Genomic DNA, 1,153,433 nt, shown 5'->3' on the forward strand with positions numbered 1-1,153,433 from the left:
AGGGGATTTCAAAGTAAACCTGGCCCGTATGTGTGTTTTGTCTTAACCATATGGCTCAGGATTCCTTGATCTTTATACTCCGCTGCTCCCAGCTTCCAGTTACTTTAGGCGCAGCAGATACTTAAAACTGGGTGGAAGCTCTTAACGATTACTTAGTGGATTATCCTTGATGAGGATACTTTGTCTAAGACAGACTTGTGTGGGAAGACATAATGTCTTAGGCGTGCAGTCTGCTGAGATGCTGATGAGGCTGGATGGGCGGTAGAAGAAAAACAGGATTAAGGGACAGGACGTTTAGTGGGAAAAGGATCCTAATCCTGGTCAGTTACAGGGTTTTACTGTAATGCTGCATCATAAACACACAGGTATCAAGACGGTAACATCTCAATTACTAAGTAGGAAAAACTCAAATAACGGTGTATGTAGTGGATAATGGTCCAGCCATCAGCAGGATTAATGAGTGCAGTGCAGCTTCGCAGCATAAAGTTATTCAGGATAGTTCTTCCAGATTGCAATGCGCATATATCAATTTTAATGTGTCTCACTCTGCTTGCCTAATGCAGGAAAGGGGAACGAGGACAAGTACAGAACTACCAATGGTGTATAATTTTCCACGTTGCTGCGGTTGCTATTTTTCTGTGCTGGAAAGGCGGCTGTGGGTGTGACGCCACCAGGAAACAACAGCAGGCCTGGCGGTAGGACTTTGAAAACACAGCTCTTATTTGGGATAGATGTCTGTTCTCTGGCCTCTGCTTTGTGTGTGTGTGTGTGTCAAAGACACACAGCAGTGAGATTAATTTTTCAGAAGAATCGCTTACCTCTTACTGAAAAGGTGAAACTTTCAGTGTCAACAATGTGATGTGAATGCACCCCAGAGCTATCCTCTTATTTTTTCTACTTCTACAATTGTATTTTTGTTTTTCCTTTTATAGACAGAACGTTAGAAAAATGTTTAGACCCGACACACCCTGTGTTTGCTGTAGTCATTCAGTTTCCAGTGTATTTAATTAAATAAGAAAGGTGCTTAGATGTTCTTGTTCATGGACTATACTTACTACTTTACATAAAAAGATCTGATCTGTGATCTTTATTTGTATTTGTTCACTTTGAATATTTTGGTTTCTAACAGTCGTAGTAATTCCCAGGAATAGGATCTGTCTGCACCTCTAGTCCGGAATAACTCTGAAATGTTACGTTTGAATATAGTACAACTGCATATCCATATTAAAATGTATTATTACTTCCAGTCTTAAACAAACATGCAGACATTCAAGCTGGAGTATGTTTTTTTTTACTTATATCTGGCAACGTTGCACTCAGAACTGCTATCAAGGCGTCAGGGTGAGGCTCCACAGATTTACTTTCACGAGCGGATAATTACGGCTTTCGCTGTGACGAACGACCCCAGAGAGCAGAGGGGTGGAAAGACCCCAGGCCTCTCTCCGCCCACTCAAATGTGGTGGTGCTGCAGAGTGCATTTAAAACAAAGGCCTTTCATGTGTGGTCCATTTGCTTTGGTCCTGATGTAATCCTCCTCACGGAAGTGCGCGCTACAAATCACGGAGTGGGACGACATACTGGTGTAATCTCTCCCCAAGCCCAGAAAACTGTTTTTCTGTGTAGGAAATCAATGGACGCAGTGTCCAGACAAACTGGAGTTTGAACAACAGCCACATACACAAGTAATTAACATATTTGAGTTTGTTGAATTCCCTGGACCTTAGCAGTGCAACAAAGTCGTTGGTTCTGCCTGGTTTCTATAAACACACACAAAGAGATAAAGGACAAAAAAAGTGTGTTTGAGTAGTGAAATAAACCCGTCTATAGAATCTTACTATGAATAAATAAATGAATAATAAAGAAAAAAAGCATATTTAACTTATGCTGGAGCAGGTATGCTTCAGCTGTCACTGGAACAGACTGCAGAAAATAAAATCCATGGAAACAAAAAGCTGAAGGCAAAGCAAGAGATCCATTTTTTTTCTACGTGTGTATGCGTTAATAATTTATTCCGCATTGAGCACTTTGCTACACAACAAACTTGCTGTAAACACAATCTTTTGTGACCGGCAGCGTCGGGCACGTTACTACGCTTTTGCATAAGGTAACTCTCTAAAGCTGCATTCAGCTCCGTGGCAGCAGAAACTCATTTGTCTCAGAATGCAAGAGAGAGATTTTCAGGTAGAATTTGAATCATTTAAAAGGTAAAGGGTAAAACGTTGCCTTGATATAATCTGTACTTCACTTTGTAAGACATAGCCGGCCTGTCAGATTCGCAGAGTGAAAAGGTTGTGGTTCAACATCCTTTCGGCTTCACATTAAAGCAGCAAAATGAGCCCGGAGACATCTTTAGTGCTTAACTGAACTTCATCCAACGTGTCTTTGTCTCTGTTACTGTACTTCGATATCAAGGGCACCTCAATTAGACCAACACATTGACGATTTAGTGTAATAAAAAAAAAGTGTCAGCTCTCTTCCAGACTTGGTGGTTAATTGGGCTCCTCTTAAAACCGGCCAAGTGCTGCCGCAGAAGCCAAGAGTGAAACATGAAAAGATTGATGGAGACAAAGCGAAAGGACTTTGTGCTAATATTCGTATGATCTGGAGATCCGCCGCTAAACGTGTGGAATGCGGTGTACGAAAGAAAAAAAGTGTCGGGATGTCAGACAAACAGTTGCCGCGGCGGACAAAATCTTCCCAACATAAAACAGAAAGCTTGATCAATGGGTCCCTCCGTCACCTCATTAATAAAGACCGGGGCTTTTATTAGACGCGGAGTCTTGCAATATTTAAACCATGAATATTTCAGAGACCCCGGCAGGAACCCAGACACGGAGCACAGCCGGCCTGTCGTCAAGACCGAGTCGCAGCTTTCCTCTCCGTTCAGACGAGAGCCGGAAAAAAGTCGAGGTCCTTCATCATGTTGTCTCGTTGCAGCGTTGGGGGAGATGAACTCTGAGGATTTCTTCAGTGGGCCGTGAGTTCCCACTCCGACACTGAAGACAAACACTTCATAGCACACACCATGCAGCATAAAGTTAGTAACTTTTTACAGCAAATGCTTGTCTGGTACGGTGGTAAACAAATGCTAAGCTATGAAAGGGATGGCTTGAATATTTTCAGTGGGATTCTACGAAAATATGAATTGATTTCAATCAGGTTGCTCTGGACTCTGACTAAAACAACACAACTCCTTTTAGCCATTTTTCTTTTTAGCCATCTAATGTTGCTGCCATTTGTTTTATTGTTCTGTTGCATGACTTTGCCTTCAGGAAGCAATCACAACATGGCCCCTTATTAAAAGTAGAGATGCTTTGTCACAATGCAGGGTGCCATGTTTAGCAAAAATCTGACAGTCTCAAAAAGAGCAGGAGTTTCTTAAAGAGACAGAGGCCCACTTTCAAGGCGGCAAGTCAAATTTCTTTCCAGTCATATTTGAAACATACAGCATTTTTAGGACAACTAAGGTAACGTCGTTACTCGATTGTGCTATAAAATGATGGCACTATGTGGCTGGAAAACACATGACACTGTTTCTTTCTTTATGAAATCTTGGAAATGGTCTTTAACTATTTCTGCTGGTCACTACTTTTAGATATCCACCTTGAAATTTTGGAAATGAAATGCAAATGAAGTTTTATTAAACATAATTTTCATGTCCTTTCAAGTTAAACTGTTTTCCTGAAAATGGCATATTTTACCATGTCTGTAACCAGTGTGGGAGTTTTCTAGACATGCTAAAAAAAAAGTATTTCTAGTCTGCAGGAAATAACAGTCAACACTTTGTTATAAATAAAAAAGAGGTGATGTCACCTGCTTTTGAAGCGGTTGTTTGGCAGTTTTCGCAAAGGTACACAGTGCAAGAGTTGCTGTTATTTTGTCAACCATGAAAAAGGATATGTTACATTAAAGCCTTAGTCATGTTGTCAAAGAGAAGTAAACATGAGGAGGAATTGAGAGCAATTCCTCCTCCCTGTTTATCTTTTTAGGTCGTACACACTGCAGTCTAATGTCAGCGTTACTCCATTTCAAATAAACTGCTGACAAGAGATGTTCTATTTTCTTCACTGTTTTTTTTTCACTTACAGAACTGGTTAGTAGTCTGTCTCCACTTAAACTGGCATGAATGTTCTGCCGATTGGAGGCTTTTTACTGGTGGGTTCAAGCTGCTCTTTTTCAGGTTGGACGGGTTATACGACACAGGTACACCGTCTTCCACACGACTGATTTCATTCCTTGAATAAGCCAAACATTCCTTGAATTTTGGGAGCAAATGTACTACAGAAAAGAGTCCCACTGTCAGTCTCTGACCGCTCCTTCACCTCCGCTTCATCAGCATTCGCTTCCTTACCTCTCCTCTTCTTTACTCTCTGCTGTCCTAACAACCGGAGAGGTTGACCGCTCCAGTCGGAGCCAAGTACTAAAACGGCCAGCCCCCATTTAAAACAACAGGGGCATTGCTTCAACTTAGTTCTTCCTTTATGTCCTCCCTTCCCGATTGCTCTTCATTAATCTTGTCTCTTGCTTTGTGGATTTCCTCGCACTTTCCGTCTTTGCCTATTTCAGTCATTTCACCTCTCCCTGCAGAGAGTTTCAGGCCCGCTTAGTTATGCATCATCAAGTACGAATGTGGAGATTTCAGAGGATTGATTGTTCCTCCCTCACCTTCATATCCACCTTTAACTCATCAGCGTAAAATTTCTACCCCAAAAAGCAGCTTCCAGGAATTTCTACCAGATTCCTCTGGAGTGTGACAGCCACTTCTGACATCCGTGACACCCTGACTTGTCTACATTCCCGCAGAGATGCGCTGAGGAGTGTGGGAACGCATGTGTGCTTTAGCTGCAGAGTGCCTTGTGACGGGTTTGTGCTTGAGTGTGTACGACAGAAACTCCGTAGGCGTGACAGTTTGTGCATTTTTGTGATCATCTTAATTAAAAAGCGCACGCATGTCTGCTTCTTTTTGGCCGGTAATGATATCCTAAACTTGTGCAGGCGTTGGACATCCTGGACAAGACATCTGCAGGGCAGGAGTTCATACAAATTCTTTGAAGATGTCGGTCTTATGTAGAGTTATATTCATGTGAAACACGTTACCAAAAAATACATTACAGATACATCAGAGGAATGAATTTTTAAAAGCATTAAGGAGGTATTTTCAAGAGAAACTGTACTCAATGGTTATTCTTAATCTTGTCTTATACTACTGACATGGTGGTTTTCCATACAAGCGCGTTGCAACGTGACGTTACATCCGGGAGATCCTGTAAAAATGGCTCGTCAACAATGACTGCCATTGGTACATTATTCAATGTACGCATGATGTATAAAAGAAAAAGGAAGACAGTGCTTTGCTGTGGCAACTAGAAAAGTTCCAAGAGTATCACATTTTGCACGTCAGAAAAAATCTTTGCTTCAAAAAGTATACTGCTCCGATGAGGGTCCCCGTTGTCAATCAGTGTTGCTTCCTAAGTGGACAGTTTGATTTCACAGAAGTTTGATTTACTTGGAGTTATATTGTGTTGTTTAAGTGTTCCCTTTATTTTTGAGCAGTGTATATATATAGAAATCGACAATCTCAACAAATAGATGTGCTGTAGAATTTGGCGTGCTTCAGTTAAGTAAAAAACAAAAAAATAAAGGCGACCCACACAACAACTCTGACATATCATCAGTAGAGCAGGTGTTTAAATTAGCTAATCAACCACCACTATGTTCAGGTAATCACTTATCAGCAATCGCAAAAGAAACATCAAGCCTGAAAATATGCTGTAAGAGATTAAGTGTTCAGTACTTTGTGTGGGAAATGTTTACATGTTTTTTGTTTTGTTGAAATCCGACATATTGGCATAGCTGTTGTCAATCAGTTGCTATGGCAACTGATTGATGTAGCATACCCGAAGCAGAGAGCAAGAAAAAGAGCATGAGTGGTTTAGAGTATTTCTTCAATGGTTTTTCTGCATTATTTTCCCTTTGCTGTGGTGCTAAATTAATAATCCCTACAGCTCCAGGTTTCATTTTGTTAAAGGAATCGTTCTACCGTGGCAACACAGCTACGGATGGCAAGTAAAAGAATTGTCTTTTTTCCCTCCAGTACTTATGCACAAAATTTCCGGATGTAAACAATAACATGCAATGTGTCTGTATGTGTTACTTGACATATTAACTTGGTTTTCATTATAATGTAACTGATTTGATTTTAACGATTTTCCTCTATTTTGTGTTTTTATCTTTTGAATTTGCTATATGATCTCAGTATGTTACGTAGTTTTAGTTATGTTGAAGAAGAGAACAGATGCAGGGAACTGCAACAGAAGGGGATCCAAATAATTAAAAAAAAATACTAATAAAGAATGTGAGCACTGCATTCATCCCTTTTCAGAAACATTGACCAATGGCTTTGTGGTTATTGTACAAACAGTCTTTTTGTTACATGGAAATAGTTTCTGCCTTGGAACAGATTAAGCCAAAGAGGCAAGGTGACTGTCTGAACAAGTACGGTAGCGGTACTGTCCGAATGCCTCGCATCTGTTTTTATTTAATAACATTTGAACACAACGCGCAAACCTGTGATTCTTAATTTACTGTGTGAAACACATTTGCATTATCTGCTACCCTCAGCCTCTAACTCATTTAATTACTGTGTGCAGGAGATAAAGGAACATTTATTTTTAAGAGCTCAAAAAGGAAAAGAAACACAAATTGGGCAAAAGAGCGTAACAGATGTACAATGCACAATGCATGCTATTATGTAAATGTATAATTGCAGCTTTCAGCAATTAATACCGCTTAAACCTTTTTATGCTGCATAATGTAGAAAGAAATGCAATTTAGGAGTAATTTTGGTTCCGGCCATAATTTTGTTTTGATTTGGACAATACTTTATTTATGAGAGAGATTAAGGAGTCGGCAAGAAATGTAATTAGAAAGATCAGCATTTTTGGAACTTAAGCCTTGAAGAGATTTTTGCTTTTTACTATTTGAGCTGAGCCCGATAGATTTATAAATGTTCGGCTTTGCCGTAGGGAAAGATTCAGATTTGCCGGGGCGTTAACGGTGCAGGAAGCTGCTCTCCCCAATTCAGACAGACTGTACGTTCGTTTTAGTTGTTGGTCCACCATCTGTGATTTAATGTCAGCCTCACACCAAGAAGCCCTGCTGTAGTTTTACTTACCAACTGGTTAACTATTATGGTTTTCTGGAAACAACTTGCAAACCTCTAGCAAAGGCTTGGCTGGTTCCTAACAAAAAAGATTGCTCCACCTTGTTTGCTTTTGTTTTTCAGGAATGACATTAAAAGTTAAAAAGAAACCATATTGCTTCTTGAATCTTTGTGCAAAAATTTCCCTAAACAACAGGGTTTGGTAACTGTCAAAGACTCATATCAAAACATCTTTTAGATATAAAAAGGCAGTATTATGTAAAATCAACTTTTGAACACATATTTATCGAAAATATACTTTTACTCATTTTGTCAGTAGCCAAGCAAACAACTGTTATATATCAAAGATCTCAAACTTTTTCACACATTGTTGTGATGGTGTATTTGTGTAGAATTTTAAAGAAAATACTTTAATTTCATACAAATCAGAATGAAGCTGTAACAACAAAATGTGGAAAAAGTGAAACAATGTGAACACTTTTAGCATTCTGCATGTTTTGATGTAAAACGACGGTTCTATGATTCACAATAACATTGTCCAATAATGCTCTGCAGAAGATTTTTGCATGAATATACATACTGTTATACCACCCTATTTGAGTCAAAATACTACCGTATTTTCTGCACTATAAGGTGCACCTAAAAATCTTCAGTTTCCTCAAAAGCCGACAGTGCGCCTTATAATCCTTATATATGGACCAATATTGAGCCACAACAGGTCTAGCAACTATGGTAAGCAGCTGCCGACTTCATTTTCGCCTGTAGAAGAAGAAGCGCGCAGTGCATGCTGGGATAGTTGTCTGAACATTGGTTTGTAATCTATTAATAAAGTTTGACTGACCTATCTACCTACTGACCGTCTAGAATCAGGTCGTCTGCAGGTCATTTAGCACCACGTTCTCCACCAACATGCTGTGCGAAAACGGAGAAGGGTGACCATTGTCCGGCCACGCCCCGGCCCAGTCGCAGAAGGCTCTCCTCACCGACCGGAGTCGGACTGTTTTGTTGACATTCTCTTTAGTGCAGCTCCATCTAGTGGATGCATAACGTAAATCCAGCCTCTGCTGTAGCGTCTATTCTATGCGCCTTATAATCCGGTGAGCCTTATAGTGCGAAAAATACGATAATCAAGGCATCCCCAAATGTCATCCTTTATATTTAGGGTAACAAACTTGTTTATGGAAAGTTTTGTCCCTTCAAAAATAAGTTTAAACCACTAAATAATTGTATACTCAGCATTTTCATGTCATTTTAGAAAACTTCGCAACTTTTTAAAAGAGAAGTCTAGTTGTGTTGCAGAGAAATCCATCACTTTCCTCTGTGTGCAGAGCAGAGAGGAAAGTAATGGACACACACCCCGTCTGGACGGCAGGCTGCCATGTGCGACTGCGACTGCATGCCTCCTGCTTATTTAGCGAGACTTCTCACAAGCAACACTTACTCACCAGCACGTTGACATGCAAACCATGTGTAAACGGATACATGCACACACTCAGTTCACGTCCAACCCTGTTTTTTTTTTGTGGTTTTTTTGCCCACAACCGGACCTTCGTAAAGTTATTATAGTTAACTAAAATTATTAAAGACAAACAAAAGCTGAAATTGTGAAAACATTTGTTAACTGGAATAATTGAAAATGTTAATTAATAGGGAAAACCTACAACTGGGACTATATTGTGAGTTAAAACTAAACAATCAGATACAATATCCATAGTTTTTGAGTTTATGAATAGATTTATTATCTTTGAACTGATGTTTACGTCAGCTGTCGGCAAATTACCATACTCCTCCTGGCAGTGCTTACGCTAGTCCACGAAATGGCAACAGCAAAAGTTTTCATTATAATGTAACTGATTTGATTTTAACGATTTTCCTCTATTTTGTGTTTTTATCTTTTGAATTTGCTATATGATCTCAGTATGTTACGTAGTTTTAGTTATGTTGAAGAAGAGAACAGATGCAGGGAACTGCAACAGAAGGGGATCCAAATAATTAAAAAAAAATACTAATAAAGAATGTGAGCACTGCATTCATCCCTTTTCAGAAACATTGACCAATGGCTTTGTGGTTATTGTACAAACAGTCTTTTTGTTACATGGAAATAGTTTCTGCCTTGGAACAGATTAAGCCAAAGAGGCAAGGTGACTGTCTGAACAAGTACGGTAGCGGTACTGTCCGAATGCCTCGCATCTGTTTTTATTATTGCAACAGCAAAAGTTGTTAGAAAACCCCAGAGTCAAGTTGGTTGTTCAACAATAATTGAATACACTATTTCTGTTGAGCATACGTTACCCAACCAACATATACATAATCACAGTACAACCTCCACCTTTTTGGTTACTACAAAACTAACCAACACTAAAATAAAAGTCCTCTACTAAAGCTAAAACAACATGCAAGTAATAACTACTAATAAAAACTAGCAAACACACTCTAAAAAACTAATTAAAACTAACTGAGTTAGAGCAAAAGTCAAACTAAACTATGATGAAAAACCCAAAACTATCTTAACTCTGGTCCTTAGTTGAACTGGGGAAGAACAGACCAGTAGATGTAATCCTTCTTTTAGGGGGAATACAAAACAAAACGGCAGAAATAGAAAAATATATCACATAAATCTTAAACCAGAGACGATTGCATCGTTTGGATTATGTATTCCATTTCAATTCTTACGTTTTTTTGTTGGGTTTTTTTAAGCAAGAGGCCTTTAAAAAAACACAATACATAACTACAAAGATGGCTTCCACCATTGACATGATATACCATGATTGCCTTGAGAAACTAAATCAATCATTTGAAATTGAAGTAGAACTCACGATGCCCTAAGAGGTTTTCTTTTCTTAAAAGATTAGGTTTTTTGAATGAATTGGTGGACTTGAGAAACACAGCAAGTTATTAGGGGCATGCCATAGCAATGCATAAGGAGAGCAGTACTGACTTGCGAAGCAAGTCAGTACTGCCTCCATGCATTGCATGGCAGGCACCTATTGTTCTACACCCAATAGAATGTCTGTATATTATTTATTATTCTTCCGTCACCGTTAATGCGGCTCGTACCGCTGCGTGCCCACCCACAAAAGTGGTATCAAATCGTGCGGCTCGATGCCGGCATTATCACTATTACTTTCATTGGGGATCGGAGTTAAAATGATTACATAAATTAATAAAAACGAAAAAATTTGAGATTTTGTGTCTCACAGAATCAGTAATCTTTCTCTATGAAACACACACACAGGACTGTTTATGGCTGACTCAAAAACCCTTTTTAAATCCCCCTCACAGGCATAAATATCGCCCTATTGGTCTGAAAGTTGGTCATAACATAGATACACATGCCTGCTCATGTACAATGTTTACAAAAATTTGCTAGGGCTTATGCTTTTTGTCAGGGTCCTTCAGACTGACGCCTGGTGTCTCCCAAGTATAGAAACTGTGTCTGAAGAGGATTTTCCCGCTCTTTGGCTCTCACAGCTGCAGGGGATTAATTACCATAGCAACAGAAGAGTGTCTGGAACTGCAGCTCCCCAGGACTGCACTGTAGGGTTTACTGGTATTTACAACTGCTTGTGTTTTCAGCATTATACTACTGATTCAAGACTATAACCATTACACATATGTCCCCCCATGTTAAAATCTGACATAAATAAGAATAAATAGTTGATTAAAAGTCTATGGACAGAAAATAACGTCGCTGCTCCTTTAAGGAACCAGCGGCACAGACGCAGCGCCTGCGATGCTACAGATCACAAACCTGACAGAGAGAGCAGAAGAGGATTCGTAGGAAAAGAGCGGTGATGCTCAGCAAGGCAGTTCATTAGCATTTGTACAAAAGTTAGCATTTCACTGTCTATGACTAGTGCACTAGCACTTTTACCTAAAGTTAGCTTTTACCTAATTTTCTCATTAATTAGACATGTTTAGTATACTGAATAGAGTAGTAAAATTAAAACAACATGGTCGTGTTGCTCCACATGCTACTGCCAGCATTTAAGCTAACATTAGCATATTGGCTAATTTTAGCTTATGCATCAATTCTAACATAATGAATGGTACAACTACAGTTTATTAAACATGCTTCTGCCTCTCCAAAGGTTATTGACTACGTTGCAGCTTTCTTTAGCATTAATGCTAATTTTTAACATCATAGCGCTGCGTCAAAGCCGACGGGCACACTTTGGCATGCCCCTTTAAAATTTCTGCAGGAATTTTCTAGTTTATGAATGTAACCCACATCTCTTCTCTCTGACTCCTGAACCCACAAATGCATTTTCCTTACAAATTAGGCCACATGTAAAGAAAATGCAGGCTCTCCACTAATGTTGTCTTCATTGCTAAGAAGCGTTGTTACTACAAAGACTTAACAGACAAATGTTGGTCGATTTTGCGTTCAGTATATTTTCTCTGATCAGAGCATGATTGAGTCAGGGTTCTTACAAATTGTTCAGGGTCTGCAAAGAGAATGAAAAATAACAGGCGGCAAAAAAAAAAAAAATCTCATGTTCTTCTAAATTATAAATTGTACCATGCATGTTGCAGAGCTTTCAGCCTAATAGAGAACTGGTTGTAGCAAAGTAACAATGTGACTCCTCAAAAGATGGTTATTATTAACGTGATTGGTCTATTTGCCAGGGTGGCTCTCAGACAGGCCTTAGAGACGAGCTGTGTGTTGCTGAATGATCTTATTTCCATAACGACCTCACCCCAGCGCTGTAGCCATTCATCTCTTCTTTCTTGTGTCTGGTGAAAGCCCACTTAAAGGAGCAGTATTATGTAAAAGTTAATTTTTTTTTATTTTTTACTTTACATCGTGTTATGATGTTATTCGCTTATCAAAAACATACCTGGAGTGTTGCTTTGATTCTTTCATTCATCCTTTAATCTCCCATGGCAACTGTTCAGCCGTCCAAAACGCCTGAATGGACCTAGCTCCGCCTTCGAGGATGAAGCTCCTCCTTCAACGTGCAGTTTCCAAGCTTCCCGGATCACAGAGCACCTCTCCCCCCACTCAGCTCATTCAGGAAGAGTGATGACTTCCTGAAGGTGGGGTTTCTTAAAGAGACAGAGGCTCAATTAGGAGGCATTAAATTACAAATTTCTATTAGGTCATATTTGATATATACAGCATGCTTATAGCAATATAAGATAACATAGTTACTTGATTGTGCTACAAAGTGAACTGAAAACACATGCTTCCCTTGTATAACTAAAGATTACTGTTTTGGGGGGGGGCAAGGATCCTGAGCTCACATCTCGTTGGAGAAGTAATCACAAGGCAGGTGAGGCGATAGAAATATCTCAGCAATATCTTGCGTGTAATGACAAGCTGACTTTTAAGGTGGAAGCTGTGTGCACAAAGGCCGCCCAGCCGGCACGTCTACTTTATCTTGGTTATTATATTGTCAATGTTGATTCCATTCTTATGAGAAAGCTTTCTTTCTGTTTTATGGAATCTGTGCTTTCCAGTTTATCTGCTGATATGAGGTCAAGCAACCTGAAAACAAACTGAGACTCCACCGTTTTGTCAGGCTGCGAAGTGAAACAGCAGAGACGGCTTTGGCTGATCTCTGTCAGGTTGGTTAAAACTCCGGAGGAGACGCTCTGTTTTGTGGACGCTCCACACCAACATCTGCTTTATGAGTTTGTGGCAGTTTTGCCGACAGATAACTCTGATCTGAAGGCAGCAGTTGATTGGATTTTTAACTGGATCAGATTTATGCAGTTGATGGTTTCAAAAGGACAAAATAAACGATCTTTGAGATTTGTAGCAAGATATAGGTAACGGAAAATTTCTTTAAATGTTATCTGTAGGATCAATCCATTGATACCTCAGGGCTGTGTACTAGACACACTGCATATTCTATAGTTTTTCATATTTTTATTTTTAGTTTTATAGGTGACCTTTTGTGTTACATTCTACATTAGTTATGTATTACAAGAGCTGTTATTATAATGCATGACATATTTTCAAACGTTTCATCTTTTTCATAAAGTATTTTTTGTCACAGGTCCTGGTTTGTGTAAATGAATTAACTGCACACTTGAGTGAGATTTGTCAACATCGTCACCAAAAGTAAGCATTTATTTCACAAAATTTCATAAAAATTTTGTAAATTGTCAGTTATGGAGTTGACACATCATGGTTGTGACGAACAACTTGGGAATAAAACGGAAGAAAAAACTAAAAAGAATAACATAAGCTAACCAGAGCTAACTAGCCCTACTAGCAAAGGAAGAGAAAGGAACCGGTCATGGGGTCCTCAGAAGTTCTGATGCCCCCCAAATAATGCCTGATTTTTTTTACCTTCTTTTTATATCTGACGGCGTTGACAAAAACTTGGGACAAATTTCACTTGAGTTGGAAAATATATAAAAATAATTTTTTAATTCAATTCATTGATGCTTTTATAATTATTTATCTGAATACTTCTACTTAGTTGTCATAATGTATTATCTTAGTATTCCTTTATGTGTTTTAAACTATTATAATGTGTTGAGTTCTGCTCAACGACAAGGGATTTTACAGACACCATCCACCTACTACAATGTTTAAAATAAAAAAATATTCAGCAAACACCAGGAAAATATACATTGTTGTGCTCACATGACCCAGGTTAGTTTAGTAAGATATTTGAAAAAAATTATATTTTGTGTATATTCCATTCAAATTCTGTACTTAATCCATAGGACCTGTTTTGTCCCTAATCTCAAGAATCACTGAAACACATTTAACAAACACGACTGATCAACTATTTCTTTCCTGTCCTTGCACTCCATGCACTGTACATTTCAACTTTGATTTTAATTGCTAAAATAGTATTTTGATGAGCATCTCTTAAATCATAACTGCTACCGTTGGTTGGTGTTTGGCTGTTTCTGTGTCAGTTTTATTAATAGAGTTGCTTAAACAAAGCCAGAGCACTAACAACAAACCACCTTATTTAAAGAACTGTGCAAAGAAGAGAGGTCAAATATCCACTCGGATTTATGCCAGGATTTTATTGATGGCTAAGAAAAGTGTGTGGTGGAGGCGTAACATGTCAAGAGTTATCTAAATATTAGGCGTGGTATTTGAAACTGTAGCTATAACTGTAGCCTAACGCAATGTTCACTCTTGAAAATGGTTAGAATAAATTCACTGTAAGTTGAAGCTATTTTATAAGGCTTTATAAGGCAGGTCACATCCTGAACAAAAAACATTTTAAATAAATCATTAAAAGCCCCAAAATGAATGGCATTCATGCTCATGAGTATGCAAACTAATTAAAGGGATACGTGATTCTTTTCCAACTTACAAACAAGCCCTGATGACATTTTTAACATTTCCTACAGTCCCACCAGGTCGTACTGCTGCTTTATGTTCTCTTCATGTGAAAAGTTCATCTTTTACTTGCTGCTAAGTCCCTCCAACTTATAAAGGATGAAATACAACCAGCTAAAGTTTCTCTTTGGTGGTTGCTTTGAATTCCAGCAGCACTTTCAGGTCAGCCTTAATATGACACGGCACATCTTTATTTCCGTGACTCGTCGTTTCCACGCTTCATCACTGCACAGCTTAGACTCCCACAACCATCCATAATTTTCAACTTATCTTTCCACACAGCCCAGACCCAAAGAGTTTTAAAAAAGTGTTTTAAAATGTATCTGTTTAAACCCATTTTTCCAAATTAAACACAGCAATATTTTTTTATTGCTCCAGTGATGCATCTTTTTCCATCGCATCACTTCAGTTATTCTGGCCCTTTTTTTATTGCACTGTTTTGAGTCTCTCCTGATTGCTCTGTAAAGGTCTTTATAAGCTTAGACTTTTATTTTCCTATCCAATTTCCTATAAGGTAGTTTTTCTTCATTTTGGTGGATTTAAGGTTTTTCTCCCTCTTTAAGCTATTGTGTCAGGTTGATGAAGGCGGTGCATGAATCTGTGATTATTATACAGAAGTAGACTGTTTTTAGAGCAGGAGGTTTGCCAGGGCTGGACAGTTTTTGAGACTGTTTGCAGGCAGCCTCGGGACACGAAAGGTAACGAGAAACAGGAAAATCTACAATATTGATAGCAACAATATAAAGAACATGAACATGTCTAACCATTATGGTGTCACTTCAGTGCACCTCATGGACAACATTTGAAGTTTCAATTCTTTATAAAAGACCTTGAAGGCAGTCAAAGAAATGGGAAGCTCTTCCTTGATTAGACCATTTGAAATATTATTTCACTCTACACTCTAAAGAAATATTGTCTTACAAACACTAATCCAGATGCATAAATTACTGTCAGAGTAACATGTTTGGCTCTGAAATAAAACTGACTTTTTTAAGGTGTCATTGGATTTAATTTTAAAGCTTAGTAGATGTTTGATTAAAGAAAAAACATTCAAAATTACATTTAGCTTGATTGTTTTTTGGTTGGAAACTCAAAAAACAAACGTGTTTCTAGTCAGTTTAGGGGCCTAATAATCCCTAATAAGATGGTTTATTAGGGCCATTGTAGGTAGAAAAAAAGCTAACTTCCACCAAAAAACTCAGAAATTTTCTTTCTTTTTTTTTTTAGAAAATATTTGAGAATCATTTTAAAGTTTTGAAGTCGTTTTCTAGCAAAATTACAACCTAACAATCTCAGAATTTGACTTTTCAGATCTTTTCTAGGAAGTTTTTTTTTTAGATTAATCTTAAAATGTTAGTTTTTATGTAGCAAATTCTTAGCCTTTAAAACTCTGAAATCTCTATATTTCTTTTTAGAAAATTTGAGAGATCTTTCCCAAAATGTCCAAGATTTTTGCCAGATCAATTTTTTTTTCTATCTACAATGGCCCTGATACACTGCCGTAAGTACAAATGAAGCCTAGGCGTAAATTCAAACAGGAAGACTTCATCTCACCTGCCCAAACAAAGATGTCGTCACACACCTCGATTCCAAACCTATCGGTGATGGTCTCCTCCTCCGATCGGGGTCGCTCCCTTGATAAGGTCCAGCTGTTCATCGGCTTCTGCTCGTTGGCTGAACTTCGACTTTCCTCCACCCCTCCTCCACTTTCAGTTCGTGGTTTCTTCAACGTCCATTCGGTCTTCACCATCCTCTCCACCACCAGTGTCTGGGCCCAAGGAGGGGAAGACGTCTCTATTCTTCATACACAGCGGCTCATTTTCTCTGACAGCGGTTACCAGAGCAATGTCTTCGTCCTAACGCCAAAGACTTTCATTTGTCAATTAAACTTTCTAATGCCACTCTCTCTGTGTGTATCAGTCTTTCCAGGTTGAATTGTTACCAGGTGTGAAAAACAACAACGCTCTTCGATGTGGATGATGTTATAACAGGAAGAAGAAGCGATTGTCAGTATCGGATAATGTTCAAAATTAAAATAGAAGAAACACAGATGTGTGAAAAACTTTGTAAAATGGAACTAAACCTGATGTAAAAGCATAATCCCAACCCCAGACAATTTTTTAAATGCCACCGAAGTGAGAGAAGCCGAGAGACACAGATGAGCATGGCCAAGTGTTGAGATGAAAGTAGACGGAGGTTTAGTTAAGACAGTTCAGTCATCCTGGCGATTAGATGAAATTTAAAACGTGAACAGGGTCAAGCAATTGTTTCTCAATCGCAGGGGGTCCAGATCCTCTACGAAGCAAAGCGTAGGACGAGGGGCTGGTTTTTCCCAGTCTAGTACTTCCCCTCTGAGAGTACGTTCCAGAAATGTCCATGAGCGCTGGACTCCAGCTGGACGTCTGCTTGTATCATCAAAATCTCATCTTCCACTTCAAAGGAGTTCAGGTGAAACAGCGTTGCAATTTTTGATGCAAGTGAGTCAACCTCAGCATCTTCTCAAAAAGCATAACACATAAATGTAGCAACTGGCAGTTCCCCACCAAACAGCTGGTGGCAGCTGTGACGATGTCAATACACACCTGTGTCTATTAATATAGAAAAGTTAATATGATCTGTCATTAGTGAATTATTTTGAAAAAGAAAAAGGACAGTGTGTTCCAGTGACTCTGGCGCTGATCAGTTGTCAGCCTGAGTCAGCACTGCCACTGATATGGAGCAGACAAGGAGGCTGCTGTTTTAGCTATGCTAGCCCTGCTATCGGCGTATTCTACATCTGATAACTGCAAAGTATTTTCACGCACATTCCTGGCCTTACGTAGTATATTAAGCTTCATTTTGGTTGGTGTATGCTTTCTATGCTTTCTGTTATCTGTGTATGAACCTATGTGTTTCTATGTTGCTGTTACACCGTAATATCTCCATTGTGGGCGAATAAAATGTAGTTTTATTCTGGTCTTATTTCATAATATAAAATCTGAAAGATCATTTAAAATGAAGAGAGAAAAATTAGAATGGACTAAAATCTGTAACACTTTGTCATGTGTTCAGGATTTAAATTTACCACCTACTAGAAAGCCACTTAAAAATAAAGATAATTTCTCATCATATTGTGTCACCCAACACGTGTCCATACATATCGAAGTACACATTTAAAATTTGCGTCATATTTTTTCATTTCATGCCCTTTACTTTGTTTTATTCCCAAATCTCTTATCCAATCAGGTCCACAGTGGAATGAATCGATTAATTGTCAGAAGAAATAGCACAATTAATCCATATAGGGCCCAGCGCCTGCTTGTCACGGCTCGATTTTGTGCTCAGGAGCCTCCAGAGAAAAGCGCGGAGATGTCTCTGAAATATAATAATGGTCAGAAAATAATACCTCCCGAGCCCCGAGAGAGACTCAATGTTTGTTCCACTGTTATTAGCCCCTCAGAATAAGACGAAGGTGGTATTTTTCTCTTCGTTTCATCCTTGTGAGGAGGAAAGGAAGAGGGTGATTATGTTGGTGAGGTGGACGCCGGCCGCACGGGACAAATTTGAAGGTGTTAAAAAAGTGATGGAATAATCTTGCGCTTGGTCTTCCTCATCCTCATCCTCATCCTCCCACTCACAGCTGCCGCCACTGCCGGAACAGAACATGTTGTGCCGAGGCTTGACATTTAAGATTTTCATCCTGACTGGTTTGACAACAGCAAAGTGCAGTTAACTTAATGAACATTAAGCCAACGTCTCAGACTACGTCGTTGTAGCTTCCATGACAATCGCTGGCTTTTACCATCTGACTTTATTTTCAGAGTCGCTGTGTTTTCCTTTCAGCCTGTGAATATATTTAAAATTAGGTTCGTTTTCTTCATCTTTCCACACATCAGTCTAATTTATCCTCTTCTGACTTTTCCCCTCTTTCTCCCACACCTCCTCCATCACCATCACAATGCCTCATCCTCCTCTTACCTCTCATTAACTTCACACAAATAACCACTTTCCTCTTATTCCCACTTAACCATTCACATTATGTTTCCTCCTCATCTCTTTATCGCTCTTCATCACTGTTGACCTCTGGCTGCGTTCCTTGTCTTCGGCATCCCAATCATCACCCTCATCATCTCCCTCGCAGTCCCCCCGCGGCGGAGTATTTATACGCGCCGGATAGACTGCACTCTATAAAAGCTGTATGCTAATGCAGCAGAAGGCTGCGGAGCATCACGACAAGTGGACCAATTTCAGGAGTGCTTGGCCACGTTTTATTACAGCTCATAAGCCCAAGGTCAGCTGCATAAGATTAAGAGGCGAGAGCGTCTCTTGCTGCAGTTGAATCATTTATCAGTCCGACACAGAGTAAGCTTCTTTTTCTTTTCTTTTTTTTAACCTCCTTTGTTTCCTCCCCTGTTTAAACGGGATCCACGTGCAATTCGGCACCTGTGCGGTAATTTATGTGTTTGACTTCTGCCCCCGTCATATTCTTTCTTTCGGTGTTTTTTTTCTTCTTATCTCTTTATCTTTGAATCTCAGTCTTTCTAACTTTTTCACACCACTAACCACACCTTCAGTGTTCCCTCCGCAGCTCTTTTTCAGGTCCCTGCCCAAATGTAATTATGCTACTGGCAGATTTTGACTTTAAAAATATGTCCATTCAACCTAGAAGTTTGGTTCTGACTGGAAATGAAGCAAGCATAAATCTTTATCAAAATCTTTGTTGCCGTGTTTATTGTTGAAGATTATTTATGCTCTTCCCAATAATTAATGGAAAAGACTTTATGCTCTTTTCCATTAATTATTGGGAAATCATATTGCTGCTATTATAGCAAACTTTTCTTACAGTTGCTTATGTGGGCACCCCAAAACATTAATATTACCAACCATCTTAATAAATATTCAGATGAAATATAGCAGTTACATTACTATAAACGATCATATTAATAATTTTGAGTTTTACTATAATATTCATAAGCTTTATGTTTTTTCTGTATTATTGTGCATTTCAGTGAACAACAGCTATGCTATAACTAGCTATGTAATATTTTAGAACTGCAACATTTGATGGCACAATACTATAAAGCTACGATATCTATTTCTCATCCAAGTAATGTCTTAAAACCACGTGACTTCTGCACTCACCACACGAAGGTGAGCACTTAAATCTTGACACTGTTGACCTTTGTCCAAGACTCGGCCAACCAAAGCTGATCTGGTCTTTCAGCTGGGAAATACTTTGTTACAAAACCACTAAGGACATTTTAAATTATTTGTTCGGGCAGCATTTTGGGTCACTGCTAGAAAAAGAAATGCTGACCGACGATGAGGAAAGACATAATACACTTGTTAACTGCTAGCGCTAACTTTAGCATGTGCTTCTTAGCATGGACAACTTCAGTAAATTTTTTAAAGCAACTAGAAAAAAATAAACTGGTTTGATCTGAAGACTATTTTCATTAGTTTTACCAGCGACGTTGCCAAACTCTTATTCTCATGAACACTTCACTGTGCATCATTTCATCTCGTAAGCTAGTCACACCAGTGACATGTCTGTATATCAGTTGATAACAGGGCTTACCTGCTCAGAAGTAATGACTAATTAACCAGCTAAAATTAGCTTGTTATACTCCCAGTGTTACAAGGAGCAAACAACAGGGATATTACTCCTGAATTTAGCTGGTCCTTTACATAACAGATTAAGTACTGTTCAGTACTTTAACTCAGGAAAGTCTAAACAACTTTTATTGACAACAGTTTTAATGTGCAAGACGATCAATGCCTTCTGTCTTTGACTTTTTAAGGTAGCAGGGAGTACAGTACACATATGGAAAACCACATCTATCCAACAAGCGTGTTGACAAAGTGGTGCCACCGACTAGTAATGAAGAACTTAAAATCCACAGTATTTCAGTTTATTTTTTGTTTATTTTTCTTCCCTTTTTTCTGGCAATGAGTATTGCTGTGCTCATGAGTTGAAGGTTTAGGTGTGGTTGATTTTAAAGTAAAGTATTAAAACTGTTTTGGTTACCCTTTTATTTTGGGGAAGCAGCCATTTGTGGGAGTTTGCCGTCTCTGTAAATATTAATTAGCTAAATCCACTATTTTAAGCACCTCTTTTGTTAAAGTCAAACCTTTGGTTGGTTTAACTATATTGATTCACATAAAAATCATAGCCAGCCATTCTCTAGTTCCGATACATAACATGATTTATCTGGTGTTTCAGGAAGGTAAAGTTGAACTGTGGTTGGGTTGTAATCAATATAAGCTATGGCCCATACCTTGATGGTAATAGGACAGGCATTTCCTGGATGAACTTCTGGAGTCTGGATATTTGCTTGGACTTGGACATGATGCCAGAAGCACAAGTGGAAATACATAACAATATTCAAAAGTGCTGAATGTGTAAATAAGCAACTCCTTGTCAACAAAGTTACTGAATCCACAGGAAAGATGTGAGTTTCACAGTTTCCTCAAGCTGTCAGGAGATGAGAAACAAAACCAGGTGTGGTTTATTGACAGAATTTTAGTGTTGTTTAAAGTGTTTTTGTACGTTTGCTAATATCCATCAATGTCTAAACATTATAATATTGTTTTGTAATGCGGTACCAGCTACATGTGAATGATTTGTTGGTGGGGGAAAAACTTTCCATATCAAGGGGCTGGGTGGCTGCTAGCCAAAAGCAAAATCATTGTTCATGCTTTAATATTCTTTCATTCATATTCCACAGTGAATACTCAGCATACATTACTCAAAATGTATGGCTCTTTTTTCCATTGCATTGTCTTCACATAATATTAACAGCAGTATCTTTTCTCCGTCTGTGATAAAGCCGATCTCCAAAGGAAGCCATCTCTAATCTTTTCATCTCTATTTGGTTGTCTTCCCTACCTAATTTACGCCTACTCTCCTTGTTCTACCTCTCTCTCTCTCTCTCTCTATCTTTGTGTCTCAGCAGGGGGTAGTTAGTGTGATGCAGCTCCTCTCCAACTACATCACAAGATGGAGAAAAAAAAATACTGTTCAAGATTACACTGTGTGCGGCTAAGAGCTCTCTTGTTTTTTGAGTCAGATCAGCGGGTCTGTGTGTCCGCAGAGGTGCAACATGGCGAGAAGATTGGAACTTTACCCATTTTGATTATTGTTTAGATTCTGCGCATATATGCAGTGTGTCCACTGGACTAGGTGTGGGTATGCGTGTCAGTACAGTGAGTAAAAGAAAAACAAATCCTCAGGTCCTTTTAGGAGCAGAAAATACTGTAAGATGTGTAAATGAGTGTCTGTGTACAAGTTGTCAAAAGTGACACAGTGAAAAGCTTGACATTGAAAGTGTGACAGAGACGAAAAAGGGTGAGAGAATCACCGAAGAGAAGCAGGGAGGACGGGGAGAAACACACATGGGAGGTGAGAGAAAAGCAGGAAAAAGAAGAGAGTGCTGACATGTTTTTTTGGCCACATGCCTCGTCTTTCATCAGGAGGTCGTTCAGAAGCTCATCTGCTAAATGGGTGCTTCAATTTAGTGTCCCAAGTCGTCTTATAATTACTATCATTGCCACAGCTGAAGCTCTGTCCTAATAGCTTGTAGCCTCTTCTGCTGAACGACTTAACACAGGTGAAAACATTTCAGAGTTTGACCCTCGCGACCTCGTCCCTGCTTTGTTGTGTTCATTGTGTCAGAGCTCTGGTCTAAAGAAATCACGATCTGAAATTAGTCTTTAATGGCAAAACTTTCTCAAAATAAATTGGTACGCACTTAAAAAGAAATCAGTTCTCTGTTCTAAACATACATAGCTTTGGTACTATGTAATGTTTGTTACTGGTTTCACAGTTGGTGACTGTACGATGTTATGTTTTTGCCGTTTTTATGATACGTTTCTATGACGTAAAGCACTTTGAACTTCTTTTGTTGCTGAAATGAGTTATTCAAATAAACTTTGACTGAATAATAGGCAGTCATAGAGGCAGAGAAATACCGTCTGTTCACTGTAGTTGGTTCATTATAATTTGGATTAACCCTCAAATTGTTAGGTTCTGGGGGTCTTTCTTAGCTTTGGGTTGCTGAGTTGTCTCCCCACCAGATGGTGTCCGAGAGGTGGTGGGCTGTGGGTTCCTGGATGACGTCATCCTCACATCTGTGGCGGATTACCTAATTGATGGCAGCATAAGAGGGGTGGAACGCCGGTACTTCGACGCCAGAGTGTCAACCGTAGATGGTACCTCCAGCTCCTCAGAGTTGTTGCTCCGAGTTTTGTTTTGCCTCGAAAATCTGCCAGTGATTCCCGCATCGTTTTTTCATTGTAAACCTTTTTTGCTCTCCACAGGATCCGCCCTGATCTGGTTGCCTGCTATGCCAGTTACCCAGCCACGACGCCTTGGGTAGCCTCCCCTATATGCCTGACAAACAAGACTCATCAGTTTCCGTAACTCCATTACCTCTCAGAAATTTCCGACCGGCCGTTCCCCCCTACTACCCGCCGCCTTCAGAGACAACCCTCCTGTCCGCCCCCCAACGCCACTTTCCAACCCACCACGCCTCACGCAGAGACGACCCATTCGTTTAAAGAGACCCCTGAACCTACCAGTCCCCCTCCAAGCCGTTTGAACGCACAGAGCCAGTAAGTTCACCCATTACACATTCTCAAACTCCCATTTCCCAGCACTTGAACTCACCACACTCCCCTTGTTTTCTCAGTACCCCGAGAGCAGCCGAGCAGTTCCCGGACCAGCTTCACTTTCTGTTTGCATCTGTAAAATAAACCTTTCATTTTTTCATACTCCGTCTCCTATGGTGTTCTTGCATGTGGGTAAGATCCGTTAAACCCATCATGACACAAATGGGGACCAGCCCGGCAGAAACCGATGTATACAATCTTTACCTGATCAGAAAGCAATGCCAGCTCACACTTACAACAACAACCTTCAGTGTGAAAGCGATTACTGAGTGAAGAAAGCGCAAAGTTAACTATTTTTATGCTGGTGCTAAAGGAGGAAATCAGAGCAGCAAGAAGCTGTTTAAAGCTCCCATGGTTTTAAAAGACAAGGTAATTTGGATCTCACAAGATTTTTGCCCTGTGTGAAGTCTGATGGAGTCACGTTTACAACTTTTTTTGTATGTGTGATGTGTGTGGTTTTGGGAAATGACGGTCTGACGGGACACCCTTTCCCGCTTCCCTGCTGTCTGACTGTGACATCTGCTGCACTCCTCCTGAGTCACTGTGGGTTGGTTAAAAGCAAACTGTTTTCTAAAAGACACCGAGACATGTTTGTGGTTCAATCAGGCAGGAAGACAATACATTTTCTATTGAAAACAAGAAGACTAGGAGGGTACAACAAAGTCAGCCAGTTTGGTGCTTTAAAACTATGTGATGAAACATTCTGCGTTTTGAAGTATTGGAATACCTTTAGAAATCTCTAAAGGTATTCATGATTCAGAACACAGGCAGATTTACCTATAAAGTAATACTTCAAAAATATGTTTCTTCTGAAAAAATTGGAAAGCTGCCATTGTATAAGTCTATCATTAGAGCTGTTTGCTTTATAAAATAGTGACTGAAATGAAGCAGACACTGAGCACAGTGATTGCTAAAATCTGAGACTAGTACGTGGAATGCACCGTTAGCAGTGAGCCTCTTTCTTTCCTACCTGCAATAACCAAGTAGTGCATCAGTCAAGATACATGAGCTGTGGTTATGCTGGAATCTGAAACAAAGAACAGTTTTTCATTTTTAAACTGATTGTGTTACCTAGACTTTGAAATGTGTCTTTTTTTGCTTCATGAAACTGTAAAAACCTCTAGTTTTTATTATTTTATTAGAATTCAACTAAAAGGGAACATCTTCAGCTTGAATTTCCTGCTCCGTCTTCAAGAGTTAACTCCAACAGTGTTTTGTATTCTTCTAAAATACACTTCTTTCTCTCAGTTTCTCCCAGCATGGGTGTGACAAGGAGGTGCAAAGGAAGAGACACAATATCTCCAAATCGTTATTCCCTCTGTGTCAATCTAAAGCAATGTCAAACAAAATGTTTCCCTTGTCCTCATTTCCTCCTGGTGCCGTTGTGAGGTAAAAAAAAAAAAAAAAGTCCTAGATATGGTGGAATGGGGGGAAAAGGAGGACATGTGAAAGCATAAGTTAGCTTAATGAAAAGCCCCCGCAGGTCTCTTTATTTCCTGCCTTCATCATTCTCTCCCATCACAAAGTTCTTGCTCTTATCTCAGCCCTGCTTTTTACATCCACTCAGGTATTGATTTCAGATTTATCCAGTCTGGAATATCAAGAGTTTTCAGATGAGTAAAAGCTTTGCGGTCAGCATATGGGTGACATGTCTACCTGCAGGCTGTTTCATTAGCAGTACGGGTGAAAATGCTGCGCATTCCCAGGTGACTGGAACAGCGTCCTTAGGAGCTTTCGAGGCTGAAATAATCGAAGACCAATATATTCAGCATGCAAAGTTGGCCTCAAAACAATAATTCAAACAAAGGAAAGCGGAGCGCTCTTCAAACAACGTCAAATATTTGAATGCTCAATGAGATGATGAATGCGAACCGCATGGATGTTGAGTCCATACAGTTTGAGGAACAAGATCAATAAACCTTCAAATTTGTCAAGGGGAGAAAAATTTGCAATGCGTTTTACTTTGAGGTTAACAGCAGACATAGAGTGTGGGTTGAGCTTCTTGACATCTGTGGATTTAGAACCTTGTTAAATGTGTTTGTTTCAGATTTCGGCTGAACAGCCCACTTATCTGCAGAAGCTCCTACTGTTTGCCGTCGTCAGATCTACAGGGAGATCTGCCAAACTCAGCACAAGCAGAAAGGGAGGTGAAAGCTCGAGCAAAAAGGTCTAAATAAATAAAGGACCTTGTAGAAACATTCAAATCCCCTGGACTCAGTAACTCCAGGGTATTTTCTGTGGAATTTCAATGTGATCGTTGCATATTTTTAAAATAGAAGGAAAAGAGTACATATTTTGTTTACATTTCTTATACAAAAACACATCTAAAAAGTGAGGGATGCGCTTCTTTCAGCTCCTTCACTGAGTCCAGTGCAAACAAGTTCCTTCAAAAGTCACTGAATCGGTATATACAATTCTAGCTTTACTGTGAAGGACTCAAAGGTGTTAGAGAATGAGTGAACAAAATGCATCAGCAAGCTAGAGGAACACAGGTCAGATAGGAAACACTGGAGAAGTTTTATAGAGAAGAGAATGGCAGAACTGCAAACCTACCAAGATAAGAATGTATTTATCTAGCCAGCCAGCCAACTATCCATCTAGCTATCTATCTGAAGGACTTACATAATAGTATGCAAATTATTAATTCATGTGAAGAAATTTAGTCTACATGCTTGAGCTCAGTTTAAGCAAAATTATTTATACTTGAAATAAATAAAACACCTGCCAAAAGATAACAAAGAGTGATGCTCTTAAACAGTGAAACTTTTTATAAAACAAAAAAAGTTTCACTGTTTAAGTTTCAGTGAAAAACATATTTGTTTTTTTTTTAACTGATTGTATAAATTCTGGTTCAGTATTTTTGTTTCAACTTTTATTATTGGACTTTATTTTGTGATGAATTTCATAGATTGTTCAGTGACCCTGAAATGTAAGACAGGAACGTTCTGTGTAAGTAAATGCAGCTGTGCACTGGTGCTAGCTAACAATGCTAACGTTAGCAAAGCTTCAGATTTGTATGTCAAAATCTGAAAATAATGGTCAAACTTGAACTGAATTATTGCTTTCAGATTTTTTTAAGGCACAATTTCAAATTTTTAAAATTAGAAATGTAACTAATTAGAAATGTAGTTTCTAATTAAACTAATAGTAGTTATTATGGCCATCTCAGTGCTGACTACAGATTCTAATATGGTGCTAAGGAAAAGCTCCATTTCATCCTTTTTTTTTTCACGTAAATCCAGACTACATTTTCTCAGAGAAATCTAATCTTGATGTTTTTAAAATCTTGTCTTGTTCTTATGAGCTGAATTCATTATTACTTCTTTCCCAAACCAATGAAAAGCTGAAATAAAGAACTCAGGAGGGTTTATTCTGCTTTGGGAGACTATGCAGCCTTACTTACTTAGCATACTCTCACCCTCTTGTTTCCTTATCATTTCCTCAGATTTTTTTTCTGTATATGGCCACACTCAAACTTTAAACATCTAATCCTATCCGGTCCTTTGTGGCAGCAGTGTCCGGTTCTTTTCTCTCTCTGTGTACCACACCTTGTCCTCCTTTTCTCTCATCTTTTTCAGCCCCCCTCAGAGACTTGAGCTCTCATTTTATATCACAGCTGGGGAGCCTTTGGGCTGGAGCACTGGAGTTCACACCGACGAATTCGGCCTATCTAGGCCACCATAAGCATGCACTCTTCATAAAGAGCTCTCTAATTAAAACCCAGTAATACTGTAGGTTTCCAGGCAAAAGAAGAGAGACGAGCTCAAAGAAAAGACATCTATAGATAGAACAAGAAAGTCTAATTAAGGACTCATTCTTATCCTAGTCTGATTGCATCGTGGCCCCCTCTTCGCCTTGCTCTCTTCAATTATGAAACCTGTGCTGGCCCTTTCTAGCGTACACGTAGGCTGGGGTTTCATCCTGCCAGCGCTGGGGTGTGAGGAGACTGACAACAATAAAGCTGCTGGAAGATCTGCAGGGCAGAATGTGGGGGCAGGTGAGAGGAGCATGTGTGTCAATATGCAGACCTATATTTCTAACTATAGCATGCTTGTCCTTTGTATATATGTCTGAGGTTTCCTTCATTTAAAACCACATATGAGTCTAAATAAAAAGAAACAAAGTTACAGTGCAGATCCCCGTAGACACATTGCATGTTATTGTTTACATCTGGAAATCTCGCACTTACGCATAATGCTGGAGGGCAAAAAGGCTATTATTTTACATGCCATCCATAGCTGCGCTGCTGTGGTGGAACAATTTTGTTAACTAAGTGAATCCTGGAGGTGGAGGTATTATTAATTTAGTGCAGTGAGCCAGAGCAAAGGGAAAAGTAACAGAAAAATCATTAAAGAAAAGCTCAAAAACAGTCTTTGTTACCTATGCTACACACAGACCTGTTGCTGTTGCAACTGTCTGACAACAGTTGCACTAGCATACCAGATTTCAACACCAAAAAACTTGCAAACATTTCTCACACAAAGACCTGAACATTTAGTGCTTTACGGTTTTCTATTTCAGTTTTGATGCTTATATTGCGATTATTACACAGGAGTGTTAAATAATTTTAACACCTGCTCTACTGATGATCTGTCAGAAAGTTGGCGTGTGGGTCACCCGTTTTTTATTTACAGAACCGAAACATATCGAATTCCACAGCACATCTATATGTTAAGGTTGTCAAAGTCAAGCTAGCATATCTGACCTGCTTCCCTCTCCCTCACTATTCTTATTTTTTTAATAAAGACTTTTCACTGACCTGTGATGTGGTACCCTTGGACCTTATTATCTAGTCGTTGACAAGTAGTAGCAAAGCACTGCGTCCCTTTCTTTTATACATCAGGTGTAGATTTAATATTAATGTGCTATGTGGACAACTTGACAACTAAACCCAATGTGGCGAGTAGTATTTTATGCATCTTGTACATTGCAACGTATCTATGGCTATGATTATGTCACCTAGCACACAGATGCTAATCTGATATTTACATAAATTGTATGAAAGACAAAAGTTTTTGCTTAAACGTTTGTTTAAGCAAAAACAAACGTTTAAACGTGTTATTCTCTAGATCAGCTTAATTTCATTTTTGTTTAAATGGCAGGTTTTTTTATTTGGTCTGAAAACTTCTATTTCTTTGGTGATCATCTGTTATGATAGTAAAAAGCATCATACTCCTTTAATTAGCTCTAAAGAGGATTGCAGTTGTATTTTTGCATAATTCCAGTGCAATGAATTAAACAACAATGCTATGGACAAGTTTCTACTTACTTAACTACATGACAGATTCACAACCTTAACTTCCTCATATGATGTAGGCATAAAAAAAAGGGAAAAACTGGAAACAAAATGATGTACTTACAATAAAAGAACAGAACTGGTGAGTTTTTGTCACCCTTCTCACACCTTTCTACAGCTGACCGTATGTATCAGCACTGGCAGCTCCTCATTGGCAGCAGAGGAGCTTTGCGTAAAAAATTCCAACTCAATGTTTATTTTATTTTTCCCATCTATTTATCCATTCACTTTCTTGCTTATGTTGCCACTATCCTGTCAGGTTTCATCTCATTCAGTTGTACAATGAAGTTGTGATGTTGTGCAAAAGAGCAAAGTGTCCAATGTAGGAAAAGACTGTCTGGATTTTCAGCCGCACAAAGTTCAAAATCCAGCATCTCTGATGGTATGGGGGTGTGTTAGTGCCCAAGACATGGGGAACTCTCACATCTGTCAAGGCACCATTAAAGCTGCTGTATGTAACTTTTGCAAAAATATGATTTTATACGTTTGTTAAGACTGTCACCGTGTTGTGACAGTATAATGTGAAGCACATCATCTGTAAACAGATCAAACTCTCCCACCTCTCCCCTGTGCTTGCTGTCTGAAGAAATGCACCGTTCACCAAACAGAGCCAGGAGGAAGGCCTGTCAATCAGGCTCATGTACAATGTGCTAATGGTGGAGAAACAACTTATCATTCCAGGAAAGCTGTTTATCTGCCGTCATCTGTCGCCTCAGCAGAATCTGCATCCATAGCAGACTCTGCTGTGGTGAAGCAGCTGTAGCCTGACAGAGAGCAAGGCTGAGGGTGACTGCATCACTACAACGTCCAAACTTCACTGGAATTGGGGTTGTAGGATCAATGTTATTGCAAAACATGTGAACAGTGGTCTTATCATTACTATACTTGACCGCATGCCAGTTTCTGTTTCCTGTAATTTTGTTTTACATGGATATATTTACACACACATGAGATATTTTCATAGACTGGACTCAAAAACTGCTATAAAGTATCTTAGCATGATCTAATGACTCAAGATTGGAGCAATAAAATTATGTTGATACAACTGTTGTCGCTTTAGCTTCAGGTACGTCTCGCAAGACAAATTGGCCCCTGGAATAGAGTCAGACTTTGGCTTCTGGGGCCACAGGAAGCAGCCTCTATGTGGACCCACCACCTGCAGAGAGGAACATGGGGGATTTGGTGCCATGCAAGTTGGGTGTCCTGCCAGGGCCTTGGCACGCCAAGTCACTGTGGCATTATAATCATAATCTTCAATGCATCAATTTAATTAGTTATTGGTTCTTATTTGTTCATTTTACTCTCTATATAGCGATGAATGTTGATATGGAAGAGTGAATGAGAACGTAGCGTCTTGTGCATCGGTACAACAGACTGGACCAGATATCCTAGAGGATGGCAAAGCATGCAGTGGGGCATGTGAAGCAAATATTTTGTTTTCACTGGAAATTAGATGCCTGAGGATCTCAAAGAAATACAAAGGGAAGCAGGGACACATGAATGAAATCAATGGCTCCAGGAAGGAGATACATAAAATGATGGGGCTTTGAAAAGCAGATGAGGGGAGAATCACGTTACTGCTAAACTATGCCGCTTATACGACGAGCCCATTGACCTTTACATGGAGGAACAACATACCATGACTAACTGAAAGGTATAATTACTGTAGTGGCATTACTACATGAAAGAGATGGCAGACATTTCTATTCAATAATGTGAAATAAGTAACTCTTAATGATTAAAACACATAAGAAAAGAAGGTTCAGTAAGGGGGCAAATAATTTTTGACAATAATGTTGCACTGAAGTGCATAAAATGAAAATCCATAATATAATGAGGGAAATGCTTGCAGGGATACAATGCTTATCAGGACACACTTCTATCACTCTAATGGGGGAACTGATGTCATCTCTAGACCTAATTGAAACATCTAAGTCCTCTGTGGCATCACTCATCTGAAAGATTCCCACTGACATCTGATAACATATCAAGCTAAGGCAGTTCAAACCACGGTCAGTCACTGCATCACTTCTGGGGTTAGTGAAGTCATTACCATGTGACAGGAAGTCATGGTGAAGTCATTACCGGTGGCTGAAGAACAATGGGGTTACAGTTTTCCTGAAAGCAATGCGAGTCTGAAATAGACTATGTCCCCTCCGCCCCCGTCCCGTTTGTCCGCTGCTCCTCGCACCTCGCTATCTTCTCTCCTCTGCTTCCGTTCAGATACTCCACAGCATCGGAACCAGCTGCCACAGAAAATAAGACGGAGCGCAAACGGACATTTCTTTCTTTCTTTTCTTTTTTTCCTTCTTCACGAAGCAGTGAGACAAGAGGAAAGGTGAAAGAGAGAGGGGTCAGGGCCGCAATCATTGGGCCTGCCTTTGACTTCATGAGACCAGCCGCGCGGCACCTCCCTCTCTTCCCCATCCTCAATCTTTGTTGCCTCCTTTCTGCTGAAAAAATACAGCAGGGCACATAGAAATAACACAAACACCTTCAAATAATTTTCTCTTGACCACCACTTGAGGTAGTACAGTGGACCTCGACACCAACTGGTAGGATAAAAGGCAGTGATCCTTGTCTCGCGAGTGGATTCCTCTTCACCAACAAGGTCTTATGGTCTGTCACAAGCAGGCATTGCTTGATCCTTGTCCCCACACCCTCCAGTGATTTAATTTATGCAGGATCCTGCAGTGCTGCTAAGCTTGAAAGCTGCCGCAACAAGAATTTGAATTCAGGAGCTGGAGGGTTAGTTTTCAGAGCCGATGTTCTTGGTTGTGCATGAGTGCATGGAGGATTCTGTTGCTGAGCAAAGAGCTTAGCTGCAGTAAATACACACTAAGGACTTCAATTGGGGTGCTTGGGGATGCACTTATTCCCCAATCTCAGCGCAGAAGAGCGACTTGGTTTGCTTATAGGTAGAGCACTGCCAATATCTTTCACCACAGCTTTAAAGACTTCAGCCAGCAACTCAGAGGAATAAGAATTACTGCCTCGTGGTATACTGTTTTTTAAAACTGGATTCACAACTTCCATCTTGTGTAAAGAACCTCTACGTCTCCCTCGCCACTTTCCTGTCTTATTTCTCCACCTCTCCTGTGTGATAGCAGAGCATGGTGTGCTTTCAAACGGTGCTTTGCTTCATGAGCTGTCAAGAAGGTGGACAGAAATGAGATGGGATGGAACAGAGGGGGAACGAGCTTGGCAATGATTGGGAAGCGTATGTGGGAATAAGGCGGGGAAAAAAGAAAGCTTAGCTGCAGTGGCGTCTTTTCAAAGAAGTTGGCGTCAAGACAGATTAATTAGGAAAACCTAAGCTAGAGTAAGACCTAAAACAAAGAAAAGGAGTCCCATCCCCCTCCTTTTACCTTCATTTCCAATCCCGTCTGGGTAAAAATCTTCCAGCTGCCACAACGATGCAAACGTGCGTTTTTTTTTTTTGTAGATTTTCTTTTTACATATTTTCATCAGGCATCCTCCAGACGAGGTTTATTTGACTTGATGAGCAAACAAATGGGGAGAAATCAGCTGGCGAGCATTATTCACAGAAAAACCCCATCCTCCATCGTTCATTACTTATGTGCATTCTCCGACGTGAGATTGTTTCCACGTAAAGAATTGGCACAGTTTCCCACTTGACTAATGACGGCAGAGATAACTCCACCAGCCACGGTGCCTGAGGAGGACAATGCTTAGGTGAATAATGTTATTCCACTGTCACTTCTGCTTAGATCTAATCATCAATCTCTTCGCCTCATAAAGATTGTGTGTTCACACAAAAGATGTGATGTGTTTGTTCTAAATTAGATTGAGCCTCTGTCATTTGTCAGGCCTCCTGCATACAGGGGCCACGGCGCAAAGCGTCACACCGCAGTGGGGTGTGACGGGTAACTTGGAGGATTTTCTCTTGGACTTGATTTGGTTGGTTTGCCGTACCCTCTGGTGTAAACGTAAATAGATTGAACTTATATAGTACATTTTGAGCACTCAAAACTCTTTACATTAGAGTCACATTCACAAACGCACACAGATATCCAGATCTGGTATATTTGGGGTTGAGTGCCTTGTCCAGGGGCACATCAGCATGTGGCAGGAGGAATCAAGACGACTACTCTACCCACAGAGCCACAGACACAAATGTCAGTTTTCACAACCATGCTTGTATCAAAGGAGAAGCTGTCTGGTGGGAAATCGTGTCCACATCGAACTGTTTTCAACCTGACGATTTTGAGAGTCTGTGCCGTCTTGTGGAAGAAACAGAGTCAACTTTTGAAGGCTGTCTGGTGGAAGAGATTAGAAAATATAGACATTTTAAAAACGTTTAAAGAACAAGAAATACATGGGAGGAAATAGATCTTGAGTAAGGATGAAGGTCTGTGTCAAGGTGTGTGGAATTGTGGGAAATGAAGGAATTTGCCATATGAAATGTAGGACCAGTAAGCTTGACTATGAAATCTCAATCATTTGTGGCTCAGTAGGAGCCAAGTATAAATGCCACACCGCTTGCTTAACGCAAACTTTCAAATGCACAAGCTTTCTAAAGCAAGACTATAAAGCAGCCTTCAGTTCTAAAATGTGAGGAAAAACTGAACAACTAAAAGGAAAACAATCCTTGTACTAAACTTAATGAGCACAAAGACTGGAAAAAAAGACCCATAACAACCTACAAAGCCTCTAAGCAACGTGTAATGAGAAAGAAAAAACAACAATTAGGAGGCATTTTACTATTAATATAGGCTCAGTTACTCTTGTTCACGCAATAAACCATTTAAAAACATGCGTCGCCATCATCCTCCAACCACTTCCTGTCGTCTTCTTTGTGGTTTGCTCCAATGGCAACATCTGGGTGTTCATCATGTAACTCATATAATACAAAAAAGTGTATCTATTGTATTGTTCTGAATTAAACCACATATGACCGGAAAAAAGCAGATTTTTTTTCAAATGCCAAATTACGCAATTATACAGTCAGTGGAAACTCTGCTACTGCTGCACACCTCAAACAATCCTGCTATTGCATCAAATCAGTCAAATGTTGAGCATTCAGTAGCCATTGTTTTTGTTTTGCTTAGTTTTTCCCCCACGAAGAAAAAAGAAAAAGCGCAACTATTAATCATTCACATGCTGTTAATGTCCCGGTCTAAACCCTCTACTCATTTCCACAGCCTCTGCCCCGCCACTGGAGACGAGGGCGGCGGCGTGTTCTCCCAGGGGCCGTTGAAACGGAGAAGGGGGCACGGCGGTTTTTTTTTATTTTTTTATTTTTTTTTTTTACGTGGCAAATTCAGCGGGCTGCTGTGCATAAAGATGCATAATTTAGGGTATCATTTAAATGCAAAGTACAGCTGCGCGTTCCCGTCATCCCTCTCGCTCCTACAAACAGCAAACAGAGAGAGCCATGGAAAACGAGGATCACCTCCGTGCATGGGCTCTGGCAATAAGACAGAGGGGAGCTTTGTCCCTCCGCCTCCTCCATGTATATCAGCACATCTCCAGCTCCGACTGCTTGGGGCGGGAAGGAGGAGTGAAACGAGTGAGTGTGGCTGTGTCTGCTGTCTTCATGCCCACGACTCTTGCGTGGAAAGCATCTGGAGAGTGCGCGGTCGTGCGTCACCGGTGGGGTCATGTGAATGACTCGGCGTGTCACCGACCTGAACTCTTCCACTGATTAGTCAGCCAAATACAAAACTTTCAAGCTCAGCAAATAGACATGGCAGGGGGGGGTGAAGCTACGCATCTGCTCACTGAAATGACTTTAAAGAGGGAATAATGGGAGCTGGCACAAGCAAAGCAGTTCATTAATGTGTGTGTGTGTGTGTGTGTGTGTCTCTAGAGGGGAGCAGTGCAAGCGATGACTATCAGCGAGGCAGTTTAGGTAGCTGCTTCCTGAGTGCTGATGTGGCCCCTGTGATTCAATTGGCTGAGCTGCTGAGTGACTCCAGGGCTGCCAGGCTTCTGGTTGGCCAGAAAGGCTCTGCTGCAGCACAGCAACGCCATCTTGTGGAGAAGAAGTGAAGTGAAGCTGGGAAAAGAAGTGACGCTGACCCTGTTATAGCTGCAAGAAGCAGACTGAGAGAGCCATGGTGTGTGTGTGTGTGTGTGTGTGTGTGTGTGTGTGTGTGTGTGTGTGTGTGTGTGTGTGTGTGTGTGTGTGTGTGTGTGTGTGTGTGTGTGTGGGATGGGACAAGGGGGGGTTGCTCTCCAAACATAACGCTACTGCCGACTCGATTTATTTGCTAGCAGATTTCCTCTTAGCTCATCCAAACTTTGGAGATTTTCACAAGAGATACTGTCTGTCTGAGTAGGATTCAGCCGTCCTTAGTGCAAGAAAGGAATATTTGATTTAATACCAGACACACAATAACATAGTGCTTATTTATTCCATTTATTCCAAGATTGGCTTTTCTCAACAGTATAACTAAAAACTATTCTTAAGTGAAATAGTAATAAAGGTGTAAAATAATAAAAATGATATCAACATATGCAAAATCAAACATATAAAGCAAAGAAATTTTAAAAACTGACAATTATAAACAGAAACATTAGATACGGTTACAATGCTGTTTTTGACATAGCCGGAGTTTTGTTTTGTTTTTTCAACATACTGAAGCTGGTTATAGACTCTAAATTAGCAGGGAGTGAGTTCCAAACTGTGGATCTCACTGACAAAGCTTCAACCCCATAAGTCCCAGATGAATTTCTCCCGCTAACTCTCACTGTAGATGGTGTTAAACATCTGAGTCAGGGACAATAAGAACCTCTCAGCAGGCTGGTCCATCCAGCACCGGAACCGCCTTCTGTTCCCTGAGAAGAAATAGAGATATTCTTTTGATCCCACTTTCACAGATGTAAAATGCCTCCTCTGAATCCTAATGCGGTAACAGCCACAAAGACAAAAAATGATTTCCTTTCTTCTGTATGGATGACAGTTTTTGAGGGACGCTCAAAAGAGACGTTGATAGGTTGTCAGCCGTTGCACCTACGACAGACTAATAATAGTGGAGAGGGATCGCACTGGGAGCTGCGTTGACCTGCAGCTGAGGGATCTGGTAGAAATGTAGCTGGCGTACAATTATTTTAGGAAAACAGATGGAAAACGGGCAACATTTACATCCAAATGAATACTTTAGCCTGTTTGCTGGTTTCTTGTTTTACCAAAGACGTTATGTGTGGCAATGGATGTGTTACTCATGTCCAGATTAATAATCAGATTTATTCAAAATGTCTCCACTGGTTGATAATAAACAGACATGTTAAGTAATTATTCATTTTTATCTGACCTTGCCTCGACGCTGGTTTTACAATTGTTTGTTGTCTAATTTGCTGAGTCGACACAGGCCAAGATAACATCTGAGAACAAAGTGGAGATAATTAGGACAAAAAACCGCTTTCGGACTTTGGACCAACAGGTAATTGCTGCATCATCTTATAGACGTTGGTATTGTTTGGGCTTTATTATACAATCTGGTGTGATAGTTTAGTCAGTTTTTCTTTTAAGGAATAGATTAATTTAGTCATAGAGGAAGATGTCCGATTGTATTTTATTGCGACTTCTCTGTTGCGAGGATGCTAGTTGACGGCAGAGATCGTAGTTCTACCCTTACGTTTATTCTGGTTTCTCACTGGGGTTATTGATAGTAGAAAGATCCACAAAAACACTTTTCAGTCTCTCTGGACTTTTAAAAAAATTAATCCACTCTTTAATTTAAACCGTAGCCTAATTACTGTCCCCCTCTGACCTCAGTGTTTGTAAGGCCCGTCTGCCGCAGCTGCAGCTCATTTTCTAACACAAACTCCAAAGCGCGAACAGATTTCCCCAGTGCCTGCTTCTGTGCAATGGTTTCTCGTTCATTATAGAGTGGATTTTAAAATATTGCCCTTGATATATATATATATAAAGGGCCCCATAAGTTATTGATCAGGTCATCCCTGGACGTCTTTATTTTTTGGTTTTTGCACATCTTTGTGGTACGAACGTTGGTATTTGTCTCAATTTTACGCAGCAAAATTGTTCTTAAATGTGGTTCAGAAGTGAACGTGAACTGAAAGACGTGAAAATGGAAAAACAGATTGTCATATTAGAAGTTACAGCACTGCAGATTTATTCTGTTTTCCCTGCATGTTTGACGACAGTCACATCGTAGCGCCCAACTGTCTGCAACACCCCAGTCAGCTACACTGATTGTGCTGTTTGACACAGACTTTATTGTTACTTGCTTTTAATTTGACAACCACACAGGCGGCACGCTGCTCACACTTCCTCCCATCTTGTCATTCTTCACCCATAATATCGTATTATGCTAATTTATCCGCACATGGATACTGCGGTGAAAGACGTCGGCGTTGTCGTTCTCTGAACTGACGGCTTAGCAACATGTTCTCCATGGGTTGTCGTCCCCTGCAACACTGACTCTTTTCACATGTTGCACTGTTTATGCATCACTCTGTCACACTCCAAAGCTGGCAATTGATGTCCATTCCCCCTGCAGCTGATGCACAGACACACACACACACATACACACACACGCACATGCCATGCTAGCTGAAAGCGACTACATAAAAAGAGAACTTTATTTTGTCATATTAAAATCGAGCTCGCTCTGGGAAAAAAAAAAAAAAAACACATTCAAACACCGTTAAGATGACAGCGACTCAGTTAAGTTTATAAATATATGCGTGACATGAGAGCTTCCATATCCAATACAAACTAAGTAGAGATACTAAGACTAACAGTAGGAAGACAGTCTGACTGCCACCTTCACTGCATTAGCTCAGACAAGTTTTTGTGAAAGATCATAAGAGATGAAATAAGTCAGAAGATAATAGACTGTAATAACATTTTCCTACCACAATCCCATCCATGTATTTCCATGGAGATACATGGAAACTTTGTTTTTTAAATTGCCATGTTTCCATCATCGATTATGATAAAACTCGTGTTATATCTTAATACACACTAAGATGTTATACTTAGCATAACATCTTAGTGCATATGTAAGGATATGCAGAAAAGACATATGGTTGTTTTTGTGAAACAAAGGCATTTCTGTTTAAAACGGACAGTATTATATATTTTCTAGGCACATGGGGTCATTTTATAGCACAATCAAGTTTTACCTTCAGTTGTTATAAACATGTTGTGTGTACCAAATATGACTTAAAAGGAATTTGACTTCATAATTTAACGCCTTGAGACTGGGTCTCTGTATCTTTAAAAGCCCCAGCTCTCTCTGAAGCTCCGCCTTCAGGAAGTCGTCACAGCGCCGTTCCTCTGTTAACCCTTTAACAATGTTTTAAGCCTCAAAGCACTTGACTCGGTTTTTAACATTAACAGAGTGGCATCAGCTACGAAGGATTACAATCTGTAATTTAAGGTTTCGAAATGCAGCATAACTTTTCCTACCCATACTGGTTAAAACAAACCTTGTTTTGTGCCACACCAGCACCACAAGCTGCACTGTTCACAACCGCCTGTGCAAGTATGAGTAGTGGAAAGTAGGGAAAATGTGTTAAGTTCAGAAAATGGTAAAGCGAATATATAATTTTGTTGCAGTGGTCCATAATACAGCATAGTTGATTTATGTCACCCTGAGGCTAAATAAGTTGATAACTATTTCATCTCCCGTTAGGATCATTTTTTTGATATACCCAGTCCTCTAAAAGACCTGTGAGCAATGGAAGGTGATTTTCACAGCTTTTCATCAGGCTTTTTTTCCTGCTCATTGTCTCGCTGATACCAGAGTCCGAATATTAAAATCTGACCTTCCCCTCGTCTACCATCGTGGCACACTGGATTTGCTTAAATTGATTCCAAAAGTTATAATCAGTCTCTGTCTTTTCTGACCCCAATTTCTCCAGATGGATCATGAACGCGCCATTCGACTCCCAATCACACTAAAGCAGCTACAGCTGAAAGTAGCAAAGCCCTTGTAAATAAAGATTAGCATTTATAACAGTGACAGGCTTCCTTCCCCTTGTTTGTAATTAGCCCTCCTTTTTCTTTTGTCTTTTTTAAGGAAATCATAAAAATTCAAATGAGCACTTCTTGGAAGCTGAAACAAATGGAATTTCCCAAACTTTAATCTGCCATAATTCCCGTCTGAAGTGAAAGCAGCATGTCCTCGGTGTGAATGCTGCCTCGCCTTCAGGAGCCGCTTCGTGGGCCCCGGCCAACCTGGCCGAGTCACTCTTCCCGAAAGTCTGTCACCACCAGCTGGAGTAATTATCACAGCTCCTCCCCACTGCAGGCCAGGGCCACTCCCCAATCGCTTCCTCGCCAGCCAACAGGGACAGATGGTCATTACAAGCCCGTTTCCTCCTTCCAATGTTATATCTATTAGTGATGAGGAACAGTCATACGGGCGCTTAGCTGTCTGCTTCCTGTTGTGATGTAGGTATTGCTTCATGCAGTAACAGGTGAGTGGGATCAACGTGTTTGGCAGATACCTGCTCTGCCAGTCTTGGTTTATGATTAACAGATAATAGCTGACTCTGAAACGCCGAGTCTCATTATTACGTGAAACCCATGAAAATGTCAGCCTGGTTCACTAATGATAACTAGAAAGCTGAGGCTTGTGGATTTATTTATTTTTGTCCTCACATCCAATATAGTGTCCTATTCGATTTTGGAGATGCCTCAATCTTCTGGATTGATTTGCAAACTGCAAGTCTCACATCAATGGGTGTTTGGGGAGGGTTTGTTTCTACAGAGAGGGATGTTTTTGTATCTCCTGTATCCTATTTAACAATCTTTTAAATAGATGTCTAAAGAAAATTACACATGAATAAGTTTGTTCACGTGAAACATCATTAAAAACCATGCTACTACTTCCTGTCTTCTTCTTCTTCATGGTTTGCACCACTGGAAACATCTGGTTGTTGATCATGTGACTTGTGTGATGCAAAAAAAAAACGTTTCCATTGAAGCCCGAGCATTTTAATACGGCCAACAATCCCCCTCGTCCTAACGGGGAAACATTTTAACGAGAAATAAGTTTGCTTGTTTTTTCAATTGCCATGTTTTCATTAGGCAGATTTGATTTTGAATTGTCAAATTGCACAATGATATGATCAATGAAAATTTCAGAGTTGCTGAGAGATTCTTTTTTGGTAAGATCATCTTTGGCCTAGTTTGTAGAGCAAATATCCTAGTACACTTGAAATAAGACAAAACTAACTTACAAGCAATTTTTCAGCAAGATATGAGAGCTTGTTTTGAGTTGATCAATCCTAAATATTGGAAAGGTACTAGTTCCACTTGTAGATCATTTCACTTACATCATGGGAAAACTGCCTTGTTATAGGTTAAATAATCTGGATGTGGACCTAATACTTCTTCATCAATATTAAGGAATTATTTACTGAGGATGAGCTCCTCTATCTTACCGAAAGGTTACATACAAATCACTTTTGCCTGTTTTCAAAGTGTACTAAGAAACTACACCAAGAATACTTGGTAAGATTTGTGTTTTTTGCAGTGCGGTGAGATGTTTGTTAAAGCGCTGCAGCCTGTCGTTGCCTTTCTCCATCGTCCTCCTGGTGACTGCTGGGTTTCATCCCGTTTGAGGGTTCGACAACACGAAGCCCCACTAGGAGTTACTGAAAAGGAGCAGTGAATGTAAAGCAAAAGCTTTAAAACAGGTCAGATAAAAGAAAACTCTGTCTATAAAGTCCAAAAAATGAGGTGGACAAACTCGGCACGACAGGACGCAGATGGATTCATGCAAAAAGTCTCAAGTTTTTTTTTACCCCCTCTGCCTGACACCTTTAGAGAAGATGAAAAACAGCACAGTTAGCAAGTAGGAACTCATGATGGTGTGGTACTTGAATTCCCATCAGCACTCATTCACTTTGACATCCATCTTCCAAACAAACCCCTTTATTAAAGCCGTTTTTCTTTTGTACATGACCGAACCGTCCATACACAAAGGCAGTAATGGCTCATTGTGGCGCCTTTTTTTTTTTTTTTTTTTTTACACAGCAGAGTGTATGTTCGAATCTGGCAACCCTCATTTGACTGAGGTGCTAGTTTACTGGCAGTAATTGCTGCTTTTTTGGCATCTTCTCAGCCCATCTGTTGCTGACGATTAGAGCATGCGGTCTGGTACAATCAGAATACACACATAGCTGCAAAAACAAGCCATACCCACAAACACGAGTGCACACAAATACATACAGCTTACATTCACCTAAATATATGAAACACAAACATGAGCACGCATGCCAAAAGAAATACGGGCCAACACACACGCACACACACACACGCACGCACACAAACACATCAGAAAACAGTCTACATGATTCGTTTTATATAAAAATGCTGCCGTATTTTTCCGCTTACAGATTTCTCGGCTTTCTGTCCGTAAAATCAAACTGTGGTCTCCAGATTACTGGTGGTTGGCATTGATATTTAATTAACCACTTTTTTTTTTTTTTTACACCCAAATGTATAGAATCATGTAGTCCATACTTTTGCAATATCAGTAAATAAGTGAGTTCTTTGTTATTTTTTTACATTTTCTTTTTAATTTAACCTTTCTCTGTGGGACTTTTGGATCAATCAGCATTACCCACTAAGAGGCTCTGAACTGCTTGAGTCTGTTGGATTTCTTTCTTCACGAGCATCTATACAGGTCTGCAACGTCAGGCTTTAATAAAAACAATAAAATAAAAGAATAGAATAAATAATCTTTTTTCTACTTATTGTCTTAGACTTCTTTTATCTTTTACTAATAATGCATTTTTTTAAATCCAGGTCATAATCAAGAAATTACTACTATTATCAAAAACCTGTTTGACAACATGAAGCAGAGCAAAAAACAACTAATCTTAAGAAATTCAACTACTGGTGAGGAACACAAGATTAATTCAAATAAATGAAGCTAATCTACTTGATTGTCTAATAGTTAATCTGATACATACTGTAATCTACTAGATCATCTATTTATATGAGGAACTCCAGAAGCATAAGGAAGACTCATCCAGGATTTCATAAAAGAACCTGAAACAACAGCTAAAGTACAGTTCAGTGTTCCTGGTGCAACAGTATTTGCTTTTTTATTGATCATAAAATTGCACAATTTGGAATTACAAAAAAAATATTTTTCCCAAAGGCAACACAGTAATTTAAATACAGCTATAGTTTTTGATAAAAAGTTGGGCTGTTTTTAATTTTTTGGCCTTATCGAAATTGGTTGATTTAGCAAAACTGCAACTGAAACACTTTATTTTGCGTCACACGAGTCATGTGATCAACGCCTGATGCTGCCACTGGTGCAAACCACGAAGAAGACGATGAGAGGAAGCAGTTTTAGGACGATGGCGAGGCGTGTTCATCTAGTGACTATTGAACGTGTTTTGTTTTAAATTGCTAAGGTTAACTTAAACAGCTGCCATGTGTAGCTGAGGATTTCTTTACTTTTCGACAAGCTAATGTAAAGTAACATAACATCTTAATATAACAGTTAAGGGAACAATTTCCAATAAAAACTGAACTAACTCTAAGTGGACTGTTTATGCTTGAAAGCCTAAGCAAAGATATTAAACAGCAGGCCAAAACTGAGCCTCAGTAAATTAAAAAACATAGCACAAGTTATCACAAACACAGGACATCAGTCGTTGCCACCAAGTGTTGCCCAGTTCAGCTACGTAGCTTTTTTCCCCCCCTGTCAATAAATGAAATCATTTGAAAATGACTTTGTATTCATCTACCCAGGTTATCTGTATTAAAATTTGTTTGATGACCTGAAACATTGAACTGTGACAGAAAAAGAGAGAAGAAATCTGGAAGGAGACAAACACTTTCCCATTGCTCTCTATGCTCCATATGAATCTTCATATAATTCGGCACATGAACTCATTTACTCTCTGCAAGCAAACATACAACACTCATGCACATTTCGTCCATTTCACAGCCCACTTGAACACACACACACACACGCACGCACGCACACGCACTGTAATCATTTTCCCAAAGATTCATTCACCGAAGAAAATAAACGTTTTTGAGAGAACGAGTACACACGTATATAATTACATACATGAATATGAATGCATCCATGCATAAACTGTCGCAGCAAAAGCCTATTCTGACTTTGATGAATGAACTTTGGATACTGAATCCTATTTTTTAAGTGGGGGAAGGAGTAAAGTAGAAACAGGGTGAGAGAGTCGCACACACGAAAACACACACACACGCACGCACGCACGCACACACACACACACGCAGCCCACGCCTCCCTGACGTGACAAGTCCAAAAATATCAACAGGGCACCATACGTCTTCTAGACCCGCATGTGTGTTTCCAGGGATGTCTGAACACACGATCCTGTGGACGTCCAGTCTTCCCTGTGATTAATAGCGGGTTGTGCGGCTCCCACTCGTTGCCTCGTACTATCTCCGCACTAAAGCTGGAAAAATAAGCAAGCAGTCAGCTAACATGACACTGACAAGAAAAACTCCCAGCTGAGCCGCCAGGCTGCATAAAGCGTAAGCAGCACAGAGCTCAGCATGCAGAGTTCTGGCTTAACAAGAAGCCGGGAACAAATAGGCGTTGGAGATTTGGCTCTAAAGGGGCAGTGTTATGTGAAATCAACTTATTTGAGCTTTAAATCATGTTATGCTGTTATTCCCCCAAAAGAAACATACCTGGAGTTTTGCATGGATTTTTCCAAGCCTGTTTGAGAAATCCTCTAATCACAACCAGTCAGCTGTTTAAAACCGTCTAGTTCAGTGTTCAGTGTCTAGTTCAACCCTGGTCCTCACCTCCCCCCCTGTCCTGCATGTTTTAGGTATTTTCCTTCTGCCTCAGACCTGAATTGTATCTCTGGGTGATTAACAGGCTTCTGCAGTACTTGATGGTCATGCAATCATTTGAATCAGCTGTTCTGGAATAGAGGCATGCAGCGCAGGGCGGCGGTGAGGACCAGGGTTGAGAAACACTGGTCTAAGTGGACCTAGCGCCACCATCAGGATGATGCCATTTTCAATCTTCTGAGCTTCTGCCTCATAGAGCAGCTCTCATCTGTGGCTCCCCCACTCAGCTCCTTCAGACTAGCCAGCAGCCATTAGCAAACACCTGGTGGAACTGAGCATCTGCTGAGCTCATTGTACGAGCCACTTCTCAGTGAAGCGCTGGTAAAAACTTTGGGTTTTTTTGTTGTTGTTTTTTTTCCAGCTATATCGAAATTAGTGTATTTCACAGAGCTGCAATGGGAACACTTTCTTCACATCACACTTGTCACGTGATCAACAACCGGATGTGATCACTGGCAGAAAAGACGAAGAAGACGACAAATCTGAGGAAGTGGTGGCAGGTTTTTTTTAATGAACTGATTCACACGTGATTTTAATCACGTGTGAATCAGTTTACAGAAGTGCTGCAATTGCAAAATTGTAGTTTTTTTTCCCACATTAGTGGGATATCGGGCACATTTGTTACGGAGACGCAGGGAAGCGTTGAGCTGGTAAGAAAGAAATATAGCTCAACTCAGATAATGTCCCTTCTAGCAAAAGGACACAAAAAACAGGTGAGGTTTAACTTCTATTAAAGAAAAAAACTTCCTTCAGTTGGCCAGCGGTCCGTATGAGAGTGTGAGATGCGGTGAGGTGGCAAAAGTAGTGGACGCTGCCTTCTGACACGAGCTTTTGTCCCATCGACTGACTGATGGGTTCACGGCCTCGGTTTCAGAGTGGACACACACACACACACACACACATGCACACGCAGATTCAAATCTTATCTTTTAGTCATTCACTGAGGTGCTACTGACCGCCTGTTGTAAAGGTCTGAAACCCGACCCTCCGTGGCCAGTTGAGCATCTGTCCGACTCAGCGATCAGAGACGGTCGGACCTAAAGGCATTTCTTCATTTACTCACATCATGTAGCTCAGCATTCAGAGCTGGAAGAAGCTTACAGAAGTGTAAGCGGCATTTAGTTTCCTGCTGCTGATGGAGAAGAAAGTGTTACCGGCTCACTTTCGTCAGCTTCTTCCTGCAAAACATTGAAAGTCAAACTGCTGCTGACCCTCCGTTCACACTCCCCTTGTGTTTATCACCTCCGGGCGAAAGGCCACAGCAATCTGAACTCTTGTCTGATAAAATGTCACCCGTCGACAGAGATTCCTCCTCACACAAATGCAAACGTCTGCTGTGACCTCAGAGAGGTTTTAGGTCCGGCGGCGGTATCGCGGCCGAGTCTGCGCGGTTTCTCCCTCCAGTCGCTGTCAGCCTTCTGTCGGGTGCCATCCATCATGCTCCGGCTATTTGGATCACCTGCAGCAGAATGAAGGAAGACAAGAGGGCCTGTAGGTCTGTCAGTCACTGAGTAATGACAGCGGGCTCCTGGTGACCTCCGGTGCCGGGGAGCAAAGCACCAGAGGTCTGCAGGAGAGCAGAGGAAAGTAAAGCTAAGTAACAGTTTGTTGAAAGGATTAGTGGTGTAAACGCTTTAGCTTTATCTGAGGAACCATTTAGTTGCATCACAAACCCCGGCTTTATAAGCATAAGGTTGGAATTTTGTGACAGATCAAACAGTAGTCCATAATTGCAAAGAGTTTTGTGTTTTATGTGTGTGTCAATATATTTAATAGATTTTTAGTTTTCGTACATCATAAATAAACTTGGGTATGCAAACTTACCCAAAACTTGGTTACCAAGTTTCTTCTCCTGCAACATCAGCATGAACAAATAAATAAGTAAAATAAAAGTGTAATAAAATAATTACACAAAATCATGTCTGCCATCTTGGACACAATTCAACCATTTTGACCGGTAGTTTTCAAAAACTATCCCTTGCACACTTAAGATTATCCTTTCCATCATGAAAACACCAGATATCTAATCAATCCACTCATTTATCTTATGAGTTTCCTTCTTAAACTGTTCCTGAATGTTTTGCTGCTACTGATAGTACTTCAGGTTACCTTTTTTTTAAGTTTTTTTTACCAGCTGTTTTGTATGAGGTTTAAAAAAAGACATAACTATCAAGTACGATAAAAAATTATCTTCTAAAAATGGCTGCGCGATGCTGCTTTCTGTCGAGTGTCTCCGTGAAATCATTTACCGCCTTCAGGACTGGGGTAGCTGTGTCGTGCTTCTTTTCAAACCCAGGCTGAGATTCGGACAAGATATTGAAAGACAAACATTGTTTGGGCTGATCAATTACGAGAGCCTCCGCTTTGAGCCAAGTGAGAAGAACGCTTTGGAAACGGATAAATAGATGGTAGCTGCTTTGTAATAAATCTTTCTTTAATGCTTGCTAAGCTTTCAGGTCGAGGCCCATCACAGGGATGCGCCCTATCAGACATTATGCTAATCGCCAACAATTAAAAGCTCAGCAGTAAAAGTTGATAAATGACTCTGCAGCTGGTAGAGTTTGATTGTTCCCTTTTTCCCCATTGTTAGTTGCCGGGGCTCTGTAAGGCAATAATCACTCAGTTACGGGTCTGTAACTTTAAACCGTGTGAGTGGATGTTCTTTTATCGCTTCACTGTGACGTGACATATAATTAGACTGAAGTAGGTAATGAACCTTTATTACGTTTGTAAAAGTTTCAGTCAATCTTTATTACATGTTAGATGTGTGACGTGTAGTTTAATCGCCGCGCCAGCCTGTGAGTGTGTGTGCGGTATTAATCAACGCATAAAATACAATGATGTGACAAGTACATGAAGCGGAGGGGGAAAAAAATTCACAGATGTGAACAAAACGCATGCTTGAAGCATTTATTCCCACCATGGAACCAGATTGTTATGTAATCAGCTGATGGAGAGCAGACTGAAGAACAAACCCAACGCTGACAATCAGTCAGACTCCCATCAGTGGCCCAATTTAACGCTTCATATTCATCTGTCAAAGTCTTGGCTCAGATTCTCAGTTTTATTCAGAGGCAAGTAGAACAAAAAAAAAAAAAAAACATAAGTAAAAGAAATTACTCAAGAGTAAAACAGTATTTAGTAAAGAGTCTACTGCGTAACTTATCAAAACCTCAATCATTTCACATCTAAAATTTACATCATCGGATAGACCAAAATATGAAGTTATGTGGAAATTTTTGGCATTTTAAGGTTCAAAATGAATCCAATTCATACAAGTAACACAATTACAAAATCAGGCAAAAGAAAACTTTCCAATGTGAAACTTCTGACAGTTTGACAAAAGGTGCAGGTGTTTGTGAATTTTTGGTTACAACATGTTTGTTCTCCATTCGGTGAAGTTACTCACAGTGAGTAGAGAATCCAGAAATTTTAGTCGAGTAAGAGTAGCGGCACTTCATCATAACGTTACTCAAGTAAAAGTAGCAAAATCTCTCTTAAAAGTACTTTTTTTTTTCCAAAAATGTTTGTCAAGTAACTGTAACTGGCTTGGTCTTTGACTAATCCATTCTAATATATGATTACACTTTGATCTAGTTGTCATAGCTCTAGCTGTTTTTCTTCCTTTGTGCATACAGGGACATTTTAACTTTTATAAAGTTTATAAAATTTTGTAAAGATTATGTAAGATATTTTTACATATTTGTTATAACTGTCACCATGTCGTGAGACAGATGATCTGTGAAATGATCGATCTCCCCCTCCTCCCTAAGCTACTATTCCTGTCTGAAGAAATGCAAACAACCAATCAGAGAAAGGAGGCGGGTCTTAGCGCTGTCTATCATCCTCATGTACTCGCTGTTAAATCTGCTAATGCCGATTAGCATTTCTTGTAACTTACCGTTACAGGAAAACCTTTTATCATTGGTGTCTATGCTAACTAACTTTAGCATTCACAACAGGCTTCGCTAGCTGCAGTGTAGTAGAAAGAATTGGAGGGGTGGGGGGGGATAAAAGTTACATTCTGCAGCTTTAACTCAAATAAAAGTGAGACATACACAAATGTATGTGGAGCAACAACCCACACTCTGAAACCTGATGAGAGCCAGGGGGAGACAAAGATGCTCAGCCAACAAAAAATCCTTCAGAAACTCAATGACTGTGAAGTGAAAGGAGCGTTTTGGCCAGGCTCCGGTAGCTTCTGTCAGTTTCTGCTCATTGCAGATAACCACTGCAGTGGCCTCTCCTTCACCTCCACCCTTCACTGTGCCACGATTCGATTACAGCCACGTTCAGTTTTACCCGGGAATTCTGACAAACGTACTGTCACCACTGTTGACAGGTATAAAGACAAACACACACACACACACACACGCAAGCACACACACGTTCTGCTTTCCCTCATGCAGTAAAAGAGCAGAAAAGACCCTCTCTGGAACCCCGTTGCTTCTATTCCCGTTTGGGTCCACCATTAGAGGTCCATCAGATGTGATTTACACCCCCGCTGTTAGCTTGATGGAATTGGACAGACAGATACCTCATGTCAGGGCAGCCTCTCAACCGTTGCTTCTGTCTTATTTATGAGGCCTGCGGATTTCAGCTCCGAAGCTGATCATTTTTCCATGCAGGAGGAGCCTTGTTTGTGGTTAGCGACAGTCGGCTTTACCAGGGGAACAAATAGGGAGCCGTAGTGTCAGGCAGAAGTAAAGGCTTTTGGCATACCCTGCAGTATACATATACATTTATTTTTTTTTTACATAGGATTGGTGTAAATCTTTGGGACTTTACAACATTCCTTGTGAATCCTCTACCTTTAAATGTCAGATGGTAGTGTGAAGTTCCCAATCTGCCTCTCGTGGAAAGGGACGTACAGAAGTACGTCTGGTTCTTGACTGTTTTTCAGATTTTGTTACAATTGCAAAAAGTAACGGATTTTGATCAATTAAACAACAAAAAGTGCATAATTGTGAAAGAAAAATAACAGACTTTTCTTTTAAATAAGCAGAATTTTACATCAAAAAGTTTGGTTTGAATTGAAAATTACAACTTCTTGTCCTGATACAAAAAAAGTCCAGTGTAAGGAGCTGGCTTTAGATGTCTCAGAATCATTAAGCAAAGTTCACCTGAGGGTAATTTGATCTCAGAATAAATCCAACTGTTCTTTGAAGGTCTCAGAGGTTTGATAGAGATCAATTGTAAATCTGTATTTATTTATGTATTAAAACTATTGATCTTTATGTTAACCAGCTCTGAACACAATCTGTGAGCGATCAAATAATTAGAAGTCGCATTAATCAAAAAGTGGGTCAGATGGAGGCCCTTTAAGAATTTAACATGAAGAGTTGAGTGGATTTTCATCAGCGCAGATGGAGCAACTGCAAGAGATCAAACAATGTAAACGCTGCAAAGTTTGAGTAGAAATTTGCTTCGATTTTTGTAGCAGTGCCATATGCAGTCATAAAAAACTTTGAACACAGTTAAATGTTAAGCTTTTTATTAAGAAATAGTTACCTAGCAACTTCAAATAGAAAAAATACATGTATGGAAAATAAATTACCTACAGCTAGAAAACAAAATGACCTTTTAATCATTCTTTTTTATTCATTGTTACATTCATATTAACCGTGTTTTTATTTTCACATGATTAGTACATTATACATCGGGGCTCTGATTCCGGACTCTCATGCCACAGATATTCTGTGATATGTCAACAAACTCTAAAACTAAAAACAATTTAAAAACAGGTTATTGCTAAATATAATCTTATTCTATCTAAATGGTTCTGACTCAAAGTTTTGCTGGGAAACAAAAGTTCCCTAAACTCACATAGTGACCAGATGACTGAGGCACAGAGGCCTGAGCTGGAGGGCGAAAGGACAAGGAACTTATTAAAGTGACTGGACGTGTTGGTTTGACAGTCCAACAGTATTCTGGTTTAATTAAAAAAAATAAAAATAAAAAATAAATAAATAAAATAGCAAATGCCAGAACTAATCTTGCATTCATGTACAGTTTTCAGGCTCTGCTAATATTTCCATTTCATAAACTTGAAATACCCATAACTGATACAAACATATTCACAGTTTTTGCCCCAAACGAACTGATACAAACACAGAAAAATACCTTTTGAGGGTTAAACCTAATTTTAACTCACAAGTAAGATTGTGGGTTTTATTTGATGCAGGCTGTGAAAGCGAAACGTTCTAAACGCAGCTTCAGCCGTCCTGCCGGTGCCTGGACCAGAAAAGGCCGACCCGTGGAGGAGTGGTGTTGTTAAACAAGACCCTCTCCTAAACATCCAGCTTATTATCTGATAGGAATCTCTGTGGCCGCATTCGATCGGCCCTCCCTCCCCCACTCACGAGTTAATCACAGCGTTCTCCCCTCATCTTCTGCCCAGATTATCCCCGTCCTGCAGCAGAATCAATTTGCCTGTCACTGACATGGGATGGAAAGCTCTTTGATGCAGGTTAAAGGAATTCAATTATGCCGCAGAGCAGAAATCACATCTGGAATGTGTATGAAAAGGGGGAATAAAGCGAAAGAGACGGACAAGAGTGCATCTTTTTCGCACACTCGTTACATCAGGCTTGATTTGACTCCGAGTTCCAAAATTCAACGTAAATTTTATATTTGTACTTAAAAAAAGGAAAAAAGAAAAAAAAGTCCTGATAGCTATTGATTAGTTGGATGTGCAGTTGCTCCCAGAAGTCTCTTAAAATTTGAACGAATGCCAGCTGAGGAGTTTTTAAAGCTCCAGGTTAGCTGGACATTACGTTGAGGCTGCCCAGGTGAAAAATTAGTGTACCAAGTATGTTCAATTTTAACATACTTAAGCATACGTTTAGTAGGACTAATCATGAGTATATTTCAAGTAAACTTAGAATTAGTATACTTAAAGTGTGACTTTTTGAAATACTAATTTGGTGCTTAGTGCAGTTAAGTAGTATTTAAGTAGTACTTAAGCACTACTAAAAGCTTATTAAGCATACTTCAACATATTTTTTTTGACAAACTTAAGTAGTACTTAGTGTACTTTAAGTGTACTGTTAAATGTACTAAAAACATACTTGATTAGCAATGGTGGGAAGTTACTTAACATAAGTACATTTTTCGTGTATCTGTACTTTACTTAAGTAGATTTAATAATGGATACTTTCTACTTTTACTGCACTACATTTTACAGTAAGTATCTGTACTATCTACTTCACTACATTTCTACAAAAGTGCCACGTTACTCATTACATCCAAGTCGTGTTGTGCTTTTTTTTCCATTAAAATGTGAAGTTTAGGGACTTAAGGTGGCGCCGTAAAATCCAAGCAATAACGTGACTTAGTGTCTGTTGTCACCCATCATCTCCCTCTTTACTCGCACGCGTAGCTCCAAGACATGCGCAGTGGTTTCCTCTGAGAGGGAGAAAATGTCCGTCTAATCATCAGTAATATAATAGCGCTGCATAAATCATAAGATATGACGACATGTAAAATAAGCAGCGCTTCGCTTTCACAGTCTGTGGGGACTTCGTCCAACTTTTAGCGTCACTTGGAAGGAAAGCTTAAAGAAAGGTAAGATCTGTGGACATGATGCTAGCAAAGCTAGCTGTACAGAGACACATATGTTGCATCTGCGATGAAAAATAAATTGTCACTCATGCGTTGAATTATTGTGTGGAGGTGTTGACTGAGGTGTCGCATTTATGGGACAACTCTATGACCAAAGTCTTCATTGATATGACATTCAGGAACGATCTGATTCTTCTGGACGGATCTTTACTGATTAAATTTATTTCAGATCTAAGTATTTAATATTTAGGTGTTTTATGGGAATGTGGATCTTTCAGATCAATTTGAGAAGCAATGTTGATAGGTAAAACTTAATTTTTTTTGTGTCACTTAGCGGGTGCTGGTCTTGGGTCGGTGGTCTTGACTACAACTCTGCTACTGGCTCCTCGGTTCCATGTCCTCCCCCACCCACCTTCGTTCCATCCCCTTTCTTTTGGATTTCTTTAAAAATAAATGCCACTAGTGGCAAAAAACAAGTGAAGTTCATGTTATGTTAGGACAGGAGACAAGATGTTTCCATCCCTGAAATTATGATGCATAGAATCACATATTTAAGTCTAAACTATGTTACAGAGTAAACACAATAAAAACATGCTTTATCTGTGGCATTGTTCATTAAAACAATGCCACAGATAAAGCATTGTTTTATCTGTGGCATAAAACAATGCCGCTGTACCCGCCGCTGCGCTGTACCCGCCGTGAAGCGGGCGCTGTACCGGTCCGTCGTGGTGAAGAGAGAGCTGAGTCAAACAGCGAAGCTCTCAATTTACCGGTCGATCTACGTTCCCACCCTCATCTATGGTCATGAGCTTTGGGTCATGACCGAAAGAACGAGTCCACGATACAAGCGGCCGAAATGGGTTTCCTCCGCAGGGTGGCTGGGCTCTCCCTTAGAGATAGGGTGAGAAGCTTGGTCATCCTGGAGGGACTCAGAGTAGAGCTACTGCTCCTCGATGTCGAGAGGAGCCAGTTGAGGTGGCTCGGGCATCTGGTCAGGATGCCTCCTGGACGCCTCCCTGGTAAGGTGTTCCGGGCACGTCCCACCGGGAGGAGGCCTCGGGGAAGACCCAGGACACGCTGGAGGGACTATGTCTCTCGGCTGGCCTGGGAACGGTTTGGGGTTCCCCCAGAGGAGCTGGAAGAAGTGGCTGGGGAGAGGGAAGTCTGGGCCTCCCTTCTGAAGCTGCTGCCCCCGCGACCCGACCCCAGATAAGCGGAAGAAAATGGATGGATGATTGCACTTTAAAAAGTAGGTAACTTTATGTCATTAATCCATAACAACTAAATAAAATGCTAAAAACCTCAAAGAAAAATCACAAAAACGTAATTCGGTTCATATTTTTTTTCAATATATTATAAATATAATAATTTCCTAATTTTATTTACCAAACTTGTCAATACAAAAAAGCTGCACAGAGGCCTTCTGAACCATAGAACTTGTATTTTGAGTTTTTGCAGAAGTTAGTTTTTCTCATTTGTAACATCTATCCAAAGCCAAAATAGAAATATGCGTCTGTCATATAGACTTTGTATATTGTGGCGGACATTTTACAATGTATACTATGTTTGCACTGTTGCCGTTTCTCAATAAAAATCTATTAAAAAAAACTAAAAAAAAACCTGTACAGCACACGTGGCTTCGTTTTGTACACCACTTCCTCTTACGTGTTGCACGTACGCTGTATACGTGGCACAATGTGTATGGTACAGCATTTTGTACCAGGAAATAAAGTCAGATGGGAAATGAAGTCCTGTGAAAATATCTCACGATATCTTATGCTGTCGACGTGAGAATGGGAGATCCAAACCAGGATGTGATTGCGCAGATCTAAAAACCATATAGATGGATACCGCGTATGGAATGGCCGTGCATGTTTGGTTCCACCGTTTACTATAAATCTGTGAAGTCGTAAGTGCAGCCATGCAGCGCTTCTGGGACATGTGGATTGTCGGAAAAGTAAGTAAAATTCTTACGGTTTTATATGCAAAAAAAATTATTGCTCTACCTTGCGTGGTTTGAATTCTATCGGCATTTGAAAAATATTTACATGCAACTCGGATCGCCGGCACTCTGGCCGTCCGTAAAGGAAAGGTAAATGAGCTGCAGCTCAACTTTTAGGGTGTGCTGCATTCAGGCTCAGCTTGGAACATGGAGTTGTTCAAGTATTGAACCAAAGAAAACAAACCCAAAAATAAATCCTGCCATCCATCGTCTTTCCGAGTTAAAGCAGATTTTGATCTATTGTACTTACCAAACAGTAACCACTGCATAACTGAATAACTGACATATATAAACTAGCGCACTGCACCTATAAGCTAGCTATAGCATTAACACACTACAGAAGAAAAATATATTAGGAAAACCTTAAAGATTCAGACCTCACCCTTTAGCTTAATTATAAATGTAAATATTAGGTTTGATGAGAGTTTCAGCTTTTCTTTTTTTAATTCTCAGTCATGTTCACATATTAGTTCTTTAAGTAACAACCACAAAACCTCTTCCAGGCACCTCCAGCTGACCTCTTTCTTACTACCAGTCAATTACCATTTTCAATAAAACACGCACACACACACACCGTTGACCCATCACCTGACCCACTCATGCATGGGGCAGTCGGGGTCGAATGCCAGACCAATAAATCTAAGCAGAAAAAAAAGCTTTGCTGAACCCCGTTTACTTTCAGAGAGCCTTTCTCTAACTCTCTCCTCAACGCTCCGTAGCCCCAGGCGTGAAGGATGATAGCAGCCTGGCAGAACAATGAGCACCTGTGTGTAATCGTGTGTGTGTGTGTGTGTGTGTGTGTGTGTGTGTGCACACAGAGTGCCTACTGTTGCAGAAAAAGTGACCTTGCCAATCCCGACTGTTCGGACTGTCCTTTGGCTTTTGTTCTGCACAGGCCTCCACTGGTCCGCTGTGGAGTAGAAGAGGACACGAGTTCCTTTTTACCTTTTCAAGATGTGAAGTCTAATTACACACCAGTCTCTCACATTCCCTTTGTGTTTTCATCAAAATCCTTGAAAACTTGTCTCTAAAATCACTTTTAGCCACTGTTGTGCTTTTACAGGAGCAGAGTAGTTTCATTTTTATCACTAGTAGCCTAACTTCGGCGTACCACACGAGAACAAGCGCTACCTGTGCTTCCAATGCCCAATGTTTGTCAAAACCCCCCACTATTTCATAATTGCGGTGTTTCCAATAAATAAGAAATGAAATGAAAATTGCACGTGAATAAGCTTGTTCACACGACAAGTCATATTTTATTTCATTTATAAAATTATTTTCTCTACTCATCTTCCTGCCTTATTATTTTCTACTTTTAGCTATTCTTTACACATGCTGTCGTGTTATAGACTTTGAATCACAATTGTTTTTAAAAGGGCTAATGAACATAAAGATGAGCTAAGTTACCCAGAAGACCTAAAACACCTGCAAAGGTTCTCTTCACATGTAATATTAATCAGATTCATGGTGGACATATTCTTAAAAGTTATGTCAAGATGGCTGGTGGAAACCAGTTCAAAGGAAATACACTGGATTTTTTTATTTATTTTTTTGCTAACCGATGAATATCTGTCACAGAGACGTTTAGCAAATACACCAAGGTGAAAGAACATCACATGGAAAAACATCAAAAACACTACAATGTCATCTGGATATCATCCCTTCAAAGTTGGTCTGAAACTGCTTACTGTGAGTTTTTAGGGAAAGTAGCGTTTTCAAAGTGAAGCAGGAAAAGTTCAGGCGGAGGTCGGAGAACGTCTAACGCTGCTCACAACGCGGCCACAGCAGAGGGCTGGATGAACAACAGTAAAGCAACCAGTCTTTTTGTTTGATGAACTCTATTGATGAAGGCAAAAAAAAAAAAGCTTTACAAATTGTCTGTTGGTTTGTAGTTTGATTGGTTTGCTTGGTTTTAGTGGGATCTGAATAATGAATTACCAACCTGGTTTTTCACCAAATCGAATCCATTAAATCCTAATTAATTACACCAACCTGTCCAGGGACTGATGCAGGTGGAAATTCAATTTTTCTTTTGCTCCAACCTGGTACCAAGCGTCTCTCCTTTTAAAAGGTTAATGAAACATTGTTGGTTTTTTCTGTGTAAATAAATAAACAGTACAAAACAATTATTTTGTCTGTGTACTGTGAGGACTTGAAGTCCATTTTCTTGTTTATGCATACAAGCTTGACCAATAAAGCTGATTCTGTCATGTCAAAATAAGAAAGAGAAACCCAAAACCTACAAATAGTGCTAGTTACTTATTTTTATCTTTAATCAAATATGGCCCACTGTGGCTATTCCTGTGAGTTTAGAGCGCTCTGGCCTCTAAACTCTAGAAATATAGAAATAGCACTTCAAGACACGAGTTGTGTGCTTAAATATTATTTTATCAGTCAAACCCAAAAGATTTTCTCCAACTCGCACAATTTAGAATAAAATAGAAACAGCCTTTATAGTCCTGCAAAGGGGAATTTCAGGCGTAACACTCAATCGAGTCTGCAACACACACAACTCTGATATTTTTCTGGAAAGATCTGGTGCTGACATCTTAAATACAATGGCACCACTGCAGCGCTCTGGCCTAGTTCAAACCTCGACAGGTCAGATGTGGCAATTAAGGAGGGACCAGCGCACTATCTAGCGTGATCAAAATGTTATGCCCTGTCAGTGAATGAGTAACAACCACACACCCGCATAAGGCTCTGCTCTCTGTGTGCAGCGATCGGCCGAACCGAGTGACTTTCTAGATACAAGAATCGTACATCTTGACATTAAGAGATGAAAAAACTGGTCATATGCGCACGCCTCCAGGCATGTGTCCTTTTGCTTTCCTTGGCCGTATCTTTGCTTGGGTTAAATGTAACTTCAGAAAGGCCAGAGCTTGCAAAGCTTCCCTGTCTCCAGTTCAGCCCACATCATTCTCCATGCATCATTACCACTGCAGAACCCTTGAGCCAATAAACAGCTCAGTGGCACTGGTCTTATTTAAAAGGAGTGTAGGGGAAATGGAAAAACCAGACACATGCACACACACACACACATACACACAACACAGCAAAACACTTAAACCGGCCGGCTTAGTGCACACACACTCTGATAACAGAGCTTAAAGTTCTGAAATCAAAAACACCCAACCCCTCCCCCCCCTCAACCCCTTCCAAACCCCCCCCCAAAAAACGACGCTAGCGTAAACACACCATCGCACACGCAGCTTCTAATTAAACTCCAAATTAGCTCAAAAAGCTGTAATTAATACCTGGAATACACACTTAGCGGTATTAAAATCTGTGCCTGAGGACGTCTCGCTGTTGTGGAAATTTCATATAATTAATATCTGCAATCAGATACATGGACAAGTCGCCCGCGTGTTTCTAAAGATAGATGTGTGTCTTGTTTTCCAGCCCCCCATCTCTACCCCCTTATCCCGAGACAATATTTGGCCCCGCAGAAGAAAGGAAATGAAGAATAAATAACAGAAGACATTGGCAGCGGCAGAATAATTATACGCTACTCTATCCAATCTACATAAATAAACGCTCGCGAGGCGAGAAAGGGAGAGAGACGAGAGAGAAAGGGAACGGCGCGCGCGGTTTTGTTTAAAATCATTTTTCAGGCCACGGCCCAGCACGTTCTGAAGCGTGTTTATGGCTGCGAGCTTGTTTTACATTGTAAGTGAAATATTTGGTTTGGGTTGGCCCGGCTGCGACCGGTGAGTCACCGCCCCAGAACCGATGCCGAGTGTGTATCCTAGTGTGACATTAACCATTCATCTCTGACCCTGCGGCGCGCAGCCCCAGAAACTCAATGAGGTCTCTGTGAAGCGTCGCTGGAGGATCCGTTTCCACCGCTGCGTGATTCTTGTTTTAAAAGACACAACTGGAGCGCAGGCTCTCTGACTCAACTTGGCCTCGATATTGAAACGGGCTCAGGATGTCAAACTGAGGGTTAGCTCCCGTACTGCTCAGCTGATGCACGTGGTATTTTCTTAAGAATACTAAATAGTTATCATCAAAACTGATCCTCTTTTTGCACTTTTTAAAAATATTTCCCATCAGAAACAAACTTCTTGGTTGAATATAATATGTTAATATGTTATACCTAAATATGATAGGGATATAATTCTTTCGATATTACAAAAAGATTTTTACTGGCCAAATGCTTGAAAAGATGAAAGAGTGGATTGTCTTTTTTGAAGAATCAGTTTTCAGATGGATGCTACGTACTGTATAGATATTTGCTAATTTATGCTGACTAGTCTGAAGGGGAGTCAGAAGCTCTTTAGCTTGGAAACCTGCAGCTCTGAGGAGGAGCCTCATCCTTGAAGCCGGGGCCAGGCCTCACCAGGCGTTTTACACAGCTGAGTGGTTGCCATGGGAGATTGAAGAATTTCTCAAACATGCATGAAAGACTCAAGGCAACACTCCAGGTGTGTTTTTGATGAAGGCATAACATTACAACATGATGTAAAGCTCAAAAGAGTGGATTTTACATAATACCGCCCCTTTAAGAGCAGTATCATGTAGAATCCGCTTTTTACCCTGTGTACACTTTTACAAAATGTTATGTGTGTGTGGTTATCTGAGTCTTGACAGGACAACATCAGCTCTCCCCACCGTTTAACCATGACAACTTATGGAATATTTCCGAACATCGCACTAAGACCGCGGGAGGGTTAAAACGTTACTGTACGAATAAAGACCGAGTATTTCATACGTTTGGGAGTGATTCCTGATATGGAAATCGGCATATTTAAACCAACAGGTTAAGAAACAAAGCTGGGACTTTTTGCTGCATTACCCTTCCTGCTTGTTCGACTCATCCAGGTTATCTGATAGGAAGCAATGAGTCATCGTCCTTGTTCACATCTGCTATCTGTTTGCTTGATCAAGACACTTGTTGCTTTTAGCTGTTTACACTCCGCCTGCCGCTCCAGCTCCAAGGATGTTTGGGGATGCTGGACTCCCCCCACGCTTCGCAGGGCCTTGATCAGATAGCACGGCAGTAAACATCTCCCCATACATATTTATACACACATGCAAAGGGAGCCTGCAGCCAGAAGACTGATATATATAATGCATAAACTGTCGCGTTTACACGTATGCATGGACACGGTAAACACACTGACGAATAGCTTCGGAGTAAAACATGTCGGTGAGCTCAGAGGCACAGCGACGCGACCCGCCGGATCAGCACCGGCATGCTTCGGTACACTTTGGAAGCGGCTTGGAATGGATTGGCTCGTCGACTCTGTGCCGTCTTGCTCCATCAGTTACTCCATCAGCGTGTTCATCTGTTCTGCTCGTCCGTATGTCACTGCAGATAAAAAAAAAAAACAAAAAACACAAACAAAATAAACTCTCCGGCCCGTCACTCTCGGCTCAGCTGTCAAACAGAACAAGGCTTTGCTTCGCTGCAGCACAACGGGAAGATGCTGCTCAACATCTTTCGAGGAGCGTTTAATTAGTCGTAAGATGAATCTATTCCATATGTTTAACCTGATCTTTTGTTAATTAACCAGGAATAGACAACGATCTAGTGGAGTGAACACAGTATGTTTAGATCAGTTCAACTAAAAGGAAATGTCATTCACTCCAGTTGCTACTTGCTAACTCATTCACTCAGTGCTATTCATCTGTTTGTAACATGAATATCAATGACATTTGGAGGGATGTTCATATGATAGACCAACACATAGTAGTGCTCAACTATGAAGCTGAGGAACATGATTAGGGATGCACAATATGTCTGTGTTGACTTCAGTATCAGTTCATTTTAGTCCATTTTTTTTTAACATGTATGCATCAGTCCCATACGTGTGACGGTGTGACATGTTTTAAAATGAAGCTAAGTCAACTGTAATTTCATTTTTCAAGGTGTCGAAAGGATATTGGCCCAAATTTTATATCGGCGCATCCCTAAACTCACACATGGTTTCAAAATAAATGTGATATCTCCAAAAACCAGAGCTTTATAAAAGCATCTTCACAACTATAACAGAGGTAAGTGTTTCTATGTATGTCACTACTTGTTGTAAATTTCGATGGATTGAAATGTTTGCTAAATCGTCTTTGCAGAAAAGCTTATAAAAATTCATTTTCATGCCATTCAACATATTCTCAACAGGATTCAAGTTTAAAATTTAAATATGACCATCGTGGCTTTGACTAAAGTTGAAACAGCTTTGGGTTTTTCAATAGTGTTTAATTTGATTTCATAGTGACTTTTTGTTTGTCTAATTCACTTGGTTTTAACTAGGTTTTAAAGTGTGTTTACTAGTTTTTATTAGTTATTACTAGTTAACTATTGTTTAGTTTTAGACCAGTTTTTATTAGCTATAATAGTAGTTTTAGTCTGTTCATACGTTGGTTAATTTTTAGGTGCAGAATTCAAAAAAGTCAGTGTTGAACTGCTTTTATGTATACATTGATTGAGTATTGAATACTTAACAGAAGATACCATTTTAACAAAATACAATAAAATAAAATACTGGCTCACCTACATTAACTGACCACACACACACACACACACACACACTTTTTTTTACTTTTTTACACTGAGGATCTGGGTTCAGGGTGATGTAGTTAGTTTTTCATCACGTCATAATTTCCATGTTTTCTTACAAGTTTAATTTGGTTCTCATCTGACTGTGTTCCAGGCAGTGGGTTGACTTCATTTACGGCTCTTGCATTCGTCACCGTCAACAAACAATGAAATAAACAATATAATAATTCCCAGTTTTTATTTATTAAAAAAAATTCTGAGAATCAAGAATTTACTTTCTTTTATTTTATGCACTAATTTGTATTGGTTGATTTATTTGGTCAAAATAAATCAAGATAAAGATAAACAAAAAAAATATGAGCTAGAGAAATTAAGTAGTTTAAGTTAAAGGCTACAAAATAAGAAAATTTGGTTATAATTATTAGTATATTTCACTGTTCAGAAGACTAAATAGGAATATTGTCCTTCATGCTCTAGATGTCCTTATTGTAATGACTGCATTAGATTCATAATGACTGCATTAGATTCATACGAAGCCAGCTGCGTGGCAGCTGGGAAACCACCGGGTTAGGCTTTAGAAGAGATGTTAAGTCAGTACCTTTTCTGACCAGAGGAGGGTGCAAGAGCCCCATGTGACTCCCTTATTTCTCCTCCATTGAGCCCACGCTCCCGCCCCACCCCCCCCATCTATAGAGGCATGTATATGAGCAGTGATGAAGGCAGGTACATGGGAGATGCCCTGCTGATGAACCTCAGCCTCTTGACCGACACCAGCAGCTTGCTCCGCTCGCCGGGACTCCAGGCGTCTCTCTGCTCAACTTTAAATTGCTGCGTTCCTCATTACAGCAGAAAACAGACAGATATTTGTTAATGAAGCCACATGCTTTAGTAACCACAGCTCCCCCCTGACCGGGGGTGTGGGGGGTGGGGGTGTTTGTGAAAGGGTGGGGAGAGCGTCCACCTCTACTCAGAAACTTCCTGACTTTGGGAAAACGTCAACAGCTTGGTCACATGGTTGGCGAATAAGAGCTAAAGAAATTCCTAGGTGTTGTTTTTAGTTTGTATTTGGGCTTCTCGGCGTAAAGTCATTTTTTACTGCTGCTGAGATGTGATAGCTGAACATTTCATTTAGCTTTTAATGTTGCTGAGAGCATCTGAAAGCATGAACTGACAATACATTGCAGACAAAACACTGTCCGATGGCTGACGTACACTGGTCCTCCAAGACGTGTATGCGAACCTCTGAACTGAAGCGAGGATATTGTTAAATAATAAGTCAGGTTTGTGTGGGTTTGCAGCTGCGTCAGGCAGCAGCTGACAATACACGGCCTAAAATCATCATATATTGGTCTAAAATAGTCCACTAATGGGAGGAGACTAGTTATTTTTGAAATGACTCTTGTACTACTTTACTCTTTCTATACCATAAAATAAAATACTTTGTAACCACTGCAGTAAGTAAAAACAGTAATTTGTCAATTTAGACCTGCAAAATACAATAATGGACAGTTATAGGTACAAACTGGAATAGATTAAAACCAAGTAAGTCACAGTAAGCTAAAACTAACCAGATTACAAAAAGTGAAATTGAGAAAATATTTTTGAAATAAACAGATTTTAATAAATGAAAACGGTAATTAATGGGGAAAAACTATATCTAACTGAAGCTATATCGTGCATTTATAAAACTAAAACAGACTGAGGTTATAGATATAATACCCTTCGTTTTTGTGTTTATAAATGTGTTTATTAGCCTTTTAAACTGATGTGAAATATGACTCTGATGTACCAGTTCAGACCAACCCTCTGAACTGTTGGGTTGCTGAGGCCAGAAGCTCTTTACCTGCTTCCATTGATGTAAGGTGCCAGGTTCGCTGTAGCCACAAAGGACCAACATTCAACTGGTGCAAGACTCCTGTAGGCTGAGATCCTCTTTTATGTAGACTTGCTTGCCCTCATATTTCAGCAAACATCACTTTTCAACCATCCGTACAAATAAGCAACTGTACTTGGTTTGAAACATCAGAAACAGATCATGGCTCCCGGTAGAATATTGTTTTTCCCAGTAAATCAATGGAGAGATTAGAAAAGAACGAAGCTGGCTTTGGGCGTACAGCTCTGTCTGCTTCAACCCTCAAGGCTGGAGATTGTATCTTTCATCTTCTCTTTGTCTTTGATTGTGGTTGTTTCCTGAGCGTCTAGGGCAGAGTAGCTCAATGAACCAAACTGTAATTTGTTGTCCACATTGGGCACTCTGGTCTGCAAACCATCAAGCTTCATGTTTATGGCAGCAAGTTTTTTTTTGTTGTTCTCAAATCTGACAGCTAGCAAGTCAGGTTTGCTATAAACTCAAATATTACGATAACTAGGGTAGTGTTGTCAGTGATAACACTATAAAGGTGCGATATGTTTGTACTCTGAAGGTAGATTTTTTGAGTTCCCAGTAGGAAATACAACAGAATTTCAAATGTCTCAGAGCATCTCAGAGTATATGGCTCTTACATAAGTAAAACATAGTGATAAATGCAGCTGAAAACTATTTAATAGCAACTTCTGCAGGTTTGTATTTCACTAAACCATAAGGATAGATCATGCTGCTGTATCTGTGGAGAGAAACATATTGTTAGTGTAATCTACACCAACCCCACTGACTCTCCGACTTGAAACTAGAACATCTCTGATTTCCAAGACAAATCCAGAAGGCATCATAATAAAAGGACGTAGCAGACTGGACACTGAACATTTCTTAGCTGTTTAAGCAGCTGAGGAAAGTCTAATTGCTAATAATATACTGATGCAGTGTTAGTCTGGTAAACACAGCTACTCCATTTTGCACTCCAGCCTGAACGCTTTAAAAGCCCCGCCGTGATAAAAGGTCCAGTCTGATCAGGGAACAGATGCAGGGGGAAATGATTTAAAGCAACATTAAAGTTTTAGATTGCAGTCCTGATAAATATTCATTAAAACCTGGGTTGCTACCTCTCTCTCTCTCTTACGGTTATATTTATTTGGAAGTTTTTGCTAAATATACAACATCTTGGTGACAAACCAGAAGCTGCTGAGCACAGTTGACCAACAAGAATCTAAAGGCTTACAAATTTCTACATGAAAAACAGAAAATGATAGAGCAGATAGTTCTTAGAAAGAGTTTTGGAAATATCTTTCATGTACGATAGCTTTTTGTTAGCATTAAGAGCACGACCTTTATATGTATTATTTTAAATTATCTTTTAATTGTATGTTATTTTTATTCATTGATTCAATAAAATGTTTTAATTTATTTAATATTGTGTAGAGATTTGGGGAAATAACTTTAGAACCAACCTAAATTATATTATGTTTTGCAAAACAAACAGTCAAAGGTTGTAAATCACCACACCAATGCTTTGTTTGGCCAGTGGGAAGTATTAAAGTTTGCTGACATAGTAAAATGTAAGACCACACCAAGATTATACAAAGCAAAATCATATTATACTCCCTAAAAATATTCAGAAATTGTTTAAGAAGAGATGGGAGGAAATGTAACTTAAAATAACCAAGTATAAAAGCAACATTATAAAGTATGTTGCGGGGGTTAAGCAGTGAGATAGCTAACCAGAAGGAAAACTGTGTTATTACTTAGCTTAAGCTAACAAAGTAATAACACAGTCAATTAACACAGTTAGCTTAAACTAAGTTATGCACTTACTTAATGTAAGCTAATTAAGTAATAACATAACACAGCTAATTAAAACAGTTAGCTTAAGCTAAATTATGCTATTACTTAATTTAAACTAAGTAATAGCATAATCTACTTTAAAAGGGTATGAAGCTATGAAGGTACTTGAGTATTTGAAATTGATTGCAATTTACTTAGTTTTTAATCTTTTTGTTTTTTTCTTCTCGTCTAGATTTAATTATTGATTGTGTGTATTCTGTTATTATTTGTCATACTAGAGCCATGAAGAGTGGAGGTGGTTTATTCCTGACAAACACATAAAAGGTTTGCTACAAATAAACAAGCTGAAAAGCTCCAGTCTGCACCTTTTCAATGTATATAGCACTTAGAAATTATGTTTGTTTCACTTTGTTTTGAATTTCTTTGATTGCAGCTGGAACGTTGATTGACTAACAACTATTATTATTATTATGTGTGCGTGTCTGTGTGTTTCAGCTCCAACAAACCTTACTTTGTCTATGTGATGTGAAATTATTTCCTACTTAAAAAAAAAAAAAAAGCTTCTTGTTCTTTCAGCACTCGAACAAAATGCTCCATAAATAAAACCCATTTTGTTCTGCCTTTGTTATTTTTTTCCCCCCTTTATTCTTCTGTTTTCAGTGTCACACAATGTCAACAAAACATCTGTGTTTATCGGTTCATGAGGGAATGGTTTTATTTTTGATCCCATGCTCTGCATGATGATGGTAACCTTTCCAGCAGCACCGGTCACTCGGCCTGGAAGAAACGTGCAGGAAAGGCCTTGGCTGAGGATAAGTCCGCTCATAAAAGGCTACTGTGTTGGTGCTGACTGACGTATCAAACCCTTGTGCCACCAGCAGCCCAACAAGCAGACAATGTTTTCCTTCTTCCCCTCCCCAGTGAGAATGCCCTGCAGCTTCCTGTAGGACACACTGACCTACAAGGACAAAGACGAAATAAGTCGAAAACTTTTGATCACGGGACCAATAAATTAAAGCCTGCTGTGCGAAGAATAACAGGAAACAACCCGAAGCAGTGCTACACACACAGTTTGTTCAATTCCTCTACTTGTTCTTTCGGTCTTTATTGCACAAAAGCTTAGAGGAGAGCTGATTTCAGAGAGCAGTTTTAATTACAAGTATTTGCACAAATCCAAACAGCGACACAGAAACATCAACAAGAGCGATGGGCCAACAGCAAAACGGGCTTCTGCACTGTAGCTGCGTGGCCGCTCCTAAACATCATTAGGTTTCTGCTCCGGAGACCCAGAGCGCTCACCCACAGCAGAACGTCCCTCTGATGCTGATGAGAGCAGATTGGAGCCGTTTCAGACACACACACACACACACACACACACACACACGCGCACACACACACACACACACACACACACACACACAAAGCTCCAAGGAAAGGCCAATGCAGCCAAGACAGGGAGAACAAAAAACACACAGCAACATATTTTATGTTTGGTATGTTAGCGTGATTTAGTCTTCAGAATATAGGCAGCTGGCGCTACCGTTAAAATGTGCAATGTGATTTGCGAGATCACATTCCACATTTTACCTCTGAAATAATATAATTTGGTGAACTAAGAGAGCCGGAGGTGTTGTATTGTTTGTTTTATGATCAGTGGAAACATTTTTGCAACGAGGGTTGTAGTCGCTTTGGGTTTTTTGTTATAGGTTAGTTTTATTTCATTGTGACTTTTTCTCAGTTTTAATTAGTTTTTAGAGCATGTTTTCTAGTTTTTATTTGTTATTATTAGCTAAATATTTAGTTTTTATTAGTTGTAATAGTAATTTTTCATACTTCGGTTAATTTTGAGGTGCAGAATTCAAAAAGGTCAAATTATGTAAGTATTGTGTGCTCTGCATGATGACGGTAGCCTTTCCATCATCATGATTGGGAAAGAAATACTTAACACAGGATGCCATTTTCAAAAAATGTATTGTATTATTTTTGAACAACCAACTGAGTCTGGCGTTTTTCCTACTATTTTGTGGATTAGCGTAAGTGCCACCAAGAGGAATATGGCGTGTCATTATTCTGCAGTTGACGTAAACTGCTATCAATTACACAAGACTAAAAGATTCGTAAACACAAAGTAGGATATTTTGTGAATAATATTACTGTTTTAGCTTGTTTTTATAAAAGATAAAAGTTATAGTACGACTAGAACTAGTAGTTCTAGTCGTACTATAACTTCCCCATTGATTACCGTTCTTATTTATTTCAGTTAACTAAAATGCACTGCAATAGTCTTTCACTTGCCATGTGGAACAGAATTAATGTTATTAAAAATGAAAAATAAAATACACATTATATATATATATATACATATATATATATAGGAGGTTGATGCTGGGTCTCATTTTCCTAAGCCATTAAAAAACAAACAAGGTAATAAAACTTGGCTTTGACTCCATACGTTTTAATATAACTGAAGCATCAAGTTTTCAATTTCCATAAGTGTCTAAGAGTAGGAGCCACAGACAGATTTTTTAAAACAATTAGATTAGGAAAAAATTATTAGATTAAAGTTAAGCCACTACAATAGCCATGTAAATTAAAGCAGTCTCGACCTTCTGTTTATTTATTACATCATAACTATAGTTCTAATGAAGCTCTATAAGAGATGGATGGCCCTATGAGATGATGGATCTTAATTAAAGGGCCAGCATCGCTCCAGCTTTCTCTTGGCTCTCTCCATCTTGCTCTCCTGGCAGAGATAATTTGTCTTGGAGGTGAACAGAGGTTGCAGTGGTCTGTACGAGGGAAGTTAGCCAGTTTGTCTTTGGTGCAGAAGGAAGGTGAGCCAGTGCTGTGGAGAGCCAAGCTCATCCATCCAGGTGGCTGCTGACGGGTCCAGATAAGCATCTCTCCCTGGGCAAAAATAACACAGTGTCCCATTGAGACCTGATAATTACACGGCCCCGCTGCCACACGGGGTCTGATGTATGGCCTCAGATAGCCATCTCACACCCAGTAAGCTGCCACACATTCACACACACACAAACTGGCTCTAACACTTGCATTTTACATGTAGGTTGAGAGAGCACAAACATTTCTAATCCATTACAAATTTGGAAAATGCTTCTGTGGCTAAACCCAGGTGTTACAGCACTGAGTCATGAGGTTTCGGTTTACTGAGCGTTGTTGAGCCAGTGGTGAGAAAAAGTGTTTTACAGGTGTTAAATGGTGTCACCAGTTCATAGGTGTGGAAGTACCTTTCAACAAGAACATTGGCAAGATAAGAAATATCACTCACACCTAGCATGACAGAGAGATGTTGGTGTGCTATCTTCTCTTGTCACCAAACATGCCACTTGGTGATGCTATGCACTCAGCAACCTGTTCAGAGCTTTTGTTCCAACAATCCAGGCGAGGAAGAGCAACTAGTAATCACATAACATCCGTCAAATGTCTTCTTTAATGTCGGTTATGGAGATTTGGATGTCATTCTTTGCAAACAGCTAGTTTTCTTTTTCCACTCTTTACTAGCCTTCTCACTTTGCATATTGGTATGTTTCGGGGCGCATGTTAGCTGTTCACCAAGAGAAATTACATCTACTATGGACAAGGTGTGACAAAACATATAGAAGAAAACAAATCAGTGACAAGAAGAACAAAACCAGGGGCAATGCTTGTTTTTAACAAATCCAGGCCTTAAGAAAAATTAATCTTTATGTTATGCCACAACTGTAATGAAACAGAACTGATGTAAACTTGCCAGGCACTTAAGAATCAAAAGTTGAAATAAAAAATGATGATTCAGTTACAGTTATTTTCATTTACTTCTTGGAGTGCCGTGTCTCTGGTGTAAATCTCTGCTATTACATTGAAGACGGGAAGAACACCTGTGGAGTAGCAGACCAGGGTGATGGCTCCAACTTTTTAGAAAAAGGACGGGAGAGAGTGTTCCAGCTATCAAGGGAGAAAAGTCCGCAGTGTCCTTAAAGTTTTTTCTAGGAGTCCCAGAGGAGTATGCGTCACCTGTGTGGCTTTTACGGGCGACCCGATCCTCATATGACCAAACCAAGGGCTGTGTCAACATTCTTGGCACAAAGTCGAGCTTGTTCCCAGTGTGAGTTGGACCTCGCCAATCCAGTCTGTGCTGTTCATGGACAGGATCTCAAGACATGCAGAAATGGATGTGAGATTTGAGAAGCTTAGGGTTTCATATTTGCTTTTGGCAGATTGTGAGGCTCTGTTGCTTCGGGCATGTACTTGAGCCATTAACAGCTGAGTGTGAGGCAACTGGGATGAGAATTAACTCCTTCAAGTCTGAGTCCATGGACAAAATAGAGCTGCGTCTGCTCAGCTAAGCTTCTTGAGACACAGAATTGGACTGAAACAATTGGACAAAAGTGCTGGCCTGAACTTTCTCCCTAGGGTGTCTCATAGACTGAGTGAGGAGTTTAGTTAGCTGAAAGCAGAGTAACTCTTCTTAAGCATTAAAAGGAATCAGTTGAGATGGTCCAGGGATCTGATCAGGATGCATCCTAGTGACCTCGCTTTGCAGGTTTTTTGAAAATTCCCCAGTGCCATAGAACATGCAAAAGACGTGGGTTATGGGATTGATTTTGTATCCCTCAAACTGAGTTGCAGTATGCTGGCTTTCTAGGTAGGTTTACCTCCTGTACCATTATCCTCTCAAGTGTTTGTCTGATTGTCAATGACAGTGGGAGAGGCTTAGTCAAATGCCCCTGGCCCAGGGCATAGAGAGGGTCCAGAACTGGACAAGAACACTTCCAATCCAAACACAAAAAGTTTGGCAACTAACACAACTTTACTGCTCTAGTACAGTAGAAGGTACTTGGTTGACTTCGATACAGTGCTACTAATCTTTACCACACTTCTAATGTTACCTGACTGGCCCATTCCAATGGTAACACCAATTAGCTTGAGGCCATGCCATGTCTCTGGCAGAAGCTGCTAGTAGGTACCAGCAGCGACGATCTTTCCACTCAGGAATGGGAGAGAACGCATGCTGAACACAGAAAATGCCCTAACTTCCCACCATCAAAAGTCCTTTTTAGAATTATTTTTTTCCAAAAGCAATACTGCTGTGTTAAAGTTCATTGATTTTCCTTTCCAACGATACCAGTTGTATGTATGTTGAAGTAAATAAAACACTTTAAATTTCCCAGTAATTTTCATAATTTTTTTGAAAAGCCGCATTATTTATGCTAATTCGAACGCCCCTCCTGAAAGGCGCTTAAACATTGTCCAAGAAAATCGGTTCGGGCACCACGAACACATGACCAAATGAGCCAACAGTGATATCATATTAAACCTTAAACTATAGGCTTTCTATACATACCTGGTTTGTCAAGGGTTATCTCTTTAGTTTTTTTGTAAATCATAAAAGTATCAAAACTTCGTCAAATAGCGAACAAATTATAAAAAATAAACCCTACAAATGGTTATCAAAATAAAGATCAATTTGTTAGCTTTAATATAATACTGGAACCACACTTGCAGAAACAATGTGCGTGACGTCCCACGCATATCAACACACGAACGGACCTCCTCTGAGTCGCCCCTTCCAGCTTTCGCTTTTTCTGTAAGCTAAATGTGCCTACGTGGTGAAGCTAGCTAAAAATGAATAACTGGAGTTAAGTTTCCGGTAGTTCTAAGAGCGGTAGAGTGAACCCCTCCTGAGCTTTATATTGTGTGCATGGTTCTACCGGGAACACTGGTTTAACAGATGTTTTGTGATTTTGCAAACTGAAAAGCGGACGGACCGCCCGGCTGGCTGATCATGACATCTATGCCGAGCTCCACAGCGTTCTAACGCGATCTACCTGAGCGCCGCACAAAGACTGCGGGAGGAGTTAAATCTAAAGTTAAATCTAGTTTAAACTTTTATAAAAGAGGAGAAAGTAAGCAAACATGGTCCCTTCACCTCCTCACCTGAACGTGGTAATTCATCCCCCTCCTCCTTCCCCTCCTCCTCTTCCACAGGTATGCTTTGCTTCCCTGTCCAAAGCTCAGAGGTCCAAGATGGCCACAAAGCAATCACTGATGACCTTGCAGAGGTCAGGCACCAAGCTCAGGATATCTACCAGATCATGCCGTGCCCAGGGCACGGCATGATTTATGAAAAACTGTACTTTCTTTGGCACTTTTTCAGATGGTCGGTAGTAGGGAATTTTCCATAAAGAAAGAAATCTAAAAAAACAATCTCTATTTTCTGCCAACAATATAGAAAAAACTACTAAAGATAGCCACAAATAAATGTTTTTATATGATGCTGCAGCCTAATTGACATCTAGGAAGGAAGTTTAAATAAAATGCATAAAAAATAAACATCTTGGTGCAAGTCAAAAATTCTCAAAAATTTTATTTTGTAAAAAACAAACAAATCCCTATTTCCTACCAGCAATATCAAGGAAACTATTAAAGATTGCCAGTAATGGATGCCTTTATGTTATTCAGCAGCCCAATTTATCAGTATTAGAGAAGTTTTATTAAAATCTGATGAAAAATACAAGTTTGGGGAGTGGTCAAAAAATACTTAATTTTGTCAATTTTTGAAAATATTTTCCGTCGGTCAAATTAGCTTTGGAAGAGTTGTGGCCTAATAAATCTTTATTTAACAGTCCCAGACCCCTACACAAAATTGAGCCTGTTAAGACCACATAGCAGGACAGGTAAAATAGCTTTTGGGGTTTGGTTTCAACATATATTTTTTAATATCGTATCCCAAACATGCCATCACTGCTGTCAGGGTAAATATTGAAATTTGTTTTAGTTTTAAAAATTACATATTTTAAAGAACCTTCATTTTAAAATTAAGCTATTTATACTGTACATATTCATGTTTTTCAATATAATTTATATATATTTAAAGGATGTCATTACAAATAAGTGTCATGTTTATTTATTTTTTAAGTAATCGGCTTTCAAAAACCCCATCTTTTTCTACTCAAAGGTGGGTTTGCGGCAAGGTACACCTACCCCCCAAAATATCGGAAACCGTTAGAGATAATGGGCTGAAATTTTTTCTGCTCTTTTCTGGTAATACACTTAATAGAAAAATGCATTCAGAGTACAAAAAATATAAAGGAAAAAAATTGATTGCCGGTACCCACTGCTAGGCTGGTTAATGCAATCAGAGCAGAGAACATGGAGATGAGAGCATTCTAATTGTAATGTGCAAGTTTACCTGGATTTGGGGTCAGGTAAACCTTCCCCCAAGTGCCCCAAATGTGCAGTTGACATTTGGGGTACCATGTCTTTCTAGATCAAAGTTATGTAGTGTCTGCCAGTTTCAGGCTGTATATTTTCCTATCAATACCTTTGGCTGTGCATGGATCAAATAAAGGAATCTATCTTTATCTTATCTGCCATGGGGGGACATCTAATATCATCTGTGACCAGGCAAGCTCATCAGCTGGCCTAAATTTTGTTTACTCAAATGATAATCTGTGTCTCAAGTCTGTCCGATTATTTTGTGGATCAGACGCTGAAAAGTTTGGGAACAGTTTGATTTGCAGCATCACCCCCCACAATCAAAGTGATCAACTTCCTGGTGGTGATTAAACCTTCATGCAAATTGATTACCCTGAAGAATAGACAGCTGTTACAGGGATTTTAACACCACTTTGTGCTCATTGCAGGCTCTCCACCCCTGCAGTATTTTACATAATCTATTGAGTGCAAAGCACAAGGTCAAGCTATTGTGTGATCGTGCAGGTGATCCATTCAGTTCTGACATTCCTATCCATCATGCGAGGCACTCTTGTGTGACTATGACAGCTAATATGAAACATTGTGCATCCAAATGGACTAATAACATCTGATAGAGGCACCTGGGAGCACGGAGAGTTTACAACATGTCTGGCATTGTGTGGTGGTCCAGGAGGGTTAAGTGCTTATGATTCATGGTGGGATACTGTCCTGTTGGGACACAGTGCTCTGGTGGCTCTAGGGAAAACAGTCAATCAGAGAAAGTTCTAACTAAGAATGTGTTTGGCATTCTGAATACATAAACAGTAATAAACACCATATCAGCAGTAAGATTAGTACTCCTGCAAATAGACACAAAGATATTAACTATGGACAACTGGGATATTCCTACAATAATCTTGTGAGTCATAACTGCATTTAAACTTTTTGGGTCTTTTACTAAGCAGGGCAGCTACCAGGCTGCTTCTTGGAAAGCCTTGTTTAGCCTTGGGGTGAGCCCAGTCATACTGTATAGCCACAAAATCAAGCCTCATTACTCTCAGCCAACCTGACAGGACCAGTGCAACTTCATAAATAGTCCTGGCCCACAAGAGATACTCTGCAGTAAAAGGTACAGCAATGCAACAGAGATGTACAATGTGTTAACAAATTTTATGAGACTGCGGATCCAAACATATCGCAGACACGCATATACACGCACACCCACACACGTTTGACTTTCTCGCCTATTTTCTCCTGAGTTTCCCAAACACATTAATTCCAAATAGATACATAATTGTTGCAGATGGTTTGCTTTTGCTCTCAGTTTAAAGGCTTAGAATATTTCTGTATTTCTAGGTAAACTTAACAAGAGTGTATTATAAGCCTGGCGGCCCGGCATGCTTTACTAGCCCCGCCGCCAGGCTAAGCGTTGCTTGTTTACGTTTCTAGGAAAAAAAAAAAAAAAAAGCCGGGCTGCAAGAGTCTGTTGCTCTGAGCATTTCACTAGCAGAGCAGATTTATTCCTAAATGATAGGTTTATAATAGATACGTTTATAGTTTATGCATTTAAAGTAGACAGCGCCTCTGCGCTTTGCCTTGCGAGCTGCCGCTGCTTCACCTCAGAGCAGATCGCGCGCGCCTCCTTTCACTCAAACTGGACACATGCTGACCTGTTTGGATATTTACATAAACCTACTGTGAGGAATTATGATCCTTTGGAGAACTCTAGGTAAGAGTTTAAAACCCGCCGTGCAGTGGTGGGAAGTAACGAAGTACAAGTACGTCGTTACTGTACTTAAGTACAATTTTCGTGTATCTGTACTTTACTTAAGTAGATTTAATAATGGATACTTTCTACTTTTACTCCACTACATTTTACAGTAAGTATCTGTACTTTCTACTTCACTACATTTCTACAAAACTGTCGCGTTACTCGTTACATCCAAGTCGCATTGTGTTTTTTTTTCCGTTAAAATGTGAAGTTCAGGGTCTTAAGGTGGCGCCGTAAAATCCGAGCAATAACGTGACTTAGTGTCTGTTGTCACCCATCGGCTCCACCTTTACTCGCACGCGGAGCTCCAAGACATGCGCAGTGGTTTCCTCTGAGCGTCAGTAATATAATAGTACTGAAGCGCTCCATAAATCATAAGATATGGCGACATGTAAAATCAGCAGCGCTTCCCTTTCGCAGACGGTGGGACTTTGTCCAATTTTAACGTCACTTGGAAGGAAAGCTTAAAGAAAGGTAAGCTCCGTGGACATGATGCTAGCAAAGTTAGCTGTATTGACTGAGACACATGTTGCATCTGCGATGACTGACATGTCGCAGATATGGGACAACGCTGTGACCAAAGTGCAATATTGTAATATAATAATAATAATAATACATTTTATTTCAAAGGCGCCTTTATGGCACTCAAGGACACCGTACAATAGTAAAAAAAAACTGTGACAGAAACAAATAAAATGTAACAAGTAAAAGTAGATAAAAATAAATAAAACAAAACAATGTATCTATATAAAAACTATGTAAAAGCTAATCGGATCGTCCATGACATTCATGGACGATCCGATTCTTCTGGACGGATCTTGACTAAGTCATATAGTACTGAAGCCTCACTGAGAGCCGTTCTTTGTTCTTGTAATGCTCTGCGTAGACTGCAGTAGCTATTTTATTTCATTAAAATATCTTTATATTTAATTGGTGAATAAATAAAACAAGAACGTAACACAGAACATGCTCATTGCTCTTTGTTTTCATCTCCTGTCATGGTGGCAGACGTTGCAGCAGGAGGGAGGATGAGAACAGTCACGGTGCTCCTCCAGCTTGGTTACTTCTTGTTTATTGGGCCTTGGACAGTGTTCATAGTTGAGCGTTGTTAATTGCTGTTTAATGGTGCAGACAATTATTATTTCTGACATTGGCAATATGGGCAACCGCACAGGGCGTTATTTTTTTAGGGATGGCAGGAGACCTCTGTGGATTGTGGCACAGAAATGAAAGCAAAACAGAATGAGGAAGAGTTTGAATTGATACTGGTTAAATTTATTTCAGCTCTAAGTATTTAATATCTAGGTGGGAAAGTGAATCTTTCAGATCAATTTGAGAAGCAGTTTTGATAGGTGCACTAAATTTTATTGTCATGTAGCACTGGGTGCTGGTTTTGATTTGGTCTTGGGTTCAGTGGTCCAGACTACAACTCTGCTACGTGGCTCCTTGGTTCCATGACCTCCTGTGCCAGTTGGATTTCTTTCAAAATAAATGTGTGGCAAAAAAAGTGAAGTTCATGTTATGTTAGGACAGGAGACCAGATGTTTCCATCCCTGAAATTATGATGCATAGAATCATATATCTAAGTCTAAACTATGTTACAGAGTAAACTCAATAAAAACATGTTTTATCTGTGGCATATGATCATATGATCGGTACACTTAATGATATTAGTGATTAGGCAATGCATTCAGCAAGTACTTTTACTTTTAATACTTAAGTATTTTCAAAAACCAGTACTTTTTTACTTTTACTTAAGTAAAATGTTAATGTGGTACTTTGACTTTTACTTGAGTACATTTTTGTCTGTGTATTTGTACTTTTACTTAAGTACATTTTTTGAGTACTTTCTCCACCACTGCCGCCGTGTTAGCTCTGGTTGCATAGCTCTATGTGAACCGCAGGAATAACTTGTAGCGAATTCAAAGGTGCGCATTGTGAAGTGGTGAGAAAGACTTTTCTTTGTGAACGAACAATTATATGCGCCGTTTACATCTCAACACGCTACCCAGCATGTGGCTCTGTGTCTGTCTTCCCTGTAAAGTATATGTCTGTGGCCGGAGCGTTTGTGGATAACGACCAGCGCTAACCTCATCATGCAGGTTCAGCCCGGTAAGGAGCTTTCGCGCCCTCTGGTCTGTAACGCATCACGCTGATTATATATATATATATTTCTTAATATTATTTTTACGGTTACACTTTGCGTCAAACCATTTCAAATGCGTTGTCTACTTAGAGTTAATGCGCGCGGCCGCACAGAGATCTGAGAAACTCGTCCAGAAACTCGACCAACCAAAATAGTTTCTGTGACGATTAAAAACTCAACAGACACGAAATGAAAGAGCTACTAAAGCCACATTAGCAGCATTGAATTAAATCTCTCGTTTGTTGCGCAGTGCAGCGGATTACCTCATCATGCAGGGCCGGTCCAAGGCTGTTTGAGGCCTTGAGCAGACTTTGACTTAGAGGCCCCTCTTGCTGCTAAAATCATTAGCACCTCCAACAGCTTCTGTGTTAAATTTAGTGAAATATAGGAGAAGGGAGTAGTTTAATTGTCCAGCCTAAAAAGCAATAATCGCAGTTTACTAATTTGTGTAAATTCAAAAATTAAACTCACCATACCAACAATCTGATGCTGTAACAAAACAATCTAACTATGAATATTGTTCTGTGAAGTTTTACAAAGTAAACTTGCCAGCTCCTTAAAATCTTAGATCTAAATGTTAAACAATTTAAAATCTTTTAATTTATGTATGCCTTAACAATTGAATCAAATTTAACAGCATTGATAATCTCAATAAACAAGTGTTACATTAAATGCATGTGTGGTCTGTTTTAAAATATTAGCGTTTATGGGGTCCCTGAAGCCCTGGGGACCTGATGGACCTGCTGACTTAAATGGGATTAAACAGAAGTACAAATTTGTTGTTTTTAGACTAGTTGTGGGTTTAAATAGCATTTCACTGGAGATGTTTTCCCATAACATATAATTACATTTCCTGTCAACTTAACATCTTTTAATACAAAAACACGGTAGACCGTCTGTGGACCGCCTCGACCACCAGGCTTAGCAAGTTTTCTGGGGCAAACCCTGAAATGTGATCATGACTATCAGCACTTTGCCATGAGTTATAATGCAGTGAACCCTCGCTATAACGCTGTTCACCTTTCACGGCCTCACTGCTTCGCAGATTTTTTTGTGCAGTTTTTTTTTCCCACAGTGCATTGTGTTCTGCGTCCTGATTGGCTAAACAGTCTCTGCTTCTTCTCTACCTGTGTGCCAATAAAGTTACGGTATTTAAAGATACATAATACAGCTCGGCAAATTTTGGCAAATATTTTTGCCCAGAAGAAAAAAAAAGCGACAACTACTGATAACTATGTTCTTCTCTCGAAAAAACACACCTGCACCACAGGCTTCAGAAGAAAGAGACACTAGAGAGTGGAGTCAGGCCACAGCGTCACAGTCAGAGGCACAGTGAAATACACGAGTCCTACTGTACTTCGTATTAATGATTAAAATTATTATTTTACTGTAGTTATTTGTAAGAGAGCGTTTTATTTGTTTAAAAAAATGCTTGGGTCTGAAAATAGGTTTTGTTCTTCGGTTTCAATGTAGAGTGTTTAATTATGCTGTATAATAATTGTAAAAAATAAAGCTAACTACTTCACGGATTTCGCCTATCACGGGTTCTTTTCGGAACGCAACCCCCGTGAAAAACGAGGGTTCACTGTATCTCTGTGACTCTAATGTTCTTGTACTGTTTTCTGAAAACTCTCAATACAGGTGAATGAGTGGAAGAGCAATGATTTTGTCTCCTGTGGTCATTTCTCTTACTATTTCCCTTTTTTAAGGGCTAACATTAGCACTTGAAGTTCATTCAATTTGTTTGCTAAAAATTTCATTTTACCCATTATAAATAATGAAAGGAACAGTTTAAATGTTCTCCTTCTCCGTGTTTCTGCTCTGCTACATTCATGACATCTTTTTTCAGCTTATCTGAGTATTCAAGGTTTAGAGGTATTTGAAATTTTGCGTCTAGTTAAGTCTGGTGCACAAAGCACAATTTTAGAATTGTCAGCCAATTTTCAAAACCTGAGAGACCACACACAAGCCGATGAAAAATTAGAAGTATAACAGGTTCAATCGGTTTGCAGTGTGTCCAGCCACATGGCAGGAGCAACACACACCCCACACAAACCAATTTCACTCAGGAACATTCAGATTCCAGCAAAATTTACAAAAAAAAAACGTAAAACCCGGCCATATGCATTAATTTAGAGTAACCAAATATGTCTGACGGTGTAGAAGCAATAGTGACTGTTTGTGGACTTATTTTAAACGATAAAAGATGTAACAAAAAGAGAAGCAATTGGATAAAAGAGTAGAGCACCGGCTCTATTTGCTGCACTATGAGATGGATCTGAGTTGTTTTGATCAAAAGTCACAATTCTGAGAAAAATGTCAGAATTGTGATTATTTTTCCCACAATTTTTACTTTTGATCTCAAAAGATTAATGCTAGTTGTTTTTTTTCCAATTGCCACAATCTTTTCCCATAGTTTTCATGTGTTTTACAAAGTGATATGTATCAACGTGAAATGATTTTCAGTATTATTTAACTTCAAGAAGCAGGGAAGAAACGTCCAATATTGTCGAAAACTTTCCCTGAGCCAGGCGCTTTGGTGGATCTGACATTTTTCAGGGACAATTTGGAAAACGATGGAGGTTCTGTGACAGAAAACCGAGATGATCAGGGAGGTTTGTGTAAGTATGCAAAGAAGTCATTTTGGAAAACGTTTCTCAAGTCAGACTCAGTTAGATCAAAATCTTTTTTGCTGCTGATATTAAAACGCAAGAGAGAGAAGGTGATCAGGTCTTTTCTAAGGTCTCCTTAGAAAAGAAGAGGTTTGCCAAGGACACTGTGAAATCTTTCCCCAATAAACCAAGCAGAGACGGACACCTCTGAAACTCAAAACTCTGGCAAAAATGCCAAAACTCTGGCATCACAAACTGTTTTCGAAATAAAAACAGAGAACCCCCAGACAGTTTTTGAGCAAAAGGAGACACAACTTGAAGCTTCCTCTGAAATGCTGAGGAAATCAAAAGGAAAAAACACTGAAGTTTAGTGAAGCAGAAATAAACTCTACAACCACAGAGAAATCCAGTCAGAAAGGGGAAGAATTACAATCTGAAAAACCTAGAAGTAGGAAGTCACCAAGGGAAAATCTCTCTGAGCCTCAAATAATCAACAATGTACAACTTTCAGGAGACGTAGATGAAATAGAAACGGTCTCTCCTCAGGGATCAGAAACACAAGTTATTGTCCAAGCTGAGCAGGACAACATCTCTGAAGAAGAGAATAACCCAGTAGAAAAGATTTCACTGTGGATGCATTTTTAAAAAAGCCATCACTCCATCACATCTGCGCCAGAATAAAGACAGAAGAGGAAAACAGCCACAGTAGACTTTAACATGGTCTCTGATATCTTAGATTTATCGGAGAGTTGGGAGTTAGTGAGGGAAGTCTGGGCCTCCATAATTAATCCTGGGTTTTTCATTGTAGTTTAGCTTTATTTAGTTGTGACTTTTTGTTTGTCCAGTTCAGGGCTGCACGGTGGCAGAGTTTCTCCGTGTATGCATGGGTTCCCTCCGGGTTCTCCGGCTTCCCCCATTCAGTCCATGTTCATCTGTTACAATCTTTATCTGTGATTCTAAAATTGCATCTATCTATCTATCTATCTATCTATCTATCTATCTATCTATCTATCTATCTATCTATCTATCTATCTATCTATCTATCTATCTATCTATCTATCTATCTATCTATCTATCTATCTATCTATCTATCTATCTATCTATCTATCTATCTATCTATCCCTTCTCACCCTCCGCGGGTGGTCTCTTTCATCCTCTGAGCTTGGGTCCTCTACCAGAAGCCTCGGAGCTTGAGGGTTCTGCGCAGTATCTTGGCTGTGCCTAGAAGTGCAAATTTCTGGACTGAGATGGCCTCCATAGTTAATCTTGGGTTTTTCATTATAGTTTAGCTTTATTTAGTTGTGACTTTTTGTTTGTCCAGTTCAGGTAGTTTTAATTAGTTTTTAGAGTGTATTTGCTCATTTTTATTAATTAAAATGAGTTGTTCCTGGGATCCGTTTTAGCCACTGCTCCAGTTTGGGGGTGACTGCCCCAAGGGCCCGATGACCACAGGCACCACTGTGGTCTTCACTTTCCAGGCTTTTTCCAGTTCCTCTCTGAGGCCCTGGTATTTCTCCAGTTTCTCGTGCTCCTATATATATATATATATATATATATATATATATATATATATATATATATATATATATATATATATGTTACAAATACATGTATGTATGTATGTGTGTATTTAGTTGTGACTTGTTTGTCTAATTCAGGTAGCTTTAATTAGTTGTTTAGCGTTCATTTGCTCCTTTTTATTAGTTAAATATTGCATAGTTTTATTTAATTTTTTATTAATTATTGTAGTGATTTCAGTTTTTTCATACTTCATTCTAAAAAAACCTAGGGCTGCACGGTGGCAAAAATTACCTGTTATTAAAGCATGGGTTCCTTCTGGGTTCCCCGGCTTCCCCCATTCATTATGTGTGTGTGTGTGTGTGAGTATATATGAATATACACAGATAATACACATATTCACGGGTTTACATTTCTACCACTATTAGATATTTGTATTGACTGCCATTCATTTTAGGAACTGCATTCATTTCCCCTAACTAATGCTAGTCTATTCCTAGCCTTAATCAAAACCTAATTCACACCATACCTCTAAACCTGACCTCGGATCCTAAACAAGGCGACCCACCGTATTAGAACCAGACGTTGGTCCCCATAAGGCACATCGGTCTTCAGAAGTTTAGTAAATATGCCAGGAGCACCCATATGATAGCCTAACCAGTACGTACACAAAACCTGTCCTGGGGATTTGTGATGCCTGTGAAATTATGCCTAGCAAAAAAAAAAAGAAAAAAAAAAAGAATGAAGTCTTCCACGTACAGTGGACTCCCACCTATTCATGATTCGGTATTCACAGAATTTTCTGTGGAATTTCACAAGTTATTAGCAGAAACCACAGCTATTCGCAGATTTTTTCATATCTAAACTATTCCAAGTAAAATTGCAGTTTGGGAACCTGAAATACCTCACAATGTTACTTACATGAGACTTACTATCTTACCTACTGCACTTAGTTAATTGTACTTGACACACTATTAGCAGGTGTTTGCAAAGCAGCCAATACAGGAGTGCCATTTATTTTCACTGGAGTTGAATGGTCATACCCCCAACATGAAAAAAATAAAGACTATAGATATTAGCTTCTGAGACGATTTCCACTGTTCATATTAATGTATATTTAGTGTGTGAACAATAAAAATAGGCAGTCCTAAGCATTTTTAGAGGGATGTTGAGTACGTTCAAGTATTCACGGGTGTCTGTGGTCCCTATCCCCCGCAAATACCAGGGGTCTACTGTATTATTATCACAAACTTCATTGCATTTTATTGCCATTTTTATGATGGACCAACACAAAGTAGTGCATGGTCCCCAAGAGGAAAGACAGGGATATGTGGATCCCTTTACTCTCATAGAATCCACGTGTGTAATTTCATCTCACTATAAATCTGGCTCTTCTGTAATGGCTTTAGAGGATTGTTGGAGAACATTTGAGAACAAACAACATCACTAAGACCAAGGTACACACCAGACATAAATTTGTTGCTAAGTTCAAAGAAGATTTTGACTGTAAATCAATATTTCAAGCTCGTAGCTCAGAGGGAACTGCAGCTTAGTCCATCTGGAATTAGGAAGACCATCCACCTAAACCGAGACTTGGCAACGTCATCAGTAATCAAAGTATCAACCAAGAGGCTCAGAGTAACGAGGGGAGGGGCTGCAGAGAGCCACGGTACAGACGGACAATCTTTTCAGTGGACAACCACTGACCAAGCTCGCCACGATTCCTGGAAAGAGAGGCACAAAGACAGCCACTTAATCACAGAAAGCCATAAGAAGTCCCATTTGCCACAAGACATGAAGAGAACACTGCAACCATAATGGCACCATACCCACATCAGAACATAGGTGGTAGCTTGACCATAACCAAAAGCCAGGCAATGCAGACAGATAAGGAGCTATATATAGCCAGCGCGCCTGAGTGTGGCCAACCGTCACCCCATCGCTCTGGCTACGTTAAACACGTAAACCTAGCCAAGCTCCTCTGATTTAATTTTGACTGTCAAACTTCTCCGTCCATTCTCAGCTCTGCAAATCCATGTGCCCAGGGTAGACTACTTCTTCTAGCATACCGGAGTTGAACAGGCAGTCTGTTTAATTTGAGCCGTTAAAACTGTTCCTGCCTGTGCGTCCCCCGCCCGCTCCTCCTTGTCCCCACCTCTCCTTTTCTCCCGCATATTTTTAAGTACATTATTAGTAAACAATAATAACAGCAAGATGGTAGAAAAAAATAATCCTTGCCTGATAAAATTTGGAGAAAATTGGGATTGCCATCGTAAATTCATGGCAAAGGGGACTTCAATCTCGGAAAGTGGCGGGCTCACTACTGTTGTCTTCGGATGAACATCCAGACTAATCCGGTATAAACTGGTTTTTCTTCTCGTGCAGTTTTATTGTTGCAATACTGCCCCCTTATGGTCAAGAGAGGTATCGTAGTGCTAATTTACTTTAAATTTTGTTGTGTTCACACGAAATAAAATTATTTCGTTAGGTTAAAATGTGACAAAACCCTGTTATCCTTACTAGAATTAATTAATTAAACACATCAAGCATATTTTTTATGTGTTAACTTAAAAAAAAATATTAACATAATGTGAACAACTGCCCTGTTTTACTTCTTTGAGGGTAGGCTGTGAAGACTTAAAGGGGCAGTGCTTACATCAAAAACATTCATGGAGTGTTGTTTTGATTATTTCATGCATATTTGAGAAATCATTTAATCTCCCATGGCAACCATTCCTCTTTCCAAAATGCCTGGGTGGACCTAGCCCAGCATTCAAGGTCAAAGCTCCTTGTCATAGTTGAGTTTTAAAAGCTTTCCGAGCTTCTGCCTCACAGAGCAGTAACTCCCCCCCACTCAGCTCCTTAAGACTAGTCACCAGAAATTAACAAACAGCTGGTGGAGCTGCACATACTGAGCTCATTATACAAACTACTTCAGTGCAACACTGGTAAAAAACGATGTTAAAGGTTTAATAGCAGAGCCATAGTGTGATGACTTTCTGAAGGCGGACTTTCAGAAACAGCAGGAGTTCGTTAAGGAGACAGAGGCCCAATTTCAAGGCATTAAATTACTAAATCAAATTTTGTTTGAGTCATATTTGATATATCTAAAATTTTTATAACAACTGAAGGTAACATAGTTACTTGATTGTGTTATAAAATGTCACTATGTGGCAGTAAAACACATGCCACTGCCCCTTTAATAAGCCTTGTGTGGAAATTTTGATTCACAAAGCTTATAAAGACATGAGGAACTTGTACTAATTCCAGTTAAAGGTGTTTTTGCAATTTATGAAGTCAGGGGAGCTGAATGCAGATGTGAGTCATGTGCTCATGTCTCCCACTGCAGAAATATGTAACACTGTATGTTTGATTATCACATAAAATCCCAATTAAAATACATTGCAGCTCACGGTTGCAATCTGACAAAATGTAGGAAAGGAAAGTTTAAGTATAATTGCCTTTAAGGCTCAGGTGTCATTAACATATATCAGTCTCATAACTGGATTGTGGTACACTGATGCCTAATTTATTCCACATTTCCTGCTGAGGATGTTTATCTTTCAGTAATGTGCAAACATTCCTCCGAGGCAAGTGACAAATTAAAACCCAGCACAGGTGTTACAGAAGCAGATGGCAAAGGGAGCCGTTCAGCATGGTCATTATGTGAGCAATCTGCCTTCCATATGTTGGCTAGATATAAATCTTAACCGCAGCGCATTTTGCTCTATTGATCACACGTCTGTTTCTTGTGTAGGATTCAGAGAAACATGTGTCACTGCACGGCAGGAAACAGACTAACATCATTTCAATCACAAATGGATATATGCCTCTTTTTTAAAGTATGACTTCTCATTTTTTTGATATCTCAATACTATGTTATTTCCTCAGTTTTCAAACTACAATAAATTTCATAATAATTGGTGAATGTTATTTAAGGCTTTCCACCTTGTTTTTGAAGACACATGCCGCTGCAGGATCTCCTGCTGTTTTTATTGTTCGTTATAAGTGACGGCAACAGAATTTCCCTACGCGAGAAGTCCTTCTCCCACTGTGTTTTCCTCATTTTACCAGCATATTGTTTCTCGTCAGTGCACTTTAGCAAAAGATTGTCTACAGGGGAGGATATTTGTAACTCTGATCCATGAAATTACCTAAGTAAAGTAACAATTACCTTTGGCTAAATCTCTAGAGAGAGCTCAGAGCCACACAGTATCGTCATCTTCTAACATTTCAGTTGCACTGATCGATAAACCCGTCTGTCAATTCATCAATTCCCACAGGCTGGTAACCAACCCTAAGACAGCAGTATACCCTTTTCCGATTGAAAAGAATGTCCCAACTCTTATCCAAGAGACTTCACAGTTGGTTGTTCCAGTGCAAAGGTGAAGGTGATGACTTGAAGACCCAACAGAACCATAACATCTGCAAAAAGCGAAGACAGAACCTTGCAGTTTCCAAACCATGCAGCTTCCTCTCTGTCTGAGTTGTCACAGGATGTTTGTAGTCCGACTTACCGTAAAAGACTTGTAAGAGAAAACACACTTGCTAAAAAATTAAGAATGCACAGATCCACTGTTTTCACTTCCGATACCGATAAAGATATCTGAGGTTTAGTATCGGCCAATACCGATCCGATACAGAAAGACAGCGCTGAATTGATTTAGAATCTTTCTTTCTTTTAAACAAACGTATAAATGTACTGAGTTCCACATTTGTTTGATAACTATACACAAATGCAGCACACTTAAATACACCAGTAGATTCACAAGTTTGGTCAAACATGTAAAAATAAACTGCAATAAACCTTCCTTCAAATGGCTCAGAAAGTGCAATTATGAATTCTAAATATAATGTAAAATAAATAATAAAGCATGATGTCACTCTAAGCATAATGAGACAAAGCACAGTCTCTTTATCACGATACTCAATCTAGAAGTTTTTTCAATATAGGAGCCGATGTAGATATTAACATCTCTAGTAAAAATACTTTGCATTTCACTCAATATTTTCTATTTTAAGAAGGTTTTTTAATATCAGTGAAAATCTGATTCAGTTGTTCCTTTGGTTTTCATCAGGAACCAGCGTACAGTTACAGTGTGCAGTTAGCTCCGACTGCAGCAGTGTTAGCTCTCCAGTAGCCTCCGTTCCTTTCTCATTGGATATTTTGCTAAATGACTGCAGAAAGCTGGAGTGTTTTTAATGGCAGAAGTCACAACCTCATACAGAGAAGTGCCAAAAAGTGCTGTTCATGGAGAACCTCAAAAGAAGTCGCTGAACCATGTTGGGCCCCAACAGGTCCGTGGCCCCTACCAGCTACTATCATTCACTCTGAGACAACTAAACGCCGGTAATGAACTTGTTTTCCAGACAGCCATGCTACCTTGGACCGCGGTTTCAAGTAAGGGTATGCACCCAGTGGGACCTGAAACCGAACCACCTGCTGCACTCCCCCACTCCCCTCCCGGACTCCCAGCCTTCTCCGTTTACCAAACATCAGTTTCTAGGAACACTCAGCCTACGCCGCTATTTGCCATTTGGCACGGAATGAGTGTGTTCGACTGGTGTGTGTTTTGTGTGTTGCCTGTGCGACTGACCATCTGTCCTTTCGGGAGGTTCTTATGTGTATAAATGCGTGTGAGACCATGTTATGAGGGGTGAAGAGACAAGCAGCTGAGGTCTAATGAGCTATAATGAACTCTAATAGTGGAAAACTCATCTAGGAGCCATGACCTTGGCATTATGACTGATATACACTACCATAACACATCTAAAAACAGCCTGGGAAACAAGCTAAAGCACGCCATCACCTCACATGGTGGTAAGTCGTTGTCCATATTTCATGGGAAGTGTTGAATTACTTCAGGGTTAGCAGCGATTACAGATTTGCAGTAAATCCACAAATTGGACTTAAGAGGCCTGATCTGATGCGAATACCACTGCAATAGGCGCATTTATGGAAATAACAGAGACAGGGAAACATGGAAATGATGTTAATGTTGACACTTTAGAAGGTGTTTTGCTCATAATATTCCAAATGTCTTTTGGTGTTGCTTTTACCAAAAGCATCTTACTTTACAGTGACTTGGTGTGGGTGGCCACTGTAGGACATAATTTCTTAGGGGTCGTTCTCTGTAATTTTTGGCTCCACATTCATATAATCAGGAAACATTTAATGGATTAATGAATAGAGGATTTATTGCAATGTGACAGGGAGCAAGTATGTGCATTAATTGTGGATTAACGGCATAAAGTCGCTGACTTTATGCCATTGATCATCCACCATGATTGTCTTTGGGTTTTTTCAGGTCTTTGGGCTTTTTGGACGTCTTCTGTTGTTTGATTGTTGTTTTGGTTTCCATGAATTTTGGTTCATGTTTTAATATGTCCATTATATGCCCTGTTCACACTAATCTAAAATCCTGGTCTTCCACTCCTTTTGCTATGTTCTGGAATATTAAAAAACAATGTGGTGGTGCTAGAGTAAAAGCACAACCCCTCCTGTTGTCCTCATTTTCTGTGTATAGGGAAAACACGTACAAATCTCGGTCATTTTGAACCGAGGACAACAAGAGGATTGCATTAGTCCTTCATGCAGACTTCACAGGTTTGATTCCTGGCCTGATGGCCTTCGCCCCTTTCTCATTATTCATTTACTGTCTAACAACTCTCAAATAAAGGCCGATGAAAACAGCAACAACAACAAAAAGACACCTTGGGCCATTTTGTACATGCCTACTTTGGATTTCTGTGCTCGAACCGATAACATCGAATATCATTTTCAATCTGCTTTCTTTTCATCCTACTTCCATTGAAATGCAAACTGTCATAGAACAAGCTTTTTAGAGAAGGTTCTGCACTCTACACTCCTTGTAGAGCTGTGTAGATGTTTTTGTGACTAGATATGCACAAAAAGTAAGTAATAACATTTACAATGAAGAAAATGTACAGTAAAAACATCACAATCCACTGTCCTCTACATATGGAGTTCAGTTTAAAACCTGATAATTCCGCCTCTAATGTTTGAGCCACAATTAACCATTGAGCTTAACCAAGGATTAACTTTTTTGACCATAACTCAACATTGAATAAGATCGTTTGCTACACCAAAACCGGCAATGTATGTCAAATCAACTTATATCCTCTAAGATTCCTGAGAAATTTGTCGAATGATGCACTTTGTGAGCTGTTTTCTTCTAATCATCTTGCTCTCAACCGTGTGTTTCGTGCTCCTATCCATCCTTGTTACCATGTTTCTCTGTTTCGGCTCTCAGGTAGCAGGAAGTTGAGCTGAAAGGCCATCTGGACCGCAGCTGATTTTCCAAGTGCGGGGTACACACTCAGATACACACTCCACCTTAATCACCTTTGAGTCCATACACTGTCGAAGCTGACAAGGTTATGCCTTTTATGGGGCGGCTAACACAAACAATTCACAGGCCATAAGTCCTTGTCTCAGTGTTTTCGTATGACCATAAATCACAGCCTAGAGCACCCTGGGGACCTCATTCAGTTATTCATTTAACAAGAAAGAAAGATATATATATATATATATATATATATATATATATATATATATATATATATATATATATATATATATATATATATATATTTCCCATAATTTAATGTCTCATTTATTTGCAAGATTATTCCAATTTTTTTCGAGTTTAGATTATTTTCTTGTATAAAATCTTAAAGTAGTCTTACTGCAGGGTCAGCCACCTAGTTAAAGGAATCCCTGTCACTCCTAATTGAATATTGCTAGAGGCATAAGTACCGGTTTAATACCCTGCTGGGACTTATTAAAGCTGTGAATGTGTGTCGTTCACTGCAGTGGTCGCTTAACAGCCTAAATTCAGCCCCCCTCCCATTTTTTTTACATGCATATTTGTACAAATATGGACCACTTGGATGTGACTCTACTCCCTGCTGTTTTATAGTTTGGTCAGAGAAGCCCAGGCATCAGACTCTGTGCTGAACAGGTCTGCTGAGAGCGAAGAGCTCCCGGTGCTTCGGGCCAGAGCACATTAGGTTAGACTGACAGCCGGTTGTTAGGAGGGCTCTCCTCGAGGTTTGAATGTGGGAAGCTAGCTGGGCGAATGTTGGCATCAAAGAAGTCTTTGGAGCAAATCAGTCAGGCTAACAGGAGGAATGTGGCTGCAGGATAAGAGTATGTTCACTTCCTGTTCATGTGAAATGGGCCTCTGGTGAGCCGAGAGCTACTCCATCAGAACATTTAAGTCTCTGTTGTGGTTCTGCCTCCTAGCAACAGTTTAACTACATATGTAAAAATTATTATTGTCTGTACAAACATTAAACAATTCAAACTTCTGTATAAGGGAATGGTCTACACTAAATTATCTTGATACATATGTTGTTAATTTAGCATTATTAGCATAAAAAATGTATCATTGTTACTGTTGTTAATACTGTTAGAGCTACTCGTAGTACTTATGGAAATATTGTAAGCATATTATTGCACTCTCTAAATAATTAGAGATCAGTTGTGATGTTGCAGGAGAAGTGGTGGGTTTTATTAAGTTTATTTGAACGTTTATCATGCATTGTATCACTGTCCTTTTCATTTGCAATTTCAAGCGTTCAATAAATATTGAAGACTTAAATAATTCAGCTTTTAACTACCCATCCATCCATTTTCTTGCTCCCTCGTCCCTCAGTGGGGTCGGGAGGGTTGCTGGTGCCGATCTCCGGCTGGCGTGCCAGGTAAGGGGTGGGGTCACCCTGGACAGGTTGCCAGTCTGTCGCAGGGCAACATAGAGATACACAGGACACACACACTCACTCACTCACTAGGAGCAATTTGGAGAGGCCAATTAACCTGACAGTCATGTTTTTGGACTGTGGGAGGAAACCGGAGTACCCGGAGAAAACCCACGCGTGCACAGGGAGAACATGCAAGCTCCATGCAGAAAGACCGGGAATCAAACCCAGAACCTTCTTGCTGCAATCCAACAGCTCTACCAACTGCGCCACTGTGCAGCCCGCTTTTAATTACCAAAATCTGGAAATATTACTGTGTTGAAGTAAATGCTTCTTTTTCTCTTCAATAGCAATTTCTAAATATAGCAACCGATTTCACAATTTTTGAGTATTTAGAGCTGATACTTGCTGATTCAGGCATGATGCTGCCGCCGCCATGTGAGGACGGCATTTTTAGAGTGAATTTTAGTTTGCAGTGTCTACTACACGGCTGATGGCAAACTGAGATCAGGACTTCACTTAGTGTGGTTCCTTTAACTTTCTTTTTGCCATTGTGTCATATGTGACTCTGCTTAATCTGCTGGGTGTCCTTAGACAGAAAACTTTTGAAGCTAATGAAGCACATTAATTAACATTTTAGGTAATTTTGTGCCAGAATTAGGTCTATTTTTTACCTGATTCCCCTGATCCATAGCTAGGAAAACGATTGGATCAAGGAAGTCTTTGGATCAGATTAGCCAACTCAGGTTGAATGAATTCCCTAATAAGGAAATGATTAAACTGCATACCAGAGTCATCAGAATAAATTCTATGTACAAACTTTTGAAAACCATGCATCATTTTCATCTCTCTTCATAATTATGCATTATTTTGTGTTAATTTGTTACATAAAATCCAGAAAAACTCATTGATGTTTTTGGCTGTAACATTACTGCTCTGCAAAAAAAATAAATAAATAGAAAATCTAATTCCTTTTATAAGTGCAGATTTAGGTCAATGAAGAAACAAAGAAGTAAATGTGAAATTAAACTGTGAGGCTATAATCAGATGTTTCATCTCTCCCTCTCTTTTTATTTTTTATGTGTTTTACAATGACCAGTCTCTTTTACACTCCATATAACATGACGGACGGTGCCCTGCGTTCTCAGAATAATGTTCTGACGGAACATCTCAGGAGGCTCCTAAATATTTCCGTCTGGCTCTCTGCGTGTTTGACCCCCAACCAAAGATGCCTCAAGTTTAATGTTTTGGAAAAACGGAGGAGGCAAAGTCCATATGAAGCTTTTCAATGGGAGTTTGGGATATAAACAAGTTTCGAAACAACTTTCTGATACTGTAGTGGGTTTCGTCTTTTCTCTGGCCTGATTGTCACTCTTCCAGAATTTGGGCCTCAGCGGTGTGGTTACTAGCAACACGGGGCCCAGACAGCCTGAGTGTGACCAACCTGTCGTCCTGTCTCCCAGTCCTGCAGATTGGACAGTTCAAGCTTCCCTTCTGCTCATTTTGGCCTCAGACACTGACTGAGATCCGTACAAACAGCGTTCCCTCTGTGGATGCAGGGTGTTTGATCCCAACGCTTTGATCTCGGGGAGATTCTTCGGTGTCGTTCTTTTGACATACTGAAGACAAACCACAGGTCTTCTAGCTCCTTAGATGTGACTGCGAACCCTAAAATAACCTCGGAGCTCGGTGTATCCTCTTACAAAGTGATAGTGTGGTGACTGAACCCACTGACTGGCACTTCATAACAATGTCTACTTTCTCTGTCAGGCAACACAGTCCTCATGTAAATCTTGTTTTGCAAAGTGAAAGAATGATAATTACATTCTATTTGCTTATTTTCTGACTTAGGTTTTAAAACTCGGAGTAGGATTGGCCCAAAAGTTGGAAGGTAGAGTCTGGACGTCAGGCTTCAGCTGGTGGTGTGGTTTTATTTTTATTTTCCCAGCACCTATACCAAACAGTTCAAGCAATAGTATGTTGTAAATTCTGTCTCTTCAATAATATTGCCTCTATTTTCAGTCAATAAGATCATTAAGTTCAGATTCTTCAGGTTGCACAGGGACCTCACAGACTGGCTCAAAGCAAACGATTGACTGTCTTCCTCAAGTCCACAAAACACATGCAAATGAGCCAATCTCCAATTGATTCATTCTACTTATAAACCAATTAGAGATGAAGTTGCTGGTGTACTTTAATTAGTAACACAAGACAGCTTTAAACTGATTGTTGGACATTCCCTTTCAGGACCTTTGCCAGACCTTTTTTAAACAAAATTTTAAAGATCAACATGGTTTATGGCTTCCGATGTTATTTGTCTCAGTCTCTTTAGGAGGCAGACTGCCTGTCAGACAGAAAATTGGCAGATTGAGATCAGAACCACGCCTCCACCCCACCTCCCCAATTACCTGTCTGTCCTCACCTCCGGCATCCCTGGATCCATGGAGATGGGGCCGATTCTCTGACCATGAATCAGACCTTCAGTGCCTCTTCATCTAAATGACTTCCTCAGGTCAGAGGTCAATGTCCCATCACTCACTAAGCCGTGGCTGATTAGCCGGGATGGTTGTTTGCTTTAAGGAATCTCCAAGTGCTTTGAGATTTCCTGTTTTCCTCACTGCATTCGGTGCCTGTTTGGTTGTCTATGAGTAATAAAGCTTTAATACACGTTATATAATCTTCACTTCAAGTTTTTAAGATTAACGGTATTTATTTTTTTTTATCCCTCTGGACAATATTATGGGTTTAAACTACACCATTGTGTCAAATTCAAACCTCTTCCGCGAATTTCTTTGCGTTTGGTTTTATTTCTCCAGTATGACTCACCATCGTGTTTCCTCCCGAGGCGCGTTTGACTGAGATATGAAAGACTCCCGATGACACATTTGTGTCAGGAAGCCGCCGTGGTCGCCGAATACTGTTCAGAAGCACAAAAGAATGGCAGAGGGCAATATTTACATCAACAGCACCGCTTAGGGGCCGCAACAATGCGGGCGTCAACAAAGCAACGCAGCAGCATCAATGTCTAAATCCCAAATTAATTTGTCCCCACAGACTCCGGCTGGTGGGACGAGAAGAAAGAGCGAGTGATTGTGTTTTTGTTTAATTTTTTATTTTTTTATCAGCTCCACAAACATGGTGGCACTAACAAAGTATCCTTTCTGTGCCGTTTCCTTCCACCCTGATTGGACTAATTGGGACCTGTTGACAGCGAATCCCATCCGCGCAGGAACAAGCCAATCAAATCTCAGCGTCTGTCATCCCTGGCACACGGAGCTTCCCTCCCCACCCCCACCCTCCATATAGGCCTTTGTCTCAGTGACCCAGCTGACCTGCAGCATTTTTTAATATGGAAAGCCTGATTAAGTCTCTCAAAACAGGACATGAGGCATTCTGCTGGAGAGCTTTTGGTTCAAAGGATAAATGCTGTGCTTTATGACATTTACAATCTTTCTAAGGGAAAACATGAATAGCACACATTGTCACCTTCCTAATATAATAACACAAGTGATTTTTTTGACAAAAGTTGAATTAGGCAACAACAACAACAACAAAAAAAACACACTTATGACAAAAAAGACTTTTCGGAAGGTGACGGTATCATATGGATAAAAGAAAATGTCTTATGATGTAAACTGACCAAAAAAAGCAGTTTTATTTCTGACTTCAATTACCTTGATTTTTTTATTCTCTTCATGCTGCTTGCCCCAGAAAACGTTGGATGAAATTTCACAGAAATGCTCTTTTTTATTATTATTATTTCACCTAAAGAGAAAAGAGAAAAGTTGAATTCATTTATGTCTGCATAAATGAATCCACTGATGTGGAACGTTTAACATCCGAGTACAAAAAAAAGATGTCAGTAGACACCCATCGCATGAACAGAAGGTGTGAAACTATACCTACTAGTTAATTTAATACCTTGCGATATTAGAATGACGCTGATGTCACTATTTGAAGCAAAGTGTGTCGTGAAGCGGTATCCAGTTACTGACGATGTGCGATTTTACCCGGTGAAGTAATTGTGAGCAGTTATGATTGGCCTTCAATAGAGACAGCTGGTTTCAGACTCTTATTTTGAAGTAAAAAAGGAAGTAGATGTTGAGTGTCCCTGTTGTGCTTAAAGATAAAGTATGTTAGAGAATCATCTTGGGAAGTAGAAACAAAAATCAGTCCCAGGTCGACAGATGAGACACAAACGATTGATTTCCATTGTAGCGGTGAAGCAGTCAACTCTTAAAATGCAAAAACTAGCATTTTCTTTGTTACTTTGCTGACTTGACTAGACTCCAATTACCTCTGAAATAAAACACAATTGGAGTCTTTTACGGTTTTTAATTAATCTGGACACAATATGATCAACTCTAGTCAGATTCCTTACAGCAGAGAGTGTTCTGATTTCCTCCATTTGTGATAACAAAAATGAGACGAGAGTGCAATGTGTCATCAATTTCAACAATTTCCACTTGCTGGAAAACATAAGCCTTTAAAATGTCTTGTATGCAATTGTGATTTTGTATAACATAAAAATTTGAGTTAACCTCTTTTTTAAAGAAATTAATGTGTACATATTTACCTCCTGCTTCTTTTCCTTAGAGTTGAAATCTATATATGACTAAAGATCCAAAACATAAAAACAGTCTTTGGATTGTTGCCTTACTAAAGGACAACAGAAAAAAAATAAAAAAATTGGGGTCATTAATTGTTTTCTATTTTGTTGTTTTCTGAGTTGTGGTCAGGGGGTGAACATAATCATTTCAAGGGGCACACTTTGGACACCCATAACATAAAGCAGCAACCAAGTAAATAAATACAAGAGTCTTATTGTGAAAAAAGACAAACTGGACATAACTAACTTGAGTATGAATGCCTGTAGTGTAGAGTTTCCTGTGGGGGTAAACTGGAGGTAGTTGAAGTGCACCACAGGGGAAACAGATACATCCTAAATGCTTTCGTATTTTGTTTCCTCTGCTTTAAAGATGTCCAAAGTGTCAGGACGCAACAGCACCTTTTGCTCCGGCAGTTAGCCGAGACAAATGACCATAGGAGGAGAGGGACCATAGCAGCTGAGAAAAAGCTCTCAGCTCCTTCCAGAATCTCTCACATCAACTTATCCTTCAGCGCCATTACGAACCACTCGTATCTTGGCCAGCACCTGTCTTTGGCGGGCCAGAACACCCCACCGCCCCCTGTTCACCAGAGACCCCTCCTCCCGTCACCTTCGTCCTTTGGAGTGGCAGAGGGGCCCTGGTGATCCTCATCCATCCTAAACGCTCTGCGGAGAAAAGGCAAGTCGTGATGAGAGAGGGAGAAGGAGAGGAGTTTGCGCCCATGTCCCCTTTGTGCTTTTAGCCGGGAGCCCTCTCGTCTGCCACGGTCATGTCCGCACAATGGCAGCCCTAACAGGAGCTGTCAGCGGACAACGCTACGCCGACGCTACAGGGGTTGGATCACCTTAGCTCTGTGTTTGTGCTGCACTGAAAGGCCGCTGGCTACAGCTGAAGCGTGTTTTGTGTTGTTTTCTAAGGACGTGTGTGGCACCTTTTAGCCCTGTGTTTACCGACACCAAACACCAAAGAAGAGGCGAGAGCGTCAGATCACTAGAGGAACGGAAAGGCCTTAAAGACGCAGTATTATGTAAAATCTATTTTTTTTTAGCTTCACGTCATGTTGTTGCGTCCTCATCAAAAACATGGCTGGAATGTTGCTTTGATTATTTTATGCATGTTTCAGCTCCTTCAGACTAGCCAGTAGCAATTAGCAAACACCTGGTGGAACTGCACATCTGCTGAGCTCGTCTACTTCTCAGTGAAACGCTGGTAAAAATGTTAAGGGGTTATTAGAGAAGTCATGTTTTGATGACTTTGTGAAGGCACAGTGAGGGAAAGAGCTAGAGATCCTTAAAGGGCCAGAAGCCCAATTTTAAGGTGTTAAATTATGGAATTATGCAATTACAAATATGCATAAAACTTTGTTGATATTCTGCTAATGTAAAGAAAACTCAATTTCGCAGTGTCAATTTAATAAACACAACTAAAATCACACATGAAAAAGTTTGTTCACGTAAGAAGTTGTTAAAAACATGCCACACCATCATCCTGCTGTCACTTCCTGTCATCTTCTTCGTCTTTTCCACCAGTAATAACATCTGATTACTGGTCACGACACAATGCTAAAAGAGTGTTCCAGTGCAGTTTAGCAAATTTTACTAATTTCGATAAAGCCGAAAATTAACCTCATATTAGAGGAAAAACTTTCTTTGAAAAGTGTGGGGAGGGGGGGTTGTTTTAAATTGACGTATTTTCATTAATCAAATGTATTTTCGTAATTTCAATTTCATCAATTTTAAAGTAAATGGAAACACAGCTGTAGTTAATTGATTGTTCTATAAAATTTCACCTGGAAAATGCCTGGAAAATACATAATACTGCCTATTTAAAATGCTTTGTTTTAAATATATAGACACATGTAAAAGGTGTCCAGTAGAGGCCTCCACTAAAATCCTGAAGTTGGATCAATATAGTGAGGTGATGACGTGTCATTTTGCCCTGGCGGAGCAGAGCGTCTCTGAATGGCAGCGCTGAGAGACGGCAGCAGGTGAATTGTCCAGACAGCAGATACAGTGTATCAATGTGCTGCTTTTAAGTGTGCGGTTAGGACTCAGTGTGTCCCTACATGCGGAGCTCTGTTTGGCCACCGCCTGTGAAAAGTGATACTTGTCGCCATCCTCATTGTGTGTTTGCTTTCGAGACTCTGCTTATGTGTTTATGAGTTATTGCCGAGTACACAGAGCCACGAGCCAGCTGCAGACTTTACTTGTTGGATACATGTAATTAATTCACAAAGGCCCTTAAGAGCTTTAGGCTCCGGATACAAAGGAGGTGGGCCGCTGCGACGAGTTCAGGTTGAATCGGCTCATGATTTTATTTGTTGGGAACCAATATTTAGGCAGGTGTCTCGGCTGAAAGGGATCAGGAATGCATATAGACACACACCTGAGGGAAAAGACAACACCGCTGTTTAGAGTATCCTGAGCCGATGGCTTTGGGTTTCACTAATGCAGTCTCTGACAAAAGCATTCATATAGTTCTACGTGTTTTATCATGTTATACTCAGAAATGTAAATTAATTTTAAAGGCTTTTTATGTGATGTACCAAGAAACAATAGTTTGAAATAGCACATTTCAGCAACAAGGCAGTTCGAAGTGCTTGGCATCATAAAGACATAGAAACATCATAAAAGCATCATTTAGTCAACAATTGTGAAAAACCAGTGACGGAAAGTATTTTGTCAAATACCATTGTTAAAATCGTCGTTACACATCAAATATGTTGGTTAATGTTCAATTTATTATGGTTCAAAAGCAACTCTAAACAGGCAGGGTTTGTCTCGTTCTAAAGGAACTTCGGCTGTTTTGCTGTTTTCTGGAAGTTTGTTCCAGATTTGTGGTGCATAGCAGCTGAACGCTGCTTCTCCATGTTTGGTTCTGGTTCTGGGGACGCAAAATCAGAACCAGAACCAAAACCAGAACCAGAACCAGAAGACCTGAGCGGTCTGGAAAGTTCATACAACAGCAGATCTTTACTGTATTTTGGTGCTTACAGACATTCAGTGATTTGTAGACTCGTGAAGTATTTTAAAGTGGGCAATTGTAAAATGGAACTAAAATAACACACAGTCATTTTTTTTCTTGTCGCTAAGAAGCGAACAAAAAAATTTTGGCACATTTAGCGGCATGATCCCCACTTCCCTCTAATGCCTTCAAATAAGAACCACAGTAACAATTACCTTCAAAATTCACCTAATTAGAAAATATCCAGTTAGTCCTTTGAAGGTTTCAAGTGTTTCTTAGAGAACATTAGTAAATAAACAGCATCATGAAAACCAAAGAGCACAACAGACGGCTGAGGGAGAAAGGCTTGTACCCACACGGACATGATTGCTTGCCTAGACAGCAAGGTTGTGTAAGAACACTAGTCGGAGAAGCAGCCAAGAGGTCAAAGGTAAATCAGGAAGAACTGCAGAGATCTACAGCTCAGGTGTGAGAATCTGTCAACATTAAAACTATTAGTCACGTTCACCAGAAACACAAACACAGTCTTTATAGAGGAGCGACAAGACAAAGGCCACTGTTCAGGGAACGGCAGAATAACACCTGGTCTCAGTTTGCCATGAGCCAAGCAGGAAGAAGCTCCTCTGTACAGATGAAACCAGAATTAAACGTTTTGACCTACATGTAGCACACTATGTGAGGAGGTGCACTCCGCCTTGAACACATCAGCATGTGAAGTTTTGTTTTTGTTTTTCTTCTGTTTCGTTTTGCTTTTTAAGCAGGGGCTTGGAAGGTGGTCAGAGTTGATGGATGGAGATAAATACATGACGAAACTGGAAGAAAACACAGAGGGTGTAAAACACTAGTAACATGAGACAGAGGTTCAGACTGAAGTACTTTATATTTATTATAGATTGGCCCAGTCAAAGTCTTAAATCCATTTGAGTCTCTGTGGCACTGCTTGAAAATTAATGTTTACAAAGAGCTCCGTTCAACCCAAGGATGCTAGAGTGATATTTTCATGAAGAGGCAACATTTTCAGTCTGTACACAAAAAAAGAGCTAGTCAAGAAATACTTGCAGCTGTAACTGCAGCAAAACGTGGTTCTATAACGTTCAGATTTTATCTGTAAAAAGAAATATGTTCCATTACTTTGAGCTAATATTAATAAAAATATTCATTTTTGTGGTATGAAACAGTCTAGTAGCAGAGTAAAAAGAAAACAGGGTTTATAATTCATATGCGGTTTTGTTGCTAGGTGACCATTAGATGGCAGTAATACATAGCTGAGCAGCTCCATCCACGGCCGTCGGGCTTCTATGTTCTTTGCTTTCTGGAAAAGACAAAACAAAACAGAAACGGTTTTGGATGAACCCTCATTCTTTGTGTAATTTAAACAAAGAATGAGTCAGCATAATTTAGATGCAATGGTCAAGCTGTGACTTCCTGCAGATCAGAAATAAGGAAAAGAAGTGGTTGTTGTCATACTACAAATAATATAAAAGTATAGTTTTTGAGAGCATCACTAAAAACACGTAAACACAGAATGTAAAGTGTCCATCTCTGGAAATGACTTGCCTCATAATTTTTTCAAAGTGACCTACTGTGGAGAGAAAATGCAGCACAAGAGAAAACCTGAACAGCTTTTTGCGCTTTGTCAACAGATCATCCGTACGCGTTGACTCGCACGTCTGATTTTAAAAAACGAGCAAAATACTGTCAAACAAAGAGCAGCGAGTTCTGACAGAGTAAAGAACTGCAGTAGCTGAGTGCTGGAGCTTTATTGTGGTCTCGCTTTTATCTGTAAGACAACACTGGGACAACTTCAGAGGGCCGGGGTGTGTGGATCAGACCGGCCTTATCTGCAGGCGTCGCCCACCTCTGTTTGCCTGACCTCAGCTTCCAGAGTTTCTCTCTGCAGTAAAGTTAGCCTGCTCGGTCTCTTGCTAAGGCTTAGCCCTGTATTTGTTCAAGACTGAGATTGTTTACAGTCTACAGATAGAATCAAAAAGTATCTCCTCCCAGTACATCAACTTGTTCTGAGACAAGATCTTTAGAATAAATATACATTGTCAAATTCTCACCCCCATGTTAACAGAAATGAAGCAGTAATTATTTTTTTCTTCTTGTCAGTCACACCCAAACCTGCTCAATCAAGATGTCACTTAAATAGAACGTGTTTGATGACATGAAGTGGGCTGAACGATCTCAAAAAGAAGCAGCTCATGTCCTCATCTAAATGTTTTTTGATTTTTTCAATTTCTATTTATTTATTTATTTCAAACATGATACAAGTATAAAATTACACACCTGAACAAAGAATGCAAAAGACACATATTTTTTGTACCACAATAATCTTAACATGCTCAAAAAGGAGAAGGAAGAAGTAATAAACTTATGAACTCCAACCCCATAAAGTCATTCTATATTTTCAGATGGACCTACATTATTAAATCAAATAATAATAAAAACATAGGTTAATTAGTTTTCCATTTTATCTGGGTTTACATATGTCTAAGTATATACATCCATGCATCCAGACAAACACACTCAAATTGCGTTAGCCTCAACTTGCATACACATATTAGTGCTATCTCTCTCACCCATGTTTCTATATCTTGTGAAAATGACCTCCTTATATTTTCTTTTAAATTGTATTAAATTTTGACTTTGTCTTAACTCCTCATTTAATTTGTTCCATAATTTTACCCCATGAATTGAAATACAAAAGCTCTTTCTTGTTGTCCGTAAACTACGAATCCTTAAGTTTGAGTAACCTCTTACGTTATATCCCCCTTCTTTCAAAAAACATGTTCTGCATGCGCTCAGGTAGCAGGTTATTTGATACCTTAAACATAATTTGAGCCATTTTAAATTCCACCAGATCTTAATGGGTTTGTGTGCTCATGAAAACTGGCATTATGGATGATTCTTTCTGTAGGATACAGTGGTTGTACAAAGTTTTTGTAATCAATTCCCCAGATCTCTGAACAAAATGAGGTAAAATCAGAGTTATGTAGAATATGAAGTGATTTGTTATTCAGAATATGTCCAGCTTTAGCCAGGACTGATATGCTTCTACAAAGTTTATTCTGTAAATGTTTACTATGAGGTTTCCAATTGACTTTGTCATCTATTATTACGCCGAGAAACTTATTAACATATAAGCTTTCTAGAGTTACACCCTCTGCCTGAACTTGAATTTGAACTTTTTTGTAACAATTTCCAAAAAACATGATTTTAGTCTTGTCCAAAATTAGTGATAATTTATTATCGTCAGACCATTTTTTAATTTACTGCTTTCTGAGGCGATAATGAAAAGAAGTTGTTGAAATAACACAAGTTTTAATACATTAGACACTTTCTTTATGTGGTGTATATACATATTAAATAAAACAGACCCTTGAGGTACGCCACACACAATCTGCAGACAATCAGATTCAATATCTCCCATCTTCACAAATTGTTTTCCGTTCTTTATATAGCTCCTCATCCAGTTCAAAACTCCTCCCACAATTCCATAATGCTTTAATTTTGTAATTAGGATGTCAGCAGACGCATAAATCCAACAACAGATGAGAAACAAAGTCTTTAATGTTTATCTATCTTCAAATGGCTGTCAAAGGCACATTTAAGGGTCTGAGACTCTATTGAACCAAAGTCATTGTCCCAGTTAGAAAAAACATGGACTGATGCTAAATTTCCTCAGAGTGACCGTTTTGCCAAAGTTAATCCTGACAACTTGTTCAGGAAGTCACAAATGAACCCAAGAAGGCGCTAATTGATGTAATAATCAATTGTCAGAAAGAAGAAAGAGAGAAAATGCTGGATCGCCGATTTGTGACCTTAAGTTTTCTACACCAAGACAATAGCTCTGAAGTAAACCAGGAAGTCCAGTTTGAGCCAGTTAGATGCTGCAGCATTACTGTTTTCTTGAACTCAACAGATATTTTTGCTCCAACAGGATTGTCTACACTTCAGTCTCCTGTTTTTGACACGCTGTCATGACATCAGAATGCGCAGCCTGTGCACTTTTGGAGCCAGAAATAACAATCAAACAAGCAAACAAGCAAAAACACAAATTTAGTGTATTTCAATGGCAAGATGGCCTTATCACAGTTGGAGCAATGTTCTCTGGTTTACAAAAAGTCTGGTATGATCATACGCCACTGAGATCAGACAGTGAAGTCATGCTGATGTTACCCTTGCAATGCCGATGTATGGCTTACTTTGGTCTGGCTGCCAAACTTAGTAGCTACCACACCCACATACACCTGGACTGGACCCAGGTCTGCCTTTTCCAAATCAACCTGTTTATCCACTGTCATAGTTAGCAGCATAACTCACTCTTGGCTCCAGTCCTCAGACACACGCGATTTCATAAAGACAAACGAAGAGTACAAGAAACCGTGTATCGTATTATTACAGAAAATTCACTCTGGTTAATTGAAATAAAAAAGACAAATGATTGTTTTAGATGGAGAGCTTCCAGTCAGTCTCGAGACAAGTAGGCTAAACATCAGTATGGATGAGAGAGACATGCCGTAGTGACTGACTGACATCCGCTGCCCTTTAGTGAAGAAGAAAAGCCCCACTTTTCTTTCTGTAAGCTGATGGCTGCCAAACACAGCAGTTTTCCTCCAAATGAACACGACTCTGAGCCCCAAACCTTCGGCTAAGTGCAGGAGCGGCATTAAGGGTCATGTCAAAACAGCTTACAGCCACACGGCTCACTCCAGAAGGTACGGGGTCTGTTCACAAAGTCATTCGAAGTGACAGCTCTCTGAGCCGCTCTCCCTCCGACGGCCCTGCGCGGCGGAGAGTGGAAGGCTGGTGCTCGGGTAACGCGAGGAAACATGGTTCACTTTGTTGTTAACTTTGGCAGCCCTGGCCCGGTTCTTGAAAGCAGCGTTCCTTTGAGAGAACAACTCAGCACATGTCGCTGCCAACCCTTATTGAGCCAGCTCAGCAGGCTGACCGTAGGGGAGTGATGGCTCTGGTTTTATTCTGGTGAAACTGTTTACTTGGATAGTCCACGGTTAAGTCTCCCAGTGAGATTAGAAAAACAGTTGCTCACCACATCCTCAAGTGCGGCACAGATGCTTATGGCTAACAAAGGAAAAATATAATCATCGTTGTCCTTGGTGCTTGGGTTGTTGAATGCAAGCCTCCTGTGTGTTTACGCCAAACTACGGGCTGTTTGCTAAAGAAATGCCCTGTGACACAGAACAGAGGAACCTGTCAGGGAAAGAGGGATTTTTTTAACTTCAGATTTTTCACTTAATGTGCAAAATAAGAAAGTTAGCCTAGATGTGAGACATAAATGAGCATAGATGTGTGATCTGAAACAGCAGATTGCAGGTCTTTTCTTGTAGGTGAGTTTGGTGCTCATTTAATCACTCTGAATGAGAACCAAATGGTCCAGTAGCAAAGACCAAATAAACAAAAGTTGAAATATTAAACTGAAACACTGCTGCTTATAGGGGTGTAAGGTAATCCAAAACTCACAAGACGAGACGAGACACGATAAGTTCACAAGAACGGGACGGGGAGAGATTTCAAAATTGTCCGTAAGAAAACTTCAAAGATTAAATTTATGCTTCACTCAACAAACTAATCTGTCTTTATCTGATTTCTTTTTATCTTTTCAAACTTTAGAAAAAATAAAACTATAATCTGCAACAAGTACAACATTTTCCAGTGACTATTAATACAGTATTGTGATTGTTAAATAGCTCAACATACCTGTAGACATCCATGCATTGGTTGTTATAGCGATACTTTTAGCCTCTTTCTGCAACTTGCAGTGCTTATATATTGCTTGTCACTATGTTGCCATTCATAGTTCCTGCCGGAAACCTAAAATGCTGCCAAACAAGCGTCGTTGTGGCATCTCTGAATACAATCACAAGACGGCAATCACCTCAACGAGAAGCATTGTGATTTCTTAATATCACAATGAGATCTTGCTACACCCCTAATTGTTTATCATTACTGAGATTTGAATGAGTAAGTTAAAAGTTTTCCAAATCACTCCCAGGACTTCTAGGTCCAAAGATGAGTCGGGAAGCCAAAAATCATACTGATCAAGAGTAGCACCACGTCAGCATATTTTACTCAAGCAAAAGTAAAAAGCTATCATCCAAAAATAAGAGAAAAGAGTATTTGATAAAAATAGGCAACTTAAGTACTGAGTACTTTAGTAGTACTGTTTAATATAATGAAATTTGTGAAATAATGTACAGTGGAGCCTCGGTGCTCAGAGGTTACCGCCCACGCCCGCCTCCGATTGGCTAAATGCTTGAAGCCTTTTCTAAAAACACTTACAACTACATATTTTAATAGTTAAGATACTAAATATACCTTAATATGCACAGTGGAAACCATTTGACCAGAACAGCAGAAGCTAATACCTACAGTCATACTTATTCCCAGTTTTGGGGTACAGCATGCAGGAAAATAAACAGTGCTCCTGGATTGGCTCTTTTGCCAACACCAACCAGAAGCATGTCAAGCAATATTATGGAAGTATTTCAGCTTAACAAACTGCATTTTCTTTCAAATACTTTACATATACTTTATGAAAAATCTACTCAGAGAAAAAAACAGTTTTTTTTCAAAGATTTTGAGTGTCAAATTATCCTTCTGCAATAAATATTAATTTTGAGACTTTCCTGACTGGAAATAGTTTTTATATTTTAGGGACCGGCTGGTAGTTTGCATAACTTCAAATATAATCCTAAAGATGTTTTACGTTACCACTGCTGCACTCTCTCCACTTTGAAATGATTTGAGTGCAAAGCGATGTACAATAATAAATTATATTGAATTATTATAGTTTAACTGAAATAAATGTATTTTGTTCATTGGTTTGGACACAAAACTTAATTATTGACTAGTTAACTAGTCATTTGCAATCCAGCAACAATCAGGTCAGTGCTGTGAGATTTGAGCTGCTCTGAAATATTCAGAGAAGTTTTTATCTGTCAGGATCCTGTGTGTTTGACATTTGACCTGCTTGGCTGCTTGTAATGTTGCTAAACAAGGTGTTGACACCTCACCCACGAGTGGCTCGACTTCTGCTGAATGACTGAACCGGGAAACAAAGGTTCACCTGACAAATAAGTTTCGGCCTGACACTGCTAGTATGTAAAGTAAAAAAAAAGAAAGAAAAAAAAAGGATCTAATAACACACTCTGCTGAGAAAGAGACAAATTGTCCTGGCAAGCTAAATAAACAGAAGATTAATCTGTGTTCTTACAAGAGCTGAAAAAGTCAGTCATGGATGAAATCGAGGCTTTTGAGAGGTTGTTGCTCAAGATGCAGCGCTGATATGGAGAACCTGAGAACCTGACTGAAATATGAAGAGACCAAAACAAAGATCTGGGGAGTTACATGAGGCAACAGTTTAAGTCAGGGCCAGTGACTGAGCAGCTCAATGTAATTCCGTGTCTGCTGCTTTGTGAGCTCATGTCCGCAGGTGAAGTGGTTGAAAGATAAAAAATAAAAACATCCCATGTTGCAGCAGGAAGCGTTGATCAGATAATTTCATCTACCTCCGATTTGGTCCCTGTGTCGGAGCTGCAGCAGGTGTCGGCGGAGCTGGGCGGGACCGGTTCAGCAGCCCGCTCGTCTTATCGCACAAAGCTCGATTCTGTCAGCACGGCACGCGTTGAGGCTGTGTCAAAACGCTGACATCGTCCAGACACCTGCAGGCTGAAAGGGAGTGAGTCTGTGAGCGTCCTGCGTGTTAGGAAACAGTCTGCTGTGAAGAAAGAATGCTGTCTGAGTTACTGAATGGGACTTTTCAGACATGCAAAGGGTTATGACAAGTCACCAAAGTATTCATAAAGCTTTCACCTTTTCTCTTTTTGTCAAATCTTGGCTACAGACCACAATGTACTTCAGTGGGATTTTATGATCAACATCAAATAATGCATTGTTGTAAAGTGAAAGTCAAGTAAGATGTGGTTTTCAAAATGCTGTGCTGCAATAAATCTGAAAAGTGTGGCATGCATTTGAAAAACCTTGCCATTGACCTGTTTTCTGATGCCCACAACCAAAATGCTTCCAACCACAAACCAACAAATAGTGAAATAACAAAAAAAGTATTATCAGATTGCCAGTCTTTCTTATGTACTTTTGAATCTACAAACAAAAATATTACCACATGCTCTTTAATGTTTCTGCTTTGCTCATGTTGATTTTTTTCTTCCGCTCCATGTCATTACTAAACTTCCAAATATAAAATAAAATCTAAAAATTAATAAAAAGAAAAACTTTTAAAGCCCTTCCACTGATCTGTCTCAGTTTTAAAAGATTATGAGGAAATCTGATTTCCTTCCGAACAACTTATTAGTAAGGTGCAGTAAAATAATAAATTACGACGTGAATTTAAACAATTGATTAAGCATGTGTTCAGTCAAAAACACCAATTAGTTGTGTTTCCATTGCAAATGTGCGCAAAACTTTGTCAATATTCTGTTAATTGCCGTGTTTATGAGAAGCAATAAAAATCACACGTTAATAAGTTTGTTCACACCACAAGTCATGAGGACACGCGCACCATAATCTCCAACTACTTCCTGTTGTTTTCTTCTTCGTCTTTTCCGCCAGTAACATCCGGTTGTTGATCAGGTGATTAGTGGTTTTAAAAATTATTTGCATTGCATTTTTGCAAACCAATTTTGATACGGCCAAAAAAAACACCTCATCCTAGCACCAAAACTTTATATTGACACTTCAATCTGGAGAGACTCAAACGGAGAAAGGGAGCGATTAAAAGAGTTTAATGACAAAATGAACATGAAAATAAACAAAGTCTTTGGCATTCAGGCCCCGGCCGGGGACGTTGAGCTGGACTTCGATAAGCTCGATGAACATTCCTGATGCAGCATAGGAATGTAGACCCCCCGGGGCCTGTACTGGTGGCGGCGGTCAGAGGAAGATGAGGCCTGAGCCGGGAGCGGATGGGGCGGAGGTGGGTCAATTGCAGCTGGTGAGCAGAGGAGGCCATGGGTGAAGCTCCTTTTGAACTGGAGCCCAAACGATGATTGGCTGGAGCGAGGCTTGGACCGGCGCCGATAGGTCCAGGTTGCAGAGAGGGAGGCGCTGATTGATGAGGCAGGTGCGACTAGAGTCTTCCAGACTGAACTTTTGTCAAGACTCCATATGACAGTTTTTATTTTCAAAATAGGTGTGTTACCATTAAGCTAATTTATTAGATGTTTATTTGTAAAATTATATGGCTGATGGAAACGCAGCTGCTGTCTCGTAAATGTGGACGGATGTAAATGTGAATGAAGTTCCACGCCATCGCTAATAAATGCATCCTTCTTAGCACACAGACCGAGCAGACACACACTCAGCAGGCATGTTGAGCTACACACAGCAAACATTTGCTCTTCGGGTTGTTCCACAAGTTTGACATTTGGAAAAAGCTCATTAAAAGCTCAATTCCTCCACACAGGAGGAGCTCATACACTATGCGGTGCACTGCGTCCTCCCCACCTGGTGTGCACGATTGCTGTAATAAGCGTATATGAGGAAGTGATTTTTCAGGTGTTCATCGGACGGACCTCTGCCCGTTCCCTGATGTTGAAGCAGATGGCCCCGGGGCAGCAGCAGCAGCAGACGTGGACATGCATCTTCATTGTTGGAGCGCTGTACAGTATCTGTTACAGCTCATTTTGGAAACATTTGATGTGATGGAGTACATGACAGCTGAGAGAAACCAGTGTACCAGAGTACTTGTTTCAGTATCAGGTTACTTATTCCTTTGTCACACCGAGCAAGGCCACTACAGAGCATGTTTTAAATCAGCCGCACTGTCCTGCGAATACTCGCTAGAGAAATCCTCAGTAGGTCATGACATTTTGGACCCTAATACGGCTGAGTTTCGTTAAACAGAAATCAAACAAAATCGTTTATTCATGTTACCAACATCTGCTGCGGAGACAACAATCCTTCTTTTTCTCTGACCACGTGGTAATAATTTGCTCCGAAAAATCCTGCTGCCACAAAAAAAAAAAAGAAAAGAAAAAAAAAACCCACATTTCATCTCTGCGTGATGATTTTCTTTCTATGCATGTTTTGGGTTTTGCTGAAGTCTTTTTGGTCAAGACCGTCTACGCACCGTCCAAAACACGATCGGCATCGCAGCTGATTCCTCCGTTTTAATGCGGATTCGGACGACAGCCAGATGTCAGTGTGTGTGTTTGTGGCTTTTCTGCTCAGTGTGAAAAGTGTTATAGTCAGTTTTTAAATTGTCTATAAAGAAGGAAAAGTTGTTGACAGGAAAATGAATTTTGACTTCAAAAGTCATGGGTTGCATTTGAAGTGGAAGGAGGAAATCCATTTAAAACTATTCAGACAAGAGCTGATGAGTTTTATGATATTTCTTTGGTGTGGTCTGTTGAAGTATTGAAATAAAAACCAAAGTCCTCTGTGTACGGTTGGATTTGGGGCTGAATATTTGGTCGAATTGGGATCAATACCATACAGCGTATAGCTCATCACACGTTTTGGTGCCAGAAAACCTTCAAACCCTTGCTATTGTTTTATTTATTTATATTTTAATAAATAAGAAATGCTTTAAAGCTGTTTGTACTTTTTTGGTGTCTTTATTTAGTGTAAATATAGATTATTTGCTCCCGGAGGCTAAAGATAATTGCTGGCCCACGAGGTCTCAAGACCAGAGCGGACTTCAACTCTCCCTAACTCTAATCTCAAAAACCATCACAGCTGTTTATGCATCGTTATGTTTTTCTTTTATGACGGCTGTTCAGACTGGAAGTGTTTTACATAAACATAACAGGATGATCATTTGTAAATAATCCACACCTTTTGTGTAAATAACTGTTTAACGTAAAGGTTTACAGGTTCGTCAAGTAGTGTTTGCATAAAGCGATATGAGATTTTTCAGATTGGAGTTGTTTGAAGGCGTTTTGATCTCGTTCTTGTTATGGCCTCAGGGTCCACTGTCAAGATGCCAAAAGAGTTAATCTACTGCAGGTTGGATGTTAACTGCACCCATGAGGGACATTTCACTCCCTTTAAAGAGTGAAATGTCCCTCTTGAAAGGGACATTTCACTTCACTGTCCCTTTAAAGAGGCAGAGCTTTACATTATGCTATAATGTGATCCCCACATCAAAAGCATACTTGGACTGTTGCTTTGACTCTTTCATGCATATTTGAGAAATCTTTTAATTTCCGGTGGCAACCATTCAGCTGTGCAAAAATACCTGGGTGGACCTAGCACCGCCTTTGAGAAGAAGCTCCTTCTCAGAGCTGCATTTTCTGAGCTTCTGCCTCACAGAGCAGCTCTCCCCCATCTATCCCTCCACGGATCCTTCAGACTAGTCAGCAGCAATTAGCAAACAACCAGATGGAACTGCGCATGCACTCAGTTCATTGTAGGATCTACTTCTCAGTGAAACGCTGGTAAAAATGTTGTTAAAGGGTTAATAGAGGAGCCAATGTTGTGAGGAGTGTCAGAAAGAGCAAGAGTTTCTTAAAGAGGCAGAGGCCCAATTTCAAGCTGTGATATTACAAAGTAACAATTTTTTTTGTTATATTTAAAACATTGTGTTTTGCAACTAAAAGTAACTGTGCTACAAAATGAAACAAAGTGGCTGGAAAACACGCAGTATTGTCCCTCTAACATAAGATAATGTGAGCAGTCATTCACTTTCAACACTTGTCTGAGGTTCCCCGTTGCTACGGCTGGCCAATGCCCTGTTCACTCTGACAAACCAGGACAGGTGGAAACAATGCTCTGTCTCCGTGCCCCCCGAACTCCCTCAACTCCACCCCAAACACCAAAATGAAACCGGATAAGGGAAGTCAAGTCATGCACCACAGTTCTTCATATCTCAGCGCTCTCCTTGCCTGAAACCCCATTGCCTGGCAACCAAATGTTTTGTAGTTGCACCTTTGATTTTGGCCTTTTTCCCTTAGTGCCCTACAAATCCTTCTCTCCACACAGATATTCATCCTACTTTAATTTATCCTACTTTCCCCTTCTTATCATTCATTTCTCTCCAGCATCTGCGTTTGCGATCTTCCCTCTAATCCTTCAAAGTTCCTCTGCCTCTTTCTTCAGCTTCATTTTCCTGCCTTCCTTCTCCCACTCGTCACCCTCGCCCCAACGATGCCAAAGGGTGGCCCGGCTGACCACATTGGCCGACTGACAGCCCTGTGAGATGTGGCTAACCAACAAAAGCGATGGCGCTCGGCCAGCGGGTGACAGTCTCAGAAGTTGGGCAGTCGGCGAGGCGAGAGGAAACCAGCTCAGTGAAAAACTCTCTTGGTCTGCAAATAGTGTAAAGCTGCCTCTTCAGTCGGGGGGTTTGCAACACAGCAGGCATGTCTCTGCTGTTAGAGATGAATATCTGAGGTGCCATCCCACACCATGCGTCAGAAGAAGCTAGCGGCGGGGCGGGCCTGCCGACGGCCCGCTCAGCTTTGTGGGGCGAAATCAAAAGAGCGGAGCAACGCTGAAATTCTATTCCAGAGAGCAAACCGCAGGCTGCCTTCCACTTGTGACAACAGCTCCTGTTTACTCAGCAGCACACACAGGTGGAGAGCTACGTGAGAAGAGCTCCTCTTCTTTTCTTTGGCCTCTCCTTCTCCACCAATCAATGGACCGGACTCGAGATGAATGCTCAACACACAAACACACACGCACACACACGCGCACATACACACACACTCATATACAAACATATGCTGACTTTAGCAGCTGCTGAAGGAGGAAATACTCCCAATTAGTCACTGCTGAGGTAACATTTTGAACTGAAGAGAGATCACAAAGGAGGAGGGTTTGGATGTCAACAACACGGCAAAAACTCACAAAACATTTATGGTGTAGTTTCTAGTGCAAGAATCTTAGTGCACTTGATATTTGACTAAACTGACTGACATGTAGGCCTGTGTCAATAACCGGTAAATCAATTAATCATGTGAGAAATTAGCAAAAAATTGTTTTTGAAGAACAATTTTATTTACAGACTTCATAATTCATTTTGTGTTGTTCTTTGTTTAGTTTGGATACTTGAAATGTTTTCCATTTTATTGATATTTGAGAATGTGTTCTTGCTTTTTTGTGCCATTACCATCACGTTACTTAAAAATGGTCTGAAAACAACAATATTATCATTTATAGCAATAACTTCTGGGACAATTTATTGTCCAGAAAAATTTGTTAAATATCTGACAGGCCTACTTACAAGTGACCTTTCAGACCTTGTTTTAAGTCAATAATTTCTTAATATTGATGGAAAATAACTATTTCCACTGGCATTATTTCACTTGTAACTTGCACTTTTCCATCAATATTAAAGAATTATTGACTTAAACAAGCTTCTAAATCTTGTTGAAAAGTTACTTGTAGTTAGTTTTGTCTTTCAAAGGTAATAAGACATTTGCACTAGAAACTAAACAAAAGTACTTAGTAAGATTTTGTATTTTTGCAGTGAAGGAACAAAAACTGGAAAAAAATTAGAAGAAAAAATACTGATTGTTCAACTTTTGTTGCAAACATTTATAAGGTTTAAGTGTAAAGCAGAACAAATCTCTCCGACAGTAACGCTGATACTTGCATCCACTTACGGAAAGCAGACTGGCATGCTGACAACATGACAAAGATTTCAAAAGAAGTATCAGCACAACAGATGCAGCTGATTCATCACCTCCTCACATCCTTTTCAGCAGCGTTTTGAACTGCTGCCACCAGGTGAAGAGCACCGCAACCTCAAAGGCAGAACAGCCAGACTGCTGCAGCGCCTCGCACAGATTTGCTTAATCATGTTGTGCAACAACAGCTTTGCTTTGGCTATGAATAACCATTATTATGTGTTAAAGGGAATTATTAATAAAATTAGTAATTTAGATCAAAATTGCAAGTTGGGGCACCACCTGGTTATCAAGAACAGCCAAAAAGTTCTCAGTCTCAGTTATTGTTTTGTGAATACTTGCCTGAGGAAGTTTGGTGTTAAATAACAACAGAGCAAGACAGCATGGACCTGCACACAAGGAATGAAAACAGAAAACTTCTCTCCAAAATATAAGTGAACAAAAATACTGCTACCTTCCGCTTGAAATACTTCAGTCAACACTAAGCTAGCAGTGCACGACCAAACTACAAAGTAAAAAACAAAGCAAGAAAACTAATAAACTATGAAACAGATGAGGCTGATTCATCACTTCCTCCAAAAGTACAAGAAACAAAAAAAATATGGAATCAATAACCAATAAAAAGATGCAATGATATCACTATGTCTGCTGGTTTTCCTTGGTCTTTATGTTGTTCTGTAAAATTCCTTAAGAAACCTCTGGTACCTTGATAGAAAGGCTGGATTTGTATTTGCTAATCAGTTGACTTCTTCAGTAACTGTATCTTATTTAGATTTATCACTCTTTGACCAAACGTTTTAAAAATAACATTAATCTAATTTGAATAACTTAGATTTGAGCAAAACTAATACAGTTAGCTATAGGAATTAGCATAATTTTCTTTTTTAGATGGTTCAAAGAAACATTTTCTTCAGTGCAGACATTTGATGTCATAATTTTCACTTATTCATTTGTAGCCTTTATCTTCCTTCCGATTCCCAACACTTTTTATACATTTCCATTGGTAATGTGATGGAATGTGGGAAAGTTCAGTGGTTATGGAGACTGTTGTTGCTCCCTTTCCATTGACTATAACACACAGATGCACTGAAACAGACTGAATATGCTGTAACTTGAGGCCTCATTTCCTTTGCAGGCTTTAGGTGGCCTGCTTACTGCAGCAAACATGGAGGATAATGGAGGTCTGTTTGTGGACGGAGGGGTGTCTGGATGTAGTGATGGAGGGATGTTGTTGTTGAACCGAGATGAAGTCAGAGGGAAGTGGATCCATCTATTAATGGCATAATGAGAGGCAGCAGCTGCATGCCACTGGGTCAGACAGCACACAGATGTAAAGGAACCAACAGAGCTCAGGGTCGGGGGGGGAAGGAGGAGGGGTCGCTGGAGATTCTGTGCCATGACCTCATCAACATGTTCAGGTCTGAGCGCCGCCTGGCCCTGTGACGGCTGACGACGAAGATCATACCATGGCCTCACCTGAGAAAACCTGAGCAGCTCCGGAACGTGTCGGAGCCGCATGCTGCTCGGTTCAACTTTGGCTGACCTGGAGAGACACGGCGTGCCAAACTCTGCTCTGCTACAGGCTGCAGCACCAGCTATTCGTGGGCAGGGTCTTTTTTTTGTAAGCTTCAGTAAAGTCTAATGGGACGTAGGGCAAAAAATTTAAAAGTCAACAGAATCACCACTTGGTATCGTTTTGACATTTTTCCAAGTTGAATATTATTTTCTGATTGCAGATCTAAATATGGAGAAAGGATGTTTGTATTGCTTTCTTCAGATTCTAAAACGCACATAATGCTTGGCCTTATACAATTTAAGAAACTTAATTTGAGACAACGCCTTAAGCGCTGCTGCCTTATGTGACATTATAAAATAATTAAACAAAATCATGAAGAGAATTAGGGGCCTTACCGATTCTGATTCAGTTTTGGGTACAATTTTAGATGTCTGAAGGAGCATCTGCAATTTCCTTAAATAGTTATATGAAATTAGAAAAACAAAGGAATGTCAAGACATCACTGTTTAGATAGGAGACGGGTTTTGTGTCCCAGACTTGAATGTGTTTTAATGCAAAATATGCATATAGCCCACGTGCTCAGATACTAGCTGAAGCTAGTAAGAAACTCAAATTGAGTTTTTAACTAAAGACTCATCTTCACTGGTGAGACTCCATCTCTATTTATATAAATAATTCATGGTTCTTGCACTAAGAGTGGTAAAAGCCAGACCTAGCTGGTTATTGCGCACAAGCGATTTGATTGTCAGCAGACCGCTGACATGAATCTATGTCACTGTAAGAGTGAAGGTGATGCTTTCAAAGTCCTGGAACAACAACATGCCAGCCACCATTTTCAATCTGTGTCAAGACCGTAGGAGTTGGCAAAAGATGCAAATCAATGATTCCATGATCAGATCTTTAGGTACAAACCTTTTTATCAATTGTGGCGGAAGAGAGCATACACCCTCAATTAGACAGAGTAAATTTTAATAAGCAGAAACACCTGACCACCCACAGGCACATATGCAAAATGACATCGCACTATCATTGGACTTGGCTGGAACTGAATAGATATCAACCAGCTAGGGTCAGACTTGACAAAAGGGAGGGGACTATAAAAGGCCAAAATACCAAGAGCTTCATTTCTGGTAACATGTCTTATCAACTGGTGTATCTAAAATTGAAGCATTTAGCCACCATGACTGTTGTTACACTTGGAGGAAAAACTGTTGTGGGGCAAGAGCAACAGGTGCTCTTCTAAAAATAGATGTTACTTTCAAGAAACATCTCAAGACATCAACCAGAAACTTAAAGACCAGGCTTAGACGTGTCTTCTAAACAGATAATGATCCTAAAAATATAGCTAAATTAGTTGTAAAATGGCTTTAGGCGTAATAGGGGTTCTAAGAGTGGCCCTGTCAAAGCCCTGTTGTCAGTCTCATCTGTAGGCTCAGAATCTAACTTGACTCAGTTACACCAGTTCTGTCAGGAGGAATGGGTCAAAATTACAAACTACAAAGATGTTTTACCCAAGTCATTGCATTTAAAGGTTACTCTATAAAATAATAGAACAAAACTGGTCTCTAAAAAACCCCCAAAATTTATTTGTTAGATTATTATTGAAATCATTTGAGTAATCGTGTAGCACCATGAAAATGGAAAAATTTTGTCTGATTTGATGTCGAACAACAAACGGGGGCAGTGTGTCTTTTTATACAGTGAATGTAAATACCAGGTTTCATCTGCAGACGGCATCGATTTCAGCGTAGAATCAGACGGGGACTCGGTGTCGGCTTCTCCCCCTTCCTGACTGCGACCTCCCTGAATGTCAGCGTCGCATCCTTCCCATTCTATTAAACTTTGATAAATTACCTTTAAGCTCTACCAAAGGTTACTTTGCGATTTTGAGATTTAATAAGACTACAAAACATCTTAGATTGTGATGATTACACTAAAGCAACTGTCAATGTTCTAATAATATCATAAAACAACTGCAGGTGATGATCTGCAAACACACGTTACTTCTGCAAGACCTGATTTATGCTCCCCGGCATAAATGTACATGTTACAGTGGCGACACACATTTCACACGCACACACACACACCGAAACAGCTACAGTCATTCCTGGAGGTGTTGACACATGCAGGCATTTCAGTTGATTGTTTGGCTGACAGTTTTTGGGAAGTTGAGCCTTGTTCCTTCTGTTGTTACAGGCCCTGGCAGTGTTTCTTTCCTTAAGACGATGACATCAAGCTTAGTCACTCAAGTGCTCCTGCTTTGTAATGCTTGTTCTCTTGTTCTCCAAACAGAAATAGAAGCTTTTCACTCTTACAGTCCTCAAACATAAATTAGTTTTCTGCCTCCCCCCCTCCCCGCCCACCTCTCTCCTCTTCCTGCAGTAGGTACTTTTTCTTCTACAGTCCTTTTGGGAACACAGACCACACGAGATCCTCGCAGAGGTTCCAAGACATGCATTTTGATCCCTACAAATTTACAATAAGTTCGGGCTTTTCAGCGCATTCAAAGCCACTCATGAATGAGAAAAGCATCTGATCCGGCGGGGCTTTTATGTCGAGAAAATTACTCAGGTGCACTGTTGCTGCAAGAGCGGGCTGTGCAGTTGCGTGGCAACATTACAATTCGCAGCGACACAAGCCAGAAACACAAGCTCATCTTAAAGAAACCCGCAGAGTTCTATTTGGGTCACTGAATACCTCTGTGTTTACCCTCAGCCTACTGTGGGATTGACGCGCCGATCCCCACCTCCTCCAGGGAGTTTTTTCCACTGTGACATGTGCGATGGGGAAACTTAAGCCTCGACACATCTTCCAAACAGGAATTTTCACTTCTCTTCTTTTTAATCCCGTAACCCCCATCGTCTTAAAACACACATCTGTGTTTGCGAGAGTGTGTGTGACAGGTCTAATACTTCTCCAAACATCAAATCAGTACAGCCCACTGCTCAGGTTAGTGCTGCCAACAATGAAGAGCAGGCAGCCAGCCAATCAGCACGAGGCTCGGCGATGACCTGACAAGCTTACTTGTGACCTCTACGGTGAATCACACAAAGACTGCTGAGTGTTTGCTGAGTGGAAATAGGAATGTGTCTGCATTGTTTCTTCTGGCTCATGATGAATGTTAAAGCTGTACACCAGACTTATATTTAAAATCAGTCAAACTTATTTTAGGAACAGTTTGACACGTCTAAAACATGCCATGATCACGTTTTCTATTTGTTTTGCTATTTCTTTGGAAATCATTCAATGAAAATAGCACTGACTCCTCCTGGTTTCTGGTGACATCACAGAAGGCATAAGGCAAATGATTGGAGATCATTTTTACATCTGCTTGAGTGTTTCTTAATAATTTCTTTTTGGTGAGCAGTGACTTTAATTAATTAATTTTGCTTAATCAATTGTATTGATTCTAAAATTAAAACTTTTAACGCAATTAATAATTTTTTATTTTTTTTTACATACAGAGGTTCTGGTATTCACGTGTTTCTGGTACACTCAGGAATCTGACGCACAAGCCACATCCTCAAACAGCAATGGATGACAAAGCTGCATCTCTTGGTTCACTGGGGGTTAGCTTTTGCTTCACAAAAACAATCTGTTGGGAAACTAGAAACGGCTTTTTGCATTGTACTATCAAATTCATTTGGAATGTTGCAGAATTTATATTTAAATTTCTTAAAAGTGCTCAGTAATAGCAACTGCAAAGGTTGATTGTTCTTTCTTACGATGTCATTGACCAAAATGCAGACAAAGTAATTTTTCATCAGTCTAATTGATAAAAAAAAATAAAAAAAGCATTTTGGTAAAATCCCACAGCAGAAATCCATATCACATTACCCAGCTGTTTCTGCTCTCAGGGTATAGTTGCTAATGTAAAAAAAAAATGCATCACTGAGTAGAAAGTTAAAGCAGAAATAATGTGGCACCGAAACACTGAAAACAACAGAGATCATAAGGTATTAAGATAAAAGCCAAACTAATCTCAAAAAGCTTAAGAAGTGCCTCCATTATTCTGCATTAAAAAGATCACTGGGTTGGTACATCCATCCATCCATCCATTTTCTTGCACCCTTGTCCCTCAGTGGGGTCGGGAGGGGTGCTGGTGCCCATCTCCAGCTAACGTTTCGGGCAAGAGGCGGGGTACACCCTGGACAGGTCGCCAGTCTGTCGCAGGGCAACACAGAAACACACAGGACAAACAATCATGCACACACACACTCACACCTAGGGGCAATTTGGAGAGGCCAATTAACCTGACAGTCATGTTTTTGGACTGTGGGAGGAAACCGGAGTACCCGGAGAAAACCCACGCATGCACAGGGAGAACATGCAAAAAGACCGGGGCCGGGAATCGAACCCAGAACCTTCTTGCTGCAAGGCAACAGCTTTACCAACTGCACCACTGTGCAGCCCATGAACAAACATATGAACATATAATAAACACACTTCACAAACATTCTTAAAGCCAAATCTCCTTGATGCAAACAAACTCTCAGTAGACTGTGCTGTTAAAAAGAAGAGCTGCAAGATGACATAGAGGAAATGACTTCTTTCTTCACACACACACACACACGCACGCACGCACACACGCACGCACACACGCACGCACAACCCCCCCCACACACACGCACACGCCTACACACGCCCACACACACACACACGCCCACGCCCACACACACACACACACACACACACACACACACACACACACACACACACACACACACGCGCGCACACACGCACACACACACATATACACCTTTTCACTGGTAAGCCGTCATGAGTTTGCTCACAACAACAAGTCCCTGTGCTGCACTTTTAGAATCAAGTCAACAGCAAAGAAGGGGCATCACCGACCCCTTTTTCTAGCTACGCACCATTGATATCAAATCACCATGTGGGATTTTAAAAACACGCTCTCCACCTGTTGCAGGAAGTGGAAATTACAGAGCAACGCAAAAGCAGCTTTAAGGTTGTGTGAGATGAATAACTGCTGACAGAAAGACACACTGTGCACCGAGATATGAAGCTACACGTCGGATCTCTGAGGCATGCACTTATGAGCTAATGAGGGAATTAAAAACAAAAGAAGAAATGAAGGAGTTTGATGTCAAACCTGTAAGATTTGGGTTTTTGCAATTCTATAAGGCAGTGGACTGGTTGACCTTTATTTCCTTTAAATGGTTAAATCTGACTCACTCATTGAAATTCCAGTGAGAATTCCAATGTGCCAACAAATTTTGTGTTGGCATGGAAATAAATACACGGCATAAGACCGCATTCTTCCAAAATGAATGTTTCTTTGTCATTGTTGATGTTGTGTGTCACACGCTCACTGAGGTCTTTTCAGCTGTTCCGTCGATTCTGCACAGATCAACCAATTATAATGTTAGGAAAGGACTTAACGGCTTTCGGGTCAAAAACAACACTTCCCACAGTGCCTCAGAGACGCTACCTGCAAAGAGGAATCCCGACCTGCCATTACAAAGGACATTACATGAAGTCTCTGATTCCTTAAAGCAGGGTGGAGAGGCTTTCATGCGAGGCTTCTTAAAAAATCAAACTCTGCTGTCAGATGGGCTTAAGAGGCAGTTTAAGCACCTACATGCCTGCATTTGCACCCAGGCCTATTTGGAAGACCAGAACCTGAACCGACCGTGCAGAGACATGGTTTTAAGTCAGACTTTAGTGTCATCATGACTCTAAATGAACTCCTGTTGTCTTTGGGGGATATTGAGACTTTCATGCTGAGGGGGCTGGGGATCAGTCGGTAAAGACTTCATGATCATACGAGTGTTAAACAGTATTTATGCAAACAAGACGAAAGGCCCAGGGAACTGCACCACACAAATCCAGGTACATTTATGAGCAGGGGGGAAAACTGCCAACTGTGTCATAAAAACAGAGGAAAGGAGCGTGTAAAGACAGAACCGAGGTGAACATGAAAACACTGTTAACACCAACATCCCTCTCTTTTTCTCTCTCTCTCTTTTGTACTCTCTCTCTTTCACTTCTGGATAATTGCTGTTTTGTCTTGACTGTGTCTGCTGTTATTTATTTGCACAGGAACTCAGACAGTTTCCTTGAGGGTGAGAGATGTTTTTTATGTTTTAGAGTGTTTGTAAAGCAAAAGCAAAAAAAAAAAAAAAAAAAGCATGTGGGTGAAGCAGTTGTATTTTATTTTAGTTTCCGACGTCTACAGCACTAAGCTACAACTGGAGAAAAGAGTAATGCTCCCTAAAATGTCATAAGGCCTTTTTCAGATTGGGATTGGTCATCGCTTGAACATGTATTAAAAATTTAAAAAGCAGCTAATGTTTGAATTTTGAATAAGCGTAGTGGGAAGAAATGGTGGACTGGCGACCTGCCCAGGTCCTCTTGCCTCTCGGCCAGAGAAGATAGACACCAGCACCCATGCGGCCCTGCAAGGATAAGTGGATATGGACAATGGATTATTGCATAATGTAAGGCTGGTAGAAAAACAAAAGGCTCGCAACTATAACCGCGAGCCTTTTGGGATATGTTCATATAAAAAGCGGTGTGAAGTATTTACCTGAATGGGGACGACTACAAACAGACGCAACAAGTTCTTACGTCTTCAAGATCTCACTTCCTGTCCTTATTTAAACTGGATGACAGTGGAGGAAACATAAAAGAGACAGAGAGAGCAAATGAGCAGCAGAGTTTAAAGGGAAGAGGAAGAGTTTTGGATTAGATCTGTCATCAATTAAAGCACCCAAAGATGTATTTTAAATAGCTGTTGATATGGCAGCCTGAAACAACACCAGAAACCAGTGGAGCAATAAAGTGAAAAATGAGACGGTGTCTGCGGACTATTAGCGCACATGATTGCGTAATGTGATATGTTTTATAACAGCAGGAAAATTCAGCTTCCAAACAATGTTACAATTCTCTCCATTCCTCCATCTCAGAGTATGAGCTGGAAGATGAATGAGACCAGTAATGGAGAATGTTTTTGGGGGGTGGAGGGAGTGGGGTTCTTCTGTGTTTCAGTCCCTGTGGTCCAGATATCAACTTCAGCTCCTACATAGTGAGTGTACCATTGGGTTATGTCTATTAGAGACTCTATTAAGCTGATCCAGGGGTTGCATAGGGAAATGGGTGTCTGATACAAGGGGCAGCAGTGTGTGACAGGACGACTACCTGGCGCTGGCTGTGTGTGAGGATGAACAGTGCAGGCAGATGGAACGGACCGCTGCGGCCCGGATCACAGTGGCCCACAATGTGAAACATTTCGCTGTGAAATATTACATAAATGTAGGAGGAATCTGTGTTTGTACAATGCTGTGGAATGTGTCTGTGTGAGTAAGAGAGTAACACTGAACTCCCGAATGCATGTGGGTGTAGTGAAGGAAGACATTTGTGAGGATATATTTCAAAAAGAAACGCCTCAGGTTGATTTTTGAAATATCTGTGTGGCACTTAGATGGATGTACGCTGATCTCAGAGGAAGAGCGAACGCCCAACATATAGCGGATCTTAAAGGGACAGTTCAGAATTTCTGAAGTGAGGGTTCTGTTCAAAGGTTAGACAAGTACATGATACAAATTTGAATATGATGAAAAAGTTTGATAGTTTTTGTGACTCATTTCAGAGTAACAGTCACATAGATTTATTATACAAAGTGAAGTATTTCAAGCCTTTTTTTCTGATCATTTTACAGAAAATGAAAACCAAAATCTAAAAAAATATTACCTTGAATATTACACTAAATAACATTTTAAACACAAATGGTGAACACATTGGTGAACTTGTAAAGTTAGATAATCCCTCAATGCAGTTATCACTTACTGAAAAATATTGAAAAATGGAGTAATTTTATCATTTGTTTCACAAACTCGTCTCGATAAAGTAGTTTTACATTTTATCACTTGTGCCACATTTATAGGCCCTTCTAGTGTCTTTGCAGTGGGAACATTTCATAGACTTGGTATATACAGAAAGGAACTTAACCATTCCTCTTTGGATAATCCAGGGGTGAAAGTAGCTTTAAATTCTTGGGGGTACTTGACAAAAAAAAAAAAAAAAAAAAAAAAACCACACAAACACATAAAAAAAAAAATTCCCTTCTCACCCTCCTCGGGTGGTCTGTTTCATCCTCTGAGCTCGGGTCCTCTACCAGAGGCCTGGGAGCTTGAGGGTTCTGCGCAGTATCTTGGCTGTGCCTAGAACTGCACATTTCTGGACTGAGATGTCTGATGTTGTTCCTGGGATCTGTTTAAGCCACTGCTCCAGTTTGGGGGTGACTGCCCCGAGGGCCCCGATTACCACAGGCACCACTGTGGTCTTCACCTTCCAGGTCTTTTCCAGTTCCTCCCTGAGGCCCTGGTACTTCTCCAATTTCTCATGCTCCTTTTTCCTGATGTTGTAATCACTTGGTATTGCTACATCCACCACAACGGCTTTCCTCTGTTCTTTATCCACCACCACAATGTCCGGTTGGTTCGCCATTACCATCTTGTCTGTCTGGATCTGGAAGTCCCACAGGATCTTAGCTCGGTCATTCTCCACCACTTTTGGGGGTGTTCCCCACTTTGATCTCGGGGCTTCCAGTCCATATTCTGCACAGATGTTCCTGTACACTATGCCTGCCACTTGGTTATGTCGTTCCATGTACGATTTCCCTGCCAGCATCTTGCACCCTGCTATTATGTGCTGGACTGTCTCAGGGGCCTCCTTGCACAACCTACACCTTGGGTCTTCTCTGGTGTGGTAGATCTGAGCCTCTATTGCTCTGGTGTTTAGGGCCTGTTCCTGGGCGGCCAGGATGAGAGCCTCTGTGCTGTCCTTGAGTCCAGCTTTCTCCAGCCATTGGTAGGTTTTCCTGACATCAGCCACTTCAGTTATTTGTCGGTGGTACATCCCATGTAGGGGCTTGTCCTCCCATGATGGTACTTCCAGCACCTTGTCTTCTGTTCCCCATTGCCTGAGACATTCGCTGAGCACATCGTCCGTTGAGGCTTTGTCCTTGATGTATTTATGGATCTTGGATGTTTCATCCTGGACAGTGGCTCTCACACTCACTAGTCCTCTGCCTCCTTCCTTACGGCTCGTGTACAGTCTCAGGGTGCTGGATTTGGGGTGGAATCCTCCATGCATGGTTAGTAGCTTCCTAGTCTTAACATCCGTGGCCTTCATCTCTTCCATTGGCCAGCTAATTATTCCGGCAGGGTATCTGATTACTGGTAAGGCATAGCTGTTTATTGCACGGATCTTGTTCTTGCCATTGAGCTGGCTTCTCAGGACTTGTCTTATTCGTTGGAGGTATTTGGCTGTGGCTCCTTTCCTTGTGACCTCATTGAGGTTGCCATTTGCTTGTGGTATTCCCAGGTACTTGTAGCTGTGCTCTATGTCTGCTATTGTTCCTTCTGGGAGTGAGACCCCTTCTGTGTGGGCGACCTTCCCTCTCTTTGTAACCATCCGACCACACTTCTCTAGTCCGAATGACATCCCAATGTCAGTGCTGTAGATCCTGGTGGTGTGGATCAGTGAGTCGATGTCTCGCTCGCTCTTGGCGTACAGCTTGATGTCATCCATGTAGAGGAGGTGACTGATCAGTCTTGTTGATGATTTGGCTGAGAGGGTTCAGGCCTATGCAGAACAGCAGTGGGGACAGAGCATCTCCTTGGTATATGCCACATTTGATGGACACTTGTGCAAGTGGTTTGCAGTTGGCTTCAAGGGTGGTTTTCCACAGCCCCATCGAGTTTGCAATGAAGGCTCTTAGAGTCCTATTGATGTTGTACATCTCTAAGCATTCAATGATCCAAGTGTGTGGCATTGAGTCATAGGCTTTCTTGTAATCAATCCAAGCGGTACACAGGTTGGTGTGTCGGGTTTTGCAGTCTCGGGCGACTGTGTGGTCTACAAGGAGTTGGTGTTTGGCTCCTCTGCTATTTATGCCTATGCCCTTCTGTGCCTTGCTCATGTATTTATCCATGTGCCCGCTTATCTTAGCCGCTATGATGCCTGACATGAGCTTCCATGTTGTAGAGAGACAGGTTATTGGCCGATAGTTGGATGGGACTGAACCCTTCGAGGGGTCCTTCTGTATCAGGATTGTGCGCCCTTCAGTTAACCATTCAGGGTGAGTCCCATTTTGTAGCAGCTGGTTCAGTTGAGCTGCCAGTCGCTCATGGAGGGCAGTGAGTTTCTTAAGCCAGTAGCCATGGATCATGTCAGGTCCTGGTGCTGTCCAGTTTTTCATACCCGAGACTCTGTCTTGGACATCTGCCACAGTGATGGTTACCGGGGCTTGTTCCGGGAGGTTGCTGTGGTCCTCTCGTAGAGAGGTTAGCCACTGTGCATTGCTGTTGTGGGACGCCTCCCTTTCCCATATGCCTTTCCAGTATTGTTCAGTCTCCAGCCTGGGTGGGTCTGCTCTGTTGTTATTACCCTGCCATTGAGAGTACACTTTGGCTGGTTGGGTGGCGAAGAGCCGGTTAATCCTCCTGGCTTCATTCTCTCTCGTGTATCTCTTTAGGCGGCTGGCCAAGGCTTGGAGCCTTTGTTTGGCAGTTTCGAGTGCTTCAGGTATGGGCATCTGGCTGTACTTCTTGGGTACTGATCTTTTCATTGCACCCCTTTGGAGCTCTGACAGTTGACTCACTTCCCTCCTTGTGATCTTGATCTTAGCCTCTAACCGTCTTTTCCATGGTGGGTATTGGGTCTCATGGTCTCATGGTTGCTCTTATAACCAAGCATCTCAAGGATCACTGATGCTGAGTTGTATATCAGCTCATTGGTTTCTGTTATGGTGTTGGTAGGGATCGTTCTCAATGCTGCATTCACATCTTCAATGAGACTTTCTGATGGTACTTCACTCAGCCGTTGTAATTGGCGTCGGGGTTGTCTGGTGTTCATTCGGGCCATGATTCTCTCTCTCAGGTCAGTTGCTGCCTCGTTCAGCTCAGATGGTTCGTTCATTACTGGGGCTACATACCCAGTCTCTGGGTGGGGAGTTGTAGTTGACTCCCTTCTGACCTGGCATCCTGGCTCCTTCCCGTAGCACTTGTGTCGTACCTCGTCAATCTCAAGTTGTGACAGCAGTTGCCGTTTGCGGATGTTGGAACACTGAGCTACTAGTTGTTTGGCAGTTAGTGTTGACTGGGGATGTCGAGCTAACCATTCCTCCCACAGTCTTTGCATGTAGCCCCTCTGACTAGGATTACTTGAGTAGTAGCATTCCAACAGATCCATGTTTTCACCTCTCGCCCATTTCCGTCTTGTTGGAACATATATATATATATATATATATATATATATATATATATATATATATATATATATATATATATATATATATATATATATATTGCTTCTTTGTGTGCTTTGGAGTTTCTGAGCTGATTAATTTTTTTGCGAAGCAATAAAAGCTGGTAGCTCTTGAGATGCTACAAAATAAAGCTGTATTTCCTTCAGCCCACTGGCTGCAATGTTGACACCTTGAGATGCCATGAGACCTAAATCCTGAACATCATGGCATGGAGTGCATCCCAGTTTTCCATGTCTGGCATATAACCATTCATTTTATCTTTTAAACTGGTTCTATTGATCCTGTGTCCAGACAGAGGGATAATCAGTATCATGACCTGTTTGTTCTGAAGATCCAGCAGCTTCCACTTCACTTCCTAACATGGCGCCTCCTCACCCTGACTCTCATACTGATAGGAGGAACCACAGAGCTCTGTTAGGTTAAAGCTCATCTTCTGAAGTTGGGATATTTTTCCTCCAACAGGTTCCAGAGGAATCACCTCAAACCAGATGTTGGACTGGATTTTATTTCACTGTCATTTGTGAATGTTAGAGCCTCATTTTCAACAGTGGAGCTATAAATGTTGAAAAAGATTATTATTTTGGAGAAAATCTCATCAACATCAATATTTCCACACAAAAAAAATTGTTTGATAAAGGAAAAGCCTCTCAGACTCTGAGCCCGACAGCACCAAACTATTTTTTTATATTAGACAATTAATTTAATTTCACATAATATTCGCGGTAGAAGCCATTTGTTTGTTAAATACTTAATGAAAAATATATACCGTGTTTTATGTTTGTTGTAAATGACGTATAGTCACAAAGAACGAGGTAATTAGTTCAAGTTTGTGTTTATTGAACGTTCAGAAACTACAGCGGCTGTGATGCACCAAGACAAAGGTAAAACAACCCGAACAGGTGATCAATTCAAAACCACTCGCACCATTTTACTCTCCGTCTCTCTGTCATTTAAGCACACCCGTTGCTGTGGCAACCTCCTGCGCTCCCCAAGCCAACCCGAGATTGCGTTAAAAATATAACATTTAGTCCGTTACGATATCAGGTTTTCAGGCTTGATGTTTTGCGATCATTAATATGCGCTCCCCTGAACACAGCGGTGGTTGATTAGTTCATTTTAAACTCCTGCTCTGCTAGTTATTTTGGTGATGGAACCAAAACGCACAGAATTGCGCAACAACTTGTTGAAACAATAATTACTGAGATTATTATTGTTGGGTCATTAATTTGAACATGTTTTGCTGATTTTGTTGTTGTTGTTCTTTCATAAAGTTATCAACGTTTTGATAAGGAGTCAGAGGAGGACGTGCTGCTCTCAGCATCCTGGCTGCGTTCAGTTTTTCACCTGATGCCGAGATCGACTCAAAACTTCCCGCGATCGACATATTGCAGCCCTGCTCTAGAAAAGCACGAACAGTTCAGAAACAATATGAAATGAGAAAAGAGGAAAATGAGAAAAAAACTATTAATTAACTGATTAAGTCGTGTTTTAGATTGTTCTTGAAAAACTAATCAGTCACGGCTGATTAGTGGGTGAACTCACGGCTGCACAGTGAACCCATTGATGTTTTACAGCAGACAGCCGCTCCTCTCTTGCAGGTACTTCGTACCCCCGCTAAATCTTTTAGGGGTACGCAGTACCCTGCCGTACCCCCTTACTTTCACCCCTGTGATAATCTCTTTAAATAATTTATCAAATAAAAAAGCATTTTATGTCTGTTGCATCCTTTCTGATTGTTTTTTTTTTTTTTTGTTCTTTTGAAAGAGCCAGGAATCACTTATTTTCAGTGACAGGGCATGTTTTTATATATATAATCTACATTCTCATATTTTAAGGAGTTTGTCACTAGGTTCCCAAAGGTTTGAAATAAAAACAGGCCCACATCATCTTAGATCCTCCACCACACTGATAGTGGGCAAAGATGACTTTCCAGATTTCCGTCCTTTGTTGATTCTCCTCAAGTGTTTCTTAAAAAATGTGGGTCATTTCACTAAAGTACACATATATGAAAATCCAAACAGAGGTGAGTGAACTCCATGTTGTTGTTTGAAGTTTTCGGTTATAAGCTCTGAAGTCTTTAAATTTGCAATAACCTTCATCTTCCCTATGCCTTTTTAAGTAACTTCACACATTTCAGTTAATATTTTCTTAGTAAATGACAAAGGACATCCATCCATCCATCCATCCATCCATCCATCCATCCATCCATCCATCCATCCATCCATCCATCCATCCATCCATCCATCCATCCATCCATCCATCCATCCATCCATCCATCCATCCAGTCTTCCTTTTGGTCTCCTCCTGGTGGGACGAGCCTGGAACATCTCACCAGAGAGACGTCCAGAAATCATCCAAGCCAAATGCTTGTGCCACTTTAACTGGCTCCTCTCAATGTGGCTCTACTCTGAGCTCCTCATTTATGATCAAGATTCCAAGATACTTAAACTCCTCCACTTGGGACACAACTTCATCCCTGACCTGGAGAAGGCGTTCTGCCTCTTTCTAGTTCAAGAAAAGAGTTCTGTCTCTGACTGAAAGGTGCTGATTCTCATGTTGGCCGCTTTACACTTGGCTGTGAAAACTGGAGATCAAGGTCTGACCAAGTCATCAGAACCACATCATCTCCAAAAAGCAGAGACCAAATATTGAGGCCACCCAAACAGATCCTCTTAACACCTTGGCTGTACTTACAAATTCATATTGCTGGTAATATCAACCAAGTTCTGACACCAATTAAACAAGGACCTACCAGCCTGAATCAAAGAGGGTTAGGGTACAAATCCAGAAGTAGGGTACCCCATACTTCTGGATTACCCCCCACAGGACTCCCTGGAGGACACGATCAAATGCCTTCTCCACAAAGTCAATAAAACACGTTGACTACTTTTAGAACCTCTAGAACCTTGCTGACGGTGTAGAGCTGGCCCAGTGTTCCACAACCAGGATGAAAACCACACTGCTTTTCCTGAGTCGGAGGTTCACCTATTTGGCAGACCGTCCTTTCAACGACCTCTGAAACGACCTTACTAGCAACACTTAGGAGTGTGATGCCTCAGTAGTTGAAACATATCCTGCAGTCCTCCTTTTTAATAGGGCCACCATCATCCTAGTCCATCCTCCCAATCCAGGGTATCTACCCCAGATGTCCATGTGACGTTGCAGAGCCACTTCAACCAACGCAGTCTTACAAGATCCAGAGACTTGAAGAACTCTGGCCGATTCTCATCTACTCCCAGAGCCCTGCCACCAAAGAGCTTTTTTAACTACCTTGGAGACTTCAGGACCAGAGCTCAGAAAGCCCATCCTGAAGTCTCCAAACGCATGCCGGTGGGTTTGAGGACGCCTTCGAAGTGCCAACTGCCCACTAACTCACGGCGTCCTGAACCGTGGTCAGCAGCACACCACCCCCGCCGTAGACAGAGACTCCAGATGGTGAACCAGAACTACCTCAAAGCCATATGGAAGTCGCTCCCCATGGCTTCACCAAATCCTCCCACGCCTGAATTTTTGCCTTGCCAAACACCCGAGCCTCAATCCGGTTGGACTGCCGGTACCCGTCGGCTGCTTCTGAAGTTCCACAGCCCAGAATGACCCAGCAGGACAAAACCATCTAACGAAACACAGACTTAAAGTTGTGACATAACTTTGAGTTGACTTGATGTTAAATATATTGAACTGGTAACTGAGATCTAATCAGGTGGAATTTTGTAAACTTCCATGTTTCGAGCTGCATTTGAATCAATCAGATCCTGCTCATATCAAGAGTTAAGTGAGTCTGTGAACCATTTGTATCAAGGGAAAACAAAGTAATCTAAACACAATCAACAAATAACAAATTTTACTTGCTTACCAAGTAAAATATGCTCAACATTACATTACATTACATTAAACTCACAAAATTTATCATCAATTTTTGCACGTCTCAAGCTGTTTTTAAGAATTTTTTAGTACAAAATACAAGACATTACAATTTTGAGTGTATGTGTGCAAAAATAAATGCACTCAGCAAAACAAGAAACCAAATCCAAGTGTAAATTCAGCGTTCAGAGGCTGCACATCTTAGCAGGATCAAGTAACACAAATCACTGAACAACATTTATTAATTTAGCACACCTCTGAGCACAGCTTGTTTAATTCTTCTGCATGATTTATCAACTTCACGGCTGCCCTGGGTAATGGTTTCGAATCAATAATTAGTTAGAACATTTTGTTACGCCTCTGTCGACGCTCCAGTCTCAACGGGGCCATTTTTCAATTAGGTGATTAGTTCCAGTGAACTGAGAAATTAGTACCTCCTGTGAAGATTTTCCACTAGTTTGGAAAATGTATCTAGAATTGTGATGTTTTATTTCAAAATAAAACCTTAAATCTTGATGAACACATTCCAGTAGTTATTTGTTATGTGGTGAGCAGGGGATAAATGAGGGCGGCTCCGTTGTAAATATGGATTACTTGTCATGTGTTTGATGGTGCTGGTAACTTAAAGTGCCGAGTTTGAGATAGAGCACCTGGGCCAAAGGTTTGTAACCAGAGAAGAGGTTTTCAGCAATGTTCACAAGCGTTTCAAATCTCCAAACTTCCACATGCAGCATTGCCAAGATACCAAATAAGAAATAATATAACTCATATGTAGCAATTAAGATGAGAGCTTCCACATGACCTCAGGGCTCAACCTGGAGTTAATTAACATGTACTATTTGAAGAAGAGCTATAAATTTAAATTAAAATAACTGACACAAGGTTATGGTAAAATCAAAATCAATCAAAATCAAGGCGCAGCAATACGCAGAGTTAACACAAGGCATGAGTTTTGTATCAGAAAAGTTTTATTTATTCTGAGCAAATCTAAATCCAGTATTAAATGTTGCATACGAGTATGCTGAAAAAAACAAAAAGACAAAAAACAAATGGACATGTAAGCTGGAACTGGTGAGAGCTCAGAATACTTGTCGTAATGCCCTGCAGGCAAACTGCTTCTGAGTTGTTAAAGTCAGCAGAAGCCATATCTTTGGCTCTTTTATGACTGTAATTTATTTCCATCACACCTAAGACTAAAGCGTAAAAAAAAAAATCTTTTTTTTTTTTTTTCCTAAAGTCATGTCGAGAGTATGATACTTCATCAACTAGACAAGTGAAAACACAGAGAAGTGTATGTTTCTTCACAATGCCTGGAGCTTTCAGTCTGACCTTGTCCCCTCTCCATCTCCCTCTCACCTTCTGCCTCCAACTCCTCCGCCCCGGGGCACCAATGGGTGGGCCTTTAGGAGAGATGAGCGAAAGGGGCCCTTGGCATCACCCATACCTAAGATGGAAAAGAAAAAAAAAAGAGGGAATTGAGGGGGGAAAAAAACCCAAAGGGTGATGTCGAGCCTTAACATTGTTGAGACAGTGTTGGGGTGAGGAGGAATGAGGTAAATATCAATGGCGGTGGTCTCATATAGCCCATTAGTCAATGTCTGCTGCTCCCTGTCTGAGCATCAGTGCAGAGCTGCCCCGGGGTTTGCACCACCAGCACCACTGTCTTCCTGCTGGATTGTACCAATGTGAAAATAAAGCAACCCGAGCCAGGCATAAATCATAAGGAACATTTGTTACCTCGGGTAATTGTGCTTCATCCATCTTTGGGCCCTTTTTTTTTCCATATGTCAACCCCTGGAGGCTGCTGGTGTCGGCTTTGCAGGTCTGCCGGTAGGTTAAGCTGGGCTGCGCCTAACTGGAACCAAACGGCAAAACCCAGGACGGGATCTCACACTGACGATACGGAGGGATGATGTTCTCACACGTTAGATATCGCAGGTAACAGTCAGAGGCTGCTGTGCTGATTGATCTGATCTGATCTGACTCACTGTGTATAAGATTTTACTTTCCAAACCCACCTTTAAACACATATCTACTAACTCTGACCAAGTTATGGAAGATCTAAAAATTATTACATCATGATCAGTAAACAAGACCTACAATAATGCTGTAATAGAGACAAACAAAAACAGTTGTACAACTAAATCTGATTCCAAAAGCAAGAAGCAGACTATTGCGCATGGCATTCTGGGTAAATAAAGTCAAAACAAACACGCGTTTAGTGTAGCGAGAGAAATGACTTGTGTTCTTTTGCTCAAAGACAAAAGAAAAATCTTACAACCACTATAATCTAACACCAGATCATTGGATCAATCTCCAATTATGGGTGATTGGAGACCGCAAACATCAATGGTGCGGAGAAGAACAAGTTAAAGTACAAATTCAGCATTTGCTCATAACATTGAATAGTATGGACAAGCACTATTAATTTGTTGAAAGGAGTTTTTCCATCTATCCACTTGGTGAGCTTCTCTGCTATAATGAAGTGCAACTCCTAGACTGGAGTTTCCATATTGTCAAATCTTTTCAGTCTCATTCAGAAATTCCTAAATAATAGCACTGCAATAAACTGGCAACCTGTTCAGAGTGTAGCTCTTTCTAGACAGACAGATGTCCAAGACCTTTAGGTGGAAAACTGTGTGCTATGCCTTTCTGGGAAAACAAACACCATCAGACTTCGGTTCAAGAAACCTTGAAGCAGTAAATGCCGCTTAAGAAACGAGTTCAGCTAAATTTAGCTTGTTACTAAGCAGAGAGTAAACTCAACAAGCAGGGGATGTATTGTGATCTGTTCTTTAACAAATCATCTCTTCACAGCATTTGTAACTTCAAATAGTCACAGAACCATGAATTCTGTCTGAGACTGTTAGCACCCTGCCACCTCCATTCACCGCTGTGACACACGTCTTTAACGCGCCGTTGTCTGGAACACACACACACACACACACACGCACAAGCAAACGCACACACACTCACTCTCATACAACATCTAGCAACACTAACAATAGGCAATTGTAGAGCCGATGATGTCTCTCTGGCTTTTTTCTTCTCAATGCTTCAATGCATCTGATTCTAACAGGAAGCAGCATAAAAAGAGGAGAACAGAAAAAACAGAGATGGAAGGTAGAAGAAATAAAAAGTATGAAAAATATGAAATGATACCAATCATTTTGAATCTAACTTAGATCAGCACGTTCTCAGTGAATAAATCAATCACATGTCAATCTAGAAACAAGCCACAATAGACAATAAAGTCTGGGGACAGAGAACTGAGAAAATAGTTAAGGGGGGAGATTTTGTGCATTTTTTATTTATCCAGCTCAGTTGTACATTCCTCTGGCTGGAGTATTTTTTTTACAACTACATGGTGTTTATGTTGAAATGTTGCCCATTATGTACATTATGTTTATTCTTTATTCAGTTTTTATATTTATTTTACATTCTACCTTCATGTCAGTTTATTTGCCGTTAACGTCTGTCACTTTGCTGCTGTTGCACAGAAATATCCCCATAAAGGATATTTCTATTTTATTGTAAATCTACATCGATATCGATTGATGACGCGATTAACTCTGATTGCTCTGACAGCTCGTCTCTGAACTCTCTCCAAGAGCTTTGTTCTCCGTGTAAGAGGTAATCTCCTCCCACGCCGTCTCGTCACACCCGACAGCTGACGTTAAGGAATGCACCCACTGCTACCCCTGCAGCTCCTAATCGGCCCCATCACCTGCAGATGTGAGCTCAGGGTTTTTGGCTTTCTGTTCACTTCGGTTCCTGAGGTCCAGCATTTCATCTCCGAATCTGAGTGCCAAATTACTGACCTAGTTTCTGTGTTAGCGAAAGCAGTGGCATCTCAGTGTGACTAGCTTGACACAGATGTAAGTAGTTCTGTGAACAAAAACGGCAGCGGAATCCTGCGACTCTGATCCACAGTGAGTGTGTGTGGTTATTAAACAGAGAAGCCGTCATATCTGTTTCCTCCAGTTGATTTTGTCATTTCATTTTCTGTACAATGACATCAAATGTAAGACGGACAGTGGTACAACCATTCAGACTGAGGAGACACTGGAAAAATGAATCAAGATACAGTTTTAATTTAGAACCATGTATAAAAGTGAACAGGTGAAAAAACTGTAACGTTTAGACTTATTTTAAAAAAAATTACACAGGTTGCACAGTGGACCATCTTTACATGCAGTTTAAAAATGAAAAGGTTTTCTTTCATGTTTGCCCTACACAGCATGATGCTGCCACTACAGTGTAGAAAAGTGTAGAAAGATGATTTGTAGTCTTAGTTTTCTGTTTTCACATGCAGGTCAGAAATTGAAGTTTAGTTCAAACCACCTTCTTCCTGAAGTTTGCCGTTTTCCTAAATGGGAAAACTGCCAATGGGGCTTCTTTTGGCTTTCTAAGCAGCTGCTTTGTTTGGTTTTACCTTGGGCCGGATTAAAATAATCAGAGGTAAAATAATGGGATTTATGAAGGAATTTTGTACCTGACTTTTTTTCAGTGTATTGTAGTAAAGGAAGCTGAAAACAAATGGCTGATATCCTTTTCAGATTGACCAAAAGGACAAAGTATCCTTCAACTTCCAAATATGCGTCACAATTATCCCTATAAACCAATGTAGTTTGTGGTTGCAATGATGCAAAACGTGCAAAAGTTTAAGGGGTGTGAATTCTTTTGCAAGGCATCGTGTTTTTATCGCCTTATACATGTTTGAATGAAACAGATTTATATCTAAGGCTTAAAACAAAAAGCATTAGATGTTGAATCTGTTCATTAATTCAGCAAATATGAGGAAAGTTTTGCAAGAAAAACTAGTTGTTTTCCAGTTTGAAGATCAGAAGCTAAAAATAGAACGATACACCACTGAGGGAATGTTTTTAACTCCTCCAAGTCACGAGTTACCGGGTGGCTGTTGACAAGAGAGGATGCCATTTATCAACAGGTGTGAGGAAACCAATGAAGATACGAGGACAGATAGCACAGCGTGGCAGCCAAGCCCTACCCAGGAAGAGAAGAGCACGAACAAGGAGGGGGGGGGGGGGAAACGGAGAAAACCCGCAGACGAGGTGTGGGCAAAACCACAGTCACATTCTCAGGCTGCAAACACCCTTTCACCACTCCAGGACCTCTCCTCCCCCACCCACACGCTTATCTTCCTCGGATCTAAAAGAAGGCGGATGCCCTGGAAAGCTACACGTTGTCAGCTCCAGCATAATTAGGAGAAAACATGCAGCTGGCCGTTGCTGAGGCTCACGTTCTGGTTCTAAAACTGAACTAGAACAATAAAAGTCCATTTGTCCAAACCACCAGATGCAATTATATGGCTACATCAGATTAAATTTAAAAAAAAAGTGGATACACCATGTGCTAAATGCCCGACTTTGTTAGTGCTAAAATAAAAGGCGATGCAGAGCCGCCGTCGCCCTTTTAATGTATTATCTGGTTATCTGTTTTGGTTTTGCGACTGGAAAAGGGTGGAGCGTGTTTATAATGCATGAGAAACAAACAAAACTAAACATGCAATAGAGATGAGCCATGTAGGCTTTTTGTTGTACTGAAAAAAAACAACAAAAAAAAAACGTGTTGGTTTCTCTGAAGGTTAAAGACAAACACGGGCAACCTAGCATGAAGAACGTACTGTATTACAAAGGTCGGGATGAATAGGTCGGGACGGAGAGAAAAGCTCCCTGTTCGGCCTGCCAGATGGGTACCTTTGCTTTTGTGAGAAGCCCAAGCTGGCTTCATCGCAGACAACAGGCGCGACAGCATTATCTGTCCCCGGAGAAACAGGGCTATCTGCTGGTGTTCAGGTAGAGGGGGGAGGTAAGACGCAGAGGGGGCCACTGGGGCCGGCATCCTGCTTCTAAACGTGGAAGAGGAAACTAATCCTAGGTCAAAAAGGGCCACTGTGTTGAGTGAGACTTCACATCGGGATGGGAGATTCAAAGTGTGTTCCTCTCTCTGTAATTCCGCCGTCCTTATTAAAAACCTGCACCTGGGCCCGGGACGGATCCTTGGGGAACCCCCTCATGGTCACCGCCAGTCAGGCCCCTAAATCTGTCCCCGGGTCTTTACTCACTCTCCACTTATCCCTCCTTCCTTCCTTATTTTGGTGCCACTTTGGGTCAAGCTCAGGGCCGCAGTATTGGGTAAACGTGTGCAGGAAAGGGGCAAAATAGGATCCGGGAGAAAAGAGCAAGAGGCATTGTTGGCAAAAGATCATTCACTATATTTACTTGTGACTCACACAGGTAATAAAGGGTTTGAGAACTTGTGCTGAACATCAGATCCCGGTTCACAGGTGTCATCAGCTGTTGATTGGATGAAACAGGAGTTAGCATAGAGAAAACCTTCTATTGGTTTGTAAGGAGGAATCGTTCTGAACAGGGTCAGAGAAACTCATACGGAAGTTTGCCCAACAAATTTACCTTCACAAGTGGAGCATTGCGGCTTTCACCAGGATGCTCCACCAAATTATTAGAAATGGTTTTGGATTTATTTCGAATGTAATGGACACAGATGAAATCTAATTAAAAAGGAAATTAGATTGGAGCAGATGAGAAAGAAGAAGCGTAGAGAGAACACAAGTCAACATCCTTGTAGTCTGCCTCTAGAGCTGCAAACAAAACCAAGAAACCACAATGAATGTGTCCTAAGAAGTTTTTTTTTTTTAACATCTTAGTGGTTCTAACAAATGTACAAAGATTTTTCATGGTCATTTTTACCTCCAAAAGCTTAGAAGAACTACGGAGGAATCTCTTTGGCAACTTAGTTATGTGACTGTTTTTTTTTTTCTGGTTTGTGTCAAATAAAAAGTTATCATTGAAGTGACATCCTTTTTGAACCCTTAAATTAATCAATCGGCAGTCGGCGCAGACGTGTGCCCCGCTGGAAGCGGAATGGAAAACATTCCTACATCTGAGGAACCAAAATTATTGTTGTGGCTTTACATGAAAGTGTTGGCTCCACCTGGCCCTCTCTGCGGCGGGTTTCACACAAGTATTTGTTGAAGTCGCGGTCTTTGAGCCAGCTCCCGTTATTAATTGCTGTTGAGTTTGCGGCGATATCCGATACCCCCGTACGACCGCGTCCAACGTCCGGATAAAAACGTCTGCGAATCAAACGCCTCTCAAGTCGTGCGTGTTTATCGTGAGGCAAAAATAACTCAGAGTTATTTGTGCTGTGAGGTGAATGTTATTTAACTGCCACTCTGCTAGGTTTTTTTTTTTTATGTCTTCAGGCCACTGCCACATGTCCCTCCAAGAGTCTGTTTACACCACGAACCTTTCGCTGCGAGTAAGTCTCAGCAGTCATCCAGACCAGAGGTGGCGTCATACAGCTCCTCCAGCTACAGCCTCAACTCAATCTGTGTTATTGTTACTAGTGGCATTACCATGCTTAAGCACGCCAACATAATTTGTAAGAATAAGAACAAATTAGTCGAAGGCCATGTGTGTGTGTGTGTGTGTGTGTAACGTGTGCTTAAAGCCTCTGCGGCTCTGGGCAGCACCTAAAACACATGTGAGCGCGCAGCCTCTCCACGGTTTTTTTTCTTTTCTTCTTCTCCTAAACACGAGCCGGGCTCGGATTTCAGGCCTTTGTGGTCTCCTAAATATATATCGAAAAACACATCAGGCTGCGTGTCAGCGTTGTTTACAGGAAAGTGATTTATGGGACTTTCGGAGGTAGAGGGGGAACGCCGATATGGTGTGAATAACTTTCAGAGAAACGCAGAGGAGAGGCAACCGTTCAATAATCACCAGACGGTTTTATTCGCGTCAAAAAGACGAGCGCGCCACGTCACAGTGACACGCAGGAGTCACGCAAGTTATGGAATTAGCGAGACGCGTTTAGGTTTTTAGTCGTATGGTTGCGGGACTTCTGCGCAGTGCCTTTGCAAATAAATGCTGGTAGTAAAGTAAACATGACTTGCATGTTGTCAAATAAAGCCACCATGCATTCCTCCATGCTGTCTTTGTATGACAGACGCTTTGTGTCAGACTTTGCAGGGCGCAACTAGTCAAACTGGTGTTGTAGGCCTCACTTTGTTTAGGCTAACTGTGTGCATCTGCTTGTGTGTGTGTGTGTGTGTGTCTGTGTGCGTGCGTGTGTGTGTGTGTGTGTGTGTCTGCGTGCGTGCGTGTGTGTGTGCGTGTGTGTGTGTGTGTGTGTGTGTGTGTGTGTGTGTGTGTGTGTGTGTGTGTGTGTGTGCGTTGGTAAATGTGGTTTAGCAGGACATTTCGTCAGAATACACACAACACTAGCAGGACATTTTGAATTAACGGGACAGGAGCGGTGTCCTGCTAATTTTGACAAAAATCTAAAAGCGTAGAAAGGTTTCTATTGGTCTAATAACCCCAAAAATGCAAAAAAAACGAGATGTCCGGTTAATACACATAAACCTGATTTTGTGTATAATCTGTGTATCACCACAGCGCCCCCTATGGCAGGTTTGTGTAATAGCAGGACCTCATGAATATTCACACAACCTCTCATTCTGATTGGTTGTCTGCCGGAAGGTCCTGCTAATTACTACAGTGTCTTTCTAATTCACGTGTCGCTGTTTACACACATGAATTGTGTGTAAATTGCCAACTCTTACACTGGGGATGAGATGGCAATATGATTACTCTGTGCTATAAGACTGAATATTTTATAAAGGTTAGTTGGATGCCTAAACCCAACCTTGGAATGTATGTGGCACCTAAAAATATACAGAAATTAATATATATTTTGATCAAATTTTGTTTAATTAAAATATTATGAATAATAAATGTGTGGAATAAGTGCATGGATAAAAATAAATATAAACCATAATAAAGCAATTTTTTCACCAAACTATTCCACTGCTAACAGTTTGTTGATTCTGGTCTGCTCTGCATCCCCAGAACCAAGCATTTTGAAGCAGAATTTAGCTTCAATGTACCACAAATCTTGAATAAACTTCCAGAAAACTGCAACACAGTTGAATTTCTTTAAATCAAGGCTAAAACCACACCAATTTACAGTTGTTTCTGAATCTTAATCATTGGTAGATGTATCAATATATTTTATGTATATGATTTTAATTTTGATTTTACTTTGAATTTAATTTCTTTGTTTTTCTTTTTATGGTAAATGTATGTTATTTTTATGACTTTTTAGTTCTTTAATGTAAAGCACTTTGGCCTTGTGGCTGAAATATGCTATACAAATAAAATTGACTTGTCAGCAGTTTTCAGATCTTGCCAAAGAATCTCTGCTGAGTTTATGTCTAGACTTTGATTTTGCCATTCTAACACATAAATATGTTTTTATTTAAACCATTACATTGTAGATCTGGCTTTATGTTTAGGGTAGTTGTCCTTCTGGAAGGTGAACCTCTGCCCCAGCCTCAAGTCTTTTGCAGACTCCAGGTTCAGGTGTGTTCAGGTTTTCTTCCAAGATTACCCTGTATTTGGCTTAGTCCATATTACAATCAACTCTAACAATTTTCCCTGTCCCTGAAGAAAAGAAGCACCCTTAGAGCAAGATGCTGGCACCACCATGTTTGTCAGTGGGGAAGGTGTGCTCAGATTGATGTGCAGTGTTTGTTCTCTACCACAAATAGTGCTTTGCATTTTTGCCAAAAAGTTCATTTTGGTCTTGTCTTATCATTTTTGCTGTATCCCAATATGGCTTTTGGCAAACTGCAACTTCTCATAGTTATAGGGACTTCTTATAGTTTTCTTTATACCATGGCTTTTCTATTGCCACTCTTCCATAAAACCACATTTTTGCAGTGCATGACTAATAGTTATACTGTGGACAGATTCCCCCACCTGAGGTGTGGATATCTCTGCATTTCATCCAGATCCACCATGAGCCTCTTGGCTGTATCTCTGATCAGTGCTCTTCTTGCTCAGCCTGTAAGTTTAGGTGGATGACCTTTTCTTGGTAGGTTCACAGCTGTGTGATTTGCTCTTTCCATTTCCAGATGATTAATGGAACAGTAGTCTGTGAGATGGCCTAAGCCTGCTTTAAGCTTCTCCACAACTTTATCCCTGTCCTGTCTGGTGTGTTCCTTGGACTTCATGCTGTTTGTTCCCCAATATTCTCTTAGCCAACTTTTGTGGCAGTCATAGAGGAGTTGAATTTTTTACCATTAGCAGTCAACTTCTGAAGACAATTGGTTGCATTCAGGGGACGGGGGCTGAATACTGGACTTTTAGCTTTTATTTTCCATAAAATTCTGTGAAAATATATTTGCAGTTGTGACAAAATATGGAAAAGTTCAAGGGCTATGGATACTTTTGCAAGCCACTGTACTTACAAATAGTAAGGCAAGTCCAATGACAGAAACAAGGTCCAGACAATCAACAGGTATGCACTGACAGCTCCATTTGACAAAGTCTTAGACTGAACCACAACACAGAGGCAGTATTCATGATGGCACATAAGCAGGTCCCTAGAACCAGAGCAATAACGACCCAGATTTGTAATACCAAGCAAGATATTCAGTGAATGCTATGCAATGAGTCCCCTGAGACAATCTAGTAGCTAACACCAGGATGCAAGATGGTAGCATGATAAGAATACATGGAACGCCACAACCAAGTACCCAGAATAGTGTGAAGAAACATCTGAAGGGAATATAACCTTGAACACACCTCTTTAAAATGGGAAATGCCACACAAGGTGGTAGAAAACGTACAAGCTAAGATTCTGTGGGCCTTCCATATACAGGAAGACAAAACAGGAAAAGCAAACCAACTGAACATGGTGATCATTGAGCAGCAGAGCAAAGCAGTTGTTATGATGTAGCTATCCTGAATGAACAGAAGGTACAGAAAAAAACTAGAGAAATACCAAAGACTAAAAAGAACCATCATCCTCCTAGAACCTGAGAAAAAATTTGTCCACATAAGTGGATGACTTATTTTGGACTGTCTAGTCCACAATACTAAATTTTGCTCTAGATGGGGTCTGGTGTCCACACGTTAGGCCATTATTTTATGACTTAGTGGTGGTGGAAGATTATAACACATTACAGGTTAGACTCAAGATGTTCAGTGTTTCTTTTGTTGTGTAAGTTTACAAAAGTTAGCAACTGTATAGCTTTACCATGGTGCTAAACATGGTGATTTAAAATGAATAAGTATTTTTCTGAGAAAAATGATGTCTAGGTTTCATATAAAAAGATAATTCTTTGTTTTTGCAATCATTAGGTCCCAATCAACCCAAATATCAGACGAATTAATAATGCATGCCATGCAAGAGTTTGGGTCTTAGGTGGTTACAAAGAATGTGGAAGTTGAAGTCAACAGTAGTGCCTGTGGTCACTGAAACCCTCAGGGTAATGACCCCTAAACTGGAAGAGTGATTCAAACAAATACCTGGAGATACATCAGACCTCTTGATACAGAGAAGCACACCTTTGGGAACTGCTAATATACTGTGAAAACCACTCACGCTCCAAGGCTTGTGGTAGAGGACCCAAGCTTTTTTTTTTTAATTTAATTTCCCTTTTAGGATCAATAAAGTATTTTTGAATTTGAAAGAAGGGATAACCAGTCATGGAGTAATACAGAATTACAAATATAAAAATAAAAAGCATTTATTTTAAAAATATTTAAAGTGCCAAAAATATCATGATTACTTATGTTACTGTTAGCACAAAACTTTTAAAATGTATATTTTGTCGTAATCTCAATGTCGCTACTCTGCATACATGTAGATTGTCTAGGTAGTCTAAATTGTCTATTGGCAGGTACATCAGCCAACCTTTTTCTGCAGGTGTTGTTTCTGCCATTAGACAACAGTTTATGTTGGATCTTTATCATAAAAACAGTTTGTTTTTATGATAGTGTTTGGAACTGCCCTGCTGCTGAAATGTGCTATACAAATAAACATGATTAATTGATTGAACAGAAATGATTAAAAGAAGTGACAACATTGCTGGTGGGAGATACCATCTAACTGTTGTCTCTTAAATAAAGAAAAATGTATGATAAACTATTTAACTTTGAAATATTGAATGAAAGTTACAAAATATTACTCAAATAATTTTTTCTTGTTCCTGGAAAAAAATCAGACCTTGTGTACTTCAGAAACAAAATGGAATTCTCCTTTTGTTGTATCCCTCCTCCTCTATCAACTTGGTACAATCCGACAAGTCCAGGTGCAAGCCATTAGTATTCATTTAACTTGTTTCATTTGTTTTGCGTGGAGAAAGAGGTAAGACTCATACAGAATCTCTTAAGACATTTAAGTACATATAGTTTAGTAATTTTGCAGAATGTTGTAGGTTACTTGATGCTTGGATACACCAAAGCATCTGATTTGCAGCAGTTTAGCTAGTAATTACCAACCATGTTAGCCAGTGTACCAGAGTTTAAAGGGAAGGTGGCTCACTCCAGAATTAGATAAAACTGTATTTGGTCATTTTCTGTACATCAGTGAGTGATATTGTTTCACAGGCACAAATTATCCTAGATAGTAATCATTAGTATTAAGATGATGTTTTAATTTTTTTATGATTTTGAGAACCTGTCAATAGAAAGTCAATTATGTAGAACTGTGTACTTCAGTACATCATTCTCGCATAAAATAACACCAAATCATATTATGTACAGCAGGGGTGTCAAACTCAAGGTCTTGAGGGCTGGTGTCCAGCAACATTTAGATGTGTTTCTGATGTCACATGGCTGGATCAGATGGGATGGTCATCAACTTGACTGCACTGAGAAGCTATTTCAGTAATATACTTAAGGTGTTTTAGACCAGACAGACATGTAAAAGTTGCAGTACACTGGCCCAGGAGGCCTGGAGTTTGACACCCCTGGTATACAGTATCATGTTACTCAGCAACACATTCTCTGATCGTTGCAGAAGATGTCAGCAAAGAGGTTTCAGAGAGCAAACATGATTCCAATTGTTATTGCTCCTTAGGTGAAGATAAAGAAGGATTTGATGTAAAATACTCCAATTCATTTAAAGGTGAGTTGTGACTTTATTATGCATAGGATTCCAGTGTTTATTAAAGGATTGTTTTTTCCTTTGTTTTGCTTTTTCACTTTTAAACTATTTTTATACTACACATTATTAGCATAGATCATGTTCAATGATCATTATAATCAGAATACCTTTCTTTTTCCAAAGGAGACAAGCAACTGCTCAAAATACAAAAGCTTATATTATATGCAGCATATATATATATATATATATATATATATATATATATATATATATATATATATATATATATATATATACACTACTCAAATAGTTTTTTCTTGTTCCTGGAAAAACAATGAACAAAAACAATAGGGAGGACTGAGTTTTGAAATTACAAGTACAAAATAATGAGTTGCATTCAGTTGACAAAAAATGTTTAAGTAACCACAGAAAGACATACAATTAGATCAATTGACTGATTTTAATTTCATTTGCTACTATTTGATATATCTGCATTGTTTAAAGTTTATCCTACTTATTATGTGTACCTACAGGTAGAGGTGTGTTCAGCTAAAGGTGCTTTGCTCATACAGTTGGTGGACTTTATTTATGGAATAATTCAGTGTACATCCCTTCATTTCAGATTTCCAAAGTTGAACCGTCAGGCTGGTGATGTGGACATGCGGATCCTGTTCAACCAACCCTCCAGAGGTAATTTTGGTCTCCAACGACCAACTTATTCTCTAAAATAAAGTAATTGAAATGATATTAAATATTGTTCAAACACACATGTGTTGTGTAATACTAGATATGTTAGCTGCATAAAAAGGAGGACTGAGTTTTGGAATGACAAGTATAGAAGAATGAAAATTACATTTAGAAGCGCACATACACACACAGGTCCTGTGTAATACTCAAAATGTAAGGTGCAGGAATAGGGAGGACTGTGTTTTGAAATTACAAGTATAGAAGAATGAAAGTTACATTGAGGAGCACACATACACACAGGTCCTGTGTAATACTCAAAATGTAAGGTGCAGGAATAGGGAGGACTGTTTTCTACATTGGGAACAAACTCACATATAGTGAGTGTTCTTTACATTTCAGATTTCTAAAGATGAACTGTGTCAGGCTGGTGACGTGGATGCATGCGGATTTTGTTCAACCAACCCTTGCAGAGGTAATTTTGGTCTCCATCGACCAACTTATTCTCTAAAATAAAGTAATTGAAATCATATTAAGTACTGTTCAAACTCATAGGTGTTGTGTAATACTAAATATGTTAGCTGGATTAAAAGGGAGGACTGAGTTTTGAAATTACAAGTATAGAAGAATGAAAATTACATTTAGAAGCACACATACACACAGGTCCTGTGTAATACTCAAAATGTAAGGTGCAGGAATAGGGAGGACTGAGTTTTGAAATTACAGGTACAGAAGAATGAAAGTTACATTGAGGAGCACACATACACACAGGTCCTGTGTAATACTCAAAATGTAAGGTGCAGGAATAGGGAGGACTGTTTTCTACATTGGGAACAAACTCACATTTAGTGAGTGTTCTTTACATTTCAGATTTCCAAAGATGAACTGTGTCAGGCTGATGACGTGGATTCATGCGGATTCTGTTCAACCAACCCTTGCAGAGGTAATTTTGGTCTCCATCGACCAACTTGTTCTTTAAAATAAAGTAATTGAAATGATATTAAGTACTGTTCAAATACATAGGTGTTGTGTAATACTAAATATGTTAGCTGGATTAAAAGGGAGGACTGAGTTTTGAAATTACTAGTATAGAAGAATGAAAATTACATTTAGAAGCACACATACACTCCTGATCAAAATCTTAAGACCAGTTAAAAAACTGCAAGAATTTACATTTCGCACTATTGGATCTTAAGAAGGTTCTAAGTAGAGCTTCACAATGTTAAAAGAAGAAATCAGCATAATAGACAAAAACTTTTGAGTGGGGATTTCATTGAAAACTGCATTTACACTCAAACATTTTTTCAGCTGATCAAAAGTTTAAAACCATAGCTCAAAAAAACCAGAGAAACCCCCCAAAACAGAAATCAGAGTGTCAAAAAAAGGACTCAGTAATGAGTAGCTCCACCATTCTTGTGGAGCTACAAGAATGGTAGCTCTTCAAGAATGATTGAAGTTGATGACTTCAACCATTTAGGCATGCTTGATGCCAATGTTTCCAGGAGGCTAGTGGAAACGTTGCTCCAAGTGTTGAAGATGGCTTCACGAAGGGCATTCACTGTCTGGAACTGATGTCCATTTTTGTAAACTTCCGTTGCCATCCATCCCCAAATGTTCTCAATTGGGTTTAGATCCGGGGAACATGCACGATGTTCAAAAAGAGTGATGTCATTCTCTTGGAAGAACTCCCTTGTCAGGCGGGCATTGTGAACTGCAGCATTGTCCTGTTGAAAAACCCAATCATTACCACACAGACAAGGGCCCTCAGTCATGAGGGATTCCCGCTGCAACATCTCCCCTTATGAACCTGCACAACCTGAAGCTCAATTGTTCCATTGAAGGAAAACGCACCCCAAATCATGATTGCGCCCCCACCACTGTGCCATGTAGAAAACATCTCAGGTGGGATCTCCTTGTCATGCCAATAACGTTGGAAGCCATCAGGACCATCAAGGTTAAATATTTTCTCATCAGAGAAGATAACTTTCTTGCACCTTTCAATGTCCCATGTTTGGCGCACCCTTGCAAAGTCCAAACGGGAAATTTTGTGGCGTTAAAGAAGACATGGCCTTTGAAGACGTTTTTTGTGTTTTGTTTCTGAAGCCCTTCTTTCTCTCGCAGATGCGGTCTGATGGTTATTGGGCTGCAGTCAGCACCAGTAATGGCCTTAATTTGGGTAGAGGATCGTCCCGTGTCTTGACGTACAGCCAATCGGATCCTGCGGCTCAGAGCTGGTGAAATTGTTTTGGGTCTACCACTTGACTTTTTTGTTCCATAACCCTCAGGATCATTTAAAAAATGGAAAATGACTTACTACATGATATGTCTTACTGCGTCTAACTTCAGCAGCGATGGCACATTGTGAGAGGCCTTGCTTATGCAGCTCAGCAATCCTACTACGTTCAAAGTCGGTGTGCTTTTTTGCTTTTGCCATCACGAGGTCTTGACAGTGTAAAGACTTGACAGAAAATGACATGGAATCCAGAGTTTGGCACATCTTTTGGCTTTTAAAGACTATGGTCTTAAACTTTTGATCAGCTGAAAAAAATCATGTTTGAGTGTAAATGCAGTTTTCAGAAAATTGCCTGCTCAAAAGTTCTTGTCTCTTGCACTGATTTTTTCCTTTAACATTGTGAAGCTCTAATTTGGACTTAAGATCCAATAGTGCAAAATGCAAATTCTTGCAATTTTTTGACTGGTCTTAAGATTTTGATCAGGAGTACTCACAGGTCTTGTGTAATACTCAAAATGTAAGGTGCAGGAATAGGGAGGACTGAGTTTCGAAATTACAAGTACAGAAGAATGAAAGTTACATTGAGAAGCACAAATACTCAGGTCCTGTGTAATACTCAAAATGTGAGGTGCAGGAATAAGGACTGTTTTCTACATTGGGAACAAACTCACATTTAGTGAGTGTTCTTTACATTTCAGATTTCCAAAGATGAACTGTGTCAGGGTGGTGACATGGATGCATGTGGATTCTGTTCAACCAATCCTACACAGGTAATTTTGGTCTCAATCGACCAACTTATTCTCTAAAATAAAGTAATTGAAATGATATTAAGTACTGTTAAAACACATAGGTGTTGTCTAATATTAAATATGTTGGCTGCATAAAAAGAGAGGACTGAGTTTTGAAATTACAAGTATAGAAAAATGAAAATTGCATTTAGAAGCGCACATACACACAAGTCCTGTGTAATACTCAAAATGTAAGGTGCAGGAATAGGGAGGACTGAGTTTCGAAATTACAAGTACAGAAGAATGAAAGTTACATTGAGAAGGACACATACTCACAGGTCCTGTGTAATACTCAAAATGTAAGGTGCAGGAATAGAGAGGACTGTTTTCTACATTGGGAACAAACTCACATTTAGTGAGTGTTCTTTACATTTCAGATTTCCAAAGATGAACTGTGTCAGGCTGGTGACGTGGATGCATGCGGATTCTGTTCAACCAACCTTGCAGAGGTAATTTTGGTCTCCATCGACCAACTTATTTTCTAAGATAAAGTCTTTGAAATGATATTAAGTACCAGTGGTCCCCATCCTTTTTATCACCGCGGACCGGTGAAGACTTGGCCATTTTTCTGTGGCTCGGGTTCTTCTTTTTTTACCCCGAATTTCTCCTTACAACAATCTTAGAACGTTGCTTGCGATAATCGTAACCGTTCATCCTGCCATCTATGGCATGCTAAGACTGATCACATCCAGTCGTTGGAACATTGGGACTGCTCCGATCTAATATCGGGCATATTCTCACAGCTTGTAGGGTTTTCCTTGATTGGGAGCTAGAACTCAACCTGTTCAATTTGACAGGCAGCCAATCAGAAAACGCTGTGACGTAGCTCATGGAGGGGAATCCCAAACAGCTGAGCTGACATGCCCAAAATGAGTCCGGTGGACATTGGAGATATCTAGAAACAGCATGAATGTTTATTCAGCATTTTGTACAAAGAATATCCACAGAAATGATGACGAGTGGAGTTGGAGCAAAATTGCTACCACAGTTGATAAACCTGGTAACTTTTCAGCTATCCATCATTAAATTAACGTGACACAAGGCTATTCATTCAGTCAAGGCTTGATGCTTACACTAGCTATATGCATTGCAGGTAGATTGTAGTTGTGACATCATTTTGTACTAAAGCCTGCTCACATGGCAAGATTTGCTCCTGTTATGTGGCTGGACACATAAACCTGTTGTACTTTTATCAGCTCTGTGGTCACAGAATTTGGAAAATCGTCTGACAATCCTAAAATCTTGCCGTGTGAACCAGACTTAAGACTTACAAGCTATACTCCTCTTTTCTCGTCTCGATCACTGCCATAATGCTCTCTGACTCTAGTCGCTATGCTAACGTTCACACATCCCTTCAATATAAGATTTGAAAATGCCACAAAAACGAATATTTATTTTCATGAAAATTTTAACTTACGACAATGACAAATTAATGGGAGTCCTGAGCTTGTTTCTCTGCAATGAGATGATCCGACCTTGGAAACGATGACACACAATGCAGAGGGTGTAATGGCAAAGCAGTTTGAAGCTCCATTGCCTCATTTGTAAGCCGGTACATATTATGCAGAGTGGGCTTGGAACATGGGAGTCACCTACAAGTCCAGGATAAATCCACTCTCCTGTCTCTGGTCCTTTTCCCCTTTTCCAAAGAAACTTTCCTAACATATCGCTTTCATACTCATTGTGGGCTCAATGTTGGTGAGCAAGACGTAACCGAGAGAATCCAGTTAAAGGGTTTTCAAAATAAACGATCCTCCATACTCAGACAATATGTAACACGAAAATATTTTTCTTGTGCGGCCCGGTACCAATTGGTTCACGGACTGGTACTGATCTGCGGCCTGTGGTTGGGGATGACTGTTAAGTACGGTTCAAACACACAGGTCTTGTGTAATACTTGATATGTAAGCTGCATAAAAAGGGAGGACTGAGTTTTGAAATTACATGTACAAAAGAATGAAAGTTACATTTAGAAGCGCACATACAGGGCCAGTGTAATACTCAAAATGTAAGGTGCCGGAATAAGGAGGACTACGTTTTGAAATTACAAGTACAGAAGAATGAAAGCTGTTTTAGAAGCGATCATACACACAGGTCCTGTGTAATACTCAAAATGTAAGGGGCAGGAATAGGGAGGACTGTTTTCTAAATTGGGAACAAACTCATATTCAGTGAGTGTTCTTTATATTTCAGATTTCCAAAGATGAACCGTGTCAGGCTGGTGACGTGGATTCAGGCGGGTCCTGTTCAATCAACCCTCCAGAGGTAATTTTGGTCTCCAACGACCAACTTATTTTCTAAATACAGTTTTTGATATGATGTTAAGTACTGTTCAAACACACAAGTCTTGCGTAACACTTGATATGTAAGCTGCATAAAAGGAGAGAACTGAGGTTTGAAATTACAAGTACAAAAGAATGAAAGCTACATTTAGAAGCGCACATACACGCAGGTCCTGTGTAATACTCAAAATATAAGGTGCAGGAATAGTGAGGACTGAGTATTGAAATTACAAGTACAGAAAAATGAAAGTCACATTTAGGAGTGCACATACACACTGGTCTTGTGTAATACTCATCATGTAAGTTGCAGAAATTTGGAAACCTGAATTTTGAAATTACAGGTAGAAAAGAATGAAAATGACATTTAGAAACGCACATACACACAGGTCCTGTGTAATACTCAAAATATAAGGTGCAGGAATAGTGAGGACTGAGTATTGAAATTACAAGTACAGAAAAATGAAAGTCACATTTAGGAGTGCACATACACACTGGTCTTGTGTAATACTCATCATGTAAGTTGCAGAAATTTGGAAACCTGAATTTTGAAATTACAGGTAGAAAAGAATGAAAATGACATTTAGAAACGCACATACACACAGGTCCTGTGTAATACTCAAAATATAAGGTGCAGGAATAGTGAGAACTGAGTATTGAAATTACAAGTACAGAAAAATGAAAGTCACATTTAGGAGTGCACATACACACTGGTCTTGTGTAATATTCATCATGTAAGTTGCAGAAATTTGGAAACCTGAATTTTGAAATTACAGGTAGAAAAGAATGAAAATGACATTTAGAAACACACATACACACAGGTCCTGTGTAATACTCAAAATATAAGGTGCAGGAATAGTGAGGACTGAGTATTGAAATTACAAGTACAGAAAAATGAAAGTCACATTTAGGAGTGCACATACACACTGGTCTTATGTAATACTCATCATGTAAGTTGCAGAAATTTGGAAACCTGAATTTTGAAATTACAGGTTGAAAAGAATGTAAATTACATTTAGAAACGCACATACACACGGGTCCTGTGTAGTACTCAAAATATAAGGTGCAGGAATAGGGAGGACTGAGTATTGAAATTACAAGTACAGAAGAATGAAAGTCACATTTAGGAGTGGACATACACATGGGTCCAGTGTAATACTCAAAATGTAAGGTGCAGGAATAGGGAGGACTGTTCTCTACATTGGCAACAAACTCACATTTAGTGAGTGTTCTTTACATTTCAGATTTCCAAAGATGAACTGTGTCAGGCTGGTGACGTGGATGTATGCGGATCCAGTTCAACCAACCCTCCAGAGGTATTTTTTGTCTCCGACAACCAACTTTGTTTCTTATATAAAGTCATTGAAATAATATTAAGTACTATTCAAACACACTGGTCTTGTGTAATACTCATCATGTAAGGTGCAGAAATTTGGAGGACTGAGTTTTGAAATTACATGTAGAAAAGAATGAAAGTTAAGTTCAGATGAGCACAGACACATGGATCCTCTGTAATAAACTGGATAGGTTCATACATTAGGTGGACATTGTTTTATTTTTAGAAACAATCATTCAGTGTTTATCCCTTCATTTTAGCTCTCCATAGAGATGCCTTGTCAGGCTGCTGAGTTGGATGCATGCAAATTATTTTCTGGCAACTCACCTGACATAAGTTTTATCTCAATGACCTTTTATTTTCAAAATTGTCATGAGAATACTAAGTACTGTTCAAACACATGGTTATTGCGATTCAAAACAATTAATCATAACAATTCATTGGTTTTGATACCTACACAAGTGTCAGGATCAAATTCTTATTTTAAGATTACACTTTTTTCGGTTAACGGTGGTTAACTGTGTGTGAGATCATGATATCATCCATGATGAAATGTCAAGTTTAGAAAAATGTTTTATTTGAAGGACTGTTTTCACCTCTGAAATGGAGTGGTGTGTGATGTAAAGGTAATTTTTTTGAGAATGGGAATTGGGTTCATCTTTTGAATATGATCTTCCATGTCTAGTTGTGCTGTATGTTGAAATTGAGTCATAGTGCAGCACTGACTTTTTAAATACTTATGCTACCTCCCTTTGTCAATTCTTACTTTTCTCTGTCTAGTTTGCAACCAGTCCCTGCACAAAATGTGTTATTGTAAATAAAAGGAGGACATCACTGGTAAGCTTTTAGTAGAAATATTCTTGCTGAAACGCTTTCAATGTATACAAAATATGTTTTTAATCAACAGGTCTGTCCAGAACAAAGTTCAAGTGAAGCGATATCATCAGAAGAGGAGTATGCTCCTGATTCCGTAGATGATTCAGACATCTCATGGGATGACAAATGCACTCCACAGAAATATGGACTAGTTATAGTCCATATTTCCATTTTTGGACTTCTTAATGCACATGAATTTTATGTTTTTTGTATGTGTATGCCATGGTCCTGATAAATAAAATTGGCCCTGACAATTACTGTTGGTGTCATGGGCGGAGCCAAGCACCTCATTATCGTTTGTCCTTTTAATACAGCATTGGGTCACATTCTTGTATTTTGAGTTCTGAAGTGTGTATCTAAATTTTTAAGTGAGATCTATGTTGTGTAACTCTAACAAGATTTTTGACAACTTACTACGTCTTTCTAGCATAAGTGGAAAGGGGTGTCCGTTTAGTGTTGCAAAAAACTGGTCTGAAAAAAGTGTCCTGCTAGTACACCAAAACCAGTATATGTGTGTGTGTGTGTGTGTGTGTGTGTGTGTGTGTGTCCAGTGGGGTAGCGGCTGCAGCCTCCTCACACATGCGTTAGTCTGCACAGGCAGCGGACCTTCTCCAGTCTGTAGCAGCGTGTTCCCAAAACACTGACGTCTTAGGAAAATATCCTGAGATGGAGGCATGGTGGTGTACTGTCACTGGCAAGAGGAAAGATAAAACAAAAAAGGAAAGAAAACCTCACCGCAGCTCAACAGACCTAGAGGCATGCGGTCCTTCTTGTGTGGAGGTAAAAAACGTCCCGATTTTGAAACAATGCAGAAAATGATAGAGAGATGGAGCGATTTCAGATTATTCATGCTCCTGAAACTGTTCCAATCTTGTCTTATTACAGCCGTAAACTTCAATTTTTTTGTTGCTAGACAACACAAAGTGAGCATAAATGAAACGTGGAAAGATACTGATTAATGGTTTTTGGGGAAAAAAAAATATCATATTGGTTAAAAATCTGAAAAGTGGAGAGTGTATTTGCAATCCACCGTTTCGTCCTCGGGTCAAAATGGCCGAGGTTTGTATGTGTTTTCCCTATACACAGAAAATGAGGACAACAGGAGGGTATACAACTCAGTGTAATTAGTAGCTTTATTAGCATAAGTAGTCATAGTGATAGTCACTTATACATGTAATTTAATCTCAATATCAATCCAGCTATTCTGTTAGCTAAATTAGAAAACATTAGTGAATAAACAGCATCATATTACCAGGAAACTGAAGTGAGCAGGGCGCAGATGAAAACCAACCATGTCCTACCTAATCAGCAATACTTAGAAACGCAAACAAGAAGCTTAGGACAATTTACAGTTCAGGTGGGACAGTGATTGGCTGTGTACTCCAAAGTGTTTAAAGACGAGTGGCAAGAAGAAAGGAATTCAAAGCTTACCATAAGCAACTCAGGGTACACAGAAAACATGTGGATGAATGTGGTCTGGTCAGTTGACACAAAAATTTAAGTCTTTTCTTCTGCAAGCAAAATTCTACCATACATCTTCAGAGTTGATGGGATGGAGCTAAATACAGGGCAGTCCTGGTAAAAAAATAAAATAAAATGAAAATGTTAGAGCCCACAGAAGACTTGAAAGCATGTCACCATCCAGCAGGAGAATGACACAAAACTTTATATTCAAAGCAACTATAGCGTGACATCAGAGTCTTTGACTTAAAAGAGCTCAACAAGGTGATGAAGAAGGATGACTGTGTTCCTCATTACAGGAAGAATACGACTGAGCATCCTCTTCATCAGAATGCCATACAGTATCAGAGTCTTCAGTGAGTTTTCTTGAGAGCCGCAGTAATACTGACTGCTACAGGAGACAGTTCCTGCCCACAATCGTCAGCATCTACAACAACTCTTAGAAGAAACTTGTATAATCTGAGCTAGATCATTTGATTATCTTTTAGGATTAGTAGTTTTAATTAATTAAATTGAAAACCCTTAGATTTAATTTCAGTGACTATTGACTTGGGGGTTGAATAAAAAGGCAGGACAAATATTTCAAAGTTGAATTTATCGAAAAAGAAAAAAAAATTAAAACCTATAATTTTCCTCCTACTTCACATTGCTGCACTGCTTTGTGTTCATCTATCATATAAAATCCCCGCAAACTTGACTTCAAAAGAGCTTGAGAGAGTGTCAAGTCGTGTTTTCTGTGGGTTTTTTTTTTTTTTTTTTTTTTAGAAACATAAACCAAACTGCTGAAGCCAAAACATCCGTTGTGTGTTTCCTTTCTTCTTTTATTTTATACTTTTGCAAGCTGTAATCAATAATATGAGAATTTCTTTTGATCCTTCACAAAAGTAAAAAGATCAAAGCTGTATATAGGGATGATCTATTGATCAGTTGACATGGAAAGTAACACATACATAACCCATGAGATCAGCGGTCCACTAAAAATGGGTCTGTGACGAACGTGGAGGAAACAACAGGCTGGAAGCTGGACTTGATGCACGCAACTATTTCTACTGACGCTCCTGAGCGACCTCGGGGATTTTTGAAAATCTGGCTGAAGCCGACTGCAGAGCTCTGGTTCTGCGATTTCAGATGACTGAATTGCTGGATGTGAAACACTGAAAGCAATCCAAATTGCAGGGCATCTGCACATTCTTAAAAAGTCTTATATTCATGGAGGCCTTAAAATTTCTTACATTCTTAAAAAAAAAAACGTAAGTTGGCCTTAAACAGATTCATCGCAGGTCTTAAATTTTGTCATTGCATGACTACTCGCAAATATTCTGTGTAATTTATCATTTCTGTTGGGACGTTTCTGTTAGGCAAAAGTTTGAGTCACACGCAGACATCTTCATTGCGTTCTGCAACTGGAGGCAGTTGAGGCTACTGCTAACTAGCAGCTAAGCTTTTTTCATCTATCATGGGTTAGGTGCAAATGTATTGCCCATTGGCTGGACAACATTTGTTTTTGCTATTGACACTTCTGTTGCCCCATATAAGGTTAGATGAATTGTGTGTAAAACTTAAAAAAAACACTGTTAAACTTGGCACTGGGGTTAAGGTTAAGGTTGCAGAGAGCCATATGCAGTGCGAGGAACACAAAGCTGCTGCCAAGAGCCACAAACAGACCATAGAAATGTCACTGTTTCTGCTATGATTGATTGTACAGCAGGAATACCCAACCATCCCAAAATTTATCAGGTACTTTTTGGTCTTAAATTTAGTTCAAGGTGGCATTAAAAGGCCTTAAAAATTGGATTGCAGGTACCCTGAACTATATGCCTCTCTTTCTTTCTTTCTTTTCCGTGTATTTTTGATAAAACAAACAGCAGTGAGTCTGGACGTTTCTAGGCAACGGTAATGCCATCGTTGCCAGTGGGACAAACTGGCTTCCATTTGTTCTGCTCGGGACTAACGCCAGTTTGATTCCGATAATGAGCTGGACCGGGGTCAAACGGCGAGCAGCGCATTATATGAGCCACATGTGCATCACAGTTTCAAACCACATGAAACGATAGGCGTGGGGGGGTGAGAGGAGGAACAGGAACAGCAGACCGGTCCAGATACAGGCAGATTCAAACATCCAGAGGAAGGTGGCCTGGTTCAAAGACCAAACAACGACCACCCCAAACTCTCAGCAAAGACGGATGGCCCACAGAGCCTCAGTGGCATCGCGAAGGAAAAAAAAAAAAGATCCAGACAAATGAAGAATAAACCAGCCTTACTCCAAGTTTAAGCTTGTGTTGTTAACATGAATGATGCATATTGCTGAGTATGCATGGAATTTCAACAAAGAAAGAAAAGAACTAAAGGGGGAAAGAGCTTGAGCCATGATGTCTTGTGTGTTTTGGCAGATCAAGAAACCTTTTTGTTTTTTCTCCGTCTTTTTGACAAAGACGGAGGTATAAGGTTGGGACTGTGGTGTTTATTGGTTTCTGCCAAGCCAGTCAGAGAAGCAAACAGAAGGAGAGTGAAACCCGATCGACTGGCACCGTGTCAGGACCAGGAGTGGCGCAGCATCGGGTGGAAAACACTGACAAACATCCACACACACAAGTCCAGGTTACAAAATGATCACAACATGAAGTTACAGCAGCATGAAAACCTTTAATACCAAACCTATTTATGATTAAACAGACATACATCATCCAGGATGAGCTGTAAGCATCTTCTTGGATTAGGGGAAATTTGCTAATTCCACTCTATTGATCCCATCCAGCCTTGCTCTTCCACACACCCTAAAACTCCTCACTACACACACACACACACACACACTTACTGTGGACCATCAGGGAAATCCCTCTGTGGCCAGACTGTTCTTTTTAACTTGATATGCTTGTGAATCACCCGTAGTGCTGCAGTGCTGCTCCACACAGGGCCCACAGCCGGAGCAGCCCGTGGCCCCGCTACGCTCCCCGATCATGCTGAAAAACAGGATCCAGCTGCCTGGGCATCCTGTCATTACAGACAGACCTGTCTCATCTTCTGACACGACCACATCTCATACCCGGCCATCAAGCCTCCTGCTGGGAACTCCGGTCCAGACTTAACCCCATAACCTGCCTTCATTTTCAACCCAACACCAGCTGTAGCAATGTTCAGCTCACGTTAAGAGGATTAGTTTGGATCTTTTTATAGAAACGTTCTGTGAAGTTATCAATAATGGTTCCCTTACCTGTGTTTAGTGCTTTATCCAAGAACATGAACATTTTCAGTTTTAGTTGTTTTAAGTTAACTAAATCATTAATATATAAATACCATATTTTCCAGACTATAAATTGTACTTTTTTTCTCATAATTTGGTTGTGACTTATAATAAGATGTGTCTTGTATGCGTTTTTTCCCCCTCTTCATAGGGTTAAGCATTTTTTGACTGATGGGATAAATATTAATTCATACTGACGAACACGAGACAAGGATTAAACATTATGTCTATCTGCCGATGCTACCTTTCCAAAATGCTAGCACCCCTGTTGAGACTTGTCAATGGGCAGTTACGTCTCCACACTCTGGTGGTTGCCAAGGAGATGAGGCGGAGATTGTTGGTGTCATGCTATGCTACTGGCTTTCTGTTTCCGCACATTTATACTACATGCGTCTCTGCACCACTGCGCACTTCGCCGGTGGAGCGGAGTCCTTCCTGAACACCTTAATTTAGAGTACAAATGTTGGTGCGTAAGCCAGCAGTCTTCCAAGACAAATTCAAAGCTTTCTCTGTGTTTGTTGAATAGCAGGAGCAAGAGGCAAAACAAATAAAGATCAAAAGTCCAAGACCACAGCATGCATCTGATGTTCGTATTATTTTCTGCCATGCATTCTCCCTTTTCCTGGGCCCCTGATAGCAAAAGACCAAAAAACGTTCTGTCTTTGGATAGTGCACGATTGCTCACTTAATCATGAAGTATCCAATGACAGATAATCAAAGGCCAGATACAAAGCTCACTCCAAAGGGTGGATTCAAAACATTCACCTGCACTGAGCTGGAGGGTTTGACGGATTGTCCAACACAGGCAGAGGAGGAAGCAAACAAAGCCATTGACTCTGTTGTGTTGATCATGCTTCCAAAAGTTGAGCAGTAAAAGTTGGAGGAAGAGGAATTTATGAGACATTTTATTGCTGACAAATATGTTGTTCAGCTTGACACTTCTCTCTTCACAGTGGAGGACGGATGTTTACAGCGCACGCAATTTCCAGTAAAGGGGGGCGGAGGGGGTTGGGGGAACGAGTGAGCGTCGCTCCCTCACCCTGACGTTCCTTCCCTCGTGTGGGGGGGGGGACGTTGATCTATGTTTTCGCATCCACCTGAATGATGTGTAGTTGCGCCACTGCCAAACGTTAGTGACTGGGTAAAATCAGATCAGATCGTTAAAAACTTCATCATTCCATGCCTCCAGCAAGCAATCGTTTTTCTGCAACCTTTGGTCCTGGCCTTCTGCTATTTATTTTTCTTTTGTTGTTGTTGTTGTTGTTTCTTTTACTGATATAAACAAAAAACTGTTTTTTGGAAAATGTCAAACATATCTGCTTTAAAAACATATTGCTCAGTACCTCAAAAAATAAAAAAGGTCTTAGTTATATAACCATTGAAAGGAGGTTAACTTCAACTTTAACATACACAGCACATTCTTTTGAACGTCAGGTTGAATCAATGAATATTAGTTCACTTGTCAATCTATGCAGTTCATGTCAAAAGTGCAAAAGAATCAATGACAGTCTTAGGTATTTATCTTTGTCAAACACAAAGTAAATATGAAGGTGCATGGGGAGGTGATGGGACTCGAGGTAATGGCAGAGTCTTATCTGATAAACTCAATAACACGGTTTGTTTCTTGGCAACAGCTTGCGGCTCAGGAAAACGGGACACGGATGCACGTAGAAGCGGTACGGCAGAGATTTAAGCTGGCGCAGATGCAGACAAAGGCACAGTCACTTGCACAAAGCTGATACCAGCATCAGGGTAGAGTGAAGCCATGTCTAATATGCTGAGTGAAAAGAAAACACGACACAGTGGCATCAGGGCTTCCCGCTTACTGAGAAACCGTCTGACTAGAAAACAAAGCAGGAGCTCAGGGACGGGGCTGTCTGCCTGTGAAACACAGAACCACACATGCTATTTTTTTCTAGCTAGCTGTCAATGACTGTGTTGTTGTGCTCCAGGCAATTTATATAAAACGGAATCTAAAGTAGACTTTCAAATGTTCTTGGAGATATTTATACCTCGTAGCTCAAAAAGCATCAAGATTAATAATGCTATTTAAAACGTATTTCCTCCTTCTTATCATGTTCATCAGAGTTTGAGGTGTAGACCCCCAAGCAGCCTACGTACACAGACTGGCATTCTCTCTTCATTTCCCTCCAGAGTGTTTGTAATTTTTAAATAATCCCAGTGGAGCTGTGTCTACTGATATCCCCCAAGTTCAACTTCTTGATGTGTCAAGAGCAAACACCTTCTGCCTTATTTTGACAATGAGACTGTGTGTGTGTGTGTGTGGCTGATTGGTGTTCAAGAGACTCCCCTGCTGGCTGTGTTGTAGACACAATAAAGGAACCATCAAGCGGACATTGCAGAAGGGGGTCTGAGTCTCCCCTTAACCCCAACACACATCCCAACACAGTCTCCTGAAAAGTCTCACAAATCATCTAAACAAATGTCCCTTTTTTCCTGCGCCCACTACAAAGAGAGCAGCGCTTTTGTTGTGGCCACGGAGACCCAAGGTGATTATGGAACATGTGAAAAATATTTGCAGCCATAAAGAAAGGCCAATTGGTATTAATGATGCGGCGGCCGGCAGGGGCCACAGGAAGTGTGTGTTCGAATGAGTGTAAGTTAGGAGTGTGTTTGGTCTGGGGTCAGTCAGACACACTTGTTTCCCACTAGGATGGATCTGACGGAGGCCACAGGGCAGGGAGCCCACCGATTCATCAGAGTCGTCATCCCCGGGGTGTCCGGTATCCCAGGGTGCAGCGGTGCAGCTGCCAGGGCCCAAAGTGGCACTTTTGATGGACTCCAGGTGGACACGCAGTCAGCTTCAGACGTTAGAATCTGAAATGGAAAGGATGGTTGAGTAAAAACACACAATTAAAGCACAAAAACACACAATTAAAGCACACATGATAAAAATATTTCAGTCTTTTTTATTAGGCAGTGAAGCAATTTAAATTAATTAGCATGTTACATACATAACTAAGCATTTACCAAGCATTTGGGCTAATGCTAATGTTGTTGTAGCTTAGCATGTTTTTAGTGCAGCTAAATTAAAGTGAAGGTATCATCAACAAACATTTTCATAGCACAAAGTTTTCATATTACTGTGAGTTTGTAAAAATGTAAAATACAGACTAATACAACCCTGTATCCTACACATATTTTTAGGTTGAGTTATTTCAAACTATTAATAAAAAAAATACTAGAATGCACAAGCTGGACTCAAAGTGTTGCTGATGCACTTGTACTCAGAGTAACACTAGCATTAGTAGTGCATGCGGTAGCAGAAACTTTGCATAAGTTGTGGAAAACTGCAGTTTGCTCTTGCCAATGAAAATCTGGTGCCGTTTTCCAGCTGAAACGCTGATGAGACGGAACCTCGTAGAATGGCTCTGTAACTTTCAGATTGTGTTTAATAGCTCTACCTACGGGGTCAGTCCCTTTACACCCTCTGCTGTGGCTTTTAATAATTATTACTTAAGAAAGACCAAATACTAAAGAAATAGGCAGTGTTTTGAAATGTAAAGGGAATTTAAAAACTGCTGACTTCAAGAAGTGTTTTTTTCTGACATTTTCTAGAAATTGTAATTGTCCCATTGAAGAAAATTAGATTGGTCTTTTATATGGGTGGCTTGGCAAAATGAACAAACAAAAAAAACAATCCGGACATATCGACATGTCTGCTATGCTCCAAGATGTTTGTAAAGACTTTGGTCCGCTCTGAGTCTGAGAGTCTGTTTGAATGCTGCAGTCACCTGGGTTTGCATTCAACCAGTTGTTCCTTTTACTTGTATGAGTTTCTCTTCAGGTTTGGCACAGAGACGACGACACAACTAAACAGTAACGGTGTAAAGTTTTCACCATCATTACAGCTTTTAACTGAAAAAAAGAGCAGTTTTCTCAAACAGCAACTTTATTGCTAAAGAGGAGTCCTTATGCTGCAGTTGGTGCAGTTTTCATGCAAGAAAGACACATATATTTCTGTAAATAACAGCATCATACAGCATTGCAACAATAACGCTGTCTGTAACCATTAATCCAAACTGCACACTAAGTTAGTCTAAAAAGTCAGCTTAATTGCAAATGCAACAAGTGTAAGTTCTTCTAATATTGATTGACTGCTTTATTGTTAACATAAGATTATTTATTTGGATAAAAGTTATTTGTGGTACAAAAAGGTAGAGTTTTGTTTGAGAGGAAACTTTTTTCTTTTATTGCTGTACATAAATCAATAGTTGCTGCAGGTTTTCACAAGTACTATAAATAATTATTTTTCTAATTCTAAAGACAATTTTGTAGAAAGTGTTTTGAAAATCCTGGAAACTTCTTCAAAATGACTGTCAAGCTAAAACCTGCAATTATTTAGTAAGTTATTCATCACATATTTTTCTATTTTTAGACTTTACCATGTTTTTAGACTAGCTGAGGGGGGAAACATACTTGTTAGCTTGTGTGCAGTGCAGGAATCTTTCTGAGATCCTTATCACAGATGTGAAAAATAACCCTTCTCAGTGGTTGCTCTTAATACATTTTTGTCTCTTTAAGAACCAGATGCCTCGTTAAATCCGGAAATTTGTGACAAGTTTGATTTAGGGCTGTTTGTAATGAAATAGCAGAAGTTCTTCTTGGCAATCCATCAACAAAACCTGAAAGCAGATATTTTTCTAACCTGTTGTCCAGGTATGAAGGCAAACCTCCAAATAAACCACAGCACACACCTTTAAGGCAACTTCCAGCGAAAAGCTTTCGCTGTTTACTTCACTAGAAAACAAATAAAGTAATAAGACATTGGGTGTTTTGATATTAAACAAAATGCTCAAATGGGAAATATAGTCAACACACTGATCCATAGGAGACATGGGAGAAGGTCATGAGGTCAAATAAGACCGAAACAGAACTTTTGGCATAAACTCCACTTGCCGTGTTTGGAGGAAGAAGAAGGACGAGACAATCTCTAGAAAACCGTCCCCACTGTGAACCATGATGGTGGAAACTTCATGCTGAAAGCTGAAAGATCTGGAGAAAATCTGTATTTGTTAAAAATCAGGTGATTTTCTGTTTTTTGTTTTGTTTTGTTTTTTCTGTCAGAGTCAAGGTCTATCTATGATGTAAAACACACACCCCTCCTTTCTTTAGAAAGGGATATATTGAGTCATATTCAATGAATTGTAATTTGCGGCATGATGAAGGTCATTTATCAGATTAAAAGCACCTTTTAGAAATAATCTTTAAGCAGTTATGCCTAATAACACAATATTTTTTGTGTAAAAAATATTTTAATCATGTTTTCATCAGGGGCTGCACAGTGGCGCAGTTGGTAGAGCTGTTGCCTTGCAGCAGGAAGGTTCTGGGTTCGATTCCCGGCCCAGGTCTTTCTGCATGGAGTTTGCATGTTCTCCCTGTGCATGCGTGGGTTTTCTCCGGGTACTCCGGTTTCCTCCCACAGTCCAAAAACATGACTGTCAGGTTAATTGGTCTGTCTAAATTGCCCCTAGGTGTGAGTGTGTGTGTGCATGGTTGTGTGTCCTGTGTGTCTCTGTGTTGCCCTGCGACAGACTGGCAACCTGAAACGTCAGCTGGAGATAGGCACCAGCAACCCTCCCGACCCCATTAAGGGACAAGGGTGAAAGAAAATGGATGGATGGATATTTTCATCAGCTGTAAGCATAAAATCATAATAAATATAAGTAAATGCTTGAAAACCTTAGTTTCTGTGTAATTAATCCATATACTGTAATGTTTCGAACAGATGCGGTAGACTCTACTTTCAGCCAAGCACTTTAAAATGTTGGTATGTACTGTAAAGCTCAATGTACAGAGTAATTTTATTTGGATAGGGCTGTAGTGTTTTTACTGTGTAATTTCAATTAACTGTTACATAAAATATGATATGGTGTCAGAATACGAAACGGTGCCAACATGGCGGCATGGCAAATGGCCAGAGACGGTGTATAATCTTCTGTGCAGGATGTGCAGAGGCTGGCACTTCCCCCAGCATGCGCTGAGAGATTAATTCTAGGGTATATAGTAACCACTACATATTACTGAATTATTAATGAATCAAATCAATCTCCAGAAAGAAACAGTAAAATCTAAATTTTGGATCAAAACAGAAAGAAAACGCTCCCCAAGTCCATTCAGTCTGAAAGGACTTTAACTGCGTTTCAATTTCTGGCATTTTTGTTGCAACCGTATTATTTTTCTGATGCACAGATTTGCACATTTACACAGATTTCTGAATGTACATCCTCTTTCACTCCTCACCTTAGATTTTCCAGGCAGTATTTTTTTTAGCTTTTCCCCAGTATTTCTGGGAGATCAGGTATAAATGTATCGTGCAGCAATTCTGAACAAATGTCCCACATGCAAAATATCTCATGACACCATTCTAATCAATATTTGTTGGATGCAGCAAACATTTGTTGACCAACAAGTAACAAAAACGTCAAAGTTATATTTTTTCTCCCTACTTTTTTCCAAATTTGTTGCCTTTTTACTAAGAAATTGGTGTGATGATTATGTAATTAGCAAGTTTTAGGTCGTTAACAGATCAATTCTTTCATGGTGACAGTGTTGTTTTCTCTTTGCCAAGTTGTCCACACATTGTTCAATCTAACACCTCCAGCTGAATTCACTGAGTCACTCATGGAGGGAACCTGAGCTGATTCCCATCTCTACTTCGGTCACTCAGTTGATAATTGTTACACACTGTTCCTTTTAGCAATGTGTAACTTGTGAAAAGCATGTGTTGTCAATACCAGAGCACCAAAGCTCATCTGCAGGTAGCCATGTTGTTTTTTCCCCCACTTTGTACATCAAGGCAAATGATAAATTCAGATATTGCACCTGCAATGTACACAAGACCTGAGCAATTAGTACAGATTAGTGCTAGCGACCAAAACTTCGGGAGCTGGAGCAAATTTTCGTATGTGTTGTATTTTCTTACAATATTAGAAAAGGAGGAAGGGGATGTCTCATTGTAAACATGAAGTTTATGTTGAGTTTTTAAATGCATTGAAACGGCAAAACGCTAATTGGTGAAAAAGCGTACAATTAAACGAGATCTTCCGGTCGTCTTTGCTAATCAAAATAGTGAAGTTGTGGATTGTTTACTCCTTTATTTGCAGTTCAGCTTTAATTTCCAGAGTAAGCTTGTTCATTCTGACCAGATGTACTGTAAACTGTTGACATCAGGATCTTTACATTTATATTACAGTTTCTAAAAAAAAAAAAAGACAAAAAATGAGTGAAGCAAAAGACAGAAGAAAATCCAACAGGTATAATGGATAATCACTGACCAATTAAGGTAAACCTGAGTGATGTTTTCCACTGTGACACATATCTGCAGATCCCAGTTGAGCCTGTTGGCAGGTGATTACAAATGAGGCTAACACTTTTACTGAATGGAGGGAAACGTGCTCCGACAAGTCACGATGCGCGCACAAATATAACGCTAATTCATCAACAGCTTATATTTCTCCCAACTATGGATCTGTAGATGAGCTTTCCTAACACAGAGCTGTGCGTGTGGGAGGAAATCCCCCACAAAAAAATAAACTGGGCGTGTGGGGATGGGGGTTGTGTTTGTGAGAGACGGAGCGGTTAGGAAAACGGGGGAGAGGTGGATCGACACAATCCCAAGTGTAATCTAAAACCTATGGGACAATGTGAGACTGTACAGTGCTGAGCCCCAGCAGGCCCTGAAAGTCCACCTCACATGTCGTCAAACCACAAGGAATTTATCACTAATGTTGATCAGCTGTAGCTGCCGGGGGCAGGGGCAGGTCTTTCCCACCACATGACAAGAGCAATCATTAATTATCTATGTCATCATGCTAGGTAGTTCTTAGCATGTCATCTGAGTCTGTCGCTGAAGCAGGACCTCCATCTCCACCGAGTCTTTTCGTCCAGATTGTTCACTTATAAAGCTTGTGGTTTGGCAGCTTTGACAGCCAGTGGTGTAAAGGATTGGAGGTAGAGCGGGCAGAACGAAGCAGACATGGCAGCAGCATGTGTGCTGTCGTCTGAGCATCACCCCCAGCATCGACCAAACGAGGAAGTGAGGGAGGAAAAAATCCCAACAAACTCCTTATAAATACAGGGAAAAAATAATGAGAAGTTAATTTATCTCAGTAGCAACCCTTTATTTATATTTAATGATTTTCCATGTACAGCTAATGAAAACACAGCATTTAGAATAAGACTGTCACATTTTTAAACAAAATCCTGGGCTAAATGAAATGCGTGTTTAATACCTGATTATAAGTTGTTATTTTCAAAAAGTGTTTTTAATCAGAACGCATGTCCAGATTTATTGAATGTCACGTTTATATGAATCAAACCAAGGTCTTTGAGACGTCAGAAGCTCCTCAGATGCATCAAACCTGACACGGTTGCTTGGATCGTGTTTGGACTACAAACTAGATATGTGCAGAGAAATCAGGTACGAAACTGATCATTGTTCAGCTCTGCCACCTCATCCTAGCACAAAAATGTTTTTTAATGACTTATTGTTTGATAAGTCACGTGTAATTTTAATTGCATTTTTATTTAATTGAAATACTGCAATTGGGAAATTGTAATTCTTTACATTAGCAGAATATTGACAGAGTTTTGCATGCATTGGTAATGGAAACACAGCAACTGACTTCACTCCTGCCTTATGGTAACAACATTGTAACATGTCACATAAACTTGTCGAGAGAGAAAAAGATTTTAAGCTGATAAGAAACTTGGTCTTAAAAAAACCTTTTATAATTTTAGCCACTGTCATGGAACATACTGTATATGGATATTGGAGCATCTTTGAAACCTCATTCTTGAGACAACACACAGTGTTGCGTACCTTTACAATAATGTATATTATATCTATGAGTTTGTACAAATTACAGTAAATGTCCTAAACAGTAGGCTGTTGTTGGGTTTATCCTTCTTTTGAAGCACATTGTGGCCACTGTCTATGAAACCATGCCACATAAATGAACTTTTAATTACTTACATGCATTTTATTAACATTGACTAGTGCCATCCAGATGACAAAATAGTTATAAATGTGTATTTTTAACAGTGCAAATTTACAAAACCAACCATCCATCGTAGCTACATCCTGTTTGGGAAACACAGTTTCTATAGCCAACCCAAACTGATATTGGGTGTGGTGGTCCCAGTTCAGTGCAAAGCTAACACAAGCATATAACCATCTAGTATTGAGACTCAGTGAATGTGGACTCACAGTTACCTGTACTGAAATGAAACAACCAGGTGTGTATTTCTGATGTAAGAGGAAACTGAACCATAATATTAAGGTACCATTATGAAAACCCCACATTTATAAAAAAAAAGAAAAAAGATTTAAACAGGTTTTTTTTTGTTTTTTTTTGCTTTGAGGTGACAATTCAAGCCACCACAATTCCCCACGTTGTCCACACTACCCTGAATATTCTTACATTTATTCACAAGGATCACCAGGGGAAGTTATGAGAGTCTGACAATTATCAGTTAAGCTGCAGAGAAAGGAAAGCAGGTAGAGCGTTTGGCTATCGTCCAAAAATGCTGAGTCACAGATCAGAGACAACAGATGGTATGATACTGTAGATCACTTCTTTGTTAACTTTGGCAGAGAACCACAGCATGCTTCAGTGGAACCCAACCCTCCACACTAAACAACGCCTGCTAGAGTTTGTCATAAACCTGTCATAAGCCAGAGGAAGGCTAAATAAATTTTATGGGTAAACAAGATATGTGAAACCATGGGAGGCTATTTTTCACTTTTGGTGTGTGTGTGTGTGAATGAATGCGTGTATGCGTGTGTGTGTGATATGCAAGTTGTTATTCTTCTTCATTATAACACAATATCAGTTAATCTCTTAACAATCAAAAAAAAAAAAGAAAAAAGTTTGACAAATGAGTCTGGAGAACTCAGCCAGGTTCTCTGCATCGTTGAATTGCTCTTACTTCTGGGATTAGTTTTACAAAATGGAAACACAGAGACGTACAGCAGCATTGTGGCTGCAGTTGAGTAATGCGCAGCTCTTTTTTTTCTTTACGTGACACCTCTGAAAGGTCTAGGGTAAAGACGAACCCAACAAAAAAATAATCACAGCGCTCAAGACCGACGCATTCCACTTCCAGACGACAAATAGCCATTACCAGCTACGTTATCCATCACACTGATACAGTGCACTGTCACTGGCCCTTTCATCCGCTGCAAATGACAGTCACAACTTTGACCTGACAAACCCCGTCAGCTTGAGCAACTTCCCCAATCAATCACAGCTGTCAGAGGCACAGCGCAGCTTTGTCCCGATTAATTACACCCTTGCTGCAAGGTGCTGTCAGTCATCCAAAACAGGCACCGCAGCCGTACTATCAAGTTTGTTGTGAATGAATGCAGGCAACGTGAGTCAAACAGTAAATATTCAATTGTATTTTAAGAAAAAGAGAGAGACAGAGAGCGAGAGAGAGAGAGAGAGAGAGAGAGAGAGAGAGAGAGAGACAAAACAAAACAAAACAAAGGAACCGTTTGGCTGCCTCAAGGCAAATGACTGCACGGTTTTCACCGTCCGGGACAGTAGAAAAAGTGCTACTACTGTCAGACGATCAGAGGCGTGGAATTAAAGTGACGAATGAATGCAATTTATCCGGAGAGAGATTAAATCATAATGATGTCAACGTCTTTTTGTACTCATAATACATTTCACCAAACCTGGAGGGGAGCTCTGAGCATGCGGCCGGCTAACAGTGATGTGTTTAACCTGGCAAGGCTCACAGTCAACCATGAGCTGACCTGAGAAACATTTCAAAGCTCATAAACTAAATACTTGTGTACGTACAGAACGGCTCATCTTGCCGAACCCGGACGAGGATCGTTTTTTTTTCTGTCTGTGTGCACTGATGAAGCAAAAGGGAATGTACAAACGTTAAACTGCAATTAGCGTGGTTTTGTATTCTTAATACTTGAGCACATAAAATAGTGTTTGCATGTTTACTTGGAAATACTTGAGTGACTGCGTTTGCACAGACATAACTAGTACTTCGCAGCATCTCCAGCTGAGCTTCCATAACAAATGTGTACAAAACTTTGTCGATATTTCACAAACTTTGCAATTGCGGTGTTTCCATTACACAAAAAAGTTTGCAATTAACATGTTTGTTTATTCTTGTACTACTTTCTGTCATCTTCTTCGTCTTTTCCGCCAGAAGCAACATCCTGTTGTTGATCACATGTTGCATTTCAAAGAAGTAACAATTTGCACCGACGTTTCTGATTAGAATTTGAAAAAAATAATCCTCATTTTGCATTCAGTTTGTTGGTTAAAATCGTGAAAAATACATGTACTCTTAGCCGCTCTTTTATCTGTTCATTCAGGTGACAAACCTCCAGGTGCCCAACAATATTTTTGTCATATGACATTTGTGGAAAATGTGCATAAACGTCAATGTATGATTGCTTTAATCTCCACTGCGTCATAATGCTCCTATCAATTCCCATATATTAATTCTAAATGATCCCTTCATCTTTTTCTAAAAAAAATCAATACCAGCAAATCTTACGAGGCTGCAAAATACACAAGTTTTTTGGTCTTTACTTATCAGTACAATGAAAGGTTGGAGGTAGGCCACCCTGGTGCAGAATCTGAACATTTCCAGAGTTAAAACACGTCTTAGGCCAACTGAAACGCTTTGGTGTGTGCTTGCATGTATTTGAGAATCATCAGGTTGTCTACATTTCTAACGTGGAAAGCTCCCGGTACCGTCCCTCCAGCTGATCCTTATCTAAGGAGCTTTAGTGTGCTCCGCTCGACATGCAAAACCTTTTTAGGGATTGACTCCTTTGTGATGGTGGAGAGCTCTGGAGCTGCTGGTGCTGCATTGCATTCTGTCTCTTCAGTGGACCAGCATTTGAAAATAACTTTCCAGCTGAGCAGTCCCAGCATTAACAAGTCGTTCTGTTTTTTTGATGAGCTCCATCTGCTAAAACCAAAACTGAGGAAAAAAAAAAAAAGGAGCTTTTGATCAGGGAAATAAAATAATATGTGTATTCTGTCACGCCTCACATCCTGTGGAGCAGAGCAAAATGTGGTGCGCATGAAGAAAAACAAATAATATGTCCTGGTGCATAGCTGTGTTTGTTTCTGTTGCTTTCGTTGGAATCGTTAGACATGAACAAACGTGCAAATGTGAGCTCAGAATTTGAATGTTGAGCTAAAAACTGTTGTTAGATGATTTATTTCTTTTACGGAGGTTTTGCAGGAATGCTTTGTCTTATCATCAGGAAGTCGTCCAGCCTGCTGCAGGGACGTGTCACAAGCCAAGATCGTTTTTACTCACAGCCCACTTTACTGCCTGCAGCTATATTCTCAACCTTGGGTGGTCACTTTACATTTTTTTCCACGTCTTTTATTCCACTCCCACTGTTTCAAACATTTCAACACATTGACAGACAATAGTCGTTTGCATCTTGATTTGACTGGCCCTTCTACATCAATCTTTGGTTCAAAGAACAACCCCTTCTTCCTACCACTTCCCACCCCCAGCTTCCCCTTTACACACCTCATACGCCCACAGTGACACACTGTATGACCAGAAGATACTTGCGAGATAAAATACCTCCCACTGCCCCACCCTGCCCATATTTTCACAGTTAAGTCAAGTTCTGGGAGGCTGAAGCAAACAGAGATGACTTCCATCTTGTCTCTTCCAAGACGCAGCAAATGAAAAACTTGAAAAACGAGCCTGCCACATACGAGGCTGATGGGTTCAGTTTGGGTTTCTAAAGACGTTTGCGCCTCTTGTTTCATCAGAGCGTGCCTGCATAGGTGTATGACTTGGCCAAAAGATTTTTTTTAATTGATTTAACTTGCTGTATTTGGAACTTTTCTCTTCAGCCCAAAGTCTGTGTCAAGTTCCATTAGAGTTTTATTGTTCGATAAAAAGACTGTCGGCTCCCTGCAGGAAGGTTTCTGCTCTGTTGGTGAGTACGACGTGCCAATAAGAGGGAAGCTAAGGATAGAGTCGTCAGGAATGAGAGACGACCCTGGGTTCATGGCGTGGCCCCCCTGCTGCTTGCCCCTTTCATCATGCAGCCCATTTGTTGGTTTAACTCTGGACCTTCTCAGCAAGTCTTGGCACATGGGGAAGAACCTGTAGCCAAAGAGAGCTCTGTCAGAGGAGGAGGGAAAGCTGCTTACCCTTAACAACAGACTTTCCAGCTTCAAGCACCACCTAAGTCCAATCATCCGTTCGTCCTGAATCCTTCCTATGCCTCAGAAACCGGCAAGGCTAGAACAAGAGATCTAGTCTAAATATGTCTTAATGCTAAGAAACAATGAATCTCTCAGGGATGTGTTGTTATGTGTTTAAGGATTCGTAAGAAAAAACATGTAAAATCCTTTACCTTAAATAAGTTATTGCAGCATTTATCTTATAGCGGCCAAAGAGATAATGACACACTTTACTGGAATGGAGGCGAATGCACAGTTTCCTCAGCGTGGGTGGTCCAGTCAGGACGGCTGCGTGGAGGAGAGTCCCACAGACAATTAACTTGTAAGCCAGACTCAGCATGTGTGATTTATTCATTAGGACATTACTCAATCGCAGCACAAGCACACTGGTGCTACAGTGTGTGTCTATGACCTCAAAAAAGAGAAAGTGACCTGTTTCTTGGCATTTGTGATGTATAGTTGGCAGTAGCAGCTTGCAAGCAGGATCTTCTCTGCCCCGATGGCCAAAGTGATTAACACAGTACACACACAGCAGAAAGCTGTTTGAATCAGCCGCCACTTGACCAGATTATGGAGATCTATTTTTAAATTAATCTGATGCAGAGCATCAGATAAGCATAAAACATTTTTAAATGGTTTTAAGCAATTAATGGAATCAACTTCAAGGAAATCTCACACATGTCAAAACTATTCATCAACAGTGACAGTAAAAGAGGAACTGTAGGATTGTAGGATTATCAATGTCAATGTTTTGTTTTATTTTTAATTAATGTTTTAAGTCTTTTATGTAAATTTAAAAGGGCTGTATGCGAGACAGCAGTGACAATTTCCATGAAGGAAAATTCCAAAGGGATTAATAAAGTTTTTATCCATCTGTCCATTCATCCGTTTGTCTATTTATTTAATATTTTTTACCAGGTGAGCATGATTAGTGACACCTGTCCCTGTGATCTTTGTCTTTCCACTAATAACTTCTGGCTGTGTTAGTCAGGAGAAACAAACAAACCTTATCTACCTCATAGGATTAACATTTAAGTATATGTTGATATTGTATTGGTAAATATGCAAACTGAACTGAAAGACCTGTGTGAAAAAGTATCTGCAAAAACAAAAACAAAGACATACTGTTCCACTCCTAAAAAAACATCCAAACTCTTCATCATACCGTCATGTACAGTATCTGACCTGCATTTTAAAATTGTACAATAACATACACATTTGATATTGTAGTGCATTAAAGTCAAGCTGCATCAGATGTTTTTGGCACGTTACAAAAATTACAGAGCATAAACATTGTGACTCTCAAACATCTGCTGAGGAAATTACATAAGTGATCATTTGTTGTCGCAGTAGTTGACCCAATAATACTATCACTTAATCTAAAGCTACACTATGCAGCCATTATCTACACTAGTAAATATTTACTTTACTTACCGTTCGAGTTACCATGCTCATATTGACATGAGCTCTTTACAGAAATCAGTTAAGTGTTAGCATGCTAATACTACAAAAGCTAATCAGGACTTTTATAAACTAGAAAGCATTTTGTCTCCTTAAAAAGGATAGCTGTGAGTGATCCAAGCAAACATAGAAATGTTTGAAAGATTTATTAAGTAGTGAAATTTTAACGTTTTGAAATAGTGTTCAGATGCTACAAACCGGCTTTGGCCTTGGCCCATTTCATGCTAACTGTTGGCTTCTGCCTCACGAACAAACTAACCTGAATTTATCCACTGCAGGTAAGATAAATGGTTGCAACACACAGGATGTTTCAGAAACCTGAAAACTTTCTGGTACCTTTAGTGTGTAGCAGGTCATAAGAAGGTAACATGTAAAGTCCAAAAAAACCCTGAACTGATGATGAACAGCTGGTCCAACATGTTATACGGTCTGTATTTCTAATAAGTTACAAAAAAAAGATATCTAATATTTTCTCACAAACTGTTTAAAATATGTTGTTTAGTCTTGAACGTAATGCCAAGTAAAACATATTACATGAGATCCTTCTGCCTGACAAAAGTGACAAAATCTGAACATTTTCTCAGTCACGTTCAAGTTTTAGCAGCTGCACGGTTTCCACAGTACAACTAAAACAAATATTATTCACAAATGGATCCCCTGTTGCTTTCTTGAAACAGAGACTGAAAAGAAAACCAAACAGCAGTGCAAAAATGATCTAGATTTCTGGCCGCAGCATGGGTCAAATGGATGCATAAATCCCCCTTGTGTGTGTGGCCATGCTGCTGGGAGATACCACATCATTCATCATCTTATTTAAAAAGCTTACAAAAGGGAAGAAAATGGATGGTCGGAGATATTTCCTACAGACATCATTGGATGCGATTCCCAAGTAGGAGGGACTCTGTGAGCTGGCGCAGCTCTTCATTGGCAGAGCGCCTTGTCTGCTGGCGATGGCAGCTGATCTCGTGGATTGTGCACGGTCAGGTGCAGCAGTCACTCAAAAGCCGGGGCAAGCTGGCAATCTGCCTCACAATGCTCACCCGAAGCCACAACAGAGATACCTGCAATTTGTCACCCCTATAAAGTAACATTCTCCATCTAAACCGCCATTTACGCGGGAGGGAGGAGTGGGGTTGTGTTCCGACACTTAACTCCAAATTCACGTTTCCTACAATGCTTTTTATTATGACCGAGATCCTGCCCTTTTCCACCCTCCGTCTCTCCCGATTCACAGCCTGGTGTTTTTCTTGCAGTTGGCACCGCCACAGGAAGGTTTTAAAGAAGACATGTAATCTTTCCTGGCAGTGAGGCTTTTCATTCTAGTCAAAGTCAATGATGGGCAGGAAAAGCCCGGAGGGGAGTGCATCAATTCTTTGTTCAATGACAGCGTTGGCAGGCGGCCAGCACTGTGCATGCCACAGCACACCTTGGGCTTAGGAGACAGAGAGACGTGGAAACACTGACAAATAAATCACGGTCTTAAGAGTTACCTCTTTCCATTTACAGATGCTGTCAATCTTTAAGACTATAATGAGTTCAGATGCAAACTCTAAACCAACTTGTTCCCATCTTTATATATATATATATATATATATATATATATATATATATATATATATATATATATATATATATATATATATATATATATATAAATATTCATGTTTCATGCTTCGAAGGGCTTTCAGCAGCATGTAACCTTGACAGCATAAATGTTTTAATAAAAGAAAACCCAGCTCTAAATTAATTTTGCATACCTAAGTTTACGAGCTAAAAGTCGTTAACTTAAATCCCGGCCTTGTTGACTCATTCACACTCATTCAGTGATTTTCATCGTACAGACTGCATCATTCATCTATCATCATATCATTTGCATCTGCATCATTACATAGTTTTTGCAGATATGCTCCGTTGCATTTTAATGTGACCAGACGGCCACAGCTGACAAAACAAAAATAAATTAAAGATAACTTGTACTGCTACTATGTTAGCTGGACTGAAACGTGCGAAGGCGAAATTGAAAATTTAGAAGTGACACAAAGCTTTAATTGGGAATTGTAATTGCTCTTTTAGCAGCTTTTGTTGAGTCGAATGTCATTTAATTAGTAAACCTGGGTTCACTAAAGCAAGTTTTAAAGTGTACATTACCAAATATTATTGTCTAAGGTCGCTAATTGTACAATTCTGTAGAAAAACTCTTGATCATTGAATATCAATGTCTAAGATGTAAAAAGTAACTTGCAAAGATTCCTTGACCAATTAAAAATTGACATTTGTTAAAAAAAAACAACTATAAATTTCCCCAGCCTCTGATACAAACAGGACCCAAAAGATAATAAAACACGTAAAAAATGATTCACTTTGGTTTATTGGTTTTTATTTAGATTTTAACCGGAATAAAATGGCAAATCAAAAATTATTAAAGTCATTCGGAAACATTTTTATGGTGCAATCCAATAGATATTACGCAGCTTTTTGCATGTTTTCACTGACATTTGGATGATTTCATTCAGGTTGGAAAGTCTCCATGCCATTACCCTAATCTTTATGTCACTCCAGATATTCTATTAACTTTATCTTCAGAAGAAAAAACTACATAAGGTCATAAATAATTCTGTCAGATAACATCTAAATAGCTTCAGTTATTCTGTGTTTGTCAAAAGCTTTGAAAGTGTCGAGTTACTAAAACTGTGTCAGCAGTGGGAGCAGCCAGGCTAGCTGCACTATAGCTGCATGTTGCTGCAGAGAGCCTGAGGGGAAAATGAAGATGTATCAATCATTCGCCACCTTCACTACTTTAAGGAAGCTCAGCTGTGTCACACAGGAGTGAATGAGTTTATAATTGTTTGTTATTCTGCTTAAGCAGGCGTTCAGGACAGTATCACACTTTGTTAAGGTGTTGAAGTGAACTGAAAGTGTGAGCAGAAGGGTTTCTCAAATAAATTACAGAGACAATTAGAGTCTAATAAGTACCAGCACTTGACAAATGAGTCATGACCACGCACATTTTGAATTTAAAGCTCCTGTGATCGGAACATGAGTTTCTCAGCTGTAAATAAACGTGGCACCAGCAAAGGATCACATTTCCTACTCTGGGGTTACAAATTCTGTCATTCCTCTCCAGGCGGGCTGCATTGCTGCTGCCAACACACACTCATAATTTGCTCCTCAGTCGGGCAAAATCAGTTGTTCAGTCTTTCATTTACAGCTTATGTCTTGAAAGGTGATGCTTTTAAGTGTTTAAAGCCCTAAAAGATACATTTAGATTCGCTTTTTCTCTCCGTGTTATAGAATTGCTGAATGTAATTTTTTTAATTCCAGAAATTTTGCACATGTGCACTGGAGGGCAAAAAAAACACTCTTTTATTTTGAACAGTTCCATTAACAAAATGAAACCTGGAGCTGTAGTGATTGATTCAGTGCAATGCGCCACAGCAAAAAGAAAATAATGCAGAAAAACCTTTGAACAATTCATGCTATTCTCCTTTTTTGCTCTGCTACACACAGACCCGTCGCTATAGAAACAGACTGATCCACTTATGTATCAGGATTTAAAACCAAAAAACACACAAACATTTCCCAAGCAAAGAACAGAACTTTGAGTCCGTTACTGTGTTTTCAGGCTTGATGTTTACTAAATTAATAAATGATCACTTGAACCCAGCAATGGTTGATTAGTGAATTTAAACACCTGATGGTCTGTCAGAGTTAGTGAGTGGGTCGCAGTAATTTTTATTTTTTTTACTGAACCGAAACACACAGAATTTCAAAGCACATCTACATGTTAAGATTGTCAAAGTCAAGCATAGCTGAACTACTTCCCTCTCTCTCACTATAAATTTTTTAATTAAAACTTTTTCCTGACCTTGATATCTAGTTGTTGTTGTGCTGACAATTAGTAGCAAAACACTGCATCCCTTTTTCTTTGTGTGATAATGGACAGACGGATGGATGGAAGGATGTTGTGCATTTAAGACTTAGCATGTTATATTGACAACTTGACAGCTAAAACTAGTGGTAGTCGTCATCATCATCAAGCAGCTTTTTGCCCTCCAGCAGGAATCTTGTGTGCGTGACGTCACACTGCAACGTATCTATGACGTCTGTTAACTTATTTGCCCTGTCAACAGACATTATGCACCAAAGTCACATTACTCTAGTACCCGTACACACACACATACACACATAACACATGCAAGTATTTGTCCATTAAAGGACAGCGAGTAGAAAGCTCAGTTAGGAACGACACCAATAGTATGAGACCTCTGGGTTGATTTGCCAAGTTTGTGCAGCGGTTTCAAGTATTTGATGTGCTGGAGGAACAGTTTGAACCTGTGTTTCTCTCTTTTATTTTTCTTCCCAACACAAGAGACGTTTTTGTTCGACATAATGAACTTGAACGGATGAGGTTATTGAATCCAAGAGAGCTGACATTTACAATTGTGCTCAAACTAAACATTTAATGTCGAGGGAGATTTCCAGATTTCTGTTAGTGTGCAATGACTGCCATATTCCTGGCTAATTCAGATGTCGTTAATGAATGGTTTACCTTTAGATAAATATTATGAATGCCCCCATCTCCTTGTTGCTCGGAGCCGAGGTTACATAGTTTCCTAGAGGTTGACATTTGTAGAAACTATTTCACTTTTTGGAGTAAGGAAGTCATCTTTGCCAACCTGATGGGCTGGTCAAAGTAGCACCCGAGTCACTTTAGGAGCAACATTTATCCCAACAATGGGAAATTACGACCGAAACACACCCACTTCCACCGCACATTTCTGTTTATCTTCTGTGTTCTAGTCCACTCTGAACCAAATCAGCATTTAGTTTTTATGCAATGAATTTCGAACAAACTTTCAGAAAACTTCAGTACAGCCGAAACACTGAGTTTTATTAGGGCTAAAACCTCCCCTGCTGATTGTTGCCTTTGATTAAAAACAAGTGGAACATTCATATATTTGATGATTATTCTTGATGATTTTGAAGACATTTGACAAAAGTTTGCTTCATAATTGATTATTGTGCTACGCTTTTGTTATATAAAGCTGTTTGAACTGACTTTTTGCTGAAATGTGTAACACAAATAAACTTGAATTGACTTATCTTGAGGAAAGATTTGTTTAATAACTCATTCATCTTTGTATTCCAAATTATCTATCTTACTTTTATTAGGACAGAAAAGCAATTATGTACTGTTGCCACTTGCTTGTACAGGAGGAGTCAATGACTCACTGCAATCTGCTGCATTTCCTTAAATATAAAACCTTTTAGACTCATTTGGAAAATGAAGTGAACTTATTGTTTCATTACTAGGACCAATCGGAATGTATGTGTGACTGAACTGAAATTACTTTTTTTGCAAAGTATCATGAGTTGGTGCTATCTATATAAACGAACTGAATTTAACTGAATTATTCTCCGAATTTGCTAGTAGACATTAAAAATCTGAACAGGAGCTGAAATAAAGTAAACATTTCTAATACTAATATTCAAGCTTTCCAGTTCCCAAGCCCTGGAAGCTGTGAGTCACTCCGTCCTGCCATGTTGGGATAGGTTCCTCTCACTGTTTTCAAAAACATCTTCAGAAAAAAAAAAGGAGGAATTTGTGATGTTTTCTTCTCCTTTAATGACACCATAATGTGCCGCTGAGTGTACAGTATCTGAGATTACTGAGCTGGGAACTGTCGAACACAAGAATGTGTACTCAGTAAATCTTCCTTTGATGAGCAGTGGTAAAGAAAACATATTTAAGTCCGTAGATATGAAGCAAATGTGTGCACAGGTGCAAACATACAACCACTGCAGTTGGATCTGAAAGAACTGATGCACCGAGATGACTTGTTGCTGTTTTAGATGTGGTGGACTAAAAGAAATGATGAGTAAATGGAGATTAACAGCTGTTTTACTCACACCATGTGTAATCCTTTGTTGAAAAAGAATAATAATAATAAATCTAACATGATAAATATTTACTGCAGCTTCACCACGCTGCTTATGCACACAGTCATTTTTATGAGGTAGACGAACACATATTGAGTGATAGTTAAGTTGAAGGAAAGTGATAGTTGTTAAGTCGTTTCACAAATAAAAATGTGAAAAGTTGTTTGTGAATTTGTATTTAGCCCCCTTTACTTGCTATTGTTCTCTGTTGAGTATTTGTCCCATTGAGCCTGATTTCCCAGGATGCATTTCATCTGAGCCGATCAGCAAACAGGTGCACTCTTAGAAATGGCTGTAAATTTACGGCGGAATTCCAGCAGTAACATACTGTTATTCCAAAATACGGTAGGATATTGTCAATTTGATGTCTTCTTCTCTTGATACAATCAAGACTGACGACTGGCAGTAAACTACCGCAAAATAATTGTACAATACAGTTTTTTCCTAGGCAAGACATTTTACTTGTATTTGCATCTTAGAAAACCAGCATTTAAAGACAATATTAAACTGAAAGAAAAAAACTACTTTCCATAATAAATCTTATAGGAAATGAATCAAAATCTACAGAGCATAATCAAAAGTGTTACATTACCAGTGTTGGTGTTGTATGTTAAAAATACAATGTTAATTAAACACTTGTTTAGTCAAATTCAAAGATAGGTTTTTCAGTTTTCCTAAAAAGATGGTGTTTGATAAAGAGTTGCTCCCACAATCGCAATGTATCTGTGACGTCACGTGTTTGCCCGGGAGACAGCAGTATGGCGTCTTGTCTGGAGCTTATCATAACCCAAATCTATTAAAACATGCTCTTTTTGTTCTCTCTTTAATGTATTTATGTAATGTAATGGTGATGTATTGTCTCAATCTTTGTAACTCCCTGGCAGACATTATACCACTATGTATGCTGCGTTTTACCGTTATGTATTCTGGATCTCAGTAAAGATCTATTAAAAAAAGTAAGTTTTATGTTAAGATAGTCATATTTTTTATTTTGATTATTTTTTATTAATGCATTAACTTTCTGTTTGCGCAAGAGTATTAACTTATGCTTAATGTAAGTTTATTTGTTTGGATATCGCGGTACGACTGTTCAGTACGGAGGTGCTCAAGTCCAGTCCTTGAGAGCTGCTATCCTGCAACTTTCAGATGTTTCCCTGCGCCAATAAACACACCTGAATCAAATGAAAGGCAGGTTAGCATGTCTGTTCAGAGCTGATCCGGGTCTGTTGGAGTAAAAATACGTCGAAAAGTTGCAGGACGGTAGCTCTCGAGGACTGGACGTGAGCACCCTTGGTTTATTATTTTTGTTAGCAGCTAAAGCTAGCCAAGCAGGTGTAGCACGGGGTGTCGGGTGGTTAAACGAACATTAAAACTGTCAGAAAGGCCGTTTGAGTTAACAGTATTTAGCTGCGGAGTCGTTTTCTTGAAGTTTTCGGCTATAGACGGCATAATGGGGAGAGTGGCTGTGCTGGACCGGTGGTTTGATCTATACGATCAAAGCTAAGCCAAAATGTTTTTGTCCTTATAAATAATAATGATAATAAATAATGACATATTGGCTGACTTTTTTTTTCTTCATTAGTATGTCATGTTGGTGACTGAAGCCTGTTATGATGACTTCAGCACATTTCTTCTGACAGGTTGGCAGAAGAAATGCTGTCCAGAATGTTTCTATAAGCTGACTAATTTTTATTATGCCTAATGTCTGAGTTGTGTTCATGGTAATTATTTCTGACATTTTTATGCTTTATGTTGTAGGTGGTAAAAAATGCTCTACAGGGTAAACCGGTTGGACAAAGTATTTTGGTGGGTCTGGTTAGTTTTGCTCACTTCTCTTTAAAATGTTTATTTATTATCCTATCCTGTGTCTGCTATTTATCCTGTTGTTCCTCCAGGCTGGGAAAACCAGGCATTCTTCTGTTGGTTCATGTGCTTCGTCCTACATCCAAAGGCCACAAGAAGAATCCAAAGTGGCTCATGTCAAACTGTGGACTATGTTTTCATATATGTGCAGGTATGTGGTTATTCTAATGATCCTACTTCTTTGTAGAAGCACTTTCTCATTGGCTTTGTTTGCTATCTGAATGTAGCTGTGCTGCTAAATATATTTAATAATTTTTATTATTCGTCTTCTTATCATTACGTCAAATAGATGCAAGATGCAAAGCCAGTGTTGAAGCCTTCCTCATTGCCGTGCAACCAGGACAGCCCTTCCTCCTGCATGTTGGTGAAAACGAGCAGCACCAAAGACACTTCACCATCAGTGATCACAAGATCATCCAAGGTAGCTTTTAATGAACTTTCAAAGCACACTTCACCTTCAGTGCAAACTTCTGTAAATTAATCCAGCTTGTTTTCAACATTGATGTGACTTGCACAACAATTGAGGAGTTTAAGATCCTTGCTTTTACTTTACTTGGCAGAGTGGACACTCTTTATTATGATGATCATTTAAATGCATACTGTATCAATGAGAGGATTTGTTTTATGTTCTTCCAATTAAGGACTTGGTTTATTACAGTCCCTGTGGCAAGCAGTTTTCTACATGGTCAGCATTGAAGGCCATATTGTCTTTGAGAGGGTCCAGCCGACATTCCCGACAGGTCAGCGTTGTCCATATTCTACATCTCCAATATCAACATGAGGCAGCCAAGACTTTAGAGTTCATTCAACGGTAAAACCATTCCTATGATTTTTTTACAATGAGCAAAATACAATGACATGGTTTAAACGTTTTAAAGCAAGTTATGATTGACATTTGACAAAGGTGGTGATGTTTTCTCTTTACGTAATTAAAAACAGCTTTATTTAAATATTGTACCCTCTGTATTCAGAATGGCACACTATGTATATTCTCAGGAATTTTCCCATTTTGATTTTGTTTTTTAGTTGCTTCATTGGGATTAACTCAGGAAGGGGCACAAAAGCCGGTCATAGGAAGATGGTATCCTAAAAGACTGGAAAGACCATTCAAAAGAAAAAGTGACAGTCAATGTTCAGGTTTCCACCCTCATCAAAAACCTGATGGACTTTGAGTGGCATCTCATTCAGGTTAGTTGTTGTCCTTTTCTTTTCTTTTCTTTTAAATATTTCTGTTTCCATTTTATTCAGGATCTAAATTGTATTGTCTTTTCTTTTTCCATGTTGGACGGTGCCTTCATCTGCATCTGATAAAGTAAGTGCCACTTGGACTCTTGAAAACCATTAATAGTTCACATTTTAAAACCCTGTTAATACTAGAATTCCACATTATTTCAGCCATGTTGAATTTTAGATTTTGGAAGTCCTTTTTCATTGATTTGCTTAGTGATGATCAAAGCATGGATATTTCTTTAAGAACTGTGTTTTTATGTTGATAAGATTGTAGAAATTAATGAGTTAAACCCAGTTTATGTCGTTGTAAACTGAAAGTCTTTGATTTTTATTCCAGTGTTAGTGAAACTATATATTGACAACAGTCATAAATATTCATGAAGGCTTATTCATGTTCATGACAGGTGTTATGTCATGTTTATGAAAGTGTCATGACAGTCTTATTCACCCCCTTCAAATAAAGTGTTACCGTTCAATTCTGTGATTATAAAATAAAAATTCAAGGTAGTAAGAATCATTTTGTAAGGCACTGTTGCTCAAAAAGACGGCATGCATGACAGATTCTGGATTAAATATGCTTCTGGTCATATGCTACTCAGTTTTGCCTTAATAATCATGATTTGTTTAGACTATAATTGTAATATTCGCATGTGTACTTCAGTGATGTGACATAGTTACTAAACTGAAGGCAGTTCCCAGTAAACCGTGTGGGGCTTTAAATCTGTTTATTGGTCTAACCTCAGAAGGTACTTTGTGGCACTTATGCAATGGAAAGACTCACGCAGTGCTGCAAGGGAAGAAGCAGACGATGATTGGCAGGGCCCTCTGGCCGGCTGGCCCTGAAGCCCCGAATAGTTTGGGGCTTTTGTTGTCTGCAGCTGGACAGGAGCGAGACACTGGGGTGAGGTGAAAGCTGTGAGCTAAGTTAAGAGCAGGGAGTCAGAAAGAGGCTTCCAGCAATTGGCTCTGCTGTTGCTTCGGGAGTCCTAATAAAGACATTCAGAAACTTGCTCCGTCCTTTGCAAACTTCCCAGTTCCTGTCAAGCTGGCCCAGCCTCACAGTGGAGGGTTAGGACTACCCAACACAGTTACTGCACCTCTTTTTGTTTGTACAACACAGCTCACTCAGATTTCTAAGAAAACCTGAGTCAGCAGAGAAACAGTTCAGATTCTCTTGAATGCCACTTGCCAATATTCTGTGTACTGCCCCTTTAATCTCTGACCTTTTCCTGGGATCAGTTCAGCTAAAGTTGATATCACAGCACTGTGGTAAAACTATAAACACGTCGCTGGTCCGTCCTTGGAGCCAATACGGAGCAAGTACAGATTGGGTGTCAGTAAATTGAGTGAAAGTTTGGGAAGAAAAAAAAAAAAGCTAAGAATCACAAGATCAGTGATCCAAACTTATTTTTTAAGCCCCTCATTTATCAACTTTTGAAGCCGGGCCTTTGGTTGCTTATCTGTACTGTACTACAGCTATGATTGTTATTCTTATCTTAATCTCTTAATGTTAAGTTCAAAGTAAGCATGCCTGAGGACGTGGTTGGATATGTCTTTAAATGTACTCTAACTCCTGCATGCCTTTAATAGTTTTTTTTTTGTTTTTTTTTTAGCCATGACTTAAAAACATATTTACAGTATCATGCAAAAATAATAACTTGCCCCTGTCACATACTACTGTTGAGATAAAAAAGGACAATTCAGATTGCTGAGGATGGGTGTGAATACTTTTCTAAGTGTCAGTTTAACAGGACAGAAACATGTGGAAAACCAGCTGGCACTCAGTAGTTTAAATAAAGATGACCAGCTGGGTCAGACCGGACAGGACTTCAGCAGATTATCTGCCTCTGCCCTCATGCACAAGCAGGTACACAGAACAGTGCTCAGATAATTTAATTGATAATGAGGTGAATCAATGGAGAATCCATTACAACAGCCACCAACTATGTCAAACTACTAATTATTTGCTGTGTTTCACTGACATATCCATGTAGGGCAGGAAATAACTATGGAACTAGGCACCATTTTTATCCATCTATACCGTATTTATAAGGTGTAAAACTAAGACGTTGCCTTTTCCACCCTGAAACTATTCCTTCATTCAACATGTAACCACCTGCCTTGAATCTTCAAAATAAAAGTTCACAGAGGATTCGCCACCCTCCCCCCCCCCAACTCACAAACGGTTTTGAAACTTAACACAACTACAAAACTTATACTGCTTTACGTTATTGGAATTTAATGCTATAAACCAACACAAAGAAGTAGAACCATCTTTTTTCACTGTTATTGCTGCAAGTCATTTGACAGATGTTGCTACCAGCTTTGCATCCAGAGCCAGAAATAAAATAAAAAAGAGAGAGAAATGAGAAAAGTAATTTGCAGCCTTTTCTCAGGATTGCCCAGTATTTATGTCCATCTATATTCCCATCAACTCAGAATAAGTTTCCTTCCCCACAGGGTGACGTCTGTCATGTTTCATGAGGTTGATGTGTTTGGTGCTCTGTACAGTATTATTTGGTTCTCAACTCTGTAGCCTTTCACACTTTCTAGTTGTCCTAAACTGACCTGTGCTCTCCTTACCCAGCCAGCTGGGTTATTCTGATGCCCGTCCTTTTTTCAGATGAATATTGCTTTAAACTATTCCACAACTTTCCCCCTGAAATGTTTACTGCCTTGCTTTGTCTTCATGATACTGTTTGTTCAGAAATGCTCTCTAGCAAACCTCTAAAGCCTGCCCATATCAGCTGTATTTAGACTGAGGTCGAGCAATACACAGGATGGACTTTATGTAGGTTATGACAATAAAGGGACTTGAATAGCAACGCATGTCACATATTTTTCTTCCATTTATAATTATGCATTACTTTGTGTTCTTTGTGTGAGATGTGCTTCCAACAAAACACACTGAAATTTGTGGCTGCAGCATCACAAAATACCAAAACAGTTCAAGGGGTATGAAAACTTTTACAAGGCACTGTAACCTCATGAACAACATGTGTCCCACACCCAGACACTGCAGCTGTCCACTCTCCCTCTGGGGGTCAAAGGGAACATCCCGGTACTCAGTGCCTCGTCAGGCTAACACCTGTTGGTTGTGTCTTAGCCTGGTCTTCGTAAAGTCAACAGAGAATTCAATAAGCGAGACTCGGAGCCAGCACAGCTCTTAACGACGGCAGACGTAGCGGCAGAAACACTGGTCAAACCGCAGTGGGTTCATAAGATTTTGTGAGGCTGAGAGCTGCTGCTAGGACATGCATCAGAGTGGAAAATGTAGCAGGGAAATTGGGAAACGGCTCATCTTCTTCAAATATGGGTCTTAGGGCTTGATTTGAAATTGCGATCACACAAAATGCTAACTTTTTTTTAAATACAAATTTAAAAAGCAGGCAAAACTAAGTGAGTTTTAGTAGCCACTGCCTAATATGAAACGGGGTTCATGAAAATTATGTATTGAACGACTATTATGAGCTACATTTTAATTACAAATGTGCGTAGAACTTTGTCAATATTCTGGTGATGTTGAAAAAACATAAATTTGCAACTGCGGCGTTTCCATGAAATCAAAAACTTAATTAAAATCACATGAATAAGTTTGTTCACGCGGTAAGTAATTTAGAAACATCCATTGTCCTTCTACCACTTTCTGCCGTCTTCTTCGTCTTTACCACTGGTAGTAACATTCGGTTGTTGATCAAATGACTCGTGTGATGCAACAAAAAAGTCTCTATTGTAGTTTTGTGAAAGATGCTAATTTTGATACAACCGAAAAACTCCCTCCTCCTAGAGCAAAAACTTGAGCAAAAAAGTATTTCTCAAAATTGGTGCGTTTCCACTAAGCAAATTTATTTTTGTAATTCAAATGTCCATAATTATATGGTCAATGAAGACGCAGCTGTCTCTGTATAGCACCAAGCATTCAATGTGCTTTTTGAAGCAGAGCCCCTCAGACAGTGTTAGTTTTTACATGAAAGTGCCCTCAGCTGTCCATGGGTGTAATTAGAGGGGAGGTGGATCCCACTGTTAAACCTGCCACACTGAAGCTGAAGGAAAATTGCCTGAATGTCTTTTTGACAATGTGAGATTTACCACTCTGATCCTCCCCTTCATTAGAGCAAATCCCTGGCACAAAGGCCAATGAAGATGAGATTTACTCTTGTCTGGGAGGTCCTCCTGGGAAAAAAAAAAAAAAAAAAAGGGCTAACGCAGCTACAAACTGGTGGATCCTGACAGTGACGGAGCTTTCCTTCTGTCAAGTCTCTGCATCGCCTCCTCTCGCTGTCGCTCACAGTCCAGCGCCCCCCTCTCTCCGCCTGCCTTATAATTAACTGCAGTTGTTAATGGGCTCAAGAGGAATTTAGTTTGTAAGCTGATCCTACAATTAGGGCTTGTTGACTTTGCATGAATGTCGGAGGCTGCCCTCCCTGGGGGCGAGGGGCAGAAGAAGGGCGTCTTTGAGGGGCTGCCAGCCTTGACCGGACCTCCTGAGAAGTTGGAGGAGGAAGTGGGATCTAAAACACACACAGATGATCTCCTTCCAGCAGCCTTCTCCCTGAATCCGTCAGGTCACTCGGGATATAGGGCCAACAACAGTAAAGGTAGATAAGGACCCGCCAATCAATGAGTCTCACACCACATCACACATCTACAGTCAATCTCTTTTCTTTTTACCTTGAACATAAAATTAAGCCTTTATCTCTGAATATGAATACTGAAATAAGAGGCCTGATTTATTTTCACCCATTGTTACCAAGGTCCCAAAAAACACGAAGGGTGCTCCAGATTTACGATTTCTTCTCAGTGTGTTCAAATCGTGTGTTTGTTGGTGGAGGAATTAAAGAAACCACACGACATATCTGTGGCTTTTCTACAGAAAACAAGCTCCGTAATTTCCTCTGTGGGATGCTGCAAGTTGCAACAGGTGACAAGTTTTATTCCTTTTTTTTCCCTTCCTTGTCGCTTTTCTTGCAGGTGATTCACCAGATTGTTCAACATTATGGTTTTTTTTATATATGTTGATTCACTGTTGTTTTATGACTTATGAAAGAAGAACCAAAAGCATTAAAAAGTGAGCACACAAACAGCAGAGAGTCGTAGCACACGTTATGATGATTCAGGATCAACGATGTCGTCGCCTCACCTTTGTGAATAACATGGCATTGAGGATAAGAGCAAAGCATGAAAATTGTCTGTGACATGGACTTTATTTTAGATTTATGATGGTTTTTATGACTGGTTGAGACCATATCAGAAAAAAACTGTGTGAATGACACCAAAATGTTAAATAAGTTTACAGTTTTATATTAAACTAGTTATTTTAGCTGCATTTACGAGGATTTTACAGTTTCACTTAGAAGACCCCAAATAACATGAGCAGAAATGTGCAAAGTTGAGTTTGCAAAACCAAAAGCTAATAGCGTTGGGCCAGACAGATCTTGTTTTTTAAGTGGATATCATTAAATTGTTCTTAAGAGTCTCATCAGGTGTTAACTCCGTTAACAGCGATGATTCACTCTTTCCTGATTCCATCATTTTAAACACCTCTCCCTGATGCTGGTTGTTGTTGCGACTGATTTATGAGCGTGGCTTTCACTGTAAAAGCATTGACAGGATTCGCCGAGTGTTGCAAAACTGCGTCTTTAAACATTTCAATTGTTCTCCAGATTGTCGTAAATTACTCTTTGTTGCATGCGCAGTGTTTGGCCTAAACTAGGAAGAAACAGCAACAGTGAGGAGACGAGTTGACTCAACTTGAAACGTTTAGTTTGTGGTGCTAAACAGCAGCAGCAGCCTCACAAAGATTGTGATCTTTCCCCTTTTGTTTGTTGCTCTTAATACATTCAGAAAAGAAATAAAGGTGAAACCAAACCTGTACTGACAGCTCGTGCAAATAGATGAAGATTTTTGTTTATCTCGTAAGTGACATCGGTTCAGTCGGTGTCAGGATTGATGAGATTGTCGAACTGGTTTTTTTGGTTCCTGTCTGTTTCTTCAGCAGGACACGAGCTAAGCCAGAAGTCAACTTTGTTTTCAGCTTCTTTGAAATTTATTAAAAGTCTGCTTCCTGGTTTTCCTGAAAACCTACAGGTGCGATAGAAAAGTAATTTTGATTCTCTTTTGCTGTGTATTATTCCATACTGTACAGATGTTCTCAATAGTTGATTGACAAGAGCATATTTTTACCATCATTGTTTCAGGTATTAAGATGGAACTTTTGAACTGTATAAACCAAAATAACTTTAATAAAATGAGGAACCAATTAAAGATGAAAATGCAGGACTACTTCAAAACAAGAAAGACCAAATAAGTAATGCTTATGCATCAAGAACAGAAGATGTGTCTTTATTTCAGTGGAGATAAAACTGTTGACGACAGTTACTTCCTGTTGACATGCAGCACATCGTTAGTCTGCTTCCCTGTTGTTTCCATCTGTCTAATTTTATTTTAAGTCAATCAAAGTGAATTTTGGTTGACATAGATGACTGCCAGCACATTATGTCTTACACAAAATGCATGACGTGTGATATTTAAAGGTTAACCCCACCAAAAACACACAACTTTCCTATGAACTGCTGTACAGTTTAGTTTTTACATTTACAGTAGCCTGCTGCACTGAAAGGGTTACACTGTGCTGGAGGAATTTTACATTTCCTGAAATAAGAACAGACTATTTATCTTTGCAGAAACTGTGTATTTTAATGATGTCACATTTTCTTCTCTCATTTTATGTGACTGATGTTCTGCTGAATGTTGTTCCTCTCAGGAACATCACTAATTGCCTCATATTTCTCTAAGAACATGTCGTCAGGCCTATTTCACGGCTAACACAAACTTATCACTGAACCGAGTGAAAGCCCTTGTCATAGTGATCCCAGCATTTTGGCCACCTCCATGAATTGCTTTGGGACGTTATGCCTTAACACGTGTATGGAAGACTGATGAGCAGTTAGTCCAGTCGCTATATCATATCTCCCAGAGAGACACATGTTTACAGGACACCAAAGGGCTCTAATGAAGTCATCACCAAGAAAAATGTTGGGATAGGCCCGCAGCGGGTATGTGGATCCGACGCCAAGTGCCTCTGTACAGTGATGAATGACTGCAGCCACATTTTGCTAATGATCATTTCGGAAAAGCAAATAGATGTATCCAGCATCGATATTTCTTAATTACTTTCGTTTCCTGTGGAATTCTCTGTTGACGAAAACGCAGTGAAACAATCAGTCAAACAGGCAACAGAGAGAAAGAAACTCTGGGAAGCAGGGAAATAAACCTCAGAGGGCGGATTTGATCATTTCTAGTGGATTCCCACTTTTTCGGTGTCTCAAGTGTGTGAGCAGCACACAGTTCGGAGATGTATGACAAGGGTTAACACTCGTATGTGTGGGAGCAAAGCCCTCGTGCTCTTTAAGCTCCCACGGATTGCATGCCTGTATAGCCTGCCGCTCATGCTGTTCATGGTGCCTTGTAAAAGCACTCATACCCTTCAATTGTGTGTAATGTTACAAAAAAAACTTAATTGTAGGATCAGCTTACAACTACTTTGTAACAGTAGTTACAAAGTAGTTGTGGGCAAGGCGTATGGAGTCACTTCCTGTTAGTTTTTGTACATAATGGAATCATTTACGCTCGGAAATTCTCTCGATTTTATAACAAATCTTATTTATTTTGTACCTAAGCATGTTAAAAACACTTGTTTTATGGAACTGTGCTTCACATTTGTTAACCAGTTGTGGTTCGCTCAATTTTTTCTAGTTAGCTTAGCATTACCTGTAGCCCTATGGCTACCCAGCTGTTCCACCCTATCGTTTCTTCTTCTCTGAGTCTCCTCCTTTATTCTCATCTGTCTGTCAAATGTTTATTGATCATCAAAATTGGAGACCCATCTCCATTGAAAAACCAGCATTTAGCCAAGAACTGTTATCCAATGTGGAGCCACCAAGGTTATAGCACTTCTACAGGAGAGACCGCCAGCCACTGCACTCAATCACATAAATCATGTGACAAAGTGGGAAAAAGTTTATAGGGTTATGAATATTTTTGGAAGCCAATGTATTTATCCATTTCTAGTGAAAATGCTGAACTTCTTTTTCAATTTTTATTTTTTTATTTATTTTTTTCAACCTTACTGGTTATGTAAAGTCACAAAAATTAAATTTAAGTAACTGAGCTACAAAAAAAAAACATTATCTGCACTTCACACTGCTACTTTAAATGTTAAAGTCTTGACATTGTAATAGAAAATATTTCAGTGTTTTTTCCAGTCCCCCTACAAGTGATTTCATAAAAGCACAGTCCAACTGCGTTTCTTATTCTGCCTCTTCCGTCCAAACCCACCCACCACGATTTCTGTTAACTAGACTCTCCAGAGTGAAAGGCCAGGATTAACCTTGGATTTGAGATACGCTCACCAATCCCTCAGTGGGACCCACCCTCATGAGCTCATCTCTATCTAATGAATGGCCCCTGTCACAGGTGAACACACACAGAGACGGAGACGCGCACAACAATAAAGGGCAAAAAGGCACAAACGGAGGAACATCCACACAATCAAAACATCGGCATATTAGCTCTCTTTCTTGCTGTGTGCAAGTTTCTTCAGCCAGATGTCATGGTATTGTTGCTCTGTCAAAGACGGCTCTTAGTTGGAAGCAGCCATTTTTAAGCCAACAACTCTGCTGACAGGAAACATGTCTTAACTTACACACACCTTTCTGAATTTAAAAGCAAATCTTTTTGATTGCTACATCTCTGAGAAAGAAGAGTCGCAGTCACACAGTTGAGACAACTGAGATTGTATTCTCAAAAACTTTACTGTTTTTGAGAATAAATGTCCTTATTAGCAGTATCCACAGATGTTTACAAGTCATCTTTTTCCAAGTCTCAAGTCGCCCCAGGTCAGAGTCTCAAGTTTCTAGCAAATGAAGTAACAATTAGGAGTCCAAACCTGCACTGTTTGCAGCTCATATTCGCACTTTCTTTTACCCTTCATTACATGAGATGAAAACTGTTACTGAGACTCGGTAGTCTCAGATCAAGAGTCCAAGTCATGTCTTAAATACAAAGAGCACAAGCCTAGATCAAGGCTGAAGTCTGTTTTTGTGACTTAAGTACAACTCCAGTCAGAGTTTCAAACTATTCATCTCTTTTTTTACACCTTTAAGTGTAAAAATGTAGGATGCAATAAAAACAGAAAGAGACAAAAGAAGGAGGAGGATGAACAGGTGAGTGGAGGTACCAGGTACAGGTGTCGAATGTGGTTTTGGGTTGGTGTTTCATCTTTCCTTAGGATTATATTAAACTTCTAAGATCACAGGATTGTGTTTCAAACTTTCGCTTTTCTGAAAACGATCTAAAATTTATTTATTTCCCTTCAAACATATTTAATCTTTCTCCTAATAGATTTGTAAATTAATTTTATCTAGAGTGGATCTTCTGCACTCTTTTACCTGATGATAGAGACTGATTTTAATCACTATAAAATCAGTAAGATCTACCTTTTTATCACAAACATGAAATCTCATTCTAATTTCCAATCTCTGTCATGAGAAATTTAAGTATATATTTGAAGGAAAATTTAGATTTTTTTATGTTCTCAGCTGTTAAAGAAAGGTAGTCTGTTCTCAAGAAATTAAGATGCCATCATCTATTTATTGTCATGTTGTTGAAATTTATGACGGTTTTCTTTTGGGGGGGGATTGATGATGTAAAAGACCAATATAACTATGGAAGTTATTCTTTGTTCCATAATATTTGGCTGATTTTATTTACTTATTGCCAAAATGTGTGTCATTAAATACACACACACAGTACTTTTGATTGCTGAAGAAAGTTAGTGTTTCCATTCCGTAAACATAGTTCCTTTGTTTTAAAATGTACGTTGTGCGGTTGAATAAAAGGCTTCTCCAAACCAAGGTCCTGGTTCAGACACAAAAACGGTCTATTTAAAGTTCACAGGAAGCTTGGTACATGTTGAGTTTGGGCTTTCTGCAGTATGGGTCACACAAGTTGTATGCTTTCAAATCAAGATCTGTGTCTGGTTAAGTTAAGCCATAATTAAAAACAAATGGGAAATTCTTAGATTACTGGTAGGCATGCTTTTTCTTTTAGAAGATTTAGGAATAGAAGAGGAAGAGTTGCACCGTAGTCTCGTCATCACGTTGGCACTCTTCGACCTCATGGTTTCACTTTGCATACCTTCTCACTGCGCAGCGATGCAGCTAGCTGTATGTTTTTATTGGGATTACATTTAAAATCAGTTCTGCTTTTCTCTGTTTCTTTTTCCTGTGTATACTGTTTTTAAGACACCACATTCTGGTTTACCCAAGCAAATCCCAACAGTTGTCCGTTAAATATTCTTACTTAAATCTTGTGTGACAAATGGAAATTTCTCATTTCCTTTCCTCCCCTTCCTATTCACCGTCTCCCACATGCACAGACAAGAGTCTTGTAGTGCTATCTGCTTGAGAGATAGTGCTTATTAGTGTCCTATAAATCTGTCCTGACTCCCAGTGGGGGAGTAATTTACAGCAGCACGTGCTGCGTTCACTCGGTGTGAAGATCTGCTTGTTGGTTGCATTCGGCAGAGAATCTTTGCGGGACGTCACAAATCCAGTAGTTACAGCTTGTGTAGTTAAATCTAAGCATCGCTGCTTGTAATTTATGCCTACAGTTGCCTCCTCGACAGGAGGCAGGAACGAGAGAAAGAAAAAAATGGGGGAGGCGAAGAGTAACAAGAAGAGGAAATAAGGGGAGATAAGGAGGAGAGAAGGTGGGGAAGAAATAAATCTCATCTCCTGTGCTCACTGAAGAGCTGCCAAGGTAGAAGCATGACATTTATGTGGAATGGTGTTGATCATAACTTTAATGTTGGCTTTGGAGCACAATCCTGTTTGTAATCTGAAAGTTTTTTTTTTAGAAAAAACTGACTCTTAGAGAGAAAAGGAACAATAAAGAGTCAGGAATAAGCCTGTAATCCCAGATGTAAGATTCACTTTCCCCGGCAAAAGCCAGCCCAGAGAATGAATGGAGCCTTTGTGTAGGCCGCAGTTAAAGAAGCTCATTTGCATGCAGTGATAAACGTTGTTTACACTGGACGTACAGCTCTGTGAAGTGGTAGGTAAACGCAGCAGGAATGATAGATTTACCACCTCACCTGGCAGCCAGACACACATACGTACACACACAGACCAATTCAAGCAACAGGTATGCAAACACACTCAGACGGATCATTTCATGCAACATAAATGCAACATACACAGGAGTTTAGACCCTCGTGCACCAAACGGTATCGGATCTCCGAATGATAAATGTCCTCCCTTCTTCCACCTGATCAGTCAACATCCTGCTCAAACAATGTTTATTTTTTCCCCCCGTGTAAGTCTGATCAAAACACAGATATGAGGGAGAGAGATGAAGAGGGTGTTGGGCAGCGTTGTTTATGCCCACTGCTTCGCCTCAGGTTGAGGGATCCTCTCTGTGAGCAGACGGGGCAAGGCAAGGCTATAAGGAGGGGCAGGGCTGGGGTTCAGGCGGTCTTTCTAACGGATCCGAAGGTGATTTGTCAGGCATGAGGTTAGCCGTGTGGTAGTGGAGAGAAGTGGAGGTGGAGCTGGGGGTCGGGGGGAGCAGGGGACAGCGATTTAAGGCACTAAATGGGTTACGGGTCACTGGCATCACACAGTGGACCAGTCACTCAGCTCCAGAACAGGACAGGGCAGAAGGAGTGAGGTTGTGTGCACCGTGTTGGGGGGTGGGAACGCTCCACCTCCCTCATATTGCCACAAAGCTGTCATATGAACTTCCTTCATATGGGTTGACAATATAGTAATAGTTTTTCCCAGCTTAAAGCTGCAGTATGTAACATTTGCACTAAACATATTTTTTATTTGTTAAAGCTGTTACAATGTTGTGAGACATATAATCTGTTGCATCATCTCATGTGGTGCTGTTCATCCTCTCTCCTAGGGCTAGAATTTCCTGCTATGAATGCTAATGCTAGTTAGCATAGCCACTTATGACGGCAGATAAACGGTTTCCCTGTAACATTAAGTTCTTTCTCCACCATTAGCACATTAAGCAGCGAGTAGGGTTGATTGACAGAATTAAGACCTGCCTTCTGGCTCTCATCGGTTGTTTTTGGTGCGTTTCTTAGTGGCTCAGGAGGAGGTGCAGGAAATTGATCTTTTAACAGATTAACGGTCTCATAAACTGTCACGACAGGGTGACAGTTTTAACAAATATGCAAAAATAACATTCTTCATAAAAGTTACATACTGCAGCTTCAACAGCAACTGGAGGGTGTTTGTTTTACAGTACTAGGTGGAGGGGATGTGTTTGACACGCCATTACACTGGAAGGATTATATTACATCACTTTAACTGAATTATTGAGCTAAACGTATTGTTCATTTATAAATACAGTAAGCATCACATAACAATGACAGGACGAATTAAATAAATACTTGTTTGTACTGTATGCGTATCACTGCTTATGTTGTCTATATATATATATATTCTTGATAGTTCCCTTTACCTTGTAAGGAGTTCAACATGGATTTTCTTCTATTCTATGACTTGAAATAAATCAATAAATTAAACAAATTGTGTTTTTTTAATCATTGCTGCCAGTGGGCTGCGGTGTGAATGCGAAGCTTGAACCCCTCTGCCAGTGCTCCCATGCCCTGGCGTTAAGCACGTCCCTCTGTAGGTGGGAGAAATAATACCGAGCTGCCCCTTTTCCCACAGAGCCTCGTATCGTAGGATTGGTTCGTGAAGCGGTCAGACATTTTTCTCACATGCTACCAGCCAGCTGCCGCATTTAGAGCTGAGAAATGAGATGAAGGTAAACACGCAGACAGTAGTGGAAGCAAAATTCAACAAAAAAAAACAAAGTTTGCTTCTGTAAAGAGCATGTTTGTTGGATAGTCAGGTCAGAGTTCAAGTACTACTCTATGATTATGCTAACAGGTTAGGTGGTTCCACTTTGGATGTGAAATGTAAACAGAAGAGGGATGCTCCAGAATACATTTAGCAGGAATACTAATCCACCATTACAGATTTGATCTAACATGTGTGTGTGTGTGTGTATGTGTATATATATATATATATTAAAAAAAAAAAAAAATTCCCTTCTCACCCTCCGCGGGTGGTCTGTTTCATCCTCTGAGCTCGGGTCCTCTACCAGAGGCCTGGGAGCTTGAGGGTTCTGCGCAGTTCTAGGCTGTGCCTAGAACTGCACATTTCTGGACTGAGATGTCTGATGTTGTTCCTGGGATCTGTTTGAGCCACTGCTCCAGTTTGGGGGTGACTGCCCCGAGGGCCCCGATGACCACAGGCACCACTGTGGTCTTCACCTTCCAGGTCTTTTCCAGTTGGGCTTTATCACGTTAAAGCCCAACTAAACAGGCCCTGGTATTTCTCCAATTTCTCATGCTCCTTTTTCCTGATGTTGTAGTCACTTGGTATTGCTACATCCACCACCACAATGTCCGGTTGGTTCGCCATTACCATCTTGTCTGTCTGGATCTGGAAGTCCCACAGGATCTTAGCTCGGTCATTCTCCACCACCTTTGGGGGTGTTCCCCACTTTGATCTCGGGGCTTCCAGTCCATATTCTACAGATGTTCCTGTACACTATGCCCGCCACTTGGTTATGTCGTTCCATGTACGCTTTCCCTGCCAGCATCTTGCACCCTGCTATTATGTGCTGGACTGTCTCAGGGGCCTCCTTGCACAACCTACACCTTGGGTCTTGTCTGGTGTGGTAGATCTGAGCCTCTATTGCTCTGGTGTTTAGGGCCTGTTCCTGGGCGGCCAGGATGAGAGCCTTTGTGCTGTCCTTGAGTCCAGCTTTCTCCAGCCATTGGTAGGTTTTCCTGACATCAGCCACTTCAGTTATTTGTCGGTGGTACATCCCATGTAGGGGCTTGTCCTCCCATGATGGTACCTCCAGCACCTTGTCTTCTGTTCCCCATTGCCTGAGACATTCGCTGAGCACATCGTCCATTGAGGCTTTGTCCTTGATGTATTTATGGATCTTGGATGTTTCATCCTGGACAGTGGCTCTCACACTCACTAGTCCTCTGCCTCCTTCCTCACAAGGAAAGGAGCCACAGCCAAATACCTCCAACGAATAAGGCAAGTCTTGAGAAGCCAGCTCAATGACAAGAACAAGATCCGTGCAATAAACAGCTATGCCTTACCAGTAATAGTAGTATATACTACCAGTAATATACTACTATATTACTGGTAGTATATATATATATATATATATATATATATATATATATATATATATATATATATATATATATATATATATATATATTTCCTCTCAAAGATCATCTGTGTGACCAAGCATTGTATTTTATTTAAACTGTATTAGCTGATGTAAATGTCACTGGTTTGCAATGAATTTATTAATTTAGATTAAAAGTATGTATGGAATGGGTATTATTCTAATTCACACAAACACTAGCAAGGTCAGCAAAATGTAAGAAATTGTAGATATCGATATAAGAATAGATTTAGCCTAACATTGCTTTATATTCTGAACTTATAACTCTGTATGAACCTGTTGAAATTAGAACGCAGCTCACAGTGCTTTGCAAAAAGTATTAATATTCCTTAGATTTGTTCAAAACCCTACAAACCCTCAGCAGCTTTTTGTTCCTCCTGAGGAAATGCATCTCCACAGCATGATACTGTCACCATCATGTTTCAGGGTGGTGGACAGTGTTAGCTTCATGCCTAATGTGGCGCTCCTATGCAGACGAAAAAAATAAAGAGCAGTTTGGTCTGATCTGATCAAAGTAACTTTCTTACAGGTTTCCTGTTTTTCTTACATGCACACTTTTTTATTATTTCAGATGTTCAGAGTTTTAGATATGTTGTGTTTGTTTATCACGTTAAAGCCCAACTAAACACACTGAGGTTTGTGGCTTAATATTTATTCAGACATCGTGATAATTTTTTAAGGAGAGTAGCTACAACCATAGTGAACATCTTGTACAGTAGAGTCAAAAATACTTAATCCAGTTGCTGATGCAGAGACAAGTTAAATATGAGAACTGACATTCAAGTTTGCAACATGTAGAGAAAAACATCTCGTCCATCTGCTGAGGGAACACACACAATCATGCCAGACTTATCTTGTTTTAGAAGGGTCTGACAGAGCCCTGATTGGTGTGTGTGTCTTTGGGTGGGCTGATTTAAAGTGTCCCTAAGGTCTCGTTCAAGGTAGAGAAATGGACAAGGGCCCAGAATCCACCGCCTGTCCTTCTGCCCACTCTTTCTGCGAGTCAAAGTGGATAAACCTTACACAAGCACATGCACACGCACACACATGCACACACACACATGCACACACGCGCACACACGCACACGCAAACTGTCAATCGTCTACAACACATTCACTGTTTCTCACACAGTCCTAAGCTTTTTTTGTCGCTGGTTTGCAGGGATGTTTTTCACCAGGCCTCCGGTCCCATCCTCAACAAGCCGCTGCACATTCCAGCAGCACCCGGACTTATTATTGGAGCAAATTTATAGGGCCATTTATTTAACTGGATCCAAAAGACATTGGTTCTGGATGAGTTGAGCTGGGGCAAACTCCCGAGCCATGTGGGCCAGGGAAAACATAGCAGGGGATAAATCAGTGAACTAGGGGGAGGTGGGAAACAGACTGAGAGTTGAGGAAATAGCAGAAATTTCAGGACAGAAGCCTGAGGCTCAAAACGAAAGGTGTTGCTAGAAGGCTAAACGATGAATGTTGTTGACCAACACTGGAGAAATGCAGATAATATTAGTATCAAAATTGACGTGATCACTCAGTTCACAGTATTTTTGTAGTGTTTACAATAGACAACCCCTGTTTGTTGTTCAGAATTTGAAGATTTATCCATTTGTTGATGTTTCTGTGGAGCATATGTAAAGATATTAGTGTTCAAGATAAGGTAGTTATTAGCTGTAGTGGTGCTAAGATGGTTTCCATTGTGCATATTAATACAAATTATGGTATATGTGGTGTTTGACTGTTGACATGGCAGTTATAAGCGTTTTTAGAAAAAGTCTACAATATTTATGTATTTTTAGCTAGTCGCTAAAATACAGTCAGTCCAGTGTTCTGTGGGTTTCCTATGAAGTCCAAAAAAGTACAGAATTTGAATTAAATATTTTGCAGGTCTGGAAAAGGACGTTAAAATGTGCACAGTTCCATACTAACCCAACCATCCATCTAACCCTTTGCCTATCAAATACTTCCTTTGTTAAAAACTGGCTGGCTGATGTAGAAATGTCTGCCATCCATTCCAAAATTTAATTTTAAATTAAGGATTATATCACTTTTTTTTCCACAAACACCACCACTGTATTTTTGCATGAAATAAGACAATTGGTCACCTGCGATGCGATCCAACACATCTCACAGTCAAACATTATCATCTGATAAATGTTGAATTTGAGTCTTTATTGCTGCTGCCAAATGTTTACAGCTATTTGTTAACTGGGTGCACGTAGGAACTTGTCCCTACTATCAGGTTTTTGGCAACACAAGAACACAAGCAAAAACACAACTAGAGGTGACATCAGCAAGAGCAAAGTTCCAGATCGGTTGGACATGAGCTAATCTGCTAATATGTAATAACTCAGGATCGTGTCTGGGAATCAGTGGGAAGATAAATGACAATTTGTACAGCCTGAAATCCCTTAATTCAAGTTTGTGGAGAAAAACAATAAAAACTGTGTGATAGGCTCGTGTGTGGGTGTAAAACGAAACCCTACATTTTCTAGCAGTGAAGGATGATTACTGTTTTTACTTATCAAAACCTATGCAGCGCTCTGAGTTTAATTTATGTTTGTGGAGTTTTCATGGCAACATTACCTAACCTTTCTTTGCAATCCTCTTTGACCAATGTGATCTCATCCTATCAAGTAATGTGCTACTTTCATCCGTGTGACATATTTCCTTATTTTATTTGGAAGAAATAATATTGTAGACACTTCAGAGGAAACTTGAAACCTGTTTATTCAGCCTACGCTAATGCACGCCATCCCACACACACACACACACACGCACACGCACACGCACACGCACACACACACACACACACACACACACACACACACACACACGCACACACGCACAAACACAACACACACACAGACCACTCAATGACTGACAGTGACGGCTGACACAAACTACTGGGGGAGTGACAGGGTGGAAGCAGTGCAGTGGTTAGCTGGGTGAGGGGCAGATAGCTCCTTTCCTCAGTAAAGATCAAGCTTCAAAGCAGCCACACCTCACATAACACACGCACACACGCACACACACCTAAAACACACACACATGCATGAGTTAGTCAAAAACCCTCTTGCATCTTGCTTACTCAAGCTCTTTTTTTTCTTTCTTTTTATTTTTTTGCAAAACTAGTGGATTTAATTTTTTTCAGTAGTTCACAAACTGGCCTAAAGGGGGTGCTAGAATATTTCAGTATAAGAGAGTCTAAGCTTTTAAATGAAATCAAATAGTCGACAGCATGTAATGTAATTATGCATTTCCTTTTTTTACTTGGAAATAGGAACATAAAAACATCTAAAAATGTTATTTTTATGATATAGAAATGTTACTAAAAGTTTCTATGAACTAGTTCTCTTCTTTGCAGCTGTGTATCGGCTTAATTTTTTTGGTTACACTAAACTAAACTTTTGTACATCATACAAACACACACACACACACACGCACACACGCACGCACGCACACACAAATATAACTGTAAATAGAAACCAGTCACTGGGAGTGTGTCATTCTCACACCTCTAAGAAGCTGCAGAGATCCGTGCTGATTGGCTGCTTTGCTCCTTACTGGTTTAACACACTCCTCTGTACGAAGCAGATTCCTGTTTCTCAGCTAAATTAGGATGCCTGTAATTAGAATGCAATGCACAGCTCAGCATCCTGTAATATAATATTGGCAACTTACAGTGAAACAATGTACTCAATGACAGAAATGAAAATGTACCAACATTGCATTTAACTAAAGATGTAAACGAGAAACTTGTTTTCCCTCGCTGAATTAAATATCACATTGTTTTTTTAGAATCAACGGCTTTCATAGGAACATAAGGACACGTCCTGAAGACCATCCTAAAGGGGTCCGTTTACATCGGCCTCCAGCGACCTGACACAGGACTGTCCACCTGATGAGATGGTCTGAAAGCATTCCTCCACTGTTTGGGTGTTGAGCAGAATGGACGGAGGAAGAAGAGCTGGACTGCCGTGTTGAAGAGGCAGGACCCACCACCCAGAAAGCCTGCCACGCTCTCTGCTCCTCCAAAGACTGCCAACCTGCTAATTTGTATCAGTAAACAAGCAGCCGACAACTTCAAAGCGTCAACACCAATGAGGCCTGACTCGGGAATGGAGTTGTGTGTGTGCTGTGAGCAAGTTTGTGTTTCCCCATTTATTTAATATTGTGCATACGTGTTTATTTCCTACTTCTTTAGGAATACCTTTAATTAATTGCAAAAAAAAAAATCATTATTTGTACCAATATGGTGCACAAAAATAAAAAAAAAATAAAAAATGGGTCAAGTTTAGAATTTGATAATGGTGGATGTGTTTTTTTTAAAAGCAAAAAATGACATATTTTTAGATATGAAAGTACAGAAAACTGTCAAGGGACCGTGACTTAACTTGGACCTAAACAACATCCATATCGACTTTCAAAACATAAATCAGTAAAGCCCTTGTGAGTGTATGCTAAAAAATCCATCATTGTGAACGTGTGTATACATGTTTCTTTAGATGGGCCACCACCCACCGAGACAAGTCAGGTAAATATTTGGAGGGTGGGGGGTCAATGAAGTGTCCAGTGTCCAGAGAGAGCTCATGCAATCTGAAAATACTCGACAGGGACACCTGATCCTGCTTCGGGCTCCTTCTGAAGCCGAGAAACATCCCAGCTAGCAACCAATGACAACATTTAAAAAAAAAAATGTTTCCCACCAAACGGGGAAAATGAGGAGCCTCCATGAGCATATTTGCTCATGTAAACACGAAAAGTCTTGTATGGATCTGCATGATGTGTGTGTATGAATATTGGCAGAATTGTTGTCATAACTGTGTCATGTAGTGAGAAAGCGTGATGATGGAGTTTTCTGGGTGTGGTCTCGACAAAGTGAACACAGGCTGAGGAACGAGCACATCCGAAAGAGAAGTGTGTGTTACCCGAATCGGCAAAGTTTTGCCTGATTTTGATCACACAGAACTATATCGAAGGTTACATTTGTACTTTTTAGTATCTCTGGGTTTTACATCCGGGTTCAGGGGTCTTCACCATGCTGCTTCACTCAGATCCAGATGCCCACCTTCCACCCTCCAGTGCCAGGTGTTCTTACAAGGGCAAACCACACAGGGGAGCTCCTGCTTTTTATGAAGCATGCAACACACACACACACAATCCGACACGCACCCCCACACACACACACACACACACACACACACACACACACACACACACACGCACGCACACACACCTATACACACACACACACACGCACACACACACACACACACACACACACACACACACACACACACACATACTTTCTCTCCATCCAGACCTTCCCCACAGTTAATCTGCTGTTGGGATCAGAACAGATCAGCAATGCAGCAGGAAGCAGCAACTGAACTCAAATGCTGTTAAAATAACATCATATATCTAACAGGTTTTGATTTGCAACAATGTATTATAATTACAGCTAAATGAATTGCAAAGATTCCTAGTTAAAAGAAATGCAGTGAGACTAACTATTAAACAAATCTGAGATAATTCAACAGCATTTACGGTACTGCTAAAATTACAGTGTGTTATGATTTTTGTTCGTATTAGTATTAGATTTTTTGAATTTATTATGCTTTTATGAAAAGTTGCTTTCACATCCGCAGCTTGCAACTATTATGTTTTGTAATCCAAGAATGAAATAAAATTATTTACTGTACCATTAAAATTACAACGTGTCATGATTTATGCTCCCTTCAGAATACTTTTTGCATTTTTTATACTTTTAAAGTTGCTTTCACATGCAGATTAACTGAAACAATTATAATTTATATAACAATTATATTTTCTGCAATGAAAGTTATTCAGCAAAAAGATTTTTCTGAAATTTTTAGATTAAAAAAAATAAAACAGGATAAAATGAATGTCAGCAGATCATGACAATTTGTCAAGCAAGAGAAATAAGAGGAAAATGATAAAGTGACGCCGTCGCCCTGAGTAAACACGACACAGTGAGCAGGAGGTGATGTCAGATAGTCAGAGAAATGCAGCAGGACAGGACATGTTCAAATAAATATCATTACATCCAAGATGGCTAAATGATGCCAGTCTGTGAGACACACTGTATGACCACAGTGAGGATTAATGAGCTGAGAAATCAGACCCAAACACAAGGGTGATTTTTTTTTTTTCCCCCTTCACGTTCGGTTCACCTCAGTGGCGAGGCCCTCTCACGGAGTCACATGGGAGGCTGCTTCAACACGTATGATGAGAAAGATTTCTGCCCATCCGTGTTGCCTCGTTTGTCTGTCAGTAGGCCGACCCACATTCTGCGAAGCGGGAGATGATGATAGCAGCCTATGGAATGCCTCTATGAAAGTATTATCCAGGTGAATAATTCAAGTGTAAATACAGCTGTTGAAAGGTGGTAAATAAATGGAACTCAATGATGATTTTTATTGATTTTTATTGTGAAGTATTTACAGAAGATGAAGCACTCGCGTTTTCTAAGTAGTTTGATTTATTCCAAAATGTTTTAACTCTACTCGTCTGCACCAGGAAGTCATTTCTATATTCCTTCATCATTATTTCAGATGGGATAAAATGTACTCTACATGTGTTTGCATTGGACGTTCTTTATCACTGCAGTAGAAATGTTATTTTATTTGAGAATAAAAATTCATTGATTTTGCAGACCTTTCATTGTAGACTAGATAAGGTGTTAAATATTTGGTATATATGATTCTTCCTCATATTTCTGTAGTTTGCAATATGAAAATTTATTTCATATTTTTCATTTTTGCTAAAACAATGAAAATATTTTTTAGATATTCGATATATATATATATATATATATATATATATATATATATATATATATATATATATATATATATATATATATACATGTATACACAATAACTAATACGCAATATTTTTGAAAAAACATTTTTCTGCTAAAAAATACATTTTCAGAGACATTAAAGTATCTTTTGCAAATTCCTGCCTAGTTCATATTAATGAGAATAAACAATGTGAAACATTTTGGACACAAATAAAAAACAGCAATAAACAGATTTCTAAAAAATCGGACTTACAAAGAACATGAATATGAAGATGAAAGCGTAATTATCCAAAATGTATTAAAAATTCTTTAAATGAGAGAACAGCTTTAATTACCCAGAGTCATGTAATCTCTGGACCTTTTGTTTTTTCTTTGCTTCTCAAATGTTCCTCGCCGCCACCAAAGCTGCCTAATGGATGCAGGAGGAGGAAGTGTTTGACATTACGGACACAGCAGTGCTTGTTTTAGAGAAGCTGCTCATGTGAGCGGCCCATACGGGCCACACAGTACCTCCTTAATGTGACCCAGACCCCCCAGCCCCACTCCAGGGGCTCCAGGAACTGTCCGCTCAGCGGGGACCGAGTGTCACTTTAGCCCCCTGGTGAACACAAGTCAACATGCCTTAATCCCCCCATCACCTAAAGTTACACTTTTGGGTCTGCAATTAGCACACCGGTTAAATCTTCCCCCCACCCCCTACTGAGCCTCCTATTTCCAAACTTCAACATGGAGTTCCGTGCCAGAAGGCCGCAGCCTGAGCGCAGAACCCCCAAGCTGGGACCCCGAGTGGCTGCCTGTGATGCTGGCTTTTTGTGGCACAGAGCCAGCCCCCCGCCACATGGTCCCTCATCTTTCACTGTCACTGTGCGGCAAAGGAAGAGATCAAAACAAACATGCGGTGGCAGGGAGAGCCTGACATGATGAATCGCTGTAATTAGCATCAGACTGCCGAGCGTTCGCAGCGATTGGTGGAGGCCACTTTTGACACATTCTGTGCGTGACTGGATGACAAGAGCCTCAGAGCGAGATCTGTGACCTGAAGACCTGAGATACAACCGATCCCAAGATACGCCACAACTGAGCAAAGAAAAAAAAATCCACAGGTCATTTTACACCAAGCTATGCTCAATGTAAACATTTTCTGGAAGGGGGAAAATTTGCGCAACACGGAGTTGGGTTGATGGAGGAAAAGGTCAATTATCAGCTGATCCGCAGTTATGCCAACAATACAGAACCCGCCTCAGCTGGCATTGGCTGTATGCAGTATGCTCTTTTCCTCCTCGTAATCCTTCATTGTCGAAAAAGAGCACAGAAAAAGCACAATTTTCTCCTTTGTATGCCATTGCAAAAACTGCACTATAACTTGTTTTCCTGTCTCCTCTGCTCAAGTGGAGTGCTATCGGCATTCCAGGAGGTCAAATCACGGCACGCCTCTTGATCCCCTAATTTTACTGTCTGGGGTTGACGTAGGGGTGTCTAATGGACACGTTATCCACTTCCTGCTCCCACTGAGAGGTCATCCTGATCCTGCTACAAGACAGACTGTAGAGTCAAATCCACACTAAACACCTTTAAGTTTTCAAATTTGAGACACGGTCTTGTCACCTCACCAGAACCAGGTTGTGCTCTTTGTTGATATGGGCTGATGGGTTTCTGCATCTGTATGGTGTATTTTCTAGCATTACGGGGTAGAAAACAAAGAGACTTAGGATGTTTTCACACCTGATAGTCCAGTAGACTCTGTTTGATTGGGAACCACAATTGCAACATTTGCCACATTGTCAACTGGTGGAGTTACTACAACTTGTTTACCCTCCTCACCGGTAGTGGCGCTGCACCAAAGACAACCAAAGAAAATTATACAAAAACCACCAAAGACACAGAGCACAGCTTCCTTCTTCACGAAATGTAAGAAGGAAGAAATGGTGTCAAATTTTAGCGCTTGTAAGATTTCTCTTTTGTTTTTTTAAGACATTTCCCCCGCTAATGCTAGACTATCACAACTATTTATGTTGTATTTACCGAGCAAGTCCTGCACTGTAGAGCGCATCCTGTTTTTGGAGAGGTTTCCAGTCCTCTTGGATCATGTTCATTCAAACCACACTAAAATTCCCTTCAACTGAACCAAGACTTAGATTTGCAGGCAGAGCAGAGCTCACTTTTTCGGTCTATTGCATGTTCATACCCAGTGGCGCAAAAAGTGGGTATGTAGCGCATGCAACGCGTAGGGGCGCAGTACCAGAGGGGGCGTCAAAACCCCGTCTGAAAGGAGCGTAAGGCGCGCCGATTATGTTTTCCCATACACTTCAGCACGCCTTACGCTCCTTCACCTCGCGCACATAACGAGGTAAATATAGCGAGTTTTACCCTTCCTGTATCATTGTCTGGGGGGGGGGCGGGGGGGGGTAGAGCGAGCGTATGTTTTCTACGCTCCTTCACCCTGATGTACCTTCCTTTGGGAGAGGGGGGGGGAGGGGGGGAGCGACTTATGTTTTCGCATCCACCTGAATAATGTGTAGTTGCGCCCCTGTTCATATCTCCCCAATTGAACCGGACTTTCTAGGCAAATGAATTAAAATGGACCAAACAAGGCTGGTGTGAATGCACCCTCTGACCACTTTAGCCTGGACATAAACTCCACAAGCAAAGTTATTAATTTCACCCTGAGAGGGCATGCCGTTATGCATGTATGCACTCAAACACCAATACGCTTGTGCATGTGCACAGTGGACCGGTCTGTAGGGGTCTTTTTGCAACAGACCTTTGGTTCAAGTTCACAAAATCAGCAGAAGCAAACCTGAAGAAGGACAGGGGATGGAAGATGCTTAGGGAATGAGGGGCATGAGGCGGTGGTTGTGGTTGAAGGGAAGGGAGGGGATGGAGGGTCACAGCCTCTAACCCCCTCTGCCAGAAACAACAAGCAGGCCTTCTCATATTTAAATAAATACTGAGCCTGTGGGGAGCAGCTAAGGAGGAGGCAAGGAGCGAGAGCCGGGTTGGAGGATCTACAGTGAAGCCTATTTAGGATCAGGGGCCAGGCTGGGAAGAGCCAAGCAGGCAGTGACAGATTTATAATGAGCACAGACTCTGCCCTCACGTTTAATACCTGGCTCAAGACGTATTAGGGAGACAAAGGCCGCGGATCCTCCTGCTTGGAGAGAAGAAAGGCCTTAATTAATTTGGACAGATCACGGAGGCCCCGGGTCCACATCATCGGTTCTTTGTGGCAGGAATGCCAGCTATTTACCAGAACTCCAATAGGACTGGGGAAGGGACGAGGGGGAGCCGAGGTGATGACGAGTGGGACCGCCACGCCACAGATAGGAAAAGGATACTTTTCAAAAGCTAAAAGCTTCCCAGTTTTAAAACAAAGACGGGAGGGGAAAAGAGACGAAGTGATTTTGAAAAGGATATGAGTCAGAGATCAGATCGCCCCCACCCACCCACACCCACACCCCTCTGATGTCCTGCACACATTCCAAATTGTTTTCTACTTTTTTTTAGCTCTGCAAAACCCGTCTCGATCATACCTAACCAGGAAGAGGTATTTTTGATTTGTATGCAATATGAGTTTACAAATCATGAGTTATTCAGTTCATTTTCTAATCAAATGAAAGAATATACTTTGTATTTTGTCAAGCCACAGATGATTGAAATACATCTTATAGTAACGTCCAGGTAGTTAGATGGTGTCTTCTTTAGAAAAGCATCAGAAACAGATCCCAGTCAGAGGGCAGTAGGACCCTGTGTGGGGATCTGTTGACCACCGTCAGGCCTGTGTTCATTGGTTCTGAAATGACATGTAGAGATCCCAAAATAAATAAATAGTAGAAGTGACACTCTGTAAAGGGGAGGGGGGTTAAAAGCAAAAAAATCGTTTTTCCTCTGTTCATTTTAAGATTTATATTACTTTGAATAAATAAAAGTTGGAAGTTCTTTTTAAAAGATTGTCTGGTTGGATATCTTTTTTCTCTAACAAAGGGACATCAACCATAAAAACTCAGCTGGCTAAGGAAGTATGAAATTTCACGGTAGGATTTTGCAAAAATAATAAATCCTGCTGTGATTGAAAAAATATCTTTAAAAAATTTTAAAAATAGACCTGATCAACTGACAAACTTTATAGCAGAAAAGTGACATTTGACATATTTCTACATAACTCCTGGGGCATTAGGGTTCAGTACCAGTCTGTCCATGTTTTACAAACTGCTTGTTGCCAAATGTTTCAGTGTTCAAATGTGTTGCTTCAGCTGTACACAAAACACACCTTCAAAGGAATTATCTGATTAGGTGCATGCAAATAAAGAGAACAAGAAGCTAGATCTAAATGAATGAATTAATGCACAAGAAACAATCCTGATCAGAAGTGTTTTATCAAAGTTTTTCATATTTACCAATTACTGTTTTGCAAATAAATAGCAAGACAATATATATAACCTGACCAGGCAAGCAGTGATTTACAGTCATTTCTGGGAAGTAGTTTAAATGCATTTACCTCATGCATGAGGTAAAGAAGGTTCTAAAAATAAAAACCTACATCCTCTTCCATTTTAAATAATAAATTTAAAAAACTCTATAGTTTGCTTAGCCTTTTTTATGTGTGGGAATTTTTTGAGGGACACTGCCTGAGTCTGACACAAGGGAATCATGTTTTTCACCTTTGGTCAGCTATTGTGCTCATGTCCATTGTGTTTTATGCATATGTACTTTTAATGATGACACACAGAAAAAAAACAAGAGAACAAGGCTGGAAAGGAAAACAACATTTATATGCCAAAAAGGAAATTAGCTGCTTTTTAATTAGTTTATTTTTCAATTATTAGTGGTTTTTGGGCTTTTTCTTTGCAAAGATTAAATATATTTTATCTCCTTAATCAAAAAACATTATTTTTATTTCTAAAACGAGAAATAAAAAAAATATCTAAATTTAAAAAAACTGGACTTTGTATGTAACCACTCCGAAATTCAGATTTTCTAGCGGCATATTTTCAGCTTTTGTTTTTGTGTCAGGACTGGACAAAGAGTCACGATGCTGTAATTGACTTCACGGGTCAGCAAAAAGTCACTAATGAGTGATTCAAATCTAAAAACACCTGTAATACAAGGTTAGCTCAGCGCGGACTGCGGTATTCAAATTCATTCAAATACAAGGTTCGCGCGCAAAAAACAAAAAGCGAATAAGGTTTTATTTATTATGCAAAAAAAACAAAGACCACAGAAAAAGTCTCGAAAATGTCGAAATGTGTTCAAATTATAGAAACGAAATTGAAAATAATAAAGGGTGAACACGTAAGGATAGACGTCGAAGAAGTCTTTTCGGGAAAGACGAGGGTGCGCGTGCGTGTAAACTAGAGAAGAGACTGAAGGCAGTCATTGACGAACTGGCCGACAATATGACACAACAAAGGATGCCTGCACCTGTTGAACTTATTCGCAACTGGAAAAATGTCACACTAGTTATAATTTATTAATAATAATAATAATAATAATAATAATAATAATAATAATAATAATAATAATAATAATAATAATAATAATATGTTGTACGAATACGTAAAAAGTAGTAAATAAATAAGAAGCTTGTCATGTGAGCTAAATTACATTATGAAAGGCCATATAAGATACTAAATCCCAGTGGTGTTTTGATTTCTCTTGACCACTTTAATCGCAGTGACAAAGAAATAAAATAACATTAATTTTGGAAATTAAATAAAACACATATAAAGTCACGTAATGCTCATTTGGCCTTATGTAATGTAAAGGAACGTCGCAGAACATTAGAATTTTGCATGCATTCTACATTTAATGCATTTTACATGAATTAAATCGCTCCTCAAAAATAATTAAAACAGATCCAAACGATTCAGTGAATAAGCCTATTACATCTTAAAAAATGTATTGAAGTTATAGCTTTCCCCTCCTCATACAATTCCCCCTGAGGAGCGTGGTACCTTGTGGAATATTTCCTTCTCTGTAGCTGCGCGCGTCTCTCCGCACATTCCCCGAGGCCCCGCAGGGAGACCGGACACCCCGGGCCCTCTCCTGTCAACGGTCAGCTTCCTCTCCTTCTTGAACCGAGATTTAGACTAATATTTAGACAGGATAGGGTTTTATAAGTGCAGCGCGCCGCACAGCCCAAGTCACGGGGCATGAATGTGAAATTGCTGATTTTATGATTACTTGAGTAAGCTGGGGCGTGTTGCTGTAATAACTTTATCAGCGTGTCTGTGATACAGAGTGGCTCGTTAAATTTAAGCCTGGACACATGGGCATCCTTCTCTGACTCCTGAAAAACATCAGGGAGGACATGCTGTTTTATTGCAGAAGAGGAGGAGAGTGGAGACGAAGCGCGCTCGCAGCTCGGGGCAGATACTACTCAGTCCCATCTCTGTTTACTAAAAGCAGAAAAAATGGCTGCCACCGAGCCTTGACGGCAGCTCATCTGTGCTAGTTTAATGAGGCAGGAGTTTTTGGTTTGATGGTGTGCCGTGTTACTACAACAGGACGCGCAGGACCACACAGGCGCCCAGTTCACAAGGACCAGAAGATTAAATAAGACAGCGGGAAAACTATCACCAGACCTGGAAAATATCCTGCACTGGGAGACGTAATTATAGGCTACACTTGTTAGAGGCTGTGCTTCAAAGATACACTTACAATCACACTGATTTATCTGTACAGTCATCAAGAAGAAAACATGCAGAGTGGTGCGTAAAAACGCGCAAAAATGCTGTCCATATGGCTGAATATGCATAAGCTTCGCGCTCTCTCACTCAAAATATATTATTATTATTATTATTATTATTATTATTATTATTATTATTATTATTATTATTATTATTATTATTATTATCTCATGAACCAGCATGATCAAACTCGTGTACTAAATTTCTACATTATTTTTACCCTCTATTTTCTAATCAAAAACTATCAAGCAGATTCACACTTCTCAAGATTTTCGGACATTTCATATGGCAACTAATGAAAAATCATTAATAATCTCCAAAATAGGTCAGGTTACTATGGTAAGCCATATTTGAAGCTGTCAACCCAGAAACGTCTATTATTGAGTCACTCCAACAGGCGAACACTGGATGGTCTGAAATTCTGTAATCAGTGCCAGTTTCTCCTCTCTTTGTTTTCAGGTTACATGCTGCGATTTTTTCCCCAGATACATTCATTGTTATTTGGACGTAATTTAAACGTGATAGCGCTTTACTATTATTTGTAGGAACAGTGTTAAATCGCTGTTTGATTTTTTTTGTTTGTGTTGTTTATCGAGAAGAGACCGTGTCTCAAAGCAAAGGAATGATTCAAATTAGACTGTAACTTTCAGAGCTAATTATCCATCTACAGTCCCTGTAGTGTAACTTATAAAAGACGTGTGACAGTCTGGATATATTTTATCTGGAAATATTTTTTGTCGACATTATGCTACTTTAACTGCTAAAAAAAGAAAACTCTTGTGTAAATTGATTAAAATCCAATCAGATTTTGATCATCTTTGAGGAGAAAAAAAGGGGAAAATAACAGATTTGTGATTAACGCACAAAACAGTAAAATATGAATAAACGGTTTAAATACGTCATAACAAGGTGACATGTAAACATTTCCTCTGATAACTACAGCTACGTCGTAGAGTGTAATTGATGATTGCCTCCGGGTAAGAGGCAAGTTTGATTTCATCATTTGCGCGAGCTAAACTGGGTAAAGCTGTATACACACCTTAATCCTTTCTCCAACACAGAACATTGATCTACAATAAGTCTCATGCCAGATTCAACTAAAGGTTCTACTACATATTTACATATTAATAAACTCATCACGTTTTCTCTGTCGGACACAGCGACTTTGATTACTTGATTGAAACGATATATTCAGTTAAAGTGTGATTGAAATATTCTCGATCTGTAATCAAAGTAAATCGGTTCATGTAATAAATTATTGATTATTTAAAATTACGTGTGCAAGCTAAGATTGATTAAAATCGTACTTTTAATGCTCTAAAAATGAGTTTTTATAACACTTTTTTGGTTTTTTTTACATCTATGCATACTCTTCAATATTTCATAGTGGTTATATCAGGGAACAAATGCAGACTACTGAAAACTTTACTTCTCTGTATTTTCTATGTACAGTTGAGCCTCTGCGGCGCTAAATGCCTTTACTACCCTGTCCGCTGCAGAGGCGGATTCCTGCGCGGTCGCGTCCCATTTCGGTTCGCCTCTGTCTTCTGTCTGTTAGCACCTGAGTGTTTACAAAGATGGCTTCCGACTTGGCATTGATGAAGTGAACTGGCACTGACTGAAAGAAAAAACTGTCTGTCTGTCTATCTAGCATGTGTCAGTAGTTTGTTTGTGCTCTCTGCCTCCCACTGAGCAACATCCAAAACAAATAGGGCTGAAATCCTCCGTCCGCTTCATCCCATTACTGGCTCCCTGTTGACCAGTAGAGTAAAATAAATGCTATCCGCTCCCATCGCTTCAACTTCTACAAATTAAATTCATCTTAAGCTGCCGCACATGTGGCTGAGCCCCGATAGAAGCAGCAGGAGGAGGATCGGGCCAGGAGGCGTAGAGGTCAAGTCCAGCTCAGGCCTGCAGAAACTCATTCAGTGTCTCAGTTTGTTCACTGACCAATGGTTGTTTTTGTTTTTCAGTAAAAATGCATCAGTCGGAATACAGCAGGTTGTGCAAAGAAATATTATCGCTGAAGAGATTATTTACAATATTGTTCCTTATGAGTAAAAAAATATCCCTGAGTTTAAAAAGTGTGTACTAAGTTCTCCAAATATCTAAAAGAAGTCCTTCAGAGAACGTTCAGTATCAGTAACGTCTCTTTGTTTCAACATCAAAAATCAGTTACATGTTCACAATAGAAGAAACGTATCTGCTGCTAAGGTTTCCGACTGAACTTAAACTGAACAACTAAGCTGTTCCAGCTTCACATGCAGCCTGTGATGTTCCAGAAAGGCTCGGTGCATGCTGGAGGCTCTGCTGAGCTCAGGTCGCTGAAACGCGCGCACTCACCTAAAGCAAGCCTTTACTGAGGGGGACTAAAGAGGCGCACAGGCGTTCAGTGACGTTGCTATTCAATTCAAATGAGTGACAAGAACTTAATGAAATAAAACATTGAGCGCAGAGCGCAGGACGCGTTTTTCCTGCAGTTGTGTAGGGGTTGGTGGGGTGGGGGTGGGGAGGCGTGGATCTGTCTCGCTCACTTTTGACATTCTCGTGGCAGCAGTGGATTCTCTTCGTAGCGCGGCTCAGACAACAACACCCTGTCGGTGATCGGAGGAGAAGAGAGGACAGATCACTCTTTACGGATGCACCACACTTCGATCCGCTCGGGAAACCCTTTGTACCTGGACTACTTTCAAGGGGAGCGCTTCAAGCCAAACTCTCGCACTACGCGGCGGCCGGTGGCGGAATGTGAGAAACTTCCCTTTTGGCGCATGTTCTTCTGCACAGCGCAGAGCCGCCTTCTTCTGCTTTCTGCGCGGCTGGAAAGCAGAGGAAGAGGTGGTGGTGGCGGCGGTGAAGTAGGAGGAGGAGGGTCGACTTATAACGACTCGGTCAATTGCCTATGGACGACATTGGTCCCCTCTCTCCAAAGGCGAATGCTTTCAGTATTGCCTCTCTGATTTCGGCTGCAGAGCGAGCAGGAAGCGCAGCGTTTGACAAACAAGGCACCGGTTTGGACAGCCGGAGTTACTGTAAAATGCACTACAGCACTGTCACCCGGGAAATGGAAGGTAAATCTGTGTAGATCAAGCAAAAAATATACAAAATAACTATAAAAAAACACTTTGGGGATGCGTGGAAGGGGATGAAAGAGAGGGCGGAAACTGCTGCAGTTGATCACCGTTGCACTGATTTCAGCAGGGAGAAAAATCTGCAGACAAAAGCTTCCAAATCCCCGCAGTGTTCAGAGTCAGCACTAATTCGCGAAGATCACGTCAAGGAAGAAGCCAATAGGAGGAGGGTTTACAGGGGCACCCCGTGCGTAATGGTAAAAACAGACCATAATAATCACCAGCCACCTAGGAGGGAGGGGGGGGGGGGGTGCGAGTGTAAATCCATCCCACTTGTGCATTTGTCCATAAACTAGGAGCGCGACAAGTCACCGGCAGCCTGTTTGTTTGTTCATGCAAATCAGTGTTTTTCTCGTACTCCTCTCTGCAGGCCAGATCAGCTTTTGTTTGTTAACGCGGGGCAAATGTGGGCGATACCCTTATCCAAAAAGTTCAATGGGTGCCGGAAAGGCCATTAAAGAAAAAAGAAGAAGGGGCGCACTTCGGTGTCAATCAGTCTCGTCCCAGGGCGAGGAAAAGGCACATTACCTGCAGTTCCTTATCTAAATAGAAATAAGAACCGGTTTTTATCGCGAAGGGGAGGCCCTCTGCGTCAGATAAGAGAGGAGACTGCGCTGCGGTGTTAACACACAACGCACAGCGTCAGAGCGCAATCGATCTGAAGGGGGGCAAAAAAAGCAATTCACACGCACTCGAAGCAGCGCGTATCTGAGAGCAGTTCAGCGACTCGACGTGGGTTCTCTCTCATTTTTTTCCTACTTTTTGGAAACCTTTCGTCACTTTTGGGAATTCTGCTGGTTTAGATCAGGAAGTTTTTAGTCAGGCTGAGCTCGCATTGGACGCAACTCAGAGGACTAAATGATCCGTTTTTGAGCAGAAAGGGCTGTCTTAAGCCTCCCACCTTTCATCGGAGAATTATTCGACTCTGCTTCTGGAATTTTTCTTTTCTTTTCTGTTTTTTTTTTACCGTTTGTGTTTTAGTCGACTTTTAAAGAGTAAAAGAGAAAAAAAAAGCCGTTTTCTGGGATGATTTCAGCCATATCCAGCCCGTGGCTGACGCAGCTGTCCCATTTTTGCGATGTTACAGCCTTCACGACCAGCAGTCTGAGCAGTCTCAACTCGCCGGGGGGCTACCACCTCTCTCAGTCCCCCGGGGACCCCTACAGCCAACATGAGTCCCACTTCGAGCCCTGCCCGGCCGCCCAGCACAACTACAACTACCCGGGCTCCAACCCGGGCCAGAGCCAGGGCCAGGCGAGCGACGGCGGGACTCCTAACTGCTCGTCGTCGTCCTCCAGCTCCACGCCGAACAGCAAGAGCATCGTGAAGAAAAACCCCAAGGTGGCCAACATTAGCGTCCAGCTGGAGATGAAGGCTTTGTGGGACGAGTTTAACCAGCTGGGCACGGAGATGATCGTTACCAAGGCGGGCAGGTGAGAGCGCGTTAAAGCTCCGACCTGAGAGAGAAAGGCAGCGAGGATCGGACATGTTTTACTGTAACAAGTCACCACAATAGTGCATGAACATCACGCGCCAGAGAACATTATTGTTATAACTATTATTATTAATAATAAAAAAAAAACTAACAAGAAAGTCATAACCACCATTCGTCACCACCGAATACGAATTCAGGTTTAATATTTTTTTTATTAGGCTTTCAAATAAATTACACATTAAATACATATATTTTTAAATATATATATTTTTTATATTTCGCTACTACTTCTTTAAACATCATATATGCAAATCCGCGATTGTGTAACTGAATTTTCTCCCAGAATTAGACAGCTTTAATAAAACATATCCGTTTTAGTTTATTTGAATTATAAAATAGCACATTTTCAGGTTTTCGTTTGGTGTAGTTTATGTCTGCAATAAATACCTCAAAACTGATGTTTTGAAAACTCACGATTTCTTCATCGTGAGCATCATTTTCACGCCATTATGTTGAATATTGTTGTTCTTTACGCGCCTCAAAGTGAAAATACAAAGTTGCTTCGTTATTTATTGTATTTCGTTGCTTTTTAGTTTTAAACTCTTCCTCCACAAAAAAGGGATAAATTATAACAAAAATAATTTAATGGTATTGGTAAAGTTGGCCCATTTTTTAAATTAAAAATAATAATAATCTGAAATATGAAACATAACACTGAATCAACTATAGGAAACACACTTACTGCAGACGGTTTATTATTATTATTATTATTATTATTATTATTATTATTATTATTATTATTATTATTAGAATGCAGAGGTAATAATAAGGGGAAATCAGCCTGCAGCCTGAATGGGAGGCTTGGGTTTCCTCTCTCCGTGCTGTCTGACAGGAGAAAGGAGATCTGCTGCAGAGCACTTTAAAAGCTCCTTCAGCCTCATCTAGCCACAACACTGACGTTAATTGAGCGTTGATTTTGGGATCCCTTTCACTGACTCGACTGGTGGATTACTCAACCTTCCTCTCGGATTCTTGAGCAACTTTTAGGGTGAAAACAAGCCTTACGGGGTGGAAAGAGGCTCAGCAAGAAAATAAAAAAACTAAAATCCTGCAGAATCGCAGCACACCTCCCGAAAGATATTACATAAATGTGTTTGTTTCAGGATGCGAGGATAATATTGTGCATTAAACGAATGTTTTATTAATATCCAACTGTTCCCTCTGGGTGCAAACAAAAAGTTCAGATTCAGAATCGACTAAGTAGTTACTACCCAGATTAGCACCCGGATGCGGGTGTGTATTTACATTTGCTCTAGCATGAAAATATCTGGGATTTGTCAAAAGGCAGTATTAGAAGTAGAAATATACTAAAGGGGAGAAAAAAAAGTCTAAGTGCAGCAGAAAATACATCATATACGTGGCAGCATTTGGAGGGACTTTGTCCAGTTACGCATGAAGTGGTTGCAGGATTTTTAATAATCACAGTTATGTTTTCTTGCCTGCAGTTCAGGCTAAATGGTGCCCTGAGCTCAACGTATCCCAGTAAAATGCCTGCGGGCATTTATACTTTGGCAAATATGCATTTTTTACCCTCCACAAAAGACGCAATTTAGTCAGCGACTAAAGCGCGCTAATAATCGGCCTGTGGGGAAACGGGGCCTTACGTCATATATTGTGAAGGAAATGCAAGTTGAAGATAAAGAATTAAACACTGAATCTGTGGTTTTCTTTTCCCTCTCAGGAGAATGTTTCCAACTTTCCAAGTAAAAATCTTTGGGATGGATCCCATGGCAGACTATATGCTGCTGATGGACTTCCTGCCTGTAGACGACAAGCGTTACAGGTAACGTCTTCCTCTTTCTTTCAACTGTTTTCTCTGTGAGTGTTTATTTTTGTTTTAGGGCGCGCGTTAAATTTAATCAGATAAGAAACAATTGATGCAAAGATAAAGGTACAAGTAACACTAAAAAAAAAGTTTCCATAATTAATGAGTTTAAATTCACCATATTTCTGGGATTACATAAATCACATTCATTTCAAATTTTCTTCGCCTTAGCGGAGTGATATTTTGCATAATGTTGCATAATGCTATTAATATACTTTTATTTTTAAATTACCCTTCCAGGTATGCTTTCCACAGCTCGTCGTGGCTGGTGGCGGGTAAAGCTGATCCTGCCACACCGGGGAGGGTGCATTACCATCCGGACTCTCCAGCCAAGGGCGCTCAGTGGATGAAGCAGATCGTCTCCTTCGATAAGCTCAAACTAACAAACAACCTGTTGGATGACAACGGACATGTAAGTACAGCCAGGAGAGGAAACGGAGCTGCGCCGAGGAACAAATCGGTGCTGTTGGTTCTGCGTCACGGTGATGAAGATAAAGTCAAATATCTCAGCAAAAAGCAATCAAACTCATCTTCACGGAGTTTAAAAATTAAGGAACATAATTTAGCACAGCACGGATAGTATTTGTGTGTTATCGTAAACTGAAAACATACCATCAGAGAGTTATTGAACATTATTTTCGACGTTAAAATAGTTTCCGATTAATAAACATGATATTTTGTATATTAGGGATGGATTCGTTGAAATGGCATTGCGGATAATTCTGCATCTTAAAACTAATTTTACTACTCTTGGGGCCTCTTAGAAATTAAATAATGAACTAAATTTGGCGTAAAAAGAATGGCTATGAACATGCAGGTTTAGCATAATATTTTCTTCATAGACGATAACTTATTGTTCATTTAGGCATATTCAACAATTTCTGAGTTGACCTGTGAACGGTGCAGACAAAATTGGAGTTTCTTTCAAAGAGTCATTGCAAACTTAATTGCGGAGGGGTTTTATATATATATATATACCTGTATATATATATTTTATAATTATTTTATTTTTTGTAAATTATTTCTAATATTGCATGTTTGGTTAAATATATATTTAATGTATTTTACAGATTTCCTTTTTTTTCTTTTTGTTTTTTGCTTATTCATACATTTTGCTCACAGCAGTTTGTTAGTTTTTACTACCGTCATTTAAAGTGCATTTGGAAGTCTTTGTAATATAGACCAAACTTAGTCTCCTTCTAACTTTGATGTTATTTTCCAGATCATCCTGAACTCCATGCACCGATACCAGCCCAGGTTCCATGTGGTTTATGTGGATCCCCGCAAGGACAGTGAGAAATACGCCGAGGAAAATTATAAAACGTTTGTTTTTGAAGAGACTCGCTTCACAGCGGTCACAGCGTACCAGAACCACCGGGTAAGAGATGTTTACCGCCCTGCCGAAAGTCTGTAGTGTAGTCAGCGCGCGGCGCATTGTGTTTACGCATTAAATGCATATTTACCGTCTTGCTAAAGTTAAACCAAGTGGTTCCAAATGTACGTATTTGCATTAAAAAAAAAAAAATAAATAATCTAAACTATGAACCATTCGTGTTTTTGGAGAGTGTTTGGTTCAGAACAACTACTGCCATCTTCTTTTACATCATCCGTCCTCTCCGATATTTAGAGTCATACGTCACTGTGTTTATTAGTTTTCTGAATAACAAATAATCTTTTTTTTTCTTACCAAAATTCAGTCAGAGTTCACCAAAAAAACAAAAACACAAAGGAACTACTTAATTTCAGTTAAAATTGTATGGATTTTCAGAAATGAGCAGCAAACTTGTTTTGTTTGTAACAAAAGCAAAAGCGAGAGCTGGAAAAGTTTCTACAACAATTTATGGAACTTTTATGAAAATGACAAGTCAATAATACAAATAAAGAGTTTAAAAATGATAGTAATATTAATAAATATAATTGTATTTTAATAGTTTTTCAAATCACTTTCTAAATTGAGAAGACGGAGTGTGAAGCATTGAGATTATTTTTGTGTTTTCTGTTGCTTTGCAGATCACACAGCTGAAGATCGCCAGTAATCCGTTTGCAAAGGGCTTCAGGGACTGTGACCCAGAGGACTGGTGAGCTTTATTATATTCAAGCATTACAGTCATTGTCATGTTTTCACAAGTCATAAAAACTGAATAAAAAAACTGTTTTGGGTGTAGAGGTGCTACATGGGTTTAGTTTTTATTTAGAAACTCATGAATTGCAGAAATCACAGGATATTGTTTGAAAGTCAATCAACTGTGTTTGTCTGTCACTGACAAATTGCTCGACTCCCAGTGTCTCAGATGAAAGAAATACAGACTTTTTTCAAAATATTTATTATTAAGTCGAGTTTTTATTTTTATTTTTAGAACACATTAATCAAAATCAGTAGTGTTTTGAATTATTTCTCTATTTTGGCTTACTTTATGCTTGTCTTTCTTCATCACATTCACTTTCTATTCCTCCACTGTAAAATGATCCTCACATACACACATCATTCCAGAAGATGAAAATGAGTTTTCATCCCCTTAACATCGGAAGAAACTGTGCCCTTGACAATCCTTAAGTGACTTTGAAACTGACTCCAATCTCCCGCTGCAGGCCCAGGAATCACAGACCAGGCTCCCTGCCAATAATGAGTGCCTTCGCCAGAACAAGAAACCCAATGTCATCTCCCCCTCAGCAGAACGGCACAGAAAAAGGTCTGCAGCTCGCTCTTTGTTTCACTTCAAGCTTCTTGCCAACGATCGAATATCCAGCAGAGGCTGGCTGAGCTCTTCTGTGTTTGTGGCGCTGTATTTCTGTCAGCTGTTGGGCTTTTTTTTCTTTACGTCTTTCCCTCGACTGAAGTGCAGTAGTGCATTTACTGTATCAGCCCATTGTTGGTTTTAAATTAAACATAAAAAAATCAGTCAGCCAATGTCATGCGCTGGCAACATAATAAAGGTTATGTTGCATAACCGACCACAGATTCAGAGCGCTACAAAAACTGGAAGGAAAATTAGATTTTGAAAAAAGAAACTGAAGTAATGAGTGATGTACTGATTAGCTGAGAATAAACTTCAAATATTTTTAAAATCCAAGAGTTTCATTGTAGCTGCCCCAATTATTTTTGTTTTTGTTTTTAATTCTGTATGTATGGTTAGTTTTGGAATTTATTCCAAAGATAAACAAAAAGCTTTAAAGTAAAATCCGTGATTTTATTTGTATTATCCACAAATAGTATCTAGACACAGAAAGTGTTTTCACTATACTGCTAATTTTGTAGAAATAAGCACAGGCATTTAAAATATATCTCATGGAACTTATTGTTAAGGCTTTTCCTATAAGCAATAAATTAATTGCATGCTAAATTAAAACAAGCTCAATAATTTCCATTTGCATGCTTATTTTTCTCATGTCTCTCTTTCTACCAATGAGTGGATGACAAAAGTCTTCAGTCTGGTGCTTTGGTCTCAACTGGCCTCTCTTTTGAAGGACAATTGTGTTTATTAAAACTTCAGCATCTATTTTATCTGTTGTGTTTTGTGCTTTTGTTTATTTATTTTGAATATGTTAAATCCATTCTAGTTCCAATGTTAAATGTTTGTTAGAAATGAAAGTTTATTGATATTTACTTGCATTATTACACCACAACCATTACATTACTTGAAAGTGATCTCAAAATAACAATATTCTTGTTTATCGCGATAACTTCTGGGACAATTTATTGTCCAGCAAAATTTGCGATAACGACAGGCCTACTTATTGTATTGTATTTCAGTCTGGTTTTCTCTAACTTCTTAATTTTTCTGAACCCTCACAGAAGATGCCAGACGGGAATATGAAGGAGACCCCAGCAGCACCCCAATTCACGCCGACCCGGCCCACCAGCTGATGTCTCGTGTCCTCAGCCCGGCTCTGCCCGTCCCAGGAGGCCTCCACGCCGTGCCGCTGACGAGCGGCCGACCGAGCCCTCCCCACGACCTCCGACCTGATCCCCACCCACTGCCCCCAGACACCCTGCATCACCACCCCTACAAGTACCCCACCGCTTACGAACACTACCTGGGAGCCAAGACCAGGCCTTCGCCTTACCCTTTACCGAGCATCAGAGGACACACGTACCATCACCACATGAATCCCGCCACAACTAACATGTACTCGGCAACCAGCGGCCCCTCTAACTACGACTACGGGCCCAGATAATGACTGCTGTCAGTCAAGGATAAAGCCGCACAGCACTGTGGGAAAACTAGGCAGACAGGAACAGCAACACGGTTCATTCAGGCGATGGTTTCTGCAACACGTGGGGTTTAATCAGAGGCTGAGACTTCCCTCTGCTGGATAAATCCTGTCATATTTATTTAAAGGAAATGCATCTAAGCATGGACACCTGTTCTAAGCCCTCAAATGGGTCCGCTTTGACCTTTGAACCCGAATGGAAAGAGCTCCAGCTCGAGCAGCGCAAGACGTTAAGCCGTCAGGCAGTGGCAAAAGGAGGACCCAGTTCCTTAAGACGGACAAGACTTTTGATCACAGACTGGGATTGATTGATTTTTTTCTCTTTTTGATGCACTTTTCGATTTGCTTTGTTTTTATTGCTTTAAAAAAAAAAGCCATACGTTATATATCACCCACAAACCTTCTAGGTTAGTAGACGAGATGTTTGCATGTTGAGCTCATCGGAGAGGATGTGAAAAATGCATCGAAATGGATATTTTTTTTTTGCTTTAAAGGAAAAGAAAAAAAAATGTTTAAAATTTATAAACATCTCGAGCCGCTCTGAGTAGCTTGTACCATGGCACTGACTTGCAGCAATTCTAAGTAAATAAAAACAAAGCAGGAAGAACTCTTCTGTATCTGTAAAATAAACATTAAATTCTTGTAATTCATCCAAACGAAAGGGTCTCTGTGCGAATCTTCCATTTGAAGTGCTCCCTGCACAAAAAAAGCAGGGAATGGTTTAAAGAAAAAAAAAAAGAAAGAAAAAAAAAAACAGGCTTGCCTCTCTGATGGTACTGTCCGACCGGATCTGCCCTGTTGAAGTCGGCTGAGGTGTCTGCTGCTTTTGCCGTTATTGGCAGGCAAGATTTGAAAGCTGTCTAAACATTGGAATGATTCAAATGGTGAAATATGCACCTGGTTTTAAAGAGACAGAGACACACACACACACACACACACACACACACACACACACACACACACACACACACACACACACACACACACACACACACACACACACGCACACACACACACACACACGCCCACACACGCACCACATTCACCTTTTAGCCAAACTGAACTGCTAAAGTGACTCTGGGTTTACTTCTTGCAATTATTATTTTAAATAAAGGATTTAGATTTCTCTCTCTTTTTTGAGTAAAACTATTTGAAACTTTAAAAGCAATAATTAATCATAATTACTTTGAGAATAGATTTAGCTTACCTGTTGGACATTTGAGCTTGCATCTTATGCAGTCTTTATTTTTAATTTCAATCCCAGCACCTCCCATTCTCCCCCCAGACAGATATCATCACTCATTTATAATGTGACACTCGGTGATATTTTGAGAATGTGACCCCTCTGCTTGTCTGTGCAGCCATTCCCAGTCATCTCATATCTGAAGTCCTATGAGGAATGCTTTGTTGTCAAGGTTAATCTCTTTGGGAGAAAAATTCGGCTTTGTGGCTGTCAAAGATTCAAAGGAAACCGTTACCTAATGATTCATCATGATATATATTTTTTTCTTCTTCTTTTCCTTTTGGCTCCCGTAGAGCTGAGAGGATGGAAAAATGATGCCGGGGGGCGCGTGACCTCTGACTGTTAAATGGCTTGTAAAGGTGTCAGAGGTTAAATAATGTTTCCACCCTTTCAAATCACGGCTAATTGGTTGTATCGTTTTTGTTTGGTTGTTTTTGTTGCACTGACCAAAAATATGGGCTAATGCTAACATTGCATTTTTTTATCCATATTTTTATAACGTGAACACGGTAGCGGTTATTATAGCCTAAGAAATGTAGGACTTAAAAGTTAGCCATTACGTTTTGTTCATTTTTAAAATTTCTTTAGTCGCTGTTTTAACAAAATGTACCAAATTTACTCATTGACATCAAAGTTTTCACAAAAATGACGGCTCGCTACAAAGAGAAATACTGTTTAAAAACGGCAATGACGCACTTTATTAAAGATAGTGAGATACAAAATTGTTCATTTTTGTTATTAAGGGCGTCATGAAACCTTATGCCCCGTACAAAAAAAAGTAACCAGTTTGTTTATTTATGTTTTAGCTTTTGTTTTAATTTACCTTTTTGTTTTTTACCTTCTGGTCGTACAGCGGCGCCCACGGAGACGTCAAGCCGAGCGATAAGCACCGACAGCCGGCCGCAGGTGTTGCAGAACAGCCTGATTGATGGGCGCGAGATCCAACGTGATGATGCAGTTTGTTGCGACACCGCTCGCGCTGTTGTTGGGTTTAGGAAGAGGACTTCAGTCGAGTGGGTGAAAAGGCTAATTACAGGTTTTACGGTACAGAGGACACATCAGTAGAACCCATACGCGTTGTTTTATAGAAAACTGTTCTAAATGAGAATAGAGATGTTGGTGAAAACTCGAGGACTCCGAAGAAGCTCCCAGTAACAATTTTGGTAAATTAGACAGACCAAAGCGGGTTAATCTCACTTGAACACGTTTGGGTTGTCATTTATTCTTGTATGAAGTGTTCGTAGCTAAAAATAACATTCAATAACTATATTTTAATTGAGTCAAAGCTCCACATTCTGGCCTACAATTGCTGTCTCTCTCATTTTTGCAAGAAAGTGAAAAAGAACAATTAATGAATTATAACAGCGACGTTTACATGGGGTTAGTTTTCAGCAGACCCGGTGTTCAAGATTATGTGTGGACCTCGACAGATTTTGATTTGGACTCAACCAGCTAAGCAAATCACTCAGTTATTGCTTCAAGGGAAACATGGAAAATTATTATTTGTTTGGCTGGTTGGTTGGGTGTGTGTGTGTATGAATATGACAGCAGCATAGAGAAAAGCAGCATGAATGATTAATGCAAGATGAGTTAGTTTTAAATTTTGACATGTGAGCTACATTTCCCTACATTACCCTTCGTCACTTAAGATTCCTAAAATATTAGCATTTTTAAAAGATTCTAGAATTTAGAAGTAGTTTGATTTGTCATAATCATATTTACAAAATGGAAAGTGCAAGTGTGCATTCTGTGTGAGAAGCCAAGCACTACAGGAGGCCCTGCTGGCATGGAGGCCTCAAGCAGCAAGTTAGTTTTTCTGCATAGTTATCAATGAAGCTTCAGTAGAAGTATAAAACTAAAAAAGTTGATTTGTTTTTCATACGTTAGTTTAGAGATGAAAAGTACTTCATAAAAACAATCATGAGTTTTGTAAATGCTAATTATAAGTCAAATTAAAGCATGTTCTGCACTTTAATAACATTTGTTAAAAGGGAAAAACAACTGAGAATAATATTCCATGACTTTATCTTAAATTTACTGGATGTGTAAAATGTGACAACCAATCCCAAAGGAACTCTTGAAAAGTTTGCAGACCGTTGCTTTGGCGTTGCCTGAAACTACTCTTCAGTTTACAGCAATTGTGTCCTTCTAATACCTGCTGATGCATGTTTCCCACATACACTGTTTCATATCGGAAGTATTTTGCAGTGTTCTAGCTGCTCGAGTTATTCCTGGTCTGTTGTGTTGTATTCAAATGAACAACCTCTGCTTAATTTAGCTGCAAGGGTTAAGTTGGATTAGCTACATACTACTACATAGCTTTGGCTTGCTAATAAAACATGACTCCAGCTATAGCAAGTGACTACCTTTAGCGCTTTAATAACTGTCTAATTTTTAAACTTATAATTTTGTGTGAGCATGAAAAAAACAATTTGATGTGAAAATCACAATAAAGGTAAATACCCTCTTGCCTCAAAGTGGGCTATTAAGAACTTTTGTGAAATCTATTCAAAAATTACAAACAAATCGTCATGTTTTCCAAAGTAACAGTGAGTTTAGTTCACTACCTGAAATAGCAGCATTAAACCATTTTATGTGGTCAAAAACATTACAGTCATTTAATAAATCATTCAAGATGTGTTGCAAAAGAGGGCAAAAATATGAACATAAGTAAGCAAGACAAGTTATCTAACAACAGCTTAGTGTCAGAATTGATAGGTAGCTTAATATAAAACCTTATATTTGTGGTTGATACAAAGATTTGAGCATATTACCCAAATATTCAGTCATGCATAGTAATGTATAAATGCAAAACACTGTAAGAATTAAAATGTAAGCGTACCGTAATATACCCAAAAAACAGGCTTTGCTATAATCCGCATGATAAACACTGAGTAGTTGTCAGTGATTTGGTATAAATTAGAGCAGCTCCAATTCGATGTGTTCCAGCTATAAACTTTGGAAATTGCGCCTGCTGGAGAACATGCAATGAACTGCACATCTGCATCTGCTAAATGCAATCAGCACAACTCCTCTGGAGAATATTCAACATGCAATAGCAGTTTTCACAGCCCTGCACATAGTTAGACCTTGTCAACAGTATTAGGTTGTTTTTACAAATACGTATGTGCACCAAAGGAAAAAGTCCAGCTACTTAAAACCTTATGTTTTTAATTCTCTGCTCCCGCAGATTAAAAAAAAAAGGGCCCAAATATTTGCCACTGAAGTACAAAGGAGGGAAGGACAGATGATAATGTGACCTGAAAGATCACTTGATGCTCCCCTGAATCATCTGTTGTGACAGGCCTATCGAGGGTTTGATGTACTCGCTTCAGCAAAGCATAAATCTCTGCTGATGAGCCTTTTTCCACAAACCACTGATAAAAACAAACCGGGTAAACCAAATTGACTCGACACCAATGGAACGCAGCCCAGCATCTCGGTACTTGAAGATTTGTTTGTTACAGAGGGGGAGAGTTTTATGGTGCTGTAATGCCAGTTGTGAGTCCCTTTTTGTTTTAACCTGCACCATGGCGCATATAGAGTCATGGATCTTTGACATTTCCTTTTTAAACAGTTTCTTTAAATTGTATCGAGTACTGGGTCTTCTCATCTTTCCAGGTCAGAAAGTTTCCCAAAGCAATTAGATCTGAAGAGTGAGATGGCTCTGGAAGGAGAGTGATTTGAAGTCCTGTCTGTGTCGATTTGACCATGTGTTTTAAATCGTCGTCCAAAGGGAGCTCCCAGTTTTCTGGTGGAGTCCATGTTGCCACACACCTCAGGATCTTTTGGAGGTAATATAGACACAAAGTATTACAGATCCTCCTTTATACTTATAACAGAAGGTGCGTTTCAAGCTTTGTGTCATTTTGTTTTATCAAAACCACCAGGAGTGTTCCTTGTCCCAGATGAAATTCTTATTGAGTTTATCAAATTTCACGTTTACATTTGTAATGGTAGGGCATTACATGTGCAGAAGAGGCTTTTTCTGAGTACGCCTTCTAAACAGCAACACGTAGCATGTAAAGATAGTTGCTATTTGTTGCAACAGAGACTTGGTAACCCAAGATGCCATTGTCTGCTGTATTTTCTGCAGTGAACATTGGATTTCTTTCACTTTCTTTATGGTCCTGCTCACTCTACTGTAGAAAGATAACCTAGTTGCTTCCTGGTCCAGTAGGCTGGTGTGTCCTGTCATATTTATTCATTAAGTGAACAGAAATGCTTGTATTACCAATTAGAAGTTAAAATTCTGATCGATCTAAAAAAAAACACACAAAAAAAAACACCCAAACATTTCAAAGAGAAAGTTTTGGTACCAGTAATTTGGCCTCCTGGGATTTTGAAAATCAAAAAATTCTAAAATTACATTTTTCTACTCACTGTGTGGATGTACTCAAATTAAAAGTTGGATTTTTTTCAGAGTGTGTTGGGAGAGGGGTGAGGGGATTGTTATGCTGCTCTAAACAAAGATTAATTTATTTTAATAAATTACAAGTCCTTCTTTACCAAAGGCGCCAACAAATTTATACACACACAGTCTTTTAAAAGCAAACAGTGTTTCATCCATTTTCTTTACACCCTTTTCCCTTAGTGGGGTCAGGAGGGTTGCTGGTGCCCATCTCCAGCTAACGTTCTGGGCAAGAGGCGGGGTCACCCTGGACAGGTTGCCAGTCTGTCGCAGGGCAACACAGAGACACACAGGACAAACAACCATGCACACACACACACTCACACCTAAGGGCAATTTAGAGAGGCCAATTAACCTGACAGTCATGTTTTTAGACTGTGGGAGGAAACTGGAGTACCCGGAGAAAACCCATGCATGCACAGGGAGAACAACTCCATGCAGAAAGACTGGGAATTGAACCTAGAACCTTCTTGCTGCAAGGCAACAGCTCTACCAACTGCGCCACTGTGCAGCCCAAACAGTGTTTCAGTTTAAGGTAAATTAGAAATTACTTACAACCATTTTAAATGAAACATTGCATATTTTTAATTTAAAAATAACTCCAGGGTCATTATTTTTCATTAATTCAGATTCAGTCAAACTTGCTGCCTCTAGTGGTAGTCACTGATAGTGACGTAGGGAGTGATCAGAGCAACATGTGCAGCCCACCAGATTATGTCCCAACCTAAAGCCAAGCTGACCTCTGACCTTAAAGGCCAGAGAAGACACACGTTAGGTGATAAGTGAAGCACAAGCCCCATTGTGCAGAAAAGTCCCCCTGTCCATTTATTGACTTCCTAAAGGATCCATTATGGAGGTGATTTACGAGATCTACGGCCGGCACCCCAGCAGGCGCTTCTGAGGCCGACGGCTCTCTGACTGCTCCATTCAGAGCACATCTGCGCCAATGGAGGCAGCATTTGATTTATCAGAGAATGGACGGAAGCTGGGCCACACCACCCCGAGTGTTTGTTCAAAGCCAACATGAATTTAGGAAGCAAACATGAATGCAAGGTGTCAGCAAAAGGGTCAGAGACAAAAGGTATAGACGAACTCCCTCACTGAGCATTGGCAACAAGTCACTAAGTCTTTGAAAATATACTCTCAGATGGGCAAAAGGGGCAGAATTTTACAAAAAAAGAGAGAAAACTTTTAGAATGTGAAACTCAATAAATTCTTAATTCTGCGTTGTATTTTCTGTGACAGTAGTGGCTCAACAAAATATCTCGTCTGCCAAATGATGTCGTCCTTCCTCTGTTTCCTGATGGTTTCTCACTGCACAGCAAAAACAGAATCTCACCAAGTGTTTTTGGTCTAGTAGTTCATAGTGCACACATCCCAGAGCCCTTGAAATAAGACAAAGCTAACTTTTCACTTCTAACATGGGAAAAATGTCTTGATATAAGTGAAATAATTTCCCAAAGGAACTCATACCTTTTCAACAATATTAAGGAATTACTGACTTAAAACAAGTTCATATATAGTCAAAAAAGTTATTTGTAAGTTAACTTTGTAGTACTTCAAGTGTACTTTGATATTTGTACTAGAAACACATATAGAACTGATTAAAATCACTAAACTGAACACATCAACTAGATTTAATGATATTTTCAAATGTATTGGTATTTATTGATCCTCTCACTGAACAAGAACTAAAATTATCCTGCCAATACAGACAGACAGTTTTTTAAAAACTAGTTGAAATTTATTGTGTCCTTTGGACCTTGTTCATTTATTTACTCCAGAAAAGACATCCACAGTTGGCCAACTTACATAAAAACCCCTCAGTCTGGTAGATCCATTACACTTAGTAGCGTTTCCTTTATCTACGCCTCGCAACAAAAGTAGATTTAACAAGTAGTTCGCTCTGAACTGATAACTGAGACACCCACTAAAGCAGCCCTCCCTCTGGCGAGCTTTGTTTGACTAATACAGCCCAGGTCAGGCTGGAAGCTGGAAGAATAACAACACAGGATTACAAAGCTGCTCAGGTGCGCCATACACCTCAAATTCATGTCCACTGGAGCAAAGCTTCCATCTGATAAGTCAACACAATCACATGCACAGCACCGAGTCAGGCTTCAGCAAATAGGAGGCTGAAGAGTGCGACTGCTGGTGAATTAAAACTTTGAGTTATGAAAACGCACTAAGATGCAACAGAAAAAGCAGCTCTTTAAACTGAAAGTGTTCAGAAAAAGGAAATGGATGAAAAACAAAAGGTTGGTTTTAGGAGTTCTTTAATCTGCACTTTGGTGTAAATATTACACCAGCGTTACAAACTGTTCTTTATTTCTTGTTTGATCATTTTGTCATTTTAGACTGACATACTTTTTTTCATCTTGTATGGAAAATTGGAAAAGCACGCTTTTTCCCTTTACAAAATCATAGTAAAGATTAACATAGAAACATAGAAACATAGCATTTATAATTCTAATGTAAAAAAATGCTAATGTAAACTTTTAAACGTAGCTCTGTGTCGTGTAAGCGGGCATGGGCCGGTCACTGGTATCAAAGTGTAAAAGTTTTAACAAGTTAAAAAGAGTTAATGGGATACAACAATTAGTCTTTTCTAGACCAAGACCAGTATCTGGTATTGTTAGGGATCTGACTGTTCAATTTGAATTTCTATCAATTTCAATGCTTCCTGTAATGCAGAAAAGATAAAAAAAATTGCAGGTGTTTTAATAAAGAAAAGTACATGAAACAATTAATAGAGATTATGATATTCATGCATTAAATTATGATCTTTCTTCTCAAAATTGAATCTATGGATCAAAAAATTGATTGTCACTTATACTATTAATGTGTTTACTCAACAGAAAAAATGCACAAAAAATTTAACAGTATTTGAACAAGTAATTACTGAATTATACAACTCCACTCTCATGGACCACAAATAGGTGCAGCTGTAATTTAAACACCTTTTAATGAGATAGCAGGAAACAGGAAGAAGCAACTTTAAGATTTGGAATGAACGACAGCAGATAGCCCTACTAATTAACCCAGTAATATCAATAACTAAATTTAGAAGGGATTAACTCAAAATATCCAGTTAAGGCTATGAACATAACTCTTTTTGTAGCTTTTTTTAAACAATATATTTGAGCAGAAGTAGGAATAATTGTTGCTTTTCTCATTTTAAAACAGAAGAACAAACTATGTTCTGTTTTTGTGTTCCTCTGAGTTCTCAAGCTGAGAGAATCTGACACCGGTCCACCCCAAGAGTCAAACTGGGTCACTATAAAACAGAGCAGAGGATATTTTGATTTCAGACTGCAGACTGAAACCCGCACAGCTCAGAAAGTCAGCATGTGTTGGCACTCTGGTTGTAAATGGACCACAGGCTGACGCGCTGGTCCTTGGACCCAGCAGCCAGCAGTCTTTGCCTGGGGTCCTGGTGATCAGAGAAGGCCACGCTGAGCACCATGTCTGTGTGGTACTGAAGGACCGCGAGCGGCCGCAGCTTCTTCCAGCCGAACACACGCACTCGGTGGTCCCAGCCTGCAGATGCCAGAAGCCGCCCATCGCCCCTGATGCGGAGCTGAGAAACGCCGGGATTGACCAGCGTCACGTAGTCCTGGAGCTGCAAAACCACAGAGACAAAGGCCTTCAGCAAACAGTTTGCCTGAATAGAATGAGAAATATTTGCATTTGCAGCACCTCGGTGTGTTTGAAGAGTACATTAACAAGTAGTTTCTCTGAGGAGACCGTCTGATGAGAATAAAACCAAACAAACCGAGAATTCGAGGACGAAAAGCAAAAGTAAATAGAAAACACACATTAGTAAGATAAAAATTAGGTCAATAAATCACTAAGTCACTTCGCTCCAGGGAAAGCGTGGCCAACGAAAACACACACACCAAGATGCTATCAGCTGATACGATGACGGAGGTCCAGGCGCGAGGGCTGAAGGTCTGTTGAACCTGGCCGTAAACTCCCAGGACTCAATCATCGGCCATAAAACATTACGGCGCGAGAGCCCCGAGGAAATCTCTCAGAGTCCCATTATTTGCTTTGGAGTTAGCGCCGCTGGGTTGGGGTGCAGGAGGGAACTGGGGGTGGGGAAACCAAGTTACCTGTGTGACTATGAAAAGAAAAGAAATAGTAGAGGACCTCTCGCTGAAAAACTCGTTTGCAGAAACTCAGCTGCTTCAAGCGTCTCTGATGAATTACGTTCTGGTCAGCAGGTGAAGACTGCTGATGAATACGCTGGTGTAGCTTCTGCCTGCTAAAGATTAGCCACAGCCCCCCCTCGTCTCCCCCGCCATCTCCCTGTGATCTACTGTCCCAAGGACTGTATCAATCTCTCTAAAAGGGCAACTTTCTGACATATTATAACGAATGGCTCGGATCGGTATCTGGAGGACCTGCTGCGGCAGGGCATTCCTGCAGAGAGAACGTGCTCTTTCTGCGGCGTGGGGATATCTGCCGAATCGCTACATGGACCGCGAACATCTGGACGTGGGAGCAGAAATCAAACTGGACAGCGTAAAATTGACTTCATAAGTTGCGTCTGGGGAGACTAATGGGCCTTGGATGGGAGGAGATGTTGGGAGAATGTATCTGCATGCACGCTCCCGTTCTGGGCAGGAACCCGTCCGCAAGCTGCATGTGGGAGATATAAGCCAGGTACAAGATGTGAATCAAGAGGAATGCGAGAGGGAGAGAGAGGGAGAGAGAGAGAACAGAGAGAGGAATGTCATTGATCATAGTAAAAAGAAAAAAAGAAAGAAGTTCAAAACAGTTAGTGGTGCCATTTTTCCTATTTTGTTTATGGTAATGAACCCTTCCCTGCTGGTATCAGTAGCGTAAAACAGTAGCTGTGTTTCTATTTACTGTAAAATTCCGTAAATTGGAAATACGAAAAAAAAAAAATCATCTTTAACAAAAACATGGCGATTTAAAAGAAAAAAAAGTTTTTTGATAACTTTTTGCACTAGCATGAAGTGGATTTTTGTCTTATCAAAATTAGTGTGTTTCGCAAAACTGAAATGCAGACACTTTTTATGCATCACAACCAGAAGTAAAGATGAAAAAGGCAACAGGAAGCGGTAGAAAGATGTTGGCGTGGAATATGTTTTTAATGACTTACCATGTGGAAAAACATATTTGCTTATTATAATTGTCTATTAACTGATGTTGACGCCGCAATCTGAGAAATTATGTTTTTTTTACATTAGCGGAATATCAAAAAAAGTTCTGCACATGTTTGTAATGAAAACAAGTGCGTGATCATCCAGGCAGAAAACCAGATCCTGAGAGAAGTATGGGAGTTACAGTCATGTGATCAACAACCAGCTCTTACTACAGACGGAGAAGACAACAGGAAGTATTAGGAGGATGTTTGGCATAGCATGTTTTTCAATGACTTATTGTGTGAACGAGCATATTGTGTGAATTTAGTAGCGTTTCTTATTCGACGGAAACACAGCACTTTGCAAAATTGTGTCCTAAGCGGAATATCAACAAAGTTTTGCACACATTTGTAATGAAAACTAGTGTGTGCCCATTCAGACAGAACAAGACGGGTAAACAGATCCAGAGAAAAGCAGGGGAGTTAGAGATTGTTCTGAGCTTTGTTATTACCTCAGGTATGTGGTATGCCCCTACCTCTCCCCATCTGGTCTGCATTAGAGGCCTGATAATGATGGGTTTAAGTGTCTGTTTTTGTTTGTTTTGCTTCCCATAGTTTGTGTCAGGAAAAGGCATTTGTTTCATTTAAGGGTCAACTGCAGGCGGTAAATGGCTAATGATTGCAGTAATGGTCAGTCAGCGAGGCCGCCTCGTTAATTGTTTTTACTTTCTATCCAAGAGAGAGAGAGAGAGAGCGAGCAGAGAGGAAAACTGCTACTCGGAAGAAAGGTCGTCCTGTGTCATTATTTAAAATGAAAGATGCCCGTGTGCAGCGGCGAATGCAGTCCCCCCCGGCTGCTGTGTCGCTGTTTATTGGGGGATTTCTTGTGGCAACAGTCCCTGGACTAAACATACGAGGGGAAAACAAGCATCTAAAAGATTAAGTTACTAAATAAATTAAATTAAATGCTTTACAAAATGAACTTATTAAAACAAAAAAACTAAACAGAAAAGGAAAAATGTGGGTTATTATACGCTTGCTGTATAAAAGCATTAGAAAAATTAACATCAATCCAACATCCTACTTTTTTTTTTCACATTGTATACCAGCCAGTAGAATTATGCTCTTAGAATAAGGCTCAACATATTATACATACCCTTCACATTTGGAAAAGATGTGTTTTACTGCAGTGGTATAATCCCACATCTGACAGATGTAGGGAAACCCCAAACTTTCATTTGACATTTTTTCAGTGAGTGAAAAAAAAGAAAATCACTGCTGACACAATTATTGTTCAGCTTTGCAATTTCTTTAAAATACATGTAAATAAAGATTTTTTTTGTTTTTACATTTCATATTTCACTTAGAAGGCAAATAGGCAAAAGGATTATAGGAATTTATTTAAGCCTAGAAGAGCAATAATTAGGAAGTTTAACACAACTGGAACTGAGACAAAGAAGGCTACACAAGTTTAGTGTCTAAACTTATTTTGAGACGGTTGTAAACATTTTCAGTTGACATTTAAGATTTCTAAATAAAAGCACAGAGCAGGAAAAGCCAAATCTAGCTATCAACTAATGTTTTTGATGTTATTTTTTATCATCTTATGCCTACTATTAGCTCCTTGGATATCCATCTTTTTTCTTAAATATTTAACAGACAAGCACTCTGTATATCTTTTTGCTGAGATAATTTCACTGTCTTATTTTTTTACCTTAGGGATTAAATCTGAGTATTGAAAAAGTGGAGTTGATTAACAACCAGGTCTCACTCTGTTGGGCCGAGTGGCTGTAACAGGGACAAACGAACATCTTACTTCGTACTTTGTACTGCGTGTGTCACAGGACGCAGACACACACGCACGAACGTCGCAAGTTTAACTGTCCACTTTCCCAGAGATCACTTTAACGTAACAGCTGGATCCACAACACTCACTGTGGGTCTACAAGCGTCCTGACACGAACTCACACTTCACCATCCTCTTTTGTCCCATTTCATCGGACTCGACGCACACTGAAGAAAGGGTGGCAGGTTTCAATCGCGCTCTGCTCCACTTCTCTTCCTTGTCTTGGCACACGTCTTGCTGTTAACGCAGAACCACTGAAACGTCCCGTCATCGCTCACTCACTCGCGCCTAGCGGCCAGGAAGCTTTTTCGCAGGTATTCCCGACACGCCCTGTCACTGAATCACACTTGGCGGAGAGGAGATTGCAGTCTTTTGTCGCCCTGTTGGTCGACTCTGGCTGACGTGATATGAATGGGTAAAACAGGTGACCGGAGGAGAGAAAAGGAAGTATTGGGAGAGGGAAAACAATTAATATTTTATTTTTTTATGAAAGCTGCTTTAGCAGAAGTGGGATAGGCCCTGTGAGGATGAGAACATCAAGACAACCATTCTATTTTGACAGAGAAACCATACAGGTGACCACTGGGTGGGAATATTGTTACAGTCCCATTAAAAGATGAGGAGCAGGACTCCCTGTGAAGAATTGTCATCAGTTAAAGCTAGCTGTCAGACACGACCGACTTTCTCTGGAAGTCTTCCTATTGCCTTTTACAGGCCACAGCCTGCATTTTTATCTCCTTCTCTCTCCTGAACAAACTCATCATTGCACTTGTCCATGCATTGAAGTGGGACAATTTGTTGCCATCTATTAAGATTAGTAGATAAAACAAGGCATCGGTCTCTTTAAGAAACTCCTGCTCTTTCTGAAGCTCCACATTTTAGTAATTCATCACAACACGGCTCCTCTATTTAACAACTGAGAAGTAGCTCCTTTAATGAGCTCAGCAGATGTGCAGTTCCACCAGGTGTTTGCTAATTGCTGCTGGCTAGTCTGAAGGAGCTGAATGAGGAAGACACAGTTGGAGGGCTGCTCTGTGAGACGGTTTTCTTCATTCAATAATAACAATAAAAATAATTAATCATCTTTTATAATTAAAAGATAACGGCGGTACTTGGGCCTCTTGGTGTTTAAGGTAAAGCTACTGTTTGAAACCTTGGGATAAGGTTGAAAATTGTGTCTTGTTTCATCTCTGTTCCTGGAATGGAAATCTTAATTCATGCTTTTATTTCATCTCATCTGAATTATTGGAATGCATTTACAAATCCAAACAAATCCACTCTTGGCCAGTTGCACTCTGTGCAAAATGCTGCTGATTTATTGTATTCTACAGGACTCGAGTGGTGGTGCCAATGTGTGACTTTGTAAAAAAAACTAAACTAAAATAAAATAAACATTTATTTGCTTCTAAAGTATTAATGATTATATTCAAATTATGCATTTTGTGGATTTGACAAGGAGTTAAATCCATGTATTTATATTATGTAATTTAACAGCTAGTAAACCCTCCCAACACCCAAACTGCCTCACAATCCCAAAAATGTCCAGTAGAAGGGAAACAGGGCTGAAGACGATGCTTCGTTACCACAAAACAATCTGAGGCCAGCAGGGTCACACGGCAGATAAAGGCTTCTGGGAGCCATGTGCAACACATTAACCTCCAGTCCTGTGCCCATCTGTCTTTATCTGGCCCAGATAAGCTCACTTCATAGACTCCAAGTGTCATTAAATCATAACTGCGCTGTTTTGTGTCAAATTCAGTTCCCTCCTGGATTTCACTAAAACCATCCATCTGCCTCGCCCAGCTAGCTCCACTGCACTCTGTTTGGGCTTTATTGCCGGGGTAATTTGTGGGAAGTGAGATGCTGTGGCACTTGCAGTCTCCCCGGTCTTTATTGCAGCCTCCCACCGTGAACTACTGTTCCCCTTACTGCAGATGTGTTTTTTGTTTGGCTTAGGGGCCTCCAAGGTTTTGATATTTTTATTACCTCTCGCAGGTCGTCCGTCAGAAGCCGTGGCCCGGACCTGCCACCCGGCAGGACCTCCACCCCGGCCACACAGAAAATACGTCTGTGGGAAGCGCTGAGGATAGCTGTCTGGACGTCACACTGAGCTGCACTTCGGAGTAATTTAAAAGCCCCAAATGAATCCTTCCCCTCTCCCCTTGTGCTTTTCCCCCCCTGTCATCCTCATCCTGGATTACACACTGAATCAATATTTTGTTGCTTTAGCAAAATAAACCCCAATAACTGCTCGCCTCCTGTTTATGGCATACCTACTGAAATCCTGCGCCGTGTTTGTCTAGACACACATTCAGGGTGAGAAAATGGGAGCTCTGCAAATATTTCTAATTCGAGCGTTCATTTGTAAAAAGCCCTGGAAAGAATAATACCCCTTTGCTGGAGCAGGAGCCCACTATATCAGCCGTAGGTTCCCCTTGGCGTTGATTCATGAGGTTTGACTGAAAAATAGGAGCATTCCTATTTGCTCATGAAATCAAGAGAAAATACAGCTTCCAAATGAGGCAGAAAGTCTCTGAAGCAGGAGCTGTTATGTACAATGAATTATGGTACGAAGGCTGATGTGATCTCTTTGAGTGTGGCAGGGGCGGGGGAGTGCAAATTTGGAACTCTCGCAAAAACACACGTCAGTGTGAGATGCTGCGACGTCTGCAGCATCCAAGTGTACGTACCAACAATTTCCTCCTATATTACTCTTAAAATATCAGTTGAAATTTCCAATTTTATTTGCTGCACAAAGAGATTCCTCAGAACAACAACTGCTATTTTTGAACATATTAACAAGGTCTATTGTGAGACTAGGTCTCAGAGTGTCTGTGGGTGGTTTGAGTCTAGAGTGACAGCCTCAGTCTGGCCCTTGGCCCCTAGTCCTGCCAACACTGTGTAACCAGCAGCTGATTTATGGCCCCCGGAGCCCCGCTGAGCCTCTTCCTCTTTGGGCCCTAATGTTTTCCAAGCAAGTCGGGCGAAAGCCAACACTCTCCTCTCCTCTGGCGCCATTTATTCCACTCCATGGGATTTAGATGACCACTGGGCGCAACAATCAGTTAGCAGGTAGTGAAGCTCAGCCTTACCTTCTCTGAGCAGTCATTGATTATTGATATTAGGAGCAGTGATGTCATGTGTGAGAGAACAAGTTGTAGTTAAACAGGATTTAACTCATATTTAGTGGATGGCACCACTAACTAAAAAGTTAGTTACACTAAAGCTCTAAACACAAATATTAGTTCTGCTAACGCTAAACTGCTACACCAACCTGGTATTTAACAATAGCTAATGCTAAAGAGCTAACTTTAATTCAAATATCTGCCCTTGAAAGACTATAATCATCAATCACCAACTTCATTTTGAGATTCTAATTTACATGTTCTACAATGTCCTTAGATATTTTGTTTGTGTTTATATTGTTTTCTTTACTGAGTTTTATTTTGTTCTTGTACATTTCTTGTTTGAAATAAAGTTATGAGGAGAAAATAATAGAGAAAGAGAGGGAGAGAGAATGTGAGGAGAGAAAAAAAGTAAAAAGTCTTCACTCTTTTCAAAATAAGAGCATGAATATAAATGTCCACTTGAAAAATTCTTAACTGTCCAAACAGATGTTAATCTTTATTCAACTGAAAGTTTACGAATCAGCAAAGTAAGTTAGTGCTTTATAATTCATCCAGAAAAGTTCAATTAGGGGAACTAAGCACGGAAACGGTTCCAAAGAAGCAAAAGTGCTAATCGAAAAATAAGTTCTACTATTAGCGCACTAGCGAAAGTATGCTCACCCATGTTAATATATTAAAACAAGCACAAACTCTTTATGGACTTCAGTTTGTTTGTTTTGTTTTACTTCCTAGCATGGCTAGCATTACTGCAGCAAACTTCATATTCTGACCTTCCTCCAAACATTTCCACTTCAAAAATGTCACCTGACTCGGAGTTTGAAAGCTCAGTTGGATAAAACAATCCTACTGTGATCTGTTGGAAGAGTTGCTCTACTGCAGCAAAATACAGTTTCAATTTCCTTACATCTGCTTACGTCCTTGGATTAAGATTTTAAGGAACTCACTAAAACTGAAAGTAACACAAGGGTCTTCTTCCCACAGTAACAACTTCCACACTGAGGAGAGCTTTTGTTGATACGACAAAATTGTTCCTGCTCGTCAGTCATTGTTTACGGTTGGAGGTGAGAAGTGAAAAATGTCCCGCTACTTGGTTTCTTTTTGCTTCTCTAATTCATAATATTAAAAAATAATTTAGCTAGCTGCAAGTAATGCATAAAGTTGATACCGAGACGTTGATGCTATACTGTGAATAAACAAGGATATCTATGATTAAAGACGAGAACCTGAAGGCTCAGAAACTGATGAAGGGAATAAAAATAAATGTATAGATGGTAACCGTTAGCTGTAAACGGTCAAAAATTACGAATAAAGAGATTGGATAAGTCAGAAAGTAGCAACACATCTTCAGGATCTCCAGAGCTGCAGCCTAATCAACAAACACGACCAGATCAGCCGGATAAGCCCTGAGCCTCCTAACCTGTATGTGGTTCTGGTCGTCCAGCATCCACGAAGAGAGCTGCTTCTCGCAGGAGCCCGATACGCCCCTCAGACGGCCGGGGTCAAAGGTCAGGCACATGACGGGCTCGGGGTGGGCTTTGACACGGCTCAGCTCAGACCTCTGGGTTACGTCCCACAGCAACAGGGAACCGTCCTCGTATCCAGCGAACAGGAGCGGTCCGAGACCCGAGTCGGGCTGCAAGAGAGGGGAGGAAGATGGGAGAGAGGGAGGAGGGGCAGCAGGAACGGAGGGAGAGCGACGCAAGTTAAGACGTGAGATGAGAACAGGGATTTAGAAAGCCATAAAAAAAAAAGAAAAAGGAAAAAAAAACTAGTGTGTTGCTGGGAGCTGAGAGGAGCAGAGGTTATCAGTCTGGAAGCTCCGGCTGACTCTCAGAGACGTTGTGGCCTCCATTCGCCAGCCAGTTGCTCTCTGCAGCACAACAGTATCATTTTATCCATCGTTTGACACTTTTTATTGTCTATCAATGCACAAAATGCAATTAGTATTTTAATCTGCCTTAGTCGGACTAAGATTTTGACATGGTCAAAATACGATAATTTGGATGTTTTTAAAGTGAATCCCAAAAAGCTTACAGCTATGACTACAGCAAAAGATTGATCTCCAGCCACACATTTCAGATTTTAATTACAAAAAATGGGCAATTTTGTGTTTGTCTGTGGCACAATGTCAAAAATATTTAAAAGACATGAGCGCCTTTTAATATTCCTTGTAGGGGTGGGCGATATGGACTTAAAGTTTTATCATGATATTTTGCGACTTCATGGCACAGTAATCAGAGTAATCATGGTCTCACAAAAGCTGCTCTTGAAAAACATCCCTACTTGTAACACGCTTCTTTAGACACCAGTCAGAAGTATATTTTGTATCACTGAAATGCACTACAAGAACATTTAATGATATTTTCAAATTTATTCACACACCTTTGTGGGGAGAAAAACAGCAAAAACAACAATCCTGATAATATGGACAGTTTTAGATTATTAAAAAAAAAACATTATTTAGAATTCATCGTGACAATGTTAAATCAAAATCTTATCACGATAAGGAATTTATCAAAATAAATAATAAACGATACGATAAATGCCCACCCCTAATTCCCTGGACAGTATATGACCTAAAGGAGAACAAGCATGAAGCACAACATGTATTTCTATTAAAAGGGTAAATCTTGTGCAGTAATAAACACATGGTAGAGTTGAGATGTTATCTAATATAAGTAAATAAAGTAAAGAGTAATTAACTGACACTGGGAGAAAAAGACTGAAACAGAAAGAGTGAAAAGAGGTTTAGGATTCATATAAACACCATCGTCTTTTTCTTGAGGTCCCAGTTTCTTATGAATAAACAGAAAATAAAAATAAAAACAACTTATTTTAAGTTTGAACACACCACAGCAAACACACACCTGGTTGGGCAACTGTCTGGACAAAGCCTTGAACTTTGTCGAGCCTTATGAAAGGTCAGCGCTAGATCCGGACTTCAGATGATCGAGGAATAAAGTCAGATACTCGGCGCTGCACTGGCTCTACCTTTTGCTTTTAAAATAACACCAGGCCTTAAGAAGAAGAAGAAGAAGAAGAAGAAAAAAAAAAAAAACACAGTACCACGCAGAAGCCAGGAGGGAAAAAATTTTTTCCATATGTGCACGGAGACCACGTCAGCCATTTTTCATCCATTTTCAAGTCCTCTCCTCTGTTAACGCTCCATATTTCTCCTCTTCCAGCTTGAAACAAATTATAGACAGAGTCGTGTACTCCTTCCAAACACATCAGCGGAGGACGAACACGGAGGGATTATGAAAACAAATAAAAACAAGTGAAAATCAGTGGCCCCCCGTCCCCTGCTTGCCGGCAGGGACCGGGCCAAGCGATCCAGATTGGGGGCCCAGCGTTTCACTTAAGCGAAGGACCTCCTTGATTGATGATGTCATGGGTCGGAGGTCGGGGAACCCTGGGTAGACACCTAATTCATTATATCCTCCACAGGCCTTTCTGCAAGAGAGCCCTCTCTGCTGGAGTGGGGCTGGGGCACTGGGTGGAGATTCATCACAGGAGAACAGCTGCAAAGAAAAAGAGAAGACGGACCAGAGGAAGGAGCCGCCTTTCCTAGAACGGCAGCGTGCCGGGGCGGCCGAAGTGGTCCAGATTTTATCCAGGGTTTCACTGGTTAAAATGAAATTAGATTACAACTCTTACAACAAGAGTAAGAAACTGCTGGTTTATTTTACATTAAAAAGAAATGTCTGAACTGCCAACTCAATGGGAATGTTTGAAGTATTATAATCGTTAGTTGCTCTGACGGTTAATCGGATAAGAGAAATTGGCACATTCTACAGATTTTTCATTTGACCACTTAAAGTCTTTTTAATTGTATATTACCAAATTCAAATGAACAAATACACCAGTTAATTTTTTAAATAAGAAAAATTGCGCTTTATACTTCATAAACTGCAATGACAGCGTAACGCCAGTGAATTTGAGCAGGGCGAAGCTAAAAGCTGTGCCCCGTTTTTATCTTTAGTGCAAAGCGTCTATGTATTTTGTACAGTTTTGGCTTAATTAATGCTTTCAGTGTTGTTTTGAAATATCCTGTCACTCAAAGTGATGCTAAGACATAAAACTAATCTTCTTCTTCAGTTTTTAAACAGACACCTCAACGTTCTGGGATAAAAAACAGGCCAGTGTATGGGACTGATCATCACTTTATCCATGTTTCCATGTATCCCTCTTGGCGTGATGTGTCTTTGGTGATGGCCAGTGTCGGTTGTGCCAAACATATCTTTCAGAATTGAGGCGCAAAAGTTTAAGTCTGGTTTCTTCAGATCATAACATTACTTTTAGAAGATCTTAGCCAGGCTTAGATATTTTCTTTGGAAGTGAAAGATTCTGTTACACCAGAGATGTGGAGAACACGGGATATTACTGACACATGTAGAACACATCCACCGTCTGACAGAAATTCCTGCAGCTCTTTCAGGGGTTGATGTCAGGCTATTGGAAGCCTCATTGACCAGCCTCCATTTATTTATTTATTTTTTTCATTATTTTTGAAAGGACATCCAGTTCTTCTAATGTTGCAGTTTAGGGTTTTTTATATATTTGGTTCAATTACTAAAGATGGTCTTGACTGCACTACATAAAGCTGTGGAAGTTTGTTTTCTCTCTTCCGTTGACTTATATCTTCTTACGACGAGATCATTTTGATCTTTCATAGCTTCTCTGCAAATGATGTCTCTGCCAGTGCTGGGTAGGACACTTTAAAAATGTGTACAGTTAGTAGTAATCAAGTTAGCAACTAACTATTAAAGTCACTTAAAGTAATGTATCTAATTACATTTTCTTCCCTTTTAATTACTGGATTTTGAGCATTTTTAAACCAGTCATGGCTGGTTACTGTTGTAAATTCAGGTTGCTATGTGATGCGAACAGATGTGATTCACAGCTGTTTGAAGGGAGCTGGATCTTGAAGATCTATTCAAGAACTGTTTTAATGAATTATTCAACAAAAAAAGAAAAAAAAGTATTTTTTAAAAATGTTTTTAAGCAGCTAATCTCTGGGAGATTTCAAATTGTTTATTTGAGAATCTGAAATCCTCTCAAAGCCTCTGATTACTCTAATATTGTCACACACACACGCACGCACGCACGCACGCACGCACGCACACACACACACACACACACACACACTGCTAGAGAAAGATGCTGTTCTCTCCTCTGACAGTATTTGGTTCTGGTTCTATTTGAGTCGTTTTAACAGAGAAGGCATCCTTGATAAATTAACTTCTTTTAATTCTTTCCCCCTCTCATTTAACCCTGCTAAATGGCTCTGAGAAAACAATCCTTCAGTTAACTGAATAAACAAACAGTATATTTTGTGCCACAGAGCTTTCCATAAAACTTTAGCGGAGCTTAGCCTTTACTGTCACCCTGGCATGTCTTTGCACACTGAATAAATGTGTGTATTTGTCTATCTGTTATGAAGTACAGATTATAGAGCAACATCCACCTTAAAAGGAGAAAACATCTGAAATGTCTTTATGTAAATGCGAAATTTGACCACACAACAGCTTATAAACGTATCGGTTTGTCACTAAATAATTTCCGTTTCATTTACTTACTGTAGCCAACTACTGTTTTCTTTGTTTTCGCACTAATCTCCTTTCTGTGCGGTAGAGTTCTGTTATTGTTCATACTTTGAAAGAAAGAAAAAAAAAAACATTTCCAAAAAATTATTTGAGGTAGTAAATGGTAACATTTAACATTATAATAGGTATTTCGTACTTCTCCAGCTCTGCTGGGACTTTTGATAGGCTATTTATTTACACGTCACAAGATTTAAAAAGTAGAAATGAATAAAACCACAAGAAGAAATAAGTAATGATAAACCTTGATGTAAATCGAATAAAACATGATATGTGTGTGTGTGTGTGTAACAACATTGGGACGACTGTGGCTCTGTGGGAAGAGTAGTCGTCTTGCAATCGGAAGATTGTAGGTTCGATTCCAGCTTCCTCCTGCCGCATGTCGATGTGCCCCTGGGCACCTAACCCCAAATTGCCTACCGAGCTGCGTATCTGTGTATAAATGTGTGAGCATTTGTGAGTGCGAATGGGTGAATGTGACTCTAGTGTAAAGCGCTTTGAGTGGTCAAAAATGATTGGATAAAGCGCTATATAAGTTCAGTCCATTTACCATATGAGGCAAGTAAAGAGATCTCAGTCATGATCACATTTTAAAGATTTGATCACCTAGGAAAGGGATAGCTGGATGAAAGATAAGTTGTAAGGAGTTACGTTATGATAAACATGAACATTTCTTTAAATTTAAAGCGATTAAAAAGGTTGTGCTGCAGAAGGGGACGCAAGCAAATGCTGGATGGAATAAAAATATGCTAATATGAAGGCAATTGTGTTATTTTTTTATTTTGTCTAAGGAGAACCAGAAATGTATTTTTTAGGTCCAAGTGAAAACGTAGTTCATTTTAACCCATGAACAAGCCTGAGTTGTTGATGTCGCGGCGCAGGCCTCGGGCGGGAGCTGCTTCCACATAAGGAACCAATCGTTTCCTGTGGTCGTCGTTCAGCTCCCGCCACCATGTGATGGCCACGAGGCAGCGAGGTGATGAGCTCAGAGTGATGGATATCTGTAAAAGGAACATTTCCTTTTTCCCAGCCGGCCTCCGCTCACATCAGAAGCCTCGCATGTCGTACATCACCACCGTCCCCGCGGCCAGGGCCCGGCGTCCTCGCGCCAGTCAAAGCCACATGTGGAGCCACTTTCGATTGTTCGCTCCATCAAAGCCGATTCTCCTGAGTCGCAGCCGATCAGATGGGAAGGGATAAAACGGCATACGCCTCGATTTTTAAGATAGAGTCCATTCCCTGGAGTTCTTTCTCATTTTGTGGACTTTAATGAGTCTTACTGGGATTTTAGGTAACAAGGTGAGAGGAATTGATGTACATGGGTGCTGCATTTTGCTACCACATATGGTTTACATACCGATCACTGATCTTCAAAAATGCTGACCTGCCGATAACGATTTATTTGTCTGAAAAAAAAACTTAAAATTGCTAAGGTGAGACTACTGTTAACCACTGACGTGCAAATGAGGTGGAAGGGTCTGTCTGTCTGTCCACTCCCACAGCAGAGCAACAGGCTTTTTCAAAGGCCTTTTGCTGGATATCTGTTTTTAATATAATTATCGGCCGATTGGTGATTTCCCAAAATTAAGGAAATCAGGGCCAACTTATCAGTGTAGCCCTATATTAAAGCATAGTCTTGTGTTGGGATGTCCTAATTAAAGGCCAATCTAAGTCTAATTGGGAATCTATGGAAAGACTTGACATTTAATCTGCTTCCAATGAGACTGATCTGCAAACAAACAGTCAAAAATGTAAGAATCTGGACTCTGCATGTGGGTTGATGTGAGCAAATACTTTATATTATAGAAACTTCTGCCAGATTTGATTTATTAAAGTATTTCTCTGGGCAGGTGGGAGGGGCTAAAATATTGTAAAATGCTCACTTTATATATTTTTGTAGATCTTGAAAATGGGAAAATACAAATTTTCCTTCAACATTTAGTGCACAATTATGCAGTAATATCATATTACTAGTAGTAATATAATACTCCAATGTAAAAAAAAAAAACCCAAAACCATATAATTTTATACTACGCTGTTAATCACGTTTATGGTTGTAAAGTTACAAAAAGTGAAAAATGTTCCAGGATTGTGAAGACTTTTGCCAGGGATTGCATCTCCAGCACTACAGTCGGATTTATTTTAAGAGAATAAAATAATAAAAAGTGAAACAGAACAATGTTGTTCAATGCTGCTTTGAATCAGTTCTGCTTCACAAAAGGTCTTGTAGGCTGACAGTAAAACTTCTTTTTTAGAAATAAGAAGGACCATCGCTATTAAATGACGAGAGCGGATGATGAGAGGAGCGACGGAGAGACGAGGTCATTGTGGGCGGGGCCACTGCCTCCAGCTTTGTGGGTCAAAGGAAGAAGTGGGCAGCTCATAAACATTTGATGTGGAGAGATGTTTCTTTCTTTTGACTTATTAAACGAGTGAGCTAGACAGAGAAGGAAGGATCTGTGTACAATCATAAAAGTATGTTTTACACTAAATAGGTGTAGCAGGGGGAGTAAGCGTGTGTCTCTTCAGGAATCCCCATAAAATGATTTAGAGTCACCTGAGCCTCTTTAGCTTTGAAGTCAGGCAGCTGCCTGTGCTGTATTACATTGATATTATATAATTTATAATCCTATAATTGATCATTTGGTTTCTTGGCACTCAGCGTGGAGGCAGCACTGGTTCATAAATCAGAAGACGAAAAGTAGGCGCAGCAAGCAGAATCAAAGCAAAACAAAGAAGATTTTGGAAACAAACTCGTCGACACGCTGTGAAACAGACCGTCACCCGTTTGTGTGTGTCTGTTTTTGTTGTTGTTTTTTTTATTTTAATAGTGCTCGGATTGAAAAGGCGCAGACCTCCCGGAAGCCTGCCCAGTCATAGTTTTAAACACGATAAGCAGGGTTTTCATTTCTGTTGCCTGTAAACTTTAACAAGCTCATACAATGCACACAAAAACAGGGAGTCTCTAACCATGGTCCCAAAACTGCAAAAAAAAAAAAAAAAAAGAAAGTCAATAATAACCGTGAAAATAACCATAGGATCACATTAATGAGAGGAAAATAAAACAGCTCGACGGTGTCCACAAAACAAAAACGTTTTGCTCAGATCAGATTGGATATACAGCTGCAGGCTGATATATGGATGTGAACCCACGGCCTTTCCAAACGCTCTAATTACAGTGTTGGGACTGGCTGCCAGCTGAGAAGCAATGCATGGAAAAATGGCCCGGGACGAGTCGTTGAGCCGTAAATCAGACCGCGTCTTCTGCGTGTGCGTTTTTTTTTATTTGTTGTTGTTGCTGATTTGTGTGTTACTGCAGCTTGTCGTGTGATTTGGAGCAATCGAAAGAAAGCAGGTTCAATGTAGATTTAAACAACCGGGAGAGAAAAGGTGTGATGGCGCCAGAACTAGCTTACCTTCCACAGTTGTAGGCACATGACCATTCCCAGCTTCGTGTCTGGTGTCAGCGTGCAGACCGGGTTCTTACTGGGCATCTCGATGATCTTTGTCTGTAGAGAACAGATAACCATAGGATCACATTAATGAGAGGTGGGATTTATGCCTGTGTGCTAAAGCTGTAAGGCTCGTTTTAATTTGTGACTCTGCATTTTTTTAAAGGATCGGTATTATGTAAGATATAGCTTTATCTTACAATGTTACTCCCTCATCAGAAACATACTTGGAGTGTTGCTTTGATTCTTTCATGCAGGTTTGAGAAATCCTTGAATCTCCCATGACAACCATTCCAGGGTGCTTAAACGCTCTTTCGCAAAGCGATATTTATTTCCACATAGCTCCACCTCGGAGGTGCAGTCTGCAGCTGAGCTCCTCCAGACTAGCAGCAGCAGCAATTAGCAAACACCTGGTGGAACTGCTGAAGTTACCATGCAAAGCACTTCTTACTCCAAGGCTCCTCACAACGGTTGTAAACGGGATGATGGAGGAGGACTGTTGTGAAAGACTAGGAGCTTCTTAAAGAGACAGAGGTCAGTTTCAAGGCATCAAACGGCAACTTAAAATTTATTTTAATTTCTGTTTGAGATATATATATATATATATATATATATATATATATATATATATATATATATATATATATATATATATATATATATATATATATGGTAATAGCGAACCAACCGGACATTGTGATGGTGGATAAAGAACAGAGGAAAGCCGTTGTGGTGGATGTAGCAATACCAAGTGATTACAACATCAGGAAAAGGAGCAGGAGAAACTGGAGAATTACCAGGGCCTCAGGGAGGAACTGGAAAAGACCTGGAAGGTGATGACCACAGTGGTGCCTGTGGTCATCGGGGCCCTCGGGGCAGTCACCCCCAAACTGGAGCAGTGGCTAAAACAGATCCCAGGAACAACATCAGACATCTCAGTCCAGAAATGTGCAGTTCTAGGCACATGCAAGATACTGCGCAGAACCCTCAAGCTCCCAGGCCTCTGGTAGAGAACTCGAGCTCAGAGGATGTAAGAAACCACTCGCGGAGGGTGAGAAGGGAATTTTTTTTTTTTTATACAGCATTTTTATAATAACTGAAGGTGACATAGTTTCTTGGTTGTGCTATATAATGTCGCTTTGTGCCTGGAAAATACACAACACCTCTCCTTTAAATACTTCAGTCCAAATTGTTGCATCCAGCTAAAAGACCTCAAAGTCTTTTTAAACTGCACAGTAAAATGTTCACATTTTCTCAGGTTAAAAACATAAACATTCATGTATTTCATTGCAAATTTCTTAGCTAGAACAACACAGTGGCGCATAATTGTGATGCAGAAGGTTAAAGATGCACGGGTTGGTGTTTGTGGTGTGAAGTTGTGTTCAGAACTAAATCTTACCAAATATTTTGGTGCACTTGAAATAAGACAAAGTTAACTTAGAAGTAACTTTTTAGCAAGAAACAGGAGCTTGTTTTAAGTCAACAATTGAGAAAAAGTGGCAGATTATTTCACGTATAAGCCGTTACTTTTTCATCAATATCAATAAATCATTAAAACAAGTGAAGCCGACATCAGAACACATTTGGTTGCACTGCATTTTATTTAGCAGTATTAAAGCATAGGGGATGGTAAATTCAAACAGAATTACAGTACGTGAAAAATAAATAAATTCAAAAAATATTTTCTAACGTTTCTTCTGCTTCACAATTGTACTAAATCGAGTGTTGGTCTATCACACACATTTCGAATACATTACTTTGAAGTTTGTGGTGTGGCAAAATATGAAAAGACTCAGGGGTGATAAAAACCTTTTATTTGCACTGTATTTAGCCTAATTAAATTCAAATTATTTTTGTATATTTACCTTAATGAATCTGTCTTCACGACTGGAGGAAGGCTACATATTTTGGGGGAAGCACACTTGCGGGTGCAATATCTGTTTACAAGCTGCAAGTTATAACCTGCCTGCAGATTTCAAACATCACAGCTGCAACCAGAATCATGTCATTATAATTACAGTTTTTTCTTTTTGTTTGTTTAGTTTTTTTTTTTTAGATTTCCACAGATCATTCTACCACCAGCTAGCACTTAGCTGTCTGTAATCCATCCAGCTACAGCCTGACCCGGTGACATGAGCCCCGTTTTCCCTGCACACGTTGGAATCGACTTCTAATAAAAACGATGGAGTGATAAAGTGTGCGCGTCTGTACCCACATTAGGGGCAAAACTAACTCCTCCGGCTTTCTCCCGGCCGACGATTCGCATATTCATCGTCATTAGGCCTCACGTTAAACAGCCCTTTAAGGGAGTGATCTGTATTTTATCACTAGGCCACATCTGTCCTCCATGTTTACCTCTGCGTGCCTGACAAAGGGAGCTTTTAAGGCTCCTCTGTGCCTCAGGTGATCTCTGTTCTTGTGTGGCATCGAACTGCCCCATAAATAAAACATTCATGCTATTAATTAATGGTTCTGCCACAGCAGTTATCTGCTGCTGGCAGGAATGTCAATGTGAGCAGTAAATAGAGAAAAAAAAAACCTCAGTAGGAACTTTTTGTTTTGTCTACTTTCAGTCATATATCCAAATACTGACCTGTTTTGGGTTTCTTTTTTTGCACATGGTAAATCACGCTATTGTGCGTGCTTATTGGCATGAGCCTGTGCATTGTTTCTGCAGAAATTCGTTAATGAGGGTGTTTTACTTGCACATGCATGATAAGCATCTGTCTTGGCCCGTTATGTCTGTGGAATGGGGTGGAGAAGCCAAATGACAAAATAAAAAAAATTTAAAAAAAGGAGGGCCGCAGTCCGTTTTGGTCTGCCTTTAATGGCTGCATAGGTGTGCCTCTGTCTGTGTCTGTTGGGACAATGGCATTATTGAGGTGCTGGGAGTCACAGGCGCCCCGCTGGCCGGGCATGCCGGACCTGGGGGTTAGCGGAGGCACGTCTGACCGGATCAGGTGACCGCCCCCGGCCCTTTCAAGTTGCGCGTAACATGAATCTGGAGGCAATAAAAGATGGCTGAATGAGCTTTTGGCTGCCTTCTCCCCATCCAGTCTCACCTCTCAGACAGTGGCTCCACACAAAAACCGTACAAGCTCGCGGGCGTCGTGAATTAACTACGAGACGGACAGAAGTGTGATCTCATTCCAAGTTAACTTCTTTCTTCTTTTTTTTTCTCCCTGTGGATTCAATGTGTAAAGCAGACGCCTGGATTATTTCATCAATCAAAACGGATTTCGTCATTCGTTACCGTCTGAAACTCACAATTTAGCTTACTCTCGTAGGATCGCTGAGGGCTATTAGGTGCTTTAGACAAGAGCATTCAATAAAAAGGAAAGTCACCAGACGCGACCGTAACCGACCAATATTTAGCTCCTGGTTCAGATTAAATTCTTCCACAGAGGTTTAATAAGGAAAACATTCTGATTATTGTTTGACAGTTCCTGGCCTAAAATATTAGATTTACAGTGTTGGCGAGAATTTATTTAGATAACAATCCCTTGGTAAATCGCAGAGAAGCCGCACACTTTTGGTAGCAGTCAACAAGCCTCTGGCGTGATTCTGGTTGGATGTTTAAGAACTTATATGAATTGGAGTTCATTTTAAATTGGTTGGTTTCCAGCACAGAAACCAATCAGTGTTCATATATTTTCAATAGGGTGGAAGTCCAGGTCACTCTAGAAGTCTAGTAGCTCGCCAGACCCCAGGATTATGCTACCACCACCATGCATGACATTTCGTCTTTTACTATGACTAAATTGGGTTATCTTGGACTCGTGAAACCATGAAACTAGTTTTGTAAAATTGCATTTAGGTTTACGCATCAGTTTTTATAGCTGCCGTTTCTGTTTTGGTTGACAGCCAGTTATTTAGTCATAATTTTACTGACAAAAAAATTACAACAGTTTTCAATAAAAAAAAAATAAAAAATTCCTTCCTGCAAAAGCACTAAATAAAATCAAATCCTGAAAGAGGCGAAGTGTGATATAAATGCTTGACAGTTTTGTTCGGTTTTAAAAAAAAAACAAATGAAAATGCTGCCTGAGACGTAATCCAGTCAGATTTAATATTTGTCAAATTGAAAAAGGAGAGTCAGAAGGAAGTAATGAACTGAAGTATTTAACATCGTAATTACAGTAAAACTGTTACACATTATATACATACACATAAAGTTGAGGTAAAACAGGCCAAATCTTAACGTGACATACCTTTAGATAATTAAATGTTTTAAATTTTTGAAATGTGTAAAGTTTTAGGTTGTTGCACTACTGGCATTGCCTTTACAATTTTTAATTTAAAGAAGAATTGTCTGTATATTTTGAGTACGAAACATTATATTAAGGATTTTTGGCTTTTAAAACGTAATAATATTTTTCAAAAGTTACATAGAGAGTTGTAAATGTTTTATGTCGGTGTAAAAATGGTGAAAGGACTGAATTTATGTAACGCTTTTCTAAAAGTACTTACAACTCAAGGAGCTTAAGATTAAAGATACTTTCACACATTGATACACAATTTAAGGCAAATCAACTTTAAACTATCAGATGCAATTCAAAAGGTGTAGATTGACATTTGTCTTTAAAGTTGATTGTGATATAACCAGTCCGTCCAGGAAAACAACGCTACAAATCCATTTATAAAATCTCCAGATTAATGACACTGTGTTTGGTATTAAGTTCATGCTCATCCCTGCTGTTTTTCTAATGATGTCATTCTGATTACTGTTTGACGGTTCTTGGCTGCAGATTTTATGTTTATGTATCATGTTAAGTCTTGACAAACTCGCTCGCAATCCTTGAGCGGATTCAGAAATAAGAAAGCAGCTCTTGCAACATAGAGTTATCCGTTAACATTGACAGACTAAAAGCCAAAATAAAAATAAAAAAAATAAATAAAACATTAGATTTCAATGTCAACAAAGAAACTGTTGACAATTCTTTTGCACTAGTGCACTGCTTATTACACTAGTAATAAAAGGATGCATGTTGCCTTCGGGTTGGCAACAGAAGTGAACCAGTGGCAAATACAAATGTTGTCTAGCCAACTACCGATAAATTAGCTCTAACCCGTAACAGATGCAAAAAAATTAGCTAGCTAGCTAGAAAGGCTATATTAGCAGCTAGTTACCGCTAGACTTAACCAACTCAAATTTTAGAAATACTCTTTGTGCCTGACCTCTCACCTCTTCGGTCTGCAGGCCAGCAAAGGCCAGCAGGTAGCTGGATGGGCTCATTTCCAGCACGGAGCACTGACAGAATCCAACACTGCCCGTCCACACGGAGTCCAGTGCCTCGCTGCGGCCTTCTGTCAGATCCCACAGGCAGACCCGCATGTCACGTCCCTGACTGTTCCATTTACAGAGAGAAGAAAAAGGGACAAAAGCTATATTTATTAAGATCCATACACAAATGTATAGTCAGCTTAAACGGTCACTCTGAGATTTAAAAACATTTATTGACAGTAGTCTATGCTTTACTAAATAAATCCTTACATTCTGTCTTCAGAGTCAGTGCAAGTCGACACCAAACAGTTCAAACACTCGGCTTTTTATGAACAGAGTCTTATTTTCCAACGTCACCGTTGAAAAAAAAACACAAAATATGCAAAGATGTCCAAACTGCACTGGAGTAAGAAGTGAGAGTGGCTCACTTTCTTTATGATGTTTGCCTCTAACCAAAGTAAAAAGTCCTAATGTGGTAAAACAATAGGAACAGACGAAGGTAAAGTTTTGCAGGTGGGTCCAGCAGCAGGTGTCTGCAGACCAACCAATAGGAGCGGATCTTGAGACTTACCTGATGAGAGTATCTCCTGTCTGCAGCGTGCTGACCCAGATGACTGAATTACCACCATGACCCTCCAGAACCCGCTCTGCCCTCCTGCTGTTCAGGTTCCAGACGTGGACGGCGCCTTTTGCAGACCTGCAAAATCGTGCAAACACCAGGTTATTTACAAAGTCTCTACTGCAAACGTACAAACAGCAGATTTGTTATTTGTTTTATTCTAAAAAATACAGAGGTTTTGTCAATAATCTACTGAGGTATAACATAAAACATTTTTTAACATTACTCAACTCACAGCTCTACCCATAAGTTATTAGATAAGTTTTTTTTTTCTTAAATGGAAAATGGATATAGATCTAATAGTTATTTAATTGCAGTTATTAATATGTTGCTCTCTCAGCAAATTACCTCTTTCAGTGTGTGTATAGTCCACTTAATGATTGGATTCCTGAATTAGTTGACAATTATCTCAACAATCAATTAATTGCGATTAATCGGATTAATCGTTTCAGCCCTAGTTGACTCACCCAGAAAACAGAAGGGGGGTGTCGCCTCTAGAGCAGCTGAAGTGGAGGGTGTTAAGAGGAGCGCCGGCCCCTCTTAAGGTATAAACGGGACATGGAGTTGGACGAGACATCGACCAATCAGGTGCAGGCCAAACACTGAAAGAAAAAATTACATTGGACTCCATTGAAAACATGCCTTGGTGACCGATAAAAACTGTGCTTCTGCAACTTCTGCAAAGCCCTCCAACAAAGAGATGAGATCAGCCAAGTCATTTAGTCAACAAACAACCAGCTACGACTTTGTTGTTGCACAAACCTCGAACAGAGGCAATCAGAGATTAGCTCCCTTTTGCCTTCAAGCTTTTGGTTTAACACAGGACTCGGTGTCTTCATTTCCTATGTTCTCTGTAAGTACAACCACCCTCCTACCTTTTTTTTATGATTTCATGTGATAACAACTCTCTTACTCAACGCATCATAAATCAAAAGTCGTGACACTTTAATTACAGTAAACACACAAGAGATTGGGGCTCGTCATTCCTCCCCCGATCAACAGCCGTTGTCCCAGAGGCAAAGGTAACATCTCAGACTTTCATGTCGGTTGTTGGCTGGGCAGGCGAGGAAACCGAATCAACCACAGACACGCTGTGAGGAAACGACTCTCCTACGTGAGACTCGGCTAATCTTCTCATGCGAGGAACTCTTCATGACTCTTGGTTAAATCTGATGTTTTTACAAATACCCGTTTAAGAAAAATCAAGGTGTTGCACGGATTTTAGAGGTTGCATTCCTTGAGATCTTACTCCATCCAGCGTATATTGCATCTGATCACGACTGAATGAACTCTTTGACGTCGTGAGTCAGCAACACAGGAACAGCTAAAGTAAATCCAAAAGTTTTCTAGAACATTTTGAAATACAAGAAACAATGTGAAATCATAAACTTAATGTAGCATTCAGGTGTGCTTGGCAGGTTAAAAAGCGGCGATCTGCCTTCCTGGTTTACTTTTACTCATCATGGCCCCCTGCAATCAGCAGACACTGAAACTGGAGCCTGAGGCATTCAGAAGCAGCTCATTTCAGGAGGTTAGTGGTTAAATTGTCCATGTCAACCTGTGAAGCAGAGAGACAGAGACCCCCGACAAGCCCGCCTAATTAAGCTCAAAGGACCGCAGTCACACAAGGACACAGTCGGTACGCCAGCTCCACAAGAACTGGTAAACAGTCTTCTTACGCTAGTTCCGATTTGTTCTTTTTGTCGCCTTTTGTTCGTTTTTTTGGGGGGGGGCGTTGAGGCGTTGCACGTCTGGACAATATTTTTTCCCTCTGGTTTTGGATGATGGGCAGCAGGAAATACTTTTATTCTTAATTTTGGACAGGTGTTATGATGCGCAACCGTGGCAACACGGTGATGTTTTTACAACTGGGAGCAACTGACTAGCATCCAAACAACTTAACTGATACCTGAATGTCGACGACCAAAAATCCCTGAAGTCTTAAAAAGGAGGTTTCATGGATGTAAGCAGTGAAAGGAAGAAGTTCAAACTCTCTTCCATCAATCAAAATCTATTCACACTAGAGCAAGCATCAGACATCTGACTCCCACATCTCTCTGCCCAACTATCCAGTCAAACACAGATTAAAAAAAAAAAAAAAAAAAAAAAACGAGTGGCTAAAGCAAGTGAGGAGGATTAGCAGTTTTTGCCAACAGATGATGCTGACATCCAAGATCTTCTATTGTGGAATATCGTCTCCAAATATTGAGTTGTCAGAATGTCATGATAGTCATTAGACTTTCATACAGTAACAGTCTTCAGTCAGAGTCCTGATTTGTTGCAAGACTGACTGCTACTGGAGACGAGTTACGACAACAATATTTAGTTTCTCTTTGGGGTGAATAAAGTATTCCTGTAGTTGAATGGACTTAAATTGAATGCACCCTTCCATTATTATTTTTAATTCTATAAATCCAAAAGTAATACATGCACAAAAATTATGACTGCTTGAGATATTAGTATTTATAAATGAGAACCAATCAGTCAGTCAGCGTTGGGAATTGGATGGTTTTACAAATATCTAGGAATCCTACACAATTTTCAAGGCAAAATTCTATTTAGACAATCCACGTATCCATCCGTCACACATGGCCGCACACAATAAGTCCAGATAATCTTTTATTTAAAAATCAGGGTAGTAAACCTACAGGGAACCATATTACATTCCAGACTTTTCTGGCCTGTGTACATCCCTGTTGATCAGGAGACCTGAACTTTCTTTTCTTTCTTTTTTTTGGATCACTAAATGAATCAAAACTGAAAAATCAAACTTTTTTTCCAGTATATAAACACAACAACAAACAGAGGTATCTTTGACTAACTCTGTCATGCAATCGGGATGTTCTTTGATCCCTTAATTTTCTGCTGGATTCAAAACGACTTTCTCAATCAAAGAACCAGCAGCACACGTTTAACTTCAAGGTCAATGTTTGTTACATAAAACAGCTGAATTAAAACAACATCTTAGAAAGACAAGAAGTGCAATTTCCTGAAATTGTAATAAGGCTTCCAAGAAAACTCCAAAACTAAGACAAGTCTGGAAAAACCTGATCAGGACACCGCTTGTATTTATACGCATCTACAAAGTAAACCAATAACTTTGTTTTGGTGTTGTATATGAAAGGGAAGGTAAAAAAGAAAAGAAAATCATTGAGTTTTTGTTAGGGGGGGTTTATCTGTTAAGCCGTTCCTCCAGTGAAAGGTGGGTATGGCTGCATTCCTGAGCAGGAGGCTCATCCTGATAACAGGTGGATTAAGCATCGCTTATTGTCCTCTTGCAGGAAGCTTGATGAAGCTCTGAGTCAGAGAAACAACAGCAGAAAACTGGCTCCTCTCATTGTCTAAAAAACCAAAAGCTGCAAATCTTTCCACCCATGTGTCATAACCAGCTGTCAGTCAAAGAAACAACTTCCCAGGCCAGGAACAAGGAGCAAATGAACTGGCTCCTCGGTGGCAGGTTTGGGAGAAAATGCAACAGTTTAGACATTTAAAGCAAGCAGAAAAACTACCTTCTAATTCAGAAGCTGGAAATGACTTTAAACCCGGAGTAACTCTGTTCAACTTCCAGATTTAAAATCCAGTGGAATTTGTTCCGTAATTTTCTCAGTGACCAAATTAACTCCTGTTAGCAACACGACCTAATAATGTATTTCTTCTTTTTTTGTTTTGTTTTCTTTTGCTACTTTCAAAGACTTGTAGAACCAAGTTTTAAAAAAGAGATTTGATGTTGTACAAATTATCAGGAGAACCAATCAGTCTTTTCCAAGCCAATGCCAATTTTAGGTTTACTTCAGATTTTATTTTATTTTTTCTTTTACTTGTCGGTTCAGATTTGGACCAATTTTGATTTTATTTAGGATAGCCAAAAATGTGCTGCAGGTTCACTGACAGAGAAAGACATTTTAAATATAATAGAACAAAAAGAAAACATGTATCTTAATTTATGTTGCAAAACATATCCTCCTATTTTTTTATTAAACTCAAAAAGGTTTAATGAAATCAAAGAACGTGATGTTGGTTAGTGTATTTATAGCAAGAAAATAGAAGTTCTTAGTCTTAACACATTCACTGATTAAGGGAAAAAATATATATAATTTCTCAGTATTAAACCTGCCAATCACAGATCAGAGCCAAAAGAAAAAAAGAAAATTGCACGGTTCAGATTATCCAGCTGATCAGTGCAAAAGGTTCATGTTATGAAATAGTGAGGTTTGGAAATGTATGTTTCTTGTTCCTTAATTGGTTGTCTGGTAAATATGTCAATGATTTCTTTGTTTATTTTCCACTTTACTATTCAGAAGTTCCAATATTTGCACAATATTTCATATATCTGTGGTTACAACATTTCTAAAGATAAATCAGGCAGTTTAACTAATTGGACTTGAGCAGCTTTTTCACCTAATTGTTTTTTTTTTACCCTTTACTTGGGTGATTTCTTGAATCTACACTTGGAAAACCTCATATTTACTTAGATGCTACTAGAACCAAAGCAACATATAAGTGCGTTTGCCACTTTATCCCCAAAACCACAAGTTCCTCCTGGGAGTGCTGCCACTCTTTTTGTTTTGTTTTTTCCAGGCAGCAGCCATTTCCAGTCCCTGAAACTGCCTCCAACAATGGCTCCTGTTGTTGTGGCTGCGAGTGGGTCACCCACAAACCCAAACACAAACACGCAGCGGCTCGGGAAAAGAGACAGATACTGCAAACAAACAAACCATCGGCGAGATGTCACTCAAACGGACCCTTAGAGCCTTGCTCGCCAACTGACGGAGGTGGCCAAGCAAACAGTCCGGCTGACTTTTGTCAAATTCTTTCTATTGAAATCTTGCAAGTGTGCGTTTTGCTTTCCAGTTTGGCTGTAGAAGATGGGACTTTTTTACAAACAGCCGACTAGATCCATCCCACACGCGTTCTGCATCGGTTTGCAGAGGGAAAACAGGTCAGCAGAACTACGCTTCACCCGGTTTACATCCTGGAGAAGGTTCTTTGACTTACAGAGAAGAGCAATGAAGATGCGTTATTAAACCCGGGTGCCACGGACCAGGCCGTAATAAATCAGGTTGACTGGTTAATATACAGGAGCCAGCAAGAAGAAGAGTACCAAGGCTCCTGCTGGCCTCCAAACAGATAAGACAGCTTGGGGGTAATCTGACTCTAAGACTGTGGATAAAGGCAGTTTGTCTCTTCTTGGGCTGTCAGTCCACACCTACCAGGTAATTAGGCCTAATTATGAGAGAAAGGTCTGCTTCCCCTTCATGTTATTAAATAAGAGCCAGCCTCGTCCGCCAAGGATCTCTCAACACCATCGAGGGGGCTGGCGACCTCCAGATCAAACAGTCACTATCTGTGCCCCCTCATGCCCCCACGACTGCAGCAAAGCCCCCCTCTCCTCATCTTCATCGCAGCGTGTGTCAAGCTTATTCGTTATGATATTCTGCATCAAAGTTTAGAGGCGAGAGAGGGATGCCTGTCCACATTCCTCGCTCTGTACAAAGTATCATGTGATCCCAGCAGCAGCTACCCACCTGAGTTGCCCCCTTTGTCAAAAATAAGATGTGCCATTCATAAATAAGAGCGAGCAGGAAGGGAGGGGCATGCCCATCACAAGGGTGTATTATAGGAGCTTTGTAATGGGCCCGCTTCACGGGAGCCAATACGGAGGATCCGGAGATGCGAGCTCCGATATCGGACCAGTCGAGCATGAGATGTGAGCCGAACGATGAAAACCCAAAACCGACACCTGGCGAAGAAGTTCCTGTTAGGCGTGGCTTGGCCGACAGTAAAACGTTACGGTCTCGAAACTACTACGATTTCTCAGACAAAGTAAAATAATTTCACAGACGCCAGAGAAAGCGACTGGACGTTTCAATTTACGTATGAAGCACAAAGTAGCAGCAACTCAATTCACCGCTTAACCAATCAAAACCCTCATTTTTTGCCCCACTTGGCGCCTTACGACCCATTTCACACAATGGTTTTTCATGTATTTTCATGAATTACACAAATGAGCAACCATAAAGCTATTTAAATCTACCGTATAATTTGATTCAATTGCATGTTATTTGCTGAAGAATTCATGCAACACATTATTTCCACTTCTTCTGGTTCCTATCCCTGGTTGGGTCAGTCAACTTTCAAAAATATTAATAAAACCAAACAATAGTAATCAACCTTTTATGGGAAGACGTTATTTATTGGAGGTAGGGTTGGGCGATATGGAGTTAAAAAGTTTTATCATGGGGTTTGGTGTACTATTATAGCAATAAAAATGACAATAACTATTCATTACTTGTTACTATGACACAGTGATCAAAACCTGACAAACACAAATGCTGCTTTTGGAAAACACCCATTTGGGTAACACTTTATTTGAAGGGGTGTGCATAAGACTGACATGACACTGTCATAAACATGACATAACACCTGTTATGAACATGAAGAAGTCTTTATGTTTATGACAGTTGTCATGAAGTGTCATTCAGTAAATAATTACACTTTTAATGCAAAGTTGCTCTAAAAGTTGCATTGAAAGTCCATTAAAAATGCCAACTTTGCATTAAAATGTCATTATATACAAAATTGTGCAAAGTTGGCACTTTTAATGGACTTTTAATGCAACTTTTAGAGCAACTTTGTATTGAAAGTGTCATTATTTACCGAATGACACTTCATGACAACTGTCATAAACATTCATAAAGACTCCTTCATGTTCATGACAGGTGTTATGTCATGTTTATGACAGTGTCATGTCAGTTTTATGCACACCCCTTCAAATAAAGTGTTACCCACATGGTAAACCCAGTTCTTTAGCATGCCATATGTATATCATATAAATGAATGTGATTTTTAAGCACTAAACTGTTCACACTAATTGCATTTAATCATATTTTACTGATATTTATTGATACTCTCATTGATAAAACAATGGAGAAAATACTAAAACTGACAATCCCCACAAAACTCATGGTTTTAGGGAATTTTAAATAGCATTAATTGGAACTTATTGTGACAACAACAAATCAAAATTCTTATAATAATAAATGAGAAACGATGCGATAAATGCCCACCCCTAATTTGAACCATAAAACATTTAAATACAGTAGACTGGATCTAGATTACTTTAAATCAGGGACGTCCAAAGTTAAATACAACACAGAGTATTTGTGTTTTATAACCAATCTTTTTTAGAAGTAAAACCATGTCTATGTCGACATAGACGTGGTTTTACTGGTTTTACCCAGGTCAGATTTGATGTAATTTATAAAACTTGGTGAAATATAGCAATCATTTTTGGAAGAAAGTCACTAAAATCTTTTTCTTATAACAGAATAAAAATTTTTAAAAAATCAAACAACTTTAATAGTTTTTTTTTATTGCAATCTTCCCAAATGTCTTTACCATTTTTTTTGCCCACAAGTTCTTTTAACTTGTTAATTTTGGCCCATGTGACAAAAAGTGTGGCCACCCCCACTTTAAATCATTGATCAATCTCAATGCACGGCCTAATCTTTGGCTAACCCATCGTATCTCATCTATTCAGAACCCTTATTTTAATGTTACTATTTTACTGTCTGAACCTAATGGTATTTTTACCTCGCGGGCTGGTCAGTAGGTGGTGAACTCACCATTAGTCAGCCCTTCTGTCCTGACCCTCCCCCTTCTAATGCAAGTCCTCCTGAGGAGGAAGCCAATGTGCCAAATAGAGAGCAAGCTCCATTACTGAGGTCCAGTTGGAAAAAACAGCAAGGGAAGCGTCACGCCCTTTATTGTGTCTTGGTGGGGGTATCGAGGCTGGACAAACAGACCAGTGTCAGATAGAGGCTGAAGTCAGACACAAGTGCACCAACACCCACTGTCAGTCACAGATCCAATGAGCGGGAAGCGGTAGCATTGTTCGCATGAATGGCGTGAATGCTAAGCAGGGGCCATGGCAGATAAGGGCTCAATGCCTTGTGGGTGTCGCTGAGCCAGTCACAGATGGAGCAGCATGTCAGGAAGACCTGATTTAAGAGGTTCTGACTGTGGTCAACAGGTACCAGGAGCCTTATCTGTTTGCATTATCAGCCATTTCCTCCGTGAGGTCATCTACCTGGGCACTACAGCACAAAGGGACACAAGAGGGTTGACAGCTCAAGTGTCATCGTACATCACCACGCATTTTTTTTTTTTTTGGGTGTGATGGGTCTTCTGGATATGGGGTGGATTTGGCTGTGAATACAGCTAACACATGAGAACAAGGAAGGACTTATTGTGCTGTAATCCCAATAATGCAACTAGAGATTAAGAGCAGGGGAGAAAAAAAAAACAAAAAAAAAAAACAGGAGTTACAGCATGTCAAACACGACACCCCTCACTGGTTCAGCTGTCAGTCATGTTTAGGGAGGTATGAGCAAGTTGGTGCACACCAAACTAAGAACAATTATTTTTTGGCAGAGTTTAACTATTAGTACATAGTGGAGATCTTCCAGAACTCAACCTTGTAAATATTTAATAAACCTGTCAAAGTAGTGCACTCTCACTACACCCCAGTTGAAAATGGATAAAAAGCCTTAAAACAACTTCATCTTGTATTGGAGCAGAATAATCTAACGCTGAAAAATGTTGACATTAACTGTTTTTATTCTAAGCATATTTATTCAGTGGCGAACAAGAGTCCATGCCGAGAAATAAGTGTTTTCAATAAAGTCGTCATCAGTGGTGCAATTATTGGATCCCCTGCTGCTTTGCAACAATCCATTTTGGCAACAGGACAATGCTCTGTGTTTTACTTTTTTTTTTTTTTTTTTTTACAACCCTCCACAGCTCTGGGTCCTCTTTTATGCTTTCATCTCTTCATCTTGTGACATACTTGATTTTGTTTTCAATCATCAGGTATTTCAAATATTGTAATTGATTTCAGACACTCTAACATGTTCCCATTGCCTTTGGAAAACCAAAAACAGAACAGCATCACAGATAACTCCACCGCACTAAGCAGTTGTCTTTTCCATCTGTCTCCACAACAAAACCTTCATTTGTGTTTTCTGCCTACAATCTCACCTTAGTCATAGGGTTCCAATTAAAGTACTTATGTTCATAAAACTCTACATGTGCACATTTATGATTGTAGGACAGAAATGCCTCACGAGGAGCCATTTGGCAGATTATCTTTAATGGTTCCTATGGAGACCAGGTGAAGACAAGATGATACCGACAGCTTTGGACATATTTTCCCATCTTACTGTGGTAACATAATTATGAGTCATTGTACCATCATGGAATGAGTGGATTAAAAAAACAGGGGCGTTGATGTCAGGTTTCATTTTTACCACAGAGAAACAGAAAGTCGTTGATTACCAACCAGAAGTTCCAAGATACTCAGATCAATTTTTAAAGGTTTTTTTTAAATGCTTCATTTAAATTCGTTTTGAATGGAGCAATAGGACGGACTGTACAGATGATGACTTTGTTAAAAATAAATATTTATTAACATTAGAATGTTTCTTTTCTGCAAGAATGTAATCAAATAATGATTTACTAATAGAAAAACCAATTGAGATCTCGAACACGTCTTATCCATGCAGCTAAAAAAAAAAACCCTGGGATTTAAAATAAGGATTGTCAAATAATCGTTGACATTTGTCTGCTTTTAAAGTAGCTCAGCACTCTGCGTTATTTGTAAAGACCATGTTTAGGTCTGTTTGGCACTGATTGCAGTATGAACGTATGCTAATCTGTTCTTTGAACGGAGCTTGATGCCATCTTCTCCAATGGTGTCCAATGACATTCTCCAGTCGGAAGATTAACCTAATTTTGAACCCAACCAGCTTACAAATCCACGAAACAATAGTTTCTTAATGTTTGAAAGACAGAAGCTGAGCAACAAACTGGCTAACTATAGCTAAACACTAGCAACAACCCACAGCTAGAACTACCAACACTGCACAGACAGTATAGTTACTTGGCGGCTGTTGTCAGCCTGCTTTCACCGTCAGTCTAGAGAGCAAAAAAAGAAACCCAACCCACTAAATGTTTAGAAAATAAGTACCAAATAAGTACCATGTCTGGAAGACGGCGGTGCTGTCAAGAGTTGCCAGGGAAACTGAATTTCAAAGAGGACCCCTTCCTTTAGGAGGAGCTGCCCATGTAAGTGCCTGATCAGAAACGTCACTCACTCGCGCTCTCTTTCACAAAAGCAGTTACACACACAGGAGCGCGCGTCTTTCCCTCTCTCTCCGTGTCCTTCTCACTCATCACTCTCACGTGAATAATACTTTGACTTCTATGAACAGTCGCAGATTCTCAATTAGGTTTAGCTCTATACTTGAGAGTATTTTAATATATCTGTACCATTATATTGAATCTGTGTTGCTAAAAGTGATTCTCCCCAGTCTTAAGTCTTTTGCAGTCTTTAGCCCCCCCCCCGCCCCCCCCGAGTAATATGAATTTTAATAATGGCCTAGTTAAAGCCCAGAGAAAAATTTTATTGAAAGATTGAAAGTGGCAAGACCAGAAAAATTGAGGGTCACAGTTGCTCTCAGTCCATTTTGACTGAGTTCAAACCATTCTGCGAAGGAGAACGAGTCTTTATGTGCACATCTGTTAGAGACATTTCCTTATGGTTCAAACCTTTCAGAGGGGTTGTTTCATATTTATCAATTACATTCTGAGATTATTTACCGTTGAGACATGTGATCATAGCATTTAGACGACTGAGGAAAAAGAAAGAAGTAAACAGAAACAAATATGAAACTTGTTCATCAGCACTATTTAGATCTAAAGCCTGATGGCATTTTGATGGCATGCTGGCCTGGAGAATAAAAGGAAAAGTTGGCTTTAGCTCACTCTGAATGTATCAAAGTAACACGTCACATTTTTCATTAAGAAGATCTACTTTCATAACTGCTCTTGTAATATAGCAAAATATATTATTTTGTAGTCTTGCATAAAACAAAGAAAAAGCTTTTGCAATAAACACAGACTGAGGCATCATCCATTTCAGTCTAATTGTGAAACGGAGACAGAAAACACTGGTCTCTAATCCACTGAGCACACAGGCCTCTTTCATAGGAGCGCTGGGAAAAACCTTTATTTGTCCATTCCTATCATGGAAAAAGCGACTTTCATGCCCGGCTAGGCCCGAGCTGGAAGATTAGCTGAAACTAGAGTGCTTTAAACCTCTTCTGTGGACTTGGATTAGAGTCAGTCAATCTTCCTGAACCCCCCCTGCCTCACCTCCCCAAAAAATGAAACAATAAAGAGTGCAGGTGGCTGAGCAGGAGAGAGAAAAGCAAGCAGAGTTTGAGACTAAGAAAATCAATCAAACTAAACATCAAAGTAACAGTATAACGTATAAACGTATAAGCGCTAAATGGAATGACCGACTTCAAACCAATTAGCGCTAATGGAAGTGCCAAGACAGTAAGCCCTCTGCAGGAGGGTGAGGAAGTGTCTCCTGCTCTGCCCAAACAGACAGCACTGCCGACATCATCATCAATTATTCCTGGCTTCTCACCTTACCCATAAGTTGGATGGTTGCAGAGGGATAATTGTCGGGGTGCCCTTGAGAGCAGGTGCCTTGGTCTCCCCGTGGGTCCAAGGGGGGACCGGGAGAGAGTGACAAGGGTGGTGGGGTGTGTGTCTGTGTGCCTTCTACGGTGTCACCCATCCCTGGAATCCCACTCCTGTTGCAACCCGGGGCAGGCAGGTCACTTTACAGCTCATCACCAAATTAGAAAGGCTGCGGGTCAGACTGGGCAACCAGCGGACCACGGTGGGATTGAAACGGATGAGAGATCTCTGAGGCTCCAGTCTGTTGGCATTCTGTCACCAGGCTATTCTCTTATCACAGAGAGGTACAAGTCTCTGGAAAAACTCATGAATAAACCTTAAAATTTGAACAACAACAAAAAAAATTTATATTTTGTTTTTCACATTTTTCTGGGATTTTACTGTGTGAATGTGAAGAAGAAGAAAAAGATTATATGAACGTTATTCTTGAAAGAAAGGCATGTAAAGTCTGGATTACCACACAACCACACAACAGGTAGAGGACACAGTAAGCCTAGTAGAAAACTGTGTACGGCAGAAAATGAACACTGTTGATTAACGTTAACATTTCATCCCTATACAAACACATGCTAAATGATACTGTGGGGACGCGCCTCTTCAGCAGTTTAGTAAAAGAGTGAATAGATGGAGCTAAATCACAGACAATTCTAGAAGAAAACATGGTGCAGGTTAAGTTTGTGTGGTTTTGGTGAGGTGAGTGGTCACGGTCAATTTACTGTGGTAAGAGTTTTTGAACACCTGCCTTCTGGCAAGTGTTCAAAGTGGTAGAACGCTTCATCTGTCTACCATGATTAGGTGGTGAAGCCATTGCTCCTTTAAAACTACAAAATATGCTTCTGATCTAATCGTCCAGGGTCTTTGCCATCTTATTGTCTGTATCCCTGAATGCTTTTGACAATTTTCTTGATGTTTCTAAAATAATTGATGTTACTGTCAACTGCCCAGTTGTTTGAATTGTTCTTTATTCAGCACACCTGATGCAACCAACGAAAGCCTTTTGTTCCATACCTGAGACCACACCTGATAAGTGAATGCAGTCCTTACATTTTGTATCTAGCTAGCTCCTGGGACATTTTGGATTTTGCCAATAAACTTAACTTGTTGTGGACACTGTACATTTCTAATTTCATTGTATTCCCGGAGAAATTGTTAAGTCCAGTGAAGTTCATGAAGACCCAATAACTTGCCACTTATGTACAAATGCAGATCCAGCAGTACAAATTAAATGGATGTATCAATTTCTCCAGAAAGCAGCTGTACATTTACAAAAAAAAAGGAGCAACCAAGCAATAACCAAGGCTGAAGCGTACCCTGGAACAGAAATGTTGCTGTCAATGGATAAGGAAGTTTAACACCAACATGGACTGAAAAGATGTCAACCAAGAAAGAAAAGTTCGTTCCAGACGGGAGCTAACTGGCCTACAGAGCAACTATGGAGTCAAGGTGAGGCCCATTAGTACCCGTCAAGCATGTAGGTGGAAGCATCAGGTTGTGGGTTTAGCTCCCAGTAGTACTGGTGCATAACACACTGTGAATTGAATAATGAAAGGAGGGCTACTTTAATGGACCCCTTTGGTAAAAACTAACTTGCAACACTACCAAACAAGTAAGAAACGGTCTAAAGTAGATCCAGAATTTCATATTTTATTGCCTGTTAGAGAGATTTTGTAGATGTACCAGAGCAGTACAAACCTCTATCAAATTACACTAAAATCACACCAAGGTATTTTTCTTAACTCTGAAATCAGTCAAGACTAGAACGTTGTAAGCACATGGATGAGCATCCATTAAGATGCATCTGTAGAGGAAGAAGATATGGTGCCTAGAAGTATGTGCCGGTATCATCACATGTGACGGTGAGGCCTTGCTGGCTCATGTTTTTCTTGGGCGTCTCTGCAGGTGAGAACGGAGGGAAGTCAGGGAGGGCGAGGAGTGACCGAGCTGGCTATCACTTTGAGGAGTGGAGCAAAATGCAGTTTTAATGCCACTATCAGCAACACCGAACCGTCCTCCCTTTGTGAAGTGAAAGGAGGAAACCCGGGTCTGGCTTAATGTTCTCATCAGTTCTTTTGTGAAACTCCCCATTTTTAAAGACGGAGCCGTTTCTCAAGGTCCTGTCCTCAAAAACGAGTAGAACAAGCAGAAATATAACCTTGCTGCTAAGCAGCAGAAACGGTGCTTAGCAGCAATCTTGAACGTACATGCCATGTAAATTCAAGATTTAATTGTCTTTATTTTATAGCGTTTAAGGGGTAACATTAAGCAAGTAGCAGTGTCATTGTGTAGGGAAGGAAGATGGACGGAGATGTAACTAAATACAAGGCAATCCTCAAAGATCTCTATCCGATCTGACTTGGAAAAAGTCATTTGCTCCCTTACATGTTTCCTCTGTTTTGGCCTTTTTGTTAGACTTAACAGTAAATGTATGTATCATCACAGCATTAAGTTTTTGGAAATGTATCCTACGGTATTTATCTAAGAAATTGATGTTTTAAAATGCTGACATTTTTTGAGTTATTTCTTCTTCCTCTTCCTCTTGTTATTATTGTGCATTTGTTATTCCAAAAAACATTACATTAAAATTGATGCTCTTATACAGTATTTTTTGGATGAACGTTTTACTGATGATATCTCTCTGATATCTACATCCATCCATTTTCTTTACACCCTTGTCCCTTGGTGGGGTCAGGGGGGTTGCTGGTGCCCATCTCCAGCTAACGTTCTGGGTGAGGGGCGGGGTCACCCTGGACAGGTCGCCAGTCTGTCGCAGGGCAACACAGAGACACACAGGACACACAACCATGCACACACACACTCACACCTAGGGACAATTTAGAGAGGCCAATTAACCTGACAATCATGTTTTTGGACTGTGGGAGGAAACCGGAGTACCTGGAGAAAACCTACGCATGCACAGGGAGAACATGCAAACTCCATGCAGAAAGACTGGGGCCGGGAATTGAACCCAGAACCTTCTTGCTGCAAGGCAACAGCTCTACTAACTGCGCCACTGTGCAGCCCATTTACATACATGTATAGTAGAATAATGTGTTATTTTTCTATCAATACTTTTGCCTTGGTAGTATTCAATGTCATTAATCCAGGCCACTATGATGTTTGGCAAAGTGTTGTCTGCAAACTTTCAATGATTCCAGCCAACATTCGGCAAACTCCAAAATGAATCATCATCATTGAACATTGGCTGGACGTTTGCCAGATGTTAACTGAACGTTTGCAGACAATGTCCATTAGAAAGTTAAAGGTGTTTTATTTTGACGTTCAGCGAACGTTGTCTGCAAGCGTTCATCAAACGTTCAAGACAACAAATGTGGACACAAGTAAATGCTGCACATGATTCTCTCCAGCTTGACCACACACGGTACAGCCACACTCCGTCTCATGCAAATACAGACCAGTGTCTTTCCTCAGATAAGCGCCAAAAAAATAAACCCAGTCGGCCATAACTACGTGCTTCTGAAGCACAGCTTACACAGCACATCCACAATTGAGTTCAGTGTTTATGTGAGAGCCTGATTCAATCACAAGCCACCCGCCGCTTTTATTAGCTAAACAGGACAGAATCTGTCAGACAGAAGCCACAAGGCGAGGTTGACGTGCAGTCTGTCTCCGCTACTCGACCCGTCTGCGACTTGTCCTAGTAGAAGGATGGCTGTAGCGTGGACATGACAATCCACGGGAGTTGTGATTTGTGCGCAGCTCAGGCCGAAGCAGTTTCTCCCATCTGCACCCAGATGTGCTGGCTGCAGTTTGGGGGAAGCAGTCAAGCAGTCATGGCAGTGGAAGACACTTTGATTTATGTGACGTGACTCAGAGTGATAACACCTGAGCCCTGAAGCGGACCCTGTCGGAGGGAAGCTGTCAGCTCGGTGCTGATGATTTCTCGGCTCTGCTGGTGTTCGGCGAATTCTGTCGGAAGCAAAAAGCAGTTTGTTAGGCAGCAGCTTGTAAAACGGATTAGCTCCTAAATTGTGTCAAGTTCAGATCAGAGAAGAAATGTGTCCTCTCTGGGCTGCTTAGGCTGATGTAACGCTGGATTTTTAAGATTTAGCTTCATTTCAAGATGTATTATCCAGACAGTTTAGGAAATGTTGACCTTGTGTTTTTTTTTTTTGGCAAGTTTAGAACAATTCAATAGCAGTAAAATATATTATATAAAAAGGGGTCTACCAAAGTCAGCAGTATTCATTGTCCTGCATCTATTGAACATTTTCACTAGTGAATGTATTGTGGTTGTGATTTTATGTGATATCACCTTATGCTGCTGTTACAGCAAAACGGCAGCCAAACCAGATTCAGTATAATTCGACTCTGCCTGCTTCGATCATTCAGGATTTGGAAATTTTCCATTCTTTTTTGTAAAATTTGCTGAAGTTCAGTAAAATTAGATAAAGAGCATCTGGGAACATCAGGTTTCACTGCTGGCGCCGATTTATTAATCGTACTTACATTTCTGTTTAGTTCTCTCCTTGCTTCCATGCATCTTCAGATTGTCATTGTGCACGATGATGATGATGATGATGATGATATGAAGGATTTTGGGTAGTGGTCAGTCCTGCAATGACTCTGAAAAGGGCTTTGATTGAGGGACGTTGTCATCTGTTGACTGTCATGAGATGCTCACAGCTCAATTTTCAGGCAGCAGACAATTTTCCACTGTAGCATGTCCTGGATGACCTCAGCTGTTGGCAAGCACCACTAATCCACCTCCTTTACTTTTATCAATGACATTGTTCTTTAGTTTTAATGGCCTGACTGAAGCCCCGCCAGACCAGCTTGCCCACTTAGGGCCCTACTGCTCATCTCAGGGCTGGTTCAGTAGTCAACAACAAATCAATTCGGTAATTAAATCGACATGACGACTGATGTAGGGAAGGAAACTGTATCCAATCCAGCAGACGGTGACTAAGAGGTTGTTTGAGTCAAAATAAAGAGAACAAGACGTGACGCGTCCTGTTTGGATCCAGACATTAAGAGAATGCGAAAGTGATTTGTTTTTGCATGCAAACAGCTCAGGTTTAAACCGACACGATTTGGCAGCCGAGCACGCTCTCGCGCACACACACGTACACACAAACGTGGCTCCTTTGTTGTGTGCTGTCATCAAACATGAGCTCAGTAAATCTTTGTGCTGCTTCCAGAGGTAATAAGACGGCTTCCTGTGTGACAGAAGACCTGACTAAATGATTTAGGAGCTGAGGTTACTGATTGGAATCACTCTCTAGATGACTTTTTGGGGATTACATGAACATAAAGCAAACATCTTACTCGCCTACAGATAGATACCATTGTCTTCTGCGTAAGACTATTTGCTTCTACAGTAGATCTCCTTTCCAAACTGCATCCCAGGACAAGCCACATGTATTGAATTTAGGCCATTCCTGAGGGTATCCTGTTCTTATCAGGGGTCAGATAAGCTCACTTCACAGGCCCTCCACCTCTGCTGGATTACCAAAATAAAAAAAATAAAAAAAAAAAGAAAAGCACCCTCACCTTGATCATCCTTTATCACTCTTACCTTTTCATCCAAATATGTCAAAAGAGGAAGCGAACGGTCAATGGGAGTTTTGCAGAGGGTACATTTGTTGCAAAAAGAGACTTGCTTACGTCAGAGCGAGGGAAAGAAATGAGACAACCTTGACATTATCAATTGGGAGTATGCAGCATGCAGATTGTGTTGGCACAGCACACGGGAGGGAAATGCTCTCGGCAGTGTGTGAAACTGTAATCTAAACATCAGGAAGAACCTTCGTTTTGGTTCTTCCTGATGTTTAGGGGTTGAGCACGACCCACCTAGGCCTTAGTCCTCAATGCGGCCATCACAGGTTCAATTGCTGGCCTGATGACCTTCCCCGTTCTCTCATTACCCACTTTTCTGTCAATTCACTATCAAATGAAGTCCATTAGGGCCAATAAACATTGAAAAAGGGGCAGAATTATGTAAAATAAATTTGTTTTAGCTTTACGTTGAGTTATAATGTTATTGACTCATCAAAAACATACCTGCAGTGTTGCTTTGATTCTTTCTCATGCATGTTTACGAAATCCTTGAATCTCCTGTGGCAACCATTCAGCTGTGCAAAGTGCTTGGTTGGCCTATGACGGCCCTCGAAATGGTTTCCAAGCTCTCAGGCTCCTCCACTCAGCTCCATCAGACTACCCAGCATCAATTAGCAAACACCTGGTGAAACTGTGTATCTGCTGAGCTCATCACATGAGCTTCTTCTCAGTGAAACGCTGATAAAAACATTGCTAAAAGGTTAATAGAGGAGCCATGTTGTGATGACTTCCTGGAGGTGAAGTTTCAGAAATAGCAGGAGTTTTTGAAGAGACACAGGCCTAACTTCAAGTCATATATAACATAGACAACATTTTTATAACAACTGAAGGCAGCATAGTTACTTGAACTGTGCTACAAAATTATGCAAAGTGGTTGGAAAACATAATACTGCTCTCCTTTAAACTCCTGCTTTGATGGATGGCTGTCAAGACTCCTGATGAGAATCCAGACACTTTAATCAAAGAGACCTCTTTGCACACTACTTGACTGAAATCTGTAGGTAAATCCAATCGAGTACCTTCTTCTTAGACACCAAGTTCCCAGAAGATCCTGTTAAGATCCTGTTTGCAGCTACTACACTCCATCCACGCCCTGCAGGCAGCTCAGCATGACGGCTCCTGAGCCAGATACCGCCAGGGTAACAACAGCGGCCAAAACCGCGCCATATTCATCTCTCAACCAGTAATCCTTGCTCTGGTTTATCCTCTCCCTCACGTTTAACACATGTTTACACAAGGTTTGGATCCGTTTCTCCACATCCCAAAGCCTTAGCTGTGACTACAGCGCATTGCGACTAGCAAGTGTGTTTTAACATGTTACCTGAGTTCTGCTTTTCTCCCCCTCACCCCGAAGCAGGTCTGCTGGAGCTCAAGAGCTAAAGTGACAAAGACCCCGTGAATATCTGACTCACAGACAACTGTCAGCGTTCAATGGGCTGGATTAAAACGGAGCATAGAGCAGAGCGCACCCTGACATGTTGACATGTTCTGCTAAGTGCATTTCAAGGTGGATTTAACCCGTTTGCTCCATTGTGGAGCAACACAGGAGACACAATTTGTAAAACGGGGGGCCGAGCATTCTTGAGAGAGCGGCTGAAACTGTCCTCCCACCGTCTTTCTTGAGCAGGACCGACACCGGCTCGGTGCGCAGGGTGAGCGAGGCTGCCGTGGATCTCGAGGAGGTTCAGGGGTTTCAGAGAGCTCTCTCCTTAACCAAACAAACACGATGGAATTTTCTGCTATTGTTGGTGCCCGGAGCTGAGTGACGGGGCCGCATAGCAGGGCCGGCTGTCAGCGGAGACAACCCGGGGTTCAAAGAGTGACCGTCGACTCTGACGGCGGTTGCCATCAAAACGTCTCGGATGGACAGGCGCATCAGCTGGGGGTGGAAATGTGCTGCATGATGTCTGCTGTCACACACTGTGCAAAAATAATATATACATTCTTATCATTTAGACTGGGGTGGGTTTTTTGGGTTTTCTTTTTTACTCAAAAAACATTTTCTTGATCAAATACAGCAGACTTATGAATTTCAGTAAATTGCTTTGGGTTCAGATGGCCTACACATTTAGCATTTAGCCACCCGGGTTAGTAGTATCTTACGTAACAAAACGTAGCATCATATTAAGCTTCATTATGATTTGAGTCATTTTGGCCCACAGTGAGTCGTATTAAAGCATTAAATTCAAGTTTTTCTTTTACTTCTTCCTCATCTGAAAGACTAAATTTAGCAAAACCAAGCAAATATACTGCACAAGTTTCTGAAATAACTGCATATTAATTCACCTATTTGACAATTGGAATTCAAGCTTCGCCATTTTTAGCCATGTACTTTCATTTTAGACATATAAGCTAAATTGATAATACAAGTGTACCTCCTTTTTTAGTTACAGATAAATTGCGTTGATAAAAGAAAAAATATATAAAAATGCATAAGTCTCATGATTAATTTTGGAAAATATAATATATTTGATTTCCACTTGTGGTTGTCATGCCTATTTAGCCTGGATAAAAATAACTATTATTGTGTGAACAGTACCTGTGTCAGATAAAAAAAAATCAGAATATTTTGCTTTATTTTTAACTAAGGTTAAATGTTTCAATAATCCAATGTGTTTTACAGATTAGTTTTATCTGCTCGGGTATTTTTTGTAACCTGCAGAAGTATGAAGTAGTGAATAATCACAGTTACTGATAAGTGTCAATATCTGGAGCAAATGATTGTCAAGGTAACAACAAAAATGGCTTTTTAGCTTAGCATGAAATGTGTGATTGAAGGAAATAAGAATTTTTGGCTAACTCTAAAGGACAAACATTAAAAAAAAAATCATAAAAGTCTGAATGTTAAAAACAAAACACCCAGACTTTTTGTTTTTAAAAGTATGGGTGTTCTGAATAAAAGCAACACCCATACAGTTCCCCCCTTATTTGTACAAAGCAAGATTAGCAGTTAATGCTAACCTAAGCTAATCTAATACTTCAGTCTAGCATTCACACATTAGCATGAGTTTCTTTCTCTTTACAAATAATTGGCATGCAAGCATCTTTCTTAATATTTAATGGGTATGTTTAAAGTACCTTTCACTTTGTCTTCTCTTTACAAATGGTTCTGTTTCATTTTTATCATATGCTCATGTTGGAACAGCAGCACCTTCAGACTTTGAATCATTTCTTTATCATCGACACGATTATCTGAGTGTGTTATCATTTTACATATAAATAACAGATCTCAAAGCATTATTGTAAAATTACATTTCTCGGTTTATTTACAGCTAGTTTGTGGCCAGGTGACATCAGGCCTGCACTCCCCAGGTTCTGGTTTTGAGTGCAGGTCATCATTAGCTGGCCGACCTGAAAGTTGAGCCCTGACCCCCACTCGCACAGCTGAAGCTCTGAGGGCAAGTATTTGACCTCTATATCAATACCAAACAGTGACATATCTCAGTAAAAGTTACAAGAAATAAGTCTTTCTGTGCGTGTTAACGGCTGGATAGAGTGGTAAATAGGAGAGAAGACGGGACCTGGTTAAAGAGGAGGTGAAGGGTAAAAAACAAACAGGTATTACAGTTTGGCAGACAGTCTCAATGACTTCCTTTGCGCTGCCTCGGGCCCACCTTGGCGGCCCCCTGAAGTGGCTCGTTAAGCACAGGAACATAGACTGAGTAACCCAGGGCACAGCTCGGTATTGTGTTGGTTGGTTTGGTCTGCTCCCTCGCTCATGCTGCCCACCCCTCTGTTCATCTCCTCCCCTCCACCCAGGCCCCTGCTGTGCTCTGCTACACCACATGAGCCCTCTGTGCTCCAAGTGATAGAGTCAAGCTGTTCCTGCTGAGCGGAGGTCAGGGTCCTTCAGTCAGCACCTCGGCCCTGAACAGAGCACACAGGAATCCCCCCTCTTTCCCTCCCCAACCGGGGCTGGTACTCAGCTCTCTCTCTCTCTTTCTGTCTCTGTCTCTCTCTCTCTCAAACAAACCTGGTAGCTTTCCTGCTCTTTTTTTTTCTCTCCCCCCACCCCCACCATCTCCTGACGGTCTGTCACTCCCTTCATCGAAATCATTAATCAGACGGGGCAGATTAAACTTCAAATAAAAACAAACTCCGATGTACTCGCCGGTTCTTCGATTTCTGCCCCATCGACTTTAACGAAGCCAAGATGTCGGACACAGGCGGCAGGTTGAACGGTCTCTGGCGGACGCGGGGCTCCTTTAATGCTTTATTGATATAAACAAGTCGCCTTATCTTCAGGGGTGATGACTCTCGAGGGCCAACCTGCCATCCGTGTAAATATACAGCCGATAGCCCTTATCAGCTTGGCACCAATAAAGTCAGACTTCTGCAGGCACGCATCTCTAATGGGGATTAAAGGGATTAAATGTGCAACCTGAATGCGTTCGGGTTCATGTTTTATACAGTGACTGTTTCATCCAGTCTTCCACTGTCGGCTCAGAAAGCATTACAGGAAACAGGAGGGCAACAGCGCCACCTTTGGGTGAGTGTGGGTAGAGCAGCTGAACTAAAATGAACTGGAGCTGTGTTAAGTCTTGGATTTTGCATTTGTGCGGCTTTTTGACAGAACATATTAGTATATTTGTCCATGCCTGTGGATGGAGTCGAGTAAACTCCTCGGTCCAGGCCTCTGCAGGCTGACTGACGGCAGCCCTGCTGACTATTTGTGTCCATGGGAAATGGAGCGGTGTCGCTGCGGCGACGGCCCTGGGGCCATCCATCAGTGTCACGTTTTGGGGGGCTAGGGGGGCCGTATGGTATGTGTCACTTCGAAGACTAATGGACAGGAAGTACAGCCAGAGAAACAACAATATTTGCAGAATGTATATTCAGAAGAAAATTCAGACCCGCTTCTTGTGAATTCTCAGCGAAAATCCTAAATGTGCGTTTCCATCCTGATTGATGAGCCGGGGCTATTTAAAAGCAGCTCATTCCACACCAGGGCCCTCTCGCCCTCGCTCTCTTTCTCATTAAATTATGTTCTTTCAAAGCACAAATCTGTGTGTAAGGGTCAATAACAGACCTGGCTAATAAATGGCATTAGCCGACAATGATAATCCGAATCGGTGGTTTGTGACCAGACCTTCCCGTGGAGGAGCTGCAGTGACCAGTCCCGGTAGGTAAAGTGAAACTGGGAAAACCCCTATAAGAGCCCTTCTAATCCCCACTACAGGGGCCCCGTGTGCTCACTGTGTTCAGAAACCGAGGGGCCTAACCTCAGCAGCCGGTGACCGTTGGGTCCAAACCAGAGCGCTTTGTGATGTGGATCTTGACCACCTCCTCAGCGCAGGTGGGGTGGATTCCTACGGTCTGCAGCAGGTGACGATATGTGGCTCCACACCTAAGAGGCAGCACAAAAATACAGTTATTACAAATACAGTTATTAATGCCAGATTTTATTCAGAAATAAAAGCTGATGAAATCTGACAGATCTGAGACATCAAATAGTCTGAAATGCAGAGAAAGGAGCTGGATTCTACATAGGTTTGATTATTTAGATATTTCATTACATTCCATATATTAGTATTGACACCAAAAAATTCAAACTAGGTCAAAGTTTGAAAAAAAAAAAAATCCCATCAGAACAAAAGAAAAAAAAAAGAATAATTCTCTTCTATATTATTAGAAAAAATGGCTGGTCTGAGATATGACATATTTTCACAAAACAAATCCAGAACCCAATAACTGCCTGACCATCATGTTTCTTAAATAACATTATATCAAATGTTTATAAAGTCACAATGTGTTTTCTCAGGTTATGTTTTTTATTACCAAATAACAGAAAAAAATAATTATTTAATTAACTTATAAGAAGTTTTATTACATTTATAGAATTCTCAAAGTGCTATAAACAATAAAATAGTTCAGAAAAATAAAAACAAAGGTAATAATAAAAGGTCCTTAATAATAGAAACAAAGGACCTTTAAATGCAGCATAAAGATTAACATTTAAAACAAGACATCACTTAGAAGGATTTAAAATTATTTAGTTGCTATGTTTATTACCATGGTAATAAAATAATAAATTTTCATGACAAAGATTTAGATTTAGTCCATAGCTTATTGAAGCTCTTGAATTTAATTTATTTCAGCAATTTTTCTTATAATAATATTCAAGTTATTCCTTGAGGGAAAAAATGTGTCATTTAAAAACAAAACAACTTGTAATTAACTCAAATATTCAGAAATTGTGAGTCTATAAATGTAAAAGTTCAGATCCCAACAGTGACTCTGACACCACTTTGTTGAACTGTGTGAAATATTTTTTTCTGTTTGCAAAATAACTCTTCAGTCACCTCCAAACAATACCTCTAATCCCATAAACAAGTCATTTTTTTATGGTCTATAGTTAATATTAAACACAAATGTAAACCCAGGATTATTCTGAACTTACTGCAAACTCATAGAGAATCCCTGAATGACCTCTCCAGCATTTGGACCAGTGAAATGCAGACCCAGAATCTTCTGGTCGCCTCCCCTCTCACATATAACCTGAAGATAAAAGGAGAAACAGCAGGATTAGCCCAATGCTAGCTAATGCAGACACAGTTACTACAAAGAACATTTACACACTTCTACAGACTCGAGATGTCCAAGTTTGTTGGTCGGTTTCCCAATGTTTTGAATAAATAAATTTACGTGTCGACAGATGCAATGAATCTGAACATTTTAATGCATTAATATTACATAACGCAGATTAATCAAACTACTATTTTGACTTAAAAGCCTCTCTCTCCCACGGAGAGTCACCCAGTTCACAGCAGCGTGTTACAGATGCGACACAAAGGCAGCGACAAACGACAGCAAAAGATGAAAGTTTTCCCAGACAGCAACAAAAGTTGAGCAGTTTTAAATTTTCTTGTGCTGCACCACCAGCCACGCGTGGATGTGGATTTTCGAGTTTGCACGTCTATGAGTGCAAACTCGAAAATCCACATCCACAAATTACAGCGGTCGGTTGGCTGGAGAAAGACAAGAGGCTGTCGTCTCATCGCAAAACAAAATGGCTTCCCTTAAACCTTCCTAAATATAAATACCTGGAAAACTGAGAATCTTCAGACACATCTGGTTTGAGATAATCAAACAGTTTTTGAAAACATGAATAAAGTGACAGTTTTAGATATGGGCTTTATGGGCAGTTGCCCTGGGCGGCATCAGAAAGATGTGGGGCACCCAAAAAATATTGGGTAAAATACATCTCATCTGTTCATTTGAACAAGTTTGGTCGTTCTTGCATGTGTGTTGAGTGAAATAAGTTTCCCTTATTTTTGGATTATGGCTACAAAAAACAAACAGATAATTACTTGCATTTTAACTGGTTGGAGTGAGGCAGGTGGTGATTACACTACTGCATGCATACAGAGTCAGGCATCGTGATTAATTTGATTACGCGTTTTTAATTGATTGACGGCACTAATATAAACACAATCAGCTGAATTAACATTTACACTACATGCTTTTACTGTAGTCAGGCCTTGTTATTCCAGCTGTTAGTCATTCAAAACTAAAGACAGGTAGAAGCGTTCCTCCGCTGTTTTCCTTATGAGTTTAGAAACGAGTACTGTCTCTATCCATCTCCAAACATCGGTTCATGAATAAGTTGCTTTGGCTGAATGGTAACCAAAGTCCGACATGTAATCTGTTTAGTCCAACTCGCTCAATATTAATATATTTAACTGGAGGGATGCAATGTCTGGAAACAGAAACTTTTTTCTCTAAACTCTTATCGTCTTTTTCCATATTTATGCAGAGTTGAAACGATCCTTATTTTTATTTCTTTTTTAGACTTAAAGATCATGAATGAACCCTGAGGATGATGGGATGCCCTTCTGGGGTTACCTTTATGTAACACTGGCTGGCATCGCGCTCTGCGACGGTGAATTCTAGTGGCTTGTAGAAGGCGTGGAAAACCTACAGACACAAACATTTCAGTTCACAGAGACTTCATAACATCTAGTCGAGCATCACAGAAAAAGGGTTGGTTAGATTTCAGCTGGTATTGTGTAAACCCATGAGGATGGCTATGACGAATTTGGTGAAATTTCACAAAACCAAAAGCTGACAGTATAAAAAAATAAAAAATAAAAAAAAGCAAGCTTAAAGGGATCATGATAACAACTCAAACAGATTAGCATCCAAATGAAAATGAAGATGTGTTGCCATGGAGGTAAAAAAAAAAAAAAAAAAGCTGCAAAGCTTCAATTGCCAAAACGTAAACAGCCCACTCTGTGTCAGTCCTCTCTGAGACGTACAGAGTTTGATTCTGCGAGCGAACGTGCCGACACAAGTTGAGAGAGCCGTGCAGCTGTCGGGTGGAGGGGAGGGGGGGTGGGGGGGCTCCTCCTCAGATCTCGGCGCGCCTGTCGTCACCTCACACACACCTCAATCAGACCTCCTGCTAGCCCGTCACTCAAAGGCAGGGGTCCGCGTTTATCGTCAGCCCTCTGCAGGTGTTGCTAGCATCTGGCAGGTAAACTCAAGAGCCGCTTGCTAATGTACTGCGTACTTGTGTGTTCTAGTGTGCGTGTGTGTGTCTATGTGTCAGTGTTTGTAAAGCTGTTGTTGGGGGGCATTGTACTTTCAATGATGACTAAATTAAATACAAATATTTACAAAAACAGACTGGTAAACAGAGGTAAAGCTTCCTGTGGGTTTTTACGCTGGAATCACAGGGTTCTGTTTAGAAGTAGGAGGCCTGAATATCATGTTAATTTGAAGCTTTTTATGATGCATTTGAACTATTTTTCCTCCCAAAGTTGAGTGACTGAAGCCAGTGTTCCAACCCGGTTTTTGTTTTGTGAACATCCACATTTTTCCAGATTCTACATTCCTTTGTGCTGAATTTAAAACCTAAAATGTAAAAGTTCCCCAATGAAGTTATGGCAAATATTTCTACAATGGGCAGGCATAAAGATAAGACCCAAAGTATTCATCTCCTGGTTGAAATAGTCTTAAATTAGCTTTTAATTTTTGCTGACATGTTTTTTCTGATTCTTCTGAAGTTGAAGTGGACCAGCCAGAGATCCAGTGGGAGAATGGGAAGCAAGAAAGAAGGAGAAAATAAAGACAAGGAGAGACGGAGTGGAAAGACACACAGAGAGATGCTGTCTGTCTATAAAAGATTATTTTGATTCTTCCCATAATTTGAAATATTTTCAGCAGTGCCCTCTTGGACCTCATCTGATCCAAACTGTCCAGGTCAGATGACATAAAGTTGGGCTGTACTCTTAGTGGTGACCAAGGTTGAATAAAATGTTAGTTACTGGAACACCAGAGTCACCTGTGTGTGTTAAGCAGTTATAACCTGGAATATAAGGATGGCAACAAAGAAAGACCATGAAACCAATAAATCAACTACTTCAGTGTCAACTGGACGAGGCCGCTGCCAAATGCCCTCTGGAAAACGTCTTAGCATCAGACAAGACAAAGACTGACCTGTCAGTCCATAAGGACAAGACAAATTAGTCCTTCTGTTTTATCTTCTGTCTTATATTTTCTAAAGCAGTTTGTGGTTTCTGACCTGTAAAATGTGCCATATAAGTAGAATTTACTTACTTACTAACTTAACTATGGCACCTTCAACCAAGGTGGTAGCATCATGCTAAGCGCCCATTTTATTGCCAGGAGTGGTTGTGGGAATAATAAAGTTCTGCCTCCAATTGTTTGTGTTTCAATGGTGAAATAATCCAAACCGATTCTGGAGAGGATGAAGCGACATTATGTTTTTTTAACGGAAGTTGATTTCTATTTAAAATGAACGAAACATACTGAAAAGCTGGATCTCACAGCTTGATAAGGGTGTTTAAACACTTAGGAAGGATGTTTATATATATATTTCAGACTATTTAAAATTTTGAGGCTTTTATGTTTTATGCATTGAAGTTTTTTATGGTGTTATTATTAAATAACTCTGGTAAAAAAAAAAAAAAAGTAAAAATCCATTATTCAATGCTCCAGACCAGGGCGGGATGAGAATGACTGATCCCACCTCTATCCCGTCTTTCCCACGTCTCCTCTCGGCCTCCTCCTCTGACAGGCCGACGCAGCCGTACTCCAGAGGGGTGAACACGGTGGTGGCCACCTGTCACACACAAACACAATTGGGAACGTTTACACTTTGCCAAAACGGCCCCGCTCATTTCTTTCGGGAAAATCCCACGCAGAGTCTAATTACAACACTGCCAAAACGTCGCGTGCAGGTGGAGACTGCCCATGTTCATTTCGATAACGACAGAAATGCTCCTTTGCTTAAAATATTTATATGTGAAGATGAATTTTAAGACAAATACTTCAACACACGCAGCTAAAACAAGCCTTTAATCTGTTTTGAACACAGGCGCTGTAATAAAACCTTCACTGCAACTCGCTGACAGACGAGTACGTATACCGAGAACGACGCAGGACGACGTCGTTGTGGAAAATGCTGGTACACTATGCAATGAATCATCCTAAAGAGAGGCTAGCAGTTAGATGGAGGGGAGGCTCAGATGAGAGACCAACCAAATAACAGCCTCACATTAGCAGAAAACGATAAACGTAAAAAGCCACACGCGCTTGAGGTGCGGAGAGATGAAGGCTTTTATTACCGTTAGTGTGTGAGTGTGTGTGTGTGTGTGTCTTACGTTGTCATAGTTCATAAGGTCGGTGCTCTGGCCGGCGAGCCTGTGGGCAAGTAGCTTTCCTGCCTTGATGGCAGTAGGGGTCAGCTCTGGACGACCCTGAAGCAAAGAGAAATGTGAAGTTACTCCAATCCATCTGTTGTTATATATATTAAACTTTTCATTCAGCATATGAATAAAAAGTAACAGCAGACCAATGCATAGTCACAGATGATGGCGGAGAAACGGTTTTCCTGTAAAGTTTTTTCTCCTCACATTTAGAAACGAGTACATGAGGATGATTGACAGCGCTAAGACCCTCCTTCTGGCACTGATTGGTTGCTTTTGATGCATTTTTTTTTTCAGACGGCAACTCAGGATCGGAGGTGGGGGAAATGGAGCTTTTCACAGATTATCTGCCTCAAACTCTCACGACATAGTGGCAGTTTTAACAAATATGTAAAAATCATATTATTTATAAAAGTTACACACTTCAGTTTTAATAATGCACACATTAGCAAAGGGTACAACTAATATACATCAAAAGTTTTCACAAGCCAACAACTTCATCATCCCAGACTGCATTAACACAACATACCCACAGAAAATGGCTTGTAATACATGTGTGACTATAGAAACTACGGAGTCTCAAAAGGTTCAATTTAGTTTGCCCGTCAGAAATGCAATAACGTTGATTTTGTTAAATTTTAATATCCTCTGTAAGTTTTGTTAAGATTTTCTGGACCATAAGTCTAATCAGTCAAAAAATGTGTCAGGTAGAGGGGAAAAAAAAATCTAACTAAAGAAAATGTATAGGTTTCTTTTTTTTTTCTTAGAAATGACCAACCTGAGTGGGACTTTGTTCATGCTGAGAACATGATCAGGTGACACTTTGTGTTCAGCTGCCTGATTTTAAACTGACTCACAGAATCTGTTGACCTTGGTTTGGAAATCTGCTGGCAGCTTCTGACACTCTGCTGTCAGTGCTCTGATGGCCTTGGTAATGTTTACTCTTTGGTTCATGTCCATCAGTATGAAGGAACATTTAACGCATCAGTCAAAAAACATGTCACAAAGAGAGGAAAATTAATAATAATAAAAGAAACATAAGGAAGGACCAGCCAAACTTTGAAAAAAAAGCGTCTTATAGTGCCAAATGTACAGCACGCCTATGATCGGCAGACAAAGTTGAAACAAAATGGGATAGGGTTTCTGAATTATTCCAGCTGAAGAATCTGAATGCATCTTGTAGTCCAGTGAGTCGGGTTTTTTGTAGAACCAGTTCTTCTTCTGGTTCTACATCCAGACACTGGAATGTCAGTGGAATCTCTGAAAATGATACTGGAATTCTTTCTGCAGAATTTTAAAAAGGCTTTGGTCTGGAATCTCTCCCACATGTTTGCAGAGTTTTCTCCATGGTCTGTGACAAAATCTTCCTTTGACTTTCCTCCTGATTTTTATTATTGGGGTGTCAGAGTAAAGGAGAATGGACATAGACAGCCTCATCTTCAGGTTGGATTTTGAAAAAAATGCTAAATTTTCACGCTACTTCATAATCATTCACCGTTTTTATGTTGCCGTATCAGATAAAAATCCAAGTAAAATGCGCTGAGCTCCGTGGATGATACGTGATAAAATGTGGAAATGTTCCAGGGACATGACACTGTGATCATTAGTAATAAAAAAAAAAAAAATCATACATTTGATGCATAAAACGATGTAAACACAATCTTTTCAGTAACTGCTTATTAATTCAAAGGGGTGAAATTATTTGGAAAATCTTTCCCTGTGTGTGTGTCTTTCTTTATTGTTTTGACTGCTTGCCAGCAGACAAACGCGTAGCCATGGAGACACACATCCAACTGTGGCGTTCAGGAAACAGCAGGGCTGCAGGGCAGTTTTAAAGACACGACTTCAACTTGTTAAATCAGCAACACATCCTGTTATCAGCAAACATCTCCAGCGCCTCCGCACGTACACGGCGGCACGCTGCAGCATTCCAACCGCCGTTTGCAAGCCGGTTAGAATGCGTCACCATATTGCATGGAAGGTAAAAAAAATAAAAAATACTATTCAACCAGTTTTTACCTGAAGAGGGAAAAAAATGCCTTTGCTGTTGGGAAAAAGCTGGAAGACAGATTGGAGAGAAGCTCATCAAAGCTAGCCGTCAATCAAAGCGGCTCAGAGAATGCGTGTGTGTGTGTGCGTGCGTGTGTGTATGTGTGTGTCATGAGACCTGGGAGGCAGGAAGGAAGCTCCCAGTTGGTCGTGGTAGAAAAAACAATGCTGACACGCAGCAGGTTTAACTTGTAATAACACAGTGCCAGCTCCAGAGCTTCTAACATCACATTATTAAAGTTATTCCAGGTGAGAAGAAAAAAAAAGTATTGTGAGTTTCTACACAAGTGATAATGAGCTTTGCTCACCCAGCTTTTACGGTCTTTTGTTATTTTTAACCAAAATTCCTTCTAATTTCATTTTTTTTTCCTTACAGCATGCTAGGATATTGTGAAAATTTGAACACTTAACTGTTTTTAAATCCCAGAAGGAGGTTAAGTGGCTTTTTCCCAGCTAGTTTTGATTGGTAAAACACATCAAGTAAAGCTACCACAGCCGGCCTAAACCATTTTACCTGCATGTTTGTATACAGCAAAATACTCCGCATGTCAGCATGAAGCTGGTAAGAAATGTAGCCAAAACTAAAGGCTTCAACAAACTTTTGAAAAGACGATCAAGTTTTCAGACTGACTGGACACTAAATGCTTTAAGAAGTTAAAAGTCTTCACAGCCTTTTCCTGTTTTCTGACAAGGAAACAGGAAACATCCATGTATTTTACTGCAATGTTTAAGGCTGCGACTACTGATTATTTTAGTAATCTATAATTCAATCGATTATTCTGATGATTAATCAGAGAAAAGAATTGGCACACACTGCAAATTTTTAATTTAGACACTCCAACCTTTTTTTTATACAATATAAGAAAGACATTAACAATCCAAACATTTAAATTCATTTTTAAATAAGAATGTTAACATTTTATTGCCTAAAACAACAGCACTCCTTTTTGTGAACAGACTGAAAATACTCTCCACTCTTTTTAGACAAACACGTCGGTCAGATGTGTTTAATAATATTTGTCTCCGGACTTCGACTGAATAAAACATTTCAGTAGCTCAAGCTTTATGTTTAGGAGTGTTGTCCTGCTGAAAGGTGAAACTCTGATTTCTGATTGTTTTCCTGCTCCTGTTGAAAGCAAACATCTTCTAAACATGATGCTGCCACCACCATGTTTCCTAGTGGGGACGGTGTGCTCCACTTGAAGTGCCATTTTAGTTTTTCATTTTTACCCGACACAAATTACTCTCCAAGCAGGAAAGAGATTAGTTTTTTCCTTCCAGGTTTGCTGCGTTCCCTACATGGCAAGCTGCCAACGATGCTTCTTCTGTTTGATAAATGGCAGATTTACAGAGTGCATGACTCAGCCATGTTGCCATCACTCACCATGGAGTCCTTTGATTTAATTATTTGAAAATACATTTCCTCTTCCTTCTACTTTCCAATTCAGCCAAACTTCTAGTTGGTCTGTTACGGAAAATGTCCGTAGAATGAAATTGAAGTTTGTGTTTTTAATGTTGCTGCACTAATAACACAGTGAGACACAACAGTTTTAACTATGAGAGCTATTTCCAGTTTTCTGGATGGGTGCGGCATGTCGTGGCATCTTGTTGTGTATTTTTTTCCCCGTCAAAATTAAAAGCAGTAATTATAGCGTGCTCCTTCTCTCCTCATTGTCATCGACATCATGTCTGCTGTCAGGCTGGTGCCTGTCGACGATGGCCTACCTCGCCGATGTCTCCGAAAGCATAGACGTTTGGCACCGAGGTGGATTCGTCTGGGCCAACGACTATTTTCCCCGTCTCTTGGTTGAGATGCACGCCCAGCTTGTCGAGTCCAAGGGTTTTGGTTTCGGGAGCCCTTCCTGAGGAGGAACCAGGAAAAGTGGAAATATGTCAAGAGCAGGAGGAGGAAAGTGTTAAATACAAATTTTTTTCTCAGGCTCATCTTGATTGTGCCCTCAGATTAAAAAGGTTTTATGTCCGTCCGTTAAATCGTTGACCAAACTATTGAACGTGTCGGCGATTGTGCTTGTAGATATGCGACAAGAGAAAGACGTGGACCTGACAAGATATTCCTAACGCTGTGAAACATCACAAGAGATGGTAACGGCGATTAAGCAACATCTGGCCAGCTGAGAAGCAGAAGGAGGGGGAGGGGGGGGCTGGGATCCGAAAGACCCCGCAGACGTCCCAGGGTGCAAATTCTGACACTTTCTGGGCAGATGACTGACGGATGCTGTCGACAGCAGGTCTCCATGGTGATGGAGCTTGGACCATGTGCTCCACCCTCCCGAACACGGCTCCTCACAACCTGTCTGGGCAGCATAATAAACAGCCGGGGCCCGAGGAACCCATGTAGATGCTATCGGACAGCAAAAACAACAAACCCCCGAGACCCCTCTTCCTGGCTGGAGCCGAAGAACAACGTCGACCCCCCACCGCCACCCCCGGTCTTCTCAGTCCTGGGCGGGTGAGGTGGGTGAGGGGAGGGCTTCGGGGAACTGTCTGGTTCTCTACGACGTGTGCGGGTGAATGGGACAGAACACACAGAGAGAGGAGAGAGGGGAAGTCGGCCAGTCAGGACCGATTCCCTAAGGCTGGACTTATAAATATTTTCCTGTCTTGTAAGAATAAAACACTGCAATGAATGGCCTCCTCTCACTGCACTGGTGTTGGTGAACTGATGTGGATTTAATGTTTATAGATCTTTATAAAAAATGTGTTTGTTATGAAAATGCATTTTTCTAAAGCTTTGATGAGCAACGACAAACAATTTAAAAATGTTGTGAGGTGAGATTTTTTTTAGCGCGTCCTCTCCAACAGTGTAGCAGTGTTGCTGCCTGAGTGCTAAGAACTATAACAAGTTTACTTTCACAAGATGAGAAGGGAAAGAATGAGACAGGAGTAGAAAAGAGAAAGAAGGATAAAGAGAATACAAGACAACACTGTAGAAGTTTGCTAATCCTGCAAGAGGGAAAAAAAAACTACAGAAACCACAGCGACAAACAACACAGGAGTGGGCATTTATCATATAGTTTATCATTTATTGTGATAAATTTCTTAAAAGAATTTTGACTCATTATTGTCATGATAAATTCCACTTAATGGAACCCACTAAAATTGTGCGTAGTGTCGGAATTGCTATTTCTCCACAGTTTGTTCAATAAGACATCAATAAATATGTAAAAAAAAAGAAAAGAAAATATGATTAAGTGTAGTTACTGTGTTGAGTTTAGCGATATAAATTTTTTGTGATACTGATTTTCTAAAAAAAAAAAAAAAAAAAAAAAAAAAAAAAAAAATTGCATTACAAACTGATATGGTTTTTAAGAGCTGATTGCTGTGCCATGCAGTCACGGTTACAGTAAATAGTTCTTGTCACTTTTATTGTTATCAGAATAGTACCACAAAATATAGTGATAAAACTTTTCATCCATGTCACCCACCCCGAAAACAACGTTACTGAAAAACACGATACCAATTAATACAGGATGTATTTAGTGGCACCTGCAGCCCCAACGCATCAGTGAAACACCTCAATCCAAACATTTGTGACTGGAGGACCACAGCAGGGACAACTGCAGTAAAAATTCAGTCAAAAGCTGACAATGTAATAACAAGGTCATAACATAGCATTTATTAGGCTGCGTTGCTGTTAAAAATATGCCAGCTGTAAGACTTTGGCGATTAAGGCTTTAACACTTTCAGACAATCCCATTGTTGCGACTCAGATTGTACTTTTATACCTCCGGCCAAGTAAGAGCGAAGTCCCGACTTCAGACTTGGCACGGCTACTGAGGCAGTCACACAAGCGGCCGAGTTGGCCAATCGGAATGAAGCCTGTTGTGACATTAAGAGGAAGCTAAACAGCCACAACAAATGTCTGCGAGAGCTGGAAGCTTATCTGATCAAACTAATGAACACAGACAAAAGGGAGAGCAGCGTGGCGGCAGCTTGTTATTGCTGGGGTGGAACGGATCGCGCGCACCGCCACAAGACGTGATGATGACGACGCGTTTCATTTCAAGCCAAAAAAGATTTTAAGAGGCAAAGTGATAAGAGGCTGCAGAGAAAAAAACTGTAGCATCTATGGATTGTAATTGGGATCAAGGAAAAGGGAGGCATCCTGGAAAGAACCGGGAAAGTAGCGTTGCAGAAAATTCAGTCAGCAGGTAGAAATGAGTCATGAGCCCGCTGGTACAGATAAGAGACGACCACAGCCAGTTGGGTATTGTTGAGGTATAAAACGTTTAAGAGGACAGGAGTATGTGGAATATGGAATATGTGGAAAACCAGCGTGGAAAACCTCAGTGGTTTAGATAAATACGACCAGCTGGGTCAGACTGGACAGAACTTCAGTAGCCAACTGGTTGGTTGTTTGGCGTTTGAGGACGCCTGCTGGTGTCCAGAGAAGATGGCTTCCTCAGTGCATATCTGTTCTGAACAGATATGCACTTCATTATGTACACCGATAATGAAGTGTGTCAACAGTGTGTCCATTTAGAACACCACCAATTATGTCATAAGCTATGCTTCAGTGATGCACAGCTGTATGTCTTTCATTGAAAACAAAACTTAATAAATGCTGTTGATACAGTCCAACACAAGGTGCTGAGATTCAGCCCAAACTTTATCAGCACAGTCAGTAAACGTGTGTTGGATTCACTGCCATCGACACAATGTAGCAGCTGCAGTCACCTTACTGTATGAAGACTGATTGCTTCTGAACACGGTTTTGTATCGAGTCTCTGTTGGTTCTTTCTCCACTGTTGGTTGGATCAGAACCAACCATGAATTTTGTTTTGCCCCCGGCCATCATCTGTGCCAGGACATTCTTGCAAACGAAATCATCGATGTGTCAAAAAGACATTTTCTAATGTGTAACTTAAATAAAGCATAAAAACAAGAGTGATGTCCCAGCAGGGTTTTATTGCGTACGGTTACTGTGAGGCGGACTGCGTTCTGGACCGAGTCCCAAGTGGCCATTTGGGAAGCTTTAGGAACTTCTACACAAACCTAATCTTTTTAGGAAGTCGACTCTAGTATAAAACAGAGAGGCAAATACCCTTTCAAAATAAGGAAATGGTGTTTAATGACATCCTTTGGCGGGGTAGAGGCCAGCGGGGGAGGAGACTGAAGTGTCCACCATCGTTACACAGACAGGAAAGCTTGGAAATGTTCTGTTTCCTGCCGTGTTTGTGTGGCCACACCTGGACGAGCGGGGAGCGGCCGCGGGGTCAGGAAGGAGCGGGGGGAAAGGTGGAGGGAGGCGCAGCCATTGAGAAGGATGTGGTAGACAGTGGTGATACTGTCCCCCGCTCCCCTCTGGCCTTTAATGGATCCACAGGGGCCCCGGGACCCCAGTCTGGCTCCTCGATGGAGGCCACAGAGAAGGGAAGTGGCCTTGTGCTCGCAACTCCTGCACATCAAAGACGCGCACGCCGCATTGTTGCCGGTTCTCACCGAGCCGTATGGGAACAAAAACCTCCACTTCACCACTTCATATAGATGTTGCCGAGTCAGAGGTCAGAGGAAGCTGCTGTGACGAAGTCTGTGAGCTTTTAGAACTGTAAAGCGGAACAAAGAAAAACTACTTTTACGTCCAACAGACAAAACAGAAAAATTTGTCTGTTTGATCGCCTGGAACCTACAAATAGGTTCATGACTATTGAACCTACTGTATGCAAGAAATGCAAAACGGCCTGGTTACTAAGTTAGCTGGTTGTAGCATCAGTGAGGCATTCAGTGACTGCGGGGGCATGTTGGATGTAACTGGTCTGCTTTGCCCTGAAAAGTCCCATTTCATCTTTCATGGAAGTTGCTGGATTGTAGGCAGTCTTCTGAAAATGTAAGGCAGCGATTCTATTAGTTATTTATATCTCCTAAAACAGGGCAGTCAAACTTGTTTTCATTTCAGGTCAAATTGTAGCACAATCTACTGATAAAAACAGCCTTAAAAGCTGCTGAAATATTACTCTGTATTCCACTTATCAAAATTAGATCACATTTAACATGATGCAATCTGGGAATATATAAATATGAACTGAACTGATTTGACTGATTAAATAATACTTAAGACACAACTATTATTTTGAAGTTCTAAACTCTAGAGCAGGGGTGTCCAAAGTGTGGAGTAGGGTCATTCTGACCCATAGACTGATTTATTTTTTGCGGCCCCACAAATGTAATTCAAGAAAGATACAAATTTGTCCCGTTCAGCACAGATAGTTGACGGAGATGGAGACATTTAATTTGTAATCAGTGTAAAATAATTACCAACATAATGTTCTTACAATGGAAGATGTTGAGTAAAACACAGTACCCTAAAGAAGTGTTGGTCTTTTTATAACCAAGCCTGTACAACAAATACAGCAAAGTTTATCCAGAGCAAAGCTGACTTTGCTGAACTCAAATGAGCTTTAATTTAATTTATTAAACTTGGTTTAATACAGTAAGTGTAAGTACATTCTAAATGTTGGGTTTCTCTGTGCTGTACGTACTGCAGGCTTATTAAAGAAGCCTGAGCTCAACAAGACCATCAAGCATTCCAGCCCGAACCCAGACAGAATTTCGGTTTCGGGTCGGGCTCGGGCCATAAACCTGAACCGTCTCTTACACCCTGCCTTACACAAATGCTCTAAAATAAAATAAAAGCCTCCCGGTCGAGTTTCGGGAAGTGTTGCTTTTAAACGGGTTCAACACAAACAAGCCTGACAGACGTTGCTTCCACTGTGAATCATTCTGCTGCCTGGAAAAAGGAGAAATGACAGGACAACAGAAAACGGACAGACGAGAAAGAGGAAGACGGCCGCAGGTGACGGCGGGCAGAGGTGGCGCAGGCCCGGCGGGCAGTGACAGATGCGAGGCCGGTTTCCGCAGAGCTGGCACGGGGCAGGAAGGCGCAGAGCGAGAACAAAGAGGGGAACGCAGTGACCCGCGCCTGGGTGCATCCTGCTCCGTCCTGCCCCGCTCCAACCGGGGAGTCCGCAGTGAGCGAGCGACACTTCCCCTGCCCATTCCCATCACTCTGGCTTTATTACTTTGTTTTCACGCTTGATTTGTGCTGTACCCGCTGACACTGCACTTTGTAACGATGACAAAGGAGCTGGTGGAAGGGGACCAGAGTCACACTAATGTTTTATTGTAACATCAGTGGGAAATGATACAACGCGTTGTGAAAGTATCCATGCCCTGTTCATTTTTTCCCACATTTGCACAGATTAAAAACGACAACTTTCGACCTTCCACATTGGATCTTAGTAACCATCGCTTAAAAAGGTAAAGAACCAACTAATACTTTTCAATGTAGATATAAACAGATGTAGCTTCTATCAGTTTCTCATTTTTCACTTAATTTCGGCGACAGAATGACACCAACGTTTTCAGCTCTGTCTTTTAGCTCAAGTTTTCTTGTCATTTGGTTGAAAACATGTGCTCTTCAAACATAATTTTCTAAAAATATCAACATCTCATAAACCAAATAAAGAATGTTTGGCTTTCTTTATTTTAAAGCCAAACATTGAAATAAAATGGAACTTCTTAAAAAATTCCCCACGGTAGATAGATGTCAAAAAGTACTTTTTGTCTTTTTTTTTTAAAAGGTAATGTAACATTTTTGGCTGTAAATAACATATTTAGCTGAACTGAGAGCAGAAATGCCACTATAGCTTACAAAGATTGTAGATTCTTTGCTCCAGTGAAGTACGATGGTGGCAGCATCATGCTGTGGGGATGATTTTCTTAAGCAGCAGATGGTCTCATATCATACTGACACGACATAGTGACAGTTTCAACATATATGTATTTTAAATTTTTTTAAATAAAAGTTACATACTGCAGCTTTGAAGCCGTTATTAATCCTTTCGCTGCAAGGATGTGTAGAAAAAAAAGTCATCTTTAAACTGGTTTGGGATCATCATGCCACAAAGACATGTGTCAACGTTAAGATGAGCAGTTCTTGTGGAAAAGCGAGAAAGGATAGAAACATACAATCACAAACAGATTCAGTAAAAGCCTCCAACAGAAGGACTCACCCACTGCCCACAGCACCGAGTCGTAGGTGTCTTTGTGCTCCCTGCCGCTTTCGGTGTCGCTCCACGTCACCTGGAGGGTTCCCGATGGGAGCCTGTCCACTCTTTGGGGAACGGACCTCCAAACAAACCTGGTCCCATAAGCTTCCATGTAATCCGTCACAAGACCCGCCATTTGCTGCACAAAGTGAAACGGATCGTCTGCTTTTAAACCGGACGGAAAAAATACAAAAACAAAACTGCAGATCTTCAGAACAAGCAGGCTGTGAGAGACGTACCCGATCAAAACCCCGGAGGGCGACGCTACGAACCATCACCGTGGTGTCCAAGCCGATGCCTGTGAGGAAGCCGGCACACTCCAGAGCGACGTCTGGGTTCAGCCAAGTTGAGGATAGCAGTAATTATGTTTTTTTTTAAATAAAATGATCATATTTAAATGTGATGGGTGAGTGACAACATGGTTGCTCTTGTTTCAATTCTCCCGCTCTGACCTGCCTACCAGAAATAAGACCTGTCAGAGGAACGTCTATGTAAGGCTGTGATGAGCTACAGGAGGCCAGTTGAAGAAGGTTACAACCTTTGGTGTTATTTCTTTATAAAGGGAACATTTTCCCTTATGGGGTGTGAAAGATTGTTTTTATGACCAGAAAAAAATGCAATCAGTGCACCCCATCTAAATAACAATGCTTTGTCTACGGCCCTAAGTCGCTAATTCATCAAACTCTGTACGATTTGTCTGTTGACGTCTGGCAGGCCAAGCACAAGAGCTTCTTCCTCCCCCTGGGTAGACGAAGGATACAGCTGGCTCCAACCACGAGTCTGTAACACAAAGACGAAGAAGGTCTCAAAAGAATTACAAACACAACAAGATACATTTCCATTTCTCCTCGGTGCACTTTAGCCACATGAAAACAACAATAACCCCGACTCGCACAGGTCTTCTTCCAGATCCCGGAATTAGAGAGGTGATGAATTACAAAGCTTCCTAACCTCAGAGGCGTGAAGAAAATGGAGGACGGGGAAAAAAGCTAAAGGTTCATGTGTGTGGTCTGGGTGAATCACCGCTGTAATCCGGCAGTAAGATCAGCGACGCTGATCCCCGCAGACGACGTGTGTCATGTTCAGGGCTTAAACCCGCACGTCGGCCCGCTGAGTGAAGTCCGTCACTCAGTTGCTTTCAGCATAGCAAACCAGCCTCCCTGCCCTTCCTCCACCTCCTCGTAAAGCACCGCTTCAATTAGGACACATTGAGAAGTGGCTTAAGAAAAGACGAGGCAGAGAGCTTTACCGTGATCCGAAACTTTCATCACGCAGAAGACGCCTCACTCACCCACACCTTTTCTGGTTCAGTGTGGTTCGTTGTGTTTTATACAGCCGCAAAGCTGCGGCGCACACCCTTAGTGATGGATTTTTATACTTTGCAGGGTGGATGTGTATCTCTTTTGGTTCAGGTGTTTGTCAAAACGTAACGGACAAGATGCAATCAACCCTGGGATTCAAGGATTCTTGTTAACTTATTTTTATTATTCATTTATTTATTTGTCTAAAAGAGAGAACTAAAGTGAGTTCAACGTTGGCCTGAAGTCACCCAAAAACTCCCAGACTGCTCCTCAGTGAGGGAGGTTTGTTCGGATCGGTGCTTCTCAGCCTTGGGCGGCTCTTCAAAAAGCCTCCATCACTGATAAGCACAACATGACATTCTTGTGTATCTGCCTGCGAAGTTAGGAGGCGGACATTGTTGCTGCAGTCTGAGGGCAGAATGAGGTCAACGATTTTTATCCCACAAATGAAAGGCTTTTATTTTTCCTCCTGCTGGTGAGAGATTCAAATAAATGGTGAAATACGCAGATCTCACTCTAAAAACTCAACTAATACCTGTGCTCTCTGTGTGCTGATCTGTGAATAAACACGGATCTTTGTCTTAAAAAGCACATAATAATCAGAAATCAGGGAAGGTATATTTTGCTTTGATTGCCAGGTCAAAGGGAAAAAATGTAGTAAGTGAAAGGTGACTTTTTTTCCCCCTGCTAACTAGTTTAATGGGGAATAAAGTAATTCTTTAAGTAGAAAAAAAGTGGAATGTGTGGCAAGTTATGAAACCATTTCATTTGCCCCAAAGACAAAGTTTCTCCAGCTTGGCTTTTTTTTTTCTTTTTTAGCTCATTTGCTCAGTTATATTGTATTGCTCACTTTATATTTGATGAGCATGTGTAGTTTTCTTTCATGCATAAATCTGCTAAAGGTTGGGGTTTGAAACCAAGCCGGTTGGTGTTCGACAGATTAAACACATTTAGTCTTTCAGTTCTTAGTCATTTTTTAACTTTTGTCTCTCCAACCAAATGGGCTGCTTACAGCAGCCTCCTGGTACAACCACTTCCTCCTGGCACACGCTTTGTGTTTTCTCCTGATAGCATGATGAAGGGAGTCAATTCTGGACCTCAGTGCCTGAGGCCAAATCTGTCATTTACCTGTGTGTGTGTGAACGCTTGAGGGATCATTAGACACCCATCCCTCACCTGTAACCTCACACACCCATCCTGCCTGCAGAAACAACTCCCTGGACCTCACCTGCATAGCTGATGATGGCTTGACAGACCAAAACAGCTTCAGTTTGAGCTTTGCCTCAGAGTTCGAGATCATTTCTGGAAGGATCCGCTGCTGAAACGCCGCCAAGAAGCGCCACTTCTGCCTGCAGGGGGGGCAGAGCGCTGCCCTGACCTCCACGCTTTTACATCAAAGCACTTCCTCTGCTCAAGTGCTCTCAAAAACGTCCTGACTAAGTGAAAGCTGCAGTGATGCTTGGATGTTTAGGAATTCATCGTATTTTAAACACTCAGCCCCTCTTTGGCTCTTCCATGTCTTGTTAGCTTAATTCCGCAAAGTTATGTTGTTTTTTTTAATCGGATTTTTATGTAATCACAAAGTTGTGATTAACCTGTTTGTCGCAAAAAGCAATAAATTAAAAACAAACTAATTTCCATTTGCATGATTTATTATTCCTCTGGACTGAATGACAGAGGTTTTCATTCTGATGTTTTGGTCTCAACTAGATGATTCTGTTTGCCGTCTTCATAATTCATTTTATTTGTCGTTTTGCTTATTTATTGTGGATGTTTAAAATGTTCCAAATGTTAAAGTTTAGAATTTAAAGTTTATTGTTCTTTGAGAATTCAAAGATCTTGCATTATTATGCCATTACCATCATGTTATTTGAAAATGGTCTCAAAACAACAATATTATCATTTATCGCGATAACTTCTGGGACAATTTACTGTCCAGCAGAACTTGTTGTTTTGACAGGCCAACGTAAAGTTGAACTAAAACGAAACGTGGATTTAAAAATATTTCACAAACAAAAATCTGAAAAGTGTTCAGAAATGTAGTATTCCAATTCTTTTTTGTCATCTTCACTCATAATAACTCAATCTAAGTCAGATTAGGTGGAGAGTGAACAGTGAAATTCAAGTCTCGCCACAGATTCTCAGACGTTGACTGAGTTTTTCTGTCACATAAATATGTTCCGATTTCAGCGATGGCTCCATGTTTAGGGTCTTCCTGCCTCCAACTGGTTCTCTTCCAGCTCTACATGTTTAACTCTGGCCAGCTTCTCAGTTTGCCCTGAAGAAATGCATCCCCACAGCATGAGGTTGCCACTACCGTGTTCTCCTGTAGGATTTGTTCACTAATATTCTCTAATGAACCTGTGAGGCCTTCACAGAACAGCTGGATTTATACCGAGACTAAATTACAGCAGCAGATTGTACCACTAAGGTGAGTTGGGAATCAACCGTTACAACAAAAAAAAATTATTAAGGTGCACCAGAGTTCAAAGGGGCAGAATATAAAGCTGTACCCCACCTTTCAAATTCTGATTTGTAAAAACAAAATTGACAAATCAGTTCCCTTCTTCTGCACAATCATTTGCCACTTTATGTTGGTCTATTCCACGAAATCATAATATAATGCATGTGAAAGACGCTGAATGACTAAGAGCATAATTAAATTAGTGAAGATTTTCAATTAAACAAACTAAAGAATAGTTATTTAGCTGCCAAATTTCAAAGAGAAAAAAAAAACAAAAAAACAATCAGAATGTTTTGTGCTTCCTTGTCCTCAGGTGCAGACAAATTAGAAATACAAAGTGCTTAAATAGCAAAATGCTTATTTCCTGTTATCTCTCGTCGCGTCGCAAACAACCTCCGTAGCCCAGGTAACCCGCAGGCACCAGTCGCCGTGCGCGTGACGTGCCAAGAGGAAACGTCAGTGAAGGCCCAATTAACCAGGCGATGACAGCGGCTAAATGGCTGGATTAAAGGGCTTGTTCTGTAAAGGTCAGGATGCACGCAGCTAATCTGAATCATGAGGCGAAGACAGGCTGACAGGAAGGCAGAAAAACAAACTGCGCGTCCCTGATGAATGACGCCGCTGCACAACAGTGGGATGTGCAGCGTCAACTAGCAAAATGGTGCCGAGGGGTAGAAGGGAACGTCGAAAACCTCACGGTCAGATGGTCGGTTTTCTTAAGCACTCCAAAGCCGGGCCGTTAAATTAAGGCTACCTTAGCGGCTTGAGAGAAGCAGGCTTACGTTTTTCCAGGGGACTGCTTCAGCCAGAAGACGTCGTCGCTGGTGATGCCGTGCTCCACAGCTCCAGGGATCTGCAGGGACAAATAAAACTGTCCATAAAACTAATATAAGAGAAAGAACAGAGTTCCCTCCAAAACACGGTTATGGCAGCTTTTATCAGCTCAAACTTAAGGCTTTTTAAGACCATTGTGAATGAAATTTAAGACCTGTATCATGACAAATGTACAAAAGAACTTTTTGATGTTTATATAGTCGTAGTACCAAGGTTCTTTTGTCAGAATGCATGTAACACAGTACGAGTCGGCAACAGAAGTGAGTCAGTGGTGAAGACGAATGTCATCCAGCCAACTGGTAATAAACCTACACTTACCAATGATAGATGAAAAACGCTAGCCAGTTAGCAAAGGTATATTAGCAGCTGGTTAGCGGTAGCCTTGGGAAGCAATAAAAATGTCTGAACTCGACTCAAATGTTGGCTTGATGGAAAAGTAAATAAACAAGAGCTAATAGTCCTGCTGCAGCAAAATGTAAAGCCAGAGATTAACATATTTAAAGCCAACTCACATTTTTTAAAATTTATTTAAGGTCTCTGTTTCAGGTACATAAATTTAAGACTTTCTAAGGATGCACGGAGACCCTGTAAACGTCATGTTTTGGAAAAGTGTCCATCAGGCGACAGGAACAGTTTGTTTATTTACCTGAGTTGGGTACTTTGGTCGTCCACCTGTGGCGATCACAATGTTCTTGGCGGTCAGGACTGTCTGCAGGAAAGGAGAGGGAAATATGAGGTAATAGCTTTTGTTCGTATTCAGAAACAGCAAGGAAACGTCAAATAAAACTGAGCGGTCTCTACGGCGCTGTGTGGGAAGGCGGCGACGGAAAAACTGTGAAACCAGTCAAACAATGCAGACGGGGAGGCAGACGAGCGTCCTGGGATTCTGGTTTATGTTTTATTTCAAAGAAGGATCTGATGAAGAGGAAGAGAGGCTAAAAAGCGGTGAAGGGGGAAAAGTGGCAGAGATTTTTAGTTCCTTAGCTCTGCCGTGAAGCTGTTTATTTCTTTAAAATGAACTTTGGGAATTCAAAAAAAGCAGAGTTTAGTAAAATACACAATTTTAAGTGTATAGAAAGAAAACATTGATCTCAATGTGGCACTGAGAGAGAAATCTGTCACATTAATATCTTCTTGAGCCAATAAAACAAAGACTACACTCAGATGAGAATTCACTCAGGAAGATAGTTTGATGCAACTCATTTATTTTAGTGCTCAGCTTATCGTGGGCTTTAATGTTCCATCACATACTGTGTGAGTTGGTGGGTTTAAAATGCAGGATTGGTGCAGTTCACACATTTTCACTCAGTTTAGGCTTTTAAACCACAGAGCAAACTGGACTCTGAAGAACATGCTGATGGTTTTTTTTTTATCCGAGGAACTGGAGTAATCCATAGAATAATCTATTACTAAAATAATAATTGGTACCATAATTGGTTAGCCTTTCCTGTTTTTATGTGGGAAAACAACAACAACAAAAGAAAAACAGCCCACCTCCTTTCCTGCTTTGCTCAGACCTCTCACTGTGTGTTCGTCCAGCAGACTGCCTTTGAGGTTCAGATATTTGACTTTCCTGCAAAACACACAAAAATATCACTAGTAATTCATTAAACCATGAAGTGAGGCTAACGAGACATGCAAAAAAAAATTTTTTTTAACAAAAAAGTCTCAAAAAGCTGATTCCAAGTAAAGATCTCATTGGACGGAGGAGTTTGCCACCTGCTCGCCCTCCAGCAGCCACTCCATCAACATGTGGCTGCAGCCCCGCAGGTGTGTGTGAAACACACACATGTACGGCCTTGAAGAAGCTCAAGTGATGACAAAAACGGAAGAAAAAGATACAGAATCGCAGTTCCTTGAAAGGAAATCAACAACAAGTGAACACAAAGTTCCTGAGAAGCACGCCGTCCGTGGTGGAGGCATGAAAAGCACGCCGCATTTTGATGAGCGCCGACGTCATCAAAATCATCAATACATGTTGAATATTAATTATGGTTCATAAACAACTCTAAACAGGTGGGTTTTAGTCTTGATTTAAAGTTTGTTCCAGATTTGTGGTGCATAGAAGTTGAATGCTGCTTCTCCGTGTTTGGTTCTGGTTCTGGTATGAAGTGCCAGTCTGGATGACAGACATGCACCAAAAAACAGTAAAAAAAAAATCAGCTGGGAAAAGGAACCGGGCCGTTTCCAGTTTGATCGGAAATCAGTTGGAAACTCAATTTTCTGATCAATGAAAGAACCATCGCTAAGCGCTAACACGTTGTGCTAACCGCACCACCCCTCAGTGTGGACAGTGATACTTGACTGAAGCAGCTATTTTCAGTCTAAGCAGGGTGTTTAAAAAAAAACAAACAAAAAAAACAGCAGCATAAAGAAGATTGACAAAAAGTAACTGAATTTTTGACAAGTCAAGGCATGTCTGTGATTCATCCAGTTCAACATCCAGCTGGATTTATATCAGTGTCATCTATTCTTCTTTAGAGCTGCCAACTTGTGTCCAATCTCAAAGTTTTGGCATCTAAATATCACAAATTCTGTTTTGTTTGTTTTGCTTTTACAAAAACTTCTCTACCAACGTGATGTCACTCACAGGACAAAATAAACATTTTGAACGCAGCTCTTTCATCCAAAATTAGAGAAATGGGAGACTTCTAAAATCTGTACAGGCAGTTCAAAAAACATCAAGTAGTCCTGTGTAATTACAATTTTAGCCTCCTGCATTAAAACTGCAATTAAATACACCTTTCATCTCTAATTTACAGTAGATTGTTTTCCACATTTTGTGACAATAAACCGACTTATTTCATGCCATTTCGTCTCGCACATTAAATATGTTGTCTTATTCTGTGATTAACTCTTTTATTTCGGTTGGTTGACTAATTTAATTCAATTAAGCAATGAAGGAAAAGCCAACGGGTTCATTGGAAAGGAATTTAGAGTCTCTGTTGTCACTTACTTGTCTTGGAGCTGGACTCTGTGGCCCCAGTTTAAAGATCTGACATGATTCTGAACTGCCTCCGCCATGGTGGCCCTGGAAAACAAGAAGACATCACCTTACATCAAACACATCTTCAACTGGACTCGGTCGTTTTCTTGAAAAATTTAAATTATAACAAAACAATGTTATGTTGAATTTCCATTCAACAAAAAAAATTAAATTTCAGATGAAAAGAAGACAAAAAAAATGATAGTAGACTAACATTTTGCTGCAGTGGTGTTTTTCCCCACTTACACCACCAGATGGTGTTATTAGCTAACACAACAGTGAAGGATATTTAACAATCGTGCTCTAACAGACCTGATTCCAGTGAATAAAACACCTTATAGATCGTGAATTATCATGGTAAAAATCTACTAGTTGGACAGAAGTAATGGAAGATTTTTTTAAAGGTTAGTCAAAAAAAAAAAAAAAAATCACTAAAGACAAATAACACATATTTGCTAGACTCGGCTCACCAGTCATGGCGGAGTGTCTCTGGCATCTGCCAGCCGTACTTCTTCGCATCTTTGACTGCAGTACCAAGGAGAGCGGCCTGATGCATGAGCTTCTTAGGAATGCAGCCAACGTTGACACACGTGCCACCAAGACCCCATTTTGTTCCTGTTTGGAGACGAACTGGCTACATTTTAGAAAACAAACCCTCCATATTGGGGGGAAAGGGGGGTAAATGTTGTAGAATTTATTTCACCTTTAGCAGACGGTTCAACATAATCTAGAACGGCGACTTTCTGTCCCAGCTGTGCCGCTGTAGATTTAAAGATTTAGACAGGAAATGAGATCAGAAATCTGACAAATGATTGAATGCCTCAGAAAATGTGCTCAACAGTTTACCTTCTTTGGAGCAGGCCAGGCCTCCAGAACCTCCACCAATAACCACCAAGTCATAGTCATACCTCCCTGTCAGATGATACTGAATGATTACTACCAGAAGCTGTCGCATAACGGGAACCTTTTTCATATTTTTTCTCATGCTACGTCTGCAAGCATCAATACATTGTAATGGAACTTTATGCCCCAAGTCAGCACAAGTAAAACATGACACGGAGGTGGAAGAAAAATCACATGCGCTTCTTACTTATTACTTCTTTCACAATAGTGGTAAAAAAAAAGTTTGGGAAGTGTGGTGTGTGTGTGTGTGTGTGTGTGTGTGTGTGTGTGTGTGTGTGTGTGTGTGTGTGTGCACTCAGCCACATTTAATTCCTATTTAGTAAACATTACATCAGGTTTCAATCAACATCATATAAAAATGACAACTGCATAGATCAGCTTGTGAATCTTAAGCATCTAACACATTGCGTACAAGGTCTTTATCTAGACATTTGGATAGTGTGTAGCCATTCTTAAAATATAGACAAATCATAATGACATTTACTTCACAATAATATAACTGTTACTGCTATTTATTGTTTAGTTTTATTACTTTGTATTTTGATTACATTTGTTCTTGGTTTACTTTATACTTTGGGGTTATTTACAAGGTTTATTTGTACGTTAATAACTGGTTATTTTTTCTGTTTGTTTTTTTTTTTGTCTGCTTTTTTGTAAGATAAGGAAGGAAAAACTGCGGGGTCATTTTTCTAAAAGAAGCAGATTCCTTTTCTTCAAATTCACAGATGTGCATATACAAAAATAAATGCAACATGAAGGAAATGCAGACAAGTTCTTAAGAGTTTAGAACGAACGATATCACTATTAGATATGACCACAAGCTCAGACACCAAACTTGAATATTTTTTAAATTTTAACAATAAAAAAAATAAGTCTCTGTGGCCAGTCTCTCGGCTGGCCTGGGAACGCCTTGGAATTCCCTCGGAGGAGCTGGAAGAGGTGGCTGGTGAGAGGGAAGTCTGGACCTCCCTTCTGAAGCTGCTGCCCCCGCGACCCGACCCCGGATAAGCGGAAGAGAATGAATGAATGAAAAAAAAAACCTAATCTTGTACGACAATAAAGGTAATGACAATAAATATGCTAATAATACTACTACTGGTTTGCATACAGACAGGCGGTAAAGTAATGTAACGTTTGCACGAATCTAAAGCACTAAGCAGGTTAGTATCTTAGGAAAACTGGGTTTTTAAAACACTATTTTAGAAATATTAAAAAGGTCATAACGTAAAGGCAGCCGAAGTTATATTAAGCTCCCGAAGGATTTTACAATGCAAGAGTCCCTACGTAAACATCGACGGGGTCTAATTAGTCTAAACGAGAGCTTCTATTTAATAGAAGTTTCATTACCTGTAAGGTTTCTGGTGAAAACCTGCAGACATTTCAATCTTTTCCACCGGTGTCTAACTGTGCAGAGGGCAGCCATGATGTTATTATAGAAGGACCCCGGACCGGATATAGGTGTCTACAGAATTGCCTGGAATAAATTACTCTAAGAAAAAAGGTTTAAGATCTTGTTGTGTAACAGTCTCTCAATAATAATAATAATAATAATAATAATAATAATAATAATAATAATAATAAAAATTGCAATAATAAAATTATAATAGTCATTCGCTATTTCTACACAAATGAAAACAATTCCATGTCGCTGTTACAGGTCCATAGGACCTGTCCTATGGATAAAGCACAAAATTTGAATAAAATATAAACAAAATATAATTTTTTTCAAATATCTGACTAAACTAACCTGGGTCATGTGAGCACAACAATATATATTTTCCTGGTGTTTGCTGAATATTTTTTTTTATTTTAAACATTGTAGTCGGTGGATGATGCCTGTAAAATCCTTTATCCAGGAGCAGAACTCAACACATCATAATAGTTTAAAACAATTAAAGAAATACTAAAATTATATATAATGACAATTAAGTATAACTAGTCATATAAATAATTAGAAAAGTATCAATAAATTGAATAAAAAATAATTTTTATATATTTTCCAAAGGGCTGCACAGTAGCACAGTTGGTAGAGTTGTAGCCTTGTAGCAAGAAGGTTCTGGGTTCGATTCCCGGCCTGGGGTCTTTCTGCATGCGTGGGTTTTCTCCGGGTACTCCGGTCTCCTCCCACAGTCCAAAAACATGACAGATTAATTGTCTAAATTGTCCCTAGGTGTGAGTGTGTGTGCAAGGTTGTTTGTCCTGTCTGTCTCTATGTTGCCCTGCGACAGACTAGTGACCTGTCCAGAGTGTACCCTGCCTCTCACCCGAAATGTTAGCTGGAGATAGGCACCAGCAACCCTCCCAAACCCACCAAGGGACAAGGGTGTAAAGAAGATGGATGGATATTTTCCAACTCCATTGAAATTTGTCCCTAGTTTTTGTCAACACCGTCAGACATGAAAAGAATGTAAAAAAAAAAAAAAAATCAGGCATTATTGGGGGGCACCAGAACTCTTCCTTTCTCTTCCTTTGCTAAGAGGGCTAGTTAGCTTATGTTATTCTTTAGTTTTTTCTTTTTATTCCTAAGTTGTTTGCCACAACCATGATGTGTCAACTCCATAACTGACAATTTACAAAACTTTGATGACATTTTGTGAAATATAACCTTAATTTTGGAATATTGTAAAGATTTCATGGACTTGATGAGCTACAATATGGCCTCCTTCAGAATATCATATAAATTGAGGTAGTTTGGCATTTTGTCAACTCCGTCAGATGTCAACTCCATCAGAGTTTTTGTGACTCTTTCAGTGAAATTGTTGTCTAATCTCACTTAAATGTGCAATGAATTAATTTTAATGCATTTTACATAAATTGCATTACTTCACATGTATCAAGTTTTTCTTTTTACTCACTAGTTTGTCACCACCTTCAGTTCTGTGTCAACTCTGTCATGCACTGTCAACTCCGTCAGATGGACTTTTTGTTGTTTTTTGTTTTAATATTTTGTTTGTTGAGAAACATTTGTCTGTAAAATGAGTAAAAATATCACTAATAGGGTCATTAAAAATTATTTTATATTTATTTTTGTCAGATGGTGATGACAAAGCTCTAGGTCAGGTCAATTAAAATTTTTTTTTTTTTTTAAATGTTGCAACTGGGAGCCTGGACCTTAGCATCTTTACATTTCCAAAACATTATTTGTCATGTTTGCATACATAAGGTTGAGAAATAAAAATATATATATATGGGAAAATTAAAACCCATTTTGTCCCTATTCTCAAGAATCACTGAAATGTATTAGATTGTGGGTAACCCTAGATCTGTTGATTTCTAGATCATACCGTTTTTGTGACAAGTTTGCTGGAGGTTCACGGTATACACTAGTTGTCTTTCGGATTTTAACAAAACTTAAAAGGAAGGCCAAAACGTACAATTCACAAATTATTGACCACAACTACAGGTGCAAAAATTTGAAAGGCACAATTTATTTTTAGTAACTCAATTCACTAAATGAAACACATTGTGTATGAGACAGGCATTTATTACTATTAATTATGACGATGTTCTCCTTAAAGCTAAATGAGAACAGCACAGTTAAGACTATAGTACAATGCAGTTGTGGCTGTATTTTTAGGGTTGTTTTTAGAATTGTGGTCTCATCTTACTAAAACACCTTTTTCTGTGTCTACATCTCTTTGGACAAACTGCAAACCAGACTAAGTGTGTATTTCTTCTTGCAGCTCTTCCATAAAGGTCTGATATACTTTTAACCCGTTTGGCACCGAGTGAACCACCTTTTCGCTCATGCCGCCCTGGGCGGTTGTCCATTTTGCCAATATCGGAAACCGCCACTGCTTGGTGGAGCGAGTAGTTTTGCATTCGTGGCTAAATTAAGCCACATTCTCGACACCCAAGGAGACTTACCTGAAAAAATGTGAAGAAAAACCATAGGAGGAAGAAAACGCACTTTGCCCTACTTTAAAGGGGTAGTGTGTATTTTTCAGGCACTGCATATTCACAATAAATATGTTACCTTTATTTGTTATAAATAGGTTGTATATGTCAAACATGACTTAAAAGGAATTTGACTTTGTAATTTAACACCTGAAAATTGGGCCTCTCTCTCCTACTAGCTCTGAAAACTCCGCCTTCGGGAAGTCATCACGTCGTCGCTCCTCTGTTAACCCTTTAAGGTTTTTACTAGCGTTGCACTGGGAAGTAGCTCGTGTAACAAGCTCAGTAGATGCACAGTTTCACCAGGTGTTTGCTAGTCTGAAGGAGCAGAGTGGGGGAGTCATGGGAGGAGGGCTGCTCTGTGAGGCAGATCTGGAGAGGCTTGGAAGCCTCCACTTGAGTGGACCTAAGGTGGCGCTAGGTCCACTCAAGTGTTTTGCACAGCTGAATCGTTGCCATGGTAGATTAAGGGATTTCTCAAACATGGATGAAAGAATGAAGGCATCACTACAGGCTTGTTTTTGATGAAGGAATAACACGTGGCGTCAAGATCTAAAAAGTCGATTTTACACAACGCTGGCCCTTTAAAGTGATTGGCTTGGACTGTAAGCAAATAAGACACAAAACCAGACGACCCTTAATTTCCAGGCATGATTTATTGAAAACACACCAAATTTATACTCTACAAACCAGTATTTTTCCATTATGTTTAACAAGCGTAATATTTGCCTCTGGGTATTAGTAAAATTAACACATTACATTCTGTCACTGTGGCATCGCTCCTGCTCGCTACGAAAGCTTCGACGGCTTTACTTCTCTAGGAAATCAAACCCATTTGTCAAATGCTCTCTACCTCATTAAAAGTTTATATTACAATGTAAATCAAGGCAGCAACCCGCCAACAGTCTAAACTACTTAGGAGGGGGACAGTGAGGTCGAAGTTGGGCTAGAGGGGCCTGGATGGATGGATTGATGGATTGATGAGCTGAATGGTATGGGTCAGGAAGGGTCGGGGGTCTGACACTAGGGGTCAGACCCCCATTCCACAAAGGAAAGGGAATTTGTGGAATGGGAGTTATATAAAACACAGTTCTCTTTATCTAGCATGGAAAAGATTAAGGCACATGATAGGTACAAACACATCTGCTACTCAGTTACTTTAGTTTCACGGTCTTGAATCGGTTGCATCTACACAGGTAGGTTTGTCTCGATTCAGCACGTTTGTGTGTGTGTGTGTCCGTGGATTTTAAACGGCACAGTCGCGTGGCTCTGCGTTCTGCGAATGTACAACTGTTGGGAGCGGGCTGCACATTCACACAACCGAGAGCCCTTTATTACTTTAGAAATGATGAGCACAACTCCCGATCCTTTGGTTGTGGTAGTGCATTCGAGAAGGAGGAGACGGTCAACGTGGGACTTCGTCCGATGAAAGCACGCACGTCTGACGACACACAGGAGGGGTTGTTCGGGTTATGACGACATTTCTTTTTTTTTTTCCTTCTAGAAATCTGGGTTTTAACATACAGGAACGATTCTTTTTTTAAAACGCCATTGATTTTTTTTTTTAAACCACAACGTACACCTTTGTAAACACTGTAAAATATGCAAGCTTTACAAAGTCACATACGTCACAAACAAAAAAAAGAAAAGAAAAAAGGAATCAAAAATCAACTCGGACTTGAACGCAGGCACATGCCGTTCGCCTTGAGTGACAGACGCATGGAAACCAGATGGGGTTCGACTTCTCTGCAATGGCAACGACGATTCTGCATCTGGACTGTAAAAAATATATATATACTATAAGACCCCATCTTTAATTTACAGCGCTGTCCTTCTCGTCTCCAGCCGTCTTCCTGCACGAGCGGATTAAGTAACACCCAAATGACGCCACGAAGAAAAGAAAACTGGCACTTGGAAAAGGAAAGAATAGAATACAAACATCTTCATGCTCACGACTGAATCATTTCCTTTAAGATGCAGCAGATTAGGTGAGTTGGTGGCAATCGAATCACGTACAAACGCATGAGGAAGATAGATATATATATTTATATATACTTTTTCTAAAAATTTAAAATCATCTCTTGTTCCTGTTTTGAAGACACAGGAGCTGCCACAGAACATGGATCCAGATTCATTTTCCTTCCTGTAACCCTTTTCCCACAAATACAAAATATAAATAGGTGATCGCCGGTGCGGCTCGACGATGCTTTGACACACGTTTAAGTTTTGCAAGAGAGTTATTTCTTGTTTACAAACAACAGTGAACCTTCATCAAATGAAATGTGCTTTCCAAACAAGGTGATATTAATATACAGGTAAGAAATCAGATTTTTTTTTTTTTATCACAATTTTTCCTGTTTTTTTTTTTTTTTTTCAAGTTTTCCGTTTGTCTGACTCTAATATACATTTATATAAAATCCAACATAAATGATTTTAGACGAATCCTCATTATTATTATTGTTATTTTACAGTCTGCTTCTCCTCAGAAACACAGATTCATTTATAAACATAATGCCTTGAATCCTCTCCGATACACACCACTGACGGAACAGCGACCGTCTGGAAAACTCGCCGTGCCGCTACGCAACTTGAGAGTGTCACACGGGAAATGGCGGCTGCGTGAGCGAAGCCGTGAAGCTCGAACTGGACGAAAGAGACTCTCCTCCGATTTGGTTTAGGAACCGTTTGAGCTTTCCGTGTGAAGGATGAAACTCCAGTCTTGCTCAGAATGTCACTTGTCTTCTCCCCAGATCCCAACTTGCAAGTTCTTGACTACAAAACATGGACACCGATCACCTGATGCACAATTCTGAAGTAAAAGCAGTCCTGTTTTTTGGGGGGGGTTGTTTTTTGGTATTAAAAAAAAAAACAACAAAAAAAAAACACAGTGAACCCAGACAGATTTTTTTTTCTTATTATTTTTAGTTCATGAGGAAAGACTCTTTAATCTTTTCCTCTACAATGCTACGGCTCCTCTCAGGCTTGGTTATCTCCTTTTGTTTCTCTCTGCTCTCTTTCCCCAACTCTGATCACAACGACGTACCAAAATCAAACAAATCCATATTCTCCAAAACTCCCTTAACCACACCAAAAAGAAAAGGAGCGTCCTTTTCCCGTATCCTTTCATTGCACGTTCCTTTTCCCTCTGTTCCGCTTTACTTTTCCTCTTCTTCCCGTCGCGCTCCCGCCAGCCTCCATCGAAATTTACTCTCAGAGCAAGAGTCAACACTGGAAAATTCACATGATGTCGAGGAATGTAGATATGACAGAGTAGGAAGTGTCATTACTCTTTTATATATATATATATATATTTTTTTTTTCTTCTTCTGAAAAACTCGACTGCTACTGGGTAGTCTCTGTTATGGCCATATTCGTTTGAAATCCTCTTTTCTGTACAAAGTCCCTCTCCAAAAATGAGCTCCTGTGAAATGGCAGTGGTGATATAAGAGATCCTCTTGTAGCTGGGGATGTCACACTATTTGCTGTCTTAAGCCTAAAGCACACGGAGAAAGGAAAACAAATATTAGAACAATCCCAGCAGATGGAAAGAACAAGAAAATTTGAGTTTTCTTCCAAAATAAATTCAGGCCGCTTCATTTAAATTGTGTGGATAATGACGCATATATGCAACAGTAACTCAGATTACTTAAAGGGCAGATATCATCATATTTTGTCTTGTAGTGAGCACTTCAGACCGTTTTCTTGACAAAAAAAAAAAGATCTTAATATGTTGAATGGATGTAATGTATTACAAAGAAAAAGGAGTGAGCACTATTACTTTCCCAAAAGATTCTCCAGACTGCCCAGTCTGTCTAATATAATTTAGTGACCTTGTGTGACATATTTAGTCTTTCTGATGAGCCATAAATGCACAGTGACAACAGCTGCTCTTCTTCTATGAAGTTGTGAACAATCAGGAAAATGCTAAAAATAGTCGGAAAAGAACCGTTCCAGTTTGTCGATCGTCTCCGTTACGATTATTTTGAATTTTAAAAATAAGGTCGAACGAGGACAGTTTTACAACATGGTGACGGAGATATTCACGGGAAAGAATAGGAGCATGGAGTTCATACACAAATAAATGTATGTTTAGACCCAGGGTTCATTTTCAGTAAAGAGACTTCAACCAAAAGGAAAAAAAAAGATCTACGTTGACTTTATATTCAATATTTGTTCACTTCTCTTGCTCTCACATTGCTGAATAATATGAAACTGAATACAGCATAGTGTTTCAACTGAGATCAAAAATAAAATATCAAAATTTTAGATTTTGAATTCCTATATCCAACTAATGAACTGATTACATCAACTTGTCACAACTTTCAACCAAATTCTCCACTGACATTGTTTCCCATTTCCTCCCCAAATTGTTATCTATTTTACTCATTGAAATTAATATAACTAGAGCAAAATTAAAGCCACATTATCACTAAAATGTTGATATATGCCCTTTAAAAGTCATCACTGTTATTGATTCGGCCTCGGCAGTGCAGATGAGAGCCAAAGATGGCCGAACAGATGCTTCATGTTCTGGATGAAATCCTGCGAGAACACAACTTACCTTTCCATTTCATTTCATTTTTTCTAAGAAGAGGAACAAAATATAAAAACAAACAAACGACTTTACTGTGTGAGCTACTATGACCGCACAATGTATGGGAACAAACAACTGAATGAATGACGGCTGATAAGGGGACGAAAATCAGGATGAGGAGGCAGGAGGAGAGGCACGCTGCTGATGAAACAACGAGAAGAGCAGAGGTCAAACCTTGATCAGCTGGCAACCTTGAGAAACTCATTTTGCACCACTTTGAGTTTTCTTTTTTTTTTTGCAGACAGGCAGGGCTTCCTGCACATATCTGGATGGTTCTCCCAGGAGGCTTTCATTAAGAGCCACCTGAGTCCCCTGGAGGATCTCTACAGAAAGATGAAGAAGAAGAAGAATGACTCCCCTCTCTCTATCGCCGGTTCAGCAGAGGCCGTCAGGAGAGCGGAGACGCACATTTCAATGAGGGAGGTGGAGTCCAATTGTAGACAGAGACCAAACTCTGTCAATGCTCGGCGAGTGAAACAGAGAAGAGAGGCCTGCTGGAGTATTTACAAGACCGATGTTGGCCGTATTGCGCTGCGGGTTTTGGGATGTAGGAGAAGAAGAAGTCGATGTTTCTGACTGGACGAGTGACCAAAAAAAACAAAGAAAAACACAGCGTTTCTCAAGGACCGTGTCCGATTGGATGAACAAACTGAAGAGCGACGCGATTGGACGAGGATATCATCTCAAAAGCCACACTTGATTGGAAGAATTTAACCTCTGTTCGACGATTTCTGTTTTGAAATAACGCTAGCTTCTAAGATATTTGGGTGATACGAATAAAAAAAATTTGGACAAGTCATAAAATCATGAGAATAAAGTTATAATACTATGAGAGTAAACTTTTACACCTAAAAAAGTTATAATAAACACAATTTCGCAATAGAGGAGTTTCCGTTAAATAACAAATGCAGTAAAATTACACGTAAATTTAACTGCAAGTTTGTTCACACAATAAGTCATTAAAAAAACATCCTGCTCCATCAACCTTGTACCACTTCCTGTTGTCTTCTTCGTCTTTTCCCCCAGTAGTAAACATCCGGTTGTTGATCAAATGACTCGTGTGATGCGAAAAAAAAGTTTTCCCAAATAAACCATTTTAGATTAGCCAGAAAACCATGTCATGTTAGTGCAAAAACCATTTTACTGAATAAAGTTTTTTCAAAATTGCAGGGTTTCCCATTAAAGAAATTTATTTTCAGAATTCCAATTTGTGCAATTGAAAGGTGAATGGAAACACAAGTACTGTTGTTGTCTAGCAGTCTCATAAAGAGGATGCCCAGCTTTGTCTAGACGCATTTTCTTGATTTTTTCTCAAGAATCCTTCTCTGCACAATAATCTGCTGATGTTCCAGAGTCGTCTCCAGAACAGAACCAGGTGTTTAGCCTTTCTATGTCACTGGATCTGATCATTTTGAACTGATTCAGGGATTGCTGCTGTTTAATGGGTCTCATAAAAGTTGAGTGTCAGCTGATCTGGAGTCTGTTTTCAGTGAGCAGTGCAGAAGGATGTTTAAGCTAGCTGATCAAAGACAAAATTAATTATTCTACATGGTGCAGTGAGAAGTGAGGAAGGGGGGGAAAGGAATGAAATGATGAACTTGGTAGGATGAAAATGATGTAAGGATCAAATCTAGAAGGTGCAGCGTAATGTTTTAGTTTGTACTTTTGATTTTTCAGGGACCTACCATGCATGCACTTAGACCCAGGAGTCAACAGGCTGAGGTTTAACATCACAAGCGTCCACCAGACTGACTGCAGGCCTGTTACTCCTGATATAGTGTTTCCTATTTGTGTCATTCTGTCGCCACAGGGAGGACAAGTTAGGAAAAACAAAAAGCAAAAAAAACAACAAAAAAGAGGTCAGTACATTTTATATAAAGGCTTAAAAACAGACATGCATCACACATCCAGGGATAAGAGAAGCCAGAGTTAGTTTCCTGCCACAAGGAGAGCTTTGGAGAGAAAAAATCAGAAAACAGCAATACAAAACAGAAATCAACAGATAGAAGTTGAATTCAAAGCAGGTAGAAGACCAAGTCAAAGAACAAATTGCTTCTTTGTAAAGCAATTTTACGCCACAGAAATGACAAAAAAAAACAAACAAACTTTGCAACGTCTTGGAGAAACTGGTTTAAGCTTTTGGAGGAACATAGTTTTCTACAAACTGTAAAACGAAAATATATAAATATACATAGTCAGTGAAGCATATGGAGCTGTTTGGACACAGTAACAAGAAGAATGTTTGCAGGAGTCAAGGTGAAGCTCAACACTACCCAACAGCATGGCAGTGTGGGTGTCATGCTAAGGCCCCCCCACATCAAAACTGGTATTAGCATTGATAAAGAAGGAGGATTATATTTATTAAAAGTCTGGTCTGTGCCATAAAACCAACCAGTTTCGATGCAATCTATTATTTTTCATAAGACTAGATGTCAAACATGGCAGAGTTACGCCAGACGCTCGTTTATGTCTACAAAAATGCCTGATTTCTTTGGTGACTATAAGAAAAGGAGCGTTAAAGCACAAATTAAAGTGCATATATTTCAGTATTGAGAAGCTTTTGTTTACAAGCTTGAGCCTGGTGAATTATTGGAAATTACCACAGATATTGGTTGCGCAATCATTCCATCCTGCAATCAGTTTGAATGTGTCATTAAAACCTAAGATTGATTAGGTGACGTAGTTGCAAAAGGTCTACAGGACAACTGGAGACCCAGTGAGACCCTCAGTTATTTACACCCTCGCTTCTCTCTGCTCTCCTCTGTAGGTGAGCTACTGCTTCTGACTTCTTATTTGCTTTTATTTATAATCCATTCTCCACCCATACAACAATGTTTTCACAGTTTTTCACCCCTCATATAAAACCTCCCAATTCTGGGGCAAATGCACCACCATTCATTTTGTTTTAAGGCTATTTTTAGCTAACAGCTGAGTTTCAGTATAGTATGCACCTGTGAAATCACACACAAAAAAAAAGCCTCTAGTTTCTCACCATTCTAGTCTCAAAGTCTGTGAGAAGACAGATGCAGCTGCGCACGCTTGATGACGAGCCTTGATATGATGCCATGAGCTTTTGAACAATCAATGTAAACATCATATCTCACTGATAATCAAATCCAAAGCCCACTGTGGTGGAAGTAGATAGTTTTTCACAAGAGCGCATGTAAGATAAGTCATTTGAGGTCAGGCAGAACGGAAAAGGATGCCCGTTCTTTCTAAACCTCATAAAACATATATATTAATATCAATAAGCTCTCACCAAGACAATATAAAGCTCGCTTTTTTTTTTTTTTATAAACATGTGCAACTAACTTCTAATACGACTCAGAATTACCTAAAACCTTCCCTCAAAAGTAAATATAGGAACCTTAATTTATGTATAAGATGAACTGACGCAGGCAGACTTTTCACTTTCCCACAAGGCCAATCTCATCCATCACACACTTAACTAGATGAAAACTAAACAGCCAAAAAGTACTTGAAAGTCATCCGACATGTCGGCCGTCCTCCGCGGCCATAATCCTCTCGCTCTGACCGATAATAAACAAGCTCTGGCTGCATAATCAGCAGACGACCTCTCGACAGTTCGCCGGCGCGCTTGTTTCTGTAACAAGGCTCGTCTCCAGGACAGCGTGCTTGTTGGCGGTTCTTTTAATCAGCCCCAGATTAATTGCTTTATGGACTGCAAAAGCTTACGGGCAATTAACTGGTGTCTCAGAGATCTGAGGGCGTCCGCAGCGCTGAGCTGCGGTGGCAACGTTAACCGAGGATGACGACTTTCCAGCCTGTTTGAAGAGTCGATAGAATTAAGAGCTTCTAATGAGGACCACCGCAGAAAGAACAGAGAGACACACGGGCAGAGGACAAGGAGCGATATTTCTGATTGACATCATTGTTGGAGCAGAGAAGGAGGCTTGTGCGTACCTTTAATGGTTCCCTTTCTGTCAGGTCCGCCGACCCGTCGTCTGTTTTGTATTTGCAGTCCTTGTCCCTCTGGTCAATGGTGGAGTAGCCGTCTGATGAGATCAGAGAACCATGGTCAGCTCATTCCTCCGACTGGTGTCATTTGTTTAAAGATTTCCAAGAGACAAAGCTTTTTTTCCCCTTTACTTACTGGAAAGGTTTTCCAACATAAACAAGACGATTACACATGCGTCCGCACTCAGTTTGAGGTAATGGACCCATGAACACAAAACGGATGGTATGTCTGTGTTCGGAAAACACTCGGGCTATTCCGGGTCAAACTCTAATCAATTTTCCATAGTCGGATTTTGGCGTTCCAGTCAATAGTTTGTCAAATTGTTTTACACCAGTCATTTTTACACTGAAAACTAACAGAGTGCACACCAGGTTGTTTATGGAAAATCCATTTCTAGAGACAGATTGAGGAATCACCTGTTGACTCGAGTCGGATGCCTTTCAGCTTGATCAGCCCTCACCAGGGACCGATGTCGGAATGGCAAAAAATGTGATCTTTTTTATGATTCGTTAACACGACATACCCAGGTGCCACAAAATGGATCTGCTAACCACATAGCACTTTCATCTGGAAGTTGTTACTGAGCAAAGAGGACTCACAGTTGCATATTTTTTAAGGATTAGCAAAGTGCTTACAACATAGGAAGAACACAGACGTTTGAGATGATTTAATAAGAAATTGTGTTTTATGTAACATACCAAAACGTGTCTGCAGTTCATTAAGGGTATGAAAGCAAGGGAGAGCAAACCGTCAGCACACTAAACAAAGTAACCTCTGTTTGTTATGGAACATGGAGATTCAGAAATGTTAGCAACTTTTAGGTAGTCACAGCGTGAAGGTAAGGAGTTATATTTACTAAAGGAACACACAGACTGCTGTTTTCACCGTACCAGCTGTGCTAACCATTTGCTATAAGATGCTAAAGACAGTTAAAAAACAAAGATGTTTATGGTGAAAGAGAAAATATTCTGGTTGATGCATCTCCCCATCTGTCTGTCATTTGGTTTACTTTGGAGTCCTGAAATGCTAGATGAGTGTGGGAGAGCACAGCTGAAACACTCGTTAGGTTTTATCACATTCCATGCAAAACACAAAGCTCATGAAACAGAAGGATTACTTTTTGTAGAACTGTAATGAAGAACGATATTGTCGTAATACTATGGCGGATTTCTCAAAACGTATTCAACTGTGACTGCAACATATGTAAAACACAACAAACAGATTCATTTCCTAAACTCATCAAAGCGCGCTGTTCTTGAGGCTGCAGTATCGAGTATCGGACAATGTATCAATACCGGAAATATTGGATGCTGGAGAAAAATGAGTAGAAAGATAGTTCCCGTTTTGTCAGAGGGCTATCGTAATAACCTGGCTCTTACCTAGACCCAGCTTCTCTAAAAGTGTCCCGTCACCAGTGGAACAATGTGCACGGTGATGTGACACCTCTCAGATAAATGGTGTCTGAAAACAATTCGTGCCATTTGGAGCAAAGATGGAAACAAACAGAGCAGCAGAGGCAAAATGCTGGAGCTTTCCAGGGTGATGATGTTTGGCCACAAACCAAAGAATGCAAACAGAGAATGTGAAGACGCGAGTGTCACCGAATGGATGCAAAGAGAAAAACAGCAAGCTGCCAAAATGTGGGATGGTAATCTGTTGCTTTGCTACTGGCATTTCAATCAAAAATATGTTTTATTTATTTACAGGCAGGGCTGCCCGCTAACTGAGCTAAAGTAAATTACTCACATGGCATTTTGGCTCCTACAATATTCAGCAAAGCACAGAGTTAAAACATGATTCTTACAAGACCTTTTTAATCTTTCTTAAAAATATCCTTTTACTATGTGATTGAATTTGTAATTGTGGTTAAGCACAAACTCATTTTTTCAGTGAGCGAATAAGATTTTCTGATAATAGCAGAAAGAAAAGTTCAGTTTTGGCCTTAAAATTTACATTCTTCTCGAGAACATTTCCAATTCTTTCCACTAAAACCAACCTGAAGCTCCCTTTCCCCCACAAGTTTGTATTTCTACCCATATTAAGATTTTCTATCGACTTCCATTCATTTTAGTATTTGCTTTAATACGTAACAGAGACCTTTATCCCCAGCCCAACTAATACCTATCCATAACCTTAACCAAACCATAATTTCCTCCTTACCTTTTGACCCAAACGTCTGACCTATAACTCTGAACAAGATCATCTACAATACCAGAACGTGATTTTGGTCCCCATAAAGCCTGTCGGTCTTCAGAAGGTTAGTATGTCAGAAATGATCCAAAATAGTATAGCTAGACAACTACACACACGCACACACGCACGCACGCACGCACGCACACTCACTCACTCACGCACGCACGCACGCACGCACGCACGCACGCACGCACGCACGCTCACTCACTCACGCACGCACGCACGCACGAACACACGCACACACGCGCACACGCTCACGCTCACGCACACGCACACGCTCACGCACACACACACACACACACACACACACACACACACACACACACACACACACGTGCGCAGACAGACCTTGATTCTTCTCCATCAGTGGCAGAGTGGTGTCATCATAACCTGGTTTGCCGTTCTTGGTAGCTTTAGGTGTGGCCGTCACAGTGGGCTGAGTAAAAGAGACGAAGCAAGCAATGTCATGCTGCTTTTTAAGCAAATTTATGCAGATTTTAGCTTTGGAGAATGTACTAGTGATTATTCTATGAATTGAGGAGAGCAAGTAAAGTGCTAAAAATGTAATGTTGTGCTAAATAACTCTTTAGGTTAAGGATCTTGGCTGCTAAGATTGTAATCAGGTGTGGGCATCAATGATAGTGACAGCCAGCTCTATTAATGCCGAGCGTTAGTGATTCATCAGTCGGCCACGGATCACAATCCCAGTTTGATTTCCCGAGATCGGCTCTGATCAGTCACTGGCAGATAAAACACTGAAAGTTTAAAGTTTTTTTCCTACTGATTTGTTGGATCCAAACTAAATACTCAAAAGAAATTTTGTTGATAAAAGCATACATTACAGTCACTTTCATCTACTTCTACTGTGTGCAAGTAAAAATCAGATAACGCTCTTTAAGTTCAGTCCATTTACATTTTAAAGCTTAGGGACATATACAGTGTAGTCTCTTCATTTCTATTCGATCCAAAACCACTACTGCCATATAAGAAGTAGATATTTTTTCCTTTCTGTTTTTAAGTATCAATTGACTGATGTGAAAAATAGGGCAACTCTATTTTCTGTCATAACTTTTATACATCATTGAAGTCCTGAATAATGTATAAAGCATATGTATAGAAATTTACGTTACCCACATTAGGTTAGGTTTTGCTACCTAACAGCTAACTTTCTTCCAGTGCAGAGCAGGAAGTAAAACTTGCGGCAAAGTAAAGTTGGGTACCTGGAAGTGGCTCTTGTTCCAACCGTCCTTAGTCAAAGCGTTCCTCAGCTCCTTGTAGCTCCACACTGTCTGCAGGACGTGTGACGCCGCCTTTGTTTCGCGAGCCGATTGGCTGAGGGTGCGACAAATAAAAGCGGTGGACAAATGAGGAATTTACAACAGCAAGAAAACCGATCGAAACCCCCCTGTCTCCCCTGACAGTGACAGCTGCTGTGATGGATCCTGTGCGGCTGTGATCAATCTCTTTATTCAAAAGGCTCTGCCTCCGCGCCTGGCTTCGGGCTCTGCTTTTGTTTTTCATTCATAACCAGATGAGGGCACGTTTCCTTTCATTAGTTACCTCTGAGCCTGCGGTATTAATTAAAAAGTGGTTTGGAGGGTGGCTCGCATCAAAGAAAGCTGACCTCAGGAGGCCGAACAGAAACTCAAGCTTTATTGTTCCATGACAGAAAAATGTGTATTCGCGGTGGTTAGCAGCTGCCAATATGATCAATACGTCCTAACGCAATATTAGGTCTTTGAGCAGGGCTGGTAAAAGAAGAGGGCATCGTGGGGTAGGTCAGTCCTCTAGTGTTCAGAACCAGCCTGAAATCTGCAGATTCAAAGCTCCACCACCGAGAACTTTGCCTCCAGAGGTAAAAGCCTATTAAATAATTTGTGGTAGGTAAAAATGTGTGCAGGCTCACACTATCCACAGTGTGAAAGGCAGAGATATGTTATGTTATCCTCCATGAATGCTAATGAAAAGCTCCTGATGCAACTAGTTTTCAAGGCCCGGCTAGAATTATCACGCATCTGACGTCTCTTTCATACACAAACTCCTACGTGATTGGCTTAAATAAACACACTCTCTCCGAGTCTGGCTCAGTGTGATCGTCTGTGCCTTGCACAATACAAACACATGAAATCTTTTCAAGTATTCATGTCCGGTTTCCAGTGTAAATATCTCAGTGCGCTTGAAATAAGACAAACACAACTTTCAAGGGATTTTTTTTTTGCAAGATACAGAAGGCTGTTTTAAAACAATAATATTTTAATATGGATTAAAAGAAGCAATACTAGATCCACTTGTAACAAGACATTTTTCCCATAACGTAAGTGAAAAAAATGTGCCAGTGCAGCTGGTGATTTTTGGCTATAAACAAACTCCTATATTTTTTCTTAAAAGTTACTTGTAAGTTAGTTTTGTCTTATTTTCAACTGTTATTTGCACTAGAAACTAGAGGTGTGCCGATCGATCGGTCACCGATCATAATCGGCCAATTTTCGTGAAAAAGTGCATGTTCAGTGATCGGCAATCATTGGCTCTTGTAGCCGATACCGATCACCTGCATCTCATTTCGCAGCCTGTCTGTGCAGCTGGTCTCATCTTTCCTTCACACTGTGCAAACACGCAGCAACAAATCCTAAGCGATGTGGAACTATAACGCACTGAGTGAATCGGGAAGTTTGCGTGTCGCGGCGGAAAATTGAAGCACGTCAAAATGCATCAACACAACGAAGCTAATACGACATAAAAACAATGGCATACTTGACGGAGTTTGGCTACATCGAGGCTCACTGCAGTAAAGACATATGGAGGATCAGATAGCAGGTAAAGCAGCGCACAGCTACAAACACTCACCCGGATTAGCATGACGGTCAGAAAGCTAAACAAATAACCCGCAAAATTATTTAAGTCTTCGAGCTGCAATGTAAGACGCTGGTTCTGATCTCGCTATTGAACCACTGCTACGCGCTACAGGTAGTAATATTTCACAGACGGAGCACCGCTTCTGCTCCACCTGGTAGTGACTCTCACACCGAACCTCTGCTTAAAGCTGCAGCATCTAACCTAAAAAAATACATTTTATATACGTATTAAAACTTTCGCTGTCCTAACATGAGACAAATAATCTCTAAAAAAATAATCGATCTCCTCCCTGCTCTGCATAATTACTCCACTCAGTCAGAAGCAGCCAATCAGAACTAGCAGTAATCAGTTAGCCGCCATGCTATCAGGAAGTTTTCATTCAGTAACTCTGGATTGTTTATTGTAATGGATCCTGTATTTGCTTTTGAATGTTAAGTTTTATGCTTGAATTTGTTTGGCAATGTTGAGAGGTTTTATTTTGACTCATTGCATTAATTAGCCTCTTCAGAGCCTTCATATGTTATCAGTCTGTTAACGATAGTATTACTGATAGCAGTACAATTTGCAGAAGGCCTGTTTTGTTTAGTTTTCTTCTTGTAAAAAGTTATTAAAAACAAGTTTTTGTCTAAATTAAGGTGAATTCATGTTTCCTTTTTTCACATAATGTAACCGGTAGTGTTTATGATAAAAAAAATAAAAAAAATTATGTGATCGGTATCGGTGATCGGGCCTCATGGGTGATCGGTATCGGCATTGGCAGGAAAAAACCTGATCGGCACATCTCTATTAGAAACTAGACAAAAAATGCTAGGTAAGAATTTGCACTCTTACATTTGGTCACACATATCAGTGGATAATTATGAAGTGGACAAAAAACAACTCATGGTTTTGAAACAGTTTTACAGAAATAAAAAAGTGAAAAAAAATTGCACTGAGCTCCATTTACAACACGACAATATAGTTAGGGTTGGCACTTTAACACATTCATTTTGATAATTAACCTCACAGGCTTTAACGTGTTAAAAACTTTAATGCAATTTAAACCCTTTTTTTCCCCACACAGGAAAGTTCCAAGCGGAGCCGTTGGTATGTTTCTGGTATGTTTGTAAATCTGACGCAAAAGCAACATCTGCAAACAACAGCAATTGACGACAAAGGCGCTCGTCTTTGGGGTTAATTTTCACGTTAAAAAAAAACCCGACTATCTGATGGAACGCTGGGAAAGGCCATCAATGTGTGCAAGTCAAGATAAAAGGAGTTAGGCTATAACCAAAGTTATTCAAACACAAAATAGCATCTTGAGCCACATTGATGTGTTAAAACGACCCCGCAGTCCAGACTTAAATCAAACTAAGAAACTATGGGATAAGAACGACTGATTAAGACTAAGCCATTTCGTAAATAAAATGTTCTTCTTGCTAGCGTTTTGTAGAAGTACTTCTACAAAGTATTGTCCTATAAACACACAGCAACTTTACAGGTTCTTATTTGTGGAAGCTGCTATATCCCACTTTTCATTGTTCTCCCACTTCTCCACTGCTTTGCGCTGATCGGTTCCCAGCTTAGTATTTCGTAAATCTTTACCTGGTCCTGTTGATGGCGACCAGCTTCTCGATGGCCTGGGCCTGGATGAGGGAGCGAGCGTTTTCCGAGCTGTCCGTCACGATCTCGTGAATCGTGTTGAGGATGGCGACCACGGTGTCCTCCTCCAGGTTCTTGGCCGGTCGCTGCTGGCCGCTGGGCAGGTTGCTGACGAGGTCCCGCATGGCATAACTTCCTGTGAGGTAAAGGGGTTTTTGAAGCAAAACGGTGAAGTCGAATTCATTGCAAATCATGATTAAATCTTAAGGTGTGTCCAGCGTGGTCTTTCGATCTTAACATGATCTTAACAGTCTCAATGCACCTGACGCAACAAATCCTCCATACCTATCAGATCCTTGTTGCGTCGGTCGATGGAAAGGTTGCGCAAAGCGATGGCCACGGCTCGGACCACCTTGTCAGAGTCGGAGCGCAGCAGCTCCACCAGGATGGGGAGACCTTTCTCCTTCCGCACTGTGGCTCGGATGTAGTTGGACCACTGGAAGACATCGGAGGTATAATCTTTACACAAACACTCCACATCACTCACTCTGCAGCTGAAGTCTGGCTTCTCCTTCTGCTCAACTCGCCGCGCAGCAGGGCTCTGAAAGGACACGCGCTTTAATTTGTCTGAATTTAAACATCACTGGGTTTTACTTCTTGTTTTTTGTAGCATGAAACATTAACTCTGACATAAAAGGGGTCTTTGCTACCCCAAGAGATGCAATTAGGCAGAGAATGGGAATGCCTGAGCCACCAGGTGGCAGTAGCGAGCTGTGGAAAACATGAGGGAAAAGGAGGGAAATAAAGAAAAAAATCTGGGAATGAGTGTAGATGAAAATCTCTGATATTCTCTCAAGGGTCAGGATGTGTTGTGTTAACAACAGTGTGTCAGAGACTCCAACGTGCTATGAGAAAAAAACCAAACAAAAAACCCCCCAGCTATTATTGTGGTTAATTCAACAGGAAGAAAACGTAAATCTTAACTGCAAGTCAATACAAAATTGTCTCAAAACTGAGAACATTCCACAGGAACTTAAAGTTAAAATCCTGGAGAACTAGAGGAGTTTTTCGAGCTCCACGCAGCTCAAAGCGAAGGACGGAGGAAGGCAGTCTGCTGAAGAGAGGCAGTGTGGCGCTGACGCCCCGGCGGGCTGAGTGCGACCCGTCTGCCGAGGCGCGCAGGTGACCGCTCTCGCCTGAGGTGCTTAGCGTAACGTTCGACAGCCAGCCTTTCCACACTGATAATTTACTGCAACCTCTCGCTCAGCGGCTCCACAACCGCTCTGATTGGAGTGACTACCTGACTGCTGCTGGAGAGCCACTCTTCTCATCCAGCGCAGAAAGCCCTGGGAATGAGTGAGGGCTACGGCTGTTATCTAATCACATCACTTCAACCAGATGGGAGGTCCTGAGGTAGATTGCACCGTTTTATATATATATATATTTTCCTTTTCATAGACTGGGTCAGAAAAATATGATTTATTGTATGGTTTATTATTTATCATCATAAATGTCTTATCATGGTAAGAATTTGGATTTATTGTTGCTACTGTAAATTCCAAGTAGTGATACTCTGCCAAAACTGTTCATATTGTTGGGGCTGTTAGTTTTAGTATTTTATCCACAGTTTGTTCAATGATGGTATGAATGAATATCAATAAATTTGAACAAATGATTAAATACTGTGTGAAGTTTAGTGATACAAATCCCACTCATTATAAATGGTTATCATTTTAAATGTTTCTCAGGAGCAGTTTTTGTGTTTGTGGGGCTATTATTGCTTTTTTATGCCATCACAGCCATACAGTTACCTAAAATCATCATCACAACAGCACCACAAAATATCGTGATACAACTTTAATTTCATATCGCCTACAGCTGGTGCAAAAGTTGCCAATTTCACTACAATTATCTTTGATGGGAAATAAGTTAAATTTAATTTCCACTTTGATGAAATCCTCACAAAAATCTAAAGTTCCTACATGTTTTTTATGTCAGGATTTCAACAGTTTTTTCAGTTCTTTTAAATTCAACATAAAGGTTCTCTCTTCATTTATACAAAGTCAAGCCTCAGATATGACATCTCAAAAGAGCACAGGTAGGAAAGAGATTTGGATGCCTTATTTTGGTTTCTGATAGCTAGCTAGGCCTGGAAAATACTTCTGTCATATTCTATTGTTTTTCAGTCTGTGCAGGACCCCTGGGGATTTATTTTTTCTTTGATCAAAGTCCATTAACTTATCTTGTCCTTAAAGCCAGTCTCCTAGCTGTCTACCAGTCACCTTTATGGTAAAACGCACATCCATTTTAACATTTAGCTCAACTAGTGCTCTATCGTCCCTGTCCTCCGCTAAAGCGCAGTGGGATGCCATTTACCCCTAATTGGTGCTTCCAGCTGTAAAAGTTTCGCCACCGAAAGGCCACGACCAACATCAAAGTTTGCAGAAAGTGTGCAATTAGGCAAAAAGTCAGTTTGAACACAGCGTCTTGTCTTTGTACCACTCCCAACTCGAGGACTTACAGTCCACTGTCCAGCGCTGAGGTTCTGCAGAGCCCCTGCAGCCGCCTCCAGGGTATTGTAGTTCTGGCTCTCCGTCAGCAGAGAAAGGTAGAGCCTCACCACTTCGGGCTGGTACAGCAGCTCGAAGCCTGCAGGGGAACACAGAGGGACAAACTGGTAGGAACCACTGGCAGGGCAAAAGAGGCAGATGGGCTTTGTGGAGGAGCCAGCAAACGTATAACAAAAAGTTATCTCAGAGACCTTCTGCTCAACGAGAGAAAAGACGCTTGTGGTGGCCATGATGCACAACACCTGCAAATGCCTGAAAATTTGGGTTGAAGCGTTTTGTTTTCAGTAAAAGCTTCAAAAATACGAACATGAAGAGAATCTCTTGACAGAAAATGGCTGAAAGAAATTCCTTCCTTTCAGAAAGAATAGTCGAAAATGTTCCACTTTGCAACACGAGAGCAGCACCGCCGAAAAACACTCGAGCATTACAGGAGAACACAAGGAGAGATTATTGATCCGACTTTCAAGTTTGATCCCGAGTATTTGAGAGGGAGTTTTATCTCACCAACACACAAGACGTCCAGCCACAGTCGATCATTATTCCTCTCTCTGATGGAAACCTAATTACATTTATCAGCTATTAGAAAGAGCAGGCGCAGCGAGGGAGGGAGGCAGAGGCTTCTAATAAAAACTGAAATCAAATTCATCCATCAAAGGGCTTCCTTTTTTTTCTTTTTACTTCAAACAAATAGGCTCATCAGTGTTTCACAAAGAGCCAGAGCAATACAAAGCAGTACAATTATTATAGAGGTGACAAATGAACAACAAGGCCTTAAACTGTTCAAGTTTCCTGAAGGAAGTAGAGACAAACTGATACGACCAGGTGGTGAAAGGAATCGGACAAATTTGGGCTCAGAAAACTAAGATTTCAACCGTGGACGCGCCATAGCTAAATACAACCAGGTTGTGCTAACTGCAACACTCTGTGGTGTGGAAGACACTACTATTGAAAGAAGACTAGTTAGCAGTTGGAAATTAGCTGCCTCTTCCAGAAATTAAACTGTTTATTTTTGGAACAACACAAAGCTAAACATTCGCCTGTGAATAGCGAAAATCTGAAAATACTTAAGACGCTTTCTAAAAATGGCTATCACTTCCTATTTTCTCTTTTTAGTTCAAATAAACACCAACTATGTCATAATATGCATTAACATGGACAGAGGAAACCGTTTTAGCACACAGAGACTGTGAGCCAGTAATGCTAATCTTGCTAATGGTGCTAATCTTGCTAATCGCAAATTCCGCTGCGAATTTGTTTGTGTCACTTGCAAATCGTTTTTAATTTGTTGTAAATTATTAATTAAAAATATATCAATAATTAATGACAGCTCAGGTCAGAGAGGCTTGAAAAAAAAAGAAGAGAAAAATCAACTGCCACCACAATCTCAGAATGGGTTAGCTTTGCAATAAAAAAAAAAAAAATCCGATCTCAAGAAGGAAGATACATTTTATTCAAGAAAACACCACAACTGAAGAAAAATGAGCTCTGATTTTGATAACTAATCCTGGGGGGCAGGGGTAGAAAATCATTGTGTTTTTGTATTAAGATACAAGGAAAACAAAATGATCTTTACAAAATGATCTTTACAAATGTGCTTATGTAAAAAGATGAAAGGGTCAAATGTGTCACCTTTGAGTTAAGGAGTCTAAAACAAAACCAAAAAATGAAGATCTTGAGTTTTACAGATTAGCTATACTAAATAAAAGTCGAACCAAACTTCTCCTCACCATGCCTAAAGTTAGAAGATATGAACGTAGTGAGTAAAATAATCCTACATAAATACAACAGCCTATTTATCCTCGACCACAGCACATTTCAGATTCGTCTTCCAAAGCCTCCAGGCTCAAATGAAATGGAATGTAACTGTGTTTATTCATGTGTTCTGAGGCCAGCTTTAATATGAAAACCCTTCTGTTTATGTGGGCACCATTATATAGGAACCTTGTAGGAGAAACACACACAGACCAGCCAGGCTCGGAGAACATTTACTGTCATAAAACAACGCTTAGTGTAAGAATGAAAGTGGATGCTCCTCTTTTGGAACTGTTTATTATAGCAGAATAATAAAAAACAAAAAACAAAAAACAGAGGGGAGTGGGTGAGTTTTGTGCTTGAGAGGTAACGGAAACATAAAGTTAAACTTGTGTCCTTAAATTCATCTAAATCCACATCTCACACCCATCATTTGCAGAGAGCAGTGGCCTCGGCTCCCCTCTAAGATTGCCGCATTCAGACACGGCAACATGGTTGTTAACACTCGCAAACTGTGGTTTTCTTCCCCGTGGCGTTTCCCTTCAAGATCCCTCCACCAGAATGTGTGTGGGAGGAACTGCCAGATCGGGCGAAATTAACTGAAGGTGCTGTCTGAAAAACGTTGAGCTCATTTTCAAAGGCCTGCACTCCCTAAAAGCTTTAAGGCACAATCTTTTCAAGCAAAAAAAAAAAAACAAAAAAGAGAAGTGCCTTCATTTTCATACCTCTGTTATTTTGACCTGTAAAAACTCAAGGCGGCGCGCGAGCGTTCCTCGGGGAGCGTTCTATCGGAACGATTCTCGCCGAAGCAGCGCGACCAGGAGACGTCGGAGCACGGTTGTAACCGTGTGCTAAAAACACGAATCAGATGAAAAGGTTCGCTCAGGGGCAAAGCGGGAGAAGAGGGAGCCTGCAAACCCCTCCACTCAGCAACATTCTGCACTCGCCTCATATTTCTGGGCGTACTGGGTGCAAACTCAGCAGACTGGAGACTGGAGTCTGCCAGGCCTGTTGAAAGACATTTCATCTCCGGAGCAGATGCTATCTGAGGAAAAGCAAGTCAGGCATGTTGAACTCTTACAGTAGCATGTCCTCTATGCACAGTTTCTCCCCCGCAGTCTACATACAGTACATTGTACAAACGTTAAGCCATCCTCATTGTGCCTTCCTTAAAAGAAATGAGATGCTCACAAAATCTCTGAGTGTTCTGAAAGCCTTTCAAGGTTTTACTTAGGAATTTCATTGCTAAATTGTTCAGTCTTTGTACAGTAAGTAAGGCCTTCAAGAAACAACAACACACAAAAAAAAATACACCAAAGATGTTGTCTGGCCCGGTTCTGGAGATTTCTTATGCACCAGGCTGAAAGAGAATGAGAAAGCAGCTAACGTCCAAGAGAAAAGTTCTTCTGTGAATTCACAAAAGCCCTGTTTGGCCTGCTTTAACCAAACTCTAATCTGTCTAGAAAGTGAACCACACCCCCTGAAAATAACTATCAAGTGTGAAAACAGCCCAACACTATCTTTATCTAAGGCTACACAATCCATTTGTATCATTTATTTATTGGGTCATAAAATATCTCTGCCAAAATTTCTAATCATCTGCGAAGGCTTCATGTCACCACCTCAGGTTCGTCCTGATCAGCCCTCTGCCAGTTTGCATTCTTGGCTGCGGTGAATTGTGGTTGTTGTTGGTGCCGGCTGCCAGTTTGCTGGACAGAATTACAATCTGGACACGGAGATGAGCTGCGAGGCAGATGTGATCTACTACGGCTCTGTGACGGAAAACATGACGATGTTTCCTCCGTCAAGTTCTGGTTTGGAGTACATGCGAGTGACATTTTTAGGGAAATAAAAACTGTATTAGCACTGCCTATCGGAAGTGCAATATACCATAAGTGTAGACATTAAAAAGCAAATTCTGCCTCACGATGCAGTGTGCCGGCGTGACTTTATAAAGTCATTGCAAGCTATTATTATTAGAAATGAAGGTGTTTGCTTGATTCAATGTAGCATCTTCGTTTGAGGCTCTTATTTTGAAGTAAGAAAGGAAGTAGTTTTGTTTGTTGGGCTAGCCCATATTCTGTTATAAACAGCAGTAAGGAAGCATCCAGCTCTATTCTATTCTTTTTAATGCAGATCATGACAGGAAATAAAACCTTTGGCACAGAAGGTAGGGAAGCTTTCTGTGCATTTTGAAAACACTGAGACTAGCTAATTGTTAGCCAAAAATGGTGAAGTTAGCATGTGCTTGATATCTTCTTACCGCTGCTGGCCTAAAGGGCCATTTCAGAGTGTTTTAGCATTTGAACATTTCTACAGTAAGACCAATGGACCTGGATAAAACTGAATATTTCTACAAATTTTTTTAAAAGTTTAAAAGTTTTTAAAAACTTGTTTCATAAAATTATTATTCGATTGCACAAAACCAACAATGAAGTGTTTCCAATTGTTTTAATTTTTTGGGCATTATGCCCACTTTATAATTATACAACAATAATAAGAAGAAGAAAAAACTTGCATAACTACAGCCTGGCCTTTGAATTCTTTACTCTGTTAAAAAAATTATTAGGATTCCCTATAATATTGGCAAATTATTATTTTATCTTATGAATCCAACATTATGTACAGTTTCATCATATACTGTATATTACAGTGACTCCACTAGCAGATCTAAATAACTGTGCTGCAGCAGTGGCAGGCTGCTGTTTTTACTGTAATGGCTGTAATAACTCCAGCATACGCTGTTTGCTCCACACAAAATGACATCCAACTACCAACCAAAGATGAGCTTTTAGTTGCCATAGAGACTGAAAGTGTAAAATGACTTTGCTGCGTCATGGTGTAACAGGCACTAACAAGTATTCTGCTTTTTGTGTCGAAGTCATCAAAGAGTTACAGAACCATATATCTACACAGAGGTTTATATTTACAATGCTGGATTTCCACACTGGATTACCTATGATTACACGTTAAGATGCTAATCTTGCAACAGCTCAAAACCGGTATTCCTATTTTACAAGCTGTTATTTCCTGTAATATTTTGATTACATATTGATCACAATAAAACATAAGCCGCTGGCATTCTGCAGCCACGTCTCCACCACATGCCGAAAGCAAACGCTACAAAAATTATGCCATAAATAAAAACATTAAAGCGTAGCCAGCATCAGTGGCGGCTCCCTGCGAGCTCAGCCCTATGAGCCCATTTCCAACACTTGTATGTTGGTGGGGCACATCACACACAGCTGTGGCCTCCTTATGGAGCTCCTGCTGCGCTCCGAAATACAGCAGTGCATGCAAACACGCCCAGGAACTAAAGCTGGGCCACACAGCCATGGAGTTACAAACATGGAGTTACATGGCAGGAGAAAGAGCTTTAAACGAGGCGAGAGTGGGAGGAGCGGCAGGCTGTTTCTCCAAAGCAGAAGATGACGACGACGGCAACGACTCCCGCAAATCGAGGCGACGCTCAATTAGCGCCGGGGTCCCGAAGATAAGGAGCTTTTGTTGTGCTCTGGAGCATGAAAACTGGGTTAGAAACTAAGTTTGGTTTGAGTGATTGAGCGATGCCTGGTGAAGAGCTGCAGCAGTAATTGGGTTCAGGCGGCTCCGCTACTGCCTCGATGTATTCCTACTGCCTCGATGTATTCCACTGTGACAGAATGGTAAATAACAATGGATTCATTGATGTGCATGCAACGTATTAATGTATGTATGCAAACACCGCAAAGACTATTCAGTATTCCCGCACGGGGGGGAGAAGGTGGAGGGAGGGATGTAGGAAGGGGGGTGACAAACACCTCACATTCGCAAATCTTCAGGGCTTTCTGCTTTGCTCTCACATAGTCGAGTGCATTCGAGCAAAACCGGATACACGCCTCTGCAAACAGCTCCGTGTGCACACCTAAATCCATAAACACACCAAACACTTGGCGAGGCATGTCAAAAAGTGATGTCCATCGATTCTGTCTGCCTACATCCAGCTAGAGGTTCCGTCTTGAATTTACACCGACGCGCCGTTTATTTACACCTCCTATTTCCAGCATGGCACCTCCACAAAGCAGGGAAAACATGCTGTGTTTCCATTACAAATGTGCACAAAACTTTGTCAATATATAAAAGAAAAACTGCCTCGTTCTTGTGCCAAAATGTTTTGTAAAAAAATTTGAGGTTTTTTTTGGAATTAGTGTATTCTCATCAAGCAAATTTAACTGCGCAATTATATGGTCAACAGAAACGCAGCAAATAACACCACAGCGCTTTAAACAGTGACAAAATTTAGGCGTAGCGTTGGAACAACAGGTGACTTTTTATTATCCATATGGATCAGAGGTGGTAAAGTTTTAGTTTAAAGTGCGTCTACACTATGCTCACAACTCATGACTTTGTTATTTCTGACAGTTTTTTTTTTCTGGGCAGTCTTTCTATATTTCCAGTTGCAGTTCATAAATCTAGCTTTGAAAGCTGTGCTTAATTCAAGACTGAAGAATCCACACCATTTGTTGTATTAAAAAGCAACGGTACTATGCTAAGTATAGTACTTGAGTGGTTAAATTGTCTCCAATCTTTCACAAAAGCTGACTCTAGGACAGATAAACTTTTGGAACCTGTTTGATGGAGAAGCCTTGATTTAGAGCCTTTGTCTACAAATGGAGAAAAACCAGAGCAGTGATGATACTTCCCAGGAGTGGCTGGAAAATATTATGAGGACGGATGAGACAAAAATGTAATTATTTTGAATGCGATTGTCTCTGGCTGCTTTACAGCTCCATGACCCAAACAACTTGCCTTAACTGATGGAGCCATGCATTCTAGAAATCTTTATCTACAATTTCCAGCAATCAGTTTGTGATCTTGAACTCATGCACACCTGAGTTTATGTAGAAAATCAATGATCTAAAGCTGAGAAGCAATTTGGAGAGGCCTAGTCAAAGCCTGGTTTTAAATTTGAGAGGCTCTAAAATGGCATGAAAGGTGTTCATGCTTTAAAACCTTCCAGTGTGGCCAAGTCAAAACATTCAGGAAGAGAGGAACATAAATCCTCCACAGTGACGCAAACACCTGACTGCAGGTTTTCACAAATACTTGATGGAAACTGCTAAGGACAGTTTTAGGAAGAAGACGAAGTAAAAGACAAAAGAAAACTGTGCTTCCAGAGGAATGCTGGCAACAAGGCCACATTCTCCACCAGACAAAGACCACATAAATAAATGAAATCCTTCCAACGGGGGAAGCCTCCAGTTTCTAGTCTAGCTCCACATCTGAAACTCATGCAGGCTTAGCTCCACAAACCCCTCTTTTATGTCTGAGCGTCTTTATGCGAGCGCACGCAGCACATGGGACACCGCTGCAGTGCTAATGAAGTCTTTCTTGGGGCAGGAGTCACAGTGCCGTGATTGGCCAAACATCGCACATCATTAAAAAGTAACATGGCTGAGACGGAATAATGCTCTCGACCCTCTCGGGTTCATTAAAAAAAAAAAAAAAAAGGTGAGCGGTGGAACCACATAAACAAAACAAGTAAATTGGTGAGGTTCGCTGAGGCCTTCGCCGCGGCAACTCCGAGTTGTTCGGTGTTAGCAAATAACGGCGCTTTCATGTTGTTGTTTATTCTGCTTGGAGCAGAACCAGATGGCGGTTGTTAGCTGACATGTCAGCTTCGCACTACATGATAATTACTTTGAGTAGGACAGCACATAGAATGTTGGACACAGAGAGAATCTGTAAATACGAGCTGCGGTTCACTGCGTTTTTATTTAAACCGAGAAAATACGAACGCAACAGCGTCTACGGTGGCATACTTTTTACAAAACGCAGCGTTATCCTCGGAGGAGGTGGAGACAAAGACGTCTGAAGTATCAGCAAAGAAGGTGACGTGAGCTGACACCAGAATATCAGCTGCGGTAATTAGAAATCTGCACAGTATTTGTATGCTAAAGATGCCTGTTAATGTCAGCTGCGACTATAATTAGGCCCTGATTGGAGATGCATGTTAATGCTAGGTGTAAATCTCACTGAAGTACATCTAATTGACTTTCAAATTCCCTTCCCACGGCTCCCACTACTCCAATTTCTGTAGTGGCGAACCACTGTGAAAATCTGTTTTACTACAATCAAGGGAAAATCCTAAGTACACCCTATGTGCCTTTGGAGAATTTAACAAGTAAAACAGCAGTCAGGTGCTTTTAATGTGATACAATTAAATATCTGATCATTAGCAAGTGTGGCCACCAATATAAAAGCAGGAATATTAATAGTTTGCTGATCTGGAGTTGTGTGTTAGCACAATGTTAAGGTACCCGGTGTCTTGTAACTTTCAACCTCTCTTTGCTTCAGCACAACAAGCTCCAATATTAGCTCATCAGCTCTGCAGAGCTTGACTGCAGACAAGTGAGGAGTATTTAACTCAAGGATATGGGACATGGGACACATCTAAAAGTTACTGGAGACTCAATTTTGACTTCCCAACAATCGGAGAAGGGTAAGAAGTTAATTTTAAAACATTTTCAAGATATTACTTGAGGACAGTACCCTATCTTCTTAGGACGCCCTAGCAAATTTATCAATGGCACGCATTGTTCAGAGAAATGATAAAAACCAAAAGTTCTTAAGAGGACAATTAGAAAAAAGACAGAACATTAATGACTTGTTGTTAAGAGTGGTCAGGAGGAAACACATCTTTACTGTTGGAAGAATACAGCAGCACAGTTTTGCTTGAAAAACTTGCATCAAAATGAACAAAAAGAGTTTTGGTCAAATGTCCTGTAGCCAAATGAAACCAACGTAGAGAGGTCTCACCATAATTCATAGAGCCACATAAATAAAATAAGAAAACAGTGCATTGCCTAAAACAAAAACACGACCTATTAAGCAACATGTTGGAGGAGTGAATATTTTGGCTTGAGCACCAGTCAATGAGTCATGACACCATGAACTCCTCTGTACACCAACATGTTCTAGATTCAAATTGGAGGCAATCTCTCCACCCATGAGAAGCTAGAAACAAAGTGGCTCACCAACAGAGCGATGATCCCAAACATAAGAGCAAATCTACAAAGTCCCAGTCAAAGTCCAGATCTCAGTTTGATTGGAATCCTGAGGCAGAATCTCAAGAGAGCCTCAGTGAACTGAAGTAAGATTGTAAAGAAAGTGTGATCCAAAATCTCATACAACAGCAAAAAAGACCAATAGAAGTTACTGAAGCTAAAAGATGTTCTCCAACTGATCAAATCATGCGCTGTTGTTAGATTTTCTTATGACAGTGTCAACAGCAATGGAAACTTTTATGTTCCCATGATGATGTAAGAGAGATAAGAGATATTCCAACATCTCTTCTTTTGGTCTGACAGCAGTTGTTCGACCTCCAGTCATCCCTTCAGTTCACCGTAACCCCTCATAGTCAGTGGGCTCCAGCCACAGATTGGCATCTCTATGAGCAGCCCCAGGGCAGCACGCATTAGCATACCCACATGGTGGTTGGCCTTCATTTGGATGTTGACAAAGAGAGGCAATGGCCTCCATCTTGGACTGCTACCCGTCAGTTTTGTGCCACAAAATGTACGGGCGCGATGAAATGATTGAAAGGAGGGGAGAGGAAAAAGATACTCCAAAAGGCACAAAGGCTTGTGCCTCACTGACCCTTCTGTCACTACCTCCTTCATTCTTTGCCATCTCACAGCAGGCGTCTGCTCTGGCACCACCGTAAGTCTGGTCCATAAAAGCCGGAATCCTAACAATTAGCATAATGGGACCCTTAGCAGCAAGCTGTTTCTTCCGGTGCGAGGGGCTTCTTCCTCTTTCTTGTTCTCAAAGGCCAGAGGAGCCACGCTGTGCCTTTTTGGTAGAAAGAGTCGAGCACCGGTAGCGAAGACCTGCTGATGAACTGGACTGTCTGAAACGTCCTTGAATTTCTTTCACAAAGTTCATCGAAGATGTTCCATCTGTTTTTTCTTTTTTTTTTCCCACTGCAACCTTTGACTTCTGGATACGAACACAGACCCAGCAGTTCTGTCACTGCTGAAGAAAAAGCCAGTGTGTCTTTTTGTAGCTAATTCAAGAACGTGTCATGCATCATGTAACGTTTCCATCCAGTGTCCCTTCTCCTGATGGGAGCGGGTTTCAGGGCCTCCGATTAAATTATTGTGTCCGTTAGGTGCAGAAGTTATAATCCATTTGGATGAAAAGCAAATTAAGTACATCTGACTTTTTTTTCAGTGTTGGAGGATGTAACGCCTTTTTATGGCAATTGGACTGGGAAGTGAGATGAATGAGAATGCATACTGCTGACATTCAAGGTTTGCAGACACAATGTAAGCTCTGTTTTATGCAACAACTCATATTTCCATGAATACATTGCTGCTTACCTCTGGCAAAAACAGAACCAAGCTGTCATGCTTCCAGCTGCTTTAAAGTCAAAACAACAAGCCCTGCAATGAAACATGTCTGCCTTCAACAGTTTCCTAAGCATCATCTTGTGGAATATAACACAAACTTACAATATTTTCCAACGAGTCACTTTTCGTTTGATTCATCTATACTCACATTGATTTGTATTTGGTAATGATCAAATATCGATCCTTTTTTCTTAGTAGAGTCTAATCTAGTAGGGGAAAGACTAAGATGGTGAGAACCAAATGCTCAACTTAATACTTCCAAATCCCTCCAGCTACCAGGACAGTGTTTGGGAGTAACACAGAATCTTACATTTTAAACAATATATAAATTGTGTGCTTAATCTATAACATATCACAATTGTTCTGATATGCCTTACATTTCAATACTCGAGGAATTGAAGTAAGTGACACTGCCTTCTGTACAGTAAATAGCACTGTAGCATCACTGCCCTGCACATCTGATGCTGTAGCATGTTCTGATCGTTAGCCAAGCCAGGCTACAATAAATTTGTTGAAAATTCTTCAACTCCAACTCTAAATCACTACACATATCTGTCATTATGGTAACACTTTATTTGAAGGGGGGTGAATAAGACTGACATGACATTGTCATAAACATGACAACACCTGTCATGAACATGAACAAGCCTTCATGAATATTTATAACTGTTGTCATAAAGCGTCATTCGGTAAATTATCATCATTACCGATATAAATTTGTTATAAAATTATTACTGATTGCACTTTAAAAATTAGGTAACTTTATGTTATTAAAGGTAAGGTTTAAACAGTAATGATTTCTTGGTTAATATCAAATTGTCATAACAAAGACATTTTGAATAATGTCAACTTTGTATTAAAAGTGTCATAATTTACCGAATGACGCTTTATGACAGTCATAAATATTCATGAAGGCTTATTCATGTTCATGACATGTGTTATGTCATGTTTATGACGATGTCATGTCAGTCTTATTCACCCCTCTTCAAATAAAGTGTTACCATCATTACTGCAATACACAAGTTATACTCAAATGTCAAAGCAACAACCTGATAATACCATTATTATAGCGGTCTACACTAGTGCTGTCTGCTCTGATTGAGATTCCCACACTTTTATATGTTAAATGTCTGAAGTAGCTCCAGCTGACTGATGCGCCACCTACTTTTTGATTAATTGACGACTGATTGGAGAGATTCATAAAACAGTGAACGTTAGTCCTAGATGGTACATTTACTTACATATTGTCATCTTCCTAAAATAACAGCCTAATATTTTGCCTAGAGATTTTTTTGTTTGCCTAAATCATCTTTTTGCCAAAAAGAAGCATTGATCAGGAAAAAAAAATCACTTTTGTCAAAAAAAAGAAAAAGTATTTGGGCCATTATCTTAGGAAGGTGACAAAATGTTAAAAATAAATCAAACAAGACAGTAATGTCAGGAAAATGTAGCTTGTCCTGATGCAGTCAAACATAGAGTAAAACCAACCATTAGACGAGCAAAAACACACTTCACAAAAGCAGTGAGACGCACATTTCAAAGACAAGACAGGACTCGGTATTTCACAAAATAAGCTTCATGTGTCTAAGTATAGAGGTTTTTCAATATATGATGGGGTTTTAGCATAAATGCAACATAGTAAGTTGTGTGGAAATCAATGAATCAGGTCACAAATAGCAGGAAAAGGCAAATAACTCCCTGCAGAATAGTACATTCTGGTTATTTAGAAGATAAAACTTAAAACTATATAAAATGTTGAAATGTAGAACTTTGAATGAGATGTTTATCATTTCTAAATGTTACTCCAGTTGTGCAGGAACTGACCAAAGTTGTAGCAATTTAGAGCCTGAGACCTGCTTGTGGCCCGTGTACCAGTCTGTCAGACGCTCAGAGTGTTTCGGAGAGAGGAGACGTCTGCGTGCGCTTTCAAGTGTTTCAGTGTCTGTGAGAATGTTTCTATGGCTTAATAGTCTATCAGCATCACCTGGAGTGCCTGCTTGTCCTTACCCAGGCGAGTCACGTCCTTGCCCAGACACAAACCAAATTTAAACTCCTGCAACAACAAGAGGATGGGAAAAGGAATGTAAAAGAGAAGAGGAAAGAGGCTGGAGAGAGAGAGAGAGAACGAGAGAAGCGAGTCTCGGGGGGGGGGGAAAGAAGCAATGGAGGAACATGGATCTTCCACGGTTTCTTTTTTGGTTGCTCACTTGAGTGTAAATCATAAATATAAGCTTAAGTTGTCAAGGAGGAGCTGTGGCTCGACAAAAAATTCACAAGCGTTCTTATGTCCTATATATGTCTCTATATACATGAGGAGAAGACTGAGGGGGGATGAGAAAAACGGGAAACAATATATGTTGAGATATGTAAAGAAATTGGGAGTGAGTAAGAATGAAAAGGCAAAAGAAGCAAGTGACCAGAGAGAAGAGAAGAATAATTTGGTGGTTTTGGGAAAAGGAGGAAATGTGACTGGGACAAATGAGAGGAAAGTTGGAAAGAGAGCAAGGAGAAACTGTGGAGGCTGAGAAATGAATATTGCATGGTGGATGGGGGACAGCTGTCTGGTAAACAGGGAGCAGGTAAGAGTGGATCCCTTCAGCGCAGCAAGGAAATACAGTTATCCAAATGTAGAGTATGAAAAACTGACCAGCTTCAACAAAACATAAAATGTTGAAATGTAGAATTTTGAATGAGATGTTTATCATTTCTAAATGTTACTCCAGTTGTGCAGGAACTGACCAAAGTTCTAGCAATTAGAGCCTGAGACTGACAATGATTTTTAGAGATAATCATTGTCATCTTTTTTAACAAAAGAAAAACATTTAAAAAGCAGATGTGTACACCTCTCCTGGATGTTCATGTCATCCAGACTGAGACTGGATGACATGAACACTATTTTCAAGATGGTCAGGAAGAAACGCACTTTGTACGCACCCACTTAGTACATTCTGACACTCCACAGTGACTTGCAAAAGCATACAGAGCCTATGAACTTGTTAGCCTCTGATTTATCCTTTCGTGCTAGCTCCTGCTCATCTCTACTAGCTCTTAAGTGTTTTTCCTCTAGTAACGGTTACATGGTACAGGCCCCCCTATTTTTAAAAAAACTACTTCACAGGGGTTCTAAATGTTCAGAGTTGGGCTTAAAATGTAATGCCACAAGACAGTTAGCTACTGATTGGCTAAGGGTAAAGTCACCAGTTGCATTCATTACAGTAATCTGACCCAACATTTGTAAAAACTCACTACAGCGACTGAGCATTTCTGGAGTTTTTAAGACAGACTGAGCAGAGCGTTTGCCGTTGTCATGTTGCATATGCATCACCTTTTGGACTCTGGGACGTCCCAGCTGTACTCAGTTGCAACAGAAAACGACACAAACTGTTAAGAACAGAGTTGAGTCGAGTTGCGCTGGCAGGTGCTGGTGGAAAAGGGACGTAAATTTGAAAAGCCGGTGGAGGCATATCCAAGAAGATTTAGAGCTTTCATTTCAGCCAAAACCTGATTGTTCAAAGTATTGATTCAAAGGAAGACGCAACACTTCCGATTTTTTATTTGGAAAATGTTTCTGAGGAAGCCAGGAAAACAACCGGCTCAATCAGAGCTTTGGCATCAAGGCCATGCGGGGATTACCTGCGTCTGTGTCCGCGTCACAGACGTCTCGCTCCCTTCAGCTTCTCCGACACGGACACAGACGACCCACACTGAAATTTCCCTGGCAATATTTCCTCCCTCTCTAACCTCCTGGATAAACATCATCACCTCTAATAGCGACATAATATCACAGTTTGTGGTTGACGACCCCGAGCTTTGTTTGTGGGGCGTGTCTGTGTGTGTGCGAGCAGGACTCAGACTGAAAATATTTATGTGAGTAAACAACCTCCACGGCTGTTTGCAGACAGCCACAATAACTCAGACGAATCTGGATTTGTGTGTGCTGATAAGAGTCAAATAAAAGGCAGAGAGGATGAAATGGGTTCCCCCCCCTTGGCCCCCGCCGGCTTCAATGAACCCGTCATTGAATCAAATGTGTATTAAAATCTAAAAACCGTGGCAGTCACAGCCCAGACAAACAAAAGGGCTTTGAAAAGTGGGAAACGGTTACGTTGCTCTCTTCTCTGTAACTTGATTGCATCTTCTTTTTATTTTTTTACTATTATTTCTGAATATTCAGACAGATGACAATGCAATAAGACATTAGGTTATGAAAAGACACAGCTTTCCAAGCCATAAGATGAAAAACTATTAAAGTTGTGCTCTCTGAGCAGGTTTATGCTCCCTTTAGATCAGTTTCTTAATCAGATTTTTTTACATCATAAAATGGAGGAGCAGAAAGATAGGTTCACTATTCCAGTTTCCCTCTTGCTCCGTTTTACAGGCGTTTCTGCCGTTTTACACCCGAGTACGTTTTTGCAGACTTTCCTTTCCAATCACAGTAACAGTGAAATGACGCATCGTGGAGTTCTGGTTTTCTTCCCCTCCTGTGATGATCAGCAAAACTTTAATCTGCTTTTAACTGCACTAGAGCGTCCTTCGTAGAAACACTAAGCAGCCCTCCTCTGCCTCGACTAAGACAAAACTAAGAGTCGCTGCTTCTTTTTTTTCCCCAGTAATTCCCTGAAATCATGTTTGTTCCAATTATCACGTTCCTCCAACTCCTCGGGTCCAGGGAGACGGGAGCGGCAAACGACGAGGATAATCAGTTAAGAGATTGATGTTGCGGTCTCCTGGGGAAATCCCAGCATCATTTTCTGATTCTTTGAGGGAAAGCAGGAGGATGGGAGGGGTAGAGAGTGAAGTTTTGAGGGCGAGGATGGATGAAATAAATAAATGCCGCAGTGGGCTGAAGCATTGCCCACTGCGGTTGGGTCTGCTCACTGAAACGACGAGTCTCCTTTCCCAAAAATTTTTTTTTTTTTAAAACGCAGGTGGAGAAATGCTGTGATGATGCATCTGCAAGGACTTCACTCCGCTAATGATGTCTGGAGCAGCTTTTGACGAGCCCTCCTAGGAATAACATTGTTATGGAAACCTCTGTGTGTCTGCAACAAACACAAAGGTGGTCTACCTAAGTCAACTTCTCACATTCTGCTGTTTGCTTCTCGCTTTATAATTACGTCTTTTCATCACTGGCTACACGCTGGGACTCAAAAGGCAGGAACGGGGGGCTATAGAGGCGTATTAAACTTTTCCTCTTTTTCCATGTGTGAAACACTGCAAGGTTTTGTATATTAGTAATATTACAAATGGATATTGTTTAGTTTTTTGTTTTGTTTTTTACACCCATGAGATAAAGCACTTTCTCTGGCTTCTGTCTGTGTGTATCCCACTTTACTTTGACTCATCTTACTGTTGGTGGGGCATGGGAAACTTATAAGTCATTTATGATTCTTCACGATACACTGACCTCCTTTCTTTTAAAGAGCTGGAGAGGTGTAGCTTATGGTCATGATAGCATTCAGAGCAAAAATACCATACAACCCATTAAATATTTGGCAAAAGAAAGACGCAATGCCTGGGTAACTGCAATAAAAGACGCTACACAGATAAAGTAAGCGATGTAAGGAGCCAGACAGTCTGGAACCAACTATGTGGATGGATGCTATGTGTCAAAATAGCAAAGGAACCCAGGGTGAGAAGCACGGCGTGATTGTGCGTCAGCGTGTGCCGGTGTAAGCTTATACGCCCATGCGGAGGCCTTTTGTCGCTGCCTTGGACCTCAGCGCGTCTGGGTCAAGGGATCATGGTTTCCACCTTCACTCAGAGTACCACCTCACTGCAAAATGTGACAGGAACCAGCGAGGAAGAGGAGGTGGAGGGAAGGAGGCGAACTGAAACAACTGAGTGAAGTGTTCATTTAGGACATAAAGGGCAAGTTATTAGCCACGGCAGTCGACAGGTTGGCAGGAAGTAGAACGAGTTCAGCACACTGAACGCTGGAGTCAGCATTCGCTACGCGGGCGTTAGATTCCACAGGAAGGAAGCGCTTTATGCGACCTGCGCCACTTGGCGTTTATAATCCAGAGTTCTGCTTTTAGTTTGGGAACAAAGCAGAAACAGAAAGACTCCAGCATTTAGGAGATCTCGGACCGCAGTCGTTACAGAAGACATTTATGCTGGAAAATGAACCCGTTTCACCATATTTGCTCTCTGCAAACAGCATGGTAATAAAATCATTGGGACGATCATCTGCTGCCGCTCTCAACCAATGATGAAGCAGCATCGCAACAGTGCAAACAAACAAAGTCTGCTTGTTTGTACCAACCCAAACAATAAGAATAAAGCTCCATTTCTAAGAGAAAGATACTCTGGCATTTGTCCAAACACAGATTCAGTAGGCCGATACTGGACAGGGTTACACAATGCTTCACACACCGGCACTGCAGTCCAGACTGTCAAACAACAATACAAATTAAATACCTGGCTTCTAGGCAACGCAGAAGTCATCTCAGTAGATGTTGCAGTTTTGTGAATTGTGAGCAAAATAATCTGTAGGATGGAAGGAGAACTAAAAGGAGGCATCCAGGTCTTCTGCTTGGATGCTGAAGTACTTCTAACCTAATCTATAAATAATCTATAATCTATTAATAAATCTATAAATAAATCTCTCTTCGGTGAACCTTGGGTCTGCCCTGAAGCCTTCTGTGGCTCAGATTTGGCAAAAAAAAAAAAAAAAATTCTCACAATGGGGTTTTGGGAAGGCCTCTTACCAAATGCCTCAACCATCTGAACTTGCTCATTTACGATATGAAAGGTCAACAGGTCTACTCTTCCCTTTGTCCTTCAGGGTGGCAAACAGGGAGCGTAAGAGGGCAAACAAGAAAGCATTACACCATGAAGTGGCCCTTTTAGTCAACTATGTCTGGTTAATGGGGAAAAGAAAAAGTCCCACTGGACAAAGAGGTTGGCAACAAGTATGTATACAATAGCAAGAAATTAAGTCCAATTTTTTCCAAAACAAGACACCAGTTCAACAAAAAAGTAGGGTCAACATTTTTAATAGTTTTTTTTAATGTGAAAAGACCCTCAACATCTATCACTATTCCAGTCAACTCAGTGATCTGATGCCACATTTATTGGCAGAACTAATGAAAGACTCTTGGGTTTCCCTACGCTCAGGTTTCCTGAAGGATTTACGCTCGGACGGCAAAGGATGAGGTTGATGTTGTGTCTAATGAAGCATTTCTGTATATAGTGGCAACCCATTTTAAACTTACTGATAGAGTCATGCGTTTTTGTTTCTGGTAAGTCAGAGTTTATCATTTCGCGTACTCTAAAAGGTTTCTCGAGCCATTTCAAAGTGAACTGTCAGCCCAGTACGTCCGACCTCTGGTGTTTGCTACTGAAAGGCTCAATTTTAGTCTCATTTGACTAAAAACAAGGTTCCAATTAAAGTCTCAAGTCCCTTTAGAATTGAGTAAAGTTTAAGTATTTATGTTTTTGATGGTAGGACAGAAAAGGCTAATATTGAACGTACAAACACTTGTCATTTATATTGTGGTCAATGGTTGAGATCTGGTCACATTGGAGGAGAGTCGGTGTACAACCCAGACAGGGCAGAACAAATTCAGTTCATACAAACTCTTTAGGTTTCATTGATGTGTCACATACCACTTAACCTGCTTTCTGTTGTCTTCTTCATGTTGTTGAGTTCAGTCAAACTAGGAATTTGCTTCTTTTTATTGAACTGACAATGTTGGAATCTAGACGCACAAGAAACTGCCAGAGCAAAATTACTCCCGGCACATGAGATGCCACCTGTGATTAGGTTATCATAGCCAAACCGAAACAGCCCCAGAAAATGACCTGTCAAGCATTTACGTCTACAAGGATCCCAGCTTTCCTCCTCTCTTAATTTCAAAGGATCCTCATTTCACTTCCACAGAGGAGTAAACGCTTGTTTTTATGCGGTGCGTTTGCTGCGGTTCATTGAGAACACACACCCACACACTCAGAGGAGATGTGAGGCATTTTCCCCTCATCTGCACTCACCCGCGGCAGCACAGCGGAGCGATGCGAGTGTGAGGGAGGCCAGATGAGTGTGGAAAGGCAGAGATGGCTTCAGCGAAAAACGGGTGAAGGCTAATTAATCTGAGGCATACACAGACTTCCTTCCAGCGCAGCAAACAGCTAATCTGGTATTCTGTGCGCCTCCCTTCAGTCTGGGACACAGCTCAGGAGGAAGAAAAGAAAAGACAAAAAAAAAAGATGTTTAACAGGAGTTTATTTTCCTGCAAAGAAAGGAGTCGAGGTCTCCGTGTCAGGCGAGTTTCCACACGTGAAACCTTCGCCTTTCTTTATCCTTACTCAACTCGTCTCACAGATATATATTTTTTTTAATCTGAAAGTTAAATTATGTGGTTTCGATGAAGTGATGGGAAAGTATTTTATAATTTCAGTCCCTGCCACACAACCTGCTCTTTTTAACAGCCAATTACTTTGGTTACGCTGTTATTTTCAGTTCCTCAGGATCTACGACAGCATGAAAAATAAAAAAATCCATCCAATCTCCCCGGGCCAATTCAGTTCAAAAATACTGATTAATCCCAAAGGGAAACTGAATAATTAAACAATAATAATAATAATAAAGGAATGGTGAAACTAACACAGGGAATAGGGTAAGGTCAGACCAAAAATATATATTTGCAAATAAAATATAAAACAATTTAAAATATTTTTTGATTATTTTCACAGTGAAAAGAAAACAATACTCAAAAATATTTGCCTTGAATAGTTTTATTATTAACTATCAGCCTTTTTTTGTTTTGTTTTGTTTGTGGAAACCTAAAAACAAAATGTTTTCAGGTTGCAGTGCATCTACATATATTTCAGTGGACATTTTGTCCCAAACAGAAATCATCCTGAAGGGATTACTGGTCCTTACGGATAACTTTTCTCATATTCCTCTGAATTGACTTTTCTCCACTATAGGACTTCTACATGTTTGCTGCGGTCCCCCATCTTTCCAGAGTCCAATTTCCAGAACTTTCATTCTGATTTCTGGTTTTAGAAGTTTAGATTCACAAGTTTCCTATGAGTTTAAGGTTCTTATTTTTTATAGCACAAAGGATGGATTCAGTTCAAATAAAAAATACTTAATTTATCCCCAAAGGGAAATTAAATGATGTAATTTATATCATCCAAGTATCTTCAAAGAGTTATTGTGGATGGTGATGCTGATAGCAGTCAGTCTCACAACAAATCTGAAGAGGCTTCTGACTGAATGAAATGCTAATTGCTCAACATCCAGGCAGCAAAGTCTATGTTTCATAGCAATGTGTTCTGGATGACACCATGCAGCGCTGCTAATCGCCTCATTTGCTTTTGCCGCTACTCTTTAAGTCACTGCATGACTGTACGGTTAGAAACCTGGGAAAAGAGAGACGTTGGAGTCAGCAATATAATCCTTACCCCCATTGTGATGGATGGAAGAGATGATTTGAACTTCCTCCTCCTGCATCCAGGGAGCCTCCTTTATAACTCCACTGGGATTTGAGGTTTGCATTTGAGCTTCGATGCTAATCAGCCCAGTTGTAAAAACTACACCTTGCTTCCATGGTAACGAAGGGACAAATTACAATACAAACATTTTTCTATGCTGGTAGCAAGATGATTAAAAAATTTGCTGATGATGCTGGGTAAAAAAGAAATTGTAAAAAGAAAAAAGAAAATGAGGAGAATATTAATGTTAGTGTCCATATTTTGTGCTCTTTCCTTCTCCTTCCTCCTCCAACACACACGCACATACACACACACAGACACACACACATATCAAGATTAATCACTGGCCACTGCCACATCCAGTCTGCTCCATGCACTGACCTCCCTCTATCTAGCAACACATCAGGACTGGGATACACATGTAATCTCCCATATCTCCTTTAGCCATCGCCACAAAATGAGAGCTGCTGCCCCTGCAAAATCCTCACAGCTGACCGGTGGAAGCGGTGAGGAACGTAGGAGCCTGAACCACACACAGCGAGGTAAAAAAAACAACAAAAAAAAACAAAACAAGTAAGGCTCCCTGAAGGCTTCTGCAATCTTGCAGCACTGAGCACCTTTGAATCAGCAGCAGAGAGGAGAAAGTGGAAAAAAAAAGTGTTCTAAAGGTTAATGTGGATTTGGCTCTGGTTATTAAGCTTATGTACCTAGTTGCTGCTATGCATGTCAAGCTAATAAACATCAAATTGAACCAATTTTTCTGTCTGCAGGCGAAGAAATATATGGCTTGCTGTTTACAATAAAAAGCTGCGGCTGACATTTAGACCTGCCTGTAAAGGTAACTGCCATCCAAACTCAGAGGGGGTGTCGCTTCCATGCTGCCGAAGATAAATGCAACCCATGCTTCAACTACGGCGTCTCGGCTTGGCTTTCGTCCATAAACCCCAGCCAGCAGACAAAGTATTAATTATCATCCTTGGAGCTCATCTGCTATCCCTTATTTAAGGAGTGATAAAAAAAGGGCAAAATGGCCTCAACTTTGAAAAGCATGGCAATTAGCGGTGATCTAGTTAAAGAGAGCCCTCTTTGCTTTGTTAATGTAGGTGATTATGGCTCAAAACGGAAGTGATATAGACTTCGCCGAAGTGTTTGGGGAGAGCAGGCGAATTCCGCAGATGGAAGAAGACGGATGGGTGGCCTCTCTCTCTCTCTCTCTCTCTCTCACACACACTTTCACACCGGGTAAGGTAACATCCATCACACACACTGACCTGAATCTGATTGATTTTGGAGCGAGACGGAAAGGAGGCGTTCCAAGCTCAATGAGCTGGAGTCAACAAAAATACATCGTCAAAAATATTCTATTCAATTCAAAATATCTCCTGTAGCAGTCTGTATTACAACAAATTTGGAGGAGCTTCTGACTGAAGACCCTCTGTTCTATGACAGTCATGAAATGGATGGTCAGAGTTGTTTACATTTTTATGATTTTATGTAAAAAATAATGTAAAAATATCAGTGGAAGCATACAGAAAGCTGGTCGGCTGTTTTCCTAAGAGGTTGACTGATTTAATGCCAACAAAGGTTTTTCTACTGGTTATTTTTTCAAATGCAATGTAAATAAAAATAAATTTTTTTATTTACACTTTATTTTTTATCAAGGGCCGTTAATACCAAGTATCGGTATCAAAAATAAATGTCTTGGTTGATTGAAAATACTCTCAGATCACAATGGAAACGATGCACAGCTGAAACTATACGTTCACATACACCTAATAAAAAGACATGCATCTTTTTATTGTTGTTAAATCAAAGCAAACTTCTCTTGTGTTTGGAATTACCAAATTTATTTCCATTTGCGAAACGCCATCATTTAAGAGAAATCTCACAGATTCATTTGCTCGTATCTCAGAAATGAAAATTTTACAAACCTTTTCAGATCATTGGGGTTTTATGATAACCACACCAAAAATCAAAGTCTTTCAGCCACTAAGCTTGGTGTCATTGTCCATTAGATGTTGCTTCAATATTTCCACATCATCATCCTCATCCTATGTAATGAAGTGCACCAGTTCCTCCTGCTGCAAAACAGCCCCGCAACATGATGCTGCCACTACCGTACTCCACAGTTCAGGCGGTGTTCCCGCTCTGTCCTCAGAATGTAACGATGGCCACTAAGAATACTTAAAAAGGGGTTTAGTAGTATTTCTATATTACTGTAGTCAGTGAAGACTCCAGGAAAACTCTGGCTGTGGCCAAGAAGCGGCTTGGCTCCTAACTCAGCAGGAAATGGTGAACATGTCTGTAAGTAGGGGAAGGGCAGATAATCAGATGTACTTATACTGACAAAGTAGGCCAGAGACTTTTATCATCTAGGAGGAATGAGGACAGAAGAGGCTTGCTTGTTTGTTTGCTTGTAAAGCTTTCAGCCAAGATGAGACATCTGTAGCTTGTGTTCACAATCAGATTTAATATGTCTATTTTTTTTTCTTAACAACAATTAAATCACTAATTAGTATGTTAATAGGAGACCAATCCTAATGATCAAATACACATTACTGTTTGAAAAGATTAAATCAAGCAGGAGTACTTCAAATGCAGACTTCAAGAGCTCACTCTGAAATAAAGATCCTCTTCTTCTGCTCCAGCCAAAAAATACAAGTTAACTAATAATCAGCACTGGTGACACAAAAATAAAACAACTATTTTTTCTATCAAGAGCTTCCCACATTATTAATCACCTCCTAATCGTTTATCTGCTCTTTTTCCAGGGCCTCCATTAACAGAGGGAAGGACGTACCTTTGGAAGGCTCTGTACGTTTAGGTAGATCCAAAGTGTCGTAGTTTTTGTCATTTTCACCATTCTTTCTGCCTGTGTGGGAAGAATAAGGAGAGAAGAAGATGTTACCAGCAGAAACGTACATTTCTAAGGATGATGTAACAAACAAGAGACAAACACAGGTTTGGAGGGTTGATATCAGTGTTAATGGACCACTTGGACCCAAAATGGATTTTTCTATGACGGGCGGACTTCTGAAAGACATAACAATATGGGGATGGGTTATAAGTTGGAAAAATTCCAAATTAAACTAAACATAAATTAAGCCTGGGCTGCAACTGATGGGAACACATTCACCTACGTAGAAACAAGAGCGTTTGCATTTACCCAAGAAGCAGATAGATGGGAACGAACATCTGTTTTTTAGGGTTTAAAAAACCCTAAAAAACAACAAAACCACTTATGAAGACAGTTATAAATCTGACGTACAAGCAACATCCGCAAACAAATACAATTAAAAACAACAAATCTTTGTTGTTGATCTAATCTGTCTATTTATCCAAGAATTTAGCACCGAATTACAGATGTTGAAATTAACTTTGTCAGACATTTTATTCAAGTCAATTTTTACATTTACATATACATTTTTATGGGATTTTTTTTTACCAACATGGTGTAGTGCATATTTGTAAACTGGAATGAAATTCATGGGTTTTGAAATATTTCTACATATAATTTCTTACTATGTACAATTACATAAAGCAGATTCTAAATTAAGTAGAATTCATTGTTTTAATAAGCACAAACCAAACCTGCACATCCAACAAATAAGCTAAATATATTGAAATATGGGCATAATTCCAACCACTAGATGGCGACAAAGCGGTTCTGCTCCATTCTAGCTCTCGTTGTACAGTAAGGGTCATCTCGCTGAGGGAAGCTGAACATCCACCCAGACTGAAGTCGTTCAGAGCCTCCAACAAATCTCTAACTTCTCTAGTTCATCTCCAGAGCATAATGCTGCCAACACCATACTACACAGCAGGAATGGATTTATACAGGAAAGTTTGTCATCAACAAAATGCAGGGAAGTTAAATTGGGAATGACTATTTTCTCAAAGCTGTGTAGTTTCACTTTAATCTTTCAGGACTCATGTATCTTGTGGGTAACGTTGCTCACAAAACCCCGCATATCACATCAAATCAGATGGCAACAGCAGCACAGAGAAAGCCACAATCAATGTTAGAGCTAAAACGAAAGACAAATCTCAAAGTAATTTGTCCTCAATAAACATATAGGAAAGATGAACAGCCGATGATAAGAAGAGTTGCTCCGAGCCGGACTGGTCATGCGGCTGAAATAGAGCGATGCAAAGTTAGACTGATGTAGAAGGAACAGTAGCTGCCAGATGCGATAATGGCTAACGTTTGAGAATTACTTAAGATAACAGGTAGGACACGACTGAAGAAGAGAAGAAGAAGACACAGCGAATGACATCGTTGACAAGAACAGTCTGAACAGTTCAGTTGTGTGGAGATATGAAGTTCAATAAAAAAAAAAAAAGCAGTGTGCACATTAAGTCAAGCACATGCTTATTTCTATTTCCTAACTTTGTCTTAGAAAAGCAATATTTAAAGTGAGCTATACAAAGGAAGTATTTTGGGAATTTATATTCCAGTGTCAATTTTATTTATTTGACATCAACAAAAGAATACCTCCATTTTTGTTCTGTTCTCCTGTAACGCTTGGAGATTTTAGTTTAAATGAATCCTCTGTTGATCTTTCACAGGCTGCAGAGAGCAGCTGCATAATGTTCAATCGCCACGCTTTGAAATCTATTCATCTTCAATACAGACTCTAAAAAAGGCCATTTGCTGAAATAACAAAACAGCAATAATTATGCAAAAACTGTGCAAAAATACAAGCATTTTGCATTTAACAAAAACCTTCCTTGTCTGTAAAGATGTTCTACCCACAACTCCTCAAGGGACAGTTTTAGCTTCATCTGGTTCAAATTCTGTGAAAAAATAAATAAAGAAATAATAATAATAAGCAGCAGGTCAGTCCTGCACTCTATGGATGTTAAGTCCAGCAGAAAGAGCTGAACTTTTCACATACTGATGTTAGAAGTTTTTTTTATTATTTCAAATGCATCCATTGCTACAAATTAAGTGTATGCTAATGGAATGCTATGTTATTGCATCTTAGACAATAAACTTTTTTTTAAATTAAATTTGTTTTTTGCATCTTTTTATGTATTTCTAATATTGTATAAATAGGTTGACATGGTTAAATGAGAAATCTGCAGAATTTGTATCTAATTAATTGGGCTGCACAGTGGCGCAGTTGACAGAGCTGTTGCCTTGCAGCAAGAAGGTTCTGGGTTCGATTCCCGGCCCGGTCTTTCTGCATGGAGTTTGCATGTTCTCCCTGTGCATGCGTGGGTTTTCTCCGGGTACTCCGGTTTCCTCCCACAGTCCAAAAACATGACTGTCAGGTTAATTGGCCTCTCCAAATTGCCCGTAGGTGTGAGAGTATGTGTGCATGGTTGTGTGTCTCTGTGTTGCCCTGCGACAGACTGGTGACCTGTCCAGGATGTACCCCGCCTCTCGCCCAGAACGTTAGCTGGAGATGGGCTCCAGCAACTCTCCCGACCCCACTAAGGGACAAGGGTGAAAAGAAAATGGATGGATGGATGCATCCATTGCTACAAATTAAGTGTATGCTAATGGAATGCTATGTTATTGCATCTTAGACAATAAACTTTTTTTTAAATTAAATTTGTTTTTTGCATCTTTTTATGTATTTCTAATATTGTATAAATAGGTTGACATGGTTAAATGAGAAATCTGCAGAATTTGTATCTAATTAATTGATTAAACATCAGAATAATCAATAGAATACTTGATAACAAAATAAAAGTTAGTTGCAGCCCTTATCGCTACGGGATATTTTTCCACATCAAGTGAAGCTTTAATGCTCACAGCTACACAAATACAAACCAGTGACAAAAAAGTTCATAAGCATGTTTATATGAAGCAAAATTTAACAGCTAAACTAAAGGAGAAACACTTTAGAGAGCATTTCCTAAACCTTTTTTAAGAAATACAAATCAGATACTTCAGCTACAAAGTTTAAAACATCACAAAAAAAAAAAAGAAACGTTTGACTCTGAGCTGGGGTTGTTCGTTATGGCAAGGAAATACACATGGAATGAATACTACAATTTTCTGAAATCCTTGGAAGTTTCTCAGGGTCTTCTGGAGGACAACCAAAACTATTTCTAACTGCACTCTACAGCCGGGGGGGAGGGAGAAGAAGGAGAGGAGGAGGGATGAAGATGATGATGATGAGGAGGAGGGCTGAGAGGGTGGAGAGAATGGGAGGGGAGGGCACTCACCTTGATTAAACCATTCCTCTATAGTTATCCAAGGAAGCAGCAGCAATGCCAAAAAACACAAAGCAGGGAGAAGAGAGAATAGGCATGGTGAAAAAAAAGGCGTGCGTGTTTGCGCGTGTGTGTGAGTGTGTGTCTAGGAGGTGCAGTGTTACACACATCAACACAAAAATAAGTCATTATTTCCTGAAGGTGAATCACTGAAGGCCATAACAGTCGGTTAAGAAAGGGTGTGTTTCTGTGTGTGCAGGGGGATTGCAACGAGAACGGTGTAATACGGAGGATTTGGTGACGATACACTAATAGGCAAAAAAAAACTGATTCTACTATGAGGCTGTGAGGGAAGGTAGAAAGTCAAAGAGGGAATATGTTTAAAACTGGCATCAGATGTCAGAGTGTGAATAAGTCTTTTATCAGAACGGCTGAGTGGGAAGAGCAGGAGTAAGAGCCTGGAAACGTCAACGACTGGGTTTGAGCTGATCGCAAATCTGGATTTCAATCTCTATGTGACACTGTGGTTAGATCTAGTCTACGTTCATTTCAGCTCTACAGAAACTACTGTGTGTTATTTCTCCTTAGGAACTGTGTCTGTTGTTGAAGGCCTGATGTTCTTTTTCCAATAATGTTCCTGATGATATAAATTTGTATCTTCTTCTGGCGACAGAAAATATAATGTAACGTAGCAAACTGACAGCAGGACTTCATATTTACTAAACATAATCTGACAAAAACAATTGTCAAAAACAAGGACGACATGGCAGTTCATTGCATGTTTACACTATCATTTTTTTTTTTTACAAAATAAGGAAAAAACACTGAGTTTCTTTAAATGTAATAATATCCGCAATGTGAATAATAACATCTGTCTTCTAGAAATTAATATTCTATTACAATTATTTTTCAGCATTAGCTGAAATTTCGAAGTGTATCTCATATTTATTGGAGGAGTGAAGCCTGCTTACATCAGTGGACTGTACAAGAATGGCAACATAGGTGTTGAAATGAGTTGCCATAGAAACAAAAGCCACGCTTTTCAAAATAAAGGACCAGTTTTTTTCTTTGATTTGCTTGCAGAAATGTGTGTTGGATTTTGGGATTTTTACACAGGAGTTATCTCAAAGACTCCCAACGGGCCAGAAGGGCCATGTCTGCTCTAACATGTAAATACTCAGCGTGTTTATAGATAAATGATTTCAGTATAAATCTGTACATGTGCAAAGTTGGAGTGGGCTTGATGTCTGAACTGATGGTCAGAGTCTAAGGTCACTGTTTGGTTGCCACTTTTCATCAGCTGGTTCATTTCAGATATCATTGTTGGACAGGAGGAGGATAACAGTTTCGTCTTCCAGGCAGATTTATGACTCCTCTCTTTCCGTCCTCTCACCTTTGGCCTTCTTTCCCCCGAAGCAGCCAGCGTCATCCTTCTTTTTCCTTTGTGGCCCCGCAGATCCGGGGGCCTGCAGGGCCGACGGGTCCTGGAATCTCTCGGCGCCAGGCACCTCTTTGTGCACGTGATAGGAGAGGTTCCTCATGATGCAAACGCAGTTTTCCACGGACTGTGGAGAGAGGAGAGACGGCCGTAGCATCAGCTGCAGCTGCTGCGGCGCGCGCGCGGTGGAAGCCGGGTCGTTTCCTCACCTTGTTGTCCATGTCTTTCTTCCCCACGGCGGACTGCAGCGCGTGCAGCAGAGCGTCCACCAGGCCATCGCATTCCCTCAGTCTGCGCCGAGCCTCTGCCCCGTCTGAGCTCACGTTTCTGCAGGACGAAGAAAGCACAAGGAGTTAGCGTTTGCGCGCGTAGAAGAGGGAAGTCCTTGCATCTTAAATATACACATGCCAGGAATGTAGAAGGCAATCTACAACTGATTGTAGCTGGTTAGATGAGACCAAAATGAAACTTTTTTAAAACTAATCACCCTGAACACACAATGACACAAACACGGTGGTGGCAGCATCAAGCTGTGGGGATGCTTTGCTTTAACAGAGACTGGAAAGCTGTTCAAGCTGATTGGTTTGGAGCTGAATGCAGGGAACTCCTGAAAGAAAACTATTTAGAAAAACTAAATATGGTTTGGAAAACCATATTTTATGTATGACTGCATTCCTAAATTTATGATTTAGGAATGCAATAAATTGTAAGTTTATTGTGAAGAAGATGGAAGAAATTGACAATAAGCTTAAACACCCCTGATTTAAAGGTTAAAAAATAGGTCAGATCAGAGCAGAGACTTACACAATAAATAAACATAGAGGAAGAGTTACAATGGAGCAGGTCAGGTAAAAAGCATACCCAGTCAAAGTTCAGGCTTAAATTCAGTTAGGAATCTGAGGTAAGTGTTAAGAATGAATATTTACAAATCTCACTAAGTTAAAGCTGTTTAGTGAGCAGCTTTAGCGAAGATTCAAAGGCATACATTTTGATTAAATTAGTTGTATTGATGTTAAAATTTTTAACATCAACTCTTTAAAATGCAAAGGTTCCAGCTGGAACATTTGTACCTGAACGTTTCTGGTACGTCTATAAATCTGGCGCACAAGCGACATCCACAAACAACATCCTGTTTCTCTTGACCAACTTGTGGTTAATTTTTGCTTCAAAAAAACCATGTAATCTGAGGCTGTAAAAGACTGTTGTTGTGTTCAAGTTGTGCTAGAAGGAGTTAGCCTATCAGAATGAGTTATTCAAGTCTAAAATAGCATCTCAATGCTAAACTGGCTGCTTCAAGTCTTGACAGCCTTGGGGATGTCTTGACATCCCCAAGGCTAATGTTAGCATTCACAATCTACATTCGTTAAGCTGTATTTTTTCAAAGAAGCTACATGAATGATCAGGGGTTTCTGAAACTCTTTAAAGCTGTACAGCACTTCACACCAATTTGATGGTTGAATAATCTAAACAGTTTAAAAAACAATAAATATGTTTGTCGACTTTATGAGTCAATTCGCTAATTTAGCAACAAAAAATGTTTATACTCAATTAAAAATTTTAATCAAGTGCCAAACATTATAAAGAAAAAGAGTTAAATTATTAATATGAAATTGTTTTCTCCCCCTTGGCGTCTAGGGGGTGAAACGTGAAAAGCCATCCGTCTTACACAGTGAGCAGCCAGAGCACAGCTGGTTCAGCAGCAGCAGAGCTGGAGGAGTCTTAGTGTGGCTGTCTGACTGGCTGTGAAAGGCAAGGCTCTAAAGAGGGTTAAGGGATAGACAGGGCTCCCCGCTCCTCACCAGGGACTTCATTTATGATGGCTTCCAACCCACGTAATCCCATTAGCTGACCCTCAGTCACTTCTGTGGAGGCTGGCAGCCTTGCAGAGGTAAGCAGAACTTTTTTTTTTTTTCCTTTCACGCTTTTATTGCTGCATCAACATCCAACACGGCTGCAAATTAGGCTGGGTCCGAGCGCATTTACAGTAAATAACAGATTATTAGTTTTTACTTTATTTCCATTATTTTATTATTTTACGTTCATTGAGTGTAGAGAATCATAAATATGTGACAATGCTTGCAGCTGTAGGAAACTTTATCACACCTAAAGCCAGATCTAACACCAAACTGAACCTTTTGTATAGAGGAATGACTAAGGAATGACTAAAGATCCAAGTTTTTCACTTCTGATACCGATATCTGGGGTTTAGTATCGACCGATACCGATCTGATACAGACAAATAGCACTTAATTGAATAAAAATGTTCTTTCAAATGTTTGTTACATTCAAATGTTAGTTCAGAAAGTGTAATTAGGAACTCTAGATGTAATTTAAACATATCAAACTCACCACTAACCTGACTCAATTCACAAATATTAATAAAACATCCAAGTAGGAACTGTATGTACATATGTGTATGAGTTTATATGTACATATATTTGTGTATTTTGTGTTTAAAGAATGTAGAAAGAATAATTGCAATACGTTGCGTAAAGGGAAAGTGTAAATAACTGCTTTTTGTTTTATCAGAAAATGTAAAAAAAAATTTTACTCTTATGTAAATATAAAGGAATTTTAAAGAACAAACAAACAAATAGATTTGTTTATGTTCACCAATGAATTTACAAATGAGATGACAACCTATCAGCCATTTTTTAAACGTGCAATCTGCAAAGTAAAGCTGCTCTTCAGTGGAGACCTGGCCGGTGGTACGGTCATAGATCTAAACTCGTCCGTCAAAAACAAAAAAACAACAACTGCAAAAAAAGGCTAACCACCTCCTCTGTAAACACATCCAAAGCAACGTCTGCATCTGATTTATTTGACAGGGGTGAGTTTGGGGGGAATGCTGGCACAAACAAGGGTTTTATTGGCAGCTGTTTCATTTTCAGGAGCCTTTTGGGGGAGAGGGGCCAGACGTGGGAGGTGTGTGGACGTGCATCTGTTGGTGAAGACGGTCAGGGCGGTCAGGGAGGCAGTGGAGGAGGAGGCTGCTGCTGCTGTCTTCCGCTGAAATATTTAGTCTTTCAGATGGTTTATGACCTTTAAGTTTTGATGAGTATTGATCCGGAGCCGTCCTGGCATTTTACCATCTGCCAGAGTTTGCAACTTCATAAGAAGACTGGGAAAGCGATGAGGCCCAGTTCACTCTATTCAGAGTGACTCAGGCCCGCTCCGCGAGAACTTTGCATCAACTGCTGCCGTGACATTCACTGGCTCGTTGCTGCGTAACTCCGGGAAGTAGTGTTCGGTTACTATGACAACTGTAAGAGGAACATTCAAGTGGAGCTGTAGATTTTAAGTTTAGCTGACATTTTGGAGGCTTGTAGGTGACATCGGTCTGATTTTGTTTTGCGCTACCAAAAATAATAACCAACAATTTTCTCTTTTTTTTGTCCCTCTAACATCCATCCATCCATTTTCTTTACACCCTTGTCCCTTAATGGGGTTGGGAGGGTTGCTGCTGCCTATCTCCAGCTATCATTCCGGGCAAGAGGCAGGGTTACCCTGGACAGGTCACCAGTCTGTCACAGGGCTGTCCCTCTAACATTTATTGTTAAAATGTATCCAAAAGTTGATTGGACGAATGAACTCCAATATTAAACCACAAGGTGTTTCTACAACGTGTTGGTTTAAGAGTTCGCACAGCTGTGAAATCAGGTCACTGCAGTGTTTTTACTTTTTAAAGATTCAAAGGTTTTTATTCCCATCTAGGTCTTATTTGTACAGGATATCCATCACATTAAAGGTGGGGAAAAAGATATATAGTATGAATATTTTTAGGTGTTAAAAACCTGGAATTTGTAATGAGGGTGTATACAGGCTCCCCACATTAATATTTCATTATGCTGCCTTTAAATTGTATGATAGTTCACATCAGTTGTGGCGTATATATATATATATATATATATATATATATATATTCTTTTTTTTTTTTTTTTGTATAAATCTTTCCAAAAAACTACATTCAGGTATAAAAGATCATTTTGGCAGCATTTCCATGTCAAAAATAATGAAGATTTTGGGCTTTTCTGCACTGTGGCTCTAGTTCTGCCAGTCAATCCTTAAATAAATGAAAAATAAAATAGAGCAGAAACTAGACATACAACCTTTCACAGAAAGCAACTCAACTTTCATGCAACATTTTCTCGTATTTTGAGGGACTCGGAGAGCAAGTAGGTGTGCACTCAGAAAACCTGCAAGGACACTTTCAGGCCTTTCTAACACTTGATCTTGATGTGTCTACGGTGTCGGAGTCCTTTCAGATAAAGCGTGGGTGTAAAGGTCACGCAAAGCGGCTTGGTCATCAGAGGACAATGGAGCAGCTGGGAGGAACGGGCTGCAGCAGGACTGATGGAGATGGATGGAGACGCGGCTGCCCTCTGCTATCGGCCGGCAAGGTTAACAGCAGCATTGCGGGACCATATGCTCGCCCTCGGGTTAGGCTTTTACCACACCGTTCCCAACTCGGATTTAACTTATTGATTTTGCTTCTTATCTTGTTATTGGTCGGGTAGTTCTCACAACAGCCGGATAAATAAAGGGCAAAAAGCGAGAAAGTAAAGCCGAGGTGGCTGTCAGATCTGAAGTGCCAGAAGCGCACTTTATCGTCAGGTTTCATCACGTCGCTGTCAATGCAAGGATCTATTCAGAGATTACAGAGGATGGATTGACTGTGCTATTTTTGAACTTTAATTTGCACATTTTGTTAAACGTTTGCATATTTGTTGCAATCTGTACAGCTACGTCAGTCTGATGGGTCCTTAAAGTCAATTTTCTACCTTTTTAATTTCCACTAAGTTATTGGCCTGTTAAAGGTATCATTATAAACAACGATATGATCATTAATAGCTTCCAAACCAAACTGTTCCTAGGCCTGTCACAATAAGCAAATTAATTATATGATAAATTAAATAATTTATCATATGCTCAATAATTTCCATTTGAATGATTTATTGTGTTTCTCTTTTTTCTCTCTTTCCACCTAAAACTGGGTGATACATTTTTTTTTAATGATAATTTTATTGGAAGATTTTATGACTCATTTTATTTGTTGTCTGTTTTTATTGTAGATATTTAAAATGTCTTTCATTTCCAGTGTTTAAATGCTCATTATAATGTAAAAGTTTATTTCTTTCTTTGAGAATGTGTTCCTATTATTACACCATTACTGTTATATTACTTGAAAATGGTCACAAAACGCAAACAATATCATTTATTGCAATAACTTCTGGAGCAATTTATAATCCAGGAAAAATTATTCATGACAGGCCGAACTTACTGTTCCTGTGACTTAAAATCCTTTTTTATGGTTGTTTGGAGAGAATTGTGCAGTTGTTCCTGCACCCTGTTGATAAGCTGGCTGAAAGAGGGACAGTGTAGTCTCTCCCCTTGGATATAAAAACAGACACATTCAGATGTTAGGAAATATTTCTGTCTGCCAACAAAAACACAGGCAGTCATGGTGTAGGAACTAAAAGAAGACCATAATAAGGGTTTAAAAATACATTTATAAAGTGATCAACTGCAGACTGGAACTAATAACCCTGCTAAAATCAGCCAATAGTACTTGTGTTCCTTTATAGCAGTGATTTTCAAAATGTGGAGGACACTCCCTTTAATTCCAGCATGTTGAGTGTTGCAAGTGGAACTAATGTACAGTGGACCCTTGGTATCCTGGAGGTTTGGCCTGCAAATAGTTAAAATCTGTGAATACTTAAGACTGTCTGAAAACACCTCTTTTAATAGTTCACTCACCAAATGAGTGAACTACTAATATGCATTAATATGCACAGTGGAAAGCATTTTAGCGATGCCGCGGAAGGTAATTTCTTCCTTATTTATACTTTGTTTTACTTTTTCCTCATCAACACACCTCTTCCTACGTCCTGTGTGCATTTGAGTCAGAGTGTTTATTCCATATTTTTCTTTAGACTCCTACAACTGTATAAATATGTTTGATTTCCTGGAATGTGATTAGCTAAAATGAACTGATGAGTACATAATTCGTGTATGAAACATGTATTTGTTATTTTAAACAGAGAAACTTTCAACACTCACCTGAGTTTTGTCACTTTCTGTATGTGTGAGTGTATGTACTGAAATAAAATCTATATTTTGTCATTATGACTTTAATAAGTAGGTTATTGTTTTAGCTGCAGCAATATGTAATATTCTTGTGTAAATATCTGTATGTTTAATATCATATAGTCTCCATCTTCTTCTCGTCTATAACTGCACCTACAGATCTCCACGACACACAAAAGCAAATATTTGCATTTCAAAAGAAATGGAAAAGGTATTTAGTAATTTTTTTTGTGTGATTTGTAGACTGAGCTTTGGTTTTAAAGAGATGGGAAATGATCTTTCCTTTTACAGAAACTGAAAACCTTTCTAACCCAGCGACCACGCCTCTTCTGGACTCCACAGTAAAATCTGTCAACTCTGGCTGACAAAACATTTCAGATTCAGAACCACCTTACTATCAGTCACAACAAAACGCAAAAACATCCCCCCTGTTTCCTGTTTCAGCGACTACACTGCTGGCGTTGTTTACACAGGCAGGTCCTTATTGACGGAATAATAATAAAAAAAATGTAAAAAAAACTATTCCTGGCTTTGCCGAGGAGTAAGTGGGTCTCCGCCGGCGTCGGTAAACAGATTCTCCCTGGCATCAGCACTTCTCCCCCGTGCACAAACCCTGCGTCTAGGCAACTGTGGGGCTTAGCTACAGTTGCTATGGAGACGGAACTTCCTCAGCAGGACCAGCGTCTTGGGTCAAAAGGAGTGGAGGGGCTGATGGTTAGATTTAGTGATATGTGACAAAAATGAGCCAAGTACAAATCAAGAGTGTTAAAATGTTTGCAGCCTGAACTCACAAGAGGAGTGGATACGACAGATAAATAAAACCGTGAAACAAAGCGGCAGGAAATGACAACAGAGCGCCCTCTGAGGCCCTGATGTCAAATGCTACGACTTCTCCTGACTTCTCGCAGCTAGATCAAAAAACTTTCCCTCATTCCCTTCTGGTTTGCTGGTGTTGATATTCAGAGCAGAAGGTTCAGGAAGTAAAAAGAAAGTTTTCCTCACTCACTTAAGGCAGCCAGAGCGGCACGCTGTGTGTAACTGGTGCTGTGTGTAACTGGTGCTGCCTCTCAGCGATGCTGTTCTGGACATCGACCAGAATAGAAAGATGAGCCGTGTGGACTGCAGTCTAGACAGGCCTAGCTGGCCCAGGCAGGGCGGAGACAGCGCGGCCGGACATGAGCCACGGTAACACACGCACACACACACGCAGGCGCAGTTACACGTTATTACCATCTGTCACTCTGAGAGGAAGCCAGAAACACGGCCAGGGAAGGTAGACGGAAGTTCATTGATGGAAAATGGAAGCTGTTCTGATGGAAACAAGAGGAATATGAGACGAGGGAAATATGTGGTTTTATTTTATTATATTTGGATCAACATAACTTTTGGTTTCAAATAAATAAACATAAACACTTCTAAAAATGACATCCTCGCGATTTATCAATCAAGTGGCTTTTCACTGGAAAAACTGAATAAATAAAAATGTAGATCATAAATGAGATACCCAAGTTTTATGTTTTATAGTCGTTTTAATCATGATGGCACTTTTTTTTATGAACATTACTTATTCAGCTCTTCATATACAACAGTATGCAGCAAAAGCACAACATTTTACCAAGTTTTTTATCTAGTTTCTAGTACAAACACTTGACAGAAGAAAAAAAACTAACTTACAAGTAACTTTTGTGCAAGAAATAGGTGCTTCTTTAAATAAATAATTCCTTAACATTGATGAAAATGTACTAGCTCCACTGCCAGATAACTTCACTTTTAACTAATAGTTTTTCATCAGCCTTAAACTAAAATAAGCGCCTATATCTCGATTAGTAGTTACTTGTAAGTTCATTTTATCGAATTTAAAGTGCACCAAGATATTTGCACTAGAAACTGGACCAAAAATACTTGGTAAGATTTTGTGTTTTTGAAATGTCCACACTATAAGCTACATATCTGGAAACAACTTTACGTGTTCTCCTTTCTTAGAAAACAGAGTCCGAAATACCTGATAATTATTGCCACAAGGTCTAATTTCAGATTTTTAGTATTTTACATAAAATTTATGGGGATATTTTTATTTATAAGCCTGTTTATGTAATTATTACCAGCTGCCAACGTGCCATCACATGCTTAAAGGTTTGTTTGAACTTGTTACGGTAATGCTGGCATTAGTAAAATAGAAGTTTCATTAAAAAGGCTCAAAAGGCCTTTGGTTTCAGATTAACAAAAAAAAAAATCCTGTCCATTCAGTAACATAAGAACGACGCTTTCATAGTAGTAATGAGTTCTCTAGACGCTTCAGGGAAAGAAGACGACGTCCTCCTCAACATTTCCAATTTGAAGCAGAGTAACCTAAGTGATGAAGAAAACACTGACGACATCAGCTGAAACGTATTACAGAGTAAAAGTGATCAGAGTGTCGAGAAGGTAGAAGTGTCTGTCGGCGCCGGCCTGGAAGGAGGGCGTGCGTTAAACGGCTCCCTTGTGATCAACTGTTGAAGCAAAGCTTGTTGTAAAAGAGTCATGGGAGCAGCTGCTTCAGCTGAACACAGTCCTACCCAGATTAGTTCAAAGGTTCCTGGAAATATTAGGTTTAGGTTTCAGGTGTTTAGCGTTAACATCACAGTAACTCGGCTGAATTTAATTTGGCTCCCGGTGCAAGAGCTCACAAATTCAATAGTAAGATTGAAAGTGCGGTCCGTCCCATGAAGAGGCTGTCGGAATGACTTTGTTGTCGTTAAAGTGAAGGAAAGCCGTCAAACCCGTGTAGTTTGAGTTTGACCACCTTTTGTAACGATGCCTACGTGTCTTAAAGATTAAAATGCACCACAGTGGTTTGGTAGAAAGACTCAAACCCCCCACAGAAAACATTTTGCAAACGACGAGAGAGCAGGTGACTTCACTGATATATCCACCAATCAAGATGTGAACAAACATGACGCTGTTTCTGTGACACAACAACGGAAAACTGAAGTAATGCCATAAGATTTTTTTTTGCTAAACCAGAATTATTCTAAAATGGAATTCAGGTTAAAACTAAATTTATGCTCAACTTAATAGAATAACTTCTGCTTTAGCATAACCTCTGTTATGGCTTTTCACTGCTGTGTTTTGGCTTTTGCATTTTATTGACCCTTCTGGAACCCAGTACCAATCAGATTGTGGTGTGGTTGCAGTAAACGGAAAAACAGAAAGATTAGAGGTGAACTACTTCCCACAAAACAAGACACTGTAAAACCTCTTCAGAAGTGATGGCATGTTGCACGAGGACAAACAGAGGTCAGAGGTCCGCCACGAGATGCAGATGGGTTTAATGTTTTGTCAGACAAAAGTCGCCCAGTGATCCCAGTACAGACGACCCAGCATTCCTTACATACAGACACCCACAGGTCAGGATGGGAGGAACCCTGCATCTGCTGAGCCGTAAATCAATAAAGCACCTCATACCGGACCCTGACCCGCGGGCCACTAACAGTTTAATATACACCACACCTGTCTCACTTTGCAACTGGCATCTTAGTCACAACAAACATGAAGGGGCTGTGCTTTGTTTTTTTCCCCTTCCACTGTGTATATTAAAGTAATCCTCAGTTAAATCCAGGACAGTCACTTAAATGTGTGCACATGCTGGAAACTCTGAAAATTTAACTTGAATAAATGGACCATCTGGCTCCTCATTTGTGCCTGCTGTCTCTCTGTGTCTTTTCTTCTCCTAAAAACTGGTTTGGTCCAGAAGCTTTTAATCTGTCTGAGCTTTTAAAACATATTACTGGCTTTCTTTTTTTCTTTTTTCTTTCTTTCTTTTTTTTAAACCAAGACAAGTAAGTCAACACTGTATTTTTCTAAATTATCATTTCAAAATAATTTGGGAACATTCCCTGGAAGCCTTTTAAAATCTAATTTGTTTTTCTTTGTATGAAGCGGGAGACAGTCGGAGCGGGACTACAGCTAATTATCTTTCGTCCATCCAACATGAGCCAAATGCTGGTCCAAAACCAAAATATATACAGTTTTCAATCAGTCCTGAAACCGACAGAACAGCTCCACATTTAAATAAATGAGATTCCGCAAACTAATTTAGCAACAAAAAACATTTTTTTAAAACTAATATTTAAATACTTCCCTTTCACTCAAAATTTTTTTTTTTTTTACCTTTTGCATAAAAATCGATTATTTGCTCCCTCATCCACAGTGCCCCACAAAAGTCTTGAACTTTACCACATTTGGTGAATTTACAACTGAGAGCTTCTAAGTATTTTATGTGACAGAGCAACACCAATTGAGGGCATAATTGTACAGAGTGAAGGAAAGGAAAGATGGGATGAAATATGTCAGATGTAAACATCTGAGCAGCGCAGCTCACCACTGTGTTCAGGCCACTTTACTCTGAAATTGCTAAATGAAATCCAGGGCAAACCCACTCTATTAATAAACAGAAAACATCTGTCTGCACTTTAATCTCAGCATAAATCCAGCTGTTCTGTAAAGGCTCAGAAGTTTAATAGAAAATAACTATTAGTCTTTGTGCTTCACTGTTCATTTTCTTTTATCTTTTATAGAAAAGAAGCAATAACACAATGCTTAAAGGAAATACGGCCAACATGGGCGCGAACGAGCTCTGCTCAGATGAGACCAAAAGTTGAACTTTTCGGTCTGCATGCGAAACACTACAAGTGGCGGCATCATGCTGTGAGGGAAGTTTTCCTCCTGCAGGGAAAAGGAAACCTGGTTGATAGGAGGAGGGATGATAAATATGGTCCAATCCTGGAGGAAAACCTGTTACAATTGAGATTGAGGTGGATGTTTCATTTCTATCTAGGGTTGGACAATACGGTTGAAAAATGAGCATGAGGGTTTCATATCAGTCAATATAATTACTGATTAGGTTTTTGTTTTAAATATCTGGTGACGTGATCTTTCCTGTTTTATCCATCGTTTTCTTTCAAGCTGCTGATTCATTTTCTCCTTATTCTCCACAACATAGCTTTTTTTTAAATTATTTATAAGCAGTTTTGAGGCACTGTGGAAAACATGAGACTGCTGCTGTGCAAGTTACGCAACACGTTGTTGCTAGGCAACCAAAGAGTGAGTGAGTTAATTGACGCCACCCACAGTGAGAGGTTGAATGGCTAAAGTTTTTCCTCTGCCTACATCCCCCAGAATGCATCAGAGTTGATTGAAATGACTGAAAAGCCTATCTATTGGTATTGATTACTTTATATCTATTGCGACATATATTGCTATTGATTTATTGTCCAGTCCTACAACCAACAGAACAAAAACCTATATATATATATATATATCCTCTACCAGAGGACCCGAGCTCAGATATTATTATATAAATAAATAAAAAAATCACAATTGTGTTTTATTTTATGTTGAAATCCTAATAAAATAAATTAAGTCGGCATAGTCACATGAATACCGTTGTAAAGGACTGATTCAGGAACTTGTGCTGTGAGTAGGTGACCTGTAAATGTGTGCTACACACCGGACTGAGACGATTCATCCTGTTGTGTAGAACCGAGTTTGGTGCGGACCCTACCTGAGGCAGCCGGACGTGTTCTTGAAGACTGTGGTCCACTCCGCGTCCCGGGGCTTGGAGTCCTCGTTGGGTTCGTGCTCCCATCCCGAGTGGGGGATTATGACCTCGTTGGTCATGGTCTGCAGCCCGTGGTTGATGATCACCATCTTCAGGGGCTCGTAGGACGACAGATTCCAAAGGGTACCTGAGGGGGGCAGCAGAGAGGAGAAACAATACAGACATTATGTAAGAGCAAAGAGCTCAATTAGAAAAAGTATGATCGTGAGACAAAGGAAGAAGCCACTGAAGATATGTTCAATGGCATTTGACAAAAGGTGACGTTAGGGAGGATTAAGGTAGAAAAAATGGGGAAAATTATCTGAATGAAAAGTGCAAAAAGAGGTAAAGAACGAAAAAAGAGATGCCAGGCAGCCAGAAAGGAGGAGTGGAGAGAATCGTCGACAGAAAATGAAAGTGATGCAACGTAGTGAAAGCTTAGTAGCAGACAAAGACAAGTCGAGCAGACTTCACGACTGAAATCAAAAACACATTTAGTTCTGTCTTAAACCACCCACAAACTGGACTCACCAGAATGTCACATATATATATATATATATATAAAAAGAAAATCACTAGGTGAAAATTTCACTGAAAACATGTTCACTCTCGCACCGTTTTTTTTTCTTCTTCTTTTCTTTAACAGAGCTCATATATGTTAGCCAGCTTCACTACCTCGAGCACTACTGTAACCATTTGTTTTGTAGATGCTGCGTGCGTCCAGATTATTCTCACCCTATGAAATCGGCACCGAGAGAGATTTTATGCATCAGTCACCATACAAACAACACGAACAGAGAAGCAGTGGCTGCACATCTAATCACAGAAAAATAACCTCCAGCCTATTTTACAGGAAATAAAAACAGCAAAACAAAACAAAACAAAACAAAGGAGGGAGGAACAAAAGAAAAAACAGAGACATGCAGGAAACTAGATAGAGTTTGCTTTCCACCAGAGAAGCAGGAAGATAAAGCTGAGTGACAGAAGAAATATTTGCAAGTCGCAGAGACAAAATGTTCTGTTCCCCGGGGTTCTAACACGCGCTGCAGTGATAGGACCTCTAGTTTGGAAAACAATAACGTATATTAGATTCACACAAAGATATGAATTATGATTGGAAACAGGTGGGTACAGAGGAGTTGGAAGGTCAAAAATATTCTGGTCATCTTACAAGAGTGAATAGAGTTCATAAGCACTGCTGGGTAATGTCATTGTAACGCCCGATGCTGTCAAAGTAGTTACGGTGGGAAGAAATTAGCGTTTCTCAGCATCAGTGAGGTGTAAGCAGAGATGGAAGAAGCTTTTTAAAAGAGAACTGCATTTTCTACTTCATATTGAGATGATCAGACTGCGACATGGAGAGAGAGAGCTAAACTTCAGCAAGTACCAGGAAGACACTATGTTTCAAAGCAGAGCAGCTCTGTTTGAACGTTCAGTCTGTCCGTCTATATTCTAATAATCTGGATTTGAAAATATCAGCAGGTCAAAAAAATCAGTGGTTCAAAACAGGCCACATATCAAAGTTTAATATGAATGTTTTACAGAATATTCAAAAGCTTTTTCTGTCATTGTTTCCATTGTTTGTTTTACTTGTGCCATCAAATTCAGTCAATACTTTAACATACCTACAGTCATCACAGATAAGTTAGAATATCTGTTCTCATTTGTCAGATCAAAAGTCCCTTTTGAAAATATCCTAAAAGCTGGCATTAAACATACTTTACATTAAGCCAACACTTCTATATCAATATGTTTCTGATCTAAATAATCTGTTATGTCATGTTTTCATCAACTATATGTGAGAAATCATTATAATTAGCAGAAATTAAGGCTTTCAAATGTCCACCTGTAAAGTTTATCAATATAAGGTGTTTCTGAAATAAATGGATTTTTCAATAATACTCAAATTTATGCAGTGGTTCTGTATGTTGCAAATGAGATTTAGTGTCAAAACATATGACAGTACTGGCATTTAATCCATCTCTATTTTTCCCTTCATTGTATTACTTTAAAATGTGGGATGCAAACCTAAAGTATAAGGTTTCTACATATTAAAAAAAATTTTAAAAATTTGTCAGAAACTAAGGTATATTCTATTGTTTATAGGGAAAAAAACACAGTGCTTGCCTGTCTCTCTCTCTTTGCCCCCAAGCCTCATGCTTCAGAGAAATAACAGCTGGGAGCTCAAGTATTAAGATTAAACATAGATTCACACGCTTGTGCACATGCACATACAGCCGTGCTCAATGCGTGTGTGAACGCACGTCCACAGACGCCCGCGGTGTGTGGTTGTGTTGTGCAGTTGAACAGCGGACCATTAGCAGAGCGCTGAAGCTGTCGTACATTCTGGCATGGCTCTTTAATAAAGTTCCTGTACATTTTCCAGACGGTCAGTATTTCCTCTGTGCAGTCGTGCTCAGACACACACAAGTAAAAAAAATGAAAAAGAAGAAGCTGGACTAAAAATAACTCGGCGTGGTTGAGAGAGACTGTTTTATTTGCTAAAAGGTTTGTTGAATGAATGAATGCATACATATAGACAAGTTAGGATAAATACACATTTTTCTGTCATTTTTTGCGTCTTTACTCCAACTTTGTCATCAAGCTAAAGAACATATCTGTCTAAAAATAGACATATTCAACAAAACCCTAGTTATTTTTTGAGAAAACATATTAGCAAATGAATGGAGCAATTTCAGTAACCCTCGGGAATAAAAACTTAAATTACTGCCTGACGGACTGTATCCAGGGGCAAATTATTCCCAAAGCACAACACAAGCAAAGCTAAAGTAATTACATTGCTGAATAATTGTGTGCTTTGTTCATAGTAAATTTAATACCTCTATAGTTCAATATCGATTTATTTTTTACAGCACTTTAGTGGTATGTTTAACTTGAGCATATTGATATGCTTTCATCAGCATAATTAAAGCTTTATTTGGACGTAAAAACACCAGAACTGTGTTCATTTGTTGAATCTTTTAAAAGCACATATCTGTCCTGAATCCTTCTAATGTTGCAGTAACATTATAAACCTATTTGTAAAGTTGTAGAAATTATATTTATATTTTGATGACAAAATAAGATTTTATTCAAATTATTTACAGGAGCTAAGCTTTAAAACCATGAAACGTCTTCCAACACTCATTTAAAGTGGTAGAACAAAAACCATTTTTACTCTAACAAACCATTTAAAAACATGCATGACTGTTTCTGCTAAACTAATGCATTTGTTAGTCCCAGATGTTTTGCTTCAGTAATAATGCTACACAGATCCAATCAGTAAGATCAGTGTGAGACAGAAAGTACCACTGGGCTGCTGGGTACCAATTACTCAACCTTGACTTTTTTGCTTTTTTTTTTCCCCCAATCATGAAGCTTCACACCGCATATGTAATTAACAGAGTGATAGGTTTTCTAATCTTCCTGTTATATGTTCTCCCTTCCAATATCATGCAATTGCTACCCAAAGTGGAAAAGTAAAACAAAAAAGGAAGCTTGGATACCAACCTAGAATGAAATGATAATGAAAGATGGATGTTGTGTAGGAAAGGAACATGAGGAAAGAAAGTGGATTTAGCAGCATATCAAGGCCTGTCGCATCTTTGAAGCATGTGTAAGTCGTGGTTGACGCTCCCCCAGTTTGAATTATGTGTGCTTTTTTATATATATTTAAGGATTAACTGACAATCTGGGAATTAAATTTGAATGATGTATTAGTAAGCCCAATCAGAAATTAGCAAAGTTAAGCATAAAGTAGGTCATGTTGTCAGTTTCACTTTCAGTTTTAGACATCAAATATAACTCAGTGAGTAAATCACTATTAATACATAGAGTCACATGAGATTAAGTACCGTATCTTCCACACTATAAGGCGCACCGGATTATAAGGCGCACCTTCAATGAATGGCCTATTTTAAAACTTTTTTCACATATAAGGCGCACCGCATTATAAGGCGCATAGAATAGACGCTACAGTAGAGGCTAGAGTTATGTTATCCATCCACTAGATGGAGCTGCACTAAAGGATGAATGTCTAAAGCCACTTTGTTGACAAAGAATGTCAACAAAACAGTCTGACTCCGGTCGGCGAGGAGAGCCTTCTGCGACTGGGCCGGGGCGTGGCCGGACAATGGTCACCCTTCTCCGTTTGCGCACAGCATGTTCATCTAGAAAGTGGTGCTAAATGACCTGCAGACGACCTGATTCTAGATTGTCGGTAGGTAGATAGGTCAGTCAAACTTTATTAACAAACCAGCGTTCTGACAACTATCCCAGCATGCACCGCGGGCTGCTTATTCTACGGGCAAAAATGAAGTCGGCGGCTGCTTACCGTAGTTGCTAGACCTGTTGTGGCTCAATATTGGTCCATATATAAGGCGCACCGGATTATAAAGCGCACTGTCGACTTTTGAGGAAATTGAAGGTTTTAAGGTGTGCCGTATAGTGCAGAAAATACGGTAGTATTAATTAGTCATTGCTATGATATCTGATTATGTAAATTCTCCAGTAGTGAATCTACCTATGGGCTACATAGATCTGCTGTTGTTGTGTCAACCTTCCAGATCGCTCAGGTCTTCTGGTTCTGTTCTGATCTGCGTCTACAGAACCAAAATTAGAGAAGCAGCATTCAGCTTCTATGTTCCACAAATCTGGAAAAAAAAACTTCCAGAAAGCTGCAAAGTAACTGAAACACTGAGTTCCTTTAAAACAAAACTAAAAGCCCACCAGTTTCCAGTTGCCTTTGAACCATAATAAATGATACACTGACCAACAAATGTGATGTGTCATTGATTTTGATTATGGGACTTGATAAAAATGTAATTATTGTTCTCAAACTGGTGACTGCATGGTGCCATTGTGACTTTTTTGTTTTTGTGTTATGATGTGTACCACTTGCTGAACTGCCTTGTTGGTGAAATCTGCTGTACATAAAGAATTATTGAAACTTGATTGATACGACATGAGTGAACTGCAGAACTCATATTGTGTAATTTCTCCAGATGTACAAAAAGTCTGCGCCAACCTGGAGGTTGTCACATCAGTGAAATTGTATTATTAAGTGCAGACAAAGATGATGAAGTATGTTTACCTAAGGCCCTGTATTTTCTAATGTCTTTGACAAACAAGGCACAGACCCATTAATGTGATAAGGACAATAATGTTGGCCTTTTAGTCCAGCTAAAGTGTATTTACTCTCTTTCCATCAACAGAGAACTAGACATTTAGAAAGCGTAAAGTAAGATTTAGAATATTTGCTCCCACTCTTTTGGATTTTCTGATTGAATGAGCATAGACAACGTTGTGAAAGGTTCTCCAAGAACAACAAAGAGTCTAGTTTAGCCAGCCTGGTCACAATAATCACTGAATAGTCTGAAGCGTACACTGTGGGTGGCAATTCCCAATAAATCCAGGTTCCTACAACTCAAAAGCTACTTGCTGATTAATATGAAATTTTTGGATCATGGTCAAGAAACTATACATAAACCCCCCCCCAAAAAACCCAATGAGAACCTATTAAATAAACTTGATTTCATAGGAAAATACCTCAATATACCATAGAAACTAATTAAAGTGTGTGAAAAACTACATTTCTGCCCATCCCAAAACTTTCTCCTACAACTGCAGTTGACTACTTGGCATAGTCGTTGTCCTTTTTCATGTACCAACAGGAGGAGATCCAAATGCTATATTTCTATATTACCTAGACACACTGAACTGCTAACTGTGCAGCTGTACACATGGCTGAGTAAGCACCAGTCCAGAAACTGCCTCAAAGAGCCAGACAGCTTCACTTCAGCTTCTAATGTTAATTTAAACATTCCAGATGGAGGCTTAGAGCTGTGAGGCACACCGGCACCACACTAGACTGCTGTCTGTGCATCACTTTTATTCCTTAATGACAGAAAAACTATCGTGCATGATATAGTGAGGCTATACAGATCAAACAGCTTGAGTTATGAGCTCACTTTAGCTTGTGCTTTTTAAAGGTGCAGATGAGTATTAAAAAAGTATCTGTCTCTGCCAGAATAAACTCAAAGGATTCTGAGTCAAGACAATCAATAGCGATTTATTACGAATACTTAAGGTCTGAAGATCAACTCCTCAAAGTCTTTAATGACATAAAGGAACCTTATTCTTTTTTTTATTGGCCATTTGGATCTCACAGAACTCTCTAATATCCAAAGAAAGAAGCTTGAGGCACCATTTTCCAAAGACAGTCAGGGAAATCAACCAGGTCAAGTTGTTTTTTGTTTTGGCTTTAAGCAACTCATGACATTACAACAGTCTGGTCAATCAAAGTAATTGATAAAGGCTAAACCCCAGCATCTTGGTATGCTGCCGCCATAAGTTTTATGACAAGTTGAAAAAAAGTATACCTCCAAATCAATGTCACATATAAATGTTGATTTTAACATTTCTCAAAAGTATGTCAGTCTAATATTTAAGTATTGCCACTGCTCCTTTAATGCTTTACCTTATGATAATATACCAGGGTGCAATTTGCTTGCTCTGTTCAAAGCAAGCAGATCCATGTATTAGTAAGCCCAACTTTTAGAGTCTAACTTTTATTTGATGAATTAAGTATTCGGTATAATTAAGAACTTGTACTTACTCCTCCCTCCTTCCCAACAACCACTAATGCTGTTAACACATTCAAGGCATCTAAAGATGAAATGAACATGAAGTGTTCCTTTATGCCGATGATTCACTGGTGTTCATTTCCAATCCTCAAACTTCTTCATAACTGTGTTGTCTGTCTGTCCTTTTATTATCTTAAATAATCCCAAAATGCAAGCTTATAAGACAGCTGAATTTTATGAGGATAATAATGGGACATGTAAGAGAGTGAAACAGCTAAAATGACACCTTTGTATAATGAATCAATCCAAACTGAAATCCAGGTGATCTTTTCCTGTATTCATTGTAATATTCAGTCTGTTGCAGCATATATTTGGAATAGGTGAGGTTTTAAAACGAAAATAATTGTAGAAACATTATATATTATTATACAATATATTTAATTTTATGAAGACATTTTTGCCATTTATGAACTTACGAAAGGTGACATTAATGCTTCTGTCACACAAAAGTCCGACAGCCAATAGACAAAATAGGGAAAGATGAATACAATGACCATAAAAAAAGAATAATATTGAACTGATCACACAATGATGGTAAAAGTCTCATATTGTATGAAATTTTATGGCTTAGAAAAATAGACTAGTTTTAACAGACATTTTCAAGATTCTGTGCTATGCTGAGGTTAATTATACCAGAGTTTTGAGGCAGACACAGTGAAAGCATAGTTACCCCCACATTTTAATCTAGATTTCATCATATCCAAGAAAAAGTGTCATGTACACTAAAGGTAAAAAAAAAAAACGTCAGATGGAGCCATCCCAAGTCACACCATGAAATCCCACTAAATGTATCTGCTATTTTATTATTCTTATTTTATGCTATGGTATTTGACAAGTTTATGCTGGTATCTACCTAATTAAAAGGAAATATAAAAATCCAGGCAAGAATGTAACAACAATCAAACATTCATATGAGCTGGTATTGTGACAGATAGCAGAACATTCACGCCTGCCTGCCAGGCTGACAGCTTGATTACGTTGTGTCATTAGCATCAGATTGTGACAGGCAGTGTATTCAGTGTGCAGTCAAAACAGAGTGAGTGCAGCACCAGGATGATCTTTTTACACCATCATCCTGGTCACAAACTGTGCAGAAAATATCTAGTCCATATTTCCGCCACGGCGACATGCTCCATGTTTTCAGCGGATGAGCGATAAACAGCATGCCAGTAATCCGCAAGATACATCTTCATCATCTTCGCCGTTTGTTAATATATTCCACCCTACCATGAAATTAACTGCATGATGGTTTAATTAACTCAGTGCCAGAGTGGTCCTGTCTCAACAGTACGACGGCATCAGTTTCAACTACACGTATCGGATAGATTTTTTGAATTTGTCGATCTTTAAATCGTTGCTTTCAACAGCTCGGACGCGGATAAGGCAATTTGTAGAAACGAAAGAAAGCGATGAGTGAAAAGGTACCGGGAACCTATTTCTGCCAGAGAGGACGCATGAAGCGACACGCGGCCTCGCCAATTCTTTCCATCCCGGCTGGTTGGCTGTCACCTCCAGTGTTCCGGCTGAAATACTGCTCAGTCCGCTGGAATCAGTCACCTCTACGCTGATCACATAAGCCTAAGGGGAGGGAAAGACATGTCTTTGCCGTGGCGGCGATCCATCAAGTCCGACAGGCATACAGCCCACTGACAGAGCGTTATTCAGGTTGACAGAGCGCCGTGGAAGTGACGATCTCCATCCAGCGTCCTGTCGCTGTTTCAGGCCAGTGACTCTGGACCGGGTTTAGTCAGTTTGCTGTCCTCTGTCAGATTGTGAGAGACAGACGCCTGAGGGGAGTCCTGCTGTCTTCCAGGCACGGCTGAACCGGGGCAGAAACACCCGACCAAGCACCTGGTACAAGCGCACAACTTTGTAAATGTGTCTAATAGCTCACCTTAAACGCACCGCAAGATGAAAACTGTAGAGAGTGCCGAGGATGGCATTGCTTGTGAAAAATTCAGAGCTGCTGAATGATAGATAAAAGTGTTCAAACTGGTGTTGCAATTGCATAAATCATTACACCAACTGGGGTTTGGGAAAAGTGACCAAAAAGAAAAGAAGTAATTGACCTCTCAATGCTGATCTTAGATAAACGTTTTTTTTTTTTGTAAAATAGTCAGGATCTACAGTTTAAAAGACTTCACAAGCAACTTTGATAACCAAGTCAGACCACTTTCAAGGTCTGGAAGTGCTGTTCCTTTCTGATTTATTAATGCTGCTTATCTGTTTAGGAAACTTCTCAGGGGTAAACAGTCAAACCGGGTCGCACGGGTTTCCTTTCAAAACTAATTGAAAAACAACAAAGTCTTACTGGAAGCATGAAAACGGTGGTGTTGTGATTTCCAATTAAAAGGCCAAAATTCATCAAAGGAAGTCCGTTTGTCTTCAGAGTCTCAGTTCTTGCCTTGTTTTTTCCCTTTTACGTCCCGCCCTGGCTTTTTGTCTCTGATTGGACAGGCTGGAAGGACGAGTGGGACTGGGAACGGGACTGGAGCTGTAGCGGGGGCTAATTAAATTTTCCAGGCACCACTGGCAGACATGTTGCTCTTCAAGCAGAGCTATTAACTTAGTTCTGCCCATTACGGTTCTCCTCCTCTCCTTCTGCTCTTCACCCCTCCTGCCATCCATCAACGTCGCAGTGGCAATGAGAGCGGGGAGACGCAGTTTAGCAAAGGGGATTCAAAGTGCATAAAAACCGAACAAAGATGGAGACCTAAATATGCAGACTCACGCTATTGACCCATACACACTCATGCATAAATGTGTATAAAGAGATTTATAAAAAAAAGTCATTAAAATGTGACTGGAAGGATCACACAGAAACTGAAGTCTAGTGTGTCTCATGGATCACACCGAGGAACGTCAGTCGCTGCCTCCCTCAAAAACTGTCTTCTAGTGACGTCTCGATCAGATCCCCTGTACCAGTTTAGTGGCCTAATCAAAGTAGTTTATGCTTTAATATGTATTATTTTCTTATAATTCAATCTATTTTTGAAGTGCACGAGTCCCTCCTGGATCCAAACACCCACACAGCGTGATGCTGCCACTCCTGTACTTCATGGTTGAGGTGGTATTTCCACTTTCTTCCAACAAATGGAACGATGGCCAGCATTCCGGATTTAATTGCATCAGTCTCCAATAAAATCAAAAAATAAAAAATCTAAAAATCTAAAATGTATCTATAATTGAGTGAATTTTCAAAGTATAATCTGGCTTTTTAGGTCAAACCTTCCTCCTTTCTGAGTGGCATTTCAGCTCATGTTGGTTCAGGGTTATTTTCTCTACAGATAACGAGACTCTTAGCAGATTCTGCCACCATGCTCACAAGGTTTTAGATATTGCTCTAAAGTTGATTTGGAAGTTTCACACAAAAACAGTGTGAGTAAGAATAAACACGCATTCAATGTTATATATTTATAAAAAAAAAAAAGTCATCCAGGAAATAATCAAATAATCAAAACCACAGGAATTGGATGCGGCTTCACTAAAGAATGTCTTAATTAGCTCTCCTGGGACAATTTGACAAACTTATTACTGTGAAAGAGTTTTAGTGTTCATCACAATTCTAATAAAGGCGTATCAAGTTAGCAACAAGGTGATGAACAAGAGGAAGCTGAATCGTTATTTGATTGCAATTGTCTTTTTCTACTTTAATTTAAAGAATAGCTGAAAATTCAATTCAATTCGTTATTATTTTCATTCATTTAGTTTAAGATAAGTTGAAGTTGAACAACCTGAAGATGGCTATCAGGTCCAACTCAGACGTCCTCTATCTTCAGTTATTGATTTCTCATGTCACATTTTCTTGTTTGTAGCCTCATATGAGGAATAAAATCTGTGGAAAATGCAGCACCAATCTGCCTCATGATCTCACTTTTCACAAAGGAATTTGCTTGAGGCCACAAACAGCCCAGAGGCTGCTGAAACAGGAAAACAGAATTACTCTGAAAAGTAAAACGTTCTAAAAATATAAATGACTTGTCTGAATGTCTCGTGTGTGCATGCATGTGTGTGTGCGTGTGTGGACGTGTGTGTTGGAAAATGAAACCACTAGGTTCCTTCCACGTCACCCATTTCCACTAGGAGAAAACAGAGCTCTCTGAGCGGTTTTTGCACAGGGTTGCACATACTTCCACAGCAAAACCCTTAAACATATGAACTAAGAAAAGGAGCCCTGTAGTTAAAAAAAACAACAAAAAAAACAACAAAAAAAAAACTAAAACAAAACCTTGAATTATATTTAATTGCAGAAAAGCACAGCCAATTCCAGACAAGTGGCTGGGGACGCAAGCTGAAACTACATTGTGAGGAGCTGGTTTCCTGCGGGGCAATGGCCACCTAAAGCAGGATAAAGAGTAAACCAGCAAGAGAACGAAAATCACCGTCTGTAGATAATGAATGAAGGAGAGGGAAAGGAAAAAAAAAACAGAGACTGAGCGTGGGAGGGCTGAATAATGAGTAAGAGAGGGGGAGAAAAGCCTCCTTCCCTTCCGTCCTCCTTGTCTTGTGGTGAAGGGTTATTTTTAGCTTCAATAGGGAGCAACACGGTGCTGTAAAGGCAATCATTTCTGCAACAGCACCGCCATCGCTCACTGCTACATCTCTGTCAAAACAAAGGAGACTCACTTATGCAAACACTTAGGCATGCATGCCCACAACGGTTCGTAAAGCGCTGGGATTATAAAGACTGGCGTCAGCGTAAATAATAGCCTGTATGTTTGTAGTTTGGGGTGACAGTCGCACAGATATTCGTATTATAACGCCGAGCCAGAGCTGTTGTCAGTGCTGGAAACTTAACGTGACGACGACGTTCCTCCCCCTAAAGAGCATAAAAAGCAAATCCATTCCCCTCCTCCTTAAATTTCAGCATGCACTCAGTGTTTTCACTTGGCACCTACTTCACAAGGTCTGGGTATCTCACTTTAAAGTGTCTCATTTTTCACACAAGTGCACCGGGAAAAAAAAAAAAAGAAAAGAAAAATCTCTTCTCAGATGCCACAGTGTGTGAGCGTGTCAGGTTAAATCAGCTGGAATAAACTGAACACACACACGCACACACACACACACACATGCACGCGCACGCACGCACACGCGCACGCACACGCACACGTATTTCCCAGATGATTTCCACCGGAGCATCACTTCTGATTCAATAGCTTCTCCAAGAAGAATTAAAACGTCTTCGGTTATCTGATGCAGATTACAGACTTTTCTACAGGGATCAATACTTGTGTGACTTTGTTTTTTCCTGACGGGAGATCTTCTAGCTTCCAGTCTGTCTTTCTGCTTACAGTACAGAACACTGTGGCTAAAGTAATTAAATGTCACCTTATTTGTTTACACACACCAGCTCAGTTGGAGCATCTTGGAGTTTCTGTGATCAAATCTGCTTCCAAAACTCTGAGCTTCCTCGTAACGGTGCAGCTCAGGTCATTTACAGAAATGTGTCGGCTCCATGATTAGAAGAAAGAGTCATTTGCAGCTCTGCAGGGCTATATACGCACACCATCTCTTCCTAGCGACAAACTTTGATTCACATAGCTTAGTGCGAAAGAGAGAAGGAAAGAAAATATCAATCTCGCCTGCAACACAAACCAATCACAGAAAGTAAAAGGTCCAAGCAGATATATAGATGTCAACATTGCTGTATTCCTGTAACGTAACAAATTTGTATCAATAACTAGGAGCACAGTGCGGTGCAGAATATAAAAGATATGGCAGCCTACTGGAGAGAAATAGACAGGACTGCCAAACTAAAGAACTACTGCGTAGATGTAAGGCTTCAAAGAGTAGACAGGAAGGAAAATATGTAATTTCAGTGCCAGGCGACTACACACTGATTAATCGTGGGGTTTCTCTTTTCCAAATTTATTAAGACCTCTTTCGACTATTAGACCTGGACCCTTTTTGTTTTCACTTTGGACTCTGAAAAAAGGGCCCAGCAGTAACTCCTGCCGCTGGAGCAGAGTCAACCGAGTTCTCGCCAAGAAACCGAGAGCAAAAGAGAGAGTCTTTAACGTGCAATTAAAAGTTATGATTTTTAGCCTATTGGTTCTGTTGCAGCAATTTCACTTTGTAACGACTATGTGAGCTTCAAATGGCATGGTAATGTGCAGCTGTAGCAAACTGGAGAGAGATTTGCCAGACACACAATTCTGAACGCCTGTGAGAGGAGAGAAGAGCGAAGACGGATCCGGTGGGGAATAAAACCCCCTGTTCTCCGTAAACTGATGATCATGCTACAGCGTTTATGCTGTCAAATTGAATTATAATCGCAAAGAAGTTGGAGGAAATTTGTGACAGACACAGATTTTTGATGGATAAAATATGACTGTAGCAATTTCCTCCCCCTCTGAAAATAAGTTATTTAAAAACCAAAAACAAGACTGAAGACTTTACTCTATCTTCAGCAATAAGCAGATGTTAATTATTTAAAGAAGCAGTTTGTATTTTCCTGGCACATAGTGCCTTTTTATAGCACAATCAGATAACTGTTACCTTAACTTATGAAAATGCTTGTTATGACTTGAAAGCAATTGTACATCATAATTTAACGCCTTTAACTGAGCCTCTGTCTCTTTAAAAACTAGTGCTTCCTACATCGTTCCTCTATTAACCCTTGAACAATATTTTTACAGGTGTTGCACTGAGAAGCAGTTTGTAACAGTGATGACACAAATGTGCACTTGCACCAGGTGTTTGCTAATTGCTGCTGGCTAGTCTGAAGGAGCTGAGAGCTGGAGTTGCAGGCGCTAGGGCAGCCCAGGTGTTTTGTACAACTGAATGGTTGCCATGGAGATTAAAGGATTTCTCAAACATGCATAAATGAATCGAACTCCAGGTATGTCTTGATGAAAAAATAACATTATAGCACAATGTAAAGCTCGAAAAGTTTCATTTTTATGGGAAATGTTCCTCTTACCAGTAATGAGTTCTCGGACCTCCATGTCGTTGGTCTTCCTCAGCAGACGAATGAGGGCCGGAATGCCATCACAGTTCTTGATGGCCACCTTGTTTTCATTGTCCTTGCCGTAGGAGATGTTCCGAAGTGCGCCGCAGGCTTTGCGGTGCACTTCAGATTTGGGGTGATCCAAAAGGCTGACCAGAACGGGAATCCCCTTCAGCTGGCGCACATCCTTCTTAATTTTGTCATTCTCGTAGCAAAGGTGCTGCAGGTAGGCGGCGGCGTTGGACTTCACCGGGTCGATGGGGTGACCAAGCATGGCGATGACCTCGGGGAGATCGGGGTCCCGCCAGCGGGGGTCCTTGCGAATGCTGTCGATGGAAGGTGAACGCCGGCCAGCCATTCGGTCCAGACTGGCCATGCTGCCTCTCTCGGGCTGAGCAAGTGGTGCTGAATACATACCGTGGATGTAAGGGTGGCGCTCATCAATCAGCTCTGCCTCAATGGGGTCATCTGGGTACCCTCTGCAAGATAACAGAAGGGAGGACAGTCAAGACATGTTAGATGGAAGAGGTAAATGGAGGGCGACTTGAATTTGTCTGAGAAGAATCAGACAGCCAGGGGACAGGCTAGAAGAAAAGCCAACGGAGGTGAGACTCACTGACTAATGAGGGGAAAAGGTAGAGGAGAGGACAAGGTGATCCGATGTTTGGATCTGTTCTCATCAGGTTTGTCAGCGGGGCTCTGATGGCAGCCCTTTGCAATAAGCGAAATGATTTGCAGCATTCTGCTCCCTACTCCCTGTCAGCAGGCGTAACAAACATGTCAGACTTCAACAAACATCGGGTTGAAGAGAAAGCGACTAGGAGACAGGAAACGATTGCAAACCAACAGAGACAGAGCAACAACAAAAAAAGAAAAAGCTTTGAGGGAAAGACCTGTGAAGTCTTTTCTTTTTTTTTTTTTTTAAAGGAACCCAGAAAAAAGGATTTGATATCTCTTCCTCCAGGGGCAGAGAAAAGAGCCAAGCAGTTCCCCCAGGGAGGACTAGGAGCCCCTACAGTGCCTGCAGGGCTCCCTTTGCTCACAGCTCCAAACACTAGCATGCAGTCACTGAAATGTTAATGACCAACACTCTGGGATTTCTCTGCTAGCATTACCCTCATTAGCAGTTCTCCTATTAGTGTTGGGGACTTAAACAGTACTGAGCTCTAACTGCTTTTCTGGTGACAGAATTAAGGAGCAAAGTGGTCCACCGAGTGAAGGGGGTGGGGGGTTCCTTCACTGAGCCGACATTTCCAAAGTCCCTTGGAGTCTGTTCTCTACGGTCTTCCACTCCAAAGACACTGTCATACATTCTTCATAGGAACATGGGTGACTGTAATTGTTTGAATCCAGCGACAGGAGTGTTTGTCGGCTTTTTCTTAAAACTCTTCAGAAGGCTTCCCACTTCTGACATCACATACAAAGTTAGGGAATGTTTTAAATGTTTTGTTTTTCTCTCAAAAAGGCAGAAGAAGAAAAAACAAGCAGTGCTCTGTCATTAGGAGCAAAACTGTAGTGTTGTGTAGCTCCATGCAACATTTAGCATCCCTCCCCACCACCCATCCCCCAGACTGAGACTTGTTTACCCTCATTACATAATCCAGATGGTCTCCTCTCACCATCTTTCATGGTGGTTGGTGGTGTCCAAAGTCGGTTGCCGACGAGAATTTTCACATGGCGCTCCACGTTTAATGAGCTTTATGCTAATTATGTCGTTTTACAGCTTTCTCTGTGGCATTCAGTGAAAACTGGAAGGGGATCAATATGCCATCTTGCCTCGACTCTCGTGTATCCCTCTTTCAAAAAGCCACGCAGTAACATATTGGATTTTGTGGCATTTACTGTAGTTTGTGCATCTCTCTGCCATAGAAATCAATAAGAGATGAACTCCTTCCTGAACAATGTGTCAAAAATCCTAAATCCCTTTTCTGCTGGATGATAAAGAGATACAGTGCCTTGCAAAAACATTGCGGCATCAACGTTTCAAATCCAACGTTGGTGACATGTTGACATTTTTGAAAACGTTTTACAGCTACAACTCCAAACCACCTTTTGTTCCAGTTTCACCGTCTCGATCAGCTTCTATACATTTAAATTTCTGGGTGTGCTGGGGCGGCGCAGGGGTTAAGCACAACCCATGTATGGAGGCCTTAGTCCGCGACGCAGCCGTCGTAGGTTCAATTTCTGGTCTGGCGACCTTTGCTGCATGTCTTTCCCCATCTCTCATTACCAACTTTCCTGTCAATTAACTATCAAATAAAGGCCATGAGAGCCGATAAAACTTTTAAATAAAAAAACTTACATTTCGGATCATTCTTCACGACAAAATAGCCAAAGTTCAACCAAACTGATGGACGAGAACATGTAAAGATTAGTTTTTAACTCCTGTGGCAGACTCTTGTCTAGATGTAGCTCTGGACTTTGACTAGGCCATTCTAACATGTCAATATACTTTGATATGTTTAATCTGAACTGTTTTATTGTAGCTCCGATTGCATTTTAAAGGCATGTCCCACTACAACATAGACCTACGTAATAATGCAAGAACACGTTCTCAAAGATCAATAACTTTAAGTTCTAATCATCACTTAATACTGGACATGTTAAATTTCCAAAACAGATAAACAAAACAACAGAAAGAATAAATAAATGAACTATAAAGTCCATGTAAACAAAATTGTCCTTCAAAAAAATAACTAGCTGAGACAAAAGCACCAGACTGAAGACTTTTGTCATCCAGTCTTTGGTAGAAAGAGAGAAAGAAAAAAAAACAGTACATGATGTAAGTGGAAATCATTGTGCTCCTTTTAATTTATCATGCAATTAATTTATTGCATCAATAGATGCTCGCACAAAAGCTGCGGATCTCTGTGGCTCCTCATGAGTCACCGTGGATGTTTTGGTTACATCCTGCTTCATGTTCACCTCACCTAGATTGCCAGTTTCAGTAGATATGTTGTTGTGCCATACTCGTCCCTTTTCAGATTCCCAGAGCTCTGTGAGATGCTTAATGCTTGGGATATTATTTTATAACATATCACTGCTTTAATTTTTCCCACTACTTGGTCTCCTGTGTTTCTTTGTCTTGATGATTATCTGTTCGCTAATTTTCTCTGAAAAACCTCTGGGATCGTCACAGAACATCTGTACCTACGCTGAGAAACACAGAGGGACTCTTTTAATTAAGTAACCTTTAAAGGCCATTGTTGAAGCTAGATTATGTTTAGGAGTATTAGGAGTAAAAGAACCTGAAGGTAAATTCATGCCATGTTTTCAGTTTATTCTGCAGTTTAGTTTTTTTTTTTATGTGAAAGCTGCTTTGTCTTAGTCTATCTTATAAAATCTCTTAAACATATCTTGGTTGGTAGGGTTGTGAACATGTCAAGATGTGAATGAGTTCCAGAAATATGAAACATTTTGCAAGGTACTGGAGTTGGATCCAAAAGTTACAGAGACAGAATAGCTTTGGGGGTTGTGGACAACAACATTTGTCCAAATGCTTCATCCACTTCCACTTATATGAATAACTACAAACTTTGAAGAAAACAAAGCTAGCTTTAATTTAAATAGAGCTGGCATTCCGAATGCTAACTTTGGGAAGTTTTTTTTTTTTTTCTTGTTGAACAAGCTTGCCCCTGCAGCGTAGAAGGAGGGGCAAATCAAGATTCTGATTACAGAACATAATCTGGAGAGAGACCGGTGCTCTGAGGTTTGGCAAAAAAATCTGAGTGACATGATAGACTGCATGCAAAAAACACGAGAAAATTGCATGTGTGCGTACAGGCGCTGGTGGTTACTAAAGGCACCCATGCGTACACTCGCCACCCAAGCCATCACCCAGATTTTTTTTTTTTTTGTGCAGCAGAATATTGGACCTGACAAGGCAAAGAGAGGCAGGCATAACCCGCCAAAGGAAGAGCGTAGTTCACAATCTCAGACTCATCGCCATGAAGCAGACCTGCATACATAAACCACCACTGCTGTCACTTTTGTATCTCTATTTCTCTCCGGCTTTCTCTCTCATTATGCCCCACACTTATTTTTTTTTTATACGGGCTTTGTCACGCAGACACATCGGCACACAGATAATGTGTACAGTAGTGCAGATCGCGGCTCATTTAGATCCGGGACCGATGCGGCAGGGCTTTTGGTAAAGCAGGCTGAGTGACGGGAATGTCAGGATTTGCATTTATATTGGCGGCATTGTGCGAACCCGGATGGCTGTATTCAGGGGACGTGAAAGGGCCCCTCTGCAGCCAATACACTCTGCCTGATTACGGCAGATCACCCTCCTTGTGTTAATCGAGCTGCTTAACGTCCGTCCTGTTTGGGAGCATCCGGACGTTTATTTAGGGGGTCTGCGTGGCCGCATTCATTTTGAGTCTGGATGAAAGAGACAGTTGCACATCCTCGCTGTACTCTTTCACAGTTCTTTATGTTTTCTCGGCGACTTTCATCGTCTCGAGCCGTACGTGACCCTGCTCTTCTGCAGATCCATCAAAGGAGGTAAACTGAAAAGAATTACACACTCTGAAGATGTGTGCACCTCATGTCTATACACACACACACTCACACCCCTTTCTACTACATTTATGAGCTTTTCAACGATACTCCTTGGGGAATATATTGGTCATTCTGAGCTGTGAATGATATTGTGGAGATGAGTTTGCAAGAGAAAACATGAGAAAGAAGAAGAAGAAAAAAACCTCTTGGTTTTTAGATTAGATTTTCCCCAACATCAAAGTGAAGTCTCAGTGTTTCATTTATAATTTAGAGGAAAGGCTTGTGAGAAACCTCAAACATATAGAATGAGATTTAAACTTTAATATAAAGAAAACCTTGAAAAAGGGTCTGGGACTCAGGAGGGAGGTTAAACCTGGGTTTGAAAGTTGGGGTGACAGTGTAGACAGGATGGGAATGTCCAACTCTGTCCAAGAGTTGAGTGAACTTTGGTTCAAAATGTGCAGATGGACCCGTGAATAAAAGCTAAAGACCTTGTGAAGATGCTGCCTGAGGCTGGTAAGACAGTGTCACTAGCCACCATAAGGCGTGTCCTGTGCCAATATGGGCTGAAAGGCCACTCAGTGAGGAGGAAGCCATTACTAAAAAAAAAAAAAAAAAGAAGAAGAAGAAAAAGCCAGATTGTGATTTGAAAATCCACACAGGGACAAAGACTTTCATTTTTAGAGATGTGTCCTGTTGTCTGACAAAACTAAAGTGGAATTGTTTGGCCATATTGACCATCGTAACATTTGGAGGAAAAAGTAGGATGCTGGTAAGCCTTCAAACACCAACTGTGAAGCATAAGGGCTGGCAAAGAATGTTATGTTGACATATTGAAGAAACATCTAAAAACATAATCCAAGAAGTTAAAGCTTTGGTCTTCTAAATGTACTTACAGCCAAAGTAGTTACAAAGTGGCTTAAGGACAACAAAGTCGATGTTTTGGTGTGGTCATCATAAAGCCCAGATATCAGTCCTATTGAGAATATGTGGGCAAATCTTCCTCCTTTCTGTTGGGAGGAATGGATCAGAAGGCCAACAAACTACTCAGAGAAGCTGGCGGAAGGAAACACAAAACATTTGACCCAAGACAGAGAATTTTAGGTAATGCTACCAAGTTTATTAATGTTTGGGGACAATAATAAATAAATCTCTGACATATTGTTTTTGTCATTATAGTCGGAATTAGCAGAAGAAAATAATTTTGGTGATTCCGACTTCAGACAGTGAAGAAGAATGTGTGTTTTTATTCGATGTATGTAAACTTTTGGTTTCAGGAGGCTTGGAAGGAAAAAGGGTCCGAATGCACATCCATGCCACGTTTTTCTAACTTCCCTTTCTCTTCACAGTTATATACTACTTTGAGTTGGCCTGTCCCACAGAACCTCAATAAAATGCAATAAAGTGGCTGTAACATCACAAAACGTGAAAGAGATTTAGGAGTACAAATATTTTTTCAAGACACTGGATGTGAGCAGAAAGGAGGTGGATCAATTGGCCAGGGTCACATCTCTTTAATGGGCCACTCGGTATATAAACATCAGTGGATTAGATTAAAACACACCGACCCCTCTCAATTAAGTGATGAGCAGCTATGGTCATGGGTGCATGTGTTCATTTCCAAGTGTGTGTGTGTGTTTGTGTGACTTCTGGATACAGGTGGGCAGGTTGGAATGGAGTGGATTGCCCAAGGAGAGATGATCCATTAGAGATCGGCTTTAAGACGCCCCTGTGGTTTGTCACAGCTCCAAAGCGGCTATTAATCACACTGGCATGAAGACACCCACACTCACAGAGAGGTCCTCATAGACACAAACTCTGTGTCATAAAGGCTGTGTTAGAGTTGGAATGTAGCGGATGCACCGCTTGTCCAGACATAAAGGGAATAGAGATGCTCTCCTGCCACTTAGTGCTTATGTCATTATTATTACAGGCTAAATACAATAAAAGAAAATGTTATTTTGTCAGATTTTCACCACCGCCTTCATGCATTTATTATGTTTATTGTGGTTATCAACCAACACAAAGTAGAGCATCCAATCTTGTCCACCGATCTAGTTTACCTCACCAAGGGTCTGAAAATCATCAGTATTGGCCAAAACTGGAATCAGCAGGTCAGACTTTTCAAAGATCGGTGCACCCCTCATTTACTCCTTTTTATTCTCATATCCAAAAATAATTAATGACATGATAACAAAGAGATAATACATTTAATAAGTCATTGCTTCAGAGGTCACCTAATTGGTAAGTAGAGTCCACTTGTGAGTAATTTAATAAGAATACCTTTATTGGTCCTCCATTTCAGTAAAGTCCGTCCAAAAGAAAAAAAACAAACATAAGTCATGAGTAGACAGGTACCTAAGGCTGCAGCCACTGGAGGCGCTGCCCTCCAGTGGCTCAGTATAGATAAAGTTGCTATGTATTGATGTCACAGAAGGCATACTTTTCAAACCCAAAGCTTTCCTCATTAATACACTACATGTGTTGATAATTAAAACTGTACATGACCCGGAACAAAGCATCTTCCAAATGACATCATGCTTTTCTTCAGCTCGTCTGAGCTGACAGAACGATAGACGGAGCTAAATAAAAGGTAGTTCTGGAGGAAAACCTGCAAAAGTGTTGAGATTCAGGTGAAGATTAAACTTTCAACAGAAGAATTAACCAAAAAAGACAGAGCAAAAAAAAAGTGTCTCTACAAAATACTGACTAAAGAAGGGCTTGATAAATACATGATTTTTAGTTTGACAGAGACGTCGCTTAATGCCACCATGTCTCTACCTTAGAGAAGAGTTAAGGTCATAAAAACATTCCGGTTTACCATTACCAGCAGATGTTAAATATAAAAGTAAATGAGGCAAGGATCATAAATGCTCCATTATGGGCATGCTGAATGGCACACAGATCAAGCCAGAACATCACTGATAGCTTACTGAGTACTGAGCCTTTTTCTCATTTGCAATGCAAAGTATTCCAGCAAAAATATCAATGCTGCTTTGACACTGTCCACCAACACTCTGATTTCTGCAGAACAATCCCAAACCAGCTTGAGAATGGCTGAAGCAACATAAGAAAGTCCAATCTACACTCCTAGTTCACTGGCAAAAGTGGGACATGCTCCGTTTTAAATGGGTTGTCACAATAACAGACTGGTGTAGCCATTACCTCATTAGGACGGCAAGCAACACATGAATCTACTTGTGGCAGCGTTTAGAGGGCGCCGCTGGTCCGACTGCGCCACAGAGCAAAGTTAGAATTAACCCTAAAGTCTAAAAGCCAAGCGAACCCCAGCAACAAATCATCATTACCATCGGCGTGGCGACGCACAATGGAGTCCGCTGTGGCGACAAAACAAGCGCATGGCGCCGACACAGAAAGCCGCTTTGGTACTAAATATCACCATTTTTGTCTGTGCATAATTGAAGGCTTGCATGAAATGATAAGCTGTAATTAGAGCGCGTTAAATCTAAGATTCATTACAGCACTTCGGAGACGCTGGTCCCTTCTTGGAAGAATACTAATCACAGCCTCAGAGCTTAAGAGGCTGCGTGCTGCGGGGGGAGCTGATAGTAGCTGCTCTTAGACTGAAAAAAAGGAATTGTACCCAGGGAAGGAAATAAAGCAAATGCAAAGATAAGATTAGAAAATGTATGTTTTATTGTGTTGTTTAAATGAGCTAGATGCATGCTGGTGTTTGGGAATGCATATGAGCGACTGTGTGTCTATGCATGTGGCTATTAGAGATGTGTTGTGACACATGTAAGGCACGTTACAAATTGCCTGTCACAGCAAGCGTCTCTTGGAGGAGTGACTTGTTTTCTGAAGATGGGATTTTATTGAGTGTGTGTGTGTGTGTGCGTGTGCGCGTGTATTTGACAGAGGACAGTCACAAGTGTGTAATGACAGAGGCTCTGATTAGGCTTCTGCTCTTTTGCATCAATGTGGGAGCCTTTGAATCCAGTGCGTATGCTCAATTATTAAGAAGCTGGAAACCTGCGCACCGTTCTGTCCTTCATGGCGACTGAAACAAACACGCACACTCCAGCCTCGCTCTCTTTCTTGCTCTTCAGCCCTCTTGGAACTGGCGAGATGCCAAACATTTAACTTTCAGATTAGTGGAAAAGTGCAGAGAGCTTGAAAATATCCATCTGTTACAGATCAGTGATAAAAAAAAAAAGTCTAACACACTGACTCAGCTTCAATCCCATGGTCCAATTTACTTCAGTCTGGACGTTTTTCCCCAGGCTCTCTTATGGTTGACAACAGACTGACTGAGAGCTATTAGCAGACAACAGTTGGTTTTTAGGGTTTATTGTTAGTGGCCGACAGGTCTTTTCCTGTCCCATAAGGCGAGGAGTTGTGCTTCTGTCCTGAAAGTTTGTTTGAAATCCCGACACACTCCCCTATCTCCTTCCATCCTCCTCCTGTCTTGTCACATCTCAAGTCATTCCTGCCTCTTAACCTCTGACACAAACACGTGTTGACTGTTACAGGAAAAAGCCAATCCAAGGTAATTTGTTTTTACCAAGCTTCTTTTCTTAGCAATTTTTGTAGCAGTCTTTCCGATTCAAGAACAAGGCAATGAGACAAGCATTTAACAAGAGTTCGCTTTTTGTTGCAAAAAACAAACTTTGGTACGCGGTGTAATGGTTAGCAGTTCCTTCTTACCTGACCCTGTGCACATCGCGGAGAGGTTCCCTGTGAGTGCGGCCCCGGTTCGTCCCGGGCAGAGTCCGGCGGCTGGCAGTGGAGTAGTCGGGTTCCAGCTCGTACGGCTCCTCTTCTTCGGGCCCCAAGCTGCGACGGTCGTCCTCCAAACCATAAGGCTCGGGTTGGAATCGCTCAGGTTGCGAGCGGTTCAGATCCACTGTGCTGCTGCCCATGGGCACCTGGGGCTGCGCCACATGGCCGTAGTCGTCCTTTCTAATTGGCAGAGTGTAGCTGTTCTCTGGACGGTAGCTGTTGGGCATGTACGGGTAGCGTGGCGGCCGGAAGTTGACGCCACGCGACAGGCTACCGTAGTTGTCCGTCAAATCCGCGTAGCCTTCGTGGAGGCCATAGTGACGGATGTACTGGCTCTCTGGTGTCTCCACGTACGAGTCGTTGTAGGAGTTGTTGTAGGCGCGGGTCAGGGTAGAGGTTGCTTGGGGTGTGATGAAGCGTTCGCCTCCGTTCTTCATGTATCGTCGGTCGATGGAATCGGTGTAGCTGCTCAGAGGGGATGAGCCTTCAGGCAGAGGGAGGCCGTCTGGGCCCAGGGGGACCTGCCGAACTGTTCTGGTGGTCACCGTCTTCACCATCTTAGTCACCTGGAGATAGGGGAAGATGCATATGTCAGACAGTGATGCAGATTTAAAGCTCTTTGCATCAAACGAATAATACTGTGGCATTTTCTAATTCACCATATTAGCAACAAAACACCAGGTGCAGCAACTTTTGATACTTTCATTCTCACTATGAAAACATTAATTTTCCTAAAGCAGTGTCCAAGCTACTGTGATGCAATTTACCAGTACTTTAAGAGATTTGCACTGGGTAACCAAATGGTGACCAGCATTGGTCGACTTTCAGCTTGTTCTGATGTGAGCACATCCCACTGTTCTAACAGCTTATGAGATCAACAACAATCTTCAGTGTGGATGCTGTAACTAAGGAAAGAAGACTCAAAGTTAGCGATCTTCAGGATCAGTGAGGTGACGACAATAGGAAAGAGACGCGAGGAACGTAATGGGAAACTTTCATGCACAAGGTGTTATGCCATGTCTGTGGTTTATTTTGGCTAAGAAAGATTTCACTGCTAACAAGACAGAACAGAATACAGCTGCTTTTTTCGTTTTCTTTTGAGCTTTCAACATCTGTATGTTATGAAATATGCTGAATAAGAAAATAACAACACCCATTTTGAAATCTCTAACTAAAGGTAATGGCAACATTCTAAGTATACCCTAAAAAAGCTCCAGAAATGCCAGCGATGCATGCTGCATTTATCTCTAATATTAAATGCTGAGGGCAGTTAAAACTAAATCAATTCAGTTTTGTTTTGAATTACTAGTAAAATCCAGTTTTCTTCTGTGACGTACAAGCAGTGTGAAATCACCTCTGCTCCTACTATAAATATTTAATGACAAATGGTAGCATAATGATTAGGGAAAAAAAACACTATGCTGTTTTTATTTCTTCCATACATACAATATACGGCTAAACACAACAATTCAGATGAAACATTCAGATCAAGAATATTGCACACACACAGAATGAGAGCAGACTGAGTCTCTTAGAGTTTGATGTAACAAACATGTGAATGTTCAAATGCTGCTCCACCAGACTCTGCATCCTGTTAGCGCCCTAGGGAAAGTGTTAGCATCCCATCCTGTGGCTGGACGGGGAGACTACCAAACCAGAATGCATCCCTTTCTGAGGCCCACTCCCTTCTTTTAGCTTAATATCTTTATATCCTCTGCTGTAGGCTGTGTGAATAGCGACGACAAACAGCAAACACAGCTCTGTCTCCGGGCTCTCCGTTCATACAGAAAACAATTTAGGCGCCCAGTGAGTTCTCCTGTGGCCGATAATTGCCTATTTTGGCCGGGGTCATAAATTCATCTTCAAAATTAATGAGGCTGATGAAAATACATTATCGTCTGCGAATGTGCACAATTGGTGGAGTTCATGTTACCCCGGAAAAGGTGTTGGAGATAGGTTAATTTCCACTTGATAGGAGCAGACCCGAGCTGATTGGCTCGGAAAAAGCAAACAAAAATAGCAATAATAAAAAAAGTTCCCTTCTCATCCCGCTAATCAAGAGGTTTAATGTTGATCAACAGCCAAGGTAATTGTAAAGTGCTTTCTATACTATCAAATCAAATATATAATTTCATCTTTAATCAGCAGCGGGGACAGAGAGATGCAAGACATCAGACATTACCAGGAAAAATAAACCCATGCTACACAGGGGACGGGGTGCCAGGAGCAGAAGCGCAAACCACAGATTGGCTGTTTAACATAGTATCCTCATTAACTTAGCTGAAACAAATAGAAATTTACACTGGCCTCGTTTCTTGATTACACCCTGACTGAGCTACATAACAAAGCCCATTTCAGGAACATCAAGGTTCATTTCCATGTTCCAAGTAATTACAGAGTAGCTTGTTTTCGACGCCAGTCCGACTTGGCTTTGCACAGGTAAAGTTTAGAGCTCATTTGCTGGATTCAGGTCAGCTTTGAAACGGGACAAAAATCACAATGCTAGCTCCGTAATTCACCAACCAACTTTGGCTTTTAAGGCATCCATCCTGAGCTCTAACTGTAAGTACAGCTGAAACAGGTGATTTTTATACACCGAGTAAAAACATACAGGTAAATTAGAATCATCTAAATTAACTATTTGTTAAATGCATCAATAATGAAAAAGAGAGAATATCTCTCACTTGAGATTGATGTGGAGAACGACTAGTTCTCAAAGATTATTGCAAATTTACTTATCTTTACTTATTGACACCATTTAAACACATGGCTGTACTTGGTGATGGGCGATATGGACTTAAAGTTTTATTACAACACTTTATGGTGCTATTGTAGTAACAATAAAAGTGGCAATAACTATTCATTACTTCTTTTTTAGTTAAGTTCATAGCTCTGACTTTATGACGCAACAATCACAGCTCCACAAACTGCTCTTGAAAAACATTCCCATTCGTAAGAAGTGATTTGTATGACTAACCTGCACATTCACTGCATTTGATCACATTTTAAAATGTATTGATTTATTGATAGTAGGCCTGTCGCAATAAGCAATAAATCAACTAATCGCAGGATAAATTAAAACAATTTCAATAATTTCCATTTGTATGATTTGTTTTTCTCTTTTATCTCTTTCTACCAAAAACTGGATGACAAAAGTCTTCAGTCTGGTGTTTCACTTTTAACTAGCCCTCTATTTTTTTTTTTTTTTCAAGCACAATTTTGTTTACAGGGACTTCATAATTAATTGTATTTGTTGTTTTTGATGTCTTGTTTATTTATTTTTGGATATTTAAAAAGTCTTCCAGCCACAGTGTTAAATATTCAATAGAATTTAAAGTTTATTGATTTTTGAGAAACTGCTCTTGCATTGTTATGAAAATGGTCTCAAAACAATATTATCGCTTATCGCAATAACTTCTGGGTCAATTTATCATCGAGCGAAATTTGTTTTTGTGACAGGTCTAATTGATGCTCTCATTGAACTGAAGAAAATAGTAAAATTAATCCCATTATAGACAGTTAAAGTTTTTTTCAAACATTAACTGGAATTTATCTTGCCAACGATAAATTAAGATTCTCATCACAATAAGAAAGTATTGAGATAAATGATAAGCGATATGATCAATAATGTCCACTCCTACATGTGCTGCATTTTCCAGAGCAAGAAACTCCCAAAACTCCAAATTAATTAATATAAATACATTAATTTAATTAAGGTCGCTGCAAAGGTGTCTTTTTTCAAACTACATATGGCGTCTCCATTTTCACTTTATCTCACATTGTTGTGAATTTGTGCACATTTTGATTAGACCTAAACGTTTCTAAGACCAGATCATGTCATTGTGTTCCAGTACAGAAAAACTCAAACTAAAGGAGATCACACTTTTTAACAACGACTGTCCATTCACCAAAGCAATAAATGCAGTCTGTTTATGTTTATATTGACCTAAGAAGCAGTCATCGCTTATTCTATTTTATTACGGCTGTTAGAGGCTGAGGGGAGGGTTTGATGCTACAGCTTCCCTGTCTCGACATGCCCAGCTGGCATGTACTATTACAGCTTTGTAGGCAATCTGCAAGGGCTGCGAGCGGATCCATCACCCATTTTCAAACACCCTTTGATGTACGCCCAAGTTCACAAGATGTTAAACCATCACGCAAAGGGGAGACGAGGGACCTGGGTTTCAGAGGAACGACTGAGTTCTGCTGGAGTGGGGTAAACACACCTCAAAGGGAATTGCTGAATTGGTAGTGGGAGTGATTATCCACAAATGTAGCAACTCTACTGACATTATGTGGTTTAGAATACAAAAAATATATAACAAATTCACATTGGTAGGGAAAAAAGTTTGAAACAATCGCAGGCAGTTAGACGTAGTCCTTACTAGTTTGCCAGGCTGTTAAAAATGGGTGTAAAGTCAGAGAACATCCATTTAAAGCAATGTAAGATGTTTTATTACTGCTTTTTAACGGGAGAATCCATGTGCGTGGAGGCTGGGTAGCCGAGACAGGAGGAGGCAGTAAATCATGTTGCTAAGCAAGCTGTGATGATGAAGCCTGCCACTGATTTTCACGCAGGCTAGAAGAGCTTCTTACGAAGATGACTCAAACAGAAACCGCTCATTGCTTTGTTGAAAGAATAAACAGTTCTGACTTTAAAAGCCGATTATGATCATTTACTATTTTGAGCTGAACGTTTTAACTCGCCCCTACTTTACCTGCTCAAGTGTTGGCTAGCAAGCCCGTTCGGGGGCAGTAAAATGATTTTATTTGTTTAGGTGGTATACCGCAACTCTCATTAACTCATATCCAGAGGAGAGGAGAAGGAATGCGGCTTTTATTGGTCCAAGTCGAAAATGTCTGCTTCATGGAGACTCTCTGCCAGCAGGAAAGAGTGTCTGGATGCTGGCCAAGGGAAAGTATTTCACACTGGGGCAGCAGGATGAAAGTGGATATAATTGACTGTTTACATGCGCCCATAGACTCTACTACACATTGCGGGCCAATTGACCGTAAGCTGAATGAGCTGAGAACGTAGGGAGAATCTGTAGTTAATCTGCTTTAACAATTTAGACTGTGCATCCCCGCATGAAGAAAACTTGATCATTAAATTTGCAGATGATACCACAGTAGTGGGATTGGTTTAATGGGAATGGTACATCAGTGCAGCGGAAGTGAATCAACCAGCAATGAGAGATTGGACAAGAGGGAAGGGATGATTATCAACTCCCAGAGGTCAAGATCCGAAGCAGCGACTCTCAGCATCACCACCCATGTACCAGAGAGGGTGGATAAGTGTAAGTTCCTTCAAGTCCAGATTTATGATGGCCTCGCTTGATCAAGAAAAGAAAAAGAAAAAAGTCTAGTCATAAAACGATAACTACCACCAGCATCACTCCCTGCCAGAATCCTCCCAACATCCTTCAAAGCTGTGGGTCAGAGTGTGTTGACGTATTGCATCTCATCATGGTACTCAAGCTGATATATGGCAGTCAGCAGGGGACTGTAGGGAGAAAATATCAGGTTTCATTCTCAGGTCTGTTCATTCTCAGGTTGAACCCCTTTTAGTCAAAAAATTCCATACTTCCAGAAATTTTACGTCATCAAGCAACAACATCTAAACCGAACTATAACATTAACCGTACCCTGACCTAAAAGCCAACCCACTGTACATTTATTGGTGAAGTTGTACAACGAACCCCCACCTATTCGCAGTTCAGTTTGTGGATTTGCCAATTTGGTATTTTTTCCCGAGGATCGGAACGCGATAATTATTTGTGAACAATCCTATTTGTGGATTTTTTTTCGTACAGCATATCTAAGATATTTTAAAGAAAATGCAGCCTGGGAAGTTAAAATACCTAGGCACAATGCTGCTTGACACACTATTGGCTGGTGTTTGCAAAGCAACCAATCCAGGAGTGTTATTCGTTTACCTTGGCAATGACACCCTGGATCCCCCCGAATGCAGGAATAAGAAAGACCAAAGGTCGCAAGCTTCAGCAGCAGTAGCCAAGACAGGTTCCACTGTTAATTTTAATCCATATTAAGGTATATTTAGTGTGTGAACTATTATAAGCATTTGTAGAGGGGGAAGTACTCAAGTATTTGTGGATTTCAGCTATCTTTGCTGCTTGTGGTCGCTAAGGCCCATGAATGCAGTGGTTTCCCTTTGTATAGTTTACATTTACCCTGTTTAGTCACAAATCTGGAGAGAACATCAAGTATCTTGACTGAGAATTTTTGGAGGTTTTAGTTCAAACTCTGCCGATGAATCTCTGCCAACATATAGTTTATTGTCCTGCAAAGGATTGTGAGGGGAACTCACTATCCCCTCACTAGGATAGGCCATCGGACTTGCTGGGACTCTACTTTCTGTCCAGTATCTGCTTCCAGGATGTAGCTCTGAACAACGTCAGAAGCTTCTCACACCAACTTCAAACTTTTTAAACGTTTGTGATCTTTGTGGGGCAGTTTGCTTGATGGCAGACAAACAATATCTTGTTTTTTTGTAAGCCATTAGTTAAAAAAAACAGCAACATCTGTACTTGTCAGCTACGACTTACTCTGAATCAACTGCTGAACGCACCCCGTAGTCTATTTACAGCAGTTACTGCTTTTCGGTTCACTTCACAGTATTCTGCTTAAAGATTTTTGCTGATAGTTTATCGCAAAAACACATGGTTACCACAGAAGCAACTTTTCTGCTGGCAGATCAAGATGACGAGAGAAGCTTCTGCGTTTCATCTTCCAGCAGTTAGACGTGGGATAACCATCAAGGAACAGAATCGTGTTGGAATTACAGAGCACGGTTAGACGTTCGGTTCAAAAGAAACAGACATGCACAGAAATACATCTGAGCTGCTGACAAATGATTGGAGAGGTGGAAGAGAAAAGAGGTTAAAAAAACTAAACACGCGGAAGAGACGATGAGAGCACATATGGCACCTTAAGAGTTTGGATGCATTTGAAGTTCACCGTCAACATTAATCTGCTTTACTCTGCAAAGTAATTTCAAGAAAACACCAAACTCTTCCATTCAGTAGGGTGTCAGAGCCTTTAAAGTTGTGTCCTTCCTTCCCCTTGGTTTTCAGCAAAGCCTTTGATTAGTGTGATGTTTTGCTACACGCACTGGTGTGCATTATTCCTAACAAGTTATTTCCCCCCTCACCCTCCATTCAGTGCATAAAACATGCGAGTGTGAGAAAGAGTGTGAATATGGCCAATCCCCTCACAGTAAACAGGCTGGAGGGCAACGGGTCCTCCCTTATGAGGGATTAGAGCTGGCTTTTTAATTACAGCTTCACAGTCCCTGGACTAGAAGCTCCACACTGTGCTCTCTCCACTCATCTGATGCCCTACGGGGAATGACTTACTGCAGCGATGTTACCATCTGCATCCAAAACGCTGTACAGCAAGTTTTTAATCTATGGAGGTATGTCTGAAAATGTAGATAAAGTCCAGACTCATCTAAAGAGGGCATCTGGCACAGAGTCTTTGAGCGGTCTTGACAACTTAAAATGTATTTTTGTTATTTGATAACGAGTCACTGCCAGGAATGTTCTGTGAATACAGCCGACTGCCAGGGTTTAGCACAGCTTTTATGCAGTAGAGAAGAGACAAATACCAAATGTGAGTTTCCTGTTCAGCCAACCTTGTGCGAGATCCTTGAGTGAGAATCCTCAAAGGTAGCAAGTTGTGTAAATACGGTAACTTCATTTCAAAATGAGACATTTCTTCTTTTTCAGTGTGTGTGGACTTAAAACAGCAGAACTCTCCCCTCTTGGCAAACAAGCAGCTTGAATAGAAAAATATATCTCTTTTGTTGTATGAAAAAGTGAGCAACAAAAAGCTTCACACCCTGAATCTAGGTTTCAAACTCATATTCTGAAAGGAAGTAGTTCTAATTAAGATTAATAAATACTGCTCTGGCAAATAATAATAAAAAAAATATATAAAGAAGCCATCAGCACTTTTAAGTTGTTTGTACTGCAGTATTTTGAGTACACAGTAGAAATAAAATAATGGCAGAGTGTCAGAAAACATGAATGATTTGTAAGAACTGTGAGAACAACATCTGCAGCTAACAGTTAGCATACCGATGCTAAGCATAGCATCCATTTCAGAGCTTCCTATCCATAAACTAAACTAAAATGTTGTTTGTAGACTCGACTGCACTGGATAACGCTAAAGATTAAAATCTGAAATAATCAAACCAAGACTGGACAATAAAACACCAAACAGTTATTCTTTAAACACTGCTGGGGTTTATTAGTCACTTTTTTAGTTAGTGAAAACACAAATATGGAGATTTTGTGAATGTTTTTTGACAAAAAATGTCCAACAGAGATTATTTGTGGAAAAAACCCTCCAAGTATGTTTATAGATTCTTTCAATCAATCTGTAAAAGTCAAGAATCCTGCTGAAACCTCCCGTCTCATTCCTGTGAAACAAAAATCATCGACGGTCTTTTCTTTTGAGCCTGATGTATCAGTACAACTTCAGAAAATTATGACTAAAAATAAAATGTTTGACATTAACAAGTCACTTAGTGGGAAACACTAACACCAAGAAAAGACAGGCAGTGTGTTAAAGACTGAACAAGGACTTTCTTACCTCAAGATTCCTTTACGCATGACTTTTGATTCACAATGCTATCAGTTTGTTGTTGTCATCAACAGTGACCAGGCTATCAGGGAAAAGCATCAGTCTACAGCTCCTAAAATGAGGTCTTCCTTCTTATTATGCAATCAGGGCTGTTTATTCCTTAGACACTCATTTAAAGCACTGTTTTATAGTGGCAGTATTTGATGCATGTAAAATATCATGGAGAAGTCTGATGTCACTTAAAACCAATGAAAAGGAAAGGGAGCACCCCGCCCCTTCAGAATGAGTAGATGATAACCATAACTTGTTCTTTCCCTGATAAACTCTGAACCAGTTCACCAAAACGACAGGAGAATAACTTTCTACTCAAAACTGAAAGAATTTCTCTTCAGTCTGAGATTCCACAAAACGACGGGCACAGAATCCTCAGCTGATTTTATTTTTCCAAAACAAAACTTGACAGAAATTCTCCATTCTGTGTCTCCAGTGACTATTGCAGAAGTTTAAGCCCCATAAAGTGTGACTTTTTCCAAAAGAAAAAAAAGACATTTTATCTGAAGTCAATACACCTGGAAACACAAATATTATGAGGATGTACCTTTCCGATGCATGAAGAAGCTCGTGTGCTACATTTCACAACACATTTCAAACAGGAACACATTCAGTTAATGAGGGTATAATTTGTTGACACTTGTGGAAGTGGTGTGCAGCCTGTTAACACATTAGTCAGCATGTGGTTACAGATTATGGATGACAACTTGAACTTGTTTTCAACACTTGTGCATTTTAGGCATTCTCCAATACGTTATTGGAACACTAAAACACATATATATCTAATTGAATTTCAATTAATTGTCTGGATTTAACGTTACAATCATTATTAATAAATTATGCTGCATTTCCGCCCTAAAGGCGTTTTAGGCTAAGTGAGCAAAACATGCAGAAGACAGTATTACTGGGGATAGATTATCTCGAGAGGTGGAAGCGGCAAGCTGCGATTTAAAACATGGTCAATTGTGTTAGCTTGAAAAGCCACAGACTGTGCTGTGCACGGCTGCTGTACAGTGTATGGAGCAAACATCGGTGGCATGGTGACGGAAGCCGCAGTAATACGTAAAACCACACTCACCTTCACATTGGTTGACATGTCCTTTCAGGAGAACAACAAAACACAATAAAGGGAAAGTCAACAAAGGGGGTTTCTGAGAAGCACACAACTGGGAGAACGATCCAAAAACTGACTGATGATAAGAAGGAGAAATAAACAGAAATAAAGCTGCGAGCATGGGGGGAGGGCCCCGCTTTCGGGAGCAGGATTACGGGATTTAGACTCCCTAATAATGAAAATCTGGGATTGTGAGCAGAGTATGCTGCTGGATGGCATTCATTTTGACACTCTGAATTCATCTGGATCCATAGGCGACAACGACGGCCGCAAATGCTATTAGGCGTCACACCAAGTGGAGAGGGGAGGGAAGCAGCTGCACTTTTTTTTGTGCCACACTCCATAACTGCAAAATCTTACCAAGCAATTTTGGTCGACTTTCTAGTGCAAATATCCTAGCACACTTGAAATAAGATAAAACAAGTAACTTTTCACCAAGATACAGGATCGTTTTAATTAAATAATTCCTTAATATTGACACAAAAAAAAGCAATTATTCCATTAGCATATTATTTCTTATAACATGGGGAAAATGTGTTGTCATTTTCGCAATAAACAATAATATGGTTGCTCTGACATAATTTTCAAGCAATATATGGTAATGGCATCATGCCGGAACACATTCTCAAAGGTCAATAAACTTTAAATGCTTAGGAATATTTAACACTGGCACTGGGAGACATTTTAAATATCTGAAATAAATAAACAAATAAAATGAATTATGAAGTCTACATAAACAAAACTGTCCTTCAAAGTAAGAGCTAACTGAGACCAAATCACCAGACTCAAGACTTTTATCATCCAGGTTTTAGTAGAAAGAGAAAAGAGGAAAAATAATAAATTATGCAGATGGAAATTATTGAACTCAACTTTAATTTAATTGATTTATTGCTTATTGCAACAGGTCAGCTTGTTATTAGTAAAATAATCTACATAAGGAACAAGTACTTTTTAATCAGTATTAAGGAATTAATGACAAGCTTCTATGTCTTGCTGAAAAGTTACTTGTAAGATAGTTTTATTCATATAACTTTATGTAATAACTTTAATTTACTAAGATATTTAGTAGAGATGTGCCAATCAGGTTTTTTCCTGCCGATACCGATTCCGATCACCCATGAGGGCCGATCACCGATACCGATCACATAATTCACCTTAATTTAGACAAAAACTTGTTTTTAATAACTTTTTCCAAGAACTAAACAAAACAGGCATTCTGAAAATTGTCCTGCTATTGATAATACTATTTTTAACAGACTGATAACATATGAAGGCTCTGAAGAGGCTAAATAATGCAAAGAGCCAAAATAAAACCTCTCAACATTGCCAAAAAAAATTCAAGTATAAAACTTAACATTCAAAGGCAAATACAGGATCCATTACAATAAACAATCCAGAGTTACTGAGTGAAAATTTCCTGATAGCATGGCGGCTAGCTGATTACTGCTAGTTCTGATTGGTTGTTTCTGACTGAGCAGAGTAATTATGCAGAGCAGGGAGGATATGCAATTTTTTTTTTTTTTAGAGATTATCTGTCTCATGTTAGGACAGCGAAAGTTTTAATACGTATGTAAAATGTATTTTTTTAAGTTAGATGCTGCAGCTTTAAGCAAAGGTTCGGTGTGAGAGTCACTACCAGGTGGAGCAGAAGCTGCGCTCCGTCTGTGAAATATTACTACCTGTAACGCGGAGCAGCGGTTCAACAACGAGAACAGAACCACATTGCAGCTCGAAGACTTAAATAATTTTGCGGGTTATTTGTTTAGCTTTCTGACCGTCATGCTAATCCAGGTGAGTGTTTGCAGCTGTGCGCTGCTTTACCTGCTATCTGATCCTCCATATGTCTTTTTTATTGCAGTGAGCCTCGATGTAGCCAAACTCCGTCAAGTATGGCATTGTTTTTATACCATATTAAATTCGTCATGTTGATGCATTTTGACGTGGTTCAATTTTCTGCCGCAACACGCAAACTTCCCCATTCACTCAGTGCGTTATAGTTCCACATCGCTTAGGATTTGTTGCTGCGCGTTTGCGCAGTGTGAAGGAAAGACGAGACCAGCTGCACAGGCAGGCTGCAAAATGAGATGCAGGTGATCAGCAACAAGAGACCGCGATCGGCGATCACCGATCATGCACCGTTTCACGGAAATCGGCCGATTGTGATCGGTGGCCGATCGATTGGCACACCTCTAATATTTACAACTAGAAACTAGACCAAAAAAATTTGGTAAGATTTTGTGCAGTTTCAGGTTGAAAGTATATATATATATAAACACTATTCAATCGCCTCATCTATATCTAATTTCTGTCAAGGTGAAACAGAATTACCGCATTACCTTGGTCTCTGTGCGCCGCGTGGTTCCGTCGTCGGAAGTGACCACCGAGACGTGAGACGTGGGGGTGCCGGGGTCCTCCTCTATGGTGACCGTCTCCTCCACCACCTCCTGCGGCTCCTGCATCATAGCCAGGGATGTGGCGTTACTGGGGCTCTGCTCCTGGACAAAGAGGAGGAGGGAGGGATGAATCAAAGCAATAAGGGCTCAACAAGCAGATTTTCCTAATCGCCGTTGCACAGCATGGTGGGAAAACAACTTCTAGGTAATCATCTGTTAGACATACAGCAAGATAAACCTGCATCTGAGCTGCCACAGCAAGAAACCGCATTAAGATGCAGCAAAGGAGAGGAGCGTCGTGCGTTAAGTCGACTGAAAGTGAAGCGAATTAAACAACGCCTCTCGTGATTTGCAATACAACGCGTTTGCTTTAGGTAGACAGGATGTGTGGAAGAACGTGTAAATTAATATGAAAGAAATAAAAAGGTTTGATTACACTGAAACTGTGAGATAAATGACAATTGTGACGAAGAAAGAGAAAAAATTACTTTTGCATAAAATTAAAAACAACTAAAGCAACGACTTTACATTTTGAGCTGATACTATACTATTTGCATCCCTGCATTCTTATGGACAATATCAACTCCCAGCAAGACAACATTTCAGAATGTAGAATGCTCGGTACATTGGTACCGAGTTCAGGTGTAATAATATGTTCTATTGATTGTAAGGAAATTAGGACTTTAGCTGAAATTGAACTCTACAGCTCAGCAATTTTCCCAAAAGAAATTTCCAGGAAATTTCAAGCAAACTGTCAGACGGTTTGAGAAAACCCATACAGATTTTCTCAAAACCACTAAAAGCCCACAAAATGTTCCACCTCTAGTTGGATGAATTCAACAAAATAACCAAAATGGCTTTAGTCAAAGTTTTCTGCAATCAAACTGAGCACCTGGATTTCTAAATCCTCACAAGACTCAAGTTACATACATTTGTTGACCTAACAAACGTGTTGAAGTGTTCATCTAGAATCCAAGAGCACAAAAGAAGGAAAAGAGAAACAGCATTCTCCATAATGCAGACACAGTGAGTAGCAAACACCTCCCAACCCACCAATCACTGAAACTCTGTGAAAGTTGGAAGGACTATTTTTGATCCACTGGGAGGTCATGGATTTCAAAAAAAGTGTCTCTACGGGCGACAGTTGAAAGTGAGTATTGAGTTCTACATTTTCCACCTGACCTGATAAAAAAGAAAAAAAAGCTTTGAGAAAAATATGCTTCCTGCTGCATTTCTAGCTGATGGGGAAAAAATATATAAAAAAGAAACAATACAAAGCCAGTGTTTGGACGTGCAACGCCCTGGCGTGGACTGCTGGTGCACAAGAGTGGGACAAAATTACAGCTTTCATGATGGAGAGGGCAAGGAAGGCATTTGAGGCAATCACAGATAACCAAAACAGCACGGAGGCAAGAGAGCAAGAGCAAATCACGAGTACAGGGGAAGGTGGAGAGGCTGAAGGTGGAGAGAGGCAGAGTAGGGGAGTGAGTGGGAACTTTTTCTGATGACCTGGTAAGAGAGGAAACAGGGAGTTTGTGAACTTGTCGACCATACTGCTGAAGCTGACTTAAAGGAATTGCTTTTTAGAGATGCCTGTCACATTGATGTAATGTGCCCAACTCACTAATTTCAGGGTGCTTTCACACCTGACAGTCCTGGAGACTCAGTTCGATTGGGGACTAAAGTGGCAACATTTGTTACATTTCCAGCTGCTGGCGTTCGCTTTCACACTGCGCTCATGAAACGTGTTCCCCTCCTTGCATGAGGTGGCTTGGCACCAAGAACTACTGAAGGAAGCAACACAAAACATCAGAAGACAACACTGAGTAAAATTTCCTTCTTCACAAAATGTAAATAAAAAAGGAGTGGCGTCAGATTTTAGCGGTTGTAGGATTTCTCTTTTGGTCTTTGGTAAAAGACCACGAGTCAATTCTCCCAATAGTGCTACACTCGTGTTTGTTTTGGTATTATTTTGATAGAAAATGCCTCGCATTCTGGTGTCAGCGTTTCCTGCTTTTGGGGCGGTTTCCGGTCCGCTTGCATCCACATATGAAATCAAACTGTGCCACAGTTCACTTAAACCAAACTGAGACCTCAGCGTTTAGGCGGACCAGAGTTCGCTTTTTTGATTGCACACACACACCTTTCCAAACACACCAAACTTTACAGACAAATGAACTACACCTCAATTAACAACCAGAAATCTCATCTGAAATTTTCGTCATTTTACAAGTCCTCTGAAGCAATTAAGACACAAATCTAATCCAATGAGTCTTTTTCAATCAGCTACAAAAACCTGATGTGACGGATGGGGTGAGATCAAGGAGAAAGTTTCACAGTTGTTCCTCCCCTGCGTTTTGTCGAAGCTCTTCAGGTGACAGCTTGTCGAGAGAGACTCCCTGTTTTCTTCACGTCTTTGAAGACACTAATAAGTGAACAGCTCTTCATTGATTGGGCAGCTTTTTTTCCGGTTTCAAAGCCCCCAAAAAGTCCTCATTGATCTCCAGTCTTTCCTGCTCAGCCAAACGTTTGCACGTTTTAGGCTGAGGATCTCTCTGCCTAATCCCTTGGCCCTCTTACTTCTTCGCCCCAGATGGGAAAAAGACCAGAGCTGACATTTAAGGATAAATATCACCTCATAAAGGGCATGAAAACGGACACTGTGCACCTGCTCCACTTTATCCAGTAACTCAGAGTCAATTAGAAGTCAGTTTAGCCATTAGATGTGGAAAAAACGGTTCCAATGAGAGTTTTTTTAGTCATTAGAACCAATAATGGAACTAATGACCAATGGGCTATCTGCTCTACTGAAAGAGACACGTTTATTTAAGCAGTCAATAGCCAGCTGACGAAAAGATTTTTTTTTTTTTTAAACAGCTGACCTGAGGCTAAACAGCCTCGTTCTACAGGGAGAGACCTACAGAGAGAGAAAAGGTCAGAGCTGATTAGTTCCCTGCAATCAGTATGCCTGTAATGCTCCATTCTAAATGCGAATTACCCTCCTGACCGCATGCTGGAAACAAAAACAGCCTTATTTGAGGAGTCACAAATTGCAAAATAGAGAGTGCAGTGAAAGAAACACGAGTTAACTGTATAAAGCTCGCTTTAGGCACCGAAAGGTCAGGAATATATTCTGCTTTTCTGGATCTATTGGGATTCACTGGCATCCAGGCAGCAACAATCTCTCCTTGAAAATGTGTTTCGACAAAAATACGGAAAAGAATTACAGCACTTCGATGGTCAGAGTCAAACATCATGTTAACTCAACAGAGTAGTTGTTGTTTAATCTGCAGAATGTCCTGGGTGATTCTTGGCAAGTACTGATAATCCACCTCTTTTGCTTTTGTCACTTCTCAGGAGTCAGGAATATGATTATTTGCCATTTGAAGAGATTAATAATGTTTCCTTTTTAAAACACTCTAGGATTTGGGTCATAGTTCAGGTAAAATTTGAACTTTTTATATGCTAATCAGTTACTTCTGGTTGTGAAAACAACACTTTGATCTCACAGTTGCACATAACAACTGTAAGAGCAAAAATCTGTCCGGCTGCACAGCATTCAAAACCATATGGAATAATTTTTCATAAAAGCATAAACTAAAAAAATGCAATTGGGCTACTCCAACATGCTGCCACCACGAGCAGCAGAAATCTAGAAATATTAGTCATTAGCCAATATTTACTCTGAACATAACCTGATGCTGGTAATAATATTTCAAGGAACTTTAATGTAAATAGGTTAAGGTCAGAGAGTCTTTATTTTTAAGTGAGAATGTAGTTTTTGAGTAGTCCAGTTTTGTTGATAAGTCAGCTAATAAAAAACAAGAACACTATGTAACAAAATAAAGCTTCCACTAACTTAAATTCATTTGTCTACTAAAAATCAATAAACCGTGACAGAGTGACAGTCGAGATAAAAAGACTTGTAAACACTGCGACAATACTGCAACTAGCCAACTGCTAGCCGCTAGCAACCCTAAAACTGACATCCGTTTAATCGTTTTCAGTCATGAAAAGTTTTTTTTTGTATGTTTTTGTTGTTTTTTTAAATGGAGTCCAGATCATCTTTGGTTGATACTTTCCAACAAAATCTGATATATGAAAACTCTTTTAGAAAACACAGAAAATAAGGCTTTCATTCAGTGATCTGTTTGGCATTTGGACACCCAAAACTTTGACAAGTATGAAAACCAGGACTTGAATCGTCTCGATTGATTGACACTTGTGAAATTTTAACTTAAAAATTGGTTGTCAGTTTTCCCCAAAATATTGCTAAAACCCATCTTGTAAAATTCATACCGTCTACAATCTCATCCTGTGAACTGAATGCATCGCTATGGTAATTGACTAAAGGATTTATGTTGCTTTGGATAAGGATACTCTGGGTAAACTCTCCATATTCAATTACTGGGCTCCCCATTAATTAATTAGCTACATCCCTGTGACATTGAGGGTCTTTGTAGGCTCATTGTGCAAACCCAGAGGAGGTGCAATTCAAGCAGGAGCGCAACATTAAAGCAGTAGCATTCTACATTTATTTAAACCATTTAAAAGCACTGGATGGGAAGAGGTGAGGGGATCCTTGGAGGGTTAACTTGCTCGGTTCCCTCCCCCTCAACTCGGTGGGCATTAGGTGGGAGACTGAAGTTGAACGTGACATTACAACCCTTAAATAAATGATTAACAGGTGTCTGGCCATGGGCTAGCTCGGCTTCTTGCCAGTCACAGGGGAGAACTGGACTGATCGTGAGTCAAGGAGACTCAAGAAAGCAGTCAAGGGCAGGAGAGGTGGAGCACAGTGACTGATTTTGGAGAGAGGAGTGATAAAATGGTATAAAGAACATGGAGGGGGGAATGCGGTGATGGAAGGGGAAAAGGCTTAAGCGAATGTTGGAAAAATGGTTTGTATAACCAAAAAGAAACTTTAAGGCAAGATGAGCCACTTTTATATCAGCTACACTGTGACTTAAACATTCTCCACTGGTTACTGAGGAATGTCACCTCTTTCCTGCCCATCAAACACAGGATCTATCCCTATAGAAAGGCCACACTCATATGAAAATACTTGCTTCTTATGACATAAAAAATGGGATCATAAATATTTTCAAACACATTTTGTATACAAGTCAATTACATGGGCAAAAAGTAAAAACAGAAACGCAGTAATGACCTGATTGCAGAAGGATGCATAAGCTTAGATGTATATCATATTTTATAGAACTTTTTCTCCAATATTCAGCCTTTTTGGTTACAGACCTAAACTCAACGAAATAGAATCTAAATCAGCTAAAAACCTCGACTGCATAAGTAGGATTTTTTTCTGACATTTTCTCAACTTGATTCTTTCGCTAAATCTATAGTTTGCGGAGCATCTACAGAGGATTAAAAGGACTTTTAATCTATAAAAGCATCAGCCAGGGCAGGATTTAAAAAAAACACAGCATTTTTAATACTCTATTGCACAGTGAATATTGTGTTATCGATATGGTGCAACAGAGGTGCTACAGAAACAGAACATTTCTCCAAAACTGGAGAAACGACAAGATAGAACACAGGTAATTGAAGTAGCATCATGACCTAGTGTTAACGATTTTGTCAAAGAAGAAGGATGTGGAAAAAAAGATGTTCTATCGGACGGACGGACGGACGGACGGACGGACGGACGGACGGACGGACGGAAAACGTCATGGAGAACTTTTCCAAAGAAGAGCTTCTTTGGGGTTTTTCATACCTACTTCAAATTAGGTTTCTGTAATCTATTCATAGTTCTATGTAAGGAAATGTTGATATATGGTTATCTGACCCCAATGCAAAACATCCACCAGGAGAAGGAAGCTAAGAGAAGATAGTGAGTTTTGATCAGGATTTATATTTACTGGAGTCATCTAGCTCAAACCAAAATCAATGGAAACGGGATGTATTACACATTTTTCATCAAGTAATGTAAAGGTCATAAAATTAGGCAAGATTTAAACATTTTTTTCTGAAAGTCTATCACTGATAACAGTTAAATTACGTAGGAAAATTATTCTAAGATTCAATGGATACAAAATAAGGGTGAGATTTGGCAAAGGACTTAATTGACTGACAGATTCAGTCAAGTATGAGCATGCTGATATAAATCTACAGAGAAATATTATTAATATGTTGCATATAACCCAAGGCAGACCCTCCTTAACAAGGTGTACATACTCATAGCTCAACATCAGCCGCAGCAATCGATTCCCCAGAAGATATTGCCCTTGACAAGAGGCTCAGAACAATCTCCTGTGGGGTCCATATAATTACGATGGATCACGGACAGAAATTCAGCCCCTTCAAAGGAGCCAATATTAACAGTAATGGATTTCCAAGCAGATCAAAAAGGAAAAGGAGGATAACTAGGAATACAAAGGCAGGAGATTAAGTGATACAGTGGTGTCAATTAGCACCAACCAGCTATCTGCCATCAATCCAACCCCATTCATCATCTGTGTTCAATAAGATGACTGGATGTTGTCTGAGAGCAGAAAGAGCAGAGGAAGGGAGATAAGGAGCATCTGGGATGACGAGTCAAAGAAAAACTTTTGTTGAACTTGAGAATGAGCCATGATTGCAGGACAGGTTGAATTGTTTTAAGTTATGCTATCAAGCAAAGAAAGTTGGATGTTAATTAAAAGAAGCATATTGATATCTGGAAGTCAAATTTAGCCATTTAAAGCACTGTATCATCTCGATACATAAAAAAAATGAATGAAGCTCACTCTTACAACTATGACGTGAAAATTTTAATTTTGTTATATTTTACTGTATTACTGTATTTTTATTATTGCCGATGTAAAAGAAACTGTTTTGATTAATACTGACAGAATATGCATCAAGATTATTCCTGTTTATTCATGTGTCATAATCATCAAGTCAAGTTTGAAATGACAAATAAGTGGCATTTTAAAAATAAAACATTTTTTCCATATTTGAGAAATGGTCGTCACACATGGTGAGACTAAGAGCACTAATTGGCTGGACCTCTGTTAAGCCAGTCACTTTACAGGGGATGAATATTTACACAATCATTTATTGAATGTTAAATATTTAGATTTAATTGTCATTTTCTGGAAAACATTTTAAATTTTGACTTTTTCTTTAACAGGTTAGCGGGTGTACATGAGAGTCTGATTACACTCAGCAGAGCAACCACTACAACAATGACGATGAAAGCCTCCATTTATAGCGTCGTTGTGGCACGCCTTCACAATGAGCCTCACGTAGACAGTATACTGGTTTGCCAGCAGGTGTAGTACTACAGCTGCAATCAATGCTAATAATAATGGTGGTATTAATAATGGTAGCAAAGTCAAACTGTGATAAATTGAAAAATAAACCTGTTTATTTAAGGGTTCATATTTACATGTTGGCAACAGTGATTTTTACTTGAGTTTTTGTTTTATTCTGAAATTAAAATACATTGTGCTGTGTTGGACAAAGCAGTTTGAGATCCTGTACTCATGTCTTAAATATGGAAACATACACAACTTCAATTGCACTTAGCAGAAGTTGTCAAAATCATGAAAAAACATGATTAGAAACTCTTCATGCCCCAAGTTATGGTATGTTCTGTATTTTCCTTTTCTCTACATAAAATTATGTGTCAATCATGATGAAACTGATCATAGCTTGAATTTAAGAAAACTGTGATTTGATATTTGTGTCTTATAGCCCACCTCTAAATTAATCTTTTTTCTTTTTTTTTGTCCATCCTTTATCTTCCACTCAGTTGAGGATTAGGCCACCAGGGTAGAAAATGAGCAGAAAAGCCCAGACTTCCCTCTGTCCAACCACTTGGGACGGCTGTTTGGTGAAATTCAAAAATGTTCCCAGGCTAGTCGAGACACATCATCCCTCCAGTGTGCTCTGGGTCTTTTCCTTGGTCTCCTCCTGGCAGGATGTGCCTGAAACACCCCACCAAGGAGTCATCCAGGAAGCATCCTAACCAGATGCTAGAGTCACCTCAACTGGATCCTCTCAATGTGGAGACTGAGTGTCTCTACTCTGAGTCCCTCCTGGATGACTGAACTTTCCCCCCCATCTCTAAAGGAGAGTCCAAACACCCTGCAGAGGACACTCATTTTGTCCACTTGCATCCATGATCTTATTCTTTTAGTCACTGCCCGGAGCTTGTGACCACAGATAAACGTACGAACATAGCTCAACCGGTACATTGAGAGTACAGGCTGCACCAATGTGTCTATTGATTTCCCACTCCATGTTTCCGTCATCCGTGATCAAGACCCTGAGAAACTTGGCGCAGAACCTCATCTCAGACCCAGAGAAAGCAGTCTACCCTCTTAAAAGCTCAAGCATCATATATAGCATCATCGGATTTGGAGGTGTTGACTTTCTTCCCGGCCGCTTCGCTCTTCGCTACGAACTACTGCAGTGAAAGCTGGCGGTCATGGTCTGATGAAGCCAATGAAAACACATCATGTGTAAAAAGCAGTGACCCGATCCTGAGGGCAGCAAAACGGATTTCCTCAACACCTAGAAATTCTGTCCTTAATCATTTTCTTTTATTTTCTAAAATCAAATCCAAGGTGCATACTTATGCGAAAAGACCTTGACATATTTTTCTCCAGCAGATTTATTTAATATCCAACAATTACAGAAAAGGGATACAATTTCTTTTTCATTTTGCCATTCTAAATGGAAAACCATGGTGTGCTTTGTTAAAGCCTTGCTCCAAAAATGTCGTGTTAGGCGTATGAAGAAGCCAGATTTGTCATTTGGTGAGGAAAATTGCCATTTCTGAGACCTGAATAAATGTGTAAATTAGGATTCAAACTTGCCTTTAGAATATATCTGAGTTTTAAAAGCAGACCAATGAGACATGAAAATAAACTCTCATCAGAACCTTAAATCAGAAAAACAGACAATGTATCATTAATTATTTCTGATAAAAGAATAACTTAATAGGTGTAAAAATCATCGCCGCAGTTAAGAGAATATCACAACAATATTAAGGCTGCACAAAGAAAAACTACATTGAAAACTACATATAAACATTATCCTTAAGGTCTAAATTGAAGGAGACATATTGAGTCCAGTAAAATCAATCATCTGCAGAATATAGTTCCTATGAAGAGGGAACCATGTTTCCAATTGCAAACTACAGCAGACGTTTCCCACTCACTCCCACACGAGAGCAAAAATTAGATCTGTACGTCTCAGTCAGAACGCAGCAGGAGGGAGGCTCGGGTTCTTCGCTTTCAGACGGTACACTCTGTCAGATCACCACCTGGTCAACCATTCTGGTGTGATCAGTCACCTTCCTTCCTAACGCACACACATGCAACACGCTCAGGCTCAGTCTGACCCCTGCGCTGAGACTAACAGGATTTCACTCCGGAGCCACGCCAGCAATCATTACATGGCTCTTACACAATTAATCCTCAAGCAAAGATCGCCTAGCAAACCTCGGGTCGTCCAATTTCCCATCAGCTCCTTCTGCTTCAACCACCTGCCCTACCAGCAGCTCTCCATGGCAGAGGATAATGTGATAAAGTTCTAGCAAGAATGAAAGAGACAGAGGGAGAGCGTGAGAAGGCAGTGCACTGGGGTGAAAAAGCGAATGTGAACTGTGGCCGCGTGATCCAAGCACTCGAAACAAAGAAGGTTTGTGGGATAGAGCAGGGGTAGAGAGAAAGCCAAGAAAGTGGGTAGGGGAAACTAGCAAGGGTGATGATACGTGGCAGACACCCAATACAGTACGCTCTCCAAGGGTGAAAGTGGAGAAGGGGGCGGAATGCAGTTACATCCAAGGTCAATGACAGGTCCAATCTCAGTTACAGCTGGGGCAGAGGCCCCTAATACCTGGAGTAGTTCCACGTTCAGCTGGCACAGTGTTTAGGTGTACAGTGCTGACCTTTGTGTATTTATGCTTTGGCTTTCGGTCATTTTGTGCCTTCACCACTTCTGCCTTTGTAGATTTGTTCTTCAAATACAAAATATGCCAAAGCACCCTTTTCTCACCTGCTTCATTTTGTACCCAGCAGAGGGACATTTTGCGCTCACTATGACAGCTGAAGATTGAAGGTAATTTTCTATTTTCAGCTCAGTTTTCTCTAAGGAAAGATGGATTTGTTGATCTTAGAAATATTTACAACCATTAGTAACTCTGGCTGGATCATGGTTTCTTACCATATTTCAGAAGATTTTATGATCATGAAGTAGAACCAACAAGGGACGAAGTGGAAAGAGTATGAGGGCATGAGTTATTGTAGAGGTAAAGTGAGCCCTTGTGTTTTTAAGGGCATATTTCAATTATACAACAGCGAACTGAAAAAAACCAAAGAGGGAGGATGACGTCCTGGTGATACAACTAAGAATGATGGGAAGCTTAATCTCTCCTCCAATGACTGATCCTCGGCCAAATCCGGGCCTCTGTTTTCACCTCTTTCTCGTTTGGTCTTAGTTTCAGACGTTTGCTTTATTTCCCTCTCCCCACGTCTGATTCTTCCGCCTCTTCCCCCAAATCCCCCTCCTTTCTCCCCCGACCCATGCGTCACCCTCTGCTGATGTGCCCTTTTGTTCCTTTGCACCAGCGCTTAGAGACGGGACAAAACTTAGCCAGGCCTCGACAGACTCAGACGCGATTGCTTCCCGACAGGGCATCGCGAACGGCATTTCCCAACTCGGACTGGGCTATCTAGTGACAGACTGAAGCCCCCGTGGAACCCATGGCAACATTCGACACTACCTTAATCTCTAGAAAGACTAATATTCCCATGCAAATTGGCCAGGAGATGTTTTGAAACCTTGGATAATTTCTAACATATGCCCTCAATTACGCGCCATACACACAAGCATTCTTCCACACACGGAGTCACATACCACATGTGTTTTCCTCGTATTTTATGGCCAGGAGTCAGTTTGGGGAGTCAAAGATCCAGAGAGTCACTTTAACACGCAGCAATCACCAAATTGGAGCAATGGGTGCAGAAATAAGTTGTGCAGTTATTTAGTAAGTCGACAAGGAGACAAAGAGAAGAAGGCGGATAATGAAGGAAAACAAAGGAGGAGGAATCACTGTAGCTCATCGAGCAAACTAAATCAATGAGCGGCGGAGAGGGGTCAGCGCCCGCAGTCGAGGCTTGACTGTTTGGACAGCGGGTGCGGCCATGAGGAGCAGGTCAAAGAAGAATTCATCTGGCAAGGATGAAGACCAGCAGCAGCCTGGAGCGGTCGATGGGTGGTGGGCGGAGTGTGGGGTGAGGGGTGGGTTTGTCGCGATGGTGTAGAACCCATGGTGTAGTTCCCACAGGGTGGCTTGTTTGCAGCACCCCTCCTCTTAGCTTCTGGATCCCTGTCAGCATGATTTTGTCAGAAGACTGGTGACTGGAGGGGGTTGAGAGAGGTGGGGTGAGGGCCGGGGGGAGCGAGTGACAGGCCGAAACGTGAGGAGGCGGCAGTGAGACAAGGTCTGCCAGAAGCTCAGTTCACATGAGGTCCACAGGAGACAGAGAGAACTGGAAAGGGGACATATGCTTCACTTCCTGTCAGGCTACAAACGCAATGCTTATTGTCCCCCTGACACCCTTTTTGCAAAAACTGTCTGAGTGCAGCCCCAGGGTGTCCCGTTTAGTGAATATTTACCCCCTCCCTTTTCAACAATACAGGCTTACTTTCTGGGTCTCTTGTGTTAAAAGCAGTGAAGCTTGTCACAGATTTTATAGGCATGGCACTTATTTCTTTCTCTATTTAAGCTGCTGTGTTGGGTTATGGGAGTGGAGTCCATGGGCTTCTTTACAGAAACTTCACGGGTAGCAGAGTAAGTGTTATATTTGTTGATCACTAAAACAAATTTAAACATAGAATACTTTGCTTCAAATCTGTATAAGCACATCCTGTACCTTTACAAGCAACAGGTGCAACAGAAATATTACAGTGAATTCACCTTAATGCATCTAGAACACACTTTGCTCTGCTGAAGGAGTTCTGTGACCCTAAAGCTCAAAACCCTTCAGAGGACCCTAGAGTTAGGAGGGGAAAATGCTCAGATAATACCCAGAAGAACTAGTCCATCACATTAACTGCGACTGCTTTTCAAACATGCCATCGGTCAGATGAGATTAAAGCTTCTCCCAGGATATTTTTACAGCCTTGTGCCAACCGTCTGGTAAAAAATTAGGCTCATTTTGTGAGCAACAGCTTGGAGTCACAGCCACCAACTGCAAGAACCCTGCCTTTTGGAGAAATCCCAGCTGATTTACAGCTAACCTTCAACGGGTCAAGTGATAAGGTGAGGCTGGATGTATGTGTGTCTTATAAAGGAACCATTGTGCAGCTTGGTAAATCTATCAGGGGGCCTGAGCTATAGCCCAGTGACTTTTATTTATTATTTCTCTCCGTCAGATAAAAGAAATGTGATATTTCATCTGTTTTGCTCAGCTCTGCTCTATAGGCTTTATGGAGCACAAAGTAGGTAAAAATGTTGGTGTGAGAAAGCAATTCGTAGAAAGGACTGCTTCTAAGCCAAAGGGCAGCACATTTTACAACAGATGAGAAAAATATTCTTAGACCTAAAGGAACCCAGGACAATTCATCTGTATATTACCATACACTGAAGTTCCCAACTTAGGGAAAAATAAAAGAATATTTTTAAAATCCTTACTTGTAGATATAGTAACTAATTCAGTGGCTCAGTTTTTTGCAGTCAGTTGAGGTGGGCGTTGTCTATTAACATTTTCTAAACTTTTTCAAAACCTGCCACAAATTCTCAACAAGATCCGGGTCTGGTCGATGACTAGACCAATCAAACATACAAGATGCTTTGATGTGAACCATTTTTCTGTCACTCTGGCAGGATGTTTAGTGGCTTTCTTCCATTGTAAGGAGTACCTATGGCAAGTAGTTATTGGCAGCCTCCAACATGTTTTCTTATCTAGCCTGGTAAAAGCCGGCCACTGGTTCTATGCTTTCTTCGTGCTGAGGGTCTGGACCCTTGGCTATTGAGAAACGATTGCTTGCTGGAGGCATGGACTCTGTTGAACTTTTAAACGATTGGATCTGATTTTACCCAATTGCTAACGTTTGGCTACGGAAATTGCCGGAAATTGCGTGCGCTGTAAACAACCCCGTGGGGAGTAAGGCCACGACATCTTTGCCAGCTAATAAAATATTTTAAACATGACTTTGATTGCTCATTATGAATGGTTTTGTTCACTTCCTCCTCTGTCATTCCCAAACTATAACCCTATAATTCTACAGCAGAGCAGAAAATCAACATCAATGTTTCCAACTCCTTCTGTTCTCTAATCGGTCCGGTTGAAATTCAGCTCTTCTGCAGCTTGCTATGAATTTTCAAGGTTTTTTTTTTTTCCAATCATGATCTACTTATTGCTGCTCTTCCCTAAAAGTCAGATTTGTGGAGTTTGTGATTAATAAATATCAAGTCAGGTGATTCTCCCATTAGAGTTGTTGATCTCTGCATCTCCTCCAGATTTATCATTGACCTCTTGGCTGCATCTCTTACTAATGCTCTCCTTGTCTGGCCTTTGGATGGATGGCTGTGTCTTGTTGGTTGCAATATGCTCCTTCCATTTTGAGTGTTTAGTGATGTGTTCAAAGCTTGGGATACTTTTTAAAACCTAATTTAGTTTTAGACTGCCTGCATTGGTCCTTGGACTTTGAGACACTTAGCTAGCTTTTAGAGCCATCATAGAGTAGCCACATTTATATTGTGAAGAAACTACACATAAATGGGCTCTATTTAAAAATTAGATGACTTTTGAAGATTTCTAGCTGAAACTAATTGTAATTAATGGGTAGCATAGAATCGGCCTGTCAAGTTTTTACATTTTTCTTTTGGAAAGATAATTTTTTGAAAATTCTGACTTTCCACTTTAGAGTTATGATCTACTTCATCTTGGTTTGTCACAAAAATGTCTCCAAAAAACACATTGAGATTTGAGGCCATAAAGTGAAACAGTTATTGAAGGGGTATGAATACTTTTGCAAGGCTCTCCTATTCACATAGAAGAACAGAAGATAAAATAGATTTATTTAATTAATTAAAATATAACAACAAAGCCCATTGGATTATCTAAATGCTACTGCAGTCTCACTATCACAGCATTCTACATTTATTAAAAATGACACTATGAACCGTATTTGTGCTACACATCCCTAGTCCATTTCAAAGCAGAACGTTTTACGTTTTTTTCCTGAATGATAATGACAGCAGGCTGTAAAGATCAACTACGTCCCTCAGAGTCTGAGCAGTATGGAGCCAGAACTCACCGTGAAACGACCGCACATCTGATATCTGCGGGTCAACCAGAGTACGTAGACACGGTGCCCTCCTCATCACTCTGGAACAAAATCAGAGCTCCCTCTCATCTCGCCGAGTGGAAATCTACTCAAAGAGCATTTTTTATGACAAGGCTCCGAACGGCAAAAAACTCAGACGGAGACAACGGCACGGCAACAGTTTCATCTCCACTAAAAACACACACACACACACACACACCAAAAGACGGCTAAACTGAGCTATAGTAAAGTCTATATCGGTTTGTGAAAAATGACATTCATGCGATGCAGTTTTTCATTCAGAATTTGACGGAGCTGGAGGAAAGAAAGTCATTAAAAAGATTAAAAAGCCACAGAACTGGTTTCTGAGTGTTTGGTGTGTTTGAAGGTGCATGAGTTTGAGCGAGCAAAAGCGTCTTTTAAGCTAACTTTCAAAGCTACAACTAGGCGATGAATATTTAAAGCCAGGCAGACATCTAAAACTATGTTTTGGTAGCGGGCCTTTTTTTCCCCCTGCATGCGAAATCAGCCGATGGTACATCCTCAGAAGGAGGATGTTATGAAGGCAACGTTAGAACTGGCATCTTTGAAGCTAAGGGGGAATTCACTACGAGTGTGGCTTTCACCGCTACAATCTGCTGGATACACAGCAACGTATCAGGAGGAGAGGGAGACATTTTCAAAATTGCTCAGGAGAACATGCAATATGAACACAGCGAAAAGACTGTCGGCCTCATCTGAAAACTGAGGAGGTGGCTGCGCTGCTTCAAAGGAAGGACGGGTAATGTGGGGATTTATTTTATATTAATAAGTTGGGTTTGAGGGGTAACTTTTAATATCTCTAACAGAATCCCTCCAAAACTCTGAGGAGCTCCTAAAAGTGCTGGATACAAAAAAAAAGTTCCCCTTTTAAAAAAAAAAAAAAAAACACTAAAGTGTAAACGCTTCTCCAATTTTTATTTCGGTGTCATGCACTATTCATGCTCTGGGTCTGTGTTGTGAGGCTCTGCAGGTGGCTGGGAGGAAAAGGAGGGGGAATGGGATGGAGGGATGCAGATGAAATATGGATTATCTCCTCTCAGTGTCTGGCTAAGCCCCACTTCGCTGGCATTGCTGATTTTTTTTTATTTATTTTTTTACTGTGACTCCCCTCCCACAAAGCTAACCAGCTGCGGGCCTATAGCATCTGGCTGCTAAAGCACCCCCCATCCAGCCTTTAATCAACCAAACACACACACTAACATCTTTATCCATCTTCTCCCCTCGATGCAACAAACCCCCATCCCCCTCCACCACTCTTCTGTATTATCTGCCATCATTTTGGGGATTTTTTTCCCCCCCGTGCAACAGGAAATGCTGACTTCTGAAGATTTAGACATCCCGTAAACAGGATCTTCACCCGAAAACAGCTATCAGTTGGAAAGGGAGTGATGATTGGCCACAGGCTTCAAACTGTTCTAATAAGCGCTAGGTCAGGGTGCTTTGGATGAAAGACATCATCCAACCCTTGAAGAAACGGCTCCCAACAGGAAGGAAATTTCATTCCAACCCTTTAAAGTCCACTGGGACATCAGTGGGAGCTGCTTCTGATCGTTTTAGCTCCGATTTAGAAGTCTTGTTTGTTTACTTGGACCTGTAGATCTCAAGTTTCTGCCACTATTATATTTAGGGTCTGAACTAGAAAAGCTTATCAGCAAATAGGATGTTTCTAAAGTAATATGAGGCTCACCAGTTAATCAGGTGTAAAGCTTCTTCTTTACGCTTGATTGTGGAAAAGTGGATTGTAAAATAAGGTTCGCTTCACAAATACTTTTATTTTTTACATAAACAAAAGTTGGGGCACATCCTTCATACAGAGACACAGGACAAAAAGACATGAATACACAAACTCACTCACTCAACAAGGGCAATTAGGAAAAAATCCACATTTACACAAAAAAAAAATCTGTTGGCACAACAGCTATTAGCTCTGTACTCTAAAGTGTTAGACTTTAATTTTACTATTAAATAAATAGAGAGCCTATCAACACCTATCGGTTAAAAAAAATTAAAAGTCTACTATAGCTAACTGAATGCAACATTACCTTTTATCTATACCGTTCAAACTCCCAAAGACTCATCCTCTCCAAGCGTTCCTCCACTATAGATTAGCACCAAAACTATCTTAACCTGTATCTTATTTTAAGTGGGAACATGGATCATCTAAATGCAATAAGAAAAAGAACAACAGCCGTCATTAGCCACCGACTTCCTGGAACCTGAGGCTCGTATATGAGGATGCAAAGCCACAGCGCCTCAAAGTCTGCTGCTCTGATTATCAGAGACACTGAGGAGGTTGTGCGTTTCTGTCTCCGTCAGACAGAGGATGTCCGGTGTGTGCCAGCCATCTGATTACCCACAATTCTGATGCTAAATCAGTTTAGTCTCATCTCCCTTTCTTAATTGGGCAAAATAAAGGTACTTTCCAGCTCCGCGATGGGGGAGGACATTTAGCAAGCTCGATGACATCTGAAACGAGTCCATATTAGGATATTTGAATTAGCATATTTGCTTTCTAAATGGCACTGGAATTTGAGAAGCAGTACAAGTAAATCAATAAGATGTGCCAACTCCCCGCTAATGAAAGCAAAGTGAGGTCAAACCATTTCCTTGACCCCTTGAGTACTTGTTTATCTAATTGTAATGGGAAGAGGCATGTTGCTGGCACTGCGCTGGAAGACGGGGGGCAGCTGGGCATAGTAATCACAGACAGGAAATAGGGGTGCCTGCACCTTCCTGCTGTCTGTCCACTGAGGAATCCATCCCCACCCCCAAGCTGCCTGCCACTGCTACTGAATTGATGCTGTAGGATTACATCAGTGCTTAATCACCCAATGACTTAAGAAACGCAACATCGAAACGTCACCAGACACTTGTTTCAAATTTGGTCCGTCAGGCTTGGGTGATGACACAGATTTACAATTTTATGTTGTACTGTTTGAACAGATTAAAAAAAACAAAAATCAGAGACAATTTAATTTAGTTAAATTAATTAGTACACCTGATTTGTGTGTTTTGCATCTACAAAACAGTTGTTAGACACACCAGTACAGCTACTGCAAAAGGTTAGTCTAAAGCCTTTTATTGTGCTGTTCAAAAGAAAGCTTAGTAAGCTACTAGCGGTATGTATGTAAGGCATCTGATCGGTTTCTTGAGTCAGATTAATTAACCAGCTGAAATCAGATTATTATACTGCAGTGTTACTTGTTAAAAGACATAAGACTAAACATTGGTGATGTAGATTGGTGGACAGCTTAAAAACTACTACTAAGTTTTGTTGGTGTAAAAAAATAAATCTCTGATTAAGTCTAGAGCAGCACAATACACGAAACTGTAAAATCACTGCAATATCAAATGTTTCTATGTTTCAAAACACCAATCACAAAGAACTATTTGGATGCAATAGTGCATTGTATTTTATACTATATTAAATAAAATTACTTTATACTCTGTGTGTTAATTTACTTTTTCTCTTACAAATGAGTGTTTTGCAAACACTGTACTTTATATGAAACTAACAAGCAGTTTTAGGTGAGTTCTACTAATATTTTTGGATTTATAAGAATATAAACAATCATGTATTTGTAGTTATAGTAGATTTTTGGGGGGGAAAACATGGAGATATTGTCTAAACATCCCTCAGTTCATACCTGTTAACATATTCATGTTCTGCAAATTGCATTAGTAAAATTTATTTTTTGTAGTGGATAGGGAACCAAAACTGTGTCCATCCAGCCCAGGGGCCCGCATACTTACTGGCCCAAGACTAGAGTGGATCTGGCTAAAAATAGACCCTAAACAGTTCAGTGCAGTGACTTTGTGTACATCCTACGCCCCAGTGGGATTTCTCTGCCAAACACCTCGGCCCTCCTCTAAGAAAGCCGTGTTTAATGAGCATCCTCTGGGCTCCCAGCGTATCCTGGGCGGGGGTTGAGCACGACCTCGCTGTCTGGGAGGTTACCGCAGCTGCTACCTCTGCACCAGCTGGCGGGAGCTGCTCAGAGGTGCGTGTGTAAACGTCTGGAGCGAGGAGAAGCCAGTCCTCCGGCTCGCACAGACAGGACCGGGGTCCACTCAGGGTGCAGGAGCCTGTGAGCTCTGTCTAGAGGCTTTAAATAGAACGGTGGGAGTGAGGCGAGTCCGGCCACGCCGACAGTTGTGGAGAGGTTTCTACTCGCAGCGGCAGATTGTTGCCGTGAAACATATATTTAAACGTAAGGAGAAACACTCACTGCCGCCTTGGGAAATTCACAAAAGGGTCTAACAAAGCCAGAGTCACAAAATATACATTTAAGGATTGTTAGAAGCTCCTTGAAGCAGCTCCCAGACGCAGACTTCCATAGGCTGCTTTGTAAAATCGTGACACAGTGGAATAATTAGCAGAGAAAGACATGGGTTTTAACCGTTATTAGAAGAAAACTTTTAGAAGCTGTGGTCGCAAAGAATAGGCCGCCTGCTAAATGTTTAATAAAGGTCTAAATATATTGTTTCAAACATTCATGCTCTGTAATGCAGCATATTTTCCCAGTAGCAGCCAAACAGTAAGTCTACTGGAACATAGCTGGGCACTGAGGCACAGCACAACAGAGTTACACACACACGCGCACACACGCGACTAACACAAAACTTTTATTTTTGAGTTTAGAAGAAAAAAAAAAAATACTGGACAGTGACAGCCTTCTACAGTAATCCTCCATGACAAAGAGCTGTATGAAGAGAGAGAGAAAAAAAGAAGGCACACAATCGAAAGCAAATCTTTCATTGGGAGAACGTAACCACAGAGCTTTCTTTTTTTCTGTCAGCTTTTACATTGTGAGAAAAAGAGGCAGATATGCAAGTTTGGGTTTTTTTTCGCTTTTTGTTTTTTTTTTCAAAAGGTCTTCGTCAGCTTTTCACACAAGATTGCAGAGGTTACAAAAGCACTGCGTAGGAAACTGAATGAGAGAGCTGGACCAACACCAACAGCATTACCCATAATACTTGCTAATATCCAGTCCCTTTTGTGGCCGCAGCATTGTCCTCCTCCTTCCTGCTTCAGCGGGAATGTGGGCCTTCGTACACATAGGTGGTCTGCCGCCCGGTGCAGAGCGTACACAAAACCCCCTTATGCCGCTGGTCTAGGGTTGCTAACAATATGGCAGCGCGTGTGACGGCAGATTTGGAAAAGTATTCGCACCCGTTTGAACTCGAACTACAGGAAACGTCAGTGTATTTTCACTGGGATTTCATGTGAAAGATTTAGAAGCAAAAGAATAATTTAGGTCTGGACTTTGACTGGGCCATTCTAAGATGCTGTGGTATTGCTGGCTGAATACTTTGGATCATCGAGTTAAACTGAGAACCTATTTAACTCCATCCATCAACTGATCAGCCCAGTTTATTTATATGGCACATTTATAACAACCTCAGCTGACCAAAATGCTTCACAACAAACAATATGATGGGCAGATAAATTATAAAACAGAAAATAAAATTAAGCTTAGTAAAATTATAAAATTTTAGGACAATTATAAAATTGACAGAAAGCACACAAAATAATAATAATAATAACCAAATAACCAAAACAATGCTGAATTTCAGCTGTAGCAATTTTCCTCCCCCCTTTACCTTTTCTCTTTAGGTCTGGACTTTGTCTATCTTTTTTTTTTCTTTTTTCTTTTTTTGCTAAACTGCAAAACAAGACTTCAAGACTTCTACCAACTTTGTCAAAAAGGCCAAATTTGCTAAAGGCTTACCTTTGTCTGTCACAATATGCACTGAATCAATTTATTGCATGATAAATTTAAGCAAACTCAATAATTTCCATTTCTTTTTTAACATTATATGACCTGGAAATGGTCTCAAGACAGCAACATTATTGTTTCTCGCAATAACTTCTGGAATAATTTATAGTCCAGCAAAAATTGTTACTGTGAGAGATCTAGGGACAGCAAGTAGTTATGTCTGCAACCCTTCCAGAGTAACCAACATGACCGTTCAGACACTTTGAAAACTGTTGGATATGGATCTGAATTAGAACCACATAGGGAAGTGGCACGGATCAGAGAACATCGGAATTGTGCTGCTCAGACTGTTGTGGAAAAGTCAGATATAGGTCGCCTATCAACAAAAAAAGAAGAATTTGTGTTTGATTTGATGCATTTGGGTAGCATTTACTTGTTGTGTGAATGTAGCCCAAGTACCTCTCCAAGCTGAGCATCTGAAGGCGGCAGCCAGCACGGATATGGTCTACCACACATTCAGAAAAGACAACAAACAGACCTTGTGCAATAAGAAAACAAACACTAAATCTTATTTTCAGCCCCTTGTAGCACGCGTAGATGTGTTTTCCCCCTCAATCACAGCAGATTCTTATCCCACCACTAAAATGCTGCGATCAACAGATCAACTGCTTGCTGGAATGCCCCAGTCATGGTGAATATTTCATATGAACTCCATTGTTATCTGCCCCAGTAGGGCCTCAGCAAATGGCCCGAGAGAGGCGGGGGGAACACGGGGCTGTAATCCACAGACCAAAACCCATTAGTCCGAGGGCCTCAAGAAAAAGCCAGGCAATATCTCAAAATGGTGAAAACATATTTTTTTCGTCCGCAGCTAAATCGGTGAACAAAGTCTAAACACGGAGGATATCTGAGGACCTCGGCTAAACCTGTGGAATGTATGAAACAGGGAACGGCCTGTTTCAGATTATCACCAAGGGATGCAGGGAGAAACATCACGCAATACACTTCCATCTACTTCTACAGCCTGTTCAAAAATAAAATAAAAAAATAAGTTGATGAAAAATGCATGTTGCTTCGCCAGCAGATCCCCCCCACACACACCCCACACACCCCCTCTCCTCTCCACACCCTTCAAGCTTCAAAAATAACAGCAGGAACTTTATCTTCTGGATCTGATGCCCACACAAATAACATCTCACAGAGAGTGTGACGCTGTGTCATCCAAACTGTGGATTCTCACTTGTACAACTGAAGATGTGTCTGTCTGTCTGAGGGGAAAGCAAAATCTGCTATTTTCACCCAAAAAGGGGGGGAAAAATACAATATAAACTGGCAACTCACAAAGTCAGACAAACTAAATGAAACTGAATCAACTAAAAATGTGTAACTTGAAACTGATGATTAATGTGGTTCATTCTTATTCAAATCTCTTTTCGCCAGCTGGGCACAGTGCCATCAGTCAGTCTGGGAAGCAGACGGCTGTGAATCACCAGAAGCCGTTTAGCAAGTCGGCACCGGACCTCCATGAACAATAGCTGAGCCAGTGGGCTGCTTCATTGATCACAGGAATAAAGCTATTGTATCTCACACTACACTGCCTGACTTTATGACATGGATGCTGTGGATCTCCAGTGACGACCATGCGAGTTTCAGGACACACAGGTTTCGGATGTCAGTTTTACGTTGCGGAGGAAAAGAAAAAGACCACGTAGATAGAAGGCTGAAAAATCAATAAGGCCGTGAGGTTCGTAGCATGCTGCAGAGCTCTGAGGAATTTCAAACCTCATATGGTGACAAGGTACTCGCATCTCCGCCTGTCAGGGGGTTCGATTTCAACGCCAAAGGTTTTATCACTTCTTCCAAAACTTAAAAAGATTAAGGGACAGAAAAAGAACAGCAGTGTGGAACTGTTTGGTTTAGAGATTCACTGACTAGAGGTTTCTGATTTCAGTAACCTACCAATGTTCATTTTAGCCAATTCTGATTTCTTTAAGTATAAGCTTTAAAAATATTGCTTTCTTGCCTTTTTGTGGGCTGCACAGTGGCACAAGTTTGCAGCACTGTTACCTTGTGATGAGAAGGTGTTGGCTTCGAATCCCATCCTGGGGTCTTTTTATATGGAGTTTGTATTCTCCTGGTTCTCTCTGGGTACTCCAACTTCCTCCTACAGTCCAAAAACTTTACTGTTAGGTTAACGGGACTCTAACTTCATCTTAGGTATGAGTGCATGTGTAGTTGCTTGTCTTTGTGTTGCTCTTTGAGGGTGGCAACTTGTCCCTAGCCCAATGAATGTTGGCAACAGACATTGGCAGGTATAGACTATGGACGGATAGTCTTTCCATCCATCCATCCATCCATCCATTTTCTTCCGCTTATCCGGGGTCAGATCGCGGGGGCAGCAGCTTCAGAAGGGAGGCCCAGACTTCCCTCTCCCCAGCCACTTCTTCCAGCACCTCCTAAGGAATCCCAAGGCGTTCCCAGGCCAGCCGAGAGACATAGTCCCTCCAGCGTGTCCTGGGTCTTCCCCGAGGCCTCCTTCCGGTGGGACGTGCCCGGAACACCTCACCGGGGAGGCGTCCAGGAGGCATCCTGACCAGATGCCCGAGCCACCTCAACTGGCTCCTCTCGACGTGGAGGAGCAGCGGCTCTACTCTGAGTCCCTCCCGGATGACCGAGCTTCTCACCCTATCTCTAAGGGAGAGCCCAGCCACCCTGCGGAGGAAACCCATTTCGGCCGCATTTAGCCTGTTTCCTGCTCTAAGTTAATTCACTCAAGGTCAATTCAAAGGCAGGAACAAACCGAAGGCCTGTGGCAGACAGCCTCCTCTTGTATCCACAAAAGTCAGGGAGAAAACCGCAAGAATCCAAAATAACAAAGAAAGAAAACGACCTGAAACCACCCAAGTATTGCTCTCTGTTGTAGCAGTCAGAGTAAACGGCCAATGCGCATCCAATAACAATGTTTTCTTACAGACTGTGTTGCAGTGAAGCAGAAGTTGTTGGTCTTTGACACAGTCGTCTGGGGTTCAATTCCCAAGCTTGAAACCTCTGCTTCAAGCATCCGTCATTCGTTTTCTGCTAATTCTGTGCGATTACTGTGAATACAGGCCACAAATCCTTTAAAAAATCTTATAATTTTTCAACTTTTATCTGACTGAAAACTTGTTGGGAAGATCTAGTAACACTTGATTGACACTAATATTTCAAGATTGTTTTTGTGATTTAAAAAAAAAAATCAAGATCACTGATATTGTGATGCTACTATTTAAATATTTTATTTGTCATTAAGCCCTTTGCAAAATCTACACAGAAAAAAATGAGAAAAAAACAAGGAGATATATTGGACATATTCAGTCTTTAAAGAACTTAAACAGCTTGATTTTTGCTACTCGCCATATTGATCAAGGACTATCGCCTGACTTCAAGTAAGGCTGAGGCAGCAGTGTAGCAGAAGTCAGAAATACTGTCACCTGCAGGTGAGTGATAGCAGTCACTTAAACCTAATGTTTTTGACCATTTTTGCAGAAAATTTGTGAAAAAACTCACAATTATGAATCAGCGCAAAACAAAATGCTGGGACCTGTTCATTTTGCGGTAATCTCATAATGGCAAAAAACAAACAAAAAAAAAAAAGGAAAAAGGAGAGACTGTATAAATCATTAACTGATTAGAAACGGACTGGATTTTTGACAACATTTTGGAAGGTAGACAAGGACAGATGGAGGGGGGCTTGTCACATGGATCATGACTCAGCTGAGAACCCTGTCCTGGTTTACCAAATTGCCTCCACAGACTGGTGGGAATACTCCCATGATTCCTCCTCTGGAACCTTTCAATGGACGGTGGCATTCTCATTTTAATTCACAACTCCTGGAACAAGGATGGAGCTTACATTATGCAAATCTTTGAGGTATTATAGGAAAGCCTCTCCATGTCCAACATTGAAGAATGACCTTTCACCTGTGTGAGAGATCAGCCAAGTCCAAGTGAATTACCGGCCCCGGTTGAGCTGCTTTCCTGGAGTTCAGTGACGGCATCAACAGCACAAAGCTCTCTGTTGGCGTTTTCTCAGGAGTGAGATTTAAAAAGATTCCCTGCTCATTCACTCTGAATGACTGTAGGCTGCCACAGTCTGAGAAATTAGCATGCAGTTGTATGACTCACTGGTTGTCATATTTCATCAAATTTGTTACTATTCAAGCACAAGACCAGCATAGTGACACCCACAAACAGATATTACCATAACATCATCATCACTGCTGGATCCCGGTTTCACAGCAGACAGTCTGAGAGGCTTGGAAGAGAGATATTGTGTCTTCGGGGGCCACAGCCTCCTGCATGGCGATCGTTTCCGTCGTATCGTCACGGCATCTCGGCTTGTCGGAGAGGGGGTTATTAAAAGAGGGAGAGAGAACGCAGCGCTGACTGATTGGAACTCCAGCAGCTCTATTAGCGAGGCACGTTCCAGAGGCATGCAACAATTAAGGCAGCTCCGCCTGCCAGGGACGACAGAAAGATCCATGAGCAGCCAAACACTCATCAGTCAGCACAGCCGAGTTGTAACCACGAGCCAAGAGCAAGAAAAATCGCAGTGGAAACAAACCGCAAGTTTCAGTAAGGTATTGAAGACTGCTCCACAACTGGCTTCTGGTGGATCCGACCCGAAAATATTGATCTGATTCCACTAAGAGGGATGGCTGCACTCCAGCAAATTAGGGCGTTTTCTCACCTGATAGTACGGTAGATTCGGTTCGATTTGGGCCGAAAATTGCAACATTTGTAAAATTTTCAGCTTGTGCCGTTTTCTTTCACTAACCAAAAAACCTGTTCACAACTCGCCCATGGTGGCGCTGCACCAAGGTTTACTGAAGAAAATGACATGAAAACATCTGAAGCAAACATCGAGCGCAACTTCCTTCTTCACAAATTATAAGCAAAAATAGCATCATATTTTAGTGGTTGTAGGATTTGTCTTCTGTCTTTAATTAAACACCACAAGCCAATTCTCATTTTAGCGTGTTTGTTTTGGTTGTATTTATCCAGAATGCTCTGCGCTGTAGTCCACTTCCTGCTTTTGGAGTGATGTGGTCCATTTGGTATTCACATATCAAGTGGACAATTCACCAAGTGGACAATTCACAATTCACATTATTCAACTAACCTGCTACACTACAGTCTTTTTAAGTTTCTATATATTCCAGTAGGACAAAAATGGGTGAAGTCAAAGTCCTGATAAAAGCCTCTTGTGCAAAATGTCTCCTGGCCTAACCATCCTCCTATGAGAGAAAAACAGGAGTTTCAGCACTACAGAAGAGGGGGTGACCCACTTCACTAACTCGTTGCACAATACTGCAGTGCCGCTGTTCGCAAAGTTCACAAACGCTTCCAAATATATACAAGATTCTCTATGTAGCAGCAGCCCCTGTAACATCAGCATTCACTGCACACAAACAGAGTCGCTCAGTTGCAAATATCACGAAAAAAAGGCGAGCTTTAAGCACCATCCTGCAGATATCAGCTTCTCCCTGGAGAGGTGATGTCTGCAGCAGGAAGTTGCTCCAGGCTCTGCAGCCTGAAAGCCTTCAAAACCTGCTCAAGTCTGACTTCTAAATAAACTCCTGAGTGATCATGTGCAGTGAAGTGGCATTCAGATATCCACAATTTGAAGGAGCGCACACATTCTGGAAATAAGAAGGATTCAAAGCAAGAAGAAGGCATTTGGCCTAGAGGAGAAGTTAATAAGGTTTGTTGGAGGGGAAACAAAACAAGAGGCCTGCTTTGCCACAGAGAACAGCAGTGGCGGCGGCAGCTTGTGGAGTTGGCGGCTCGGCGCACGAGAGACATCACGCCAGCCCCACCGCCTGCAAACCTCTGATTTTACAGAATGGGTGAAGGGAACTGTCATTTCACATTGGCCTCTGTGCACGTTCCCAGTATGATTTCCACACCACAGCATGGCATGGCAGGAGGACACAATAACCTTCCCTTTGAAAGCAGTATCAAAGATTTGGTAGCCAACACACAGAGCTGATTCAGTGACCCCATTCCAGAAAGGTTGGTTGGAAAAACGGAAGACATTTCCATGTGATTTGTCTTTTTTTTTTAATATTTCAGCCCTTTTTTTTACGCATTATCATGGCAACATTATTATTATTATTTATTTATTTTACAAATAGGAGCAGTTAATTAGCATTTTTAAAGATTGAATGACACCTGAAAATGAACCTAAATTCCAGAAGAGTTAGAAATGCAGAGAAGGACCAAACAGCAGAGAGAAAAGGACGAAGTTCAAACCATCCTCCATGGTTTGAACTGGAGGATGGTTCAAACCATCCTCCATGGTTTGAACTGGAGGATGGTTCAAACCATCCTCCAGTTTGAACCATCGGGTTTGAACCATGACGGGCAAGGATCGATCCTTGCCCGTCATCGATCATAACGGGCAAGGATCATGTTCTCAACTCCAACGCCTTTCAGCCCCTCTTTCCAACCATTCAAGTAGACGTTAAAGAGGAGCGGCAAAAGCAAATGAGGTTATGAGACTGTCATCACCAACAGTGAGAGGCCTCTTTAGACTCACTGCTACTGAAGATTGTTCCAGCAACACAGCATCACCATCTAAGATTCTGGATGACAGAATTTCCCTTTGAAATGATAAAAAAAAGAAGAATGAATCGAGTTCAATTAATCAGATTTTTTATAAACAGCTACTTGATACATCATACTTTGGTACATCAGTATTACTATGGAAATGCAAAAATAAAAAAAAATAAAAAAACGGATTAAGTCCCATGGCTTTAGGAAAACTGTTTTTTGCATTTTGTGTCACAACCATGCAAGATCCAGTGTATTTTTGGTATTTTTTGTGATGAACCAACATAGTGAACCAACATAGTGTTGGTTGTGACAAACCAACATAGTGTGGTTTTTTATAAATCTGATGAGTGAGGCAAACTTTTATGTTCCATGTTTGTTCTCACGACTTCGCATTAGAGCCATTGTAGTGAGAACAGAAAAAAAGAGTAAATTCACACCAAGACATCTTTAAAATTTTCAGAAAATACTTAGAAACTTCCATTTCAAAAGCAGAAAATTTTAAACTATTGAAGCTCAGAAATTTTCTGTTTTTTCTGGAAAAGATTAATCTCAAAATCTATGATTTTTCTTTGCCGAAGATTTACTGCAATTTCCATCTACAATGGTCCGAACACGCTGTTTCTTTCATACCCCTAAATAAAATCTTGTGCAACCAAATGTCTTCAGAAACCTGTCAGAAAAATTATAGTAGAACAATGATACAGCCATCTCTTCATTATGGAAGAGTTGCCAGAAGAAAACTATGCTTAAAGAAAGCCAGAAGAAGGAAATTCAGGGGGAAAAAAAACCTTGAAGAATGATTTAGATCAAAGCATATCCATGTGTTAGAATGGCCCGATTAAAGTTCAGACCCAAATCCAACTGGGAATCGGTGACAGATGCTGTGCATCCAATCAAACTGACCTTTAGCAGTTTTGTTAAAAAAAAAAAAAATCAAAAAACACATGGCTCTTGATACCAAAGTGGTTCAACAAAGTACTGAGTCGAGGGGGTTAAATAAAGCTACACAACACACTTTTATGAAACCAAATCTCGTAAACCATCCATCATTTATCTCCTGATTAAAATGACATCTTTCCTTTAGTTGGTTTATTACATAAAATCCCAATAAATCTGAAATTCATTAAAAAAAAAAGGAGTTTGGGAACAGAAAATTAGCAAAAAAACAAAATTAACATTCAGCTTGGCAGTAAAGCTTTTGCATTAACTTGTTAATGTGCAGGGAAGCTTTTCGAATCTGTTTGATAATCTAGTTTCTCTGTTGACACCTGACAGCTAAAATGGGCTGATTTTGGAATTTGGACAAGCAGGTCTCTGACTTGCCAGCAGTTACACACACATTTTAATACATTTTAATTACAGCTTCTCCCCCAAACCGCTACGTGACCCTTCGCTTCTTTGTGAGGATCTGAGATCTCTGTGGGCAATTACCGCAGGCAGTAAAGCACCAATCTCGCACAATGCTTTCATCACCATTAGCAGTAAAAGATTTTAACAAGGCCGTGTCAAAGTCACAACACGAGCAACGTGACAACACGGTGGGTCAGGGGAAGGATTTGCGCTCAGATGGAGGGACCATCGTGACTTGTGGATTGCCAATAAGCGACGACTGAGCGCTGCACAACGAGGGACATCGATCAGCGTTCCTCTGACCCATCACCGACAGTCGCAATTAGCCACAGCGTTTCAGGGCCGAGGAGAAGCGGTACATGGAAAACAGCGGAGGTGAGTTAAAGCTGGGAGCTGGAATGCTTCAGTTCTAAAGTGCTCCCATCTGACAACGCGAGTCTGGAATGTAGCCGCTCGTGACCCCAAAACCACCCACCTCTGCCCTCCCCCACTAAAACCTTCGCCCACCTCCTTCACCGCTGCGTGCTCTGTTGAGGCCGGAAAAACACAGACTGCAGCTGGACGCGGAGTCACATTCAAAAGAGGCTGAGCACAAAACAGGCAGAGGATGGTTTTGATTGGATTAGGCCTTTCTTAACTGTACCAGAATATGATGGAAAGAATTCAGGAACTCAAGGAGGTCTGTGTCAACAGACTTTATTTGCTTAACTCCTGAGACTTTGCTGGGTTTATGGCACGTTTTTCCACACATCCCAAGTTTGGGGAGGTACAACAAAAAAGAAGAAATGAAAAAACAAAAGAAAAACACTGCACACCAATGATGTTGTTAAACTGAGCCCCCCTCCTTTAATCTCTAAAGAACCTAGGAAAGCGGCTTGGTAACCAACAGCAACCTAAAAGAGCCACAGGGAAATAAATACCTGTTGGAGTGTTACGGTGAGGTCCAGTCTTGTTCAGTTAAGAAAACATTGAGTGTGACGGACCTGAGTATGATTCAGAAACAACACATTTCAAGTTTATATCTCCACAAATGTCTTTTTTTTTTCAGTCTACAAAGACATGCTGACAGAACTCCAGAGGCTAAAGGGGATTGCTTTTCTTTTGTTGCTGTCTTTTTTGACATATACACCATACAAATGATGGAAAACAATGAGCGTTGGTAGTTCAATAGCTAACAGAGTTTCCTTATCTGACAATATCTGGTTAAAAGCTCATCAAAAAGGCAAAAGTGTAATTAAAGCCTCTACGTATCCAATATATCCCCTAGAATGAATTCTAATGTGACAAAAAGAAACGCAACTATTGCTCTCTCTTTGTTGGGTTTGCGTACCCTTGAGTGTGACTTCCACTAATCAAGCAAGGAATTATTACAGCAGAAATGAAGAGAGTTATTCCAACTGAAATGTAAATTAATTCTTCTACAACCTCTTCTTCCCATCTTTCACCATCTCCTCTTCAAAGAAAAAAATTTAAAAAAGACTACACCAACACCATGTTCTATTACTAAACTAAAAGCTTGCTTGGCTGGAGCACCAGGATGTTGGCAGCTCTTAAAGCAGACGCCACGGGGCCGAGGTTGTACACAGTCCAATCCAGCGCAATGAGTGCTAAGCCCGGCACCTTTCTACGGATGGCTGGCACCTGTCCCTCTGTATCCGCAGACCTGGCTGGCACAGACCAGTGTGGCAGCGCACTCCACTTCACAGCCCCATTGCTCATTCCAAACTAGTTCCAAACGAGGGAGGTAGCAATGGTATTTTCGTGAAGCCCCGGCAGCGAACAGCAGAGGTTCGTTTGACGGCTCAATAAAGCCTCATGGAATGCGAAAAGAGGCACATCACTTCGCTGTTCACCGGTGGCTCCTCTGGGAGCGCACTCAGCACATATCTGGAGTTTACGAGGTGTTGTGGGACACAATGACGAGCCCGCATCTTTAATGGTATGTGACAGTTAGAGAACAGTCTTAAGTGCTTCATTTGTAAAAAGAAAAAAAAAAATAGTATAAGCCGTCATAATGGAGAGACTGTAAAGCTGGAAATACCAGAAACTTGTTAACGTTTTTTGGGAGGTTCTTTTTCTGGTTTGGCTGAACTCCTGCCACAGGTCAGCACGATGTTTGTTTGTCGGCAGAGTTTTGGCTGGAGTTGAGGCCGCTATTCAGGGGCTGGGGGGCAGCAAAGGCTGATCAGTTTACAGTGGTTTGGACTTTCCCTCCATCCTTCTCGACCATTCGCTTTTATTCTTCCCGTTGAACTCAGACGGTTACAGCAGGGTCTGCATGTTGTGAGCTAAAGAGCAGCATTCTAATGAAGAGCTGGGGCCTCGTCAGTGCAACTGAAGAACCCATGGGTCAGTAACGGACAGATCTCACTTCAGACACCCACCAGGCATTTCAAATGAACTCTGAGTGAGCGTGACATACAGCCAAATGCACCCTGGTTTCTCATATTCTGGTTCTCATGAGATCCGGCTAAAAATAGAATGGAAACAATTCAAATTTCCTCACTGGTTGGAGCTGCTGGTGAAAATTATAGCAATAAAACAAATATGTGGTCAAAAATATGTTGATTTCAGTTAAAATCGCTAATGTAGCTTTTCAAATTTAGAGCAACAAGTAGAGATATCAAACTACTGGCAGCAAGTTATTGGTAAAGTGTTAGATATTATTATTAACTTTAAACTTGACACTTGAAACCTCACATCTCGTATGTTTGAGATTCTAATTGTGACCTAAGACAGGAAGTAGGTCTTTATTTGCCTTGGCATTTTTAGAAATCGCTTCCACATTTTAGTCATCCGTGGAGCAGCAGTTTGGGTACGCTGCCAAAGACTTTACCTATTAGCTGCTAGCGACTTTAAAGTTAGCAATCTCTGTGTACAAATTCAACAGATTGTTTCAGTTTTGATGACGTCTTGTTAAACATCTAAATGACGTGAATTATCCTGACTTAGATCATTTCATAATTTTGAAATCTATGAAAAATTTATTTTGATAAATTAAATAATTTTCAAGTCTTTGCTTGTGTCATTTTAAGATGGTCCCAATGACGACACAATCCAGTCCTGGTCAAACCTGGACTGGAACCAGTTAAGGAACTGGCTGTCAATCGTAAAAAAAAAAAAAAAAAAAGAGGGTTTCTTGAGTTTTGCAAAAATATTGCAAAAACTTGAGCTCATTCTCTTGATTCCCACATTGTGTATCATTTTACCTTGTTAAATGGATGTATCAGCTCATCATAGATTTGACTTTGACTCACATGAAAACCGTTTTAGATTTATGCCTGAAATTAAACGCAAAAAGCCTACGCAAAAAGCCTACATTCAAAATTGCAAATTCAAAGTCTTTGTTCTGCAGTTAGAAGACAGTATCAATAATTGTGTTATCTAGCATATTTTTGTGGAATATTGTCTCTGCTGCCCAGAAATTGAGCTGCTAGCATGTCATCAAAGTCATGAGTCATAGAACAACCCTCTTCAGTCAGTCCGTCACAGCCCCGTAATGACCGGAAAAGACAAGATAGCGGAAAAACTACAACGTAGTGACCCAATACATGGTTGACCCTGTCTGTCAAATTAGCAAATAAGTCATACAATGGGCTCTGATGCAGATAAGATATTGCCAACAACAACTTTACTTGTACTTAATGGTCACTAGCTCTAAGAGAAATGCTCAACACACATTCTATGTTATGAACAACAAGATGCTTGTTGTTTTGAAAAGCCTGTGATCAAGCTACATTAAGTTGATGTGGATAATCAAATAGTCCATAAAGGGAGGGATTTGTTGCTGCTTGTTGTCAACAACAAGCATCAGAATTAAGATGTAGACATCATTATAGAATAACGGGTGATGTATGCAAGTTGCATTTGAATGCTCCTCCGGTTTGGATGAATCCCTGCGGAAGAGCTGCTGGAGGGAATCAATAATCCCAAAAGGCATTCTGAGACAGATGGTACAATGATGGAGGATCAATGGTTCCTCTGCTCTCCTGCCTGCTTCCAGCCAAGTAACAGGATGTGGGCTAATCCCTCAAAAGAGGGTTCTAGACTAAACATGGAAGAGAAGGTTGAACCACCTCTGGCTTCCCCACACCCGCTCCATGTAGGACCAATAAGGTGCAGATGTTGTTAGATGGGGTTTGAAAAGAGAACGGGAGAAGTAGAGAAGGGCTTGTTCTTGCATTTCTGGTTGAGGAAAACTTTATGAACACTCCGATCCCCCCCCCCCCATCAGGGCCCCTCGAAAGGGTTCTCAGCTGCAGAACATAAAGGGTGGAGCCTTTATGAATCCTGTGCAAGTAAAGGAAAGCCCTGGTTCTTTTGAAAAGAAAAAAAGAATCCATCCGCTCTCTTGCTGAAGATCCTGAATAGCAGCTGCATTCCTAATGAGTAGCACAGGATGAAACAGAAAGGGGAAGGTAGATCCTTCACTCTTTATAGCTTCAACTCAATTAACTGATGGTCTCCATCCTAGTGTTTTTGTGTCTAAACCTGAATGTTTGTTTCATGTCATAACTCTGGTGTAATAATCACAAAATATCATCGCTACACCAATTACTGCATCAAAGCGGGCTTGAACAGGGCTTTTCAGAGAGAGCCTGATGAGTTCTGCTTCCCCAGTTTTCTGCTCCTCCTCCATCACAGTGACAGAGACATCCCTCGCTTTCTCCAGGCCAAGTGGCTTTCTTATCTACCCGATCGAGAACACGGCTGCCACTGCTGGCTTCCAGTATCAGAGATAGGAAGCTGTTTGTTGGACATAGTTAGGGGAATCGTGAATCCCGTTCCCACAGAAAAAACTGATTAAATAAGCTAAAGATTCAAACCTAGTTCCTTTTGGGGCTCCAGGTTGTGTGTGTGTGTGTGTGTGTGTGTGTGTGTGTGTGTGCGTGTGTGTGTGTGTGTGTTTGTTGTTGTGAGGATTGTCTGACACCTTATCTGCATATTCCTGTAAAGGATTTGCCATACTTGCCAAGGAAGGATGAAGTGCAAAAAAATTGCTCTTAAAGTGATGTCATTAATAATGGAGAGGGAAAACAGTTGTGGATGAAGTATAAATGTGTCCAGTCTCGATAGTATGCAACCTACAAGCAAATCTTAGCAGGTAAAGCCAAAACAGCCACTCAGGCAAGATAATAAGCTCCCATCTCATTAATGCACCTCTTCTTCTCCCCAGCGCTGTTTCCAAAGGTAGCAGTGTGAAGGTATCCATCTCCTGCAGCCCAAGCTCCAGCCTTCCAATTTACTGCCACTCACCTATTTTCTAATTCCATCAGCGTGATGATGAAAGCTGAGAGGGCATTACACTTCTTGCCAGTGGTTGGACAGTGAGGGAGGGAGTGCAGGGCCGCATCGGTCACACTGTCAGCCAGCCAAATGGGTTAGGATGGACAGAATGAGAGCCAAGGCAGAGGGGATGATGGAGCTCTGTGCTTCCAGTCGCTAAGAGGCAAAGACCTTTGCTCCTCCGGCAAACATAACCCGGAGGTAACATCCCAAAACCTCAGGGCATGTTCATTTGATCACAACAAAGCATACAGAGTCACACCTGTGAGGTTGTCCATCATGCGCATGTGGACTCCAGGCCAAATTTATTCATACCCCTGACTGATTTAGGCTTAAAGAAGTCTAGTAGTATTAACATTTTGGAGCAGGACAGTCAGGGTCTTGACTTGAATTTGATAGAGAATCTGTACAGAGAGCTAAAGATGAGGGTGATGACAAAAAGGCCTTCCGGCTTCAAACACTTGGTGGAAGATCCAATTCAAAATTGTTCCCGTTATTTACTACAGTTAAATAACGGCAAAAGTAGTCTTAAGTCTTTATGCAACATGGAAGTACGTGACCAGAGCTTTCAACATTACAATCCCAAAATACTTCTCATCAAAGACTGTGCTGCAAACCACTACTAGCTAGTAATGTGACCCCCAGACACAAAAGTAATTGCTTTAGGCTTGATTCAGTTAAACTCCAACTCAATTAAATGATTCTAAAGGGACATCAAATGCTGTTGTAACTCAAATCACCCAAGTACATTGAAAATATCTTTGTGGATGGTAATGCTGTGCGCAGGAACGGACTCTGGTAGTGGTTAGTCTTTCAACAAATCTGAAAAGGCATCTGACTAAAGATATTTTTACTATATGACAGCCTCGTAACTGTCATGACATGTTAGCAGATTAATATATAGAAATGATATTTCACAGTAACATGTCCTATATAACACCATCAGTTGTTGGCTAGCAGTGCTAATCCACCTCATGAGCTTTTGCTGTGCCTCTCTAAAGCTCTGACTGGCCGTAAGGTTTGAACGATAAGAAGAATTTTCTAAATTTCTAAGCCTGGGTACTCGGCAGAAAAAGAGAATGTGCAAACAATTTAGAAGAACTGTACAGCGCCTGGCTAACCATTAGCCTCCAACACATCTAGCTCTTCCCATCAGTGCTAAAAGGGGTGACAGTCATTTCCAAAGGGATTTGATCATCGTTGTCAGTTCTAGTCGCTATAAACATTAGGATTTGGATCTGCACTGTATTAGTCGGTTGGATCCTAGCTAAAGTTTCCAAAAACTGGGAAAAGTCTTAAATTCTGATGTACCACAAAATCCAACCTGAACTGGATATTTCTACACTGAACTTGAGTTCTCAAAATCACAGTTTAAGGCTTATAAAACTTTTTACACCATTTTTGAAATAATTTTTCACTTTTATTGCTCCTTCTTTGCATTAGCACTCCCTTAGATTGAGACAACCAGCGTTAGTCAATCTTGGGGTACATACTCCCCGTTGTCAGACGGGTGACAACAGCTTATTTACAACAGTTATTTGTGAAAAACAAACAACTGGAATTCTAAGTTTGCCCAAAAATAATTCAGAAATCTTGAAAATCCCTTATTGTGTAACATGCTGCTGATGTATGGGCATTGATGGCAGGTGGTCCTCCTGAGAATCTATGTAGATGGTGTCAGCTTGCTCCTAGTAAATTAAGTAAATAAACATCAAAAGCGGTATGTGGTGTGCATGAAGGGCGTGGTGGGAGATACTGTGACACGTCAAGCCACGGTATGGGAAACATGGGAAGCATAAAAAGGCTGTATGACGGGGTGCCATGCCATCTGGTATAACCAGTCACCGGGCCTTGCAGCACCATATGATCAAAACATTCTTGCCTCCAAAAGACCACAGCAACCACAGCTCCTGCAGACCCCCATCACCTACCCAGCCCCCAGTGCAATAATGGACTCTCTGCCGCCATTGAGCCCCTCATACGTTTCCGGTCAATGGCATCATTCTTGTGTGACCTCCCAATCCCAGAACGGCAGCACTCCTCATGCTCTACATGTCTTCAAATATTGATTCGTGCATCGTCTTCTTCAGTCACACAAGGGGCCCTAGGAAAGGAGTGGAAAAAGACAGGCGGGGACCTTTGAGCTGTCATGCAAAAACACCCCCGCAGAAAGAAGCGTGTGACAGCTTTTTAATTTCGGTAAGAAATCAAAAAGCGTCTGAGAGACGGGGTAGAACGCTCAGTGGCTGCATCTAAAACTCTCTGCTTGCTGTCAGGAATCTGGCAATACCCCGCCGCCTGTAGACAAGACCTCCTTTGGTCTTTGGCTGAATCACAGATGAATTATTTTGTTATTCAGACGGGTCCTTCTTGCTTGCGGAGAGAAAGTAAAGTCAGGTTTTGCAAAGGCCTTGGCAAGATGACGACTTCTGGATTATTCATAATGTTTTCCTCCCCCCACCATCTCTTCGCGACAAATCTGTTCTTCTATTTTTTATGAACTTGAGCCTCTGCAGCTGAATTCAGAGGATCCGGGGCCCTACCCTACCGGCACAGCTCTCAAATAAAGGCCACTTTATTTTTAACTCAGCCTAGCACTGGTTCCCCCACTTATTGTGGGCTATCCAGTAATCTTCAGCAGGCTAAAACTAATTTACTGTAAGCTCCGCAGCAGCATTAAGACAAGGTCAAGGCAGAGCGGTATTTGTCTCATTTCCCTTGCTGTCAATATTCCTCTGATGATAACGACTGATTTAGAGGCTGGAAATCTTGAGGGGGTAGTACAGCGCATCACCGCTATAAAGGGACCAACCGGAAGGAATCCAAATGAGCTCAGCTCCAGTTCCATGAAGGGGAACGACACCCAAAACAACAATGTGGACGTTGAGTTTGACGCATCTTGGGACATTTATAGGGTTTTGCAGACATATTAAAACCCCCTGAACTCTTGCAACTGTAAACATCAATGTGTTTTATTGGGAATTTGGGGTGATGGACCACAGCTAAGAAGTGCATAGCTGTATGATGGAAGGAAAATCATACATATCTTCTTACACAAAAAATAATTTTGGGAAGTAACTGAATTAGTACATAGAGTCAATCAGCGTGTAGTTGAATTCCAGTATAAATGTTGTTGGACTCCACAAATCTGTTCCTTCATGGAAAAGTGGCCAGAAGAAACGAAAGACAGCCGTACGAAGTCCAGATGTTCCACAAGCCATGTAGGAGACACAGGAAGTGTGACAGATTCCCATCACCCTGAACACATCCTCCACAACGGGAATATCCAAGTGGCGCATTTAACAAACACCAAAAATACTTCTGTAGTTTTTTTGTTGATTCAATAAAAGAGTCAACAAATATTCACTTGATTACATTTGAAATTCCTTGCAGTTTAGGAGTACAGCAGACTCCCTCCTATTTGCACATTAGTATTTGTGAATTCACTTATTCGCGGTGCTTTATGTGGATCTTGATTCCAAATGATTTGTGGAAAATCTGAACCTTCATGGATCTTTTCAGAAATATTGATAAGAAAAGGAAACAACTGAAACAACTTGATTACTACTATTACAACTACTATTGGCTGGCATCTGTAAAGCAGAAAATTCAGGAGTGCCATTTATTGTCCTTGATGCGAGTTGGCTATACCCAAAAGAATGGAGATAAAGAAGATTGATAAAATTAGCTTCTGTGGTAGCGCTAAAACTGTTTCCACTGTGAGAAATGATGGATATGATGGTATTTTTGGTGTTTTGAACTATAAAAATAGGCAGCTATAATTGTCTCTAGAGGGTGTTCCAAGGATTTATGAATGTGAGCTACTTGCAGCTGGTTTTGTGGGTGGAAATTCTGTATGCATGTCATCACAGCTGTAGACCTCCAATCTATCACCGAAATAGACTGAAATTATTTGTTAGATATTTGTTATTATTGTGGAGCTCAGAAATGCCTAAAAACAGGTATAATTTTGTTTTAGATTGCATGCTGATCATCCAATCTGATGGTTTGACTGGCCAAAAATGTTCAGTCTCCAGATGCTGCTGGAGACACGTTGACTCTGGGGATGATACCTACACTTTTCAAATGTATATTCATAAAACAAATATACATTTTTTTCAATTCACAATAATGCAGTAGTTTCACATGTTTTTCAAGTCAAAAAAAAAACTACAACACGTAAAATTGTGGGTCTGTAATGTGAAAAAGAGGAAAAAGTACAAAGAGTATTGAGGCCTTTCCAAGAGACTTTGGACTGCAGTTCTGGTCCAGCTGAAGAATGTACATTGGAGTTGAAAAGGTCACATCTCAAAGCTGCTCTGGGCCAGAAGCATGAATACAATCCGAGTCTTTGGGAGTGGAGGGTCACGGACACAGCCGGACCCGACCTGCTCCAGGACGCAGCTGAAGAGAACGCAGTCTCAGCTTACTGACATGCTTCTGGTCTCATTCATATGATCCGAGCCTGTGTCCCAACACAGCCCACCTTTTCCCACACCTTCAGTTCATTCTGCGCACACTCGAGCCCGGCCTTGAAACTTATCAAAATGCCCTGGAGGCGAAAAAGAACAAAGAGTTCGCGGGTGAGAAAAGGTCAGCTTATCCTCCAGCCATCAGGTAACACTCAACCACAGAAGCATCTGTTAAAGAGTCATTATCAGTGCAATGTGGCAAGCTGACAGAATGTTTTTATCTGTCAAACAGGAGCTCAGCATCTCCACCCCTCTCACCCCGTATGACAACTTGACCTTATTCAATCATAGTTTCTCTCCCTCTCTCCATTTCTTCTTTCTTTTACTTCAGAGTTGACTTCGCTGAGCGCTGCCAAGCTTGGCGGCAAAAGAGAAGAGTGAGATGGTGTAGGCAGCCTTGTGGATGCTCTTCAAACAGAGGAAACTGCTTCCAGTGATGTATGCACATCATGCCCTGGTATGCACACACCCACACACAGACATGGTAACAAACTCACTGTGGCAAGAAGAAGAAGAAAGAAAAAAAAAGCAAATTCCTGTGGTATCTGTGCAAGTGAGAGACAAAAAGAGTTCTCACACGTTTGGTACAACAGTCTATGAGCAATAAATCCCAAGCTGGGCTCATTCAGAGCCTTGCAGAAACTATTTTTCACGGCATGCCCCCATCCTTCTATAGGAGCCAATGACACATTTGAGCCTCTGAAGATGTCAGGGCACCCATAACTCACAGTAATCACACACACTGCTACTAAACATGTATGGGGATGGCTATTTATAGAATTATCCAAGCAAACAGTTTATTATAAAAAGACCAGCGCACACATATGTATGTTATGAATGCATGCTCAGTCGCTCTATACGAGTCCAAGCATTGCACTATGCATGCTGCTACCCCTGTAAGACATCCGCAAATTTCATTATCTCTCAGCTGTGGTGGTGTGTGAGGAGGGGGAAACGCATGAAAAAATAAATAATAATGGGAACTTGGAGACTGGAGGATAAAAACGTGAGCAGCCCCTGTACAGTCTAAACAATTAGAAGGAAAACAATTAGGCTGAAGGTACAATGAGAGCGGCAGACACAGTAACACTAACCTGTTTTACTTCAGCGGGCATGGTCCAAAATCCCCCGTTCGGCTTTTTTTTAAAGGTGTCTTTCAATGAAAAGATATAAAATAAAAACCTCCAGGGAAACAGCGTGAGAAATATGTCCTCCTCTCGAAAAAGTTCTCCTCTCCCTCCTCTCTTCTCTTCTCCGACTCGTCACGTTTTTCTTGTTTATTTACGCTGAGTTTTCCCTCTGTGAGCGCAGAGGCAGCAGCTCAGACGCAGGCAGCCATCCTCTGCTCAGCTGCGTGAAGCAGCCCGCTGTTAGCTGCACAGGCACAGGAAGTGAGGCGGTGCTCTTTCAAAATAAAAGTACGACGCGGGTTTATGACCGAGAACTTTGCGAATATGATGTGCCTAACCTAGAACAGGAGGCATAAATAAACGATCAGCATAGTACGAGAATTAATTTTCTTTTCTTTTTTTTTCCAATTTTCCATCCAAATGGATGGATGGCTATGTATCCATCCATCCATTTTCTTGCACCCTTGTCCCTCAGTGGGGTCGGGAGGGTTGCTGGTGCCCATCTCCAGCTAACGTTTCGGGTGAGAGGCGGGGTACACCCTGGACAGGTCGCCAGTCTGTCGCAGGGCAACACATAAAGTTCAATAGTGCTTTTGACATTTTGTACCTCAAGCGTCTGAATATTTTGGAAAGGGAAAAACCAAAGACATGATTTGACTCTTATGTCTCTCCTTTGAAAAAAGTTTAAGCATAATATTTGGGAATCACCTAGTGAAAGCTAAAAAAAAATCAAAAATCAAAAAATATAGAAAGCAAATTTTGATTTTGAAACAAAATCCTTGGGTCTGAGTTGAAATAGACCCACATAATTTATGCTAATGAAATGGTTTATAGCAAAACTTCTCAAAGTAATGGATTCTTTGAGGACAAGAATCACTTACTATTTTTGCATAATTCAAAAATTGTTCCCTATGTTTTCTTAATTACTGTGTTAAGGACCAGCAAAAATACTTAAAAGACCAGTATTAATGTTTTTTTTTACTGCAACAAAAAAAATTATACATATAATAATTCAAAACTCATACACAGTGTAATTCCACCCTTTTTTCAATTAAAACAATGCAAGTGTTGTAGTCACTAATCTGACGTGTGCTTTTAAATTAACTTTACCTTAATATAAATATACTAAAATAGATTTTTAATTGATTTATAATACTCAAATATTTTTTATAAGTATAAAACTAGTATAGCTAGATTTTATAAACAGGCGAAATTGCAAGCATTTACAAATAAAGGTCTGTTACAGATCAGAGCATCAAAATCTGCAAAAATAGTTGGTGTACTATAACACTAGAAACATACAGCTTACGAGAACGCTCTACATAATATGTGTGATATTTAATTCCTAAATATTAGTGCATTACATGAATTTACCCTATGCATTTTTGCTTTAATAAACATTTCTGCTGCGTCTTTCAGGCAACACCAAAAGTCTTTCAACTAAATACTTTTATTTTGAAAGAAAAATCTCCTTGCTCTCCAGTGTAATTCTGTCTGTGGCAGGTCAGACAGAGCTGAGGAAGAACAGGGATTTCTCATTTGACAGAGATGTTTTATTCATGTGTGAATTGATGAGACACCGAAGGCAGCGTATAAGAGCCTTTCCTTTTCCAACAAAAACGGGCTGGAGCTGGACCCGGACAGTTGGGCATGAAAGGAAGAAACACCTCTTAGGTTGGGAGAACAGAGAACTCCCAGAGAATGGGAATGTAGCAGCACTCTCTGATTGGATAAATGTCTTTCCCCTCTATCTCTGGCATCAAGTGGGGTGGGACCAGCTCCCACTCTTGCTCTCCAGTTGCCTCCATCTGTCAGACCTCCAACCCTTCCCCCTTGTTGGCACAAACAGAGAGAGAGGAGAAAAAAAAGAAGAGGGGGGGAGAGACTGGGGCTCGCACACAAAACAAAAGTTGCCCCTATTGAATCGAAGGCATCCCACGAGCTACTCTGCAAATTTTTACACCCTCCACACACACACAGCTCCTTTTCTCAACACCTCTTTGAGACGCTCTTCTCGCTGCACTTGATATAAGGGAGGGCTCGGATGTACGTGAAAGAATTCACATTCAAATAACTGCGCCTGTGACCGAGACCGAGCAGGAATGTTAATCTAATAATGCCGATGGAAGCTTAACTAAAGACAACTCTGAGGGGACGGTTGAAAAGACAGGAGAGCGAGCAAAAAGGATGACTGGTCTAAGACGAAAACAGAGAAAATGGCAAACAGAGGAGGGGGGGGGAAACGGCTGAGGTTTCACATTCCACGAGCTTGGCAGCACTGTTTTAGGTCCCAGGATGTTACTGCTTCATTTCTTCCTAATGAAAGCCCCGGCTCACCATGCACCATTACATTTAGATCTCTTTGCTTTCAACAACAGCAACAGGAATTCGACCAAGGGTACAGCAGAGGAGCATTTTAATAAAGCAACCCTCGTAGCCCTAGCTAAAGTCCTTTCTTTTATGTGATTTGCAGTATCACTTTCCATTTGCGCCACTTAAACACAGAGTGATTTTCATAACTCTGTTTAAAAATCCATTAAGTGCCCAGGGCAATACTGGTGAGAACAGATGCAAGGAGCGGCGTTGCTCTGTGGATTCCCTAATCTGCACATGTGTACTTTAGAAATGCCCATCTCCTTTTCTAAATGTTGGGTTTTGCAGTCTATTATTTTTTCATATGTAGACACTGGGCTCTTTGTATAGTTCTTTGAACTACGTGGCTGGTAGACGTTTGTACTACAAATATATTTTACTGTGTTTTTAGTGGTGTTGGTTGGTTTTCTAAGCCATTTGTTGTGACCTGAAGACTAGATCTGTAGATTGTCGTATGGACAGACCATTTCCTGCTACAGTTCCATTGACCTTTCCTGTGGCATCCATCCTTCTTTCCTTCCGTTTTTGAGGCTTTTACTTTTACAATACAAGTCTAATCTATGACTTCACAGAACCTTTTTCCTGAGTTGTGAGGGAAGTCTCTGTGTCTTTGTTGTAAAAGCTCCTCTACGCAGCACCACGTGCACACCAAGATTATGTTGCATTTTGTTATGAGGCGGACCTATCTGAACTAACTCGATGTCTTTTGAAGGTGACTGATGCTACCATGTAATGAATTAAGGGTTTGAAACCAAAGATAATGCACATAGTTTTTGGTGGAGTGATATTTAACTATTAAATCCCTGCTACATTCCAAAAAGCAGAGATATGGCCCTCAACTTACAAGCAGAAAAGTCAATGGGTCAACAGAGTCACCAGGATTCATCATCTGAAAACTCAAATTACATAAAGGAACGTTTCAAAAGAACGCTTCAAAGTTGCTGACTGATTGTTCTGCAATCAGTCAGCAGAAAGCTGTGATTGCGATCCACAGGGCCTCCAACAAATGAAGCTAAAACATCCTTAATAGTTTATGGAGGACTCTTAAGAGCTAAAATATTTACATATTATTTCTCTTGATATCAACGTGTTTTACATTGTTGTGATTCTTTTGATGATCTCTGTTCTCTTTTAGAGCACAGGCTTAAATCACAGGCTTGTTTGGTCTCATCTTTCCTCCAGGAAGCTTTTGTCAACACAGCCTGAATTTTCACTATATGAAGGGGCGGAGAGAAGACACTGAAAGCATACACACTATGTTAAGTCACACGAATCCTCAGCTCTTTATGTACAAGTGTAAAGAACGGGGTGAGAAACCCATCATGTAACCTCATGTACGAGTCCTTTTCTTCTTACGGGCAACATACGAATGTGCATCCTTATGTATATCCTTGCAAAAATATTTATAAGCCCAGTATTTTTTCATATTTTCTCATGCATGCAATATGTTTCTTTTGTTGCTTTGCTTGTACATTTCGAGTTTGGATAGAAGATCAACCTCTCTCCAAGTATCAAGTCTTTAAAAAGAAAAACACCTTATACTGCCGTCACTCAGTGTCTGTAAGACGTTGATTGGCCACTGCCTCTCTAACTGTGTTTGTTTATCAGTGAGGTGAAGTAGCTAGGTTGATAGATATGACAGGCGTCGAGCCAAAGTCGTTCTCCCCAGCATAATCTGTCTGAGCTGCTTCAGGAGCACACATTCAGCAGGAAGAGTAGCACATACTCACCCTAAAGGGCTTTGTGTTGTTTTTGTGGACGTAAGCATAATAAGTAAGTGATATTACTTGCAACCCCTGTGCTGCTAACACCGTCCTGTTGCCAGACGGTAAGAGCAACAGAAAGAATAAATGTATACAACTGGATGGAAGAGAGGAAGACGTCCGACATGATAAGGATGAAGATGAATTGGTTAAGGAAGGGCCAAAGAACTCAGCTGAGGATGAAAGCTCCCCACAGCTGAGTAAGACCAATCGCTCAGAAAACAGTTCTCACCCAAATGTACTCTAAGCTTTCAATCCCAGCATTTCCAGAAACTTCTGCGCAGCAGCATATAGCACAGAAGAGTACCTGCTATACCTGAGATAACTGATGGGGCCCATTCAGCCACCATCCAGATGGCCCACATCCCCCCTACGCTTTAGAAAAGCCTGCCATGCCACAGGAATCTGACACATGCAGGGCTTAGCATGTTGGCCGTAAAGTTACGTAAAGTTTGAGCTCATTTGACCGAAGCAACGTTCTTCCCACATGTTAGCCGTGTTCCCTATATGGTTTATGGCAATCAGGATTTTTTTTATGGGTCTTATCCAACAATGGGTTTCTACTTGGCAGACTTTCAGACAGGTCACAGTTTCTTCAGAGTTCTGACTTTTCTCTCATTGTTTTTCTCTTCATTCCAGTTTTCCCTTTGAATTATGACTTTAATCTCAGAATTAGGATTTTTGTCCTCAGAAATCTGACTTTAAGGCAGACGGACACCTGGGAGCAACCAGCTTCAGTGGCTGAGATGCGAGTTTGTGCAGGAGGAGAGCTTACTTTCTGGAAGAACCTGTCAGATTGAAGTGATTTATTTTGTATATGGTCAATTAAACTCAGATTTCAGAGAAAAATGGCAGACTTTTTTTTCCTTCTTTTTTTTTATTTTCAGTGGCCCAATCCTCTTTCATACCTTCCTTTTCATCTACTTCATGTTTGTTTACCACAGGAAATCCCTTAATATACATTGGAGTTTGTGGCTGGAATGTGACAGAGCGAGATACGAAAAAGCTCAAAAATATTTTCAAAGGCACTAATTGTATTTTAGTGCACTAAATTGAGCTGAAAAGAATGCTTAAATACACAGAGTGACTGAAGTAGATCGGTCTTACAGTTTCCGTTATTTAATCTGTTCCAGAAATTAGCAAGAGAGCAGGAACAGGAAGGAAAAAAAATATTATTTTGAGTCTTGCCCGGTAACAGAAGTAGTAAGTAAAGGGTGTATGAATGTTGCTGGAGCTGGAACGAAAGCCTTTGCAGTCTGCCGTACGCTGTCGAGATGTATGGTGTGAAACAGATGGTAGAAAGGTTAATGTTCAGCAACAAGGCGAGAGCTGACAGCCAGACACCTCCAGTGAAGCTACATCTGTTAACATCACGTTTTCCGCTTCCGTTAATGATGGCAGATGTGCAGAGGGATGGAGGAAAAGAAGTTTGAGAGGAAAAAGGATGTGCAGTGGACAAAAAAACAAAAACAAAAGCAGATTGTGCTGGCTACCACGTAAAACAACGTGGATATTGTAATCGGCCTCGACAGTGTAGTTTAATTCCAAATCACTTTCACTGCCGAGAAGGCACCGCTTATTCTGGCTGTTGAGGTCTAACCATCAGGTTAAAAAAATATCCGACCAAATACAAAGAAGGGTTCTGAAAAGGAAAGGCGACCACAACGCTGGCCTTTGCTGCTCCATTTTCTCTGAAACAATCACTGCACTGTGTTCAGGTCACAAGACCAGAATTATTTACAATTGCGAGTGCCTCCAGAGAAAGATTATCTGCTTTGACTGACTGCTTCTTATTCTAACAATGACACAGTCAGAGAGAAAGTAAGAAAGAAAGCCCTTATCTAATGACTTCTACCATCATGTTTTATTTTCCACTCGAAAAAAAACTGGCTCGTCAGCATGGCAGAGGATTGCGGTCCCATCTATTAGCGGCTTTTGTCTTCTGAAAAGGCAATTTTAGCTTAATTTCAGGGGATAAAACTCTATTTAAACGCCATCACTTCACATCAGTGGCGGCTCTGTTTTCAGTTTTTATGTTGCAAAAAATATATTCGCACATCAAGATTTGTCGTACACCCATAACAAGATTAGATTTTTCCCCCCTTGCGTAACAAGGATAAGCAGTGAGGCACAAACACACACAATGGGAGCTTATCTGACATTATGGCACACACATAATTTATTTTAGACACCTCTTGCTGTTATGGAGTCTCTATAATCTTGATGGATTACCACTGAAGGGTATGTTAAAATTATGCAAGTTAAACATTTGTTTTATGCCCTAAAGACCATGTTTCAGCAAGACTTTCGGACTAATTCCTCTTTCCAACTCAGCCTAAATCAGACTTTTCTAATGAATCAAGTTATTCCTTCATTGCTCGTAATCAGCAGCTGTGCTATGAATTTAAAACTGCTTCTAATTTGTGTCTTTATACCTGTTGTGCCTTTTCACATTTAGTCGCAGTAAAAGCACTAACTTTAACACGCTGAGTGCCTCTGCTAGACGGCTGTCCTGTGTTTAGCTGCTGTCGTCATGTTCTCATCAACTGTGATCAGATCCCCTGGATCCCCACAACATACCGCCGCTTCCATATGTTTGTTGTTTCCCTCACATAGTTTGTGTCAAACTGCAAACAGAACTTCTCATGGCTTTATTTCAACAGTTGCTTCCCCACTGCCACTCTTCCTTGGGAATCGGATTTGAGCACCACTGAAGGCTGTCCTGTCGAGATTCAACAGGCAATGGATTGTTTCATGGGTCTCGGAGTAAAGTGGGCCGAACACAATTTCACTTTTTGATTGTAAAAAAAAAAACAGTAAAAAAAGGAAAGGAAAATTACATACATGGTTAATGGACCAACATCTGCCACCAAAACCACCAATAAATAGGTTAAATTTGGTATGCAGAGGTTTAGGGGCAACAGACGTTTGATATAGCTGAAATTCCCGAGCACTTGAGACTGCCTCTACAAACACCTATACCTGCCTATAACTGCCAAAATGATCTCAATATGCATTAACACTCACAGTGGAAACCATCTTAAGCACTTCCACAAAAAGCTAACATCCACAGTCTTCCTCATCTCCAGTCTTTGCACTCCTGGATCGACTGCTTTGCAAACACCAGTCAACATCATGTCGATTAGCATCATGCCCAGGTATTTCAGCTTCCCTAGCTGTGTTTTCTTCCAAATCTTTTACACACACTCAATGAAAAAAGACCCTAGAATAGGCACGTTTTTTGCCAATACTTAACCATGAATAGGTGGTTGTCCACTGTATTTGGTCTTAAACTTGTATAATATTTAGAAAAGCTGTGTATATGTTTTTTTGTGTGTTTTTTTAGAAGTTTGAGCTGAGATTCAAAAGCCTTAGTGACAGATATTAAACTAAACTAGGTGGTCCAATCTCAACATTTTCACTACATGAGCTATTCACCAGGGTCACTGCCCGTAAGTACTGTACAAGTCAAAGACTTTTTACATGCATCAATCCTTGATTAATTGCCGTTATTATAACTACTGAAGACTTGTTTAATATTAAAAATAAAACTCCATTCCTTTCCATCCATCAGTATGGCACAAATAACTTCGAATGAAGAAAAATAAGTTTTGTCCCCCCACACTTTAACGCAATATCACGGTTAAAGAAGTATAAAATTAGTTATTCATGCTGATTTAAATAAAGCTCTCCTTTAGCTTCAGATTATGTATTTTCGCATGTTTCTCACTGAGTTTAGACCATTCTAATAGGAGGTCGTTTTGCTTGGTCTATGAATTGACCAAATCTGTACGGACTACAGAGGAAACCCAGCTTTTATAGCTAACTCTGGCATATTATGTGATGTGCATTGTCTCCTATGAACAACAATTATCTGTGTGTAAATCAGGACTTTGCATTGATGTAAGTCATTACTACTCATCCAATGTGTAGACGATCGGTCGCTAGATGATTAACTCAGTGGGTTAAGGCTTGTGATTGTAATGTAGAAAATATGCAAAAGTTTATGGGGTATGAATATTTCTGCATGGTGCTGTAGGTCCTTGTTTTTTCAGCAAAGATCTTATCTGAAGCTGTTTTTTTTAAGCACATTGCTCTTTCAAAATGTGCTAATCTATAAAGAAGACCCTACAACCTGGCTCGGCTTAAGACCAGCTGTGTGATTTTAAGATTGCATGTACGTGCAATACCTTTGGTATTTGTACCTTTGGTGTTACATAAAACACCAAAGGTCAGTTAATTCCAGGCTCTGCGATGCACAGCCTTTTAGCAAGCTGTCGAGATGCGCCTTGGCCTAAAACAAGTCCGGACCTCGACGTGGTCAGTCCCCCCCCCCAAGAGTCCGAAGCCAAGAGGTGCTTTGGTCTCTGCGTCTCCAATGTGAAAGCAAACAGCGGACCCCTGCTTCTGCATAAACACTTCTGCTGCTAAAAGCATGCAAGCTGATGATATCTTTACTGCACGCGGGCGGAGATGTGATAATTTACGAAAAGCAGCGAATCCCAAAAGGATCCTTTTTATTACCAATAAAAAGAGCCAAGAATGCGAGCTAATTCTGCTCAGAAATGATCGAGCAGAGAGTCAAGGTTGCCTCCGCTGAGGGTCTAGTGGGGATTTTTGTTTTCCATTAGTAGGTTTACCTGCCTGTTGGAAGTTTCTTAAATGAAGAATCTGGCCTCAGGCCTCCAAACAAACATCCATCCGTATTATCTAATTAGAACTGCTCCCTGGATAACATGACTGCTGGAATTTACCAGAAACTTGGATTTAAGGTGGTATTTGCTCCAAAATGAACTCTAGCAAAGTGAACACTGGGGTAAAATGAAAAACGTGTGTTTTTTATACATGTCTTGTTTGCTTTCTCAGAATCTGATATTACTGCTCAGTAGGTGCAAGTTTACCCGTGGAAATTAGAGCCAAAACAAGCCTGACTGATGCTTCTGTTTCTTATTCTGTTCACCGTTTACAGGCTTGTAATTCACGCAGTAAAAATGTCACACAGGTATGTTAAACTCATGGGGCTAATTAATACAGTGCTTTGAAGAACACCTCTAGCCCAACGACAAAAATGTGAGGCTGTTTTCAATTGACTTCGTTTTCTGCATCCAGACTTGTTTAGAGATCCTGAAAAGGGTCAGGTCACATTCCTCAGATGGCACTTGTGGGGTCTTGTGAGTGAGAAGGGCGTTATTTTTAACAGATGTGCTATAGTTTAAACCCAAACTATCAGAGCCATCCTTTAAAAACATTAGCAATCTTTCTTTTTGTTTGTAAGTTCTAGCTTGAGGCGATGCCCTGGGCCAGTTAAACACGACTGATTGTCTAGTTTGGTGCAGAAAGAGATTCTTGTAAAGGAAAAACATGCAGCTACTGGATACTGTTGCTAATGTTTTGAAAGATTATAATAGGTTTAAGCAGTTGTGACATAAACCAGCATTAGGACAAGACCTGATTTGATGGAGGAAGGTGTCTGGGCTTCTTTAGAGGATTATAAACAACAAAGAGGACACGAAGCCTTTCTTTCCATCTTCTCTTTCAATTTATGTTTTCCTGTTGCACTTGCCAGAGGTTTCCACCTGTTAAAAGGGAAAATTTCCATCCCACTGATGTTCTGTGCATGCTCAATATGAGGGATTGCTGTAAAGAGACAGTGGGCAAGCAATTGCCCAACATGCTAGTCCAGGTGTACTGAATGCTGCAAGTCAACAACTTGATCCAATCTGCTGGGCTTCTTCGGATAGAATGCTTTAACCAATTTAAGTACTAACCTGAACTTCACCACATCGTTTGATAACTTGGATCAACCAAAAATGTACTCATTTGACCTGGAATCTGTCTCCATCACTGACTTTAGTTCTTTGAAGCACCTTGCAGTAACATGTTGTAAATTGGTGGCTTAGAAATAAAATGAATTGAACTGAAGTTGAATCAGGGATGGGAAGTAAGCTATTGTCAGCCATTTTGCTTTTGTGTAGTTTTGGTGGGTTTGTGCACAACCTAAGGGATGCTTTGTCAAATTGGCCAAGAAGTAAATTGTCTTTGACGGGGGGTTTTAAACTGTGGGAGAACTACGCCCCTCACCTGCTTCATGTTAACTCATCCATGTTTCACTGATGTTGTGGGGTTCACCTGTTTTAGCTATGTGTAGCACCACATGATGTTCTTCAGCTGCCTTGTCATTTACAGTGCTAAAGTATGAACAACTTTCTAATGTGACTGCAGTTCATTTAGCTTTTGGTGAAAAACTGCCTGGGGTTTTGCAGACAACACTGTAGGAGTGGAGCATCTTCAGATCCAGTCCATGAAAGTTCCAACTTTAAATAATTATGGTGATACTTCCTTCTTTTTATTTTTGCTTGGCCCAGACTGGCTTCCTACTCAACATGGCTTTAGGTACTGAAAAACAAAACAAAACAAAAAAAAAATCGACCAGCTTTGCCTCCAGCATAGGGCATAAGGCTTGGCCAAGTTGGCTAAATTTTTGCAGTTTCTTTTTCTGGTTTATTTTTTTCCTCAAGTCTAAAAAAGCCCTGGCCAAGGAGGTACTGTCACTGCAAATTACACCATGTATAAGTGAGCTTTTAAGAACCACAAATTTATTGAGCTGAGGGAAGAATCTAGTCCACCAACGAATTAATAGACAAACCACCCTACAATAAAGCTTAGTTTTTCTCAGGTGTATCCGTCTTAGCAGACTAACACAAGTCTTTCATTGTTTAACGCTGCTTCCTAAGCGTTGTAGTAGGTTTGAACTATGGTGAGAAATAATTGGACACAACCAAGAGCAATAAGCAGCCTATTTTACTGCAAGAAACTGTTGGTGTGACTTCCACAGGCTGCTTTATAACAAGGGGAAAGTGTTGTTGGAGGGATATGGGAACAGTGAGCGACACAACAATAAACAAAGGGGACGCTTTCTTAACAATGTGATTAGGGGGGTTTATAGGAGGCAAGAAAGTTGTTGATGGAGAAGACAGGAGACGACTGAGGGAGAGGGAGGGGGTCAGCTAAAACCTAAAGCTCATTGTTAGGCAGGTGATTTACGAGGGTACAGCAGCTCCCAGGCCCTGGCATTGGAAGGACAGATCTTCTGTCGCTATAGCACCCGCAGCCTTTTGTATCCATTGTTCTTAGACAGGACTTTGCGGTGGGAGGGGAGTTGTTGTATGGATGGAAGTGGGTGGAGGGATGGAGGGAGGCTGGAGCGATTGCTGGTTGCCATTGCAGAGCCAAGGCTTGTACATCTTCAGCACAGATCAAAGGCTGCACTGTTCCCACTCTGTAAAGCTCAGAACCTTTGAAAACTTCTCATAACATTCGACCGAGGGTACAATGCGCCTCTACCAGCAGCCCATTAAACAGACCCTCAGAGACCAAGGCATCTACATTTTATGACACCCGTGAAGCGACAAATTATCCCCACGTTTTCTTTTCCATGAATCTCAAGATAGTATCTTTGTATGTCCTGGGCAGCAGCCACAGGCGGATAGATAAGCAGTCCAGCGTGTGGATTGAGGTCACCTTCTCATCTAGCGCCAAACAGACACCATTTTCTGAGTGCTGCCTGCTTTTGTCCAAACACGGTCACCAGTCAACACTTGACCTTTCAAAGCCTTGATCACAATGCTCCTTCTGGCTAAAATCAATTACTACGGGCAGAGTCATATTAAGCAACAAAAGGGCGCGATCTCTGTGTGTGAGTGATCACATGTTGGGGGGCGTCCATGGATTGAGATTCTAAGGCGTATTGTTCCATGTCACTGAGTCTACACAAGTAATTTCATCAGACACACTAATGGACTCTCCGACAGCATTGTCCTGATGATCCTTTTTGAATGGTGAAGAATAAACAGTAATTCTCCTCCTCGATGGGTATTCATAAAGTGTTGTGTCAAGGTGAATGAGGATCGGCGCTCTGCTAGAAACTGGAGCAGAAATCCATCACACTCTTTGGTACAGAGAAATTGTCGACACCTCTTAATTCCCTAATGAAATGAACTTATTCTGAAACCCAAATTCAGCATCAGATGGCAACACATCATTTCCACTTGACGCACTGCAAAAATACAACGTTGCGTAGAACTGTTACTGCCCCTTCAGTTTTTTCACATTTCATCATGTTACAACCAGAAACTACGGTTAACAAGATTTCATGGGTCACACCAACAGGAAGTAATGCACAATGGTGAATCAGAAAGAATCGCTGATTTTTTTTTTGTTAGATCTGGATTGGATTTTTAATTTGGGGTGTCAGAGTAAAGACAACTGAAAACACATTCACATTAAACTTTTTCAAATTTTTAAAACATTTATCACTCTCCTTTCCCATTGGAATTATACAGTAGTTTGTGTTGACCTGCCGCTTAATCCCTCCAAAATACTCTGTAAAAATACTTTTGAAAGACGTAAATGCTATACATCCCTGCTCACTCTGTGACAATGTCAGACCATCACAATATCATCTTTTGTATCATTAGAGTGCTGTGTAGTACTATGATTCAACAGAAACTATCCAGAATAGAGGAGAATGAAAATAAAAAATGTCTTGTGTTCAATGCAGTATGTAACAATATGCTGAAAGCCTCCATCCAACATGAGCTAAAGATAATTGGGCTCGTGTTTATTTGCTGCACACTCAGCCGCCTGTGTTAATGAGCTGATAATAATGATAAATTCAGATAAAAGTGTTCGCTGCCCAGCAATGTTTAGGCCTCGTCCTTTCAGAGCTCAGTGCCCTGTAGAGGAGTGCTATCTAGATCAGTGCCTTATCATGCTCATTAGTTGTCTACTTTCATCTCATTTTACTAATCAGACTTACTCCAGCCTTTTCCTCCATGACCCCAGCTTTAAGTAATGTTAGACCTCATTGAGTCTGGCACTGGGGTTGTGAATCTAAACCCTCAGTTAGCGATCCACGGTCGGCTTTAATCCATCATTCCGCCTCAGGATTGTGTGAGAGTGTGTGGTGAAAGCTGAGCGAGGAGAAAGCAGAGATGAAGGGAACAACCTGATGCATTTTTTATCCCCTCGTGCGTACTTCGAGTAGAACGGGTTCTCACGGCACGTATTGCCTCCTAGACACCCGCCGCCCACCTGCCTTGCAACCAAATTGGTTTCAAATTAGTTTCATTTCTGATCGAGACATTTCAGACGGAAGCAAGAACGAGTTTCATCAGTGATGCCAATTACACAAGTTGGCGTCCTAATTTACAAGTGGCGAGAGTCGAGAGATGTTTGTCAGTATACCACGTCTGTTGCGTTATGTGATGTTGCAGGGAATCGCAACATTCAAAGATGGCCGACATGGAAAATGATGATAAACTAACCAGGGGTGGTGGAGGGCTTCTTCCTGGTCTTGGGTTTGGTCTCAGAAGAACTGACTTTGACTCCATGCCTTGATTTGGCATCTTTATTGCTCTCATTGTTTGTTTTTTTTTTGTTTCTGTTTTTTATCATGCAACCATTATGAAATGTAAGCTGATGAATTCAGCTTAGAGATTGCATTTAGTGTGGCTGCATTTAATAACTTGAATATTAGCGCAATATGACATTTATGGCAGTGTACTAAAAAGTAGTTTTGCTTGAATAATTAATCGTTTTTCCATTACATTTTGCATTTTGTGGTGTACAATCAAAAAAACAATGTCATGAAATATTTGTTGAACTATAAACATTTAACCTTGGTGTTGGAAGGTCTTGGCCTCTGTCTCAGCAGAACTGGCCTTGACTCCAGGCCCTGACACCAACTAACCACAATGTCCCAGTAAGATCCTAACAAGTTCTAAACATACTTTACTTAAGTTCAAATGAATCAATTTGTGTTCATATTTCATCAACTAATTACCAACTCATTACCAAGCATTAGAAACCTACCTTATTATTTATCTTTGCTCGCTCAACATTGCTGAGACTTTTCTGTTAAAACATGTCTGTTAGTCATTCAGTAAAGCATCTAACGGTTGGTAGAGTCTCCAGACCTCCTCAAGTAAGAGCAGGATTACATAAAAATGTTAATATAATTGTGAAGGGCACTGGAACACAACCACATAGAAATCACACAAGAGAATCTCTCTTCTCTTTGCTTATTAAAAAGGCAAAACGTTGCCGAGCTGATGGGGAGAATGTCTGTACAACCACTGGGTTTCTTTCAAGAAATCAATATAATGTTGGAACAAGTCCTTCAAAAGAGGAAAAAAAAACTAGCAATGTTTGAGTTTAAGTTTGCTTATAATATAAATTGTTGGGAGGGATTGCTTTCAAGCAATTTCTGTTCAGTTAGATTTCTAAATGGTAATTGGCCTTAATTTGTATAGCGCATTAGCAAACCTAAGGACTCCAAAGCACCTTTCTTTGCATTTAATCATTCACACATTCACCTCTTGATGGCAGTAAGCTGCATTGTAGCCACGACAGACTGAAAGGAGGATACAAGCCCTGGTTCCACTCAAACGTTTTCAGCGGTCAGAAAAAAAGGCGACATCCACTACAGAGCACCACCAGGCAGCTTCTGAGACCGGTGGGCGAGAGGAGATAAGATGGGACGGCGAAGATTGGGGAGGTGAAGGGAGACAAAATGAGAGGTTGAATCTCATCAGCTCCCTTTTTAAAGATGAGTCACCACAGAGGAGATTATTGCACAACATCCAGGACAGCGGGTTCAGACAATGGGAACAAGTGTCCCAAATCACCGGGAAATTAAACAGAGATTACAGAATCCCTGCAATCATGAAAAAGTGATGACCACGAGCAAACAGGGAGAGGAGATGAGCTTGCTCAAATGGAAGAAGGGAGGAGGTGCGGCGAATGAGCACGAAACGCTGGTTTGAACGAGTCAAACGGAGCCGCGGGAGGCATTGGGGGGGAAGAAGCGTTGGCCACCATTGTTGGTGTCGTTTACCTGCATCACCACTTGCTGCCATGCCAGTGGCTGACTGATGGTGGGGTTGGGTGGCAGATTGGCCCGTTCGAGCTGCAGGTTGACGTTGCGGCGCTCCTCCTCTAGGGCTCGGGTTAGCTGCTCAAAACGCTCCTCCTGCTCCTTCACCGAGGCCAGGATGCTGGCGGCAGAGCGAACGTCATAGTCCTCCATGGGCAGAGTTGACGGAAGCTTCCATTACAGGCAGAGGGGGAAGAGAAAAAGGGAGGAAGGGGTACCAGGTCATTACAAAACACCCAGACCCAGCCGGCTGGATGAGTGGCATGAGGTTGAACATCGTTAAATGTGAGAGTTAATCACAAACCAGGTGAAGCCAATGACAATGATGATTCAGGATTTAGCAAAGCATCTTCTGAACAAAATTCTAGCATGATGGAAAAATATGGTTGACTGGAACACCGGCCTCGTTTAGTCCACTTTCATTGAACTCTAGTTAATTTGTCTTGAAAGTCTGGTTCATTTGGGGACGTTTGAATGTGCATTTTGTGAACAAGGAAGTTGTGCTCAGTGTCTTCCTCGGAGGTTACTGTGACATTTCTTTCAGTAGTTCTTGGTGCAGCGCCACCACAGGCGAAGGGCTGAACAAGTTCTTCAAAGGATTTGGATCATTTGATGTGTAATGTGAAACCGCACCAGCTGAAATGTAATAAATGTTGCAATTTTGGTCCCCAATCGAACCAACTCTACCGGACTTTCAGATGCGAAAACACCCTAAAGGGTCATAGGTCATGGGGCCCTTTCTCCCCAAATTTATTTGGCTACTTTAATGCCAAAGCCTTGAGGGCACATAATTAAATCCTTTTTCTCCATGCAGAACTACATGGAAGCCTCAAATCGAGGCCAGCAAGGCAAAGTCATTAATGAGGATGCACAGCTGGGTGCTGATATTGTGCATCAGAAGCTTTAGCCCATCACATCATTAAGACACTCTTACTCCTGATGAAATTCAGACAACAAAATGAAATGAAATGGCACATTATACACTCAGGAAAAGCAAGTATTCTTGTTTTTGGGCTGCAAAGAGGGATGAAAGGATTGATGTCACAGCTCCAAATGATCAATAACAGTCAGCGTGGAGGAGCGGCGCTCTATTGGTTACAGTCATGCACGTAGCCATTACCCTTTCCGACACGCAAGCACAGCTACAAGCCAAACGTCCAACTTATGCAAGATTCTCGTAGCCGTCATTTACAATCAGACACACATGCACACGCACATGCACGCGCACGCGCACACACACACACACGCACACACACACACACGCACGCACACACACACACACACGCACACACACACACACACACAAACACACACACACACACACACACAAACTGATATCCATTACTGATGGAGGCATGATATCAGGAAGCTGACAGCACGGCAACAAAGCAGGCTGGAAATACAAATCCACAACAGTATGGACCAAGGAGATAAGCTGGTGTTAGAAAACAGTCGGTCACCTCAGTTTTAATGGAGCACAGTGATGAACCAAAACCAAGAATGGAGAGCTGGTAGGAGGGGAGGGAGGAGAACAGAGAGAAAAGAGAAAAGGCAAGACATTTAAAAAATATCTGAAATGAAAATAATCAGACAGCATGTCTCCAACTGTCTTCTCTTTCACGTAGTTGAAAGTTGACATGAAAAGAACAAGTGACCCATTACCTGAGCAAAAAGAAGTTAAAAGATTTAAAGTTATGCAAATTAGACAAATTTGGTATATGTGTAAAGTTTATATTTTATAATACATGAAGTCACTTTGACAAAGTTGACAAAAATCCAATATATAATAATAATAATAATAAAGGTTACTGAAGGGTTTTAAGATTAATGCTTAACTTTTAAAAAAATTGTCAGTTTCTCCAGGGGATGAATACGGCATTACATCAAGGACTAATTTGTTTTAGTCCTCGATTCTTACAAAAGCCTCCTCAGTGCTATTTTAAGAAAAAAATATTTAATACTGTACTTCAGCAGGGCATATTGATAAACAAATACAAAATATTTGTTATTATACCAGATCATAGTCTAAAGCTAGTTTCCATCTGCTTATTGATGCCAAGATACACATATATGACACTAGCCGTATGAAGTGCCTCTGAAAATGCGCCCACAGAATTATGCATAACAATAATTGCCTGACTCATTTTTATAAAAAAAATATATATATCTATATTTGATCAGCAAAGTATAGACAGTATATCAATAATTGTGTCATTAGTGATTTTATAAACAATTATGAAAACTAAAGGTTAGATACGTTTTTTGTCAAGGATTATGCTAATGCTATATGAGACATATATTTAGCGACTTTTCACACACCTTTAAGAAATTTGTCTATGTCTTTGTATCTTTAAGGTTTTCACTGCTGCTAGTGATCAACAGAAGGTTCTCAATACTTTTGTTAGTACCAAATTCTTGAATAAAGGCCACTGTATCCCAGTTACTTGGAAGATCAACAAACTTAAAATGATGAAAAAAAACTTCACTTATCACCCAGCTCCACCTTCACCTCGGTCTTTATCGCATAAATGTTTTAACAGATGGAAATGTTATAACAGATGGGATTTCTAGAATTAAACACAACATAAACTCTAGAACCTCTTCTGTCCTTGTTTCTTTTTTTTTATTTTTTAAAAAGAACAATTTTACAAGAAGCACTCAACAGATCCGGCGTAAAAATCTCACGCAGTAAAGACGACGTTATGTGACGAGGCACATCGTATCAAAGCATACTGACCATGTCGCAGTCACAAAGACAGTGGACGGATGGCTCGGCTCAGCTGGGAGCGTCAACACAGGCGGAACGGTTTGAATTTTAAACAGGCCGGACTGTGGAAACGGGGTCCACGACGTGCCCGCCTAAGACTGTGTGCACATGAAAAGTAGTCATTCTTTACTACGGGACCTGCTGAGCACAAAGCCCTTATTCCCTTTGAAGCGCACAATCCCCCTTTGATGTTTGTTTCATGCTTATCATTTATTTATCCATTCTGCCTCTTCCATTCGGAGTGGTGTGCGCCAAGGAGACTGTGCTCCGAAAGTTAAACTCAAACATCCATCTGAATGTAAAAGATAGCTGCTTTTTTTTTCTGGTCGATCACACCAAACATTCCAGGTCGGTGTGTATTTTCAGCAGCCGGCCGGTATCTCGGCTTTGTAAGGAGAGCGCATAAGAATAGCCTGCTTGTCTGTATTGTAAGTCATCCCATACTTGAGATAAGTGACATCAGTGGAGTTTCCAGAAGCGAGGCTGATTGGACGTACTCAAACACGGGCTCTAATGATTCACACCCCTCCGGGTTGGAGGGGCGACAGAGCCATTGCTTCCTGAGTCATTGGGGGGAATATGGCAAGCATGTCAGCTACGCCCCACAGCTTATCATTAAACACCACCTCCTGGCCCTGCTTAAAATAGCCTGGAATGCAAGAGGAGGGGTATCTGAAGATTTCCCCTCCGCCCACGCGGTTCTTTTTATTTTATTTTTATTTTTAAAAGCCTCGACTCAACAGATGTTTGCCGAGAGCCTTGGTCAAAGGGGATAAAAACAAAGCCAAGGCTGTCTGCACGTTTAGCCCCCTTCTCGGTTACACATGCTTCAGTTAGTATTGACTTCAAGTGATGGAGAAGAAATAAAAATAAAAATCAGAGCTAACCTCCCAAACCAAAACTATCCTAAAGAATAAGAATTTCCTTCAGAAAAAGAGAAGATATTTAAGAGCAAAGAGGGAAAGTGAAAAATGGTTTATTAATTCCACAGTAACACATGGGTTGGATTTCAGCACCTCATGGCATAAGCATCTCTAATTAAAAAGAGGAGGGGGGGGGACTCATAATTCATGTGTGGAGCTTCACTTCTGTTGAAAGACTTTTTTTTTTTCCTCAGCAGTAAACACATCTCAGCATAAATGCTCAGCTCTAAAAATAGCCTAGCAGTAAAAAAAATAAACAGAGAAAGAAATAAAAAAGCAACCACACCAAACTGGAAAAGGGTTTGGTGAAAAATCTAGATATAAATCCCTGTTGCTGTGTCCATCTGTGTTCTATGAGAAATCTCCAAAAGAGATGGCTTTATGCCATCATGAACCTCTGTGGAAAATGTAGTTTTATGAGAAAGTGCAGGTAAAGGTTATGTTTTGATGAGAAGAATGTGGATTTTATTTGTGTGGGCAGGTTGAAATGAAAGGACTGTTTGTTTATGTTAAACATCTGCACAGTGTTCACACCTCTTGTAATTTTTCACATTTTGTCACATTCAGGCATTTTGGATTTTTCATTATAGTTTTATTTCGTTGACTTTTTTGGGGGGCAATTCAGTTAGTTTTTATTAGCTTTGAGTGCATTTGCTAGTTTTTATGGGTTAAATATTGCTCAGTTTTAGATTAGTTTCCATTAGCTATAGCAGTAGTTTTAGTTCTGTCAGGCTTTGCTTAATTTTTAGGCGCAGAATTCAAAAAGGTCAAAGTGTTGTATTGTGATTATGTACGCATCAATTTAATTATTGTTTTACAACCAAATGACGCTGGTGTTTTCTCCCAACATTTGCTGTCACCATTTTGTGGAGTACCCAAAGTGCTGCCAGGAGTTTTGAGTGCCGTGATTTGCCGACAGTTGACATGAACTGTTTTGTGTGGAGGAAATAGAATCTATTTAATATCAATTCGAAAGGGTAATAAGTAGACCAACACACACAAACACGAAGGATATTTTTTCTCTAACTCCAGTGTAAACACAATATTGTTCCAGTTAGTAATAGCTTTTCCCCATTAATGACCATTTTTATTTATTTCAGCAATGAAAATGTTCTCAGTTTCAGTTTTCATTATTATTATTATTTGTTAGCTTTAGTTTACTGTAATAACCTTGCCTACATCATAACTGTATGCAACAGACCAACAAACTAGTACATTATAGTGACGTGAAGGCAGGAAAATGACTTTCTAACTTTCTTACAAATTTACAAGAGTTTGAAAAGCGTTGCTTGCATTTCTAATGATTCCCTGAAACCAGCCACTGTCAGAAATCACTTCATCTACCAAACCCAATTTTCATCTCGCTATAAATCCAGCTATTATGTGAAGGTCTCAGTCGTTTGTTGGTGAACATTAGAGGACACAAAGCCTAAGTACGTCACCCAAGATCGTTCACTGGAAAATCAGGAGGGGAGAGTATAGCTAATAAATCACAAATGGAGGCCCCAAATTTGGACATTTACATATTCATAGTTTTTTTTTTAGCTGCACTAAAAATTATTTATTTTGCAAAACTGCAATGGAAACACTTTTTCGTTATCACATCAGTCACATGATCAACAATTGGTTGTTGCCACTGGTAGAAACCACGAAGAAGAAGACGACAGGAAATAGAGGATGTGTTGGGATCCAGAGGTTTTGTCCGCTTTTCTCCACTACAGGGAGCCTGAGACCTTCCTCCTGAGGGCGTGGGTCAGCGTGGAGGAGGCTGCTGACACTTCTCTGCCAGAGTGTTAGCCAGTTATGGCACAGGCTTACCTTGAGCTCACATCTGCCTAGATCTGTTCTAGGTGTTTTCTCTCATTACGTCCTGGCGTATTCAAGTGAAGTCAAGAAGTTTGGTTCCCTGACTCATTCTTCTGGACGTGTTGTCCACTAGAGGTATCATTTACACCATCCTCTTCAGCTGCAACTGGTCCTGGATCATCAGGCCTACCTCTGAGAAGGAATCCTCCCTGCTTCAAGTCTTACCTGTCCGTCCTCCAACGCCGCCGCTGACCTCTGCTCCCCAACCCGCTGACCAGCCTCAAGACTCCCAAAGTCCCCTTCCAGTCCAAAACCTCCCTGAACAGGTATTAAGTCATCAACTTTCCCCAAACTGCAAATTCCCAGAATCCTTAACTCATCAACTCTGTCCTCTCTAGCTGCCCCGAGATCTGGCCTGACGAACCTGGAGTCATATTCTCATTATTTGTGTTCATTCTAAATAAACCTAATTGTTGTATTCCCTGTCTCTGGAGCGTTTCTGCATGTGGGTTAGAAAACTCGACACCAACATGACAGGATGATGACGCGGCATGGTTTTTAATGACATCGCGTGAACAATCTTATTTGGTGTGATTTTAATTGCATTTCTTATTGAATAGGAACTCTGCACTTGCAAAATTGTGTCAATTTTCCGACATTATCGGAAAATTGACACAATTTTGCACACATTTGTAATGGAAACGCAGCTACCGACCACCCCGTAAGACGACCTAGTTCTTCTTAGGATAACTACCTGATGTGACTAGTCTCACCAACTCTCAGGAACTCTCAGGAATAGATCATCCTTGCTTCATACTGAATCCAACAGGTTTCAGTATGACAGGTTTCAGTAGCTCATGATTCTCATAACTGGAGAAAATAGAAATTCAGGTGCTGCTTAACGTCCACATTTTATTTAATCCTTTTTCATTGAACCTTCTCATTGAGTCTGGGATTTCAACATGAGGAATACGTGCAAACGCATCAAAACATACTTATAAATGCAAATTAATGTCTTTGTTTTTCTTAAAAGGGAGACAGCAGTTATCAAATACATATAGGTCAATAGGAAGCTATCGGTTTCAGAGGTTTTTCTCTTCTGTTTCAAATGCTAATACTGCTAATGAATTCAAACGCTTTACAGTAGGAAGAGATAAGTGGGTCAGGACTCAGGGAAGTGTATGTGTAATTTAGAGAAAATGGCAGTTTGTAAGTGGAGACAAATAAGTGAAGCCACAAGGAAGTCATTGTGTGAACAGTAAAAGCAATGAAACTACATCAGTCAGTATTTTAGCTACTGCTCATGCCATCTGTCTAACTTCTTATAAAACGAACTTCCAAGGCAGAGTCGTGCAAAAAAAAAAGGAAAAAAAGAGCAAGTGTCTCTGCAGCACAGAATAAATCTGAATTGCAATTAAGTTTCTCAAGTTGCAGCTAACTACAGGTGACAGACTTCAAACGTTCAATTACGCAGCTGAGTCTGTCTTTAGATATCCCGGACCAGAACAAATGCCCTCTGCCACTCTGCTCTAAAACACACTGTAATCTGTGAAAAGAAGAGAAAAAAAATCAGTTTCCCTCACCTGATTCAGAAGTGTGAATTATTAAAATTAGAGCGCACTCCCTAGAGGAAATTAAACTTTTAATGTATTGGGCGGGTGGGGGAAAGACAAATCCTACGAGGTGCTTCAGCATTAAGGAATAGCTCTCCCACGAAGAGATAAAGACAGAGAAGTCTTGAGCTGGCAAGACAAAGAAATTTTAAGAACAGTGGAGAAGAAAAAGAAGAAGAAAAAAAAGGAAATGTAATTACCTCAGTGATGAACTGAACAATGTGATTAAAGAAGGCATGAGGTGCAGAGAGAGAAAAAAGTGGGCTGTACCTTTGATGCGAGTCCCCTCAGACCACAGGCAGGCTGAGGACAGCTGGAGCTCTGCTGGAGTCAAGACGTTTGTTCGGTCTGCCGCGGGAGATCTGCAGATTAAACACAACAAAGAAAACATGGTAAAACTTTTCCGCCAGCCCACTGACAACGTATACTTAACATAAGGCTCTTGTGTATATGTGTATTTACTAGTTTTTGTAGACATCACACACTATGTCTATTGGGTTCCTGTCTAGTTCCACTGTGCTGTTCCAAAATTGTATATTTTTTGGCAATGGGCTAGGACAAAGTCAAAGAAGCCTTTTAGTCCATGTTGGCCATGTTTTCAAATATTGAGCAATTAAAATCAGACCAATAGGAATGTTTAAGACATTTTATTGCTGACAAACATGTTCATTTTGGCACTTCTCTTTTCTCTTTTTGCTGTTTTTTTACTGCGGGTGAAATCTCCGGTTAGCTCGATAGCATAGCTTCCTTCAAGTCATGGCTAAGCATTAGTGATTGTAAAATTTCAGACTTCAACAGAGAAATGATTGCTTGCAGCAATGACACTTGGTCATTTCTCAATAGCCAAGTGTCCAGACCCTTCTGACTGAAAGCATAGATCAAAGGGCTAGCTTTTACCAGGCTAACTGCTAGCTCTACCCAACTCCACTGGTAGTTTGTTACTACCATTCAAATGACAGTGATCAACAGACAGACAAAGTAGACCCGAAATTAAACAACTGGAAGAAGAAGAGAGACCAGAAGGATGGTTGTTCTGGGAAAATGTGAGAAAACTGCTACAACAAACATTTATCATTTAGATGGAAACAACTAGGTGGATGTTTGAACTTTAGATCCCTGATTGAGATGTTGAGAACCAAAAATTGTTTAAATATGCGAAAGTGGATGTTGGCAACATCCCATTGAAAGGCATGGAAAACGAACTATTGAATGTCTTGTGGACCATGTTCCGTTATGCGTTAAATGCTTTACTGAAAGCTGACAGTAGTTGCATTTCCATCCACTGTATAGTTGGGCAAATTGAAATTACGAAAATAAAGTTGCTTAATGGAAATATACCCATTGTATCAAAATTGGTAAATTTTGCAAATCTGCAATGTAAACATGTTTTTCACAATTCGTGAGTCATGTGATTAACAACTACATGTTACTACTGGAAAACACGAAGACGACAACAAGAAGTGGTAGGATGATGATGGAGGAGCATGTTTTTTAATTCTCGCGTGAATTAACTTATGACGTATGATTTTAAATGCATTTCTTATTTAATGGAGACACCGCAATTGCAAAATTGTGTTTCTTTATTTGCTTTTTTGGTTGTTGTTGCACTTTTGTAGTGGAAATGCAGCGACTGATGCAGGTTTATAAACATAGAGTTTGCATGAAGTACTATGAAACTCAGAGGCTGGACTCATTCTAATATGGCAGACATCCACTTTGGTTCTGATGAGCTTTTACTCTGACTGCCTACTGAGCTACACCTGCTGCTCATAACCTCACCAACAAGCCCTACATTAAATAATGAGTCATCCTTTCAACTCCACTTCACTTGCACCTCGACTAGAATTTAATCATTTTTGTGTCATTTCAACTAATGGATGTCTTTTTGACTCGGCGCATGGCCTGCAGCCACTGCAACATTCAGAGATGAGTCGGAAAATGAAATGGAAAAAAAGCAAATCTGAATGTACTGATCCGGCTTTTTTTACACATCTTTGTGGGGGGGCGACAATAAATGTGTGTGTGGGGGGCGGAGGTCAGGGGGTTGTTTTCAAAGTGGGGGCACCAGAGGGTGCTAGCAGGGGGCCTCAGAGATGGAGAAGATTGGCTTCCAGTCAAATTCATCAAGCTGCTTTGATTCTCAAGCTAGTATAGCATAGCACAAGCCAAATAGACAAGTTTCTGACAAGTAAAATACCAAAGGAACCATCCAGCTTTGGAGGACACTGCCGGAAAAAACCCCCTACAAACTTAAAATCAAAGGTATGAGGCAGTATTTATGATAAACAAATATAGAGTAAATAATGAATAATAATTAATCATTCCTCAGAATGCAAAATTTGGGTACCCTTGCTGTAGGCGACTGGTATCAGCTAATGAGAAACTTCATTTTTGAGAAAATAAACTTATTTGCCACCTTATTCACGAGTCTGCAACACGGGAATCATCACCACGACGCTGATGTCAGAAATAGTTTTTAATTATTTATACTTTATACAAATAGTCTCCACATAGGAACATCCCAAAAAGACAAGACAATAGCAAATAGTTCCTCACTGAATCAAAGAGCCGGAAGGTTCCCAGGCAGATATCTGATTGTTACTAAGGAGGCAACACTTACTCGATACACAAAGCAAACCAATTTGTCGGCCTGACCTTCACGTTCACACTGAAACACTTCAGAAATACAAACATCACCAACACAGGGAAAAGATAAAGGCCCTTACTCGGCAATGCGGGGCAAATTATGTTTGATGAATCATGCCAGGGGATGAATCTCTCTATCATCCAATCAGACCTGTCCACAGGCTCTACTCCCTTTGATGGCTGAGGAAGCACAAGGCCTGCCAGCTGAACTGCTGGACTGACCGCCCCCATGAAGATGTGACTGATGATGGCTTCAGACTCTCCTGTTCCCACTCTCCCTTGCAGCTCGGCGTTTGTTCATGCTTTCATTTTAATTGGACAAAACAGCTGCTTAAAATTTGCTTCACAGCTCAAGAATTGCTTCAAGCCGAGATGACGATCAAGTTCATCGGCAGTTCATCTTACAACGTTTGATGATGCGAGTAGAAGCGCATTGCGTAGTTTGTTAGTTCCTCAGACGTAATACACCCACTTTGGATTCCCTTTTGCCTTCAGAAGTGTCTTGATTCTTGCAACAAGGGTGATAAAAAGACTAATTTGCTGATTGCTTGAGTTTGTGATGCACTGATGAAAGGACGGTGCATCACATTGTATGCCATGATGGGTACGCCATGGTCATCATGGTCAGCAATGACACTCAGGTGGGCTGTGGGATTCAAATGCTGCTGATGGGTCCAAATGGGTCAATTTTACTGCTTTCGTTTTTAGACTACTATTTAATTAAGCAGTGTAGCTTATCCCATGTTTTTATTCCAGCTCTACTTTGTCGCTTGTTGTAACCGCAGAGTGAGTCAAGTGTAAATCATCTGAGATGTGTAATTGGTAGGATCCCATCATCATCATCATGAGCGAAGCAAGGCGGAACCACATGCAGTGCACTGATTGGTACACCTTACTGTATATATTTCTTCAACAGGTTAAACTATCTATTCCTGTATTTACACTATAGTAAGCAGGTTACCACAACTTAATATTCTGCATTCTGATGCAGAATATTCTGAATATTCTGCAGAATAATATGCAAAATATTCTGAATATTCTGCATCAGAATATTCTGCATTCTGATGCAGAATATTAATATTAATTAAATATTATGCACAATATTTGGTTTTCTCCGTGCTTCATGTGTTGCAGGCTTATTAAAAGCACCACAGAAGCCTGAGCCTGATCTGACCATCAAGCAAATAACTTTGGTCATAAATCTAAACTTTAGCAGCCGGTGTGATTGTCTGCTGTTGAAACCAATTTTGCTTCACATTTAAACGGTTAGACGTTTCGAGCTTACCTTGAAACTTCTTGTGATGAGTAGTTATTAGAGTTAATGTCAACTTTTTATAATTTCGGTCCAGTATGCCTTTTTCCCACCGTTTCTCATTGGACATGTTGTCTTTTTTTAAGTAATTTCTTATAGACTGGAGTGATGTCATGTGAAAATCCAAGTAGATCTGCAGTTTCTGAACCACTCAGACTGACATGAGCAACCAAAGAGTCAGAGTATAATCCACGTTTTGATGCTTGAATTTCAGAAAGTTGTCTTCACCACATCTAGTGGCAGCCATGTGACTGATTTGCTATTAGTATGATCAGTCTAATAAACTGGCTAGTGAACGTGAGTACAGTAGGTAATAGACAGGCACCTGGTGGCTTAGAGGTACAGCAGGTTCGTGACGCACAGTGTTTATTATTTCCCTCACTCCACATTCGTCACTGTAAGACATTTGACAAAAGGAGAAAAATCTTATTTTAAACTGCAGAAGCTTCGGCTGGAAACTAAAAGATGAACTACTTCACAGAGGTTTCACAAGAACATACTGCCTTTGTAAAATATACATTTCTGAATAATGAACCTGAAGAATATTTTGCTATCCTTGACCAGGAGCCTATCGTGATGAAAGGACAAAAAAGAGAGAGAAAATAGGCTGCATTAGCCATTGCTTGACTGTATCTGCAATTTGGATATTTTCTTTTCTCCATGGATTTTTTAAAATTTATTTATTTTTTATTTTTTTGGTGCGTTCACTTAAAGCCCAGATAGGCTGTGAGCAGCTCGGGTTTCTGCTGCAAACATCAAAGACGAAGCAAAACCCGGCGCTGTACGCGTTGTCTCTCTCTCTCCATCTCTGTGGATTCCTGCCGAGGCCTCGCATGACTCCTGAACAGAGATTATATTGACCCGCCGTCGCAGCCCACAGTATTACTCTGATTAGTTCCTGCTTAATTTCTATTTAAAGTGACGCTGTGGTTTTGTAATCGTCAGGTCAGCAAGCACAACAAAAGCCGGCCTGGGAATGAGAAGATTGATGGTCAGCGATGATAAATGAATAAACGATGCGTCTGCTGCCCTCGCTTGGCGCTGCTTAACCTCCCGCCTGATCCCGTGGCGCTGACCGGAGGTTAATAGCGGGAAATGGTGATTATTTGGGCAGCAGGGAGGGGTTTTGTGCGACTAAAGAGGTGTTGGGGAAAGGCCAGTTGTTACACGCTTTGCTTAAATACTGGAAGTTGAGATGGAACAAAGATCTGTATCTGAGGTGGAAACGTCGGCAACAAGGCTCTGTTTCAGGTTTCTGCGTTCAACAAAGTACTTTAATGGTAAACCAGGACACAGAAAAATAACTTAAATGCCTCAAATGGACAAAGATATTCCAAATACTCCCCTACAATCAGAATTACTTACACCGGCTTCTGGAAAACACCGGCACTCGCCACCGCAGCTGCTAAATCCGTCTCTGTAGTGTGACAGTGCGAAGCAGAACCCTCATGCAGTATTTGTGCTCCGTAGCAGCACCTGATACACCACCTGCTGTGTGCTACGCAGACAATTGCATAATTTATCCCACTTCAACTCCACACTGTTAGAGGAGGACCCCAGTGAAATTCTGTGATTAATAATGAATGCCGAGCGAGGCTACGCTAGCGAGCTGACGAACTGACTGAGCGTCTGGGGAACGCTGCACTGATCAAGGCCTCGTCTTGGCCGTCAGAGCCTCTTTGTATTCACAGAGAGAGAGAGAGAAAATATGCCATCATTCATACGGGTTTCTGACAGTTAGAATGAGCAAGATAGCTTGTTGTCAAAAGCTAATCGTTGGCATATTTTAGGGTCAGAAAAAACGCATGAGAGTTTGAAATCAAAATAAATTACAAACTGCATTCCCATCAGTTTTCAAAGCAGATAACTGCTTTAAAGTCCACTCATCTAGCCACCTCCCTTCAAAACTGAAAAAACATTTTTATAAATGGATGATGACGTGGCATCTGGAACCACAAAGGGAAATGTCCTATTGCTGTGATCAAAGGGTCCTGAATCTTGAATCTTTGTTTACAGGGAAGTAACAGCACATTTCTCCAACCGCAGATATCTCGAGCAGAGTCAGCAGCCATTCCATGTCATGTAAGAAATTACTTTATCATGTTTTATTTGTTTTTTTACATGTAATGTCCTCTCAGCACAAATCATCTGCTAAGAGGTGATGATTTGCACGGTTTATCCCACAACAACCAGCTGCAGCAGCAATTATGGTTTTCCTTAAAATAACCACGTGCATTGATTGCATAACATAATTTATTAATGCTAAATGACATGTTTTTGTGAGAAAACTAATAGCAGAAGCAACAGCTTGAGAGGTGTGAAAAATAGATGTCCTTGAAATACTTGTAATTTCATGGGAAATAAAAAAAACACAAAATTTGTCTGTCTTTCCCATTTCTATTCAGTGCTACTGTATTTTAAACATTCACTAGTATTGGACCTGCTTACTGTAAATACTGCTAGAATTTTTTGCTTTTTGAACAACAAAACTTGTCACAGGAAGTCATTATCCATCGTGCCGAATTAAATGCAAACTTGTATTTTCACAGAGAACTTTTAAATACCTCTGTGGGGTGGGTGTTTGTTAGGTCTTCATTCTCTCTTCAGATTTCCTCCTCAAGCACATAGAAAACTTTGCTAATGAAAGCACACATAGGTGACTGTGAGCTTAGTGGGAAATAAGTCAATAATTAGTTAACACGCTAATCAATTAGTAAAACAACAAAAAACTCCCAAACAATATATATATTAGTAGACTACATTAATAGTCTAAAATTTCACAAGAAGAATGTGGTACATTTGAAGACGTGTTATTCAGCTCGGTTTCTATGTGATGTTATTGACTACAATCAGTAACCCTATGGAGGTATTTTCGTTCTTTCTAAAAAATTTTTTATGTTTAAAATTAAATAAAAGCTTGCATTTACCTCACCGGACAGAGTCACACGGTGATAGCACTTCACTAAACCAACACATTTTATTCAAGTACACACTTATCAATAGTTAAAAACATTGGATGGAATGACCGACTCGTTTTCAGTGAATCATGTTCTCCATATATAAAACAGAACCTGTACTTTCCTGCAGCAGGTGTCGGACACGGCGTACCGACAGAATCCCCTGACGTCTCTGTGTTTCTCTGTAATTGTTTACCAGAAAGCGTAGCTAAGGCACATTGTGCTGATGTTCCTTATGTCTGCAGTGCGAATTGAGAATTCAAAAAAAAAAAAAAACAATTCATGTTTTGTCCGTCTTTGTAAAACAGGCCCGTCTTTATCATCGTCATCATCATCAGATGGGGTACGTGAGTTTTTAGGGATGCTCAAACGTCACAGGGAGTGTCGAGATGGAACAGGTAGCAACCCTATTCGCTTTGAGAGCAGGAAGAAATTGTTCTACCTCATCAGAACTCTGAGCCTCTGGAGATGTTAATGAAAAGCAAGTGATTGAAAAAAAGCCCTGGCACGGAGAGAAAGACTCCCTGCCAAGACGGAGTGAGCTCTCTGAGAAGTTTGAAGGGTAGAGGGAGTGAAGGAGGAGAAATTGATTGGCTTGTTTGTATTTTGGACCGTGCACGCTATTAGGCTCTCTCATGCACTACGGGGAGCGACTTTCAAAGGTAAATTTGTTACCGATTCATTACGGGGGAAACTCAAATCCACCAGCTGCACCGTCTGATGGTGTGTCTGCTGTAACAAAGTCAGAAGCGGGAGGAGAGTGATGGGGGATCATCCAGCTTTGGGGTTTTATCCGTCTATAATATCTGACCTTGGTACTCCAGAGGGTAGCAGACGCTCTGCAGAACAGAGGAGAGCATTGTTTTGTTTTCTCTCAGATTAATATCATCACAGTTCACAGGAATTTGTTTGCCAAGTCAGATGGAACTACATCATTTAAAATCGTATGAAACATGACTGATCTTAACCTGCTTATTAACACTTTCAAACAAATAATCCTTTGTAATGATTCATGAAAAAGGGAGACATGTAGAGGTTATGGGCAGATAGCAGTCTGCATTATGCAGCCTGCTGTTTATCTGTTACAACTCAAGAGTTTAAATATAAATCAATTAGTTACAAGGTTTCCAGTCTCCAGTTGATGGCGAGGATCTTACTTCCTGGTTATCCGTTTGTGTAATTTTTTTCGACATAATTAAGACAGACTATGTTCATACAAAAATAATCCTTAATGAAATAAATGGGACTGTTTCAACCAACACTGAGTAAGAACCCGTTTAGATTAGAGAAGAGGCCACATTCATTTAGAACTATGTTAGGATTTGCTCAGACTTTGCAGATTGTCTTCCATGAAATAAGAAATGGTAAAATGTTGAAATGATGCTGTATAATGATATTTATGTTACTGAGTTGTGTTCATGATCTTCACCTTAGAGAATATGTTTGGTAGTTTGAGCTGCAATAAACTGGCTAAACAGTTAGCCTATGCTAATGCTAGATATATTCAGTTACTCTTAGACAAAATGGTCCTTAAGTCAAAGTAAAAACTTACTTAGGCAACGTTAATCATATATCGAGTATGAAAATGTATTAGTTAAGTACTTTTCAAATCTGGTTAGTTTTAATTAGTTTTGCCTGTTGATCACTGTAGGCACCAGCCTTCTGCCTGGATGAAGATCATGACACCACAGGTATATGACATGAAAGGTCAGGGGTCAGGAGAGGACTAGCGCATCAATGCTTCTTGACCATGAGTGACTGAAAATGAGGAGACAGATTGGGCAATCTGGTCGCTTCATGAGGCTGCTGTTGTGAAGAAAGAAATTATGGAAAAAGTAAAGTAAAAAACAAACAAAAGATACGGTAATTAGCAACATGCTACGTTGCTAATAACATGTCAAACTCCAAGACGTCTGTCGTTTAGTTCTGTGTTGTTTGCCCTCTAAAATAAATATTTACAAATTTTTAAATTTTTCTCATTTAACTTAAAAATTAAGCTGCTCAACCTTGATTAAATAAACATCAAGGTTTCTGAAAATCATCAGCAGCTCAAATCCAAAACAAAAAATTTTTCTATTTAAAGTTACAAAGACCTTGAATGATAACCAAGTGACAAACCAGAGAATCTCCCCTTTCAGAACCATGAATAAAAACAGTTGGGTGATAATTGATTACAGCGCAGTGATCAGGTTAACATCAAATTGTTAAAAAAAAGACAGTAATCTACGTCTATTTATTCATGTAATCACAATTCACAACCAAAGTAATCTAAAACAACGGGGCGCAGTCTTTGGAATGCAAAACTTTCAATAGAGAATAAAAAAATAAAGCTTCAACTCATAGTAAGCCATTGAAGTGGAAAGTATTTCAAATCTATACAGATTTGCTAAAGTGATGCACAACATTCTGGTTAGTAACCATGAATTAAAGGTGACTGCGATGCCTCAAGCCGCCCGGCTTTATTGTATTTCTTTTGCAACGAGCCACAGCTCATTACACAAAAATAAACACTTTGTTTATGCCGATTACGGCGTAATTAAGAAGGACATTTTGTTAGCGCTAGCAAGCGGATAAAAACTCAGAGGGGGGGAGGAGAGGAGGAACAGATGATTAACCGTCGACAATCCCAAAGTCTAATTGCAGTTAAGTGGTGAAAAACAACACCATGGCACAGCCATTCATGCCAAATTGAAAGTGAACAAGATATGTCGGTGTGAGGGTGTGAGGGTGTGTGCCTCGGTGTGCTGGCTGGATGTGAAGGTCACTAGAAGCAGCAGCTCTCCTCACAGAGAGAGATTTCATTATTAGAAGAAAAATGTTCAAAATTCTGGCATCCACACTTACAGTAATAAAACCACAGAAACTCACAGCATGAAAAGCGCGCCGGCCAAGAGACCGAATGCGATTTATGAGATACAAAAAGTACATAAATGTGAAGCAGGAAGGGAATAATTCTTAGTTTTCAAATTTAATTATTCTGGAAATACAAATCTGAATAGTGCATCATGCATTTCTATTTGCTCTGTTACTCTGTTACCACCAAATAAACAAATAATACTAAATAAACAGAGTGGTGTCCAGAAATTCTCCTTTGTAATGATTTGTAATTATCCATTGTTTCACATTGTGGCTGATGTCTGCAGCTTCCCCAGGAAGGAGAGAAAAGACCGTTCCTCCTTCCGTTTGATCGGCATCACGTGACAAACCCAGATCTGAGCTGACAAACAACTGATCATTAAAAAGAGCTGAGGATCCAGAAGCAAAGAGAAGTCAATAATGGGAAGACAGCGAGAAGGCAACCTTAATTCCAGCTGCTGACATCCTGAGGCTTTGACGGGAAAGACCTGAGACGCTCCGTCGAGAAACTTCAGCGTGACTGAAATTCATCCTAAATTTTTAGAGTTGACAACAAATACGAGGAAAGACTTGAAGTAACGGGGGGAAAAAATAAATAAAAAAATCAGCTGAATGTCTGTCAGCGAAATTGATCAAAACGTATTCCTCTGCAATCTGGCATTACAGTGAGACTTATCAGTTGTAAAAAAAAACAAAAAAAAAAACGCTCGTCTCAACAATTCATTCGAAGAAGTGGCCAAAGCCCCGAAGCACAAGTCTACCTTGTTCAGAAAAGTTTCCAAGTGTCACTATGTGAAGGAATAAGGACAAACAAAGCTCCTTACTGGTAAACATAGACAGCTGGAAAATACCAAAATAAAAAGTCTATAGGACCAAAGCTCCCAGAGGAGGATTTAGGAATCTTTAGACCATTTTCTCTCCTCATTTCAAGGCAATGTCCTCTTAATCTGCACAAAGCCTGGAAGAATCTCACAGCACCACGTGAGTGATTAAGCAGCGCTTCCGCTGCAGGAATAGGATAGCAGTCGGCTTGATGTTTAGCTGCAATTAATATCTCAGACAGTGGAAGAGCACTAAAGCTCCACAGAAATAAAAACAGACACGTAATCTGTAAAAATGTTTGAAACGGTTTCCTAATGTCGGGGAAGTGCATTTCAGGATACATCTCAGATTAATTCCTGTAGTGACCAAACCTGTGACTGAACCTGTAGTTATCCATGCTAGTAACCTGTTAATATCTTACAGGTTCCCTAGCGGCTCCTGTGTACATCTTTAACCATACGTAACTGACTGGTTGCCTACGAGTCCTCCAGTCGGTCGGTCGCTGTAAGTATTTCAAGGGATGCAAACAATTAAAGGTTTATTAGATTAAAATGAGTTCCAATCAATCAATTAATAACGCCAGTTTAAACCTTCTTTTAGTGTTGTAGTTTGGCATCCCTTCGACGACCAGCAGCGGCCAAGAGGCCGCTGCTGGTCGTCCTTAGGCTGAGACGGTTGACACAGAAATAAAGATGGTGGGGCCATACCAGAAGGGAAAGAGTCCGGTGTGGAATGACAAATACACTTTATGCGGTTCAGTTTAGCAATATAAACTCAATAAAAGCTCCTTAAATTGTTTTGAAATATAAACATTTGGCGAGTTCCTTAAGTTATCACTTTAACGCTCGTCCAGCTGAGCTGCATGAAGTGAAGTGCTACGAAGGTGAGGATGTGACAGGAAACCACAACTTTCTTATTCACTCAGTATTTAATAATAGTAAAAAATGTTTTTTAAATTCTGCATATTATGAAAAATTAAACCTCACGGATATAAGAGAAAACTGAGATTTAAGAAAATTGACACTTAATTAGTCATTAGATCAAGATCAATCAACTTTAGATTAACTTAATTGATAACTTCCATTCCTAGACAACCTGAATGTACCCAACAGTAAATTATCTATTGGTTTTTACTTCATAGGCGTTGCTGTATTTTGTAGGTACCCCATTACAAAATTATCGTCACATTCAAGCTGTAAGTACCCACAGACACATAAGTGATCCACAAGTTCATGTTTTGCTATCAAAATAGTTTCTTTGCCTCAGTGTATGCAGGACTCAGCACTTTTCCATCAAACAATGTAGTACTCTGTTTAAAATGTACATGTGTATGCTTCTCCAAGAGCTTTTCTTAATTTCTTTCTGCTGTTTTTTGGGACCGTTTTTGTTCCAACACACATTTTTCAAGCAGACACACAATTAGAAATCTATAATAGTCATTCTCCTCACCGTAGCAGCTAATGACAGACAAGGAAACGTGAATGATTACTCAGAGAACAGAGTGGAGCGCTTAGCAGTTGAAGAGCCAATTATTTCCTCAAGGAACCAGAGAAAGTCAAAAGAGAGCGAGAGTATACTTCAACATTAAACCGCAACCTGCTTCCTGTTTTAGCATGGAAGCTAACAGTAACACTTTATTTGAAGGGGGGGTGAATAAGACTGTCATGACACTGTCATAAACATGACATAACACCTGTCATGAACATTAATAGGCCTTCATGAATATTTATGACTGTTGTCATAAAGTGTCATTCAGTAAATTCTGACACTTTTAATACAAAGTTGACATTATTCAAAATGTCTTTGTTATGACAACTTGACATTAACCAAGAAATCATTACTGATATAAATATGTTATAAAAGTATTACTGATTGTGCTTTAAAAATTAGGTAACTTTATATTATTAAAGGTAAAGTTTAAACAGTAATGATTTCTTGGTTAGTGTCAAGTTGTCATAACAAAGACATTTTGAATAATGTCAACTTTGTATTAAAAGTGTCAGAATTTACTGAATGACGCTTTATGACAACAGTCATAAATATTCATGAAGGCTTCTTCATGTTCATGACAAATGTTATGTCACGTTTATGACAGTGTCGTGACTGTCTTATTCACCCCCCTTCAAATAAAGTGTTACCAACCTAACTGTTCACTGACGGATGAAGGTAAACGCTGACATGTCATGGCGTAAACCAGAAGATATACAGTTACTCCAGGGCTCAACGGAAGCAGTTTGGGTTTTCATTTAAAGCTTTCACACAAAAAATCAGTTGTAGGATTAAGCTAAGCCTGACAAAAGTGTGAATAACACACATCATCCTTCATCATGTAAAGAACCCTTGTTCCTCTGAACCTCCTCCTCCTCTTTTGGTCCATGCACCTCTGATGTAGCATTACCCCCCTCTGCTTGGACACCTTCCTTCCCTTTTCCTCTGGAGATGTTGATGCCATCAGTAAGCGGCTCACCTGCACCTCATCTGTTTTATCATTTCAAACTTCATGAAGTACCCTGATCTACTATGCTGATGTAAGAAAACCTTGGTTTCTGAAAACAAATGATCGATTCTGATGCTTACATGTTTTACTGTCCGTAGCTAAATGTGCTATTGGACCACAGCTGTCTTTTGATGCCAGAGTAAAAAATCGATCGGGCGTCATAACGAACGGCTTTAATGATGCAGCCGCTGTCTTCTCTGCTTAATGCGATCGTTTGTTAAGCGGCCCGGGTGACACCAGGAGGAGAGTGGCGCTCTGATGAGCCGGCCTGAGCCCTGCTGCAGCGAGCGTGCTTGGCCACTGATAACAGGGCCCAAAGCTGCAAAGGAGAGAATCCCATTACAAATAGCTGCATTATGTCTGTCAGATTGTGCAGCTGAGGCGGTACATCTCCATTGACCCCACACTGCCACGGCGCCCCGGTGGGGTCAGAGCGCTGCCCCCCTTCTGGGATAAAATGGACCTCAGCACTTTTAAAGAGAAGGGGGGAGGACGGGTGCACTCAGGAGGCATGGACGTGAATACAAACACAAGCAGACACACACTAGGTAAATACTTTTAGTATATTGAGTCATCCTGTGAGATGCAATTTTGAAGACACACAAATTAATACACGAGCAAACCGATGTTGTTACACAATCAGCCAGGCTCCAAATACATTTAAGGAATCGTTCAGGTGAAGTGAGGTGGTGTTCTGTTGCATATCGTGTTACTGCTGTTGGTGTGCTCATATATCAATCCAGATCGTTCGATCCAGAGTAAAGCAATAAACATTAGATTTTGTCAAATGTCATCAAAATCACCAAGCAAATACACATCAAATGTTACACTTTCTACTGATCAAAGGCAGCTAGAAACAGGTTAGTTTTTAGCCTTTATTTAAAGCTGCTAACTTTTTATAATTTTTTTTATTTATTTTTTACGTATTTATTGAACCTGTCACTTTGTCACAAAGATATAATAGACAGATAATCTGAAAAAAATAAATAGGTAAATAAATAAATAAATAAAAAACAAAATCAAGCTACTCTCCCTTTTCCAGTGCCAACTAGAAACAACCAATCAGAGCCAGGAGGCGGGTCTTAGCGCTGTCAATCAACCTGACATGAATGCCAAAGATGGTTCAAAGTAACCATTTGATCTAAATTTGCAAAGATGCTAAATAACAAAAATGATTTTGTCTGAACGTCCATTAAGATACCAAACATCCTGACTGAAGGTCAAACATTAGGAGAGCTACAGCACTGTGGAAGACCAAGCAACGTTCACAATTTTTGATGGAAACCCGACCAGTTAATCTTGTGCATTTTGCTTAAAATCAATTAATTTTTAAAAACTATTTGATTCAATTCTTTTTTATTTAAATCTACATCACATGAAACTTTCATGAAAAAGCATTAAAGAGTTTCCCAAACAGTCTCTCAAGCAGCTTGAGTTAAAAATCACAAATTCGACATGCCTAAAGGTTCATCAATACTTTTCTTATTGACCAAAAGAAAGGTAATAAAATTATCTCAACAAACCAAATATTTCAAATTGTGCTCACACTGAATTAAAAATCCTGCTAACATCTGTTTTTACATGTTTAAAGTCAAATTAAGCTGCAAAAGTTTACTACTGGCTCACAAATCAGCTTTTTCTGGACTCTGCACTCTCCATTACAAATACAACTCCCAAACAAAATCCAATCTAAAGCTCCTTTAAGAACCGACAGGACTCTGGTCCAAGTCAATATCTCACATCTAGGTCCTGTTGTTCTCTGTACCTTTCAATCTGCGACTCATAATATTCCATCACTGTCGAACAAGACGTCAAGAAAGTCTTTTTGCATGAGCAGAGATGTAAAAAGAAGGAATTATGGAAAGAAAAAAATATATAACAATTTGACTGCGAGGAAAGTCATCTGGATGTGGTGAAGACAGCAGGTGACTGAGAATTGGTCCGGCCGCCTCGGTACATTCGGCCAAGAGGATGGAGCAAAATGAAAGGTAAGGATTTCATCACAAGATCTAGCTATCTCATCTAACGCATGCCGTCAAAGTGTGCGCATCGACAAGCAGAGAGATGTGCCGTGAATTATGTCCGCAAGGGAGGTGAGCCAAAAACAAAAAGAAAGTTTATGCTTTCCAAAAAAGAACTCTGAGCTGAAGCTCGCTGCAAATACAAAACCAGAACCTTTGGGAATAATAATGATGCTCCTCGGACCGACGAATCAAAGTTTGGCCACTTGTTGAATCCAGAACAAGCAGGAGACGGTCCATGAAGATGAATGATGCCGAGGGTCTTTGTTTGAGACATTTGGGGATTATATGTGGGTGCTGCTAATTATTCACTCAACCAGTAATCGTTACTGTAAATTTGTTCAAATTGACTTAGTGAAAACAGAAGGAAAGCATACTGTTTGATTTCAGTGAATATACGGGATTTTTTTCTGCAGCGAACACTTTCAGACTATTTACTCAACCCAAAGCAGCAAATTTCTATTATTTTCTTTCCCTGCTCAATGTTGTTTCTGCAGGACAAGTCGGTGTTTGCTGATTGCAAATTGCACCATCTCAAACATTTTTGTCATGAGCATCCTGGAGAAGAAGACATAGAAAAGCTGCGCTTTTGGAAAAATGTGTTCATGAATATATCTCACAAAAAAAAAATAAAAAATTAATAAAAAATTGAGATTCTATCCTTTGGTGTATTTCTTTCTTTGACAAATGTACACTGACAATAAATATGCCGATAGATAATGAAGTTTGGATTCCCACAGCAGGATTTTACTAAATTTTTGTTTTGTTGGTATTTGGGTTGATGGAATGACAGGAGAGAGGAATCGAGCTGATCTGCTGAAATTAGTAATTTCAGCCACATGAGCAACTTTTGGCAGATTTTGAGAGGCAGCTAATGTGCAGCTATTATGCGTCTTGACACAACTATGCTGATGACACATCAATCTGAGATTAATCTCAAAATTTTGGATTGTTTTTCTAGAAAATTTTTAACTTTTGAAGCTCAGAAATGTCATTGTTTAGTCAGAATTTCTGAATTTTGTGGTGGAAATTAACTCCTGTTTTTTTTTCCTATCTACAATGTTCCCAATATCTCAATGTAGTAAAGGGAATGTGTCAAACAGCAAAAAAATGTCTGACTCATTGCATGTCAGGTTTAAGCAGGAATTAGTCTAAAAAGCCCAACTGCAGCTAAAACAAAATGATTCCACATGTTTGCAACGCCGCCGTTTCTTCCACCTGCAGAATGAGAACGATGTTAACCGACAGAAGCTGCAGGGAGAGGAGGAGGAGGAAATGAGGCGCTGCATAAGTGGTATTGATTGAACTGGTCCTTGTCCACCCTCATTTATAAACAAGGCTAACCTGCCACATGTTTATGGAGGACCGGTCACCCTGACAGTACGCGATGCTGGTGTGAATCCCGGTGACACCAGTGAAATGCACTTAAACAAGGTCAGCACAAAACAGGAGCAAACAGAGCAAAAAAAAAACCAAAAAAAAACAGAGCAACATTGATTCCTAACTTCCTGTGAATGCTGGGATGTCTAATAAATTTATGTTATACATCTAATGTGAGGAAATTAAAAGGATTTTGTTATGTATCAAGTCCTTTATTGTCTTTTTTAGTCCAGCATGTATTTTGATTTTGAGTCACATGAATTCTGAATAGTGCATGTACATTAGGATCAAGTATGTGGAAAAATTCAAATGTTCTCCTGCATCATAGGGAAAATAAATGTTAATTTGAACTGAGATATCGGTGTTATTTTAGTTATTTTTTTCCGTACATGAAGACCGACTGTCCGGGATGAGTGATCTAGTTTATTTAAGTTACTAACCCAATTAATTGGTCAGAAAGGCAACTCACCTCCAGGTTCATATACCGTATTTTCCGCACTATAAGGCGCACCTAAAAACCTTCAATTTCCTCAAAAGCCGACAGTGCGTATTATAATCCGGTGCGCCTTATATATGGACCAATATTGAGCCACAACAGGTCTAACAACTACAGTAAGGAGCCGCCGACTTCATTTTCCCCCGTAGAAGAAGTGCGCGGTGCATGCTAGGATAGTTGTCAGAACGCTGGTTTGTTAATAAAGTTTGATAACACATGTAAAGCCAGGGGGGGCAGAGGGGCGGGTGAAGAGAGACGGAGACTGCGGCTGCGGCGTGTCGGTTGGTCTGTGTTACCCAGAAAGCAGTTGGGCACAATATCGCAACACCAACACCGTGAGTGAAACCATGACTGATGCAGCCTATTATATAAAGTACTCTGGGACCACTTTTTTACAAAATGTGAATGTGTAATAATAAAGTATGGAACAAATTGGCAACCCAAACTGAAGCGTCTATTCTATGCTCCTTATATATGAAAAAGTTTTAAAATAGGCCATTCATTGAAGGTGCGCTTTATAATCCGGTGCGCCTTATAGTGCGGAAAATACGGTACTTGCAAAAAACGTAAGGTATGGGTAAATAAAGAAATTATTGGGTTATTGCACTGCTTCAGTAGCTCTGTGGTGTACATAACATCTAATTCAGACATGTTAAAAAAATAAATACATTTACTGCGCTCTGGCTTAGCTGGAAATCAAATTATATAAATTGCCGTCTTGAATAAATAGAATTTTTACTGCTGTAACATTGAGGTGCTTAGTTGGCAAGGAAACACAGCACAGAATCATAAAGACTCCATTAAGCTCATTTTCATCTTTACCTGTGTTTTCACACACACGATGTACAGAATCCTCTTTGTGCTGCAAATGTCGGTGAAACGGCGCCGCCAGATTCAAGATTACGTGACATTCAATTCTCAAAGAGCAGACGGATCCGATCGCAGCAGCTGAATCCTATGTGCGATGACAAAGATAGAGTTCAAAGACAGATTTTTAAAAATGGATACGGGCTTTGATCTCTGTATTGAACTCAGCCTAATTAGAACAAAGATAGATATGCATCACGCTATCCAAAAACAGACACACAGCAAACTCAGAAATGTGCGATTATACTAAAAAGGGCAGGGGGGGGGGGGCAAATTCAGCATCGCAAGCCATCAGTTGTGCACAGATGCCCAGCAGGGCAACACAGGAGTCAAAGCAGCATTTTTTGGGGAAGGGCAATTAAATTCAAGGGAAAGAAAGCAAACAAGAACATGAACAAATGATCCGTGTTGAGTGTTCTTATCAGAGCCAGAACGGTTTGCTGCGGAGAGGCTCTTCAGCTGATGTGAAAAGCGGCAGCTGTGAGGTTTCACGAAAACAAGACGCAAATTAGGCTCCCATCTTCGGTGGGAAGAAGCGCCAGCGTGTTTGCTCAGACAGCAGGCCTCATTCAGAGCGCTTTGATCAAAGGACTGACAGTTAAAACTGTAACAGTCTTGTCAGGCTGAGCAAATCCCAAATGTGAGCCGATATAAACAAAGAACTCCTAATTAGCGTTAAGATTACAGAGGGTACGCCGAGCGACGGAGGTTGCACTCTTCTTCTCCTTCGACGTCTCGGCATCAGTCATGCAGGGATATATCTGGCAGTCACAAGTCTGAGTTATGCAGGCTCTTGTTTTCCACAATTGGGAATCTTATTTTGGCGGGGGGCGTCCTCCGGGGGCACAGCGGCGTGATGGATGACTTCAGTGAATCAGATTAAGCCCATTGATGTGCAGGCTGGTTCACGTAGGTCTGCTCACTCTGGCAGCGCTGAGGAGACGTCATGGAGGATGGGCTCTCACGGGACGGTTATTAAAGTTACACTGTAATACTACTGACAGAGTGTCTTAAAGATTTGTTTTCACTATCGAATAATAACAGGAGTTCATATGAATGTCTTCCACCTCCGTTATAGACAGGAGCTTGTTCTATTTTGTTGCAACAGTGTCTGTATAAGTTCTGGAATCGTTAAGATGCGGTGCCTTGTAGAGGGATTTTATGCGATAGACAAAGTCGTGGATAAATGAAACATCTTGAATCAATGTATAAAATAGCATGAAAGTTTCATCCACACAGTATTGTTATTGTCACATTCTTTCCAAATATGATTTTAAAGAATGCGAGCATATGGTATTTCATGCAAACATTTGTTTCATTTCTAAAGTTCTTCATAACATTGCTGCTCCACCCTTGAGAAAAGTTTTTCTCTCCGAGATCAGATAACGTGACTAGAGTCACAAGGGCGCCCTCCAGAGGCAAGTGCAACATCTCAAAATGCAGAGTTTCTCTTAATAAAACTGCCTTCTCTTTTACTGATGAATACACAGGGATAAAATTAAATTATAATTAAATTATAGAATGTCATAAAATGTTTTCACATTTGGCAAAAAAATCTGGCTGTTGAATAAGCAGATTATTGAACATGAAGAAATTGTTTCATGAACTGTCTGTTGGCTTGCAGTTTGTTTTGCTTGGTTTTAGTGAGATCCGAATAATGAATTATTCTGCAAATAATCTTAATTTTTATTCTGGTTTTTCACGATCTGTTAGATATGCTAATTTATTACGTCAACCTGTCCAGGAACTGCAAATGGAAATTAATTTTTTTTTTTTTTTGCTACCAAGCGTCTCTCCTTTTAAAAGGTTAATGAAATGTCTATGTGTAAATAAATGGACATTATAAGCAGTACAGTCTCAACTCTCTTATGAATGAATATGCTTGGTCTACACCATTCCTCCACAGTTCCACCTGTACGATCAGGGTTGATGTCCTGCTGGTAGCTGGACCTCCGTCCCAGTCTCAAGTCTTTCACAAAAATCCATCTTTCCATCTCTGACCAGCTTCTACTGAATAAATCCTCCCCACAGCATGATGCTAACTCCTCATGTTTCTCTATGGTGAAACATGGTGGTGTCCTGATACCGATATGAGGGGGAAGTACTCCTACTCCTAAAAGCAACCCGATACTCCGGATGGAAACCACTTTTGTGCTGGATTTTCCTCCTGGGCCAGGCTGCCCTGCAACTCAAAGGCTGGACCACACTCCATGTCAGATGGTGGTAATATAAGTTATTTTCTGATCTTCCAAAAAAAAAAAAATATATATATATATATATATATAACACAGAAGGATAAGAAGGAAAGAAAAATTACATGGCAGGAAGGGATGAAAATGTTCTTAGTTTGGAGATATTTCAAGGTAAACATGAATGACACTAAAGTTATTATTATTATTATTATTATTATTATTATTATTATTATTCCTACATTTGATAAATTTTAAATGAAAACTACAGTGTACGAATATCACGCTGTGGTTTTGACTTGTTAATACAGTCTGAGGGACGGTAGAGCTGTTAAAAAGAATCACCCTGAAAATAAAAAAAGTTCTAAATTTTATACATCACGAAAAAAAAAATTGTGATGTATAAGTACAAACCTATTATTAATAACTCTGTATGAGTACTTGGAAGAAGAAAGTACCTAAACTGAAGTACTGAGGCTGGAAAAACAATAACAAAAAATAAATAAAATAATTTGGACACTCATAGTTGAAATGTAAATTTTCTTATTCAGTTTGTACGTATTAAACGACTGGAATGTTGTTTTCTAATCTAATCCTAAGACTCTCCAAAACCTTCTCCCCAACTGTGTTCCTTGGTCTTTGTGATGTTTATGAGTCACAAATATTCATAAAAAATCTGCGAATCCCTTTTTTTATATTGAGATTAAGGTGAAATGACAAGACGACTGGAGACGATGCAGTGAATACAAATGCACATCACACTTTCTGGCTTAAAACATGTCAAAGTTCTGAAACATTTTGAGGAATGAAAACTTTTACAAGGCACTTCTGGTGTCCACTTTGCACAATGAAACTAGACTTTCTGGATAATAACAGAGTTCTATATGTCATATTGACAACTTTCCATTCAGAACAGGATTAGTGTCTAACAAGTTGGCTTTTCATATTATCTCCATTACTTCCTTCCCTCAGTCACACAAAAACCCTTTGCCCATTTTCCTTGTATAAGGACAGGAAATTGACATTTGCCCCAAATTCAAGGATTTCACATATTTCTAAAACAAGTTTCTTCAAACTACTTATCAAATAGTTCCTGATAAAGGAACAAATGCAGCACAAGACATTAAAAGATATACAGCCTTCACTTCCTGTTCAGAACAGAAGGGCTACGTAGGAGAGCAGAGCGGGCCAAATGTAAACGCCAGTCGAGTCTTCAAACTGAGTCTGAAAGTAACATCACAAAGTGCAGCAGACAAAGTACGCAGCGCTATGTGTAAGTATTCAGAAGTGTGTAAATCTTTTATCTCACAGGCCGCAGAGCTCGGGGTGCAAAAATAAGTTGCAACCTTGGCAGCCTCACATGTAGCTCTGCCTTTGTCTGAGTCCTTTGAGTGCCTGGTGGAACATAGGTTGCCGATAAAGTGTTTGCATCAATCCCCTTCAGTCTTGGCCCATCTGGATCCAGGCTACGCCGTGGCAGCGATTCCTCCCTTCGTGTCCCCTTTGGCTCGGCAAATCACCCCCAGCCAAATACTGACAAATTTTCGAAGAGGCCAGCGCATCCGTCTGCTCCGACAGCGACTTTGGCAGGTCACCAGTAACCCACTTAGATCTTTCTGTTGCTAGAAATCTCCTCGTTGGCAAACCGCTGACAGTTTTAGGTAGATTCTGAGGGCTGGCCTCTTTGCTCGACTCACATCTCTGACTCTCTTTGTTTAAGGTTATGTAATGGCGCTGTGTGAATAAACTTCAAAGACTGCACATTTTTGCAAGACCACGGGTATTGAATTAAATCAGAATCATTCACTCAATTTCAGCTTTGATCAGCAGTGATGATCGCCTCCTCTGAAATAATTGTCCTTCTTGGATGATTTGTATATATTACTTCACCCGATGTTATCCATCAGAAACAATTCAGTTATTCTAGTGTTTTGGCTTCTCATTGTTGTAGCCGTTCATGTAGCTGATTCTAAACCCACTTTGCCTTTATCATGGAGTTCTGGTGCTTCTATCCAATGGTCGGTGGGCGACAGAGGAACCAAAGGTCACCAGTCCATCACAGAGACACACAGAACAGACAGCAAGTACATGAACTCACATCTAAGGGACATTTTACAAACTTGGATATCACATTTATGAACCTAACAAGCAGATCTTTGGATGGAAGCTGGTGTGAAGACATGAACTCCACACAGAACTGGTCCAAGCTGGGATTTGAGAACCTTTTTTTGAGCGAGGCAACGATGCTAATAACGTCTGTGCCACCGTGCAGTCATGAATGACGGCATCTTCATATTTAACAAAGATTTTCATTGGCAAACAAGACAAGATGACTAACAGAATTCATTCATAGCATTTAATACTGTGTCAACTAGTTTCTCTGTTGATTTTGTGAGAAATTCCTTGGTCAGAGTGTGAAAAATGTGAATCTAGCTTAAACTACTGAGGAAGTAAAAAGATAACAAGAACATCTCAAGTAAATAAACTCGCAGTTAGAACTAAAATGCTGAAATTCAACCAAATGCAAGATTATTATATTGTAACGTCTGAGCAGACCATTAGTTCAAAACAATGGTCTGAGAAGAATCCTAGTGTCTTATGAACCAAGAAATTGGGCCACCAGTTTTAACTCGTTCTGATTAAAACTACACCGCCTCTGTCCCAGCAGCATAAACCTAGAATTGGGATAAAAAATTAAAAAAAAACTCAAAGATTTATGGTTTACATCACACAGTGATGACGTCATGTAACTAGATTACACTTGGATGTTGCACCTCAGACTCTCAGCTCTCATTGACGATGCCAGCTGCAACAACCCTGGCAGGTGTGCGTATAGATAAACAATGAAAATAAAAAAGCAGTTTAACGATGCACAGGAATGAGATACTTTTCTCAAAAACATTCAGGTCCTGCAATTTTCCTGATGCAAACAAACACCATTACCAGAGAACATGGAGATGCACAGTGTCAGATTGTGCTTGCAACATATGGAGCGTAGCATACAAACTCACATGGGGAGTCAAGAGATCAATCAGTTATAAACGGGAAGCTCGTGCTGAATATGGAGAAAGGTCATTCATAGACTATACGTACATTGTGTTAATGTACAAAGCAGGGAGATGGTGCTGATTCATCAGAGAAGGAAATCCAGTATTACAATGTGAACCTCAATGCATTGATTTGGGGTCTTTTACCATTTCAAAATCAACGGGAACTTCATTGCATTTTTATAAAACATTAGCCAGTAATGGTCAGGCAGTAAGAAATTATTTTTTAGTAACTTGGTTGCCCACAGCTTATGGCTAAGAGCAGCATTATGAGCAGAAGATGCTTCTAACCCACAGTGCATGGCTGCTTAACATCTCCTTATTGTTCTGCATTGAAAGCTGCTTCATAAAATCCTACATATAGCCATCTAGCTGCTAAATGGGGAAGAAAATTGTGCCACTGAATAAGCTATAAAAGAATATTGTGTTGTGTTGGATTGTTTAATGGACGTGGTTCGGCTGCTGTGGAGTAATGGAAGGATTATACAATCATACGAGAGCGAGTGAGCGCAGAGCGAAGGAGAATTCAGATCAGTTTATGGATGTTACGGTGAATATGATGATGTGTGGCAATGAAAAGAGCTGTCAAAGAAAAAATAAATAAAAACCTCAGCGGAATAAATATGCAGAAATTGTAACTGCACTTTGAATTTATGTGTATTGAAATTCAGCCAGGTGAAACAAGCTCCATTAGCGAGGAGCGGTGGATAATAATAAGCACGTATACTTCATAAAACAGTTTCTATGCAAAATACGAGTACCAAGAAGTAAGAGTCACATGAGTAGCTTAATTTTGGACAGGTTTCAGTTTTCTCACATTGCTTGTTGACTTAATGGACAAACATATTGAGCAACGACCCGGGTGAGACGACACTAAAGCTTGGATCAATTGCTGCCGTTTGTTCTGCCAATAATTTGCTAATCTCCTAATTGAGGAATTGACGATATTGGACATACTCTTGTTGGTTACTTTATTAGCAACTCCTTACTAGTACCAGTAACATTTGCCTTCAGAAATGCCCCAGTTCCTATTGAATTCAACAAAATGTTGGAAACGTCCCTCAGAGATTTTGGTCTACAGGTATATCAACACTATAGCATCACGAAGTTGCTGACACCATCGTCAATGACGTAAATCTTCTGTTCACATCTCAGTGGTGCTCAGTTGGATTGGCGTTAATAACTGTGGAGACAACCAGTAAGAGAGGAACTGATTTTTTGACAAGTTGCATTACTCTGGTAGAAGTAACCATCGGAAAACTGTAATAATTTTTAGACAGTTCTAAATAGTTCCAAGTGTCCCAAGAAAATATCCCTATGCCACTGTACTGCCACCAAAAGCCCGAATCGTTAGTAAGAGAGGATCTTTTTTAAACTTTCGTCTTCACCAAATTCCATCTCCTCTCTGAATGTTGCAGTGAAAATTGAGAATCATGGAACCACACAATACTTTTCCAATCAGTTACTGTCGAGGTTTTCTGATCTTAGAAGACAGTGGGATCAGTTTGGTCGTATGTTGCTGCAATCCGTCTGTTTCAAGGTTCAATGTGTTGTCCACTGTGAAATGATTAACAAATCATTCGTAACACTGCAGTCATTTTCTTACCTCAAATCAGTCTGGCAGTTTCTAGGTTTAAAGTCACATCATATTACTCATTTGATCCTCCTATGACCTGTGGTTCAGTTTTCCAACAAGGTTAGTGGCATCCACTGACTCATTTACTCCTTGATTAGATTTAGTGTGAAAAATACTTGGAATTAGAATAATATTAGGCCTGGGATTAGACAAACTTCTTAAAGGTGAAGTGCATATATAGCTGAAAAAGTTAGGCTTCATCTCTACCATATATTATGCATTCTAACTATGAAACAGCAAATCTATAATTTATAGCACTTTCTACATTTCTCTAGGTTATAATTACTGTGGCATTTTCCGTGCAGAAACAAAAATAAATAAATATAAAGAAAATAACAGCCTCAGACCAAAACCTGCAGGAGTTTTCTGAGACTCGTACTTTGCGAAAATATGTGCTTTCTATATTAAGTTTGTTCTCCACCAACTTTTTTTTAAATAACTAAAGGAAGTTAAACTCCTGGGCAGGAAAGTGGCTCGCTTCCCAGCTGGACTGTTTGTACCTGCGGAGATGTGCAAGTTAGCAACAGAGACATCATCACAAACACTGTCACTGCGGCAGCGTTTACCGGCACCCACGGCTGGAAGTGCTCATTTACAGGGAGGGAAGCAGGTTAATGAAACATTATTGATTTCCCCTCCTGCATCCCTGGAGATGAGCGAAAGCCACACCAACACTTCCAAACTTCGTCTGCTTCCTTCGTTAATGGTCAGCCCCCCTCAGTGGCAGTGCTGGGTCCGTGGGGACGGCCGAACAAGAGGAGGATCTGTATGAGCGCTTATATCGTTAGTGGCATTCAAGTGGAGCAGAAATGGAGGACGATGAACGCAACGGAGGGGACAGAGGGAGCCGTAAGCACCGGCCTGACTCTGCTTCCTGCATGCGGATAAAGGCAACCTGTTGTTGCTGAAATTTACTGTCCTTTCACTACAAAAACACTCATTTTTACCAAGAATTTTTCACTCTTGTTTTAGTGCAGATATCTTAGTTCACCTAAAGTAAGACAAAACTAACTCACAAATAACTTTCCAGCAAGCTGTGGGCGATTGTTTTGAGTGAGTGATTTTTAATATGGATGAAAATGTGCTAGTTCCATTTGAAGATTATTTTACTAATAATGTGGGTGAAATATCTTGTTACAATCTGCTCCTGGAGCTACCACTTTTTCATCAATATTAAAGAATTATTGACTTCAGGCAAACTTAGGCTTCTTGCAGAAAAGCTACTTGTAAGTCACTTTTGTCTTATTTCAAGTGTATGAAGATATTTGCTCAAAAAACCTGGTAAGATTTTGTGTTTTTGCAGTGTTTACACTTTGTTCCACATCAAAGCAGCAGATCTGAGCTTGACCACTTGTAGAAAAGTGCTGTAATATAATCCTAATGAAAACAATCATGGTGATACCATGATCACTTTTAAGCACAAAAAAACATGCATATCATCACTATCCTGACATAACGGCCCAAGTCAATTTTTGCTAAAAGTGATTTTCTTTTTTTTTCTGCTTAAATCATCTTTTTATCTAGGGAAGACAAAAAAAAAAAGGGAAAAAAGACAACATTTCATCGTGGTGCTGCTCAGTGGAGCAATGTACACCTTAGAATAGAGTTATTTATATATATATATATATATATATATATATATATATATATATATATATATATATATATATATATATATGGCTCAAGTACTGAGACTTGAGCCATCTTCCTCAGACTTTATGAATGCTTCACATAGCATATATATATATATATATATATATATATATATATATATATATATATATATATATATATATATATATATATATATATTCATAAAGTCTGCATTCATAAAGTCTGAGGAAGATGGCTCAAGTCTCAGTACCCAAAGCTTCTTCCCCGGACAGATTTGTCTCCGGTTGCAGGTTCTACGCCGTTCCTCCACATATGTGGCTTTGATTGGCAGCAGACTGCATCTGTTGATTGACCCATGGATTCTTTCTCAAACAACATCTCGACCGATCTACGATGTAACTGCAGTAGATGGTGAGCTGCAAGTGAATAATTTTATGGTCAAAACTTTAGGTCCAAACTTTTTTATCAATCGTGGCAGAAGAGGTCATACAGCGCCAAGTGGACAGGACAATTCATAATAAACAAATATACCAAGACATCTGGAAGAAACTGGCTGCCCAAGGGTACAAGCGCAAAACATCATCAGAGCGCTGACCACAGCTCCTGTGTACTTAAGATTCCCACTTTCCTGCCCATATATTCACTTCCACAAAGTGAGGAACACACTGCCAAAAACACACCTGACTTCGCTCAAATCACGCCAGATTAACTGGCTAACATGAGACTTGATGATGGATAAGGAGGCTTTAGTTTACTGGCTACAGATGAGGTTTGATATACAGCGGGCCCCTAATATTCACAGGGGTTTAGGGACCACTGCCGTCTGCCAATAATTAAAATTTACAAATGCTTCAGAGCCCCTCTAAAAAAACACTTGGAACTGTCTCTTAATAGTTCAAACATTAACGTATTTGTTAATACACACAGTGGAACCAGTCCTGGTTCTACCACAGAAGTTAATATCTACAGTCTTCCTTACTGCGGCTCTTGGGGGTACAGCCAACTATTTTTGTCAGTCTGTTTGCTGAAAATAATATAAAATAAATAACCTATCAGATATATAACCTGACCTGAAAAGTTGTATAAGCTGTACTTCCCAAATAACATGTCAGCTTCTTTCTTTTTTTTTCAGAAACAGCCAGAAAGCAGTTTATTTGGCTTGTTGGTACTCGTATGACATGTCTGACAGAAACGACAGAGATAAATGACAGGGACTGACACCAAGTCATGCTCCACCTCCCCTCCATGTGTGGTCTATCTGCAGCCAGAGGTCCTGCTGTGGGCCCATTCTGGGAATCGGCGAAGGGAGAAATCATCACCCATCAGCAATCAGATCAAATCAGCCTCCGTCTAAAAAAAAAAAAAAAACCTTCACAATGTTACATTTTCTTCCACTGCATTGTAGGCTCAGAGAAATGAAACGGACAGCTGGAGATGGGTGATAAATTTATACATCTGTCAACCAGATGCTCCCAGTCTGAGCACCTTGACTCCACTAACTGAATCGCTGCAACTGCGTTTACGAAACCTGTAATTTGGACCAGTGGGTTCTCAGAAGGGGAATGAGTGTAAAAAAACATCACCTACAGTAAAAAGATGTGCCAAGTGCATTGCATTGTTTCATATGTCTAATTTATTACAACAGTTTAATTCGTGTGGTTTATAGTTTGAACCGTGTTAGACCCTATTTACGATCAGCTACTGATCGTAAAGAATTGACAGTTTCTCACGATGTGGGCTTGAGGGTCAAAAACATTCAGCAGTGGGTCTGGAGACAGATTTTGTTGGGGAAGTTGATGCATAAAGTTTCTCTGTTGCTTTCAGAGTGCATTCAATACCAGCCCTGTTCAGTCCGCTTTGATTGAACTCTAGTTCGTTTGCCTAGAAAGTCCAGTTCCTTTGGGGAGGTGTGAATGTACAACCCTAACTCTGATGCGGAACCAAATAGAACAACATCCGGTCCGCCCAAAAACATAGGTTTAGGTTTGGCTGACGTGAACTCTGGTGCGGTTCGAATGCGTGTGTGAATGCAAAGCAGCCTGGAGATCGCTCCAAAGGGAGGAAGTGGACTATAGTGCAGGGTATTCTGGGTAAATACAACCAAAACAAACATGTTTCTCGGGCTAGCAGGAGAAAGGTCTTGTAGTTTTTTGCCAAAGACGAAAGAGAAATCCTACAGCCACAAAAATGATACTCCATTCTTGTTTACATTTTGTGAAGAAGGAAGTTGCTCTTATGTCTTCAGAGGTTTTAGTATCATTTTCTTCATTGTTTCTTGGTGCAGCACCCCCACAGGCGAAGGGAGGAACAGGTTTTTCAAAGGGTTGGGTTTCTTTGACATTGCAGTGTGAAAACAAACCACACAAGCTGAAAATGTAACAAATGTTGCAATTTTGTCCCCCAATCCAGATTATCAGGTCTTATAAATCCGCCACCTTAGAAAGAACTAAGAACTGGTTCCTCCACACGCTTTGAGTCTTCCTGTGAACCACCTCCCCGCTCTGTAATATTTCTGTTTTTCTATTTGCGCGGAGGCCACGGGGTGCGGAGTTGCGTGGGAGAGAGAAAAGGAGAGAGAGACAATCACCAACTTCCTCCCGCCCGTCTCCCGGGCTGAGGCGGTGGGACGTCCCAATCTCTGGTTTGTTTTGAACGTAGCCTTGCGCCTTATCGGCGAGGAAGCTGAAGCATCCCAATTAACATTCCGTTCTTTTGCAGAACTGGAGACTTTGGCTGCTCGCATCCTCATAACGCTCACATTCCCACAGCATGCAAGTAGCTCATTTAGAAACCCATTGCTGTGAATATGTAGGTACATATTTGTAAAAATGTATGTAGAAATGTTAGTATGAAATGATTAGATGCACCTCAAGGCCTACTCTTATGAAAAAAAGAAAACAAGAAAGCAGGAAAAAGAACATTAAGAATGACTCAAAAAGTACTTTTGGTAACACTTTGAAACCAGTGACGCCATTACATGAAATAATCGTGTATCAGGATGTTCGCTGAGCCGGGCAGAACAACACACATAAGAATAACAGTGTGATATGGAACTAGATTTTTGTTTTTCCTGAGGGATATATTCCTTAAAGAGCAAATCATCAAAAGGTAGCGTAGGGAACCAGTTTCAGACCATCTCCTCCCAGTCTGGATGTAGATTTCCCTGTCAGTTAAAAGCACTTAATTGCAACCCACATTGTAGATTTAATATTTACGAAATTATGGATTTTATCATTTCTTGCAAAAATACCTAACAGACATGTCAGGTATTACACATTTAGAAATAAGGATCCAAGATTTTCACACAATTGTCAAGCTTTTGTTTTCACATTTTGAAGTGAGGTAATGAGAAAACAAGATGGAAAAATAATCTCTTACTTACAGCAGCAGACTAGTTCATTATATAATATGAACTAACTAAAGGCTACACTGGGGGGAATAAAAGACCGAAGAAGATTCTAGCGTCTTAAAATAAAACTGGTGTAAAAATAGTTTTGGTGTTTGGTACAAATATCTTCAAAGTCTTTGCTACGTTTGCATTTGATCTATTTCCTGAAAGTGTTGAAGTTAATAAAATAACATTCACTTTAACTTCTACAGCATTGTACAGCATGCTTTTTAATCACACATTACATGAGCTGCTTTGGCAGATCAATGGTGACCCACTGACTCATTCCTTTGTTTTCCATATAAACAGGCAGTGATCAATTTCACAATCCATGGTGAAAAAAACCCCTTTAAGATTCATAAAATAAAATTAGCAAAAAAACACCAATGTTTTTCACACTGGACCCGATTTAAAATGCTAGAAGTTCATTTTGATCTTAATCCTTCTCAGACAAATTGTTTGAATCTAAACCCAGACTAGAAGCAATCACACCAACAAGGAAGTTACCTACTGCATAACTTGTGACAGAATCCCGTTTCAAAGGTTCTGTCCCTTTAATTACACATGGTAAGTGCTGAATATGCATCGACAGGCATTAGTGGTATGTACATACACGACTTTTGCGTGAAAGTTGCTTCAGTTAGTTTGGCTCTGTGGTTTTTCCTCTATCCAGATGCAGATGGTGAACCATAGGAGCACGGGGTTCACTGATGGATCTCAGACTGAAGCCATCAGAAAACAGACTACCAGCCTCTAGAGAGTCCTGCTTCTATCACTCAGTGGGCCTCAACATTACCGCCTTTGACGGAGCGCAGAGCCCTGGTGGAATGCATGCGGAAATCTGTGAGTGTTTGCTCCTGAAATAGTCAAGGAGCAAGACGTCTCAGCTGTAGTCACAACAGGTCAAAACACTACTGAACTTAAGGAGGCTACAGTCTCTTATCTGACTGACCGGTCTTGCTTTGTCAACTTGTACGGAAGAGATGGAGAGAGGCTCCTGAGAAACAACGCCACCAACTGGCAAAGGACAAGAATGACCAATGACAAGGTGGCAGGAAGGCAAGCAGTAATTACAATGATTGTCTGGAACATGACTGGTCTTCATTTACTAAACATTAGAGATATTGGTGAGCTCAAAGAGTCTGATCACTTTAACTCAAAGGCTAAAAACACACACACACGCACACGCACCCCCACACACACACACACACACACACACACACACACACACACACACACACACACACACACACACACACACACACACAGACACAGAGGCTGCTGTACCTGTCTGGGTTCAGGACTTCTGATGGTACATTTCCACAGTTGGTGTACATCAGTACAAGCATTTTTCCAAACAAATAAAATAATACACATTCAGTTTATGTGACATGTTACAGCATTCTGACAAAGATCTGAGTCTGATATAAGTTTTTGCTCATTTTTTTCGTTTTGGGTTTGTCTGTGTGTCTAATAAAACTGACTCCGGAAACAGATGCAGATAAAAATAAAAAATAAAGTCTTCTGCGTGATGGAAGTTTCAGCGACTGTTAACGTCAGAATAAAAAAAACACGGACAAGCACAAGACGGGTGAGAGTTAATCAGCCAATAGCGCCCCTCCCCTCCCTCACTGGAGCTGGAAAAGAACAAAGCAATCCCATTAACAAAGAGGCACTTCCAATTTCCCTGCTTTGGAGTTTGAACAGACAAGGCTTTTGGTCAATGTTCTCGTGCATCAGTTTTGTCATTTTCGTTCTCACAGGCGAAATGAAAACTGCCATATTAAAGCTGAATTAAGGTCTCTGAAGGGCCGTGGCTGTGATGGAGAATTCATTTAAAGTGAAGGCAGCGTAGTCAAAAAGGTCAAAGACTGGAATAATGAATCAAACGGAGGTTGTGTGGACAGAAAGCCTTGGAAAAGTATTCATGCTCTTTGAGCTAGACTTCTTTCGCCATGTTACAGTTTAAACTAGTTTAAAGGCACTTAGTGTGATGGACATGGACAAAGTGTGACGCACATATTTATTCGTCTTCCTGAACAGAATCATTTGTAGAACTGCAGTAACAGCTGCAGATCCTCCCTCTCTCCCAGGAAGAAAAGCATTCCCACATTATGATGCTGCCACCACCATGTTTTCACAATAGGGGTGGTATGTTCAGGGTGGATAAAATATAAACTGGGCTCTTTTTTTTTTAATGGTCAGACTTGAGGAGTGTGCAACTACTACTCGTGTCTCTCACACACAGCTTCTTCAGAGTAGCCAGCAGCAGAAATAACCTGATGGAGCTGCACATCTGCTGGGCCTAAAATAAGAAATACTTCTCCATCCGACAGTCCTGAGAATGGCTGTAAATGGCACAATGAGAAACCGTGTTGCAATGACGTCCAACAATGTCGGAATATCGGAAAGAGCAGGAGCTTCTTAAAGAGACAGAAGCCCAATTTCAAGATGTTAAATTTGAAGTCAAATTTCTTTTAAGTCATGTTTGGCGTGTACAGCATTTTTATAAGAACTGAATGTAACACAGGTACTTTATTGTGCTATAAAATGGCACTTTGTGACTGGAAAATACACAATACTGCCCCTTTAAGGTGTTCCTCACACCAGATTTTATTTCAGGGAAGCAAAGTAAAGCGGTGTGAATATGTACGCATTTTCAGATGAGTACTTCTGAAGAAAAAGTTCCGCTTCTTCATTTTCTCCTTAGGATTTGTGTTGCTCTACCGCATACATTTCCAGTTGGTGATTTTCTGCTCTCAAGGAACAACTTGAAACACATAAAACAAACAATTTTTCGCCAATCAGCAGTGCTGGTGGAGGCAAAAACACTGTACCCAGGAAGTAAATTTAAACAAGAGTTCAACAGTGGTCAGTCCGGAGTGAACTAGAGGAGCCAAAGACAGCATCAGCCTGCGGATGAAAAAGTAAAACTGCTCAACGTTTGTTTGCGACGCACAGAGCAGCAACAAAACCTCCCCGCCGCTCCATCGTCGTGTGAGGCCGCGCTCTCGTTCAGCGAGGGGCGAGGCGTGAAGGACGTCCAGCCGTACACACCGCACAGGAGATCCCTGGATTAGTCACGCTCGCCGAGTCTCTGCCGGTGCCGCTCTCCGCTGCAGCACCGCGGCGCATCCAAACACAGACTCTAAACGCAACACGGCAAAGGGCGTGATTGAACTCCCAGAGCTGAACCGCACACAGGGAGCTCTGTGCCAGCGAGCTAATTATGTTTGTGACAAACGCAGCGATCAGCGTGTGTGAAGCACGTAAGAAATGGTTGACAGAAATTCATCTAAAAATTAAGCAGAATTTTTTTTTATTTCGGTTTCAAATTCAAATTTAAACCTGTCCAACCATGTTGCTGCACATGTTTAGGTATTTTATTTGTACATGGGAGATTTTACCACACATAGCTGCTTTGTTTTGATGTCTTGTGTTACTTTGGGGTCATTGTGCTGCTGCTGTGTGAAAACTGTCGGTGTAAATATAAGCTTTCCACCAACCTCAGTCATGTCTGGACTCTGCAAACATAAGCATTTACTCCAACCACGCCTCCAGCTCCACACTTCATGCAATCGTCTAAGGAGCCTGAAAAGCCACATTTTCCCCTGTTAGGTGCTTTCCTAGGATGAAATGCTGGAAGCGGTACATTACGTGAAAGGTTGGACTCATTAATAAATTCGATGTGGATGTGAAGACTTTGTCATTGCAACATGTAATTTCCTAAAATGATCGCACGTTCGGCTGAGGACTGGAGCCAAAAGCCCATTTCGTTCTCCGTCTTATCCAATTCACGTTGACAGAGTGAGTGGAAGAAAAAAAAAAAAAAAGCTCCCCCTCTCTCGGTTTACATTAACTTAATAAAGTTCAGTAATATGTGTTCATTGCATGCAATTATTAACGGTACCTTCGGGCTTTTTCTGCCACTAAATAAGTAAAAGAAATGAATGATAAACAGTATTTGTTTACTTTCTGAAGAAAACCAATGGCTGTAATAATCACTGGGCCCTCAGGCAGAATGACTTGCATTTCATTTGGGCTTAAAATTCTCTTCATGAAGTAATAATTTTTCAAACACCATATTGTTTAACAAAAAAAAAGAGAGAAAGGTTTTTATACATCTTAAGTGACCGACTCTGGTTTCTCTAAAAACCGTTAGGATCATTGCAGCACGTCTGTAGATATGGCAAACTCCTGCTAAGAATCTCTCCCTCCGTACATTCAAAACTAATGAGAAAGTTGTCTCAACATTTTTTTCAAACACAATCATTTAGATTTAGATGATTCACATGGCAGAGCTGATCTGGTTTAGAATGTACCGGGACATTCAAAGAAGAAATAAGTCGTTTTCCTCACATTTTAGTGTATTAAATCAAATAAATTTTGATAGCAGCCAAAAAAAATAAAAAAATAATAATTGCTCCCCAAAGTTAATAGCTAGTTGGGCTGATCTTAGTGCCAATAATTTTGATCAAAATGAACTTTTATGTCACTTTTGAGGAATTTTGGCCCAACTCTTCTTTGTCAAAACAATACATACATCTCACGTTTTCTTAAAATTTCATTGGATCAGAGTATGACGCGTTAATTTTTCAGACAGGGTCTGTTGATGCTACAGGTCTGCATGTGGCAGGTAAAATTGAATCAATACTTAAGGCATAAAACATGATTTAACAAGCTAGGCTATCATGTTTTCACATAGTCACGTCGGTGCAGACATTGCTTTCCTGTTGATCTAAATATCAACCAATCGTTTAAAATCTGTATTTTGGATTTTTTTTTTATTCACCTTATGATCTGAAACATTTAATTGTGACCAAAAAAAAAGAAAAAAAAGCTAAAAAGAGAATAGATCTCGAAGGGAACAACAGATTGCAGAAATCAGATTGAATGGGACGGATTAGGCTTCATATTAGACACCGATGTGGGACCTTTTTATTTTTTACACTTAATTTCATTATAAAAGCCTTTATTCGTGTGGCTGAACAGCAGAGACCACCTGCTGTGTACCTCCGGCCATTACTAATCAGTTTTCACGGGGATGACTTCGGTGCTGCTACAGGGCAGGTGATGCCATCAACGGCTCTCTGCAGGTTTTCTGAACCAGCATGTGGAGGTTCTTCGGACTTCACAAACGTAACGTGCTCCAATTCACAGCAACATGTTTGCATTATTTGCCTCTGAAAATGCTTGTTATTCTTCCTTTGCTCACAATGTAACTTATTTCCTCCACGTTTCCCTCACAATTTCTGTCTTTTCCACTTTCTAACGTCATCGTCTTTGCCTCACGTTAAAAATTGTTTTAACGCTCTTGAGCATTTAAGTTCGGCACAGACACATTACTCTCCTACTGAGCAAGGTGGCCTCTTCGTTTCCCATTTTCAGTTACATGAAACCCGAGTGAGTTGAAATCCCCCGGCTCAGACCTTGAGGTCAAATTAGTTCTCACACTGTATGCTCACACGGTGACCGTCAACCATAATTGGCCCCTTGCCAGTAGATTAATAGGCATTCTCTTACTATTAAAAGGGTCTTTCCTAAGAGAGGCGTCAGAGAATTAATTAAACCGAAGACATTTTGGAGAGCTGAAGAGTTAAGAACAAGCCGACCTTGATATTAGAGGGAAGGCTTGCGGACGGATAACCGTTCTCTCACTACGTAGATGCACTTAACCCTCCACTGCACTGCATTTTACTCTGTGTCACAATTTGAAGCTGATGGCATTAAAACAGGAATTCTGAGCAGGCAAAAATGTGGTCTCCTATTAAGTGTTACACAGAAAGGTCAAGGTCAGCATATGGAAGAAAAAAAACGTAAAAATCTTGTTACAATCAAACATCAGAAGTCAAACTATTTTGTATGTTTATGAGTAGATACACCTTACACAGGAGAGCATCCAACATGCTAAAGGTCACAGAGAGAGGAGGAAGTAGATAAAAATAAGTGGAGAGAGGAAATTATAGATTTGTCTCGTATGTTTATTGTCCTCATTAATTTCACATCTTAATTTTTTTTAAATGTTGAGCAGCTCTACTAGAGACGCTCCATAAAATTTCTATTGATCTTTTTTTTGTACAGTGAAAGCACCACACACAAGCATTTCCAGGTTGCACTGACCACAACAACATCAGTGTGATCTAAAGAGTTGAAGTCAGCTCTTTTAATGAGTGAGCTGATTAAAAAAATATATAGGTGTAAAAATGAGCTAACAATTTCAACAACCAGCCCAGGAGTTGTTTCATCAAACTAGCCAAATGACAAATCGACCCCGAACCGTCAACAGGAAGTCTGAATCTTAATTCTTTCCATCCTCTGTCTATCATGAAACAAGTCGGGTGCATCGTCTGCCTTTTAGAAAACTCAAAGTTAAAGTGAAGGTCTATTTTCATCACCAGTTAACCCCCCCCCCCCCCCCCCCCCCCACAAAACGCATGTTTACAGCTGTAATGCTAATCCAGCTAATCGCTAAGATTGAGATGCTGAAGAGAGAAACTTTCTGCTGGAAAACAATGTTTGTGGGTAATTATTATTTTTGCTTTCCTTCATCTAAAACTAAGGAGGATTGCTGAGGACATTTTGATTAAGGAAAAAAAAATACTAAGGATACAATGAGATCATGCCTATATTCAGTGATAAATTCATAAATGCATGTGTTTCTAGTACTTTGCTGATAGATAAGTTGTTTTGTAGCATAGGTAGCAGATTAGACAGGTTTTGGCAGGTCAAATCAGGGCCAAACCTGCCAGAAACACGTGGCCATCAGTTGGCAACTTGCTCCAGTCTAAAGCAACCATAAAAAGAAGGATTTTCGGGAGACAAAACATGAAGTTTGTGGTGCCTAAACAAACAAAAATGTTGTGCAGATGAGAAGTGCAGTCTGTCGAGAAAAGGAAGGAATGAACCAATCATTAATTCAGTACCAATGACCAACCAGTTAAAAGTAGCTTCATATCTGATGCTAGTGCTGCTTCACATCAACCCCTCTGCGCCAATTTTTTATTTTTGCAAGTCTTTAAATCTTGTCAGGTTTTAAAGTGTGTGTCTGATCTGAGGCCAGGATGTAAATCCTGATTGAGGTGACGGGATGCAGCGCCGCTGATCTACTGCTCCTCCGAGAAAATCCAACACAGAGGCTTCAGTTCTTCTTAACAGAAAGCACCAAACTAAAACGGACACGGTTTGGAGTTCGGTCGAGTCTTCTCTTGGTGCCAAATCTTGGGAATGATTCGTTTTAACTGTCTGGAATGAGATTAACCCCGGCAGAAAAGGAATAATAAACCCTTGTTAGTCGGAGTTCAGTAAATCAGAGAGACAATGTGTCAAGGGATAGAAAAGGTTGTCCATTCTTTTTTCTCCCCCCCTACTTTTTATTTGACGTCCATAAATAGGTGCAACTTCAGTGTATGACTCCCTGGCAACCAGCATGAGAGTCTGAACTGTTTGTCAGGTAGGAGTGACTCTTTATCCCACTTCCCTAAAACAAGAACATTAGTAATTTGGAAAACAGTGGAAGGAAGGGGAACCCAAAGAACCGCTTTAGAAACACAGCGCTCACATAAAGACAAGACGTGTGGACAGGATGTAACAGAGCAGAGGAGACCGTCTAACGCACAGTAATCTATCGTTTTAGTCTCACTTACTGTCAGAAGACAGATTACAGTATTACCTGCTGTAATCAATTGAGTTTTTACTCCCGAAAACTGACACATAAATGACGAACCACATTTATTAGCAGCCCTGATAAATAAAAGAATTCTAGGCTTTCCAAACATCTTAACCAGAGAGGCCAATAATTATGGAGGGTGCTGTAAATCGCAGCAAAAAAGCCCCAAAGTCACCCCCAAAAATATCAAATTTAACATTAGAATGCAAGAATCGAACAGAAGTAGTCTAAACAACTACTTCTGTTCTCTGATTGGCCCTGTTGAAACTATCGGAGGGAATCCAAGTTAATGGAAGAAATCCCAGATCGAGCTGTGAAAAGAGATGAAAAGAGCAGAATTGCATGGGAAGGTATGGCCATTCTAGCACAACAGTATAAAAACAAAAATACATGAATGAAGTATTATATTTTATGGTCTGTGACCAAAAGTGAACATCAACTCTTGTGCTTTATTTAATTTAGTTTTTTTTATTTAGTTTTTAAATGAGCAGTTTATTTAATTGGTCTTTCTTCTCTTTGGTGGTAGCTGTTTTTTTTATTTTTTTGTTTGCTATTTTTAAAACATCAGTAGTTATTTTTCTATAAATGTATCTACATTTCAAAAATGACTCCTTAAGCTTTGGAGCATGTTGCAGATCTGTTTATTAACTATCCAAATATGTTTTCAAAAATATAGGAAATTTAGTTCAGGTTTCTCAGAATTTCCAATTAGACAACTTTTTGGTTTGCTCTGTCAGTGGTTAGCTGAAATGCTAACCAGGCGCACTACTGCTCACATTAGACTAATAAAGAATGGATAAATGATAAATGAGGACTATTTTCAGTTCACAACTTTACATAAGTAGGAAGTAGTGATGATATTACAAACTAAAGGCAGAAAAAGTGACTTTTTTACAGTTCAGAGTAACAAAACTGTCAATCTTAGTAATTTTTCTTGATAAAATTATTGAATGACAAGTAACTAATGAAACAAAATCCCAACATTTCCTATCTGAAGCTGAAAGTCTCCCACCCGACCCAGAGTCACAGCCATCAGAACCCAGTTTCACACATCCAGAATCCAAGCAGGTCATCAGTCATTCAGTCCTGTGAATGTTTTCATTTTTCAGCATCATTTTACCTGCCTAAACGAATGACTTGAGACGTTTAGCAAAAGGATGATCTTACCTTTGGTTGATGAGAACGACCCATGCAAATCTCAGAGCTGGTTGACATCCAGCAGGGTCACGACCTTTTTGAGCTGCTGGTCCTGCAAAAACAAAAGCATCTTTAAAAACATTGATTTTTTTATTTATTGTAACAAGCAAAAGGAATAAATGTTAAAACTAGAACAGATTTCCTAATGAATAAAGTATGTGCTTTATGGATGCAATGGGAAATGAATATTTTATTTGACAAAAAGCTATTAAAGGTTTTCAGTATCCATCTATATTCAAACATCAGCAGTAGGACGAGAGAAGACGTCTCAGTTTGTCTAATTTCTGACAAACTGAGGATAAACGAGAAATCAATTGGAGGAGTGCCGACAATGAAGGCTGTCGATGGATTTAATAGAAAAAAAAGAGAGGAAAAAACAGGAAAAAGAAGAGAAAACATCCGGAAACAGAACAGAAATCTAAACCTGAAGAAACCAAGGAGCTTTGATATTTTTAGGTCTGATTGTGACATGAAAACCAGTTGAGTGCAATCAACAGATTGAATGGCAGCCGAGCGGGGAGAAGACAATGGAGCTGGGGAGACAACAGGAGCGCGGGATAATTACAAATACAAGCAAAGACTAATTAAACAAAGTTAAATATCAACAAATACAGAAATTATTCAAAGTCCTGGACCTAAAAAGATAAAACAAAGAATTCAGACAAAAATTAATCCCAAAGGTCGTTGGATCGTGACATGGAAGAAATGTTTCAAAGTGTCTTTACTTTAACTGTGCAGACTGAATCTGCCAAACGTCCGGCCCTGCTGTGCAGACGGGTTGCATTAATCATAGCATTAATCCTGCTGTGGTCAGGACGACATGTCAGAGGTTGACTGCATCGATCACATCCTATCAGATTTATAATTTACAATCAACACCGACTGTCTTGGTGTGCCGCTGCACTGAGCAAGATGGCCGCTGCTGCACCTTTGGCTTGCACACACGGAGTAAAAGCAAAAAAAATTAAATAAATAGACGAGACGGTGACAGACTGACAGAGACGAAGCATGGCCTGCAGATAAGCAGGTGATGGAGCTCAGCCTCTCCCCCTTATCGCTCCGCACTCTGAGCTCCTCAAGCGCCCCGACCATCGCTGCTATTTTTCCGCCTGATTGTTGCACTCTGGAATATTAACTAGATGTAAACAGAATAGGTTTGTACACTTTGCAAAAAACCCCCCAAAAAAACTGATCACTCTAGGCCAGGGGTGTCAAACTCCAGTCCTGAAGGGCCGCTGTCCTGCAGTTTTTAGATGTGCCACAGGTACAAAACACCTGAATCAAATGGCTTAATTACCTCCTCAGTTCTCCAGAGCCTTGCTAATGACCTAATTATTCTATTCAGGTGTGGTGCAGCAGAGGCACTTCTAAAAGTTGCAGGACACCGGCCCTCGAGGACTGGAGTTTGACACCCCTGCTCTAGGCTATTTATATAAATCGCCGATCCTTATAGGTAATGTCACCACTTTTAGATCTTTTCTACATTAACAGCTTTTTCAGATTTTCCCCACTTGCCACACTGGTGCGTTTACGTTCGTCACAACTCCTACAGTAACGGTGCGTTCACACCAAATGCATCACACACGTCAAAAACGCATCTGGTTTACATTCAAAGTCTATGTGGAGGCGTGTCGAGGGTGCGTCAGAACCGCTCTGGGTGTCGTTTTCCTTTGCCGGCCTATTTGTCCGACGCGTTAAACGCTCAAAACGCTCAAAACACTCTGCTTCGAATCGCGCCGCGACAGGCCCTCAAACCCGATGCACGAAACGCGTTTGGTGTGTTCACGCCAATAAGTCCAACAAGTCATCCAAGTTTTTCTACAGCTCTTTCACCAGAATATTACATCAAATATTAATTATTTTGTCCTTTTTTGTTATTTTTGCCAAGTTTAAACGAAGCAGTAACACTCAAATGTACTTTGGGATCCCGTTCAACTTTCTCTTTCTCAGTCAGCATCAGGTTCCCTCCGCATAACCCAGCTCTCATCTGGACTCCTACATCTCCACGGCTACCTTTAGTCACGCAAAAACTAGCCTACATTCAAATGTCCCAAGAGGCGCATTATTAAGAAATCAATGCAGCTCAGAAATCACATCCGGCAGCCTCCTCCAGCAGCAGACTGATTAATATTTCACAGGTTTTAGAGCTCGGGTTGCATGTGATAGAACAGATAGAAGGAGATGGAGCTCAGAAGGCGATCACGTTACACAGTAACCCTGTAGTGTTTAAATCTGGGTGTGTGGGTTTTTGTTTTTCTTGCGTGCCTCTTTTGTTGTCTGAGGAACAGTTTGGGAAGCTCACATTTCACTACGTTCTTTAGAAAACAAAGCGCTACAAACATCTCCTGATTCCAATGCTGTGGTTGTAATGGGAATCCTTCAATGCACAAAAGCTGCGAGTCAGGAGTAGAAAATGTGATGACGGCATCACTGGGTGCAGGTCATCTATCGGCTGCCGTCTCACACACAGGAAACACACGTACAGGCCTGGAAACAGAAGGAGAAGCAGACTACTAGGTGCTGAGGGTGGATTTTAAAGGGGAGGATGATCAATTAAAAAGCAATTTGCTCTTCCCCCCTCTCTCCGCATAGAGTCTCCTCCATGTTCCCGTCACGCAGCCTCTACTCGGGGCCTCATTCACAGTCTGATGAGCAACTCAAACGCAACCGAGCAGAAAAATCCGATCAGCCCCTGCTGGTCACGGGGAAAAATCTACACCGTATTACAACAGAATCCAGGTTGGTGGAGTGAAACGCTGCAGCAGATCCTGAAGCCTGTACATGTAAAACGCAGAGTGCATGTGGACACTCATCAGTCTTCATCTTCTCAAGCCCCTACAGGTTAGACAACATGGTGGGTTCGCTGCTGCAACACTAATGGACCATGTGTTAGAACGTGGGCATCTTTAGGATGGAGCATTAGATCTATGTTAAATATTAAATATTTATTTTGACAGACAAGGTTTTTGTCACTCTTCAAATTCATCATTTTTAGCACATTTTACTCTGCCTTAATATATTTTTTAGTAAACCAAACGTGTCATAAAATTAACTTTACAGCCAGATTATGGAAGAACATAATAAGCTGGATTTTAGATTATAAAATAAAACTGAACTGAAATGGGAATACATTATGGTCTTGATCAAATGTATTTAGGTCAATTACTTTTCCACACAGGATCTTGTACAGTAAGTTTGGATTTTTTAAAAATCTATTAATAATAAATACTTATTTAAAAACTGTATTTTGTTGACTGGGTAATATTTAAATATGCTTGATGTTCAGAAACACTCAAGTGTGAAACATAAAAAAAAAATAGAAAACGAGGATGGGGGAAACACTACTTGACGTCACTGTAGAATATATTTTCATATTCAAATCATTAATTTAGCCATTAAAAACAAGAAAATTGTTGAAAAACATACTACATACCTGAAATTTGAACATTTACAGTGTAATAATGGCTACTTAAAACCCCTTTATTTACTTTGTGTCAGATCAATACCACGAACCCCCACTGAATGAATAAAGCTGAAAGTCTTCTGACCAGGTTTGAATGAAATCAAATCTATTTCAAATTAAGCTTCTTTGTTTTCCCACGTCTCGTCGCAGAAATGCTCAAACTGCTACATGTGATTCTTTCCCCCGTTAGCGGCTCCTGGTTAATGTACGGCTCAGCTGCAGACGTTTGTATGGAAGATTAATAGATGTTGACGGATGACCTAATGTGGAAGGCATTCAGAGAGCAACCTGGTTTCTTTATCAATGCCAGAGCTGCTCAGAAACACCAGAGAGGGAGAAAACAGGAGGGACTCTGTCCAGACGGGGTCACCAGGTCTAATGACTTAAAGCTCCGCTCATTGTCTAAGCTAAATATACCCATCAGTCCTGATGTAAACCGTTACTAACTAGCTTTTACCAACTTGAAAATAAAATCTACAATCTCTTCACCTTTTGCTTTCTAGCACACAACTAACAGCTTTGGGTTAGTTGGTGTGAAAATACAAGGCTTCATCTGGAGAAAATTAACTCCAGAATACGACACTGCAGACCCCGTGTTGCATTATGGGTATTGTGTTCTTCATCTTTTGGGACGGATGCCCAGCCATCTTTCCGTTTAGGAGATTCTAGCCAGGCTTGGACGTTCTCTTTGGAAGAAAAAATGATTTATATATAACTTAACATACAATATTGTATCTCCACACACACACACACACGTGTACAACGAGTCGCCTACAAATCAATAGGCAACTGTTGCCCTGAGGCAGATCGACATGCAACAGGAGGCGGCTATAATCCAACCTACAATCTTCTGATTGCAAGACAGCCACTAACTGAATCCCAGTATTTTTTCTGGAGTTTCTGGATTTGATTTGGTTTTGACAGCATACAGTCAGCGTCAGGGTAAAGCGCTGCGGTTCCTACACGGAAAGACGTAAATGAACAAAGGGAGAGAAAATTGTGTTCAAAACCTTCTCTGCTTGCTCAACTGAATTTGTACATCTGGATTGTGAAGCAGTTATCAAAGGCCTGCATCTCCAGTGGAAAGTAAGGCGCTATCTGATGTATTCAGTGAATAACCTGCTGACGTCACCTGGTTTATCAGAGGTGCAAAAGTTCAGGGCGGAACAAGCTGAATTAAAAATCTAGAACTGTCCGAAACTTTAGCTACTTTGGTAGTATTTTAGCAGATTTTCCTCTTTGCTTAATGGGAAAAAAAAGAAGAAAAAAAACAACACTTTTCACGTCCAGGCTTCAGACTGAGTTGTGAATAAAATTACCCCACATTGCCCACGTCTTTGCTACCTTTCATGTAGCAAAAGGATTCTCTGTGCTCTGCAGATCCAATCGTCACATTATGAAAGCTTTTATTCAGATGTGTTATTGTTTAACCTCTTGACCTACTGTCTCCAGAGTCATTTTCAGACACAAATTGTTCATTTACATTTTGTGCTCATATTAATGTCCATCATGAAGGGAAAAAAAAACAATACTAGTTTCGTTTATTTCCTTGTTTCTAGGAGTCCGACTCTGAATGTGAAAGTGCAACTCAAAGCACAGCGAGAGTCCAGCCGCTCGTCTCACTCCTAGTATATAGGAGATAAAAACGTTTCAGCTGGATGTGGCGTCAAAAGTCTCCTACTAAGGATTATGGATTTCCTGTCTCTCACATAAGAACACACACAGTCTGAAGTTGCAGGTTTGTTCACAAGCAATGTGTCGAGCAACTGCTGCAAAATGTGTTGAACGGGCAAAAGGTGGTAAAGGAAGCACTGTTATATTAACTGGAAAACAGAAATAATCTATCGCACCAAGGAATCGGTTTCCTGCCATACAGTCTAGTTTGTGGCACTCATACTGCTAACAATAATGCATTCACAAAAAAGTACGCATGGGAAACAATGTCTAAACGATGCATAAGACGGCATCATGCAGCAAAGATCTGCTCCTCAATATTTTTGCTAATTTAGTACCGCTTATGTAATTTACGTTTAAGTAAAAAAAATCAGTTCCCTGGAAGACTTCTTTTGATTTCCGTTTTATGTCAGATCAAGCTGCGTTTAATGTCAGGCAAAGACACCATGAGTAAGTACAAGATTACGATTTTCTTTGTTAAGGAAAAATAGCTGGACATTTTTTCCATAAAATTATACATGCAGCATCCTGGTCTGAGAGACTAACCTCAGCAGATCATGTCAATAAAGCCTGTCTGAAAAAAAAACTATTGCATCCTGATCACTGACATCAAACTGAAAAAGATTGTGAGGTTTTTTAGGCTTTGGGACACCAACAAATCCCAATAACAATCCTTATTCATAAATGTCAAAAATGTATACAAGTTTATAACTTTGCCCAGCCCAGAAAAATCATTCAAAGAGCGACTCAACGACTCAGTCAGGAGGTCAGAGAAGAACCAGAACAACATCTAACAGACGATTGACCTGTCAGTGTTCACGACCCATCAATTAGGGTCGAAGCAATCATCCAAAGAGCTTCGCAGAACAGAAAGAAAATAAAATATTTTACATTCTTACTTACAAGTGAACTTAATGCAAACAAACACTTAAAAGAACTCTAGTAAAGAAGCATGCACTAACATGTCAAATTTAAAAGGGAACGTTCAAAATTAAATCAGATTCTTATCTGCAATGTCACGCTTCAATACAAAAGAGATGGGCAAAAAAAAAAACAAAAAAAGGGAGAGTTCCGAGATGAAAACGATAAAAACAAACGCTGATCAAAAAGTTCAGGAAAATATTCTGTGGACTGATGAGGAAAAAGCGGAACTTTGAGGAAGGTGTGGGTCCCTTTTCAAAATATAACACCTATAGTTAAACACGGTGGTGGTAGCGTGATGATCTGGACCCACTTTGCTGCTTCTGGACCATAAGTGCAGCTCTCTAGATAACACTTAAGGAGAATGCCTGGCCATCAGTTTGTGATCTTAAGCTCAAGCACACTTCGTTATAAAGCAGGGAAATTATCCAAAGCACCCCAGCAAGTCCACCTCCGACTGGCTTTAAAAAGAAGTAACGAGATGACGGCTTCGCAGCGGCCTAGTCAAAGTCCACACTTAAATCGGCACCATTCTTTCATAGTGATGTGAAAGTTGTGTCTTATGTAAACAAAATAATAAGCGAGAACATCAACAAAAATATCATTCAAGGAGCATACATACTTTAACCTCTGCTTGTTTATACAGAAGCGCACATACAGGCCTTTCTGATATCGGTGCAACGCTGCACCCATTTATATATCTGAGTCTAGAGAGAGGAAGACATCCATGCAGCAGCAGCAGCAGCATATTTGTATTCAGCTCAGAGGTTTCTAAAGCTGAAGCCGGAAGTTTGGGCCAAACTATTACATAAAGGTAAAACGAAACACATCATACCAAATCATATCAGCTCTGTACTGCAGCAGGTGTGAAAACAGCCACCAGCTGCTCCTGCTCATACAGTGAAATAGTAATACCTTTTTTTATAATCATTATTATTTTTAGTTATTATTGTTTTTGTGGCAGAGCACAGGGAGTGAGCTGCAGAGGCCAAAAAAAAAGGTGTGTGAGAGAATAGAAGAACAAAAAAAAAAAAAAACATCTCAGTGACTATAAAGGTTTGGTCTGTCAGCAGCCTGTGTAGCATTTCCTTTGTGTCAGCCAATCAGTGGAGCTGTGAAAAGTAGCTGACAGACCTGTTACTGCCACACGTTTCCCAAAAATCGGAGGGTCTACCATGGATAATGAGGCTCATCATCCAGCACACAAACACACACCTAAAAAGTCTTGAAATAAAGTTTTTTTTGTTTGTTTTTTACTCGAGGACAAACTTGCTCTGAAAAATTGAAAGGAAAAACCTCCAGTACTGTTCAAAAATATCTGCTGACATACTAAACAGAACCTGCAGGAGCCACTAAAATAAACTTAATCGAGCCACTTTATTTTATTTATTTGAAAGGTCTACTTTAAATTAATCAAATTGTTCAGAATTTGGCAATTAGTAATCCATAACCTCCTGATGGCACAATGATCAATTCCTCTTAGTATTCAAAATAGGAAAGACAAAACATGCCATTTGAGGCAGATCTTTGAGAGAGCAACACAAAAAAGTGACTTGTCTATATTTGCCAAAACCCACATTTAACTAGTCACCACACACACTGAGTAGGGATGCAGAGTTAAAAAAAAGAAATCATGTAGCATCACGTCTTCCTCTCTTTCCTGTCCTGATGGAGTCTCTCCTCCTGCTTATCACTCATTGATTCTCAGGAAACCAGTCCAGATGTGAGAACAAGTTTTGATATTCATGTTGCTCCATAGTTCAGGAAGTTGACCCGGTTGAGCAAAACCAATGTGATTTTTGGATTCAGCTCATCAAAATGACCCTAAAACAGTTGAAAAACCCCAGACAATGTTTTGGGTTGTTGACCAGCCAGTGTAATGATTGACAACATCAGGCTAAATCAATGAACAAATGGTTTACCAGATTCAAAACAAAGTAATGACTGCTGCACCCTTTGGAAATGAACGAGTGAAAACTAAATGTTATCCTTTCAGCAAAATAATTTTGTACAAAGTAAATTGACAGCGAGGATACCAACAATTGTTCAACTTCTGGTTTTGTTCAAAACAATTACATGTAAGCGTTGGATCTCCTTCCCCTCCCACAGCATAAAAGGATACTAAAATTCAAGGTTTCATTCCTTTTCAGTTTGGGATTATGCTGCTGCAATAAAAAGATGAATTTAGTGCATTAACTACGCCACGGCGTCTGCCCGAGACCCAGAGAAATGAATGCATCATCACGTCTTCCACTTCGTGCCGCGGCTATACGAGCTGCATAAACTCCATCTAATTTCACGTGCAAGTGGCGCCTGCAAAATACAAGACAGAAGCTAATGTTCTAAAACAATGCCTGAGCAGGTGAAGGGTTGGAAATCAAGAAACGAACAAAGACTAAGGACGGGTCGGATATAAAATAAACATGTATAGAGGGTAGACGGAGGGATTTCAGAGGAGAACATCTCGTGGTTTGCAGCCTGAGGTTTTGGCTGACTGTCAGCGATGCTATCAAACAGCCTCGGCTCAGATGTGGCATGGGATTTTCTTCCCCCCCCCTTCCTGACAGTTACACAATGAGTTTGCAAAATACAACCATGCAGACAGTTAGGAGCTTTAATTTCCTAGACCAGTGCTTGGCGCGCGCCGAATTCCCAAAACAAATGTAAATTCTATCATCCCGTGAAAATATTCCTCTCGAACAGGGAGCCGCGCTTTATTTGCACACTTGCTGATCGCTGGGAATTTTTTGGAGCGTCACACATGAAAGGCGGTGATTGACAAGCCAGAGATGAAAACAAAATCCCCTTTTCCTGAAGGAGTGAAATTCGACTAACGAGTGCAGTCAACCAATCGAATGCGTCAAGCTGACACTTATCTGCGTTGAGCCCTCAGAAGGACGGGCGGAGTCCAAAACCCAAAGTGTGAGCGTGTCATCTACTTCCACATGTTGGAGCAGAGATGGAAGCAAAAGACATAAAGACACTCAAAAATGTACCAGATGCTAATCTCAAGCTGTAGGATCATTTATCTCACATATGGTTTATATGGCAATGAAGGCTAACAACATGATAGCGTAGCTTACTCGGTCCGTAACAATGGATGATGGATTTGATGCTGGCTGAAGCACCAGCACATTGACAGAAGCTGGCAAAAGAAAACTGAATCCTGAATTTAGTTTAGATTCTGTTTATTAATGCTTTTACAATAACATTTAAAAAACATGTTATTTCTGAACATTGCAATGAAAAGAAAATTACATATAAGGATAATATTTTGAGCTGGTTAACCCAGGTGCGCTTTAAGATTGGGTAAACTCTTTGTGTGACCAGAGCCTGATTAGTTTTAGAACATTTCAGTGTAGCAAAGGCTTTTCAGCTGAGAAATGAATTTAAATTCATCAACCATGTAAAACAAACTCACCTTATTTTCGTGGTTAGTTGAATTTTTGCCGACATTGTCTCAGAAATATTCTCAGCTTTTGTGCATCGACACCGCGAGCAATACAGGCAACCATTACCTTTGACTGAAGTTGCTCATCTAGTTCAGTCTTTGGTGTGAGACTAATTTCATAATCTTCAAGAAGAGACCTGCAGACGGTTACCTCCGCTCAGAAAACAAAGTGTCTGCGAGGGAAAGCAGATGTTGCAACTTATCAGAATCACCGGCTGATGTCTTAGATGCGTTACCGCTTCCGTACGGCTGATTTAAATTACTGAGTCATTATGTTGCCTTTGCTAAAATTATTAACAGCCTGAAAATGTCATAAAGCCATTTGAATCTGGTTTATGGAGGAAAGACAAACGTAAAATGTGCAGGACAGTCGGCTTTAATTATTGGCATTGGACACCTCTGTTCCTAATTGGATCTGCCGTAGCTATAGGAGATTACCAAACTTTTTGGAATGCCAAACCATCCAAACTCAACAGCAATGAGAATCTGATCACGTTTCAGGGCTGGGATACTTGTGTACAAGTTTGAAAAAAAATAAAATAAAAAAAATGAAGGTTGGTAAAAGTGATCTGGTCTAAAGCAGAGTCAATCATTTCATCCGCACCATGGAGAAAAGGTGAAGTGGAGACCTAAATAAAGGTGTCAGTGGATGTCTGTGATAGGCTGGCAGCTAAGCTATGGAGGGCTTCAACTGACAAGAGGCATATCAAGCACAGTACGCGCTGGCTCTATGGATGGATGAAACGTAGAGGCGGCTAGGTACACACATCATATTACATGCCCCACTTGCTGCCAACCTGCTGTTGTGACACTCTGCACTCTTTTCTCAAGAAGAAACCCTGAGTGAGTCATTGGATTCCTACAAGCTTGCCGTTCTGCGTCTTGACACTTTATGACTTTCATTGGGCCTAAAACCTTCTGTGAAACGGCATCACTTCAGAGCCGTGAGAGCAGAGCTGAGATTCAGAAAGGTCGCCGCCGTCACCCGCTCCCGATCAGCTAGAGTTGGCACTCGCAGCTACCGTCAGTGACAGATGTAGACACTGTGGGAGTTCAATGAAATGAACAGAGGAATGTGAGCCAGGGTTTCCTCTAGGATCTTCTTTAAACTGCGGTGGCCTTCAAAACATATCCAACACATTACACACTGAATGCCAAACTACATTAATGTCGTTCAAATACAACATACATTAACAATATGGTCATTTCCACATTCAACTTTTCCTTCCTTAGGTAACTTTCTTTCACCTTTTCTCAGCCTCTACTTTGGACTTCTGTCTCTAGTTTTTTTTTTTCACTCCTGAGAGCTGCTCAGGGCACACTAGCTAGCTTCTTAGCCAAACAGGCAGGAGCCAGGAGGGTTGGTTTTTGAAAATAAAGTGAACTTTAACGTCTCAAACTCTGATTATGCTGAATATATATGTACAGATATAGCCTACACACACACACACGCACGCATGCACACACACACACACACACACATCTCATAAGCTAAGAAATATTGTTGAGATTTTCAGTGACAGAATATCACAAAATAGGGTATAATAGTGCCATAGGACAAAAAAATATATATATTTTTGAGTGTTTCACCAAAAAAATCTGAAAAGTGTGTGGTACATTAGTATTCAGCCCTCCCTACTCTGATAGTCCTATACAAATACCTATAAGAAAACTGTAGAGGCGAAAGCCACGTTCACACAACGGGGAAATGTGACCCAAATCCGATTTATCAATATGCGACCAATATCCAGCTTTCACAGCAATCTGAATAGCCAACTAATACAAATACATTTCACAGCCACAGAATACACTGGGTCTATGATGAGAAAGGATGTTAAAAGAAGAAGAAAACAAATTCATGTCACGTCAAAAACAATCACATAAAGGGGAGAGAAAAAAAATACTAATGTTTCATCATTAATATTTTATATTTGATTCATTTTGAACCCTTGTACTGGGTTTCAGAGACAAATACCACCCTATGCGTAAAAGAAACAGAAATAAAGTTGCGTTATGCAGATCAATAACACAAAGTGTCCATCAGGTTCAGCAGGACAGAGAACAAAACGCAAGCTAATTAATTCATAACACAACTCAAATTAATGGGCGTTGAAAAGCCGAGTCGTATTTTTTTTAGTCATCCATGAGCCTCAGAATTATACAGTCAGCAGGGAGACATCAAGATCCTAACAGCAGTGTGTGTGTGTGTGTGTGTGTGTGTGTGTGTGTGTGTGTGTGTGTGTGTGTGTGTGTGTGGGTGTGTGCGCGTGTGTGTGTGTGTGTGTGTGTGTGTGAGTTCGGTCTGCCGGTCAGAGCCAGGCCCCATTAAAACTGGACCTTCAGTGTTAATGTGATATTGTTTGGTTTATTGCAGTCCAGCATCTGCCAAGACAGACTTGCGAGGGCTGATCTCATGCCAGCACTTCCTCTGCTCCATCCGTTGCTTTTCTTCTCCGCTGCGTCTGCTTCACCAAAACGTCTGCATGCGTCTTTCTGCCAAGTCAACCGCATCACTGGACAACAACTACAGCTGGAGAACCACTTGGTTATGATTCGTCAGCCTTTATTCTTTTTAGTGCTGCAGTAATCAGTGGTTAACGACCTACGATGTGAACTCAGCCAATTTGAAAGATCCTGACTGAGACTAAAAGAGAGAGAGAGGGACAAGTTGGAAGAGTTCAGCATTACTGGGTTTAAACATTGTGTGAGAAATGCCTGGCATCATTAAAAAAAAGAACAAAAAATGTATTTTGCCTGGAAACACACACGGCGCTGTTTGGTAACCTGTTGTGTGTTTTCCTCTCTGTGTGGGTCTGCTCCCTCTGTCAGAGTGGAGAGAGATTGAGAGAGCGCAGCTGCCCCCTATGGGTGGAAAACCAATGCAGAACAGCAGAGAGCGGCAGCTTCTGTTTGTTTGTTCTGCATCATGGCTGGAAAAGCCAGAGAGAGGTGCTGCTGCTGGACTGTAATTAGTCAGCCAATGTCACCAAACACCTGCAGCCGCAGAGTGGGGGGGCGGTGGGAACAAAGAAAAAAACAGTGGACTCTCCGTGCCGAAGAACGAATCCTGCCTGCTTGTTTTGAATGCCAAGCGTCTGAGGTGGCCTTACATAATTTCTCATGCCTGTAGAATAATGCTGTGAGGCTCTCAGAGCACCGAGCCGCACGCTGTTCCAGGGCTCTCTGCGTTCGAGGTTCTGGCTGTTTGCAGGCCGAGTTTAATATAGCAAAAACAAAATGTAGTGTTTTTCCTCACTGCTTTCTCATGTCAGGCTTACAAACCGCAAATAACGAGGTAGAAACACAAAACTCTGATCTACTAAAACGGGGACATACAGATCCAGAGAGCATGTTGTTCTACAGCGAGGGAGAAGAGAAGGAAAGAAATCAGTCGATTACCAGAAGCAGATATATAAATTTATTATGTTTGACTAGTTCTGATCCCCTTGATCAGTAGGTACAGAAAATAAAAAATCTCAATTTTTTCATACCATTCAGCATACAAGAACACCCTTCGGTGTAGATGCAGTTACACAGTTAAGACGACTAAAAACGAACACATTTAGATATCGTGTGTTTGCAACAATCTCTGAGGATGCACAAAAGTTGTTAGATGCTTTTTAAAATGAGACTGAGGAGAACAAGAATATTAAGTCTAAATGTGCTACAAAAATATAAACTCTGTTCAAAAACACAGATGTGGAAATATGAATGTGGAATACTCCTGAGATCTCAGAGTTCAGGTAAACAGCTACACTCTAGGAATAAACACAAAGACTGAGCTAATCACTGATATAAAATACTAATCACTGCTAAAATGTGCCCTATTATGCTTTGTTGAACCGGTTGGGATAGATCTATGGGCTTTACAAACCATGTTCATTACACGCCCCCCCAGGTTAACGTTTACACACAAAGGTGAAAATGGCTGCAAACAGATGCATAATTGTACAATGGTACATCTTTTAAAAGCAGCGGTGGGGCCTCCAGCATAACAAAACAAGGATGCAACAAATGGTTTCTGGATGGAACGTAAATAACAAAAGACTTGTTTTGTCCAGCAGCCATTGTACAGCACACACAGTGGGAAAACCAGCTGATCCAACATTCTGACCAAAACACAAGAGCTTATTTAACTTTTTTATAAGTGTTTGGCTGCTTTTAGAAGCAGCTGAATTGGAAGTACAAGAATGCAAAATGAGAATTTTGCATAATAGTTCCCGTTAAAACTTAAATGCCAAAAAAAAAAATGTAGTTTTTGAAAAATAAGTGAAAACCCTGTTTTACAAGAACTTCTCTCTTATCCCCACGGCGTCACATGTTTCTGCTCTCAATTTATTAATCACTGATAGTAGGAAGTCTGTAAAAAAAAGCATTTTGAATCATCATATTTTCCTTATCACTCTCAATAGGATTAGCTTAAAATCTGTATCAGCAGGTAAAAGCAAACAAAAAAACAAAACAAAAGAAAAATCAGACATAGTGATTGATGCGCTGTTAGTATAAATCCTCTCACTTGCAGGTTTTCCTTCAGATCAAACCCAACATGCTGTGAAGTGCACTCCAGCAAAGAACAGACGAGATGGGAAGAATATGTGAAAATTCCTGCTATGAGCAGATTTTCTGTCAAAAGCAAGACAAGTGGATGCTTTCAAAGAAAATACGCCTCAGATGGAAGTGTGCAGCGCTGCTGGTGTCAGTGGATTTGAGGGGAGAAGACAGAGGGCAGCTAGTTAGCTGCTGGATTTTACAACTGACACTCCAATCAGAATCGCTCTGCATTAATCCAGGACGCTGCCACATAGACATCACTTCATATCATTATACTCTGATGCCAGTGGAGGTGGGAGGAGGAACTCATTTATATGTATTGCTTATAGGAGATGCCGGTAATTGTAATAAACGGTGCAAACTGATGAGAATAAATCGTTTTAAAAATCTAATCTACATGTGCCATGTATCACCGAGGCGCTGTGAGGACGGCTGGATGACTTCCACCATCACAGCTGCAGAAGTCAGGTAGCGGAGCGCGGGGTCTGACCCGGAGGCCGGCTCCCCGTCAACCGGAGCAAAACCAGGAGCAGCGGAAAAGCCGAGGAGCTGTGAAGGGAGGAAGAAGAGCATGAACAGAGTTCACTGAGTTTTTTGGGGGGTTTTAAAGTGGTGAGGTTGCTGGCTGAGAGCAGAGCATCATCTTCCACAGTTGCACCAGTTACAGCAACGACTGCTCCATTATACTGGAACGCAGATGATTGGACTGTCAAGAAACATTAAACACGTTGCAGGAATACTCACTGTGGTGCTAAGAGAGGGAAAAAAAACAAAAACACGGCGCAACCATAATAATGAATCACCGACTCATTCAAACATTGGCTCGTCCGTTTAGTCGCCTACCCACACAACCGGATGAGTCGCTCACTCGCTCACTGAACTGCTCATTCATGAGATCGCTCCGTCTCGAAGTTGCTTTATGTTTGTTTCAGTTGATCCAGTCCACCAACACGCCATGAAAGATGCGCCAAATATCCCCAGAATACGTCACAGAAAGACCCGGGAAGCTGGAAACGCACTGACATGAATGTGTCTGCTGTGTTAAATGGTAGCACTTCATTTCTTTTGCATCTTTTCCTTTTGTTAAAGACATCCACTGGTGGGGTGCTGTGGTGGCACAGGGGCCAAACCCAACCCACGTATTGAGGCCTTAGTCCTCGTGGCAGTGGTCGCAGGTTCGATTCCCGGCCTGGTGACACTTGGTGCATGTCTTCCCCCTCTCTGATTATCCTCTTTCCTGTCAAACTACTTTCAAATAAAGGCCACTAGAGTCAACAAAACCTTTAAAAAATTTATCCACTGGTGTAGTTTTCTCTCATGGTCACATGTAATGACAGCAGAACACAGCTGAGTTGTGAAGTGCTTTTTCCCCAACAGAAGATTTTGAAAGAACCAAGATTTTTAGATTTGCACCAACTTAAATTCAAAGACACTCAATTGATATAAATTTATCTACATTTAAAAAAAAAATCTGATTTACTTATCAGATTTCCACATCAATTCTGAATGATTATATTTATTAGTATAGTTTGTGACACTCAGATGACCCTCAGGCCATGACGGATGCTGTTGTGAACTATTTGGCCAAATTTCCTAAAAGAAAATCTTCAATGTTTTGTTGCAGTCAAGCAGAAAATGAAAATCACATTTGAAGAAGAATCTTCCAACATGTAACAAAAGAAAAGTGAGAAACAAATGAAAGTGTAAATAAAATATAAACAAAATGCTTGTTCGCAGAACCAAATGGACATGTTGAATATTTGTAAAAATCTATACTTAAATGTAATTGATTTTAGCTTTGAAAACACTGACTAAACATCCTACATGCCGTCAAGAAATCAGAATTTAAGACAAAATGTCTCAAATTGGGCTCAGTAACAAATATCTTGCATTGTTATTAAGGGACATATCTTATGGTACATTTCAGCAGCATGACATATAAATACAATTATTGTAGAAATGAACAACAGAGTTCCTGTTTAGCAACAGCAACAACGTTTACCTTTTTTACATACTTTAGAAAAATCAAGAGAAATGTTTCATGTGTCTGGTTTTTGTCGCGGCAGGACACAGTCAGTGAAACCCTTATGAGAAAACTCGGCTATAAAATCGATTGCAATCAATGAGAGCACTGACAGGTTCTCCATTCACCGCTTCTTATCGTGATGCGTAAACAGCTGCTGTAAAATAAAGCTTCAAGGTGAACCGTCTGAAGGATCCACTTTCTAGGTTTTATTTTTCCTCAAGGACAATCAGGGAGATGGCTGTAACCGTTTTCACATCAGTGTAATATCCAAACCGGGACAATGGAAATGTACAAACTAGACTTGAGGGAGCTCTTCCACGTAAAAAACAAAAAAAAACAAAAGAAGAAAGAGTCAAAGCACAAAACAGTGACAGGATAGCCCACACACACACCCACACAGGAAGATTTAGGATAAGTTAAAAAAGAAACTTTCTTAAACCGTTTTCAGTGCAGACTGAGTGCAGCAGCAGCAAAGAGGTCATTTGTGGATTCTCATCAGTGCCATCCGAGCGAATTGAAAGTAGCAGAGAGAGAAAAGACGTTTTTCTGAACGGCCCTGACCACGAAGCAGTCCGTTTTAAATCAGTTGGGCATTGCTTAATGTAAGCACATCTCAACTCCCAGCCAGAATGTTAAATGCAATAGCCAGATTCCACAGCAGTCCCTACTGGCCCGCCATACATTATTTACGTCTTTAAGATTCTCAGAGCTATACGAGGGCCTTCTCTAAGTTCAATAATGAAAATGTATCCCAGCAGAATACCAGTGGCTAAAAAAAACTGTTTAAACAGTCAGTTTAAAGGGGTCATGCTATGAGAACACAGTCCATTTTTCTTTTTTTCTTTTTTTTCCCCATTTCATGTCATTGCAACTCCAGTAAAATACCAAAACTAAATGACATTTTAATCAAATCCTCGTCCAGCTGCTGAACTGAAGCTGCTCAGACATCATGGGCAACATTAAAGTCGTCCAGCGCGTAGAAGTTCAATCCCATTTTCAACACTTCTCGTTTTAATGAACTTCACACTCGGTCGCAAAAATGACATTTTAATCTGCGATATATTACAATCGTTACACGAATGAGCTCACTCACCGTCGTCACACATCTGCATCGTTACATGAGATTTTTCCGTCTAAACGATAAACTCCTGTCGCTTCAGTCCGGATCAGATCAGCGTCAGTTTTTCTTTTAAAAGTCCGACAATTTGATTTTAAAGAATGTCTGGTGGCAGATCAGGCTAATTGTGGTTTGCATTAATATCTGTCGATATAGGATTCAACCATTTTTTTAAATCAAATATTTAAGGAGCATTTGTGTTTAATTAGTAAATCTAATCTGAAGCAAATACTTGTTCAAAAGAGATTTAAAAAAATTAACTCAAAACTTGAAATTTGGGTCTGAACTCGGCGCAATAAATAAACCTCGCTGGATGATGAATATCATCTATGTTCTGCAAAGTGATTATTTTTTTGTTTATAGGTCTTCCTGTTACACTTATAGGCACTTTAAAAGTTCAACACTTTTTCTGTGCAGTTCCACATCACTGAGCATATCTGGGGTGGGGGACGGAGGGGCAATGTCTTGCCAGAGGACACTTCAACACGCGAGGGTCCTAAGCCTCGACAGCTGACCTTCTCATGGGAGTGTGTGACCACTCCGAGCCTCTTCTTTGCAGCATGCTGCTGCTTGCATTCATGTACATGAAATGCTTCAGTTGGAGGATCAAGACGTCGAGCGAAGATTCAAAGAAGAAATTCTGTCCTCATAACTTTAAGCTTTATAGATTACGTCTAATGAATTTAGTCTAGTTTCTTACTTTGCTGCATATGTCAGTGCTGTGTGTGTAGACAGTTATTTTTGCTGTGACATCACCATCTTGGTATTTCTTTAAAAAAAACAATTATTATTAATCAGAAGATAAACATGAAAGGCTGCGCTAGAACCATACAAGTTGAAGAATTATGAACTGAATCAGTTCAAGAATATGTTTGCACTTTTGCTACAGTATCAGAGGATTAAAATGGATATTAAATACTTAAAGGTGCATATTTGTATTAACAATGTAAAATCGAACAGTAATAGTTTGATGAGGGTGTAAGAATATTTGTACCAATTTTAGCACCTTTGAGAAACAAATATATTAAACAAATGGAATTCATTTTGTGGCAGATATAGTTGGAAAATGCTTATTTTTGGTCTAACTACTTAACCTGTAGTCGTCCCAATTGAAACATGCAACCAACTTTGTGGGAGCAAAATTAACTTGCTTTATTTGAAAGTGATGGTCATTTTTTTCCTGCTCATGTTACACTGATGTGCGTGGAGGCTGCTTGTCCTGTTTTTGACTTTGTACTCCTCTTATAAAAGGAATTGTGTGGTTTGCTTTGTATGTACGATATTAGAACAGTCTTAAATGATTGTGCAAGCTGTTAAAAACCAAATTAAATAAGGGGGCAGGACAGAATATTCCTTGCTAGAAGGCTTTTGTTGGGGATTTGCTTGAAAGAAATAAAATAAATATTATAGATTTTGCAGAGGAAAAACTGTACGTTTCACCCTCTCAAATAATGTAGCCACTTGTATTTGGATTTGTTCTGTTTTACTTTTTTCATATAAAAAAAGCATCCTTCATCTCTGGACCATAAACATTTCAATAGAAACGACTATAGGTTAAGCTCCAGAACATCGTTAAGACACCCGAATCAGAACTTAAAAATAATAACTCCTCATAAATGCCCAAACTGATGACCCTCACTTCTGACTATAAAACCCTCCAGATGGCAAATATTCCAAGAAAATCTCCAGCATTAATATTAATGATGGTTGACTGATTTACCGCCTGTCAGCCCATGCTGATCTTACGCAACACCCGAGCAAACTCGGGGTGGGCAACAAACCGAGACGACGCTCTACAGGATGGACTGTGGAAAGTTCAACGCGCGCGGCGTGCATCCGGCGCGCGTTCGAACCTGTTGAGTTCCCAGATGTCCTGAGTGGGCGCAGCAGAGCTCCGGTTTGTCGGTGTGTTCAGGAGCAGGTGGGGAGAGCAGATTGGGAGACAAGAAGAGTCAACAATAACTCTCATTATGATTCAATAATGGGCGAGTCAAAGCCCTGTGGATCACTTGTTCTGGATCTTATGTTGAACTGTTAAGGCACTTGAATTGAGCAAATAACCTGGCAGGCGCCTGTTGCACCAGGGTTTAAATCTAAATGAAGAAGCATTTATTAAAGCTTCTCCTTGAGCCAAACGTGAGCAGAATACTTAAAAGTGAAAATAGCTTCAAGTCTGTGACATTTGGTCTTTTAACGCGGCGAAGCAAACAAAAACATAACGGAGGAGTTAGGAGATATGATATATATAACATAGCAATTATATTTTCATTCATTTCAGGTCAATTATAGCAAAGTTTTACTCCATTTGCCTCATTAGTTCTGGTTAGAAGTTCATAGTGGAAGGATGCAAAAGGTTCATTTTTTATCTAATAAAAAATAAAGAAGATAAATGTAGAAATTTGAGTTTGCAATATGGCTGGTGCTCATTTTGTCTAAGTTTTAACTTTTTAAAATTTTTAACGCAATTAATCAAATGCTATTTTAGTTTATTTATCAATTTATTTATTTAGTTTTTAATATACAAAAAGGTTCCGACTCTTTCTGGTGTCCTGTAAATGTGAGGCACGAGTGACAACGCCCACGTGCCTGACGCTAACACTAGCATCCACAGTCCACATTTCTAAAGAATCACTTTTTAAAAGAAGTTCCATAAATGAAACGTTTGAAAAGACAAATGAGTACAATAGTATTTTATACCACTCTGGTGGTTGAAGAACCAAATAACAGATTAAAAGCAAAAAATCTACATTTGTTGTTGAGCTCACACACAAAAAAGGGTGAGAGGTTAAAAAAAATTAAATGTTGTTCATTTTGTCCATATATACTTTGATTAAAAGCAATTGTGATTAATTAGAAACACAACTCAATTAAACATTTTAACTGAGCCCCAACACCAGTTCCCAATAATAAAGTATGAGAAGCTGAGGCTCTTTTGCTAAACAATTATAAACATTCTTTATGAAAGCACACAGAATATATTAGTAGGGATTATGTACACACTGAAATAAGAAATCAGCTGGTTTCACAGCTCAATCTGCCAGCCTGTCACCTGCGACCCTGTTGCTGTCTCTGGCTAGAGTCGCTTCACTTTTCGGCACTGTGACGTTTGATCAGATATGCGGTGAAATTCTGGAACCGTGTGTTACAGATAAGGACTGCAGTGAAAATACCCAACTATTTTCTGCCAAAGCATTTAATCCAAATGATCTCTGCCAAGGATTTCCTATCAGTCCAACACCTGTCAGTTTGGCCCGGGCCCTCAGCCGAGCACTTCCATAAATTATCTGACCTGCACAAGCCAGGAAATGACTTGGGATTCAAAATGTTTCGGAAGAACTCGGGGATAAACAAATAAATCCCTACATTAAAAAGACATCACCCGACTCCATTCAAACAAAGCAGTCTCTGTACATGGTTGCAACAGCTTTCAAGAAGATTGAAATCTCTCCTGTAAAAGAAACACACGATGGAGAGAACGACGGAAAAGCGAGGGCGGCGGCATGAAATGGGGGAAGTAAGAAAATGAGGAGAACTGAGCTCGTCTCTACTGTAAAGGCGAGAAAATCCTCCGTCTTAAGAAGAAAATCCTTGTGCGGCGAGATTTCATCTCGGCGAGATAGTGAGCAATTTTAAATATGATCGGCTCCCGTGTGCTGGAAGCTCCTCAAAGGAGCGACGGCAAAGCCACAGCGACAGACGGGGGGAAAAAGGAGAGAGGGGTGAAGGACGGGGGAGGCAAGGGAGAGACAAGGAAACGGGGACAACGAGGCAGAGATTTCAGAGGTCTGAACCTCGTCTTTGCACGAACAATGTTCCTGAAAAACTGCATAAAGATACGCAGATATGTCAGATCAAAAATATTTCATTTAAATAAAATCTGGATAAGAAGGAAGCTGTAGTAGGGTAGGAAGTATCATAGTTAAAGATGAAAAACAATTACTGATATGCTTTGTGTCAAGGTCAGCGTTGATACTGTTCTGTCTCAATAAAAGATCTTCAGAATAACTAAATGAGCTCTACTCACATTTCATTCAATCCTTCGTTGACTTCAGTGACATGCAGAAGAATTCAGACACCTTGGATTTTGTTTTATACTGTAGCCACATTTTTGCAGCAAAATTTTGAATAAAATTGTATTTTATTAAACAGACTGACAAACTCTTTCAGTATAGTGTTATTGAAAAATATCATACCTTTTATACATCTGGAGACTGAAATTGTTGCAATTTTTTCGTACCAAAGTACATCAAACTGTGTGTGAATGAATAGATGAGCATCTTTCCACCAACTCTGACCAGCCTACTGATGAAAAGCATCGTAACGGCATGATACTGCCACCACCATGTTTCACCTTTTGGAGAGTGCATTTAGGGTGATGAGCATCAGCATGTTGGCTGCTTTTCTGGTTGAAGTTTTTCCTTGGCCAGCCTGTCAGTTCAGCTGATTTAAATGCAGGATGGTTTTCCTTGAACTGTGTCTATAATCTAGGAGACTCGATTCCATTGGGGACCAAAATTGCAACGTTTGTTACATTTTCAGTGGGTGCGGTTCGCTTTCACACTGCACTGTGTCAAACAATCCAAACTCTTTGGAAAAACCTGTTACCCTCCTCACCTGTGGAGGCGCTGCACCAAGAACTACTGAAGGAAACAACACAAAAACCCCTGAAGAAGACATCGAGCACAACTTCCTTCTTTAACAAAACTTAACAAAAGAACAGAGCGGTGTTATTTTAGCGGTTGAAGAATTTGTCTTGGGTAAAAAGACAATGGTTGCGTGTTTGTTTAGGTTGTTTTTATCCAGAATCCCCTGCATCTCCGTTTGGATTGCGTTCATATCTCCATAAACAAATCAGACTTTCCAGACAAATGAACTAGAGTTGGATTAAGGTGGATTAAACAGGGTTGGTGTGAATGCACGCTGATTATACTGGTTCACGAATGTTCTCCGAAAACACTAAGGCCTTCACAGAACACCTGAATTTATACAGAGATTATAACACATACAAATGCATAACATTCACTAAATATGTTCCTTGTTTAAACAGCTGAATACAAATACATGTCACATTTTCAGAAAGAAAATAGATGTATTTGTTTCCCTCATTTTTACATCTATTGTTTTTATGTTGGTTTGCAAAATTAAAATTCCAATAGTTTGTGGTTTAATAGACAAAATGTCAGAAAATTCAAGGGATGTGAAAACTTTTTGAAAGCATATTTTACTCCTGAATACTGGCATGTAATGCCTATAGTAGACAGTGCAGTGCACATGTGACATTATACACCAACAGAAATTCACACTGCAGCAGAAAGAAAAAGGATTATATCAGATTATTGTGTTCAAGCCTTTAAAAGAAGAGATTAGAGTCTCATTTTATACGAAGCTACACCTGAAAAAAAAAAAGAAAGAGATTTTCAATCATGACAAGAACTGATTTGTAACCTTTCGCAGAGGGATAGGAACCTGTCAGATAATGTTCCTCAAGGCCCACTAGTCAGAGTGTTCCCCTCTTTGCACCTGCGGAGAGGATGAACCTTTACGAACTTTACAACTGTCAAAGCATTTTTGTTTTCTTGCTAAGCTTCCAGCAGTGGTAAGATACATTGTTTTCTCACACAACATTTAAAAAGCTTGTATTTCCTGGACAAATGCTGAATTAAAATGAAGACTGAAATGTGAGAAATCTGAACATTGTGATTAGCTCAGATGATTGGTAAGGAAGGTCCTTGAAACCCTAGAATATGAATCTTAATTTTCCATCCTGAAGATTTTGTTTTCTCACACAATTTAAGATCTCCACTTATCGCTCCTTATAAAAAATATTAAAATAGTTAAAATTATCATGATGTCATGACAGTATAATACAAATATATCTGTCTTCTTTAATTGCTCCAAGTACTAGCTGCAGAAATAGACCAATCAGAAAGAACCAATCAAAACCAGAAGGAGGGTCATTCTTGAAGCTCCCCAGCCCCACTTACTCTTTGCCAAGTGACAGCTGGTTCACCACAACATAGCGTGCCACAAATGCTAAGCTAGTTATTCACTAGTTATTCATTTATCCGCCATAATGGCGCTTTCCTGTAACAGTAAGTTGTTTTTCCTACCATTAGCACATTTAGTGGTTTACAAGAAGTTGATTGACATCGCCCAGACCCTCCTCCTGGTTCTGATTGGTTGTTTTTGACAGGAAGCACTACATTTCTTTAGATGATAATAGTCAAAGGCAGTAAAGCACTTTGAACTGCCTTGTTACTGAAATGTCCTATATGAAAAAACTTGATTGATTTGCTTGATTAAGCTTGGAGGACACATCCAACGGTGATCCAGCAGATTCTCAGGTTATGAATTTTTTGGGGGTTGCTGACGCTTGGGCACCAATCCATCCTCTTTAAACGGTCAGAGTCCCTATCCTGCTGCTTCCCCAATCCATTTTTTCCATTTCCCAGGCCTGGCGTTTTAGGTGGACGCCTGTGCTTTGGCAGCTTTGCAGTTGTACCACACTAAGCTTAAAAGTTCTCCGTTACGTGATCAAAGTTGCACATTTTGAAGTTGCAGCAGGATTAAACAGGAAAAAGTCTTACGGTTCCTTTTGGGCTGAACAATGCTTTTAGGAAAGCAGCAAAGTAGCGCCATCCCAGGGGAGCTACGGCACCGTCGAAAGACTCCAACCCGAATGCAGCTGAAATTAAAATTCTAAGCTTGTTTTCAGATGTAGCAGATCAAAACAGTGCTCTCTGACACTGCAAAGCTGCTTTTTCACCGTGAAAGGCACAAGATACCAGATGGTGATGTCTTCTGCACCGACGTTCTCATCTTCCCCCCCCCTCCCAAAAAATACTTATCCACAAAAGATAAGAGCATTATGGTGACAATGCACTTTTCCTTCCCTATTCCTTAAATTATGAAGCAAGCATAGCATAAGCCTATTCTCTGAAATATAACTTGACAGCAGAAGCAGTGAGAAGACTTATCTGATTGATAGTTTTTGAAAAAAAAAAAGAGGCGTCTCTGCAAATGAAAAGTTGACGTTTTTTTAATCTTTAACATCGGCCTATAAAACTTTTGACAAATTCAGACGCTCATCCTTTGAGGCTGAATCAAACCGTTTCTGCGTTTGTCAGCATTTCTGTCTCATTCTTTGAGCCTCTAGTCTTGCTAAATTCATCATTGTGTAGTTTAATGTATGGACTGTAATCTCTTTCTCGCCAAGAGTAAAAAACCCAAAATGAGTCATATCTTAGATTTCCATAAAGAATTTTTTTCCCCCCAATCAATCACTTGCTATGAAGCAGGAACATCTTAAAAAGAAATCCTAAACTGTTTTAATGCAGTATTTCTAGGGAATTCCATAGGAGAAGGAAAAGTTTTCTAATTTGATTGGACATTGCCATTACAATGCCCAATGAATATGCAATAGGCACACAGCAAACACACAAAATAAGTTGGTACACTTGAAATTAAAAAAGTGATTTTTCAGCAGAGCTTGTTTTAAGCCAATAAGTCTTCAATATTGATGAAAAAGTAAAATTTCCACTGGCAGATTATTGCACTTGTAACATGGAAAAAATTTATTTTTATAAGTGAAATCATCTCCCAATGAAACAAATACTTTTTCATCAAGTATTTGTTTCAGTGGGAGAATTATTATTGACATAATAATTCTTTATTAGGTCAATAATAAAGAATTATTGACCTAAAACAAGCTCCTATATCTTGCAGAAAAGTTACTTGTAAGTTAGTTTTGTCTTATTTCAAATGCACCAAGATATCTGGACAATAAACTAAACCAAAAATACTCTACGGTCTTATGTTTTTACAGTGCCTCCATGCAACAATTTTTGCAAAAGGTAAGCTAGGTCACGAAGCTTTGCAACGAAACATGGAGTTGTGTCTTCTCCTCTCTGTAAAGTTTTTATTATTGGTAAACTGAAACATGATTGGGTTCGTAGGCAGCAGCAATGCTACGTAAACTATGTGTCAGCAAATATATCTACAGAACCAAAGTTGCTATAACTGAAGGAATAAAGCACTGCAGCCCTTTTTCCTCTCTTCACAAATTTAACTTTCACACATGTGTTAAACCGTGAGTTTCCTTGGCAGAAAGCGGCCAGAGCCCATAATCAGAACTGATTACGACCTCCGCTATGAAGTGGGAGGAACCACGAAGCTGACAAGGACAACTTGGAGTTCTTAATGCTCTCACATATTAAAACAGAGCAGCTTCTGATTTTAATAATGTTTCTGTCACAACAGTGGAATTATAATAAATGGCCGCTCTTTTGTGAGTCACATCCTACAATACCGGTTTCCTCTGCACTTTGCATTAATTTGCCTTATCAGGCCCAATTTCAGTGGGGTGCAGCAGAATGAAAAAGAATGAGCAAAGTCTGAGCAAAAATAAATAAATAAATTTGGGTTACTGGAGTTTAAAAGAAGAAAGAATTGATCTTTAATTTTCCAGTTGTGTTTTTGAACAAAGGAATCTTTTCACTTCTTTTAAAGCGTCTGGAGGTTTTGCATAAGCCAAGACGAAATGAGCTAAACTGCAGTAACTACATAGATACACAAGGTGTGACTAAGTTATGTATGACACTAATGCAGCGACGTAATTCTAAGCATTTATTTTCAAAACTAAATTCTAATTAAAATAGTATAGTTATTTATATTATGAAAATCTTTTAAGATTTTTTTTAAAAAAAGAATTGAAAGTTGTTCATTTTTACAAAGAAAATTCAAACCAATTTCCTTACTTTGCTACTTTAGAAATCCACATTTTACTGCAATTATAGCTCTACAGCTCCACCAGAGAGATTATAAATTTTCTGGAAAACAGCAGTTTTCAATTTCTGCTGTAGGTTCTCTAATGGATTTAAAGTCTGGGCTTTGACTAGGCCATCCAAAAGAAAAACATTTAAATATGAAACAGTTCAAGGGGTGTGAATGAGACATGCACCGATTGCCAATCTGTAAAAAGCAAGTAAGGAACAGTGGCTGATTTTCAGACCTGTGCAGAAGTATTAAAGACGGATCGATAAGATCGGTTTCACAGGTAAGTGTCAGTTAATCACCCAAACTTAAGGAAATTGGTGCTGATTTAACCATGTGAAAACTTTTAAAAGGAATCATACTTCTGCTTAAGCCAACCAGCTATGTGCTTTGGTTGCTTTGTGAGTGTCTCTTTAAACAAGAGATCTTTAATTTCTCATTAATAAATCCTGAAAGAGGCGAGTGGCCCGAAGTGTTGGAACCGAGCCTGAAAAGACACAGAGGCAGCAGCATTTTACTCCTGCCTCAGGCGGAAGCATGCGATAGTGGTGATTACACTTGTAAACCCACGCCATAAACCGCAGCGTACCGCTATCTGGCGCACAAATATAAACAGGGCTACACAGTTAAACTGCACGTGTATGACGCATCAAAGCCAGTTATAAAATATCAAAAATGCCAGTGGCAGTGCTGAGAAATTATAGATCGGTACTCTGAAAATCAAATGCAGTCAGCAGGACTGAGATGACACAAAAGGAAACATTTGGAGGTTGGGGGGAAAAAAAGTGGATCTGTGCAGCGTTTGAGTTATTTTACAGTGAACTGACCGGCTGCTGAATGGCCATGTAATCCTCCGCTGAAATCAAGACTCACTTCAGTTGTGGTAAAGCTTAAATTAAGAGCCAAGGGAGGCTTGCTCAGGGCCCAAATATAAAAATTACACACACACACCTGAAAGACATTCCGTATTAACTTAATGGCTGCACACTGTGAATAATCTACGAGCCATCCCTCTCAACGTTACCAGGGTTACGGCAGTCCTGACATTTTTATTTTTTTCTCCGCGCACTGCCGTAGTTTCCATTGTGTGCCGCTGAAGCTTTACACTGCAACAATTTCTAACAGGAAAAGAATGAATAGAGGTATATTGTTGGCTCATGACTGCAAAATTACAACTTTATATTGACTTTCAAGCTCAAGCTTTGCAGCTTTATGTGCAGAGAAGTCTGCATTGCTTTCAGCAAAGTACCTGGATGAAAGAGACAAAAAAAAAAGAGGAGAGTGTGGTGGAACTGTTGCTCTCCTGTTAACAGGTCTGCAGGCTTTCCCCAAACTGCAAGGTGAAATGCAGGTCATCTGCACTTTTTAATTTTGGCTGAGCATCACACATCGCAGACTATTAATTGCAAATGTGAGGTGACAAGAAATCTCCAGAGATTTCTCAGCTCCAGTGCATCTCAGAAAGAGAGCAGATGACTGCGTCTCAAGCCTCAACGGAAACAGCTGCCTGGTTCCGTGTGAAAGCTGAACTCTGGGGTTTGAACAAGTGGAATGACCTACATGTACCCGTGACTCAAACCGTTAGCCAAAGATCAGCAGGATACCTTCATTTTTGTTCATTTACAAATACGGTTGAGACCAACAGATAGATTGAATGTTATTTTCATTCAACCAAGAAGTTGTTTTCTCAGAGGAAATGACAGCCATCTAAAAAAAAAAAAAACTAAGAAAAATGTAGATGGGGAAACATTCAAGGAAGAAACTTGTATGAGTTGCAGTAACATTTATGTCACTAAGAGTAGCAATCACTAAATCACAGGGACTTGCTGGTCACAACTTCACTGTTCACATTTTTTGCAGGTTAGAACATCTTATTCTCTACTTTTGTTTGTTTTTTTGTGTTTTTTGGGTACAAAAAGTCCCCATCTTTCACCGGTACACCAATTTGTACCTTCCTTTGGATTTTTCCCCCCATTAAATTGCTGAAGGGACAAACTGAGTTGGTGAGTGAACTTCAGTAGTCACCAGGAGACTCAACATGTTACAGCAAAGTTCCTGTGTTTTATCCCTGTGAGCCTTTAACCTTGGTCTTTTATGGAACATGATGACCTTGGAAACGTTAATCTGTTTCATACTCACTTCTTAAGCTGTCGCAGTAAACGATCACGTAATTAAAATGATATGGGCAAGTTTTTAATAGAAACTTCAGAATCCATTTTATTTATGCTTGTGGATGTGTTTTTTTCCCCCTGCCATTTTTATTTATCATGTTTTATTTTGTATATTTAAAATATCTTTCGGTTCCAATTTCTGTACAAAACTAAAGTTAGTCTTTAAGAAGACAAACTGGCATCGTTAGATTTGTTGAAAACTGTCTCAAAAAGACAATGTATTTACATCACACTTAGGTGGATAGATATAAAATTTTAATCGCTTATGGTTATATTTGTACTAATGTTTAACACATTAACATAAATGTGCTCATTAGTTGAGTAGTTTGTCAACTACTAAGCCACTTCCCAATGAGGATCAATAAAGTATATTTTATAATTATCATTTATCGCATTAACTTCTGGGACAAATTATCATCCAGCATAACTGTCATAACAAGACAGAGGCAACGTCACACATATAGTGTGACGTTGCTAATGGTACAAATAACTAAGAACTGCTTATATTTGGTGAATTGATCTCCCGTGTCAGAAAATTACTACAAGTTAACATCTGCTGATCATGTTATATTAAATGCTTGTGAACTCTCGCCAAAAGAACTTGTTTGGGCTACACACACAAGGTTGGAAGTTGTTTTTGCTGCAGCTGCATCAGAACTAGACTGTTTCTCCCATGTTTTGGATTCCTTACCTTGGCATAAACCTATGTGTTGACTGCCTAGGGGAGCTTTTCATTTAGAACTTCTTCATTATTGACCTTCTTACAAGCTCTCTGTATTGTGCCCAATATATAAATAAACCTGACAGTGATTTCATCTAACAATGTTTGGTAATAGTTTTTTTTCCACAACACTCCACATGCATTAAAAAAAAAAAAAAACATCGTGCACCCAACTGCCAGCTGTTGAGATTTATTCCAACAAACATAATTGCTACCACTTGACTGCATATGAATTTAAAATGTTCTTGCAATGATGTAAGCTGAGCTACAGGCAATTGCAAAAAATAAAAAAACAAAATCAATAAGTCACATCTGCAAAAAGGTTCAAAGTAAAAAAAACACTGATTTCCTTCAGCTTTAAGAGTTTCAATCTTTTCTCTGTCATGAATACTGATGAGCTCAGTGTGCATGGAATCTGAAGAAGTCTGCATGGAGGTTGGCATGCAAAGGATCCCTAGCAGACAGTGCGTCTTTGCTCGCTTGGGGGAAAAAAAAAAAACACACACAGGGATCAAAAACACTTGTAGTGGCTAGAAGCAGCGAGCCGTGTGGGATTCATTCAGAGAGATGCAAGGACCGAATTAAAACACACGCGCACACAAACACACGCACGGAAACCAGTGTGTCCTCACCAGCTGTTGGAGAGGGAGAGCTTTAAGACGCCATAGGCTGAAATCCAAAAGAGCAGATTATGAGGAAACAGGAAGAAAGAGGTTATAAAAAGGAGTTGGAGAGGGGTTGCTTTCATTACCAAACTGGAACATGTTAAAAGCCTGGTGACGGCGGTGATTCCATGTCAATCCATCACACAGAACACGGGCCATTGCCTTCAACACAACACGCGTAAAAGTTGCTCTCTACGTGCGTCGTGTAGCAAATGGCATCATCAGAAGAGAATGCACTGCTGTGTTTGCAAAAGAACAGCTCCGAATGTTCATATCATCTCCCAAACAGCTGAATGCAGATTGCGGACCCAGCAGGAGCAGCTACACGGCGCGGCCCTGCGAGAGGACGGCGCCGCATTCGGAAGCTGAGTCAAACTGCACTCCCCTGCTGTCAAACGATTGCAGCAATATCCTTCTGAATCAGCGTTGCTTATACGTGGGCCGCTCGGCACAGACAGAGAGAGAGAAAAAAAAAACACATTAACATCCAGCGCTTTATTGGGACTGGAGATTATTTGAGGCAATTACAAGATGGAACTATTCTTGCCAAGAACATTTCGAGCAGACACAGCCCTAAGCTTTTCTCCACACAAGCAGTTGGCAGCGCCGTAATGTGGGGCAGTTAGCTTAATCTACAACACCCGGTAAACAAACTTTATTCATAGCAAGGCGATAAAAGAAACAAATAGGATAGAGGATTATTATTCTTTTTGATGTTCCTGATCAAATCTCAAGCTGGCATTTGAGTTTCTTGGATTTCTTTTCTGGCCATCTAAGACAGCTCATCTGTGGGGTGTTGTTCAACTAATCAAGGTATTTAAAGGAATTTTTTGCCTTTTTTGCAATTCAAACAGCTTAATGGAAATAAATACAGTGGAGTAAATGTTGGCGCTTGATTAGCTGAATGTCACAGGAGCTTGAATTAATACAATCCCCAAAGTCAACCGTGGTATGGCTTTTTGGCCGTTTAATATCTTGACTCAGCAAAGTCCAGAAAAGGTCAGAAACGTTGGATTAAAGCTGAGAAAAATGTTGTTGAGGAAGCATGACAAGAGTAAAGGGGGGGAGTGAAATGCAAAGTTTGGTTGCACTTTTAATAGTGACCTGGAGAGGAAATCAAGACAGGAAGGATAAATAAAGCAGCCAGTGAGATACAAAATGAAAAAGAAGCAGGTGGGCTGATTTGGGGTGAGAGTCCTATGCTCCTTTCAGATTATAATTCCACAAACATTACTGATCATCTTGTCTTTTGTCCGATGCGTTTCTCAAATCAGATCAAAACTGTTGCATCATGCGGTGCGTCCGGTCTGTGCGCAACCATCTTTTGCATCATGTCGCGTTACTCTGGTTCCACAACCCAGTTTTACTCCTTACAGTTCACAGTGGTTACAGGTTACTAATCTAAACAAAAAGGGAATAGAGTTGGATTTCAGCGGTTGTAGGATTTATCTTTTATCTTTGCAAATTTTCCTGCTAGTGCTAGATCCCCACATTTGTTTGAACAAACTGGACTTTCTAGGCAAACAGATTGAAACGGACTAAATAAGGGCTGGTGTGAACGCACCCCGAGTGTCTAATCATAATGCCATCCTGTGGAAATTTTCTTGGCATGTCTCACTCGGAGGGGACAGTGATCCAGTCAACTGAATCAGGATATATCTGGTAAGGCTCGTTTACCAGATCAAATGTACCTTTTGAAAACAACAACCTACACATGCTTTTCATTAAGCCCATATTTGTGTATTCAATTTTGTTTCATTGCCCTGCTATAATATTTTAATCTTAAATATGTTTGTTTGCTCCAAGCAAAATAAATATGTATATATATATACACACACACACAAGCCCGGAATACCTTGGTCTGCATGTATTTAACATGTTTCACTTAGTGAATTCAATTACTACAACAAATTAACTTTTCAATCATTCCTTTTTTTTTATGACTGCCAAGTCATTTCTGACCCAAAGTGAGGTGAAGGAAATTTCCCGGAAATGTCCACTATTTCCCGGAAATGGTGGACAGGGAGATCCTGATTAAAACTACCCGGATGTCAGACAACATCTGGGTCTTATTATGTGTCTCCACTTTATTTCCAAGCCCAAATGAGGAACTTCATGTTCAACAGTGGTGGGAAGTAACGAAGTACAAGTACGTCGTTACTGTACTTAAGTACAATTTTTGTGTACTTAAGTACTGGGGCACTGGTTTTGATTTGGTCTTGGGTTCAGTGGTCCAGACTACAACTCTGCTACGAGGCTCCTTGGTTCCATGTCCTCCTCTGCCAGTTGAATTTCTTTCAAAATAAATGTGTGGCAAAAAAAGTGAAGTTCAAGTTATGTTAGTTCAGGAGACGAGATGTTTCCATCCCTGAAATTATGATGCATAGAATCATATATCTAAGTCTAAACTATGTTACAGAGTAAACGCAATAAAAACATGCTTTATCAGTACACTTAATGATATTAGTGATTAGGCAATGCATTCAGCAAGTACTTTTACTTTTAATACTTAAGTATTTTTAAAAACCAGTACTTTTTTACTTTTACTTAAGTAAAATGTTAATGTGGTACTTTGACTTTTACTTGAGTACATTTTTGTCTGTGTATTTGTACTTTTACTTAAGTAAATTTTTTGAGTACTTTCTCCACCACTGATGTTCAAGAATGAGCCCAAAAAACCGCAACCCGCGACTCATTACGTTTGTAAGAGACGTTAGAAAAAAACAAGCCCAAAGTCACTTATAATAATCGGACTTGACAGAAACTCAAAATAGTTCTTGATTTTCCAGCAACAAAATGCGCATCTCCCTCCTCCCTCCAATGTTCATGTTTCTGATCAGCTGATAAATGTCGCGTAGAAACGGTGGTCGCTCCCCAAGACGCGCAGAGGAAATAAAATGACATTACTAAAGAAAATAGTAACGCAGTGATTTGGATAAGTAACTTTTATCTGATTGCTGGATTTGGAATAGTAACGCCTTAGATTACTCGTTACTGAAAAAGAAGTGGTCAGATAAGACAAAGTGATGAGGCAGCACAGATCGTCAGAACACTTGCAGGCCGATTACGTCATAGCTCTGCATGTATTTCTGTGCTGATGCGTCATAGTTTGTGATGTGACCAGCGCTTTGTTGTGTAACAGTATATAACCCCTGTTGGTAAAATTCTACCTCATTCCAAGTCAGTTCGAGGAGAAGAGGATCTGTGTTTAATCCAGTAAAAAGGCTCCGATGAACTCAATAAGAGGAGATCTCCAGGTCTTAGTGGACGACCTTGCAATTCCCGCGATTGAGGAATACTACCGACAAATCCCAGAGGAAGATTGGGAGGATTTGACTTTGGGATATGAGGGCATCAGAGAGAACACCAAATATCTCTTGAAATATCTGACCGATGTCTTTTCAGATGTGGTTTCAGACTTGGTTGAGAACTGGGGGTTCACATATCAGGACTTGAAAGCTGCATTTGAGAATATAGTTTCTCAGGCCTTCGCCCGGGCCATGGGTATTGAGGAGACTATAAAAGACGAGTGCACAGAGGTATGTAACATGCTTTTTATAAAGCATGTTATATCAATGGTGACATCTCCCTCAGATGACCAGGACCCCACCGAGTGGCTCAAGGTGGGGTTAGAATTCAGTTCTCTGGTGAATTCTGTCATCTGGTTCATCCAGGAACTGAGAACAATGAGGAAATCACTCGAGGAAGAGCGAAAAGATGCGGTACGACTTTTTGTACAGTTGTTGATGTCTCAAGGAATCAGGAAGTCTAAGACACGTTGGTGTCTTAGCTACCTGAGAGAGACACATGATCGCATTGTCGACCAAATCTGGGCTGAAATTGAGGGACGGCAATACGAAATCCAGCAGAAATGGATTCTTGCCCTGAGTAAAAAGGTTTTTAGTGATATCACCAAAACCTTCGGGTCTGCTGGAGGGGTGCTGTCCTTCATGGAGAACGAGGTGGTCGACGATGCGATCGTGTCGTGTCTAGAAAGTCACCTACAAAAGCACCAGAAAAAGAGAGCCAGCTTTGTTTCAAGGCTTTTTTCTGGTGCTGTTAATGCCGTGAGATGCTATTTCTCTAAGTTAGGGCCAATAGTGTCTTGCTTCTCTGGGCCTCCGTCAGTGATGGACCCATGATGCTTTTCTGTGCTTCCGTTGATTCCGGACCCAAGAAGCCTTCCCATGCCACTTCTGATTCCAGCAACAAGGTCTCTTAGTGCTCCACTAGTCCCAGGGCTTCCAGCTTGTGCAGTTCCAGCGAGCCAGAGTCTCCAATTGTTGAGCATTCAGTTGTCGAGCCTGACGCAAACTCAGATAAGCAAAAGACAATAGTTTGAAGGGCTGACTGGGATGAAAGTACTGGGAATTGTACATCATCTGAGTGATATTTTGTTTCACAATTTATCAAGTTAATATTGATTACTACTTTACTTATGATGTGATATCCTTCATAATTTTACATTAATTTGCTTTCTTGTCTTATTTATTATGTCTATTACAAGCAATCAGGTAAAAATGTCTGACAATAGCTTAAGGAATGATAATGAAGACATGCTTAAACTTATCTTCAGATGTTATTTTCACAACTCTTATAGACATATGTACCAGCCAATCTGCAAGCTGTCTCAGTGCTTCCTGCTTTCAGTGATGAGACTACAAATACTCCACATGCTTCTTATAGATTGTAAAAAAAAAAAATCTGATATGAAAACCAGCGAGCAAGACTCATAATTAGATAAGCATCATCAAGCATCTCTGCCAGAAATTTCAATTAAAGCAGCCAAACACTGCAAACATACTGCTAGCGTGGAGCTAGTGCAGTTCTGTCAACCAATAAGCCAAGTCTCACAATCCCTCAAGAGAGCCCTCCACATCGCTCTCCACTGCAAAATGCTCTGGGACAAACTGGGCCCCCGGGGGACGTTGATTTTGTCCTTCGAAAAAGGAACACAGAGGAATCACTTCCTGGGATGAGAGTCTGTTCCCCCAACTCCCTCTGGGAATCCTTCCTTCCCGTCCCCACATAGACCTGTCACTTCGTCTCCTTCCTCTATCAACTCAGTGATTTAAAAATCTACGGACAGCAGCTCAGAAAGGCAGAAGCAGCTAATCCATCAGCAAAAAGCTATATATCTATAAATAGATAAAACTGCAGAGCAAATTAAAAACTTACAGAGATTGCAGGACAACTACAACTCGGAGGCAGGGGTGAGAAATGGCAACAGAACCAGACAAGCTAATCAGAGGCAAATGGGGAACAGCTGGGGCAGAATGCAGGCAGAGGATAATCAGCTAATGGGCAACAGCTGTGAAGAAGAGCAAACTGGCAAACTGAGGAAAGGTGTGAGAAGACTTGAGAAACTCCAAAAATATAAAGGGAACAGGTCAGTAACCTAAGAGAAATAAGTACAAATGTACAAAGAAGAAAACAAGAATAAACCAAGAAACAAAATAAAAATAAATTAACCTTTATGGTTTTTTGTTACCTCGTGGGTGCGTCCTTTGTGGCAGCCATCTTGAGTCCTTTCTAAAAAGGAGGCCAGCCTCAAACCCGGTTGTTTTATAGAAAGTACGGTGGTAAGAGCTGGCGTTTGTTTGGTTGAAACAAAAAGTAATTAAAAGAATAAAATGACTTGAAAATTGTGCCTTTGCATACATTAGATGTTTTTCCCCTACTCTGGAAGGCTGAGGTGATTGGCCAATTTAAATTGAGAAGGCGGGGTTTGATCGGTGGACTATTTTTTATTTTTTTGCTTCCTCATAGGATAGATGAATGCAACTATTCAAGAATGTCCTGGTGAGGGGAGGTAAAGATGCACCACCCAATGCTCTTACGAAAGCTGCTTTTATAAGCACAATGCTTGTAAAACAACAGACTGTAGCTTGGATACTCAAACATTTAGGCTGGCTAACATACACTCCTGATCAAAATCTTAAGACCAGTTAAAAAACTGCAAGAATTTGCATTTTGCACTATTGGATCTTAAGAAGGTTCTAAGTAGAGCTTCACGATGTTAAAAGAAGAAATCAACGTAAGAGACAAAAACTTTTGAGTGGGGAATTAACTGAAAACTGCATTTACACTCAAACATGATTTTTTTTCAGCTGATCAAAAGTTTTAAGACTATAGCTCAAAAAAACCCGAAAACCCCCCAAAACAGAAATCGGTGTCAAAAAAAAGGACTCAGTAATGAGTAGCTCCACCCTTCTTGTTGATGACTTCAAACAATCGTTTAGGCATGCTTGATGCCAGTGTTTCCAGGAGGCTAGTGGGAACCTTGCTCCAAGTGTTGAAGATGGCTTCACAAAGGGCATCCACTGTCTGGAACTGATGTCCATTTTTGTAAACTTCCCTTGCCATCCATCCCCAAATGTTCGCAATTGGGAAGATGCAGGATGGTCCAAAAGAGTGATGTCATTCTCTTGGAAGAACTCCTTTGTCAGGCGGGCATTGTGAACTGCAGCATGGTCCTGTTGAAAAACCCAATCATTACCACACAGACGAGGGCCCTCAGTCATGAGGGATGGGGATCTCCACATAGCCAGCTGCTGTTTGACGCCCCTGCACAACCTGAAGCTCCATTGTTCCATTTAAGGAAAACGCACCCCAAATCATGATGGCGCCCCCACCACTGTGCCGTGTAGAAAACATCTCAGGTGGGATTCTCCTTGTCATGCCAGTAAAGTTGGAAGCCATCAGGACCATCAAGGTAAAAATTTTTCTCATCAGAGAAGACAACTTTCTTCCATCTTTCAATGTCCCATGTTTGGTGCACCCTTGCAAAGTCCAAACGGGCAATTTTGTGGCGTTGAAGACGTGGCCTTTGACGACGTTTTTTGTTTCTGAAGCCCTTTTCTTGCAGATTCCTTCTGATAGTTATTGGGCTGCAGTCAGCACCAGTAATGGCCTTAATTTGGGTAGAGGATTGTCCCGTGTCTTGACGGACAACCAATCGGATCCTGCGGCTCAGAGCTGGTGAATTTTTTTGGGTCTACCACTTGACTTTTTTGTTCCATAACCCTCAAGATCATTTAAAAAATGCAAAATGACTGTCTTACTGTGTCCAACCTCAGCAGCGATGGCACGTTGTGAGAGGCCTTGCATATGCAGCTCAACAATCCTACCACATTCAAAGTCAGTGAGCTTTTTGCCATCAGGAGGTCTTGACAGTGTAAAGACTTGACAGAAAATGACATGGAATCCAGATTTTTGCACAGCTTTTGCCTATTAAAGACTATGGTCTTAAACTTTTGATAAGCTGAAAAAATCATGTTTGAGTGTAAATGCAGTTTTCAGAAAATTCTCCGCTCAAAAGTTCTCGTCTCTTACACTGATTTTTTTCCTTTAACATCTACTTAGAACCTTCTTCAGATCCAATAGTGCAAAATGCAAATTCTTGCAATTTTTGACTGGTCTTAAGATTTTGATGTGTATTTCAGTTTCCAATGGTATACTGCTTAAGTTCATTGTGACAAAACTATAATATTTTCAGCAACTTTTATATTTACTTAAAAAAAAGTCAGGTGGTCATCCAATATTTTTTATATAATAAACCCACTCTTACCATGTGAAAAACATTTATGCAGCATTTATTCATTTAATTAAAAAATATCTTCAGCTGAAAGAAACTATTCATCCACTTACCTGATTTTATGTAATAGCTGGATGTGATTTTGAACTGTGCGACTATGAACGCACCATGTTTTTTGTCTTTTGATACATATTATTTATGCTTAAAAAGGCATCTCTTTTAAGTTCTTAACAATAATGTTCCCTAAAGTCAGAATTCCAGTTGGGAAAGTTAGTGATCACAGAGCAGACCTGAGTTTAGAATCCAATATTTGTGCGTGGAGTAAAAAAAACAAAAAAAAAACATAGTAAAAGTTGCACATTTAAACTTTTTATTGGCACAACAGACAGTTATCATAGTGGCACAAACAATCTCAGTGCTTCAATGTCTACATGGAAAAAATATATTTTCACTGACTTGTACTGCTAATAACGGTTAGCTCATCCACAATTAGCAAATTGCATTGCAAAATGTTACGCTGTATCCATTCTTGCATCAAAATAACAGTAAATAAATGTCACAGACATATGTTATGATTTCAACACGAGTTGAAAACACTTTTCTCCCAGTGAAAAAGTTTTCAGACGAACTTATACATAAGAAATGGGTGAAAGATTAAATCAATCCATGCTCCAGTAATGCCTTCTTCCTATCTGTTCATCTCTCCCTCTCTTGACTTCCTCGTGTAGAAATCTAAAGCTGTGAAATCACTCATCATTTACCCAGCAGGAACCACATGCAAGGGACTAGCACTAATATCGGGCTTGCAATTTTACACAGGCATGGACCCGCACACCTGCATTACACGTATCAATTCGCATCACTTCATAACTGTTAAGGCACTTGCGGGTTTCCGTGGTGACCTCTGGTTGTGAATGCAGCGAAGTCGCCTGAACGAGCAGAAGTAACTCAGACAGCACCCTGGCACAAACGGAGCACCACCCTGCAGCAGCAGCAGCTCAGACGGGGCCTGCTGGAAGTGAGGTTTTGAAGTGGGGCAACTACCAGAATAAGAGGATTACAGTGTTTAAGGCACATAAGATGAAGGGGAGTTTGCACAGATACCATAGCAACAACCAAGGACATGCATTTGAATTTACTCAGCAACACACTTGTCAAAGAAGGGATGGGAGAAAAAAAAAGGGGCTAAGGTTGTCTTTGTTTTTTGTTCATCAGCAGTCAAGTTTAACAGGATTATGTGGATTCTAATGCCGACTGAGCTTCAATTATTCTACAAACGACGCGCCGGGAGTCCTTGCAGTAATTACCTACATCCGTGTTTGCAAAAATCTACTGCAGTAGATGTCGGTCAGTGGCTGAGAAAAAAAATAAAAAACCTTCATAACCACTGCAGCGCTGCCCCCTGTGCTGCAAAGCTCTGCAGCAGCAGGAATTGATTTAATCACAATCACAAAAATTGAACAGTACATGAAGCACAGAACTTCGTATACGAGACGTCAATATAAAAACAGAGATCGCTCATGGACAGAAGATGGGCTCCGATTCTATATTACGCTCTTAAAAAACTCAATGGGTACGCTTCATTATCGTGGTCTGGGAACTTCTTGCCAAGAACATTTTGCAGTAGGAGGCAGGAAAAGCAGCCGGCGTCCACCGTCGCCCTGTCCCAGCTGGGCAGAGCTCCTGGCTTTCAGAGTCCACAGAAGACCTCTGCAGCGCAAGCCCTGCACATCAAAAACCGTCCCACACATAAAGCCTGGCATTGATGAATGAGCTGGCACCTCCTTCAGCACATTCATGTTGTGACAGTGTCCCTTTATTCCCACTGCCAGCTCTTAGGTAGGGGAGAAAAACATCTTCCTGTCTTCATTTGACAGGCCTCTTCATGAGGCCGTCTCACATGACCCCCTCCATAAATTAGGTGCTTGACCACAATTCGGAAGGAAGCGTTAATCATGCACGTTAGATTTTGATATTCGGTCATATTTGATGTGGGCTTTTTAAGGTTTTTTGCCAGGATCTTGGTTTGTCTGAGTTCTTTTGGGGTTTGTTTGTTTCTGTGTTACTTACGTTCTTATTTTTATTAGATCAGTGTTTCTTCTTTTTTTTTACTTTAGCTCAGCTTAGTGATTCTAGTTTATGTTTTTGTCTTGTGTCTAGTTATTCTTTCTTCCTCTAGTTTAATTATGATTCTTAAGTCTAGCTATTCCTTAATGTTAGATTTATTTCACTGTAGCTCCCCTGGTGTGACTCCATGACACCTTCAATTTGGCTCGTGTGGATTTGATTAAGAACTTTTGTCATTTCTGTACAGTAAAATTACTGACCTATAAATTCAATAAACAGGTGTATATAAAAATATCATCCATTTTTCTGTCCCATTTTTGTATGGCATTAAGAGGAGGACCAGTACTTGTGTTTTTCCATTTAGAGCGCTGGTTTACACAGTAAATGCCATGTGGGTGAAATTTAGCAGATGAAATTTAGCAAATGTCACGTTCTCCTGAATGCAGCACGGAGCTGCGTCACAAGAAGCTGACAGAAACACTGAAGAGTAGAAGAATTCAGATTGATACAGCTGCACTTGTATCCATGTTTAATGTGGCAGAGCACAGTTTTTGACGAGTAGTTCAAACTGGTGTTATACAAATCACTGGTTTTTCCTTTTGTTTGGATGTTTTTTTTGTTTGTTTTATTTTTTATTTTTGCAAGACTTAGCAACTATGATACAAGAAACAAAATGGCTGCTGTTATAATCAAAATTTGAATTGAAATTTTTCGCCATTCTGATTGGCTGCTGTTGGGTCGCCCAAATTTAAGTTGAATGATTGTCGTATTTGTCTTACACCTGTAAAACCTTCTGTTCACGTAGCTCTTTCTGTCCTGTGGGAAACTAATAATTCAGAGATGTGCAAAAATGACGATAAAATAATTTTTATCAAATGCAGCCTATACCTTATTTAATGTGGCAGGGAGGTATGGAACCTGAATACTGGATCGATAGGGGGCGCACTGGCCCAAAAATGGTTGACAACCACAGTTCTACACAACGGCTGCAATCCTATGAGGCAGTTTCATATGTTGACCAGGTTTGTTTGCATAAAGATCAAGAAAGTCTGACACCAAATAAAGGATTTCCATTGGAGTCTTGAGGAGACACATCGGGCTTGGTGAGAACAGAGCTGTCCACTTGCATCAACATCATCCAAAAATAATGACTAAAAACAGACATAAACTAAGTCTGTGCTGACAGACAGATTCTTTTTTTATATGAAGCACTTTATGCAAAGTTAAACTAAATGGCTGTACGCCTGTCATAACCAAAATTAAAATTAAACCAAGGATTTCTTTGAATGCTCTCCTCATAGCTCATTAAACTAAGAAAACAGTCAAAACATTGAGAAAGCCTGATCTCATTAATCCCTTATAGTCAAATTTATTAGGCTATTTGCTATGATTTTCTCACCTATAGCCTCTGAAATGACTGATGCTCTCTGCCACCTTTCTCGCCCAAATTGCGCCTCCTGTGAATGTCCGGGAAAAATGAATGGCGCAGCAGGAGAGCAAACATCAATGAAGCGAAGAGAAAGATCTTCAGTTTCTCTAATTAGGTTCGACATCCTGAATCCAAACACATTCACACCTAGAGGGAATTTTTATTTATTTTTTTATTTTTTTACTTTTTACATTTTATTCCAGTCAGTAAATGCTTGGACGCCTGCATCTCGGCATCATTATAAAATACGTGATTTAATTGTAAATATTTCCTGCTCTTTGAGGCACAGTATTTTTATCCCGTTAACAGATTTCGTGTCTTCTTTTCATCTTTGCTCATTTAGAAAGCTGAAGTAAACAGGCTGTTGAGATTTCCATCTTTGCTTTACCTGTGGCTTCAGATGAGTCATCCCTGTCAGCATCACATATCATCTGAGGGATTTCATTATCTTAAAAAGCGCCAATGCAGATGAATGGTTTCACTAATAATGCCGTTTTTGTTTTGCATTTTTATTTAATTCAGCAGGAGACCTTATTGTTTCCCGATGCGACAAGGTCTATTTTGGGAGCACTTCAGTTTCCTCAACCTTTTCGTTGAGTATCAGGGAAGTCAACACAAGACGGTGACAGCCAATAAATGTGACATAAACTTCCACATATGGAAAAAACAATCAACTATAAGTTTCTGCTTGTTGAAAGCAATAGTTTGTCAATTTTAAAGCTTTCCCAGTGTTTCACTTTTGTTGGAATCTTGGAACAACGTTAGCTTAATGTACCACAAATCTGGAACAAACTTCCATAAAATAGCAAAACAGCTGAAACACTGAGTTCTTTTAAATCAAGAATAAAAACCCACCTGTCTAGAGTCGCCTTTGAAGCATAATAAATGGAACATTGACCATTATATTTGATCTGTAATGATGATTTTATTATGTTGCTGATAACATGTACACTGTAAAAAAAAACAAGAAAAAGAGCTATAATTTACAGAAAAATACCGGCAGCTGTGGTTGCCTTCTGGTAACAGAGATCTTAGTATCTCTAAACAGACACTGCCTGCTCTACAGATGATGGAAGAGATTTCAAAACAAAAGGCAGACTTGACATTAAAACCTAGAGCATGAAGCAGGTCTTTAAAATCAAGTCGAATAAATCGAGAGGAAGAACAAATGTGGATTCCTTAAAAAATGAGAGAAACACAAACAGCAAATACCTCATGTTACCCTTCTTGATGGGGTTAGAAGGCATGGACCTCTGGAGATTGACTAGAGAAATCTCACTGCCTGTGCCACAGAGAAATATAAAAATATTCTTCTCTCCCAGTGAATTTTCTGTTTTTCTCTTCGAAACAATTACCGATTAAACCAGACAAATTGCACGTACCAGCCAGACGCTTTATGCAACCCCCCTACCCACCTCGACAGCGGAAAACCATTTGATGATGTGCCAACTTCATTTCACACTTTGAAGCTTCAGTGCAGAAATCCAATAGAAACAAAGCCACAAATTATCAGCAAGTAAGGTAGCAGCCACTTCAAGGAACTGAGGACTTCTTCAACTTTTGCATTAAAAAGAAACCAAAAATTAGGAAACCGAAAGATACAAAAGAGAGAGTTGTTGCTGGGAATCAGAAGAAACTGTCGGTGAAAGATGACAGGCTTGGTGCAGCGTCCTGTTAAAGACTTGCTCTAGGATCGTTACATCAGCCAACCAGAGGAGGACATAGAATAACGGTAAAGAAGAGCAGTGATGCAAAGAAGCATGTCCCAGGCACTGATTAAAAATAACCAGCACAAGACAACATCATTGGGTTTTTTCAGGCACAATAGGTCATTTACTCATGAAATTACACAATCTGCACAAGTAGCTCAAAATGAATGGAACTTTTGTTTGACCTTTGAGGCAAAATACCTCAGAGTAAAATGCTGGATCAGGATGACCAACATCGTTTCTGTAGGGAATCTTTACTTCACAATCTAACCTGATGGCCACTCAGAAGGCTATGAAGTGATCATAAATAGATTTTTTATGGAACATGATGCTAAATGACATTTGTTTTGACATTTTTTTTTTATTGTCTTTCTTCTCTTCATATGGTGCATCAGTGTGCACCCTGAGCTGATCTGTGCTCCACTGTTTACAGTGCTCTGGGCAGCTCCAGCGATTACAATTAAGCGGCTCTTATCCCTGGACATAATCAAGGCACACCAGAACGTAGCGGGCGGGGCTAATCCGTCAGTGACACAGAGACCCAAAGCTGCGGAGTGGAGCAGGGAGGTAAACTACAGCATATATGGAGAGCTAACAGTCGACAGACAACTATTTTCTGTTTACCGAAATCTCATTTGGAAGCAAACTAAAGAAAAAAAAATCCAATTACAACTCAGTCAAAGAGAATATTCAGTTAGCATGTGTTTGCGAATCTTACTTTTTAAATTTTTTTATTTAACTGAGATTTAAAGCTTTTTTCAATCCACCAAGGAAGGGGGTGAGGAGGTTGGGCGAGGTTTGGGAATAGTCAGGAGAGGAATTCAATCAGCGCTATCTGTTAATGCAGAGCCCTGACAAGGGGGGCGGCGTAAGAAAAGGGGAGTGGATTATCAGCGACTCAGCATGTTACAAAGCTCAGGCCGCTTGATGCTCTAATAACAACACAGACGGAGGTCCCAACAACTGGCCAGGGAGAATGATGCTGAGAAAATCTGATTTAAAACCAATTTTGAAACAAGCGTCACTATGTGTGCGTGCGTGTGTGTGACAGTAAGGGGACTGTCCGCTCTGACCCTGCAATTTAAGGACACAACCACTCACTGAGCAAAAAAAACAAAACAAATTTAATTAATAAAAAAAAAATTAATCCCGCTGAGAATGAGACTCACAATAGCAGCATCTGAGCATAGCCTAATAGTAACGCCACTGGTACGAGTTGGAATTAAGGAGGAACTCTCATGCAGTTCTGAGGTTAACATCGGTTTAATTTCACTTTCAATTTGTGGATTTTTGAAAACATTTATTATGGTTCTGATAAAAACAACAACAACAAAAAATCTGCACAGATATTCCACCTGCTTCAGTTCCCCTGTTGGCGCCTGAATCCAACTCAGCCAAAATTCCTGACGTAGGGACGATGTCAGTGCAGTTTTTAGAGGGTCTGAACTCCACTGGAATTAGATGAAACAAATAAAAATGGAATAAATGGACGAGTCAAACGTAGAGTGGATTTTTGAAAATATACATGGCGATGAACACACTAATCAACACCAGTAAATGATACATCTCAGAGAATATTCAATATACAGAACATTCACTGAACTCCGAATCAGAACCGCAGAGCATTCTGGGAGATTTAGGCAGAGGAAAAGCTTTGGCTGCTCAACCTATCACAGCTAGCTAAATAAGGTAGGTGGCATCGGTTAACTCACTCACTCTTTGGTCAGTTTTGTTTACTGAGACTTCATAATTTGCTTTATTTGGTGTTTCTGTTGTTTTGTTTATTTATTTGGATATTTAAAATGTCTTCCAGTTCCATTGTCAAATTCAAATTGAACAATTATTGATCTTTGAGAATGTGTTCTTGTATTATTATGCCCATAGCATTATATCACCTGAAAATGCTCTCAATATCACAATAATATTGATCATCACAGTAAATTCTGGGACAATTTATCATCCACCCAAATTTGTTATCATGAGAGGGCTAACCGGAGCACACCGTAAGAGTTAAAATATTTAACTTTTTCCTTTAATCATTGCTCCTGCCAAAGATTCTTACAACTGGGATCATCATCAGCACCAAACTTACTTCACTTCCTGTTCTTGTGACTAAAGTCATAATTCTGAACCAGAAAAAGATTCACCGAAATAAAAGTAACGCATTTTAGTTCACACTTTGTTTTACTGGTTCAAATAAACTTTAAAAAAAAAAAAAGCAAGGCTCTCTAAATCTCCACAATTGTTGGATTTTCACTAATTATTTTTTTGCTTATTCACAGAGAACAACAAGAAATCCGTTCTTTAGGTCCTACAAATGCATTTTAACCCAGCAGGCGCCTTTTTGTGCACACACCATTAAAACGAAAGCACACCAATCCAATCCAGTTCTTAATTAAACCAATAAAACAGTTAGCTGAGCAAATGAATGAAGATAAAAACTTGACTTGAACAAGAGGGGGAAAATAATTTAATGGACACCTGAACAAAGTTTTGCCGTCGCATTGCCTTGACTATCTAGACAAAGACGTGAGCTGTGGGGTTCGCAAAACCGGTGAGGCCGTGCAGGTGCCAAGTCAACGGAGCAGAGTCAGGATGGGTGGGCTTCGGGGCTGGAGAGAGGGGAGAGCGTGGAGTTTGGAGGTGAATGTTAATCACTTCTGGAGCAGAAGGCAGAGCGCTGCAGGTGCTTCCTCTACAAAGAACCATTGACTGGACTGGCTTTACCCCAAACCGCTTGCTAGTGCACGCCGGAACGCACAGGAACGCACTTCCCATGCACAATCCATCACAGCCAAGGAACCTCTGAATCACAGCCACTTCAGCTTTCACACACACATATCTGTCATAAATGTAACCTGTCAGAAAATATATTCGCTTTTTGTACTGTTAGATTTTTTTTGTTTGTTTGTTTGTTTGTTTGTTTGTTTGTTTGTTTGTTTGTTTAAACATAACGACGATTATGTAGATTTGACTTTTTTGACCTTTATATCATGTTATAATGTTATTCTTTCAACAAAACCATCCATGGACTGTTGCCTTGATTATTACATGGCAACAGTCCAGGGATGCTTGAGAAATCCTTTAATCTCCCTTGGCAACCATTCAGCTGGGTGAGCCTAGCTCTGCCTTCGAGGACGAAGCTCCACCTCTGAGCTGTAGTTTCCAAGCTTTCACCTTGCAGAGCTGCTCACCCCCACATCCTCCTCCTCAGCTCCTTCAGACTAGCCAGGACCAATTAGCAAACACATGGTGGATCTACACATCAGCTGAGCTCATTACAGGAGCTACTTCGCAGTGAAAAGCTGATGTAAACATTATTAAATGGTTAATAGAGGAGCCATGTTTTGATGACTTCCTGAAGGCGGAGCTTCAGAAAGAGCAGAAGTTTCTTAAAGAGACAGATGCCCAATTTTAAGGCTTTAAATTGTAATGTCACTTTTTTTTTTACAGTCATGCTTGATATTCACATCATTTTTATAGCAACTGAAGTTAGCATAGTTACTCGACAGTGCACCATGTGCCTGGAAAATACATAATACTGTCCCTTTAATAAATGGTCTGTGTGAATGAGAGGACAAATTTAAAAGTACCTTTCTTCAGTCTCAATACACAGATACTCAACTCATAAATGCTGCAGTCTTTAAGAAGAGTAAAGACAACAGAATAAATACATGGCACTGCAGTTGCTTCTAAAACATGATTCACATTTGGATATGAAATGCTACACTAACCATGCAACCACACTGAGATGGGTGCAGGGCTAATACAATTAAGAGAACATTTTATCTGTCTGCAGAACATAACTTGAAACATATCTACATTGAGATACACATGGTGGTATTAGGTAATTTCTTTTCTATTGATTACATTTATGAGATACACTGTAGGTCTTCTATAGCTCTAACCCACACACCAAAGTGTTATGCATTGCATTTCTCCTGAGGACTCCGTGTGTGTATAGTAGAAATACCCCAATGATTTTTTGATGTGATATTTACAATACAAGTCTCTCAGTTAGCTTAGACTGAGTTCGGACTAGTTCTCCCTTTTATTGGTAAATCAAATTTTGAAAATTATGCATTTTCATATTTTCTCTTTTGTTTTTTTTTTTAAACAACTAACACAGTGTAGGTTAGTGTAGTTGTTTTGAGTTTAATACGAAATGAGATAAATATATATTTTTGCTCTGATGCGTACCTGGGAAGATGCAATTCCTTGATTTTCTGTTGGATTAAAAGCTACTACTTCTATCAAAGAACCTGCAGAGCATTTAAAAAAATCTTTTTGAATAGACAAAAAATTGAATGGGTGAAAGCAAAATTGGTGGGTCAAAGTTCTAAGAAACTGAATTGGTTATCGGCAATATAGAGCCCGACTGGCACATCTACATTTAGCATTTCATAGTAGAAAAGGAAAAAAGGAAGGAAAGAGAAGTCTGATGTAATAAACAAAATGAAAAGGTCTTCATCCCAGCTAGCTAACCTGCACTGAACACTGACTGGAAAAAGGAAGGTATTCATCACATTGTGTATATGTGTAAGAGCCAGCAAGTATTATGTATATATTTTAAAGTTAGTATTCATGTTTAATCCTCCTCTTTACCAGAGCTTTGCTCACTTTTCAACAGTTATTGATTCTGGTCGTGTTCAGAAACTGATCTGAAAATATTTTATGCTGAGAACAATTTTCTCTCTGACTGCAAATGAGCACAAAATGCATCCTGTTAAAATTTCACTGTGCCAACATGTAATTTCATTTCAAGAGGCCGACTGATAAATAAAGATCACTGCTTACTAAGGACTGAGCCTATAGATACTGGGTAATAACCTCCAGACTATAACAACAACTAGAGTGAAATGAATAAATGAAAAAAAAAATCTTGGGTTGCCTCTGTTCTAATTTCCTCTAATTTCTCATTTGCCTTCGCAACCTGTTATTAGTATTCCTTAGCTATCTGTACAAAACTTTACAGTTAAAAAAAAAAGTTATATAAATAAAAAACCCACTTTTTGTTGACACTGTCCAGCAAATAGACAAGCAACACAAGTTGCCTTGAATTGTGCACTCAGAGCTTCACAATGTATCACAAAATATTGTGAAATCAGTTAAAAGAACACAATATTAATATCCCGTAGCACTGCTTGCAATTTAATATAGACCACAATGTTCCAGGCATCAGGAATTTATGTTTTACATGCTAACAATATATCAAACCCATTTAATCTTGCTGCTGTGTGTACCCACATCTGACACAGACAATGATGCCCAAGATCCCAAAGTGATGGAAGCAAAAATAAAGATGAGAAAGAGGGGAAATTATGAAATAATACAACAGATATGGGCTTTGCAATTATAATAATAATTTTAAAAAACTGTCAATTGATGATTTTCTAATATTTTTATCAGGATGTATTATTTCAGCAATATTGAAAATGACTGTAGGCAAATGTGTCTTTTAATTTATTGAGTAGCCAATATATATATATATATAAAAGACACTAATATCAACAACACAAAGTAAATATCTCAAATCTCGAGTTTCAAAGTGAATGTCCATGCTAGCAGTAAGTGCCTCCTCCAGCCTCCTGGGGCCTTTAGAGGCTATCGGGTGTGAAAAAGCTGACCAGAGCCAATTAAACTTTAATGAGAACTTTGTCTGAGGAGGTCGTTGCTGATGGTTGTTCTGAAACCTTCCCCCCAATCCAGCGTTTTACTACGTGCTAAAACAAGAACCCCATCCGTCAAACTGTTACATGGCCGCCCCTTCTCCAAATAAGGTGATTACAGGAGGGGGAAACCGGAAGACTCTCCATGGTAACTCCGTCTCTAACAGGAGGAGCAAAACAATGGACTACTAGAAAGATGATTGACAGCTCGTTGCGGCTAGCGCTCGTTCCAATTCACTGCATCCGTTACCAAGACGGGTCCAGGACTACAGCCACGAGCACAAAAATAACAACAATAATAATAAATAGATATATCCGTCAGCCTATTTTGCGCAGCTAACCCCTTATTAACATTAATATCCCCCTCAAGTCTCATTTTAACTAGATAAATGTAAACAAAGCAGATTCTTGCGTCCTATGCCGTCGTAACGTTTCATGAACTAATTCCTCCGTAAGGAAGCGTGCATCTTTCTCAGTGCTATCTGACCGCGTTACTACATGGCTGCTATTTAATTTTTTTTTTTTTTTTTTTGTCACACCCACCTCCTACTGAGCAGCAACGGCACGAGCCAAAAACTTGGCATTACAGCCACAGCACAGACAAGGGGAAGCGGTATTGCAACTGTACCTCAGTTTCTTCTCCTGGTCATCGTTGTCCTCGAAGGCGAAGTGACTCTGCCCCCTGTGAGGGAGCGGATCAGAACCGGAGCCTCAGATGAACGCCGTTATTTTGCATGCAATTAGCTGCTGCAGAGACTACTCTTTTTTTTTTTTTTTTTTTTTTTTTTTTAATTCACAAGCTCCAGAATCTCAGGTCGGACCTGCCAGCTTTGTGTGTCTCTTCGGTCGAGTGCCACATAAGAAAAACTAAAGTAATCCAACTGCTTGCAAAGTTGCATTCAAAGCGGTCATTATTAATAGTGAATTTAGCAACTGCGACGTTGAGTTGAATGAAAAGCAGGAGCAGGCGTTTGTCCCTCTCATCAACAAAAAGTGCTGGATGCTGTCGGTCACCGCGAGTCTGTCTCCGCCCCACCGCCACTTGTGCAGTACTGGAGGAAATTTCAGTAAGAAATTTATTAGAGTAAATATTTACTCTGACGACTTAAATAAATAACAACTTAAATAAATAAATCTATTGCGCAGATGTAAATACTTCATGTACGAAAATTGTATCAAAAATATATATATTCTTTTAAATGACCATTCTAAATTCCACAAAAAATAGTTAATGAGTATCAATACCCCTTATTTGTTTTTAGCTTACTTACCTATAGTCGCACTGAATAAATTACAATATCAAAAAGTGTATTTATTTCAGTACTAAATTCACAAGTGACACTTATAGATTCCTTGCACCGGACTGATGCTTGCAAGCTTTTATTTCCACTAATTATGGTGGTTTTCCGCTTGTAGTTCATGAAAACACAACATAAGATTAAAATATTACATCAGAACAATAAAAGACTTTTTAAGTGAGTTGAATGAAAAGTATATTTAAACGTTGTATTTTTCAAAAGGTACTTTTAATTTGACGTCTTATCGGAACACTTATTCTAAGTTACTGGATGTGATAATAATAATAATAATAATAATAATAATAATAATAATAATAATAATAATAATAATAATAATAATAATAATAATAATAATAATAATAATAATACAGGTTTTTTCTTACCTTTCCTTATTATACAACTTAATATAAAATAACATGGGAAAAATAATTAAGCTTATTTAGCATAAAAACAACGAAATTATTGTGGCATGGTAAGCTCATTGTTCCACCCCAATGTTTGTGTTATTATTTCTTGTCCCTCGTCGTATCGTCATTCGTAAATTCTTAATTGTGTATGTTCATATATTGTCTATTAAAATTGCTTTTGACGTAAACATTAGTTATTAATTAAAGTCTGTAAGCATGCCTTTCGTTGTTTATTATAGGCTAACCTGACACTCACAATATGGCGGACGCACTAACGTGTCATTTCTAAAGGACGACGAAGCCGATGCGTCGGTATTAATCCTTTTCCGTCAACCGGTGTGGGATTTGGGTGGAAGGGAGGCGTTTCAGGATTGAATGAATAGCAAAGTTATTGCTCTCAACCACGGATAGCAAAGTTATTGCTCTCAACCACGGACTGCGAGGCATATCAATTATTAGGTCAAAAGGTATTGATAATTTAATTTCAAAATATAGGGGGTGGGGGGAAACCCGACCAAGTTTACATGCTCATTAACACCCTATCTGGAATTAATGGTGTTAAGCAGACTTACTTTGACAAATACCAAGCAATATATTGATGTGAACATCATCCTTTCTATGTAACTTTCGGTTACTCAGTCATTGCATGTACATCTTTCTCCGCTTGCTACGGATATTATCAATGTTGATTAAAATGGAGCGAAAACTCCCTCTGCTCGCCGTGCCGCTTACCACGCAGGCGGGTAAATGGTGCGGAGCCACGAATTACATCCAACCTTTGAGCCCCTTTTGACATGCGTTCGTTTTGTTCATTTTATAAAGCTCAGAAAGGCGGGGTTTAATGGCGAATCAGACAAACGTCGTTGGTGTAGCGAAGCCCGACTCAATCGACAGAACAAATCGAGGCAACTCTTTGGAAGCGCTTCCTTTTAGTTGTCAACAAGGAATGTGAATGGATACTGAATAGTAGCTCTTAGCAGTAAATGGTGTTCAAGACGACTGGGAAACACTGCTGAACAAATAAACCCGTCTGTTCTGTAGTGTCACGTTGGTCAGGTAGGCAGCTGAACTTCACTTGCTGTGTTCTCGCTGAACCTGGTTAGTAGGCTAATGTTAGCTAGTTATTAACTAAGTTATGTTGAAAGTAACCTTTATTATCGATTGTTGTCGCAATTATGCTTGTTCATTTTGAAGAGCAACTCAGGCAAATGCATACCAATAGTCTGTCAATACCATTAGCTAACACAGTTGGACTTCCTTATATATTGTGAACAATAAAGTGTAATATACAGTCAAGGTCTCAGCTTTTATCCTTTTAGCTTGTTAGGTGCAACGCTTTGCTAAAAGTATTCATACCCCTTAAACTTCCTGGAATTTGGCTATGGCAAATCTCAATGTGTTTTATTTGTCCAATTTTGAAAAAAAAAAAAAAAAGTGTAGCCCCTTGTTTAAAAGACCTTCGGTGAAAGGTTGTTTTCCAAAGTATTGGCACTTATATTATTTTTATTTTCATGCCAAATTAATTTAATATGTGTTGATCTTGGTGACCTATTTAATAAAATTCCAGCAAAATCCATTGATGTGTTGGTGTGGTTGTACTATTTAAAAATGTGGGAAAGTTCAAACCATACGAATACTTTTGCTTTCGATAGCTGAAGAGGCATGTATGGCATGCATCAAACAAAAGTTTTGTCGTGTGTGACTGTACTTTTTAAAATATATATTTTTGCACCATAAAAAGGCCTTTATTTTGACTCAGAATGTCAGTGGTGGATATTGTGCACTTTGAAATAGTGGTATATTACATCCTTTCAACACTAAACTGTTGATCTGATTCTCTCTTTTTGCCTCAGACATACCTTTTAAATAAAGACAGATGTGGATTGAGTGATACTCCTGTCGCCAGGTCTCAGAATATCCATGTGTATAATCTTCTTAAAGTTTGATCCTCGGCCTGCGTCCAAAAATGCCTACAGGTAAGGCAAAATCATCCATGCTTTGATGTGAAAACTTCCTAAACAAACTTAAGGAAATAAGTGCTTTAAATTGATTTTTAGTAGGAAGACCAGGATGTTCTAAACTGTCATTATTAGTTAATCTAGATTTTAGGGGTCTGCAACATCTACAATCTAAAGAGCCATTTTTGCCCCCTCTCCAGTTCAGTAAAACTCATTTAGAGCCACAAACGTTACGAGACATGTAGGAAAAATGGCATGCATTTTGACTAGTAATCTAGAAGTTTTGGCATATTTATTTTCATTTCCATTTTTAGGTTTTGAACTAAAGAAAAACATTAGCAAAAAAAGAGAATTGATGCATTTTCTTCTGTGGAGTGTTGATCTTTGTGGAAGATTTTCTTTAAAAATGCCAACCTACTGACAAGAAAACTTGGTCCAAAAAATGATTGCTAGTACTTTTAACGTGATTTTGTTGTAGAAATTCAATGTAATTATGCCAAAAAAAAAGAAAATAAGAAAGCTTTAAGCTGCTAAACTATATATTTGTCTGTATTTATCCATATTTTACAAACATTAGTTTGCTCTTTACCTTTTTTGGTGATAGTCATTAAGAGCCATTGTGGAAGATTATGCCTTGATATTTTTCACATGAACATTTACAGAGATTATAATGACCGATCAAGTTCAGAATGTGCCCATTCATTTATAATGAAAGCTTTTCTACATTAACTATGAAAAAGTACAAAGTAAGGCAGCTTAAGTTTTATGTTTTAATGCTCTGGGGTGCAGTTCTCGATGCAGAGTATAACAGCCGGCCAGTTTTAGAAGATAAATTATAGAGCGTTTTGTTTATATCTGTTATTATGGAGTAAGATCCGTTTGAGTTTTACACAAACATTGTGCCATAAAGTCTAACTGGGTCGCATTTTTCACATGAGCATTTACAGAGATTAACTTTAAAATGTCTTCCATGATTTTTCTGCGTATTGGATCTGATTCGTCCTGCTGTGAAGTAGATGTGTAAGAGTTTCGTAAACACTGGCTGAATCGCCAGAAATATAGCTGAGGGAAGAATGTCACAACCCAGGTCACGCATCGGACGTCTTACGAAATGGAGATTTTACGTAAAATGTGTCATTATCACTTTTATAGTCGCAGCATGGATACATCAGAGTGGAGAACAGAAATGGACATATTTTGATCAATTGTGACACAGATAAATTGGGATGCTGCTCGAACCCTTGGTAAATGGCCGCTTGCGGGAACAACTCCAGAACAGGAAAGAAGAAAACAACAGATCAACAGATCAGCTGGGATACGCTTCGGTCGGCTTGCTCTTGTTTAGAAATGAGAGGCTCTGACGGCGTAAGAAGATCGAATGTGTTAGTTTCAAGTATCCCTGCCTCACAACCAGTTCCTTCCAGACTGTCAGTTGATCCGAAACGCAGTCGATGGAGCACAGCTGCTTAAACAGGACAAAAATCAGTGACAGTAAATAAGAGGCTCTTACAAGATGTGCGTCAGATGGCCTCAGAATTGCAACTTGTCGGAGGGTGCCGCTGCTTCTTCCAGAAATAATGAGAAAGGATGTTGCTGTCAGTAGTAGCAGAGGTTGAGTGGGGGAGGCACAAACAACAGAGTTGGGGCCAACAGAAAACAACCAGAAGGTTCCAGAGTGAGAACCAGCAAAATCACTAAAGGCAGACAAAACAAAAACAAATGACTAGGTACATTTTTTTTTTTTTGGGCGGGGGGGTGGGGGGCTTTTTGAGGTGCATCTATTCGCTTTATTCCATTACCTGATGTGTTTTGAAGTCTCTTATCACCCTGTGACATTCAATATGAAAATAAAAACACTTTGGTACTCTCCAGACAGTGGAACATTGGTACTTATAACACTGTAATCCTAACACTAAATTGTATGGGTATCTGAATTCGATACTAATATCGGAAATTTGTCTGACATCTGCCAAAAAAAACTCATATCTGATAAGATCGGCCTGCATCTAAAGCCGCCGTCGATAGAAGAACTGGACTCCAGCATTTAGTTCACCCCAATAGAAATTGTATCTGCAGACAGACCCACTGGTTAATAATAAATAGGTCAGCTATTCTCATGACTACTGTTATTGGCTATTTTTCTCTGACTACCATCACTTGATCAAGCCTTTCCTAACACTCCACCCTGCAAAATAAGTAATACAAGAATGTTTAATTTGTGCCATTGTCATATTGGGTCAATATTGGTATCGGCCAATGCTCAAAGCCGCAACATTGGCATCGTGTCAGAAGTGAAAAAGTTGTACTAATTGGTTTTACTTTAGTCTGGGTTGATTGTGTTGCTGACAGAGCTCTGAAGTGAGGGCATTTTATTTATTTGTATGTCTTTAGTGTTCATTTCTTCATGCGCCAATTGAAATAGTTGATCACATGATTTATTATTAAATATAACCTCAGTACATTCAGTTTGTTTTCAGTCAATTCAGCACTGTTTTCCCGTATCAGATATTTATTATCCGATACGAAATCTCAGACATTGGTATCTTATTGTAAGTGAAAAAGATGGATTGGTGCATTCCTGGTTTTCACTTCAGAGATTAGATAATCACTTCACAATAATTGTTAAAATGTAATCCCGACTTCCCCAGCAGTAGCCTTGTTTTACAGTCAGTTTTTAATCAATTTACTGTTTTGTTTTTTTATTTCCTGCGGTCTCCATGTCCCTTATCCGGCAGTAAATGGTAACTCCTTTCAGCTGGAAGTAAAGACTGGCGCGCTACACGCAGTCAGTGTGGGCTATACGGAGGTGTACGTCATTATATTCCCCCCGAGGTTGAGGGCAAACTCTCTGCCTGGCCGTAGCCCTGCTCTGACCTTCTCCAGCCCTGACCTTGCCTAAGGAGAGGACGACAGAGGTGTGTTATGAGTACTAAGTGGGACCTGGGGAGAGTTGAAATGTATTGTGTGCTGTTATATTTATCTGAAGTCTATTATGTAAAGTTGAAACCACAAGTTTACATACACATAATAAAATGACACGATTTTTTCCTCTCACTGTCGGAAGTTAAATCAGACCAAACCTTTCCTGTTTTTATGTCAGTTAGACTTATAAAAAGTATTTGCTTAATACCACAATAATGAAAGAATATATCAGAAAAGATTACATGCATTTTCTATGTGGGAACATGAAACTGTATGACTTGTGGTCAAATGTTTTGGGTTTCCTTCCACCAGCTTCTCACAGTAGGTCGTTGCTGCCTCTCTGCTACTCTGCAAGTAACACACAGTGTGTGTTTGTGTTTTTCTGTTAGCCAACCGCATCAGTAAATATGACAGACAAGCGAAGAAATGACACCCAATCATTTTTCAGTGCAGCAAAAAGGCCAAGTAAGTAAGAAACGCTGCACTTTGAAAGGGAAGTTAATAATACAATTTTCTAAAAAATAAAACAAAACAAATAAATGGCAGAAGTTTTTATGAAATTGTTTCATCATGGTGTTGTTAGGCAAAGCAACAGACAACAGAGCGGGACGTAGAGCGAGAGAGAGACAGAGAGAGGGACAGTCAGTCAGGGTCAAAGAGTCACAGGTAAGTGCAAGTTTATGCTGGCGAAGGTCCTCAGTCATCCAGGACAGGGCAAAAACAATAACTGTTTAACAATGTAGCAAAGTAATTACATAAACTCAAGTCCAGCTGTTTTTTCTTTTAAACTTTGTTTGGTTTTGTGCAAGTTAGATAAACTTGAGTTATTGTTGAGAAGAATCCTCTTTCATTTAAACATGTATTCAGGGTTATTTGATCAAGTTGAGGCAGAGGAAAGTCTTTTTCTGGTCTTTGTGCTGTAGTTAATATAGTTACTGTACCTGCCATTTAGTTTCATTTTACGTATGCAAATTATAATTTAAATAACGCAACTTGCACAGAGAGACACCACAATGAATCAGTGTTAATGAGGAATTATATTGTTTGATCAGGCGGGGTTACACTCTGAAGTATTTCTTCTGCTTGAACTTGAGATGAAATATTTGTAAAGATGTTGTAGCAGAGATTAGATCAGTGATATTGACCACAGGCATCTACAAACACAAGGCAAACTCAAGTTTAAATAACATTTAGATTTGAGTTTGGCTTCTCTGGGTCTCATCAGCTGTTTTATTGAGGACATCACCCATATGTGATGTGAAACTTGTCATTTTTGGTCCTGCAGACATAACACATTGAAGACCTTCCTCATAAGAGATATGAGACTAATGAGGGACATTATTGTAATAATTAATATTACTACTCCATACATTTTAGGCAGCCATTTCAGCCAATTATTCAGTAAACTCCAAGCAGCACTGATAAGGTTCTATTTGTATATTTTCCAGCCTTACGTTTGCAGAACCCGCCTTTTGATTTGGCGTATGTAAACTTCGGGTTTCTGCGGTGTTAAAAACAAATTTGCAACTTCATCAGGTGTAATTATTAAATTCACAAAACAAAATGACTGAAATGTTTCTGCGGGAGTTGGCTTCTTAATCAGCTTAGATGACTCAGTGATTACCCACATGCTGTTATTTCTCTATCTTGACGTCTAATTTCTGGTTTATATTGTCGTTTTCCTCCTTTTGCTAGTTTTCATAGCAAAACTTATTCCCCAAGCAGCTGAAGGGCATTGTAATGTGATTATGGCTTATATGTAGACACAGTAGAGTCGCATTTACAATAATGATGTAATTATGGTGTGTCCTCGTTCGGCTTGCTGGTTGGTTTCTGGTACAAATATTGCAATTAGTTCTAAAAACTGGTAAAATATGTATCAGATACTCATTTATTCAGCAAAGACTAAGTCAAAAAGCAGGTTAATTTATTTATGTAGTTTATTTCCCCTCTGCTTTGACTGGAGGCCTGTAGCTCTCCTTGTAGCTTGTTCTTTTTTCTTCCACATTCCTTTGTATTAGTATTTTATCACAATAGCTTTTTGTTCTTGATGCTTGATCCTTCACCATCCTTTGGTGGCGACTTTTAGTAAATACTAAGTTTTCCAACCATACTCATGAGACATTCTGAAATGGTAGTTGGCAAAATGTAGTTTTTTTTCCCCTCCCCGTTTGTTGACTTGTCATTGAATAAACAAAAAATCTAAACGAGTGAAGCGCCAATCAGTCGGCCAGAGATTAGCATTGACCACTATGATTTGCTGTGGTTGGTGATTTGTTGGCCAAATATTAGGGCCGCGACTTACTATTATTTTAGTAAATGAATATTCTTACGATTAATTGATTAATCAAATAAAAATGCTGATTTTGCAGAATTTTCTTTTAACCGCTTCAGCCTTTTTTCCATACAATGCTACAAATGCATTCAAAGATGCAAATGAGCAAATAATTTAATTACTTAAAAAAAATAAAAAATAAAACAAATGAAATGTGTATTTCCTAAAATGCAATAACATAGCATTAGTCTACTATCTATTTATGTCCTATAGCGCAGTTCATTTTACAACAACACACCAGCAATTAATATTTAACTAGCGGGTCTGGGGCTAAATTCCACAACTTCAACTAGTGGAGGTTAAAACCACAAAATCTATCAATCATAAAAACTGCCAGTAAGACCAAAAAGGTGATCAATAAATAAACCAATAAATCAATCATACTTATTTGTATTCTGCATTACTCTTCTAGTTGGACAGTAGAGGTAGGCAGAATTCCTCAGCAGTTTTTCCAGAACCACATAAATTGTTGCTTGAAACAATTAGCATAGCGCTTAGTTTTTAATGGCAGTGGTATTACTTGATTCATAAATAGTAATGTTTTTCCCACCATATGACTGGAGGCCTGTTGTTGATGTTCTGTTTTTTATCTTTTTACTCAGATCTTCAATAATCTTGCTCAAACTACACAAAATTTGTTTTGCAGTACAATCACCAACATCGTTTTTTATTCTTCATGATCTAATTTTTTTGTAAACATCTTTTATTCCCGGAGGACGGCTCCAACTTTACTAAACCTTCACCCTAATACCACACCATCCCACCCTTTCAGATTTGCACAAAAGATCACCGAGGTGACCCTCTGAATTTTCTATCCATTCACTAAGATTTGCCATTAAACATTGAAATAATGTTTTTCCAAGTTGCACAAAAACAACCAAACATTCAGGGTTATCTGTAAACACGAGCACATTCTAGAGTTTATTTCATAGGATTCATACATGAACCAGACGAATCATTAGGGGCAGACAGAAATTGTGAGGAACATTTCACATGAGTTCACTGCCTCTGTTTGCTGAACAAAAAAGAAATAAATGTCAGCTGAGTTCTGGTTTTGCTTTGATCCTTCTCCGCTTCCCAGCATGCCTTCAACACGATACAGCCGGCTGCCTGACACTGGAGATCGAGACGCTTGTATGGGATCTCTCCCTTAGGATCCAGCAACAGATGCTGTGCCCGGTGTAGCATCATTAGTGTTTGCTTTGTTTCCAGTTAACACTGGTGACTCACATAGTGCGGGCTGCAGGAGGCTGTCATTAGCCTTTAAAACACCCCAAGAGGACAGTTTAGTCTTGTGTTTTGGCGGCCATCTTGAAAGAATAATTGGTGGACCACGGCCAAGCTCGGGGGAAACATACAGATGGTGTTTAAATCAATACATTTTATTGTTAGTTTAAGTCCATGTACTTTGCAGAATTGTGATATTATGTTAATAAGATCCTATAAAATGGACTTTTGTTTGCGAATAAATGATGACAGACATTTAACTTTAAGGTAAAATGTTCATTTCGGTAGAAGAAAATCACAGCAGTTATCACAGTTGTAATTAGTATAATTAGTTTTCAGCAACACCAGTGGTTCATGTATCACGTGTACCACTGGTATACAAGTGTATAAAGACTTTAATGATAGACATTTTTAAACAGCAGTCAGGAGTTGGAGTTTTGCTATTTTACGATTAATAAAATGTTTAAGAGTTGCAAAAAATAAACGGGAGGATATCGTAAATTCTGAAACAGAAGTGGCAAAATCTGCTGCCATAATATTTAAAATATTGCAAAAGCTGCAGTGATAAACTGTTTATTTGTCGCCTTTGTTATACTGAGCATGTGGTCGTATTGAATTTACAAAGCAGAGAGATACTTTGTTATTGGCTTGTGTTGCTACGGGTAGTTAGCCTGGCTGTTGAGCGTGACAAGTAACAAAGCCGACGGATGCTCTAACGTTTTTTCAGTTTACTAGTAGAGCTTAGCAGGGTTATATTTATAATGTTATGATAGTTCGTAGGCTGCTGTAAAGTAGGGTTAGTTTTACCCTACTCATAATGTGTTATTGCAATAGTAATCCTGCTCAGGATTGGCAGTAATTACAGGTAATTACCACTCAGCATCAGATAAAAAGTTAAAGACATAAACATAATGGCAACGTTTCTCTCTCTGAAAAACTGAGTAACCCAGGTCAAAGTTCAGTTCTAGGATTAACCTACAGGCACACGATGTCAGTCCCATTCAAGGTTATAATTGTGTTGCAGTCATGATGTGTCAGTAAAATCCAATTGACACACCAGAATGGGGAAAGCATCAGGATTGGTTATTTACACAAGTGGAACCTTAAGTAATGTACAGTATCTGGTTATTTTAGTTTTCATAACCTTCACTCCCTTATTTTCGTGTTTCTCTATTTCAGTAGCAAGTTCTCTTTGTGTGCTGAGTCTTTGAATTTTGGAGAGTAAATTTGTGTGCATATAAAACTCTATCTTTGGTATTTAAATGGTAAAATTTTTAATAAATAAAAAAATCATTCTGGCTTTGTTTTAAACCTTGCCAAAAAAAGTAGGAAATTTTGAGTTTGGTAAAATTTTTTAGTTGTCTTAATGATAAATATTGTTGTTGGAAATTTTACCTATCTTACATTAAATGGTGTTGCATTCAAGCTTGAGAAATCCTCTCTTCCTGCGTGATGGTGTGGAGTGGAATCTATCTCAATGGGAAAATTAGGCTTATCGTTTTTACGAGTTGAAAATATGTCAAGGTCATATTCTGCAACCAGCAGCAATCCCATTTTTCCACTCTTAAGCCCTTTCTCCACAGGCTGACTGGGTTCTTTTCTGGCCAGATTCGTCTCAATTTGCAGATCCTGTGGTGTTCCTCCCTGTTTTTTGCAACCTGAGGGGTGGTGCAATCCGGACCTAGCCAGGGGTCGCTCTCAAGCGATTTGGTTTACAGCAGACTACTTTCGTCGGTGTAAACTCCTGGAACGACAACATCGCCACCAGCATTTTCAGTCCCACAACAACACCATAGTAGGTGGCGAGATAGCAAGCTTCAAATCGATAATTATTTTTTTTGAGGTCCAAATTGTTTTATCAATCATGGCAGGAGAGCATATGCAGCATCAACTGGATGGGTCACCAGACAGTCAAAAATGGGGCAGGATGTACCAAGCTCTAGTTCTAGTTCTTCCACGCAGTACTGACCTCCATGTTGAAGGGAATAAATTGTTTCCCTGCTAATGTGTCTTGTGTCTTTGAACATTAACCATCCGATCCAATAAGAGACACCAAACACAAGTGAGTGGCAGAATAAAATGTTTGGCTTTGGCAGAGAGAATTTGGGCACAACAGATCCTCAATGCATAAAAGTGGCATCCCTATAAATGTGGCACCATTTTCACCCTTGTGCGGTCTCAAGAGTCAGGGTGATTTGGATCCCATACGTTTTTTTTATCCTCTGCACGGTCCAGCAAGGTCGCACTGACAACGTGAGTTTTCACAAGTTTCGGGAACTAACAGTCTGACGGGACAACTCACCCGTTTCGCCGCTGTCCGACCGTGACATCTGCCACACTCCTCCTGAGCACCACACTAAGTATGCGGGAGGTTTAAGGGAAATCAATCGGTTTGAAATCAATGAAATAAGAAGCATCAATTACTTTTTTTGCACAGTTGAAAACTTTCAGTGTGAAAATGAATTCTGTGATTTATAAGGGGCAGGATATTATGAGATGTATCTTCTACCTGCTCCTTTTCAAACAGAAAATAGAAAATTGCATGTCACATGGGCAAAATAATTTGTTTGACATTTTATTTCTTAAGTTTGTCTCATTCTATTTTGTTTTCTTGTTCTTTTTCGACTGTTTTTAATGTCTGTTCGAAATAAATAAATAAATGAAATGAAATGAAATGAAATTTCAGTGCCTTTACAAACCAGTATGAAAAACTCACCTGTCTCCCAAAGGCTCAGTGACTTTGTGTTGTATGACCAAATCTAAAAAAAGAACTTCTTTGGCCTCTCTGTCAATCTCCTCAGGCTAATTTTGGCTGCAAATAGAGATGAGTTTTACAACAGACCGTCCAAAGCTGCCGACTTCTGGGGCACCAACGGTGAAATCCTCAGTGGTAAGTTGACTTTTTAGAGATATATCACTGCCTGATTGCCTTTTACATTCTTTGCTAACTGGCTTTTCAGTAATCAAGGTGGAATTACTTCTTTACTTCCCAATTTAGACTTTCTTCTAATACGTCACAGAACAACCCAACCCACAGTCAGCTGAATTACCATATCCAATTTTACAGGTGCCCGGTGCACATTTTAGCCAAACAGAGGAAATCAATCATTTGCTGTTTTTTATTTTCTTGCTATTTTCTTCCCGCGTAAGAAGGAAACACAGACATAACCTCGTTGTTCATCAATCTCCTCTCGCCACTTTAATAGAGGGGTCAGGACTCCACCAGCGGGTCCGTAATTGATGGCTGTTTTTATGCGATGTGACAAGAATAAATGGCCCTGCCTTATCTGTAGGGCTGGTGTGAGGGGAGTGGGGGGATGGCACGGGGGGCAGCAGCAGGACCCTGAAGGAGACGGACCATGAAGGGAAGTAAGCAATAGCTCCTGAGGGATCTGTGCAGCTATCTACCCTCCCACAGAGGAATGGGAGCATTTAGCTCTCGGTGGAGAGGACCTGTCCTAATTGATCACCGGGAAGCGCTGCTGACATACTCACCTTTTAATAGGACAATATAAGGGAGAGGAATCCAGAAAGAAAGCAGCTAATTAATGGATGGGCCGACTCTGTTTCATTTAACGCGACGCAACACGTTGAATTTGTCCGTCCTATGTATAAAAAAAAAATTATGTTAATAATTTTTGGTATTTTATGGTCCGTACTATACATACAAGCACACAGAATACAAGACATAATTAAAATACTTTTGAAAATGTTATGTTACACTGGATAATATGTACTTAGTTTAGTTAGTTCGGTAAAATAAAACAGAAGATTTATGGTATTGATTTTAATAAAAGGTATTTGTCAAAGTTTATAATAGTTCACATAGTCTATTTATATTTATATTTATTTATTTATTTCGGTCTAGCTCTCGGTGAGAGCTGTTGCCTTGCAGCAAGAAGGTTCTGGGTTCAAATCCCGGCCTGGGGTCTTTCTGCATGGAGTTTGCATGTTCTCCCTGTGCATGCGTGGGTTTTCTCCAGGTACTCCGGTTTCCTCCCACAATCCAAAAATATGACTGTTAGGTTAATTGGTCTGTCTAAATTGCCCCTAGGTGTGAGTGTGTGTGTGCATGGTTGTGTGTCCTGTGTGTCTCTGTGTTGCCCTGCGACAGACTGGCGACCTGTCCAGGGTGACCCCGCCTCTCGCCCGGAACGTTAGCTGGAGATAGGCACCAGCAACCCTCCCGACCCCACTGAGGGACAAGGGTGAAAGAAAATGGATGGATGGATGGATGGATAACTCTCGGTGAAGGCAGACACTTTTTTCCTCTGCTCCTCTCCCTACCCATTCTCACCCTGCTTACTCTGTTTCTGTGTTGCTTTTTTGGAGCACATCCTCTAAATCTACAAATTATGGATCTGGTCAACCGGTCTCTCAAGGCAATTGATAACATTTTCTCAACGAGAAGACGTCACCCAACAGGATGGATTCACCCTGGATTTATTTGGATTCATGATAACAGGATTTCTGCTGTTTGGAGTTTGTGCATGCCTGGCTTATCAAAAAATTTGTGACGGATTTGGCCACTCTTGTGAACACTCAAACTGTGATGTGAGTCTTGCTAAGACTTGCAGCCCAGCTGAGGACTCAAAACGCACTAACAGGATGGAATCGGTCTTGAGAAATTGCTAGTTTCGGTTCAGCGGAATGGCCAAACTCATTTGGATGATTGGGATGAACTATAAGAGATATAGGGTAGACTCTGGGACAGACAGAAATTTGAAGTCTGCCTGATCTAAAGAGAATTTGTTATTCTGAATCCTCCCTGTGGCTTTCTGGCTATCTCAAGTCTCCTGGAGTTTATGTAGACAAACTGTTCCTTCCCATCTCCTCACCCTCCTGAAGTCACCCTGGGAATCTTATGGCTGAACTCTCAAGGACTTGCTCTTGATTATTCCACCTTTATCAAAGACTTTATTTGGGAGAACAGGCTGTGAGAGACATGGTCTGATCTGCAAACACCTCATAGTTACAGACAAACACACACTCCTGATCCCAACGTCTCTCCCAGCATATCTTTGTTTTTGTCTTGCCATATGTGGCATATCCTACCCAATGTAGTCTTTTCACCCTACTTATCACTTAGTTTTTAGATTATTACTTGTTATAAACTGTGGAGTACTCACTTTTAACCCAGAAAAGGAATTAGAACAAACTTGGAATCCAGAGACTCTAATTTATTAGTCACTCTTTAGCTTATTTTTTTAGAAACTGTAGCGTTCTCACTATCTAGATTAATATTATACTTCTTAGGTTACTTTTTAGATTATTATGCAGAGAAACTCCTATTATTGAAATCCAGAAAAGGACATAGAATGAACTTAGAATCCAGAAATGCAAAAAACTTCCAGGACAGGAACATTTAGTTTTTATTATAACTTAGAAACTGTGGAGTACTCATTACTTTTACAAATTTAGAGCATATTTAGAAAGTCCAGAAAATACTTAGTTAGACTTCTTTAGCATCTCAGAACAAACTTAGGTTCCAGAAAAACTACTTTAGCAACTACTTTTTAGACTCCTATTCTTCCAACCCAGAAAAGGAATTAGACCAGATGATACTTGCTTAGACTTATCTAACCTGAATAGGAGTATCTAGTTTATTTACTTTAGATCAACGTTATTAGTTTCTTTTTCTTCTTTTGCTCTTTCCTTTGGTTTGTATTTTGTTTGTATTTCCTTTTAATTATGTAAAGCACTTTGAATTGCCTTGTTGCTGAAAAGGTGCTATATGAATAAAATTACCTTACCTTACCATACGGTTTACATTAAACTACATACTAACGCTTAGTAAACAGAGTTCACCGCTTACTCATTAAGTGACTTTTAAAAGCAGACGGTTGCAGCAAATTTTATTTAGGGGAATCAGAGTGAAGCGGGATGAAGACAAAATCACCTCATTTTTTGTTTTTGTTGTAGATTTTCATTCCACTTTATCGTTAGAGGCTACTTTGTTTTGGTCTATCACATAAAGTACAAGTCATGACATCACAGAATGCAAAATAATTTGAGGAATACCTTTCTGGATCAGTGCAGAAAGTCTCTTCAGTTTTTCCTAATTTTGCAGAAATTTACGCAAAATCGACAGATCCCTGCATTTTTTTCCGCACAATTGTGAGGTTATTGCAAAATTTCTGCAAAAATGATCAAAAACATTGGGCTTAAGTGACTGCCAACTCCCGCCTGCAGGTGGCCGTATTTCTTCCTTCTATTATACTGCTGCCTAAACCTTACTTCATGTCAAGTTAGGGTCCACGACCAAAATGGCAAGTCACCAAAATTGAGCTGTTTAGTTGTTACTTTGTTTCTCATTTTCTTTCTTCTACATGTAGATTTCGGGATGGGTTGAAAATATCGCCAAACTCCTCGCAAATATTTCTAAAGCTGCAGCACAAAATCAATGATTTTGATTGGAAAAAAATCACACAAAATGTTTTTTTGTTTTGTTTTTTTTTTTTTTATTCTGGAGGGACTGACAGATTAAATATTGCACCAATTTCTCTTTACCAGGTCTGGACCTAGAGTATGGCAAGGAAGGTGGATCATGGCTGGGAATCTGCAAGAGGGGCAACCTGGCCGCCATCACAAACTACATGGAAGGACATCCTAACCCGAACGCACAAGGAAGAGGTGAGCCTGCCACGTTCGGGTCATCACATCTGATCACATCTGGACCGCCACCCGTCCCACATGCCAGCGATGTTCACCGTTTCCCCGTTTACCGATCTGCAGGGTTCCTTGTATCGAACTACCTTATGGATAAGGATGTAGACAGCTACTCCTACCTGAAGAAGGTGTCTGCAGACGGCCACATGTACAACGGCTTCAATCTCATCACAGCTGAGTTCAAGTGAGTGAAAGGTGTTCTGACTTATGCCTTTGTTTTTGTTATTTGCCCTCCACTGACACAGACCTATGTGTTAGTAGGCCTCTCGTGATAAACTTTGCTGGACGGTAAGTTATTGCGATTACATGATGATATTGATGTTTTGAGACCATTTTCAAGTAACGTAATGGAAATGGCATAATGATGTAAGACCACATTCTAAAAGATCAATAAACCTTTAATTCTAACATATCACTGGAACTGGAACTGGAAACAACAAATAAAATAATTAAAAAGTCTCTGTAAACAAAATTGTCCTTCAAAAACGGGGCTAGTTGAGACCAAAACACCAGACTGAAGACTTTTACCAACCAGTTTTTAGTAGAAAGAAAAAGAAAAGAGAAGAAAAATAAATCCTTCAAATAAAAATTATTGTTTGTTTTAATTTATCACACAATTAATTGGTTTATTACTTATTGCGATAGGCCTATGTGTAAGCATGTTTAAAGTTGGAAAACAGAACAATTATCGTCTTGTACGCAATTTCATGCATCTTCTATATTCATGAAGAACAAAAACTCTTTAAATGCATTGTTACATTGTAATATTTAACTAAATAATCAGCTTTTTATTCTTAGGCTGTGTTCTGTTTGCACGTGTAACAGTAGCTGTGAAAACTGCTTCTCGATACGAGCAATTTTAAGCACAAAGAAAAAGGAAGTGATGCTGAACTGCACTGAAAATATAGGGCTGTCTTATTTTCTTATTTTGTCTTCACCAGCCTGAAGTTACTGAATCCCAGTGACCTGCTTAGGAAAGAGAATTCAAAATGGGTTCAGTGGAGGCTAAGATGCTAGCAAAGCAGGAAGTCCCTGAAGGCAGCTGACATGGAAACCTGCATCGCTGCCTGCCAGGGAGAGGTTGGAAGTTGGGTTCAAACACACCCAAATGAATTCCTGCAGGGGAAGAAAGGTGTGAGGGGAGGTATTTTTGGTGTCAGGAGGTGTGTATCCTGCTAACATGGCCTGTAGCTGGATCTTGAACCAGTGTAGTTCTTTTTAATTTATTTATTATTTTTAGCTTGTGCTTCCCTTTCATTGCTTTGTTTTATCAACATTTCTGTTCATTACTGTAACTCGTCTCTTTCCTGAAGCAAAAGCTCCGACGCAACAAAAAGCATCCGATTGTTTCACATTTCCTATATTTTTTACATATTTGCATGAATAGGAGCTAAGTTAAGAACACATTTTTCATTTTGTTTAAAAAAAAAACAATACCAAAAACTGCTTTCACTGTGGACAAGAGAGGAAACACAGAGAAAGAAATCCTTCATCTTCTAAATAAACACCGGCATTAGCAATTAATTTCCTCTCGGCTGTAGTGTGTCCCGCAGCGCTGAAGAAATAGGCTGCTTCTTCCCCAATCAATAACACATCAGGTGGATGGAGACGGCCACTGCTTTATATTGTAATTAGAGGATTTCTCACTCATTTGTCTGGAGCAGCTTTACTCCAAATGAAGCTGAAGATTAGGTCAAGGTGTTGCCTTCTTTTGTAATGGATTATTTGTCTTTACTGATTTGTTTTGGCAATGTGATCTGCTTAATGCTTTGAATAATAATTTCTAACCTTTAACTGATTGATTTTGTGATTCATTTTAGCAGTGGGTACCTTACAGTGGGTATTAAACCCCACAATAAAGAGGCTGAAATATACAAGCTTGTCCTTACTGTACTGTATATCCCATATATTTTTTTTAAATATAATTTTAGCACCTTTTGCTCCATCTACATGCCTCAATGTCGCTGTTGCACCTGAATTTCCCCCACAGCGAAACAATAAAGGATTATTCTATTCTATGTTCACCTACTGAGAATTTTACCTGCTTCCAGCTTGAGTGCAGCTGATTCAGAATCATAACTTCAGAAATTAGCCGAACCTTTTTGCCTAAAAGCACGAGTTGTGATGCTTGGCAGAACTTTGCTTGACCTTAGAAAGAAACATTGAGACGCTGTCAATAACACACATTACAACATAGCAGGGTTAGATAAACTGTAGTTGTTTTAAAGGAACATCTACTATGATTATTTTTAAAATAAAACATCATTAGTGGTTCTCAATTTTTTTAGAGAAACAAAGAAAGCTTTACTTTGTCCAGAATAAAAGTGTCACAGAATATTTTTTACATCCTCCGAGTGACTTCAAATAAAAAGAAAATTAGTGGTGGAGGAAAAAAAAAAGCACGACAAATATGAAGAAGAGAACATTTAGAAAATCAAACAGAAAATCTTAAAAACTTATACTGAGGTCATTATTGGATGAAGAGAAATTAAAGTGGGCCTTAAATCTTCCTGTTTATCTTTCTACAAAAGGGATTTTTTTTTTATCCAGTCATTATGTTTTTTAAGATATTCTTATTCATAAGATACCACAGAACACAACCAGAGGGGAAAAGTGATTGGTTCATTTAATTGCTTTTGCCATGGGCAACCGCTGCATTTCATACAGATTTATGGTACGTCAACAGATTCCAGAAATTACAGGTTAAAAAACTTTCTAAACGTAATTCTGAAAAGCCTTGCTGAATTACAGCAGAAGATGAAGTTAATGTGAAGCTGTAGTGGTTTGCAAAAGGATAAGTAAAAGGAGGAAGATCATTTTATGTTTTCATTTTTTAAAATAAAAACCTCATGAGTGTGACATGCATTTGTTTTCACCCCCTCCACTTAATACTTGGCCAAAATGTTTATTTTTTTTATTTTTTTACCACAATTACAGCATCAAGTCTTTCATATGTACAGACTGGTATATTTACCAATTTGTCTTTGTAAAAGGAAGTCAGATAGAGTGGAGAGCATCTTTGGACATAATTTTTCAAGCTTAGACTCTCAACTAGATTTTGGTCTTGACTTTGATCAAGACCAAAGGAGATTACTCTTTGATGGATATGTTCCCCCTATCCGTGGCTTTTACTGTGCATCCGTATTTATGGGTGCACTTAAAATTCTGGGCGATGAGTTTTCAGAGTGCTTGCCTAAAAGCCTGACCCACCATCGCCTATGCTGGAAGCTCATCCAGGCATCTCCAGGCAACTGCGCCACAGCTGGCGATGGGGAAGTTGCTCTACAGCGTCAACATAGAGGGCTCTTCATTTGAACCGCTCCCAGCCGGCATACTGATTACCTCTCTGCCTGAGATCTTAAAAAAAAAGCTTCTTCTTTTCTTTTTTTTTTTTAAAGAAAAAAACCCTCTTTCCTCTTTGCCGTCTCTCTTTTTATGCCCAGTGGCTCTGATCTCCTGCTGTTCCCTCATCTCTGCCCAAATCAACCCACAGCCCTGCTGATGGGAACCTCAATATTCCAGCTACTTTTATAAAGCAGAAATGGCCACTTTCTCTCTTCTTCTCTATCTCTCTCTCTTTCTCCACAAAATCCTCCACCTTGCTTCCTCCATGGTCAATTTGATCCACATCACCGACATGAGGGTTTTTAGTTCAGGCCACAATATCAAGAACAAAACTAATATTTCATGCTCTGTGCTTGGTTACTGTGCCTTACTAATTCTTTTATTTCCCTTCAGTTTACACTTCCATCTGCTTTCTTTCTTTTTTTTTTATTGAATGGCTAGCATCAGAGCTTGGTAGGAGCAGTGTCTGTTATCACTCCTGTCAACACCGTCTACTGCGGCTGTGCTGACTGTCACCATAGGGACGCAGACAGTGTTGTTGTTTATTTATGATGTTTAGCTGGCTCTGGGTACAAGAAACAATATTAAGGACGTGGAATTGCTGTTGTCGGAAGGATTTCGTAATGTCAGCTGGCAGCTTAGAGGATTGCTCTGTGTGTCTGGTGTTTCCTTCTTTAACACATATTTCCCTGCCTCTAGAACATGCTCTGCTCAAAAGTGTTAGATTTGTTTTTGTCAGACTACTCTTGTGTTTTTTTTCTCCTCGGTGTAGTGTGGTTTTGCTGATATTAAAGCGTATGGCTGGGTGTTTTTTTTTTTTTTTTTTTTTTTTTTTGGTTTTTCTTTTTTTTTTTTTTTTTTGCTCCCTTCTCAGTTTCGTACTTTTTAACAGTTTTGGTCTTGTTTGTGCTCAGAGTTTTTGTGGTACAAAAAAGGAACTGTCTGCCCCAGGACTTATCTGGCATGCGTCAGTCCGTACCCTCCTTAAGCATGGAGGGTATTTGGATATTTGTTAATGATTTAAGAGTATTCCATTAGAGTCTTATGTGACAATATTTAATGTAATTTATTGCTAATTTTCCATAGACACGACGCATGTGTGAGATCACGCCACCCAGCTCCCTGCTGGATGGCAAAAAACTGCTTGCTAACGATGACTACCATTGATTTTAGCTGTCAAGTTGTCAACATAATGCACTAAATCTTAAATGTATGCCTAATATATATTTAAGAAAAAGAGACATAGTGCTTTGCTACTAATTGTTAATGCTATGGCATCTAGACAATTCACAGGTGAGAACTAGTGGGGCTCTCGTCAGTCAGTAGATACAGCAACGGGTCTATGCATAACATAGCCAACAGAGAATGAGAAAATTGAAGATGTTCTTCACTGGGCTTTTTGTTGCGTTATTTTCCCTTTGCTGCGGCGCACTGCTCTAAATTAATAATAGCTACATCTCCAGGTTACATTTTGTTAACGGAAACATTCTACTCCGGCACCGCAACTATGGATGGCAAGTAAAAGAATCGTCTTTTTGCCCTCCAGTGTTGGGTTAACATATCTGTAGGATCTAGTGTTGAGACTCACCACACACTCAACCCATTTTGTCTGCATTTCACCATAGTGGCAAATGGCTATTTGTAAACAAAACTGTATTTCAAGCCACCAAAATTCTGCCTCCATGTTGCATGTTGAAATATTCTGATCAGCATTGGTATTCTGATGTGCACAACCAGGTACCACCAATATGTTCCAAAAACTTCTGGCTGAAATAGCCTGCTTTGTATCAGGGAGCTTGGCGCTGATTATGCATATTTCAGTTTTTTCCCACATAATCAGCCTGTGTTTTGCTTGCATTACTGAAATTTAGCAGCATTTAACTGCTAACAGCTAAACACTGCCATCTGCTGTCAAATCTTCTCTACTTCATTTGGCTCATACACAAAGAAAAAACCAGTATTGCTACTGCTAATTGTCACGGATACAAATACAGCACCTAACAGTTTTTAAATCTACTAAGTGCTGAATATGATTTACGTTTCATGGTTTCGATATTTGTAGATTTCATGACTCTAAAACATGGCGCTGTCCATTTTGCGGCCACAAACCAGGCAAGAGTCTCCAGCTCTTCTCTGAACAGCGTCCGAGTTCGATGTTGGAGCAATATTGCACCACATTTCAGATTGACTGATGCCACTGCTACGGCTGACATAAAACTGACATCAAAACGTTCACTGGCCTTCCAGTTCAAAGGATCTGGTCATAATTTATGATTCTCCCTGCTGTACTAAATCTGTGACAGATGCCCTTGATGTTGGATAGATTTCTCAGAATGAATTTACTCACCGCAACGAACCGGTTCGAAAGGAGATGTGGCACTATAGTTAAATGCTCTCTGCAGCATTGAATTGTACAATAAAAGCCGTCATTTTCCCCTGCAGTTCAGCACAATGTTCAATCCCGCAGTCTCTTCTTTGTCTTCTTTTTCTAGTTTCCAATACAAACAGTTTGCAGAAGTGATGTAAATGTATTAATTCCAATAATCTGAGACTGGTATGAAGTGAAACGTGCCCTTTTTCCCTGTTGAGTCATATTTGCTGTTCTTGTTTATTTTATCAGCACATATGCATTACTACTCTTGCCACTGCATTCTCACCTGGGCATAGATGTATGTAATTGTCTGTCTAATTTTCTATGACGTTGTGTCCCATCTAGAGCCAAACAAGACACTGTGTGTTACTATGGAAACAGAGGCAGCTCTGAACCCATCCGTCTGAATCCAGGTCTGTGTTTTTATTATGGTTGCTGTAGAAACCGTTCATTCCCCATCCACCTTTCCTCCTGGCCTCTGGCCCGTCTGCGTTTGCCTGGCATTTTCTGTCGGCGTTGCTCTCAGATTGTGTTGTTTGCTGAAGCTCAGGCCAAAAGGACACCCAGCAGAGATTGTGTAGACACATCTTTGTATCGTTCAAGTTGTCTCTCCTCAGCAGGGATCTACGGCTTAAGCAATTCGCTCCTGGATACTCCGTGGAAGAAACTTCTGAAAGGCAAGCAGCACTTTACCAACATCGTCGGCGACCAGTCGCTGTCCGGCGACGGATTGGTCCAAGAGCTTCTCCACGTCCTTAACAACGAGGAGCTGTGAGTGACTAACACTCACGCGAAAGCATGAAAAAACATACTCTGTTGTGATTTTTTTCTCAATCTGACACTTAAAAAACAGGTTTCAGAGAATTTTTTATTTTTTTAACTGTCCCAACTTCTATAAATGTGGCAGAAAAAATTTACCAATTGAATGCACATAAAGTATATTTACTAAAAGATTGTTCTTTTCTGTGTCCTTGCTTTCCTGTACAGGAACACACCTGACCCACTTCAAGAGCAGCTGGGTGAAGGATACAGCAAGTCTATGGTCCAGGCAATGTCAGCTGTATGCGTCCGCTCTCCTCATTATGGCACAAGGTCAGTGGCTCCCAACCTCGACAAATCTTTCCGTTTGTTCCTCCCGCCACCCTGCTGCGACAGGAAGGACTACCAGAAGATTTTTCAGGTCAGGGGTGCTCAAAGTGTGGCCCCTGCGCCTTCAGAGTAATTTTGGGCAGCCCACACCTGCAAGTCAAGAACAGTACAAATTTACCTGACCAGGACAAGCACTGAATTAGTCACAGGCAGCATTTATGAAGAAAAACTGACCCACATCCTGTTCTTGTGTTGAGAATAGCAATTGTTCCAAATTTTTCAGAAATGATGAATCAGACGGTTTTGTGTTTTTGGTAACACTTTGTTTGAAGGGGTGAAGGGGTATAAAACTGACATGACACTGTCATGAACATGACATATCACCTGTTGTGAGCATGAAGGAGTCTTAATGAATGTTTATGAGTCGTGAAGTGTCATTCGGTAAATAATGACACGTTTAATGCAAAGTTGCCACTTTTAATGAACTTTTCATGCAGCATTTAGAGCACCTTTGCATTATCAGTGTCATTATTTACCAAATGACACTTACTAATAATAACAGTCGTAAACACTTATAAAAGCTTCTCTTTCTCTCGGTGAAGGCGGACGCTTTTTTCCTCTGCTCCCTTCCTCCCCATGCTGGCCCTGCTTGCTCTGTTTTTGTCCTGTCTTTTTCTGTATTTTGTACAGGGCACTAATTCTGTATCACTGCCCTGTACTGTTCTTCATGAGTCCGAAAGACACCCTCTCTACTGTTCTTTCGTGTGATAAACAATCTCTTCCTCTCCCCCTATTCTTTGTACTTGGCCTAAAAGATGGTTGTCCTAGCGGTCCGAACAACTTACTATCTTAGCTCCAATTGCTTGTACTCAGCCAGAAAGACACCTATCTCCTGCTCTTTAGTGGTCTGCCCTATCTGCGTCTTCTCACCCCATTCTTTGTACTTGGTCCAAAAGATGGTTTCCCTAGTGGTCTAGGCGACTTGTCTCCTCAGCTCCCTTTGTCTGTACTGTTCTTGGTGAGTCTGAAAGACACCCCCCTACTGTTATTTTGCAGGATAAGCAATCTGCTTCTTCTCCCCCCCATTCTTTACGCTTTATCTAAAACATGGCTCTCCTAATGGTCTGAACGACTTGCTATCTTAGCTCCAATTGTTTGTACTCAGCCTGAACGATGCCTATCTCTTGCTCTTTAGTGATGTAAAACGACTTGCTACCTTAGCTCTGGTTGTTTGTACTCAGCCAGAAAGACAATGTTTTAGTTGCAGAGTTAGTTTAATCTTATCTAAGGATTTTTTTAAATTGTCATTTTAAATTTAATTTTAAACTTAAGAATCAAACATAAAAGTCCTAACTTTAGATGTACTCTAAAATATAAAAGCAGAGTTAGTTCTTACAGTTTGTACTGGCAGTATGTATTGAAATATTTACTACAAGTGATGTTTTGATGTGTGCACTTGGATTTTTATAGATTTATTGAATGATGGCCTGTGTAAATATTATCAAATTGAATGGCCATTTGGGTTTTTGTTTTTTTTTGTTATGTTTTGTTGTTTGTTGCACAAATTCAAATATAATTATATAATATAATTCAGTCAGTGAATCTGTGTTTTTTTTTCTGGAATACTCCCTCTCATGGAGACTTACTTACACCTTCTGACAACTAACCCGACTTATAATAACATTGACTAGGTTTGTTATTGGTACATTTTACTTATAAAAAAAAGAACAAAAAAGAACATAGTCACTACTCAACCATGCTCCAAGAGTTGCTCACAACATGGTGAATTGTTTTGTTACCTTTAAAATGATCTGCAGCAAGACCAGCAAGCAAGCAAAACATTCACAGAGTGGATGTAGTAGATACAGGTCAGAAGATTTGACTGAATCAAGACATTTTTCATAAGTCCAGATTGGGGAGCTAACTGGCAAATTGCTAGCTAAGCAGGAAAAATAGGTTGTATTTACTTCGATTTATGCAAACCAATTTTCTCAAAAGACTCATTTAATCACAAGTGAATAGTTTGAAGATATTTATTTTTTTTTAAAAACTATGTTGCTTTGTGTATTCAACAGAAAATGTGTTGAGCATTGGGTGCTGCTGTTACATTTTATTACAAAACAATTTTTTGTGTGCTTTTGATTGTCATGTCTAACATGAAATAAGGGGGGGCTTTAATATATCCACACACACCTCAAAAAATACGTTTTTGCGCCTTTGCGCAAAAACGTATTTTTTGCGCAAAGGCGCAAAAAATACGTTACAACAAAATACGGAAAGATTCAAAAGATGTGAATATTTTTGCTAGACATGTCTTTATTCAAACCTTGACATGCTGGTTGACCCTTTCTGATCACTATCAGGTGTTCTTCAAGATTTACCAATGTTGTTTCTGGGTTTTTTTGGCTTTTTTTCCCATTCAGGACCAACACAATAATCCTGATAGATGCAGAGGGGAATGTCACCTTCACAGAGCGCACAATGCTCGACGTTGACAGGAGCAAATGGAGCACCAATTCTTTCCAGTTCAACCTCCAGGCGTGAAGACGAGCTAGATGAGACCCACTCTGTGCCTTTCTGCAACCCTTTTCCCCTCCATCAGCCACTCTGCTGCAGCTGCTCTGCCCTCGTTGCACCACCAAGAGCAGAAAGACCTCTGTGCACTTTTTCTTCAGCTAGACGCCGTCTGTCTCATATACATGACCGACATGAATTCTCTGCCCTTGAGTTAAGTTCAGATGGCTTTTTTTTTTTTCTTTAATTGTCCTAAGTTAAACAAATCGCCAAAGGACAATTACATTTTTATGAATAAAAACGTTTTATCCACATGTCACAGAACACGCTTGCTGGGATGCTTGACAACGTCTAATCTGTTATTGTCCAGGCAACCAGAAAGTCCTCGTGATGCTGTCTAATGTTGTTGGAGTCAAACTTTCTACCTCTAAATTTATATTACCAACAAAAAATACATACTCAATACTCTTTCAGATTAGATCTTTTAAAGTCAAATTACCAACGTTTGAGGACAGAACAGCATATTATAGATGAAGGTAACCATTAGTGATTACTTTGACAGCACTTGGGTATTTCAGAAATGTTATGGTATTTATGACATCCTGTGTTGTCGAATAATGAATTTACAACTATTAGACATGGAATACAGCTTATTCAATCACGTTCTAAAAAAAATACATCATGGGAAAGTGAATATTTGAAGATTTTTATTTTTTTTGTTGACATTTTTAAACTACAGTTTCACGTCTACTCTAATTTTTATGATGACTTTATGTAAACTTCTGACTGCAACTGTAGGTGATTAAAGTCATTGGTGTTATTTGTGCCTAAATATGATAATGTATGAAGGCTTAAGCATGATTTTATTTGTTTAAAAACCCACCATCTTTTTCATACAAATAACAGATTTCAGTATGTTTTAATTATACAATTCAGTAATGTAGCTCATCTTACATCAGCATGCAAACAGCGACATCTTCTGGCCAACTGTACTGAAATAAAGCCTTTTCTTATTTCGTTGTCATAATCCTGGTTGAAGCAAAATTATCATGCCATGCAGTAGAGTAAATATTTAAATATAATAATAAAAAATAAACAATTGTGAAACCTAAAACTTCTGTAAGCTCTGAAGGTACCTATATTAGTTTGAGACCATAGTTTAACATGAAGAACTTGTTCATTGGCTGGATCCTGAATCTACGTAACAGCGGGAAAAGGCAGGGTTTGGCCCGACGACCAATCAATCATCAAAAAGCCGGTGCTAGTGGGCGGGGCGTGTAAAGATTGCCCGTTGTGTTTTCCCTCAAGATGGCGGTGCTGCTGCTGGAGCCGAATGGCAGCAGTTGGAAAATAAGATCATTTTAAAAGGTTGTGGAACCCTGTGAAGAGATTCATTTCGTATATCTCTCAGTGAGTACTTCCTCGGCGTTTTACTAAGCCGTTTACTGATTTGAAAGCAGTGTTTTCATGCGTCTGTGTTTGCTCGTTAGCACTTTAGCATCGTGAATATCGCTATCGTATAGGCCGAATGTGCAACTCCAGACTGAAGGGATGCTCACTCTCCATTTTAGGCTTCCACGAGTTTGTGTCTTTTACTCGTTTTTGTAATTTTGGTGGCCGTTTGTGAAGTTGCCGTGCGAACAGACGACAAAGTTGGTCCTGAATGTATTTTAATCTGATACCTATTCTCTGTGGTCATTTCCCCCCTTTTATCTCCTAGATGTCCGCAGCGGAGAATGATCAGTGCCTCTGTTCCAAAATAAGCTGAATGCATTGTGATTTCCAATAATTGAGACAGTGATTCTGAAGGCTGTCTACATTAATGAAAAGAGCAATGTAGTCAGCTTAGCATATTCAGCATCTGATACGTGGCCTATACAGGGATGATCTTCTGCATTGGAAATTTGTAAAGATTTCTTCATAGTTGTCAGCTAATATTAGATTTAGGTTTTAACTAAACCACACACACAAAAAAAGAAAACGTAAAAATAGTTTATTTTTAAACAATGGATACAGACGACGTTCTCCCCCCTCTCCCCTTGGAGCCACCTGATGATTTTAGCCTAGACCAGTGCAGAGCACCTCCACCACCTCCCCTGCAAACGTCCAGTGACGCAGAGGTAATGGACGTTAGCTCTGGTGGTGATGGACACACATACACCCCGGGGGATGGGGAAGCAAAGACGCAGGAGTGCATGAGCGAGAGCTCTCTGATTTTCTGTAGCCACCTTTCCAGTGAGGCCAGTCCCAACCCACAGTGCCCCAGAACGGCCCGCCACGCTCCTCAGGTCACCAAGTTTTTGCCGGACCTGAAGCAGCTAAGAAATGTTAAGATCAGGGTAAGCTTCTCTGAAAACAGCAGCAGCAGCAGCAGTACCAGTAACGTTAGCAGCGGCAAAGACAGGAAGGTTTTATACACAGGTGAGGGTCAGGAGGCAGGAAGTGAAGATGGCTTAGCTTGTCTGAATGGTGAAGTGGAAAACATGACGAACTTGCTGGAGGACGCTGAGGGTAGCAGTGGAACTGGGGACGCAGCAGGAGGGAAGTCGGAGGACAGCGAGGTAGACCTGGAGAATAAGGTAGAGTTTGCCGTCTTGGATGAGTTGGAGGACTACTACGAGAACCTCCTGGACCGGGATGATGGGGAGCAGGGCGGCTTTAAATCTGACGCCATAGTTCAGCAGGAGGAGGTGCAGGACGAGGCGTCGGCCTACGCCTATGAGGTACGTCTGAGCTCATTTTTGTTGCCTAGAGTTCAGCCGCTTTTAAAAGATAGTTAGAAAAAAAAAAAGATAAATTCTTCTCACCAATTCTTCTCACACCTTGCAAGATTGTGCATAAATTATTCAATTTAGAGAATGTCCTTTGGTGTTATCTTTTTTATACACCCTCATGAGTCTTTGTGTCTGCTGTGGTTTGGTCTGTTCTTCTCCAAGAGGAAGCAAGACTGTATTTCCGAGCCGTTTCCGTTTGCCGATCCTAACCGCTTCCTCTTCCAGGAGGGCTTCGATAACGATGTGGATGCTCTTCTGGAAGAGGGCATGCCAGTCCCAAAAAAGATGCGCCTAACGGAGGACAAGTATGCCGGGGACAGCGATCACCAGTCTGACGGAGAAGGCGAAGGGGGGGTGCAGCCGATGGTGACCAAAATCAAGACTGTGCTGAAAAGTGAGTGGTGGACTCGTTCTGACTGGTGTCTGGTCTGTTGGGCTCTGTCTTTTATGTTTCAGTAACAGATATCATTTTCTTTGCACCCCTACTAAAGATGTGTTTAACGTTCATATTGTAGCTGGTATTAAGTAAGACCTGTGAAGACACTGTTGCAGTAATCAGACTGATGATAGATGCATAAATTAGTTCCTCTAGATCTTGTTGGGACATTAGTCCTGGGCCTGTCGAAATAAATCAGTTAATCGCATTTAAACTTTAGGACAAAAGTCTTCTGTCTGATGCTTTGATCTCAACCAGTCCCTTTTTTTGGAAGGACAGTTTTGTTTCCAGAGACTTCATGATTCGTTCTATTTGTTGTTTCTGTTGTATTGTTTCTTTACTTTGGATATTTAAAATGTCTTCCATTTCCAGTGTTAAGTGTTCATTGGAATTGAAGTGCATCATGTTACCTAAAAATGATCTCAAAACAACAATATTATCATCGCAATAACTTCTGGTACAATTTATTGTCCAGCAAAATTTGTTATTGTGACATTCCTTTAATACTCAAAATGTTCTTCAAGCGATAGAAGGCTGACTTTGTAATTGTCTTTATGTGTCTCTGAAGGTTCCGGTCAGAGTTCATCACTGCACCTTGATTTCAAACCTGATCACTAGTTTTTATCCTTAATAACTCAAGCTGTGTGCTGACTCTGGATTGTTTCTCTTTAGGTCCAACGATTATAGCTTCAGTTTTGTTTGTGTTTTTTTCAGATGCTGATCACAATGCAGATTCAATGTTTCAATCTTATTTTATCGAAAAATATCAAACAATACAAACCGATTGATCTGTGCATCTTTAATTTAAAGATATTTTTTCTGTGTTCAGCAGGTGTGCAAACAAATGCTGTAAATATTTTGTTTTGGTTTTTTTATACTGGTTGTCAAGAAAATGGTTGCTGTGGAGATGTTGTATAAAGATTTTTATGACATGCATAAATAAAGTCACATGTATGCAGGTGTCGATCCTACAAATAAAAAGTACTGCACACAATAGTAAAGTATAGCATCATAAAAAAACAAATTTTCTGTATCTGATCTTTTTACAAGTTTAATTTCTTTTAAGTGTCTTCAGCTCATGATCTGCTTATCATCTGGCACACAGCAGCATTAACCCTATGTTAATGTTTTTTGTTTTTTTTTCGTGTGACAGGTCGAGGCCGTCCACCAACCGAGCCTCTTCCCGACGGTTGGATCATGACATTCCATAATTCAGGCATTCCAGTCTACCTGCACAGAGAGACCCGAGTGGTCACCTGGTCCAGGCCCTACTTCCTGGGAACAGGCAGCATCAGGGTGAGCTGCAGCAAAGGCTCGTGTCTTAACAATAGCTGTGTTTCCATTACAAATTAGCGTAAAATTTGTTGATATTCCGCTAATTTGGGGGGGAGGGGTGAAACCCACACAATTTGCCATATTTACAATAAAAAGAGAAACAGTTAAAATCACACATGGATAAGTTTGTTCACACAGTAACTAATTAAAAAACATGCCACACCGTCATCCTCCGTCCACTTCCTGTAGTCTTCTTTGTCTTTTCCGCAAGAAGTGATCAATTTATTTAAATGTGACGGCGCTTAAAGAACATACAATGTTACCAAAAATATACCGGATTTAGAAAAGTGCTCATTTCCATCTACTGATACATTAATACATTTAAAAAATAAGAACTGTATATAGCAGGAAAAAAGTTTACAAAACTACGTCTGCCTCTGAAATTAAACATCGAATTCCTCATAGGTGCCCATAGCTTATTACTAAGCTCCAATCTTTAAGCTGATTGGAGGAGCTCTCTCTTTTGGCGACAGGCAGTGTGTCCCAGCACGTCCATCCTTTAATGGGTAGAACATTCCGTGAAAACAAAGACTTTCTAAATCGTGAGTTTCAATTTGGAAGTTGAATCAGATTGAAAACTGGATGTTCAGTTCTGCAACATCCAAATACGGCGATTTCCATAGAGCCAGGAAGAAGCGCTACCCTCATCCTAGCACAGAAAAACTTTTTACTGAAAAACTCTGTCGAAATTTCCGTGTTTCCATCGAGCAGATTTATTTTTGGTAACTTCAATTTGCGCAATTTTTTAAACATTTTTTTTACGGTCAGTAGAAACACAGCCAGTACGCGTGTCGAAGGCGATATTCTCGGTTAGAAGATTTAATTGACAAACCCGAGACGTAATCCGGGTGTCGAAGCCCGCTTCTGAACTCTCGTGGCTTCTCGTTCAGAAACACGACCCGCCGACTAGCAGCATCCCCTGCTTACACTACAAGAAAATGAAGGACCAGGAGGAGAGGGAGCTCAACGGGGAGGTAAACTCTAACGAGGCTGCTGCGAAGGCCAGCGACATGGGGAAGGAGGACAAGTCGGCGGAGGACCAGGAGGAACACCCTTCGTCCACCGTCGGCGAAAACAGCCAAGACAGAGAGAGCGTGGACGAGAGCGGCACGCAGAGCAAAGAGGTGCAGGCGTACGACACGGCTCAAGGCGCCTTAGGGCAGGTCAAGGCCAAGGTGGAGGTGTGCAAGGACGAATCCGTAGGTAAGGAGTTTGATGTTAAGCGGACGGGACTCTGTTTTTGATATGAAACAGGATATCTCCTATTAAAAAAAATCCCTCGCAGAACTTGAAGAATTCCGTCTGTACCTGGAAAAATGCTTTGACTTCGAACAAGTCACCGTCAAGAAGTTCCGCACCTGGGCCGAGCGGCGGCAGTTCAACAGAGACATGAAGAGGAAGCAGGCGGAGTCAGAGAGGCCGATCCTTCCCGCCAACCAGAAGCTCATCACCCTGTCGGTCCAGGACGCTCCCACTAAGAAGGGTAACGAGTCCGGAGTCACGCGGCGCACGCCTGGAGGTTCTGTCACAGTCAGGAAGTTATCCTTGAAAATATTTATATATATATATTTCCCCCCCCCCCCCCCCTCCTCAGAGTTTGTCATCAATCCTAATGGGAAGTCTGAAGTTTGCATCTTGCATGAATACATGCAGCGGGTCCTGAAGGTTCGGCCTGTTTACAACTTTTTTGATTGTGGTAAGTTGTTTAGTAGTGACTGAAGTTACTGGAGGAATTTGAAGGTTTTACTAACCTGTAATATGAACCTTTTAGCAGCATCCAATATGGACTTTTCCTAGATTTGCATGTGAGCTAATGCTAACGCTAACATGTCTCCTCAATTTATTTGACTAATTCAATCTAAATATTCAAACTGAAAATGTATTACCTTGTCACCACGGAAGTATTTAGTTCTGCTCTATTGTCTATTTTTTTATTCTTTTTTGTCCTTTCCATGTTTTTTGAATGATTTTACAGCACTTTCTTGCAGCTGCTGTTGTCTTAAAATGCTTTATAAATAAAGTAGCAGTAGTAGTAGTTCAGTTTTTAGTTTTCTGGTGTTGTTTTATATGACTTGTGTGAAAACTCACAGCAGACTGTTTTTGTTCCCTTCAGAGAACTCAAGTGAACCCTTTGGTGCTTCGGTCATTATAGACGGAGTCACTTACGGCACGGGAACTGCGAGCAGTAAAAAACTTGCCAAAAACAAAGCTGGTAATTTTACCTTTTCATTTGCAGCTTTTGCACATTTTATATGGATCTGCTGCTAGATGCCAGTCGCATTAAAAAAAACACTATAATGTGTAATGCTAAAATGCACACGGTACCTGCATTTTATCATATTTTCAAATTGATATCTATTGACATTAACTATATTGAACGAACAGCGAAGAAAAATGGTTAACATACCGTAATCTGACAATATGGACAGTTTCAGATATTATCAATTGGAATTTATTGTGACAGTAATGAATCAAAATCTTATTGTGAAAAGAAAATTATCTCAATAAACGATAAAATAAATGTCCAGCCCCAAATATAAATACTTTTATATTTAAATGATGTTTTTAGTCTTTTATTTTGTAACAGTTTATCCGGACTGAGTGCATGTGCATTCAAGAATCAAAGAAAGGGACATTTCACAACTTTGGGATTAATTTTGTAGGATGAACTGATGAACTTCAAATGAAATCAGGGGAATGAATAACACAAAAAGTGTTATCTGCTGCTTCTTCTTCCCTTTTTTTTTATTTTGTTAAAAAATTTATTAAGCCTAGCAATCCTTATTCAACAGACAAGTTTAAAAGATGCAAGGAAACAAAATAGAAATGTGAACCTGGAAAATAATTCTTTATTGTTTTTTTTTTTTAAAGAAACTGTGATGGAACCCTGTTTAATTTTTAATTTTTTCACTTCCATGTGTTTGCATATTAACGTTGCACAGTGGAACGAGATAAAATGACAGCATGCCAACGAGGGCTTTTGCTAGCTAACGTGTAACAGAACTGAACTCGCTTGTTACTCCCTTCAGCCCGAGCCACACTGGAAATCCTCATCCCTGACTTTGTGAAGCAGACCTCCGAGGAGAAACCCGTCGAGGGCGACGAGCTGGAGGTACGCCGCACCCACTTTGGGAACCTTTGAATCGTTACCACAGAAATAACTTTCTCTCCTCTGCTGTTTTGTCCTGCAGTATTTTAATCATATCAGTATAGAAGACTCACGAGTGTACGAGCTGACCAACAAAGCAGGTCTACTTTCGCCATATCAGATTCTTCATGAGTGCCTTAAAAGGTAAATTAGATTGTTGTTTTATTTTATTTTTTTCCAGGTTACTGGGAGGAAAACGGTTTATATGGGGGTCTGTTACTGTCAAGAACATCTATAAGGCTAGCGGCTAAAAAGAGTTCTTGTCCTTGATTAGGAACTTTTTCAGTAACACCAACCGTATTCCAGTGTGACTGACAGGTTTCATATCACTTTCCTCCAAAAATAATCGACGAATCTTTTTTTTTTTTTTGTCAAAAAAAAAAAGGTTAAATGAAATCACCACCTCTCTCTTTCTAAAAGATGTTTAGGAAGGTGACAATATGTATCTGTGTCCGATTTTCATCCAACTAATGAAATATTTCTTGCATTGCGTACTTTAAAATGTTATAATTCAGTAGAGCTCAGAGTAGCACTGAGAAAGCCTAGAGGGTTTTTTCTGTTTTTACTTTAATAAAGGTCAGGACAGATATTAGAAATAATTGTTAAACAAGTGCAGTAAGGTTTGATTATGTTGATTAGACTTGGCTGGAATTCCTTGGAGATGTTTTCACAAATTGTACAGGAAAGGTCCGGCTATTTTGACTGACGGTGCTGTATGTATAAAAAGAAAAAGTGATTGTATTATAGGTTAGCTCTTTCTCGGTCTACACTTTGTGTTCTTGCCATTGATAGAAATGTAAATATGTATCTCTTTCTATACTAGTGCAATCTCTTTGTTGCTTTTTTATGTTTTTTCAGCATTTTTTTTTTTTACTTGTGTGTGGCAAGGTTAAAAATGACCTCGATAAATAAATGTTTTTTTGTCTCAGAAACCATGGAATGGGGGACACCAGCATTAAATTTGAGGTGATCCCAGGAAAGAACCAGAAGAGCGAATATGTCATGACGTGTGGGAAACACACGGTGCGAGGCTGGTGTAAGTAGAACCAAATTCTAAGTCTCGTCAATCTACGACTTTTTTTCCTTCCTTACCTTGCGGAACCACGCATGCAGAGTTTTCAAGAATTGTTTTGTTGCTTGGTTTTCTTTCCCAACCAGGCAAAAACAAGAGGGTCGGCAAACAACTAGCGTCCCAGAAGATCCTCCAGATGCTTCACCCCCATGTTAAGAACTGGGGCTCGCTGCTGCGCATGTACGGCAGAGAAAGCAACAAGATGGTCAAAAAGGTGAAGATCTGCATGTCTCACTGTTTCTGCCACTTTTTCCAGATGTGTAGAGCTGAATGCATGGCTCACGTAAGGCTTTTGTGCATCATTTTGCACAAAACAATCTTTTCTCAGGAGAGTTCAGACAAGAGCGTGATAGAGCTGCAGCAGTACGCCAAAAAGAACAAGCCAAACCTTCACATCTTGAACAAACTACAGGAGGAGATGAAGAAACTGGCAGCTCAGAGGGTGAGAGTCGATGACGTCCGATGTGTTGCTACACGTTTGGTGTTTAGTTCTTCTGGTCTGTATTTCTCTGTACGGAGCAGAAGAAAATAATCGTAGCTTTGTTGGATCCTGAGTCTCAGACTCAACAGGAAGGCAGTCTGAACACACACACCCTTTTTGTCCAACATGGCCATATTTTCTAGATCAGCTTCATAACTGGATGTAGAAACAGTGCAGAAACATGGTAGTACAGGAGTCCTTGGATTTTTTTTTTTATGCAATTGATCACAATATTGGTTGCATTTATTGAAATGTGTCTACAAATCTTTTTTTATTAGCAATTATTTTGACCATGAATCAAAGCCTGCTTCCTTTCTGAGCTTCAGAAACACAATTTCTCTATAAACAAAACAAATTTAAAACAAAAAGAAGTTCTAATCAAATATATTTGGCCAATATTCTCCTAGTTAATGACAGAATTACTAATTCCTATCGGAATACATTTTATTCTCTCCTCACAGTGTACAATTATTCCCCATTTCTATCAGGGCTAGTAATTATTCTAATAATGGATTATTCTATCGATTAATCTGACGATTAATTGATTAATCTGATTTTTAAGTAAATAGGCAGATTATTTATTTCACCACTTAAGCTTTTTAAAGTAATGTTAGAAATGCTTTAAACTAATGAAAATAAACAAACTCCTTTACTAAACAAATTATTTACTTGCCTTAAATGCCATAACAGCATTCTTTTAGTGAATATCAACAAGGTTAAGCTAAAACTATGGCATGAGAAATTCTGGGCAAAACATGTTTTAAGACAAACAATGCAAAACGTATATACTTTTTTTCTGCAAACGGTCTTTGTTGAGTCTGTGTAACGATTACTAAACTAGTTGACGATCATTCGAATAATCAATTTGTCACGATTAATCGTTTCAACCCTGACCCCTATATTTGAAGGCATATAGCTGTGATTCTATAACGTTAGTCCCATTCTAAATGTGTTTAGTCATCCGTTGTGGTTGCTTGCTCTTCTTTCCACATCAGGAGGAAACCAGGAAGAAGCCCAAGATGACCATAATGGAGTCGGCCCAGCCGGGCAGCGAGCCCCTCTGCACTGTCGACGTTTAAGTCTCGGAATCACTGACGAACCACGGCACTGAAACCCCAGTCACTGTCAAACATCACACCGCATCATGGCGTCCACAACAGAACGCATCACTTTGACATCCGGCGAGGAGCGTAAGCGTCACACTGATCAGACCGGCGGAGCCGCCGCTCGCTTCCCACGGCTCCGTCTGAAAAGGTTGAGCAAGAAAGAGTGTGAGGATTAGGACTGAGCGCACTTAGCGGGGCCTAGAGATATGGGGGGAAAAAGAAAAACAGTCTACCTCTCTAGATGCGTCCTAACCAACAAGAATATGAATTACATCAGAAGAGAAATGCATGCTTTTAACTGTAAAAAAAAAAAAAGCCAATCCAAACATTGGTTTTACTGTCAGTGTTATTTTTAAAAGTCAATCTTTTAGTGCTCGCACTTGGTTTGTTTTTTGTTTCTTTTTAGTGCTTGAAGTTTTCAAAAGGGACTACTAATGCTTGTATTTATACTAGTCAATTAATTGGAAAAAACAGTTTGTTTATGGATCCTTAAAATTTATATTTTAAGGATAGAGGAATAATAAAAAAAAAAAAGGGTACCATTTTTGTTAATCAGTCTGAAAAGTCATCGTGTTCGTTTGCATGACATGCGTCATGAAGTGACCGTTTGGGGAAAAACCGTCACCATGCACTCTCGTCTGATTGGATTTTACTTTTCGCTCGTCACGCTGTCGTTCGGAGAATAACCGTTTGTGGGGACGTGATGTTTTGAGTAGGACACAGTTACAGTCGCAGTAAACCCGACCCAGGGTTGGAAGTACCGCTAGCTTTGACATTTCTTTAACAATTAGCTTTTTAATCTACACTACTGCTAATTTCAGACTTTTGTCCTTTTTTTTGGTCCATTTTAAAAAAACAAAGTCAGCTACACGTTGCCTTAGTTAATTCATTTCATGAAGGGCTTAGACTCTAAAGAGGTCGGACCTAAAAAGCCCTTCAACAGGAAGTGGAAAGACCAACTCCCATTTACTTGATAAGGCATTTACTCCTTAGGCATTTGGTACGTTTTGAGTCGAGACGGGTTTTCAGAGTTGTCTTAATTGGTGTGTACTTTGTACGTTTGCCATCATCCTCACAGTAAATCATGCTAGCTATATAGTAAAAATAAACTCTGAAGGCAGCCTTGTAAAAGTTGGAACAGTGTATACCAAAGCTTACATCCAGTCTTATGCATTTTCTAGAAAGCTACATGTTGCAGGAAAAAAATAAAAATGAGGCTTAACTGTGGCATGAGCTGGAGCAAAAATGAATACAAACTGCTGTGCTTTTTCTACAAAAAAATAAAAACTTTTAGGAGGCATATGTTTCAGCAATGCTCTTGTGATTGTGTAGATTGCTTCAAGAATGTTTTTTTTGTTTTTTTTCTTCCCCTCCCCCTCATCTGTACGTGTCTTGACTCACCAAGTCGTGGTGTGAGGAGAGAAATAATATACTGGTTTTATGTGGCGTTGTATCAATAAAATGTTTGAAAAAGTTGCTGCCTAGAAACTGTGTTGCAACCTGAACTCGACTTCAGTGATGTTTGTTATGCAAAATAAAAATGTCTTTACTGACATCTAGAGGCCCTTTGGTTTATTCAGCCACACAGAAGAGGTAGAGAACTGTCTTTATTCTTCATATACACAGTTTGTGCGAATTCTTTACCAGAAATGCTGCGTATCAAACCAAAACTTTTCAAGACTTTGTTTTGTTACCAAAAAAAATAGAGCAAAAAATTACTAAGCGAGTTAAGTGTGTATACATTTTGAGAATAGAAAGCACTAAAGTTTAGCTGATCTGTTTCTGGTCGATGCTAAGTCTGCTGGGAGTTGTAGTCCACTCTTTCAAACAGAAGAAGAATCTCCACATGCTTGGTCTGTGGAAACAGATCCACGGCCATCGCTCGCACCGGACGGAATGGGGCGCCGTGAACTCTGTTGGAGGGAGCTCTGCACAAGCTGAGGAGGAAGACAAAAACATTGACCATTAATTTGAGAAATCATAGGCTTTTCTTTTATGATAGCTTGACCACCATCTAGACATGGGCTAGGTAAAAAAAAATGCCAAGGTCTAACCAAAGTGACCCAAGAAAAAACCCCAATCCATCCAAAATTTTAACCTGTTAAAAGATACATTTGGTATCCAGGCATCTAGTCAAGATGATATCTGGGACAGATGCTAGTGACCAGGAACCTTCATCAATAAGGCATTGTAGGGAACTCTGGTAGTGCCAAAAAGAATATATGTTGGTGGTTTTTAATTTTTTTATAAAATGTGACTACATTTTCTTTTACACTAGATAAAAAAAATTTCAATTGGAGTGAAATATAGAAGTTTATTATAATTGAATTAAAAAATAATAATTTTAGACATTTAAAAATAAGTTCAAGTTTAGTAAGTGTAAATAAATCCCCAGTTTTGTAATTTTTTTTTTACTAAAACCTTTAAATTTGCTTCATTTTACCAAGGCTGCATCTATAGTTTCTAAAAGTTTGTAGCCTTATTTATATTTCCAAAAAGTTCATATATTCTATAATGAAAAGAAAAAATGCTGGCAAGATACAAAAAAAATTCCAAATTATTTTATGTTGCATCTTAATGTTTTCTGAAACTAAAGCAGCTGCTATGGTTACACTTCTGATGGGAGTCTCCCAAGTGTTATCTTTAATTTTAATTTGGAATGGCTGATTTGGGTATATTATTTTAAACACTTCAGAAAACCCTGTGAGGCTTCTATTTAAAATGGAAAATAATTTTTCTCATGGGTGAAACAAGCTAAAAGTCCTCACTCGATAAAGTTGGTCATGGCCGCCTTGGCATTGCATGCCACGTAAACCAGCCTTTTCAGGTGTTCCGCTCTCCTGATGGCGAGGATGACCTTGGTGTCTGGTTAATTTAAAAAAAAGAAAAAAAAAAAAAACTCATCACCGCTCTTCAAAACAACCGCATTTCGCATTTGTCCGGGTTATCTACTCACGCAGGCCCGCCCTCGGTGGATCCACGATGGCCGTGACGTTGGGGGACACCAGAGCGTTCAGGATGTTGGGGAACACGTCCTCGGCTTTTCCGCAGTGAAACTCGACATTACTGAGATCTTCACACGCAAAGAAAAAATAAAAACGTGACTTCATGTTCGTGTCCGCGTGAGGAAACGGCTGTCGTACCGTTAAGCTTGGCGTTCATTTTGGCGTCCTCCACCGCTTCCTGACAGAGCTCGATGCCGATCACCTTTTTAACGCTCTAGAAAACAAAAAGGTTTGAAACTCCATGAACTTTCTTCAACATGCAGTTGCTGATATCTTCCTCAACAGTAGGATGTGTTCAATATAGCCTGGACAAACTTAATACACTTAAGGAACAATCCAGTTTATTCTGAAGACGTTTATACTGCCTACATGATTGTTGTCGTTACATAAAAAACACAAAAATCACTTTAGCCAGTGAGAGGCCGATGGTTCCCGTCCCACAGCAAACGTCCAGCACCGTGCTGTCTTTGTCGAGCTGAGCCCATTCCCCCACGGCCGAGTACAGCACCTCGGCAGCCCCCGTGTTCACCTGGAAACAAACACACAACACTCATCTTCAAGTACAACTACTCAAAAAGAATGAAATATGTGTACAGTCGCCTTGTGCACATCCGTTAAGTATGAGAATGATGCTAATTCTGCCATCACAAACATAAATGTGTTGGATCTAGAATGAGACTGAGCAAAACAACATCAGACTCTGTAGGAATACCTGTGTAAAACAAAAGAGATTGATATCTGGGAAAAGACACATTATGCATAAGGTGGAGGATCTGTGATGCTGTGGACTTGCTTGGAGAATTAAGAAAAAAATCTCTGATGTGCTACTGCAATAAAATAAATTATTTTGAGTCAAGTTTATTTGTATAGCACATCTCAGCAACAAGGCATATCAAAGAGTTTTACGTCATGAAAACACAATACAGTACATTTTGTCAAATGCCATCATCAAAATATATCCCTCAAATATATTGGATCAGTGTTCCAGTTATTATGAATCAAAGGGAACTCTAAAAAAGTGGAGGTTTTAGCCTTGATTTAAAGGAACTCTGTTTCAGCAATTTTGCAGTTTTCTGGAAGTTTGTTCCAGATTAGAGGAGCATAAAAACTCAACGCTGCTTCTCCGTGTTTGGTTCTGGTTCTGGGGATTTAAGGCGTCTGGCACACATTTGCCATGCATGACCATAAACATGGCCACCACTGTATCTGTCATCGATATTACTCCATAACACTAACCTAAATGAGGTTTTTACAAGATCAATTTGACTTTATTTCTAGGGAGATTGTGTTAACAAGTGGCCATAAATCTCCTGCTTGCCTGAAAGAAGGAGTGCGGGGATATTCTGAACTTTAGGCCGAGCAGCTCCTCGTGAATGCAGCTCTCTCCAGCCACGAGCTCGCAGGGCAGGTCCTCTAGGTTGGGAGATGTCCTTCAAATAAAGTCGAAAACGGGCGATTAACTCTGCTATCCAGATCACTCTGGGGACTGATTCAAGCTCATCTTCCTCACCTTTGACCCTCTCGGACAAAGTGCAGGGAGGTAATGCCGCTCTCTTTACCCTCTCCTTCGAGAAAATACATCTTCATGGAGTTCTTCAGGGCGCTGAGCTCCTCCTCTTCAAGTTTCTGTGAGAATATAGAACGGACTTCACAAGGGAAGAAATCAACAGTAAATGACATGCAGCTAAACTGACGATATATCTTCACCTGCGGGTTGAAGAAGATGATCGCCATAGCTTGCTTGGTCCTCGTAGTGCGTACGGTTAGCTGCTTCCAGTGCCCTTCGTACGTCTCAGGACTGTACACAGAGTACTTGGTAGTCCTGTTTCCAGAATTAGAGAGAAAAAAATACATGAATCAACAAGCTACTGACATTTTCCAAGCTTGGAATAAGAACTCCTACAATCATTTTTTTGGAAAATTTGAAAAGACAGCATCCTGTGGCGGCCGGTGGTATTCAGCGGTGGAAGCACCTGATAAACTTCTGGAACTCGTGGACCACCCTCTTGGCCTCGGCAGACACGTGGCAGGTCTCCGCCGGTCCCACCACGGCGCAAGAGCCTCCTTTGTACTTCCCCAAGCGGAAGCCGATGGTCTTATCCTCCCCGTCAGCCCCCACGGAGATGAGGAACTCACACTTGTTCCTGTACTCCGTCTAACCGAGACCCAGAAACACAAGCAGAAACGTTTACATATTGTACAAGACTCTTTGAATGAGAATACTTACTGGATTAGACATTTCAACACCAACACTTCATTTCTAAAAGACCTGGAGGAAGTGCTGATCCTCTTTTACAAACCTAAGCTACAGTCCAATGTTTAAGAGATGAGGCTACTTCCTGGCACTAACAAGCCATTCTTACGCAGTCTTTTAAATAGTTAAATATTGGAATGTGGGGTATTTACCTGCGTTGGAGAAGGTCGAATTGCTTCAAGAGGGCAACACATTTTGTTGAATTTTCCTTTCTGTGCAAAGAGCCACGGCAACATGGCCTTGTTGGTGCTGCCTATCTCCCTGAAGACCACAACATGATGGGTTAGTCGCAGTGAATCGTACAGAGCATGAAAGCAAAAGTCAGTAATAAACAATTCATCTGATATGGATCCAGATGAATGGGGCCACCTACTTGGCCAGTCTCTGCAGAATCTCCACCACCTCCTGCTCCTTGATCCTCAGCTGCTCCTCGTAAGGCACATTCCACAGGGGAGTCACGGCGTTGGCTATCTGAACGCTGAGCGGCTCCTCTTCTTCCTCATCACCCCTCTCTGTTCTCTTGGACGCCGGCTGCCCCTCTTCCTCCCCTTGCTTCCTTTTCCTCAGGATGGGGTCCGCTTTGGGTTTGGCCAGCCTGACGCTCAGGACTTGGCCCTTCCACTGCATGCCGTGCACCATCTTCATGGCCTTGTCGCGCTCCTCCTCGTTCTTAAAAGTAACAAAGGCGAACGTTTGCTTGCCAAAGAGCTTGATCTTGTGCGGGTTCAGGCCGTGCTTGGCCAGGAACTTCTTCAGGTCGTTGAATCCGACGAACTTGGGCAGGTTCCTGATCTCCACTTTGTAGATCTCTGAGGTGAAGAGGTCTTCTTTGATGTAACGGTACATGTTGGTGTCGGAGGTGGCCTCACTGCCTTCAGCTGGAGGATCAGGCTTGGGGGCATCAGTTTTGGAGAGTTGAGTGAGATCATCACCAGGTTTCTCTTCCTTTGAGGATGCAGCCTCTGGTGCTGCAACACCACTCAGATCCGCCATCACTCTTTTGGCTGTCATAATACAATCATAAGGCACTTACATGCATGTTAAAAACACTGTAAACAGTCTAGTGGTGCTTATCAGTTTTAGCAGATGAAATTAATCACACCAACTTCAATGTAGCAGTAACCTTTTAGTTTTTCACAGTTGCCCAATGTTAATATAAGGATTTCTAATAGGAGTGTTGGTTGTCCGAGGTTCTTAAATACATCTTCATCACTTGAGTTAGATTATAATGTTTAGATAAACATAGAAGTTACATATTGTTCAGAGGAGAACATTTCTGTACATTCAGAACTTCCCAGCTCATGTTTAACGGCATCAACCTCAACAGAGACTTAGTCCCATTAATATTCAGTGGATGTTTTCCACGCGCCTTACCTCCAGACGCCAATGTAACGTCGATTTCTCTTCCACCTAAGCTGAACAGGGCGTCGCCATGTTGGTCCAACCACGTGCAGCGTCAACCGTGAGTTTCTTAAAGCGATAGTGTCGCTTTCGCATTCGGACAAAGATAGAGACAGGCTGTGCAGAATGAGACCTGTGCGAAAGACGTAAGAGAACTGCAAAAACATGTGTATTTGATTTTTAACAAGACTAAAGAGGAACTTTTAAATATGTAAATCTAGTCATATGTGACGCTAAAGCGGCACAACTAAGCTTCAAGGGGAAAAATGGGAAAAAAAATAATCTCATGACTAAAAGTGGCAAGGACAACATTTTGAGCAGATCTCCCATCATTTTTGAAAGAAAAAAACAAAAAACGCTCGCTAGATTCAATTTATTTCATACTTTATTGCTACTGGGTTTTTACCTTACAGCAAAGGATAGCACCCAAATTTTGTGTCATATAATTACTCTCTTCATTTGACAGCACTCCAAGAGGAGCAAGGAACAAAATCTTGAATGCACATGCTCAAATATGATTTGAGAAAAGATGGGGTATTTTAAGATTTAGGACAATGCTAAGTTATTTAAGTATTGTTTTTGAATCCAACAGTCTCCTGGCTCCACCCGTCACTTCGTAGTACATAGTAAAATTAGAAAATTCAAATTGAAGTGATTTTATAGCTTTTACTTTTTGTGTGCCATCCAAGTGTGTAAAACGTGCTTTAGATCCCAAACTCGGAATAGGTAAGAAGTTAAAGGTTCTACTAGAAAATGCAAACAGTTTGCTGAGTATTTAAACCCATTTGAATTAATTTTCTTCTTCTTTTTTGTTAAAGGCAAAACTGATAGCTGCTTTGAATGGCTGTAGTCTCTGAAGAAATTATCCAACTTCTAGAAAAAATGTATTTAAGTCGTCACAAATAGTTTTTGATTAGTTTAATTTCTGAAAGTAGTCAATTATGTGCAAAGAGTTGATGAGACGTTTTAATTATTACTTCACCCCAGGGGTGAAAGTAAGGGGGTACGGAAGGGTACTGCGTACCCCTAAAAGATTTAGCGGGGGTACGCAGTACCTGCAAGAGAGGGGAGCGGCTGTCTGCTGTAAAGAATCAATGGATTCACTGTTCACTAAAACACGACTTAAATCAGTCGTGTTTTAGACACTCCCTACCACATCTAACGCAAGCGGTAACTTGCATATAATGACATAAACATTACCCCTGTGTCCTCTGACTGGACACAGGATCAATAGAACCAGTTTAAAAGCTAAAATGAATGGTTATATGCCACACATGGAAAACTGGGATGCACTCCAAGCCATGATGTTCAGGATTTAGGTCTCATGGCATCTCAACATTGCAGTCAGTGGGCTGACTGCAATGTAGCTCTTGAATTGTAGCTCTTGAATTGTAGCAATTCAAGAGCTACCCAGTTTTTATCGCTTTCGTAAAAAAATTTATCAGCACAGAAACTCCAAAGCACACAAAGAAGCAATATATATATATACTTTTGTCATAGTACCCCAAAGAATTTAAAACTACTTTCACCCCTGCTTCACCCTAAAACTTGAAATAAAATCAGAGTTTTCTATGTCTGAGTAGAAAGAGGCTGTTCCCTCGCGCGCTGTCATGCTGGCCGCGCAGGCATGCGCAGAGAATTCGGCGCGCGAAGCTCCAGCAGGAAGTGGGAGCAGCTGAACGCAAAGGGCGGCCAGTTTGGGATTTGAACCTCTCACACAACTTCCATAATCTGTTAACATCTGCTTTATTATGGCAGACACGAAGGTAAGGGCAGGCGTTTTAGGTTAGTTAATAAATACGCTTTAATTTAAAGCCAGAATTTTTTGATAGTAGTTATATTTTGTTGCGGAAATTTGACAAACCTAGGCAAGGAAAAAGAGAAGCCGACAAGTATGCCATTTAACTGTAGAAAATATATTTGGGAGGATTTTTCAGACATAATACAAAAGGAGAATCTATTTAGTTTCATGTAGAATCGTAAGAAGTGCTGAGTGACACATGAGATGCTTGATTTTCTTTAACATGTCGCTTTAGAGTTGAGGTTTACGAGCTCGAAGAAGTCCTGTGAAGTGTGCTGCCAGTCAGCATGTTAGCCTCCTTACTCTACTCACGAGCATCATTAAGCACTTTGCTATAATATATAAATATTATTATTTTTGTCAGCTAATTGAACCGAGTCAATGTGCCGCACAAAAATAACGGGTTCAGTAGCGTCACATACCTTTGTCTGCTTATTATGGTAGCTAACGTTAGCTTGCTAGTGTTAGCGTTAATGGCTGGGCGCTGAAGAAAGAAAGTCCGTTTGCTGTTGTATTTTAGCGTAACGTTATACGAGAGTCTGACTTGACTTAATGTTTATATCATTATATGCAAGTTACCGCTTGCGTTAGATGTGGTAGGGAGTGTCTAAATAGACTAATGGCTTAACAATTAGCTGTTAGCCTGCTAAGGTGGAGGCCTCTTTAATAAGCCGGGATAACTTTACAAGTTGACAGAAAATTAAAGTGAAACGGCAATTTGTTGGCTGGCGTCAAATTTAAATGAGATCACAACAACCTCTAGCTCCATATTTATTACCCACTAGCTAAACCAACAGCCGTGTCTTCAAGCTGGGTTCAAACCTTCATATTATTTAAAAAACATTCAGCTTTTAAAGTTGCAATAATTTGAAAATCTTTGTATTGGGTACTTCATAAAGAGTCATGTTATTTTCCTTAATTTTTTTTAATCACATAAAGCCAAATGGTATTCAGTAAGCTGGGGTCAGCAGCAGTCATGTACAAAAGGCTTTGTCTGCTCCCTCTGTCGCAAAAGCTATACATATAATCCTCCACCCCCCACCGCGCCCCCCTGGCCTCCATTGAACCATCGTCTGTTAGTGCCTTCACTGAAATCACTTTTGTTTTAGATTATTTTAATCCACATTGCACACCCCAGATTATAGGGGGTTTGCTTAGATGGGGCGCTTCTTTTCATTGTTATTGGAGAAACTAATTTCACTTTTTTCCCTAAAGGAGCAGGAAGACCATGAAACCCCTGGAGACGGAGCCGAGGACACTAATCATGATCCCCACTTTGAGCCCATTGTGTCTCTTCCTGAGCAGGATGTTAAAACATTAGAAGAGGACGAAGAGGTGCTCTTTAAAATGTAAGTTTTTGCCACATAAGTTTTCACATCTCAGTTTATATCTTATTGGATAAAAAAGCACAGCACTTTGTTGATTAGATATTTTAAAATCCAAGTATTCCTGAAGGTAACACGTATCCTCTCAATATGTGGTTGATATTTAAGTGTAGCGTAAGCCAAAGAAGTAGTTGTTCCAAAGACAAAACAAAAACTCTTTACCAGAGACTGTCACTTCAATTGTGTCTGCATCTTTGAAACAAAGTGTTGCTGTCTACTCAGGCGAGCCAAACTGTATCGCTTTGCCTCTGAGAACGACCCTCCAGAGTGGAAAGAGAGGGGCACGGGGGACGTGAAGCTGCTGAAACACAAAGAGAAGGGCACGATCCGCCTCCTGATGAGGAGAGACCGAACTTTGAAGATCTGTGCCAATCATCAGAGTGAGTCAGCTTCCCGAATGCTATCTAACTAGGCATCACTAGAATATTTCCCAGTTTAAAAAAAAAAAAAAAATGTTTCTGGTGCCACAACACACTGTCATGATCTGGAGACAAACTAAATCTATTCAGGGTGTCCCCCAGAAAACCTGCTAAGCCCGGTGTTAGGGGCGATGTCAGGTGGTCCACCAGCGGCCCACCGTGTTTTTGTGTTACAAAAGTTAGGTTACAAAAATTTGGAGGTGCACCAGCAGGCATCATCATTTTAAAATAATATCACATGAAGCCAACAGGCAGGTGTAGAGACGGTGCAGTTGGTTCACATCCACTTCAGTGTACCATCTGTAAACCTGGTGTAATTCGTCACTACTGTTAGCAGGGGGCTTTTTATGCTTGTTTCTTCACTATTTGAGATAAATAAACGACGCTTAGCCTGATGGGAGGTCATTTAAAGCCTGGCAGCCCACCTGGCTTACAATACCCTGAAGGAAACCTGGTTGTTTAGTTTTTTGTTTTGTTTTTCATTTTTTTAGGTGTAACTGTGACCATGTGCCACAGCATTCAGAGCCCCACAAACACAGATGTCACTCTTGACAAACATTCCCATTTCCAATGCGCTTCCTTAGGACACCAGTCACATAAAGAAGTGTGATTTGTATCACTAATCTGCAAGTTGCTAACAGTGTTTTCAAATTTATTGGTATTTATTGGTGCTTTTATTGAACAAACAGTGGAGAAAATAGAACTAACAATTCCAACAGTAAGGCCAGTATTGGGGGATTTTAAATGCCATTAATTGGAATTTGTCATGACAAAGATAAATCAAAAATAATCGTGATACAAAATGTATCAAGATTAGGGCTGAAACGATTCCTCGAGTGATTTGAGTACCTCGATTATTAAAATTCCTCGAGGAAAATTGACCTGCCTCGAAGCTTCGTTAATTTATGCTTTATCATTTAGCGCACCGTGTTTCAGCCGGAACATTATTTGCGTTGAGCAGAGCTCTGACTTCCGCCTCTGAGTTGTTGACGGAAGCTACGTGTTAGCGGCATAACGTCCAATCTTCAGGTTCGGCCCGCGGGGATTTTACTGATTGGTGATAATTCTGGGTTTTCATCGTTTTTGTGGGACCAATAAACATCCTTAAAATGACCGGCGCGATGCCGGGAGTTCGGCAGCCTTTCTGCTCCGGAGCTGATGGTTGAACGGCAGGAAGAAGCTGCGGAGGATTCCTACAGGTGAGCGGAGAGACTGAACACGATTCTTACAGGGTAAGAGCAGCTTTACGGACGAACCGCACAAAAACTTATATCAGCCCGGTCTGAACAAACGGGAGGCGGAACATGGCTGGTAGATGAGTTTCTGAACGGAGGAGCCGTAAATATCCCGTATTGCTCCCCCGGTCTACAAAAAAGTAACTGGTAGGAAAGCTCAAATGTGGAAAAAATAGACTGATGTTGATATCCGATAGTAACACTGGTGTTATGGAAGATTTACCAATATTTTATTTCATAATTGTTTTTATCCGATTACTCGATTAATTGTAAGAAAAATCTATAGATTACTCGATTACTAAAATAATCGTTTACAACAGCCCTAATCAAGATAATGCAATAAATTCTCACCCCCTACTTGTTAGCCAGAGAGAAAAGGTAAAGTAAATAATGTTGTTCTAGCACATTTAGGCAGTTCTGCTGGACTGAACTAACATTTCGCATCGATTTAAATCAACAGCCCTCATAAACTGTGAAGCGGTGTTGCCCTCAAGTAGACGCACTTCCAGTCGGTTCTCCCTTTGTAACAGTCTGACCTTCCTGTAACCTGCAGTCAGCCCGCTGATGGAGCTGAAGCCCAACTCTGGCAGTGACAGAGCATGGGTGTGGAACACACTAGCAGACTACGCTGACGAATGTCCCAAACCAGAGCTCCTGGCGATCCGCTTCTTAAACGCAGAAAGTGAGCAGTGTCCAGTATTTAAAGAAGGCCGTTGCTGTTTGCTCCAGCTAACAAACTGCGTTTTCCTTCAACAGACGCTCAGAAGTTCAAGGTGAAGTTTGACGAATGCAAAGAGGAAGTTAAAAAGCAACTAGAGGGATCAGGTACTTTTTCATTTTTAGATTTTCCTAGTTTATTTAGTACATTTCAGTGTGCTGGTTATTATTGTTGACACTTTTGAATAAAACAACAAGCATTAATTAATTCCAGGACCCCAGTTTATTTGGATGATGTTTGGTAGAATTATTTCTAACAAAAAATGAATTTTACCAAATGAACTGACATAAATAATAAAAACGCGTTATAAAATGTAAATACAATGCAGACACACTCTGTTCTTTGCTGCTTACTCCAGCTTTGGACTTTTTCTGTCTGCTACATAAACATGCATAATGTAACACGACTAGCTTTGCTTAAAGACTGCTGGTGTTGCATTTTTGCTACATTTCGGCTTCTTTTTAAATAGACTTCTACTCATTTTTGGTTAAGAGGCAGCTTTTTTCTTTCTTTTTTTTCTTTCTTTTAAATACTGTCATACATTTCCATCAATTTAAATATATGACAGCATTTTAGAGCCGTTGTAGATTAAAAAATAATAAAGAGGAGTAACTTTCCACCAAAAAAATTGCATTAATTTGAGTTTGAAAACAAGCAAATTTGCCAGGAAAAAAAAAACTCAGAATATTTTTATTATTTTATTACATAAAAAAAAGACATTTCTGATGATGTCCAAAAAGTCAAACTTTTTCAAATATTTGCAATTTCTCGAATTTCTGAGATGTCTGAGATGAATCTCAAAATTTCAGGAGGGGGGTTTTCTAGCAAATTTTTGACTTTTCAAACTTGGAAATTTCCTTGTTTCCGAGTTCTTTGTGCAGAAATGTATTCTTTGCATCTACAATGGCCTTAATATGTATTCGTAGAAATCAGAATACATTTTAAGACAATTGCTGAAAATGTTCATGGATCCTGTATCGTTTTGCCACAGGCAACACTGATGGTGCAAACACGGTGGCAGAGAAGCTGGAGGAGCTTTCAGTAAAAGATAAGACATCTGAGGGAAAGAAGGAAGAGGACAAAAAGGAAACCAAGAAGAATGAAGATGAGAAAAAGGAGGTGAAAGCTGAGAAGAATTAAGAACCAAGAACTTGCTTTGCTGATCTTCAGTTGTTTTTTTTTTTTGTTTTGTTTTTTTTTTTTTTTTTCAGTTTTCCTCTTTTTCTACAATAGACTATGAACTGAATTTGGACTCCTGCATATTAGTTTTTTGTTGTTTTTTTAAAATCTGTTTTGCCTCAAGATCACAAGTCCTTGAAGCCACTGGAGAAAATATCAAACAAAGTTAATAACAAATGTATATTTTTCTCTGACCCTGTTCCCATTTTGCTCGGTGGAAGCCCACACTTTTCCACCCTTACTTTTGAGAGTTCAACATTACTATTAACAAACTGTGAAAAGAGGCTTGTGATAGCGATGATTCCCACATTGGGGTATTTTTTGTTTTTTTGTTTTTGTTATTCTGAAGCAGAGTTCATTTGTAATGTAGCCTGCTCATTAGCAGCACCAGGTCAGGAACCAGGCACTATGGAGGCGCATTTTGAAGGTGAAAACCCACTGATGACTCTCTATGGGCCTGTGAGTCCTGTCCACACTTCCACTATTAGACGGCAAGGCGAAGACGTCTCTTTGAGGTGATTTATCCCTCGGTTTAGTCCAGTCGGAGGCAGAAAAAGGAGGAATTCACTGGACATTGGGGAGCATCAGATGAGTGTTTCGAAGTCACAGTGTCCACCACGAATCAGATGCACTTAGTTAAGAATCTTTTTTTTTCTCCCTCTCTTAAAAAGTCTTGAAAACTATTAAGTCCAAAGTGAAAACGGTTCATTAATTTGTGCAGCTTTTTTTTCTTTCTCCCCCCCCCCCTGTCTCATGTTTCTCATCAGGAGATAAGTTTGTATGTTTTTAGCTCTTAACATTCCCAGACTTCAAAGCATGTAAAGTGTATGTAACGGCGTGCGCCCCATCTTGGTTCTGTGTTCGCACCGCCTGCTCCTTTTTTCTTTCCATCAAATACGTTCTCTCTACCTTGACTCTTCAGTGCATCCAAGTGCCAGTGCATCTGTAAATACATGTATATGGATGAAATGTTGCTCTTCGTTTGCACTCAGATGATCTGAAATGTTGCTCTTCGTTTGCACTCAGATGATCTGAAATGTTTCCTCCACCTTCAAATAAAAGCTGGTAAAGATCACACGCTTTTGTATCCATGTTTGAAAAAACTGCATCTCGGTAAATGAAAAATCTAATCAGAAACATTATTTCACTAATTCATTTTAAAATTTGTAACTATAGCTTTGTTGTGGCTAGAATTAATGAAATCTCACTTTTCTAGTAGGAAACTTGAATATTATAAGGAAAATAAAAAGGATTTTTAGTACTGAAATGTCTCCCTACTAAAAATTCTGTCCATGTGCTTTACAACATGTTCACTTGGTTCTTAGTGATTCGTCTTGCATGCTTTAGTAACCATTGGTCATTTGAACAATGTAAGCCAATTTCAAATCCTGCTGGAAAACAAAAGCACCTCAATGAAGCTCGTCAGGAAACCCAATAAAATTTACTCTTGTGGGAAAAACTTCAGACCACTTGGTCTGGTTAACAATGCAACAGCTGCAGCTCATATAGTGAATAGGATTTCTTTTTCTTCTGGTGGCTCTTGACTAGTCTCGGTGCAAACATTTTGAATATATAATACAATTTTACTATTTCTGTAAATTATTCTAAAACTATAGGATATAAACTCTTTGTTTTTAGAAAAATTTATATTTTCAAAACTTAAAATGTCGAACAGCGCCACGTTTATTTACAAGCTTACGGCGATTCAGCAACACGAGACATGAAACCGGTATTGTGATATTCATCAACTCGAGCCCAGTTTAAAACGGTATCTACGCCCAGCCTAAATAACTAACTTTTGCGGCTTCATCTGAAATAGTCTCCGAGTTGACGGGGCTAAAACGCCTTAAACCACCTGCTGAGTGAGTCAGTAGGTTGCTGCAGCGCTATGTATTGAAATCCCTGTGTTTTACGTTGTTTTCTGAAACATTATTCGAAGTTTGAATTTTTTTTGTCCCTGATGGCGTTTTGGAAGCCATTTTTGTGTCTAAACGAAGCAGCAGACACGGACCAACCATGGCCTCTCAGCGGTGGTTTGTTTGGCTGCTTGCGTCCCTAAAACATCCGAGGAGAAAAAAAAAAGGGAAATGGAACCAGCAGCAGATCGACGATGGACACTGAAACGATCACTACGAGCAAGCTGAGGATCCACCCGACTCATCAAAGGTAGGTAAGGTCAAGCAACTGGCGGGTCCAGATGAAGTCTCAAAGTAAGAGCTGGTGCAGGTTTTGACCGTATTTACCATATTTTACTTTATCAGGTATTTATTCAAATACTCGATTGTCTGAATAATCGATAGATTACTAAAATAATTGTTTACAACAGCCTGTGATGCTGTGATGACGAATTCTGGTTGAGGTGTACAGTGATCATGATGCTGTCCAGAAGAGGGCAGTAGAGCTCAATTTGCTCCAATCACCACTAAAGTCTGTCTGACTGTGGTGATTGGAGCATATTGAGCTCTGGCGCCCTCTTCTGGACACAGTTCAAATAAAACATCAGTTCCTCTTGCAGGTGATTATCAAGAATGAATCAGATTCGCTCAGAGTTGGAAATTTTATTCTTTCAGGTCATGGGAATATTTCCTCTTCACAAAAATAGGAACACATATACAGCTATTGTGTATTCTCTATTATACATATATGTCTTTGAAACGAAATGGTTTGTCGTTGTCGACCGTCAGGAATGGGGCCCTGACCTGCAGTGATGTCCATCCTAGGAAAGGAACATTGGCGTAACGGCAGTCACCTTAGGGTGGAATGATGGTTGTTTGCATTCAGAGGCATGGTCAGACAAGGGTTTGATGTCATTACAAACAGGAGTTAAGTAAACAAAACAACCGTTCCGTTTTATTGGTTCACCCAACCATCACATTTGCCAAAATAGCCCTGTTGACCACAGCCTCACAAGAACGTTTTGTTTAAGGCAGGTGGGTGAGACCTTAAAGAGCAACCACATTGGTCAAACTGTTAGTAAAGGTTCAACCTTGGCAAATGACTACCACAGCCTCTGGTTTTTCTGCTTTGAACTTCAGAGAAATTTAAACCAACCAGATGAGAGGAACTGGGGTTTCCTAACTTGCACGTTCGAGTCGCCCCTGTTTTTTTTTTTTTTTGTTTTGCAGTTCAAAAGGTTCACCCAGCCCAAACTGCTCTCCAGAGTCACTTTCTGCTCAATCTGATTGACAGATTGCATTTCATTGTCTCTCAGCAGTGTTTCAGACACACTTAGCTGTGTAGGAAACAATTTCTTCACTAAAAAAGGCAACGGTGGCTTTTCTTGTAACGCAAACAAACCTGACATGTAGCTTGTATTAATTCCTGCCTTTCTCTTTTGAAAAGTCATCAGGATTTTACATCTCAACAGCAAAGAAAAACGTTGATGCGCTGTACCAGACAGCCTCTGCAAATAGTCCGATTACTTCCATTCTACTAAAGCGCAGATGTCACCCGTTTGCTGTGTTCGAGAAGTATGGCCACGTTTGGCATTGATAACTCAAGGCAGCTATAATGACATGCACATTCCTTGACCTGTAATGTTTGACCATAAGGACCATGTGACCGCTCACTAGTCATGTCACTTTAACGTTAATTTCCACAACACAAATCTATCAGTTACGATTTACCATAGACTTATTCTTGCACAGCAACGTAAAACAAGCAATATTTCAGTTTACTCATTGTCCATGATCTGATTCATCTAGTGAATTCATGGCAATGTTATATTTACAGACCTGGACACATTTACTGGCAACTCTGGTAAAGATGTGTTAAAAAATAAGCCTTAAAATAATTTTTTTTTTTTGCTATAGTAGCATAATTTGACAGTAATTTTTTGAGTACATTTATACAGATGAAGAATAAAAACATGTATTAAAGAAAATCATAAAGTGGCATATTTATTGGTACTCCTGTTATTAGTACTTTGCCTTCTACAGAACAACAAAGTTTGCATGTTTTATTTAAAATGTCCTGGTATGTAAGGGGGAAAAAAAATACCAATACAAGTTCCAAAACGCATTCCAGAAGAGAAAAAGGCCCCGTACCATCACAGATGCTGCACCGTATTTTAGTGGGTTTGAGTTGCTATTCCTCGTATTCATTCTTTATTACACACCAAACCTACCTGAGGTATTGCTGGAAAGCTCAATTTTAGTCTCATCTCACTTTCCAGCTATTCCACCAGAAAGACAGCAAATTCCATGTTTTTCTTTTGTGATGTTAGGAACAGAAAAACATTTTTACTTGCATCCCTTCCAAACAACCTGTTTTCAGGGACTTTGTGGCAGCAGGACTCGTCTTTGCGGTAGATCTCATCATAGTGAGCTTTGGAAATATTTTTACCATCTGCCTTGTCACCCTGCTCACTGTAGGGTGGCAAGATAAATATAGGTCCCCATCAAGCCTGGGTCTTTTAATGTCATAAATGTACTCCAAGAAATCAGTGCCGTGTATTAATACTCAGCAGTTCCTAGAAACTTTGATCAGCTTTACAGAGTCTAAATAAAACTTTTCTTTTAAAGTGATTGGTAGGAGTACCACTCATTGTGCCACATGTTTAAAAACTTTTATTTCTTTGAATACATTTTTTACCCCCAACTGAATAAATATACTCAAGTTAAAGGTTACATTTTTCAGAAAAATGAATCCGGTTTAGATTATGCTACTGCAAGCAAAGATGAAATCATTTCATAATTTTTAAGCATATCTACCAGGAGCGCCTCCCTCACTTTAAACATTAAAATTCAACCAAAATGTAGGTAAAAAAAATATGTATCAAACATGGTTTTTAAGAGATTGGGCATGTTAAAGGAAAAAAGAAAACTAAAATTGTATCAAAAAGACACCTTATTTGACACTCATTTTTAAATCACATATATATATTTTCCTTTATTTGATGAAACATGAGTTTTTCTTGGGACTGTGCAAGTCTTAACTTATCTGGAGTCTGTGAGAAATATTGTGATGAGGTATTCTAGGATTTCAGAATGCAAACATACCAGCCCAGCTCTTGTGTTGTAGGGTTGTCTCTGAAAAACAAGGGCACACAGCTCCACGCCGCCCTTTTGTGAAGGTAAAAGAGGGAAAGAAAGCCCTAAATAATCTGCAATAAACATCAAGGGAAAAAAAACACATTCATAATATATGAATTCATGTCAACTAGCATGTCTGCTGGTTGCATTAATTCCTGAGAAAAAATATTTTTAACAAACACAAAGTTATCTTTTCCTTTTTTCAATCAAAAGCAACTGAATTTGGAATGCAACCATCAGACGAGATGAGAAGACTAAAACCTTCTCTTTCCACTCCTGTTACGTATGTTTCCTAAACTTCCTGGCTGACTCTCAAAGCCTTTAAGATGTTCATCACAACACGCCCAAAGACGATGTGAACGGTACGGGAGGAGAAAAAGTAAAGCACCATGAATTCTTGTCACGTAGGACCCGAGCAGCAGTCTTCTTGCCGAGGTCCGGATGTCCAGAGCAGCTGGCTCACGACAGGCTGCCGGACTTCCTGTTCCACCAACCAAGATGGCGAGTCAGAATTATTGACGACAAAAGCCTTCACGCTCACACACACATCATTTCTTGAGGCGTTTTTTTTTTTGTTTTGTTTTTTTTTTTTCCTACTACTGTTCCCCTACTACTGTTCTCCATCAGCACAGATTCATACGGTATTGCTTTGACAGCCTCACACAATGAGTTCCTTTGATTGGACAGTTAAATCATATCACCAGGTAATAACGAGCCCCGATTGGACAAAAGACAATTTCTCCCCTCCACAGCGATGTTGTTGTGAACAAGCTGAGGGTGCTTTCCTCGCTCACACAGATATTTCGTACGTGGTGCCTCCGACGCCTGTCACCTTTTTGACGTTACCGTGGCGACTGGGGCTCAGGTGGCAGTCCATCTGCCCGTTAACTTTCATGGCCTCTCTAAGTGGAAAGAGGAGACAAAAACAAAGACGATTCAACACCAAAAGAAAAACGCTTCAACGCAGAACAAGGAGTGGAAACATGCAGGTTACCTGTTCGGATCTCAAAGAATGAAACAGCATGGATTGTTATTTTGGTGTGTTTCATTGGCGGAGAGAAAAGGAGATGGAAGACAAGTGGTCGAAACGAAGGCATGCACATGAAAACGAAACTGGGACTCAGATCATTTTATTAAACAGACAAATTGAGAAAGTTAAACAAAAGGTGTTTTCTAGAAGGCAATCAAACAGGACATGTGCAAAGTCACACCGACAGAACGAATGAATAAATGGAGAACAGAATGTCATAAACAAGACCAAGATGCTACAAGTTGCCTCAGTTAGGCATAACACATTAGAGGTGATGAACTGCTGGCTGTGATCACCAGAACAAGCAGAGCTTCCAGTGGAAAGTCCAACAGTTCCCACTCGATCGCTACAACGCATGCAGCCCCCTCAGAGGGGGGGAATGTCAGGATTCATACCTCTGGCCCCCTAACCGAGGGGAGTCTGTCCTGTCGTGAGCGCTGATGTAGGAAAATTTCTGGTGGGAGTAGGAGGGGGATCGGGGCATGGCCGGGGATCGGGGCTTGTGGGTGGGGGAGCGATAGGAGCCTTCGTGGCTGGGGGCCCTGCCCTGGCTGCTGTTAGAGCTGCTGTGGTCTGTGTGTAAGGAGGTGGATGAAGTCCTGGGGGCCCGGCCAAGAGTGGTACCAGCGTGACGCAATACGGGGGTTCTTTGGCCGTAGTTTACCAGCCCGACCCCCATCAGATTGTCCCTGGAGCCACCGTACGCTGGCGGTGTCGGGCCTCTAGAGCCGTGCCCACGAGGTCCATCTAGGAAGCCGGCGTTGGCGGGTGGGCCATAACCTGCGTCGAACACGCCAGAGTCCTGGGCGTAGATATGGGTCTGGGAGCGTCCGTGCAGCATCTGCCGCTTCTCCCTCTCCTCCTTCTCCTTCCTCTCCTGGATGGAGGCCATAATGGTTTGGGAGAGGTTATCATAGCGCACCGGAGATGGCTCTCTGTCCCTTAGGTGAGGGGATTGTCTGCCCAACCCTCTGGGAGGCATCACCGGACTGTAAGTTTGAGCAACCTGTTGTCTGTGGATCTCAGATTCCCGGATGTGGCACATTTTGGTGGGCAGGTAGGGTGAATGGAATCCCATGGATGGCATACCCCGGTGGGCCATGCACTCATTGGCACTGGCTGGAGAGATGCTGGGGTTGAGCAGACTGTCATAGGACAGACTGCCGTTACGGTTGGAGAGAGTGTTTGGAGAGAAAACACCCTTGTACGCAGTGGAAGCGACCGTCTGGGGCGGCAGCGCCTGCAGCTGGCCCTTCTCTGGCCGGCGGTGACCTTGCTTCAGGCTGAGTGTACGGGAGTTGGTGGGATCTGCATCCAGCTGGTGAGGTGAGGACTGGAAAGTGCGGTGGAGCGGAGCGTTGGCATACTCGGGCAGATCGAGGTTTGGCTCAGATCGGTAGTCGGATCGTACACCTTCTTCCAAGATGGCTGAGTTTTTTCGACCATCTGGCATAACGATCTGAGAAGCAAAGGAGCCCTCATAAACCTTGAAATAATAGTGCAGAGCCAAAAAAAGGAAAGATCTCTACTTACCTTCTCTCCAGCAGTGTGGTAGTGGACTTTTGGCATTGTGCCAAAGGATGGCTTGAATCTGTACATCGCTGGAGTGGAAGGGTGGGTTTTTCCAGAAAGAGAGCTTTCTATATAAACAAAACATACAAAAAAAACCCTTAGTAGTTGTTTTTTGCTTTTCTTTTTTATACAAGTGACATTCTCTGTGCTCTAATAATGAATAAAAAGAAGCATAAAAGGTAATAGAAAACAAGTGTGCTTACACGACAATTTGAAATAGTTGACAGTACTGTTGGTGTACCCCAAGGTTCTACACCGGGTACTCTGCTTTTTATTTCATTGAAATTTTACAGGCAATGCAGTAAGGATAAGCTTTCAACTGCAATGATTAAGATTTGACTGGTTCTGAAGTTCATTCTTGCATGTCATGTTGACAACTATCAAAGTATGGTATTCTAATGGTTTTAAAATAAACATCCAGACCCAGATGTTATAGTAGCGGGAAAAAAGATTGCTAGGATTGTTGGTAGTCCGCTGTTAACGCTGGATTCCCAACGCTGTTTTAACACAAAGGAAGATGAGTATATTTTCAGCTATTTTATTAGTGTTTAAATTTTTGCATGTTTTGTCCTCTCCCCCACTGAATTATATTCTGTCAGCAAAGTCAAAATTTGTCCATGAGAGCTGTAGCCAGCAGGGACTGTAGAATCACCCCTTTAATGAAAAATTAACAAAATGATTAGACCTTTTTCAACAGACACGCTTCAGAAACACCTGCAGCACTTTAAAGCACCACCAGATGGCAGTAGTGCTCTGTAGCTAATCAAAACGTGTTCCCTCCCTGACATAATGCAGCACAACACTGTGGATCTTCAGTAGCTAACCTGCTGTTTACGTTGCTTTATCCTTCTCTGACACTTCATGCTGATGAATGGGACTCTACCTACTCAGTAGCATTCACACCGATTTATGCAACCATTTTAGCTAAAGAAATCATTTTTGGACAACCCACAAAAGAAAGGGCAGTGATTCACTTCATTTCTTTCCATTTTTTTTCCGACAAATTTGCTGCTGATTCACTGTGCAGAGCTGGTCTCTTCAAAACAGATCAAGCCAGTTCCTTGGCTCAGACACTAAAACAAACAAAGATTGTTGGAACAAATATGAACTATCCAGAGCCAACTCCAAGAACTAGGACACTTGTGATCTACGGATGGAATTTGGGAAAGTTGTCTTTTGGTGCAACCCTACCAGAAAAGACGAACCAGGATCGGATCACGAGTAGTAGAAGTGCAAAGGAGTGTCGTACCTTCGCTGGACGTCAGCTGGCCTTTCAGCTGGTTGTACCTGTCAGCTTTGGGGGGCAGCGGCGGCTGGGTTTCTTTGCCGTCCAGGCCGTCGATGCTGCTTTTGGACTACGAGGAGGAGAGGGAGAGTTAAAGGCATCCAGAACAGGTGGGGGGGATTGGCACGTATAACTGAGAGGACCATCTGTTGTTGCTAAGGATGCACTAATAATGCAACTACCACAGACGGCTGCATGAAGCAATAACTCAAATGCATTCTTTTTTAAGTGGAAACTAATAAAGCATAAAAACATTTAGTTAATCAACCTTTATGCCTGCGTAGCTCTGTTAGGAGTGAAATCTACAGGGGTTACTGCTAGCCGCCAATGGAGGATCGAGCTGTTTGCCAGTCAGAGATGATAAGAGATGATTTGTGATTTAAAACAAAAATAACTATTTTATTAAATGAGTTACAACAACATTTAATTTCTCTTTTTGATCAGTAAACTATTTTTGAATTTAAATGTGAATATTTAAACCCGAGTGATGCATCAGTCTGTCAACATGATAGCCTATTAGCAGTCCGTTAGCAGCAGCCTGGTAAACGGTGGTTTGGTTCCTCTATGAATTACTGCTCCTCCTTAGGGAGCTAGCCATGTTTGGATGGAGCAGTTTGTGGGTGTTACATGACAACATTTTAGAAAAAGTTCAAGGCGTACAAATATTTTTGCAAATCCCATAAAGCTGTAGAAAAAATTGTATTTATGTATTTGTGTTATGAAACGACTTAAAAGCGGTGACATTTAAACAGATTCTCGGAACATGTTGTCTTTAAGAGCTCCTTTAATTGGCATCATTATGTGTCAGTAAATCTCCCTCCATGCTGTCGACCAACAAAAGCAAGATGTCTGACTGAGATACAAAACCATAAATTCAAAACGTTTGCCCCTTTTCTTTTCTTTTTTACTGTAACCACGCACTGAATCCAGACAAACAGAACAAAATTTCTGAGTCATTACTAATCAGATTCTTTGTCTCCTGTCTGAGTCACTTGTTTTTGAAGTCGAAGAGTCTAATGATGTCCTGAGGCAGCCACGTGGAAATGCTCTGATATAAAGGACTTGACTATTGTCTAAAAATGGGGAAGTATGGCAACGACGGAGGATGTGGAGTTAATAACTCAGTGATGGGATGACGAGGGTTTTGGAGGGGGGAGTTCAGTGGTAACTGCAAGCTGCTCACCTTGGAGTTCGTTATCGTGCTGTGCATGCCGTTGTCGCTGACCTTGATGGTGATCTGCCGGTCAGAGAGGTCCGGTCGGATAAACGGGGGCTGGATTTTGACGTGGGGCCTCTTCCTGGGGTCGAACACGTACCTGTACAAAATGGCGGCACGTGAACACAAAAAAAGCTCTTCATTCAGGACTCAGCTTTTCTGACATGTGCTGAGCTTTAGACACAACAAGCTCAAACGCAGTATGAATGCTACCGGTTGTACTGGAATTGTCGGTATCAAATACAAGCAAATACAAATACAAGATTACTAAATCATCATCCCTGACTGGCTACCAGATTTGTAAAAAAAAAAAAAAAAAAAGGAAGAAAAGAAAAGAAAAAAGTGTTTCCTGTACATATCAGACTAAACCTGATTTGAACCAGCGTTTGTGTAAATCCAAAAATTTCCAAGCAACATTTAAACAGCAGCTACAGATAACGGAGGGCATCTTAAGTGGATTTCAAATATCTGCTCACTTTAAGGACCTTCTGTTGGACGACAAATCATGCTAACTGCCTCTGCTTCCCTTTGGCCGTTTCTGTGCAGAGTGAGTGAAATCTCTCAGCCATCTGCCTTTCACCCCACAGGGTTCTGCTGGCTGCCGTCAGACAGAACCACATACATGCAGGACACCGCTGCAACCGGCTCAGTCCATGCACAGCCTGTATTTGTCACTGCAGTGACTGGGTGGGGCTGATCAGTCTGTGCAAACAGCATGGATGTCATGAGCTTTTCATCAGCCACAGCACATGCACGCATCTGGATTCGTGTGCTGACTCATGCTGCACACGGGTGTCCATGGGGAAGAGGGAAAAAAAGTTAAAATGCATGGACGTGTGTGTGTGTGTGTGTGTGTGTACGCTCACACGTTGGAGCATAGCATGTTACCTGGGCGCCAGCGGACTGCATAAGACGTACTCCACGTTGCCACAGCAACCCTTGGTGAATGGATTTACTCCCCCACGAAACTTGCCCGTCACCTGAGGAGGCACAATGCGTCATAAGGTCGCACAAAACACGCACGCGAATATTTACAGACGGAGGAGAACGATCAGAAGAACGAGCGTGTGTGGATTTCATTAAAAGGGCCGTTCATCAGCGCCCCTCACCTGTTCATTAGTCGTTCGACCCCGAGCTACGAGCACCATGTGGAAGCCCGTGAGGCCCATAACCGGGATGAAGAACAGCCCCGCTATGCACATCACCACCATGCTGGTGCGCACAAGTCAAGGCGAAACGTAGAAATTCTGCTCAGCGGCCGTTATCGATTTATATAGGAGGGGATTTTTTTAAAACTCTATATACTACAGTTTATCACTGCGGCAGTAAAAGGATACGTGACAGTGGTGTGAAGTCCTCCCAGCTTTTCTCTGTGGTGGAGGACAAATATGAGGCCGAAGGAGAAGACTCCCACCATGTGAACGCTCAACGACAGCAAGAAGAGGAAGAAGTAACGGTAGTTCCTCCGACCGATGCAGTTATTCACCCAGGGACAGTGATGGTCGAAATCCTGAGAAGAGCAGAGGAAGATACTGTAAGACGCTTGTAGAAATACACACAAAATATGCGACTCAAGTCAAAAGGCAACTCTGCCAAAATACTATTGAAATTTATGTAACTTCATAATCTTAAAGGAGCAGTAGGTTGTATTTTTCATGCATATAGTGTCATTTTATAGATCAGTCAAGGAACTATTTTACCTCCAATTGTTCTAAAAATTCAGTGTATTTTGAACATGTTTCTTTAAAACTCCGACTTCAGGAAGTCATCAAAGCGTCGCTCCTCTGTTAACCCTTTAAAGTTTTTACCAGCGTTTCACTGAGAAGTAGCTTCTATAATGAGCTCAGCAAATGCTCAGTTCCACCATTTGTTTGCTAATTACTGATGGCTAGTCTGAAGGACTGAGTGAGGGAATCATGAGGTAGGGCTGCTCTGTGAGGTGCTTGGAAACCGTAGCTTGGAGGAGGAGCTTGGTCCTTTAAGGTGGAGCTAGGTCCACCTAGGTGTTTTGCACAGCTGAATGGTTGCCAAGGGAGACGAAAGGATTTCTCAAACATGCATGAAAGAATCGAGGCAATGCTCCAGGTATGTTTTTGGTGAGAGAATAACTTGTCGTGACATAATACTTCCCCTTTAACAGATAAAAGAAAAGCCTCTCAAATCAAACAATTTAGCCATTTACTTCAATGTGAGACAGTGAGGAAAAATTATGTGTCAATCTATATAGTGTAAGTAAACATGTGGCTGGGACATTCTTTTGGCAAATATTCAAACATTTCTCTGAATTTAATGATTAGAAATTCCATCTACCAAACCCAAAAGAATGTGTGACGTTCTGATACGCTGAGTAGATGTGGATATCTCTCTGAATTTATTTATTTGGTGCAACAGCAAGATAGGATTTTAAAAGCAGATGCTGATAGCACCGTTATGTGGATGAAATGGCCAAGAGCTTCTATTCATGCCGGCAGCTATGGTCACTTACAGCTGCTCTCTTGCCAATTTCTTTGTGTTCTTGCGAGATAAACCAATCTCCAAACACGTTTTAGGTGAAAACAAGCGTTATGTTTCACAGGGCTGCTGAATCAGTCGTTTCTGATATTTGTGATACAAATGCTATTATTAGTCTAACTTCCAGTCTAACCTTGGCACACGTTTAGGCTGCACGTGTCCCCGCATACACACCTCCACACAGTTGTCGCAGACGCTGCAGTGTGAGCAGCGGGGCGGCCTGTAGAAGTGGCAGGTGGCGCACCACTTCATCCGGACCTGAATGCCTTTGATCTCCACGTTTTTGTAAAGCGGCGCCCGGAAATCGTCGTCCTTGTCCTCATCCTCGTCAGCTACGAGACACACACAAACACACACACACACACACACGCTATCAAGCGTTATCAAGAGTGTAGAGATGCCTGTGACGGATCAGGAGGAAAATCATTTAGCTCACTCATGTGTGACGAATGCAGACGTACGGAAAGACGCACGGTTTTGATTTATGATTCCATCTGACGGGGACAACGGGGAAGCACCTTAAATAAAGCTCGTCCCTGCTGTCGGCTGCCTCCGGCGAGCGCAAACACACCGAGAGAAGCGAACGTTTCTGTGGACGTGACCTATTCAGTCTGCTGCGAACATTAACACAGATTAATGGGAATGTTGTGACTCATGTACAAGAGTGAATAACTTGGCTTTATTTTTCTGCGTGCGAGTTCTCCACGAATTCGTTTCACTCTTTGCTGAGAATGGTAACTAAAACCTTCAATCGTTTTTTTATTGCATTTTTTTTTTTTTTTTGGTTCCGTTTATGTAAAACCTAACCTTGTGACTGAAAGCACAAAGTGTTTATTTTCTAGCTGCAGTAGAAAATAGGAAAAAAAAAAGTCTTTCACCTGATCAAAGGGTACATTCAACTGGAGCCTGAACTTGAGAAAATAATTTCACAGTACAAGGTTGGACAGTACAAGCTCTCCCCGCAGTTAAAAACTGCGGGGAGAGCTAGGTAGATTCTGTGGCAAAAAGCGGACCAAGGCAAGTAAAATAAAAGCGAGAGAGAGAGAGAGAGGGGAGGAGAGGGGAGGGGGGGAGCGAAACAAAAGCAGAGCACTGAAATAAGCAGCTCCACAGAAAGAGATTAGCTGTGTTATAATGGCTCTCAAGTCGATTTAAATAGATTTTAACAGGGAGAGAGCATCTTCTCTCTCTGCTTCTCTTCTACAAATTTTAATGCAAATAGGCAAAAATAATGGCCCATTTACATTTACAAAGACTTTACAGCGTTTTTTCAGTCAAACACAATGGAGTTTGCATGTTCTCCCTGTGCATGCGCGAGTTTCTCCAGGTACTCCGGTTTCCTCCCACAGTCCAAAAACATGACTGTCAGGTTAATTGGCCTGTCTAAATTGCCCCTAGGTGTGAGTGTGTGTGTGCATGGTTGTGTGTTCTGTGTGTCTCTGTGTTGCCCTGTGACAGACTGGCGACCTGTCCAGGGTGACCCCGCCTCTCGCCCGGAATGTTAGCTGGATATGGGCACCAGCAACCCTCCCGACCCCACTGAGGGACAAGGGTGTAAAGAAGATGGATGGATGGACAATATTTGGGGTTTCATAGTGCTTCGTTTTTTCCACCTTATTATGCAAAATGTGTTTATTTGTATAACTAAATTTTAAATATCATGAGTAACTGTCTTAATTTATCTAAACTGCATTTGCATACATGTAAAGTCTGAGCCTAACAACTACGAATTAGGTTCAGTGTATGGTTTAGGTTGTGCGTTTTTGAGGATTTTTAAGCAGCAGCCGATGAAATATTGCTCATGTGAATTTCAGCTGAAGCAGCAGCTTCAGTTGATTATCTCTGGAAAACATGAGTCAACTGACATGAAATGAGGTAAATTCATCCTCTTAAAAGATGACAAACCTATTAGCAACAAATAGCATCCTGTATGTATAAATGCTGTAATTTCCCTCTTTATCGCTTGTGTTGCACATTTGTTTGCTGTAGTTGGCTAGCAACTAGCTAGCCAACTACTGAGTAGCTAGTCAGTAAGCAGCTAGCTAGCCAACTAGCTAGCTCCTTACTGACAGAGCCTTTCCTATTTATTCGTAGCTCAGGGAGTTTATTAACAGTATCATTCATATTCCAATTATTCTGTCTCATTATTAAGCTTGTTATGTTGTTTAATTTTTATTTCATGTAGAAATTGTTTCTTCCCTAAGGTCTATGTTGGTTTTATTAGAAACTGCTTTGATAACAGAGAAGCTAAAAACACAAAATAGATTTCTGTTTTAAAAGTTAATTTTAGTAAAGAGTTAATTAATTCTTTCAGCTGATTCCCCTTCACAAACCTGAACCCTCATTTTGTACCCAACTGTTTGTTTTGTCTCCCAAATGCCAAGTAAAATGTAGTTTGAATGTATATTATTTGATGGAAACTTCATATTACACCTTATCTCAAATTAATGCGGGTCTGATTCTGGTGTGGGCCAGATGACTCACATCCAGAAACATTGATCTAACTAAAATAAGCAACTTCCTGTTAGTTTATTTACTGGATACAACTACACTTCCCAACACAGGAGCAAACTGCAAACAAATTATAGGGAAAAAAAAATCTAAATCACGGATTATCAAAGAAGGTACAAAATATCCCTCAGTGTATGAAATGATGCGTGGCTGGTAGTACATCTCCTGCGGGAGACAATTAAAAAAAAAAAGTCAGATTAAAATATATATTTTAATCTTTGCCAGGGCTTTTTGAGTAAAACACTAAATATTTCTGCTGTAACAGATGTACAACGAGCAGATATTTACTAGTTAATCAGCTATGCTGTAGCTAGGTAGCCTGCAGTTAGCTGTTTTAAAGACATGTGACTCATTGCTCATAACTCTGGCCTCGAGACAGTGTTACACTTTCACCAAAATGATTCACCGTTTTTCAGAAGGGGAAAAATGTAGAAACAGATGGATTTATCCGTCTTGTAAGCCAGACCTGCAGCTCACCAGCAGTAGGTGGGAATGAGGGAGCATGACGGTAAACTACGTGCTCTGCTCAGCGGAAGAATGAACAATCTTTTCTCTGGTGTCTGATTGAAAACATTAAAACAACAAGAATGGAAGCAGGGAACATTTGAGCTTTTTTGAAGCTGTGACTTTTCAAAACCTCGCTTTACCTTGATACCTATAACTGGCCAATGCTTAAGTAAAGCAGAGTTTTTACTTGAGCTTTATTTTAGGAGATATTCTGTATAAACATTTGCAAACGCTCTCTTGCCATTTACTGCCTGGTAACTTTGCCGTTTTTGCTGGGAGGATGCTGTGAGTGTAGCAGAGACATAAGGTTTTAAAAAAAAATAAAAAATAAAAAATGGATTGAATTCATACACAGATCTGAGGAAAGTTGTTGCTTTAACAACTGTTAATAAACATCTTTATATATACAATTTTATATGTCATTGCAACTTTACTTGAAACATTATCTTGAATTAAGTAGAAATACTTTTTCTTAATCACCACAGGGTGTAATAGAAACAGGCTATTACACCTGTTTCTATTACAGGTGTAATAGAAACAGGTGGCTGACTTTTCAGAAAAGGCTGACTTTTCTCATTTCTCAATTTAAATCAGAAAAGTCAGCCTTCATCTGAATGATTAACAAGAGTCGAAATAAATCTTTTCACACTGAAGCTATTTAAAGTGTCCTGGAAACCATTTTCAATCCAAAAGATGCTTTTCCCCCCAAAGGCAATAAAAATGCACAAAAAATAAAAAAGTTGAACATTTGGAAGACGCTCATGCTATCAAGCTTTCACACACACTTTGACAATGTAGACTAGATTTTTTTTTTGTTGAGAGTTTTACGTGCTAGCGTTTTAATTATTATGATTTAATTTGGGCTGCCAACAGAATGTGACAGGAAGAGACGGGAACAGCCTTTACAACCTGCTGATTATTCCCCCTTTGTGAAGAGGAAAATGATAACCTCCCCCTGAGAGGTCCTTATCATTTCTGAGCACATTGCCGTGATACACCGTGTACCGCGGCTCAGCGCTTTGATAAATGTGGCCCCCGATAAACTTTTCTCCTCAAGGACTAGCGGGGATGGAAACGCTCGTTTTCATCTGCAGCAGTGCAGGTGGCTATCGGAGATTTGAATGATGAATGTGGGAGGAAGTCAGGTCAGGTGTGTGAGTTAAGCACAAACCTCGGGGGTAAATACCAGGGTCCATGAAGGTTGCCATGCTGAAGTTGGCCAAGACGAAGAGGAAGACCAGGCCATTGTAGAGGGGCACAGCGGGAGAGATTACCTTCATCAACCAGGGACACCTGAAAACAAATAAAAACGACACTGTTGAACAAGAAGGCCCATAAATGTAAACGCTTTGAATTCAACATGTATTTAAATCTCAACGGGATTCGTGTGTATCATCTCTTTTACATTGATTCATGTGAATTAACATTCTTTAGCCAGGCTAAAGAAAAAAAAATATGTTGTAACCACCAGATTTTGTCAAAAGTTACATTTTTTGCACACAGTTTTATTAATGTCAAACTTGTAAAAAATATATTTTTTAAAACCCCACAAATGACATAATTTATTTCAGTTTGCTTATTGCTAACTCACAACAAATGTTATTTTAATGTACTCTGTGAGATGCACAAAGTACAAATCTAATTCAGTTCCATACTCCAGTTTACTTCTTATTATGGTAGAGAGGCATCATACATATAAATTACAAGGGAAGCATGCAACAGAATCGTTCTCTTCTGAAATCAATAACAAAACTTGGTAAATAGTAACAGCAAACTATTATCAGTAGTCATGTTTAGCCACGGTTGAGAGATTAACAAATCCTCCTGTAACTGTGCCATCCAAACTTCACACTGTGAGGACTTGCAATGAATTTGTCATCTTCTTTACTGAGAACATTCTGGTTTTGTACAGTCCGGTACCAAGTCTGGCGTCAATGCTGGTCTCAATCAATATACCAACCTAGAGAAAAATACCCAGTTCTACAAACCCGTTGATATGAAAATATGTCGTATCAACCTTCCAGACCACTCTGGTCTTCTGGTTCTGGTTCTGCTTCTGCATCCCCAGAGTCAGAACCAAACATGGAGAAGCAGCATTCAGCTTTTATGTTCTTTTAATCTAGAACAAACTTCCAGAAAGCTGCAAAAGTGCTGGAACGCTGAGTTCCTTTAAATCAAGGCTAAAAACCCTTTTGTTTAGCAGTACCTTTGATCAATAATAACTGAAACATCATTAATTGCAATCTTTATTGCAACCTTTAATTTAGTTCCTTTATTTTACCAGTGTTATGTAATGTTCTTGGCTTTTTTTAAAAATTGTTTTATGATTTCATCATGCTAAGCATTTTGAATCGTATTGTTGCTCAACTCGTCTTGCCTTCCCTAGTCATAATGCAACACTGTCAGGGTCGGCTTACTATCCCCGTTGGTAAAATGAAAAATCTTAAGTTAAATCCACCCAACTGCATTGTGTCAGACTCTGCATCTTGTGGCCTCAGCGAACGATAAATTGCATTGAGTTGTTGACTTTACAGCAATTGCTCTTAATGAGCAAACGAATATCACCTGAAATCAAATAATAACACAACCGGTGCCAAATGTGCTCCTGTCGGTAAAGTTAAATATTTGTGCTGTCATTCTAGACATATTAAACTAGACTAAAGCCAGACGCTCATAAAGACGTTGGTGTCGATAAAGGAAAAAGGGGCAGTATTCCACAAACAGACCCTTCTGCTTATTCTGCCATACATTTCAACACAATGACTCCAACCCTTATAGCACAAATCTTTGCCATGAGCTGAACCCTTTGAACATGCCACTCGAGGCAATTCTGACATCAAAAAAAGTGCATTTTCTGGTACTTGAGCCTTGAGTTTCATCTTCAACCCATAACTCCTCTTCTGCCCCAACAGTCCTCTTCTGCTCCGTTGAATTATTCAGAGCTGTGGCTCCAGAAAAGCCGCTAAAGCAGAATATAGAGAGCTGCTAAGAAGAGCCGACCTCTCTCTTGTCATCAACTGTGTGGCACCTGGTGGGAGGTTTCATTTGGCCGTATCACTGGCAGCAGTCACGGCTGACCTCCCTCAGGTGTCTCAGGACTGTTAATTTTCTTCCTGTCGCTGTTTGTGAGTTATCATACCCGAGACAGCTGGCAGTCACTGCGGCGTAGCTGTTATGAGCATAATCTAAGGTAGCTTAATTGCATATCTAAGATAACAAACAAAACTCTCTGAAGAGTACACACAGATGAAGCCTGTGGTTCATTAATGCCACAGCCCTGCTGACCGCACGTTTAATATGCTACAAAGACAAAAAAGTAAACTCTGCACTTATTTGGTTACACGCAAGTTGCCACAACGCATATGGCAGGAAAACTGATTACAACATAGTCTTACAATGTAGGCTGTTTTTAGTTGGCTGTTCTAAAAGACAATTCTGATTTATCCAAAACTAGTATTTACAGATCAAAAGTTTAAAAAAACTAGGGACTGAAAATCAGACAAAAAAATTCAGATGGATCTCTGCATAAAGGAGTTGTAAGACCTGTTGGTCATAAGGTTGTAAAAAAATTGAGAATTGTTTCTACATCCCATTATAAACATCGGTAACACTTTATTTGACAGGGTGTCAAATAAAGTGTTAGGACAGAGTCATGTTTAGGACATGACTCTGTCCTAAACATGACATGACACCTGTCATGAAGATGAAGGAGTTTTCATGAAGGTTTAAAACCATTGTCACGACGTGTCATTATGAATCCATTTATTAGAGCCTTTTGAGCTGATGTGAAATTTATCCCCTGCCCCCGCACACACACACATGCAGTTTACATCAATTGTTGTCAAATTATGGCACACCCATGCTCCTGCTGGTGGCGCTTACGCTAGTCCACAAAATGGCGACAGTGAAAATTGGGAGAAAACCCCAGTCAGTTGGTTGTTCAACAATTATACATTTTTTTTCCCGGTTGAGCATTCATTATTCAATAAATGTATATGATCACAATGTAATGCTTTGACCTTTTTGATTTCTGCATCTAAAAATAAACCAAAGTATGACGAAAACTACTTTAGCAAAAAAAATACTAAACTGAAACCAAACAATAATTATATAATACTAAAAACCAGCAAACACACTCTTCAAAACTAATTAAAACTTGTCGAATTAGATAAAACAAAAAGTTACGACAAAAAACTAAACTATAACAAAATAAAACAACTTTCTTTTTAACCCCGGTTGAATTTAGTCTATTCTGCATTCACTGAAATAAATGACAGCAGCAAGTAAGATTTAGGCTGCCTCTAAAATCAACTCGTGATTGAGACTCTTACGTCTCATTTAAGTCAGTCAAAGAGAATCGGCAAAAACACGAAACCACCCGACTCCTGGGCTGGAGTGTTTCAAAAGTCATCGTTACGTGCTCGCTCTCTCTAAACATGGCTTCAGTGACTCGTTTTGGGACAGATATCGCATTTACTTTCACAAGAAGCGAGATCAAAGCGGCTCTCTGTGGAGTTGCCTTCACTCGGCGGGCTCTCGTCATCGCAGCTTTGGCAACAAAGCAAGGCTCGTACAAATCGTTCAAAGCGTCTTCACAGAAACGCAACAGCAAACGGTCCCAACAACTTACAGAAACGATGTATTTACCTTCCAAAGGTTCATGTATTTTTACCCACAGTGGGAAGCTGCTGCAAAAAAATAAATAAATAAAAAAATGGAGTGCAGTTAATGGCTGCCAGTTCAGTCGCCTGGAAGTTGACAGTGTGGGTGGAAATGTCTAATTAAGGACACTCACTCCCTGGTTAATAGCGTAGGAGTAACAAGTAAATACTGAGTTCTTATAAACATTGTTTACTAGTCTATTTTACTCTGTGATAATTAAACAGAGGGAGAAAACCAATCAGCTATCCAATTTGCGGGCAGTCATTCATTAAGTAGCGCTCACTGCCAAAAGTGCAGGAATGTAACAACTTTGACCGAGTTGGGCTGTGTATTCTTGATGACAATCGAAATGCCCAAAGACAGAAAATGGAGATCTGAGCGAGCAGGCGCCCCTTCCAACCAATCAGCATCTAAAAGTGCCGGTGTGCAGCCTCTGAACATCAAACACAAAGTCACAACAGAGGCACGAAAACAGCCTTCAAAAGAATAGGAGGTGACAATATTCATTCCATCACATGACTGCGACCGAGAGGAAATCTAAAAACATGGTAGCAGCAGGTTGACGTAGCACTGTTATATTACTTCTGATTTGTTCTTTTTGTAGACTTTAGTTATTTTTTTTATATTTGTATGAGGCATGCCATGTCTGGATAATTACTCCCTCTGGTTTCGGATGCTCTGCAGCTTGGAGAATGTCTTCTCTTACTCTTTTTTTTAACCTTTGGACCGTTGTTATGATGTGTAACTGTGGCAACGAGGTGTTTTTAGAACTAGGACCAGCTGGTTAGCTTGAATAATACCTGAACTACGACCCCAAATCCCAGAAAAGTTGGAAACGAGGCTTCAGCATCTCTAACCATCCGGCCAGACAGATTTAAAGAGGAGCGGCAAAAGCAAATGAGCTGGATTAGCAGTTCTACCAACAACTGATGGTATCATCCAGGACAAGTTGCTGTAAAAATATTGCTAGCGTGACATAAGAGTCATGAGACTGTCAAATAGCAACAGTCTTCAGTCAGGAGCCTCTTCAGATTTGTTGAAACGTTGACTGCTACAGGAGATCCATCCTGCCCAGTGCGTCACCATCCACTACTCTTTGAAGAAATGTGAATAATGTGAGTTTTGACAACATTTCATTTCCCTTTTTGGGGATAAAGTATTTTTGAAATGAATTGAATTACTTATACTCAAAAACAGACTTTAGTGCAAACAGATCTGCTTTTGTCAAAAAATGGTGCGGAGGCTAACGGCCTGTCTTTGGTACACCAAATAGCTAAATGACTGACAGCAAAGTTGTTCTTTTTTTAATCATTTTGAGCTTCAGCTTTATGGAACATTCTGGTTTGGGTCTTTTGTCAGTGCCAATGATAAAGTAAAATCTACATTCTGGAGGGAATACACACAAAGACTGATATTGACTGTTGGTTATGCTAACCAGGCTAATCGCTAGTGTAACAGGCTAACGTCCTTTCAGAACTTCAGGCCATTTCTCGGGCGAGACTGAAAATAAGCTGTTAATGTCGGATCAGTGAATCCCAGTAGTACAACTTTTGATTTTTAAAACCGTAGAAAATAGCATATTATGATACAAACGCTAAAATAACATGGAAGACCCACAGTTACCCGACCCTTACGCAGAGTTAGCTGTTAACCTCTGTTACCAACCTTACAGGAGTCAGAAAAAACAATCATCTTACGTTCATGAGTTCAACACCAAAATCACTAAAGCAGACAGCTTAAGCGAAAACCGCAAAACTCACACAGGTGACATAATTTCAGAGACATGACCAAAAGGTCCTAAAAGAGTTAAACATATGCTTTGGCAAACTTTTCACTTTAAAAATCATTCGCAATGTTCTTTTTTCCCTGTTGACTTCAAGTCATATAACATTAATATAAAAGAAAACAATTTCTGTGACTCATTGACAAACAAACCTGTATGCTATTAAAATAATTAACATTTTATAGATGTTTCCTTAAGGAAAAAGTGTTTTAGAGCCAAATGTGGATTAGAGCCAAATGCTGAACCTGATAGGCACCTGTACCATCGAGCAATGCCACCAGGCCATTGGGAACAATTACAGTAATGTATTCAGCTCCCGATGAGCCATTCTATTGATTAGTTCATTAAGTCTAAACCCAGAAAGCATCGCAGGGGAGGCCTGTTCTCACACAGGTCTCCCGCTGACACTCACTGATCCAGAATCTGTTGCTAGGTCAGATCAGTTCGATCGTCAGAAAGGAGATTTTAATTATGACCAGGGTCTTTAGGGAAATCACAAAAAAAAAAAGATTTATAGACGTCAACTCCAAGGCCTAAGTGGAAGTATTTTTCATATTTACATCAGCGTCCTCATGAGTCCTTCACAGATTTTATCTACATTGGTCTCCGATGGACGTTTTTCCCCCCTTTCAAAAATCATCCCCACTCTCCAATTACGATACGGAAATGTCAGCATCGCTTATTCCATACTATCTCGGGACGTGCCGCTCTCCTGAAGCTCTGCGTCCCAGCACACAGTATTCAGTATTTCTCACATACATACATACATATAAACACACACACTCCCCCACACACGCACACACACACACTAGCGCAGAGACTGTTGTCAGAGGCGATAGAGGGGATGTTTTCTGATGGTGTGGAGCCGAGCAGTTCCAGGAAGGTCAGGCGAGGAGCAGACCTTTACAGCCTGAGAAGGCAAAATGAAATTCAGCTCCCAGTGTCATTCATAAAGGATATGTTTTTCCTGGACACCACAAAAGGTGGAGCGGATTTCAGAGTGAGCTCTAAACACAGAACATGTAACTGGATAACATTAAAAAAAGGTAAATAATGTCTTTATAGAGTTTTACTCTGAACTTTAGTCTTACTCACATGATGGGATGTTTACAGATACTTGTCCCAGCGTTTGAACCATTTCTTTTCTAGGGGTGTTCCAATACAACTTTTTCACTTCCGATATGATACAGATATCGCAGCTTTGTATACTGGCCGATACTAATACTGACCCGATACGATATCAGCACTAATCATTCGTGCTTGTATTACTTATTTTGTAGTGTGGAACATTTGAATAGGCTTCATCAAACATAGAATAACCATACAACAACAGGTATGAGAACTAATCCATGTATTCTGGGCATATATGTGGTCATCTGCCTTGGAGGTAAATTTTCCATAAATAATTCATGCATCATTAGCTATTTATAGTCTGTTGTGTTATTCCAAAGCAGGTTTTGTTGCATCTTTGAGAAGCAGAAGGTGATGAAAAGTTCATCTCTGTGGCCTAAGAAGGCAGCAAACAAAAAAAGTCTACACTGTCAAGCACGACAGCTACCAATGGGGACAAACCAAACACCTTGTCTTCTGAAAAAAAGTTTTACACCTAAATACCTGAACTAAAGAGGGCAAGAAAAACTGTCTGGATATGTCGAGGTATGAACTATCAGGTAAGTTTTAACAACTGAGCTGTTAAAAATTGGGCAGTCCAACAGGATATTTATCGCAGCCACAATGACTCCAGATGAACACCTAGACTGGTTTTGGAATGGCTAAAGCAAGATTACATCAATTCCTGGAGTGGCCTCAAACCAAACCCCGTTAAAAATGTGTGTTTGGAATCTGGGCCGACTCCATCAAACCAACCAATTTAACCGAGCTCTTTTGTTTCTGTTCAGTCAGAACTTTACTGCCAGCTGGCTGATGTCGACCCAAGTCGAGGTCCAACTTAAGGAGAAAATTAAGGAATAAAACAGGATATTAATGTAACACAAAAGATCCTTTGACTCATTTTTTAGCCCTGCAGGAGAATCATTGTTATTTTATATTAATAGTTTTTGGCATTGTTTTCTTTTTGAGTTTGATTTACTGACCAAGGCTGACTCTCACACACCAAGAAACCTGAGAAGCTGACGGGCGCAAGCTCATCTCCATGTGCATTTTTTGCTCACAGTCATTTGCATTTTAATAATAAGGAGGGCACATGAAAAGCAATGAAGTACTCTGCCCCCAAAGTCTGCCTTCACATATATTTACATATTTATCGACCCGCTGCCTGGTGAAGAAAACGTATTTTTCTGTTCCAGAAAAGCAGCTCGCACTCTTAACTTTAAAACAGGCGAGACGTTCGCTGCAAATTTCATTCGCAGTTAGTAATTTACCACCAGAGAGGATTATGTCGAGTCTTTTTGGGCCGTTGCCATGTATTTAAACTGACAAAATATAAGGGGTCATTAATAATTTGGTATATTGGTTTTTTTCATCAATATTATCTGGAACATTTTTTTCTCCCTGAATCTTTGATTTTACCAGATCCTTCAGTTGCCTGTGTTTATTTTATTTCCTGCAAGATTTTCACAACTTTGAACACAAGTAAGTATTAAAATACACGTAATACTGCCAGCCAGTTTATTAAATCCCAGCTTTAACAGTGGGAATATATGAAATTGTTTGCAAATACAATAATTAAACTCCTTTGAGTATGGCTGCTGTGATCTGGGGAAAAGAATTGCAGCACACTTAAATAAATCCAGAATGTGAGTCAAAAAAGAAGTCAAAATCAAAAACTATTGATTCAAACTCTGTGGAAATATGCAACTTCACTAAATTGCTCCATCTGGATATTTTATTGAGATAATTGGTGTTAGAAAACAACAACAAAAATCTGGGGGGGAAAAAATTCCCGCGATTTTCAGCAGCAGAACTAAAAACTAAAATCCTGTCACAGCAATTACACTGAATGTCTTACATAAAGTCACACAAAGCTCCAGGGAAAGGTAAAACTTTGACAAAGTTTTGGTGAGTTTCACCTTGTTTAGTCGATTGGCGTAGAAAAGAGAGTGTTCTGGTCGGGATTACAACCTGGGATTTTAGCAAAAAATACTCTGTGAAAATTAAATTCATTTCAAAGACTGAAGAAGTTTAGAATATTTATTTATTATTTAATTATTTTTTATATATATATATATATATATATATATATATATATATATATATTTAAAACCTGCATAATTGTGATCAGAAGGATAGCATCACTTCCTTTAAAACTGGTCCATGATTCTTTTATTCCAGGAAGGTTTTGGAATATAAATGCTGCGAAATATTCCAACGGCATACATTGAAATGTTGTCATTTGTATACCACTCAATTACACCTGTGGAATAATTTTAGATTAGTACAAAATAAAACATCAAGTGTAGTGGAGCATACATTGATAGATGACGGAAACATCCAGTAAGAAACTGAGCTGGCGTGGGAAAATACGAGGTTAAAGAAATATCAGTATTGGAGATTTTTAACATTGACCAACGAGTTCAGCTCAACATGGTTCTTTTCTAACTTGAGACATTTAGAAACTGTTTTTTTTTTTTTTCTCACTACGCTGGTAGGAGAGGCAGAATCAGGAAGGATAGAATAATAGACACAGATGTGACTGACAGACTAGAGGGCATGGAAATTCATTACAGAATGATTTATATTCCATTCAGCATCTGATTGCCAGATGAATTGGACTTGCCCTGATGCCGAGCGCGCCGTTCGGTTGTAAATATGAATTATAAATCCCTTCTAAATCAATGACCATAAAAAAATGATGCTCCGTACATAATGCCTTGAAAGCTTTTTTTTGGTCAATGTAGATAAACATTTGGGATGAGCAGATGGCTCTAACTGATCCCTCGAAATGTTTTCTTTGAGTGAGAGGAGTGAGTTGGCACATTAGCTCCCATTTTTATTTGTCTAACAAGACAATATCTGCCTAATCTCTCATTATCTTATTAGCAGTTTTAAACTGTATAAGAGGACAGAAGTCCACAGGATTCGGCCATCTTTGCTAACCACGACTCAATGAGAAATGCCTCTGACGTGGGGTGGCAAAAAGCTCAACAAATCACCATTCCCTGCTCTCGTAATCCAATAAAATAAACGTCAATTACTTTTCCTAATGAAAGACAGCTCAGGGAAACATTTGCCACCACAGAGGCACAGCAAACACACACTCTGAGCCACTGTGTGTTGTGCAAGGCAAGGGCAGAACTTCTCCCAAGGGGCAGAGGACATGTGTGTTGGCTATTTTTTTTCCACACAGACCCCGTGGGAAACTGAAAACCAGTACAGTACCATGGGTCAGCTGGTATAAATGAGGCTCAACGAGCTAAAACACACAGCAGCTTAGCAAGACAAGCGTAGTAAATATTTGTGGGTATTTGGACTGAAGCAGTTTTGGCTAGCACAACTGTTGTCCTTGTGTATATATGTGTGTACGTGTGGGTGTGTGTATGTGTGTGTCTGTATGTGCTTATGTGTTTGTGTCAAGTTTTTTGCTAATCTCAAATATGAAACTACACGTCCCTACGATGCGGACAGTGGCTTTCAAGGGAGTGGATACAAGAGAGTGGATTTAGTTAGCATGCCACCGCTAGCCTGCTACACCTCCAGTTGCTAGCACGTACAGAGTAAAAAGAAAGTTGGCTTTCCCTCTGTCACATTCCTCGGCCATCTTATTCTAGGCTCCAAGCACCACAACCCACATGTGCAGCCACTGTCAGGAGCGCCGAGAGTTACGACCGCTCGGGAGGCAACGAAGTCATTCGTTTTGGTCTGCTAGATGTTTTTAGGTAGCGGCGTGCTAGACGGTAGCTGTTCACAGTAGTTAAGTATAGTCATCATGGCAACAGGGAGGATGAATGGTGTTTACCTTATAAAACCTGTTGTAAAAGTGCCATAAAAAGCGGTTGGATTCTATCACAGATCTTTTTTGTTTAAGAAACAAATGTTTTAAACTTAATCAACAGTGAAAGCAGTCACACCAAAAAAAGTGCTCCAGTAGAATTTGTCGTCTTAAAATACACTCTGTGGTGCTGTGGTGGCGCAGGGGCAAAGCATGACCCACATATCAAGGCCTTAGTCCTCGAGCCGATGGTTGCAGGTTTGAGTCCCGACCTGGCAACATTTGCTGCATGTCTTCCCTGTTTCCTGTCAAACTACCTTCAAATAAAGGCCACTAGTGCCAACAAAACCTTTAAATACGCTCAGCTGTGAGTTCCTCATTTAGGACCTCTTCACTCCTCTGTCTGAAATTCACCTTCAGTTCAATATATGTGTTTATTTAGCACAGATTCAGAGCAAATGTCGCCTTAAGAAACGGAAAAAAATAAAATGGTTACATTTTTGGAGTTCCTAATCAGAAAAAAAAAATTCTTGAAATGGAAGTTCAAAGTTTAAATTTTCTAAATCGTAATGTTTTGGGGAATCATAAAGCCTCTTTAAATATGGCTGCTTCACATTTAAAACAGTTAATGTGGCAGGAATAAACTATTATTATTTGTCATAATCTAACAATTTGTATCTATTGAGAACAATGCCTACGTTCAAAGTATTATAGCACCGCTAAATTTTAAAAGATTTATAAGTGCAATGTACTTTTCTTCGTAACTTTCTTTTTTATCAATAGCTACAATACCCAAGTTGTATATCCATGGCAACCAAATTTGATTTTGAGGTTGCAGAGGGTTAAAAAAAAACTTGAACTTTTGATATCCTGTCAATTTGGGATATTCATTTTATTTTCCCACCTCTAACTTGGAAATTTTACCTTTTGAGTAATATTGGGACACAGAACTCAACCATATACATCAACCAGCTGAACAGAAATAATGAAAAAAACTTTTTTTTTCCTACAGCACAACACAACAAACTTGAGAATTTCAATTTCTGCTGTACTGCTATTCTAAGGTTGCATTCAGCACAGTGGTGATTTGAACATTTGGTATACACATTACCTGACAGCTGTAGACAAACGTAAGACTAGGTCTGATACATGCATTTTTTTATTTAGATTTAACCAGCTGGCGACAAAACAAAGCTATGATCCATCACCAGGCTTCCAAAGCTATTCCAAGAAAAAGCAAGGAGCACATAAGTGGAACTGAGCTGAAACCCGAGGAGGTAGTCCAAAATTACAGCAGCCGGCACAGAGACACACAGGCTGAGGAATAAATAGAGAGCAAAAGACATATGGAGACTGAAGGCGCTTGCATCAACCCAACACACTCAAGAGTTTTAGGAAGCAAGTCAAGAAGCTGTTGACCTAAATAGTTGTGTGCTGAATGCACAATGACCCTTCACTCTCTGGAACTGAGCCGCCCACGCTGTCACCTTGTCCAGCATAGCTGCCTCTATTACAGCAATCCATCTGCAAACCCAATCCAAAAGCTGCTCCATCCAATTCTCCTTTTGCTTTCTGAAGGGAACCGAGATTGGCTTTAGAGAGGTCGAGCCCCAAACCGACACACAAACACAAGCTGCTCTCCATAACACAGAACAGCCCTCATAGTCTGCAGCATTTCCCAAAAAGCCTGGCAGATCGTGTCCTCAAAGCTTATACTTGTCTGCAATAAAGGCAAAACTTTGTCTCACCGCACAGCCAACTTAAGCCATGCTTCCGCTGACCTGAAAATTGCGTAAATTCATTACGAAATTAGAATGGAAGCAAGGCAATTAAAAAAAAAAAAAATTGTTTTGATAAAAAGTGTTCCCGCAAGGATGAAGTGGTTGTATCAGAATTAATATATTTGGCAAAACTGCAAAGGAAACAATTCATTTGTATCACACAAGTCATGTGAACAACAAGAATTAGAACCAGCCTTTAAAATTTGTTTCACTACAGTCCATTGAAAGAACAAAGACAAATGAACAAAATAGAATATGGGTAGAGCAGGGCCTGACGTTATCGGATGCTACTGATGGAAAAGATGAAGAAGACAACAGGAAGTGGTAGAAGAAGATGACACAGCATGTTATGACTTATTACGTGAACAAACTTGTTTATGTATAATTTTAGTTGCATTTCTTTATTAATGGACTCATCACAATTGTGAAATTTAGTGGAATATTGACAATGTTGCGCACATTTGCAATGGAAAAGCAGCTTTAGTAATTATGAAAGGTTTGGGTTCATATTGACGATAATGCAATTCCCATTCGGATAATTGGAAAAGCTAAACCGGCAAAGTGGCCGGTGCCAAGCCTCAGCAAATTGTGCTTGGATGTTAATTCCAGCTTATTAGCCAATGTGGGTTTTTTTCTTCTGCCCCTGCAGAGCCCATCAGCCTAATAAGCTGTTTATCAATCAGTCTGATTCAAGCACAGGCTGATATGGAGGATGGCAGAGATGGACGACACCAGACTGGATCAGTTCTTTGAGTCTTTTATTTTTCACAGTTTAAAAAATAAACAAAAGTTTCATACCACTTTAGACTACAGGTCTGATTTGAGCCTCCTACCAAAGTCAAAGTCCACTTTTTCTTTTACAAAAAGCATAAGGTTTGCAGTCATTAGAGGACAACTAACAAAACTAACAAAACAACCTAAACCACCAGAAAAGTGATCTGAGTATTAGGTTTGCAAAAAAAAAAAAAAAGCCCAACTGCAACTGTAAGTATCAGCAGATTGCTAAAAATCGTGGCCCAGCGACCGGCTGACCGATCAATCGGTGCGCCTCTTTTACAAAGACTCTGAAAGTCAGGTGTTGCCAGATTGACCTGAACAGCAATTAAAGACTGTATAATATAAACACGTGTTTTAAAATACTTACTCAAATATTTGCTAGTTATATTTATTATATATTTCCATTACCGTTAGTCGCTCAGACTTCTTCCAACTTTACCCCCTGCTTTAACACATCCAAACAATAAATGAGACCTGCACGATATCGGCAAATATTGCAATGACAGCATCAGCTGCAAACTCTGCCTCTTTTCTTCTTTCTCATCTGTGCGTCCGTCACTCAAAAGGCCATCAGCAATCTGAAGAATCTCATTAGTGTCCAAGCTGCCATCAGACTGTCCAAATCGCTAAATATTACATTGCATTTGATTGGACTCATGTAAGCCAACAATCGTTGCAGTCCTGTGTAAATATGAATATTTCGATGATGTTTCTGCAGCTTCAAGAAATTGGTACAGTAGTGTGTCACAGTTCAATAAACACATTGCTCGTTTCCTACAGTCAAGAAATATTCTGCTTATTTGTCTTTCAGAAGTGTTGACTGTTTCATATGAACTCAGATGTTTTTGCAACCCTCCCTACACACAGTGTGTTTGATAAACGTATTGCCTTGGCTGTAATAGTGGGTAGAGCAGCCAAAAATGATACTAAACTAAAAACACAGCCACGTCTCCATAGTCAATCAACCAGCAGCGAAAAGATACCCCAAGCAAGAGTAAAAAGAGATTGCTTAATCGTAATGTTTAGTTTAACTCATTTTGCGAAATTGTGTGACACACCATAAAATTAGAGGTACATTCATGTAATAATAATTCAAATGAGAGTGTAAAATTTTGGCATTTTTTCAAAGGTGAAACAAATAAAAAAAACCACATCAATGGATGAGGTTTTCTATCTGCTGTATATTTACTTGACCTTAAATGGCACAACAGTGTCAGCAGATGAAAAACAAGTTTAGAAAAGGGCAGCTCGTATACATAAGAAGTCACTTTAACGTAAACTGTTTGGCTTTGTGTCTGTGAGTGTGTCTGGCTGGTTAAGCTGTTCCTGCTCTGCACTCAGTGAAACGACCCGCTGTGAGCAGCACAGAAACTGTGTTCAGCTAAGAGCAGCTTTTCTTCAAAACGGTTAAAAGAAGAAACCGCGGCGTAGTAAAACCACTCTTAGAAGTACATTTTCTTCAAAAACGTTAACTCAAGTTGAAATCACTATACCACCCACCTCAGCTTGGCTCAAATTTTGCCTTATAAAAGCAGGAGAAAAAAAAAGACGTAACTTGTTCTTTCAAAAAATGAAAAACCAAAATCAGAACATTCCTCCTCTTCATAATCCTGAAATACCCTTTTATCAGGCATCAACAATGTAAGGTCTCTGCTCAGCACAAGGGGCTCTTTGTTCAGTAAGCCAACACCTCAGTATTTTTAAAAGTGTGTGTTTTTAAAGCCCACAATGGAGTGTATGTGCTCTGTATGAAGTGCACCACCTTCATACTGAAGGGAGGTTTTTGTGGCGTGGTGGTGGGCGCCGGAACAGCCCCGCCTCCGTTGGGTGCTTACATGGCTGGGTGCGTTATGATAGAGTAGGCCCGGGACCAGACCTGCCCTCCCACCACAGCTGTCCAGATGTGCCTCTCTGTGCGTCTTCATCTCATGAATTGTCGATGTCACACATGAGCATTTAGCCATGCTACGTAAAAATGTTTGTATTTGTGAGGATAATTTTCACTGAGGATAAAAACTGAATCAAAGTAAGATAACACAAGTAGCAGAAGTAATAGAATTTGCCTGTGGCGCACTGTTGCCTTGCAACCAGAAAGTCCTGGGTTTAAGTCCCAGCGTGGTCAGCCTGTGGCTGTGTGGTTTCTCTCTGGGTACGCTGGCTTCTTCCAAAAGTCTAAAAACAAGACTATAAGGTCATGTGTTCATAGCTTGTGTCTCTGCAATGGATTGGTGACCTATCCAAAGTGTACCCTGTGTCTCAGTCGATAACTGTAGATAGGCACCAGCCCCTCTGCAACACACAATCCTATAGACGATGGATGAGTTGTTCCATGATACAGATCCATCCAAATTATTAATCCTGTGAACAAACATAGATTTGACACATTTTTGTCAAAGATTTTAGACGTTCGACTAGCTAATAATTACAGACAATATTGCATTACCCATGACCTGCAACACACAAGTTAACAGAACTGATACATCAGATATTTCTTGTGAATAAAAAGCATAACAATTTATATCTGCTGTTTCTGAGCCGTGTTGGTGCCCCGTAGTTCCAAGGTGGAAACGCTTCCCATTGTTTCGTCCGCATATTTTGAAACAGAAAAAAATCGCGAGAGATTCTGGTCCTTCTGGCCAATTTATTCAGTCTTTTCCTGTCTTTCAGACAGAGAATAACACAAAGAGCTTCTGAACCTTCAAAGAAATCAGAAACTGTCCTCCTTAAATACATAGACACAAAACAAATATCCTCACTCTTCCCAACAGATGAGACCTTTCACACTTTTTTTAGTTTGCTGTTGGTGTAAGCACCAAGGTACCTACAAAATGACCGAGCATGTTAGAGTAAAGTGATTTGTCTGGGAATCCTCGTCTTTGTGTGACACTGAGGTTTGGCTGTTAGGACAACATCACTCATTAAAACTGGGACTGATTTTCTTGTACCATAACTTGCTTCGTCTTGACCTATTCAATGATTGGCACACAATTTGGTTATGGGCCCATGTACAACAACAATTGACCAACTGATCAACCAACCAACCACATTTGTCCATAGGATCCATTTCATGGGTGGGATGGTATTCGGAAAACACAAACAAGATGCTTGATACAAAAGGCAATAAATGTTGGTGTGACACTTGGAAATGTCTTTTGTGATTGGATGAGGATGATCAAGAAAAGGGTATAAAATCCCCGTAATGCACTCCAAGACATCACACACCTGTAGTGAAGCCACATGTTCAGGTCTGTTTTAGTTTTGCCTGCGAACATCTAAATGATTTGGACAAGGTTTAACAGAAAGTTATTTGGCATGTGGTATGCTTGGGGACAAAGAGTTGAAGACTCTAAAGACGCCAATCCACAGAGATGGAAACCTCCTGCTATGCAAGAGTTTACGTAATGACATTATGGCATGAAGTAGCCAGCGAACAAGATTACGTAGAATTGATGGAGAACCTATCCCATGCCACTCACAGCAATGAAGACAACACACCCAAATAAAGGAAGGAGATTAGGGTTAGAAAGTAGCACTGCCGGTCTCTAGGCTTGGATCCTGAAGAAAATCAGTGGATGGATCTGAAACTTTGATTTGCCAGGTTTCAAGGTTTGATTCTTTCCATTAAAGAACAAGCAACACAAAAATCTGAGAGACTGCACCTTTTTTATGCAAGCGAGCAAACTTGCAAAGGATTCCCACACTGTGCACTCCACACCAATGCTTTCTGTAAAGCCGTGCACTCTGCTGTCAGCTGGAGAGGTACTTAATGACATAGACAGCAGACGATGATCAACTCTGGCTCCTTCCAGCTGAGCAGTGCTGGTTGGATAGCTGTGGAAGCAAAGAGGAAGTCTAAAGACCCGGTCCTCAGAGCATTCAGCAGATGTTGAAGCATTCAGTGCTGCAGGTAGACGACTGCATCCTGCACACTCACGCCTCAATGATCTGTGAACTGGTGTGAGTCAGTTCTCTGCTCGCCAGTGGTCGGAAGTAGCAGCTCAGTATAATCTCCTCTGTGACTGTCATTATGTTACATGTTAGGGCTATTGGTTTTTTGTTGTTTTTTGTATATGAAGGGTATTCTTTTATGTTCAAACACCATATATATATGTTCCTATTTAGATGTTGCAACAAGCAATAACTCAATTAAATGCATGATCAATTAAAACGAGTTCAATAATTTCTATTTGCATGATTTATTGTTTTTCTCTATAAAAAACTGGGTGACAGAAGTCTTCATGGTACTTTGGCCTTTTATTTTTATTTTTTTAGAGACAATTTTCTTTACAGAGACTTCATAATTCATTTAATGTTGTTTCTGTTTGTTTGTTTTGTTTTTTTTTTTGTTTATGCAAAATGTTTTCCAGTTCCAGTGTTAAATGTAAAGTAGAATTTAAAGTTTATTAATCTTTGAGAATGTTTTGTTGCCATTTCCATTATATTACTTGAAAATGGTCTCAAAACAACAGTATTGTCATGTACCGCAATGACTTCTGGGACAATTTATTGTCCAGCAAAGTTATCATGACAGGCCTGTTCAGATGACTAGACAGGGTTTAATCAAAAAAATCAATCCTGTGATGTTTTCACCAAACACAACTTCCTGACTTTGTACAGTGATCTACTGAGCACCAATCACAGTCAACTGGCACGCAAAGTAAAAATCTCAATGCAACCAGCCAATTTGGTTGCTCTTTTGTTATAACTTAAGGGAGATTTGGAAAAATGTAGCAATGATTTAATCATGCAAAAAAAATAAAATGCAAGAACCAATCTTGAAATTACACTGGCGTGTTATTTCCCAAACCTCAGGCCTCAGAGGTTTAGAAGACTTTAATGAGAGCTACTTTAGAGTTTCACATCAAATAAGCATTTAGCCTTAGGTGCTTTAAAAATAATAAATTCTCGAACACAAATGAACCCCATGTTTAGCACGGCCCTGTGATTTGCTCAGCCTTAAGGGAACCTTTTAGGACAAAATGTTCTTTGCTTTTGCTTTAGAATCAAAACCGCCTCCCTCTCTTCTCCCCTGCTCAGTTGCTTCTCTTCATCCATCACGAGTCCCAGAACCGAGGCAGGTGCTTTCGCTGAACCTCCCCAAAGATCGCCAGTTTCCACTCATTCTTTTCTCCTCCCTCCATTTCTGCCTGCACAACTTCCCACACGCACAGCTCTCTCCGGCAGAAGGAACTCATCTGCGATTGCCTCACATCTGTAGGAATCTTAATTGTGAATTGTCAAACAAGGATTTATCTTCCTCTCCATCCTGCAAAGGGAGCGTCGTTAAATCAACCGGAGGCACGGAAGGCCGGGCCGCTAAGCATGCAGACAAAAACACATCCACGAATGAACCGGTGGCTAAGACTTCATTCCAGTGTGGCTGAGAAAAGCAAAAAGAAAGAAAAAGCGTGGTGGGAATCCAATGGCAACTCTGATATAATTCCTGCATTTCTACTCTGGTTGGACTGAGATGTGACAAAGTGCTAGTTCTAAAGTGACACCCCCAAAAAAAGAAAGAAAAAAAATCTCCCCAAACTGCTGAGTCTACAATCAGCAAGCCGCAATCATGACACGTCTGTACGGGCCGGGCCTCGTCGTCCCGCATGCTGCATGGAGAACAAAGGGTCCCATTGATTTAACAGGCAGCAACAAAAAACACAATGATTCCATTTAGTAAAAAAAAAAAAAAAAAAAAAAAAAAGTGGCTGGCAGCGCTGGGCAGAATCCTATCTGTGTTCTCTGAGAACTTGGGAACAAAGAAAGGAACAGAAAGTGGGCGGCGAGGGTCAGTAAACTCTACTGACCCGCTTTCTGAACATGTAGCACGTTGTGAAGTAGAGTTACATGGCTGGACACACTCACCCCAAAAAGCAGCCTTTAAAAAAATAAATAAATAAAAAAAGGGGGTGGGGGATGTGTTAGCATGATACATCAACAAGTGCCAGTCTACACACCATTTCCCAGAGAGCTCTGCTTAGCTGGCAAGCAGGTTGCCAGAGAACAGCAGTAAATATAGGCCACTGACATTAAACCCACACAGCCTCTGTTACAGCATCCTGGCCCCACCAGCAACAAAATAAGCTTCTGCAGTAATGAATAGTAGATAGAACATCCATGTCTGCCAGCATGATGCTTTCATAAACCTGCACATCAAAGACATGATAGCGATTGGCGGCTGTGGCTTGGAAAAAAGCTGCCATTACCAAAGGATTTTGTAGCAGATTTTCAATTATCATGTTTTGTTTTGGGGTTGTTTTGTAAATAACAAGAAACAAGAACAGCATTCAGAATATGTTTTTGCTCCAGCCCTCACTACCGTATGCATTCATAAATTCTTTCGACGAGTAGAGTGTAAAACACAGTTTTACCGTTCTTTTAGATAGTGATTTGAAATGTCTTCCATTTGATTTTTTTTTACATATTTGCTAAAACTACCACTTTGTTGTGACGGTATAATATGAGACAGTTAATCTGTGAAAAGATTGATTTCCCTGAGCTACTATTGCTATCTGAAGAAATGCATCGCTCCCGATCAAAAACAACCAATCAGAGGCAGGAGGTGGGTTTAAAAGCTGCCAATCAACCTCATGTACTCGCTGTACCAATGTGCTATCGGTGGAGAAACAACATGCTGTTCCAGGAAAACCTTTTATCGGTGGCCGTGGTAACTAGCCTTCTCATTCATAACAGGCTCTGCTATCAGAAACAAGCTGCAGCAGTATCAGAGAGCAAGGAGGGAATGAGCAGCGTCACACAACAGGTGACTGACAGCGCAGAGACCCGCCTCCTCTCTCTGATTGGTTGTTTATAGTTAGCACTGAAAGAAGGCGGAGGAGATCGATCTTTTTTTCCTCATATTATGTCAAGACATAGTGATGATTTCAATAAATATGTTAGAATAAAAATTATTTTTAAATAGAATTACAAACTTCAGCTTTAAGTCAAGTTGCGGATGTTACCTTGTGATATTGTGTGTGGATAAATGGCGACGCTTCCATGTAAAACGTACAGACGCTGAAAAGGAAAGCAGCGTCCGATGGGGCAACGCTATAATTGACAACTTCGCAGGTCTTCACAGGCTCAGCAAAGGATGCTGTGGACATCGTATACGGGAAAAGGAGGCAGGAGGGAACTTTTAAATCGCCTGCTGCGGCTCACCTCCCTTATTACAGGAGTTCTCGCGGACGGCTCTTCCCCTGATCGCTTGGGTCTCACCATCTGCTCCGGAGTTTATTACTCCGCTGACAGCCCTGCGATTGCGGCCTCCCCACCGCCCCACCCCACCCCTGCCTCCACCCTAATGAAATTGTGAAGCAATATGTGAGGCCTGATCCGCTTAGAGGGCTTGTTGAGATCTTTCTCTGAAGCTGCTCTGCTGGGCTTTTTACAGTAACAACACATTCGCAGGAAGAAGAGTGTGGGATTTAATAACCGCATTGTGATTTCAAGCCATTTAACTTTGCATGGCTCACTACAGAACGGGGTGGGGGTGGGGGGGTGTCATTTGTGCAATATTACACAAATTCAAACACAGTCTGACAGTCTGAATCTCCTTTGCATGTCCATGTTGCAGATTTGTCGAGCTGCATTTAACTCTGGGTGAGGTTGACGCTAATGAGGGAGAGTGATAATGGCTGTTTACTGTGATTTGGGCCATTGAGCTGAACCAAGCTGAGTTTTTGCTTCATGGTCTTGGAGAAGAAAAAAAAAAAAAGAAAAGAACTCGGTCTATAAATACACACACTGACCTAATTATAGGTGGAGTAGAGTCATCTGTGATTTAGTTTGTTTGTAGTCAGCCAAAAAGAAAAAAAAAGAAAAAAATCCTCATGAGTTGGCTGGGTGGGACTGGGAGATCTTCTGAAAACAATTAGAGCTCGATATAACAAGATGAAAAGATAGCAGAAGATAAAAGATAAACTACAACAGCTTGATTTTTTTTTTTTAGCTGAGATTTGTGAGTGGATACATCTACGTGAATCAGAATGATTTAGTAAATTTAGCAGAATGTTAAGTCATACATGCCTAACTATAAAAACAAAGGGTCACTAAAACCACCTCTGCCTTTTCTAAACCTGAACCAGCATTCAGCTTCCACACACCACAAATCTGGAACAAACTTCCAGAAAACTGCAAAACAGCCAAAACACTGAGTTCCTTTAAATCTCGACTAAAGCCCCACCTGTTTAGAGTTAAATTTGATTCATAATAACTGGAACATTAATCAGCATATTTGATGTGTGTTTGCTGATAAAATGTAACATTTATGGCTTGTTTCATAACTGGTGACTGTGTGTATTTTATGGCGTAAAGCACTTTGAATTGCCTTGTTACTAATTAGTTAATACTAATGAACTTCACTTAAACATTTTAAACCTTCCCATCAGAATGAAAACCTGCATCTGAGAGAGCAATAAATAGTTCCTATGAAACAATAAATATTTTGCATTATTCCAAAACTAACTGAGATTTTATGTCTGAGGCATCCCCCCCCCCGACTATCAACTTCTCTCTCCCTGATGAAAAGCAGGATTCCCACAGCATGATGATGCCACTACCATGTTTCATTCAGGAGAATGTGCTCTGCTCATTTTCCATTACACATTATGTTTCATATTTAAGGTCAATTGTTGTTTATTTTTGTTGTTTTTCATTTCACAATTATGCAGTATACTCTGTGTCGGTCTATCATATAAATGTCATTCATAAAATAGTCATTTTAATGTGACAAAATGTAAAAAAAAAAAAAAAAAGTTCTGGAGGTATGATTACTTTACACTGTAATTTCAAGGATTCTGTTCACTTTAATGTCATACCAGCTCATATTTTCATATTTACATTTACGGTGTGAAATTGGAACTTAGGTCTCAGTTTAAGAGGCCTAACAATAAAGGAATAAATGATTTGCTCTCTAACACTTGCAGTAGAAAGAGGACAGCTTCCTCCAACCCGTGCAGACATCTGCACCAGTAACTTTCTGGTGTCGTGCCAGGACAGTGTGATTCAAACTCACCACAACCTCAAATTGGAGCGCCGCAGCTCGGCTTCGCACCCAGGCAGCCGTCGGGTCGCAGAGCGGGATTAGGAAACATCCATAGTGAACCAAAATAGAGCTCTGCTTTGTACTAATCCAAACCAAACAGGTGCTTCTATTTAAAGGACCAAATCCTCTCCAATCCACCCCATTGGTATCCCAGCCCTGTGCTTCCCCTTTCGCATCTTTAGGGTCTGTTTTCCAGTTAGGTTTTATTTCCCAATATTTTCTTGATTAGGGAAGGAAAACCCTTCCCTAATCCACGGTCTTGTATGCGCCGTGGAAATGTGCATGAGGAAAATCACTTAAGAAACTAAAGCTTTCATCACTTTTACTCCTGAAAGGATGTCCTGCGGAAGTGGTACATGATTTCTTTTCTGCTTGCTAGTTGCTAGGCAAAAATACGCTTCTAATCAATAACGCACCAACACATTGGAGCCATTGAAACACAGATTTTGACTTCTATTTTGGATGTTTTCTTACTTTTTTTTATCAACTCCACCGGTTTAATTCCAGCACAAACAATGTGGAGTAAAAACTAAATGCTGAACTTTAGAGGGCGAGGCAGCCGGCTCTGAATGAATACTAATGTTTGGATGAACTCACTGGAGAAAGTTGCATTCAGACATATTAAGTGAAGGCCATGTTGAAACTCAGAACGTACATCTTGCTCTTAAGTGTTGGCAAAAACATCCACACATGTTCTAATTTTTGCGTTGTTTATTTTATAAGGACTAAAGTGGAAAGAAAGATATACTTTTTATTTTATTTTCTTATTCACATTTTTCAGGTTTGTATTTATGGTGCATATTTATACACAGCCCCTCTAATATTCTACAGTACCGCTATTCACACAACAACCAGATAGATGCAAAGATTAACTTACACACAGAGGAACCACTAATTAAGTGACCCAATTAAATTCAAGAGATTTTATTTAGGGGTCTCAAACTAATGCAAATGCACACCCCACTTTTTAAATTCATGCATTTATTTAATTCCTCTTTACAATTTTATGCTACTTTGTGATAATCTATCACATAAAACTCTAAATAAATAAATAGCTATGAGTTTGTGAGTGTTGTTCGGGGTGCACTTAAAGTTTTATTTAGTGGTTCTATTGTGATAAGTAGAAAAGTGATGATGAAACTACGTATTACCTCTTTCTCAGGTGACTGTATAACAATAACAGCTGCATCCATGTTAAATATGGCTATTTAGACAGCAGTCAAATAAAAAAGTGTGATTTGTATTACTAACTGCACACAGTAACTGCATTTAACCATATTTTCAAATTAATTGACATTTATTGATTCTCTCATTTAACAAGTGCAGAAATTGTTCAAAATGATGCCAACAATACAGACAGTTTTGGGGGTTTAAATATTAATTTGAATTTATCGTGACGATAAGTCAAAAATCACGTCATGATAAGAAAAGTATCACGATAACTGATAAACGATACGATAAATGCAGCTGTAATGTCAAAATGTAAAAAGAATGGGTGCTTTCGAAAGCCACTGTAAGACCGAGGATGAATAAGTCAAAACCGATGACACAAAAATGTTGTATAAACTCGAACATCAGTTGATACAACCTCTTACTTTTACACAATTTAGCTCCTGACTGCAAAGAAGAGAGTTTGTGTAGACAGATGACAAAGCATCGAAGCAGAAGAAATAAAGGAGAAGGGGAAAAGAGGGAAGAGGTGTTGCTTCACACTTTGCTGTGTTTCCTCCAACGCTTAGGGACGAGTTGGGAGGCACAACACTTGCTGGACATCAAGTGACGGGTCAACATGGTGCGAGTCCGGCTTCAGCAGCAGCCACCAGATGGACTGATCACACCCTTCTGGTGCAGAGTTATCATCGCACTGCTGGAGCGCCATTAATCAAAAGCTCCCACTAAACAGGAGTGGCTCCCACATTGTCTCAGCTTTCAATCCCACCAAGCCTTCTCCATCAGCCTGACAGAACACCTCAGGGTGGCGTTTGGAAAACTAACAAAAGCGTTTCCTCCAAGATCTACATTCAGCCTCAAAAAGCGCAGAAATCACAATCCCTCCTCTTATATCCATACAAGTGCTGGGAGGAGGTGGCGAGCAAGCAGACGAGGATTTTATTGCAGCAGTCTGACTCTGTTACGATCCAAGGAGCGGAATATGGTTGACAGGCCCCGGGGCCAGTCTTTGGAGCCACACTATTCACACAAGCACAATCGCGACCTTTCTAAATATGAATTTGGTTGCAGCCGGGGCAGTCTTGGCTTTTGTTGCAAACGCAATGTGACATCCATGGGCCGCAGCAGCTCAGCGGCAAACAAAGGGAGGTAAAAGGCCGGGGGTGTCGTGGAGCGGGACGGAGTTGCTTACTTCAAAAACCTCCTTTACTTCTGTTTTTAAAAACGTGGGTGAGATGAGTTCAGCATGAACCCCCCCCCCCCGAAACCAATCAGTCTTATACAAATAAATGTATTTATTCCGATTGCGATGTCTAAGCCTGTCACGGTAGCAAATTCTGCTGGACGATAAATCGTCCCTGAAATTATTGCGATAAACGATAATATTGTTGTTTTGAGACCATTTTCAACCAAATTAATGGTAATGGCATAATTATACAAGAACACATTCTCAAAGATCAATAGACTTTAAATTATAAGGAAAATTTAACACTTAAAATATCCCAAACAAAAATCAACAAAACAACAGAAACAACAAATTAAACGTATTATGAAGTCTCTGTAAACAAAACTGTCCTTTGAAGAAAGGGGGTTGTTGAGACCAGAGCACCAGACTGAAGACTTTAGTCATTCGGTTCTTGATAAAAAGAGAAAGAAAAAAGAAAAACAATAAATCATGTAAATGGAAATTATTGAGTTTGTTTTAATTTATCATGTGATTAATTGATTAATTGATTTATTGCTTATTGCGACAGGGCTAGCAATGTCTTTACATTTACTTCTCAAGTTGAAGTCTGCTATATCGCAATTATTTTTCAAATTTTCTATTTTTATTGTCATTAAGCATTCACAGACATATTTACCTTGTGCGGCTTGCTAAACTGAAAACCTGCTCACACAAAACGAACAAAGATATTCACAAAGTCACCACAGTTTGTCTCACTGGCTGCATTTCCGTTACATATGTATGCAAAACTTTGTTAATATTCCGCTAAAGTCGAAAAACCAATTTTTTTTTCCATTTTCCATTTTTTCCATTTTAGTTGTTTTTTGCAACTAAATCCACACGTGAATACTTTTGTTCACACGATAAGTAATTAAAAAACATGCCACGCCATCATCGTACAGCCACTTCCTGTTGTCTTCCTGACGGTTTGCGCCAGTAGCAGCATCTGTTTGTTGGTGTGTAATTTGAAAAAAAGTGTTTCCATTGCAGTTTTGCACAAAACACCAGCTGATCTTCTTATCAAAGGAACAAGTTCCAACAGAGATGAACAATGATCAAATGTTTTACTGATGCAGAACTTTTCTTCCCTCAACTCTGAGTTACCCAACACATTTTTGTACACAATACATTTTTTTATCCATTAAAGTTGATTTTACAAAGTTCCTCTTATTCATCATCTTCAAGAGTAAAAAAAATAATTTGCTAAACTTACAACAGAGGACAGCAGCAGCCATCAAAAGCTTTAGCCGTGTTGAGCTTAAAGGTGTTCACGGTTCAATAAGAAGCAGGAATAAAAATGTCTTTTTAAAAATGCCTGAAAGTTTAAAGGAACATCTGTGGAGTGGAAAATTGGACCTTACCCAAAAGAAAAACTCATCCCTCGGGTTGAAGATTCACTCTAAGATTTAGAAGAAAAAAAATAAAAATCTGCCTCTCATCTGCAACAATGAGTGGCCTGCTGGCGGAAAACCATTTAACCCTCCAAGTCGCAGCAATGAATCTGAGTCACACGGAGGCCGGCGGAACGTCCATTGAGAGAAGACAGAAAGAAAGACCGAACGAAATGGACAAAGCTCTGACCTCGTTGGCTCGGCGTTCTAGGTGGGGATATGGAAGAATGGAAACTCTGTCAACCACTATCGAGGGGTGCGGTGACTCTTCTCCCACCAGAGCGAGGAATAAAAACGGTGTACTGGCTCACACTCTGCCTTCGAGTTGAACCAGTCTGCAGTTCTTCATTCTTCTCACAACTGACTCAATTGTTGCATTTTTTTTAATGGAGTTACCGACACACAAAGGCGTTAAGTTTCCAGTGATGTAAAAAATTCTGGAGTTTCAAGAATTTTTGCACCAAAATTGGGGCTGACTGGCTTTTGTGTTTGGGAACGGCTGGAAAAGAAATCAGGTCCACAACAGGATCGCTACGATTCGTTTTCGTTTGTTTCACATGACTTCATGGTTTTCAACTCCCTGACGTTTTTTTTTTCCCTCCCCATGTGGTCACATGTTCCTCAGTGCGCAACCTGCCTCTGTTTACATTTACAGGGTTTGAGATGGGAGACAATGAGTGGCAAACTGAGAAAAAGACTCAAGACTTCATCAGGTTTTAACACTGCCTTAAAGAGGCCGTGTTACATAAAATCGACTTTCTTTGAGCTTTATATTACGTTGTAATGATATTCTTTCATCAAAAACACACCTGGAGTGTTGCTTTGATTCTTTCACGCATGTTTGAAAAAATACTTTAATCTCCCACGGCAACCACTCAGCTGTGCACAAACGCATGGGTGCACCAAACCCCACCCTCGAGGTAAAGCTACTCCTTGGAGCTACAGTTTCCAAGTTTCCACCTCCGCCATGCACTCCCCCACTCAGCTCCTTCAGACTAGCCAGCAGCAATTAGCAAACACCTGGTGAAACTACACACCTGCTGAGCCCATTGTACAAGCTACTTCTCAGTGCAACGCTGCTAAAACCGTGGTTAAAGGGTTAACAGAAGAGCCATATTGTGATGACTTCCTGAAAGCAGGAGATTTTAAAGAGACAGAGGCCCAATTTTAAGGCATTCAGTTTTTATATGTGATATATATAAAATTTCAGAACATTTCATAGCAATTGAAGTTGACTTGATTGTGTTATAACATGGCATTATGCACAATACTGCCCCTTTAAAGGTATTTCTACACATTTCGACATCAAACAATATTCTATCTAACTGAAAATTACAAAATGACAAAAAAATGAAGTACACACTTTTCCTCCAATCAAAATTTTGTATTTTTCTGTAGCCGTTTTATTCCGCATCTCAGCTGACGGGCACGAATGAACCTTCTGCTCTGCGCCCCTTTTTTATTTTTAATCAACATGAACCTAAGCGCTGCCCTTTTTCAACTTCATCGCCGTACGATGAGCCAGACTCACACACAGCTCTGCCCATTAGGACTCTGTCTGAACAGCTTTTCCATTGTGATTCCAGCATATAGCCTGACACTAGAACTCATGACACACGATGAGGGGGGCAAAACATCCCACATGAAATGATTACCACAGGAACATCCCGTGGTGCACATGAGCGTGGAGGGGATTAGGCAGTCAGGAAGCCCGGCGTTTCACTGAGACGATTCTCATTATTGAGTCGGGTCGAGCTCCGCTCCCTGCAGCAGCAGAAAACACACAAAAAAAGTCTAAAGAAATTTTTTTCTGCAGTTGAGATTTCATTTAGTGATGGCAGACATAAGGGCAGGCAAAGTGAATGTGGCTTAGCGCACGTTTTGCAAAGTGAAGAAAAGACACAACTCTGCTGCTGTGATCTATCTGCTCCTCCTCAACAAAACATCAAATCCAGCTTTTAAAAACTCCCTCATCTCGCTCGATTTTTTACTACGTCGCTATTTTTAAATGCACAACTTTCCCTTGTCACTTTTCAAACTCGAAAAGCTGAGCACTCGTCGTCTTTCCCTCTCAGGAAGGAGAACCGGCTCGTTGCTGAGAATCAGGAGATGAACAGAGCTCCCTCCTTGGAAAAAAATACGGGAGTTCGACTCGCTTGAAGCAGATCACCTGTGTTGTGAGGTGGGACTTAGTAATATTTGATCATTTATTTGGCAAGGATGTCAATAAACGTTGGAGGTAAGCATGAACTGAGAAGGAGATCCGATAAAACTGCCCTGGCCTCCATTTTACAGTCAGAAAAGGAGTTTCTCTTGTATTACTTCTCAGCGAAGGCTCAGGAGAGGGTGGAGCGCAGTCTCATAATATTAAACAGAGAAAAGCACCAGAGAGGTATATTAATGACTTTATGGATAACAACAGACACTCGTCTCATGTGCATCCCATTAGTCACAAAAGCAAAGGCAGGTGAAGGGCGCGGGGTAAAACCTGCATTATGCATGCCGGATATCGGTGGAATGGAAACAAACAAAAGATTATTTTAGTTCTTTGTAAAATCATCACTATCGTCTGATGAGGACATGGATAGAAACGTTCGACCTTCACGCAAAAACATCCTGAGTGAGTCATACCAAATACTGCACATCACTTTAAACTGGAGGTGCACCGATTGGCAGAACATACAGGCAGCTCTACAATGGAGTGGTTTTAGGTCAAAGGAGGTTTCAGGTGTTTAAAGTGGCCCAGTCAAAGTTTAAATCTGAATCAAATTCACAATGTGTGGCAGGAATGGACGTTTGGTTTTTACAGATGTTATTTATCGCATCTGAATAAATTTTCGTCTCTAGATGCTCAAAGATGGTAAAGGCTCCTCCTGTAAAATTACGCAGTCAAATATGAGCAGCAATAATTCGGGTTATTTAGCCTGTCACAGGACAAAAAAGTGGGGGTTCATTTTTCAAAGTCGTATATTCACCGTGTTATTCATTCATTTATAAATGTCACAGTTCCAAAATACGATTTTAGTAAGCAAGATAAATATGTAGCTTCATTTAGTTTGAACCTAAATATTTACGTAAAATGAAAATTCACATAACGATGATAACCGGAAGTGGATTATCAAAATAAAAGCTCGGTCTCTGAACCTTTTTATAAAGTGCTCCTTGCTAATTCTCCTTATCACTGTTTGTTTCTCTTTTTCTAGCGCAACAGTTCAGCTTAATCATGAGACATTTTCAAGACATTTACCACTGGATTTACAGCAACAGAGGAGTCAGTTTCACCGGCAGGCGTTCACATAGAGCATTTCCACATATTGGCATGTGAATTTGTATATTGGCTAACTATTTAGCTCTGAGCTAGCTTAACTATTTAGTTTGTAAATAATAGTTAGCTAGCTCAGAGCTAAATATTTCATTTGGAGCCAAATAGCAAGCTTGCTAACAAAATATTTTGGTTAGCACTAAACAGTTAGCTTGTTAACATAATAATGTAGGTAGGAGCTGCTAAATAGTTAGCTACTCAGATATTTAAGTTGGAGCTAAACAGTTAGCTTTCTATTGAAATATTTAGATTCAAACTGAATATGTAGATTAATAAGTATTTAGCTTATAAAATAATAAATAACATGGTGAAAATATGAATTAGACAAATGAAGCCTTAATTTTTTTTTTACTCTTATGACAGGCTAAATGGCTGCCCATAAAGACATGCCCCAAATATATGTAACTGCAGGAAAATGCGATTCTGCACACTATTGAATCAGAGAGCCCAAATGCACGTCTGCCACATTTTGTAAGATTTTTATTTGCAAAAATGTGGAAAATATTACACCGTTTTCCTTCTGCTACACAATCATGCACTAGTTTGTGTAGAAAAACAAGCAAACTCCATTTAATTAGAAATGTCGCCTTAAATTCTAATTATGACTACAGCTCTCTCTTTCTCTTTCTCTCTCTCTCTCTCTCTCTCTCTCTCTCTCTCTCCATGCATGAAATATGTTGTAAGTAGCTATTACTTGGTGCAGCCTCCAGCTTCCTCCATCGCTCTCGTGAATGAATGAAGGCTCTATTGGGCCTGGAGGTTCTGCTGCTCCAGCCCACAGTGGAAAATACGACAGCCAGCAGCAGGTAGGGTGAAAGAGCTGAAAGAGCCTTCTGACACAGCAGAACGATTTCATCCACATCAAATACTACAGAAGTTCAGCTTCACAGTATGTGCTTGTGTAGTGTGTGTGTGTGTGCATGTGTGTGTGTGTGTGTGTGTGTGTATGTGTGTGTGTGTATGTGTGTGTGTGTGTGTTTAAAGCCTATAGAGTGTGAGCTACACATGCAGAGCCTTTTAAGTGTAGAAGTTCAGTTAAGTGTCACATTTCTGTGCAGCCTTATTTGATCACACTTTAAATTCGATTAAAGTTAAGATCTTTTTTGCAGCTAAAAAAAGAACGATGGAATAATCCCATATTTTATTTCTAGTAGTCAGGTAAAACAACTGTACCTTCATATTTTCACACAACTCCACACTAACAGTGACACAAAAGAAGAAGAAAAAAAGCACTTTATTTTTTACAAAAAGGTGTCTGAGAGTTTATGAGCAGTCAATATCTTATCTGGTGTTTGATAACTTTCTTTAGGATCTGCATCTTGAAAGAAGGACCTTAAAGTTAAAAATACACACCACAAAAATGAATGTGTTCAGCTTAAAGCTTCACTAAGCTAGCCTTTGGAATACCAAAAAGTGACAACTACACAGCTTTGATTGGGAAGAATAATTTTAAGGAACTCTGTTTCAACTAGAATATATATATATATATATATATATATATATATATATATATATATATATATATATATATATATTTTTTTTTTTTTTTTTTTTTTATCTACCTCCAAGGCAAAAGGATTCCCATAAACTTGGGAGAATACTTTCTGCTCAGCTAGAAGCTTCTCCTTCCTCTGTTCTGGCCGCTCTGAGCAGATTTAACGTCTCCAGCTTCTGTTCTCTAATCAACACGCGTTCATTTAGAGTCATCGCCTCTGGCTACATTATTAATTAGAGTCTGATAGCTGTTCTCTTTCTGCTTTGTGTTAGGGTCTCTGCAGTCGTTGCACCACTTCAGCAGCTAATTCTTCCATATTATGAAACTACAGTTACAGGTAAAAAAAAAAAAAAAAAGGTAATTTAGGTCCAGTAAAAGTTAGAAGTGCCAGGAAGCCGTCTTGAAAGTCCTCAGCAAAGTCTGATCATTATCCATAACAAACCCATAATTTGTTGGAAAGCCTTTATTGTTAGAATATAAATGTGTATAAAAAAGCACAAACAATAAATTTTTTGTTAAACTTCCAAATCCTGTTTTTTGGTGCTGCAGCGGTACTCTTGATATTGTTTTAATCTAATATGTATTCCTTCGTTTGTGGCTTGTGGTAAAAATGATAATTACTTTGGTAATCAATGATTCTATCAGTATTTTTGGCAGTTAATTGAATAATCAGAAACGACTTTAGTCCACGTCTGCTTTCTGTTGCCACACCTTCTTGTTCTCACTGCTAGCAGACGATGAAGACAATACCAACTTCACAGCTTCCTGTCGCGCATCGCAGCTATCAAAGTTTGACATGGACATTTCTTTTTTCCTTTTTTTTTTTTGGCTGCCTGGAAATTCAGCTGTTAAGCAGCCCTCTTCAGTCAGAAGCCTCTTCAAGATTCGTTGCAAGACCGACTGCTACTGGAAATCCTTCCTACCCACAGCACCACCGTCCACGATGACATTTTTACGATTATTTGGACGAGTTTTAATATGAATAAACTGAATTCCTTCTGAATCACAACTTCTATGTTAAAGTCTTGATGTGTCTCTCTTAATAATGAGACACAGCTTTAAAGTCACAGATGTGAAAACACAAAGTGATTGCAGAAACTCACACAACCCGGCACAGCACATCCTCTTTTTCCACAAAAAAAAAACTCCCGCCAATAAAAATGTTACTTGTTGCCAAACTAATACATCTGCACAACTGCATGCTAACTGCTGGCTTTGTTTCGACAACGTGATTTGATTTGAGCAGCGCCTCACAGAACCGGTCTCATCAGCTGAACCAGGCCGTTCCTCCCATGCCGTCTGTCACAAGTTCAGGGCAGCCTGCTCCTCTCAGGGTCTTGAACTCATCAGAGATGCGGCAGCCAAAATTAAACATACTTGACATTTATGAATTCATGAGCCGAGGCTGTTCGTTTAACCGTGCGATCGGAGAGATTGTCTTTATTACTCGGAGGAAGGAGTTTAAAAGTCCCAAACCTGCTGGGATGGTGACCTGAAGTGTGGTCATTTCATGGCTCAAATGTCTAAACAGTTACCGCAAGAAATGCTTTTCTAGGACTACAGAGAGCATAGGGAAGTGGGTTTCAGCATAACGCGTGTGGAAATAATTGTTGTAAAACTGCTGCAGTACAATGCTTTGTAGAAAACGGTATTCTGATAACCAAAAGCTTTTTTTTTCTCTTTTGAAAAGCTCGTATTGTCCCATTTCTCTCCCTCCTCAACCTACATTCTCTGCGGTTCATCCACCCACACATTCATGCATTAACGCCACACAGAAACAGTGACGGTTCCACCTAAGCGTCCCCCTTCCTCTATTGAATAATAATAATGATAATACAAAAAAAAAACAGAATTTTGAAAACTCAGTTTATGACACAATGCACAAATTTAATGTTACAGTGCCATTTCTTTTTTTTGTTGCGTTTTTGTCCCAATCATTTTAGATCATCAAACTAATTTTAATACATAACCAGAGTAAACACAACAAGCGGCTTTCGAATCGTTTAAGTTTGACTTATTTTTCTGAAATGCTGTATTGGTTACATGACAGAAAATAATGTGGTTAATCATAGTTAATTCATGATTTAACAAGGGGAAATGTATATTTTCACATAGTTTTGAAAGCTTTATCCTCCTCACTGAATCAAATACTCTGAAAGATGCTTTTTATATTTACGTATGTTTTATTAAGCTTCATATTAGAATTGATTTGATGATCCAAAAACATTTAAATGTCCAAAAAAAAAAAAAAAGATGAAAATACAGATTATCTGTAGGTTGGCAAATACTGTTTTCCCAGCATTGCATAGGGTGATTTAAAGTTTCCCTGAAACTGCCAACCGGGTAGAGCTGTACATTTTAATGATAACAGCTGCCTGTAAATGAATTATTTCCCAGGAGTGGCTATGAGTTTTTCTTTATATGCTTCTTTCTTACACTTCTAACTGCAACACCAGTCTTAATTATCATGTCAGCTCAAAGCCTAAAACTTTAGACACGGCTGATTAATGCCACCCTCTTCTACGGCTATCCGTTTCCTGACCGTCGAAGCGTGCCAAGTCCAGCAAAGCAAGCCGGCTTTTTGGGGAATGACGGAGGAAGAGACGCGACAGGCTTCAGATCCCACACTCACTGTCTCCCACTACCAGGCCAACATTAAAGTTGACCTGTCACACTCATGTTTTTAGAAAAAAACAAAAAAACATTCATATAAATCTCCTTGTGTTGCTGGCATGTCTGACAGTCGCGGCAGCAGAGAACCGATGAGACCAGCAGTCTGCTATATTTACATTTATTCTTGATACTAAATGTAATAAATGGCTTCAGTATAGATTTAATTATTTATTTACCATCCAGACTTCAAGCTGTTGCAATGCAGAGCAGGAACAAGACGAAGTCAAGCGGCAACATGCTGTTTGAAGAAGTTGCAAACTTGAGCACTGAGAGAGTTGAAAATTGGAACATATAAGTTCCACTGCTGTGAAATGTACCTATATGCTATTCAAGCATCACAACAATGACCTGGCAATAACATCGTCTCGTCTCATGCTGCGCCACGCAGACGCTCTGTCTGCACTGTTGAAGATCTGCTCACCTCGGCTTGCTGAACACTCGCAGACACGATAGTGGACCTGGCCCAGTCTTCTGATAAATTCAGCTAAGAATTAATAAATCAATTGAGGGCACTCATACACTATAAAGAGAGTTATTGAACATTCAGCCCAAAATGGCTGGGTAATAATTTCGGATGGGGAAAACCCCCCCAAAAAAGAACAAACAACACGGTGAGATCATGGCAAAAAGTAACTTTCCCTGTCCTTCCAAGAACACTGTGAACTCAGCAATATTCATTCCAACACACAATATGTCTACAAAACGGGCTGCATTACAAGGAAACCCATACAACAAAGACATGAAGACACTTGTTGCACTTGTTAGCGTTGCAATGAAGTTAATATTTATAAAGTTTACTTTGTGTCCTAATTTGAATTGCCTTATTCTCAGCAAACATCAGAGGAGGTAGATTTAGATTTAAGTTGCAGTAATAAAACTTTTCCCCCAGTCTGCTTAGCAACAAGGTATAACTGGAGCTCCGACGGACTCCCAGTTTAAAAGCAGACACTAACTTTAGACCAGTCTTTTTTTATGCACTCCTCTCTCTTCACTTCCATAGGTAGAGTTTCCATTATTCCTGGAGCCAGCAACCAGCTACTACATTTATAATCCATCTAATGAAGGCACTTTGGATAAAAGCAGGACATTACAGCACCACAGAGTGTGTGCACACTGCCTACTTATGGTCCGTGTGTCTCAACAAATGTGCTTTAGATAAAAACATTCATTGAATAGCTGTTATAAAGCTGCAGATGTGCTGATGCACCAAACGGGGGGGCAGGGAGAGAAACAGAGGGAACGAATGTGCCATGATTATGTGGAGCTAATAATCTCATCCAGGAGGGATAATTAGTCGGGAAAAACCAGACGCTGCTTCTGCGGTCGCCTTGCCATGACCTCACACCTCTTCATAGCCAGACCAAATCGTAAAAAAAAAAAAAAAGCAGATGAAAAGATCTACACCCTCAGCTGAGTATGCTCTTGGGTTGTTTGTGCACAGCCTGTTTAGTCTTTTCATGCTGTCAGATTTCACGGTGAGACGCCTTTTGTGTTTAAGCACCTACGTGCTTAAGCTCAGCATAAATCGAACATTGCGCTTTGTTTCTCCTAACTGCTGATTTGACTTTTCTGTTCACCTTAAAGCTTACCTCTGCCCTGACGGGGTCACTCAAAACAAATATTGCCGTACAAAGAGTGTGTCCACTCTCTCTGGCCCGCTGACACTTTTAACAACAGTTGTGACAATTGCGCTGCAGAAACCCTGTCACAGCATGAAGTGGCGAGGAGGTGTTTCTCTCTGTCTCTGTGCAGAGTCCGATTGAATGTAATGCACTGAGGCCGGAGCCACAAAGCCACAATCTCACTGAAATCACACAACTTCTAAGGTAGCAATAATCACTACTATGTTTTCTGTAAAACTGGTCATTTATGAATATGATAGTTTCAAGCTAAATGTTTAGCAAGCAAACTAGCATGCTAAGTGTAGCCTAGAGTTAAATATTTTGCTTGGAGCTAAATATTTAGTTTATAAGCTTAATTTTTAACTACATATTTTTGTTTGGAGCTAATTATTTAGCTCGCTATATTAAATTTTTAGCTTCACAGCTAAATGGCAAAAGCTTTGAGCTAAATATTTAGCTAGCATGCTTTTGCTAACTAACTATTTAGCTTACTAGGCAAATATTTAGCTTAACAGACAAATGTTCAGATTGGAGATAAATACTTAGCATGCTTTTGCTAAGTAATTATTTAGCATGCTATCTAAATATTTAGCTAGCCTGCTTTTGCTAGCAACATATTTAGATTGCTAGATAAATACTTAATTAGCAAGCTAGATATTTAGTTTGTAAACTACTTTTCTATTCACTTTCCTGGGTCCCTTAATACAAATATTGACATACAAACATTAAAGATATTTAAGCTAAATAATTAGCAGGCTAATTAAATATTTAGTTTTAAATTCACATTGTGAACAACATTTTGTAAAGATGACTATAAATGAACCCAAATATTAAAATTTCAACCGCGTAATAATTTTGTCTCTTATTAATTGATTGATATCTCTAAAAGGTGACATGACATCACCTTTGATCCAAATAATAAATGACTGTTCACAACGGGAGGATAGGAACAAAAATATTGAACGCTGCTCTATAGTTATTACAATTCTTAAAGCGACGTCATAGTCAGTTAAGGTCAATTTTGGCTTATGGGAGATTTCCAAAACCTAGATATAGCAAACCTGTCACAAAACTGTGATCTGAATCATAATTACCAGCATATTAAGTTTTCACTTCTTCTTTTTTTTCTGACAGTAAAAAAGAATAACTGAAAACAGAGAGTGAACTTCATTTCCCCGTGATCAAACAAAAACCTGACACTCTAAAAGGGATAAAATTACAAAGTGCCTGCCTCGGATGTGCTATATTCCACTCTTCATGTGAAGAAGGGGGGAACAAAACGTTACAAGAACGAGCCTCGTTCCACTATTCAAAGCTCTGCTCTCACCAGCTGTCTATGTTTTTCCCCCCTCCAATCTGCTTAAATATGGTAACAAGCCATCGGCGTAGACGATAAATGTATGAGTGCGGTGCGGGGCAGGGTTGAGCGTGTGCATGTATGAGCAGCAGTGTGGCAAAACATGGTTGTTTAATTCACATATGGAGACATGTGCTCGACTTCTTTGTTAGCATGTAGGTGGCAATTATGCAAACATATGTCTTTTTTTTTTTTTTCCCCTCAAGCTGCGAAGTGCTGACATCGTGGCCAACATTAGAGGGCGGGCTCTAAAGTTGTGAGGTGCACAGAGACAGGTGTGTGTGGGTGTGTGTGGAACACAGAGTGCAGTAGTAGCCTGGGCAGGACCCTGATCCTGACCGGCTGGGCCCATGTCTGATGCTGGGAAAATGCAGCTAAATCTGTCGTAGTAAGCAGTAAATCAATTAATCGCATCATAAATTAATATAATTTATGATGCGATAATTTCTGTTTGAGTGATTTTTTGTTTTTCTTGCATCTCTCTTTTTTTCCAATGTTTGCAATCTGGTGCTTTGATCTCAACTAGCCTCTTTTTTGAAGGACAATTTAATTTTAAAGGGACTTCAATTTGCATTTTTATTTGTTTTGTTTATTTATTTTGGATATTTAAAATGTCTAGCACGTCCAGTGTTACATGTTCATTAGAAATTAAAGTTCATTGATTTTTGAGAGGGCTTATTGCATTATTATGCCATTACCATCATATTCCATGAAAACTGCATTAATCCAACAATTTAATCGTTTATCACAATGACTTCTGGGACAATTTATCGTCCAGCAAAATATTTTTGCCACCATGCAAGACCGGAAATGAAATGCAACCGAGATGCTTCAGGTGGAAGTGGAGAACTCTGTAAGCATTTAAATAATTTTAGTTCACGGCAAAAAAGGCATGCTAAAATAAATGGGCAAACACTGTAAATTGAAACCTCCTTAAGAGGTTTTTAAAGGATTGCTTGACATTTACAGCAATTGTTGATCTCTGAAAAGTCTCAGTAATTCAAGAAGTGTTTTAGCTTACTACATTTACTGCTGCATGTGCCTTATCTTGCCATTCCCCTTCCTAATTTAACAACTCACATGAAAAGTTACAAACTGCTTCCTTTGACATTGGCTGTGTCATCGAGGCTTAATATAGATCGTGCCTCTGTGTTGCAGAGCTCCACTGAGTCCAAAACCCATTAAAAGCACATCAGCGAGCCACGCTGTCACTCTAAGTGACGCGTTAATTTATTCACAGTCGCTTAGTTTCAGTCAATAAGTAATACGCAATCCTGGAGCTGCAAAAATTTGCTCTTTTTATGTGAATATGATCGACAACAAATGCGATGTTTGCTCGGTTTGAACTAAAGATTGTTGTTGTCTTGGTTTCTTTTTCTTTGCCGTTTCAGCTCCTTTCTGTCATGGAACATGCTGGATCTGGAAATAAACGGCAGTCTTTCCTGGGGAATACCAGCAAAGAATGATGCTTATAGTTAGTGATGGTATCCACAAAAATTGTGCTTGACCAATAAAAACTACTGAGCTCATAAATAATGCTGAAGACAGCTTTTGCTTTGTTTTCAATCAGTAAATCCCCATCTCACTGCATGATAAACACCATACCCACGTTGACTCTTGGCTCCGCCCACTTTGGTGGAATTTTTCAAAATTTGTTAAAAATGTTCACATTGCAAAATAAAATTTTTCTGAGCTTTACATCGTGTTATGATCTTATTCTCTCATAAAAAATGTACCCGGAGTGTCGCCTTGATTCTTTGAGAAATCCTTCAATCTCCATAGCAACCATTCAGATGCGCAAACCGAGGCACAGCTCCTCGTCTGAGCGGCTCCCCCACTTGGCTCCTTCAGACTAGCCAGCAGCAATTAGCAAACACCCGATAGAACTGGGCATCAGCTGAGCTCATTATAGGAGCTACTTCTGAGTGCAACGCAGGTAAAAAAAAAAAAAAAAGTTAAAGGTTTAATAGAGAAGCCATGTTGTACTGACTTCCTGAAGGCGGAGTTTCAAAAAAGTCATTTTTTAAGAGAGAGAGGCCAAATTTCAAGGTGCCAAAGCCATATTTCATATATATATTCATATAGCATTTTAAAATATGCTATATATAACTCAGGTTATATATAGTTAGCATAGTTACTTGATTGTGCTACGAAATGGCAAGGGACACACATAATACTGCCCCTTTAAAAATCATTAATCATACCTTTTAGAGAAAAATTGGCTAAATATCAATATCTCTGTTCGGTGCATTTTTAACCCATTTTCTACTCTGATCAAAATGAACAATCTGCAGACACAGCAGCCTTTTGAAGCCTTTCTTTTGGGGTAACAAAATGAATCCAGTCTGATACACAAAATAAATAAATAAATAAATATCAGCTCATTATGGCCATCTGCTGGAGTGTGATCTGACCACGGCCTCCTCCAGCACCAGGAGATCAACGTGCGCACGTAGACACATGCTGCAGTGACTCCACCAGGAACACTTGTGGTGAACAGGTGTGATGGACAGAACCGCAGAGAGACCGATAATCCCCAGGCCCATCTGTTTCTGCCATATATCCCCCCCCTCCCCCCCCTCCACCCCAGCAGACTGATCACAGTCACAGACGGGCGTTGCAGGTCAGCTGGTGAGCAGGGAGCGATTAAACGTCAAGCACTGGGCGTAAAAGTATCTCTGCCAAGTTCACCAACTCCTGAAAATGCTTCAAATCAACATAACGTAAAAGCCTATAATTATTATCCACTTAACTTCATTAAAACAGTGTACTCTGTAAATTGCCAGCTTCTTCATTTTTGCACAAGCAGGGTGGATAAAGGCCTCCTCCGGGTCTGGCTTGATGAACAGCATGAGCCCCAGAACATGCAGCTAATATTCTTAAATTAAATGCAAACACCTACAGGCTCCCTGCACCAACAGAGAACAAGATCCCAAGGCTGTTTGACTGCTAATTTATTCTTTATTTCTCAGTCTGTTTAAATGCTTTTTAAACAAAAAGAAGCCTGAGGCAAGTTAAAATAAGCAATAACTGTCATAGCCGCTGATTGACAACTACCTGCCTCATGGTCTTGTTACCCATTTCAATGAGAGATCGCTGTGCTCCAGTTACAGGAGGAGGGGGAGATAAAAATAGGCTTCGCTCAGTCACCACTTAGCCTGGAAACATGGAGAACAGATTGTAAATGAGCAGACTGAAGTGCCTTGAATGGCAGTCCTTGTTTCTGGCTTTCTGAGCTGCAGCACACGCCGACTGCAAAGCAGCAACGCACTGAGCAGAAAACGCTTACCGTGCGTTAAGGGTCCGAACGCACAGAGGACGGGGACGAGGGCGGTCCCTGTCGCTCTGTGTGGGACTGTTCAGTCCAAAAAGGGGACCTGACGATGTTTCAAGGATGAAGTGGCAAAAAGTGGCCGCAGTGACGAGCCGAGTGAGGCAGCGTCTGACACCGAGGGGAGAAGTGATTCTTCTTGGTGACAGGGAGGCTGATAGATGGTCTTCACAGGCAGACGCATTTTGGTTACACTAACATGCTGAGACGCCGACACGTTCAGCCGTCAAGATACAAACCTAAAAAACTGTTGGTGTTATTTAATGAGCATGATAAATGTAATATATGTTTAGTTTAGGATCTGAAACGATTAATCGGATTAATCGTGACGAAACAGTCGGATTAATCGTGCTGAATTGATTATTGAAATCATTTTTAGCTAATTTAGTAATCGATTAATCACTAAGTGGAATGAATAAACCCAACAAAATGGCCATTTGCTGATAAAAACATGCCCCTCTGGGTAGTTATTAAGCCAAAAATATTTAAAAAGTTCTAAAAATGTTCTATACAGAAGTGGCATAGTTTTAGCGTCACCTGTAAAAATTAATTTTAAAATATCTTGCATTTTGCACCTTAATCCACAAATTAGTCAACAGGTAATCTGTATTGATGTTACTAAGTTCAACAGAAAGGACTGAGATTTCCACATGTTGATATTATAAGTTTTTTTAGCTTCCGATGCATCCTTTATAACAAATGATCAAGTGTAGTCAACAGGAATGCTGTTATTGCATTTTAGGCAATTAAATGTTTGTTTTATTATCTAATAAAAGGAGCTGAATTATTTGTTCATTTGCATCTGTTAATGTAGTTACGATACTGAGTAAAAAACTTAAGTGGCTAAATGAAAGATCTGTAGAATGTCCCAGAATGTTTAAATCCGATTAATCGTCAGAATAATCATCAGAATAATCGATTACCAAATAACACATCCCTAATATTTTTACTGACATTTCCCACTGTGTGGTTTGTAGAGTGAAATTAATGGAGCCCGACACGTTAGAAGATCGATGCCCTTCCTCATTCTGTGGCTCATTAAGCCGCAGCATGGGCATCGCCTCAACGTGGCTCCGTTCTGGAGGGAGCCGCGGGTCGGAGGCCTTGTCGGGTGGAGTCACACGTCTGCTTCACAGCGGCGCTCCGCCTCAGGGTCGAGCTGGAGCAAATACCCTCCTTGCAGGGGGGGAAAACACGCTAAACACTAATATCCAAACAACTAAATCTAGTGGGTGCTCATTATAGATTTTTATAGAAGTTTTTCCTCAAAATAACATTATAATAGATATGTTTATAGATATAGATATGTTTATTTCTTTTTTTATCATATTGAAGAAGTAGAATTGAAAGCTCCTAAAACCATCGCAGTGGTTTAAAATCAAGGGTAAAAACCCATCTGCTCAGAGTTCCCTCTGATTTATAATATCTGGAACATTGATCAATGTATTTCACGTATAGTTGATGATGATTATTCTTCATAATTTTGCTCGTTTCATAATTAGTCACTGTTTTGTGTTATTATCCTGCAAAGCAGTTTGAACTCAAGGTTATCATACCATAAAAATCTACTTATGCACACAGACAGGCTTAAATGTTATTATTCAAAGCTGGCATAACGGCATCTGATCACCCCTTAACCACAGCTTATCTTGCTTTGTGCACACCTCACAGACGAAGTGTGAAGTCGGCCAGGCGATGGATGCTCCTCCCCACCCGTAGCGTGACCCACAGACTGTATTATCCCCGACTGCCTTCTCCACAGCCGTTTCTCCTGGAGTCACCCAGATTATGCTGAGAGCGCAGGCCGAGCCGCCGTAACCTCAGTCTGAGGTCCAGATTCTGCAATGAGATCCGTACTGAGACTTGAGGCCACAAATCAAATTAGGCCCTGAAAATGTAACAGAAATCCATTTCTAAATATTTTGTTTCTGTGCCTGTGACTTAAAACATAAAGTTCCTCAGAGGTAACAAAATATATTATTTAAGTCGTCATTGTTGTTACTACAGCGTTGTAGAATATTCTGCTTAGGTGGTGCTGTGGCGGTGCAGGGGTTAAGCACAACCCACATATGGAGGCCTCAGTCCTCGACGTGGCCGTCGCAGGTTCGATTCCCAGCCTCATGACCTTTGCCGCATTTCTTCCCCGTTCTCTTATTACCCACTTTCTTGTCAATTCACTATCAAACAAAGGCCACTAGAGCCAATAAAACTTTTTTTTAACTAAGTTCAACATGACAGGCTGCTTACACAAAAAGGTAGAGAAATGTTATCTGGAAAGAATGTACAGGTTAATGATTTTTCCTCACAGGTTTATTTCTGCTCATTTCTGTGTGTTTTCCCAACCCAGCTGTCACTGCACCTCAACCCAGGCCACAACAAGGCAAAGGCATCCCGGCCAGCTGCTGTCACATTTCCTGTCACCCTGTCCTGGGAGGAGGACAACAACTAGGAATCTACAGGCATTAAGAAATTACAACTCTTTTAAAAAATAAATACATTTGTTTTTTTTATGAATTTATCAGATTTCTAGTTATTTTCTTCCATAATGGGAAACTTTTAACACCAACCTTATTTATGCATTTCAGATCTGAGGCACATAGCAGTAATACATCAACTCTGCTAGCTGTATGCTGCTAAATTCTTTCCCTTTATTTAAAAGTTTGACAGACTCTTTGATTTATTCATCTATACGCGGAAGTCAAGATACTCTAAAAGCTTATAAGCAGGCAATATCTTACCTGCAGCAAACAGTAGATGCAGTAATAGCTTTCACATTTTCATTTAGCATAAATTTGCATTATTGGGTCCCAGATGCTATAGCTAATATTCAGAAACCAACTTCAATGTCAAAGACCTCAGTCATTTCAGTGAACAATATTAAGTGGGCCTCAAAACTGCTGTCATGTTTGCATTGGATGGCTGTTTGTACAGAAGCAGGTGATTAGTTACACAGGAAATGATATTAAGAGGCTGTGCGCCTCCAATGATCGTCCCGTGTAAAACAGAGAATGGACGTACAAAGAACAAAACATCTTTTGGTCAGAGGAACCATCTAACACAAAATGAAACCGTCTTAAGCGGCTTCCTATGTGTTTCACATGGAAGATAATCGGAGGTGCACCACCTCCACCATCCACTTCCTGCTTATGTAATAATTAGCTGTTGTGTAAATAACCACACAAAGTAAAAGTGATTATGATTTATGGTTTTATAAAGCAGTGCTGGCATAAATAGCTTTGATGTATTTTTGGTTGGATTTGGTGTTGGTGTTAATGTAACTCTTTAAGTTTAAGTTGATTCTGCATAGTTACAAACACATGTCATTTCTGCCACGGCTGCAGCTTTATCTCTATTGCTCCTGAATATCATTTGGTTGCAACCTATATAAATTAACAACTTTTCACTGCCTTGTTGAAAAAATTTAGCTTTTTTTAGGGCATATTTTCATCTTATCTCACTTTCCTTTCAGCTCTTTAGCTGAGAAGGTAAAAGAAAGTTAGTCAGGGTAAAATGTGACAAAACCTCCCTAGGGTAGACCTGATATGAGCTAATAACATTCTGCACACATTCTCAGGGGAAACTTCTCAATTTGCATCACACCGGATTATAGAAACCAGAAACATCAAGACTCGCCAGAAAATAAGCTCTACCACCCTGAACCATGCCATTAACACGAAGCAAGATAGATTGCGCGTGGCAAGGCTACGCCCACAGGAGGATCTTTAATCTTCCTCAGGGAGAAGACAAAAACGAGTGCATTTCCTCGACCTAAGCAGAACACATCTGACATACGATGTCTGGAGCGGCTGCAAAAACACCCAAAGCCTAAATGTCAATCATCCGCAGCGTCCCAAGGCTGGCTTTAAGATCACGAAGATTTTAGGCAGGTCAAAGCCTAAAGTCGGAGCAAAATGTGAAGTGACACAAGTTGACATGTAATGAAACTCAAGGTGAAGGAGGATGAATGAATTAAGGAGCATAGCAGGTGTAAAGCTTGATAGTGTCAATGAAATAGCAGTGAAACTAGCTAATATTCAGTGGTTATTCTACCTGATGTTAAGTGATGCTAAACACAAGAATGCTAGTGGGAATCATACAAAAGGGTTACATTAGCTCTGCCGCATTATTGAAATTATGTGAGCAAAGTGTAAGTGGGCCGTTTCAGCCGAGAGCAAAACCAAGTCGACTTGACCTCTAAAACAACTTCCATAAATTTATCAAAGGCAAAACAGAAATCAAACTCGGCGTTTGAGCGGGGCTCTCCAGACACCCATTACGTTGTTTGACATGTCTGAAGTAAAACTAGCAGCGGGTTTAATGTCTTGACTTAATGCTCGTGCCTATAGCCCCCACAGCAGCACTCGTATCAGCAGGAACAACAATTAAAACAGTTTAAAGGCTCTGCCAGTATTTGGCCAGGAGCCCAGTAGTTCCACAGCAGCTTAATAAGGACTTTAGCGGTCGTTCTTTGTGGCAGGAGCAACAGGGACGATGAGACATCCTTGAACAAAATCTGCGGTTTGCTTTAGTTTGACAAAAGGCTTTAGGCTGCTGGCCATATTAGGTAGAACCAGGTCACTGAATTAGATCACAAACTCTGGTCGGATTAAGGCTCCGACTAAGAACCTAATTTGGAGTAAAGTGGCTCTCAGCACGAGACCTAATGACTTGTTTTAGGTTGCCATCTCATTTGGCCTGTTGCTATAAAGAGTTTTACCGAAAAGGGCAGACAGAAAGCTCTGAGCTCTGTAAGAAAAAAAGGAAAAACAATTGTAGAGTGTACTCATCCTGAAACAGGGCGAAGCTTTTGCCCTGGGGCAGATTCGACGCCTAACTCCAACTCCACCACATGACTATCGCTACAGCTAAGACTCATCAACAACTAGTAGCTACAACGTCGGGAGAATAAGTTGAAACAACCCAGAAACATTTTGTGAATTATACATGAAAGACTTTCACTTACTCAGACATATTGTGCGCAGCCTGTTGTGCTAGCCTTGTGGATTCTGCATGCGGTTGAGATTTCATAGTCAAGGATACCAATTTCCTACATTTCTCGTGACGATTTCCTTCATTTTCCTCTTAGCTTGACATGGTTCTCATCCTCACTTAATGTCTGAGCTAGTTCCTAGCATATTTTGTATTCTGTGAAAGTCCTAAGTCAAATAACTTAAACTCCAATTGTACCCGTATTTCAGGCCCACTAAGTTAATGCAGTACTACCTTTCACAGACATAAGCAGGACATGCTAGCCTTAAACTAGACTTCATCAAGCTAATGTTTCAAGGTCAAAATAAATCATACCTTGTCAGAAAGTGTTTGGCCTAGCTGCTAAAAGTTACTTCAGAGTTGTTAGCTGCACATGCTATCTATGCTAAATACGCTAACTTGATTCTGTCCCTTGCCCTTATGGACTTTTTATAAATTCTGTTTTACATTGTTATAAATAAAAGGTTGATCTGTTAAGAGTGGGAAATTACGAAAACTAGAATCTCCTGAAGAAAAAGAGAAAAACAAAACTAAGATATCTTCTTCCCAGGAAAGATAAGACATGATGATGTCAAGGAAACTACATTCCACAGTGTTCACTGAAATCTTCCAGATGTCCCGGCTATCACGACTGATTTCTGAAAAGGTGCTTTAGCTCACAGATCCAAATTCGAACCCTCTACCCTGGGTTTTCAAAGACAGAACTGGAACTTTAGCAATATCTAAGAGTCTTGTTTCTGTCAGAGGTGTGGTGGAAAAAACCACCTTTCATTTGAATGAGGTATTTCTCAACAGTTTAATGAAATGCTACAAACCTCTTTTTAACCTTCAATGGTTAGCATTGAAGGTTTAAACAGCCTTATGTCAGAGGTTCAAACTTTTTTCAGTCTCTTCAGATAATAATCAGACTTTCAAGTACCGTGACATTGACAGAGCCTTTCAAACGACAGTTCAACAGGACAGAGCAAGAAAAATAAGGTCATGTATTATGGACTACGTGCTTTTTAAGGACAAGGCTGGACTATGCAATTCCTTTTTAATCTGAAGTCGAAAGTTGCAAGTTCCAGGTCGTAAAAATGAACAAAGCCATCTGTGTGAGGTTTTATTTCCCAGCTGGAAAGTTGGAGGTTCCTCAGCAGCTTACACCTTCAAATCCTATATGGCCCATATTTGCCTTATAAAGACCGCTCTGAGTAACATTAAAGTCAGCCCGGTTCCCACCAGTGGTACTCGTGCCATAATTGCCAGGCTATAACCTCGCATTTTTAGCACACCCAGTTAACACATTCAAATAAAACCAACAAAGCATCCTTTCCAAACACAATGAGATCCAAAGCAAAGTTGAAGGATGACAAAGCAAGCTTCAATCTTCAGATCAAATGTATGAGTGTGGAGCAGATGCTTGATCTTCAACTGCTTGGAGAGATGTGCTAAAATAGTATTCGACAGATGCTGCGGGATAAGGTCACCTTTAAAAACCTAAAAGGGAACAAGCCAAAGCTACAGAGGTAAGACTGACTGGAGCCCCCTGGATTCATGACTTCAAAGAGTCAGCTTGTATTTATAGGGTGTCACTTTATGCACACACGTTTGGTAGAGCTACATCAGCTTTCAATAAAAGCTACATGTATTGAGATATTTTTGTTACACAAACTTGCGTTATTTTACACAGATTTTGATTTATACTATTGTTAGTAAGTGGCTCAAAGCTAATATAATGCCATTTTAGTCGTTTTTTCTCTTTACCGGCATTCCTCAGCAGCCAGTTATTAGTACATGGCTGCTTTGTTCTGGGTTGGAATTGTACAGTTGTTTAAAGATATATATGCATTTGTTTTGTCATATGCATGTATGTGTGTGTGTGCATGCGTGTGTGCGCATGCGTGCGTGCGTGCGTGTGTGTGTGTGCGTGTGTGTGTGTGTGTGAGAGAGAGAGGGTGTTAGAGGAAACAACCTCAGTATGAGCGATGATCATGAGCTGTGGAGCGGTTAAGTCTGTGACACATTGCCTCTGGATTTAAAACAAACCGCCTCATTATAGACATTTAATTTGGATTTTAAACGCAAAAGCCTGATGACAGAAGCTATAAGATGTACTTATAAATTCTATGTCAAAAATGGGTAATATCATATGTTGTGTAGCAGGAAAAAACTTATTTTTCTGATTGAAAGGCTCCTCTGTACTTCATCTGAAGTGCCGAAATCGTCTCGCATTGACGTAATCACGTGACAAAAATAGCGTAATCTTGTTCGCATCCAGTTCTGTGCGATTTGTCAGAAACCCATAGCCGTCTTTTATGCAGAAATGCGCTCAGACAGCAGTTTTGACTTTTTTGCTTCTATCAGCTCTGTTCTTCCTCCACATAAATGGTCCAACAAAAACATTTTGAAATCACAGGAGTTTGAAACCTCGATGTACAGTAACTGATATATATCTAACATGTGTTAGCACATTTATAACAAAAAAGACCAATGGATATTAGTTTATAGTATTTAATGTCACTTTCATTGTCACAAAAATAAACACTACAGAATGTAGTGTTAAAACGTTTAGTGTATGTCTCCTATTGTAATACTCAAATTTGGACAAATGCATTTGAAGAAATATGCCACAATTTTACTTATTTAAAATTCAACGTCTACTTCCAAAAATCAATATAGAAAATATCTGATAGAATATTCCATCCATCCATCCATCCATCCATCCATTTTCTTGACATGCTTGTCCCTCAGTGGGGTCGGGAGGGTTGCTGGTTCCCATCTTCAGCTAATGTTCCGGGCGAGAGGCGGGGTCACCCTGGACAGGTCGCCAGTCTGCCGCAGGCAACACAGAGACACACAGGACAAACAACCACACACACACACTCACACCTAGGGGCAATTTGGAGAGGCCAATTAACCTGACAGTCATGTTTTTGGACTGTGGGAGGAAACCGGAGTACCCGGAGAAAACCCACGCATGCACAGGGAGAACATGCAAACTCCATGCAGAAAGACCGGGGTCGGGAATCAAACCCAGAACCTTCTTGCTGCAAGGCAACAGCTCTACCAACTGCGCCACTGTGCAGCCCTGATAGAATATTCAATATTCAATATATAAAATATTCACTGAACTCTGACCCACCACTGCATATCCTAACTGTGACCCCTGACCCTAAAACAGGGTCATTTCCAAGAGGGGACCTACAAAATGTCCCCTCTTCAACGGTGAGTCCCCTGTTGGTGAGTGTAAAATGACACGCATGTCCCCTGTTGGATAGCTACACATGAACACACACACACACACACACACACACACACACACACACACACACACACACACACACACACACACACACACACACACACAAAATCAATAATGATCGATATCGTTATCTCAAACACTTATAGTGTGAAACGCTTCTCAGCCATATCGTCCAGCCCTATCGGTCAGTGTGTCTCCAAATAAGTAAGATTCCCTCCTAATGTCAAGAGTGTCCCGTCTTTCACTGCGTCCGCTACTCTCCTCGTAAACCCCCAAAGCCTCGTGTCTACAGCCTCCTTGATCTGTTAAGAGGGCCACTCCGGCTGAGAGTGTTAAGACTCGGAGCTGTTTCTCCTTATTACCAGTCGCAGTCTCACTCTGGCAAAACAACATGAGGAACAGGGTGGAGACACCCGAGGAGGGAGAGGCTGCAGGTCTAAATTAATCCCACATGTTCCCCAGGAGGAGACTCTGCAGACGGCCAGGACTCTCGCTCGGCCAGTGGGAGGGCGGCGGAGCGCAGCGAAACACTGAGAGCTCTATGGTGCACTTTCCCGCACTTTTCGCCCACACACTGCTGCGCACTCAACCCACATGGATCTATTTAGCTCAACTATGGCATCACAAGGCACAATTTATTTTTTGGCAAGCGCCGGAGATCCAGAAATTTACTGCTCTGCGACGACTGCAATGGGTTTAAGCTGACTTTGAACAAAAACGACAACCAGAACCTGCAGTGACAAAGGAAATCAGTGTAGCCCCCACCCTCATAAAAAGGCTTTTGATCAGGAACCCAGCTTCCACACCTCCACCGTGTTTTTTCCAAGACGTGTTAAATTTCCTCAAAGCACAATTCGCAGCTTGGAATAAAGAAAAGCTAATTACAAAAAAAAAGCTCAATTCTCTATTAAATGTGCTGGAAAAATATCAAGCTCAGGCCATTAAGCACATAAATTACATTCTTAATCACCCGCTGCTTCAGATTAGGATGTTCTTGATTTGATTCATTTTTGAACAAATCGTGATAATCACCAAACAATGATCTCACCCTGTTCACATTTTGAAAACGCTCATCATGCCGAGCAAAAAAAAAAAACATCAGTCACCAACCCGGCCTCGCTTGCTGCTGATCGCATGTAATCGTAATTGAAACAAATTTGTGTTACAAGCCACTAAATGTGCCCAGAACGTCTAAAGAATTATGCAACATGTGTGTTCAGCGCAGAGCGCTGTCAGAGGCCTGGCTCCGGGACGCAGAGCCAGAGCACCGTGGACGAGGATCAATCAGCATTATCTTAACCCGGTTGTCGACTGGTGACAGGCAGACTGAGAAGGAATGAGATTAAAAGAGCTGCCCTTCTATTCTCCGGGATCTGTTTGACTCAATAACCCTGATGGTCGCACACTGTTTTCACTGCATGAATGCTCTGCCAGCATGTCAAGTCAAGTTTATTTGTGCAGCCCGTTTACGAAACAGGGCAATTCAAAGTGCTTTACAAGATAAAGACGTAACACAATAAGCAATCAAAGGCCCCTGAAAGGTTGATACGGCAACAGCAGATCTTTAATGTATTTTTTGTGCTAAGCTGTTCAGAGATTTATAAACTAACATCAGTATTTTTAAAGTCTGTTCTCTGAGCTGCAGGATATCAGTGTAGAGCCACATGAGCTGGTCTGTCTCAATATCAAGTGATTTCTGATGATTTATATTCCAATATGTCACATTTATCTTATTAATCAGTGACCATTACTGCATAATAACCTTGGATTGCTCTGACAGGTCATCCCTGAGTTGCAGTGACATGTAAAACTCAGCAAACCATCGCTATGACTTCTTTACCATGACTTTTACCCAGATCATTCACCGGCTGACTGCTATAGGCCTGATGAGTGAGTGAGGATAGTACTTTGTACTTGGTTCTATCAAATCTACTTAATAAAAGAAAAACAACATGTTGGGAGTTGGTTACTGGCCAATATAATATCCTCTTGCAGCTGTGAAACAAGGTGCTGAGGACTAAAAGTAGAGCATGTTGAAGTGAACGTGCAGGATATAATCAAACAGAAGTTCAGAGGAATTTCTATATTCCTTAATATCATTTGTTACTACTAGTGTGAGTAAACAAATCCAAAAGCCAATGACTTGATTCACCAACAATCATTTAAAAGAAATATGATATTTTCATAGCAGTGCTATGCAAAGTCATCCTTGAACTTTTTGTCTGTTATGACATCAAGCTTCAGGGTATGAATATGATATTTTACCATGTGTGGGAGACCAACACACACACAAAAAAACATAATTGTGAAGCAGGAAGACAATTATGGTGGCAATGATTTGAAATTGTGTTTGTAGTTTGCCACAAGCAATGTGGGGATGTATGAAGATTCACTAGTCAGATTAAAAACAATTTAAAAACAATTTTTATGACAAACATCACCCTGGACACTCTGAGTCCCTCTGAAACATGGTAGTTAAAGAATCATGCTGTGGGGATGCTGCCAGAAAGAGGAGAGCTTGTCAGACAAAAAGATAATAGTACAGGACAGTCCTGAATTAAAATCTGTTAGGAGGTTGCAAAAGACTTGAGGCTGGGTCAGAAGATCATCTTCCAGCTGGATGATGACCCTAAACATGCAGCCTGATCGTCTGAGGATGTGTGGGGAAGACTTGAGAAGTGACGCTCACACACACTCCATCCAATCTATCCAAGCTTGATACTGTTTCGCAGATCAATGATCTAGTTCGCATACTGAGGAGATAACGCAATCATTGGAATCAACTGTTAAGAGAGTAGAGACATTTAATCATGAAGGACGATGAGTCTTGATAATCAGATAATCACTGCGGTAAAGTGACCAGACATTTCAGTCTCTAGATGTGCAGGGTTAGGGTTAGGGTGCTGTGGCCACATAGAAATCCCTTCGCACCACCAGTCTTCAAAGTACTCTGAAGATTGTGATTGCAATGGGACAAAAACACAACGTTTTAGGGGGTGTGAATACTTTTGCGAGGTGGTGTATATCACTACGTAGCTGCTACAGCGAAGTAAAGCTGCAGAAGCAGAGACATCGGTCAACTTCACTAAAATTACAGGGCGGAAATGTGCCTTGTGGTGAGCCACACAACCCACAATTAGAGTGAAAATTAACAATAAACCACTGCACAGACTGAAGATCTACCATTAACTGCCATTAGGAGTGCAATGTTAAGCAACAAGCCTTCAGACTACGGTTACACTGTCTTCCTTTCGTGAATAAAGACCTATTTCTTCTGTTATCGCAGCCCGGTCCCACCGGTGACACAGTGCTGCAGCGCTGCTGTCAACCTCCGGGCCTCTCACTCCAGGCTGCTGACGAACGAGGACCTGCAGAGGATATTACATCCTTATCTAATCTGTCAAAGCTAGCCCCCTCTGCTACAACCTGCTGCTGCTCTTATCTACAGTTAATAAGCTACATGAGCTATCTCAGCAAATCTGTGAACTGCACTGCATGGGTATTATGAATGATCCAAAAGGGACCTTTTGGCTCTGGTGCACCAGGGTTACAAATGTATTGTCCAAAATTGTATCTCGGATAAAAAATGAGATCAGGATTGCCACAAATCTTCCACAATCAATAGGCTGAAACTTTAATGTGTGCGTGTGGCTCTAACAATTTTTGTTGAATACCTTATACACCTGATACGTTGGGACAGGGGGAAGTTGAACCATGATCTAGAACTCTCATGGTAAAGTTTTGTGCTTTTTGCAGATAAGATCCAGCGGTGGGTTTATTTTCTGTCTAATACTTCTTTGTAATGGGGTCGATGAATTCAGAAGAGGCACAAGACCAGAGCTGACTGGCAGGCATTAGTCATTTGTATGGTAGTCGAGCGACTTTTGATCGATTTTGGCATAGATTCTGCAGCATTTGCAAGTAGTTCAAACCGCATGTTTGACCCTGGTGAGACCCAGGCCATGAAGTTAAAGCAACGACAGCGATTGCCTTAAAAACTTGACGTGATGAATCTGGTTGTATTTCTCCTTGCCTTCCGTACATACCTTCGTAAAATGAGCAGGTGCTGTGTTCTGCCTACACCGGCGTAAATATTTGAGTGATGTGTATGTACAGTGGCACTGCAACCGGTGGGACTGGGATCGTTACCATCGGATTACCACTGATGGTTGGTAAATCCACTGGAAAACCATCCCATGGTTTCCTGTGCGCCTGAAATGTTGCCTACCTTTTGAAGGAGGAATTTATGTAACCACACTAATAAAGAATAAGTATGAGAAATACAAATAGACACGTCAAAAGTAACTGACCACTTGTGAAGTAATCTAAGAAATGTGCATTACTACAAGACAAATTTGATCTTGACTACATAATAAAATAGCAAAGCTAATAGAAGCACTTATCATGACATGTTCTTTTCTATATCAAAGAGTTTGGTTGATTTTACAGAGAAGACTGGGCAGTAGATCTAATTATTCCTGGGCATTGGCATTACATCCGGAGGCTGAGTTTCACTGGCATCCCCACATGATAAATCCTCCTGTTAGAGTCGACTGTTAATTGCCTTGCTATGGGAAATGCTTTCAGTCTTGTCACAACTTCAGTCTCAGCAGCGCACAGTGACAGTCGCGCATTTAAATAAACAAAACAAACTCAAATCAGCGTCCCCGTCATGTGAGCAGTATTTAAAGCAGGCTGAGACGCTCTGGCTCCCACCATGCTGGGCTTAAAACAGGATTAGCTAACGCAACAATTCATTTAACTGCAGACAAACGCAAAGAAACAACGTCCCACAGGACGGACACCACAGCTAAGGACCGGAGCAGCAATAATTACAAAGCTTGTACTCCTTTGGCAAAAAAAAAAAAAAAAAGACGACACAGGCAGATTAGGATCAATGAACAACAAAAGCAAAATGCATTACATTTTTAACTATTGTCCCCCTCCAAAACAATCTGCACTCTGTAGCCATAGGAGACACTTTGAATTGAGAAGGGGAACGGGGGCCTCATTTGGTGAATGAAAATGACGCTTTGACGGCAGCTCCACATCACAGCACTGTTCTGTTCTCACTTAACCAACATGCCAGGAAATACCTTTCAAAAATCTCTACAACAGCCCCCGAGATTGGAGGACAAAACGCGAAACAACAGGCCGAGATGGATGTGAATGACGTCTGGTTCGCTGGCTCTGCAGTGAAAAGGAGGAAACAGCTGCGGAAGGTGAAGATTAGATTCCTGACCGACGGGGCCTGTTCTCGCGTGCTCTGCTCCTCTCAGGCCGGTGGCTCTACGTCGGCTCCGGGCTGCTGCCACCGCCGACAACCTCCCTCATAACTCACCTCTGCACAGCACAAAAAGCATTAAAAAAAAAGAAAAAGCGCTGAACACTAGCCCTGTCCAGATGATCTACTGATTGTTTCCACACACCGCCTTGCGGACTTTAAAATGTGTAGCGTGAGGCTTGGCAGCACAGGCCAAGCTGGCAGGTTGGTTTCCTGGATAATTTAGCCATGTGACATATGGTTTAAAGGCAGCGATTAAGCCTTTGTGAGGAATCGCTAAAAGGTTTTGAGGGGGGGTGAAAGCTTATTTACTGCAAGAATGGTCATGTGGAGCGAATTTAGACACAGAGACTTTGAATGTCTGCATAAGGTGGCGATGAGGTTGAAATCATAGTCTTTGTTGTGATCAAGCTGTGCTGATGTACAAGGACTAGCTCTCATTCTCTGTTTACCATTTGACACCAATTAGCCAGCTGGCAACACTGGGATTCAATCTACTATGCAGTGCCTTCCCATGTAACAACTACAGTACAAGCCTGCATGTATTTTATTTGTTATTTTTTGTAACAAAGTAGAGCACAGTACTGAAGAAGATTACATACGTTAATTTTGTTTTTATTTTATAAATGAATAAAAAATTAAGCAAGACTTTGTTTTTTTGGTTTAGCTTAACACACCATCTGTATGGTGGGAGATGGCGGCTGCAGCAACATGCTGAGGGGGCGCGATTCCAGGTGGGTCAAATGTACATTTTATTTATTTATTTTTTTCACAAATGAAAACATTTCTAAGTTAGAGGTTTTTTGTTTGTTTAGGTTAACACACGATCCGCATGGTGAGACATTGTGGTTGCAGCATCATGCCGTGTGGACGCAATTCCAGTTTGGCCGAATTCAGAAAACATGCATGCTAACTAAGCGCACAGAAATAGCCCTCATCGCCCCCGGACTGAAAAATTCACATAGACCTGCAGCAGAGTCACAGGCGAAATGGAAGAGCGCAGATTTACACACTGTTAAAAATATAAAAAAGAAATGGTATAAAAAGGGACAAAGTTACAACATATGAGAAATATACTGTACAGTTCTTAAAAAATAGCATATTCAGATTAAAAGAAATGTGCAATTCAGTAGCAGAGTGTACTATAAGCCTGGCGGGCCACCAGGTCTTACTTATGCCCCTACTAAGCTGATTTTTTAAAAGTTTTTTATTAAATGTTTGCATTTTTAAGACTTTACAATTAGTGTTAAGGTATTAATCTTAAAATCTTTTAACAACACATAATTATCAAGTGATATTTTCACATTTTCTGTTAGCTGTAAACATTTTTTAACTCAAAAACACGACGGGCTGCTGGATGAATGACTGCCCTAGCACCCAACCACCGGGCTTATCAGGTTTTCTGGGGGAAACCTTGAAAAAAAAAAAAAAGAGACACTACATGAATGTGTATTTGTGTTTACAGAACAACGGCAGCATCATGCTGTGAGGATGCTGGGACAGAAGTTCTTATTTACCTTCCACCTCACAATTATGCACTGCTTTGTGAAGGACAATCACATCCAGTCCAAGTAATTATGTCAACGTTTGTGGTGGAAAAAGTCCTCGGGATACAAATACTTAGGCAAGGTGTTGCTCTTAAACAAAAAGTATATGCTTGCGTGTCTCGGTGTCCTCCAAGTAACCGTCCATGTATTCGTCCATGTGTACACGACGGACTAGTGCGTCTGAAATTTGGTCATGTGACGTGCCACGCTCCCGGTTTTACCCTGGACTCGTGCTATTTTGGTTCAGAGATTTTAGATAAAGGCATGCCGCTCTCAAGCTCGCACTGTAATTGCGGAGCTTTCTGCTCCTGCAGGAGACGAGGCCTGACTGGGTTCACTGTAATGGCCGCCGTGTGACATAATGGAACCTTCCTGGTTGTTTGCTGCTAGAAGCACGGGGTCTTTTTTTTTTTTTTACCAAGAAATGAAAGAGCAAACTAGTGGTGGTCTTAATCCTGAACCTGGAACCATCTGCTCCAGGATGCATCTTTAAAACGCCAAACCCAACCAGACAAAGAATAATGATCCTATGAGGAGCAAATGCTTGCTAGCTAGTGTGCCTCTTATGGGCAATTAAATGAAGGATGCATTCATTTTTTATAAAGACTTGTACAACAAACCATTTGTTTATGCAAAGTCACACCAAGGAGCGCATGTTTTTTTTTAAAGACACAGTCCCACCTGGAAGCAAAGCATGAATATGCTTCCTTCAGCCTCGTCCGCTGAACTGAGTGTGAGAGAGCACAGAAGCACTCGGGGAGCAGCAGAGGCTTTTCTGGGTTTTACGGTTTCGGTGACTGTCTTGGTGGGACGAATCCCGAACATGTTGCGTTTCAGCTTCCCTGGTGCCAGGAATCCCAAAGAGCAGTTTCACTTCTCCTGAATACAGATGTAACAGATAGAAGCTGAGACATTTCCAGAATCCCTTTAGGCTATGCAGCAGATGTAGAGTAGAGCAGGACGGGGATTTCATTGATAAACTGATGGGTTTTCTCTGCATGCAGAAATATATAGGAGTGAGATAATTCAGACCGATGGCTTCACTCGCTTAGTGTCCCGCTCACATTTCTCAGGTGGAGGAGTGTGCAAAGGCCCAGCAACTGTGTGACCCACATTCACAATGTAAAAGGAGTTTCAAATTTAGTTTGACCCCAGTTATGGTTTATAATCTGGGTGATATGGGTGGTAGACCAGGGTGTTCTTCCGTTAAGGGGTGGAACTTAATTTGTTTTTTTTGTTCTATCAAATTTTCTACAACTTATTTGCATCTCCAGTCCATAGAAATTTGACTCGGTTCTCCCCATGTGTTCTGCACAGTGCATGAAAATATATATTGGTGGGAGTTGATGACACCTGGCTAGCTATGGCGCTAAGCTAAATGCTTATTTTAAGGAATCTGGAATCTTCACGATCTCAAGATCAAATTCTAAAAAAATAATAATCTTCAACTGGAATATTTACACTAAACATTGATAATTCTACATTTTAAAAATAAATATAGAAAAAAAAAAATCCCAAAATATGAACTTGTCAAACTCAGAAAAAAAAGTTAGAGTACTCTTTATTTGAAACACACCTTTGAAAATTGATTCTAATTGCACCTTTCTTCTATCTACAACAAATCTATCTTCTATCTTTCTATCTACCATAAGTCTTTGAAGAATTTGAATTAATAAGAGTTACAACACCATTTAATTTCCCTTTGAGATCAATAAAATATTCTGAATCTAACTGAATTTGAATTGAATTCCCTTCACTGTGGCTAACACTCTTGTTAACACTCTAGACGGGTCGGTGGCGATAATGCCCCTACTATAAACTGGATATATTGAATACTGCAGCAGTTCAAGCTTACATTATCATCCCAATATAAAACATATCGCTCCAGATGTGGCCACTGGAGCGAACCGTAGCTACAACAGTCCTGATACAGGGTCAGAGAAGTTAATATGTAATCCGTATGCTGTTATTGAGACATAAGTCCATCGAAGCACATTTGAATTGAATAACACGTTACAGCGCTATTTGTGCCACTGGTTTAATGATACACGTTAGAAGGGCTAACAAGTAGCTAACGGTGGACTCACAGTTCAGTATTTGCGTTTTTCGTTCTTTTTGTTTCTTCTGTGGAACAAAACTCTAAATTATTTGCGTAAAGCATGTCTGCGGACTTTTCTGTGGATCATATTTAAAATATTGGAAAGAAAATGCAGCCTGGGAAGCTAAAACAACTTGGCGCTATGCTATCTGACATGCTACTGGCTGGCATTTGCAAAGCAGCCAATCCAGGAGCGTCTGTCATTTTCCTCGACACTAAATTTCTGTAATCCCAAGAGCGAAAATAAGCAAGACTATCCATATTAGCTTCTGCGGTAGTGCTAAAACAGTTTCCACTGTGTGTATTAATGTATATTAAGGTATATTTGGTGTTTGACCTACGGAAACAGGACGTTATAAGCAAAATAATTGAGGGCATCTGAAGTATTTGTGGACGTTAGTTATTTGCAGGTGGCTGCTAGCTAACCCCTGCTAACACAGCCAAAACTTTCCTTATCTTTTACATGAACAGCAGCCATGTTAACATTCCAACTTTTTCCAATCGGAACTCCCACTTCATTGGCCGTTTCTAGTTGTGAATTTTTTATTTATTTTTTAATTCAGAGAGAACGAGGGGCGGGGCCATCTTACCCACGGCCGCATTCGAGTCAGGATAGCCCCTGCGGACCCCAACTTTGACCAAAAACCTCAACTCGTAGGAGGACGCTGAAACTGAAACAAATGCACATGTCTGCTTAACCCCGTGCACTGCCTGGAATAATACGAAGTTACAGGAAAAGAGCTTTTCGCATGTGTCATGGGAAGTTTCCCTGGAGAGAATCCTAGCTCCATAATCTCTCTAGAGATGCACTAATATAAAGGCACTAAAGCTGCTTCTCGGATCACGGTTGCATATCTGCTGCTGACCGACCGTCAGCCGGTAAAGATGTTCTCCCCTATCGCCACTTCTCTCCCACCTCAGCGGCTCCATCCAGCCGCTCGAACTTGCAGCCACAATGGTCCCAGGGACGCACACAGTTTTTTTGGGGGGGGGGTGAAAAAAAAATCTAGATATGCACAGATCGAGTGGGAAAAAAAAAAAAAAAGGAGCGGCGCAAACTTACGTGAAGACGAAAAATAAAGTGGTCGATCCCACCAGGAGCGTGGCAGCAGTGGACACCGGGATGTATTTGGTGGGTTTAAATCTCTTTCCAGCGCTGTTGGGCATTCTGTATTCTCCACATTCCTCAATTATTTATTCCGGTCGGAGGCGCATGTAGAAAAAAAAAAAAGAAAGCGTCCAGCGTGCAGCGGGGTGTGTGTATATGCGGGGTGCGGGGGAGCCCTTTCTGTGGCTGTGAATGGCACAAGCGGTCCGTCTCTGCTCCGTGGTTGAAGCCGCATAGGTCCAAGACGTTAACAGGCAGCAATACGCGGAGCTCTGCGAGAGCCTGGAAATCCCACCCTTTCCAATCCAGCCCACTGCTGAGGTCACCGAGCCGCTCGAAAAGGTGGAGCTTCGCTTGGAAAAACTGAAAGCGTCAGAACATGTTTGGAGAAATTATTTTATTGGGTTTTTACAAAAACAATTTTCTCCTCCCAGGTCGAAGCTAATATAATACTGTCTGCTTTTACAGGCAACTATAACCGCCTCCTGCCCACAATTCAATTCATATTGAAATGATTTTTCCATCAAATTTCTTAAAATCTGTTATTTAGCTCAGATCTATTATTTGGTCTCTCCACTAAGACTGTGCCATCCTGATGTTGTTTTCTCCCAGGCCCCATTTTGCAGTTTTACAAACTTTCAATGTTGTCTTCCACTCTTAAATTTTGTGGGTAAGCACCATTTGTAATCAGGGGAGACGCCGGCAGGCGTGGTCTCTGCACGTCATTACCAACGATGCACCAATCGGGAAATTATTAGGATAAATCTGGGATCAGAAATATCAAGTTAATACATTTATTCAATAGAATATGTAATTGTTGGTGTCTTTTTGATAACATTTTATCAAACCCTTATTCAAGTTCCCACAAAATATCATAGAATTCCAGACAATAAAAAAAAAGTAATAAAGCAAGAAAACAAAAGATAAATGTTTATTGTGCAAGAATTTTTTCCAGCAAAAAGTAAAAAATTTGCTTGACAAAACTTAGATAATTTCAAGACTTTTTTTTAAATTTCTCACAATTTTTTGTCAAAAGCAATATTTTTTTAAATTCTGAATTTAGTCAGATACATTTTTAACTTCTCAAACTTAGAAATGTATTTTTGAGAACATTTTTAGACTTCTCAAACTAAAATTTTTATTTGTCAAAAAATATTTTTAAAAGGTTTCAGTTTTTTTAGGAAACTTTTTTGATTTTTCAAACTTAAAAAACTTTTTGAACTAAATATTATTTTTTCTAATAAATTTCCCAGGTGAAAAAAGTATGCTTTAGTATACTAAATTTTAACATACTTTAGTATACTTTTATCAATGTACTGAAACTGTACTATTTTGGAACAACTACTTTTGTGCTTAGTATAATTTAGTAGTATTTAAATAGTATTAAATTACAACTAATAGTATATTTTAGTATACTCCATGTACTTTTTTGGAACAACTTCAAGTGTACTTAAAGTATACTTTTAAAATATATTTCAGAGCTTTATTATATTTTGATATTATATTTTGAGTGTAATAATTCTGTCTCAGAATTATATTAATATATATTTAATATACTTCAAATATATTTTAAATATACTATTAATATATTAGTAATGTATTTAAATTACTTAATTTTTATTTTTGATTTCCTGCTATTGATAATAAACTACAATTTTAATTACTCTTAATTTGTCTTTATTCCTACTTTCCTATTTTGTACATGATATGCATAACTGCACTACAGTACTTACATTGTTTTAGGCTAAAATTACATGGAAAGATTAATTACACGAGATCCCCAAGGTAATTCAAATATTTTGTTTTATTACCGACATTTTAAAATTGTCCAATTTTACTCACAACTTTATGAACTATACATAAATGATCAGTTTACACATCAAAAGTGAACACATGAACATGAAAATCTAAGTGCTACAATAAAACATGACAGTGAGGATCAACGACAGAACATTCTCGTTCACTGCACCTTACAGAATCCTACAAAAAAGAACAATAGAGCAATTAAACAGAGAAGGTATTTGTATTTAAAGAGAACAGAAAAATGGCAGATAAAAAAATAATACAATTTTAAGACATTGTGGACTCGCCATGTATGTGACATCATAAGAACTGATGATGATTAGGACCGGATGCCTGGGATGGAAAAACATTTCTGGGTGTCGTCTTTGCCTGTTTATGTTAGAAGTAGAAAAAAATAGTCAGCAATGTCATAGAATCAGTTGATGTTGGCAATAACTGTGAAGCTGTTTTAAGTGTGGACTTAAGGAGACAAACTACCTTAAAATCTTTCCATCCATAATCTGAACACACTGATCCTTGCAGGGTGGTGAGGGGGGCTGGTGGTGCCCATCTCCAGTAGCCATCAGATGAGAGGCAGGGTTCACCCTGGACAGGTCACCAGTCCGTCACAGGGCCCTGAAAGTCAACAACAAATAAAATGTATAAAAGACAAATGTTAGATTAACAAGAAGAGAAAAAATCTTTCCAGTTACCTTTAAATCAAATCATGTTTATTAAGCACTTGGTGTTGGTAACACAGCAGTTTTTGTTGTTGAAAATGTAGCTAGTTCCTCATTGAAAAAACAAACTTACATCATGAAGACGATGTGAAGGTTCATCCCCAGAGCTGGTTGGTGATCTGGTGGAGCCAGAGCTTCTTCTGAGACAGGAAAGTCTTTAGGTTTCCTAATACCTGATTTCTCTGGTTTCCTCTTTCATCTTCATTTGCTTAGACTGCAAACATATGTTGAAGATAAAATCATTGATGAATGAGTTAGAACCACAACCTTATGTCTTATGGAGCTTAATTAAAACCAGGTTAGTTTATGAATTAAAGTATAAGTCGCAACAAACAACCTCCATGCAGTTATAACATGAAGCTGAATGGTTGCTATAGTAATAATCATACAAGTCACAATAAAATTGATAAAATAATTATTTAGGAAACCAACGTACGTTATATATCTTTACGGCACTGTTTATAATTAAATGAAGATAATTAATAAGCAAACTTACCACCAGCTAGCAACACTTAGCAGCCTTCGTTCCTTCGGGCTCCTTTTGTGGCACACATTCCATTTCCATCGGTTGTTGTCCCGTTGTGTTGTCGTCTAACTTGGACTAGGACGTCACCAGCTTGAATTAACCAAAATTAGTAACTATTGTCAAGGCCTTCTCTACTTTTAAGGCAATATAATGCAAGTAAAAATGGCGAATTTGAACAGCGTCTGTTATCTTCCCTGCTTCAAGTTTTTTCTTCTCTTTGTGGCGTTTTTTTAGATAAATGAAAGTGTGCAACACCGCCACCATCTGGTCTGGAGTATGAACTGGAGCTACTGCCGTTGATTATAAGGTTTTACATCACACATCTGAAAATTGATTGAGTACTTTCTTGAAAATGACATCATGATTATCCTTTTTTTATTGTATGCAATTTTAATAAATAGTAAAAGATTATTAGGGCACTTAAAAATGTATACATATTCATTCATATTTTGTTCACTTAAAGTATACTTTTATTTAATATATTAAAAGTGTATTCTGGTACAATTATGTTTAAGTGTGTTTAATTTCGAAATTGGTCCAAGTGTATTTTTAGTGTACTTCAGATATACAGTACACTTAATAATTAGTATACTAAAGTATACTTTTTTTTCACCTGGGTTGTCTGTTTTTTTAGCAGATTTTTGCTATTTTACGCTTTTCTTTCTTCACACATTTCTGAGTTTTGTCGAGAAGATTTTGTACTTTTAAAGCTGAAAATTTATTTGTCAAAGAAATATTTTTTAACGAGCAAATTTTTGACTTCTCAAACTGAAATTCTTCTTTTCGAAGAAAATACTTTTTACTAATAGATACCTGAATTTTGTCGAGCAAATTTTCAACTTCTAAAACATATAATTTTTTTGGGCTCAAAACAATGTTTTTCCAAAGAAGAAATTTCTAAGTTTTAGTGATCAAAAACCTCAAAACTTTTTGTAAAAAAAAAAAAAAAAACCTTCATTTTTGTCAGATGCCACTTGAAAAACAGTAAACCACCGTCGAAGAAGCTCGTATATTTGTTCCAGAGTAAATTTACTCCCTGCCAATGTGTTTCTACTTCTTAAACAAGTACAAGAGCGCCCTCTTGTGACAAGGAATAAAATGACGGAAATTAAACCTTTATGACTCACACGGGCCACCGTATTATTTGAAGGCACCGCTTTGATTAGCTTGCGTTCATGTTCACCGACTTTCTCAGTTGACTGAATCCGTCCATATCATATCTTTCGCACAGCGGCTGTTTTTGTCTACATCGCTAGAGTTGATATTAACAGCTAAACGACTTCCAGCTAAAGTAACCCAGAGGATAAACAGCGTCGTGTTGTTTACAGCAGACCCGTTAAGTCCAGCTAATTAGCCCACATTATTCGGCCTGTTCGGCGGCGGCATGTCGTACCGTAAAACTTTAAAACTGATTTGCGGCTTCGCTGGAGGCTCTGCTGCCGTCGTGTTCGCGGCTGCTGCCGCCGACTCCCGCGGATACTTCGGGGAGCACCGCGGAGAGGGAGCGAGCCGGTGGTCGAGATTTGCAGTCCTGCATGCGGCGCAGCCCGCTCGGACCCCTGTAAACCACACACCAGTCGCGACCGGACCTGGCTGGGACTTCAACTGGGACAAGTAGGCTCTTTCACTCCTTCACGACAGTCTGGTTTTCCTAATTAGACATGGACAGTTCCGATGTGATATTTACACTAAAATGCAAACAGATGTATAACATGTTTTCTTTAAAACTGCAAAGTTGGTTAAGGCAATTGCAGACAAAACACCCAAAAAAATTTGTACCAATTCCCTAGTTAATATGTTTACTGATCAGTTCATCCCTTTTGCTTGTAAAAATGCATAAATTCAATAGGTTTAATAACGTGTTCCACTTGTTGCTTACCAGATGTAGTTTTAAAGAACTCACCTTAATAAGAGGGATCAGTTTTCACATCTTGTTTATTTTCCAACCTGAATTATTTATTGTTAGTTTAGTTTAACAAGCTTTTCTCAGCTAGCTGACCTGCAGTGTGCTGAAATATGTGGGATGGCCATCTACTCTGATACCATTATCTGCCACACCATTTTTATTTAATTCAATTTCAGTTCAGTCTATTTATCACTTGTCAAACTCGACGCCCTGGGGGCCAAATCCGGCCTGCAATCGCTTTTTATGTGACCCTCTGAACGGCTACATAAATAGTATATCAATTAAATCAAAGCAGTTTTTATCTGTATACTGTCAAATTTTAAAATATACAAGAAGATACATATACTGAAAAGAATTGGTGCAAGCACAGAGCCCTGTGGTACTCCACAAGTAACCCTGGAGTGTTAAGATGATTTACCGTTCACATGAACAAGCTGGAAACTAACAGACACTATTTAAACCAGCCTGGTGCTGCTCCTTTAATATCTAAACATGGTCAATGTTAACATGGTTTATACCTGAGCTTTTAATTAAAGGCTGGTAATAATGAGAGCCTAGATGAGTGATATTGGAAATTGTCAAATGCCAGGTACGGCATTTGTGATGTGAATTTTGTTTTGATTTATCTTTAAAACTGTAGTGTAATTCTTTTAACGGGTGGTGATGATGTGAAACGAATTATGAGACGACCTCATTGATTCCAACTGTTGAGTTTCAGTTGTCTCATCAGAAAAGACCTGATTAAGGAGCAAAACTAAACTGAAAAACAAGTTTAGGAGCAACGGTGTAGAAAAACCTCAGTGTTGAGAAGCAATGTGGTTTTCTCTAACCTTAGTTCTAGAGTGAGCATTACAAACCTTTTGTGTGTGGTTGAAATGTCTCCTGTGTTTAGTGGCAGCCGTTTTGGGAGAGGCCTGCCTCAAGCCTGGCTCTTTAATGGAAAGAGCAGTGGTAAGAGCCAGAGTTTGATTGGCTAAAGCTTAAAGTAGTCAAAAGAAATAAAATTATATATTTTGCATACATTAAATGTATACAAAATATTTCGGACAGGGAGCCTCAGGACTGGAGAAACACTGTCTTAGGGGAAGATTTACCAATCTTGGACAGTTTGGTTCAAGAAAACTGATGCATATTTCTGTGCTGTCGAACAAAAGCAGTTCAGAACTTGCTGAACCTGCTTTGCCATTAAGTCCAATTATTGATCTCCCTAATAACTTTAAAGAGAATCGGGAAAATGATCCTTATTTGAAACGCCTCTTTAACAAAGCACACAAAGAGAGTGAAAAAGAAAGTACAGTAGAGTTAAAAAGTTTAGCTGGAGAACCTTTCATTATAAAGGATAAACTTTTGTATCTAGCAGACATTGATGAAACAAGATTTGTTGTGCCAAAAGAATACTGTTCAGTAATTCTGCGTTTTTATTGGCCAGGATTATATAAAGATGTCGTTGAATACTGCAAAACATGCCATGACTGTCATTTAGTAGCCACTAAAGTTTCAGACTGTGCCCAGTTGCAGACGTTACCATGGCCATCCTTATGAAAGGATAGCCATGGAAATCATAGGTCCTTTACCTAAGGGCAGTAAATATGCATTAGTCACTTATGCAACCAGATATCCAGATGTTTATCCATTACGTCCTCTGCAGGTCAAATACATCAGTCGTGTTTAGTATAACAGAGAATATGCCAAGTTGTCCTTACTAGATAAAGTAAGGACAACTTGGCAAGAGCTTCACAGGGAAGCTTTGGATGGGATTTTCTTACTACTTCCTCTAATGAAACTAGTTGGTCTGGTGAGATCTGTCGTTTGTGTGTGTGTGCTTTCAAAATGTCCTGCTTATATTATGCCTCAGTTCCAAAGAGGAGGCACATATAAGCTCGACATGTCTGAAATATTTGTCAAAACGCCGTATCTGTTTAAACTCTATGTCGCCTGCATAAAGACATTCAGTTCTTCAAACACAAACAAGGCAGCAGTGCATCATTCTGTACATGTTAGTTTATCAATCCATACATTTTTGTCATATCAGATGGACACTTCTGGAGAACTCCTAGTCATGATCAAAAGAATTGGGTTAGACGCGTTTGTTAATCCACGAGATGGATTGTCAGTGACATGTAAGTCAATTTAAAGGGCAACAGTTTAAGTCCAGTTTAGTGTAGGGATTTGTCAGGCCATATTAAGAGATTCTCCTCATGATCTTTGACGATTGTTGGGTCAATGGTGTTTTCTTTTCCTTTACACAAAGCTTCCCCTAATCTCAAAATCACCTCTTTGTCAGGAGAGACCCGTCTGTGCTGTCCAACGGGAGGAAGAGGGAGAGTGTAACCGAAGACCCCAGCTCTGAGCAGGACAACAGCAAGCCCAAAGCAACGCGCCACATTCTCCTCATCAGGCATTCCCAGTATAACCTAAGTGGAAACGGCGACACAGAGAGGGTCCTCACCCCACTAGGTCTTAACAGTCACCTAACGTCTTGATCTAGCCTGCTGCAGTATGTTCATTTCTCCGGCCGGCTTCATGTCTCCCTCCCTTTTTTTACAGGCCGTGAGCAGGCCGAGTTGACGGGTCAGAGGTTGGCAGCGTTGGGTTTAAAATATGACGTTCTGATCCACTCCAGCATGACCAGGGCAACCGAGACTGCACACATCATCAGCAAATACATCCCAGGTAGTTCAGAGATCAACCAGACCACAGAAGCTTCACGCTGTCATTCATAGACAGATTGTAATATAATGTTTCGTTTTTTGTGTCCTTATCCAAATGTAGGTGTGGATCTGGTGAGCTGTGATCTGCTGAGAGAGGGCGCTCCTGTTGAACCAGTTCCTCCAGTCACCCACTGGAAGCCTGACGCTGTGGTGAGTGAAAACTCTCGAACTCTGGCCGTAGAATCAACCGTCAGCTCAATGTTGTTGTTTTCTCTTGTTAAATTCACTCTGTGCTGCCTGTTTGTGAGCAGATGTCACTTGTTTAGGCTTCTAGCGATTTATCGGTGCACTGCTGCAGGGAAGGAGTGGGAAAAGAGTGAACTTCCAAAGGCCTGATGTTGGATAAGAGATGATCCACTGATTGGTGTTGGCGGATTTAAAATGCACTCATACTTCCTGGAGCTTTCACATTTTGTCACTTTGCACTGTGAGTTGATGCTTTGCAGAACACTGCCAGTACTTGACATTCCCAGCATTAAGTAGTTGCTTACTCTTTGCAACGTAGCTCATAGTCAGTTAGATTAAATAAAGTCTGAACGTCAGATCATTTTCATAGCCTTGTCACAAATACGGTTGGATTTATGATTGGACTTCGTCACTCCTCAGTGTGTTTTGATCATCTGACTAAGTTTATGGCTGTTTTATTGCTTTAACTATTTTAAAGTCAGGTTTTCTTCCAGAATCGTCCCGTTTTCTGCCTGATTCATCTTCTAATCAACTGAGCAAGTGATGTGCATGTAGCCCCTAAAAGTGCTAGTTTGGTCTCATGCCACCACTACACCTTCTTCCACATTGTGCCGGGTTCGTTTGAAACCAAAAGCAAGCTCGCCGTTTGTCCGTAAAGGTCAGATTTGTAGAGCGCTCTTGTAACAGATTCTCCTACCTGAACTGTGGATCTCTGATCTGCACCTTTTTCATTGATGGAGATGGGAACTGGTGTATGGCTCAGGTCTGGCCTTGACTCACCACTTTACCCAGATAAGTGACTGTTGCCTTTGCCAGATTCACAGTAAGCTGTGCCTGTGCCACACATCCTCTAGAACTGCTAGAGGGCCCAGAACAAAATGACCAAAACCAAGTTAATAACACTGACCTAGAGGTAACATTTCGTATCAGGCAAGCAGCTGGATGACAAGTGCTTAAACATGTCAGTTAGTAAGTACGCATTTCCTGCCTTTGACCTCAGTAGTAGACCCACAAAGTCAATGAGAAAACACTTAAACAGTTGGCATATCGGTGGAAACGGGCACAAAGGTACCGGTTTAATTGCTTGGTCGGGTTTTCCAATCAATTGACAAATGTGACATGTTTTAATGTACAGTGAAATGCTTTTCTTCATCTTAGGCCAAAAAATAGATTAGCCTTCCAGTTCTGAATACTTTGGTACGCATAACGTTAACCGTTTCTAATGTCTTGATTTTGAGAAGTAATCTCAAAGAATTCTCAAAGTAAATTTGGCCACATTTTATTTCCTAGATGCACAGTGAGCAGCTTCTATAGCCTTTTCTCCCCCAAAGGCTTTTTCAGGCAATGGATCAGACTTTGGAAGGAAACCTTTCATCCAGTCCTGGCAGTGTGCAGCAGCTGGCACCATGTAGTGATTTTAGCCCAGAACGATGGGGTTCAGACTGAACCCTCTCATGTGACAAAGCTGGCTCTCAACCTCTTTACCGTCCTCCAGCAGTACTACGAAGACGGAGCTCGCATTGAGGCAGCCTTCCGCCGCTACATCCACCGGGCTGACCCCAAGCAGAAAGAGGACAGCTATGAGATCATCGTGTGTCATGCCAATGTCATCCGTTATTTTGTCTGCAGGTTTGTGGCGGCGGCGGCTCAACTCAAACCACAGTTTGGTTTTGCAGCTTTTTGCTTGGCTAACCACTGTCCAACACACTACACTGCTGTTTTGTCTTTCCCCCCTACCCCCCAAATAAATTTTATTCATCAGTTGCATACATTTTCATGTACTTCCAAATGTTCGAATAATTACTCAAAGAAAACAAGGAGGGAGATTTTGTCACATAAAACTATGGGGGACGCCATAACCTACCCAAACTGCGTGTTGGCAACAGCCAATTTAAAATGGGCTGGGATGTGGCACCAGCTGGGAGCCAACTTTTAGAAAGCTATTTTTAACAATAATCATACTACATTTACTGTAATGATACATTATTAAGTATTATGATTATGCTATACTAGATACTATAATCGCACTGTTTAGTACAACTATTCTACATTAATTATACTACAATATTAACACATTTTAACGGTAGTATCAACATGCTAGTGACAGCCCACACACTTCAGGTAGCATTTAAGCTAATATAATTTTAGCAAATTTTTATACAACATCTAGACTTTACTACATGGAGTCATGTTAGTCATCATGCTGGTGAGAACCCCCATGCTAGTGGTAGCTCCAACATGCTACTCGCTCTACATGGTAGTGGTAGCCCTCATGCTAACATTAGCCCTACAGCCTAAATAAGCATTTTAGAAAATATTTGCTATATTAGCTATGTTTAGCATACTGAATGGAGTAAGTTCATGTTGGTCAATATGCTATTGATACCCAATATGATATTTACTACCTTTTAGCTAACCTTAGCGTTGTTGCTAATTTTCACCATCAGAACCCTGGTTTGATGCGCACACTTTTGGCAGACCACATTTAAATTTTTTCAGACATTTTCTAGTTATCTACTACATACTAGATGCCAAAAGATTTTTTTAGAAACAAAATGTATTGTAGATCACAAACCATGTTTCAGAGAATCTGCTAAGTGTGGGATAATCAGTCCAGATTTATAAAGTTAAAGTGTCATAGATTTATAAATATAGCTGATCTGAGTTGATCAGCTATATTTGTAAATATACATCCACAGGGCTGACCCCAAGCAGAAAGAGGCAGTGGAGTTAAAAACACACATGATCATGTTATAAACCGTCTTGAACACTGTTGTCTTTGATTTGTTGAATTTAAAGATCAGAACTTTACTAAATGTTTTGTACTCAAATGCCCAGAAAGCTTACACAGCTTACACATCTAGAACATTTGAAGGAAAAATGTACAGGGACTAGATTTCTATCTTAAGTGAATATCCAATTTTAAAAAAATAACATTGTCTGGAAAAACTCAGTATAGGAAACTTTATCACACTGGTAGAGATCTAGTTAATATTTCACTTAGTTGGCTGAAAAAACTTTAGTCAGAATCAGTTAAATGTTTCTTAAAAGCAGATTAAACTCAAAGCAGCATCTCTAAAACCTGCACATGTAAATTTCCCGGTGTAATCATTTATCTTTCTCCCCACTCAGGGCTCTGCAGTTCCCCCCTGAGGGCTGGCTGCGCATGGGCCTGAACAACGGCAGCATCACCTGGCTCACCATCCGCCCGAGCGGCAGGGTGGCCCTCAGGACCCTGGGAGATGCGGGATTCATGCCTCCAGATAAACTGACACGGACCTAAAATCTCAGCACAAAGCAGCTTTAAGGGAAAAAAGACAAAAAGGTTTCAGGGTTAAATCTCAGTTTTTATTATTTTTCCTCAAGTGTCTTGAAAATAAACTTTTGATGAATTCATTTTATAATCAACCTTGCATCATGATATGAGACTGTGCTGCTGCGATTACTTCCAACGCCATCACCAAGAGAAGTGAGAAACGGCTGCATAGCAACTCCTGCTGAATGTAACTTTTACAGAAGGAACAAATTTTTACACCAAAAAGGCTCTATTTATCTAGTGGTCAATGCATTTCAAGTCATCAGCTTAAAATATTGCATTTAATTAAGTTTGAAGGTATATTTGTTGTATTGTGGTAAATAAAGAGTTTAAAACATCTCTGGGTTCTTGCTGCGTTTTCTTTCCCGGGGCCAGAACTTAAACATTCGCCAGAAAAAAAATAAAGGCATTGAACACACAACAGCAGGGAAGGTGGGAGTGAAGGTTTATTGGTTAGATAAAAGCAAATTAAGTCTGTACATAAAGAAAAAAAGTCATGAAAGTTTCTTTTAATAAAAATACAGAATGCTAAAAGCACAAGAAGCATGTTCAAATTTATTTTTTTTAGGTGCACTTTTGAAAAGTTCCACATTCATTAACATTCAGAGACCAGAACTCGATCTCGTCACCTAAGAGCACGAGAATGACGATACAATCTTCTTGGTGAAGTGGATTGTGCTCTTAGACAAAAGGTTAGAAAAATACATTCAGAACATTTGTTGCTCTCAACTCGAGTGAGGATGGTGTCAATTTGGAAATAATTTTTGTTTTTCCAACCTTCATCTAAATATAACCGACTCAGTTCTGAAAAACCTCAACATGTAACATGAATACGCGGTAAGCCACTTGTAGTCAGAACGAGACTCCTGGTACACAACTTGGTTGACTAAAGTTGTTTGTTTTTTTTTTCCCCCCCAGGAGTCAAATTATTATTTTTTGCATCGTTAGAAGGGATATAAATACTGGATGCAACTCATCTAGTCACATAAGGCAGCTTCTGCTTAGTTGACATGTTGTCTCAAATGGGATCCTCAAGATATTAAACAGGTGTGGATGGTGGTGTTGGGTCACACCGCCCTCTAGTGCTCAAAACAAACAACAAAAAACCCCATTCTGTTAAATCAGCTTTAAATCTGATGTCCGGCTAGGAAAAACCAAATTAAACCTGACTTATGGTTGGTTAGTGCCATTATGCACTGAAGGACATGCTTCTGAAAAAAAAACAAAAAAAAAACAAAACAGGAAATGGCACTGTTTAAGGCTGCCTTTAATGGGATGCAGAATGTCAAAACATATTAGAGCCATCTGGTAGACATGAAAAAAAAGATAATTTTTTACTACAGATCAACATAAAAATATGGAAGATCTCCGGTTTTTTTTCTCCTTTCGTCTCCTCGTACATCTCATGTACGAGCTAAAGTTAGTCTAAACCGACAGAACGGATCCATCACTTCAGAAAATTAAGGCGATTCCTGAACTGAGGAACAACACAGGAAATGGCAGTTTTAAACACCATTAATAAAAACATTTATTATTTTTTGTGCTACTGACCAACGTACAAAAAAATATTTAAAATATTGAAATTTTTTTTACTCGTTTCAGTATTTTCCACAACATTGTTCGGTGACAGAATCCCGACGGATATGGGTTGCTGTTTTTTTAGTGACCGGCTGAACTTTTTTTTTATTTTTTACTTTTTGAAAGGGGGGAGAAGTGAGGCATGTGTTCACAATATTCCCAAAAAAAAAAGTATAAAAAAAAAAAATAAAAAAAAGTGGACTGATCAGGTGTTTTCACAGTTGTCACAAACACGTTTTCATGAATTTTGACATAGTTCCACACCCGTACAGTACGTCAACAAACATTTCAGATGCTCCAATTTTTCTTTTTTTTTTTACAGTCTAATGTTGATGAGAATTCCTGTTTTACATTAGTAGTACCATACATCCATTGATACAAATCTTCCAGACACTTGTGCATATTTCAGTCAGGTTTGGTGGTTTCTGAGCTCTGGGTGTTGTGACCTGGGTGTAGCTGGGGTGGAGGGCGGGAGTCTGTGTGTGTGTGTGTGTGTTGGTAGAAGTGAGGAAGAGGGAGGGGGCAGTTTAGAATAGTGGCTCACTCAGGTGCTTGAAGCGGAGGCGTTGGATGTAGCTGACGTTGGCAGGGCTGTACCGGCTGGGGCTAAAGTCTGGCGAGGCAGCGTGGCGGACTGGACTGAAGCGACCGGTGGGAGACATCAGGCCGCTGCCGGGAGAACCGGGGGTCTGCTGCTGCTGCATCCTGAGTCGGGGTTTCACGACAGGGCTTGGCCAGCTAAGCAACACACACACAATACGGGTTAGGCTGTCCTGTATTGCCTGTTCAAAAATACCGTATTTTCTGCACTATAAGGCGCACCTAAAAATCTTCAATTTCGTCAAAAACCGACAGTGCGCCTTATAATCCGGTGCGCCTTATATATGGACCAATATTGAGCCACAACAGGTCTAGCAACTATGGTAAGCAGCCACCGACTTCATTTTTGCCTGTAGAAGAAGAAGCGTGGTGCATGCTGGGATAGTTGTCAGAACATTGGTTTGTAATCTATTAATAAAGTTTGACTGACCTATCTACCTACTGACCGTCTAGAATCAGGTCGTCTGCAGGTCATTTAGCACCACGTTCTCCACCAACATGCTGTGCGCAAACGGAGAAGGGTGACCATCGTCCGGCCACGCCCCGGCCCAGTCACGGAAGGCTCTCCTCACCGACCGGAGTCGGACTGTTTTGTTGACATTCACTTTAGTGCAGCTCCATCTAGTGGAAGGATAACATAACTCTAGCCTCTACTGTAGCGTATATTCTATGCGCCTTATAATGCGGTGCGCCTTATATTTGAAAAAGTTTTAAAATAGGCCATTCATTGAAGGTGCGCCTTATAGTGCGGAAAATACGGTAAGTAATGTTGCATGCATCTGCATCTAAAACAGTCTCCTACAGTTTCAAAAATCACAGAGTACTGTTTAGTCCAACACCTGAAAATTAAATGGGTTTGGGCCAAGCTCCTGTTGGTAGAAAAACGATTAATTGTGCACTCTATAAATCTGGCTTTAGGTATATAAAAAAAAAAGCAAGAAGAGACCCACTGCTTAAAAATAAAACATTCCTGAACAGTATCCTTATTTATCGGTTCCATCCTTCAACAGGAAGCAGGGCCGTAGCCGACTAGTATTTTAGTAATTAAGGGTTCTATTGATTATTCTGACAATTAATTGACTAATCAGACGACAAAAAGAGAGAATATGCTCCAGATTTGCAATTATCAACTTGAGCCTCTTTTGTATAATATTAAAAATACATAAAGACATGCAAATAAAAAATTCACCTGAAAAATTTTATTGCCTAAAAAGTGTCCCTTTAGTGAACGCTTGATCATTTGTAGTGTACTCTAAACTACATCTGAATCTAAAAAAAATCTATCAACACGTGAATTAGTTAATCGATACAGTGTGGAGCTGATTTGTCGATTATTTTTTTGCTTAAAAACATAAATGCACAGCAAAAGATGCTTAATAGAAAATTTGTATTTATTTATTCATTTGTTTACAGAATTTAAACCAAGTGAATCTAAAAATGCCACTAAAATTCTGGGTAGAACATATTTATAAACAAAAGTTTATCTAAAATGCTAGATGTTTATATATATTTTAGTTTTAGCTTAATTACTACTCCATGTATGTTGTTCTTTCGGCAAATGGCCTTTTTTTAAAGTCTCTATACTCCAGTTAACGATTAACCGATAACTAAATTAGTCAATTATTTCACCAATCGATTAATCACGATTAATCCTTTCAGTGCATCATTTTTTTTCCTTCTACTTCACAACATCCTGGTCTATAAAATAAAATCCCAATGAAACACGTTGAACTTTATGCTTGATGAACAAAAACGTGAAAAAAAATGCATGGGGAGTGAATAGTTTCACAAGACACTGAAGACTACATAGTCCTGCAGATATATTCAGTCAGTGGTTTTGGGTGTGACTGGAAATATTCAGATTAATATTGTGAAAACATTACACTTCATTAGAGTTTTAGGATCATATTATATACTATAATTTGAAGTCATTAGATACTGAAAGCTTAAAAAAAAAAAGAAAAAAGAAAAGAAAAAGAGAGCCGACCCACTGACCTCTGCATGTCCGATGAAGAGTATGACTTCATTGTGCTCTTCCATTTATGCACACTGGGATACTTCTGTGGATCGATATCAGCGTCCCGCAACGCTGACATGACCTCGCTGTCCAGCTTGGTGGGCGAGTCCCTGTTAAAGCACGCAGGATTCATCAGCTGCATTATTATCAAAACACTCAGTCCTCACCAGTCATGACCCACTGTGGAAGGAAAGCTGGAGCAGAAGCTGAAATTTCACATAACCAAATAAAAAAAAGAACCTAAAAGTAATAAATAAAACTACAAATAAAATTAATTATGAAGTCTCTGTTAAATATTAATCATCATAATGGAAGTGATGGCGCTCATTTTAATTTATCATGTAATTAATTGAGTTAATGCGACTGGCATATTTGTGGACCGCAATCATTTTCAACTTGATGGTTTCGGCCAACGTGGTGAAAAGTTTGGACACCCCTGATTTAGAGTTTCACTTGAGCAACAATAACCTACAGTTTGAAATGACCAACTTCCTCCTGACATTGCTAAAGATGTAAAAACAGCAAAAGAAAGCGACGCGACTCACCCCTCGATAAAAAGTCCTCTCCTAAAGTGCGGCGGGGTCCTGGGTAGGAACTCGTGGGAGTTATCTAGAGACTTATACGAGGACCCCGAGGAGCTGGAGCTGCTCAGGTCCCGACCTCCGTGGTCCCACGACTTGGATCTCGCGCAGAAGTTGCGCACCCCAGACGCCGACCCTCTAGTCCTCCCCAGCGACTCTAGACTCTCCTCGGCGGTAAAGTATTCATCTGAACTCCCGCTGCTGCTGCTGCCGCCGCTCTCCGCCCGGTCCCTGCCGTCCTGCCGGAGAGACAGGCGGTTCAGGCCCGAGCTGAGGTCCGTGGCCGAGAAGGAGCTGCACGAGTTGCGGCCATCCTTGTGCCGGTTCCTGCTGCCGCTCCGCCGCTCGCGGTAGCCGGCGGGGCTGTCCGCGGGCTCGTGGAGCGACATGCGCTCGAACTCCGCCATCAGGTTGGAGATGGGCGACAGCATGCAGGAGGAGGACGGAGAGCCGCGCGGGGACGCCTTTTCTCCGTTGTGAGTTCTATCCCTGGACGAGGACAAGGAGGAGCACGCTCCGGTTTTGCAGACGACGCCGGGGGACAGGAGGCCGTCGTCGCAGCAGCACAGCAGGTCCTGCTCGGCGGCGTTCTCGATCAGGTCGGCGCCGCGGTGGCGCAGCGCGATGTGGAACTCCCGGCCGCCCACGGCACCCTTCAAGGTGTCTTTGGACGCGGCGGAGGAGGTGATGCTGGAGAGCGCCGCGTTTTGACGGTTCTTTATCTCCTCCAGGCTGATGTCGTCGCCCTCGTCCAGGAAGGCACCGACTGAAATGGAGTTGCAGAATTTTTTGGGCTTGCCTAGGACCACAATGAATAATCGAGATGGATTTATTTAGAAAGCAGCCAATTACAAAAGAAACATGCAAATCCATGGTTTCCTGTGGCGATTTCTAGGAATGAGCCGTGTGGACTTAAAAGTTTTATCAGGATATTTTCTGGTGCTGTTGTGATAACGATAAAAGGTACAGCAAGAACTATTTACTACTTCTTTTTTAGGTAAATGTATGGCTGACAGGCAAAAATAAATACTGTTATTGAAAAGCAGTTCCATTTGTAAAATGCTTCTTTAGGACAACAGTAACAAAAAATGTGATTTGAATAACTAAACTGCCCATTTAATCACGCTTTAAAATGTATTGATATTCATTGAGCAAACAGTGTAGAGGTTCTTCAAACATCATTAATTAAAATTTACTGTAACGACAATAAATTCATCATGACAAGTACAACGACAAAAAAACAATTCTTAAAATGTCATAGGGGTGGGCATTTATCATATTATTTAATGCTTATTGTGATTAATTTATCGTGATAACATCAGTAAATACAAGAGGTGCACCAATCACGGATCTTTAAAAAGCTCGATTCCCAGATTCAAGTTTTGGCCAATACAGAATTTTTTTGTCTGAAAAGTTGCAAACTATAAGGACAAAAATCACTTAAATTGACAACAGTGGGGCGACGAGCACCTCTCACACACACGTGAAGACGTGACTTGGTGGGCTGATTTACAGATCTTTGCTGAGGTACATAATACTGGTGGATGAGTTCGGTTTGTGTAAATATCGGTCTGCCACAATCTCCCAAATAGAAGGAAATCGATGCCGATTCATCGGTGCACCTCTAGTTCATTTATTTTCTATTCCACTAACTAAGACTTTGCAGCTTCTCAGAATAAGCAGAAGGCACCTGGTGAGGGAGTTTTGAACCTGTTGCTGGTCTCGTTTGGCCCCGCCCCTTCATGAGCCCTGTGATTAAAATCCTTCTTGCTCAGATACTCCTCCAGCTTACGGAGCCCCTCGGCGGAGGACAGATCCACAAAACATTCCAGGAAGCCCCAATACTCAGCCCAGGGGTGCCCCAGCTCATGAGCCAGGTCTCTGAATTCAAAGAAGTTACCGATTAGTTACTCAGTGGTCAGACAGCAGAAACCTTCTACTCACTATTGTCAGGACTGCAAGGCTTAGGAAATACCTGCCCACTCTCTCAGCCCCTCTGTCTGGGTCGGACTTAAGAATGTGGTGGAAGAACTCGGCCCGTTCTCTCGGTGGCGTCTTCCAGGATCGACGAAAATCATCCGCCTGCAGGATATGACAATACGTTGCTGTCATCAACTGGTGACAGTGGTTTATTTTGGGAATAGAGCTTCCAAGCTACAGAGTAGTGAACTTGCTTTAGAAGGGCTAAGTGGGCCGGCGAAGGCTGTGACGGTCATCCAAGGATCCGTGGGGCTCCTTGTGTGTCGCTGGATCAGAGAGAGGCTCTCAGAGGACTCTGGCGACCAGGAAGCACCGATGATGGGCTGAGAGGTGTTGTCGGTCGCCCTCAGTAAGGGAATATAGCAGCGGTCTGTGAGGCAACGCAACAGAAATTTTACACAGGTTTTTGTGGCCATGCGTCTAATTTGGATAACATTTTCACTGGCCAGCTAAGCAACACACACACAACACGGGTTAGGCTGTCCTGTATTGCCTGTTCAAAAGTACTGTATTTTCCGCACTATAAGGCGCACCTAAAAATCTTCAATTTCCTCAAAAACCGACAGTGCGCCTTATAAACCGGTGCGCTCATGTACAGATTGCGTCTTTAGCTTCCGACCAGCCAGTCATCAATCAGCTGATCCCCATGAGCTTTGAACAAATATTTTTAGTCCTTAACATAACTTAAAAAGTAAAAAATCAAATTCAAAACGCCCCGATTGCTCATTAGCTTGCTCCTTCTAGGTGCATGCGGCTCCATGTTAGGCAGAAGGAAGAACAAACGGAGGTCATCCTTACCCTCCAAGTAGTCACTTATTCTCTGTTTCACCTCTGCGGTTTTATTTTTCCTGCTACAAATAAGCTGTGGAAGGAAAGGAAAACAAATGAGCGACGCAAAGTCTGCACAAGCCACTGTTGTCAGAACAATTTGCCCATCTATAATTAGCCCATTATTTAGTCAGTGACTGCCAACATAGTTTAAAAAGGTCACACTCTCTGCAGCTACTCACACACTTATAAAAATAAGAATGTTTTTTTTCTCTAGCGAGCTGACTGACAGCTCTGAATGTGTGCATTCACATGTTAATGAAGCCTTTCTTAAATATCGACTAGGTAAATATTGACTAGGAGTTTGTCAAGATGAGGAAGTGTTTATAACTCCTTACGTCAGAGGGCTTCTGGCCGTCCCGGTTCTTGCAGTTCTTATCGATGTCGGGGTGCGAGCAGAGGACGTTGACCACATCCGGACATCCGAATTTACAGGCAAAGTGGAGCGGCGTTTCAAAGCTCTGAAGCAGAAACGAAAACTCTCCTTATGCATCTCGAAACGACGTACAAGTCAGCGGGGTCGAGGTTATGAAGCTAAAACTGACAGCCTTATCTGGAGTGTTGAGGTAAAGGTCTACAATGTAGCGGATTCGTTTCTGCAGCATGACTTCCTGGTCGTCTGGGTACATGAGGTGCATGAACTCGGGGTTTTCCAGGGTGTCCAGTAGCAGCTGAGCGATCCCCGCCTGGTTCTCCTTGGCCGCCACGTGCATCACGTTGTACCGGCAGCCCTCCTGATGGTAGAAAAAAATATAACATGTAGAAATGACACCCAGAAACCAACTTCGCCAGCTGAAGTTAAAAATTTTGTCACCGTCCGCTTATTTTTAAAGAACAAAGGCTCAAAACTGGCACTATTGTTAATATTATGCTAAAATGCCTCATGACGAGACACTATGTGGTGAATTTATGAAATCAAGAGACAAAGGCAACAATTCATCAGATTAATCAATTATTGACATAATTGTTAATTTATATATTACGGTAGTTTTGGGTATACAGACTTTAAAAAGCCATTTGCAAAAATTTTTTAGAAAAAACAAAACAAAACATGCACAGCAGTAATTAAGCCAAACCTATATAAAAATATACCCTATACATTTTGCATTCAAGATAAAAACACCTTTGTCTATAAATACGTTTTAGGCAAAACTCCTCAATTTACTTTATTTTTAAGAGACGAGGCCAATATTAATATCTTAATCAATTTTGAAACAATATCTAGATTGGGCACATTGTGACCGTTGCCCAGTCTATTGAGTCCAATTTTATGATTTGTGTTTTGAGCAATGTCACGATTCATTATTGATGTTGCATTATATTTAGAATTCTTAATTGCACCATTTGAAAGATGTTGGGTTGCAGTAAATTTTGACATGTCTGACCCATTGTTTTTGTCAGTTTCTGTATTATTTGTTTTGCATTGGCTGTTCTACTCCTAGTAATTGTGCTGACTGAACAAACTGAAGTTGTGTTGTTTTATATGTCACAAACACTAACAGTTTGTGACACGGGTGGTGTATTTAAGTGCTCTACACTGGTGCACAGTAATCAAACATATTTTTCATTCAGTACACTTATACTTGTGCTTTATTTAAAAAAAGAAACATTTCAAGTCAATTCAACACTGTTTTTCTGTATCGGATCAATATCAGCCAATACTAAATCTCAGATATTGGTATCGGAAGTGAAATAGTGGATCATACATCCCAATTAGTTTCAGCTTCATTCGGGTCAGATTTACTGAAGGCATCTCATTTTAGGGAAGAAAATCTGTATTTTCTTATTCTCCAACACCGGCTATGTTCTTCTTGACGCTGGCTGAAAGCAAGTCGCTGCTGCAGGCTGGCGCTGACAATGGAAAAGATGTTTATGCATCAACACACGTCACGGTTCCAGGCCGGACTGGGTTCCTCTATTAATAGAAGAGACGTTCCAGAGTTTGTGGAACTCTGGCTTCAAAATTACAACCAAAGAGTCATCAGGTTTAGTAGCAATGGATACCCTTTCACTCTGGAAGTCGGGCGTTTAATTCAGATTTATTCTAATGTGGATTCATCCCCTTCGCCTGCCTGGCAAAAAGAAAAAAATCCTTTATACTCTTTGATCTTTTTTCACGTTTACAACCACAAACGCCTGGATTTCTTTGAGTTCATAGCTGTGAAGTAAGAGGAAAGGGATAGTTTCTAATTTTTAGTAAGAACATCCATCTGTATTTAGCCTCTCTCCCACAGCCCCACCCAATGAGTAGTTACTTTATAGAACCTCCTTTAGCTGAAATTACAGCTGCATGTCATTTATGGGACGTCCTCATTAACTTTGAACAACTACAGCCTGAAAGTTTTGCTCATATTTTTGATTGTTTTTTTTTTTTTTTTTGCAAAATAGCTCAAGATTTTAACTTTGACTGGGTCTCAAACAGATGAACATGTTTTGATCTAAACCTCTGCAGCTTTTTTGGGGGGGACATACAACAATTTGTTTTTTTCTATTATTTTGCATCTTGAATTAAAAAAGAATAAATAAAAAATGTTGCTTTATAACTCTGGGTCTAAGTTTAAGGTTGTTCTGCTGAAAGCGAAACATATCCCAAGGTTTCAAGTGTTTTGGAGGTTCCATCTGGTTTTCTCCTTGTCCAGCATTGCCCTGTATTTAGGTCAAGCCTATCCATCAGCTTTGACCAGTTTCCCCATCAACATAAACCTGCCACAACTATATTTCACTATGTGGATAGTGTGTGTAATAAAAAAAAACCTACTGGGTGTGAAAAATGTTAAGGTGTTGATAAAAACAACTCGAATACTAAATCTCAGATCTCAGTAAAACAGAAAAAAAAAACGAAAAAAAAAACGGAGACGAGATTGGCCTTTGAGTGTTCAGCAGATATTATTGCAAAGTTTGATTTCTCAGCTAAATCCAACACCTCTTCTGACTAACGGCCCCTCGTGCACAGGGGGGAAGCTTGTTCCAACAGAAAGCTGACACGTTTTTGCCTTGGTTTAGGAGGCTGGCTAAAAGCTTTTGTTATCAATGCATGTGTGACCTTTACAAACACGGTTGGATTCTTCCTCTTCTATCTAATGCTCTTGACAGACAAAAGGGGAATTTCTCGAGTCATGTTTGCCTAAATTAAACTGAATTCAGTCATGCTGTATGCATAATACTGACACCAGAATTGATCGAAGTTCAGATCTGGGGGAAGAACATAAGGAAACCTCAGCAGCAAACTGGCTGCAAGTGTTTGACAGGTTGGCAGCAACTCAATGGTTCTGATGGTTGGAGTTGACTTTGAAAGCAACGACCGTGAATGCACCACAAACCCTGTCACACCATTATGTTAGAGCAATTAGCTAAACGTTCTGCAGAGACTGATGCTGAATAAAAAAATTACCAAAAAACACAAACTAATGTAGACTAAAAGCTAAATCTGATAAAAATGCAGGCTGAAATATCTGACCACAAATCCCAACAGTGTTTTTAGCATCTACTAAAGAATTAGGGAAACTTACAAATGCGACCCAGATGTACTTTTTTTCCCCTCCAAATGAGACACATCCGACTTTTCCACCGCAGGTTAAGTGGCCCACTTCCCATCTTTTTGTCCCCCCAAACATCTATTTTGATTAGTGATAGTTTGACAGCTTTCGAAGCGTCACGCCACATTCTATCTGACTTTTGTGTCACTGATGTGAGACATGCGTCAAAATTCCTGCATCGGAAAAATCTAAATACTGTAAATCAAAAACAAAGGCTGGAGATTATGATTATGAAAATATGAAAGAAGTGTGGAGCGCATCACATCACAATCCCACCATTAACTCCGACTATCCAAACAGACGTCTCTGCAGAAGTTCCAGTCAATGCACCACAAAAGGCCATCGCTATTAGTTGAGCTTTCTTATTATTATGATGATCCAACAATAATATGTGCTCCTATTGCTGATCAACTCTAAACTCCATCCATAAATGGCTCAATCCAATACTACTTCCATGAACGGTGCGCTGCTGTGTGTTTGTAATTTAGCATCAAGTCCTGCTGTGTAAACGTAGCCGAACGCCAAGTAACATCAAAATATTAACTTCCTGCTCTCACCTGGACAACAGTGGGATTATCCCCCGAGCCGATCAGGTAGCGCGGGTTGTTCCAGACGAGCTCGCTGAAGGCTTGCTCATCCCCCTTCTCCACGGCTTTCCGGAGCTTGGCTGTCAGGTCCTGACTCCTCGGGCTTTTAAAACTGTTGGCCTTTTCCCTGTTGATGGTGTCCACCTCCACGTGCTCTGTCACGCCAAAAAGAATAAAAATTTTAAATAAAATAACACCGGCGCTCAAAGATCAGATAAAAAAAATAAAAAATTGTGATTTTACTCCAGTCTTCCAAATAATGCGACGGGTCTGATCGCCACGCATACAATCTCACCTTTCCCGACGACTAGTCCGGGTTTGATGGGCGAGATGCAGGGTGTGGACTTGCTAGGAGACGGGCAGTAGTCACAGAGTCCCTTGGAGAACCTCTCTGCATCTTCCCGGCAGGTAAAGGCTTTGAAGCGTGCACCCTTCATGGACTTTACAGCTTGAAGTGCGTCTTTCTTATCCGTGTAAACATGTGTTCCCTCTGCGGTACACACACAAAGTTACTCAACCCTGTTTGGTGATAACTACATTGCCGAGTGCTTCTAGGCCCACCCGTTTCCATCACGTTTTCTTAATGTCATCATTACAATATTTACCAAAACCATTGCCAGATTTTCTAATTCTGTAACTTTTATCTTCCTGATTTATAAAGCCAAAAGAGATATTTCCTAAATTTCTGCCGATCTGTCACATAAAATCCCAATTAAATAAAATGAAAATGAAGTTTGCAATTCCAACATGACAAAATGCATCCACTCCAAAGTCCCTAGTGTGTGGTCGACATCAAAAGTCCCAAAGTGTGACAGGAAGAACAGGAGCCAAATGTCCCGATCGGCCTCACACTTTCTGTTCCGTTGCTTCCGGAAAGCTTCTCTGCTCTCCCCTCGCCCCCCCAATCATCTGTAATGTGAGCCTGTTCAGGCAATTTTGGACTAAAATGCTCCACAAGAAGCTGTTACAGTAAAAGTACAACGTGATGAGTGAATCGAAAGTAACATGTTTTAGTTAAATCTACACAAGTAATGCTGAAAATGGAAAAAAGTTGGGGAGAAAAACTACAAAAAACAGAGTTGAAAACAGTCAGGATAAACTTTAGAAGGACTTTAGACTCAGTTAAAAATAGATTCAAACTGCTATTTGCACACTAAGAATCCATCAGTAAACAATGTGTTGTTTCTCATCAAAGAGAAACGGTTAAGAACATTTACATGAATCCCAGCGGAGCAGGTTCTCCATCTTACCGGTTCGTGCCAAAACGTCCTCCCACAGCGGACAGACTCCATAATAAAACGTCGGAGACGCTTGTGCTGGCTTTGAAGGGGTTTCTGCTTTAAACTGAGAGCTGCTGCAGTCGGCCGAGCTGTTAAAATCTGACTTTCCTGAGATCTCCTCTTCATCGGGAGGGTTTAGACCCACACCATATCCAAAGTCTAAATCTTCACCATTTCTCTGAGAGGTGCTGCTGCTGCTGCCGGCTGCAGCAGACTCGAGTGAAACTGCTGAGGTGTCACCTGCCGCAGGTTTGGAGAAACTGGCGGCGCCGTCTGTGATCTGGGATGAACAGCTGCTGTCTGTTTCAGCGGCAGCAGCTCCCTCTTGTCCGGCCAGAACTCGGGCTAGCTTCCTCTCGTAGGTGGCTCGGGTCGTCGATGTGATGGGGCCACACTTCAGGTCTGCTCTGACGAACTCCTCGGACAGCTCGGCGGCGCTCAGCCCCTTCAGCCTGGTCAGAACAGCCTCCATTCTTCAGCTCCCTGGAACGCAACACACACTCTAAGCAACTACAATCACTGCGATTCATAATTTAAACACTGCGTAAAGAAGTGAATTAAGAGAAGCACCAATCAGGCTTTTCCCAGCTGTCATAGAATTCCTGTTTTTTTCCTCAAAAAATATGTTCAGAAGCCTTATCTGATTTTTATCAAGCTCGAAAAGTGCATCAAAGTTGGTTGGATGAGCTGATATACTGACAAAATGTTGCAGTTCTTAGTTATAATTCAATAAATACAACTGAGTTCAGTCTATTTATATAGTGCCAGTTCACAACAAATCTCAAGGCACTTTACAAAATAAAAAAATAATTTCCATCCAAATGTACGTTTCAGTTGATCCTTGTTATTATCACACAGTACAGAATGCGCAATAAATTATTCAAAGTAGATTAAAACATTTCTACGCAAGAAAATAAAGCAGATTCCATTGAGTCATTTGACTTTTTTTAAATTTTTACATCTGACTTGATAATCACAGATGGTATCAACATGCAAAATCAGCCAATTGCACATTCTTGTCGACTGACTGGAGAATCTCTATGCATAAAGAAATATAAAACCTTAGTATCACAGTGAGAAAGAAAAATATGGCACTGTCTTAATATTATATAAAAAACTAATACAAAAATATAGAATTGAAAATCTTTGTATAAATTAAATTATAAGGCTATAAATAACTTAATTTGTGTATCTTTGAAGGTGCACAACATCAAGGAAATTAACTAAAACGTGACATAGGGATTGATATCTCTAACTTATTTTAACCTAATCTTTTCGAATGTTGCCTAAGTTTAAATGCGAATTTCATCACTTTTTCTAACATTAAGGAGCTTTTTAAGAGATAAAATATGCTAGCCAACGACAAAAATGTGTTTCTTTTTCATTGTGTAGGATGCATTTAATATTTATAATAGCCTTCTATCATTCAAATTAATTTCAATGCAAGGTTATTAATAGAGTACTTTAAAAAAACACTCGTAAAACGTATACTAATAGTAGAAGTTTCACTCCGAACATAATATTAGAAGGACAGACGACACTAAAGTTAGGCTAGCCTCAGCTGGCTAGCTTGCTAACCAAGAAGGCTCGAGCTTAAGAAGCCGGGGAGTGAGAGCGTATGAAAGCTAACACACGGCTCACATCAAACTGCTTTGCTTTGTTATGGCGGAAATGATTAATGCTGAATAAAAGGACGAATGCAACTGCACAGCGAGCTGAACACGGGGAGTCAATATTGGACTGTTCTTTCGCATGCTGTCACGCCCAAGTATGTCATTCGAGACGGGTTTTTCGGGCTGTACCGTGACAAATCTGATACGTGGTAATGATGCTGATAAACATCCACGTGTAAGCGATGGCATCCATCTGCAATAATGTCACTGTACTCACCGAGGAACATCTCGCTACAGAGGTTCACAAGTATGGAGTACCGTTTAGTTTTGCACAGATAAACTTAGACACAAAGCTCAAGACGGTCTGGAATAGTCTCATTGTTTACAACATGTCATGCGCATGCTCACTTTAAAGGCAGGGCGCACGATGCATTCGTGGTTCGTAGGAAAATCCTAACCCCACGGCTTGAAAGCGATAACCACTGAGCCACAAAACACTTAAACAGAAAACAACAACGTTTCAGTGTCAAATACAAAACACCAGAGACGGGTTTCAACATCAGACGGGTCTCGCTGATTAACTTCTACAGCATTGTACTAATTTTATAAGCATCCTAACCTTTTGTAAACAAATACAAAAAAATCATATGCATGCACCAGCTATGCATAGCATTCTAACCACTGACAGGTAAAGGAAATAACACTGATGGTCTCATCCTTATGGCACACACCAGTGGGTGGAACCAGTTGGGCAGCAAGTACGATTTTGTGTCTAATTGCAGGGTCGTTATCCTGCTTAAATGAGCCTGAGGGGATGATCTATCCTTCAAATTCCCAAGGTCTAAATCAAGTCGAGCATCTGTGAGATATGACAAAAAAAAAAGTCCGATCCAGGAAGGTTCCACCTTGCAACTTACAGAACTTACAGGATCTGCAGCTAACACCACAGCCCCTCTCAGGTACTGAGTGACCCTATGTCATGTGTCAAGACTGATTTGGCAACAAATAGGGAACAAACACACAGATGGTTAAGTTATTATGCCTGATCGGTGTATGTACGTATTTTCCGTGTGTCGTGAACGCAGCACCTTGCACTAAAACGCAAGACGTGAACACTTGATAAACTTGATATCACGTTTCTCTTGTCAACATGAGATATAACAGCTTATGACGAAACGTTTGAACATGCAGAAACGTAAACATAGCGACAAAATATATAACCGATATGTATGCGAGTTAACATATGCTTAACACGTTTAAGGCGTAACTAATTGCTCTACAAGGGTATGCCTGTGAAACAGTGTGTTAGATGTGGACTCGGAAAAAACTTTAACACCAGCTTAATGATTTGATGTAAGGAACAGTTTGTTCAGTGTCATTAGCCGTTTAGCATGACAAGCTAATGGTTACACAGTATAAACACTCAAAACTAACCAGGATATTAATCAGTGACTTTACTACAGATATAGTTATAAAAATATTTGCAACTAAAACATAATTCTTTGCTGGCTAGAAATAAATATTTTAAGTGAAGCATGCCAACCTCCTCCTCCTCTCTCCCCGGCTGCTAATGCTAGGTGTCTTCTCACCGCGACGCTTTCAAAATGCTGAGCGTCAGGGCCCCGCTTTCGTCCAAAACACTGCCTGAACAAAATTACGCTTTTGACGTTGAATTGTAAGGGACAATACCGAAAAACCACACAGAGAAGGACGACAGGAGATGGAATATGAATAGTGCAATTTTCTTTATCATGAATGCGATGACATTTTCCAAAACAAACATTTCATCGGGAACAATTCCAGTCTTTGGGGGGGGGAAAAAGAACAAAACAGCCAGAGTAAGTATGCAGACAACATAAAATAAATTTATAGTGTAGTCTGAGTACATTTGTTATTAATGCCCCAAACAGGCATTTATTTAATATTTGTGTCCCTTTTATAGTTTACAAGAATACGTATAGGACTAATAATTACAATCCAGGAGTAAAAGGGCTGCAGCACAACTGCATGCAGAAAGAAACAATCCATTACAACCCTAACATTAAAATCCTGGTTGATTTGTCATTAGATCTCTTTTTGCATTTCGATGTCAGGTTTTTTTAAATTTTTATGCCAACATAAATCTGATCAGTTAACATTACAAAAAGGACACACATATTATATATATTAACCTCTGAAAAACAGTGAACCTTCCCATAACACCAGGAACAGAGTTCACCAATATCATTTGGTGAATCCAAGTTTTTCTTTTGTAAATACAGTAAGTACCAAATGTAACAATCAAAAATAAACAAGCAATACCTGCTGTTAGTAGATGTAACTTTTCATTTCATTTTAACAGCTTATTTTGTCAGTTCACTCTTGATCATCTAGTGTGCAATATCACTTCATGTGTTTTACTTACAATAAACAGCTCTTCAGTAAGGATTAGTTCACCTGTACAATAACATCTCATTTTGCACACACCCTGACCAGAAAAGACACTCATTCCAAACAACTTTGCCCTGTACAGCATTTTAAACATTGCTTAAGGCTTTTTTTGCATACAAATTACTGAAGTTCATGTTAGACTAACATAACAGGAATATTTTTTACAGATTGGAAATGAAAGTTGATATGATTACCTGATAAACATTGCATTTTAACAAGAGGCAATCAAAAACAAAATCTGAGCCCAACTGTACATGTCGTCTAACTTTACGAATAGGAGTGATAACAGTTTCATTACAAACTGAAGTCAGTATTAGCAAAACAGCAGATGGGAAAAGTCACGAGAAAACAGGCACAAATATATGGAAGAACAGGATGTAGTTTCTGTCAAAAAACTCTTCGCTGAGCAGCATCGACGCAACCGATTTTGCAAGGGGGGAGGACTTACTGGAATCTAGTGGAGGAAAACTAGCTAATTTGTGAGGGAAAGGATTCATCTTTACGCCATTTCTGAAACTTTTACAGGGGGGATCCTTAGAAGGAAATAATTTTTCAAACATTCTAATTTCTTAAATCTTAATAAATAAATGTGACAAATGCATAATATAAATTTAACCCATAAAATAAACACAAAAGAATAAAGCTATGGTATAGAAAGTATCTGCAAAAGCACTTGAGTGCTGAAGGGAGGAATGCCAAATGTTGGCAGCAATTTCTTTTTAGAGAAAGCGAGTGTGGGGGCTCAAAAGTGCCTTTGTGGATAATACCCCCAACCCCCGTCCCGCTTCATCTGAGAAAGGGCTGTGTAGTTATGATTGCTGCTGTTCTGCTCCGTTATTATTTTCCACAACACGTTTTACCGCACTTGGCGAGTTGGAGATATTGTTGTCAAATCCCAGCTGAGCCAATCCCTCTTCTGCATTTGTCCATGAGTTCACTGATTCATTTACAGTCACAGTGTGCTCCTCCATCTGCTTCTGGAGGCTGTCCATCTCCTCCCTAAGAGCAAAAAGGAAAAGACTTTTTAATCCCAAAGTGCCATGTGACAACAGCTAATACAGTGCCTTGAAAATCTTTCCACATTTCACCATGTTACAGTCACTAAAATTTGCATTTTGACATTTTATGTGACAGAACAACATAATAAAGCCATGGTAATTAAAAGGTAATACCGAGTTTCTCCAGGTTTCACCAACTCAAATTGAATGCTTTTTAAGACAATTATGAAGGGAAAGTTAACGCCTGTATCACGACAGAAATGGTCAAAAGAAAATTGTGTATTTTATGTTGTAAAATATAAATTTTTTACAAGTAGTAGTCCCAAGTTTTTTTTTTTGCACAGAATGCACGTAAACCCTGCATGGGCTGGAAACAGAAGGGAGCCGGTGGCAAAGAGGAACGTCGTCCAGTCAACTGGCGATGACAGATACAAAAATGTTAGCCAGCTAGCTATAGCAAGGGTCTACTAGTAGCTAGTAAGCGCTAGCCTCAAACACCGAAATGAAGATGTCTGCATGCAACTCAAATATTTGCTCGACAGAAAATTCCCACAAGAAAAATAAACTAGAAAGACAAAACGAGACTAGTAGTCCTGTCCCGAGAAAATGTAAGACCTCAGATTAACGTACTCAAGGCCAACTGGGATTGTTTTAGTACACTTTTATATACAAGAATATAAAACTTTGTAAAGCTGTGTGGACACCATGTAGTAAATGATCTTCAACTTCTTTTTAATGCTAAGAGAAATAATGGAAGAAAAGTGAAATGCATGGTTAGCCCCGCCCTGATTTGATAATTTGTACCTGATTTGATACATGTTATTTTTATTTCATCTTTATTTCTACAGGTCCTCTCATTGAGATCCAAGATCTCATTTACAAGAGAGACTTGTTTTGATAAAACAATAATGTTGCTGAAATTCTTACTGTAAGTTGTTCCGGGTATGTATTCAGTACTTTTCCACACCTAGTGTAAAGTTTACACTGCTTTTTCTTTACTAAATGGTTTACCGCTCAGTGAAATTGGATGGAGAGTAGCTCTGAACATTAATTTTTCAGAAGCATTTAAGTCTGGATTTTGACTTAAATCGTTCTACCACGTCCATTTCCTCTCTGCTTGTCTAAACATTGTTAGCTTTAGTTACATTCTGGTCTCATTTGATTATCCACATGTTTGCCATGTTCCCCATATAGATTTTAGCAACAGCAAACATGATTTCCTGCGATATTCCTCCACCAACTGCTTTCTTCTTGCCATTGTTACATAAAACGGTCAGATTTGTGGACTGCCTAACAGATAGTCGTCCTGTAAAAAAAAGTCTTCTCCCACTTGAGCTGTGAATCTCTACAGCTCATCCAGAGTTACTTCCTCTCTAACCATTACATCGAGTTTTGTGTTGGCACAACATAAAATCCCAATAAGTCACATCGAAGTTTGACAATTACTTTCAGCTTGATCGCTTACTTTAGTTGTCGTAGACAGTTGTGCAGGTTGTTCAGAGGTTCCTTGTTTACGGAAGTTGACGGTTTCAGTAATTCATCGAGCAGCGAGGCGGGCACCGGGCAGTCTGGGATCTTAACTGGGGTTACTGGGTTTGATGGGTTCCCGTCACTCTTCAGCTCCATCCGCTGCTGCTCCAACAACGACATCATCACAGGGACACGCTTAGTCACGTCAGCACTCAACTCTTACACAGCCTCTTGTATAAAGGGAGCTGAAAGATGTCTTACCTTCCTGAGACGAGTCTGTTTGAGGTCTTGTTTGAGCTGCTGGTTCTGCAGCAGGATGGTCTTCATGCTGTTTCTCAACTCGCCCACTTTGGCCTGAAGCATGAACTTGTCCTTTCTGGTGCTGCTCAGCTCTTCCTGGACGGTGTCCAGCTCCACCTTTATGTTCTGAAAGAAGACAGCTGCGCTTTAATTTTAAACAACAAAAAGAGCAGAAACCACAGCATCCTGCCAAACGAACAGGTAGCTTTGTTCAAAGCAATTCCATGATTTAAACATTCGTTACACTAATTCCATATAGTTTTGTGTGTATACTTTAGAACGGTCTTTCTCAAACCGTGATTTGCAAGGTACTGTACATAAACGAGCGTTAATTTACAGTGACGTAACCTCAAAGTATGATGCAAAGTTAGCTTGTCAAACGTTTTTGTTAAAAAATAATAATGGATAATAATAGTGTCTTACAAGCGGGGCACTCAAAAGAAAAACTGAAGATACTGGTGGAATGAAAACAATGCCAGGATTGTTTACATCGTTGGAGGAATTCATGTCTGCAGAAATATTTTTCAGTTTCTCGGGTGAGTTGCACAACTTTATTTTTATTACATTATTACGGTACATAGCATGCCACCAGCATGAAGGTCTAAGTCTGCCCACACTGGGGCTGATCCGCTGCAGCTGTGCTGTGTGTGCCGTGATGGTGATGAGGCAGGTAGCAGCGCTACACCACACCACTGACTAACTGCATCTTAACACCGAAAATGAAATAGATATTTATGTTGGGCTTTCTTCGCACCAAAAGCAACTCAAGTCTTTTTTTTTCTTTTATTATGCTTCTAAATTACAAATAGTCCTAATATGTTTACACATACAACACTTGTAACAAAGAACAACTTCTTTTTTGAATTCCTTGTGTTTTTTTTTCTCATTGGAAAGCTTAGAATCCACACTTTCAGAATCAAAGCAGCCTGAGTAAAATTGTTCATGGCCAGTCATATTTACAAAACAGCACCACCTTTCTCATTTGTGAGTTAAGAGTCTAATATTTTCATTTCAGTTTGTGTTTATTAAGATGTTGCTATTGCGGGCAGGTGGAATTTCAAGCTAGGTGGTCCGTGATGTTTGGTAAATGAGATAAGATTGAGAAACACTGATGTAGAAACAAAGTGGAGGCTTGCCTGCAGGGCGATCTGTAAGTTGTCCAGCTCTCTGTGGTGGCACTGTTCCATCATCTCCAGCTGCTGCTTCTGTGCTTCAATCTCCCTCTGCCTCTGCTCCACCTCCCACTTCAGGTCCTCAACCTGAATCAGCAGAAAATATTAGACATCCATGCAACTCGAAGATATTTGATCTACGACGAGTGATGGGTCAGAAAAAAAACAAAAAAGAACTGAATCAGTCTTTATAAAACCGAAAGGCTGCACATTCAAAGTGCCTCGGCTACAAGAGGAACTGCAGAAGAAAAGCATCAACAGGAATATTGTGTCTTTTCTGTGATTTAGCTATAAACTTTTGGGGGAGTTTATACCTCTTGGTTGGTGAGGGGCTGCTTAGCGAGTTCCTCATCGAGTTGTTTTCGCAGGATCTGGAGCTGGGAATGAGCCTCAGCGAGCTCCTGCTGGAACCTGGAAACATCCTGAGCGTGCTGGTCGTCCTGAGCCCTGCGGAGCGCCACACGTTCCACATGAATTATGGACGCGACTACAGATTAAAACGTGCATTTTCTATTTCTGCAGTCGTCAGGGCAACGTGTACGTACTGTAGTTTCTGAGCTTCGTTCTGCAGAGCTTTCACCAGGTCCTCTTTGGCCTGCAGGTCCTTCTTGATCTCTGACAGCTCAAGCATGGCCGCCCTGTAGTGCCGTCTGTTATGGGCTGCCTCTGCCTTTGCTGCTGCCACCTAGAGGACGTATGATAGAATTACAACCTGAAAAGAGCAAAGTTTTACAGAATCTCCAAATTCTAACGCAGAATTGAAGAACGCAACAAAGATGTACAATAAAAATCCTTTTTTAGAAATTATATATTAGTTTCTAACTATGCTATGAGATAGAATTGAGATCTAATTGTATCTGTATTCTTTATAATAGTCAATCTGAAATGCACAACATTTTGTTATTCATTGGTGCCTAGTTATATTTTGCATGAAATCTGTAAAGATACAATATTTTCTCCTCCATTTGCACCTTTCTTAATTAGCTGCAGCTCCCAATTATTTCTATTTTTAGAATCTGAGTCATATAAAACATGCTCATTTATCCTGTATGGCATCAGGGGAGCACGTAATTACACTGTTATTGCAATGTAAATATATTGATTATAATTAACTCACATTTTTTTGACTCCTTTACTTTCCTTCCTTTAATCACAGTGTTGCCAAAAACTAAATGAGTGTCAATACTGAGGGCAACAAATGTCCAATAAACAGGCTAAAGTATTGTGCACATACAAATTCAATATCTAAACACATTATAGTCAAAAAATTTCTTTTGATTGCTATAATGTTCATATTGATACTGTAATGGCAATTTGTTATATTGTGCAACTCTAATTTGGTCCATAGGTATTCTCTAATTATTCAAAGTTCCTCTTTAGTTTTAAATCAATTGTTACTCCAATACAATAAGATGACAAAATTAGCTGTAGCATGACTGGGAGTCCAGCTATTCAGCTGAAATTAAAGATTATAAACATCCGTAAACGCAACATTTTTTTTTTTGGAGAAAGAAGAGGTATTTTCTCTACTCCAGCCCATTATTTAAAAAAAAAACAAGTTTTATTTTTAAATTATTTAAATGGCATATGTGGAAAAACAAAAGAAAAATGTTAGAAAACAATGCAACTGTAAATTCAGATACCAATCATGCAAAAGTTGAATTCCTTTTATGGAAGTATAACAAATTCAAATCTTAAGGAGTTTAGTCCCTGGTATGCTACAGTGTGATTTTTAACTGCTTCCGTTCACACTTCACCTTGCTATTCTTCATACCTGTTCCTTTAAGTCTTTCACTTTGGTTTTCTCTTTCTCCAGAGCAAGCTGTAAAGTCTCAACCAACTGCTTCATTTGTTGGTCCTCCTCTTCTTTTCTCTTAAGAACAGCTTGGACCTAAAGAGAAACGGTAAGAAAAAACTGTAGCCAACTCCTTACATCCGTTTGTTTTTCTTTCGACATTTCAGGCATATCATAGAGAAGCTTGTTGCCTAAACTGAGATGCAAACATGATTTTTTTTTTCACCTGCAAGTTTAGCTGGACAAGATCTGCCTCCCTCTTCGCTAAGGCAGACTCCAAAATGTTGGCGTGCTCCCGCAATGCATTATGGGACTGTGACAAACCGGCGAGTTTCCCTTTTTCGTGCTCCAGCTCGAGCGCCAACTTCTTGTTGGCGTCTTCCAACTTCCGGATCCGCTTCTTGAAACAGCGCGACTCCTGGAGCTGAAGGGGGGAAAAAACGACCCAGAACATGAACTCTGAGAAATTCTGTAAGATCAAAATAAAAAAAGCTTTTTTATTTATTTATTTTTAAAATTATTTTTACCTCATCCTCCAGCTCCAGAACCTTCTCCTGGTAATCCTCCAGCTCCGTGGAGGTGAGAGTGATCACTTCCTGTAACTCCTTTTCCAACATGGTCTTGCTCTTTGTGACAGTCTGCAGTTCGGCTTGCAGGGCCTCAATTTTTTCCTGAATAAAATATATAATTTTAACAGCTTTTAGACAATCAGATTTTTCTGCCAGAAAAAAACAAAATGAAGATTTAAAGTTTCAGCTGTGTATAAAATATTCACTTAAAGATTTTTAAAGCTCCGTCAACTTTACCTGTAAGGCCTGGCTGTTCCCGCCATCTGACAGCTGGGCGCGGAGCTTGGCTAGCTCTGCCTCCGCCGTCTCCTTGTCGGTCAGAGCCTCTTGGAGCCTCCTGCTCAGAATGCCCACAGCGTTCTCGTAGGCTTTGTGTTTGGCCTTCATGTCCTTCTGAGCACTGGTCAGATCCGTTCCCAGCCTCTTCATGCGCACCTTCTGCTCCGAGATGGCCCTGTTTGGACACACGTAGCAGTTAAAAGAACATAGCGGGCAGGCTTCTTCACACACATACACACACCGCACGACTCGGACGTGTTAATCCTCAGACAAAATCGACACAGAACCGTGTTGTTTGTGTTTCTGAGATGTATATAAATCATTTGTGTCGGATTGTTTCTAACTGCTGAGACCTCCAAGCAGAACATGACTCACTTTTTGGCTTCCGCCTCCATCTGCTCCACCTGTTTCCTCAAGCTCTCGTTCTCTTGAGTCGCGATGAGCTGGCTCTGATCGTACTGCAGGGACTGAGTAAGGAAGGCACGGAAGATATTTTTCCTTCACAACAAAATATACTTTGAATAAACTGAAAATTTGCTTTAAAAAAAAAAACTGTACCTGAATTTGGGTTTCAAGCTGATCCCTTTCCGTCTGGATGGCCTGCAGATGGGCCTCCATGTTGTTCATCTGCTCCTGAACTCTGGCCACCTCCGTCTGCAAGCGGGCCTGCTCCAGCTCGGCCTTTTGCTTCTCGCCCTGGGCGCTCAGCAGCTCCTGCTTCAGGTCCTTCACTTCAGCCAGCAGCCGCTTCTTGGTGGACTTCAGCTCGCTGATGAGCTGGTCCTTGGAGCTAGCGTCCCGACGGTACGCTTCCACCATCACCTGTCCATTCAGAAACATTGTTTTGTTTTTTAGTCTTATTAAATGTTCAAGAAGAACTTTTTAAGACATGTCTTGCTTATATTTGTTTTGATCGACAAGATTGTTTTAATCCTATTGCATCATTTGGGAACTCAGGTCAGATGTTAACCTAAAATTGTGAGTAGAAGAAATACAACCTTATTTTCTTCATTGCCTGAATTAAATAATAATAATAAAAAACTTTACAGGTCAAAACCAGTTTTTTTCTCCTTTTTTTCTACTAGGAAATGTAGAAAACCTGCATTAGGAACTTTAGCATGTCTAGATAGTAACAATTGGGAAGGTACAAGATAAATTAATAGACATGTGTAATGTAGGGGTAATAAAAAAAAATAAAAAAATTTTAAATAATAAAAAAATAACAAATGAGACAAAAATTCAACTAATTTTTCAGAATTTTTTTTCCCACTGTGGGATAATAATTTTTTCTATTCCATCAACTCCCCAAAATGTACAAAGCTCATTGGCTAATTAAACACTCCTATTCTCCTGTGGGCTGTGTAATTAGTGTTAAAAAATATACATGTTTATTTTTGTTGCGTCGTAACAAAAAGAAATATTTAGCTTTTTGTTCTTTTCAGCAGAAAGCACATTTGACAACTTCATGCTTTTGCTGCTGCTCTCACACTGATATGTTGAACGGAACAAAACCGCATTTTCCACAAAACCCGTCGGTGTCAGCGGCGAACTGCTTTCATAGACTTGATGAACACGAGCGCTGACGCTTCGACAAAAAGCTCCGGCTTTTAAAGATGCAGTAAATTGAACTTTTTTTTGTTGCTCTGTCATTCAGCTCCACCCTCTGTGTGACAGCCTGTCAGAGTGATAAAGCAGCCGTTGCTCCGTGCAGCGCGGCATGCCAACCAGCACTTCAGGCATTCGTCATAGAAGTTGACTGCCGTTTGGCATCCTCCCACAACACCGTCACCATCAGCCAGCTGGGACGTTCAGGCCCAATTTCTACATTTATGTCCTGTCTTCAGATTTTACCAATAAAGACGACTAAAATAATAATAAAAAAAAGAATAAAAGAAGAAGATGTATTACCTTTTGTTGCTGGAACTGCTCCTTTAATTTCTGCGCTTGTTTCTTCAGGGAATTATTCTCTTGTTGCAGAGATTCAATCTACAAATTTTGAAACATTTTTAAATAAGTGACCCTCAAGAAAGTGTTCAAACTGTGACAAACCGTTTCCACTCTTGTCTTCTACCTGACTGGCTTTGATTTGGACTTCCTGTCTGAGCTGGTCCAGGATGTCCGAGGCCACCAGGACATCCTCGCCCAGCCGCTCGGCCCCCTCGTCCAGCTGGCTCTTATCGGCTCGGGCGGCCTGCAGCGCCACCTCCAGGACGATCTTCTCGTTCTGGAGGAACTGGATGGTGTCGTCCTTGGCGGCGCTCTCTGTTTGCAGCTCGGCCAGCTGGGCCTCCAGCTCCTGGTACCTGGCCTCAAGCTGGTTGATGGACTGCTCTTTGGTTTGTAGCATCTCCTGAGTCGTCGTCAGCTGGCGCATCAGCTCCAGGTGTTCCTTCTGAAGCGACTGCAGCTGCAAGTCCTTTTGGGAAAGTGTCAACTTGACCTACCACGGGAAATATGAAAGACAAAGGTCACAAGGTTTACCGCCCAAGTTTACCAGCTTTTCTCTGGATTTTGCAGAAACTACCTGCTCCAGTTCCCTCTCCAGCGTCGTGGCTGTGTTGGCCAGCTTTACCAGGCGCTCTTGCTCTTCCTCAAACTCCTCCAGTTTGTGCTGCAGGTCGTCTTCCACCATGGTTTTTGCGTCCTGGATCTGTTTGTAGGCGGCCTCTTGGGTCAGCATGTCGGCCTGCATCGCAGATGAAAAAATACAAACAATGAACCCAGCAGCTTTTCAGTTTAGGGTTTTATTTTCAAGTACTTCTCAAGCAATTTCAACGCAAGTTTTCAAACTTTTCCCGCACCGCACTTTGGAGATGAAAACTGAACTAAAAAACAGTTTAAATTACTCACTATTATTCAATACTGTTTATTATTGTTATTAATAATGTCTTAGAAAGCAATCCAAGGATAACTAAAATACACCAAAATGTTATGTTTTACAATTTCTCTCTCTACCCACCTGACTGGTTTGAGAACAAAACTAATTTAACAAACAGAAAAAAATATTTTAATAACATTTAATGTGTAAAGTATAAGTCAATTACAACAAATCAATAAATCACTGACACATTAAGAATAAGAAATCGTGTGTGTGGATTTTATTAGGTGTATGAAAATATCTGGTTTCAACTGTAAATGTTTTCTGTGTTGAATGTTTGTTATTATATTTCGGATTTACTCATTACGATTTTTATTACTGTTTTTGTTTGTTTTGTAAAAATCCCCTGGAAAATGAGAGGATGAATCTCTAAGTTTTATAGTTAAAACAAATAGAAATAAAATCAAACATTAAATTACATTTCTTATAAAACTGTGCAGTTTGAATATCAAGCACATTTGATTGAAAGTCAAGCATTTCCAAGGATTTCAAGCACTCATATGAACCCCTGAATGTACCTCAATGCTTTGCAGCTGCACAGCGATGCGCTCCTTCTCTTTAATGGACCGGTGTTGGGTCTCAGTCAGCTGATGGGAAAGTGTCACGTTCTCCAGCTTCAGGTGCTCCATGGCGCCAAACTGAGTCATCTGCCCCGCCTTCGAGAGAGACAGGTTGATGTGAACAGGGGCCGACTGCAACGTCCTGCGTTGCTAGTTCCCTGCCACCGTGGCTGATTCCCACCTGCATGTTGGCCATTTCGCTTTGCAGTCGCACCCTGGCCTCCTGGGCCAGCGCCAGCTGCTGCTGGTACCACTGCCTGACCTGCTGCAGCGAGTCGATCTCAGCCTGGGAGGTCTTCAGTCGTCTCTGAAGGGTGCTGCGCTCCAGCTGGACCTGCTGCAACTGACCCTGGAGGCCTGCCATCTGCTGACGCAGGTCATGAACTGTGGGGGAAAAAAAAAAGTTTTCTAATCGTGCTAGGTTTTCTAAACATGCTCATCTCTACAGGTCTGAAACGTCTGAAACGTACGTTACTGTTGTTCAAATGCAACATATGTTAACTTTAGGGTCATTTTCACAGCATGCATTCAACTTGATTTTCCTTAAGTAACATTGTTTCATCTTTTCTCTCCTTCTACTTTGAACTGTCTGTATCTTTTTATTCACTCCTGAAAGCAGCGCAGCACACAGTAGCTCGCTTCTCTGCTGGACTGGAAGGAGTCGGCGGTGCTGGTTTTTCAAATAAAGTAAAATTCAACATTTCACTTCAAACTCGGATTATGGTTTGAATAAATATAGGCTATATATTTATAAGTGATGTGAATCTTTCAGCGTGTAGCGAATTGATTCCAATTTTTAGGGCCATGATTCTATTCAGAAACAATTTTTCATTCAGAAAATAATTTTTCTACTCAAATGGTCCAGAGATTCTGTTTAAATTGACCAATTCATTCTGTAACATGAATTACTAGTATAAAGTTAGCTTAGTTGCCTGTATTTTTCTTAGATGAAAAAATATATATCAAAGAATTATAAAAAAATACACAGGAGACGGCCGAGTGAACGCGTAATGCGATAAGCAAAAGAAAAGATTTTGAGCATTTTGAATCGATTCAGAAGTCCCAGAACTAACAATTGTGATCTTCGATAGATTTAATAAATATATATATTTTAAAAACTTCATTCTGAAGGTGTGGTGGCGCAACAATCAATTACATGCAGAGGAAACCCTTCTGTCTCTGTTAAGTCACCTGTGTTGTCCCTTGAAGTCATTGTGTTCTGCAGCTCCTCCACCTTCGCCATCAGCCGGTTGTATTGGTCTTCAGAAACTTTCAGGTCGTTGCTTAGAGAGGTCAAGCTGGCGTTCTTGTTCTCCAAGCTGCCCTGGAGCTCCACCATGGCCTTCTCTAGCTGGCTGCAGTTTTGGCGCAGCGTGCCGACTTCTGAGCTGAGAGCACTTTGCCTCTCCTGGCTGACCTGAGCCTCTTCTCTCTTGGCCTGCAGCTGAGCGTTCACTGTAGCAAGCTGGGCCTGGAGCTCCGTCTTCTCTTTGAGAGCCTAGAGGGAAGAGGAAGTAGTAAGAGAACTTCAGCCAAGTCTTCCAGGGGTTTCCAGAGTCACAACAGTTGACTCTGGAAACAAATTAATTTATTTATTCATTTTGTGTTGCATCTGTGGCTTTCCAATATACTCTCGTTTTCTGCTTTTTTGATGACATTTAAAGATTTTTACATATTTAGTTCTTGGCTTGTGATTTGTCTCATTTTTGTCCACTCCATACCGGGGGAAATGATCTCAAACGTCAACATTAACACTTCTACTGGTCAGTTATTCCCACAATAGGTCACAATAATTAAGCAATACCACCTTGCGCTGACCACAGCACTATCTCAGCAAAAAAGAAAAAAAAAAATCATTATGCATTAAGAAAGATGTATCAAATAGTCTGGTCTCAAAATACACAAACACATTATGTACAATTTTGAAAAAACATATCCTACTAAGATGCACATTCCTTGGATCAGAGCAATAATTTCCAATAATTGCAGTTTGCTTAAGCTATATTCTTGTCTTTAATGTACAGCATGCTATTCTTCATTTTGTTCATTTATTTTTATATATTTTTAATACCTGAATTTCCCTACCATATGACAATAAAAGGATATTTCTATTCTATTCTGTGTGATTTTTTAAAATCTCTATATTAATTTTGTCAGAACTGTGTAAAGTCTACTTTAATGTCAAATGTGTGCTAAACAAGTAAGAAATAAGGAATCAAAATTACATTCCTGACTAAAAACTAAAAGACCTCACATAACAATAAATAAGAACAAATGGTAGTAAGAAAAGTTTCCCATAATCCATAAAAAAACACAAGAATTACATTGAAAAATTCTCACAAACCACTTAGTATTTTAAAAACACAAACTCTTTCATAGTTAACATCTTAGATGGGATTCAGCTTCCTCTCTGCCTTTCTCCCAGGATCTCTAAACTGTTGATTTAATGAATAAATATTTTATGTGAAAGGAGCAACAAAATGACAGTAGTGGCTTATTACCTGACTGGCTTCAGATGACAAGGATTCCAGTTGCCCCTCGAGCCTCATTTTCTCTTTTAGCACCTGGAGCATCTCATCGTGACCCATCACTGAACTCTCCAATGAAACGCTGAAATTTAAAAATGCAGAAGATTTAGCAAAAGCAAAAAAACAAAAACAAAACAAAAAGAATAACACAATATTCAATACCTGCTGGAGAAACTGTCCCTCCGGCTGCGTGGCTCTTCCGTCCCCTCCCTCTCCATCTCCAGCAGGTGCTGCTCGTCGCTCGCCGCCTGCAGCACCTCCTGCAGCGACGGGAACTGACCCACGGCCTCTGGAGCGATCTCCCTGCCCTCCACCGTGTACGGCCCCTGCTGCCGTTCCACGGCGGCCGAGAGCATCCCGTAGGTTCCCCTCGTGGACACGCTGCTGTAGGAGGAGCTGTCGCTGTCGTTGCCGTCATTGCCAGGCTTCACTCCGGATTCGCTGCCGTCCATCTCCGAGCCGTTGTCGGTGAGCTGGAGCGAAGTGCTGGTCTTTGAGTCCGTCTCGCATGCGCTGCTCTCTGACAGCATGCTGACTTCTGACAGCGTGGACACGGAGCTGATGGAGGACCGGCTGACATCTGCTGTGGTCATGCCCCCACCTCCAGCACTGCCGCCGCTGCCTCCTCCTCCATCGCTCTCAGGAGACTTGTAGTCAGCTAAGGAATGAATCTTACTGGGACGTGGATATCTGGATTTCTTCTCCTTGCTGGGAGGAATTCCAAGGCTGCCCAGTTTGGGGCCACGGGGAACACTGGTCCGGAGGAAAGAATACTCCTTGGTCATGGCAACAGCGTTAGCACGCGGTAGCGCCTCAGGATGGAGCATTAGTTCAGGATCTAGAGTACTGAAGGGCCGACTTTTAGGGGTGCGATGAGCCTGGGAAGAGGAAAGAGTCATAAAATCTATCAATAACTGTACCTGTCGCAATAAGCAATAAATCAATTAATCGCATGATACATTAAAACAAGCTCAATATTTTCCACTTGCATCATTTATCGTTTTTCTCTCTCTGATTTTTCTACCAAAAACTGACAAAAGTTTTCCGTCTGGTGTTTTGGTCTCAATGAACCCCTTACTTTAAGGACTTCATAATACATTTTGTTTTTTTCTGTATTTGAGTTTACTTATTTTTAATATTTAAAATGTCTTCCAGTTCCAGTGCACCCGACAGCCTTCAAAGTCACCTAACTAGCCAATGAGCTGTTCTGTGTGAAATTTAATCCCAGCTTTGATCCAGCTGAATAAGTGAACAAACAGAATCACGAAGGCAGAGGAACACAACAAATGGATTAGAGCGCAGGTCGTAAAAAAGAGGAATCATTTTCCTTTGGTTGAGCTCATAAAATCCAAATTGGGGCAATAATTTGATTTATATCAAGTTTTGGCAGAAGCTCTGCTCGAGCGTGGCTGATTTTAAGAGCAAACTTGGATTCATCAAAGATGACGTAAGTATAGGAATAAAAGCAGAGCAGTGGCAGCAATCACTCACCCTCTCCTTTTGCCGCTGAACCCTGTACTGTTTGAGTTGCTCCTCCAGACGCCGGCGAGCTTCCAGGCGAATCTTTTCCTCGTTTTCCATCTCAAGACATGGTTTCTGGTTGGCTGCAGTGAGAGAAGGTAGCCCAAACTGAAGACTCTTCCTCACCGCACAAATTGCAGCAGAACTAGTGAAGTCACAACAACGTCTCTCGATTCCAAGGAAGATGTTGTTAATGGGTAAAGCTTCCTGCAATGCCACTTTGAAAAGCAAGTATTGTTTAAAAAAAGGAGCTACACAACATCCCCATGGAATAGTAGAGACTTGTACAGGGTTCCTACACTTTTCAAAATGTTAGTTTTCCAGCAATTTTTTATTTATTTACGTGCAACTTCAAATATTAGAGGTGCACTAATTGCGGTTTTCTGACCGATGATCGGTCTTTAAAAAGCATGACCTGCTGATTCCAATTCTTAATTTTTTTTTTTTTTTACTATCACTCAGTTATAAAATCTAAATATACAGATTTGTCATTTTTGGGGGCTTTTAAGCGGGAAACGTCAGTAGAGGTGTCTGGAAAGTCACTAAATGTTGGCAAAAAAGTTGATAAATTGACAACTGTGCTGTGACTTGTTTTTCCTTTTAGTAAGTCTTCTCTTATGGCAGAGACGAAGGGGACACTGACTGTTTTCAGACCTTTGTGAAGGCAGATAAGATCAGTTTCTAGTGTAACTATCACTCATCACTCAAAATTAAGAAAATTGGGGCCGATCAAGCCGATCAATCAGCGCACCCCTAACAATAATGTATTGTAAACTGAAAGTGCAGAACAAGTAGCAGCATTTATGGAAGTTCATTGCTCTTTTTTGCATTTCCTATGAGTTTCTCATATTATAAACATCTTCTTCAATACAAGATAATATTCATTTTACAAAACTAGGTTTTACAACTAGCATAAAATAGAGAAAGCTATTGAAACTTTAGGACTGCACCGAGTCAAGAGTTACAAGAATATCCTAAAATCCACAATCACAAACTAAGTTGTTTCTTTATTGATGTTTACTAAAGGTAATATATGAATGCAGTGTAAAAAGAACACATTTTCCAAGTAAATTCAAGCTTCATTTACTTTTTTTAGTCTTTTAGAGAAGCTAACATACAGAATTAATTCTACAAATGAAGTTTTCTAGAGGTACACAATATCTGAAAAATGTGCTTTTGATCGCAATTTCAACATGTGACATTTTAAAATGGCTTTGATATAATATTTGCAATTCCTATAATAATATAAAAAATATAACAGTATACAAGACAGTGTAGGAACCCTGCATGTCGCACACTAAGCAGATTCATGCCGTTGTGATGCTGTTATTTTCCAGTTTGAAGTTAATAAGGAGCCAAACTAAATAACCAGCTTTTTCATGCATACAAACAGCATTTATCATAACAAAAAGAAAACATCACCAAACTGAAACATCACCAAAGAAAAGTTAACATAACACGGGGATTAGTTCCAAAGCAGCCATTAGCCCACGCAATGTTCCAAATGAAGCACCCACACCAATCAAGATATCCGTCAACTATAGATTAGAAATGCAGAAAAGCAAAACACTTATAAAGAGATTTCCAATGAAAACTTCTCACAAGTGAAAAATCACAGCATTCCACAGCAAAAAGGGATTAAAAATAGAGAGGGAAACGGACAGAAAGTGGCATTCACTCTTGATATTTTGTTGATTTGTTTTTGTTTGTTGTTTTTTTTGCTTACACAGTTCAGTCTCCTGCATAGGCATACTGAGTTTGAGGGACTGCAAAGCGTCACCCTTGTGAACCTTGACCTCAGCACTAGAGCCCTCAGCCTTCTCTACCGTCATGGGTGGATAAGCAGCCACACCTGGGGAGGACTCTTGGCTCGGCGGGTTGATGGGAGAGCTGCTGCTCTGCGGGGGGGATCCGTTTGGAAGGGTGCCTCCAGCAGCACCGAGGCCGTCTGCCGGTTCGTTCCCGTTTGGCAGCGCGTCTGAAGAGAGAGGACCTAAAATAGATGGGGAAGGGAAAACATAATGGTGATTTCCGGTGGTTTTTGAATTGTTGGGAGCAATACGTTTCTATGGCGATTTAACAATTCAGAGTCTCCCCAGTGGATTCTCAGAACAAAGTCAACCTGCTAAAAAGGATCGAAACACTTCATTTTTACTAGCTCCTTCCAGACCACTCAGGTATTCTGGTTCTGGTCGGCTCTGCATCCCCAGAACCAAACATGGAGAAGCAGAATTTAGTTTCTGGAACAAACTTCCAGAAAACTGCAAAGATGCAGAAACACAGAGTTCCTATAAAATCAGTGCTAAATCCCACCTGTTTACAGCTGCCTTTGATTCGTAGTAAGTGGGACATTGATCAACATATTTGATTTGTATTTCCTTCACGATTTTGATGACGGTATTTGACTAAATGTAATGTATACTGCGTGTTTCAAAATTGGTTACTGTATTGTTTTTATGGTGTAAAGCACTTTGAACTGCCTTGTTGCTGGAATGTGCTATACTAATAAATTTGACAGATCTATAGAAAGCAGTTATGTTATTTTATATACAACCTCCTCCCTCCCCTTTGTCTGATTTGTTTTTCTTATTTGGTGATTTAAGACAACTTGCAGTTTCTCTAAACACCTTCTGCTTCCCAGTTATTTATGATCTTGCGCTTCTGAATCAGTCACCAGTTTTCTGGTAAACAATCCTCTCTTCACCAAGCTCTCCGTCCTGTTCATTGGATTCATTTTTTTCTCCCACGTCTCGTCACTTGTACTGTTATTGTCTGGAGCTTTTAGCTGTGACATCTTGCGCAACAACTCTTCTCCCACCGATTCCCTCAAAATATGCCACAGCAGACATTTCTTTGGAGAATGGGCGGCATCTATGAGCCTTGTGGATAATATTCGAGCACATTTAGGCGTTTTTTGCTTCATTTGTGAACATGATTTGAAAATTCCTTAAGCGAGCATGCCTCTACAGAAGGTGAAACATAGCCATGAACCAGCTGTAGTAGATGCGATTGTCCTGACAAACCGGCTGATCAGCTTTGTCGAGCAACTATGTTGTGATTTTAACGCAATACTTGGTTGCTAAGACCTTCCTGTGGCTGCATTTACTTTTGCACAACTGCGTATGGTTCAAGAATCTATTTGCTTCATCGTTAGTAGCAGTTACATCATAAACAAACCCTGGCTTATGGATGGTAAGAGGTTGTCGCAATATTAACAGACGCATATTTTATCTTTTGCTTTCGGAGATTCTTAGTATTTTTTTTTTATTATCTGCTAAGCGGAAGACAATTTAAACTGATGAAACCCACAAAGTATTGTGACAGCCCAGATATCTACAGGTTTGAGCAATCCAAATCTAAAACTTAAGACGTTTTTAATGCCAGCTGAAATGAAAAGTATCGGGAATGATTGGGGGATCTTCCTGGCTGTGAGGCAGTGGTAGAATGGACGTCGTCCAGCCAACTGGTCAGAAATTTGCACTTATCCACACACACACAGAGAAAAACTAGCTGCCAGGGTTATTACCTATGATAAGTCGCAGCTAGCTACCTTGAGTTACAAAACATACTCAAAACCAACTTGCATTTCTTTAAAAATAAATTTAAGGCATTTTAAGGCCTTGACTTTAGATACAGTCCATTTTAAGCCTTTTTAAGACAGTCTGACTTATGTTTTTAAAATAGCAAAGCTTTTAGTTCCTATCAAATCAAAAAATTAAAAAAATATTGATTTTTTAAAAATAACTCTATTAATCTGCGCACATCACTTGTTATCCACAGAAGAAATTGGTACATACATAGTAATTGCAATATCCATGAGAGTAATATTTATTTCGCAAAGGACATTTGGAATACACTGGCAGTCGGATGGAGCTTCACTGATGTCAACAACCACAACCTGACATATTACATTACAGCAACCAAAGAATGGTAGAAATACACATGAGAAAAGTGCTGGAAAAATTGGGATTCATCACAATTTGCCATATTTGCCAATACTGCTGCTCATCCTAGTATTATATAGTTTATACACGATTTCAAATGGTGTATTGACTTGGGGAATGAGTGGATGCCCAAAGCATATGCACTAGTGGGAGATATTGATACCCGCGTCAATATGCATTTTAAATATTAAAGAAAATATATGTCAATAAAACTTCAAAATATATTAACTACCACCAAAGTTGTGTGTGAAACAGGGTTTCTGCAACATTTTCTTAGGCTTCCAGAGGTCTACAGAGTCACACACCAAATTGCTATGGCACGTTGTCTCTAATCCTCAGCATTAAAATTTAATTATCTGTTACATGCTGAAAAACTTTGAGCTGAAGGTTCCTTAAATGTAAATGCTATTGATATAAAAAAGCCAAAATCAAAAAAAAGGTTGCAAAAATTACAGCTCGTTGTGTGTAAAGCTGTTTACGTTTTTTTACTGTATTTTTTCCCCCCTATTGTTTACAAATCCAAGGCTAAAACACAGTAATTTTTTTCCACCTCCTAAAGCTTCCTATGACCAGAACACAAACATAGCTGATGACTAATGAGACCTCCGTTTAGTTATTTAGCACGTTAGTTCAAAGAGCGGTGAGACATGGAGCAGTAAGAAACTCATCCTTTGGTGGTAATCACCAAAAACAGGTCAGGCCTGCCAAAAAAAACTAAACTGTGGAGAAACAAACTAGCAGTAATATGCATAGAGAAAAGGACATTTGCAGAACAAAGTGGAAAGGTGAAACTAAACAAAGCATGGGTGATAGCATGGAGGAATGAAGAGGAGGCCCAAGGGGTTTAGTGCCCATTTCTTCATAACTGCTCCAGTTACCCAGCGACCTTCTTTACATCACTGACATCCAGTGTAGGGTGGTGGCTAACGTTAACGCACATCGTTCATTCAAAACCTCACAATTTAAATAATCCTTATCCGTCCTGAAAGAGAGCACTCACCGTTAAGAAACTCGTTTGTCTTTTGGATGCTCTCCAGCCCTTTTTTGAGTGTGTTGACTTCCACAGTGGAGTCCCCCTCTTCCTTGCACCTTATTACTTGGTCTTCTCTACTGGCCTCCATCTCAACAGCCTCTGATGTATCACCACAATCCACTTCCACCGAGAAGAGTAACAGCCACGGCGCAGCAGGCGCTTTATTGCAAATGACGTCTTACTTAAAGCATTTTCTGGGGACGGAGGCTCCCCAGGAACGTGTCTGAGCCAAGGAACACCTTACTGTCTGATCACTGAGGAAAGAAAAGGATGACAATTAATACATCAGTTATCTTGCAGCTTCTCACCAGTGTCCGCTTGTAGTATGTAACAGCACAGCCTACTTTAAACATAAGCCAGAGTCAAGCACTGTAACAAGCCGCTACAACAGCTAAGTAGATTGAGAACCCTTAAAATAAGCTTAAATTGTAAACAGGGCTGTCTTGTCTAGTCAAAATATAAATAGTTTCATCTTTTTTTTTTTTTACTTTACCTTTTACATTTCTGACACCTATAAACAAACTCCATAAATTAAAGAAATTACCAAGCCAACCAAATCTATTTTACTGTCACATCCAACTGTGTGTAAATGATGCTGATGTCTGAATAAATAAGAAATACACAAGACAAACTCATACATAACACAAATAAATACAACTTGTCTCTAGGTTACATGAAAATGTTACAGTCTGTTATTACAATAAACGTAGGTAGCCTACTCTTTGTTTATGATGCAATTCAATCTCATCACATTTGACATGAGTAGTGGCCATAAATACATAATGACATATTGTTTAACATGTCAAGTGTCACTTCATGCGTATACTTCAACCTTTGTTTACATTTTATTTTATGGTATGAAATTTATAAAAAATTTTATTCTAAAAAGCACAGAAACAAAATTAATCTGCTTTTAGTTTCAGGAGGAAACAAATTGTCATGAGACCGTCATACAGCAAGTCTTCAGTCAGAGGGCAATAAATGCAAAATTCAGTGGAAACAAGCAGTGACATTCTGTCAGTTACTGGGCAAATATTTCACTTTTGAACTGAGGGGGACTGTCACCGTAGAATCACCCAAACCTCCTTTGTGTTTTGCATCATGTTATTTAGTGTGTAGACTATGATAACCTTTGATTTGGACAGCAGACAGGTTACGTACTGCAGTTCATGTGTAGAGGCGGTCAGTGGCACAATTCAAACCCATAGCTGATAAACAGAATCTATACGTTTCGTAAAGATTGATTAGCTCGGTTGTTTTGGTTCACCCACACTAGCCAGAAGCAGATGACAGACCAGGCTGTATGTAGCTAAAGCTAGTTAGCATGCTAACAAAACAGCTAGATGTGTACCCAAAGGGAAGCTAAAGCTGCTAAGTTGCTAGCAACAAAAATCAACGACGCCAACTGAAAGGCGTTTTCTGGAAAAATGTAAGGAGGCAAACCAATTACCCAACATCACGTAAGTATATTACCGCACCAAAGTGCAAATGATAAGATGACAAATTCCCTAAAGGACAATAAAAACTCACCCTTTCGGTGAGCTTCGCCGTTTACTACGTGGCTGTTTAGTTTCCGTTCCTTTACACGTCCGACGAGAAACAGACAACGACTGTGCAAAAAGGAAAAAGAAATAAAGCTGTCCTATTGGAGAGTTTACTAAATGATATATAAATTATTAGGATGTTTTCCTTCAAATGCTAATAACACTGGTATATTAATTAGACGAATCATAACATGGCGAGAACAGTTTCTAGTGTGTCGTACGTGGTAAAATGTATAGAAATAGAAGCAAGTAGACTGCAGTGTCTTCGTTGCCCAGTAAAAACGGTCCTCCATAGTGTGTGTGGCAAATTCGATTTATTAACCGACACAGCTATGTTTGGAAATTTGATTATCAGTGATTCTTGAGAATAGGGACAAAATGGGTTTTAATTTTCCCCATATATATATATATATATATATATATATATATATATATATATATATATATATATATATATATATATATATATATATATTAGAAAATATTCATTTAATGTAGTTTTATAGTTGTAGTAACAAAACTGGAGCAGATAGATAGATAGATAGATAGATAGATAGATAGATAGATAGATAGATAGATAGATAGATAGATAGATAGATAGATAGATAGATAGATAGATAGATAGATAGATAGATAGATAGATAGATAGATAGATAGATAGATAGATAGATAGATAGATAGATAGATAGATAGATAGATAGATAGATAGATAGATAGCAAAAAATAAAGGATGAAGGATTTTTCTATGGAATATTTGCATTGAATTTCCGCAACAGGATGACACTAGAAATACCAGTAACATTTTGTTGTCTAATTTTTGTTGTCATTAAGTTGGAAACTATCTGCTTTCTTCATCCAGCAAAATATATGTTTTTTATGATTTTATAACTTCCAAAATGCTATAAAAATGTAGTTCTTTAAAAATGGCTGCACCACCACTTTCTATCCACCAACCATCCATTTTCTGCCGCTTATCCGGGATTGGGTCGCGGGGGCAGCAGCTTCAGAAAGGAGGCCCAGACTTCCCTCTCCCCAGCACTTCTTCCAGCTCCTCCGGGGAAATCCCAAGGCATTCCCAGGCCAGCCGAGAGACATAGTCCCTCCAGCGTGTCCTGGGTCTTCCCCAAGGTCTCCTCCCGGTGAGACGTGCCTGGAACACCTCAGCAGGGAGGCGTCCAGGAGGCATCCTGATCAGATGCCCGAGCCACCTCAACTGGCTCCTCTCGACGTGGAGGAGCAGCGGCTCTACTCTGAGTCCCTCCAGGATGACCGAGCTTCTCACCCAATCTCTAAGGGAGAGCCCAGCCACCCTGTGGAGGAATCCCATTTCGGCCACTTGTATCCGGGATCTTGTTCTTTTGGTCATGACCCAAAGCTCATGACCATAGATGAGGGTGGGAACGTAGATCAACCGGTAAATTGAGAGCTTCGCTTTTTGACTCAGCTCTCTCTTCACCACGAGGGACCGGTACAGCGCCCGCTTCACGACAGACGCTGCCCCAATCCGCCTGTCGATCTCCCGCTCCCTTCTTCCCCCATTTGTGAACAAGATTCCCAGATACTTAAACTCCTCCACTTGAGGCAGGACAACACCCCTGACCCGGAGAAGGCACTCTACCCTTTTCCGGCTCAAGACCATGGCCTCGGATTTGGAGGCACTCAGCCTCATCCCGGCCGCTTCACACTCGGTCGCGAACCGCTCCAGTGAGAGCTGCAGATCACGATCTGATGAAGCCAACAGGACCACATCATCCACAAAAAGCAGAGATGCGATCCTAAGGTCACCAAAATGGATCCCCTCAACACCTCAGCTGCTCCTAGAAATTCTGTCCATGAAGGTAATGACCAGAATCGGTGACAAAGGGCAGCCTTGGCGGAGTCCCACTCTCACCGGAAACGAGCCCGACTTACTGCCAGCAATGCGGACCAGACTCTGACACCGGTCATACAGGGACCTGACAGCCCGTATCAAAGGGCCCGGTACCCCATACTCCCGGAGAACCCCCCACAGAGCCCCCTGAGGGACGCGGTCGAACGCCTTCTCCAAGTCCACAAAACACATGTAGACTGGTTGGGCGAAATCCCATGCACCCTCCAGGACCCTGCTGAGGGTGTAGAGCTGGTCCAGTGTTCCACGACCAGGATGAAAACCACACTGCTCTTCCTGAATCCGAGGTTCGACTATCCGATGGACCCTCCTCTCCAGGACCCCTGAATAGACCTTACCAGGGAGGCTTAAGAGTGTGACTCCCCTGTAATTGGAGCACACCCTCCGGTCCCCCTTTTTAAACAGGGGGACCACCACCCCAGTCTGCCAATCCAGGGGAACTGCCCCCGATGTCCATGCGATATTGCAGAGTCGCGTGAGCCAACACAACCCTACAACATTCAGAGCCTTAAGGAACTCCGGGCGGATCTCATCCACCCCCGGGGCCCTGCCACCGAGGAGCTTTTTGACCACCTCGGCGACCTCGTCCCCAGAGACTGGAGAGCCCAACCCAGAGTCCCCAGGCTCAGCTTCCTCAACAGAAGGCATGTTGGTGGGATTGAGGAGGTCTTCGAAGTATTCTGCCCACCGGCCCACAACGTCCCGAGTTGAAGTCAGCAGCACACCATCCCCACTATAAACAGTGTTGATGCTGCACTGCTTCCCCCTCCTGAGACGCCAGATGGTGAACCAGAATCTCCTCGAAGCCATACGAAAGTCTTTCTCCATGGCCTCTCCAAACTCCTCCCACGCCCAAGTTTTTACCTCAGTGACCACCCGAGCCGCATGCTGCTTCGCCCACCGGTACCCATCAGCTGCTTCTAGAGTCCCACAGGCCAAAAAGGCCCGATAGAACTCCTTCTTCAGCTTGACAGCATCCCTCACCGAAGGTGTCCACCAACGGGTTTGACGGTTGCCGCCATGACAGGCACCAACAACCTTGCGGCCGCAGCTCCGATAAGCCGCCTTGACAATGGAGGCACGGAACATGGTCCACTCAGACTCAATGTCCCCAACCTCCCCCGGAATGTGTTCGAAGTTCTGCCGGAGATGGGAGTTAAAGCTCCGTCTCACATGGAACTCCGCCAGACGTTCCCAGCAGACCCTCACAACACGTTTGGGCCTGCCAGGTCTGACCGGCTTCCTCCCCCACCACCGGAGCCAACTCACCACCAGGTAGTGGTCATTGGACAGCTCCGCACCTCTCTTCACCCGAGTGTCCAAGACATACGGCCACAGATCCGATGAAACGATGACAAAATCGATCATCGAACTGCGGCCTAGGGTGTCCTGGTGCCAAGTGCACTTATGGACACCCTTATGCTTGAACATGGTGTTTGTGATGGACAATCCGTGACGAGCACAGAAGTCCAACAACACAACACCACTCGAGTTCAGATCAGGGGGGGAGGTTCCTCCCAACCACTCTCCTCCAGGTCTCACTGTCATTGCCCACGTGAGTGTTGAAGTCCCCCAGTAGAACAAGGGAGTCCCCAGGAGGGGCACTCTCCAGTACCCCGTCTAAGGACTCCAAAAAGGGTGGGTAATCTGAACTGTTGTTCGGCCCTTAAGCACAGACAACAGTCAGAACCCGTCCCCCCACCAGTAGGCGGAGGGAGGCTACCCTCTCGTTCACCGGGGTAAACCCCAACATACAGGCGCCGAGATGGGGGCAACAAGTATGCCCACTCCTGCCCGGCGCCTCTCACCGTGATCAACTCCAGAGTGGAAGTATGTCCAGCCCCTCTCAAGGAGACTGGTTCCAGAACCAGAGCCATGCGTCGAGGTGAGGCCAACTATTTCTAGCCGGAACCTCTCAGCCTCGCACACTAGCTCCTGTTCCTTCACCACCAGAGAGGTGACGTTCCACATCCAAAGAGCCAGCTTCTGCAGCCGAGGATCAGAGCGCAGAGGTCGGGTACACACTGCACCCGACCCCTTTGGCCCCTCCGACAGGTGGTGAGCCCATTGGAAGGGGGACCCACGTCTCCTCTTTGGGCTCCAAAGTGGTAAAATAATGTCTGGAGTTACCTGTGAGCACTGTAAAAGAAGAAGACAAATAAAACCACAAATGTGAGGCCAAGCTATTGGCAAAAATCCCAAGCAAATTCCCATCGTTAAAAGAAAAGAGGCTGAATAAGACAAATCAAAGAAATGGCAACCAAAATTGAAAACTACATGTAAGTGAAAGTGAAACACAACAGAAAACAAGCAATATATTATGTTATGTTATGGCCAGTCTAATGCAAGCACCATTGTTCAATAGTTAGATTGGGGGGTTGACATCAAATGTGTTTTTTGAGACAAAACTAAGAAATGCAGAGAAATTGCAGAAAGCTTTCCAAACATCCTGAACATTCTCACAAACACTGGTTATATTCCTAAGTTCCCATGGATTGTGTTTCTGTTTTATCAATGTATGTTTATAAAAAGAAATAGAATTTTGTGTTGATTGTTTCTCCCTTCTTTTCATTTATCAATTGGACATGTCCTGGGAAACAGAGGGTCCCTGTGCTGCTAAATCCTCACAGTTTCACGTTTGTCTCAAAGATGCCACTCACAACATGGCAGCAACATTGACGCAAGAGTCATGTAGAGTCTACTCTTGAATCTCTAGTCTTCATTCTTGCGCTTTGCAGCTGATCGCCGCATTCCAGCTGTGTAACTCTCATGTGAGATGCGCTTTAAACCTCTGGTGTCAGTTCATGAACCTTAGCCCAGATGATTCACTGAGTGCGTGAAGTGCACTAAAAAGTACCCCTGTTATATCATATATGCTTTATGTAATAAGATTAAACCAGATTCTGCTTCGAGGACTGGAGTTAAGCCACATTTACCCTTCTGTTTAAGCATGTCCCATCAACAGTAAACATGGTTTGAGCTAATTATCATTTACTAGTGTAAATGATAATGTAATGTAATGTAAATGTAAATACAATCAGGGTAGTCCCTGATTGTACATTGACTTCGCGTGAATAATTTTAAATACAAGTATGCACCAAACATAAACTGTGATTTTTATCCGATTTTAGGTTGCCTGCATATCTCCCCGCCTTTCTTTTCTCCTTTTGGGAACTGAATAAATATTATCGCTACAAAATCTTCAAAATCGGACTTCCTAGATTTTTTTTTTTTGTGAACAGAACTCACAAACCACGTCCACTGAAAAAAAAGAGCGATACCGTTTCAAACTACTTAATAATAACAGTCACTGGCTAAAACCCCGGGGTAGTTGTACAGGAACCCGTCACAAAGGCATATTTAACATTAATAGGAAAACCATACTCAAGTCTCTGAAAGTAGCGCTGTAGTGTGCTGTAATATATTTTATGTAATCTTATTAAAATATTAGCATACATCTATACAACTATTGCGCAGATATGAAATGTATAAATGTAAACAAAAGCGCAAAATTAATTCGAGGCATACACAATAAATTCATTCATGCCATTCTGGTTACTTTGTCGCCATCTACCGGTAATATGAGGAATTACAAATACAAATCTAAAATTTACTGTTATGACGAAAGTATATATATATATATATATATATATATATATATATATATATATATATATATATATATATATATATATATATATATATATATGGGTAAAAAAATTAGATGAGAGTAGTTGACAAGATGATGCCTTGCAATTAAAGTCTGTGGAGTTACTTTAATTCACGTCAAGCACACATAATGTCGAGTAGATTTTTATCTTTCTGATCTAATGATTAGATAGGGTTTGTTTTTTTCTGGTCGAAATAAATCATATCCTTTACAATTAGACCTAGTTTTTTTTTCTTCTTCTTCTTTCGCAAACAGCTTTTTCCCACAAATGATTTTTTTTCCCATTGGTGAATTTTTTTATTTAATTTTTTTTTAAATATGGCTGACATGGCTCTCTGCCAGTCGTATGGAGTGTATATTGGTATTTAATGCGTTGTGTTGTAAGCTCCACAAGAAGATATTACTCTACATTGCTGGTGGCTGACGATGCTGAAGAAGCATCTATGAAACTGGTTTCTAACCTCACAAGTCAGTGGCAAATTAAAGGCTTATTTCAGTGGTCTTAAAGGAGTCTAGATTGCATTTGCACCCCTCCCCACCCACCCATTTCTCCCCATTAATTTTATTGCAATAATCCCACCGCAATGACACAAATGCATGCAAATAATTGTTTCCAGATCAGCGGAAGAGGCCATATGTTGCAGCTTAGAAATGCTTTCTAAGTGAAAGAAACAGGAACGAGACAGAGATTTTACATGAGAGTTGAAGCTCTGAGAAGAATCAGAAAGTACACAGAGATATAAATATAAATAGGTGGAGCTGTGATCATGGTCTCAGTTTTGATGCTGTTTAAAAAGAAAAAAAAAAGGTATGGTAACTGCTGGAGAGCCAAACACTAATTTGGGTGAAAAGTTAAAATAAAATAAAAACTACTCACACAGTCAGTCCAGCTGAATTTTAGCTTTGAATTGATCACAATCTGCCTTTTCATTGACTTTATTCAATAGTTAAGAAAATATTTGATCTCTGAACTCAAAACAGTTCAACATCGGACAATCAGGGTTGAAGTTGACATCTGCCTTGATGTACCCTAAGTGACTTTGGAAAAGGTGTGTGCATACGGCCAGACATTAAAGAGAAGTGACACAAACAAATGAGGCAGATTAGCAGTGCTGGCCGACAACTGACGGTGTCATCTAGGACATGTTATCGAGGAATATCCTCCCCAGATACTGAGCTGTTAGGATGTCATGACAGACTTCAGTCAGAGGCCTCTTCAGTGTTGCTTCAACGCTGACTGCTACCGGACATCGTCCTTGTAACCTCTTTAAACACCTTTAGGGGCGCCCCTGAGTTGAAACGTGTGTGGGAGACTTTAGTTATTGTATTGGGATATCAGTTAATGCAAAGCCTTCGCATAAGAGACAGATTAACACTCAAATCTTTAACCGTGTGCCCACTCTTTTGCGTTTAGCATAAATTAGCTAATTAACACTCTAATTGAGAATTCGGGGATAACAATAGCAATAATTTAGTACAGACAGGCGAGGAGGGGGCGGAGGCGTATTATTTGACAGCAGAAGCGTGTGGAGAGGCAGGGAGCTCCGGGGGTCTCCGGTTGGTCCATGAGCGATGGAAGCGCCCCCCCCGACACTTCAGGTGATCGAGAGGGAAGCAGAGAGGAGCGGGACGCTGGCCGCTGGTGCGTCGCGTTAGAGAAACAGCAAAGAGTCAGAGGAAAATGACTTGCGTTACGTCGCCCGCTTCACTGACAGCATGTCTGCTCTTCGTTGCGGGATGTTTCGCACAGAAAGTAAGTTAACATTTGTTTGCTGCATTAAAAAAAAAAAAAAAAAAAACATAGAAGAAGAAGGACAGAAAAAAGTCATTCACAGTCTTACTCCAGCGTGTCTTTCTCCTGCATGCACTCAAACCACGAGCTTCACCTGAGTAACTTAATCAGCTGTTTACTTCAAAGTTTTGCGATGTTGTTTTTGACTCTGTGAGAACTTAAAGTAATTTTTAAAAAAAAAGACAAACTGTGTTTCATTTTGGGATAAATATGATACATGATGGACCTATTGCGTCATCTGCGTGTTCATTCTAAACGCACTGCTGTAACTAACCACATGCGAACTGCTGGAAACAAGCTAACACATTGTGAAATTTGACATTTCAAAGTGTTTGTGTGCGTGTGTGTTTAAAATAATTTAGCCTGCGTTACTTTGTGTCGACGACGCAGATAACCTCGTGTTGCCTCCTGACTTTTGTTGATTGTTGAGCAGGAACACGCATGTGCCTGTTTGACAGTTTTAAAAAAAGAATCCGCTGTCACGACTTGTTTACTCATCTCGATTCGAGCCGATCTGCCCTTCTTCACCATCCATCCACTCTTTATGTTATTTTATTTATTTCACTTAATTCTTTAAAATTATTTCCAAGCCGAACTTCATTGCTCATTGCATGCAGCGGGGCTTTCAGGGGTTGTTTTGATGGCACAGGCGTGTTTTGGTGTTCCTGTGCAGCTCAGGGTTGGAGAATGGCATGCAGAGTCCAACTGCTGAAATGAGAACCACATTGAGAGTATGTTCACCTCATGTTTTATGTTTTCACTTAGTATATAATCCCAGGCTTTGCCCCTGACATTATATAATGTGTATACAGGCAAGCGCAGACTGTCGAGTTTTGTTGAACATATTTTGGCTTTTGTTTGGATTCTGTCAGGGCTCTTATATTCAGGCCTGGCTGATTGGGGTGTGAGTGCAGTGAAATCCCGGTACCCCGGTAAAAGGGTTTGAGGTGCTACAAAAGCAAACTTAAATGTATTTTATGTGGTAGACTGATGCAAATTACTGCACAGTTGCAAAGTGGAAGGAAAATGATGAGTAGATTTCTAAGATAAGTGAATTCTGATGACAGCTGGTTGCATTGGGTTTGATTTAAGGGTAGCGGAGTAAGAATGGCCCAAAACAAACCTCACTTTTCAGATTTTAAATGGCAAAAAGAAAAAAAAAATCGGTGTAAGTTTCCTCTTCACAATAATACTTCGAGGTGTCCCAATCCAATATTTATGTCGGAGAAAGAATCATATTTTATCGGTCTGCATCTAAAATCTCTGATTTAGGCACGGCAGTCCTCTCCAATATTTAGTCCGCCCCATCATTTCTACCCAGAGGTGTTCGTATCCCGCATGCTGACCCACTGGTCAACAGTAAATGGGTCAGTTGTTCTCATACTTATTGTTGTTGACTATTGTTCTCTGTTTGAGTAATATCACTTGATCTAGCATTTTTAGCATTCCACACTACAATAAAATTAATAAAAGTATGTTTGATTTGTGCCGTTATCGCATCGGCTCAATATCAGTATCGGCCAATATGCAAAGCTGCAAAATTGGTATTGTATTGAAAGTGAAAAAGTTGTATCAGGACACTCCTAATTATGCCTTGTGTTGGTCTTACTCATAAAAACCCTGATGAGATACCGAACAAGGTTTTCTCCAGTGTATAATAAGTCTGGCGGGCCACCAGTCCTTACTTGCACCCCCACCAGGCTGAATGTTTGTTTATTTTTAGTTTTTTTCCAGTGTTTGCCTTTTGGTGTATAGATGTTGCTTATACTGTCTTCCAATAACACAACAACCTGATCAAATTTTAAAATTTCCTTTCAACTCAAACTATTTCTTAACTCAGAAACACGGTGAGCTGCTGGAAGACTGCCCTAGTGCTCCTGCCATTGGGCTAAGCAGGTTTTCTGGGGGGAAAAATCTCGTTGGTGTTTGGGCAAGTGACATGTATGAATACTTTTTGTTTCCTTTTTCACTCCTTTTGCTCCTCAAACATGATCTCTACAGACGTGTAAACACCGACTGAAGTGCAGCCTTTAAAAGTGCTTTTTGAACTTCCTCAGCTGACTCTTTTTCTTTATAGATGACTGAATCCTGTGACTGATGTCTAAATTTAAGGAGCTTTACCTTTGACACACATATTTTTAGGTCATCAGGAGCGGAGGAAGACCCGTGGCTTCCATCTGTCAGGAGTCATCCTCTTCCGCTTATGGAGCGGGTCAGCTCTGCAGCAGAGTTCTTAGAGCTGGCCTGCAATAAACCGTCGATGTATCAAATTGTTTGCATCTACCGCATTAGTTCCCGTGCGCATAGGGTGCACACTATCTTTGCAATTATCTGCCTGAGGGGGCATGGTAAATGATGGCTTTGTCCTCTGTTCCCCTTTTGTATTAAGTTGATTTTTGGAACAGCATAAATAAGCTTGGAATTTAATTCTATTCCCCTGAGAGCAACAGAGGCGGTCGGTCCACAATTCAGCTCTTTGGTGGCAGGAGAGTGAATTTGATCTTTGTTTTAGTGCTCCGCTTTGTGTTTCGGAAGGTTTTATTTGAGATGGAATGAGGCGGGCATTCATTACTAATTGAAGTGAGTTGTGGGACAAGTGAACAGTGGATTCACTTATTCTTTTGGTGAATTATAAGACAATATGTCCACACAGCTCATCAACAGCTAAACATGTCATCGAGTGTCAGTAGACTGAAGTGGGAACGGGACAAAAAGAGGCCCACCCCCACAAGTACAGCTTGAAGTTCTGTTGAAAGGACAGAGAAACTGGGCAGTGTTATTGCAGCAAGTGTCTTTGTGAAAGATGACCGCTGATGATTTAACCTGCTGGATTAGAGGAACACTTAACAGTCAGACCTGGCTTTTATGTGTAGTCTTGAGTTTGGACAGGACCTACAGACTCACATTATTATATTTGTGGGTTTTTTTAGTTCTAGAGATGGGCATAAATAAAATCCAGCTAGAATGTAAGGACCATGGATTTTTTTTGTCACCAGTGCAGAGTCGTTTAAAAATATACATATTGTGATAAATAGTCCCAGTCAGATCTTTGATGAAGAAATTAAGTGACATCATGATTCATAATCTATAGAAAAGGGGCGGGGGCTTCAAGTTTTATCATGATATTTTGTGGTGCTGTAATGGTAATTAAAGTGATGATAAGAACATTTTATTATTTTTAGGGAACTGTATGGCTCTGACTGTATGACACAGCAGTCATATCCCACAAACGGATACTTTTCTTGGAAAAACATCCGTTTGTAATTCACGTGTTTAGGACACCAGCCACATAACGAAGAGAAAAAATTCATTGAATTTATTGATTCTTTCATTGAACCAACATTAGATAAAATGGTAAAACTAACAATCCTGACAATACGGACAGCTTTTTAAAAATTGGACAAATTCCAATTACCAATCTTATCAAAATTCTTATCATGGTAAGAAATTTATCACAATAGTTGATAAAAGATACGATAAATGCCCACCATTAATCTATTGTTGTTGGGTTTTGGTTTTTGTTTTATGTCGGATCCCCTTGACAGCTTCAACAGCTTCCCTGAAGCTCTAGGAATCTGTTGACAGGGAATTTTTGATTGTTTTTCAAGAAGCGCATTTGTGAGGTCAGACATTTGTGTTGGATCAGAAGGCCTGGCTCACACTCCTGTACTTTAATTCATCCCAAAAGAGTACTATCAGGTCTCGCCCATCCTTCTCTTCCTGGACCCTGCTTGGAAAATGAAGAGATGAAATCCAAACTGTTCCCACCAACTTGGGAGTGTGGAGTCGTCCAAAATGTCTTAATGGGCTGAAGCAGCAAGACTTCTTTTCACTGGAACTGAGCGACTCCTGAAAAAGCAGCCCCGCACCATAACACCGTCTGCACAAAACTTTACATTTGTGAGCAGACCTACACCACTCTGGAGTCCAGTATCGGAGCGCTTTACACACCACCGCATCCAACTCTTTGCATTTGATGATGAGTGCCACATGAAGTTTGTAGGTCCGTGGCTGTTGACTCTGCAGAAAGTTGGTGGGCTCGGCGCTCCCTGCACCTCATTATCTTTGATTTTACTTGGCCTGCCACTTCACGGCTGAGTTTCTGTTGTTCCTAATTGCTTCCACTTTATTATATTACCACTAATGGTTCACGGGGAGATATTTATTAGCGAGTTCAAAACTGGATCTATTGCACAGGTACTGTTCTGGTATTTACGGAGCCCATTCTTTCACAAATGTTTCTAAAAACAGCTTGGATGCTGAGGTCTCCTGACTGGGACTTTTGACATGTTTGCTCAAAGAAGGCTAAACTATGTTAAGCAGTAACTTTAGTGACTAGATAAAGTCACCTAAAATGCACATGCCTGTATCATTTCTTTCCAAATACTGCTCAAAACATACAGCTACAGTCTTTAATAGTAGTTTTTAACATCTTGCTAACAAAGCTAGGCTACACTAACCTGCGTCAACGTGATTACCACTGATGATTCGAAACACGTGTTTCCAGTCAATCGCTGGCAGACAAAAGAGACGGGGAGAGTTGCTCTTATAATGAATAAACTCAGAACTTGACTTTGAACATTAAGGCACAGTAAAATTAAACTTTTTTTTTTTCTTTTGTTGAAAAAACAAGTAAAGAAATGGAGATGTGTTGGCACAGCTGGCAGTCTCTCCTTTGTACTGAACATCATCGCAAACTTTGGAAGCAGAAAAGATCAAATTGAAAGAGAAAATCCCTGATTTGTTACATCAATTTTTTCATTTCTTTTTTTAATTCTCCGTGCAAAACTTAGCTGAATTGCTTGATCATGGATGCAAGACGAGCAGTGGATGTGAGTTGAAAAGTTCTTATCAGTCCCAACACCTGGGATCGGGTCAGAAGAAAATCCCCCACAGGCCACTGATTGTTTTCTCCTATTTAAACTAGTCTTTTGTAACTTCTGTACAAAAATCTGATGAATAATTTCCATTCACAACACCTCTGACATTTATCATCTGCACTGTGTGTTGGTGCATCAGCCTCCTCCAAGCTCTTTTCTCCACTGTTAAAAGCTGGGTGGTCATCATGTATGAGCAATTCTATCATTTCCTTTGTCATGGCTTTACTTTTTCATCACTGATGCCAGTAATAGATAGGAAAAAGGGTTTGCGGCTGCCTGTGTTCTCCCTTTAGGCGTGTTCAGCCAGGTGGGGCTATTATGAGTGGCGGATTAAGTTTGTTGTCCCAATCTTACAAATTACAGGCTGCCTTAGTAGCTCACCCTGAAAAGACTTGTGCGGCGAGGATATGCGTGGGCTGTTCACAGGATGTGTTGCTGCAGCCTGTATTATCAGCGAAAGCATAAATAACTGGGATCTGCCAGGGTCTGATTAGAGCAGCTGAGCTGAAAATGAACCGCTTCCGGTCACCAGCTAAGTGATCGGAGGGTTTCAAATGAGCAGAAGATTGTGCAAAAGCCCTGATTTCATTCTCAAGGAGTTTTTTTCCCCCAACTTTTGAGAGAGGAACCCTGCAGCCAGAACATTTAAATCTGTTACATAATGCTAAGTATGAGTAGCATACCTTTTCTGTAGTAACATATCAACCCTTCCTTAATGAATGGTCGCAGATGGCTTGGCTATTTGGTGATTTATTTTCTTTCCTTGATAAGATGAATGAATAAACTCTGGGTTATGTACAGCGAACCCCCACTCCTGGCACACAGTGGGTTAAGGACCACAGCCACCCGCGAATAGTTGAAATCCACAAATACATGCGACGGATTCTAAAAACACTTTAAACAGTTCAAACACCAAACCCACCTTAAAATGCAGAGTGGAAACCATCTTGGTACTTGGTGCTGTACTTCTTCCCTGTCTCTGCTCTTGTGGTTACAGCCAAAGAAAGATTAAACAATAACTTGTCAAGTAGCATTGTATCTAGGTATTTCAACATCAAATATTTTTTATATGCGCTTTGAAAAATTGGCGATGAGTCAATTTTTTTTTACAAATAATTTCAAGTTGTTCCACTGAAAAATCTACAGACACACATGCGTTTGTCCTACGGTGCTATTAAACCTTTCTGGTATCCGCTGCCAGGGTAATTGTCTTCTGTCATGTTATGTTCCATTACGACCACATCTAAAATCCAGTAAAACCAACCGCCTTCAGAAGTTGCTGAATTGAACTGGGCGGGGCAGTGGCAGTCGTAAAGCATGTGATTCACACATGGAGGCCTTAGTCCTTGACGCGGCCATCACAGGTTCGGTTCCTGACCTGTCGGCCTTCACCGCATGCCTTTCCTGTCGTTTCAATACTAAGTAAAGGCCACTAGAACCAGAAAAAACCTTTAAAAAATAAAGAATGTTTCCATATGCGTAAGTGGAGTCTGTGTTTATTAGTTTAATTACAGCAGGTATCAAAAGTTTCAAGAGAACATCAGTTGCATACTACGGAAAAAATTTCAGTGCAACAAATTAGCTTCTGCGGTCCGTTGTTTAGTAAATGCTGACAGGTGTTGAGGTATAATCATTCTGTATGAATGCTTTTCTAATTGCCACTTTAAGAGGTGAGAAATATGTGAAAAGTAAGCTGCGACTCAGTGGTTTAGATAAATACGGCCAGCTGGGTCAGAGCGGACAGGAATTCAGTAGATAACTGGCCGGCTTATCTGTCTCTTTCCGCAAACACCAGCAGGCGCACAGAGAAGGCGGTACTTCCAATGTGTATTGTTCTGAACGGTTCCCAAACGATTTGTATTGATAATGAAGTGCATCAACTCGGTATCTATTTAGAACACCCACCATTTCTGACAGATTACGCTGTACCAGTGATGTATCTGTTTGGGGCGGGAAGTAACTGTGGAACTTGCTGACCATTTTTATCTCGTTTTCCAGCTCGGAACTAGTCATTGGTTCAACATGTACCACCTGCTCTGCTGTTCCTAATAAAGGTCAAGGAGAGGAATCAGCCAATTTGCCAATATCCTTAATCAGAACCAATACGCAAAGTATTTCATTGTGGTGCATTTAATTTATTTTAGTTTGTGAAGCACTGTTTTTTAGAGCACGAGTTGTTGGAAATGTGTTATATGAATAAAAAACTTGAACTTGAGAAGTTCAAATCAGATGAGTGTTCAAAGAGGGGCAATCCAACAAGTCGAGATGCTAGTTTTAACTCTGGAGAAGGTACAGAGATTTTATCAATAAATCAATTTTTTTTTCTTTTTCATTGTTTAATTTTGGAAAATCTGGATTCCCCCCCCAGCAACACACTTTTTAGGTTTCCATAGTTTAGATTGATGTTAGCCCTCCCAAGAGCTGCCATCCTGATAGATGAGCGTTTTTTTTTTTTTTACAGCTTCCAATTATTATGACTTTGAATTCAGGTCAACTCACATTAAAAAAATTATTGAAATAAAAGCCAGTTTTTAAGATATTTTCTGTCATTTGTGAAGTGAGGAACAAAAATGTATAAAAAATTATAAATCATATTTTGTATAAAATGTTTATTCTTAAGCCATATTTACCAGGGCTTAAGAATAAGCCCTGGAAAAGGTGCTCTGGTTGGATGACAGCAATGTAGAACTTTTTGACTTGTGTGCAAAATACTGTGGGTATTAGTATTTTTTTTCTGTCTGGGATGAGAACAAAATGCAAGAGTTGATGGAAAGATGGATGGAGCTAAATACAGACAAGTCCTGTAAAAGCAAAATGTCAGAATTAGCCTAAGAAGAACTGGAAGGTGATCCAGTAGGATAACTACACTCCATTCAATCTGACTAAGATTTCTTTTGCAAAGAAGAAAAAGAAGGTGAGTCTCTGGATGTGCAGTATTGACGCCGGGTAGCTAAAAATGTATCCCACGTTTTTCCAAATACTGACTTGTTTAAAAATAGAAGAAATCAATGTCATTTTACTTCCACATCACTGTACTTTTGCTAGTTTATCTATGTGACTAATTCCAACGTAACGGATTTAAATTTGTGGTTCTCATGTGACAGAAGCAAAAACGTTGCGTGGGTCTGAATTCTTCTGGGAGGACTATGGACTTATATTCAATTAGCTCAGCAGATGTTCAGTTCCACCAGATGTTTTGCTAATTGCTGCTGGCTAGTCTGAAGGAGCTGAATGGGGGAGTCATGGGCGAGGGCTGCTCAGTGAGGCAGAAGCTCTGAAGTTTGGAAATTGCAGCTGTGAAGAGGAGCTTTGTCCTTGCAGGCAGCTCTCGGTCCCACCAAGCGTTTCGTGCAGCTGAATGGTTGCCACTGGAGATAAAGGTATTTCTCAAACATGCATGAAAGAATCAAAGCAACACTCCAGGTGTGTTTTTGATGAGTGAATAACTTTGTAACACGATGTAAAGCTCAAAAAAGTCAGTTTCTACTTTTTTTTTGAGCTTTTAAAAAAATGTTTCAGACTATTACTTTTGGCAATTTAGCCAAGCCAGGCTCTCCTACTGCGCTGTGCAAACCTGTAATTATAGTTAAAGGCATTCATTGGATATCAAACAAAATTTTGAATTATTTCTTAAAACAGTTTTTTTTTTTTTTTTTTTTTTACCACTGCGGAGAGGAGGTCAGGATTCACCAGAGTTCCACAGACTCGCTTAACAACGACCACAGCTGCAGCAGCTATTTTTTTTATGAGGAAATATGTTAATAGCTTTCAAACCACAGACATGGAAAAGAGCGCTTCTTCTCTCGCCCGCCTGGCCACATATCTGTGCACGTTTTACGAGCGCAGCAGCAATCATTTACGGTTTCCTCCACGTGTCCGGTGACGACCATCGTTCCGTGGCCACTACTGTTATGTGGAGCGAGCCTGTTGTTTTGGGTTCAGAGAGGTCTTTTTATAAGTCCATTGCGATCCAGAGAGCAGCGAAAGCTGGTCCACACTGCGGTCAGGGGCTAAATTTAAGCTTCCACGGCCGTTGTTCGAAAACCTACAGTGGAGTGGACTCGCTTCCACTGATCCAATCTGGAGAAACTCAGAAAAGTGTGTGATAAAACCCAGAGCAGAGCATCAGGGCCTTTCCACAGCTGTGCAGAGGGACCTCGGGGAGCTCCTCTCCTATCAGAGTTTCTGCATGCAGCTGTGCCAAAAACTCAAAAACAAAACCTAACCTTTGTTTTTTTTTTGTTGTTTTTTTTTTAATGGTGTCTGTGTCTGTCCTGGTTACAAGAAACTTCATGAGAGAATTGAGTTTTCCTTTTCTCGTCTACAAGGACTTCTCTCGTACGCCTGTCTTTAGGAGAACTTGTAATGATTCTTTGAATAACCAGAGAAATTCCTGTACGTTTGTTGAACTCCAAGAAAAAATAGTTTTTCCAAAATTGAATTAGAGGCAGTCATAATTTTGTTACATTCACATAATTGCATAATTCCTCCTATTAAATTTTTTTTTTTTTCCCAGAACATTTTTTTTTTGTCCTGACTGAGGATTTCATTACAAAATTAGTTTCAGTCTTGGATGTTATTTTGGTTCGCGTAGGAGTATTTCTGTTATTTTTGTCATTTGCGTCCAGGATTTCACACCGACCCTCATCAAACCGAAAGATGAATTTCCAAATTCTATTTTCTATTTATTTTTTGCTACATTTATGCTGTTTCTTCCGGTTGCTTCTTCCACATTGGCCATTGTAATGCCTCCTGCATGGATCGCACTTACAGAAGCAAAAGCCTGTGAGGCGGTGTCACTCTTCTCCTCTAGTAAACAGGGCTGCTGAGGATTCCTGCCCCCTTACAGGGGCCTGCCTGCCTGTTTGTGAGCCAGTTTGAGAGTGTTTGTGCATGAAGGCTGGTGTGAGAATGTGTGTGCGTGTGTGTCTGCGTGCACGCTAACAGTATTTCAGCAGAAGGCGGCTCATGTTGCAGAGTTTTCACGGCAGCATCACCAGCCTGGGTGGTTGCAAAAAAAAGAAAAAAAAAGAAAAAAGCTTGGTGCAGCAAACAGGGCAGCTTGATGGTCTCAGTTGTAAGATATAGGGTTGTTTACATGTAAAGTGCTGGTCCTGGTGTTTTTATGACCTGCAGTTGAAACCAGAAGTCCATTTATGCCGTATAAAAATGATTTCTATTTGCTGTCTTAGCTGTTATCAAAAATATATACCTCAAGCTTTCATGCTTGACAAGATGGAAAAGTAAAAAAAAAAAACAAAACATCAAAACTGCCAGTTGATCAAATTTACTTGTCTGTAGCACATTTCAGTAAATGCAAGGAGGAAGACATCACATCACCCCAAAAGGACAAACCCATTTGTGTATGGATGCAGTTTAATAATTATACCAAATAATAATAATGCAAGCTTTCTGAATTTAAAGGCATGAGTAAACAAACATTCTTTCTCCATATTGAGCAAATAGAAATAAGTTTGGTGATTCTAACTGACCTAAGACAAGAGACACGTTTGATCTGATGTTAATCTCAGACAGAAAAAAAAACGTGGGTATGCATCTTTTTACTTGGTGTATAAAAACTTGTAGTTTCAGTTGTGTATATATATTGGAAGCATATTTTTTCAGCTCTTACACCAGCTCAATTGGAAACATAGCTACACTCCAAAAACAAATCAACGCTCTCGGAGATGACCGCATCTTTTCAGATGTTCCGCTGAATGAGACGCTTCAGGCCGTCGTGTCCTCCATTAACCTTCCCCTGCCCAGGGACGCACCTGCTGCCACCAGCCCAACTGGGACACAAGCGCCCTAGCTGGTTCTTACATAAAGCTCCAGCTTGCACCTTATTAGCATCACTTCATTAAAATATGATCCAGCCAGCCTGCCCATTTGTGGAGTGGCTCACTAAAACAGCACTGCGGCCTCATTGTTTTGCCATGAGAAAAGGCATCCTGGAATAATTAGCGGCCTGCCAGTGGAATGGCCTGTGATGTAAAAGAACTGGGATGTTTGGCATTATAAGAATGCCCCATTTCCACTCGCCACTGTTTCACTTCAGAGTCCTTTCATGTGTAGTCTACCATGTACGTCCCAGTGAGCAGCCAGGGAGAAATGAGATGGTCCCATCACTGACACCGCTGTCTTTTCACCACTACCCACTCCATGCTGGGCGATATTTGCTGCCTCTTCTTGTCTGGTTGACTATCTCCTACTTTATTTTGGTTGACAAAAGCTGCCCATTTTGTTTTCTGTTGTTTTGGTTTTTGTGTAATCCAAAAAGCAGCACTTTGTCCTTCCTTTCCACCATAATAATTCAAAGAGGTTTCCCTCATTGCTCAATTTTCCTGCAAACACCTAAATCAGCTTACACTCCCTAAATTAAGCATGAACAGCATTCGTTCCATGTAAGGGTAATTTCCGGTGCTCTGGCAGGGCAAGCGAAGCATGCCAAGAGCTAATGTAATTACATTTAAGTGTTCGTTCCAAAGGAGTAGCAGCAACGGCTAACTTGACATCAATGCTCGTGCGTCCTTTTCAAAGTCGGCAAACGTTTAATTTCACCAGTTTTAATACGACTCATGTGCCAGAGGCGGCGGGGTCTTATACGACAACGGTACGTCTGTTTGTAAATGTAATTAGCAAAATATGCAAGGGAACTAAACTGGTTAAATTACTGCATAGCTGGTCAGCCACACACTTTCCCATTGCAACTCTTGGAAAGTCAGTTGGAGCTAACAAATATGTCTGACATGCCTTCACCAAGACCCACATCGCAACTTGTAATGTCTGCACTTCCATTATGCATAAGTTGGTCAGAGGCTGTAGTTCAGTACAAGATAATTTTGCACAAAGATTCGACTTGTGGCTTGCTGTACCTCCAGCTGCGTTCTCACTCTGAAGCAGAGCAGATACTTGTGCTGTAAGGTTGAGGTTTGTGAATAAAACACTTTGGGATCAACTTACAGCATGGTGTGCTTTTGATAAGACAATCCAACCGCATTTGAAGAACACTCCTAAACAAACGGCATCAAGGTTATAAATCAATGTCTCAAATATTGACTTGCTTCGTCATCCGAAAATGAAACACGACTGAAAAGCTATGAAGACATTGCTGTCCACCGAAACTGAAAGGCTTGGATTGGAGTACATTAATCAGCCAAGAGGTCCCTGGTAACTCTGAGGGAGCTGCAGAGATCCACAGGTCAGGTGGGAAAAGCTGTTGATGGGATGACTTTCCATTTGATCATTTTGACTTTTATGGCAGAGCGGAAGGTAAAGCTCTGTTGATGAAAGGCAGCAAAAACGGCCAGTATTTGAATAGCCCACGGATGTTCAAAGACCAACAGCAGCAGGTGCAGTGAGAGGTGGATTTGGAAAGTATTGACCTTGGAGGTCTAAAACACAGCTTCACACCACGTTTTTGTAAGCAATGTAGAAAACGGTCTGTCATTTTCCTTTCACTTTGCTATTACGTACTGCTTAATCCCAACAGGTTACGTTCAAGCGCATGCTTATAAGATGACAAAACTGGCAACAGTCCAACGAGCGTAAATACGTCCTAGATTTTTAGAGCACCTCATGAAATTGTTCAGAAATTATATCAATAGACTCATTTTCACAACTTGTCAGTTTTATGGAAGTTTTTTCTTTCTTTGTCAAATGTGTTTCAGCAAGCTGCCTCGACTTTTTGTAAGAGATAAACAGCCTGAAACCCTGTTGATCAACCCACACATGTAATTCTAACTGTACTGTTGTTGCAAGCGTAAAAATTAAAGATGCTATCGGAGGCCACGTTTTCTCTTATTTCTTTACGAGGTTGGACCTCAAAAAAAAAAATCTTTTTAGCTGAAATATGATGAACTCAGAAATGTTTGGCAGTGACCACTCAGATTTCTGGATACACAATTTTGACTTCTCTAATATTATTGCTGATGATATTCCTGTTGGCCAATACTCTTGTCCAAACATATACTTTTATAAATGTGCTAACAAGCGATCAAGTAATGAAGTTAATTTGTTGAGTAGCTCCTAGTTGTATTCTGATGGAATTTTATGCATAATCATTATTTTATAATTCACAAACAATGAGGCAGGACCAGAAAAAAAAAAGTTACTTTCCCCGAGAAGTCTCATCAACAAGCTAGCCTATTTCTCCATCGGCCCATTAGCAGGATGTATGTTTGGGAAGGGGGGTTCAACCTTCCAAGCTTCAATTTAGGAGCAACATGGAGCAGCCTCGTCTACTTTTCTTCCTGTCTCGAACGCAAGTGTTGCTGCCGGGTGTTGAGTTTGTTACCTGTCTGGCAAGGGAGGGGGGTCTCCTCGTCTGGGGCTTTCCCACAGTTAAGAACCGAGGTGAACAGAAAGCCTCATAAATGCACAGCTCCCCTACAAAGGTCTGGTTTTCAACTCCCTGGACCAATAAACATCTGCCTATGCTTAGGGCCAGGGTCCCTTTTAAATCTCCATACACCTGGGAAGAATTACAGCCAGTGGGGTTTGAAGGAATGCCCCCAAAGGTCACCAAGGCCAGCCACACAGGCAGTACAGAAGCCTTTGCTACACAGGCAGAGTTGAATAGTTCAACTCCTAGATGGTTCATATGAGTGAGAAAATCAAGACTACGGCTTTCATGTAATATATTTACCTTTGGCCTCATTATATTCAATCAGATCAATGTCATTGATCGCCATTAGATTGAATTTCAAGATCGCAAGTATACAAAGTCACATCATTTAACAGTTGTACTTGTATTGTAGGGCAGCAATAATGGGAGAGATGAGAATCTCGTTTTAATTTTTAAAAAACAACAAAAAAAACATTGTTTCACATCGATTTGGGAGTGTGGGCTTTTCCTACTTGGCTTTAACACTGTTCCATTTCACATATTAACTTATGTACTTCACATAATGGGATGAATGTTTTATCTGTTTATTAATATTAGTCTTCAGTATGGGCATGTTGTGGCTGATTTTAAGAATATTTTACTGGAAGTTGTCTTTCTTTCGTGCTTGCAGTTTATAGATCAGTATATTACTGGACATTTTTAGTCTGGTCAATGCAGAAATGACACTTTTAAAAGTGATAAATGATTTTTTACTACTTCGTGGACTCCTACCACCTTGGTACATTGAGACGTCAGCTCTTGATGCGGTAGACCACAGCATTATTTCTTATCCATGGATTAAAGGAGTAACATTGCAGTGGTTTAAGTCTTAATGGATTGACAGAAGTTTTGCAGCCACACAAGAAGACGCTCTCTCTTCAGAAACTCCTGTCTCGTTTGGTGTACCTCCGGGGTCCGTATTTGCACCTGTTCTTTTTTTTATCTAATTTTTTAAATTGAACGAGTATTTTTTTAAATGCCCTGTCACATTTTGTTTCATCACTACGCAGATGACAAATATGTATATTTATGAATGAAGCATAATGTTAAAACACCTTTAAAAGCCATTTTGAAACATTTCCTACATTTCTAAAAATAAATAAAACTAAAATTAAATTAAGTGAAGACAAAGTAGACAAAGTAGAAGTCCTATTTTTTTTAACTTATAATTAATAATATAAATTGAACTTGACCCTTTGAGCAGTTATGCGTGCCCTTTCCTGGAAACCTTGACAGGATTTTGGACTCTGGATTCTGTCTTTAAAAGTCTTTTTTCAGTTATGCGTAATTGCGAAGATTAATGCTGCATTTACTTAGTGCTCTTGAAAAAGTCATCTGTCTTGTTGTTGGACTAGCCTTTATGTCAGTGTCTGAGTACCTAAAGTCCCATATCTACTCTGCAAGAACCGAGAAACCCAAAGTCGTAGGACAAGAATGGCATTATTATTGTTTAGCGACTCTGGTCTGGAAGCTCTTGGGACACGATATGGACAAGCTCTTTTCTCGTGTGTCGTCCCGACAGCTGTTGTGTGCACGGCCAGAAATAGGGCCTATGAAGGGAGCTATGAAGATTTCCTTGGAGCGCTGCACTTGAGATTCTCAGAAAGTGCAAAATGTGCTGACCAGAACAAACATTTTCTGTTCTTGTCACTTTGATTAAACAAACCAATTTCTCAGTTGTTGTGGGAATATGCTCAGGCTTTTAGTGACATTTAAACTCTTGAAACTCCAATGAGATTAAAAAGATAACGGCGACCAGGTCTTCTTGGCAGCTACCCCTGAAGGGGTTACTGCCACTTTATTCAATGTTCAACACACTGGGTTGTCTTATCAGTTTCATTGTCCTGCGAATTTCTTTAGTAGTTCTACAGTCAGTGTCTCTAAACTTGCTTTGCTCATTTTTAACAATGATGCTAACAATGATGCTGACCTGGATATCTTTTTGGCAATATTTACTGCAGGCTTGAGTGAAAATGTGATCTTCTTAACACCGGGAGAAAGCAGAATGACTTGTATTTATTATGTTTTTCAGGTGTACTTCGACTGTGGTGCCAAGGTGGATGTGGTGGACGTTCAGGGCCTCATTTTGTCTCCTGGCTTCCCCTACAACTACTCCTCGGGGACTCACTGTGTTTGGCAGTTTGTTGTTCCAGTCGATTACCAGCTTGTTCTGGAGATATTTGACTTTGACGTGTTCGAAAGCCACGATTCCGAAGCTCAGTACTCTGCTTTCTCTAATTTTGAAGAAGAAGACGAAGAGGCAGCAGCCGAGGAAAGAGGGAAGGTCACCCCTATCGGCTTATCCGCTGACGTGAGCTTGTCGGCAGCCACAAAACCAACGCCTCAGAGCGCAGGGGATCTTTTAAAGACTTCCCGAGATGGCGTTCCTAATCAAGTCGTGGTCCAGGAACAGTCTACAAAAATGGAGATTGCCAAAGTTTCAAATTCTGCCAAAAGATCTGCAGACCTGTCCTCTAGTCAGTCTTCATTGCCCCCTTCTTCCCTCCTTCTCCTACTTGGTGCTGCGCCACATGCAGACAAGGTCAATAACTCCGTCTCTGCCTCTCCCTCAAATGAAAATCTCAGTCCCACTTTGAACCCAAGCGCGGTCATGGAGGAGACCACCTATGGCTCACCGCCCTCCACAGGAACTCCTCCTGTGAGCCCTGAAACTCAGCAGTCCATCCTTGACGCCTGCCCCCACGACGTCCTCTACATCTCAGACCTCATCACCTTTTCTTCTAGGTTCTGCGGGTCCAACCGCCCTCCCAGCAGCCAGCTGGTTTTTGGCTCAAGCCAAGAGATGGTGGAGGTCATCATGGAGCTGATCACCACCACCCACTGGGGACGCGGATTCGCACTTCTGTTCCACTACCACAACCTGACCAAGCCAGGAAGGGACCAACGAACCACGTCTCCGTCAGACGGCAGGGTGGACTCTCTTCTTGCTGCTGTGAGCGGAGCCGCTTTCTTCGCTCTGATACTCACGACTGTACTCTGCATCATTTTCAGGTAACAGAAGCAACCAAACGATTTAAACCAGTGGAAATTGTGCCTAGAAAAAGGCTTAATGGAACAGCTAATTGATGTTAATACAGTCGGTGATTTGTGTTTGACACCGGAAGATGCAGAAATTCACCTTCTAAAAATTTCTCGCAGTTTTCATTAAACATTGGCAACTGGAGCCTTTGTATTAACTTAATGTTAAACAATGAACCACTTCTGGTTTTGCTGAAAATGACTGTTTTTTAAAAGAAATAATTAATTTGGAAAGATGGAGGAAATGATGCATACACTGATCAGAATTATACAACCAATTTCCGATATACAGGTGCAGTACATCTTTGACTTGCTAATACCAGTATTAGTTGATTTTTAATTTCTCTCTATAAGTCTTAAACAACATAAAAAAAACAAAATATTTATTTTTATGTTAATTAATTATATTTTGAGTAGAAGTTATGTCCTATGTGAGAGAGCAGCTTCTGTAAAGGAGGGTTTTACAAAAACAAAGGCAAAAGTGATTTTGAGTTGGCTTCAGCATCTTTTGTTAGCGATTAGCAACATTAGCATCAGCAACTGTGAACTCCCAAGATCTGAACTCCTGCATATCCTGCCGCTGCGTAGCTCGACAGAAAATGCACAAGTGCTGGCCTGCATTGTCACATCCCTGTAATGTTGACTCAGCTGGGCGCCTCGGTGCCTGATGTGGTGACCTTTGGTGATTAGCTGGCTTTGGCTGCGGCGGTGCGTCTTCCTTGATGTCGGCGTTTCTCACCAAACACCGAGAGGGCATTCAAGGTGCAGCACCTGGCATCAATTCCAGCTCCACAAAACCAGAAAGGCAGGATGAAAGCAAAGGGCGGGTAACTGAGCGACTAGGGGACAACCGGGAGAGGCAGAGTCCAGTGTGAGTTTGGTAGCAGTACCATTCAAAGGCTGTTAAAAAGGTGTAAATTACATTTGTTCCCAGCCCCAAGTAAGTGGCGCTAATCTTAAGCAAGCGTAATACTATCCGTTCTGACGAGCTGATTGTTTTACCCCCTCGCTGTCTGAACGTCTGGAAGGGTTTACATTTGTGCCTGTAATAATCCTCAACTTTCTGAAAGAATTTGAGCAGCTTGGTACGTCGGTCCCTCCGCAAGCACAATAACTCTGCAGGCTCTCACTTTATAAGGCCAGTAAAATTAGAAACACGTGTTCCATAAAAAGGAAAGTGTATATAGCAACAACAACAACACCACAAACGCACGAACACGCGTTAATGCGCAACTCAAAATGCAAAAGCTCCATGGCTGTTTTGTTGTTGTTGTTTTTTTGTTTGCTTTGTTTTTTCCCCTCCTGATGTTTCCTGTTAATTCATGAGTTCACTGAAACAGCTGGCACCAAGCCAGGCTAGTCAGGCACAATCATGCAAGTTTTAAGTAGCACTGAGTTCACCTTCGAAGGTGAAAATCGTTAGGAAACAGCCAGAGGTGGATGAGGGTATCCGCAGGGGTTGCTCTCCGTTTACTGGTGACAGGTAATGAAATCAGTCACTCAGCTGTGACATTCACTTTTAATAAGAGCCTACATGCCTGCGTATTTCATACTTCACTGGGTCAAATAAATCTCAAAATGGGGAGGAAAGTTAGACAAATACTCCAGAAAAGACTGACAACATACTCCATCTTTTAAGAATATTAATAACAATAGCCATGTGTGTGGGGAGGGAGCAATATTCAAAAATATATTCCCTCCCCTTGAAGTTTTTCACATTTTTCAACAACCATCAGTGTACTTTATTGACGTTTTGATATGACAGAACAACACAACGTGGCGCGTGATTGTGAAGAAGAAGGAAAGAATCCTGGGTTCTTCCACATTAAAAAAAAAAAAAAAAAACTTCTGAAAAGTCAACCTGATACCCCTAAATAAAACCCGGCGCATTCAAGCACCATCAGTTGCCGGCACATTAGTGGGTAGACTCCACATGTGTGTAATTTAATCTCAGCATAAACCCGGCTACTATGTAAAGACGTCAGAGGTTCGAGGCTAGCGGTGGACATGAAGGCCAAGCAGACAGGTCGAGGTGAAAGTTATGGAGAGGCTTAACGCATGATTAGGCTACGAAATACAATTTGAACATTTCCCTGAGCTCTGTTCAATCCAAGTGGAAAAAGAATGGCACAACAGAAAGCGACCTGAGAAACGATGGACCGCCTAATCTGACAGGGCTGGGCATGGAGAGCATTAATCACTACAGCAGACGAGAGGCCCTACGGTGAATCTAGAGCAGCTGCTAAGATCCGCAGTTTAAGTTGGCAGGACAACTATTAGCCTCGCACTCCATATATCTGCCCTTTCGTGACAACAAAAAAGCGAATGTTGAAGGAAGGCCATAAGAAATCTTGTTTGAAGTTTGCCACTATCCATGTGGTAGACAAAGCAAACGGGAAAGAATGTGTTCTGGTTAGATTAATTCAAAATGGAACTTTTTGGCCTGCATGAAAAACGCTGTGCAGGCAAAGGGGAGGGTGGATTATGGGAAGATGGATGGAATTAAATATGGGAAAATGTCTGAAGACCTGTCACTGAACTTGAACCTGGACAGAGGTCATTTTGCAGCCTAAGTTTTTTTGTAGGAATGCAAGTTATCAATTAATGAGTTAATCTAAAGTTGATTGATTTTATCGATAGACTAGCAATTAATTAATAAGTGGCCATTTAAAAAAAAAAACAACAGTTTTTCTCTTGTGTCAATACTTTTGACAATTAAGTAATTTTTTAATGAGCTCTGTTAAAGTGAAACTTAAGCAGCTGGTGGAGTTTTTATATTTCAGAACAGAACTGCCTAAGTCGCATTTCTCATTCAACACCGAACTCTGTTCATACCATTTCTCTTCAACGTTCTGGGCTAGGGCCACCATCTTTGTTTCTGTATCAACTGACTTGGCTTCTGGATCAGTGGAGGCGCCCTCTCCTGGATGACGGGCAAACTGCAATACTGAATGAAGGTCCAAGTGGATGTTTTGAGTCAGTCGATTGGAACTAATTTTAATCTAATACACCATTAATTAACAATTAGTCAGAAGTTCATTAACTGTTCGCATTCCTAGTCAGGTGCAGGGAAATGTTCACATTCCTTTACTGGAGTGACCCGTTCAAGTCTAGGGAAAATGTGGCAATCATAATGTTTATGAACTCCGTCAGTCTAGTTTGATGAAGTTATTCTGTTTAGCTGAGAATAACTGGAAGAATTCAGTCTCTAAATGTGCAAATCACTGACTCAGGGGTTTGATTACAAACACAGACTACAAGAAAAACAAAATACCGTTTTCCTTCCACTTTCCAATTATACACTACTTGGTGTTGGTCTATCACACAAAATCCCTGTAAACACATTTAAGCTTGTGGTTGTAGCATGTAAAAAAAACGGGCTTAAGGCAAGGCGAATGTAGGAATAATGTCGATCCTCCTTTAATGGTAATTAAAACTGAGAGACCGGTTAGAGCTTGTTACCACACATCACAAAGTTTTAAATTCCTACCAGCGAAAAAATGCAACGACAGCTCAGCAGCAGCCATTACAGGAATGGTTGGAGATGACTAGAGCGTTTGTGAGAAGTCAAGTTTTTGCGGTGCTTCTTGCTTCGTTATTCAGGGCCACAACAGAACAAATACTGAGTCGGATCGCCACAGGTATGCGGGAGTTATTATACTAAAAGTTAATGGAGGTAATTATATTGCCAGAAAGCTCCCATTTCAGCACAGCTACATGGGACTGTGTCCATTTTTACATTTCTGGTCAAATTGCAAGCATCAGAATGGTTTTCCTTCAGCAGCAGCTTCTTTTTAAAAAAAAAAAGGAAAAAAAAGAGCTTTCTTTCACAGATCTGTCTTTAATTAGCACTTGAACTGATTATGGTTATTACTTTGTTTTTCAGACCCAAACTGTGTCCAAAAAGAGCCAGTTCCTGCACATCCAGCAACTCTGAGGTACAGAAACAAAACGTTGTTTTGTTTTGGGTTTTTTCCCCCCCAACATCCTCTCTGTTTGGCATTTTATTCTTCTGAATATTTGGTGCTTGAAATACATGATGCACAAAGCTAACAGTTTTAGTAACATTTTAGTTGAACTGTGTGTGTGTAGAGGGGGTGGAGGGGGGAGTGGGGGGAAGAAACAACCCCAGACTGTTAAATCCATAAAATTGGAGTCAGGGGCTCCATATTAAGCGCTGATTATTACAGACTCCATAGGGAGTGAGAGGTGGACCTTGTCTTGTTTAAATCTCTGACGTCAAGGCGCCTGTTGTTTTTCTTTTTTCCATAGCTGTTCGTGTCGTGAAAGAATTTGCGGGATGCCTACGAGTCTGGCACGGAATTTCACAAAAAAAAAAAAAAAAAAAACAAGATTTAGAGATTATTTGCTATTGACAAATCTATTCCTCTTTATAAGCTAAAATGTTCTCGTAATATTTTCAAGTGGATCGTCTTTATCTAAAGACTCTGTAAGAAGGATCAGATGCCGGTCCCTGTTTAAATACGTTTGCTTCTTCTCCTGGTTCATCCCTGTTTGTTTCTCCACGAGTCTTATCCCCTACCTGCCTTCTTGTCTCTGCTGTCTGATTCATTTGTCAGACATTCCTCTGGAAATGGAGGTTTATCCGGGATCACCGGACATTTCTTTTAATATATTTTCACTACCGAGGGCCAACGCCGCCTACTTCTGTGGCTGTACCTCACCCACTCCCCACTGAGCCGAACCAGCGGAGGTTCACTCCAGGTCACAGATTTACAACAAAGGCTGTTTGGTAACATTTGCAAAGCCTGCTTTACGGCCTTATTATCCTTATCTGTGTTGTTATAGTGGAAATTAGACTTTGATTCATTTTTGCTTCTCAACTCTTCAGTCAACGGAAAACGTAATTATAACCAGCTAATAAAAAAATTAATATTGTGTTTAAAGTGTAAAAATCATAATTTTTCATGTCATAAACTAAGTGTGAACAAATTTTCTCAAATCACAAGGCAGAGTCAATCAAGACTACCAACTTAATTTGACTTGATGGTAAAAACATGTGGAGCACAGCGAAAGCAAAACAAGAGATGTGTACCGATCGGATAAATTTGGTCAACATTCGATCTCCGAACTTTGTAAAGCCAAAACCGATCGGCCAAAATACCTAACCTTTTTGTCGTTAAGTTCTCAGAGTTGTTGTCGAGTCCGACAGTCAGCTGTCAAACTGTCGTCACATTTGGCATTAGTTACTGAGTGTTGTGGTAGTGTGTTACTGATTTGGGGGTTAAAAACGTCCTAATTTATTTTCCAATTTGGTCAGTCAAATTGGAAATTGTCAGATCCACGGTGAAGCTATGCTTTCCAAGATTTCCATGTTTTTTTTTTGTTTTTTTGTTTTGTTTTTTTGTGGGGCTTTAACACAGCACCCAATTTGTTTCAAGCATTGATACAATGAATAATCTGCGTGCATTGTGTTGTAGGTCACGGAGGGAGTCCAGAGCGTTGCCGCCGAAATCAGTGAGCTCCAGCTGATTGCTGAGAATCAAGCCGGTCCGGAGATGACCGCAGAGCAGGACAACGACAGCAACCAGCCCCGTGCAGGTTGGGAGGTGACACACCTGCACAGATCCATGTATTCCCACAATATCAATTCCTCAATGACTGAGCAACTACACTCTGCTCGGCTATTTATTTAAATTCAACTCTATGACCCCGGAGTGCATCAGTAATAGCGCCGAAACGAGCCGAGTGCCCTTCATAAGCAAAGCTATTGTGGATATCGATTTAGATTTATTCGCGCCTCTTTTTTTTTTTTTTTAGACTTTTGGCTGGAATATTTCAGGAATGATAATAACACCATCAAGGATATAAATCTTTTCATGTGGTCATTGCGTTCATTCAGACGTTAAAGTGTATCCTCCACGCAGGGCGGGAAAGAAGATTTATCAGTTTGGCTGCGTGGGAATAGATTCTCTGATTTACATGCTGCCTTTTCTTTGCTCTTTCAAACAAGTACTCCACTTGTGAAGTGCCAGGGGTTATGTGCCAAACATGCGTCATAATCCTTAAATGAAATCATTCCGTTGTTAATCTCACATTAAAAGAAGAAGAAGAAAAAAAAGTCCAGCCGTTTTTAATAAAATCAGCTGAGCCAAAGGTTTAGCATCACAGCAATTTTAGAGAATAAAAGTAGCAGAACTATTTATTTATTCATTTGTATTTTTGCTTTTCTTTTTTAAACTGACCCATATAATAAACTAATTCCTGTTTGCCAATCGGGTATAGCAGAAACTGTCCTTGTACGTACTTGCCTAAACCTGTCCATGTCTTCAGGTAGAGCAGTAATCAAAATGTTTTGAACAGCTGGATCTGTGACAGGCCAGCCTCGATTAATCCACAACGGTGGCGTTAATGTTGAGACAAAACCTCACTAAGGTCGCTGCCAGATAAGTGCAGCAACGGTTCCCGTGTAGGATAGTTCAAACTGAACTTTCTGCAGGTCAACCTGTAAAGCACGTACAAGTTCTCTTTTTGTTTTTGAAAAAATATATGTAGAAACCGTCACAGAGATCCAACAAATCCACTGACTTTCAACGTCAAATTCATGAAATGTCACGACTTGGTGGGCTATAATAGTCTGCAAAATATGTAACAGAATATTACTGTTGTTTTACTAAAAGAAATGGCATTTATAATTTGAGAAGGTCAGACATAAAATAATAATAAAAAGAAAACATAGTAAGAACTAAATAAATGGAACTCTGTATTTCTGTTGTTGAACAATTCATCTAAAGACACCAAAGAGAGTAAATCGATTTGTACTTTGATGAAAATAATAAAATATAAAATACTATAAAAGAATAATGAAGTGTATTGATTCAGTAGAGCGCTGTGTCGTTGCAAAAATAATATAGATTTTTTTCTTTATTATTATCTTTATTTATACACGTTGCCTATATTGTGTTTAAAGAGATATATGGATGCTTGATTGATGTTTAGTTGTTTATGGCTTAGTGAATTGACTTTTGAGAGAAGGGGTTGACTATAAGTTTCTTTTTTCTTAAAACTTCTCCTTTTCATTCAAAATGTTTGTTTATGTCATCGTGTGATGATGGGTTCATTTAAAACTGTAAATGAATGAAATAAACAAACAAATTAAATAAATACGCTGCTAAAGCGTAGCAAAACTATTTCTAATTTAAGTTCTGCCAACTTTTTACCTTTTGTTGCCTTTTGTCTATAATGATGCCTTTTGAAAATAAAATGGAATGATATTAGAATTATGGCAGCAAACCAGCACAACGCAAAGAACTTTGCACAGTTTTTCAACCAAACTAACCGACTGAGTTCAAATGCTGTTGGATGCAGTTAATGCTGGCTAAAAGATGACTAGCTAATAACAATACAATGCCTCGAGCTTGTTAACAAATACTGTAGCCTGTAGGCTACTGATGATGTTGCCTATGTTCAAAATTGGGTAGATCTGGTTACATTCCCATGAGTAACTTTTTTGAAAAAAAGAAAAAAAACTTATTAGAGTAGTTTCACAGCACTGTACCTTTTTCTTTTACTTGAGTAATATTATTATTGCTTCGACTATTTTTTTTTGTTGCTACGATTTATTTTGCCCCCACCAAAATAAGCCGATGCACTGAATATGGGACTGCAAATTGGTCAAACCCTTCTTTGTTAAACTGGTGGTTTTGCTGAGTAACTGGTTGGATGTAGCGGTCACATTGACACTTGTAGGTTGGTAAAATGGAGGGGCCAATGGTTCCCTGGCCCCCCCTGTTCTGGCAGATCACTCAGATCAAGTTCAGACTTGTGTTACAATAATGTATTTAGTGCCCACAGATTCTATTTTTTTCATAGCGCATGCTCATTGCTGCTATTATTACCCCTAGCAACAGTTGCTAGGGGTAACTTTTTGCCTTTGTAAAAAGTTACCCCTCAGCATGACTGATGGACAATCATGACTGATTGTCCATCAGCATGACTTCAAATGGTGTCTGTGTCATGAGGCCCTGCTAAGGATGACTTTGTGATGTCATAGAGTCCATGACATCACCAACTGATCAGTTAATTCTCTGGTTAGTTAACACAGAATTAATTTGGACATTTTAGCTCAGCTCAAAAAAGATCAGTAACAAAACCTCACTTTTTTTTTGGAAAAACATGAAAAAAAGGTTCTCCAACAAAATCCATCCTGGTGAAACAACCCCGGATTACAGGAAAAAAAAACTTTCTCAACGAACTTCTTTGGAAAGTGATTGAAAAATCTGCGGACAGACCAACTCTGTATCTTGTCAGAGAAACATCTTTGGAAGACCACCATGAGGTTTTGATCTCACTTTTCAGAGAAACAGGAGAATTAAATGTGGATGTTTTCAGAGGTGTCAGAAGAGCTGAGTGAACGGATTTTCCAAAGCCTCGCCAGAGATGCTTTCCACTTTGCTTGTGTACTGCATTTAATTGGACTTCTTGATTACCCAGGAGGACATAAAGTTATTGTGTCCCTTCAACACGACACATCCTGTTTCTGTTGACATCAAGCTTCACCTCAACAGCAGGCGTTATCTCAGGTCTTCATTCTTGTATAGGTCTTCGAAGTCTATTGATTCGATGTCTTCCAAAACTAGATCACCTTTGTTCACATATGGATAGTATTTGTTTATGTCCTGGTTGTCAAAGTCTACTGCGTTTTGGCTTTCAATGTTTTTTAGTCCATACTCAGAGGCCGGTCCCGACTCAGAGTCAGGACCGGCCTCTGAGTCGGGACCGGCCTCTGAGTCGGGACCGGCCTCTGAGTCGGGACCGGCCTCTGAGTCGGGATCGGCCTCTGAGTCGGGACCTGCCTCTGAGTCGGGACCTGCCTCTGAGTCGGGACTGCCTCCGACTGCCTCCGAGTCGGGACCTGCCTCCGAGTCGGGACCTGCCTCCGAGTCGGGACCTGCCTCCGAGTCGGGACCGGCCTCCGAGTCGGGACCGGCCTCCGAGTCGGGACCGGCTTCCTTAGCGTACTAATGCTAGCATGATCACTCTCTTTTACTAGAACATATTGAGAATTTGGCTCATTACATACGCCATTGTGGTTCCAGTTAATATTGTTCAGAAACAACTGACAAAAAAGGCTGTTTTCCATCTTCATAAGCTTCCTACTTTGTTTTAAATGCCATTTTCTTTGGTGACGAGCCACACAGCTCTTCTGGGTTGATGCATGTTGCAGAGCATTTTACATAGAGCCGCTGCTGCAGCTCGCAAGCTTCCTCCTAGCTGTGAAAGTGTGTCTGTGTGGACACAAAGCCCCTGCTATGTTGTCTAATAGTTTCTCTTTCTGTCTTTCTGCAGTCGCTGCTGAAGGCGATGCGCCCCAGACTGCAGATGTGGAGCTCTCCTGCAGTGGTCTGACTGAACTTGATCTCGGTGCAGATGAGGTTTTCATCGTATCACCAGCTGCTTGCCCAAGCCGGCTGCCCTTCTACCCTCATGCTGTAAGAATCTGTTGGATGTTAACAGTAATGCCTGCTGTATCTTACGAAAGACTTTCCATAACTTGTCCCACAGTCACAGATGTCAATGTGTTTTGAGGGGTGGGGGGTTATTTGATAGACTGACACAAAGTAGTGTGCAAGACCCCGCCCTATAACTCTCTGCTGGAGTGCAAAATACTATAATGACTACCATTGGTTTTAATTGTCAACACTATGACAACTAGATAACAAGGTCCAAGGGTATCACATTTAACAGGTCAGCAAAAAGTTTTAATTAAAAATAGTGAGGGACAGGGAAGTAGTTTAGCTATGTTAAACTACTTCCTTGTAGTTTAGCACAACATGTAGATGTACTGTGGAATTTGGCGTGTTTCAGTTCAGTAAAATAAAAAAACACCAACTCTCTGACAGATCATCAGTAGAGCAGCTGTTTAAATTGGCTAATGAACCACCGCTGTGTTCAGACATCACTAATTAACAAAATTGTTCTACCAAGGCAGAGCGGCTGTGGATAGGAAATAAAAGAATAGTCTTTTGGCCCTCCCGTGTTGTGCGCATGCGCGAAATTTGAAGATGCAAACGGTAACTTGTCTACAGTTGTGAAGTGAAAGCAAAATTTAGTTTTTTCTTTTCCACAATGAGGGGAGAAAAAGTCCTGAAATTTGTGACAGATTAGTACCCAGCCTTTTTTTTCACTACATTTACATCAATAATGTTTTAGCAGCTGCCAGTAAATATCTGTTTTTCTGATTTGCTGTGTATTATTATTTTAAAGTTGTATCAACAGGATGACCAAAGTCGAAAGTATATGATGCGGCATAAAATGTATTCAAGTCATGAAAACGGGTAACATTTTATGGCAATGGCTAATTTTAAAAAGCTGAAAACGGCGGCCATTTTGAAAAATGACCGTCATCCTGAAATTCGAGTGGCTCACGGGAAATATGACAAACATACAGTATGAGGGGTGAGAATAAAATTTTTTAAGCTTGTATCCACACTTGAAAAATGTTTACAGTAATGTGCTGCACTGAAAATGACAGGCAATCTACATGGACTCGTAGCACATGTTGCTTTAAGCTAACTTCAGTGAGACTTTAAGCTAACTTCCGTTAGCTTAAAGCAATAAAAAGAGATTTTTTTTCCCCCTTGACTTTTGTTGCCAGTGTAGGAGAACAAAACCCCAGAGCTCTTCCTGAGCTCCTGACTCCGTTCCTCTCGTAGCACCAGCGCGCTAACATTGGTTCTCCGATGTGAAATGACGAGAATGGCGCTGAATGCTATCCGCTAACCAGGGGTGTGATACGGCTGTGAATTCCTCACAGTGCTGCCTCACTTTGCACGCTGGTTCAAAGGTCTCTGCCCAAACGCGATGCTGTAGGGACGAGAGCAAAAAACGTTTATGTAATCGCAGTGTCGGACCCCTCAGTTCTGTGTTTCGACCCGCTAATGTGGAAAAGTTCCCAGTACAAATGAACATCGGAGGTGGCAGAGCGTTGGCTTTTTCTTTTTTTTTTCTGAACTGACCTAATGTTCCCAATCAGACTGATACGATTATTCTGACGGACGCAAGGTACTAAAACTATGTCAGCTATGAGGACATGAATGGGAAATGAGGATAATTAAAAGAGGAGGAGGAGTTTTGAGGAAGCAGGCGATTTTTTTTTCTTTCTTTTTTTTGCTCTCTTTTGTGCTCTTTTGGAATAAGAGTTGGCATAAAACAACTCTGGCAGCTTTTTGAAGGACTGGCAGGCTTTTCTGCAGCCTAGGCTAATGGAGTATTATCATCAGAGCCAGATTCCCAGCTCAAAGTGTGCGTGTGTGTGTGCGCGTGTGCATGTGTGTGTGTGTTCGCGCGCGCGTGCGTGCGTTGCTGTGTTGTGCCGCTGCACGCTTTGACACACAGTGTGTGGTCTGCCTGTGTGTGTCCTCGATTCAGAAAACCTTGTAAGTAATGTTTGGTAAATGTTACATGAGAACGACGCATTGCAGAAATAATTAGTGGGGATGGACGTTGGGTTTCCACCCAACGTCCATCCACCCCAGATGTTCGTGCAAGCATCATTAACTGTCGTGTTTTAAATGCTTCGGCTTTGATTTGACATTTTTGTTGCTGTAAAAAGAAAAAAAAAAAAAAAAAAAAGCAAGTTTCGACAGCATTCTGGCTGAAAAGCCGAGCTTTCCGGCTCTAAACGGTTTGTTACTCGCTGCCTGAACGTTCGACAGGTTCTACTAATGTGTGTGAAAGTGTGTGTGTGTGTGTGTGTGTGTGTGTGTGTGCGCCGAGCTTTCTTCCGAGCAACTCTCACCCTCTCCGCCTCCCACCTCCTCCTGAAATGTTTCCAGCTCGATCTTTGATTGACTGGAGTTGCTGATCTCTTGCCTCGTGTCAAATGTAAAGTTGCCATTGTGTTTGCGGGGCTTTACCGGGCAAAAGGACGTTTTAATTAAAGCCCCGCGCTAATTCTAGTCTAGACAAAGCTAGCCGCTACAGACTCTGCGGGAAGGATTAGTTCTCTCTGGAACAACTAAAGCCTCCGTCCTGTGCTGATCGACGGGCAACTAACTGGCTGATCAAAATTGATGAAGTAACTTTTGCACTAATTTGCTGACTGGATTTTGCCGCTGCAGGAAAAATACATGTAACGTGCGCCAAAACGCCGCAACGACCAATTTGATTTAATCTCAGGGGTTTTGCATATCAGGACATTATGAAATGCTTTGAAATCATATAAATGAAAATGTAAGCCCTCCACATTCTACTACATCATTACTTATGAGCTAAAGTATGTTGTTGTTTTTTTATATCTTTATGACTATTCGTCATGCTCTTGGTACAATCGCCATATTTCTTTACAGTGTTGCTTCAGTTTGTTTAAGTTTGCTGGTATTAAATTTTGAACAGGTATTTTAAGGTCCAGCATTCATCCTGGACTGCTGGTTTCCATGTGTATGTTTACCCTTCTGCAAAAAACAAAATCTTATAAGAATATTTCAATTATGTGAAATAATCTGGCAATATTGAAGGAAAATGTACTTTTCCCATCGTTATTAAGAAATTATTGACTTGAAACGAGCTCCTCTGTCTTGCGGAAAAGTTACTTGTAAGTTAGTTTTTGTCTTATTTCGTGTGTACTAAGACATTTGCACTAGAAACCTGAACCACAAGCAGTTGGTAAGATTTTATTTTATTTTTTTGCAGTGCAGTTTTCCTCCAGATAAAACTGAAATCATTCCAAAATTCCCATCTTTTCTCCTGACAGCGTTTTTATTTTTTTAATTGACTCTCAATAAAAAATGATGAGGATTCTAAGAGACATGCACACAGTTGGTGAGCTCAGCTAATCAGCACCCTTTGCTTTTGCTAATGCATCGCACACAACTACCGTAAATGCATTGGGAGGCATTCAGGTGTAAAGCTGTCTTCCGTCTGAAATAACAGACTGTCAGTTCTTTATATTCCAAACCGTTTCTGACCGTCGTTTGATAGCAGAGGATGATAACAGTAAAAAAACCGGCTTATCTCAGTCTAATTCAGTTCTCCAGGCGATGGTTTGAAAGTTAAATTCACAGATTGTACGTCCTTAGCGAAGACCATCGGTTGTTGCTCTAGCAGAGATGCGTGCTTGATTTGTTGATGGTCTGTCCGGCCCGTTGCAGGTCAGTGACCTTGCTGCTCCAGTTGAGTGCTTAAGAATAAGGCCGCCTCTGATATGGAAGCTATTTATGTTGTCTGTTGAACCTTATTTCTAATTTGTTTGTTTACAGTCTTTGGGCAACTCTTGTCTTTTAACCTCTGCTCATTTATTTGCCACATAGCTTCTTCCTTCCTTTCTTGCTTTTGTTTGGTATCCATGAATCCATGCAGCCAAGTTCAGAAAAAGCAACCAAGAAAAAGTGTAGAATAAATAAATGGAGAAAAAAAAAGTAGACGATATGTTTATATATATATACTCTTTTTTTAATTGTGAGATTTGGAAGAAAAAAGAAAATTAACTTAGATGAACAATGAAAGGCAACATATTATAATGCAGTGTCATGAAAAAGTGTCACTAAATTGCACACAGCATTTAAGGCTTAAAATCATGTCTCTCTTTTTTCTACTACTCCATTACTATCATCTGCTTTCTGTTGATTCATAACATAAAATTTAATAGGATGCGTTAAAGTTGACGACTGCAACATGATAAAACGTGAAAGTTACATAATGTGGACTAATATGTTGTTGTTGTTTGGATTCATTCATATCCATGTCTTACATGAAAGACTTGTGTGTTTCTTAGCAGCGGGAGAGGTTCCTGCGACACAGTGACACCGGCCCCGGTCCTTCATGCGACTGGCCCTCAGCGGACCCCAGCACGTCGCCGGCCGGGGCCAGGTCCCTTAAAGAGAGCGTCTGCTCGCGGCCGAGAGCGTGGAGCGTACGCACCTTCCAGGACTTCCTGCCTCCTCTGCCGCAGCTTCACAAGAAGTGGTGCAGCTGGAACTCCACCAGCCCCTTCACGAAGCTGGTGGACAACGTCAGTACTCGGCTCTTTACTGCAGCGCTGCAGAATAAGTTTCACTTTGGGCCGTATCATGATCATGGATGTTCTTAAAGGGCCGGTAGAGCTTGAATGGTTTGATAAAACCCACTAAAAAAACTGTTAAAATGTTAACAAATAGCAGTGTCTGCATTTGAGACAATGCTACTGTGAGATGAATATTATCTAATTTATTTAATTTAAATTAAATAATATTTAATGTTAAGAATGTGCAGCAATTTGTTTGTGCTGTTATCATTTTTAAGATATTAAAAGTTTCCACAGCAGCACAAACGTAGCACAGGCGATTAACACCAGATTTGTTTGATTTCAGTAGCTAAGTGTATTTATTACCCCTAGCATCACTTAAACCCAAAGTTTTGACTCATCTTGCAGAAAATTAAACACTTAAGGATGCATCAGCACAAAAAAGTATATTTCTGTGAATTTTGGCTATCGTGGAATTGCGAGAAACTTGGGACTGATTGATGTAATTTGGCAGTGCACAGATAAAAGCCGTTTTGGTTTGATTGATAAAATAATATTTAAGCACACAACTGTTGAAGGTTGTATTTCTGCATCCCTCTAGAATCTAGGTTTAATATCTTCTAACCCGTCGAATGTTTCATTTCAGACGCCATCCGGTTTGATTCCCGACCGCAAAGAAAGCCACAGCAGGAAGGTGTTCTCCGACGCCCACCTGGAGGCCCAGGCGAACACCAGCATCGCCTCCGACTCCTCCACCAGCACCGCCTCCTACCCCCTGACGCAGCCCGCACAGCGACAGCGCCGCCTCAACTCCACCAGCAACCTGCGCCGCTCCCGCTTCACCGGGCCGTGTTTCGGCCTCCTCTCCGAAGCAAAAGATCCACCGAAGGGGGGCGGCGTCCCCCCAGGCCGCGTCCCTTCGGAGACCGGTCCTGGCTCCTCTTCCTCACCCTCCTCTTGTTCTTCCTCCTCCTCTTCCGCTCAGTGCCACGTCGAGAGCGGAAAGAGGCTGGAGTTCCCAGGCGAGGGCGATCACATCAGCGTGCCAGTGTTCGCCATCTCCGAGGAGGAGGACAGGCAGCCGCTGGTCTCGACTCAGCACCTGGAGCGGACGAACGGACCGGTCAGGGCGAAGCACGAGAGCAAACGGCCGCCCGCGGGCGGCGTCAGCCCCAAGAGGGTCAGGCCGGAGTGGAGGCCGTGGGGGAGTCAGGTGTCGGGCGGCGCCGCTTCGGGAGCGTTCAGCGAGTCGGGGGCGCTGAAGAACGGCCAGCCGTCCGTGAGTCTGTCCACGGGGCTGTGCTCCGTGACAAACCACATGTGACCCGTAGCCGAGGAGACGAGACTGTGCTGACCGAGACCTGGATTTATGAACTAGTGGCACTGTGAAAACAACAACAACAACAACAAAAAAAAACACTTTTTTTTTTTCTGACATGAACTTTTACAAACTCCACTCTGCGCTGCAAAAACACAAAGTCTCACCAAGTATGTTTGGTCCAGTTTCCAGTGCAAATGTCTTAGTAGACTTGAAACAAAAAGACTAAACTAACTTTAGAGCAAGAAGGAGGTACTTTATTTAAGTCAGTAATTTAATATTGATGGAAAAAGCTGGAGTTATAACTGTTAGTACAAAAAGTTATCAGTTTTATATTATAACTTTTATATCAATTTCCCCCCAAATTGTTCCACTGGCCGATTTTTTTCTTTTCTTTTTTTTCCTTAAAGCTAGTTCTTTTTCACAAATATTAATTAAAACATTTTCAGCTATTTCTAGCTGAAAAGCTTCTTTTCAGATAGCTTTGTTTTGTTTCAAGCGTACTCCGATATTACGCAATACTACAAGAAACCGAACCAAAAACACTTGGTAAGATTTTGCGCTGGCTCATCAGTTCATATATAAAAACTGTTCATATATAAGTTTTTATATGTGAACAGTTCATATATAAAAAAAAAGCTCTTGGACAAAGAAAAAGCTGTTCATTTTCCAGAGGAACTGACTTTAAAAGCCTGAACGGCGTTTCTTTTCTTTTAGCTCCTGTATTTCAGCCGCTGCATTTTCCTGCCTCTTCCTGTGATTCTCCATGTGGTCATCGTCGCTTTTTACCCACAAGTATTATGTAGGACGTAGATAAATCATTTATATCATTGTCACGTCGGCGTACGCGTTCTCCTGGTAACAGATTATAAAAGGGAAGTTGGAATACTATATAAAGTGAGAATAGAGACCGTTATGTAGTACAGAGCACTTAAACGTTAGTTGTTTATATGTAAGTACAGGTTCAATAAACATGCTACTGTTAACATCTGGTGTTCTTAATTTAACACAAAAAAATAGTTCTTGGATGTTTTGACCGAAATTGTGAACATCCCGTGAAGGTTTTATCATTTCTGATCAATTAGAATATTACTGAAAATCCCGTTTATAAATACATGTTCTTTTTTTGATATAAAATTGATAGAACATGACAAATGAGTTCCTGTTCCAACATTCCCAATACAAACGATCTTACTTTTACATCATAAAGCAGAAAGAAATCAAAAACATGCGAGTTCGTTTGGCTGCAAAACAAATTTTAATCATGAACAAAAACGGCAACCCAGACTTCCTTTGAACTATATCAATTTTATTATATTTAAATGATCAGAAGTCAGAGCTAAAGGCATTTCAAACAGTTTCAGTACTGCTGACACCACGAAACGTACTTTTCTCAAAGTCCACGACAAACTCCTGCACCTTCCTACTGATCTACGATTCAACTAGAACTTGATTATAATCTAGATTCATTCTTAAAATAGTGCAATGCATCCAAGTGTTACAGGCATTTAGAAAGATTTACATCCCCCCTTACAGAGGAAGCACATGCAGCTTCTCTCCATTTGTCCTTTTTGAATCCAAACATCTTTCATATGTATTGTGATGAGGTAGAATGAAACCTGCTGATTTGCTCCTGAGCACCTTTGTCCGGACTTTTCTATTTTTTTTTTGCAGAAAAAAAATGAAACAAAAAATTACAGCACCCCTCAAAATCCGCTAATACCAATTCCTGATTGGAGCGGCTTGGGATTGTTGTTAGCTCAGCCGGATCTCCTGTAGCGAATAATTAAAACTCGTCTGCGGGGGGGAATAGATCAGGCTTGTGCCGAGAGGCTGAGCTGCTAAAGAATGCATACCTCGACTCAGCATGAAATACAAAAATAATTAAAATACAGAAAACAGTGACCTTAACCCCACACACACACAATGGTAGAAACAGGAAAGTGCCCTTTAACAACTTTTTTTTTTTTTTTTTTGCCTCATTGATTCAACAGGCAACATAAAACTAAATATGATAAAAGTTACATGTACATCAGAAATTAACAACTTTCTTATACTATAAAGGAATTAAGTTTGTGCTTAAATCTCCATTATATTGTGGAATTAATCTTTCTGTACGTTTAAAACCCAGATATAGTAGGCAATTTATTTTCAATACACCAAGCACAGACTCTTAGGATGTTTAATAATGTTTTGAACTTTCTCCTAATTGTGAGAAACTTGAGTAAAGATCGTCCATGGCCAAGAAAAAAAAAATCTGCATAAATTTTGAAAATCAATAAGAAATCCACATTAAACTTGGCCTTTCAAAGGCCTGCTTTAAGCATTTTCTACTTCTTTACATCCATCACCATTTTCAACACACTAATAAACGGAAAATTACCGATACGTTTAGAGTTTTAATATATATATAAAAACTTTAAATCTACTATATAGAAGTATCAGCTAGACAGAAGCTAGAAGCCAAGTGTGATTTGTCCAGTTGTTACTACACTAATAATCTGAGACATTGATAGTCTAAAGAGGATGTCAGTGCACATCTTTCCACCACCCCTCTGCCCACTTTGCAAAGAAAGTTTCAAAATAAAAAGTGTTGTGTACCTGAGGAGTGATAAGAGAAAAATCAACAGAGATCAACGCTCTGATGAGAAGTAAGACCAATACGAGTAACTGAGCGCATGCCGCGTCTCTTATTGGCTTGATCCGTCTAAGAGTTTCCCGTAAACACAGCCGAGAGTTACAGCTGCTCGACTTCGCGTCGCTTTTCTTCCCTGAAGTTCTACAGAAGGAAGCAACGCATTTCATCACACAGATTAGCCCTTACTACACGGCAACAACTAAATCCTGTACAGATATCACACTGGATCACAATGTGTTCAGAGTTTTAGTGTGTGTTTTTTTTTTTTGCCTAAAAACGCAGGTAATACTTAACCGGTTAATGCTAGCAACATATAGCATTGTGATGGACTGTTTTAGACTGAAAATATTTTGCTGCTCCTGTTCTGGTGACCCTTATAGGAGCATCTGAATACGTTGGAAGAGTAAGGTAATTCAATTTGAAAACTCAGACATGCCACACGTTTTTTTTCCTTCCACTCAACTTTCCAGATTCTTTTAACGATCATCTTTTGCGGCTTACTTTCAATGAAAACAGTCAGTGCATTTTTGCTGGTAGTCTGAGTGATTGGGTTTGGCATAACATCAAATCAGAAAATACTGCAAACGACCAAAACATTTTCGTTTTTCCCACAAGTAATTTATGGGTTTTCGTTCATTTCAACCTGCAATTAATCAAAAAAAAAAAAAAAAACACAAAAAAACACTGAAATACCTAACAGAGTAATGAATCTTTATCTTCCAAGACTTTCACTTTTTAAGTAGAATTAGTGAAATAAATGAATACTATTGTAATTTACTTAGTAAAGATATTTTACATGATTACTTAGATGTAATGAGTAATGGAAATCCCTGAATAATAACATATTGGGAAAATGATCAAAAATTCTCATAAAAAAAACAGGAAAAAACCCCGACTTGTTTAGCATGCGTACATATCCTTCCATACACAAATAGCTTCTAATCCAACAACAAAATTGAAGTTTTTGTTGCCCAGGGTGGCAGCAGCATTAACAAACACCATTAACCATTTCACCACCTAAACAAATGATTCCTTTACCAGATATCGGCTGTTTCGGGGTGTTTATTCTGAGCAACAGCAACTTGTACGAGTGAAAAGACCTTCACTTGAAGGGAATAATCTGAATGTGCATAGATACCGTTCTCCTGAATATCTGTGGAGAACATGGTCATTGTTGTAAATGGACACTGATTGTTAACATGTGCATTAGGCAATTGCATAAGGCGTGTCGTCTACGGTGGGCAGAGCGAAACGCATCGAGATCGTGTTTTGCATGCATTTGACGCAGAAGAATCGAACGTCCGGCTGCTTCAGCTCTTGAAACGCGTCTGTTCACATATGTGGTTGAATTTCCTGAAATGATGAAGGGAAGAATTAGCTTTGCATTCAAGAACCACAGAGAAACATCTTCCCCTGGTGTTCAGACCAAAAAAAAAAGAACGAGTTTATACAAGGTCTCCCTCTAGTGGTTGTATAGGGATAAGACATGCACCAAATTCTGACATCAAGCGACACGGGACTTACACTGCGTGATGCGCCTTCACCTGCGTGCGGCAGTTACGCCCCCAGTAACAGTCGGGACGAGATGTCACAGAAGCTGAGGATGAACGAATGTTACTGGAACGCAGTGAAAGTGTTTGAAATGTACAAGAAAAGAAAATCCGCAGCTTTACAAAGTTCAGACCTGGCAGTTCAGACGGAGGGATGTTCTGTCTGTACTTGTAGGCCAGCTCCTTGAAGGCTCGCAGGCCACAGCAGGAACACAGCAGCGTGTCCGCAGAGATGCGACAATCTGAACGAGACGGTCAGCACTCATCATCATCATCAAAACGAGAGCGCCAACGTGTTTTTGAAAAGGGCATTTTGTGAATTTAGACAAGAAGTATTCGTACTCTTGAACTAGTCTGTGTTTTCTTATTACACAAACGTCGACGTGTCTTATTGGGATTTTATTCGACATGCCAACATATTATTCACTTAGTTCTACCGCAGGGCAGCAGTCATTTTAAAAACAAAAAGAATATAAATCAGGGGTGAAGCGATTAATAATTTATCTATTTAATTGTCAACTAATTTTAGTGACTGATTAATCTTTAACTGGGGTATACAGACTCAAAAAAAAGTAGTTTTGGACAAAAAAAAAAAAAAAAAAAAGCACATTTAGAGCAGCTATTAAGCCAAAACTGTACAAATAAACATTTTGCATTAAAGATAAAAATAACACCCTTTTTCTGGAAATATGTTTTAGCCTAAACTCTTCCAGCGGTATACCATTAGTTTCGCCTGTTTCAGATTTCAGATTGCATTTTTGGCAATAAAAAGAGCTGAATCTTATTTGCATCTTTTAATGTATTTATAATATTGTATAAAAAAATGGTAAAAAAAAATCTGTATGTTTTTTATCCGAATAATCAACTAATCGTCAGAATAAATCCATTACTAAAATAATAGTTAATTGAACACATAATATAAAGTTACCAATATCTGAAAAGTGTGGCATGTATTTGTAATTAGTGCATCGTCATTACTTTGACTAGGTCGCTCTAATGGCTATGTTGCTTGACCAGTCTGTTGTTCCTTTTCCTCCTTAATTTTACTTTCTCTTTTATTTTCACAACTTTGCCCTACCTCGTGTTAGTCTACCACATAAGCATCGAAAAAAAAAAAAAAAAGATTCAATGAGCAGCAATTAAAGGACTTTGATGTGCGGAGTCACCTGTCAGGAGAAACTTTCCCTCCTGTAAGCCCTGCAAAGACTCCTGGAGCAGATCTTTCCATGTCTTCCCCTTAGCAGAAAGGTAGTTCTGGTGAAAATATAAAATCAATACATCAAATATCATATTACATTGATATGTGGATTTCATATCCAGACTTTATGCAAATTCAAAGTAGATCATGTAGTCAGAAGTTCTATTCCACTTTGGTGTGCATACAAATTTGCATTTAAAAATTATGCTTTAAAAAAAAAGAACAAACACACCAACAACTTTGACTTAAAACAAAAAGAGCAGAGTAATAATAGAAACAAATAATAAAGGGTTTACTTACTTGTAGAACCTCTGACTCATATGCGTTGTTGTTCAGCACGCCATCCAGACACTTTTCAGTCAGATTAAGCTCTGAAAAAAAAAAAGGTGAAAAAGTCACTGGTCTCAAAGCGTTTTTAATGGAAACGGAGAAAGTTGGAGCTTAGTGTTCAACTAAAGACAATGCAGTTAATCAAATCAGTAAACCACACATATGTTAAATGATGAACAGCTGTGACACACACCACTGAATGGAGCCAAGCAGCCATGGCAGCCAATCCTCTGGCAGCCCCAGTACATGTGGCAGAACGGACTCTGGCACAGCGTACCTGCCAACACGCAACATATGAAGCTTCATTTATCACCATCTGTGCAGTTATGAGGCACACATTTTTATTTATTTATTTTTAAAAAGGTACAAAGAGGGACGAACAGGTGACGGGACAACTCACATTGCTGAGCGATAACTTGCTGCTGGTTGTTGAGCTCGGCCCGCCGGTCTGGCATCGGCTGGAGGCAGCAGGTGCAGATGAGGTGGCGGCCCTGTGGGGGGCAGCAGTACTCCTGAGGTGCTGTGCAGCAGAGGCAAGAAGAAGAGCTTCAGATGTGTTACAGACTGGTTTATATAAGCTTACAGCTAAATATCCCACTGAAATATTACTTTTTTTAAAAGTTTGGGATCATAATTTGTTGGTTTTGACCTAAATAAAATGTTATTCTGTAAAATTTGGAAGCAAGAATCAAAAACTAAAATAAATTACAACAAAAATTACGTAAAACAAAAAACAAGTTTATGCAAATTAAATAAACCTACCTCTATTGCTGTAAGCTTCTAATTTTTGTACACCTACATTTTAAAATACTTTTTTTTTTAGTTGTCCTCTTCCGTTTTGTCCGTCATTGTTATCAAGAACCAAACTGTCCCGTTTGGCCCGTCACATTATTTTACACATTACACACTTGAAATCTACAAAAATTAGCATGATTTCATCCTAAATAACAAATATGCTACACCTGTAATAATATTTCAGCACCAGCAGTGATGACAGCAGCTGTATTCCCACTTTATATAAATCATTAGATTATTATAAATATCTTTAGGGTTGTGGGGAACAAATTGTGATATTTTAACTCAGTTTTCACTGTTTGAACGTCACACACCAGCCAGCGTCTAATCTAGACTCACCGTTAGCTGAGGGCCGTTCGGAGGACGTGGAGGGCTGCTCTCCGGCTGGCCTTGCTGTCACCTCCCCACACTCGGGTGTGGGAGGAGGCTGGACAGGTGGGAGACCAGTGAGCCAATAGTTTGAGCTCGAAGCAAACAGAACTTGGCCCATATCCCGCATGTAGCCCGGACACTGCCTGCACATCAGAAGGGGCTGACTGCAGGGAAAGAAATGCATCGCAAAGGTGAGTAAAGACTTAGGAAATAAACATGCGTGTCTGGTTTAGCTTAGTGGTGTCTTTTTTTAACCTAATGTCTGAAGAGTCGCTGTCATTGTCAGACAGCTCAAAGAGGTAATCTGAACTGCCCTCCTCCTCAGAGAAGGAACGTTCCACTTTGGGCTGCAACATGTCCTGAGTGATCTTGTTTTGGCTGTTCATGCTCTTCAGGTCTTCCTCACTGCGACTCTTCTCTGTAAGACAGAGAGAGAGAGGTGTGCTTTGGGTTTAGAAACAATCTTGAGCTTAGCACATCTGGGTGTCTTGTAGGGCTGGGAGATTAATCAATTTTTGAAAATGTAATTTAAAAATTTTTTTTATTTTTCTTCCCCCCGCCCCACCAATGCACTCCTTGGTTTTCCGTACTTTAGAGTCACCCAAGGCCGACCATCTTATTTGACAAGTGCGTTTTACAGCTTCTATTTATGTGGACTTTAAATTCGTATCAACTCCACAATGGAACAATAAGGGCATGCTATGTTTTTTTAATTTTTATTATTGTTACTACGACGAGAATAAAGTCATAATATTACAAGAATAACGCTTTAGTAACATGAGAAAAATGTCACAGTATTAGCGGAATGCAGCAAGTTATGAGAACTCCTAAATGAAAAATCAAAAATTTAAATGAGTGTTGAGTTACAATGTGGTATCAGTTTACGAATAAGGACTTTATCTTTTAACACATCAGCATCAGTTTATTATCAGCAGCAGAGCTTTGAGAAGATTGAGCAAATGACTCAGTCTATTTTGAAAAGGAACCACAGACTGAGTTTTAAGATGATTGTTTTATACCATCATGGAAATGTACAAGATACATTCACATCTGCATTTGGACTTCAATATTGCACTAAATATATTTTAATTAGACCTTGATGTGCAATTTATAAATGTTCTGCTGACATAATTTTGATATTTAGATAAATAATTTAACAAAAGCTTTTTTGTTAAAGCTTTTGTTAAAGAAATCTCGTAGCCAATTTCTCAGAAATTTCTCAGAAAAACTAAATTTCTCGTAGCCAAGCCCTAATAATATTCTGTGGTACAACTCACAGAAGAGATGATTGAAATAAAAACTAAAATAAAAGTTCTTCGTAATATTTTAAAAAATGAGGAAAAAAATAAAAATAAAAAATCGCTTAAAATTGGAAACCGAGAAAAGAAGTTTTATTTTTAAGCCACATCGCCCAGCCCAAGGCTCTTGTGCCAATACATGTCATGATGCTTGCGTGCAAACCTGGATGCTGGATGAGGTAGGCCTCCACCAGGTCGTTCAGAATGCGGTTTTTACAAATCCTCTCCACGGGGCAGCGGCAGGTGGGACACAGCGACGAGCGCTCCATCCAGCCAGAGTAGCAGGCGGCGCAGAAAACATGCATGCAAGGCTGTAAGCTGAAGGCACAAAACAATGGAGCCAAATATATAACGTTGACATTTAAGCGCAAGTGATACGCCAGACCAAAAAGAAATTTAAAAAAATATGTAAACTTCAATCAAGGACCTCAAGTGGTGTGCACAGACATTTTGAGGGACAGGAGCTCAAATGGGGAAAAAAGGGCCCCTTTACCTGGCCAGTGTGAGATTTATTACATGAAGTCTTGTTGGGCAAAATTACAAAAACCTGGGGGACAAGCAACGTGGGTTATTAAATCTAAAAAAGTGCTACATTGGGTCTCTCTCTCACTCACACACACACACGCACGCACGCACGCACGCACACAATACTACGGAAGCCAAGAGCGGACGGCTCTGCATAATCTTGATTGAGATCAAGTTAATTTCCCAACGTTTTTCTTGAAATATTAAGTTATCCTTCAAATGCGAGCCACAGCAATCAGGTTTAACACACACAACAAACATCTCACAATCAACTCCTTATGTCGAGAAAAACATCAGGAAATTAACTTGTTTATCTCGAGAAAAACATTGGCAAATGAACTCTTTATGATGCTAAAATTAGCAATTAACTCATTATCTCCAGAAAACCCATCAATAAAGTAACTCACTATGTTGAGAAAATTAGAAATTGACTTGTTTTCTCCAAAAAAAAAAAAGAAAAAACGGGAAATGAACTAGAGAAAATCCTATCTAGAGAAAAGCATATGCTGCAAGTCCTCTCTTGGCTTCCATGCAATACATTATAAAAAATAAAGACATTTCAGAAGGGCACGTTTTTTGTTTTTTTTTGTCCAGATGAAAAGTGCAGGTGCTCCAGCCCCATCTGGAGTCCATCTGTCGCTGAGGACCTTTCTTCTGACTTCTCACCTGATGCAGTCATGCAGCAGGTCCTGGCAAATGACGCATGTCAGCGACTCCTCCATCTTGTCCGTTTTAGTCTCTTTCACAGGTGGGTTAGGCAGAACATCCCCCTTAGCTGATCCCGTCGCATCTGTAAAAAGGGTACATGTTCAGCACAAATCAGAGTCTGTAAAAACAGTTGCATTTGTCATCAATTGCCGCTAACCCTGACTTTTTACAAGTTGTCTGGTTTCACTTCCAAAAACATTCCAGATACGACATGAGGAGAAAAAAAGAGACAAACGGATGCACAGAAAAACAAAATGAGAAACCGACCATCATCTGTTCTCCTCCTTTTGCATTCTGGCTCCTGATTGCCTGAGTGTTCGTCTACTGCTGAGGCTCCATCCTTAACTTGGCCTGGTAAGACCAACACGCATCAAAAGTTACTTGATAAAAAAAAAGAAAGAAAGAAAAAAAGCATCAATCAACCAATCGATCAAAAGAAAAAACACAACGTACCCAAAGCAGAAGAAGTTGACGAAACGGGGGCTTTAGACGAGGGTTTCTTAATACAAAAGTGGGAAGTGGAGGTGGAAGGCTGAGGCTCCTCCTGAGTTGGATCCAAAGGAGCTCTTGTGAGCATTACGGGTTCCACAGAGAAGGCCATCTCTGAAGCCAGAACCGGAAAAAGACTGCAGGCTGGCCTCTCTGTGTGCATGTGGAGATGGGAAACTATCAAAACAGACTCGCAATACAACGAGCCGCTTGTAGGACGTTATCCAGCTACTCACTGCAACCGTCTTCTGGAACAGCAGCCTCCATGTTTAAAGAGTGGTAAACATAGGCGATGTCTAGAGAGTAACAAGATGTGCTGTGAGTCTTTTCTATTAAAGGCCTGTAGAAATAAATGAGCATAAGCAGATTCTGAGCTGCTTACTTTGATCGGGGTCACTCTTCCTGTACACAAAGTAGATGACATCACCGTTCTGCAGCACATGAGTCTGCTTCCTGACCACTTTGGACGAGTTGATCACTGTGCCGTTAGTGCTGCAGAAAACAGTTCAGAGATGCAGCAAGTCAATGCATATCTTCTCTCATTTTGAAAAAATGTTATCAAACTCATATGAAGGCATAAAATATTACCAAGTCTTTTGATGTTTTTTTTTGTTTGAAGCCACAAAGTTTAGGAAATATAAGGCCTTATTTAAATGAAGGAAAACTCATAAGCAAAGTCTGGAAATATAATTATGGTGGCTTCCAAAAGTATGTACACCCCTGGTGCTTAACCTCCTGCCCACATTTTTTCACATTACATTCAAAAACATATTTTGTTGCGATTTTTTTTTTTATATAGAGCACTATGTTTAACCTGAGGCTCATGCCACTTTTGCCCCTCCATAGTGAAATGTTAAAAACTTAAACCAAAAATTATATGGGCATGAGGGAAATTATGATTTTTTTTTTATCAAAACGTTCTAATTTTACAGAATGGCACTAATGGCATAAGGAAGTTAATAAAATGGTAGATGGCACTAAATATAGGGCAAACCTGAATGCAAATGCACACTTTTCAGATTTTTATTTATGTGTGTAATGTAAAAAAACAAATAAAGAACAAGTCATTTTGCGGGCAGTAGAATTTCATTTGAAACTCTTGGGGTACAGTACCTCGTGTCTTCAAGCCAAACCAGCCCTGACTGTTCATCTTTTACTATCTTGCAGTGCTCCCCGGAAACAAGTTTATTGGATGGAAAAGACAGATAGCAGCCTGAAAAAAAAGCATAAAAGTCAAAAAAAAAAAAAAAAAGTGTTTTTAGGAAACACAATTTTCTTATCCAAAACTAAATATTTACTTTTTTATGCTTCAAATTGTTATTTTTATCATAAATGATAAAGAAACCTATAGTTAACAATTCTGTCAAAACAAACCCACCTTGCACCTAAAGACTAAGTTGCCATGACGTGTTTGACTCTTATTACCCAGACATTGGCTAATTTATGCAATCTTTGCAAACCCCAATGGCTTTGCATAGCAAAAAAAGAAAAAGTAGATTCCCATAATCTCTCAACCACAAAGCACACAGAGAGATACATAGCCCTAACCAGCTCTAAAGCGAAACCCATACAAAAACCCCCCCAAAAAAACTACTTAATATTCTACAGGCATGTTGTCAATAGACATCTTTTGTTCTCATCACAAGGGGCTGTCTAAGTTTGGGGCACTAAAGAAGGCTTTGTGTTTTCAAGGGGGAGGTTATAAAGGCTCCAGACACCGACAGAAACGTCTACAGCGCAGAAAGGGCAGTCTTCTCTTAATGGGGACTTTAACTCGGTGAGAGCAGTTCTGAAAGCTGGGATAAACACTAGCCGTTTCTAATACAAATTAGAAATAGAAAAAGAGACGTCTTAGTCCATTCCAAAAAAAAAAAAGAAAAGAAAAAAAACACACAAAAAAACCTTTCCTACCTTTTTTTCTGCCAACTGTACATTCCTTAGTGAAAAGCAGAACTGTTTCATTGGAGTCCACTTTGACTAGCTTCCCCCACGGCCGACCACTGATGTAGTTCTCCATGTCTCAATGGCTGACCCTGGGGAAACGATCAGAAAATACGTTTAGAGATTATATGTGACACATTTACTATTTTTTTTATGTATTGCTTAGAGAAATGACATAGTGCAACAAACAGAAAGTGGAATGAAACAAATTTGAGAATGTGAAATGTTTACTACTCAATTATAGAATGGCAGCCTAGGATTTTAAATCTCCAGATTAAATCTATGTGTGATTTATTGTGGCTTACTACAGTGAAGCAACATAAACTTTATTACGTTTAACCATGCAGCTATTTTTAAGTCATGTTTTCCTAAATAATAACAGCGATTGTTGGACATTTTTAACTCAACTTGATCCAACCAAAAAACACTGGATTTTTTTTTCTTCGCAAAAACACAGCTGAGTGGCCAGTTTAAAATAGACTAGGTGCTATTAGGTGCAGTTGTAAAAATTATGGAAAGCCGACGTCATAAACAGACTTTCTACGTTGACAAAATATATGATCTAGGACTACAGAAAACGAGCAATTTACCAAACAGGCATAATTAGATACGAATTGTAGATGCATTCTGTTTTACATAAAAAAAAACATAAACTGACTACATTACAGCTTTCCGCTGTTTTAACTTCGTGATAAACTAAAACAAAGTCACAGTTACTCCAACTGCCAAACACCAACGCTTCAAAAAGTGTTCGCCTAACGTGTTATTAGAGCAAATAACGAAACCCAAACAACTCTGCTCAATGCTAAGCTAACCAGACTACTAGCATTAGCATCTGTGTTCTAGCAAAAACACACCAGAACCGTCCTCTCAGACCAGCACCTCTGTATCGCTACATTTATGTCTCACAGCTCTTAGTTTACCATGAAACGCTCGGTGTGATGTCCCAGCAGCGTAGTATTAATCAGCTGCTCCTCCTTATATTCCGGCGAGATCTGAAATATGAAGCACTTCCTGGCAACATGGACCGTCGTCAGCTGACTGAGGAGGGGCGTTAGTACCTTATTTAAAGTGGAGGAATACTATGGCAAGCTGTTACAAGATTTAATAAAAAGAATCGTCTTCCTCCTCGTTATATAGCATTTGTACCAGTAAAAATTTTTTAAATAAAGCTATCAAAAAGTGTATCACTATTTAATTATATTTTAAGGTATCGATTGTTATAAATGACTAACTATAAAAGAATACTTAAATTTGTACTTAAATTTGAGATATCAGTTGTGGCACTAAAACTAGTCAAAATAAAACACATATTGATGAGGAATGCCTTCGGGTTATTTTAAAATCCCTTCAAAGCGTAAGAATTTTCCCCATATAAAAATCAACATACCAGCTATAACTCTCTGCATACTTTCAAGGAAAAATATCTTATTTTCAATACATGTGTGTTAGTTTTACACCTATCCACAAATACATTCTTCCTATCTCTAGTGAATACTACAGATAGCCGAAACAAAATTTTTACAAGGATAAACTCATTTTAGAAATCTAATTCAATTGTTCTATTAATTCTTATTTAAGAGAGTAAAAATAAACCCTATAGCCCCCCAAGTAAGATATGTTTTTCTATTTCTTCCTTGACGTTTGTAATTCTGAGAAAATAACAAATTCACACTGGATCTGTCAGCAGGATCTGCCAGGGTTGGTTCAAAGATTTGCTAAACTCTCTTCTGCTTTGTCACCAATCACCATGAATGCTTAAACTAAGAACGTTACACACCAAACACACAACCTAAACAGCTGTTGTAAAGCTAATCCCAAGTGAACCTGTGCTTAAAAAGCCCAGTTTGCCTGCAACAAGCTGGAAAGGAACAATAACCGACAGGAAACAATGCATTTGTCTGTACAATGACTAATGAGGGAAAACCCAAGTCATTGCAACACAATAAAACTGATTGCAAAGGTTTTTGTTCTGTTGTTGTTCATTTATTTCATGCATATCATAAAATAATATGTCACTGTTAGCCGTTAAGGGTAGTTTTCAATTGTAGTTCCTCATTACAGAGCAACACAGGCAAGCGAACAAGCTTCTTCCATAATAATAATAATAATAATAATAATAATAATAATAATAATAATAATAATAATAAATAGAAAATATTTTTATCTAAAAAAAAACATATCAGGTTACACAATTAAAAAGAATGAAAAGCCATATATCACAAAAATTTCCCACAATGCAATTCTGCAGCAGGTTACATATAATTTAATCAATCCACTCTTTATAAATTATTCCCAAAGTCCACGTCTTTAAGCTAGTCTTTGCTGTGACTGCCGTGTGATTTCTTTACCAACCTACCAATCAAAAAATATTCTATTTGTTAGATTTAAGTTCAAAATAACTACTAACTATATTTTAAACTTATTACAATGGCTAGAGTCATATATGCTGTTCAGTGACGTGCGGTGAGGTTCATAGCTGGGGAGGCACCGACTTAATTATAATCGGATTTACAAATCTAGACCCCTGCATGTTATTGTTTACATAAGGAAATTTCGCGCATGCGTACAATGCTGGAGGGAAAAAAGACTATTCTTTAACATGTTATGCTTAGCCGCGCCGCCGCTGCAGAATAATTCAGTTATCTCAATCAAATTTAGACATGTAGATATTATTAATTTCGTGCGGTGCTTAGCAGAAAGGGGAGAAACCGTTAAAGTACAACTCAAATCGCTGAATTTTCGCATTTTCCCATTCAAATGCTTGGAAGCGAAGCCGGTGAGGCAGCAGCGAGCTGAGCCTCACCTGGGATTGCGCAACCTTTCGCTAACTGCACCGGTTGCTATTCTATGAGAGCATGCTCCTCCTTTCTGTACGTCGCCAATAAAACGGTTAAAAACATTTAATGTATGAACAAATTTTCCATGATTTAGCTTATGTATTTAATGTACTGTGTTTTTATTGTCACCAACTGTGTCAGACATGGTGACTCCACAACTGCAGAGTAAGAGACAGTAACAGCGATCTAGGCATACAGTAGCTGCGCTGATACAAAAACTATATAAAAAAAAAAAGTTTGTGGTTAAAGGGGTTTGAATACTTGTGCAAGGCCCTGTAGGTCTTGTAAAGTTGTCAGAGTCGAGCAAATTTTGATGCTGTCTGCAGAGCGAGGCTCTTCTGCTGCCTTTTCACACATAATCATTTGTCTATCTGCATCAGTTCGACCCTCATTATCTTCCAGTGTCTGGGAGATAAGTCACTGTTCATTCTTGCCAAAATAAATGAGGCATTTCACACTCCCTACATAAATCTTGGATGCTGTAGAAAGAAAGAAAAAATAAACACTTTGGAACTGCATTTCTCTGGTCATGAATAAAAACAATGCTTCCCACTCATCTGTTGGTTGTTAGAAAGCCCATGATAGCTTTAATTTTAGTCTATTAAAGTATTTCAATCTGGAGAGACTCGGACAGAAAGAAGGTGATTAAAGAAAGTTTAATGACAAATAAACATTAACGTCCTTTGGCGTTCAGGCCCCGGCCGGGGATGTCGAGCTGGAACTTCGGTAAGCTTGATAAACATTCCTGATGCTGCATAGGAATGTAATCCCCCCGGGGCCTGTAATGGTGGTGGTGGTCGAAGAAGGATGTGGCCTGAGAGCCGGGAGCAGAAGGTGGAGGTGGGTTGATCGCAGCTGGTAAGCGGAGGAGGCCGTGGCCAGGAGGTCCTTTTCAACTGGAGCTCGAACGCTGATTGGCTGAAGCGAGGCTTGATCCAACCCTGATAGGTCCAGGGTGAAGAGAGGGATGTGCTGATTGATGAGGCAGGTGAGGCTAAAGAGCCTTCCAGATTGAATTTGCGCAGAAGCTTCATTTCACTTAAAGACCAAATCCAGGAACACAGCTGATTTTAACCAGTATTGTGAAATGTGGGATAAAACAGCAGGGCTATTTTATCGTTTCAGGGTTTCATTTCTACTTTCTCAAAGAGAAGCTTTAATTACAGTGATATATGATCTGCCATTTGTGCTTATGAAGCTTTTATCATCATCCTCCCTCTTATGTTGTTTCAGTGGGTAAATACATCAAGCCCAGAATGCCAGTCAAGATTTACTGCAAGCCATTAATCCATACTTAATAAAACAGATTAGAACTGAACATAAATCAAGAGCAAACTTGACCTAAGTGGATGATATTCCAGGATCCTGTAACCTAATATTTAATATTTCAGGCTTCAAACTCACAAACAAAGAGACAGGAGTGATTAAGTTGTCAGCAAATGTACAATTTATTTGCTAATTTTAGGGAGTAATAATGTGAATAATACAGTCCGACAATATCTCTTGGCAGTTTTTGGAGTGTGAGCACTTCACGTGATTACAATGTTTGAAATCCATATGAAAAGGAAGCACATTAACGGAAAACGGTACAAACTGTACAGGCAGAATAGATTTCAATGAAATCTTTCTTCTTTTCGGGAACAGAATAAGGGTTTTTCTGGTTCATGTTAGCTGCTCAGTGACATTTAACTTTGGAGGATGGACTGTCCTTTGGCTGAACATGCAAATAAGCAAACTGACATTTGTTCTCTGCACAAATAGCAATTTTTATCATCTGTTGTTTTTATGCATAAATATGCATTTTGTACATTTTCTTAATTATCCTATTCAGTCGCTATTAACTGGAGTTTATTATTTTTAATATCTGCACACTATTTTCTTGTGCTGTAAATTTGCCCTTACAGCATAACCTATTATTTCTACTTCTGTTTTTCTGTGTTTTTATTTTTGTCTACATGTTTCACTTTAGTGGTGAATTACCCCACTGGAGGACATTGGAGGTTATTTCTATTCAAAACATTCAACTAAATCATTAAAGTTGAATAAGTAAAGTAAAAATCTATGTGACTGTAAAGTCCTGCTTTTGCATCACTACACAGAACTAGTGTAGAAAATTAATCTTCAAAGCCCTTTGGGGGTCCAAAAACTCAGCACTAAACTTTTCATAAAAAACACGGAGTTATAATCCACCAAGTATTCCATAAAGTATTCAAGTTTAACTGTGACAGTATGACCTACTGGGAGCTATCAGGGAACAATCCTCTCTGGCAATTGTGGTGGAGGCAGTGTAATGGTTACACATTTACATACCCATTTATAGCACAATTTCTCATTTTGTTTAATATTCACCCCATATAAACACTGAAAGCTTCTTTACTATCTCTATAATGTGGTTTAATCTCACAGTCCTTCATTTTTTAGACCTAGTCATTAAACATGTATAACCAATGTCCATGTAGAAAAATAAAATGAATCCGTTGGAACTTACAATTTATGTTGAGTAGAAAAAAAACCATAGATTTTTTCAGTCAAATTATAAGAAGGCAGGTCTTTCCTTATACAGTGTGTCTCTAATAGAAATAGCAAACGAGTCTTTAATGCAGGCCTAATGTCAGCAAAGCCCCATCTACTCCCTGGCAGTGCATTATTAATGTTCAGTGTGCGGCTTCTGAGCACAGGGGCCTCCATTCACTAATGGCTTCATTCCTCATTGTAAGATGTCTGCGAGAGCCTGCTTCTCTCTCTGTCTCTCTCACACACGCACACACACACACACACACACACGCACACACGCACACACACACACACACGCACACACACACACACACACACACACACACACACACACACACACACACACACACACACACACACACACACACACACACAAAGATGCACCCGCGCAGTTTATCTTTTAAGCACAATTATTAGCCTCGATGTTATTCCGCTAAACCTCCACAGATCCTCTGATAACTAAGGTCACGAGAGGCTAAAGTGAACGCAGCTCGTTGAAAGCCACGCCTTCAGCCGCTCACGTCAATCAGGCGTTTCCTAATTGGATCAAAGATTACTCGTGGCAGCTGTATAAAACATCAAACGAGTGATTAAATGAAATAATGAGAAAATAATAATAATTAAAAAAAAAAAAAAAAACCCTTAATGTTGCCAAGTGGGAACGGAGGCGAGCGAGCGCGCGAGGAGCGTGATTCCGCTGTGTTCACCGAAATTATCTCTCGGCGGCTCCAGCTAATTGCTGGAGGATGTCCTCTTAACTGAGTGTGAAAAGCTGTGTCTAATTACTGCAACATTAATCAGGCATTAGCATGTTATCACAAGGTTAACTTATCTGAAGGGGGCCCAGAAGCAGCTGGAGGTGCCATTCATCCGCGGTTGCACCGGGCCGACTGGGCCACCAGGGGTAGCGCTTGTTCTTCCTATGAACCACAATCACACACACATCCACACACACACGCACACACACACACCATCCCCCCCCCCCCCCCCCCCCCTCCACTCTTCAAACTGTGAGCTGAAATCAGAGGCAACCATGTTGGACTGCACAGAGTGAGCAGCATTCACGGCCTGAGATTGCTCAGTGTGGGATGGGAACGTCCACAATCAATATGAGCTATTTCCTACTCAGCCTGCAGCGGACATGGGTACATTTATGCTAAAGGGGGAGGGGAAGGATTTAAATTTTAAGGATGTAATCTGTTAACATTGGAGTTTTCGCGGACAAATATTCACACAAACACACACACACACGCATACACACACACGCACACACACACCAAAAAAGAGGAAGGATCTTTACCAAACACCGCATGAGGAATTACATGGACGCAGAAGATCTGCTAAATCAATGTCAAACAATTGTGGGCTTGGTGGAGCGGCTGAGTGGAATGTAATGAAGATTGACTGGCTGGCGATTGCATCCCCCAGATTACCCCATGAGCCAAAAAATGTGAATGCAGACAAAAGAGCAGCGGTCACGTCAGGCTGTTGGAAAATATGAAACATGAAGTGTTTTTGACTTGGCGGTTTTTGTTTGAAATTGCTTTTTTCTTTTCATCTACGTCCAGGGTTCTCAAACTGTGGTACATGTACCACAAGTGGTACATAAGCTTTATTCAAAAAAACATCAAAGTTAAAACCAGTTAATTAACAGCTGACTTCTGATGAAAAACAATAATGTCCAGACAGGAAACACATTTTTTCTGTTATGGACTTAGACAGAAATAGCTGGTGCAGTTATAGAGTGGCTCTCACTGTATTTCAGGTTTTTGAAAAATAAAAATATATATACATCACAGAATTGGTTCCAAGGTTTTTCCACTTGGAATCAGACTTACATCTTATATAACCCAACCAGAAAACAGACAAATCTGTAGAAGGGTCAAAACATACAACAACAGAGAAATGCAAAAGTATACACATTGAGGCTCATGCTTTGATGAAACACTTATTCATTTATTTCAGCATTTTAGCATTCTTTAATCATGACTTGCCCATATTTGTTCACTCGTCTCCAAATGATCAGATTTAGAGAACATCTTTAGTAAACAACAGTCTTCAGGTGACTGCAAATCTTTTATGTTGAATTTCGTTCTGGACTTCGGTTAGGTCATTGCAGAATGATAATTTTTGTTATGTTTTTTGAAGCAGATGGAGAGTTAAGGCGAAAACTACTCTTGAAGAGAAGTAGTCAAACAGAATGATGCTGCCACCACCATGTTTATCTGTGGGTGCAATGTCCTTATGGTGTCGTTTCTGGTACCAGCATTTATGTTTTTCGGAATTTTGGCTGAAACTTTCTCTTAGGTCACAAACAACATTCTCCGACAAGGTTTTGAGAGACTCTAGGAAGTTCTGGGTACTTTCTTTGGAAGAAAAAAAATGCTTTTTAAAAAAAAATTATTTTTGCATCTCTAACTCCAAACCTTTTTGTTGTTTTGAATCATTCATGGAGGGAAATACTGGTGTGCTTCTGAGGATTGTCCTGCTGCAAAACCCAACAGTCCTTCAGTTTAAGAAAAGCTAAAACATTTTCCTTCCGGTGGAATAAACAACTCGGTTCCATCAGTTGCAGCAAGTCAACCAGGCGTTGAAGAAGCAAAACACCTCAGACCATCACACTATCTCCACCGTTTTTTAAAGCTCCAGTATGCAACTTTTTTGAAAATATTTTTTTTTACATATTTGTTAAAGCTGTCACTAGGTTTTGACAGCATGGTATGAGACAGTTAATCTGTGAAAAAATAGAGTTCCTCTGCCTTCTCCCAGTGCTAACTGGGAACAACCAAGGGGGTGATAGCTAACATAACCTATTGTGAATGATCAGGCTAATTAGCATAGCTACCTGTGACGGCGGATAAACGGTTTTCCTGGAACTGTAAGTTGTTTCTCCGCCATTAACACTTTGGGCAGCGAGTACATGAGGTTGACTGATGGCGCTAAGACCCTCCTCCTGACTCTGATTGGTTGTTTTTGTCCGGGAGTACTGCACTTCTTCAGATGGCAATAGAGGCTCAGGAAGGAGATGGGGGAGTTTGATCTTTCACAGATTACCTGTCTCATAACAAATTGTCAGGACATTTTCAACAAATATGTAATAAACTTTTTTTTAATAAAAGTTGCATACTGCAGCTTTAAACATCAGTATGGCTCTTTTGAAACTCTGATTACTTTGTAATCTTTTCCATATTGACAGATGTAAATTACTTTGTTTCTCCTTTGTGATTGAATGTCTTTAGATCAGGAAAGCCAGACGGTTTCTTTTTTAAGTGATTTCATGATGTTCAGGCAGAAGTATGTTTCTAAGAAAATTGAACTCAGAACGTTACCTAATGGTTAAAATTGTGACGTCATCAATTACAAAGTCACTATTTGAAATCTTACTCAACTCACCTTTGTCTTAAGTATTTTTTTTAGTATACGAAAACACATACCCAAGCACCGTAAACTTGTGCAAATGCATTTTATTGCGAGTCTTAATGCTAGTACTTGGAAAACTCGCAGTCTTCTCATGAGGTGCTCGGGATGAAAAGTTAAAGAATGACAAATCTACGCAGAAAAACAGGTGGTGCACATTTCCGGTTCTTAGTAAAGGATCAGCACGTGCGTGGATCAAAGTTGGTTTGTGGCAGCAGGTTGGTCCGGTGCCCTGACTTCATCACCGGCAGCTCCACAGCAGCCTGATCTGGATATTCCAGCGGGGGCAGGGAAGCCGTACCTCCAGCAGCCCTGCCAAAGGCGCCCGTTTGTCAGGGAAGTGAGGAGATCACAGGCTGAATGAATCTCCCTCGTCCCCCAGACTGTCAAGCTCCGTGCGTGTATATCAGAGACAAAAGAGTCGACGCAAAAGAGACCAGAAACCAGCAATTCTGTTAGGAGACAGTCCACTTCTCAAAGCCCCGGCCCCACACCCACACACAAGTGTGCCCTTTGAAAAGAGGCCTATTAGCCTGGGTGAGCGAGATTACAAGCAAATAAAATTACGCTCATTGTGATATTTGATTTCATAATACCCCCGGAATTGTAATTACAGCGCAGTCGCACGTTTCATTTAAAAACCATTCGTCGACAACAAAGAATCAGAAATGGCAACGAGCGGGTTGCACATCCGTCGAGCGAGCGCGCATTATCAGCCACGTTTCACCCAGAAGTAACAATAACGAGAGACAAACGGGGGGAGACAATAAGAGCGTAATCAGGTGAGAGAGTGGGATTTAATGATATGGAACTGCAGAGCTTTATTTTTCATCTGTCACTCTTTCGGTGTAAACCATCCAGAGAATGTACGTCGAAAAGAAAATTCCCCCTGCAACGTCGAAACCAGCTTTTTGTTATTCCTTTACTTGCAGGTTTGCTTCTCACGAAGCAGCACAAGGGTAAAAGCATCAGCACATCTGCATACAGGGTTGCACCGGAGGTATAACAGTTTATTGCGATTGGGAATGTGGGCATATGCTTGTCTGGCTAAAACCAACAAGCAGAGGGGGGGGGAGATAAGAGACATTCTTGAATGGCACAGAAACAAGACAGGAGAAAGAGCCAGCATGATAGCAGCGCTTGTTGTTCTGATGTGTTAAATAGCTGGCCTTCAACACCCCAATCAATCGCCGAGTGAGCCACTGTGTAGCCAAGGGGCTGCGTGAGATAGCCAAATGTTTTCAGCCAATGGAGCTTCGCCTCCATTCTTTTTCACAAACACACGGATCCAGACACACACACACACACACACACGCACACACACACACATTGGACAAGAGCCGTCAAGTATGGGAACCTGGGATTTTTTTTTTCCCCTACACTGATAGGTTCAAGTATGTGTATGTTAGATAAGGACTTTGAGGTAATCTGTAGCTGAATAACACCAAGTCATCTGCAAAGTATTCAGCAGCATGGTTAACTCTGAATGGTACCCTTTTTGGCACGGAGCTTTATCTGATGAAAGGTGACGTTGCAGTTTCGATTGAGCGACTCAGGTAAGAGTTTACACCGTACGAGACTGCAAACTAGAATGCAAGAAAGCCGTACCTGTGGGAGAAGACAGGCATGTCGTATGGGGGTCCAGGACCTCCAGAGGCCTACCGCTGACTAATCTGAAAACAATCCGCTCTACAAGCCCCACTGCAAGTGGAAGAACAAGCCTCTTGAGCAAGCTGTGACATTAACGAACACAGCAAGATAAGATAATGCGTGTTATCTGGGAGATAAGAGGCTTTTCAAAGTGTGTTTGCTGCCAGACAAATTTCCAAAGAAGCATGGGAGGTGAGGGCTGGGATGGTGAGAAGGCCTATTGGAGCGGATGTAACGAAGAATATGATGCAAACCTTATAATAGCTTTCTTGTTATTCTTTTAAGGAAGCCTTTTGATCACATAAATACAAAAGTATCGAGTCCCCACTGTATACAGCCACATGTAATAAAAGTAGAGATACAGGGGGAAATCAGCTTTTGTCTGGAATTGGCCAGCTTTCAGCTCTGGTTACCGGTCCGTTGGAAACTCAACAGTCAGACAGTTTCCTGGTTCAGGATAGGACAATTGGTATAAACCGGAAGTTTGCACTGATAACAATGGTCTTAGGTCTGGACGCTATTATTTAAGGAATATATTTCAGTATTTTTAGAAATATAGGAGACCATTAAAATGGAAACTTTATTTTCTATTGTGGTTTGAGACATATCTGTTGTTTCTCAAGGCTGCGAGAAGGTGAGAGAGAGCAAGACTTTCTGCAGATAAGTAGACTGACTAGGGAAACATGTTGAATTTGGAAGTTGACAGCTACTTGGAAGATATAAAAGCAGGGCAAGGTAATCTACATTTTCTACAATATAAAGAAAGAGTGAGTTGTTTTTTAATGCTCACCATGCTAGTTGCTAACAAAACACACCAAAATCACAAAAAATGTAAAGTCTGTGAATTAAATGACTCTCATACACCCTATGCTGTAACTCTTCTTATATAATATAATATAATATAATATAATATAATATAATATAATATAATATAATATAATATAATATAATATAATATAATATAATATAATATAATATAATATAATATAATATAATATGGGACACACAATCCTCTGGTACCACTTGAAAAACACTTTAAAGACAATGAGAACACATTTTATTTTCATAAAACAATGGAAGATTATTACTTTAGGGAAGTTTTCTGCTTTTACTGCATATTAAAAATTAACATGGCTACAACCACTTAATGTCTAAACTGAGGAGAGTTATTCTCTCTAGCAGCGGAAAGTGTCCAAGGCACTTCTCCTGAGGCTGTCCAGACTTTTCATCTGCTCCACATCACCACTGAACACACAATGTCCACGATGTGGTTAGTTAGTCACACTTCCAACAAAAAAATGGGCAGCTGCTTCACACACCATCATTTTGATCAATTATCTGGCCTGTCAGACTCCATCTGAATTTGAAAGTCTGCAGAAAGAGGAACTAAAAGCAATGTGTTTAGACAGACTGTGCAAAGTACTATTGGTTAATGTGTGACTTTAATATGTTTTTTTTTTCAACATTGAAGTCTGTAAGATGAAGTTAGACTCTTAAAATTATGAATGCAGTACATTGTTTTTATTTTTTCAATTCTCTGGGCTGTTTGGAATGACATTTCTGACAAATGCTAAATATTAGTAGCAAGCAAAGCTTCCTGTGCTATAAAATCTCTAACTTACTTCCAATTATTACGCTCTATTTATATTTTACAAACACCGCAGCATATTTTCAGCCGTGGCACCAGACAGCTCATTATGGAAAGAAAGTGTTTTATTTTTGAATGTGCTGCAAATTTCTTTTTTGGTATGAATTCCATAATTTCCAATTGCACAGGCAACGTTCCCTCACGGACGCCAGAAACTAGGTGTGCCAGTGTCAAACTGAGCAAAAGCTTGTGCCACCAGAAGGCATCGGCTACAACTGAATTTCTAATTTTGTGGTTTGAGAAAACTTCCGTCTTTCCCAGGTGCCAAGGGCTCTGAGGCGATTCCAGCGAAGAGCCAGGAATGCTCTGCTGAGCGAGTCATGGTGGAGGAAAAAAAAAAGAAAAAAGAAAACTAAAACGGTCACGGCGAGATGCATATTCAAATAAACTTCACTCTTGGCCTGCGCACACAAGCCATGTTGTCACCAGCTGGCAGCGCTTCTCACCGCCCCTTCAAATGCTGAGCCACTTTTGATTAACGTCTCTTCGGTTAATCATGTGCGTTGGCTGTGCCAAATTGGACAAGATGCATATGGCTTACATTTCCCTCAGAATCTCTCTAATTTTAAAACAAGACCAAAGCGTTGGGAGTCTCATTTTACCCAACATACCCATTCCTTAAGTCTACTTTTGTCTGGTGTCCATACATAGAACGGGGAGGGTGGTGGGGGTAGGCAAGTTGCCATCCTGAGAGTCCTTGAATGAAAAGCGTATCGCTGCCAGATGCACCCAGCTGCATAAATGTTCTTCCTTTTTTTTTTTTTTTTTACAGCTTGTGTACATAATACGGCCAGTCTGAGAGATTGCGAGGCTCTGGGAAAGGCTGGAAAAAATCCTGAAAACTGAATCAAAGTGGAAAATCTACTTTTCAACTGGAACTCCTCTTTTTCCATCTGCCTTTTCTGCTTCCGCCGGCCTCGTTTGCTTTCTGAGGTTCCTCTGAGTGACTCTTGCTCCCACCGGTGTGGTCTTGCACTCTTGATCCACATTCAACTAAAGCCTCCATCCAGGTAGACTTTGGCAAAGTGTATCACCCACAATTCATTGCTGTATGTAACGTTTTGAATGAAAAGGCGAAAATATGGCAATGTTGAAAAAAAAAGTGTTGAAGTAGTTTGTTTCGCTCTACTGTATGAATATCAATGATATTGAGTTTGGCTTTGTGTTCAACAGGTCACAACAAGACACATTTGAACAACCAAATATATCTCATAAAACGACTTTGGGATGCAGAAATACGTATGTTGGATATTTAAATTTAGATTAAATTTGTATGGAGATAAAGTAATAGTTTACGACGTTTTTTTGGTAATATTCTGACTTTATTCTCGTAATATTACGACTTCATTCTCTAAATACAACTTTTTTCTTGTAATTGAATACTTTTTTTCGTACAAGTTTATTCTTGCAATATTATGACTTTATTTTCATAATTCTACGAATTTGTTCTCGTAATTTTATTACTTTATTCTTTTAATTTTATTCTGTTATTTTTTATTAGTATGGCCCTTAATACTCGTTCCCGCCATTTTGGACGTCGCAGTTACGACGCAGAGGCGCAAGTCGATGACGTAACCCGTACCGTAACCAGCGCTCTCTAACCCGCATGTGGACTTCCACCGAGTACACACTTCATAGAGTGGTGTACGGTGTAGTGCGAGTATTGGGACCAGCGGCTGGCCGTACAGTAAATCTGTCCTCCTCCTCTACCAGCTCACTTCTCCCTGCATAGCTTTGGAGGCGGCGCCGTGAGGCAGCTGGAATATTTGTCATAGGTCCAGAGGTGTAAAGACATTAGACAGCACTTTGTCACCAGGGTAAAGAATTCACACCATTTCGTCGTGTCCAAGTCAGCTCCTTAACCAATGAGTGGCCTGGCTTCTGTCAGCTGCGGCTCAGTTGACACCGAGGGCTAAAAAAAGATGAAGGATGTGCGCTGCTACCCTTTTTAGGCGGTCAAAACAACACGCACTCTCACAAAGAAAGAGCTGACAGCGAGCCACCGCCAGAGCCCTCCTCGACTCAATGCTCTCTCACCAAATTCACTCCGTTCAAATGTAGTTTAGTGGCGCAGAATGACTGTCGACTCGTCAGGGTTTGCTGTCCCCCACAGACAGACAGGCTTGAACACCGAGAAGAGCCGCCGCCACCTCCCAAATCACCAGGCCCCAGCAAAAAGGAGCCCTGCAATCCAAATGCGGATCATGGCGGGGGCCTCCCGCCTCATTAGCAATTTCCATTTCAAAACAGCTTTCAAATGAGAACTAATGCATTAAGTCTCGCTGGGGGGAAAGAAGTCAAGGGAGCCACTATACGGTGGCGCAGAAAGGCTTTCATACATGTTTTATCAGTCGGGGGAGGACAGAGAAAAGAAGCTTGGACCGAACCATTCATTTCTTGCCCATCCTATTAGCTTGGCACTGTGTTATTAGCTGCCATTGTGCTCCGTAAGAAGTCCCTCTGGCCTGTTCTACTGCTCGTTGAATCTGGGGTGCAGCTCTGTGCCAAGCGGTTTTTTTTTTTTTTTTTGGAGCCATTTGATACCATGAAAATTCAATCCCAAACCCTCAGCATCGAGGTTTCTACCAGATAAATGGGGAAAAAAAGGATTGGAAAAAAAGGATTACTGGAACAATAAGACAATGTCTTACCTCAAATGCCGCTGTATCCTATTAATTGGGATTATGACAAAAATAAAAAAAATAAAATTCCAACAAGAGCGTTCTATCTCGCAAAGGCGCTGTAACAAGAAATCCTGTTATAGCGACAATCAACATCAATGACAAATGAGGAAATAAAAAAAATAGAAGAAAAATTATGTACAGTCCTGGTAACAGACGAAAAAAAAAATCTTAAAAAAAACCGCTCCCACACTTGAGTAATGACTCTAAAAAGAAGTGACAACTGCAGACGCTCTGATAATCCACCTTAGGTTGGATGTGTTAGGCGAGGTGTCAATTGTTTCCCATCTGATGATAGACTGTGTGCTGAAATAAATTGACCTTGCCAGACGATGAGTGAAATTGATGGAGCTTTTCATCTCTGGAGGGCCGCAGCGGTAAAAACGGCTGAAACACAAGGCAGGCTGATCGAGTGTGTTTCTGTACACCGAAGCTCACCTGGTAAACACTTGGTTCCAGAAAAAAAATAAAATAAAAAAAATATATATATATACATCACCACACCGTGACAAGTAAGAGGGATATGAATCAGGGCCTCACAAAAGTATCCACTTTGAACTTGTTCAAATTCTGCAACAATCGTTAATTTCAGGGGATTTCATTTGGATTTTATAACCAGAGGTGGAAAAATGCCTCTGTGAAGTTGAAACAAAATGATTTATGGTTTTCCTTTTTATTTTTGTGGGCAAATACAGATCTGAAAAGTGTGGCATGCATTTGTTATTTTTGATACCAGCTTGCCTGTTCCAAATTATAAAAAGCATGAAAAAACTAAATTATGAACAATATATCAGTTTTCTTACACTATTTGGCCATATTCAATAAATTAGAATATGCTGACAATTGAGTCTTGTCAGATTAAAAGTACCTTTTGAAAACAACCTTTAAGCAGGTATTTTAATTAAGCAAACATTTCTGTTTTTAAAAACATCTCAAAATGCACCTTCTCAGAACAGCTTCTAAAGTACAAATAATGTCCTGTTTTATGCTTATTGTGTGTTTTTATGTCCACTGCTATAATATTACAGTGTTTTGTTTTTTGCGCTCTCTTTGTAGTTTTGTTTGATTCCCATAAAGTGTCGGAGTTCTTAGAAAAGTGGCACATAAAAATGTATCATTAATGTTTATTTTTTTTTATTGGTCTGGTGTTATACTTTAATCTTATATATATATATATATATATATTTTAATGACTTAGCAGAAAATCATCATGATTAAGAGAAATAAAGGTGTTAAAACGACAGTATTAGTCTGTTAATCTTTATAATGTGTTCCGCTTGGTGATGGAGTTACTGAAATAAATAGATATTTCAATAACATCCTAACTCAATGAATGAGTCGGTACAGCTGCATGCCGTGGCCGTAATGTAACAAAGCATTCGAATATTTTTGCGAGACACAGTCCTTGTTGTTTTTTGTCATCCTGGGTCGAAGAACACTCAGTGCTAATGCGAGGGCGGCCTCTGACAGATGCTACCCACATGAGGAATATGTGGTTCAATTACCAGGAGTCTAAATTGAAAGTGATAGTGATTTAAGCCTTCCCAATACACCGGCCACATTCTGGCAAACAGTCTTTTCAAGGAGCCATTTTGAAAAAAAACCCCCCAAAAAAACCCTGTTGGAGTGTGTGAGACACAGGAGCGCAATTGATTTTCAATAACATCCCCTAATGACCTGGCCACGGTTTGATCCACGCTGTCATTACGGGGCTGCTACCATGGCACGGGATCGTGAGGCACAGAGCGCCGGGCGGCGAGATGAGTAGTCGAAGCATTATCAGGATGAATTGGCCGTCTCCAGACAGGCGGCGAGCGCAGCCGCTGCCCTGTCGATAACAGGACGGGGGCACCTCAGGACTGCCTCCGCGGCCCACTCCGGAGAGCCTTCCGGCCTCATTAGAAAAGCAGATGAGTGGCACGCACGAGGAAGGGGGGAGCTTCTTCCCCGTCATCTGATAGCCTTCCTCCCAGGCGTTGCTCCCTGTAATGAGTCCAGACCGCAGGTCAATATGCTGCTGGGCTGCCAGTCAATACCGGTTACCTGCAACACAAACACTCAAAACCCGCTTTCATACAAAATCAATGTTCTATTAGTCCTCCCTGGCCCAATCCCATTGATTCCACCACGAAGAGCTCTGCAGCCCATGTATGACAGATTATGGTCAAATGATCTGATGGCCGGGGCTATACTTGGCTGGCCCAGCTCAGCTGACTTTATGATTTCAGAGTAATAGCTTGATATAAAATGAGAAAACACTGAATTGTGAGAAAACGGAGGGAGAAACGTTATTGGCGAAGCCATCAATCTCATCGTGAAATACCACTCGGCAGCTTTAACCGGCAGACAGATTCGCTACTTGTTTTTACAGTGGGACGAAAGGTAGATCGGAAGTGTTTGACATTAGGTCCAAACTTTATTCCGTACATTTTAAACCATGAATGTTCATTTTTCTTTTTTTTTTTTTCCACGCCTAAAACTCTACTGTTTTTGTATACAAGAGTCTAAGAAAAACAACTGCACAACACCACAAGGTTGACAGATAAAGTCCTTCTGATGTCCACCCAACAGTGTCCGTTTTCCGTTTGGAACTGGTCCAGTTTCTGACTTGGAAGTCTTTGAATAATCCAGATGATTTTCATTGGTACATATGAACATGTGCTAAATCCAAGTTTCTCTCAGCTTCTCCAGTATTGTCAGTTTGTTCCAGTAGATTTCGTTTTGTTAGGGTGTTGTGTGCTGCTTTGCATAGATTGCAGACGATCCATCTAGGCTTCCATACAACACCCTCCCTTCGTGACTTCCATCCGTTGGCTGACTGTTTGACACCATGATTTTCAACAGGCAGGTGATTCCACGTTGTTTCCGTTTAATTTCGTTTTTCTAGAAATGGTTAAAAAGACTAATAAATTTACAACGCAATCTTGCAGCAAAGAATATTAACAGGTTATTTACATCAGTTTTCTTTACAGAGACTGAACAAACATTATATATAATTATATATATATATATATATATTTATATATTTATCTGCATATCTCAAAGGCAAACCAAATAAACAAAATAAATTGATAATGTAGCAATGTACATTGTCATCATTGAGGATATCCAGGTACCATGAGGTTAAATTACTGATGGTTGAATCCAAAGTCAAGTCTTTACATTATCATAAAGGATATGTCTCACAATAGACTGGGATAAATATTGTAAAAGGCAAGACTAATGCACAAAGTACATAAAATTCATAGAAATCATATCTATACATGGAACAAAGATAGGAAATGTACAAACTTATTTAGGACCTTTCCTTTCGGCACAAAGCAGAAATAAGGTATTGGATTAATATATTAATAATTATCAAATATTTAAGTCGGAAATAAACATCCACACGTTTGTGTCATCTTTACCGACATTATTGAACATCCAGTCCACTAAAAATAGCCATGGCATGTGCTTTATTAGCCTAACACACCTTTACTTTGTACAATCATACCCTTTCCCTTGGGGAGGTTCGCTCCTCTCTGGTGAAGGAGCAGTGCATCTTTGATCATGGTATTCCATAAAACAGAAGCGAGGCTTGCTGAGTTTCCAGAAACTACCGAGCCTCTACCTCTTTGGGGTTGCGAGACGGGGAATAGTCCCTCGGGTCCTGGGTGGTGGTGAGGGGGGTAGTCCTCCTGGGTGAGGCTGGCCGGGCACTGCCAGCTGGCACAAGAGGTGGGGGCGCGCTTAATGCGGCGGTAGGGGGCGTTCTGTTCAGAGGACCATTGTGTCCTGTAGAGGGGCTAAGTCTTGGGTATGGCATGCCTCCTAAGTGTGGCATAAAGGGGGGCATGTGGGGTAGATGGCCCTCCATCGGCGACTGGTGTAGCTGATGGAGGCGGGCCCTGTCAAGCTCCTCCCTCAGGTGGAGGCGCTCTCGTTCCTCCGCCTGTTGTCGCATCCTCTCGTGCTCCCTGCGCACCTCCATGAGGTGCTCGTGGTGAGAGTAGTCGTGAGCCTCCCGTTCGCGGTAGGCACGCTCCTGCTCGTACATGCTGGGGAAACGGTGTCCTTGCTCGGCCCTGAGCTGGAAGTCCATGCGCCGCTGCAGGTCCAGGCTGCGGTAGGCCTCTCGAAGTGGGTCCCAGGGGAAGGCGGTGTGTGGCACGCGCTCCCGTCCTGCCAGCGGGCTCACCCCCATGAAGGGAGCCATACGAGCTCTGTCCAGTACGTTGAGGCTGCCCATCTGAGGCATGGCACTCATGGATAGAGGAAGAGAGTGTGACATGGGGACACCATGTAGGCCCGGTGTCGGGATGTCACTACCACGGGGCGAGGGAAGAGGAGGCTGGTGTGACAACGGTGGGTGGTGGTGGTGAGGATTTCCTGGTTGACTGACAGGTACAGGGAGGATCTGTACTGCAGGTTGGGGCGCTGGCTCTGAACTCACCACCATGACCTCTTGCTCCTCCTTTCTCTCCTCCTTAATCTTCATGTCATTTTTCACTTTGTGGAGGAGCTCTGCAGACGGGGGCTCCTTTCTCTCTATGTCCTTGATCGCAGACGGGAGCCCACCGGCTAGCTTCATGCTTTGCTCATTGATCATGGCCTTGGAGTAGGGCGAAGGCGTACGCTGCGTGGGTTTGATGGAGTCCTCTGAGGTCCGCCTCTCCAGCATCTCCTTCCCTGGCGAGCGGCTCTCCTTTACCTTTATGTCGGCTAGAGAGGACTCCCTCTGGCGCTCTAACAGCTCTTTCTCTGCCTCCCGGACGCGGTCTACACTGCCACTGTGATGCCGACCTGAATCGCTAGAGTTCTGACTGTTTGAGCGAATCAGACTGCTGATCTGGTAGCTGACTGGTGCCGAGGCAGGAGAAGAGCGGTTAGAGTGGCGGTTGCGATCCACGGAGTCCCTGTAACGGTACAACGGAACAACTTGTTGAATCAGCACATTATATTAAGCAGATTCTTTTCAATCAAATGATACTATTTTGGTTCCAAAGTAGTCTTCCAAAAAATAACAAAAAACTATTTGTCGTCTTCCTCTAACTTTATCCTCATCTTAATTACCTTCTGCTTCTGAATTTCAGTCACCTGTACAATCTGCTAAACCCTTGCTTAGAGAAACTCTCCCAATTTCTTTTTGTCAACTTTTTTGCACATCTGTTTTTAGTTTGCTTTGTGATGTAGCTTATTTACATATAGGAGGCAACTACAAATCACTTTACATGGACACTACGTAAGATTAATAGCTGGAGTTTCACATTTTTCATCGTCTTGTATAGCGCTTTATCAAGTCCAGATATCCCAGAGGAACTTTACACTACATTCAGTCAATCACCCATTCACACACACTTTCACACTCTGATGGTGGCAAGCTACTGGGCAGTAGCCACAGCTGCATAGACCGGCACCATCAGGTCTTCTGACCAGCACCAGCAGGCAAGAGAAGTGTCCAGCACAAGGACAAAAAGATGAAGACGGATGAAGCGGGGATTGATCTGGTAACCCAAAACTAGTAGTACTTTAGAGAGTTACACCAATATCTAATATTGATTTATACAAGGTCCCAAGTGTCTGAAACCAAAAGCCATCCGTCCTCTACCCACCTGTCCTTATCCTTCTCCTCTTTCCCGATGGATGAGTCTCTTTTCTCTCTGTCTCGCTCTCGCTCTCGGTCGTGGCTGTTGGCGGAACTGCTTCGCTCAGCCTCTCCGGTTTTGGGCCACTGCGGCGGGGTGGGGAAAGATGGCGGTGTGCGTCGTAGCCTGTTCCAGGTGTCATGGTGGGGGCTGCCAAAAGTGGGCAGTCCTCCTGGCCCCTCCTTGGAACCAAACACACTATTGGACCCTGATGGTGGAAAAAAAGAAAGAAAGAAAGAAAGCAGACAGACATTGGACTCTCTAAGTTAATTGGGCACAAAACCTTCTTGAGGACACATAAGACGAGAAAGACTCGACAACAAAAGCTGCTTTTGTCTTTGTCTCTGGAGGTTCTCTCCCCGAAGCTGCTTGGAAGAGTTAGAGGTTAATGGCTCCCCACAACACAGGCTTTGCTTTGGGACTGAAGGGCTTCTCCCCCCACACCAACACCCCCTCCTCCCCCCTCTCCATTTTCTGCACCGGATGAACAGAGGAGACTCACTCGCCCTCTGGAGAAGAAAGCTGTGAAAAGCCAAGGGAGACCTTAGCATTCCACAGCATGTCTAGTCCAATCACATCCCATTTTCACAACAGGGTGACTGATTTGGCACACAGAAACAGGGAGGATAATGAAAACGAGAGGAAAACATAGAGGGAAGGATGCAGAGGGAGAAAAGAGAAAGCCCCTCCATGGAGATGCAAAAAGGGGGCTTGTCGAATAATTAATAGATGAATTGTCACCAAACAGCAAACCTAAGAGCGCCTGCTGGCAGCAGCGAAGTCAGATTAAAGCCAGGCTGTTGGAAACATCACTGATGGATGAAGTGGAGGCAGGGAGGAGTTGTGCTTTGCTTTGCTGTGTGTTGTACTGCTTTGTCGGGTCTCCCAGGGCCAGGGGTTTGGGTTTGACACCGAAACTAGAGCTAAGTGTCTTTTTGCCTTCCCCTCCTCGCTCTCCCTGTTGCCTAACGCTTTCCTGCTCTGTACTGTGCTGTGCTTCTGGCCACAGGGGGCCCCGACTGAGAAGAGGGGAAGCCGGTGGAGGAGGAGAGAGCCGGGCAGCGCTTACCAAGCGAGGGGTTGCCTAATCCTCCGAAGGCACTGGTTGAAAGGTTGCCGAGGCCGCCAAAGGAACTGGAGCGACTGAAAGGATCTGCAAAATGCCAAACAGGGATTAGCAAGAGGGGGAGCCGGTTAGCAGTACTCACCCCGACACCAACCCGTTTTACTCAGCTTTTCTCTTACAAGCGAGTTTTTTTTTTTTTTCTCCTTCTGTGTATTTTTTTTTTTTTGTTAGCGCTGCCATCCTAACTCCCTGCCTGGTAAGTCGTATGGCAGCCAGGACGCAGGATTTACTGGCACTGACTGGAGCTTGATAGGGCAAGAGAAACAAATTTCCCTGATGTGGAAATTAGTTTGAATTTCTTGGAGCAATGTTGACGGTGGTCCGGTGCTGGACGGGGAAACTGAGAGCTAATTAAACTGAAAATCTGGTGAATGACTGACTTCAGTGTAGCAGCCTGACCACTTACAGGTGGGGGGAAAAAAAACATATATGAATAACATTTATCAGTCGATTTTAAATGAATAATCCATCCTCCCCCCCAAAACAGCTGAAATTATTAGAATGTTTCATTTTATTTTATTTATTTCCTTCAAATAAAAAATTAATTGATCTTCAGTTTATTGAATGAAATCAATTGGTAACTCTAGGTCCAAATAGGCTCTCTGTAATAAAAAAAATGAAATAAATGAAATACAATAAATGTAAAATTCAATCTGTTTCCGTAAAAGACTAAATTTATGCCGCACAGAAAATAGTGTAGAATAGTCTCTGTCCGGAGGCCATGTTTGTGTCTATGAGCCCAGACGGAGTTATACCAGATACATCCATGAGCTGCGTGTCTCCTTAAAAAATATACAGCTGCTCGGGGTCAATAGGATCATTAAAAACGAACCCGAGGTCCAAACTTTATCTATCTGCGATTTGAATGACACCCTGGTGGCTTTTTTTTTTTTTTTTTTTAACGCCATGTTCAAACACGAGTCAAAAAACGGGGAGAATGAGCAGGGAATGCATGGAGAGAAAGAGGAGATATGTGGTCAAACGATTGTGAATATGTGGTTACTTACACTTACCTGCCAAATGGCTTGGAGGCAGGAAGCCACTGGGGTGGGGGGCGTGGCCATACGGGGAGGGTGCTGGGTGTGCAGAGCCTATCAACACAGACACACTCACATTATTCAGTAATATGGCAATTTAATCTCTAAGAAACTCCCCAAAAACAAGTCTTGTTTAGTATAAATGTAGGTTAGTTGCTGTGGGAGATTTAAAATCTAATATCAAAAACATAACAGGGGTTTAATCCTAATGTTTTTTTATGTTTTTTTTTTTAACCTTTAAACCTTTTATGGAAAAAAAGAAAAACAAAAGGCAGTGGTGCGCTAGCAACAATCCTTGCATGTTCCTTTCTATTTCCCACTGATCATTTATCAGCTAAACAATTCTTTGTAGGTAATCACATAATACAAACATGATGATGGTAACAAAGTAAGACATTTGCATAAACAATTGTCATTTGTCAGATTAGAATTATTTTAAGACAAAGATTTACATTAAATGAAAACACCAAGGGAGTTCAGTGCAGGTAAGATGTTGACGACTGAGAACTATTCCACAGAAACCCATTGAAAAGAAAAAAAAATCTCGATCTGTTCCTACGCTACGAAGTAATAAAATGTGAATAAATGCACAAACATGTTGAACACAGAGTCGACGCAGGCTGCCGTTCACATTTCCCTTTTATTGCCACGGTTACGCGTTTGTGCTTGAACCTGCAGCGGCACGGCAAGGTCAGGTTTTGAATGCGCAACTAAATGGCTTCTTTTACAAAACATTGTTACTATCAACCACATCTCATGAATTGTTAATGAAAGAGCCAATTATATGAATGCCTCTGACAAACCACAGCATAATTACCAGTCAAAGGGCATTCTCCTTTCTGCTGTAGCCCTCCCCCAGCCCCAACGCAGGGCAAATCAGTCAATTACCTAACGGAGAGTCATGCATATTCATAGACAAATCTGATTTCCTTTACTGGCAAAACATTTGCTGAAAAAGCCCTATAATTAACCGAACACTACACGAGAGGAAAAATACCCACTCCGTTTCATCAGCATGTTTTTTTTCCTTTTAAAAAAAAATGAAATTGCATAAAGGCAGAAAAGCTTCAGTAATAGGATCATTTGTGATTTTTTTTACATTTAGGTTTTAGGAAATCAGCTGACCTGTGGAGGGGAACAGGGGTCGTGCCAGGTCGTGAGGATAGGGGAATCCCGGGAAGACTCCTGGGGCCGGGGGTCGACTGAACAGGTCCAGCTTCCCGTTCATGTCCAGCTTGTGAGGGTCAAGCTGCATCTGCTGTAATTCAAAGAGGCAGAGACAACAACAGTCAGACAAAAGAAAACTAGGCCAGCGGATAACGGCGGGCGAGGCATTTCCAGTGACACAGCGGGCGGTTTATTCGTTTTCGCTGCGTTTCTCCAATTCTGGCTAGCTCTGTCAAACCATCCATGCAAGCTGATTAGGAGCAATAAATCCTCGATGACAAAGGTCCAAAGCCCGAAGAAAGCCTTTGAATCAAAATCTAACTAATAAATATTTTTAAAAACTCCAGATAAAATTGTTATTGGCAATAATGTTAGAATACATTACATTATTCTAACATTAAAAGGTAAAATGTAGTTTTATAGTGTATATGTTCTAGTGATAGTATTACTATTAGAGATGTGCCAATCAGGTTTTTTCCTGCCGATACAGATTCCGATCACCCATGAGGGCCGATCACCGATACCGATCACCGATACCGATCACATAATTATTATTTTTTTAATCATAAGCACTACCAGTTACATTATGTGGAAAAAGGAACCATAAATTCACCTTAATTTAGACAAAAACTTGTTTTTAATTACTTTTTCCAAGAAAAAAACAAAACAGGCATTGTGCATATTCTACTGCTATAGTAATACTATCTTTAACAGACTGAAAACATATGAAGGCTCTGAAGAGGCTAAATAATGCAAAGAGCCAAAATAAAACCTCTCAACATTGCCAAAGAAATTCAAGTATAAAACTTAACATTCAAAGGCAAATACAGGATCCATTACAATAAAGACCCACCTTAAGCCACCTGAGTTACTGAATGAAACCTTCCTGATAGCATGACGGCTAGCTGATTACTTCTAGTTCTGATTGGCTGTTTCTGACTGAGCAGAGTAATTATGCAGAACAAGGATATCGATCGATTATTTTTTCAGAGATTATTTGTCTCATGTTAGGACAGCGAAAGTTTTAATACGTATGTAAAATAAATTTTTTTAGGTTAGATGCTGCAGCTTTAAACAGAGGTTTGGTGTGAGAGTCACTACCAGGTGGAGCAGAAGCTGCGCTCCATCTGTCAAATATTACTACCTGTAGCGCGTAGCAGCGGTTCAACAGCGAGAGCAGAACCAGCGTCTTACATCGCAGCTCAAAGACTTAAATAATTTTGTGGGTTATTTGTTTAGCTTTCTGACCGTCATGCTAATCCGGGTGAGTGTTTGTAGCTCTGCGCTGCTTTACCTGCCATCTGATCCTCCATATGTCTTTTTTACTGCAGTGAGCCTCCATGCAGCCAAACTCCGTCAAGTATGGCATTGTTTTGATGCCATATTAGATTCGTCGTGTTGATGCATATTGACCTGCTTCACCCCATATGCTTAAAATTTCCGCCGCAACACGCAAACTTCCCCATTCACTCAGTGCGTTATAGTTCCACATTGCTTAGGATTTGTTGCTGCGCGTTTGCGCAGTGTGAAGGAAAGAGGAGACCAGCTGCACAGGCAGGCTGCGAAATGAGATGCAGGTGATCGGTTTGTGTGATCGGCAACAGGAGACCGTGATCGGCGACCACCGATCATACACTTTTTCACGGAAATCGACCGATCGATCGGCACACCTCTAATTACTATAATCATTAGAAGAAGGAATAATTGGTGTTTCCTGTTTTAAATATAAACATTTAGATCATTTTTACTTTGGATTACATGTTTTGCATAGATACAGTGAACCCGAAGTATTTATGATCATCAGTTACCAGCTCTGCCTAGTCTTTTCAAACCAGCGGCTCGTTTGTGGGTAATTTATTCTTAGCATATGTAATCTCTGTGTATAGTAGGTGATTATTTAACAATCACTGCTATGTGTCTGGTTTGACATGACGATAAATATCCTGGAAGACAGAACGGTCTCACGCACCTTCATTTTCTGCTGGTGGTGGTAGATCTGCCATGCAATCTGGACATGTACTGCGCACCACTTGCCAGGTTTCTAAAAATTTGAAGAGAAACTACAGTCAGCGTCCTGGCTTTAATTTAGCGAGCTTAAAAAAATAAATAAATCAATGCTGGCATTAGGAATTTCTGGCCAGACGACAAAGCGGAAGACAGAAATTTTAACCAGGCAACCAATTTAGAAATATGTATCCCTGGCTTGAACCCAGTACGGAGCTTATGTTTAACCCCGATACTCCAAAGCCCAGCATCAGCTTGACTGGGATTGCAAATGAGACTTTGTGGCCTGGCCAGAGAATTAAAGGGTTTTAGATAAATCAACAAATGTGTCAACTCACCCTAACAGATGTCCTGAACGGATCACTCATCTGTATGGACAACAGAGGATCATTAATAACAGAAATATAGACATATGTCAAACTCTAAGAAAGCAAGTTTAACGTTTAGACTCATAAAATACAAGTTTCTAAAGATGCTAAGACTTATGGTGCACTCCATTTGCAGTCAGAATAATCAACTGGAAAGCCCACTGGAGTCAAAAATTCGGAGTAACTGACTACCCCCAGTTAGGACTTTTATGGCCGACTTTGCGTTTCATTATGGCCGCTCCCCACATCAACAGTAGTAAGCTGTGGTGGAAGCACTTTTATTTTACAAGACACACTAGTAAGAGTGAGTCTAAAATCAACGTTCCCAATAGCAAATGAACAAATTAAAAAGTGGTGTTTGCTTAAAACGATATAAAACGATATATTCGTTATTTGCAGCAGTGCTGCAAATAACCTCTACTTAGACGCCGCCATGTTGAAATCCTGATTTCTACGACTATGTCAACCGGAACGTTATTACCTCAAACCCATCTCCGACTTCTGAGGTAAGTGGAACGCACCCGATAGTTTCGCTTGTTGTGTGTGGGGGGTGTTTACCAGAAGCACCACAGCAGAATGAAGGCCATGCTTACCCGGGGATCCTTCTGTAGAAGTGTGTGAGGAACGGCTCCAGGACGCGCAGCTACGTCAATGGGATTAGAAGCCTGACAGAAACAACAGGAAAGACACTTATAAAAAATAAGTCAGAACTACAGTAGACACAAACTAGACGTTAGTAACCTATAGTGTTCTTTGAAGGTGATTGTGATCTAGGCGTGTTCAATGTGGATTTCTTAAACTCAGCAGGTGTACTCAGGTGTTTCCTGAGTGGATTAGTGCATTTCTACTTGTTTGGGTGTTTTTTGTTGATCATTTTGCCAGTTTTTCTGTTCTGTGGACATGTACAGTTTTCCTGCTTTTCTGTTGCTTTCAATTTCAAGCTTCTGTAAAGTATGACTGGAATGCAATGGGAGATTTAATGCTTTTGACCAGATTTGGCAGATTTTTTGGTTTGACCGGCCCTGTCTGATGAAACTGTGCATTAAAGCGAGTTCCCATGGTCACACAGTCAACAACTGTTCTCTACAGAGATTTTTTTAACAAGACAAAGAAGACCTGAAGTTAGCTGTTTTCAGCATTGTTGAGGTCTCCATCTGAAAATAAAGTACCTTAATGTGAATGACAAACGCACCGAGAAGAAGTTATTTAGTGAAAAAAATATTTTATCGTATTGGTATGTTGGCTGTTTATGCAGGCTACTAAAACAGAGAGCTACATTTTAGTGTTTGCTGGTCATTTGGATCCGTTTCATACTTGGTTGTTTTGTAATTGAATCAGACGTTTTGCCAAACTCTGAGATGTTTCATCAGATTGGTGAAATGGCAGATGTACATAGAACCAACTGGAAGGTTGACCTATTTTTTAACCATTTGAACCTTCAACCTGTTTTGATTAAGGGGCTAATGTCAAAGTCGGCATTCTCTAGGAAAAAACACACTAAGTCACATATTTGCTTTAGTAATGCTAATCAGGCTAACCGGACATATAAGACAGTGAAGAAGGTTTGAACTGTCAGTTCCTGGTTGTTTTGTTTTTGTTTTAACTGAGTCGCTGTACTTATTATTATATATGAGTATGTTGTTTGTTACCATGGTTTCTTGATTTTGTTTTGTTTTTCTCTTTCTGCAGGTGTAGGAGCAGACTCCACTATAATCTACTTTCCCTTTAGATATTTCTCACGTTTTTCTTTTCAAAATCTTCTGACAAGGTGGAGTGTTGGCTTTGCTCCTAATAAGAATTATTTTTATAATTTTTTTTACGTCTATTGGTTATATCCTCTATTTTTTTCAGGTAAATTATCTTAAGACGAGAAACATATTTTTAACACACAAGGCCATTCAGGCAGCAGTTAATACATTTTACAATGTAATTAACGCACCATTTTCATTTCAAAAATGAAATGCTTTATTCATGTTTACTTTTGCAAAAAATTCACTTGGGAAATAAAACCTCATGATTTACTTTGAGGTTCAATGACTTTGGAACGAGGTGTGCCAAAAGCAAAATCTTTTCAAAAATCACAGTGTGATCCTCCAGATTTATGTCACCAGGATAAATATCAAGCCCTGGCCTTCCTCAGTATCACTAAAGCTCCCTAATCCGTAATTACTGCTACTATATAGCTGATGCTAATATAAACCAAAAAGAAAGAAAGAAAAAAAAAAACCTCAAGCTCATCTCCAAGAATACTTAGCAGGGGCTTTGTGTAAGAGCCTTGCTTGGACCATCTGGAGCGGTCTTCGACAGAAGGGTCCCTCAGTGCCTGAGCCAGCTGGGACCGGGGCCAGCAGATTTGGGCCAGCTTTGATTGGTGTCTTCCTCCAGGTCAAAGCCTCTGAGTATATGTCAGACAGACTCGCCCGGCCTAACCCTTCATATCCCCTCCCTGATTCTCCCTCTGGTTTCACTGAATAGCAATTTGTTTATCCTGACCTGGTCAGGACTCAGTTAGTGACATTACACAAGCATTTGTAAAACTCTTAAGTACTGAGTTTACTCCATTAAACGGATGAAGATGCAACAAAACCATAATTCTTGTCTGACCTCATCCGATGAAACAGATTTAGGCCATCACTTTGGGTTTTGTCTGTGTTTAAAACTCTTATTGTGCATTAAAAAGAGGAAGCGGTTCTTGAATTGGCCGGCTTTGTTGACTACATTGAGAATTAATGACTCTAGCTCAGTGTATGTCAAAATACAACCATGAATTTTCTTTTTTGGTTTCTTTCGACTTGTGATAGCTTTGATTAGGAACCAGTTTTGACATCGGCTTAGGTTCTATTAGTTATAGTAATATTAGAGAATAGAGTAGAAATATCCCATAATTTCTGTGCAACAGCAGCAAAATGTCAAGCAATAACAGGAAACAGACTCTCACAAAGAGAGTATAAAATATATATTTATACATAAAAAAAGAAGAAGAAAAAGGCTGTAACTAAGGGAAAAATTCTACATAAATGCCGTGCAGTTGTATAAAAAATCTATTATTATTCAAGTATTTGTAAGATGTAAACAGAAAGTAAAGAGTTCTCTCTGTTTTATGGAAAAGAATGTAACAAAATTAAACCAGAGCATCTACGGGTCACAACGGGTTGCATCTAAGTTCACGGCTCATGTTTTGCATCGTGAGAGGAAGTAGTTCTTGAGTTGACCTGTTGTGTTAGCATAGCGCATCTGGAAATGAAAAACCCCGGAACTTTGCAGTCACTAGTTTGTGTGCCTGTTTCCAGGTATTCCTGGCCTGTGGGTTAAGGGCGGGGATGTGGGTCTGACCTTAGGCTGGAAGGCTCCTTGCAGCGAGCTGAAGGGTCCTGAGTGCGGGAGCAGCGGGGGCATGCCTGGCATGGTCGGGGGATAGGAGGGAAAGAACTGGGGAGGACAGAGGGAGGGATGGAGGGAGGGAAACAAAGAAATAAACAAATAAAAAATAAAAAAAATAAACAACACACAAAATCATACAGAGACTCCTACAGGACGCGAGCGATTCAGCACACGCAAAGCCACGGCCGCGATCAACGCCCCCACGGCAACATTCAAATATGCCAAATATTTGATTTGCCAAATGCAAAACACACATTTACATTAGAATGACAGAGGAAACTCACGTTTGAATGTCTGATGAACGGATTGTCCAGTTTGGGGGTGTATTTGTCGAACTGAGGGAGAAGAAGAGAAGAACAGAATTAGGGAGCGTCTCACATGGATATTTCTACAGCACAAAACATGACAAACATGACAATCAGTGGTCAAATTCAGACACATATTTATAATGATATTGATAAAAAAGCCCAGGAGGTAAAGCAGCTGGCTTGCACTGGCCACGGATTTCATTAAACAACATGGCGAAGCTTGATTTTCCAATTAAAAGTACAGTCATGGGGATCAAATTATATTGAAGCCAGAGTAATATTAAAAAAAAATTAAAAATTTTAATACCTTTTTTTGACAACATGCACTACTGATAAACACAGAAAGGGAGTAGCTTTGGCTTCTTCCCTGGCGTTTGAAAAAGCACATCTCAAATTAAATTTGGTCAAAAAGCAGGTCTCTGCACAACATCATGAGCAAATTACATGAGCAGCACGAGTCTCATTTGACTGAAACTAAATGAAGCCATTTGCAATGGTTTGGAGTCAATTTAGGCTGGATCAGCATGAAACTGACAACGTTTCACGGAGGACGCGAAGTGAAGAAACCCTTCCTGTGTCACGGCTTGAGCCAATTAGAATCATTTCAGCCGGATTTTAGCATAAAAAATAAAACATAAAATAAAATCAGTGGTTTTATGCTGAAAAAGAAAAAATGTCTGCAATCATTGCCCGAACGCATGTGAAGCTGAGCAGGAGACACATGAATGGCGGGCCTTGTATTTTGGTCGGCGCACACCAACACTGGTCTTCTATTTTGAAATTTGCTCATTACAGTAAACGGCAGCTTGTGCGCACTCCGGAAACATACAATCCGTTTGCAGGTAGTTTTAGAGAGAGCTGCTGTAAAGCCCTCTCAGCGTACAGGATTTACAATCGTTAAATCAAAGGGCTACGAATCAGATTCCAGGGTCGGGTCGGGAGTTTTCGTTTTTTGGTTGCTTTCTGTCGCAGGGGGGGCTCGTCACATCCGAACCTGAAGCGGCAGAGCAGACGCAGCCGAAGCCGACTCTGCGGGGGTCGATTCAGAGAGAGGGGGAGAGAAAAAAAAAAGCAGAGCTCATTAAACAGCTGCTCTGCATTTCTGAGGGGTGCAGCTTGTTTAATGTTTGACACTGAAAAAGAATGCTGGACGCTTTATGGCCTTGTAAAAGACCAAAAAAAAAAAAAAGGAAAACACAAAGTCTGGCCTTTATAATTTATGGTAGCTGTCACGGATTTATGGCAAACATCTTTGCCAAATTAAACCTTAATACTTCCATCTTATAACAATTCGAGAGACTCCTCGTTCAAAGACGTGGTGGGGTGGGGGGAAGGGAGGCGCGGCCGGTCGCTGCTACCATTTGGCAAGCCAGCTGCTTGAGGGCGTAAAGCAATAAACAAACATAGAAGCTTCATAATTTCATTAATTACAGCCATTAGCCAAAGGCTGTTGCATAGTTTAATTGACTTGGGGCATCAAGAGAACACAAAAAACAACAACAAAATAAAAAATAAAAAAAATAAGAGAGAGAGAACACAATGAGAAAATACGGCTTCTGTCCTTTCACAGAAAAACAACGGCATCATCATGAATCTTGTTTCTCTAAGGGAATAAAAGCAAATTTTCAGAGCAAAGTGAAACAAAAAAATTTAAATTCTCCATGAAAAAGGACAAAAAGGGGCTGTTGGGTGTAATAAAAAGAAACTTGGGGGGGGTTGAGAAAAAAAACAAAAACACTCCTTTCATGATCAAAGGGACGACTTGCAAACTGCACCATAATTCCAAACCATGTCAGGAATGAGCAGCAGACCAGATAACAAAATAATAAGGAAAGAAAAAAAAGAAAAACAAAAAAGAGTGTTGGGTCGGGAAAACCTGCCGCACGCTCTCTCTGTAGTTTTCCTGAGTCTGCGGAGTAAACACCAGCACTTTGATTTCTAATGTACAGGATGGGAATAATCTTTGTAAGAGGCCTTAATGGGACCACAGGCTCTTAATCAGAAGGTCACAGAGTGATGGATTGCATCTATTAAACTAATGCCGAAAAGCTACAAACAGGGGACCCATCTGAGAAGGCTGCCGGAGATCGGCTGTGTGCTGGAAATGATGAATGAACAGTTATAATCTGAGAGCTGCCAGTGTTGCAACCCCGCCGGCCCCCAACCCCCTCCCTCTCTCTCTCTGAATTGATGGCAGTCGAGGCAAGGAAGCAATTAGAAAAGTTATCAAAACAGTTTGGCGGTGATGTCATCAGCCTTTATCTGCAATGAAGTCATTTTGACTGAGAGCGAAGCTTTGAATTTAAAACTAAAGACATAAATGCACAAACACATACAAGAGGAAAAATAGCATAAATTAATTCCCCCCACATAGAAGCCATGTAATCTGCAGGAATGCTTCCACACACACACACACACACACACACACACACCCACACACACACACACACACACACACGTACACACACACACACACACCCACGCACACACACACGCACACACACAGGGAGAAAGAGTTGTTTAATGGGGCTTTCGTTGCTCTTTGTGAACGCTTCCATATGCAAACAATTGAGAGAGAGAGAAAAAAAAAGAAAAAGAAAAACAACGCCTTCGGGGCATTTCTGCTGTTTGATCTGCAAAAATCTTAAGTGTAAGTTAGAGGGAAGACGAGGGTTTAAATGAAATTAGCCTGTGGAGTTCTGTAAAAGCGCGGCGCTGGCGTGGGCGTGCCACTCTCCGGAAAGTTCCTCTGGAATATTGTTCATCGAAAGAACGCGGCGTTCCGGGGAGAACGGTTGAAAGAAAGCAGGGAGAAATGTGCAATTCATAAAAGCTTTGGGATGTTATCTGGTAAAAAAAAAATAAAAAAATTTATTAATTAATTGAAGAAAAAGATACTAATAATAATAAAAAAAAAGAGGTGCACATTGAAGAGGAGATTCGAGGAGGTGCGACAGGTGAGTCGGTTGGAGGTTTACGGGTGGAAGGGGGGAGAAGCGGGGGGTGTGGGGGGGCTTTTCTTGTTACTTATCCTCACATTTCTGGCTTGGGTACGCACCATGGGGGGTGCGGTGGGTGGGGTGAGGATGGCGGCCGGGGGCAGACTGGCGGGGAAGGGCGTGAAGGTGTGCTGATGGGTGTGTTGGTGCTGGTGCATGTGCTGGTGTTGGTGAAACTCGGCCCTCAGGAGCGACACGGGGGCCAGCGGCGAAGCGGACGGCCCCCGGCCCCGCTCAGAACTCTGAACCAGGAAGCGGTTGTTCAGCTCCTGCCTCAGGAGGTCATGCTCTGCAAGAAAGGAGAGCGAGGAAAACCAAAAAAAAAAAAAAGAAAAGAAAAAAAGAAAAAAAAGGGAAGAAATAAAGAAAATAAAAAGGAAAGGAAAGAAAAAAAAAGATGGGAGGCGGGGAAAGGAACGGAGTAACGGGGTTGGGGGGGGGGACACAAGAAAAAAAAAGGCACGAGCGCCCAGTCAGTCTTCACAACAAGGGTAGAAGAAAGAAAATAGTCACCTGGCATTCTCTGTTTCTCCAGCTCATGCTGTGAGGGTTTTCTACGTGGGGACTCATTGGTGGTGGTAAGAGAGTTGCCTGTGACAATGTGCCAATCAGAATCCCCGAATGAGGCTGGCAATACATGATTGGTTGGTTGAATGATATCAACAGGCTGGTATCTAAAGACAAGAGAGAACCAAGAGTCATCCCAGCAGAAAACACACACTCTTGCCCTCTATGAGGTCAGAAAAGCACAACTGGTTTTTGGTGCCTTGCAAAAGTATTCGTACCCCTGAAAAATACATATATGTATATATTTTTTTCTTCCACATTTTGTCACACTACAACCTTTTATTTGGTATAAACCACAAAGTATTACTGAAGTGGAAGGAAAGGGATTATTAAGGTAATAAAGAAACATTTTGCGCATTTGTACTTATTCCCCTTTACTCCAATCCTCCACAATAAATTCTTTAGAAGCCACTAATTTGTAAAGAGAGTTTAACTTTATGTATTATAATCTGAATATACAGCTCTGGAAAAAATTGAGACCATGTAAAATGATCAGTTTCTCTGATTTTACTCTTAATAAATGTCTGAGTAAAATTAACATTGTTGTTTTATTCTATGAACTATTGACATGTCTCTGAAATTCCAAACAAAAATTTAGTATTTATTTGCAGAAAATGAGAAACGGTCAAAATAACAAAAAAGATTCAGTGCTTTCAGACCTCAAATAATGCAAAGAAAACAAGTTAATATTCATTTCGAAAGAACTATGCTAATGTTTTTAATTCAGAAAGAGTTCAGAAATCAGCATTTGGTGGATTAACCATGAGGTTTTCAATGGGCTTCAGTGCAGTGGACCCTTAATTTTTCCCCCAGAGCTGTAAATTTAGCTATTTTGTGAAGAGGTTTGTTCAAGAACAAATCAGTCAGAACAGGGATGGAAAAGTTGTGACTAAGTTTAGAGATTATTTAGTTTACAAAACAATATTCCAAGAAAGCTAATCTTCTAAGAAAGCTAATTGAGAAAGACTAAAGAGTGGGAACACTTTTGCAAGGCAATGTATATGTATATATGTATATAGAGATTTTCTTTTGGGAGGGGGGGGGGGTGGACGACACCCATCATCACTGGAGACTCCATTTGTTTATTTCACAAATTTGTGCCCCGTATGTCTGTTTTTTTTTGGTAAACTAGTCCTAGTCTGTATCGAGTTTTAAAAGGATGCAAATCAGACAGTTTTGGCAGGATTTTTGAGAGAGCACCGTGATTCATTTAAAGCAGCGCTCTCGCTGATTTCTAAAGTCTCCAGCTGGGATGGAGGTCCAGTCGTTAGATGACATTTTTTCCAATGCTTTCTTAACTGTGACCTTATATGACCTTTCTTCCAATGCAAAAACATGTAAAAATACAGTCCATCTACTGGTGATGCTCCATCAAACCAATGTTTACAACATGTTTATGATGCTAATTAGTACCTAAGAGGGACTCTTGTATGCTTAAGGGTGATTATGTGGAATCATTTGGTGTGTGTTTCTGGTTGAAAATCTAGACTAAGCTTATTGATGTTAGCAGTGCTAACCTTAAAGATGGCCGCTGGCCTTCAGGGAAGATAGTTAAGAGTAAGGCACCTAATTATCTACTAGTGTTTCTACTTCATCAACTTTAAAATGTTATTTTCAAAATAGATTTATTTTCCTGTCCCCCCTGTGAGGACTGTGGGAAACCAATTAAAATCTCTAAAAACTGGAGAGAATACTGAAAGCAATGTTTCCATCTCAAGGTAAACCAAAAGCAAAGTGTGCTCCAGATAAACACCAGCGGCCATGAGTAGGGCCTTGTACCCTGAAGAAACGGCCTCTTTATATAAACTCACTGATGGAGAGATAAACAGTGGGTTCTGGTAGATTTTAGCTACTTAGAAAATTCACACAAATCATTTCAGAAGTGGGAAAAAAATAAAAATAATAATAAACAAGTACTTACCAGAGGAGTCCACAATACATTACTTTGTTGTCAGCCCAATAAAACATACTTATTGACTGTCGGCTGAGTGTGCATACGTCCTGCTCTTCCGTAGTGTAATACAGGCAGGTTTGGGGAAAATGAACATGAAATCTTCTCTATGCTACGCCGCTATTAAAAAATTAGAACTTTTTTTAAAAACTAAAAGTAAAATTAGGACCCTACATCTGCAGTGTCTTGCAATTTTACTAATATAGCTTCCACTATAAATTCCACTAGTTTCATAACCACAAACTTCAAGTTATTTTATGAGGACTTAAACACAAAGTAAAGCACATAACGGGGGGAAGGGAAACAAAGTTATAGATTTAAAAAAAAAAAAACAAATTATGATTTTTAAAAGTATTCAAGCCTTTTAAGTCGATACTTTTAACAATTTTTCAGAATAATTTCAGCTGTTGGGTTACTGTCGTATATTCTCGATTGGATTTAGGCCATAACTTTGACTAAATTGTTGTGACACATGAATATATCTACTTTTAAAACTTTATGCATAGAAAAATTATATTTCTAAGCCATAATGAGTTATATATGTATAAATTAGTTTATAAACCCACAAACTATCTTATAGTGCTTAAAGGGGCAGTATTATTTGCTTTCCAGCCACATAGTGCCATTTAAAGCATGATCAAGTAACTATGTTACCTTCAGTTGTTGTAAAAATGCTAAATATACCAAAAATGACTGAAAAGAAATTTAACTTTGCTGTTTAACTCTTTGAAATTGGGTCTCTGAAATTTCTGCTCTCTCTAACACTCCGCCTTCAGGAAGTCATCACAGTATTGCTCCTCTATTAACCATTTAACAACGTTTTTACCAGTGTTGCATGAAAGAAGTAGCTCCTATACAACATATATTTTTAGAGTGTAATAAGTATGTTCATGAAAGAGAGGTTAATTAGAAACTTAGATACGAACAAAAGTAAATTAGATATAAGGGAATTGCATCAGAGATCGTCTGGTGATCTGGTTTTTTAGCAGTATTTTTATTTTATTTTTTTTTAAGAAGAACGGGTGTTATGGGGAGATTGTAGTAGTGAAAGCATCTGATTCGTACTCCAATCTGGAAGGTGGTGGTTGTCACCCGCCATAAAAAAAAGTGCAGGTGTTGCTAATTACTGCTATCTAGTCTGAAGGAGCTGAGTGGGGAAGTCAGCTAAAGGATTTCTCAAACATACTTGGAAGAATCAAGGTAACACTCCAGGTATGTTTTTGATTAGGAACCAAAACTATAACATGATTTTCCATAATACTGCCCCTTTAAGAAAAGCTACATGTATCTTGCCTTTTCATTTCCACCCAGTTATTTGTTACTTTGTGTTACATAAAGTACCAATAAAATAAAGTGAAGCTTGTGGTTGTAATGTGAGAGACTGCGAAATAAAAGTTAAGGCACAAATTCAAATTTTTTTGGCTGCAATTACATAAGTTTGACAGATAAGAAGTAGCACTGAAGCTAGCACCAAGTGTGTGAGGTGTGTGGCTTTACCTGGGTAGGGGGTGCCAGCGGGGTGTCCAGGCACCACTAAACTGTTGGTCGGTAAGGTCGGCGGTGGCGGCAGTGTGGCTGGGGTTGCAAACATGGCCGAATGGCGATGGGCTGGACTCCGTAGGGAGGAATAGTGCGAGGTAGAGAGGTTTGCTATGGAGAGAGGCAAGGCAGGGGCTGAGGACGGGAGCCCGCTGAGGTGATGGTGAGGGGACGGGGGCAAGTGCTGTTTGGCAAGACCCAGCGGACTGCTGCTGTGGCTGTAGAGTCAACAGGAAAGGTAATGATTATTTACAGAAATAGAAAACGCAGTCTTCAGCCAGAATGCATTTCTCAATGAGTAGCGGAGAAATTTCCTAAAAAGCTTCAGTTTTCAGAAAGACTTCTAATTGCTAGGTCCGGCCGCAGCAGAGGGCGTGTTCTGAATGGACAGGGTGCAACAGGGAGCAGTGAGCTCAGCAGTAAAGATCAATAGCAAAACAGCAAATCGCCCAGCTGCTTTTGTCATCTCCAGAGGCAGAGCAGAGCCCATGAGAGAAATCAATAATTGCATAATTCAGAAGTGTCTCTTGGTTAATTTTATGTAAATTTTGTTACCAGCATAAGTAGTCTGCTACATTTTGAAAGGTAAACACAAAATTTAGCAGCTCAGCAAATCTCAAGTCTCCATCTTAATCTGTTCAGATGCCACGCCCACTGGAATGGAGAAGACATTTTTCTGGGTTTTGCTTACTGAACTTGTCATTTGCATGTTGCTTGTTACTGATTAGTTAATTGTTAACCATAATTCTTGTAGTGATTGACAACATTTTTGTAGTAAAGTCATTCCAACCTTGTTTGCATAACCTCTGTTTGCTTTTAGCAAGACTAATTACTCATTGTCCAGGGACAACAGATGAAAAATAGCATTTTGGCTAATTATGGCACATTTACAAAAATGTTAATTATTGTGCATTGTCCCTACCAAATAAATGAAATTAAAATAAAGTTCAGACTCTGAACATCAGAAAAGGACGAGCATGGGTATGAAACCACAGGAGGGAAGAGGTAAGTGTCTGTTTTCTGTCAAAAATATATATTTATGTTTATTCTAGGCTACAAAAAGTGCTCTAAGTATAATTTCAAGTATTTCAAGTGATAGTATTTGCAGTTATTTTTGAAAATATTAAATTGTAGGCTTTTTTTCTAAATTAAATGTCCATCACAATGGACCTCAGGAGTTTGGCTACATTATTCAACACCTAATTATTTAGTGCAACCATGCAAAGACATCGTAAAGCTAAATTGTAGTTTCGAAATGATTTTACATTTTGCTTTTTCTTGATTGAGTATAAACTCTAATACTTGCTTTAACTGTAAGGAAATGGAGAGATATCCGAGCTTGGCTGCAGAAAAACTATCAGGTCTGCAGTATGCTTATGAGTGTACTGGTGCAGGTTTGTGAGTTTGTCCTAAACCTGCAGTGTTTCCTCTCTGAATTCTCACCGAGAGTCCCACTTTTATTCTTTCTTTTTTTTTTATTATGGTTGTACCACCAAAGGCGACGACAGCTCTTTAAATTACCTGATGTCGTGGAGGCTGTTGTACTGCAGAGGGTGGTGCACCTGGTGGCTGATCACCGGCCGGGCGTGGTGAGGCGGGGGCGGGAGCACACGGGGCTCTGGGTGTGAGTGCGGGTGAGTGAGGTGAGGTGGGGCGTGGGACGGCGCCCTCAGCAGGGGCGGCGTCGGGACAGGGGGCAGAGGCTGCTGCTCCTTCTTAACGCTGAGGGGCGGCGGGGTGGGAAGGCGCGAGCCACGAGGCTCAGGGGGGGCTGCCGCCGCTGCAAGCGCCGGGGAGCCCGTCGGTGCCGAAGCCGGGGTGGGGCTGGGCACAGGCGGTGCGAATGGCACCTCAGTGTTGCTCTGCTCCTGGCTGCGCTGGAGTCCTGACACTTTGGCAGAGCCACAAGTCTTGGAGACGGAGCTCTCATTCGCTGGCACACCTGAGGAAGAAATGACCAAAAATAATCATCACCAACATTCAAATTGAAATCAGCTGATTTTAAGTCAAGTTTATTTGAATGGCACATTTCAGCAACAAGGCAGCTCATCTTGCTTTACCATAAAAATATAAAGTCAAAAATTATGAAACACGCAATAAATGCTACATTTTGTCAAATACCACCATCAAGCAAACACACATCAAATATGTTGATCAATGTTCCAGTTGTTAAACAGCGGAAGGGTTTTAGCCTTGATTTGTTAATTCAACAGCTTACAGTGAAATGAGTAAGGATTTCTCAGCACAATAACCTTTCATCTCCCCTTGCTATCTTCTGCAGGACCCTCTTGTCTGCCATGTTGCAAATACACACTCAACGGGCTTCCTTATCAGGTCAGATTGTTCCGTTGCTTGCTAACACAGATGACAAATCGGCCAATCACACGGCATCAACTGAATCTCTTAAGTTAAAAACAAAACAAGTAATAAGTGACTTTGAACATGGCATACCAGACAGGTTGATTCATAACCATCTCTCAAAGAGTGTTCTCTTTGAGAGATGGTTATGAATCAACCTGTCTGGTATCCAGAGAACAGCAGTTGTGTGGATGAAAGAAACGTTTTTTTTTTCTTCAGAACTCAAGGAAGAATGGCTGATAGCTGACAGGAGGCTATCAGCTGCTACAACTCAACCGTACCTTCGTTACATACAGCGAGGTGATGCATTGTGTCACAAAGCTCAAATCAAATCAGGGTAGTGTTTGTGAAATGTGGTCAAACTGTATATCTGCATCATGGACGTGCAGCCGAAAGGTCTGGAGAAGCTGCATGGTGCTATCATGTCATTACTGATTAAATGTTCCTGGTACTTCTGAAAGCAAAACGGGGATCCAACCCGGTACTAAAAGGGTGCGTTTAATACAGTGGCAGGTGAGTGTACAATTTTTTTACTGAGCAGAACAATTAACCCGCATTATTAAAAGATTCCAATAGTTACAAAAGAGTTTTCCAGCTGTGCGTCGCTAAAGAAATTATAGCTAATCAGTGAGTCTCCATGATGGAGTAAAAAGGACGCCCCTCTCCTCCTTCCCAGCACCGCTCCAGTGTCCTCTGAGCAAGGTTCCCCTTGTTTCCTCTCCCTAGGTTCCATTAAGTGTTTAATCAGGTCATTTTCATGCTTGACTATAATCAGATGATCCAATTTCTTCCTGCGATCAAGTCAGTATGAATAAATCACAGCTAATTAAAGTTAAATGTCAGCGCCCATTCAGGGCTTTGCTGAGCACACAATCTGGCATGAAATAATTATGTTTCAATTGTGCTGTAAAGAGAGATGGTGGCCTCTCCGTCACCAAGTCACTACATCCTGGCTCTCTTGTTCAGTCTGCAGATATCTTTGAAAGCACAGGAAAACCCAACGGACTCGGCCAAGCTGTTGTCACCAACGTTCCCCCTAAATTACTTTTGGTACTCTTGTTTCTTCAAGTTAATGGCTAAAATTAAGTGTTTTTGTGGCATTAGGGGTCTGTTCACACTACCTCCGTTTAATCAGCTTTAATTAAGCTCTAGTTCATTTGCCTAGAAAGTTCGGTTTGTTTGGGGAATTTAGCACTGATGTGGACCTAAAAAGCAAACTCTGGTCCGCCTAAAAACCTTGTTCTCAGTTGGTTCAAGTGAGTTCTGGCGTGGTTCGAACGCGTATGTGAATGCCAAGCCCCCTGGAGACCACTCCAAAAGCAGGAAGCGAACTATAGCGCAAGGCATTCTGGGTAAATACAACCAAAACAAACTCGTATGTCTGGTGCTAGAGGGAGAAACTGCTTGTGGTCTTTTGCCAAGAACAAAAAAGAAATCCTATAACTGCTCAAATCCGATGCCACTCAATTTTAGTTCACATTTCAAGAAGAAATGTGAACTAAAATTCACATTTCTTCTTGAAATGTGAATTCAATTAGAATTGACATTCTTCTTGAATTCACATTTCAAATTGGGGAGCTCACTGGCTCCCCAATTAGACATTTCAAAAATAAATTTGCTTAACAACAATTACAAAAAAACTCTTGACTTTCTATAAAATGTCTTGCCGCTAGGACGGGGTGGTTTTACGGCCGTATCGAAATTGGTTTATTTAGCAAAACTGCAATGAAAACACTTTTTTGGCATCACATAAGATGCACATCAACAACTGGATGTTACTGCTGGTGCAAAACACACAGAAGAAGACGACAGGAAGTAGTGGGAGAATCATGGCGTGACACGGTTTTTAAATGACATCATGTAGACAAAACTTATGCAATTGTGATTTTAATCGCGTTTCATATTTAATAGAAACAACGGAATAGCAGAATTGTTTTTTTTTGTCAAAATTAGCAGAATATTGACATAGTTTTGCAGACATTTGTAATGGAAGCACAATTATTTTCTTCCTGTCATTTCCTTCAATGGTGCAACGCGAAAAGCGAGGGGCTAAACAGGTTCCTCAATGGATTTGGTTCGTTTGGCAGAGTGCAGTGTGAAAACAAACTGCAGCAGCTGAAAATGCAACAAATGTTGCAACTTTGGTCCTCAATCAAACCAAGTCTATTGGACTACCAGGTGTGGAAACACTTATAATGTGTCAAAATAATCAGCATCCTGATGCATTTCTCACAATGTGCAAAATGTGCAGTCCAATGATGAGAACACAATGTGGACTAGAATGTTGGACGTTTCTTCTGTTTTATTAAGAGAGACTGTCTGCCTCCCCTACAGTCAAATGAAAAGTAGAACGGACCTCTAGGAGTTTGATGAAATGGCGACGTTACTTCTCGAGCTCTTGAGCTAATCAAAGCTGCGGCTGGTAGGATTCACGCTAAGCACAGGGAGATCACATGCGCAGAGACATCAAAGACAGAAGGTATTCACATATGCACGTCGACAATGGAAGAGAAAAAGACAGTCCAATGATGAGAACAGTCTTTTTAATCTACAACTAAGATGAAGCGGTACTTCAGTCAAAGCCTTACTCGTGTTTCAATTAAAAAAGCTCCATGGGCATTCTTGGCGGTTTAAAAAAAAGAAAAGAGAGAAAAGAAGAAGGAGAAAAAAAAAAGCCAAGAGCTGGGAGCTGCTGTCAAGCCAGTAAAACTCGACATGGAGCAGACTAATGGAATATCCAGTCCCCATTAACAGGCTGCTTAATCTTTCAAGGATCCTAACACCCATAAAAAGGCCAATAAAAAGGCAGGGCAGAGCTTTTATTTTTTTTATTTGTTGAGCTCCCCCCGCCCTTCCTCCCTGCATTTATTAGTGAACTGGGGGTAGCTAAGATGTCACGATTTTCAAATGAATTCTGGAGTCCAGGCGTATATAGACCTCCCGATTTATAGAGGTTTGGGACTTGGATTAAACTGTCAGCCTGGTTTTTTTTTTTGCTGCAAGCAAGCAAGCAAGAAGAAGAGGAAAAAGGAAGACTCGAGGCAAAGACAGAGAGACAAGCATCCACACACAAACCACAAATATCCAGTCGAAATGTCGCCGCCGGGTGATGTTGCCTAGGCAACCGGTTCTCTTCTCAGACACAATGCGAGGCGAACGATCCTGAAAAACGTCTCGGTACAACTGCTATGAGATGGAAGGGGGCTTCTCATATTAATGCCGCTGCACCAGGGCCACAGCAAGCGCCAGGTTATCTTAATGATGATGCTAATGGGCTCTAATGGAGGCTGGGAGGGATCGGCGCAGACCCCTCATTAAAATCGCTGCAAAAAGCTCCGGCACTCGCGCACATGGACATATGAATATGACAAAAGACGGACACCGGTGTTTTCACTCTTGGCACAGGCAGACGCAAACAAATTAAGCCCAGACATCTTTATTTTACCAGAGCACATCAGAAAGCAAAAAAGGAGCCACCAATTGTCAGAAAGAAGCAAAACAATGCATTTTTCTGACTATCACTGAAATTGTCTATGTGCTTCTGAACCAACAATGGCATCAACAGGGTTTTCTAGTGTCTGCGTATAGATGTGTGTAATTGCTACTACTACAACAGAGAGAATTAAAATACCCTTACTTTTTAAAATGTAACTTTCTACTTTCAGCTGATATTTCTGTATAATAGAAGAACTTTTGAAGAAACATTCTGTTTCTTCAAAAGTACAAACCCAAATCAGCCTGTTTTACACTTCACTGGCCGTTTGATGGCTGCCAGGTCAGGAACTACAAATCTGATGTCTTTCCACATCAATAAGGGCAAAATACTTAATTTGTGCTGAGAATAACAACACTCTTCAGTGTGGGTGTTGTAGCTGGGGGAAGGAGTGCATCATTGAGGCATTTAAAAAAAAAATACAGGTAAAAATAGCAGAAAAGCTGCATCAAGCTTCCAGGAAACTGGAACTTTCACAAGACATGCCACGCGCTCACACGGAAGTCGTATTTCCAGATTTTCCTATCAGTAAAACAACAACACCCTCTGAAGTTGGAATGAGGACTGGAGAAGACGGAGCAACACCAAATTTAGCATCCAACATGGCTGCCAGGCATACTTAATCAAATTTATAAAATGATTCCTGCTGGAACCCGAATGCTTTGGGACTCCAGTGTGATGCTCAACATTGGAGTTCATATTACAAATATGTTGGCAATCTATTCAAGTCTCACTGTTAAGATAAGGATATAATTACATTTACGCACTTATACACTTGTTAGATCTAACCACTAACAGCTCTGCTCATGCTAAACCCTAAGGCGGGTATGTGTCTTAAATCTTCAGTCTATATCATGACGTCTGGCAAACACTTTATAAATCACCTGCTCTTTTTTACAAAGTGTAAAAGAGAGCTTTTTGGAATGCAGGTGTTGGTTATTTCTACATAAGTTTGCAAGAAAAAAATTTGTATTTTGTGATGTGATGCACAGAACTGATATTATTTTACAGTATTTTTATATTTTCGATGAAGCACTGATATGCAGTAACTCTTTGCTTTTTTGAAGAATAATTGTTTTAACCAGAAGAATTTTATTGTTAAGACAGATACATTTTCAATTCATCCATAAAGTTGAAAAACGTATCGTATTAATAACTAGATGTTTTGAAGATGAATTAGAATCAGGTAAAGGCAGGAGCTTTAAAAAACAAAAAACAAACGGAAACTGGCCACAAACTCTCTCATCTTAACTCAGGATTCACCCACTTTCAGCTTTTCTTTCTTTTTTTTTTTCTTGTCTGGACATAAAACAAGCGCTGCCTTCAATCTCCTGCTGAGAAAGACAGTAGGAGATCCACGGGAAGTCCTGTGTAACAAATGCCTTACGAGTGTGTGTATGAAAAAAAAAAAAATGGTGTCCAAAAATCCTGCCTGCAGACCTGAGCAGATGGTGTTAGTGAGTCAGGCAGGTTGGAGGGCAGCCCAGTGGTGGGGCAGAGGGGCCTGGGGGTGGATCCTCCTCTCCTGTTAGCTGGGTTAGCACACTGGGGATGGAGGGGGACATTCCCAAGGGGGGTGTTGGCAGGTCTGCTTACCAGCTGACATCTCATCCCAGTATTGATTTTTTTTTTTTTTATTGTTGCACCCGTGGCTCTCTCATTGAGGGGAGGCTGGATAGAGATTTGCAGTGGGGACACGTGCCTTGGTTTACAGTGCTACGACTCTGCATGTTGGGAGGGGTGCAGAGAGGGGCCGAGGTGGCAGATGGACAACAAGCTGCAGAGATTTGCTGGTTATGACTGATGTGTCCAAGGAGGGAATCCGGGGTGAAGAAAGCATCGCTGCACAGCTGTTCTTGCCTTCGCCATCCTTCACATTTGACCCCGTTTCTCCCTGTGGAACATCTGGAGAGCCAGCGCTGATCTGATCCTATAAGGGGACTTTTGCGCCAGATGGTCCAGCATGGTACGGTCTGAAACGGTTTGACTCTGAACTGTACAAGGATGGGTTAATTACGATCATCTAGAGGAAGCACAGCTTCACCTTTTGACGCAGGAATCAAAAACAAAAAGAACAGTGGAGCTTTGTTGTGAAATCTCAAAAAGTTGCTGTTAAAAGTTGCCATGATACATTTTGCTGGACGATAAATTATTGCAATAAACGATGATATTGTAATTTTGAGACCATTTGCAGCTAACATAATAATAATAATGGCTTACTAATGCACGTATACACACTCAAAGAAAAAAAAAAAGCCTTTAATTTTTTAGGAACATTTAACACTGGAACTGGGAAACCTTTTAAATATCCAAAATAATCAAACAAAATTGCTAAAACAACAATAATTACAATTGATTATTAAGTCTCAGTAACCAAAACTGAATTTTAATAAAGTAATCATCCTTCAGCTTAGACAGGGAAACCAGGCAAAAGTGGCAGGTAGCCAAACTGAAATGTTTCTCAAAATGCCAAGTTTTCAACGACATTAAAGGGGAGCGTGTCTTTGGTGATGGTTGTCTAATGAAAACCATGGACCACAAATCAAAAACAATATATATTATATATCTGATGCAATACTCAATCATTTCACCAAAGTTCAATCCAGAACCGCAAAGCATACATAGAAGAAAGGCTTTATCCATTCAACCTTTCATGGCCAGCTAAGCAAGATTGGTGGCATCAACTAACTCTCTCACTCTCTGGTTACTTAGCAACAAGTTGTCAGTAATGTGATTAGCTAGCAACAACCTGTTGAGTAACTTGCCACAACAACAGCATGACGTGAAAACTGTAGGGAAAACGGGAAACTTCCCCAGTTTGGTAGTATTTCAGATATTTACAGTAAAAACTAATATACAATTATCAACATCGACTGATATGAAAAGCTTAAATCACGATCCGTTTATCAGCCATATCATCCAGCCCTAATCACGTTCATTTTAATTCACCAAGAGATTAATTGATTTACTGTGGCGGGCTTAGAGACGACCGCTCGAGAGAAGGTTCGGCCCCCAGCTCAAACCCTCGATAAGCTAATGCCGCGCATGCAAATCGCAGCGTCACGTAAATTACCTGCTCACTGCTAACACCAGGGCCGGGTGCACACAACAACCAGGAAAACAGAACCTGCATGCAAAAAACCTCTTTAAGATTAGATACGAGAATATGCAAATTCTCTCCCTGCTGGGGGGACGCTGTGGTATAAAAGAAGCTTAAGGCGGCTGGGTGTTCTCATTTCCTAGGCAAACACTGCGGTTCACTCCCTTCACGGCTTTGCCAAAGCATAAACAGTTGGGGCACTGACAAATGACACGAACAGAGCTATTTAAATAAAGCAACATATCTGCGTAAAGATGTCGGAGGATGCATGAGGTGTGTGGGAAAGCGGCTGATCTTGATCCGTCTCCCACCGGTTTCGGGTGACAACATATTCCCCGGCTCTTGACAGTCGGGCTCGCGATGATTTGGTTTTTGTTCCTCTCTGAGACGAGCAGCCCGCTCAGAGCCAAAGCTTAGCTCACGAGTGAGCGACTGTGGAAGATGGCTGGAGCAGATCCTGGCAGCACTTTGCAAACCACAGGCTTGCCAATCAACACTCCATGGCCATGAGGTATTCAGTCATCAAAGAAAAAAAGAAAAAATAGGCAGGGTGATTTCAAATAAATGATTTCGCATGAGAGGAACAGAAGGGCTGAGCCGTGTTGAATCATTGCGCCAATAATAAAATCACAGGAGATATTCGCACCGGCCTGCTTTCCCCCCACCCCCCACATCACGCTATGTAATCTGCTTCTAGCGTCTCCAAGCTGGTGAAGAGGGGAGCCAAGGCGATGTTTTCGCAAATCACTCAGAGATGTTAAACGGGGGGAGTGGGCAAAAGCGAGAAGCTGGCCAAGACAGCTGAAGAGTGGGGACAGCTGGCACGTTTCAATTATTCCTCTCCGTCTCCGTGCTTCGGCTCACAAAAGGAGTTGATGGCACAAGAATGAGGATGGGTGTTAAGCTGCAACACGTTTACAGTAGACGCTCAGGCATAAATCAAGGAGCCTAATGTTCGTTTCAGAGAGCTGGCAGCTCAAGCTGCGGGATGAAGAAGTTTTTTCGCTGTGCAGATCGGATCCCGGCTCAAACCCGGGCCATATGGCGCGAGGCGCATATGCCAGTCACTCCTCGTGGCACATATGCTATTGTTGTAGACGGGAGGCAACTTGCAGGAAGCGTAGCTTTAAATTGGTGAGAGAAAAGTGAGAGAGGGAGAATGGCTGAGAACAAGCTTTTAAAGAAGGCGCAGGGGGGAGGAGGGTATATTATGTAAGATCGACACTTTTGAGTTTTTTATCATGCTATGATGTTATTCTCTCGTTAAAAACATACCCGGAGTGTTGCTTTGACTGATTCACACAGGTCAGAGAAATCCTTGAATCTCCCATGGCAACCATTCAGAGGTGCCTAAACACGTGCTCTGTTGACAAAACTCTCAACAAAGCTCTTCCTCGGAGCTGCAGTCTCCATCCTAGTTCCCGCCTCACCGAACACCCCTCCACCACTCCCACTCTGCTCTCACAGACTAGCGGCAGCAGCAGTTAAACACCTGCTGGAACTGCCAGTCTGCTGAGCTTATAGACTGTCTCAAAGCATCTTCTGAAAGGATGGCGGGCTCCAGCAACTTGTGGCAACAACACACTTTGACGTGTAAGGCAAATAATTTCTTACCATTAACACACATTGGAAATAAGCAGGTGAAATAAGCAAGAACTAAACTGATGGAGGCATCGGACAACGCTAATGCGTTTCTCCTTTCAGAATAAGAAGCACCCCACATGTGTTAGACTGTACGTCAACCCTAACCCCAAACCTTCTGCATTGCCAGCTTTATGTTTGAAAGCTCACATGTGGGACACGGCTGGCTTGATTAGTGGCTCATGAATCACCAGAGGCAGCTCAGAGACGGGTTTCCCCTTTATGACGGAACGGCTCTGAGAAAGAAGCTTCTGCCTCTTTGGGTCCTTTTATGTCATACACAGTCCAGTGGTGCTCCCGAACTGCAGTTAAACCGCCATTAACCCCTGACAGTAACGCGTTGCAAACAAACAACACGCCTCCACTGACACACATCCTTCCTGGAGTGTGCACCAGAGCCCATCCCCCCACAGCAGAGCTCCGGGACAGCCATCAGTCACAGCTTCTTATGACCGCAGCTGGGTCGTCTGAGGTCAGTGCTGCTGGGTTCCACCAAATAAAAAGGGTGGACATCTTGGGACTTTTCAGAGAAAAGCTTGCGTCTAATGGCCCTTCTGACAGCAGCCCACCCTGCCGGCCTGGAATTTGACCCCTTTTTGCCGTCGGCGACCCCTAACCAGAACCGGTGACCCTTTGTACTCGGAGGCCGCCGCGGACAGAACATCAACACGAAGGAAAACAGAGGGGAGTTTGCAGACGAATTCCGCATTGAAAAGAAGATCCTCCAGGAGTTATTTGTGCAATGCTTGCAGGCACTAGCCTTATCATTTCATTAATTAGCATGACATGCCTGCTTGATGGACTTGAACGCCGCCGCAGCAGCTGTCTCAATTGATTACAGCAGCGGCCGTGGCGCCGCAATTATCGAGGTGACTGGAGACACTGCCTGCCACTTCTAATAAAGGACTTAACTCCTGCTTCCCACATCACAGCGCAGCGGTGGGAGGACGGCGGCAGCCTCCCCGCGTCTCCCGTACCTTTAAGACCTTTTCAGCGTCTCTCCACGGGCTTCCGTGAAGCTCAGTGTGGGCCGCAGATCTTGAGCAGCGTGTCAGCTTTACTTAAGCTTGCAGAACGCCTCAACAGTATCAGCTTGGTGCCCCACAGGAAAGCATCCTCCATTAGCCCACCAGCTGGCTTGCAATCCGAAGAGAGAGAGTAAGAAAGGGAGATAGAAATAAAAGGGTGACGGAGGGGGTGTGGGGGGCGGGGGGGAAGGAGCGGGGTGGAGTTTAAGAAACACAAAGACGGGGCCGCTTTCACCGGGAAGCTTCAAGTCTGAGCAGGGATGCGGGGCGGGAGCGTTCGACGGCGCAAACAGACACAGCTTTTCACCCTCGTTTCATGTATAAACACGCGAGAAGCCCACATGCCTCTAAGTGGATATAATATTATCTTTCAGTGCCGTACTGATTACTTCTCAATGGGATGGAAATGGTTGGGTGAAAATCCTTCAACAAATCTTAAGTGGCGTGGCAGTGGGCTGAAAGAGCCTGTGTTTTTCTTTTCCTCCCTCCTCCTCCTCCATCTCAATTTTCACTATCCAGAGCTCAAAGCAAAGCAACAATTGGAAGCTGACAGCTCCCAACCGTTCACCATACCTCACTGACTGTTTTGACATTTGCAGCCGTCAAAGCTAAGTGCAACGAGACGCAGGGGCCGGGGGAGTGGACAAACATCTCCACCACCAACGTATCGCATTTCGTCAAGTGTTTTTGCAGCCACTTAAAGTGTTGTCTGAGATGCGCTCCCGCTATTTCATGATATAAAACAAATGAACTCGGCTAAAGGCACTGATGTACCTGCCAGGTGGCGGTACAGGTGGTAATAATCCCATCATCAACGTGCGCCCGAGAGCTACATCGCCCGTCAGCCGCTACATTTCTTTTTCTTGTCGCGTTTCCGCGTCGAAGCACGTCGTTATTAGAAGTCGGGGCTTCTGGTCTCCGCTGCGTTGATGGAAGATTGCGTCCACTTTTCGAATCTTTCAAGACTCCATCAGTGCAGCAGGCCTTTAATTGTACATTACATCATGCCTCAGGCTTTTCAGACCGTGTGCGCCTTCTGAATAAAACCACATAATCAGTTACAGTAGGACAAAGTCAAGCCAAGATTACTTATGCAGCATTTGGAAAACAGCAAGCGCCGGCTAAATGGAAGTAGAGGCAAATAAAAAAAAAAAGTGAATAGAAACAGAAATAAATAGAATAAAATACATTCAAATAGAATGAAATAACCACTTAGGCACTTATATGATTTTAAAGGAACTGTAACATGAATAGGCAGCCTTCACAGCGATGATAAAATGGGAGTAAAATGCTCCTGCAGAGAATTAAAAACTGTGCAGCAGTAATTCTCACAAGCCGACGACAAGAGGCAGAATAACCAGCTACCAATTACCCATTTTACCCAGCTGTTCTCAACAGTCCTCAACTGTAATAAGGACATGAATTTCTGCATTAACTCCATCTCGACAGGATATTTTATTATTTTAGCCAGTTGTCTCAGATGAAAAAAAGCTACTTTCACAACAATATCCAGTGTCTATTGTAAAACCAAAGTTCATCACAGCAACTAAGTACTTTGCAACATGAAAAAAAATGCATAACTAGCATGTCCTCAACCTAAGACTTGATTATTTCTGAATAATCAAGTTCTTTCAATAGAAAATAAACGCTCATGTGACTGAAATTATCTGTAACATCTCAGCAGACTACTGCTCAAAAGCTAGAGTCCCTCTGTGTCTCAGGAGATTTCAACATAAGTTTCACACATCAGAAAGGAGAAAGTGAAAACATTAGTGCAGTATGTACCTAATAATGCAAACAAGGATCCTGCTGCAGAGCCGCTTCTGGGCTTTAATTAGGCTTCCAGCAGCTGTTGATGACGAGACCAGATCTACCATCATTTCCCCTTCATGCCAAAATTATTTATGAACTACAAGTTGTTGTTTTTTTCTCCCATCAGCCATCAGAGCTCGGCGTACTTGAAAGGGAAGTTTTTTAGGAAATGTTCCTAAAGTCTGTGTTTTCTTTTTTTTCCTTTCCATTTGGGGGAAGGGTGGGCGAGGGGTGTTGAAAACTAACATCTCAGAGCTGATGACACACTTAAGAGGACTGCACTGAAGCAGTTTGAAAAAAAGAACTTAGAAAACACTCCAACGCCTTTCGTCTCCCTGCTGCAGTTAACCTCAGCACCGCAGGAAGGGTGACAACTGGAGGTATCGGATTTGCAAACGTGCTGTCCTTCACTGAAACTCATTCATCATTCTAAATGAGAGACAGAGAGAGAGAGAGAGAGACTGAAAAAAGAAGTAAAGTGACCCAGACGTGGGTGGGAGGATTGCAGAGGAATAAGGAGAGGGCCGGCTAAAGATTTGTGTTAAATAAACTAATGGAGACAAGGCCTGAGTCCTGACCCGTGTGGCTGCTCCTACCACACACACACGCACGCACGCGCACACACACACAGAGGTCTCTGATGTACTCTGAGTCTGGTTTTCTTGAGGCACGATGGACAGGGGACATTAACAACAGCCTTCACATCTGCAGAGCTGCCACATTTCACTATTGCGTTCCAAGCGCTACAAGAGAAGAAAAGATTTGTTTGGAGTGTGAAAGCTGCATGACAGTTTGGGGAAATGTGTGAATGTGAGTATGTGTGTAAGGACGGAGGAGGTGTGGGGGTGTACACTGAGCAAGATTGGACTCTGTAACGATACAAATCGCTAGCAAGATGAAACAGACTACACCGGGGGAAAAAAAAAAAAAAAGCAAACAACAAGAGCCCTCCTTCTCCCCCTCTTCCGAAAAAAGTGACAAACAAGCCTGGGTGGCACAAAAGAAAAATCAAACAGTGTAAAGTAAACACAATTTCTCTGTACAGCTCAAAACATTTCAGACTGCAAGGGGTGATGACAATGCTAAAGTAGTTAGAGGGAATTTAAAATCAGTCCAATGTGTTCGACTGTTTCCACGAAAAGAGAGAGAAAGAGAGAGAGAGCCTCTGAACCACATGAAACCGTGGAGATTTTATGGCCTCCTCCCTCCTTTTAGCAGCCAGTTCTTACATTAAAGCGAGCAGCTCGGAGCTAAGTGTTGGGAGTGTCACACTTGAGAGAGGGTTTGAAGCACTATACAGTAGCAAGACCCATATGGCTCATCGCGCCTGAAAAACATGTCCGCCATAGCTGAGCTACACAGGCACCTGCTGCCAGGATTGGGTGCTGCTAATACAGCACGTCAGATGCCCCGAGCACTTTAGTACTTGCCCCAGACATAACGGTTGACGGGTCAATAAATGTATCATTAGCGCTACCAATAGCTGCTCATTGATTTCTGTTTTTCTTCAAAAAATGTGGCAATTTGTCACGGTGTTGGAATAACTTAAAAAACAAGAAAGTGAATAAAAAATTTAGAAGGGAAATTGAAAGTTATGTATATATTTTTAGCAAAAGTGAGATGCTCAAAATGAAGTCAGAGGAAGCACAGAGATGCAAGGAGCTATTTAAAAGGAAACCTTACTTTCTTAGACAGGCGCTTCATTCAGAGCGAGAGAGAGGATGGAACATGCAGGAAATGCTGGCAGCGCTTTGGAAATCTCAGAGTTACTTTAGGGATTTATGTTCTCTACTTAATGGTCTACATTCATCACTGCTGCTTTGTAATGCTAGAGCTGCTAACTAACATAGCCTGGCTAAAAAACCAGCCTTAGACGGTATGGACCCTCAGCTATTGAGAAACGGTTACTTCATGGACTCTGTTGAAGTTTTAAACAACTGGATCTGATTTGAGCAAATTGCTAACATTTATGAAGCATGTAATGTCACAGTTCGATGAAGCTTATCAGAAATTGCGTACACTGTAAAGAACCCTGTGGAGAGTAAGGTCACCACTATCTTTGATAGCAATAATTCCTCTTGCTCCAACTTGGATATTAGTATGTGTGTCCAACACAGACTGAATGGTAATGGCAGCAGACAAAACCAAAGTACAAAACTATACAGACAGACTACAATTCTAAAACGTCACAGAAAATCAATGCCATCGTTCACAATTTCTCCTTCTGTTTGCTGATTGGTCCGGTTGAAATTCACCTAAATGGGATAAATCCAGGACAGAGATGTGAATGGAGATGAGAATTGAGTCAAATTGCATAGGAAAGCATTGGCTAACTACGTAAGCTAACAAGTACAAGTTAGCTTGTATGTCCAATACTATGCTTGCATAGTTTGTTTTTAAATTGCTTTTATAGGACCTATAAAAGCTAACCATACAAATTAGCTTGTACAGTTAGCAGGCAAACTGTATAAGCTTCCTAACAATACAAGTTAGCGATATTGCTTAGCTACTGCTGTAACTTGTTTGTATATAGCAAGGCTTGTGCTTTATACATACATATTTACAAGCTTGTGGCCGTTAATATAGGACATATACAAGCTAACTACTTGTATTGGACATTAGACACTAAAGCTGGTTTAAAATGATAACTCAATAATCCTTATGTTTTATTTTAAAAAGCAACTGCTCTCTCACAGCGCAGTGTGATATTGCCTTGTCTTCTAATATAAATAATCAGTGCCCAGTCATGACTAGAAGGTTTGGTGAAAAAAACTATTTAAATTCCATCCTTACATCTTCTTTTGTTGAAGTTTAATACAAAAACCTGAATAGTAAGGCTGAAGCTTTCAAAAAACAAAGATTAGAAACAGACCGTTCTGATTAGTGCACGTTAAAATTCTAAACCTTTTATATTTATGAATGTAAAATATTTGAATATTCATTCTGAATATTACATTTCACTGTTAGATCAGTCAGAACAAGCTGCTGTGAGCAAACTTCAACAATAGTTTTTAACAACCCTACCCTGCCCTCAGACTGTTGTTTGTGCTCCGAACACTTTTTTTTTTCTTCTCTCTTCTTGCTGGGCTGTGTGACATTGGAACAATCTCATTCCAAAGCAAACAGCAGTGAAATCACAGGCCTGCTGCTCACCCCTCAACACAGCAGCTTCAACCTAGCAGCCGCAGAGGCTGGAGCCAGGGCTCTGTTGAATGAGGTATTACTGTCAGTCAAAGGCCATTAGGGGCCCCAGCACCAGGGCCCAGGGCAGGGAGTTCGCTGGTAGCCAAAAACAACAGCCAAACAGATGACCGCTTCAATATTGGAGAAGACCACAGTGTGCATGTTCTGTTTCCTAACCGCCGCTGATACGGCCAAAATCACAGACATCTGTGTCTGGATGAATTATTCCCTTTGTTCTGAGCACTGGAAGGATTAATGGCGCTCACTCCAGGTGAAACACTTAACCAAACACAAGCCCTTTCTTAGGATTGTGTCAGATTACGTCTTTCACCATGTGTTCGAGACGGATAGCCGGGTCTCAAAAGTGAAACTTTTCAAAGCCGCTCATCTGTCAAACCTGAGGTTATATCGTGGGATGAGAAATACTGAACTGTGACCTGGAGGATATGATCACGCATGCCGTACTCTTCAGCTGGGAGTCTGACGAATCTGTTTTCTGTTGGACCGTGTTTACAAAAATTGGTCTCCTTCCTGCCGTGGAAACTCTGGCGCATTCTTCTGATGTTTGGATGTCCTCGTCTGTCATGGAATTCAAAGCATTTCATACCCGCTCTGTTCCTGGCGACGTCTTTTCAGTCTTTTATAAGCCTCTCTAAACTGCTTCCCTAAATGTCCAATCCATTACAAGCGCGCTTGTAATATCCATCTAGGCTGACGACTGTCCCCCAGCCAACATTTGTCCATTATCCAAGCACTGTGTTTGGCTACAATCACCTACCATCTGGCTTTGTCAATGAGCGTTGCGGCTTCATCTGCAAACAACGTTGGCTGTGAACCTCTCGACATAAATGAGCTTAAAACGCACAGAGCAAGGAGCTGGGATCTTCAAACAAATCCAGGGCGGGGAAGAAAAACAGTCTTGCTGGCAGACAGACTAAAGCTGGGAATAAAAGATTAAAAGCGTGAAAAACCTGCAAGTGATCACAGGCGTCACACTTTACATTTCAGGCCTGACAGCAGTGATAAGATGCCGGTTGTGTATTCTCATAAGTAAACAATGAGAAAGCCTTCCACAATGTAGCTGCCTGTGGTTTCATTGGAGGAGGAAGAGGATTAAGATTAGACAGAAGATGTGGTGAAAGCTGCTGTTCTCCAGTGTTAGCCGTTATTTTATTTTCTTCCCTCATAAGAAAAAAAAACACAAAACAAAACACAGACCTAGATTTTATTTCACCAAATGCCTGTTATGCAGCGAGATGATAATGCAAGCTGGTTCATGAACTACAGCAGCTGGTAATGCTTGAGGGGCTATGCACTTATAAAGGCAGTTGATTTTAGCAGGAGAGCTTTTTCTTTTTTCCAAACTAGAGAAAATGAAAGCGAGCTTGTAAAATTTATTGTGCAGTGCATGATAGATGGCGTAGCATTCAAAACGTTGAACTGCTTCAAGATGTAACTTTTAACGTGACGTCACAATTTTTTTCTTGTTTTGTTTCCATATCTAAAGATCAACTGAACATCTGGACATTACTCCTTAAATTTATAGAGATGACCCCTTAATTATAAGTCAGTAACTAATTTGAACTTTCATCTGATGAGGTGGTTCTTGATCAGTGCAGACAGAACAACTGCACAGTGTGGCATGAGAATATGCCATCCTCCCATTGGCTCATTGTGGTTGTTGTTGTTTACTTATTTCAAAAGGGACAATGCAAATCATGTAATATGCCAGAGTTAGACATAAAGGCTAGTTTTTATCTGTACTCCCTAACGGTACAACCAACAGATACAATTACAACATTTTCCTGCTGTAGGCTTAGGGAGGCCTACAACATTTGAATAGCATTTTGAGTAAGTAGCACTAAGCAGTAAATTCAGTAGCAGCAACGTACATTTGTGTACACAGTGTCTCAGAGTTGTGAAGTGAAAACCGTTGACAAAACAAAACATTCAGCCAAGCCGAGTGATCAAATTGAAGAAAAGGCGATGTTGGACCATTCTTTACCAAAAACAACATATGTTTCTACTAAGCATCAGTCTAACGAATCGAGGGACAATAATATCAAAAATGGAAAGGATAAAGCGCAAACTCTTAATTCGAAGGGACATGCTTGAAAAGTGAGCAAAAAAAAAAAGACTCCGGCTTTCAGCCACCGCTGCTGCCAGCCCCTCTGCTGACTGACAGCAGAAGCCGAGCGTCCCGACTCGTAACGACGAACATCCGCGAGAGAGAGGAGAGGAACGCATTGATCACCAAACGGGGCTCTGGTTTCAACAATGAAACTCAATCAGTAGCGAACAAATGTTCTAAAGGGAGTAAGTTAATATTTGATGCACCCTGGGCTCTTTGCACATACCAAGCATGTTTCTAATGGACACAATAATGCACTAAAGGAGCCGCGCAGTGGCACAGGGGAATAGTGTGAAATATCAGCAGTGATTTTACAAGCCAGATAATAGCGGCGCATCGAAAAGCCGAACAAGCCTTTGAAAACAGGCGGCGTGTAAAAGCCTCAACATCAGCGTCTGAATCTTACCAAAAACAATTCTCTGTGTAGTCGGCTTTTTTTCTTTTTTTAGGATGCCAGGCCACAGGCTGCCTTCATCCCCCTAAACCATCTGCCACACTACATAAATACTACAAGACAAGACCATTTTAATTTTAAAAGCTATAAATATTGAAGAACAATGAAAATTATTTATTGGACAACAGAATGTCACAAGACAGAAGAGAATTTATGTGGGCTGGAGCCGTTTGTCTCCCTCTTCTTCTCCTCCTTCTCCTTTTGTTGCGCATGCTGAATGATGGGCATCTGCAGTAAGAGCTGGGAGTCCTGTAATTGCTTTTTCTGTCCCTGAAGCAGACCTTCCTGCTTTAAATCAAAAAAGCCAATCTCTGTCAGTAATGGCTCAATTAATAATTAAACACGTGTCTTATCTCAGCTGAGCTCCCCCCTATTTATTTTCATCTCTCCTACGAGATGGCTGCACAAACAGCATTAGCGCTATCAATAAATGGGAGCTTGATATCGGGCTTTTTCTTCAAAAAACAAATCCCTGCGCTCACAAGCGGTCTTGTGGCTGTGAACAGTTAATATCCTAAAGATTAAGGGAGAAGAAGTTATGCTTTTGTTCACCAAATCCCTCCCGAATATTTAGTTAACCAAACCTTTTGCCCTCTGTAGCAATTCTGTATCCTTTTAACTTAGTGTTTCTTTAATTCTTATCATTCAATATCATAGAATGATAAGAAATTTTCCTGATAGAAACTGGATGAGTTTACTCTAAAGGTAAATAAAACTAATTCCCTTGATTGGTCTAACTAGAAGACTGTGTGTAGTGGAGGTTGGTACGACAGGTGAAGGACTTCAGGTTAGTCATTTTCAGCAACACTGAGAAAGAATGAAGGCTGCGTTTTCTACAGAGGAATGTTGGTTGTTCACTACAACACAGAGTTTCCACAGGTGTCGGTCATTTTGATCCGTAGATATTTTGTACTTTTGCAGTTTTGCTAGGGCCACCTGCCACAGGATGTTAATATTTGTGCTAGGGGGCGCACAAAAGAAAAAATCTGTCCAGATTTTCTTGATCTTGGGAGATTACGAAAAACCGATCTTCTCTACCTTCACAAAGGTCTGAAAATCAGCCGCTGTCCCATTTTGCTCCGCCATGTGAGCGAGTACCGACTGACTGGTAACGTCCACAAGTTCAGTGTTAACAGTCACCCCACTGGTGCCAACTGAATCACTTTTCAGGCAAAACAAATCGGTATTGGTGAAAATCGGAATCGGCAGGTCAGGCTTTTGGAACATTCTGAATTTGCAAATGTTGGCAGCCTTTTGGGAATCTTAAGATTTATGGTAAGATGCATCTTCTTCCGAAGACTAACATGAACCAATGTTTACAGTTTGTAAAACAGACCTAGCAACACTAATTTCAATTATAAGACTCTAAGAAAGTTAATTTTAGTACATCACTTTGCTTCAAATAAACAAAACCCAGTTTTTCAGCTATTCTCTTGCACTCAATGGAAAGCTGTTTCTGCTTTAATGTATATAGTGAGTCTTTAAAGTAGAAAGGTGAAAAAACATTTTTGTTCTTCTGAATTATAATTTTCAAACAGGAATTAGAGCCAGCTAAAATCGGTATTTGAAGGTCAAAGCTCTAAAAGACCTGAAATCATACATTGGCCACAAATATCAAATCAGTGTCACTTTGTTCGGTAGCTTATCTCTCATAAAACAAAATTATGTTCAACATACATTGACATCATATGTTGAAATCTGGAGCCTTGTGGAAAGGTAGTTGAACAAAGTATTGGTCTTACAAATTAGTTTCTGTCCAACATAAACTCAGTTGACTTTCATCAGGTTTTATTTCACACCTGTGATGCTAATCAAGCTGCATGAAGCCCTGTATGTTTTCCCAGTGTCACGTCCAATCTCCAGCTACAGGGTGTGTCTAAAAGCCAGCCGCCCTCTCACGGCTACCAGCACTCGATCCTGACTTAGCGGCGTCGAGAAGCTGATTAGTGGGTCAGAGGGCCAGCCTGAGCGTACATTCATTATTTAATAGGCAAGAGGTTACGAGCGGCAGAGCCGGCCACAGAGGTTACTGATACATTATGCTGACCCGGCCAGAGGAGAACCGCTCAGCCGAATACAAACATGTTCTCCCCGTCTGCTGTTATGCGTCTGGGCTGCTCCTCAATCCCTCCTCCCTGTACCCCTGACCTTACCGTACCCTCGGCAATCACCATCCTTCCTCCCTTCTCTGCCGCTCAGGCGATACCGCGATTCGTTTTAACACGGGCTTCCCACATCTGAGTGCGACCCCCGCACCGCCGGCCCCGGTCGGAGTAATAGCAGAGGAGGGGACCCCGGTCCTTTTATTGACATGCGGCAAACAGCGGCGGTGGAACAAAGGCCACTCAGAGCCCATTGAGAGAAAAGGCCTACAGACAGGATGGTTGATTAGCGATTCGACACAGGGACCCTAGACTGTGTAGCACATAATGAGAGCTTAGGGAGCGAGCCATGAACCGATGGGGGGATGGAGGTACAGTGGAGGCGGGCTGAGAGTGGAGGAGAGGACGGGTTTTTATCATAAAGAAAAATCATTTGGGCACAAAATAATTTGGATATCTGTGCAAGAAATGGTCCAAATAATAATAATAATGAAAAAAAAAACTATACGGGCAGATACTAAATCCTTAAGCTACAGTGCTGGTAATGTGTTTACATATAAACAAGAGTTAGGGGATTAGCCCTAAATCCACCGCCAAGATAAATGGTTTTATGCACTTTTTTTTTTTACCCCCCAGTTTGTTTACTTTGATGTCAATTAGGCTAATTTGTTCGATGTCCCCAAATGAGCCACAAGATCCTGAGCGAGTGAAGTTTGAAGTCATGTTTTCTTAAAAGCTGCGATTTCCCTCAACGCCACGCTAACCTCGACTTCACCTCTTATCTGGCCTCCGAGAAACACTAACGGTGTCAGACGCGAACGGCGGCAGATGTGTGCGCTCCCTTTTCCCTCTGCCTCCGACTCCGCACACTCTCCTCTTTCTTTTGTTCCACTGGCCTAATCCAGTATGTGTGGGCCGGTAAGTTTAATGGAAACAATTTATTAAGTCCGGCTTAAAATGCCATCTGCAGCTAAGCCTCCCAAAGCCGCTAAGCTCCTAGTTTCGCCCCGGAGCTTGCTGTGTTCACGCTTACTGTAATGCTCTGTTTAAAATGAGCACAACGGGTCAAAATTAATCAGGATTACAAGGGCACAAATCCACTTCAGAAATGGGTTTTCTACCAATCTTACCCCCCTCCCTCCTTTGCTATCCCAAGATGCCTTGGGATTTCTGGTACGGAAGCACACCGCGTTGGCTTACCCGTCAGGCGAAGACGATAGATGCTCAGAGAGAACAAGAAGCCTGGCGAAAGGCGGTTTAAGACCCATCCATGCAACATTCAACATCATCAGCGCAGATTCCTAAGAGTTCCTCTCAGATATTTCGAGCTACTGACAGCTGGGTGATAACTCCCTGCTACTTGGAAAGGCCCTGCATTGTGAAATGTCATGTAAAAGTGTTTATTTGCGCTCCGTGGAAGAGCCCTGTGCATGTTCGGCAGCTACTTTTAGCTCTTTATTCGCCTTCGAGCAAGTGACAACGCTAAACTCTGACCTTCGATTCAATAACAGCAGCTCGCGGTGAAGCGTGAAAGTCTTTGCAGCGTCTTTACTTAAACACACCATCCTCCAGTAAATCGATAATCTGCAGGAGGTTTAAGACAGGAAGTAAACAAAAACCAATAACTGTTAGATAATGCTTGCCCTCTGACGCACCTTCCTACACCGTAACCACCAACACACAGACACTCAACTGAACTCGCACTAGCTCTTGGGTAAAAGCGTCCACAGAGGATTGCACAGTGCCATTCCTGATACTATTACGCTGTGCTATCATCAGGTTGTCAAAAGAGCAGCAATGGAGAGATGATAAAAATGAAACATGAGAGAGAAAGCAAGGGAGTCCTGTTTCATCAGCAACCACAAACACTAATATCTCTGAGTTTTTGATTATTAACTAGTAAGGGTGCACCAATTATCGGTGCAGATTTATCGGTGCCGATTTCCTTAATTTTGGGAGATCGGCCCATTTTCACATGTGGAGCCGATGTTATCCACCAATCTTATCTAGCTTGGGAAAGGTCTAAGAATCAACCACTGTCCTCTTTTGCTCTGACTGACAAACCGGCACACCAAGTTATGTCTGCACGTTTACAATTAATAATAGTGAACCTCTGCTGCCAGCTCAACAACTTTCTTGTTATATTGAGCACCATTTCAGACATAAAAATTGGTATCGGCCAAAATGGGAATTGGCAGGTTAAGCTTTTGCAAAGATCGGTAATTGGCGACCAGCCAGAAAACTGCAATCAGTCAACCTCTATTAACTCATAGCCTGTTTTCAACTGTTGTGTGGATTTTGAGCAAAATGTCACAAAAATTGAGAAAAAAGTATATTAGCTATGTTTCCGTCAAATGGTTGAGTGAATCGAGCCCAATTTCGTCAAATGTTGACGTTACGCACAGCTGTAATAAAGAGGAAGTAGAGTTTGCAAGCTAGCATGGACCACACATCTCAGAAAAATGGAGAGAAATTTTCAGGAATGTGTTGCTATCAGGAAGGTTGAAAATGTTTTATCATAGCAGGGACGTTAGAGAAAGGACAGAAAAAACTCGACTGATCAGTAATGTGAGGTAAATGTTCGGCAAACGTGTTTCCATCTCCCATGTAGAGCATTAACTCTTTTTCGGAAAAGCCAAAAAAAAAAACAAACACCTTAAGCAAGCACAATAACAATTTTTGCAAAATTCAGTAAGTTATTTCCAATTACATAAATTCCACCAACACTTTCCCAAAACGATACTTCAAAACGCGCATCAAAAAACGTTGGAGACGCAATTATTGTGTCAAGAATAGATTATTTAAATACACTGAATTTCATTCTTTTTCTGCAAGTAAATCATTAATAGTTAATAGTACATTTTTGTATGTACAGTACAGTTTATCTATTATAAACTGTACTGTACATACAGAATAGTGAAATGCTATTATAAACTGTACTATTTATAATAGATTTAATTATCTTACCCTGTAGTAAAAACCATTTAAAACATGAATTTTAATAGGAACTTGGAGCTAATACACCCCGGTGATCATCCATCGTTTTAAGTATCTTTTTATAAAATACGAGAAAAAGTGTGAACATGACCAAGGTTCTTATTGACTATATGATAATTGAGTAATAACACTGCTTCCTCCCCTAGCTGCAGTTCTCTCCCAAACAGCTAGCAAAATATTGTTAGCTTGCTATAAGTAGCATGTCTGTTGATCAACCGACTGAAGGCTGGCTACCTGAGCAGATAGCCTGACCAATTAACCATTAAATATGAGTTTAAAATGTGTGCACAACAGGCATTTGAAAACTACTACTAAATTTAGCAGGTGTTTATCTTATAGTTTTGCTGAAGTCTTTGAATCTGAATCCAAATAACCAATAAATACGGTTAACATTCCTATAGTATAGTAAGTCTTATAATCAATAACACTACTGGTTTAAATTTTTATGTAACATTTTTTTCTTAATTATTAGAATCACATACAAGCCTATTGTGGGCAATCAGGACATTACATCAACTGAAAAAGAAAAAAAAAAACTAAAAATAAAACAAACACCTATCAAGTGAATCACACATGCATTTTCACAGCTCTATGTATGTGTATTAATATAGTATGTACCGTATATGTTTATGCTAAAGAGTGTGTGTGTGTTTGCATCTGTCGTTGACGCTACCAGCCAGCAGCTCCACAGGTCTGGTGATTAAAGGAAAGAAGCCTTTTCCTTTTCGGCAGTCCCTCAGGGCCCCAAGCTGCTAATGGGACTCACTGTAGATGCAGTGTTGTACAGCAAACCAGAGGAAAACAGCCTGTGGGCTTCCCTGTATTACACACAATGTCCACACACAGAAAAACCCATTTTGGCCACAAGCAAACAGCGTCCCAGGATCTATTACAGCTCCAGAAAACAAGACTGCAATGTGAGATGAGAACCGACTGGAAGTTATCCCAATTTAACTGTGATAACTTTGTCCTTCATGTTCTTTTTTCTTTTTTTATATAGATTTTGTTGCCACCTCACTTTCTCTAACCTCTTCCTCTAAACTCTTCACCTACATCGCCCAAATAGGATCTTGTTGATCTGTGTGATAATCAGGAGGGACTTTGATTGGATTTTCTGGATTTAATCCTGTGCCCTGCGCTCACTGTAGCACCGACTACAGAGTCATTCCTTTACCTGGCAAACACAGGGGAATTTTTGTTGTAAGTAAGATATCATAAAAGTTACTAGAAATGCTTGTTTCACAACTCATGTTGGTTATGGATCATCTGAGCCACACAGCTAGCATGCCTGGTTTCTCTCCAACATGGCTGCCTTGATTTTCTATTAAAAGCCAAAGCCATGGCGATAAACCAAGCATTTCACTATTCTGAAAGATTTCAAGATTAAATACAGTTTTTTGAATGGAAACTTTAATGAAATGCAAAATGCTACAACCTGGAGGGTTTTGGTAAAACTGTGCTCAGGTGTGTTGACGTATTGTAGTTTTATTAAAACTGCTGCGAAATCTATGTGAAGCATAGATTTTTGTGCAAAGTGTATTCTTCCCATTGTCTCTGCTTCTACAGCTATTCCCGCCGAGTAGCTGTATTATTTCCTCATCAGCACCACCCTGTGTTCAGTAGAGGGACTGCAGTGAACAATCCATCCACCATGCCGGGGCTACGACTAGCTCCACCACCCAACTACTTTTCACATTAAACTTTTAGATTTTTTTTTTATCAAACTTTCAATATTGACAGGATTTCTAATAATTATGACACCCTGTTTTATCAAAACCAGAATACGCCGCTGCGTACAAAACCCTCGAAAACTCGGTGACAGTAAAGACTGAGGTGAAGAAGAAAAGCCTTCCAAAAACTAAGGAAAGCTTTTCAAATATCGAGAAGAGACTGTTCCAGAGATTAAAGTTAACTGCTTCCTGTTCTGTGAGCTGCATGCTTATCATTGAGCTGACCTTTAGCTGTGTACTGAGGTAGAGTGGGGTAAAGTCAGGCGGAAACAAATCGTCCTAAAGGCCAAACCTGAACAACATGAAGAAACCTGGACAGTGGTGGGGAAAAAGTAGGCCTGACTACAACACTATAAGCCAACCAGAAACCTTACAGCAGTAGGCTGCTTTCTATCAAACATTAACTGAACAATGTCAAAAGATGTTCAATATTATTTAATTTTAAGAACAATTCATGGGAAGCAGACATTTTTATTTAACTGTTTGTTAATGGGTTTTATCATTACATTCGGACACAACCAACCCTTTGAGAAAATTCACAACCTTGATATTGAAAATGAGTTGGACACCCTGATGTAGATATATAAAAACAACAACAACAACAAAGAATCAGGTTCTTCTTAAACACTTTCTCCTAAATAAAAGAAACCAGATGAAGAAAGCCGTAGCTGCGATGAAGCCAAGCCGATGAACGCCGACGTGTTTGTTGAGTCTCCCTGTGAAACCTTCCTCGTCTGTCCGTATGGCTCACAGAACGTGGATCCATCTCATTCCAACCTCAGCCTGCCTTAATGATCCCTCCTTCCTGCTTCTTGCCCAGAGGGGACACGGCCGCCATGCTGCTGCTATCTGTCACGGCTACGCCCGTCAAACCCCACACCCACATCTGCAGCTCAGACACCTTCACCTCCTGATTTGACCAGCTGAGCTTCACTGCATGTAGTAAATATTCATGTGCCAGAAATACCTGTTGATGTGTGTCACGGAATACACACACGCAAAACAAAAAGCATGCAGAATTCCCAAAAAAGCAACAAAAAAAACAAAAACAAAAAAAAACAAGGGCCTAATAATTCACATATGTGCATACGTGAATGCGGACAAGAGCGCGTGTTGTCTGGGGGCTGACAAAGCTCTTTTTCTGTCTTTCCTTTGGCATCAATTATGATCCAGGCCTGCTGTCAGAGAGCTTGTAATGCCTGAGGGGAAGTACCCATTTGTGGGAGCATGTGGCAGGGAGGCTCTAAATCCTCTCTAATGAACCAATATGTAGGAGGGCTAAGCCTTTGGCGGGGTCGTCCAAGAAACACCACTGTGCACCCGGAGGAGAAAAAACAACAACAAAAAAATGCATGCATATGTAGTCACCAGACCTCGTCTATGTCTGGCGACATTTAAATCTGAATGGGAGCTGCAGGATTAGAGAGCTAGAGAGAGCTGTGGGCTCATTTGCAATAATATAAAATAATTTAAAAAAAGGCCACAGATTTTGCTCCGTTTATGAATAAAGCGGAGGAGAAAACGAACGAGGCTCTTACCTTTGGGTGCGGTAGGGGAAAAGAGCTTCTCTGATCCTACATCAGATACCTGGAGGGGAAAAGGGAAAAAAAAAAGAAACACATGAAATTCAAAGATCACGTGAATCTGAAGAGAAACTAATTAAAATCATAATTTGTGCTCCTAGCATTTCTGTTCCAGAACCACAACTGCAGAAGCCGATTTATTTATCTGCAGGTGACGGCGTCACAGAATCAATCAGCAGCAGTCGCCCGATCGAACAAGGACAGGAAGCTGCTTCTGGAGCCTGACTTTCCCCTGATGAGGTAACATTAGGTGGCAGTGTTGGGCCACCTGAAAACCCCCACACAAGAAACGCTGTCAAGGACACAGGAAGGCAGTCGGCTTGGCAATGCAGCATCAGAGGACAAAGACTTGGAGGGGAGAAAAAAAAACATGCTGCTGCTAGGAAATCAGTGACGGTTTTCCACCAATCAACACTATGCACTTCTATTTCTAATTCATCTAATTTCATTTCAACAACGGATCTCTCATGGTTGTTTGAAATTGTAGTCGGTAAGCAGCAGGCCTGATGTTGGTGGAGGTCAACATAAGGGAAGCTGAGGACGATTTGACAGAGTGTATCGCATGAAGTTTGGCGACTAAAATCAAAATCGCTGCAACGCAACTTGTGTGAACAGAAGATATCATCCCTGAGAATCCGCTCCTGTGTTTTCCAGGCGATCGTTTCCCTTCGTTTCAGCTCCTTTCGTCTGACTCGTTAAAAAATCCGCAGGAGCCCGGCATATGTTCCACCCAGAGGGCCCCCGAGTGTCCTTAGCTGCCACGCGTGTATTTCATGCTGCACAAAGGGAGCATATGTAAAGAATGAACAGCGAATCTTGAGAGCGTACAAGGGAGACATAGAGAGAAAGCGGATGATTCTGTAAACACAGATGGCTGTCCTTGGCATCCCTGTTAGTTCTTCACAAGTGTTTTGAGGACATCCTCTTCTTTCCAAGACCTTCGGATTCAGACTTTTACTGCGATTTGACTTTCTTTTTTTCCTTTTCTTTTTTCTTCTCTCCCTTCCTACAATGTTTGGATGTCTCTTCTCTCGCAAACCACAACAGACCTCGAGTAGAGAGTTGATTCTCTTATGAACTTGCTTTATTAACAGGGCATAAAAACAGAGATATGAAAGCTCAGGGGAAGCCTCCGCCGAGGAACACGACAGTCGAATCAGAAACGGAAAGCATTAAAGGGGAGAGGATCCGCTGATGACTACAAAGAAACATTTTTCTGTCGAGTTCTGTGGCATATATTCCACGAGGAGACGTTGTGAGTCACTTGGTTGAAGCTCAGCAGAGATTGCAGACAGTAATGGACTGAACAGATTTTCGATATAAACACTCGATGATTATTGCACAAAACTCTTTAGCTGAGTGTTTTGTTTTTAGCTGCTTGCTGAGTGGACAGATGCTAGCTACCGCAGGAGGTAACGGGTTCTACTAAACTGCAAATGTTGTGCAGCAAATATTCAAGACTCCTGAAAGTTTTCACATTTATGGGCGGTTCAATACGTCCATTGATAGATTAATGTTTAAAAGGGATGAATGAACAGATGGACAGACACATAAACGAGCAGAAAGAGTGACCAGAAACTATTGGGTGACTGGACAAATTGACAAAATTATTTTATTTTTGTGAAAGTGCCTTAAACTGAATCGATTACGGCATCTTTTTTTTTTTTTAGATTCGTCAGCACATTTCATTTATCATTTTATAATACAATGACGTTATGTTTTTAATGAGGCTTGGCATTTTTTTTCTTTCCTTTTGTTTCTTTTAATGCGTCCCGTTAAGCAGTGTGGCACTCGGTTGATGTCTGAGTGCAAAGAAGTCCAACATATTTAGTTTCACAAGTGGACAATCACACACATATACACACACGCTCACATAAACACCTTAATAAATTGCTTTTATGTTTATTTCAAATGCAGTGGACAGAAAGAAAGAAAAAGAAACAGGAAGAAAGAGACAGAAATATAGAAATAAATATTGCAAGACAGAAATAGAGAAAGATAGAAAGACAGAAAGAAAAATGAAAGACGAGGAAAGAGAGAAAAAAGAAAGGGACACAAATATAGAAAAAAGAAAGAGAGAAAGACAAAAGGATAGAAAGAAAGGCAGAGAGAAATAAATAAAAAGACAGATGGGTAGAAAGAAACATGTAACAAATAGACTAATTGATAAATTGAATCATTTATGCAACTGGACATGGATGAAGGTCTTCAAAGACAAATATTTTTGAATACCTACAGTTTGAAAACATAAATCATACGTTGGACCTTGAGACTGCGTAGGAACTCTGAAGTCTAAAACCTTTCTTTGGTCTCCACAAGTGGAACAAAAGGACAAACATTCTGCTGAAATCTTTTCCGTTTCCTCCTGCAGCAGACAAAGTGACCTGGCTCCGGAGGAGAGAAGGACTAGCTGTGCACTGCCCTCATTCAATCTCCCAAAACCAGAGCCAGCACAGACTCTTTGTTGGCTCTGGATGACATTAAACGCTCCAGTACCAACCCTCGGCACAGAAAACAGCACAACCTCAGCCTTGAATCAAGGCCCTGCAGGCCCTGAAAGAAAAATATGGGCTCAGAGTGAAATGAAGCTTGTCAAATGGACACGGAAGGCGGCGGCTCAGGGTCGTGCTCAGAGTGACACGGGGTCACAAAAGTAGAAAAAAATAAAAAATAAAATAAAAAAACAAAATAAGTCAGGTGAGGCTGTGACTCTGTGCAACGGCTAAAAACAGTTGTGACCAAAGTGGTTATCCGGAGTGCGACACAGACAAAGCGTGTTCCCGGGAACAGACGCGTTGTGTTTGGTACATCTCCTCCTTCCCATTCCAGCCCCGTGATGAACAGAAGCTCTTTTTAAATTGTACCTGAATCCCAAGTAACAGCGAACCAACATTTAAGAGTTTAATGCTGCGTTTTGCACCTGCCAAGTCTGCATGAGTCAGTCACACAATCCACAATTACAAGGCTGCCGTGTAAAGGCGATGCTGAAAAAAGGGCATGTCGCAGCAGAGCTCATGTTTCTACTGGTGCTTGTTTTTTTGTTGCAGCTTCTTCCTGCGCATTGCTGTTGGTCAAGTTGACTGGTTTCTCACTCACTCTCTCTCTCTCTCTCTCTCTCTCCGTTTCTCTCGGGGCCGCGCTGCCGGCTAACCGAGCCGCCTGCGGTCGCGGTGCGAGGAGGTCATGTGTAACAAATTCTTCACACTCTCTCTGCTGAGGCGACCCCGACTGCCATTACCGACCGAGAGAAAGATGAGACGGACAGGAAACGCTTATGGAAAGAGGCAGAAAGACGACGAAACAGAGGAGCAAAGGGCACGGTTTTCAAAAGGAAGCGGGGAAATTTAACCATTAAACAAAACTAAAGGGTGGCGGCGGGAGGGGAGGGAATTTAAGCCACATTGCCTAAGAAGCCAAAAAGCCCTCGGAGCGGGCTGCAGGAAGCTTGACCTTTGCGAGGGCCGTCTGCTATTTGAGCCTGGGGCTTCGGGGGCCTGGCCCCCTCTCTGGAGGGCCGTCAGCTGGCCTCCGCTTTCCTTCTCTATTCTATTCATTAGCTATGCTTTATGATTCAGCTTCCTCTGAGCCACACAAGAGCTCCCCGAGGAAAGAGACTGCTGGATGGAGAGAGAAAAACGGAGTGAGGCTAGGGGGACGAAGAGGGGGAGCGGGGTAAGAAAGAAGGAGGTCACGGGGCCCAGCCGAAGCTCAGCTCCCAGCAGCTGTGAAATCCTCCCGTTTCCTCGGCAGGCGTAAAAAAGAACACGGGAGAGAAGGGGGAAAAAAAGAAAGAGAAAGGAGTTAAGGAGAGAGCTTGGCCAGTAAAACCCACCATTACAGCGCTAAATCCCTAAAGCGCCACATGCCGGACGATAATTCCCCAGATTTAGAGAATGCCAAATTACAAATTACGGCTGCTGTTTGTTTTAAGAAGTCCACAACCCCCCCCTCCCCGAACACAGATGACTTATTCACTCCATAAATCCACCAGACAACGGCGCGGCCGCCGAGGGAGAGCGGGGGAGGCGGTAAGCGAGGCGCGCATGGCGAGGCCCCAGACGAAGGGAGGGAGGGTGTGTAAGAGCGGAGAGAAAAGTCTCCATGTCCGCGTTGCTTTTACTTAACAACACGGCCGGCTAATTAATTTGGAAATATCGGAGACAACCTTAATAGCGTTCTTTTAATGGCAAAACGCCTCCACGCTTCATTTCTGCACAATAGGCCACCGGAGCAAGGCAATGCAGTCGAGGAGGGAGGGCGGCGTAATCAGTGGAATGACCTTGAGGCATAAAATTTATGAAAAGCATTGATCAGTTAAGGATGTGATTTCACTCAGACACGAAGGTCAGCAATTACCCCAGACTCAATTAACCTCATTTAGTAAAGACTGCTGAGAGACCAGTTTCTCGCCCCTGCCCCCCCTTCACATCCCATAACCCAGCACACATCAGCCCCTCCCTACTTTATATCAAATGATCCCCAGGCTTTCAGTCTTACCTTTGATCTGGGAGCTCTATTTAATGCCCCGCATTCCACACAGCAGAGCAAATTATCTCCTAGCAGTAAGAAACCTTGCAGTCAGAGATTAGGTAAGCCCCAGACCAAATACAAGCAGATTCCTGATACAGCCGTCCTCTGTTTGTGGGTAAAGGAGGAACAGCCTTGCCCTTCCATGGTACACTTTCTAAACACCTTGGGGCAGCTTAATCACGACAGCTGCGGCGTGAAAACAACAAACCTTTCGGCAGGCTTTGTTGTGGCCTCATGTCAGTGAAGACTATAATTGCTATTTAGTTGCGACTCATTTGGAGTGTTTTGTATCAGACAGAAAGCTGTTGGACAAGGTCTGAGGTGTTTGGTGTTAATCACATATGAAGTGCCTGAGAAAAGTATTCGTACGACAGGATATTTTTTTAAATTTTCATCTTAATGTAACTCAGTCCATCATATTTCTGCCACTTCTATGTGGATGATATATTCACTCACAACATGCTGGATGTAGGTCAAAAAGTTACATTTTGGTCAATGTTTTATTTACTTTTTTTTACTAGAGCTCTTTCTTCTGAATGTTTGCCGTGTCGCCAGCTGCAAACAGAACATCTTGTTACTTTCCTCTTTTTTCCGTGGCTTTTTTTTTTCTTTCTAAAATCTACTGCAAGCGCCAGAATTTGGGAACACATGATGAAAGGCCTCTCTGTACATACTCTGCAAGAACAAAGACATTAGTTTACTCGAGGTGGCAAGGACAAGAACAGAGCTCGCACCGGCCAAGTTTATGTCGAGCGCCGAACTCCTGGGATGATGACGGAAAAATTGCGGAAGAAATAACATCTCCCCTATGCTGCATTAACCAGGCCCGCTTCCAATTTCTGACCAATTACACAATACTTGTCAGACGGTGTACCAAAAAAAATCGGTTTCAGCTGAATGATGTGTTGAGAACAAGCAGAACCGAGGGAGGAAAAAACCAACTTCTGAAGTCTTGAGGAGTTTATACAAGCCTCAGTCGTCGCTAATGGATTGAACAGAGATGCTGGGACAATGTTTTATAACTTAACCTCTGGCCTGTTTACCGTGTTCCCTGGTCTTCATGATGCTGTTTGCTTCATGACGCACCTCTGGGGCCTTCGCAGAACTGTTGGATTTACACTGAGATTACATTACACACAGATGGACTCTATTCGCCAATTAGGTAACTCCCGAAGGCAGTCAGTGTTTCTTCCACTTGACGATTCCAGCGCTTTTCAGTCGCGCTCTCCATCGCGCTAAACAGGTGGCTCTATTATTTACCGTTTCAGCACACCATACGCCGACACCTTCCAAAAAAAGTTGTAATATAGAATTTTGGGAGTAGATGGGTTTCACTATTTGGTCTATTACATAGCTCAGGCAGGTGTGAATCCTTTGGAAAGCACCAGATACAGGCTAGTTGGAAACTAAAATGTTTTGAAGATGACAATATTCTTATAGAAATATCAGCTCTTACAGAACAATTCCTGAAACAAATTTGATGGGCAGAACAAAAGAAGGCAACTCATAGAAGAAGAAGAAAAAAACCACCAGCACACTGTTATTCCTGCCTCAGCGCCCGGCCCAGCTCCTGTAGATGAGATAAGCAAAAATCTTGTTGGAAGCGAAGATGCCTGACAGGCCTCTATGTACACACAACCATGTTTGTATTTATATTGCTGCGCCGTGACACGGCACAAAAGGATTCAGCAGACGGCAGGCCAGAAGAAAATGAGAGGGAAAATGAAAGGAGCCAAATGGGCCATAGGGCACATTTCCTAGCACGGCCAATCAGGCGCTCAATTACCCAGGTTGAACCTGTCTGTTCGTCCCTCTCCTTACCAACACACACGTCCGTGCACGCACACACTCCAACCTACACAGTGTTAATTTGCCTCCCTGCCTGGCGTTTCATCACTGTCAGCTTCCTCCTTCATTGCCCTCTCTGCCAACTTCCATTGAGCGTCTCCTGAAGCTGCATTTCGCCACCCGAGCTCAGAGTGGTGTAGCTCACAGGTGAGGCAGAGTTGCCTGGAACACCAGGCCAGCAAAGTCGATTCACTTTATAAATCACAAGTGCGTGCAACTTTTAAAAAGGAAAATTGTTTTTGTTGTCGTGGCACAACAGCATGACCGCAAGACCGCTCTGCATCCCCAACCATTTCTTCCCCCAGACATCTGCTGAAGCCACTTTTGCAATAAATGCTGCATTAGCCATGCACAGTGGGACTACAGCTCCCAGGCTACAACAGGAGACACCAAATTAATTATCTCCCCAGCATTTGTCCTCACACCGTTCCAGAAACTTAATGACCTCCCGAGCGGTCGTTTATTATGAGCCGCAGCAGTGCCTTCCATGGGAGCAGACGCCATCTACCTTGCCTTCAATTCCCACCCTCCGCTCCTCTACACATCCACCGCTGCCGGCTTGTCAGAACAGGTGTGAGCCGGTAATAATGCAGAACCCCGGCAAGCATGGCGAGATGCGCCGAGACGACAGAGAGAGAGAGAGAGGGAGGTAGCATCCCACGCAACTGTCAACCGACGGATACTCGCCTCGACTGGAGCATCATTAAGATGATAATGAATTCCATGGTGACCAAGTAGAATGAAGTGGCCTCCCCTCGCATGCTTGCAAAAAAAAAAAAAAAACACACACACACAAACCACTTTGTACTTAGCCCCAAGTGCCATTTTTATAGGCACACATAAACGCCTGCGTGTGTATGGCAGAGCATCAGGGCTGGAAACTCCTGCCCCCGCTCGCCCTAGCAACAGACGCAAGGAAATGAATACCGATGGAAGTGCACGGGGGCATGAGCTTTGTGTAAAATATTATCCTCGATCTCGCTTGCTGCACCTCGCGCCGTCAGTCCGCCCTGCCACTCTCTCTCTCTCTCTCTCTCCTGGGCTGTGAAGCAGTTGCTAGCCCTTATCATTGCTGGCTGTCAGTTTAGTATACAAATTAGCAGTCTATCAGGGGAATGCAGGAGCCCGTTTCATCAGTAGGGAGAAGGGCAGAGGCGCGCATTGCATTAAGGTCTCTCACTGCCGCAGACAGAGAAAGTCACAAATCAACGGCGCAGCAGGCCCGCAGCCAACGCTAACCAGATAAGGAGAAATGAAGGAAAAGGGACGAGACATATTTCACTAGAGGGGCTCCAGATCTGTTCAAACTCCCTGCGAGGGGGCCAAGAGTGAAATATAGGGATGGGGCGCAGGGACCGACGAGGCAACAAATCACGGTATCAGCCCAACAGACTGACAGGAACTCCATGAATAATAGATACGGAATATGAAAAGTACAGGAATTCCATTTGCGAAAGAGCCTTTATTCGATTAACAGCTACAAATTGGAGGAAATTAGCGCCAGCGCATCGACGCCATCTCCGCCTAAGTGAACATGTGGATGTTAATACCAGAGGAGACAAAACATCTGGTGAGGGCTCTCATTAGGTGGCATAGCGCAATGAGGCACAGCCTAAATTGCAGCAATAAAAGCCGACAGACAAATCATCTCAACCACCGCAATCCATTTAACTCAATTAACGAAATGCTTAGATTTGGAGCTCGGTGGTTTAAAAAGCACGCCGGGCTCCAGAGGGCTAGAAAGTCCAGGGTGGACAAATGGAAGATAGCGGGGAAACCGAAGCAAGAAATTAGCCGGGACTCTTCAGAGAAGAAAGTCAAGTTTAATTGTGCAGCCCATTTCAGCAACAAGACAGTTCAAAGTAGTTTACATCATATTCTGCAAAAACACAAAGACTTACAAAGTATTTTTGGTCTAGGTTCTAGTGCAAATACCTTAGCGCACTTGAAATAAGACAAAAGTAACTTGCAAGTAACTTCAGCGAGATATAGGAGCTTATTTTAAGTCAAAAATACCTTAGTATTGATGATAAAGTACGAGTTCCACTTAATTTTAACAATACATTTTTCCCAGTAGAACGCCAGTAGAAATAGTACTTTATCTTCAATATTGACTTAAAACAAGCATCTGTGTCCTGAAAAGTTACTTTCCAGTTAGTTTTGCCTTATTTTAAGAAACTGCACTAGAAACTGGACCAAAAATACTTGGTAAGGTTTTATTTTGTCAATGCCACCATCATAATCATCAAGCAAATATACATCGATGCTCGTCAATATTCCACTTACTACTAATCAAAGGCAACTCTAAACAGGTGGGTTTTCACCCTTGATGTGAAGGAACTCAGTGTTTCAGCTGTTTAGCAGCTTTCTGGAAGTTTGTTCCAGATTTGTGGTGCATCGAAGCTGAATGCTCCTTCTCCATGTTTGGTTCTGGTTCTTGGGATGCAGAGCAGAATCAGAAGACCTGACTGTTCTGGAAGGTTGACAATAGCAACAACAACAGGTCTTTAAATGAATTTTGGTGATTTATAAACTCGCAGATTTAAAGTCCACTTTCTGAGCTATACAGTGAGCGTGAGAGGGGGCGGAGTGGTCTTCTTGTCTTTCTAATGTCAAAATGTATGCCAGCAGCGATAAGAAGCTGGGATAATCTCTGCGGTATCAGGAGGCTGCTCGTCATTACACCGTGGCCCTGATACAGATCGGAGCACCGCCAGCCTCCTCTGGCTCGCCAGGCTTCACGCCAGCAGAGATGGCAGATAGCCCCGTAAAGACACGGCTCACCACTCCCTGATTGGTTGGTCAGGAACCACAACCAAAACGTTCCCCTTGGGCTGCCATGAGAAGGCAAGATAGCGGGCGGCAGGACACAAAAAGCTCACTCTCCGCGCATCTAGATTATCTCTTTGTCGTACAGCCTATCCACTGTTGTCCGTGTGGGTGGTGGGAAATAATAATAATGGAAAAAAAAAAGCCTTTGTGTGAACATTATTGTCTGAGAAACAGGAGAGTAGACAGGCGGATTATTTCAAAAACAGCTTCCCCCCAGAGCTCTCACAATGCACCAGTGTTGATGCCGAGTGGAGGATCCTGGAGGAGATAATAATAATATTCCTAGTCAGAGCCTTTGCTGCATTTGAGCCGCCTTGTAACAGAGAGATACACATCATTCTGACTGGCCCGCTGTGACATAATCACCCTGCAGAGAGCTGCAGGCGAGCTTGGTAGGCAAACCACCTCTCACTGCAGCTTGTTAAGAGAAAGGTGGCTTTAAGCACTGCTCAATAAAAACTCCCATTGAACTTGTTTTTTTTAGGTTTTTTTCCCAGTCCATCTGAACAATGTCTAGGTGAGTCATCGCCCACCTCAGGCTACACAACTTACATTCTTCCTTTCTTCTTTTCTCTCAAGATTACACTTTGCTTTTGACTTGCATGAATTTGCTAAGAGGGAAAAAGAAAAGAAAAAGCAAAAAAAATAAAAAACAAAGTCAGTAGGATTTTAAATAATGCAGCGATAAAAAAAAAGAAAAAAAAAGAAAAGAAAAAGCAATGACCCTTTCCCTTGCCTCAACCCACACATGGTGAGTTTGTTCTGCAGGGGGAAAGACAGCTCACAAAGAGAAGAAAAGCCAAAGCTGGCACTACACGGAAATTTGCGGTAGGCATTGGCTCGCTCCTCTGGGTGCGGACACCTTTAATGAGAGGAAAAAATGCGCAGCGAGAGGCAGCTCTCACCCATGCTATGCCAGTGATTTTTGAGTAAAATGAATCACCTCCCCTCTAACACAAATAAATATTGTTCTAATACCGGTGGGAGCCTGATGCCGACTCTAGGCTAGGGAAAGGGATCCAAGCTTTTACCAGCCTCCATATCCCCGGTGGGATTCTGCATCCCACAAATTCAGAGTCTGCACATGATGAGCCCACTACATGTCTGTGAACCCTCGGATTCAGGTTTGGCTAAATGTAGAACTCTCAAATGATTGGCACCAGGCAGTGGAGGCTTCAGGGTGAACAGATGACAGAATAATGCCGCACATTTTTTTGCGCTACAACCACAAACATTAATGGATTTTACTGGGATTTTTATGAAAGGTTTGGGATTTGTGTTCATCCCCCAACTCTGACACCTTTAAATAAAGTCCAGTCAAACTGACTACCTCCAAGTGTCTTTAATTAGTAAATATTGTCCATCTGTGTATAGTTTAATCTTAATATTAATTTAGCTTCAGCATCATGAAGACCAATGGTCAGGGATGAAGCAAAACAATGTCCAGTGCTTTAGAGGTTCCACAACCTAAGAGCAGAAAGAGGATGACGCATGGTTTTCACAAGGTTACCGAAACATGGCGGACAGGCAGGACATGAAAAAAAGAATTATACAAGAGGTCAATAGTAACTCTAGATGCAGAGATCCACGACTGTAGAAAATCTGTTAAACAACTACTAGTCTCCACAAATCTGGCCTTTATGTAGGAGAGGTCGTTGTTAAAGATAGCAATGCAAATTTCAGTTTGCAGTTCACCACAAGCCATGTAGGGGGAATGAAATGATTACAACTAAACACAGAGCACTCTGGGAAATTATACATAGCAAATCATGACTATGTGCCCTATCCATAAGGGCAAATCTATTTAGTTTAATTCTATGTGTTGTGCCCTGAGTGACGTCGTGCTTTATTATTTATTTTGCATTACATTGATAATTCCTAATTTCACTTTCTCAACCATTTGAAAAAGGTTTGTTGTATTTTTTAAATCAGTTTCAGTTTCTTTATTATTTGTTTTACATTGGCTGGTGAACTCCTAATTGCACTGACTGAATAAGTTATAGTTGAATTGTTTTCATTTCAAGTGTTCTGCACTGGTGCAGAGTTATCAAATAAATCTGCTATTCGGTACACTTATGTCTATGTTTCAAAAAAAAAGAAGCGTTTTAAGTCAATTCTGTGCTGTTTTTCTGTATTGGATCGGTATCGGCCAGTACTAAACCATAGATATCTGAATCTGTATCAAAAGTGTTCCCTGGTTGTAACATGGCCAAGTGTGAAGAAGTACAAGTTGTATGAATACTTTACAAGACACTGAGCACCTCCATCACCTGTAAAAACCAGCAACGCCCCGAGGATAAAGACAACCACTTGCTCTACTGAGCCACAAGGCAGTTGGGTAGGAGCAAGATGGCAAGTGGTGGAGTGGAAACCTGGAAGGGGGGTGGAGTAGACTGGCACCCGTTGCCCAGCATCCGGTTGCTCTCACACCTCCTACACACGTCCTACTTCAAGGCAAACATGGCATGCACTATATAAAGGTGTTTGTGGCTTCTGAAGCCCCCGGGCCACTGTGGAAAAGGATGTGGCACGTTAAGTGGAATTTACTTTTGATGCGGACATCAAGCCTCAGGTTTCTAGCAGCTGAAATCCAAGCTTCTCCCTCAGGGGTAGAGGGGGGGAAAGCCTTACTGCAGGGTTGGCCAGGACACCGAATACCCATGCAGTCACCTTTACATGTGCCTTTGCTGCACAGCTGTCATTATAAAAGCAGAAGAGAGCTGGAGGTGGTGGCTGAAGAATGTTGGGGAGGGGTTGGGAGAGACAGTGTTTCTGTAGACAGATTTTATCAGATTAATATAGCTGCTACTGACCATTTCGTCTGGTAAACCAGCCCTCAGTTAAAGCTGCAGTTTGTAACTTTTATAAAGAATGTTTATATATATATATTTGTTAAAACTGTCATCATGTCCTGACAACATGTTATGAGACAAATAATCTGTGAAAAGATCGATCTCTTCCACCTTCTCCCTGACCTGGTATTTCTGTCTGAAGAAATACAAAATTCCCGACTAAAACAACAAATCAAAGCCAGGAGAATGGTCTTTGTGCTGTCAATCAACCTCGTGTACTCGCTGCTAAAAGTTCTAACGTCGGAAAAACAACTTGCTGCTTGTAGACCATCATAGGTGGCCATGCTAATGAGCCTGAGCGTTCACAACAGGCTATGCTAGCTGCAGCGTAGCAGAGAGCAAACGGGGGGAGATGGAGGGAGAATGAGCAGTAACACTTTTTTTTTTTTTTAAGGTTTTGTTGGCTCTAGTGGCCTTTATTTTAAAGTAGTTTGACAGGAAAGAGGGTAATGAGAGAGGGGGAAGACATGCGGCAAATGTCGCCAGGCTGGGAATCGAACTTGCGACCACTGCCAAAAGGACTATGGCCTCAATACAGGGGTCGTGCTTTGCCCCTGCACCACCACAGCACCCCATTTTTTTGTTGTTTTTTAATAAAAGGAAAATACTGCAGCTGTAAGCTATTAATGACTTACTTTGATACTAAATCATTCCTAAGTGATTTTATGAATGATTTAAAAGAAATCATTTGGAAAAGAAAAAGGAAAGCGAAGCCATAAAATGAGCTAAGAAATCTCCCATCCCTCTTGTGTCTGTTTCATGACATGCAGAGCTCTTCAGTCACTGACAGCCCAGATGTGTAACTTTTTCCAGGGGAAGTGAGGAAGTATTAATAACCGTGATGACATATCAGTGACACATGTAAGGAGATTTGCTTTATGCAGGATTAGATGACAGAGGAGGAGGAGGAAAGCTAAATGTGTACCGCTATGAAGCCAGGAGAGGCTAGCTTAGCACCACCGTGACAACTGTGAAAGTCCTTATTGTTTTAGACTGGACGCTTAGAGAGCATCATCAATCTGGGACGGCATTCTCTGTCCTGACCTTGACAATGGACATGCAAGTAATGCCTTTGTAGAACCACCTTCAATGACCTCAACAGAGGTTTTTTTCCAAGTTGTGAAGCTCCTTAACTCTGACCAGCAGTCCCTGCTGAAGAACAGCATCCCTGAGGCATTATATTGCCACCACGTTGGCAGCGTCAGTGTTAGCGTCCAGCGTGTAGGTCAAAAAGGTTATTTGAGCAACTTCTTTTACATTTGCTGTTCCCCTTTAACCAACCACAAAAAATGTACAACCTGAATATGCCGTAAACCAAGACGCCTTTCAGTCCAATTCTATTCTTTCTGCATATTCCATTCAGTAAAATGTAATCAAATAAAACTGTCTCTTTTTAAAACTTTTCTATCCCCAAAAAATTATGGAATGCAAGTCTAATTAGAAAGGTTTAAATATTCAACCAATCTTATTACCTGCACAATCAAGTATTTCTTCTGTTAAGCAGCATTTCTTCCTATTCCACCAAATAAAATGCCATTACTTTTGTGTTTGCATTCCTTCATTCAAACAGATGTAGAATACAGTATTAAGATATTATAACTTGAAATCGGGCTGATGTCTTCTGAAGTAATTTAGTTGCTCTGGATGTCATGTAATCATAGCAGACTGAAGGGGTGTGAATACATAAACATGCTGAGTAAAATCTGAAAATAATGCAACATCTTTCCTGTGGATTCATAGTTATGAACTACATTGTGTTAATATATCCAAAAACCCGTTAAAACACATGAAAGTTTGTATTTGTAATGTGACAAAATGTAAAAAGTTCAACGGGTATGAACACTTTTCCACATCACTGCATGTGTAGCATAATTTGCTCAAGATTAAAATATAATGAAGCAAGTAAATGCAGCTTTGTCTTACATGCAGCTGCTTAAATTATTTACGTGTAAAGAAAAAAGCAAAACAAGACAATTGCTCCCCAGAGCTGCTAAAATGCTTTTCCTGGCTTGTTTGTTGTAGCACTAATGAATATCTCGGTGCTTGTTGAAAGCTTCTATTTCTCTTGAATATTATATTTCGTCTAAGCAAAAAATAAATCTGCAGAACCTAGTCACATGGAGAATTCAGTCACTTTGCTTCAAAAATACCAACACCAGTGATGTAACCGGAGATGGCGAACATATTGCACTGGATTGATTCGTCTGCAGTGTATTGGAAAGGACTAGGCTTTCCAGCTCATTACCAGTGGAGGACTGTCGAAACAGGCAAACTTCCTGTCAATAAAACCACCCTGACAATTATCCTGGTGAATGGCATCCTGAACGCTGAGGTGTTTTTGTGAAGGAACTCGCCCTCCTCGCTGATTTTTTTCCATCTATTTCTCTAACGACCGGCTTGATTAGCAAATTGAGCCGAAAACCGGCTTGTTTATTGAAAGCAATTCCGCGGCAGCTTCCATTTTCTGTAGTTATTTCATCATATGCTCATCCAGACCCACCCGGCACGACCCAGATGGCTACCGCAAGTATTTGAATAAGAGATATGCAAACAGATGAAGTGAAGGGAGCAGCTTGTGTGCTCAAGCAGCCTTTTCTCACATCTGCCAGAATCCTTGGATTAGTTGGTCCGGGCCCCAGGGCCTTTACACTGCATTCATTCAGCGCATGGAGGTGAATGGATGTTTGCAAGGCATGTCTGTCACGAGAAAAGATGCTTATCGCTGAGCCGAGGAATCCAACGCAAGCAGAGTCGAGACTGAAAAAGGTGGAAGATTAGAAAAGTCTTCATGAATGTAGATGACATTGATATCATCTTCAGGTCAAAACCTTTTTGGGTTTGGTCATTTATTAGTAAAATGAGGAGCTTGATAGAAGAGGGAAGGTCACTATCAGCATGTCTAAGAGCCTGGATACAATGTAACCATGATTTATTTACTCCTGTTCTTCTGGTTCTGTTTCATAAACTGTGGATCGGCTAGCAGAATCAGGATAAAGCAAAGACTTAAAACCTATAGATTCAGAAAAGCTAGAAAGGTTTTCATAATGTTGATGCCAGATAAAGTCAAATAATGACCTGAGTTTTATCTGGGTGTTTGCAGCATAAAGTGATTCAGCTTTGCCCCTCCACTACCTGTTGCTGAGCCCTGCTGATTCCATCGCTTACAAAAAAAAACAACAAAAAAAAACAATAAAAAAATTTAGCAGCTGGAAATACTAACGGTTACAAAACCCCCGACATGGTCATAATGTGTAAGCTACAGCAGCACCGCTTATTACTTACTTATAAGTTCAACCCATTAACACCAAATGTTACATTTGATACACTTCTTAAATTATGTTGAATACAGAATAGATGTTTTTGGTTATGACAGTTAAATCAGCGTAAAAGTCTGATGTTTTAATTATGCTGCAAAGAAATGTAGAAGATAAGACACTGACTCAAAAATGGTTTCTTTTGTACAATGAAACACATTTGATATTTAATTACAAAAAATCTTTATGTTATCAGGATTTAAAAGGTTAGAATTTTATCACAATATTTTGTAATACTAATTTGATAACGATAAATTAAAGAGGCATTCGTTATCTCGTTTTTTTTATTAATCGAAATGCACTGGTGCAACAATAAAGCAAAATTCCTGTCAAGGTAAGATTTTTTTTCACGATATACGACGAGCGCATTTGTAGCTTTTTACAAGTTATTGTTGGTGAAGAAAAAGTGTTCAGGTGCAGCGCAGCAGAGGCTGGTGTCCCAGCCAGGCGACATGTAACTGGAAACCCCAGTGGGCTCCTGGAAGACTAAAATGCTTCCTCTGACTGGGGCCCAGATCCATGGCTGACAGGGTTCCTGGTGGGATGCCAGTGATGGGAGGAAATACTTTTATCCCCTGCTCCCGCAACCCACTACAGATCAATAACTCCGTATAAAAACAGAGTTACAGAAACAGATCGGCTCAGGGGTTAAGTGCATTGCTTATGCTATGAACCATTTTGACAGATACTCAACAATCTTCCAAACACGCACGCACGCACGCACGCACGCACGCACGCACAGAAAATAAAAATATCTCGGTTTGGATCTCTCCTGCTGGCTACCCGGGGAAATTCAGCTCCAAACATTGTGAGCGTGGCAATTATAACGGGGGAATACGTGCGGAGTATTTGCCTGCACACATTGTGCGATGATTGATGGGTTAGCAGAAAACTATCGAAACTGCCGGGGGTCGACTTGAACCGCCTTCCTGACAGCTACACTTGTATCAACCCCCCGGCCTCACCCTGCCGCTAACAGGTGGCCTGTCCCTCACAGCAAAGTCGACCGCCACGCACGGCGGAGGCCACGGATAGTCTTCAGCGAGCCACGAAACGTTCGGGTTTCCAGCGCTGGGGCAGACATGGTGGCGGAATGCAGAGCGAGGAGCCGAGGGGGAGGGAAGGGAGGAAAATACTCCTCCAATCAAATAAATGCCACTATAAGCACAAGTGACAAGTCTTGTTTGGGGTCGTCCCTGCTCGGGGCCCGAAAGGCCAGCACTGTCTCATCTCCTCAGCTATGTCTGGGAGCCAGCTGGGTGGGAGAGGAGGAGGTAGAGGAGGAGGAGGGAGAAAACGCCTGATTGGTGCCACAGCCAAGGGTGAAAGCAGGCCAATTATATTCCCTATTCCCCCAAGAACAAGCCAGGCCCCTCTGGTGGAGTGAAGCCTCTGCCACCTTGCCTCTCCTGCACCTCTCGAGACACTTCACGTAGATAAATAAATGACAGCTCCACCGGGGCTCGGCCTAGCCTCCCTGCCTGTCCGCTTCCCTTCACCTGGCATTACAGCAGATAGACATTTTTCCACATTATTATTGTTGCTTTGTCATCCGCTGCCCCATTCACTAGCCGAGCTAGTGGCTGATGATGCCGGCGGAGGACCCGAGGAGATTGGGAGGGGAATGTCTCTTGTCAAAGTCAGCATGGCCTAGCGTTGCAGAAATTTTAACAAGTTCCCTGGGCTCTCGCTCGCTCTCTCTCTCTGCTCGCCGCCTGACAGACCGAGGTGCCACAACAGGGCCGCCTGACAGGCCTGGACACGACGCCATAGCTGACACTTGATAGACGAGAGGAAAGGCGAGAGGAGAGGCAACGAGGAGCCACCCTGAAACGCCTGAATTAATCATACCGCCTTCCACCGGCTTTAGGTATTAAAAACCTAGAAATATTCATTACCTCTTAAGATATTTAAAGCCCTTTGTACATTTTGGCATGTTACAACCACAAACTCGTCTTGGTGACAGACCAAGACAAAGCAGTGCAGGACAGTGTGCTTAAAAAGTGTGGCGAATATGTTGACAGACCCCTATATTCTGATACCTCTCAATAAATAAAATCAAGTGCAACAATTTCTCTTCAAAAGAAAACCTTGTTAAACAGAATCCACGTCAATCCTTCCACTAACAAAGCTTGCATTTTAAAAAGTTCCTGGATTTGTATTGGTAACAGGTCACAGAGAACTAGTTAATCATTTACCTGAAAATAGAGGAAGTACACAACTGCAAACCTACTAAGACATGGACACCCAGCTAACCTGAGGCCTTGAGATCATTTGTAGAAGAGTAGTAAGAGGGAAAAACCATGCAGAAAGAAATTCTGTTGGAGGTTTGCAACCACTCTGGTCAAATGAGACCAAAGGTGAAGCTTTTTTCTAGAAAGCAAAACACACAAAGCAAAGGATGACATACCTGTATGGTGGTGGCCGTTTTATGGTGTGGAGAATATATTCAACTTTGTAGCATAACACTAAAAGAGTGAGGGCTACAATTGAATTATTTATTTCAAATCATATTCATTGACTAGAATGTCCTAGTCAAAGTCCAGGCCTATAGGTCCAATAAATTCAACGTATGCTATTTTTTAATAACTACACGGTAAGTTCAGAATTTTATTCTATTATGTTTTTATATACTTTCTATTCTCATCTTTCCTTCAAAAAGGAATTTCATTTCTATTCTACTCACAGACAATCTGAGTAAATTTGAGCTATTTTGCAAAAAAAAAAAAAAAAATCACAATTTTTTTTTCTCGAGTATCTAGTTGTGCAGAGCTGGTAAAGACATGAACCAAAGCAGAGCATCGACTCTGGGAGGTTGAGAATAATAATCGCATGCCACATGTTTCAGATAGTTTTTTTTTACAAAAAATTATCTTTTATACACTTAAAAAATTGTGGAGTCCTTCGCACTGGACCGTCATGCAAAATCCCAAAACAACACAGAAAAGACTGCTGCTAAATCACATGAAAGCATCCAATGGGTGTGAATACTTTTGTAAAGCATTCTGTATCATTGCACCGTTGTAAAATTTACCCATCTTAACAAAATAAAAAAATAAAAAAATAAAATAAAAGACACATCCCAACATGTTTGTATCCATTTCTTTGGTAACAAGCAGGAAGAGGCCCTCAGTCAGTCCCATGCTTCAACTCAACGTGTACAAGCATTTTTTCCCCCTGCGCTCTCACCACTCCCTGATGCTTAAACCAAAAACCAGATGTTGCGGATCAGTAGAGATAAAATACAAGGCAAATAAAAGTGGTGGGGGGAATGGTACACATTAACTGTAATCAAACAGAAACAAAACGAAGACCAGGACAATTTAATTTCTTCTCGCATATAATTTGGTTTTATGGGGCAAGGAAGGCTCAACAAAGAGGGAAAGATGAAAAGGAACTCAAATTACATGGGAAAAAAAGTGCAGAGGCTTTGTACATACACTCTTCATCCATTCTCCACAGCTGTAGACAGGGCTGATGACTTGTATTAAAAACTTACTGTAAACGGCCCATGGGAACAGACTGTGACCCTGATGGATTCAAGTTGTTTCAACATGGTTGAGACTAAATAACAAGAGCTGGGAAACACTGGTAATGAGAGGAGGAGGAGTAGTTTCTTGAAAGAAATCTGCTTTTTCTGGCATTGATAATGCCAGGGCTTGTACACACGCAAAAACAAAGTATCTCTGCCACGTCGTTTAAAAAAAAAAGAAGAAGAAGAAACAATGTCATACAAACAGGATCGGTTTAAGAAAAGTGTTCATCCACCTGCTGAATGACAACAGTGAGGGTTGTTTTAAACATGCCACACCCATAGGGGGCAGATCAGTCAACTGAAATCCTTCAAACCAACTTTGACTTCCTGTTCAGAATGAAACATGGCACCAGGAGGTTCATATGTGCGAACAGACAGAGAGGTAACTACTTTAAATTACTGTGTTGTAAATGAGTGAATGTAAAGTTAATAAAACACAAGATGTTGTCGTCTGGGAGTCATTTTAATGCAAATATGTGGTCGTTTAATGACCTCTGCCTCCATATTGGGAGGAATAGCTGGTGTAAAACAGCTAATCTTCAGGAGCTGTTTTTACTGTTGTTGCCTTCTGGAGATAAATAACATTTTGAATTGAACTGAATTGAATTGAATACTTTGCAACTCAACGCATTGGAGCAGTAGCGACCAAATCGGCATCAGAAAGGTGCTGGTTTTTTTTACCGTGGTTCAAATTCAGCCATTTCTCCTCCACTGCATGCACATATGTGGCGTCAGCGCCACATTACTTGTCGCAGACTGTCACACGTTGACCTCTAAATCTCCGGTTTCCAATGTAACACAATCCTCCAAATGAGAAGAATTCTCAAATCTCCACTTTTGGTCTGAGTTTTTATTAATAATCATTGTTGGTGACATTTTACGATGGAATGCATATGTGGACCTGTCAGTTCGGTTTCCCAGATACCCGCCTGCGTGTGGACTAAGCCAGATCATTCAATTTTAGTGATACTTGGTTGCATCCATCCAGTGGAATTCCTTCAAACAATGTGATTTTAAATAATTTGTCATGCCATCCTGCCAAACAACTGAAGGAAAGTGTAATGTTTGGCCGCCGGAGAGACGTTGGATGAGGCCTGAGCGAGGTGCTCTATGAATCCACTTCATCTCCGTCTTCTGTTTGCAGAGTCTCTCTCTACTCGCTGGTGTTTCCACAGTGCTAAATTGCACAGCTGTTCCACAATCTGTGGCAGTGTTAATTACCCAAATGTGAGCGGCAGCTCGTCAGTTCCTCGCTAACGAAGAGGCCTGCTTTTCAGCGAGGGTGCCGTATGTTTGGTATGTAGGCCCGTTTCCACCCAACACTCCCCAGGCTGTGCTTGGACCACCCGACACATCCGCATCCCGGAGAAGACGCATCTAATTAAAGCTCCCGACTCGAATCTGCTTACTAAGGGGGGAAAAAGAAAAAACACACGGCCTGGATTAGAGGACGAGGAGAGAGCGGTGAAGTGGAATGGGAATGCGGGGGGAGGCTTTAATACACTACAAGTGAAAGGGGCTTAGAAAGAAATATGAGAAGTCTCTATGGTAAGATCTCAGGCGAAGCTGGAAGGAAATGCTGTGTGAATGTGAGCCGATCAGTCAGCGTTTGTCAGTCTGATCCCTGAGCAATTCCAAAGCCCCCAGGCAGAGACAGACAAGAAAGTTGTTTCTAGAAAAGTGTCTTTTTAACACTCCTCGTAGCTTCTTCTTTCACGTGTACATCAATCCTTGACTACTAGCACACACACAAAGAAAACCCACACCAGAACTGGCAACAAATCAGCAACAACAGTTCGGTTTAAGATGTTTTGTTTTAGGCGCATAGATGATGTCAGTATGTAATGACAGCGTCCTCTCAGCAAACACTTTCAACCAGAGATGCTGTGATAAGGCGTTTCCAGGCTAATACTGGTTAGGTTGTTTTTTTTCTGTTTTCCCTGATAAAAGGAAAAATGAGTTGCAAGTGCTTTGAGAGAAGTAGTAGTTTTAAATTAGGGGTCGCAATATTTAGAAAACACGGCCTCAAGTTATTGTTGAATATTAAAATCTCAATATTGTGACTAAAGCCCACTTTCCACACTGGTCTCTTTCCTGTGTAGGATCTTGGTACGCGAGATCTCACAGGTGTGAGGGAAAGCTCAAATATTCCTGAAAAGTAGAGTCTCAGTGCACAGCACCTGAAAAATGATTGCCTACTATATATTGCATTCATCCTGCTGCACATGCTGACTTTGTGGTGAGGACTGCTGTTCCATGTATTGTGCAGCTCTCCACTGAATCTCACCAAAAATCAAGGAATTACATAACTTTGCACATTTATGAACTGCTAACATTTACCAGCTTCTAAAAGTAATTTAAAGTACATGCTTGGTTTCTCGGAAATTAGTTGATGAATAAATGATCTGGGGAGAAATTGAGGTTGGATTGAGCTTCAAAACTGCATCATTGATTGCATTTTCCGCTGGAGCAGTTTGCTTTCACACTTCATTGTGTCAAAGGATTTAAACCCTTTAAAAACCCGCTCGCCCCCTCGCCTGCGGTGGCGCTGCACCAAGAACCACTGAAGGAAGCAACTTCCTTCGATATAAAATGTAAACAAAAATGGAGAGGCATTAGATTTTAGCGGTTGCAGGTTTTCTCGTCTTTGGCTAAAAACCACAAGCCATTTCTCCCGCTAGCGCTAGATCTGAGCACTTGATATGGTCGTATTTACCCAGAATGCCCTGCGCTATAGTTGCTCCTGCTTTTAGAGCAGCTTCAAGTCCGCTTGGCCTTCATATATGCATTCAAGCTACAACAGAGTTCACTTTAACCAAACTGAGAGCAAGGCTGACCAGCGTTCGATTGCAGATTCACATCTCCCGAAACAACTTGCACTTTCTAGGCAAATGAACTAGAATTTGATTAAAGTGGACCACATAGGGCTAGTGTGAATGTGCCCTTATGGATTAGACCCTCAAGCCTCTGATCTAAGCCAAATGAGGGGAAAAATGGAGGAATGAATGGTTCATCTCTACAATAAACTCTCCAATACTTAGATCATGATGTACATTAATCCATGACTGATGCCCAATGTTTAAAAGATAGGTGTTAGGAAGTCCCTTCAAGAATCCCTTTTTCCCTGCTCAAAGTCTTGCTGTAGTGTACCGCCCACCTCTGGGTACACTTAAGCACCACGACCTAAAGCAGCACAGTGAGAAGACATAATGAATGCATGAAGCTCGGTGTCACGGGGGCTCGTATGGTGCACAAAACGATGGGGCAATTAGGCCCACACAACACCTCGGGATAGCGTGATGAAGGACTCCTGGGCTCGTCTTCTCCGCCTCTGTTCCTCTATCATTAAGGGGCTGAGCAGCCACATCTGGCTAATGGCACGCCTGGGGTTCCTGCTCAAACATTGTGCCATGCCCCGCACATTTAATTACGCCTCATAAAGGTAACAAAAGACGCGGCCCGCTCTTGGGGAAGCCGCGTTCGGGAAAATCGGAAAACGGGAGAGAGAGAGGTGGAACGTGGGCCCGCTGCCAGAATCACAGGTTGATCCAGGTCGGTGGCTTCAAAAGACGAGGAGGGGGGAATTCGCTCGAGTGTTTCCTCCCCCCAGCCCTCCACGTCTCCTTGAGATGGGCAGGAGACGCTCAGCAGCTTGGAATCAAAGAGAATCTGGTTTGTCTCCCCTCCCTCTGTAAATCACAACCTGCTATCAAAGGCTAATTGTAGCAGAACTAGGGGATTAAAGGGAATATGTACAGGAGCTGTTTGAAGGAAAAGGGCTCCACATTGTCAGGCAGACAAGAGGAAACAACAATAACATCACAGGAGGACACAGTCCTCCATGTCCACCTTGCCTCTCATGCACCGCACTTGCCAGAGAAGCAATGTAAAGAGCTCTGCACACTCAGCCTGCAGCCTCAAACACATATTACCCGCCGACCGAGTGACCCAGGCCTTCAGCCGACCTCGAGGTATACAAAAGACCTTGGATGACTGCTTTGTGCTGCAGCCGCACGCAGCTGACATTTTGAGCCGAGAGAGAAAAACAAATTAAAAAAAGCAGCGGCGCTATAAGCCCCGGGTCCCTCGGCGAGCAGATGCCCACATTTAGGAAATAGCATCAGAAGAGGGAAGGGGATGAGGACAAAGAGCTGCAGATCATTGTCGAAACAGTCAATTGTGTGACAGTTTGAAAGCCGGCTAACGCCACAGGAAAGGTCACCGGTCACTTCCATTTGGACCTTAACATAAATCCCACGCTGTCTGATGGAAGTTACACCGGTAGCTTTAATATATATATATATATATACAAAAAGAAAAAACACAGCACTACAATGAAGAGGGAAGGGAAAAATAGATTTTCTCCTGCTGACATGGCTTTGGCCCTTCACAGCCACTTGGTTTTGCATAGCACCTAAAGTTTATTTATAACCCTAAATGTTGAAAACAGAGACGGATCTGTAATGTGCATTAAGAAACCCGCCTGCCAATTGCTTCCCCCCACTGCCGCTCCCCCTGAGAAGACTTGTTCCGTTTCTAGCGCAGGGAGGGTGTTTTATGGTGGGTCTCTTGTCAGGATAAAGATGTAGATCTAAGTGCCAAAGGGACGAGCATAAATTCTCCGTCTTCCGCCGACCGGTGCCGGAGCTCTGGGAGTGTCCTTGAAGTACTAACGTCACAGGCTGTGCATCAACTGTTAGGAAGTGATGAATATCCACATTTCCTCTGACCCACACGTCTGAACGAGAGAAATTGCTAGCTGGGAGTACATTTTATGAAATTCAGAGTTTTTCTATGCATGCTTTTTGCAAATTTATCCACAGCTTGATTTATAGACGACCTTTAATCAGTTGGCAAACTGGACTGGAGGAACTGAATTTGACTCCGTCTATATGCTCCAAACTGATTAGATTACATACTTGTCTAGATAAATTGGAATCTGTTTGTCTTGTAAATTGCCTAAAGATTGTATCTGTTGTGGACCAGTGCTATATGAAAAAAAAAATTAATTAAATGAACAATAATGCTTCAGTACTCTGGTGTGGGTATGTTGAAAAAGTGCATGAGGGTCTCTCACAGATTTTAGAGACTTGATTTTCATCACCAGAAAAAAAAACAACCAGAACAAACCTGCGTTTTATTGTTGTGAAGAAACAGCACACACACGCACCCCCCCGCCCCCCACACACACACACACACACCCCCACACACACGCGCGCGCACACGCACACACACACACACACACACACACACACACACACATATAGTACGTCGAGTACTGCTGGCATTCATTTGCCTGGAGGAGTGGAACATTTTCTTCAAATCTGCAGCACAAGCACCCTTCTATATTTCTTGGAGTATCTCAGAGGACAGCTTAAGTCTCACTGTATAAGCCAATTTGGATAAACTCCACGTTTTTAGACAGATTCCAGTTGGGACTTTCAGTACAAGCTCCACCCTAAGCGCTGCTTTAGCAACATATCTAAAACTGAAAGACCCCCCCCCCCGTTCTCCCCTCTTTCTCACCCTTGATTTTAGGTTATCAGAGGGAGTCTGCGTGTAACAGAAATCAGACACACAGCAGCCGGCAGACAGACTTTCCGGCATTCTGTATTTCCAGGGCGCCGTCGTCACGACTGAGAATACGGCGTCGCATCCGAATTCTGGGACTATTTTCTTGAACGTTGCTCTCGTTCATTTTTCACCTCTGAGCTCACGCACGCATCCGGAATAAATCTCCATTTCTTCTTCGTCTTCTATCTCCTATCCAGGCTTCGGGGGGCACAAGGCATTAGTCTCATGATGCGGGGTTTGTCATGTCTTCCCCAGCTGTGATCTGCCTGAACTCTTACATTACAAATAGCTGGAGGATTTTTCACCCTCTTATCACATTTGCCAAGCAGGCCTGTCTCTTATCGGCTTTCCGCTCGAGATAAATGGGCTTTTGAAGATAGGAATAAGAGAGGGTTTTTGCAAGCTAATTCCAGGGGCCCATCTGCAGCAGATTGCAGATAGGTGCCAGCGAGCGGAAAATAGATTCGCATTTTCACATGACGGTGGGAGACGTCGCAGGTTAAGAAGCAATTTTGGTTTTACAATGTCATTTGCTCTCCCATCCCAAAGACGCCTGGAACCGGCAGGCGACGCGAGGAGATAATGAATGGACTGAGAAGATTCAGTGGGAACTTCATTATTCCTCTGATCCCTTTAAATAGTGGCTTCCCACTAACACTGATGAGAACAAAATGATATTTGTAAAGCAGCCTTTATGGAGATTACAAGACTAGACAGTAGGGCTGCATTATTAGTGCTGCGGCTAAATATTGTGATGATGACACAAGTTATGACAAACTCACCGTTTTCTTTTCCCAACATGGATGCATGGCACTTAAAAGTATTATAATCTACCAAACCCTGCATTCAAGCAGCTCATAATGTGTGCAGTGTTGCACATGAGAGTAAGAGAGCAATGCAAAAGAATACTTTTATGTTTATGTTATACATGTAACAAAACGGTAAACAAGTATTTTATAGCACATTTACTTCACTTTAGGTACTTTTCAATTAAATGCACATCTCTTACAAGTATATATATTCGGTTTAAAAAACATTTTGTATTCTGGATAATAGATGTCTGTTACTAAGGTCAGAGTATTTCCTGTTTCCTGAAAAGATGCACAACAGGAGCAGAATTAGACAGAACCGGTTACACTGGGGAAGAGTAAACCTGTTTTAATGGAATAAGGGGAAAAAAAATAAATAAGATTTGACCCAGTCAGTGTGATTGGTTTTGTCATTGATGTTTTGCACATGGACTGGCTGTTCATTTGATAATGCTGAATAATAATACCCGTCATATTTTATGTTCCCTCTCTAGATGCTGTTGTATTATTTTTGTTGTATGTCCTGTGCTTGCTATTTCTGCATTATGTCACTCTAATCTTAAATTAGACCTTTAAGAATAGGATAATAAATAGCATTTTACTCAGTGCAAGTATATATATATATATTACAATTTGGTTTAGTATAAAACTAAAGAGTCTAACTTTTGCAAACTAACAGAGATGAAGCTGATATTCAGAGTCACTTCATCAAAAGTATTTTATACCCTCTTTGAGTGAAATTCCTTAAGATTCAAGGTTGTTTTTCCCACTTTGGGGATAAACACAGAGCAAAGATGAACGGAGGAGTGCATCACTAATGAACACAACACTTGTGGGTCTCCCTGGACGGTGTTCTGGTAATACTCTGGGAAAAGAATAAAGTGGGCCAAAGCACCATAAGCTCACAAATGGGACACGCATCTATAAGCCCCTGTAGGATTGTTCTGAAAAATGTTCCAGGTTGTTAAATCTTCAAAAAACAAAAACAAAACAAAAAAATAACAAGAGTTTGCTCTGTGGCTTTGGGCTAATCCTGGACCAGACTGTCAGCATGGTGTCATGAGGAGCCAAAGTGAGGATGACCTTGGTGGTTCCGATTCCTGCAGTCGACATGTGGAGGGGGGAGAAAGAGCCTTATTAAAGAGCCCCTCCCGTGGTTGTAAAGACACGGGACAGACGCAGATTGTGTTCATCTCCCGCCTGATGGATGGGAGACTGCGTGACTGCATCGTGGCTGCAACCAGATCTGACATAAACCGGATCCAACAGAAACAAAAACTACCAGATCTGAATTAAATCTGACTGCTGTTCGCTTTTTTTGTGTGTTTTTTTGTTTGTTTTTGTTTAGAAACCTCATTTTGCACAAATAAAAACGTCCACGTATTCAAATCTACGTTTATATAAATACTAGTCGAAAAGGTGGGTAGAAATGAATGAATAAATCCGACAAAAACAAGCCAAAAATGTCATCGAAGTTCGGAACTTATTTTCATCGTTTTCTTGCAGTGTGCAGAAGCGCCTCGTCGGAGAGGAAATGCGCCTGCAGCCGACGCTGACGGACTACAAAAGAACAGCGGATTACTCCAGTATTATAGTAATTTCATTTTAGCGGAAATCGTGTATGTTTTTCCGTGTAAGCGTCATAAACCATGATTTCAGATACAGACTACTAAAGAAAGGGGGAAAAACATCGTCTGAATGTCATCTTACCGATTCCAAATGCGCAGCGATCGGTCGAGGAGGATATCCAAATCAGCCAGGCTGAAGAAAATGCCAACACACGTTCATAAATATGCTTGTTAGGGTTAAATCCAACTTGGAGATGAAAACGAGGGGGGGAATAGATTGTTCAAAGGCTGTGGACGATGTGAAAAGCTCAGAACCTGCTGGAACAATAAATCTTCGCGTCCGTCTCTTGAAAGAAAACGCCTTAGTTTCTTTTCCAGTCTCTTTCTTTGCTACACTTTTCTTCTTTAATTTTATTTGATTTTTGAAAAAGCAAAGTTCTCAAATGCAATTATTTGAGCTCCTTAATAGAACGGCAGCGGACATTTGCCGAAAGCCAGCGGCGCTCATGCGGCTTTCCAAGCTGTCGGACGGCGAAAGGCAGCGCCGAGGATCGTCCACAGTATAGATTCCACAAAGTATCTGTCGATCTTTAAGCGGCGAACGCGGAGAAATACAGATCCAAGACCCGCGCGGGGGCTCTGCCGTGCGTCGGGGGAGGCGGCGGACGGTTATCCATAAGATCCTGGGCGCGTTAAGCGGAAAGACAGCGGGGCGAGAAAAACGCAGTGCGCTCTGCTGCTCTCCGACCTGCTCTCTGCGCGCAGAACAAGAAGGCAGTGCGGCTCTGCGCGTCAGGCAGGGTGTGTGTGTGTGTGTGTGTGTGTGTGTGTGTGTCTCAGTGCGTGTGTGTGGCAGCAGCTGTTGAAAATGAGGACAGGACGAGACCAGAGCAATCAATGTACGAGAGCTTGATCTGATTTGTTAACACTATTGCCAATAATGAACCGGGGATTTAATCCGTTTAAACGCGTTTCTGCTGAAGGTTGTCCTCCTCCAACGGCCCACATGGATTATTTAGTGGGGTGTACGCGAATGTTTTCCGTGCATACATGCACTCGGGATAAAATATAAATTGGCCAGGACCAGAAAACTTGGATATCAAATGCTTGCGTTCTAAAAATATCCACACCCTCCCCTCTCTGCCCCCACATATTTTTTTTAAGGTTTAAACTAAACGTCGCTGTTTTCTGTTGGATTTTAATTCTGAAGTAGACAGAAAATCATCAATTATTTTGAACACTTTTTACACATTAAAATCTGAAGCGTGTTTTTTTTTTTGCATTTGCATGCAGCTCCCTTTACTCTGATACCTCTAAATAAAGCCAAATTCCCTTCAGAAAGCTGCCTAAATAGTAAATAGAGTTTTAACTGTTAAAAGTTAACACATGAATGTTAATATAGCATCATGGAGACCAACGGACTCAGAAAACATGTTCAAACATGTGAAGTAAGGTAATCTGGTCAAACCTTTGTGGAGGAAAACTAACATTATGATGACCACAAAATTGCCCCTGTCAACCATGGTGTTGGCAGAATTATACTGTGGGAATGCCTTTCTGCAGTGGCTGAAAATCCATCCATCCATCCATCCATCCATCCATCCATCCATCCATCCATCCATCCATCCATCCATCCATCCATCCATCCATCCATCCATCCATCCATCCATCCATCCATCCATCCATCCATCCATCCATCCTTGTCCCTTAATGGGCTCGGGAGGGTTGCTAGTGCCCATCTCCAGCTAACGTTCTGGACGAGAGGCGGGGTCACCCTGGACAGGTCGCCAGTCTGTCACAGTGGCTGAAAGTAAAAAGCCTTAATAAGAACAAAGACTTTACCACCTCCCAGTAAGACAGTGACCCTAAAGACACAGCCAGAGCTATAATAAAATGGTTTAGATCAAAAGAAATTTGTGTGGTAGAAAGGTCCAGTTAAAGTCCAAACCCGTGTCCAATGAAGAATCTGTGGTGAGGCTTGCTCTCCATCTACACCGACTGAGCTTCAGCTGTCGTATCAGCCAAGTCCTGCAGTTGTGCAAAGCTAGAAGCGGCATCTCCCAAAAGACATGTTCCCTCCACTTCTCAATTATGTAGTCTTTTGTTTAGCTGGACACAAAATATTCATGTTGCCTGAAGACATCACATTGTACTGCAAAACAGTCTTAGCGTCCATGTTACTGAATCTATGAAGTATAAAAATGTATGAGGAGCATTTGCCTGTGCTCATTTGTAAAGCGTACTACATAAGGAATGATCACCAAATGGATAAAAGCTGTTTCTACTTTTCAGCTATGGATACATGGTCTTCTTGTACAGTGAGGGGTGGGGGGTTTCCTTTCCTTCCCCTTTTGACCCCTTCAGTCTATAACAATTCCCTACAACTTCGTAGCCACGGGGAGTATGGATTGGCATCAGTCATGAGCGTGCAGACTCCTCTATGTACTTCTTTTGTAAAGCAAAGATGTTCACCTTCTAATGTACTTTAGAGAAAAACTCTCTGAGGGTAAAGAGGAGGAGGATGGAGTTTTGACATCTCCAACAAAGTTACCCCCGAGGTTATCCTGTTCGCTCTTATGACCTGCTTAACTTAGCCTTGATTGAAGTCAGGTTGAAAGAGGCCTATGCCTGCAAAATGCCAAGACAAAAAATGGGGGTTGAGGGGGATCCTTTGCAACACATCCTCCCTAAAGACAAGTTCAAGATCCATGTTTACTGTGTGCCGTGCTGGTTAGACTCCACAGATATCCCTGAGAGAGAAGCAGGGATAAGAGCCAGATCTTCTAAGTTTGAAGCCATAGTTCTTCACATGGAAACAGTGAATTGCTCCCTTTGGGTTCAGGGTCCGCCCCAAGCAGACAACTATGAGTACTGTGGTGTTTTATTCACATGTGATGGGTGGATGAAGCGGTAGATGAATAGAGTAATTTGGATCTTGTTTGCAGGAACCTGGAAGGAATAACGTGGTGAAGACAGAGCTGAACCAAAAAGCCAAACTTCAGAGTGCCTAAAAGGGAGGGTGTTGCGCTCCGTCATGAGCTCGAATGTGGAGGTGCTGCTTATCCATATCGGAAGGAGTCTATCAAGGTGGTTAGGGCACCTAATCTGTGTGTCCTTGATGGTGCCTCATTTTGAAAGTTCTCCTATCAAAGCCATCACAGGTTCGAGTCCCGGCCTGTTGACCTTTGCCGGATCTCTTCCCCGTCTCTCACAGCCCACTTTCCAGTCAACCAAAAAAGTCAAAAAATTACAGCTTAGAATGTGCTAACGAGTGCAATGCCTGGGTTCTCCTTCCAGACGTGTTCTCATTGCAACGTATCATGGATGCTTTGATCCAAGATCAACGTATCCGTGATCTTGGATACGTTGAAGAAAAACTGAATGGACTGAATAGAATTGAACTGATGAATGGAGGAGAAATTGAAACGCAACACACACAAAAAATTGTGAAGGAAAATAAACAAAACCAGAAAAACTTCAGATGGACCAAAATGTTATCCTAGAAAACTTCCTTAATTTCCTTCCTTAATTTAATCCTTAATCCTACCTTTTAGCATAATGGGAAGATGATAAAAGGTAGGATGGATCACTACACCTGCTTCCCCTGGGCCAAACACTGAAACCCGACTGAACTGTTGCTGGTAATCTGAAGAGTATCTCCTGTCACTGTTCTTTTGTGACAACACAGTCATCGCTAATACCACAAAATTATCTAACATTGTTGCTTGTTGAACACTGGGCATCACTTCAAAGATTGCAGAACACAGTAGGTATGAAAACCAAACAGTGTTTCTTACGTACAATGGTCTAGAAGAAGTAGAAGTAAATAAAACCACATTGTAATGCAGTTAGTCTATGCTAACAGCAAAAACCACAGAAAGTTTAACTGCCGCATTTACTCTGCGAGGAAAGCCGAAGTGTATTTCCTGACCTTCAGCTCTTTAACAAGCAGCTTTCAGCTTCAAGTCCATTCAGCTGTGGACCACTAATGCTACCAGCCTCAGCCAGAAGAACAGTTAATCTCAGGTAAGCCTCCACTGACTGAGTGGATCTGCAGGCCTGGTCCAAATATCTACCTTGTGGAAATGGCATCTGGCATACAATACCTCCCTCCTGAACAGCCTCCTAAAATAGGTGCATGCACTTTAAAAGCTTTTCTGTGCAGAAGGACGGCAGCGATGATGACAGGCCATCTTTATTTTGACCATAAAGAACAAGCTTCGCTCAAAGCTTTTAAGCAAATATTTTGAAACGACATAAATTAAAACTGTTGACTCATGCTTCCTCTAAGAAACATAAAATACTTGGGACTTAAGGGTATCAAAGCCCTTGTGAGAAGCTGCAAACATTTTGTTTTCTTGGATGGATGATATCAAGGCTGTAAAATATTTTGCAGCTGCTTTACCAAGGCTAAGAGAACTCCACCGCTAGCTTAGACGGTATTTTATCTCCACACTGACTACTACAAGCAATGATGGTGCAGACGCATAACATTGGCTGTCGCCATCAAAACGAAACCCAGTCATGTTTTATTCCATTTTATTTCTGCAGCTGTACATTGTAATTTCGGTCTGGAGAGTGCCTCGCAGAGGCCATGATTTATTCATTACGGGGGCTCGAGTAGCATAGACCAACGATGTGAGAATGAGCACCTATATTCAATGACTCCCATCTTTCAATATGGACAGGCTTTCTAGGTCATCCATTTGGAGCATCAGTGCTCTCCAAAGCATGAGTACTTCTCCTGAGAACAGAGGCCAGAGAACGTCAGACATTGTGCGACACTCAGGACTTTACAGTGGCAGGGAACCCAAGTGATACACAGCTAACGGAATAACAACTACTGCATTAGAATTACATCTTTAAATGTTGTTTTTTTGCTGTCATATTTCCATGTACTGTCTATTTTATGCTTGAAAAGAATCTTTTTCTTTTTTTTGTAAACCGCCTTGAATATTCTCATCAAAACCCGGCAGGAAAATGTTTCTGGAGGTTCCTGTTTAACATGAATCGTCCCCCCGATTGATCAAGGCAATGTAGAACAAAAAGCGTCCTCCGCCGGGCAGATTAAAAATGAATTTTCTCTGGGATTCAAAGGGCTGTTAGGGCAGAGAGAGAGGGAGAGGGGAGAGATGAGAGCTGGTAGCTCTGCTAGTTTGCCTCAGGAGCGCCTGTAGCAGCTAGTCCCAGCTGATCCATCCATCAGCCTTCAAGCCCATGGAGGTGAGTGACTGTTTGAAGGCTCTGCCAGCTACCTTATCCTGAGGCTTAACAATCCAATATTGGTTGTTGCCGAAGATAATTACTCTCCATTGATGGTGGAACACCCAGGGCAAGCTGCATCCATTTGCATTGCCCAACACCGCAGATCGATCAAGGGAGGAAAGCAGTTGGGAGCTGATAACAGCATTCGTTAGACCAGCGTTCCTGGGAGCGATGTTATGCCCTCTCGCTGGATTTTCGTTCTCCTCAAGCACCTCCCTCTCAGAGCTCCCCCCCTCTCTCCGTTCCCCAACCCCCTCCATCTCTCTGTCTCTCTCTCTGTTCTTTCAGTGAACAAGGTAAAGAATGGCTCCCCATGATAGAATCAGTAAGGACACTTCTGGCTTTATTTTCACACCAAAAGCATGCACATGTCACCTTGGCATTCTTTATTGTGTTCACAGTTCTGGAAGAAGGAGGTGTGGAAACTAGATCAGGCACTTGGTAAACAATTGTTTAAAGACACACCACTCCTGAGTTCTTGGGCAGAATGATGGAAATAAAAACGCCTCTTTCCAGCTCTTGTCTAATAACCATGAAAACAGAAGGCTTAATCTTTCAGTCGAATTCTCTCTACCTGAGCATAATTCAAATTTCCTCTTGGAGAAGTGAAATCAGCGAGTAAATTACTGCGATATGATATCTCTAATGTTTTATTCTGAACTGAGACTTGCTCCAGAATTATTAGGCATACATACAGGAAATGTGGCGCGTGAATAAATTAAGCGTGAATATTACACATATTGGCAGTAATCAGAACTATCTCACTCCGAACTATCTGCTTGGGATGTGAGACGTAAAATTAAAAACAAGTGGTGTTATTTTCCCTTGTAATAAAATTTCCATTCTCTAACGAGATAAAAGTGAATTGTGCTCTGACTCGGAGAGAGCCAAAGACGTTTGGGGATGAATTTTTCATGCACATTGATAATTTAATACACACTGGCACCAGTTTATTAACATTCTATGACTTCTCTTCCTCTCTGAGAGTACTCTCTATACAATATGTAGTCCTTTGGAGGAAACAACCCATATTTCTGTATCAGCTAGTCAAAGCCTGGTAAAGCTAAAGGTATTAGTAAAAGATAAGATGTCCACAAGCTAATCTAGTATCACCAAAGAAAAAAAAAAAAGATAAAAAAATAAACAATAAGAAAAGTTGCATAGACAAAGAGGTTGGTAACCGGAATCATAAGATTTTAAATTTTTTTAGGCCTTGCCCTGTGAATGTTCTTTTGGTCGGTGATCGCCTGACCACAACAATCTTCAGTGTGTAAGTTGCTACTGCTGGAAGAATCAAAGTTAAGGTGAAACAAAACACAGCTAGAGGAAACACAAACATGCGAGAATCCATTTTAAGGGAAGTTTTTGAAGTCCATTCAAGCTACTACAACAGATTTCTGCATTTCAGCATTTAATTCCTTTGCAAATTTCTACTTTGTAGTTTTGGTAGCTTCATATCCAAGATATAAAATATGAGTAATTGACTAAGTTAGGTATGAAAAGGAGACATACCAGATTCATTTGTGAAATTTGCTGAATTGGCAAGCCATCAAATTTTGACAAATAAACCCTGTCGACTTCAGGAGGAAGACTGAATGCATTACAACAAACTTGGTCTGTTTTATGCTAGGTCAATTTCTTCATTCTTCAGAGAAAACACATGGTCATGGGATAGGACTTAAAATAACCATGCTAATTGGGCTAATTGCTAATTAATGATGCTAAAGACTGTGTAAAACGTGTACCTTAATTTTTTTCTGTATTTTAACCTCGTTTTCAATGCTATTCTTCACTCAGCCACGTAAATGAACATTGCCTCTGATTCTATTGAAAAAAAAAAAATACCAGGAAAACTAGAAAGATTTTGAATACATAAATTTGGCATTCAGGTCAAAACAGGCAAAAGCAAGATTGTAAACAAACAAGAAATTTTGGATTGTAAAACAAATTCCACTTGAACAGAAAAAAACAATGTTAACGTGCCATTGCTAGTGACCTACCCAGATGATGAACTCAAAAAGGACTTAGGAATGAGCAGAAAACAACTGACAAGCACATGTCGAGCTACGGACAAAAATCCATCTTGAAATGTAACATTACTAGGTGAGCAATGACAGTCTGGCATAAAGAACAGCTTTTGCAACAGCACAAACTGTTTTTGAAGCAAGTTCGACATTCAAGGCCAACAAGAGAGCACACAACACTATCTGAAAAGGAAGCATTTGGGTTTCTAGTCTTCTGTCTGGAGACGAGAGACCCGAGAAAAAAAAGAAAATGACAAAATATTTCTCACTCGGAGGAACACAAAGTTGCCAAGAGAGACTGGAAAGAGATTAAATATAGGGTTACCGGAGCACAGACCTAATCCATTCAGAGACAAATGCAAGGTCTCTGAAGCACATTTGTTGTATGGCCCGAGGTTTAACAACTAGCAGTATAACTCCATTTCTCATCATTACCTCCCTGCACTATAGCACTGCAGAGATAGGGTCAGCCGAGGAAATAGAGTGGGTAGGTGCAAGAAGAAGCACAAATAAGAGAGATGATAGAAATCACAACAGACACACCAAACGCTCAGTGTAAAACTGCGCGCATTGGTTTCAGCAGATTGCGGTTTCCAGTTTTTTGCTTTATTTGGCCAACAACGGCAATTGAACGTGTGCAACTCAACGTCTGTGGGCTGATTGCGTATGATGTTGCACAGTTGTGTGCCGGGATCATCCCCATGGCTGCCATATGCTACCACAATTTGGTGGCGGATTGAACTCGGACACAAGTCTCGCAGCAGTAAGTCAGCGCGGTGTCAGATATGGAAATCCACCAGCATTCATGAATGATACAAGGCTTGATCTTTAGCCCCACCCGTCAAAGGATTTGTCAGGGTGGATGAGGCAGATGCTTTGACAGATTTAAGGAAGCCGGGGGCGGGGGAGGGTCTTTTTTGGGCATCCCACTGCGCCGCGCACAAACTCTCCAGTGTTACAGAAGTGTATAATAAGGCCCCTTGAGGAAAAGTGTTAAGGAAAAAAGAAGCACCCGAGCTTCAAAAAAAGGACAAAAACAACAAATTCTGATTGCATTCAAGTCCTTATTAACATATCCTTTCACCAGCAGAGGATGCCACTGGTTTTAATTCAGTAAGACACAGCTGCTGAGGCCCTGCAATTTCTATTATGACTCTATGATTCAATCAATTATGGCTCTAAAACTATGGCTTAATTAACTGCGTGCACAGGCGGCTGCTTTTCACAGGAGCTGCTCAGGATAACAGGGAAACAAAATGGCTGCCGGCTTTTCTCATGCTGAACAGAGGTTGCTAAGATGGTGGCGGATTAATTAACCATGTTCCGTGAAGTTTTATTGATTTGCCTCATAAGGAACACAGAGTGGGAACGTTGTGCTTTTCATTTTTTATATCCTTCCTCAAAAAGAACGAAAGAAAAAACAAATTCTGTGAATAACTCTGCCCTTGGCCCAATTTTAGACTAATGGAGCAGCTCCTTATGAAAAGGCTCAAAGACAAGTTAGCGAGGAGTTATAAAATGATTACAAATGTTTTCAACCACTCACAGATTGTGCAGACTGCTGCCCCAATAATGGTTTTAAATCATTTCCTCATGATTGAATGCGCAAATGCCTCTGATTGCTGCGCAGGCGGCACTAAAAGCAGCAGAGTAACTTAATATTAACTCATGTCAAAGAAGGAAGAAAAGCATCCATTAAATTGGAAAATGGTCCAAAAAAAAGTCCCTCTGCGTAATGCAAATCAACAGCAAGTAATTAGTTTAAATTAAGTTAGGAGTATTACATTATCCAAAATAAAATTTCCAACAGTATTCTTAATGGAATTAGGGACTAAGAGGCCAGATGTTTACACTCCTTACTGAACTGGTGACAAATCTCCCTGGTGTCCCAAGGAGTCTACTTGGAAAAAAAAGAAGAAAAAAAAAATCAAGGTAAACAAACCACGAGTTACCTAATTGCTGTCAGGGGAACAACAGATCCTAAAATAACCGAGTCCAGCTATTTCAGACTAAAATACAACACATAGGATTAAAAAATAAAATAAAACTATTCTACAACCAAGCCATAGATTTCTCTAATCATCATGTTTGTCCTTATATAATATCAATAATGTAACTCCTATTTGCCATTTCACCCAAGAAGACCCACTTTAGGCAAATAATGTGGAATATTACGCAGCTAATGACAAATTAATGATGAAGAGACCAACAAAATTAGTGAAATTAGATTTCAACCACTTATAGCACATTAACAGAAAATTGCCTTTATTCAATCACATCTCATTACATAAAGTACAGTCTAACTCAGGCGATGCCTACGGCCATTATATTACTGTTGAGTTCCTATGTGAGCAGATTTTACTGCCTGTCTGGCTTTCAAACCTTAGTCTGTGTGGAGAAAAGCCACTGTAAATGAGTTATAACATTAATGCCAGTCAGATGGTTTCCATTATAGTCTACAGTACCCTAAATCCTATATTCTTAGCAAAATAAAAGACTCTTGGCCTCCAAACTAATGATTTCCACACTAGAGGTTAAGATTTTTTAACCTGAATTTCTTAACCTACAAAGAAACTTTGAGTCAACTGTCTCTCCTCAGCAGTTGTTGTTAAAAGGATTCTTTTTTCCCTCCAGACTTTTATGACCCTTCTCCCGTGATAAGTTTTAATTCATTTTTTTGGGGGGGGCGGTGATGGCTGTGAAACTGCAAGACCTTTTTGTATGTAATATGGATTAGGTAACTTAGCTCTTGGGGAGCTCAGTCTTCTTCCAGAAAAGCCTCTTTACATCGCAGCTCGCTCATTCAGCTGGCTGCAGGCCTGTCATGACTTCTAACCCCGTCTGTCCCTGGGGACTTACCCCACATGGCCACTTCTTCCATCCCCTCGAGGAAACCACCCCAGCCCCGCTCAGGCCGAAGCCCAGTGGGAATGGGAGTGGGGTTGACAAAAGACCAGCGCAAGGGCAAGGGCCTTCCTCGCTAATTACACCCATACAGCTTTTGGAGAGGAAAAACTAAGAGCCTTTGACATCATTTTGTGTTGGTCTTTTGTCCCTTTGTTCCTTTGTGTCTTTGTAGGCGCTCTGTCAGAATCCAGATCAGAACTTCTTGCTTCTCGCTTGAGATTTCCTGAGTAAGTTACTGGTCGTGGACATTTTTGACCAAGACTCTAACAGCATGACCCATTCTTAAGTGTTGGAACAAGATGTATTTTATGTGAGCGGATAATTTCAAAAACAGAAAATCACAATTTACTTCTGCTTTTTAGGACTTTTCTCCAGCTATTCAGAAACACTAGACTCATGGCATGAGACTGTCAATGTATTTCTTGTCAAACTGAAGTTTGACAAGTCTTGCAAAACTTAATTTGTCTTATCGAGACAATTATCTAGACAATTTTGTCTAGACAAATTATGTTTGAGAATATTATTTTTGATGTTAGAAAGGAAATAATTCTTGAGTTTCCCCTGAAACATTATCATAGAGATAATCTGGGGGTTCTCAAGAGAAAAAAGATATAATAGAGAAGCTAAGAAAGAATTGCAAGTACTTAGTTTAGCTACTAACAAAACTTAAGTTAGCTTTTCCTTTCCTATCATTGGTTCAGAAATGTGTCTACCCTGTATTTGATTACTCAAAATCAAAATAATTTCTTTCACCAAACTTAAAAATGATAAGTACCCTGTGCAGAAATTATTTAAAATACACGACAAACAACAACACCAAGAAGTACATCTTAGTTTTTCCAAAATAGCTCTAAAATCGTGTATCATCTTATGGGCGGATTGTCGTGTTTTGTCATGTCTAATGAGTGCTGTGTTTCATTAAGAGGCTTACGCAGAAATGGAGTAAATCATAAAAGGAGACAAACATTTCAATATGCATCTTCACAGAAAAAAGTGAAGGACATATCAAAAAAAAAATCCTAACAAGCAGCTCAGAAAGTATCTTGCAAAGCCTTGCAGTGTACCAGCTGGAAAATAATCTTTCCTTCAACTTAAAACCTTTTTTTTTCAGCCTTTAACTTGAAGTCTGTTCAATTTGAAAGAGCTTTTAGATTCCTGGGATTCCTAAATAGCTAGATTTAATAATCAAGCCTTCAAAACATCAGAATGTCTCATGGTTCATCATGAGTCCTTTATCAGGGAAGGCCAATCTTCTGATTGGAGAGATCACTTTAAAATTGCATTAAAGAAAATATACTTAGTACCATCTGCTGATGTTTGCAGGGTTAAGTTTTTCACTTAACATAAAAGTCCTTCCCCCCTAAAAATATGTTTTAAGCAATAAAAAGATTGTTTATATAGAAGTTAAGCCGCAAGCTGGCAAGCAAGGAAAAAATATCTGGAGTAGGAAAAGAAGAAGAAGAAAAAAAAAAAACCTCAACACAAAACCACTCAATTTCATTTTAATCAAAAACACAGTGATGGCAGCTGACTGGGTCTCCATCGTAAAGGCAAACAAGAATTAAGTGGGATGTTTTAAAGGCAACAACAGAGGGTTTTTATTTTACGTCTTAAAGCTTTAATTGGTGGCTCTGTTATTTCCTCTTCCAGGGACTGAGGGTAACAGTAAACCCAGTGTCAAGGAACAGGGCCTCACTTGCTGTGGCAACCCCAGTAACTAGCTACCCCTCGTCGGGCCTCTACATCTGTGATCTTTACCAATTGAGCTCAAGAGGCTGCGCTCCCCTGGCCCCAAGCTGCCAACAGGGGAGGCCTCTCAGCAAGGCCTAATCTGCCTGGAAGGGCCCTGTCAACCGCTCGGCTTAGGGGTCACATATGGAAGTGACTAGAGCCGTTCCAAGCCAACTGGGAATATTCATAAATCTCCAGGCTGCTTCCTTAAGCTAATAATGGGGAGGAGGGGGTGGGGGCGGGCACATCTCTCTGCAAGCTCTGTCTGGGAAAATCATGGTGCAGACACAGCACTCTAGTCAAAAGGAAATGTATATCTTTGGTAATAACTGTAATAAAATATTCCCCACATTTCGTTTGAGATACGTAGAGGAACAGGGGGTTGCAGTGAACACAGACAAATATTTCATGCGGCAGATGTCACTTCAACTTCTCAACTTCTCAAGGGCGCTGAATCCGTGCGCGGTATTTGAGTTTTTGCGTATGCTTGCTGTGTGTCTCTCTCCCTCTTTTCTTTTGCTTTTCCTTTTCTGTGTTACCGCTCAAAGGGTGGGATGCAGTAGACTGTGGGGCCAGTAAATTTGATACTCTCCTTGAGGAGAACAAGCGCTCCTTTATGTGAACAGTTTACAGCTCCATATGTATTTTCAATTCAGATTTATTTAGTGAGGGGCTGAGTAAGACCCCGGAGGGATCCATAAGCCTTACTGCTCCATCTCCACCTCTCTTGTGAGATTTACATCCTACAACAACACAAACAAAACTCCTGTTTCTCCCACAGGAGTGCAGCTGTGAATCAGAGTGGCTTCTATCAGGCCTCAACATGCAAAACAGAAGTAGAGAGGGAAAACCAAGTTTATTGTGTCTTGGCTTAACGATAACAAAGGGAGGTACAGGAGTTTGATGTACGTTGGATGAAAACACTGAGTGACACGAGGACAATCTTAGGGTGCTGACACATGTGAGGCAGTCCAGGGTGGTGTTGAAAGAAAGCACTTCTCCCATCCCCTCAGGTAATTTCCCTCAGACTGACGATCCATTAAGGTTTCACAATAAATACCGACTCCTTAGCCCTGGATAAAATACAAGATGATCTGGTCTTTACACACCAACAACCCTCCCTCCGTGCTCCTTGCGTCGTCCTGTCTGAAATATTGAAGGATGTGACGAAGTCAGACGCAGACAAAAAAGCCTCTCCTGGCTGGTCCCATTAGCTGGAGAGAGTGATGTCCAGACCGTCGGAGCATGTCCTGTGCTCTTGGGTCGGGCCTGTTTTATTAATGAGCCAATCGAAAGAGTGCAGGTGGAGGGGCCGGTCACCGCTGACTGCAGGAAGCACCATGGGCGGCCAGCCTGGTGAGTTAGAGTGGCTGGGAGTCAGAGGACCAATCCCTGAAGGGGCCTCAGCCACTAATGTACTCCCTAGCGATGCTCGGCGGAGGCACATTTGACAAATGGACTCCTTTAGCAGAGCTCTGCTGAGGGTATCTGGGCTCTGTTGTTGGCTCATGGCTGGTTTACCTGCCCACCGCCGCGCTCGCTTCTTCATTTGAACCACCTCCCCAGAGGTCCGACAGCAACTGTTAATGAGGCCATGTACACATGAATGGATGGGCTGGGCTTTTCAGAGACACACCAGTGTGCAATCATACACACAGACACCGAGCCTGAATGGGATAGGAAGTGCTAGCAGGCTGATCTGGTTTTGTGCGCCTGGAGCCACCGCTATGAAGCCTGTGATGGATTACACTGGAAACCTGGCAAAGCAAAACATGCGCTAGCTTCGAAATAAACACTAGTAGAGGTGCAACAAGAAGTCTGCTGATGACCAAAGTCAAACATGGCCGTCTTTTTACGATGAGCCAAAACACCCGACCCGAGTATACTAGCAAATATCAGTCTTTGGTGATTACAGAGGGAACAAGACTCATGTTAACTATTCTCAGTTTAGGTGGTGTGTTTAAAAGAAAAACAAAAACAAAAACAAAAACAGGACATGTAGATATAAAAGTTATAGACGGTTATTTAATATATTTTAAACAGGTTGTGTGTTGGTTGTGTTTTCATCTTTTTGTAGTTTTTCCTCTCATTTAATTTTATTGGATTCAAACAGGAGTTGTATGGCATGTTTTCCAGTTGGCTAGCAAATTCCAGTTTGTTGACTTTAGCATAAAACATTATAGTTGAACAGACTACAGCAGATTAGGGTAATTTTATCCCTTCAGGATTTCAACCTTCTTCTGTCTTTACACATGCTGGATCTGTAAGCATTGTGAGCTTTTTGGAAATCTCAATTACAGTCAAAATTTCAAGTCACACAAACATAAATGTTCATAATCAGTAATGCTAACATTGGTAATCATGCTAACCACTTATATAAGATTCTGTAGGAACATAGAATGTAAATTCTCTAATAATTTTGTCTTTGAATGATATTAATAAAACCTAATCTTATATTTTCTCTCACGCACAGTGTGACATCGTCTCTGCTTCAAACATATGTATTATTATTGACTACACATGACATGAATGCTATTTTTTTGTTAATTAAAAGAGAAATTGAAATATTATCAAACCAGTCACATTTTTATGAAAACTGAAGATTAAAAATTTACAAATTTCGGATGACTGCATCTCCATAAAAACATGGACAAAATATGCTTGACTACCAGTGACCATTGTATAATATTGCTTCCTTGCTAGACTTAACACAACACAACAGCAGAGACATATTAGGTGGGGAATATTTTAAGATTTTGACAGACATTAATTACATCTTCCAAAAATAACAAAATTTAAAACGGCTTTTGTTTTTTGTTTTCTTTTTTGTTTTTTTAAGGAAAATTTCCTCCTCATCCCGATGACAGCTGTTGAAGTAGGAGACGAGCATTAAGACATATCGGGATACGAGTGTAAATAGGGAGTTGAGTGCATTTGTGTTTTCTTTGCATGGTGCAGGATTGTGACAAATTCCAGAGCAAGTCTCTAGCGAGTCCCACTGCTTTGGTGTCAGCACTGAGCGGCTGTCTGAGCGTGATGGAGCCGAGAAACGCTGAGCACCGAGCTCTCCCTTGGGATACACGCCGAACAAGATGTCGCCTGTCAAGCGGGGAGCATTTGAAAATAAATAACATCAATGATGATTTCAGTTTACTTGTCACGAGCGTGTGCGCTTTGAGAAGTGATGCCATCGTGCTGGCTGGGATGCAATCCCACATTCCCCCTCCCCACCGCTGCTCCCCACCTCCTTCTGAGACATGCCTCAGCTGCTAGATGCACTCCATTTCCTATTCAGATTCAACATCAATCTGTTGGAGGCTCCAGATATCGGTTGTAACAGACTGCTGGATGAGAACATGTGCAGTGATCGTTCATTAAAGCCTCAGAAACAACAATGCTGGGTTAACTCAGTGGGGTACATTTGAACATATCTGCTTTAAAAGGCCAAGGAAGTTATTTATAAGTAACTTTGATAATAAACCTCAAGCATATGTTATAAAAAAGTGTTAGTTCACACAAACGACACAATGCATTTTTCCTAATTTATTGCAACCATACAATTTCCATTCTGACCTGAGTATTGTCATGTATTGAAATAATATGAACTTAAGTTAAAAATCAATCACAAATCAATCACAATGCACTATATATATATATATATATATATATATATATATATATATATATATATATATATATATATATATATATATATAATATATATAACCAACCACACATTGTGGTGGTGGATAAAGAACAGAGGAAAGCCGTAGTGGTGGATGTAGCAATACCAAGTGACTACAACATCAGGAAAAAGGAGCATGAGAAATTGGAGAAATACCAGGGCCTCAGGGAGGAACTGGAAAAGACCTGGATGGTGAAGACCACTGTGGTGCCTGTGGTCATCGGGGCCCTCGGGGCAGTCACCCCCAAACTGGAGCAGTGGCTCAAACGGATCCCAGGAACAACATCAGACATCTCAGTCCAGAAATGTGCAGTTCTAGGCACAGCCTAGATACTGCGCAGAACCCTCAAGCTCCGAGGCCTCTGGTAGAGGACCCGAACTCAGAGGATGAAACAGACCACCCGCGGAGGGTGAAAAGGGAATTTTTTATATATATATATATATATATATATATATATATATATATATATATATATATATATATGCACGCATGATTAATATTGATATATACAGATTCACCAACCATTTTTGATACCTGGTGTTTGTAAAACTTTGACCTATCAGTGCAGATTTTGATCAGTTGTGATCTCTCTTTAGGAGCTACAAGAGGACATAAGAACATCATTCAAAATGCTTTTTTTCTAGGCTTCCTGCCAACAAGGCTCATTAATTATTCATATAGGAGCAGAGGCGATGTCATGGAGTGTTTGAGACATGTTCCTCAAACATATGCCATCTCAAAACAAAGATAGAGAAAAATGACGTAGATCATATTTTAAACAGGCTTAAAATTTGTATACGAGTGATTAATGTTGTTGGAAATCTTACTAGGATTTCCAAAAAGGCTGGGAACATTTTCAAGCCAACATATTGCACAACGGGCGGTGGGTTAAAAGGTAAAAAGAAAAAGCAAAAGTAATTCAGACAAACTTTGATATACTTTGCTCCCCATTTCTGCTATCTGGTGAAAGTCTGGCTCTCTCTCGCTTTCTCACAGCATAAAGAAACCCAGACACAGTTTTCCTTTGATTGGATTTTTTCTCTCCGTTCACCGATTTCATTACCAACACCTCACTGATAATGAAATAATCAGCTTTTAGCCTTCATCATTCAGTGAAAAACGTCTACACTAAAGATTGTTGTCCATACTCCATTTGATAAGGTGCATTTACCACCCAGAAAATAATTAGACTTTCTTTGCTTTTAACCGGCCTGTCGCCAGTCGCTGAAGGTCAAAATGGTCAAATTCTGATCAACAGATAAATTGCCTGTGCATCTCTAACTTCAGTGACATCACAAATCAATTTCAGAAGCAATCGATTAGCTTTGCCCAGTACCTCCAGTTGCAAAAACAGGTGAGAACATACATGACGGTATCCACACATGCCAGCATACTCAGCTGGCCTCAGCACATTGGAATGAAGCCCAGCGGGGGAGCCTGAACCGATTGGAGTCTCAAAAAAGACCAAAGAGCACTTGCAACACAAAGAGTTTCATCTCAGCTCCTTAAGGAGAACCATCTGTTGTAAAGCAGACTTTTTTTTCACTCCCTCTCTCTCTCTCTCTCCACAGCTTTACAGTCGATCGTAGGTCAAGAGCAGGAAAACAAATGTGCACTGTGCACATCTGTCTGTCTGCCATTCTTCCAGCCAAAGATTACATATCAGAATGTTCTTTTGGCAGCACAGCAAAAAACGAAATGAAGAGAAAAAGCAATCCCAAGGTATTTGGGCCAGATCTTACTTCCTAAGAAAGGCACCGTAAATTGTTTGCAGTGTGCTCGTCTCTTGAAGGCTCATCACGAGCGGATTAAGACGGTGAGGAGGGAAGATGTTGGACGAAAAAAAAAGACAGGGACTACACGAGCTCAAATAAGATCTGGGTGCAGTGGACTGAATGATGAGGAGATTAAGCATCTGGATCAAATGGTTGGCTAAAGAGGAGTAGCAGAATGTGTTTGCTCTTACTTTGTTGTTGACTTTTACCTTGCATGGCCACGACAGTGTTGCACAAGACAGGAGTTAAGGGAGGTCAGGCTCATCCGCATTTACGGCTCGACAGCTCCCACCGGGGAGCACGGCACGGCCTTTCTGCCACAACACGCTCACCAGGCGGGGTATGCCAGTCTTTCATCTTTCCATGACCCTATTGTCATCTTCCTCTGTCCAAGCTGTACCGCACAAAGTGAATCAACGTCTCGCTGTGCACCTTAGAGCCATGGGCCTTTATGTCTTTGGCCCTCACTCAGCACATATATTATCTGCCTTTGATTTGAGGCTTGTCTGAGGTCAGCTGATCACAGTTTCAAGGTTCCTAATCAGGCCCAGGGAGGAAGAATGAACCAAATTCTTGCCACTGGTCTCCTAACTATTCTCACCCACCACCCTCATTTTGACTGCAGGCAATAAGCAGAAATTATAAGAAAGAGAAAAAGGTCAAAGTGTCCGAGAAACACACACACGAATCTATACATCATCAAGACTCGCTATTTTTGTCATTCAGAAGAATAGTCAATGTATAGGTAGAAACTAATGGTGAATGTCATACATTTGTATAGCGCTTTAACCAATCCAAGGACTTCAAAGTTCTTTACAGTCATTCACCTATTCATACACACTCACACACTGACAGTAGTATGCTGCACTGTAGACACAGCTGCCCTGGCATAGACTGACAAAAGCAAGGACGCCACAGTGCCCTCTGACCACCAAAAGCCAGCAAGACGGGTGAAGCGTCTGGGCCAAGGACACAACAAATAAGACGAACAGAGCAAGGGATTGAAATCCGCAACCCAAAGGACAAACCCCTACCCACTAAGTCACCCTCATTACAAATATTCCCATATTGGTCACAAAAGTGTGCAGCAGTTGGTAGACTCCTTCAATACTGAAAGTTAGAGATCAAATTATAGGTTCTTATTTTAGTCATCTTTCAGTGTGAGATTATCGTACTGCAATAAAAGCTGAATTTACTTAAAGGCATTTAAGGACATTTTTACTGTAAATGACGTCTTGGGCAGCGCAGATGTAACTACATGGCTTCAATGGGCCACAGCTGGATGGCAGGCTTCTTTTCCTTCTGGTGGGAAAACCAGTTTGTCCTGGCAGACCTCAAGCCCGCACGCAGACTCAGCAGCGTAACTCACCTTGTCATTTGTGGCCTGCTTGTGCCTTTTATTTGTTCCTTGCCAAATGGAGTCAAGTTATAAGGGGAGGAGGTGCAGGAAGAAGGGTTAATGAAGGACATTAACCTCCATCAGTCTCAACAACACCCATGCCTATGGCCTTTAGAGAAGAATCAGACCCTTCCACCCTAATTAGAGGGCAAATCTTGTGCAATTAGGGTTAGCTCTCCAAACTTGCTTGCTGGTGCTCTAACTATTACACTTTTCTGTCAGTTGTTTTTTTTCTCCCCTCTTGAGATACATTCAAAATGATTGATGTAAACAAGGGTATTACATAGTTCTCAAACACCAAACAAATACCTGCAATAGCTGCAACAAAAAGACAGGATTGTTTTGGATTGAGTTTCTGCTAGGTTATGTTCAGTAAAAGTTCCCCTTTTTGGCATTGGACATATGTGACTAACCATTGTATTCCGCTGATAAACATGTCCGTTGTTTTGATTGGCTATAATCAGCTAAACTGGATGGCCTGGGAGACTAGCTGTTAGCCTTCCAATGTTATGAGGATTTCTTGACTTGAACCAGGCTAATCTGGGTGCAGTACCCTGACACACTACTGGATGATGTTTGCAAAGCAGCCAAACCATTAGTGGCATTTATTGTTCTTGCCGCTGATTGGCTGTATCGCCAGGAGTGGAAATAAGGAAGACTGTAAATATTAGCTTCTGCAGTAGAGCTGAGGCAGTTTTCACCTTGCCCTTTATGGTGGTACCACCATAGAGATGTGTGTCCAATTAATGTGAGTTCAACATGATACACATCTGAGACTTTCTGACAGCATAATAAAGTTATGGTTATTTTAAAGAAACCTAAGTTAACATATGTAGATTATCTGGTTAATTAGAAAACAACTTTCTTATGGTATCATTGTCAATTCAAAGTAAATCCATTATAATATGTACTTATAAATATAAAAAAAATTTGAGAGAAATTAAGTTATGGTTATAATATTATAATCAATTCATCAAGCTCTCATATTGGATTTCACAGTGAAGGGAACTATTACTGATAATTTCACAAGCCTTGCTTTGAAACACCCAAATGACCTTTCTAAGAGGCATCATGAGGCAAAGCAATGCTCATCTTTTTTTGTCACCAGTCCTCGGAGTTTGATAATATAACTAGCTGTGGGATTAATCGGGCATGCGCTGTACTATTGAGGTCTCACTGTTAATTTGGGAAGCTGCCCTCTCAGATTACCTTTGAGGCCATGAACGTGAGGGGCAGTGCATTCCTACTATTCCCTTGATAATCCCTCCATCTCCCTGCTTCTCCTCCCTTTAAAGTACAATGCAACAAAATAGCCACAGCAGGCATTATTAATTAACTAGAATAGGCAGGGAGGGAGGAGCTCATCTGTTATTTATGAGAAGATAACCAACTGGAAACCTCTCTGACAGTCCTATTAATGATCTTTAGTGGCCCTCGGGCCATTCCATCTCACCATCTCTTGTTCCCGTACCAGTCCCCTTCCCAAGCTCCCTTCTTGCCAACACACGTTCCTCTCTTTGTGAATCCCCCATTCTGGCCTTCATCTCTTAATGTGGCAGGAGTAAAGCGAGTGGAGGGGAGAGAGAGAGGGAAGGGATGGGAGATGTAGGCTGTAATTTGTGCAGAGGATTTAGACATTACAGGGGAAAAGGGGCTCTCCTGGGACCAGGCAGTTGATCAGCCATGGCCCCAGAGGAGTGAGCCAGACAAATAACAAATGACAGCTCTGTGATTAAATCAAACCTTCTACTTTAAGTGTTGAAATATCTGCCTGTCACTAACAATCTAGAGATTGTTCAGGCTCCCTCCCTCCTTCCCTCCTCCTCCTGTTAGTAGCCATGCCTTCGTCTCGGAGCAGAATCCCATCAAGCTCCTATCCCCTCTTCATGTAACCAACCCCTCCCACAGCTCCCCTACCCTAAAACACATCAATCAAACGTCTCCCTCCGGACCCCCTCCCACTTCCCTCCTCCATACGCTGAGCTAGCCATCTACTCTCAGGAGAACCTATCAACTGACACATGCACACAAACATGCCGGTAGCCTAAGTGAAAAAAAAAAGGAAAAAAAAACCTTCACAAAGAACGGTTTAGCACATATGGAAATTCGTGACAAATTGGAATAATTGTTAACTAGCTTTCTAAAAACCTGCAGAAAGTATGATATATTTGTATCTACTGTCAAGTTCAAGCACTACTGAGAGCTGTGATAAACTATTCGTCAAACTGATTTATTCATGATTTGTTCTGGCAATACATTTAGCTCAGCTACTTTATAAAAAGGTAAGACAAAAATTAAATTCCTAATATCAGATGTTTGCATATTGTACATCAATCATACGACATGAATGTCAGATACTCTGTTGAGGACAAACGGAAACTCTTTATGTTTGTGTGGAGTCTGCTAGGTCTAGGACCTCCAATGCTTTAACAATATCACTGCAACCACACAAGCTTAAGCTTGTGTGGTTGCAGTGATAGCTTTCTTTTTTTTAAGGCTTCTTCTGAAATTTGCAGCCGTCCACTTAGGGTTTAAGGTCATACAAAACCAATTGTAAGATATTGAGACAGAGGTTTGCCATCGTAAAATGGTGGTAAAATCCTGCACAGGCTCTGGTTTTGCTCTTGGTGGCTCTAGCATATTATACACAGATGGAGGATTTTAACTCTAATCAGAGTTGCGTAGTTTAACATGCAGTACAACTGGACAAATGTTACAGTTGCATGATGCCAAAGACACATCAAACTGGTTTTTAAAGGTTAAACATTAAGCTTCTGGAATGCCCCCAACCTGAATCATGCAGAGAATTTATGAACCACGCTTAAAAGTTTGACAACTGGAGTGTTTGACCAAATGAAATGAACTCTAACCAAGGCCTCCAAGAAAAGTGTGCAAATATTTAACCGGAATTGTGCCAGATGTTTGTTGATGGCTTCAGCCAGTGCGTACCTAAAGCGCCCATTGCTAGAGGCATTTCAATAATTTCTCACTGCGGGTGTATATCACATATACAATATTTGGACTGTGTGAATTAGATTGCATGATTAATTATGTTCAAATGCATCATTAAAAACATAAAAATGAACATGAAATACATGGTCAAGGTAAGGACATGCGAACTTCTGTATGTAACTGCAACATTGAATTTTTAGTTTAGTTAATCAGATGCAAATTTATTTAACTATTGATCCTGGACAGTAATCACTGTTACTTTTGGTTTTCCACCCAGGTTTCTGCATGCTGTTTTACTGTTTAACCTTTTGGAAAATGTCCCAACAGTCTAAAAACGGCATTAAAGCGCTGCATGATATGCTGCTCTCCTAGGTAACTCTGTAGCCTTTTCACACAGCATTAACATCTTGACACCTTGTGGCCACAAATGCTTACTATACCCCAGAAACCGGCATGCTGGGAGTCAAACTGGGTCCTGTAAGAGGTGGGTAGAAGGGGGCTACTGGTCTTCCTCTATCAGCAGGTTTTTATGTTCTGGCAGCCTTAATTGAGATGGCATTAATCCCAGTTGTGGGTCCATATAGCCTCAAAGCAAAGCCAAATGCCCCAGTTATGCCACACATTTACTAGTGCCATAAAGGGCTGTTGTGAATAAAGCACAAGAAGAATCTGGCCAGAGAAGTAAGCAAGCTGACCTTATAAAACGTCCAGCTGCTGAGCTTTTGCGGACTGTTAGGTAGGCTGTTGATGTCTAACACTGACATGATTTAAGGCTAAATTAGTATTCATCACACTAGTCACAAGCCATTAATCTAATATCCCCGACATGAAATGATATGCAAATTGCAGTCTATTGTCATGCTGCACCACACGTCAGTCTCTGGAAATCACCACTGCCACATCACAAGCCAGCCACACTGAAAAGTGGCTCTACACATTGCTTACCCAACTGTACATTGGGCAAATCAGTCCCATAAGTGTGAAAAATAATCTTGTAAATCAGGCCAATGCAGATGACGCACTACTCTTACTTAACAGCAGGTAGGGAACTAAAATCTAGCCATTTTCAGCTTGGAAACCTAACCTATTTTCGAACAGACGTAACCATCACTCAGTCTAAAGATAGAGAGCCGCTGCGTAATGCCAACCTTTCCATGTATGTGCACTCAACTAAACTGAATTTATCTAGTTTTGTGACAAAATTCCAATCCACTGTTTTTCCTTTTTATTTGCCAAGTTGTCTGTTACTTCAACATTTTATATACACAGCACTGAAACATCCCTCCAGTGATTCATTGTTGAGTTTTGGGTGACATTCTTTCAAAAAAAATCCTTGGCGCAGCAACAGGGAAAGTCCGTGTCCACAGCAACCGTCGTTGCACTAGGCCTCTCGACCAAGTTTGACTCTTTGGAAACTAAATAAAGTGCTAAAGCGTGACGCAGTGATCATTCATCAATGAAATTCAGAGTGATCGATCATTGTTTTACATAAATTTCACTTGCTTTGCCATGATACAGTTAAAGAACACAAGAGAACAATTGTTCCTGTTGGTGAGCTTGGCTTTGAGGCCCAGTGCAGGGTGTCTGAGCTGAGTCAAGGAATATGCTCATGACAGATGTTGAGAGAGAGGGGCCACAGCAGAGGTCCAGGGAGAGCAATTACTACAAACGAAGCGGATGAGCTGTTAGTTGGTCTTTATTAGCCTCAGTGATCAGTTCAGAGGCCGTTAGTCTCCTGTGATCAGAAACAACCCAAGTTGGCTCAGAGTGTTGCCGTTTGTGCTGTAGGGGGGTTTTAGCTGTGTGGAGGCCTGTCAACAAATGATGACATGCAGATTGACGCCAAAGAACAATACGATCCTGGAGGGCAGCGGGAAAACGGGTAACTCATGTTCATGTTCATTGCTGTTATAGCCTCTGGAAATGTGCCAGTAGTTTAATTTGTGGATTGATTTGCACCTTAAGTAGACAAACAAAAGTATACATGAAATGATTTTCACTGTCACTACTGCAGCACTCAATATTATGCAGACAATGCCATCTATTGTAACAGCACTACATGTATTCCCAGCTACATTTCGATTCACTTTCTTTGTTTTATGGGCGCCATTATGAGACTGCTATTGGAAAAGCTCTCTCTGACCACACACACTCTGTATTCATAAAACTGAAGAACGAGCTCTGGGTTTGTAACTATGGACATGTAAAATGCTGCCTTCATGGCAGCACATGTCTCTCGAAAAGCATTAAAAAAATACCTCACACACACATCAGTGGTATACTTTTACACACGTACAAGACAGCAATGTAATAAATACAGTCGGGTGGTAATAGATAGTAGTTTTTGCACTTTTTGCTGACCACAGTTTCTATGGCATCTTTGTCTTATTAGACATTCAATACTTTCAAAGATCAAGATGAAATGTGAGCTCAGCCTTCTAGGAAAAAAATTTGCTACAGACCTTTAGAGCATATACAGTAAGATAAGAACATGACTAGAGGAGATATATGACTTAAAGCAGGTTTTAAGCAGCTACCAGCTACAGTTTATTTAGTAGGAGAGTTTCTCTTGAAGTGCTGACTCAATCTCAGTCGTGTTTTTATATACCATGCACTGGAAATGGTCCTATGCATCTATCTTGTGTTTCAATAAAATATATGTTGCTTGTGGTAAATACCGTGGCATATGATTGATTAAAAAAAATACAATGGCATTAAAGTCATAACTTTAATGCCAAATTCTACGGCTGACGGCTGATAAGATGATGCGGGCTAGCCCCATGGCTGGTTTATGAATGTAACTCATGTAACTGTTTACATCTGTCGCTGCCATGATTTTTAATGACTTATCACATGAACAAGCTTATTTGTGTGTGATTTTAATTTAATTTCTTATTTAATGGAAACACTGCATTTGTGAAATTGTGTTTTTTCGACATTATGGACAAAGACATTATTGTCCTCATTTACAATGGAAATGAAGCTAATGATGCTATTTTTATCACACATGCTTTGTTACCAAGAAATTTACAGAAGTACTCCTCAAATGTTCTTATGCCAACCACTGGTTAATCTCATGCTACATACAGAAGCCAAGTTTGCATTTATCAAAATTCAGTCATCTCTGCACGCCGTATGATTGAAGGAGGTCCAACAAGACGTCTGCTCAACCCATTTTCTGATTAATTCAGCCAATAATTATTTGACCTTTCAGATGTACTATTAGACTGTGAACAGAACATTGCTTATAGGACTTTGGAAAAAAAAAAAGATACTGACAACACTATCAAAACCAACTTCATCTCTCTTATGCATTGCATTCTAAACCTTCCACATACTATACAAATCACAGGTGACGCATACTTCACAGATTTTCACCAACTCATTGGCTGATTCATCCAGAACATGTGTAAGATATTGGTCAGGTGACCACGTGGTTTGTTTCTTAATAGGAAGCCAGTTCCCAATTATTCTAAAATCCTACTATAATGCAGAATCTGTTTTTCTGTGTTTTCTGTGATGTCATTCGCTGAAGGAGGGCTTTGGGACATTTTCTTTGCACACTTCTTTCCGACCAGAGTTGCGTCCTATGAAAAATTAAATGTCTGTGTTGCTCCTCCTTATTTTGGACAACTGAGCAACTTCCCTGCTAATGTTTTCCTCCCACCACAAGTCGTCAGATGTTATATTATCAGCTATGTGAAGCCTCCCTCCAAAACAAAGGGCACCTAATAAATAACTTAAGGGTGAGGATTCAAAACAGTTCTCCTGTGCCTTATCTCACTTCATTTTTTCACAGTCCCTTAAGCCCCCCCACCCCCATCTGTCCTGCACTTCAAACGCATCCGAATGCTCAGAGATACTTCTCCAGTTCTATCCTAGGGGATTCATGTTAAGGTGGAGAAAGAATGGAGGTAGAGATGTGAGACGGGTACTGGGCTGGAAAGCAAAGGGGAATATGAAGGAGCCAGGAGCTTTGAGCGTCAGAATGTGCCGAAAGCAACATGGCCATCGCTTTTTTTTCCTTTTCTTCTTCCCATCTCGGCTTCTCGTAAACTCAAACAACAGGAAACATTTGGTGGAAAAAAAAGGGAAGAAGAGTAAAGGTTGAGGATCAGGTGTCATAATCTGTCTCAGGGCTGAACACGCTGTGAAATTAAAACAAATCCAAGCCTTGTCCATTCTCAGCTCAGTACTGGAAGGATTCATGTCTTTATGTCTATAAAGGTGTAAACAGAGAGGAGTACCATCGACACAAATGTTTATGAACGGAAGATGAAAGTTTTTAAGTCGCATCAGTCAAACAAACAACCACATTTGATAAATTGATTTGATAACAAATTGATATACAATAAAAGTAATCGACACGATAGTGACGCTGATAATCTCGATGGAAAGACGTGAGGTAGAACTTGACAAATATGAAACAATCTGCATTTTAATTGATCATACAAAGCTTTGAACTTTAACTAAGCAAAGACACAAAGGCTAACAATATTTAGACTACATCCAACACTAAAACATTAAATGCAAGCACTCACACCGATACAAATGACTTGTGTGTGAAATTTGTTTGGTAACACAGAGGTTCTGAATCTGACGTCAATAAAATTGAGCTATGAAAACTAAATGTATAATTTTGATACATAGACATTTCAGTGGCATTAGGCATGGGATTCATACATGTAGAATAAGAATGTATTATTTATTTTTAATATTTGTTTTATAAAGAGAAAGTAAAAGCAACTGCTGCTCCTGTTAAAAGTGAACACCAGGTTGAGTATTGGTTATTTAGATTTTCACAGAAAAACTAATGCAAAAACATGAAACACCGAGTTACACTGTACTCCAGAGAAAAACTCAGCACTTTCTCCAGCATCTCATTAAAGACATTTCATGGAAATAATATGAGGGAAAACTGTAGCAGTTTCAAAAACAATAACTCTTAAAAACTCTTGGTTTTACCCGAGACCTGTGAATGACCCCTGCCAACTGGGATAAACCCACATTTTCATGCTATGCAGTTTTAATAGTTTTTAATAAAATGTAGGCAAATTTCGTTTGAGCCCAGGATTAAAAATTATGAAATACGACTGCAAAAGAAAAAGAAAAAAACTTACTCCAGCACATAAATCATTCGTCCTCGTGTTTATTTGCTATTACCAGGCAGCATACGTGTGTGTAACATGTTCTCTGTTTTTCTTATCAAAGTCCTGCCACACTGCTGTGACTTTAACTCGGTATGGAGCCCATTCCTCCTTAAGACTGCTGCTGCAACTGCAAAGCGAAGGTTATTGCTCAGCATCCTCATGTTCTGATGACAGCACAGTGTGTCGGAGTTGGTGAAGTCAGGTGGATTTAATCTGCTTTACAGCACGGCTATTAAAATAATTGGAGGAATTAAATTGTTTGAAGACCTTTTCGCACATAGGCTGAATCTTGGTTGGTGAAATGAAAAACACCCTTGCGAAGCTGGCTCTGCTTTTTGGCTTGGATAATTTGCACGTGTCAAACAGAGACGGGCCATGTCGGCGTGTGAGAATACACGCAGAAAGCAGGCATATCTGATAGTCATACCAGTTCCAGTACGTGCCAGCTCAGGACAACATCAATGCTAAATCTTTTCTACGTGTAGCTCTGAAACACAATGAAGGTCTATCTAGGCTTGTCTTGGCACGTGAAGTCTGAAATTTGATGTCTGCTGGTATTAATAAGTATTTTAGATGGGACTCCACTTCACTTCATCCATGCTGTGCTGCTGGTATTGCTTTCATCCTACCGGCTTAAAAAACAGAGAAAACAAGCCGGTCGTTCAAAGGACTGACTCTTTAAAAAAAAAAAAAAAGAGGGGGGGTGGGAGGGGGTTGAGTGAACCGGGATGAATTTAACAAGCAGAGGTCTTCCAGATTTAAAAGAACTGAGAAAAAAAATTTATGGAGGCACATTTGGACAAGGGCCACATCGAACAGCTTGGCCAGCTGAGCAACATCACAGCGGGATGCCTAATAAGCCTAGCACAATTTTTCACCCCATATTTTATCAATAAAAAAGCAGTTTAAACAGCCTCCAGTCCTGAACCACAGCCGCTGCACTGCCTGCCATCTGGAGCCCTCTTTCATTTTATAATCCAACTGTCATTAAAATGCTTTTTGGCAGTTTACAGCTCGTTCCCCATGTGCAGATGTGGAAGCGATCTTCAGACAGGGGCCTTCTGATCAAAGTGTTTGCTGTTGTCAGGCAGAACACTTAGCACCCTTAGGCTACCTCTCCGGTTCTGTCAGGACGTCACGTCTGCTTTTATTTATTTGTTCGTTTATTTACTCAGCAATGAATTGATCAGGTGGAGGCCTGTGCTAGAGATCCACCATCCGGGATGAGACTGCAAAAAAAAATCTTGGGCGGTGGAAATTCGATGGACCCGGAGGAGCCATCAAGGAATCACAAGACCCTGGATGGCATGTGCTGTACAGTCAGCAGATTAAAGAAGAAGAGGTGGGCATCAAGCTGACACATCAATGGCTAAAGACGATGAAGACTCAATAACCATGGCAGCACAGGAACAAGCACTCAGCACAAGGCCAATAAAGGCTGGGGTTTACAACACTGGGCAGGACCTAAGATGACGACACCAAACACTTTAACTGGAAGAGTGTACAGGAAGATCAGTGCTATGAATGTGTTGATCCCATATGTGAGAGGCACCACTAAGAACCACAAATAGGTGAGAAAGATAGGAGTAAGACCCGGGGTGACATCAATCTGGAGTGGTAAATACATGATAGCTAACCAACTGGACATTGTGGGGTTGGACAAAGCAGAAAAGAGGTAATTAGTGATAGACAAAGCGATACCAAGCGACATCAAAATCAAGAAAAAAAAAAAAGAGGGCTGAAGGATGTCACGTTCTTTAAAAGGAACTAGAGAAGCACTTTGAGCTGCGACTCCAAACCAGTGGAGTGGTTTTGGTAGATTACAGGAACCACCTCTGGGATCCTGTTGCCAGAACAATGCAGTGCTTGGAAAAATCACCACAATCTTAATCTCCCTGGTATCATAGCCAATCTTGAAGTGGAACTATCCAAGTACATAGGGTAAGATTTATATCATCATCTAGACCAGTGTTTCTCAACCCAGGTCCTCACCACCCCCCTGTCCTGCATGTTTTAGGTATTTCCCTTTTGTCACACACCTGAATTGTATCTGGGGTGATTAACATGCTTCTTGTAGCACTTGATGGTCAAGCAATCATTTGAATCAGCAGTTCTGGAATTGAGGCACTTCTAAAACATGCAGAGCAGGGGGGCGGTGAGGACCAGGGTTGAGAAACGCTGATCTAGACAATGGGACTTAAATGATGGCTGCTTAAAATGAAACCAAAAAGAAATACTGGCATGAAGAAACAATTGCAACGGAAAAATTCTGTATTGAAAGTAAAACAAAAATTGAAAACAACCAAGTTTTCACACTGACAATGTTTTGCTGATGGAGTTTTGGAAACACTTTATTTGAAGGGATGTGTATAAGACTGACATGACACTGTCATAACCATGACATAACACCTGTCATGAACATAAAGAAGTCTGTATGAATGTCTATGACAGTTGTCATGACGTGTCATTCAGTAAATAATGACACTTTTAATGCAAAGTGGCTCTAAAAGTTGCATTGAAAGTCCATTAAAAATGCCAACTTTGCATGATTCTGTAAATTATGATAATTTAACGCAAAGTTGTCATTTTTAATGGACTTTCAATGCAACTTTTAGAGCCACTTTGCATTAAAAGTGTCATTATTTACTGAATGACACGTCATGACAACTGTCATAAACATTCATAAAGACTTCTTTATGTTCATGACAGGTGTCATGTCATGTCAATGACAGTGTCATGCCAGTCTTATGCACACCCCTTCAAATAAAGTGTTACCAGAGTTTTTTTTAGTACTGCTGCGTTTCAGTCTCAGTTCTCATCACTGTTTCGGCATCTGCTGGCGTGACGGAGGGGCGGGGCCTCCGAGCTGCTCATCATTAGCTGACCGAGTCACCAAAGGTTCAACGATTCAGTCTGGTGGAATAGCAAGGACAGATAACGAGGATATTTACCTGAGGTTGAGACGGTACACCTGGACTTGAAGCAGCCATTGCAGAATTTTTTTTTTTAGCTGTAGAAAGACGGCAGCGTGGTCAACACATGTGATGTGTCGGCCTCTATAATGTATGCGCCTCTGAAGCCCCGCCCCTCGCCAAATCAATGAGAATTGAAACTGAAAAACAAAAGCACTGAAAAAAAAAAAAAAATCCCCAGCCTCATTAAATAGACAGTGTGAAAACTTGATTGAGAGGAACTATGCAACACAAAAATATTTTTTTAAAGCACATTCAAAAGTTACGGCAGTAACTCTTATTAATTGCATCGCCTCCCTATTGCGAGACACCGTCTCTGCATGCTTGAGTTGATGCTGTCCAGTGACCCACTGCCTCCTGACTGATGTGGCGTGGGGCACATGGCGTTAATACTCTGACTGGGTGTTGATTGAAGCTCCCCTACAGCCAGTGACGCATGTTGCCTTTGCTTGGCAGCCGTCCCGGTGTAAGAACTGGGTCCATATTCCGCCTGTCTGCGCCATGTGTTCGCTCTCCTCAAAGCACAGCGGCTGGTGCCACTCAACCACTAAGCTCTCCTCCTTCCTACCCCCCCTCCCTTGCTCACCATTATTCCCACCCACTGGCATCTCTGTGGGCACCCCAGTCCTAGCAGGTCTGCACTAATGAAGTCAAATTAATTTAATGGATGCCCATGCTGCCTGCATCTGAGGTGCTTGGCAGGGGGACAGCTTTGACGCCAATCTCGGTTTCAGGCTCCAAACCTCATACATATCCAAGAGCCGGTATTCCTATGCTGTGTGTCACGATGAAACTGACAAGCATATCATCCGTGGTTGCGGCACCGTGCCTCGGTCGATTCAGAAACGGTCTTCGGCGCTCATAGGAATTACGACCAGAATGTTCCACAGTTCACTTGTTAGAGAGGCCAGGTGTTCTCAGCTAATTAAAGTTGAAACCGAGGGAGGAAGGCGAAAATAAGTGGCAAATGAACATGAGCGACAGCCATCATTAACATTTACCACCTTCTGCTTCTAACCTTAAAAATCCCTGTTAATTTTAATGGGGTATACAATAATTATTTTTTTTTCTCCAGTAATCCCCGAAGCCCTTGTGACCCCCCCCTCCGCCCCAAGCTGGTGCAGATCAAAGCAGGCTGGCTTTTCGCATCAGGGACTGCCATGGCTGGGCTTTCTAGCTTAATTGAAGGCAGCTGGACTCTGTATGTGTTTGGGCCAGAGCTCGGTGTACTCTCCAGGGTTCTCAGCTTTCCTCTTCCCATACACATTTGCCCACAAAAAAAATTTCCTCCAGAGCCCATGTGAAGATCGGCGGGGATTTGAGGCCTGACAGTCGCCAGCACATCCACAGGCATTCGAGTATTTAGACTGACTCGGAGACCCTCAAGTGGTTAGAAAAGAAAAATGGTCGCAGTGGGTGGGAGAGAGGCTCGTTGCTTACTTCCTTGATTGTCAATCCTCACCGTTCGGTGGGCAGTGGATACTCTTTCCCCTTAAAGATGCAAAGTTGTTTCACTTGGCGTTAGAAATAAATATTTGGCCTCTTCAGACAAAATACAGGGATTCAAGAAAAAAAAAAAAAACAACAACTAGGGCCTGCGCCTTTATGGTAAATGTAAAATGGATGATGATATTTTTAAACTTGGCAAATGAGCTAGTCTGCTGACAGATCTCTTTTACACAAACGTTTATTGAGTTTCCTGAACCATTTTTTTTTTTTGACCAAAGAGGAAGCAGCACTTCTTCAGGGGGAAAATGATCCATGGCGGCACAGGTTCCAAAAACCACCAGGAGGATTCTATATTTGTCCCGATTGCATATGCCATTTGCTGCTGCGGAGGGAAAAGCAAGTCTTTTAGCATTAAGAAGTTTTCGGCGGACGAGCCAAGGCAGGGACAGACATTGAGTTTTAGTGTGCCAACTCCAAATGCATAAAAAGTCTGTCTTGAATTTCCATCCAGAAGAAATGTGTAAGTAATTACAGTCCAGCCATGTTTATTGAATAAAAACTCACTTAGGCATTGTGTTTATGCACGATCAGAAACGCTCAAATCGTACATCTACACACACAAAAACATTTGTGGCTTTTTATATTTCCACAGAACATCTGCACTCAATATGGAATCAATTTTGCTTTTATTACTCATGTGGAAAAATGTATATAAGTCCTGGATTGTTATTCAAACACAGGCCCTTTTGGAAAAAGCCAGAATGTTGTACCATGCAGGTTTTTAGCGGAGTGGACAGGCATGTAGCTGGGAGCCAGTCCGTTTAACTGCGTGCTAAACAAGTCGTCGGATTCCCGTTTTGACTTCGAGAAAATATCCGCCCAGACCGTTACACCGCCATCATCTGCCTGAACCGTGTGTACACAGCAGGATGGATCACACCTTCATATTGTTTAGGGCAAAATATGACCTTATCTTCTGAATATTGCAGCTGAAATCAAGTCTCAAACCATGCAATGTATTCTAATTTTCAAATGTCCAACTCTAGAGAGCCTGTGTGAGTTGTAGATGAAAAAGTGCCACAATGGTTGTTAAAAATTGATTACTTCAGCTAATGTTGCCTTTGTAACTCCTCAAACAAGTTTTTCCTTCCCCTTATAGCCTCTTACAGCCATTTGGTGTAAGAGGCTATGAAAATCCCTGTAGATCATCAGTTTATGAAATACTCACACCCACCTGTCCGGCACAAACAACCATGTCAGGTTCAAAGTTTCTTCAGTTCCATCCAATTCCCTTTACTAATGCTAGTTTTAAACTACAGAAAGTTATCTTAACCACATCTAGTATTGCTGACTTGAAACCGACTCAGTCACTATTAATGATAATCAACTGAACAGAGATGCATAATAAAGTGAACAATGAGTGAAAATGTGGCCCCTTTCAGCTTTCAGTGTTTCCTCCTTAGCAGTTTGGTTCCTGTTATTTGACGAGATGATGGATTTTTATCATTGCATCTAAATGTGTGATAATATGCATTTTAAACCTAAATAACATGGTGCAGACTGTAATAATAATATTATTAATTATACGGATAGATAGTGTAGAAATTTAGACATGAACAAATCTGATGTGTAAATATTTATAGCATGAACAATTCTGAAATGAAATGCACAATGTATACACTGGATGAGTCAACTGTGGGTAGGATTTAATTAGCATTGGTTTCTTCTTTCTTTTCGATTTGAATGTGAAAGCTTTCTTTCTAAGTTTCTTATTAATATTTTTAATTTCCCAATTTTTTTACATGTTCAAAATAAAGATTTCAATTTCAATTTCACACAAACTCCAAAAAAACGCGAAGTAATTATGCATTTTTTTCCCCCTACACTTCAAAAACAGTAGTGCACAGATACATAACCAGTTAGATAAAACGTGGCACAGACATGGTGTAAAACCGCCCAGTTTGTCTTGTTTGATACGGCGTACCATGATTTCTCTATTGCCGTATCATTGAACTAAAGAGATCTCTAGCAGAAAATTGTTCAATCGAGCGTCTCAGCCAGCCGTTGCTGAAGACTTGTATTACAGAAGCGGGGCTTTCAGGTGGGAGAAATACAGTGTTTGAAGAAAACCAACCTCTAAAAATGGATCTAGCCGGGGTACAAAAAAAAAGGAAAAAAACCCACACACCAAAACCTGGTGTTCATCCAGGTGACAATAACTCCCTCAATAGCAATCATCGAAAGCAGTTAAACATGGCTGAGTGGCGACGGGATTGTTCTCAAAAAGTTTTTAAGAGAACTGGCGATTTGGAAGAAAGTGTGGCAAAGTCTTTGTCAGGATCTCTCTAGAACAAAAGGCAGTTCTGATAGCACTCTCTGCCCCCACAAACAGCTTCATGGAGCAATGGCGGCGGTAAGTGAAAGAAGATTACAGTGTTGATGTCGTGTTGTGTTTTCACACCTCCTTTGTTCCTGAGCGGGGAGGGTACTTTTGCTTCCGCAAGCCTTCCATCTTTATTTGCGACGCCGGCATCAAGGCTAACCTTTAAGAGGGAATCTGGACCAGGGTATGGGATGCCACATCAATGACGCCGCAGCCACGCTGACTGTCCCTGCATTAGCGGATGACATGCATCGCTACTGACAGGCTGTCTTTGCTGATGTCAGTCGGCTCTGTCTGCTGGCGAGCCCCGCAGAAGCTCAAAGAGTCTTTCTCTGTCATCACGCCTCTTCCTCCCAACATGCACTGGGATTGGTCTCCACCTCCGAGCGTGGCAGCAGACTCACTTGCCTCCCAGCTTGACGACAAACACGTACACACGCATATGCGCATCACACGCTGCATTGACTATGGGTGCCTTTTCTCACAACGGAGGCAAATGTGCTCCCTCGCCACGACATGCTCATACGTTCAAGTTTAATTTAAGTAACACACTGTTAAAATGTATAAATTTTGTGTTTAAAAACTCAAACTTTAATGCATACTAGTGGAATTTCACATTACGATTGCGAAGTGGAATGAAAATGGTAAATGGCTTTTGGAACGTGAAAGGCCAAGAAACACAACAGGAACATTTAACACAGGATGAGATTATTAAACAATATCCTGGCTTTGAGGATTTCAGGGAACGATGTTCAATCCATCATCTGAAAAAGAAAAGAATACGGTGCGACTCTAAACCTACCAGGGTCAGCTTTTATAACAGACAGGCTGGGCAATGAGAGGACTGATCAAAGAAGGAGCCAAGATGCAGAGATCCACAACTAAAGGACGGGAAATCTCCACAAATTTGGCCTTTATGGAAGACTAAAAAGAAAGAAAGTTACTGTTGAAAGAAAGCAATAAAACATTAAGCTTACGTTTTTTTTCTTCAAACCATTGAAGGGACAGACTCACAAGATCGTTCTTTGGTCAGTTGGAAGATTTTAGCCCTTTATTCAAAAGGCTAAGCCGGCAAATTAGCCTGTAGATCCACCCTCACTATAAAAATTATGGTGTCAACATCATGCAGTGGGGATGCTCTTCTTAAGCAAAGCTGCATCTAAAAGACTGAAATGTAGCATCACCATCCAGCAGGAGAACATCCCTAAATGTACGGCCAAAGGTACAGAGAAATGGGTTCAAAGTTCAGGCCTTTGGGCAACTGAGAATCTGTGGCAAGACATATCCTTTCCCCACAATCTGAGTTTGAGACATCCTCCAAAAGACTTGCAGCTGCAATTACAGCACAAAGTGTTGACTCACTGGGGGTTGAATAAAACTGCATGCCACATGCTCAGATTCTTATTTGTAAAAGATGTTGAAAATGCTCTATTTTCACCACTTCTTCATCATAAGCTACTTTGTGTCCAACACTTAAAATCCTATAGGAATACGGTGAAGTCTGTGGTTTTAACATGGCGAAATATGAAACAGTTCCACTTTTAATTAGGCACAACAAAAGACATTACAGCCTCCACTGTGAAGTGAATAAATGGAGGGAGTGTCATATGACCACCTAGTGATGATGGGTTATTTCTGACAGAAAATCTACTAGCTACTCTTATTTTCTTTACTCGAAACGTTTGCATCTAAACGTTGCCAAAATTCAGGGGAAATCTTGTTGGGTTCTATGACGCTTTGTCTTTTCCAGGAAAAGATGTAACCGAGCAGGAGCAAAAAGCCAGAGAAAGGGAAAGAGGGGAAAAAGAAGAAGAAGAAAAAAAGAAGACAAGAGCAGAAAAATGACATCTCCATATTAAGGCCTGTGTTGCCAATGTCAGTTCTAATTTCACAGCGCCTGTGGGGAGCTGAATGCAACCAGTCAGCTCTGGTCTCATCTCGTTCCTCCTCCATTTTGAATCAGGGCAGATGAATCCCAAGCTGGGGGGGAGTGGGAAGGAATATTACTGGCAAATTGGTTTTAGATTAAAGAAGGTGGCAAGGCATTCTGCTTTCTCAGCTCTTTCCCAGGTGCACTTAATCTAATTTCATTAAAGAGATGAGGACGGATGATCACTTGTGTCGAAACATTAAGAAGATCCCTTTTCAACGTCGGTAAAAAAAAAAAAAAGAAATGTTAAGGTTGTCAGTGGCCTGGTGGGTGGTCTGTTTATTATAGAATATGATGACTCTGGGAGGCCTGGCTGGATGCAACCCAGCAGCAGAGGTTATGGATGAGTGTGTAGGAGGAAATAAATTAATGTCGTACATAAATTGATGTCCACTCTTAAGTGTTTGAAGTTGGCAACCGAGGAGAGGTAAGAAATTCTGGCCTTAAAAGTTAGTAGGCAGCAGAGTTGGGCAGTGACTAGTTAGTTACATTTCCTGGTAGGCTTTAAAAAAACCTACTGTATGTTCTAGCAACATGTCGCCTGAAATGTGCATAAATCCATGGTTAGTTTATTAAAATGTATTCAAATATATATTTCTGCTGGAGCTATTGATAGCATGTTTGATCTCTGTTTTGACTTGTTGATAATATGCCTGGTAGCAAATTATTGTTTGAAAGCAGTTCCAACCAATCAGATGGAGACAAAACTTCCATAAAAAGTCAACCATCATCATACATTTTGTGTTTTTGCTTTAAACATGAAAACATTTAGTAGTTGGTGTTTCAGCACCTCTCTGTTCAGCTTCAGAAAAGAAGCTGCAGCTGTCTTGAGTAACTTTTTCAAAAATAAAAAACTTTCAGGTGCATTTTTACAATGTATGCTTTTTACTTTTACTAGAGAACATTTACTATGAAATATCTCTAATGCTGCTCGAGTAAACTTTATGAATATCCTAGCCAATGTGAGTGACTTCACTGAATGAAGAACAAGCTTGTATTGGCCAAACGTTCACACCACACACACACCTGCTGTTTTTGCTAAAATTGTATACTTTTTATATTGAAATAATATATAAATTTTAACAAAAAAAAGCAGATGGAGGATGAATAATGTGAAAAACTTACTGTAACGCTTATTTTTGCATCTTAACATCTCTGTTTTTCACCACAACCGATGGTGTAAATAATGTAACCTGGACGAAGATACAGAGGAAGAGGAGGAATTAACATGTCGATCTGAGGCAGGGAGCGGCCCGGATAAACGACTAGATCAAAGCTATAAAAGAAGCACAGACAGAATGAGATGCTCTCAGAGACAGACAAATTCTGCTGAGAGGCTGCTCAGCAAATGGGACCAAATGGAATTAGCCAACCCGGGTGTTCTGTGCCACGGCGATGGCGCTTCTGCAGTTTTATACACAGACAGACATCAAATGTAATATCGGCACAGCGGAGATAACTCAGAAGACACCGGAGAAGCCGGGTCAAGACAGACAAGTGGACATAATGAAGATAGGATGACTCTGAAAGAATGTCATCCTATCGCCATTACTGACAGGAGATAAATCTCACTCCGGTTAGCCGACTCTCAAATAACAGGGAATGATAGTTTTGATTTCAAACGGGCAGAGATCAAAACGTTTGGCGGATTCTTGCTCTACAAGAGGCATGAAGAAGATCTCCAAAGCTGTAGTTGGAATAACACATTTAACAAAATCGACTGTTGATAGGTTCTGTTTTACTCTGTTGGTGTAAAACAGAAAAATGTCCAAAACAGACACTGAGCCGTTTGCAGGTATTTACCTCATTCAGCTGAACATTCACATGACAGCAAACTGCTGGAAAATAGTATATTGTCTTTATACGTAAAAGACAAATGGTAATAAATAACTAAATGCATAACGGTACCTTTAGAAATGTATGTCTGACTCAGTACAACCTTTAAAAAAAATCTCACCTTTTGGAGCTAATGTTAGCATGCCTCTGCTTTGTCCCTATCAACCTGTCCTTCAACATGACAGACTAAAAGCTTTGAATCATAGGTCGAGTAAGTAATGAGTGGGAAGGTTAAGTCTTTTCTCGTGTTCTGGTCTTGGGGCAAACCGAATAGTCTTGGCACATATTGCACATATGCATCGTTTTGGAGACAAGATCACAGATATCGAGTCACGTCGGGAGAACTGGCGGAAACCTGACAAACTCCAGAGAACTGACGTCTAATACGTGCCTGATTCGCATCGCTGTGAGTTTTGTCAAGTGTCGCGCTGATATTTGGAAGCTTCTCCACACGCAGCCACCCGAACTGACTTTACTGTAGCAAACACGAGACTGTTATTCAAATACAGCGTAACTGATTGCACCCCTGAGCCGCACCTGGAAGCCAAATTCTAATGAAGTTAATCTGTGAAATCCTGACAATGTGGGTGTTCAGGTGGCTGCTAATCTGATATGAAAGGAGTCTTTTCTTTTTCACTGGATAGATGGGGAAGAGCTGGCACCTGCTCCAGCAAAAGGTTGCAGAAAATTATCGCTGTCAAGCTATCTTCAGTGCAGGCAATTACAAATGACAGTGTTTGTCTTCCTCCTTATGAAACCCAATTTCTTTCATAGCTTTTTTTTTTTTTTCTTACCTGAATTTGATGATGGCTTGTCAAATTATCTTTTGCTCGTCTTTGTCCGCTCAGTAATTTGATATGGTTGTTTCACAGTTCTCATCACCTTGATTAGTGGAAGGTGCGTTTGGGAGGAATAAAAAGGTCATCGCTGCTTTGGTTGTTATCTAGATTTTAATTCCGGTCAGTGGTTTGGTGTGAAGGTTCTTCCGTCTTTTTCATGTTAAAATTTGACACTTTATCAGACTTTAATTTATAGACCCGGAGGTCATTTTCTTATGACGAAAAGTCTACCCAAGATCACCAGGAAAAAAAATAAAAAATAAAAAACAGCAGAAAGACTGCTAGATGGATGAATGAAAGAATGGATGGATGGAAAAAGGTTTACAAAGTGAGATGGGAAAAGTTCTTGAATTTAAAGTTTATTTTTCCATGTGGTTTTTTTCCCCTGTATTTTCTGAACATGTATAATAAAGAATAATAATAAATAAATAAAAAAGTTGCTTTATGTGGCACATTAAACTAATGCAATAATATTTGTAAAGTAAACATAAAAGTATTGATGGACGTCAAATTTTTTTAACAAATTAGATCTGAAAAGTGATTTATTTCTTCTGAATTCAGTCTCCCACTTTGCAGAACAACCTTTAGCTGGAACTTTAAAGACTAAAATAGTTTCATAAAACAACTAAACCTTGCTGAGTTTTCATCTATCACTCTTCAATTTATTCAGGTCTTGCCACAGTTTCCCAGTTAGATTTAGGTGTTAGCTCTGATTGGGCCATTCCATCACATGAATAATGGTGGATTTAAACAATTCTAGTGCAGGTCTGGGTTTATGTTTTGGGTCGTTCTCTAAAAGGTGTTCTTAAATTGGCTACTCTGCCGAAGAAAACGCGTGATGCTGTTTCAACCATGTTTGACATGTGGCAGACTGTGTTGACGTTGAGGTGCGGTGCTAGTTTCCTACAACACACTGAAAGCAGATGAAAATAAACAGCATTTGGTTTCAGCTGACCAGACCACCTTCCTTCTGTGTCCCCAGCACGGCTTGTGGCAAACTGAAAGCAGGACTTCCTGTGGCTGTTTTCAGAAAATGACTTTTTTCTAGGCTTCCAGTTTGCGGCGACAGACTGAAAAGTGTTCTGTGAAATATTCAAAGCTTGAGCTGTTGTTTCTGAACCCAAACCTCCTTCAAGCATCTCAACAGCTGTCTCCCTGACGTGTTATGTTGTGTTGATTGGTTTTCATGGTTCTGTTTGTTCGCTGATGTTCTTAAGACTTCTGACACCTTGACAGAACAGCAGAACAGCATTTGGACTAAACTGCATACAGAGCGACTGGATCTACAAATCAGGTCACTTCAGAAGACAATTTATTTTGCTTTATTTAGGGGCATCAGAGTAAATGGGTTTGAATGCAAATGTATGTTAAACTTTTTAGTTTTTTATTGCAAAAGTTGACCTTTGCTTCACCATTGTGCACTTCTGTTTTGGTCTATCACATAAAGTCCCAATAAAATACACTAAAATTTGGAACTGTAACGTGACAAAATGTGGAAAAACTCCAAGTTATATGGCAAGAGTGGAGAGTGTAGCGATAAAGACATAAGTTGGCTAAAAACCTGGCCTTGAAGTAACCCTCAACGACATTTAATCAAACTCTAAATATGGAAAAAAATGTTTGGACTGTTTACCAGAAACACACAGGGATAAAAAAAAAAAAAGAAAAAACCCTGAGATTCGTTAAAACTTCTTGAACGTAGCTTGTTTTTCAACTGCAGAATCAAACTTTAATTGACACAGTGTTAAGATGTGTGTCAGAAGGTACCTGAACAGAAGAGAAAACAAAACCTTGTACCAGAAACACTGAGTTTCCTATCCAGTTTTACCCTCCACGCTGCTGCCGAGGAGCGGCATGGAAACTGACAAGCTAGTTGCATTTTTTTGTTGTTGTTTTTTTTTGACGTGTCAACTAGCGGGCGTCTTCCGCTCCTTCTCGCTTCAGTAAAGAGATAAAAGCCTATTGACTTGCCAGGCAACAGTTAATGCAAATTGCGTTTGCTATCAATGTATTATTTATAAGGAGAGTTGCAGACGTTTCCACAGAACCGAAAGCTATGCTTACAGAAGATTAGGCATGCTATCTTATTCATTTACCAGAGGGTAATTGCTAAACTGTGGAGGAATTAGGATGCGTGAGATTCCCCAAAGGTGTTTCATCTTGTAAACAGGTGGTTGCTATCAGCCAACCGCTTTTAAGTCGGCAACAAACACATTCACAAAGGTGAAACTGATATGGCACTGGTAGGGAATTATCAAATGGTTAACTTTAAGAAAAAAAAAAATAACTTTCCCTGTAGGAGAAAACTTTTTCTTTTTACAAACTCTGAAATGTGGAGCTGAAATAATAAACGCTTAACCTTGAGATAAGAAGCCTCTGTTAGGTGTTGGATGTTCACTGACAGACACATTTGTTGGTACCTCTGGTAAATGTGTGCAAAAAGCCTTAAATTAAATTAATTTTTATTTGCAGTGCTATAACTTCATACAGAAAAATACTGAAAAAAAAAATCAACCTTTACCTTGAGAGGATTTATTTAGTAGAGAAAAATGTTGAGAAATAGTTTTGCAGTTGTTGTTAAGTCCAGCACACTAAATACAGTGACAGGGATCTTTGAGGGTGTGGCATTGTCTCCACGGTTACTTAGATTGGCGTCTTCCTGAGCTTACTTATAAAGTATGTGAATGTTAATCTTCTTACCTGGGAAAAATTGTTTGCGACAAATCCGCTGACAGTCCTTACAATTGACAGCTGCTATCCACTGCTGTCTTCTTTTCTTATCAAAAGGTTTACAATAAAATAAAAAGCTTGGTTTGCATCCTTTACTGTTCAGTCAGCCGCACAGCAACCTATCACCATTTCACTGGAGTTCACATGCCCAAATGTTGTTAAAGAACCCACGAAGGCGAAGTGGTCTGCTCTCTGAAGAGCGTGACATCACATGTTAATGGTCAACACCGAGAGATTTCAGAGAAACGGGTTGTCTAAAAGTAACATCATCGTAGCGTCGACCGACTCTCCTGTGTGGTTACGGCCCGCCCAAGTTCCCACATCCCCACATGTGTTCCTGCCCATATTCAAGCCCATATAGTGAGGAACAATCTACCAATGGAGACACACCCACCTTGGCTAGAACCAAACATTAACCAGATAGAGTGAGACTTGACAACGGAGAGGGGGGCTTTAGTCTAATCTGGCGAAGCACTATGGAGATTTACATTTGTGATTGCTGGCATGCAGATGGAGCCCAGTGGTTGTCACGGAGACTTAGAAATCCCCAAAGACCAACTCTTTGCTGTGCTTCTCTAACAGTGAACTTTGTATTTCATCTAAACTCCTTTAAATCCTGTTCACCGTGCATGGCGGCAAGGTAAATATGGGTTTTAAAGCGGACATGTTTTAAAAGAAATTATTGGGGCTGCCGATAATTGTGCCACCAGGGACTTTCACACATTTTCACAGATGTAAAATTTGTTTGCGTCTGCAATGGCATGCCTCATAGAGATGCAACATTTTACCGATATTACCCATGCTGCTATAATAGATTCTGGACAATTCAAGATTTTTTTAAATTTACTCCAAAAAATACAGTGTTTTTACACACAACATAAAATAAATTTCATTCTGTGACTCGTTTTGCTGGCTTTTTTTAATCTCTCCAAGATGAAAAATAATCAACAAAGGCTGTGTGGTTCTCTGCAGCTCTTTTTTTTTTCACCCAACAACACCTTCTGACTACCGCCTCTCTCTCTCTCTCTAGACGGGAGCTTTAATTTTGTTATTCACAACTCCCAGTCACTTCATGTGGCGTGTGAATAAACACAGGAAAAGCAGCCTTACCTTGTCGTCAATGTCACTTTCGCTGTCACACTGTAACAGAAAACAGACAAACACGGGGAAATGTTAGGAATTATTCATTCGGCTCCCCCACGTAGCATGATCATTGCAGATGTTATTTTTGTGTGCCACCTTTTATTCACTGTCAGCTCTTAGAGCAAACAGCACAGGATGAAGACGGAAAGGAGAGTGTGTTAGTCAAAGAGAGAGGGGTTTTTTTTTCTCTCAAAGTTTCAAAAGGAGCGCACAGACACACAGAAAGCCATTCTGATGTTTTTGTTACAAATTCAATGCTGGAAGTTTGCAAAAGATGTGAAAACGAATACTGCGACACACGGTTCTATTATAAAGAGCTCTGTTCGGTAATTCTGCATTCAGCTGCAGCTTGTCATTTAGCCCTTTAAGTGTGCTTTAAAATTGGACGATAGCATCTCAAGGACAGATTCTTTGAATTCTTACTGCGCCTATTAAGTGTGGTATTTCAAATCTGCTTTGTGATGAGCCCGCCTTTAATTTCTATGTCAGACTTTTACAAGGGTAAACCAAGTGAATAACAAGAAAGGTTGTTTTCTGATATGTGCGTTGACTAGCGTGGCAGAGGGCCAAATCACTTTCTATTCACTGGAGAAGTGAAGTGGTTTGTCTTCGACGCCGAATAAAAAAAAAAAAAAATTAATTATAAGTCATTTCGCCTCTAAAGCGTGTGGCGATTAGGCTCAGAGGTGTAGTGAGGACAAAAGGAAATCTAAGGCCTTGCCGCTGAGAAACAGATAATGGGGGACACTGCTTTTTATTTCAGGTATGCTCACAGACAGGAATGTCTCTTTTCAGCAAATAAATACGTAAAAAAAAAACTTACACAAAGGCTGTAAATTACTCTGAGAAAGTTAAGGTGAAGTTAATGATAATAAAAGTAAAAGTTGAAATCTGAATCCATTTATTCCATTTTTATCAATAGCTGTTTTTCTATTACAAATATGACCAAGATTTTTTCTTGCATTTTCCAAGATGTTCTGCTTATTTTGAGAAAAAACTTAATTTCGCCATTGTGGTGTTTCCATTAAAAAGGACATGCAATTAAAATCAAATGTGAATAAGCTTAAAAATCATAGAAGTGATGGATGTAGACACTTCAGTCACTTCAGTCACAGCAACAGTGCTCATCATCAACTATCAGAGGAGACATCTGAGTTTTATTGAGGCGTTGGAGCGACAAGCCCCTGGTACTTGGGAGCAGGTACGGCTATGTGGCGTTTTGAGGAACTTATATTTCAAGATTGTACAGAAGAGCTGTTACCATTTCAGATTTTTATCTTGAACTATAGCTAGGTAGCTGGGTGCGGGCTAGCCCAGTAAAAACCAACCCCTTGTTCTACGCTTTGCTTCGTGCAGAGGGTCTGGACTCTCGGCTGTACAGAATGATTGCTTCCTGGAGGCGTGGATTCTTTTGAAATTTAACATTTTACCCAATCGCTAATGTTTGGCCGTGGCACTATGAAGCTTACCGGAAACAACCGTCCTCCACTGCAAAGAGAGAAATGCCAATCCGAATGTCAATCTGTTAATGTCGATTTGGAGGCGTGGCCAACACGGACTGAACAGCTTCGTTCACTTCCTCTGCTGCCATTGCCAAAACTACAGGCAGACTACAACTCTAAAACAGAAAATCGACGCCATCGTTCACAACTTCCCCTTCTGTTCGCTATTCGGTGAATTTATTTTGTAATTCCAGTTTGCTCAACTTTACAGCCAATGGAAATGCAGCTACTCGTTTGCAGCTTTCACTCGTGACCCCTTTCCCCCCTGAGACGGTAGGTGGTGAAGCCGTGAAAACGGGACTGGTGGAACCGCGGGACCGTCCCACTGGACCCCACAGCGGGACGCACAAGGGACAGAGCAATTGAAGCTTGGAGCCACAATGAGCAAGCGGAGTGGTCCCCAGCGCAAATCTGCCTTCAATCTGTCAATTAAGGCCCTGCCCCAACATCCTTAAGTGGAGCCTTTTCATTTTGTTTGACTCCCTGTCAGGGCTGGGCACAATGAGGAGGGACCTGGGTCAATGGAGGCACAGCAGCCTTTTGTTGTGAGTGCGGTGGGTCCAAATGTATAATTAAGTAACGAGAGTAATCAGAGCAAGGACTCGGTGGCCAGGATCTCTCAGGAGATGATAATGGAAGCATGTATGAGTGGGGAACAGTGCGAGCATGATTCCTCCTACTGAGACAGCAGGCGTCCATGCTGCCACAGCTTCAATGGGAAACAAGAACAATGCCTGTTAGGAGGGTTAATGCTAGGGCTTACATTACTAACTGAAGCATAAACACTCAGAGAAGGTTCAGGTTCTGTTTTCCACACGCAAACAAGTATTCTTGTTAATGTGAATTGCTGTTTTTGTTAACATACTGACACTGCGTCTACAGAAGGAAAACTATCAGATAAATTATTACTAATCGGCTATAATCAGGCATTTATATATGCAGTGGCTTGTAAAAGTAGCCACATTTCTTCAGCCTTGTCACTTTTGTGTCATGTTTTGCTTTGCCTTTGTTTCCATTTTACAAATACGCACTACTATGTTTAGTTTTCTAACAGAATACATTCAAGTTTGTCATTCTAAGGTGACAAAATGTGAAAAATTTAAGGGGTGTGAATGCCTACTTTTTTTTAAAAACAAGTTTATGCTGCTGAGCTGTTAACATTCTTTTACCTCCCTTTTAATTTTAATTTATTTTGACACCAATCTTGATTTTGTAGATCTTGCAGGTTTAAGAATGATCTTTACATCTTGGGTTTTGCTTTTTGTAATCAAAGTTTAGAAAGAAAATGCATAAGTGCAGACATGTGCCAAACTACACATATGTATTCTGTAGATATAATAAATATTGTATAATTTCATCAAATCTTAACATAACATCATTCAATTTTATGTCAAGATATTGCCCTTGAACACACTTCAGCAGAACTCAAACAAACCTAAATTTATGTTTTCACTGATCAAACTTCTTTGATAGAAGTTTAAGGTTTTATATTATTTAAATAATAAGTATTCCGCAGGTTAAGTGCTTGTCAAAAACAGGAAGTATGCAGAAACTCAAAATCTTAGCAAGTAATTTCAGTTTAGTTTTTAGTGCAAATATCTTAATACAAAACTACTTAGAAGTAACTTTTCAGGAAGATATAAGAGTTTGTTTTAGGTCAAAAATTAATATTGATGAAAAAGTTCTAGTTCCATTGGCAGATTTCTTCACTTATAAAAGAAATATTTTTTTCCATCAATATTAAGGGATTATTGACTTAAAACAAGCTCCTATATATGTTGCTAAACAGTTTCTTGTAACCTAGTTTGGTCTTATTATGTGTACTAAGAAATTTGCACTAAAATCTGGACTAGAAATACTTGGTAAGATTTTGTGTTTTTGCAGTGCACAGCAATATTGTTGTTTGTTGGGCTCTGACTTTACTGTATACAGTGACAGATGTGTTATAAAAAGATACCATATAAAAATGATTTTTTAAAAATACTTTTTGCTGTCATTTTCATTGGTACTGAAATAAAGATCCGTTTCCAAGGATGCACACATCTGTAAAATAATGGACAAAAACATTTAGTACTTATAAGCTCATGTTCTCTTTTCTGAAAATTCAGAAACATTTCTACTAATTTTGTCATATGCTATCAAACTGTAATAGAAAAACACCTTTTTTGTTGGTGTTGTACGCTAGTTAAGTCCAAATTTAAATCGCCTATTTGTCTCAACGTGCTACACTATTTTAGACAATAGGCATATTTTTCTATTTTGATTTATACGTGCAGACCAAAAACAAAGCAAATAATAAAAAATAAGAGAGAGAGAATGGATGAAATCTTGTATCCTCAGGAAATCGGTCGTAACGTATTCTTGGCATGCAGCTAAAAGGATGACTTCCATCTCACAGCGGCGGTGGGCTCCACTCTATTACAAAAGGACGAGCATAAACCGTAGGTGATGGAGATGAACAACTGACTCTGTCTATTCCCCGGGTGCGTGCTTCTCCTTGTTGCTGCAGCGGTAGCCATGACACTAGAGATGAGGCCTCGTCAGGCTGGAGCAGGCGAGGAGGAAAAATAATATCAAAAGAGCACAGCGTGGTGCTTATCCTTTTACAAGAAGCATGCACTGAGCAGAGCGTAAAGGGGAATACTAGCTCAGACGGGGACGGAGACACAGCACAACGCAGCGGGAGGGGGGGGGGAGGGGGGAGGGAAGGGAGGCAGGTGGAACGGGGGGAGCTAAACACTAAGCACAGGCAGGGGGAAAGGGGGAATGCTACAGAGATGAAGGGAAGTGAGGATGGATGTAATGTTCCAGCAATTTTGTCGGTACTGTGTGTGATTGCCCTGTTGGGCTATTTCACTTAGGCAAGTGGAAGGAAGGAATACAATAAAAGCGGAAAATTGTGACCGTAGACGAAAAACGAGACTGTCATTTAACATTCGGGGCGTCTTTAAGTGTCATCACCAGGACAGTAGTTTTGAAAAAGGCTTCATGAAAAAAGGCAACTTATGAACTTGAAGTGAAAATGCAAAGTTGTCCAAGTGACCGTTGCTTTGTGCGGTTCACCAAACTGCCTGACAGAAACCAAGACGCTTGTGGATTGCATCTTAAAAACATAAAAAAAAGTAATCACCAGTATCATCTTATTATTATTCTTATCATTGCACTGCAAAGAGTCTTTTGTGATATTTTGCACACACTGATATTGCGATGACAATATATTTGCGATATATCGTGCAGCCTTAGCGCATCTATAAGTGAACTTGCACTGTGGTGCCTTACGATCGCCATGCATCCGTTAGTGGAAACGACATCTTCTCATGTTAATCTGGCTTCACAGATTAACGTGTGTTTGTGTAAATGTCATAATTTATGTGTAATTTTGTGTGGATTGGAAACATTAAATTTAATCTTTATAAATTAAGCAAAAGACCAAAATGAAAATGTACTTCATGTCGATGTTGAGTTTGCACAAACCTCTGTTCAGCAATGTTCCTACACTAAGACAGGCCTTGCTAAGCAAATCATTTTCCCTTTCATCCACCCAGTTTACCACTTCCTCTGCATGCCCTCCTCTCCTCACAACATGCACCGACATTTACACAGCTTTCAACACTTCACACACACCCTACTTATTCCAGCCAGCGGCCCCGGCGCGAGCAAGGCCGCGACCTGGGCCGTCCCCGATGACGACCCCGTGGCTCACCCCTGAAACACGGCAGAGCCGAGGAAGCCGAGGAGAAAACGCAACCCGAAATCAGACGGATGGATGGATGCCTGCGTTTTCAAGCTGGGGAGAAACAATAAACGCACTCCGTCCCCGAGCGCATTAAAATGACAGAGCAAATTAATCACACGGTCCCATTCGTCACTGTCAGAGCAGATGATGCCATGGTCAGCCGTGGTTCTGCCTCAGAGACACAGAGCAGGAGTGGGGTGGGTGGGGGGGAACCAAAGAGGAACTTGCCTGGTTAAGTAAATACTGGCAGGGCGTCAACAACTGTCATCCTGAATACTGATCGCAACCCTGTACTTGCTGCGGGACATGCAAAAAGAAAACATAAAGAGAGAGAGAGAGAGAGAGAGAGAGAAAAAAAAAATGCAATGCAAGAGCTTCCAGAGCTCCTGGCATTTATTTGTCACTTTCTGTTTGTTCCAATAGAAGTTATAGACAAAAGGAAACAAAACAGAAGAGGAGATCATATGCAAACGATTGTTTAAGCGGCAATTTGTGATGAATTCCTTAAGGTGTAGTAAGTGACATGGGAAGAAGAGGAGTTAAATAAAAGAAGCTAAGGTTACTATTGGATTAATTAAAAAAACATTGCAGATGTTGGGATGTTTGTTTTACTTCTGACAGCTGCCAGTTCAGTTCACTATTCAAGTGAATAACAACACAAAAAAACGCACAAATGGCTTCAAAAACGGAAGATATTTCTACTGAGATACCAGAGATGGTAAAAAAAAAGAAGAGTTTTGACAAACCCCAACCTCCTGGAGTGAGAGCCCACCGAGGGGGTAATGGTCCGTTTAGATAGTTGAGGACCAAAGAAGTGTCAGATACGGGTTGAACAACAACAATTTTCTCCTGCAATTTCCCTCCTGCAGATGCTGGGATGAGGTGTGGGGGGTGGGGGTGTGTGGGACCTGTGGCTGTCGGGATGGGGGCGTGGATACAGAACCTCAAATCCATCCGTGGACATGCTGTCAAGTGTGTGGAGTGTCGGCGACACATCGGGAAGTTTCATTTATCTTGTGCAAAGAAGCGAACTTTGCCGTTTCCACTAACCGACCCTGAAAAACGACTGGACAAGATGCGATGTTGAAACCGCAAATTTCAGTGGATTCTATGGGAATTTTATTTTTATTATGATATACCATCACAGGAAGAAAAATTTGGATTTTCAAAAATGTCATGCCAATAAGTATTTTGTGCAGCATGCTTTTGTATTCAGCCAACCTGATTTAATACTTTGTTGAACCACAGTTTTTTGAGGTGCAGTCGTATTTATTAAATTACAGTACGTGTTCTGATGAGGATTGTTTGCACGATTAAAAGTACTTTTTGAAAATAAAATTCTAAAACCAAGTATTAAACATACTTTTCATTAAAACTGCATTTCAGCTTTTTGGGGGGCGTTTGGAGGATTGTTAACTGTAAAAAAAAACATAATTAACAGGAAAAAAAGGCTTTTAAACATCTATCTTGCTGTAATTAATCTGCATAACGTGTTTCACTTAATGATAAAGTTCATGAACTAATTTAACTTTAAAATAATATTTCCATTTATTGAATAGATTTCTATGTCCTGATTGGATTTGCATATTTACAGTAAACTTTTTGCACATACTTCTTTTAAAAAATAGCACAAATTCCCTCAGAAGCATCTGTATAAAAAATTTAATTCTCACAACTGCATTTTGATTTGAACTTTAACTGGGCCATTCTAACATGGGTGTGCTTAAATTTCAGCTCCAGTGAAGAGCCATGTCTTCATAGAACAGCTTTACTTACAGAGTGATTAAAGTACATACAGGTATTAACATCATAGAATAGAAATGAGCACCAATATGTTTTCTGATTTTTACTTATTAAAAATTCTGAAGCATTTCTTTTATGTTGTTCTATTGCATAAAATTGCATGGCTATAACAGGGTGACAGTAAAATAAGTTTGTTGGGTGTGAATACTTTTTTAAGTTACTTTCTTAGGTTGTGCTGGAATATTTGATCAGATTCAGACTTAAATGGGGCAAAAATGACAAAACATTGTCAAGTATTGTGGTTTAGCTGCCGATGTGGCGCCAACTGAAGTGCATTTCAGTCAAATTAAAAATGACAACATCTGTCCAGCGAATTCTCTTGACCCCTCTGGCTGCATGTGAGAGAAGCACCCAGAACAGCGATCTGGTCACAGGATCAAATATATACAGCCATTTGACACTTGACCTCCCCGACGGGGCTGAATGGGAAGTCAGCTGATTACTCAGGGTCAACCTGGGAGTCCTGGATTAGGAAAGTATTGATCGCAGAGAAGATGCAGGGTCCGCGGGGAATGAGCTTGGAAGAAAAAGCTCTGCCGGGCAGAAATGATATCGACCGGGAAGCCTAGACAGGCTCTAACGCAAAACCATATTTGAGCCCGGGACCTTGGACTTGGCTGTGCAAACAGAGACGGCTTCGGCAAAAAAAAAAAAAGAAGAAAAAAAAGCCTCTTTTTACAGTGCGGGTTGGGGGAGTGGGGTGAGGGCTGCCTATTGAGAGAAGACAGAGAGCGAATGAGAGAGTGAAGGGGGACTGAAGTAGACAAGTTCAGGGCTCTTTGCATTAGACAGACACAGCAGCCGCCTCTGGTCTAGAGCTGACACACTTCAGGGAAGAGTCAGCAGGGGTCATGTAAATCAAGTCAGGGCGAGGAGAGATATAGTCCTGACCTGGGGCCAAACTAAGCAGATTTTTAACATTACCCAGAGTCCATGTAAACAGCACTGAGACCTGGCACTGCTTCACTTCACTTCCATGCAAAGTATTTAGAGAGGTCCTGGAGGAAGTCAGTGGGGTTGGGAGCGGGGAGCAGGCTGCAGAGCTGCAGGATTTGGACAGATTGATGGTGATAGCAGTGTGGACTTGAAGAGCGATTCCCCTCCTTCACTAAATCAAATGACCGACTTGTCCTCTCCAAATCCCTCAAACCTTTGCTTTCAGCGAAACCCCGGCGGGGAGTGACAGAACTGGCGGAGCGGCTAGTGTGATGCTTGGAGTAGTTTGGTAAGGGGGGAAAAAACAGACAGTAATGGCAGATGTATGAGCAAATGGGGAGCATTTATTCAGCTCAGAGAGAAAGAACTGCCAAAAAACCTGAAGGGACGGGGAATACACAACTGTGCTATGAATACATTGGAGGAAGAAAAACGGGCTAAAGGATGAGAAAGACTGGAAGAAATAAGAAACCCTCTTTTTTTCATAAGCTCTCCTACTTCCTCTGGCCTCTGTTTGTGTGACCATAGCTGGTTTGCCATCTCAACTTTAGTGTTTAGCGTACGCACACACACACGCACACATATTTTTTTTTTACCAATATTAGAACTTTGTATTGACATCCATTCATTTTAATAACTGCATTTATACCTAACCCAGACATTTTCTGTAACCCTGATAAGTACGACTCTCTTCCTAACCCAAACCTTAACCAAAACCTAATTCACATCATACCTGCTAACCCTGACCCTAAACAAGGGGGTCCACTGTACCAGGGCCAGGAATTAGTGCCCATTAGACACATCGGTCTTTAGAAGGTTAGTAAATATGCCAGAAATGATCCCAAAGAGGCTAGCTAGAAAAGTACACACACACACGCATGCACACGCTCATACGTACACAAACATGCAGTATAACTTTCTGTATTCACAAGGGCTTTGCATTGACTTCCATTCATTTCTATAGCCCAACCCTAACCTTTCCCCTAAATCCAACCTAAACTACTTTCACTAAACCTGAACTTTACTCCTAACACTAAAGCAGTACTTCCTTTTATGGGGCCTAGACTTTGGGCCTCATAAGGAGCAGATGGTCCGCACAACATAGTACACGTTAGGAAAATGTAAGAAATACAAGACACAAAGAATACTTATTTTCATAAGGACTTTGCATTGATTTCCATTAATTTTCATTGATTTCTATAGTAACAATAAACCCCATTTACGCCTTAGTCTTAAGTCTAACCACTGGGCCCAAAAACAGCACGTTTCCTTCTGGCGCCTCAACTTTGGGCCCCATAAAGAGCAGCAAGTCCTCACATAGTCGTATATGTTGGCAAAATGGGCTTCATAAGGTCAGAAATGCTAAAACACACACACACACACAGACTACAGAGCACCGCGCTGTGTTTTGACATGGCCCCGGGCCCGGTGCTGCTGAGCTGCAGTGGGAGACACTGGGCATTGGAAATTTAAGTCAGGGCCTAGGAGAAATTAGGTGAGGAGGCAAGGAAATGGGATGTTGACTTGAACTGGCCCCGGGGGCAGCTGAGAGTCTCCCTGTGCAGCTCCGCTGGCTGCCTGACAGTTTGATGGAGCGAGTGGAGGCTTCCCCGCGGCCCGGGCCGCCGTCTCTAACACTGATGTAGCTCAGTGAGGAACAGATTGAGCCTCCAGGCGTTGCTCTGTTCTACTCTCCTTTCTCTCCCTCTCTCTCTGTCTCACTCCATACTGCTACTGCTAACTCTCTCTCCCCCGCTAATCCAGTCAAGCCAACATACAGAGACACAGAAACGCAGCACATATGCATACGCAGGATTTCTTCGCACCAAATCAAACATTTAACACGAACAGGAAACATCTAGCAATGTACGCAGATGAAGAAGTCTGGAACGCTCTGTCTCTTCCTTCCGACAGTACCGTGATGAGCCCTACAGATGCTGTTGACTGAGCTCTGGCCCAGGCACAGGGGGAAGGAGGAGTAGAGGGAGGTTTGATGGAGGAAGAGGCAGAACGAGTAGAGTCAGGGGGGCTGGCAGGCCACAGTGATAATGAAAAGATTCTGGCGGTAGCCCACTGTGTGCTGGTCATGAGAAGCTTGTGCTGCCGGGGGGCTCTACTGCTAATTTCAGGGGGCAGCCAAGTGTTTCACGCTAGACTTGTCATCAGGCCAGAGGGGGCATTCATACAGGGTGACAGCAATTGCGAGAGCGGGTAAAGAGTTTGGGGAGGTGGGGGGTGATGCAGAGGGCGAAAGCTTTGGCTCCCCTTGCCCCTCCCCGGTTCCTCCTCTTCACTCTTTGCAATGATCAAACGCTCTTACAGACAGGGTGCAGAATTACAAATGAGAGTCCTGTGGGCAATGGCTGGAACTGGACTCAGCTAATCTCTGCTCACTCCGTAGGTGGCCGTGAGGGGCACAGCTTGTCCTCTCACCGAGACGTACTGGATGCACAGATTTAAATATTATGCTTGATTTTACAGTATCTGTTTGTTTGTAAAATTGTGGCTCTTTCAGTAAGAACTGCAATTTACAGCACTTTACTTCTGCCCAATCAACATTAAACATAATAGAGAGATATTTAAAAAAAATAATATAATGGCGTGCCGCGGTGGCCTTAGTTTTAACCGCGGGCGCCACAGGTTCAATTCCTGGCCAGATGAGTCTTGCTGCATGTATTTCTCCTCTTTCATTGCCCACTTTCCTGTCTGACACTTGTTAAATAAAAGCCACTAGAGTCACGAAAAACCTTTTAAAAACAAATAATCAATTGAAGAAACTTTGCTGCAATATGTTGAGCCTATCTGCTGAAGTCTTGCTGTCTCTCACTCTGTTGCAGCCTTTTAAATGTCTTCTTATACCTTTAAAGATTGCTCTCACTTCATGTCACACACATCTCTGATGATGAAAGTGACTTCCAGGTCTTCTTCAGTAAGTAGCAACAACTACACCAAAGACTGTTGATTTTGAGTTTATGACCAGCACAGATCTAGCTTATCAAACATGACTTGTATTCGTTGGGGCCATCTGCGCTGCTGTAGCATATTTTGCATAGAGATGGTATTTTAGGCTTGAATGTCTTTGGTGATAAGTTAACTAAATTTAGTGCAACTACAATCAACTACAGTTTTTTTCTGGTGTTCCATCAGATTGCTTCTTGAAGCAAAGACCCATGGCACGTCAGATTCACAGGCGTACCAGAAACACGAACATCCAAAGTTCCCAAGAAAAAAAGTAATTAATTGCATGAACATTTTCAAAATTTGTATAATCAATTAATCAAAATTCATGTGTTCATGTTGAAGCCCTAATTACAGGGCTTGAATCTTGCTAACATAGCATGTTAGTTGGTGTTGCAGACCCACATCTTGGCACAAAGTTATTTCCCTACATGCAAAGTGCAATTTAGGTTTATAGTAGGTACATGTACTAATAAAAACTAAACAACATAAATGTCATAATCGTTGATCAAGGTTAATCATTGCATCCTGGATGAAGTAAAGTTACAGAGTGTTAAGAACATTTGGACACATAGTACGGGTTGGAAGTTCCAGAAACGTGATGCTAACAGCTAGCACGCTCACCGTCCAACACAAAGAAACCCTTGGATTTAGTTTTGACATCAGAATGAAAGAGCAAGAGTTTTGCAAATGTGCGAGAGGGATGGTGTCTGTACTGATAGCTTGGTGGTAGATGGAAAAGGCTGGAAGGTTCCGAAACTCTGTCACATAAAGGAGAATGTAAGAGAAGGGAAGACAGTCAAGGAGAGACAGAGCGATGTGGAAGGGGAGGAGAGAGGGGAAAGAGGGAGGCAGGCACATTGTACACTTCAGGCTGTGAATAATTTAAAGGAGCACTGGGGAGACGAGACGAAGATGAACACAAAACACTGGCAGCGTTTGACCCAGAGCTGTAGCTACATCAGTGCACATCAGAGAAAGACAGAGAGAGAGAGCGTTCTCTGTTGCTCTACCTCTTCCTCCCTCCTTCTATCTCTTTCCCATCTTTTGCTCTTCATCTGCCTACCTCTGTGTCAGAGAGGATACAGCTGTAACACTGTTCTTGTTCTACCTCACAATCTATGAAGCTCAACAGAACGGCTGACAACTCTGTTTCATGAGAACCTTGTTCCCTTCCCTGCCAGGGGGCATACACTGCGCCTGGCAAAAACTATGTTCACCCCTTGAACTTGTTCAGGTTTTGACAGTCTTCAACCACAGACCTCACTGTGCTATTTATGTGAGGGACCAATTCACGAAAAGAGAAAGACACCACCGCTGTCCTTTGAAGATGTGACCATCCAACTAAATGGAAACGTGGAGCTGCAGCGTTCCACAGCTCAGGTAGATGCACAGACACAGTCCAGAATATGGCTGGACGATATGGCTGAAAAAAGTATGACAATATAAGCATTTTGTGTTGGTCGATAGATAATTATTGATTAGGTTTTTTTTTTCTGTTTGTTTTAAATATCCGAAGTACTGCCAAACCGGCAACGTAACCTTTTCTCTTTTATCCAGTTTTCACGCCATGTCGTTGTTTTTTTATTATTTTGAAGCAGTTATGAGGCATGGTGGCGAAACTTGAAACTGCTGCTGCACATGTTCCTCAGCAGGTTGTTGCTAGGTAACCAAAGAGTGAGTGGTAATGCCACCAACCTTGCTTAGCTTAACTTTCCTTTGTCTACATCTCCCAGAATCCTGTGAGGTTCTGGATCGTAGTTCAGTGAAACCATTGAAAATTCTATCAGACGTATCATTTATCGATATTGATCGTGTGTCTGTTACGGTACATATTGTTATTGATTTATTTCCCAGCCTTAGTCCAGTCCTTAATTCACCTGAGTCTTTGCAAGACTTTACAGCTGTTTCGTTCATAGATGTTCTCTGTCCAGTCTGAGCTGAGCTGTTTTGCCAAGATGAATCCAACAGACCTGCAGCTGGAAATGCAGTCAAACGTGGTTTCGCAAAATAACAGACCCTTCAACATGTCTCTGAAAACTCTCGAAAACCATAAAACGTTTTACTTTCCCTTTAAAATTTACTACTTTATGTTGCTCCATCACATAATCTCTGACTAAAATACAATCAAGTTTGTATTTGTGATGTGATATATCCATGCAAGGCACTACAAACACTTAGAACAAGTTATCCACTTGAAAAGTTTGGTTTAAATGAAATGCGTTTCAAAGGAATCTGACATTGTGGGCACCTGGACTTATTTTAGCCATCATTAGGTGTAAGACGGCAGCAGAAGCAGCAGCACTGAGAACAGGAAACGCTGCAAATTGCAGGTAGCAGCTGTAAATAAAGAGCTGCCCTACAATTAGGCTTCAAGAGGTTAAGCCGAGCTCGCTCACGCCACCTTTATCAAGCTGTCATGAATCACCTAACCTGCTCAAGAGTGGACCCGCGTGTGCCATGAAAGGTCTGCTGGACATCTGTGCAGGGAGTGGCAATTGGGCGGACGGAGGGCGGTCTGAGCAACCCAAGAGGGAGGGGCGATTTATTACTGCAATTAAGGAACCGTGGGAATAGCAAAGCTGAGGGTGCATGTGAAATATGACGGATATTTATAAACATTAAATATCTTGCAAGTTTAAAAAAATAAAAATAAAAAAAAATAAAAGGAGATGGCACATAAACAGAGCCAGATTTGATCCTTCTGCCTTCCTCTCTGTCTCTCCCTCTCCCTCCCTCACTGTCTGCTGCTCAGTCTGTGTAGCTGATATTAATGGGACATCCCTTGTTTGTAAATGTGCCAAGTTGTGAGCACCACTGCGGGCTGTCTATTATAGCAGGCCTCTGGGGCAGCTATTCCATATGGTGCCACATATGGCACTCAGCAGCATCAATTAATGTTGTTATAATACTGATTTTTATGAGCCAGAGCTTAACTTCTTTCCTGTTTATTCGACGCATATATCTCCTGCTTTTTGCCCCCCCACTCCCTTACTATCATCACTGAGTCTTTGATTCTTCAGACCGCAGAGGCCCCCTTTTTATGAAACGTTCAAGAATCTGCCATCTGAGTGGAGCGAGGGAAAGCTGAGCCAAATTCTGAAGGCTTCAAGCTAGCTTTGACTTCAAAAGCTAGCTTGAAGAAAAGTGTTGCTTCTCCAAGACTTAAAATGTACAGTGGACCCTGGGATAAGATCCAGAAATAGTTGGGAACCCCTTTGAAAATGCATAGAATTTCCCATTTTAATAGTTCAAGCACAAATTACACCTTAATTTGCATTAATACGCAAAGGGGAAACTATCGTACCACAACTGAAGAAGCTAACATCCATAGTATTCCTCGTCCATTTCTCTTAGGGCGATGACCAATGAGTGGTAAGGAAAATGAATGGAGGTAATGGATTGGCTGCTTTGATGCTCTACCAAAAATCCATCAATAGATGAATTTTCCATTAATAATTATAAGTTACCTTTCATATAAAAACTGGTGAGTTGGCGAATCCGTGAATAGTTCCCCTGCAGATTAGTTTATGATGAGTTAGTACAGTAGTTGGTCAATTATTTTTTCCACTGCCAGAATTTACTCATCTTTAAGAAAATTGAGAAGAACATAAAGTTGAGAATCTGATGAGGCGTTTACTAAAAACTGAAACATTCCCTGGTTTTCTCACTTTGGACCGTAAATCACACAGTGGACTTTAGTGGCCAACTTATCAGGAACGACGCCTTTTACACTCTTAGAAAGAATGTGCTGCAAAGCATTTACTTGATAGCGTAAGTTTGACAAACATTGTTAATGATGCAGAACCTGCATAAATACTTGTCCCTCAACAACTTGGTCGTTTCATACCCAACTGGACATTCTGCACCGACCTTCGTCCTATTAATAGCCACCTGGGGAAAATTTTGCAGCCTCTATGACAACCTATACTTCATGAATTCACGTTTACAAAGAAAACCTAACTGATTTGCTATGGTGTGAGACAATATGGGAATTAAAATCACAAAAAAGGATTCAAAACGGCAAGAAGCAGGTATGAAACAGGAAAGTAGGTGAACCGACCAACCAAGATCGTCCTTTCTTGACTATTTGGGAAGTCTAACGCCAAATGCTGCCTTACCAGGAACTAGCTCAGGTCATATTAGGTCACAGTGTGTTATATTAGGCCTGTATTCATGCACAATGCAATAAGCAGATGGATGAAAGAACAAAATCTGAGGGGCCCTTTTTGTTCCCCCCAGTGCCTTTGGTGGTGGATCTGTCAGGATGGGGGGGGAACAAGAGCACGACGAAAAGCCCCGCTTAGAAAGCTCCCAGAAACACCATCCTTGTCAGCGGTGCCACAATTAGAGACGAGATCACTGGCACTTCCCGGCGAGAAATATCTCACCGCCGCTCCTCAATGGAACGCTTTCGTTTGACGAACGCCCCTCAAAGCCAGGGGTTTTTAAAACGTTTCGGATGGCTAATCACTCTCAGGATGAAAGGCCCCGGCATGTTCGTTTGTGTCGGCGCGGGGGAGCTTCCCTTGCCGTTTCGCTCGCTCTGATTCTGATTGTTTTTGTTCGTTTCCTTTTTTTTTTGTGTGTTGCAGCAGGCAGGGGGAGGCGAGGCAGGCGAGCTGGCAGGCAGCGCCGTTTGAAGGTGCAGTCAGACCCGAGCGCGGGCCCGATGCTTTGTAGTGATATTTCCAGCAGCACAATCTCATTACTTTTTGACGTGGGAGATGCATGCAGGGGCGGCTTGTCATTTCATGCTGTCAAAAGTTCTACAGGGGATGGGGGGGGGGGGACAGGGGCGGCAGCGAAACTTCAATGACCTGGCTCATCAAGGATGAATATATTAAACCGAATATCAGACAAATCCCAATGAGCGCAGTCATCAGAGATGTTTGTAAACCTTATGTCTGGTCCGTAGGGTATTGACGGATCCTTGTCTCCCATCCGTAAGACTGCGAAGTCTCATCTTCCAAACTGCTTTACTGTATGCCCAGTTGGGTGGATTCATTTAGAATAGGAAAAAAAAGACCTAATGGCAGCATCATTCACCTTTCAAAAGGAGAGAAGAGCTCCTGCATAGTTTCACATGAGAGAAGCCCTGACAGTTCCCCCCCAGGAAAACGCCTGGGGTTTGTCCCATGACGTTGATTTCACGTGGACTCCTTTCAATGCCGAGAGAGAAATTAGCTCTGTGTGAGACGCTGCCTGGCACCGACTGAAGCGGCTGGTTACCATGCAAACCCAAGCCTGTTGCTGGGGCGACTGTCCTGAAGTGCTTCCTGGGTAATTTTTGAGGTCACTGGTTTGTGCACGCCTATGTGCTGCAGATGGGCCCACCCTCATTCAGGGCCCGGCGGGAGCTCTTTCATTAGCCCAGTGAATGGCCTTATTCATCCCCTTCGCCCCAATTGGTCACGCTGAGTCTCTGCAGAGGGCCCAGGACAAACTTTTCTCCCTGATCTTCCACGCACCACCCACCTTAGTCAGGCTTTATTCTTGTTCAGGGTGGATGGGGGTGTGGGGGGGAGATGAGGTGGCTGAAGCTCCAGGGACTCACAAAACAAAAGTGATGAACTACTGGGTGTATGTAAAGTGCGATTGGCATATTAGCTTTTTTCCCCCCAAGTTGCATTATGTAACTTTTATAAAAAAATATATTTGTTACATATTTGTTAAAACTGTCAGTATAGGACAGATAATCTGTGAAAAGAAATTGCGCTCATCTGCCTTCTCCAAGTACTACTTTTGCTAGCTACAGACAAACACCTTGGTTAGACACAACCAATCAGATTCAGGAGGAGGGGCTTAGCATCATCAATCCACTCATGTATGTGCTGCTTACACCCTCTCCATTGCTCTCCCCTATGGTGCAGCTTCTTCCTGATAGAGTTTGCCAGGGTTGCTAAGGCTAGTTAGCATAGTAACTGATGATGGCAAATAAACTGTTTTCCTGTAGCCACATGTTGTTTTTCTGTCATTAGCACATTGAGTCGCTTGTACATGAGCATGACTGACAGCAATAAGACCCTCCCCCTGCCGCTGATTGGTTGTTTTTGGCCATGTGCAGTGGATTTCTTGAAATAGCAAATATAGTAGCTCAGGGAGATGGAGGAGATCCATCTTTTCACAGGTTTTCTGTCTCATATCATGTTGTCACAACATGGTGACAGTTTTAACAAATGTGTAAATACAATGTATATATTTTTATAAAAGTTACATACTGCAGCTTTAAAGAATTAATAAAAAATAAGGAAATTGAACACAATTCACATCAAGACAGTTAAAGGCTAATAAAGTAAACTCTGTATACACTCAGAATTTGTTGATCTGACCTAAGCTGTTGGCTGGAGATCCTGATCACAGGATCTATTAGATCAGTACAGGTGCACTGATATATCAGTCCATTGATAAATTGTCCACAATTTCATTAATTTCAGGAGATGTGCAATCAGCCGATACTTAAAAGGTTAACCGATTTTATCCACCAACATTTTCTACCTCCGCAAATGTCTTGAAATTAGCCGATATCCCCAATGTTGCCAGCTTGGTGATTTTGACACAACATTATCTACTTTACAAAAAAGTTCAGTTTTGGCTAAAATCGGAATTGGCAGGTCAGGCTTTTTAAATCTCGCAATAGGTCAGAAAACTGCACTTGGTGCACTCCTGCTGATTACTTGATGAAACTCAACTATTGATTGATACCTGTTATTGGTTTACTGTATGTCATATCAAGCTAACACCTAACAACATATGCAGTTGCGTTTTCCAAAGCAAATTCTTTAACAAACTTCATTTTTGCATGCACTCCTTGTAAAACTGCATCCCAGTTTGTGTACATTATTTTGTGGAGTTACTCGGGCTGTTGCAGAGAGTCTCTACCCGTTTCCATATTTACGATGATGTTTACAGTGAAAGACGAGACGGGGGTCCATGTCTGGTTGTGACATATGGTACAGCTCTCAGGGTAGCAAGAGAAAGTGAAGCTAGATCAGCCTAAACACAACTTATTATATTTTACCCCTTTAAAAACAAAGACGTAAGACATAATAATGTTTTAGCTGACCTATTGTAAGAACATAGTAACCTTCCTTATCTAGCTAACCCTGAGTTGGAGCAGCATGTTGAGGCTGAACTCCAGAGAACAACTGTGACTGTCTGTTCGTTGTCTAGAAAAGCAAGGAGAAACTGGATCATCCTAAAAGTCACTGATGGAAAAATAAAAATGATGCTGCCCTGTTTTTCAAACACGGAGTTGATTTGATGAGGTTTCTTAAAGAATAAAGTATTAGTATTGAGCTGTGCTTATCTTGAAATTACTCCTGCAGAATTGGTACAGCCTTTTGGTGACAGTATGTATGCAGAGCTGGTTAGCAGAAAAAAGTTAGCTAAATCTACATGACATCGAGGGTTATTTCATGAGGAATAGATCAGCAAGAGAGTACAATGTATTCAACAAAGATTTGAAAACTGAAACAAAATCTACTTGGTGCTTATATTTTTGCTTACGTGTGTGCCAATAAAAATCAAAAAATCTATTTTAGTTGTTTTTGCTCCTAATTACAGAAATGAATGGTATGTTTTTTTAAAAGCCATCATTTTGCCAAAGTAAAGTTTCAAGAACCTTATTTCTACCTCCGTGTCATAAAAAAAAAGCACTAGATAAAAAACTCAGGCAGTTATTTCATCGCTGTTTCCACTCAGTCCATTGAGTTGCTGCAGTTCATAGATATTCTAGAGGGTTCTTTACAACCTGCCTCTTTTTGGCACTTAAGTAATTCTCAGGTCTAGCCTGGTGAGAAGTGACTAATTGTCTTGAGTTGTTAGTGTGCTGGGAATGGGGACCCACTTCAGTCGGTGACAGGGTGCACAATAATTTTGTTTTTCCCATCCCTCCTTACCCCTCTCCCTCCACCCCCACCATATCCCCACCTCTCTCTCTCTTTCTCTCTCTCGTTCTCCATCTTGCAGCAGATTTTGCCCCTGTGCTTCTCAAGCTACTGAGCTGTAAAATTGACTGGACAGCAGGCAGTATACAGAATGAGACCTGGCATCATGGACACACTAACCTTGTGGAGGGCCACTGCTGCTGGCTGCACCTAAAGAGATGGAGACAGAATGTCAGCCATATTAGACTGAGAAAGGTTCAATGAGGAAGAAGGAGAGACCAGAGGGAGACAGACACGGAGAGACATATTGTTTCTTCATGACAAAACAATATGGCAACTTGGCAAAAGCAAATCTAAATCAATATGAGGTGGGCACAGGCTCTACACACAGATAAAGGATGGAAACCGCACGAAGAGAAAAGTGGAAGCATGAGAACAAATGTTAGCTACAGTATCATGGCCAACATGTTGATACGTTCGGTCTTTGTATTACTCAAAACTTAGCATCACTGACAAAATGTAGATATTACCATCAAACAGGTAGGGGCAGATACCAGGATGGCTAAACGTATCACAGCAAGGTTGCTTCATTTTGAAATCCTTTTAAAGATATTGATAAATGTTTCCAGAGGTCAATAAAGGTCAACCAGCCAGTCTATGTTCACAAATTCAATGGTGTCATTTGTGCCATTGTAAATTTTTCATACTTTAAAAACTACATTTCCGGAGGTCACCAGAGATAACTTTGATAAAAATTTATTGTGCTATGTTTGTGCAACGTAAAGTTTGGTATCACAGCCTATTGATACCAAAACAATATGGCAACTTGGCAAAAGCAAATTTGTTTCATTTTGCAAATATGGGGGGTGTTGACCTTTGATGACCTCTTTGAATATTTATTAATATCTTTAAAATGATAGCAAACAAAAATTTTTGATGCGCAAAGATTTGACACTAATATTTTATTTGAATGGGTAGGGGGGGGTAGGGGGCAACTTTACTCAGGTTGCTCTGAAGGATGCTGGGTTTAAAAAAAAAGTTGTTAGACGTTTTCGAGTTCATGTAATATTTAGCATTTTACACAGAATATAAATGGAACTTGTATTTTTACCGCTAGAAATGCTAATATGCTAACAAGTTACCTGTGATGACTCGGTACTTCTTCTAAAACTCCTCTCTTCACACACAGTGTGACGTTGCCCCTGTCCTTCATAGAAATAATTAAAGAATGCTACAAATAAAACACTCTGAATGTAGCTTGTTTGGCATTCTTAAGCAGGTAACTGGAATTGGCTGGAAATGGCGGCGGAACAAAGCTTTTCAAAAAACTGAGATCGGAAATCAGCCCCGAGTTTTCTGATTGGTGCGTCTCCGACAAGAAGGTGGTTCCTGCATCAGTGTGGATCCCACCTCCCCTGTAATGAATTCAGCTCGTACCACTAGACCTGGAACAAATCTGAGCAATCAATTACTATGAATCATAAATAGACTGGCTGTGGTTTAGATGTGAACAAATGGCGCTTCGGTCTCTTACAGATGATATTAGTGCTCTGAGCTTCTTTCTCTCCACAAGAGATTAAGCAGGTTTGTACTCTCTCAGGCGGCCAAGCGCTCTCTCTCCCTCCTCCCCCCTCTACACAACGCCCCCGCCCCTCCAGGGTGCTGCACTATCATTTGCAGGAAAATTACTTCAGTAATGAAGAATCCAGGCCCATAAATCCTTGTGGCCTCACCTTCCTTTGCTGCCCAAGTCTCGCTGAAGAGCTAGTAAAAATTCCCTTTAAAAAATTCATAGCGCAATTTTGCTCAAATCCCTCCCAGCAAGCACAATTATGGAACTTTCATCTCAATTGATTTATGTCTTGGGTAAAGAGATGAGAGGGTGGGGGGGCATCACTCACTGTGGGGGGGAGGGGGGGGTGCGGTGGAAAGCAATGTTAGGGGGTTTGGAGAGAGGAAAATAACAAGTGGTAAATCATTGTTTTTAAACCGGAAGATGTAGAGCCTTTTGTCAATTTCTCTGGATGTTTGTTGTACTGCAGGTGATGGCGAAATCCACCGAGTACAGAGGAGGAGGAAGAGGAGGAGGAGGAAGAGGCAAGGCAAGCATTTGAAAGTAGAAGTAAAACAGCAGAAAGAGGGGAAGGGGGAGAGAGAGGGAGAGGGAGAGAGAGCGACGAAAAAGCAGTATTACACTTGATTAATAACACTAATCAAATTATACAGTGTTCCACTGTGCCCTGAAATCTGGGGCCATAATGTCCTCTAATAGCGAGGTTCATGGAGCTAAACTTCAGAGGGAAAACACAGCGCTGACTGCTGCACGCCTTAATGAAGGCAGTAAAACATCCATTTCCAGAAGCCATGAAATGAAAGGCGAGATTGTAGATGTGCACCCAGTGGCTCCCTGACTGCAAAAAAAAAGAAGAAAGAAATAAAAAAAAAATAAGAGAAAAAAATAAAACCCCCACAGAACACAGCTTTAGAGACAGGCAGAGAGATGCTTTACTGTCTTAGAGAGAGAAATGACGAGAGAATAAAGTACATGTGGAGTTAAAGGGTAACGCCAACAACAAGGAGATATGACAAAAAAAAAACTAGAAAGAGAGAAAGAGAGAGGCTGATGAAGCGGAGACAGAGAGGCAGGTTGGCAGATACTCACAGGGCTTCATTTCCAGAGAAGTTCTCCTCTGGCATGAAGACAGTCATTTGTGTCTGCTGATTATGGATGAGCTCGGTTGTTTTACTGTGTCTGTTATACTTAGTGCTGCTGAAAGCAGCCACAATTCATCACTATTTATCTGCTGATGCACCTAACCACACCATCCTCCCCCTCATCTATATCAATACCTTTCCATTAGAGGATCCCATTGTCCACTCAGGCATGCATTGTGTTGATCCATCTTTCCCTGCATATCTCCGGTTGTCCACCCATTCATGTGAGCAATCGCCCAGACGTTCATTCATACATCCCTCTGGCTGTGTGTCCGTCTGTTGGTATATACAAGTATCTACGTATGCAGAGACTCCTCCATCATTTGTTCACACATCTATCAATACCTGCAGTGAGTGTGAGTAAACCATGCACATGGTATATGACCTTTGCACCATGCTAGCTGCTGTTATGCTAGATTTAGCTTACTCAAACTTATTCCTAGGAAAGCACCAGTAGCAAAAGGGTTAAATGCTATTTAAAGTAACTCAGCTCAATACAATATGATATAGTTCCACACAATAAAACATGGTGAAGGAAAGGAAAGATAACAAATGAAAAATAAAACATTTCCAAATTCTCTTGTAGCTGCAGTAGGTGTCTTTTATGGCAATATATTTTTTTACATAATTTGCTAAAACTATCACTGTGGCCAAGAGATAATAGGTGAAAAATATTCTAGCTCCTCTGCTTTTTCTCTGTGGTTCTACTGCCTCTGCAGAAACAGAAAAACAACCAATCAGAGTCAGGGGGAGTGCCTTAGCACAGTCAGTCACGCTTGTGCACACGCTGCTCACACCCTACCCTACACAGAGTGCACAAATGCAAGATAGAAGCCGTGCTAAAGGTGGAGAAACAAACTAACGTTAAAGGAAAACTGCTCATCCGACATCATCGCCAGCGGCCATGATTGCTCGCTTGCACATTGATGGCAGGTCAGAGCTGTTATGCAGCAGGGAGTGAGGGGAAAGGTGGAAATCTCATGCATTTCTGTAACCATTTCAAACTTTAGCTTAGCTTGATGCTAGGGCTGAAACGATTCGTCGAATAATTCAGATACCTTGATTACTGAATATCCTGGAGGAAAATGATCTGCCCTGTAATAAGCAGATTGTGGTCAGGTCGGAAGTTTTGTGTGTTGCAGGACAAAACTCTCGTTTCTGCCAACACCTACACGCTGTTGATTCTTAGTGCTATTTCTAGCTATAGAGAGAGAAGTGCCCAGAAAACGTCAGAAACTGTGGAGAAATTTTAAACTATGCGGTACTTTGTGATAACATAGCCTGAGGAAAATAGCATTGCTCCACTCCAAGAAAAGCAGTGGAAGAAGAGCCCTTTTGTTTTACAAAACAAATAAAAGCAATTGTATTTTACTGACACAAACACTCAAAACTAGTGGATCTCAATTTCACCAAGAAACAACATTTCAAACTTCACTTCCCACTTCTCTTCTCGTCAGATGCCTCAAAAATGTAAAGAATTAATCACAAAGTATAGAGCGGAGTGTAGATCTGCATCAGAAAAGTATGATGTGTTTCAAGACTATTGAATTTAATCAACTAAATTGCACAAGTTAAAAACAATCAAATCAGCTTTAGCATCTTGAGTTAAGTAAATACTACTTCATTGTCCTTTGGGCAAGAATTCATCAAGAGAGCTGACGGGGGGAAAAAAAGAGAGAGAAAAGAATAACGACAACAAAGCTGAGAAAACACAGATTGCTATTGTTATTATTATCATAATTACAGTTGTGCTTATCATGCAAGCAGCCTCAATCAGGATGAAATACAGTTTCATTTGATGAAGCTTCCTGTTTTGACTGGCTGGAGCTACAGAACCGCACACTTGGCTGGCGTGCCAAAAACTCAATCAAGCACAATTACTTAGCCATCAGATAGAAATGTAATTGATTTGAAAGCTGACATGAGATATAACTACATTACAGTAGGGGCACAGCGGGGAGGCTCCTCGGGGACAGGGCCTACGGGGAGCTCATTACCGCCAAGCTTTGAATTATTGAGTGCTAAGGCTGTGACATTGAGGAATGGAGGCGGGCGATTGGCTGCAACAACTCGGCAAGTGTTTATCTCAACTTACAGCAATCTAAGACATCTGATGGAGTTATCTCCCTGCGCATGAATATTGCAGAGGATGAAGTTGTAATGGTTTATAATTGAAAGGGTTCAGACCAAGATGGAGTCCAGGGCGCACGTCGTGTCTGTTCTTTCAGTTCTCTTGTCGTCGTAACGACCGGAGCCAAACAAAACACGGAGTCCCGTCCAGCGGTGGGCCGCTTCCGCGGAAAGAACGCACTCAGGCCCTGGGTCCCATGTTGAGTGGATGTCTTTAAGTTGTCAATCCTTTATGTGGACACATCAAGTTGTACTCAAATGTTGGCAGCTTGCTGTGTCGCCAAAGAATGAGGCTTTCGAAGGTTCTACTTTCACTTAGGCTCTTATTCTTGCGTTTGCTGGGCTTACTGAGTTCGTGGTTAAACGGGGGTTAAACGACTTCAAAGTTTTTAAAGGCGAGGTGAACAGGTTGACATGTCGCTGTGACATCATAGAAACCACAAGAGAAAATGCTTCATTAGTTATATTTACAGCCAGGCATGTCACTATAACATGTTGCGGGAGAATAATTTGCATTACGCCTTCGGTAAATTATTTAAACGTATCTGACAAACTCACCTAGTCTATTGTAGAGGAAAGTATCGACTAGTCGACTAGTTTGTAGTTTGCAGCATAAGAAAAAGTATTCACAACATGCCAAGTTCACATTTTGTCACATTAAAAACAAACGTCAGTGTGTTTATCAGTGGGATTTTATGTCATGGACCGGCGCAAAGTAGTGCAGCTGAGATGCAAAACTAGAATAGTCTCAAAAATATGATCAAAATCAAGAAATTGTGCTCTGAATTTGTGTTCGGCTCCCCTTACTCGGATACTCCTAAATAAATTCTGTTGTAGCTACAAACCAGATTCTAAAAAAAGTTGGGACACTAAACAAATTGTGAATAAAAACTGAATGCAATGATGTGGAGGTGCCAGCATCTAATATTTTATTAACAATAGAACACAAATCATAGATCACATTTTTACCACTGTGTGTGCCAAAATGTGTGCGCCAAATGTTCTCTATAGGTGAAAGATCTGGACTGCAGGCTGGCCATTTCAGTACCCGGATCCTTCTCCTACGTAGCCATGATGTTGTGATTGCTGCAGAATGTGGTCTGGCATTATGTTGTTGAAAAATGCAGGGTCTTCCCTGAGAGAGATGACGTCTAGATGGGAGAAGATGTTGTTTTAGAACCTGAAAATGCTTAAAATGTTATATTTACTCAGATTAAACTTTTGATCTGCCATCTATGTTCTGTTATGAACATAGATGGCAGATGTGCCATCTATGTTCTGTTATGAACATAGATGGCAGATGTGCCATCTCCACATCATTGCATTCAGTTTTTATTCACAATTTGTTTAGTGTCCCAACTTTTTTGGAATCCAGTTTGTACTTTCTTTTAGAAGTCAGTTAATAAAATAAGGTCCATTTATGTTGTTTAATCGTAATGTAAATGCAGCTGTTCTGTGAAGGCAAAAAAGCATCACAAAGACAAAAACACTGAGCTATTTGGGAACAAATGTTGCAAAAAAAACTTCTACAGCTTCGCACTTGTAGAGACTAACATTTAGCTTTTAGCTGCAACAGCAGCAGAAAGTAGCTCTAAAAATATTTACTCAGGGGAGCTGAATATGAATGCATCCCAGACAGATTTAGGATCATTTTTGAAAGCCGTGCCACATTTCCCTTCCCCTCTAATCAAGCCCTGCTTTCTCATATGAAATCTCAATAAAACACTTAAATCTGTGGCAGTAGTGCAGAAAACGTTCGCCAGTATAAATACTTCTGCAAAGCGCGGCATACGTATTATTTCTGAAGTCGTTTGCCAGCAGCCATATCCTTTTAATACTTTTCTCAATTTGTGCTCTTTGTAGCTTTCTAGATACAAAGAGCTTAAATTAGGTGAAAACCTCCCTTGAGACAGAGAGGGTTGAAGAAATATATCTGCCTGACCCCGATTAGCAGACTATGAGTCTTTTCCCTAAAGTGCTGAGAGATGACTGTTGAGAGGATAAAGATATAAGTCACTGTGGAGGGGCCTCTGGGTCCCCGAGGAAATGGGGGCCCGTCTACCTCTGGGAAAGCTCTGCCCCTTAGGCTTCTGCCGCTGATCTCTCTGTCTCTCCTATCCTCTCTATCACTCTTCTCTATCCTCGCACAGCCCTCCTGTGAGCCTTTTCGCAAAGGGGAAAAAAAAAAAGAAAAGGAGAACTCAATTAATTCTGGCAAAATGAGAACGAGGGAGGAGGCGGAGGCGACAGGAGCCCAGAGACACGCAGAACAAGCGGGAGAGAGCTGGATGTCAATCTGCAGCCTGGAAACGGCAAACAGACCATAGGTTGACTGTGCCTGTGCATTAAGTCTTTAGCCGAGTTAATCCTCTCTACAGTATAAACATGGCTGCCGAAGGAATGCCCTTCATTAGAGTGAGGGATGCTGGGTAAATAGTCAGGTCAGCAGAGGGCGGGAGGAAAGGGAAAGAGTAAAGCGGGAGAGCCGGAGAAGGATTGGGCTGACGAGATTTAAAACGCAATTTAACTCAATCTTCAGACGTGTTGTTTAGCTAACCGATGCCTACGGGGATTCACAGATGAGCGTTTCAATAAATAGCCGTACGGAGATGCTGGTATAATATTCTGAGTCGCAGGATCCTTAGCTGAAGTTTGCAATCCCCAGGTAGATGCTTTCAATCGCTTGTTAACACATATGGAGAGTCGACCAATCAGATGGCAGCAAATCGCTGCATCTCAAGGTGAGGACTGTTTGTTGACATCTGAACCTGAAGTACTAAAATAGAAATAAAGTGGGATTTAATTGACTTTGAGTGTGACTGTTGGCGCCAGGACAGATCTGATTATTTCCAAAACTGCTGACCTGCTGGGGGTTTTCACCCACAACCATCGCTCAGGATAACACAAACAAAAAGAGAGAAGAAGAGAAATGTTCAAAGAGTGGCAGGTGAGTGGACTGAAAGGCCTCGTTAACGTCAATGATCAGTAGAGAAAAGATGAACAGGTTCCAGATTAGGAATGAAACTATTAATCAGATTAATCGTGAAGAACGGATTATTGAAATAATCACCTGCTGATTTAGTAATCGATTAATCACCAAATTGAGTTTATAGGCGCTAAGAAGGTCTTTTAATGAGAGAACATGCTCAGAGCAGTTAGATATATACATTTTGCATTTAAGATGACAGAAAAAAACTATTTGTATGTTCTACCCTAAACTCCTCAAGAAAAATCATTTTAACTTCACCTGGTTCAAATTCTAAAATGCTAAAAAGTCCAATTATTAATCGGTTATTCTAAAAAAATTTCAACAGGTTATCCCTACAATGTCAAGCAGAAAAAGCTGAGCTTTTCACATGTTGATGTTATAAATGTTTTCTAGCTGCAGATGCATCCTTTGCTACAAATAGTTGAAGTGTACACTACAGGAATGCTGTGTTATTACATTTTAGGCAATAAAATGTACATTTTATTTAAAAAAAAGAATGAATTGGTAAAGTGTTTCTATAATTGTATTAAAAGGCTTTTTTTTTTTACATTGACAGGATAATCAATAGAATAATCTATTACTAAAATAATCATTAGTTGCAGCTCTATTCCAGATAAAGAAAGGCAACAGAAGCTAAATTAGCCTCTCTTTACAACTAAGGCATGCAGGAAATCATAACTGAACGTTTTGGGGGGATGGTTTTCACACTTCGGGCCTCTTAGTAGCAGTTGAGCCTTTTGTTTAAAGACCACAGTCAAACTGAGCACTGCTGCCGACCACCTCCATCCCTTTATGGCCACAGCGTTTCCCCTCTTCTAACCAAATCATCTCAAAATGGTTCTCACAACAATCTCCAATGGCCTCCAGAGTCACCTAATTAAAACCTCCCCCACCTGACATGATGGATGTGCAGCCGACAAATCTGCCTCAGCTGCATAATGATATCATGTCAGTACGGAGCAAAATCTCTGAGGAATGTCTCAGACACCTTGTGGAGAATTAAGGATGTTCAGCACTGACTATTAGAAAGGTTTAGCAAATATAGGCCCGTTTACACCGAGCTGATCCAGCACTGGGACGTTTTTAAATCCAGTTGTAGAGTGAAAGTTTTCTGTAACACCAGAGTAGAGGCGTGAAGTTCTCACACACATATGCACAGATAACAACAAAAACAATGGCAGTTGTGTCATGTCGCGCTAGTTAGCCTGTTCAGTTCACCACAATGTCTGATAAGGAATATCAGTGTATCATGAGCACTTCGTTCAAGGGAGACGGCTTAGCTAGTGAGGTGGAAGCTAAGGGTCAGAAATGCACATGTTTCCAATGACATGCTAAAATCGCACCGCCATCTAGTGGTCTGGCATGACAATTACAACTGACTCAAAGTGTCTTGGATGTGGTAAATGTGGAACTTTTTCCAATCAACATCAAAAAATACTGCCATTTTACAGGCAGCGGAATCGTGTGAACATAGCCGCAGTGACTGCTATGAAAAGAAAAGTGGCCTAAAATGTCTGTATGTAAAACAAAGCAGCCTATGTTAAAGATGAAAAGTGCAACAAGACAGGGCAAAATAAAGATCAATCTGCTCCATGAGTTCACTGAAGATAAAACAAATAAAAACAACTGGTCCGTTTCCCTCCCTAGTGCCTTCATTAGTGTTGTAAAATGTCCCCCCCCACCAGTGCAAGTTTAAGTAAGCAGCTGCTTTGGCCTTTAATTTAACTGCAGTACATATTTTTATGTCGTACCAGCCTCAACTCTGCGGCAAATCTAGTGAAACAGGAAAGTAAGAGAGGTCCAACTTTCCAAATGATGAATGTAGCTCATCTAAAGAAGCAGGAGACTCTGCGTCAAATGGGTTTTCCTGAACATTTATCTGCCACAGGTACTTCAAGAATGACTGAATAAGTCTGTATGAACATTTTTTTGATGCTCTTTGGAGACTCTTAATATAGTTACACTTCTAGGAGCTGAAGGGAAGGGAAAGAGGAAGGCGGGGCCGCCAAAGTTCATGAAATAAATAGAGGCTGCACGAGCTTTTAAAATTACCACGAGTCCTGAACTTGGAACGGTGTCTGAACTGAAACTGCAGAGTAAAAGCACAAGACTGTTGAGCGAAGTACGTCAACTAAGTCATAAGACACCCTTAGTCAATGGCTGATAGTGTTCCTCGCATTAGCCCAAATCAAAATTAGATCTATCTTGAACAATCTAATAAAAACAGCCATATGATGACACTTTTCCTCATTTATGCTTTCAATTTTCTCCTCTGCAGTCCCTTCAAGAGAATAACTTCGTCTTTGTTCACAGGGCCTGTGAAAGGAGAATTGAACTGTAATTGTGTGCCACCATCTGTGTGGCCTAAAAATAAAAAATCATCCATTTTATTCTAGATCTACGTCCAGTTGAGCAAGCGTGGAGACCTCAAATGGCCTTAGTGAAGTTTTAGGTCAAATATGTACCTAAAAAGCATGAAAACTTATTAAGAACTCAATTTACCACTTAAGTGGACGGTGTCGTCTTGTCTTAGCCAAACATCAGCTGACACTGATACACTAAAAAAAAAAAAAAAAAAAAAAAAAAAAAAGCAACCTAAAAAGTTTGTTGTTTAACAATACGTTTCTAATTACCCATAAAATGAGACACTTTCTGCTTTCTGCAAACAGTGGAGTTGTGAAAAATATTTCCCTTTTTCCTATTTCATCAATTATAGTTGTCTTTAGGGGCAAGTTAACTATAATTGACTTACCCCAAACAACTTTACTTTACAACTTACAAAGTAAATATTTTTTGAAGATAACTGAAGGACAGGGGTCTCCATAAAAAAAACTTCTTTACTATTCCTTTAATATTCAATATATATATGAATATTATGGAAAGGTGAATTTATTGCAGTAACTCAATTTCCCAAGAGAAAAAAATATGTTTTATAAAAAGACTAATATTTTCAAGCCCTTATTTTTGTTAATTATGCTGATTTTCTGCTTACAGTTAATGAAAACATAACATTTATTAATGATATGTTTATATTTATTGCTTGCTAAAAGGTAAATCCTAATTAGGATCCTAATCTTAAGTGGTTGAATGTGGTTATAGAACCAAAAATTACACTTCGGTCTCATCTGATCAAGATCTGTTTTTAGATCTCGATCTAAAAACAAGATCTAATAATAATTGGAAATATTGGAAATATTATTCAACAATTACTTTTCTTCTTTTTGTTTTTTAATAATCTAACTGTGCTTTAAATTTCTCCACAAGTTTCTCCCTGACCCGCCTGCTGTGTTACTTGGTTTTCAAAATGCTGTTTGTTCACTCTTGTTCTCTCTAAAAAAAGAAACCTGACACCTTTATTAAAAAAAGTTTATTTATACTGAGACAGTACTTTTAAAGAGAACCATTTTTATTTATGGCAATCAGAGTGAAGAAGGCCGAATATAAACGCAACATTGTAAAAACCATTAATTATTTTCTGTTTAATTCACATTCATGCTCTGGTTTGTGGTGGTCCGTCACAAAATTACCAAAAAAAAAAAAAAAAAAAAATAAATACATCAAAGTTTGTGGATGCAACATCACAAAGTGTTAAAAAGTTTAAGCACTTCTATAAGGCACTGCATGTCTGGAACCTCGGCTTGATGTCATCGCTGTGGGGGGGAAAGCAGATCTTTAATGAGGTACCATGTCAGCCTCTATGCAAGTCTAACAGGAAGGAAGGTGGGGAGGCGGTGAGAGTTCACACTTAGCTGCGTCGTTGGTGGTGATCCGTTGAGAAAATGAGAGAGAAACCACAACCTATGTGCCTATTGTGCAAACTTGAAAAACCACAGAGTGCTACGAGTTGCTAAAAGAGCAGGTAACCTGCACATGGGCTGAAACCGCAGCCCAACACAAACCGAACCTTCAGTCCTGACAAATAAACACTCGTTTTCAAACTTCTCACCTCGACCTCAGAGGAGACGCACATTCACATCAGAAGCTTCCACGTACTTCGATGAGAGTATAAAAATGTCCCCTCAACTCCATCTACAGACGAAGACTGGATATGGTTTCATATCTAAACGGACTGACTAATACTCTGGAAGTCTGTGGCTTAACGCTAGAGTGTCCCTTTCTGCTGGGCAGTTCAAAAAATACAACACAATGAGAGACAAATGATAACACAAGCTTATTGAATGCTTGAATATGAAGCTTCCAGCTCACCCCCATCAATACATCGGAATCCCAAGACGCCTGCACTACTTCTCCTCTGACCTGAACATGACACCAAGACAAGAAGCACCAGGCAACCATTTAGTTTTGTTTGTCCTCCCGAAGCTGTCTGGGCTTCCAGAAACATTACCCTCGCATTCACCCTAATCCCCAGTGAATGAAATGCAAGGTAGCCTGTATGCAGACAAAAAAGAAAGCCAAGCCAAACAGGTGACTGCGTATCGGTGACGGACCACCCTGGTGGCCGCAGCCATCAAACATGGCCGACGTGACGCATCCCTTCTTCCGTCCTGCGCTTAGCCTGGACGGGCGAGATATCGGGTTATATTTCAAGAGTCATTCAACGGGGGAACAACTGTGCACGGTTCAGTGGCTTTTGGCTGGCACAGACGGAGCGCTGTAGATAACGGCAGCGTTTGGAGCCGCACAGTATCAGTTGACCCGGACCAATTATTCATAAGGCCTTATTGTGATGGGTGCCGCTGCGATCAAGTCCGGCAGAAGCAGTTGAGAGAACAAGAACTGGCAGTGTTGGGTGTCAGGACATAAAATGTAATCCCAAGTAAAAAAAAAAAAAAACCTCCATAAGAGTAAACAGATTTCAAAAGACAACGTAGGATGGTTGGTGGATAGGAGTTGGAAAACTACAAGTTCCCAAGAGAAGGTTTTAAACAAATAAATTGTGATTGGTAAAATAATGTTCCCAGGAAAATTTTACAAATCTACAGTGGACCCAAACATTTGCTGGAAAGAGGGACCACAGCTGCCCACTAATACATGAGAACCCCTATAAAAAGGTGTGTAACTTCATTTTTTGATAGTTTGAACACAAAATATTCCTTAATATGCATTAATATACATTAGAAACCATCTTTGTATGAACTTGGAATCCAATATCTAACAGATTTCCTCTGTTTGACTATGCAAAAGTCATCCAATCATGCCCAAAAGCATTTCAGCTTTTCAAGCTGGATTTTTGTTTGAGTATTTCAGAAAAGAAATCCAGAATAGACCATTTTTTATAATTTGGAGTTATGTAGTTAATAGCTGAATCCGCAAATACTGAACTCCATTTGGACGAAGACCCACTGGAACCAAAACAGTTGCATGTATTTTATAGAATAGTACAGCTAAAGCCGAGCCCTAAATACAACTGAATATCTGTGCAAAGACTTGAAAGTTGATATTCCACAGATACAAAACTCTATTCCTCAAATCTAAGCAGTTTTGCTAAGAAAAATTGGTATTAGATGTGCAGAAGGTGAGGAGATGTAAAGGTTGTTCTGAAAACTATTGATTATTTCACTTTTTTCATTATGCGCTACTTCGGTGTATTTTTATTTTTACTAAAATCCCAGTAAAAATACACCAAAAGTTGAAGATGTAAGCTGAGAAAATGTGGGAAAAGTTCAGGGCATATGCAGCCTTTTTCCAAAGCGCCATATGATGAGCATGATCTTCAGTGGCAGAACACAGGTAACATCATTAAGCCACTCCCCGAGAAAGCCTATTATGCTCCAGGGCAGAAGACGCTCAACATTTCTGCAAAAACAATCAGAAAGGAGCTGCTGAGAGGAACCTTTGAGGCACGAACCCAACGAGAGCTGACAGAGAAACCTGGCAGAAGCCGTTCACCTTTTAGCTCGGATGAGCAGCTCTGCTCACATCTATTTACAATCAAAATGAGCCGCAAAAACGCGTACCCCCAAGCAGACACAAAAGGCCCACTTATGTGGAAGCACAACAGTGTGGCAATTATCGGAGAGAGGAGCAATGCTGGATCGGTTACAGTTGTTGAATGTTAATTACAGCGTTTTACGGCGTCGAGGAGATAACGAGTTAGCGCCTGGTGACAGCAGCGACACGTCCTTTAACGAGAGCCGTGGAAATTTATGAAACTTGAGATCAGGGACAATGAGGCGTTGCTGGCTTGTCAGACACTCTGCTGCTCGCCCTCCCTTAGTCCTAATGAAGGCGCATGCTCGTTCCTCTCCTTCGCTTCCCCACCTTCAGTCCAAACTGATTGCTATTCATTTAGAACGGGTAAAAAAAATTTTTTTTAATCTGTAAATTTGGATGTTATCTTTGGCCAATCTAAATGCTTTCCACCCGTCCGCTAACGCCATTATGATTCCCTGTTCGCCTCATCTCAAATTTATGAGATAGGTTTTCGTTGCGGTTATTTTTTTTTTTACCTACAACGACATATTTCAGAAAATTGTAGTCGTCCCTGTCTGTCTGAAGTGAGGGATCAAGAGCTGGGTGAAATCTGGGAAGCCGTAGCGGTCATTCTGTGAAGCCCGGTTTGGAATTTAGGTTAATGGAACCATTATTAGGGCTCAGCTTTAATGCCCGCCATGCTTAAGAGGATACATACCCTCCATATTTAGAATAATCCCTGGAAAAATCTTAAATTCCTCCCCCCCGCCTTCCTCACTTTAGCTACGCACTTTGAAACAGCAGAGGTCAGAACCTACAGAAAACAGGCCAGACGACTTACTAAAAGTGAGGAGTTATCGATTTGTTACAGAGAAGAATAAGAGACATTCTTCTTCTTTTATACCAAAATCTAACACGGAGTTACTCCTAGGACATTTGTGGGAACCTATATTAGCATACATAGCACTTTATACACGAGAAGAAAAGATGGAGCACTGGGATGGTGTTCAGATGTCAATAAAAACAGGTGTTAACCAGCTTAGCAAAGATGTTAAGAGCTTGGATAATCCTAGCCTGGATCCAAGCGGGGCTCCTGCTCTGGAATACTAATGCCCACAATGCACGCTGGAATCACACAAAGTTGATTACGGGCTTAGACTAGACTAGTACAAGTGGAAGGAGGTGTCAAAGCTTCATTTGCAATTAATTACAACCAATACATGTCGCTTTGTCTGCCAGCCTAGTCATATATTAATCTATGTTTTTCTGTAAAAATTACTTTACCTGCGTTGGAGTTACGATCCGCCCCTGAAAAGCACCAAGGTAAATTCATGGAGGACTTATCCTGTAAATTCTGCTCAACATTTAACATACGGTTCAGTTTTCTCCCAACTGGTCCCCATCTGGATAAAAGGTTTGCTCCTCTTAGGAAAAAAAAAATAAAATCATGTCACACATATGACCTTGTGGTGTTTATCTTTCTAAATACGACAAAAGCCCCTAAAATGGGCTCATCCACGCTGATCCTCGGCTAAGCCTTGGCAGAATATGCTGTGTCATTGAGCCCCAGCAATCAACACCGCCATTGTGTGTCCAGCCATCAAGTGAGCAGAGAAGGTCCAGATCATCTAAAGTGGAATGTTAACTTCATATTTCAAACTAAAGATGATATAATATCTAATAAATCTTTTGAACTCCAGATTTTTAAGGATAAAAATGAGTGCTTGCAGAGAAATGTGTGTAGAATTTATATATGTACCGTTTGTATTAACGTGGTGGCAGAATCACCAGAATCAACAGAGTGACAAACGTACGTTAAAAATATACATGCGTTATGAGCATTTAAAGGGGCAAAGTTATGTACAATCAATTTTGGGGGGTTTTACATCATGCTATAATATTCCCTCATCATAAATTTAGCTGGAGTGTTATCTCGAAACTTTCATGCATGTCTGAGAAATCCTTTAATCTCCCGTGGCAACCATTCAGCTGGACAAAACGCTGGGATGGACCCCGAGACAAAGTTCATCGTCGGAGCCGGGATTTCCAATGGTTTGAGCTCCTGCCTCACAGAGCAGAAGTCCCCACTCTGCTAATTGCTGCTGACTAGTCTGAAGGAGCAAATACCAGGTAGAACTGTGCATCTGCTGAGCTCATCATATGAGCTACTTTTCAGAGCAACACTGGTAAAAAACGTTGTTAAAGGGTTAATAGAGACACAAAGGCCCAATTTCAAGGTGATAAATTACAAAGTTTAATTTTTTTGAAGTCATGTCATATAGATAACATTTTTATTACAACTGGTAATAAAACATAGTTAACACAGTTAATTGATTGTGCTGGAAAATGACAGGTGTGCCCGGAAAATACACACTACTGCCCCTTTAAAAATGTATGTGCTGCTGTGTAATCGTCTGTTGCATAAAATACCAAGAAAACATGTTGAAATTGCAATGTGACAAAAATGGGTACACCTGCCCAGGTTGCAGATTGTTGCACTGATTTGGTTTAAAAAACAACAAAGAAAACAATAAAACCTCTTGAAAAATTACATGACATATTTTGAGTTTTCAGTGAAGTTTTGTTGGTTAAATTGACCTATTTGACTGAACCAGTAAACATGTGCCTATCTGAACACAACAGACAACACCTACAGCAAAGCAATCAAAGCTTAAACACACCACAAATCCATATTCAGAACATGGAACATGCCCCCACACACAAAAAAATATGTCTGCAACTAAAAAGTAAAAAAAAAAAAAAAAGAGAAAAAGAAAAAAAATGAAGTAAACAAACCAACACCTTGGCCTGAAAGCACTTAAACGGAATTAGAAGTCTTTATCGATCTCAAAACACGCCGCCGCGTCTGTTTGGGCAAAACTAGGCTAAATAAATGCGACAGTCATTTCTGTTTCACTTAATCAACTGTGAATGCATCACCTCGCCTGCTGCATGCATTTGTACAACTTTACATGCCACCACATAATCAAATCAGCATCTGGTGTCAGGGTTGCTTGTGGTTCGGGGTGCTCTCATTTGTAAACACCACCTGCCAGTTCTCACTCCTCTTCACTTGCCGGGCGACATTAGCGCGAGCGTGAAATGCGATGTGTTTTGCGCTGAGCAAAGCTCGGCGCCGCGTACATCTGAGTCTGTCCCCCCCTGCCTCCCTCCACCTGGAAAGCAGGCGTGAATAATCTGTGGTCACCTAAGTCAGGAGGGGTTGTCATCCATGCGACAGCTGCCAGACAGCTGCAGTAACACATGAAGACCAGATCCTTAAATCCTCCCTGAGTAACACAAAATTATTATTATTTTCCTGTGTGTTTGATTTTTAAAACTTCCATGCCATAGATTCATTTTCTAAATAACCTGTACTGCCTTGCTACATTTTTCTTTTGCATATTTTGTAATCGTACAAAAAAACGCAAACTTTTATTATTATTTTGCTATTTTGCCAGCACAAAAAAAAAAATATATATAGTTTCATTTTTAATAATAGAAATCAGAATAGCAAGGCATGCATTTGTATATCATCCCATGTATTGTGATTACCTTCAAAAGTCATTAAACTGGTGAACAGAGGCCGTGTGTGTGTGCGTGTGTAATTTAGTATGAGTATAAATACAGCTGTTCTGTGAAGGCCTCAAATGTGTGTAAGAGTGGCAAGGGGAAAATTATTGTTGAAAGAAAGCCATAAGAAGAAATGTTTAAAGTTTTCACAAGCTGTGCAGGACATGTGGAAGAATGTGCTCTGGTTTGACGAGACCAAAAACAAACTTTTACAAAAAACCCGTTAGACTCAAGACCTTCCAGTGGTACACCGACCGTAAACATGTGGCAAAAGCTTCTACGGAACGATTCATGGAAGAATATTCATGGCCCAGTCAAAGTCCAGACCAAAATCCAGATAAGAATCTATGTCTAAATTTGAGAATTATTGTTCCAAGAAGGTCTCCGTGTGCCACTTTTTTCCCACACGATTAAGCCACAGTGTTCTTAAGTAATGATGCGGCCAGTATATGGGAACGATTGTTTTCCAATAAAAAGCTTTCATGCTGGGATGAAGTGGTTTTTCATCTGTATCAAAATTAGTGTCTTTTGCAAAATCTGCAATGGATTTTTTTTTTTTCATACCACAAGTCATGTGATCAACAACCGGACGTTACTACTGGCAGAAAGATCGAGGAAGACGACATGAAATGAAAGGAGGAAGATGGTGCGGCATGATTTTTAATGACTTATCGAATGAATACATTTATTCACATGTGATTTTATTTGTGTTTTTCTTATTCAATGGAAACACCACAATTGCGAAATCATGTTTTTGTCAACATCAGCAGAATATTGACACGACTGAGCGTAACAATGAGAGAGACTGAGGAGAGAGTGTGATGAAGTCAATCTGAAGATTCTGAAGAAAAAGACAACCTTAGTGGTTTTAGTGCACGGGAGGAACATGAAGATGGGAATCAATGACTTCTCCTGGTGGGCGACTGTATTTTTAAGCAGACGGGCACCGTTTGGAAAAAGCATTTACTTGTATTTGTGCATGCTACCGTAATGCATTTTCTTACAAGTAAAGAAAAAAAAATCTGCTTAATTATGTTCTGATGCAATGTGGACAACTGTGGTGCACAGACGAGTTGCAGCCTATGGATTTCCAATGTTTTCTCTTTTGAAAGTTAGTGGGTGCAGCTCACAGATGTGCTCAATAGTTTGGAAATTACAGTAATCTTAGTCATCTTGAGTTATTTGGTAAAGAAAAATGGGTAGAAATGTATGTTTCTACACCTGCAAAACCGCTAGAAACCTACCAAAAAAACACCAAAAAAAAAAAAAAGCATTTTTATTTGTAAAAAGTTTTGACTCTCAAACCATTTGTCCCATGTCACAATTAGGGGTGACTTTACCATCAAAAAGTGGGCAAGTTCAAGTGGTTCTGCGTACCACAATAAAGTCTATACTAAATATTGTTAGTGAAAAACTAAAGCTTAATCAGACAGAAGACATTTAAACTGATCACCTCATACCTTCATCAGAAACAAAGAGAATGCAACTAAGAATGCACATATGATCTGAAAAGCGCCACACCAATATTTGCTGCTTAACATGCTATAGCATAAGCAAGTCAGATTAGAATCTGTCACTTTTGCTTTTGATGAATGTCCACCAGGCGGGAAGCTTTGAGGAAAGAGATAGAGAGAACAAGCGTGGGGGGGGGAAGAACACACAATTATAAAAGCTTCATTTCTTCAGAGAACCATAAAGTCTCGTCCCAGAAGGGCAGCTGAGCACAAATCAATTTCTTTCAGTCGATTACAAGCACTGAGGTTCTAACCTTCATTTGTGAGTCTAATACTCTAACAGTTATGTAGAACACATACCAATTAACCAATTCTGCAAGAATAAGAGGGCCATGAACTGACGCGATTATAGAGGCTGGGCCCCCGGGGAGGTCGGGTTATCGGCTCAGGAGCATGGAAAACGAGGGGCACAGAAGCGCCAGCGATCAGGGAGTGGGAATAAAATTTTTTTTTAAAAAGACACAGGGAGAGGAGAGATGGGAGCCCAGGAAAAAGTCATTTATTAAGTCTAATACTCTGTGAAATGTTCCCATGGTAATAAGGCAGGAGATTGCGTTAATATCAGAGAACCATGCAGAAAAGGTCACTCGATATCTGCGCCGCCCACCGGGGTCGCGCCAACGGGAGCTGCTCAAACACATCTGATAATGCTCTCAGCGTCGCCGCTCGGCGCCAGAGGTCGAGAGGATGGGAGCTTAGGGAAAGATGCCATTTGTGGAAATTGCACTGATACGCCGCTGTGCTTTGACACTGTTCCCGCTGCAAAAGCTTTTGGCTTTTTCCTCCCGCAGACAGCTGTACAACAGACACGACGCGATCCACGAGCGTACGGTTCCCGAAGCGCATAATGCCTTCCACCAAGTCTTTGATTTTATAGTCATTTATCTCTACAAAGACGTGAATACGAGAGGAAAAAAGAAGAAGAAAAAAACATGTCTTGGTTTCGTTTGGATTATAAAATATCTGTGGGCACATGAGCTCATGAAAGGAAATGCATTAGACACACTCTCCATCTTTCAATAAATCTGATTTTTATTTTCCTTTCGGTTCCGAGAGGCTGAATAAGCCTCAGCAGATATGCGAGGATCAACACATTGTCATTCACTGCCGAGGTGCACCTTAACCACCGCCCTCGCAGCCACAAGATTTATGGTAATTCCTGATAGCATGTGATAGGATGCTGCCCATAAAACCCATGTGAGGCATGAGTTTCTATGGTAACCCTTCCCTCTATTTGCTAGCCCTGTGAGCATTGGCGTTTTGCTTTTTACCCTACATTGTAGGCACCATCTATTGAAATGCGGGCTGCGGGAATGAGATGCAGATTTGTGGCAAAGCAGAGACACAGATGTTTCCTCATTGCCTTTTAATCTCCTATTCCCATCGCGACTGGCAAGAAACATTCCCCTTTAGAAAGGTAATTGGAGGGGATGAATAATAAACAAAACGAAAACAGGCCGGTGTTTATTGGGAACATTTTAACATTTGGAGTAATCACACTTTATGGCTATTTGTTAACATGCGGAGACTAAAGCAAGTGCAGCTTTTCTCTCTGGAAATAATCAACCAATGAGCTTTAACTTGTCTAATCAGGAAGGAACCCGTTGGGGTCTGGCAGAGGAGGCCGTTGCTTTTGTCAGGGGAAGGTGACAACAACCTTTTTGTCTTTCGTCGTTTAAATTAAATTATATTTCTTTCCAAATGATAATGTGGTTAATAAATGTTTTGCAACACAAAAGAAGGAAAAAAGTGAGCATGTTTACTTCTGTAAAAGTAAAAGTTCTCTGAAGTAACAAAGTGAATTGGGGAATTTTTACTCACCTGCTAAAGCGCAGCCTTTCTGTGTTCAAAATCCTTCCTGCCTGAGGTTTGTGAAACTACTCAAATCTTGACTTCAAGAGACGGAACAACTGACTACCAGAAGAACAATGACAGCTGCAGGTGTTGTTTGTCAGCATAAAGTTTCTCACGTAGGATATTGTTCTGTTTTACCACCTACAAACTATTTTGGTGGCATCCATTTATCGCTTTACAATATTATATTAATAACTGTTCTCTATGTTGCTTCTGTTTGTAATTACCTGCAGGACTGGTATATATATTTTTTCCTATGTGCTCACACTAACATACTTTAGATGTACTCTAACATTACTTATTGGGAAGCCCAATAAGTAAAACATGAACTGAATATATGTATAAGAAACAGTTGCATGACTCAACAATTTGACCCAACTTAGTTCCTAAGTAAGTTAGTAATTTGAAAAACACCTGGTGGAACTCTGCATCTGCTGAGCTTCATAAAGTTGGCAAAAACATTGTTAAAGGGTTAATGGAGGAGAAATGATGTTGTGATGACTTCCTGTAGGCGGAGTTTGAGAAAGAGCAAGATATTTTAAAGCGACAAGAGGTCCAATTTCAAGACATTAAATTACAAGGTCAATATTTTTAAGTCATATTTTATATATAATTTTATTAATAACTTACTTAATTGTGCTATATAATGGCACTACGTGTCTGGAAAACGCGTAATACTGCCCTTTGAAAGAACACATATGGACATAATAAATCCATGTGCAATGTTTAAATTAAAACACTCATCCTTTAATCATTTGACGCAACTGAGCTTAATCATAATACCCTAATGTTCAAAAATGTTATTTTTTTCCCCCAACATATTGAACATCACTCCTGTGTGTGGCCAGCTGGAGGTGTCCATTTAATCCACCACATGCCAACAAGATGCGGAGATAAAGTAGGCTGGGGTTTTAGTCTCGCGTGGTAGTAAAAATTGATTTGATGACTAAGAGCCTTTATAGTGCAACACAGAGGAGATCTAAATCCAGTAGCACATATCTGTAATTTAATATGTGTTCACCGAAATCCTTTACATCATCTCTGCTGTCTAATTGCCTGGCTTCCATATGTTTCGCACACAAGCAATTAAACCGCCATGAACTCGACCTCCAGCTTGGCGAATGCAAGTTTGAGATAATGACTTCATTACACGTTGCCTGGCCCACAGTGTTGGAAGTGAATGCAATTCCTTCATCTCCCAGACATCAACCTCCGTTTTCAGGAGCTCCTCTGTGTATTTGTTGACAACGCCGAGACAAATGTGGGTATTTCAGCGCCGTGTGATATCAGACACCCAGCTATTTGCATGAAAAGCCTGTCCCCTTCTCCCTCCCCGGAGAGCTTTATTATGGGAGGATATTTTCAAACGCCATCAAATGCGCCAAACATTTACTTTGATAACTCCATCAGATGGCTCCCCGGGTTTTAATGGCGGCAATCTGAGAGTGCCGAGGCACACGCCTAAAGCGCAGACAATGGCGGCGGGGAGAAACACGAGGACGGCTCGAATAAAATCACTTTAAAAAAAAAAAAAAGAAAAGAAAAAAAGTTTAGAAATAACGTACCTTGAGGACCAGAGAGTGGCAGCCCATTTAACTATGTGTGACTCGTTCTGGCTTCTGCGCTGGCAAGAGATTTGAAACGCGGCGAGTGTTGTGGGTCAACATGACAGCGCGGGAGAAAGACAACCCGGGGCCTCCATCAATCCTCTCAGCCGCAGCCTCCCACCCACACGCAGCAAACTGCTCCCCACGGCAACTTTCTGGCTGGATTATGACAGCGCCGGCAACGTTCTCGCACTGCGCCGGAAAACATAATAAAACCGGGAAATCTATTAAATGACCAAGTGCTTGCCAGAACGAGGGAGAAGATTTGAGAAAATGGGGGAAAAACAAAGTGCAGGACTAATTAGCCAATTAATTTGTAATTAAGCCAATGCAGCCTAATGGCGTGTGCTGGAATTGGTAATAGCTCCACCAGACAGAGGAGCCCATTAAACTAACTGTAGGCTGCCGAATGTAACAGACGGACTCAAAACACAGTCTGGGAAAGGCCCAACGGTTGGATGTTACGATTACAGCTGCCATCTACAATTTCAGTCATACCAAACACACACACAGACACACACACACACGGTTAAGTATATTGTTCTTTGAGCTTTAGCATGTTGACTGCAAATGTGAGAGAAGTCTCCCCCTCCAGATACAAAATTCAACAAAGCATTTCATTAAGATTTTCATTATCAGCCGTGGCAGAGTTTGCTAATAAATGCTAATTATATTCAAACTAATATTTAATCACCAACACTTTTTTTTTCCCAGTCAGCTCAGTCTGAGGAAATACTAATTTTACTCGGTGCATGCACGCTGCCGTTCATGAATGTCAGCGGTGGAAACAGCAACTAGAAATAAAAGAGGAAATGCAGAATGGTGTGCAGAGATGCTTTTTAAAAAAAAAATATGAGCAATATTAGCTTTGACTAACTTCCCACCCTAACGAGATCCTCTTGGAGGGCTATTTTGGTGTAATTAATAATGCAAACGGAATAAATAACAGCATAAATATTCATCAGTGCATTTACTCTGTGGTGACACAGAGGAGTCTTTAAAGATGAAGAGGGAAACTGAGCCTTGTGGTAGTGCTGCTGCTAAATATATTAGTTAAATGCATTGATTAGTATACCTTGAACAGGCTTCTGTTAATACGCTGCTCCTCCCTCCTCAGACAGAAATGATTTAAAGCTGTTGAAAACTACAGCTGCATTTCCATTTCCTGTCCATTTGGGACTTTATATTTGGGAAATGTATAGTTTTACATTTTTCAGCTTTATTCTGTAGCTGTAATTCTGTAATAAGAGTGACTTCCAAATTCAATAAGGTAATTTCCCCTCTGAAATGACGATGTCCTTGAAATGCCCACTCATTCTCTCAGTACATGTTATATCACCTCACTCTATTGTTTGCGATTTAAATCGCACCTTGGAACCATTCCCCAACTAAGACGGTAAGGAGAAGGAAAACAGCTAAACTCTTCATAATATGTTACGTACGTAAAGAAGAAAGCATATTTGGGCATAAGGACCATCAGCACTCGTCAATTGATGCTTGAAACAGGTTACTGGACTTTAGCTGTGGGTATCAGGTTCAAAAAGACTCCTGTTCACCACACCTTCAGGCATTGACCGATGCTTCCAGCATGGGCTGTTTAATAGAAAACAACTGATGTGTGTTATGTGTGAATGAAATGATCCATGGAGTGTGTTCCAGCTATCAGGGGAATACACCTCTCAGTTCCCCAGGGGATGTTTGTTCTAGGATTTAGGAAACGAAGCTCAAAGCTACCGATGAACCTGACTGTAACAGAACAGTGGCAACTCAAGGAGGAAGAGAGGACCAATGGTTCAAATCTTCACCTAGCCAGAGTTACTGAGGGAGTGATAGGAATTTCCTTCAGTTTGCATGTTTTTTGTCGATCTAAAGAAGTCTTATGATTGCATTCCCCTAAAGCATTTTGTAGGGAATGCAAGCAAAACTTTTATGGGACATTTTTGTCTCTTGTACTTCTGCCGAACAATCGACGTGGTCGTGTGGTTGCGGGACGTTGGGATGCTGCTTGTTGCAAGTTCAGTTTGCAGTGCTTGTAGATAAGATTGCAAGATGTAGCTGCAGAGAGTTGGTGGTCTAGTTCAGAGTTTCACTTCTGGTCTTTGCAGATGATATAGTTCTGTTAGCGTCTGCAAACACAGAAGTGGCTTATATCAGAGAGTCAAGCAGCCAAGATAAGAATCAGTTCTTCTGAGGTCATAAAGCTCCAACCGGGTCTGTACTGAATCTTTGCCTCAAGTATTGTTATGTCTTGATCCTGATGATGGCAGAATGAAGCAGAGGACATACGGATGGGTGTGTTGTGGTGAATAAGGAGCTGATCAAAAAGGCACAGCTCTCAATTTCCTGGTTGTTCTGCCTTCAAACCCAGATCTATTACCCTATTATCATCAGATTGGGATCATAACAAAAAAACAAATACAATATCCTGGATATAAGATATCCAATAATGGTGCACTAGGAGCAGCTGATGAGCACTTTTATGGCAAGAAATCTTTGAGATATCTGTACTAGTAACTACTAATACTAGTAATATCTAATAACTACTACCACTTTCAACACTTTACATCTTTTATATATCTAATTCAGACTGAACAGTTCTTTATTTTTTAACCCCAAAATATAAAATGAAATTAAAACTTTTACTTTCTGTCCCAAATTTTGTCATACCAAACAAATTTGAGAGACAGAACTGGATATCCCATAAGATCAAACTTTCAACCATATACAGAGATCTATAGACATCTTTATGTAAATATGTGTTCTCCTTTCATCTCATGTTGCTTCTTAAGGGCAATGGCATTTTTTCTGTCTTTCACTTATAATTTCCTTGGGAAGATAGCTTAACTTTGAGTCAGTGGAAGAATAATGGCTAGATGAAGGAATGCTCTTGAACTGATATGTTTACGGCATAACTGGGCTCAAATAAACATGTTAATAAAGAAGTGAAAAGAAACAATATATATCCTCAACAAGGCAATTTTCTCTCTTTATTTCAGTGCAACTTGTTGCCTCATTGAGTAGTAAGAATGTTGCATGTGAGGATTCCCAGTGCAATTCAGTTTTGCTGCTCGTCACACTCTGACACATCTAATATGAAGGACAAGATCACCACAAAGGACAGACAAGCTCACTGCAGCTGAACCTTGACTGAATGAACGAGACACAATGCTTTCACTCGGTGTCAGTGATCATTGTTTGCCTTCTACGTATAAAGGATATGTTCTTTATTTGCAATATTTATCACAACGTCCATATAGGTCACCTATCAAAGTGGTTTGCACGTATCACTTTATGCATCCAGAGATTAGTTTTTATGTTGCAGGAAAGTTAGAAACCATTTTTGGGAACAAAGACTGAAATGTTTTAATGTATTTTAGTAAGTAATATAATAATCTTGTGTAACAGTATTACTCAAGCGGTTAAAGTGTTTGAAATGGGCTTGAGAAAAATGTCCAACATTGCACAAGTAGTGGAATATGTAAAATAAGTTCTAATACTAAGTATAGTCAAAAATACAGTTTCACGCATTTTTCAGCAGTAATCTCTACATCCAATCTATTTGATCAGTTTTCATAAAATTTATTTTTTTTACATCCATAGAACTATGCCGTAATGTTTTTTACCCATTAAAAAGAGACATTTATGGGACATTTATTAGTTCAATAAAATGACATGCCTTCATAAGATTACAGCTATTACCAAACATCAATAATTTCGCTGACATTCTGACAACCGAACTGACTTTTCAACCCAATCCTGGAAACCACTGAGGGAAAACCCAGGCTGAACCCTCTTGACCTTAGAGCGACCAACACAAAGCTTTTAACATTGACAGACCACAGTTCAACGTTTCAAAGCAAACACACGGTGGTATAATGTGTAGCCAAACCTAGATAAGCCACTCGTATAAGCAAAGCATTACTCAACATCCCCGGGCTGATTGCAAGGCTTCCCTATGTTTATCACCTTGCTAGGACAACCTTCTGGGCAAACACACTTAACACAGCCAGCAATCGTGGTGCAATCATCTTCCCTTCTTGGTGTAATCATCTACCCCTCAGATCTCTTCTGGCTCTCCTGGGTTAATCTTCCAGGACCCGCCAAGTTGGGTCGTGCTGCTGAAACTATCAGCCGGAGCTGCCTGCTCGACCTGGGGAGGCCGTTGTCAACGCGGTGGAGCCGGGGTGGAAAGACAATCATCGATAGGATAGGATTTAATCCAGCTCCAGAACCAAGGGTAATGGAGTGTCTGTGTCTCGGTTAGAGATAAATTGTGAAGCGGCGGCGTCCCCTGAGCCCCCGGAGCACCTCTGACTGCAGCCATCTGGTGTTGATCTCTATCTTGTTCACCTCAAACCCAGACATAAAATGGCAGTCATTTCTCCCCATTTCTCCTTTCCTCTCTGTTGCCCCTGTTCCAGGTATGTAAACAATCAGACACACTTTGTTGGGCCATGTTTCATTGATTTCTTGTCTCGCTGTCTCTAATCAGCCCTTCAGTGGTTTAATTATCTGTAACTTGTGGTGGGTTATCTTTTCTTTTTTTCTATGCCCCGCTTGGATTATGCTCCCACAGGTCATGTCAGCCTCTCACAGGGCCTCTTTATCTTTAAGTTGCATTTAATCACTTTAAACATCACACACAGACACTGGACCTTTATCCAAAACATATTGGTCACTATTGAAATAATAACAAATTTCAGTGTCTAACAAGTGAAGAAAAAAAAAAACTAATAGTGGGAGAATGGAGGGTTGAGGGGGAAGCTAAACGACCAAGTGAGGTGTGCTGAATTATAGATATTTTTTTATAATAGTGTTCCTCAAGGTTAGAGAAGGGGCGGTCTAACAGAAGTGTGTTTTGCTGAAGCACAGCGAGACCGATAAAGGTGTCTGGGTCACAAAAGCCAGGAGCTTGTGTTACTAATCAGGCTGTTTTAAATACCTCTCTCAATGTGAATCCAATTACTAGCCGCTTTTGTTTGTTCACACAAAGCAGCTATGTTCAAGGCCCGTCTCTCTCTGATTTTAATCAATCCTCTGGGGAAGTGTGTGTGGGAGATACAGATCAGGACTTGCCATACGTCAAACAAAGATATGCGTGCGAGCGCGTGTGCGTGCGTGACTGCGTGTGTGTGCGTGTGTGTGACACGGAGGGCTGTTTGTGTGTCTAGTTGAATAACAGTGATGAAAACTGTCAAAGAATGTGAAAGCATGAAAGTGTTTTCTAACAGTATTTATCTCTGAAATGTGTTAGAAAAATTCAGCAAGCTCGCTAACTTTTTTTTTTTTTCAAAAGATTAAATTCCAGGTTCAAATGGAATATGAAGATATACTTTGGACTCAAACAGCAGAACGGAAAACTTTACATGAGACAAATATACTAATATCTGAAGCTTGCCTACTATTAATGGTGGTTTCTCAAACCTAGTAGCATTGGCATTTGCTGACTATGTGCAAAATGAGTAATGTCAATAAGGTGGAATTTTTTGTACATATACAAAGAGTAATCAGTTGTTGACTTAAAGTGCATTTTCAGCTTGACTGGTGATGAGCCAGCTGGAAACCCAAAACTACAATCTTTATCTGATAAAATGCAAGTGCTACCACGTGAGAGTGAGAACACGCTATTAGGGCAAAACACTCAAAGCCAGCTATTTTCGGTCTTGAGTTTCATATGGAATCAGAGGAAGAACAAAGATGTAGAAGAAGCTAATTAAAAAGAAAACAGGTATGAGGGTCTTGCTGTATTTTGTCTTCTCTCTGTCATGGATTTGGAAATGTTGGCCACCTTTTCGAAGCCTAGATATTAAGATAAGATCCATATTTTCCAGCAAAGAGACAAGCAGACATCTGTTTTAATAATCATACCCATGCTAATCCCTAAAAAGATGCTAAAGGCTAGGGCAAGTGACGGTGATAACATTGGTAAATGTGATAATGATACCAAGTGCAATATAATCCTGTTTTTTTCCCCTTCCCTTTCTTTCTAATCTGTGCTTCATACAGTAAGCAGACTTTAGCATTTTTAGCAATATAATTTTGTGTTTGTGTTAGCAGCTGCCCTGAGACTAGTAGCTAGCTAAATATAGCATCAGCATGAAAAATACAACTTCAAAACACTAAGAATATATCATCCAGTAATTATTGCACTCCAACAAGTTGCTACCTCTGCTCCCAACATAAATAACTAATAACTGTTAACCACAGGAAGGCTAGATGAAAATATTTATAACGCTTTTAATTTTTTCTTTTTCATATCAGACTTCTTACAGATAACCTTCAAAATAGAAATCTCTTCTGGAAATGACTTTGTTAAACCACCGCTGTTCCTTTTGTCTTGGGGGCAGAGTTCCGAGTGATTGAGTCAGCTCTGATGAAGGAAATGTTCTGCTTTGCATTTATATTTGGTGACCACCTTCTCCACAGGCAGTGGAGTCCCCAACTGAACCTTCACATCAAATTAAGCACACAGCTATCCTTTATAAGACCGTCCAATAATGTCACTGCCGTTCTCCCTCTCCGTCATTATGCCAGCTGCTTTCTGTTGGCCTGTTTACGAGCTTCATAAAAAGCAACACAAAACATCTGGAACCTCAAAAGGGACTTTAAGTGGAGCTCTTAAAAAGAACCGCCGGAGCAGACTAAAGTCTGCTTTGTCTCGCTGTTGTTTCAACTTTAAGCTCAAGAGAAAACCAAGTCATGAGTGACTTTCTTCCTCTTAAATCAATGCAAGATCTTCACAATTCACATGTAATAATGAAATATACATAGATTTGCCGGGTGCTCTTTTTGTGCTCCCCTCCCCCACTCAAGCTATCTCGTTATCTTGCCGAAGCCACAATAAATAGATTTTTGTGGTTTTTTTCAGATAATGAAATGATTTTATTACATGATAAAAATAAATGTCTCTATGTTGTGGCTCTTGTGAAATTATCCTGTTGTCACAAAATAACTTTCACAACACATATTCTTGTGATAATGAGGCAATGCTCTTGTTATCTGGAAAAAAAACACTAAGTAGTATTTATAGCAGCGATGGCCTTCCATAGCCTGTACAGATAAATGTATTTCTCTCACTCTTTGGAGTTTATCCTCATATAACCAGTAAGCATGCTTTTGGACAGCCTCAGTATGAATATAAAGATTTTTTTTTTGGTACCAATCAGGAGTGAATTTGTGAGGTTGATTATCAATAAAAACGTGGTCAAACATCAGCCACGGTCCATTTGGCCGGTGGGGCAGGACATCGATTCGGTGTGTGTTTCCACACAGCCACCGGTTCTGACAGCATACTATTTGAGCAGGGAAATCCAGCCTGAATGGCAGGAGTGAATTTAATGATTCATTGCCCATTCAGGGTCTTCATCTCTGAGGTCAAGCGCACTTTATGAGGTCACCGCCTGCAGATTTATTACCTAAATTTCCCCTGACTGCCAATACTTTGTGCATCCAAATAGGGTCACTTTGAAAAAAAAAAAGGGTTTTTGAAGGTCTGGTTAAAGTACTACCTGGCAGACAAAAAATAATAATCAAAACAATTTATACAGATCAAGTGATGATTCTGTGTTTTTCTACATGATTTGACGCTCTAAAACAGAACAAGTGCAATCTGCAGTCTATTACAAAGCGCTGCTTTTAATGTTTGTCCCCTCTCTCCCTGCACAACATTAAGTGAGTGGGAAGCAGAAAACAAGTGCAGAAAAGTCAAACCACTCCACCAAAGCTTCCCTCTAATAAGCTGTTTGCGTAGGAGTGTGAGATGTCTTCGACCCTGACCCTCACAGCTTTACTTTTACATTTTGCATGTAGCAAAGCGGATACTACTTCCAGTCAGTTCGGCTCAGCTTTTGTGCTTTAAGCCTCATGAATAGACCCTTAACAGTGGGAGAAGGAAAAAGCAAAAGAAAAGACAAAAACAAAAAAAGAGGAAAAAAGCAACACTTACTCAAGCCGTGAGGAAAATATTCAGTTCTTCGTTTTTAGACCTTAGAATCTCTTTGACGTCTTTTTCTATCATACAGGCGGAGAACTTAACAGAGAATTAACCACACAGATAAAAAAAAAAGACAGACAAAATGTCCCAGAATGAGCCAGAGACATCATCTTTCATGTCCAAAACAAAGGTCAAAGTCTCAGGCAGCCCACGTTCAGACCCAGCAGCTAATCGCCTCACTTTGTCATCCCATGTGGGAGAATTACAGCGGCTGTTAAGAGTGCATAATGAATGCCATAAAGTTGCCCTATAAAGCGAAGGTTTTGGCCAAGATCTGGCAGTAAGTGGGAGCAGGTCTCACCATGGACCTGACTGTGCTCGCCCTCACTTGGAGAACGATCGCTGATGGGTTTTGTGAGGACGAGAAGGGAGGACGGGTGGGTGGGGGGCTGCTTCCACATCATTAATGAACGATAATATTTCAAAGAGGGGAACGGAGGGCCCGAACAGTGACCGTTATATTAAAAAAAAAAAAGAAAAATCAAACAGCGTGACCTTGTTAAGATGAATGTCTGGTAGCGACGTTCCCCTCGGCGCGGCTGCATTAAAGGCGGTGCTTCGCTTTTTAAAGAAGCGGGCCATGGCTGCGGATATACGGGGGTGCACCAGGGAGCGTTACGAGTGGCATTTAATTAAGGAAAAGTAAGCTGTGGGATTTTATAGACTGGTCCAGGATAGCTTGATCTGGAAAGTAAGTGGAATTGAAGGATGCTTGAAAGGCAGCATAAATCTAACACAGTGCTAACTTAACCTTTCTATCATTGTAAAAGTCAGGGTGAGGACACTTAAAGCGGCGTCTGCGGCACACCGCATTATCTCACTCTGCCTCTTTTAGCTCTGAGGGAATCCACGGCACAGTAAGCTGAAGAAATATATAAAATGATGGAATACAGGCTGTAAATGTCGCTAACGACAAACAGACGAACCTGACCAAAATATCGGAGGTAGATCTCTTTAGCTGCACCTGGTGGAGGTTAGAGAAAAGATTTGTAGGCAAGTAATAAGCTCCAGATGATAATGACCTGAAGGGGTCGTTGAAGCTTTGTAATCTCCCCTTTTAGTTCACAATTCACAGAAATATCTGTTACAGTAATTAGATCACGGCTCAACTTTTTCGACAGTGCCTGCAACACAGGTGTTGGGAAAAACAAGAGGGAGACTTTTATTCTCTCTCTCTCTCTCTCTCTTTATCTCTCTCTCTCACTTTCTAAGAGTCAAAGGAGACATTTTTCTTTGGGATAACTCAAGCGGAGTCAGGTCAAGGCGTGCACGACAGGAGAGAGTGAGAAAGTAACGTTTCAGTCCGAAATAAATGTTCTTCTGTCAAACAAGCAGAATCTCAGAGATAACTGCTCCCATAGCAACACAACACAAAGCTTTTTTGTCTTAGAAGTTCAGCTTTACTGTCTTTGAGATCAGAAACAGAAATTTGGATTTTATTTACAGCAAATGCTAAAGCAGTCCAGTTTTTGTAAAAATGTAAAAGAACAATACATATGATACCTTGCAAACTTCCATGTGGTAACCTCAAATTTCTATATATTTTATTGAGATTTTATGTGACCCACCAACACAGGCCTTTGCTTTTTTTTGGATCATAAATCAAAATTTTGACGTGCACTTGTGTTTCTGGCATTTATTGACCAACTCTCAAGTTTTTAAGTTATGCATTGAAACCTAAAAGGACAAAGAAGAACCAGAAGTGCTGCATACTGGATTGCATCAAAAGCCATCTGGCAAATAGCGCACTGGCAGTTGCGCTGCAGAGTGCTTGTCTAAAGGAGACACTTCCTCCTGCGTGAGGCCCCAGGTCTTTGTTTGACATGTGGCATCCTGTGCAGGAGAGTATAACTTAAAAAAAAAAAAAAAAAATCAATGAACACACTTCCACAACGTTGCCTGCCGTTGCGCCATGGCGTGTCGTCGAGGTAAACGACACGACCGTCTCCACTCCACCACTTATTTATTTCCCCGCTAATGGCTTCGCTTAAAGCTCCAAATTACAATTTCCATCCTGGAAAAAAAAAAAACCCGTCTGCCAGACAACATCCTCGTTGGTCTCATTCTTCAAATGTTTAGACAATGCTAATTTGCTTTTTTGTAGATGAATTGATTTCCTTCAGAGTTAAAAATCAAATAATGGTTGCCATCTGTCTGCGTGCTTGCAAGGGGTTCTGCTTGTCTCGGTATGTACGCCTATGTGAACCCATGGGAGACCGGTGATTAGGAACGAGCCGAGCAAGGGGAGGGCAAATGATTCATATAATGTTATATCAACAGCTGTTATAATCCTTATATTGCTCTGTTCAATCTTTTTTTATAATTCACAGACTCAATGTCATAACACAAGCTTCGTCTTTGGAAGTTAGTTTGTCAAAGTGAAAATCATCATTAGTAGAAGGAACCGTGTCAATTCGGAGAGGTTTGTGTTGATGCCGTCTTAGCGATGGTGCTACGTACCTTAAGAGAGCCGTTTTATTTTTTCACTCTTTCAGCCATCAGGCTACTTAAATAATCTTGACCCTGTAGGAGTGATATCAAAGATTTATAGCTTGCGTGCCTAAAATGTCAAGCTGTCCAAGACTGCTTTTGAGTAAAAATTGCTGAATTTCTGTGGTTCAAGTTGATATGAGTTTAAAATGGACGTGGTGGATAAAGAGAGAACACTTTGTCTTTTTAAACAAACAGTTTCTGATTTAGGGCAATTTTATTTGAAAGTAAAAATATTGCCCTAAGAGGTAAAAAGCTTGAATCTGCATCGACCAACAGGTCAAATATGTGACATTTCTTCAAGTGTAGTTACATGGCAAACATTATTCTGCGTCCAGTGTGGACAGTCCAAGTGTTGCTGCTGATTTGACTGTGTTTTATTTTTGTATATTTCTCTCAGGCCACAGGGATTCATTTATATGTCTGGATCTACGAAGTGTAAACTGAGCAGCCGAAAGGGGAAAAATAAAATGTTATGATTCTGACTGGACTTGATATATTTACGCCTGTCTGAATGTCATAACCATTTAGATATTTGTGTCACGGCGAATACATTGTGAAAGTACACGCTTTTCTGCTCTTAATTAGCAGAACTGCTTGTACTGCAATATGTCAAAGTAGTCACAAACGCAGAAAATGCACTGATCCCTTTCTGCCAGAACATTATTTTTGCCCCTTTTTATAGAGGCATTAAAAGTAATACTAACCACACATACAGGGTATATTAAAAAGAAAAAAAAAACAGTGCATATTATGTCTCCTCTTAATTTCAAAGGGATATAAAGAACAGATTTGTGTGTAAAGGTTCATTTTCACACACCAACTTGTTAGAGGCTGTCAAACGGCAGCAAGAACGATTCACTAATTATCCTTTTCACAAACATCTGCAGAGTCCCTGGAGAATGACTGTAAATATGTCCAAGTAGGAGAACTAAACTATGTTGACTTTGAAACCTCATAAGACTTAATCGCAGACCTAATAGATTCTAATGTTAAAAAGTGGAAACGCCCTTTTGTAGCTTGAAATCTTTTTGTCCTGGGGAATGAGCTGCTGCAGAATGCTGCAACCGAACTCTTCACATCAGACTGACGGTACATGTGAAGCCAAACGACGCATCCTGACACGAGATCAGTGGGTCACTGCTTTAAATCAAAGTTCAAACACAAACTTAAAGTTGAGTTTTTGGAGAAATCCAGTCAACCAGAAAGTTTACAAGATGTGCATGACCTTTCTGTGTGGTGGTAGATATCCCCGTCACTGACACAGGAAAACGATGCAATCATATTTACATTTAGAGTATCTGTCGAGTAGAAATTTAATTGCAGCGTTTTACTATAGAGGGCTGTTTCAACAGAACTGATTACAATTCAGTGTTAGAATTTAGCAGCGACCCTTTAGGTCGACCTGCAGATTGAACCATTTCCTTCCACCTGCAGCAGGAAGGTGGGATTGGAGAAAATCCTTTCTACTTGCACATTTTCACACAGTTTGGAGGAGTAGAGCATAGTAAAATATAAGTAGTTCTCCATAGAACACAAGAAAAAACATTAGAAAATTTTTTTAACTTGTAGTTGCTTATAAAAATAAATGAATTGAAATAGTTTCCTGGCTCCTGTTCTTATTTAGTTTTTCTACCAAAATGTCCACACAAAGTGAAATGTTGCACAACGACCAAGCTGTACTTCCAAAATGCTGAAAAGCCTTTAATCAAACACAAATGTCATATGACTTATTCATCAATCATGACTCAGAAAAACAAAGACCTGGTCTGTCAGAGAGGCCAATGAACTGAATGCTTAGATTAAACTTTAATGTGTACTTTCTCACCTTAGGAATCTTAAAACTAATTTGCGTGATAAGTTAACATAGTTAACTTGCTCTTACCTTCTCCACTTCCTGTTGCTGGTGGCATGATGGATTGTGGGATACCTTGTTTGTTGGTGCACTACGATAACAAATTTTGCTGTCTGATAAATCGTCACAGAACTTATTGCAATAAACGATAATATTGTTATATTGAAATCATTCAAGTAATATAATGGCAATGGCACAGCAATACAAGAACGCATAAGCAAAGATCAATACACTTTAAATTCTAATGAACATTTAACACTGGAACTGGGAGACATTTTAAATATCTCAAAAATAAATAAGCCAAAAAGTTGTTTCTGCAAGAACAGGAGTTAGTTGAGACAAAAGCAGCAAACTGACTACTAAGAGAAAAAAAAATAAATAAATAAATCATGCAAGTGTAAATTATTGAGCTCTATTTATTTCGCAATGAATCGATTGATTGCTTCTTTGCGACAGGGCTACTTGTTGGTACTTCCTGTGTGCTTTTCTAGTCATACTGACCACTCAAAGCACTTTACACTAGAGCCACACACATCCAGCCGCATCTCACAAACACACACATCCACACACCACTACGCTAACCAGCAGATATGTCAGTCTTAAGTCATGCATAAAAATAACATCAAAAATATCACGCACTTTCAAAATATGACAACTTCCAGTGGACCAAGAACCCGTCCGCGCTAGATGAGCTACAAAAACTGGAGCAAATGGCCGTTGTGACACTGAGTATGTAGAGAGGAGGACAGCAGAGCTGCCAGAGGTAATTGGGAGCATTAAAGCCTTAGTGGGGGAGTTAAAGAATGAGCTGAGTGAGCTGATGCTTGGTCTCTAAATGAAAGGAAACAGCATGTTCACAGTTCATTACCACTTCCTTTTTTCTCATTAATCAAACCGCAAAGCACTAAAATGTGTCAAAAAGGAACTTGTCTCATTTTACCTGAGAACATATATTTGTGTGTGAAGGTGTAAAGGAAGGAGCAGGTTTTGCTGTCATATCAGTGAATCTACGGGTGTTGCTGTTTGTGTAGGATGTAGACTGTACTCTGGTGTGCGATAATGAATCTTCATCCCGTAACATCTTCTACACTACAAATGACTCACCAAAGAAAAACCTGGATAACAGAGGCAGAACAACAAAATTTGACAAAAATCTGACTAAGTTTAAGACAAAGTGGTAATACTTTAATTTAGGAGTTAATGCTTAAGATACAACAGATAAAAACTTAGATTCCCCCCCCCCACAAGCTACAGCTTATAAAGCTTCCTCTGGAAGACACACAGACCTTTGTGACAGAACAAGTCTCCGTTCACGCCGACTGAAACCTTCCAGCCGTCTCCGACATCAGAGAGGCGGCGCGGAGAGCCGAGGGAGGCCACAACTCATTTATGCCTTTCTCTGGGCTGGTGCTGGTTATTAGCTGGAATCAAATGATCCAACATGCCTGTGCCACAGGCAGGCTCCGTCACAGAAAACCACCGCTGTGTGTGTGTGTGGATGACATGATGGAGCAAGAGGGAGCGAAACAGACCTGCAAATTCCATTAGAGGCAGCTAAAGATGTAATAAAGAATTGATGGGTCACAATCCACACCTGAGAAACAGTGGCGCTCAAATTAAAAGTATTCTTCAACTCAAACCGTGGCCTCTGAGGAGCTTCCTGGGGCCCCCAGTGAGTTGAAAGTCACTTCCTTTCCAGATGTCACCTGACCCTTCCCCCTGATTAGATATGATTATTGTTCCCCAAAGCCTCCCGTCTTTGTGCGTTTCTCAAATATCGCACTATTATGTAAAACACAAGAAAGCTACTTTGTATACATTTGAAGCAATTTTACTGGAATGCGGTTTTCAAATAAAGTGTTTACTCCTAACCGGTACTGAAAGGCTTACAAGAGGAATAAAAGCTGTACTCCTGAGGTAAAAACAAACATGTGCATATTTACAGGAGTGCTTGGAGCAAAATGCTAACATGTTTGCAGCGGGAATGTAACCTGCTGATGCTTTGAAGGCACGCGAGTTCACAGATTTAGCTGGGAGTAAAGTAAGAGTCAGAATGGGATGAACCACAGCGTCATGGAGCGACAGTCACAGCTAAAGGAGCAGCTGGGGGCAACCGGGCGGGAAGATATGGACTTAAGGTTTTATCACGATATTTTGAGGAAATATTGCGATGCCGATAAAGGTGATGATAAGAACCATTACGTATTTTTTGGTGATTGTATGGCTGTGACGGCATGACGTGGCAATCGTAGCCTCACAAACAGATAACGCTCACAAAACATAAAGAAGAGCGATTAGTATCACTAAACTGCAAACAGCAACTGCATTTAATCATAGTATCAAGTTTATTGTTACTCCCACTGAACAAACAATAGGGAAAGTAATAAAGCTAACAATCCCAACAATATGGACAGCTTGAGGGCGGGGGGTATTTAGACAGCATGAATTGGCATTTATCTCAACGACAATGAATCACAATTCTTATAAAGAAATGTATCACAATAATTAAGAAACGATACGATAACTGCCAACCCCAAGGATCCCAGCTGATTGAAAGTGAAGCTGACTAAAGATGTGCTCCTTATCATCCATTCCTATCCTTTCCAAATTTTAGTGAGCTACCACTTTGAGGCAGCCATTTCTGCTTTCCAAGGCTGTTGTTGCTCTTCACCCTGTCTTGCTCTGGCAGCTGCCCCTGCAGCCTTGGTGAGAGCTGGCGCTCATTACTCTCGGCCCAGTCTTTTGGCCTTAAGGCTGCACTCTGTTGTCCTCCAGTCCTGTGCTGCCTGTCATACTGCTCGCTCCAGTCTTATCTTTTTGTACCACAAAGCTCATGTGTTATGCGTGCTGGTATTCTCTCACAACACACTCCAATTGTACACTTGCAGTGTCAGTGAATGCAGGACGATGTGCCAGATTCTGCCTACAAATAAGACTATGTTTGAGAGGAAAATGTATTGTGATGTCAGGGTGTATGACAATGGTACACCAGTCGCCAGCAAGGATAAATATATATTTAAAAAATGACTAATGTTCCTTGTGATTTTTTTTAGATTTTGTTAAAACAACAAAGAACAAACTGTTTCATTGGGATTTTATGTGATAGAACAACATCATTTCCTTTATGTTTAAAGGAAATTATAAAGAAAAGTAGGAAAAGTGAACGTATCTGTATTTGGTAAAAAAAAACTTTTTCATTTACGTTCTACTAGCTTTTCCAAACCAGACGCAAAAGTTCACTCAGGTTTGATTTTTTTGCGAACATCAATTTTCATCCTTGCAAAAGACTTTCAGTTAGGTTTTAGGTCTGGACTTTGACTAGGACACTCTAAAAAACAAACATTTCACTCTAGCTCTGGCTGTATATTTAATGGGTTAATGTCTGACTGTGAACTTCTGCCCAGTCTAAAGTTATTTGCATCAATATCAAACGTGCTTTCTTGAAGTCTGTTTCTCTGTTGTTGCTATAGAAAAAATGTTTAGCAACAACTAAAAGGGTTAGACTATTGCTTAGTCAGATGGATTAATACTGATATTAAATCACACATCTGGACTTCACCGATATAATGTATTCATTCTAATTAGTTGACTTCTGAAAGGTTTTACAGACATTTAAGTTAAGAGGTTGACAACAATTGTCCACACTTTTTGGAATTTAATTTAGAAAATAAAATTGAAAACTAAGCTCTACTTCTCTTTCCATTTTACAATGGAATTATTTCTGTTGGTTTATCAGTAAAACCCCAATAACGTACATTAAATCTGTGAATGTAACGTGAAAACAATCAAGGGGTTGGACAGTACTGCGCACAGAAGGCCTTAACATGCTTTGAATAATACTAGCTAAAAGTAGAGAAACGCTGGTGAATGAAGTGAGTTACGACTCATTGAATGTGCACCTAGTCAAAGCACCTTACATGTGATGTCTTTCCAGATAAAGAGTCGCCTCTCATTGTGCGACTGGATACAAACGAAGAGAAAACGGAGAGAAAAATCAATTTCCGCCCGCATATGAAAACCCATTGTAAGTGTGAAAAGCTCGCAACTAAGGCATATTTGCGATAAACAGACACAAATTGAATGTGGTCGCACAGAGTAAATAGGCAAATCAATTCCATTCCCAGTTAATCTGCATTTCGCCGGGCCTTTTTCTTTTTTCTTTTTCTTCTTTTTTTGCGATCTGGCATTCAGCCCACTCCATCCAATTCACAGAGAATGTCTATTGTCAGGCAGATGAGGAATTTATTCGGAGTTAATAAAAAACACACGCTTAGTCAAAATCACCATTGGCAAAGTCATTAAAAGTGGTAGAGCGGCAAGCCCGGTGTGGAAATGGCTGATCAGCTCCTCCGGTGCCAAGAGACCCACCAGGACACGTCGGCCGTGGCCCTGATGAATTGAGCCATAAAGGTGATTGGCTCGAATCAGAGTCTCTGCCTATCAGGCAAAACAAAAAACAACCCCCCCCCCCCCCCAAAAAAAAAACACGGCCTGATTTGAATACGTCGCCGCGCCGGGGAAAAAAAGGACCATCGTGTTTTAAGCTGCGAGGAAACGACACGCTGGGAATAAACAAGAGATTTTGCACAGTGACTCTGTGTGAATTCCTACATCAAACCTGGCTGCAACTGAGACAAACGGAGCCTGAGGGACGCATAAGCCTTCATTACTGTGCAGAAACTGGTTGTCAGGTTACAAATGCAAGGCCTCGAGTGCAACGTGTGATTTTTGTAGCAAGAGGCTGCCTGCTAATTACCAAGCTAGGCAACACGCCGCTATTAAAAAAAACACAACCCTGAGTGTCTGCTGAGCTAATTTGTCTAATTACATCTTTGTAACTTATAAAAAGACCTAACATTACCCCAAAGGCGGCGTGCTTTCGGATTGGGATCTTTGCAGAGGGGCAAATGAAATCTTCTGCTGTCTTACTGGAGCTACCGCATGCCGTAGCAGCTTTCTGTGAGAAGGGGGAGAGATTTTCTGGGTAGGTATCGGGAGCCGTATTGGGTGATGCCGTTGCTATTTTTACATCCCTGAGGTTCCTTTCCCCGTGGGACAACCATCCCCATCCTGTCGACAAGCCTCCTGTTTATTTTTCTCGTCATTAATGTGAGTTTTTTTTTTCTTTTTTCCCCCCTAAATTTATCTGCAAAACCAATATTTGGTTCCAGTTACGAGGCACACAGGCTTCCAGTCAGTGTAATAGATTGTGACGGAGCTGTCACTGTAATGAGGACCTACGGTAACTCTGCTAGCAAGAATGTCTAACGGAAGGAGGGAGGTGGGTGGGTAGGTGGGGAGAGGGTGGACCCTGTCTGACATGTGTCTATTTACTGAACTTTGAAAGATTCAATCAGGAAAAAAAAAAGTGAAATTTTAGGTAGAAAATTTGTTTTTCAAAGAGTTCTTGCTGCCACACGTTCCCACCTATGCTGATGAGCCCGGCGAATGCCTTTAATTCTGATCTTGAATGGCAACAACACAGGGTGCATAGAATCTGAGATAATCAGATAGGAGGAGAATAATCATGGTGGAGTTAGTCAGAAAGAGAACAAACAGGATGATGCCATCTTGAAGCCTTCCTTCCTTCTTCCGTTTCTCAACAGTAAAAAATAAAAGAGAGAGAGAAAAAAAGCCGCTGCCTGGCTGCGATGTTATCTCTCTTAGCAGTTCATTTTCGGTTTAACAGCTCCCAGGAGCCAGGAAGGTTAGCTATTTTGGGGTCAGTTCTTCTGCCTACGTGGGGAAAAGCTCATCTTTCGTTTCCTTGGAGGAGTCCCGCGTGTCAGGCCTAGTTTGGGCTGGGGACAGTGAGTCGCAATTAAGAAATCATGTGGAGAATTTCACTTGCCGGCGGAGGTAGTTTCAAGTAGAAGACATAAAAACAGAAGGCAAAAAAGAAAAAAAAGAAACATCAAAAAGAAACATAATAATCAGCAGGAGCTTATGCCAATTTTTTATTTTTTTAAATCCAACTTGTGAAAGGGAAACCTGGTAACCGACCTTCACAACCCACTCTTCGCAAATTTGCAATCACAAGATAAAGCAATGTCTGTGTGGTTTTTCTTGTCTGTCTTGACTCAACCCACTGGCTTGTGGAGATGGCGGTGCGCGTTGGCCCAGCCAGAGATGTGTCAACTGAAACCTAGACGCAACCTCAGAGACCCGGCGAAGCCTGCCATCTCATCTCGTTTTTACTCACCGATGCCTCAACTCTTTTTCACTGCTCTTTTTTTTCCTCTCTCTCTCTCTATAATCAGGTGAGATTTTATCAAGCCTTCCCTGTCAGTAACCACTATCGGTTGTGAAATTTCAGACGGCAAAGCGTGTGGGAACCACAGTATCAGTTGCGCTCATCTCGCCCAGCACCTTTACAGACGCGCGGGTGGTTTCTGAAAAGGCGAGAAAAGCTTCACAAAGAGCATATCTGAGACCGGTTTAACACAAACTGTCAGTGGAAACACTTTCATACCCTATTCAACCTTTTTTTTCTTTTCTCCCTCTCTCTCTCTCGTCTTCTCTCTTTCTGTTCTTGTTTACTTTGCACACCAACACCACCAGCTTGCAGTGGCTCAATGCAAGTTCAGGAAATGTAATTTGTGAAAAGTTTGATTTTTTTTTTGTGCGTGTGTGTGTGTGGGTGTGTGTGTCTAAATCTGCTGGGCACATATGTAGAAGAGATACAAGACGTGACAGCTTGGAAATCCCAATCAATCAAACCATTCTTAGTCGTTATTAAACCTTTGTATAAAAGCTGTAGCTGAATGATGTCCTGTCCCTCTGGGCCGACATTATACTACATCAGAGGTATTCACTATGGGTTTGTTCTTCCACGAGGCTAAACTGCTGCTTTTCATTCAACATCATGATCAAAGTGATTCTTTGCACTTACAACTGAGCTCAGAGATTAGATTTCATGGTTCCAATAAATAGCGCTCAGTATGGATGCAAAGTAATGGCCTGACTGCTACTGAGAAGCATTCTTTCAGGAGCAGAAAGATAATCTCCCTGCTGAAGTGATCAAAAAGCTTGAGTCTTGAAATGGAGTCTAATATGGATGGTGAAACTTGAGCGAGACATTACAATGGGCTAGACATTGCAGTCAGAAAAATCACAGGCGACAGGAATTTGAAGATTTTTCACAAAAATGACATCATTTCCTACTAGTAAACACATCTTACCTAGGTGCTACAAGGACGCAGAAACTCCAAGATTACAAGAACTACAAGAAAAGACTCAAATTTAGCTTGTTTGATTATCAGTAGATGCATTTCCATTGACCGTATAAGCGCGCAATTTTACATTTTGAAAATAAATTTGCTTAAATCAATTAAATTTGCTTCGTTTTTTGATTTTAAAAAAAGTTTTCAAATGGGTGAATTTCACAAAACTACAATGGAAACACTTTTTTCCATCACACAAGTCACAAGATCAACATCCGGATGTTGCCACTGGAGCAAACCACGAAGAAGAAGACAACAGGAAGTAGTTGGAGAATGATGGCGCCACATGTTATTTATTAACTTATTGTGTGACCAAGTTCACTCACTTGTGATTTTAATTAGGTTTATTATTTAATTGAAATGCCGCAATTGCGAACTTGTATTTTCTTTCTACATTAGCAATACATTGTCAGGGTTACCTCAGACCTCAGAGGAATCACGTAAGAATTCACTAAAAAGTGAAAGACATTTTCTACTTTTCTACTAGAAAAACTGCAAACACCTTTGCAGTTTTGGATGTTTCATACGTGTCTTGAAAAGAAGCCATCAGCATCCTTTTGTACTCGTCTTGGGAACATTTTACGGATTTGACAAAGACACAAAGCAATCCAGAGGTTATTTTAGTTGTTACGAAGAAGGTTGAACACCAGAGTTGCTCTATTTTGTCCTTTAACCTCTTTGTGTTTGTTAATGATAAATAAAGTGAACTTGTGTAGCGTTTTTTCAATCATAATGGCCACTCAAAGTGCTTTACTTGACCGCTGAGCCACAGTCGTCACCTCTTTTATGGAAGGTGCTGGTTTTTGAAAGGTTTGGATTATATGTGCATGCATTATTTTAAATAATTAATGTATAAGATTAATCTCTCTTATATAGCACTAAGAACAGCAACAGGTCCTTTTAGTCTGTTTCAAACAGCGACCCTGCAGTTCCCAGTTTGTATTGCAATTCCAAAGACATAAAATCAATCCTTCAGTGAAGGATTCATTGCTGAAGCTGTGCATTTTCCTCCTTAAAATATCTTTCATATAGTCAGATTTTTTAACTCTGATGTTTTTCCTTGAACTCACCTTATCAAATACGTTAGCGTAGCTAACACGTGACGCCTTTGGTGGTGCTATCAGTTGTGTCACAGGCACTTTAATGTAATAAAGTGATGCTGTGGGCCCCCTGGCATGAATAATTTACATTAGTAGGTGACCATAAAAGCGGGGGTGCGGCAGCGTGAGGAAGGGGCTGTAGGAATATTTATGTGATTTTTAAGGCTCATAGGCCCCTGCTTTGGGTGAGTGAGCAATTTTAATTCAATTTGAAATTTCTTTTTCAAATTGAGACAAGACCTTGAGCTCAGGCAGGGGAAATAAAGAAGGAGGTATCGGGGATCGCTGCCTGGTTATGGGGTGGGAGGAGAGAGGAGTGGAAGTTCTCCTTGCCATCCATCACAGTGGCACTTCAATGATTGTCAAATAAGTAGCTCTGTCCAAACTCATCTTTTATCATTATGTTTGAACGAATCTATCTGGGGATGGCATCATCTCGCACATGGGAGGGCACCGTCTCATATACATGATGCGGAGATGATATGGAAATGGGATACATGGCAGCAGAACGGCAGAGACGGAGAGATGGATTCACATCGCTGTCTGGGAGAACAGTTCGCAATTTGAAGAGCGAGCGCTCGGGGTTGGACACAATGCACAAAATACTGAACATTCTGTGAACTCCATGCACACACAATATTCAGGCTTTTTCTTTATTAATATAAAATTAGTGGGTTTAGCTACAGGCCTTGGAAATGCTTATCCCTCATGGTATTCCTCGTCGTTCAGATGCTTTTGAGTTACAACAGAAACTTTTCCATGTGAAATTCTTCACACGCCACTGAGACCTGGTAGGAAGGAAACTTATTGTGGGTTCGATTTCAGGTACTAAGTAATTTGTCCTCCAATTTGTGTATTAGTGTGTGACTGGGTGATTGTGACCCTAGTGCAAACTGCTTCATAAATTTACTCAATTTACTTCCCATTACTTTTTTTTTTCACATTTTGTCACAATGAAGCCTCAAAACTGTCATATTCATTTTCTTTCCATTTAGACTGTGCTAAATTTGCACTGATTAAAACTTTGGCAATCAAGTTCATTTAAGTTTTGTTTGTATATTTTGTTCTTTTGTATCTTATTTTAATTTTTTTATCTCTGTCATCTGTCCTTCAAAAGGAGGCGCTAGCGGTGACTCGAAGGGAGCTGGAGTCATTAACGGCTCATGTGGGGGTAATCTGTTAAAAGACCAAATATCAGTCACATAAAACACTGAGACTGGAGCTGCAACGGAGAGAAATGATTAGACCTGAAGTGTTGCAATGGTCCGGTCAAAGTCCAGAAATAAAAATCCAATTGAGAATGTGTTGCAAGACTCAACATTGTTGTGGGATTTGACTGAGCCAGAGTTATTTTGCAATAATAAATATGAACAAAATTCACATTTTAATCTGTTAGTAGCTGCAAAGAAAGAAAGAATTTCAGAATATTTACTTGTGTTTCTCTACTACATGTAAAAATCCCACAGAATGAATTTGAAGTTTTTGGTTATGATGGAACAGGGCGGAAAGGTTCAAGTGGTGTAATTACTTTTAGCTTTACAGCCACTACCTTGCTTCATGAAAGCAGAATGTAAATAACAGTGTAAATCTGGGTGAAAACTCTGGCATGGCATTAAGAAGGCTGTGAAAGCGAAAGCTGTTCAATCCATTCCCAAATTGTCAAGGGGCCGTCTCAAACACAAAACAAACCCACCTTAATCTCCTCTAATCATACTTAAGCATGAATGTTTTATGTGGAAATGTCTAGGTGCGATTTAGAGGCCTTTCCCTCATTCCTGGGGTAAACCAGCTATAATCCAGAAATCCTTCTGGCCACAACAAAGATGAAATGTGATGTAGGGAGATCAGATGCGGAACAGCGCAAACACTGTGTAAGTAGGAGGAAAAACATTCCCACACTGCAGTTTACCATGTTTGTTTACAACATGGAATGCACATGATAATGAATTCAGGCAGCCAAAATTATTCTTTTTTTTTAGGACGCACCCAAGAATAAAGCTGTTATGAAAAAAAAAAGTGACATCTATGATTGGTTATGATCAGCCCCGTCACTTGTGTCTCAGAAATTAAAATTACAAGCCTGATGTCTGCGATACCAGGGACCGAACTAATACTATTATTATTCGAGACGGCGCATAACCAAGCGGTGGAATGATTACATTTGACTTGCAATGATTTCCCCTCCCGCAAAAGAAAACAACAGCTTGGAAAAAAACAAATAGACATATTCCCAAAGGTGGCTTTGTTAGTGCTGTAAATAAATCTCATCACTGTAGTGGAAAAAGTGTTTTGACTTCATTGGAGTGCAGAAAGTGAGAACAACAGTCCAACCCATCTGTCCCCTAAACTTGTATCAGGGCGGTGGGAGGTAAAACGTGCACCTATATTAGTCACATCATGAGGTTCTCTTCCTCCCAGCTAGCTGAGACCCGCTTTAGGAAAACACGGGCTGACACATCGGCAACAGGTAAACACATTTAAAAGGATCTGACGCAACGTAATGGAAGAGAAAAACACTTCCGTATTGTTCTGGGGCCCTGGTGCCGTAGCTGGGCTTGTTGAGGAGACGGCCATTGTCTGGTGTCACCTAATTGGATCAAGTGTGTGTGGAGAACAGATGTGTACGGCTGGCTTGAGATAAACACCGGACCAGGAGGTACCAGAACCGAAATTGCTTTGAAAAATGTCTCTGGCTCCCAAGAACAGCTTAGAAATACAGCATAAAAGCATATTTGTTGCACAACCTGGACGGTGGTAAACATTTTCCCTCCTGGTATGGATAAAAGACTCCTTAGATTATTTTGTTCATTAAAGAGTTGAGTAGGTGATGAATTCAAAGTGGATTTGTATGGCAAGCGTTTCTGTATAGTGCCACTGACACCCAAGGTAATGCAAAGAAAATAAAATAAAAAGGATCAGATGCAAAGGAAATTACATCAGCAGCAGGAAATGTATTCAAACAGTAAAAGAAAAATGCAGTTAAATAGAAAATGTGTTAAATGAAAAAAAAATTCAATAAATAAATGGCTATGATTTGACAAAAATTCTAATAGAATAACGGAAAAGATGCAGTAAATAGTAATGCATTCAGACTTGATTTGAAGAATCAATCATTTTCTGAACCTCTTGTGATTTAGAGAGTTGGTTTCTAAAGAATCAAAACTTGTATGCATTTTGGGTTTTAGTTTTTTTGAGTCTGCCTAAGTCCTCATGACACATTACATTACATTTTTTGGAACCAAAAACATTTACGTCTGTCATTCCTTCATTATTCTGGATAAAATTCTGCTTGTACATTCAAAGTTTGAACACGTTCACCTGTTTAGAGGAGCTTTTGAGCCATAATACATGAAACATTAATAAACATTTTGATGTGAACAATGGCACTTGACAAAATGTAATGTTTCATTGACTGTCTTCTGTGACTTTGTATTTTTGTGTTTTTTTTTATGTAAAGTATTTTGAGCTGCCTTCTTGCTGAAATGTGCTACATAAATAAACTTGATTGATTGATTGAGACTTGGGCCGGTGTGGTTTGGTACACTATATTATGGTCAGGAGAACATTTCCACCAGCTGCTGGACTCTCACTGGACAGATTATAACCAAACAGCTAACGTGGCATCAAGCTAGCATGACAGCCAACATTTTGCAATAGTATGTCTTGTGCTCGTTGGAAGCTTTGCCGTTTTTCTGTGTCTTAATAAATAATTAATAACTTAATAACTGTCTTGTGTGACCCCAGTAGCTCCATGCTAACCATATTGTATTGCCCTGTGGCCCTACATCAGAAGGGGGTCCAGTAATGGTGTGCTATGGAAAAAAAAACCAAATAGACATATTTGTTTATGAAAGTAGGGCTCGGTACCCTACTTTTTTCTGGACACAGAAAAAAGTAGGGTACCAAACCGCACTGACTGGTGCCACACAGCTTAATGAAAAACAGGCCTTAGTAGCTAATTAGGTTACTGTTATTATGTTGTGACATAGAAATATAAAGCTGTTTGTCATCAGTATATTTATGGTAAGGTACCATGTAATACTTCATAGTCTGAGTTATAGGGGGACATATTATAGAAAAAAAAACAGTGGCCTGTGAATGGAACCTTGTGGAACACCAGAATATTAGACGTAAAACTGGCAAACAGCACAAAGTCGTCTTTGACTGTCAAGTCAGATCTGAACCAGTTCAGCACAGTAACAAACATTCCCAAACAATTTAGCAGTCTATGGAAAATTGTCGGTATGTTATGATCAACTGTGTCAAATGCAGTACTGAGATCCAGTAAAGCTACGATAAACGTTTTTGATGCATGGCTCTTGAAACGCATCTCATATTGGACTTAACCATAACCATCCAGCGCTGCGGTTTGGTCAAAACCTGCCTGCAAAGCACCGCCAAGACTATTTGTCATCAAAGCAGAGTTAATTCTCTGGTTAATTCATTTTCAATGATCTTTGCCTTTGCAGCGGACTAACATCAAGAACAATACCAAGACCTCGGCAAGGAATTGAACAAGTGATGATCTCAAGTAAAGGACGAATTACGCCTTCGAGAGCGAGCATTCCTGATCTAATTAAGAGATGGCAAAAGGTGTCATTGGGGTCTGACAGATTTCGCACGGCCCTCTTTTCTGCTTGCGCCGTCTTGCCACTGAAGTGAGAAACATTAGCACGAACAAAGAGAAATGAAGAGAGACACAGAGACAGCGAAGCACTGCTTCCAATCAGGCATCTGCCTCCCCTACGCCACGGCTCGATTTAACCTTGAAGAGTAATGAGATCTGACTTGCTTAAATGTTAGCATTCTTAAATCACCAGGAAGTGCCTCCGAGGAGCTGATAATCACTATGCCAAATTGCTGTGCTCACTAATTTCATTTCTCCCCAGCATTTGCTTGCAGTTAGTGTCGATTATTCAAGAACAGGCATTTAATGCTGCCAGGTCCCAGGGGTGTGACATTAAAATGTAATAACTTGCAACATAAATGAAAACAAAAAAACATTACTTTCCTTCCCCTGCATCTCTCTCTCTCTCTTAAGCCCCCCACCCCCCCACCCCTCTTTCTTTTTTCCTCCTCCACCTCCCTCCCTCTTCAATCTCTCTCCACTCCCTCTCCATAGTGGGTGTTCGAATCTAATTCTCAGCCCATCTGGCAGGCGTAATGAAGGCGGGTCGGGCTTGTGATGCCCTGCTGCCATGGCTCGACGGAGCAGGAGGTTAGCTGACAGATTGGGCCAGGATGAGTGGAGGGGAGTCGCGGAACCCGCTGAGTGAGTAAGCCAGCCCAGTTAATCTCTCATGTGCCCCAGCGTGAACGGGGGCCAAGGCCGAGCACACGCTGGGGTGGCGGAGCACGGGCTCTGAGCGCGGCTGGTCAGGGGTAAAAGACTTGAGGGCGGCTGTCATGTTAATGCACTCTTTCTGAACTGTAGCTATTGTATTTAGCAAGGTGACGATTGGCAAATATAACTTTTATGCTGAAGATTTGTCCTTTACGAGGCAGAGCCTCGCAAATGCATTCGCACCCCTTGGACATTGTGAAACCACAAAATTGAAAGTAGTCGGCGGCTGCTTACCATAGTTGCTAGACCTGTTGTGGCTCAATATTGGTCCATATATAAGGTGCACCGGATTATAAAGCACACTGTCGGCTTTTGAGGAAATTGAAGGTTTTTAGGTGCACCTTATAGTGCGGAAAATAAGGTAATTATAATAATAACCAATAATAATATATTTGATTTTTTTGAACCTGTATACTCCACTTAATGATTAATCGATTTCTAAATTAACCGATGATCATTTCAGTAATCAACCGATAATGATCAATCAGATTAATCGTTTCAGCCCTGATGTATTTTATCATAATTTAAAATGATCAACATAAACTTGTGCATAATTGTAAACATGGTCATGGTTTTAAAAAATCTAATGTGGAAAGTGGGATGTGTGTTGGTACTCGGCTCTTCTTTTCTCTCATTCACCAAAATAAAATCCAGAGAAGCAAAATGAACTGACATGGCTGGTGAAGAAGCCCTGTGCATCATGAGATCCGGGTATCAACACAAACCTTCCATGAAGGTGTTAGTAGATTGTTATCAGTTAGGATCAAAGGCCAAGTATGGTGGTGGCAGCATCATGCCGTGGGAAAATTTTTCTTTATTCGGGCCAGGAAAGCTGGTCAGACTTGAGTCAGAGGCATCACTTTAACACACAGCCAGAGCTTTAATGGTTGTGTTTAGATCAAATTATATTCATGGTTGTAAAAGTATGAATACTTTTACAGGACAATTGTACAACTCTGTCAGCTTGCTGCCTCATGATGATGTCTCAAATTAAATTCTGTAGCTGAAAGCAATAAAGAGGGTTAAAGCAACTCAAACACAACTAAATAAAAAATTATTACAGAGCATTTTAATCCCAGTGTAAGAGGCTGGTCATGTGCGTCTATTGTATTTCAGAAATAACCAACACACTCACGCAAGTCAAGGTTGCAATTTTTCCAAACGGGGTGTATCTGAACTGGTTACCAGTTTCCAAGCACCAACTGACAATGTAAAAAGATTGTAGCTTGGTGAAACACAGAAGACAACAACTATGAAATGAGAACAAAAACAACATCAAAAAAACAATAAGTTTATCTTTAGTATCTCTATCTCGTGGGGGAATGACAAAAAAAATAAAATTGACAGCATAACTAACAGAATCAAACATTATGTGTTTAAAAATTAGCTTAATGTCTCCAAGGAGCACTGCATATGGAAATCGTCTGTGTTGGACACTGGAAACCTACGGGGCAATTATGCTTCAGCTCCTTCATCTAAACATAAACCATGCTCCAATCTTCACAATCTGTCTGCTGTGTGTGAAAAATCGTAGGAGGGAAGTGGTAAAGCAGCTCAAGCTCTGCTGATGGATATCCAGTTGCCAACACCTGCATGTTTTTTTTTTTTTTTAGGACAAGTGTTTGCACAGAAAAACAACAACAACAAAAAATGCTTTTCGTCTCTAATCAGTCAGCAGCAAAAGGTTGCTTAGCTTAATAATGAGGTCTACTTGGTGTCAAAAACAGGCAGAGCTCGAGAGAGAGGAAAAAGAGAACAAAAATCTGAATGTCTGCCAGGGCTAACAGAACCAGCAGGCATGCTTAAGCTGTGTTCTGGACTCTGGAGAAACCACAACACTGTCATTAACAGTTACTCTCCTCATAAACACACCAGCATCGGCTGGAGGTATAATTGCCCCTGCTTCTCCTGTAATCTTATACTTTGCCTGCTGTTGCTGTCAGACACCTTCTCCACAGAGAGAGACGGAGAGACGGCGTGAGCGAGAAAGAGGCACTGGGGGGGGAGAGGAAGGAGAGAGAGAAGGGGGGAGGGAGGAGGGGAAGTGGTACGTTTGTGAGCTGGAGCAGGGTAGGTGTTGCTCGTGTATCGTCAGATACAAGGAAAGCAAAGTAACGAGGGTTGTGCGGAGAGAGAAGAAGGAGAAAACACATGCCAGGAAAATCAAATGAATGTGTGTTGCTCCTAAAAATCCCCAGAGTGAGGCTGAGGGGCTCCGATGGCGGGCGGAGGTAAAAAAAAAAACATGTTCTTTTTCGTTGAGTGATTAGAAGGAGAGTGGCAGAACATGACCTACTTAGTAGAACTTCTTTTACTGTACAGGTTTCTCAAATGTTGCTCGCACAGGCAGACTTGGGGAAGTGGGGGGTACCTAAGCCACCCAAACTTGATTTATAGCAGCGCTAAAGGAGCAGCAGCAGTAGCTGTAATAACTGCTATGAGGTGCAAATGCAGAAACACCTCAAAACATGCACATTAGCATACCTTTAAAATGAGCCTACAGATTGCTGTAAGGGGTGTGAATATAGCTGGAGAATGAAAGCGGGAAAAAAAAAACTGGTTTTCTTTATATTTGAGCAAAAACAACAAATCTTTTCTATATATATATATATATATATATATATATATATATATATATATATATATATATATATATATATAAATATATATATTTTGTGCTGCTACAACCCCATGCTAGAAATTTGTCGAGACAAAGAAAAAGCAACATATTAACTCTGCTGTAGAAATGGGCCTGCCTCCGGCTATTCTTAATTTCAGGCTATGTTTGTGCAGGGTTGTGGAGCTCTTGTGGGCTCGCAGGAAGCCCGCGGGCCTTTTGTCTCATCTGTAGAGGTGGGTTTCTGCCTGTTGCTAGCAGCGATCTGTTGGTGTGTGCCTTTTGTTCTACCTCTCCATGCAAGATTTGGTCACAGGTCGCAGATTACAGGCAACACAGTCATCACAGAGACACTGCTGCTCGTTTCATCTGCAGCTACAGTTTGGGCCTGGGAGAACGGTGGGTCTCTATATTAAAAAAGGAGAGCAGAGTGTAGGATCATAATAATAAAAAAAAAAAAGATTTATGCGTTTTGGTAGGGGGGGTATTTTTAATTATGATTGTCACTGGTTTACTCTGAGTTTCTTAGATGTCAAAAAGAATGGAGCGCCTCTTTAAATCAGGGAAATTTGTTGGCTGGGGGTGTTTTTGCCAGTAGATTGGTTTGGGAACCAAAATTGCAACATTTGTTACATTTTCAGCCGGTGCGGTTTGCTTTCACACTGCTCTCTATCAAATGAATTAAACCCTTTGAAAAACCTGTTTACACCGTCGCCTGTGGTAGCACTAGACATAGAACTGCTGAAGGAAATGACACAAAAACCTATGAAGAAGACACGGAGTGCAACTTCCTTCTTCACAAAATGTAAACAAAGCTGGACTGATGTTGGATTTTAGCTCTCACTAGTGCTGGATTTGCTAATCTGTTTTAGTTGTGTTTACCCAGAATGCCCTATGTTACAGTCCACTTGTCATTCACATATGATGCACAAGAGTTCACTTCTACTGAACCAAGACGTAGGTTTTAAGGTGGACCAGAGTTCGCTTATTTGGTCAGAATTACAGTTCGATTGCGCGTTCACACCTCCCCCAACAAACCAGACTTTCTAGTCAAACTAAATGAAGTTTGATTGACCCTCCACGGTCTTAAGAGATGGGGGCTCAATAGGGGCCCGCAAGCTTTTTACCCTGTACACGGTCCAGGGGGGTCACATTAACCCCGCATGCACTTTTACAAGTTTTTTTTCCGTGTGGTTTTGAGAACTGACGGTCTGACAGGACAATTGCCGGCTTCCACTGTCTGATCTGCTGTGCTCCACCCGAGCATCACGCCAAGATCATGAGAGGGCTAAACACCAAACAGGGCTGGTGTGAATGCACGCAAAGATTCAAAATAATATGGCACAAAAAATGTATCTGTACTATACATTATTCGGTGCATGACAAACAAGGCCAACACATTCATTATTTCAAAACTCCCGATTTCTCCCGTATACATGTGCAAGTTACATGCATGCATGGACAGATACATTATTTTCATACCTACCCAGAATTGAAAATGACCTAAATTAAAAATCATATTTGTTTTGTTTGTTGTTGTTTTTTGAGTAGGAACCCCGACATCAAGTTCAAATCGAAAGGGAGACACAATCAAGCAGAAGCAGAATGGACAGGACGGAGGCCCGGCTCGTTACGAACAGAAGCACAATGGACAAGGCTTCCCCTCTTTTCACAGCTGAGTGGGCCGGTTTACATATGTTTGAATGAGAAGTGTGAAACAGTCTGTCTCTGAAATCAGTGTGAACTGTTTGTTCGTGGACAGCAATTAAAGTCCAAAAAACCTTATTGATGTGAAACATGTCGTGTGGAACAGCAGAGACAAAACCAAAACAAAACAGCAACAAAAAAAAACAAAAAAAAAACAGCAGCATGGTCTGCTCCTTCCCTACAAGGATGGTTTATGGTAATATCACACCTCTACGGAAATCTCATCCCACAGTCCACAGGAGGTTTTCAATCCCGTCTGTCTGCAAATGGTGGGCTGCCACTGCATTCATCCCTGCTTCTCAGATAGATGTTTGTAATTGGAGCTCTAATTTATGATCGGGCCTCAGTGCAGGATAATGATATGGAGCATTGTAATTTGCTGATGCAAATTGTACGTTATAATGGGAAGCCATAAAAGCCTCGGCATCATCTCAGAGACTTGCCAAACACCCTGAGCGTTCATTACAGCCCTCATTAAAACATCCATGTCAGCACTGGGAGCTCTTACAAATGGAAGGAGCATGTAATTGCCGCTTGATTGTGGTATATGTAACATATGATAAAGTGGAATTACCACTTTATTTGTCTACGGTGTCCGTGAAACTTAATGGTGAGAGGGGCCTGCGGTAAACAAATCCTTGGAGCACGCTTTGATTGTTACATTATAGGCCTATTTGTTTAAAGTGGGGCAAATGTGAGTTAGGGGAGAGCGCATCCAGGACAAACTAAGAATCATGATAATCAAGGCTGGGCTTGTGGGGATAAAAGTAATGCTTTTACCCATGAGAGCCCACATTTCATTTCGACTAACTTTAACATGGGTGATAGCAGGGAGCTTCGTGTGGGAATACATTAACCGGATTTAATATGAGGAAAGGTCATTATTGCTCTTCTTTCTTACCACGAACACAAGCTATCATCATGAATAAGATCTCAGGGCAGTAGAATTAGTATAATCCATGGAAGTCACCTTCAAGAAACCATTTGTATGAACAGATGCTTTGGCCAATAGGATGTAGCGCTCCACAGGAGCGCAAGAGTTACATCCGGTTCAACGTTAGCTTCACAAGACAAAATAAGGTTTTGGGAAAAGGCATACTTTATTTTTTGTTGTTTTTGTTCAGGCTAAAGGGCAACACATCATTTGATGGCCTTTAAGTGAACATTGAAGCATCAGAGCAGAGGGCGGCGTGACCTACTATGACAGACTGACTTACGCCAAAATGGATTTACTATATTTTCAAAATATTCACTATGTAAATGTTTCACAAAGCTGTGAGATTAGTATTTCATTTTTCCATCTTTACTTGAACTAGATTTATCACCATACAATGCAAGACATATATATATATATATATATATATATAGGGTAAGGGTAGAATGTAAATATGTGATGTATATGAATATATACACACATTTTTAGAGAGTGGTATAACTAATAACTTGTGATTTTGTTCCAGCCATGAGGTCTTTCAACAACTCTTGCATTAAGTAATTTCCAGGCGCTGAACTTGAATTCCTTCATAACAACATAAAAGATTAAGCGTACAGATCCCCAAGCAGCTGAACGTCTCAGCCTTTAAGTATTATTTAAAGCAAAACCAACTGGTAAAAGCAATTAGGAGTTCATTAAGAATGAGCGGACTATGTTAGAGCCGTTGTTTAGAGTACGGGTCATCACCGCTTTACGGAGTCGCCTTTTTATTCAAATGACTTCTCCTGGAGTCCCTTTTATGCTTGGTGCTGTTTTAATGCATCCCCATTAAAACAAAACCTGAGCTGTGCAGCTTAAGATGAAGTTTCCTCTCACAGCTCTGAATGATAGCAGGCCTTTATCATCTGAGCTGTGTGCTCAGCCACTGGGAAAGGATTTTCAACCGCGCCATTCACCCAGGGCCCCAGAAGCCTGCAGCCTTTATCTGCAGACCCGTTGATTGATGTGTTATGGGACCTGCTGTGGTTAACAGCAATTTTTATCTGTTGCTAGCGGCAACAGCTCAGGTCCCTGGTGCGCGAAAGGCAGCGAGGTCCAGGAACTGAAGTCCGACCGCACAGAGGGATAAACAAATAGGGTTTTTTTCTTCTTCTCCTTCTTCTTTTACAGCAGACAGCCCTCTAAAAGAGAGGCCCCTGACAAGGAGTGCCTCACCCAAAGGCCAGGACAATGTCGGTGCCTCAGCCAACTCCTGCTGGGCTCCTGGTTTCCATCTCTAATTTTCACCCTGTGAAAAGTCAGTGGTATAGAGACACCTGCATGTCTCTGGAAGTTAAGCAGAGTGAGAAAAAACTGGAAGATTCATGCGGGAAAAAAAATGTCAGGTGGGAAAAAGACAGAGAGACACGGAGCGGCGATGCACCGTTAAGAGTTTTGTGGCCGACTGTCATTCTCCGTTTGCTTTTTTTCGCCTTTCTGCTGCAAGCGAATCTTAAATATTTACGTTGGGAGCAGAGGCAACATCATGTCTGAGAGAACGGTTATAGAAAAACAGAGTTTTACAAATATACGAAAAAATGATCACAGAGTTGACATTTTAGCAGGATTAGCATAGCTAGCAAAACTAAAACAGTGGTCCATGTACTAATTCCTTAGAGAATGACAATCCTTGTCTTGACTCTGAGGTTTCCAAATCCAATATGCTCCCCAACAAGCACAGGTTGAAAGCTTCAAAGGATAAACTAAAGCAACTTTGCTGTACCACACTGAGCCTTCTTGTTATCTGTTGAAAGAATTGCTCTCTCTCACTCTCTTGCAAGTAAATTCCTTCTTACTTCTATGTGCTTATAGTATTTGTCCTGTAGTAACAACTTCCACACCAGGCCAAAAGAGCTTCCATATGCTGTGTTCACTGATCGCACAAAACACAGTTTGAGTTCTTAACAAGTTGATCCAGATAAAAATTGTCGGATTCTATTTCAGTAACTGCGTTGCCATTACAAATGTGCGGAAAACATTGTCAGCATTCCGCTAATGTCCATTAAATAAGAACCGCAATAAAAATCACACGTGAATAAGTTTGTTCATGCGATAAGTCATTAAAAAATATCCAACTACTTCCTGCCAGCTTGTTCTTCGTGGTTTGCACCACTTTTAACATCCAGTTGTTGGTTATGTGACTCACGTAATGTAAAAAAAGTACTTCCATCTCAGTTTAAGCTAATTTTAATTCAACAACAAAAAAAAAAGCCCCATCCTTGCGCAGTGGAAACACTGCAATTTTCTGAAATGGTCGAGTTTCCATTAAGTGAATTTCTTTTTGAAATGTCACATTGCGCAATTATGTGGTCAATAGAAACAGTTTCTGTCTCTCCATTTCTGACACAAAGAACAATGAGAAAGTTAAACTCCAGTGACTGCTCTAAAAGAAACTAGAAACACAGAAAATTATCACTACAAAAATGATACTGTGCAAAATATAATTTGAATTCAATCATCTTATATTCACTGGATGTAACATTTAATCCAATGAATCACTGTTGCTTTGTGCAATGTTCTATTAGATAATAGTAATTGACATAACCCAGTATCTGATTGAGATCTTTAGAAAAAGCCTCATCTGACAGGGAGCTAAGTTTCTTTTTCTCCACAACAAAGAGGATCCAAATCAACCTAAACAAAACTGTTTAAGGTTGTACACATGACTCTAAGATAGCTCTGTTTAGAGAGTAGACTCATTTAGCGTTAAACGTGATTATAACAAGCCGAACGGGCATCTGAGAGCCTGAGCGTCAGAGCTCAACCAAAAGCACTTTTTTTTACTCCCCGACACTGAGGAGATAAACCTTCCCAAAACAGACTAGTCAGATTATACTGTCACAGACAAAGCTCTGTGCTTTTATCGTGCGTGAAAACAAGAGCCGCTTCTTGGCCTTGGGTGGTTTCAAAAGATTGGGGGTTGGAGACTTGAGCTTAATCACTTCATCTGAAGGGAAGGAGTGGTGTGTTGTCTTTTAAGCTCAGCTGAAATGCCACCCCACCAAACCCATCTGCCCCTCCCTCCCCTTTTCAACCCACGAGGTACAATCTGCCCAGCCCATAGGAAGCAACAGGATGGCCAGATCATTGTAAAGAGATTTTGTGACATTTTCTGCATCTCCTGCAGGACCTATCTCCCAGGTGCAGAGGGAGATGTTGGGGTTCTTAATCTTGAAACCCCAGAGAGTATGATAAATTGCCTGGAACCTTTGCACATCTCTTCTTGAACAACAAGCAGGTGGAAAGCAAAGGAAACAATGCCCACATCGTTCCCCACTGCTAAGGTTATAATGAAGCCGCCCAGAGTGCTGAGAGAATTGGTTTGGGAAACAATTCCCTATCCAGTTCTCCACAGTGATTGAGACAGTAAGGATAAGTCGAAGCGTAGCTTATCTGCTGTCACTCGGTGCTCCAAAGATTAGTTCTAATTCTCGTCCGTCTTCAGTCACTTAGCTAAATGTCAGCAAACGTCTAGTGATGACACAGAAGCACAAATGCCACGTTATGACAACCTGATATAGTTCATGCATTACTATTGAGAAAAGTTGCTTTTACTGTGACAGAAAAGAACCAAAGCTTACATTGCATCTTAAATTATGAGATATTTATTAGATCCGCCAATTGCCCACCTCTGGTTCTTGTTTGACTTGTCGATATTCGTTTTATTCAATTCCAACTTCCAACTGTAAAATCATAACGCAAGAAATAAACATAAGAGTGGTCATTAATTATTCATGGTACAAGCAGAGAATAAAAATGATGCTATGGTGACAGAGACGGCAGTTGCTAGAAAACAGGGTTTTATTATCATTTTTGAAAAATAGACTAAATGAAAAAATTTTTTTTTTTGATTTTAAATCTGTCTTTAGCGTCTTATGCTGCAGGTTAGCACAAAGTGGTTAGCATTACCACAACAAACTCAGATTGACTGAAACATTGAAGCCCAGCAAGGCAGAACAACAGGGAAGCATGAACAAACTGGAATTAGATTGTAGCTGCCAAGCAGAGAGACTGTATGGTGGCCTGTAAGAGACATTCAAAGCCTTGTTACTGCAACACACCAGGTAAATTTTTCTCCATTTCCTTCAGCTAGCAAATCCTTTTTTTTAACTGGTAAGGATTAAACTAAAACTGATTTTAATAATTACCATGATGTATTTTAGTATTACTATTTGGTTCATACAGAAGAACCACTCAATATAAAATTGGTCTGTTCCAAAAGGCAATTTTTTAATCTTATAAATGTATACATGGAAACGTATTTTCTCATTGCCAGTTATGGAAATTAAAATAATTTCTACCTACTAACGACACTCCTGCCAAAACATCTTCAACATGACAGAGTGTCTGACTCTATATTATGGCATTGCTTTAAATATTTTATTATCCTCTAACTTATTTGAAAATAAATAACCAAGGGAACGGACATAATGGAAATGGTTAAGAGGTAGATTTTTGAATGGTCCATTATGACATTATGGTGGGTTCTGAATCCTAGAACATTCTGCACTGGGCCCAAACCCAACAACAGCAAATGCCAGCGATTTTAAACAACAGTTTGAATCCTGGGTGCACTGTGTGCCCAGACTGTAATTACTGCCTGACAAATATAATGTAGCAGAAGCTACATTGGTGAGAGAGAACTAAAATAATAATAATAAAAAAAAACACGATAATAATACTGTTGCTATAACTACCCCTACTAGCATAGGGATTATAAAACAATTAATGTAGAAATGAAAAAGATCACTGATAAATTTGCACGGTGTAATGACTATTGGAAAATTTCAAACTTATTATACCGCAAGAGTGCACTTTATGTGAAAATTATATTTACAACCTTTTAAAATAAAACTGCAGTTCAAAACTGTTTGAGGCAAACAGAAATTTTCTTCAACTGTAAAGCTGCAGTATACAAGTTGAATAAAAACATGTTTTTACCATAACTGCTAAAACTATCACCATGTCATGAGGGTATAATATCAGACAGATAATCTATGACCTCCTCCAGTGCTACTATTACAGTCTGAAGAAATGTACTGCTCCTGGTTGAATGTTAATCAACCTTGTGTACGTGCTGCTACAGCTGCAGCTGATCCAGAATGCTGCTGCTCGGGTTCTCACTAAAACCAGGAAGATAGAGCACATAACACCAGTTTTAAAGTCCCTACACTGGCTCCCTGTAGCTCAGAGAATAGACTTTAAAATACTGATGTTAGTTTATAAATCACTGAACGGTTTAGCACCACAATACCTTAAAGATCTGTTATTGCTGTACCAACCGTCTAGACCCCTCAGATCTTCTGGTTCTGGTCTGCTCCGCATCCCCAGAACCAGAACCAGACGAGGAGAAGCAGCATTCAGTTTCTACGCACCACAGATTTGGAACAAACTTCCAGAAAACTGTAAAACAGCTGAAACACTGGGTGCTTTTAAATCTCAACTTAAAACCCACCTGTTTAGAGTTGCTTATGGCTAAATTAGGGTTAGAGTGCGGGTTTTGATGTCTTCCATGTTTTTATGTCTTTAATGTTTTAAATTTCTTTTTCTTTCTTTTCAACGTTTTAATGATGTAATGTTTTTTGTTTTTTTATTTTTTATTTTTTAATCTCTTTCTCACTGTTTATTTCTGTTTTTATTTTAATTATGTAAAGCACTTTGAAATGCCTTGCTGCTGAAATGTGCTATACAAATAAAATTTCATTGATTGATTGATTGATGTGCTAATGGCAGAGAAACAACTCACTGTTCCAGGAAAACCATCATCATCACTGACTATGCCTTAGCATTTGTAACAGGCTATGTTGTGGTGAACGTAGCAGAAAACAAGAGGGAGGGTGTGAGTATCTTGCACATGAGAGTGACAGATGGCGCCAAGACCCTCCTCCTGGCTCTGATTGGTTGTTTCTGACTGAGTAGCGTATTTTTGTGGTTAGTACTGGGAGAACTGCGGGAAGGCAGAAGTGACTGTGATTTTTACAAATATAGAAAATATTTTTTTTCTCGGGCTGCACAGTGGCACAGTTGGTAGAGCTGTTGCCTTGCAGCAAGAAGGTTCTGGGTTCAATTCCCGGCCCCGGTCTTTCTGCATGGAGTTTGCATGTTCTCCCTGTGCATTCGTGGGTTTTCTCCAGGTACTCCGGTTTCCTCCCACAGTCTAAAAACATGACTGTCAGGTTAATTGGCCTGTCTAAATTGCCCCTAGGTGTGAGTGTGTGTGTGCATGGTTGTGTGTCCTGTGTGTCTCTGTGTTGCCCTACGACAGACTGGCGACCTGTCCAGGGTGACCCCGCCTCTCGCCCGAAATGTTGGCTGGAGATGGGCACCAGCAACCCTCTCGACCCCACTAAGGGACAAGGGTGTAAAGAAAATGGATGGATTTTTTTTCTCTTGTAGTCATATTTTAATAAAGAGAAAAATTTGTGTTAAAAATATTAAGAAAATCATGATTTTTTTTTGCCAGATTGTCAATCTTGAACTGAAATGTTGCGTCATATTAGACATATTTAATCTTCTCTTACTGGTTCGGGTCAGTTAAACAGTCTTTACACACACATGACTGATTAGTTTTTATTCGCGGGGAGGTAAATCATTAGACCTTGATCAATTTAAAAGTCAGTTATGAGATTACTCATCAATGGTCTGTCTTGCTGACAGACCATTCTTGATTCTTTTCCAACGTTCTGTTCTCTCTCCTACCCTTGTGTTTTTCTTCTTCACTCTCCTCCTCCTCCTCCAGCCTTTCAGCCTCTGCCCTGCAGTTCCCTGTAGCTCCTCTGACCCAGCACCCTGAGCCCTCCTTCAAAACTATCGTACTGTAAAGCCCGGAGAACTTGCAGATAAGCAGCCCCCAGAAATCAAGCGGACCCTGCAGCCGAGCAGATTGAGTGTCAGAGCTCAGTACCCAGGAGGTGCCTGGAGGCTACAAACACTGCAGATAGCACCATCAGATAGCCGGCGAGGGGGAGCCAGACAACATGAAACTTCCTGGCCTCGTTACTAGACTTTGCTTTGCTTGCACAATTCCCCCCCCTCCCACTCCTTGCCGTCTCCTCCCACACCACTACCTCCAAGCCAAACTGCACCTCTCTCGCTCCGAATCCCTCCCCTTCGCCTTTCAGATAAAGAGAAGGCCTCGTTCCCTGCCGACTTAAACTGACAGCTCGAGCCAAAGGGCTCTGCCAGCTTTTTTTGGAGGTCTTGTTTGTTTTCATCCTTCTGTGAGTGTGCTGATGCCGGGGAGCAGGAATGTGACATGTTCTATTAAAACAACATAAAAAAAAGAAAAGAAAAAAAGAAAAACTCCCTCCCCCCCGATTCCACAGAGATCAATGTTTTTTGAAGTTTGCTTTGTTCGGCGCTTTAACAGTAGCCCTTTGAGGCAGATTAAGGATGACAAACCATTTATAGCTGCTTTGTTTGTTTGGGTGATTGCTTCCGAGCTACAATAACCCGCACCATATGCCGCTCATTTGCAAATAAGGAGCGTGTTTTAAATAAAGTACCTCTTATGAGCTCCCTTTTTAGCAAAGGACGTAAAGGACAAGCGCTGTCTTCATTATTCCGAGACTTGACACATCATGGCAACAAACAGTGGAGCGCAGGATAGCGCTTTACTTTGTCAATGCAAAGGGGGAGGAAAACAAATGCTTAAAAGGGATAAAAATAGGAAGGCGAAAAGATTTTACAAATAAAAACAAAGCAACTCCTTTTTTAGGTTAACTACAGAAATGAACTCTAAAACATTTGCCCATTTACTAATTTGTTGTTGCATTAAATTGTTCAGATCGTCAAATCAACAAAGATAGCCTGAGTAAATACAAGATGTTTTCAACCGACAATTTCCTCTTATGAAGGAAAAATAAGTCCAAATTCTATGCTCTACCAACCAACCTGGTCCTGTCAAAATACGATTAGCCAGAGGAGAAAAACAGGTTCCCGACTGGGCCTGATCACTACCATACCAGTACAATAAAAAAGTCATTTAATAGCATCTGTCCAGCAACATGAAGTTAAAAAACAACGAGTCATTCTGCTATTTACAGAGATTCATAATAGAATACCTTTAGTCCCTCATGGAGGAAACTGACATTTCCGTACAGTCCGTCCAAAAGCAAAAAACACAAAAAACATAAGACATGGGCAGACAGGTGCCTGAGGCAGCAAACATGGGAGGCACTGCCCTTCCATTAGATGACAAAATCATTAGATGACAAAATCTAATGAAACAAAATATCTGCAAATGGAGTTAAACGTAGAACAGTGATGAACCTTGAGAGTGGCTGGTCTACCAGAATTACTCCAAGAAAGCATTTCCAACTTATCTAGGAGGCAAGAAAATGAAAACACTGCATGCCTCACTTGTCTGAGTCAAAGTCGGTGTTGATGATTCAACAATAAGTAAGATATGGGAGAGTTCCAGGGCCGAAGCCATTGATAGGGCTGCGTTGCTGTTTCAGAACCTGGACAAGTTCTGCTCTCACCCAGAAAATCTTACGGACACGACAGAGCAATCAGCTTGTGACCTTAAGTCAAAGCTGACTTGGATTAAGTAGCAGGTCACCACCAGGTCCCTCAAAAACCAAAAAAAAAAAAAAAAACTGAAGGTGTTGAAGTGGCCTAGTAAAGAACTAGCAAGTCTACCTCTAAATGGTCAAAAAACAACCCCAAAACACATTTTACAAGTCAGGACATAAATCTGATAGAGATGCTGTATTATGAACTACTTTACTCTTGCTAATGCCCAGGATGAGTTCTTAGGTTAGAGGGCCAGGTTGGGTTGGATAGTTGTTGTTAAATTAAAAAAAATTGCTTTGAATTGAATTTGAATTGCCAGAACTGACATTTTTATTTACTCAGGTTATGTTTGATATTAAAACAGTCTCGTTAATCTGAAACATTTGACTGTGACCAGTAAGACAAGCCAAAACACAGAGGCAATCCTTCAACATTGTGTTTTATAAGAAAACCCATTGCATGCACTCGTTTTTCACAAATCATTAGAAACTTTGAATCCAAATTTTGTTGAAGAATAAAGACTAGATGTAGCTGCCATCCCACACCTTGCCTTATTTAAGGAAAGCAGGATTTATATCATAATGAACATTATGCCCCACTGACTGTTACCGCAGGAAAATATGAAACTCTGTGCCAAATTGCACTGCTGGCGAATGGCGCCGATCAATGAAAATAAAGCGGGGCCCTTTTCGTCAAGGTAGTGCAGGACACCTTCCCACAATTTAATCATTCAGTCAGCCAGAATTAATGTTCCTAATATCATGATTTCTCCATTACTCTATTTAACATAATTAAAATGTCGAGCGCTGGGCCCATAAAGCGAGTCGTTGGAGATTGTAATTCAGCCGTAAAGCCATGAAGCATGAAAATGTCACTTACCGAGTAGCCGCGGCCCGACAGAGAGTGAGCGGAGCTCTGTGGGGAGAGAGAGGAGAACAAGGATGACCTTTGAGGAGCGATTCACTCGCTCACACAGACATGATGAAGCAACGTCGCTTTAATATCAATATTCACGTTAACCTTTCGCCCACCCTGTCATGTACCCGACACCTGCACACATCACTCCTTTTTCCTCCTGCCTGGACGGAGGAGGAGATCCAGGGGAAACCTGCCACTCAGTCTCTCAGGGATTGTGGGGATGATGTCACACCTGACTGAGCCGGATTTACTTTCAAATCAGAAAACCAGCTACATTTGCTCATTTCTGGGGCTCGGCGACCAAGTTAAATCATATCTAGCAAAATTAGCATTTTATAAATTCAAACACTGTGACTTTTCCACCACCGGAGGTTAAACAGTAGTGATTTAATGAGACACTAACCATTAAACCAGAAATGAATGCCAGTTGAAGCTCAATAATCCAGTTGGCCAGTGAATGCCCCATACCAAGAGCTAATGGGTCATGGTGACAACAACACTCTTCGATGTAGATGGTTTGACTAAGCTAAGAGTCAAGTGTTTAAAAATTAAGCCAGAAGAAGCATTGAGATTAAATAAACTACAAAAGGAAAAGAAAAAAAATTATATTGCTTAAGTGACAAGTTTCATCAAAGGACAACAAAGTAGCCCTGTTTTCAACCTCTGTTGGCTAGTAGAGGTTGAATAATTTTGGAAAACTGACAGCTTTTGGACATTTTAAAGATAATGCTAATGGCTCGAACTGTGCTAATCACTAATAAAATATGCAAAGGTTATGATTTACTACCAGATCCATTTTGTCTTTGGTTTATGTTGCAGCAAGGTGTTTTTACAATTGGGAACAGATTATTAACTCCTCCAAAGCTCGAATAATCCCTGAATTACGACCCCAAACCTGAGAGGAGTTAAAAAAAAAAAAACAAGTTTCATGGATTTACATCAGGACAAAAAGAGCAGAGGGAGGAGGAAGTTCAAGCCATCTTTCCATCGATCACAATGAGCAAAGATTACATCTCCAACTTCAGCAGCTCTCTGCCTGACTTTCTAACCATAAAACCAGACGGAGACTTAAAGAGGCGTGGCGAAAGCAAATGAAGTGGACTAGCAGCACTGCCAACAACTGATGGTGTCATCTGGGACATTTTGGTGTGAATCATCGTCTCTGCTGTTCGGACATTGAGCCGTTATCATGTCATGAGGATCATGAGTCAAACAGCGACGACGACTGACTGCTACTGCATCACCTTCCACCACAACTCTTTGAAGGTGCTTGTATGGCTTGAGTTACAACGGTGTTTAAATTCACTTGTTGGGATTAATACAGTATTCTTTTGAATTGAATTTGAACTGAATTAATGCACGTGTTTGCAAAGGAAAGCTAATCATCTAAACTTGTAACATTTTTTGAGAACAGCTTTTTTTTTTATAATGCTCATTAATGCAAGACTTAAGGAACTGTAATACTTATGTAAATAGAACTTTAATACAATTTACATGATGTCATTATTTTTATCTAATCTTTTTATCATTATTATTATTTCAATCTGTGCTGCCTTTACCCAAGCCAAATCATATTAGATTCCTAAAGCGCTTATTGTATCAAGCATGACGATCTCTTTATGCATTTATGGAAGGGTTTTGGAACGCCGTCAAACTAAGTCTGCAAATTGTTTTTAAACGTAGCTCCCCCAAAATGCTAAGCAAAGCAGGAAGAGGACAAGGGGGGAAAAAAAGCCAGCTTTTGTTCTGTTCTCTGGCTCTCTGTGTGTCACAGCACAGCACGAATACCAATCTCCAAATCCCTTCCTCCACTTCCACTTTTCACTGCTTTTATTCCTCCGTCTAGATTGGCAATTTCTCCCCCCTGGTCTCTGGAGAGAACTTTTCTGCTAGAGCAATTTCATCCATAGGTCCACCTTCAATCCAAAATGACCTCCCCCACCACACACACACACACGCACACACCCCCACACGCGCACACCTCCGCTGCCCCTGCCTCCCTTGTTCTGCACTCTCCCAGTGCCCCTCAACTATTCACCTACACCTGCTCTAGGCATCAGCCCCTCATCAACGCCTGTGTGCCCCTCTGATTCGCAGGACAGCTCCTGTGGCGACGATTACCAAGGAGTCCTGCCGCGAACCGGAAAGCAGGCCCTGTGGGAATCAAAAGGCTATTCCCTCTCTCCTCAACCTCTCTGCACCCCTCGCTGCCACAGTGAGAGAGGAGAGAGCAGGCAACACTGCACAGAAGGCAAAAAAAAAAAAAAAAAAAAATCTGTAAATACAAAAAAAGACCAAAAAGGAAGGCAGAGTGTGCTCTCATTTCTAGGGATGCGTGCTGTTTCGTCAGCTCGAATCTATATGCTTGCGTTTGCGTGAGAGCATATGCGCATAGGTGGAGGGAAGCCGGAGCCGTTTGGAATTAGCCCGACTATGTAGAGTTCATTCAACTTGGAGCATTCTGAGTAGAAAGAGAGGCTTATTTAAATGATAATGAGGGACAATCCATTGGATTTAGTGCTGGTGAAGGAGGGGAAAAAATAAAATAGAGGAGGGAAAAAGGGGGTGGGGGGATCCATTAAAACGCCAGCGGTTCATAAGCCATAGGGTCGGCATACAGCTAAACACTCTCTCTTTAAAAGCCATTATACATGGCTCTCAATGGATTTCTGCAGCGCTTAGGACTTCAAAAGGATTTAGAACCCGCCCAGGAGAGAGGGGGAAGGGGCAGAGGATGGTGGCAGACCAAGAGTGTGTGTGTGCGCGGTGGTTACGACAGCTAATGGCGTGAGGGATGGGGCGGATGCCGGCAACATTTAAGGGTTAACTAAACAGCCTTGGAGAACAAAAGTGTTGCTAAATCCAGCCCCTAATCCTCTCCCTATTTCCATGCCCCCCCACCCTCTTCTCCTCCACTCTCTTGACAATAAAGAAAGAAAGAAAACATGGCAATGGGAGAGGAGTGTCCAGTCCGTCTTCTTTTAAACCAAAGGGTGATTTCTGCCACCGCCGGGGGAAAGCCAATCAGAACAAATCAATGTGTGGATGTACTGAACGGAAACAAAACTGAAGTTGTTGTCTTTAGACCTGAAGAGGAATGATCTAGAGTCAGAACGCAGCTTCACTGTTACAGCTAGCAACGAGAGATCAGGTCTGAAATTTGGGTGTAGCGATAGAATCACACCTGAACATTCAGAAACACATAAAGATGGTTACAAAGTCGGCCTTCTATCTCCTCAAGAACATTTCTAGGTTTAAAGGACATAGAAAAACTCATCCATCCTCTTATCTTTAGTTGCTCAGAGAACAGACTTAAGTACTATTGTTAGTCTATAAATCACTGAACAGCTTAGCAACAAAATACTTTAAAGATCTGCCGGTGTTGTATCAACTTTTCACTCCACTAATGCCCAAATAGGGAGAAGCAGCATGCAGATGATGTGGTCCTTTAATTTGAAACACACTTCCAGAAAACTGCAAAACAGTTGAAACACTGAGTTGCATTATGTTATCATGTAAAGCACTTTGAATTGCCTTGTTGCTGTAAATGTGCTATACGAATAAACTCGACTCGTCTTTTAGAACCACGATGGGGGGACTGCACGTCTGTCCTCAGCGGTAGAATGAGGAGGTTGTGTGTGTGTGTGGGTAGGCGTATGTGAAGAAACCACTCTGTACTCTGCGCGACACACATGCAGCGGAAGCCACCTCACATTTCCCTAATCCTTCTGCGGCTCAGTGGTGAAGCCCCGCTGCACTGCAGGCACAATTACCTAGTCAAAATAAGCAGATAAAGACCCCCACCATGGCAACGAACAAACAACATCCCCCTGCAATTTTTTTTAAACTTTACTTCCCACCCCCTCTTCTACCAAATTGATGCATGACTTTTTTTTTTTTTTTTTTTTACAGGCAAATAGGCGGGCGTGCCATTTGTCTCTCTTTCCTTTGGCGGCAAGACAAGAGAAATTCGTTTTACCCGTCGCCGACGCAGCATCATTAGTCGAGAGCTCTTAAAGCCGGGGAGCCACTTTGATGTGGTGGAGCACGTTTTATGAAAATTAGCAGCGCTTTCAACGCGCTCGTCGAGATTTCACGGAGCTGTATAAAGATATGTGTGTGTGTGTGTATATATATATATATATATATATATATATATATATATATATATATATATATATGTGTGTAAGAGATGGGGACAATACGACGGTGAGGAATGTTGCCAGGCCTGAACTAGAGTACAGACAGGAAGAAGGCAAGAGAAGCAGGACAGAGGGAGGAGAAACGTTAACGACAGGCAGAGATGGATGGATGGATGGATGGATGGATGGATGGATGGATGGATGGATGGATGGATGGATGGATGGATGGATGGATGGATGGATGGATGGATGGATGGATGGATGGATGGATGGATGGATGGATGGATGGATGGATGGATGGATGGATGGATGGATGGACGGATGGATATGCAATGGCTACAACGCTCAGCGTCTGCCCACCGTTTATTTGGCAACAGATTAGAGAGACATGCCACATCTTAACACCGTCGGCGATTACAGCATGCAATTTTCAGCAGTGAATCCCCCAAACTCCTCCCCTCTGTCTCCCCCCCTGTCCAACCCACAACCATCACCACAACAACCGCCGCTCCCGTCACCCCCACCTTCTTTCCATTCGCTCCCCCTCCCTCCCGGTGCTTGTCGTATATCCCTGTCAGAGCTGTCAACAAGCGCCGGTCTTTTATCTGACAAGCCCGCCTCTTCCTCCTGACTTTTTCATTAAGAGACACCCTTTTATACAAATTTGAGAGAAATAGCATAAGGGGAGGGGGTGGAGGGAAGAGGTTGAGGGTGAGGTGGGGGGTATTGTGCAGAAGGAGCTGAGAAGCACAGTAAAGAAAAGAAAAAGAATGAAAATGGTTGATTTAAAAAAAAAATCTTTTTAAGGCACTTCTTTGTATCCCAGCTAAAATGCTGACTAGCTTAAAACAATGAACCTAATGAGTTTGTATTATTTTTGCTGTTGTTTCCATCATTTCTCTCCTCTACAGGGGAAAAAAAAAATCTCCATATTTTTCTCGCCCTTCTCTGCAGGCTTTCTTTGACTAAATGAACAATCAGGTTTCGTTAGGTTTGGGAGGCTCCTGCTTGACAGGCATTAGTTAAGAATCATATTTCTACATTCTTTAAAATGAGACGCTCGGGATTTTGCATAAATTCTCATTACTTTTCCTGTTTCTAAATTGCATTATTTTATTCCTTACGCCGTGGCGATGCCTGGCTTCCGCTCTGATTTGCCACCTACTCCTCCGACTAAATGGGCTTGCATATGGATGTCGGTGAGGCGATAATTGGGAGCGTTTCTTTAACTCGTTCCATTCTGGGGTTGGTGGGGGTCAGCTCACACCAGGTTGATTTATGTTAAGTCATCTCTACGTTTAACCATGAGGCCAACTCGCTGTTGCTGTGTAACCACCTTAATCATTTCCTGTATGTCGGTTTCCTTATTAATGCCCCGGAGCTGTACGAGGCGAGAGCACCACACCACCTGTCCTCGGATTTCAGCCTCAGTGCACATTCAGTGCTGCCATCCTCTGTCCAAATTCTCATTTTACGGGTTTCTGGGTTTAGTCTGTGGGAATGAAAACTGCAGCTCTCAGTGGGAGGTCTGGGGGGAAAGGGAAGGTTCTTGTTCGGGGACTCACCTCGCTGAGCTGCTCCTTGGAGTTGCTCCTGTGCGGCCGACTAAATTCTTGGAAAGTCTCGTCCTCTCTGAGCTTGACCGGACGCGGCGCCAAAGGTTTGATCTGCCGAAGACACGTGAGGAAAGAAGTCTGAAAAAAACTATATTGATAATCACACATAAACATGTACACAAGTGGAATATACCATTTACGTGATCTTCCAAAAGAAACATCCACATTTGTTAAATCACTTCAAATGTCATTTTAATGCCACAAACTTTAGTGAATGGTTGGGCGACGTGAATTTCTATCAATATTTTGTGGTACTATTGTGACAATGATAAAAGTGACAAGAAGAACTACTGAATATCTATTTTTTAGGTCATTCTATAGCTGTGACTGCATGATACATATATCATACTGTCACAAACACAAGATTACTCAACCAGTCATCGGTAACAAAAACAATAGGGTTTGTTTTACGGCCTACAGTACATCTTGGTGTAAATTACTCCAAGATGTAATTTATACCATCTTGGAGAGTTTGATGGTCAAAATTTAGGTAGATCAAACTCCCAGGCTGGCATTCGTAAAGCTCTCTTTTTTATTTTATTCTCACCCACGATTTATAGCAACAACAACTGAGCATATCTGTGGAGCATAAGTACAATAGACACGAGTTATTCTTTTTTAAAAATGGAAATCTGATAAATATCTACCAGCTACCACTAAACAGCAAAGGTTTGTTCATCCTGTTTTGAAAATAGCTCACCATAAGTAAACAGTACACTTCTCAGTTGGTTTAGGTTTGTACTTTGGAACATTCTAGCATGTGATCTGATCTTTACCTGTTAATTGTAGCTCTGGTTTCATGTTTAGGGTTTGTTATCCTTCATCTGTTTCAATTCTTTCACAACTTTTAAAGAAGGCTGTGCAAGTCATTACACATTTTGATCCGTACTGACGGCACTTTGCAAAATGTAATGTTTCAATTGCTGATCTTTGTGTTGTCCTGATGTAACGCACTTTGAACTGCCTTGTTGTTGCTATAATGTGCATTACATATAAATCTGATAGATTGATTTATATGTTGTGTAGCACAATGTTTTTGTTAAACGTAACGTACAAGTGAGCGCATGTTCTCTGACCCGCGTCAGTGTTACCCTTATAATAAAAGCTTTGCTTTCTTGCAGCCTGTCAAGCCACACAGTTGGCGTGTCTCCAAATTCCCAGCCAGATGGGAGGTTGGCAAACTCGGTGAGGGGGACCCAGCGCTGATGCGGAGTGGCCAATGAAAATGCCTCTCTCTGCTTCTCCATCTTGGCGTACAACAGCGATGACTGTTGGGTGTAATCCATTTGACTAGCAGTGAGCGTGTAGTAGCTCCCCCGGTGGCAAGTGTGGTGTCTGGCCCCGGTCTCCTGATCTCCACTGTAATTTAAGCAGATCACTGCTACAATTAACCTTTCCTGGTAAATATCAATTATGGCCCCCGGCTGGGCTAGAATTAAAAGGGTCATCAGCTAATCTGACAGGTCCTGTACGCTACCACCTGGCTGGGAAAGAGGGGGAAGACAGGGCAGCCGAGAGAGGAAGTGTTTGCCTACCCTTGTGCCCACCAGCGTACATGCCAAGCAGACAATTCACTTTTAATTACCCTGCTGCTGCCAAGGCCTGCACGCTGATTGGCCAAGGGGCATCAGCAGTCCGCTGAGGTCAATAGTGATAGTGTAGGGGCTAAATAGGAGGAGATGAAGGAAGGAGGGGCTCCTACCGAGCAATCAGGGAGTAGTGATGGAAGGAAGATAGACCTGGCAGGTGGGCCTAATCAGGTTTGACTTCCACATCTAACCGCGTCTCCCTCAGCCTCTCTCAGTTTCTCTAGACTTGCTGTCAGCCTAATCACTTCTTGAATCTCAAAATAGAAGGTGGCCCTTTTGATTTCCTCCTCTCAAAGGGAGCACAAAGAGAGCAATCCTCCTTGGCAGGCAGGCAGGCAGGCAAGCAGGCACATCAGCAGAGACAGAGCTTCAAGGTACAGTCAGTGTCACGTCGGTGTCAAGTGTTGTTGTTGATTACTCTGTTTACCCACCATCGGTATTGCTGACAAATTCCTGAAGGCACCCAAAGTGTTTTCATCTTCTCCAGGGCCCTGGGGGCACATTACCACGTCCGCAATCAATTTGGCAATTGATCAGAGCAAAGCTTCTAATTAGGCATCTAGGTTAATGATGCGGCATGCAAGGACCATTCCCCAAGCAGCAGTTCAATGGAACAGAATGGCAATTGATCTGGGAAGGAATTCGCAAACTCTGACAAAAGACTGGCAATCCTGACTGCCTGTAATTATGTAGGGACTAACTTCCTGTCTGGGGAGGTGCTTAATTGGCCCGGGTTCTTCTTTCTTCCTTCCAGTGTGGGTCTAACAATACAGTTACTCATCAGAGGAGACGTCTATGATGTAAAATAGGCCTTTAATTTGGAGCTGATCGCAATGAAGCGGATTCTAACGTCAGCATTGTTAGCGGCTAAGGCTTAACCAATCATGGAATACCCCGAGGGCTTACAAATGGTTTGGATTTGGTCTGTTTTTTTTTTTTTCTAGTGTTCTCACAGAAATTATTTCAAAGAAGTGGGGGCTTATTAAGTGCCTTTATAAACTGAATATTGCCAGTCAGCCAGACAGCAAGTCTTTATTATCCAATTCAGTCAACAAAGCAACTCGTTTCCCACTTCAAATTAAGAGTAGGCACAAGGTTAAGATTCATTGACAGCTCACAGTTCATCTGTCAGTGTTATTCGTATAATAATCATTAAAAATCATTCAGTTTTTTTTTTTTTCAGAATCACATTATGACGTATCCTGCAGAATTTTGCACTTGGCCCATTAGCCAACACAATGGCCTAAGATTTTGGCAGCATTGGCACTCCGTACTTCCCCATCTTTAAAAGTGCTGGCAAAACTTGTATCAATGTCTAAAAGTTTGCAAGTAAAAATGGGTAAATCAATATGATTTCTTTTTCTGGCCTGTGGTTGAAATGCACCACAACATTGTTTTTGTGCTGAATTACTCGCCATCGGACAACAGATTTGTTTCGACAGTGCTGAGGAAAAAAGTTGAAACTTCTTTCTCGACTTGAAAAATCACAACGACTTGTGCAGTACGACTGCTTAGATACCAGCCAAGGTCATCTTCTACCTTTATGTACAGAGTAAAATGGATGTCTGGGGCATTCATGCTCATTCAAAGGTTTCACTGTAACCCTGGAACCAGTGGAAAGTCTTTGGTTAGGCTTCATTCACTAATGAGCTGTTTAAGAAATTTGCAGTTAGGGATTCGTTTTTTTATTTATTTTTATTTAACGTTCCTTTTAAACAGAGATATTCTTAAGAAGCAGTCGGGCAAGGTTAATCAGGTTAAAGCAATGAATGTGAGTAATTGTGTTTGTGTTGAGGAGGGTTGAACATGACGGGTACGACTTAAGTCTATAGATGTTAAATAGAAGAGAGAGAAAAAAAATCACAGCTAAGTAAAGGCTTGGGTTTTACATGAATAATGTACTAGAAATTAGCTCCATTAGTCTCGGTATTGAACATGTCTGCAGTCTGTCTCTGGAGGCCGCTGCTTTGTGCTCTTTAATTATCTTCAAAGGACCCTCCAGCATCTTAATTTCCCCCTAGTTGAGTAATGCTGGCTGAGGTCTGTACATTTATAATACTCTAACCCTGGGTTAAGTTACAGAGACCCCCTGTGAAGTACGGCCTACACCGGGCAGAGACGGCTCACATCAGAACGCGCTCGGCTTGGCTGGCCCTCCCTTCTCTTCCTTCGCTCCCCTTGCGGTGTCAATCACTCCGCAACTCGTCAGCAGGGAGCTGGCTGAAGGCTACAGGGTGAAGCTTTGTTGTCCTGCTCCTTTGATCCTCCCTCCTCCTTCACTTGGCGGGGGGCGCAGGGAGTGAGGGGGCATCAGAAGGCCTGTGTGGTCTCCCCTCGTCCTCCTCCTTGGATCAGAGAGCCTGTTAGTTCTGACCTCACTCCTCTCCCTTTCTTCTCTCACTCTGCCTCAACTCTCCTTGGCTGCCATCACCTGTCATTAGCACTGAGGGGAAGCTGCGCCTCCTTCTTGTCCCGGTGTCAATCCTCATTACTTTAGGATCTTGGACCTCGCCCTCCCACCTGCTCCTTCCTTTCAAGCTCCCTCGATGCTCTTCTTTTTCAAGCTACAACGCTGCTCTTTGAGCTTCGCAGCCCAGGACAAGGAGCGTGAAGAGAAGGGGGAAAAAAAAAGGGATTCGGGAAGAAGCTGAAGATGACGGATACAGATCATTTCTCTAATTTGTTCTGAAAAGTGTCCTGCGCAAAGGACCCTCACCTCTATTAACCTGGCGACAAGCTGCTGCTGCTGCTCAGGGAGGCGTCAGCAGTGTGCGTGTGTGTGTATGTATGTGTGTGTGTGTGTGAGGGCGGCCCAGTGGTGTGGCAGGCGGAGACACCTCGGTGCTTAGTGCCGGGCTGCGGCACCAGCTCAATCTATTGGCTCATTATCCCCCACGCCCAAGCTGGGGCGCAGACAAGTGCACTTTAGGGCCACAGGCCAAATTGATTCATCTGCCTTCATTTTGTTCAGGCGCAGAAGAGGCAGCTGCTTGAAGGAAGAGGTGGTGAGGGGGGCGGAGCTGTAGACAAACGGAGCTGGAGAGTTCCGTGTTTGTGGGTGTGTTGCTCACCTGCGTGTCACAGCCAGATCCCTCATGTACGTTTCTTTTCTCTATGAATTAACGGCACAAACAGCAACTCCCCATTTAATCAAATTTGAAACGTACGCCGGGCTCCCTCCCCGATGCCGCGCATGGAAATTAGCCCAAGGACAGGCCGGTGGATTTACAGCAGGGAGAGCAAATGGATTTTTACTTTTATTTTGATGGGTCCCTGTGTATCCATTAAGTCTTTTAATCATACATTATTCATCAGGCTCATCTTAGAATAAATTACCACTGAGAAAGAGATGCACGTTTGGCAACAAGGCCTGAAATGTCCACCTGTGCGCCTCCCCAGCTCGACTCTGAACTAGGCATTTGCGGGTTATTTGTATTTAGATGTAAAAAGTAAATCAACCAAGTTTATTGGTGTAGCACATTTCAGCAACAAGGCGGTTCAAAGTGCTTTACATCAAAGACACACAAGAATGAAAAGTCATAAAAACATCATACAGTCAACAATTGAGAATCCGATGACACATATTACATTTTGATGAATATCATCATCGAACATGTTGGTCCATGTTCCATGTGTTGTGGTTCAAAAGCAGCTCTAAATAGATCAAGTCACAGTTTTTAAAGAATCTAGATTTAAAAAAAAAAACATTAGATAATATCCACGGTTTTATTTTTTACTCAATTGGTAATCAATAAAATCATAAAACTTTTATCTAGGCTTGTCACAGTAGCAAATTTTGCTGGGCAATACGTTGTTCCAGAAGTTATTACGATAAATGATAATATTGCTGCTTCGAGACCATTTTCAAGATAGGTAATGGAAATTGTATCAATGCAAGTTCACCCTTTCAAATATGAATAAATTTTAATTTGTAATGAACATTTAAACACTGGAATTGGGAGACATTTTAAATATTCAACAAAAAACTTGAAACCACAATTAACATGGATACTGACGTCTCTAAACCAAATTGTCTTTCAAAAAAGGAGCAATACTTAAGACTTTGATCATCCATTTTTTCATAGAGAGACAAGAAAAACTAAATCTTTAAGCTCATTTTAATTTATTGTCCCATTAATCGATTTATTGCTTATTGCAACAGGCTTGTTTTCGTTGCAATTTATCCTACTAAGAGAGTCCCATCCCTGCTCTGAACCGCATCGCATTTGCGAGATGAGCTTGTGAAAAATCACAGCAAGATGGTGTTTTACTCCTAGTAATGACAACAGAGGCTGGAGTCAGCAGATTAGAGGCAACAATATGTACAAAGAAGGTCTGGTGTAAACAAATCAGAGGGTGTGACCTACAAGCCATTTGGCATTTGTCCTCCCCTGCACACTGCTGTACAGAACGCTGCAGCGTGTAAAGCTGACAGGGCAGCTAGTGCAGCTGCCCAGCGGCGCAACAAAGAAGTCAACCTGAAAGCGAGGGTCTGATTCGCAGCCAACGGAGACCCCAGGAGAGCCCAGAGTGTCCCACAGGGCCCCATCCAGAACAGATGAGCAGAGGAGGAGGAGCCATCCCCGCGGGCATCGGGTCTCTGCAATCACTCTCACCATATGCCTCCTAGGGGAATGAGGGAACAAGGGGGGCAGGGGAGGTGCACCTGCTTCCAAATACAAAACCATCCCTCAACACCTGTCCTGGGGGTTCACTGACAAATGCAACTATCACACATGCACACACACACACATGCACACCTCACCTGTCAGCCTGAACCACAGGAACAATATCTGCCCTGCGCTGATAAGCACAAGACCGCAGAGCAGAGCCCTCCCCCGCCCCCCGTTCAGTCGAACATCAGGGAAGACGCACGCTCAAAGCTACATGCAGCCATTAAGCTAGTGGTGTCAAAATGCTAATAACTTATTTTTGTTATCTCTCTACACTCTTCGTTCTTATCCAGTAATATAAGTTGTATGTTTGTACATGTGAGCAGCACTGTAGGAAGTTTAGACAAGATTTACCTCACTAACAAAATCTAACTGGGTTAATTCAAGAGTTTATACTTTTATTATATATATATATATATATAATTTTTCTTTTTAGCTATTGCTTCAAGCAATTCCAGTTGTACTTGTATTTTATTTCCATGCAATTAAAGAACAAAAACAAAAAATCTAAGTATTCTTTGATAATGAGAATCATTTATATGTTTTGTGTGCATGTAGCTTTCATTGCTGTAAGTAGTTGTGTAGATTTGTAATTAGGTGTGTTTACAAATGAATGTAATGTGAAGAAAATTACAAATATTTTCAATTACAAAGCAGCTGCTTCAGAAAATAGGTGTTAACTTAAAATAAAGAAATAGAAAATGCAATTCCTTTATTTATTTCTATTGCGCAATCTTTTGTCATGGAAAACAAAAATTTTTTTAACACTTTTTATGTATTGTAAAATTCCAGAAACATCTAATTCAATGTCTGCGATTCCCAACGAAACAGATGTTACCAGAATTACCAGTGAAAAATGAAAACATTTAGTCCAACAGCAAAAGCACAGAAATGTAAGTTATTTCCTGTAAAAATATAGGGCCTAAAAATATTGTTTTATTTTTTATTAATATACCAGCTTAGTATTATTCACTGTTGCTGGAATAGGGTTAGGGTTTTCATATTGCTCCACCATTATTTGTGCTTAGTTCTGTCACTACTTTCACTGTAGTGTAGGCACGCTGCATCTCTCATCTCATTTCTGTAACACTTAAACAGACAGAGATAAGGCAGACGTAAACACTCTTATCAGCTGATAGCAGTCTGCTGGTAGGACAGCTCAGCGAGCCAGACAGATGTTGAAACCACTACATGTGAGTATGAACACAGATTTACACAACATGAACTCAACAACTGTCAGAACATCAAAGAAACCATTACGGCTTGCACCTTGAAATGTATGATAATTGAGTAAAAAACAACAAAAAAAAAACATCCAATATTGTTATTATTACCATCATTATTATAAATGGTATCCAGTCAGAATGTTATGACTGATTTCCAATCTGAGTTTTTAGGGTTTTGATGTGCTGATACAGATTTTAGCCGATATTAATTTACTTTTAAGAGATTTTCTAGCCTCCTTGTGGTGAGTGATTTATAGTGGACGATGAAGAGATGAGATGTGACATTGATATCAGTCAATGTGAAACATTGGTTTAGTAGTATTTTAAAAGAAAGACAAATTGATTAAAGAGTTGACATTTTAAACTGACTTTAAGATCTTACATTAGCACTTAGCTAGTTCAGGGTTAGGGCTGTTATCATTGGTAAACAGTCTCTGTGGGTACTCACTCACTTTAACTCAGATTTCCAAAAGCTATTTTGAATCCCAAAAACTTAGAGGAAAGAAACTTACACTTTTACTTGATGTAAAAGTCCCTGTTATCTCCTGAAAGTCTTGCTCTCTCTCATTTTCTTGCAGCCTGAATTAACTGAATGCACACAGCTGAACATGCCATAGAAAATACAGTTTCCGTTCTAATTTCTTATGCCTCCATTGTTTGCATTCAATACTGAAAGTAGATAACTTTTGAATCTTTTCCTGTCAGTAAGAAAATCTTCAAGTTGAAAATGGACAAATTCTGGTCGCTAGATTTCTTTTCTGAACATCAATCATTATTAAACTGTTTTATAAAACAATATTTGGCATCTACGGTCTAAAAAATATATTTTTAAATGTTTTATTTAAATGTCTTAAAACTTCCTATTTTTACCTGAACTTGTTCTTAAATAATTTCCATCACTGCTGAACGTGGCACCAAATCGACCATTCTACTCAACTGATCTGCCGCCACTAATTATTTTTTAACACTTGAAAATGATCTTATTAGCAAACGAAAAAATTACAATTCTCAACGTGTAACATTCACACTCTCTTCTCCATCTGCACTCGATAACTTTGTCACCCTCACACGTACTTTAAGAAATGTTTAATTTCCTCTAATGTAATCTGAAATAATTATCAGCCGAAGCCGACATAAGTGCTGCAAAAAGGCTGCTTTTAACAAGTCCGCCAAACTCTAACACACATACACACCCCGCAAACACACACAGGTTCAAACTAGCTGTCGTTCAGCCTGCCATAATTTAAAAACTGAAGATAGGACTGTGGGCTGAAGGAAATGAGCAACTGATTAAAAACTGTGGTAGATGAACAGACTAACCTTAGACTGTTTTTTTTTTTTCACTTAGGTCAGACAGATACTTTAATTAGCCTTCTGGTTAGGGCAGAGGCTCATAACCCTGGTCTTCAAGGCAAATTGCCCTGCATGTTTAAGAAAGTTGCTTGCTTTAAACATCTTCAGATGAAGCCTGTTAATCAGCCATCAATTAAAATCGTCCTAGAGAATAAAAAGAGAAAATATTTCATCAATGTTTACAGAAAACTGACCGTTTTTTGTTTTTACAAACTGAAAATGTGCTTTGAAGCACATGCTAGCTTTTAGCATTGCTAGCACCATGTTATTAGCAGTAGCAGTATTTTCACAGCGCTTTCAAGTCTTTATGTGACCACTCTTCCATCCATCCATTTTCTTCCGCTTATCCGGGGTCGGGTCGCGGGGGCAGCAGCTTCAGAAGGGAGGCCCAGACTTTCCTCTCCCCAGTCACTTCTTCCAGCTCCTCCGGGGGAATCCCAAGGTGTTCCCAGGCCAGCCGAGAGACATAGTCCACCCAGCGTGTCCTGGCTCTTCCCCGAGGCCTCCTCCCGGTGGGACGTGCCCGGAACACCTCACCAGGGAGGCGTCCAGGAGGCATCCTGACCAGATGCCCGAGCCACCTCAACTGGCTCCTCTCGACGTGGAGGAGCAGCGGCTCTACTCTGAGTCCTTCCCAGATGACCGAGCTTCTCACCCTATCTCTAAGGGAGAGCCTTAGAGATAGGGTGCTTCACACTTGGCCGTGAACCGCTCCAGGGAGAGCTGCAGATCACGATCTGATGAAGCCAACAGGACCACATCATCCACAAAAAGCAGAGATGCGATCCCCAAGGCCACCAAAACGGATCCCCTCAACACCTCAGCTGCTCCTAGAAATTCTGTCCATGAAGGTAATGAACAGAATCGGTGACAAAGGGCAGCCTTGGCGGAGTCCAACTCTCACCGGAAACGAGCCCGACTTACTGCCGGCAATGCGGACCAGACTCTGACACCGGTCATATAGGGACCTAACAACCCATATAAAAGGGCCCGGTACCCCATACTCCCGGAGAACCCCCTGGGGACACGGTCGAACGCCTTCTCCAAGTCCACAAAACACATGTAGACTGGTTGGGCGAACTCCCATGCACCCTCCAGGACCCTGCTGAGGGTGTAGAGCTGGTCCAGTGTTCCACGACCAGGATGAAAACCACACTGCTCTTCCTGAATCCGAGGTTCGACTATCCGACGGGCCCTCCTCTCCAGGACCCCTGAATAGACCTTACCAGGGAGGCTTAAGAGTGTGACTCCCCTGTAATTGGAGCACACCCTCCGGTCCCCCTTTTTAAACAAGGGGACCACCACCCCAGTCTGCCAATCCAGGGGAACTGCCCCCGATGTCCATGCGATATTGCAGAGTCGCGTGAGCCAACACAACCCTACAATATCCAGAGCCTTAAGGAACTCCGGGCGGATCTCGTCCACCCCCGGGGCCCTGCAACCGAGGAGCTTTTTGACCACCTCGGCGACCTCGTCCCCAGAGATTGGAGAGCCCAACCCAGAGTCCCCAGGCTCAGCTTCCTCAACAGAAGGCATGTTGGTGGGATTGAGGAGGTCTTCGAAGTATTCCACCAACCGGCCCACAACATCCCGAGTTGAGGTCAGCAGCACACCATCCCCACTATAAACAGTGTTGGTGCTGCACTGCTTCCCCCTCCTGAGACGCCGGATGGTGAAACAGAATCGCCTCAAAGACGTACGGAAGTCTTTCTCCATGGCCTCTCCAAACTCCTCCCACACCCAAGTTTTTACCTCAGTGACCACCCGAGCCGCATGCTGCTTCGCCCACCGGTACCCATCAGCCACTCTTGACCACTCTTGTCAACTCAAAAGTTCAGCCCAAGAACTGCAAATTTTTTCTAAACTTAAAAATAAGATTAAAAAAAACAGACAACATAAGGTGTCCGTTCTAAACTATTACATATAAGAATTACTCTTCTGTTTCTTAATGAGAAAAAAAAAGTTTCAGCAAAAAACGCAGACTCTATCCCAAAACTAAATTAGGTTTTTAATCAACACAGATGTGCCACATTTGGCAACAGAATTTCAATTTCAATCAGAATTTCAATCAAAGATTTCCATTTATCACCAAGACATTGTTTATTTCAGTTCCTTAAAGTTTCTATTGTAGCAACAATTATTTTTAATTTGGGTCCTTTTTTTAAATTTGCCAACAAATTACAGAACTGTGCTTTTCAGGACAACTTTCACTGCACCAATTTTAAAAACAGTCACAGGTTATGAAGCATTCCATACCAATACGAACAAATGCGGATTAGTATTAAATGTTTTGGTTAGTTAAAATATTGATGTTTTGCAGCTAAATATGAAATCAGACAACCTTTTATTATTGATTTCTCCCTCAAAGTGAGTTCACACACTTCCCTTGAGTCTGAAGAATGCATAGCCAATAAATAACGCATTCTACTGTAACTCAAATGTATAATGCACAAAGACGTACGCAGGCAGTTTATAGATTAGCATGATGTGTCAAGAGTGATCACAAAAATGATTAATAGATTTAATACATTTGAGTAATTTGAAAAACTACAATGTGGAGCCAATGTCTCACATGCATGCTACAAAGCATCAAATTAGAAAATATATATATATATATATATATATATATATATATATATATATATATATATATATATATTTAAGTAACATTAAGTACAACTTATTCTTATAGCTCTTTTCACAGACGGTCAAACACCATTTAAGGATAATGAAAAAAAAAAAAAACACAAACCAATGGAAATCAATTAACTTCCAGAACAACCTGTTTAAACAAGCACATTTTTAACTGCTTTTACAAAATAATCCATAGAGTCTGTTGAAAAAACAAGTTAGCCATTGTGAAAGTTGGCCTTTCAATCTGTGGCACCATGACAACACTATGTGACGCCATGTTGTTAATATAGTAAGGGGTACGACATATTCTGAGACTACAAGTAGTGTGATTGGTCCAAAGTGACTGATCCAAAGTGATCGGTCAATATGAACATTTCAACATGAACTCTAAATTCCATTAGGAGTCAATGCAAATGGTCTGTCCCTATAGAGGAGATCATATGGTGTTATTGAAAAATGCTCCTTAAATGTGAGAAACACTGACGAGAAACAGATTTGATATTTAAATAAAAACTCAAGGCCAATTCAAATATTAGACCAAGATGAAGAGCACTGCTGATTCTCAGATGTAACTCAGGCTGAGTTTGCTTTCAAGACAAGGGAGTCAGTCACTAACCTGGGTCAAACAGCAGACTAAGGAGGACAGACTATTCATCTTGCAAACTTAAAGTTGAATGTCATCGACATAAAACATGAACAGAAATGACCAACTGAGCCTTATGGAACCAGACAGATTAGGCAGTATTAGGAAACTGGTTTTTCCAAATATTGAAAGTTCAAGAAGAAAAGCAGTCTAATGCGGAACCACATACAGTATAGCCAAAAGCTTCTTACTTATCGAGTTGGATTTCAAGACCAGTGGTATCAAAGTCAGCACTGAGATCAAATGAAATGATCACGAAAGACATAAAAAAAGATTGTTGCAGACCCCTATCTGAGCTGTGTTTGAAACCTTGACTGCTTTCTTCATAATGCAAAGGCTCCATCCATGACTGTAAACACATATATGTGATGCTCTGCATGTTTGCGACAAACTATGTGGGAAATGATTAAGCAAACTGTTTCATAGCGGGAAAAATATTAGCTTTAATTACAACACGCTAAGAAATGCATGTACCAATAAGGTGACAATAACAGTTGAGTAACTTTGGTGGTTGGTATTTAGCGAGCTATAAATTGAATTTTTGAACTTTAACAATAACAAAACCAACTTCATGCAAAAAAACCCCCAACACAGTAAAGTGAATGACAAAAATACATTAATCTCAGACATTCCAAAATACCGAGGGGGAAAAAACACAACACCCCTCTAATTTAAATTGTCACACTGTGTCAGAAGTTATCTACCAAAATTGGGAGATAAACCATATGTTCAGAGAGAACCGCGAGTTTAAAGGAAAAAAAAAAAAAAAAAAAAAAAGATGAAACGGGAGAAGTTTTAAGAGAGAATCAGAAAGAAGAAGGAGAGGAAGTTGGAGCGAGTCAGAAAGGTAGTTTGCAGGCAGAGAGTGAGAGCGAGAGACCAGGAGAAGCAGCCAGAGTGCTCTTGGCTTTTTAATAGAAGGCAGATGCAACACATGTAGAGAATCAGCCTCGGCTCGGCGGTGCGGCTTCCCTCTGATGTCTGAGAGCTCAGAGCGCACTTTCTGCTCTTGGAAAACTTCTGGGACGTTATCTCATGCCTGCACAGCACACACTGCTAGTAAATTCTGGAGGAAGTGTTATGTGTTAGATGAAGAAGAGGAGCTGAGTGTGTGTGTGTGCGCGTGCATTTGCGTGTGTGTGTACTGTCGAACTCAAATGGATTTATTTGAATGCATGTTCTTGCATGTGAGCTGAAATGTAAAAAATACACAAGCCGGACCATAAATGTTTGAGTGGTTGCATTTTTTTTGGCTTCAGCGAGTTCAAGTTAAGATGGAATCAAAGTCAGTGGGTCCAAAGTCTCCACTGAATCAAATATCTAAGAAATAATCTTTAATACACACTTACTGTGCATAATGTAAAGCAAATACTTGCGATTTTATGAGGAATTAAATTTTAATCAAAAAATTAGTTATTAAATGTTTTTATTGACAACTACATGTGCTAAGCTTGTGTTTTTTTTGCAGAAGCACAGATGTGGGTTTTATAAAATCATAAAAACACCCATCAGTTCTTATTTCTGTTTTGCAACGTTTGAAAATCTCCAGAAGGTAAAACATCATAGGTTACTTCAGCACAGGGGATTACTGTCATGAGGGGTGTTGGTTGAGGTGAGGAGAGGACGCTGAGACCCAGGTTGTGATGATAATGAAGAACTTAATGATAATAATGCTCGGAGCAGTCCAGGAAACAGGCAGCACGCCAGACAGACAAGCACTCAGCTAAATGCCGGTAGCACTGAAAACAAAGACTGAAGAAACTAGAGCTGACGCCGACACAGGACTTAACCAGTACTACTGGGACGACGGACGGACGGACGCAGACGGCATACGCTTGACAATAGACAAGGATCCGACGAGAAACACAGACAACAGGTGAGACTAAATACACATGGGGTAATCAAGGGAACGAGACACACCTGGGAAACAATCAACGGGGAAGACGCAGAGACAGAGACTCACAGGGAACAGGACCACACAGAAAAAACTCAAAAATAACACACAGGAACACGGATCATGACAATTACTTAACACATTATTACCACCAACATGTTCCTCATGCAACCGAGCATGATGCAGGACTGAACACTGATATCTCCTGTCACGCTCTAAAATAAAATGTCTATAAAACTATTATTTCCAAATTAGGGGTATTTAAAATTCCCATATGTTCAGATATTCAATGCTTTGCCAAAAAAACAAAGTGGAATTGATCCACTTTCTTCATGTTCCAACTGTAAACTTCAATATATTTTACTGGAATTTTTATGTTAAGGACCAATAGACAGCAGTGCAAGTTAGTGGAGGGGAAGTGATGCACGGTTTTATTTGTTTTACAACCAAAACTGAAAAATATGGAGTGTGTGTGTGTGTGTGTGTTTGTATACTCCAGTAGCTTCTTTATATCCTATGGAGTGTGTGAGGTGTGTATGTCTACATGATTTCAAACAGCTAAAGATGGACATTTTTGCTCATGTCTTTGTTAGCAGCTCAAGCTAATCAGAAAAGTGTTTGAAGAACAATTTTTGAGTTTTGCCTCAAATTCTTAAACAGATTTGGGCTGAACTTTGACTGTGCCACTGGAAAAGACGAATATTCTTGAATCTAAAGTACTCCACTGTAGATCTGTCTGTCCTACACATTAATCTCCATGTCAACCATTAAGCCTGACAGGTTTTCTTTCAAGACTTATCAATCGCATCAACACGTCAACACTGACTGTCCCAGCTGAAACAAAACAAAGATTCCCAAAGAATGATGGTGCCACTACCATGTTTGGGACACTTGGTTGCTGGTCGTATGAGGGGTTTCCTTCTCCTTGCCTGACTAACAGTTGACCTATCAAGATATTCTTGAGATGTGACCTTCCAATCACGCATTGGCTGATTCTCTGAATAAAGCTCCACTGCAGTGTTTCCTGGTTTTCATGATGACATGATATTACTGATTGAACTGGATTTTAATTAGCAGTATTAAAGAAATGGGGACTAAATCCAACTCTAAGCCACACTTTTCAGATTTTATTTACAAAAAAATAGGTTTGAAAAACATATTTCCTTCTACCTAACAACTATGCACCACTTTCATTGATCTATAACATTAAATATCCAAAAGATTCATTAAAGTAAGTTATAAGTGGACAAAATGTGGAAAGTTCATGCAAAACATTGCGGAACAGATGTTCAACTAAAAAAGTATATGTTAAGGTTATTGAGTACAAGTGGAGTTCAAATACGTTAAGGGTGAAGTGTGAGTAAACTCAGAAGAGTTCACTTGAAGAGAGAAGGAAGCTGTGGATTGAAGAACAGCTGGCTAAGCCTGGGGTGGAAGGCCAGGGTCGAGTGTAAAATCAATGGAGAATGCACCAGAAAGGGTTGCTACATGTCAGATGAGAGAGAAGTGAGAGAAGGATAACTTCAGCCTTCAGGTGAGCAGAGAGGGCAAGTGAAAGAAGAACAGAGACGATGCAGGAAGCTTCCTCCGTGTCATTTCTGTGAGTTTGCCAGTGACATCTGCCTCTTTGCTGTCAGCCGCTTCACTCCTGACAAGGACTAGCAGAGTCAAGTTGCTGAGGAAGTTTTAAAAAAGCAGACGGAGGAGGAAAGTGGGAAGAGTAGAGCAGATAAGATGAGAGGATTCCAAAGCTTTGGATTGGTATGGAAATCAGGTTTTTGGAGAGAGAGAGAGAGAGAGAGAGAGAGAGAGAAAATAAATAAATAAATAAATAAATAGAAAGAAATGATGAAAGGTAGATGGAATCAGCCCTCGACATGACAGCATCCAGCCTGGAGAGAACAGATCTACTGCTTCTGCAATTACATGGCTGCATTTGCATCTATATGATCCCTCAAAATGCTGACATGTGCTGGGATTTGGGCCGTGCTGAATGTGTGTGTGTGTGTGTGCATGTTTGTGAAGTTAGAGGATCTGACAGGCACTGCTTGTTGCATTGCATGCACACAGTTGCGGTGGTATTCTGTTAATAGGGATAATAATCATTTCATATTTATTCACTCTACATTCACATCAGACTCTCGTGTCTCAAATGACCAAGAATAGAAAAAAGTAAAAAAAAAAACTGTGCAGCTTTCTCGAGATTTCAAAAATCCTCCATCTTTTCTCCAGGGCTATTAAAGCTTAAACAGCAGGATGAAATTGAGTTAGAAGGTTTTTCATTTATTACAAAGCAGCAAAAAAAAAATAAAAAAAATGCTAAGACAGACATTGGTGTGAGTTGCCTTGTCAAATTCAAAACCATCCAAATATCCAAAATGTTATAGGCCAAAATGTGATTACTTTTATAGTGGCACTTAGAGAATTTTTGTAAGTATAATTTTCATCAACACTGCATATACTGTATTTCAGTCCCAGTCAAAGCTGGACAATAAATCCATAATATATACTACAACAGACATGTGATCATTACCAAGAATGTCTAGAACGCCATGGAGTAAAAATTGTGGATAAAATGGGAAAGGTCACGGCACCAGTTTGGTCATATTTTAGGCTTTTGAAACAAAAAAAAAAACAAATCAATAATTATCTATAGACAATTATTGATATTGACTTATATCTTGGCAAGTTTTTAGCCCTACTCCCAGTTTCCAGATGTAGGATGTAGTCTGGGTTCTACTGGAATAAAACAGTTACAATAGTCAAAGATAAATAAAAGCAGAATTTCAGCTACATGAAATATGGACAATATACACGAGAGCAAATTTTGTTTTAAAAACTCAAAGAAAAAACGTTTCTTCAGAACGTGACGTAGCAGAGTTACCTAAGGTGATGATGCAGTCAAAGACGACCCACATTCAGAAATAACCTCCCTGTTACAATGTGCCACTGTACTCGACATGACCCCCTTTCCAATCTGCGACCGATGACTCATATGTTGCGTTATATGCACAAACACTCTTTAGCCTTGGCTGGTTTACCAAATACAATGTTTAGTTTTTGAATCCATTTTGGAAAATTTCTTGGTTTGTAGGAGGAGAAAATGTACTGTGCAATGCAGAGTGAGGAGCTGGAGACGGGGGCCGGTGGGTGAGTGCTGAATGAGAAAACAGGAGGATTTTGGGAGGCTAATTGTCTAGGGGAGCGGCCTGGGCAACCTTGGTAGGGTGAAAAGTCAGGGGCTTTGGCTTTCCAGGGCACAATACTGCCAGGGTAATTGTGCAGCAGTTGTGACCTTGCATTGCTTAAACTTGCCCTCCTCTCCTCATCTTTTTCTTTCTCCTCTCCCCTTTTCTCGTGGAAGCTGAAGAGGAGGTGGGACCTGCTCTTAGCTCTAATGATGTCAGTTCCCCGGAGGATTGCCTCCGTCTGCTGAATCCAAACAAGTAGCCTTCAAAGTCTTAGCCTGGACCTAGACAAACACACACATACGCTCAAACACACCCCGGTAAACATAAAATTATTAAGAGGTGTCTGTCTTGCTTTTCTGCTGTTATACAGCTTTTTGCTCCAGTTATAGAATGTTAATGGTATTTTGACACAGACTTCATATTCAATGTATCGTTTTCTTCAAAGGCTTAGAAATTATTTCTTCTACTGTACAGATCATTTGTCTTGAGCACTTTGAGTTATTGTAGAGCTGGTTTAAATAGAGTTGCAAATGCAACTTTAGCATAAACTTCAGCATAATTTCTTTTACAACATTAATGATACTATTTCATGTATTTGGGGAAATAAAACGAAATATATTTGCGTATGATTTCTTAAAGTGCAGAACTTTTTTTTGCCACCTTGAAAACTAACTAAACACATCATAACTAATCAGATTCCCTGGAATTTGAACCAAATTGCACCATAAAACCAAAGTTTGATCATGTATGAATGGCTATATTCATTACTCTTTTCTAGTTTTGGAGAAGATTTGTGCCCCAGATGCATGGCATTTTTCAATTTTATAGGTACACGCTCACTGGTCACTTTATTGGGTACATCTGGTAAGCATTGGTTGGACCATCCTTTGCCTTCAGGACTGCCTTAAGTCTTCATTGCATGTATTTCACAACGTAAGATAAACGGTTTGGTCTATATCAATATGACAGTTCATGCAGCTTTATCTGCTACACTTCCATGACGCAAATGTTGCTGAGATCTGGTGGCTGTGGAGGCTGCTGGAGTAGAGCTCATCATCACACCGCAACAGTACTTTCAGCAACCTGAACTGTTGCATAAGGCAGGGCGGTTTCATGGTTTCATGTTATTTCTGGAAAATCCTGAACCTGCCATACAAATGTTGCAGCTGGTGCTCATCAGAACAGGCAACATTTTTGTTTGTCTCTTTCTGAAAAGCTTGTGTGAAACGCAGCATCAGTTTCTTGATCTTAGCTGAGAGGGGTTGTAGTCTTCTGCTGCTGTAGCCCATCTGCTCCGATGTGCGATGTCTTATGTGTTTACAAATGTTATCAATCAACCAATCAAATTTTATTTGTATAGCACATTTCAGCAGCAAGGCATTTCAAAGTGCTTTACATAATTAAAATAAAAACAGCATGTGACATTGAATAAACAGTGAGAAAGAGAAAGAGATTTAAAAAAAAGATAAAAACATTAAAACCAGCGCCCCTTTTAGGACTTCAGTTAAACATTGTTTAACTGGGACTCTGACCCTCTGGGACTTTAGTCAAAAACACCGTTTGACAAGGACTCCAACCTCTTGGTTTTTAGTTGAACGCCGTCAACTGGGACTTTAAACCCCGTAGAACTTTAGTTAAACGTTGTGTTACATACTTTGGCACTGACTAGTGGTTATTTGAGCTATTGTTTCTTTTCAAACCAGCATGGCCGTTCTCCTCTGACATCAAGAAGACAATTTTGTCCACATAACTGTCAATCACAGAATATTTTCTCTATTTCTTGCCTCTGTCTACCCTACAGATGGTTCAGATATCAACTTTGATGCACCTGATTAAAATAAAAGGCAATGCCGCAAAATGGTTGTCATGTTCCTCATACCCAAACTGCATATCTATCTTGTGTCTCAATGGTAAGCATTTTTTTTTTAAACTGTCTCCTACAGTAAAACATGTAATGTGATCTCCAGCTAAGAAAGGCTGGCATGGACTTCATTTGGCATACAACAAATTCTGTTGCAACTTAGAGACGCCATATATACACCTCAGATATGTGCTGCTACCAAACAAAAATATGCAGCTGCTACTCAAGTGTCATAGTGATGAGTCAATGATAACAGTACTTCATGTCATCTAATACAAATGCTTGAAATGGTTCCAACGTAACAGTAGTCTGACCTATTTTTGTATTAATTCAGCTAAAACCTACATGACTGCTTGGGGTCACATCTAGACTGTGCATGAAGCATTGAACTTTCCTCTTTACATGGTTTAAGAAACAAAAAACAAGATGATCCTTTCAGCTTGAAATGATCAATAAAATATGAACTGAAGGATAGATATATGATCACTTCAAACATATATAAATATATATATAGTTGAACCATATATAAAGATATATAAATGGTTGAAGTGCTCAAATATCCAGTAGAGTTGGATATGTGTTTTTAAAGGCATCATAAAAAGCCATTTATGCCACTGTTACCCCTGTGCTTTAAGCCTGGTGTGGTTAGTGACAGTAAGTAGACAGTAACTCAATAACACTAACAGCAGAACGACAGAGGCTCAGAGTGAGGGTACATCCCACATGAAGGCTGAGGAAGAGGGGATTGTCCAAGCTTACAGAGGCCTATAATAACTAAGACCTGCAAGCAAAGGGCCGTCTACCAGGACAGTTGTGCTATTGGCCAAATATAAAAAAAAAAAAAGCATGAAGAGACTTGAACTAGTTCATCAGAAACAACTGACTCTCTCCCAAATTAGATGCTTTCAGATAACCCAGTAGATTCTCAGGAGATACTGACCTGTGATGTTTGGTATGTGGTATGCTTTGTGAATTCATGCCAAGCCTGCTTTGTCTTCTGCAACACAGTTTAGGCACACTTGTTCTTGTCGCAGTCTATCTCTTCATCACCTGCCATGGGTTTTTGGCAGCAGGGAAGTTTTGTATTATCTCCACTGCTCTTTCAATTGCATTACCATCATAATTACCCCCATGAATCAGATAAGCACTGTAATCAGTTTTATCTGCTTGACAGTCTTTTTTTTTCTTCTTCACACTCGCTTTTCTTGTTTAACATGTTGAACAAGAAAATAAACTCCTACCACACATTGTGCCAAAGAGTCTGCCAGTTACATCGACTAAGTTTTCATTTGGCTAAAATAATGTTAAGCAAACACCCTGACAGGTGAAGTGAGGAACACCCATTGTCTCTTCATTATAGCGCCTACATTAGGTAGCAAGTGAACTATTTATCCTCAGAGTTGATGCAGTAGAAACAGAAAAAATGGGCATGAATAAGGACTGCATATGGCTAGATACTACCTGGGTGAGGACATCTCCAAACTTGAAGCTCTCATGGGGTCCATCAATGTTTTACTGGAATCAAGTGAATGGTCACTGACCAGGTCTTTGAAAAAACTTCCTGACATTCCTAGGAGGTGATTCAGACATTTGATTTAAGTGTTTTGGAGCAAGGATGCATCCAAAAGTTGTAGAACAGTGACACTGAAGAACTTGAGTTGCCCAACCTTAAAATACATGAAGAGAACCTGCCAGTGGAGATTGTGTGATGGTTGGGCCAATGTTTTCTTAGAATGCTGTGGATTTTCCAATCTATATTGTCATTACTTCGACTCCAGTCTGGTTTAAAAAAACACAAAAAAAAACATCCCCTTTTTCAAAGCCTTGCTTTGTAAAGATGATCTGGACCGATTTCTTGCTTGAGACCTGATCTCTGGTAAAGTTTAAAACGGATGGATGTGATTTTACCCAATCAATAATGTTTTGCTATGATGTATGTAATGCCCTAGCTTGATCGTGAAGGAAGCTACAGTATGAAGTTCCCCAAATCTCAGCCCAATTTAATACCTGTCAGATGTGCTTGGACGATGGAGAAACACTCCACCTTGCAGGACCTAAAGCGTCGGCTGATTAAATCTTGGTGTCATATCCCACTTTACACCGTCAGGGTTCTAAGGGAGTCCATACTTTGATGGGTAATGGTTGTTTTGGCACCAAAAGGAGAAACAATTTACTATTAGACTGTAGTCAAGAATAATAAAAGTGTTCAATGGACAAGAGCCAGAATACACGCCCCATCATTGTAGCCATGGCACTTCAAACAACAAAACCTTTTTGCCCTCCTGTTTCTGTGATTTAACGTTTCTATATTAAGATGCCAGAGGAAGTGAGCGATCAGACTTTCATATGGCTGTACAGAGCATAGAGCAATGCAGAACTGAAAGCTACTATATTTTATACATGCTTACAAGTAAAAAAAAACAACCCAAAAAAACAATGAACAGAATGTAATACAATGATTAAACAGTTTGAAGATAGCTTGAAATGCTCCCAATGTTACTCTATAAAAGGCAGAATGAGAATATAATGTGAAAATGGTAGTAATAGTAGTAAAAGTACAAAATAATATGTGCAAAAAACATTTTGTGGAGCTTTCGTCAACAAATTTCCTTAAGTCTGTGGATTAAAGACAAAAGTATTATAAATGTTATAAATGTAATTAAAGTTGAAAGTTTATACTACCTTAGTAGCAGTCTGGATAAATGTTGCTTTAACAAATTAAAATATGTAAATCATGTTTTACAATTTGTTTGAAAGGCTTTTTTTTAAATATGCAGATTCAGTGAGACTGTGGTATTTTTACTTAAGACTATCATACGCTCAGAATCGTATATCAGCCTGTACCTACACCAGAAAAAATGGCATGTATTTTCGGAAGATGGCTACATCTGCAGGCGTGCTACACTAATAATCTCTTTCATCATACCGCACCCAACCACAAATATGATAAATGGCCGTGGAAGTGTCGCGGCACCTCAGATATGGGCAGGCTCATTTGGCATACATACAGTACATGCATCTGAAAATAAACTCTAAGCACAACTGTTTACGAAGATACTTACAAACATCAAAAGCCGACACACGCATGTGCAAGCAACAACCTAAAACAGGCATCTGGAAAACATCTAAGCCAGTGACAGGCCTGTGTAAGAGCAGCTGCAGTCCCACTGTGAAGGCATGTCGGGGAGGCTGAAGAACAGCAGGGTGCCGTGAGGACAAGAGACGTGTAGTAAGCATGTTGAAAGAAGTCAGTACTACCTGGTGAGCGAGACACTGAGTCCACCCACCTAGCTGTTATCCTGTTGTACTTTGAATTTCATGCAAGCTAAAATTGTAAGTGTTAAAGGCTCAAATTAATCACCAGATGATTGTGAATGATAAAGTTAAATGGTATGTAAAAAAATAAAGTAAAATTAGCATCGCCAGGAACAGCAAGTACAGAGGTGCAAAAAGCAGCCCAATACAGCGAGAATTTTATTAGAAAAATATAAACTAAATATAAAGATCAACAGCAAAATTAGTACATAAAAGCATGAAAAAAAATGAACATAAGACCAACTACCAATCATAGCTCTCAAACTGCTTGAATCTCAGGTAGATCTCAGTCCCCAGCTGCTGTCAAGTTTAACTCTGGTCAGAATGAACAAGATAAATCAATTATTATATCATCTTGACTTTGCCTCTAATTTAATTTATTTACCATTAGAATCCAAAACTTCCTGAACCCTAATAATGGTGGCTTATATTGGGTAAATCGATCATGCTAATATCTGCAGCCTGACAGATATGCTAATGATTGCTTGATCAATTGTCCTTTCTGTGATACCATCATGGCAGCTTCCAGACCCTTAAATAGATGGAAAAGGGGCATCAACCAAAATTAGACAACAGGTGTGGGAGTTTGATGTTCATGGTTAAGAACCACTGTGGATTTTTTCAAATACCTCGACTTTCATCGATATAGAGTATTACTAACCTGTATAGTCAGATCTTGGTTAGTTTTTTCTTTTTTTAAATTTCACAGCAAGACGTGAGCACAGATTAAACTGTGCTTACAACTAACAAAAACATTAGCGGCAAAGGAAGAAGGTTTTACATTAGCCCGTTAATTGCAGCAAATGATTGGTGCACAGGGAATATGTGTTGGTGGGACTGTCTTTAGAAATGACAGATGCCTTAGGGATGAATGGTGTCAAAGGGGGCATTGGTAAATGGTGGTATATGTCAAGGTCGCCTCTTCATTTGTCTGCCATTTGGATGGTGAAGGGCCGTTGCATAGAGTATCTATAGGTCTGTGGCGACCTGACAACCTCCCATGGCTCTCCAAGCAATAGGAGCCCTCCATCTTGTGTCACAGTGGGGATGTCTAAGGCTGGCATGATGCAGAGAAAAGTGGCCTCTCCTCCCTTTCAGTGTCTCTCTCCACATCCCGGAAGCATCCATCACAGTGTTCCCCAGCGGGGCGTGAGTAACAGATCGACTTTCCACCAGAGCGCTAATCAATCTGACTCTCGCTGCCTCTCCCTGGGAACATTTATGACCTGCCATAAACCAGGCCTTTGGGGCATTACGGCACCCAGTAATCCTGCTAAGTGAGCAATATTTCCCATCTCTTGGGCAGCAGTTAGACGGGCTTGGCCATAAATAGCAGAGTTAATCTGTGGCCGTGACTCCACGTCCAACCCTGGGCAGCCACAACCCCACTGGGGCCAAGTGGGAGCCACCCAGTGGCCAAGGTAAAACAAAAATAATGAGATGGCCTCTTGTAGAGAACACACTGGTTCACCACCTCTGCCTTGTTTCCCCCACGGCTCTGCTTTGATAGAAAGAGCCACTAAGAGAGGAACAATCAATCAAAGAGCATCCAGGGCTCAGTTTGCACCAAGTGCATCAGTGTTTTTCCCCCCATAAGCCGCTAAGTTCATAAACTATCTGAAAAACACAGTTTGTCACGGTGCTCTTCAGCCTCAGTCATAACACAGCCTTTAGCTCAAAAGCAGCTAATGTAATGGATTAAGACAAAGCAGAGATTGTCAAACAGTAACAACTAACAGTATAGGCATGACGAGAGCAATAAGTCAATGACTTTACAACCGAGTTTGTATGTTATGAAGCCAGAAGAAGAAAAACACAAAAGTAAAAAAAAAAATAAAAATCTGGCTCTATTCTTTAAAAGTTCCTCTGAAGGTCAGGGAGCTTGTCTCAGAGGGAAGTCTCTTTCCCTTTCTATGTTAAAATGCATATGATGATGTGTGAGTATTTCTTCTGAACATTTTCAAACAAGCTGTTTGCTCTTAGGGCACCAGTGGGAGTTCAATAAGTTAAAACACAGATGAGAGAAGGCAAAGCAACACACAACCTAGCCTTAGGTTGTGTGTTGCCAGAGGCCTACAGCTACCGCCCTCCCCCCTCCACCATAACCAACCGCGGCGAGGGTTGATCCCATTTTATTTTATTTTATTCCACCCATCATGCATCAAAACGTCTCCCTGAGGTACCTCACTTTGAGCTGAGGCCTCTGTCTAGCTGGAAGGCCAAGTCTCTCTATCACACTCCGGGTGCCGGAGTCAAGGTTTTCACCCCGAGCCCACGGCAACCCTGCTCAGCTCAGCCAAACCCCCAGGCTGCCTGCTTGTCAGTCAAGAAAGCTAGCTGACTTTTTTTCTTTTTTTTTTTTTTTTTTTTTAGTACTTGGTTTAGGTCAGAAACCCGAAACTGTTTTCTCATACAGAGCAGGGCCGAAGCATGACAGGTGTCCATGGAAACCACATTTGAACATGTTTCCAGTTATTTGAAGATTTTTGGGGGATTATTTTAACAAGTGAGGCCAGTTTTTCACTGGGTTTGCGCAATATGTTGAGTAGAAAAGACAGGAGATTTATTTGAGCAGATATATAGCAGATATATATATATATATATATATATATATATATATATATATATATATATATATATATATATATATATATATATATATATATATAGAGAGAGAGAGAGAGTAGTAAATACAGTTGATTTTGAATCAACTGTATTTACCCTCCTGCTTCAGCTGCATCATAAAAGAATATCTGGTAAGAACAGGCAATTAACAGTGTAATGAATGTTTAACTTTATAGGAAAGATTGATCATAGAAACAGAAAATGCTGAAACATTCACCTTGGTGCTTTAATAAACCTTTTCTCTGTGTTTTATTGAATGGAAATCTAAGCTCTTAAATATTCTCATGCAGTAGTTAATAGGGGTGGGAATCTTTAGATTTCACTTCACCATGTGATTAAGTGACTGAGTTGGAAGGCTACAATATTGTTATAAAAATGATCAAAAATAACATCTCTCCTATAAAAACAATCATACCTCAAACTAGAATCTTACAGGTTACCAAATAAGCAGAATTAAATTATGGATGGGACTTTAGTGTGTTCATTTTGATTACTTAATTACATAGATTTTAAGGCAAAAGTCCCAATCTGGAACCTTTGTATTTGCGTGTTTCTGATACGCCTGTGAATCTGACGCACAACAACAGCAATAAATGACATTACAGTCTATAGACTTATGCGGTTTTTCAAAGTTGACACAGTGTAGTTCTCCTACTTGGACATATTTATGACTATTCTCACGGGACTCTCCAGATGTTTGTGAAACACATAATTAGTGAATCATTCTTGCTGCTGTTTGACAGCCTCTAACAAGTTGGTGTGTGACAATGAAGCTTTACACACAAATTTGCTCTGCTGTAAGTTACTGAGTTTAAACTTTAAGTTTCTTTAAATCTGAAAGAAAATGTGTTGTGGTGTTTTTCTTGTTAATATACCTTGTATGTGTGATTAATATTACTTTTAATTTGGACCCAGACTTTAAATTAGATTAAGTAATTACATAGATTTTAAAACATAAACACAATGAATCATATTTTATTTTATATACAACGGTTCTGGCCAGAAACTTTGTATTTGTGCGTTTCAGGTACGCCCATAACTTTGGCGCACAAGCAACATCCACAAACGACAACGACGGACAACAAGACAGCTTCTTTTGGCTGGCTGGAGGTTCATCCTTTGCTTCAAAACATGACCTTATGGCACAATGGAAAAGACTATTGTTGAGTGTAAGTTGTGGGAAAAATGATTTAGCCTGTCAGTGAATCTATTCAAGGATTGACAATACCATGTCAATGCTAAACATGCTGCGACAGTGTCAGAGTTCACAGTCCACATCTACATCACACCAATATAGGCAACTAACATGGAGTGACTGGGTAAAAAATGAAACTTCATTATCTGAGGCACATTTTTCAGAACCTTTGTTAGGCAAATGTTCCTTTTCAGTGCATTTAAAAATAAATAAATAAATAAATAAATAAATAAATAAATAAATAAATAAATAAATAAATAACAGCTTTAAACAAGAACAATATGTCCGAGTGGTTGTTCGAATACAAGGCTGGACTTTTCTCTAAAAAGATGTTAGCACTGTAAGGTCTGGTAATCATAAACCTGTGATCAACTTCTACCCTTGAGTGCAGAGACTTTAACTCCCTTACAGCTAGAAGACAAGAAGACAAATAAGAGCCACTGATTGTGTGCAGGGTATAGTGCTGCAGAAGGAGAGCTGGAGAGAGGAAGGAGGGTGGAGCAAAGATGACATTCTTAACAGTGACAGTGCTGCTGCACACAGAAAAAAAAAAAAAAAAAAAACCTTTGCTTTATCTTTCCCAACAATCAGTCTAATTATGTTCATTGGAGGAGACCAATTAATCCTCCATTGTCAGCCAGTGGCTAAGTGTTTCTGCGCCCCTCACACTACCACACACAGACACAGCGGAATCTGCAATTAACACTATCCAAATTTATTTAGCGCCACTTGCCTCAGCTTCTGACTCCCTCCAATTATGTCTAATCAATTCCACCAGGAGGTGGCGAGGAGGGGAGTGGAGCACCAGGGAGGTCAATGTCATTTGCTGAGACAAACCCCTCTGCGCCACCCAAAGGCCAGAGGTGTCACTGAGGTTGTCATGTAGAAGGACATGCAAGAGCCCTTTCTGAAAAGCAAGCTAATACCCCATCTGCCCCTGCTCTGTAATGCGTCATCGTATTCCTCTGTTGGTGGTAATTCAGAGGCTTTCGATTCAGACCGAAAGGTTAAGTCAAGCTTTAATGAGCAAATGTGTCAGGTTCTGGCTGAGAGGCTTTCCTTAAATACAGCAAAACGATTAAATATGTTCAGAACTGCTAAACAAAAAAAGAAATAAATATATAATCAGCCACTGAGACTGACTGATGATAGCTGTCCTGTAGCTGTCTGCTGCTTAATGAGTCCCTACTGTTCCGGTCTTAGCCTGGGATATAAACTGCGGAGCCTTGTTCAGTAAAGCAGAGAGCAGACATTCGGTTCATCTGTTGACTCAGCCAGATCAGAGCAGCACCATTTATAATATTTGATGAACTGTACGGTAAGTGATGCGTCGAGTACAGACATTCACCTGGCGGTAAATACAGATTCCTTGCTCAGACAGAGCAGATGTTCCCAGCAGCTGGACGAGCTGCAACAAGTTCCTTCCATCGTGTAAACAAATATTGCGGCTCAAGTATGATTTAATAATGTTACTTTAGTTTATGGATGACAACAAAAGACATCCAGAGTTGGAGTGTTTTAGATTTATTTGCCTGTGACAGACTCTTGATATCGTCTCATCCAAATGAAGCCTTAACAGCACTGCAGCTGGTAAATGATTCACATTTTTAAGACATTCGCTGTAGACAAAAGTTACTTTTTACTACCGTTATATGTCATTCATAGAGCTGTAACATAATATCACAAGGTCAAGACATTTCTTGTCAGAGTGAAGTCTGTCTACCAAAGTGCTAGTCAGCATGTGACTCTGTCTAGAGCAGTGGTTCTTAACCTTTCCTTTTTTGAGGTACCGAACCCCCCAGTTGGATATGCGCATTCACCAAACCCTTCTTATTCCAACCCCCTGCCTCCCCCTCCCCCCCGACACACAAAATACTTTGCGGTATTCTGATTTAGTAATGTAATTATATTAGCTGGGTAACCACCCCCACACCACTATAGGCAGTAGCAACCCCGAAAAGATGCGATTAAGGAGCAGATTTGGACTATAGAATGTGGTAAAAACTGTGAGTTTTGCTGAAGTAAATAAAGACACAAGTTCAAATCCATGCTGAGAGTGGAGCTCCTTCAATCAGGGCTCCTTCACAGCTCTGATTGGCTAAGCAATGTAACGTGATCCTCTGCAGCAAGTGATGGCAAAGTGGGGCGTCATCACCACTTTACACAAGTGTATCTTTACCTCCGCGGCAGAGGCTCCGCCGAACCCCTGAGACCAACTCATCGAACCCCTGGGGTTCGATCGAACCCAGGTTAAGAACCACTGGTCTAGAGAGATAACTGTGTTTTTAGGATGCAAGACTAAGGTACATATCTTGTTCTACTAATGCTTAAAAGTAAGAAAGGAAAATACTTTAGAGCTGCTCAGTGGAATTGATTGATAAGATGCAAAAACAGTCTGGACTGCATGTATCCATCAGGAGCTAAAATCGAAATAACTGAGATAATAGGAACCTAAGATGTAAATTTCTACACTGACGACACTAAAACATGGTTCCAAACCATTCGCAATAGAAAAATGTCCTACTTTTCCAGACTCAGCTTTCCATAGTTCCTAGTCGTCTATGTTCATTCAAATCATAAGGTTCAGTGTGACGTTATGGCAGATATTACTACAGCAGACTGGCTTCGCCTCTTCAAGCTGGAACAGGCAGAAACTTAAAAAAGAAGCAAAGAAAGAAACAAAGAGCCAAAGAAAGAAAGAAACCAAGAAGCAAGGAAAGAAACAAAAGAACAGATAAAAGGAAGGTCACAACACTTAAACAATGGTGGGAATGAAGTGTGGAAATTGTATTTCATCCAAGACCTGGGAAATACTGAGATCTATTTTCCAGATTCTCCCAAGTTAAGACGGAGCAAAACTTAGCAATATATAGACTATGCCAACCTGGACTGGATTAATCTACACATTCTGTGACTCGTAAAAATGTGCAAATCTAATTTCATCTTATTCCTGTGAACACAGTTATGTCTGCTTGAATATTAGGAGTTTGTTAAACCCCTAATATTTAACGAATCTAGAACTTTGCCATTATTTAACCGTGTTTCTGCATTGACAATAACTAACTACTAACTTGTAACTAGTTTTTATTACAAATATTTCAGTATCTGTTTGCTTAAAGTTACTACCCCTGAAAGCTGAAAGTCATAAAATGGTTTGAAATGTCCAAAAAAAATTAATTCAATTTGTCACCATAGAAGACAAGAAAATGTAGCTGCAGTTGCTTCATTTGTTCACGTTACACTATGAATCTGAACTAAATTAATGATGTTGATCAATAAAACCACATTTCAGATATAGATTTTATTTTCTTACCCTTAATGCTTGAATGACAACAAAATGTACTTTTGGATTGAGTACAATCCAACATTAACAAAACCAGTCAAAGGTTAAACTGCTCTGGCTAATTTACTTTCTGGCTGATGATTAATGCTATTGTTACATTTTCTCCATCAGCTGACATAAAATAAATTTAATGCTGAATGAAATGATTATTAATCTGAAAAAGCCCAATTGTCTTAACAGTAGTCACTTCACATTATTGGTTAAGAGAGGTTGTGTTCACAGACGTTTAATGCATTAACATCGACGGTTCCATTAGTGTCAGCTTGTGTCTTTACGGAACGTCTTTATGATTGTGTGTTGACATTTCAAGCAGGACCATGACAAGAAGCTGGCGTCCACAATCTAACTGCGATTTCTGTAAACCCCAGGGCTCATGAGATGGCTTGCCCTAAAGCTAGACATTTGTCCTGGCTTTGTCAAACAAAAGAGCCACAGTGGACTTGCACAGTGGAAAAGGCGAGCTCAGTGACTGGAATAACCATGTTACAAGCCGTGCCACGAAACGGTACTAATGTTTAATGGCTTGCTGTTCGGACTGCGGGGCACAAGCACATAGGGAAGCTGTGCCATCATGTGCGTTCCATTACAATCAGAAAAATCTGAAAGTGACTGTTTGTGGGATTTTGTGTGTTCAAGTGTCACTCAAACTTCAAATCAGGTTTTTTAGCTCAGTGCATTTCTGAGAATGTCCGCCGACACATTATAGTTTTTGCTCGTAACACTTCCTTAGGCTAGAACAGTGGGTAGCAAACTTTGGCCTAACCCAAAAGGTCAATTGAGAATCAGATAAAGGAAACGTCTCTCATCATGCGACATCAGAGCTTCTCTTATGGGATCAGGCTGAACAAAGCCAGGTTAACGGATATCAGACCATGCCATGCATGCCTTGTCACAGTGTAAACGGGTTTGTGAAAGATGTTTGTGATGGAGACCAGGGGTTCCATCCCATGTTGATTATTGATATTATGTTATTTATTTTCAGTTCAAATGTATCTTGCATCAGTTCTTTATTTCAGTTACTTTGACATTTGGTGAACATTCTTTTTGGGTAGGGAGACTGGCCATCTTTCTGGTTCAGAGAATGTGGGCGGGGGGGGGGGGGGATGTCAGTTTGTTTTGATTTAGATTAGTCAATTTGAGTTAATTGAGTACTTGCCTTTCTGGGTGTGTCTCAGCAAGGTGGAGCAGAGAGAGAGACAAATGCTCCTGGAACATACCAGCTTACATTAAGAGGGGTAACACTCTGAGGATTTATTTTGTTACCTTTACTTTTTGATTGACCTTAGAATAGTTTAGTTTTAATCATTTGAACCATTTGAACAATAAACCATTCTGATGCAGGCAAGCGCATGTTGCTGATGGCTCAGGGTCAATTACCCTCCAGGTCGATTCATACCCTCTAATCCAAAGCATGTTGTCCCTTTCTATATTTGTTTTGTAAATTAACTGTTTACAACCTCTTCCTTAGGTCTGTGTTTTTTTTGTTTTTTTTCTGTTTCTAGTTAAGACATTTTTATGAATGATCGAGGTGACTCAGAAAACAGAGCAGATAATTTGATCAGAGGGTTTTACATCACAAAGCATTCCTGTTGATTGTAACACCGATTCTCCTCTTGGTCAGTCAGCTTTCATGAAATATGACAGATTATGATCTCTACATAAGTTATGAGTGACCTTATGCTGACGCACATTATTAACTGAAGTAATATACACACTTTTCATTGCAGATATGAACAGATTGTAAATATGTACTTTAAATCATTGGTTGCCAAAGTGGCCACGAAAAGACCAAACCTGCAAAAGTAGAGAACGGAGAAGAAATTATTAGCACATGTTAGCAACACAGGGAAAAAAAACCTTGGCTGGCTGCTTTCATGAAAAACCAGCCATAGACGCAACACACCATTGTGAACTCATTTCCAGTTTTATTCCAATAAATAAAAATAAAATCAACATTTAAACATTTGATGTTTTCTGTAATTTTTTTATGCCATCATCTCAACATGAAGTCTTTCCTATTCTTGTACTGTTTATATTTCTATTATCCCAAGGATGATTTCAATCCAGGCCTGAGATACAGAGAGATTCAAACAGAGGTCTGATTGTGCAGCATGAGTACATTTACAAATGCAGAATATAATTTCAAATATGAAAGAAATTGCTTATAAATTGGTATTTAATGTGCCCCAGTAGCAGTAGCACATACTCCTGTGTGACTGAGGCAGCTGCAGAGGTCAGAGGTTAAGGGTTGAGAGGGTCATTGGCAAACACAGGCCCTGTGGGAGACAGTACCAGAAACTACATTTCCACGCAAGTTGTTGCTCAATATCAGCATCAAATGAGACCCTACTCTAACAGGCAATTATGTGGCGACCACTGGGTCATTAATTAAACTAAAGGAGACCTGGCTAATTCAGCTTTGTGACCCTGCAAAGCATTCTCACAGCTCACTGCGCCACTCAGATGTTATCCAATCAGCGCCGCAATCACACACCGCTAATTGGTGATGTTATGTCTGCTTTTCACTGTTCTACTTTTAGTCTGGCCTTTGACTTCAAACGCATGACATATGTCCCAATTACTGTGACACGTTTCCCAGTGTGTGGTGTCTAATAACGCGAGCATGCTCGAAGTGGTATCGAACGACGCTTCGAGTCCAATCCTTTGGTTTCATTCCAGGATCACAATTTGGCCTCAGGAAGCCTGAAAACTATCATCTTCACACTTCAAAATAGGAAGAGACCTTTAACGCGGTGGGAGAATTTCCTTAGCTTCGTTAATTAAATCAATCTGTCTTATTTTCTTCTCAAATTAGGCTTTTCTTTCACGTTCTAGCAAGGGGACAGAGAGGAAAACTCCAATTACTAAAACTCTGCCGTGGTAATTGTAGAGCTTGGCTTTCAGTCAATAGCGGAGAAACTGTCTGGAAATATAAATGTAATGGTGAGTTAGTGAAATTAAAATGATGAGAAAAGTGCCTTGTAAAACTATTCGCACCATTTTTGCATTTCTGTCATGATATATCCACAATTTCCCATTTATTTTCTTATGAATTTTGTGATAAAGCCAGCAAAAAAAAGTGTATAATCATGAATTGTAAAGAAAAGTATACGTAATTTCAAACTTTTTTTTTTTTCAGCAAATTTAAGTCTTAAAAGTCTGGTGCGCATTTGTATTCAGCTCTTTCTGATCCCCTCAACTTGTTTTCTTTTAGACACAAATGATGGACATGCGAGATAATTCAAAGCTTGAACTTACACAATTTCGGTCATTGCATGTTGTCTAAAACTTGCTTGTAAGGCAAAACTATTTCAAACCTTCTGACCCAAACAGTTGCCATTAGACGAATAGAGTCATAATGTCATTAATGTCATAACAAAACCAGCTGTTCTATGAAGGACTCAGAGGTTTAGTGAACAATCAGCATCAACAAACAACATACTGTCCCATGAAAACTAGAGATGTGCCGATAAGGTTTTTTCCTGCCGATACCGATGCCGATCACCCATGTTGTTTCTTATCACCGCTACCGATCACCGATACCGATCACATAATTATTATTATTATTTTTATCATAAACACTACCGGTTACATTATGTGGAAAAAGGAACCATGAATTCACCTTAATTTAGACAAAAACTTGTTTTTAATAACTTTTTCCAAGAAGAAAACTAAAAACAGGCATTCTGCAAATTGTACTGCTATCGGTAATACTATCTTTAACAGACTGATAACATATGAAGGCTCTGAAGAGGCTAAATAATGCAAAGAGCCAAAATCAAACCTCTCAACATTGCCAAAAAAAAATTCAAGTATAAAACTTAGCATTCAAAGGCAAATGCAGGTTCCATTACAATAAACAATCCTGAGTTACTGAATGAAAACTTCCTGATAGCATGGCGGCTAGCTGATTACTGCTAGTTCTGAGTGGCTGTTTCTGACTGAGTGGAGTAATTATGCAGAGCAGGGAGGAGATCGATTATTTTTTTAGAGATTATCTGTCTCATGTTAGGACAGTGAAAGTTTTAATACGTATGTAAAATGTATTTTTTTAAGTTAGATGCTGCAGCTTTAAGCAAAGGTTCGGTGTGAGAGTCACTACCAGGTGGGGCAGAAGCGGCGCTCCATCTGTCAAATATTACTACCTGTAGCACGTAGCAGCGGTTCAACAGCGAGATCAGAACCAGCGTCTTACATCGCAGCTCGAATACCTAAATAATTTTGCGGGTTATTTGTTTAGCTTTCTGACCGTCATGCTAATCCGGGTGAGTGTTTGTAGCTGTGCGCTGCTTTACCTGCTATCTGAACCTCCATATGTCTTTTTTACTGCAGTGAGCCTCGATGTAGCAATACTCTGTCAAGTATGCCATTGTTTTTATGTCGTATTAACTTCGTTATGTTGATGCATTTTGACGTGCTTCAATTTTCCGCCGCAACATGCAAACGTCCCCATTCACTCAGTGCGTTATAGTTCCACATCGCTTAGGATTTGTTGCTGCGCGCTTGCGCAGTGTGAAGGAAAGAGGAGACCAGCTGCACAGGCAGGCTGCGAAATGAGATGCAGGTGTTCGGTATCGGCGACAAGAGCCAATGATCGCCGATCACCGATCATGCACTTTTTCACAAAAATCGGCCCAATTATGATCGGTGACCGATTGATCTGCACACCTCTAATGAAAACTGTTTATCCGCCGTCATCAGTGGCCATGCTAACTAGCCTTAGCATTTACAACAGAAGAAGCTGTAGTAGTAGCAGAAAGTAAGGGGGAGGCTTTGAGCAGCATGTACACAAGCACTACTGACAGCACTAAGACCCTCCTCCTAGCTCTGATTGGTTGTTTCTTACTGCCGAGTGTTGTATTTCTGAAGCGGGCGCTGGGAAAAAGCAGAGAAGCTTGATTTATTTATTTTTTTAATCAAGGATGACCTGTTTCATTCTACACTGTCGCGACATGGTGACAGTTTTAACAAATATAGAAAACCCCCACATTTTTTATGAAAGTTACAAACCGCAGCTAATTACAAATGTGTGCCACACTTTCCAGATTTTAGTTTTTAAAAATGCCGAAAACCATCAATCGTTTCCTTTTCTGCTTCACAGCTGTGCAATAATTCCTGACGGTCCATCACATGAAAACCGAATACTCTACTTTTAGGTTTCTCTGAAATGATCCAGCGCATAGAAGACAAAACAACAGAACCACCAAACCCACAGAAAATTCTGCCCTGTTCAACATTCAACTCTCAGTTCATCTAATATCTTAATTCAGATAAATTGGTTTAAATCCACCATGCTGTAAAACAGTTCTGTACCCACTCCCTTAAGTAAACATTGTTTATTTATGCACATTACAATAAGGCTACTATACGCTAAAATTTTCACACCTTCGGGTAACGGCAATGAACCCTGACCCCCCCCTCGCTCTGACGAGGTCAACCACATAAACCTCACTCCCATCTGGATTCAGATCCTCATGGTCTGTTAAGGCTGTCTAACCCCCACACCCCTTTCACCCCTCCGTCTACCACTTTAACCCTCCTGCCTCAGGGCACACATGCACTGTTGTACCAAAGCAATCTTTCTCACCAGCCAACCTCCCCTCTCTTTGTTTTGCAAATGGCCTCTCCCACATCATTTTACATACACACTCCAACCGCTGAGCTCTGGGGACCGTCCAGGAAGTAATTGTGGCTTTTGTGCGTGTGGTCCCCACTCCTCCCCCACCCCCTTCACCTCCCTCCAGCATCACCACCCTTGAGTTCCCTCCCCTTCTTCCTCAAAGGAGCCGCGCCCCCTTGTCAGCTGTCATCATATAACTGCCTGCAGACCCGGGGGCCTAATGACAGGATCTATAGTACATGAAAATACAATTATAGCCCTCGGTTCAATTGCTACTGTGTGAATGGCCTTTATAGGAGAAGGAAAAACGGGACAAAACACATGGTGTCTACTTGAAGGTGCATAATTCTGAACAATAGCCTTTAAATCGCAGTCCATGAAAACATGATGTCATTCTTGCCGTCAACATTTTGAATCCATCATGTTTAAGCAAACCTACTTACTAATTGAAGGGTGTCCTTGTCGTGGGAGGATTTCTGAGTTAAAAAGGAGCTGTTTACCCTGACGTAACAGGGCTGTTTTAATGACTGACAGGGGGACATATCTGTTCAACATACCCTTAAAATTCAAAAAGCCGTTCACTGCCTTTGATTATGCTCTCTTTGTGGCAACATTTTGAAGCTGCATTAATTTAATCTACAGCAGGAGTAGCAGATGAAACCTGCCCAGCGTCTTCTGCTGGGGGTTTATTCTCGTGATTCTTGAAATATTTTCTATCAGGCAGTCAAAATGGCAGAAAGAGAAGCTTAGCGGAGTCTCTTTTTATTTTTCAAATGGGAACAGTGACCCCCAATGGACGAGACAATGAAGTCTTCCAAAGGGTTAACAGCCTCCCCACCTGCTTGTATATCTAAGTGCAATGACTGTCTAATACAGCAGGGGTCAGTGTTGTATCATGCCAAAAAGTGGGCCTAGTTAGAGAAGAAGCGAGCATTACTTGTTTCTCAGTGACAGTATTGTTCACAGTGTTGAAGCCCTGCGTTGATGACCCCTTGACCTCCACCCCTACCCCAGTCATATTAAGTAAAAGGCTATAAAAACATGGACTGTCAAACCTGCTGACATAATGACCTTTATGAACTAAAGAGGCAACGACACTCAAACACTTAACATCCTACAAAAAGCAGTAGGCAGACACTTCATTACTGTCAATCAAGGGTGGTCACAGGCAATAATACACAAGCAGATGAGCTAAAAGCTTTAAAATGAGAGGTTTGTGTTGACATTGTGCATAATATACAAAGAATACACCATGTAATGTCCAAACCACAGTGAAAACAAGAACTAAGGGATGCAAAGCAGTAAAATGCAATGAAAACTCAAAAGCAAATGTCATTCTAAGTAATAAAATAAAACTTGATTGTCTTATACTCAACATCAATGAATATAACAAATATAACTATATATGTGTATATACATATATACAATTTTTTTTTTCTCTGGCAATTCTACCCTGGTCAGCTCTATGTCTGCTAAGGTTTGGCTTTTTGTTGTAAAAAGTAAGTCATGACTTGTTTAGTCATAACTTTGACTCTATATCCTAATTCTGGTCAGAAGTGGTGGTGCCTCCATTTCATAAATCCTTATTGTTCTGCCCAAGGCTAAAGGTTAAATACAGTTCATGATAGTTTAGTGATAAAAATGCAATGATTCATCTGAAATAGTTCATGTTAACAGTGATAACAGCACACTTATATTCAGTCACCAGACACATGAACATGAATGAGAAATGAGTCATTAAGTCTGTTAAGTTATTACTTATACAAGCATGTTAGTTAAGTACCTAGAGTGAATAAACACATAACTAAGTACTGTAATTAGCTGAAATAAGGACGTGAAGAAGTAATGTGATTACTAATTAAACAAGGGGAAATTAAGTAAATGAGTAAAAAAAAAACAACTAATTCCATATGCAAGTAAGTAAACAAGAAAGCAGGTAATCACGTAAGCTTTTGCTTTAGAATGCATAATTAATTAAGTACTTGCATAGGTAAGTAACTTAGTAAATGAGTATGAATGAAGTCAAGTAATAATAGGTAAGCAAGTAAATAGAGTACATTTACTTGCAAGTTGGAAGTATGAAGGTATAAATGAAGTAGGTAATTAGGATAGCACCCAAGTAAGTCAGCAAGTTAATTTGTAGGTAGGTAAACTTACTTGCATATGAATAAGTACTTAAGTAACTCGGTAAGTAAATAACTATTGAAGTTATTCAGTAGTTAATTAAATAAGTAAATAAGTGGGAGAATAAATAATTCAGTAAGTAATTAAGTAAATAAACAGGCTTGGTATGCAAGTATCAAATACATGCATACACAACTAATTAATATAGTACATAGCTACATAAGTAACTAAGAAAGGAAGGAAAATAGTAAGTCAACAAGTCATATCTAAGTAAACAAATAAATAATTTAAGTAGTGAGATAAGTAGGGATCTTTAGTAAAAAAAATAAGTGAGTAAACAATGGTGTGAATCCAGCTGAGTTAACAAGTAGTGCAAGTAGATAATTAGGTGAGCATAAGCTTACCTCCACATGCATGAACACACAAGAAACTGATAAGGTTATTACCTAGGTAAGTAAGTAAATAAGTCAGTAAGTAAGCAGTTTCCCAGGTACTTACCTCTGCATACACACATGCATACACAATTATTAATTTTGTAAGTGACTTAGTATAAAAGTGAATAACTAGTACAAGTTCAACATGACTTTAAAGTCAGAATAAACTGTATTGCAATCCAGATTATATTTTTTAGAATTCACTCAATATATTAGAGTCAAATGCAACGAATACAATATATTTTAGGTACTTGTGACAAAACAATGCAAATGTGTGAGTAAATCTGATGCTTTCATGTTACATATTTAGGAAAAATTAAGTTCAAAAGCATTCTCAAGCAGGGCACATTTTCATTAAGTAGTAAACTGGGGCCATACAGAAGCTATTATAAATTTTGCATGCGCCCAGTTCCATATTTTAGTCCAAGATGAATGAAAACGACAGAATTTAGTAATCTTCGCTGAGAGACCTCGTCTCTAACTCTTTGTTCCCTGTTCCCCAGAGAGCTCAGCAGGTCTTAAAGACTGTTCAGCTTCAAAGCAACACAGCACTTCCTGTGACACTTCAAATAAGTAGTAGATGCAGAAAGAAAAATCTTTATTAAAGCTAAAATGTGTGTACACCTCAACACACAGACGAAAGAAACAACACATACACTTAGCCTCACATTTAAATGGTAAAAATATTTAATTCCGCATAGACGTCTGTAAACATCAAATTTATTGAAATGATTTCTCAACAAATGTAAACTCAAGTGAAGTGCATTTTGTACTAAGCTTCTGAAGTAGATATAGCGCTGCCGGCTCCAGAGACCTAATGCAACACACATTCCTGATACGCTCACTAAACAGTACTGTAAGATAAACCCCAAAGATACAGTAAGTCATAAAGCACAGGATGTAATAAAGCATCGGTCCCCATTGTCTGCTCTAGTTAAACATCTACCAGGAGCAATATAGGTGTTGCTATAGCTACACACTCCCCAGCAGATGCAGAACTGGAGTATGATGTAGCCTCAGAAGTCCCACTTTAATAAATTACATGGAAAAAAAAAAAAGACCATCACAAGGACAACGTTTGCAAAGTTGAGGGGAAATAACGTCCTCCGAAATTTACAACAGCTAACCTCGACCTCTTTAGCTTAAAAGCCAGTGGCTGTTCTGAAATATAGAAATATAGCAACAGCATGCAAAATGAATCACGATCCCACACAAACCTCTTCTCCCATGCAGCACTTAGGAATTATGAAATACGACTGTTTCCAGGACTAATTGTCCCCAGAGTGGTTGCTCTGCGGTAACCCGGCTACATTTCAATGCCTGTGACTTGTTGAAAGTGATGGCATGTGTGTGTATAAACCTAATCCAGCCAGCCACCTTACATGGCCTGATATTAATCACTGGGCACTGTCCCAAGCAATATTCACCCGGCGAAGCGCAGCGGGTGAAGAGGTTGTCTGGGTTTGTTCAATCATGCTAGCTCTCCTTTCTTTCAGGGTCTGTTTCTTTGGTCTTATAGTCCAAGAAAGCAGCAGGTGAAGCTGAAGGCTTCAGTAAACAGGGGAGTGGCTAGATTTTTTTTTTTTCTTTCTCAGGGGAGCCATGCGGGGACACAAACTGTACAAGGGTGACACACTAAAATTGCAATTTCATCTAAATGGACTACAGTGTTAGATTATAATGGCCGGTGGGCCAAAACCGTCCATTGTTATTTCGTCAAACAAGATACATGGATCTGTTTAGCATGTGAAAACTATGCGGTAGAAAATTGTAGCCAGCATCATCCACGTCACCATGGTATAACAACTCTGTTAAAACAAAAACATGGAGATGTAATGATTATTAATGTAGTGCAATGCGCCACAGCAAGGGGCAAATAATGCAAAAAAAAAAAAAAAACCTCAAAACCTCTCGCATTCTTTTTTCTTGTTGTTGGCTACGTTACACACAGACCCGTTGCCATAGCAAGTGTAAACAGCTCCACTAGTGTATCAGCGTTCAACAACATAAAAAAAACACGCAAACATTTCCCACAGAAAGAACATAACATTCAGCTCGCTACAGTTTTGTGCTTTCAGGCTTGATGTTTGTTTTGCGATTATTAATTAGTTATCGTCTGAACGCAGCAGTGGTTCGTTAGCCAATTTAAACAGCTGCTCTACTGATGATCTGTCACAGAGTTGGTGTGCGAGTTGCCTTTTTATCAACTGAACCAAAACACACTGAATTCCACAGCACATCTACTTGTTAAGGTTGTCAAAGTCAAGCTAGCATAACTGACCTACTTCCCTCTTTCTCGCTATTTTTTTTTTTGGAGTAAAGCTTTTTCCTGACCTGTGACATGTGATACCTTTTGATCTTGTTATCTAGTTGATGACAATCAGTATCAAAGCACTGCTTCCCTTGTCCTTTTACATGCCATGCATACATTTTAGATTTAAACTGACAACTTAACAGCTAAAATCGATGTAATCCCTGCTGGCGAGCAATCTTGTTGCAACATGTCTATGCAATTATTTCTAGCACCGTTATTTTGATGCTATTCAACTTACTTATCAACTTAAGTAACCTGATAAGTGAAATTTATTGAATCATCATAGACTACAAATTACACACAGGTTTAATTACCCCCTTTTCACGTTGATGAATTTATTTGTGCAGTAGTGAGAGGCTGCGTTTTCTTATTATTACTATTAAACATTCTATATAATCAACCTGCCTGTTTCACTATAAATGGAAATTAGCCACATAGCTATAATTTCATTTGCTTGCATGTAGATGTTATTAATATGTAATATCCCATTAAAAAAAAGAATTTGTTAATTATTAATGGCGGTTGTACAGCAACAAAGAGAACATTTCTGTTATCTACTGACATGGAGCGTGGCCAGGATGCTGTCCAGTAATAAATATCGAACAAATATTCAGAAAGGTTGCGGCCAAAGGAAGTAACAATTTTTTTGATTTGCCTGAAAATACTTCATTCATATCAAAGTTGGAACAGAAATCCTTTCAACCTCAAAGTTTTACTGGCTCTCCAAATTCAACCATCTGGGGGCCGGCTCAGACCGGTGCACTGTTAATGTCCGAACCCTCCCCCGAGACTGGAGAGGGCAGACGCGAAATTTGCCTCTGCCCTCTCACCGCCTCTATTTGTACACCAGTGGAACTGTTCTCTCGCCTTTCCCAGCCTTTCCCCCCTCGAATCCCGAGGAAAGTCAACACGGGCAGCTCCAGTGGAAACCCACTGGGACGAGTTTGGCTCCTCTAACTAAATCCACAGCGGTCAGGCTGTCTGCTGAGCAGAAATAGATTGCATTTAGGAAAGTTGAAATTGCACATAAAGAAAGGGGATATATACTCCCAGACACGTTTTTCGCACAAGGACGCCCTTCCAGTAAAGACTCATTGAATTTCATTTGCAAAAATAATAGAATTTGATTTCATTTTTCATACACAGAAAAGGATATCTTGATCTTGTTAATGTATAAAACTTGCTATTTTATAAAGCAAGAGAACATGTTTTTTTAAAGGAGATGTTTGAATTGTGTTTTTGAAGGAATTAGTAACCAAGTTTTTTTTTTCCACCAACAGTTCATCAGTTTCTGAAAATACTAAGGTCATTATTTTTTTTTACGTTGATATCTGACCTGCTGGTTCCAGTTTTGATTGATTTCATTCTTTTCAACAAGTTTTAGCAAGGAAAAGAGAAAAAGGTAAACGTTTTAACTCCTACCGAAAGCACTTATAAGACTATCCCCATTTATGGGTTAAATGATGGACCTGAAGCTGCTGCTGCTGAACTGCAGAGCTCCTAAGTGAACAAAGGAGCTTTACCATAGATCCTTCAGACTCTATAAACACCACATCTTCCAACAAACTCAACGAGCGTTTACATACATGCTGGTATTTCCACAGTTTTGCTCAGTTTAAAAAACATTTCTGCTAGTATCTGCACATCTCCATTGTTGCACAGTTTCAACTGTCACTTGTTGTAGCTAGTCTGTTGTTTTTTTGAATGCTCAAATGCACATTATGTTTTCTATTTTCAAATGAACCTACTCCAATTCCTTTGGATTGGAGTATTTTTAACAGTGTTTATGTTGACATGTTGCCCACATTCTACAGAATGTCATCCTTTATTCTGTATATTTGATATTCTAATCTTTGTGACTCTTGCTTCAGTTGCCTGTCACCTTGCTGCTGTTGCATCAGAATGTCAATGTGCGGAACAACAAAGGGAATTTCTGTTCTACTCTGAAGTATATCTCAACAACTTTGATCTAATTTTTGAAGAACACGTCGTTACTTTGAGTAATAGACCAAAAAAGGTGGAATTAATTCGTGTGATGCATTCAATGAACAAGGGAAATTTGGCGTGCCATGCAGTATTTAGGGCTGGGTGGTGATTAGTGCATCTCTTCATGCACTAATCACTATGAAGAGATGCACAAAAATGGAATCAGTTTTTCCGATTCCATTTTTGTGTTATGACTACGGGTTGAAAACTTAGTGAAAGAATAAACTTTTTCTCCCCCAGTTTGCTGCTGTGACTGAGGCATCCTTGAGCAACGCAACGCAACTGCAAAAGTTCAATAGAAATAGAAATCTATACAGACTGTGGATAAAAAGTTCCTTAAGCAAGGTTACGTTGGTAAAAAGATAAAAACATACAGCCTAATTCGATGTAAACAAATTGTTCAAAAGGGAAATGAAAGCATTTTATTATCTGATAATTAGATGCAAGCCAGATATGATTTCCTTGGAAACTCTTGTTTACAGCCGCCAGCTTAATCATTCTTTTTGCAGTTTTGAATTAAATTAATTTTCTTGGTATTTATTTTTCTTGCTCAGCGTTCACCTGACAGTTGATGTGGTAAAGAGAGATATCCACTTTGTGACCCAGCAAGCCTCTGCATGTTTCAAGTGCTGCTAAGCTATTTTATCTGTCAAGGTCTGTTAAAAGTCAAGGTCACCCACTCTAGTCTGTTGTGGTCGTCTGAGAACGTGCGTGCGCCCGTGCGCGCACGCAAGCACCCCGGGGCGTGCACCAGCGCATGCCCCTGCATGCAACGCGCCTGCAGACACCTCTGCTCATTATCCACTCATCTCATAATGCTTCTTGTTAAATTGCGGAGTTAACCTGACGAACACAAGAAAGACATTCTCTATCAAGTTTCCACTTACAAGCTTTCGAGCACATAATTACGTTTAAGGTGTTTTTTTGCATTTTCTCACTGATCTCTTTTAAGAGTCACAAGAGAAACATGTTCCTGCAAAGGAGACGGCAGTAAAGATTCAATAATAAAAAAAATATTTAGATTTTGTGAAATATATGGAAGATATTCCCACTGCAAAAGAGTAAACATGGGATGAGAAATCAGCTGGTGGTCAGAATGGGATGATTTTATGCTTCTTGATCGGATCTGTATGATAATTTTAGAAAAGTAACAGTCTTTACAGTTCAGCTCAGAATTATTCATACCCATGGCAGATTGAGGTTTCTTCTGACTGGGAGTGATATTCACGTTTTGAAGCCCAACATGAAGCCCGATCAGAATCTGAAAGCTAAAGACTAGGGTAATATTACATCTTACAGTAGTGCTCTTCATTGGAATTGTGCCAGTGAAGAGTCTTCCCATAATTATCTACATATGTATAAATATAATTTGACATAGTTTTTGTTGTTACCAAAATGTAGAAGTAAAACAGATCAATAATGTTTTCTAAAACTGACACCCCTTCCACACGGCTCTATTATCTTTTGATATGTCTGCAAACACTTTGAATGAAACTCACTTTTAATTTAAATCTGCCAGAGCAATGGATAACTGTACTAATATTCTCCTTGGAAATATAAGTAAATCATATTTGACTGCAGATATACGGAGCATAGATTTTGCTCCCACACCCCCTCACACACACATTGTTCAAAAGTAAATTATGCTCAGTCATGACAGTAAGCCTCTAAGCTTCTTTATTGTTAATATGAATGGATAAAATGACATAATATGTAATCTGTTTTTTTCTCCTCTCTCTCAAATATTACATACAACACGGCTGCCATTTACTGAGTGGATCTTGCAGAAATAGCTTTATAGATCAACCTTTGAAATGTGCAAAACAATAAAAAATGAGTGAGTTCTAATCTGATTTAAAAGAATAATATGCTGCATTTCTTTAGATTCTTAGCTAAAGACAGATGTTTTGATTTCAAATTTTATGATAAAACTATTTTATGTTAAGACAATTTTTCAGATTAAATCATAGATTATATAAATGTATGTTACGAATGGGAAAATACCTAAAAAAAAATTTTTTTTATTCTGAAATGAATAAAAAGCATATCTGCAGTTTTATAACTGCAGATCAGAAATCGGACACTACATCTCTTATCGGTCCATCTCTAGTAAAAATATATTTGACGTGAAAGTTGCTCAACACAGCGTTGCAGGTCGGTGGTGTTTGTGTGCTCGGCGGCTCTCGGGTTAGCCCTGAACCATGCTCTGCTGCACAGTCAATGCCCCGGCTTATCTTATCAGTCTCCAGTTGGCTTACCCCTTATAAACACACCTAGATATGAGACTCGGGGAAGTAATCTTGAGGCGGCTGCAGCAGGAAAAGGGCACACGGAATGGTGGCTCTGTGATAGCAGGCCGGCCTGAAAGTGAGAGGATGAAGAGCTCGAGGCAAGCATCAGGTCCAAGCTAATAACCATGTCCACAGGTGCTTTCTTATGCGCAAAAACACAGCAACTGTGCTGAAGGACGGACAAGTCAGCACTATGTTTTATTCATGATCCCCATTTAGAGCATGCTGAAGGTCAAATACAAGCTGCTGGATATGATGTAACTTGATTCTCCTACAGATCACAATGAAAACAGGACTCGTGGATTCGCTTCTGGACACATAGACACGAGATGAAAGTTAGTTCCTTCATTCATGTTATAGCTTCTTCATTCCTTTTTTTTGTCCCTCTATTCTGTTTTTAGTGGTCTTATTGGTTTTACTTTCTTTTTCACTTCCTTTCTTCCTCAGTTCATTGCTTCCTTGTGTAACCACTTCCTTTTTACTTTAGTTGCTCCCCTCCTTCTTTAGTTCATTCCTTTCTTAGTTTAGTTCTTACATTGTTAGTTCTTTATTTTAAACAGCTCCTTTCTTGTTACATGCAAGCTTCCTAATTTCCTTCTTCCTGCTTCCTTCCTTCTTAATTTTTTTCCTTGGTTCCTTCTTTTGGTCTTGGTTTCTTCCTTCTTTCATAAATCATTCCTTCATTCTTTCCAACCCTTCCTTAGATACAAGCAAAGCCCTTTCTGCCTTATTTTGCATCATCCCTTCATCGGTTCCTTCTTAGTTTCTTTCTTGATTCCTTCTTGCTTCCTTCCTTGGTTCCTTCTTAGTTTCCTTATTTGATTCTTCTTTCTTAGACGCATACAAGCCTAGCCCTGTTCAGGGCCTTGGGGGACTACACTTAGTCATCAGCAGTGGGACAGAAAGAATGAGCATTTCAGTGTTTGGTTAATCCAACAAAACAAGTTTTTGAACTGCGGTACAGAACCAACGCACTGGGAGAAAACCCACACAGCATGGAGAAAACCTGACACAGAAATACTCCAGCTGAGATTTGGATTAGCAGATGAATAATTCATGCTAGATTTGATTCATTAGGTATGCAACATGATTACTCATGAGAGGCACTTTTTCCTGCAGTGGCATTTTGTTGCTTTCTACTTCACATGAGCATTGCATAGCTGCTGGTACTCCTCAACAATCACAGTCTATGCAGAAATGTGGTTGCGAGACTAACATCAACAGTTACCCTGAGTTAGCCGACATATTGTAAACAAAGTACAGCGAAGCAGCTTGTTCCCAGGCTGCGAGTCAGAACTACAAGCTGGTGTAGAAGGGACAGCTTGGATGTTTTTAAGTGAAGTTACCATCAGTAATACTCACTCCTCTTACCTGCAGTAGATAATTGTAATATTGGTACTCAGAGGAAATCTTGGTGTCAGCTATTTCTGAGGTAAGTTTGAACAAAATAATTGTGATAGAGATACTAAAGCACCAACAGCTATATAGACGAGTTGTTCAAGTACACTAGCTGTGTTTCATTCTGTCTGTCATGGGACTTTTGAGCAAAGTTTTAAAATGTTGCACAAAAGAAAATGTGTATTATTAGGTGTTTTTGTCATTTAGACTGTACATCCACATGGATTTGGAGTCTTGAAACTGGGTTTTAAAGTGGATAAATTTAAGGTGCCAATTTCATGTTTCAATTGTACATGCAAGCTGCATTTTATTTTTTTTTTTACGGTGATGTCATAGCTCCATCTCCCTCTCAATACATTATATGAGCCTAAGTCACAAAAATAAACAGGGCGTCTTTCTGCGTCTTTTCTTTCATTCTCTGTAGGTGTTACAGTGCCACCTGTTGGACCAGCATACCTACTACATCATTTTTCTGCAGTCCTGCATCTTGTGCGGATGGATGTTTGTTCTTAATCGTTTTCGAAAGTGTACAATTAGACCAGAGGACACTTACTTATACTTATCTACCTACCCTGAATAGGAGTATCCAGTTTATTTACTTTGGATCAACATTATTAGCTTTTTCTTATTTTACTCTTTGTCATTTTGTTTGCATTTCCTTTTCATTATTTTTTAAATTGACGAATTCAAAATTTGCTGTTTTTTGATCAACCTTTTCCAATGCAATACTTCAGAATTTGCATAAAAAAACAGCAAACAGAAAATTCAGAATGGCAGAAGTTGCAGTGGGCCGTGGTTTTACAGTAGTTTCATTACCTGCAGAGGAATGTAGATGTGATTGAGTAGCTGAAGCTTCGTTGCATGCTGGATGAGAGCAGCAAGTTAAACGCATACTTTCTCAGCAAACCAAGTATCGCAGCCAAAACACGTTTTCAGCCATGTTAACTTCCTCAGGAAATCTTATCTGAGAGAGATATTTTCGTCTGTGGTGGAGGCCTCCAGGCTACATTGCCTCATTATTTGCTTTGGCTTCCTGACTATGTTTCCCCTCTTATCCTCAACAGCCCTATAGTGGATGTTGGCTTCGGACAAGAGCATAAAAACATCCGCCATTTAAACTAACTGTTAACACATAAATGAGCTATCTCAGTGGGACAGACTCAGACTTGGTGGGCTCAGCAGTGTGCTTAAAGCTTAGGATATTGGCAGTCCTCTATCGGCACAAGCAGAAAGCCACTTATGCAGGGAGGGAAAATAGGGATGGGATTGGAGTGGAAACCCACCTGAAGGCAGCAAACTATCAGTTTGTTCATGAAAGACACACAGTTCTGGAAGCCAATGGCTCAGCGGTAAACAAACATTTTACAGGGATCTTCTTAATGACTGAACAAAACTGCTGTGTGCCTGATTTCCCCACATCAACGCGACTGTCCAGTCAATCTCATCTGTTTCCTTCTTTTGTTTAATTAAGTTAAATGAGCAGAGGAATACACTCCCAAAACACCCATTTTATCAGGAGACATTTACAGGGCCTGTCAAAAATGTTCGTACCCTTTGAACTTCAGAGGAAGTTCATTGTTGAAAGAAAGTCAGCAACAAGTGTGGTGGACCTCCGGTGTTTGCAGGGGGATGGGTACCACAGCTGCCCACGAATAGCTACAATCCACAAGTATTAGAGGCCAGAGTTAAAAACAAACATAAGTGCTTATTTTTCAGAAATCAAACACCAAATATACCTTAATATAAATGAATGTGAACAGTGGAAACCGTCTCTGCACTCTTCCTTGTCGTTGCTCTTGAAGATACAGCCAATCAGTGCCAAAGGAAATGACTGGTCTGCAGGGATTGGCTGTTTAGCAAACACCAGCCAATAGAGTGTCAGTTAGCATTGCACTGAGGTAATTCAGTTTCCCAAGCTGGATTTTTTCATATGTTCTACAAAAGATCAGCAAATAGGCAAATTTTGCGTGAATAATTTGGAGTTAAACTCCACAGTACATATCTGTGAGTAGTTGAATCTGCAAATACTGAACCGCAGTATTTGGGGTGCACTTTATTTAAGGTTTGCTACAAGCCATGTAGGGAACATAACAAACATATGGACTAAGGTGTTGTGGACTAACATCCTGAACAAAGCAACCCCACTGTGAAACATGGCAGTGGACACATCATGCTGTGGGGGATGCTTTCCATTAGGAAACTGATCAAAGTTGATAGAGATAAATATAACATATATGGCTATATTAGTTGACAGCCTGTTAAAAACTGCCAGTAACTGAACACAAGTGTGAAAGTTCGCCTGAAAGTAAATGGAACTTTAAATTGCAAAGAAAGGTGGTTTATTCAACATACTGACCTTATTGACCACTCCAGAAAATGTAAACACATCACCCATCAAAAAAAAAAAAAAAAAAAAATAGACTGCAGATTGCAAACCAGAATGCGATATAACATGCTTGCAACAACTACTGACGAAACATCCTACTAAAAAGTCACATAAGACAGTAAAAAGTGAAAGGTCAGTAAATGTACTCATAAATCTTAAAGGGCTAAAAAAAAAAAAAAAAAAGCAACACTCTCTCCCCGTCAGACATCTCCTCTACCTACAGCCAACACTTTAGACCTTACCTGGCCTCTGTTCAAGTGGGCCAAACTGGAACCATACAACCCAGAAGTAGACGCTTACCGTTTTGTTCTTCTTGGAGTACGTCTTCTTCAGCAGCCTCTCGTTCATCCTCTCCTGCTCCCGCTGGGCGTGGTGCAGGAAGCCGTTCTCCAGAGGGTCCACCACCGGCTGGACGTTCTCCTCCTCCTCCTCCTTGTCCTCGTCTTCCTGCTTTTGCCGCTTTGTCATCTTCTTCTCCTTCCACCACTCCTTTGTCTCCTTCTTCATGACACCGGTCTTCTTCTACGGACAAAGAAGATATCACGGTCAGACTTCTGCAGATGCTCCTGCTACATGTGCTCATGCATCCAGAGATTAAAACTATATAAACGGCATGTGTAGGGTATAAAAAAAATTAGCCTCACATATGTTTGTTACAGGATTTTATACAAGACGATGTTCACGAACGTTGATGTTCACAGATGTTCTCCGTTCAATCTGACTGAGATTGAGTAATTTTATAACAAAGAAAAGGCAGAAAGATTCTGTCTTTAAATGTGTTAAGCTGATAGAGACATATCCCAAAACACCAGAAGCTAAGTTTAGAGAAACAAATCTACTCCAATTGCCCAAATAGACTAATAATAAGCCGACTACTGAAGGTAGTTGATTGCATTGATTGTTACTCAAGGGTGCAAAAAATTCAAAACAAACGCACACAAAAAAATATCACAAAACTGTACAGTGAGGTTTGTGGACGAAACTTGACAAAATTTCAACACTGCAAAACCACAAAATGTTACCACATATTTTTTGTCTAGTTTTTAGTGCAAATGTCTTAAAAACTACAAATAAGAAAAGATTAGCTTACTAGTATTTTTTTTCAGCAAGATATAGGAGCTTGTTTTAATGCTAATGCTGATGAAATATTACTAGTTCCACAAGCAGATTATTTCACTTTTACCAAGACATTTTTCCTGTGTTATAAATGAAACAATCTGCCAGTAGAACTAGAACTTTCTATCAAAATTAAGGAATTACTGACTTAAAACAAGGTGATATATCCAGCTTTGCCTCCTTCCAAGTGCACTTGGATATCTGCACTAGAAACTAGAGCAAAATATGTAGCATAGATTTCAAAGGGAAGAAATAATTCACAAAGCGCAATCACAATCCTGCGTTCACATCAAGTGACAGATCAATGCAAAACTCGTGTCAGATTTACAGTCTCGAACATTTCACGGATTTTCCTAAAAACCTTGAAATGATGTGGCGCTGACGGCTCCGTGAAAAGCAGCGGCTTGCGCTGCCTTCCAACGAGAACAAAAGCGGCCACATGTAGACGGATAGCCAGACTGGCAGGAGATAAATGCGTTAAAAGAAAGGACGGTGGGTGTGCCGCAGCTGGCAAACAGTCAAGTGCACGGCCCCTTTCACTTCTGGCTTACAGAAAGCAAGCAAACACTAGAGAGCAGCGTGGCGATGCTAAACCTCCTCTTTTAAAGTCATCTTTAATCCTGTCAGCAGCAGAACAATGCTGTACTGGAGAACATAATCACTTCATGGCTCAGATATAATGAGCTTATGATATGAAGTGCTGCTTTATGGCACATTGTAGAAAATATAGTTGCTTCTCAGTTCAACTATGACCAAGCAATTCCCCTCTTTAACTAATCGGCCCTTTTATAATTCGGCTACAGCCCGGGTTGAACCAGTGTTTGCTTGTAGGAATTCAAATACAATTTAGCACAGCGTGATAGCCCACTCTGGGTGGTTGTTGTTTTTTTTTTACCTCCTCCCCCAATAAATCCACTGAGAATGCTAAAAACAGGCAGAAAAAATATTTTCACTTCAAAGTGCTGTTTTAGTTACTGTAAGGGCTCAAGCTTGTTGTCTTTCCTCGAACCTGACGTTGCTGTGGAGGACATAAATCAAATTATGGTGGATGCATCATTTCCTGTGAGACGGCAACAAGCCTGGTGGAGATTTCAGCTGCCGTCATCACAATTAGCACAGTTTGACGTTGAAGCACAGCAAAGACCTGCAGCCAAGTCAGAATTATTAGTTTGTTTTTATGCTGAGATTGGAAATGTTGGACTCATTTGAAGTAGAGAAAGTAGAAACATCTCTGATAAAATACTCGTTTTACGCAATATCAAAAGGACAACTCTAAGTATTTTTCTTTCACTTCCCAAGTGACATTTATGCAGTGGAGTTCAACTGAGAAGTGAATGCATCTGAAAATAAAACATTTTTAACAGAACAAACAAGGGTACAATAACTTGCTTAGTGAAGTATGCATACCCTTGGACTAAACTTTGTTAAGGCACATTCCATTTTAGCACTTGGTGTTCTTTTTTAGGAGTCTATCAACATGCCACATCTCGACTTGGCAACAGTTTTCTTCTCTACTTTTGCACATGTTCTCCAAATATAACTAAATTACGAGAGCTTCTCTTTTCCACAGCCCGGTCCAGATGACCCCCACAGATTTTCCAAGTCTTTGGATCTGGACTCGTCTTAGATCATTTTAAGACTTTATTTTTCTTCAGGTTAAGTCATTACACATAGAGAGAGGGAGAAATTTTTTTTTGTTATTTAGTGTTTGAACCTACTGTGATGATTAGAAATGACATCTTTTTTAATTTAAACATATTTGGTAACCTTCCTGCAACTCATTTCTTTCAACAATGAATTGCTTCAGTGAAAAGACTCAAGTGGGTAACTGTGAGGGAAAGTCTACTGGGACGTGTTGGCTTAATTATAATTCTGAAGGAGGGTAGATACCAGTTCAGTGGTTTAGACACGACCAGTCGGGTCAGACTGGAAAGAACTTCACCAGATAAATGGTTGGTTTATCTGTCTCTGCCTTCAAACACCAGCAGACGCATAAAGATGACTGCCTCAGTGCATGTTGTTCTGAACAGACTCAAAACAATACTGATAATGAATGTGTATCTATTGAGAACACCCACTAATCAAGGGATACTATGGATTATGCTATGCATCAGCGGTGCATCTATAAAGAGCAGAAAATAACTGTGGAACTAACACACCATTTTTAGCCTGTTTGACGTCATTCTAACTAGGGATCCACTGATCCACTTTCTTCTTTTCCGATACGATACAGATATCAGAGGTTTGGTATTGACCGATACCAATGCGATACAGAAAAACAGAGCTGAAGGTTTCTTTTTTAAAACAGACATTTTCTAACTGAAGTGTTTTGTCAGCAGTTTTTTTAAGCCAGACCGAAACTGTTTTTCCCCTCTGCTCTCTGGCACAAACAAGTAACCACAGACTTTTTCTTGTGATTTAAGTCTTAAAATGCACGTGAAAGGAACTGTTTAAGCTTTATGACAGAAATATTGGGAGAATTTAATTCAGTTCAGGTTGATTGTCTACTTCAGCTCACACCAGAGTGCAGCGTGTTTTAAAACAGCCAGACCTTACATCCCAACGCTCTCAGTAGGCACCACAGCTGCCTGCAGCTGGACACAGCTAACTGATGTATCAGCATCCAGCTAAAACCACAAAAACTCAGACCAAATGAAGCAAAATGATCTGTTCCAAGGTTGGAAAGTCAGCAGATGGTGTGACACCTTCCATCCCAACAGGTGTCCATGTGTCAGCAACTGGTCACACACACACACACCCCCACACGCACGCACACACAGATTTAGGATTTCCTTCTCTGTGTTTAATTTTTGGGAGTTAAAAATTCATTCAAACATTCTGGAGGCTGGGTGCGACACTTGAGGCATTTTTTTGCTGTGCAAGGGAAACACTTGATTACTCACATGCTGTGCTAATTAAAGCGGCGCCGAATAAAAGATTAAAACCACAAAGGCTTTTGTATTTGGGGGAGGGAGTAATTATTGTATCAGTCTTGTCATTTTACTCTTGCGAAATACATTTTTAAACACTGACAAACGGTTTGTAAGCAAAGCCCCGCTCACAGTTTGACACCACTTTGACAGCACGGTTAAACATTATCTTGCCGACATCCCAGCAGCACAAAGCAGCTCTTCTCACCTCATCTAGAAACACAATCATTTCTCACGAGGGACCAGATGGTATTAACAGGCAACTTGTCATGCCATTCATCACCTGGAGGGCCATATTTACAGAGCTGTTACGCCAGTGCATGTAACAGAACCAGGATTTTTACTCCATTAAGTCAGAGCTAAATATCAACTGTGACTGTCTGTCAGCCATGATGGAGGGCAGGCTTCCTTCTCCGCGGTTATTAATAGAAACGTGGACTTTGTGCACCAAATCCCTGTGGTTATTATGTCTTTCAATAAGCTGTAAAAGTAGACAGCTTGACACGAGTATGTAATTTTGCTAAAACTTCTATAAGGAGTTAATTAGCACACCCAGGCTGGTGCCTTTGTCATTTAACACGTTATCTTTATTCAAAGAGAACTAATTATTTGTCCTTAAAGATGCATAGAAAAATTGTCCAGTAATCAAAATTGGGCAATTATCAGCTTGAAAAGTTCCACCTGTCCTATTCAACAGTGGTCCTGCCATTTATAAATGCTAGGAAATCACACCAATAGCAACACTTTGCAGATCAAAAGCTGTTACTACCAGCAAAAGACTGAAAAACAGTTACTTTTAGTGTTAGTAAGCAGAAGCAAAGATATGAAGAAGCTATTTTAAGCAGTATTTTCTAGAGCAGGGGTTCCCAAACTCTTCCATGCTATGCTTCTCAAAACAATGTTAGCTTCTGAGGAGGAACCCCCTTCACAAGACGATGCTACAAAATATGTAAAGAAACATCAAATTTTAGGACTTTTACTCTCTTTTCAATAATTTTTATGTTTGCTTAGCTGGTAGCACACCGTTCAAGAGCACGTAGAGGCAATTCTGAAGTTGTCAAGCTGTGACAAAGTGAGAGAGAGCAAGACTTTCAACAGGTAAAACGAAGGCTACAGCAAAGATGCAGTTTCAATCGTTTAAAGTTACAACCACTGTCATAAAACCTCCCATATTTGGAAATTATGGCAGCATTTTGGTTAACTTAAGGACTCTTAAGGAGTCCTTAAGTTAACTCCTTAAGAGTTAACTTAAGGACTACGAGAGATCAATATCAGGTAAATATGTAATTGCAATACTATTACTGGACATTGGGATGGCAATATCAAATATGATTGACTCACATTTCCTGACCCTTCTTCTTCTTTTCCTACATCACAATGTCCGAGTACTGCTTATGAGCTCAGCCTATGAAAATGTACATCAATCATTTTGGATGCTAAATGTAATCAAAAATACTGGCATGAACAATTAGCTTGTATAACACTTGCATATAGCACCGTACCAAATATTGCATACAAACACACTTTTGTAGCTGTTAACTTGCACACACCAATACTGTGATGGCAATTCAGTAAATAGTGCAGCTCTAGTACAGATGCACCTTTTCAGGAAAACATCTTTAATATACAGCTCTGGAAAAAGGTAAGAGACCACTGCAAAATGATCTGTTTGTCTGATTTTACTCTTAATAGGTAAACGTTTGAGTAAAATGAACATTGTTGTGTTAGTCTATAAACTACTGACAGCATCTCTCTGAAATCCCAAGCAAAAATTTAGTGTTTATTTGCAAAAGATGAGAAATGGTCAAAATAACGAAAAAGACGAATGCTTTCAAACCTCAAATGATGCAAAGACAACAATTTCATATTCGTTTAGAAACAACAATGTTACTGTTTTAACTCAGGAAGAGATCGGAAATCAATAATTGTTAGAATACTTGTGAGGTTTTCAACGAGGTTCGGTGCAGTGGTGTCTTAATTCTTTCCAGAGCTGTGTGTAGAGTTAGATTTTATCTGCTGTTGCTCTGCGTGATACGACTTCATTAATGCCATCTCTCTGTCCACTTCAAAGAACACCTGTGTGTGTTAGTATAGTTATTTTACTGAAACCCAGCAGGCAAATAAAAAGGCTGACCTTTCTCACTCTGATCCTGTGTGGCAGACGGAAACCAAGCAGTGATTTGGAGGCAGATTAAGATGTGGTGAGGCAGAGGAAACGTATGACAGAGAGGAGGCAGAGAGGAGAGAATAAAGAGGACGGACAGAGAGAGTGCAGAGCAAAAGATGGGCGAGTGAAGAAACGGTGAGAAGGTGGTGGTGAAGGGGATGAGAGGGTGGGGGGGGGATGTCCTCAGCTGGGAACAGGAGAGATCACTCAACCGCTTTGACCTGATCATGTTACCCTGGCAACAGAACTGGTACAAGCTGCATGGGGAGAGACGTGCGAGTGTGTATGTGGCAGCGACTGCTTCAAGTCCGGCACCCGGGTTTCTGCGCCGGTAACAATTAAGCAAGGGGATGTTTGATTTATCCTGTGGTCTTGGGACCAATTATGGAAACAGATTTACTTCCCAAAGGAGAGTTCATGCATTCTGAACAGAGGAATGTCAGCGCTCCTGACGCCGCCTGCAAAAAGGCCAAGGGGCCAGATTGAGACATGCATAAACCAGAGGGTGAAGGAGTTCCTCACAGGCACAGCCTGGAGTGAAGGAAACGTAGACGTTTTGAGCAAAGAGAGCTGCAGATAAAGACATGCGGGGCCGTCTAATGCTCGCAAACCAGCTTTCTCCCCTGCACTCTCCTCTTTCTGAGGCCAGTAATTATTTAAGAGACACAAAGAGCTCTGCAGGATACACCTCCCTTGACAATAAGCAGTGCCACAAAGAGTTTACAGTGTAATCTTCAAAAGTGCCCTCTGTCGCACCAGAGCGGAAAACTAAACTGGCAATTAGGATATTTCTGAACAGCTTTCCATTCTTCATTTAAAAGCTAAATCAAATAGATAATATGCTAAAAAAAATAAAATCAAGTAAAGAAGTATAACCAGACATTGTTTATGAATGTAACAATACATATTTAACCAAATAACCCATACATTTCAGTTCTAGATGTTAGCACAGCTGCCGTCTTGGAGTCCTAATCCTTTGACTACCAACTTGTGGGAAAAAACTTTTGAAGTTTACAGTCGGAGCTAAAACACAGGGATTCCTCTGAGATCTACTTTGATGGGAGTTTCCATGTTTTTTCAGGCTTTTAAAAGGGTGGGGTGCAGAATTTCTAATGTCCACAACAACCTTTCTATTCCTTCACCATCTACAACTTTCCTTCTGTCTGCTTTAACTTTAACAAAGATTTGTATTGTATATAGGACAGAAAAGGTTAATAAATTATGAATTAAAGATTTGCTGGAATGTGTTTCTTTTGCTGATAATTGAAATTCTTTCAAACGCAGTAATATTTGTGGAAATGAAACTATAAAAGGCTTAATAAAACACAAAGATTGAAATGACCTTCCTCTAAGTACTTTTTAGTGAACTAAACCACTAGTTGTAATTCAATGTAAGAGAAATGAATGTTCTTTCATTAAATAACACTGTTTGTAAAGGTTAGTCACTTCAATCATGCACCGTTTTTCTGGTAAACACATGGACATTTAACAATTACTTTTTTCATCTATTCATTCAGCACTGAAACAGACTGCTGAGAGAAGTTGTGAATTATTTCTACCGATGTGGCGCAATGTTAACTGTAAAAAATACACTGGTGTATGAAGACAAAACTGAAAAATGGTTCACATTGGCTAATATCCAATTTCAGAGTAAGAAAATAAATCATTATCTGTGCTGGTTTAACATTGAAAAAAGTAAAACGGTGGAAGCAGGGTTAGTCTGTTTCATACTGAATAAACCTGAAATCATTTAAAAGAGAGCTCAGCATGAGAACTGAATGTCCTTGATAAAATGCACATGAAGACCTGGACATGCCAACCTCAGCTGCAATCTGGAGCTTCCTTATCAGTTTATTTTGACCCCAGATTACCTGAGATAAACACTGCCTAACAGCCTCAAGTCCCAAATCTCAAGTCTGTGTTTAGTCTCAAGCTTTTCTATGATAGCCTCTTGAGTCTCACTCATAGGTCCAGTCCACAAAAAAGTTTTTGATTAAAATTGGACAGTTTTTAACAATTACTTCCCCCCGCGGGTTCTATAGCAAAAAATTCCCCCATGTGTATTCATATGGATAGTGAAAATGCCCCTTAGCCCAACATCTAACATGACCTATAACCCTGAATGCGTCACACTTAACAACAATGGCAGATTATGCGTTTGTAGTTGTGCTGCAGAACCTCATCAATCAACTTCAAGAAATTCTGTGTATGCTATACTATTTGACTGAAAAGTCAAGGCTGATGAACAACGACATGCTCTCGTGCTTTGTGTCGAGATATTATCTGCATGTCCCGTACTTCATGTTCAGCGCCACAGGTCAGGGGGAGTAACAGTAGAGGGGGTCGGGGGGGTTGTGTTTCCTTGTGGGTGAAAACACAGTGGACATACGTGTTTTTAAAATCAACAACCCATTTGAGAAAAAAAAAAAACAAAACAAAAAAACATTCCCATGTGGATAGGATGTAAGAATGCAGCCCTCATCTCAGACACAAAACATCTGCCCCACATCTTTTAGGCTGCAAATCCAATTGAAGACATCTGAACAAACTGCAGCAGTAGTGTAAAAAAAAAAACTACAGCGCTCATGCTCTTTGCTTATATTTGCCACTTTGTCATGTACATCTGTTCAATTGCTTGTTAGCAACTACTCAATCAGCCTGTCACATGGCAAGAACATAAAAAATGTAGCCATTTAGCTAAAGTGAAGACAAATTGCTGATCTAGGGCCAAGCAGCAGCCTGAGAAAGACGGGGGACTCTTGCAACTCTTGCAATGTGGGATTGCTGTTGGTGTCAGATGAGTGGGTCCAAGTATTTCAGAAACAATCAGCCATATTTTAGCTTTCCAGAAACGAATCCAGATACTTTGTAGATGATGATAGACAGTGTCTTACATCCACAGAATTCCAAGAGTGAGGTCAAAACTTTGCGTCATGATCTATCCTGCCTTGTATCAACAGGTCAGGCTGGTGGGGGCAGTGATGTGTTGTTCCTCGCCATGTCTATCCCCTTATGACAATGGTGTACCCATCTTCTGATGAGTACTGCTCCGCCATCGCAAACTGATTGGAGATGACTGGAGAGACTGACATCATGGATGTACAGCCAGAAAAATCTGCGGCAACTGTGTGATGCCATCACGTCAATATGACCCAAAACATTAGGAACGTTTCTGACATCTTGCTGAATCTATGCCATCAAGAATCAAGACCGTGCTGAAGGTAAAACTGTGTCAAAACAAATACCAGCAGGTCGTACCTAATGAAGTCTCTGGTAAATGCAGAACACTACAACTACAACGAGACTAAAACACATCTCTTTGTATTCCGTCATAAAAGCTCTCACCCGTAAATGTTTCTAGAGTACAACGTGAATGAATAAAGCTCATTTGTGAGTTGATGTCGCAGACTGATCTAAAAACTTCTAAAAACAAAGAAGAAAAACCACCTTTTAGAGTATCACTACTTACTCCAGAGGTTTATACAGCCATCTGTTTGCACTTGCTGTATGACAACTATATTCAGTCCAGAGCGTCTTTGATGTTTTCCCCTCACATTAACCCACCCATCTGTCATTGTGGTCTGACATTCTGCTTCTGGGCTGCTATTGGAAAAAGATTTACAGTCTCCGGTAAGAATGTGCTGTAGCTGGACTGAGTTATATACTCTGGCCCTCTTGTGTTTTTCTGCCTCGCAACTCCAATGTGGAAGATATCGAAAAGCTTGGCTCTTTTGTCTTCCCATTTGTTATGTAAGCAGCGAAGAAGTGCCATTTGTCACACCACTTCAACAGCGTTTAGCTCCCTTTAAGCTGGCTGCAGTCGGGTTGTTTAGATTTATTGCTCAGTCGTTGGACGGATTCTGCACGCATTACGGCGCTCCTGGCGTGCCTGATAAATCTCCCTTACTTGTCATGGTGTCGACGGGATTGATTTAATCATGAAGCACCAACTAGCTTTTGGTGTTGCTGTGCATGAAGCACGACATAGAGAATGCGTACACCTTCTGTTTGGTTTTGCTGGAAGCTACATTAATTCCAATTCTGATTAATTTGGCTCTCCCCACCCCTCCCTTCGTTCTCTCAAAGCACATAATTAGATGGTTCTTAACTTGAAAACAAAAATGAGAACAAAGTTTGTGCCAAGGAGATTATCAGGCTGTGAACAAGAGAGACGACACATTTCTACAGTGTATCGTTGCTGGTAATTGGCTAGAATTCGCATAAAATAAACCACATCCTTTTCCCCTTTCGTTCATGAACGCGGTGTGTTTATTCTCCCAATTTCACTTCAGAGTACGAGGCCAAACTCTTTGTGAATGCAAGCAGTGAAAAGTGTTATGGGAGAGCAGAGGAATGAACAGAAGGTGTGAGGTGTTCGCTTCCAGCAGCTCTTTAATGCTTCTTCTATGCTGCTCATAAAAGCTAACTAATATGTGCGCTTCCCACCTCACTTAGTCGTTATTATCTCACACCATAAATGAGAATTTTATGTGGTAATGCAAATCAAAGAAGTTCACGATTATGCAGTGGATAAAACGGAGATAAAAAAAATTTTTTTTAACAAATCTGAAAAAAAAAATCTACATTCATATGTAGATTTTCACATGATTGGATTTGATTTTGCCTTTTTTTAATGAAGTCAAGATTTGTGGATCCCCAACAAATAGTTGTTCTGTGACAATATTAGCCTCTGAGCTGTGAATATCTGCAGGGTCTGGAGTTTCCATAGGTCTCTTGGCTGTTTCTCTAATTATTTCTCTCCTAGTCTTTTAGTTCAGGTGGATGGCTTACAGTTGCACCGTACTCTTTCCTAATTCCCTTGACGATTTGAACAATTTTCAATGATATCTTCAAAGTTTTATGACCTACTTTTTGCTCTACACCTTCACAGAAAAGCATGATTTATATCAAGACAAAATCACACAGGTAAAATCTATTCATTGATCAGGAAACGTGTGAAGACAGTTGGTGGCACTAAATTTTACAAAGACAGCAGAGCACAAATATATGCCTTTTTTTGTAATGGTCTCTCAAAATATCACAATAAAACCCATTTCCTCGTGTTTGTAGTGACAAAATATGGAAACACTTCATAGCATCTGAATAGTTCAAGGCAATCTATAAGGAATATATGAAAAGCATAAATGCTAAATCCCTCCATTCATTGACTACACCCAAACATCCTTGATCCTTGCATGTTTGTGGAGTTGTGCGAGGGCGATATCTCCAGAGGTCAGTGAGATAGAGTAAGTATGCATGGAGGCACTGGTGCTCAATTTACAGAGTTTTCAAGTCATGTTTGTCGGGAAGGGTGGGGGCGGAGTGGATTTGATTTAGTCAAGGAATGCTAGATAAATTTTGGAAGTGGACCAAACCACCTGGACAAGATTACAAGAAGCTGGCCAGTATGAGCAGCAACAGGCCCTCCAGCATATTGCTCTGTATAAATGAGATGAATGAAGTAAGCAGACGGAAAGCAGAGGAGGAAATGACTACAATGTGCTGCTGCGGCTACACAGATGCACAGCTTGGATTAGTGCAATTTCCAAGCACATAGCGCCACTTTATAGCACAATCAAGTTGCCTTCAGTTGTTATGAAAATGTTATCCACAGCAAAAACTTAAGAAATTTGACTTCATAACATAGCCATATCTCATGGCTAGAAATTGGGCCTCTATCTCTTTAAGAAGCTCCTACTCTTTCTGACACTCTCCCTTCAACATGTCATCACAATGCTTCCACATGACGTCCATTGACGCAGTTTACAAGCGTTCTTAGGAGAGTTATGTTCGTATGATGAGCTCAGAAGATGGGTAGTTCTATGAAGTGTTTGCTTATTGCTACTGCCGCTAGTCTGGTGGAGCTGGGTGGGGATGATTTGGAGCTTGAGTAAATATCACTGTATGAGAAGGCATTAGGGCACCATGTAAAAGTTGTCATGGACTGAAATATGAATCTATTTCAAGTAGGTGCCTACATTCAACCCCACCATGATGTCTAATGAAAAAGCATATTAATGTGTGATTTTAAATGCATTTCTTATTGCAAACACCCCGATTGCAAAACTAGTATTTTCCACAGTAGCAAAATATCAAAAACCTTTTGCATTTGTAATGTAAATGCAGCTTCAGAGTGCTGAGTTAACCTAGCATGCAAATTCTTGGACTGTGGGAGGAAAAGTTTGTAGCTTAAAATCAAAAACAACATGAATCCATAAGTTGAGAATTACAATACTCACCAAGATAATTAGAGAATGAACGCGAAAGCACAATGTGTTCATTGTGATAATGCATATTTGGCATAGATCACACTTTATATCAAAAACATCTTCTGACAACACATTTTTACTTAGCTGAAATGGAAAGCTTGTTTAATGTCAGCCCGGCTATGGAGTAAAAAAAAAAACACAACTGAAAATAAATTGAAGTGTAAATGTTGTGCTTTACATCAGCTAATGTGTGGGCTGAACTGGCTAACACTAATTGAGCTGTTTGTTTCAGCTGTCTAACTCATTTGCTCAGCCTCAGCTGCTGAGCACTTTGCTGATGCTGCTGCAGCTGATGCATTTCTCCTGCAAGCCCAGCATGCATTCACGGGCTCCGTGTTTTATGGCTCTTTACAGCTGGGTGCACTGATCCCCCGCGAACGCATGATTTACAGCTCCCGAGCTGTCGAGCTAAAATATACACGCTTAGTTTCAATGAAAACACTGATTCATTTTTAAATGTAAGCAGTTGTTAGGTAGTTTCTGGCAACGACACACGCTTGGAATAAGACAGATGTAAAAAAAAAAAAAAAAAAAAAAGTCTGATTCCTAAAGCAGAGTTCACCGACTACTGGTATTATAAGTCTCATCCCCTCTGGATTTATCCAGGAACTACTTGATGGAACATTCAGCATAAGAGGTGATTTCTAAAGAGGATTATTTGTCCTGTGAAGCTAGATTTTTCTCAGGAAATCTGGGAGATTTCCACTGCTCAGCCCACATACTGCAGCCCAAAAATATGGCCTGGTGTCATTCCTCAGGTTTCTCCTTCCTTTATATCCTCCCGAGAGGAGAGGTGTTGCCTCGGCAACAGATATTCCCCCGTTGCTGAAAGTGAATAACACATAAACTCTTGTAAATACACTGTGTTGGTTTCACACTGTCAACAAATCAGCCGAACATATTTTCAGCACCAACTGTTGAGTATGATCCTCATGGGTGGAACTGCTAAAAACACACCCGGGACTTTAATGGCAAGCTTCTCCAACAAGAGAAAGGAATGAGCTTTGAATACTAACAAGCACTTTTTTTTTCTTCTTCCATCTGGATTACTGACAGTTTTCTGACAGTGGTTCCAAACAGATTACAAAAATGAGTTTCCTCTCCACTGCTGACTAACCCAGAGGTGTTTTGACAGAAGTTGAATTTTTGATCATGTCCTGCTGTGAGCCGAATCTATGTGCAGAGTTGGCTTTGTTCTCGCAGCAGGGTGTTGACAGTGCAAAGAAATGCCAGACCGAGACGACAGGATAGGAAAAAGCACAGATGTACCAGCAGCCTCATAATGTATCACTGCAGTCAGGGCAGCACCTGTCTGAACTGCAATAACCATTTTTAAATTTAATAACCACACACTTGTCTTCATTTTTCTATAGACATAGTGATGATGGATCCTCCCAGACATCGGTTTAAACAGAACATATTGCTCAATTAGGAGACAAATTCCTGTTGGTTACTGGGTGGAAACTGCGTTGGATGGAGCTACATTCTATTATTTTGCTTTTTCTGTTTTCCAGCAGAAATAGCATTGCTCAAAACAGTTTTCCTGTTTCAGTCAAGGCACATTTCAGAGTTTAGACTTATTGGTATCGTGTGTTCTTAGTCTAGCGCACTGGGTATGTGTTGCACATTCATGAGCTAACCCTAAAGAAATCAATGGGGGTCATGGAGACTACCGACCTAGCCACGTCTCATGCCATTGAGCTTTCATAAATTGAAACAAAAAGAGGCATACAGTAGAACTCGATTAGGATATTTTTAAAGAAAACGTTAAATAAGTATACCTAAATATTACCTACTTTAAGACCTGCTGAGCAATTTCAGACCAATAGCTTGAATAGAATGCTAGTTCATGCTAAAGCCAAAAAGATTTAGCAGTACAAGAAACTACTTTATGGGAGAACCATGGGAAAAATACTATACTAAAAATATTTTTAAAAGTTTAATGGTAAAGCTGAAGGTTTGGGCTACATGAGCAAGCCTTTCTAAATTAGCTAACATTAGCTTCCCAAAGTGTAGAAAGCACTGCTGACATGACCAAGATATACTTATATTTAATGTTCCAGACCACTAGGGGGAGTCTGGAGTAAGTAATATTACTTACTCCAGAAGTAAATATCCTGACGTTCAGTAATATTGTAAAAGACTTAAGTATAACACACACTCCCTCTCTTCCTTCATTCTTTCCTTCTTTCCTGAGAAAGTAGAGCTTTCTGTAGCTATCTGAAGGACTAAAGAGCGGGAAGAGCTGTTGTCTTTCAATCAGGAGGTTGTGACTTCCTTCCAGCTTCCTTCAGCTCACGAAGATATCCCCTTAGGCAAGGCACCTAACCCTAAGCTGGTTATTGCTTAGTGTATAAAAGCATGAATAGATGGGTGTTAAGATTGTCTTTGGGGGAAATCCTTCAATTATTTTAGCAGCTGTAGAAACAATTGTTGCTTTTCAGTTTTTAAAAGAAGCAGAAATTACAATTGTTGATTTCTACTATGGTACCAGCTCCCCGCATGATCCTGCAAGGAGAAGTGGGTATAGACAATGGATGGATAATTAGGACGGTACTATTACTGAAGGTTATCTTAATGTGAGAAACTCACCTAGCCCATGCCCGGTCTGTAACAGTGTGTGAAAGAGATACACTGTTTACTGACTGGCTGATTTTAAACTGGATGGGTGGGACAGCCCATAAAGATACCGTAAGAATAAAAAAGGACACAAGTGAGGGAGTGACAGGACGTGCATTTTTTAAATCTTTCTACCAACAACTAAAATCATAGTTTTATGATTTTAGTTGTACTAATGGGAGAGTGTTGTCCCATTAGGACAACACTCTCACTCTCATCCTTCATCTGCCCGGTGCAGATCCTTGACCAGGGCCCTTGTTTGAAAAACCAGAGGTCAAACCGTAAAGCAATTACAGTGGCAACTCATCAACCAAAGGCTGACAGCAATACAATTATCTCCAGGCAGCAGCAGCCTACAGCAGACAAGTGAGCAGGGAGTGAGGGTTGTGTTTAACCCCGGACGCAACGGCGCTCACTGTATAATTGCACCCTGCCGAGTGCACTCTAATCCTGCATTTAACAGGTCCAGAATCAGACTGAAGGGAAGGGAAAGTGAGAGACAGTGAGAACGGGGCTAATTAGGTCTTACCTTAAGCCCTGGGTTTACATCACTTTACTGCGAGGAAAGACACAGAGGGAGCTACATCAGGAGAAAAAGATTACACACCAATCCACTTGCTGCCAAGACGGGGAGACAGCCCCGCCTGACCGTGCTTCACAGCTGACGGACGGGTGTTAATAATCAGTGGGAATATTAGGACAAGACAGCAAAGAAGAGTCGCTGCTCCGTTGATGATCAGATTTTCTCACACATCTTCCCACCTGATACGGCTAAAAATATTCTAACCTGCAATCACTTTTATACGCACTGCGAGAAGAAAATTGCAGAAAGTTTGGCAGGAATTTCAACATGTCAGGGAAGCCCAGTGGGTTCCAGAGGCATAAGAATACATCCAGTTCACCAGACGAGACGACGCATAGTGTTGACTTTGACAAAACAAGGCAGGATTTTTGTAGTGTTTTGGGGCAAAAATTCAGGATTCCTGAAATGTTTTCACACACACGGAGTAAAGGTTTAACAAAGCACAAACTGTTTCTTAAAGAATCTCCCACTTATTTGGACGTACATTTTTGTGACAGATTTCTTCATTTCCCACAATGTAAATAGACGTTAGCAAGTTTGATGAGCTCGTAAGGGGCCTTGCTCCGTTTCTTCTCCACCAGGCTAGCCACCACACATCCTGTCAGTGCGGCACAGAGTGGCAGTCATGGTGCCTGGTCTTTCTTTTTGTGACGAGTTGCGCCAACTCTCAACCTTATCAGCTTGGTGTCGCATAAGTTTGATGTGAACGATGTTTCCCGCCAAACGGTTTACTGTGCGACAGAGTATGCATATGTAAAAATTAACTTTTGTACAGCTTTGAGTCTACCTCGAGTACGTGACGTACGCTCTGGAGCCTTTAAGCAAGGATGTAAAAATCAGACGTGTGGAAATTTATCACGATTACCAATGCAATCACTTTCGTTCAAATGGATTGAAAATAAGAAAAAGGGTGCGAATTCTCAAAACTTATTATTAAATGCTTAACTTATAATTATTGTGATCAATGTGGCCATTCTGAACAATGGAAACATTGAGATTTATATCCGTACCAGGTTTAATTAGTCAGAGCATGAAGTTTTTTTTTTTAATACCACACCTCTGCAAGAAGCCAGTTCAAAGTGCTTCACACCATAAAAACAGAACGTAATTATGAAGCAAGCAATAAACTTTACATTACAATAAATATTACAGTTTAGATAATCAAAAGGTAATGTAAGGTAATTTTATTTATATAGCACATTCTCAGCAACAAATCTAAAGCAGCTAGCTTTAGATTAGCTGCTAAAGCTAGCTCATAGTGCTTACAAGTCATTTGCACTTGTAAGCACTACGACTTGTAGTGCTTACAAGTCATTTGCTTTATACAGTTTATGCTATTTTTTTTCAAGGTAAATGAAACACTGACACACATACAATTTAACAGTGGTTGAGGCTTTTTTGATCCTTGTTGTCGTCAACTAGTTTGACGATTGGTCTACTATCTCAACACTAGAGAGCTACTTCCAAATAAGAGTCCAAGAAGTTAATACCCAGGCCTCATGTTAATAGCTTACACTTCTTTGAGCTGATTAAGTCACACGAAAAACATAAAAATAAGCTTCACTTTAACAAAAAAATAATAAGAGGATATATCAGTATATTTAATTCCTTGTGTGTTTTGACAAGATGATAAACTTATTTCATGGATTCAAAATATAATTGGTGGTGGTTAAGTTTAAAATCTCCAATTGCACAAAGGCATATTTTTTTCTAACGCCTATTTACACTGGATGTGGCATTATAATGGAAAAAAAATCCAAGTGCTTAAGTGTACTTGGGAAATACATAATAGTGCTTGACATGCTTATCAATGTGCATTTATGAGGAACTATGCCCATATGCATGAGAGCAAATAAAACACAGAGCTAGCTCTGTTTGAGTGTTAATTTTAATGGGTGTGATAAACCAGGCATCATAAAGCCGCTCAAAGAATCTAGATAAGCTTAAAAATGTGTTACGCAAGTGCAACGCATTAACCATATTGGTCCTTTTGTCTACAGTTTTTACCTGCAGTGCTTAAACAAATCCTATGAGACTGAAAGTCAAACAAAGCCCAGAATAAAGTGGTCCGAAATCCCCACATAAGTAAAAAAAAAAGGCTGATTAACAGCAGCCACACAAGTGCACTTCAGGCAGCCTGTGATACACAGCTTGATGTATGAATTAAGTTTACCCTCTCTGTGAGAAAGACAGCTCTTCTCAGGGATCTGTATGGTCTGCTAATTACAAGCATAACTCCTGTCTCAGTGCTTTTCCATTCAGTCACTGCAAAGGTTATTAACCATGTTTAATTTAGATCCATTTCTAAAAAGCTCTTCTGTGTGGCAAACTGCGGCTTGGTTATGATAAATGTTTTTCATTTGCCATCCTTTCCCTCATCTTTCTTCTTCTGCAAATATCGTCAATGCTTTTATTGCCTCAATGGCCCAATTTCCCAATCGGGATCATTCATGTTTTATCTTTATGAAAGACTGTCTTCCCTCGGAGAAGAGTTCATTTCCAAGTGTAAAACTCCAATTACACTGAATTCAGGCAATTACTAATGGTAAGTTTCACTCCGAAGGGCTTCCACAGCGGCACGTTTTAGACATCAACAACCCCGACTATCACACTCGCATTCATGGTATTTAACAGCATTTTTCTTTTTTTATGCCACTCAAATTAGCTTAGAAAAAAGCTAAACCGCACTTAAACGTTTCTCTATGCGAACGGCCGCGCGAAATGTAACACCTCAGCAAATCTGTTTAATATTAAAAGTAATCGTCAAAAGAATGCGACACCGTTTTTGCCTGAACTTTACATCTCCAGCCATCTGCCTCTGTGAACCAGTTCTGTCTCTTTCAGCGCTTCTTCACACGCTGCCTTACTGGAACAGATTCTGACCTGTCAGTCACCCAGTGGGGCATGTAACAGTACAGCACTGCTGGCCCAGCCTGGAGAGTCCAGTGGGTCAGAATGATGACTCATCAGCCACTGCGGTGTCAGAGCAACGGTGCGAGGCCGGCTTGTTACCATGGCGCTGGCTACAGCTCCACCACGCTGTGCTTAGACGTGCGGTGAGGTGACGGGCCTGGGATGATAACCTCAGGTCAAACTTTTTGCAAATAGAAGAGATTGGTGGCACCTGCCTGAAAAAGTTGTGGATTTTATTCATTTAGGATTAAATCTCAGAACTATACAGGGTAAGTTTGTTTAGGCGCATTTAAAGGGGCAGTATTATGCATTTTCCAGGCACATAGTGACATTTTACAGCACAAGCAAGTAACAATGTTCCCTTCAGTTGAAATAAAAATGCTGTGTGTATCAAGGATGACTTGGTTTTATAATTTAACGCCTTGAAATTGGGCCTGTGTCACTTTAAAAACTCCTCTTTCTGAAACTCTAGCTTTCAGGAAGTCATCACAACATCCCTTCAACAACGTCGTTACCGGCTTTGCACTGAGAAGTAGCTCTTATAATGAGTTCGGCTGATGCATAGTTCCCACCAGGTGTTTGCTAATTGCTACTGGCTAGTCTGAAGGTGCCGAGTAGAGGAGTTGCAGAGAAGGGCGCTCTATGAGGCAGAAGCTTGCAAGCTTGGAAACTGCAGTTCCCAGGTGGAGCTGTGCCTCAAAGGCGCCACTACGTTCCCCCAGGCGTTATGCACAGCTGAACGGTTGCCAACGGAGATGAAAGAATTTTTTCAAACATGCATGAAAGAGTCAAGCCAATACTCCACGTTATGTTTTTAAAGAGGCAATAACATTATAACATGGTGTAAAACTCAAAAAAGTTAATTTTACACAACACTGCTCCATTTATATTTCAATTAATAATTAAGTGAGGCAGAAAAAGGCCAGACTGGTACTTTTCTCCGTTTATTTTCAGGGAAAAAAAAAAGTTTTAGTGAGTTATCTCAACCTCTACAGCCCTATGATAAGAAGAGTGTAAAATATTTTGATAGTCACAACACTTATGTACACTGGTATCACAACATTAACAGTCACAGGTTCATTGAAACCTGTACAATGGACCCCCGGTGCTAGTTCGGGTAAGGTACCACAGCTTAGCCTGTCACGATAACAAATTTTTCTGAGCGATTGAGTGTCCAAAAAATTATTGCGATAAACGATAATATTGTTTCAAGATCTTTTGACCCGAATTTAAGGGAAATGACGTAATAATGCATGCAATTTCCTGCCATAGATAGATGCACTTTATTTTCAAAAGAACACATAACACTGGAACTGATAAACAACCAAAAACAAAAATAAAATTGATTTTCAGTCTCCATTAACAAAAAACGTACTTGAATAAAAACTAAACATAAAGCCAAAGTAGAAATAAATACTGCATTCAACCAAAAGAGTGCAGATTATGAAGTCTGTATAGTATATTGCCCTTCAGTAATCACTAGATTTAAAACGAGAAGACGGGCACATCCGACTATACCTAATGCAATAGTTCACACTACAGGATGTTTTGCACATATTTTCCCCTTATGACAATCTTAGAACGTTGGCCGATCTAAGATTGTCGCTGGTGATTTCGTAACCGATCATTCTGCAGTGTGTGGTGGGTTACAGTAGATCGTAGTGGCCGCTCCGATCTAAATCGGGTTTTCCCGATTGGGAGCTTAAGGCAGCCTGTTGCATGTGACAGGTAGCCAATCAGAAAGCGCGGATTCTCCTCCGTGTTTTCTGATTGGAAATTACGGAGGGAAATCCCAAACAGCTGACACGTCGCAACACGAAGTCCAGCGGACATCAGAGATGATATGTGGAAGCAACATTAATATTTATTCAACATTTTGTGCAAAGAATATTAAAATGACAAGGGGAGAAGTTGGAGCCAAATTGCTGTGGCAGTTGATAAACCCGGTAATTTTTCAGCTGTTCTTCGTTAACGTGACAAAAATAGGTTATAATGAATTTCATTCAGTCAGGATTTTACGCTGACTCTAGCCACATGCATCACAGGTAGATTCTAGCAAAGCATTGATTAATGCCCGACTTTAAAACTTAGTTAACTGGACTTGTAGCCATTATTTTGTGCCCATGTGGCTGGACACCACACGGCACGACAAACCCGATCGAACAGTTATACCTAGGATTTCTGTCGGCTAATGTATCTCTCAGGTTTTGAAAATAGGACCAATCGGCCGACAACTCGTGTAGTGTGCGCTGGACATTACACTGAGGAAGGGAGGGTCAGCGGAGAGCTTTTTTGAGCCTTTTTTTCATTCAGTGTCATCAATAGAAAGAAAAAAAGGCAGGAAGAGAAAAGATAAAGCCCATAAGTAAAATGAGGTCGATAGGTTTAATTTATCGTGCGATTAATTGATTTATCGCGACAGGCCTAACCACGAATAAGCTAAAATCTGTGAAAACTTGAGAACACCTCTAAAAATGCTTGTAACAGCCTATATTAATTAATTAATATGCACAGTGGAAACCATCTTAGCACTACTGGAGAAGCTAATATTTACACTCCTAGTTATTACTGCTCTTGAGGTACAGCCAGTCAGCGCCAAGGGAAATAAATTGTGCTGCTACATTGGGTTCTTTGCAGTTGCTATCCAATGCATGCCAAACGTTTTTGCAAAGAATACATGCAGCATCGCTTGGGTTGACAACACAAGTGAGTTAGTGGCGCAAACAAACATTGTTTGTCATCTGGCGATGAATTTACACTTACCCAGACACAAAAAGCTAGCTAGCACAAAAAGTAGCAGCTAGTCACCGGTGGCTTCAATCAATATATAAACTTAATACTTTTTAAGGATGTGCAGACATCTTGCTACAGTCATTCATCTAAACTGATAGAGTTAGCTTAGGTGAGTTTTTATCCAAAAAACCCTAAATTTTAGTTTACTTTGTTAAACTTCATGTGGGCCTATAACATTATAATTCTCATAAAAAAAACAATGAAGTTCAAGAAGCATGAAAACATTTGCCAGTCACAGTAAGCCACCAGCTGGACTTTAGAAACAGTTTCCAGGGGCAGTAACCCAGGGCGTCACGTTTATGAGGGTTCCAAAGATTTATAAAGTTTTTGCAAAGAAATGCATATTTCACATTCAAAGCACATAGGCCCATATGAAGTGTGTCATTTAATATTGTTATATTTTCATGAATGTATACAATACTCAAATATTTAAAAACTGAACCAACAGTCAACATGTACGTGTCTGTAAACATCTCCATATGACACCGGGTGCCTGGCCTTCTTCTTCTTCTTCAGCAGATTCTAACAGCAGTAGCGGCTTGTGCTGTGCGCCTCCTGTCTCCCTACTCCCCCACTTTAATGAGGAGTGATCCATTCGCCTCCCGCTGAGGAAGGACATGTTTATATAGCTCTGGCTCGCTAGCCACGGGAGCAGAAAACTGATTACAGAAGCACTCTGGTCAAATGTCAACAGAACCGCGGCACAAGTGGCAAAGAGACACACATCAAGCGCGGCAGCTAAGAGTGCGAACAGACGGCTCGCGCTCAGCAAAGGGGCCGAAAAACAAACAAACCTCCGAGTTAACAAATAGAGGAATTTCCCTCACCGCCGACCCTCGTTCAGGTCCAGTGGAGGATCTAGTTTCTCTGCCCCGCAGCACCTTTTGGAAATGCGGCAAGCTGAATTGAGCTTTGCATTCGACTTCGACGCGTATCGGTGAGCTTTGCCGCGGCCTTTTATCGCGGCCTGCTTCCTCGCGGTTGCAATGGCCGAGAGGCTGCCCGAAATGAAGCCCAGCGTGACAGGTAAGAGAGTTTGTTGCGGTTGCAACAATTTATTACAAAAGCAACCCCACCACCCCCCAACCACCCTCTGAGAAAATTAAGAGTCCGAATCAGAGAGCAGAGGTAGCTGTGATTCATCTTGCTACCTGCATGATGAAATAATCACAGCCAAAAGGCGCTCAGGCGCAGCGGGGGGGAATCTGCATGCTTACAGCCAGGAGCAGTAATTGGCAAACATTAGAGGGAAGCGAGATTTGCCCACCTGTTTTCCAATCCAGGTCAGATTGTTCTCCTTTCCGTGCGCAATCTTAAAAAGGACATACGACTAAAGAATAAACTCTTGAAATCTGCTCTGGGGTCTGGCGCGCCGGGAGCTCCACAACAGATGAGTAAAGGGTAGACCAGGTGAAGAAGCACTAAAGGTGGAGTGTCTAGGCAGATGCCAGATCACAGACCAACTAGGCACAGTGACAGTTTGTGTTCCCCAGCTGCCTCCAGCCAGCTGTCACAGCAGATAAACACAATGGGCTCTCCTCTTCAACAACAACATGCTGTAATCGGGAATTGACAGCTGACTCTGTCACCCAACTCTGAGGAGGCTGAGAGAGAAAAGGATGCTGCGAAACAATTAGCAGAAACAAATCTCCCTTTGCCTTGGAAAGGAGCGAGCCGAAAAACGGTTCGCATCGCTCTGCTGTCGAAAGGCAAACGAATGAAATGGTACAATCGCTTAATGTTTTACGTGCTGGAAGGTTTAGAACAGATCAGACTTATTCGTGGCTCGGACTGCTGACGATGTCCAGCAGTTCTCAACACCCTTTGTAAAGGTAGAGTAAACCACATACAGCCATTACTAAAGAAGCTGGCTGTACACAGAGTGCTATTCTAGTTCAGATTAATGGGAAATTGAATGAAAATCAAATTGTGGCAGAAAAGTGCACATAAATGACTGCAGCCTTCAGAGCATTCAAAATGTGTGGACTACTCCCTAGTAAGTACTTCAAGAGCCAACCTTAGGGCTGGGTAATATGGCTGTAAAACATATTACAATATAAGCATTTCAAATGAGTTGATAATTATTCATTAGTTTGTTTTAAAGATAAAAAAAAACTTAAAAACTGCTGATGTTATTTTTCCTCTTTTACACACAATTTCCTCAAGCTGTTGTTCTTCATTTTCTCCTTTTGCTCCACCCTGATCTATTTTTAAAGCAGTTATGGGTAACAGTGACAAACATTAAACAAGTGAATATTCTGTTGAGATTTCATAGTGAAGTGTACCGATTCTTGTGAGAAATTCCTTTATTTCACACAATCCTAATGGATGAACACTAGCAAACTCGAGCCAGTTGGGGCTGGACACGTCCGCCGGACATCCAATCTGTATTAAAAATCCTTTTTATAATCTGTCTTATGTAATATCCACATGTTCTGAGGTTCAGAATCATTACAAAATCATTAAACTAAACTAAATACATCACTTTGTGCTTAAAGTTCAAGTACGTAACTTTTATTAAAAAAATAAATAAATCTGTCGAAACCGTTACTATATTGTGACAGTATACGAGTCAGACAATCTGTGAAAATATAAACTCCTCCACCACATCCCAGTCCTAACAGTGCTAACTAGAAACAACCAATCAGAGTCAGGAGGAGGGCTTTAGTGCTGTCAATCACATCTCCCTTTGCTCTACTGTCATAAATGCTAAGGCTAGCCACCAATTATGGCAGATAAATGGTTTTCCTGGAATGGCAAGTTGTTCCGCCACCATTAATACATTTTGCAGCATGTACCCGAGCGTGACTGACAGTCAGGAGGAAGGTCAGGAGGAGACCTTCCTCCTGACTCTGATTGGTTGTTTTTGAATGGGAGCGGTGCATTTCTTCAGACGGCAATAGTAGTTGAGGGAGGAAGTGGAGGAGCTCGATCTTTTCACATATCATCTGCCTCATATTCTGCTCTCACAATACAGTTTTAACAAATATGCAAGAAAACAAATTAGGTTGCATACTGTAGCTTTAATGCATCTATACATACATTTTCTTTTTGATTTTAATTAGTGGGGGTGGGGGAGAGCTAATTTATGGAGATGTATTTGTGGAATCTGTTGACTCGGTAGACCTCCATCACAGCGTGGTGTGACAGGCGTCTTGTGACACGAAGTCCATCACTCTGGCTCCGACTGCCAGGGGTTTGATTTCGCAGCATGGAAATGCAGCCTGGGGACCAACTTTATGTGGAGAAAAATGCCTCCTCAGCCTCCAAATCACTCACGCTGCCAGGTTTTGCCTCAGTCTTTCCAAGGGGCATTATGTGGATCAGCGTGCTGTGTGCTCGCTGGGACTGTCTGTTTAGGTTTTCACCCAGAGAGCTGGCGGCGGCAGAGCGCCCGGCCCTGCCAGTAAAGGCCCCTGCCTCGGCTAACCCAGATTTGTGTGTCTTTGTACAACTAAACTTTTTACAGCCCCTATAAAAACTAATATCACACACACGTACACACACATAAGTATATATATATTATATATACTTCAGTTCAAAGACCATTAAATAAAGTGAAACACATATCTTCACTGGGTCTATTCATTCAGTCCCTCGCAGTCTTCTTTAGCCTCGTTAATGACATCGGGACATTTGCTTTTAAGAGGTCTGTTCCACTCATGTCCAGTGACTTAATATTCAAACGGCCTTATAAGTGACTGCTGCCAATCCTGTTCTCATTTTTAGCTGAGTAGCACCTCATTTTATCCCTATTAAATTCTGATGGAGTGATGTAAATGTGCCTCCAACTCCCACAGTCCCTCTCAACACGGAAACCATCCATTCACAGCAGTCTGCTCGTCGAGTTACAGGGACGTGTCTAGCTCTCGCCCCACTGCTGATTCGCAATCCAGGTCATATACCTGATGTTGATGTATGTTTATTTTTTGTTGTTTGTTTTTGCAAAGCTCAGATCAAGAAGTTTAGAACAACAGTGTGCTGCACGTTGCAACGTGGTGTCACGCGCAAAAACTGCTCACCAAAGATTGGCTTTAACTTTCAAGTTGTCAACATAAGTCTTAAGCCTGATACATAAAAGAAAAAAGGATAAAGTGCTTTGCTACTAATTGTCCACACTATGACAACAAGATAAGGTTCAAGGGTGTCACATTTCATTGTTCAGCAAAAAGGTTTAACAAAATAAATAGTGAGGGATAGGGAAATAGTTCAGCTACGCTAGCTTGACTTTGACAACCTTAACATCAAGATGTGCTGTGGAATTTGGTGTGTTTCAGTTCAGTAAAAATATAAACAAAAAGACGACCTACACACCAACTCTGACAGATCATCAGTAGAGCAGCTGTTTAAATGAGCTAATTAGCTAGACGATCACTAATTAATAGTCGTAAAATAAACATCAAGATTAAAAACATAAAACTGTAACGGATTGAATGTCCTGTTTTCCGTGTAAGAAATGTTTGCATGTTTTTTAGTGTTGAGCAACTCCTGTGTTGCCACATATGATTTAACCAAAGCATGTGGTCCAGTAGATTTTAGCCAATTCCACATATTTAGAGACAACAGGATGGAGAAGGCCTGTCAAGGTCATTACCATCTAACCATAAGCTGATACATAGCGTCTATTCGCCTTGGAAATGTGGGGACCACAAGATACCACACTTTCAAGTATCACTAATGAAGAGATCTGGATACCTCCTTTACTACTTTTCCTGCCCACAGTCAGTAGCAAGATAAATATGGATTCTCATGCATTCTGGTAGCCAGGGGCTAAAAAAAAATGGGTCTCAGATCTTAGAGTGCCAGTTAGAAACTGGGATCAAAACTTGAATGGACCAGGCTGAACATCAAACATGGCGGACTTTTATTTATCCAGAATTCAGTCCAATCCTGGAAAAACTGCAGGAAAGCTGAGAAGGTTGACGGAGCAGGGTATACAGCAGTGGAACAGGTGAGCAACATGAGACGATTCAACTCAGCTGAGTTAAAAACCAGTACAGTCACCAATTATTTAATAAGCAGTTCTTAACTGCATTGTGCCAATGTAAAAAAAAAACAAAACAGATTTTTTAAAAGTTTTTTTGGATTGAGATCTTGCTACTGCAACACAGCGATACTTTACGTTAAGGCTTTAACCACATCTTTGCCGAGGTTGTGAATAAATGAAGTCAATGCTGTGACAGGTGAAGAGAGAGATGAAAGCCCACAACCACCTGGAGCTACATGAACTGGTGACCTCTCTACAACTTAAAAGCAGTTAAAACATTCTTTCCACAGCTTACACACTGCACTGCTCCCACCTCCTAAACTTTATTTTTGATTTTCCTGCAGGTGAAATCCCAGTCACCAAGCCAAAATCTTTATTTTTACATTATTGGGACAATTACCTCTTGTCAAAATATTCTATCATTGTAACAAAAATCTCCTTCATCCGGCCCATTCCCTACTCTTTAAATTCTGCTTTCGTTTCTGGGCTTCATACACACACGCACACACACCCTGCATGCACACACACCCTGCATGCACCGCATTTAAGCTCTAAAACGGAAGCGAAGAGAGACTTTGTGCAGCTGGGAATCTCTCTGAGTCTTGTTAAATCGGATTTTATCAGATATCCTGCAAGACTGGATTGCGCTTGGGCTGAGCAAAAACCATAAAAAGCATATAAAATCCAGTTGTAGACCCACTCAGCTTTTTACCACTACATAAAACAAAAAGGTCATGTGGATAACTCTGGCCACCGCTGATCCATCAAGCTGATAATATTGAATAGCAAGTAAAAACATTTTTACTCAACTCAGTGTCCATTGAGTCGAGTTTTACAAGGCAAACGATTCGGGTCCCGTTTGAATTTCCTGGAGTAGAATCTGTAAGTCGTGGAGATTCCTGTGCACGAGCCAGGATTTTTCCACATTGACGAGCATCTGCTGGCTTTCACAGCTCCCATCCAGAGCATCCCCGATGATGTGACAGCAGTGAGGTTAAAGGTCATCACAAGCCTGACGCAGTCCTCAGATCTGCGCAGGTTCGCAGAGGAGCACATGGCCGTGTCGGCCCTTGTGTCGGCAATATTCTTGTCATTTGTCAGCCGTTCTAAAAGGTAATTACTGTTTTGAAACACTGACTCATTACAATATGGAGACAAATGGCTCGTCTGTTGTGCCTGAATCACAATCACAGAACATCAACCCCCATCTCCCAGAAGCTCAGAGTGGTACGTACTAATCAGACACACTGTATGAAAGTAATTCAACGAATGTAGCACTGTGTTTTTCAACTAATAATCGACAAAATCCATAAGGAAACGCAACAACTTTAGGATCACCTCCATCTTTCTTCCCTTTAACTCTGACCAGCTTCCCAGCATGATGAACAGTTTTAGTATGAAAGCTAAAGGTTTTAGCTACAAAGTTCAACTTTGGTCACATTTGACCAGAGCACTTTCTGTAGCTTTTCTAATGGCCTCTTTGCATGGTTTGTCGGCATAGGCAGACAATCGTATCTAATAGTGCCCTGTGGAGTGTTTATAAAGCTTAGAGTATTGTTTTAAAAATATTTGTGGGACTTAATTACAATTTTCAATCGAGTTAATTGCAGGGTTTGTAATTAATTCATCAAAATGAATCGCATTCTAATCCAAAAACTTGACAAGCATTTTAAAATCAAAAGCCATATGAGCTCAAACACAAAGATGTCCATTGGCTTTAATCTGTCATTTAGGTATTTCAACCATCAAATCGGTGCAAAGTGCAATTATTCAGCTTTCAAGTATTTCAGGAAGCCTTGGTGATTCATGTATCTCCTTCAGAAATGTGTGCTCTGGTGTGCTGAATCAACTTTGTGGACGTCTGTGCTAGCTGCAACATATTTAGCACTGAGATGCAGTTTTAGGTTTGAATAACTTTTGCACTAATTGCACACGACAGTAGTCTTTTCCAGCTTCCCATAAGATAATTTTTTGAAGTAAAAATTAACCCTGAGTGAGCCAAGAGAAGCAGGATTTTCGTCCATTGCTGTCTGCGTATGTCGCCTGTGCGTCAGATTTACGGGCCTACCACAAACAAGTAAAGACAAAAGGTTCCAGTTTGAGAATTTTGTTTCGAAGAAAAAAAAAATACACTAAAATGTTTAGAAATTAAACTATTAGGTAATTAATCAAAATCAACTTGTTAAAGTCGTGGCCCTTTTTGAATCCTAACCCTGATTTAGACTTGATCACATTGTACTTCTTAAACTGTTTGTTTTCCTTTGGATTCTCTGTGCTACTTCTTCACTAATGCACTCTAACAAACTTTTCAAACCCACTGTAGTTGATTTTGGGTTATTCATGTAAAAGGGGGCTGAGCAATAAGTAAAGCTATTGACTATTTCTTTTTTCGTTGAAGAGCTAATTTGTGTAAAATTCTAATAAAGTACATCAAGGTTTGCAGTGAGACAAAAATCTAAACATTTTCATAAGTCTCACCAAGTCATAAGTCCCATGCTGAACTCCTGAAACACTGCAGTCGTTCCACCAGAGTAACACAACAGCCGATTTAAAAATGAGCGTCAGTCTGGAGAGGTGAGACGGCCACTTGAGCTCTGTGTTGAATTCAATAAACATAATGCACAAAAATCCATGTGTGGATCCTGCCATTCCAGCTTTCAGTAAAATATGGCTGGAATGCAGACACAGAGAGCTGCTGTGTGGGAGAGTGGAATGCACACACGCACGTGTGTGTGCGTGTGTGTGTGTCCAGCCCCATTGCATAAATGTATCCTCATGCGTGTTATATGCATATGTCAGCTTTCTGTCTGCCTTCATCTCCATCTTGCCTGCCAGTCTGTCACTCGGTGATTGTGTAGAAGGAGACCACTACCTCTCTGTGTGTGGGTTGCAGGCTCTCCGCCCGTCAATAGCTCTCGTTTTCTCCCTGTACTTTTGTATTTGTCTGTCTGCCAAGCTGCCACTCAGAGACGTCCGCAGATAGGGAGGAACCATCTTTGTCGGCTGAAGGGCTCCCCACGGAGAGCGCAGAGAAGCCCATCTATCTCGGTGGGTATTTGTGATTGTCGGCGAAGTGATAAGATGCCCCCGTGGCGGCGCTCTGTGCTCCGGCAGGCAGGGATCTTACGCCGCGCTGATGAGTGCTGTCGAGAAGGTTTATCTGGGACAAAAGCGGCCTTGTTAAAAGCTCAACAAGCGGCGCATAAACTAGCCGTGAAGAAACATCGAGAAACTGTGAGCTTAACAAAAAAAATAACTTTTTTAAAAAAACGGAGAGGGGGAAACGTCTCGGGCTGAATATAATTACTAAGTTCAAACGACGCTGAATATGGTAAGTAGTACTTATCTCTTCTGCGACCTTCCCGGCCCCGCGCACTTCGCTGTCAAGGAAACCCTAATGGGGAGAAAGCCGGGCGATTGCGCGGCTCTCTGCGGCGGATTTATGTGTAACGTAAACCGTTTTACGGGGTGAAGCGTGGGGCGAGGACGGTTACAAACACGGCATGTTGTACAATGTTTTTAGAGACGCAAGCAAATTTAATGGTAAATGCGGCGAGACGTCAGAGAAGGCCGAGCTCTGCTGCCCGCCAGCTGAGAGAGTTTAATCAGGAGAATGGTTTGCTTTGCTGTGGGCTTGATGTCAATTAGCTCGCTTAGCTGAGTGCTGAAAAATGGACTTAAAACTACTGGGAATTTTACAGCATGCATATGAATCTGAGTGCAGTATTTCTTTATGATGGGTTAGTAAAACCACTGTAAAACAAGTTGGAACGCACAAGATGTTGAAAATGATGCGCAATGTCAACAATCAACCAAACTCTGGTTTTATGTTGCAGTTCAAGTAGAGCTGCACCGATTGAAAACTTGATCTCTGATCAGTGATTTTGCAAAGTTGTAATCTGTTGTTGGATCCTAGTTTGCTGTAAGAACAACAAAATGCTTAGATTGAAAATGTAACTATTTTAATAGTTTTTTTTTTTAATATCTAGGGAAATAATAAAAAAAAAACAGGACAAAGTTGCAAAGCCGAATCTCTTGGCATCATTGAAGACAGACGTGTATCTGTGATCTTTTCTTTGCCATGTTTAAAATGTAGCATTCTATGACACAATGTACTCATATTTATTTTTTCTGGGACCATACAAGAAATAAAAAAACACGGATTCACTATTACATTTTAAGGTATTACTGTATTCAATGTATGAATATAAGTCATACATTGTTTCATAGTTTGGCAAGTCCTGGGACTTATAGTCCAGTGCAACTAATATGTGTTTTTTTGTTTTTTTTATCTCTTCATAATTCATTTTTTGACCAATAAAACCAGAAAATATTGTACATCTATTCACTTATACTGTATTATGTGACATTACACACCGTGTCAGAAGGAGCAGTTACAGGAAATAGCTAGTTGTGTCTTCCTGCGACGGTAACAACTTCCACACTGAAGAGTGCTGCGAGAGAGACCTGTTGTGCTGTGTTAAATGGTCACAAAAGTAGAGCATTTTTTTTGTTTCCGACTGAACGATCATCACTCAGACCTTGTCTAGTGTAACGATGTCCATTTACCTCCACCAGAATATTTCTCAAAACACATATTTCCTAGAACCGAGACAAGTGGAACTCATTCTGAACAATAAAGACACTTCTTCTAATAGTTGAGGATCTACAACCATCTACTAGACTATACTGACAGCATGTCATTATAAAGACATTTCTTGTACAGCTTTATCATTGATTGTTACACAAATAATATGCCTTGAAACAAGCATAAACTTAAGGAGGTCTTCCTTTGTGATGCCAACGTTGGTGCTAACGTGATGCGTTCCCTCTAAGGAGCGGCACAGCAACTCATTAACACCTGATCCTGAGGGCTATAACAATCTTATCTGCTAATTTTTAACTGCCTCATCTCATTTCCCCCACAGCCATAAAAGTGTAAAACATGAAGCTCTTTCTTCACTCGTGTTGTCTAACAAACCTCTGAGGCCTTCATAAAAGAGCTGTATGTATTCAGAAATTAAACTGTACTCAGGGGGGTTTCTTTGATAACTTCTGAAGGCAACTGCTGGCACTGGGTGTTTTTAAGGGTCTCGAACAGTCTTTCACCGCACACTTTGCATATTTTTATTTAAAACAAATGAGCTTAATGAATCATTTTTTATTCCACTTCGCAGGTATTTACTACTCGCTGGTTTGTCATTTAAAAATCACAGTGAAATAAACAGAAGTCTGTCTTATTTGCTATTAACAAACTACTGCCGTTTGTGTGTCAGTCTGCCTGGTGATTAAAAATTTATCAGGTCAGTTTGCATGAAACTTGGTAATAAAAGAAAAAAAAGAGCTGCATTGATAAACGGAGCATCTTGAAGCGATCTCGAAGAACTGCACTGAATATTAACCAATAACTAACTTGATCGCAGGATATTCTCTAGATGAATTTGTGTTTTTCTGGCGCTTTCAACCATCGTATTCTCATTCAGGAATGATCAACAATTGTTTTTTTAAGTTAATTTCACAGTAAGTGACTTCATATCTTTTGAATTGTGATCAATGTTGTCTTAAGTGACGAGATCTCTCATCGCTTTGCAAAATTTTTATCTCAGAGCTCAGTCCTTGGCTCACTTCTTTTTCAGACATATACATGCTATTCAAATGTATAATTCTGTCTCGTATTCAGTTGGTAAGTTTATTCAGAGCGATATAATCTGCTGCAATATCATTTGACAAAATAATGTCCAACGTAAAGGTAAACAAAACTGTCTCAATTTGTTTTCCCTCTTTGTCTAGATCTTTGAACAGCAGTGATTCAAATCTAATGACAGATTGTTAAATTAACACAGAAGTCCCAGACGCAAAATTGCTTGGTGTCATCCTAGATTCTTATTTGAAGTTTGACAACACATTATGCAGAGTTAAAAAAGCTAGCTTTAATACTTTTACACAACAGTGTCGGTATTTTAAACATCTCTTAGTCACAAGCAGCACTAAACCACAGAGGAGGAAGTTTAAAATCTTTGATAAGAAGCCTATTGAGTCACATCACTGTCATGATCTTGAACTGAACTTTTAAAATGTCATTCAATTCTTACATTTTAATCAGATCTTTAAATTCATAGTGAGGTTACTTTTGGTGCTCAGTCACCTTTTGATTCATCTTAGACTGACTTGTTCAGTGGGAGTTGTAAGGTGACGTCGGCGGGTTAAACTCAATGATGTCTGGCTTCATTTCGGACTAAAAGAACCAGGTACAATGAACCCCCAACTATTCACGGCTCAGTAATGGTGGATTCACCTATTTGCAAATTTGTCTGTGGAACGTAGCTCAAAATTACTGATGGAAATATCACTTATTTGGTGATTTTTTTCATAGATCTAAAATATTCTGAAGAATTTGCAGCTTTGAAGATAAAATACCTAGATACAATATGACTTGACTGACTTGGTTTTGGCTAGCGTTTTCAAAGTAGCCAATCCAGGAGCTCCATTTATTGTTCTTGGCACTGACTGGCTGAACCCCCAACAGGAAGACTACATAACTTAGCTTCTACGTAGTGCTAAGACGGTTTCCACTGTGTGTGTCAACACATATTACGGTATATTTGGTGCTTGAACTATGTAAACTTTTAGAGGATTTCTCAAGTATTTGTAGATTTTAGCTGTTCACAGACTGTTCAGGTCTTTAAGCCCAGCAAATACCTGAGAACCACTGCAGAAGGTCATGAATGGTTGTCATAAACTTTGTGATTTATTTATAGTTGCAGTTGAGTCTCAATGATCTTTCCCCCCCCCCATTTCAAACTTTGTAAATAAAAGCTTATTTTTAAACAAAGTCCACTTATGGGCAAAAACTACAAGCTAGTGGAGTCTCTTCAAACGCGTTTGTATGTTTCGATAAAAATGTGTAACACCTACAAACATGAATTGAAAACTACAAATGCACTTATGTATGTTTCCTAAAAACAGAACACAGGAACAAATGATTCTCACAGAGCCAACTCTTCCGGCTACGTTTGCCTGAAGAGACAGCTGTTGATTACTCGCACAGATAAAAAGATAAGCTGGATCATCTGTGGCCTCCAGTCGAACAGCGCAGCGCACGCCATGACTCATTACCCCGTTTCCAAGTGCAGATCAATAAACTAATCAGCATGCGAGTCGTAATCTGACCTTAAGTGGCCCCACACGGCTGAGGACAATGGACATATTTCCTTCGCACTGACAGCCCGCCATAAAGAAAGCGCGGGCGCTATCATCGCAACGAGCCTGTGTTGCATCAGTGTCACAGCGGGCTCGTTCGGCGCGGACCGTCGGCAGTTTTTACCGCTGATTACATCATTGAAGTTAGGGAGATTACACCGTTGTTTATGCTCCCGTCGCGGCAATCCAAAATGAGAGGCTTTGCGGGCCTCCAGCTGTGGACCTAATAATGTAGCGCGCTCAGAATGCTCATCTCCTCCATCAGGCAACCTCTTTACATGCTTCGGCGGCTAACGGCGCACGGCTGGCGGCTTACATCAGCCGCGTGATGGGAGAAGTGGAGCCGATACGTTAAGCGATGGCTTCAGACGTTGGCGGGGTGTGAAAACCTTGGCACAACCCTTAAGAGGAGATGAGTTTTTTTTTGTTTTTTTTTTTCGGATTCAGATGCATCGTTTGTGTGTGGGTTCCCCCTCCTCCCTCCCTTTGTGTTGATATCAAGCTGAGAGGTTTGCCATGACAGCAGATCGCACAGACGAAACCGAAGCAGTTTAATCGGAGCAAAAGGCTGTGTAACTAAAAAGATTGTCTGTGGAAAACACAATAGGCCTCCAGCACCCGAGAGTACATTAGCTGAAAATAGGCCACAGGCATTTTAGTCCATAAACGAGGAAGAGAAAATGAAAATCCTCCTGCAGCAAGGCAATAGCTCAGCTTTTAATGATGACAAAAGAAATCAACAAAGCACGCAGCGCTCTGCGAGTGTTCTCTAATCGGCGTCGCGTCAACGTTGTTTGGATCACACAAGGCTAATAAAACGCCACGTTTGACACAACTGAAGGGAAAAAAATAGAAGCACACCATTTTTTTTTCTTCTTTTGCTTCCCCCTTCTCTTTTAATATCATTTAATTAGAAGCATTTCCAAAACAGAGCTGGCAAAGAAACTCCCGGTCCTGGCAGCAGACAGCTCGCTTAATGAGATTAAAAGCATTTTTGAATTTGAATTTAAGAAATGTTATTAAGCAATCGCGATGAGGGACTGAGCGAAGAGTCCAGTGGCAGTTCTCCAAGAGCTTTGTTACCGATGCAGCGGAAAAGCGCTTCGGGAGTGGAATAAGCTGTGAAGAGCTAACATTGCTTTTAAAAAAAACAACAAAAAAACATTCTCCAAGTGATTTTACTGCTGTTTACATGGATTCACAGTCAGTACTAGAAGTCTTTAGTAGATTTACATTTAGCCGTTTCTGTTATGCTCTCAATTCTTTCGTGTGTTTCTGTTTTGACAGTTTCCTTGTTTTTCTTTTACTTAGAACATTTTGCCTCCATTCTTTCCTGAGAACAGCCGAAACACCTTTTCAGAGAAACCGGAACATTGGTCAACATGTTTGATTTGCGTTTGCTTGATGATTTTGACATGACGATGTTTGTTGCTTGTTTTAGAGTTGGTGACTGTACTGTGTTTCGTGCTGTAAAGCACTTTGGACTCACTTGTCGCTGAAATGTGCTGTGCAAATAAACTAGACTTCCCCTGTGTGTGTTCTTCTTGTTTTTATTTATTAATGAGCATTTAGAATATGCTTCCTTTGATTAATGTTTCTTTCTGTTCATGTCACTTTCAGGTTTTCCACTTTGCTTGGTTCCATTTCTCCCTCCTGGTTTCTCAGCTCAGCTGTTTTCTATCTCCTCGTCTCTCCTCTGCTTGCGCTCTCCCTCCAGCTGTTCCTCATTCCCTTGATTACACCTACTGTGTGTATATGCCCTTCTGCTCCCCATTATCTGTGTCAGATTCTCCCTCATGTAGCCCCGGTGTTCTGCGTCACCCGCTCTCCTCCCTCGAGAAGGTTTTGCTGTAAGTGTTTTGCTAAACTCTTTACTAAATTTATTGTCATGAGACTTCCACCTTCCTGTCTGCATATTCATCTGATCCCTGTGCCACGCATGACAGTTTTCTGAATGCATGCGGCTGCAACGCAAGCTATTAGTGCTGGTCAACTGAGCAAATAATAGTCCTTTGTTGTTGAGCATTAAAAAGCATTGAGTGTTTTGCACTTAAAGAAAATATTGGATTTTTAACCATTTTTGAATCGTGAGCTCATTATAGTATAAATCGGTCTAATTGGATTAATTCAGTTGTGACAATTTTTTTTTTTTTTGCATCTTGAGATATAGACGATTATAAAAATAAAAATTGCTCGTGTGCTAAATTTGAAGTCTAAAGACGCGGTATTATGCATTTTCCATGCACAAAGTGCCATTTTATAGCTCAATCCAGTAACTTGTATCAACTGAAGGTAACCAATTTAAACCTAAATTTAAGTTTGTTAGCATTTCTTTTAAACTCAATTTAAAAGATATTTGACTTCAGAGTTGGATGCCTTAAAATTGGCCTCTGTCTCTTTAAGAAGCTCCTTCTCTTTCAGACGCTATGCCATTAGTGCATCAAAAACGAAGTTTCTCCGTTACGCCGTTTGCTAGCAACCTTAGTAATGTTGGACTGAGATGTAGTTTGTATAATGAGCTCAGCAGACGTGCATTTCCACCAGATGTTTGCTAACTATTGCTGCCGCTAGTCTGAAGGTGTGGTGTGGGCGACAAGTGTTCTGAATTCTGACCTGTGTTGTTGTTTTTTTATCACATCCACATATTACCAAGTTCCACAATGTTGGGCATTATACAGTGGATTCCATTTAGGCGTAGCTAAAATTATAGGAGAGGGAAAGGGGCCGACTGATTCACTTCTTCTGATTATTACATTGTTTTTGTATTCTTTTGGAACAAAAATTGAAATACCTATACCTACAAACTCCACATAAATGCTGAAAAACATCTGCATAATTAAATTATTCAATGCAAATTCTATAAAAAAAAATAAATTAAAAAAATCTGAAAAGTTTTGTGGTGTCACATCAAGGACCAGCGGTGAAATATATGAATATAATGCCAGTCCTTGCTTTGATGAAGAGGGGTGAGCCTGGCTGTTGAACATGGCCTTGTCTCTGGCAGCCTGGTGTGTGTTTGCACGCGCTCAGTGGCAGTGTCTGATCTCAGACGTGCGAGGGGAGGCACACGAATATCTTTCAGCTGCACCCTTGTCAGTCCTGTCACTGCATCTCACAGAGGCCGGGCCACTGCTGCTGGCGTGAGCGCCTTTCTGAACAACAATCCTGCAATTTCCCGCTGCTCGCTGTTATTCATAAGGCATCGCCGGCTTGTTCTGACCTTTTGTGCGTCGAAGTTTTCATCATTGATCTCAAACGTATCAAGACTGTTTTCTTCTGTCCTCGGTGTTTAAAAAAGATATCCGAGGTATTTGACCTTGCTTCGAGCCAGCGTAAATGCCAAGGTAATTTTACAGGCTGCCGCTGCAGGGAGGTAACAAGCGAGTAATGAAAAATGGATGTAGCATGCCGAAGGAAAACTAAGGCAAAAATTAGGTTAATGAAGAGCACCTGAATTCTTTGTTTAAGATCCTTGGGCTATTAGCTTATGATAGTTCTTTTTAAATGAAAAAAAAAAAATCAGCAGCACATAGAGCGATATTTCTCAAACAGTTCCAAGTATGTAGAAAAACATGTCATAACATCTATGCTCCAATAAGAACAACATACCTCTCACATTTAGACATGAAACGCATGCAAGGGGTTATTCTGGAAAACGGAAAAATGAAAAGACAGGTTTTCACTATTATTATTAACTTTATCTGCTAAACATCTTTTAATCAAAGTAGTTTGTTGAAGAACAGGGGTCTGCAAACCATTGTAGAGCTGGAACATGAAGTGGATCGCACTTATTTCTCAAAAGAAAAGCATTTAGTTTTCCTCATTTCTTGGAGTCCATTTTTTTTCTATATAAACAAAATGTATAAGTGCTCTTCTCTATTTGAAAAAATAAACAGCGTAAATGTTTATCAGCGTAAACTATCATATCATAAATTTACTATGGAATTAAAATGAATGCAACCAATTGTAGATAATGCATAAATTCATAGTTTGAAGTATTAGAACTTAGAACTATAAGAAAAACGAACAATGTTCATCTGCATCAAGCAATTGTACTATAATAATTTTTTTTTCAATAATGTTTGGACATTCCTGCCCAATGTTTACATTTACAGCTAGATATGCTAACTCAGCCAGTTGCTACAACACAATGCTGTTTATTGTAGTTCTTAAAAAGACAAATGTAATGGACTGAAATTCTCATCAGCAGGTCAACTTAGCAAAAACCAGATGCCGCCATGCTCTCATTGGTGCTAAATAAATTATTTTTCTGTGCACATTAGAGCAGAAAAGCCTCACAGCGATTTTGAAAAAAAAAAAAAACTTAAAAGATGACATTACAAAAGATGTCTAAGAGGAACACGCTCACCCATAATTAACACACCGATACAGGTTCTGCACCTGTCTGCCTGCAGTCCTTGACTGCTTCCGACATCAACATAAACAAGGAGTAAATATTAAAGCAGAAAATATCAAGGCTGAGCAGTGAAGAGATGTAAAGCTTCGTCACATGTTCACATCGCAGGCTGAGTTCAGAGGCAAAGTGTGTTTTTAAAAGACTTCTTATGAATGAATGATGTTGATGTAAAGAGACAGGTTTTCAGTGACTTCTTTTAATAGACTATTTATGTGGAAAATCAAGTCTAATTAAAAATCCTAGCTGGGAGGCAGAGTGATTCATGACGCTGTGAAAAACGGACCAAGAGCCCTGCAAAGCAGCTGTGGCCCATTTGATATAGTTACTCCTTTGTTAGCTCGCTTTCTTTCTCTCTGCATAAAGAGGCCTGGTGGCCACAGAAGTTTGTTGTTTTTGTCACTGGTAGTTCACATTTAGTTGGCATTATATAAGAGAGACGCCTCGACCTAAATGTTCGGATTCAGTCTCAAAGCGTTTCCCTGTTAGGGAGGGAAAGAAGAAAAGAAAAAAGTTGTTTTGCTGTCACGATCCTTGTTACGCGCGAAGTGGCCGCCAAACTAGTAAACCCCGATGATTCACAGATGATGGAGCTTAGCGGGGGGTGACGGACGAGGATGTTCACTTTCAGATACGTTTGATGTATTTCATTGGATTATCAAAGCCGGTCTGAATGGCATGAAACGTTACAGAGCCCCAGCACTACGGAGGACGAATAACAGATCAGTCATCCCTCAGATCTCCGAAAAAACAAACCATATGTGTGTGTTGTTTTTTTTTTTTTTTTGTGCTACAGAAAAATGCTGCTTGGGGAATTTTAATTTGAAATCACTTTCTCGCAAGCCTCAGCGTTGCACGCCTCAAACAAGCTTTATTATGGGAAACAATGCAATCCATCCATCGGTGCTGCAACCAGCAAAATTCAGAAGGCAACCTGCATGTGTCCGCCGCGGCCTTCAGACCGTTTGATGTGGGTCGTGAGGCTTTCGTGAGACTCCTGCAGCACAGAGAACTGTCAGGCTTTCGATTGAACAAGAGAAAGCCAGGAAATTGAGCCGTGCCGGCTTTGAAGGGCAGAGATGTAAACTCGACAGAGCAAGCTTCGTCTGATGTAACGGCTGCACAGGAAACAAGGGGTGGATGCTGACTTCAAAGAATCATCCCTCCTGAATCCTTTCTGTTTAACAATAAAACGATGTCAAGACGGGTTGAGACGAATCATTTCTGAGTAGAGATTGTCCAGATTTCCTAACAGCAGTCTGAATTGGGTGAATCACTATTGTACATGTCTCACTCAACCTGACTGCCTCCTTGGGTTCAAGAGGCTTCAATCAAGATGCAACGATTAAGGGTAAAAGACATCCCCACCCCTACAATACTACTCTTTCAGAGGAGACTGCCATTAATTGGTGCATGGGATATTCCACCCCAGCAATTACACTCTTGCCTCTTGTCTCCTACGCTGCTTGCTTTAAAGCGCGAGGAAGCGGAAGTCTTTATGCCGATGACAATATCTGGCCCCAACGCGGAAAAAGTCAGCAAAAGTTTTTTTTTCTGAGTACGGAAGAGGAGTCCTCTCACACGCCAGAAACACAGTAACTTCCATGTGGAGGAGGGAATGTGGAGAACACTGGGCTGTGGTTTGTGAAAAAAAAAGAAGAAAAAAATAGACTCCAGCCTGTTAAAGCCACTCCTAGAAGGTCCGGAATGTTTATGCAGAGACGGATGAAGAAACGGGGTGGGGGAAAGAAAAAGATGTAAAAGCACAAAACAACGCCACAACGCTTGAAAACTGGTTAACTCTCTCCTCACACAGCCAGGCTGGTTGCCCGGAAGGCATGTGCCGTTTGCTCTTCCTCCGTAAATGATATAATAAGAAATACCAAAGAATTTGTCCACACTGGTCGAATCTGGCCCCGGGGCAACAGCACCCTCTTCGGCAACAGGTCAGGGTGAGGTCAACGGCGCTCAATGACAGACAGCTGACACGATGATTAGGAGTAGAAATGCCTCTTTAGTCACACTCGGAGCGGAGCTCAATAACACCAACACAATGAGTGTATTTATCCCCGTCAGACACAGAGTTTATTGTGTTACTTTTCGGGAGTCTTGTTGGGCTCACGTCTTCGTACCGCAACACACCCAAAACGAACAGACTTTCAACAGCTCAGTTAAGATGCACAACATGAGAAAAAGAGGGAAAATATTAGGGGAAAGTTCCAAATTTCTTTCTTTCTACAAATCACAAACTTCCTATTACAGAACCTCTCAACAATCATGGTTTTCATGAATGGGGTACTTGGAATAGAATGACAAGATTTGGATTAATGTATTTTGTATTTTCTAGATTTCCAAAGCACACAGTCAAAAAACTGAAACAAGACTGCCAACTTTCTTGTGTTTAGTATCCAATATGGCTCCAGCCAGGCATCTAAAACAAGGCAAAAGTTTCAGTTTTAAGCTCTTTAACACCAAATCCTTGAGTTATGAATAACTGGAGTCGCACACAGTCCTGAACAATGCATAAAATGTAAAAAATAAAATATGCCTAATATTTGCTTTTGGCTGATAGCAGCTGGTGCTACAGCAAATGGCTACCAAAGGTTAACTAATTGAATCCAGAACATGCTGAACTCTAAAATCATTCCCAGATCTGAGCTCTGCCTTACCTCTCTTAGCTGCTGTAGCTTTATAATGTGGCTTAACTCCTACCAGAACAGGCAGAACATTTAGTCTTTTTTACAAACTAGATCATTTCAAACTCTTATTATGTGGGATACCTCAGGGTGCAGTCTTGGGATCCATTCTTTCTTTTGCATATTATCCCCGTAGGACAAATTATTAGGTAGTTTCTGATGTCTTTTCTGTGCTGATAATTTTCAGCTCCATCAAACAGTGGTTCTGTGACGGACTACCTGCAGGTGAACTCTGAGAAGACTGAAAACCTAATTACTGACCCAGAGAACTGCTTATGACTTAACTTTACCATTGTAAATGAATGTACCTGGTGTAGGCAAATTGCAACAGCTAGCATTAGCTAATGAACTAACTAGCATACAAGACGACTTGGCTGGAGAAATATTTCAGATTCATAAAGGGTTAGAAACAGAACCTTTTGTCTCTAACAAAGCTCATAAAAACTAGTTTTATTAGCTGTAAGTAGATACAGTAAGTCAAACCCAAAGGAACGTCTGTACCTTGTTTCTGCTGTTGTTAAATGGGTAAGATTTGTAGCTACATATATTTCTGTTTATGTAAAGACAAACTGTAAGCTAATATTTGGTTAGTCTTGAATCAATGTAAAAAGTCAAAGAAAGTTGTTGTCAGTCAGCTAACATCTTCCCATACAAGTCAAAGCTTAAACAGTCTTTTAAATATAGGCGACAGTGTGCTGGCACAAAATACCAGACAACTTCTGATGTTTCCTGTCTTTGTTACAAGACAAAGAGATGATCATGGAAAAAAATGTGCTTCACAGGCCTCTCGGGGCTCTTCTATTCATTATGAACTCGCTTCCATTTCCTCTGCCTTTCAAATTTTGCAGCCTCCACCACATGTACTTTCATACCACACAAACCACTAAAGGCCTCTCTTATAGTCGTCCAGCCACAGCTAATTCAATCTGCTCCTAATCTGCACAGGGCGCAGCTCCTTTTGCTCTAGCAGCATGCTAAACGGAGGAACAAGCGTCTTGTTGATCTGCATAATGTCCACGTCCAGTGGTTTATTACTAATTCCTATCATTAGTGCATATTGATGGTGTGCAGCTCGGGGAGTGCCCTGTCCAAAACTAGCAGGCAGGGGCCCCCGAGAGCAGAGGAAATGAGGAGGGATTGATGGCCGCTTCCTGCATCGCTCACTCTGTTCCCAGGGCAGCTGACAGCAGCTTCCTGGGGCTCCTCTGTTGGCCGTTGAGAGAGGGAGAGAGAGGGACAAACACTTAGGTGAGACCGAGACAGTGGGAGACAGCTGTTGCTGGGTTGCTCCTAATGTTAAAGTTGCAGCAGTATCAGTCCAACTCTAATTCATCTTCAGTCAACAGAGAAGAGAAAAGTTTGAAAACTGTTGCAGTGTGATTACATTTGCACTTTGTACCTGTTGAAAACTTGGAGTTCAGGCAGCAATGGCCAATTATTAGACAGAAACTGTAGGAACAGATAGGTGTTCATACTTTCTATAGCTTTAACCAGACAGGCTGTGTGTGACAGAAACTTTAACATGTCAAAATTAGACTTCTACTTGTGGTTCGAGTGCCAGCCACAGCTTGCATCTTTAGTCAATGTAACAGTATCTATATTTTCAGTGTATTTACTTTGAAATGGGTAGTAGTCTAACAAAACTGAGTGTGATGGATTTCCTCTGGTTAAATTAGAGAATCCCAGAAAAAAAAAATCAATTTCCTTGATCTGAATCAGAATTTCGTGTATCTGGAACTATGAAAAAGTCCAGATGATCTGAACACAAATTCAATCAACATTTTCACAAAGACGACATTTGCTCAAAACATCCGATCTTGGGAATATCCTACATGAAATCCTAGCCGAGTCTCTAAAGGTGAAAGTAGAATTGAAAATATTAGCAACGTTTGAAGTTACTGGAACTGCAAAACCTTGACCTCAACCCAACAGAAGGAAATGACTCGACACTCAACATGCAGCAGATCCTATCTTCAAAAAGCACGCTGAATAGTAATTCAGAGAAAATGAACAGAAGACGTGGCAAACCACAAGGAGGCAATTTGTATTCTGTGAGAAAGTTTGGATGTTTACCAGCCTGCAGTTTGGGGCTTTAACCTGTCTGGTGCTCTGGTGGCTCTCACAGCTATTCAACATTTGGAAAGTGCAAATGCATGTAAAAAAACATTTACTGTTTTTTGCTAATGTGTTTTCTTGTCAAACTCCACATGTCCAATTTAGTAAAATGTGTCGACATATTTAGCATCAATAAAGAGAAATGCATTAAAATGTGTGGCTTTTTTTGGAACATTACACATTTTAATCAAACATTTTATTAATCCCACATTTCTGTATTTAAAATGTTTTTATTGGACTGATATTCTAATCTTAAATGTGTTTTCATTCGCTGTCAGCAGAAAATCATCATTGAACAGAAATAAAGGCTTGAACACAGTATGTGTGAAACTAATCTATACAATGTATTTAACTTGGTAAATTGTGACTTTTTGTCAAAACAAAAAAGAACCAGAAAAAGCTGCGGGCAAAAATGGTTCATGAGACTTTGAGACTTCCCTGTGATGTTGCCAGTGACTCCACACCGAATACAATCTGTGACAGTTTTCTGACATTTTCAGCCCAACTCGGCACGCTTGGAGCCCCAGGGAAGTAGGTTCTAAAAAATATGCTGGTACCACGTAGCCGTTAGCTTTAAACCCCGATGGCAGAGTAATGCCAATTTGAGTAGATGCCAGTAGAAAAGAACCACAGCAATCTTCAGTGTGAAAGTCATTACTAAGAACAGAAACTCAAAGTAAGCCATTTTCAGCTTACTGAAAATGGTTGTAAAATAAAATTATTTGAACAAATATTGGCTATTTGTAAAACTGTCAAACTTCAAAGTTATTTTGAGTCTCATTGCTGGCTTAAAAATGACAAACATCTAAATGTTTCTTTTAATTCTCATTTTTTTAAAATTCTGAATGAACTGACCACAAAAAAAAAAAAAATCTTCTTTGAAACTGAATTTTGTTGTAAAACAGCTATTTCCGCATTATAATTTCAAATATTCTAATGAGTATAAATATGCTTTGCCTATTGCTTATTGCCTCTGTATCAGTTAATCGTTATTGAAATAGTCCATCACATTTTGAAGCTTTTCTTAGTTTGTCTTCATCCCATGCCGAATGTCGATTTTGGATTCGTGCAGTAAAAAGAACAAGCTGATTTACCCAAATCCTGCACACTGATGTTCTGGAGTGGAGCCAACATGCATCTCTATTCATTCGTTCTTGTTCGCGATTTCAGAATGAGTCATGATATCGGTAACTAGCCCATGCCTCATTTGAAAGCATACATCAGCTAATTAGAAATTCATGCTGGAGGACCGGGGCAGTTCATCTTTCCTAAAGAAGACGAATGCTCTGGCAACTCTAAGCAATACAGTCGGGTCAAATCGGTTAAATATTAGTAAAAGGGTGGTAAATGCATGAGCAGGTAAGAGCATGTTCTCCACAAACCTTTGTTTTCACACATTACAGAGGATCAGGATCTGTTGGCGGCTTTCCACCTCTTGCGATAACCTGCTGTCTTTCACGTCATTTGAACAAGCCTCGCTTTCTCATTGTGCAGCAAACCATAAATAATACAGAGATGGTAACACCTGAAGGAAAAAGATGAAAACAGACTCTGGTTGAGCTACTGAGGTAAATCACTCCTTCCTGAAACAAATTATTTATGTCTTTACTTGCTACAATCCTCCAATTTACACTCGTGGGGAAACGAGACTCCTGTGTTGTGGTTGAAGGAAAGACGCTAGCTCTCCCAACCAAAAGCCATGTTGAGTCACCGCAGATATAGAGAGAAAGAGGGAGAGCAAACTGTCGGATCCGATAATCATCCGCTAAAATGAGAGTGATAAGAAGACGAAGAAGATAGGATCTTATCAAAACCTACTGTGCAAGCATTTCTTAAGGCAACACGCCAGAGAGGGCAAAGTCACACCTCATTAATCTTCCTGTCAAAGTCACTTGTAGCTTTGAGATCATGTAAAAACCCAGCACAAAATGTTAAGTGTTGATTCACTAAATCTGTCTCTCATGCTTAAGAGTTGTTTCAACAACTCAAAGGGCATCTTAAAAGGACATTGTTTACTTTATTAACAAAAATAAAAAAAAGCCCTGCTCGTTTGTTTTTTTTCTGTAAGGCACTCCTATGAAGCATTACAGTTTTTATACACTCCTAGAAAGCAGAAAATGTTAAACATTTGGACAAATGGCAGTTTTATTGGGAAATTTACAAAAAAGAGAGACAATGAAATGCTGACTTTGTCTGCCAAGTTCTACTGTTGAGCATCATAAACCAAATATGGTTATGTGTAATTCAAACATCCTTACAGTGTTTGAATAATATCTTCAGAGGATGAAACTGGCATCTTGAAGCTGAAGCTGGATTTCATTTGCCCCAAGTTGGAAAATTACATCTGAGGTCACATTTTAGATCAAATCAGAATTCATGTTTCTGAATGAGTATATACTTCTTACTGTTTAAAAACCACAATACAAGGAGACACGAATATTATTTAAAAATATTTATCTGGCCTTCCTGCTGTGGATGGTCATTAATTATTTAGAAATGGAGTAGAGGTGACAGTTATGGAGTTCACATTTCAAACAGTCTGACACATTTTATTTATTAGCCTTCAGCTTATCTGCTCTAAGTGTTGCTCTCTCTCCCACTACGGCAGCCTGAATGATAAGCACATACGCCTCGACATGCAGAAAATAATTTTAATTGCATAAATCTGCTCTCATCATTTAACATCAAATGGATACTGAAAATGGCTGACTTTAAGTCATCTTCCCACTGTGACAGCATCCACTCTGAAGACTGTTGAAGTCACTGCAAAATGCCATACAGCTAATTTATGGTGCATCTGATTGGTAAAAGATTTATTTTGATTCCTCTGGGCATATCTAGTTCCAGTTGGACTTTGCTAGGAGTATGCTAACTGTTGTGGTGCTAACTATTATTAGCAATAGCATTGTTGTCTGGATTTATTTGTCATTTCTGTATGATGTGATATTTTTTTCATGGGAAACAAACATCTGATTAAATCCGGATTATTTACGGTAATAATGTCCATTCATTGATGCGCATTGTCCCATTCAAATAAAATAATTTCAATTCAACATACAACTGCAGACTGTATCAATATTATGCGCCATTAGTTACATTTGACAGAAAACATCAAATGTCCAAATGGACGGTGTATTCTTGCGGGTCTCACCCTGTCTTATGTGTGTGACCACATGATTGAATATCAACTCGGGGTTGGTCTGGAGACTTTCCAAATTGGAAATCTGAGTTTAGCCAGTGCTTGATGTTTCCACCATGGAACTGGGAAAGTTCAATACCCGAGCACAACTTAAACATACCATGGCAATACTCATGTGGGAACACTAAAGTCGGTTGTTTTTGTTAGCACTCACCTATGCATCAGTCATCCAGTTTGATGGAAACATGAGCCGGCGCTGTCAAATAATAAGTAAATATCTGCAATGCTGCAGCCCTGTCTGTGTTTCTGCATCAGAAGTTCAGAACTGAAAAGATTATCTCTTCTCACTTGGAAATGCATCAATACTCCCAACCACATTGAAATGCCACAACCCCCAGGCACACATAAACACTCAATTTATATAAATTACAGTGAGATGTTGAACTTTTATTTATTTATTTTTCTTTCAGATTTAATCCAATCTGATATATGCGTTTCTGTGTTTCTGACAGCTAAGCTATGAAGTCAAATAGTGAATCTCCGAAGCCCTCCAGCCCTGAACAGCTTTCAAAAAAGGCAAAGCCAGCACTCTGGCAAATACAACAAACCAATGTGGGTGGGGGTCAAGAGATCCCAGTCATTTCTATGAGTGACAGCTGCAGGGGCTCAGCTGGTACTCGGCCTGCGCGCTGCACAAGGCTGGAAGTAATCTTTCTTCACACACACACACACTTTCTGATTAGGTGAACCTCTGGTTTTCTAGTGTTGAACGATTGATTTATCACTACTGTCAGCCTGGCTCAGACTTTGACCCAAGGATCTATTATGACTTAAAATAATCATTTTCACAAATGATGTTTTATTATTTGGCGGCAGAGGCTCAAGGAGGTTTTTCCTGTAACCGGTGGGTTGTCGGCTCAAACCCCAAATCTGTCCAAATCTCAGTTGTGTCTTTGAGTGAAACATTTCACCTGCTTTGCCTGCTGGTGGTGTTTGTTCGGCAGCCTCACTTCTGTCAGTCTACCTCGAGGTCAGCTGTGGATGCGGTGTCTCTCACCACCATCAGTGTGTAAATGTGTGTGTGAGAATGGGTGACAATGATAAAGTGGTATATAATTACAGGCCGTTTATCATTTCAAACTGCCTCTTGAAGTCGCCTTTAGTTCTGACTGACCCTTTCATGATCCTCGCAAAAGTTTTGTTTGTACTCGTTCACATTTTGTTATGCCGAGACCACAAGCATTGAGAAACTGAAAAACGGCATCATGAAGGCTAAATGGTCCATGGATTGCTAAGATTTAATAATCAAGCGTACCAGTTTCCTACATTTCTCGTGACAAATTCCTTCATTTCCCACAATTCCACGTAACTCAACACAGCTCCTCATCCTTACTCAGGGTCTGAGCTATTTCCTCCCAAGTATTTTTGCATTCTTTGAAATCCCTTATGTTCCCTCACTGATGTGTCATACAAATGTTTATACTTTCTAATCTTTCACGTCAGATGCTCTTCAAACATTGCCTCCATTTGGTCCACAACATTGCGCCGAATCTCAACCTTCGCACCCTGGTGTCACACGTTTCAAACAGTTTGATGTGAACACCGTTTCCTGTCAAGCAGCTAACTGCGCGACGCTGTGTTCTCTAACACGGCCGTAAAAACTGTGGATCCAGAGGGGCTGAATTCAAATGAATGGCCTCGCAAAAACACTGAAAACAATGTATGCTTTTTCTTCCACTTTCTTAGCCGTGTACTATTTTGTGTTGGCTTTTGAAAAATCCCACGCGAATACATTTAACCTGGTTATAAACCAACAATGCTCTATGGCACCTCAAAAATCAGCAGCTTTACCTCTGCAGCCGTCCTCTGTTAAGACCCAACGTGTTGTCGAAGACGACGCACGCCATAGCTTCATCTTCCTTTCTCATTAGTACAAAAGCGTTAGACCCTGCAAGCTATCACATGCCTAAAGCGCGCTTTCTACGCATCAATGAGACGCGACCAAACTCTCTTGCTTCCGGCATCTATTTTGAACGTCTCGCTGAAAAGTGAGCAGGCGGCATAAGAATTCCATTAAGCAAAGAGCATTCAGAAAAAGAAAAAAGAAAGTTTGCCTGTGTGACACGAAACACCAGCGATTCACAGTTTAAACACCCTTAAGCAGCATATTCATCCCCGTGTTTTTTTTATGGGGTTTTTTTTGTTTTTGGTACATGGCTATTTTCGGTCCCTGTTTTTGGTCCCGTGACTTTAGCGTACCAATATTACCACATCGGGTTCAGATTTAGTTCAACAGCTGCACTCATTCACTCAATGTGTCAGGTGTTGTAGCTTCGAAAGGCAACAGAGAGAGTTTATCTGTCAGCGCAGGCCTTCGATAATCTAATTTGGTTCTCTTAAAGGCTGGTTTAAAAAAAAAAACAAAAAAAAAGCTGTGAGAGCACACAATGCAACCATCGACCTGTCCTGAGGGAAAATATTATGAATCAAATGTAAGGATGAATGAAATGAGGAAGTCAAGACGCAGCATAAGGAAGGTACAAGTAATGCAGTGCGAGAAAAGTGTGAAACAATCGTTTGTTTTTTTTGTTTTATTTTACAGTGAGCAGTTTTTAATCTTCAACAGCAAAGAGTGGGGGAAAGAAAAGGCCCAGAACATCTTGTTGCAGAGCTCTTTTATTAACCATCAGGAGGCTTTGTCTATTCACTGGTGAATAAAATGAGCATGTTTTATTTATGGCAGAATTACTGGATTTCTGCCACAGCTGCATTCGAGCCGAGAGAAACAAATTGAACACCGCATTTCATTTGGGTCTGCACACAAGAGCAGATGTTGATTTGAGTAATTTATGGACATAGTTATTTAAGATAGAATACATTTTCTCGCTTTATTTCTCCTCGAAGGGGCTGGGGAGGGTAAAGTTTTACTTTTTATGCACAGTTAAAGAATTTATACCCCTTAATGTTTCACGTTGTGTCAGTCAAATGCATTTTATTGTAATGTTAAGCCATAGATTCCTTGAGTCAAACAGTTTGTAAAAACCCCTTTCAGCTGCAAGTCTTTTACAACGTTACACATCTACAGATCGACATTTTTACCTAACGTTCAAGTTGTTGCTCAGATTTCCATATGAATTTTGGTATGGGCTTGTACTAGGCCACATGAGGATGCTTCAGTCAAAGCCTTTAGTAGCTCTAGCGGTTCGTTTAGTGTCCTTGTCCTGGTGGAAGGTGAACCTCTGTCCCAGTCAGAAGTCTTAAACTCCCAATAAAAAAAAATTATAGGAAGTTTTGATTTTCTCTCATTGCTCTTGGCATCTATTTTACTTGTCAGGGTTTCAGATGAGGCAATTTCTCACCTGGCTCTCCTTACTGACTGCAAAGCCTCAACCAAAAAGATTTAAGGAGAAAAGTCTACAAAAATAAAAATAAAGAAAAATCAAAACATAACATACCAGAGCTACGCCAACATGCTGTTACCAAGTGTGGCATAATTCTATAATATAAAGAAAATTAAGGCTCCGCTTTTGAAATTATTTCTAAAAAGACATTTTGAACAATATAATTTTTAAAATGGTGTAATTATGGTCATTCACATCCCAACTCAATACAAAATACATTATAGGTTGTGGTAGAAATATAAAAAGATGTGTAAAAGTTCAAGTGATGAACATTTTTGTAAGAAGTAGAGAATTTTGGTAAAATTGCCATAAAATATTATCTTAATACAGGCAGTTTGTCATAAGCTTGTCGCACTTTCCCACCAAACTTATCCAAGTCCTACTATGCACACATTTCACAATGTTTTTATTGCATCGCTGAACCACAACAGTTTTTTGCAGCTCCATAAGGAGGAAGTCTGTATCATTTAATTGTTGCGTAAAGCCAGGTAACACCTTGCCCCAAGTCTTTGCGATTTAGGATCATTTTGAATTTTACAAAACGATATAGAGAGCCTTTTACAACAGTTTAGCTTGAGTCTGTTTACAGGCAGTTTGCCAAAAAAAACAAAAAACAAGAGAGTCGAAATGAATATTGTTCGGATGAAGCCTGAGCAAAAGCTGCCTCCGGTTTTTAAAAAAAGGTCAACTCAGCAGGAACGGGGATTAGCTAAACCTCTGAGCCGGACCCGAGCCGTTATCGGGGCTAGCTAACCTGTTTACCATAAAGACATTAAATATGCATTTCACAAAGTCAGCAGGAAGCATGAATCAAAAGGATCCCCCCACAAAAAAAAAAACAGCTGCAGACGCCTCACAGAGCAATCTCAACGTGCTCAAGTAGCTGGGTAGGAAATCTCTGCTAAAGCGAACTGCAGTGTGTGATTCAATGGAAACGCGTCCGCCTACACGTCAACTGAAATGCTGCCTTTCTCCACAACGGTCTGCCTGCTGAAACAGGAATGCCTGCCAATAAAAGTCAGCAAGGAGCAAGAGAAAGTAACGTTAAGGGAGTTTATTGCCTTCCTTTAATTGCTTTCGAAAACATCCCTCTTTCACGAGGAGTGTTGAGCTGGCAGCGGTATAACCTCCCGACTCCTTCCACATTCAATCAGAAAAGCCTCGATGCTTGTTCTAATGCCACTTGAAACAAATGTGAGGAGTGGTGACATGTGTCATCATCATCATCATCAGGCGGGGCGATGACGCTTTAGAGGACTGAAAAAGGAGTCATTTAAAAAAGAAAATCCATGATGGCCGCAGCAGAGAGTATTTGGCCTCTTTCACAACTTCTTTTTATCTGTTGAGAAACTCTGAGATCAGTCTCACTGACTAACACCTTGGTATGTGGAATAAAAACAGTAGTGGTTGTAATAGTGTCTGTACCTGAATGTGTGATCAGCAGGCTCCACGCCTGCTAACAGGATGAAGAGATCGTTCAACCATTTGGATTAAGCGTGCTGCAGCAGGGACATATCTAGACTTGATGGATGCCGGGGTTGTTTGGACAACATATTGCCGTCTTGGAACTGCTCACCCGTCACGCAGAGGTAGCAGACGATGGCTATCTTTTTAACAATATTTTTTGTTACGCGTATTTTGAAGCATCGCATTAGAAACAGTTGATGAAAAATAAAAAATAACTTCCTCAGTTTTGCGGGAAAAAAAAAAAAAGTTTTTGCGTCCACTTGCGGCGGTTTTTGGATTTCCAAAACGGTTCATCCAAAAACAGATGAATTGGAAACACATTTTCTGAATAAGTTGTGACGTAGCGAACTTTCCCCTTCACTGCTAGGTTTGTGCCTTACTCCAGGAACAAAACTCTGAAAATTTCTACATTTCAACCTCCAACTTGGAGGGGAGAACCCTCTTCATTTTTCCTCAGATGTGTGTGTTTGCAACCTCTACTTCAACATTTGACAAAATTACACTCTGTGTAGCCTGATTGATTTGCTTAAAAGCAGTAGAAAGCAATGCACTTAATTTTCATTTTCTTTTGTTTTTATGACATTTTAAAAGTTGGCTTAAAATCCGCTTAACAGCTGAATGGAAACATAGCTAATGACAATCTGATTGGGGCAAAGACAGGTTACCTTACCACATGCCAACGTTCCCCCTTCCCCACTTGTTGCTGCACACTAATATTCAGCCAACTAAGTGGGAGTTACAGCTGATGCCCCAAATACAAAGTCCATAAGATTCCCAACCTCATCTTCCACCTTCTCTTTCGACGCCTTTCTTGTCCAAACGATGTCGCATGAAATCCTTTCAATAAAAGCCCTGTATATTTATAGAGTAAATTCTAGTACCAGGCATACAGACACACTCCTTTAAAATTACAGTTGGCAAGCTGAGGGTGTCATGTTTGTGAAGCAGAGGAATACAGACGAGCCATCTGAGCTCATATCGGCTTGTTCTGCCCTCTGTGTTGCTTTCTAAAGAGAAGGTGTGATACTGTGAGCAATAAGCACTTTAGAACCAACAATAAAACCAGTGGGCGTTTATTGTGTATATTTCCTTTTTTTTTCCTCTCCGTTTCGAAATACCAAGAAATAAGCGCTATTCTAACTGTAACCATCAATATATTAATTCAGTTTAATTGAATTTAGTTTATTTATATAGTATCAACACAGCATGTCATCTAAAGGCACTTTACAGTTTAGCTTTTAAATGAATCAAATCATGCACACATTCCAATACTGCATTTTAACAGCCGCAGTAGCAATAAGTGTCTTGTTTTTTTCTATGCTAATTAAAAACAAGCAGATAATGATATTCATCTGTGTGTTATATTTTTGTGTAAATACTGTGATAATATGATTTTTTTTTTTCTGTGGTTTTATCACATGGGGAACGGAACGTCTCATGGGCATCATTTCAAGCTGGGGGTTTTTTCCACACTGAAAATGAGGCGAGTATTGAATAAAAGAGCTGCTGTAGCAATATAAAACACAGAGATTGTAGGGAGAGAGCACAAACATTTGGAAACCAGAGAAGTGAACAAGTTTTAATAAACTGATACACCTTGCCTCACAGGTTAGAGCTGAGAAAGAATCAAAAAAGCCCAAAGGCTTAATTTTATTTTAGAAGGTCAGCGTGATAAAAAGAAAACGCCTCACTTGGACATTTTAGAAACGATCTATGAAGACATAAAAGATATAGCGTATATAAAACATCAGAATGAGATATTTGCTGCTGAAACTCAATAAAAAAAAAATACATTCAGGATGGAAAAAAAAGGGGTAACAAAATATCTCTCTCTCTCTAGCTGAGAAGTTGTCTGCAAAATGGTGTTTGTTCTTGGTCAGCAGATCGATTTTTGCAAAAAGGAGCATGCACTGCAGAAATAAAAAAAAAATTATAAATAAATAAAACGTGCTCTGCAATGGCAACAGTTTCCCCTACATCCCTTCTCTCAATTACTACATTCCAGAGGCTTCCTCAGAGCCCATCATATTGAGCAGAGCCAAGTTTTATTGTACAAGGCAAAGCCTGGAATGGAGCCACTGTGGTCTGCTGAGCGTATTCTCATTTCATCCCACTTAGAGGAAATCTTTAGGGCCGAAGCGGAGCAGCACAATCCCAGCCATCTCTTTGGGGAATTTGGCGGGGAAGGGAGGTTGGTCTGGGTGTTAATTGAACCCCGTTACAAGGGCTATTAAGACGAGGAGAGTGGAAAAAGAGAAACACACTGAAGATGGCTGACATTTAGCAGGAAACTTTGGCGTTCGAGGTGGTCGCCGTGGTTTCATATAACCCGGCTGACCCCGGGAAGGGGATGGGGAGGCAGGAGACACGTCTGGAGGAAGAGAGACGACCTTCAGCAAGAGGCTGACCCCGTTCACGCTCCTTAGGGCGCACGGCGTCATCTGGCCAAAGGCACGCAGTGTGTGTGATCACAGTAATTATACACAAGCAATTGGTCACGGGTCAGTGAACACTTCACATCCACGTGTGGATGCAGAGAGGGGCAGAGCCAACAGGCGGCAAGCAGATGGGAAAGCCATTTATCAACCCTTCACCTGCCACACAAACGGCAAAATATATATATCAATGAATGTAAATAAACATAATTTATTAGCACAGGTTCTTCAACGAAGACAAACCGAGAAATCATCTGTTGACTGGAATCGGCAGATTTTCAGCCTGACCGACTCTAATGAGTGGTTGGCCACTCAGATACTCAAAAACTCAACCTTTTTTCCAACAAGTGAATGCAAAGTACCAAAAACACTAATGCTGTGTTCAAGTTAGCTTGAACACAACAGCGTTCCGGTTAACATAGTAGAGATTTTCAGACACCGATGCCCGAGTACCCACTGTACCAACCCTGAACTGACCAACAAATTTGTTCAGTGTAGATTTACAGGTGCTAAATGTAATATTACTTTCAAAACCACTCTTAGAAGTGTGCCTTGTAAAATAACCAGGTTCCCACTGGAACTTACTGCTATTACTGCGAGGATCGGCCATATTGAAACATAAATTAGGCCTTACAAGTCGTAACTGGGGGTAGTTTGAGTTGCACCTATTTTTCCACATGGTAAGTCAGACTTTGGATGGCGTTCCAGGTTTTTTTATTTTCCGAGTTCTGACTACAAATGCAATGCACTATAACAGCTAACCGTAACCGCAACAGCTTTCAGTGTATGCAATAAAATAAGCGAAAAAGTCAGCTAGCTATTTATATTATCAATAGGGAGTCTAAAGAGTCGGAGGAACCAACAAAAGCTGCAAGATTTGGTACTTAGATGTTCATGAAGGATGTTCTACTACACAAAATCCTTCAGTATGACATGCGGTCGTTCACCAGTGCATGTTAGTCAATATATGGCTTTGGGAAGTTTCATTCAACTGGCAAAGAGGTAAAGTTGCTCTATTTTATTTATGGGATGATATTTTGAACTTGTGCATTTCTCAGAAAAATGGTCTTATGTCAGCAATTATCTTAATTCGATGATTTAACTATCTGATGGGGCAGAAACGGGTTGCCATGTGTTCTAACCAATCATCATAATTTCATGTACACATCATCGTGTGGTATAAAACTGTTTTTTAATGTGTAAACAGAGCCTTTCTTTGACGGAGTCATTTTGCGAACCTGAAGTTTTAAAAACTTAAACCTCTAGCAGTTATGGTTTATGCTGGACTTAGAAATGTCATTCTTCTGGAAAGGTTTAAGTTGAGGTGATAGTTTTGCCCACACACCATGTAACATCGTCTCTTCTGCCGAGACAAATAATTAATCTCAGTTCGCAGAAGGAAAATTAGAAACGTTTTGAATGTTGTCAGCAATAAAACATGAAAAGAAATCGTACAGTGGAGTCAAAGCTTCATAAAAACTAGAGATCAGAAATTAACCACCAATCTCTGGTTTCTAATTTATTAGATGCTCGTTCTCAAAAACAGGTTAATGACACCAATAGCAAACCTTTCAACAGCTGCTATAGCAATATTCGGTCATATGGATTAAAATCATGAAAGGGGACAGAGATTACTCCATTTCCATGGACGAGAGAGAAACATAGTACTGCCCCTCCCACACTAGTTCCTGCAGACCGCCGGTCAAGTAGCTAAAATACAAATTCCACTACACTTCACTTGGACTGTGGAAAACACAGCCGTCCTTGTGGAAATCACAGGCGAGCCAGCCATCAATGTTACGCTGCTTTAAAGGCGTGCTATTCCCACTCAACATGATGACACTGTGAAGATCTCACGCTGGCCCAAACAGAACTTACGAAGCCCCTTTTTTAAGTTGGAATAATACAAACACTGTGGAGAGTAGGGGAGACAGGTAAACGTCGCTATTTGATATACGCCAGCCGCATAAAGCCCGAGACGGTCCCTGTAAGTTCCCAGACGGCATCTTCAGCCAATAAACAACGACGTTCCGGGGGAAACAGAAAAGCTGCGCTACACCCCGTCCTGCTCGCTGCCGCCAGGCGCAGCAGCGCCTGACTGATTCTCTCAACTTTGACAAAAGGCTTTAGAGCCGGTGTGCAAATCACTGCGACCCCCTCCCGGTGTTTGCCAACAAAAGCCAATTGAGGCAGCCCTAAATACTCGCATATAGCAATTTTAACAAAAGAGCTTTTGGTTTGGCTGTCCTGCCGAAAAAAAAAAATAAATCTCAGCCCTGTAAGCACACGCTCGGTGAAAAGGCATTTGTCCTCTCGAGTATCTCGACCTGGAAGATTGGGTGGTAAAAGCGCCCTTTCAGATGATGAAAACGTAACGTGACTGTAAACTCAGGCAGCACTCAAACGCACCGTGATTATAAAGACAATAAAATGAAGCTTTACTCTCCGCAGTGCTGGGGGTTTTTGGACAACATATTGCCGTTTATTTCAATAAAAAAGTTAAATTACAGACGCCACTGTTGGCCTCTTGGTTTCAAATCGTTGGGCAGAGAGAATAATACAAGCCTTTCAGAGGCTAACTATGCAAAATTGATTATTGCTTCCTCTTTCAAGTGCTGCTACTGCTTTAGGACTTGCACATGACTTGGCAGGGAAAGAGGCGACTGGCTGTCCATTCTGGTCCCTATTCACATGACTGCTGTCTCACAAAAAAGCAGATTAAAGGGACAGTTCTAATTTTTGAAGTGAGGCACTGTGAAGTTACTATCACAAGCAGGGCCCCTACCTGTAGGAGACAGATGTCAAATCAGAGCGAGCGTGTAGAAAAGCAGGAGAGCAGAGCAGTGGGTGGCTAGCAGCTGAGCTCGATTTTGGGCTAATTAAAACAACACAATGAAAATGTTTATTTCTGAGGGATACAATACTGTAAACTCATAATTCTTTTTATTTGGTCCCGTTCAATTGCTTTTTACCACATGTAGCAAATTAAAGGGAAACTAAAGGGAAGTTAAATAATCGTTTAAGCATAGCACATATGCCGTTAACATTTAAGGCAGTTCTGAAAGCAAACATGGGCACAATCTGAGACCAGCAAGGTGTCTAATGAAGTGGCCAGTGAGGGTAATAGAAATTTTTAAACTTTAGCAAGAGACAATCTGATACATGCACATTTAGCTAAATTTGTCCCCCTATTCTCAGTCAAACAACAAGCCTGTCCCAACACAAAGTTACATTTGTGCAGGCTGCAGGTTTTATCCATCAGCCTGCCCGCTGAACCCCGTCAAGTTGTCAACAACTAATGAGCACTGTACTATTGCATATTGGCGCTAGCATGGCTTCAAATTGCAACACGGTCGTTCCTTAGAAAAACAGCCAAAAGCTTCACAAGAGATTTGGAGATTTATTAGTCAAAAATCAGAATTCGACAATTTCCACTTGATCCGCACTTACGTCTCGTCCACCCAGAAACAAACATTGTAAATTTGTGTAAACGGTCCACAGGACGAACCCTGTAGTAGTTATTGTCAGGCTAATTGGTGGCGCTGTAACGCTGCCACAGAATGACGCCAAGAACATCGTGAACACCGAACAACGCAGGTGCCTTGTGTTTTTTTTTTTTTATTGGGAGAGAGCTGCATGCAGTTTGCAGAGATGGTGCAACGACGTCATCGTAAAAAAAAAAAAAGACTCAGTTAAAATTTACCAAATGATACATGAAACTTGTGATTTGAAATGTATCCGCTCTGGAACCTGTTTTCCTACATGATCATTTCTGGTATGCAATTTTATATAGTTTTTGTTTGTTTATAGTCACAGAAATTCAGCATTTCAGCGTATCTGACTCTGTGTGTGTGTTTGCGTGTGCGTGGGGGTGTGCATGTGTGTGTGCATGTGTGTGTGCCTGTGTGTGACGGGAATCTTTCACTTTAATTTTGCTATCTTTTAAAAAAGGTCCAAACAAGGACAGGGTTTGAAAATTAGCACGTGGCTAAAAAACCAATGTACAAAACAACATGTGGCATCGTTTACGCTGCTGTCCTTCATTATATAAAGTACTTTTGCCGATGCATTTACTTTCATCTTCATGTGGACCAGACCTTATGATTATGATATCATTGGCTAAAATACAACAAAAATAAATAAATCTGATTTTTGTTCCTACTGACTCATGAGTCATTAATAATTAACACAGTTTTAGGCATCATGCCAAAATAAATATTTTATATGTTAAACCTACAGGATTATTTAACTAAGTGTTCAGAAAAGTTGGTTTGGTTGGATTATTTCCTTGTAGAAAAAAGAAATTGTTATGGTCCAAGTACAGTCAAATTGATTGCTCTCTGCTAACGTTTATCTCTGCTGGTGCACCTGAATTTCCCCACTGTCTGATCAGCTGTCTCTTCTCTATATATTTCTTCCCTTTGCTACAAACTCGCTTGACATCGTCCTATTTCAGCTGAGAAACATATCAGCAATTACTCCACAGAAAAGACTTTAAAAAAAAGAATACAAACTATCCTTTTTTTCCCCAGACTTTCAGCTCAACTCTCAAATTTTACCAGTTAACACATGCTGCCACAGTCATTCCTTCCTTCATGAACACTTAATGGACTCCTCATTCAACGGCTACAGGAAGCTAAATGAATCCTTCCTCATAGCCCGTCTCTTAAAATGAAGTCTGAGTTTTCTGTTTTCTTTTGGCTGCTCGGAAGACAAAAAGTAGCCTTGAGCGTTCGGCGGAGTCGTTTTGATTAACATCTCCGGGTGAGCCAGCACTTCAGAGTCACACTAACTCATTAGTGTCATCCAGGCAACTCGGCTCTCATTACAGGTGATGTGATATTTCACCTCTCTACTGTTTAACGGCGCACACTAACCCACCCCTTAAAGTAAGAGAACGCTTTATTGAGGATCTCCTTGAAAAGGCTTAGTGAGGGGTGAAGAATGCGCACATTTGCTGCCTTTTGTGAGTTCCAGCCGGCTTTGCAGAGCACCAAGGCGGCTGTTACAAACCCTCGGCTGCATGCTCGGAGTGCACTAAACAAGAGAGCAGTGTTCCCGTAGGCTGTGCAAACGGACACAGCTCTTGGGTTGGCGACTAATTGGACCTTCCAGCGATTAAAAGAAAAGTGAACACGAAAAGAGAAACGTTCAAAGCTGAAGACATCTGCTTGTTGCTCACATTTGATACTTACTTGTTTCTCTTCGCAATGCGCTAAATAATTGCAGTTCTTGTTGTCGAGCAGCATGTTGCTGCTTAGCCATGGGAGGCGGGAAATGAGTTGGAAGCCGGTCCTTTTAATTATCCTTCAAATGCTTCCTGCGCTCAGCAGATGTTGGGCTGCGGGGCAGGCAGCCGAGCAGCAGGGCTGCCTGTCACAAAGCAGGACGGAGCCGCTGACAGTCACTGTGGCTGGGTGGCATGCTGTACCGTAGAAAACAATGGCCGCCTTCAGAACCGTAACCATTACAAACCTGTTTATTTTCTTCTTTGAGTTTTTCCAGCTGACTGGTTTTTGTTCGAGCTGCACTGCGGGTAGCGCTGCAGCCTCGCAGCTGGAAGGGTTCAAATACCATCCTGGAGTTTGCATGTTCACCTTGTGACTGTTAATTAGTCTCTCTGGGTATATGTGTGTGTGTGTGTGTGTGTGTGTATGGATGCTTGTCCTGTGTTGCTCTGTGATGGACCAGTGACCTGTCCATGGTGAACCTTGACCCTTAACCCAAACCAAATCATGTTTCTTAAGCAGATACGTGATTTGCCGGTGCATTAGCACTGTGTGCACTACTTTATCATACTTTTAGACAAACCTTTCTTACTTATTTTGGAAAGGCTGATGTGATAGGCTGTCATGCAGGTGAATTCATTGTGTGGCTAAAAAGTTATGATTGGGCAAATTATAAGGATGTTTCACATCTTCTATAGTTCAGTAGAGTCGGTTTGATTGAGGACTAAAATTGCAACATTTGTTACATTTTCAGCCGGAGCGGTTCGCTCTCACGCTGCTCTGTGTCAAATGAGCCAAACCCTTTGAAAAACCTGCTTTCCTCCTCTCCTGTGGTGGTGCTGCACCATGAGCTACTGAAGGAAATTACATAGAAAGCACAAGATCCTTTTTTGTTTTTACCCAGAATGCCCTGCGTTACAGTCCGCTCGGTCTCTGGTCCGCTTGGTGATCACGAACACATTCAAATCACAGCAGTGTTCATTTAAACCGAACCAAGACCAAAGGTTTTAGGCAGACCAGAGTGTTTTTTTTTTGTTTTTTTTCGTTCGCATCAGAGTTTGAGTCCACATTCACACCTCTCCTAACTAACCAGACTTTCTAGACAAATGAGTTGGTTCAGTTTAAAGTTGAGTAAACGGGGATGATGTGAAAGCACCCTAAGTCTCTCTGCCGGCTGATCTTTTGCAGCAGGTGGTGCACCAGTTTCCAAGAAACCTCATAGTGACTCGAAAATCATATTAATTGACTCAACCTGACCACATTTTGTTTTCTTAACACCTTCACTTGCAATTGTTGATTAACTCTCATAAAATCTGGTCATTCAGGTCTGATCTGGTTCTCTCCACAAATCGCTACCTGATGTTAAGTTGGTGCCAAGTTTTGAATGGAAATGGCTCAGACATTTTGCTGTATAACTGAAAGCTTTTTAAAGAGAGAATTTGATTTTAAAAAAAAAACAATTTAAGAGGAAACGTTAAGAAAAATCCCAACAGATATACTGACTTCAGACCTGTCGTCTTATATGATGTCACATATCTTGTTTTGGGGACAGTAGATTTTATCTCTACGAAAGTACAATGAAAAAAAGAAAAAGAAAAGTAAAGCTACTAGACTGTTAACTTTTGACATTTTGTCACCTTTGTTGTGCTTCATGGCTTTTGGATAAAAAAAAACAACATCCTCATCATGATTTTGTTTTTTAGCCTTTCTGTGCTCTCTTCTTATTCATCACCTCCCACATATAGTTCTCACCTCTTGGTTTTGTTGTTTTCACGGCCTCTCTGAGTCACCCTTGGCCCCCTCACAACAAATCCACCTTATCACCTAATCTTGTGAATGACTGTGACATCCACTGGCTCACTGGGGGAAAGAGCAGAAATTGATAAAGAACACAGAGTCGGTTGTGTCTGCTGTGAACTGTTGCATTGAGCTGCAGCAGTTCCATCGGCAAAGCTAACAATACCATTAATGCGCTCCAAGTTTCATTAATTTTCCATTTATCCCAGCTGCAACGGCCAACGTGACAAACAGACTAAGTTTTGTGAGCTCCAAACTGCAGCTGCTCAGGTTTTTATGCTGCTGTTGTGACCTGAAACTTGGCACCAGAATCAACAACGCAGCGCATGTAATAATCTTTCAGAGGAGCCAAGTGCTGGTACTCCTTCTAAAAAGGCTCACTTTAATTTCCATCCAAGCTGTTGAGAGCGATGCTTGTGTTGGCTGAACAGAGAGGCGATCTACCCACGTGGCAGCCTCCCAGCAGTAGCAGCTAACCAGCTCCAGAGATGTGCACCCATTTTATCTGGAACGAGGTCAGCTGCCAAGGCTGGCTACCCATGACGGAGCTGGCAAACGAAGCTGTCCTGACAGTCATAGCTGCGATTCAGCTCTGTGTGTTCACCTAGAATGTAGGCTTAGGAAGGTGTTTAAGAGTAAACTCTGTTGAATGTTCTTCTAGGCTGCCATGTGGAGAGGGCAAGATTATCAGTAGAGAACAGGAAGGCTAGATATGTTACAGTAAATATTTTGTATATAAAATAGTGTTGGTATGTTACCCTGCTGGAAATCTCAGAGTGAAGGGTCAACTCACTCTACAAGGAATCACCACAACATATAGCAGTTACCAATGCTAACTACACTAATTGCTCTAATCACTTGCATGAGATGGATGAAAATGTCAACTCCATTGTATTTTCCATTGCTTTTAAAATACTCATACAACCATGTTTAGAGTTGCCATGTTTCATGCAGAAATCAATATGTAATGGCAGATTGATGCTTTACAAAAACCAGAAATTGGAGTTCCATTAAACTTGGTCCATCTCTAATTATTAAAGAAATAAGATTTCTTTAAAGATATATGATTTCTTTAAAAATAAAGATTTGCATCAAAATGGATCATTTTCATCTTTGCATAGCCACACTACAGACACTTTGCCCTGCTCTTCCTTGGGGCAGCCTGTTTGATGGCTGTCAATCAAAAAAGCGATCTGTTTCTGGTAAGATATTTCGCTTATGAGGGAAAAGAAAATCCAAAAGATTTCAATGATCCCTAGTGTAATCTGTGGCTAATAGAGGTGGCTAAAAGCATTAAACTTGTCACATGGCATAATAATGACTTTATCTGTTTATATATTAGCAAGTTCCAGCTTGCCCTTTTACAACTTCACCCCCCAGGGATACTAAGTGACGCACAGTTGGCATTCAAGGAAAAACGGCTACAGCAAGTTTTGGAAGCTGTCATGAGCAAGTCTCTGCTGTAAGGTTGTTGCAAAATGTTTAAAAGTGGATTAATGATGAATGACAGCTCAACGGAAGGCATTTTCCAAAGGGAAAATGTTTTTATTCTGCCAAGAAAATTAAATTGAGGAAGTCTCTTGGCTGAGGGAGTTTCAGTCTTTACTGGTTTCACTAATAATATTTGGCATGGACCATCAAAGAAAAAAAAAATCCACTGCCTTCAATTCCTCCATCGGCCAACAACCGTTGGGTTTTAAAGAACTGTTCCCGTACTGCGGTGCGAGTTGGTCAGACTGTGGTGGGTGAAATGAGGCATTCCCTTACCGCTGCAATCACAAAGCAGTAGCTTTGTTTTCCTCAAAATTCATCCCGTTGACCACAGGATGCCAGTCTGGAAAGGAATTAAACGCTTCCCGACCAAACAGAACTGCGGCTGAGTAACAGGTCTTTTATATGCTGCTTGAAAGAAAAGTCATGCTATCGAAATAAAAGCTCACGTTTTACTCCGTTGTTTCCACAATTTTGTGCGATCCACTAGTTATTATGGAATTATGAGATCATACAGTAGGCCCAGGAAACAGCTTTGAGAGGCCGACGCACTTTGGTTTTGCATTATTCCGCTGAGCTCCAAAGCAACGATTGCTTCAGCGGGACGCCACGGTCACATCGGACGGGAACTTGCTTGGCCCGGGATTTTAATAGCGAAATAACAGTTTAATCCCGTCTTTAAAATCAATGGAGTTCTTTTGTTCTTCCCTAGTGAAGGGCATCAGATAAAACAAACTGATTGATTCAGACTCTGTGAAAGGCAGCTTTGATGGGAGTCGCTGTGGGCTTCCACAGACAAATTGAGACACATGTTCCACCCTCCCTGCTGCATGACGCAGACTTTGCTAATGATCTGATGCTGTCTTGAAAGCCACCGGGCTCATATTAATCTGGGAACAAACATCACCCCGAGTGCAGAGACTTCAAATTAGGGCAGAGCACGTCTGCAAGAGATAGAGATGGAGAAGGAGAGAGATGACGGAGCAGAGGGGCGCTCCAAAGCCCGGTTTTGACACTAATATTTATTGCAAGGTAAGTGCCACTACCAGGCCGCACTTCTGCAACTGTTTGCTACAGAGGTGCTGGTGTGAAATGGTCATCCTCAGTCAGTGCTTTTCTTTTTTTTTTTGCTTGCTCCCCCTCCCAATTCATTTGCAAGCAGACACCACTTTTACCCATCCGGATATGCTAATAAGGCTCTGCTTGAGTTTCTCTGCTTACAGGAGGGGGTGACGCAAAACTGACAAAAGGTGTCCCCTCGTATCCGTAGCGGCTTTGTTAACGAGCGTGCACAGAATGTGCCGCTATGCAGCCAAAGAGAAGCAGCAGGATGGGGCTAAGCAGTAGGCAAATCAGTCCATTACTAAGTCTCTACCTTCCCTTGAACAAGTCTGGAGGGACACTGCTGACAAAGCACATGCAGCCTGCTTGCCGGAGCATTCATCCATAGCTGAGTAAACACATATACACACTGAGACAGAGAGAGAAAGAGAGAGACAGAGAGAGATTCACAGTAAAACTGAACCCCAAACACACAAGCACACATGCTCATTATACACCACTTCTAAGACGAGATCAGGCCGCATCTGTCAGGAAGCACACTGATGAAGTGAAGGGGCGCATTTGCTGTGGCACCTTCTACATCTTTTTGTGCTCTAAATTAAAGGAGAAGTCAGTGAAAACTGTTATCCAACACAGAAAAAACTTTACATTGTGCTCAGTAAACCTCTACATCCATATGTGCAGCATGATGAATGTTGAAAAGTCAAGTTGATTTGTGTAGCGAATTTCAGCGACAAAGCAGTTCAACGAGCTGCACAGCATACAAACATAATGCAGCAACCAGTTATGAAACAAACCATAAATGTTGCATTTTGTCAAATGCCATCATCAAAAATACTCACCATCAAATATATTGATCAGTGTTCCAGTTATTATGAATTGAAGGCAACTCTAAACATGTGGGTTTTAGACTGGATGTAAAGGAAATCAGTCTTTCTGCTGTTTTGCAGTTTTATGGAAGTTTGTTCCAGATTTGTGGTGCATAGAAGCTGAATGCTGCTTCTCCAGGTTTGGTTCTGGTTCTGGGGATGCATAGTAGACCAGAACCAGAAGACCTGACAGGTCTGGAGGGTTGATACGACAATATCAGGTTTGAGATACATTTTGATCCTAAGCCGTTCAATGATTTGTAAACTAACAGAAATGCTTTAAACTCTACTCTCTGAGCTATAGGGAGCTGGTCTAAGGACTTTAGCCCTTGTGTTTAGAAATGGGGTCCAACCGACCCCACACACGTAAAACTTGTATCATTTGCCACAGTCCTCTACGTTTGCCTCAGTCCTAACACGCACAAGGGTTAAAGGACTGGGGTGATGCGCTCTACATTCCTGGTTTAATAACAAATAATGCTGATTCGACATGTCCAATAAGAAAAATTATGCTGATGTTTTTAGAGTTTATATTCCACTTAATTACCCACTAATTACCCACTAATTAAGTGACCATAGTTGAAGATTCAACAATCAATTAAACGCAACAAATCTGCTTAATTGTTTCAGCAGTAAACCGGGGTAAAGCAGATTGAGGTTTGTGGTTGCAATTTGTGACACAAAAATAAAAAAATCTTAGCATTAATACTGCAAAGGCACTGTAGTATGAAATCAAAGTCTGATTGTCACAAAACCAAAGACAAGCGTTTATTCTTCTAATATGAGGATCTGATGTAATACCAACAAAGCAGCACTGGGAGCAGCAGCCAGAATAAAGTCTGAAGCAACACACACACGCATGCACACATACAGCTGTAATTACAGTGAACGGGGAAGAGTTCGATGAATCGGGGATAACCCATTTAAATCACATTGTGGACCGTTCATTGTGCCTTACAGAGAGACTTTATTGGATGTCCTACAAAACTGCGGCGGAGCCTCGTGAACTGCACGGTCATCAGATCTGCCTCTGATCCCCCTTCTGTGGCGCCTGTAATCAAATGAGGCACTGTGTGAACCGTGCAACGTGATCCACAGTGCTCAGGCCGGGTCGGAGCAAAGCAGATACCGGCACAAAATGTTATACCATAACCCATTATGAAAATGCTTAGTGCAGCAATTGTGCTCTCTGGCCACAGACACCGTGGTGCCCACAACCCACAGAGTCTCCGCTCTTGTGTCTGAACCACGCACAGATCAAACACTAAATTGCCAACTGCTTTAGCTATTTAGCTAATTAATAAGGGAGTGTTTGATTTATTACGTCAGTCAATCAAAAGGAGATTTCGCAACCGACTTTATGTGCCAGAGCATTGTATTTTACTTGAATCAATGCGGGAAGCGAGGCCTTCATCTTCGCCCTTTAATGCTGAACGACAGAGGGAAAGAAGCCGAGGTACCCCTGAAGAGTCAATTTAGAGTTAGAATGACATTTCAAACCGCGATACAGCCAAATGTTAGAGAGAGAAAACCAAACTGCTCTTTGAGAGCTCTTCCCCCAAGAGAGGCAGTTTTTCCTGAGGTAGCGCTCGGCTGCTGAAAATGATGAGGCTCTGCCGTAATGGCGTGTGCACGTCTGCGCCGGGTGTTACCGTGCGAAATAAGACTAAGCTTGGGTTGATATTGAGTGATACACGCATGTAAACCATAATGCATCAACTGCTTTTCTCGTATTTTAGGCGTGTTTTGAGTGGCCATAAGGTCGATTTAGAGACATTAACAATAGGGAGCTGCTGGGTTGTTAAAAGAGCTGACAGATGACGCAATTGCATGAGAAAATCACGGGCTGTTTCATAAAATTGTCTCTCTAACAAAGACTGAAAAGGATTTGCATCATTTTTCCTCTACTGTGTATAATCTCATTTAACAAAATCAGAATCTGGAGGATTTTTTACTGTATAAGGAAGGAAAGGATAAGCTGGGCTACTGTGATCCTTATTTACTCAGAAAGAAAATGGAATAATAAACCATTAGAATCATAGATCCTTTTACAAACACCACAGCATCAACACAAAGGCTACTTGTAAGTTAGAGAGGGGGGAAAAAAACTCATTATAGCTTTATTCAGAAGAAAAAACAGATTTTTCCCAGTCCTGACTTTATGTGACAGAGCAACATAATGCAGAATGTAAATGTAAATAGTATTTTATTTTGGTTTGCGTCTCATCTAGAGACTGAAACGTCTTTTTATGCAAATTAGCTCTCACATAGTCTACTTGAATACAGGTTCGGCTGAGGTTCTATGACAAGCCTAAGTGTGGACTTTGATTGGGCCATTTCCAATACAAAGCAGTTTAGGTTTAGATAACTAAACCACTGCATTTGCAGGGGCGTACACAGACATTTTGGGGGCAGGTGCTCACGTAGAGGAGGGAGGGCATTTTGTGTGGCACATGGAACCGCCAACTGCCTTACTGTACTACACATTTCAAATCAACAGACGTATGCTGTCTAGGGTCACACAAAACACAATGTAAGAGAAAAAAAAAGATTTCAGAAGGGCACTTTTTTCTCCAGAGGAAAAAAGGACAGGCGCTCTATCACGTTGACTACGTCTTCTTCATAGTAACTACTAGAGTTGGGTGATATACATCATAAACAGTATCGTAAATGTTGTTTGGAAGATGTGTAACTTTGTATTAGAGTATTCATTCCATTTCAAAAAGAAAAAACAAACAGACACTGCATATAAGGTTAAAAAAAAAAAAGTCCTCAGAAGCCAATCAGCAGACAGGGCTCAGTCTTGTAGCAGTCTTCTTACATGGAGGAAATATCCTGAAATAATCTGTCTCAGCGGATGATTTTAGTAGAAATGTTGTAACATGCCACAGGGTTTCACTCAAGCCAGTGGACAGATTGGTGCTTTTGGCTCACAACCTGAAGTAAATAATGCGTACTTGTGAGCAGTTGGCCGACATTTCTTTCTGCAGAGTTCTTGCCAAATTTGTGTGCCAGTGACAACACTCGGCATTGTCTATTTGATTTAAAATATTTAATTTGATTAACTTTTTTTTTTTTGTAATATCTGTTTATATCTTTTTGTACAAAAGTGAGCAAACCTCATTTGTGTCATGTTTGAACAGTTTGAGGCAACAATTATGAAAACGGGATAAAAAAAAAAGTAGTTTGCTGAACGGAGGAGGGGATTCTGGAGATGCTTGACTGCAGGGAGAGAAACACACAGTTGGGTCTGGATTCACGATGTAACACAGGTAGGTTGCTAACAGCTGCAAGTGCACACTGAACTGGCTCTTGGCAGAGGAAGGAGTCTGAGATGTTCTTACTGTTAGTGAAGATGAAGATGACTCAGAAAGGGGGTAAGTGCATCCACAGATGTTGCTGTGGAGCGGGTTTGTTCTAACTTGTTTCTTTACCGGCAGAGAACAAACGTCGGGGGGTGATATCTGTTTGTGTGCATGTTTTGGCAGAAGATCTACGAAGGACATTTAACATAAAAATAGGTATTTGTGCTGAAATGCTGCGTCTATACTTGCAGGTATGGCTGGACAGCATTCTCTGCTTATGAAAGAGACAGAAAAAGGACATTGTCAAATTATTATCTACTATTTTGTGTTTTGTCTATTAGAATAAATTGTTGTTGCACAACATACTGGCATTAACATCAGTATCAGCCGATGTCAGTCATTTTTAACATGTCAGTATCGGTCAGATATTTTAATTTTATTGCAGTTTGTATGGGTGCTTTGGGATGGGGTTGGTCATGTGACAGTGATACTGATGCGGTGGGAGGACTCGGGGACGTTTAGCTGAAACAGAGAGGAAATGTCAGTGGTGTGGTCTAGAGATGCACCAATCCGATATTAATATCTGTATTGGTTCTGATATTTAAAAAAAACAATTCTAGATGGGGTATCAGTGAAAAAAGTGCCCGCTACATAAGGGTATATTTATATACCCTATACTATGAGCTCTGAGTGACGTCATCAGTTATTATTTTACAATAAATTTTGAATTTCTAATAGCACTTTCTGAACCAATTAAAATGTTTGATGCAGTTTGTTTTTTTTACATGTTTGACCAATTTAGACAAGCTATTGTTTTTGTCAGTTTCAGTTACTTCGTTATTTATTTTACATTGACTGTCATACTCCTAATTGTGTTGACTGAACCAATTAAAGTTGTTTTCACATGTTTCACCAAGCTTGTGAAGCTATTGATGTATTTAAATGTGCTTTACTGGTGCAGAGTTATCAAATAAATATGAATTTCAGTACATTTAAAAGGAGAAACCTTTTAAGTAAATTCAACACCGTTTTTCTGCATCGGATCGTATCGGCTGATACTAAACTTCAGATATTGGATATGAAAATAGTGGATCAGTGCATCCCCAATAAATCCCAACAAAATGCTTCCAGATGAATACTCTTGCAAGGCCCTGTAGCTAAGGTAAATATCCACGCTATAGCAACCTGTGATGAATTTCTTAGCAACAAGTACAAAACCAAGGCTCTTAGATGTTTGTTGTAATTAAATATTCAGTCATTTAGACACACATAACATGACTCTTTGTTTCTGCATTCAAACACATTCATCTATTGTCGACAGTCAGCACGACAAGCATCCAGGCAGACATTGGAAGCTTGGAGTATACCTGGTTTTTATCACTTCACCGTGCGAGCATGCATGCCGTACAATGCATCCGAGACGTAATGGTGGTAGACTTGTTGGTGTTAGCGATTGAGCCGCACGGAACTCGCAGCCTCCACACTGAGCTGTAACCCGACACTTGACACCGCCGTTCACCCCGAGCAGCGGGGGCACCACAGGAAATCTGTACTGCCCCCGCCCCACCTCAACAACCCCAACAATCCTCTCCCATGAGCTGCTCAGTTACAGCACGGCAAAGCTCTCCTGAGATCCTCGCTGCAGCAGCCAGCAGTGAACTGTGACGCTCAGAAACCCGGAGGAGCGTTCGCACCAATTGGCGTCGGGGAACAGGGAAGCACTCGCTGACACGGTCGTGCGTGTACGCGTGAGAAAACATCCGCACGCAAGCGTGAATGCATTTCACATAACCCCCAAACGCTTGACACACATGTTTGAAAAAGGCATTGCTTTGTCTGCGTGAGAGTGTGTAAATCTTGCAAGCGTCGCCAGCCAGCCAGCGCGGCACATGCACACACGTTCTACAGTGAAACACGTGGAGGGTAATGCGATTACATGGTTCTTTGACAAGAAAACACTTTCTTGCTCAGCTATTACACCAGCGGTGACGCACGAGAGGAAGGAGAAAAACTCCATTAAAGAACAACAAACAGAAAAGAGACACGGCGCAAGGTCAGACAAGTATTTTGTCGCCTAGATTACACAAGTCAAGCTGGAGAGAGAAGGGCACAGCAGCAGCAGCAGCGGTGGAGGCGGTGGCGGTGCTAGTTAAAGTATTCCCCTCTTTCTTCGCCACCATCCAAACCCATTCTGTCAGCTTCTGAGTCATATTATTTATAAGCCTGGGAGACAAACTATTGACCTCCCTTTTCTCTCTGTAGCATCCACTGACTGTGATCCAGACAAGGACACTCGAGGGAAGAATGCATGATGGGAATGAGAGGAGGGTAAATGTAATAAGACAGAAAGAGCAAATAGCAAGAGGAGAAAAAAAACTGCAGAGACTAAGGATGACGCACGTTTTCCTTTGGCGAGTCAGTTTGTGGAAATTATATGAACTTGAAGGCAGAGAGGCATAAAGGAATTAGTCAAAAGATAAAATTTGTTTTTAAAAAAAAAAGTCTTTTCAGGCAGCGATCAAGGAATACCTTAAATACCCCCAGGCTGTGCTGAGCACAACAATCTTCATTGTAGAAGTTGTTACTGAGTGGTGAAAACCCCCAAAGGCAGCTATGTTCAGAATGAATGAAATCAGAGAAATGTGGTTTGCTTTTAAATAGCTTTTCACATCTCTGTTTTGTCTAAGTGCATATGAGGTTTAAAGCGGATAACAGGAAGGTTAAATTCAGTACAGCTAAGTTGCTCTCTTTTATTCTTTTGTGCTTTCAACCTATGTGGTAGGGATACTGTGGAATTTGAAAATGATGGAAGCATTTCATAAATCTCAGAGTTTAAGGATCTAAACTCAGGAAACTAAAAGAGCTGCTGGTGTTTTTGTCAAAGATGGTTTCCACTATCTGTATTAATGCAAATCAAGTTATATTTGGTGTCTGCACTATTAAAATAGGATGTCATATGCACTTTTAGAGAATGCAAATAAGCACATAAGCCTCTGAAAGCCATAAATAGAAATAAAAGATTCAACTAAATAGTTTTTTTTCTAAGAGATATAAAAACATCTCCATTTGTTTTTGCATGGACACAACTGAGAGCTGACAAAAAGAGTTTTAAATTGAGATTTCTTACGTAGCATCATTCCCGGTTAGAACTGAATTTTGATGCCTTTCCAACATTTCTGGCAATGCCAGGAAGCATCAGATATCTGAGCACCACAGCACAAAGAGCTCACGTTTCTTGACGCTACATATAAATCTGAGAGTCAGACTCAGACTCTGCTTTTCAGTCCTCCACCTTCAATGGAAACTGGAAAAAGTGGGTCAGATGTGCTCTGCAGTGACCTATTATGACACCATATGCTGCTTATCAAGTACAAACACTGATGCAAGATCTGAGGAATCTAAAATATATGACTCATCAGTACATTAAGATGACAAAAGATGAGCACTTTTTGTCTATTAGGTAGAATGATCATATAATGTGCTTCTAAGGGCAAATTCCTTGGTGTGTTTGGGTGCAGAAAAAGAGAGATGTAGTTATAAAACAATGTTCTGCTGCACTGTAGAATCATTTCTAAGCTGGTCCTCAGAGCCCTCGCTTTCTAGTCTCAACAGTAACAACAAAAAGTGATGAGTAAAACTAAAGAGACGTCATGTTTTGTAGAGAAGTAATACACGATGATCCTTGGATACTGTCAAACCAAAAGGACACCTGTCAAAGCTACTCAAAACTGACAAGATCAAAACCTAGAAACTCCACAAGCAGAAGGAGGCCTGCCCTTTGAGAAACAATAGCAATAGCAATGGCAACGGCAAACCAAAACTTTCCGAACACAGACAAAAACTCTTAGATTAACAAACAGCAGCTTAGATATAAAAAGTCAGTGCCTCCAGCAGCAAACTTTTACCCACCTGAATTTCTGCCAAGCTATCAAAGTCTTCATGTCAGAACTTGAGTGAAAGCACATTCAACAATATAAAACTGCTTTTTCTATTTCTGTCTCTGTACCAACAGAAAACAACGAGACACAGCAATGATTTTTAGGTACAACTTATTTCCACGAGTCAATTCTAAATCAATAAGCTGATAAATTTGAGGAGAAAACAGCAATGTGATCAATCACTGAGCCTCAGAGCAGACCTTCACAGCAAAGAAATATCAAGTTGCTTCTCTGTCAACAAAACCAGAATGTACATCTTTTTATTCCTATTAATGTATAATGCAGACATGCATACTGTTCCTAGCTCCCTGCAGCAGGCTTGCTGAGGAGTTTATCTGTGGAGGTGTGGTGCACCTGTTCCGCCTCCGCCGAGTGGTAAATGATCAGTTGCCGTAAACGTTAATTGTCCCTCGGGGATAATAAAGATCTAGTCCCAGTTGCTCTGTGTTGTCATGTCTCCTCCCAAGTATAGAAGACGACGACGGTAAAAAGGAAGTGATTTCATTCCGTCAGCACACCACAACCAGCAACCAGTCCCCAAAAGGAAAGACGGGTTTGGGACAAAGGCGCAGTTCACTGTTTACGGGTCTGCTTCAAATGATTGGCTGTTCTCCGTCTCCGTCGCACATCTCAGTTTTGATCTGCTTTCTACACAATAATATGCTCATTTAATTTTACAAAATATAATAAAAGTCTCATACAGATTGTAAGTTTTAAGACAAAACTTTTCCCTCTCAACTTATTTCCACTTGAACTACATATGTATATTAGAATACAGTCGAAACCACATATTTACATACAACAAATAAAAATACACATTCGCATTTTTTTCCCTCACTGTCTAAAGTTAAATCAGACCTAACTTCTCTCATTTCTAAATTTTTCTTGATGGCTAAATGCCAGAAAACTTTGTGAAAATATATTTTTAGAAGTTTTTCTGTGCAGCTTTCTTTGAATTTAGAAGCTATCATACGTTTTAGTTAGTGTCTTTCAAACTGCATGACTTGGGTCAAACCTGTTGATTGTCCTTCTACAAGCTTCTCAGCAGATTTGCTAGAGTCCTGCCCCATTCCTCCTGACAGAGCTAATGTTACTGGGTCAGAATTTTCACTTTTCACAGTGATACAAGTAATGCCAACACCATTGCTTTTCGGTGCGGAAGTTGTTCTTGGAAGACGAAACACACTGTTGGCAAATTTGAAAAAAAAACAGACGTTTAACAAGCCAGCGGAAGAACAGAAGTTTAAGAAAATGTCTGAAGGGATACTGCATTTTCTAAGACATGTCAATGCATACCTGCGATTTATTCAGGCTGTGAGAAAGTGAGAGAAAGCGAGACTTCCAACAGACACCTGGAAGTTAGCAAAGTTGTACCTTTTAGCTTTCAACATCTGTCTGTGATGGGACAACTAAAAATTTAAAATATGTGTCATCAGTCAAAGCATTAAAATCTCTGGTTGGTTCATCTCCACAAAAACAAACAAGCTTTAATTGTAATTTAGCTGAAACCAACACCTCTAAGAAATCAAACCACAAATCAACATCACCAGGTATAATTTACCACATCTTTTTGATTTGTATGCATCAATAATTCAAACGTCAATGAAGATTTAATTCTTGGAAAATGTGCTTGGATTCAGCATTGTTTTCTTTTTATAAATTTAGCATGGTCTCCTTTAGTCGAGAAATACTTTAGTGCTGTTCAGCACTTATTCAATCAATAAATAAGGGTCAAGGTTCTTTGGAGTGAGCTGCTGTATCAATAATATGCTCACAGCATTGTAAGAGCAATAAAGCACTGAGCAATCAAACAGAAATGAAAAACATTTAACGCTCACGCTGTAATTATTCATCTTCGACAAGGGTCTTTACAGTCCCATAGTATTTCATAACAGCTTTTAAAAACGCCACTAATTATTGTTTTCACTTAACGCGGCTCTCCATCAACATGCTGCGTTGACTCAGCGTATCTGATCTCCTTCCATTTCACTGTGGGAGTAATCCACAACAAGTGTGGGCTGTTTCCTGCCGCCCTCCTCCCCCCCCCCGCCGCCTCACTCGAACCCGTTTCACACATGAAACGCTGAACATCGGAGGCCTCTGTTTATGCAGCGGCGCTAAGTTATGCAACCCTTTGGTCACTTTGGTATCGTCGCTGCGATCACAATGCTTGGGAAAGGGATGGAAAAAGCCACAACATACACACAATAGCTGCATGAATGGTCAGAGGCAGTTTTCGCATGACAGGATCATATTTTATTAGCTTTGCAAGGATTTGTTTAACATATTGCTGGATGTAAGCTGCAAAAACACAAAATTGTAGCAAGTAATTTTGGTTTGGTGCAACTATCTTAGGAGTGAAATAAGACAAAAATAATACACAAGTAACTTTTCAACAAGAAAAGTTACTTGTTTTATTGACTTGTTTTAAGTTCATAAATCTGTTATATTGATGAAAAAGTACCAAACTCAAGTGTAAATGCAGCAGTCAGTAGGTTCTTCTCAACATGTAGAGAATAAAGGCCTTTTTTATGTAGCTTCTTGCATGTTTGTGTTTCCACTGAATTCATTTTTAATCACCTCGCTTGAAAAGCTAGGTACTTGCTAGAGATGTGCTGATCAGGGTTTTTCCAGCCGATTCCAATACCGATCACAGATACCGATCACATAATCATTATTTTTTTTAATCATAAGCACTACCGGTTACATTATATGGAAAAAGGAACCATAAATTCACCTTAATTTAGACAAAAATTTGTTTTTAATAAATTTTTCCAAGAAAAAAACAAAACAGGCATTGCGCAAATTGTACTGCTATCGGTAATACTATCTTTAACAGACTGAAAACATATGGAGGCTCTGAAGATGTCATGATGGGTTTGATGGATCTCACCCACATGCAAGAACACCATGAGACGGAGTGTGAAAAATTGAAAGGTTTATTTTACAGATGCAACAGAAAGTGAAGCTGGTCCGGGAACTGCTCGGCTGACTCGGGGTACTGAGAAGACAAAGGGGGTGTGGTGAGTTCAGGTGCTGGGAAATGGGAGCTAGACAATGTGTAATGGATGAACTTACTGACTCGGTGCGTCCAACACGGTTTGGAGGGGGAGTGGTAGGTTCAGGGGTCTTTGCGTGAGGCGTGGTGGGTTTGAGGGTGGCGTTGGAGGGCGGACAGGAGGGTTTGTCTCTGAAGGCGGCGGCGGCGGTGGGTAGTAGGGGGGAACGGCCGGTCGGAAAACTTCTGAGAGGTTGAAGGTTTACGGAAGCTTGATGAGTCTTGTTTGTCAGGTAAATGGGGAGGGCTAGGCGTCGTGGCAGGGAACTGGCACGGCAGGCAACCGGATCAGGGCGGATCCTGTGGAGAGCAAGGGTTTACAATGAAACAACGATGTAAAAAAACGCTTGGCAGATTCTCAAGGCAACAAAGCTTGGAGCAATAACTCAGAGGAGGGGGGCTCGAGGTACCATCAACGGTTGACACTCTGGCGTCGAAGTACCGGCGTTCCACCCCTCTTATGCTGCCGCCAATTAGGTAATCCGCCACAGACGTGAGGATGACGTCATCTGGGAACCCACAGCCCGCCACCTCTCGGACCCCATCTGGTGGGGAGACAGCTGAACAACCCAAGGCTAAGCAAAGACACCCAGAACCTAACAGTACCCCCCCCTCAACGGCCGCCACCTGGTGGCCGAGAAGAGGAAGACGGAAGGGAAGACCGATAATCCGAGATCACGGTCGGGTCCAGGATGAAGGAGCCCGGAACCCACATGCGGTCCTCCGGACCGTAGCCCTCCCAATCAACGAGGTACTGCCAACCACGACCTCGCCGACGGGAGTCCACGATCCGGCGAACAGTGTAGGCGGGATGGCCGTCGATGTCTCGGGGGGGAGGGGGGACTCGGAAGGAGGGGAAAGGTCGCTGGTCTGAACGGGCTTTAACTGAGAGACATGAAAGGTGGGGTGGATGCGGAGTGTGGCTGGAAGATTGAGACGAACGGCGGATGGACTGATAACCGACTCAACCTCGAAAGGACCAATAAACCTGGGGGAAAGTTTCTTAGACATGGACTTGAGTGAAATATTATGAGTCGACAGCCAAACCTTCTGTCCGGGGCCGTAGGTGGGCGCGGGGAGCCGCCTGCGGTCAGCAAACCTCTTGTTGCGGAGGGAGGTACTGTTGAGGGCGTCAGAGGTGAGTCTCCAGATGTGTTTACAGCGGCGGATATGATGTTGGATGGATGTTACAGAGATGAGGGATTCGTCAGAGGAGAGTAGTGGTGGTTGATAACCTATGGAGGCTTCAAACGGGGAGAGACCAGTGGCAACAGAAACGTGACAGTTGTGTGAATACTCCACCCATGGCAGGAACTGACTCCAATCTGACGGGTTAGTGGAGGTGAAACAGCGAAGAGTAGACTCAAGTTCCTGGTTGAGCCTCTCCACTTGACCATTTGTCTGAGGATGATAGCCAGATGTTAATGTGACTTTAGCATTAAGTGCTGAACAGAACTGTTTCCAAACGAGGGACACAAACTGCGGGCCTCTGTCTGATAAGATCTCCACTGGGGAACCATGGAGACGGAAAACATGTTTCACCAGGAGCTGAGCGGTTTGGTAGGCTGTGGGGAGTCTTCTGAGGGCGACCAGATGACAGGCCTTGGAAAAACGGTCAATAATGGAGAGAATAGTTGTCATACCTCTGGAGGGAGGGAGGCCGGTAACAAAATCAATGGCTATATGCGACCACGGACGGCTCGGGGTGGACAGAGGTTGAAGTAAGCCAGCAGGGGGTCGGTGGGTGGGTTTATTTCTAGCACAGACTCTACATGCTTGAACAAACTCCTTAACATCCTTATGGAGAGATGCCCACCAGAACCTGCGGTTAACAAGAGCAATGGTTCGGCTGGTACCTGGGTGTGCGGAGAACTTGGAGGCGTGAATCCATTGAAGAAAACGGGCGCGGACAGACGAAGGAACGTAGATCCTCCCAGGGGGACAATTCTCCGGAACGGGCTCTGACTGCTGGGCCTGCCTTATGATGTCCTCCATCTCCCATGCTACTGCCGCCACCGTACAGCTGGGAGGGAGGATACTCGTCAGAGTCCTTTCAGAGTCATCGGGTGCATAGCGACGGGATAGAGCATCAGGCTTGATGTTGCGAGAACCTGGGCGGTAAGAAATGGAAAGGTTAAATCTGGAAAAGAAAAGGGACCAGCGGGATTGGCGTGGGTTAGTTCTTTTGGCTGAGCGGAGGTAAGAGAGGTTCTTATGATCCGTCCAAACTAGGACTGGATACTCCGCTCCCTCTAACCAGTGCCGCCACTCCTCCAAAGCCAGCTTTATCGCTAGTAGTTCTCGGTCTCCAACATCGTAATTACGTTCGGATGGAGATAATCGGCGGGAAAAAAAGGCACACGGATGAGTCTTATGATCAGAGTCGGCAACCTGTGACAGGACTGCTCCCACCCCCGAGTCAGAGGCATCTACCTCCACAATAAATTGCTTAGTTGGGTCTGGCTGGATGAGGATTGGAGCCTGGGAAAACAGAGACTTAAGTTTAGAAAATGCTGCTTCAGCAGCAGGGGACCAGTGGAAAAGAGTCTTGGTAGAGGTGAGGGCGGTTAGTGGTGCGGCTGTTTGGCTGTAGTTACGGATGAACCTCCGGTAGAAGTTCGCAAAGCCCAGAAATCTCTGTAACTGTTTCCGAGTCTGGGGGGTGGGCCAGTCCATGACTGCTTTGATCTTTTCTTCTGTGGGCCGTACCTGTCCGCCCTCGAGGATGAACCCCAAAAAGGAAACTGATGACTTATGAAACTCGCATTTCTCACCCTTAACATAAAGTTTATTTTCCAGAAGCCTTTGTAAAACAAGTCGGACATGCTGCTTGTGTTCGGCCAGGGACTTGGAGTAAATGAGGATGTCATCTAAATAAACAAAAACAAAAATGTTAAGGAAATCGCGGAGAACATCATTGACCAATGCTTGGAAACAGGCTGGAGCATTACATAAACCAAAAGGCATCACCAGGTACTCGAAATGGCCAATAGGAGTCTTAAACGCCGTCTTCCATTCATCACCCTCCTTGATTCGCAGGAGGTGATAGGCATTGCGTAGGTCCAGCTTGGAAAACACTGTTGCCCCATGCACAGGTTCGAAAGCAGAAGATAACAGAGGCAGGGGATACTTGTTCTTGATGGTGATCCCATTAAGGCCTCTGTAATCTATGCAGGGCCTGAGGGTCCCATCCTTTTTCCCCACAAAGAAAAACCCTGCCCCAATGGGGAGGAAGACGGGCGAATAATACCTGCAGCCCACGACTCCTTAATATATTTCTCCATCGTCTCGCGCTCCGGACGAGAGATGTTGTACAAACGGCTCGATGGTAAGGGAGCTCCGGGCAGTAAATCGATGGAGCAGTCGTAGGGGCGGTGTGGAGGGAGAGAACAGGCCTTGTTCTTACTGAATACTGGTGCGAGGTCATGGTATTCAGCGGGAACGGAAGAGAGATCAGGAGGATCTGCATCTTGATTGGCAGCCGGAGATGGGCCTGGAGGGATGGCAGAACGAAGACAAGAGGAATGACAATGGTTAGACCAGGATTCAATACGTTTCTTTGACCAGCAGATACGGGGATTATGGAGTGTTAGCCAGTCAAAACCCAAAACCACGGGGGCATTGGCAGACGGAAAGACAAAAATGATACGTGTTCATTGTGGTTTCCAGAAATAACTAAAGGTAACGGCTTGGTTTTGTGTGAGATCATATGAAGGGATTTACCATCCAGTGCTGAAACATGAATAGGAGAAGGTAAAGGGATGGTCTCGATACCTAGCTGTTCAACTAATTCAGAATCGATCAAAGTTCGCTCGCAGCCAGAATCTATCATGACAGACAGAGAAATATGTTCATTACCATAACACAGATCAGCAGGAAGTTGTAGGCGAGGAATATTGTCTTCACTCTTCTGACCCACCAGGTTCCTCACCCTCACTGATGGGTCCTGGAGTTTAGCTTCTTAGGACAATTAGCGACAAAGTGACCGGGACCGCCACAGTACAGGCAGAGCCGATTCGTCATACGCTTTCGGCGTTCCTCCGGAGAGAGCCGAGCATTGCCGATCTGCATGGGCTCATGCTCGGACTGGAACGGCTGCAACGGCGGAGGTAAGACAGGTGGGGCGGCGACAGTAAACACAGACCTTCGATTCCTCTCCTTATTTCTTGAACGAATCCTGTTGTCGATTCGCACCGTCAATTTAATAAGGTCCTCCAGCGTCTCAGGCTCGTCTAGCGTGGTTAATTCATCCTTAATTGACTCATTTAAGGCATGAAAGTACGCACTCTTTAAAGCCGGAGCGTTCCAACTGGAGGCTGCCGCTTTAATGCGGAAATCAATAGCAAATTCAGCTACTGATCTTTGCCCCTGCTTCAGGCTCCATAAATCACGAGAGTTGGAGGTCTTGTCGGGGTCATAGCAGAAAATCTGTTTAAACTCCTTCAAAAACTCCTGAAACGTCGTCCCAAAGTTGGTGGGATCAGGAAATTTTGCCTCCGCCCAGTCTAAGGCTTTCCCTGACAAATGAGAGAGTACGAATGCTATCTTCGCCCCGTCATGGGAAAAGCTCCGCGGGGAACTGTTAAATGCCAAAGAACACTGCATGATAAAACCCCGACATTTGCTAGGTTCTCCGTCAAACCTCTCCGGAGTGGGAAAACGGATCTCGGAAAACGTGGAGCGGGTTTCAGGGACTGGATCCGGAGCAGGTGCGGGTGCTGGAACGGGAGGCTGTGGAATAGACGTTTGCAAAAAATTAGCGATCTCATCCAGGCGTTTATTGGTCTCAGATTGACTGGAACTCAATTTTCTCAATACAGCTTCATGGGTCTCTAAGGTGCTTTGTTGATCAGCGAGAGCTCGCCTAATGGTGTCTGCGGGGTGAATGTCCTGGCCAGAGTGTTCTGTCATGATGGGTTTGATGGATCTCACCCACATGCAAGAACACCATGAGACGGAGTGTGAAAAATTGAAAGGTTTATTTTACAGATGCAACAGAAAGTGAAGCTGGTCCGGGAACTGCTCGGCTGACTCGGGGTACTGAGAAGACAAAGGGGGTGTGGTGAGTTCAGGTGCTGGGAAATGGGAGCTAGACAATGTGTAATGGATGAACTTACTGACTCGGTGCGTCCAACACGGTTTGGAGGGGGAGTGGTAGGTTCAGGGGTCTTTGCGTGAGGCGTGGTGGGTTTGAGGGTGGCGTTGGAGGGCGGACAGGAGGGTTTGTCTCTGAAGGCGGCGGCGGCGGTGGGTAGTAGGGGGGAACGGCCGGTCGGAAAACTTCTGAGAGGTTGAAGGTTTACGGAAGCTTGATGAGTCTTGTTTGTCAGGTAAATGGGGAGGGCTAGGCGTCGTGGCAGGGAACTGGCACGGCAGGCAACCGGATCAGGGCGGATCCTGTGGAGAGCAAGGGTTTACAATGAAACAACGATGTAAAAAAACGCTTGGCAGATTCTCAAGGCAACAAAGCTTGGAGCAATAACTCAGAGGAGGGGGGCTCGAGGTACCATCAACGGTTGACACTCTGGCGTCGAAGTACCGGCGTTCCACCCCTCTTATGCTGCCGCCAATTAGGTAATCCGCCACAGACGTGAGGATGACGTCATCTGGGAACCCACAGCCCGCCACCTCTCGGACCCCATCTGGTGGGGAGACAGCTGAACAACCCAAGGCTAAGCAAAGACACCCAGAACCTAACAGAAGAGGCTAAATAATGCAAAGAGTCAAAATAAAACCTCTCAACATTGCCAAAAAATTCAAGTATAAAACTTAACATTCAAAGGCAAATACAAGTTCCTTTACAATAAACAATCCAGAGTTACTGAATGAAATCTTCCTCATTGCATGGCGGCTAGCTGATTACTGCTAGTTCTGAGTCGCTGTTTCGGACTGAACGGAGTAATTATGCAGAACAGGGAGGAGATTGATTATTTTTTGTCAGAGATTATCTGTCTCATGTTAGGACAGCAAAAGTTTTAAGACGTATGTAAAATTTATTTTTTTAAGTTATGCAGCTTTAAACAGGTTTGGTGTGAGAGTCACTACCAGGTGGAGCAGAAGCTGCGCTCCGTCTGTCAAATATTACTACCTGTAGCGCGTCGCAGCGGTTCAACAGCGAGAGCAGAACCAGCGTCTTACATTGCAGCTCGAAGACTTAAAATAATTTTGCGGGTTATTTGTTTAGCTTTCTGACCGTCATGCTAATCCGGGTGAGTGTTTGTAGCTCTGCGCTGCTTTACCTGCTATCTGATCCTCCATATGTCTTTTTTACTGCAGTGAGCCTCCATGCAGCCAAACTCCGTCAAGTATGGCATTGTTTTTATGCCATATTAGATTTGTCGTGTAGATGCATTTTGACGTGCTTCACCCCACGTGCTTCAATTTCCCGCTGCAACATGCAAACTTCCCCATTCACTCAGTGCGTTATCGTTCCACATCGCTTAGGATTTGTTGCTCCGCGCTTGTGCAGTATGAAGGAAAGAGGAGACCAGCTGCACAGGCAGGCTGCGAAATGAGATGCAGGTGATCGGTTTGTGTGATCGGTAACAAGAGACCGTAATCGGCGATCACCGATCATACACTTTTTCACGGAAATCGGCCGATTACGATCGGTGGCCGATCAATCGGCACACCTCTAGTACTTGCTTCCATTCCATAGACAAGTGGAAAATCTTTAAGCTTCATATGGGTCTTACCATACAATTTTTCAGTACATCTGTAGAATATACATATGTAAAGAAGTTAGGTTTGTGTATTCCGCATTTAACTGTATGAACAGCCTTGCATTTTCCATTGATGTCGAAGGAACAAACACGTTAGCTTGTTACAGACAGGCCAGCAAAACTGATTTAATCACACTCTGATGAAAATATATCTCCAAAACATTACATAAAAAATAAAAAAAGATCAAATGTAAATTTTTACTTTGGCCTATTCCTTTATATAAAAAAGGAAATGGTACTAAAATGTCAGAATACTAAAAGCCTAAATCTCCCCATGAAACCCATAGCTTGGCTAGACTGAGGAGAACACATTTGTTGGAAGTGATTTATGTGCCGAGCTGTTCTCCTTTTACTTGAGAATTAAATATACTGCTATTCAGTGAGGTGAACAAAGAAAGATTTATCGCCGTTCCTTTCCGACTACATTACAGGAGCTGGGGAGGAAGCACGGAGATCAACGCTTCATCATATCTGAATAAATGTGTTCGGGCATCCACTCCCAGAGCGTCACTACATTGTGTGTCTGGACTTTCGGCTACATCCAGAGGTAACCCGAGAATCCGCTAATAACACGACAACGGGAGGAATATTTGTTAACAATACTGGGGGTTTATTCCCTCCTCATTTTACATGTAGAGTACACAAGCCTCCACATAAATGTGAGAATCTGCTTGTTTTTCTGCTTTTATTTGAGTGCGTGCGTGTGTGTGTGTGTGTGTGTGTGTGTGTGTGTGTGTGTGTGTGTGTGTGTGTGTGTGTGTGCGAGCGCTGCAGTCAGGATGTCTGCTTTTAGCTAACTGCTGTGGGCTGATTAGCTTTGACAGGCTCCCTCTCAGACCCACCACAAACACAAGCAATAAAGAAACCAGACGAAATTTCCAAAGCCGGAGAGAGTCTCCCCACACGACCCCGACGTCTCTCTAACCAGATCCTGGTCGTCAAGTCAATTAATCCACAAAAGCTGATCTAAAAATCACTGCGCTGATTACTACAAAAGCAGAGTCTACATTGCTAATCCTCCCCGCTCACTGTTAGCCCCCAGCGCTTCTTACACAAACTAGGACTCAGTCTGACTAGTTTAAACAGTCGTAACTGTGAGCTGTATTTGCTGCCAATGCTGTTTACATGAATCACACAGCCTTATTAAATAAAGCTCAGGGCTATTCATGTATTTGAGATACATTTTTCACATTTAAAGGGACGGCACAGATGGTTTAAAAGCACTGTATCAATTATCCGTGATGGCTGCTAAATGCCTCGATAATTGCCGCACGTCGAGTTAAAACATAAAGTTGACAGACATCAGTGGCTGCAAGGCAAATATGTACAAAGTGCATAAGTGACGAATCCACTGCGAACCTAAACATGAGCTAAAAGAGGCAGAGAGGCCCAGAGACGGAGCACAGCGGGTTATTTATTTTGCTTTAGCTACTGACACAGGGAAACAGCTGCTCATATTTGTGTTACTTTAATATAAATCAAAGAGGCAGTTGTTAAAAAAAAGAAAACGCTAAAAGACAACGTTTACAAAATTAATTTAAAGCTAAAACTCTGCATTGCGCATCCTGATTCACTTTTTACTCCTTTTTTTATTAAGAATATAAATTGGTGAGCTTCAATATTTTCTACTACTATTACAATTTAGGACATTAAAAAGGTGTTTCCCATTGATTTTGTGTGGTAAACATACATATGGAGCAGTACATGAAGAGATCAACTGTCCTTTTCAGACATTAAAATTCTTTCATTTTGAAAGTCTAGGTTCATTCAGTTTAATGCAGTTCAAATCAAAATTCAATTAATACAACTCAATTCAAGATACTTTAGGGAAGGGAAATTAAAAGCACCTCATCTTAAGAACCGTTGTGTATAGTGATGCTGTGAGCAACAAGGATCTCCAGTCTTACAATAAATTTAAAAGAGTTAAAATTATTATTTTATCTCTGTCGACTTCAGTTTTGTACATACCTTTTGTTGTATTTAAGTATTTTTACGAATAAAGTCAAGAGATGATAAAAAAAATGCTCATCTCACCTTTTGTCTGTACATTATTATCCTACAAAAATGTCTGCAGACTCTGTTCCCAGTCAGTCTGATTCTGATGTAGGTTTGATCCACTTAACTCACAAATTATTACAGATTATGACCCTGATCAAATCAAGATAACTCTGAGTGACTTCCTGCGGGCAGATATTATTTATTAGAGTCATAAAATCACGTTTTATTGACTTGGATGTTGAAAACGACTTCAGTCAAAGTCAAGGCGGGCGCTTTGATGCCTCGCAGTGGCCGGAACCGACTCGGATCTCACACAGATACCACTGTTTTGGTGAAGTCAGACACACTAACCGCTGATGAAGACAGAACTCCGTGTTCACTTTGTTGTTGCTGTAAACCGATCACAGCAAGAAGACGACAAACAGTCTGAATCAAAGCTTTGCAAAAAATCAGAGATGGAAACGTGCCAGAAAATTCCTATCGCTGCGTCTTTACTTCTTTTTTTTTTTTTTTTAAACACAAAGTAAAGAAGCTTCTTTTAGAAGAGGAACAACAGGAGGAGTACTCAAAGCTTTGGCTGTTCACTCAACTGTACCCAACAGGTTAAAAGCGAACCAGCAGCACTCAAACAGGTTGCTTTTTGTGACCAAGACCCTTTTTCCTCTTGGCCTCCATCTTTCCGCCCTCGGCTGTGACAAGCTCTCACTTGTGTAGGTTTGGAACAGAAAAACCATTGTGCGTTCTACTGGAAACAATGCCTGCTGTTTTGCTGAAGGGGGTCAAAAACACACATAAGCTCACTTTGTCCCCTTTTGTTCGCAGTGGATTCCCGTCATGGAACCGGCTGCGATGCCAGCAAGGCAGACGGGACCGACCAAAAAAACAAAACACGAAGTCCAGAATGTAGCGGTGCACCTGCCCAATTGGGACTTTGATTACCGTTTGAACTTCCCGTCATCAGCTGAACGAGCATCTAAAATAATGCACACAATGACTTTTGATTCCACAGAAAAAGGAAATATCTTTTACCACAAATAAACCAGTGATGACAGCAGAAACTCCTTCAGTGTTACATGTGGTTTTAGCATTTCCCCCTGCAGCTACAAAAGGCAAGTGTGTAGAGTTTACCAATGAGGAATGATAGACAATACAATAGGCTACAGAATGACTGGAAGCTGCTTTAAAGGACGGCTATTTTTCCACAAAATGGCATGGCATTTAACAGAATTTAAGTTGCAAATGAGGAAAGAGGAGAAGAGAGAAAAAAAATCCAATCCAAAGACCCAAATCAGCGGTTTCAAGTTCAAAATAAATCAAAAAATTTTATCAGGGTTTGAAGTGATTTACTAACCAGGCAGAACAAGGACTGTCAAGCTCGCTTGCATGCTTTTCTATTGATAGAGTCATTTACTGAATAAATGTTAAGCTGACAAAGGCCTCCTCTGCGCCGGAGTAGCAACCAGCTTACACATTCAAATTTATACAGTCGCTCCAGTGTGGCCTGCAACTGTTTGTGTGGAGTGTAACCATTTTCCACCCCTTGCATTATTGTGCAAATTGAAAAGCCACAGAGAGCTCGCTCACGCGCAAACACACGCAACACACACAAGACGAGGTACGGCAAGTGATTTGGGTGATGGGTGCCATAGGTGTGTATGTGCTTGACTATCTTTCAGTGTCCTGGTGAGCAGCAAAGGGGGAAATATGATTATTCAGTGGGAAGAGGAGGGGGCTGGGGGGTAGTTTCATCAGCACCTGGAGCAGCTAAATGGAAACAGGAGGTTTTATGCCTGGAGAGACAACCTACCTCTGCTGCAAGAAAACAATTAAGCAGGAAGCTGGAATACGACACCCTGAACTCTCTTTTCTCTGTTGCTTTATAACTCTTTACCCTCAGGATTGTGTCTGTGTGTGTGTCTGCTCTGGCTGCTCTTTTCACACCAGAGGCCTGCTTTAAAGATCTGGTGGGCAGCCGTGTCGAAGGCCAGCTGAAGGAGAAGGAAGGTATTCACCCCCGCATCGTGTCTCATTAATAAGCTGATAAAGGGAGAGTTGAGTTCTCATTTGCCTCCGTGTTGGGAAGAAATGGATGTTCGTCTCCCACATGGCAGCAGATAGACTCCCAGTCCTTACTCTACGTGCCGGGACTTCAGATCAAATGAAATCTAGCACCATGTGTGGCTTAGTCTTAAGAAAAAAAAAAAGTTTCAGAATAATTTTACCTGCTGCTTTTTTACTTCTAGATGGTAAAAATCAAGGCATCAAACTGTTAAAAAAAACAGCAATCCATATTTTAGCCTGTAAAAACTGAGTAATTGAATTCATCAGGGTATAAAAATTTATATTTTAGTAAACAGTCACTGTAGGAAAGGTGGATGAAATGCATATTTCAACAAATATAATAAAAATTACATGAATATTTAGCATTTCCCCTGCAGGTATATTTAATCTTCATAGATATGTTGATTAGTGTAATAATGTAGTTCTTGCATGTTAAATAATTCAATGGTGAATTTGAAGTAAAATAAGTGGAATTTTGAATATCGCAGCTTTTGCCTTTCTTAAACTGCACAGAGCAAACATATAATCTTTCAAACTCCATACATTTTCTAATATACTAAAGATTAATCTGTCATGCTGTTTTACATGTCATGTCTAGAAACTTTTGTAATAAGAAAAATGGAAGTAAATGACAACAAAAGCTGATTCTGATTGTGTAATAGAAAATCTAGACAGCTACACTGTTTCTACGCAGAAGATATGTAGCTCTTTGTAACAAGAACAAAAAGAACAATTTTAGATCTGTCCTATCAGCACATTTTCAAAGGTGTAGAGCCCAGCTTAAATGGATATCGAGTCTGGTAGCTCAAAAGTAATTTGCAATCTGGAGATAACCTTTGTTCACATTGCTTTAGTTGAATAAGTTCACAGTTTATGAAAAATAAAGTCAGAAAAATAAGTTTACATTTGAAATATTTTTAATGACCTCTACCTCCATCGACAAACCTTGCAAACAAATCCTCTTTTGAAAACATTAACTCTGCTTGAAGCACACAGCTTAGAAAGAAACATATGTACCATTAGTCCACGGCCAGTAACTGGTGTCATCTTTTTCTAACACACAGCTGCTTTGATTTAAGCTTTGAAGATGATTTAAAACCGTGTCTGAGAAATCACAAGAAAAAGATTCTTTGATATTTGGTAGACTAATGGTGAAACATCTAGAGTTCACCTCAAGTGTAGTGATGTGGTAACTTGATAAAGATTATGTACGTCAAATTATAGTGTAACAGTTTCGTTTCAGTTTTGTCTACCGTAAATGTGGTTATAAAAACAAAATGTATTATCAGCAAAAAAACGTTTAAAAATAGCTCATAATGACTCAACTTTAGAACACCCATTAATAAGCTCCACAAGCAATTCTATAGAAATGACCTTCTAAAACTATTATGAGACATCTATATTGTAATCTACAGTTTCTGTTTAGGAAGAAAAATGTGTTGGTTTTTTTTTCTCTTTTTTTTTTTGCTCATAGCTGGTGTCTAGTTGTGTCCTGGCAGCTTAATAAATAGAGCCGCATTGATTTTATGTATTCAGTAAGTGTTCAATCAAAAGCCATCTGTGCAAATTATACTGTAAGTGTATCTATAAATAGTGGAGTATTTAAACTACATGGGACTGAAGCTGCTGCTGAGCTATGCAGCTAAGAGATGCGGTGTGCAAACAGAAGCTTGGCACAGTTCTGTTTATGTTCTCTCCTTCTCACACTATGCCCGTTTTCTTTATTGACTCAACAACTGGCCTTGTGCTTGTGTGCGTGTGTGTGTGTGTGTGTGTGTGTGTGTGTGGGGGGGTGTGCGTGTGTGTGTGTGTGTGTGTGTGTGTGCATGTGCATATGTACGGTGGATGCGTGTGTGTCATTTTGATTACATTCCACGCTCTGGGTAACAGCCCTGGTCCTAAGGTGCGTGTCCTAATTTCTGACGCACTGACAAAGTGGCCCCTCTGAAATGAGCTGTGTGGCCCGTTTGCAAAAAAAAAAAAAAAAAAAAAAAGGGAAGCAGATGCATTTCATCACCTTTGATCTATGGGTAAACAACCTACAGATTAAAAGGGGAGAAAAAAGGAAATGGATGTGCACAGACTTTCTGCACATAGAGAAGGAACAAACTGGGTCTTGTTGCTGGCAGATCTGACAGACTGATCGCTCTGGGTGACTGAGCTTAACTTGTCCTTGCAGATTTTCACTGCACTGGCCTTATTTTATATCCCGTTTCATTTCAAATACATGCTTCCTTTTGGTTCTGCTGAGCACAAAGTCTCTCCGTACCGGCTTTCATAGAATTTCAGAGGATTTCTAAAGCGAATGTCTTAACTGGTGTAATGTTGAGTCTGTTAAATAGTGATGAGTTCCACAGAAATAAAAGAATTACCTAGAGATCCACAAAGAAATCAATGGACCCTTAAATCACCTTGGTGAGGTGTTGAGTACAGTGAACATTGAAGAGGGAACCTATAAAACTATTAAGAACTTAAACTGCAAGAGACTGTTTTTTAAGGTCCATCGAGAAATGAACTGGCTGTTTGGAGAGTGAAAAGTCTGACCTCTTTTTGATCAATGGATGAACCGTATTCAATATAAAGACCTGAACAGCCTACGCAAAGTTAACATCTGCAAATACTTCAGGTAGTTATTAAAAATGCCAACAACTGGCTGTTTTAAGTTAAAACAAAAAAACCTGCCTACTTAATATGCATTAACACATACAGTGGAAACACTATTAGCTCTAGCAGAGAAGCTAACATTTACAGTCTTGCTTATGTCTGCTCTTAGGGTTACAGCCAATCAGTGCCAAGGAAAATCAATAGTACTTCTGGATTAGCTGCATTGCTAAACCTAGACAATAGCATATCAAGTAGCATTGTGCCTAGTCAAGTTTACTTGTATAGCACATTTTCACTTCATAAAACCATCATAACGTCATCAGGAAACAACCAATAAGCATTCCATCAAGCTAATATACAGCAAATATATTGATCAGTGTTAAACTTACTACTAATCAAAGGTAACTCTAAACAGGTGGGTCGTTAGCTGTGATTTAAGGGAACTGTGTTTCAGCATCCTTGCAGTTTTCTGGAAGTTTGCTCCAGATTTGTGGTGCATAGAAGTAGGGATGCACGATATTATCGACATGGTATTGGCCAATATTAGCTGTAAAATTTAAAATTGGACATCAACCATACCATCAAAACAAGGTGTTGCTCATCAATGACAAACCAGTGACAGTGATGCCTGCAGCACAGAACAATGTCAAATTTGCACCGTTTGAGTTTTGTCATCGTCTTCAAGAGGGCAGATGTCATAAATAAATTAGACATTAAACATAATGCAAGTTGAAAGAGTTGCATAAGTTTCACCGTCCTTTTTAGCATTTGCATTTGGTAGCAGGATAAATTGACAAAGATGATGCAGTTTTTTAATTCCAAGCTACAAAAAGTCAGATATTTTCAGTAAATTATTGATATTGGTATCGGTTATCTGCCAAATATCGTCATTTCAGGACAAATGTCCAATTTAATGCATCCCTGCATAAAGGCTGACTGCTGCTTCTCCTTGTTTGGTTCCGTTTCTGTAGAGAAGACAAGAACCAGAAGAACTAGAACCATACCCAGACATTTCAGCTTACCAAACTGCATTTTCTTTCAAACATTTTAGACGTGATCTACAAAACATATCAGCAAATAGACACATTTTCTACAAAGAATTTGAAGTCATGTTTTACTCAAATACTGAACCACAAACAACCAGTAATGTTTCCTGTGACACGCTGCCCGTAGTTCATGTAGGCTGTGAGAGAGTGAGATTTCTTAGGCTGGATGAGACAGACAGACAGCTTGTTCTGTGTTAACAAGTTGTCCACCTTTGTCATTAAATATGTCAGAATTGAAAACATAGGTGTCAGAGTTAAGGTAAGGATCAATATTCTCTATGGAATCCACACACTATGCTAGCCAGAATAACCACCTTAATCGCTCCTTTGCAACGTTAAACTCTATAATCTTATTCTTGTTTTACAATATTGAAACAAAGCTCACTCACATGTAGTGTCATGTAAATAATTAAAGTAGGAAGGCTAGAAAACATTTTTTGGAAAGCTGTTCGCATTAGTTTTCTTTTTCTTTTCTTTTTTTCACTATTTTCTTCACAAACAGAAGTGAGAATCAGCAAAAAAAAAATTGGCATTGGCAGATGATATAAAGATATTTCTGTCTCAATTCTCTCCTCTTGAACAAGACATCAAAGCTAGATTTGCAGTTTTCATGTTTTCAATATTTCACTAAAGGTTGTTTTCCACTGATGCCTGAAGCAGGATTGCCTTGTCAAAGAGCATTGCTAGTTTCCTTTTACAACCCAGCTCACTGTCTACGGCTCTTCATCAACTGTACAAAATGTATTATTGATGCGCAGTTGCTTTCGGAACCAAATCAGCCATCACAATCTCTGCACATATCACCGGCATGCAAACTGCCCAGAATAAAACCGAGGGGTTAGTCAGTGAAATATCAGTTTTATTAATATGATACATCATGTTTGCAGTGTCAACCGATGCCGCTGAGTCATTGCCGAGCAACGTTGACAACATGAGTCACTCCCCGCACATGAGCTGATTTCACCCGTGCAACAAGCTGCTCTCGCCAAAAGGAAGTAGCTGCGATAAGGCCACTTAATTTGTTGCTAAGTGCCTTTTTGAACAAATTCCAGACACCAAGTTGTTGTGAAGGAGTCTGCAGCTCCCTCTTTTTCTCAAAGGCTGAATGAAGGAGTGGAGGGGCAGGGCTGACAGACGAGAGACTCAAACAAACCAGATGGGAGAAGCAATTCTGCTGGGTGGCGTTTTTCTTCCAATGACTGGAAAGTTTTTATCTCTACTGTCACCGTGTGCTTGCTCAGGGTCTGGGACTACATGAAAGCAACGTAGATTTGTTTTCTATTCCTCACTACATAAGCTCGCTGGAAAATTTGATTTTCAATGTTCTGGTCCATTTTTAGCCCATTCTAGCATTTCTTTAAGAAGCACGAGTTATGATATTAGAAGAACAGCATTCAAGATTGGTTCTTTTTAACCTTTCTGCTTCAAGAAGTCAATTATTTCTAAGTGTTGGGGATAGGCGGGTGTTAAACTTCATGAATACTTTAAAGGAAATAAACTAATATAGATTTAAGTATGCTAATTTGATGGTTACAGTTGCATTGTTATCAGCGTGAAATCTCTGTCTTAGGTACTTTGTGTTCGCTGATTTGAAAGAAAAACTTTTTTTTTTTCAGTTTCCGTCAGGCAAGACAACAGTCACAGCCGACCTTGTTGGAAATCTGCTGATTCCAATTTTTTGAGATGTTGCATCTTGACCCAACTAAATTTTCTGTTATGCTATGCAATGCCAATTAAGCCTTTCAACTGATTACACAAAGATGTCCACAGATTTTAAAAAGTAACCAGCCTGTTACTAAGATGCAAAGGGTTGTTAAAGAGATGCCTGCAATAGTTTCCTCGTGCGTAATGATTCTTGTTTTAAAGAACATTTTACTGGAAACTTTATGTTTTAATTCATGTCTCTTTCCTGTATTTGTTTTCTTGAAATCTTAATTGTTCAGAAAGAAAGAAGGAAGATTCTGTACTTCAGCTCCGCAGCTGCTCGTTGCAGGTGAGCTGGCTGAACAGGAGATCACGTTACTTCATGTATTTATACAACAATACAATTTAACTCCTAAATCCTTGCAAACAACTAAGCATAAACAGTTTAATTTAGCTGAAATAAAAATAAAACAGGAGTTGGTGCTAAAACACAAAACATACTGTGATTGTAATGTTTCTTAAAAATACCTCATTTATCACATATCAAAAGCTAGAGCCGGAAAACGGGCCGCCGATTTCCTCTGAAATGTTCCGATTCACAGACGAACGTCCTCAGAAAAGAATCCATCAGTCAAAACTGTGCAGAATCAAAGAACTGCATCGCTGCCGACTTATCACAAGCAGACACCGCTGACCATCAAAATCAGGGAAACCTCCCACACAGTGACAAACACGCAGTCCCTTCTCTTCCCGCATGTCAGCAAACGACAAACTCCTCCTCAAACGCTCCACCTGAAAAGCACCGATTCAGATGGCGCGCTTCATTCTGACAGGAAAACCAGAGCGTGGCAGCTCAGCCTGGAGTTGTCAGGCAAAGCTCAAGCAGACACTGAATGGAACAGAAGTGGCAGTGGGGAAAAAAAAAAAAAAAAACTGAGGAATTTCACATTGCATAAGCAGTTCCTTATCTAAGCTCTATTATCTTGGCCACGGCTTGTTGTAGGGCTGCCAAAGCCATCGTACAAACCACTGAAGCAACAATCCTTATTTGGCTTCGCCAGCCACACAGACAATTACCATACCGACAAAACAATGAGCTGTAATAAACAGCATCCTAGCATTTCTCTGTGCAACATTTCAGACAGGGTGCTGAGCAACTGTTGTCACCATATAAAGACTATTCCCCTCTGAGCTGGTATTGATAGCGAGTGTTGGTAGCAGAGGCACATGTCGACAACTGTTACCGCTAATTACTTTCACACCAAGAGCGATCTATTAAGAAAACATGCAGAAAGACTCTGTGCAATGTCACAACTGTGTGAGTCATGCCTTTGAAGAAAGGAAAAAAAAAAAAAAAAAGAAAATGCAAAACGGCCCTCTCTCTCAAAACACCAAATGGACCACATGGACCGGAGGATGGTTTAGCAAACTCCATGCTGTTTCGGATTAGATGAGAGCCCTACCACGGTAACCATGATGCAGAATCATTCACGGACCTGAAAAACCCTTATCTACACTGGAGACTTGTAGAAAAATAAAAGTTACTCTCTTATCTTTATTGTAGAATGTAGTGGCTTTGTCAGTTCTGGATGCTGTTTCCCAAAATCCAGTAGATTTGTAGCCTTATTTTCAAGTTTAAAAAAAAGCGCTTAAAGTTACTTTGTGTTTGATAGCAGACAGTTTAAGCCACTTTCTGACATGCTGTTATTCATTAGCTGAACCCACTGGGATCATGTTTCAATTTCCCACTGGGGCTTTTGCCTAGCATTTTACCAGTCTAGTTAGAGTGAGTTGGAGTTAGTAATACACCAGGGGTGCACCGACTGCAGTTTTCTATCCGCTCACAGACATTTAAAAAGCCTGACCTGTTGATTTCGATTTTGGCCTATACCGAGTGTTTTTATTTTGTCCTCAAAGTCACTAACTATAACAGCAAAGTCGCCAAGTTGTTAAAAGTGGGATGACTATGAACTGCAAGTGTGCAGACCTGACAATGGATGATTTTCAGACCTTTGTGGAGGTAAATAAGATCGGTGGATAAGCTCGGCTTCACATCTAAGGATCCAAAAATGAAGAAAATCAGATTTTTCTGTCAGACAGTTTATTAATACACCCCTTAAGCACAACACACAGTGCACTTTAAGGCAAAACATAACTGAAAGGCTACTTTTACATGATAGGGTACGTGTTGTACACAGCACTAAAGTGAGGTGCAGTGTTAATTCTTTCTAAAACAGAATATTAAACAGCTGATTTGTTCAGGACATGTTCAAATGAGTAAGGTATAACCAAGGACTGGGTTTGCAAATTAGCCTGTGGCTAGAAAACCTTCATACAAAAAAAATAACTGCTTGTTTTTATCATGTGATATTGCTTATTGCGCAGTTCTTTAATGAAGTAAACTAGAATTTAATAAAAACATTTTTTATGTCAATATGCTGTTAAACCTGTGCAGCTGTAACTTTAGTAGTACAACCCTTATTCTTCAGCTAACTCCAACTAAATAGAAAAAGTTAGATTTTTAGCTGCTTCCATTCACCATACAGTTTAATATGCTAGACAATTTCTTGCTTTGGTAATATGTTGTGTAACTGAGAGTGAATTACTTCTACCAGGAACATTTTCTGGGATAAATTTCCCTCCTGGTAATTTTTCTTTTACCTTAATAAATGCTTTGGAAATTAAGGTTGGTAATAATGACCCTATGGTCTTTTTGATCAAAAATAATTATGCTGCAATTTGTTTAAATGTTGAACTCTTGTTTGCCGATGACGCCGTTGTTTCCTCTAGTCAAGTGTGAACATGGAAGTTGGCTTAGATTTTACATTGATAATGGCTCCTCTGGCTTAGACGTACAAAAAAAAAGTTTCTGTTTTTTTTCTTTCCCATTTTCTTTTTTTTTTCTAAGTATTTACCTTGGTTTGCGGGAGAGCTGTACTGAAATCGCTAATAAAAAACTTCTCCCTATGTGCACACAACTCAGTGAGTAGGACCAGTCAACGGAGTTTTGTGTTGAATGAGTTTCTCAGGCAGGGAAGAAAAAAAAATGACCTGCACTCGCGCACAAACAAAAATGTTGAAAAGAGTCTCAAGTGATGTGAAGGCCGAGGCGAGCCGGGCTTTCAGAGCTCTCGCTTTTCTCTCCGTCAGCGAAGGACACGGCTGAAAAGGAAAACAGCCATTACTTAATGAGCCACTTAAAGGCTGCCCTCTCCATTTAGTTTTCATTATTTTCATGGTAAACCCTCCACTCGTCGGCTGCTCTGTGGACAAGCACTGAATTAAATAACAACTAAAAATCACACGTGTGGAAAATACCTCCGCCGAGTGACAAATATGATTACCGCCGTTTCATTTTCGACTCATTTTCTTCTCCAAACTCTTGTTAACTCTTGTTAACACCGTTTATTAACGTGAGGGGTAATCAGCGAGGCGAGGAACTGGAAAGGGCTGGTTGAAAGGTGAAAAACGGAGAGGGGGGGTACAAATCAACCGCAGATAATTACGGAAGAGGGGTGGGGGGACCATCTGACAGCGCCATCCTTAATCTATTGCAGACTCAGAGACAACATCTTAATCACGGCGTAATAACATCCTGTCATTCACCGCAATACAAACACACAGGCAGGAAGATGGAAGATGACACAAAACGACTGGAAGGAAATGGATAGATAGACGTACAGTATATGTAATAATGCCTAAAACAAGCGACCCGTGTGCTTTGTGTGTGTGCCGCTTAATGTGTGTCAGATGCATTGTCAAGGCTCAGTGTCTCCGCCACTCCTTTTAAGTGTCTGTAAATAAAGAGCGCTCTCTTTTGGGGTATTATTCTTTCAAAGAGCCGCGGCTCAAACTGTAAAGCGATACTTCAAAATCTGGCAGTGCAGGAGGAGCGTCTCAGCAAAGGAAAGGCTGTCAGGATTTCAAGCTTTTTTTGTTTTGGCCTTACAAAAATGAAGAACCCCAATTACATCCAATGAATTTAAATAACTAAATATTTTTTAATTATCTTTTCTTGCTCTATGACTTTTAAGTACATGTTTGATTTGGCACACTAACTGTGTGCTTAGGAAGCCTCATATTGGCTCATCGGGGAAACAAAAGTAGCACAAAATGTGTGTTTGCACAAACTTAAACAAGTGTGTCATGCCTTAGCACATTTTGTGACCGCTATTAAGAAAAAAAAACGTGCTGTGTGCAGCAGTTTGCCTGTTTGCTGTATTTATTACCATTATATAGGTGCTGGATGTTCTGTAAACATATTAATACCAGCACTATTATGTTTGGTGACATTCCATTCCATAAGTTTAGTCTAGTTCCTTTAGATTTAAAGGACCAACAACATATTGGTTCTGAAACTAGAGAAAAATTAATTCAGGCTTATTAAAGTGTCTTACCAATAAAATCCTGAGCTGTGCAGCCTGGCTCCCTCCTTTACTTTGGCAGCTCTAACAACAAGAACAAGTGGAAAATCTGCCTCACAAATGTTCTGATTAAAAAAACATAAAGGGGTGTAATCAAATCTTCTTGTAACTACAAATGCTCTGGATGAGCTGCAGTCATCAGTGACTCAGGTCGGAGAATTCGTACGGCCCAGTCAAAGTCCAGAATCCGTTTGAGAATCTGAGACAAGATTTTAAAAATTCTATCTCCCAGATGTAAAGCTGTTGTACCAACGTCAAAAGAACTGCACCAAATCGTTGTTTTAATCGTTGAATGCCACACTTTTCAGATTTGTGTTTCATTCACCAAGAACTCTGAAAGCAATGCACCATTTTCCTACTGTTACACAATTATTCACTACATGCTGTTGGCTTGTCACTTAAACCCCTAACTATATTCACTGAAACCTGCGGTCACAATATGACATGATGTGAATGGGCTTAAAGGGTATAAGTAATATTTCAAAGCAGTGCTGCATGTCAGAGGTGACATTTATAAATGTGCTACAAAATAATTTAAAGTCAGCCAAAAAGTGCTCATTTTTTTATTCTTATTTTCAATTTCATCATTTCTGCCTGAGATGAATTTTGACCTTTTAATCAGTTAAAAAAAAAAAAAAACCTTCCCAGAAAAAAGAGCATGTTTGAAATATGGCAGATAAAAAGCAAACCCAGACAAAAAAAAAAGAAAAAAGAAACATGGCCACAATTTGTTTTCTTTCGCCTTTCAGCCGGTGCTTCTGAGCCAGACTGAGCCTCCCATATTTTCACAGTGAGGTTTAGCTGTAAGTGATAGTCGTGCTTCCATAGCCACATCCTCACACTTTCACAACACACTAGACCCTTTCTTGAGTGGATATATTTAGGTCACTGGTCGATGGCTCGAACAGAAGCAGGGAGGAAGTCCAATGTTGACTGTGTAGTTGGAAGAAAGAGAGAGAAGAAGAGAAAGAGGGAAGGCCTGTGAATGTGACCGTGCATTTATCAACCGTGCTGTTGCCTACAGCGTGTGACAGTTAGAGAGAGAGCTGGGGCCCGGGGACGTCCCACTAGCATTAAGAAAGCTCTCTCTGTGGGATGCGTCAGCCAATGAGCAGCCCCAGCCTCGGGGGGGCTGCCTTGTTAATTAAAGCCGGAGTTGTTTGTCAGCGCCGGCATATGATGCACAGCGCTATCACTGTCGGGGGAAAGAGTGAGAACGCGAAGCAAGATTGCTGCAACCCCTGCAACAAATCTGCTGCCTCACCATGAAAGGCAAGACATCTCAGTACAGCGAGGCGGGCAGCCGAGGATCGGAGTGGCTGTGACCAGTTTGTCCTCAAGTGGCAATCAGCGGAGAAACGTATACAGACTGTGGGGGGGTGGAGGGGAGGTGTGAAATTATTGGATTTTTCAGGCTATTTTAAGGCGTCTGTAACCCAAACATCTCGAAACGGCGCCACCTTTAGCTTGAGCGCAGGTATGGCCGAGATGACGTGTAATGTGCCAGCCTCGTTTATCGGAACTGGCGGCAATGATTTGCGGAACGCCCCGGAATGAATTCATTTTTTTACTGCAACTGGACACCAACTTTCAATCCCCATTTTGGGTTTTTTGTTTGTTTGTTTTTTGGGGGGGGGGTTAAACTGTAGTTATGTGAAGCTGTGCACTCCATCTAGGCTTCCAGCGCATTTGGAAAATGAACATTACACATCAACCACCATGCTTAGCAGGCTTTATGTGTTTTTCCACATCATCGTCAGTTCTCCACACCATGAGCCAAGTGACCAGAACAACCAACATCTTGTCCTTGCTAGGTAGCAAATCGTGAGTGACACTAACAGTCCTATTAGTGACTTTAATTATTGTATTAGTTTCGGATTTTGAACTACGATTTATGAGCCTTAAAGTTGAAAACTATGTTCAGAACCAAAGAAACAGTTTGGATGAAAGATGCTTTCTGTTTAACCACTTAGGATGACTAAGAATCTAATCCAACGTCTGCCTTTTGTTCCAATGGCGTAAGACAATGTATTACGGTAATAAAATAATGCTTATTATGTATTTCATGCTAGGTATGAGTGTTTATATAGCTTATTTGTGGAGTGAAAAATTCCTTTCCATGATAAGAATTTTGATTATAACAACTTTGAATGCTGTTTTTTCTTTTTGGAAAAAAAGCTAAGACTAGCTGTATTGCCGAGATTATTTTAAATATTTTCTCAACTGCTGGTTCCATATGACCATATTTAACATCAATAAATTCAAACGTATGATTAATGCTGTTATTTATGCATTTTAGTCATAATAATAGCTAGTTTTAAGTTATTGGTGACCTTGAGAGGCCATTTATGAAATAGGCACGTTCTTTAAGAACAGTGTTTGTAGATTTTGACAGCAGTGACATGCAGTTACCTAAAAAAAACTACAAACAATAAGAAAAATAATATTCTACTTAATATTATAAGTACCCAAAAATATAATTGTGTAATTTTAAGGTTGCATCACATTTTATGGTCATGTCACATTGTGAACATATCACCAAATAATCACCACAACCTTCACAATCTGTCTGTGCCTCACTGCTAACCCCAGCACTAAAATCATGTGACGTTAAGTCATGGCATCCCTCACATCAGCATGATGGATGCTTGAAACTGAAAGGGAAAATGACAGTAACTCTTCCTTTCTGATTCATTACAGTAATAAATATTGGGGCCCATAGGGGTGTTTACATTTCCTTCCCAAAATGTTGAGTTAATTTGGTTTTAAAAAAAACAACAAAATGGTGATACAAAGAATCAGCGGAAAACTGAAATCCACTCCCTTGATCCTAATACACGTGGACTCTTCAGATATGGAAAGCATCAAAAGTGCAACAAATACTTTTAAGACATAACAGGACTTAACCTTCCACAAATTTCCCCTCATTTTCTCTCATTTACATTTGAGCAAGTTGTTTTTTTAATATAGCACATTTAAATGCTACATAAATAAACCTTTAAACACCAAATAATAAGTCAAACATAAAAAATTAATTGCAAGCACAATAAGAGAAATAGAAGCCCAAAGAAAAATAATCACTAACGGTTATTGAAGTCGGACAAAATATCAAATTGTAATCGTTATCTAAATATCAATGACTGCAGTTGCCCAAGTTAGATTGTTTTTTTTCTCTCTCCACTGAATAAAAAAAAAAAAAAAAACAGATTACGCCACTGCAATGAAAGCTGTATTTGACACTTTTTACACACCATCACCCGGGGCGTCAATAAACGTTTCTCCCCACTATGTCTTTCATCTAAAAAGGTAATGTTCTTACTTGAACTGTCATCTGCTGAGTGCAAGCTGAACTGTGATGATAGATAATAGCTAACAAGTGGTGTTATCTGCGTGCTAACAACAGTGTCAGTATTTCAGGTGGAAATCTGCTCCCTGGAGGACTTCAAAGCACCTAATTAAATCTGAGAAAACACACCCGTAAAGAGGTTCGCTGCCGCCGCAGATTCATGCGGTAACATATGGACTGAAGACAGTAGAACAGAAACTCCCAGCTTCTCAAACAGCCACTTCCAAGCTCCCCCTCGAGCAAAGGACTTAATTTGTCCATTGTGCACAGAAAGAGCTGCCAAGAGCAGACGACAATTAGTGTGCAAAACTGTAGGCAAACACAGACGTGAGGAAGAAAAGTCTTTATCTACAGATCCTAAACACAGTCGTGACCTATGAGCTTGTTTACTGCAAGAACACCTCGCCCTGTCCCTAATGTCACCACAGTGTGCAACTTAAATCCCCATTTAAGTGATTTGGTAAAATCACGCTGTGGAATAATAACAATGATAATAATAATAATAAAAAAAAGTACCCCAAACAAATCTGTAAATTCATGTTGAAGCAGATGAACGGAAGGATTGTAGGATTAGAGCGGGAGGGGAGATTTACAACTTCAGAGTCACACACGCACCAAATGGAGCAAATAAAACATCTTATTAATACTGTGACAGATGGATAATTGTGTCATTTCCATTATCCGCTCACTTGTTTGATACCCACTGGGAGGCTTTAAGCTGCAGCTGGTAATTGTTTTACAACACTGCTGTAAGGTGACAAACTATCCAGGAAGTGTCCAGGAAATTGCACTTCCAGAAACTGGAATAACTCCCAAATGTGGATCATTCTAATTTATGGTCCAAATTGTTCCCTTTAGGCTATTTTGCAGTGGGTTGGGGAGGAGAAGCAGGTTGTTCACCGAGCAATTTCAGTACACAGATAGTAAAATATTCTCTCTCATCTCAATTTTTTTTAAAGGAAGCATATAAACCCTGCCCAGGATCAGTAGCTGTACATTTCTCTCCTCCAGAAACCAACAGAAGCAGAGTACCTCCACGTGAACCATCGCTAACATTTCTTTTTTCTTTTTCAGAACGTTGTAAGAAAGTGTGACAAACTACCACGGTTGTGCATGTACAGTCGATTTGCACAGGTAAGGAAGCGGCTTCCCTATGTGAAGCCGGGGAATTCAAAGCAAATAAACACGATGTAATCAAATGCAGCTGCGGCTATAAATTGCTCCGGGCTGCAATGAAATGGGTTATGGGGGAGCAGGCGAGACCACTGTATTGCCCGAGTCCCATCAGCGCAGAGATGAAATACCAACAACAAGGAGGAACAGAAGATTTTTAGAGCCAAAGTGCTTTAGAGAAAAACCCATAATCTGCAGATAAACACACATACTGTAGTTGAGAAAAGGTTACTCTGAAAACTTGCACGGACTTTAAAGATACACAGACACTGAGAGATTTGGTTTACTCTAAGGAAAGATGTAAAGTCCAACTTTACATTTCAGTACAATTAAGAATGTGGAAAAGCATATCAAGTCCAAGTCCTCTTAAGTAGACCCATGAGGTTGAGTGTGTGTGGAGGGTGTGTCATGGTGTGGGTCTGTTTCTCTTCCAAATGCCCTGAAAACCTTCTTGGACTCTAAGGGTGGTAAACTCTTAAGTAGTCCCATGAGGTGACTCGAAGCAAAGACTATATTCACACAGCAGGCAGATGCGATCCAAATTGGACTTTTTTTCCCCTAAGTGCAACCTATATCCGACTTTTCCACTGCAGTTTGAACGGCACATTTACGATCTTTTCATCCCTCCTCCCCAAAAAGAAAACAGATTTGAACCACTTCCAGATGTGTATCTTATGGTTTTCAAAGCGCCTGCAGTCTGAACTGTCATGTCGCATTTAATCCGACATTTACACCACTGACATGAGATGTGTCAATGGTGTAATTCTGTACCAGAAGAAGCCAGACCAGATGTAAACAAGTGCTGAAAATCATAATTATAAAATTACGAAGGAGGTCTACGCCACTGATACGCATCACATCACATTCCCACCTCTCCCTGCCCTGACTTCACATCCAGACAAACTTCTCTATAGACGCTGTAGTCAATGTCCCACAAAAGGTCATCACTATTAGTTGTTCTTTTTGTTAGCTTCAATTGTCTTGTTATGAAATTGTGGCAATCTTGTTGGCTCCCACTGCTGAGTAAACAAAGGGATCCGTGGTCAGAGGCCTCCCTTATTATTTTCGTAAACATATTCCGTAAACATTGCGCTGCAGTGTGAGGTTACGGTTCTTCTTCTGCGCATTCATGTCGCTTTGGGGTCGTAAATCGTACAAACGTAAATCTGAATGCGGTCGCACTTAATTAGAAGCTTGAACCACTACGCAAGAAATAAAATATTTTTTAAAAAAGACAGATACATAAAGGAATACCAGTACACAAAAAGAAACATGCACAGGGCATCAAGGTCCGCCATCTTGCTACTCTTCTTCTGCCGTTCGTACATGTTGTGCAACACCCACAGCTGGTCACACATACTTGGTTCCCAAAGCAAAAGGAAACCAGCATCGGTTCTTAACAAAATGCCGATGTTCAGAGGCACGTGAACCGAACCGGTACTGGAACATGTGATCTGTGGAATCATGCTGTGAGTAATCTAGAGAGAATGGCCACACCAAAGAAAAATGCTCAAAGATCCCTCTCTCTCTCTTTCTCTCTCTCTCTCTCTTTCTGCATGCTCCAACCTTGCAAAAATGCTTTGGAGTACTAAACCCTGTCCTTCTGGTGAGAGACGGTAGTACGAAGAACTGAGTGGTGAATATATTTTTAGGCTCCTGGCACATCTTTGTCCACATATGAATCATTGTTGGAAAAAAAAACCTAATTCAGATAAAAACAGATTAGTGAGATTTAGGAATGGGGATTTATGGTACCGATTATCATTATTCGTGATAAATTTCATGTTATGAGAGAAATTGTCACTTTCACTGTCAAATCATTGTCACTATAAATTCCAATTAATGTTTAATCCCAGCCCTCAAAACTGTCAAGATAGATAGCTTTACTATTTCCTCCACTGTTTGTCCAACAGTAGTATCGATAAATATCAATAATTTCAAAAATATGATTGAATGCAATTAGTGTGTGCAGTTTAGTCATACAAATCCCACTTCTCTGTATGTCTATATTTTTCAAAAGTAGCATTTGTGTTTGTGGGGCATGACTTCTGTGCCATACACTTACCAAAAAAAAGAAGTACTAAATAGCTCTTATCGTCAATAGTACCACAAATTATGATAAAACTCCAAGTCCACATCACCTGCCCCAATTTCCAGAAAAAGTACAAAAGTATGGGTGTGTAATTTAAAGATGGAGGTTCCCTGATTTTTACACCTAGATATAAACACACCAGCCCTGGCCATCAGTCACCTCAAAGAGGTTCAGAGCAGCACACAGCAGCTCAACGGTGGCCATGCTGGCTTACTGGAGCGTGATGCAATAGGTCAGAGCTATTCCCCGGCTGCCGTGTCCTCCTCATAATTGATGGGTAATTAGCGCAGGTAGTGTAGGTCATGAGTTGCACTCGAGCATGCAGCGAGCAGGTGAAAGCATGAGTCACGGCCGATGATGCGATGCCTCTGGAGGACGCAGACTATTTTTTTGTTTTTTTTTCCTTTTAAAGAGGGCGTTTTCACTCACGCTACTGCGCAAACAAACGCTGAGTTTGTCGCAAACAGGAGATGAAAGCCGGCACAAAGTGAACGCGCTCACTTCGTCTCCCCACACACGCACACGAAATCAAAGGGCGCTAAAAAGCTTATTTTAATTTCACCGGATCCAGCAGCACCCTTTAATAAGCGCACTCCATTTGCATGCAAATCAGACCAATTACCAGCAAGTAGCTGGGATGCAAGTATCATTTCACATAGAGCCATATCATGCCTCATTTGCTTAGCCTTGAAACATAAGCTTCTATGTACAGCAGAGTACACTGTTACTCTCCGTGTTCACTCAACACTGATTTAGCACTTGACTAAGAAAACTATTATTGCTGGTAAATGTGTAAAACAGAAACTGGATAATTATCTGGCTTCACATCCCCCGGCGCCAGCCAGGATTTCCTTTCATTTGAAGATAAAGCAGTCAGAAGAAACCTACTCAGAGACACAATCTCTGCTGCAGCGAGGTACGCGACGTGGCGTGAAACTCTGGGAAACTAAAATGACAACTGCATGAGAGCCGACGTAAGAAGATTACCAACAGAGCATGAATTTCACCCGCATCCTAGCAGACAGGGCCAGTCAGAGGCACTTTGCCGCGTCTGACTTTAAAGTCTCTCTCTCTCAGCCAGAAGTGGTGTCCATAAAACTCTAAAGGGTAGAAATACTCGACAAAACACTGCGTGAAGGCGTATCTACTGAAACAAAGTTATTTGAGGGGGTGGGGAGCGAACAAACGCTTTAGTTTGGCTCTTATTGTGGACATCAAACGATGCGTCGATGTAAAACATCAAAGAAATCAGGACTTTCTGTCATTTTTATAACGCGTACCAACAAACGCTTTTACTGGCTAATGCTGATTTATACTCTACTTGGAGCTCTGATGTTCTTTAACGGTTATGACGCATACTATTGTGTAAGCTTTTTGTTTAAACTCAAATTTAACAAACGTGGGCTATAAAAGTTCTTCAGACGCCATTAAAAGGCAAAGTTAAATCCAATTTTGTTTTGTCAATCACCAGTCGGAACACATCCGTGACAAATTGTTTGATTTTGGTCACTGGCCAATCAATTGGTGCACCACTACACATCTTCAACATGCCAACACCAGCTTTTTCCAATTACATCTATTTGCATCAGCAGCAGAGACACAGTCGCAGTATTGCCATGTGTGTGAGAGAGCAGTCACTGGGGAATATTGTTAATATTGTGAAAGAAACACTGATAACAGAATTCACATTGTAAATGGTTTTTAGCATCATATAATGATTTATTTTGGTTAGAATTACAAAATCACTACTTTCTGTATATGAATCCTTAATTTAACTTTGAGATTTTCAAAAGGCTACCACTATGTATAAATACAAAATCCATGAAAGACTTTTACTGAAAATTCAAGCGGATAAACAGAACAGAGGTGCAGTATTTTTTTTAGCCTACCTGTTATTTGCTAAAGTGTTGCTCTCTCTCTCTGTCTTGCAGCCGAATTAAACCAGAAACATGTCTGATGTGACGGTTTCTTTGTAAAGAGCTTCAAAGACTTATTTGGCTAAAAATATTTACCTTTGACCAAGCCCAGTGGCATGGGCGGGCATAGGCGGGCATTGGCCCCATGGAGTCAGCCATGCCCCCCTGGACTGGAAGCTGTTTGTTGTTTTTACCTTATAGTGGCCAACTCTCTGTTATTCCTATGTCGATTTGATAAGGTAGGAGCTTCCGCACTTTCCCTGTCTGTGCCTTCTGTCACTTTTTTTCAGCAGTTAAAACTGTGTAATCTGTTGCCAACACGTCGTAACCTGCTTTTCCGAGCCACCTTTCAACGCAACATGAGTGCTAAGACGCTGGGTTTACACCTGTTTGGAAACCTGCTGCTGCTGTGCAGAGCAACTTTGTGTGTGTTAGGATCATGGCAGGAAACCAGCAAAATGCAAAGAACTTTGCACAGTTTTCCTCCCAAACTAACCAACTGAGTTCAGTAATACTGTTGGATACAGGTGTTAGCAAAAAGATGACGAGCTAGTACCTCACCTTAAGCTTGTTAACAAGTAGCCTGCAGGCTACTGGTGTTTTTTATGTTCAAAAGTGGGTAGTACTTGTTACATTCACTTGAGTAACTTTCTTATAAAAATAAAAAAAAGGTACTTATAAGAGTAGTTTCACTGCACTGTACCCCTTTTTCTTTTACTTGAGTAATAATTGTTATTGCTACGTAGATTCATTTTGACCCCCAAAAATTAACCGATGCCGCCCCTGTTAAACTCGTCTGGAGCAGGGGCTGCGTTTGACTCGTCTTGACTTAGTACCAACTTCCGCATAAATGGTAGCAACAACCTGGTGACATAATCGCTAACCAGAGTGAGTTTCCAACTTGCCAGTCCCCAGTCTGGGGTGTTCAGGGAAAAATAAAAAGGTTTTCTCTGGTCACTAGCAGATGTCTTGGTACATTTTGACTCAAAAGCAGCTATGTAACCACTGCTGACCCATCGCTGCTGAACTTTACAGATGGGAGGTAGGAAACTGATGATGCAGCTTCAACTGAGTGAAGCGTGAGCGTGGACAACTGGTTGAGCAAATCTGACTAAGCTGCATGTGGGAAGGAGGAGTGCTTATGACCATCACTCTATGGGATTGCTGACCTTAAACATGCCAAGAAGGAAAAGAATATGGCATTATATATATATATAACAACCTCAAATGAATAAACAATGAAAGGTGTCAGGAGGAGAAACCTCCTTTTCTGACACCCAGCATACCAGAGAGTAATGATAGGAACAGACTTATCAGCACATGGTGTATCAGGCTGTAACAGATGAACCCCGCAGTAGGCAGTTTATCAAAGGGCACAATGTCAAGAGCACACTGATAGCTGGTAGTGAATGAGAATATGAAGCAACACAACAGCCATAGCCAAAAGTGACAGGACAACATGTGTGTTTTTTCTTCCCCTCAATAAAACAGATGCTGTCAATAATTAACAGCTCAGACACAAAACTTCTAAGACTCAGTAAACCAGACAGATGCTGTAGCTCCAAAACATTTTTTTCCCCTTTCCTTTTTATGTCAGCACAGACCTGGAAGCCCCCCCCAAAACAAACAGATACGGACCCACACAGCTGTCAGCAGCCCTGAGGAACCATCATCAAACCAAAAGCTGATCCAGCCTATCAGCTGACATGAAGAGACAAGGTTCTCCCTGGCGTCATTTGAAAGAAATTAATGACAAATTAGACCAGACTTCAACCTCAATGACCCCCCGCACTTTCCGATAAGCATCACTGATGATGAGCAGAAACACACACACACACACACACAAAGGGAACTGATACAGCTCCTCCTCACCTCCAGACGTTCCAGGCTGATGAAGCTGGCAATAGCAAATCCATCAATGATATCCTCCTCCTGCGAGCTGGACTCCCGTCTCTTCCTCCGAGGGGGGCGCGGGGCTCTGGCGGCGGCTGCGGGGTGAGGCGTCTTTTTAGCGGCCGGGGAGGCGGCGTCTCTCCCGGGACTCTGTCCCTCCCTGTCAGAACAGGAGGAGTTGGGCTCGGGGCTGCGGGCGTCTTTGCTCCCCGGCTCCCGCAACCTCCGCACCCTCTCTCGCTTGGCCCGGCATCTCCGACCCTGCTTCAGTTTCCCATCCATGTTATTGGAAAGAGCTTGCATGCAGTGTCAAAATAACAGAAAAAAAAGGAAAAAAGAAGAAGAAGAAGAGGAGGAAAAGAAAAACTCCACAGGACGTGCACGCCCACAGACTCGCGGAACCGTATAATAACAAATAACACACACTGGACTGAGAATTAGAGGCTGCGCTATAACGTGCGGATAGCGCCGCGCGCGTGCGTGAGCAAGTACGCGTGCGCGACCATGTGCGCGTGCGCTCGAGTGTGTATATGTGTGTATGTGTGTTCGCGAAGGCGTCTGTGTGCGCTAGTGTGGATGGGAAGGCAAATAACGCCTGAAAACACTCAGTGACCTTGAGTACAAACCTCCCCGATTTCCACTACGGCGAGGCAAATGTTCAAGTATCCCGCACAGTCGGCGAGGGAGCGGACGAAGCGGCGCGGATCCGCACGCTTTTCCGTCACGAATCCGCACAGTGTCGACGCGGCGTCCGTAAAAGCAGGTGCAAAACGGGCAAACTGTGGAAAAATCCGCGCATTACAGCCGCCTCGCAACTTTTGTTGCACGGGAATCATAGCCAGCGATGTTCGAGCCTGACCACGCAGCGTACCGCAGACAGCGTAGAGGAATCATGTCGCTGGCCGTTGTTCTTTTCCACCACCCCAACCCATGATCCGGGGCTGTCAGATACAGAGAGGGAGCTCGCGGGATACTATCCGTCGGAAACAACAACGTACGAGTGTGGCGAACGATCCCCGCACGCGACGCGTTGAGTTTTTAAGTGATATTCCTTCTTCTCGCTTCAGGGGGTAAAGAATCCCAAGTCTGAGAGAGCTGTACTTCTGCGCAATATTTCCACCAAGGAGGAAAGGAAAAAAAAATAAAAAATTTTTACCCGAGCCGTCCGAATAAACCAACCATCCAGTGTGAAATCAAACTCCACAAGGCGATGAAGCGGTCTCTTCCAGCTCAGATAATGTTGAGTTTCCCCTATAAATCCACTCCAGTCCGTCCCCCTGGCTGCTCAGTTGGCTCACTGGCTCATGGTATTTTCAATTCGCATAATAAGGCTTTGATATGTGTCCTTAAAGCGACAGGAGTGATTAAAATCTCCTCTCCCTCCCTTCTCGTTCCCTTCATCCGAAATTAAGAGACGCACTCGAGCTTCAGAAAACCCACATAACTGACGTATTTCCGCCACCCCTGGCCTACAATTTACCAAAGGAAGGAAGCTGGTGTAGAAAAAAAAAAAAGAAAAAGACAAAAAAGAAAGGGGGGAAAATCGTTCTTTGACACGGTTTGGATGTATTTTGTATGTCTGTGTGCCAAAGCAGATGCTACATCCAGGGGCGCTTCTAGAAATACATAATGGGGTCGTCACCTGGGGGGGCTGCTGGGAATCTTGGGGTGGGCTCATCAACTTTTACTGGGATAGTTGCAATATTTGGGGAATGACTGGCAATAAAAACTGACTTTATGTGAAGGACTAAAATATATAACATGAATACATAAATAAATACCCCAGCTAAATGTCATTTCCTTTCTTAAAATTTTTATCAAAAACCAGGGCTGTCAACATCAGCACATTAGCGCATTAAAGCATGCAGCTAATCTGAAAAGTTTAACGCATTAATATTGCATAATGCAGATTGACTTGACCTAAACGTTTCTCTCCTTCAGAGGGTTACTAAGTTCACAACAGCGCGGTCTTGTACTGCAGTCATTCACGTTTGTGATAAAGTCAAGTAGCAGTCAGTAGTAATTGCAACAATGAATTATCCTTCCACCGAAGTGCAGGCAGTTCATATAGTCAACGTATCTAAACTACGTTTGAAACAAAGCGACTTCTTTTAAACCGTCCTGAATGTAAAGACCTGGTTTGGTTTGAGAAATTAAAAGATTTTCTTTAACATTTTTGTGAGAACGTGCTATTTATTTATTTATTTATTGCATTTACAATTCAAGCTTACAACAGCATGGTGATTAATAGTGATTAATCACAGCGCTATAGTTTGATTAATCTCATTGAAAATGTTACTTATCAAAACATGCAGATGTAGAGTTTTCTTTTGGTGGCAGCATCATCCTCTGTGGATGGAGCTCTGAGAGACCCTCACACCCCCAGCCTCTCCTTCCCCACCAGCTGGACAATGTGCTTCTCTACGACAGGTTTTCACTTGTAGAAAATAGAAGCACACACACACACACTCAGACGCATCCATCATCATACTGTGAAAGCTCCGTCTGCTGCTCTGCTAAAGTCACCAACACAAAGTGTGCTCAGCCACATTTTACTGGCCTGTAAAGGTCAACATTTCATGAGCGCGCTGTAAATATTTGAAACATATGGGTTGTCAGGCTTACCCTTGGATTAGGCTTTTTGTATTCATGTGGTTCTAGATCTGCAGCGCGGGGAAACTTCCCCAGTGACGACTGGGGAATCCTGCGCCGCTGCCAGATTAAGGTATATCCTTTGGATCAGGAGTTAGGATAACGACGTTATGCAATCACTGCACTGTGTAACCTTAGGTTTCAGTTCTCTGCTGCGTCATGTCTCCACCTATTCTGCCATGAAAACTTCTGCAACGCTTTTCATTCTCTTTATGTGACATAATCACAGGTTTGATGTAAACGTTTAGGAATGGCAGCAACAGATTAAAGTTCCTCTGAACCTCCTGTATGGGATTAAAGTGCTAACTCTAATGAATTGGAATTAATTTGCCACATTATTGAAGTTTTTTTGTTGTTCTTATATTGAGTGTAGACATCTAATTTTCATTCATAAGTAAGCAAAAATAAAATAAAATAAAAATCTCCTACCTGAGCACTATATCTCTTCAGCTCCTCCAGAGACTGTCCTCCTGGTTAAATTATTTGAATGGCATTTTGTTTTAGTTTCAATTACTAAAGAATAAACAAATAATTGATAACAATGGGGTATTTTATTCTTGCCGATACACCTGCTGAGGTTTGTGGAAGTACAATGACAAAATGCAAGAAAAAAGTTGAATGCTTTTGCAATGTACAATATATTAACTATGGACTTAAAGAGTTTAAGGTTGTCTTTTTTCTATTCAACAAATATGTCTTACACAAAGTTATATGCATTTTGGTGACTAGATAGAACACACTTAAAATGTTATATTTGGAGAAGTGTTCAAGGCAAAGATGAAGATGTAAATACCTCCAGCAAGCTGGTGTTTTTACCACCCTGACTGACAAAAAAGAATCTCATATTCCTTGGCCACATTAAATGCCACAGATGTTACTGTATATATATATATATATATATATATATATATATATATATATATATATATATATATATAAAAAGCGATTCAAGGGACTGTTTCCAGAATATGTCCTCATACACTAAAAGGATGTTTGCACAAATGTTTCCAGCACCAGCAGAATGTATTTTCTTTACTGCAGAGCAGGGATTTGAGCATCTTACAGCGGCCTGGTGCTCCACTGTGAAATCTAGAGGTATTGATTTCTCGGGAGCCAGAGCATTTACAAAGGATATGGTGTGTATGTGTGAAGAGATTTTTTTTTTATTTTTTATTACTTTCCCTCAGATCCTTCATTTCTCAATCCCAGGCCTGTACAAAATACACACTGTCAGAATCACTGTTATCTCATCAAAAAATAACCTTAAGCCAGTCTTCGCCCCTGACCTCGGATTGAACGAATCCTTATCGTGGCCGAGGATGCAAACCAAAAAAAAAAAAAAATAGACAATTCTGCTACTTATACATCATAAAAGTATGACAGCCTCCCTCTGCTCGCCCCCCCATACCTCCAAGCACAGGCGCTTCTAAGCGTTTCAAAGAAACCAGTGTTTGAGTGACTCCGATGTGGGAGCTCAGAGTCTATAGCTGTGGATTAGACTCACAGCAAATAGTAGCATGGAAGAAACAGAGGTAATCTCTTCCCTCTCCCTCACAGCCCTCTCTCCATACCTGGTCCTCCGGTTTTTTTTTTAAGCTCCTTACTGAATTAGTTCTCGCAAAGCTACTCACACAGAGAGGGGTTTATTCGCAGTGGGGGGAAAACGGCAGGAAAACAAGACCGTTCGCTGGTTTGAATATTGACAAGTTGCTCACCTACCCGGTTACAGTTCTCCACAGCAACCGAGGGAGAAGGATGGAGGTTCGTACTCTAAACCGAAAGGAAATACCACATCTAACATCTCTATGTTTGTTTATACTCAGATACACGGCATAATCAGATGTGAATAAAAAAAAAAAAATCTCATTATCCCCACTTGCTCAATGTAGTCCTTGGTATAATCACCCACAGTACATCACACTGTACTCTATCTACCCGACAGCACAATCAATTTGCATAAAAGTAGTTTTGCTTCGCAATTTCCCTGAACCACCACATTAGCTGCAAGTATTTCAGCCTTGCCACTTATCGCTGCCCGCACTATGAAGATCTCAGAATAAGCTGAAAGAGTCTCACAAACATTCTGTGTTGGATAAATACTCTGTTAAAAAGGTATTTTAAGAAAGACAGCCGCAATCTTACCGCGGACCACATGTGGTGTAAACCCAAAGGCATTTATCTTCTGACATTAGCCACCTCAAATATGGTCAGACACGTAGACTAGAGCCCAAAAAGAATAAACAACAACAATTAGAGGTCTTAAGTGCAGATTATATTAACAACTTTGGAACTTTTAATAGTGGATTATAAGTGTTCACCAATGAGGTTCTGATCTGCGGGGGTACAGAAGAAATCGCTTTCAGGGCGTTTTGGACTCGGTTCGACTGGGGACCAAAACTGTGACATTTGTTACATTTCCAGCTGGTGAGGTTCGCGTTCACGCAGTCCAACAACCCAAACTCTTTTGAAAACCTGTTTACCACCTTGCCTGTGGTGACGGTGCTCCAATAATCACTGCAGAAAAAGACACTAAAACCTCAGAAGACGAAATGAGTGCAACGTCCTTCTTTGGAAAATGGAAACAAAATGCCAGTGCTGTTAGATTTTAGCAGCTGTGCAGGATTTCTCTTTTGGTTTTCTGAAAGACCATGAGCCATTTTTCCAGCTAACGTTAGACTCTCACATTTGCTCTGGTTGTTTTCACCATTATTCCCTGTGCCTAAGTTCGCTGCTGCTGCTGCGCTTGCATCCATGTACACATTCAAATCACGCCAGAGTTCACTTCAACCGAGCTGAGACCTAGATCTTTAGGCGAACCAGAGTTCACTTTTTTTGGTCCGCATCAGAGTTTGATTGACACCTCCCCGAACTAATCAGACTTTCTAAGCAAACAAACTGGAGTTTGATTAAAGTGGAGGCTGGTGTGAATGCACCCTTAGTTTCACTGAATTTTCCTGTGGACTTTTAGCATCATCTCTGAATTATCTATCTGTATCCCTGTCTCAAAACCCAAAATTCAATGTGGTGTTGAATGCAGTGTAGAACTCACCACCACTGGAGTCTTCTGCAGTGGATACACTGCTCTACCTGGCAACCCAACACAAAGTATGAGTTTGGGAGTTGGCTGCCCAGTTTCACATTTGCCGCAGAGGGAATTGTGGTATGAGGGAGATTCTCAGTAGCTGGACTCCTGAGTTCCATTGCAAGAAACTCTTTGTGCTTCATGACATTTAGGATTATGCTCCTACTATGCAATAATAGCTTGGGGATGTATGACTGTGCACCAGTGGATGAAATAAGGTCCGTAAACGCACAGACAAGCAAGTTGGGTGAGGTGAAAGTTGAACAGAGCCCTGACCTCCATCTGATAAAACACCATCGGAGTAGATCTGCAAGTCAGGCTGTCACGTCCAACATCAGTGCATGACCTCACAGATACTCTCCTGAAACAACGGTCAAAGCTTTCCACAACCATGAACCTAAACCTTATGGACAGCTTTTCCAGGAGAGTTGAAGATGTCATTGCTGCAAGGCGCTTAAAGTAGTAGGCATGTAGAAAGAATGATATTATTAACACGTTAAAGAAGTCGACAAAATAACTTCAACAGCATATTCTCGCCATCATTTCAGCCTGGAGATTTCAAGAGCTGAACTGAATGTAATGATGAATCTGGAATCCAGATTTGCCTAAGCTGTAGCCCATCTGTGAAGAGGGAAGAACTCAGTGCATGATATGCAAACTTATCATAGGATAAATTCAGACACATTGAAACCAAAAGGATAAACTGTAAACAACTGCATGTATATTCTTCATGTACATGACAAACTCTGTATTTCAGGTTTGAGTGGTAACTATATGTTAGCAACAAGAAAGTAATACATCTGATCCTTAAATGAGGGAAGATTGCACCTAAGTATACCCTTTCAAACACTGCTTAAAACGGCTTGCCATTATTTATCTGTCGAACTGCAAAAAGCGTGAATCTTGATAGTCTCAAAAACTCGGCTAGTTGTTTTAAATATCCACTCATTGGACTCCCGACTGAAACATCTCAATTTGCTTCCTGGGGCAGGCTGTCTGTGAGGGAAAACATAAGTATGTGGTTGATTGCCTTTGGGGCTTTTGGCTTCCTCTGTGACACATCACAGAATAATTCACCAGTTTGGTGGCAATTTACAGGCGGACTCAACAAGAAATCAGCCTGGGGCCTTCAGTCAGCGAGCTTTACTCTCGGGAACACTCCACGGCCAACGATGGGATCGCAGGGGATCGGATCCTGCAAACCGCCACGTGCAAAATTAACCTGCTCATTCTTCCTCTTCATCTCTCCTATTCGGTGTTATTTCTGTGGCCTGTTTTAAAACCGTCACTCTTGGATAAATTAAAATGCTGCATAAATTTCAAAAGAACCTCAACAATCACTTAGACTCAAGTTGCTTCATTATCCACAGTTGAGAATGTTTACATCAGTCAAAACGGAGAAGATGTTTATCAAGTAGGATGTGCCTCTCAAACATCAACACTAACTGCGTTTCTTTTACCAAACTTTGTGGATATTCTACTAATGTTGGAAAAAATCCCGCAATTTTGAAACTGCTCTGTTTCCATTAAATAAGAAACGCAATTAAAATCACACATGAATAAGTTTGTCGTTCACGTGATAATTCATTAAAAAAAAACATGCTTCCTACCACTTCCTGTCGTCTTCGTTTTATTTTTACACCAGCAGTAGCATCCAGTTGTTGATCAAATGACTTGTGTGATGCGAAAAAAAAATGTTTCCATTGCAGTTTTGCAAAAAAAAATAAAAATTTTGATGCAGCAAAAAAAAAAAAGCCTCATTCTAGCAAAAAAAAAAAAAAAAAAATGCTTTTTTTGCTAGAATGAGGCTTTTTTTTTTTTTTTTTTTTTTAGGAAAATACATTTTTGTGCATTTACATTACAAAAATGTATTTTCCTAATTTCAATTTACGCAACCCCATCAGGGTTTACCCCAGAAAAGTTGCTCAGGACGCTAGCGCAGTCATTCTACCAGCTGGCTATTCAGTGGCTAGATGGGATGACATTTCAGTTATTTGGCAACAATGAGAGGAACCAGGGTTAAAATAGTCAATGAGGGACTTAAACCTAAGGATACTACAGCAACTGATGAGCATGGAGGTCGTGTAATCAAACTAGGGGTCTGTTTTGCTGTCAAGGGTTCAGTGTCATTTCGCTAATTAGATTTAATGAAAAAGCAGGACAGGTTTGAATTGTTGAAACGGGGACCAAAATTAGGCATTTCATCTGGAGAGTGATTTCAACACACATTGAAATAAGAATAACACTAAAAGCCCCAAATTAGCATGACTTCAATGAAACTTCTATCTGCCTGTGCAGTCCATCACCGCAAGTCGAGGGATGCTGCCACCTCGAATAAACGAGGGAACAACCGAACGCTTCACAAGAAGCCGTCGACAGAGGCGTTCAGATACCAATAATTTAAGTGGGCAGGTTGTAAATTCGAGTGCTTTCGGATATTTTACACCGCCGAGGACCAAGGTTTAATCAAACAGAAAGACTGGCCCCTGCTGGCCCCTGAGCCGTGTGGGCGAGAGAGTTGAATTTATTGGCAACACTTGAAAAGGCACTGTAGCTTTTATTACAGTCATCATTCAGGGCGGAATTAGTAATGCGACCAGCCATTTTAGTGAAATAAATTGAGTTAAGAGAGTGATGTGGATAAATGTCATGTTAAATGCCAACATTAAAAACAGTCTTTTAATGTGTTCCCTGCTCCCAGAGATCCCTGAGCCAAGAATTCCCACCTCCCCCCTTCCCCACCACTGTATTCTTGTTTCAGTTCCAGTTGTTGCTCAACATTTTGAGCAAAAAAAAAAAAATGCCATTATGATTTTTTTATCGATCCTTGATGTTGAATGCCCTCCCTGATGTTAGAGCAACAAAGCTCTCTGCCTCTCTGTATCGCTTGTGACAGCGCAAGAAAGAAAGAAAGAAAGAAAAAAGCCTCCCCGAAAGAAAAGCCGATCAATATTTCACTCCATCGGCGCTTCGATTCCCATCGGCTGGTGTAAAGATAAAATAAGGATGTCTTCTGACTTCATCTCTGAGATGAGCAGGCACATCTCGTGGCGCTTCCACCGGATGGTATTATCATCTCATATCTTTAAGAGTGTGTGCAGCGAACCACGTCTCCCTGGAGGTACAGTCAGGAAGTCATCGCTTGTTCAGCTCTGAAAATCCCTCATGGCCAAGTTGTACTATCACTGTAACATTATGTGCAAGTGGTATGTTCTCAAGTGCTCCACTGATCTGAGCTAATGTTAATAGCTGAAAGGCTTTCACTGAGTGCTTGGACTGATTATTGACATTTCTCTTTAGATCGGCTCTAATTTTTTTTTACGCTACGAAATGGGACTGCTAAAATTTGTTGAAATTTTAACCGAGTATGCCAATTTATGTTCAGTAAATAGTTTTTAAATTGTTAACCACTTTATTTTGTGAGAAATCCTACCCAAATTTTGATTACAATATAACAAAAGATGTTGGTTGAGTTGGTGTATTTTCTCTTTCATATGCTGGCAGTAAATAACAAAGCTACCTTCGATTTTTTTATTTTTTTTTTCATGGTTATGTGGCCCAGTTCTGTATGGTGTGTGTGTTTATTGGTGTTAATGGGGTAAAACTTACAGCACTCTGCCGCTTTAGGGTGGGGGGGATGACATACACACGCAGCCACACACTCTTGTACCAACACATAAATAATCCAAATGGTTTAAGGTCATGCAAACACGGGTTACTATTACAGCAACGTGGTCTGGCCTACTTTGATGCTAGATACAGTCTTGATTTAAAAACGCAATAGGATTTCATCTTTAGATATTGTTGTATCTGACAACTTAAACGCTTTTACCTTATAAGTGTCCAAAACATCAGTGGCAGTCCGGGTTAGCTGTTCACAAAGCTGAGTATGTTTCCGAATCATGTTTCGAATCTTCACTTATTTAACTAAAACCACATCATTTAAATCATCCTACACTATTAAACTGGAAACAAGATACGCAATTATGGGGCGTATTAGTCATATTTTACTTTATTATGGAAGAATATTAGCAGAGTAACAGTTAAGACTTGCCATGAGATATTGTGGTTGACCAAACTTGCTGTGTTGCAGCAAGAAATTAAGTTTGTTTTTAAGCTCTGGCGTGTTTAGCAGTGATGCTAACGCTAAAGTCAAACGTGCTAGCAAGTCACTGAGACAATCGTTGCCAAGCTGTGATTCTCAAGGAAAGGGTTGACGAGGTTGTTAGATTGTATTTAAAACGTTACCATTGTATCCCTTAATCGTCAAAACGCTTCTTCAGGTGGAAGATGAAGCAGATGAAATAACTGAAATAAGCGGAAAAATGGAGGATCCAGTGTAATTGGAATTGCTTGGTCACAGCTTGTACGTTTTAAATCTGTGCATACTATAATTATATTATTTAGTAATGTAAGTTTTAACAAGGAGTCAGAAACATTCCCCTGAGGTTTTGTGACATGGTACATTATTCTGCTGGAAGCAGCTTTCCGAGTATGAGTTCATTGTGGTCACAGAGGGAAGGACACGGTCAGCAGCACCATTCTCTTGGACTGTGAGTGTTTCAACAAGATATTAAGTCCCACATGTCATGAGAAAATATCTCTCAGCTGTCTCATGCTCTACGCTGTTGCCCATCTGCTACAAGATGCAGCTTGCTGTGCTTTTCAGTGATGGTATTCTGCATACCTCGGTTAAACTGATTATTTATTTGAGCTACCGGTCTGTTCACTCTTGTCTTAACTCCCACACTACAAAAGAACATTTTACAGGCACAGAACTGCTGTTCACTGGATATTTTTCATCCAGTGAACATCTTTTTTTTTTCCTTTTTTTTCTGTTAACCAGAGAGAAGCTCATGCATGAAAATCCCAGATGAGCAGTTTCTGAAACACACGGACCAGCCTGCTAAACTGAAGCAACACGTTCAAAAATCACACAGACCCCTTATGATTCCCCGTTTTGATTCTCAGTTTGAAAGTCTCATTTATTTCTAATTAGATGATTACATTCATTTTAAAAATGGGTTTAAATGTGGTTTATTTTTTTTAGTTTAGCAATAAAACTTACAGAATTTCTACTCAGAAATACTAAATAAAATCTACCTACATAACAAGGGGACAAATTATAACACCAGTCCAACTTATTAAATTGTAATATTTTTGGCGAACGTTGTCTTTGAAGCTCCACAGCGTAATTAAATGTGAGATTTCATTAAGCAAAGCTAAGTTAATTTTAAAGGGCTTACACTGTGTCCCCAAAGGTCAATGCATTTCTTTCGGCAAAATAGGCTGACTTGTGTATAAAATTAATTTTCAAAGTGATTAAATTAATTTGCATAATTTACATGACAATGTGTGCCATTAATTAGATGGTTTGTGACCTTTGGAGCAGCGGCGTCACACTGCAGCTCCGACACGGTGACGATCGCAGCTTTTCTGACACCAGTGCACAAGTGCAAAACTTCTTAAACTGTGTGAGCAGAAGCAAAGACCGATGGGGTGAAAGGTGATTCTTGTGACATGCAGTGTGTCTTTTCTGTCTCCTCTGTGAGAGACAGACAAGTATTCACAACTGTCGCGCTGCAATTAGCACCAGAGCAACCACATCCCACACATCTGAAATTTTGAAATTAATCTCAGAAATTGTCTAGAAAAAAATTAACTGAGTTTTGAAAGTTGAAGATTTCTTTTACTTTTGGAACTCAGAAATGTGAAGTTTTTTTTTGTTTTGTTTTTTTTGCAATTTATTGACTTTTCACAGTAAGACATTTTAAAAAGTAAAAAAAAAAATTCAACTCGAAAATTTGAAAAAGATTTCATAAAATATTCTAAATATTTTACATTGTAAATTTTCAACGTAGCTTTTCAAAGTAAGAAATGTCAGAGTTTCAAAAGGCGAGAATCTTTGGTTTATGGAACTCTGAAAATTCCTTTTCTTTTCCCCTAGAAATTTTCTCTAAATTTTCTCTAAATTAATCTCTAAATTTCTTAGTTTTTTTTGGCTGGTATTTACTCCTTCATCTACAATGGTGCCAATACACTGTAATACCAAACAGACACCTCCCACCCAGTCACACAAAAATGTTCGCCCATTTTAAAAATGTTCCTCGGAGTCGTGGCCGTGGGGTACTGCAGCCTGTAACTGTTCACAAATGGCCCATTTCTCAACGTGGAAAACCAGGTAACGCGACGCCACATTAGCAATGGGGTGACGTCTCCTCACAAAATGACAAGACGCCGCCTGGGAGGGCTTCAATCACCTGGGACCTCATTTTAAAGGACGCGTGAGTAAGCGAGCGAATGACGCAGAAAAGAAAAGAAAAACTACGGAAAAAAGAGAGATTCTCCTCTTTTGCTTGTTTTCAACATGGTATAATGAGCACAATGTTAACAGACAAAAAAAGTAAACAAAGGAGGCAGCATAAACAGGCTGACGGTAGGCAGACAGTCTGCGTCCCGCGTAATGAGGGAGCCGCCGAGACGAGCCCACATCCTCCTCCGTGGTCTGAAGTGCACGAGATAAAGAGCCGGGGACCAGTTCGTGGCGCGCGCGCTGTGATAAATCGTAACATTTCATCTTCCGATGATACAAAGTGCCGTGTTCGAATTGAAACGCGAGTAGTAAAAAAAAAAAAAAAAATTCAGATGAACACAAACGGCAGCAAGTAAGTAAAACGAGAAAAAGACAGCGCCTGTTCTGGGAAGTTGAGTAGGGTTTAAAAACAAAACATCTAAAAGCTTCTTACGGTTAAAAGCTGAGGATGGAACAAGCATAGCAGATTATTGAGAAGAAGAAGAAGAAGAAAAAAACACCCACTTAGATAAAATAGTATACTGGTGTAAAAAAAAAGAAAAAAAAAGTGACATTACGTTAAGGAGGACAATCTCTCACTTAAAGCTAGCAGTAGCCCTGAAGCAGTGCTCCTATTAAAGCTGTCTGAAGTCAAAACTGATCAGCACTGACCTGTTGCTTGTGGAGACTCAATTGCCTGAAAAAAAAAAATACAGTCATAGACTGCATTTCATTAATCTTCAAACCCTATATAACTACGGCTCCAACAACTGAAAAAAAGAGGAAAAGAAGCACAAAAGAGTGACAAAAGCTATAGTTTCCTGTCCTCTGAGCTGCACTGATATGGATTATCTCAAGTGTAGATACGGCTCATACACCCTAACAGCAGCCGAGAGGCTTCCAGAATAACAAATGAGAGGGAAGAATAGCAAATCAGTGACTAACAGATTGAAAGTTAAAAGGCTGTAAAATGAGTGTGTGTTCACAGAGGGCGAGAGACGGGCCGTATTATGCTCCGCAGTCCCCTGGCCTCTACAAAGCTCTTGATTAACAAACAGTGACTCCTGAGATAAAACACACTTATAGGCCCAGCATTGGTTCGCATGTAAAGACAATTTGAGTTTTTGATGCATGCGCGCATTTACTACAGGTAAAAGAAGAGAGAGAGAGAGAGAGAGAAAGAGAGAGAGAGAGACGCTTTTTATGCTGCTGCTTCTTCGCAGAAAGGCTTCTGATACGGCCTCTTGGACATGGTTTTGTCCGTGTTTAGGGTTTTTTTTGTATCATGTTATCAATCAACCAATCAATACAGTTTATTTGTATAGCACATTTCAGCAACAAGGCAGTTCAAAGTTCTTTACATCTTAAAGAAAAACACAAAAATACAAAGTCTTTGCAAAGTCATAGAACACACAGTCAATACTTTAAACTGCATTTTGTCAGAATGGTGTTAGTGTTTCATTTATGATGTTTCTAAAGTAGCTCTAACCAGGTGGGTTTTTAGTCTAGATTTAAAGGAGCTCTGTGTTTTGGCTGTTTTGCAGTTTTCCGGAAGTAATCAATGTGACTAAAGACAAATGCATGGATGAGTTTCTCTCATTGGGACATTAGTCCTCTAATCCTGGAAATGTTCTTCAAGTGATAGAAAGCCGACTTTGTAACAGTCTTTATGTGGCTCCGAAGGTTCAGATCAGAGTCCATCACTGCACCCAGATGTTAGGTCAACTCAAAATGAAATATTTATTTTGAGTCATCTTTAGAAAATCATTATTTATTGATTGATATTTTATATCTCCTGTCAAATTAGACAAAAAGTTTGGTGTGTTTGTGTGTATATACCTGCTTTGCATCAGTGCATGTGTTTTTGTGTGGACAGAAGTGGAAGTTGTGTGGAGGTGAAGTGTGGACAGAGTGGCAAAGAGGGTATCTAATAAGTTTCTACACTGAAAACTGCGAATCGTCCGTGTCATTTAGTTGAATTGAGATTTTATATCGTTGCAATTGGTGCAGTTGTGACTTCTAGTTTGAAACCATTTATTTCCTCTTACCTAGAATTAAAACTAAACATAATCAACAGACTCAATTTATCTTTAAAGCAGCAGCACGTAAGTTTTATAAAGCGGACAACGGCGATAAATGGTTTTGGACATTTATCAGCGCGGACATGAGTTTGATTGACAGTGCTAACTCCCTCCTCCTGGCTCTGATTGGTTGTTTTTGGTAGAACTAGACAATAGCAGCTTACACTTTTTTCCCCCAGTGTAAGCTCTGTTGTTGCTTTTGTTTTTGTTTTGTTTTTTGTGTACAATCTTTCAGTTTTTCATTTCTTCACCGTAAAAAAAAAAAAAAAAAAAAAAAAAACACAGACACCGTGTGCTCGTTAGCAGCCTCCCGTGTGTGTTGCGTTCAACTACAGACAACGAACAACAAGCCACGTGCATCCGCCTATTGACGGAATGCAGAAAGAATTTTTCAGAGCTTGTAAATTTTACACAAGTCGGTTTTGTTTTCATGCATAATTTTAACTCCCAAGAATTTGCTCGCCTTCACTCCGGATTGCAAACCAGGCCGGAGCGAACGCACTCTCGGTGTTCTGCATCTGCACACATCATCCCGACCCGCAGCCGCTGATCGTGCGAGGAGGAAGAGGTGCGTGTCGCATGAAAACAGATCATGAAGGAGCATCAAGGGACGTGAGGCGCGAGGCTTTTGTGAGTGAATATATGGATCATTTGGTTTATAAATGAAGACATGAGGCCCGGCTGGCATATTACTTTTATTCACAGAAAAACGCTGCAGTCGACTTTTGAGTTCATCCCTTGTAATGACTTGGTTAAATATAATTTATGACTCGGATCATAAGTTATTCAGCAAGCTGCCGATGAATTATTTAAGTCCGAAATGTAATATCTGTGGTTGTGTGCGATGCTAGATTTTCATCGTTACAGATGGAGGGGGACTGCTTCCACCAGCCGGTTTACGCTAAGCGGCTTGCTTCTGTAAATTGATACAGCTGCATTCGGGCAAATATGAAAAAAAAAAAAAAAAAAAAAGAAGAAGTGTTTATCCTCTTGCTGGATGGCATAACACTGAGGGATTTTCTTCCGCAACACAATGTGCGCACCCATTAAAATCATTAGTTCAAGGCCAGCACTTAATCCTCTGTGAAACGCAGAGGATCCAGACTGTAGAAGATAAGCAGATTTTGTCCTACTTTCGTTTAAGAGTAAAAGGCCACTTCTACTCAGATGATTGAATCTCATTTGTGAAGAGTGCTCGGTTTGCGGCGCCGGAGCAACGTGGCAGTCGCGCTCCGTCGCTAATACGGACACGATGAAACGCTCTCGCCCATTTCTCCCCGCCTGTTTGACTCGTCGGCTGCAGTGCGCCGAATCCATCTTTCCACAGCCCGGTGGAGGAGTTGCTGCAGACAGCTTGTTAAATATGCATTGACTGACCGGTGGGCAACCCTGTGAAGTGTCAGTGAGCTTCAAGTCAAACTGAAGCAAAAAAAAAAAAAAAAAAAAAAAAAAAAAAGGTAAGACGGGTGCCGGTGTCAATCAAAAAGCCTATCCACATCCAAGAGGAAGATTGCACCATAACGAGATTAACCAGGTTTCACCCCACCACGTCCTTTCTCTGAATGTTACTGTGTGTTTCATGCTGTTTGACCAACACGTTGTAGCTTTTCTCTGTTGCTCTTTCTCAGCAGATAATTTCGGCGGCGGTCTCTGGTGGGAGGAATTGCTAAGGCAAGGGAGAAATCAAACCAAGTTACTCTCTGCAGCGAGGGTTTTCCCCCAGAGCTCATTCTGTATGTCCAAAACCCTTCCAAGACTGCATTTTGCTCAAGGGATTTAGATCTGTGCTGTGTGTGTGTGTGTGTGTGTGTTTGCAGTATCCAACAGCAAAACAAGCAGCATTTTTACACACAGTGACTTGCAAAATTGTTCATACTCCTGCAGCTTTTTCACGTTTTATCACATTGAAATAGACTTGTTTGTTTTATTGAGATTTTATCTGACAGACTGTTAAGAAGCAATCGTTTTTTTTTTCTCTAACCTTAGTTCTAGAATGTGTAAATGAACCTTCTGTGTGTGGTTGAAATGTCTGTTACAGTGTGGTTGTGTCTTTTGTGGCAGCCATCTTGGATGAGGATTGAAATGGGAACAATGTCATCGTAGAAAAAAAACGCCTCAAGTTTGATGCAAGCTATGTAGATCAGTTTGGTCCAATGGATCAATCAAATGATCAATCAAATAGATCAAAGTTTCATTTGACCCAATCAAAATGGAACATTTTGACCTTCATGCTAAATGCTACATCGTTAGCATCGCGGCATAACTGCCTACGTAATATTTTGGCCAAATTGAAATATCTGCATAGTATTGATCACACTGCAACATCACCAAACCTAATTGCCTATGTCCTCAGTGTTGTTACAGTCAAAAATCTGGATTCCCCCACCCCCGTATTTTATTAGTGCTTTTTCTTAATTTTCCTGAAAATGTTAAAATGCAACTCATGCTGCGAGGTTCACAACGTGTTACGATAGAGTGCAATGGAATCGGTTACTTTAAACGACATCAATGTGTTAAAATGGCCCAGTCAAAATCTAGATCTGAATCTAACTGGGAAAAATCTGTTGAGAAACTTGAACGTTGACGTTCACAGATGCTTTCCATCCCGTCTGGCTGAGCCGGAGCTGTGTGCTGGCTAAAAGAGAACGGGGCAATGATTTCAATCTGAAGATGCGCAAAGCTGCCAGAGTCAGACCCCACCAGACTCTCAGCTGTCATTCCACAGAAAGACGGTTCTGCAACGTACTGACTCCGGGGGAGTTGAGTACAAATGCCCTCTGCTATTCAGATTTTCGACTTGCAAGCATTTTGTAATTTTCCTTCCATAATCACGATTATGCTCTACTTTGTGCAAGTCTATCCCACGGATTCCTCCAGTAAGACACAACAAAGTTTGCGGTCGTAACATATAAATACGGAGGGAACAAAAACACGCACAGTTTCAGCATCTGTGATCAAAGGCAACTGAACCAGAACAGTCGGCGCTGAGTAAGCTTTTCGCCGAGTGTGTTTTTCCTAGAAAGGTGCTCAAAAAAAAACAAAAAAAAACAGCATAGACAGTTTTCTCTGCAGAAAACAACACAGGCTCCCTCAAAGTAAGTCAACAAGTACAGTCCAACAGATTGAGGGCATGACTGTTTCTGGTGATGCTTCCATTTGGTGGGTTTCCAGGTGGCAACCGGGCTGACAGTTCTGGGGCTGTTCAGCTGCAGGCTCTGCTCACTGATCTCTCTCCTGAGATGCACTTCAGCTCCGAGCAACAGAGCAGCCACAGAGATAACAGAGAAGTCAATTTTCTCCACTTTCTTCTTGCTGCTTACTCTTACTCTCTCCCTACCCTCCCCACGTTCCCGCTAAAAGAGAAGCATCTGCGCGCTTGTGAAAATAAAAATCAGGCGAGACAAAGATCTACCTTTAATCCAAGCGTAAGCAGAAACACGCCGGCGTGTGTGTACATTTTGTGGAGCAAACGCTTTTGGCATGTGCGTGCGCGCGCACGCCGTCCCGGCAAACGCCACGCTTTTCTCTCTCGTCCCCGCTGCGCCTAAAGGAGCTCTCGCAAATTTGTACAAGATGAGAGAGGCTGAGATGCAGGGGAGGGAGGCGAACTGACAGAAAGAGAGAAGCAGAGAGAGAGAGAGACTAGAAGGATTCTCCACCTCGCTTCACTTCTCCTTGGCACCCACAGGCTTCTGCAAAGCTTTTAGTAAGAAAACAAGCAGCTGTGTGATGGATCAAACAGCAACAGCAGCTACTTCTCAGCCTACCCGGCACACTGCGAGCTTTGATATTTCAGTCACTATCGCTGCTCGTGTTGCGTCGGGTAAATGAATCCTTTATTTTAGAGCTGTCGCCATCAGTCGTTCCTCGACTGAAATCCACCTTCTTGTTCAAGCAAACCTGTCATTCATGAAGCCCGTCTCACCGGCCCGTCCCAGGCGTCCCACTCGCCTCTCCCAAGACCGACTTTCAGGAAAGTGAGCCGTGTTTTTCCCCCTCGCTCCAATGTTGGCCGTAGGTGAATGATGTGTTGTAATTACTGCCAGCCCCGTGGGCAGAAGGCAAAACAGGGTTTCACTCACTTTGCGTGAGTGTGTCTGAAGTGAGTGAGTGAAGAGATGCCGCTGCACCCACTCACCGACTCCTTTTCCAAACGCTTGTTGCGACATGAACTCTTCTGTTATTGCTCAGGGCCGGGGATGTCGAACTTCATTTAGGATTAGAAAAGTCATGTCTTTTACTTTTTTGTTTTATTTACCTCTTGTATCTTGACACTTTTCTGTTGTTGTCAAACCAGTGGAAGAAAATCCAGATTTTCAGCTTGAGAAATTGTAAAACAAGTCTGGCGCCAATTTAAAAATTGCAGAGGAAGTACGGGAGAGCCTAAAGAATGATACACGCTTTCTATTCAGAGTCTTTATTAACCCTCCTGATGTTTACTCTGTGAGCAGTCCGGTGGGCTAGAACTAACCCCAGATGCACCTTTTGTAGTGTTTTTCGTGTGTGTTGTCTTGGGAACTGACGGTCTGACGGGACACCCTCGACCGTGACATTTGCTGAACTCCTCCTGATCAGTAGCAGGAAGGCTTAAACCAGAAGAAGTTGCTAAATTTATTGCTATAGTCATTTGAAAAAAAGGTGTTAGAGGGGTGTGAATACTCATAAATATGGCAACAATGTGACAAGCTGCATCCGTATGTTCAAACCGTTAGCGTCACCTCCAATAACAACATATCATATGCCTGATGGAGTATTCAGTCATTTCACCAAACTCTGATCTTAACTTGCACAGCAGCAGTTTCAGATTTCGCCATCTCGCCTCATAAAAGCTTAAAAATGGAGTGAAAACAGTGCGGAAAACAGGAAAGGTCACACATGCCATCAGTTTGGCAGTATTTCCGATATTAGAAACAAAAATTAATCAATAATTATCAATATTTACTGACATAAAAAGTTTATGTTGTGATAAGTTTTTCATCCACATCATCCAGGCCTTTAGGAGAGTTTAAGTTGTTTTACAATTTTTCAGATTGCTTGATCTACATTTCACATTTACAACTAGCAAAAATAGCTGTGCACATTTTTTTAGCCAACCTGAGACCTTGCTTCTTGTCATCGATGTGTGACATGATGAATTCATGCAGTTTGTAAAGACGAGCAGCGCATTCCAAGCCCCGGCAAACAGGGACAACAAATATAGACTCAAATTAGCCACGGCTCGGTTCATTAACAAGACGATCCATCTGAAGCCTGCAACACTTCAATTTACATCCACTTCAAGTTAAGCCTGCTTTAAGGCACACCCACTCACAGACTGCGCATAGATGCGCCCACTTCATTTTGCATCGTCTCCTTTCTTACAGGTAAACTTCAGAGACACAGTGCCTTTCATCTCCTCTCATTTATTTTAATAAGCGAGCGCGGTGAAGAAAACCGATGAAGGGAGAACCTTTTTGAAGAACAAGATGTGATGGTCAGAGACCATTTAAAGCGCAGTGCATGCATAAAGATTGTGGTGCATAATTAATGACGGATCAAGCTGTGGCTAGCAGCTGCTACATATCAATTGTGGATTTACTCGTTTGGCATGTGTTGGTTGCTTCTTACAAAAAGAGGAGCTGAAGTATTTGTAAAAATGATCATTTATTAAAGCTATTTGCTTGATGTCTTTCATGAGCTTGATACAACCTTTAATGTGAAAGTAGCAGAGTGAAATCAATTGTGCGTCTCGAGGACTATGGACTTTTCAAGAATAGAAAGTGAGACCCATTTATTGTGCTTTATGTATCCAGGGATATCGCTAGCCAGCAACATTCCTCCGCACATATTGAAAAATCCCATGACACTCCCAGGCTTCCTCTCTATTTTTTCAAAAGCAAGATACTTGTTTCAGTTTGAAAAAAAGTGTAACATTGTACACCCATTGCTTAAGACAGCTATTCTCAAAAAAAAAAAACTAAAGTGGAAAAACTACCTTTTTCTAACTTTTGGCTGTTCTCTTTTTAGGAGTCCCCACAACGAGTCACCCTCCTCCACCTCACTGTCTTCTGCGTCCTCTGCCTCCATATCCCCTCTAACTGCGTCCATATATCTCCTCTTTGGCTTTCCTGGTTGTCTTTTTCCTGGCAGCTGCATCTTGAATATCCTTTCCCAAATATACCCTCTGTCCCTCCGCTGCACATGTCCAAACCATCTCAGTCTGGCCTCTCTAACTTTATCTCTGTCTTTTTTAGACCTTCTAGGTCAAATATTAACTCAACCCCCAACTGATCATGGGTAGTATTCTTGGTTTGAGCCAAAATATCAGGTTGGTGTGTTCATAGGTTTAAAGGTAAGACTATCAAATACTTAGTTGAAAAGAATAACCCATAAGTTGAATAACAATATATTAGTAGGCTAATATTTGGGTTAAATTGAATGAGTTTAGTTATCAACCACATAATGTTTATGTCTGTAAACGTAGCAAATTGCACATTCACCATATGATACCATAAAATATTGTGTAATTCTGGTCTAAATTGATGGCATGAACAAATCTTTGGTCAAAGTTTTAATGTTTAAAACAGTAATGCTAGCATGTGCTAAAAACTCAGCAGCTAAATACAGCAGCTAGCACTATCTTACGTAAACATACTCAGTCTTTAGGGTGATTTGTAAAATTATAAGCTCAACTCACTGACATTAACATTACTCTAGAGTTTCAGTTTACAATCTCAGCATTTCTTATTTCATCCTGTAGTAGAAGTTCAGAGAAACAACAGCAAGCTCACCAGCTTGTTATTGTTTAGCTTCAAAATGGCGAAAGAAAGAGCCTCGTCGTTTTGCTAGCCACCTCTCCAAAACAGCAAACTGGGATGCTGTTTGCTCAAAACTGTCCGACTTCTGTAATAGCAGCATTTATTTAGGCCTCCGGTGTTTATCTGACCATCAAACTGACCAGAAGTGTGCTTCAGGATCATCACAGAACAGACACTGCAATGCATTCTGGGATCTTGGTAAAATTGCCAGTGGTCAAATTATGTTACTCCACGATGTTTCTTAAGAAGTGCCTCCACTTGTCAGTGATTGCAGAACCTAGTAACATGGATTTCTTTTACTGTTTGTGTTTATGTTACTGAAACATGCCGTTTCCCCCCCAGCATCTCACCTGGGGTATTTCAGAGGTTATTTTCCCTCAAAAAAAAAGAAGTACATATTTCTCTTTCCAATTTCAATATTTGCCTCAACAGATATCTATTTTAATAGTACTCTTGCTAAAGACAACACTCTGTTCAACTAGCACCATGGACATCCTTAGGTAAATAATTATTTCTGCTGAACAGAGAGCGAATATTGAGAGAGAGAGTGGCCCGCTGTAGCAGTGATTATCCTGGAGGCAAAATCCCATCAGTTTCATACAGACTAAAAATTCAGATGCGATTCAGGCAGCACGAGCGGCTGAACTGGCAATGACTCTGCTCTCGTTTGAACCTAATTACACCAAAACTCGCCCTGTCAACGGTCCCCTCTATAGATTACCTATAAGGTAATAATTGCAGAGCAATAACCCAGTGAATTTTGGCTTGTACTGTCAGAACCTCTTGCTCTCCACTTTAAAGCTCTCATTTAGTCAGGGGGAACATTTGCACTCAGGGTCAGCCGCTCCACATCCCGCATTTCCAGCCAGCTAAATGAGGCTCTCGCTGTGGCCGCTGCAATCTTATTGATCCCTCTCCTGAGCTCACCAAGTGGAGTTTATGCACTAAATTTAGTTTAATGCTAAGGGCTCTCATTAATAATAGATTCATCAGCTGGGGGGCATGAAAAGTGTTAGGGGGTATTTTAAAGTAAGAGCATGTATGAGAGACAAAAAGAACAGTCTGATCTAGATGCGGCAGAAAGCAACAACAGGTGCTTAATTTCCCCGCATTTTTACGGATACGGTTGCAAAACTGATCACTTTTGAGAAGAAAATATTGGAAGGAAAAAATATGAATATTATTTTGAAAAGAATTGTAAATCTCCCAGCGCTACATCCAAATGCAGGCAGTCAGTGGGAGATAGGCATGATCCCAGCCAAACTGGTGAACAAGAGAAGCTGAAGCTCAGACGAAAAACAGAAAAAGAGAGAAAGAGCAGAATGATCTGATGACAACTAAAAGACATATTGACAAAATTTATGAAGTGGTTACTGATGATAGAGACTGGTATCTGTTTTGCTAATTTCCTTACTTTCTCAGGTCTTACCAGATTCTACTCAGTTCCTTCATTCATTTTTCCTCAACAGGTCTTGCCATATTTAGTTCAATAGTATTGCTGTAAAAGTATTGCCGTACCCGTCCACTCCCATTTGGGTTTAACCTCTGCATTTATTCTTCTTGTTCTGTGTGCGTTTG

At 40.6% G+C, this 1,153,433-nt stretch overlaps 15 protein-coding genes, 5 long non-coding RNA genes and 1 other non-coding gene across 58 annotated transcripts; 10 read left to right on the top strand and 11 right to left on the bottom strand.

Annotated features, from left to right (window-relative positions):
- Positions 1–1,953: 1,953 nt before the first annotated feature.
- Positions 1,954–17,047, bottom strand: LOC145553013 (uncharacterized). The gene is made up of 3 exons (XR_014089186.1): positions 16,035–17,047; positions 12,004–12,211; positions 1,954–3,009 (listed from the first exon to the last, which is right to left on the bottom strand). It is a non-coding gene; the product is annotated as an uncharacterized LOC145553013 (long non-coding RNA).
- A 121,004-nt stretch (positions 17,048–138,051) lies between these two features.
- LOC145552753 (uncharacterized) lies at positions 138,052–141,785 on the top strand. Of its 2 annotated transcripts, none has more exons than XR_014088844.1 (4): positions 138,052–138,434; positions 138,831–138,903; positions 139,299–139,371; positions 141,360–141,785. It is a non-coding gene; the product is annotated as an uncharacterized LOC145552753 (long non-coding RNA). The 2 variants fall into 2 exon arrangements; XR_014088845.1 differs by lacking the exon at positions 141,360–141,785 and adding an exon at positions 140,550–141,036.
- Positions 141,786–141,804: 19 nt separating this feature from the next.
- LOC145552752 (uncharacterized) lies at positions 141,805–146,228 on the top strand. 2 transcript variants are annotated; one of them, XR_014088843.1, is made up of 5 exons: positions 141,805–141,898; positions 143,643–143,714; positions 144,973–145,044; positions 145,845–145,901; positions 145,972–146,228. It is a non-coding gene; the product is annotated as an uncharacterized LOC145552752 (long non-coding RNA). The 2 variants fall into 2 exon arrangements; XR_014088842.1 differs by having other exon boundaries at positions 145,845–146,228.
- Positions 146,229–204,702: 58,474 nt separating this feature from the next.
- On the top strand, positions 204,703–213,955 carry tbx1 (T-box transcription factor 1). 2 transcript variants are annotated; one of them, XM_008417650.3, is made up of 8 exons: positions 204,703–204,914; positions 206,385–206,730; positions 208,474–208,575; positions 208,858–209,029; positions 209,840–209,995; positions 210,628–210,695; positions 211,207–211,307; positions 212,411–213,955. In XM_008417650.3, the coding sequence occupies exons 1-8, from the start codon at positions 204,809–204,811 to the stop codon at positions 212,791–212,793; spliced, it is 1,434 nt and encodes a 477-aa protein (XP_008415872.1). In that variant the 5' UTR covers positions 204,703–204,808; the 3' UTR covers positions 212,794–213,955. The 2 variants fall into 2 exon arrangements, with proteins under 2 accessions (XP_008415872.1, XP_008415871.1); XM_008417649.3 differs by having other exon boundaries at positions 204,776–205,237.
- A 6,787-nt stretch (positions 213,956–220,742) lies between these two features.
- Positions 220,743–253,637, bottom strand: gnb1l (guanine nucleotide binding protein (G protein), beta polypeptide 1-like). 2 transcript variants are annotated; one of them, XM_008417648.3, is made up of 7 exons: positions 253,507–253,637; positions 243,936–244,070; positions 243,421–243,546; positions 242,811–242,973; positions 237,590–237,682; positions 229,988–230,203; positions 220,743–222,105 (listed from the first exon to the last, which is right to left on the bottom strand). In XM_008417648.3, the coding sequence occupies exons 2-7, from the start codon at positions 244,043–244,045 to the stop codon at positions 221,827–221,829; spliced, it is 987 nt and encodes a 328-aa protein (XP_008415870.1). In that variant the 5' UTR covers positions 244,046–244,070; positions 253,507–253,637; the 3' UTR covers positions 220,743–221,826. The 2 variants fall into 2 exon arrangements, with proteins under 2 accessions (XP_008415870.1, XP_008415869.1); XM_008417647.3 differs by having other exon boundaries at positions 253,496–253,579.
- Positions 253,638–263,637: 10,000 nt separating this feature from the next.
- Positions 263,638–291,338, bottom strand: txnrd2.2 (thioredoxin reductase 2, tandem duplicate 2). The gene is made up of 17 exons (XM_008417646.3): positions 291,222–291,338; positions 289,818–289,883; positions 289,675–289,731; positions 289,442–289,586; positions 288,942–289,016; positions 287,480–287,558; positions 286,632–286,694; positions 285,934–286,004; positions 282,147–282,166; positions 281,626–281,717; positions 281,351–281,525; positions 275,043–275,179; positions 271,224–271,319; positions 270,590–270,682; positions 268,441–268,512; positions 266,996–267,093; positions 263,638–265,942 (listed from the first exon to the last, which is right to left on the bottom strand). The coding sequence occupies exons 1-17, from the start codon at positions 291,295–291,297 to the stop codon at positions 265,819–265,821; spliced, it is 1,539 nt and encodes a 512-aa protein (XP_008415868.1). The 5' UTR covers positions 291,298–291,338; the 3' UTR covers positions 263,638–265,818.
- Positions 291,339–294,408: 3,070 nt separating this feature from the next.
- Positions 294,409–533,891, bottom strand: arvcfb (ARVCF delta catenin family member b). Of its 9 annotated transcripts, XM_081610475.1 has the most exons (22): positions 533,626–533,891; positions 485,025–485,106; positions 446,734–446,825; positions 440,815–440,862; positions 439,316–439,525; positions 385,346–385,504; positions 382,974–382,994; positions 373,163–373,803; positions 363,965–364,470; positions 350,363–350,546; positions 338,943–339,060; positions 338,689–338,860; positions 337,308–337,325; positions 333,928–333,999; positions 311,493–311,620; positions 309,317–309,467; positions 308,975–309,167; positions 305,758–305,869; positions 304,886–304,973; positions 302,290–302,381; positions 300,051–300,163; positions 294,409–297,264 (listed from the first exon to the last, which is right to left on the bottom strand). In XM_081610475.1, the coding sequence occupies exons 5-21, from the start codon at positions 439,505–439,507 to the stop codon at positions 300,062–300,064; spliced, it is 2,949 nt and encodes a 982-aa protein (XP_081466601.1). In that variant the 5' UTR covers positions 439,508–439,525; positions 440,815–440,862; positions 446,734–446,825; positions 485,025–485,106; positions 533,626–533,891; the 3' UTR covers positions 294,409–297,264; positions 300,051–300,061. The 9 variants fall into 9 exon arrangements, with proteins under 9 accessions (XP_081466601.1, XP_081466602.1, XP_081466604.1 ...); XM_081610476.1 differs by lacking the exon at positions 440,815–440,862; XM_081610478.1 differs by lacking the exon at positions 382,974–382,994.
- Positions 533,892–533,974: 83 nt separating this feature from the next.
- Positions 533,975–560,145, top strand: tango2 (transport and golgi organization 2 homolog (Drosophila)). Of its 7 annotated transcripts, none has more exons than XM_008417631.2 (11): positions 536,560–536,678; positions 539,396–539,575; positions 539,972–540,047; positions 540,166–540,248; positions 545,946–546,034; positions 549,658–549,777; positions 549,880–549,997; positions 555,875–555,942; positions 556,147–556,300; positions 556,517–556,621; positions 559,042–560,145. In XM_008417631.2, the coding sequence occupies exons 3-11, from the start codon at positions 540,009–540,011 to the stop codon at positions 559,160–559,162; spliced, it is 897 nt and encodes a 298-aa protein (XP_008415853.1). In that variant the 5' UTR covers positions 536,560–536,678; positions 539,396–539,575; positions 539,972–540,008; the 3' UTR covers positions 559,163–560,145. The 7 variants fall into 7 exon arrangements, with proteins under 7 accessions (XP_017162090.1, XP_008415856.1, XP_017162089.1 ...); XM_008417633.2 differs by having other exon boundaries at positions 556,150–556,300; XM_008417632.3 differs by lacking the exon at positions 539,396–539,575 and having other exon boundaries at positions 536,614–536,678.
- A 260-nt stretch (positions 560,146–560,405) lies between these two features.
- dgcr8 (DGCR8 microprocessor complex subunit) lies at positions 560,406–571,039 on the top strand. Of its 2 annotated transcripts, none has more exons than XM_081610483.1 (14): positions 560,406–560,542; positions 560,853–561,855; positions 562,069–562,300; positions 563,496–563,638; positions 564,568–564,880; positions 564,963–565,160; positions 565,272–565,373; positions 565,791–565,889; positions 566,707–566,789; positions 566,869–566,969; positions 567,755–567,861; positions 567,984–568,111; positions 568,226–568,339; positions 569,374–571,039. In XM_081610483.1, exons 2-14 carry the CDS (start codon positions 561,139–561,141, stop codon positions 569,455–569,457), a joined length of 2,421 nt encoding a protein of 806 aa, XP_081466609.1. In that variant the 5' UTR covers positions 560,406–560,542; positions 560,853–561,138; the 3' UTR covers positions 569,458–571,039. The 2 variants fall into 2 exon arrangements, with proteins under 2 accessions (XP_081466609.1, XP_008415851.1); XM_008417629.3 differs by having other exon boundaries at positions 562,132–562,300.
- A 38-nt stretch (positions 571,040–571,077) lies between these two features.
- Positions 571,078–576,269, bottom strand: trmt2a (tRNA methyltransferase 2A). The gene is made up of 12 exons (XM_008417627.3): positions 576,118–576,269; positions 575,117–575,747; positions 574,896–575,004; positions 574,463–574,644; positions 574,197–574,311; positions 574,000–574,115; positions 573,808–573,919; positions 572,896–573,018; positions 572,628–572,703; positions 572,441–572,557; positions 572,253–572,349; positions 571,078–571,421 (listed from the first exon to the last, which is right to left on the bottom strand). The coding sequence occupies exons 2-12, from the start codon at positions 575,734–575,736 to the stop codon at positions 571,277–571,279; spliced, it is 1,812 nt and encodes a 603-aa protein (XP_008415849.1). The 5' UTR covers positions 575,737–575,747; positions 576,118–576,269; the 3' UTR covers positions 571,078–571,276.
- Positions 576,270–577,752: 1,483 nt separating this feature from the next.
- ranbp1 (RAN binding protein 1) lies at positions 577,753–583,956 on the top strand. The gene is made up of 6 exons (XM_008417628.3): positions 577,753–577,910; positions 579,161–579,294; positions 579,553–579,710; positions 581,538–581,666; positions 581,741–581,809; positions 582,694–583,956. Exons 1-6 carry the CDS (start codon positions 577,896–577,898, stop codon positions 582,840–582,842), a joined length of 654 nt encoding a protein of 217 aa, XP_008415850.1. The 5' UTR covers positions 577,753–577,895; the 3' UTR covers positions 582,843–583,956.
- On the top strand, positions 582,027–582,155 carry LOC145553015 (small nucleolar RNA SNORA77). The gene has a single exon (XR_014089188.1). It is a non-coding gene; the product is annotated as a small nucleolar RNA SNORA77 (small nucleolar RNA).
- A 1,468-nt stretch (positions 583,957–585,424) lies between the features above and the next one.
- On the bottom strand, positions 585,425–657,819 carry zdhhc8b (zDHHC palmitoyltransferase 8b). Of its 2 annotated transcripts, none has more exons than XM_008417626.3 (11): positions 657,292–657,819; positions 599,718–599,839; positions 595,703–595,860; positions 594,355–594,527; positions 594,127–594,229; positions 593,906–593,997; positions 592,985–593,117; positions 591,766–591,871; positions 590,478–590,584; positions 589,340–590,403; positions 585,425–588,816 (listed from the first exon to the last, which is right to left on the bottom strand). In XM_008417626.3, exons 1-11 carry the CDS (start codon positions 657,393–657,395, stop codon positions 588,705–588,707), a joined length of 2,274 nt encoding a protein of 757 aa, XP_008415848.2. In that variant the 5' UTR covers positions 657,396–657,819; the 3' UTR covers positions 585,425–588,704. The 2 variants fall into 2 exon arrangements, with proteins under 2 accessions (XP_008415848.2, XP_081466610.1); XM_081610484.1 differs by lacking the exon at positions 657,292–657,819 and adding an exon at positions 595,965–596,142 and having other exon boundaries at positions 599,718–599,779.
- Positions 657,820–659,121: 1,302 nt separating this feature from the next.
- On the bottom strand, positions 659,122–661,510 carry LOC145552754 (uncharacterized). The gene is made up of 4 exons (XR_014088846.1): positions 660,355–661,510; positions 659,932–660,072; positions 659,617–659,754; positions 659,122–659,508 (listed from the first exon to the last, which is right to left on the bottom strand). It is a non-coding gene; the product is annotated as an uncharacterized LOC145552754 (long non-coding RNA).
- Positions 661,511–661,532: 22 nt separating this feature from the next.
- Positions 661,533–668,842, top strand: pgam5 (PGAM family member 5, serine/threonine protein phosphatase, mitochondrial). Of its 2 annotated transcripts, none has more exons than XM_008417624.3 (6): positions 661,533–661,998; positions 664,575–664,747; positions 664,838–664,963; positions 665,063–665,151; positions 666,683–666,816; positions 668,320–668,842. In XM_008417624.3, the coding sequence occupies exons 1-6, from the start codon at positions 661,769–661,771 to the stop codon at positions 668,468–668,470; spliced, it is 903 nt and encodes a 300-aa protein (XP_008415846.1). In that variant the 5' UTR covers positions 661,533–661,768; the 3' UTR covers positions 668,471–668,842. The 2 variants fall into 2 exon arrangements, with proteins under 2 accessions (XP_008415846.1, XP_008415847.1); XM_008417625.3 differs by having other exon boundaries at positions 666,686–666,816.
- An 89-nt stretch (positions 668,843–668,931) lies between these two features.
- On the bottom strand, positions 668,932–684,748 carry ankle2 (ankyrin repeat and LEM domain containing 2). 4 transcript variants are annotated; one of them, XM_008417621.3, is made up of 13 exons: positions 684,647–684,748; positions 681,461–681,973; positions 680,506–680,700; positions 680,181–680,365; positions 676,633–676,821; positions 676,426–676,548; positions 676,058–676,121; positions 675,454–675,629; positions 675,255–675,361; positions 674,970–675,160; positions 673,244–674,078; positions 672,677–672,808; positions 668,932–670,819 (listed from the first exon to the last, which is right to left on the bottom strand). In XM_008417621.3, exons 2-13 carry the CDS (start codon positions 681,960–681,962, stop codon positions 670,609–670,611), a joined length of 2,910 nt encoding a protein of 969 aa, XP_008415843.1. In that variant the 5' UTR covers positions 681,963–681,973; positions 684,647–684,748; the 3' UTR covers positions 668,932–670,608. The 4 variants fall into 4 exon arrangements, with proteins under 4 accessions (XP_008415843.1, XP_008415844.1, XP_008415845.1 ...); XM_008417622.3 differs by lacking the exon at positions 684,647–684,748 and adding an exon at positions 683,835–684,050; XM_008417623.3 differs by lacking the exon at positions 684,647–684,748 and adding an exon at positions 683,381–683,511 and having other exon boundaries at positions 673,244–674,045.
- An 81-nt stretch (positions 684,749–684,829) lies between these two features.
- On the bottom strand, positions 684,830–706,369 carry golga3 (golgin A3). Of its 2 annotated transcripts, none has more exons than XM_008417619.3 (24): positions 706,111–706,369; positions 704,548–704,834; positions 701,456–701,596; positions 699,574–699,686; positions 698,245–698,960; positions 698,056–698,164; positions 696,746–697,052; positions 695,736–695,938; positions 695,513–695,650; positions 694,641–694,802; positions 694,188–694,556; positions 694,025–694,102; positions 692,675–692,938; positions 692,492–692,583; positions 692,075–692,291; positions 691,796–691,939; positions 691,495–691,692; positions 691,248–691,364; positions 690,019–690,158; positions 689,788–689,920; positions 689,438–689,560; positions 688,263–688,427; positions 687,997–688,163; positions 684,830–686,532 (listed from the first exon to the last, which is right to left on the bottom strand). In XM_008417619.3, the coding sequence occupies exons 2-24, from the start codon at positions 704,666–704,668 to the stop codon at positions 686,343–686,345; spliced, it is 4,407 nt and encodes a 1,468-aa protein (XP_008415841.1). In that variant the 5' UTR covers positions 704,669–704,834; positions 706,111–706,369; the 3' UTR covers positions 684,830–686,342. The 2 variants fall into 2 exon arrangements, with proteins under 2 accessions (XP_008415841.1, XP_008415840.1); XM_008417618.3 differs by having other exon boundaries at positions 701,330–701,596.
- A 6,312-nt stretch (positions 706,370–712,681) lies between these two features.
- On the top strand, positions 712,682–746,046 carry LOC103469731 (uncharacterized). 2 transcript variants are annotated; one of them, XM_008417615.3, is made up of 7 exons: positions 712,682–713,435; positions 728,773–729,752; positions 733,666–733,717; positions 735,221–735,341; positions 739,089–739,231; positions 743,515–743,751; positions 744,389–746,046. In XM_008417615.3, the coding sequence occupies exons 1-7, from the start codon at positions 713,364–713,366 to the stop codon at positions 745,064–745,066; spliced, it is 2,283 nt and encodes a 760-aa protein (XP_008415837.2). In that variant the 5' UTR covers positions 712,682–713,363; the 3' UTR covers positions 745,067–746,046. The 2 variants fall into 2 exon arrangements, with proteins under 2 accessions (XP_008415837.2, XP_017162086.2); XM_017306597.2 differs by lacking the exon at positions 712,682–713,435 and having other exon boundaries at positions 729,227–729,399; positions 729,486–729,752.
- Positions 746,047–748,744: 2,698 nt separating this feature from the next.
- chfr (checkpoint with forkhead and ring finger domains, E3 ubiquitin protein ligase) lies at positions 748,745–757,979 on the bottom strand. Its single transcript, XM_008417614.3, has 18 exons — positions 757,828–757,979; positions 756,875–756,996; positions 756,077–756,176; positions 755,346–755,455; positions 755,200–755,259; positions 754,928–755,116; positions 754,742–754,825; positions 754,433–754,556; positions 753,405–753,559; positions 752,199–752,361; positions 751,911–752,107; positions 751,177–751,296; positions 750,970–751,053; positions 750,747–750,817; positions 750,415–750,502; positions 749,383–749,490; positions 749,223–749,295; positions 748,745–749,051 (listed from the first exon to the last, which is right to left on the bottom strand). Exons 2-18 carry the CDS (start codon positions 756,978–756,980, stop codon positions 749,009–749,011), a joined length of 1,875 nt encoding a protein of 624 aa, XP_008415836.2. The 5' UTR covers positions 756,981–756,996; positions 757,828–757,979; the 3' UTR covers positions 748,745–749,008.
- A 16,071-nt stretch (positions 757,980–774,050) lies between these two features.
- Positions 774,051–1,132,364, bottom strand: fbrsl1 (fibrosin-like 1). Of its 12 annotated transcripts, none has more exons than XM_008417609.3 (20): positions 1,130,931–1,132,364; positions 1,026,341–1,026,562; positions 977,895–977,996; positions 972,149–972,184; positions 909,375–909,404; positions 890,338–890,367; positions 821,293–821,341; positions 795,247–795,667; positions 793,684–793,943; positions 789,728–789,957; positions 786,646–786,696; positions 786,314–786,409; positions 783,574–783,645; positions 782,951–782,980; positions 782,578–782,649; positions 780,567–780,699; positions 779,412–779,495; positions 778,348–778,431; positions 777,246–777,486; positions 774,051–776,549 (listed from the first exon to the last, which is right to left on the bottom strand). In XM_008417609.3, the coding sequence occupies exons 1-20, from the start codon at positions 1,131,252–1,131,254 to the stop codon at positions 775,250–775,252; spliced, it is 3,867 nt and encodes a 1,288-aa protein (XP_008415831.1). In that variant the 5' UTR covers positions 1,131,255–1,132,364; the 3' UTR covers positions 774,051–775,249. The 12 variants fall into 12 exon arrangements, with proteins under 12 accessions (XP_008415831.1, XP_008415828.1, XP_008415830.1 ...); XM_008417606.3 differs by having other exon boundaries at positions 789,707–789,957; XM_008417608.3 differs by having other exon boundaries at positions 779,418–779,495; positions 789,707–789,957; positions 1,130,931–1,132,363.
- Positions 959,474–973,528, top strand: LOC145552755 (uncharacterized). The gene is made up of 4 exons (XR_014088847.1): positions 959,474–959,686; positions 960,249–960,308; positions 961,624–961,746; positions 969,492–973,528. It is a non-coding gene; the product is annotated as an uncharacterized LOC145552755 (long non-coding RNA).
- Positions 1,132,365–1,153,433: the final 21,069 nt, after the last annotated feature.

This window comes from Poecilia reticulata, chromosome 9 (genome assembly GCF_904066995.2).
Source record: "Poecilia reticulata chromosome 9, P_reticulata-male-v2, whole genome shotgun sequence".
NCBI lineage: Eukaryota > Metazoa > Chordata > Actinopteri > Cyprinodontiformes > Poeciliidae > Poecilia > Poecilia reticulata.

What these genes read in the sequence shown, in the direction of transcription:
- tbx1 (XM_008417649.3), top strand. Translation starts at nt 205,069, where the DNA reads ATGGACGACATTGGTCCCCTCTCTCCAAAGGCGAATGCTTTCAGTATT. An exon ending in GTAGACGACAAGCGTTACAG is followed by an intron (nt 208,576 to 208,857) that starts GTAACGTCTTCC and finishes TTACCCTTCCAG; the next exon opens with GTATGCTTTCCACAGCTCGT. An exon ending in TGTTGGATGACAACGGACAT is followed by an intron (nt 209,030 to 209,839) that starts GTAAGTACAGCC and finishes GTTATTTTCCAG; the next exon opens with ATCATCCTGAACTCCATGCA.
- gnb1l (XM_008417647.3), bottom strand. An exon ending in ACCCCCCTTCTGTTTTCTGG is followed by an intron (nt 243,547 to 243,935) that starts GTGAGTCAACTA and finishes ACGATTTTGCAG; the next exon opens with GTCTGCAAAAGGCGCCGTCC. An exon ending in CTGGCCTGCAGACCGAAGAG is followed by an intron (nt 237,683 to 242,810) that starts GTGAGAGGTCAG and finishes TGTTCTCTACAG; the next exon opens with ACAAAGATCATCGAGATGCC.
- txnrd2.2 (XM_008417646.3), bottom strand. Translation starts at nt 291,297, where the DNA reads ATGGCTGCCCTCTGCACAGTTAGACACCGGTGGAAAAGATTGAAATGT. An exon ending in GACCAAAGTACCCAACTCAG is followed by an intron (nt 286,005 to 286,631) that starts GTAAATAAACAA and finishes TTGTCCCTGCAG; the next exon opens with ATCCCTGGAGCTGTGGAGCA. An exon ending in CTCGGTGCTGTGGGCAGTGG is followed by an intron (nt 275,180 to 281,350) that starts GTGAGTCCTTCT and finishes GTTCCTCCTCAG; the next exon opens with GAAGGGCTCCCGAAACCAAA.
- arvcfb (XM_081610476.1), bottom strand. Translation starts at nt 439,507, where the DNA reads ATGGAGGACTATGACGTTCGCTCTGCCGCCAGCATCCTGGCCTCGGTG. An exon ending in ACGCAACAAGGATCTGATAG is followed by an intron (nt 309,168 to 309,316) that starts GTATGGAGGATT and finishes TTTACCTCACAG; the next exon opens with GAAGTTATGCCATGCGGGAC. An exon ending in CAGAAAGGGAACCATTAAAG is followed by an intron (nt 300,164 to 302,289) that starts GTACGCACAAGC and finishes CTGTGGCGACAG; the next exon opens with AATGACACAAATAGGAAACA.
- tango2 (XM_008417631.2), top strand. Translation starts at nt 540,009, where the DNA reads ATGACACCCAATCATTTTTCAGTGCAGCAAAAAGGCCAA. An exon ending in CAGTGCAGCAAAAAGGCCAA is followed by an intron (nt 540,048 to 540,165) that starts GTAAGTAAGAAA and finishes TGGTGTTGTTAG; the next exon opens with GCAAAGCAACAGACAACAGA. An exon ending in CAACGGTGAAATCCTCAGTG is followed by an intron (nt 546,035 to 549,657) that starts GTAAGTTGACTT and finishes TCTCTTTACCAG; the next exon opens with GTCTGGACCTAGAGTATGGC.
- dgcr8 (XM_081610483.1), top strand. Translation starts at nt 561,139, where the DNA reads ATGGATACAGACGACGTTCTCCCCCCTCTCCCCTTGGAGCCACCTGAT. An exon ending in TGGGAACAGGCAGCATCAGG is followed by an intron (nt 563,639 to 564,567) that starts GTGAGCTGCAGC and finishes CTTCTCGTTCAG; the next exon opens with AAACACGACCCGCCGACTAG. An exon ending in ACACACGGTGCGAGGCTGGT is followed by an intron (nt 567,862 to 567,983) that starts GTAAGTAGAACC and finishes TTTCCCAACCAG; the next exon opens with GCAAAAACAAGAGGGTCGGC.
- trmt2a (XM_008417627.3), bottom strand. Translation starts at nt 575,736, where the DNA reads ATGGCGGATCTGAGTGGTGTTGCAGCACCAGAGGCTGCATCCTCAAAG. An exon ending in ATTCTGCAGAGACTGGCCAA is followed by an intron (nt 575,005 to 575,116) that starts GTAGGTGGCCCC and finishes TGTGGTCTTCAG; the next exon opens with GGAGATAGGCAGCACCAACA. An exon ending in TCCACCGAGGGCGGGCCTGC is followed by an intron (nt 572,350 to 572,440) that starts GTGAGTAGATAA and finishes TAAATTAACCAG; the next exon opens with ACACCAAGGTCATCCTCGCC.
- ranbp1 (XM_008417628.3), top strand. An exon ending in GATCTGTGCCAATCATCAGA is followed by an intron (nt 579,711 to 581,537) that starts GTGAGTCAGCTT and finishes TGTAACCTGCAG; the next exon opens with TCAGCCCGCTGATGGAGCTG. An exon ending in AAAGCAACTAGAGGGATCAG is followed by an intron (nt 581,810 to 582,693) that starts GTACTTTTTCAT and finishes GTTTTGCCACAG; the next exon opens with GCAACACTGATGGTGCAAAC.
- zdhhc8b (XM_008417626.3), bottom strand. Translation starts at nt 657,395, where the DNA reads ATGCCCAACAGCGCTGGAAAGAGATTTAAACCCACCAAATACATCCCG. An exon ending in CCCTGGTATTTACCCCCGAG is followed by an intron (nt 595,861 to 599,717) that starts GTTTGTGCTTAA and finishes TGTGTCTCGTAG; the next exon opens with CTGACGAGGATGAGGACAAG. An exon ending in CCAGCTGACGTCCAGCGAAG is followed by an intron (nt 590,585 to 591,765) that starts GTACGACACTCC and finishes TTGTTTATATAG; the next exon opens with AAAGCTCTCTTTCTGGAAAA.
- pgam5 (XM_008417624.3), top strand. Translation starts at nt 661,769, where the DNA reads ATGTCGTACCGTAAAACTTTAAAACTGATTTGCGGCTTCGCTGGAGGC. An exon ending in TGGGACTTCAACTGGGACAA is followed by an intron (nt 661,999 to 664,574) that starts GTAGGCTCTTTC and finishes CCTCTTTGTCAG; the next exon opens with GAGAGACCCGTCTGTGCTGT. An exon ending in GAGGGTCCTCACCCCACTAG is followed by an intron (nt 664,748 to 664,837) that starts GTCTTAACAGTC and finishes CTTTTTTTACAG; the next exon opens with GCCGTGAGCAGGCCGAGTTG.
- ankle2 (XM_008417621.3), bottom strand. Translation starts at nt 681,962, where the DNA reads ATGGAGGCTGTTCTGACCAGGCTGAAGGGGCTGAGCGCCGCCGAGCTG. An exon ending in ATAATCCCACTGTTGTCCAG is followed by an intron (nt 676,822 to 680,180) that starts GTGAGAGCAGGA and finishes TTCTACCATCAG; the next exon opens with GAGGGCTGCCGGTACAACGT. An exon ending in AGAGGACTTTTTATCGAGGG is followed by an intron (nt 672,809 to 673,243) that starts GTGAGTCGCGTC and finishes GTGCTTTAACAG; the next exon opens with GGACTCGCCCACCAAGCTGG.
- golga3 (XM_008417618.3), bottom strand. Translation starts at nt 704,668, where the DNA reads ATGGAGGCCAGTAGAGAAGACCAAGTAATAAGGTGCAAGGAAGAGGGG. An exon ending in TCCAAATCAAAGCCAGTCAG is followed by an intron (nt 694,103 to 694,187) that starts GTAGAAGACAAG and finishes CAAAATTTGTAG; the next exon opens with ATTGAATCTCTGCAACAAGA. An exon ending in GGAACAGCCAGGCCTTACAG is followed by an intron (nt 691,940 to 692,074) that starts GTAAAGTTGACG and finishes TATTTTATTCAG; the next exon opens with GAAAAAATTGAGGCCCTGCA.
- LOC103469731 (XM_008417615.3), top strand. Translation starts at nt 713,364, where the DNA reads ATGACTTGCGTTACGTCGCCCGCTTCACTGACAGCATGTCTGCTCTTC. An exon ending in CGGGATGTTTCGCACAGAAA is followed by an intron (nt 713,436 to 728,772) that starts GTAAGTTAACAT and finishes TATGTTTTTCAG; the next exon opens with GTGTACTTCGACTGTGGTGC. An exon ending in GTACTCTGCATCATTTTCAG is followed by an intron (nt 729,753 to 733,665) that starts GTAACAGAAGCA and finishes TTTGTTTTTCAG; the next exon opens with ACCCAAACTGTGTCCAAAAA.
- chfr (XM_008417614.3), bottom strand. Translation starts at nt 756,980, where the DNA reads ATGGAGAACTACATCAGTGGTCGGCCGTGGGGGAAGCTAGTCAAAGTG. An exon ending in GTCAACTTCTTCTGCTTTGG is followed by an intron (nt 754,826 to 754,927) that starts GTACGTTGTGTT and finishes TGGTCTTACCAG; the next exon opens with GCCAAGTTAAGGATGGAGCC. An exon ending in CTGCTTGGCTCCATTCAGTG is followed by an intron (nt 750,818 to 750,969) that starts GTGTGTGTCACA and finishes TTTTTTTTTCAG; the next exon opens with AGCTTAATCTGACTGAAAAG.
- fbrsl1 (XM_008417606.3), bottom strand. Translation starts at nt 1,131,254, where the DNA reads ATGCAAGCTCTTTCCAATAACATGGATGGGAAACTGAAGCAGGGTCGG. An exon ending in TCAGCCTGGAACGTCTGGAG is followed by an intron (nt 1,026,563 to 1,130,930) that starts GTGAGGAGGAGC and finishes CTTTGTCCGTAG; the next exon opens with AAGAAGACCGGTGTCATGAA. An exon ending in CAGCAGTGGCCCTCCACAAG is followed by an intron (nt 890,368 to 909,374) that starts GTTAGTGTGTCC and finishes TTTCTGTTACAG; the next exon opens with TGTGACAGCGAAAGTGACAT.